The sequence below is a fragment of the Myxocyprinus asiaticus genome, chromosome 27, assembly GCF_019703515.2.
Source record: "Myxocyprinus asiaticus isolate MX2 ecotype Aquarium Trade chromosome 27, UBuf_Myxa_2, whole genome shotgun sequence".
NCBI lineage: Eukaryota > Metazoa > Chordata > Actinopteri > Cypriniformes > Catostomidae > Myxocyprinus > Myxocyprinus asiaticus.
In genome coordinates this window covers 8,334,097-9,487,529 of record NC_059370.1, presented here as the reverse complement: position 1 = coordinate 9,487,529, position 1,153,433 = coordinate 8,334,097, and the positions used below count along the sequence as shown (strand labels likewise).

Here is a 1,153,433-nt window from a genome sequence, read left to right as displayed (position 1 = left end):
ATTGATAAGCACATTCTCAGCTGCTATAGCTGCAACATAGACTAAGTATTGCTAGGGAAACCACGGCCCCGAGACGCTGCTGCAAAAATTCCAGCACTGTACTGATAGGGCAGTGAACTGGATTTTCACCTCGCGCTGTACACCAAGAAGCAAACATATGCCAGCTGAATGTATAAAGCCTCCTAGTTGCCCCATTGAGGGGCCATACCCATAACTTCCACAAGTCTGGCTGGGGGTGCCAAATGCTGCCCCATGCAGCAGACTGATCTTTAGAAACATGTAAAAGACACGCTGTTGGCCACTGATGCTCCAACGCGTTGATGCTAAGCGATGCCGGGGGCAAGAGGGAAAACCAGAGGGGATAGTGCGATGTCTCGCTCAAAGCGAACAGGTCTGCTTCCACTCTGCTGAGCCTTCTCCAAATTTGTGCCATAATCTGAGGATGTAATGTCCACTCTCCGGGCACCAAGCCCTGTCTGGACAGGAGATCCGCCCTCAAATTCAACTAGCCTGGAACATGTACGGCTTGTAGGGACAGCACATTGCCCCCTTGCCCACAGAAGAAATTGACGTGCCAGCCTCAGCATGGCATGAGAGCGCACTCCTCCCTGGCGATTGATGTAGGACACCACTATCCTGTTGTCCGACCGGATGAGTACATGGCTGTCCTGGATCTCTGGGAGGAAAAACTTTAATGCCAGCAGCACCGTGAACATCTCCAGACAGTTTTTTTTGCCAATATTGCCGCTTAGCCGTCCAAACCCCATAGACTGGACAACCCTCGTATACAGCGCCCCAACCCGTGGAGGAGGCATCTGTCGTTATCACCTTGCGGTGACACACCTGTCCAAATGGAACGCCCAACATCATGGCGGGTCCGTTTCCATGGTAACAGAGTTTGGTAGCACCCACGTGTCACTTTGAAGAGACAGAAGACATGCGTCAGTGGTTGACGGACCTTTGTGGAGTTCATCCAGCAGTAAAAAGGTCTTGCATGCAACATACCCAGGGGAATGACAGTGGAAGCTGTGATCATGAACTCCAAATGCCTGTGAAATGTTCTCGCAGGTGAAACATGTCTGTGGAGCGAGACGTGGTCGTGTGTCTGTCAGTGGGGAGAGAGGAAGCAGTAAGAGCCATCACCTGGTGATTATTGATACTAAACACCTGTGTCTCATTTCAGTGATGGCAGAGACGGGCCTGAAAAAGGCCGGCGGAACATGAGAGGCAGAGAGTACGAGCCACACACACACCCTGAAGCTCCACACTGTAAAGCTGTTATATGGACTGATTTAAGTTTGTGTTGACTATTATCATTGAAGCTGTGTGTGTAAAAACCAAGTAAAAACCCCTTGCTGGAAAGCAATTTGAGTTAAAATTCTGGAAATAAAATTGGACTTACTTGGCCTGCACCGCCGACTCCCGCGCCCTCCTTTCCCCCGATCTCTGACGAATGTTACAGTGTCCCACTCTGAACATCACTAGATAATGGCGTAATGACAGAAACACAAGCTGGAGACAGGCACGCCTGCATCGCCCGCAAGTCCAGCTCCACTCCAAGAAACTAGTTTGTTGCCCTGGCAACACTCTTGCCTAGGTTTACACACAGCCCTAGGCTGCTCGAGTTGGGCACTCCAAATTAGGAGAAAAGGGGATAAAAAAGAAAAAAAAGAAAAAAAGAAAAACAAAAGAGGAATTTACCTAGGATATGGATTTAACTAAATGAGGTAACTAAAAAGTGCAAGCATAAGTGGAGAGATGTGGTCCTCAAGTCAAGAGGTTTAACACTAGCACTCGGCGCGTTCAGTTGTTGTAATTGTGAATACAGCGGTTTACTATGTTTTGTTTAGGAATATATGTGAAGTTTTATTTAGGTTGATAAATGGATTGAATTTCATGACCTCAGACAAACAAAATTCCATCAAATTTAATTAAGTTTTATACAAATTTAATTAATAAAATGTAAACATATTGAGGTTTTATTCATTTAATTTTAAAATTACTCAATTAAATTTAATGAAATTTTGTTATGAAATTGAAATGCATAAATTTTAAATATAGGCAGTTTTTTTTGGAGTGTGCGTTCCAGAGGATCATTTGAATTCGCTTTTCATTTTGTATATTTTTTACATATTTTAAAGTGCTGACATGCCATTTCAGACACATGTATACAGGCAAGGGATAAAGTAGAGTCTTCTGGCTGCAGCCTCTGCTTCACAACAGTTACCAGGAAGTGAACATATAGCATGCGCTCTGCTTGAGGAGGTGTTTAGGTTAGTGTGGTTTGCAAGCCTCAATCCAGTTTTTTTTTCTATGGAATATTTTAGATCTCTCATTAGTAATTTGTTACTGTTAATTTTTTTTATTAACATTTGCCTCATGCTTATTTTTAAATAATTCATTATTAGAAAAGTGAGAAAATGGGCATACAAAAAAATTTTAACTGTCAAAGCTTTTTAATTTTAATAGATTTTATTATGTAGAATGTTTGGTGATGTTTCAGTTGAGCTTATGCATCTGCATATTTATCAAAGCTGTGACTCGTGCTGCTTTTGTGATGGAAATGAAGGTATTAGTGGGGGAAAAAAAACTTCATTTTCAGCAGCGTTACATCTTAGGGTAAGTTGAGCTGTGCCCCCTTCAAAATTTAAAATGCCCCCTCGGGTAAATTATCCTGGCTCCAGCTCTGGTGAAAACCAAATTCCAGATAGGAACAATGTAATTATTTCTGTAAAGCAGTTCATTGTTGATATGTGAAATTGGAATTTCAACTAAGAAGAAAAAAAAAAAAGAAAGGTAATTATATACAGTATATATCTGATATTTTGTGATAGTGGCTCCTGTGTTTACGCAAGAACTTACATTTTAAGTGCTAAAAACAATGCAGTTCTCTGCATTGAACATGCATAGAGCTATTTAGATTAAATGTCACTGGTAAAAAAAAAAAAAAGAAAAAAGAAATAAACAAATATATATATATATATATATATATATATATATATATATATATATATATATATATATAATGAAACATTTGTGATTTAATTGTTACTATAACACAATCTGTAATTGTACTTTCAATTAGGAGTTTATTGTCTTTATTTGGAGTCCCACAGAAACTCTCCACCTACCATTACCCCTAAATCTAACCTTAACATTAGTAACTACAAATGCAGTGGCGTAACTCGGATCTTACGGGTCCCTGTGCAAAGCACCTTTTGGGCCCCTCCTGTCAGCTCCCCTTTGTCCTAGGGCAGCTGCCCACCCTGTGGTTATGCCACAGATTGAATATGTCTCTCAAGAGGCTTTAGCTGCTGGGTGGTTACCGTCTAGACACAGCCAGAAATATGCTTTTTGCCCCCAGAATGGTGGTGTTATGGCACCTACCAGCAGGGGCTAACTGTGCCATGCTAACCAGCCTAACCTTGTCCCCTTTGTTTTTTGTTTTTTACACCACTCGTGCTTTTATTTCTCAGGCCGTACCCTCAGGAATGGAAAAAGTGGGGAAGAGAAGAGGTTGCACTCATGTGAGACAGAAGAAAGAAGTGAAAGTAATGCTTTCCTGTCCTTCATGATCCACTGCTCTTCCACGCCTCACTGGTAATCCTTCTCCTCAGACTCACATCTGATAGGCAGCGGGAGGAGAGAGATTCTCCTGGGAGATGGACTGCTCAAACCAAACATCACTCTCTAACATCAGTCTACCCTCGCCGTCTAATGGAGACACCCCACTATAGCTGCTCTGAGTAATGGATGAGAGGAGATGTTTAGAACATTCATAGTGCCGTCCTTCAATACTGATTTATCAGGCCGCAGATGAGTTTGCTAATGACTGTGCTGTTATCTTACAGCAGTCTTTGCACATGACATTGTCAGTTTTATATCAGGGTCAGTGGTTATGATGGTTTCAGAAAGGAGCATTTTCTAATTTTTCCATGTGCATGCACATGAACAACAAAATGCTGATAACTATAACAAATCTTCTTTATTATAAAAACTATTGTAAAAGTCAATATGCAACCACATTGGCATCCAATTTTACTCCTGTAGTGAAAATTATGGTGAGAAACATTTATTCATTGGCAATCAATTAGATGGAAAAAAGGTGGCTGGTATTTAAATAAATTTTCTTTGTCTTTGATTCTTAATTTTAGTTAATCATATACTGTATTTTATTTTAATCTCATTTGTAGAAAATGTATACATTTATATTTATTTTGAACATTTGGTATAGTTTTAGGGTTTTGCACTCATTTTCGCAGCATTACATTTAATTAAGGTGTGGTGCCGACTCTGGTCAAACCTAGATTATAAAACCATTGATGCTCTAAAATCTGATGAGCCTCATACAAAACTGTTGTAAAAAAAGATAAAACCAGCCTGGTCTTATAAACATTATGTAACCATGGAAGTATTTTTGCAAAAGAAATGACATGCCTTATTACGCGTTTGGCTGCAGTTTCCTAGTGAAATGTCCAGCGAGGGGCGCCAAAAGCGTGTGAAATGGTAACATTATTAGACAAGGTTTTTAAGGTGAATAATTGATGGAGGTTTTGATTAGTAAAACATACCTTGCTAACCTAACACAGGGCAGCTTTAACCTAAACCTAACCAATATTTATCTAAAATGAAATAAACCCTTTTCTCTTTTTTGCTTTTTGGAGCTTCAGAGTTCTGGCCACCATTCACTTGCAACCCATAGCAACCACATCATCTCATGTCACTTCTATGACACACTCATCTCATGTGTTAGCTTGTGTGTTTGGCTGAGTTTAAGCCTCGGTCTGCCAAGTTCTAAGTCCAACACTTAGAACACAAACAGGTGAGCTACCACGCAAACAAATCACATTGGAATAGGTCTGTAAATGTAAATGTAGGTGAGTCTGTATTACAAGATTTAAAAATGTATAATTTTTCATTTATAAAGTCATAATCAGCCATTGTAGTCATGAAATGCACAGTTGTTGTAGTGCCTCTAGTGTTAATTTAACCAGGAATCTAGTGAATCGATGAACGTGGCACGTAAAGTCAGTTTTCAAAAAAGTAGTTATAGTAACGTTCAATTCTATGAGACTAGGTTGGACACAATACACACACACTTGTGACAGCACATCAATTTAATTAAAATAATTATGATTACATGAATAATATCACTTGCCGCAATAACTGTTTATTGTGATTCACTATGATTTATAAATGCATTCATTTATTAAACATTGGTGTCTTTTATCATTTTTCTGTTGCCACTATTTTATTATAACTTCCTAACAGCATTCCTTAGACATGGAAAAATCACTGTAATGCGTGGCCTTAAATAAGGGCAACATTGAGTAAATATTTTGCTGGATTGGGTTCAATAGCTTTCACCTCACAAAAGAACAAATTCTGACTAAACTAATATACTGTCACGTTAACATGTTTTAATCAGCTATAACTTTGAGAAATGTCCTTGTTTAGTCAATTGTCCTGATGTATATAAGAAAGTGTTTGTTTGAGAATTTAAAGATTGTGGCTCATAGCTAAGTAACATATCCTAGATTCTCTTTTTACTTTTATGGATCCACATGATACTTTCAGGGAACTTTGCTAAATGTCACCTCACCAAGAGAGACACCAACTGCACTTTTACTGATTTGACTGTGTCATCTCCCGCCAGCAGGTTTGAGTGCTTCTCCATCAGGTGACATTTGAATTATGAAAATGAAGTAAATTGAACACCCCCCAAAGTCCGTGCCTATCATTAATTTTGGCTCTTTTAATTATTCTGTTGTGACTTCAATGAATACTTAACTTTCCAATAATCACGCCACCATCTCAAATGTTGTCTTACGTGCAATGATTCAATAAAGACTCTTTGGGGGGTCTGATGTATCTGCTTGCCTGTTTGCAGCACTTATTCTGCACAGTTCTATCTCTTGTCCCCTTAAACAGGGTGTGTACAAAACAGAAAGGTGCTGCTTTGATACTCCGCTCCCCTGTAAGACAGTGGCTTAAAAGACAGCATTTTTAAATGAAGGTGGGTGAATGTCATGACACCTGGCAAGAACATGTCCAGTTCACATTTGACCCCTAAATCATAAATAAGTAATAATATTTTTGCTTAAAGAAAATGTATTATGTTTTAAGGACTGTTACTATATATTTTGTATTTATTTGTGTGTTCATTTATTTGTATTGTGACATTAATTTCATGACATTTAGGTGCCTCCCCAAATTCTCACTGAAATATCTAAAAATCTCATTCTCATTATGGTAATGTGAAAAATGCTATTGTAAGTTCCCCTTTTGTCGCTCACTTAACGTTGTGTCGATGTAGGTCACTAGGGGTCACTCCTGGGAGCCCCAAACACCTCCAATCTTTGAGAAAAGGCCAATGAGAATTGGCGAGTGGAATTTGCGTGCCACTCCCCCGGACATACGGGTATAAAAGGAGCTGGCTCACAACCACTCATTCAGATTTTTTCTTCAGAGCCGAGCGGTCGTATGTCAGCAAGCTGAATTCCACTGCCGGTCCATTCACCTTAGGTAGAACCATATGCTGTTGGATATACGGCGCATTTCAGTGGCTTTCTCTCCTTCTGCATGCTTAGTGCAGACTACGCCCCTGGGCACTTCGACAGCGCTACTGAGAGTGTATATATTTCTGCTAAGAGTATATTTTCCTCTATCAGAGCAACACATTGCATCATCTATTTAAAGATGCCTTTTCGTCTTTGTATGATTCCTGGATGCGGTCGTTATCTCTCTGCCTCCGACGGCCACGGGTGCTGCCTCAAGTGTCAGGGCCACGCTCACACTGAGGCAGCATTCGTGGATGGTTCGTGTTCTCATTGCGAGAACATGACTATGGCAATGTTGCAGTCGTGGCTTTCCTTCCTCCGAGGGAAAGCCATTCCAATAGCCCCTCGTGCTGCGCCTACTACTTACGGGTACGAGGCCGGCCCAGTTGGTGCTGGAGGAAATTTGGGGATTTCAATGGGCGTGGTCTCACCAGGTAATTCCCTGCAGACCTCCCGTTCCCTAGCACGCTCGTCTGCCCCCGTCGAGTTCCGAGATGAGACCAGCTCGCCTCACGGCCAGCCTAACATCTCTCTTGGGGCTTGTGAGCAGGATGAGTCCTTGCTCGCTGCCTCGGAGAGTGCACTGGCCATGTCGGATGCTGAGGACTCAACTGGGCTGCCACCTTCGGGTCTGCCAACCCAGTCTGAGGCCGACGCAGGGCTGACCGCCATGCTTGCCCAGGCCGCTGCGAGTGTCGTGTTGGACTGGAACTCTCCACCCTCCCCTGAGCCCTCATGGCTAAATGACTGGTTCCTGGGCTTGGGGCACCACTCACAGCCACGTCTCATATTTTGTCAGGTACGAACAGGTAAGTTTGGTAATACGGAACAGCTGGCTGGGTGTATCGCTTGCGTATAGCGCCTTTTCCCTCCGTGAGGTGAAGACGTGCGCTTCTTCTCCCATGTGAGTTCACGAACCGTGAACCCTGGATGTCCTTCGTCCCAAGCCCTGTGGCTCACAAATTCGGTGGAGGAATTCGCAGCCGGAACCTGTACGTGTGCTAATATGCCCTGTACTGGTTACTCTGGTGACCCCTTGTGATGTATCTTCTGCAGTACGGTCTCCCTGTCGGCAGACCCGTGTCTCCCTTGGGCAGAGCCCTCTCTGCCCCGGTCGCTGTGTTTGTAGAGCTCCTCCCCTTCCAGGCAGGACCTACCACCGCGCCTCTTTCATGTGCGGCTGGTGAGCTCACGTGACGTATTGCCACATGTTACCTCCCCTTTGGGCAGGATGTGGTCTCCGCGGGGTCTTTTGCCCCTGAAAGAATAGGAAAGGAAAAGAACACCTTCCCTGGTGTGTGTAATAGCGTTAGATGGCCCCAGCCGAATCTAATACTCTGTGGAGAGAAAACATAGAGAGAAAAGGCCACGGCTGGCGCAGACTGCTCCCATGCTAGTTACGTCACTTCCCCCCCTCTGGGATGTGGGGAACTACATGACGTCTTGTGGGGCACTGGGGGAGGTTACATGCAGACTGATGCACCTGCTATTACGCACACAGCAGCTTGCTTGCACCTGCATCGGCAGTTCACGTAACGCGGTCCAGCTGTTGTGCCGTTTTTCTATAGGGACCCCTAGTGTTACTACATCGACACAACGTCAAGTGAGTGACAGAAGGGGAACGTCTCGGTTACAGTTGTAACCTCCGTTCCCTGATGGAGGGAACGAGATGTTGTGTCCCTCTTGCCACAAGGCTGTACTATCCGCTGAAATGGCCATGACCTTGTCTCGGCTCCTCAGCACAAAACCTGAATGAGTGGTTGCGAGCCAGCTCCTTTTATACATGTATGTCCGGGGGAGTGGCATGCAAATTCCACTTGCCAATTCTCATTCTCGTTTATACATCTTGGTAGTATTTTTTGGGAAATTTCCAATAATGCAGTATTGTTTATTGTATTACAGTTACAAATAGCTGTAGTACAGTAATGATGAGGATCACCACTAAGAAGAACTGACAAACAGAGAGAAAAAAAAGTTTGGTAAGATGTTAGAATGGATTACAGTACTGAACATTTGGGAGGAAATAATGTCACAATACAAAACAATAATATAAAATAATAATGGTCCTAAAATGGGCTTCATTATGCTTTATAATTTCTACTTATTTTCTTCTGGTTTTGGGGTGAAATGTGACCTGCACATTTTTCCATGAGATTCACCCAGGTACCTCAAGCCATTTTCAAACTAAACCCCAAGGCACCATTACATCATATTTGGGGATCTACAATATTTGAAGTGAGCTTTAGAGTTAATCAAGCAAATATTTAATGGCTACAATGCTAATTTATTGGTATAAATATAATCATAAGTTGAAAGAATTTAAATAATGAACATACAGTATATAAATGAACTGACTCCTTTTAACTGCTCCATCTGATGCCATTTTAATTTTTCCTTGCCAACATCTGAACAATTACACTGTTTACAATAGGCTACACATAGTCCAAGTGACACTCCTTTAAAAATCAACCAGATGGAGGTATCTCAGTTCATAAGATATTACATGAACATTTGCTTCAGTCTTGCCTGATGACTTCCGACTGTACCTCCTGATAGAATTTTTAATTTCCCAGACACACCCAGAGCCTAAATTCTCTTTAGGCCATTTTTTTTTCTTTCTTTGAGCTGTTCTGGTTAGGAGCTTTTTGTCAAACCAAGTTTCTCAGCAAGAGAAATTTTTAGCTTTTAGAGATGTTTCAAAGAAATGCTTTCCTTTTGAAGCACTTAGCAATGATCTGTGTGACACTCTGCTAAAATATCAACAGAGACAGAGCAACTGGAAAGAGGATAACTGAAAGCTCGCTTCAAAATGGAGGTCACAGAGCCTTGATCTTGGTGCCAAAGAATTAAGTTAGTTTTCTCACAGCGGAGGGGTGAGAGAGTGTGGGCTGGAATCAGGCTACCAGAAATAAACAAAGTTAGAAGAATCCTTTCAATCTTTCTCTCTGAGTGCCCTGTTTGCATCAGGATTCCATGTTGAATATCTACAGAGAATATTGATGCATTTGGATGATTATTCCAGCCAGGACTTTTGTATCTTTTCTCAGCATCAGACCTAGATGCTGTATGTATGTTATTGACTATTTTTAATGTATGCATCCCACATGAACTTTGAATGTAAATCATTATAACTAGGAGCAAATGTGAGGGAATCCATTTTGCTACCTACATAAAGTGCACTTGACCGAAGTAGAGAAATTGCCTTTCTAAATTTGGTTGGGTTAAAAATAACCCAATTGGCAACCCAGTGCTTTGGAAATATGGAACAGAACACACATTGGGTTAAACTAGCCCAGCAAGCTGGGATGTACATTTAACCCAACATGTCAGCTCATATTGACAATATGCTGGGTTATTTTTACCTCATAAATGGTTACTGTTTTCATTTATTATTACAGCAAAATCTGTATATAGGGATTTTGCTGGAAGATAATTTTTTTTTTATTGTTTTATATATAGCCTATATATATATATATATATATATATATATATATATATATATATATATATATATAAGATTTGATAAGAATTAAATAAACACAAGAACATTTTAGATGAACTTTTTTATTTTTATTTGAGGACAAAAATTAAAAAGTAAATTATTATGACATATTCATTAAGATCCATATTCATTAAGATCCATAAGGTATAGTTCACCCAAAAATAAAAATTATTTCATCATTTACTCACCCTTATGCCATCCCAGTTAAGAATGACTTTATTTTTTATTTTTTTCTGCAGAGCACAAATGAAGATTTCTCAGGATAGAATAGAAGAAAATCTCAGGTCTGTTGGTCCATACAATGCAAATTAATGAGTGCTAACATTTTGAAGCTCCAAAAAGCAACAAAAGGCAGCATAAAAGTAAAACATAGGATTCCAGTGGTTTAATCAGTATCTTCTCTAATATCTTCTGTAATATCAATATCTTCAATTACACTTCCTACTGCTTGACGCATGCGCACAGCTGCTAGAGGGCACTAGGAAGGGTAATTGAGCTTGAAATCATGATTGTACCTAGAGACTTCAATGGCAATGTGTACAGTGAAAAAGGAGTTACATTTTGGTTTGTTCTCACCCAAAACAAACTACACTGAACAAAATTATAAACGCAACACTTTTGTTTTTGCCCCCATTTTTCATGAGCTGAACTCAAAGATCTAAGACTTTTTCTATGTACACAAAAGCTCTATTTCTCTCAAATATTGTTCACAAATCTGTCTAAATCTGTGTTAGTGAGCACTTCTCCTTTGCCGAGATACTCCATCCACCTCACAGGTGTGGCATATCAAGATGCTGATTAGACAGCATGATTATTGCACAGGTGTGCCTTAGGCTGGCCACAATAAAAGGCCACTCTAAAATGTGCAGTTTTACTGTATTGGGGGGGTCCGAAAACCAGTCAGTATCTGGTGTGACCACCATTTGCCTCACGCAGTGCAACACATCTCCTTCGCATAGAGTTGATCAGGTTGTTGATTGTGGCCTGTGGAATGTTGGTCCACTCCTCTTCAATGGCTGTGCGAAGTTGCTGGATATTGGCAGGAACTGGAACACGCTGTCGTATAGGCCGATCCAGAGCATCCCAAACATGCTCAATGGGTGACATGTCCGGTGAGTATGCTGGCCATGCAAGAACTGGGATGTTTTCAGCTTCCAGGAATTGTGTACAGATCCTTGCAACATGGGGCCATGCATTATCATGCTGCAACATGAGGTGATGGTCGTGGATGAATGGCACAACAATGGGCCTCAGGATCTCGTCACGGTATCTCTGTGCATTCAAAATGCCATCAATAAAACGCACCTGTGTTCATTGTCCATAACATACGCCTGCCCATACCATAACCCCACCGCCACCATGGGCCACTCGATCCACAACGTTGACATCAGCAAACCGCTCACCCACACGACGCCATACACGCTGTCTGCCATCTGCCCTGTACAGTGAAAACCGGGATTCATCCGTGAAGAGAACACCTCTCCAAAGTGCCAGATGCCATCGAATGTGAGCATTTGCCCACTCAAGTCGGTTACGACAACGAACTGCAGTCAGGTCGAGACCCCGATGAGGATGACGAGCATGCAGATGAGCTTCCCTGAGACGGTTTCTGACAGTTTGTGCAGAAATTCTTTGGTTATGCAAACCGATTGTTGCAGCAGCTGTCCTGGTGGCTGGTCTCAGACAATCTTGGAGGTGAAGATGCTGGATGTGGAGGTCCTGGGCTGGTGTGGTTACATGTGGTCTGCGGTTATGAGGCCGGTTGGATGTACTGCCAAATTCTCTGAAACGCCTTTGGAGACGGCTTATGGTAGAGAAATGAACATTCAATTCACGGGCAACAGCTCTGGTGGACATTCCTGCAGTCAGCATGCCAATTGCACGCTTCCTCAAAACTTGCGACATCTGTGGCATTGTGCTGTGTGATAAAACTGCACATTTTAGAGTGGTCTTTTATTGTGGCCAGCCTAAGGCACACCTGTGCAATAATCCTGCTGTCTAATCAGCATCTTGATATGCCACACCTGTGAGGTGGATGGAGTATCTCGGCAAAGGAGAAGTGCTCACTAACACAGATTTAGACAGATTTGTGAACAATATTTGAGAGGAATAGGCCTTTTGTGTAGACAGAAAAAGTCTTAGATCTTTGAGTTCAGCTCATGAAAAATGGGGGCAAAAACAAAAGTGTTGCGTTTATAATTTTGTTCAGTGTAGATCACTTCAGAAGACATTGATTAAACCACTGGAGTCGTATGGATAACTTTTATTCCGCCCTTTTCTGCTTTTTGGAGCTTCAGAGTTCTGGCCACCATTCACTTGCATTGTATGGACCCACAGAGCTGAGATATTCTTCTTCTAAAAAAAAAAAAAAAATATATATATATATATATATATATATATATATATATATATATATATATTTGTGTTCAGCTGAAGAAAGAAAGTCACATGCATCTGGGATGAAATGAGGGTGAGTAAATGGTGAGAGAATTTTCATTTTTGGGTGAACTATCCCTTTAAGAAAAAACCTATTTTGTTTTAGGAGGTGGCAGAAGCAAAAGGAGCAACCTCAGTGCACTGGTACCTGTGGAAAGATAACTGGTATCAGTACGACTGTCTGTTCCAGTTCAATATGTAAGGAATAATTGACTCCGGCCCATTGAATTGTTTAAAAATAATGCACACCCTAGGTGGTAAAGACCGTTACACCTCTGGTGTGCAATATTTTTCAACAATTCAATGGGCTGGAGTCAATTATTCCGCTAATACCACGGTTACCACACCTTAAGATATCGTTCAGGGTTTTATCTCAAGACATTTTCTGGTTTTTGTCCCTAAAATGCTCTTATGATAGGAACTACTTTCTTCCACCACAGATTCATCATCTTACTTTAATACAGCTCAAGCCTTCATTGCTAATTCGAAAACATCACGTTAGAACTAGCAACGGAGGCTTGCGCTGCTTTACTCGAGGACGTACTGGAGTAACAAGTTAGTGTGCGTGTGTGTGTGTGTGTGTGTGTGTGTTAGTGCATTTGTGCGTGTGTGAGTTTGTATTTGAGGGATCGAAAGAGAAACTCAGAAAATGAGATCTCGCTTCTGGGATTACCTTTTTTCTCGTCAGAAATAACATTGCTTCAAAATCACCAAGATGCGTGTCGCCATATTCCCGTTGTAAACCTTAATAACTTTTTTTTCATCCCCACTGAGATGCAGGAGTGTGCTGACATGACGACTTTCATTTTTCACCAGTATATTTGGGCCCTAAGTGTGTGCGTTATGCATATAATGTCTGTGTGTCCACGAGTGTGTGTGAGAGAGGGGGAGCGAGAGGGTTTTTCCCACAGATATTTAAAGCTGCAATATGTAACAATTTTCATGTAATATTTGCCTTTTTTTTTTTTTTTTTTGCCAATGTGTGAACGGCTTGTAACACAACTTAAAAAATGAGCCTTCCCGGACTTCCTAGGTAGCCTATTAAAGCCTGTAGACTGATTTTCATGCGAAGGAAGTGGGTTGCTTTTGCTGGGAAAATCCAAAGGATGTGACGTTTATGCGCGCTCCCGAGAGCCTTGCCTCAGTAATAGCTTCTCTTCCACGTTAACAGACAGTCTGCAACACTAGGTAACATTATCTTAGAGATAGAATCCAGCAAACGTCCGGCTCCCAGCACAAAACCGACTCCTACACAAACTCTGTGTAAGCCAAAAAAAAAAAAAAAAAAACAGAAAAAAAACCAAAAACATTTATCTACTGAATCCAGTCTGGCTAAGCGGAAACATGATCGTGGTCGAGCGAAAACTAGAGTGAATGTCGGCAGGGCATTTTATTCCTGGTGGGAACTTCGTTCAGTTTTGGGGATCAAAACCGACCCTGAATTGCCGTTCTACTTATTGGACAGGTAAGCTTACATCACTGCAAAGCATGTGAAATATAGTCCCATAAGGATTGATCTGTGTCATTTTAGCTAACTTGATCTTGCCTGCTAACGCTGACGAACTGCAAGCTACCTTGCTTCGTAACTTTCAAATAATTTAAATGATCTTCTCTTTATACTAAAAGTCAGGTATACAGGATAAATTTAAGCAAATACGCTGGTTTTTATTCGTAGTACAACATATGACATACAAAACATACAATAGTGCATCATAACTGCAGTGCAACAGTAAACTGTCTGGTATAGTTCGGTAATATGTAGCTGTATGAGTGTATGAGTATGCTATATTAGCTGATAAGTAGTTTTAGTTTAGTCTCAAAGTTTGTAGTAAAATGATCATAACTGTTTAATTTTAATTATGCTACATCATCTGTCAGCATGATGCCGGTGAATCACGTTCAGTCTCTTTGAATGTTACATCATTGTTTTGGTCGATGCTCGCGTCCCTATGGAGCACGAGTGCAAGCACGAGCAACAGGTAGCTGGCTGCAGTTCACTTAACGGCCACAGGTGTCATTAAAGTTTTTCTCATTTGCTAAGACACGCTTAATGAAACTGGGATCCACTTGATCTTCATCATCACCTTAGCACAGCAGAAGTCTTCTCTTGCAAATGTCTTAACACTTTTTCATTTGTTTCACACATTTTTCACACCCTTTGTCAAAACAGTTACCACAGATCTCACTGAAAGACCCCAAACTCTATTGGATTAACTGTGTTGAACAAAAGGAAAACATCTATTCACAGCTGATAGAAAGTACTTGCATAATTATGAATCTCTAATGCACCTGTGTGAAACTCGTTTGCACAACTCTTCAATCAGCAATCAGTCCTCATCCATCTATAAAAGATGCCACCTCTGTGTTGCTATTTGCAAGCATGGATCAAAGAGGCCAAAGGCAAGGAAAGAGAGTAAGAGGCCATGGCAGAGGGGCCAGAGGCAGAGGAGTTTGCATGCGTAGTCGGAGCACTGTGGCATCTATTGTCAGGCTTTTTTGGAATGAGAACAGGTAAGTCACAATGTTACTGTATACCACTGTGTATTTCCGCTTTACTGTATTGCCCTGTTGGCAGAACAATCTGTGTCTACAGTAATGCAGTCAATGTTTCATCAATCCCATTTATGTGGCTGTCATAATGTCAATTTTGACATGCTTTTTGCTTTTACTTTATAGAATCCACACACTGGTGGCAGAGGAAAGATCTTTAGTGTTGAACAGGAGGCTGCCATTGTAGATATGGTCATGGCAAACAATGCGATCAGACTGCGTGAAATCCAGGCAGCAGTAATTGCCGATCAGGGAGCATTTCGAAATATCCACAGTGTGAGTTTGGCAACTATTGATAGAGTCCTTAAATTAAACCATGTCAAAATGAAGCAGCTGTACAGAGTTCCATTCCAAAGAAACTCTGATATCGTGAAGGAGGCAAGATTCCAGTATGTGCAGATACGGTTTTGTTATTGTAATGCCTTGTTATACCATACAGTTACATGCATCTGGAATAATTTGCTTTATGAATTTGCTTTTTTTTCTTAGAGAATAATGGAGCTTGAAGCTGAAGGGGCACATCACAAATAATTTGTGGATGAAGCCGGCTTCAACCTCTGTAAAGTGAGGAGACACGGAAGGAACATCATTGGGCAGAGGGCCACTGTTATAGTGCCAGGTCAGTGGGGCGCCAATATCACCATGTGTGCTGCCATCTCCAATGATGGTGTCCTTTGCCACATACCAACTATCGGCCTATACAATACAGAACGCCTCATCACATTTCTTGATGCACTGAATGAAAGACTGGTTCCACCCAAAGAGAGAGGGCTGTTGAGTCCTGGCATGACTCTGTATGTCATAATTTGGGACAATGTTGCCTTCCACCACTCTTGCCTTGTGAATGAATGGTTTGCAGCACAGCCCCGTATGATGATACAATTCTTCACTGCATACTCTCCTTTTCTGAACCCAATTGAGGTGTTCTTCTCTGCTTGGAGATGGAAGGTGTATGATCACCGGCAATATGAGCAGATGTCCCTCCTGGAGGCAATGAATGCTGGTTGCCTGGCAATAGGTGCAGAGGACTGCCAGGGATGGATACACCATGCAAGGAGGTACACTATATTGCCAAAAGTATTCGCTCACCCATCCAAATAATTGAATTCAGGTGTTCCAATCACTTCCATGGCCACAGGTGTATAAAATGAAGCACCTAGGCATGCAGACTGCTTCTACAAACATTTGTGAAAGAATGGGATGCTCTCATGAGCTCAGTGAATTCCAGCATGGTACTGTGATAGGATGCCACCTGTGCAACAAGTCCAGTCATGAAATATCCTCGCTACTAAATATTCCACAGTCAACTGTCAGTGGTGTTATAACAAAGTGGAAGCGATTGGGAATGACAGCAACTCAGCCACGAAGTGGTAGGCCACGTAAAATGACAGAGCGGGGTCAGCGGATGCTGAGGCGCATAGTGCGCAGAGGTCGCCAACTTTCTGCAGAGTCAGTCGCTACAGACCTCCAAAGTTCATGTGGCCTTCAGATTAGCTCAAGAACAGTGCGTAGAGAGCTTCATGGAATGGGTTTCCATGGCCGAGCAGCTGCATCCAAGCCATACATCACCAAGTGCAATGCAAAGCGTCGGATGCAGTGGTGTAAAGCACGCCGCCACTGGACTCTAGAGCAGTGGAGACGCATTCTCTGGGGTGACGAATCACGCTTCTCCATCTGGCAATCTGATGGACGAGTCTGGGTTAGGCGGTTGCCAGGAGAATGGTACTTGTCTGACTGCATTGTGCCAACTGTGAAGTTTGGTGGAGGGGGGATTATGGTGTGGGGTTGTTTTTCAGGAGCTGGGCTTGGCCCCTTAGTTCCAGTGAAAGGAACTCTGAATGCTTCAGCATACCAAGAGATTTTGGACAATTCCATGCTCCCAACTTTGTGGGAACAGTTTGGGGATGGCCCCTTCCTGTTCCAACATGACTGCGCACCAGTGCACAAAGCAAGGTCCATAAAGACATGGATGAGCGAGTTTGGTGTGGAAGAACTTGACTGGCCTGCACAGAGTCCTGACCTCAACCCGACAGAGCACCTTTGGGATGAATTAGAGCAAAGACTGCGAGCCAGGCCTTCTCGTCCAACATCAGTGTCTGACCTCACAAATGCGCTTCTGGAAGAATGGTCAAAAATTCCCATAAACACACTCCTAAACCTTGTGGAAAGCCTTCCCAGAAGAGTTGAAGCTGTTATAGCTGCAAAGGGTGGGCCGACGTCATATTAAAACCTATGGATTAAGAATGGGATGTCACTTAAGTTCATATGCGTCTAAAGGCAGATGAGCGAATACTTTTGGCAATATAGTGTATTTCCCTCGGTGCATTGCAAGGGAAAACATCCAATGCAATGTTGATGAGAAACTGATGGATTTACGGCGCATTTCAGCGGCTTTTCCACCTCTGCACCTGTGGAGTGCAGAGAATGCCCCTGGGTGCTTCGGCAGAAACAACTAAAAGAGTATATTCTAAAAAGAGTATATTTTCTTTCTAAAAGAGTGGCACACACGGAACGTCTTTTTAAAGATGCCTTTCCGTTTGTGTGTTATTCCTGGTTGCGGTTGTTATCTCTCCGCTTCTGATGGCCACAATCACTGTCTTACGTGTCTGGGCACTGCCCATGTGGAGACATCGTTCGTGGATGAGTCATGTCCTCATTGCTAGCACATGACCATGGCAACGCTGCGGTCACGGCTTGCTTTCGTAGGAAAGCAAGCCACCCCAGCAGCTCCCCGCACTGGTCCTTCTACCTACGGGTTTGAGGCCGCGTCAGTTAGCACTGAGGGCAATTTGGGGACATCAATAGAACCACCTCTGCCGGGTATCCCCCCACGGACCTCCCATTCCCCAGCACGCTCGCTTGGCCCGATCGGGCTCTCGCACGAGACTGCCGGCTCGTCTCAGCGTGAGTTCGAATTCTCGTTCGGAGCTTGGGAAGACAATAAGTTATCGAGCACAGCATCTGAGAGCGGGCTCATCCAGTCTGATGCAGAGGCTTCGGCTGGGCTTCCTCCCTCGCCCAGTCTCACGCCGATGCGGAAATGACGGACATGCTTTCCCGGGCGGCCGCGAGCGTCAGGCTAGAGTGTAACCCTCCACCCCCTGAACCCTCGACGACTGGTTCCTGGGCTCAGGACGCCGCCCACAGCCATGCCCTTCCCCCGTTCTTTTCTTCCCGGAAGTGCATGAGAAGCTGACAAGATCGTGGAAGGCACCTTTTACTGCCCAGTCCCGGTCTTTCAGCTCCCCCGCTCTCACTATGCTCGATGGTGGAGCGGCCAGGGGGTATTCGGTGATCCCCCAGGTGGATGGCACTTGCGGTGCTTGTGTCCGCAGAGCGCCGCCACCTGGAACGGGCGCCCGAATCTCCCGTCCAGGGCCTGTAGGTTTACATTGTCCCTGACGACTGTGGCCTGCGGTGCCGCTGGACAAGCCTCCTCCGCCCTGCATGCCATGGGCTCTCCTGCAAGTACACCAAGCCAAGGCGCTATAAGAACTGAACGAGGGTAGTTCTGACCCGGGATTGATGCAGGAACTGCGCTCGGCAACCGACCTCACTCTCCGGACGATGAAGGTCATGGTGCGGTCTCTCGGACAGGCGATGTCCACCCTGGTGGTCCAGGAGACCCACTTCTCTGGGGCTGGTCGACAGACCACTCCATCCCCCCGGTGGAGGGCCTGGAGGCTGTGGCACCCAAAAGCCTTACAAAAAAATGGTTCCCTCATCTCCTGGCTCACATATCTGGTTGCCATGCTCTGTAGAAACTCCTCCCCCTTCGGGTAGGACCTACCATGGGACCTCTCCACATGACATACTTCCGACAAGACTCGGTAAGACCATGTGATGTATTCCACTCAAAATACCCCCCCCCCCGCCTCTTTTTGGGCTGGGTGTGGTCTCCGCGGTGTCTTTCCCTTGGGAGGGACACCCCCTGATGCAGACACTTATGGCTCCCAGTCAGTTAACAAATTCCACTCTTTGGGGAGAAAAGAGAGGGAAAGAGGCCTCGGCTGGGCTAGCATGTCCCTACAGTTGGGCAGTCGACTTGTTCTTGATGGACTGTTCGACACTCATAAGAGTGTTGGGGGAGGTACGTGACAGCCTGGTGTGCTGGCTACGAGGCACACAGCGGTCTGCCTGTCACACACCACCAGTTCAAGTAACACAGTTCAGATAGTTGTGGCGTTTTGTGTAGGGACCCCTAGTGTCACTACATCGACACAACATCAAGTGAGTGACAGATAGGGAACGTCCTGGTTACTTTCGTAACCTCTGTTCCCTGATGGAGGGAACGAGACGTTGTGTCCCTTTTGCCACAACGCTGAACTACCCACTGAAATGGCCGGGACCTGGTCTCGGCTTCTCAGCATAAAACCTGAATAAGTGGTTGCATACTAGCTCCTTTTATACCCGTATGTCCGGGGGAGTGGCATTCAAATTCCAATAATTGTGGCACAAGGAAGTAACGTCCGACTTGAAACTGTGGCCATACAATCTCCATCTCGCTGGACGAGTTGAGATTACTCTGTGTTCAACCAAACACTCTAACGGATCCGAAGGAGACCGCCGAGCAATCTGCATCTTCATCCGTTTGCCTGCAGAAGTGAAGAGATTAAAGATTTCTCTTCCATCTTCAATCAAGTCGACATTTTTGAAGTTCTCCGCCAGCCCGCCGAGAATCAACAGCCATGCCCGCCAACAGAGCGAGGAAATGGCCTCCCATCATCACACGAGCCTCAAGGAACCGGGTCGGATTTAAAGGACGGATAAACACACATTCTACCTGTGTCCTTATGCGATTCAAGTAAGAGGTTTATGTCTGGGCAGACATAGAATAGTATAGTGTGTTATTCTTGTGTTTCAAGGTTTTTGCTTGTACAGTTTACGGACCGCCATGTCCACTCATTATTAATACTCAGGGTATTAATTATCACGAATTTGTTTTGCTGTATTGTGGTCCAACCAAATTGGACTGTTGTGCATTTTCGCCATCGCGGGTGAGACTGGCAAGCTGTTTTGATCCATTAAGAGTCAAAGAACGCGGGACTGTTTACGAGCCGTCCACCGCGTCTCTGAGTGATAAACTAACAGCTGCTTTCTCCCCCACGATAGCGAAATCGGCTTTAGGGCCGTCACTTAATTCTCTCTCTCTCTCTCTCGTACTAACCACACACACAAACACACGCACGCGACCCCTCACAAACATTCTGGCACACATTTTTGGCTCGTAGATAGCTTAATGCTAAAGCCCAGCTTTGTCCCTAAGCTATCGTACAAGCGGATGCACGCGGTAACTGGTAGACGCCATTGACTGGTTTCTCTCCGCCCCCATTCACGGTCATATTCCCTGGCCGGAAGTCTCGCGTGACATACTCTCCATGAGAGTCACGTCCGCCATTCTGTGCGCGTCCCTCCTTACACACACACACACACACACACACACTCTGTCACACACACACCTTATGTGTTATAGGATTATTTTAGTTTCCATATCTAATCATATCACTGTTTAGTTTGTAGTTGTAAGTCGGAAGTTTATTGACTGCATTGTATTAATTATTAATTGATATTACTGCATAAATAAACTTTGTTTATATTACAAAGAGAAGTGTTTTGGTTTGTTTTGCATACGCCTGTGTCATGCTGACGGGATGTCAGTGCTCGGATTCAAGCCTTCACTCATTGTTTTTTTTCCCCAAAAATCGATATTCTTCGGATGTCGATTTTCCTAAGAAAACAATCTAATATTGTGACTGTTTTACTATCTGGTTATTAGTCCCTGATTCCAGGGTGGTGCCCCGTCAATGTTAATCCTTATTAATATTCTGTTGATTTTTGATAATTGATAATTATCTTTGATGATTGTTGAATTTGAATGATCAATAAGCTAGTGTTAATTTTAATTAATGTTTCATCGATGTTAACAATTAACGATTATCTTTGATAATTGTTGATTTAAAGGATTAAAAAAGCTAACATTGATTCTCATCAATGTTCTATTGATTTTAATAATTAATAATTATCTTTGATAATTATTAATTATTGCTAATAACCAAACTTGCTCCTAAATGTAGCACACTACATTTACTGGAGCCCCATATGAGGTTTTAATGAGTTAGATTCAATTAATTAATTTAAATATTAATTAATAACTAAAGAAATAATTATTAATTATTTCTGATAGTAAGACTGATCTAAACAACCAGTAAAGCCCTACATAATGATTGGTGCCCCGTGTGAGGCTTTAATGAGTTAGATTCAATTAATTAATTTAAATATTAATTAATAACTAAAGAAATAATTATTAATTATTTCTGATAGTAAGACTGATCTAAACAACCAGTAAAGCCCTACACATAAAATGACTTGAAGCACACATCAACAGCCGCAAGTAGTGTGCTTTTTTCCAGAGCCTTCCCATTGATAATCACAAATGATTGGGCGATCTTCTGGATATTGCCCATGGCCAGGACAAAGGGGTAGGGTTTTGTGGATTCTGCCTATGATGAAATTCCACCATGTTTGTTCTTACCTATAACAGAAAGAAACAACATACAAGAAGTGTGAGTGCTTAACAACATGAAATGTAAATTATTACAATAACAGATCCTATAATCTGTGTTTCAGTCCTTAAATCTGATTAGCCAAGCCATTGCAGGAGTGATGATATTTAATGTAACAGTACTGAAATGCTTTCCTGTTTGTATCACTCCATTTGTCATGGTGGTGTTTCAACCCATGGTATGAGATCGGATGTGGGTGGTCAGCAGATCTTTTGGAATATTGGAGCATCTGAGTTCTCATGCTAGTGGAAGAGGAGCAGGGAACGAAATTATGTGCTTTTACCTGCAGCTAGGAGCGAGTTTTTGCAAATCACAAAATCTAGTATTTTTTGATGCTTCACGATCACTTGGTTACATCAAGAAAATCTGTGTGTTTCTCACTAGTAAGCACAGACCAGGACATGGAAAACCCAGAAAGAGTTGATTGATTAGAGGATGCCTTGAAACGGGAGAAGAAATCGGTCACTTGATTCCGCACATATAGGCTTTTAGTCTGTGTATGACTGTCACTGACAAAGTTTGATGCTTCGGCTTCTTTTGGAACTACTTTGATTGGTGCAGAAAAAAACAAAAATAAAATACAGAAAAGCAATTTTTTTTTACTAAAATATAAGTTACTAAATGTTATTTAGTTTCTTGTTGAACTGATGTATTAAAGCAATATTACACAAGCAAGCGTACTGTTCTTCTGTATTACCTGTGGCTGAATAATTCTGCATTATAGAATCATTATGAGCAGAGTGATGATCAATGAAGGCCTTTCTAGCTTCATCAATGGATAGACGGGAGACCTTTGGACCAATTCTGTAGACCATTGGTGGAAGGAGAAGAAGAAGAAGCAAAAGAGCTACATCACCTCTACTTTCTGCAGAAAAGAGGCATAAAAATATCAGGTACAGGACCAGCCACTACACACATACACTAACATTATTGTGATGACCTCAGCCACAACAAAAATAACAGCGCAACTATGATGCTAAATACTATTTTTAAGTTGCTTTTTATTTTAACATCTAAAACCTCACCTTGTGGAATGTCCTCCAGAGACTGATTCAACTTTTCTTTCAAATCCTTAAAATTTTGACAGCAAAGAAAGTGACCCATGACTCAAACAGCTTCAGCCCAGTTTCTCCATGAACCTGATCAAAGCCTTGTGAAATCTAATAATGGGAATGAGGTGTTATTAAAGTACATTTTAAATATGAAATAGACACTTTTAAATATTTCATTAAACCCCTACCATGCCAGCTGTGTTCAAGAGATGAGGGAACTCATGGACAACCTCTGCGATGCTCTTTGTCCCATTCTGTCGGATCCACTTAGCCTGTATAATGCTGTTTCCTTCATATTCTCTACCACTTGGTTAAAGGGTGCATGATTATTTTTTAGCCAGTTCACAAGACTTTGGGCTCTCTCCGTTGGTATAATTAGACCTGTTTTGGAGAGATGTAGTTTGACATTTAAGCAATATCACACAACCATTAGTGCTGTTGTCCTTAATATCAGCAGAACTGTTTCGACAATAGGCACAAGGCCACAGTTAGTTTAGCTAGTTATTTTAGCAAACATAGTTTCAAAAGAAGCAACACCATCAAGCACAATTCTGTCTGCAATGCTCTCTGCACTGCTTACTCAGATTCATTCACAAATGATACACAGCTAGTTTGAAATTATTGTTATCATAAATTGTGATTTCTATCTCAGATCATGCTAAAAAAAACAAAAAAAACCCCCACTATTTTTAAGACTGGTCCAGCTAATGTGCATGTAAATTCTCAAGTTAACTGACAAGTGACAAATATTTTCTGTATCTGTAAGGCAGGACTTCCTTTTCTTCACCCGCCATATTGGATGTTCCAATTTGTCACACTGATTTTAATAAAAGAGGACTATCTCTGACTAAACAGTCTCTGGTTTACATTTACATTGCAAAAATGTACAAATGGGTTTCCTCTGGTTTTCATTAAACTGTTTATAAACTCATCCTCGATAAAAAAAAAAAAAATAATAAAAAAAGCTATTTAAGGCATTTACATTACTACACACATTTTCTACTAACACCCTGTCTACATTGGGCATGGCTTGAGGCCGTCCACACTGGACACATTGAAACATTTTTGTGTCTTTGCAGGAGTGCCAGTGCATGTAGCGCAAAATGGAACGGGACATCAGTTTACTGTCGGCGCTGCACTACGAGGCGCTGCGGACAATTCCAGTGCAGAGAGCTTCAATGATTATAATGGTTATTGTTTGCTTTTGACAGGACACTCGTATCCGATGTAGACGGTGTTAAGCATATTCACAAGGTTTTGAATGTAAATACAATCAATGACTCACTCATAACATAAGTGGCTCATTTGTTTCCATCTAATAGCACAAAGATGTAATCAGAAGAAATAATCACTGAATAGATCAGTGAATTAAATCAAAATGAATAATGTATTCAAATCCCCATCACTATTTGGAAAGCAGCAATGACAAGTGGAATGATACAAATGAAGCTTTTAAATGCTGTTTTACTAAATAACAGCACTCTTGGAAAACAGCTTAGCTGATTTAAGGACCTAAACTAACTGTTATATAATCATTGTTATCAATTGTTCTGAAAAGGTTTGAATTTTTTCAAGCATTACCTGGGATTTTTATTGCAGGCTGATCTTCTTCTTGACTTTGGGGTCTTCTAAGGTTCCTCATTCTTTTTTGGATGTTCCTTAGACGTTCCTCAATGAAGTCTGCACTGTAAAAACTAGATGTATTTTTACAGAGAAAATACAGTTTAATTTAACATTCATTCCCCATTTTTCATTAAAAGTGTGAAATTCCCCTAAAATACATTTATTCACACTAAATTTACATGTTCCCTGTTACTTAACTGATAATATGTGTTAACTGATAAAAACAGGCATTCTCCTTTAAATGAAGGTAAACGTCATGTTTTTTTACATGTCAAAATTAAATTTCAACCTGAGATGTCTGTACAAATATGTCTGTAAAAAAAGATTTTTTTTAATTTTTACAGTGAAAATACAGTATAATTGAACATTAATTTAATATTTTTTTAATAAAAGTGTTAAATTCCCATAAAAATAAATGTATTCACAACAAATTGACATTTTTTTACTTATAAAGTTATGTTTTGTACTTTATTTGTCGCTACATTTGCAACACAAGATATTAAGTTTATGCTGTATTCATAATAATGAAGAAACTCAACAAATAATTGTCAAAATTAATCTTATTATTAATCAAATATTTTTATTTAATTTTTGCTGCTTGTTCAGTTTACTTCATTAAAATGAAAGCAAACTAAATTTCACTTAGTGAAAAAGACTGTAGAAATGTAGTATACACATTTACTTAAAACTGTAAAAAAAAAAAAAAAAAAAAGTGTAATTTAACAGAAAAAGAATGCAAAAATGCTACTGTAAATTTTGTTTTATTATTGGTTAACAGGTAGTAACTTTAACATATAGAGTAAAAAAAATATAACATATTTAATAAGACAGTAAAAATACCAAATAATTAATGGTAAAAATTTATGTTATGTCTAACAAGAGATTACAATCACGGTGCAAAACAATAATTGGTCATTCCCAGGCCATCAAATTTCATTGTATTTTATGGAAAAAGATATGTTGTTTCTTATTTTTTTTTATTTTTTTATATCAGTTATGTACAATGGTGTGTTCTATTCATACACTATATTGCCAAAAGTATTCGCTCACCCATCCAAATAATTGAATTCAGGTGTTCCAATCACTTCCATGGCCACAGGTGTATAAAATGAAGCACCTAGGCATGCAGACTGCTTCTACAAACATTTGTGAAAGAATGGGCCGCTCTCAGGAGCTCAATGAATTCCAGCGTGGTACTGTGATAGGATGCCACCTGTGCAACAAGTCCAGTCGTGAAATTTCCTCGCTACTAAATATTCCACAGTCAACTGTCAGTGGTATTATAACAAAGTGGAAGCGATTGGGAATGACAGCAACTCAGCCACGAAGTGGCAGTCCACGTAAAATGACAGAGCGGGGTCAGCGGATGCTGAGGTGCATAGTGCGCAGAGGTCGCCAACTTTCTGCAGAGTCAATCGCTACAGACCTCCAAAGTTCATGTGGCCTTCAGATTAGCTCAAGAACAGTGCGTAGAGAGCTTCATGGAATGGGTTTCCATGGCCGAGCAGCTGCATCCAAGCCATACATCACCAAGTGCAATGCAAAGCGTTGGATGCAGTGGTGTAAAGCATGCCGCCACTGGACTCTAGAGCAGTGGAGACGCGTTCTCTGGAGTGACGAATCATGCTTCTCCATCTGGCAATCTGATGGACGAGTCTGGGTTTGGCGGTTGCCAGGAGAACGGTACTTGTCTGACTGCATTGTGCCAACTGTGAAGTTTGGTGGAGGGGGGATTATGGTGTGGGGTTGTTTTTCAGGAGCTGGGCTTGGCCCCTTAGTTCCAGTGAAAGGAACTCTGAATGCTTCAGCATACCAAGAGATTTTGGACAATTCCTTGCTCCCAACTTTGTGGGAACAGTTTGGGGATGGCCCCTTCCTGTTCCAACATGACTGCGCACCAGTGCACAAAGCAAGGTCCTTAAAGACATGGATGAGCGAGTTTGGTGTGGAAGAACTTGACTGGCCTGCACAGAGTCCTGACCTCAACCCAATAGAGCACCTTTGGGATGAATTAGAGCGAAGACTGTGAGCCAGGCCTTCTCGTCCAACATCAGTGTCTGACCTCACAAATGCGCTTCTGGAAGAATGGTCAAAAATTCCCATAAACACACTCCTAAACCTTGTGGAAAGCCTTCTCAGAAGAGTTGAAGCTGTTATAGCTGCAAAGGGTGGGCCGACGTCATATTAAACCCTATGGATTAAGAATGGGATGTCACTTAAGTTCATATGCGTCTATAGGCAGATGAGCGAATACTTTTGGCAATATAGTGTATATTTTATGCAGTTCAGTTCATGTCAATTACAGAATTTTAGTGTCACATGTGTTACTGGGATGGTGTTTTGTGTTTGTGTGAGTAACACTGTGCACTGTCTATGCATACATATTAATGTAATTATTGTTCCTGGAAAGGTCACTCATGATGAACTTTTAAGTCATCATGTGGCCTTTAGTAGTTACAGTGTTTAACATGATAGACTAAAAATAAATAAATATATAAAAAGCAGATAAATTGAAAAACAGATATTTGTAGTTCCAGAAGGCTCATATTTGAAGTTTTTAACATTTAATAATATAAACGGTAGTGAACTGTAAATTTATGGTATTTTTCTGTGGATTTTTTTCCTAGCATGCTTTGCATGAGATTTGATGGGGAGAGAAAATGTTAAAATTAAGAGCAATTTTATGTGTTTTGGTGCAAGATGAATAAAGGGGGAGATTTGTAAGTATTTAATGTTCTGTTATGTTGAGATTTAGAAGAGTGTCTGTAATTTTGGAGTTTTGGGGGTTACCACTGTGGTGTAGAGTCGAGCTTAAGCTTAAAAGGTCCTGAAATGAAGAGCTTATAAATCAAGTCTAAATGAGTTTAAAATGCATGGTGGAGTAAACCTGCTTTAACTCTTAGGGTTAAAAACTGAAATAAGTTTGTTGGCAAGGCTCAATAATTACAGTGAAAATATGAAGTTGTTGTTTTTTAATCAATGGTCTAACAATGTTATTTCTATTTACGGATAAAACAGTTTTTTTTTTATTTATTTTTTTTAATTAATGGTCTGCAAATGTTTATTTTTCTAAATGAACAGTCAAAACAAATAATTTCATTTTATACTTGAAACATGTTCTTTCATATTACATTTTAAACATGTCATTTCAACTTAAGAGTGTTAACACACTATTTGAAATTACTAGTTAAACATGTTATTTTAGTTTATGGTTGAAAAACCTATTTTATTTTGCAGTCTAAATATTTTAATTCACTTCATGGTGTAAAACTGTTATTTCAGTTTATGGTAAACGTTTGGCAGCCGTTGCTGCCATGAATTTATCATTATTTTACACCGTTTTTTTGTTGTTGTTTTTTTTACAGTGTGTGGCTGGTCTGTGGTTTCGTTCTGGTGTGTAAAATGCCTTCTTAAAAAGTATAACAAAAAACATACAGTTTTACATACAGTGCTATTTTGACTAATTCCAAATATTAATCCAAATGAAAAATATGCAAATGGACAAAGAGACAAATGTTATTAGGTTCTTACATAGCCACTGCCTTTGGTGTCCTTGAGGTATGGAAAATCCTCAGTTAAAGCCAATGCCATTGCTTTCTTTGTGTCAGACATTGGCCTACACAATAAATAAAAAGAAGTCAATTAATCCAAGATTATCTCTGGGTGTAAAACTGTCACTTGCGTTTCACCAAACTTTTCAATTAGAAAGGACACCAAGATTCGCACCATTGCGCGTCTTTGTTAAATCGTAATTATTTGTAAATTTATTTGCCCCCTTCCATGTTTGAATGGCTGAAATAAATAAATAAACATTGAGGAGTGGCATTGACAAAGTACTGACTTGAATTCTATAAAGAGGAATGAAAGCGGTTCATGCTTGAAAATCTACTGGTCTGTCAGAGTTCTGCAAAGTGTGGGCTAAGATTCCATCACAGAGATGAACAAGGCTTATATCTAATTATAAGTGGTTTAGTTGCAGTATTATTGTGTACAAGTGTTGTTCAACCATTTTCACATGGGTTATTTGAGATTCTATTAATTATTCTCAATGAAAGACTGAGTTCAAATAATAAAAAATTAAAAAATACTGCATAGTCTTTTCTCAGGTTCTTTTTGTGCAATACTAAATTTTGCAAACATTTAGTTTTGTTAATAGGCATTAAAAGAGAATATCATGCATGGGGCAAATAATTTCTCATGCCACTGTATGTAGGCATACTAAATTTTATTAAAGAGTTTATTCACATGACTCTAGTCCTCAAAAACCACAAAATACACAATGTTCTTCTATTGTGTGTTGGACAAAGGGGCATGCTTGTGTATATAAACTTTTAAAAAATGATTTAAATGATTCTGAGGCAAAATAAAAACATAAACACTGTCTCAGAGGGTTTAAAACCCTCTGTATCGCAAGGAAACATACAAGTTGTCATCATTCACTTTAAATGAATTCAAATGTTTTGATTCAAAACACATTGCCCAGAAGTGAACCAGTGGTCCCAACTTCATGATTGATCTGGGATAGTGCAGCATGAAGTGATGCTTGGGGCGTAGGTGGAGATGTGAGTAGAGCTCCAAAAACAAACTATGATGCTCTTGGATTATGTGGGTAAGAAAAATTGTGGCTCCTGGTGTAATAGATAGAGAAAAGATAAACTCCATACAAAGTAAAAGCAGGAGCAGTAGATCCCAGTTACTGTTGCCAAGGGGAATAAGATCGCCAATCATTACAGGCAGCAATCTTAACAAGCACCACATTTGAGAAGTAGACTAGTGCACACCCCCCTCAGGGTTATGGAGCTCACTTTTGCTGATGGGGGTAGGTTGACTGTGCTTATCGCAAAAGCCGTAATCAAAGCTGGTGATCCTGTAGTTCAAGGTATCAAGGGAGAGATGTTTTTCCTCAATTAGAGAATTTAGAACTAGCTTAACCTCAAATGGCCCTACTCCTTCCAGGATATCATGCATGATGTCAGGTGTAAAATTATCAGTGACATGAAAGTGACATGCAATTTCCTCTCTCACACCTGTAGCTGAAGGATTACATTCACAGAGATCAGCTTTGTAATTTTCTGCATCACGAAGTAGTGACTGGTCCTCACTTGTTTGTGGACTACAGTTTTGGATCCTAAAGGATTGACTGTATCACAATCATCATTGTACAATACCAAGGGAATGGTAAACTCTTTGGAGAATCGTGCATATACACGGCAAAACTCCCCATACTAAAAGTTCTGTAGGACATCAGCTTTGTCCCTTTGCTGCCACTGGAGCGCTGCTTGTAGTACAACTGGACATTCAAGGATTTTTGTCAAAAAGGGCCTGAGGGGCACCCTTTGAAAAGTATTCTTCACTGCAACCTGTCATACTGTGCCTGTGTTTGAGGCCCTTTGCTGTATATACGACACAACATGAAACGCTTCTTCAACTGGCTCAGTGAAACTGCCTGACTGAGTAAAGTATGCCATCTGTTTTGAATGAGACTCAAGAAATGGTTCAGATGCAGTATTAAATTCCTCTCTGAGAATTTAGGGTAGTGTAACTATTATACAAAAGCTCTTGTGTGCTCCACAGAAGACAGTCAAAAGTGTTACATGAGGGTGAGTAGATGAATATAATCAATAACTGATATCTGTCATGTGTATTTTGTTGATTCATGTTTTTCATGTCTTTTATTTTGAAACGTTTAGTTCCTGTTTCATGTCATTTGTTCCTGGTCATGTGATGTACTGTTCTCCCATGTCCATGTATTTAAGCCCTCATGTTTTCCATTGTCCTCTGTTAGGTATTATATGTTTGGTAACGTTGTTCATGTCAAGTCAAGATTATGTCAAGTCAAGTTTATGTTAAGTCATGTTTATATTCAAGTTCATGTTTACGTTTATGTTTCACATTTATAGTTAGGCTTTTTTGGATTTCACATTTGTTAATAAATTGCACTTGGGTTCTTCATTTCATCATTATCGTCATTGCCAGCAGCAACATCGTTACAATATCTATAAAAGGTTTAGTTTATAATAGTGTATAATACACCTGAACTTGCCATTAAACCTGTCCACAAGACTGGGAAACTGCCACTCTATAAGTTGTCCCCTCACAAACTCATCCATGAGATGTTCTGACTTGAAAAGACATTTTGAATTACACTTCTTACCTAGAAACTTCATTAAATTTATGTAAAGAAACAACACTTTGCTAAAACAACCCAATGAAGTGATCCAGCAGATTTAACCCAATACCTGGAAAAATTAATCTACCAAACAGTGTTTAACATGTGCTAAAATAACCCAACTAAATGACCCAACAGACTCAACCCAGCGTGCTGGTTTAAAAAATAACCCAGCCATTTTTAGAGTGTGGGTGCGGTCTTAACTCCGTTTGCGGTCTCTGTAAATTGTTCGGGTCTGGAGCTTGTGAAGTGTAACATTAAGATAGGACATCATATACACTTTCCACTTTTTGAAATGTCTATGTTAATGTATCACACAATTCACAAGTAATTCTCATGTATTTATATATAGCCTAAACCTGAGCGCAATGTTAAATTCCTGACCTGAAGTGATGATTTCACGTCGGAGCCCGTATATCCATCTCTTAAAGTTGACCACATTTATATTCACATCAGCGATTAAGGTAATTAACTGGTTAAGACTTTATTCCAAAAATAAAGTCTTAACTGCTCAATATTAATCTATTAGGAATATTCCTCCTTATGTAAAATGAAGAAACTGAAATACTCCATCTTTCTTCTTTAAACTGTGCTAAATTTGAGAATGTTAAGTGTTCTTGAACTCTGGAAAAGTGCTATATAAAATGTAACATTATTATTATTATTATTATTATTATTATTATTATTATTATCGTAAAAGTTCCTGATAGGCTTAAGGGATTTTCACCTGTTTATAGGCTATACTGATTTTATTTTCATTTCTTTTAATGTTTGAATTTGTATTTATTATTCACTGCAAAATGTGTGTTTGACACATCACATTTTACTGGCCACCTCCTGCCTTCACAATAACGTTGTTAAACATGAACAGACAAACGAAAACGTCATGGTTACTTGTGTAACCTCCATTCCCTGATGGAGGGAACGAGACGTTGTGTCGATGTAGTGACACTAGGGGTCACTCTTGGGAGCCCGAGACACCTCTGGTCTTTGATAAAAGGCCAATGAAATTTGGCGAGTGGTATTTGCATGCCACTCCCCCGGACATACGGGTATAAAAGGAGCTGGCGTGCAACCACTCATTCAGGTTTTATACTGAGGAGCCGAGACAAGGTCCAGCCATTTCAGCGGGTAGTTCAGCGTTGTGGCAGGAGGGACACAACGTCTCGTTCCCTCAATCAGGGAACGGAGGTTACACAAGTAACCATGATGTTCCCTATCTGTCACTCACTCGACGTTGTGTCGATGTAGTGACACTAGGGGTCCCTATACAAAACGCCGCAAGTGGCTGAACTGTGATACGTGAACTGGTGGTGTGTGATGGGCAGACCACTGTGTGCCTCGTAGCCAGCGCACCAGGCTAAAACATAACCTCCCCCAACATAGTTATGCGTGTTGAACGGCCCTTTGGGGACAAGTCGACTACCCAAAAGATAGAGACAGGCTAGCCCAGTCGTGGCCTCTTTTCCCCTTCTTTTTTCCACTCCCTAAAAATAAGGGGGAATATCCGACTGGTCCGACCAGGTCTCGTCAGGGGGTGTCCCTCCCAAGGGGAGGACACCGCGGAGACCACACCTCACCCAGAGAGAGGGGGGATATTTAAGTGGAAAATACGTCACATGGTCTTACCGAAATATGTCAGAGGTATGTCATGTGGAGAAGTCTCATGGTAGGTCCTACCCAATGGGGCAGGAGTTACTACAAACATGGATACTGTGGCAGAAGGGCCTCTGCCCAAGGAAGACACAGTTTGCCAACAGGGAAACAAATTAGCGGAAGATATACATCGCATGGGGTTGCCTACAGGGAACCGCTACATGCGGAGCACCTACCCCAAAACAGGGCTTTTAGTTAGCATGTGTACTGGGCCGGCAGCGAGTCTCTCCAAAAACTCGACTGCCACAGGGCTCGGAGGAAGTCAACCAGGGATCATAGTTTGTGAACACTACTGGGAGTTAATGGCGCACATCTCCAGCTCAGAGGAGGAGAAAGGCGCTATGTGCAAGTGATACACCCGGCCAGCTATCCCGGGATTATCCGCTTGTATTGCGTGCCACTACCCGGGATGAAACTGGTTCCACCCGGAGGTTGTAGAACCTCGCAAAGGTGTTGGGTGTTGCCAGCCCGCTGCTCTGCAAATGTCTGTTAGAGAGGCACCCCTGGCCAGGGCCCAGGAGGCCGCTACACCCCTGGTAGAATGGGCTCGTAGCGCTACCGGGAGTGGCACGTCCTGGGCGTGATATGCCATAGCTATGGTGTCGATGAGCCAGTGGGTGATCCTCTGCTTGGAGACAGCGCTTCCTTTCTGCTGTGCACCAAAGCAGACAAAGAGCTGCTCAGAGATCCTAAAGCTCTGTGTGCGATCCAAATAGATGCGTAAAGTGCGCATCGGACACAGCAACGACAGGGCTGGGTCTGCCTCCTCCTGGGGATAGTTTTCAGTGAGGAAAATCAAATTCAGTAATTAATGATTACCTAACAGTGAACTACCTCAGTCATCAGTTCGCTATTACTTTCTATATTAGTTAATAGTAGTAACTAAAGTGTATGTAGTACTACTCATTAATCCTGCATTAATTCCTGTGTAGTTACCTATTAATGACGGACCATTATTATAAAGTGTTACCCATTAGCCTCAATGAACACAAAATTTATAAAATCACCCAGTATGGACTAGCTATAGTTTCTAAAAATAAAGAAAATTATTTATTTGGTCATTGCAATAACTTCAGTAAAAGGGTAGAATGGAATGGCTTGAGGAATGCTGTCAACACTAAATTTGTGTAAAATTTAGTGAGAAAATTGAATGAGATTATTTGTGCAAGATTACTTGTCTTCCCATCATGCTGTAGAAAGGATACAAATTATGCTACTTTTGGGGTGTCACAATTTAAGAAACGTTCTGTTTTTTTGTTTGTTTGTTTGTTTTTTTGGAAATCAAGTAACAGGGTTTTACGCTAAATCTGAGACACAACTAAGTGTCCCACCCATTAATATTTTGTGTCTTTTTCATCCTCCCACAGTTTTTCTGACCCAGGTCATTGCCTTTTAAACACATCACCAGATTTGAAATGAGCTTGACCTGTGCTAATTGTCACACTTTTTACTCCAGTAAATATTTCTCAGAGTAGGTGGTAGGTTTATTTTTTAAAGTCTTATATCTATAAATAAATCAAAGTCTTGGCAACAAAAAAAGCCATGCAAACTCTCTTAAATTACAATATAATTTTGTGACTAGCACAATGCATCATATAATAATCATTCAGTGATGACCTAGAAAAAAAGGAGAAATTCACATTTTACCTCTATTTTTCTCTGTATCTGTCTTTGTTGTCATTATTATCATGGTTGAGGACAAATGAACTTGGTTTCATTGTGACAGACACAATATCCGACTCACATTAAGATAAAAAACACAGGTATCTTTGAGACTGCGAGCGCCGCAAGCTCCGCTGGGCAGGTGTGTTGGAAGGCCAAAAAACACGACATATTCCACCTACAGGAATATACAACAAACTAGACATTAGGTGTCGCTCTGACCCTGGTTCGAATCTGCCTTTTGTCCCACTCTTTTCCCCTTCCAATTTCCTGTTTCCACTCTTAATATTTCCATTAATACTACTTAAAATAATAGATAAAAATGAATATTAATGTTTATTTCATCGCAGTGATTTGGTCACAGTGAATATTGGGGAGTGCAGAGAAAGGTTTGATCCGGAGGTGGGGACTGTCTATTGCACTCATTCCCACAGCTCGGCATCACTTGTGTGTAGATTGCATCACTGTATTATGTGGAGGTGCTGATTTCAGATTATGTGGATTCCCTAATTAAAACTTTGAATGGAATCAATGGCAATGTTTCTTAGTCTCTTCCTATGCCCACAGAAAAGCTGACTCATTCATTTGTTCCAGGACAGCAGGTGTTGGTGAAGTGTTTGAACCCCACTAAGGTCGGAGAGCCAAGGTACCTGGGACCCACAACTGTCATTGCTGTGACACGAAACGGGGTGCTGACTGACTTGCAGCTACAGTGGATCCACACTGAAAGCAGCCCCATGAGAGAGAATGCCACTGAGATCGAGAGAAATTGAGATCGAGAGTTCTGGAGAACCTGATTTTGAGAAAGCCATGGTGAAAACACAATAACGAGGAGCAACACCGTCATCTGAATCGATGAATGACGATAACAAGAGGAAGATAGATTCTATCCAAGGAGGAGTTTGTGTTATTATTGGAGTAACATGCTGTACATTTATACCTGATAATGATGCTGATGGCCATTTGATTGATGAAGGATTGCAGAATGTCAAGAATTGCTAATGATTTACGAAGTAGAGAAGTAATTGATGCTTGTAGCACTTCTCAGTGGAAGGAGGAGGCGAGAAGCAGATTTCCTGGTTCAGGTAGGCGCTTTTATTTTCCTCACTGCAGCACATACACACTCTCAGGGCTTTTCGTTGTTGGATAACACAGCCAAACAAAAACATCCACAAACTAGTTTACAAAATACATTCTCAACTTTGTAATACTAATAACTTTCGGCTTCACAGTCCATGCCCAGGCTCTCTCTCCCTTCTAACTGCTGTGTGGCTCTATTTATGCCGCTCTCCCCATGCTCACTGAAATTAGAGACAGGTGTTAGACATAATTTAACTCAGGTGTAAGTGCCCTTACCACAACCACCCCCCCCCCCCCCCCGCGGCCACAATGCTGAAAATGGTATTTTGGCCTGGCTGAATAGCTGGAAGAAGCTATTTCTGAATGCATTAACACCCATTGGTGTAATCCTTTTGATATTAGCCTTTATTGCTTGCTGCATTTTGCCACAGATTAAGTCTTTGATTAATAGAGCAATGAATACCCTTGTATCTACTCAGTATGCTCTTTTTCATGCTAGAACTGAATCTATGTACAACTAAGAATACCACTCTTTGATTATTTGTGTAACCAGAAATCAATTGTAATCAATTTGTTTTTTAAATCAATTTCATTGTTTTGATTGGTAATTAGATTAGTGGATGCAAATCTTTTACTCTCTTCTAGTCAGTTCGGGAGAGAGATGTTTGGTTTATTGTCCGAAGAATGTTACTATACAATACGGTTGATTGGTAAGAAAGTAGGTGACCCATGATTGGTCAATAGACAGCGCAGAAGGAGAAACTGGGTTGTAAAGTACCACTCTTGAATAGTTTAGATCACATACGGTATTCTTCATCATGCATTTACTGAACTAAACTGAGAGCTCGTGATTCTTTTAGAACCAAAGCGGGCACTGTGAGAAATATAGATTCGCTTTCAGTTTCAGGCCTACTTTTTCATTTTGGGCCTCCATTGTCACTAGTCTTTACTGACACGTAGTACTTGTTTTTCTGTTCCTTCTGCTCTCCTTATCTAAAGCTCAAGGATTTCTTAAGCTCGTCTTTTAATACAAACTGATATAAACTGGTATTCTGATAGCAGAGAGCGCCTCTTAGACTTGCACACAGATAGAGATGTCTGTTACTGACGCATGATGATTTTCCTTGATGCACTTTTCTGGTATAAATATGTTTGATTGTCAATAAACCTTTGAAGATGCTTTGATATCAATTTTGTGTCAGAGTCTCTTCCCTTGCAAGCATATTCCTGAGCGAGAGGACAATGGAGAGTGCTGTGGGCGAAAAGGTCGAACTACATAGAGTATAGGAGAAATAATCTAACAGTAATATTGTAGTAACCATTTTTTTTTTTTTTTTTTTTTTTTTAGCAAAAAACATAGTTTTAATGCAATTAACCATGGTATTACTACAGTAATATGGTGGTAATATAGTAACCATGGTTAATTTGGGGGTTACTGTAAATTTGCAACAAAATACCAGGGTAAACTATGGTTAATGTAGTAAAACCAAAATTATTTTTTTCCAAGGTACGGTTTAGGGGTAGGGGTTAATGCAGTGTACTGTATGTTAGTATTTAAATATGGGTGCAAATAGTATCTGACACTATTTGTACCAGGATGCAATTAGTATCTACAATTATTTGCACCAGGGTGCAATTAATATCTACCATTATTTGCACCAGGGATGGGGTGCAAATAATATCTGCCACTATTTGCACCAGGGTGCAAATAGCATCTGCCAAAAAAAACAACAAAAAAAAAAACAGTAACCCGTGAATTCTCATATTCTTAAGCCATATATATATATATATATATATATATATATATATATATATATATATATATAAAAGGGTCAAAAATTGCTACTAATAAGCGGATTTGGAAACTGTGCCTGTCAAATGCAGAATCACTGTGCAAGCACTGCATTAGCCAAACACGCAGTTGTCCACAGCTGTAATCAATCACATGATCAGCCGTGATAGTCAAGGACCGCTGTAGTCATAAGCGTTTGGCTGAGACAATTCAACACAAATAAAATCTTACATTACATCAGCATCAACTATAATATACTTACATTTAAATTTTATACATTAGGATACTAATGCTGGGGTGGTATTTTTCTGGGTGGCAGTTATCACCCCATGCCATCCCCAGTAGGTCTGCCCCTTTTCTAGAGAGCATTTTATTGCATTTTTTTTTATTTTATTTTTTTTTATTGCAAATGATGTGGTTGCTTCAGCTATAGTGGTTTTCATCTCACATATGCTTTTTTTGACACTATTTGAGGTTTTGGTTAAATGTTTCCATTAGGGAGGTAGGTTTTGTTCATTTAAAACTCCACTGAGCATTACCCTTAAAAACTTCATAAAACCCTTAAAAACATTTTACTTGCTTTAAGGGCCCCTCAGTGGACATTTCACATTGAAACTGCAGTGATACATGTAATGAACCACGTAGTTTAATTTTGCAAAAATGTTTTCACAGTCATGTTATTTTCATGAGATAAGGTTGCAATAACTTGTAAACCTACCCTGAATTCCAAGGTTGTTAATCAATGGTATTTGCTTCTGTAGAAGCCATCTGCCCGCTTCATTTCAAAAAATTGTATTTTTTTATTTTTCTCCCCTTTTTTCCCCAATTTGGCATACCCAATTCCCAATGCGCTCTAAGTCCTCGTGGTGGCATAGTGACTCACCTCAATCCGGGTGGCGGAGGACGAATCTCAGTTGCCTCTGCATCTGAGACAGTCAATCCGTGCATCTTATCACGTGGCTTGTTTAGCACGTTACCATGGAGACCTAGCGTGTGTGGAGGCTCACGCTATTCTCTGTGGCATCCACACACAACTCACCACGTGCTCCACTGAGAGCGAGAACCATATTATAGCGACCACGAGGAGGTTAACCCAACGTGACCCTACTACTCAGTCACTCAGCACGTCCTGGATTCAAACTTGCAACTCCAGGTGTGGTAGTCAGCATGTTTACTTGCTGAGCTACCCAGGTCCCCTCAACTTCATTTTTAGCCAATGCATTTAAATGCATTTAATAGCAATACACCAATCAGAGAATTACCAACAAAGCGTGCCAAAAGAGCTCTGAAGCAACCGTCCATGACACACTGTGAATAATGCAATCCAGTTTGTCTCCATATGTTATTGTTTTGATACTTGCAATCCATTTTTTTTTTTTTTTACATTCTTTTTAAATTGATTACATTATTCGCAATGCTTCATGGGACTGTAGTTCATTCCCACATGAAAGACTTTAAGCAACAGGACATTTTGTAAATTTGTCCTATTTTTTAAATACTTTGTTCTTCAAGTAAAAAATGTAATGTTGTGATTCACCTCGGACCTGGTTGGTTTGGTTCATGGCTTAGAACTATTTTTTGAAGTACTTCATGAAATCCCTATTGAGGAAATGAATAGGAAAAAACACTTATTGAACCCAGTCGGCTAAAAAAGTGCATGGGCACTGTTGCACTAGACTACAAGTGAAATGAAGAAAACTCCAGTTTTTATTCTTTTGAGTTTAAGTTGTGTGATGATGCGAGAAGTTGTCGTTATTTTTATTTTTTATTATTATTTTTTTTTGCTTTAAATTATTGAGAAACAACAAGTGCTCTTGTGTGTGTGCTCTTATGTCTTAACTAATATTATATAAGGCAAAGTGTATGCATTGCAAATTGCTTATTGATTTTCATCTCCTCATGCTAGGTCTGATGTTTTAGTTTATACAGAGAATTATATACATTTTTAATCCTTAAAATTTTATCAAACTGTTCTGGTTTGTTGCTTATGTAAGGCGGCATTTGCCAAGAACATCAATGAACTTGTGAACTTAACTTGTGAAGAAGACAGAGAGAGCAAAAGAGAGAGAGAGAGGCTCCTCCAAGCAAGAACAAAATGTTTTTACAGCATTTCACATTGCATTTTGGTTGGAACTGGGTAACACCGCAGTAGATATATATATACATACATAAAAATAATTCAGAAATAATAATAATAGTAGTAGTAATAATAGTAATAATAAATGTAACTGAAAGAAAAGGATTATGAAATGTGAAAATACCTACCTTAAGGACCCTCAAAACCTCCACCAAACAGCAACATTTGTGGCATATTTATTTAGGTTTTAATAACATAATATTTGCATTACATTTGAAAGAGACATTTAAAACAATGTAGTGGGTAAGTACAACATACAACTATTGTGTGCTGATAATGAGTCAGTTATTGAGTTTTACATGAATCATGTAGCCTTAACATTATTTAATTTCAGAACAGCAAATTACTTTTTAAGAATAGAAAAAGATACCACTGGATTTTTTTAAGCGTTTATATAGTGAGGTTCCTAAAACAGTGCAAGAGGACTGGTTAACAAAATTCAAAACAACATTACTGCAACATTTTGAAAAACATATTTATTATGTTAAAAACCTCAGACATCTGTTGTATTAAGTAGGATAAAACATTATCACAACCTTTTCACAACTATATAAATAGTTTTTACAATGAAGTTGTGCTAGCTGAGATGATTTGGGCTTAAGTAAACAGCAGAAGTATACTCACTTCCCTTAGTTGGCTCATAAAGTGATTCCCAGAGAGAGGGTTACCATGGGGCCATCTTGCTGCTTTCACATTAATGTTTGAGAAATGTTCTGCATCTCTCAGTCAGCCCCCCAGAGAGCCACTGATGCCATGTTCTGACTGTGATGGGCCACCACTGAGATTTCTAAAGGTAGAGCAACAGGAGAGCTGTCACGATTGCAGTGCAATCACATTCCGCATGCATCCCAAGAATGCAATATGAGGAAATGCTTTTAAAACAGTGCTTTTCCTTCTCAGTAACCTTCACATCTGCTGTAATCTCTGCACTTCCAAATACAAAGGTATGTTAAAAAAAACAGGGTGACCAGATTCCTGCTTGTGGAAAACGGCAGCACCCTCCCAGCAAAAATGTAATTGACGTATCCTTACCTTGGCGCAGATCAATGCAAAGTAGAGAGTGTGTCTGCATCTGTAACTGCTGTCACCCTGTACATTTCACTGGCAGCAATTTTTTTCAGTGTGTGCTTGTCTTTCAAGAGTTTATCGTAAAATGCAGAGCAATCCAGCCAAAATTAAGATGTATGAAAAGCATTGCCTTCATGACTGTTACACTGAGTCGAAATTTATCCAGTGTCCATGCTGGGTTCATTAATGAGAACACACGCTCCACAGATACAGATGTCCCAGGCAGGCACAAAACAAACTCCAAGACCTTGGCTAATACTCCGAAATTGAAGGTCTTGCTCCCCAGCTCACAAAAAACATTTGTCCATCTCTCAGACATAGCCATCTTGTTTATGTTCCACTCAGTGATGGGACGAGTGACAATGTTTTTCGCACAAGCCCACTCATCAAAGAGTGTGGTTTCGTCAATCAAACTGAGACTGGGGATTCTGGAGTAGAAGTGTTCAAGGCTGCTCTGAATATCTTTCCACTCTGGGATGTCTCTTAGTAGAGCCCCTCAAGTTTTTCTGTGTTCTCCAATGAGCGGCTAAAATTTTGGAGGTAATCCACTGATGCTGAATAAAAGTTTCTCACTGCACAAAAGAAATCATCCGCTCGCATGTCACCAGCTTCAGCCAGGGCATCCAACTGCTTTCCATTTCCAACTGCTTTGAGGGTATGAATGATTTCTCCAGCCTGGCCTGCAAGGCTTTTCTCAAGTCATGAATGTGCAAAGCTATGGCCGTGTACAACAGAATGATAAGCAAAATGTCCTTCACTTGCGTGCACCTTGTCAGATTCTGAACTTTGCTACACAAAAAAATCGCTAACATCCACATGCTTTTTTGTATGAACATGCTGTGCGATGTCGGTGCGGCCTCCATGGGTGATGGAAAAGCGAGCTCCACAAATCTTACGCCTCACTTTACTAGGCTTTGTCTGTGACTCCTTTTTTAGAAACTTAAACTCTTTTTGAAGATCCTCATTTTATGTACATGTACGCTTCCTTGACATTTTTCCAGCCGCAATTTCATCTGTGTTCTCTTTCAAACTGACTCTTCAATCAGTTCACTAACTGGACATCTATTGATAGGGGATTGTGATTGGCTAGTTTAATTCAATCATGTGCTTCAAATAACACAGTGTGATTTTATTGCTTTTACAAGCCGTATCCTTGGCCACCTTTGTTTAGAATACTCACGTGCCTGAAAAAGGCATAGACGGTAGAGAAATTTTAGGAGAGGAGAAATATGGGACAAAACACGATTTTTTCAGAATAAGTCGGGACACTAGAAAAAGTGCTTAAATACGGGACTGTCCCGGGAAAACCACCCTGTTAAAAAACAATCACCTTTTCCATCCTCAGAATCCAAGTTATATCATATTATAACTTTGGCATGTGAGGAAATTTTTTATGCCCCACTTATGGCCATTTGTTTACTGCTTGCAGTCCCTTTACTGACCATGTGATGCATATTGCACACAAAACTGGAAAGCGCTTCAAAATTTCAAGCTACAATCTGATTGCTCGGTGGCTTAGCTACATAATTTTCTTGAGTCTAGAAATCTTCCACAAGCAAAAAAAAGTGCACCGGCAAAATAAAAATTGTGTTTACAAGATACCGGACTGCTTCAAAAAGCACATTTGCATATTTACTGTATAACTAAATACTGGATTTGCTAGGTTAGAGAAATCAAAAATTCTAAGATGCTCTATAGTTCTCTATCGTATGGAGACTATCTCTCTTCTCAGAAACATATTGCATATGTCTGGGACTATGACACCATGAGTGGCATGTAACGTGGGCACTTTTGGTAAGACACTCTACTTGTTATCACATATACAGAAGATACATTTGCTGTGGACTATATAAGTCCAGATGCTGCTCATAACATCGTCTTTTGATTCCAGTGTCACAAAGTGTAGCCTTTCACATTATCATGTCTAAAATCAGAAATTGCCTATATTGTGTATGCATTAGTTGCAAGGCATCCATGCCTCTCCAGGATGGTTATGATGCCTGTGTGTCCTGTCTTGGTCATGATTATGCACTCAAGGCTAAAGAGGACCCTACTACTTGCATGAACTGTTTCATCTTGTCAGCGCTTATCAGGGAGGTTCACTAGCATTCCTTTGGTGAAAATGCAATAACAGTCCTCCACCTCTTCATCAACCCAATCATCATAAGCAGGATCTTGCTGCAACTGTTGCAGCACTGGCACAACAGGCTGAGGATCTGACTGCTAAGATAATGCTGGCGCATCACATATCACAAAGGGTCTGAGCATGAGACCCAGATGTTCTGGATATACGTTACCCATATGACTGTTCTGTATAAAGGAAGTACAGATACACAATTGACTTCTGAAGAACATCAGGCTGAAGGTGTTGTGGCTGCTGAGTTGTCAAGTTCAGACCCCAATCCACTTTGAGGGCTACTTGATAGGACTGTCAGTGGGCACAGGCCAAAAAACCACCCATGGTACCTCGTGGATGCAAAATATTTACCATAGTGCAAGATAATGACAGGACTGGCTGTGGTCATCTACCTGCTGTGGACCAGCCAATTCTTTCATTAATAGCACCTCCAAATTCCCTCTTAGGAAAATTTGACTGTCCAAGTAAGTGCCATCCTGGGGCTTATCAGAATCATTTGGTGCAGAGTCTTGCTCAGTCTAACATTCTGGAACAGACTGCAGAGCTGTGGTTAGTCTCTTCAACTCTGCTTAGGATTTTCAAACCCAAGGCTGTATGTTCTGGAGGTCTATGGTAGCGTTACAGACAGCACACCACCATTTATGGCTCACCTAGTCTAAGCTACATACAATGGACTGGGCATCTCTTCTTGAGTTTCCTGTGCCTACAGCCATGTTTGGCCCGGGTGTTCTTGAAATGCTGCAGCATGCATGGGAGGCTCGTCTTGGTGAACAAGAGATGAGAGGCTTTCCTCCTGGGACTACTAGGGGAACAGGATTTAGATGTGGCATATCTAGTTTCCAGCCTGTATTTCATTCTCGTTACTCTAGAGGTCAGAGGGATCTGGACAGGCCCTATGACCTTGGAAATCAGCCTGATAATGGCAGATATAGCAGAAGTTGTGGACTATCTGGGATGCATCATCAATATGACAAGCAGGTGAGACCGGATAGCATGCCTCAGTCACATTCCTGACTATTTGTCAGCTCTCAGCTTCCCTCAGCTCGCATGGCAGCTTGGAAAGCTGTTTCTGACGATCTATGGGTGGTCTCAACCATGTGTCTGGGGTTTCGCGTTCAGTTTTCAAGCAGACTTCCTCTTTCTAGAGAGATACTTAAAATTTCAGTGTCATGCCACACACAAAGGGAAGCATTGGAGCAAGACATTTTGATGCTCCTCTCAAAGGGAGCCATTCGAGGGCTGGGAGAGGGCAGGCAGTAAGCCAGGTTCTGTTCTCAACATTTTCTAATCCCTAAAAAGGACAGCATCTTTCGGCCCATCCTGAATCTCACAAATATCTTTGTCCTCAGAGGTTTAGAACATTAACTGTGCCAAGGGTGAAGCAAGCTATTTAGCAAAAGGACTGGTTCACACGTGTAGACCTAAAAGACACCTACTTTAAGATTCTGATCTGTGAAGGGCACCGACGATTCATTCGCTTTGCATTTGAGAGCAAAGTATTTTAATTCCAGGTTTCTTCCTTTTGGCCTTTCTCTCACCCCAAGAACTTTTACCTGATGCATGGATGTGGCACTTGCCCCTCTGTGTCTTTAAGGGTTGAGGATTCTCAACTATCTAGACAACTGGTTAATATGTGTGCAATCCAGAGAGCTGTGTCACCAAAGCATAACTCTGGTGAAAAAGCACATTCAATCACCAGGACTAGAGCTCAATAGGGAAAAAGTGTACTAATCCTATAGCTGACAGCCAAGTTTTTGGGGATGGTGCTGAACTCACGATCATTGAGGGTGACCCTAACCCCAGAGAGACATCACACTTTCAGAACTTGTCTCTCCAACGTTCGCCCCAGAAGGAGGGTTCCGTTTCAGACCTGCCTTCACCTAGTAGGCCTAAAAGCGTCTGTGGCCCAGATTGTACCTCTGGCTCTGCTCTTTATGAAGCCAGTTCAGAGGCACCTCTTGAGACAGAAACTTTGTCCACAAAGACACCTTACAGTGAAAGTGCCCATTTCAAGGAGGCTACGAAAAGCCCTCTTCTGGTGGGAGAATGTAGAGAACACACAGGTTGGGTCAATGTTCACATCAATGTGTTGGGAACTGAGAACCATATATCGGGCAATGCATCACTTTCTTCCATATTGAATGGGGTGTCATGTTCTGGATAAGACCGACAGCACAGTAGCAGCAACTTTTATGAACAGGCTGAGGGGCTTGAGATGTGCTCTGCTTCGCAAGGTGGCCCAAAACATGTTAACATGGGCACAGAAACATTTCTCATCACTGAAAGCCGTCCATCTCCAAGGGAAAGAAAATCTGGCAGCAGATAGCTGTCCAAAGGAGGTCCCAGACGAGGGGAGTGTAGTCTTCACCCAGAGGTGGTCCAGTTCATTTGGGATGGCACACATAGATCTTTTCGCCTTCAGGGAACTAACTCACTGTCCTCTGATTTACTCTCTGGAGAGAGAGCAGGCTCTAATAGGAAGCGATGCATTGTTGCACAAATTGCCAACAGGCCTTCTGTATGTGTTTCCTCCTTCCATGCTTCTCCCACCTGGAAAAATGGAACACATATGTGAGAATGCTGTTTGTAGACTACAGCTCAGCATTCAACACCATAGTGCCCTCCAAGCTTGATGAGAAACTCCGGGGCTCTAGGCTTAAACAGCTCGCTGTGCAGCTGGATCCTGGACTTCCTGTCCAGCAGACACCAGGTGGTTAGAATGGGCAGCAACATCTCCTCATCACTGACCCTAAACACTGAAGCCCTGCAGGGCTGTGTTCTCAGCCCACTCTTGTATTCCCTGTACACACATGACTGTGTGGCAACACATAGCTCCAGTGCCATCATTAAGTTTGCTGATGATACGACGATGGTAGTTCTGATCACTGACAATGATGAAACAGCCTACAGGGTGGAGGTGCACACTCTGACATGCTGGTGTCAGGAGCACAACCTCTCCCTCAACATCAGCAAGACCAAGGAGCTTGTGGTGGACTTCAGGAGAAGAGAAAGAGAACACTGCCCCATCACTATCAATGGAGCACCAGTGGAGAGTGCTTCAAGTTCCTGGGTGTCCACATCACTGAGGAACTCACATGGTCCGTCCACACTGAGGCCATTGTGAAGAAGGCTCATCAGCGCCTCTTCTTCCTGAGGCTGAGGAAGTTTGGAATGAACCACCACATCCTCACACGGTTCTACACCAGCACTGTAGAGAGCATCCTGACTGGCTGCATCACTGCCTGGTACGGCAACAGCACTGCCCTAAACCGCAAAGCCTTGCAAAGGGTGGTGAGAACTGCCAGACATCATCGGAGGTGAGCTTCCCTCCCTCCAGGACATATATACCAGGCGGTGTGTGTAAAAAGCTCGGAGGATCATCAGAGACTCCAGCCACCCGAGCCATGGGCTGGTCTCACTGCTACCATCAGGCAGGTGGTATCGCAGCATCAGGACCCGCACCAGCCGACTCCATGACAGCTTCTTCCCCCAAGCAATCAGACTTTTGAACTCTTGATCTCTCACAATCAAAATACATCAGCACTGCACTTTATTAATCTTAATCTTACACTGGACTGTCATAAATTATATTCTCTCTTAACAACACACTGGCAACTGACTATCAACCGACAGCCTGAATGTCAATACAGCACAATACAACCTACTGTATATTTTATATATACTATTTTTATTGTATACTGTGTATTCTATATTGTATGTATTGTATACTGTACATTGTATATTATTATTTGTATATTGTGTTGTGTGTAAATATGTGTATATTAGATATGTAAATTGTGTTGTGTAAATCTGATGTTTATTGTAAACTGGTATATGTCTCATCACTGTCATGACTGCTATATTGCTCGGGAATTGCACCCAAGACTTTCACCCACTGTTGCACTTGTGTATATGGTTGAGTGACTATAAAGGGATTTGATTTTGATTTATTACATAAAAGAGTGAGTGCGTTTCAAGCTCTGTCTCACCATAAGGATTGTTGCAGGTTCTTACCTGATGATGCTGGATTGATACTTTGTCCTAATCCATTTTTTCTTCCAAAAGTAATCTCTCAGCTTCATCTCAACCAAACGATCACATGCGAAACCTTTCCTCATCTTCTAAATGAGTCAGATGAAAGTCGACAGCTGTCACACTTGTGCCCTGTTAGAGCACTTAATATCTACTTAAAGCATTCAGACCAGCTCAGGCATACTGATCCACTCTTTGTAAGCTTTAAACAAGAGTTTATCGGTCATCCTTGTCTAAATCTCACCTATCTCACTGTATTGTGGACACAACTCAAAGGGCTTAAAATGAAGCAGGCATTCCTACCCCCTCTAATGTCCGTGCACATTTCAGAAGGAGTGTGGCCACTTCATGAGCACTGTTTAGAGGGGCACCTTTGGGAGAAGTCTGTGAGACTGCCACTTGGTCAGTCCCATCGACTTTCACATGATTTTATAGATTGAATGTTGCTGCAAGTGATTCCGTGTTGGGGTTACTCCACACAAATTGAAAAAAAAAATTGTTTCTTTATAAGGGGGCGGAAATAAATCCAGGCTCTTAAAGGTGATGATCTTTGCGGTCTTCTTAGCTTCTGGCGGGTTGACTCGAGGAACCCCTATGCCCCTCATACGCTAGTGGTCAGCGTCTTGCTGGATAAGATTGATCTGTGTTAAGGTTTTGTGCACTGGGTCTATAGAACAAATGGCAGGGTGTGGCCCTCTTTGTTCCTTTAGGGGCTGCATATTTGTATATAGTCTGTTGGTTTGCGTTCTTTAAGCACCAAGTTAAAAAGTAGGCTCTTCTTTTTAAAGGGAGCTGTTCAGCACACTCAGCTGACAATTATTCTCTTCACATCGTGTCTTACAGGTCATCCCATACATATGCAATGTGTATCTGAGTGGATACGATAGAGAACATTGGGTTACATTGGGTTCTATCCACCAGAGGGTCACTCCAAGAAGCATGTCATCAAAATTGAGGAAGTTATGTGCAGCATCTGGACGTATATAGCCCAGGACAGATGTGTCTGCTGCACATGTGATAATGAGCTAGAGTGTCTTACCAAAAGTGTCCACATCACATGCCACCCATGGTGTCATTGTCCTATACATATGCAATATGTATCTGAGTGAGACTGATCTCACATTGAAATTGAAAACAGTAGGTTGACTTTTCTTTACCTAAAATTGGTCTCTGCTTATCGAAATTCAAAACACTGCTCCAAGTGGTCAAAGCGATATGTGTTGTTAGGTGTATGGGCACATGTGAACATTTTTAATTTAATTACAATACTTAATTACTTTGTAATTAGATTACACCCAACGCTGATAACAGTATGATCAATTTTAGATTTACATGCCCCTAAATGGCACGTAAAAACAAAAGGAACTGTGGTTTGTTGCTTTACATATCAATCAGGTTGTCTCTTTCTGTTTAAGACGGCAGTTCTTGGCCAGAATAGACCAATTCAACATTCAACATGTCCAGTTAGTTGTCAAACACATTAGGTGTGTCTCATTATATCAGGATGTATACATGACGCATGGGGCCACCAAAATGCGACCTCTGGAGCACACAGCCTGCGAAACAAGACAGTGATTCAAAATAACAGCGGGAGGTATTTCATTCATAGTTACTTAACAAGGTTATGTTGACAGGATTACCATAAAATACCAACTTTAAAATTTGGACCATGTTATTAGGTGTCGGGATGCTACCTGGATGCCTAACAAAAATGTAAGGAATAGTTCACTCAAAAATGAAAATCCTCTCATCATTTATTCACCATTATCCCATCCCAGATTTGTATGGCTTTCTTTCTTCTGCTGAACACAAGCAAAATCTGTTTCAGCTCTGTTGGTCCTCACAATGTTAGTGAATGGGTACCAAAATTTTTAAACTCCAAAAGCAGCATAAAAGTAAACCATGCGACTCCAATGGCTAAATCCATGTCTTCTGAAGCAATATGATAGGTGTGGGTGAGAAATGGATCAATATTTACTCAGACTTTTTTTTACTATCAATCTCTACTCAGGTAGTGGCAGGGAGGAGAATTTATAGTTAAAAATGACATAAATATAGATCTGTTTCTCACCCACACCCATAATATTGTTTCTGAAGACATGGATTAAACTGCTGGAGTTGAATGGATTACTTTTATAGCTTAAATATTTTTCTAAAAGTCTTTGTTTGTCTTCAGCAGAAGAAAGAAAGTCATACACATCTGGGAAGGCATGAGGGTGAGTGGATGATCAGAAAATTTTAATTGTGGGTGAACTATCCATTTAAAGTGTTTAGATTTACCAAAAACAAAACACAATTGGACCCCTGGATTGCAGCAGTGAAGCGAGATGGCTGGATACATGCTAACGACTGTGGAAGTGTAGCACACATTTTACCTCTGGTAAGTGAATGGAATTTTTGTCAATTAACTGTAAATTGCTTAGGTAGAGTCTAGCTGACTAGTGTAGTCATAGGGCTCTATTTTTGTGAGTGTGCAAAGCGCAGCGCTATGCACAATGACCGTGCACAACGTCTTATCCAATTTTCGTGAGAGCGCAAATTCTAATCACAAATTTTCGTGCCAGCGCAAAGCGCTAGTGGGCATGGATGGGAGTGTTTGCACAATTGTGGGTGTATGTGCACAAACTGTGGGTGTATTGTATGTAAATGAAGTGCTGCAAAGTGCAATTTGCTATTTTCCTGAGAAATAGTTTGTTGCACTAAGACGTTTGAAAACCACATCTTAACTTAGCGCAAAGTTTAAACTCAGTTGCTGCATTTGCAGTTTGAAAAAAAAAAAAAAAGAGATTTGTGTTGAACTATCTATAGGTCATGGTTTATTTTTCAATTATTATTATTATATTTAAATTTACAATTGTATTTATGGTCTAACTTGTAAGTCTAAAGGTATTTTTCCAGCTGGTGGAAGATGTTGGAGAGAGTAAAATTTTTGGAATTGGTAGGCTATTATTTTTTGTCTACTTCGTTATTTTGATTATATTTTCATTTCTTTTGAAGTGTAATCCCAATTTAGAAATATTTAATTTTTTATTTTTATTATGTTTCAATCAATTTAATTGATCAAAATCGACCGGTAGAAGTGGTGCATGCCGATACAATCACTGTTAATTCTAGCCATGATTTGTGTTTCAGTAGATGAAAATGTTTAATAATACTTACATTCTCTCTATTTCAATGAAACCTACATCCAAATTCTGAAGAGTGTCACATTTTCAATGTGTATAAAAGGATAGTGTCACTGTCTTAGACATATGCCCGACAATCATCAAGGACACATTTTAATGCACAAAAGAACGTAATTTCATTACTAATTCATTGCATACAGCCCATTTACACTACCAGCTTCTTATGCATGTGCTGTCCTACTTGTGCCTAGGCTTAGCGCATGCTTGCATGAAAAATACCAAAATTTCATGGCCATGCCCACTGACTTTGCACTTATGACTTATGGCATAGTGCTGCACTTAACGCTAGTGCTCTTAAAACAGGGCCCAGTGTTTCTTTATGGACTCTAAAAGTGACCTTATATAGTAGATCACTCCCATTATAATGAATGAAGCTATGCATAGTCACATACTTGCAGTGTTAACAGCTTAATTGATTATAATGGGGTCAATCAAATGTTCCTGAACTTTTCGCAGAGGAAATAATTTTAAGCGTCTAAACTATGATATGTTTTCATTGCCTTTCTTACGTAGACGCACTCAGTGTCAACAAGACAATGTACATCTAGATAAGTCACTTCAGGTAAATGTTTGATGCCCTTTGAGAAAAGTTGTTGCCTTAAAGTCTTATATAAAGGATACAGTAATTAACCTCAGTGTTTATTTTCAATGTTTATATATAATCATATTTGTTCTGTTTTAGCTTGACATAAAAGTAAATGCTAGTCATTTTATTTTCACAGTTCTGGGTTATAAAAATGCAGCCACTGGAAATGCTTTAGGACCAGAATTGCAGAAGCATTGTAATTCCTTTGTTATTGTTTGCATCACTAAAAAAGGTCCATAAGCTGCAGTGTCGACTAGACTTTATGCTGACAGACAAATGCCATCAGTGAAGGTCAGTAGGTTGTTTTGAACATCTCCAAGGCTTTTAACATGGCAGGAAGAAATGACAGTGTGTCCTTCAATAGAGGTGAAGTGTTTGTTCGTAGTGGTTGTGGTTGTCAGGGGAGGGAAAGAAACTCAGCTGTGTCGACAGAGAGCTTGAGGTGACAGCCAGGCTGAATGTCAGTGACAGATGAGACGTGGGAAATTAGTAGAGTGTCGTTTGTAAGCAAATCATATCAGAAATGTACAAAACTGTGGGTTGACAAGAGCTAAGCTAGAATCAGTTTTAAAGGAACAGCACCTATAGATATGGAACTGTAGCAGTGTGAAGTTATTTTGTGTCATTTTTTTTGTGCAATTACGTAAAATGTATACTCGGGTCAAATATAATTTTTTTGGCTTTATTTTCATTTGACATTCAAGGAATTCCTGAAGTCTGAAACCTGAAGTTTTTGATCATGTGACATCTTTTCACAGTATGTTAACTATTTTTATATTAAAGTATATGCATCAGTTTTTATCCGGTCATTTTTGACCAAACATATGCGTTCTAGAGTGAAAAGTTACACGATTTAGGTTGAAAGATAGTTTGTAAAACTTCCCTTATTTGCTGTGTTCATTGCCCTCAAAGAGTCTTTTTCACACATAATCACACAGTACAGTATTTGTGTGTGCTCTGTATTATGTATATTGGAGTATTGCACGATTTGCTTATACCGTTGCTTGATTCATGCATCCTTCACAAAGACAAATCTGCCCGATTTCTTTGCCTTGCTGAAGCACCCCCAGATCATCACCAATCCTCCACCTGGTCATCTAAAGGTTAAACGGAGACCTGGAGAGGCCTTCAAGCCACAGAATAAGAGTGAGAATTCCTACCTGCTTGTTGATGGTAGAGTATGGAATGCTTCACGTCTTGCTGTGGTGCCTGAATTAAGTAGGAACATTATTCCTGCTGAAGCATAGCACGGTCTGTCAGAAACTGTGAACCGTCCAGACTCACTACCAAGACCTGTTAGGTTTAGACAACAGCCTAAATGGACCAAGGACTATGTTTTAGATAAATAAGCAAACATACACTGTTGGTGTCAGTAAGTGGCAATCTTGACAAACAGTCAGCAACACTGTTCAGTGGGTCAAGTCTGTATTGAACATCATAGTCAAACTCCATTAGGTGTGTAGACCATCTGGCAATGCATAGACCAGCTTGACTATTGCCTTTACTCGTGAGAAGTGTGGTAAGGGCTTGATGGCCAGTGCGTAGTAGGAATTTCCTTCCCCACAGCCATGTACACCATTTCTCTGCAGCCCAGACACAATGCTTCCTTTTCCACAAGTGAATATTTCTGTTCTATGTCAGACAGGGTATGTGAAGCAAAAGCAATGGTTCTCTATATTGCCTTGTCATCAAGCCGAGTTAGGACAGCACCAATGCCATAGTCTGAGGCATTACATGAGAGTATTGTGCTGTGATTGGGGTTGAAGAGGGAAGGTGCAGGGCTTTTCACTATTGCCTTTTTGACATGATAAAAACTCTCTTGTGCTGCAACAGTCCAGTGAAATTTACAGTCTTTTCAAAGTTAGGCTCTCATAGGTTCTACCAGCATGGCATAGGCGGGTTCGAACTTGCTGTACCAGGCACTGAGACCCAGAAATGACCATAGGGTAGCTGCATCAGTAGGAGGAGGCACGCTCGTAATTGCAGTAGTGTGAGCATCATCAGGATGCAGGCCAACAGCTGAGAGCCTGTAGCCCAGAAAGCTCAGTGTAGTCGACTTGAATTTGCATTTTTCCACATTTAGTTTCAGACCAGCTTCACTAATCCTGTGCAGAACAGCTTTGAGGTTTGCATTGTGACTGGCTTTGGGTGAGCCATGGCCAATCACATCATCCAAGTAACATTGTACACCTTCAAGGCCTTTGAGGATCATTGTCATCATATGTTGAAAGGCAGATGGGGCCGAACTCAGAAGACAGGGCACTCTACAGAACTGGTATAGATCCTCATGAGTAATGAAGGCAGTGAGTCCTCTGCTCTCCTCATGTAGCTGTACTTGGTAGTATGCGTTTTTAATATCAAGAGAAGAGAACATTACTGACCCATATAACTCTGATCGTATATCTTTGATGAAAGGTAGAGGATGGCTGTCTGGGACTACAGCCTTATTGGGCTTATTAAGTCAATGCACATGCGGATTGTGTTATTTTTACATTTTGTGACCACAATGGGAGAAACCCACTCAGATGAGTCAATATTTTCAATAATTCCACTCTCCTCTATTGTCCTGAGTTCATCTGACACCGCTGCCTGTACTGATAGAGGTAAGTGACAGAGTTTTTGTTGTAATGGCTTGACTCCTGGGCAGATCTTTACTTTATGAACAAAGTTTTTAGCACATCCAAATCCAGGAGTGGTTGGTACAGAAGCAGGGCCATCTGTAGACGTAGTTGGTGTGCTGGATGGCTGAAGCATTACACAGTATGTGAAAGGTTCAATCAAATAACCACCTTTAATTTCAATGTCCAGTGCTTTGCATAAGTCATGGCCAATGAGAGAGGTTACTGATTTCACTATGATAAACTCACCAACAACAGTCTTTTTATAGTATGTCACATTAAGTGTCAGGTAACCACACACAGGTATTTTGTCCTTTAAGTAGTTCAGGAGCTATACTTTTGGCGGGGACAGGGCACATGAACTGAAGTGTTCTTTGTAAATATGTTGTGGAAGGATTGATGCACCAGACCCTGTATCGACCATCATCTTAATGGTGCAGGTCAGTTTGGGAAATCTGGCTACAGTAAAAGTACCCTGTAAACGATCTTAGTTTGTGGGCAATGGAGGAGCCAGGAGACAATGAAGCAGGTTCAAGGTCAGTCCTTTTAATAATCAGTTTCAACGCACTTGATGGTAACCATCAAAACCAGTGTACATATAAATAACTGAAAAAATCTCTCAGGGGTTGGACTCGCTGGTCACTCCTCTCTCTGACGCTCAGGCGTGTCTTTTCAGGTCTCCCTCCGCCATCACTATAATGAGAGACAGGTGTTAGAGATAATTACGACCCAGGTGACGAGCCTTACCACTCTCCCTCTCCCGCAGACCGACACATGACCACTCAGGCTGGGGCAACATCCAGCCTGCCTACTCCCCCCCATTTCTGGAGAGAAAGTCAAAAGCGAATGGGTGGTCGTTCAGAGACCAGAAAAGCTGCCGACTCTGCTCTGGGGTCCGACTGACCCATTGCTGGATGGCCTTCTTTAGGTGGCTGTAATCTAGGAGGCTGGCGGCGGGAAGTTGCTGTGCCACTAGCTGCGCCTCCCTGGAGAGTAAGGGCAACAAGCGTGCCACCCACTGATCGGGAGGCCATCTCCAAACCTCTGCAGTCTTCTCAAATATGTCGAGGAAGGCCTCCAGATCATCATTTGGCCCCATCTTTATGAGGGCCACCGGTGGAGTAGGCTCCAGGGAGGTCACAGCGCCAGACCCATCCCTGGCGTTCAGGCTCCGGAGCACCTGCTGGTCCTCCGCTTGTGCCTGGAGCAGGAGTTGGAAGCATTGTTCCAGTTCCAGGCGTACCTCCATGAGGGCTTGGTGTTGTATTTTCTGGATACTGGTGAGGGTCTTGAAGACTTCACCCAGCAGTGAGGACTCTATAACTGCATTCTCCTCCAATGCTGGGTTTTCGGCACCACTGTAAACGATCTTAGTTCATGGGCAATGGAGGAGCCAGGAGACAATGAAGCAGGTTCAAGGTCAGTCCTTTTAATAATCAGTTTCAACGCACTTGACGGTAACCGTCAAAACCAGTGTACATATAAATAACTGAAAAACTCTCTCAGGGGTTGGACTCACTGGTCACTCTCTCCTCTCTCTGACGCTCTGGTGTGCCTTTTCAGGTCTCCCTCTGCCATCACTATAATGAGAGACAGGTGTTAGAGATAATTTCAACCCAGGTGACGAACCTTACTGCTCTCCCTCTCCCGCAGACCGACACATGACCACGCCCCCCATGCCACATACCCATAGGGGCTCCATCATCTGTGTTACAATCAGTCACACTGAGGACTGTCACTTCTGGTAAGCATACTTCATTAACTGACTTTGCTGCTAATTTGCATTTACAGTCTTTAGCTGGGCAGGACTGGTCATTTGCAAGATGGTTAGCAGAGCCACAATGGTAACACATCTGTTGTTCCATCCCTCGTTTATCTTCCTTCAGCTTATTCTTTTGTTTATGCTTGTGTATCTGCAGATTCCAATGCTTTTGAATCTCTGCCACTTGTTTTGTTTCCCTTTCTGCTATGACTTTAGCATCTGCCACTGCAGCTTCAATTTGCCTTGCAATAATTAACGTCTCTTCAAGGGTTAAATCTGGATCTAGTAGTAATCTTTCATGAATTAGTGGCATGTAAGTTTTTTTCACAATCTGGTCGCAGATCATTTCATGCTCAATATTACTAAAAGCGCATGTTTTGACCAGTTCACGAAGCGCTGCTACGTAATGGTCGGTAGACTCACCCACGGCTTGAGCACGTTGTCTGAAGTGGTACCTTTCTGAGACCCCATTCAGTTTGGGGGAGAAGAACTGTTTCAGCAGCAAGAAGCAAAATATTGTAGATTTGTTGCCCTTCTGTTCCCAAGCAGTGTATTAGAAGAGCTCTCTTCCTGTCGGCGGAAAAAGATCCCCTTTTGACTCCACTAGGAATTTCTGGTGGACTTATTTCTTGCCAGCTGCCCATTATGAAACCTTCACTTTTTTCCCCAATTTACTTTGAGGCTTCCTCATAAATCATTAAACTTTATTTTAATGCTACAATTTCTTTGTCATCTTTAATAAAAACAGTAACATCATCTGTATAATTGGAAACATTAATGAGTCTACTTCCAACATCTTTGACCAGAAATACTTTCATCCTATTCCTTAGCTGATAAAGTCGAGGTTCAATTGCTAAGGAATATAGTTGTCCTGATTAAGGACATCCTTGCCTAATGCCTCTTCATACTGGAACCAACTGACTAAGCCCATCCCCAACATTTAACATGGCTGATGCCCCAGTATATAAAAGATTTATCCATGATCTAAATGTTTTGCCAATACCAAATGCCTTAAGAGTACTAAACAGGTAAACATGAGATGCTGTCAAAAGATTTCTCTTGATCAATAAAATGTATACCTAAATCTTGATTATCTATTTTTTGCTAATTCAGTTACATCTCTTATTAGTAAAAGATTATCTATTATTGTTCTATCTAATACACAGTAAGTTTGACTGTCATATACTAAATGCCCCAAGTAATTCATAAGTCTATTTAAAAAACATATAGCAAGAATTGTATAGTCTGTGCACAATAAAGCGACTGGTCTTCAATTGTTTAAGCGTCCACGGTCACCTTTCTTTGGCAATAAAGATAGAACAGATCTTTTGCAGCTGGTTGGTAAAGCTTTCTTTTTAAAGGAGGTGTTGAAAACCTCCATCAAATTTTCTTCCAATTAGCTCCAAAGTTGTTTATAAAATTCTGCATAAAGTCCATCAATACCAGGAGCCCAGCCAACAGAATGTTGTTGTCCTGCTTTTGATAGTTCCTTAATTTGGATTTCAGAGTCTAGTTCATTTTGTTGTTTAGTACTCAATTTGGGCAGGTCCTTGAGTAACAACTCCTACTTGAAACATTGCATCTTTGTGCTACAAACAGTTCATTATAAAAATCGATAATTTCATTTTATGACATCAGATGTCACAGTCCCATTAGGATACTTTAGATACAAAAAAAAAAAAAAAAATGTCTTTCTAGATTAAAAAAGAAAGAAGAAGGAGCATCCATATCCCTCAGAGAAGAGAACTGAGCTATTAAAAAAAAGCTCCTTTTGCATGTTCTTGTAGGAGGGAGGCTAAAACTTTATTTTTTTCATCCTAACTTGCCAACATCTATTACATTTATTATTTTTGATTTTAATTTCAATTTGTTTGATGTCTTCCTCAAGCTCTCTAATAGTATTTTTTTTACCATTGTATTAGTATGAGTAGTATAATTTTGACAAAAAAAAAAAAAAAAAAATTATATGCGTTTTTTCATCACAAAGCAAATTTCTCACAAAAAAAAAAAAAAACTGCATCATGTAATAACTTCCATTAAAATGACAATAAAAACTATAGCGCTGTGGCTTTTTAACAATTATTTCAAACAAACATGAATGGTGGTCAGAAATTCCATTTGGATTAATAAAAGACCTTAAAACTCTATTACTCTTTTCCTTACTTATATAGACCTTATTCATGCTAGCGCCATCTTTTAATGGGAATGACAACGAGGCTGTGAGGGATAGACTTACCATCTTTTCAATGGCATGAATGGTATAAAGATGTATAAAGCTCCAAAAACACTTTAAACTGCAGTACAGCCCACTGAAGAGACTATATGTCTATCCCTCACAGCCTCATTGTCATTCCATTAAAAATCAAAGATGGCACTATCGTGAATAAGATCTATCCATCAAGTCTAACCTTGCTGTACTAATATGGGCATGGGCCTTAACCCAGGTATATTGTTTTACTGCAGGATGCTGGTCTCTCCATATGTCATTTAAAAAGGAATCTCCAATTACATTATTTAAAGCATTGACTGAAGGATAGTGAGGTTCTTCACAGCTAAACTATGTCCACTTTCTATCTCATAAGAAAATACAAAAGTCATATTTAGGCTTTTTGAAAACAAAACAGCAGCACCTCCTATTATGTTAGACCCATGACTAAAAAATATATACATTCCCTTCCCAGGACATTTTCCAAGCTATTTAATTTGCCACATCACTGTGTGTTTCTTGTGTTAAGGTTATGTCAATGTTCTTAATTTGAATATATTCAGTTAAAACTGCTCTCTTATTCCTATCCCTTCCTTTAATATTTATTGCTCCTAATTTACTAATTTACTTTACCTCCGCATTTACTTTATTTTTCTCTACTTCAACCCATTCACCCTCTTTTTCAACTGCTGCCACATTATCAGCTCTACTCGCATTTATGTTTTCAGCCTGTATTTTAAGAGGGCAAGCAAGTTTTTTTTGTCCCTAACATCTCTGCATTCAAAACATTTCAGACTTCTTATGCATAAATCATAAAGGATTCCCTTCATATTTTCTTTTTTTTTTTTTTTCTCCCAATTTGGAATGCCCAATTCCCAATGTGCTTTTAAGTCCTCGTGGTCGCGTAGTGATTCGCCTCAGTCCGGGTGGCAGAGGACGAATCTCAGTAGCCTCTGCATCTGAGATTGTCAACCCGCGCATCTTTTCACGTGGCTTGTTGAGCACGTTGCCACAGAGACATAGCGCGTGTGGAGGCTTCACGCCATCCACCGCAGCAACCACCCTCAACTCACCACGCGCCCCACTGAGAACAAACCACATTATAGCGACCATGAGGATGTTACCCCATGTGACTCTACCCTCCCTAGCAACCGGGCCAATTTGGTTGATTAGGAGACCTGGCTGGAGTCACTCAGCAGGATTCCCTTCATGTTGAACATGAAAAGAGATATCTAGAGATGGCGATTCTAAGTACATAAACACTTGACATCTGAATAGCAGCACGTGTTTTAGTGCTTCATTTTTACATCCATGCAGGATAATTTTTATTCCACTTGCTAGTTTTCCAAACTTAATTCGGTATGAATGGTGGGACATTAGATATTGTGACTCTAGCGAAACCAGTGGTGAAATAGTAGAAAACACTCCACTTACACAAATTCCACTCTCAACCAGCCGATATTCTCAAATCCAATTTGCTTGCCAATAGCCACGAGCACATCTTCTACACACTTGACTCCATGGAGGAGTGAGATAGAGGCACCACCCCATTCGGGTGAACCTCCATCTCAGTCTTCTGCCACTAAGTCCAACTAAAACGCTCAAACGCTCAAACAAACAAATAAACAAACAAACAAACTAACTAACTAACATACAAACAATCAAAACAAAAAGACATCACAATAAATGACTGAAATGACTGACAAATTTTAGCTTCAAAGAAAAAACATTGATTTATTAGAAAAAAGGAGTAAAAAGAGAAAGAAAACAGATCGCTTCTCTCACCTGTAACACTCACGCAACCCAAACTCCCGACATGAGAGAGAGAGAAAGAGAGAGAGATCTGAGTGTTGGCTTGCCTTTTTGTTTAGACACATTTAGGCATGTGTCTAAGCAAAACAGCTACAGCCTCATCTCTCAATGTCAATTCATGACTTTGATCATGCTGGAAGATTAAGAGAATAACCTCTCTCAGGAGCTCAGTTGTTTTGTACAGATGTCTCTGAGTGACACTCTTGTCTAATCAACGGAAGATTAATAGCTGCCGCTTGTAGAGTTATGCAGTTGTTACAATTTTAAAAAAAGAGAAGATAAAAATATGAATCTAATTCCCGACAGGATTAAATTAAATATGAGAGCGCAACACTTAATTATGATCAAGATAATTACAGATGTTGAATATTTAAAAGCCATGAGAACTTTGTCTTACAAACATATTGTACTCTGTCACTTTGGAAGACAATTCTGTGACTCAGAATTTGAGAGGTATGTACGAAGGAAACTTAAAAATCCCATATTATTATTATTATTAATAATTATAATAATAATATATACTGTATATGTCCATACATGTGATCTCTGAGGCCATCTATATGCTAGTGTTAATGTTGCACTGTAAAAAGTGTCTATACATGCAGCTGTTAACATAATGTGCTATTTCTACTTGATAAGACCCTTAATCATCTGTAGGAAATATGTCAATACAGTAAAGAAAACTGTACTTGACAAGCCATTTCATTGGGCCTTTAGTACACTTTGGCTTAAATTAAGACAGCTTAAATTAGTTTACATTATGCATTAAGTTGCCAGTTTGTTTTTATGTATTTACAATTTTGTTTTGCCTTGAGCTATATGTAAATGTTTAAATTAAATATATTCATATTGTGAGCCTTTTAGGTTGGCAACTCCATGAGAGAGAGAGAAAATGCTTACACCAATTTCTCAGTCAATCTGCACAATATTTACTGATGTTTCGAACAAAATGGAAATGATTTGAAATGAACATAGTAAAAAACATTATGTACATTTTTGGATCTCCAGAAAAGGCCCTAGCTCTGTGTTTGTAGAAATAACAAATCAATCAAAACTGTCTCTGACATGACACACATGGATTGGCCCCTAAAGCAAGGATTTGCGATTTAATCAGTGAGAGGCAGGTAGTGTGTAAGTGCAAAACGAGGAGAGGCCCACGAGGTTCATCTGAACTTTCAAAGAAATCCAATTAAATGAAGGAGATAAAGAGACAAACACCAGCAGGGTTTCCTTTGTCTGCCGCTCCTTTCATACAAAATGTTATTTGCTCACTGCATTACCAGGAGACGTAAGAAAATAAATAATTAAATAAATAAATAAATAAATAAATAAGCCCAGTTTGTTGCTATTGAGGCTAGATGTTTTTTTGTGTGTGTGTACAGGTTCAAAGTGAACACAAACTATGGGGCTCAGCAAAGCGAATGTATGCCAAGGTGCTTATCACATCTGTTTGTTTTCAATGAGTCACAATAAACCTTTTCTCTGCATGTGACATGAGACGTGCGCACTGGATCCTGAAATAACACGGGGAAGGAAATCCATAATCCACCCATGGTAATATGGTTCCATGCATCTAAAATTGCATTACATAAAAACAGAGTGAACAAAAGACTAATATTTTGTTTTAAAACCTACAGAGGCAGCAGTATTATAAACACACTCCTGAAGTAAAGCCTTTTTCAAAAGGTAGCCATCTTCCTTACGACCGGTTTAAACTTCTTTGTCGAACCTACTACGCTGAGGCCTACGTGGCAGTTTGCATTAATTGTTCTGTGTTGGTGTGTCTGTGTCGTTCTGTGAGTATACAGTCAATATGCTTGTATTGAGAGAAAATGCCTTCATTTCTGAAATAATTATACATTTAATAAATAAACCATTTATAGCAAATAAAGCAACGCAATGTAATTTGTAGATTCAAAATTATTTATTATTAAATTATTGTACAATTCAAAACTAGTTCAACAAAGCAGTGGGAACCAATGGGGTCATGAATTAGTTGGTTAGCAGATCCCTTTTAGCACTGCTAGATGCACCTACACCAAATGATGGCAAAAAGCAAAAAGCTCCATTGACAGCCATTCAAAAGTAGCTGTGTCTTCTGACTAAATAATTATAAACATTGTAATCAAAATTATTTCATTACATAATAGTACATATTTTTCTGGTGAAAGTTTTGGTAACACTTTATAATAAATATATGTTAATAAAGTAGTTATAAATCATTTGTAAATTATTAGTTTATAGTTCATCATTTATAAAGTGTTGTCTCTACATTGTTAATACATTAATAATCTAAATGCAAATAGTATGTTCTTCACTTATTGTCACTGTAATTAACAAATTATTGTTGCTTAATTAGTTCATATGTAAAGGGTTAGATAATTTATATTTTATTTTTTTATCCTTTCATAACATCTTAACCATACCTAACAGATGTATTTCAAACCAGTAGGAGTTGTTAATGGTTCATGAGAACATTTAGAAGTTATTGATTAATAGTTAATAAAGAAATGTAAAGAAATGTTTATGTATATAGTGAATCGATACACATTTATTCTTAATGTATTTGACTGTTCACTAAAAAACATTCTAGGAACACTTACTCTAAATTCAGTTAATTTTCTTTGGTTTATATTTAAAGATTTAAGACTGATTGCAGAACAACACGGCTGCTGCTCAAGCAAATATCAATTATTGTTATTTTTTTTATCTTCTGTGGCAGCTGCTGCGAGACGCATACGGATGCATCAGGGATTTAACTAGAAAATCATGTCCGAGATGACATGGCCCTAATATTATCAGTGGGCTTTTCCAGTGTTTTTGGATGTAGTATTTGCAGTCAAATCATGAGACATAACTTCTCAGCGAGTGCTAATTACTACTGTGTTAAAAAATAAAAGAAAAAAATACTACTGTGTTGACTCATTTGTATGTACTGTATTTTCCCAAATCAGTCAGCAGATAGAGAAAAAAAGATTCCGAAAGAAATCTCAGTATAGAATATTATTTCTTTAGATAGGGATACTTTTAAATAAAACAAATTAAATTGAATTGACAAATTGAAAATAAAGTAGAAATAAAAACTAAATAAAAATTCAAAACATAACCTTGGTTGTAATGATTAATGCAGCTTTCAATTTCTTTAGTCTATGTTTGAGTGGAGGGGAAAAAGCAACAAATAATTGAAATGTCAACAGAATGCAATAAGAATTGTGTTGAAGGACAGTTTTGTCTTCATACACCTAAAGCATATGCTTTCATTCTGAAACCAATTTGAAGTTTGTTCAGCAGGAAACTAATCATAAAATATATATATGAAATTCAACAGAGGTGTTTTTGTTACATTTATATTGAAAAACTCTTTTTCTTAGTTGTGAAGTTTAAAATAAGCTTAAAATATTGACGCTGAGTTTACGGTTACAATTTTAATTTAGATTCAAGAACAGATTCATTCGGACTCGGACTCAGCCTGTTATGGACTCGATCTTGAGTTCGACTCGGCCCCTTTTGGACTCAGACTCAACTCGGACTTGATTGTTTAAAGACTCAGACTTGACTCAGACTCGACTAAGGTAGACTAGAACCCAACACTACCTTTACATATGAACTACTTAAACAATAATAATTTGTTAATTACAGTGACAATAAATGAAGAATATACTATTTGTATATAGACTATTAATGTATTAACAATATAGAGAGAATAATTTATAAATGATGAATTAACTATAAACTAATGGTTTACAAATGATTTATAAGTACATTTTTAATGTATAATTTAATGTATACTTATATACTTATAAAGTGTTACCAAAGTTTTTTTAAATGGCTATTAAAAGCATGAAGTGGACTTATATTTTCCCCTATCTATTCCAATTGATGAGTGATTAGATCAGTGTAGATTCAACTTTATTGTCATTGTGCCAAGTTCAGGTACAGAGGCAAATAGCAATATACCGTATATATAAAGGGAGAGGTTACCAAGTCGTAGACACACAGTTTATAAGTTGTAAACCGATGTGACTTTTTCCACATTTTTGTATGTAACTTCATGACATGAACAGAATATAAAACAGCAGTTGCTCCAGATTGAAACTAACCCAAATACATGGGATATGATGCCATAGATCTTGATATAATCTTGGAGAAAATGTGAAGCTTCCTCAGATATCTTTTTAATCATACTGGGGGATGGTCTCTGGTTACGTAGCAGACCAATTACTGCTCTTGTGGTCTGCGTAGATGCAACACATCGTTCACACAGTGAATTCACAGAGAGTAGGTTCTTGAGAAAATTCTTGAGCTGTAATCAGTCTGTGCTTACCAAAATTTGAAGCACTGCCCTCAGTGGCCAAAACTGGAAGTGTTGTTGAGATGTCCACAGAGCAGTGCCAACAGCGAGTTGTAAAGCGAGTTGTTTTTATTTGTAAATAATGTAATGCAGTCAACAGGAATGCATATTTCATTAATTATACCCCCTAACCCAAACACCAACCCTAAACCTACCATCAGTAAAGTAAAAATGTATAACCCCATTTCTGAAAATTTGGGACATAAAGGAAAATGCTGATTAAAAACAAAAAGGAGTGATTTGTAAATTCTATTCAACCTGTGCTGTATTGAATGTATGGCTGCAACGAACAATTATTTTGATAACCAATTAACCGCTTGCTCAGTGAAGTTTAGCGAAGACTCGCTTGTGATAAAGACAGAAAATTTAGCGAAATGGAAATATGAATTCATAACATGTATACACTATAAAACATAGAAAATAGCAGTAAAATGTAAGTCATGCATTTGAGAGAAAGAACTCTCAAGCACATCAACAGCACAAGCACTCTGTTAACACACCTGATGCAGCAACCGCTCCACATTAAATTATATGCTTATTATGATCTTCTTTGAAGAGTTTATAAAGTTCTCTCATGTGCTGAACAACTTGGGACATGTTGAATCCGCTTCAACTTGTCTCCGTTAAAAAAGTTATCATGTAACATCTTTCACTACTGTAAAGTGACGTCATTAAGTTCTTCATGCGCGATGCACATCGAAACTAATCGATAATGAAATTTGTTGTCGATGATTTTCTTTATCTATAATTATTGATTTTATCAATTATATGTTGCATCTCTAATTGAAACCACTACAACAACACATTGATATTTTATCTTGTGAGTTTAATGTTTTTTCTTTTGGGGGGTGGTGAATATACACTCATTTCAAATCAGATGATTGCAACACACTTCAAAAAAGTTGGGACAGTCAAATGTTTTACACTGTGTAACATCACCATTTCTTCTAATGACACTTATTAAGTGATTGGACACTGAAGACACAAGTTTGTTTAGTTTAGCAAGTGGAATTTTCCCCCATTCATCCATTATGCAGGTCTTTAGCTGCTTAATTGTAAGGGGCCTTTGTTGCTGTATTGTGCACGTCACAATGCTCCACACATTCTCAACTGGAGACAGCTCAGGACTGCAGGCAGGCAATCGCTGCTTAAGCACCTATGAACTTGTAAATTTGTTAAAGACCCCTCCAGTGAAAATCAAGTTTTTTAACTTGTTTACATGTCAATATGGTGTTTTGTATATGCTAGAAGACATACCATGAGTGAAATCAGCAGTCAACGCCATGGCTGAGCATTTTCGCCTTGTAACTGCAGTGTACCAAAGACAATCTCAAAAACACGTATTCAGACAGCCAGGGTTTCATACGTCACAAACCTAAGGAACCAATCCCATCAACTAGCGGGGTGGGGCTTTCAATATCAATAGCATATGCTACGGCGAAGCAAGGGGTATCAGGAGAAGCAAGGTGTAGCTACATATCGGTATTTTATAGACATTTTCTGTTTTTGAATGCAAAGTTGCGAAAGGACAAATGGTGAGCCATCATGTAGTACCAAAGGATCTGAAAATCTGAGATAAATGGGTGCAGTTTATTTGGAAAAATTGTAATGTCCCAGCAAAACTTCCAGAGAAAACTCTCTGTAGAAGTAATTTTGTAGAGAACTGTTTTGAAAATTTTACCCAAAAACAAATGGGTTTTGCCATTAAACTTATACTGAAGCCCAACTCTGTTCCATCAATTTATCCTGGGGACACAGCAAACCCGAGCTGCAGGCGAGCGGTCCAGGGGTGAGTGGAGATGGAGGCGGGGACTAATCTGCATATTCATATATCCACACATACTAAATGAGGCAAAGGTGTAGAGTTATATCTAAGCCATTTTAGGGCATGAAGGATTATTTTCATGGAAAAAACTTTTAAATATGTAATTTTGATTAACCAAGGTGAGTTTTTAGGGGTTAAACCAGTGACTGGAGAGGGACTTTAACATATAAATGCACCTGTAAATTATTTTACCCAATATTTGTGAGGGCTTTATGTTTTATGTCTGTTAGAGTATTGTGCCATAAGCTTAGCAACATGCTAACATCAAACTCAATTTAAATCATTTGCAAATTGAATCTCCTGTGCAGAGCGCTGTTTGCATTTCGTGTGGATTTACTGCCTATCTAGAGCATTCCAAAATCAATTAAATATTAAGGTTTCATGAGGGTTAGGATGCTGCCATAGTAGGCAGGGTTTGGAACAGAGCGAGAGTGTTGGTAAATTCAGAACTGAAAATGACTATCTGTTGGATTTTATTTAAAATTTGTGTGACACTGAATGATGTGTATGTTGTATTAATATTGACTTTACATCTTAGTATTTTTGTTCTTATTGTTCTGAATATTTGTAGGGTAAATTTTAGCGAGTTTTGAGGTTAGCGAAACGCTATTGATCAAAAGCCATATAAGGTGTCTGCTGTATCAGTGGATGCTGAATGATTTATGATGCCTCACTGATGCCAGATGCTGTAACCATGAGCTACCAGTGTGGCTCCACTCGTCACCATTATTGGCCAAGAGCCATGGCAACAACCAGACTCCCATTACTGTGATACCATTACATTATGGGAAGGATTAGGTCTTAAGAGACCTACTTTAAAAAGGTTATGGACAGTGAAAAGTGTATATCCATACCCATAAGAAAGAAAAATCTCAGTTGAGATTTTGTTAACACAGTTGTTTCTCCTAAATAACAATGGATTGAAGGCAAATGGGCACATTTGCTGGAGTCTCTTGCTTCTGAGATTTTCCCCTGAGAAAGTAATCTCTCCCCAGGAATCTCATATGTTTCTCCTCTAGAGTTTCAGAAGAGATCTCAACAATGTCTCAATCTGTGCTCAAATTTGCCAGGATACCAAAGTCTGCATTCATAAATCAGAGAAATTCAAATTAACTCAAAAATGTATTGTCAAATTCTTCCAAGAGCTATGCAATCCACATTAATTGTATAGCTCTGTACCCTTAGTGTATGTCAACTGCTGTCTCATTTGTGTCTATTTTGTAATTTGTCTATTTTGAGTTTAAGCAGAAACATCTAAGATGAAGTTAATAATTAAATGAGAACTCCACTGAGTCCCCAAAGGTATGAAATAGAAACCTCTGAGCAATAAAATTGTCCTTTCAGTATATACCACCCAGAGTGGAATGTGTTTCCTGCTTTTATAGAATTGCATACTTGTAGTTATTATTGTTTGCCCATTCAATTTTTAATTTGTTTGGAAATTCTTCGTAAACATGTTCTAGATTATTAAAGATGATGTGCATTATTCATGGTTTTGCTGAACAAGGGGGCTCAAGTTATTTGTAATTTAACGAAAACCCTATGTTCTGAACGAAATTAGTTTCTTTTCATTTTTATTTATTTATTTTTAATTGGCACTCTATATTAAAACACCCTTCTGTGTGAATGAGTTAGAGTTAAATCACTTCCAGGATTAACAGTGTTCTTTTTATGTTTCTTGGGGTTTTGTGAAAGGGTGAATTTCACCGCAGCTCATGGTCAATAGTGTGTCACTAGAAAGGTTGTACCACATCGACCTCCCTGATAAAGATTCAGTCCCCAGTTCATAACGAGATAGCAAGATTATTCTTTGCCATTGTGAAGTCATCAACCCAGCCAATATTAAACTTCTAAAATGCTTTGGAATTTCCATTTCAAAGCCATTTATTCATTTACCTTGTTCTCCCCTCTTTCACCTTTGCATAAATATAGTCTAGACTCCAGATAGGGAGAGGCTTGAGCATCTTAACTTTAATATGAACCAATTAGGTATTCCACAATAAGTAATTGGTATTCTAATAGGGGCCTGGTGGACTCAGTGTGCGTGGGAGGCAGCGTTGGCCATAGAGAGTTGAACTTAAGTGGCCCAGATGTTTCATCAATCAGAAAGATAATAAGATATCAAAGGGCCCCTCTGGGATGGTGGCGATGCTCCACCAACTCTTGCACTCCTCTTCTCTCTTCTTGTATGCCCTGCTTTAATAACCATGAAAAGCTGATTTACTTAATGCCACTCTTCTCATGGGCCTTGGAACGAGAGTGGAATTCGGGTTCAGTGCGTTAGGCTCAGTTATCAAATTTCTATAGGTGCCTGACAGTTCAATTTTGCAGCCCAACAGAGCTTAATCCAAAGAAATGCACTGCGTGAAGTTGGAGAGAGGATTTGCTTGGAGAAAATGGGCTGTGATATTTAGCACCTCTGTATTCAATGGCAGTGGGGCTTGTGTAAGTATGTTCTCTGTGTAGATGGGGCTGCACTATCTGATGTCTAGATACTTTAAACCACATGCAGCACAGCTAAGCTCTTTCTATATCTTAATGTTATTTATGTGCTGCTAAAATGCCAGGAAACATTACATACACCAAGGCACTTTAAGTACAGAGATAGAGTATCTAAGGCGTGTTAATGTACAGTACACATGGACATGCCCTGTGAAAAGATCCTGTGTGTATTTCTGTAGAAAACCCACACACACAGTACAGCTATAAAGATATACAACTTTACATTCAAGAGGTCTGTTCCAAAACCTAGTAAGCTACCTTGTTAACTTGTTAAAAATTTGATGGTCAATGTACTGTAAGCATATTAGACAGATACCTTTGGCCAATTACTTTCACATCTTTCAATCAATGCATTGGTAAGATAACAACCAGTGATGGGTAAGTATTTACTCAAAAAGTAATCCACTGCAAATTAATAAATACTTATCTAAATATCATAATCCAATTACTTTACCAATTAATTGTAATAAGTAATCCCATTACTAATGAATTTACTTTTAAGTTAATATTTTTTTTTCTTCTCTCAATTAATTTATTGTTGCATGTAACTCACGTTTCTCCCATACAATGACTCATTATAGGGCCCGTCAGCTGTCATAGAAATGCAAATGCATTCTATTCTTTATGAATTCTAAATATTTTTTTACTTATTTATTATTAATTGTAAATTAATCATTATTATCTACATAACCTATTTTAGAAATACAGTATGTGTAACCCAAGTACTGTACTTAAAAGTAATTAACCATTTAAACATTCACTGTGATCAAATTACTGCAATGAAATCAACATTTATATTCATTTTTATCTATTATTATAAGTAGTATTAATGGAAATGTTAAGAGTGGAAACAGGAAATCAGATGAGAAAAAGAGTGGGACAAAAGGCGGGGTCGAACCACCATCGCTAAGAAAACAGTACACATTCACACTAGTGGTCTTCACGGGTCCACCCTAACCCGAGGACCCAAGACCCGATGGGTTCATATCCACGTTTTATACGGTCAACCGGGTCCGGGTCAGGTCCCATTCTATTGCTGCGGGTTCCGGGTCTGTTTAACCTTGTGTAGTACCCGAGTCGATCCAAGAAGACCCGGCTGTGATCAGACAGCACTGATGATGATGGTGCTGTGTGTGTATGCTGTAACTGGCAACATTGTAAAATTAGGATGAGAAAGTGCGGGCCGGGAAATAAAGTGAAAAACGGAGTGGAGCCACAACGAGCTGAGTAACTTCAGAGGCAGAGCAGAGTTAAGGCACACGATAGCAAATTAGCAATGCCAACATTAGCAGCCGTGGCAATGAATGAGCAATCGTTATTATAGTTCAAAGGGTATTATCAGTCGAAGTTATCTTATGTGAGATTTTAAAAAAACTGCAAAGCTGATTCTAAACAAGTCGTGTATGTCATCCGTCACCGTGACAGCAAGTGGACTTTTGAAGCTGAAATAATGAATGGATTAGCTATGCTGTTTCAGTCAGCAAGAGAGGAATCACAAAAAACCTGGATGTATTTTACCAACTTTCTTAACAAGGAGGATGGATTATATGTATCACGGCCAGGCAAAGGGAAGAAGCTGCACTATCTGATGTCTGGATTCTTTAAACCACATGCAGCACAGCTAATTATTAAGATAAGTATTTACAAATATTGGGTAAAATTGTCTAAATATATTTTTGGCAGATACTATTTGCACCCTGGTTCAAGTAATGGTATATGCTATTTACATCCCAGTGCAAATAGTGGCAGATATTATTTACACCCCAACCCTGGTGCAAATATTGTCAAATACTATTTGCACCCATATTTAAATACTAACATACAGTATATGGGCATCATTGCAGTGTGTTTATTGTGTATATTTAGAGACCCACAGACACACTACATTAACCTCTACCCCTAAACCTAACCTTAACATTACCTTAGAAAAACTACCTTGGTTTTACTATAGTAACAATGGTTTCACCAATTGCATTAAAACTATCATTTCTGCCTAAAAACATAGTTACTACAATATTAGAAATACAGTGATGCAATGTACACAAAAGCATCATGGTGATGTATTTTACCAACTTTCTTGGGTCCGGGTCCCAGCATTCAAACAATAGACAGGTCCGGTTCGGGTCGGGTAGTACATTTCCGGGTCTCTTTGGGTTCAGGCACGAAGTTTTGGACCCATGAAGACCTCTAATTCACACACCGTCTTTACACCCCACGCCACTGCAGCGACATTTATTTACTGGTTTGTTGTATATTTTTGTGGTTTCACCAGACTATTGTGGTGCAAATAACTGCCCTGTGTGGCAAATGCTATTTACACTGGGGTGCAAATGCTGTAGACATTCCGTATATTTTATTGTAATGGAAACATAAGCATGTTATATTATGAATTATAGGCATATTTATGATAGACATTTCTCTCAACTCATGGTATTTCCTTATCCATGAAGGATACATATGATGCTGCCTTAGAATTCAGCCAAAAGAAGATATCTCTACCTTTTTGAAACAACTTTTGCATATGGAGTGCATCTATGAAGCCTTAATGCTCCAGCACACTCAAGGAGTTCTTCTTCATTCTTTGTTCAGAGGTAAAAAGAAATTCGAAACAGCTGAGCAACGACATACTGTTTGCAACCATTCAGTCACCAGATACACTGTTGTGGGAGGCATTTAGAGGAGCATTTAAGTATGAGGACGCTCAAGACTACATGTAAGACATCGACTAATATGACATTAAATTGTGTTATCTATGACTTCATGCCTTCTATAAGTAGAATTCACACGAGATCAGTAAAAGAAGCTGTTTTAACTAAATGATTTAAAGTAATATATATGCAGTAGATAATGTGTAATTTGTAATATTTACCTTTTAGCATTCGTGCCGCTAATGCGTTAACATGACTATAATATTTGCCGATAGTCACTCTTGTTACACTCTTGTTATTGTATTTTATGATGACGCTGGTACTACTGCAAAGATGGGTGTATAAAAGAGTGTTAATGGGTAGAATGAAGCAGTATATCAAACAACAGAGTAAATGGGCACTTAAGAGTCTGAGTAGATTTGATTCCCTTTGTATACTAATTAAAAAAAAAAAAAAAAAGAACCTCATGAAATAGTAACGTGCTTATGGACCAGATATCAGAAGCTAGGATTTGGCTTTATAGACAGATAGATAAATAGATAGATAGAAAGAGAGATAGATGAGAGAGAGAGAGAGAGAGAGAGAGAGAGAGAGAGAGCAGAACAGAGGATGAATAACTCACAGAGTCATAAGTTCAGGTTTGAAGGTAAGTATATTTTAAATGAATTTCTTCTTTTCTTTTTAGGTCAGGTCAAGATCACAATACAATGTGAACACAATTAAACATTAAATGTGATTTAAATATTTAGACTCTTGAAAATGTATCTTTGAATTACATTTTTCAGAGAAAACAGGATGAAAACCACAAGTTATGTACGAACTTCTTGTGGATCTTGGTAAATGTAAAGTATTGTTTTCATTAAATCAGTTTCAATCTGAAAAGTAAATACCTGTAAACTCACGAAATATCAACATGTAACACAATATAACTTTAAAACAAAATGATTCAGAATGATTCAGTTGTGTCCACAGTTAATTAATTGTTCTCAATAAATCACTCAAGACTCAAAACTCTGGTCAGTTGTTTCACTCTCTAATAAGAATGGATAAACAAATCTGTTTCAATAGTATTTTTTTTTTTTTTTTTTAATGAATCAACTCAATAACTCAGTATCAAATGTTTGACTCAGTAGGATCAATAGATCAGTTTAAATAATCGACTCTTTTGAGTGAATCAGTTCAGTGAATCAGTTCTCGTGGAGTTCAATGTTAAAAGTAAAATGAATAAAATTTTCCTACCACTCTGTTGATGACACAAGTGATTCAGTTCACAGGCTACGGAATCGTTTGGTTGGCTCACCACGTCCAAACACCATTTGATACTCAAGAGGATATTCAGTGCAAGGACACGATCACATCCAACATCGTTGAAGCACAGAAGTTGTCACATCTAGTTGAACACACACGCAAGGAAACAAGATTTAAAAAAAAAAAAAACCCGGCCTTGCATGACACAAAGCCAAAAGATTCATTAAACATCTCTTCATGTAAGACCAACTTATTACCACATACAATATTATCAACTCATAATACAATAATATTCAGTTTTGCAGATCAAACACTTCAAATACTTTGCAACATATTGAACATGTATCTGAATTCTGTATCCTTTAACTTTTACTTCAAATAAAATCATGTGTTCTCACTCTGTCTACACTGTCTGTGTATTTATTCTTTTAGCTCAGTTTTGTTTTAAATAGATGCTGACATGACCTAACTCCAGAATATGTTTAATTAGCATTACGTGAGAAGCATGACCACACACCTGTTTGTGATCCATTATCTTATTAACACAATTGACATCAATCCATCTCAAATTCTTTATATTTTATCAATGATGCATTGTTAGATGAATTCACCATGGATCATTTTTAAGATCGCACACACACGCAGAGGTTCTTCTTGCGGTGCGTGGAGTCTGGCTTTCACTATGGTGAATTTCTCCATAATTCCTAGTTATTCTCGTATATTTTTAGCGTCGGCATCCTCGATTAGGGGTTTCACCATCTTGTATCACTTTTCAGCAGTATTGTTGATTTACAGCGCTGATGATTGCGCCAGATGCTTTCAACGGAGAAAAGTTTCACTCAACACATCAGTACAATTTGGAATCAATTTGATATCTAATATAGTGAACACTTACAGTGAAGCAGATGGAAAACTCAGTTTCTTCTGAAAAAACTCAGATTAAAACTCAGATTAATCCCTCACTCTAATTATGAACAGGTGCTAATTTGCAGCCTCTAAAGCGGGAGGTGAATTCGAGCAAGGCTTAATGACTGCTCTCCTCTGTGTCCAGTGGCAAAAAAGAGCATTTCACCTAGCATGATGTGAGCACATGGCTTAATCTAATTTCATGTACACTCGCGTTTCCTATTTAATGACATTAATTTCAAAAGTCACTGTAATTGGTTCTCAACATCAGTTTTGAAAACGGAAAATGAAAAATATATAAATTTTCATTAATATAATTCTAGTGTTATCATTCATTTTTCCTTTTTTTTTTTTCTTTCAGTTTAATTTAGTTTACTCCCTAGTAACCTTTGTTATACTCTCCCCTCCTAAAGATATGCATGTCCCGTTGCATTTTCTGGGTTGAGTAATCACTGCTACTGAGGGAAACTCACATGGCATTTCCAAGGAGGAATTTTTTAGTTCATGCAACAAAGACTGTATAACCAAGGTAAGTTAAGGGGATCACCTAATTCATGGTGAAGAAGTCGTTTTGGTGGTTTGTGTTGTCTCCGAGAATGTCTGAGACCCTTTTCTCCATAGTGTTGCTCATTTCCTACCATTTGATCATTCCAAGGGTTTGTTTCACTTTGTGGCAGGTTATCATTCCTTCCTTCTGCTTGATTGGAAGTAACAGGTGATTGTTCAATAAGCTCATTTGATTCTTGCATTTGTGCTGCTGACTCTAACTCATCTCTTTCAGACTCATCATCAAGCACATCCGTTTCTGTAGGATCCATTACTTTTTTTAATTTTCTCTTTCAGGCTTATCCAGTGGATTTTAATGTACATTTTCAATTTAAGGTAAGTCAGGTAAGATTTCTCTCACAGGTCCCACTGGAGCAGGCTGCAGATCATCCATAAGTTACAAGTTCCTTCCCATGTAAGCTATCTGTTGTTGGTTGACTCGAGGAATTTGGTGGTTCTGCATTAAAGAGAATTCTGATCTCAACTTCCAGTAATCTTTCAGGTCCATAATAATCAGCTGGGTCATCTTCTGAGTCTGAGTGTTCAGTCATGATTTCTGACACTTCATCATTTTCAACACTAGGGTGAGCTTGAGTTCTGGTTCTGCAAGGCACTTTTTTCTTTTTTGTTTCCTCAGGTACATCTACAGTTAGAAATCAGGTCACAGTGCAAGTTATGAAGAGGACCATCTTTTCCTTTGGGTCATACTTTGTACACTGGTAGATCCTCGACCTTTCAAGCTACCACATGACATCACACTCCCACTTGTCAGCAAGCTTGTGTTTTCCCCTTATTCGGACGTTCCTCACCAGAACAAGATCACCAATTTTGAGGGTGGAGGCAACAACATGTTTGTCGAATCTTCTCTTGTTTCGTTCAGTGACCTTCAGAGAATTCTCAGTGGTGACACTGTAGCTTTCCTCCAGTCAACTCTTTAGATCCTTTACATGCTGAGAATGGGACTTAGGTGGGGTACTGACAGGTAGACCAAAAGACAGGTCAACTTTTAGCTGAGGCTGTCTTCCAAACATCAGTTCGTACGGTGTAAATCCAGTCACATCATTCCATGTACAATGTGCGCGTGCACCAACGGTTTAATGAAGTCTTTCCATCAGGCTTTTCATTTGTTGTCTAGCGTACCTATCATCTGGAGAAGGGTCCTATTGAAATGCTCCACTGGGTTCCCTCTCGGATGGTATGGGGTAGTTCTAACCATTCGTATCCCAGCAATATGGCACAGCTCTTTAATGGTGTGTGACTCAAAGTCTAGGCCTTGATCGCTATAGTGTTTTTCCGGGAATCCGTAGTGCACATGGAAGTTTCACAGGCATCTAGCTACTGTCTGGGCTTTCTGATTTCGTGTGGGCACTTCAACAGCATATTTGGTAAAGTGATCTGTAATCACCAGTATGTCTTTGGTGTTACTTCAGTCAGATTCCAGTGACAAAAAGTCTGTGCAGACTAACTCCAGGGGTCAGCTTGTCTTGATATGTACTAGTGGTGCTGCTCTTTCTGGTGGTGTCTTCCTTCGGACACAATGTTCACAAGTCTTTATCTTTTCTTCTACTGTCTTGGACATCTTCGGCCAGTAGAATCTGGATCGGATTAGATCAAGTGTTCGCTCAAAGTGACCCATATATTCATGGAGGCTTGTTGGAACCATTTTGCGGAGATCAGCAGGAAATGCTAGTTCTTACATCAGGTTTCCTTGATCTTTTATTCTCCTAAACAGCACTCCATTCCTCAGTTCTAACTGATCCCATTCTCTGAACCACAGAGCTACAGCAGAGGATTCAAATCTTAAGGTAGAATGACCACTTTAATTTCTGTATCGGCTCTTTGTCATTCCCTCAAATCCTCTTCAGATAGATGGGGAATTACTAGGAGTCCTTTAACATCTTCATGTTGGAAACTTTTGGGTAGAGTGTCTGCATTGAGAGCCAAGGTTTCAACTAGAGTTACTGAGGGGTATTGAGGGTCAATGTCTCACCTGACTGACAGACTTGGTGTCTTTCACAAATGGCTTTCACTAAAGAATGGTTAGTTGTTCTGCTTCTGCCAAATGGTGAAAAGTGAATTGTCTGAGTCTCATTCTTTTTGAGATGCTAAATCATCCATGGGCCCATTGTATGGATGTCAAGAAAGTCCATCTGCATCTTGATTTCGGCTGACAGCTCAATATTGGAGCTTGAAGGTGAATGTTGATAGACTTGACAACCATCTGTAACTGGTGGCATCAAGCTTAGAGGATGTTAGAATGTACATCAAATGGTTGCTGTCAGTTACTACTGTGAACTCAGATCCGTACAAGTAATCACTGAACTTTGCGGTGACAGCCCACTTCAGTGCTAAAAATTCCAGCTTATGTGCAGGGTATCTGACTTTGCTTTTTGACAGTCCTCTGCTTGCAAAATGATGACTCTCAATTGTCCTTCTTGCTCTTGTTACAGTGCTGTACCATGTCCAGTGGTACTGGAGTCGATGTTCAACATGTATGGGAGTTTGGGGTTGGCAAATCCAAACACAGGAGTAGATGTGAGTTTATCAATGATAGTGTTAAACGCTTGTTGACATGACTGCATCCATCTCTCCCCAAATTGTTCTTTGGGATTTAAGTACTGTTTGTCTTTGTTAGTCTCTTTCTTACTGCCTTTTTGTAGTGGGGGGAACCCTGCAGTAAGGTTGTTGAGGGGCTTATTGATCTTAGCGTAATCTTGCACGAACCTTCTGTAGTATCCAGAGAACCTGAGAAAGGATCTGAGCTCCTTGAGGTTCTTGGGTCTTAGCCAGGTTTTGAGAGCTTTGATATTTGTTGGGTCTGTTTCAACTCCATTCTGGGATACTATATGGCCTAGATATCTGATGGACATCTGAAAAAACTTGCATATTTCAGGTGAAAGTTTCAGTCCATATTCTCTCAATCATTTGAGGACTTGCAAGAGTCGGGACTCATGTTCTTCAAGAGTCTTAGAAAAGACTATGAAATTATCAATGAAAACAAGCACTTCTTTTCTGCTGAGATCTCCCATGCACATCTCCATTAATTGTTGAAACGTGCTTGGTGCGTTTGTGATTCCTTGTGGAATCCTGTTGAATTCCCAGAATCCTAGGGGACACACAATTGTAGTTTTCTGTTTATCAACCTCTTCCATCTCAATTTGGTAATAGCCTGATTTAAGATCGAGAACTGTGAACCATTCTGAGTTGGTCAACACTGAGAAAGCTTCTTCCATATTTGGCAGGGCATATGCATCCTTTATAGTTTGGGAATTTAGCTTCCTGAAATCAAGGCACAAATGCACAGAATTGTTCTTCTTCCTCACCACAACTATGTGGGATTCAAAGGGATATTCTGATTCGCAGATGATACCAGCATCGAGAAGCTCTTGGAGATGTTTACTGACTGTGTCAACATCTTGAGGGTGAATCGGTCGGGCTCTGTGCTTGAAGGGTGTTTCATCACTGAGTTTGATGTGATGTTTCACTTTGTCAGTGTGGCCATAGTCAAGGTCATGCAAGGAGAAAACATCAGGCATAGAGTTCATCAAATCTGTTATTCGCTCTTTCCTTTTCAGTGGCAGAGGGGAATCTCCAAAGTCAACAGGGATCTTGGATATGACAGGTTTCACCTTTTCATTTACAGTGTCACGTCTGGAACAATCTTTTTCCATTACTTGCTGAACAGCATGCACTTCGGCTAGCACTGTTTTTGGAGGATTCACCAGGTCCATTTGAGTTCTGTTTCTAAGCACAACTGGTAAGTGAACAGGATGTTGTTTCACAGGTAAGGTGTACAGGCAACTGGCAACTAGCAGACCACCAGGTAAGGAAGACTTTGGTGGCAGCTCTATGGCTACCCAATTTTCAAGGCAAGGGCCTCTTATTTGGACAAGTCCATCAAGGACTACTGTGCATCCTGCTGGCACAATTTCAGGCATGTTTACCTTAATCTTCACTCATCCTAATGTATCGGTGCATGCGTGTTGTCTTCTCATTTTAAGGACTTTGATCTCTGCTTGATAGCCATGAAAGGAAGATTTTGGGCTGAAAATCTGTTTCCTTGAGTGCAGTTGACATATAGGACTAGTGAGTTGGTGTCAATAAGAATTTGGGGCACATTTGTCAGATCTGGAACCACTAGTGCAAAATAGGAACTTCTGCTTCAATTCCAAGGAACTCCTTGGGAAACTTCAAAGTCAGCTCAACATAACCCAGGTAGGGCACAGCTTTTGAGCAGTGCACTTTGCTCCCACTAGTCCTGCTGGTAAGCCACGGCAGGAGGTTCCATTATGAGCATGCTGGCTGAGTGCTTGTCATTGTTAGTTAGGGCATTTATTTCCTTTTCCAGTCTCCATCTGCCCTGTGACAGATAATGCCTTCAGTTTAAATGCTGTGTGGTTACATCATTCTGAAGATCTCACTGAGCTCTCCATCGCAAATCATGGTCATGGCCCGGTTGCAAAGAGAATTCTTGAATGTCTCCCCGGTCATACGAAACTCATAAAATACTATATCGAAACAACCCCAGGGGTGGTTGTATGCAGTTGTCCCTACTGATTACCCGAGCAAAAAAAAAAACAAAAAAAAAATGGTTCGAGAAGAATGAAAGGGCATGTTTGATATAGGGGTAATAGAAGAATCCCACAGTGTATCCAATGCCTCGTATTGACGAACTGCTTGATCGGTTGGGTGCAACTTGCTTTTATTCGACCCTGGATTTAAAGAAGGGTTATTGGCAGATCCCCTTAACACAAATGTCCTGTGAGAAAACGGCCTTCTCCACACCATTTGGCTTACACCAATTCATGACCTTTGCCTTTGGTTTGTTTGGGGCCCCGGCTACATTTCCTTATGGACCGAGTCCTCAGACTGCACTCTGTTTACGCTGTGTATGTCTGGATGACATCATTATATACAGTAATGATTGGCAGCAGCATATGCAGCATCTGAGGGCAGTTCTGAGGTTGCTGCAACAGGTGGGACTCACAGCAAATCCCAAGAAGTGTGCAATTGGACGGGTGGAAGTATGGTATCTGGGGTTCCACTTGAGTCACAGGCAGGTGCGCCCCCAAATTGATAACACCACAGTGGTTGCAGCCTGCCTGAGACCCAAGACCAAAAAGGAGGTGAGACAGTTCCTGGGGCTGGCTGGCTATTATAGGAGGTTTGTGCCTAATTATTCGGCCATCACCAGCCCGCTGACTGATCTCACTAAAAAGGGAGCCCCAGACCCAGTACAGTGGTCAGAGCCATGCCAACAGGCTTTTATGCAGGTGAAAGCTGCGCTTTGTAGTGGGCCATTGTTACATGCTCCTGATTTTTCTCTCCCTTTTGTTGTACAGACCAATGCGTTGGGTCTGGCCATTACCGTGGCTTCTGCCACCTCTGTGAAAAATCACTCTCAAAGTCTTGAGGTATCGATGCCAGAAGATGGACTTTATTATCAGAGATAAAAAGCAGAGTTGCTCTGCAGAGCAACTCCAGAATATGGGTTTGTACCCGCTTAAATACATATGATCTACCAAGGCGTGGCTAATACATTCCACACATTTCACCACCATCCATCACATTTCCAGTCTGTTGTTTTTCAAGAAGTGAACAGGAAATGTCCATGGAGGGGCTTCACCATATGTCTTCTCTAGTGTCAACACAGGAGACTAGTTTACCATATGTGAGCACATTCCATTCTTACACAGGCACACACAGCAAGATACATGCTTGACCACCAGAAACAATTGTATAATAATATGGGTATATTTTCATTGATTATCCTTGATTAATTTATATTTAACATATTCTACATTATCCCCCCTCTGGGACTTATTTTAGTCCCACCTTCACTGTCTTTATTCAGAGTGCAGTTTCATAATTCAGTCACCTCAGTTATGCTATCTAGTGAATAAGTTAAGTCACACAGCTTCACTACCAATGACCAGATTATGCAACCGCACTCTGGTGGAGATTTCAGAACCAAACTTCTCCATCCAAGTTTGATTAAGAATGGAGTAAAAGATTCTGTCTCCCTATACCTTCATTCAATAAATGAAACATATAAGCATGTTATAAGCATGAGCCTGCAATTGGTGCAGCCTTGTCTGTAGTTGTCACAGTTATGTAGACTATATAAAACATAAAACAAAATATTCATCATAATATTAAGAGTTCTTTGTGTAGTGTATATATCTTCAACCCAGATACTTTGCGCATCGTATAGGGTCACTTCCGGGGAGAGGTTAGGCTAGCACTTACATCCCGGGGCATGGCTCCTCACTCATCTCCTCATATATATTCATTGGAGGAATCAATTTTCTCCCAATTTGGTCTTTCTGTCTATCCAGGGAAGTTGTCATTGCATTGGACCATTCACATTGATCAATGTCATCTGCTTCACTGTTGCTCGGATCAAGAATGATTTTACCAATGGTAACACATAACAGGATATTATTCCTCCCACAAGGATTGTTATTCCAATCATTATACCAATTCTAGCCAATCATGCACCCCATTTCCTAAACAATTCTATTTAAATTGTTATAAACAAACAAGACAAGCAATGTTAATCTTTAGTCACCACCATGTTTTCTTTTTCCATTCTTCATTAATATTAAACTGTACATGAGTTCAATAAAAGCATAAGTAAAAGTAATAAATCATTTTTCAATCTTAATTCTTCATCATACAAACATTCCCAGGTTTGTTTAATACTTCTTTAATAAATTAGGCACTCCCTTTTTCTGCAACGGTTCTTAAAACTTTACTCTTCAACACAGGGTATGATCCCCTGATGGCACAGTGAAAGAATGCTTGGTATTTAACACTGTGATAAAAGGTTTTAGTAAAGAGGTTATTAAAATGCAGTTGGGTTGAGTGGAACCATGTCACCCCTTCTTGGGCAGGCTTCCAGGCCGGTGATGCCCTGCCTTAGGTTGCCTAATATAATATAATTCATTATATTAACTGCTTTCAAACTTTCCCATCTTAAACCATCTTCAAGAAAACCTCTTCCAGAACTTTCAATTCCTACTTACTTTTGTCCATTCAAACAACATACATCAAAAACTGTAGAACCTTTTGGTATTCCGAATCTAGGTATTACCTCTCTTGTTAGAAAATTGATTACTGTTCCTGACCCCTGATCTGCTGATGGCACTGCTTCCAGCCATCTACTAAATCTACATATTACCACAAGCATATAATGCTTTCCATGCACTCTCTTTATCATGTCCACATAATATATAACCAAATGCTTGAATGGTCCTTCTGGCACTGGTATATGTCCTATGGGTGTTATCATTTCTTTTCTGACATTGTTTTGAGCACAGACATTACATGTGGACAAAAACTCATCAACCTTCGCTTGCAAAAATGGAGACCAATATCCCTGTTGTTTTATTTTCCTTATCACTTCCCCCTTTGCGCAATGGTCAAAACCATGTGCATCTGTAATAAGAACATTGAGAAGCTTAGTTGATGCAACCATCTGTCCTTCATGAGAATGCCATATACCTTGTGAATCTTTCTTTGCACCCCTATTGTCCCACATAGTATGTTCATATTGTCCTGCATTATTTCCCTTAATGACAAAGTCATTGCCCTTTTTGTGGGCTTGACATTTAATGATAGCCAATCTTTTAGGTAACATCATTGCGGAAATCAACTGTTCAATCTGTTTAAAGTTTAAACAAAATAAAGTAGTAAAGAGGCACAATGGAAATTCAAACAAATCTCTTGTATTTTTAAATAATTGCTCAGTAAAATACACTACGTCCTTTTAATTTCTCATGACTCTTAATTTTTTTTTATATTCAAATATTTCAGCATCATTTAACAATAAGATTTTTCAGTTATTATTCTCTTATAATTCTAAGCATTTCCTGACAAATTATTCAGTTAAATAGTAGAGACAAATGTCACTGTGCAGAAACTGTATGCCTCTAGTGATACTTTCATAGATTAATCTCAAAATAGAAATAGTTGTACTAGAAAAAGTTACTCAATCAACTCTTTAAAGTGAGTGTACTCTCTGGAAAATTTTGGGAAGTAACCAATCCAATAGGTAACTAACTTTGCCATCAAGTTTGTAATATTTACTCTTTAAATTAATAACTCAGCGGTTAGATGCTGGATTTAAATTTAGACCCTCAGAACAATTTAGACATGGGTATTGAACCCATGGATGGCAGTCTGTAAAATCATACACCCAATTGGTGGTATAAGACTGAAATCAAATTATCCAGAGAAATTTGAATCCACATTTGAAATGTAAAATCAGTAATGATTACCAGCAGTCATGTGAGCAGGAGGACCAATTGTATAAAAGCCCACATCATTTTCAGTCTTCTTTTTCTCTGGATTTCCTTCTGCAGTATTAGCAGCTTCAATAAATCATCTGGGCCAGCCATCTGCAATGGTGAGAGACTGGTTCCAGACTAAGTTAATGAAACATCATACTCATAATGGTGACAACAGAAAGGGTCAAACATAGTTAGTATCAAAGACACACAGGATAGATGCATGAATATCAAGTTATTAACATTCATAGTTGAGGAAGTTACGATGTTCAATTTAATCTTAATGTTTTTCCATGGATTTCACCTGCTATCAATGACCAATTTTTCCTTAGCATTTTCAATAATTTTTACAATCAAATAGGTCCAAAATATTTCTTAAATCTTCAAATCAGAACTTCTAGCACAAATAACATTTTCCATTTTATGCACTTCCAAAAGAAGAAAACTTCTATTTTGTTAAATATCAGAGCATCTGAGCAAAACTGTTTACAACGTTTACTTAGTTCTGCCTCCTTATTGAAGGTTGGGACTTTATTTTACATTTTATCTGGCATGATTGGTCACTGAACAAACCCAAGAAAAAGCATTGCAATATTGGCAAGGCTGCCACACATAAAAAACAGGTATTAAGAGCTCAACTTCAGCGAATTGAAAAAGCAGAGGACATGAAATGATCCAAATCATTCTTAATTTTCTTTCCTTTAATTCTAGTCTCAAAGGCAGCTGTCGGTGTACCCATGATCAACCAATGCCTACACTGTGTATATAAAACAAGAAAATAAAATAAAAAATATCTAATCTTAAGTAAAAGAATCTGCTATCTATCTTTTCTAAATTTGGGGCACCCCTGTCTGAGTGGACAAGTTTTCCCATTCAAAGTCTGCAGACTATCGTTGGCGCCATCCTTACAGTGTACAGGGTCATAGGTCTCTGTTTATTCAGGGCACTAACAGCATCTCACACAATCTCTCCATCAGACAGTCCCTGACAAAATAATAAACTCTACATATCTTATTTTTGTTGGTTGATCAAGTTTACACAGATAAAGTTGCAACTCACACGTAAATTTGTTCTCCAGACATACTTAAACACATAGAAAATCAAAAACAAAACAAATAATCATGGGTTCTTACATTAAGATATCAAGACTTTATAGTGTTTAATTTAATATTGTTCAAAATTTTATTCTCTCATAAACTGGACCAGACAGAATATAAAACAGACACATGACTGTGAAGTTTTCACATTTAAGGTTTACTTTTCATACTCAAGTTACAAAATATAATTTTCTTATTAGTCAGTTCACTCTTCTTTGTAATTTCTGTTTCCCTGTGCCCACCTTCCTCCATCAAATGATGACTCCTCTTCACTTTCTCTCTCACTACTGTCTAATAGTCTACTTCTATTTCTCACCAATTTATCTGTGTCTCTAATTAATTCTTCTGTATCTCTAATTCTTCTATCTATTTCTGCTTCTATTACTTGCACTTCTGCTTCAATCTCCTCTTCTTCTCTTCTCACTTACCCTAATGGTTCTTCTTCACACACTGTTTTTTCTTCATACTGTGCTTTCATTTTTTCTAACGCTGTCCGTGCCTGTTCATAACGATCTAAAGGCAGATTTCTCAAATTGTTTCTATTCTGTACCTTCTTCGGTTTAACCCCTAGCCCTGTTTTTTTTTTTTTTTTTTTTCTAACTCCACATGTCCCTCCATCTGAATTTCTCCTAAAACCTCTACAGTTCCCTTGAGTATTGGGAACTGACCTTCTGGGGGTACATATGGAGGTGGTTTTCTCTGTCCTATATTTTTCAGTGAATTTTCTCCTTCCTTTTTGAACAGTGCTAGCACTTCTCTTTCTCTTTTCCCTTTTTGTTTCTCTCTTTTTCCTTTTTTTTACTCATCTTTAGTTTTATAATTTTTTATCAAAGTTCCATTTCCTTGCACAACGCTATACAAATGTCCATTCCTCTGGCCATTTTGTCATCATATCTTTGGTTCTCTTTTGCAATTTGTTTGAGAGCTTATCTATAATTTCTCTACACAATGGATATTTTAATCCTAATATTTCCACAGGAGTGGCTGCCATGATATTTCCTATAATACGACAAACCCTATCTTTAGGAACAATTTATCAATGTATCAATTGTTGAATTTTTGGACAATTTTTATTTGTTCAAATAATATGATCTTCCAAAAGAAATTAAATTATTTTTATTTATTTATAAACCAATTTCCCTTATCTTCTTCTATAACATGCACTTTAATTGTAATAATTATTATACCACATACATGTACAAGTTTCCTATATGTTGTCAATTTACTTTTAGGATCACTCTGCATCCAAATATTGCCAAATAACAATAACAGCTTCTTTGTCTTAGATAAGCTGAGTCTTTATTTCTTTCACTGTTATTTTTACTCGGCATACAAAGAATGAAAAATTATTTTATCACCATCCATTTAGATAAATCTTTAAATTTAGAGGATAAATGTATATCTTACTATTTTAATTTATTTCCTACTACAATAATCTGCAAAGCCAATATCTTGAAACAATTTTTCTAATTTCTTTCACCTTCACTTTTTTAATTCACAACATTCATACAAGTCCCTTTATTTTGTGGGGCTCAAATTCTCATACATACCTATTTTCATACATACCTGTCCCTTTTTTGGGCTCATACACTCATTCTTTGTCCTTTTATTATTTAAGGCTCATTCACTCATCCTTTGCCCCTTTATTATTCAGGGTTCATTCTCACATCCACTCCTCTCAAGTGCGACAATAACTGTGCCCCTCTGTTTAGTCACACTCACGTGATGGTCCAGGAGGCACCCACTGTCCACAAGATACAGAGTTTATTTTCTCATACAGCCACAGTCACGGATATACTCACACAGACACAGACACTTTCTATTCTACACTCCCTTGAGTGACATATAAGTTCTGCTCTTCACTGATACCCTTCCTCAACACAGTGAAAAGCAATACCCTGCGGGACTTTTGCCTACCCGGTCAAAACCTCTGTGATTCACTTCCTCAAAACAACAGAGCGTTACCCGCAGGAATTTTTGCCTAGGACTTCCTTATACTTTATCTGCTTTCATTTACTGCTATCCATCAAGGCCCTCTTAACAGTAAAAACAGATAATTGCATGCAGTTATTTCTTCTGGAATCAGAACCCTTTTATTCTTTTTTGCTCTTTAAATTTGGAGGAGCTTTTTGAGTGTCCTTACCACCATGGGCAAACTCTGGCAAGCAACACAAACTAATTATATAAGCAAAAATGCTAACCTTTTAGGTGGCCACCTGTTTTGTGTTACTCGTCCAGCCAGGCCGCTGTGGTCTTCCACTTTTCTGCTCCTTTCCAATCACATAAGGGTCACCAATTTGTCGTGGCTTCTGCCACCTCTGTGAAAAATCACTCTCAAAGTCTTGGGGTTTTGATGCCAGAAGATAGACTTTATTATCAGATATAAAAAAGCCGAGTTGCTCTGTAGAGCAACTCCATATTATGGGTTTGCACCCACTTAAATACATATGATCTACCAAGGTATGGCTAATACATTCCACACGTCACCACCATTTCCAGTCTGTTGTTTCTCAAGAAGTGAACAGGAAATATCCATGGAGGGGCTTCACCATATGTCTTCTCTAGTGTCAACACAGGAGACTAGTTTACCATATGTGAGCACATTCCATTCTTACACAGGCACAGACAGCAAGATACATGCTTGACCACCAGAAAAAATTGTAGAATAAAATGACTATATTTACATTGATTATACTTGATTCATTTATATTTAACTTTATAAAAAATATTCTACACCATCAAGTGGGTGGTCCTCACCCTTCAGTACTACCTCCTGGGATGGGCTTTCACCCTCTGTTCGGATCACGCCTTGCACCAGTGGCTCCATCGCATGAAGGATACCAACGCGTGGATCACCTGTTGGTATCTGGCTCTTCAGCCTTTTAAGTTCAAGGTGGTCCACAGACCTGGGGCGCAGATGGCTGTTGCTGACTTTCTCTCCAGAAATGGGGGGGGGATACTGCGCAGGCCAGATGGCTCCCTGGCCTGAGTCGGGCGATGGGGGTATGTGGTGGTGGGGGTGTGGTTGAGCGCCAGCTTATGAATGGAAAGCAAGATTAGGAGATGAGAATGGTAAGGATCATCACCTGGCAATGATTGTCTCTAACAGCTGTTTGTCATTGCATTGAGATGGGCTTTAAGAGCAAGCCAGATGCCAGTGAGAGAGGGAGAGCTGCCACGCACATACTGAAATTGCGCTGAAAAACGAGTTTGTGTTTGTAACAGTAAATTACCTTTTTGAGTTGGAGCTGTCTCCTGCTTCCTCCTTTCCATTAAAATAGAGACCTTTACAGTGTTTTTGCGTGCGTCTGTTCTGTTTTCCCATGTAAACGCATGATGAACAAATGTCTTTGACATTTGCACTGCGTCTCGCTTTTTGTTAAGCATCTCGTGCAGGACCGGCACATTTTAAACACCATGTCAAGCTAAAAAGAACCAACCTGCACTCGGTTTCATTCTTTTTGCTGCATCATCAGATTGTTTTTATTGCAGTTGTCACAAAGATTCAACATTCTAAACAAGTTCAGGCTGCATAGAGGGGACTGTTGAATTGTTTCATATTATTCCAGACTGCACTAAGTGAAGTTTCAGCAAATAAATGTTAAGGCAAAGCTTTTTTCCCCCTTCTGCTCTAGTGTACTAAAGGGATGCTGTGCCTTGTTAAAACTGTGTATGTTTACTGTTTCAGTACTGTTACGATGTTGCCTATATGCTTACATAAAATACAGCCTATTGCAACAGTACTTGCTAGGATAAGGAATTAGATAGTAAACGAGTTCAGGTTCGGGCTTAAAATCTGATGGTATCGTTCGGTAGGGTTGGGCCAAACATTCTCGGGTATGGGTCGGGTTCGGGTTTCATTTTAAGGCCCGTGCAGACCTCTAGTACTGCTCACGTTTTCTTCAAAAGTTTGATGCTCTAATTCGGGATCTGACCTCTGTAAATTATCAGTTGAGGGCTTCACTTCACTTATTTGTTTCAACTGCTGTTGGAGCACCTCTTGCAAGGATTTGCCACATGCATTTGCAATAGCTTGCAGTTCCTCTAGGTATCCCTTGGTAGCGCAACCACTAGCTGAGGGAGTGTACATGCTGCCTCAGTTGCGCACGTGGAAGACGTCTGGGTCAATGGGGCAACATGGGCCCAAGGGTACGCATTGCATAATTGTAAGAGAACTCCACTATTGTGATAGTTTCCGATGAAACTCAGAATTTGGATCATCAATTAGCAAATTGCAGTTAATGGAGCCATACTTCAGCAAACAGGCTTCTTAGTCTTGATCCAGTTCAGATAACGTTATTCCACTAACAATCACTGCATTTTGAACATGGACCTTCTCTCTTTTCACAATATCCATGTCTACGTGTTTGACTGTTTTGTCTTATTTTCTTAATGAGTATTCACTCCTGTTATTTCCAAACTCTCTCTCTCCTGGCTGACAACTTGCCAAGTTTTCTGTAACACGTGTTTATGGACCAGATATCAGAAGCTAGGATTCGGCTTCAGAGGGAGAGAGAGAGTGCAGAACAGGGGGTGAATAACTCACACAGAGTCCTCAGTTCAGGTTTGAAGGCAAGTATACGTATTTTAAATGAATTTCTTCTTATATTTTCTTTTCTCTTTTTAATTTTTTTGGTCAGGTCAAGATCACAATACAACGTGAATACAATTAAACATTAAATATGATTTAAATCTTTAGATTCTTTAAAATGTATCTTCAAATTACACTTTTTTTCAGAGAAAACAGCATGAACATTTCTTAAAAAGGTTAGCATGAACTTCTTGTGGATCTCAACAAATGTAAAAGTATTGTCTTCATTAAATCGGTTTCAACGTGAAATGTAAATACCCGTAAACTCACGAAACATCAACATGTAACACAATGTAGTATTAAAACAAAATTAAATTAAATATATATATATATATATATATATATATATATATATATATATATATATATATATATATAAATTTACTTTTTTTGTTAAATGAATCAACTCAATAATTCCATATAAAATATTTGACTCAGTAGGCTCAATAGATTAGTTCAATAGGTCAGTTCAAATAATCAATTCTTTTGAGTGAATCAGTTCAGTGAATAAGTTCTCATCAAGTTCAATGTTCAAAGTAAAATGAATAAAATTTCCCTACCACTCTGTTGATGACACAAGTGATTCAGTTCACAGGCTACGGAATCATTTGGTTGGTTCACCGTGTCCAAACACCATTTGATACTCAAGAGGATATTCAGTGCAAGGACAAGATCACATCCAAAAGCATTGAAGCACAGAAGTTTCACATCCAGTTGAACACACACGCAAGGGAATCAGAAAGAAAGAAAATAAAAAAAATGCCCTTGCATAACACAAAGCCAAAAGATTTGTTAATCATCTTTTCATGTAAGACCATTTATTACCACATACAGTTTTATCAACTCACAATACAACAATATTAAGTTTTGCAGATCAAACACTTCAAATACTTTGCAACATATTGAACATGTATCTGAATTCTCTATCCTTTAACTTTTACTTCAAATAAAATCATGTGTTCTCACTCACTGTCTCTGTGTATTTATTCTTTTAGCTCAAATTTGTTTAAAATAGATGCTGACATGACCTAACTCTGGCACGTTTAATTAGCATTACGTGAGAAGCATGGCCACATATGTGTTGGCGATCCATTATCTTAACATAATCGACATCAATCCATCTCAAATTCTTCATATTTTTATCAATGATATATTGTTAGTTTCTCACTCACCAAGGATCATTTTTAAGATAGCACACACATGCAGAGGTTCTTCTTGCGGTGTGTGGAGTCTGGCTTTCACAATGGTGAATTTCTCCGTAATTCCAAATTATCCTCGTATATTTTTAGCATCGGGAATCCTCGATTAGGGGTTTCACCATCTCGTATCACTTTTCAGCAGTATCGTTGATTTACAGTGCTAATGATTGCGCCAGACGCTTTCTACGGAGAAAAGTTTCACTCAACACTTCAGTACAATTTGGAATCAATTTGATATCTAATATAGTGAACACTTACAGTGAAGCAGAAAACTCAGTTTCTCCAGATTAATCCTTCACTCTAATTATGAACAGGTGCTCATTCGTGGCCTCTATAGTGGGAGGTGAATTCGAGCAAGGCTTAATGACTGCTCTCCTCTGTGTCCAGTGGCGAAAATTTCACATAGCACGATTCATCTACACTCTCATTTCCTATTTGATGACATTCATTTCAAAAGTCACTGTCATTGGTTCTTAACATCAGTTTTGATAATGGAAATTGAAAAAATATATTCATTTTCATAAATATAATTCTAGTGTTATCATTAAAATTTCCCTTTTTTTCTTTCAGTTTAATTTAGTTTACTCCCTAGTAACCTGGGTTACAACATGGTATTGGAAAATGTGTCTACATGAACGATCGTACAGATGGGAGGTGGGCATGCTAACGAGGAGGCTAAAGGCTGCAGTCGCTAGTGTGCCTCTTGAGGCCAGGGGAGTGAGGTTTACACATACCGCACAGCTATCACGAACCAGCTGGCTCCCGTTACACTCACCCCCCTAAACCTCACTCCCAGCCGGGTCATGGCACCACTGTAACCGGTCCTGTTTGACCTGTTCAGAGTGGGATTCGAACTGGTGTCAGCCTCCCATTAGAGTGCCCGCCTCCCATGCTGGCTGACGCCGGTTCGAATCCCACTAGGAGCGGGTCGAGCAGGACCGGTTACATCGGCCTCAAAGTATGTGGAGCTCCAGCTCACACCTACTGATTATGTTGACCAATGGCTGTAAGAAGTTTAGCAGACCATAAGAAGTTTTCCTGAAAGAACTATTACAAACCACTGAAACAAACTCAAAAACAACTTCATTTTGGATAGATTTTGTTCTAAATGACATCACACCCGTTCTTCGATTTTGTAAGAATTACAGTATACAGGGACTTTAGAATACTGTCCAGGTAGCTCACAAATTATAAATTAAGCCAAATTGTCCTATACACAGTCAAGGTATAATAATGTCCTTTCATCTGTTGCCATAACCCTCTCAGCACCAACCTGTTTTTAAATAGTATAATGTCTCCCCTTTGATTCTCTATCCCAGAGCTGCTGCCATTTCTTTAACACAGCCACCATTAGTAATCATTTATCTTCTGACTTACTCAAGGATACTTTAACATCTATTTGTGGATGTCTCGGACCCAGTTTAGCCTGATTCAGATGGTCCACCTCCTCATTTCTCTCCACTCTTACATGAGCCAGCACCATAAAAAGAATACCACTATTCCTAAGTGCCATACTCCACACAGACTCTGTAGCACTTCATACTTGTCTTGTCTTCATGTTGATTGGCATGCTTGTTAGTGCTGATAATGAGTCTGTACATATTACAGTTCTCAATGTTGTATTTCTACGCATTCAAGAGCATGAAGACTGACAATTCTGTAGTGAATACTGATAAATGATCAGCTGTCCTTTTTGCGATTTTAACTTTAAACTGTACAATATAAACTGCGGCCACTGTAAATCCAGTGGCCTGTTCCACAAAACTAGTTGAACAAACTCAGAGTTTCAGAGTAAGTATTAGGTTGACAAAACCAGATAGAGGCAAACTGGTTTATATGATTGGGTTTACTGATCTCAAGACGCTCGCTATAAATGTTCTCTTTAAACTCAGAGTTTGATCATGTTAACCCTGAAGCATATGCACATGAATACAAGATACAAGATACCTTTATTGCCACTGTACAAGTACAGCAAGATGTCATTTGGAGCAAGCCTTGCCTAATTAAGAATAAAACTATAAAGAATAAAAACACTTAAACTTTGAGACACAAATTATAAGATAAGATAAATATACAAAATGCAAAAATATAAAATAAGATACATTTATATACACAAAATAAAATAATAAAGTGTCCGGTATTGAGTGCAAGAGCAGCCAGTAGTGCATCATTGCAGTACAAATATTGCACATAACAGATTATGGCACTTGAGGGGGAGGGAATGAATAAATTATTGCACTTGAGGGGTGGGGGGTGGGGGTGAAATAAATAAGAGGAACAGTCACAGTGGTTGAGATATAATTATTGCATGCCAATAGAAATAGATTGCACATAGGTCAGCATGTGTAAGTGTGTAATATGTATAGAGTAGCTGTGGTCCAGTACAGTTACAGTAGTGGTGTTGTTATAAAGTGGAAAGTGAGCGCTGTGTGTTCAGCAGTGTGACAGCTCTAGGGTAAAAGCTGTTCTTCAGCCTGGTCATGCAGGTATACGGGGCTCTGTAATGCTTGCCAGACAGCAAAGGGGTGAAAATGCTGTGGCCAGGGTCTCTACAGATGTTCGTGGCTTTGCAGCTGCAGCAGGTTCTAAAGATTTCTTCCAGTGTTGGAAGCTGTGAGCCAGTGATCTTCTGGGCTGTTTTGATGATGCGCTGGAGCGCCTTCCTGTTCTCAGAGGTGCAGCCAGTGTACCATGCTGTAATGCAGTATGTAATGATGGACTCTATGGTGTACTTGTAGAAGTTGACCAGCTGCTGTTGTGGGAGTTGTGCTTTCTTCAGTCTCATCAGGAAGTGAAGCCTCTGAAGACCTTTCTTGGCCATCGCTGTCATATTGATGGACCATGACAGGTCTTGGCTGATATGGACTCCAAGGAATCTGAAGCTCTGAACTGCCTCCACACTCTCACAATTAATGCTGATGGGATGGTGACCGTTGTGCCTCAGTCTCCTGAAGTCCAAGATCAGTTCTTTTGTTTTCTTTAAGTTGAGTGCAAGGTTGTTGTCCCAGATCCAGCTTTCCAGGTTCTCAGCCTCTTCTCTGTAGGCTGACTAGTAAGTTGTTAGAGTTGTTGTTAGAGATCAGGCCTATTACGATTGTGTTGTCTGCAAACTTGATTATGATTTTGGAATCATGGATGGGTTTGCAGTCGTACATGAAGAGTGAGTATAGAAGGGGGCTCAGCACACAGCCCTGTGGTGCTCCAGTGTTCACTGTTATGGGGGAGGAGGAGTGCTTACCCATGCACACTGTTTGTGGTCTGCTGGTAAGAAAGTCCCGAATCCAATTGCACAGGTGTGTGTTGAGGCCAAGGTTGTTTAGTTTTATGGCCAGCTTTTTTGGGGGGATGGTGTTAAAAGCAGAACTATAATCAATGAACAGCATCCGGAGCATGACAGGGCAGTGTGAATGGCCACTGAATGAGTGACGTTTGCATTACAATTTCACTGCCAAAACCAAACCAGAAGAATCAAAAGCCAGATTTGGCCCACCCTTTGTTGCTATCTGCAGGTTTTGGAACAGAGCTTTTATTTCTGTCTAGCCCATAAACTATACAATTCAGTGTCAGCTCAACTGAAGGTAAATTTTTCTCATGCTATTTTCTGCTTAAATTGTCTCTTGATGGCTTATGCGCTGATTTTGAATCTTCCTGCATTTGGACTTCCGACTGAGAGCGTGTTGTCCCGCTTCTCAGTATCAGTAAAATGGATAAGGACACAGACTCTCTAATTGAGGTCAGGGGGTCTCTCCAGCGGTGCTTTCTAATCTCCATAGCCTTCAATCTCTCTTTATAACATGCTGAAATGGAGAAGTCCTCCAGGGGTAACCTTTGAAGTTAAATTGCCCATAATTCTACTGATATGTGTCAGTGCCTGTCAGTAGGAGGTGGGGCTTGTGTGTGTGTTTATGTATAATTTGTGAAAAGAATCTACAACTAATGCTATTAATCATATTGGGAACAGTTTTATTATGTTATTAACAATATTGTTGGAAAATTAAACAACACATCCGACACTATCTATATAACCTAATTCCGAAATATAGTAATAAGCAGCTTCCCAATGCTAGTGTGTGTGAGGGACATGGCCATCTTCTCACCTGGCCCTGAAAGCCACAGGAGTGCTGCCCAGAAGTGCTGCCATCATTAACTTCAACCATTACTCTTCTATTCCACAGCACACACTCTTTTCACCCTTTGCGTGTCAATTGAGCTGTCAATCATGGTGTCCCTTGGCCGTAAAATATCCATCATATTTCAGGAGATGACTCTCAATTCCAGGGCCAAAAACTCAATATGATGCCACACCGATGGAGATTTGATGAATCCAAGATATAACTTTCCCCTCAATCTTTCCTCCTCAGCCTCATTTACACATCTAATCTCAGGATCTATTGAATGCAACTAGAAATGTCCCGACTGAGTGACTGACATGCAGATTTATGGAATTTATTCTGCTTACTCATAAGCAGAATCTGGATCATGCTTGTTAGTCATTTATCACTTTTTAATCATGATTTGCATTAATTAGACTTTAGAGTGCTTTTTGTCAAGATAATTTATTGGTAATACTATACATAATTTTCTTAAATAATGTGATTTATGGTGACAGCTATACATTCATTAAAAAGTACACACTGCACAGGCATAGCAAGTTCACCTCTAGCTGAAGTGCTGATGTATGGTTGTGTCATTTTTTCTGTGTTAAAATACTTTCTGCTATCCCAGTTTAGTGTGCAGAGACAACTATAAGGTAGACTGACTTCATGATGAGCGTAAATACTCATTACGCATTTTAGTGCGTAAATGTGGCACTTTCAAAACATTGCTTTGTTTGAGTAATGACGTGAACTTCTGGATCAACTAGTGGCGTGACTACCACTTTGTCTGAAAAATCGGTACGGGGTGGAAGTGGGGGTAGCCATGTTTGCGAATCCTGTTTGGAAATTATTCAGTGTCATTATTACATGGTTTTCTGGAATTTTTGTTTCTAATTGGTCAATTGTTCCATCCAGTGGTCTGATATTTCAGAATAATGACTGCACTTCTGGGGATGAAGTGATATCAGACCAGTCATCTGGGTATTGCGAGTTATCTTTCCTAATTCTCGCATCAATCTGCGATCTCTACAAGTAAGCTAACTAAATAGCTTAAACTCAAACCAATGTTCCATGTCCATTTATTTATTTATTTGGCAAGTAGTCATGTAATAAATTGGATAATGAACAGTCAAACTGACATTTTTACAATATAAACACCAACAGAACTCCGTTGTGAATCAGAGGTGGAAATCAGCTGTTTCTGGAGACTCCATGGTCTCTTTCTTCTTGAATAATAAGATAATTTCAACATATAATTATTTTTCATGTCTATTTATTTATTTTGAAATTATTTGCATAATAAGTGGGAAAATGAGCAGTCAGTCAGTCATTTTCACAATATAAACACCAACAGAACTCCAATGCAAACTGGACGTGATATTCAGCTGTTTCTGGAGACTCTGCGGTCTCTTTCTTTTCACATTATAACATAATTTCAATGGAAATCAATATATCATGTCCATTTATTTATATTTTGGCAAGTAGTGGTGTAAGAAGTGGGATAATGAGCAGTCAGACTGACATTTTCACAATATAAACACCAACACAACTCTGATGCAAACCAGGGGTTGAACTGAGATGTAGACTCTGTAGTCTACTTCTTCTCACATAATAACATCATTTCAATGGAAATCAATCATGGACATATATTTATTTATTTATTTATTTGGCAAGTAGTTTTGTAAAGTGGGATAATTAGCAGTCAGGCAGTCATTTTCACAATATAAACATTTACAGAACTCAGCTGGAATTTACCTGTTAATGGAGATTGTGGTCTCTTTCTTCCCACATAATAAAGTTATTTCAACTTAAATCATTGTTTCATGTCAATATAATTATTTACTTGGTACTGTAAGTGGGATAATGTACAGTCAGCAACTCTGACTGTAGATTATCGAAAAATAACCCCATTTATTGAAGCTCCTATTGCAAGTTCGGGAGGAGCTTGTTCATATAATCCCATTAATCAATCACATTTAGGTGCTCTATAAACTGCAGCTCGCCTACCTCTCCTATGACGTCTTTCGAGCATCTGGCTACGCCTGTATGGGAAACCATGTTTGATTCTCTGCAGTGTCATCACTCCGGCCAAGAAGACGAAGTCACCTTCTCTCCTTCCTCTACTTCACTGATTCCGGATTCCATCCAAGCATCACCATCTTCATCCTCATTGTCAGAGGCTGCGCCGGTACGAAGAGGTCGTATAAGGCATCATTCCCCCTTTCCTCCCAGACCCTGTCCGAGAAGGGCGTATTCTCCTCCACCCAAGAGGCTCCAAGATCAACCGATTCAGCAATCTAGCCCTAGTCCCCAGTTTACAGTCACTCTAAACTCTACAACTAATTATATCCCTCCCATAGCCAAATGGATGGTAAACGGTCTGCGTCACACTTTAGCAGCCTCAGATATCCATTTTTTCTGCAGATCCTCTAAAGCACAGTTGTACAACTTGTATGTCACCACTAAACCAACCACCCAATGTTACTCATGAATCTCTTCAAAAACAAGCTAAAACTTCCATTTGCCAGTCAGCTTGGGCCTCCACAGCCATCAAAATGGTCACTACTTCCTCACAACAAACAACAACAGCTCACGCTCAACCTCCGCTCCAATCGGCTAATGCCCCACTGCCTCGCAATGCTCCTTCTCCACAGGTTGCCTTATCCTCTCAGTTTCACCCTCCCACTTTCCTCTACTCGCCTCCAAAATCCCCCCTCCTTTCCTCTTGACGCTCCTTCCATGGCATTCTACCAAAATATTGCCGTCTCCAATCCCCAAATACCTCCTCAAATGGCCCTTGCAAGCCCTCTTTCCTATCCCTTCCCTTGGGCTAACCAAACATGGCCTTCCACAGCAGCGCCTCTCCAATATTTTTCATGGCCTTCCACAATAGCGCCTCTCCAATATTTTTAATCCAAGTATCTGCACCCAAATTCTAGCAGGTGCGGACATAGATTTGGCCTCTCTCCTCTCACCTATCTCTTTGCATGATCCCCAGTGCTCTCTGAACTGTAGATCTATTTTGGTAGTGCTAAAAAAAACGAACACCAATTCTAAGAAAACGCTAACTTTAGCAGAGATTTGCTTAGCATTTTCTAGATTCATAGAAATTGTTTGTACTGTATATCCGACTAGACGCAGAGAACTAAATTACTACATGGCCATCACTGCCGAACTCTCATTCGGGAGAACGCTGTTCTATGTCTACCACAAACCATGTCTGCTAAATGCACAGCCAGAGTGTCCCAGTGGAACCAATGCCCATATGTCCTATGTCCTATGCTCTGGACATAGAACTGCATAACAAATTGTTCTTAGGATGCAAAAGCATGTCATGCGTCATCTGCAGATCATTGGAACATCAGACAAAAAATTACCCACTAACCCAAAATTCATCAAGTCCTAAATCTTCCTCTCCCGTTAAGTCTACTGTTTATGTTCCCCAGTTCAGAGGCAACAGCACTTGCGTACCTTCCATCCCAACGTTGAAAGACAAGTATGTAATGCTTTTAACATTTTTGGTTGCTCCAGACAACACTGTCGTCATTTACATATCTGGAATTTTTGTGGCGGTGCACACACCTGCTCCATTTGCCCCATTTGGAAATCCTCCAATAAAAACAATAAAATGATCCAAAAATACCTCTCTACTCACTTCAGTGTCTCTAACTTGCTAAGTATCCTAACAAAGATTTTAAAAACTCATACAAAAAAATCTCATACTTCACTCTGTCCGAGTGAAGTTTGCCCTGTCTCACACACGGTTTTCATCCTGGTTTGGATAGTTTTCCCGACACGAATATTACATGCAGTAATCTCCTCTCATCTATTTAAGACCCAGAAGCCGTCGATATGCTTATTGAGGAAGAAATCACCTTGGGCTTCATGATCGGTCCGTTTGAAGCACATCCCTTCGATCAGTTCTGAATCAGCCCCATCGGAGTAGCAACCAGAACATTTTCTGGGAAAAAACGCCTTATAATCGACCTGTCATCTCCGCACAATGGACATGATGGCGCTGGTGTGTGTGGCATGCCGTCTGTCTTCCTCTCGACCTGTGCTATTTTTAACGTTTCTTTTATCTTTACATTGTTATTCTTTGATTGTTTAAGATCTTCAGCAACTGATGGATATCGGCAACTCCATGCCCAAGCTATCCACGTCTGATCTGAGCAGTCATTGTTTTCACTCATCCCCCTCTCCTACAAACATTCCTGACTACCTGCGCTAGTGAGTCTTCGATGTTCCGGAGACGCGGCAAGCGGGGAGGTGTTGCTGTCCGAGTGAAGTTTGCCCTGTCTTTGGGCTGCTCTCCTCTCTTCAGGCTGCTCCTTTCATCGCTTGATCTGGACTGCCGTTGTTGTATCTCACGGCATTCGTTGGAACCTCCCTACCAGTGGATTCAACCTATTCTCTTGGACTCGTCTGTTGGGCCTCCATGATGTATTTCTCCCCGGATTCGTCATGGAGAGTTGAACCATCAATATCTGCGCCCGCTCTGCCGAGCTCCTCCGTCTTGTAAGGAACCTTTTTTGCTCAGTATGGCACTTTCCAATGCCTGCTTCCTGGTCAACAAGACCTTTATCCTAAATTATTTTATTTCTTCACATAACCTGGATCTCCTCTTCGTGACTGAGACCTGGATTAAAGTAGGTGATTTAAGCCATTTTTACGATCTACTACCCCCTGAATGATCATTTTTTAAATCCCCTAGATCTTCTGGTCGTGGAGGGGGTCTGGTGACAGTTTTTAAAAATATGTTACAGTGTCTTTATTACCCATCACTCTCTATAACAGCTTTGAAGCCCAGCTAATTCACCTGGACTCTATAAAGCCTGTGTTATTTTTTCTGATTTATCGACCCCCTCAACCGAACAAGAATTTCGTTAATGAATTTGCTGAGTTTGTAGGTGACATTTTGACCAAGTACGATTGTATTTTATTGTTGGGTGATTTTAATATTCATGTTTGTTGTGCATCCAACCCCTTGTCCAAGGAATTTTTAAATCTTATGGATTCTCTGAACTTTGATCAGTGGGTGAATGGCCCCACCCACTCATACACTGGACCTGGTTTTATCGCATGGACTATCTATTGACAATGTTGAAATATGTGATGCCACATTTTCTGACCATAAACCGGTGCTGTTTACTACCTCCCTCCATGGCTTACCCAGTAAAGTTACAGCCCAGGCACACTGGACATTTTTCTGAACATTCTTGTGATGAATTTGCAAAGGCGTACTTGGAGGCTTGCAAACCTCTTGCCTCGGATCTCTCCTCTCTTCAACTGGGCGCTGAGGAACAACTCAACCTATTTAACTTTACTTGTACCGATATTTTGGATTCTATTGCTCCACTAAATCTTATATACCCCAAACGCAAACCTCAGCCCTGGCTAAGTGATAGTATTTGATCACTTAGACAGCTATGTTGATGGGCTGAATGCAAATGGAATAAAGATATACAGGTGTCTTATTCAAAGAGCTGTTAAGTCTGCTAAGGAACATTATTTGTCTGAAGTCATTCAAAAAATAATTCACACTGACCCATAATTATTTTTTCCACTATTGACTCCATTGACACTATTAAATCCTCCCTCAAATATTTTCTCTGTGACATCTCCCTCACTCTGTGAAAGCTTTCTTAAGTTTTTCACAGATAAATGTAACTCTGTCTGGGCATAGATGCTACCTCCTGGGAATGTTGTACAGGATTCACTTTTTTCCTCTGTTCAATGGAGTGAATTTGTGCCAGTTTCTCTCCTTACCTGCAGAGAAATTACTTATTAAAAACCTACCTTTTCTCCATAGGCTATCATTCCTAAACTAATCTTTGATATTGTTGGTCCTGACATCCTGTGTATTATTAATAACTGCCTTTCTAATGGGACTGTCCCTAATTGTTTTAAATTTGCCCTTGCTGTCTCTTGACCCTGCTGTCCTTGCTAATTTTAGACCCATTTCAAACCTGCCATTTTTATCTAAAACTTTGGAAAAAGTGGTTCTTGTTCAATTACAAATTTTTTTTAATACAAATTCAGTTTTCTATATTTTTCAGTCAGGTTTTAAAACTTTGCATAGCTCTCTTAAAAGTCTATAATGATATTTTAATGACCTCTGACTCTGGTAGCACTATGGCTTTGGTTCTCCTAGACCTCAGCTCTGCGTTCGATTTTGTGGATCATAATATTTTTATTTCTTGTTTAGAGTGTTTCGATGGAATTAGGGGTACAGTTCTTTCAGTTGTTTCAGTCTTATCTGACAAATAGAAGGTTTTCTGTCGCTATTGGCAAACACTCATCCTCCATGGTGCACCTATATTGTGGCGTGCCCCAAGGTTACATTCTTGCACCTATCTTATTCTTGCTATATATGTTACCTATGGGCTCTATACTTAACAAATTCGTGTGTCATACCATTGCAGTACGATGACAATACTGCTCTCGAACAACTTGTAGCATGTTTACATGAATTAAAATTATGGTTTACTCTTAACTTTCTAAACTTAAATGAAGACAAAACTGAAATTATTTTGTTTGGACCAAATGAGAAAAATAATTGGAACAATCTTGATTTGGGTAATCTTGCTCACTACTTGTCTTCCTGCGTTAAGCACTTAGGTGTCTATTTCGATTGCAACTTTAAATTTGATAAGCAAATTAATGCTGTTGTCAGATCGAGCTACTTTCACTTGCGACGATTAGTGAAAACTAAACCCTTCCTTTGCAGGAAGAGCTTCGAGATTGCTATTCATGCTTTCATCTCCTCGCGCCTCAACTACTGCAATTCTTTATACTTTGATTTGCCCTTATTCTTCCATTTCTCATCTCCAAATGGTTCAAAATGCGGCTGCTTGACTTCTGACAGGCAGTTGTAAACGTGATCATATCACCCCAGTTCTGTGCTCTCTACATTGGTTGCCAGCCAGATATCATATTGATTTTAAAATTGTATTATTTTTGTACAAATCTCTTAATAATTTAGCTCCACAATATCTTGCAGACTTACTATGCACACATAATCCTTCCAGATCCCTCAGATCAGGTAATAGATCAAAATAAATGCTATATGTCCCTAGATCCAGGTTCCAGCGCAGAGGGGACTGAACGTTTGCTGTGGCAGGCCCTAAGCTTTGGAACACTTTGCCTGTGTCAATTAGAGCTGCTCCACATTGTCAGTTTTTAAATCTATGCTCAAAACTCATCACTTTTCCCTTGCTTTTAATGTTTTGTAATTGTTAGGATTTTTTTTTTTTTTTTCATTTTATTGTACAGCACTTTGGTCAACCAAGGCTGTTTTTAAATGTGCTTAATAAATAAACTTGACTTGACTTGACTTGATAATAGCTGTCACCCTAGCATCAACAGCCTAATTCCTATCGACAAATTTTCTCTGAGCTACCACAACATTGACCATGCAATCAAATTAATCAAACCGGTCGGCAAAGAAGCATGGCTGGCCAAAGTGGACATAACATCCGCTTTTAAAGTTATGCCAATTCATCCGAATTTCTGGCACCTCTTCGGATTTAGATGGAGAGGAAAATATTATTATTCGATTTATGTTCGGCTGCAAAAGCAGTCCAAAAATCTTTGACATGCTTTCCGAAGCTTTCTGCTGGATCTTGTCTAATAATTACGCGATCCCCTCCCTCGTTCATCTACTTGACGATTTCCTCTCCATCTCCCCATTTGATGCTCTCCCGGTGGTGCATCTCGCCACATTACCGAAAGTTTTTTCAGACTTAGGCATTCCCGTTTCTGACGGAAAAACTCTTGGTCCCGCGACAGAGATCGAATTTCTAGGTGTCAATTTCTATTCTGTCGAATTTCAAGCTTCCCTCCCCAAAGGAAGATTGACACAATCATTATGGTGATATCTAATTTGCTAGCATCCCTGCAATGCTCTAAAAGAGAGCTCCTCTCTTTGCTCGGCTACCTAAACTTCACAATGTGCATTATCCCCTAAAGTCAACCTTTTATTTCTCACCTCCTCTCTCTCACCTTCTCCGTCCTGGCTCTCAGTGATTCAGTTAGTTTCAATCCCCCATGCCGAGCAGACCTTTACTTCTGGATCACATTCTCAAACAGTGGAATGGGATTTCTCTCTTCTATAATGATTTCCTCTCTTAACCCAGCGAGATGCACCTGTTCACCGATGCAGCCTCATTCATCGGGTTCGGCAGATTCTATCAAGGCCATTGGTTTGCATCAACTTGGCCACCCCAGCTCTCAAATTTACCCCTATCCTCCGCCCCTTCCACTCTTTACGAAATATATCCAATCGCCATAGCAGCTCGTATCTGGGGGAAAGAATGGTCATCTAAAAACATCCTTTTCTTCTGCGATAACTCCGCAACCGTGCAATGCATCAATAAAGGGTGATCCAATTCCCCTGTCCTCATGCTGCTTCTAAGACGTCTGATTTGGACAGCCACTTGCAACCAATCTATCATTAAAGCTGAACATTTTCCAGGAAAAAAAAATCAATTAGCTGACGCTCTCTCCCATTTTGCCTTTCAGAAATTCAGAACACTGGTTCCAGAGGTGGACCCCTTCCCAATGCATGTGCCTCCCTTTTCAGATTTGATCTCCCAAATCATCCCCATAACTACCTGCATCTATCTCTTTTTTCATTTAATTTCTGTCTCATTTTAAGCATATCGTGCCCGGGTTGTTAAAAACGTACCTATGCAGTATACATTTTTTCCATAAATTAATTTACGGTCGCCCATGTTCAGAAATAATCAATCCTCAAATCTCCCTCCAAATCAAAGGCATTCAAAAAGCTAAGCCCACCCACCCAGACGCTAGACAGCCCTTTACACTCAAAATTCTAAGCAAATGCCTATCCACCCTGCGTGCAGGTTACCACTCTCCTAACACAGCCATAACCTTCGATGCTATGTCCATTCTAGCTTTTTTCGGGTTTTTGAGATGCTCCGAATCTACAGTCACGTCAAAATTTGATTCCAATATTAACCCTACTATCTCTGACCTAAACATTTTGGATAACGATGCCATTATTTTCTTCATTAAATTAAGTAAAACAGACCAGTCAAAACACGGTCACTTCGTCTGTATTTTCAACTTTCACACACCCTTCCAGCCATTTCAATCTCTCTCCTTCTATTTTTCATACAGGATAAACAGAGCCAGGTTCCCCCTCGATCCTCTCTTTATTGATGACTATAACCAAGCCGTAACCAGGCACTGGTTCCAAAAACACCTCAAATCCATTCTCGCCAGGTAAGGCGTCCCCGATAAACATTTCTCTATCCACTCATTCCACATTGGCATGGCTACTACTGCCGCTCAAAAAGGGCTTGAAGGACACCAAATTAAGTCTCTCGCAGGTGGTCTCTTTTCATTCTTACATTTGTCTCAATCCCCTGCGCATCAAATAAGCACATCAAGCACTCTTAATTTAAGCATTCACGGGTACCCGTGCGCTTATTCGCCATGGATGGGACCTTACCCCGACATCATTTTAATCAGGTGCCTGTTTTAATCATTTAATATTCCCAAGTTCCTATTTTCATCTTTCCCCTTGAAGTCCGTTCAAGGCGTGCTGTCCTCTAATTATTTTGGAGGGAAACTAAGAGCTCTTTTGATTCGAGATTCAACTCAATCACAGATAGCATGCCAAGTGAATTGTGAATTGAAGTTCCTAATGCAAGTTCGGGAGGAGCTTGTTCATATAATCCCATTAATCAATCACGTTCAAGTGCTATATAAACTGTAGCTCACCCACCCCTCCTGTGATGTCTTTCGAGCATCCCTCCTCCTCCCCATCTCCACCTTTAGCCAGTCCTAGTTCCACATACATGGGGGGAATCTAAGAGCTCTGTTTTGATTCGATTCAACTCAAACACGGACAGCATGCCAAATTAGTTTACCATTTTCACTCTAAGATTATATGATCAAGTGAACTCGTGAAACCCCTTTATAACCAATAGCCAAATAGCTATTTTAGGCATTGTTTTAGTCTACTCACAGTAATTTGTGAGGGTATCTCAGAAAAGTTTGCTATGCTGTCCCAGTAAGGTGTCTGGGTCTCATCAGAAGCCCTCCTCAACTCATGTAGGGCCAAATAGAGAACATTTAATTTGACAAAGGCTTTTCATGTCCGCAGGACTCAAATGAAGCCCGGCTGTCCAGCCATCAGAGTGCTGTTCAGAGACTAAGAAGGGAGCTGAGTATGAAAAGGCCAGCCTTGAGCATAAATGCTAATGGAATTGATTTTTTTTTCCTCCAACAGAATAACTGCAGCCTCATGTCGGTGTGGAACAGGAAATGGAGTTTGTGCTTTGGTACAAAATCACTGGCATGGTAGTAAATGAATACACAGGAATATGATACGCTATGCAATTAGAGCACTAGCCATGTGATTTCTTAATTTCCTCGTTGTATGGTTTATAGATCAGAGCAGCCACTGTGTGTCCAAAGCTATTTACTTTCATTAGAGCTCTTAGGCCATGGAAAATTTGCAGAAACAAAACAACAGAGCTAGTTCTTTTCCACTTAAGTGTCAGCATTTTGCATTCAGGCTTTATTATGGGGGTCAGTGTCGGGGAAAGCTACTTTGGAATTGTAGCTTGTCAAAGGAGGCTAGTTGTCACACTTCTTACTCAAGTGAATATTTCTCAGACTATGTTTAAGTCTTGGCTACCAAAAAGCTATGAACATTTATACTGTTATTGCCCAGGAAAAAAGATACAGTTCATTGAAGACATGTTGACCTTTTGTGATATATGCCCCAATAAATCTTGTCACACTTTGTGGGTCAGGTTTTCACAATAGAGCCTGCTATAAAACAATTATAAAACACAAAATAGTAAAAGATAAATGTACAGAAATATCAAACGAGTGTTTTGGCCAACAAAAATTAAATTGTCTGTATATTGTATACATTTGTAAAATTTCAAACATATGTGATACTGCCTGAATGTACGCTAGTGTGGTTTTATTCTGTTTATGTGTTTACCCAAGATTTATTACAATATATATATATATATATATATATATATACACACACACACACACACACACTACCGTTCAAAAGTTTGGGGTCACTTGCCTGAAATGTTTCTCATGATCTTAAAAACCTTTTGATCTGAAGGCGTATGCTTAAATGTTTGAAATTAGTTTTGTAGACAAAAATATAATTGTGCCAACATATTAATTTATTTAATTACAAAACTAAAATTAAAAAAATAGTTTTTGAAATGGATGACTTCGACCAAATAATTAAAGTGCACCTATTATGGTTTTTAAACGTGCCTAATTTTGTTTAAACACCCAAAAGGCGCCATTTCCGGTAAAAGTCAAAGAACTCTGCATGAACCAACGTCATAAAACTCTCACACAGAAGAGCATCTCCACCTGAGACAACACACCCTACTGAGTAAGGACCATAAAAACGCAAATCTCACTCACATTTGCTCCCTCTCTCACACCTCAGGTCACTTTAGAGTCACCAAAAACTAAGTTATGAGGTCTCAGTGCAACTGGTAAAACTGATCTCCCGCACAATTGCTGTGTGTAGTTTTCTCTACCAGGTATGCAATTCTTATTTCTTATGTTTTGATAAATGTTTGAATTTGACTTATTATTGTCTAATTGGAATTGATGAATGTCTATTATTTTACCTGGTAAATAAATTGTTACATTTGAGTTTATTCTGATTTACTCTGAAATTATTGTCTTTAGTAGATTACATTAAGTCCATGTTTCCGCAAATCTACGACCAGGTTAGTAGCGGACTAAAGCTCAGTTTTGAGTGGAGCATGGGACACACCGACTAAGACTTTAGAGCTCCGACTAACAAATTGGCATTAGTTCAAATGTACTTAGTGTGTACAGGCTCGATATGGAATTTCCATTTAGGACAACATGAAGTTGATCGACCAACCTAAATAGGGTGAAGTCTAAACCTCTGGTTATTGTAATATTTTTCTAGCTAAGTGTACATAGGAAACTATGGCATGATTATATAAAGCTATTTTTAACTTAGGTAATGTTGGTCTATCTTTGTAGATTTTAGGGGTCATGACCTCTGTGTACAAATAATGTTAATATAATTAAGTGTCTACTATCTAAGGGGACTAAACAAAATACTTTTAGATAAAAGAGCAAGCATGAGCAACCATCTAAATAGTATTTAGTCAATTACCTCTGTCTAATGACCAACACTGGCGTATCTGTGATCGTGAGATCCACGTACACGGCCAGCGCGAGACTCTCTAAGCAACATAGGAGTCTGAATGAATGAGTACAATATAAAATAAAGAGTTAAATACGATGATCAAATGTTAAACCAAATGTAATAATAATAATAAAGATTGGAACATTAATATATCCTTGGAAACTTTTATAATTGGAGTCAGATAAAATAAACGGGGATCATAAAACGAATAATATAGTTATATAATCGGAACGAAATAACTTAAACTTAATGTGCACGATAAGACAGAACACACAGAAGACCTTCAGCCATGCCATTGGATATTGTCCTTGCGCCTTTGGGTGGCCTCCCCCTTACAATATGTATATATATATATATATATATATATATATATATATATATACGCTATATTGCCAAAAGTATTCGCTCACCCATCCAAATAATTGAATTCAGGTGTTCCAATCACTTCCATGGCCACAGGTGTATAAAATGAAGCACCTAGGCATGCAGACTGCTTCTACAAACATTTGTGAAAGAATGGGCCGCTCTCAGGAGCTCAGTGAATTCCAGCGTGGTACTGTGATAGGATGCCACCTGTGCAACAAGTCCAGTCGTGAAATTTCCTCGCTACTAAATATTCCACAGTCAACTGTCAGTGGTATTATAACAAAGTAGAAGTGATTGGGAATGACATCAACTCAGCCACGAAGTAGTAGGCCACGTAAAATGACAGAGCGGGTCAGCGGATGCTTGACGCGCATAGTGCGCAGAGGTCACCAACTTTCTGCAGAGTCAATCGCTACAGACCTCCAAAGTTCATGTGGCCTTCAGATTAGCTCAAGAACAGTGCGTAGAGAGCTTCATGGAATGGGTTTCCATGGCCGAGCAGCTGCATCCAAGCCATACATCACCAAGTGCAATGCAAAGTGTCGGATGCAGTGGTGTAAAGCATGCCGCCACTGGACTCTAGAGCAGTGGAGACGCGTTCTCTGGAGTGACGAATCACGCTTCTCCATCTGGCAATCTGATGGACGAGTCTGGGTTTGGTGGTTGCCAGGAGAACGGTACTTGTCTGACTGCATTGTGCCAACTGTGAAGTTTGGTGGAGGGGGGATTATGGTGTGGGGTTGTTTTTCAGGAGCTGGGCTTGGCCCCTTAGTTCCAGTGAAAGGAACTCTGAATGCTTCAGCATACCAAGAGATTTTGGACAATTACATGCTCCCAACTTTGTGGGAACAGTTTGGGGATGGCCCCTTCCTGTTCCAACATGACTGCGCAACAGTGCACAAAGCAAGGTCCATAAAGACATGGATGAGCGAGTTTGGTGTGGAAGAACTTGACTGGACTGCACAGAGTCCTGACCTCAACCCGATAGAGCACCTTTGGGATGAATTAGAGCGAAGACTGCGAGCCAGGCCTTCTCGTCCAACATCAGTGTCTGACCTCACAAATGTGCTTCTGGAAGAATGGTCAAAAATTCCCATAAACACACTCCTAAACCTTATGGAAACCCTATGGATTAAGAACGGGATGTCACTTAAGTTCACATGTGTCTAAAGGCAGATGAGTGAATACTTTTGGCAATATAGTGTATATATATATATATATATATATATATACATAAACTCAGCAAAAAAAGAAATGTCCCTTTTTCAAGATAATTTTGTAAAAATGCAAATAACTTTACAGATCTTTATTTTAAAGGGTTTAAACAAAGTTTTCCATGCTTGTTCAATGAATCATAAACAATTAATGAACATGCACCTGTGGAACGGTCATTAAGACACTAATAGCTTACAGACGGTAGGCAATTAAGGTCACAGTTATAAAAACTTAGGACACTAAAGAGACCTTTTTACTGACTCTGAAAAACACCAAAAGAAAGATGCCCAGGGTCCCTGCTCATCTGCGCGAACGTGCTTTAGGCATGTTGCATGGAGGCATGAGGACTGCAGATGTGGCCAGGGCAATAAATTGCAATGTCCGTACTGTGAGATGCCTAAGACAGCACTACAGGGAGACAGGAAGGACAGCTAATTGTCCTCGCAGTGGCAGACCATGTGTAACAACACCTGCACAGGATCGGTACATCCGAATATCACACCTGACAGGTACAGGATGATAACAACAACTGCCCGAGTTACACCAGGAATGCACAATCCCTCGATCAGTGCTCAGACTGTCCGCAATAGGCTGAGAGAGGCTGGACTGAGGGCTTGTAGGCCTGTTGTAAGGTACAGTAGGTCCTTACCAGACATCACCGGCAACAACGTTGCCTATGGGAACAAACCCACCTTCGCTCGATCAGACAAGACTGGCAAAAAGTGCTCTTCAATGACGAGTCGCGGTTTTGTCTCACCAGGGGTGATGGTCGGACTCGCGTTTGTCGTTGAAGGAATAAGCGTTACACCGAGGCCTGTACTCTGGAGCAGGATCGATTTGGAGGTGAAGGGTCCGTCATGGTCTGGGGCACTGTGTCACAGCATCATTGGACTGAGCTTGTTGTCATTGCAGGCAATCTCAAAGCTGTGCGTTACAGGGAAGACATCCTCCTCCCTCATGTGGTACCCTTCCTTCAGGCTCATCCTGCCATGACCCTCCAGCATGACAATGCCACCAGCCATACTGCTCGTTCTGTGAGTGATTTCCTGCAAGACAGGAATGTCAGTGTTCTGCCATGGCCAGCGAAGAGCCCGGATCTCAATCCCATTGAGCATATCTGGGACCTGTTTGATCGGAGGGTGAGGGCTAGGGCCATTCCCCACAGAAATGTCCGGGAACTTGCAAGTGCCTTGGTGGAAGAGTGGGGTAACATCTCAAAGCAAGAACTGGCAAATCTGGTACAGTCCATGAGGAGGAGGTGCACTGCAGTACTTAATGCAGCTGGTGGCCACACCAGATACTGACTGTTAATTTGATGTGTATATATATATATATGACAAAATGGAAATGAAATACAAAAATTAAATATGGTTCAACGAAATATGGTAGAGGCTAATGTCAAAAGAAAATTCAACCAGGGCATTAGCCTACCCATGTGCTTCAGCATACATCACCTTAATACATGCTTATATCATTCACAGCATTTTATGCATTTAACACATGCTTAAATCTCTCAAAGCATTTTATGCATTTTTAACCAGGCTTTAAGGACATGTATAACAGTTTAAAACAATAACATTCCCATTACACATTTTTACACACATAACATGTATTACACTTATTCACTAAACTGGAAAACACCCTGGGCCACAGATCATCAAATAAGACATGACCAATAAATAATTTACACACCCAGTCCTCACATGTATGCAAAAACATGGTCAAACTCCACATAAGCAATCCACATGCATCCCCCAACATAATCCCCAACAAACACTCAACATTTGACCCCCGTGAACACTTAATGCAATTTAACAACACCCCATGTGAAATTTGACATCCACCCAAGAGCTCTCAATCATGAACAAAACTAGGAGCTACAATGCACGCTCAACATCTTCCACCAGCATACACGCACAACATGAGAGAGCACCAGAAAGCGGGTGTTGTAGACCTCTTAAAGGGGCCACGTCCAATCCATGACCAGAGCCAAATTACATGAAATCTCTCCACTTGGCCACATATATTTGGACTTAAGATGGCGCTGAGTATGGCTGCTACATTGTGAGCTCCGAAACAACATTGTAGTTTTTTTGTTTGTTTTGTTTACAATTCTTATGTTTTTTTGTCTTGGATGTTGTCTGCCTTATTGTCTATGACAGACAAACACTTTTGGACATAGGTTCTGCAATTACACACTGTAAACCTGACTTCAAATTCCTCAATGCTGACCCACTGTTTTCAAACACACCAGCGGAGCCCTTTGTCTGGGCTGCCCGGCCGCGAAAACGTAGAAGGAAAATGGGAAACAGAGCTGGCGTTCTCATCAGAGTAAGACGTTGTGCAAATCGACCCCCGCTACCCAGTATTCTACTGGCAAATGTTCAGTCTCTGGACAACAAGTTCTGTGAGCTGAACGCGCAGATCTCTTTCCAACAAGAGACGAGGGACTGCTACATTATTTGCCTTACAGAATCTTGGATGTCTGCGGAGATTCCAGACTCAGCCATCGAACCCACGGGGTTCTCCATGCACGGAGCGGACAGAGCGAAAGACCTTTCAGGTAAAAGCCGAGGTGGTGGTGTATGTTTTATGACCAACAAATCCTGGTGTGATCAGAGGAACGTACATTCTATCAAGTCTTTCTGCTCTCCTGATCTGGAATTTCTCATGCTTTTGTGTCGACCATTCTGGCTACCGAGGGAATTCACAGCTGTGTACATCCCCCCACAAGCCGACACAGACCGGGCACTCAAGGAACTGTACGGGATTATAAGCAAGCAGGAAACTGCGCACCCTGAGGCCGCGTTCATTGTGACCGGGGACTTTAACAAAGCCAATTTTAAATCAATTGCACCAAAATACCACCAACACATCAGTTTTAACACACGAGGGGACCGGTTTTTGGACCATTGCTACTCTCCTTTCCGGGATGGCTACAAATCCCTCCCCCACCCACCATTTGGCAGATCGGACCACTCTTCCATTCTGCTTCTGCCCGCTTACAGGCAGAAACTGAAACAGGAAGCACCCACCCTCAGAACAATCCAGTGTTGGTCAGACCAGTCAGATTCTATGCTACAAGACTGTTTTGATCACGAGGACTGGGAGATGTTCCGGTCCGCCTCTGATGACGACATCAAGGTGTACGCTGATAGCGTAACGTGTTTCATCAGAAAGTGCATAGAGGATGATGTTCCATCCAAAACAATACGGATCTACCCGAACCAGAAACCTTGGATTAATAGCGATGTTCGTGCGGCACTTAATGCGTGGACCTCCGCTTTTAATTCCGGGAACGCGGAGGAGCATAAACAAGCCAGTTATGCCTTCCAAAAAACTATCAGAGCAGCAAAACGCCAGTACAGAAACAAGATTTAAGGACAGTTTAACACCACCAACTCCAGAAGCATATGGCAGGGAATTAATATCATCACGGACTTTAAAGGGAATAAAAACTCCACCGTGAACACCGCTGCCTCTCTCCCGGATGAGCTAAATACTTTTTATGCACGGTTCGAGGGAAATAACACAGCCATTGCAGAGAGAGCTCTCGCGGCTGAACCTACAGAGGTTAGTTCACTCTCCATCTCTGTAGCGGATGTAACCCGATCTTTCCGACGAGTGAATATCCGTAAAGCCGCAGGTCCAGACGGCATCAGAGTGCGCGCGACCCAACTGGCTTGTGTTTTTACTGACATTTTCAACCTTTCCCTTTCTTTGTCTGTAGTCCCCACATGCTTTAAAATTGTGCCTGTACCAAAGCAATCCAAAATCACTTGCTTAAATGTTGCTCTGACCCCCATCATCAGCAAATGCTTTGAAAGACTAATCAGAGATTACATCTGCTCTGTGCTGCCTCCATCACTGGACCCGTTGCAGTTTGCATACCACAACAACCGCTCCACTGATGATGCCATTGCATCTACAATACACACTGCTCTCTCCCACCTGGAAAAAAGGAACACTTATGTGAGAATGCTTTTTGTATACTACAGCTCAGCATTCAACACCATAGTGCCCTCCAAGCTTGATGAGAAACTCTGGGCTCTGGGCTTAAACAGCTTGCTGTGCAGCTGGATCCTGGACTTCCTGTCAAGCAGACACCAGGTGGTTTGAATGGGAAGTAACATCTCCTCATCACTGACCCTCAACACTGGAGCCCCGCAGGGCTGTGTTCTTAGCCCACTCCTGTATTCCCTGTACACACATGACTGTGTGGCAACACATAGCTCCAACGCCATCATTAAGTTTGCTGATGTTACGACGGTGGTAGGTCTGATCACTGACAATGATGAAACAGCCTACAGAGAGGAGGTGCACACTCTGACACGCTGGTGTCAGGAGCACAACCGCTCCCTCAATGTCAGTAAGACAAAGGAGCTTGTGGTGGACTTCAGGAGAAGAGAAAGAGAACACTGCCCCATCACTATCAATGGAGCACCAGTGGAGAGTGCTTCAAGTTCCTGGGTGTCCACATCACTGAGGAACTCACATGGTCCGTTCACACTGAGGCCATTGTGAAGAAGGCTCATCAGCGCCTCTTCTTCCTGAGATGGCTGAGGAAGTTTGGAATGAACCGCCACATCCTCACACGGTTCTACACCAGCACTGTAGAGAGCATCCTGACTGGCTGCATCTCCGCCTGGTACAGCAATAGCACTGCCCACAACCGCATAGCCGCAAAGGGTGGTGCAAACTGCCAGACACATCATCAGAGGTGAGCTTCCCTCCCTCCAGGACATATACACCAGGCGGTGTGTGAAAAAAGCTCGGAGGATCATCAGAGACTCCAGCCACCCGAGCCATGGGCTGCTCTCACTGCTACCATCAGGCAGGCTGTATCACAGCATCAAGACCCGCACCAGGCGACTTCATGACAGCTTCTTCCCCCAAGCAATCAGACTTTTGAACTCTTGATCTCTCACAATCAATATACATCAGCACTGCACTTTATTAATCTTATTAATCTTATTATCTCACACTGCACTGCCATAAATTATATTCTCTTAACAACACATTGGCAACTGACTATCAACCGACAGCCTGAATGTCAATACAGTACAATACAACCTACTGTACATTTTATATATACTATATATACTATTTTTTTATTATATAATGTGTATTCTATATTGTGTGTATTATATAATGTACATTGTATGTTATTATTTGTATATTGTGTTGTGTGTAATTATGTGTATATTAGATTTTAAATTGTGTTGTGTAAATTTGAAGTTTATTGTAGACTGGTATATGTCTCATCACTGTCACCACTGCTTTGTTGCTCGGAACTGCACCCAAGAATTTCACACACTATTCCACTTGTGTATATGGTTGTGTGACAATAAAAGTGATTTGATTTTTGATTTGATTATATACCTATATAATGTATATATATTCTATTTGGCCATTATGGCAACTAGCCCTGGTCTCTGTTACCTACTCTGTTAACTCATAACTATGAAATTACTCAAATGAATCAATTAATTTTGAACTGGTTTATTTAAATGGAATTTCTTTGAAGATGTGTTTGTTAATTGCGCACTTGAACAAATACAATGTGACAAAATAGTGATGTAAACTTTCATCATGTTAAACCACTACTTGATGGAAGAAATTGCTTGTTACTGGAAAAGCTACACTGTTTTGAAATATTGCTGCATTACTGTAATTAGCAGCAGCACACATTTTTGTTTGTTACTCCCAAACCCTGCAACATGATCGCACAGGATGTTGCCATGTTGCTATGTAATGTTGCGGTACCCTAACACCAGCCCCATTCTACCAAGTTACTGATAAGTTCCATGTCCCATGCAACTTTTTAGCATCTGTTCAAATGAGTTTACCTTCTCCTGTGACGTGACTGATAGCGTGCTGCATCAGCAGCATGGGAGATTTGGGTTCTTGTCCCAAGCTGAAACCAGGAAGTAATTGTGTTTGCATAATTCGGAGGTTCCATTTTCCATCAAAGATTACATTTTTACTCCACTGAAAGTTAGGTTTAGGCTAGTTTGGGGGTGTAGAGTAAATAAAATATGCATTCTTCTTCGCTGTATTATAATTTACTGCAAAAAACAATTCACTTTACACTCTCTGGGCATTTACCCCGGCAACTGAAGCTTACACAAGCTCATACGTTCAACAACACTTTCCACTTCAGCCACTGGGGCAGTGCTTTGAATTTCGGTAAGTACAGACCGAGTTTAGCTCAAGAAATGTCAATTTACTGTTTCCGAATTCACAGTGAGATCACAAAGTTGAAGGATTGTGGTGAGCAGGTGTTTATATATTTTCTGCGTCGTGATTGTATTAATGAACATGCTCTCCAGAGCTGTCATTGCGAACTACATTATAAATCAGTTAACTTTAAAGAGTAGATATGATCTTCAATGTACAACATTCAATGTACAGGTTTAGCATGTTTTTGTATCATCCAGAAAACATTTATGACATTTTCAGACTACACACTTATTAGCCCATATGTGCATGGCCATATGTACATGACTAACACATTTTATTCAGAGAGGCCTATTATTTGCCTCCCATATGCAGCCCTTCAACATTATTTTTGTAACATGATTACAAGTTTAATCTTTTGGGATGAGGATCCAATCATCATTTGAAAGAGACAGAATATTATTTTCAGAGCCCTTCATATTTATTGAATTGATTTCAAATTTGTTGAAAAATGTGAAAATGTAGAACAGCCAGTAAACAATGTGATATAGGAAAACAGACCATAATTTTTTTTTGGATCCAAATAAAGGATTTAAATTACTCACATGTTCACCCACTAGTGAATAAGTTCTATGAATCTTATGAAAATATTTACGGAGCCCTGCACTTTAAGTTCTTAGAATCTTATTTGTAGCATGTACGATGATAAAAAGAGTTTTCTTCTTTTTTTTTTTTTTTTTTTTTGGACAAGTTAGCAGAAACACACAGCAATAAAAAAACAATCATATGAAATCACTTTATTATCCGTGTGTGGTGATTCCATTTGGCAGGAATGTTACAGTCCAAAATCTGTCTATAACGGGCATGCAGTAAGGCTAACAACAGGTTGAGCACTCAGAAAACACAGAGGACACACAGAAATATAATTTACAACCTCACCTACAGTGCACATCATTTGCATGCAGACAATTCATCACAAATAGAAAGGCTGGAGAGTGTGAGGATCTACAGAGACACAAAAAAAAATGCATAAAAAAATAAACATATTTTTCCTAAAGGACAACCACCAGGAGACAGGAACAGATTACAGATGGAAAAATACAGCAAGATAATTTATCTTTATAACAGAGGGAACCGCACAGGACAATGCAGTAGACATTTACATTCAAATAACAGCAATTAAATATTTCATAACGCTTCTGTGATAGGCAGTATCTTCATTAGCAGAGACAGAGATAGACATTGAGTGAATGCATGTTAAATGTCGATCAGGAATTGATTTAAAGATGTTCTAAAAGTGGTCACAAAATATTAGAATGTTACAATGATAATTCATTACAATGACGGTGTCATAATGTTTCCCATTACACTTACAGATGTAAAACATAAACATACAATTAAAAGAAAATGTAGGTGAAACAGTTTTTTAAAATTCGATCACATCCAATCGTGTGATATCTTTGTATAATCAATATCTTTTTAAGGGCATTCACAAAACCCAAAGCCAAATGCCTTCCAGATGTTTCAGAGTGCACAGATGGTAGACATATATCACATCACTTTAGACAATAACTTTAAAAGAACAAAAAATAAAAATAATACAAAAGAAAGAAAGAAAATAGAGAAAGCATTAAAATAATAACAGTTCACACAGTAATAACATTCTCACTAAAAAGAACACTCTTTGGTTTAATAAAACACAGGTGATGATAGGATGGGCCATATGGATTTTGGGCAGTATTTATTTATCAGTGCTACCGATGAAAATTTGTCACGTCAAGGGCAGTTGTATTCACATAGAATAATCATGTAACTGCAGAATTTGTGCTCAAAATGGTCTCTATCTATTGTAAAGAACACATTAAGTCTCAGTGGCAGAATTGTTCCTACCATAAGTGGATTTTTCAGTCTCATTTGCATGGATGACTGCATATGTTAAGCTAAAGATTTCACTTTATGCTATTTTTTTTTTTTTTTAGCCAAATCTCATCTATCCAAAAGTGGTAGGCTACAACTGAACTGACATTGTATTTTCTAATATATAAAGGCCTTGAACATTGAACACAGAAATAGTGCAGTGGCAGTAAAATCTGAAAACACTGTTCCATGTTGATTGATAGCTAATTTATGCTAATTAAGCATCTTAACATCTGGCTAGTTTGTTCAATTGTAGGTGAACGACATTTTTATCTGCAAGCTCATTTATATAAACATTTAATCTATTAAACTCCTTGTTGCTTGGTACGTGGCAGGACAAATAGCTAGGACATCACTTTGACAGTGTGCTCTAAAACGTCACACTTTTATAAACTAAACCGTTTTACTCTAAAAGTCACAGCTTATCAAATGATTTCTAGAGACACACACACACACACACATATATATATATATATATTCATACATTAAATGGAATGTCTGGAATATTTGGAAAGTTTAAAACAATAGAGCAGCAGCCTGATACAATTTCCTAATTGCATTAGAAACAATTTACAGTAATGTTCCCATTGTTTATGATTCATAAAGGGGTTCAATAATGACTCGTCATTTACAAATGCAGTATAAAGAATTGACATGCTGTTATAGCAAGTAAATTAAAAAGGGCAACTTTCATCCAATAAAAAGTGAGCATTTTAACTTACTTTTTAGAAATGCTTAATAAATATGCTTATTCAAACTTATATTAATCAAAAACATAAAATGCCCCAATTCATGATTTGTATCACAATGTAGCAAAAATAGACTATATTATGTTATTTTGCGACAGTCCGCTTTGTGTTTATATTAGTTACGTTATCAAAAGAATGATTTTACCCAGTGCTTTACTTAAAGTTCTCTACAAAAACACTTTTTTTTTCATTCACAGCATCATGTATTAAAGCCTGATGACTATTAAACCATACTGAACTATTATCATAGTTTTTTTTTTTTTTTTTTGCAACTCCTTTATAAACGTTTCTTAGGTGTCCACTTTACATTACATTTTCATAGGTTACTAATGTTAAAAAGTGTTAAGCATTTTTAACATATGAGGCAAAATGGCTCACTATTTGGCAAGTATTGCATGCAAATCACCTTATAACCTTCTTATAACTGTATATAAATGATTTATAATGCATTTGAAAATGAATTATTAGTCATTAATGAACCCCTTTATGATTCCTCAAAGGGAATATTAATGTAAAGTGTTACCATTGTATTTTTCTAAATCTTGAATATTGTTGTAGTTTGTAAATTTACACATACACAATGATCTTCAACTAACAGATTTTGCTGAACAAGTGCTGACTTGTGACCTGTGCAAACAGAGTTGAGATTTGTGGTTAATTTCACCTTGCTGGACATAATTGTGGACGGGACCACGGGTATACAAACACACTCTATTAAAACACTGCGTAGCTTAACATTTTTGTTTTTATAAAAGAGGGTGGATAATACAGTCTGAATAAACTTTTTCAAATCTGATTTTCTCATTATTGAGGAAATCAGAACAGATGTTTTCCTTCATACCTATGCAGTTACAACAACAAGAAATAACATCATACATAAAGTAGCAACAAGCAAGCATAAAAACACAGGTGGACCGGGCCAGTGGGGCCAGTGCCCAAGGATCTCACACTGCCAGGGGCCTCATAGGGCCATGATCTGGCCCTGGTGAGACCACTACGTAGCAAAGCCACATCATATCACAGCCTAAAAATAAGTGCCAGTCTCCATTTAGAGGCAGTGACCTGCTCCCACCATACAGTAAATACATTTCTCCTCAATGTTTTATTTTTATTTTTTTACTAAACTCTTCAGTAGTGTTTTGTTGGACTGATACTAGGAAGACAACACAGCATTTGCACATAAACATTCTCTAGCAAATAAGCTGAATACATAATCATGAAGATTGTCTGTTATTGCTGATCTGGGATCCGAGTCCCATATACAACCAACGGACACAGGACATCTTCATTCAGAAACAAATATTGCACCATTGTCACTGTCTGATCACTTAATGTGTGCTCACAACCATGTTGTGAGTGCGAACGTAAATGTAGATGCTAAATAACTAGATTTACTGTACAGCAGTGATGAAGAGGTTATATATTTATATATATATATATATATATATAGCCCTATTGATCCAATTGTAGGTTTATGTGATCAATGTCACCCTCTCACATTCTTAAATGGATAATTCACTCAAAAATGAAAACTCAAGTCAATCACTCACCCTTATGTTTTTCCAAACCATATGACTTTCTTTCTTTCTTTTGTGGATAGTAACTCCTTTTGTGTTCCACTGAAGAAAGAAATACAGATTTCTTTCAAAGACATGACAGAGTTTCTTTCGTTTTTGGTGAGCTATTTCTTTAAGTAGTCTACTTTTTAAATACAGTTAAGTCAATTCAAGTGAACATCTAGCTCTAATGTCTCACTCATTGCAACTAGCTAACGTTTATGATTCCATATTATTCAGTCACTCTAGTTTACTCAAGTGTGGTGCGGATGTACATTAAAATATAATGAGGGACATACTGTACAACTATACAAAACACTGGTGTCTGTCAGATGACAAAATCCAAAACCAGAGTTATTGCCTTAAATTTCAATGTATTCAACCTAAAATGGCTAAAGAAATTAGATACAGTGTTCCTATAAACAAAAGCATGCGTAGAGGAAATATAAAACAATATTGTGTGATGATAGTTTACGCTTTCTTCCATATTACAGTTTTCAGTCAGACTAATTGGGTACAGTCAAATGTTACAATTCACGATGGCTGGAAATGTTTACTTCAGTAGTTTAAAAAATAGATGGCAAATTAATCTGTATACAGTATATATCTATAGGTATACCGCATGGATACATCAATAATATATATAACAGAGCAACAATTAAACATATGATATGATCTGGAGAAATCCCTCCAAGATAAAATTATGGCTTTTACTCTTAGTCATTGTATTTTATATATATATATCTATCTATATATATATATATATATATATATATATATATATATATATATATATATATATATATATATAGATAGATAGATAGATAGATAGATAGATAGATATCTGTATTCATATACAGTTATTTTTTCATTTGCTATTTACAAACAAAATTAATGATGCATGGGAATATTTTTGCTCTAAGGTCTGGACTGATGGGGCTTTAATTTGCCTTTAAACAGAGAAACAATGCAAGCATTTATATGCAACATTTCTAGTGCACACATTTTTCTTCGTAATTTTAATAACAAATGTCACATATATTTCGACCCCTCAGTAAAAGACAGATATTATGGCACGCAGATCGAGTCCAGAGATCTTAGAACAAATATGACAGAGGGGAAAGGGAGAAAGGTGGTGGAATTCTTGACCTTAATGATTCTGACTTGTCGTGAAACACTGTTACTTTTTATTGAACATATCCTGAAGTGGGCCTGGGAGGAACTTCATGACTGTATCCATGATGCTCTCTTCTTCCTCTTCTTCATTGCCACAGCCAGCAGGGATTGCTTTCTTAGGACGGGTCAAACTGCCTTCGGACGCCTGCTCCATGGCTGCCTGTGCCTCTGCCTCTTTCTCTTCCTTCTTCTTTATGCCATACTGAAAAATAAAACAACACCATGTTAGGCCTTTTCATTAGAATGTGAATCTTTTGCATCAACATTAATATGGTGTCTACCCTAACTAAGCTCCACATTATCCTGATTAACATACTCATGTGTGAGCATTTGGGAATTCTGACTGTAGCCAATTCTGCATTCTCTCACAACCTGGATGTTCATTTAGAGACTGTTAAATTGGGATAGTGTTGATTATGTACCTAAAAATTTGGCGGACTGCCACCTGGCAGGCCAATATAATAATTTGGCCCTGTCAGTTAGCTCAGTGATTCAGAGAACCTTTATTTAGATCAGAGTCACTTTCTCAGTTACAAATAAATGTCCTATCATTTGAAATAATGTGCTGAATATTGGCAGGGAAATGTACTTCATTAGACAAGTGCTTTGATGACAAATGGACCATTTGCTCTTTGTTTCACCCCCTAAGAGTCTGAGGCTACAAAAATTATGGCTCGTTAATTCTTGGCCATTATACTGTTCTACACTTTATCAAAAAGACCACAAAGACATGATAAGTAATTATACTTAAATAATACTCTATGCAAGTTACTGTAAAAAAAATTTAAATAATGTTTTTATCTTTTGGACTCATCATAATTTTCAACATGCAGACTTTGAGTTTCGTTATTTTTGTCATTTATTACAAGTATATTTAGATTGGTTGGATTAAGTGTAATGAAATTAATAGTGCAAATTTTAGCTCAGATGTAAAAAAAAAAAAACCTAAAAGAAAAACATAAATAACATGCATTATTATAAAAAGTTTTTAATCACAGTCTTTGAGTTGTTTATTGTTAGATCATAAAGAAAACCCATGTGGAAGGTGTCATAATTATTTAATAATTAACTACAATTGATATAGCAAAGTACAGTATATAGTTAAATCAACGTTCTGAGCCACACTGAAGCAATTGAACAATCCTAAGCATATCTACTCTGCAGTACGGACACTTTAATCTTGTGTAAATTTAATGATAACAATTAAATGTAGGTTTTCAGTTTGAAGTGGTTTGAAGTTTTTTAGAGATACAAGATACCTTGTATTATACTCATCCTGTCTTATATTAGTGTTTTTACTCCACATTATATGGGTCATTGACATATAAAAATAAAAATAATTGTCCAAGGTAATACATTTTTTTATAAATCTAATTTATCAAGTTTATTGAAATGTAATATTTGTGTCCATTTTGGTTTCACACAAACATATTTTAAATGTTTTTTTTTGTTGTTGTTGTTATTGTTTGTTTTTTTAATACAAAAAAAAAAAATTAAAAAATAAAATAAAATTATTGAATGACTTTAAAACAATTGGTGTAGACTATTAAGTATTTTTTTTTTTTTTTTTTTTTTTTATGAATATCATGGATTTGTGAGTCACGAATATATACGTTTTTTAAGGTTACTCCATTTGACATGAACAAAATGTACCTTTTCATAAATGTCAAAAAATCTGATATTTTTAAATTTACCCACAGGTCTGAAGGGGTCTTCTCTGTTTTTTGTTTTTTTTTACAGGCCTGTTGGTTAAACTACCTGACTTTGGTTTGGTGGACGAAAGCTTTTTTAGATATTAATAAATTATATTTCAATGCTTTTATATATATATATATATATATATATATATATATATTCATAAAAGATTATTCCAAACAATTTTTTTTATTTTTTATTTTTATTTTGTAACTTTTTTGTTTTTTTCAAAAATGTAATGTGAAACTGCAGTCTGATATCTCCGCTTGGAGAAAGTGGGACCTGACTGACAGACTCGGAACAGATGATGGTTTCTGTTTCCTAGAGTTTTCTATATGAATCAGTCACATCTTGAGGAAAAAGGCTATAGGAATGGGATTGGGGGGGATTAATGTGAAGGGTTGGTGTTTAGGGCAAGGCGTAAACCCTCTTGAGACACTCAGATGCCCTGACACATAAATAATTATGATGCCTTGTCAATAAATGGATTAAATGATGGAACATTTTGGTGTCTGGCAAATAGCAAGGGCTGGGTTTCCTGATAACGTTGCAACTTAAGCTTTTACGATCATCTTAACGAACATCGCACGTTATTTTACGATGGAGTAACACCTGTTTCCCAAACCAGCACGTAGATCGCTCATTATAAAGTAGAACTTAAGTGCTTCGTTACGGGAGCTGTCCAGTCCAAAGGTGCTGATCACTTTGGTAAATATATCCAGAGTTTGTCTTCTCAACATGGAAATATTAAATAAACATGGAAGTTGTTTGTAATCTTGTCGAGGTGCCAAAATGTATTAACTATTACAGACTTTAATTATAGAAATAATTATGGCTTTAGTAAGATGGAGTTTCAGATGTATTGATTCTCAATCATAGAGATTAATGAAAGTGATGCAATAAATGCATGTAACGTGAATGTACACGATGTGAATCATAAAGGGCTCTCACGTAGCCTAAAATTTGTTGGCTGGAAACTGAACAAATGCACACAGAACAGGATTAAAATGACAGGCATCAGTATTGAACTACTCACAGACCTGTCTAAATATTAATAGATCATAGAGTTCAAGGCACCATGTACTTGTAGCCTTACTGCCATTATGTATTATACAATTTGAAACTGCCTTGTAAAAAGACTATAGGCGAGCCAATTTGAACAGCGATTGGAGGGAGGAAGAGGAGGAGGATGAAGAGAGAGAGAGAGAGAGAGAGAGAGAGAGAGAGAGAGAGAGAGAGAGGGAATCTCTCATTGCACACTCTTACTCTAATCTCCTCTAAACAAATTGTCATTATTTATTTGGCATATTTATTTAAGTTTTAAACTGCATGGTCACATTACATTACTCATGTCTTCTTAAATCATCTGTTTAATAAGAACATATCGTCTTTCTATTGCCATTACAATTATGCTTATCAAAGAAGGCTAATATAATGTTATACCGTTTTACGTGTCTTGTAATTTAGACCTATCACGTTGCATGCGCAGACTGCGGAGACTGCCTATTGATTTCAATGTGATTTTTTAAACATTATTTATCCTCTGAAATAGTTTACAATGGTTTTCCAATGATCAAAATATATTAATATAATTTATTAAATGTCCCATTGTCTTTGATAAACTGTGAAAGATGTCAGAAAGGTATGTTTAAGTTGCACTTAATGGACTTAAGAACAGTTCAAAGCTCTCGTTAATTTACATTTTTATGAACTACTTACATAACAATGCTTTTAGGAAACGCACCTTAGAGATTAAATACTACTTAAGTGCTACTAAAGTTCTACTTAGTGCTTCGGGAAACCCAGCCTTGGTCAGAAAAAAGCTAACGTAATCACCTTCTAGCCTTCTAACCAGTGGTTTCCAGCTTTTCTCCAACCATCTTCAATGAATGTCATTTACATTATTTACAGCATATACACATGGAATCTTATTAATAAAGCTTAGTCTGATAAACAATTAAACAGGCTACTTGAACAGAATTCACAGCAAACCCTAAAGTTCAGCGAGCGTGGATAAGACATTAAGACTTCCCTCAGTATTTTAGTCACATTTTTCACAGAATGTGCAGATGCCGCCTTAATCCTTGTGGTAAATTAGACCCTTGGGCTGAGGGCTTAATGGAAAAAAAGCTTTCTTTGGCCTCCCATCCTCTCAAGATGGCTTTGCATTAAATATATCTGTTTTACTCAAACTCCATAAGCTCGCAAGAGATCATCCTCATTTTGTGCAGCCAGGCAAACAATCTCTGGGACTCGGTGGCCCAAGGTGCATTATCACGACAAATTTGTAAGTACTAAATCCGTACAGGAGAATTATCATTTCTAGCAATGACTTTAGCACATCAGTGTATATCGGTGTGATCTCATTAGTATTCATAATATTCGAACAAGAACAGAACTACGTTAAATGCGGCAGTATCCTCCCAAAAGTTCTGGGAAGGGAAGTTCTGTTCTGGCCAGTTGCTCTTGAACTTTTTCATTTAAAAGGGGTAACATTTTAGATGATGTCATTGGTACTGACAGTCATTTTAAAAGTGTGTGTGGGGGGGACACAGCTGTCAGTAGGTGGCTCACACAGATCCAACCTTACAGTGCAGTATTTATGTATTACAATATATATTTATATACAAGTATGATATAAGTATTATATTAATATATACGTATTATATACTTGTAATATTTTAAAGATTAAAGTATTGCAAATTAAGTGCAAAATTTAGCAAAATTAGCTGCAAAAATAAAGGGCATCTTGTGGAGCTCTTGCTTCTGTTTCACACGTGACAATAAAAGACTGAGCACAAGCTGGTCCTGAATAAATTATTTAATCAATTACAATAATGGCAATTGTGCATATGCACAATTTTATTTTTTACTCTGTACTTGTGCACTGTGGGATTTAAATTTATCCAAGTGGCTTGAGTGTTTTGATAATGTTCACCAAAATTAATTCCGATCCATTTAATGATTTGTTCAGTGACCATTTCTGGTGATGCCACCTGGTGATGTCTTGTGTGAAGTGAGTTAGTCACTGAATCAATGATCAAAAGAAAATTTGAATCCTTTAAAATATGTATGTCTACAGACCTACAAATGAGGCTTTAGAAGAGGTTTTATGCATTACAAGAACAAAGCAAATCTATCAATTCCCTACAGTTTGTGAGCTGCTGAGCATGACTTTTATCAAACAACAACAATAATAGTCTTATATTATTATGAGTTTCAATAACGTCCATATGTTTTCATGTATAAAAAGGTGTGTCTGCATTTCTGTTGACTTCGGTAAAATGCAAAAGTGTTCTAAGAACACAGCAGATCTATGTTTTTTCTACAGTTTGCCGACTACACACCAACATAGAGGTAAAAAAACAGGAGCTGATATTAAAAATAGCTTTACATATTTAACACAGATCTAGTAATCTGCTTAATTTGGCAAAAAGAACCGATCAAACTATTACCTCACAAACATAATGTAAAAAGCATAACTTAATGAAGACTTAAAATACAATGTGTGCTTAAAAGAAGGATTGTTCTTTGTTTTGTTTTCTGCAGTGCATTTCACCTAATGCAGCCAATCAAGAACAATATGCCGATAAATAACCCTCATTTGTGTGTTCCTCATTGTAACGAATGAGGCTGGTATCCCTTCAGCCGACCACCAGAGGGAGCCCTCTCCCGAATACTGACACTATACCGTTTCTTCTATGGCGACTTCCTGTTTGTACTATATAAATAGCCATGCTTCTCCATTGTGACTTTGTGAAGTATTGCCAGTTTCACTGCCTTACCAAGCGTTATTCTCATTGCCTGTTTATTGCCTACCTGTTATGACCATTGTGCCTGCTTTACGGATTTACCAATATTGGATTACGGTTTTGCTCTGTTGGACTGATTACCTGTGTAACGACACCATTGCCTGCTACAATGATGGTCTCTGTCTTGTGTCTTGGATTTGTTTGCTGATTATAATAAACTTTCTGCATATGGGTTCTACCTTCGCCTCCATGTCGAGTCCCTTACAGAATACTTCGCCAACAATGAATCCAGCAGAAGTTTCTCAGCTCCAGGCTGCATTCGCTTCCCAGGGCAAACTTCTCAAAGGTTACCAGGAACAACTAAACTACCTAAGAGCTGCAAATGAGAACCTCACCCACCTTATCCATTCTCTTCCATCACCACAAGCCAAACCGGTAAGATTCGCTCTTCCTGATAAATTTGATGGCTCGCCAGGGAAATGTAAGGGGTTTTTACGTCAATATAAAATATTTCTCCAACCAACAAGAGTCATTCAGTCAGGAGTCCAAGAAATGTGCATTTATGATGACATTACTTACCGGAAAGGCGTTAGACTGGGCCTCAGCTGTGTGGGAAAGCGATAATCAGATTCAAACGTATTTCGATTACTTTGCTTCCCAGATCCATGAAGTGTTTGAATACCCAGAGGGGTTTAACAATGTCTCTGTTCAGCTGCTTCATGTACACCAGGGTTCACGTTCTGCAGCTGACTTTGCCATATACTTCAGGACATTAGCAGCCCAAAGTGGATGGAATGAGATTGCACTCAAGACTGTGTTCAGAGAGGGACTGAACTGCAATCTGCTGGCCGAACTTGCATGTAAGGGTGAGGATGCAACACTTACTGAATTCATTTCGTTGGCAGTAAGGATTGATAATTTACTGCGTAATTCACCACGCTCAAGGATTAGCTCCAAGTCACAACCATCAGTCCAAAGTCAAGTCCAGGCATGCCCTGAAGCTCCTGAACCGATGCAGATCACCTATACCAGAGTTTCTGATAAAGAACATGATTGTCGTCATTAGGAGCGACTGTGTTATTACTGTGATGAAAGGAATCATTGAAACTCCACATGCCCTCACAAAGACAAGAAATACCAAGACTCCAGGACTATTGTGAGTACCATGAATATTTCATCTCCCACACACAGTTTCACTCTTCCCATTGAGCTATCCTTTGGTGATACACTGAAATGTGTTTCTGCACTCGTCGACTCAGGGTCTGCCGTGAATTCACCAAGGTCTAGTACGGGAACTCCATATCCCTGCAGTACCTTGTATACCCACCATTAACATTACTGTTGTGAATAATGCACATATAGGCACAGGCATCACTCACCAAACAGTTCCAGTAACACTACGGATTGGATTGTTTCATACAGAGATCACATCTCTTTATATCATCAACTCACCCATGTATCCTCTCATCCTGGGTCATCCATGGCTGGCTATCCATGACCCCATCATCTCCTGGAACCAGGGTGATTTAAAACAATGGTCAGAATATTGTCAGTCTAATTGTATTCATGTCACAGTCACCATGCAGTGTTTGACTACCAGTGTCGAAAGTCCTGAGAATCAAGCTCAAATCCAGGTCCCCAGGGAATATTCTGAATTTGCTGAGGTATTCAGCAAGGTCAAGGCAACCCGATTACCCCCTCATCATCCTTGGGACTGCGCTGTTGAATTACTCCCCAACATGGCACTCCCTAGGAGCAAAGCCTATCCATTGTCAAGACCTGAAACCATGGCCATGGAGACTTACATCGAGGAGGCTTTAGCTTCAGGGTTCAATCGTCTTTCCACTTCACCAGCTGCAGCGGGCTTCTTCGTTGAGAAGAAAGATGGAGGTCTCTGTCCATGCATTGACTACCGAGGGTTGAACACAGTAACAAGCAAGTACAGGTACCCACTCCCTCTTGTTCCATCTGCCCTAGAACAACTACGTGAAGCATGCATCTACACAAACCTGGATTTGAGAAGTACATACAACCTGATTCGTATCAGAGAGGGAGATAAGTGGAAAAACGCATTTATCACCACTAGGGGGCACTATGAATACCAGGTGATGCCTTATGTCCTGGCCAACACACCAGCTGTGTTCCAGTCATTCATCAATGAGATCTTCAGAGACCTCCTCAACAGATGTGTCATTGCCTACATTGACGACATACTCATTTACTCCCAAGATAAAGCACAACACAAATCAAAGACATTAAATTGGTCCTCTCCCGCCTGCTGAAACACCAACTCTACGTGAAAGCAGAGAAATGTGAGTTCCATGTTACCCATACAATTTTCTTAGGGTATATTATTAGCTATAGAGGTGTTGAGATGGATGACTCCAAGATCAAGGCAGTCACGGAGTGGCCAAGACCCAACACTGTTAAGGAGCTACAACGTTTCCTGGGTTTTGCGAACTTCTATAGGAAGTTTATCCGCAACTACAGTCTTATCTCTGCCCCCTTAACGTCTTTGCTTAAAGGAAATCCATCCAAGCTACCATGGAGTGACTCTGCTCAAAAAGCCTTCGAGACCCTCAAGACAAGTTTCACGACCGCCCCCATTTTCAAGCACCCAGATCCTAGCCAACCGTTCATTGTGGAAGTGGATGCCTCAGACTGCGGCATAGAGGTGGTTCTCTCTCAACGCCACAGTAACCCTGGAAAACTTTACACTTGTGCTTTTCCCGTAAACTGAACTCCGCTGAAATAATCTATGATGTTGGAATCAAAGAACTACTCTCCATGAAGGCTGCGCTAGAAGAGTGACGCCACTGGCTTGAAGGTTCTGGCATCCATTCTAAGTAATCATCGACCATAAGAAACTCAAATACATCAAGGGAGAAAAATGTCTGAATCCACGACAAACCCGATGGTCACTCTTCTTCACAAGGTTCCAATTCACAGTCACCTACCGCACTGGCAGTAAGAACTGCAAAGCTGATGCTCTCTCACGTCATCATAATCCCCTTCACAACATACCTCAAAATGAATCTATACTCCCACCTTCTGTTATCATCGCACCCATAAGCTGGGACATCATGTAAGAGATCCAAAGAGCCCAACTAAAAGACCCTGCACCACCTGAATGCCCTCCAACCAAACAGTACGTACCACGCACGCTACGCCAAAGAACAATATAATGGATCCATACCTCCCTCAGCACTGGACACCCTGGCATCCAGAAAACGATAAGACTGTTATGTAACTCAATTTGGTGGCCTTCAATCATTAATGATGTCACTGCATACGTTAAAGCATGTCAAGTTTGTGCAAAGTCTAAAACCCCCAGAGAACTGCCAGCCAGCCTGCTATTGCCACTGCCTATCCCTCAGAGATGCTGGTCCCACCTGTCCATTGACTTCATCACCGATCTGCCAAACTCCAATGGGTATAACACCATCTTTGTTATCATTGATCGTTTATCTAAGTCACGCAGACTAATCCCCATGTAAGGTCTACCCACTGCCATGGAAACCGCTAACACTCTGTTCCACCAAGTTTTCAGGATCTATGGTCTGCCAGAAGACATAGTGTCTGACCGGGGACCACAGTTCACTTCCAGAGTCTGGCAGGCTTTCTGTAAACGGCTGGACGTCAGTGTCAGCCTCACGTCTGATCATCATCCTCAGGCAAATGGACAGGTGGAGAGACAAAACCAGAAAATCAGCAGATACCTCAGGTCTTACTGCAGTCGAGAACAACAGAGGTGGAGTGACTTCCTCCCATGGGCTGAATGCGCCCAGAACCCCCTCACACACTCATCTACTGGACTCACTCCTTTCCAATGTGTGCTGGGCTACCAACCTCCTATGTTCCCTTGGTGAACCCTCTACGGTGCCAGCGGTGGATGATTGGATCAGGTGGAGCGAGCAAGTGTGGAACAGTGCGCACGTCAGATTGCAGCAGGCCATCCAGGCCCAACAGATCCAAGCTGATCGACGGAGGCATCCCCACCCCGACTATCAACCTGGCCAGAGAGTCTGGCTATCTACACGAGACCTCAAGTTGCGGCTACCCTGCAGGAAACTCAGCCCCAGGTATGTTGGTCCATTCAGAATTGTAAGCCAAATCAATCTGGTAACTTACCGACTGGAGCTACCTGTTAACTACCGCATCTCTCCTTCCTTTCACATGTCATTGTTGAAACCTATCCACCTGACATCTGGCCCCAGAACCACGGATCCTGAGCCTCCATTGGAGATATACAGATCACCTGCTTACATGGTCAGAGAGATCATAGACTCATGTCGTCGAGGGGGCCAGATGCAGTACCTGGTGGACTGGGAAGGTTATGGACCAGAGGAGAGATCTGGGTAGCCGCAAAGGACATTCTGGACCCAACATTGATCCATAACCTCCACAGAGCGTACCCGAATCGTCCTGCACCACGACCAAGGGGACGACCCAGAAGAAGGGGGGGGGGGTTCTGTAATGAATGAGGCTGGTGTCCATTCAGCCAACCACCAGAGGGAGCCCTCTCCCGAATACTGACACTATTCCATTTCTTCTATGGTGACATCCTGTTTGTACTATATAAATAGCTATGCTTCTCTATTGGTACTTTGCAAAGTATTGCCAGTTTCACTGCCTTACCAAGTGTTATTCTCATTGCCTGTTTATTGTCTATCTGTTATGACCATTGTGCCTGCTTTACGGATTTACCGATATTGGAATACTGTTTTGCTCTGTTTGCCTGGTTGGACTGATTACCTGTGTAATGACAACATTGCCTGCTTCAATGATTACGTCTCTGTCTTGTGTCTTGGTTTTTTTTGCTGATTATAATAAACTTCCTGCATATGGATTCTACCTTCGCCTCCATGTCAAGTCCCTTACACTCATCTATAGATTATTAATTTAGATCAACATCAATGCCGATAAAAAAACATGGATAAATGAGCATTGTTAAAAGCAACTTTGTAGAAATGAATGGAGCCATGTTGATTAGACTGTCTGACTGATGGCCTATTACGTAAGGGATGTTTCGGCTCATGAAACTCACCTGTTGTCACGTCTAGATGTGTTTTTGTTCATGTTTTGTGTTAATGTCTTTTATTTTGAAAAAGTAGTTCCATGTCATGTTATTTCCTGTTTCCCTGCCATGTCATGTGATTTCCTGTTTCTATGTCAAGTCATGTGATTTATCCTGTTTCCCTCATGTTCATGTGTCTTGTTCCTATTGGTTCATAGTCTTGTTATTAGTTCTGTTATGTCATTGGTTCATGGTCATTGTCTTGTTATCTTGTTTATAGTTCTGTCTGTTCATTGGTTGATGTTTCCCATGTCCATGTACTTAAGCCTCATGTTTTCCATTGTGTCTTGTCAGGTATTGAATGTGAATGTATTGAATGTTGGTGTAACATCATTCCATGTCAAGTCTAGTCTAGTCTAGTCTAGTCCATATTTATGTTTTGTTCTCGTTCATGTTAATTAATAAACTGCACTTGGGTTCTACACTTCATCATCATCGTCTGCCTGTCATTGCTTGCCAGCTTGCCAGCTAACATTACAGAGACAATGTTACAGAATACCTGACCACCAAAATAAACCCAGCAGATCTACTAATACATCTATGTCAAGGAAAGTGTTCCATAGAAGAATATGTGGAGGACTTCTGCACTCTGGCCTACAGGGTTGGATTTAATGAGATCGCCCTCAAACACTTTTTTCATGTAGGCATGAATGAGCCAGTGCACTCCTGGATGCCTGGCAGCTGGAGTACCTTCAATCTGGCTCAATATATCAACCTTGCCCTGTGGATAAGTGGTTCAACTTTCACTGTGGGGGAAGTGGATAACGAGCCAGAGTCCCATGTCATGGCCACCGAGCCAGAGTCCCACGTCATGGCTGCCGAGCTTGCGCCACATTCTACCCCAGATCCTGAGCTTGCTCCAGGTCATGTCACGGCAACGCCTCAGCCTGCTCCATGCCATGTCATGACAATGCCTCAGCCTGCTCCATGCCATGTCAAGGCAACGCCTGAGCCTATCACAACAATGCCTCAGTCTGCTTCATGCCGTGTCACAGCCGAACCTCAGTCTGCTCCATGCCATGTCACAGCCAAGCCACAGACTGCTCCATGCCATGTCTCAGCCAAGCCCCAGACTGCTCCATGTCATATCTCAGCCAAGCCCCAGACTGCTCCATGCCATGTCTCAGCCAAGCCCCAGACTGCTCCATGCCATGTCACAAGCAAGCTATTGCTCCATGGTCTAGGCCCACCTCTGTTCCAAGGTCCAGGCCCGCCTCTGCTCCACGGTCCAGGTCCGCCTCTGCTCCACGGTCCAGGCCCGCCTCTGCTCCACGGTTCAGGCCCGCCTTCTGCTCAAAGAGCCAGCACCCACTCCTGCCACGGCCAACGAGCCAGCACTCACGCCTACCACAGCCAAGTTAGTGACCCTGTCTTACCATGTTACCATGTCATGCCATGTAGCCACGTCAAGTCGCCACGGCCTACTTGTTTCCCATGTCCATGTAATTAAGCCTCATGGTTTCCATTGTGTCTTGTCAGGTATTGAATGTGAATGTATTGAATGTTTGTGTAATGTCGTTCCATGTCAAGTCAAGTCAAGTCTAGTCTAGTTCATGTTTATGTTTTGTTCTCGTTCACGTTAATGAATAAACTGCACTTGGGTTCTACACTTCATCGTCTGCCTGTCATTGCTTGCCAGCTTGCCAGCTAATGTTACAGAGACAACGTTACACCTGTGATTGGCTGGATGGTTGCTTAATAAGCCCAAAGTAACAAAACGCAAAGAATACTGTATACAAATCCACCATATGGACTCAGTATGGGTTTAGCTTGGAAAAGTGTGGGGGACCGAATCACCTTTTTTTAAAGAGTGCTGGCTGCTACGCCCTTGGGTATTGATACAAATGTTTATGTACTATAACCACATTTTACTTACCAATACCGACAAACACTTGTGGCGGTACAATCCAGGTATTTGCTCCTGAGTTCATTTCCCCACCTAACCTTCAGGAGTTTCCCAATCGACTCCCATCCCAAATGAGGAAATATCTTTGTCCATTTATTATGCTGTACCCGTGTCAAGCGGCCCTCCCTCGATATCTTTAAATAGGCAGCCATGCTGATAAACGATAGCGATAACAGAAAAAAAAAAAAAATCATTAAGGCATATGATAATCTGCAAATATGAGCAACATCTTATTTTTAACTCTGATATACACTATGCATCTCAGCCATGGAGACCACTATTTAAATGAATAGTCTATTATTGAGGCTAACATCTTACTCTTGTCTTTCAACTCATTGAAATATCAAAATGACTCACTTTAATTAATATATCAAATAATTCAGTGAATTTTTGGGAGGGTTACTGTAGGAATTCTTGGGAAATTGTGCATGCATCTGATGTAATTATTCAGTTCAAACGGGGTAGACAGTCCAATTCTTTTGCATCTAACAGTAATTTTTCTACTGCCCCAAACTATTCTTTTTTTTCTAATCTTTCCCCGCTGTTAATGCATTAGAGCTGCTGAGTGCCGATGCGGGGACACGGTCAGAGACATAGTATTTTTGTTGAACATAGTACGGAACAGAGACAAGATAATGCATAAGAACAGCAGAGAATTGAGCTGAGAAAGAACACGAGGCAACAGTGAAACTATTTTAAGCGTTGAACATATTCAGCACGGTGAGGAACGGTTTCAGTAGCATTTCCACTTGAGCACAGTACAGCACGATTACAAACTGTTCTCTAACTGCGCTTAACCATGCTCAACAGTGCCGGTGGAATGGTTTTGATAAGTGGAGACTCACGATTGTCAATTTGCCAATGCTAAAGAAACTCATTTGTTTCTAGGTAGCTGGCAAATTTAGCTAAGGAGAGGTTTATAAAGTTTGATGAAAAATTTAATAAAAAAAGAAACAGTATATGTTTGGTGTATCTTCAAGATTTTATGATAATGGTTTAACTCATATGGTTTATAATTTGCCTACATACAGTATATTATTTGTATAATATATTATTCTATTACTTGTATAATATTATGTCAATAAATGTCCTTTTTATCTAGTGCGGGAACTTTTACCTTTCTGTGTGTAATTTATGTGATTTCCCGAAGTTTGAGTCCACTTGTGAAAATGTTTAATTTAGCATTTTTCAAATTTAATCATATATTTTTCATTAAAAATGATATTATCAGCATAATACCTTGAGTGAATTTGTTTTTGCAAAATCTGATGATTATGATATAATCATGATCCTGCATGTGAATTTTCACAGAGTATCTTGTGCTGGGTCGCCTCCATCTGCTGCTTCACCGCCGAGAACTGCTGGGCAAAGTCATCGACAGTGTCGCCGAATAGGCCAGCCTGGGGAATGGGGGCAGCAAGAAACCGTGTCTTGTCAGCCTCACCCATCTCGACCAGGTTGAGCCAAAGTTGGTGCTCCTGGACCACTAGTGTGGCCATCATCTGCCTGAGAGACCATGCTGTGACCGCTGAAGAAAGCAAGCTGTGACTGCAACATTGCCATGGTCATGTTCTCGCAATGAGAACATGAACCATCTGCAAACGCTGCCTACGTGTGGGTCGCGCCCAGACACGAAAGACAGCGATCATGACCATCCGAAGTTGAGAGATAATGACCGCAACCAGGAATAACACACAATCGGAAAGGCATCTTTAAAAAGACGTTCCGTGTGTGCCGTTCTTTTAGATAAATATATACTCTTTTAGAGGAAAAGCTCTTTCAGAAAATATACTCTCTTGTTTTCTGCCGAAGCACCCAGGGGTGTTCTCTGCAGTGCACCAGTGCAGAGGAGGGAGAAGCCGCTGAAATGCGCCGTCAGATCCAGCAGAGATGAATGAACAGCAGAATTCAGCTCAATGAGCATGACCGTTCGGCTCCGAAGAGAAAATCTGAATGAGTGGTTGCATACCAGCTCCTTTTATACCCGTATGTCCGGGGGGGTGGCATGCAAATACCACTCGCCAATTTTCATTTGCCTTTTATCAAAGACCAGAGGTGTCTCCGGCTCCCAAGAGTGACCCCTAGTGTCACTACATCGACACAACTTCGAGTGAGTGACAGATAGGGAAAGAGAAAGGAGATATTAATGTGATTAAAAGGATAGTTCACCCAAAAAATTAAAATTCTCTCATTATTTAATCACCCTCATGCCATCATGGATGTGTATGACTTTCTTTTGCAGAACATAAACAAAGATTTTTAAAAGAATATTTCAGCTCTGTAGGTCCATACAATGCAAGTGAATGGTGATCAAACCTTTGTAGCTCCACAAATCATATAAAGGAAACACAGAAATAACCCATAAGTGTTTAAATCAATATATTCAGAAACGGTATAACAGGTGTGGGTGAGAAACAGATCAAAATGTAAGTCCTTTTTTTACTCTAAATCTCAACTTTCACATTTACATCAGAAAGTCACATGTGATGACTGTTTAGTTTCACTTTAAAGTGGAAATTTAGATTAAAAAAAAGACTTAAATATTGTTCTGTTTCTCACCCACACCTATTATATCGCTTCAGAAGACATTTAAAGGAATATAAAGAGAGATTTGAAGAGATTTAAACACTGGAGTCTTATGGATTAGTTTCCTGTATGTGATATCCTGTATTTTGGAGCTAAAAAGGTCTGATCACCATTCACTTGCATTGTATGGATCTACAGAGCTGAGATATTTTCCTAAAAATCTTGTGTTCTGCTGAAGAAGGAAAGTCATACACATCTGGGACGGCATGAGGGTGAGTAAATGATGAGAGAATTTTCATTTTTTGGGTGAACTATCCCTTCAAGACAATATACATTTGTAATTAAAGAGGGGACTTTGATTAGCTGGATTTATGTTGCTATTTGTTTATCCAAAATATAGCTTCATTTGAACATCACATAGTTTGTAAAATGGGAATGGGGGAGGGGAGGTGTTGCTGTAAAGGGATTTGAACACCGATTGAAACTTCAGCAGATAAAATTTGATTGATTATGTTGTAATTTATTATACTCTAATGTATATCAGTGAAGGGGTAGGTAATAATTGTTGTTACAATTATTTATGAGAAGTTATAACATATCATAGGGCATATTAGGAGACACAATATGGGCTTCATAGGAAGTGTTTGTAGAAAGTGAAACCAAGTTATTAACAAATAATATTGTACATGCAGATACAAAATCAACAGTTCGTTTACATTCAAGTCTGAATATATGAATGTTTCATGATTACATAATGCAGAACTGAACATTATTTAATGTAATAATGTTTGTTAATGTAATTAACACAACATTTTCATTTTCATAATCCCTGGGTCTTCCCATGCCACCATTTATTTTCTTTTTTTCTTTTCTTTTTTCTTTTTTTTTTCCATAGTCACACAGCAAAGAAGCCATATGCCAGTATCAGCTCAATCTCTGTTTCTCCACATGGAAAGCTTGCCGAGCTGGACTGTTATTTTTCCAGTCCCTCTGGTTCACAGCATGCACCCTCAGGGCTCTGCCATCCCAATTTGCAACGTGCCACTCTACTGCAACTTTCCACCATCTTACATTCAGCCTCCCCAAAAAGTCAACAAAGAAAAACCCAAAACTACTTTTCACAGCCTGATCTGATGAAAGTGACATAACTGTGGCGACATTTTTGCAAAGTATTACGCGGTTCCATAGAAGTATTGAGGCAGTTCCGAGGTGAAATTTCCACTGTGTGACGCTAAAAGAGAGTTAAATGTTCTCCTAACAAATTAGGTTTTTGAGATTAATGCTCTATCGAGTTTTAAATCAACAAAACTGACCTCCCTACCCCAAATCTTATACCTAAACCTACTCGATAGTGTAATAAAACCAAACGTGATGTGAAAAAATGCAATTACTGAAGCGACCACTTCATTTTCTGGTGCCTCTATGACACTTTCGGATTACATGTCAACCCACATGCTCTTCAGGGCTTGTACCCCAGTCTTTGGCGTCTCAAGTGCAAAGCGCTATCAGTTGCGCTACCGCACAATTTGATCACACATGAAAAACCTTATAAATGTAGTTGGTTATGTAATGCAAACATTAAAATGTATCACCTTACAAATCATGAGCTATAGTAAAAGTGTTTTGATGTCATAAGATAGCACTGAGTGAGAAACATGGTGGAAAGCGAGTATTGAACTAATGATCTGCCGTTTTAATTGTGATTTGTGAAATTAGCTTGATTTGTGCACTATAAAACATTTTAGTGTGAGTTTACAGTAAATTCCTGGCTACTAAGTGCATGACTTTCACAGTATATTTTGCAGTAGTATTTCAACAATTTATTACAATTACAAGACAGCTGTATACTGTGACTTCGCATTGAACAGGTCCAGGAAATTACTCTAATGTAGCAGTGCTGTATTGTAGAATAGCAATTATCAAGTGTATATTTGTTAATCTGCAATATTTGTTAATTGTCACCATTGTTCACCATTGTTGAGTTTGTATGCTGAGTGTTGATATCTGTGTGTACTTGACTGCCAACTTTACTAAAAGTATATGTGCAACAGATCAATCGTATCACAGTATGACCTTGCAAGACTCACTACCTCATTGTTTAATTACAACTATTTTTTTTCTTACAAATGCACCATATAGTGTAGACTACACATCTTGATCTGACTTAGTAAATCTCAAAATTAAACAAATTTGCTGCCTGCAGCACAGTGCAAAAAATAATGTTCTTAAAAACACAATTGTGTCAGCTAGAAGAACATTTATTTACTTTAAATAAGTCAAAGTTTCCATTCAAAGGGAACACTAAATACCATAATGGTAACTTCAAACTAAATACAATTATCCCACAATGCAGTATGATATTGTCATTAATTTTTTTTAAGTAATGTGTTGTGTTATAACAGAAAATGGCATAGCCTGCATTGATTTTACAGTAGAATTATTAAAGCAGTATTTTATTGTAAGAAATTACTGTTACATCTTGTAAAATCCTGGCAATTTGTTACAGTGTGCTTCATCAAAAAATTGTTGCAATACATACAAGGAGACACATAAAAAATCATTTTGCAATAATGCTGGTATAGTAAACTGATTCTGAGAGACCTCTTTGACATTTCCTTTGGTGATGCTAGTGGCATATAAATGTAAAATTCCAGAGTCTTGTGGCATACCACTGGTGGTATACACATATCGAGAACCACTAGTCTTGAGTGGTCATTTTAACATTTTGATGCCTTATAATGGTGGATAAATATCTCAACCTGGTCACATGAGAAGTTGTTAGAATAGTATGAGATGACAAAATCATAAGAAATGGTACAAGTTGTCCTATATAAAATCATACGACTTGTTATTGTTGTTATGATTTTTCCTAAGTTTAACTTCTGACACAAAACTAAACCTAACCATAAAGTGTAACTCCTTACCCAAACCCTTAACTCTATAATGCCTTATGTATCAAATATGATACACAACGTTTGATGGCTCCTGTCTCACTCTCTGTTGAGCTGAAAAGCCAAAAAACGTACACTACCGGTCAAAAGTTTTGAAACACTTCTCATTCTTTATTATAATTTTTTTTCACATTTTAGAATAATAGTAAAGTCATTAAAACTATGGAATAACATAAATGGAACTATGGGAATTATGTTGTGACTAAACAAAATCCAAAATAAATAAAAACTGTGTTATATCTTAAAATATCATCTTCAAAGTAGTCACCCTTTGCCTAGAATTTTCAGAAATGTACTCTTGACATTTTCTCAACCAACTTCTTGAGGCATCACCCTGGGATGCTTTTTAAACAGTATTGAAAGAGTTTCCATCTATATGCTGGGCACTTATTGGCTGCTTTTCTTTATTATTTGGTCCAAGTCATCAATTTCAAAAACTTTTTTTATTTTATTTTTTTTATTAAATTTTAGTTTTATAATTAAATAAATTAATATGGTGGCACAATTATATTTTTGTCTACAAAACTAATTTCAAACATTTAAGCATTTTGATTTTGAATATCATGGGAAACATTTCGGTCAAGTTTTTCAAAACTTTTGACCAGTAGTGTATGTTATATAAGTTTCACATGTTTTTGCCACCATCTAATGGTTATTTGTGAAAAAGTGTCAATGTTTATATCGATCTATTTCAGTTAGGATAACTCTCGAAGTAGTATAACATATATTCCACATAGTATGGGCTTGGTCTTGGCGGACTAGATCTGCTCTACACATGCACTGCTGCTGCTGCTGACAGAGAACACAGAGGAAAAAAAAAGAAAGAAAGCATGTGCAATTTTTACGATTGCTTTTTTTATTTTGTCTAATGGTACTAAAACAGTTTAATGTCAAAAAATTAGAATTTTCTGGGGGGGGGGGGGGGGTTGCGTGGTATTGTAACATGGAAGAAAACATCAGGGTTTGGAAAAAGAAGAGAGAAGAGTGTTAGAGGTTATCAACATTCATTAGTCATTTGTACTGTATAAATAAATATGGAATGAGTAACCAAATGTTTTCACATAAGTTTTCTTTGTTAAAATAAAGTGTTGAATAGGAGGCTAGGTAAAATTTGATGCCTGTACTGTATCAATTTGGTTTCTATTGGAATAAAATTCATATCTTTTCATACAAGCCAAGTCATATGATATCATATGATTTCGCCATATTGTACAAATTATTACGAGTTGTCATGAGACTATGATGATTATCTCATGGTATGTTTACCTTGTCCCTGATGCCCTGTCGAATCGATTCCCTCTCCGCCTCCATTTTTGCGTACTTCGCCTTTCTCTCTTCCTCCTGTTGCCTGAGGGCTTCTTGTCTTTCTTCCTCCTTCCTCTCTGCATCAGGGTCCTTCTCCTCCTCGCCGCCCAGCATTTTCCCCATATCTTTGGTCGCCCCTTTGAGAGAAAGAAAGACATTTAAATTATGTTTTTGACTAAAGCTTTTATCCAAAACAACTCACAGTCCATTCAAGGTATACATTTGATCAATTTGTTTGTTCCCTGGGAATCAAAGCCATGACATTGTCATTGCTTGCATCGTGCTCTACCAGTTGAGCTTCAGGAAACCTCAGAGAGAAATGAGAACAGGAAGTCCATGAACAACATTTCACAAAGATTTGGAGGATAACCTCTAACACAAGGTGCATTGAAAACTAATAAATTAGTTCCCGGTGTTATCTTTTTTTTAATTTTCTTTTTTATAAATACCCTCAATGGTGACTGCTCTCTTTGTCAGTAGTACATGCAAGTAAGACAGGCACCCATAAGGACTATGGGTCAGAACATTACAATAAAAGGGCTCCATGAGGGCCATGAGGACAAAAGATTTTGACACAGCAGATAATAAGTTCTGATTGCATCCGCAGCCTCCATTCATCAATCATCCAGACACTTGTTAATGTTCCATAGTGTGAGTATCTGTGATGCTCTGTGTGTCCCTTCTGGTGGTCAAACCGTATTAATGCAATGTGATGTTACGTTGTGTCAGGCTTACTTTTGTAAATGAGGGTGTAATTAGCTTTTATCAAAAGACAAGTGCTCAAAATCACACAAAGCAATCTTGGAATTACCCTGAATGAACAGCCAGCGACTGTGATGTCCTTACAAGCTGAAGAGTACACCAGATGTGCGTAAATATGTCATGAAATCAAGGGAGTGTTATTACTATGCTAGAAGACAGGACTCTGTGAGCTTCCCTGAATACATAATCTATGGTATTTTATTAATGTTGAAATTTTGTATTGTCACACTTTCCAAATTTTTCTCATTTGAAAGTCACTTTGGATAAAAGCATCTTCTAAATGAGTAAATTTAAAGCAGAAAAAGGTAAAAGGTGGCCAAATGTTAAAAACAAACATAAATCATAGAAATCACTAGGTTAAAAAGTACATTCTTGAAAAAAAAGGTTCTTCCATTTTTTTTGCAACCTCTTAAAATAATAATAATAATAATAATAATAATAATAATAATCTTAACAACAATCATTTTTGCTGTATTGACCTGTTTCAGTCACTTGACTTTTTCATTGTAGTGCACATATTTGTGACCATCAGTGGGGGAAAGAAATGGCAGTGATTGAAAAAACACCTGTAAAACAACTTTAAGAAATACATCAATAATTGCATTTGATCCATGCCAAGTCTCAGGGAATATTTTTACAGGTCCGAAGTCAGCACAAATATTGCCAAATTTGACTTTCAGGGGCATCTATATATTTGTTTTACATGCTTCATCTTCATATACTGGTGAGTCTTATGTGTGACTGGCAAGTATATCTGCCTACTGTCGCTGACTTTTGCCGCATCCCACATTGTCCTATTTGCCGCAAACTGATTGTATTTGGGGTTTCGGTTTCAAACATTGTGGCACGGTTATACAGTGACGTCACATGAAATGGGTCAATAGGGTTCATGAGTTGAATATTTGTTTTTTTGGAGAGCCAAAAATACAGGTTCTTCAGCATATTGGTTTCTGCCCAGAGGAACATTTGATTGCTCAGATGTTGCGCTTTCATATCTCAGAAAATGTAATGGAGATCTCAGTTGTATCTCATTTAGGGATCAACTTTATCTCAGATGTTTACCCTAAAATTATTTTGGAGAAATAAAAATAGATACAAATGCAAACACAACCTTTCTGTGTTTCTTAGGCTGACTTAGCAGAACAGAAGTTATCCAAGTTCATGCAATATGTATTCATGTCACGTCAGTTTGTTCTGGGAGACAGAACGCCATGTAAATGCATGAGGGGTTCTGTTTTCAGTCCAGGAGTTTTGGTCTTCCCGGATCAGCAGTTGTGTGCAGCACAATGCCATTGCCCACCAGCCCATGAGGTCTGCATTCAACCTGTGTGACATGTGGTCTCACATTTCCCGCTCTCTAGAAATTGATTTTAATGAGGGCTGGGCCTCTCTGACAACAGAGACATGTGCAGACTTCAACCTTCAGATCTGACAATTCGCTCCTCTTTCATCAGTCTGAGCTGTTCGTTCACATCATATCTGCAAGAGGGTTGAGTGAACCAGGCTGCATTATCCTCTGGAAGAGGGTGGTGACGATATAGCAAACTGCTTTTCACCACACATTTACAGCAGACCGACACAACTTTATAGTTGATGCCTGGTTTATGTGCAGCAAAAACTGTTAATGAGTAGATCACAAGAAAGTGATAATTACTTAACACGACTTTGTAAAGGACAAACTGAGAACATTCTACTGTATTGTTCTAAAGTCAACATGAAATCAAAATGGACCCATGTCACTTTCTTAATGCATGTTTCTGGTCTTATTGTGTGCAGCTGATCAATGCGTGTTACTCCAAATAAAAAATTGTCTTTGTATTCTTTCATCAAAATGTTATAACACTGAAACGACTTTTCAGCTTATGTGGTCTAGGCTGCGTGCCCTAATGGTTCATATTAACCAATAGCCAAATAGCTATTTAAGCACTGTTTTAGGCTACTGTTGTACTGTAGGTAATGCAGACAAGTGAATCGAAATTCTCTGAGTTAGTTACAAGAGTGATTGATGTTGAGAGACAAATCGATTGTCTGGAATCTTCGGAGAGGGAATTAACCACTAATCCGCCCGCGACTAAAGTTGATTTGGTACATCTCCTTGAAAAGCTTGAAGATCTTGAGAATAGAAGCCGCAGGAATAACGTTCGAATTGTTGGAATTCCTGAGCATGAGGAGGGCAGAAATATGGTGAAATTCCTAGACGAGCTTTTCCCGAGTCTGCTCGACATAACAGGCCACAAGCTGGAAATCGAGCGAGCTCACAGAGACCCAGCTCACAGATTTGCTGAGGGAGATAGGCCCTGATCGATTCTGGCAAGATTTCTGAGATCATCTGATAAAGATCTTGTGTTGTGCCAGACGAGGAACAAAGGGAAGCTTTCTTGGAAGAACCATAATATTTTCTTGTTCCCGGACTTTGCGAGTTCAACAAGAGAGAAACGCGATCAGTTCAAGGACTATAAGAAACACTTACATCAGAGAAAGATCACTTTTGCTCTGATGTTTCCGGCCAAACTGAGAATAGAAAGAAGTACGGTCACAAAGTATTTACATGTCCCAATCAGGTAATGTCTTTTATTGAATCAATGGGTGAGTAAACCATTGGGTGTTTCTCATGTGAGTCGGTTGACTCGCTGTACTTACTCTGGCTTTTGAGGAAGCTGGGCATCATTTTGGTTTCTTTTTGCGTTGGCTCCACCGAGTGGCTGGATTTTGTTTTGTGAATAACACTTTTCCTTAAAGAAACTTTTGCATTGACGAAAGATTACTTTTGCATTGAAGTTCCAGGCCAGTTTGAGAGTGGACACTACGGATGACCGCAAAATATCTACATGTTCACACAAAGGATGTCTTTTATAAAGCTGACGGATTGTGTAAGTCATGGTATATACTTTTATGCAGCCTCCGAGTGAATTGACTCGACCATCTGGGGAACCGGGATGCCAGTTTTGTTTCTTTTTGTATTGGTTCCACCTAGCGGCTGGAGCTTGTTCTATTGAATAACACTCCTTTGGAACAGCTGTTGATTAATCTGTTCGTTCTTCGTGCTTATTCCTCCTGCTGGCTGGAGTTTGTTTTGTTGAGTATTTTTACGGGACATTGGAATGATTACGTCATCCGCTGAACTCATAACAGCCGGCTCACTGAACATTCGTGTGCCTGTCCGAGGAATCTGAATGGTTTTATATCAGCTGGAATTTGTTTTGTGGAAGATCACACCTTTGAAACAGTTCTGTGAATGAATCTACACATTCTTTGTGTTCATTCTTCCTATTGGCTGGGGTTTATTTTACAAAGTATTTTTTGTTATGTAATTTTGCCTCACAAATTTGTAGGTGGTCAGGCGAATAATACTCAGGGGGTGGAAGACGGCTGGGTCACCCTCGTTTTGGGAGTGGTGTGGGGAGATGAGCGAGGTTGCGGCATTTGAGGAGGCAATCTTCAGAAGGTTAGGAAAGTGGGATTTGTTTAATAGGAAGTGGGGTGGATATTTGGATTTTTTGGAGGGTTCTCGGGGAGGGGAAGTGGAGAGGGATTTTTGATTTTTAATTTTTAGTTTGATGTGTATGTGCATTCTTGCTTTTTGAAAGTATTTGTTTTTTGTTTGTTTCTAATTTTTTGCTATAATTGTAAGAGACCACTGTCATTTGTGTTTGTGTCAGGTGGGGGGGATGTTCGGGGGGAAGGGTTTAATTTATATATCTGATTCCGTATTTTATGTTGTAAAATATGTTTTTTTATGAATGGAATCAATAAAAATGTGATTGGCCACTGGTGTCTGAAGTAGCCACGGTGTTGCCCACCCTAGTATGGAACTCATTTGCATAGCATAAAGTACAGTGTTAAAACAGTGTTTATCAAACCTCTTTCAAATGATTAAAGGCATCGTATGGAACAGATAGAGACCAAACACGATAAGAAACGGTTAAGTCATCGTCCATGCATTCGTTTATCTGTTAATAGGTCTGTCCCGTGAACTGTTCTGTTAACAGTCAATAACCATTAACATAAACTGTGCTTTGCATGAATATGGAGTGGATGTGTTGCAGTTTATATTAATTTAAGGTCTCCAAACATAGGTATGAATAGATATCTGTGGCCCTCCACTGCTGCTGCATCCGGGAGGTCCTGAAGGAATTTATATGGCAGTTCTTGCCTAAACCTTAGGAATGAGTTTGGTGGTTAAAGTCTTGTTTTAAGAATGTGTAGAAAAAAAAGGATAGCCCACTTTTCACAATCTAATCATTTATCCTGTTTCACTTGGAAAAATGTCACACTGTGAAAGTCAAATGGGTTGTGAATTGCCACTGCATGTTGACTTCAAATTCTGCTGCATGATGAACAGTCGTAATATGAATTTACCGTATATCACAAACTGATCCAATTAACTGTTCAGAGTGACTCACTTCAACTAAATGAAACAATTATCCACACTTGTATTACACTGTGCAGCCAGCAATTCAGCTCTAGCATAATCAATAGGTCATAACTGTACAACTATGATGTGGTCTAGTTTGAACAGTTCACATCCACAAGAACAGCAGGCTTACAGCAACTCAGAAAACTGCCTCAAATTAAGTTCAGTGAAGACTGAATGAGTTTGTACAAAATGAGAACATTTAGAAAGCCCTGGATTTCAGGAAAGTTGACTAAGGGATTTCATTTTAGGGCAAGGTTAACCTATGAGAATTGCCTCACAGCAACTGAAACTACCCACTGGGGCATCCATGGAAAAGATTAGCTGACATAACTGAAAACTTGCTGAAACTGAACAATTCTGTAGAGAGCTGTCATCCTGAATTACCAGTTGTTTGAAGCAGAGAGTACATCCTTGTGCTGAACAGCTTTATCAAACTTCAGGTTTGAAAAGAAAATTGCTGGTGTATATTCAGAGAGAATATATTGGGCTTGGAGACAGTCAGACAGTGCTTCACTGCAACACATATTTTGCTTCGAACCTGCTCTTATGAATTGCTCAACATAGTGACTGTATTTGTATCAACTGAAATTGGGAACATAAAAATGTATGCATGAAATTCAAGGTTTGTGTGAACACAAAAATTACTTATTATACTCTCTTTGCCCATTACTGTATTAAATGGGCCTAAACACATTTGTATGGGTCTTTTGCCTCTGAAGTTACAGTAACATAAAAAGGCATTTGCAAACCATTTTCTGTAATATATTATATTTCCAAGTGCAAGATAATTAAAAAATAAATAATAATAATAATAAAATAAAACAGGACGGCATGTTATCCATCGCCAATAGGTTGGATGATAAAAAGTGATCTCTATACGACAGATAGTTGGAGGGGAGGGGTTGAAAAATAAAAGGATTCGGTATGTGAGTTGTAATGAAAAGTCATTTCAGAGGTGGTGCAAGTTATGACATTTTGATGAAAGATTACATAGACAAACTTTTTTTCTTTGGAATTAAGTGGACAGATGAATCTGTGTTGGAGAGTGGTTAAGTAAAAGTAGTGACACTACTAACTAAACCATGGTTAACTGCATTAAAATCATGGTTTCCGAAAAAATAAAAAAAAAATAAAAATAAAAACGACAATAACACCGTGGTTCATTTTCGCAAGGGTAAATGAAAAGGGTGACAAATCTGAACTAATTTATTTTTAATATATACTACTTACCTAGAAAACTTCTTATTTTATCTACGCAAATGGAAACAGCAGCAGTTAACTGAACATTTTACTTAAAAAAGAAGGTAAAGTCCTTTTCATCCTGCGCAGGGCGGTGAATCATTGAAACATTTATGTGAACTGGTTCATCTGAACTGTCCAAAAGATCCAATTCACTATGAATCGGAGTTTCCAACACTTAAACAAGTGAATCGATTACTTTAATCAGTCATTTACATGTATATCTATAAAAAAAAATCGATTTACTTAAACGATTCAGTGTTTCCAGTGCGTCATGGGAGAGAGGACAGTTTAGGTGAGTTTGTGTACTCAGCTCCATTACAATGTGACAGTTTCACTTCCTTCAAACATACATAAATGCATCAATTCTCCTTTCAATCCAATTAAATTTAGCTCATTTTTCAGCTTTCTCTCAAAGCGAAGTTTTTGAAGATCACAGGCGAAAGCCGCAGCTTCCCTCTCCCGTTTGAACTCCAGTGTTTCTCATTGTCTGTTTTTAATTAGAGTTGTTTTCACTCACATGGCACTGGCTCTTGTCTCCGTTCCTCTGCAGCACACTGCTGTTAATCTGTGCTCCTGAGGCTAATTAGCTCATCTGATAGTGACAAAGTCGTTGTGCCGCCGCGTGAGACAGCAGTGCTCTGAAAACTCTTAACGCCGTCTCTGTGCAGTGTAGCACTACCTACTGCTCAGCCACTCGTGCAGACCAGACCAGAGTCCCTCAAGTAAATCTCTTCATTACAAGCAGCTAACCACACTAAAGCTAACAGGGTTCGAGGGTCTTCTCTATGTGTCATTGTGCGCCTGTTGGCCGAGAGGCACAGAGCTCTCTGAAAAATGTCAAATTGATGCTTGAGTTTTTTTAAATGGCACAATGTGGACTTAAAATGCACTGTTTTACATAAAGAGAGCGTGTTTGGTGAAGTATGTGTCTGTTTTAGTGGAAAATGTTGGAGATGGCATACTTGACAGGTGGCATATCCTCATATCTTTGTGCAGTTGACAGTATGTGTGTATGTGTGTGTGTGTGGCTTTACTGTGAGAGGAAGTGTGGGTAGATGAGAACAACATGTGCTACTCTTTACCTGAGCGTGTTTAAATGTGTGCGAGTGATAATGTGTGTGTCTCATAGAAATGGAAAATTGTTATATACCCATGTGTGTATGCAGTGGAGAATTCTCATGGCCGGCAAAGCCTTCTCTGCTGGCCTAACATGCCAAATAAATAAATATTTTTCATCCTTTCATTCTCAGTCACCTTTTTGCCTATGTATTTTTAATCACTTTCCACTCTTAATTAATCTACAAACAAATAGAGAAAAACGAAAAGTTTATCCAGTCAGAATCTATTCCTTGATGCTTACAAGCAAAGTGTGACAACTGTTTCACAAATTGCATGCCTGAAGCAGTGCGTGAGGCTGAGCTCCACCCCCTCAGGCCTTCAGAATTTCCACAGAATCCCTCAACAGTGCAAATGAATGAGCAACTAAAGTCAGATTGTCAGATTCATCAGCCAATCAGATTGATTTATTTGTTCTTGGTGGGTGTGATCTTTAGGATATGTCCCGGTCGAGGCCTTCTAGCTGGCCTTGAGTGACGCAATCACGCTTTAAGTGATGTACGTAATTTGAAAGCGAAGAGCGCGAGATTGTCATCACTGCCGCTATCGCCATTGAGAAAGAGATCCTTATGGATTTAAAAACACAAGATGTTGTGCATGACCATGTGATTGCTTAATTTATTAAACAGGAAAGGAGGACTGATTTTCACTTCAAGTAAATTGGTAAGTGCTTTTTGCATTGTTATAGCAACATCAGGAGTTTTTAAGTGTAAATTAGGCTGCTTGAGCATTCAGTGTCGGATCAAGTTTTGAAAAGTAGTGCTGCGTTCCATTCAACTAGGAAAGTCGGATTTTACAATTTCCTACTAGGAAAAGTGCAATGGAATGCATCTTGAAGTCAGAATTACAACTTGTAGTCTCGTGCAGAAATTCTCAACTCTGATTTTGCAGAGATGCAGGGGCATGATGTCACACAAACATGTCGACACTTAGGGAGATATACAAAGTAAGTGATAAACATTCACTTTATTAAGTAATATCGATAAATGAGTTCGTTTCCACATTACATGATATTAAAGCTTGTTTAACAAATGCCTGCAGAAACAGGTGTATAAAACATTATAATCTCTTTTGATAATCGTAAACCTGAAGCACAAATGCTAGTGCTGCAGCATTGTTTATCAGTTGGGTTGCTAGGAGACATTTCTAATGAGAGTCAAACCCCTGCTAAGCTAACGGGAGCATTGCAGTTTTGTTTCCTTAAACATCATCTTCCGAATATCGGGGAATGGAATGCATTTATTGTTGGAGATATCAAGTAGGAATATCCCACATCCAACTTGAATGGAACGCAGCATTACCGTGTACCTTAATGAAACGAAATTTATTGCAAGCACCATTTAAATCGCAAATATTATTAGGAAGATTTTTGCAGGTATTATAGACCTCCTTAGTAGATTCATATGAAAAATTATGATTTTTGAATGTCTGTCCAGGAGACATTCATTTCACAAAACAGTCATGCTGCAGTTAAAATTAGGCTTGCTTGAGCATTAAGTGTCGTTTCAAGTTCTGGCTTTCGTGCGTGGACGTGTTTTTAAAATGTCAGTTGGTATTAGTTGTTAGCTGCAACATAATGTATGATAGGCATAGCGTCTTATTCATTGTGAAACTGTGTTTTCTTAATGGCATGAATCGCACTGAATGCCTAGACTTAAAATGCATGGCCCGTGGCATTATATACTGTACAACTGTAGAAATATGTCAAGCTCATATGATTAAATATTGCATTTTGCTACAGACAAAAGTTCAAATTTGGTGAACTCTGACCTGCAAATCTGTATGACGAGACGATGTGTGACCAATCAGAAGATCAAAACATCACACACTGACCTCTCAGCTCAATACAAAAATACATATTCCAAAACTGCGTGTTTTAATTGTTGCTAGACAGTGAGTAGACAGCATATTTTAACAACAAACCAATCAAACTATGCACTTCTTTTATGTTTTTTAGATCTTATTTACATATACATTTATTGATTTCACAATTAATTTGCATATGCAAATAAGCACATTTATGTAACTTCAAAAAAAGTAAAAACCTACACTTCTATAAGTTAAACCATGAAGAAAATATGAGAATGTGTCATGTATTGGGGACAGATTGCTGCCATTGTGTGAAAAAATACAAATAACATCACTTGTTCATCACCATTTTGTGACAATAATAGCCAGTAGATGGCTGCAGTGTTCTATGCAGCCACCTACTGTGTAGTAACTATAAATTTTATAACAAGTTATGCATTTAGATATATATTTAGACATTAAAACTGTTTTGAAGTGTCAGTTTTTGCAAAAATGTCACACTATGCTTGCAGTCAAATCTGACCTGGTGTTACAAAGAGAAGTACAAATGTTGTTGCTAATTATTTATTTCAAACATAAAACTGTAATAAAGTAAATTAAGAAAATGAACAGTAATAAACAGAAATGAAGTCCTATTGGTCCTAATGGACAGTGAAACATAAGTCTCTTGTTCTCTCTCCCTCTCTCTTTCTCTCTCTGTGTGTATGTGTGTGTGTTTGTGTGTATGTGTGGTATACGAGGAATTTTTTTTAGGTATCAAACTGGTAATTACAAGGGTATTATGCTATAAATGTGGTTTATGAGGACATTTCTAGTGTCCCGATAATTCAAATCTCTTATAAAACACACTAAACTATGTTTTTTTTTTTTTGAAAATGTAAAAATGCAGAAAGTTTTTTGTGAGGGTTGGGTTTATGGGTAGGGTTAGGGGATAGAATCTATAGTTCGTAAAGTATAAAAATCCTCATAAGAGAGTCTATGGAGAGTCCTCATAAGGATAGCTGCACCAACGTGTGTGTGTGTGTGTGTGTGTGTGTGTGTGTGTGTGTATACATGCAGCATGCGTGTGTACATGTGTGTGTGAAGGTGATCACTGAAGGACTGTGATGGGTGACCGAGTCCACCGTGGAGTGCTGGCACGTGCAGAGAGCTGCAACTCAAGGACTCTGTGTTCCTCTCTTGCTCCATCTGTCTTTATCTCACACCTGCTTAACACCCAGAGCCCAGCGCCACACCTTCCCCCTACAGAGGCATTAACCTCCACCACAAGCACAGATACCACATGCGACAACCACCAACAGCATCATCTCCACAGCAGCACACAGAATGCAGGGCTGAAAACCTTCACTACTGTCCATATGTAAGCCATAATCACGTGTGTCATGTGATGTCTTTAATCCGTCTCTATTAAATTATGATTAATAATTTCCTTCCACCTTGAAAAGATACAACTGTCTTTGTGAACCTCCAAAAAAATAAAAAAATTAAAATAGGACTTGACATCCTATCTCCATAACTCCAAAATAATGATGTCTAAATATTATTAATAGCTGAACTTTTCCTTGACAAACTCAAAAGTCAAAAAGTGGTGCTGTCTCTGTCTGGTCGGGATTTTTTTCCAAAACAGATCACTGTTTTCAGTGATCCATACAGCCATAGTCTTCATACTTTTCAGGGGAATTAACCCACGAAAGGCTTATTTAGTTGACTCTGCATATTAAACTGGGATTTAAAAATGTATTTTTAACATCGAAAAAATTATATATAATATAATTAAACAAATATATACAGTATAAAATATGATCACATTTTAATTGATAAAACAGTCGAATATGATATTTTCACCTTGAAACTTTGAGGCTTTTATTATTTGTTTCCTTTATTTTATTTTCTCTCTACTCATTTTGCTAATTGATCAAATTAAACTGTTATGTTGTTGTTAGTGCAATATGTTAGAAAAATATATCTTCCAAAAACGCAATTAAAAAGTGCATGAATTGCACTTTTTATATGCTAAATCTATATTTAAAAAGAATGTATTTTATTTTTAATATATATAATTATTATTATACAACAGTTAGTTCCGGTCCTCGAATCTGACTGGACGAGAGATGTTCCAAGAGTGCTGATGTCTCAGAACATCAGCACTCGGACGCTTTACTGTTTGTATCACTCCGCTTGTGTTCGTGGCACTCTAAACTAAAGTGTAAGAGCAGCGCAGATGTGTAAAAGAGCAGCCAAAGGTGGGGATTTTCATTCATACCTGTGACATTAAAGATTTTAGCCAGCAGGTGGCGACAAAAGACCATTTCAATGTGTTATGCGCCATTTCAGTTGATGCTCGTTGGTTGAGTCACCGCTGTCGGTCAGCGAACGGTTTCTTTGAAGTCATCGGCATTGTCTCTCACTCCTTGTTTGTTCGAATTACAGCTGGGAAATGGAATTAAACTAACAGCTTCAGCATTAAGGCTTATCACAGCTGAGAGACACAACAGATGTAATCACACATACTCAATGTGCTTACCCTCCAGAGTTTCTGCATTGGTAGGAGATTTAAACATTCAACATGGCAGAGGAGAAAACGAACTAACTACCTCAAAACACTCATGGAGGTCCTCCGTTTGGATGGCTATTCACAAAGAAAATAGGATGTATTTGACCAAAATTCCATTATCCTCAGCAATCTGACTTAAGGCTATCGCACACCAGTTGAGACCTAGGACCTAGGAAAGTATGCATCCTTCAGGTCTACCACCATGAACCAATCTTGATGCCGGACACACGGCAAAATGTGCTTTGGCGTCAGCATCTTGAACGGGAGTCGCGGCTAGGACATGGCGTAGGTATCAAACTCAAGGCATGTCGATGCGATTCAGGTGGCATACAGTACACAAAAAAGTTACCAAGGTTTTTCCCTTCTTCAAGAATGAACAACGCTAGAGTAAATAATCTATGTTCTTTTGATAATGATATGCAAGTTGCGCAGTCTCCAGAGTCATAGCTAGGCGCCACAGACAGATGCCAGGTGGTAGTGTGTGTACCTTCATTGAAAACAATTGTTTCAAATTTTAGAACGCGCCATGTCGTCCGCCGTGACGATGTACGACCCCCATAACACTGCAGCTGAGGAAGAGATTTAAACAACTTGGGAGTCTTGACAGATGCAGGTGCTCGTGCACTCTCTCTCTCTCTCTCTCTCTCCCATTACAAAATATCTAGAGTTCTGGCAAACTAGCCACAAATGTACCTCATAGCCACAACTAGCCACAAATGAGACAAATGTGCTCATAATTTTCACATGCAAAGAAGCCATGTGATTCGCCACAAATGTTTGCCAGAATGTCTGTAGCTCTTCACCGGTAGTGCTGAAACTGTAGCAAACCTTTGGCAACAATGGACAATTTGCCGCCAGTTTGCTGCAAAACTCATTTGCATGTGAAAATAATCAGTGGTGAATTTGCTGCAAGTTTTGTAAGGGTCTCTCTCTCTCTCTCTCTCTCTCTCTCTCTCTCTCTCTCAAATACACACACGTCCTTGTTTCTCCAATAACTTGTAAAAAACAGCCCAAGCCATTATTACTAGTTATTAAGTGATGTTTTTGAATTAGTAACAGAGGCCTGGCCGCATCTCTTGAACTAGCAACACAGATCCTGATCTGTGCTCTAAGAAGTAGTTCAACATGTGCGTTTATTTGACTATGTAGGTATCTTTTTCCTAGGGGACTGGGTTAAAGGAAATTAGGTGTATCTCCTAAATCTCCCAAGAATAGATAGGAGAAGGTGGCATGAGTTTTATCATGAAAGTCTTTTATCACCCATTTACTACCATTATCTTCCCAAATCAGCATGCGCAGAGCCAGAAAATAGGACTGATTTGGTAAGGCTGGGCTGATCCATCACCGGTCTGGGACATTTTGCAGGAAAGGCCACCATCTATCTGCTTCATGCATGAGTTAAACAGCCTATGGGTTCATTGTAGCTTATGTCTAATTCAAGATATATGGCAATCCCCTAAGAATCGCAAAGTCAACTATAGAAGTCATTCATAGGTTCATTTCCTGAAAGAACTGTAAACACATGGCTCTGTGGCACCATCAAATTATTGGTCTGTTTATTTGAGCTTCCCCACTACCCGACACAGCAACATTTGTTCAACCAAGACTTCAGTGCAGGACTATCTGTTTGACCTATGGCAGATGGAGAAAGTATTAAGGAAAGCTGTTTGAAAATGTCTCGGTTACTTTCATAACCTCCATTCCCTGATGGAGGGAACGAGACGTTGTGTCGATGTAGTGACACTAGGGGTCACTCTTGAGAGCCCCGAACACCTCAGATCTTTGAGAAAAGGCCAATGAGAATTGGCGAGTGGAATTTGCATGCCACTCCCCCGGAAATACGGGTATAAAAGGAGCTGGCTCGCAACCACTCATTCAGGTTGTGTGCTGAGGAGCCGAGACAGGGTCCCGGCCATTTCAGCGGGTAGTACAGCGTTGTGGCAGGGGGGACACAATGTCTCGTTCCTTCCATCAGGGAACGGAGGTTATGACAGTAACTGAGACGTTCCCCTTCTGTCACTCACTCGACGTTGTGTCGATGTAGTGACACTAGGGGTCCCTATACGAAATGCCACAACTAGCTGAACCGTGTTACTTGGACTGCTGGTGCAGGTGCAAGCAAGCTGCTGCGTGCGTAGTAGCAGGTGCACCGGTCTGCACGTAGCCTCCCCCAATGCCCTAAAAACGTTCTATAGTTCCCCACATCCCTAGGGGGTGAAGAGATGTATCTAGTATGGAAGCAGGCCGCACCTGCCATGGCCTTTTCTCTCTATGTTTTCTCTCCACAGAGTATTCAGTTATTCAGCTGAGGCCATTTTAACACTCAATATATGCGCCGGGGAAGGTGTTCTTTTCTTATCCTATTCTTTCAGGGGGAAAAGACCCCGCGGAAACCAGATCCTGCCTGGAGGGGAGGTAACATGTGGCAAGCACTTCATGTGGGCTCAGAGCTGCACATGGAAGAGGTGCGGAGGTAGGTCCTGCCTGAAAGGGGAGGAGTTCTACAAACACAGCGACTGGGACAGAGAGGGCTCTGTCGAAGGGAGACACAGGTCTGCTGACAGGGAGACCGTACTGCGGAAAATACATCACAGGGGGTTACCGGAGTAACCGGCACCTGTGGAGCACCTACCTCAGTAAGGGCATATTAGCACACGTACTGATTCCAGCTGTGAATTCCTCCGCTGAATTTGCAAGCCACAGGGCTAGGGAGGAAGGACATCCAGGGTTCACGGGTTCGTGAACACGCATGGGAAAAGAAGCGCACATCTTCGCCTCTTTGGAGGGGAAAGGCACTATACGCAAGCGATACACCCGGCCAGCTGTCCGTATTCCCGAACTTACCTGTTCATACCTGAAAGAACATGGTACAAAACCAGCTCAACCCGGAGATTGTAAAATCTCGCGAAGGTATTGGGTGTCACCCAGCCCGCTGCCCTGCAGATGTCTGCTATAGAGGTGCCATGGGCCAGTGCCCATGAGGATGCAAGACTCCTTGTGGAGTGTGCTCGTATTCCTGAAGGGGTGGGCACGGCCTGGGCCTGGTATGCCATAGCGATGGCATCCACGATCCAGTGGGCAAGCCTCTGTTTGGAGACAGCGTTCCCTTTCCACTGTCTGCCAAAGGGGCTGTCACGAGGAGCATGAGGTCTGAGAACCAAGTCTGGGTGGGCCAATACGGGGCCACGAGGGTGACCTGCTCCTCGTCCTCCCTGACCTTGCACAGGGTCTGTGCAAGTAGGCTCACTGGGGGGAACACATGCTTGCGCAGCCCCTGGGCCAGCTGTGTGCCAGCGCATCTGGGCCGAGGGGAGCCCCCATCGGAGAATACCAGAGCAGACAGTGGGAGGTTTCTCGGGAGGCAAATAGGTCTACTTGTGCTTTGCCGAACCGACTCCAAATCAGCTGGACCACCTGGAAGTGGAGTCTCCACTCTCCCCTGAGTGTCACCTGCCATGACAGTGCATCCGCTGTGGCGTTTAGGTTCCCCGGGATGTGAGTGGCCCGCAGCGACCTCAGTCGCCGCTGACTCCATAGGAGGAGACGGCGGGCGAGTTGTGATGTGAGCGTAAGCCGCCTTTGCGATTTATATACGCTACTGTCACTGTGTTGTCCGTCCGGACCAACACACGCTTGCCTCGGATCAACAGCAAAAGCTTCCGCAGGGCAAACAATACTGCCAGCGACTCGAGGCAGTTGATGTGGCAACATAGTCGCAGTCCTGTCCAGGAGCCAGCGGCTGTGTGCCCATTGCACACGGCGCCCCAGCCTCGCTTGGAGGTGTCTGTCGTAATGATGACGTGCCTGGACACTTGCTGTAGGGGAACTCCTGCCCGTAGAAATGCAAGGTCTGTCCAAGGGCTGAACAAGTGGCGGCAGATCGGCATGATGGCCACACGATATGTGGCGTGGCGCCATGCCCATCTCGGGACTCGAATCTGAAGCCAGTGCTGAAGCAGTCTCATATGCATCAACCCTAGTGGCTTGACTGGCGCCGAGGATGCCATATGCCCCAGGAGCCTCTGAAAGAGTTTCAGTGGAACCGCTGTTCTATGCATGAACTACTTCAGGCAGTTCAGCACCGACCGTGCAGCCCTTCAGAGATGCTCTGAACCGGGGAGAGCTTGCTCTTTTCCCAGTTGACCCGAAGCCCTAGCCGGCTGAGGTGCCTGAGCACGAGGTCCCTGTCCCTGAGCACATAGCAACTCTCAAGAGTGAGCTAGAATCAGCCAGTCGTCGAGGTAGTTGAGTATGCAGACACCCACTTCCCTTAACGGGGCAAGAGCTGCCTCTGCGAATTTCATGAAGACACGAGGGGACAGGGACAGGCCGAAGGGGAGTACCTTGTACTGATACGCCCGGCCATCGAAAGAAAACCATAGTGGAAGGGTCTGTGTTGAGGTAGAACCAAGACGTGAAAGTATGCATCCTTCAGGTCTACCACCACGAACCAATCTTGATGCCGGACACACGGCAAAATGTGCTTTGGCGTCAGCATCTTGAACGGGAGTCTGTGCAAGGCCCGGTTCAGAACTCGTAGGTCCAAGATTGACCGCAACCCATCGCCTTTCTTCGGTACGATGAAGTAAGGGCTGTAAAACCCTTTCTTCATCTCGGCTGGAGGGACAGGCTCTATCGTGCCCTTGCGGGTGGCGGCATTCTCGCCCCTCACCAAAGTGAAGCGGACGCCGTGAACCGGGGTGGGCGCCTGGTGGACTGAATCGCGTAGCCGAGTCGGATGGTCCTGGCCAACCACCGCGACGTGTTGGAAAGCGCTAGCCATGCGTCCAAGCTACGGGTGAGGGGCACTAAGGGGACGATCGCGTTTAACGTACCAGTGGGTGGGGCCTCGTGGAGGGAGGGAGCAGGGGATGCCACGTTGAGGAGCCTCGCTTCGTCTCAAACTCGTGGCTGCGCTGAGGGAACCCTCGAAGCACTTACCTTGCTCCATGTACCCGGCGTCGGGGGGGTCGTCGATGGGGAGGAGGGTCTTTTTGACCGTCCTCGTAGTCCATCACAACCACCTGGCCGTGGGTGTGAGTGTGGTGCGACCGGATGTGCGAAGGTGGGGGGCCCGTGTTCGCGGTGTCTAAGTCGCAGGTGCTCAATGCCCGGTTGCCATGATAACGGTGGTCGTAAACATTGGCTATGTGACCCAGGGAGTGAGGAAACTGCTCTTTTGAGAATGTGGCTTTCGCTGCCACAGGGAGACACCCTCGGCGAGCAGACGGGATACGGGATCTTGAGCCGCACCGGGGCAAGATGTGTTGTATAGCCTCCGTCTGCTTCCTCACCGCCAAGAACTGCTGGGCGAAGTCCTCGACGGTGTCGGCAAATAGGCCGATCTCGGAGATGGGGGCGTTGAGAAAGCGTCCCTCATCTCGACCAGATTCAGCCACAGGTGGTGTTCCTGGACCACGAGGGTGGACATCACCTGCCCAAGTGCTCGCGCCGTAACCTTCGTCACCCGGAGGGTGAGGTCGGTCGCCGAGCACAGCTCCTGAATCACATCGGGATCAGGACTACCCACGTGCAGTTCCTTTAGTGCCTTGGCCTGGTGTACTTGCAGGAGGGCCATGGCATGCAGGGCAGAGGTGGCCTGACCAGCAGCGGTGCACCGCAATTGCCTTATCCACCTAAGGGACCTCCGTATACCCGTGGGCCACCCCACCATCAAGGGTAGTGAGAGCGGACGAGCTGGGAGATCGGTTTCAGGCAGAAAAAGGTCCCCTCCACGACCACGTCAGCTTGTCGTGCACTTCCGGGAAGAAAGGGACGGGGGGGGGGGTGCGTGGCTGTGAGCGGATCTCCGAACCCAGGAACCAATCATCTAGACGCGAGGGCTTAGGGGAGGGACTCCAACCCGACACACGCAGCAGCCCTGGCAAGAATGGCAGTCATTTCACCATCAGCCTCAGACTGGGCGGGCTGACCTGAAGGTGGCAGCCCAGTCGAGTCCTCGGCGTCTGACATCGCCAGTACGCTCTCCGATAGAGCAATCAAACACTCATCCCGCTCCGGAGCTCCGAAAGGGACACTAAGCTGGCCCTGGGGCAAGCTGGTCTCCTCTCGGAACTTGCCGGGGGCAAACGAGCATGCTGGGGAATGGGAGGTCCACGGGGATTTATCCGGCAGGGGCCGCGCCCATTGAAGCCCCCAAATCGCCTCCAGCACCAGCTGGGCCGGCCTCGTACCCAGAGGTAAAAGGCGAGTTGAGGGGGGCGGCTAGAGTGGCTTTCCCCCGGAAGAAGGAAAGCCGCGACCGCAACGTTGCCATGGTCATATTCTCGCAATGAGAACATGAACCATCCACGAACGTTGCCTTAGTGTGATCGCTGCCCAGACACGTGAGGCAGCGCCCGTGGCCGTCAGAAGCGGAGAGAACCTCATCCAGGAATCACACAAAAACGGAAAGGCATCTTTATAAAGACACGTCTTTAAAAAGATGTTCAACGTCAATGTGAGTGCTCTAATAGAGAAAATATACTCTTTAGCAGGAATATACATTCTTTTAGCGCTGTCGAAGTGCCCAGGGGCGAAATCTGCATTCGTCGTGCAGAAGGAGAGAAAGCTGCTGGAAATGCGCCATATATCCAACAGCATACGCTTCTTAAGAGGTGAATGGAACAGCAGTAGTATTCAGCTCCCTGATAGTACAACCGCTCGGCTCCGAAGAAAAAATCTGAATGAGTGGTTGCGAGCCAGCTCTTTTTATACCCGTATGTCCAGGGGAGTGGCATGCAAATTCCACTCGCCAATTCTCATTGGCCTTTTCTCAAAGATCTGAGGTGTTCAGGGCTCTCAAGAGCGACCCCTACTGTCACAACATCGACACAACGTCGAGTGAGTGACAGAAGGGGAACAATGTTTATTAGTACAATTTACTGACTGTCTGATGCATATAGCAAAGAAAAACAGAAAGCACTTCTGAAAATAGCAAGTCAAAAGTGAAGCAACTTTTTGGAGTAGGGGTGCACAGGTTTTTCTTTGTCAAAATTGCGTTTAAAAGGTACCGGGTTGATGCTTGTGAGAAAGAACTAATCTCTGGATTAGAATTTCTCAGTGCTAAAAGTTCTCAAAGTTGAAGAAATACCCATATTCTGTTTAGTATTCTCTCTGTGAAATAATCATTACTTATTACTTTTGGATGGACAGAAAAGTTAAAAATCTGCCAATGTGAGACTAGGTATTTGTTATTTGAATCCAGTTCGAATTCAAACAATCGCAACTGAAATCGCTTGCAGAAAACACACTTTTTTCTAATCATATTTTTAAGCTCTCTCTCTCTCTCTTTTCACTTGTACTCCATCTCTCTAGTCGTGCATGTTGTAAGTACTGCAGTCCCGGGCAGCTCAGCATGCTGATGTTGGTTGGCTGCCAAAAATCGTGTTAGGGCAGCAGCCATCTCTCACAGTCTATTACATTCATCTTGCTGGGTACAGAGTTATGGCAGAAAGTCAAGACTGCACTGTGCAGCACTACCAGAAAAAGACAGAACCCGCTCCCCAAAATGGTTGTGGGGATGGATAGGAAGGTTTAATGTATCAAAATTCAAAGTGCTGCCGCTGTGGCCCACTGATTGCCCTTCAGTTTGCAGATGGTCATATCATGGGTAATGGCTCGGCAAAGGAAATGAGAGGGTAGGAAGTGGAAAGAGAATGCTTTTGGGGACTGACATCCATGGGATATTTAATCTCCAGTTGAAGGATTCAGGGACAGTACTTTGTCTCTATAATGAAAGTCTGATCAGCTGAGCTTATATTCTTTTAACTTTGAAGATCCTTTCGAGGGACTCTGTTGTGCTGAGTAAGAAAATCTAATGTAGTAACCTTGCATATCAATTAAAAATTAGCACAATGACACTGCTTCAGTGTCTAAGAGCACCAGGGAATGTTGCAAATCGGGCATTCTGTATCTTATTTTAGATTCGAAGTGTCAAAGATTTTTTTTTCTCGTAGTTCATATAAATGATGGAAGATTGAAGGCCAAGCCCCAAAAAATTAATTGCAAGAAAAGCTGTCATTCTAGAGTATCGATGCCTCTAAATTCAATATAAAAGTTGTATTCCCTTATCTCATGAGGAAGTTGTAAAAGTAGATCTTATAACTTGATGTTTAGGAACCTGAGTAATTCATCACCTAACAATATTCATGGGGGGGATTTACTAAGAATGAATTGGGGCCACTGATAGTGCCGTTAATTTGCATACGCTACCTGCTTTGTTTTAGCACTCAATGAACTTAGAAATGTTTACATTTTTAGAAAAATTTTAATTTGCATTGCACAATTCCAGATCTTGTGGATTGGTTCTGAGTGTAAGGTTATGGAGGATGCAACAGACTAGCACATTCTAGCACTCTTTACCAAGACTGTACACAATCGTTCCACCAATGCAAAAATTTGTTCATTTTAAATTCTCATAGCACAATGCTATTTCAGTTCATTTAAGTGCCTGTTTAAATTGATGGTAAGTGAATAAGACGCAGGCTTTTTGCGCTAAAAGATGTGCACAAAGTAGCATATCTCTAGTGAATTCGCTCCTAAGCCCTGCAAAGACTACAGAACAAGATAAGTGGTAAGAAAAATTAACATTCTCAGCATCATGAAATTCAATATTAAAGATTCTCTTCATATTGCCTTCTCTCATGAGGAAGTTGTAAAGAAAGTGTATACCTTGATGTTTAGGAAATAGAGTAATTCATCAACTCACAGCATTCACAGTCTTTGGAACTTCCAGACTCTTCAAATGGCAAGGAAAGATCAACATTTTATTTTTCAGAAAATGAAGAAAATTACGAGACAGCGCTCATATTGTTATTTACTAAAGCAAAAAGGGGGTCGATATGTTGCCTTGGATACACCAAATGCATGTGGAGATGTTTAATTATGGCATTTTCTTTCATGTTGCTGTCATTTGTGACCTTGAGCATTTTAATAAGTCTTTTTTTCTAAAGCGCAGGCAAGCTGTGCTCTTGTATTAGCATTTACAATGCAGTCAAACTGAATTCTGCTTTACAGGTTTAACTGAATAAAGGCTAAAGACATACATATTCTGCAAGCATTTAATTAAAACAAAACCATGCATAAGGCATGTCCAGAAAACAAACAAAAACAATGTATTATCGGTTATTTTCACAAAATAAACCCCTTAAGGGTGATACTAGACCTCCTCGCATCAGGGTTTATTTTGCGATAGCAACCGGCTGACTGTATATTTTCCCTTATGTAATACACTTCCCGCATCTAATTTCAAACCCCAGTGTTTTCTTTCTTCTGTGGTACACAACAGTGATTTTCTTATTAAAATCATGGTTATATTTAGGGTTTGGGTAAGGGGGTGGATTAGGGATTAAATTGTAACAATATTGTTCATTGGTTCAATTATTTCTTCTGTTGGAGTATGAGTCAACTCGCATAATTTCTTACAATTTCACTATTTTGTATTATTGTTACAACTTGTCACATGGAAGTGATTACATTTGTCATGTCACACCTGTTTAGGACTTAGTCTCTCTTTTCTGCATATACAGTCTGTAAATATCTTATTCTCTGGCTCCTGTACTACTCTTTGCACGAATTCTGGATATTGTGCTACAAAAACATTTCACAATCAGGTTGTAAAGGGTAACATAGTTAACTACATTAGTTAATATGAACAATGAATGATACTTTTTCAGCACTTCTTCCTTTATTATTATAGCCTGATCTCATGAGTATTACATGACTGTGGCAACATTTTTGCAAAACAAAATTACGTGCTTTATTTAATGTTTTTCTGCAGTTTCCCACTGAAAAGTCCATCAGGGGGCTGCAAAAGCAAATGAAATGGTGTTATAATCAGATGAGGTTTTTAAGGTGAATATCAGATGGAGGTTTTAATAAGCAAAACATACCTCCCTAACCTAAAACTTTAACATAAACCTAACCGACAGTGTCCTAAACGCAAATGAAGGGTAATCAAAACAGACATCCTTGCCCTTAACCGACACCTAAACCCAACCGATAGCATCCTAAAAGCATGTTTTCCGAAGCAACCACGTAATTTTATGTTACTTCTGTGACACTTTCATCTCACTTTTCAGCTTGCGTGTTTCGCTGTGCTCGAGCTTCAGTCTGCGTTACAAGCATTAAAATTAGCGTTTTATTTTATATTAGCGTTTTGATGTGTTATATTAAAAGTCTTTCGACATCATAGCAGTGTGTGAGTAATAAAAAGAAAAATAAATTAATACAATTTTAATTTCACCAGGAAACTGTGATGAAACTTAAAACGTGGCACTTTGTGGCAAAGTCAGTTTGCAAAAATGTAGTTATAGTAATGTTCATACCATGAGTCTAGGTTGTATTATCATGTTCATTTCAACATATACTAATACATTTTTTTTTTTTTTTTATTAAAAGTTCTTAACATTAGTTAATGCATAATGAACTAACAGGGAGTAACAATGAACAATTGTATTTTTTTAATTAAAATGGTAACACTTTACAATAAGGCTGTATTCGTTAACATTAGTTAACTAGTTAACATGAACTAACAATAAACAGTAGGCCTAATTTTTACAGCATTTATTAATCTTCTCAATTTTCTATAAATTATTTTCATGAAAGTATTTTGATAAGTTAATATTAACCAAGATGTGCAGTGTTAGTTCATGATACCTCATGCATTTAGTAAGGGATAATGTACAGTTAGCCGGTTGTTATCGCACAATAAACCCCACAGAGTGATCAGGATACTGACACGAAGTGGAGCGGTCTTGTATCACCCTGAATGGGTTTATTTTGCGATAACAACCTTCTGACTGTACATTATCCCACTTATTACATGGCCACAAACCAAATAAATAAATACATGTACATAACATATTGATTTGCATTGAAATTATGTAATTTGAGAAGAAAGAAATCGCTGAACAGCTGAAATCTGAGTTCTGTTGGTGTTTATTTTGTGAAAATGAATGCTTGACTCCTCAATATTCAGCCTATTACAAGACTACTTGCCAAATAAACAAATCAGTGGACATAAAACATTGATTTGCACTGAAATTGTGTAATTATGTGAGAAGCAAGACATCGCTGAACAGCTGAAATCAACCTCCGGTTTATGTCGGAGTTCTGTTGGTATTTATTTTGTTAAAATGATCGTCTGACTCCTCATTATTCAGCCTATTACAAGACTACTTGCCAAATAAATAAATACATGCACATGAAACATTGATTTGAGTAAAAATGATTTTATTAGCTTACTTGTAGCGATCGCACAGTGATCAGAGAAGCAGGAGAGATGGCTTGCAGAACCCCGATGAGCAGTTGTTACAGAGCAATATCTGACCGCTGGATGGTGCCATTGACCAATCAGAATCAAGTATTCCAGAGAGCCGTGTAATAACTAATGATAACAAATAGAACCTTATTGTAAAGTGTTACCTGCGGTTCTGCTAATATTGTTGGTTCATGTATGATAAATTGCTTGTGTTATTCCTTATTTGTAAATTGCTGTGGATGAAAGCATTTGCTAAATGGTTAAATCTAATGTAAATATAACTGTTAAATAACTTCTGTTGTTCTTGAGCCATAAATAGCATTGAACAGATGATATCTAAATCCCACAAGTGATAAATGAGTTGCCGGGTGAATTTTTCTGCAAGACAGAAAATGCATATGTGATTATGATTAAATGAATTATAATAATTTTCTAATTAGCAATAACTCTCTCAGCACCTTCTATGAGCATTTTCGAGGTTCCAAACTATATATATATATATATATATATACCACAGATCTGTTAAATGCTTGATTCTGATTGGTTGACGGACTTTCTAAGGTGTGCAATTATTTTCCAGTAGACGCACGGCTATGAAGTAGTTCCAGGTCTTCATGCATAACGGTTTCATATCACTTCGCCAAATGATTTCAGTTATTTCAAAGAGCAGTACAGGCTACCACAGCAAAATAACCAATTAAAACAAATAAATTAGTTAAAGTAAATCGGTTAAGAATGTCAAACAATGTCTAAAATATCCTACATTTATTTCAATTTCGGTTAAAAAGATCCCTCGCTCTCCCTCGTCTCACCCGCACATACACACGCTCACACACACACACACACACACACACACACACACACGTTGGTGCAACTATCCTTATGAGGACTCTTCATAGACATAATGATTTTTATACTGTACAAACTATAGATTCTATCCCCTAACCCTAACCCTACCCCTAAACCCAACCCTCACAAAAAACATTCTGCATTTATACATTTTCAATAAAACATCGTTTAGTATGTTTTTTAAGCGATTTGAATTATGGGGACACTAGAAATGTCCTCATAAACCACATTTATAGCATAATACCCTTGTAATTACCAGTTTGTAATTAAACCCCCCCCCACCCCCCCCCCAACACACACACACACACTATCCGAAATAAATTTTAATATGTGCAACTTCTAATGTTTCAATTTATACTGCCCTAATCAGCCTCACATAGCTATAGTGGAAAGCACCGTCGGCTCTCTTTCGCTCCCACACAAACTCTCTCGGAAGCAAAGTCAGCGCACCCGCGTGGATTGTAAAAAGTTGTTTAGCAATAGAAAAGCTGTACAAGAATGGTAACACTCACTGCTGCTGAGAAGTATACTTAAACTTACACCATGGCAATTTAAAGCGATGTTATTCCTGACAAGAACCACTTTAAACACAGGTAATTCCAAACGCGATCTCTCTCAGTTACTCTCTTTCTCTCGCTCACACATACACATACACACACACACACACACACACACACACTATCTTGTTACTCCAATGCCAAAAAGCAGCGTATCCTCCGTTGCTAGTTCTAAAGTGCCGTTTTCGAACTAGTAACGAAGGCTTGAGCTGTATCAAAGCTACACTTGATCAATACAAAAAGTTTCTATATTTTCTGAAATATCTGTGGGAAGCACTGTATATATACAGTATATACTGTATATAAGCCAGCCTACTCAGTGTAATTAAGGTGTCTAACTCACCTATCTACTCTATAATTTAAAAAACCCATATAAATGAACTATAATGAGATAAGGATCATTTCATTTGCATATCAGGTGCAGCTTTGCATGCCCCTAATTGTGGATTTGGCAGCCAATTAAAAATGCTTCTCTGGCAGGGTCACAGAGACAGTGTTTGTTATTAACACCTACTCTAACACATTTTTACATTAGCATTCACCTAAGCAGGGAACAGGTTCAGACTCTAACAAATTATTACATGCTGCTTGTTTGCATTGTGTGGTCTCTAAACTGTCCTTGTCTCATGCAGTTAGAACTTTTCTATGGGCCAGTTAATTGGTTTTAAGACTTTTATGTCTGAAGCATTTGTTGTTTTCTACTTTCTTTTAAAACTTCTTGTTTCCGCCACTGGTAAAGTGTTAATAAGCTGTCTTTTCAAAAAAGTGCAAAAAGTGTATTGTACCTGCACATCACACTTTCTCTTCTCTTTGCACTTCACCTGGCATAAACCTTTTGTCCTTAAGCGCATGTACACTGTAATACAGAACTGCTGATATATAGATTAGTTTTTAATTGGGATATTTTCAAAATAGAGGCAGAACCAGGTTGGCCAACAGGGTGGTGTTAAAATCCCAGTGACAGGCCTCAAACTGCATAGTAACATGTACTGTAGTACAGTTCTACTTAAATAAAACTACTGATGTGTTCCCTTTTCATTAAATTAAAATAATTTAAAACAGCAACCTAGTCTCATAGAATGAATGTTACTATAATTAAATTTTTGCAAACTGACTTTTGTGTGCAACTTTCTACATTTTGCTGCAGTTTCCTGGTGAAATGAACACTAGAGGTGCTACAACAACTGTGCATTTTATTTACTGTCACACAAATCACGAGTACAATTGCTGATTTTGATTTTATAAAAACGCATTTTTCGTTCTATTACTTACACACTGTTTTGTAATGATATCAAAACACTTCTACAACACATTATTTGTATTAGAGACCCACCTACATTAACACACTTTTCACTTGTGTTTGAAATGAACATGCTGCAAACGAATAATCAATTAAAACACTATTTTAATAGTTAAATAATCTTTCAAATGTTCTTTTCACTATGTTTATTCCTCAGAGAATAACTTCAGTGTGCAGCTAATTTTTCCTCATGGACCGTAACACTTTACCTGGGAATCACCTTGCTTTTTACCACTTCAGATCTCTGTATACATTAAAATAAACAGCATTACATGAAGATGACAGAGATAGTGAAGTGCAGTGTATTTTTCTCAATTTCAACCAAAGTAGTATAAAAGTGTCGACCGTCCACTGACAGAATCCAAGTTGGAAGTTCAGATACACAGCTGTCAAAGTCGGATGTGACAACACGGGCGCGTTAAAAATGTCTATTGTCACCAGTCAGTATTAGGTGAGAGTAACTGAGAGCTCATTGCTCTTCAGGCCTGGTAAATGTCAAAACAGGTTGAATAAGGTCAGCCTTTAGGTCCACTGACTTATACACATAAAAGGTCATAGAGAAAGTTCAGACTCAGTGATTTGCCATTAGGACAGAATCACTGAAGCCCTCAAGACACCAATACCAGGGTGCTGATATTGAAGCAATAAGTCTACCTTTCTCTTTCTGGAGAGGTTATTACAGGCACAACACATACACACACACCAAAAAAAAAAAAGACCACGTCACACATGCACTCATGCAACCTCTGAGAAATAGCATTTCCTCTCTTGTACAGTGGCAGTTTTGACTTGGCATGGTGAAGTATTAAAGGTCTACATTTTCCTTTTTTATTCCATGCAAACCAGGGCCATAACTACATATACTTTGAGGGGGACCTTACCGCGCTCATAAGTCTAACACCACTTGTCAATGTCACATGAGACTCGAGTTTAAGATGCTGAGCGGGAACCTCACAGATTATTTATATTCCAGCGCTGCACATTAGCAAGCAGTTCAGGTTAAGAGTGTTTGTGTCATGTATGATGTATCTAACGTGCAATATTTGACCACTGTTTTATGATTGAAATGTTGTGACGACAGACAATAATTTCCAAGGGTGCAAACTATTCACCATTTGGCGAAATTCGCCATTTTGAATTTAAAATATGTCATGTACAGTACGTGGTTTGTATGTCATTCATAATTGTGAATGTGAAAAAAATTAACGGAGCAGTTTTCAGCGAATCAAGCTTAAGACAAAGAGCAAATGTGTGTATATTGAAAAGGAATTGAATGAATGTGGTAATCTGGCAGGCTTTTGAAGTAGCTTTTTAGAAAATTCTTGCCATTGTCTAAGACAATTATCTATAAAAAATAATCATAATAAAAAAATAAAATAAAAAAATGAAAAAACACAAAGGAGAGTGTAATCACCCAGATCAGAACTAGAACATGGTAAGACCTGACTTGTGACTTCTATTGTGCTTTTAGGTTTTGGCAAGTACAGTGTCATATTCTCAATGCAAATATTATTAGGTAACAATTTAAAATCAGTTTTCTAAATAATTTCTTTATGTGTTTAATTAATTCTGAATTTTGTAAAGCATCTCCTAAGAGTTTTCTTTGAAAAGTGACCATTTTATTTTTTAGTATGTCCTTGTCAGGCCTGTGCTCAAAAATTAGCCACCAGGTTAAAGGAGTAATTCAACTAAAAATGGAAAATGTACTTTTACTCACTCATTTACTCACCCTTATGTTGTTCAAAATCCATATGCTGGGTTTTTTTCTTGGAACACAGAAATAGATATTTTAAGCAGCGCTATTCCATAGAATAACAGTTAATAGTGAGCAGGATCTGTCAAGTTTAAAAAAGGACAAATACTATAAAGCACTATTAAAGTTTCAGTATAAAAACATCTTAACAGTAGTCCATATGACAAGTGCACTATATTCCAAGCTTTACGTGGACATACAACAGCTATGTGTTGTATGGACTACTTTTATGATATTTTTATATATATATATTTTTTTCTCTTTGGACCTTGACAGCAATGGTCAGTATGAACTGTTTTTGTATGGAAAAGAGCAGCGTTAGGATTCTTGAAGAAAATATTGTGTTAAGATTCTACTGGGAGGAAAAAGCAATGAGGGAATGAGGGAACTTGATATAATTTTGTGTATTTTCTTTTTTGCTAGCCAGCTGACACAGTCATGTAATTTTAAAGATACATCAATGATGAAAATAAATTCTAATTATATTCATCTTTTCTTTGAGACAGCACAAAAAAGAAAGATGACTGAAACAGGCAAATTGCTAGCAATGCACACATAGTGTTTGTCTTTGAACTTTTAAATACATGTATCTTTTAAAACTAAAAATTATAAAATTGTGGGCCTTTATCGCATTTCAAGCCTTTATTCAGAAAATTATTGCATTCAGCGCCTTTACTATATTAATGGACCAAAGAGGATCATTATATTTGTGACCACATCACCCGTGACCCCCCACCCCAAAAATGGTTTGGTCCCCCCCAATGTTCAAGACATGGTTACGGCCTTAGTGCAAACATATCAGCCTGCTCACTGTGACTCCCAGAAGTCACCCATCGATCTTGCAGCCCGATTCCCAAGATAATTAACATCATTATTCAAATGTGGGCTCGCCTGCACCCCTCCCGCCCTCTGCCAGTGTGTGACAGTATTTGTTTGCCTTTAGTTAATCATGTGATCTATGAAATTTCATTTGAGGACAATCCCGTTCCAAGCATGTTGCTCGAAGGCACGGACTGGTCAGAGCAACACTCGAAAAGCTCTCGAGTGAGACACATTAGAATATTTTATTCAAATGGACAGTGTTGGTTAAGCAGCTCCGTATTTGCTTTGCTTCTTTCATCTTTATCTCCCCGCAGCCTTTAAAAAATAAATTTGACAAGACATCTTCAGGATGCATAGAGCCTATGAGCCAAGGTCAAGTACAAGCAGTGATGGGCAGTAGCTTCGCTACAAATAGTGAAGGTATTAGCTTAACTACATTTCTGAGTAGCGAGGTGGTAGCTTTGCTAATTTTTAAATCAAGTAGCTTTTCAGTAGCAAAGCTATATTTTTAACTAGGTAGTGGTGTAACATTGAGAAAAGTTACACCGCTATATCATGCCTTGTACCCGGTGTTTACAATCGTCAGTTTTGAATCAAAACTAAAGTTGTTTGATCACAAATGAATCGCTCATCTGAGTCGGTTCTTTAAAATGATTTGGTCACACGTGATAGGAAAGCGGTCTGAATTGGTTCGCGGTTCAATCTGAATGACTCAGAAAGCTTGCGTGTGTTGCTGAATCATTTGTGTGCGCTCTCACTTGCCAATAAGCTCACAGAGTATAATATGAAATGGAAAATAAAGATAACGCTGGTTGCAGTGGATCTACAATCAATAGAAACAAAACCTGCAAATGCATCCTATCGTTTGCCAGTGTTGAAGGTCTTTATAAAGTTCAACACATTTGCAACTTGTAAACGACTTCTGCAGATAAATACATTTTCCAACCAAGAGTATCAAAACACATATTAGCCTACACGAAAACACATAAAAAAGTACCATGGCATTACCATGTTTTTTGGACATGTACCATTACCTGGACGCACAATGTTAATACAATGGTAGGCTATATGAATATGGTAATCATATAGCGAAGTACCATGGTATTTTTTTTATTACCTTGAAGCACCATGTAAATACAATAGAATATGAATATGGTAATCATATATCAATTTACCATGGTAGTAACATGGTATTCTTTGAAGTAATTTGAAGCACCATGCAAATACAGAATGGTACATAACTATGGTAATTGTACAGTATATCAAAGTACTATAGTATTACAATCTGACACCATCAGAAATCACATTGTTATTGCCCAGATGTGCTCTCTCTCACACACGCACACACACACACAAGAAATTTGGCCTCTGATGATTTATCCTGTAATTTGTGTCTAGCTGCTGTATTTCTGTATTGTATAGATGAATAGTATACTGTATGTAGGCAGAGTTTTTTATGCAGTAATGTGCAAATGAAATTATGTTTAAATGGGTGTGGGTTTGTAGAGGTAGTATTCTAAATCTGAAAAATAAAATGTAAAAATAGTGATTTTTCATATTGAACACATGTGTTTGTAGAGGTAGTAGTATAAATATGAAAAAAAAAAAACATTCAAAATAGTGACTTTAAATGTTGAGCACATGGGTTTGTATAAGTAGCATGTCTAAATATGAATTTACATGATTTTATTTTTTAATTTAAAAAAAAAAAAAAAAAAAACATTTATGTGCACATACCGGTATTGTACCGGTACGTATTGGGTCAGTCAAGAGTGCCCCTTGATTGTTTCACTGTCAGTCATATCTAGCCCCCCCAAGTGGATTCATGTTATGAGATAATTGTCATGATTGCCATTGTTTTGGCATACTGTAACGTTGGCTGGCAACATGTAGATGAAGACGATGATGATGTGAAGAACCCAAGTGCAGTTTATTTACATAAGTGATAACCAAAAATGTGAATCCAAGACATAACAAACATAAACGACTGACTTGACTTGACTTGACTTGACTTGACTTTGTTACACAAAACAATGTTACATTAACAATACCTGACAAGAGACAATGGCAAACATGAGGGCTCAAATACACAGTCATGAGTAACAAGTAAACAAGACAACCAATCACAAGACTGAACTAAAGACAATGAACCAATAAAAACAAGACACATGAACATGGAGGGAAACATGAAATCACATGACCAGGGGACCACATGACAAGATCACATGACAGGAACAAGCATGGCATGGAACAAAACACATACAACCCTGACACATACTAAAGAAAAAAGAGGATCTTAATAATTAGTCATGGCATACATATATTGTTCAACTGTAAATTGCCTGGTGAAAATGGTCTAAAATGCCTAACCTTGACCAAGTTGTTTGTTTACATTTTGACTCAGAGTTAAGCAGTGTTTCAATGAGGGCATACATTTTGCAGTTGCTGTCTGCTGAGTTCATTAATCCAATGTTAATTTGACAGTTATACTCTTTGGTGTTTGTCCAATCAGCCATTCAGGCCCCTGAAACCACAGCGATGTGCAAACATCCCACAAGCACGTAAAAAAAAAATAAACTTGTTTGAATATATATTTAAATGTTCTCCATTATAATGGTGAGCAGAGCAGAGTGTGTACTTTTCAAAAGAGTTTGTCTAATGTCTGATCCATGATGATAAGTTGTTTTTAACAACATACTGTGATATACAATACTTGTGATATGTCCATCTATGATAAAGCATAACAGTTTCCAATGCTGATCCTAATGGAAATCACAGTAGCGTCCTACTGTTGCAATAGTTACCACATCAGGTCAATGCAACTTCTATTAGAAAGGACCTATTTGAAATCAGGTGAAAATACATACTCTGGCCAACGTGGTTACTGAACTTTTGTTTCCCAATGTAATGTGAAGAACTGAAATTATGTTGTAAATGTATTTTTTGAACAAATATTTTGTTTTGATTTCCTTTGGGAGGGTTTACACTTAAAGGCTGATTTATACTTCTGCGTCGAACCTACAGTGTAGGCTCTGTGTAGTTCTGCCGTTTACGGCGTAGCTTACATCGTAGCATGCCGTGCATCTCTCCAAAAATTTAATTACATGTTATGTCAATTCAGATCACAACAGCTGTGATTGGTCTGCATGTGTAACCGGTCCTGCTCGACCTGCTCTGAGCGGGCTTCGAGGGTCTTCTGCATGGGAGGTGGGCACGCTAACAAGGAGGCGTCTCTTGAGGTGAGGGGAGTGAGGTTTACACATTCCACACAGCTATCATGTACCAGATGGCTCCCATTACACACTGCCACTCAGGATGATAAAAATTATATCCGAGGTAGCGTCAAATTTTTTCCAGGATTATTTTGAGATCTATGCAGCGTATTGCATAGTATTTGGGCTCCTTTTAATCAGGAGCATCTGCTGTTGGATATATTACATTTGTTTTATGAAGTTACAAGCAAAAATGTGACAAAAGGCACATCTGTGTCATCACATCTGTCATCTTTCACAATTGCTTTTTTCACAACACATGCGGAGCACCTACCCCAGTACAGGGTTTAGTTAGCACATGTACTGAGCCAGCAGCGAGTTTCTCCGCAAACTCGTCTGCCACAGGGCTCGGAGGAAATCATCCAGGGAACACAGTTTGTGAACACTACTGGGAGTCAACAGCGCACGTCTTCAGCTCAGGGGAGGTGAAAGGCTCTATGCGCAAGCGATACACCCGGCCAGCTGTCCCAGACTTACCTGCTTGTGCCTGCCACTACACGGGATGAAACCGGTTCCACCCAGAGATTGTAGAACCTCGCAAATGTGTTGGGTGTCGCCCAGCCTGCTGCTGTGCAAATGTCTGTTAGAGAGGTGCCACTGGTCAAGGCCCAGGAGGCCGCTACACTCCTGGTAGAATGGGCTCGTAGTCCTGCTGGGGCGGCACGTCCTGGGCATGATATGCCATTGTTATGGTGTCAATGAGCCAGTGGGCGATCCTCTGCTTGGAGACAGTGCTTCCTTTCCGCTGTCCACCAAAGCAGACAAAGAGCTGCTCAGAGACCCTAAAGCTCTGCGTGCGATCCAAATAGATGCATAAAGCGTGCACCGGACACAGCAACGCCAGGGCTGGGTCTGCCTCCTCCTGGGGCAGCGTTTGCAGGTTCACCACCTGGTCCCTAAAAGGGGTCGTGGGAACCCTGGGCACATAGCCCAGTCGGGGTCTCAGGATCACGTGAGAATAGCCCGGACCGAACTCCAGGCACTTTCGCTGACAGAGAACGCTTGCAGGTCTCCTACCCTCTTGATGGGAGTGAGCGTAGTCAGGAGGGCAGTCTTCAAAGAGAGTGCCTTAAGCTCAGCTGACTGCAGGGGCTCAAAGGGGGCTCTCCGTAGACCCTGAAGAACTACAGAGAGGTCCCATGAGGGAACGAGGTGCGGTCTGAAGGGATTCAACCACCTGGTGCCTCTCAGGAACTTGATGATTAGGTCGTGCTTCCCTAAGGACTTACCGTCCGCTGTGTCGCGGTATCGCTGACAGAGAACGCTTGCAGGTCCCCGACCCTCTTGATGGAGGTGAGTGCAATCAGGAGGGCCATCTTCAAGGAGAGGGCTTTCAACTCGACTGACTCTAGCAGCTTAAAGTGGGCTCCGCAAAGGCCCAGGGGGACCACAGAGAGATCCCATGAGGGGAACAGGCGTGGCCTAGGAGAATTCAGCCTCCGGGCGCCTCTCAGGAACCTGATGATCAGGTTGTGCTTCCCTAAGGACTTACCGTCCACTATATCGTGGTGTGCCGCTATGGCGGCCACATACACCTTCAAGGTGGAGGGGAACAGCCGCCCTTCCAACCTCTCCTGCAGGAAGGAAAGCACCAATCCGACTGCACATCTCTGGGGGTCTTCGCATCGGGAAGAACACCACTTAGCAAACAGACACCACTTCAAGGCATACAGGTGCCTCGTAGAGGGGGCCCTAGCATGAGTGATCGTGTCTACCACCATGGGTGGTAGGCCACTTAAGTCTTCTGCGTCCCGTCCAGGGGCCAGACATGGAGATTCCAGAGGTCTAGTCGCGAGGAGCTTGAGGTCCGAGAACCATGTCTGGGTGGGCCAGTAGGGTGCTACTAGGATGACCTGCTCCTCATCCTCCCTGACCTTGCACAGAGTCTGTGCAAGTAGGCTCACTGGGTGAAACGCATAGTTGCGAAGTCCAGGGTGCCAGCTGTGTGACAGCGCATCCTCTGCTGTGTTGAGGTTGCCCGGGATGTGAGTGGCTCGCAGCGACTTGAGGTCGGGCGAGTTGTGACATACAACGGGAGCATAGACCACCTTGACGGTTGATATATGCTACCGTTGCCGTATTGTCTGTCCGAACTAACACATGCTTGCCCTGGATCAACGGCCAAAACCTCTGCAGAGCGTCACCCGTCTCATGGCTGGTGTCTGCTTCCTGCGGTGGGCTCCACGCCAGGGATGCCCTTGGTGACGAGCAGGTGGGGTGCAGGATCTTGAGCCGCGCCGGGGCAGGATGTGCCAGATAGCCTCCATCTGCTGCTTCACCGCCGAGAACTGCTGGGCAAAGTCCTTGACAGTGTCGCCGAACAGGCCAACCTGGGAAATGGGGGCACCAAGGAACCGTGCCTTGTTGGCCTCTCCCATCTCGACCAGGTCGAGCCAAAGATGGCGCTCCTGGACCACCAAGCTGGACATCGTCTGCCAGAGAGACCGCGCCATGACCTTCATCGCCCGGAGAGCGAGGTCGGTCGCCGAGCTCAGCTCCTGCATCAATCCTGGGGCAGAACAACCCTAGTGCAGTTCCTTAGTGCCTTGGCTTGGTGGACTTGCAGGAGAGCCATGGTATGCAGGGCAGAAGTGGCTTATCCAGCAGCACTGTAGGCTTTGGCTGTCAGGGACGATATAAACCTACAGGCCTTGGATGGGAGCCTTGGGCGCCTGCGCCATGTGGCGGCGCTCTGTGGGCATAGGTGCACTGCGAGTGCCTTATCCACCGGGGGAATCGCCGAATAGCCCCTGGCCGCCCCAACATCGAGGGTATTGAGGGCGGGGGAGCTGAAAGATCAAGACCGGGCAGTAAAAGGTGCCTCCCACAACCTTGTCAGCTCCTCATGCATGTGGAGGGTTCCACTCTAGCCCGACGCTCATGGCTGCATGGGAAAGCATGTCCGTCATTTCTGCGCCAGCTTGTGAATGGGCGACCGTACCCGAGGGGGGGAGCCCAGCTGAGGCTTCCGCATCCAACTGGACGAGCCCGCTATCCGATGCTGCGCTCGAGAGCTCATCACCTTCGTGGGCTCCAAACAAGAGGTCGAACTCGCCGTGAGATGAGCCGGCGGACTCATCTGGAAGCCCGATCGGGTCAGACGAGCGTGCTGGGGAATGGGAGGTCCGTAGGGGATACCTGGCGGAGGTGGTCCCATTGGGGTCCCCAAATCGCCCCCAGTGCTAGCCACGCTGGCCTCATACCCGTAGGTAGAAGGACCGAGGCGGGGAGCCGCTGGGGTTGCTTGCTTTCTTACGAAGGCAAGCCGCGACCACAACGTTGCCATGGTCATGTTCTCACAATGAGTACATGATCCATCCACGAACGCTGTCTCCGCGTGGGTCTCGCCCAGACACGAAAGACAGCGATCGTGACCATCAGAAGGCGAAAGTTAATGACCGCAACCAGGAATAACACACAAACGGAAAGGCATCTTTAAAAAGACGCGTTCCATGTGTGCCACTCTTTTAGATAAATATACTCTTTTATTTCTGCCGAAGCGTCCAGGGTTGTTCTCTGCAGTGCACCAGTGCAGAGGAGGGAGAAGCTGCTGAAATGCGCCGTCAGATCCAGCAGAGGTGAATGAACAGTCGTGGAATTCAGCTCAGTGAACATCGACCGTTCGGCTCCAAAAAGAAAATCTGAATGAGTGGTTGCATACCAGCTCCTTTTATACCCATATGTCCGGGGGATTGGTATGCAAATACCACTCGCCAATTTTTATTGGCCTTTTATCAAAGACAAGAGGTGTTTCAGGCTCCCAAGAGTGACCCCTAGTGTCACTACATCGACACAACGTCGAGTGAGTGACAGATAGGGAACCCCTTTTTCTGTTGGTCAATTGAGTAGTTGTCAAAAAAAAATCATCACATAGCATCAAAGTATGTCAAAACATTTCATTTGTATTATTTAAGTGGCTCAAGAGCAAGCATACAGTTTACAGAATACAGATAGGTAGGTATACATAGGTTCAATACAGAAGTATAAACCAGCCTTTAGGGGGGTGGACTGGGGGGAGGGATTCACCTTCAAAACTAACACATGTCACAAAGTTATGTTTAAAACAAATAAGTGCAACAAATTGAGATAGAACTATGAAATAACTCAATGAAATACATAATATGTGATGTAAGCAACTCTGTATGCAACTAATCACTAGTGTTATTTCAGTTGCCTGTGTATCAAACTAAAAAGCACATTGAACAAAATGTTGAAATATTCCAAGGACAGTTGATGACCTGATATTTCAGTTCCTTTGAAATAGCTTTCTCCTGAAGCGAGTTGAAAACTGAAGACTTTGTATCGTTTGCCAAGCCTCCAAGGCATTTCTGGTCTAAATATCAAGAAGTCCCCAAAGTGAGTGAGTGGACAAGGACATTAAAACAAAAGCAGTCAAGCAATATGTTCTAGGTTTTGATATGCTGACTCATGCACCATGGTGACCTTCCCCTTGAAATAGCAGGCATGCCCAGGAATATCAATAGCTGTATCTTGCAGAGCAAGGCTGTTTATTCCTCCAACCGTTTGCTGTTGCCTCATTTTTCACAGAGAATACTTTAGACAAGGACAGCAGCAATGGTAGAGGACTAAACAGAAAAGACACTGAAGGGAGAAACTATTGTAACAATGCTCCCTCTTTGTAGTCAGATTTTAACTTTGTTCTCAAGGCTGTCTGTTTTTAAAGAGTAGTGTTTCGGTTTTTTAACCAGCAAAAAAAAAAAAAAAAATCTTTTCCAGACTTCATTCCTCAGCAGTGTTGGGGAACCTTACTTTAAAACATGATATGTTGCAATTAGGAATGTCAAAAGTACTTGTACTGTGGTATCAAGTCTATACTAAAATATAGAATATGTCACGATACCAGTGTTTATGTAGTACAGAGCACCGACTTAATTTTATACCCACGTCTGTCTGACAAGAATTTGACATATTTGGGAAAAATGAAAGCACAATTAAGCTAATTAAAATTGTGATAGGTCCTAGTGTGACTATCAAACCGCAAAAAGATGTGCTGTGTGCTTTGCAGTAAATGCATGAAGCCACTTGTATGCTATATTCACAGCATTGAAAGGATCAGGCGTGCTTGTTGTAATAGATGACAGAACAGAGTGCTTATTCATTGTGAAACCTTTATGTCAAAATAAAAGCTCAATTCTACTTGCGACAGACATGTTAATACTGTATAGTAACATTTAATATGCTCTAAAATATATACTCACAATAATAATTATAATGATAATAATAATAATAATAATAATAATGTTTAAGCAATATTTCAAGCAAGAGTGCTGTTGTACTGAATAAAAGTTTTTATAAATGTTTTCATTTATACTATGATTATCTGTTGTGCAGCACGTTTGTGTTTTAGATTATGCAGCGAGGATCTTTACTGAACCACTTTATCTGATAAAAAAAAAAATGCAATGATATGTTGAAAAGCAATTGTTATATTTTCATTTTATTAAAGTTTATTGAATTTGTTTGATTAGACACCATTTTGATGCTGAAGTTAATAAACTTTAAAACATAAAATTCAGAAAATAAATATAATGGAAAACACAAGATTTGAGAAAATTAAATGTTGCAGAGGGGCCTACTTAAAAAAAAAAAAAAAAAAACTTTTTAAATAGTTTAACAAAAAGTGTTCAATCGCATATTGTCCCTTTTGCTGTGGTATTGAAAATGGTAACGAGAATCCTGAAATGTTTCTCATATTGGTACCAACTACTGAAATTTTGGTATTATGACAATCCTAGTTAATCAGTATAAAAACTGTTACTTTTTATGGAAAGCAGTCACTAGTTTTGCACTACTATTTCTCACTTGTATCTGAATGAAACTCTTATCAAGAGTGGAAGTGCTATACTTCTTCAAAATTTCTCTTCTTGTTTTCCATAGAAGAAAGTAAGTCATGCAGGGTTGAAATGACATGAGGATGAGTAAATAGTGACAAAATCGTCATTGTTGAGTGCGTTGTTCCTTTTACCACAAATACTCCCATTCCACCCGGCCTTGCAGACACATTAGGTGTTAGAAACCTTCCACACAGCATTTACATCACAACAAACCCTGAAAACTCAGCTTTTTCTAGAGTAATCTGAGTAATACTCAATGAGCCATACGGCAAGTGTGTTGACCCTCTGGCTGTTGCTCAAAGACTCCGTCACTCACAACACTGGAAAGATACAGTCTGTTTACACACTGCTATTGTCTGGCTCTATTACATTCATCATTACTGTAATGCATCTGACAGAACCTGCTCACTTGAAAGATTAACCTTTTTTTCCTTGCGGGGAGACTGGTGGATGGTGTGGGCTTTCTCCAAGGCTTTCAGTGCAAGCCACTAAAAGCAAGAGAGAATGGACAAGAAGGCCTCAGACGTTGATTTATCTGGTGCCAGAACCATTTTGATTGTTCACACACTTGTGGTAAAAGCCTGAGGCGGAACAGCACAATGACAAGCTGACTCAAAGCCATGTAAACAAAAGCCCACACCAGCCACAGCACCAGCAGGACAACTAGCAATAAAACTAGTGATTCGCATCTGTTATTTGTCAAAATAGAGTTTTAAAAAAAGTTCTGGAAACTCTACACTTAACCCTGGGTTAGCGTGTTTCTGGAAAACGGAAAATGTAATACTTCAAAAGTCTCACAGTACTATCTCCAGAAAATGACTTCGGTTCAGGCATGAAACTCTAAATGATGCAAGCTAAATACCTGTAGGTTCTTTGAACTTGTTATCTGTTAGCCAATCAGTTCGCTCACATTTGATTTGTCAAGCCAATTGGCTCACATGGTGTACGCGGATAGGTTGTTTGATTTGTACTCAGGTAGCCAATCAACGTACACTCTCTTTGCCTCAAATATAAATTTGTTTAGTTTGCAAGTAAGCTAGTTTCACTGCAACGTGCTGCGAGAGTTTTCTCTGAAATCCACCTCCACCCCTGCTCCACCGGTCTAGATTTACTACATGGGGATTGTATGTATGTGTAATTGTACAGCAGGATGTCATACATGCTTGATCCAGCATATCTTGTATTTTTATAATTGTGTAGCTGCAGCAGCATATCCACATGATGTAGAATATTATTAAAGGAACTAGTTCTGCCACATTAAAAATAGTTTTAGAGGATTTTAATGGTGCTTTTTTGGACCTCAACAGCCTCAGTACCCATTCATTTTCACTATATGGAAAAGAGAAGCATGGACATTTATCTCTTTTGTGTTCTACGGAAAACAGAACAGTTAGTTTCAGCATTTGAAATAAAACAGTTGATGCCAAAAAGTGATACCAGATTGTCTTCTGCATTTTCCTTGTATTTTTATTTTTTTATTTTTTTATGTTTTAGAAGACTTAAGACAACCAGTGCAGTTTGTGTGGCAACATTTCAAAAGATGGACAGGTTTCTGCAGTAGAACAAGTTGTGTGCTGTACCTCTATTAATCTTGTAAATATGCAAATAAGAATGTTAACCCAGGGCTTACAAATGTACAGTGTGAAATATTTTGTAGAAAGTCAAAACCTTACTATCTAGGACTAATTACTAACTCCAGGGTAAGGTAAGAACAGTGTTAAACATGGAACAAGATTACCCAAGATCATGTTAAAAGTAATAAATGCAAGAACTGTTCTGCTTAAAAATGGTAATGGACTAGCATTGTAGGAACTGTTAACGTATGGCTTTGATTTTGGGTTTAAACCCCGGTTCCAGGTTAAATCATCTATTTTTAAGGTCTTATCCTGATTGCATTTAAGCATCTCTCTTGCCTAATCGAAATAATTAGTAATTAACCGCTTTAAGCATGTACCACCATTGTCCTTGTCTCACCCCTGAAGTCTAGAGTATCACTTTGGTTTCTCCCTCATTAACAAAGAACAGCATGATACCAGCTCGACTTGGAACATGGCCCATTGTGACATCATGTCCCGTGTATGGTTTAGTGATTCCTATTAAAATATGAGAAAAGTCTTTGTTGCCACTTTGTTTTGTTTTCTGAAAGTATTTCAAGAAATGCCACCTTGTCTCGTGGACTGGTAGATTCTGACATGTTGATTCAACTTGGTGATTTATTCTTCATGTTCAAAACAAACCAAAACATCCTTTGAATAATTAATCTTGCCTGGCAGAGGTGTAATAGTGGCATAAATCACTTCTAATACTACGCAAACATGTTGACAGCTCACGCATGTATAAGACAAGCAATTACCTCCAAAAATGTGATAAAGTGAGAGGAAACAGGGAAAATAACATACTTGAAAACTCTCACAGTACAGTCTCCAGAAAATATTGTTACTTTTATTCTTCAAAGCAAATTTGTTTTTAGATGATGTGAAATATTACTAAAGGAGTAGTTCACACAAATAAAGATATAGTTCATCAAATTGTATGGTGTTGTTTTGTCTTTTCTGAAGTGTAGCAGCCTAATTTATTTTTGTTAAGTGTAAAGAGCAGCTCAATCATTGTGTAAAATATCTCATTTTGTGTTCCACAGATGGAAGAAAGTAATTTGGGCTTGAAACAACATGTGAATTCGGCAACAGGAGGTTGAAAGCTCTGCTACTGAAATCGATCTGTGCTTGCTGAAATTTAAACCATTGCCCCTAGTGGCCGAAGCTGAAAGTGTCGATGACCATTTTGACATTTTGGGTGAAATGTCCACTTATGACCTAACCTAAAACCTAAACTTAAATGTCAGTGGAGTAAAAATGCAATCTTAGAGCAAAAATACAACCTCCGAATCATGCTCACCATTGTTATGTGAACACGATTACTTCCTGGTTTCTACGGGACCAGAACCCGTGTCTCTAAAGCATACCCTCTAAAGTACTTTCAGGAACATCCAGTGGTCAACAAACCCCTACTTGAAAACTCTGGCTTTAAGACATAAAATTTAGCAAAAATAAAGTTTTCTGGTTATTTTCCTGCAGATCATTAAAGAAAAAGCAAACCCTCTGACCTGTTAATGTAAAAGAACAGAGGGACATCCAACCTTCCCATGGAATCGACAGTGATTATGGAGACGAGGCTCTCTATGTTGCCATTATGTTGCTATCTCTGTGCATTGCCACAAATGGGTTGCTAATCACATTCCATTCCATTTCTAGATTTGCTAGTCCACTGTCTGCTCTGACATACAATAACAGTGCATGACACTGAAGCTTCATCTCCACTGATGTATTCTTTCCTCTGTTACTTTCCATGGCGTCGCTTTGACGTAACTTATGTTCATTATTGAAGGGTACTGGAATATTGCTGTGCGATTCTCTTCACGTCTCTAACCTTTCCATGTGTATTCATGCATGACTCCAGAATTGTTCACTGATAGAATTGGTTGATTGCAATTGATTTTGCTCCTATTATTATTTTATGGGGGTCACGGTATCTGTCTCTCTCACTGTCTGTATCTTTCCACCTGTCCACCTGTCTGTTATACTCCAAATATAATAAAACACAAAACAAATACTATTAGATTTAATACAAATACTAACAATAAAGACATGTTTAGTTAATGTGCATTTTCAGTTAAAAATTCACTCCAATTGTTATACTGGTTATATAATTTTAAATGAAAAATAAAAATAAAAATAGAAGGATTTTTGCTAGACCACTAGTAGATGTTTGGACTATACTCTGTATCTTATCTTTGTTTCCCAGGAAAAGCTGGTTTGGCCCAGTGCGTTTGACCTGTAGTCAGGCGTATTTGTGCATGGGAGTGTGTGGATGAGACAGATATTACCAAGCTATTGTTTTCAAGGACAATGCTGCCCATTTATGTCTGCGTTCCACTAAGTCCCAGAAGTCCACCATGAGCTCAGCACTTCCACAAACACAGCCTGGCCTGACCTTTCCAAAACACAGACTGCAGGCCTGATGATGCAGAGTTGATCAGCTGACCCAGGACAGCACATGCCGGTGTGACTCAGTCTCTCAAGGTGATATTTTAACTGGATAAATAATGTTCTAAGACTACTATGGTTGATAGATTCTTTTTCTTTCTCTCACTTGCCCTTTGAACCATCCTTTCCTTTTGTCCTGGAAATAAGCCTGTCTGTTTGTCATACAGAATGATTTGACATTTTAAAGGGATCTCTGATCAATTGGGAAATGTGCCATCTTTGATGTAGCTTGTCAAAGAAAACAATCGTTTTCAACTGGAGCTTGCTGTGAATCTTCAAGCTCATGCATTGTCTTCCTTTTTTGGTTTCTTATTTTCAACTGTGTCCTCTTAAAGTGTGTGCTTTCTGCACCACTAGACCAAACAGAATTCAAAGGCCCTTTGAGGTTAGTCAGATCACTCAGTGGCCATTCTGGTTACTGGGTAGGTATTTTCAAATTAGGCACAGCTCATATCTACTTCAAAGTCCTAAATCTCTCAAATTACAGTATTTGTCAATATTACATTTCATAAAAACATATTTCAAATTACCAATAAAATCTGTCAATACTATCATAAATGTTGCTTTTGATCTCAAATCATTGTAAAAATGTAGTGAACATTACAGTTTCTCCCAATTATTTTTCTTCGAGTCGTCTATCTTCTCCTCCTACATCTGTCTCTGTTTCCAAATAGGTTTCCTAAACACTACCCTTATCTTCCATTGATGGGACGCCTGAAACTCACGCCATTGGTTGAGTCAGTGTTGCTGAGTCAGGCTGGGGTGCGTTTCCCATCCAACGACGTGACACTGCTTAACCACCATAGTATGATACATCATTGGAGAAATTAATTAGCTAGTCAAGACTGTTTCCCGAAACCCTAGTAACTATGTCACACATCCATCATTCAACGACATGTCATTAATGATGTTATGCAGGGGTTGGAGTAATAACTTCTGCCAAAATAAAAGCTGATTTACACGTACAACAGAAAGCCATTTAATGTGAGGAAGCTGTTGAAGACAAGAAAGCTGCATGCACTGTGTAAAGCTACAGAATCATTGCACTGCAATAGTGGAGTTTCCCTCTTTATCAGACTTCTTTGTTCCCCTGACACACATACGGACAAAAGCACTCTTCAAAAACATATAAATGCCCCTTATGCATTAACATAAACACATAAAAAGTAGTGTTCTCCAACAGAAACCGTGTGTGATAAAGCGTTCTCTTAGCCTTTAAACGGCTGCATTTGCATTAACATGACGTTTCAGAACGCCACTTTCTGCAAAACCCCGGAGTAAATCGTTTTCTTAAATGCATGTAAATGTGTTTAAAGTCTTGACAGAATGAAAGATATATTTGGAATAAAAGGTATAGAAGCCTTAGAAAAATGAAATGATGTCCACACAGCAAACTAACACGGAACTACAGTTGTGCTCAAAATTTGCATACTCTGGCAGAAATTTTGAAATTTTGGCATTGATTTTGAAAATATGACTAATCATGCAAAAAAAACTGCTTTTGTTTAAGGATAGTGATCATATGAAGCCATTTATCATCACATAGTTGTCTGGCTCCTTTTTAAATCATAATGATAACAGAAATCACCCAAATGGCCCTGATCAAAAGTTTACATACCCTTGAATGTTTGGCCTTGTTACAGACACACAAGGTGACACACACAGGTTTAAATGGCAATTAAAGGTTAATTTCCCACACCTGTGGTTTTTTAAATTGCAATTAGTGCCTGTGTATAAATGGTCAATGAGTTTATTAGCGCTCACGTGGATGCACTGAGCAGGCTAGATACTGAGCCATGGGGAGCAGAAAAGAACTGTCAAAAGACCTGCGTAACAAGGTAATGGAACTTTATAAAGATGGAAAAGGATATAAAAAGATATCCAAAGCCTTGAAAAGCCAGTCAGTACTGTTCAATCACTTATTAAGAAGTGGAAATTTCAGGGATCTCTTGATACCAAGCCAAGGTCAGGTAGACCAAGAAAGATTTCAGCCACAACTGCCAGAAGAATTGTTCGGGATACAAAGAAAAACCCACAGGTAACCTCAGGAGAAATACAGGCTGCTCTGTAAAAAGACGGTGTGGTTGTTTCAAGGAGCACAATACAATGATACTTGAACAAAATGAGCTGCATGGTCGAGTTGCCAGAAAGAAGCCTTTACTGCGCCAATGCCACAAAAAAGCCCAGTTACAATATGCCCGACAACACCTTGACACACCTCACAGCTTCTGGCACACTGTAATTTGGAGTGACGAGAACAAAATAGAGCTTTATGGTCATAACCATAAGCGCTATGTTTGGAGAGGAGTCAACAAGGCCTATAGTGAAAAGAATACCATCCCCACTGTGAAGCATAATGGTGGCTCACTGATGTTTTGGGGGTGTGTGAGCTCTAAAGGCACGGGAATCTTGTGAAAATTGATGGCAAGATGTTATCTGAAAATACTGGCAGACAATTTGCATTCTTCTGCATGAAAGCTGAGTATGGGACGCTCTTGGACTTTTCAGCACGACAATAACCCTAAGCACAAGGCCAAGTTGACCCTCCAGTGGTTACAGCAGAAAAAGGTGAAGGTTCTGGAGTGGCCATCACAGTCTTCTGACCTTAATATCATCGAGCCACTCTGGGGAGATCTCAAAAGTGCGGTTCATGCAAGATGACCAAAGACTTTGTATGACCTGGAGGCATTTTGCCAAGACGAATGGGCAGCTATACCACCTGCAAGAATTTGGGGCCTCATAGACAACTATTACAAAAGACTGCACGCTGTAATTGATGCTAAAGGGGGCAATACACGGTATTAAGAACTAAGGGTATGCAGACTTTTGAACAGTGGTCATTTCATTTTTTTCTATGTTGCCATGCTTTGTTTTATGATTGTGCCATATGATTGAGCACAACTGTATGTTTCTAATCACAGGTAAAGAGCTGTAGTTCAGACCACTCATCTGTGTGATGCTGTTTGCGAATGTTTGTTGGAATAACGGTTTTGGGAAACACCAAATCATTAAACTATGTTGGTAACGATGGAACTTGTGACCACAGGCTAATGATGCTTTTGGGAAACGCACCCCTGGTTTGGATGCTCAAACAAACCCTACAGAGTCCCAGTGTTTACATCTTTCAGGGGAATGAACTTTCACACTTATAATTGTCTCTGTATATTCAACTGAGATCACTTTTACTAGTGTGCTACACAATGTGCTTAGGTGTTCTCTGCATAAGTTAAACTTGCAGATAAAATAAGGCCAGTGCAATATCATCAAAACACCAGCTGCAACCACAACTAGGGATTCACGTGTTTTCCTGTCTTAGTTGCTAATTTGTCATTTGCTGATGTTTTTTTTTTTTTTTTTTTTGTCTCGTTTTTTTTATTTATTTATTTTATTTATTTATTATTATTTATTTATTTTCTCTCGTTACAGGTACAGCCCCGTGAAGCATCCCATGGTTAAAGGAATATTCCGGGTTTGATGCAAGTTAAAGGGTCATGAAACACTAAACTAAATTTTCTGAAATGTTAACAGACAAGCATGTGTTGCACATGAATGACAACAAAGTTAGTCTCCATTCATTTTAATTTTAGGAGGAAAGTTGTTCTTTTAGTCCCTGCTAGGTCTCCACGGTATTGAGTGCGTGCTCAACAAGCCACGTGATAAGATGCACAGATTGACTGTCTCAGACGTGGAGGCAACTGAGATTTGTCCTCCGCCACCCGGATTGAGGCGAGTCACTACACCACCACGAGGACTTAGAGCGCATTGGGAAATGGGCATGCCAAAATGAAAATCCAAGAAAATCCAAAAAAAGTCAAAATAAATGAGACTGCATGGCCTTATCCAATGAGAAGGCATGTCTCAATGATAGACAACCTGTGACATTCTCAGAAGACAAACACTTCAAACTCATATGGCGCTTCAGTAAGCGAGATGATCCCGAGCTACGAGTGTTCAAGACTGCACAGCTTTTCCGCGATGCTGACAGAGGCATAGACTTTCAGTCAATAGCAAAACCTTCTAAATGTTCACGCGACACGTTTATTAATGTGAGAGTTTTGAGTTATGCGGTGAGGTGGACTGGGTCTCGTTTGAGTCCCAATTTACACTGAAAGGATCAAACACATCCATCCTTAATGTGAGTGTGTTAACCGATCTAAGCACATATTTGTGAATCAATGTGTTGGAATAATGCTGCATTCATGTCATGTCAGAATTACTGTAATTACGAGATGGAAAATCTGAGGTTCTACTCGGAGCTATTCACATCCTGGGAAAAGGATGCCAGCAAATGAACTGGATCAGAGATAACAGATTCCACCCAACCTAAAAAGCCTCGCCATCCATCTAAAATCCACCATGACCAGAGGCGTAGTAAAACAAGGATAAATATTGGCGATGCCTTTGGAAGATGGAGACAGCTTAAAGCCCAGAAATCTTTTCAAATGGATGCTGAGTTGACTAATTTGCGTGTCCTCATTGCGTGTCATTTGCGTGACAACACTCAAAACACCAAAACGGATTTGTTGTTGATAACAGCAAAATATTTATCACTACATTAATTCAATAATTAGTTCCAGGCAAGAATGGCATAATAAGATGGCACATCAAACAGATATATGTGTTCACTACCTTTAACTGTTGTGGACACTGCCATATTCTTTTCACATGATGTCACGACTGTCAAGTCAGAGCTTTCAAAGAATTCAGAGATTACAACTTGTTATTCCAAGTTCTACGAAGACGTGAACTCTTTTTACAAATCAGAATCTCGTTATTACAGTAATTCCGACATGACGTGAATGCACTATTTGTCTCAAAAGATATAAAAAATTTAAATAGCAATCACATATTTTCAAAACAGAGTACAACGGCTTGGTATTCATTTGTGCATAAAGTTACAGTTATAAAATGACCAGTGTGTTTCTGTGTAATGTATTGTGAGCTTACAAAACAATGAATAACTTATTTGTGCATTGTGTTACGAGCAATTGTGAGAATCTTGTATGCTATTAAGTGCATTAGTGAACTAAAGCTGACTGGATCAGAAAGACAGTTGTTGTGTTCTCTCCCCCTTCTCCACTCCGCTGCTGACCACACTCACTGTTCTCCGGCATTTTTTGAAATTGTGGTGAGACCTTAACTGTGCTGAAACAGGGGGTTTCATGACCCTTTAAGATCAATCGACAGCATTTGTGGTATAATGTTGAATACCAAAAAAATAATTTTTACTCACCCATCCTTATCTTTAACAAAAAAAAAAAAAAAAAAAAAAAGAAAAAGTCGAGGTTACAGTGAGGCACTTACAGTACAATGGAAGTTTTAATAATTTTATAAAAGCACTTACATTAATTCTTCTGTTAAACTTGTGTATTACTTGAGATGTAAAGTTGTTTAAATAATTGATTTTACAGTTGTTTTAGGGTTTTGTCAGGGTTATGTGTGTTTATTCATGTTTTTCATGTCTTTTATTTTAAAAGTTAAGTTCCTGTTCCTGTTTCATGTCATGTGGTTCCCTGGTTATGTGATTTCATGTTTCCCTCCATGTTCATGTGTCTTGTTTTCATTGGTTTATTGTCTTGTTAACTCGTTATCAGTTCTAGTTTGTCATTGGTTTAGTTTAATAGTCTTGTTATCTTGTTTATATTTCTGTCTGTTTATTGGTTGTCTTGTTACCCATGTCTGTGTATTTAAGCCCTCATGTTTGCCATTGTCTCTTGTCAGGTATTGTTAATGTAACATTGTTTTGTGTAACAAAGTCAAGTCATGTCAAGTCAAGTCGTTTATGTTTTGTTATGTTTTGGATTCATGTTTTTGGTTATCACTTATGTAAATAAATGCACTTGGGTTCTTCACATTGTCATCGTCTGTTCCTGCCTGTCATTGCTGCCCACAACGTTACAGAAAACCTGACCAACCAAAATGAACCCAGCAATCCAACGTCTTCGTTTACGCCAGGGAAATTGTCCCCTGGAGGATTATGTCACAGAGTTTTGTGGACCTTAATGAGGAATTATCTTATGCCTGAAGGCACTGTTCCAGGGACTCTTATTGACTACATTGACTATGCTCTTATGCTGAGCAGTTCTTCATTCACTGTTGGAATTGCAGATGAGGAACTCAGCAATACCACAGCACTCACCACACCTCAGCCCAAAGACATAGCCGCCACATCAGAGTCCCACGTCATGGTCGACGAGCCAGCGTCCCACATCATATGGTCGACGAGCCAGCGTCCCACGTCATATGGCCGCCGAGCCAGCGTACCACGTCAAGGCTGCCGAGCCAGCGTCCCACATCATATGGCCGCCGAGCCAGCGTCCCACGTCATGGCCGCCGAGCCAGCGTTCCATGTCATGGCCGCCGAGCCAGCTTTCCACGTCATGGCCGCTGAGCCAGCGTTCCACGTCATGGCCGCCGAGCCAGAGTCCCACGTCATGACCGCCGAGCCAGAGTTCCTCATCATGGTTGCTGAGCTAGCGCCATCTTTTGCCCCGGATCCTGAGTCTACTCCATGCGAAGTCACAGCCACGCCTGAGACTGCTCCATGCCATGTCACAGCCAAGCTTCAGTCTGCTCCATGAAATGTCTCAGGCTCACCTCTGGTCAATGAGCCAACGGACAAGCCTGCCACGGTCAACGAGCCAACGCCCACGTCTGCCATGGCCAATGAGCCAGAGTTGCAAGCCTTGTCCATCCCAGAGCCAGCGTTGCAAGCCTCGTCCATTTCAGAGCCATCGCTCTCTGGGCTATTTGAGTTGGAATTGGTTCCTACCCTTGTGCCCACCCTGAGTTCTCCTGATCAGCCGGTTCCCCCCAGGCCACCGGCTCGATCATCGGCCTCTGAGAAATCCCAGACACGGAGAATTTATGAACTTCTGACTCCGCCTAGACCCTCCGAGCCCTGGATTCTGCCTTGGCCTGTCGATCCCTCGACATCACCTCGGCTCTGCGTTCCCTCAGCTCCACCACAGTCCTTCAGCCTGTCGGCTTTACTGGGGTCCCTCGTCCCTCCAGCTCCTCCTTAGTCTGTCGGTCACCTGGCTCTGCCTTGGCTCTCCGATCCTATGGCTACACCTCATCTCTCCGATCCTTCAGCTCCACCGAGGACCTCCTTCCCTACGGCTCCGCTTTGGTCCTCAGCCCCACTGGCTCCGCCTCAGTCTTCTGATCCCCCAGCTCCACCTTGCTCCTCTGAGCCTCCAGCACTGCCTTGGTCCTCCCTGCCTCCGGCTCCACCCTGGCCCTTTGAGTCTTCGGCTACTCTCTGGGTATCCAGTTCTCCATGGTTTCGCCCCTCGAGCCTCTCACGGCTCCGCCTTCCATGGCTCCGCCCCTCGAGCCTCTCGTGGCTTCACCCCCCATGGGCTTCGCCCTGGTCTCATGCTCCATGCCATGTTTTCACCAGACCATGCCCCACACCTTGTTTCATCATGTTTCCATGTCCTGCCACGTATTCACATCAAGTCGCCATACCCCCCCCAGCTCCCTCTTGAACTTTGTTATGTGTGTTTGTTTATATTTTTCATGTCTTTTATTTTAAAAGTTTAGTTCCTGTTCCTGTTTCATGTCATGTGGTTCCCTGGTCATGTGATTTCATGTTTCCCTCCATGTTCATGTGTCTTGTTTTCATTGGTTTATTGTCTTGTTAACTCGTTATCAGTTCTAGTTTGTCATTGGTTTAGTTTAATAGTTATCTTGTTTATAGTTCTGTCTATTTATTTGTTGTCTTGTTACCCATGTCTGTGTATTTAAGCCCTCATGTTTGCCATTGTCTCTTATTGTTAATGTAACATTGTTGTGTGTAACGAAGTCAAGTCATGTCAAGTCGTTTATGTTTTGATATGTTTTGGATTCACGTTTTTGGTTATAACTTATGTAAATAAATGCACTTGGGTTCTTCACATCGTCATCGTCTGTTCCTGCCTGTCATTGCTGCCAGCAATGTTACAAGTTTAAAGTGTTACGTCATCTTGGCAACGAAGTTCAAAAACTGAATGTAGCTACCTAGAAAAGGTTAGCAAGTGATTTATTGCATTAAAATCATGTTAACACACATATTGTTAACGTCTTGAGGCTATACTTTTGAAACAGTGAGTCTTTTACTGATCGGCCCCATTCACTTCCATTGTAATTGACTGGAACCCAGATTATGTAACATTATGCCACAAATGCTCTCTTTTGATCTTAACCTGAATTGAACTCGGAATATTCATTGAAGTGTCTTGCTCAAGGGCTCAATGGTGGTAGTTAATAGATCAAACTTTGTGGGTTTTGAATCTTTCAGATATGAGCCCAGATGTTAACCCTGTAGGCCAAACCTGATGTAAGTTATATATATATATATATATATTAAAACATTAAAACCTCATTGAATGACAGATTATTTATTGCAGTTGTAATTTTATTGAATAGGTGATTGTATAGCTGTTTATTTAGTTTGTACAATCTGCCTCTGAAATGTAAAACAATATATATAAAAGGGTTAAACAAAATATTTAATAATGTTTTATAAAAAAAATAAATGTTGCATGGGAAACAGTGGCTCTGTTCCAAAACCTATTGAACTACCTTGCTGTCTAACTGCTAACGTAGGCAGCTGTCTTCTAAGGCCATGTTAACGCTAGCACGTTTTTGTTTGAAAACGCATAAAATGTGAAATAAAATAAAAATGCATCACTCTCGAATAATGTATACAAGATAATTTTTAACGATAATTTTCGATATTGAATGAAATATTTATACTGCACTCTTCTCCTGAATTGTCTACCATCTTTTTTTTTTTTTGCATTCTGGGATTTCCATTTCCTCAAAGGACACATGCGATGCTGTCTTCTAATATCTTCTAATATCGTACAATCTTTTGAAACAGACTTTGCATCTGTAGTGCCTATATGATGCCTTAAATCAATGTTTACTGTATATAGACAACTCAGCAGGTTTTGGAACAGAGCCTATGATACAAGAATAAAAGAAGTGTTAGTGGGTCAGCAGAGGCCTCTCCAAACACCCACTACTCCCTTTCACTCTGACGCCTACCTTCACCACGTGGGTACCACTCCGAAGGCATACCAAAACACAAGATTAGTTCTGAGACCTTCAAATCAAGAGGAAAAAAAAAAAAAAGAAAAAAAAGAAAAGAAAAAGCTCTATAAAATTGTTCATACAAGGAGCTTTTTCCATCACAATCCATTTTAAACCTTGTGTAATTCTGGAGAGGAAGTAGCATAAGATTCATGTATTTTTTTACACTTCTAATATCATTAGCTAATTTTTAACACTAAGTTTGTGGGTGCATTTGAGCCATTACCTGCTTTGCGTAACAACTTCAAAGAATCGGTGCTAAAACAATGCATAAAATGCATGCAACTAAACTGTGCTATCAGTGGGATGATTTATTCTTATTGAATTCCTCCAAAACATTCTGCAGCCACGGTACTATTAGAAACACTACACTTTTCGGAAGGCACACACTCCCTTTTTATTTTCTGAAGGTACATAGCTCACAGTTATGATGAATGCTTTTTAAAAAAGTGCCACTGTAGGCCATAACTCTCCACCAGAGTCACATGGACCACAGTGACTGCATATGTTGCAAAATTTCATAAACACCATTTGTTAACAGCAAGGCCCTCTCTCTCTCTCTCTCTCTCTCTCTCTCTCTCTCTCTCTCTCTCTCTCTCTCTCTCTCTCACCAAGAATGGATTTTTAGATTAGATTTTTGTATGGTTGTATAAGTCCAGGTGAGGTTGTGTTGAAAGATTTTCATTTCTGTGTGTGTTTTACATTTCAAGGCCTTAGAGTATGAGCAAAATAAACAATGACAGCCCTGCTGAAAAGACCAGCATTGCTGTTCACCAGCACACGTTGTGTTTTGGATGCTGGTCACTTGCATGGAATGCTGCCATGTTGGTGTCCCCAGGCTTCTTCATTAGCTTAACCTTGAGCAGCATTTTTTTGTCTACCAGTCAGACCAGCACCGATCCAACACTAACCAGAATAAACCAGTCTGGACCAGCTTGGGACTTCATGCTGGTCTTTTCAGTAAGTGGATCAAGAACATTTCAAATCTAACAGAAAATAAATCATTGTTAACAATATGACTAAAATGCATCACAGCTTACTCAGAAATGTCTTTGGGAATACTATGACTCCATCATTTCAGGGACGAGATTTTCAAGTGGTTGGACTCCATCTGCCAGCAAAGTGGAGCCAAAAATAGCTACCGATGATCAAAATGTAGATACTCTCCTTTGTTTCATTCAGCCCTGCTCATTTTACTAATTTAAGGCACAGATGTATTACAAGAGGGGTACGGAATCACCCCAGGACAGATGGTGAATGACATAGTCTGCTGTCTGTATCAGTGAAAACTCTGGTAATGCTGGGATCCAGTTCCCCATCTATGACTCTACAAAAACCATATGAAGCCCTGCCTGTTCCCCATATGTCACTCACTCGACGTTTTGTCGATGTAGTGACACTAGGAGTCGCCCTTGGGAGCCCCGAACACCTCTGATCTTTGAAAAAAGGCCAATGGGAATTGGCAAGTGGAATTTGTATGCCACTACCCCGGACATACGGGTATAAATGGAGCTGGCTCACAACCACTCATTCAGATTTTCTCTTCAGAGCCGAGCGGATGTGTTCAGCGAGCTGAATTACTCTGCCGATCCATTCACCTCGAAAAGCTGTTGGATTTACAGCACATTACAGTGGCTTCTCCCCCTCTTGCACTATTGTAGTTCAGAGAATGCCCCTGGGTGCTTCAGCAGCTAAAAGAGTATATTCTTCCTACTGAAAGAGTATATTTTCCCTTCTAAAAGAGTGGCATTAATGGAGAGTGTCTTTTTAAAGATACCTCTCCGTTTGTGTGTATTTCCTGGTTGCGGTCGTTACCTCTCCGCTTCCGATGGCCACCATCGCGGTCTTACGTGCTCAGGCGCTGCCCACGCGGAGACAGCGTTCGTGGATAGGTCATGTTCTCACTGTGAGAGCGTGACCATTGCAATGTTGCGGTCGCGGTTTTTCCTTCATTAGAGGGAAAGACCACCCCAGCGGCTCCCCGCCTCGGTCCTTCTACCTACGTGTTTGAGGCCATGTCGGTTAGCACTGGGGGCGATTTGGGGACCCCGATGGGAGCCACTCCACCGGGTAACTCCCCACGGACCTCCCATTCCCCAGTACGCTTCTTTGCCCCGCTGGGATGAGACCGCTGGCTCATCTCAGGGCGAGTTTGCGATCTCGTTTCGGCGCTCACGAAGTGGATGAGCTCTCGATTGCAGCATCAGAGAGCGGGCTGTCCAGTCTGACGCTGAGGACTCGACTGGGCTCCCACCTTCGGGTGTGGCCGCCCAGTCACAGCCTGATGCGCAGCTGGCAGCCATGCTTGCCCGGGCGGCTGCGTGTGTCAGGCTGGAATGGAACCCTCCACCCCCCTGAACCCTCTCAGCCTGACGATTGGTTCCTGGGCCCGGAGCACTGTTCACGGCCATGCCCTGCCCCGGTCCCTTTCTTTCCGGAGGTGCATGAGGAGCTCACGAGGTCATGGCGGGCACCTTTCACTGCCCGGACCCGGTCTCTGAGCTCCTCCGCTCTCACTACCCTCGATGGTGGGGCTGCCAGGGGATACTCTGCGATTCCCCAGGTGGATAAGGTGGTTGCGGTGCACCTGTGCCGCCTGAGACCCCCGTCCAGTGCCTGTAGGGCTACGTCGTCTCTGGCGACTAAGGCCTGCGGTGCTACGGTGCACCAAGCCAAGGCGCTAAAAGAACTGCACGAGGGTAGTTCTGACCCGAGATTGATGCAGGAGCTGCACTCGGTGACCGACCTCGCTCTCTGGGCGACGAAGGTCATGGCACAGACTCTCGGGCAGGCAATGTCCACCCTGGTGGTCCAGGAGTGCCACCTATGGCTCAACTTGGTTGAGATGTGGGAAGCTGACAAGGTACGGTTCCTTGATGCCCCCGTCTCCCAGGTCAGCCTGTTTGGCGACACCATCGAGGACTTCGCCCAGCAGTTCTCGGCTGTGAACCCTACTTCATCGTACCCATAAAAGGTGGTGGGTTGCGGCCAATCTTGGACCTGCGAGTTTTGAACCGGGCCTTGCACAGACAGATGCTGACGCAAAAGCGCATTTTGGCAAGCATCCGGCATCAAGATTGGTTCACGGCAGTAGACCTGAAGGATGCGTACTTCCACATTTCGGTTCTACCTCGACACAGACTCTTCCTGCGGTTTGCTTTCGAGGGCCAGGTGTACCAGTACAAGGTCCTCCCCTTTGTTCTGTCCCTGTCACCTCGCGCCTTCACGAAGGCCACAGAGGCAGCCCTTGCCCTGTTAAGGGAAGTGGGCATTCGCATCCTCAACTATCTCGATGGCTGGATGATTCTAGCTCACTCGCGGGACTTGTTGTGCGCACATGGACCTGGTGCTCAGGCACCTCAGCCGGTTGGGGCATCGGGTCAACTGGGAAAAGAGCAAGCTCTCCCTGGTTCAGAGCATCTCTTTTCTCGGCATGGAGTTAGACTCAATCTCAATGATGGCGTGCTTCATGAGCGAGCGCGCGCAGTTGGTACTGACCTGTCTGAGAGCGTTCAGGCGGAAAACATCGGTCCCACTGAAATTTTTTCAGAGGCTCCTGGGGCATATGGCATCCTCAGCGGCGGTCACGCCGCTCAGTTTGATGCATAATAGATTGCTTCAGCACTGGCTTCAGACTTGAGTCCCGAGATGGGCATGGTGCCACGGTGCACACCACGTGCTCGTCACGCCGGTCTGCCGCCGTCTGTTCAGCCTTTGGACTGACCTGGCGTTTCTACGGGCAGGGGTTCCCCTAGAGTAGGTCTCCAGGCACGTCATGGTTACGATGGATGCCTCCAAGTGTGGAATCCTCCCACTGCCCGCTCTGGTATTTCCTGACCGAGGCTCCACTCGGCACAGATGCACTGGCACGCGGCTACGCAAGTATGCGTTCCCCCCAGTGAGCCTACTTGCACAGACGTTGTGCAAGTTCAGGGAGGACAAGGAGCAGGTCATCTTAGTAGCGCCCTACTGGCCTACCCAGACCTGGTTCTCAGACCTCATGGTCCTTGCGACAGCCCCCCCTGGCGAATGCCCCTGAGGAAGGACCTTCTTTCTCAGGGATGGGGCACCATTTGGCACCCGTGACCAGACCTCTGGAATCTCCACATCTGGCCCTTGGATGGGATGCGGAAGACCTAAGTGGCCTACCACTGGCGGTGGTAGACACGATCACTCAGGCCAAGGCTCCCTCTACAAGGCTCCTGTATGTCTTGAATTGACGTCTGTTCGCTAAATGTGGTATTCTTCCTGACGTGAAGACCCCCAGAGATGCGCAGTTGGATCAGTGATCGTCAGGTTCCTGAGAGGCGCTAGGAGGTTAAACTCCCCCCCCCCAGATCGCATCTCATCCCCTCGTGGGACCTCTCTGTGGTCCTTCAGGGCCTACGGGGAGCTCCATTTGAGCCCCTAGAGTCAGCTGAGCTAAAGGCATTCTCTTTGAAGACTGCCCTCCTGACGGCGCTCACCTCCATCAAGAGGATAGGGGACCTGCAGGCGTTCTCTGTCAGCAAAACATGCCTGGAGTTTGGTCCGGGTTGCTCTTATGTGATCCTGAGACCCCGACCAGGCTATGTGCCCAAGTTTCCCAAGACCCCGTTTAGGGATCAGGTGGTGAACCTGCAAGCGAAGCTACCCCGTGAGGAGGCAGACCCAGCCTTATCATTGCTGTGTCCGATGCGTGCCTTGCGCATCTATTGGGATCGCACGCAGAGCTATAGATGCTCTGAGCAGCTCTTTGTCTGCTTTGGCGGACAGCGGAAAGAGAGCGCTGTCTCCAAACAGAGGATCGCCCACTGGGTCATTGATGCCATCGCTATGGCATATCACGCCCAGGATGTGCCGCCCCCCTTGGGGCTACGAACCCACTCTACTAGGAGTGTGGCGGCCTCCTGGGCTCTGACCAGTGGCGCCTCTTTAGCAGACATCTGCAGAGCAGCAGGCTGGGCAACACCCAACACCTTTGCGAGATTCTATAATCTCCGGGTTGAGCCAGTTTCGCCCTGTGTGTTTTCAGGTATGAACAGGTAAGTTCCGGGACAGCTGGCTGGGTGTACCGCTTGCGCATAGCGCCTTTCCCCTCCTCCAGGTGAAGACGTGTGCTTTGACTCCCAGTCGTGTCCACAAAGTTGTGGACCCTGGATGACTTTCCTCCTTAGCTCTGTGGCAGGCAGGTTTGCGGAGAAACTCGCTGCTGGCCCAGTACGTGTTCTAACTAGGACCTATACTGGGGTAGGTGCTCCACATGCGCTGGTTCCCTGTAGGTAACCCCGTGTGATGTATCTTCCACAAAATGGTTTCCCTGTTGGTAAACTGCATCTTCCTTGGGCAGAGGTTCCTCTGCCCCTGGTCACCATGTCTGTAGAGCTCCTCCCCCTTAGGTTGGACCTACCACGGGACTTCTCCACATGACATACTTCCGACAAAATTCGGTAAGACCATGTGACATATTTCCACTCAAATCCCCCCCCCCCCCTCCGGGCAGGGTGTGGTCTCTGCGGTGTCTTCCCCTTGGGAGTGTCATCCCCCCGACGCGGACACTTATGGCCCCCAGTTGGTAAACAATTTCCACTCTTTTTGGTGAGAAAAAAAGAGGAGAAGAGGCCACGGCTGGGCTAGCCTGTCCCCATTTTTGGGGCAGTCAACTTATCCCCGAAGTACAGGGGACTGTTCGACTCTCGTAGGAGCATCAGGGGAGGTTACGTGACGGCCTGGTGCACTGGCTACGAGGCACACAGTGGTCTGCCAGTCTTGCAATGCCAGTCCACGTAACACACTTCAGTCGTTGTGGCGTTTTGTATAGGGACCCCTAGTGTCACTACATCAACACAATGTCGACACAATGATGGAGGGAATGAGACGTTGTGTCCCTCTTGCCACAACACTGAACTACCTGCTGAAATGGCTGGGAACTTGTCTTGGCTCCTCAGCACAAAACCGGAAAGAGTGGTTGCGAGCCAGCTCCTTTTATACCCGTATGTCCGGGGGAGTGGCATGAAAATTCCACTCGCCAATTCCCATTGGCCTTTTTTCAAAGATCAGAGGTGTTCGGGGCTCCAAAGGGTGACCCCTAGTGTCACTACATCGACACAACATCTCATTCCCTCCATCAGGGAATGGAGGTTACGAAAGTAACCATGACGTTTTCTTCCTGAAACCACTTAAGATAACACAGTTACTTCTCTAGGACATTGAGTAATAGCTGAAGGATATGGCCATAAGTATCTGGACACCTGGGCACCACACCCATATGTGCTTGTTGAATAATTTGTTTTGAAGCACTGTGCATATATTGATCAGGAGCTTTCTAAAAAGAACAGAAAGACACTATAAATGTAGTCCATATGACTTGTGCGCAATATTTCAAGTTTTCTGAAGTGTGAGGTTTGTGTAAGGAACAGGCCGAAATGTAAGCTGTTATTCCTTCCTGGACTTTTAGAATCAGTTTACTATACAGTACCTACTTTTTGGAAAATGAATTTTTTTGTGGCTCGTTGTACATTTTGTGGCAGCTTCCTGGTGAAATAAACATTAGAGGCGCTACAACAACAATGACCTTTATATCATTTCTCACAAATCATGAGTAAAACTGTAGATAATCTGTTAATAAACCATTACTTTTCTCCCTGTACCTCACACAATGCTATCTTATGACATCTAAACACTTTTACTGTAGCGCATGACTTGTAAGGCGATACCTTTTTAATGTTTACATGTTTACATTTACAAGCATGTTCCAGCACAATCAAATTGTGTGGTAGCTCAAATGACAGATCGTTGCATGTGCGATGCAAAGGACTGCAGTATGAGTCCTGAAGAGTGCACGTCGACAAGTCGACATGTGAGCCGAAAGTGTCATAGAAACACCACAAAATAACATTAAGCTATTTTTTTTATTAGCTTTTTCAAAGTTTAAAGTTGCTTTTTATGACACTATCGGTTAGATTCAGATGTAAGTTTAAGGGTTGGGAGGTACTTTTGTTGGTTTAAAACCCGATAGAGCATTAACCTTCAAAACCTCATCTGTTTGGGAGAAAAATGTACTTGCTTTTAGTGCCACACAGTCGACATTTCACCTTAGAACAGCCGCGATACATGTAATGAACCGTGGAATATAATTTTGCAAAAATGTCGCTACAATCGCTTGGCGCATGATGACATGTCAAGTCGGTGATGGAAAATGTCGGAGATGACAGACGCCATTGGTTCTTGTGTCACATGATCGCTTATATCAAATTACAGTATATTTGAGAGCCACAGCAGAGACATCATCAATAAGATTTGGAGAAATATGAGGGAGTAAATGTGATTACAGAGCTTTCATTTTTGGTGAGCAATGCCTTTAAGAACCAGACATCCAAAACATTTTTTGCAATGCTAATATGTTCATATTTTTAGTGGGGGAAGTTTGTACAACAAAAATGACATAAAAAATGGAACATATGTAAACATTTTTGAAAGGGATGTTGATTAGTGTATTATGATCTTTAGAGTACACTTTTTAAATCTATAGTACATTTGTGCTGCAGGAGCAGCACTCTCATGTATTGTGCTGTGAAATTATTGTTTCAGGCAGTTACTGGTATCAGAATTGGGCCCGATAATGTGCTCATGTACTTGTATTCGTGCTCGTAAAAATGCTCTGATACTAAAAACTGATACCATCTGGTGTATGAATGCCATCACTTAAACATTCTGCACACAAATTAAAACGACATTATGTCCTAGTGTGATTATGAAACTGCAAAGGCTGCGATTTAATGAGACAAATATAGTTTGCATGTGCTGTGCACTTCAAATGTGAGCGATTTTGAATGTGTGGAGCGGTGTTGTACAGACAAAAAGACAAAAAGACACAAAGTGCTCATACCTTTTAGAGCTCCTTGGCTCATACAAGGAAAAAACCATCATACGTATCACACGCCTTGTTTGTAGCAGATGACAGCGAGCAGAGCGTTAATTCACTTTGTAGCATGAGGCACATACAGACTGCATATTTATTTAATTAAACAGCGCCTTTTGCGGTTTAATAATCACTTTGAGTCACGTAGCGACCGGCTTTTACAGATTGAGAACCTACCACCATAACAACACTTCAAAATAAAAGCTCCGCCAAAGTAAAAGCTCAATTTAAAGGGAAAAAGTATGACAGAAATAGATCACTACTGTATATTTATGTAATATTCACTGTAATACTACTACTACTACTACTAATAATAATAATAATAATAATAATAAATCAATAGTAATTGTATTATATTTAAGCAATATCTCACATCTGTGATCCAGCACTTTATTTAAAAAAATAACTCCAATGTTGTGTTAAAAACAATACATTATCATTTTAAAAATGTATTGTTATATTTTCATTTAAGTTTTAATTAATTTATTTATTCAAACACCATTTCTATTATAAAAATTAAATAAACTGTTGATATGAAATTCAGAAAAAAAAAAAAAAAAGGTATTGGACTCGGTATCGGTGAGTACCAAAAAGTAAGTATCGGTACTCGTACTCGTACTCATTTAAAAAAAATTTTATCGGGACATCCCTACAGTAAATCATTAAAAAGGCTACACTCATCAGCATTTACATAATCATTATCATCATCATAAATTTCTGACTTCTTCTGTCCTCCTCTTCTTCATTATCAACCTCTTTCTCCTCATCCTCACCATCGACATGGCAACTTTATAGCATCTAATATTGCCCCATCTGGACTTAAACTGAAATTTGATTAATATTTAAAAAAATAAGCTGTAATGCTCCCTGCCTGACATACAATCATTATAGCATCGCCGAAGAAGAATATTTAAAATAAAAGGAGAAAAAAAAAAAAAAAAAATGATTTTGTACCTACTGATCTGACTTGACATCATCCAAATGGCCCCATTAAAATCTGTTTGACATTTCATTTCTTTGATTCATTGCAGGCAGTTCTCTCGGCTTGCTATTAAACTGTTACTTTCCTACTACAGCCTGGCTAATATTAATCCAGTGTCATGATATGAGTACCGGGTTAATCTCAGCCATAAAACAGACTAGCCCAGGGAATAATTATCATATGTAAAATAAGTGAGTCATTATCCCAGTGCACTTCAGTGAAGATGTGTGCCGACATGATAAAAACTTTAAAACTTCCTTGTTTTTACTTTTTTTAGCATTACAATTTAAGATGTCTGACCTAATTTATGAACATTCTTTTATATAAAAAAAAATAGGTCCAGACACAGTTAACTCCAGATGTCTCTTGTGAGTGAAAGAGATCTAAATAAAATCTCAAACTACTGAGTGAAAGTTAGCTCGTAACACCCTAAATGTTCTCATTGCAGTGCAAAATTATATAAAGGAACCTCAACGAGCAAAAAATAGTTTGTCGACGTCAGGAGTTAGATAACCTTGACATGCCATACTTTGGCGGTTGGGTCTCCAAAGCAATTCGGTATCCCTGTGAGAGAACTCCAATTCTTGCTGGCACAGGGCAGAGGTCTTTTGGCCAATACACTGCCTGCCCTTGACCGTGGTCCAAAATGGCGGTCACGGCCCAGCACGAAACTCTGGCAGCCTTTCTGTCCCTTGTTAATCCTATAGCTGGCCTGAAAAGGCGAGAGTTGTTCCCTATCCGTGAGTGTGGCCACAGACATTACTTTCTCTACCGTTATCTCTTTAAAACGATCAGTTATGACCCCACAGACTGGTGTGGAGGTCTATTAAGCAGTCTGGTGATTTTGTGATGAAGCAAACCATTTGTCATTCTGTGTGTATGTGTAGTACAGAGTGTACGTGTGAATGGTGGTGGAAGTTTGGTTCGGAATGACAGTAACACAAGGTTATGTCAAACTCTAATGGGATGTCTATTTCAGCCTCATTACCATAGAGATGGATTCAGTCCCTTTATCAGCATTACAGACACCTGTAAAACGAGTGAATTCACTTATTAAAGAACCCATATTATGCTCATTTACAGGTTCATAATTTTATTTTGGGGGTCTACTAGAATAGGTTTACATGCTTTAATGTTCAAAAAACACATTCTTTTTCTTATACTGTACATTGCTGCAGCACCTCTTTTCACCCTCTGTCTGAAACACTCTGTTGTAGCTCCTGTCTCTTTAAAGCCCCCCTTTCAGAAAAGCCAAGTCTGCTCTGATTGGTCAGCTGGCCCAGTCTGTTGTGATTGGTCAACCGCTTAGAGAGTGTGTCGGAAATGTAACGCCTCTTACCATAACCGAGTTTCAGCTCCAGGGGCTTCCTTAGCAGTGCATTCCTGAGGCGGATGTATTATGCAAATGTGTTACATAGTGACATAGCTATGTCACGGAAGTAATGGCTGGACTGCAAACAAGGCGTTTCAGACAATTCTGGAACAGTGTATTCTGTGGGAGAGAGTAACTCCCTTTTGCGTGGACTTTGTGGTTTGTAACTTTGCAGACCTTTTACATGCACAAACAGCTATATTACACACTAAAGGAAAGCTAAAATCCCAAAAAGCATAATAGGGCCTCTTTAAGGTGAATTCTCATGTTGAGTTTTGCTTCTGTAGTGAGCTGTGATATCTTTGAACATCTGTTAGCTTCAGCAATTATGGTGCGCCATGTTGGAATTGTCGTAATCACGTACAAACTGTTTGTAATTATATAAAAAAATGTCTCGTCTTTGTAGAACTCGTAATTACAAGTTGTAAATTCAGAATTGTACGAATGGTCTGACTTGACTGTTGGCAAGCGGCCTCAACAGTTGGCAACCAATGGCAGCAGCCTCAACAGTTAAAGGTAGTTTACACATATTTCTGCTTGATATGTCATTTTATCTTCATATAATGTTACCTGGATCGCTTTATTTGTTCTTAAACATTTTGCTAGAACATGTAGAGGTGAATTAATGGTGCTGTAAGTGATTTTAGCTGTTCTGGAACTTTCAAGAGACCGAGTCGTTGAACTGACCCTTCGCAAAGCCTGCCTTAAAAGCATTTCTGACCAATCCTATCTTAGCAAATGTTGCCATGCGCCATTTCTCTGACAAAAACTTGCTTTTTTCCAACAAGAGTTTATGGAGTAATGTGTGTTTGAGTCGTTTTAAGTGGAATTTTACAGAAATGATCCACAAAATGTAAAAAAAAACACTTTTTATGAGGTACCTAGAGAGGATACATGCAGTGGTTTTTTTTTCTTTCTTTTTATATATTATATATTTATATTTATATGTTTTATATTTATGTATTTTTATATATTTATATATATATTTTAATAAAGATCGGAAAGAGCATGCTATTGGATTAAACTGTTTCCTCTCAAACGAACATTTATAACATCAGTCAGGACATCGACATGAATATTTTCTCTAAGGTATATAAAAGCTAATAACTGAACATTAATTATTTATGTATTGATTCAGGTCTTGGTAAAGGTGATAGCAGAGGTGTAAAGTAACAAAGTACAAATACTTCGTTACTGTACTTAAGTAAAATATATATATATATATATATATATATATATATATATATATATATATATATATATATATATATATTTGTACTTTTCTTGAGTATACATATATATATTTCTTTAGACTTTTACTTCACTACATTTTGAAGAGAAAAATTTATACTTTTACTCCGATAAATTTCTCTAGACCCTTTCGTTACTTTTGTGACTGAACACCGCAAAAAATAACATTGCTGTAAATGTAAATTGCACACAGATCGGTGTTAGTGATGTCTGATTCCTGAAAGAATCATTTGAGTCAAATCTTTTAAATCTGATTAAATTGAACTGATCAAAACAACTCAAAGTGGTCTGAATGAATTTTTTTGCGAGTCACGAATCTGTATCACAATCACAAGGAAGCGTGCGCTGGACAACGTGTGTTCCGTCTGTATCCACTGGGGAACACAAGAAACTGCTCATGTAAGTTTAAATCTGTTTTAGGACTAATTAATTTGATACGTTTAGGCTTAAACATTATGAAAGCTGTGAAATAATGTGCTGTCAGTCTCCCGCCTTTCCAGGAGACCTGTTCATATTAAAGTCGATCAGATGCATTTACCTTTTACATTTAACCAAGGTGCAATGTAAAAGAATAATTATTCTATTTGCATTTTAGCACATTGATGCTACAGTATGTGTTTACTAGGGTGTTCTAGATGGTTGCTGGGGCATGCTATGCAGTTGTCAAGGTGATCTGCTGTGTGTTTTAGAGCATTGCTTCAATATGTGGTTGGCAAGTTGTTTTCTGTGTTTGTAGCACATTGCTAAGCAGTTGATAGCAGGGGCGGACTGGGAAGAGTAATCGGCCCTGGATTTGAAATAAAAACCGTTCGGCCCCATTTCCCCACCAGGAAAAGTCCTGGTTCTTCCTATGGCCAGTCTGCCCCTGGTTGCTAGGGTGTTCTGGGTGGTTGCTTATTGGCCCAGATGAAAAGAGCCCTCCCACAATTCTCTGTTCTGGTCACTAAAAATGGTTCAGGTCCCTCCTTCAATGTTCCAATTTTTATGGACATTTTATTCGTATCCACACGTTTAACACAAAGCCAATAAAAACACTATTTCAGTTATGTTGTGGTTTAAACTACAGTACCTTCAAGTCCTTCTGGGTAGTTCATAATTTCAAGGTCAGAAGTTGTAATTGTGATGTAATGAGCATTCAAGTGACAGAATGGGCCTGTTTCGCTTTTTTTTTTTTTTTTTTTCCACTTTCTGAAAAAGCAGGAAACTTTTTTAGCACCAATGCAACGACATGTTAGGTGTGCCTTATTTTATCATTGTGTGGCCATATACCAAACTGATTGGCAATGTTATTTTGTTGCACAAGCCTGTCACCTCATATAAACTAGCTAAATCAGTTTTATTTTCTGGTGAGCTTTATTCCTTATCAGTAGCACGAAATATATGAAATCTAAACTGTACAGTCACCAGTTTGCTTGATTTTTTCATGTTGTTCATGTTGTTTATTTTGTTATTTTGCAGCAGATGAGTGCATTTTCTTGCTGACTGATTGGTCAGAGCAGTTCTTGAGTTAACTGCTATTATAAACTACAGTACGGCACCGCCAATCAAATAAATTGCCATGAGATGAATTAACTGTTCTATAATTTATGCGATTTACTTGTACCTTTTATACTTAAGTAAATGTAATATCAGTTACTTTAATACATTTTTTAAGTTTACTTGAGTCAATTTTCCATGAATGTATCTTTACTTTTACTTACAGTAAGTATGACAACTGGATACTTTATACAACACTGGGTGATGGTAAATAAAGAGTTCACAGCATCAAAGTGAGTGTGTTACTGTTTTGAGACATTATGAGCAGTTCTGTTCACTTACACTAATGTTATCAGGTGTGTAATTGCTATCAAATTATTTTCTCTTTTCACGTGACTGTGAAGATCGTTTGCCTCGGTTCTGATTCACAGTCTCCATAGTTTTCAATCAAATTACTGTGTAATTTATCCATTTCTATTTAAAAAAAATATCAGATAAATATGCTTAACAATGTCACTCTTCATTCCAGTTCACGTAAAAATTTTGTCAATTCCGTTTGTTGGAATATTTTGTCAAAAACCGCACCGATCACGACAATCTGGGAAGTTCTGCAAAGCTAAAGCGAGCAATGATAGCCAAGGGGGGCAGAGCTTAACAAAGGTTCAATTTGACATAACTCTTTCCAAAACACCACCCACAGTAGACAGAATTGAGACCGTCACCGAGAGCAGCAGTGCGTCTTCTCACAGTTGTCAAACACAGTGGCAAAATTGCACCCTCAGCTGACAACTGTTGTGAGTCTGAATATGACATTATACCTGAATGTCCCACTTCAACTACTACACTATGACAAAGTGCAAAATGATTGACAGGTAGAAAGTACATCAAAGTCTTCTGATTGGCTGATCAAAGAATGTGTCTGTGACCCGAGGTCACAATTTTTTTTTTTTTTTTTTTTGTCTGTTTACACAGTCAAGTGCTGTCACAGAGACCGGTGAGATATAGTGATATCTTTCATACTATTCCATAAAAATAAAAAAATCGCTTATAGCACCTTTAATGAGATGATTAAATATTTTGCTGTCAACAACAACAAAGCCACACATGGATCTGTTTTGATGTTATGGTGTTGGCATAGAAATTAATTATTTCTCAGTTTACATGATGTAAACAGTTCAGAGTAGAATCTCGTAGTTACAGTAATTCTGACAGGACGTGGTATTAGGACACGTCCACAATAATCCATTTGAAGTTTAAAACCTATGTTTTCCAAAGAATGTGGTTATGGAGAGTGTTTTCGAAAATACAGCTCTGGTGTGGATGCGAGGCATAAACACAAAGAAATCTATGCATTTTCAAACGAAAATGGATTAGTGTGGATGTGGCCTTAGCCCCTGCTGGTTGATGCCGTAACTACACTATTATGCGGGCATAAAGTATGTTTCTCCATTGACGCCATCCAAAAGTAGTTGTGTAATTCATAACCATTGTTTGGAGGAGTGAATAGAAAAAATACTTGACAAAAGACTCTGTATCGGCATTTGTGGTTGAAACATAAAATTGCAAGTTGCTTGTGGAGGAACATTTATACATTTACGTCCGTTGTGCTTCGGCACCACTCTTCTGTGTGGGTGAATCTCATGGTTTGAGGTATACGTACATACAGTACTTTATGGCTGCCTGTGATCACCATATCAGAGCAGCTCTGACTATGTACACCATGAGTCACTGATAGTTAGGGGTGTAACGGTGTATCAGGGCACGATACATTGTGGTTCAAAAATGTGACGATACGCATCATGAAGATTGGACTTTTTATATTATTATTATTTTACAAGCGTCTGTATCCAATACACGCAATGTACTATGCCTACGTAAAGCAGGCATTCACAAGGAGCTCTAAAATGCTATTACTAGCTGAATCTGCGAGAACTGAAATTGAAACCGTGTAAGCGAATGTAATACAGGGAGCGGGAGAGAGAAGCGCCTTTTAAGCTGGGAGGGATCTGTCCATCTATGCACAAAATTGAGTGATCTGCTTTGACTGTGCGAGAGAAAATTAAAGTTTACAAAGGTTTAATATAGTACCATATTAATCTACTATAAATAATGCTGAATATGAATAATAATGCTATACTGTCATATGTCATGTCTGATTTGATTTCATCAGAACATTTCAGTAGGATTTGAAGTAGGGACATTATTTAACTGTAACTTCCATTAAATATGTATTTTTGAAAAGAATATTGAGATGTAATCAGAGACAATATTATTTTAGAAAAATACAGCTTTAATTTAAAATATTTTAAATGTATGTAATTAGTGACAGTGTGTTAGTAGCATATGTATACCTAACATTATTCCATCTTTTCAGCAAAGCTAATTATTAGATAATATTTCCATTTGGTGTCACCATTGCTCTGTTCTAGGCTGATTTTTAATCCCAGTACATCTCTGATGGATCATATTGCAATTTTAATAACAGTGCTAAATTTTTTATGTTTTGCATATGTCTTTAAAGTAATAAATAACAATAATAACACTTTCATTAAAAAATGTATCTTTCTTGATTCAGGCTTAGTTTAAAGTATTGTAAACTGAACCGAACCGTGAGCTCAGTATTCATTCAAGCAACTCGTGTAGTTGCCTTGGGTTAACTACAACTCGCTGGGCAAACTGAACATGCACACTGTCAGTAGGTGTAAGATATGTGAATTCCATATTGCCCTGCCTTCCCATCAATCAATATGTCAAAGCTTTTACCACAGGAATACATTCAATACCCACTTCTATACTGTATGCCTGAAAACTAGAAAACACTTTATATAATGCAGCCAGCACATGCACTTCATGGCCAAATGCATGTGGACACTCAATTATAATTGTCTGGATGGCAAATCCCTGCAGCCATTTCCAAAATCTAATGGAAATCCCACCTCACTTTGTTGTTTGAAAAAGAGCAGCTTGGTGATTCTTCAAAATATCTTTTCCACAGACAAAAGAAAGTCATACAGACAGAATTTTCATGTTCTGTTAAACTATTGTTCCTTTAACTAGCTTAACCAGCAAGATTGCCTTGGTCAGCAAAAGTTCAGCAAAACCTCCCTGGGTGTGAAATTTGTTCACTAATAAAGATCCTTTCATTTAAATTTTTTCTTTTCTCCAATTAAGTGAACATTTGTCACATTGAACTGGCAGTAAAGACCCGATAAAGCCACATGACAGCATGTTGGTACAATCGTCCCAGTCCAAATTCATGACTCATCCATTTATAACACACATGAATGGCTTCAGCTAGACCAAATATCTAACCTGCAGCCATTCTGGGGACAAAACCCATCTGCTGTTTCTGTGTGTGTGTACAGTATGTGAGCTTGTATCAGTGTATGAGCAAATTCATCGTTGCATGTGTCATGGCAATTAAACAAAATTGATTGTGAATTGATAGAGTATATGATGACAAGGTGCAAACATGGCATTATTTGCAGCATATTATACTGTCACTTTGAGCATATGCACGTATTCCGCACTTTGGATAAAAGCATCTGCTAAATTAATGAATGTACAATAAATGTATTGGTGCACTGGGGGTATGTGCAGTATATATATGTGTGTGTGTGTGTGTGTGTGTGTGTGTGTGTGTGTGTGTTTGTGTTTGTGTGTGTGTGTGTGTGTGTGTGTGTGTGTGTGTGTGTGTGTGTGTGTGTGTGTCATGGTGGCAGGTGTTTTCTCTCAGTGTGGAACTGAAAGGGCCATTGCACACATGAAGTCCCTGCAGCTTAGAGCCAGAAACCTGCAGCCTGAGAACCTGCCCATGTGTCCTACCATGGGGTCATCTGCTGACACGAAAGAAAGATGGAGAGAGATAGTGAAAGAGAGAAAGAAAGAGAGAGTGCTGTGTTCTGCCGTAAGGGTTTATGGTCAGGCTCAAATTGCTGCAATACTGTTTCTTACACTACCTACAGGAGGGAAAAAAGAACATATTGTATCCTGTCCTGGTGAGCCAGTTATACAAGTGTAAAAGGTGTGTGTGAGGTATAAAATGAAGGTGCGCATATGTGTGTGGGCACAAGTGTGTACTATCTCTCTCTATCACTCACTTTCTGTCTCATTCTCTGTTGCCCCATAAAACCATGGACAACTGGATAGTTTATTGGCACTTCTATGGCCCTATTTAAACTGTCAACCAATTCAGATTTTTTTTTTTTTTATTGATATTTGGAACAGATCAGACAAACATAAACAGCAAAAACAGCAGCTCTTTCATATACTGTATATCAATTCATTGTGACAAAAGTGTCTAAAAGAAAAAAGAAAAACACTTTGTCAGTAATGTTTTTCATATGTATTTATTTAATTCATAAAATTACATTTATTTATTTTTATATCATAATGTGCATCTGCATGCTAGTGGCCCACCAGGAAATCCCCGACCCTCCTGATGCCCAATCCGACCCTGGCTTTGTGTGAGGAAAAAAAAAAAATTATTTACTGATCTTTCCCTCCACCGAAGCTCTGAAATCTCTTTCGCATTCACATCAATGTCAGATTCGAAAATAGCATGTCAATGGCAAACGGCATTACTTCTCGCATGTGACCAACCGTGTCATGGCAGTTAGAATATGCAGAATGGAGAATGACATTTAAGAGCTGCATAGAAGGATAACATTTTAGGCGAAAATAAAAATTTCGGTCCCTCACACAAAGCTACCGTATGACTTAAGAAGAATTGGAAAATAGTGAACAGGTTGTATGGACTACTTTAATGGTGCTTTTTTTGGTGTTTTTTTTCCCCTCTCTTTTGGGGGGGGGGGTGGGGGGGGCTTAAAGACGTATTATCTGTAAACTATTGTTGTATGGAAAAGTTGAAGGTACCCATGAATATTCTCCAAAAATATTCTCCTTTTGTGTTTCAATGAAAAAATAAAACAGCATATGGATTTGGAACAACATAAGGGTGAGTTAATAATTTCAGAATTCTCATTATATTCCTTTAAGTGAATGCAAACAAATGGAACAAAAAACTGGATATGTGTCAAAATATTGTTTTGCAGTGTAAACAGCCTATTTGACTCTCTTGAATTTATTCAGGCTACTAGTCCTGAAAAGCAGAAGAAAAAAAAAAGATAGTATCATAGAAGCACCATAAAATGACATGGTTGCTTCAGCTATTGCATTTTTCATATCACATTTGCTTCTAATGACACTTTCGGTTAGATTTAGGTTTAATAATTAGGGTAGGGAAGAAGGTTTTGTTGATTTAAAACTTAATTAAGCTTAAAAACCTCATCTGTTTGGGAGAAAATTTAATTTGCCTTTATAATCACACTTGCTTTTACCATGGACATCTCACCTCAGAACTGCCGCTATACGTGTCAGAAACCACGTAATATAATTCTGCAAAAATGTCGCCATTATCACGTAATTTTGATGAGATTAGGCTGTTACTGGTATCCTCTGCCTCTCCCTCTCCCTCTCAAATGTGCTGCGTCATTCTCCGTCAAAACATCCAATACCATAGAGGCTCAAATTACAATTAAAAGTTGACGACTGTTAGATTAGTCCATGAGCCTGGATCTAAGAGATCCTAAAAGCCCCATAATCTAATTTAATGTTCTTCTGATTCCACTCGTAATGCTGGATCTATCATCTAACTCCCTTCCTAGGGCGGAGGGATCAGCACCTGGCCCCATCTCAGCCGGCATATTGATTTCAGCCCGAGTGCGTTGCAGTCATTGCATTTACGGTCCCTCTCGTTACATGGTAAAAATCATGTGGACTCGTGATCAGTAATTTCTAGGTCAGCACATAAATCAATAGGCATCAGCTCTTGGACTGTGCAAAGCTTTGCTTCATGAACACATGGGGTTTGATTTCCCCAATTAACATAATGTACACAAGTATATGGAAAGATAAACTTCATTATCAATGATGCATATTGTTACTGTTGTAATTTAAAAGGAAACATGAAATAAGTCAAAACATGTTTTCATGCGATGGATGAATTAATGTATTGCTTATTTATTTGTTCACTCATTATGGTGAATCAAATTAACCTCTGTGACTGCTATGACATGGAATTACTGCACAGATTTTTTTTTCATAGCCATCAAATAATTTACATTTCAGTGCATTTCAATTAAAAGTTTCAATTAAGAAATTCAATTTAGTTAATTTCAGTAGCATTGGGGCGTTGATTAGAGATATTTGATTAGATGAAGCATTTCCAGTGATGCATGTTAATGTGTGACCCTTGGTCAGAGCTTAGTGCCAGATCTCCGCAGGAAGTACGAGAGTGCTGACGCTGGTGTGAAGGTGTTCTGATTCAGGATTAGACTTGGCAGTGCGAACGCTTCATTGCAGTTGATAAAATGTATGACCTTTCATCACAGCGTCTCATATTGTACATATTAATGCTGAATCTCTGGACATCAGATTTGAATGTACCACAAAAGTGGCCATCCCAATTAATCATCAAAATAAAGGCATTATATATACAGTTGGGTCCAAATGTCTGAGACTACAGTGAAAATCTGTAATTATTATTGTTATTATTATTATTATTATTATTAATAATAATATAATAATAATTTTAAAAAGCTGAATTGTGTAGTTTCTGCACCACTGGTATTACCAAACAGAATTTCAAAAATAACATACAAATTTCAAACAGCTTTTTCAAACACTCCCCCCATCTGCCATTGATAAAACACACAGATAGTCCCGCCTCAAACTAAGGAAAGTTTCTGATTAAATTAACCTACAAATGACTTATGTATAGTTGTCTTTGCTATTAAGCTGGAATAGGAGAAATTGTTTTAACTTTGAAAAATTTACACTTCAGCTTTAACCTGGAAATAACAGAAATGTTTTAGAAAAAATAATAATAATAATAATAATAATAATAATAATAAATAAATAAATAAATATAATAATTAAAGAAAAATGATTAGGTAAATTGAAGAAATGTTTAAAATGCTGCACTATTTCTAGGTCAAATCTAATTCTAATGATTCTAATCAAATGTAAGTAAATGTTTTACTCAAATAGTTGATGAATGATGCAAATACAAATTACATTATCAGCATTCACCTCTATTTTCTCTAGTGCTCTCAGACTTTTGGACCCCACATACTATAGCTATTTGACACAAATACGAAAAGCAAATATTTGTAACAAAATTAAGGTGTTGTAACCTAGATTTGTCACTACCAACAAGATTTACGTATAACTCCAGGAATATAGGCATCAATCTAGAATGCAATTAGGTCTACAAATTAAATCTGTGTGTGATAATAAGTGACACTTATCACATTCGTTCTGTCTGTTTATGTAGCAGGATTACTATACTATTTCACGTGCAAACAATGTATCAAAGGGCCTGTCCTGTTTGATGTTTATTCACTGCTATAGGATGCTAAAAGTATCAGGGCTGCTTAATATAGTTTGAATCAGTGTGTATATGCAATAGTTGAACTGTATTGTGCATGCATACATATATGTGTGTTTATGAGCTAGTTCAATAGGCTTTGGCATCTTTGTGTGAGTGTGTGGCAGAAAAATGTGCCCCGTGTTATTACCACCGTTGGCCAACAGGGTTGGGGAGTAACGGAATACATGTAACGGGATTATGTATTTAAAATGCAAAATATAAGTAACTGTATTCCACTACAGTTACAGTTTAAATCATTGGTAATTAGAATACAGTTACATTCAAAAAGTATTTTGATAACTGAAGAGATTACTTTGCAATTTATTGTCATTTGTTTCATTTAATATTTAGTCCTTTCAGATGGAAAACATTCATACATATAAATGATGCGATCCAAAGTGCATTTGAACAGCGGTGAAACACTTTCTTATGATGTGTTACATTCATACGAGCAGACAGAGAAGTAAGTTTGAAGTAAGTTTGGAGAACAAGAAATAGAAATAAACCTTGTGTCAATTGTCAGCTTTACACTAAGCTAAAATGCTATTTCTAGCCATTTTACATGCACATGTTACCAGGCACGATCATATTTTTTTATCAAGAAGATTCACGTTAGATCATAATTTCTTTTTTTTTTTCTAGCAAGATCTTTGATATTAGGGCAAAAATCATATTCTTGATAATAATTTTTGTATTGTTTTCCTGTAAAATTAAAACAAAATTCAATTTATCTTGTTTTAGAAACAACACTGCATACGATATTTAGGTTTTTCAGAGAATGTATTTTTAACGTGTATTTTGTCTTACTGCACTGGCAGAGTTTTTATAGTCAAAACAAGTGAAAAAATCTACCAGTGCTGAAGAAGTAATCCAAAATATTTAGAATACATTACTGACCTTGAGTAATCTAATGAAATACGTTACAAATGACATTTTACAGCATGTATTCTGTAATCTGTAGTGGAATACATTTCAAAAGTAACCCTCCCAACCCTGTTGGCCAACACTGTGCAGGACCACTCACTTTCCACTCCACTGAGCTGGCTTTATCCAGAGAGATGCAAGGAGACAGAGAGAGAGGGGAAGTGGTCAGGAATAAGGAGGGAACAGGGGAAACCTCCTTAGATTTAAAGGAAAAGTGTCATTTGGGAATGACTCTGGGCTGATATGTACACTTTCTGCCTCTGTCATCGAAAGATGCCTCTTTGTAGAGGCATATATTGCAATAATGTGTGTGCCGGACTGTGGGTCAAGTTTTGGCTACATTTTGTGGACCAGAAAACGGTCCCCATGAGGAAACAGATTAGTAAACGAAATAAACGAAACTAAATAATGTCTAAACTAAATAAACTAAACTAATGTATAACTAAATAAACTAAAATAAATGCAAAAAGGTTTATGTGAAGGTTAGGTTTAGCAGTAGGGATTGGGGATTGACAATATAATTTCCTCAGTTTAAAAACAATCTAAATCAATGGAAAGTTTCTACTGTGATAAAAAACAAATGTTTGTGTGAGAATACTTAGCTATAGTTTGCCAACAAAACTGTTTAATGGACTACTAAATTTTTTTATTCTAAAAATGCACATATATATAAATATATACTGTATATATAAGGGGTTGGGTTAGAGTTAGTCTATAGTTATTATTAGCTTCATATTCAAATAACAGACATCTATAGTATATCTCCATTTAGATATCTAAATAAACATGTGTGTGCATGCAATCAGTGCTGAGTAAAATATTTATGCTGAAGAAAGACAGAGCAAATGTGTGTGAAATTCAGCATGAATGTGAGAAGAGTGAGTGTGTGTGTGAAGGGTAAGCTCCCGTGTTGCATTTTGGCTGCTGCTTCAGGGATGCTCGGGAGATTTCTCTCACATAACTCTGATTAGTCTTACATCCGTGAGCTTTAGTGCCGAGCCCTCTCGCCACCTGCTGACCTGCTGCCTCTAAATCTCTTAATGAGCCGGACACTCCCATTATTTCACTTCAGTCTTAGCTTTATTATCTAATGCTGGTCGGTATCATGCCGGGGGGGGGGGGGGGGATGCAGCAGTTGTGTACTGGGCCAATATAGTAATGTGTTTATGCATGCATCTCAATGATGCAATAAAGGCTTTAGGGCAAATACGTGCAACCTTTTCCATCTTGGTATACAAAGATACTGCAAGATAATGGCAAGAATCACAATGTTTACTGGAAAAGGAGCTTGCACACTGATTACAGTGCTAACAAGGCTGCACTGTATTTTTACACAGATATTCTGGTTAGGGTTTGTTCTTAACCCTAACCCTAAGAATTCAAATTCAAGTTCCATTTAAACTTTGTTTCATTACACATTCTACCTGTCATGATGACAATAGCAAAGCTGGTCTGATGCAGTATTTAAAAAAAAAAAAAAAAATTTTTTTTTACCCAGAACCAACCAAAAGCATAAAACTAAGCTTATCTGAAACTTTAACACCATTCTTAAACACGAAATGCAAATCTACTCATCTTTAAAAACATTATAGCCCAAAACAACCTATAGCATGGATCAGTTTATCTTAGAAACACTCCGTTATTCTCCGAAACAGGAAGGACAAAAATAGAGAGAAAAGTTTTGCGTAAACGTGAAGCCATGGACCACTCTCTTTTCTCAAGTGTTAAATCTCTTTCTACACAGCTCAGTGGATTTCATTCATTTTATTTATTGATGGAGCAAGTGGAATGGGGCAGGACCCCCATGGGCTGCTTTACCCAGCAGCTGGTTAATGAAACAGGTCGCCCGCCACCTTTTTATAGCACATCCCTGCTAATCAACCGCCACATCCCTGCTCTCATGACATCCCTTGGGACTGGACTGTCAATCTCACTTGTCTTGCAGGGGCTAAGTGCTTGGATGAGCGGAAGTCCGCACAGAGTGGGATGGATAAAATGCTCATTATGAATGCAAAGGAGATTAATGAACCGCAAGTTTTCTGTGAGATGAAATTCTCTAGTTTTACAACCTATTTATGGAATAAATATCATTATGATTTTGCAGTGTAGAGCATTCTCTATAGGTTTTTTTTCTGGAGAAAGAAATTATTTTATGCTGTGTCTGGATTGTGTCTTGTGAGAATAATTATGGAAGGGAAATAATATAATATATCAATAATATTATAAAAGTAACAGAACCAATGGAAAAATATCTGAATTGGTTAGCAGACGGAAAACTTTGACCACATTGTCTTTTCATGAAGGCAGCGCGCGCGTATACTGCGGCAAATTCTGAAATGCGTAAAGACGCACGACCTCTAAGACGCGAGAGATGACCTCTGCAAACACTAACGGAAATCTTTAATACTGAACAAATACTAGACCAACAGATCGAGTGTTTCCCGATGCCTTACAACACTATCCCGTTCTTAACTGCAGCCTACCAAGATCTGATATTCTTAGATAAACTAATATACTTTCACAAGAAGAAGGAAAAAAGCAAAACTTGGTTCATTCCCAAGATCGCAGTACACAAATAAAGAAGAGTGCACGAAACCAAAGCAAGATAAATGTGATATATAAGCAAATGTAATATAATGGAACGGATATACTGTATATATGTGCATGAGTTTCAATAAACCCAAACTGAGTATCGGTATCATGTTTTGAGAAACGGGACAATCCGAAACTTACCTCCCAACGCTTGCTTCATTACAAAATCCATGATGATGGCTTTTTATTCCTGCCTTCTTCAACCAAATATTACATTCAGGTTAAGCTTTTCAGGTAGTCCTTTGTCGCCAGATCTAAAATGTGAAACAGACAATTACTGAAATTCAAAACAAAACTGCCATATTAAAACTTCGCGTAATTAACGCTTGTTGAATATAAACTTTTAATCTATAACGACTGAATGGATTACACATAATAATATGCGATCAATATGTAGGCTACTGTAAATATCGACCAGCTCACAAGATGCCACATTTGAAGGACAGTAAAGGTCGCATACAGTTTATACAATGTGTGGCGTAATGCAGTACAATATGGGCAACAATAGTGGCTTACCAGCGCCTACACATAGCATGACCCCTCTACCAGTACAATAACATTTACTCAGATAAATAATACAGACTAATTTAGACTCTGGTACAAGGGTACACTGCGTAGCCTACATGTGAAGTAAATCTGCAGGGAGCGTTTGTTCCTCTCGTGGGGAATAGCCACATGACACTGCAACCCAAATATCTTACCGAAACATTTAAGGGCAAGATGTGCCTTGCGTGTTTGTATGTTTACCAATGTTGGAGTCGTATTTAAACCTAGATATAAAAAGGCTAGTATGAGACAACACATGACTTGATTTGTAATCTCGTAATCTGTGTGTAAACTTTCCCTCATCCATCCGAATTAAACAAATAGGTCCGCGAGTTCCTCGCGTGCTCGCTTTATACTAGAAATACAATCGGAACGTTTGCTGATCAAAGAATTCGACTCAGCGTTTAAAGTCCGGATTGGTTTTGTATGTTACAAATCTAAACGGGTATCTGATTATCCATATGTTAAGATAACGTTCCTTTGCATTTACTAAAAACGCGCCGAAAACAAAATCACTTCCTCGTTCACTGAAAGGCTCATTTCAGCACCACTGCTGGCGGACAGCTCCCGCTCCATCCCGACATAGAGCAAAACCTTAAACGCTCGCTTTCCGCACACTCACACATAAAGGTCATAATTACCTTTACGGCGATTTCAAATGTCTCCAGAAGCTGATTAACTCTCCAGAAATGAAAGTTGAGCGACAATGACACAGCTAGGCTTTAACAGCTCGTTCCTAACATCTCCGGTTTCTAGGCAAAAGAAGGACGTCCTTGTTTCTCTGGCAGTGGCAGAAAGGCAGTGTGAGTGTGTCTGTGAGGAGAACTGCAGCTGCACTCACTGAATCACATGGAGAGATCCCATCTGAAATGTCCCACGTTCCGCGCGATCAATTATTTAGGTTGCCGCGCGACTCTTTTCGCCACACGGTCGCTTTTGCACGAGCCTGATGAGGTTGCGTTAGGTTGCTTTGGTGTTTTGCTACGTTTTCCCGATATAAGCTTTTACAATCCCAACACTATTCCAGATGGGATGAGCTTATTTTTAAGCGTCTTGCCTTGGGGTGCACAGGCAAATGTAGTGCCGCATACAAATGGGACATGCATGGAAGGTTACATGTAGACTACAGGGTAATGCGTTCAGTGAGCCAGTCAGATTGAACAATTAAACCCCGGCTGCTCGCCTTCACCTCGATTCGTCCTTAGGGGTTTTAAATAGGCATGAGGCTGTTTGTTGCCACTATGCCCGCCTTTCCCCGTCTAAGCACGATTTCATGAAGTGTGGCCAATATGTTTACCCCGTAAGCCTGGTGATGGTGGTGAAATGGTACAGCTGGGCCTCGACTTTCAATTAGCATGCTGAGTACCAATTCAGTGGAGCGTGCTCATCTGAGAGAACCTCCTCAACCCAAATTCCGCTGGACAGATTCAAAAGTAATTAATTTGGAGTCTTTTTGAAGGGGAGCAATGTGGGACACCTTGTGTACATTTCTTGCCCCTTCAGGGAAGTATATTGTAGAACGCCAAACGGCTATTATGCGGGAAGAGGACGCTATAGAGTGCAACAGTAAAAATCCCATTCATTTTTTCCATAGGTGAATTAAATTTTAAGGATAACTTATAAACCTTCGAAGACAGCTATACTGTGAACTCCAAGGTTGTTAATCAACTGCATATGCTTCTGTTGAAGCCATTAGTTTGCATTATTTCAGCTATATATTTTTTAGGAATTGTGCTTAGAAGCGGAATTCCTGGTGAAGAACTACACTACCAATAATCCTAAAGAGAAATCCACCAATCAGAGAATCCAGGCCAATAAATCGCTTTGCAGCGACCGCCCACTTCCATAATGCACTGTGAATGACGCAGTCTCGCAACACGCTCAAACTACTTAAATATTTGCAAATATCTGAATATTTTGCAGTAAAATTACAGTGTATTTTTTCAATAAATAAATTAATTTGACTCAAAGCAATAGTTTTGTCTATTTCCATTGTTTTAATCTGATTATGTCATTCGCAATGCTTTATGGGATTGTAGTTAATTCCACAGAGTACAGAGTCTTGTACCTTTGTTTTTTTGCTCTGATTTTAAAATCCTTTTTCGCTTCAAGTACAAATGTATAATGTTGTGATTCACCTCGTAGCTGGTTGGTTTGTTTCATGGCTTAGAACTCGACCTTGGAATGACGTACTTGATAAAAACCCTATTGAAAAAAAATAATGGAAAAATACTTTCAGAACCAAGTTTGGCTGAAAAAGTGGGCAGGCACTGTTGCGCTCTATTCAAAGGGTCGTTCCAAACGAAAGTGAGCAACCTAATCCCTTAATGAAGGGCCCTTGGAAGTAATTTAGCAGTTTTTACTCACGTGATTCTGTGTGCCGCGTCTGCGCGATTCATTTTGAAAACTGAGGTCATTTATTTGCTGTGCTCCCTGGGGTTTAAACCATTTGAAACCCAATTAGAAATATTCCTTACATATTTAAATTTCCATATTTTTCTTTACCAAGCACCACACAAAGAAACAGTACACAAGTTGACTTAATTCAACACTTATATTGAATTAAAGACACGAAGAGGCTATATTTGACGCAATGGTTTCATTTGTTACATGAACAGTGTTAAAAATCATAAGCACAAATTTTGCTGTTATGTTAAGGTATCATTCCCATTCAAAATAAAGCGGCAGAGCTATAACTTTGTGTAAGGTGTTTCAAATGGACACACATGAGACAGTAATGCCCAGCTTCCTTCAAAGTGTTCACATTAAGGGCTCGGCCTTTCAAAGTGAGTATTGCATAGTGGTGCTCATTTTCAATTGGAATTCATTTTATGTAAAAATTACCATAATCTATCTAGGTCATGTGATAAGTTCTCATTTGTTGTCTGACGTGTTGAGGTGACAATCATGTTGAAAGTGCAAAAAAAAAAAAGCCCCTGGTAACCCTTATTCACCCTATTAGTAGAAGATTTCTCTTTAGCTATGTAAGCAAAGCTTTTCATTCATTTGATGTAAAACAAAGGCAGTGAGGTGAGTGAAATCAACTTCATCCAGTTATGACTAAAGAGGTTTAAAGTGAAGCATGGACTAGAACATCAGTAACGCTTCATTCTGTGCCTTGATGTGACAAGCAACGAAGGAAATATTTTTGTTTATCTAATCGTGTTTGTGCATGCAAACAAAATACAGTATCCCAAGTGTTAAGTAGGCAGACATGTTTTTTTAAATGTGCATGTCTTTGAGATTATCTGTTTTATCGGATGATGCTGAAAATTCCTTCAATTTTTAGCTTCAACTTGATTGGGAAAAAGTGGCATATTGCAGCAGATTTCACAATAAACATCCAGAGTGGGTCAAGTAGTGATATTTCCTCTCCATGACTTGTCTGTCCTCTCTACCCCTATACTGCAATATTTTATTAAGCTTTGTATTCCGATCGACCCATTTGTAGTGATGCCAGGAGTGAAAATTATTCGCATATGGAGGAGTGAAGACTGGTAATAACCTGGATTACAGGCCGCAGTGGGTGTCAGATTCCCTCTGAATTTCAAAGTTGACATTTTGAGACATTCGCCTCCCACCGAGCTGTTACAAACAGGAGTGAAGGAGCATTCAGCCTCAATCAACATTGTTGTCCACACAAGAGCCTCAAAATGCTAAACACTGCCTAAATACTTCACTTTCACCACAACAGCAAGCGTACAATAATGATTATGACTGTTGTGGTGATGACGATAATGATGAAGAAGCTAAGTATGTCAATGCCAGTGGTATTATTTTGAGAACGTGTGCTTTTGCTGTCTTTTTAATATATTAATGAATGCTTAAGCCCTGCATCCTTAAATCTGTTTTTAAATTAGAAATGTTTTCCCACATCTGCATGTTTATTATTTGTGTTGGCTCTGTCTCCCTCCTTTCAAGCTTAAAGCATTAAAATGCAAAATGGCTTAAGGGGTTGAATTGAGTAGCATTATCAGAACAGCCTATCACACTTCAGCAGTCTTTGATTTCTTGTCTCTATTTGTTGGGCTATTCCTACATAAAATTGGAGATGGCTTATTGAAAATTGTGGAATTAAGTTTACTATCCAAAATGTCCATCATTGTCATCAGACCAATGTTGACAGTTTTATTGAGACAAGTGGGCCAATAAAAGTAGCTTGATATTTGCTAAGTCTGTTTGAAACTGGGTGTCAGATTTGACAAAAACTTTTCAGCCAGCTGTCACTTCATAAACTGTCTGGGCCAAGATTTTGCCCATACATATTTTAAAATTGAATTGTTTTTGCACAAATTCAACCAGTAACACTTTACGTTAATGTTCCCTTTTTTAAGGGTTTATTTAGGGGTTCTATATTGACTAGTATTAGTAATTTACAAATGCATTATAAATCACCTATAAGCGATTATAATAATAACATGCATAAAAAGGGTAACTTTCATGCAATAACTGCCAAATAGTGAGCCACTTTACTTCACGTGTTATAAATGCTGAATAACACTTATTCAACATTAGTAACCTATGAAAATGTACCTTAATGTAAAGTGGACACATATAAAGAATTTATTAAGGAGTTGCCAACATTAGAAACCTATGTACATAAAGTTCTGTATGGTTAATGGTCATCAGGCTTTATTATATGATATGTGCTGTGAAATGAAGAGCTGAAAAGTGTTTTTGCAGAGGACTTTATAACTAGGACTAGGTCAGTTGGGACAGCACTTGGAGTAGCACCATTCTTTTGACACCAAAGTGACAAGGAAAGTGACAACACAAGTGAGTCAAGACATTACAGTAATGAAAATAAACATGACACAATCCCTCCTTTTAATCTCACTATAATGGTCTATTTTTGCTGCATTGTGACATAAATCATGAATTAGCACATTTTATATTTATTTATTTTTTTTATTTGTATTTATATATGTATGAAAAAAAAGTATTAAGCATTTATAACTATTACCATAACGTGAAGTAAAATGGCTCACTATTTGGCAGGTATTGCATGAATGTCACCCTTTTTATTCAAACTGTTATAACTGCATATTAGTGATTTATAATGCATTTGTAAATGACTTGTTTGTCATTAATGAACCCCTTTATAAACCCTTAACAAAGGCAACACTAATGTAAAGTGTTACAATTTAACCAGCAACAAAGATATCAACTCCTAATACACTGACAAATGATGAAAAATTAGCATGGGAAAACAACATGACTAGAATTTTTCTAAACCTCATGGCTGCATTGCTTTCATTTTGTAATCGCACCATAGACAATTAAGGCAACAGCCTGCACTTCACATGCGTATTAACCAAATCCTAGGCTGCAAAATTGGCTAAATTATGAACTGCAGAAAACAAGCCGCCCACACATGGTATTTTATAGCAGGTACTGCGTGTTCTTCAGCTTACAAAGAGAAAAAGAGAGATAGAGAGAGGCAGAAAAGACCAAAATGTTTGTAGAAGTTATTGATGTTCTGACTCATCGTTCCAAGGAAACAACACAGATCCTTGGTACTAATCTCTTATATAAATGCTTTAATTCTGAAGACATTTCCAAGAGCTTCTGAGCTTTTATCTGTGTTCTTAATATTAATGTGTGACTTCAGTGCAGTTTTGATGTACTGGATATGTTAATGCATTGTGTGAGGGAAATAATGTGCAAGTAAATATCATGAAATGTCAGAAGGCAGAAGTACTGTATATACAAAGCAATTTGCTTGCTTCCGAAATGACCTGAATTACCATGAGTAAGCACAGTATACTCCATCTGCGCTTGCATTTGTTGTTATTTCTTGGTAGTCAGTGTGCAGAATTGCGATAATGACCATTGTTAAGAGGATTCTTAGAGACTCGTGAATAGGATGAGCATAATTTTCCATTCCCCCTGGTCCCTTCTGTTTGCCCTGTGGGAGGACAGTTTCCGAGCTATACATTGTCCTCTGGAGTGAGAAATGGTTCAGAGAGGGTCAGTTTCCTGTTTCACTCTATAACCTTGCTCTACCCCCAGGCCATGAGTCTGTTACAGTGTTGATAAGACTGCTGTTTGACTTGTGAGACTTGTTTTCATTACAGCTGAAGTGTATAATGTCTGTGCCACTAGCATCATCAACTGGAAAAATCAAAAAACATTTAACAGGTTTCCCGAATGCTTCACTTATCTTCTATTGGTCAGACCATTGGTTAAGCCAATATTGCCATGTTGGGCTGGTCAGGAGCAATGTTTGATAGTGCTGTGGAGCCGCAATGTTGACATATTTAATGAAAGCAAATCTACAAATGGCTTACTTATGGTTGGTTCTGCATATATATATATATATATATATATATATATATATATATATATATATATATATATATATATATATACCTGGAATCAAAACATTCATCAAATCACATGATGTGGAAAAGTATCGTTAGGGTAAGAAATAATTACTGAATGGAAATCCCCGTTGGTCACTTCCCAATGGATTCAAGGCATTTATGAAAGTTGGAGTGTTTGAATAGTTTAATAAAAATAGCGTTCATTTTAAATGCTCTTGTGTTCAATTACACACCCTTCAGTAAAATTTGATGGATGTAGTAAACAAACCTGCTCATACCTTGAGGCTGAGATGACAATCCTTTATTTTACTGTGTTTATTCTGAACTATTGTATATATTGTATTCGTCTTCAGTTTTGCATTGTATCCACCTGCAATTTCAAGTGGAGTGTCTTTGTCTCTGGACAAAACACTGGTTGCTAATAAAGGAAAATCTCCATACTGTATTTATTTATTTTCACTTTATCTATGTGATATGCACGCATCAAATTGCTGTCAATATATCATGTTAAAGGTGCAATATGTAACATTTTTCATGTAATATTCACCTTTTTTTTCCAATGTGTGAATGGCTTGTAACGCAACTTAAAAAATGAGCCCTTCCCAGACTTCCTAGGTTGCCTATTAAAGCCTGTAGACTGATTTTCATGCGAAGGCAGCGGGTCGCATTTGCTGGTAAAATCCAAAGGATGTGACGTTTATGCACGCTCCAGAGCCTTGCCTCAGACAGTAGCTTCTCTTCTGCTATTCAACAGCGACAACAGTCTGCAACACTAGGTAACGTTATCTTAGAGATGGAATCCAGCAAATGTCTGGCTCCCAGCACAACACCGACTCCTACACAAACTCAGAGTAAGCCAAAAAAAATATTTATATATATTTATCTACTGAATCCTGTCTGGCTAAGCGGGAACGTGATCGTGGTCGAGCGAAAACTAGACTGAACATCGGCAGGGCATTTGATTCCTGGAGGGACCTTCGTTCGGTTTTGGGGATCAAAACTGACCCTGAATTGGCATTCTTCTTATTGGACAGGTAAGCTTGCATAACTGCAAAGCATGTGAAATATAGTGCCATAAGGATTGATCTGTGTAATTTTAGCTAACTTGATTTGCCTGCTAACGTTGACGAATTACAAGCTTCCTTGCTTTGTAACTTTAAATGATCTTCTCTTTATACTAAAAGTCAGGTTAATGTCAATGTTAATCTGTATTTACTCAGCAAGGTAAACTACAATAACACATGAAATGAATGCTAGACAATGTTCAAGATAATGCAAAAAGACCCATTCATTAGTGTAAATTAACTTACAGGTTATACAGAAAATATTTACATTCTATTAATATAAAACAATAGTGCTTTGAATGACAGTTGTGATGGAATCACATCGATACTGAATTGTGTCAACATATTTATAATGTACAGTCTATTTTATAAACAGCTACTGTCATCATCCACCAAATTTAGCTAACAGCTATTGATAAAGCTGGCTAGCTAGCTAACGCTGACATAGGCTATCGTATAAATGCAGTCAATGTATCATGCAAAGAAAAGTGATTACTTCAAACTACAGTCTCGCATAGTCAGACCTATATCCACACTTTGTTTTAGCCCTGTTCCAGCACTGGAGAGTCAAATATAATATACAGTCTCAAAGTTTGTAGTAAAACAATCATAACTGTGTAATTTATATTATGCTACCTCATCTGTTAGCATGATGCCGGTGAATCACGTTCAGCCTCTTTGTACGTTGTCATTGTTTTGGTCGATGCTCGAGTCCCTATGGAGTGTGTGCCCGTGATCACGAGCAACAGGTAGATGGCTGCAGTTCACGTAATGGCCACAGGTGTCATTAATAACAAGGGTTTCTGAATCTTACATACTGCTCCTTTAAAATAAAATGGCATTCGCAACTTGTTAGACTGATCTCACTTTGAATTTGGCAACAGCACATTGAAAGCTCAAATCCATCTGTGCTTACCGAAATTCCAATCACTGCCCCCCATGTCCAAAGTTGGTAGTGTTGTTGAATGTATGGGCACTTGTGAGCTCCAGTTTTCGGGTGAAATGTCCACAGAGTGGCACCAAAAGCGAGTTGTAAAGCAGTTGTATTTAGTTATAAATTAGGTAATACAATCAACAGGCATACATATTTTATCAACCATATGCCCTAACCTAAACCTAAACCCCAACCATAAACCTAACCATCAGTGGAGTAAAACATGAAATGCAACCTCTAAATCATGCACATCATTGATTGGGTGACTTTTACTTCCTTGTTTCAATGGGACTTGTGTTTTGGAGGCTGCTGATGCAACACACTTTTAGAAGCACCATGGGACTCATTTTAATTGATGCAAACATGTCTGATGGGAGATGACACTTGTCAGTAATTGAGGTCAATGTCAGGGTACATGAACATTCGGTAGCAACATGTTGAGTTCCTTTGTGATTGTGTTAACAATTATAGGTTGGGACTTTATTTTATCCATCAGAAATGTATTGAACCATGAAAAGTGGGCGTTACATACCAGAATGTAGCCAGACCTGAATGCAAGTTTGCTAAAACAATGTCTAAATAGCTATTTTGCTATTTATTAAGATTATTCAGTCACCCACGGTAATGTCAAAAGAAAATGTATTTTAGATACAAGCAAGTTCTTGAAAGATTACAAAGACAAAACTTTTTTCTTTGGAAAAACATGCTCTGATTAATCATGCACAGTAAGTCCAGGAATGTATTAAGAAAGTAAATGGGGCCATTTTAATTTCAAGTGGCATATATCTTTTCCTTCACCTTCTTTTGAAATGGTTAGATCCTTTCTGCTTGTAGTTTGTGAAACTTGCATTGACACATTCCCAATTTTTCTGTCTCACTAAAATAAAAATAAAAATTGCTTTCTTATTTTGCGATTTACAGGAATAGAGCACTATCCAAATGACATTGCTCAGTTATGCTGCTATATTTTGGGCCAAACAGCCTGTCTAAGTGTAGATACTATTATTTCTCGCTCTCTTCTTTTCATTGTGACTCATGAACCAGCCTTTCAGCCAATAGTCCTAATGATAGACCCAATGCAGCCTGATTACAGGCCCTCACAGAGAATCAGGCTACCTATTTACAACAGGACATCATGTTATGCTCTTATAATCAGAGGTGGCTTTCTCTCTCTCTCTCTGACTGACAGAGAATAAGCCAGAACTTGTCATAGTTCACATTCTTTCCTTATATCCCAGCTCACACACTGGGTCTGTGCCAAAACCTAGAGAGCTGCCTCGAGAGGCAATCATAGGTGCGCTCCCAATGTGAAGGCTGTTCCGAAAGGTAGGTATCTTAATTTTGCTGCCTCCTAAGATTGAGTTAAATGCACAAATCCATTAATATAATACCAGAAACTCCAATGCCCTTCATCCTCCCTTGTACTTTATTACTAGACAGGGGCAGATCTACCGGGGTGGCATGGGGTGGCAAATGCCACCCTAAGAAAAAGCATTACCACCCCATCTGCCACCCCAGCATAAGTATCCAAATGTATCAAATATAAATGTAAGTATATTATTGTTGATTTTGACATTGTCTTGGGGTTTATTCATGTCAAACTGCCTAAACTCTCACAAACGCACAAATTACTAGAGACCCATAGCGTGATTGATTACAGCAGCAACCAATCCATGATTGTTTACAGCAGCAGCCAATCACAGCATCAACCAGTCGCGTACCTACTATTGCAGCGTGTGTACAGTGTTTGGGTTCTCATTGGTTGATGAGCTTATTTCCTCAACAACAATGGCCACATGGACAAATACGTGGGAAAAAAAGAGGTAAAAGAGGAAGTTCTCTGTTGTTTCCAAGTATTCACTGAATGATTATTAAATACATCGCTGACAGTTATCGGTTGAGATGGGTGAGATGTATCCTCACCACTTTTTGAAATAGCTTTCATCAGGTATGTGTATAATCCAAATGAAACATCTCCAGTTCTTGAGTAGAAGTTTTTATTTCATCTGTGTGTGTTTGACTGGCAATCTGCCGCTGGAATGTGTTATTTTGAATGTTATGATAAGTGTTCGTTTCGGCTGTTATCAGTGTCATTTAGCGTCAGCAGTTTTGCCGCAGCTCGCGCTCTTTTCCGTGTCCCCCATTGTGATGGCCTTCTTGGCCGTATTGTTTGTGTGTATGTAGAGTGTTTGTGTGTGTGTTGTCTTTTTCTCTTTCTCTCCCTCTCTCTTAATCGCTCTCAGGTGTGTGGTATACAGGTGAGCTGATTGTTGATGGCGCACACCGGTGCACAGTGTGTTTCCTCCCTATATAAACTGAGTGTTTCATGGCTAAGTTGTGCTATGGGAGACGGGTGTTCATGTACTGTGTCATCTTGCTCAAGGGCCTTCAGGAGCATATTGATTTTTTTTTTCTGGGTTCCTGCTACTGGAGCAGAGAGTTTGTGTTTGTCGCTGTCTGAATTTCGGAGTTTGCTCCATTTTTTCCTAAATAGAACAGTCAATAAATGTGTCTGTGTTTCCGCTACTCTCGTCTCCCTGCATCTTTTATTGCATTTTATTTTTAAACACCCATCCACTGATGTACAGATGTAATCTTGTTTTATTAAAATAAAAAGTTATATTTGGGCGAATTAGAAACCAAAACCTCTAAAATCTAAAGGCAAAAAGTTACCACTAGATCAATCAGTCATGTTCTTAAAAAGTGCTTCAAAGTGCTTATCTACATATTCATCTACAGACTAACAAAATCCCAAGACTGATAGTGGCAGAAATGAAATTACCTTCATTAAGAATGACTGTTGATCAAAACAGGTAATTTAAAATAATCTTTTACTGTGTATAACATAATTAATTGAGTTTTGCAGCGCTGCCCCCACAGTACAATTTTCTGTACAGTTTATTTTTATTTAGACCTAACTTTGTGTTAATCTTCACTCTCAAATGGATTATTCCAGCTGTTACAAAGGTGATAGGCCTACAGGACTTTATTAGCAGAATAACTTGGGATATGCATTCATTTTCCATCCATGGGTACACTTAACAACGGTAGTGAAGTTTAGTCCAGATTGCCGGTTCTAAATGTCTAGCTAAGGAACATTTAGAATTTGTTGACGTGTTTAATAGACAGTGTCTTGGTGCTCTGGTGATATACATTTTGTTGCTTAATTTTTATGATGCAAAAATAAAATATATTTTTTTTAATGTTGGCAAATCTGTAGCAAAATGGTTACTATGTGGTTCCTATGGAAATGCAGTTGTACTGCAAATTCATGGACATTTGTAATTTGATATTGACTTCAGTTAATGAAATAGTACTTGTTGCAATGAAGCTTGGTACCTTGATCCATAAGAACTATGCATGGGCACTTGCTTTGCTGTTGCCACCCCTCATAGTCTGCATGACACCCCCTTGCCGCCCCTTACAAAAATTCTAGATCTGCAACTGCTACTAGAGGTTCTTTACTTTGGAATACATATTTCCACATTGCTAAACATCAGCCTCCCTCAATAACTTCAAACACAGATTGAGGATCACCCCGATGAGCCCAGTCACTCTGTAAATGCTTATACTCTCACACTCAAACTCTCTGTATTCCTGCTTAAGTTGTTTTTTCCTTTAAATCGTGTATGTCTATGTCTTTTTTATTTGACTTTTGGTCTAACATGGATTTATTTTTATTCTTTTTAATTTATTTATTTTTTTTGTAGCGAATTACATCAAATGACTAATTTAGATCTTTGCACGCATTCTCCCACCATTATATGTAGGGAAACAGTATGTGTGAGCTAGGAATTAAATTAAACTGTCCTTATTCTACATTATTATGTAAGGAAATTTATAATGGAATTAGTCGCGTTCGACAACCATTATAAATTAGATAAATGACAAATAACTAGATTATTTGTCTGAATAAAATTCTCCACCATTAAAATCGTAATACAATGTCTCGTTGTATCCACTCACAATTTCTATTGTAAGGAATTAGCTTTAATAAGGGAATTATGATTAATTCACTTATTGGAGTAATATTATTCTCATGGCTTACTGAAAATAATATTACACATATTTAGCTACAGCTTTGAAGCGAAATCTTTTAAAAACAGGGATGAGAATATTTATCAAAATATACCACCGTAAAATTATCTTTGAAATGGAAATATGAATAATTAATCACAACTCTTTATAATTAATTGTAAATATTTGGATCAGTTAATAGAATTAACTTGATGTAGCTGAATTAACATTACAATCAATTAATCTGTTCATCCAGCGAACAGTCAGTATTGATCATCTATCAACTCTCAGAAAGGATATTTTTCGTGGCCACAGAAAAATTACTTTTTCTTAGCATGTAGCTGTGATCAAATCGCTAAACTGACATTGATTTACAAGCAGACCAGAATCAACTCGCAAGAATGTACACAAAAGTTTTATTTAACGAAATCACGAACACATAACTAATCTAAACAAACACACACACAAATCACGCATACATGGGAAATGGAAAAGTGAAAATGAATGAAACCAGAACAGAACAGGGAAAAGAAGCTATGACAAGAGTCATTTAACCATCTGAAAGAACCATCAGTTTCTTACTTCAAAGCACCTTTGTTAACAAAGCTTATACTAAAACTCTGTTTATTTAGTTAATTGTATAATACTTGCAATGCCTTGGCTGTTGAAAGAGAACCCGGATGCAGTCTCAGGAGAAAGCCTTGATGGTTCCTTGAGTCGATGGTGTTGAAGTTGCAATCAATTTCTTCCGTGTTGAATGAAGAAATTATGATGAACTTGCGGTGTTAGTTTGACTCCGTTATGGTCGAGGAAGTTACAAATGGCTCGATGTGTTAAGGCCTGCCGGCCCGTGACCTCACAGTCAGACCGGGTGTTTCCGGTCCCACACGAGCAGCAACCATGAGCAGAAGGGAGAAAAGGAAAAGCGAGAGAGAGAAAAGGTCACTCCGACAGTGCCCTTTAACTCCTGAGGGAGGTCACTCCTCTCGAGTTTGGCTTGACCAATGAGAAAGGTGCAGTTTTCCAGCGGGAAAAGTTCCTTTGTTTGGAAGCGGACTTATTTGCATAATTGGAGTAAGCTGGCAGTTTGTGCCCCTTTATGCTCTGATTAATATAACAAGCATACAATGCATGCTAAAAGGGGGTGCTATACTCCAATGTTTAGGGCATCACACAAGGATTAATTTGATAGGAAGCATGATACCAATAATTTTACATTATCTAGTGGTTCTGTCATAAAGCATGCACAAAACAGTATACAGTACAAAAGACACTATACGAGACAGTAATAATCATAAACACAATGTCCTGAGGATATGCATGTTAATTTATAGAACAGTGTCTATATATTAATGAAGAAAAGTCTGTTTTATGGGCTTTATGTGTCTTTCCTATGGGGGAATGGAGTGAGTTACTTCTTCCCACATTCCTTTGCTTTGCATGTGGCTACCTTCCCCCACCTGAAATGTCTCTGAGGTCCACTAGTTGCTGGACTAGTGTCAGAAAAGGGGGAGAAAAAGCTCATGATTAGTGGGAGAGCCGACATCTCGGAGTCTGCTTGGGCCTACTTGGATCTTTGCTTGTTACAGTCTTGAGACGTCTGTTGGATTATTCATTAAATAATTAATTATTGTGTGTCTGATTGGTCCAGATGCTACATTTTTGTTGTTTATATGTATTGTTTGTTTATTTTACTTTTCTTTCTTATATATATTTCATATTGAGTTAAATGACCTTTAACTAGCAAAGACCTTGCAATTACCCAGAACTCCCTTGCAATGACAACACACCAAAACCACTCAGTACAACTTAGCAAACCACACAGCAATGCCCTGGCATTCACCAATATCCTAGCATCATGGCAGAGACTTCTGTGTCTCAAATATGTCATTTTGTGGTGCATCTATGACACTTTTGTCTCACATGTTGACTCACATGCTCTACAGGACTTGTTCCCCGGTCCTTTGCATCGCAAGTGCTACACTCTATCAGCTGAGCTACTGTGCAATTTGATCACACTTGAAGAAGCTTGTAAATGTAGTTGGTTATGTAACTCAAACATTAAAATGTATCGCCTTACAAGACATGCTCTACAGAATTTTTTTTTTTTTTTTTTTTACATCATAGATAGCATTGTGTGAGGAACAGAGTGAAAAGTAAGTGTTTATGAACTGAAAATCTGTCTTTTTTACTCGTGATTTGTGTGAAAGTGAATAAAATCATTGTTTTTGTAGCACCTCTTGTGTTAATTTCACCAGAAAACTGTCACAATGCATACAACAAGCTACGCAAAAACATTTTGTAAAAATGAAGGTATAGTGACATGTTTCTATGGAACCAGATTGTTTGCATTTTGTTTTCAGAAAATGTAATAATCTAGTTTAATCTTTGTTGTAGTGGAATACAACAGAGTTGAGCTTCACATGGCATTGCTGTGAAATGTCCTCAGATAGTAATTTTCTCTTCTGCTGTCTTTTGTTTTTGTCTCATTTTTGTTCTGTTTCTCTTGCTTCACCCATTTCTTACTAATTAAGTCTAGATAAAGACTGTGTTTGTGACCAAAACTGTCATTTGTTTTTATTAATACTGTCATAACCGAACACAGTCTGAAAATAGTAAGCCGTTCCAAAGGTAAAGCTGTCGCACTTGCAACAGTGTTGCTTTAACCCTTGTGCTATGTTTGTTTTGTGCTAATACTTTGTGTTCCCGGCCCACTAAGATTGTTTATAAATCTCTCTTATTGCATATATTATCACAAGATATTGCATTAGATGTTTTTAACCACTTCTTTTTTTAATTATTATGACAGATTTGTACTCTTTTTTTTTTTTTAACATATTTAAAAAATATCTATTTTTATTGATAAAAGGATTAATTGAACTGAGCTTATGGGGCCAGTGGGGGCACTCCCTGCGGTGGAAAAAAAAAAAATTATAACAATAATTACATAATAAATGAATGACCATTTGCTTGATCTAAACAAAATAGGTGTCATTTTAAAGCTTAGAATATACTTTACAACCAAACAATTCTTAAATAATGCTTTTTAATTTGCTGACAAATAAGAACATTTCATTTTCATCATTTGCCAATTTGTCATCACAACGATTATATTCAGAGTTGGTAAAACCATAAAAAGATGTGATAGCCATGTGTTATTTACAGCTGGAAAGGTCTCAATTAGTAGAATGCAAAGAGAAAATTTGTTTCATTCAGAGGCCAAATTGCAGTGAGTATTAGTGTATGAAAATCCCACAGACACACATAAATATAATAAACAGGAGTGTCTTTTTGTCACGGTTTCTGATATTACTTCCTGAAACATACATATAACATATACAATGACATGTCGTAACTACATGGAAAAATATGCACAAAAGGTTCAACATTGTGTGTGTGTGTGTTTGTGTGTGTGTGTGTGTGTGTATACGTTTATACTACATTGTGGGGACCAAATGTCCCTACAAGGATAGTGTGACGAGGAGGAGGGCATGGCCAGGCCATGATGGATCAGAATTTTACAGAGTGAAATAAAATAAAAACAAAAAACTTAAAGAAAATGGTCCAAATTTGTTTTGTGTTTTCAGATACCACAAACAAAGTCAAGGAATTTTTTTCCAATTGGATTAAGTAAAAACAATATTTGTAAGAAAGAAAAAGAAAAAAAAGTCATCTGGGTCAAAATGACCGTAACACAACATAAGGGTTTACTTACAGCTATCTTTATTGTTAGAACACAAGTCGATGTTCTGAAGAACACTGATTGGCTGCATAACACTATGCCCTTCCCAGAAGTAACATTTCCAGCGACAAAGAATTCACACTGAAAGCACTCAAACAACCCAACCACAGCCAATCAGAACAAATTGCTGTTTAATACACAGCTATGTGTGTCTTAACATTGAACTACAAAACCTTTGAAATTGATTGTTAGATAGTACTTGAGGTTTTTTTCAAATGACAATTGCTACAAACAGCTAAATAAAGACTAAATAATATGAGCATGTGGTAGCCTTTGCTTTACCTGTCACTGAAAACTGTTGGCATTGCAGCTTGTTGAAAGTAATTACATAATCAAAATAAGAATCATTGCTCTGGGGAATCACAGGTACCTTTAGCAACGCCATTTTCCATTAACGTCAGCAAATCTGTCCTGGTCCCTATTGTACAATCCAACCACCATAATGTATAATTCTGTTCCTCTGTAATAACAGGCTGAGGACATGAGTCATGCATTATCTCAATTGTAACAGCAAGAGGTTTTAACCAGAAACCTTTTTTTTCCCTTTTTTTTTAAAAAATTTTTTAAGGAAAATTAAGCTTTGTGCAGAGCTTTAGCTGAAAATGCTAACAGCATGGTCCACTTTCATTGGTCTGTGTGAAAAGCTAAACTACCCTGAATTCCTGAATCATGCTGAATTTTCATGGTGTTCCAGGCTAGTTTTTGCTGGTTAGTGCAGATTTAGTGCCGGTATAGCACAATGGACCAGTATAGCCTTGCTGTTCAGCAGCTAGCATGAGCTGTACAATATCCTACAGCTACTGTAGCATGAGCTGTATGATGTGTTTTGGATGCTGAATGCTTTCTCAACCACGCTCTTAACAAGCTGCACCAGCAAGATTTTCTTGGTCCAAGCTTCAACAAAAAGACTATGTTGGCCAAGTTTTGCTGATGATTAGCATTGCAGCAGAACACTGGTCAACCAATTACAGTAGTCAAACTTTCCAATATGTTACTGAAAACTGAGAACAGTAAGTCAAAAACTCAAAAATTACTTCCTACTTAGAAACGGTGACCATCATTTCTAAGTAGGAAGTAATACTTAATCAACATTCGTGTTGATTCTGGAACAGCATTGCTTTCAATCAATTACAAAAATGTTAGGTTTCAATTTTGGTTAAGGCTTAGGGTTTGGTTGGAACTTCAACATCATTCTTTAAAACATAATTTCCCTCAGGTTTAAGGGGTAGTTAATGGTTTAGGACTATATTTGTTTGACAGTTGTGTTGATCCAGGGCCAACAAAAGAGTCTAGGAACATCCTACTTGGGAAAAATCATGGTCCCCATCTGAGTACCTGTGTTTTTTTGTGCCCACCATAACTCTTCAAAAACCCTGATGGCACAAACTTAACAAATATAGGAGGCTGTGACATCTGTGACTAAGAAGGGCAATGTATTATTTCCATCACAGGGGTGTGAAATTAAATGTGGCAGTGTGAATTAGATTGGTGGCCAACTGACCCTCTCACAGTGGTATAACTTTAATTATCTTTCCCCAGTAGAAGTAAAATGTTAATGATGAGACTGATTTCTATATAGTGCAGTCTGAGCAAGACTTAAAATATCAAGGCCACCAGGGGGAAAAAAAATCCAAAGTCATTTGAGGACATAATGAATAGTTGCTACCGTTTTGGAGCAGGGATTGATGATGTAGACTGCGACCAAAAGCTAAGGCAGATGCCTTGCTGCCCCACTAGTCAGATGGAAGTACCTTTGTTAGGATGCTGGTTTCTGACAGCCTTCCAAAACACCATAACATCATGTCTAATTATCTAAAACAAATTCATTTAAGCTTTAGAGATAACCAAGCACATATTTAGTTACTACAATGCTTATTGGTAGAAATGAAGTCATAAGTTGAAAAAAAGAATAAATGGAAAAATTGGACATTTGTATGCAAATTCATTACCTTCAACCCCTCCTTCAGATGCCTTTTTAATTTTTTTTTTCAACCAACCACTGCACCTAAGCTGCATTCAAAAACAGGATGAAGGCATCTTAGTTGACAGGACACTAATATTGGATTCAGACGTGCCTTGATGCCTTCTTACCTCTGTATAAAGCCTGCAAAACTACATTTTTCAGCTTTCAGATGAAGCCGTAGACTCTTTCCATGTGAAATGATAGGCTGGATCTCCCCTATGTAATTACAAGGTACCATAAAAGTGCAGCTGCCATCATTATACTGAGAAAAGTGTGAGGGAAATTGAATGGTTCTGCTCATTTTCGGCATTGCTATAACTGTTCCTCACAAGATCAAATAGCACAACAAAAAATATTTGAGTCAGGCAACTCTGTAGTCAAAAGAGGAAGAAATCGAGGTTATAAATTGGCAGAATTCTCAGTGGAGACCAGAAATGTCATTCAAAATGTCATTTCATGTGCACATGGCATCATTTAAAGGTAGCAAGCCTGAACATGTTCTCTAATATGAAATAATGATCAGCAACATCAAGTCCCTATGAAAATAAAACAAGATTATGGTTCTGTTCCCAATACCTACTGAGCTGCCTTTGTAGACAATCTCTTGATGCAAAGGCTGTGACACAAGGTAGGAAACAAATTGTAATTATGCTGCCTACGAAGATACACTAGCTTCTTTTGACCAGCATGTACATGTATTTTTGGCTGAGAAGTCAATCTCATAAAATGCGATAAGAATCTTGTCCATTACAATTGAGGATAAAGATAGAGAAATGTAAATATAATTCATTCAATACCAAATAGTATTAAAAGCAAATAGTTTTAATCTAATTAAAATAGATTATTTTACTCAAAATGTGTGTGTGTGTGGACTTTGCTAAAGTATTGCATAGTTAGCTTAGCAACATGCTAACACCAAACCAGAGCCCCTCCTCCTGGGGGAGCCTTCAAGGTTAGCTTAAAAATGTGTAATGCCCAACAGGGAGACCAGAGGTATCCTGATCTGGTTGAATGGCATTCAAAGGAGGAGATGCTTTAGTTTGTTGCATAATAAACAGTGGGGCAAATTTACTAAACAGTGGTATTTCATCGCAGAAACCTGCATCTTATTCACTAACCATCCACAATCTAGTTTAAGCAGGCGCAATCAGTGCTGTTTTTAGAACAGAGCCTATGTGTTAGAATAAGCGTGAGAGTGAGAAAAGCCACAAGAAGGAAGGCTGATGGAGGGGTTACTGCTCGATAAAGCTTGTTAAAAGGCTCGGGATCATCACAAACCTCAGTGTGATTTTAGAAGAGGGACATGATGCTGTTCTGCTCTCTAATGAGGGGAGAGAAGAGCCTGCAGCCTATGAGCGAGCCAACGTCTGGCGCTATGTCTCTGCGACACACTGAGGCCTGTCAAGCTCTCTCTCTTTTTCTCTCTCTTTCTCTCTCTATTGCACATACTCATTGATACACACATACACACACACATTCACTGAGACAAAGAAGATAACCAGGAAACCTCTCACAGGACTGAAATTGGTCTGTGTCATAGACTCTCACAGTCTCAATAGGGCACCTCATATAGTTTCACACTGGGATTTGACACCAAAGACCTGTTTAATGAGCTCACCCCTCTTGCAGCCATTTCCCAGGACCCATCAGGGACACCAAATGGACATGTTGTACAAACAACAGCACCTAAATGTTGCTTTACAATGACACTATATAAAGCATTGTACAATTGGTTCATGTTTGACCTCAGGATACAGTGGAATGTTGTCATACTTCAATGGAATGCAGTCAGGAAAAATATTATTCATTTGCTGTGTGTATTACTGCAGGAGATTTTTAGTGGCATAACAGATTACTACAGCAGGTGGAAATGCTCTGAATGTTTTAGAATTATAAAAAATCACTTGTAAAATGCCTTAGCTGGAATAACAATATAAACTTTGGAGCATTCCATTACTTTACCCAAGGATACATTATAAAATTAAATGATTTTAAAAGTTCTGTCATCATTTACTCATTGCTTTATCTTATTTATGTATTTATGTATGTATTTATTTATTTATTTTTATTTATTTTTTGCAGGGACTCAAAGGGAGTTTCCAAAGTTTTTGTGTCTGAGTTGCAGCTCAAAAAATGTAAAAAGCATCATCAAAATGATCATAAAAGTGATCCTTTAGTCATGCACTATATTCCAAGACTTCCGATGATGTGTAATCTTTTTGTGTGAGGAACAGATCTAAATTTAAGTCTTCAATTAAGCAACAGTGTTTCCGTCCACCGTAACAATTAGATGAGTTACCAGCGCTCATTTTAACATTCAAAAAGTGCCGACTCAAGAATCGCTGTCAGTGAAGTCTAATGTGACTGGTTCTCATGTGTCTTGTGATCGACTGCAAACATTCAAATGTTTGGATGTATATTTTTAAAAGAAATGTGTCTGCTTCATGGAAAGGAAGATTTTCAGTGATTAAAACCTTCAGTTTTACTCTGTTCCTCACACGGAGCTATTGTGTGGGTTATTATATGACCTCTGAGGACTTTGAAGGCAACAAGAGTAATTTAGAGCACTTTTATAGTGGTATAGTGTGTTACAACTTTTATATTGTTGAAAATTGGTTAGGTCATGAGTTTTCAAACTGGGGCCTGGGAACCCCCAGAGGGTCACAAGGAGGTGCTATGAAGTCCATAAAAATTAAAGAAAAATCATTCTGAAACCATGAATCACAATCACAATTATTTTAGTCTATTGACATCCATAGTTTTAAATCATGAGAAATAAACACAGATCTGCATTTATTTTCACATATATATATATATACATGTCTTTGTAGTATCGTGCTTACAGTACTTCTTTTTTTTTTTTTTTCACATAGGGGGTCCCACTGGCTGTTCCCTCGCAAGGGGAACACCATATTTTCGGGTCCTTTGCATCAAAAAGTTTAAAAACCACCTTAGGTTTAGGCATAGGGGTGGGGTTAGGTGCTCAAAAGCTTCTACAGTATAAATAAAATTATTGCAACTACATTTACCTGTCTGTTAGATGTACAGTATTATATTGTTGGTAATTGGTTAAATTTAGAATAGGGTTAGATGAAGGGATCTAAAATATTGCTATGATTGTGTAATGTAACTAAAATAATGTATTTCTAAGTATAATAAAATATATTGCGGTTAAACACGCACTAATATTGAGGACTGCCGAGCCTGTTATGGAATCATCTGAACTGAGGAGAGATTGTTCTGTGTGTGATGTTTTAATAGTGGAGGAATATCATCACAAAAGAAAGACATCTGGTTTGGAATGACCTGAGAGTGATTAAATGACAGAATTAAAATTTTTGAATTAAGTTTGTGATGTGCTGTTTGTAAAGAGCGACCTGACATTAAAATTTTTAAATCTGCGTTCCACAGTGTCGCAAGTCAACTACATATTGATTCAATGTGCTTCCCAAGGTAAGCATGCCGCGTTGAGAGGCCATCCAAACTGAGAGGTCAAACATACAGTACATACTGAGCTCTTAAGCGTGATGTGAGAGGTGTGAGATGTTGAGTTCAAGTGAGATGTATAGTTATACATAAGTGAGGCATAATGGCAATTAAGAGCAATCAAGGGCAGACAATGTTACATGCATCATTTACTGTAGAGAAAAGCTCTTAGTGTGGAAAACCCATCTGTTCTTATCATATTTACTTTAATGGGATTGTATTGAGATTTTAAATCTACATCGCATCTGCTGTTGTACCAAATAACAAATCAAGTACCTTCTATATAATAACCCGTGACCAAAACCTTTTCTCCCTTCATAAAGTAAAGATATGGCATCTTATTTTCGAAGTGATCTAACCTGCTGTGTCTGTTGCTCTTCATATGGTAAGACAAAAAGCTTGTTTTTACCCAAGATCTCCCTTCAGCTCCATCTCCATTGAAAGTCATGCAGCCATGTACATGAGAACTCAATTAAATCTCCTGAGCTATGAAAGAACAACCTCTGAGCAATAATGTTTTCTTCTGGGATGCTTAGTAGTTAACCTGGCTTTCAGTATTTCACAGTTTCTCTGTTTCACTGAAATTGGTATTGTAAATTTTTTATTGATACTAAGTCTTTGCAGAACTTGTTTGTATTTTATGCTGCCTGCTGTGATGTTTTAGTGGTAGAAGTCGTCCTCTTGGGGACTTTAAAAGAAAAATAAATTACTGCAGTTTAGCAGTAAAATTTATAATGGATAGATTGGTGTTAGTGTATAGCATCCCACAGCATTCATTGCATTGTCTTTTATTATGAGTACAAATCTATAGCCTCAGTCAAAAAAATAAATAATACAAAGAAACTCTAATATGCTGTTCATGTCCTCCAAAATTATAATTGATCTTCTGGATATTGTACACATAATGCAAAACATCATCTGCCTTTGGCAGAGTCCGCACAAGTTTGGACTTCACACTCAACATTCTATACAGCATTACATCAAAAATGTGGACCCTGGGAAGGACCTCAAGAGCTGAGGAAGGCATGTGGGACAGGGCCAACAAGCCTGGTCTCATGAAATTTACGTGATCATTGCAACATTTTTGTAAAACTGAAATTACATGCTTCAGAATCAGAATGAGCTTTATTGCCAAGTATGCTTACACACACACACACAAGAAATTTGTCATGGTGACAGAAGCTTCCAGTGCAAGAGAAGGCAACATATATAGATACATACAAACATAGTGACATAAATAAGATATAACAGAAAAAAAAGTGCATTTTAGATGGAGGTTTTAATAAAACATGCCTCGCTAACCTAAAACGTACCTTAAACCTAACCAATAGTGTCCAAAAAGATAAATGAGAGTTTAACATGCAGCCAAGTGGAGAAATTTCATGTCATTTAACTTATAAATTGGACGTGGCCCCTTTAAGAACCAGAGTTTTGCAGCACCTGCTTTCCGGCACTCTCATGTTAGAAACGTGATAACTTGTATTCCATACAAGTGGATTACATACCCAAGGATGAGAACTTCAAGGCTCTTCCTCAGTGCGTTTGTCTGATTTGAACATGCAAAGTGACAAGACGACAAGCACACACACATCTGAAGCTTAACTAACACAAGTACTCCATTAAAACAACCGATAATTTTGCTTGAAATGTTGCATTTGTGCTTAGATTAAATCTCAACTGCATCTGGGAGAAACAGCGTGCAGGTTTTGTTCTCGCTTTGTCTTTTTTGCAGTTTATTATCAATCAGTAACACACTGATAGTGATTGATGCATGTCCTCGAAATCTTACACACTTTCCTCAAAATCCCAACACTGCATTGAAAGAATGAACAGACAAATGCCGCAACAACAGCTGTGTTTACTTGACAATGGAAGTAACGCCCATATTTTTTGCAAAGCATAACAAATGCCAAAATAACAAAAAAACACTTAAATATCTGTTGGGGAGTCAAAACTACATTACCTAACAAAGAAAAAGTGCAAATAAACTTTTCTATCTCTCTCTCTCACCAACCAAAAGACAAGAGAAAAGACAAAAGGTTGAACAAAAATGGCACCCACATCCCTACATCCCGTGCTGTCATAGCAACAATGTTACGTTCCATTTCCGTTTGTCCTATGAAGGCCGTCTTGTTTAAACAAGGCTTGTTTAAAGGAGGACGCTCAGTATACTGCAGCCTTCAAAGGACGCATCCTACCTAGCATGCAGCCTTCCAAACGAGACATAGCTAGAGAGAGAGACACACACACTCAACAAAACAGGAAAACCACAGCACAAAGTGGGCAATTGCAATAAGGCCAATGCCATACATCTGTAGATGTAATTGAACAAATAAGTTGCCAAAGAAAGAAACCAACAAATACGTCCTGGGACGTAACACCCCCACGCTTAAATTACAGACCTGGGTTTGTAAATAAATGGTCAATAAGGTCAGCACACAACTTCATCTCCAGTGTGCACCAGTGCATCTGCAACAGCATCTTCTGCAAATACATACAGGAGATTTGAGCATCCCTTTTGACCAGTCCATCCACCTTAGGACTAGAAGCAGTCGACATGACAGCAATGGGAACAATGGGCACAGATTTGGGGTCAGACAGTTTACACTCAATAGGAGTTAACTCGGAAACCAGGAATGAGTCAGAGAGATCTACATCATCTCTGAACTTTTGCGATTGTCCTCACATCACTTCACAGGCAGGGAATGCAGAGGAAAAACAAAACAAGAAAACCATAGCACAAAGCGGGCAAAATCTCCACTTGCACATAAGGCCAATGCCATACATCTGCAGATATAACTGAACAAATAAGTTGACAAAGAAAGAAAGAAACAAATACGTCCTGGGACGTAATATAATATAATATAATATAATATATATGAATTCTTATTTTTTGTGGGGACATTTTTTTAAAATAATATTAAAAATTTAATTAATAATAAAAAATAAAATAAAAACTGTGGTGTAACCAACATGCAGATAGCCATTTTGTTATCATGTGAAAAGAAAACCATAAAACAAAGAGGACCCCTTTAAACCCTCTTGGTCTTTTTTTAAAATTATTATTATTATTAATTTGTTTTTATTATTATTATTTAAATATGAGATATTTTGACATTATTATGAAAAGGCATGTGTTGTTCAGGTCAATGGAGTAACCATTAGAAAGCTTCTTTATATTCAAAACTCCAAAATAAAAATAAATAAAATGTGTTTGGAAAAAAAATAACAAACATATTTTAGATTAGATTTAAAAAAAAAAAGGATCATGTAATAATTGACTCACCCCCATGTAGTTCCAAACCCGTATGGCAGGCCCGGTTCTACAGGGTGCTTGAGGGTGCTAAAGCACCCTCAAACGAACGTTAGAGCACCCTCAATTGAATATGTAAGTAAGCCAAATAATACTGTATATTGACAAAGCAGATTTCTTTGAATATCGGGCAAACGGACACACAAAATTCCACACAAATTTGCATCAAATCTAATGAATGTGTAAACTGAGTGTGTCCTAATTTTCAGACACAGCATTATGCTTTCATGCCTCCAACATACAGCATTTGATTGGTTAAGACCACCGCTCGTGCATAGAGAAATCATAGAGGAATTATCTCACTCAATCTACCACCTGTTGCTTTCTGCTCCAGCATAAAGCAGCCCATAACTGCTGGTATAGGATCAGTTTCCAAAAGCCAAATCTAAACCTTAACTGTTTGCAAAACGCAAAAACTGACTCTAGATCAGTGGTTGCTGATAACATCTTCCGACATCGCTTACTGCAGAGAAAACATAGCTATAAATAGATATACAGTATATCACGTCTCCACTTTGTACAGAGCACCCCCACAATTTTCAGAAGCACTCTGAGCGATTTTTATCTGGAACGGGGCCAGCTGTATGGCTTTCTTTCTTAAGCGGAACACAAAAGGACATTTTTCAATGAATATTCTGGTCCATCTTGTGAATATTATGGAAGTGGATAGTGATTTACTTTCAAGCTGCAAAAATAACACAGAAGTATCATACAAGAAGTCAATGGTCCAGAATTGTAATTTTTGGGTTAACTATTCCTTTTTTTATTTTATTTATTATTATTTTTATTTTTTTATCTAGTTTTTATCATCCTTATTTGTGATTGACCCCTATGCAGAGAGCGCCTACAGTGGATCAACAATATGGCTTTGTTGTGCCGATTGATTTATACCTTCTGGTGGTGGTTTTGTGGTAGAAGGGTGATACAAGTATTTTCATCTGTGCCTTTAAAAAATCAAACCAAATCACAGTAACAACAATATTCAGAACAGATAGATGTAGTATAGTGTCCCAGAGGGGTCACTTTGTTCATTCTTATGAATACAGATTGAATAGCCAAAGGGCATAAGAAACAGAAATACAATATATGAATCATGTCAAGGGAAAATGAGACCTAAATGAGAAGGTGACATACTGGCCCAAAATAAAGAAAATCTCCTGAGCTCTTATTTCATACAAAATCTCTCTCAGTATTTTTCTTCAAGTAACTGTGGCATTTAGTAGCATATGGTGAGCACCCTACTCCGTCTATGGTCTGAAAGTTGCTTGGAGGCTGCATGTTGTGCCCTGGTTTTGGACATACTGTTTGCTGATTAGCAGAAATCTCTTTCGTTCTGCAATTAATCTCAACATGGATCCACAAAAGTTTTATGCAACTCTACATATATTATTAATTATATCTAAATATCTAAATAATTTACTAATTCTAAATATAGATATGAGGAGCATTACGCAAAATGTTGAATCCAGCACCCATCAAAAGCCATCTGTATATATACCTTGTGTATAACGTAGTAAATAATAAAAACAGGATCTCTATCTGTGTTGTGGTGTATATATTACTTCCTAAAGAAACTATACAATTTAATTTACAGATCAAGTGTCCTTTTGGAATCACCAACTGTTCTTCTTTGGTACTGCGCCTAAATAAAGTCTCATAGTAAAGTCATTGTTAGTGATATCTTGCTTAATTTTGAAACACAACTTGGTTAAACTTATGGTTTTGACTTTCAGTGGACTCACAGTGATCAGCATCAATGAGATCATTGATGCTGAGAAAATTTGTCTTCTGATGCAATCATTGATGACTTTGCCACAAAGAAGTCCAGGCGTGTGCAGTTTTGAAATCACAGATCCTTGATTTTTTCTGCCCAAACGTAGATGGCACTTACCTCACAATGTTGCGCTTTAATGTGCCGCAATGTACCTATAGTTTTTTGCACTTTGTGGCCAAATGGAGAGATATCATGTAATTTGGCTCTGGTCATGGATTGGACGTGGCCTCTTTGGGAGTTTTGTGATGCCTGCTGTGTTACATACGTGTGCTGGTTAGAACGTGAGCACAAACATTGTGCCAGAGAGCTCACGGTTTTGTTCATCGGTACATTGATAAATCTTTGGGTAAACATCAAATTTGGCACAAAATGCTTATAAATTGCATTGAATATGTGTTCAGAAGAGTTGTATTTTAAAATTGAGTGTTTGTTATGGATCAGTTTTGAAGGATTCGTATATATTGCATGTGTGGAGTTTGACCACATTTTCTGCACACATGCAAGAACTGGGTATGTAAATTTAGAATTAAGTATATTTTATTTAATGATTTATAGCCCAGAGTGTTTTCGAGTTTAGTGAATAAGTGTACTACGTGAAAACGTGTGTAATGAGAACATGTGCAATGAGAAGTCTATTGTTTAAACTGCAATACATGTCCTTAAAGCCTGGTCAAAAATAAGTAAAATACTGTGGGTGTTTAAGCAAGTTTAAGCATGTGTTAAATGCATAAAATACTTTGAGAGATTTAAGCATGTGTTAAATGCATAAAATACTTTGAGAGATTTAAGCATGTGTTAAATGCATAAAATGCTTTGAGAGATTTAAGCATGTGTTAAATGCATAAAATGCTTTGAGAGATTTAAGCATGTGTTAAATGCATAAAATGCTGTGATTGATATAAGCATGTATTAAAGGTGATATATGCTGAAGCATATGGGTAGGCTAATGCTCTGCTTGTGTTTTCTTTTGACATTAGCCTCTACCACATTCCAGTTACATATTTCATTACCATATTTCTGTTTTTGTATTTTCCTTATTTATTAATTTTTTAAATACAATACGGACCCATCGACTGCTGTCCTTTTTATAAAACAGCTGTCAAAATAAAACCAAAAAAGATATGTTTGATCATGTGTTGTTTCTTTACAGCCACTGGCAACACACTATTTAATCAAAATTACATTTCATTTAATCTAAAATCTCACTAACAGAGTCTGGATTAAAGGAATATTCTGGGTTCAATACAAGTTAAGTTCAATCGACAGCATTTGTGGCATAATATTGATTGCCACAAAAATGTGTTTTGACTTGCCCCTCCTTTTCTACAAAGCTGCAATACTTTTGGTTAAAAATGAACAAATGGCCATCATTGATTAAGTACATAAACAATCAGTGTTCAAAACAATGTCCTTACATTACCCAGATTCACTACAGTAAGCCTATAAAAATGATTTGAATTTTGAGCTGTCGGGTTGGATTTACAGCGAAATCGCTGGCTTATGTCGTTCTTTTTGTGTCATTACGACATGTCAATTCAAGTAATTTATTTATAAAGCACATTTAAAAACAACAGCTGTTGAGCCAGAGTGCTGTACAACATCAAGCATAAAAATTTAAAAAGATTATTTATTCAGCAATTATTTATACAACAAGGAGAGATAAATGTCACAACATTAACAAGATATAAATTCTAATCCAAGTCAAAGGCCAAAGAAAATAAATAAGTCTTTAGTTTAGATTTAAAAATGTCAATAGATGGGGAGGATCTATAATGCAGGGCAAGCTGTTCCAGAGCTTAGGGGCTGCAACTGAGAAAGCTCTATCTCTCTTGGACTTTAGACGAGAACGGGGAACAGATAACAGTAAAAGATCAGAAGACCTAAGTGACCTGGGAGGAGCATGAGTATTAATAAGGTCGCAGATATACAGTATAACGGTGCAAGACCATGCAGCCCCTTATAAAAACAAATAATAAAATTCAATTCTGAATTTTACAGGTAACCGATGCAATGAGGCAAGTACAGGAGTAATATGATCTCTTTTCTTATGACCAGTTAGAAGCCTAGCTCCTGCATTCTGATCTAACTGCAAACGAGAGAGGATAGACTGTGATGTTCCAAGATATAAAGATTTACAGTAATCCAAACGAGACGAAACAAGCGCATGAACAACTATTTCAAGATCCGTCTTTGAAAGAAAAGATTTTAAATTTGAGATTGATCTGTGGTGGAAAAAGCTGCCCTTACCAACAGCACAGACCTGCCTGTCAAAGGCCAAAGAGGAGTCCATGATGGCCCCAAGATTTTTTACCTTATCATGTGTGTTAGGTGCCAGGGGATCCAACAGATTACCAACACCAGAGACTGTGGCAGGAGAACCAAAAATAATTACCTCAGTTTTGTTTGCATTAAGCTTAAGAAAATTTGATTCTATCCAGGATTTAATTTCAGAAAAACAGTTTAAAAGATTATCTAGTGAGGAACTACAATTTTATTTAAATGGCAGGTAGAACTATGTATCGTCTGTAAAAGTGGTACAAAAGATTACATTTTTGAAAAATTGAACCCATTGGAAGCACGTATAAAGAAAACAAAAGAGGCCCCAAAATTGAACCTTGGGGCACAACATAAGTGATGGGTGCTGGAGGTGAAAAATTACTACTAATATTAACAGAAAATGTTTTCTCCTTAAGATAAGAAGCAAACCATTGACTTGTCAAATTTTTGTCATTTTTGTCGAAAGACTAAAACTATGAAAAAAAAGAAATAAAAATAAACATGTCCGTAAACACTGGAAAGAAGTACCAGCTGTCTCATTTTCCGACTGAGGACGATGTTCAGTTCAGTCAATCACAGTCACACAGTTCAGGATGGCATCGTGGCAGGCTGGCTGGATGTTTATCTGTTATTCATTTGGCAAAGTTGTTTACCTGCTATAATGCTTGGATACAGTATGTTGTCTGGTGGGTTGTAATGCTTTTATGTATCAAACATTACCCTTGTGTTTACCGACCGTGATGTATCCAAGTTGTGCTGTGAAGTTACTGTGCATGTTTACAAAACATACAATTTATGAAATTGTTTACTTCTTTTAATTGTTATATTGCATATTTAAGCATATTATTTTCATGATTAATAAACTATATTTTATCCCCATCGTTACTGCACATTTTATGTTTTTAGTTTACAGTGTTATTACAATTTCACTTGCTTTCATCTGAGGCTGAACCAGTGTTACATTTTTCAGTTTTTAGTTTTAGTCATAGTTTTAGTCTTTTGACAAAAATGTCCTTTAAAAGTAGTCAATATTATGATGTGTAACGGTAAGCAGAGATGAGAGACGATGGATCTAAATGCAGGCTTTTTAATGGAGATGATGAAGAAGGTGATACAAATTACGTGGAGTAATACAAAGAACTAAATGGTAATACATAAGGAAACAAGATCATAAGAACTGACAATAAGTACTGAAACTAGAGGTTATATATACAAACAGATGACTGATGAGGGAAAAGGGAACAGCTGAGGAAGATGAAGGGCAGGGGAGAGTCATCAAAAGGTGCATGCTGGGAAGTGTAGTCCATGAGCACAGGGGAAAACTAAACAGACACTGAAGTGAACTGAAGGTGAGGGGGAAAAACATGAGGCAGTTCGTGACAACATGTCATATTCATTCATTTTAGTGAGTTTTACTTTGAAAAATATGATAATTTTAGTCAACGAAAATAATATATTTTACTTGATGTGCAAAATGAAAAAAAAAAGTTTCAAACTGTAACAGACCAAATGTTAATCAATTATTAAAATATTTAGAAAAAAAAAGTATGAAATTGTTCTAATGTAAACATGCATCAAACATACAGTATGAATGCACATACTGTCCTTGTTGTGAAAAACTTGAGAATTCTCTGTGCTTTAGAGACTTATTAAATTTCAGTGAAATTATATTACATTGCGTGTAGTGCCTTTCTTTTGGTAAACGCATATTCACAACACAAGTTACGCGACACAAATTACGCATATTTTGACTAGCATGTCGCTTCACTGTGCAGATGTAAGTTGTTCCATAAATGTTGAGGATACACTGATGAATCTCATGTATAAATAGGATGCGTTTGAATGAGGTATTTACCCCGTTTTAAAGCGGTTCATTTTGCCCATGTTAGTGCGTTCAACTCAATCCCCTACATACTGTAAATAATAAAAAATAATAAAGTCTTCCATTGAACTCGTATCAGCCATTCACAGGTTTCACCTCTTAAATTGATAAGTGTAGTACAATACAGAAATAATAGTAGATAAAACATTTGAATAATCATATTAAAATATACTGGTAACTGATGACTGAGGAGAGTCCCCTGTTCTCTATGTAAAAGCACTTCAAGGTTAGTGTCAGAAAAGCATTATACGTGTAAAAATCTTTTATTCAAAATATGTAAATGAGAGTGTTGTTTATCTTCACCAAAGCAAGTATTATTTCTTTTTTAAATGTTTAATCATTTAACATAATAATATCAACATGAAAATAGCATGTTATGTCTCCGGATCTGAATATCTTCCAGTTATGATCACACACAGGCGATGTCCAGGCAAGCTCAAATCTAGAAGAGTAGTGTCGAAACACGACTGACGTAAAGTGTTCTTCCACAAATTGCTTGCAATTTTCAATTTCAACCACAGATGTCACTAGAGAGCACAAAGTTATGTAGTGCAGCTTTAAAAAAGCAAAAATCGAGGTAACAGTGAGGCACTTACAATGGAAGTCAATGGGGGCCAATTTTTTAACATAAAATACTAACTTTTCCAAAATTATAGCCACAAGGCATAAACAATATGCATGGTAAAATTATTTTAGTGCGAAATCACTTACTAAACTATTTCTGTGTAAAGTTATAGCTAATTTTACAACTTCGTTGCCATGACAATGTAATATCAACAAACCCTAAAATGACTGTAAAAATTACAGTTTAAACAACTTTACAGCTTAAATAATACATGAGTTTTAACAGAAGAATGAATGTAAGTGCTTTTATATAATTATAAGCTTTTCATTTCTGCCTTTAAACCCTCCAAAACTTGTAACATTGCTGACACTGGCAATGACAAAGATGATGATGATGGAGTGAAGAACCCAAGTGCAATTTTATTAACAAAAGTGAGATCCAATAAACCCTAACTACACACGTGAATAAAAACATGAACTTTACTTGACTTGACTTAAACTCGACATAAACTGGACTTGACATGACATGCACTATCCCACAAAGTTACAATAACACAATACCTGACAATGGACAATGGCAAACATGAGGGTTAAATACTTGGACATGGGAGAACACATGACAAAGATAACCAATGAACACTAAGAACTCTAAACATGATAAGAAGACAATAAACCAATGAAAACAAGACACATGAACATGGAGGGAAACATGAAATCACATGACCAGGGGATCACATGACATGAAACAGGAACTAGGTTTTCAAAATAAAAGACATGAAAAACATGAACCAACAGAATAAACATGACATATCCCCCCACTAGGGGTGGTTGGAGGGGGGGGGGTCCTTGAGACGTGGCCTGGCAAGACATGGTGTGGGATGTGGCCTGGCGAGACAGGGCGAGGAGCATGGGACCAGGGCAGAGCCAATGGAAAGTGGGGCCCTGAGAGGCTCAAGGGGCGGAGCCGTGGAAGGCGGGGCCGTGAGAGACTTGAGGGGTAACACCAGGGAACTTGGTGCCCGGAGAGTAGCCAATGGCTCAAAGGACATGGTGGAGCCAGAGGTTCGGAGGACTGAGGTAGCGCCGAAGGCTCGGAGGACCGAGGTGAAGCTGGGGGATCAGAGGACAGAGGTGGAGCTGTAGGGAAGGAGGTCCCCGGTGAAGCCGCAGACTCAGATTGACGAGGCGAAGCTGTGGGATAGGACAGCTCAGGCGGAGCCAGGTGACCAACTGACCAAGGTGGAGCTGGAGGGACGAGGGACCCCAGGGAAGCTGATTGGCCGAAGGACCACGGTGGAGCCGAAGGGACATAGAGCCAAGGTGAAACTAAGGAATCGGAGGACCAAGGCGGAGTCCAGGGCTTGGAGGTTCTAGGTGAAGTCGGAGGATTGGATGTTCCCCTTGTCTGATCATGAGGAAGCGTCCATAGGGTGGGTACAAGGGCGGGAACAATCTCCAGGTCCAATAACTCAGATGTGGCTATGACATGGCGTGGAGCAGGCTCAGGCATGGCTGTGACATGGCATGGAGCAGGCTCAGGCGTGGCTGTGACATGGCATGGAGCAGGCTCAGGCATGGCTGTGACATGGCATGGATCAGGCTCAGGCGTGGCTGTGACATGGCATGGAGCAGGCTCAGGTGTGGCTGTGATATGGCATGGAGCAGGCTCAGGCGTGGCTATGACATGGCATGGAGCAGGCTGAGGTGTTGGTGTGACATGGCATGGAGCAGGCTGAGACGTTGCTGTGACATGGCATGGAGCAGGCTGAGGCATTGCTGTGACATGGCATGGAGCAGGCTGAGGTATTGCTATGACATGGCATGGAGCAGGTTGAGGCATTGCTGTGACATGGCATGGAGCAGACTCAGAATCCTGGGCAAAAGATGGCGCTAGCCATGATGTGGAACTCTAGCTCGGCGGCCATGACATGGAGTTCTGGCTCGGTGGCCATGACGTGGGACTCTGGCTCGGTGGCCATGACGTGGGACTCTGGCTCGGCAGCCATGACGTGGGACTCTGGCTCAGCAGCCATGACGTGGGACTCCAGCTCGGCATCCGCCTCCCCCACAGTGAACATAGAACCAATAATCTGCAGGGCAAGGTCGATATACTGAGCCAGGCTGTGGGTAATCTGACCACCTGGCATCAGAGAAGAGATTGGCTCATTCAGTCCAAAATGGAAAATGTCTTTGAGGGTGACCTCATTAAAGTCCACCCGGCAGGCCAGAGCGCAGGCGTCCTCCACATAATCCTCCAGGGGACGATTCCCCTGATGTAGGCATAGGAGTTGAATTTCTGGGTTCATTTTAGTCAGTCAGGTATTCTGTAATGTTGCAGGTGCTGGCAATGACAAAGACGATGACAATGGAGTGAAGAACCCAAGTGCAATTTTTTTAACAAAAGTGAGATCCAATAAACCCTAACTACACACGTGAATAAAACATAAACATGAACTTGACTTGACTTAAACTTGACATGACTTGACTTAAACTTGACTTGACATGACATGACATGACATGACATGCACTATCCCACAAAGTTACAATAACACATTACCTGACAATGGACAATGGCAAACATGAGGGTTAAATATTGGACATGGGAGAACACATGACAAAGATAACCAATGAACACTAAGAACTCTAAACAAGATAAGAAGACAATAAACCAATGAAAACAAGACACATGAACATGGAAGGAAACATTAAATCACATGACCAGGGGACCACATGACATGAAACAGGAACTAGATTTTCAAAATAAAAGACATGAAAAACATGAACCAACTGAATAAACATGGCACTTCCATTGTAAGTGCCTCACTGCAACCTCAATATTTGCTTTTTTAAAAGAAAAGGGGGCAATTCAAAATAATTTTTTGTGGTAATCAACATTATTCCACAAATACTGTCGATTGAGCTTAATTTGTATTGAGCCCGTAATATTCCTTTAACGTTACAGAGACAGTCACCAATCTTTGCACATTTTTATCACACCAGTCTTATATTACAGTAACATGTAAAATGAATGTCATGAGGCTATATTTTATAGAATATTCCTTTATGCTATTAACCAAATGTTTAATGATATATGATATGATGTAAGTGCTGGTAAAAGCTAATGCACTGTACTAATGTGGTCTCTCTGTCTCATATAACATGTAGAAATGTTTGCACATAACGTGAACCAGCTCCCTGTGCATATAGCAGTGGTGATTGATTTAAGACTACATAGGAAGCCAGGCTTCCCTTAAAATTCCTCAGTGACATGTTTATGGAAACCCGGCTTCTCTATATGATGATTGGTCGAGCTCTCAAACGAGCTGAACCACGTAACAAATGGAAAATCATTGAAACTATGATGTAGTTAAATCACAATTGCTGTCATTCAATAGGAATGACAGAGAAATAGAGAAATAATTTGATAGGCTACTCTTACCAATGAGGAGAGACTCAGAGTTAAAGAGGACATTAAACAATTAAACCAACACACCGACCCCACCCTCCACACCCTTCCTCCTCCAGGCTGAGCGCACTGGCACATAGCATGAGGACGATGTAGTAAAAGTTACCTAAACATTTTATAAACTGTCAAGCAAATCTAATATCAAGATTCATGTGCTAATGTGTACATTAGAGGGGCTTCCTGCATGAAACTGGTTCTCCTATTCTTACTTTCCCTGAAACACTCAAATGTTTTATTTAACATGAGTAAAGTCTGCTTTTCTGCAAGGCATTTCATTTTCACATTTGGTTGCTGTAATGACTGTTGTCCAGTGGGTGAGTACTCATTTTCTGAGCACAATTTAGAGCTGCACTAAGGTTAGACAACACGTGCACTGTGAGAAACTTCTGCTGACTTTACAACCTGCAGTTCAACACTGAGTGATTGAGCCAAATATCACCCACATTTGTGGCAAGTATCTCACTTCAGTGAGTTTTTGGTTTCACAGTTTTTATATTATAGTGGTTAATGGAAAACCAAAAATTAACATTCTGTCATTATTTCCTATTTTTGGAGTTTCAAAAAGGATGCAAAGCCCCATAAAAGTATTGCATAAGTAGTCCATATGACTTATGAACCCTTATAGAAGACATCCCTGATGAAAATTAGCTATAGTTTTACTACAGTAATTATAGTTGAACTATGTGTGGCTGGGTACGTGGTAACTCCACCTCCCCTTCCTGATAATTAGTCAGTCGGGCAGCATTATCTGATCTTCCAATGGCTTATTAGCGTTGGGGAAAGAGTATATATAGATTGTGTTCTTCCACCAGGAATTGTGTCATTGGGTAACCACCCCTTTTCCAGTGTTACGTGTCACTATCAGCTACGTGACTAATGAATGCTTGTGAACGCTGACTAACACAAGCCTGCTTGTTTGTAGTGGAGTTTGGAGAGCCTTTGTTTTCCGGCCACTGGTGGGTTTGATCGTTGCCCATCCACAGGTAGGAAGATCATTTGATTCTGCATTAATGCGTTCACTTTTCCCTTCCCGGGGAAGGTTCACATATGACGTGGTATGTTTGCTTTCCATCTACAATGCGTATTTCCGACTTGCTCTGTGTTGATCTGTGTTCGATGCTTCCTCGCACTTCTGGTATGTAGCCCTTCTCGTACGATTGTTTGTTCTAGAATTAATATTTATTATAATTGTGAATTTGTTTGTTCTAGGCGAACTGAGTACGTTCTCTGTCAAAGAGGGTCCCGTTGCCAGGGTTACGGGGAACTCGCTGTCTTCAAGACGCTGCTGTTTTTTTTCACACTGCCTTGTTTTATTTTGTGCTGTTCTGTTTACTTGGTTCAATTTAGAACACTTCTCTGCAGCAAATGAAGCTGCCGCTTGCTACCTGAGGCCAGCATTTCTCTGTATGCTTAATGACTTCTGGCCTTTCAGTTATTGTGGCCTGTGTGTGAACTAAATGCCAGCTTTGTGAACCGCATTGGACTTGTGGGCAAGTCACAGTGTCCCATTTGGCTTCTCGGAGCTGAGTTGGCCCATGCGGTTTGAATTAGTTTTTTTCTTTCTTTCAAGTGTTTTTGATCTTTTTCATATTGTGTATAGATTAGCCTATTATTATTATTATTTTTCTCTTATTTCTTTGTCACATTTGTGTGTGGGGTCCATTTCTTTGGGCACCATCGTTAAATTGTGGGTATGTTTGTTTTGTATGCTTGTAATGCTCATTGAGCAATATTGCATTCTGTATGTTTGTTTTTGTTTTATAATAGTTTTCTTTATTAGGGCTTATTTTCTTTTTTAATTGTGTGGGGAACTTCTTTATTAATTTTTGTGTCTGCGTTTTGATTGGAGCTGAGGCCCAAAGAGCAGGGGGTTGGACTTCAAGTGGGGGTGTTTCATTTTCCATTTTTGTGCTGTGCTGTGAATCACCATTGATTTGGCGTGCGTGCACGTGTGAGGGGGGTATTTTGTTTTTGTCTTAATTTTTGGTTGCTGATAACGGGCTTATTCAGCCTACTCCCTGCTGGTAAGCCTCAGTCTCAGTTTTTGTTGTTTTTTTTGGGGGGGGGGGTTTCCTTGTCAACACATGATACTGAAGATGTTGTGACACCTGGACATTTTAATCGTAGTAATTTATTGTATCAGTGCTGCATCGCTTTTTACCATTTACCTATTGTGTGTTGTGCCCCTTGAATAGGGCAATAAATGCTTTAGGTTATGTGTATTTAATAAACAAACCATTCTTTTGTACACCTGCGTCTCTTGTCCTGTTAATGGAACCGAATGGTGTGGCCTTATTATTGGTCTTCACTTGAGAATTCCCAGGGTGGAAGTCCCTGGGAGGCATAGTCGTTAGTTTAAACTTGGAGTGTGAATTCCATGTGCCCTCCTTTGTCACAAATGGTAGTAGTAAAACCATAGTTACCACAAAATTTACCATGGTTTTACTACAGTGACTGTAGATCCCATTCAAGAACTTTAAAACCCTATAACATAATGACAATTTTGTTAGCTGGTGACGCTTGGCACTCCACTTATGCTGACATCATCATGGGGAAGCTTTGCTGCCGGTACTGCCCTTTTCAAAGTTGCATGTTTTGACTTGCAACTTTGACTTGTACTGCCTTTGCGGTGCTTGTTAAAAGCGCCATGCCACGAATTGGTACTGGTCATCAAGATCTCTCCCCAAGAAATTGGCAGGTCTGTAAGTGGCCTGTTATCAGTGGAATGAAAAATTGTCAGGAATTCACTTCTCGCTTTACCTGCCATTGTGAGCCAGGAACAAGAACTATTAGCCTTGTAAGGTGACCGCCTCACAACAACGGCATTCTGTCCTTGACCATACGGTGCGGGACACGCCAATTTTTCACTCAGAGGTACAATACCTCCTCGCCAAATATCTGAGGGTAAGTACCGGCGTGCAAGGCACAGCTTCTACAGTTGCTAATTTTCTGGTTGCCAAGTAGGACAGTGGCTGGGGCCCAGTTGCTTGTATTAGACATTAATAAGTCTACATTCAAGGTAGTTACTCAGAGACAGATTTTATCTCATATCTGTCCACTGGACTGGTTTGTGTCATTTGAATACGCATATGTGTAGATACCCCTTGCTGAAGGCTATTCTTGATATTTCTGTCAGGGTTTTGGGGAGGGGTAAGGACCCAAACGCAGAAAAAAAATACTTTATTAATAAAAATAAACAAAATCCCATGAGGGGGAAAACATAAACAACCCTGAAAGGGACAAAAGTAATCCAGGGAATCGGGCAGAGGGAAAACGGGGAACAGGACCAACCAGACCGCACTGAAACCAGGAAGGTGACAGGATGACTGGAACGCAGAAGAACATACACAGGTACTGACTAGAGAACAATACAAGATGGACTGGCACTGGACAGCAAACACAAGGAGACTAAAATAGGTAGAGAAATCAAGAGGGTTAATCCAGGGCAGGTGTAACTAATGAAATAATAACGAGCAAACAAGGAGGCGGGGTGTGACGCAAGACCGAGAAGCACGCGGCACTCTAGAAACAATTACAAAGCCGCGTGCTCTCACAAGCAGGCAAAACATCTGATTGGCATGAGTGCACATCACCAAGACAATGAGGCGATATATACTCATGCCAATCGACAAACAAGACGAGAGCAGACGGTCAAGTTCAGTCACTTCGGTAAGGTGTCGGGTATGTGTGTGGCCAAACTCCAGCACAAACAAGAAGACAGCTTGCGACCCGGGCATACGGCACAAAGAGAGCGCAACACACATCCGCAGACGCGAGAGACAGACAAGGAGTATGAATGTCCGGGTCCCAACGCAGACCGGAACCGAACTAGACAGGAAGTCAGTACCCAGACACTATACTCCAGACATGAAACACAACAGACAGAAGAGTGTGCGGCCGGAAATAAAACAGCCTGTGCACTCACACAAGACAGACAGGAGAGCATGCAGCCGGGAATAGAGCAGGGACCACATGCTCAAACGAAGACAGACATGGGCGGATAATGCCACAATGCGTGACAATTTCTCCTAAAAGCCAATGCATTCTAGTTCAAGGTCCTACCCTGCATGTTGGCCTTGGACTTTCGCCCTTTGCACATGTCTGAAATGTGTCAATGCATCGTTCCGCTAAGGTCGAGCAACGTCTGTATTACCTAGATGATTGGTTGCTGAAAACTCTATCAAAGGTACAAATGTGCAAGCACAGAGACCTGTTGCTAGAGCATTGGGGCCACTTAGGAATGCAAACCGACTCTGTAACAATATCGGAACCAGAACTACGAACACATTCTTTCCATTCTCCTACACTTAAAAAGGGTCAAGCTGTGGAGAACCCTGCCATTGCATCAGTACCAGTGAGTACCCTCAATCAGTTCTGAGGAATTGAGAGGTATTTGGGGAATCCAATGTGCACCTGTTTGCCTCCCCAAAGAAAACGTTTTGTCACCTCCGGTAATCCTTATCAATGCAAGCTCCACTAGGATTGAATGCCTTAACACACAGATGGCCAGCGAAACACAAATGTGCTTCCCCACTATCCAGTTACTACATCAAGTATTGTGCAAGAAACAGGAGAACAAAGAAACAGTGAGAATAGTTTGAGGCACGAGCTGGCATTCTCAGCCAAAACTAGGGAGACTGCATGTCTGGCCTCTGAAATTGGCTCGTCTGACAAAATAGGGTTTTCGCAACTGGTGCTTGGCACTATACTACAGGCCAAGGCCCTTTCAACTAAGTGGCTGTATGCCTTAAAAATGGTGACTTTTTTCTGTATGGTGTTCCTCATGAGCTGAGGATCTTACGCATTGCCCTGTGCTGTTGATACTCTCCTTCCGGCAAGAGCGTTTGGATGCGGGACTCACTCCATCCACGCTCAAGGTTTATGTCCAAACCATATCGATCACTCATGACCTCTGAGGGCTTATCTACAGTTAACACCCTATGGTCAGCAGATGTCTGCGTGGTGCAAGATGGCTAAGACCATTTTTCACCCCGCTACCATCATGGTCTGGGACTTAAGACTGCCTTTTGTTAAACACACTTATAGGTTCCCCATTTGTGCCACTAGAGGCGGTAAGCATATGCATACTCACTTTGAAGACTGATGTGATTTAGCATCAGTCAAATGTGTTGGGGACCTTCGGACACTTTCAGATAGCAACTCTGTGCTAGAGGCCTGTCAAAGGCCATTTTTGCATTTTTTCTCTTCTGCTCCCTTTGAGTCGGATGAGGCTAAGAGACTACACATTCTCTGCCATGAGAGGGCACTACGCATGAACATTGACCGAACGAGTCAATTCAGAGTACATGAAAAACTCATTGTTTGCTTTGGAGGCCACTCAAAGGGTTTGTCAGTCTCTAAGAAAAGGATCTCTCACTGGGTTGTGAATGCTATTGCACTTGCTAGATATTCAAAAGGCATACAATGTCCCACAGGCATAAAAGCTCATTGTACCGGTAGTATGGCCTCCTCCAGGGCATGGGCAAAGGGCGTGTCACTAGGAGACAAATGTCTGGCTGCAGGTTGGACTTCCTCTAACACATTTCTCAGGTTTTATAACCTGCATGTATCTTCCCTCTCTTCCCAGATCTTTACAGAGGAAGGAGGTTGATCACTGACCAAATGGTTAGCATTGGTGTTAGATCAAAAACTGCAATCTCTCTATTCCTATTGCTGTGAATGAGAGCATGTGTGCAATGTTTCACTACGCTGTTGGCTAGTGTCATTGTACAAAAGCCCTTGGCTAGACGATCCCTCTGTTCCCCTCCTTCTCGCTAACCAGGAAGATGTGTTAAGACATTGCTTCACTACCCAGAATGGCTAGTGTATCTGTCTTGGCATTGAGACATTGTTTTATTGTTCCCCACTTCCTATACTTCAGTATGAAGGGGTGGTTACAGCAATGCATTTTTACTACCCTGTTGGCCTGTGGGTATTGCACATTAGTACTACTGCATTCTGGTGCATGGCTCTCATAGCATCAGCTTCTTACGCACCGTTAAAGTTACCTGCTTGAGATATTAACATGATGGTATTGGATTTTAAAGTCAACGCCCCCTGGGAGGTGCTCTTATAGCATCAACTTCTGTTGCAGCGTCTCGTTCGCTCCTTTCAGGGAACTAAGATACAATAGTAACCAAGATGTTCCCTTTCAAGAAGGTAACTTTGATGGTGCGTAAGAAGCTGATGCTGTGGGATCCATAAACCAGAACACCAGAGAACTAATGTGATATTATACAAATGTGATACTAACGCATAAACAGTATTATACTAATGTGATATATCAACTATGCAGTGTTGTAGTACTCAAGTCCAGGACACTAATGACTCAGACTTGGACTCGAGCACTGAGTGCATTCTGACTTGGAGGAGAGGACTCGTTACAACCGTTAACTTTTGCATTCTGACCTTTTATGGCTTGAGATCACATGCATGTCATACCATGTACCAGTATTTCCTTTGCTTTCACTCAAAACTGGACGCGCACCCTAAAATCTCCCTGCTCTTTTTCAGAGAGTGCGTGTCCCACTCAATACGTCATGTGTACTCGCAAATCTATTATATCGCAAAATAACGCTGCCTCTGTTTATTCATACAAATATTCTGCCTCTGTAGACGTGGTATAGTGAGGGAGAATACTGGAGTTTGAGAATCAACTTGCCATTTGGTCGGTGGTGCATAATACATGGTTAAAGCCATACTGTAAGAATGATAGTTTGAGTTTGGGTGGTTTAAGAGGACATTCTTTTAGGTTACAAACTGGCAATTACAAGGGTATTATGCTATAAATGTGGTTTATGAGGACATTTCTAGCGTCCCAATTCAAATCGCTTAAAAAACATACTAAACAATGTTTTTTTGAAAATGTAAAATTGCAGGAAGTTTTTTTGTGAGGGTTAGGTTTAGGGTTAGGGTTAGGAGATAGAATCTATAGTTTGTACAGTATAAAAATCATTATTTCTATGGAGAGTCCTCAAAAGGATAGCTACACCAATATGTGTGTGTGTGTGTGTGTGTCAATAAACTTAACAGAATTGTGATTTTTTGCTTATTTTATGACATAGACAAGGACTCGTAACTCGAACTTGTATGCAGTTATTGGCAACTTGACTTGGACTTGACTCTGACACAATATCGGTGACTTGGACTCGGACTTGAGCAGTGAGGACACAAACTCGACTCGTACTCAAGATCTAGTGACTTGACTACAATACTGCAACTATGATATATAAAAACATGGTTACTACAGTTTTGCTATAGTAACACAATGGTAAATTTGTGGTATAAGTATGTTGTTGTTTTTTTAAATGTCAGATAAACATATTCTGCCCCAAACTCACTTTATTTCTTGAGCCAATGTTGCTTTGTTATATATAAAAAATAAAAAAAAAGAGCAATGTTTTAATAGCACCATAGGGCCACAGTGTTTACACTTTTGGTGAGAATCAACCTATGAATGGCTTACTTAGAGACTGTTGTCTCTGCATATTAAGCTGGGATATAAGTAGGCTATTTTAGCATTGAAATATTACACAGATCACCTTTAAAGGGGTTATGACATGGATATCTTCACAATAACATACTGTAATTTCAGAATTCAAAATGTCCTCCTCACTGCAAAAAGAGCATTTGTTGAAACCAAGATGCCAAAACATTGTGATGTCACACTGCAGTAGACATTTGCATCTGACCACCTCCACAACAACACATCAAAGCCTAATTTACCTTATTACTTCTGTAGCCCAACTCAGTAGCAGTGAGCAGTGAGATGGCAAGGAGAGAGCAGGTCAGTCAAGACAACAGTGGGCGTTTACTGTCAAGTCTTAAAGGAGAAGCAGCATCAAAACTGAGAGTTTCTGACAGAGGATCAGAATGAGGGTGGAAATTGATCATGTTTTACAAATAAAATTTTTTGTTACTATTATAAATGAAGGTCAAGGAACATAAAATAATAAAATAAGGCATGTCATGACCCCTTTAACACATACATTATATTGGAATAATTGCACAATCTCTAAATGACATTTATAATATCACAAATTAATGTCGCTTAGAGTATGTGGTAATTGTTTCTTCACTTGACTTGGCTGGTGCTATTATTAATGGGTTACATAACAAGGTGAAACCTTTTGTTCCTTTAACTACTGTACATGTGACGAAAAATATGTGCACTGCCATTGTGCATAACATCATCTATTCCACATAACCATGAAACCCACAATTACCCAAACGTGGCAGCTCCATTCCAGTCATTTATAGAGTCTCTCAGCCATGTGTAAATTAACAAAAGCTCAAAGACAGAGCTTGTCATTTTGTCGTGTCATGTAGAGATACTGAAAATGCTTTAAGCAAAAGTTGTGGAGAGCTCTGTTCTTCTTCAGATGTGTCTTTTAAATTATTTTGGGGGTTTTTTATCACTTGTAAAGTGCAGTATAAAGTGTAAACCTTTCATTGCAGATAGCCCAATTTAAAATTAATAAAACATATAAAGTTATATTTAAAGAAAACATATAAAAATCTGTAATATTTTTGTTCTTTTGTTCTTTTCTAGTATAGTCACAAATTATTTCATGATTCAAGATCAAATTTATTGTATTGTACTAACAAAATAAAGTCTTGAAGTGTGTAATTTTTTCGATGTTAAAATATTTTCTCAGATATCCCACTTTTTAAGGTTAATGCTCTATCGAGTTTTATCTCCCTATCCTAAACCTAAAGACTAAAACTAAATGATAGTGGCATAAAAAGTAAATGTGGCATGACAAATGCAGTTGCTGAAGCAACCATATAATTTCACATCGACTTGCATGCTCTTCAGGACTCATACCCTGGTGTTTTGCATCACAAGTGCAATGCTCTATCTGTTGAGCTACCACATGATTTGACTGCATTTGAACAAGCTTCTAAATATAGTTGGTTTTGTAATGCGAACATTAAAAGGACAGTTCAACCAAAAATGAAAATTCTCTTATCATTTACTCACCCTCATGCCATCCCAGATGTGTGTGACTTTCTTCAGCTGAACATATTTTTAGAAGAATATTTCAGCTCTGTTGGTCCATACAATGCAAGTGAATGGTGAGCAAAACTTTGAAGCTCAAAAAAGCACATAAAGGCAGCATAAAAGTAATCCTTACGACTTCAGTGGTTTAATCCATGTCTGATCGGTTTGGCGTGAGAACAGAATAACTCCTTTTTCACTATAAATCTTGACATCAGCAGTCTCCTTGGTGAACATGATTTCAAGCTCGATTACACTTCCTTGCGGCATCTAGCGCTCTGCACATGCGTCAAGCACTAGGAAGTGTAATCGAGCTTGAAATTATGATCGTGCCTAGAGACTGAAATGGATTAAAACACTGGAGTCATATGGATTACTTTTATGCTGCCTTTGCGTGCTTTTTGGAGCTTCAAAGTTTTGGTCACCTTTCATTTGCATTGTATGGACCTACAAAGCTCAGATATTTTTCTAAAAATCTTTGTTTGCATTCAGAAAAATACACAAAGTCTTAAGCATCTGGGATGCCATGAGGGTAAATAAATGATATGAGAATTTTCATTTTGGGTAAACTATTTCTTTAAAGTCATGCATTATAGTAAGTGTTGTAAAGTAGATGTCATAAGATAGCATTGTGTGAGTAACAGGGCAAAAAGTAAGTGTTTATGAACTGATAATCTGTAATTTGACTGGTAATTTGTGTGAAAGGGGATAAAAATAATTTTTGTTTTAGTGCCTATATAGCGTTTATTTCACCAGGAAACTGCAGCGAAACATTCAACATTCTCTTCAGAAATCTAGTTCTTTTTTTTACAACATAGTTTGGTGTTACACACTTCACCATTGGCAGATGATCTCTAAATTATCCCAAATTATCCCAAGCAGCTACTAGTGCAGCCTGTATAATCTCCTGATACCTTTAGTTATTTAAACAAAAGTTCACCAGAAGGTGAAATAAAATGCTACAGTATTACTTATTTCATTTTACAGGTCCTGCTCATCTGCTTTAAGATGCAGTGATGATTACATCATGGATTCATATCTTTCCTCTACTCCCCTCTGTAAGTGCTCAGATGCTTTGATGCTGTACAGTTTGTATCAATGTCAGTATTCTGAGGCCGGTCTGACCAAACCTTTCAGGCTGTATTGCTGGTGGTAGAGAAGGGGATCTCATGGGAAGACCTCTGCTTTGTTTGAGAAACATTCAATCCATCAACATTCACCTCCTACTCTCCTCACACACACACACACATGTTGGTGCGGCTATCCTTATGAGGACTCTCCATAGACATAATGATTTTTATACTGTACCAGCTATAGATTCTATCCCCTATCCCTACCCCTAAACCTAATCCTCACAAAAAACTTTCTGCATTTTTACATTTTCAATAAAACATCGTTTAGTATGTTTTTTTTAAGCGATTTGAATTATGGGGACAATAGAAATGTCCTCATAAACCACATTTAGAGCATAATACCCTTGTAATTTCCAATTTATAACCTAAAAAAATGTCCTCGTAAACCAACAAACCTGCCCACATACACACACACACACAGCACTGATGACATGAACCTTTTCTGGTGTGGAACTTTGGTATATGCAGAGAGTTTCGACTACTCTCTCTCTCTCCTTCTCTCTTTTACATTCTTTGCCTCTATAATAGCCTACAGTACATACATTCACAGGTGCACAAATGCACACAAACTCTTGACTACCAAAACATGACTACCAATTATTAGAAAACAACCACCTCAAACAGGCTATTTATAGTGTTAAACCCCAATATATATATAACTACAAAGATTTTACTTTTCATTTGTAGTCAAAGGACTTCAGTTCTATTCTTGCAACGCCAGACTTTTGACTATTGGCTAGGCCGGTCAATCAATTAAAACTTTTATTGTAATTAATTACTTGACATGCCCAGTAGTTAATGGAATTAATTGCATATTAATATTTGCAGAGAAAGGCCCCCAAGTAAAGATAACTTAAAATAAATAATACATTATTATTCAAATAATTATATAATATATAAAAATTCAGATATTCAGATGAAATTGAATTACATTATTGTGGTAGGATTATTATCATCACACCAGTAAGCTTTTGCAGTACTAGTGACACGTTGAAAGAGAAAAATGTCTGTTAACACTAGTTTATTCCATGTGTTTATTACTTTATTGAAGGGATAGTTCACCCACAAATGAAAATTCTATCATCATTTATAGATGTGTATGACTTTCTTTTTTCTGCAAAACACAAAGATTTTTAGAAGAATGTTTCAGCTCTGTAGGGCCATACAGTGCAAGTGAATGGTGACCAGAGCTTTAAAGTTTCAAAAGGGACATAAAGGCAGTATAAAAGAAATCCATACTAATCTAGGGGTTGAATCCATGCTTCTGAAGCAATATGATAGGTGTGGGTGAAAAACAGGTCAGTTTTTAAATCCCTTTTTAGTGAAAATCTACACTTGCACTTTCACTCCACGTTTAGACACCTACTGGTTGGGGCTGGTCATAGGTGGGATTTATAGTAAAAAAGGACTTAAATATTTATCTATTTCTCACCCGCATATCGCTTCAGAAGATATTGTATTCATTTAACCACTGGAGTCGTATGGGTTACTTGCCTGTATGTGCTTTTTGGAGCTTCGGAGTTATAGTCACTATTCACTTGCATTGTGAGGACCAAAAGAGCTGAGAAATCCTTCTAAAAATCTTTGTTTTTGTTCAGCAGAAGAAAGTCACACTCATCTGGGATGGCATGAGGGTGAGTAAATAATGAGAGAATTTTATGATTTTTTTATATATATATATATATATATATATATATATATATATATATAAGACATAGCAGGCAATAGTTTATAATAGGCTGACATGGGTCCTTGGCTGTTTTTCTGTTCCGGTCCATCCCTGAGGGGCAGGGCAGGTTTTCCTATTTGGTCAAATCATGGGGGTGTGTTCTGGAAACCTGTTTGGAAACATTATTGTTGCTTCAGTTCCGTTTGGTGCTGCTAGTGGCACAGAAATTACACACATCACCTTTAAACACACACTGCCAATACAAAACATAAACTAAATGGGAATTAAGAAATTCTCAAACTCTAGTTTAGTTTTAATGCTAGATGTTTCTATTATTAATTTATATGACAAAGTTGTTCTTGAATTCTTCTATCCAGAGTATCTGAAGCTCTATAGCTCTGCCCAGTGCTCTGTTTCACATGCTCTCACCATGGGCATATAAAAATATTATACTGGAGACTGTAAACATAATTTACTGTGCAGTGCTGTCGTGGCGCCTCCATTGTTTGCCAGTGGATTCAGTCTGTCTGCAGTTATCCTGTGATTTCAGTACAGACATTACATGGTGGATCTGTAGTGAAGTGGCAGCCAGGGGCCTCTTCATATTTCCATCAGCCAAGATGTGAACTGCTCATCACACTGACCTGCACTTCCACTGAAAATTATTGATCATTGACCCATGTCTCTCTCTCCCTTGTCCTCTGTCTCACTCGCTCTTTTCCCTCTCTGGATAATTCATAGTGCCCAGTGAGCGCTTTGTAAAATGAATTGGGGGGTGGGGGTGATGTAGAGTGCATAGCGGCTCCTCTAGTGTGCATAACCCATGATGCATCAGTCCTGCAGAGGTCCTTGGAGAAACTGTGCATGTTTATTGGGAAACAGATGGGACTCCTACGCACTTTAATAAAGAAAAAGCATCAGCACTACTAACATTGAAAACACTGCAGAGGTTAACGCACACACTGCTGGAGGTACTGAAGCAATCTGGAATTTTAGCACCAATTAGATCACCTCATTTTCATTTCATAAGTTTACAAATTTTCAATTCAAAGATGCTTATCAGGTCTTTAAAGCCTATGGTGGTCATCTTCTAATTCATTCCAAATAAGTCCTGCTAAATTCTTTAAACATTTTGTAATATGTTATCGACAAAATAAGCCCACCATTACAAAAAGTACTGTGGTGGTATCGGATAGTAATAATATGGTACTGTTTGATTAATACATTCTTATGCCACGGCATGGTTGAATTCTTGAGTCTGACTGTCTAACAGACATTGCTACATGTTAATTAATAGCTAGGTTTCCATCCACGCATTTTATGTGAATAATAGGACAATGCACAAAAAAATCTGGATGGAAATATCAAGATACAAATACAATCTAAAAAATGTGTGTTAAAAAACATATACGCTTGCTTGAGGTGTATGCATTTTTTATCCAATGAGAACATATGCACATAAGCTATGATGTAAACACATTTACTGAATATATACCTATAGAATCTCTATAGATGAATATAGATGTGCATCAAAAAAGCCATGTGACTACCATCATGGTACTGTAGTACTATAGTTTTTCCATGGCATATTTTTATAGTTATACCATGGTAATTTTTGGCAACATGAAGGGCACTTTAAAGCCTAGTACAGTTTGATTGGTGATCTTATGCGATGTAATTTACTCCTTTCATGCTCAGTGAAAGAGTAGGATTGGATTGCACAGGACACGTCTTCAAAGATGGCTGCAGATCAACTCAGATGCTGGTAATTCTGATGTATGTAAATGCATTGCTAAGAAAAACATCAATAATCTCTGTTGAAATGACTCCAGGGAAAAGCCGTCAATAAATAGATGAGAATGTTATCCATCTTCTAAATGTATTTTGAACGTTAAAGCGATAAATAGTGCAGCACTGTTTCCAGGCTGAGGAAATCTACTCCGTGCTTCACTGAACCCCAGAGAAAGTGAACATTTCCCATTGAGGGGGTGTATTGTATTCTCCAGAACAGAGTCTAATAAAGCAAAAGAACATAAACCAAGCCTCCAATGAATACATGATCAATGCATTTGCATGCACACACACATACACACACTCAAAAACTGCTGCCAAAGTTTGTGACAAAGCAAAAAGGAGGTCACACTTGCTGCAACCCATTGCCACATCAATAAACTCGAGCTTCAATTCTTCTGTAGAGTTTGTTTCTTTGTGTGTGTTTGTGTGAACCACCTTTGTGATTAAAGTGGGCTCTTGCGGTTCACGTGTTGGTGGCATCACTCCCTATGGTAGTTCTTTGGAGAGGTGAGTGCCGCTGTCTGGATTTTGTGACGTTTGTTTTGTCTCCGATTCTCCAGGTTCAAGGAAGAAATAGCTGCAAAGCTTATTTTTATAAATAGAACCTGCTCAAGGGGACTTTAATGTTTTTCGATATTTTTGGTGACAGAATTGATGTTTGAACACCTGAGATGTTCAGCTGTCATGTTAGAAACAAGAGCCAACAGGAATAACTTTGTTGTGAGGTCAGTCTCAAGTAGATTCTGACAAATTTCAAATATGCGGATGAATAATGACTTTTAATATTATTCTGTCAGTCTCTGTTTATGAGAAAAGATTTAAATCATAGAGGGATATTGGAAAAATGAAGCTTTGATCTTTTCAATGCAGACTAAGAATGAATTGCTCTCAATGATTGAGTTGTTCTAGATGCTTCTCTTGCTTTTTGTTGTTTTGTCTCTGTTGTTTAAGCACCCAACTGATGCGCAATTTGCATGACACAGTTCCACATCTTAGGTCGGTTCTGATTGCTAGGTTGTGAAGAATGCAACAGACTACCACAATCTGGCATACTGAGACTGTAGAGCATCACACCACCAGAGGCACCTGAATTGGCCCTTTAAGATGCTGAAAGTGTGCTTGTTAAACCTCATGTTAGGATATATGCCTGGTTACAATGCTCTTCCCATAATTTGGTAATCTTTTGAATAATTAGTGCTGCCATGATAGAAAATGTACAAAAATGTCTCTTTTAAACAAAATGAAACCCAGCTATTTGAGAAATAATAGCGCTAAAAAATAGCACTGACTTTTGTGAAGAAGCCTAATTTACATAGAAAGGAGGCATGTTTACACTGAAAAGAACCATTTAAAGGGATAGTTCACCCAAAAATGAAAATTCTCTTATCATTTACTCACCCTCATGCCATCATAGATGTGTTTGACTTTCTTTCTTCTGCTGAACAAAAATAAAGATTTTTAGAAGAATATCTCAGCTCTGTAGGTCCAAACAATATAAGTGAATGGGGATCAGACCTTTGTAGATCCAAAAATCACATAAAGGAAACAAAAAAGTTATCCATAAGTATCTAGTGGTTAAATCCATATCTTCAGAAGTAATTTAACAGGTGCGGGTGAGAAACAGAACAATATTTAAATCCTTTTTTTTTTTTTTTACTCTTAAAATCCACTTTAACTTTCAGATGTGAATGAGAAACTAAACATGTGACTTTCAGATGTAAAAATGAAAGTGAAAATTTAGAGTTAAAACAGAACTTATGTTTTGGTATGTTTTTCACCCACATCTATATTGCTTCTAAAGATATGGATTTAAACACTGGAGTCATATGGATTACTGTAATGTTTCCTTTATGTGATTTTTGGAGCTACAAAGGTCTGATCACCATTCACTTGCATTGTATGGACCAACAGAGCTGAGATTTTTTTTTTTTTTTTTTCAAATGTGTTCTGCTGAAGTAAGAAAGTCATACACATCTGGGATGCATGATAGTGGGTAAATGATGAGAGAATATTAATTTTTGGGTGAACTATCCCTTTAATTTATATACACACATGGGCAGGTTTACAATTTCTGAGACCCCAAGCAACCGATCAACCTGGGGCCCCATTTAGAAAATTTTGCTTAAAGAAATAACATAAAATTGATTTTAAATCATAATTTTAATTTCATCCTATCAGCCCTTGTATCCAAGCAGAGCATGTGAGCGGAGCGGAGCCGTGATAATTTCACCTGAGCTGAGAGTGCCTTTTTGAAGATAATGCTCCACTGGCTCAGGCCGCTCAGTGCCGCTCGCTCACTCAGAATGCGCTTCGTGATATGCTGGTTTGGGAATCTGTGAAATAAGCTATAGGCCTGATGTTATGAAGCTCTAACATTGTTTTAGTGAAGTTGCAAACCTTATAACCTAAATAAATGCAAAGTATAAATCAAAGCTAAGAACGAGGAAATCGAAAGGGAGTGTGGAGAGACCGTGAGAATTAGCAAATATTCCTTTTGGAGTCGGATGTGTCACATTGCCAGAGAGCACGAGGAAGTGCTATAATGTAGTTCAGCAAAAGGTGAGCTAATAGGCTACACTACTATTCGATAATAAATTAATAGATAAGTAAGGTATCTTGTTGTTTTGCCATCATGTCAGTGCAGCTGCCAGCTAGATACAGGCCCGGTTCTGCAGGGTTGCGAACGTTACAGCACCCTCAATTGAATATGTAAGATTAATAATACTGTGTATTGGCAAACCATTTTTCCTTGAATCCCGGTGAACACACAAAAAATCCCTGCATCAAAACCAATAAACATGTCCTAATTTGCAGGCGGAGCTTTCTGCTTTCATACCTCAAATTGTACAATTGAGCATTTGATTGGAAAAGATTTCCGCTTGCATAGAGAATTTCATAGCGGAATTATCTCACTTAATCGACCGCCTGTTGCTTTCGATTTCTGCTTCGGGATAAAGTGGCACATAACTGCTGGTCAGTTTCCCAAAGCCAAATCCACACCTTAACGAGAAGTGAAATGTAAAAAATGACTCAAGATTAGTGTTTGCGGATAACATCTTCAACATCGCTTGCTGCATTCATGCGCAGAGAAAAAAAAAGAAAAAAAACTATAAATTATTGTACATTGGGAAAAAAAAATGTCCTTAAACGAAGGCAGTGTAATTTGTGAATTAAATAATTTTTATTTGTTTTAGGATCATTAAACATGACTTCATCTAATATACAGGTGCATCTCAATAAATTAGAATGTCGTGGAAAAGTTCATTTATTTCAGTAATTCAACTCAAATTGTGAAACTCGTGTATTAAATAAATTCAATGCACACAGACTGAAGTAGTTTAAGTCTTTGGTTCTTTTAATTGTGATGATTTTGGCTCACATTTAACAAAAACCCACCAATTCACTATCTAAAAAAATTAGAATATGGTGACATGCCAATCAGCTAATCAACTCAAAACACCTGCAAAGGTTTCCTGAGCCTTCCAAATGGTCTCTCAGTTTGGTTCACTAGGCTTCACAATCATGGGGAAGACTGCTGATCTGACAGTTGTCCAGAAGACAATCATTGACACCCTTCACAAGGAGGGTAAGCCACAAACATTCATTGCCAAAGAAGCTGGCTGTTCACAGAGTGCTGTATCCAAGCATGTTAACAGAAAGTTGAGTGGAAGGAAAAAGTGTGGAAGAAAAAGATGCACAACCAACCGAGAGAACCGCAGCCTTATGAGGATTGTCAAGCAAAATCGATTCAAGAATTTGGGTGAACTTCACAAGGAATGGACTGAGGCTGGGGTCAAGGCATCAAGAGCCACCACACACAGACATGTCAAGGAATTTGGCTACAGTTGTCGTATTCCTCTTGTTAAGCCACTCCTGAACCACAGACAACGTCAGAGGCGTCTTACCTGGGCTAAGGAGAAGAAGAACTGGACTGTTGCCCAGTGGTCCAAAGTCCTCTTTTCAGATGAGAGCAAGTTTTGTATTTCATTTGGAAACCAAGGTCCTAGAGTCTGGAGGAAGGGTGGAGAAGCTCATAGCCCAAGTTGCTTGAAGTCCAGTGTTAAGTTTCCACAGTCTGTGATGATTTGGGGTGCAATGTCATCTGCTGGTGTTGGTCCATTGTGTTTTTTGAAAATCAAAGTCACTGCACCCGTTTACCAAGAAATTTTGGAGCACTTCATGCTTCCTTCTGCTGACCAGCTTTTTAAAGATGCTGATTTCATTTTCCAGCAGGATTTGGCACCTGCCCACACTGCCAAAAGCACCAAAAGTTGGTTAAATGACCATGGTGTTGGTGTGCTTGACTGGCCAGCAAACTCACCAGACCTGAACCCCATAGAGAATCTATGGGGTATTGTCAAGAGGAAAATGAGAAACAAGAGACCAAAAAATACAGATGAGCTGAAGGCCACTGTCAAAGAAACCTGGGCTTCCATACCACCTCAGCAGTGCCACAAACTGATCACCTCCATGCCACACCAAATTGAGGCAGTAATTAAAGCAAAAAGGAGCCCCTGCCAAGTATTGAGTACATATACAGTAAATGAACATACTTTCCAGAAGGCCAACAATTCACTAAAAATGTTTTTTTTATTGGTCTTATGATGTATTCTAATTTTTTGAGATAGTGAATTGGTGGGTTTTTGTTAAATGTGAGCCAAAATCATCACAATTAAAAGAACCAAAGACTTAAACTACTTCAGTCTGTGTGCATTGAATTTATTTAATACACGAGTTTCACAATTTGAGTTGAATTACTGAAATAAATGAACTTTTCCACGACATTCTAATTTATTGAGATGCACCTGTATATATATATTGGACAAAATCTCACTTTATGCAGTACAAATATTTTTGATTTGTTAAATCCATGGTTAAACCTTGCTGTACATATAAAGGGTGCATGTACAACACATGATCGTTTGACGCATATAAAGTCCAAATTCACTTTATGCTGCTTTAAAAATATCAAGGAAAAACAAAGGGGGCACATGGTATCTACTAATATAATAATTATTATATAAATTACCACAGTCCTTTAGATTGCATATGATTCGTACATATAAAATTGTATGTAATGTTAATAAAGCAACAATACTGAAAAAGAGAAAAACATTCACTGCTCTTTTCTGGATAACTTAATACACCCTTTAAAACTGAACTGAATGATTGCTTTAATTTACAGACCCAAAGTCTGATAGCATTAAATCAGAAACATATTAATGTATCAAATCTACAGTATAATCATTCCATGGAGACAACTGAAGAACAATTATGAATTTCACTTTTACCTGCAATATTTTTCCTGGTACCAGTCCATCTTTTCATTATTGCCATAAACGACTCGAACAAACTTTAAAGTTGAAAAGATTGTGGTTTTCTGGGTCGGTTGTGTCTCTCAGGTCCAGTTTAAACTGAAAAGCGCAAATTTGTCGAGTTTCCATGCCAACGCATATATGTTTTATCACTTGTAGAGGTGTGTTTGATGACCTGTTTAATGTAAATAAAGGTCATTTAGAACAGAATTTTTTTTAAGGCATTATTTGAAGATGTTCAGTGACATGTGCTAACAGAGAAATATTTGACTGATTACAAATGATAACGAAGGTCTGGTTGACCCAATTATCTAACAGCAGTTGTAAACCAGTCCAAAATAAACAGCGAGATTTTATATACAAAAACACAACAATACAATCACATAATTTCAGATGTGTTCATTACTAATCATTTGATAATTTAATAAATGTCAGCCTATACAGTATATTTCACTCAGAGGGCCACCTCAGCCCATGTGGGCAAAGGGACAGTTGCTTGGGCCACTGTAGCTAACCCCTGTGAACGTGTTTGGAACCAAGTATACTACAGATACATTTAATGTCGGAGCAGGATTTGAGCGAACGCTTTTTTAACGGTGAGCGTGAGTGGTACTTGAGCGGAGTGTCACACCGCTTAGCTTCGCTCACATGCTCTGTATCCAAGTACATTCAAAATGTTTACTGAAACATAAAAATCTAGTTAAAGTTAATTAATGCATGTTTTCCAGTTTTCCACAATACAGTGAAAAAAAAAAAAAAAACAATATTTACCTACATATATTTTTACAAAACACTTTTTTTATGAACAGGGTGTGTAAAACCTACTACACTCACTAACATTTCAGTTTTTATTTATTATTATTATTATTATAAGCCAACAATAATTTATTGTTGTCCAGTTTGTCATTATAATTTGATACAGTATTATTATTATTACTTTGAGGATTTGTTGTATACAACAGTAATATATTTCTGTTTAAATTTACTTTCACCAGGAGCTTATATTCTGACGCAGCAATGTATTGTTCACCATGTTGCAAAAGGCTGTATTTTATGTTAGCATCATTGGCAACATTCCTTACAGTATTGTAACAGTAGACATACAAGTCACAGCGGCCCCTCAGAACACTAGAGCAGAAGGGGAATAAAACATTGCTGAAAGTGCTGAAATTTAGCTTGGTACAGAACAATCTGGAATAATGTTAAACATTGTAACAGTCACCTCTTTGCAACCTGAACTTGTTCAGAACGTTAAATCTTTGAGACACATGCACTAAAATCAATCTAGATGCAGCGCAACGAATGACACAGAACGTTGAGTGAAACAGCGTTTTTGAGACCTGAAGTTCTTTTTAACTTTTGACACTGAGTCTAAAAATGTGCCGGTCCTGTGAGACACTTAAGAAACAGCGAGACGCAGTGCAGCAGGCATGGACGTTCATCCAGCATGTGTTTACATAGGAAAACAATGGAAAAACAGAGCAGACGCCAGCAAAAAACACGTTCGGTATGAACGATCCCTAACTCGTTCATTCACACACAGTCTGAGCGTGTGGGCAAAACAAGTTCGGAAGGCCTGTATATTTTTTTCATAAATTACAAACCAAACTAAAAGTCCTACTTGAAAAACTGACCCAATCCGGTGGACCTCTAATGTGAACAGCTCTGAGAGCCCTGACAACAGAACAACATGTGACATGCCACACTTCAAGCGGTTTTTGCTGAGCTTTGCTACTGGGGCGGGGGGCCCCGATGAAGTCCCCACGAAATTGCATGGTTTGCGTGGTGGTTAAAACCGCTACTGAATACACATTTCTTAGTGCTATACTGGTGCAGATAGTGCATGGTTGAACTGCAGGTCGTAATTGTATAAGACACTAGGGCTCTCAAAAGGGCTGATAAAATAATTCTGAATTTTTCACTTCAATATTACCAAAATTCTAATTTAATCAAATTATATTCACTTTTCGATATTAAACTCCTTTCAATTGACATTGAATTTTAAGCATTTTAAAGCATACTGCTTAGGGGCCTTTTAGACCACCGGTGTTCTTGCACTAAAAAAGCTAGACGTAGCACAACACAAATAACAGTTAATCTTACTTTTACATTACCCAGCATAAAAAAACACTGCGTTTCTATGAGATACATTGACAAAACAGCTAGACATAGCACAACATTCAAAGACATCCCTCTAGAGCATCGCATGTTTCCATGGAAAAACTATGGAACACAAAACTGGTTCTGTGTGAATGGCACCTTGTGCTGCGAGATGCTGAAAAGAGAGACCCAAAGACCTTCAATAAGTCATTGTCACATATCTAATATTCAAACGAAACGTTTTTTAAATATTTTAAATATTCAGATTTTTATTTAACAGCCTTATAAGACAGGTTTATGAGATGAAATACGATGCTCAAAAATGCACCTACCATTTCAAGAATTTGCCCCTGTATCTTTAACTACAATATGAGCAACCCATTTCCTAGAGTCTCATTTTCTATCTCACATTTGATATTAAAAATGCAAAGTCTCATAATGGTACTTCATCCATGTGTGAGCTGGCATCTCTTGTGAGCCAAATCACAGCTGAAAGAAAAGCGGTTTGAATCACATATTGATTTCTGCCCTGCTCATTTAATGAAGATGGTGAGAGCATTGACAAAGCTGCTAATGATCCGACAGATATTCCAGAGCTGCTGCCACTCGCCTGCTTTTGTATGGCTCCATGGGAAGACACACAGCCTGCACTGCAGCCATGAGAGCCAAAAACATTGAAAAGATCTGTTTCCTACTCTATCCAGCAAGACTGCCCATTATATGCAGCCTGTAATTAGCCACTGATTGATGGAGAGAGAGGTGCCATTTCCTTTCTAAATAAATGTAATACTGTCACTGCAAATCATGCGAGCTTGCCCAGGCAGGACATCATTCAGAGAACTGTGGTTTGCTATGTTTAGTTTTGGTGTTTATTAACACATTGTGCTTCATTCTTTACAAATGCATTGAATGTACTTTTGAATTCTTTTATGGTGGGGTGGAGCTGGTGGGAGGCCAGGAGGCCAGGGTGGATCTGGCAGGAGGCCAGGAGACCAAGGCGGATCCCTCGGGAGGCCAGGAGATCAAAGCGGATCCGGTGGGAGGCCAGGAGAGGCTGGCAAGGTCCAGGCAACAGGAGATGTTGGCAGGGTCCAGACAACAGGGGACTCAGGGCAGCTGGGGACTCAGAGGTCAGGGCAGCAGGCGAAGCAGGGTACAGGGCACCAGGCGACTCAGAGGTCAGGGCACCAAGCGACTCGGAGGTCAGGGCACCAAGCGACTCAGAGGTCAGGGCACCAAGCGACTCAGAGGTCAGGGCACCAAGCGACTCAGAGGTCAGGGCACCATGCGACTCAGTGGTCAGTGCAGTTAGGGACTCAGAAGGCTCAGAGGCCAGGGCAGCTGTCAGGGCAGCTGGGGACTTATAGGGCTCATAGGTCAGGGCAGCTGGGGACTCATATGGCTCAGTGGTCAGGGCAGCTGTCAGGGCAGCTGGGGACTCATAGGGCTCAGTAGTCAGAGAAGCTGTGAACTCATATGGCTCATGGTCCATGGCAGGCGTGGATGCTGGCTCGTGGTCCGTGGCAGGCGTGGATGCCAAGAGCATGATAAGAGTAACTGGTGATGTAGAGGGCATGGTCAACTGGACCACTGAGACGGGGACCACAGAGGTTGAGACCACCGGGACCACCAGAGCTGGGAACACCGAGGCTGAGACCACCAGAGCAGGAACCACCGAAGTTGAGACCACCGGGACCACTGAGGTAGGGAACGCCAAAGTTGAGACCACTGGGACCACCGAGGCAGGGACCACCGAGGAGATCCACCAAATCCAATCGTCCCAATCCACCAAATTGGAAAGTCTGCCAAAGTCGGCCACATACTCCTCTATAGGATGAGTTCCTCGACACAAGTAGAGGAGTCATACTGCTGGATCTGTAATGGATCAGATATTTCTGTAATGTCTGAGAAGCAAAACGAAAAGTAAGGATCCAAATGCAGTAATTTTAATGAAGCACAAAGCAAAAACACAAATTAAATCAAATACTGAACAACTAGAAAACAAACACTACAGCCTATGAAGGACAATAACCGACAAAGACAGAGAGCACAGGAGGGCAATATGTACACAGGGACTAACAAGGTTAACAAGAAACACCTGGGGAACAACCAGATAGGAACAAGGAACAGAAACAATACCAGGAACTAAAACATGATTTCAAAATAGGAGTCCATACAAAACTAAAGTCCAGAACATATGTTACAATATTACACTGATCATACACTGAAATCATATCCGCCACAATTTATACCAGGATACAAGTAGCGTGTGCCACTATTCTCACTAAGTGTTAATATCATCTACCTTACCTTAATTCATCATTTAAATCTTCCTTATTCATTTGCACAGTCTTGGAATTTCATTCAATTTAATTATTACAGTAATTTGTGCATGTGATTGGTGTGGTTAGTTTAAAAATTATATTCTTTCAATTTTGCACTTCTGAAGCAGTTATACCTATGCTAATAAAGTACATTTCATAGTTTTGCATTTTTAAGCTTTATGCTTTTGAATAAATTAACTTGATTATTTGCACAGTTTCAGCTTGCTTATTTTTTGATGTTGGGTGTTTTTAGTTAGCTGTATATTGTAAGTAGGTTGGGGAGATCCATTTTGAAAATCTGTTCAGAGCCCCAAAAAAATTCAAGGATGGCCCAGCTCATTCCATCTGTGTCCAAAGATGAGATTTATGCAATCCCTTTCTCACTGAATAATGCCCATTTTAATATCCTTTCTGTACTTTACAGTCAGATGTTTATAAAAAATAAATAAATAAAAATAATAATTTTAATTACGCACAGATGAAGAGAGAGAGAGTCCTCTCTTGTTAATATAGATATTCTTGACAGATACTCTTTACAGAACTGTACCGTTTTTTAGCATTTGTTCAACAAATCAATGTAAATACTTGTTAATAGTATAAATTACTCATTAACAGTGTTGTATAAAGTATCCAATTGTCATACTTAAGTAAATGTAAAGATACCTTCATAGAAAATATACTCAAGTAAAACTTAAAGTAGCTCATGAGAAAAATACTTAAGTAAAAGTATTAAAGTAACTGATATTACATTTACTTAAGTATAAAAAGTACAAGTAAATCGCATAAATTATGGAACAGTTAATTAATCTCATGGCAATTTATTTGATTGGCGGTGATGTACTGGAGTTTATAATAGGAGTTAACTCAAGAACTGCTGTAGCGAATTAGCTTAAAAGGGAATTATTTTAATTAATTATAACTGGTTATAATCAACAATAAATATTTAGATTGGATCTTAGAATCAACTGTAGCAGAATCGATATTACAATTACTTGATTTGTCCGTCCAATATAAATATGTAGCAAATTAGCTTAAAAAGGGAATTATTTATAATTAATTATAACTGGTTATAATTAACAATAAATATTTAGATTGGATCTTAGAATCAACTGTAGCAGAATCGATATTACAATTACTTGATTTGTCCGTCCACTATAAATATGTAGCAAATTAGCTTAAAAAGGGAATTATTTATAATTAATTATAACTGGCTATAATCAATAACAAATATTTAGATTAGATCTTAGAATTAACTGTAGCAGAATCGACATTACAATTACCTGATCTGTCCGTCCACCGAGCAGACAATATAATTATTTATCAATTCTAGGACGATTAATTTCCTGGCCAAGGAACAATAGTCTTCCTACTTATACAGTGCTAGCAGTAGTTTAGCATGTAGCAAGGAGCAACATTCAGTGACTTTGCATTGTGAGCGGAACACAGAGACAATCAACTGTGAATATAAGGGATTTAATAAATGAAACTATAACTAACATACAAATAAACTAAGCAAAACATACATATATAGAATGAAGGAATAGTAAGAAAAGGAGAGACAGAGAATGGCAGTATTTCACGTCAGTTAACCACAACCTAAATGAGAATCATCAGAGGCACAATTCACCTTAAAAGGGGTTCAAACTTAAACGCGCATCTAATCAGTTGTAAATGGTTACTTGCATTGGTTTGTTGCTGAATAAGAGTCTTGATGCGGTAGACGAGGTTCTTGATGATTTCTTTAGGAGTGAGTTGAAGAAGTCCACAGGAAATCCACAAAGTTACTTGAAGGTAAACACTGCCAGAAGGTTAAACTCAAGAGAAGAGTTTTTGGAGTGGGTTGGTCTCAAGAAGAAGAGTTTTGAGCCATGATTAGTCTGCGCTCTGGAGTTTTGATAGTTCATTGCCGCACCCATTTTGTGGGTGGAGTGGCCAATCAGAGGCATGCATTTTGAGCGGGAGAAACATCCTTTGTCTCCGTTTATGGCCCATTCGCATTTTATTGCTGATCTGGACCGCTAGTGCAGCTTTTAATTCAAAACATAGTAAGAATTGTTCGATGCATTTCACGATCACATGGTGTACATTATTGTGTGAGAAATAAAGGGAAGATCATTTTGATACCAAGAAGGTAACCTCCAGACGATATTAAAGCAGAGATAGACTCATACACTTGAATATAGGCATTTAACGTCTAACTAATACAAGTAAAGGGTTTTAACTAAGTTAATATGATAGGGGAATATACATATAACGCATGCATATAGCAGATACATTTATAACTGCTTACTATGGCCTAAAATAGAGAAATTGTCTTTAGGTGTGTGTGTGACGTGTATTGGAATTACTGGAGATAGACAACTGCTCTGGTGCCTGGCACGGGGGCTCACCTCCCTTTCTGTGGAATGTGTTTGAAGCTTGATGGAAACCCTTCAGGGGAGACCTGTTTTAGCCTCCTTTTGATAGTGATAAAGACCATCTGCAATTTAGCACCCATATAAATGTAAACGCGGAGGCCAGGTCAGTAATTTACAAGCAAATGTCAAAAGGCTAAAAGGTTTTTTTTTTTAAACAAAGTGTAATTAACCATCACTGATCTTACACAGACGTTACACTGCTCTAACCAATCAGTCAGTGAGTAAATGCACTAATCTGGTGTAAAATAACCAAGTAAACAACATGCAAAAATCAAGCAAATTGGTGACTGTACAGTTTAGATTTAATGTATTTCGTGCTATTGATAAAGAATAAAGCTTGCCAGAAAATAAACTCATTTAGCTAGTTTGTATGAGGTGACAGGCTTGTGCAACAAAATAACATTGCCAGTCAGTTCGGTATATGGCCACACAACAATGATAAAATAAGACACACCTAACATCTCGTCGCACTGGTGCTAAAAACGCTTCGTGCTTTTTCAGAAACTGAAAAAAAAGGAAGTGAAACAGGCCCATTCTGTCACTTGAATGCTCATTACATCACAATTACAACTTCTGACCTTGAAAGTATGAACTTCCCAGAAGGACTTGAAGGTACTGTAGTTTAAACCACAACATAACTGAAATAGTGTTTTTATTGGCTTTGTGTTAAACATATGTGGAAAGGACATTTTTAGTGACCAGAACAGAGATTGTGAGTGGGCTCTTTTCATTTGGGCCAATAAGCAACCACTCAGCAACCACCCAGAACACCCAAGAAACTGCATATGCAATGTGCTACAAACACAGAAAACAACTTGCCAACAGCATAGTAACAACCTGTGTGTGTGTGGCAACAACCAAGAAAACCCTATTATGCAACCACATAATGAAGCAATGCTCTAAAACACACTTTTAAATGTAAAAGGTAAATGCATTTCATCGACTTCATATGAACAGGTCTTCTGGAAAGGCAGGAGACTGACAGCACATTATTTTACAGCTTTCATAATGTTTAAGCCTAAATGTATCAAATTAATTAGTCCAAAAACAGAGGCTTTGGGTGGTTTGGGTGGTACGAGGAAATTTTTTTAGGTTACAAACTGGTAAATACAAGGGTATTATGCTATAAATGTGGTTTATGAGGACACCCCTAGTGTCCCTGTAATTCAAACGGCTTAAAAAACATACTAAACTATGTTTTTTTATTATTTTTTTTATTTAAAAATGCTAAAAGGTTTCCATGAGGGTTAGGTTTAGGGGTAGGGGTAGGGTTAGGGAATATAATATATAGTTTGTACAGTAAAAAAATAATTATGTCTATGGAGAGTCCTTGTAATGATAGGAGTACCAACCTGAATCCCTGTGTGTGTGTGTGGGGGGGGGGGGGGGGGTACGAGGATATTTTTTTTTAGGTTACAGACTGGTAATTACAAGGGAATTATGCTATAAATGTGGTTTATGAGGACATTTCTAGTGTCCCCATAATTTTATTGAAAATGTAAAAATGCAGAAAGTTTTTTGTGAGGATTAGGTTTAGAGGTAGGGTTAGGGTTAGGGGATAGAATCTATAGTTCGTACAGTATAAAAATCATTATGTCTATGGAGAGTCCTCATAATGATAGCTGCACCAACGTGTGTGTGTGTGTGTGTGTGTGTGTGTGTGTGAGTGTGCTTTCTTTCTTTAAAATAACCATGGTTTGATATGTTGATATCAACTGCAAAGCCATTCATACATTCTAGTGGGGCTTAAGTTTCCAAATACTTTTTTGGGTAACTGTATATTTGTAGTATCTTATAGTATCACTCATGATTTCAGCCCTTATTAATTGTATCCGAGAATGTGCTGCTATGCAATTAAGTTCTTGAGTTGGGTAATGCATGCAGGGCTACTAGACAATCTCTACAGTGTCAAGTGATTTTCTTTCATGTCATCTCCATTACAGGAATAGTTTTGATGCATAATTGAATTTTGTGAATTGGCTGAAGGCAGCTGGTAGGGGCCCTGGCCCTGGCCCCTTTGGTTAACAGTGTTTACTTTTCTCTAGGCACAGAATGAAAAATGAAGCTGTTCAAATTGAAAGGTGATTTTTCTGTTCTCAGTCACGCAGAGGGGGTTGCAGGCCATCCTCTGAGGACGTGTCATTACTGATGACAGGATTATCAAAGGACATTTTCTTTTTTATACTTTCAAAAGCTCAAGAGCTCAAGAAGTCATTCAGATGCCAAAATTTTGACAGGTTTATAACCAGAGGCACAAACAATTTACAGGGGAATTAGTTGGAGACACATCCTAGTGGATAGTGTATGTGCACCAAAAATATCACAGAAAATAATTTGGACATGTCCCTCATTTTGTAGAAATAAACAAAAATCATGCTTACAGTAATGCATTACCTTTGGATTACTTTTATGCTACCATTATGTCCTTTATGGAGCTTGAAAGTTTTGATCCCCATTGAATGAAGAAAAAACAAAAACTCAAAACATTTTCAAAGTAACTTGGTTTATGTCTCTCCTAAAACGTGCATCCATTTAATAATTTGTTATTATTTACTGTGCAACACGAGCAGAGGTGGTTTGAGTGATCGGATTTATATCTGTCTCGTATCTGTCCTGGTCTTTTCATGATCGGAAAGCAATACGATCAGCAAAAATGCATGAAGTGTCCAAGTGTAAATACCCCCAGAAAGTCATACAAGTTTGGAGCAACATGAGGGTGAGTAAATAATGAGAGAATTATAATTTTTGGGTGAACTATTCCTTTATCGTGGAACAGTAGCTACTACTCTCTAAAGCAAGCCTTGGCTCTACAGCAGTCTGTAATGCAGCTATAATTTAGCACAGGCAGTCGAGCCAAGGAGTGCCTTGAAATGCATGTAATTTCTTCAGATATATGCATGGATTACAATAACGCAAACATATTATGAATTCATGTCTGTGCAAGCAAAACAAGTCACTGCTCTCACATGATTACAGGAGCTCAGCTGTAATTCTGGCAACAGAGTCTTTTGCTGTGTACTGTATATAGAGTATATGGGTGTGTTTGTGTATGTGCCAGCAAGCCTGGATTCAGCTGTTAATATTTCTCCTCTACTGCATGAGATCAGTAGTGTCTATATTGTCAGTGTTTTCTGGACATTCCAGTAGAGAAACTGCTGATAAGTATACTGTCATCCATCTATGTGAACAGCATCAGCCAGGGCGAGTTAGAGAAGATACATTTTGGATGTTTAAATGCATTTTTGCATTAGAGATGCATTCTGCATATCTGCTGACTAATTCACAGGCACACAGTCCTATTCGCAGACTGTAGACATGGAAGTCTAGGTTGCTCTTTGGTAAAAGGGGAGAAGGCAGTCGGGTACATTTGCGGTGTTGTCACCTCACTGTTCAGCTGAGTGAGGAAATATAGGGTTGCAGTGAACAATGTCAGGTTGACAACCTACAATTAGGTGTGGTTATTTGTTACTCTTGTAAGCAGCACAAAGGTGGCAGCTTTCAGAAGATGAGAAGTTTATGGGTCTGGTAAAAATAGCGGTGTGACGAGGAGGAGGGCGTGGCCGGGCCATGATGGAGCATGGCCAGAGCTGAATCAGCTGATCAGCGGGAGAGCGAGATAAGGGTCAGCCAGAAATGCCGGTTCGAGAGAGAGATGCAAGTGGCCACGCTGCATGTGTGTGTGTTTGTATTATGTTGGTTTTAAGTTGAGTTTGACATTAAAATTTATGTTAAATGTTCAGCCGGTTCCCGGAAGTGCCCTGGATCTCCGCAATTCCAGCAGGCCAGCCTAGGCATTACGCCCGCACCTGTGTTGGTGGGTGCATCCACCTGAGGGGGAGAGCAACAAGACACTGAGGCCACCGGTGGCGGGACAAACCCCTGCGAATGGAGAGCTGGCTTCGGCAGCAGGTTTCCTCGCCTCTGGGGTACTGGGATGGGCTGCAGTAAAGGGACAGAGTGGGGGAGGGGAACATGGGGGAGGGGAGAGAGAGAGAGTGGGAGGGCTCTTCCGCCCTCTGATACGCCAGCATATGGTCCTCCGCCAGTTGGACGGCCTCCTCCAGCGATGCTGGGCGGTGGCACTGGACCCACTCTGCCATTCCTTTCGGTAGACGATGGATGAGCAGCTCCCTTGGCGTCACGGTCCTCAGCCAGCAGCCACTTCCGACAGGCGTCCCGGAGCTGTTGAGTGAAGGCAAACGGGTGGCCACGCCCATCCATCTTCATCGACCGGAAGAGTTGTCGGTATAGCTCAAGGCTGCGACCGACCCGCTGCAGGATGGTCTTCCTCAGATCGTCATACACCAGGAGACTTGATGTTGTTGCGCCACGAGTTGAACTTCCCCGGACAACAGTGGGATGAGTCTTGCTGCCCACTGAGCATGCGGCCAGCCCCAGATTTCGGCCGTCCTCTTGAACAGATCCAGGAAGGCCTAGGGATTATCTTCTGCCCCCATCTTCATGAGGGGCATGGGGGCTGCTGGGTCCAGGGTCACAGCCGGGGCTTTCTCCTGGTGTAGTAGGCTCCTGATCACATGCTGGTCCTCTGCTTGAGCTTGGAGCACCTCCTGGAATTGGCGATCCTGGTCCTGGCATACCTCAAGCAGGGCCTGTTGTTGCGTATGGTGCATACTGGCAAGGGATTTGATGGCTTCCGCCAACTTTCAGAACTCCATGCCGGCATATTTCCTCCAATTCTCCCAGGTTTCAGCACCAGTGTAAACGTTCAATGAAGTGAGGGAAAGGAGGACACAGGACACTTGGGCTTCAACTCAAAGGTATAACTTTAATAAACAAACTCAAAGGGGCTTTTCAGCATAACACTCTTTAGCTTAAACTCAACACAGTCTCTTTCAGATTAGTAGCTCTCTCCCTCGTCTCTGGCGAGGTTCCTTTTTATCACTCTCCCCAGTACTTACTGCAATCATAAACAGGTGTTAGACATTTTAGTGCTCAGTTATGTGCACCTTTACTGCTTTCTCTCTCTCTCCAGACGAACGCTCGACCACACCCCCGCCACCACGGGTGGCTTGATGTAGGAGAGTTCTTAGTGTGTGTGTGTGACTCTGGAAGTGCCTTTCAGACAGCAATAAATGTGTGTTTGTACGTGTGTGGGGCACAAAAGACATACAAAAAAACCAAAAGTACCAAACATTTCAGGGTAAATTCAACCTATTTGGTAACAATAAGGTTCTATTTGTTAACATTAATTAGTAACAGACATGAACGAAAACGTGAACAATTAACAATAATTTTTACAGCACTTATTAATCTTTTTTTATGTTAATTGGTATATATACTATTGTTCATTGTTTGTCCATGTTTGATTGCAATGCATTAACTAGTGTTAATGTATAACTTTTAATGTTTAAGTATATGTAGAAATGTACATTAACCAAGGTTAAAAATGCTGCAAAAGTTGTTCATTGTTAGTTCATGTTAATTATGACATTAACTAATGTTCATTTAGGAAATAGATTAAATATTTGTATTGATGGTATTGACAGTGGAGTAGGTTTGGTCTTAGCGGACAAGATCTGCTTTACGCATGCTGCTGCCGCTGTTGCTGCTTGACATGAGTCAATATGCTGCTGCTGTTGGCGCAGAAAGATGATGCTGCTAAAACAGAAGAGACATGCTGCTGCTACTGTACAAACAACAAGATAAAGCCCTCTGTGGCAGGGTGATAAAGCAACAGACACAGTGGATGTGGCATCAGGCCTCGGAGAGGCATTTATAGAAATAAATCATAAACATAAAATGTTTAAAATGGGGAACAAAGTGTCCATGGGGAAATAGTGTCCAGAAAAAAAGGGGGATCTGGTACCCTCGCAGTGAATCTGGGCTCTGTGAAGGCAAGGTGATGATAAAAGGGTAAGGTCAAGGTATAATGGGCAGGATCCGGCGGCCACGACACACTCCTCTTCTGGATCCGGATGCGAGGGGCAGCGGCTTCTTTTAAGCAGCTCAGCTTCCCTCGGGCCGTGGTATGTGAGGGGAAGGGTGTCCCGGCATCTTGGTATGTCGGCCGCAGCGTGTACTCCAATCCCCGGTGTCGCATCTAATTCGTGGCAGGAGTGTGGGTCCGTGAAACACCTAACTCATGTCAGACCCTGCCCGCACTGTTCCTGGATCTGCGAGGATGCCAGTGTGTGCACACAAGGAGATAGAAGCCGGCTCCTGATGGCAGTGGTGATGCGGCTCCACTCACATCAGGTGCGCCTCATCATCTACTGTCCAAACTTGTCTTAAAATCCACCTCTTTCCTTCCAATTCCCATTGAGAGCCTGGCTGAAGGACGGCCCTAAGAGGCATGGCGACGATGACGAGAGGGAGGGACAGGTCATTCCACCACATTCCCCCTGTAAAGCAGATCTAGGCAGGTGCTGCTGAGGAGGTGGAGTGAGAACTAGAGGGAAAATGCTTCTGATTGGATGCGGAGAGTGAGGTATGCCTGTTCGACTTATCAGCCTGCACCATGTAGATTTTCCTAACTGACCTTAATTGTCATTTTAGTTAGGGCAACTCTTGGAAAAAGATTAAAGAGTTTTATTCATGGGAATGACAGCGGAGTAGGTTTGGTCATGGTGGACAAGATCTGCTTTACACATGTTGATGCTGCTGCTGCTGCTTGACATGAGTCAGTATGCTGCTGCAGTTGTTGGCATGGAAACATGATGGAACTTCTGCTGAGACAGAAGAGACATGCTGCTGCTACTGTACAAACATCAAGATAAAGGCCCCCAACAGTGATAGTTAAAGATAGACAATATAAGCAAACGAAAAGAAGCAATGCCCCCCTCCCCCAACCCAAGCAGATCTGACCACCAGACATGTGAGCTGCAGTGAGGTGGATTTCTGTCACGTGTAGCTGGCCAAGTATCCCTAAATGTGTTGATTATATGTTCCTGATGGGTTTATCTAGTGGCCTGAATAACAAATTGTTTGTGTGATTGAAACTAAATGACTAAGCTAACTATGTGTGCAACATGAAGATACTATATTAGCATATAGTGAACTAGGAGCCCTATCGAAAGCAAGGGTTTAGATGATGGACTAGCATGGCGCAACCAACAGCAAGCCCCAGCATCCACCAGAGTAATTGTAAAAAATTGTAAGAGTCAAGACTGGTGAGCTTTTAAACATTCAGACTCTCTTAGCAACTGGGCATGATGTAACGTAAGCTGCTGAAGACCAGCGACCCATTCCTTTTAAGTAGTTGCTGCTGCCATTGTGAAAGAGTTGCTGGTGTATGCTTCTGGATTGAGTCTGTTGAGTATACATATTTGCTTTAGCTTGGATGGCAACAACAAACTCGTCATAGGTTTCCCGTCGGCCGAAAGGAAGAGAAGATCCAAGGGCATGGCAGAATTCTGGGGTCACAGGTATCAGGACATGGCAGAGAGAAGACAAAAACCTGTGTTAGTAAGGGCTAAGATATAGCCTGTGTTAGTAAGGCTATTGATATACCTTGTTGTTGTTGTTTTTTAAATGCTTAGGAAGACCATAAATTGGTGTTAATGATTTAGACTCAGGTCAAGATTACAGATTTCGGGCAGCCATTTTTCCATTTTCTCCATTAAAAAAAAAAAAAAAAAAAATTGGTTATCTACAACATCAGGATCCTTAAGTACTGACAGCTTGTATCCCTATACACTCCTAAGGCAACATGAAATTCTGCTAATGTGGGACTTTAGAGAGTGTTGTGTCACACTCTTTAAGTGACATGACATATGACAGAAGCATGCTTCAATCCACCATGCGCCTGTCTATGAAACCAGAACAGCAGTGTACTTTTTAATTGAATTGATGTTGTTATCTGCTAATATCAGGCTGTGGAGGCTTGGATCTATTGCTGCTGCAGGAGGGATGAATGGTGTACCGCTGACAAAGCCAGGATAGCTAAAGCCTGAGTAAAACGCTAAGTGACATCATTTGTGACATTGCGGGGGTCCGTTGGGGAAGCCGAAGCAGCAACGTAGCAAGCCGAAGAAGCTGCTTGTAGGGATTTTCGACCTCTACAATCCTGCTATACAGCTGGTATATGGAATCTTTCATTGCCATCATTGATGCAATGATTGAAGATGTGGCAGGGTTTCGCTCTTTTTAGCTAGAGGAATAGATGGTACCGAATCGGCGTTAAGGTGATTGTGCCTTGTCTTGGCTTTGGTATGGGCATGCATTGGCTGAGGGTGAGCCAGAGCTGGAGTTCTTGAAAGGACAGAAAGAATTTGAACAACTCTTTGTGGGACAAATCGGTTGGCAGAGATGTTTCCCGGTGAACTAATTTTCCAGGATTCTGGAAATTGGCCAGTCCGTGATGGAAATGTGCTTTTGGGCCAGACAAGCACTCTGGTGTGTTTTAGCCGATAGATTTAAATTTCGTGTGAATACTTTACGAGACTGAACAGAACGCTGCACGTAACTGCCAGTTGTAGCCGGTTGCCAGTGTATTGCGTAGTGAGTACCAGTTTTATACATTTTGACTAGAGGGAAAATGCTTCTGATCGGGTGCGAAGAGAGAGAAGTGCCTGTTTGACCTATCAGCCCACATCATGTAGTGTTTCCTAACTGAATTTAATTGTCATTTAACATATAGAACCTTATTGTAAAGTGTTACCCACTGTTGTTGAATTTAAAACCACAGTCAACTGAAAAGTATAATAACGTTGATAAAATAACGAAATTAGGCCCATCAAAATATGAATATACAATGTTATAATGCATATGCAATTTACATTGCATAATTTAACATTTCACATTAAACAACAGACATAAACTAACAGATATCACAAAGGGCTATATGGACAGAATTTATGAATTATGAAAATCCTTAAATTATCCTTAAGCACCAATTAAAAAGAACATACATTTAATTAAAACCCTGTCCCAGAATCCTAAAAAAATTAATCAAAGTACTTTCAACCTTTAATTTCATATTACCCTAATGATATTTTCTAGCTTTAATATTTGGGAAGATTTGGAGGTAAACATTCTCATACACCGTCAACTTTAGTTAATTACTTTTCGCTCTGTTGTGTATCCTGCTGTGAGAGGCTGTGTTTATGTAACCACACAGCAGTGCGGATGCGGCTAAATGCTTTTGGGTGTCCCTCAGCAGATCCAACTAGTGGTTTCTTATCAGACACTGCCAAATGCAATTACATCCCAGAAACACTAAGGGAATCCACAATAAAGAACAACTTATGAGCGGTAAAGTTAAATCAAATCAAATACTGTCTTCAAAACCGCTGTAATATGACTGCTGTAGAGAGAGAATAAATGGTGAAGGGTGTTTTTTACAACTTAACCACCAAAAATTTAACAATAGGGAACAGAAAATCCAGATGAAATGAATTGACTTGGGTTTCTTATCAGGGTTATTGGTGATACTGTATAAAGGAAGATAGTAGAAGATTACTTGCCAACGTTGTGAGATTCTACCTTTATTTGTGCATGCGAGGTGTAGCATGAATACTCAACATGATTAGACAGGAAATCGACTTCCGAAAGTTAATGTACCCTGAAATCAACCCCATTCAGTTGAATGATTGACACACACCATCCACCATCAGACATTTTTGCATCAATTCAAGTATGACATTTCCCTCTAGTGCTACTCCAAGACAAGGTGTTTGGTCCCATGTAAACCAGGAAGTAATCTTGTTCACATAGTGAGCGCAATTCAGAGTTAGCATTTTCCTTCTAATATTATATTTTTGCTCAACTGAGTAAGAGGGTAGAGTTAATGAAATATGCATTCCTATTGAATGTATTATATAATTTACAACTAAAAATACAACTTGATTTTGGCGCCACCCTGTGGAAATTTCACCTTAACAACACTTTCAGCTTTGGCCACTGGGGCCAGTGATTTGAATTTCGGTAAGAACAGACCGATTTCAGCAGCAGAACTTTTGACCTGTTGTCGCCAAATTCATAGTGTGATCTGTCTGGTAGACTGAATTTTTGCATTTTCTGAAGAAAATGTTGGTCGTGTTGCTAGCATTTCTAAGATTTTAGTTGTGGGTGGTTGCTACGTTGTTCTGAGTCAAGTCATTTTTATTTGTATAGAGCTTGGGAAACTACGCCCCTACGCATTGCATTCTGGGTAGTTGCCGCCATGTTTTAGGACACGCTCGTCAGTTATCAGATATTAGTACACAGCGATAATAAACAGGAAAAAAACAAAAACAATAATGGACCGAACGAAGACCAATCGCACTCCATTTGAAATATGGTTTCCACGCTGGTCGTGAGTGCGATTATGGCAGTTAATTACACAACAAGCATTCATCATTGTTACGTATTTTTATCTGTATAATACAAACTATACCGTCTATTTCCAGTAAAACACAGTATCCGCCACAGCTTCCGTGTCCTGAAGTCCCAACATGCATTGCGTTGCTGACGTCATGTTCCCAGAAGCTATAGCGCCTTTCACAACACACATCGTTTCAAAGCAGCTTTACAGGAAATCATGCATTAATAGAAAATAAAACTGTAATATCTATAATTTCTTAGAGTCATCATTGTGTAGTTTGATAAAATACGATTGTGAATTGTGTTTAAAAATAAGTAATTAAATAATAATTGTATTTAGAAACCCAGTGAGTAAGCCGAAAGCACTGTGGCAAGGAACACAAAACTCCATAAGATGTTGGTTAATGGAGAAAAATAATCTTTGGAGAAACCAGGCTCACTGTGGGGCCAGTTCCCCTCTGGCTAACATCATGAATATAATGCCAATATTACTTAATTATGTATAGTGCAAGTCATGGTTTAAAATTATTAAACTAAGTAAGTGTTAAGGGTCAGTGTTTAAACAAAGATTCTGTAAGAACTTTAATATTAATGACTAATGTCTTTGAAATCCATCCTGGATTAATTGCAGAAGTTCACATAGATGCATCATGATACTGAGGTGATGCAGGCAGAGATCAGTGCATCGTAGTTCAACCGGCCGGTAATTTCGGTGAAGTCTATCCTAAGTCCAAGGTTCAGGCAATGGCATATGGTGTATCCCATGTCTTATGGTTGGAGTTGACATCAGTTCATCCTCTGAAGTCCATCATTACAGACTGAAGTGATGTTTGGCTGGCACCGGCTGCATTTAGTCATCTTCACTCAGAGACACGTAGCAGTGGAGTCCAACACAAAGCAGGAATGGAGCCGGATCCAGCCAGTTTTGGTGACCTCAGGATAGGAGTCCCGAGGTTGAGACAGGGATACAAATAGAATAATATTAGCATAGATGCCATTCAATTTATTGCAGAGTTATAGATCATGATCAATGTTTCTGGTTCCTGGTTCTGGCAGACCTAACTAAAGCAGCCTAATTGTGAGTTGAAGGATAAATTAGGTGTATGCCTGGTTAAATAGATGAGTCTTTAGTCTAGACTTAAACTGAGTGAGTATGTCATAGTTTAGGAGCCAAATATGAAAAGGATCTACCTCCTTTTGTGGATTTTGATATTCTAGGAACTATTAACAGGCCAGAATTTTGCGATCATAATGAACGTGATGGAATATAGCATGGTAGAATGTCACTTAAGTACTGCGGAGATAGACCTTTCAAAGCTTTGTACGTAGTTAACAGAATTTTAAAATTAATACAAAATTTAACAGGTAGCCAGTAACAACGATAAAATGGGGCTAATATGATCATATTTCTTGGTTCTAGTCAGCACTCTGGCTGCTGCATTTTGAACCAATTGAAGTTTATTTATTGATCTTGCTGGACATGCTCCCAGTAACACATTTCAATAATCTAGTCTTGAGGTCATGAACACATTAATTAGTTTTTTGGCATCAGCAACAGAGAGCATGTGTCGTAATTTAGCAATATTTCTTAGGTGGAAGAATGCTGTTCTTCAAACACTGGTAATTTGATTTTCAAAGGACAGATTGGTATCAAATATAACACCTAAGTTCTTCGCTGTTGAAGACGATGTAACAGTACATCCATCGAGAGTCAAATTATATTTTAGCGGCATGTTTTAAAGATTTTTGGTCCAATAATTAGTACCTCTGTTTTGTCGGAATTGAGTAGAAGGACATTTCTGGCCATCCAATCTTTGATTTCATTGATACACTCTGCTAATTTGGAGAATTGTGAAATTTTGTCAGGTTTTGAAGAAATATAAAGTTGGGTATCGTTGGCTTAACAGTGGAAACTTATTCCACGATTACTGATAATATCTCCCAGTGGAAGCATAAACAAGGAGAGAAGCAGAGGCCCTAAAACTGATCCCTGTGGCACTCCATACTTTTGTTTGGTTTGACAATTCCTTATTTACATAGACAATGTGGTAGCGGTCTGCTAAATAGGACCTAAACCATGCTCGTGTAAGTCCACAAATGCCAACATAATTCTCTAGCCTATTCAAGAGAATGTCATGATCTATCGTGTCGAAGGCAGCACTAAGATCTAAAAGCACTAGTGAAATGCAGCCACGATCAGATGATAAGAGCAAGTCATTTGTAACTCTGATAAGTGCAGTCTCTGTACTGTGATGAGGCTTAAATCCTGACTGAAATTGTTCATATATATACTATTTCTCTGTAGAAATGAACATAGTTGGGAGGACACTACTTTATCTAGTATTTCCAACATAAATGGGAGATTTGAAATCGGTCTATAATTAGCCAGTTCTCCAGGATCAAGCTGTGGCTTCTTAATAAGCAGTTTGATAATTGCCATTTTAAAGTTTCTTGGGACATGTCCTAAGGATAGCGAGGAGTTAATAATGTTAAGAAGAGGTTCTGAGATTACAGGAAATACCTCTTTTAAGAGCTTAGTTGGTATTGGATCTAACATACATGTTGTGGCTTTTGATATTTCGATAAGTTTTGTTAGCTCTTCATGACCTATGACAGCGAAGGATTGAAGTTGCATGTGAGGAAAATTATGAGACACTGTTTTCTGAGGTACTGTGACAGATGATTGCATTATTCCAATTTTATTTCTGATTATTTCAAGAAAAGAAATTCATGAAGTCATTATTATTGTGCTGCGACGGAATATTTGGTTCAGTTATTCCTAACTGTGACAAGGAGGAGGGCGGGGCCGGGCCGTGACTACGCACGCCTGGTCCCCAATCGGGCTAATCAGCCGAGGAGAGGGATAAGTGCAGTGGAATGCTGCAGTTCGTTCGAGAGAGAGAGCCACATGCAGCTGCAGTGTTTTCATTTTCATTAAACCATTATTTTGAAGGTTCAGCCAGTTCCTGCCACCTCCTTTCCCATTATAACCTTGTTACATTGGTGCCAAAAACCGGGAAGGAGGAGGATGTTACTGTCGATGGGTCCTTGCCACTATGTGTAATTTACTGTGTAAAAGTCAAATATTTTTGACGTTATTATCATATCAGAATAATCACATTAATTTTTACACACCAAGTTAAGATTGTAATGATTTTCTGGCTATTAAAAGTCAGCTGGTGGGAATCAGTGATCATATGTTAGCCTTTATTCAACCCCACAGGACATCTCACAGTAGAGGAATCACCTGTGGAGACATGTCAAAATACATCTGCTCACTAATTACCAATGGTCATTTCACTTATTACTGGTAACAGTTATTCCACTAAAGAAGAATACAATATACACAGTGGTGGCAAAGAAAAAAGAGTTTATATATATATATATATATATATATATATATGCATGTATTATAAAGTATATTTTTATTTTGAACAGTTGGGTAAATCTTCATGTTCTGATCATGTACAAAATGCCTTCATATACGTAATGGATAAAATATGAAACATACATTTATGAGACCGTAAACATAATACATTAATGGTTTGTTTTTATTTATCATATTCTAATAAGTATGCAAAGGGGAGAATTTTAAATAATTACACTGGTTTTAAGCAGATGTTTTCATTTTTTAACTTCTACCATGAAAATTGGCAATTTATTGATTCTCTGATCAAAACTGTCTAGGGAATATTGTGTAACTGGTAATCAGTTTATAGGTTTTTCATGTGTCCATAATTTAATTTCTGTCCTGTTAGTGTTTTGAAATATCCCTTGTGTAGAATTAGTTGGTTTGTCTCACTCTAAAACTTTCTGTTTTGTTTTATTTATTTTTTAATCAATTTTTTAATCAAGACATGAATTAAAAAGGTTAAAAATCTAAAAAGTTAACTTCAAGTTGACACCCTCATTTGAGATAACTATAAATCCCTCATAGAACAATGACTAACAACAGGTCTTTCCATCTTGCTTGGCATTTTGTGTGCTTAATAACATTTTAATTGATTTATTTATTGCCCTTGTGTTTGTAACTGGTACACCCTTTTATTGAAATACAACCTTTAATTACAACATAGGCTTATTCCATTTTAAAAGATACAAAGTTGAAAAGGTTCTGTATAACATAAATGACCCAATTAACAATTAAGATTAGACAGAACAATCAAACTTATATCATCACATATCAGGAATAATAGATTTATGTATTAATGCTCAAGTATTCCAGATATTTTAATAAAACAGAATATTTATCACCCATCAAAGCTCTATTCTACTGCTCCTGAGATACTAGCCGCCTGGGAATCACTCATCTACAGTTTCTTCCACCTCTTTCATCTCCATCTGTCTATAAACAAGAGTCTCTCCACCTGAAGAAATCATCGCCTTCTGTTTCCTGTGCCTCTTTAAAGTACATGATTCAGTGGACTTTCCAAAAACATACAAGCAATTACCCCAGAGCTCGGTGCCACGTTAGCTATCATGTCTTTATAAAATTTGGGGTTAAAACGTCCCCAACCAACAGTTATTTTTGCACCATCTACAGCAGTGATAAAATATGACAGGAACAGCATCATGAAATTGGCTTATGCTTTGGAGAGGAACACACAAAAGTAATCCAAATACTTATGATGGGCATACTGTAAGTGTTTAAAAATGAATTTCATAAAGCATTGAAAAAAGCTTTCTAAGCAAGATTTGGACACTCAAGTCACATTTAAAAAACTATGAATGTCATGCATCTGCAAACAAATAATGCTAAACCTTTTTAAGAACTAACTTTACAATTACATTCAACCAATTGGTCTCAAGGTGTTTTTAGTACGTAGATGTATGATGTCAGATTCCCTCTCGTGTAGCTAGACATCTGACTATCAGCACAATGTCTGGTTCAGTGATATGATAGGTGTGATTGAGAAACAGATCAATATTTAAGTCCTTTTCCACTATAGATTATCCTCCCTCCCCAGTAGGTGGCGATATGCATGAAGAATGCAAATCACTAAAAACACAAGAAGAAGAATGTGAAAGTGAATGTGGAGATTGATAGTAAAAAAAGAACTTAAATATTGATCTGTTTCTCACTCACACCTATCATATCACTTCTGAAGACATGAATTTAACCACTGGAGTCTTATGGATTACTTTTATGCTGCCTTTATGTGCTTTTTGAAACTTAAAACTTCTGTTCACCATTCACTTGCATTGTATGGAACTACAGAGCTGAGATATTCTTCTGAAAATCTATGTTTGTATTCTACAGAAGACAGAAAGTCATACACATCTGGGATGGCATGAGGGTGAGTAAATGATGAGAGAGTTTTCATTTATGGGTGAGCCATTCTTTTAAAGAACCATTTCTACCTGATCTAACCATTAAAATTAGTTTTGTCAGTGTAACATAATGTATTCAGTTTGATTCAGTGGTGTTAAATCATATTTTTTTACTTGAATAAAACCAGTTTATTTATTTATTTTTTATTTTATTTTATTTATTATTTATTTTTATCTACAATGATTTTCCCATTATGTTGTTAATTCTCTAAGTAATGTTAACCACAGACCTTATGTTACTCAAAAATGGAAAGCTGTAATCCTAAAAACATAATCCATTAGAAATTCCCAAGGGAGCCCATGGCGAATTAGCCCTGGGTTGTCCTACAAATCGGTGCCATGACTGAACAGCTCCATATCAATATTCTGTTTTCTTTTGTCTCCCAGCTATGATATAAAGGAATAAGATATCAGTACATTCTCTTTAAACTGCTTTATCTTTCTCTTTGCTTCTCAGCTATATTATTTTTAGAAAGCATGTGGGCTGTAATTCAGTATTTTTCTGTGTTTCAGTCCTTTTGTGGCCCACTTTTACTCTCTTGTGACACTGTGTACAGAAGAGCTGCTCACTCCAGAGCTTTCTCATCCTCTCCACTTTAAAGACACAGTCCACCAGAACTGAATCATTGCAACTGTCACCTGAGGAATTAGCCCCTGGACTGGGGAATGTTGTATATTGTTTTAAAAGCATCTGCCTGCTTTTAAGTTGTGGTTGTCAATGATTTACTTCAGGTCCCTGATTTATATTGGAAATCAAGTGGTGACCCAACATTGTGGTCAGCACAATTTTCTTTTGTGCATTTAGTATTGTTTTTCCTTGCTGTATGTGACCCTATCAGAACAGACCTACCAGCTGAGGTAGATAAATGATATTAGAAGAGAATAAACAAGTTTTTATTGTATAAAGATATTTGTTATTTCACTCTAATACCCTGTCATTTGTCATAGCAGCGACTCTAACTTTAAATCACTTGTCCTTTTTATTTTCGCCATCAGCGGGCTTCTGTTTTTCTCATAGTCACATTTTTTAAAAGAGTCTGGCACAGTCAGAAAATGTCATGCTCTAGTGTGTCATTGTGGGCAGAAGTTGCTGTGTAGTCTTGATGCTGATCTGGGATCAGTTTTAGCATGTCACTAACAGTGATGACAGTTTGGGCTAGTGTGGCTGAAGCTGGTCCAAGATCACTGAAATGTCCACTGGACAGGGACTGATATATTTGCTAAAGGGCAGATCTCCTGGGATATCTGCCATCTCTCATCGTGCTGACATCCTGATGCTGGGTGAAAAACCACAGGAGAGGAAGAAAAATATCATGGTTCTGCAAAGATATATTTTTTGTGTGTTTTTGATTCAATATAGATGTTGTTTCGCAATTCTATATTGTAAAATGTTTATCCTGCTTCTATAAATAATACTTTTGTTCCCTCTCTGTCAGTCACTCGACGTTGTGACGATGAAGTGACACTAGGGGTCACTCTTGGGAGCCCCAAACCCCTCTGCTTTTTTGAAAAAAGGCCAATGAGAATTGGCGAGTGGAATTTGCATGCCACTCCCCCGGACATACGGGTATAAAAGGAGCTGGTATGCAACCACTCATTGAGATTTTCTCTTCGGAGCCGAGCTGTTCTATTCATTGAAGCTGAATTCATCCGCAAAGTTCATTCACCTCATCTGCTGGATTCTACGGCACATTTCAGCAGCTTCTCCCCCTCTGCACCCTTGGAGTGCAGAGAACGCCCCTGGGTGCTTCGGCAGAAACAACTAAAAGAGTATACTCTAAAAAGAGTATATTTTCTTTCTAAAAGAGCGGCACACACGGAACGTCTTTTTAAAGATGACTTTCCGTTTGTGTGTTATTCCTGGTTGCGGTCATTATGTCTCTGCTTCTGATGGCCACGATCGATGTCTTACGTGTCTGGGCGCTGCCCACGTGGAGACATCGTTCATGGATGGGTCTTGTCCTCATTGCGAGAACATGACCATGGCAACGTTCCGGTCATGGCTTGCATTTGTAAGAAGCAAGCCACCCCAGCGGCTCCCCGCCTCGGTCCCTCTACCTACGGGTATGAGGCCATGCCGGTTAGCACTGGGGGCGATTTGTGGACCTCAATGGGATCACCTCCGCCAGGTATCCCCCCACGGACCTCCCATTCCCCAGCTTGCCCCGGTCGGGCACTCGGACGTGATCGCCGGCTCATCTCAGGGCGAGTTCGACCTCTCGTTTGGAGCCCGGGAAGAAGACGAGTTATTGAGCACAGCATCAGAGAGCGGACTCGTCCAGTCGGACGCAGAGGCTTCGACTGGTCTTCCTCCTTCGGGAATGTCGCCCAGTCCCAGGCCGATGCGGAAATGATGGACATGCTTTTCCGGGCGGCTGCAAGTGTCAGGCTAGAGTGGAACCCTCCACTCTCCCCTGAACCCTCGTGGCTCGACAATTGGTTCCTGGGCTCGGGGCGCCACCCACGGCCATGCCCTGCCCCCATTCCTTTCTTCCCGGAAGTGCATGAGGAGCTGACAAGATCGTGGGAGGCACCTTTTACTGCCCGGTCCCAGTCTTTCAGCTCCCCTGCTCTCGCTACCAACAATGACGGAGCGGCCAGGGGGTATTTGGTGATCCCCCAGGTGGATAAGGTGCTCGCGGTGCACCAGTGTCTGCAGAGCGCCGCCACCTGGCACGGGCACCCGAAACTCCCATCCAGGGCCTGTATGTTTACGTCGTCCCTGACGGCTAAGGCCTATGGTGCCGCTGGACAAGCCGCCTCCGCCCTGCACGCCATGGCTCTCCTGCAAGTACACCAAGCCAAGGCGCTAAAAGAGCTGCACGAGGGTAGTTCTGACCCAGGATTGATGCAGGAACTGCGCTCGGCGAACGACCTCGCTCTCCGGGCGATGAAGGTCACGGCGCAGTCTCTCGGGCAGGCAATGTCCACCCTGGTGGTCCAGGAATGCCACCTTTGGCTCAACTTGGTTGAGATGCAAGCGGCTGACGAGGCACGGTTCCATGACGCCCCCATATCCCAGGTTGGCCTATTCGGCGACACCGTCGAGGACTTTGCCCAGCAGTTCTCGGTGGTGAAGCAGCAGATGGAAGCCATACAACACATCCTGCCACGGAGTGGCTCAAGACCCCGCTCCCTGTCTGCTCATCGCCCCGCCCTCATGGCCCGGCCCCTGCATGGAGCACAGCGCAGGAAGCAGACACCACCCGTCACACGGCCAGCTGCCAAGAACCCGAGGAAGGCTTCGAAGCGCCCCTGAGATGGGTGACCCAGGGGCAAGGAGACCTGCTTCTCTGGAGCTGGTGAGCAGACCACTCCATCCCCCGGTGGAGGGCCGGGAGGAGAATCTTTTGTTTCATTTTCATTTAATTTTTCCGCATGTCCAAGAGGCTGCAGTACCCAAAAATTCAACAAAAGAGCAGTTTTCTTGTTCCCTGGGTCACATGTCCGGTGCGCACGGCCATCGTCATCTTTGCAGGTATGGCACTCCAGCGGTGGTTGCCCCGCCCCTGTGCGCCCAGCTGTAGCACAAACACACCCACATGGGATTGGGTCTGGTGGACTACGGGAAAAAGACTCCTCCTCCCCCCCCTCCTCAGCCAATCTTATGGTGGGCGGCAGGAGCCAGGTAAGTACTTCGATGTCCCTGGACTCAGCACGGCCACGGGGCTCGAATCCCCTCGACGTGGCCCCACCCGCCGGTACGTCCGACATGATCATTCCCTTGGTCCCCCTCGCCCGGAGTTTGGGCGCTTGGCTCGCGCTTTCCAACCCGTCGCAATGGTTGACCCGGACCGTCTGACTAGGCTACGCGATTCAGTTTGCCAGGCGCCCGCCCAGGTTCAGTGGCATCCGCTTCCGAAGGGTGAGAACGCCGCTACCTTGCGTGCGGAGATCGCTACCCTTCTGCGCAAGGGTGCGATAGAACAGAGCCTGTCCCTCCAGCCGAGATGAAGAAAGGGTTCTACAGCCCTTACTTCATCGTACCGAAGAAAGGCGGTGGGTTTGCGACCAATCCTGGACCTGCGAATACTGAACCGGGCTTTGCACAGACTCCCGTTCAAGATGCTGGCGCAAAAACGCATTGTAGCGAGCGTCCGGCATCAAGATTGGTTTTGCGGCGGTAGACCTGAAGGACGCGCACTTCCACATCTTGTTCTTACCTTGACACAGACCCTTCCTGCGGTTTGCCTTCGAAGGCCAGGCGTACCAGTACAAGGTCCTCCCCTTCGGCCTGTTCTTGTCCCCTCGCATCTTCACGAAGGTCGCAGAGGCAGCTCTTGCCCCGCTAAGGGAAGTGGGCATCCACATCCTCAACTATCTCGACGACTGGCTAATCCTAGCTCACTCTCGAGAGTTGCTGTGCGCACACAGGGACCTCATGCTCCGGCATCTCAGCCGACTGGGGCTTCAGGTCAACTGGGAAAAGAGCAAACTCTCCCCGGTTCAGATCTCTTTTCTCATTTTGGAGTTGGACTCAGTCTCGATGACAGCGTGCCTTACGAACGAGCGCACATAGTCAATGCTGAACTGTCTGAAGACATTTGGACAGAGAACAGCAGTTCCACTGAAACTTTTTCAGAGGCTCCTGGGGCACATGGCATCCTCAGCAGCGGCCATACCGCTCGGGTTGATGCATATGAGACCGCTTCAGCACTGGTTTCAGACTCGAGTCCCGAGATGGGCATGGCGCCGTGGGACACATTGCGTGGCCATCATGCCGATCTGTCACCACTTCTTCAGCCCTTGGACCGACCTTTCATTTCTACGGGTAGGGGTTCCCCTAGAGCAGGTCTCCAGGCATGTCGTGGTTAAAACAGACACCTCTAAGATGGGCTGGGGCGCCTTATGCAACGGGCACACAGCCGCCGGCTCCTGGACTGGCCCGCGGCTGCATTGACACATCAACTGCCTAGAGTTGTCCGGACAGACAACACAGCGACGGTAGCATACATCAACCGCCAAGGCGGTCTACACTACCATTGCATGTCACAACTCGCCTGCCGTCTCCTCCTCTGGAGTCAGCAGCGCCTCAAGTCGCTACGAGCCACTCACATCCCAGGTGACCTCAACACTGCAGCGAACGTACTGTATGTCAGGTTACCCTCAGTGGAGAGTGGAGACTTAACCCTCAGGTGGTTCAGCTGATTTGGAGTCAATTCGGTCGAGCACAGGTAGACCTGTTTGCTTCCCGGGAATCCTCCCACTGCCCGCTCTGGTATGCCCTGACCGAGGCACCCCTCGGTATAGATGTGCTGGCACACAGCTGGCCCCCTGGACTACGCAAATACGCGTTTCCCCCAGTGAGCCTACTTGCACAGACCCTGTGCAAGGTCAGGGAGGACGAGGAGCAGATCATCCTAGTAGCACCCTACTGGCCCACCCAGATGTGGTTCCCGGATCTCACGCTCCTCGCGACAGCCCTCCCCCCCTGGCAAATTCCCCTGAGGAACAACCTTCTTTCTCAGGGACGGGGCACCATCTGGCACCCGCAACCAGACCTCTAGAATCTCCACGTCTGGCCCCTGGACGGGACGTGGAAAACCTAAGTGGCCTACCACCCGTGGTGGTAGACACGATCAATCAGGCTAGGGCTCCCACTACGAGGCGCCTGTATGCCTTGAATTGGCATCTGTTTGCTAAGTGGTGTTCTTCCCGACGTGAAGCCCCTCAGATATGCGCAGTCGGATCAGTGCTTTCCTTCCTGCAGGAGAGGCTGGAGGGGCGGCTGTCCCCCTTCCACCTTGAAGGTGTACGTTGCCGCCATAGCAGCACACCACGACGCAGTCGAAGGTAAGTCCTTAGGGAAGCACAACCTGATCATCAAGTTCCTAAGAGGTGCCAGGAGGCTGAATCCCTCCAGACCATGCCTCGTTCCCTCATCGGACCTATCTCTGTAGTTCTTCAGGGTCTACAGAGAGCACCCTTTGAGCCTTTGCAGTCAGCCGAGCTTAAGGCACTCTTCTTGAAAACTGCCCTCCTAACTGCGCTCACTTCCATCAAGAGGGTAGGTGACCTGCAAGCGTTCTCTGTCAGCGAAATGTGCCTGGAGTTCGGTCCGGGTTACTCTCACGTGATCCTGAGACCCCGACCGGGCTATGTGCCCAAGGTTCCCTTGACCCCTTTTAGGGATCAGGTGGTGAACCTGCAAGCGCTGCCCCAGGAGGAGGCAGACCAAGCCTTGGCGTTACTGTGTCCGGTGCAAGCTTTACGCATCTATTTGGATCGCACGCAGAGCCTTAGAAGCTCTGAGCAGCTCTTTGTTTGTTTTGATTGACAGCAGAAAGGAAACGCTCTCTCCAAACAGAGGATCACCAACTTGGTCACTGACGCCATCGCAATGGCATATCAGGCTCAGGACGTGCCACCCCCTGCGGGGTTACAAGCCCAGTCCACCAGGAGTGTGGCGGCCTCCTGGGCCCTGGCCAGTGGCGCCTCTTTGGCAGACATCTGCAGAGCAGCATGGCTGGGCAACACCCAACACCTTTGCGAGGTTCTACAATCTTGGGTTGAGCCGGTCTCATCCCATGTATTGGCAGGCATGAGCAGGTAAGTTCCAGGACAAACTGGCCGGGTGTACCGCTTGCGCATAGCACCTTTCCTTTCCCTTGAGGTGAAGACGTGCGCTCTTGACTCCCAGTCATGTTCACAGACTGTGATCCCTGGATGACTTTCCTCCTTAGCCCTCTGGCAGTTGAGTTTGTGGAGAAACTCGCTGACCGGCCCAGTATGTGCGCTAATGAGCCCCTGTACTGAGGTAGGTGCTCCACATGTGCTGGTTCCCCGAAGGCGACCCCATGTGATATCTTCCGCAAAATTGTTTCCCTGACAGCAAATTGCGTCTTCCTTGGGCAGAGGCCCCTCTGCCCCCGGTTGCCATGCTCTGTAGAAACTCCACCCCCTTCGGGTAGGACCTACCATGGGACATCTCCACATGACATACTTCCGACAAGACTCAGTAAGACTATGTGATGTATTCCATTTTGGGCGGGGTGTGGTCTCCGCGGTGTCTTCCCTTTGGGAGGGACACCCCCCCACTCAGACACTTATGGCTTCCAGTCAGTTAACAAATTCCACTCTTTTTGGTGAGAAAAGAGAGGGAAAAGAGGTCTCGGCTGGGCTAGCCTGTCCCTATAGTTGGGCAGCCGACTTGTTCCTAATAGACCGTTTGACACTCATAACTATGTTGGGGGAGGTTATGTGTCGACCTGGTGTGCTGGCTATGAGGCACACAGTAGTCTGCCCACCACACACCGCCAGTTCACGTAACACAATTCAGCCAATTGTGGCGTTTCGTATAGGGACCCCTAGTGTCACTACATCAGCACAACGTCAAGTGTGTGACAGATAGGGAACGTCATGGTTACTTGTGTAACCTCCGTTCCCTGATGGAGGGAACGAGACGTTGTGTCCCTCCTGCCACAACGCTGAACTACCCGCTGAAATGGCCAGACCTTATATCGGCTCCTCAGCATAAAACCTGAATGAGTGGTTGCATACCAGCTCCTTTTATACCCGTATGGCATGCAAATACCACTCGCCAATTTTCATTGGCCTTTTATCAAAGACCAGAAGTGTTTCGGGCTCCCAAGAGTGACCCCTAGTGTCACTACATCAACACAACGTCTCGTTCCCTCCATCAGGGAACGGAGGTTACACAAGTAACCATGACGTTATCAATGAACGTTGACAATATAAACAAAACAAAAAAATGGACAAAATAATAATAGACAATATAATCAAACAAAATAGAAATGTAAATGTCCAACAGCAAACAATTGTAGCAATCTACAGTTAGAAAAAAAAATAAAAAATTTGAACCCCAAAAATAAAAAAACAACAAAAAACCAATTTTGCCCTAAAGGAAGTTAGTCCAAAAAACACTTAACAGTCTTGAAAAATAGAAAAAATCTCACCACATGCTATTTAAATGAAGGGGAATCTAGTAATTCTGTTGCAGCACCCACTGTTTTCAAAATTTTACATGCAATGCAAACTGTTTATATAAACAAAATCAATACATTTTACACTTTCATTATAGGAAACAAATAACTGCACAGCTCAAAATACAAGCGTATTTATTGACCAACATTTCAATAAATAAACATGTATTTTGATTTTAATGTGTGTTTTATATATATATATATATATATATATATATATATACTGTAGAGAGAGAGAGAGAGAGAGAGAAATTATTCCTTCATATATTTATGCAATAACTTGCACCTCTGAATTTAAGGTGTGCATTTACTCAGTTGTCTTTCAAAGGAACACTTTCAGTAAGCCGTTTAATCTAACTTGTAAGTTTTAAGGGCTATAAAACTATGCTCTTACTAAATAGTTTCCGCTATACATTTTATGATTTCTTTCTTGAAATTGGATTAGCCCAAAATATCTTTCCTCATGACTGACGCACACGTTACGCTGGCGCAGGAGATGATCTGTAGCTAGAAGTTTGATGGTGTGCAAAAGCGAATTTCTTATTTTTTTTATTTTTTTTTTACCCAAATCAAAATTTCCCAAGCAGAACAGACATTCAGACCCTAATGAAAGAATTCATCTGCTCTACTCCGGAGCACAAGTCCAAATTCACTGTACTGTAAGGAAGGCATAAAATGTTTATATTTATTTATTTATGTTAATTTCCTATCACTGGCTTACTTATTTAACATTATAATTTTTAAATAGCACAATTTGTGTTAACCTGACTTTCCGTGTTAAGGTGAACCAAAATGCTTAAAGTGCTTGCTAGCTGGTGAATATGGCACACTACAATCAGCTTGCATACGCTATGACGCAAGCTGATAGGTAATTTGACATTTAATCTGTTAGCCAATCAACTTGCTTACTCTCTCTTTATCTCTCTTTATTCAGGTAAGATGGTTTTACTGCAGCGCACTACAAGAGTTTTCTATCTGAAACCCTCCTCCTCCCCAGCATCACAGGTCTAAAGCTGCTTCACAGGGATTGTATGTATGTCTAATTGTGCAGCAACACAACCCGTTCTCACTTCCAATGTGTCAAATACTTCCACTTGTGCAAAAGCCAAGCGTAGCAACCTACAGATGTCGAGAGCATCCTCTAGCGTCGGTTTCCGATGCACGCAGCAGGTAAGCCCAGGGAAGTCTCAAAGTCACAATATGTATTGTTATACTTATAAATACATTAGTGTGGTTACTCTATACAATCATATTGATCATTTTAGATCCCCTAACCCAACCCCATTCCTAAACCTAACCAATTATCAATGATATAAAACTTGAAAAAGATGTCAATTTAGTAACAATAATTTGATAAACATTACGCTATTTTATAGATATTTTTAAGCACGCAACCCCACCATTATGTCTAAACCTAACCAATTCGCAACAATATTAAAGATGTAACAAGCATTTAAAGTACAGTCACAATGATTTATTTAAAATAAAATTGATACAAAAGCACTATAATAATATTCCAAACCATATGATAGCATTGTGTGAGGAATAGTGAAACTGTAGGTTTTAATCGCTGAAAATCTTTCCTCTCCATAAAGGCTGTCATCCTGATCCTACCGGTCACATCTCATTGAAAAGATACATCTGAACTTGAGCTTGTTGTAATCGGTCATGAGACACACGGGAGCCAATAGCCTTTTCAGAATGAAACAGGTCACTTCAGCAGAGCAGAATGTGTACAGAAAACAACAGATAACATTACAACATTAACCACTGCAGACTTATAAATGTTGCTGATTAAACATTACCATTGTGAATAAATGTTGTTGATTTCAAATTGTATGAAAATCACACCCCAACATATCATATCAGAATCACAAAATTAAACCTCAACATCTAATTTCACATCTTTGGCATTTTTACGTTTCTTGTTGAAAACAATGCGCTTGCCAGACGCATCGGAAACTGGTGCTAAATGCTGCTTTTGCCGTCCACCTGTTGATGAGAGGAGCTTTTGTACAAGCTGCAATATTTGATGCCTTGGGAGTGAGAAAGTGTTGAACAACAGCATGTCCTACATGCTTGATGCAACATGTCTTATGTTAAAAGGCTCAGTTACATTTACCTTAGCATGGCAAAATTCTGCGAAGAAGTAAAATTTTGCATTGAGTATGAAATTTGTGCGAAAGTCACCACCTCAGTGCTATGGTATTGTAGGTAATGGCTAGGGTGCTGCTATGCGGTTGCTAGGACATTCGGGGGGATTGCAAGAGTGTTGTTAGGTGATTGCTAGGGTGTTTTTGTTGGTTGCTAGGTGGTTTCTTATTTGCCCAAGTGAAAACAGTCCACCCTCAAGTCTCTTTGATATTTTCGTCCCCAGATATGACTCAGGTGCCTCCTTCAATTTAAGTATATAGGATTTTTTCACCAATCATGTGCAAGGTGAAAATTCAAAGACTGGTTGCTTAGAAAATTATTAGCACACCTCTCCGTAACACTCCACACAATTTGAGGTATCTGTCATGTCTGTAGCACGAACGTAGCAGGGCCAGTTACATGCCTCAATTTAATACTTAAACCCCTAAGCCTACGTACTGTATTAGTAATAGTAAATGTGATGCTTGCCTTAACAATCACCACTAATACACACATATATGCAATACCCAGCTGCAAATACAGTGTTTTTTTATTTGACAAGTTTGATCTTTATTTCACAGTGGTGCAGTCATCTCTAAAGCCCCAGTGTAAAGAAAAGCAGAAGATTACATATTCAACTTCTAGACGTTTCTCATTTGATTATTCATTGTCGTAGAATAATATGGGATGAAAATGAATCAATTTATGTTGTGTAAGTGTTTGAGGGTGATGCCAGGAAGCCTTTCAGACTGGTATGTTGTTTGGATTAATTTATGCATTGAAAGATGTGTATGTATGCATTTGCTCATAACTGAGCAAATGCACACGTTTTCTCGCAAAGGAATACACCCATCTCCGCACATCATCTTTAACTAGGGGTGACACATAATCCACAAATGGGTGGATGCACAAACCGTGCCTGAAAATGGGATTTAAATTATGCAAAGTCTTCTCTAGGTGCTGGGTCGTTCGATATGCTGACATTTACTTGCTGACGTTATACAGCCAAAATGAAAAATCTAAAAAAAATAAATTAAAAAAAAATGGAGCAAGAACGTGAAGGAAATATAAAACGGTGTCAAGCAGCAGAACTTCCCAATGCTGGATTCGGCCCTCAAACCATTTATTCATGGTGGGTTATAAACACTTGTGCTCAGCCAAAATCTCTCCACCCACTACACCATATTTGCTATTGCTGCATGCATGGGTAAGTATTCATGAGTCTCTATTTCAGCATATGCAGGGGATCAGCCCTGCTCATATTTATGCCTTATTCTCTACTGGACAGTACACAGTGGTGGAAAGGATTTTTCTTTGTGACTGCTAGCTGCCTGGTTTCTGCTCAGTAGAGATGTGCATATTTTCCCAAAGTGTGCCACTCTTGTGGTCATGCTTCCATCAAAACGGTATCTCATTAGTATTCATAGGAATTTGTAAGATATACAAAGACATTTGTATGTTTCACAATTATCATGCCAAATTGAGTAAATGCATTAAATAAATGTATTAAAATTTGATGTAATTTATCTGTGCTTTTATAAATAAATGTGTGTGTGCGTGCGCGCGCGCGTGTGCTAGCGTGTGCGCGCGCGCTGAAGGCTGATCCTGACATATCGATTTGTCTTGCGTGTTGAGTGTGTGTGTCTTGCAGGCTAGATAAATATGTGTGTGTGTGTGTGTTTTCCATGCTGAGTGAGTATTTATCCCAGCAGAGAGCACAGATTGACCGAGGAATCTCCGGCAAACAGGACGCTCCTCTGAACTCTTTCTCACTCCATCTGTTTTTCTCCACTGACTTCCAGTTACTGTCTACATAAAAGATTTTGTATTTCACTCAAAGCACAGCTCATCTAAATGCCCTTGTAAATCTCTCTTTCTCTCTGTGTTATGCTTTTTTTCCAACCGGTCATTCTCCTTCCATATTATTGTGCCTTTTTCAGATGAAAGCAAAGTAATTAGCATATTAATTTTATTCTAATTGAACAAGCCCATTTAATTTGTTCTACAATGGGCTCTCTAATCAGTCAGTTCTTTTCTCTTTTTCATTTAGAAACAGATGGGCATTGTGCAAAAACAGTGAGCTATGCACAGCCTTAATGGTGAATTATTCACTCAATCAGAAGTAGAACGGGAAATTGAGAAGTGCAAGTCCACAACTTTGCACTTAGAAAGCAAAACTAAGTGAAGACTAAGGAAATAACCCCATCTAGAAATGCCAAAAGGTTTCTCTCCATATTTACGCAGAGAAATTAACCCTCCATTACTTTACATGAACCCAATGACTCTGGACAATGTCACACAATGAAAACTGACCCTCCATAACTTGACACTGGATATTATATGACAGAGTCTGTTCTCACAGGAAACCTCTTAATGATGCCCCAGCCATTAGTATCACTTCATATGTAAGAAGAACATTTTCACCCAAAAATGAAAATTCTCTCATCATTTACTCACCCTCATGTTATCTCAGATGTGTATGACTTTCTTTCATCTGCTGAACACAAACAAAGATTTTTAGAAGAATATCTCAGCTCTGTAGGTCCAAACAATGCAAGTGAATGGTGATCAGACCTTTGTAGCTCCAAAAATCACATAAAGGAAACAGAGACATAATCCACAAGACTCCAGTGGTTAATCCATGTCTTCAGAAGTGATATAATAGGTGTGGGTGAGAAACAGATCAAAATGTATGTCCTTTTTTTTACTCTAAATCTCCACTTTCACTTTTACATCTGAAAGACACATGTGGTGCCTGTTTAGTTTCACTTTCACATCTGAAAGTGACAGTTAAAATGGAGATTTAGAGTAAAAAAGGACTTACATTTTGATCTGTTTCTTACCCACACCTATTATATCGCTTCTGAATTGGCCAACATGACCACACTGGAAATCAACATATTGCTTATGTAAGTTCATGTACCCTGAAATCAACCCCATTCAGCCAAATTACTGACAAGTGCAATACCCCATCAGACATTTTTGCAACAATTCAAGTTTGACCATGTTTCCTTTTAACACTACTGATAGCATGTTTCACAAGCAACCTCTGAGACAGAGGTTCTGGTCCCATTGGAACCAGGAAGTAATTGTTTTCACATAAACAATGGTGAGTGTGACTCAGGGTGCTGATTGATGCCGTAACTATACCATTATGCTGAAAAAATGTGTTTTTTCCATTGATGGCTATTCAAAAGTAGCCATGTTTTCTGAATAATTAAAATTTTGCAAGCAGCAAATATGCAGGGTTGGAGAGTAACGGAATACATGTAACAGGATTACGTATTAAAAATACAAAATATAAGTAACTGTATTCCACTACAGTTACAATTTAAATCATTGGTAATTAGAATACAGTTACATTCAAAAAGTATTTTGATTACTGAAGAGATTATTTTATTGTCATTTGTTTCATTTAATATTTAGTCCTTTCAGATGGAAAACATTTATACATATAAATGATGCGATCCAAAGTGCATTTGAACAGCGGTGAAACACTTTCTTATGATGTGTTACATTCATACGAGCAGACAGAGAAGTAAGTTTGAAGTAAGTTTGGAGCAGAAGAAATAGAAATAAACCTTGTGTAAATTGTCAGCTTTACGCTAAGCTAAAATGCCATTTCTAGCCATTTTACATGCATATGTTGCCAGGCACGATCATATTTTTTTATCAAGAAAATTTACGTTGGATCATAATTTCTTTTTTTCTAGTAAGACCTTTGATATTAGGGCAAAAATCATAACCTTGATAATATTTTTTGTATTGTTTTCCTGTAAAAATATCTAAAAATCCTTAAAACAAGATCAATTCCATTAATCTTGTTTTAGAAACAACACTGCATAAGATATTTAGGTTTTCAGAGAATGTATTTTTAACGTGTATTTTGTCTTACTGTACTGGCAGAGTTTTTATAGTCAAAACAAGTGAAAAAATCTACCAGTGCTGAAGAAGTAATCCAAAGTATTTAGAATACGTTACTGACCTTGAGTAATCTAATGGAATACGTTACAAATTACATTTTACAGCATGTATTCTGTAATCTGTAGTAGAATACATTTCAAAAGTAACCCTCCCAATCCTGCAAATATGTGATGGCAGCCAAGCAACTGCTTTTGAGATGAATGGGAATGGTAACAGATCTATCTCCTGGTAATATGGATTTCCTTGGGGTTCCCCAAACAAATAACAGCATTATTCACAGAGAATTTCTTTAATATGTAAGTACAAGTGACATAGTACCTTCAAAATTCAGTTCAATTAGATTTAATTTGTTTTTATAGTGCTTTTCACAATGTATAAATGCAGATTTACAGAAATGGGATGATGGACCTCTAACAAGTCCACAAGAACATAAGAACGCACACTGAGAAACAGCTATTTTATTCTTACATACATTACAGACTGTCAGAATGAATGACTGAATTAAAGAAGTGGGAGGAGTCGCCACAAAAAGGAAAGGGATGTCAGGAGATGTTACAGTATCAGTCACCATTCTCTTTCACTGTATGGAGAGAGAGAAAAAATATGCAATGAAGATAATGAAAGTCTGCTAACATCTCTTTTTTGTTCTATGGAAGAAAGTCATATGGGGTTTGGAATAACATAAGGGTGATTAAATGATGATAGAATTTTTATTTTTGGGTGAACTAACCCTGTTACGCTTTAAATGACAACATTTCACTCAATTAGAAGGCCCTAAGGAGCTTTTCTTTAGCCTTGAAAAAGCTGATCTTGATGCACATGCCATACTCTAGTCTATAATGAGCACTTTCATCATTGCATGTGTATTAAATAAATTTTTTCTCATATGCTCTCCACAACAATGCTTTCATATGGGTGTTTAGCCCTCACAACTGATATTCAAATGATGGTGTATTCACTGCATGCATCAAGCAACATGTGGGACTGCAGAACCCAGTACATGATACTAGCACTCTTCTGACAGCAGGGCAGAAAGCAAAGGCATCATATGGAAGTGACAGACTGATCTGCAGACGAGTGGAGGGAGGCAGGAGGTGAGGACGAGATGAAAGTGATGGACACTGTGGTGAAGAGACTCTTCACAGCATTTGCTTTCAGCATGCCAGCTCTGATCAAAGCCCGCTGCAGAGCACAAACTATTCAACAAACACATGAGAACAAGAGAGAGAAAGAGACAGAGGGAGTGAGAGAGAGAGAGAGAGAGAGAGAGAGAGAGAGAGAGAGAGAGAGAAAGAGGGGCTTAAAAGCGGTTCCCAAATCCTCCAAGCAGGGCAGTTTTGTTGTGACGGTGCCATTGTCCCTTTCTCAAACCTGACAAAAACACACTGACACACACACACACACACACACACACACACTTACATACAGAGCTTTGTATTTTACCTCCTCGTCCTCCCGGGTCTGGATGAATACTGCTGGATCCACAGTTATTTGGGGCGGAGGGCATTATGGTCACAGCAGCACTGCTGTTGGCTGTTAACATCCTGTATTACCACATCCAGATATTTATGTCAAAGGTCTGCAGTGTGTTGTAATCATTGTTGGGTTAAGAAGTGTCGCTAGACATTTTTTTTTTTTTAATTGTCTGACATGGGAGATAACCCTAAACCACGCCAAGAAACATTTTCCCAAGAACAATGTTTCAGAAATAATGTGTGCCGTATTTTCTGTCAGCAGTCTGCAGAATCAGAATGAAATGCACAATCTGCAGATAAATAACTCTTTTGATATTTTCTTGTTTTTTTTTTTTTGTTTTTTTACAATTGGTCAAAAGAGTTAGTAAAATGGTCTGAATAAATTTGTGATTCAGTCTGAATCTTTCGGACAGCTTACACAATGACGTGTTTTTTCACTCAGTAAAATGGTAACAGTATCCAAAATTTTAGAAAGTAACTTAAAACTATAATAATGTGATTACTTTTCCCATTAAGTAATGAGTAGTGTAATGTGATTAAAATTTTTATAGAAATAATTTGTAGTAGATTACTTTGTTCAGTAACTTACCAAACACTGTTTAAAACACATTAACACACGTTTGCATATGCAGTTAAATGAGCGTCAGCGGATTTTACCATAGTTTAGTTAAAGTCTTCATCTGTCTGTCCAAGTAAACATGACACTATGTGTAATCAAATATTTAAAGGAAGGACGTCAGCTGAGGAGGTGACGTAGATGATTTACGGGTGGCTTTCACGGGGGGTGCAGCATTTCGGTAAGCACCGATGGATTGTAGTTAAACAAAAGTCAACCTACTGTTTCCGATTTCAATGTGAGAACATGCTGGAGAAAGCCAAGCTACAGTTGCATTATTTAGCTCTGTTAGTTTGGCTGTGCAAAGATCTGGCTTGTTTCAGCCATACTAAAGTGTTGACATTATATTTTAAAAAGAAAGTTAAAGTTAAAATGCATGACTGGAAGAGAACAAAAAGGGCACTGAATGAAGTGGAATATTTTGCTTGTAGTGTAACTAATTACTTTTTCAAAAGGGTAGTATGATTGTAGCTTAAATAATTAAAATACTTTAAATTATAAGTACTGTATCTTTTAGCAGTTTCCCCTACAGAACACAAACAAAGATTTTTAGAAGAATATCTCAGCTCTGCTGGTCCATACAATGCAAGTGAATGGTGACCAGAACTCTGAAGGTTCAAATATCACATAAATGTATCATAAAAGTAATCCAAATGACTCCAGTGGTTTAATCAATGTCTCCTGAAGTGATCCAAGTGGTTTTGGGTGAGAACAAACCAAAATATAACTCTTTTTTCACTGTACATCTTGCCACTGCAGTCTCTAGGCACGATCATGATTTGTAGCTCCTAGTGCTTGATGCATGCGCAGAGCACTAGATGGCGCTACAGGAAGTGTAATCAAGCTTGAAATCACAGTCACCAAGGAGACTGCTGTCAAGATTTATAGTGAAAAGGAATTACATTTTGGTCTTTTGTCACCCAAAAATTATTGGAATGCTTCAGAAGACATTGATTAAAGCACTGGAGTTGTATGGATTACTTTTATGCAGACTTTATGTGCTTTTTGGAGATTCAAAGTTCTGGCCACCATTCACTTGCATTGTGAGGACTAACAGAGCTGAAATATTCTTCAAAGAATCTTTGTTTGGGTTCTGCAGATGAAAGAAAGTCATGCACATCTGGGATGGCATGAGGGTGAGCAAATGATGACAGAATTTGCATTTTTGGGTGAAATATCCCTTTAAAATGGTCCCAAATTAGTTATGTGGCTTGGATAAAATGGCACAGATTGGACTGAAGTGTGTGATTAAGCTTTCTACCAACCAGAATTCTGCCCTGGAGTATCAGAACTCGATGTATCCAAGAAGATCCATCATTAATGCATGTTAAATTATTCAAATCTACCCTCTAATAGAATTTCACACATTCTACAACATTCTTCAAGAAATGTGTCCAACTGCGCCTGTAATTTCCTGCCAGGTTTGAATCTCAATATTTCTGACTGATGAAGGTCTTATTTTTAGAAATCAGGGCAGGATCATTGGTCTGTGGTAACACTGACGTGCTGTATTATGAAGTTCTTTCTGAATTCTGTCTTTCGAAAGGCAAGCAACATCAAATATTCTTTGTTCTGCCCTATGTTCTGTTAAAATAAACAGCATTAAAGCTTCAGTAACCTTTAACAACAATAACATTATTGATATTAATATTTTCAAGCAGATATCTTAAAAATGACATTGATCACAATTAATTTACTGCTTATTTTAAAACGCTCAAAATTCTAGTTTCATTATTTGTTCATGTTTTAGAACATTCAAAACATGTTAGAATTATATCATATTATTCCATTGTGTATTCAACATTTTTGCTATTTAATGGTTTATTTAATTTTGTTTTGTATTCTCCGTGTTACAGAATGTCATATCTAATGTCAAATATCCCCCTAACAAGGAAATTTCATACTGGTAACCTAGATTCCACACCACACAGCCATTACACCCAGGAAGCAAAATTACATTTGAAAGATGTCCGTGACCTCTGCTGACCCTTTGCCATTCATTTAGACCCTTGTTGTGTCTGCCGGAAACTGTTACTTTATGCAGTGAACCCCCTGTTTATACAAGAGCTGTCAATCAAAAGGGTACATGCAAAATTGGAACTGATGGAATGCGAGAGCCGCTATAAGCCTGCGGAATTACCAATAGCATTCCATTTGTCATATGTGTTCTAGAGATTATACATAAACACAGCAGCATGATCATATACATTCAAATGGTTTGCAAATATACTACCCCTTGGGGCTGTTTAGATCAATGGAATATATACATTTTATTAATAATTTTTCTTGAAAAAATTGCCAGTGGATAAGAAAAATTAACTTAATTCAAAGTACATTCTCTGAACAGTTGCATTACATAATCAACTACATTTAGAAGCCTGTTCAAATGTGATTAAATTGCGCAGTAGCTCAGCTGATAGAGCACTGTACTTGCGATGCAAAGGACCGAAGAGCAGGAAAGCAGACACGTAAGCCGAAAGTGTCATATAAGCAATACAAAATGATATGGTTGTTTCAGCAATTGCATTTTTCATCTCACATTGTCTTTATGACATGGCTAGGTTAGGTTTGGGTTTAAGGTTTAGGGTAGGGAGGTAGGTTTTGTTGATTTAACCCTTATGTTGTGTTCCCGGTCAAAAATGACCAGCCATTGGAAATGAATGGATTAGACTACAAAATAAAGAAACATTCAGTGTTCAGGAGCTTCCCAATCCTTTAGATGTGCACATATTTGGATGTGTGTTTGCACATACAAAGCCCTCAGATATGTGCACACACACGCATACACACAATGTGTGTTGAGCGCCCTTTTGTGCATCATCTTTCCATGTACACTATTTGAGGAATATTTCAAGATCTACTTATCATATTGTGCTGTGTTTGGTCTCATTTGAATTGGGATAGTCTGCTGTAAGTTACAATATATCATTGTCTATGTTCTTTTTTATTATATTTATGTGTGTCAGTGGGAATTTTATACACTAATACTCACTGCAGTTTGGCCTCTGAGTGAAACAAATTTGCTCATTGCATTCTACTAATTGAGACCTTTTCAACAATATATAACACATGGCTATCTCATCTTTACGGTTTTACCAACTCTGGATATAATTTTTGTGATAACAAATTTGCAAATGATGAGAACGAAACAGTTCGAATTTGTCAGCAAATAAAAAAGCATTCTTTAAGAATTGGTAGGATCAGCTATATGCATTGTAAATTCCAGATTCTTAGCTTTAAAATGACACCTATTTTGTTCAGATCAAGCAAGTGGTTATTCATTTATTACATAATTATTTATTTAAATGTTTATTTTTCTGCAGGGAGTGCCCCTCACTGGCCTGGTATAAGCTCAGTTCAATTAATCCTTCTATAAAAAAAAAAAAAAAGACTTCCTGTTTCACATGGGTATAAATAACACACGGGCCAAATTCCCTTAATCATCAACCACAGTGGGTTAGACTAAAGAATATAGGTCTGATGTGCGACAAAAGGTTGTTGAGCTTCACAAAATGGGAAGTGGCTATAAGAAAATAGCCAAAGCGTTGAAAATACCCATTTCCACAATCAGGGCAATAATTAAGAAGTTCCAATCAACTGAAGATGTTAAGAATCTGCCTGGAAGAGGACGTGTGTCTATATTGTCTCCACGCACAGTGATGTGGATGGTTTAAGTGGCCAAAGAATCTCCAAGGATCACAGCTGGAGAACTGCAGAAATTAGTTGGGTCTTGGGGTCAGAAAGTCTAAAAAAAAAAAAAAAAAAAAAAAATCACCTACATCACCACAAGTTGTTTGGGAGGGTTTCAGAAAAAAAGTCTCTGCTCTCATCCAACAACAAACTCAAGCATCTTTAGTTTTCCAGACACTACTGGAACTTCAAATGTGACCGGGTTCTATGGTCACATGAAACAAAAAAAAGAGCTTTTTGGCAGCAAACACCAGAGATGGGTTTGGCGTACACAGAGATGAAGAAGTACCCAATGCCCACGGTTAAATGTGGTGCTGCATCTTGAATGTTGTGGGGCTGTTTTTCTGCCAGAGGTCCTGGACATCTTGTTCGGATACATGGCATTATGGACTCTTATCAAATACCAACAGATAAAAAATCAAAACCTGACTGCCTCTGCCAGAAAGCTTACAATGGTCCCTGATTGGATCTTCCAGCAGGACAATGATCCAAAACAAACATCAAAATCAACACAAAAATGGTTCACTGACCACAAACTGAACTGAAGAGGAGAGTCCACCAACACAGACCTCTGAATTTGAAGGATCTGTAGAGATTATGTATGGACGAATGGTCTCAGATCCCATGCCAGGTGTTCTCCAACCTTATTAGGCATTATAGGAGAAGACTCAGAGCTGTTATCTTGGCAAAGGGAGGTTGCAAAAAGTATTGAATAAAAGGGTGCCAATAATTATGGCCAATGCATTTTGGAGAAAAATATTTATTTAATAATAAGATATTTCCCCTGTTTCAATTGTTTTACTTCAAATAAAGGTTAGATTTTTGTGAATTTTTTTAATGAAAGATTAAAAGGCTAAACAATGCAGATTTGTTTTCACAACCTTCTTTGTGTATATTTATCAAGGGTGCCAATATTTTTGGCCACTACTGTGTGTGTATATATATATGTGTGTGTGTGTGTGTGTGTGTGTGTGTGTGTGTGTGTGTGTGTGTGTGTGTGTGTGTGTGTGTGTGTGTGTGTGTGTGTGTGTGTGTGTGTGTGTGTGTGTTCAAAAAAGAGAAGAAACCTTTAATAATTATTAAGAAAGAAGTTGATAAAAAGGTGCATAATATGATAGATTTATAAACAATCTTAGTGGGCCAGGAACACAAAATGTGTTCAAACACAACACAAGGATTAAACCTTAAAATTAACCTTAAAAACCTTTTTGCACCACCCAGTGGACATTTCACCACGTAACTGCCGCGATGCGTGTAAGGAACCATGTAATATTTTACAAAAATGTTGCCACAGTCACATCATTTTCATGAGATCGGGCTGTTTAAGAAACTCTAGTCCAGTGTCATTAGTGGATGCTGTTTCATGCTCAAGTAGTTTGAAAAGGAGTTCATAAAGCATGAAAGAGCTCTCAGAAGCTCTGCTAAAGCACAGCATTGCTGAACACAAACAGAATTAAGCCCAGATTTACATGCCTGCTGTGAAATTTAGCAAAATTCAAACACTAAACCAACATTTCTAAATATTCTAATTCCAAATACTGTGACTTTTTGCTAACAATCCCTGTCATTGGAAATAAACAGCAACCTATTTTTCTATAGCATTAGTCACTTCTTTCACAACATGAAAGAATCAACACAATGCAAGAAAAAAAAATGAAAGTGGACGGTGAATGAGGCTATCAGTCCATAACATTCTGCCTAACATCTCCTTTTCCACAGAAGAAACAAACTCATACAGATTTGGAAAGTCATGATGGTGAGTTTGTTGTTTGAGTGAACTATCTCTTTAAAACAAGTTAAGAGCTAAGATATAAATTATTTCTAATTTTCTTCAAATGTGTTCTGCCGAAGAAAGAAAGTCATACACACCTGGGATATCTGGATATTAAATGGTGCCTCAACTGTGGGACGGATGTTATTAAAAATATTAGAAATCATTTTCACACATTAAATAATGAAATGGTTTGTTTATTTCACTCTTTGTTAATTGCTTATATAATTAATTATCATAGTTTTAAACATACTATAATTTGGTATTTTTATAATGGATTTTCATAGTTGAATATTGAAAGTCTGTGTCTGGGGCAAGTCTAATCAGTCAAATCTGTGGCATTTGAAAAGTACCAAAAATAAATTATGAAGGTCTGATTAAAAATGTTTCCAAGTCCATTTTCATGAGACCTTCAAATAACAAAAAGAAAAAGTTGACGTTTTTTTTAATAAATATCAACCCCTGGGACATATAATTGCCCAGAGTTGAAGAACTGGTTAATCAGTATTCTTAGTCTCTCGTCATTAAAAGATTTCTTTCCAAATGTGCAGTGATGCTAGAGAAAAAGAGCAAATGTGATGTATTACTGTGCTCAAATAGATGTGTCTCATTTGGTTGCACTGGAGAGAAATTGGTTCCTCTTCACCTTTCGTCATTTATTTCATTTTATTTCATTGCATTGATTCGTTTGAGTAAAGAAAACTCAAAACTAATCAGCTGCAGTGTCTTTAGCATCATCACTCATGAAACATGCTCTCCTGAAACAGATAAACCAAGAGTCAAAGCAAAGATCTTTGGTCTGGTCTCATAAAGAGAGATGCCTTCAAATTGTTACTGATTGTTTCCTGTGAGGCAATGGGAACATTAATGTTTAGACCACTAAATGTACTGTATGGTGTGCTGTCATCACTTAGAAATACATTTTTCTGTTCATGGGTGTTTCTTCAAGTACATACACTTTTATAGTAGGCCTGATTTTCCAGGGCCTCATTCAAGTGAAGCGTGACAGTGCAATGAGGCCTTTAAGGATGGAACCTGCGATTATTTTACAGAAAATGTCCTGGTTACTTTTGTAACCTCCGTTCCCTGATGGAGGAACGAGACGTTCCTCCAAGAGGGGTCACTCTTGGGAGCCCCAAACACATCTGCTTTTTTGAAAAAAGGCCAATGAGAATTGGCGAGTGGAATTTGCATGCCACTCCCCCGGACATACGGGTATAAAAGGAGCTTTTATGCAACCACTCATTCAGGTTTTGTGCTGAGGAGCCGAGACCAGGTCCCGGCCATTTGAGCAGGTAGTTCAGCGTTGTGGCAAGAGGGACACAACGTCTCGTTCCCTCCATCAAGGAATGGAGGTTACAAAAGTAACCAGGACATTCCCTATCTGTCACTAGGGGTCCCTATAAAAAACGCCACAACTATCTGAACTGTGTTACGTGAACTGGTGGTGTGTGATGGGCAGACTGCTGTGTGCCTCGTAGCCAGCACACCAGGCCTTCACGTAACCTCCCCCAACGCTCTTATGAGCGTTGAACGGTCCATCAGGAACAAGTCGACTGCCCAACTATAGGGACAGGCTAGCCCAGCCGAGGCCTCTTTCCCTCTCTTTTCTCCCCAAAAAGAGTGGAATTTGTTAACTGACTGGGAGCAATAAGTCTCTGCATCGGGGGTTGTCCCTCCCAAGGAGAAGACACCGCGGAGACCACACCCCGCTCAAAAATGGGGGGGGTATTTTGAGTGGAATATGTCACATGGTCTTACCGAGTCTTGTCGGAAGTATGTCATGTGGAGAGGTCCCATGGTAGGTCCTGCCCAAAGGGGGATGAGTTTCAACAGAGCATGGCAACCGGGGGCAGTGGGGCCTGTGCCCAAGAGAGATGCAGTTTGCTGACAGGGAAACGATTTTGCGGAAAATATCACATGGGGTCGCCTTCGGGGAACCAGCACATGTGGAGCACCTACCTCAGTACAGGGGCTCATTAGCGCATGTACTGGGCCAGTCAGCGAGTTTCTCCGCAAACTCAACTGCCAGAGGGCTAAGGAGGAAAGTCATCCAGGGATCACAGTCTGTGAACATGACTGGGAGTCAAGAGCGCACGTCTTCACCTCAAGGGAGGGGAAAGGCGCTATGCGCAAGTGGTACACCCAGCCAGCTGTCCCGGAACTTACCTGCTTGTGCCTGCCAATACACGGGATGAGACCAGCTCAACCCGGAGATTGTAGAACCTCGCAAAGGTGTTGGGTGTTGCCCAGCCCACTGCTCTGCAGATGTCTGCCAAAGAGGCGCCACTGGCCAGGGCCCAGGAGGCCGCCACACTCCTAGTAGAGTAGGCTCGTAACCCTGCAGGGGGTGGCACGTCCTGAGCCTGATATGCCATCGCGATGGCATCAATGACCCAGTGGGCGATCCTCTGTTTGGAGACAGCGCTTCCTTTCTGCTGTCCACCAAAGCAGACAAAGAGCTGCTCGGAGCTTCTAAGGCTCTGCGTGCAATCCAAATAGATGCGTAAAGCTCGCACCGGACACAGCAACGCCAAGGCTGGGTCTGCCTCCTCTTGGGGCAGTGCTTGCAGGTTCACCACCTGATCCCTAAAAGGGGTCAAGGGAACCTTGGGCACATAGCCCGGTGGGGTCTCAGGATCATGTGAGAGTAACCCGGACCGAACTTCAGGCATGATTCACTGACAGAGAACACCTGCAGGTCCCCTACCCTTTTGATGGAAGTGAGCGCAGTCAGGAGGGCAGTCTTTAAAGAGAGTGCCTTAAGATCAGCTGACTCCAAGGGCTCAAAGGGAGCTCCATGTAGACCCCGAAGGACTACAGAGAGGTCTCACGAGGGGACGAGGTGTGGTCTGGAGGGATTCAACCTCCTAGCACCTCTCAGGAACTTGATGATCAAGTCGTGCTTCCCCAAGTACTTACCATCTACTGCATCGTGATGAGCCGAAATAGCGGCTACATACACCTTCAAGGTGGAGGGGAACAGCCGCCCCTCCAGCCTCTCCTGCAGGAAAGAAATCACCGATCCGACTGTGCATCTCTGGGGGTCTTCGCATCGGGAAGAACACCACTTAGCGAACAGATGCCACTTCAAGGCATACAGGTGCCTTGTAGAGGGAGCCCTAGCCTGAGTGATCGTGTCTGAGTGATCGCGGGTGGTAGGCCACTTTGGTCTTCCGCGTCCCATCCAGGGGCCAGACGTGGAGATTCCAGAGGTCTGGTCACGGGTACCAGATGGTGCCCCGTCCCTGAGAAAGAAGGTCTTTCCTCAGGGAAATTCGTCGGGGAGGGGGCTGTCGCGAGGAGCGTGATATCCGAGAACCACGTCTGGGTGGGCCAGTAGGTTGGTACTAGTACGACCTGCTCCTCGTCCTCCCTGACCTTGCACAGGGTCTGTGCAAGTAGGCTTACTGGGGGAAATGCATATTTGCGTAGTCCAGGGGGCCAGCTGTGTGCCAGTGCATTTATACCAAGGGGTGCCTCGGTCAGGACATACCAAAGCGGGCAGTGGGAGGATTCTCGGGAAGCAAACAGGTCTACCTGTGCTCGACTGAATCAAAATCAGCTGGAACACCTGAGGGTAACCTGACATGACAGCATGTCCGCTGTGGTGTTGAGGTCGCCCAGGATGTGAGTGGCTCATAGCGACTTGAGGTGCTGCTGACTCCAGAGTAGGAGACAGCAGGCAAGTTGTGACATGCAACGGGAGTGTAGACTGCCTTGACGGTTGATGTACACTACCGTCGCTGTGTTGTCCATCTGGACCAACACATGCTTGCCCAGGATCAACATCCGGAACCTCCGCAGGGCGAGCAGTACTGCCAGAAACTCTAGGCAGTTGATGTGCCAACGTAGCTGTGGGCCAGTCCAGGAGCCGGCGACTGTGTGCCCATTGCATCCGGCATCCCAGCCCGTCTTGGAGGCATCTGTTGTAACCACGACGCACCTGGAAACCTGCTCTAGGGGAACCCCTGCCCGTAGAAATGCAAGGTCGGTCCAAGGGCTGAAGAGGCGGTGACAGATCGGTGTGATGGTCACACGATGTGTCCCGCAGTGCCATACCCATCTCGGGACTCAAGTCTGAAGCCAGTGCTGAAGCGGTCTAATATGCATCAACCCAAGCAGTATGGCTGCCGCTGAGGATGCCATATGCCCTAGGAGCCTCTGACAAAGTTTCAGTGGAACCTCTGTCCTCTGTCTGAATGCCTTCAGACAGTTCAGCACCGACTGTGCACTCTCGTTCGTGAGGCGCGCTGTCATCGAGACTGAGTCCAATTCCAAACCGAGCAAAGAGACGCTTTGAACCAGGGAGAGCTTGCTCTTTTCCCAGTTGACCCAAAGCCCCAGTCGGCTGAGGTGCCAGAGCACGAGGTCCCTGTGTGTGCACAGCAACTCTCGAGAGTGAGCTAGGATTGGCCAGTCGTCAAGATAGTTGAGGATGCGGATGACCTCTTCCCTTAGCAGGGCAAGGGCTGCCTCTGCAACCTTCATGAAGACGCGAGGGGACAAGGACAGGCCGAAGGGGAGGACCTTGTACTGGTACGCCTGGCCTTCGAAGGCAAACCGCAGGAAGGGTCTGTGTCAAGGTAAGACCAAGACATGGCAGTACGCGTCCCTCAGGTCTACCGCTGCGAACCAATCTTGATGCCGGACGCTCGTTAGAGTGCATTTTTGCGTCAGCATCTTGGACGGGAGTCTGTGCAAAGCCCGGTTTAGTACTCGCAGGTCCAGAATTGGTCGCAACCCACCTCCTTTCTTCGGTACAATGAAGTAAGTGCTGTAGAACCCTTTCTTCATCTCGGCTGGAGGGACAGGCTCTATCGCGCCCTTGCGCAGAAGGGTAGCGATTTCTGCACTCAAGGTAGCGGATGCCGCTGAACCTGGGCAGGTGCTTGGTGAACTGAATTGCATAGCCAAGTAGGACGGTCCAGGTCAGCCATCGCGACGGGTTGGAAAGCACGAGCCATGCGCCCAAACTCTGAGCGAGGGGGACCAAGGGAATTATCACGTCGGATGTACCGGCGGGTGGGGCCTCGCGGTGGTGCTGAGCTCAAGGTACCATGTCGAGGGGACTCGAGCCCCGTGGCCGTGCTGAGTCCAGGGACATCGAAGCACTTACCTGGCTCCTGCTGCCCACCATAAGATTGGCCGAGGAGGGGGGAGGAGGAATCTCGTCCCCGTAGTCCACTGGAACCAATCCCATGTGGGTGTGTTTGTGCCACAGCTGGGCGCACAGGGGCGAGGGATCTGCCGCTGGAGCGCCATACCTGCCAAAATGGGATGGTGGACGGTGGTCATGACAACAGCTGTGCACACCGGATATGTGACCCAGGAGACAATGGAACCAGTCAGGCTTTTGGGTGCCGCAGCCTCCTGGGCATGCGGCGACAAAAGATTCTCCTCCCGGACCTCCACCGAGGGATGGAGTGGTCTGTCGACCAGCCCCAGAGAAGTGGGTCTCCTCGCCCCTGGGTCGCCCATCTCGGGGGCGCTTCGAAGCCTTCCTAGGGTTCTTAGTGGCTGGCCCGAGAAGGGTGGCATCTGCTTCTTGTGGAGGGCTCCACGCCCCCACCCCCAAGAAAGGAATGGGGGCGGGGCGTGGCCATGGGTGGCGCCCCGAGCCCAGGAACCAATCGTCGAGTCACGAGGGTTCATGGGAGCATGGAGGGTTCCACTCTAGCCCGACGCTCGCGGCCGCCTAGGAAAGCATGTCCGGCATTTCCACGTCTGCGTGAGACTGGGAGACCATTCCCGAAGGAGGAAGCCTAGCCGAAGCCTCTGCGTCAAACTGGACGAGCCCGCTCTCTCATGCTGTGCTCGATAACTCATCGTCTTCCCGAGCTCCGAACGAGAAGTCGAACTCGTGCTGAGATGAGAAGTCAAAATTGCGCTGAGACGAGCCGGCGGTCTCGTGCGAGAGCAGGATCGGGGCAAGCGAGCATGCTGGGGAATGGGAGGTCCGTGGGGGGATACCCAGCGGAGGTGGTCCCATTGATGTCCCCAAATCGCCCCCAGTGCTAACCGACGCGGCCTCAAACCCGTAGGTAGATGGACCGGTGCGGGGAGCCGTTGGGGTGGCTTGCTTTCTTACAAAAGCAAGCCGCGACCGCAACATTGCCTTGGTCATGTTCTCGCAATGAGGACATAACTCATCCACGAACGATGTCTCTGCGTGGGCAGTGCCTAGTCACGTAAGACAGCGTCATGGCCGTCAGAAGCGGAGAGATAATGACCGCAACCAGGAATAACACACAAACAGAAAGTCATCTTTAAAAAGACGTTCCGTGTGTGTGCCGCTCTTTTGTGAATGAAAATATACTCTTTTAGAGTATACTCTCTTATTTTCGCTCTGCCGAAGCACCCAGGGGCATTCTCTGCACTCCACGTGTGCAGAGGGGGAGAAGCAGCTGAAATGCGCCGTAAATCCAGCAGTTTTGAGGTGCATCTTTGGAGGGAATTGAATTCAGTGCATTGAATACAACCGCTCGGCTCCGAAGAGAAAATCTGAATGAGTGGTTGCATACCAGATCCTTTTATACCTGTATGTCCGGGGGAGTGGCATGCAAATTCCACTTCCCAATTCTCCTTGGCCTTTTTTCAAAAAAGCAGAGGTGCTTGGGGCTCCCAAGAGTGACCCCTAGTGTCACTACATCGACACAACGTCGAGTGAGTGACAGATAGGGAACTAGTTCCATTTCAAATACGCCCAAAAATAGTCTAAAGTAATTAGCATCTAACCTCAAAGATCTCTTGGAAGAACACTTCAAAGAACAACGCATAAATTAAATACACATCAAGATCAAACCATAAAGGAGACAGGAGTCTATAGGTAAAAACCTGCTGCATTGCTGTCTTTTCTTTGGAAGCGGAAGCAGTCGTCTCTGAATTTAATGCTCTCTGTGTGTGAGAGATCATTTGAGAGAGATTGGGTGCCCTTTTAATATCAGCAGCAATGTTTCCCGAAATTCCCTCCTGTCACTTTAATTCTGTTTGTCATCCTTCTGTGGGCCTGTGGGAAATGGGCTGACTCTTGTGAGCAAAGCGAAGAACAATATAGGTGATAGACCTGAAAGAGAATAAAGTACTCATAACATTTCAGGTAATGCCGTGTTCGTTTTTGGCAAGAGAAACAAAAACACCTTGAAAGGACTCAAAAGAAATATGGATACAAGACAGATTTAGGATTATAATTTTAGTGTAGCTTAGGGTTATATTAAAGATCCCATGAAATGGCCCCAGCAAACACAGAATGTTCCTCTAACATTAGCGTATGGTTCCCATTTGTTTTGTTTTTTGTTTTGTTTTCGTTTTTTTAACCAATTCCTAACGTTGAATGTTCTCTTTAGAAATGTTCTCTATATTTTATAACCATGAACTAACGTTCCCAGAATGTTGCAGGGAGGTTTTTTGTGTGACAACCTAAACATAACTTACACAAAACATTTTAATGGTTATTTTTAGGTTTTATTTTTATAACCATAAACTAACTTTTCCAGAACTATGCAGGGAGGTTTTTGTAGGACAGCCTAAAAAGAATGTATACAGAATGTTCTCTAATGGTTCTTATTAAGTTTTATTTAACTAATAAACTAATAAATTCCCAATTAATAATCCCAGAACGTTGCAGGGAGGTTCATGAGTGACAACCTAAAAAGAATTTAGACAGAACGGTCTCTGGTTATTTTAGGTTTTATTTTTCATTCATATTTTCTACTATTTTTCATTTGATTATTTCACTGCAAAGAGGTTAATAGACAACAAGGAGGTAAATGAATGTTTATTCATCAGTCATTAAAACATCTGTCAATAGACAGACAATTGAAGTCATTGGTTAATTGGAATAATTTACTTCAATATATGAATATTAATGTCCTGAGGTACAGTGTTTTAGGAAACACTGTAGTACCAGTATTGATTTACAGCAGGTCACAGAAAGGATATTAATCTTCCAAACAGTGTTGTGACTGATTTTAAAGATTAAACTCTCAAGAAAATAATTTGAAGATTTACACATTTACATTTCAAAATTCAAGAATTCAATAAAATCAAGATTTATGCATTTCATTTCAAAAACAAAATTTCATCAAATTGAATTTAATAATCTTTATATTATTAACAAAATAACATATAAAAACCAAATTATTTTAAGTGTTATTCATTTAATTTTGTTAAACATTACACAAATCAATTTGATGAAATTTTGCTATGAAATTGAAATGCATAAATCTTAAAAAAATATTTTTCAGTGTATAATAATTTTAGTTCATTATAATAAATAATTAATCTATCGATGGCTTGTCTGTTTATTAAGGTTGCAGCACGGCTGCAAAAAGTTTCTGTGAATTAAGAGGTTAAGGGAGCATAATTATTTAATCTGATATCTAAATCCAATTTGAGTGTTATTCATGTTTATTCATTCTTTGTTTGTTTGTACAGTCATTTCTCTAACCAAGATAGATGGACTCACTCCAGAAAATCTTTTACGAGTTTTTCTGTTAGACATGGCCAATAAATCCTTTGAATGTTGAATTAATGCATACTGGAGATAGATTTTGCCCTCATCCAACCCCTCTCTGTGAAAGTGACGCAGCATATCCTCTTCTGTTCAATATTAATAAACTCTCTCATTTAGACATCACAGAATATATGATGGTCATGAATTTTTAGTAAATGTTATGAACGTTACATTTAGCACTTTTCTGACACTACACTCAAAGTGCTTTAGACAGGAAACAGGGGACTCTCCTCAACCACCAGCAGTGTGCAGCATCCACCTGGATGATATGACGGCATCCATCGTGCACCAGTACGCTCACCACACACCAGCTACTGGTAAAGAGGAGATAGTAAAGTGATACAGCCAATTGAAGGATGGGGATTATTAGGAGGCCATGATTGATAAGGGGAATTTGGCCCGGTGGGTTACACCCCTACTCTTTACAAGAAGTGTCCTAGGATTTTTAATGACCACAGAGAGTCAGGACCATGGTTTAACATTTTTACAGCATAGTGTCCCCGTCACTATACTGAGGCATTAGGACCCCTACAGACAGCACAGTTAGCACCCCCTAACCTCACTAACACCTCTCCCAGCAGCAACCTTAGTTTTACCCAGGAGGTCTCCCATCCAGGTACTGACCAGGCTCAGCACCGTTAGCTTCAGTGAGTAACCAGGCGAGAGCAACAGGGTGATATGGTTGCCTTGTCTCACACAAAGGTTTGGGTCTTCACTGAAGCCATTACTATGACTAATTCAACAACTAAAACCTCAGTTATATGTCATTTGTCCCAAAATAGGCAACAAATGCTAATATTTTTCTGTCTTTTGCTATTGGGGCTTACACAACTGCTCAATTTTACTAGTTGACTAGTCAACATGAAAAGTAGTTGACTAGTCAATAAGTCAATGTTTACCCAATGTAAATGACTCAGTGGTCTTTTTTGTTTCTGACAAGTCCAACACTGCATTGACGGAGAATGTGTCAGTGTAGACTGCGGTGATGCAGGAACTGAGATGCATGCAGGTGAGAGCCGAAAGTATATCTCCATTATCAGATTCATGCTATTGACATTGTCATGACAACATAATCATACAGGAAATCGACAAATTTGCTTCTGAAATTTCATGTGCCGTGACATCGACCCCATACAGCTGAATTACTGGCAAACGCCATCCCCTATCTATGGTGGCCCAGGGGTGCTAAGCACAATAAAATTAGCAAAGCTGAAAACACAATGGAAATAAACCACAGAACAACAAATATAAAGCTGATATAACTTTTTCTGTGGTAAAATATTTTCTCCTATCCAACATTAATATGCAGAGTCAACTATAAGTAAGCCATTCATAGGTTAATTTTCTCGAAATATGTAAGCACTGTGTCTCTGTGGCACTATGAAGACCCTCAGGTGCAGAAATTACATACTTAAACTGAAGCTGTTAACACAACAAAATTAAGCCACAACATAAATTTAATCCACAACACAATGAAATTAAGTCACAGCACAATGAAATTAGGCAACAACATAACAGAAAAGCCACAACACAATAATATTATGCCAAAACACAATGAAATTAAGCCACAGCACAATGAAATTAGGCACCAAAATAACAGAAAAGCCACAACACAATTAAACTAAGCCACAGCACAATGAAATTAAGCAACAACATAACAGAAAAGCCACAAAACAGTGAAATTAAATTTTTCATTTATGATTATTTTGTTGTGTTGCGGCTTAATTTCATTATGGTTTAATTTCGTTGTTTTTTCAGCTTTTATTTTCTTTGCTTATTTTGTTGTGTTGTGCACCCCTGGGCCACCATACCCATCAGACATTTTTGCATCATGGAACCTCTAAGACATGGGTTTCGGTCTCTTGGGAACCAGGAAGTAATTGTGTTGACATAAACAATAGGGAGTGTGATTTAAAGGTTGCATTTTCGCTCTAAATTTACATTTTTACTCCACTGATGGTTAGGTTTAGTGTTAGGATTTGGGTTAGGGGGTAGAGTTAGTAAAATTACATCATTTACAACTAAAAACACTTCTCGCTTTTGGCACCACTCTGGACATTTCACCAAGAAACTAGAGCTCACACTTGCCAATATGTTCAACAGCACTTCCAGCTTTGGCCACTGGGGGCAGTGATTTGAATTTTGGTAAGCACAGACCGATTTTAGCAGCATACTTTTGAAATACTGTTACTGATTTCACAAGGTGATCAGTCTGGTCATGAAGGTGCAAAAACATGTTCCACTCAATTATAGATTCTGGCAGCCTCTGCGTGACACTTGATTTGTTTATTGGGTGGTTTACAAGAATTTTGTCTTGTAACTCAAACCACATCTATAACACATTTTGTGAATGCAAAGTGCTTCGGGATCACTTTATTTTTAATTTTTGTGTAATTCCAAAAATATTTGAATTATGACACTCAGCTAAATTGTGATGCACTTTGTGGAGAAAGGAATTTTCCTTCTGCTGTTGTTATGGAACAACAGCAACTAAAATAATGAGTTTAAACAGACCCAACATAGTGGTAGAACTAATCAACTAATCCAGGGGTTTTCGAACTAGACCTATTTTATGCCAAGGATTTGATACAAATACAAATTATTCTTGAAAGTACCAAAATAAAAAAGGTGTATTCTATTTACACCCCAGTGCAAATAGTGGCAGATTTTATTTGCACCCCAACCCCGGTGCAAATAGTGTCAGATACTATTTGCACCCATATTTAAATACTAACATACTGTATTGGCATCACTGCAGTATGTTTATTGTGTTTATTTAGAGTCCCACAGACATACTACATTAACCCCTACCCCTAAACCTAACCACAACCTTACTTTAGAGAAAATAACCTTGGTTTTACTCCAGTAACCATATGTTTCGCGCGGGAACGAGTGCGATCGATAGACCCCGCCTCCGGATCAAACCCTTTTCTGCACTCCTCAACATTCACCGTGACCAAATCACTATGATGAAATCAACATTTATATAAATTTGTATCTATTATTTTAAGTAATATTAAAGGAAATAGTGGAAACAGGTGAGGGGCCTGGGAAGCTCAGCGAGTACTGATGCTGACTACCACCCCTGGAGTCGCGAGTTCGAATCCAGGGTGTGCTGAGTGACTCCAGCCAGGTCTCCTAAGCAACCAAATTGGCCCGGTTGCTAGGGAGGGTAGAGTCACATGGGGTAACCTCCTTGTGGTCACGATTATGTGGTTCTCGCTCTCAATGGGGCGCGTGGTAAGTGGAAACAGGAAATCGGATGGAAAAAAGAGTGGGACAAAAGGTGGATTTGAACCGCAGTCGCTATGACAACAGTATACATTCACACACTGTCTTTACATTCAACACCACTGCAGTGACATCTGTCGTATATTTCTGCGGTTCTACCAGCCTACTGGGGTGCAAATAGCTCTGCTGTGTGGCAGATGCTATTTACACTGTAATTAATTATGATTTCCATTCAGTCTAACAATAATAATATAAAATTATTACTCAGTAAAACAATTTTTTACACTTTTTTTTTCTCTGAAATATTCCGCAGATCTCAGTTTGAGAACCCCTGGAACTGTCGATTAGTCAACTAGTCGATCAGCTGACTACTCAGTGCAACCTTTATTTTCTATGCTGCACAGCAATATACCAAAGATTTAGAGAAACTTGTTTGACACCTTTACCACAAAGTAAAGTTGTGATGCTTAGTATGGAGCATTAGCCTCACATCCAAAGCTGTTGTTTAGGTTTCATTCACCGTGAACAAATCACTTTGACTGGAGGACTCTGTTATTTTCCCTGTCAGGTGGAATCTATTCTAAGGAGAATGTAGAAGCAGATGTCATCTGCAAAGGTTCAAAAGAGGAGCAACAAATTATCTCCACACTGTGATTTCCTGAACATACCAATTAAAGCATTGCTGGGTTTACTTAAGCCAGTGTTTAGCACTGCAAGAGCAAACTTAAAATACTAAATTAATGAACATGAAGGCCCATGATTTGTCTTTAGACAAAATGCCTTAAAAACAAGTAAAGGACAAAATAAGCAGGTAGCATCAGAAGCAGGAAGCATGAAGAGAGAGGAGACTATATTCATATATCATGGTTTTGGTATGTATAATTAAAAAATAATAATAAAATAAATGATAGCTTTGTTATTTAAACCTCTTTCATTTAATTTCATTATAATGTTTCCCCTTTAAAGTAATAATACAATGACATTTTATCATGGAGTTTTTTTTTTTCTTTCAGCTTCACCTTTTATCGACATTTCAGTTACTTGGAAATAGATGCATAACATACATATTAGTTTTATTTATATGTCAAAAGGTGATGCTTTAGTGCAAGTTAACTCAAAATTCAATGCAGAGGGTGAAGTGGAAAAGAATATTAGTTTCAATGGACTGGATCAATGGTTCTGGACTGAGCTGGTGTGGAACAATCCTGTAAGTCAGAACTGTTGTGTCTGGAACATGGAAACATAATCTGTGATGTCGTGAGTGCATGTTAGTGCGAAAGCCACAGAAAGCCATGGACTAATCGATATGGCTACTCAATGCACTGTAACACAATGACAGCATGCCAGTATTTTGCTAATGTGCAAGAACAAAACGGATAGTTCACATAAAAATGAAAATTCATCATTTACTCATCATCATGTTGTTCCAAACCTGTATTACTTTTTTCTTCTGTGTACACCTCTGCATTATTCTACGTCATTTTGTAGTGTAAGTAGTGTGAGTTGTATGTTAACACTGACAATGCAACAAACTTGGGCATAGTTACCTGGCTGTGTTGCTTGTCTGACAATACAACTGTACATAATGGAGAATGTAGCAACTAGCGAAACTACAGTGAAGACAGCACCTTATAAATCTATGTTGAATGCTTTACAATCACCCCAAGCTGTGTGAATATTAACGTTATTTGAGACACAAGTGTTGAACTGAGGATGTTTAACGCGCTAAAGCTAGTGGCAACAGATCGCATGCCAGTGTTCCAAACGGCATAAATGATGCCTTTGGAGGGCACTTCAAAAGGAGAACAATCATTGCAGTCAAGTGGTAAGGTCATTTGAAAGGTCATTTCCAATAGAAATGATTTCAAAAGTGAGTTCCGAATGACAGTTTTCGAAGGGAATAGGGCATAGGAGTGGATGGAAGGCACCCTGTGTTCCATCAGGGATGATACTGCATTTTGAAAATGCATACATTAGATGGCATAGTGTATATTGTAAGTTCATGGTGTAAAATGCGCCATTTGGGACTCAATCACCACTCATTTGCATTGCATGGAAAAAAGTTGCAATGAAAGTGAATGGTGACTGGGTCAAAACATTCTGCCTAACATCTCCTTTTGTGTTCCACGGAAGAAAGAACGCCATACAGGATTGGAACAACAAGAGTATGAGTATAAATTATGACAGTATCTTCATTTCTGGGTGAACCATCCATACCAAATTTTGAGGAATGGTTTGTTACCTTTCAATAATTGGAATCAAAAGCAGAGTCTTTTGGGAAATGCACAGATTAAATTAATTATTTAATTTTAAGGATGAATGTGGCATCGAAAGATATTGCTGCTCAGCTGGTGAGGAAATTAAATCTCAACATTTTGGAGGAAGAGAAGTTCGTAATGTACTTTTGTAGAGAGCCATATATGGCCATAAAAAGGGAAATTTTCATTCCTTTTTTATTTTAATGCAGAATATGTTATGTAACATCCAGACGGTGTGTAATTACCATAATTACTCAAAGAACTGCCCCAAGCCTAAGGAGAGATTTAAATTGCATTTAAATTTAAACACAGCAGGTCATTTACTTTTCTCAGCAGGACATCAGACATTAAATGTGTTAATGCAGATACAGTTAACTACTGTATGGTCAATGATTATTATCAGAGTATGAATCATTCCATGTGGAGTCCAGGATATTATGATATATGCTGTTGTTTGACCTTTCCAAGCTGCCCTCACCAGAGGTGGGTAGAGTAGCCAAAAACTGTACTCAAGTAAAAGTACAATTACTTAAAAAAAAAAAATGTTACTCAAGTAAAAGTAAAAGTGCTAAAATAAATAATTACCTGAGTAAGAGTAAGAAAGTATCCAATTAAAAGAGTACTCAAGTAGTGAGTAACTCATTACTTTAACAAATGACATAATGGACATTAACTCCCTACACTCCATTACATAATACACATTTAACATGTACTGTATTACAGAGTTATTATTTTTATTATTATTATTAATGGAAATTCGGTCATCATTTATCATCATGTTGTTCCAAACCCATATTACTTTTTTCTTCCATGCAACACAATGAGATTTTAGACAGAATGTTAGCCTGAGTAACCATTTACTTTAAGTGAATGTGTTTTTATATATATATAATCACATAATCTGAACTTTATATTTCACAATTGCGAGTTTTAATCATGCAAGTGTGACTATATCTGACAATTGCAAGTTTATATTACACAGTTGCAGCTACAGTATGTCTCACAAATGCAAGTTTATATTATGCAGTTGATAGATTATTTCACAAAATTGTGACTTAATATCTCACAATTGGGAGTTATGAAGTCACAATTCCAAGAAATAAATCACAACTGTGAAATTTAAAGTCAGAATAACCACTTGTATTTTTTTTTTTTTTTTAATTCCTTGGCTGGATCCGGCTTCCATACTATTTAATTGTGATGAAAGAATACTAAATTTGCAATTATGAGAAATTAGGTGTGAATAAATGTCGTAATTAGTATGTTTTAGTGAACTATGCCTTTTTATATTAATAGTAGCCTCTGGTCTTTGATCATTCTGAAAGTTAAACACCTGCAACTCTCTGCAGTGTTGTGATGTTTCAGCCCTTCCTCTCCAGATTGGCTGCTGTTCTTTGTTTAGTGCTCCATTAGGAGGTGGCATCCGTTCCTATTGAGGATGGATTTAGTCATTATCCCCTTTCTGCCGGTGCAGTGTGAAAGACTCGGGGAAATCAATAGGCTCTTTGGTAAAGAAAATGCAATGCCTCTGATGTATAATAAAACCAGAAGACATCAGCTAATTTATGGGTCTTTAATACAGGTTTCTTACTAGTATCCTTAAGTAGCACATTACAAATCCTAAAACATTATAGGACGTACATTACAGCTCACTGAGTATAGCAGGTGGCATGTTGTTACACTATGTGTTAACTTTATTACATAGTTAACCCTACCGTGAATGAATACCACTGTCGTTGTTCAACTGTCTACCTAAGGGCTATAGGAAAATATGATATGTGAATTTTAGTTTGGAGGATAGAATTTATAAACATTATTCTAAGAGGATTTTGAAGAAAGCGTTTGAACCTAACATAATTTAAAAAAAAACATTTGTGTAATTGTACATTTGACTCAAAACCATATAGTATGTGACAACATGCCCCAATCTCCCCTACATTTCTTCCTATTAGTTCTCAGGTTCAGACTTGTTTCAAGTGCTTGATGTGGATATTGAATGTCCCATAATTCTGTTAGAATGTAATAAGCTGTGTCCAGTGCCTCAGGTCCGTGATAAACAGGGTCTTTAAAGAGAACTAACTCAATATCCATGACAGAGGTGTAAGGGCTACAGATATAATTAGTGGACAGATTAAATTACCTATAATCAAATGCTGTTGGTCATTATAGCCGCTAAACTCACTTACAGCACTGTATGGGGGTTAAAAGCTAAAACTAAATTACAAAAGCACCATTACCTTAAAATGATGTTTTCAAGCATTAAACCAGAACAGCATGGTGCAGTAAATTGTAATTGCAGAATTCAGATAACACAGCGATGAGAACAAAATTATCAAACATTCACAAGCACTTACAAAAAAATAAAAAATAATATTGGGTAATATCCAGATATAAGCAAAGCATTTACATGTGAGATGAAAAAGGATGACAAAATACGGCTTGTACTTTACAATCAGCACATTTATTCTCTCTCTCTCTCTCTCTCTCTCTCTCTCTCTCTCTGTCTCTCTTTCAGACAGAAAGACAGCCGTTTTATCACTTGCATACGAACAGATTCCCATTCTAAAATAAGCTGTTTAAAAATAAGCTGCCTTGATGTTTCAGTCCTTTAAAGAAAACTAGATTTTCAGATTTTCCTTAACCAAATGTGAATGTTTAATATTCCGGTGATGACATTTAAATGCACTAAATAATGAAGAATGAGGACATCAGGTAGACTAGTTGTCACTCTTTTTACTCCACTGCATAGTTGTCACAACAAACCATCAGTTTGGCTAACAGAAATGTCATTAATGAATTGTATAAAATGACAACGCATGAACTTGTTTAACAAATGCAACAGTATCAATGTGACAACTTGCCTCGGAGACACTTTATATTAATGTTCCCTTTGTAAAGGGTTTATAAAGGGGTTCATTGATGACTAATAAGTCATTTATAAATGCATTGTAAAACATTAATATGCAGTTGAACATGCACAACATGAATAAAAGGGCCAACTTTTATGCAATACTTGCCAAACAGTGAGCCATTTTAACTTACATGTTATAAATGCTTAATTAATACAATTATATTTTCATTAATCAAAACAGAAAATGGCCTATTCATGATTTATGTCACAATGCGTAAAAAAAAAAGTACTATTACTGTGAGATAAAAAGGAGGGATTAAGGCATTTTGCTACAATCCACTTTGTGTTTATATTAATTCCTGTAATATCTTGACCCACGTTGTCACTTTTCTTGTCACGTTGATGTCAAAAGAATGGCGCTATTCTGAGTGCTGTCCCAACTTAACTAGTCCTAGTTACCTAAAGTCCTCTGCAGAAACACTTTTCAGGTCTTCATTCACATTCACACCATCATATCATATAATAAAGCCTGATGACCATTAAAGCATACTGAACTTTATGTACAGTTTTCTAATGCTGGCAACTCCTTAACAAATGCTTCAAGTGTGTCCACTTTACATTAAGGAACATTTTCATAGGGTACTAATGTTGAATATTTGTTATTAAGCATTTATAACAAGTGAGATAAAATGGCTCACTATTGTATGAAATGTACTCTTTTTATGTATGTTGTCATATGTTATAACCGCATATCAATGGTTTATAATGTATTTGTAAATGAATTATAAGTCATTGATGAACCCCTTTATAAACCCTTAACAAGGGTTATATACCGAAGTTTAATACTGAGCAATCAGAGTTTAAATCAGTATGAGCAATAGTAGGCCTAATACTGATTCAAGACTTTATCAAGCTCCTCTATTAAACATGAACAGTTTTATGGAGGCAATAAGCCATACCAGTTTTTTTTTTTTTTTTTTTTTTTCTAAGAAGTATAAACAAATTCAGATTTAACGCACCCGGTTCCTTAATGAATCATGGATATAATGCATTTGCCAATAGGCCTTCAATAATGTAAGAGCCTGCATTCAACAATTCATTGCCACCCCACTCTCTTCTCAGCCTGTGAGTGGTGGGGCTGTTCCCAGCAATCTACACGCTGATAAGTCAGAGAAAATACATTAGTGTGCAGTATGTGTGCAAAACCTCTAATGTTGTAATACTCGCTAGCATAATAAAAAAATTGCCTTATGTGGCACTCAATCTTTATGACACAACACCTATTGACTAGTTCGTAATGGACACAAAACAGGTACTGAGGTATTGTTGCTATTTGAAAAATGTCACAGTCATGTTACTTTCAGTGCCTGTATTTAATGGCAAGCATAGAAATGGTAATATGTGAGAAAGGCCCAACTGTGGTAGGCCCAATTTTTTGACATTAATAGCATAGGATATATAAGTGCTATTTTGTGGTGGGCAATTAGATTAACAGCAGTTAGGTGTTTTTACACACAGTCAAGTGCTCTTCGGTGTGCCCTCCTAACACAACAGCATGAGAGACTGATGCAGCAATAAACGCTTTACCCTTGAGAGACCTTCACTCGTAGGGCGCGCTGGAATAAAAACGCGTCTTTTGGCGCCCCCTTCAGTGACACCCGGAACTGCAGGTAATTACATGAGCGCGTCAATCAGAATTGTACGTTGTGATTCAGGCCAATTGTGATAAGAATTATAACGGCACACCGTCCCGAGGCAGAGGCTGGAATAAAACATGCAGTCACAGCAGGATTTCTCACGTGCTTATGATCATTACTGCCCGTGTTGAGATAGAGGACTCTTACTCCAGACTAATTTAGACTATGCTTGGCTAAAAAAAATTAAACAGCATGGATTGGACTGATGAGTTACGGCCACATTGACCTTTATTTTAACACATAAAAAGGACAAATTGAGATGTGTATGTCAAATATTGGTGTAATGACATTAAGTGTTCAAAATAAATACAAATGAGAATATAGGCGAGTTGTCACACTTTCTATTCCACTATAGTTGTCACAACAAGACAACTGTTCGGCTAACAGAAATGGTCATTAAGCCTTAAATGCAAGGGTGTTTCACCAAACATTTTTACGAACCTCGTGTCTTCAGTGACCTGGGAAGTATCTATCACAAATGGATCTACAAAATGCCCAGATGATTAAACATTTTGAAAATCAGAAAAGAATAGAATTGAATATGTTCTGATATATTTTGATGTTTATGATGCAACAAATCAGGACAAATATAGAACAGCATTCATTACTTCCACACTGACATTTCATTAGGCACAACTGGCTAATAAAGGATCCAGTAATGACACCTCATTGTTTAATTTCAATTTTTGCACATATCTTGTTTGTTCTGTTTTAGCTAGACTTAAAAGTACATGCCAGCAAAGTCTTTCTAATAGTCTCTGCCACTAGTCATTTTATTTTGACAGTTCTGGATTATAAAATGCAGCTACCAGAAATGCTTTAGGGCCAGACATGCGCAGCAGAGTTCTAACTCTTTGTTATCATTTACGTCCTTGAAATGGTCTATTAGTGGTGTACAACCCTTTTGACATCTTCCCAGTGTGACAGTTAGCCGCAGTCTATCCTACCTCAAATTAAGGCAGATGTGTAACAAACTGAACTGCACATTGAATGTAGGATTGCTCTTGAAGAACTAGAGAATTAAAAGCGCTTTTAATCACCAATTTATTAATTGCAAACACTGAGACAACTATAGCAGACGATTCTATTAAAAGTTGTATAGGAAATCATTTTGCATGACACATTGAATTTAGATCACTCTTCACTCTTCATAAACAGTTTTACAAGATAAAGTAATATTTATGTAGCAACAATATCTTGATGCTACGGGCCTGTAGCTGTTGTTAAGAATTAAATTGCATCTTTTTTTCACAATTTGCCTGTAACAGATAAAGGATGGGCAAGGTGGAGGCAGGAACCAGCTGAACAGTAAACAAAATTTTAATGTCAAACTTAACAAACATAAACAAACACCGACACACATGCAACATGGCCTCGTGCGTCTCTCTCTCTCTCTCTCTCTCTCTCTCTCTCTCGAACTGGCGCCTCTGGCTCCCCTTTATCTTGCTCTCCCACTCTCCTTGTACCCTCACGGCCCGGCTTTGCCATCTTCCTCGTCACACTCCTCCCCTGCCAGATTCAGGCCGGGGCGTCACCGGTCTGACAAACCCCCCCCCCCCCATCTCAGGAGGGGAGATGCTGCCCTTCCGGCTGTTCTGTCAGCCGGTGGTCCACCCCGCCTCCTGTAAACCTGGGGGAGAGACGAGGCGAGGCATGGGGAGTCACAGAGAGAGAGAGGAGAGAGAGAGCGAACTTGCTCGCAGGCTCCCGGACGCGCTATTGCCCGGTCCTCAACCGCTCCTCCGCCCTCTGGCGGATGCCAGCTCACTCCTCCCCCAGCGGACGGAAGCGAGTCCTCCTGCCCCTGGTGGATGGAACCGCTCCTCCCCTTCTCGGTGGACGGCAGTGGTTACTCCAGTTCCCGGCGGCCAGCAGCGGCCAGGACTCCGCGGCAACGCATCCCTCCTCCCTCAAGAAGGAGGCGGGAACCAGCTGAACAGTAAACATAAAGTTTTAATGTCAAACTTAAAACAAACATGAACAAACACAGACACACGTGCAACATGGCCGTGTGCGTCTCTCTCTCTCTCTCTCTCTCTCTCTCTCTCTCTCTCTCTCTCTCTCTTTCTCTCTCTCTCTCTCTCTCGAATTGGTGCCTCCGGCTCCCCTTTATCCTGCTCTCCCGCTGCTCAGCTGATTCAGCACCGGCCATGCATCATCACAGCCCGGCCACACCCTCCTCGTCACATTGCCTTAAATAATAACAAAACCCAACATAGAAATAAGTCTGAAGATAAATATTTTTAAGCAATAATAATAGGCTATTATCAAATAAAAATAGAAAACAGGGTGTAATGAAAATAGGATAAGAAAAAAATACAAAGGAATAAATCACATTAATACACTGTAAAATTCAAAGTTTTGTTTGCTGTTTTTATCTGAAGATTCTCTGATTCTGTTAATTTACTGCTTGATTTCACATAATAGCATCATAAACTTTTATTTGTCATTAGAAAATGTTCCATTTTTGAAGATCAGTTTTATTATAGATTATGATAAGCTAATTCAATTAAATCATCATATTTAAAATAATATGTGGAACTAATGGACTATTTAATTCTAATTCATGTTCTTCATAGTAGTGTGACGTGTCCAGTGTCAGTCAGTAGTTGTGAGTGCTATAACAGACCGCTGCGTGTCGCTGTTGTTTTGTTTTTCAAGTTACATTCAGAGTAGCCGAAGAAGACACGCGTGTTGTTCCTGTCGTGGTGTCTCTCCAGTTTCTCGCTGTACCGCAGTTTTAGCATATTTCAGCAATGTCTATTGAAATAGAATCAGCAGAGTAAGTAAATAGCATTTTTTTAATGTATATATTAAGTCATCATATGCACGAATAAGAATGTGATTTGAACTTACACATTAGTTTGTGCAGGCTGTGTTTATGCTGTTTTAGGCCTTCAAGGGGCTCTCTGGCTAACTGTGTTAGCATTGAGGGGGTTATTTACGTTTTGCACACAGTTTAGACGTTAAATACAGTTTTTCTTGTCCTAATCATATCTAGGTCATTTGTTATTCTTTACGTAAATGAGTTTGCTGTTTGTCTTAATATATAAACACAGTAGATCAAGATCTCTCCATCGGTTTTGTATAATTACAAATAAACTCAACATCGGAAAAGATTACAGGTTCTTAACCCTTGTGCGTCAATAATTAAAAATAAAAAGTTACTCGGAGGTCCTTAGAAGACAAAAATGTCCGCGTCAAATTGTTATTGTCCACTTTCAAGGAGTTAATCGTTTTAACCAACATCAGTCCTGATCATAACTACCAAATAGTCATTCATTTTCAGGATTTAACCATTTAAATGCCAGGTTGTTTATATAATGCCACTGTTGTTTTTTATGAAGAAAAAAAAAAAAGAATTTCCATATACTAAATGCTAAGGAGAATTTTTTTCTTTTGTTGGGGGGGTTATTACAGTCTGGTATATGTCAGTGATTAGCAACTAAATTGGTTTTGATGCTTTTTTTTTTGTTGTTTTGTTTTTTGTGCAGTGTCAGATAAAAAAACTAAACAAAACACTGAGGACCTTAGAGGACAAAAATGTCTGCATCAAAAAACTGCCATAAAAACATTATATATTAATATTATTTTCCACTTTCACTGACTTAGATTTTTTTAACCAAGATCACCCCTGATTATAACTACCAATTTTCAGCATTTTAACCCTTTAAATGGCAGTTTGTTTATATAATGCCACTGTTGTTTTTTACACACACACACACACACACACACATTTCTCAATACACACATACAAAACACACTCTGACATCCATACCAACACACCCATACAATTTTATCTGCATCATTTATTAAATTGGCCTGCAGTGCTTTATAATACAGCAAACAGAAAATAGGAAAAAAGCATGTATATGCTCCATAGGCTAAACATGAGAAAAATGGTGCCATCTGGTGGAAAATATAAAAAATAAAGATATTTTGAAGCCAGGGTATGAAAGCATAATATCATAAAATTCATGAGTTTATGCTTCAATGGCACTGGGATCAAATATTGCAGTTTTAAAGGGTTTCAATGGGGACATTTTTGTCCTTAAGGTCCTGAGTGTAACTATTTTGTGTACACAGTGTATTATAGATGTATTTTAGGAACTGAGGTTGAAATATCAAAATTCCCCCAAAAATACACACCTTTAGCTAAATTTATGCCATTGGCATTAACAGCCAAAATGATCAAAAAGACAAAATTGTCCCGAAGGTCGTACAAGGGTTGATATGATTTATATGAATTGCGAAGATCACATCTCTGCAAGCTAAGAAGACTGTGACAGGGGCACAGATGCCTAGACTTTGCTGCTTTATATAAATTTTGGAGTATTATAATTATATTTAGTGTTATAATTAGACCATCACATATGAGTGCAAGCATTGCTTTTGACTTTGCAGACAAAAACTTTAATTTAATTCAACTCCTATGTTTTTAAAAATATTTTCTTTCGCCACGGTGTCATAAATACTAACTGAGAACCTTACACTTTTTTAATGAATTGTCTTTGTTCTGTTTCTCCAGCGTGATCCGTCTGATCATGCAGTACCTGAAGGAAAACAGCTTGCATCGGGCTTTAGCAACACTCCAGGAGGAGACGACAGTGTCACTCAACACAGTGGACAGTATTGAGAGTTTTGTGGCTGATATCAACAGCGGTCACTGGGACACTGTACTGCAGGCTATACAATCCCTCAAACTCCCAGACAAGACCCTCATTGACCTTTATGAACAGGTGAGAGGCAGAAACAATCAGGATGTGATGGGTTTTGGTCCAAGTTTCACTTTTATGAGTCAGTTGTAATGATTAAGCTCATTGCACACTGGTAATTTTTCTGTACTGATCTACAAATAATGGGATAGGTGATAAGTGTTGTTGTGGTGTTATTGCAGGTTGTTCTTGAGCTGATCGAGCTGAGAGAGTTGGGAGCAGCCAGATCGTTGTTGAGACAGACGGACCCCATGATCATGCTGAAACAAACTCAACCTGAGCGATACATCCACCTGGAGAATCTCCTGGCTCGCTCGTATTTTGATCCCAGAGAGGTAAGGGCTCTGAAATGAATTCACAAAAACTAGCAGTTTAGTTTTTAAACATACTGCCTTTAAAAGCCAAGAAGTGTATGTAATAAAGTAGCCATTCAAGGATTCACAAATTACTTAAGGCTGTGTTTGGTAAAACATACTGCCATACTACTGTTACAATTGCTGCCATGTACAGTACTGTGCAAAAGTTTTAGGCACTTGTGAAAAATGTTGCATAGTGAGGATGTCTTCAAAAATAATGATATAAATAGTTTTCATTGATCACTTAATGTCATACGAAGTCCAGTAAACATAAAAAAGCTAAATCAATATTCTGTGTGACCACCTTTGCCTTTCAAACAGCACCAATACTCCTAGGTACACTTTGACACAGTTTTTCTTGGTTGTTGGCAGATAGGATGTTCCAAGCTTCTTGGAGAATTCACCACAGTTCTTCTATCTGTTTAGGCTGTCTCAATTGCTTCTGTCTCTTTATGTAATCTCAGACTGACACGATGTTCAGTGGGGGGGCTCTGTGGGGGCCATGACATCTGTTGCAGGGCTCCCTGTTCTTCTATTCTAATCTTTTCTATTTGCAAAAGTAATGTTTGGGAGTCTAACATTTATATTTCCTATTGACACACTAACGCTGAAGATATAAATAACCATCTTAAGACAAATGCTTTTGTGAAACATCTTATGTGCCTAAAACTTTTGCACAATACTGTATATAGTATGTATACTGTGCTCAACATGGGCATTTTCTGTAATGTTTGTGTATATATATATATATATATATGTGTGTATATATATATGTGTGTATATATATATGTATATATATATATATATATATATATGTGTGTATATATATATGTATATATATATATATATATATATGTATATATATATGTGTGTATATATATATATATATATATATATATATATATATATATATATACACATATATGCATATTAGAGCTCGACCGATAATTAATTTTGCTGATACTGATAACTAAGGTTGTACAGAAGGCTGATAACCGATTATTCGGCCGATAGTTTTAAAAATGATTTAAAGACTGTTCAAAAATGTTTTATTCTTTCCTTTCTATGATGGAGACATACACAGAGGCTACAAAATGAACAAAATTCCAGATGCAATTTATTGTGCAACCAAAATCCCAATAATAACCAGAAAAAAAATATGATTTTTATAAGATAAGAATGATGGAGTTTTAAACAAGCCTGGAATACACTTACTTATTTCAGGACTCTTATTTTGCAACTATCGGCACCAATTAATATGTAAAACAGACTGATAAATCAGTTTACTCTAATGCATATTATCAGCTATGTACTTTTTAATAGTGTAAAAGAAAAAAGAAAAAGATAATATTAATAATTACATTTTTTACTGGTTCAAATGTCCATTCCTAAAATCGACAACTGAATTACAACTAGTGAAAATAAAAAAAATTAATATCGGTAAATTTAAATGCACAATCTAGAACTAATGATAGCCACAGAATGTAGAAGGGTTGGCACTCCTTAGAACATGTAAGATTTAATTCTCGTTCTCACATTTATGAGATAAAACCATCGTTACAGACGTGAAAGCGCCACTTACATATACATGATGAGGTAAAACCATCCAAAACACTTTGATTTTCGATTAAGACTGAAATCCCAATAGTCTTGCGCGATTACTGAAAGCTTAAAAATAGACCGCATTCAGCGCTTCAGTCAGCGCTTCAGTGTTGTGTAAGCAAGCAGCGCCCTCTAACGGTGTGTATGGCATTGTCCATTATACCACAATAGAACTTAAAAGGGCATTTTGTTCCTTGGGTAACTTTTATTTTTCCGTGATGCGGTTGACATTTCCGTGGAATTGACCCTTCGCTGAGCCCCGCCTTGAAAGCGCTTCTGACCAATCCTGTCTTAGCAACTGTTGCCCTGCCACCATTACTCTTACACGCGTTTGTTATTTTCCAATGACAGCCTATGGGAGTAATGTGTGTTTGAGTACTTTTAAGCAGGATTTTATCAAAATAATCCAAAAAAGTTACCCAGAAAGAGGATAAACGCAGACTTTTTTTTAAAAAAATGTGTGTGTGTGTGTGTGTATATATATATATATATATATATATATATATATATATATATATATATATACAGGTGCATCTCAATAAATTAGAATGTCGTGGAAAAGTTCATTTATTTCAGTAATTCAACTCAAATTGTGAAACTTGTGTATTAAATAAATTCAATGCACACAGACTGAAGTAGTTTAAGTCTTTGGTTCTTTTAATTGTGATGATTTTGGCTCACATTTAACAAAAACCCACCAATTCACTATCTCAAAAAATTAGAATACATCATAAGACCAATAAAAAAAACATTTTTAGTGAATTGTTGGCCTTCTGGAAAGTATGTTCATTTACTGTATATGTACTCAATACTTGGTAGGGGCTCCTGTTGCTTTAATTACTGCCTCAATTCAGCGTGGCATGGAGGTGATCAGTTTGTGGCACTGCTGAGGTGGTATGGAAGCCCAGGTTTCTTTGACAGTGCCTTCAGCTCATCTGCATTTTTTGGTCTCTTGTTTCTCATTTTCCTCTTGACAATACCCCACAGATTCTCTATGGGGTTCAGGTCTGGTGAGTTTGCTGGCCAGTCAAGCACACCAACACCATGATCATTTAACCAACTTTTGGTGCTTTTGGCAGTGTGGGCAGGTGCCAAATCCTGCTGGAAAATGAAATCAGCATCTTTAAAAAGCTGGTCAGCAGAAGGAAGCATGAAGTGCTCCAAAATTTCTTGGTAAACGGGTGCAGTGACTTTGGTTTTCAAAAAACACAATGGACCAACACCAGCAGATGACATTGCACCCCAAATCATCACAGACTGTGGAAACTTAACACTGGACTTCAAGCAACTTGGGCTATGAGCTTCTCCACCCTTCCTCCAGACTCTAGGACCTTGGTTTCCAAATTAAATACAAAACTTGCTCTCATCTGAAAAGAGGACTTTGGACCACTGGGCAACAGTCCAGTTCTTCTTCTCCTTAGCCCAGGTAAGACGCCTCTGACGTTGTCTGTGGTTCAGGAGTGGCTTAACAAGAGGAATACAACAACTGTAGCCAAATTCCTTGACATGTCTGTGTGTGGTGGCTCTTGATGCCTTGACCCCAGCTTCAGTCCATTCCTTGTGAAGTTCACCCAAATTCTTGAATCGATTTTGCTTGACAATCCTCATAAGGCTGCGGTTCTCTCGGTTGGTTGTGCATCTTTTTCTTCCACACTTTTTCCTTCCACTCAACTTTCTGTTAACATGCTTGGATACAGCACTCTGTGAACAGCCAGCTTCTTTGGCAATGAATGTTTGTGGCTTACCCTCCTTGTGAAGGGTGTCAATGATTGTCTTCTGGACAACTGTCAGATCAGCAGTCTTCCCCATGATTGTGTAGCCTAGTGAACCAAACTGAGAGACCATTTTGAAGGCTCAGGAAACCTTTGCAGGTGTTTTGAGTTGATTAGCTGATTGGCATGTCACCATATTCTAATTTTTTGAGATGGTGAATTGGTGGGTTTTTGTTAAATGTGAGCCAAAATCATCACAATTAAAAGAACCAAAGACTTAAACTACTTCAGTCTGTGTGCATTGAATTTATTATATATATATATATATATATATATATATATATATATATATAAATCTGGAGAAGAGCATGTTATGGATTAAACTGTGTCAGCCCTCATTTCCAAATGAACATATAACATCTGCAACAACACCTACATTTGCTCCAAGGTAAATTAAAGCTAAAAACTGAATGTTAATTTGTTTGTGTATTGATTCAAGTCATAGTAAAAGTGATTGTATATAAACAGTTCACAGCATCAAAATGAGTGTGTTATGAGACGTTATAAACAACTCTGTACACTTACGCTAATGTTATTAGATGTGTAATCATTATTAAATGAAGATTTTCTCTTTTCAAGTGACTGTATAGTTTTTTGCCTTGATTCAGAGTCTGCACAGTTTTTAATCAAATTACTATGTAATTTAACAATTTATTTTACTAAAAACTTAACATAAATATGTATTACAGTGTCACTCTTCATACCAGCCCATGTAAAAATATTATCCATTCAGTTTGAGAATATTTTGCCAAAAGAAGATAAAAAATGCATCGTCCACGCCAATCTCCCATTCCAATGGGAGTCAGAGCGAGCAACCTTAACCAAGGGGGCGGAGCTTAGCGAAGGGTCAATTGCCCAGCATAATATGAATTTGTGATGTTCTATTATATACAGTACAAACATGTAAAATGTGAGTTCTGTTGTTTTGAACTGCAAAAATAGAAGAGCAAAAATGTTTTAGAATTGCAAATTCAAATCAAATCCCTTTATCGTCACTCAACCATATACACAAGTGCAACAGTGGGTGAAAGTCTTGGGTGCAGTTCCAAGCAACATAGCAGTATGACAATTACAATAGACATCTGATTTACACGACACTGTTTACACATCTGTTACACAACACAATATACACCTAATAATGTACAGTATACACAAAATAAGAAGACTGTATACAATAAAAATACATTGTATTTTCTGAATTTTCCTATTGCTGCATCCCTATTATTGAGATCTGTAATTCATATCCTGCACATGATTAAATGTTGAAAGGGCTTGCGATACAATGTAATGTGCTTGCCTTGACCTTTCATTTCCAGTGTGACAGATAAGCCCTTCCTTGACTCATTATTGTGTCTGATTGTCAAATGTGAAGGCTTGTTTACACAATTTTAATACAAAATGCAAAATAACTGTTTATATTTCCAAGATGATAACTGGATGCGCTCGAATGAATGTAATTCGATGAGGTCAAGTGACACCAGTGTAACATACTACTGATAGACCATATTATGCAATGTTTCTGTTTTGCATCTTCCCATGCAGTCCTCCCTTAATATTCAGCACATTTGTTTTCCTGCTGTACTTTGACTTTTTGTTTTTGTTAACAGGCCTACCCTGATGGCAGCAGTAAGGAAAAGCGTAGAGCAGCTATTGCTCAGGCTCTTGCTGGTGAGGTCAGCGTAGTGCCACCCTCACGTCTCATGGCCCTGCTCGGACAGGTGAGCAAAACTTTTCCTTATGGTAATGGAGGTTTTGATAACCTTGTACAATCACACTTAATTGTTAGAGTCTCTTCATTTTCCTGTCTGAAAGTTTGATATATTTGATGGTCTGTTTCGGTCTCTCTCTAAAGTCTCTGAAGTGGCAGCAGCATCAGGGTCTTCTGCCTCCTGGTATGACCATTGATTTGTTCAGAGGTAAGGCAGCAGTGAAGGATGTAGAGGAAGAGCGATTCCCCACACAGCTGAACAGACACATCAAGGTACAAGAAAGAGAAGCATCACTCCTCTATAGCAAAATTAGATGTGCCAAAGAATTGTTAATATCATATGCGTGTTTGTGTTTGCAGTTTGGTCAGAAGTCTCATGTTGAGTGCTCGCGCTTCTCTCCTGATGGTCAGTATATGGTCACTGGATCTGTTGATGGATTTATTGAAGTTTGGAACTTCACTACTGGAAAAATCAGAAAGGTCATTACCTCTACAGCATAGCTACATCACTAAGATGTATTTATGTGTTTGCAGTGTAACCGTACACTTCAACCTGCGTGTGTGTTGGTAGAGTATATTAATGCACTGATGTGTGTTGTGCAGGATCTGAAGTATCAGGCGCAGGATAACTTCATGATGATGGATGACGCCGTGCTGTGCATGTCTTTCAGTCGAGACACTGAGATGTTGGCCACAGGAGCTCAGGACGGCAAAATTAAGGTCTCATACATGCAACCAAACAAATATCTGAAACTGAAGTGCTTAAGGGCTGTGATATTGATGATATTTCCTGGCTTGTGTGCTTCAGGTGTGGAAGATCCAGAGCGGTCAGTGTCTGCGGCGGTTTGAGCGCGCTCACAGTAAAGGCGTCACCTGTCTTAGCTTCAGTAAAGACAGCACTCAGATTCTCTCTGCCTCATTCGACCAGACCATCAGGTGAGCACCACTCATCGCTGTTCTCAGCTCCCACAAAAACAGTGAAATGAACTACATGACATTTGTTTTTCATCAGGATTCATGGGCTGAAATCAGGCAAGTGTTTGAAGGAGTTCAGAGGTCATTCTTCATTTGTGAACGAAGCCACTCTTACTCCTGACGGCCATCACGTCATTAGCGCCTCTTCCGACGGAACTGTGAAGGTACGAATGTTAATGCAGTATTAAATAAATGGGGATGAATTTTTAATACTCTAGGCAATAAATCACTAAAGATTTTAACTTTTACCAACTTTTAATGTTGATTAAACCACGTAATAGTTTTTCAGAAGTCATTTCAAGTCTAGTTTCAGTCTCATAAATACCTAACATGTATTTTCTCTCCCAGATCTGGAACGTGAAGACCACAGAATGCACCAGCACGTTCAAGTCTCTGGGTACCTCTGCTGGCACAGACATCACCGTCAACAATGTGATCTTGCTCCCCAAAAACCCTGAGCATTTTGTCGTGTGTAATCGATCTAACACTGTCGTCATCATGAACATGCAGGGCCAGGTGAGGAAAATCTTACACTGATCTGTAAACAGTTTTGAACATTTGGTTCTTCTAGATTGAATATAGAAAAATTTTAATTCCACTAGAACACAAAAAGGAAATGAAGAACAAATTGAGTCAGTAATAGCATTTTTCATTGTTAGTTCATGTGAACTATTGCATTAATATTGCTGCAACAACTAATCGATAAAATCAGTAATGAAAATAATCAACTAATTTCATTATCAATAAGTCGGATGTGTGCGACATGCACGGAGAAGCTCCAAGTGAAAATGCGTTTGCATGATAAAACTCATTTGAAAAATGCCAGAGATGAGTTGAAGCGCATGGAAGCACTTTGCTAAACACTTCAAAGATGATCACAAACATTTCGTTTAATGTGGGCCGGTTGCTGCGTCAGGTGCGTTGACTTGCTTGTGTTGTTTGCTGCACTTGAAAGTTGTTTACATTTTACTGATATTTTGTATATTTTTTTTTAAAATGAATAAACATTATGAATTCAAAGTCATGCGCATGTTTCCATTTTGCAGAACTGTTTGTCTTTACTACACGCGAGTCTCCGTAAAACCTCAGAGACATCATTGAGCAAGCAGCGCGCACGCATCCGCGACCATTTCATTCATTTTGTTTGAACTATGCAGTTTGATAACATTTGTTGTTGAACGTCAAGTTTATGTTTAAATATAATTTATCGAAATCCTGCATATACAGTGCATCCGGAAAGTATTCACAGCGCTTCACTTTTTCCACATTTTGTTATGTTACAGCCTTATTCCAAAATGGATTAAATTCATTATTTTCCTCAAAATTCTACAAACAATACCCCATAATGATAACGTGAAAGAAGTTTGTTTGAAATCTTTGCAAATTGATTAAAAAAAGAAAAACGAATAAAAAAAATCACATGTACATAAGTATTCACAGCCTTTGCTCAATACTTTGTTGAAGCACCTTTGGCAGCAATTACAGCCTCAAGTCTTTTTAAGTATGATGCTACAAGCTTGGCACACCTATTTTTGGGTAGTTTCTCCCATTCTTCTTTGCAGGACCTTTCAAGCTCCAGCAGGTTGGATGGGGAGCGTCGGTGCACAGCCATTTTCAGATCTCTCCAGAGATGTTCAATCGGGTTCAAGTCTGGGCTTTGGCTGGGCCACTTAAGAACATTCACAGAGTTGTCCCGGAGCCACTCCTTTGTTATCTTGGCTGTGTGCTTAGGGTCGTTGTCCTGTTAGAAGATGATCCTTCACCCCAGTCTGAGGTCCAGAGCGCTCTGGAGCAGGTTTTCATCAAGGATGTCTCTGTACATTGCTGCATTCATCTTTCCCTCGATCCTGACTAGTCTCCCAGTTCCTGCTGCTGAAAGACATCCCCACAGCATGATGCTGCTACCACCATGCTTCACTGTAGGGATGGTATTGGCCAGGTGATGAGCGGTGCCAGGTTTGCTCCAGACATGATGCTTGCCATTCAGGCCAAAGACCAGAGAATTTTGTTTCTCATGGTCTGAGAGTCCTTCAGGTGCTTTTTGGCAAACTCCAGGCGGGCTGTCATGTGCCTTCTACTGAGGAGTGGCTTCCGTCTGGCCACTCTACCATACAGGCCTGATTGGTGGAGTGCTGCAGAGATGGTTGTTCTTCTGGAAGGTTCTCCTCTCTCCACAGAGAAACGCTGGAGCTCTATCAGAGTGACCTTCGGCTTCTTGGTCACCTCCCTGACTAAGGCCCTTCTCCCCCGATCGCTCAGTTTGGCCAGGTGGCCAGCTCTAGGAAGAGTCCTGGTGGTTCCAAACTTTTTCCATTTACGGATGATGGGGGCCACTGTGCTCATTGGGACCTTCAATGCTGCAGAAATTTTTCTGTACCCTTCCCCAGATCTGTGCCTCGATACAATCCTGTCTCAGAGGTCTACAGACAATTCCTTGGACTTCATGGCTTGGTTTGTTCTCTGACATGCACTGTTAACTGTGGGACCTTATATAGACAGGTGTGTGCCTTTCCAAATCATGTCCAATCAACTGAATTTACCACAGGTGGACTCCAATCAAGTTGTAGAAACATCTCAAGGATGATCAGTGGAAACAGGATGCACCTGAGCTCAATTTTGAGTGTCATGGCAAAGGCTGTGAATACTTATGTACATGTGATTGTTTTTTTTCTTTTCTTTTTTTTTTTTTATAAATTTGCAAAGATTTCAAACAAACTTCTTTCACATTGTCATTATGGGGTATTGTTTGCAGAATTTTGAGGAAAATAATGAATTTAATCCATTTTGAAATAAGGCTGTAACAACAAAATGTGGAAAAAGTGAAGTGCTGTGAATACTTTCCGGATGCACTGTAATGCAAGAAAATGTCGTTTATAAGAACAGTAGAACATTTGGCTGTTTTATCCGATTAAGAAGAAATAATCTATCGATTAATCGAACATTAAACGAAATGTTAGTTGCAGCACTTCAAGCTTATTGTGAAGTTGCAGAAGTGTGCTTGTGTACTAGGGGTCGACCGACAGTGGATTTTTCGATACCGTTAACTTAGGTGGTGGAAAAGACTGATAACAGATTATTCGGCCAATAGTTTTTAAAATGTATTTATATAAGGTTAAAAAAAAAAAACTCTTAGTCTTTTGTTACTGTGACGGGAAGACACAGAAGCTACAAGAGTCCAAAATGAATAAAATCCCAGATGCTGTTAATTGATCAACCAAAATCCCAAGAATATAACATGGAGAGATGTAGTATAACGTGGGACATTTAACTATAAACAAGCCCAAAACGCAAGGGACTCTTATTTTATAGCCTGTATATATTCACCAGATGAGGTTAGATGAGGAATAAGGTTTATTATTATTCCAAAGATATGATGTTGGAGACACAATGTATATGCTGACATGGGAAATTTCATAGTTGCATTTTTCTTTGAATGCCCTTGCTTCAATTTAGAACACTTGAATCAGAATAACACAATATGCATCAAAGTGAGAATAAAAATATGGATGAATATTGTCGATGAAAAATTTAAATTCCCACGTGATTGCTTTTATTTCACCTCTAGAGGCCGCTGTTGTACTGTAGAACCAAACCGTTCTAACTGTAGAATCATCCAGTGCTGGCGGCAGTGAAACATGAAGAAATGGAGGAAAAAAAACCTATATCAGCATTCAGCATAGATATATGCAGATTACCGATAGATCCAAAAAGCAACTATTGGCACCGATTAATCAATAAAACTGATATATCAGTCTACCTCTAATGTGTACATTATCGATCTCTGAGAATTTGTTTTCCTGTTGCAGATTGTAAGGAGTTTCAGCTCTGGTAAGAGAGAGGGAGGTGATTTTGTGTGCTGTACTCTGTCTCCGCGTGGAGAGTGGATCTACTGCGTCGGAGAAGATTTTGTGCTGTACTGTTTCAGCACAGTCACGGGCAAACTAGAGAGAACCCTAACTGTAAGACCTCTCTTCCTCTGTCTTCATTAATTTGTGTGTTCAATTTGTGTTCCTTTCTGAATCAACAGCTTTGGACATATCATGTCATGCTGACATACCAAAACAGGGTTCCAACGGTCATGGAAAAACTGAAAATTTGTTTCCAGGACTGTAAAATTGTGATGTTATGTATGACACTGAAGCTTCAAAGCTTTTGTGGACTATGCAGCGCAATTTCCAATGAAGCCCCGTACTGGGCATGTATTCTTTTCAGAGAATCACGTGATAGGTGAAAAACTAAGCCTCACTTTCTGTCCAGTGACATGCGTACTTTATTTTGGGGGATTTCATTACTTTTCATGATATTTAAATCACTGTAACCACTTCTGCAAGTTTTTGATGATCTGTTTGTCCTCTCACAGGTTCATGAGAAGGATGTAATCGGTATTGCCCACCACCCACACCAGAATTTGATCGCCACATACAGTGAGGATGGACTCCTCAAACTCTGGAAGCCATAAACAATAGTCTTGTGACTTCTACATGGGGCCCCTGATTGGTTGGGGCTGGCAGGAGAGTAGTTGAAGTTGCCTACTTTTTAGCCCTTTTTTATACATACCCGTAAGTGCAGTGGATAATTTTTCAAATGGGCATTTTCTTTATGAAGCATCTATAACTTATGGCTACAAGTTTTGTTCTTTAGGTCCAGCATTAGAAAATCAGAATCATTGTTCATTCCTTCCCATTAAATGTGTCTAACCTTTACAATTAAAACATTTGACCACAAGTTGTGTCTTTGTTGCATGTTAAAAATCTAGATATGAGGAACAGTGGTTAGGAAATGGAAACAAATATTTAATTGACACTTCTCAGTTTATGCTATGTGGCTTTTTTATGAATTAATAATGTTCCTCATGCTGGAGAAGTGCTTTCCTTATGTCAAACTTCATTTAGTTTTGATGAGAAGGATCTTATTGACAAGATTTAAACTTAATGGATTTATTGTTAATGATTAAAAAAAATTAAAAAAAAATGTGGCCCTACATGTCTGTAATAGTGATATCAACAGGGACAAATTATTGTAACCACTATCAATATTTAATTAGGCTAAATAAAGCGCAAAAGACCACAGACATGTTGTAATCTTTAATTTTCCGTAATATTCCATAAAACACAATATGGTCAAATTAATTAGTGACAATATATAGACTATTTAAGAATGGTTAGTTTCCATTTGACGGAGCTCCTCGTCTTTGGTGCAGTAAAGATCTATGTGTCTGAAGAGAGAATAGAAAAGACAGATGTAGATTTAAAACAAAGATCACATGACTAGCATGCGTTTAAAGTTTGAGTGACTCACCTTGCTGAGACATGACCAGTCTCTGCTGCTGAAATGATGCCATAATGCTATTGGCTGTTGAGTTTGGACCTGTGAGCTGGAGAGCGAATAACCACAATTGACTTAAAGGGATAGTTCACAAAAAAAAAAAAAAAAAAAAATGTTCCACTTGCCCTAATGTTGCTCCAAACCAGTATGACTTGCTTTCTTCCATGGAACACAAAAGGTGAATTTTTTTAAAAGTCTTATTAATGATCAACTTGTTAATTTGCCATATATTACAAGTGAATAGTGTCTTCATTCTTTTGAGAAAAATTTAAAAAAAACTTTTTTTTAATTGATATGACTAGTGCACTATTTTACAAGTCTTCTGAAGCCTTCCGATTACCTTGTGTGATGAACAGAATAAAATTATTGTTATTCACTCATTTAAAGGTGCTATATGTAAGATTGACAACAAGTGTTTGAAATGGGTACTGCAGTCCAAATTCAAAATATTGGAGAGTTGTCTGCCCCGCCCCAGACTCGAAGCTCATGCAGGTTTCCGGAATGAGGACACGCAACAGGAGCGAGCGAAACTGAAAATGTCTCCAATATATATCCTTGTTTTACAACGCCTCTGGTCATGGTGGTTTTTTAGACGGATGGCGAGGCTTTTTAGGTCAGGTGGAATCTGTTATCTCTGATCCAGTTCGTTTGCTGGCTTCCATGGCTGCAGCACGCAGTGTTGTTTGCCTGCAAACTTGTTCAAATCTGGCAACCCTGGCGGTGTCGAAATACTATTGGTGAGTGGCAGTGGGCGGGATCACACAGGCCAAAACATAAACGGAAATTCCGGCCCGGAATGCAAATTTCAAAGTAGAATATATTTATATATATTTGTAGAATATATATTTCAACTTAGCATGTTTCCTAATTCTCTAGTGACATATTATGGTCATTTTATGATTTAGTACAGTAAAAAATATTACATATAGCACCTTTAAAATAATTTAGAAGCAAAGAGGTTAGCCAATCAGTAGGTTATTTACATAAATATGTCTTAAAGGTACAGTAGCAAAAACAGCCTGTTTAATGGGTGCAATCTGATTACAAAATAATTACTGTAATACGCTACTTTTTGAATTAAAAAGTAATCATTACACATTATATTTTACATTCAAGTAATCAGATTACAGTTACTGACTCATTTAATGTAATTATTTTTCATAATAGTACTAAGGTTACACATTTTAATATGACATGAATTCTGTTCATATAAATGTCTATTTGCACTTCTGTGATATTTGAATGGCATGTGCCCCCTAACAAATCATTGTAAGAGAGAAATGTGTGGTGCTAAGTGGGTGACTTGTGTGCAACAATGAACGAGGAGGAGATATAGACTTTATTTTGAATTTGTGGAGTGGAAAAATGTTTTAGAAAGTAGTTTACAAGTAAAGTAATTAGCAATATAGTAATCTGATTACAACTTTACAATTTACAATGTAATCAAGTAATTTGAAGTGGATTATTTTTTTTCTTACCTAACACTGAAAGGATGGAAAATGGTTATGTAAATGAAAATCACAACTGTTTTCGGTGCATGAACCCTTGACTAACATTATCAGTGGACTTCAGGGAAAAAATAAAATGCTACAGTATTATAAGATATGTAATACTGGAAAAAAAAAAAAAAATGCTTACTATGTACAGTGCTGTGAAAAATTATTTGCCCCATCCTGATTTCTTCTGTTTTTGTGTTTATCTCACACATAAAACAAAGGCAATTAGAGTAAACACAAAATACAGTTTTTAAATTATAACGTTATTTTTGGAAGCAAAGAAGTTATCCAATACCAACTGGGCCTGCATGAAAAAGTATTTGCCCCATTAGTTACTAAATCCCCAAATCTATAAAACTGCATTCATGATGGGGTTCAGCTAAGGGGTATTCCAGAAAGCAGGTTAAGCGACTTACCCGGGTGAGTTTACTCCGAGTAAGTGAATAACCTCAACTTTCGTTTCCAAAAACGTAACTTTCAGGGTTAGTAGCCATAGCAACTTACTCTCTGAACATAAGCTGCTCCAGAGTATGTTATGTTCCAGAGACATTTATTTCAGGTAAATGTCAGTAAGTTTCAGAGGCTGTCCGCGCATGCGTGCCCTTTTGATAGCAACACAGTGGCCCTGGAAACTCAGATTATGCACATGATTATGCTTTTAAAGCATTATTATGGTAAAATGCAATCTTTACCTCACAAATCTTCTTCTCACCAGCATTTCCAGTCTCACACACTTAAGGCATTCAAAAGTGAACAAATTGTGTACATTGTGCTTTATCTTTTAATAACAAGTTTTTAATACTGTAATATTTTGAAAGTCCTCCACACGCTTCACTGTATAGAAAGGGCTTTATACATTTATATTTAGACTTTCTAATAAATAATTTTATTTCATGATATGAATTTAATGAGCATATCTATAAATATCAAGGAATAAAATTATAGCACCCACATTCTTTTTTACTGATCCTTCAGTCAATGAATATTTATGTTATTTATAACATTACATTCCATAGTATCAATATGCAGGAAATGTCTGCCGATTCAAAGCTTAAGCAATTAATCACTCCTTCTTCTTCACTAACTAGATAATATGTGATAATTTCACAGACCACAGATATAGTATAGAGGTTAGAGATTTAATTAATTATCACTTTAATTCATGTACTGGACATATAAATGCACACATTTCCAGACTTGTTCATTGTACTCTATTATCTGAAAATATAAACGAGACATGCTGTCATTTAGAGTAACCTACAGTGCCCTACGTTTTGGGTTGCCTTCCACAAGCTTCTCACAATACGTTGCTGGAATTTTGGCCCATTCCTCCAGACAGAACTGGTGTAACGGAGTCAGGTTTGTAGGCCTCCTTGCTCGCACACGTTTTTTCAGTTCTGCCCACAAATTTTCTATCGGATTGAGGTCAGGGCTTTGTGATGGCCACTCCAATACCTTGACTTTGTTGTCCTTAAGCCATTTTGCCACAACTTTGGAGGTTTGCTTGTGGTCACTGTCCATTTGGAAGACCCATTTGCGACCGAGCTTTAACTTCCTGGCTGATGTCTTGAGATGTTGCTTCAATATATCCACATAATGTTCCTTCCTCATGATGCCATCTATTTTGTGAAGTACACCAGTCCCTCCCGCAGCAAAGCACCCCCACAACATGACGCTGCCACCCCCATGCTTCATGGTTGGGATGGTGTTCTTCGGCTCGCAAGCCTCACCCTTTTTCCTCCAAACATAACGATGGTCATTATGGCCAAAAAGTTAAATTTTTGTTTCATCAGACTAGAGAACATTTCTCCAGAAAGTAAGATCTTTGTCCCCATGTGCACTTGTAAACTGTAGTCTGGCTTTTTTATGGCAGTTTTGGAGCAGTGGCTTCTTCCTTGCTGAGCAGCCTTTCAGGTGATGTTGATATAGGACTCGTTTTACTGTGGATATAGATACTTTTCTACCTGTTTCCTCCAACATCTTCACAAGGTCCTTTGCTGTTGTTCTGGGATTGATTTGCACTTATCGCACCAAACTACGTTCTTTTCTAGGAGACAGAACGTGTCTCCTTCCTGAGCGGTATGATGGCTCTGTGGTCCCATGGTGTTTATACTTGCGGACTATTGTTTGTACAGATGAACGTGGTACCTTCAGTCATTTGGAAATTGCTCCCAAGGATGAACCAGACTTGTGGTGGTCCAAAAAATTTTTTCTGAAGTATTGGCTGATTTCTTTTCATTTTCCCATGATGTCAAGCAAAGAGGCACTGAGTTTGAAGGTAGGCCTTAAAATACATCCACAGGTACACCTCCAATTAGCCAGTTAGAATCTATTTGGCTAATTGTCTAAAGGCTTGACATAGTTTTCTGGAATTTTCCAAGCTTAGTTAACTAAGTGCATGTAAACGTCTGTCCCACTGGAACTGTGATATAGTCAATTAAAATTGAAAATCTGTCTGTAAAAAATTGTTGGAAAAATTACTCATGTCATGCAAAGTAGATGTCCTAAACACCTTGCCAAAACCATAGTTTGCTAATATGAAATCTGTGGAGTGATTAAAAAAATGAACCTAAGTTCATCAACAGCCAAACCTATTGGTTCGATGTTGGATTCCAACAGAATGGCCCCTGAAGGTTTCTGTGTTGTTCTGTCTTTTCTGAGCGCTGAACCAAAAGCACTTATTAATTTGCACTTTATCAGTTGACTCCGTTATTAATTTGATCTGATTCCAATTTTATACTAATCTGACTCCAATTTAAATTGGACCTCTAATTTAGATTTAAGCTCTAATTGATTTCTGATCATTCTTTTAGTGTAATCTTTTTAAGTTACTGATTACTCTGAATCGTCCTAACATTCATTATCCTTTCATTCGGGTCCCAATTGTTGCTCAGAGTCATATGCCAGCCGTAAATTGCATAGATCTCACGAACACAAAATCACCAGTCCTGTTCATAGTTAGCGGTTGCAGGGTTTACTAATATCATTTAGTTCGGCTGCTTGCTCATAACCTTTTGATAGTTTTATACAACATACTAAGACGGTGATAAGCAGTGACTGGTAGTCTTACGTGGTTTTCTCCTATTCATAAACTCCTGTAATGATAAATATCCTGGACATAAGTTTGCGGTAACAAAAGGCGTCCCTCAAATCTACCGGTGATAAATAATTTTGGAGGAATACAGAATAAATCAAAAAGTAACAATTTATTTGCCAGGTAGGATTTAAAACGTAAGTTACAAAATCAATCAAAGCCAACTTCACACATGATCAGAATAAACAAACATTCCTAAAAATAAAAGACAAGTAAAAGAAACATACCTGGCAATGGACAACTACACACAGCAATTGTGTGGGATATCTGACTACAGACTCCCCGAGCTCCTCTGCCATCTCTCCTTAAGTAACAAACAGAAAACATTGTGTACCAAATGGTCTTATCCTTTTAACAATGAGAACTTGGGGGTGAATGGGTTCTTGGCTTCCTGGGGTTTAACCTTATTAACATACAGCAGATCATTTAAATTGTAGGTCAAGGAGGGGGATAGACCTCCAGAATTTGCAGTATTTGGCAAAGACCTTACAACTTTGTCACCATTAGTTTTACCAACATGGGAATGAGACCATTATACCAATTGTACAGAGACCTCTTAAATTATATCAAACACATACAGTTGCATTCTTTATTTTCATGGTATCTGTTATATTTTTATATATTTGTGTCTTTGTATTGGTCTGAGCTGTTGAAGGGGAGAAGGGGGAGAAAGAGAAGAAGGGGCAGCAAGGTAATTTGCAATTTATCACACTGTGGTGATATTCAGGTGAAGATTTCAGCTTTGTAAAACAATGCAAAGGCAATTTATCACACGTGGTGATATTCAGGTGTAGATTTCAGCTTTTGTGAGAGAGTTCTATGACGTTGGTTCTCGCAGAGTTCTTTGACTTTTACCGGAAATGGTGCCTTTTGGGCGTAGACATCCTGGTGCCAGCTTTACAAACATTACATTCAATCTATGAAAAATTATGACAACTGTGGGAGATCCTACAATTGAAAAAGGGTCTATTAATACAATGACACCATCAGCAATTGTGGAAAATTAAAGGTGGTATGATTCTAAGTTTTTAGAAATCCTAATGTTAAACTGGGTACATCAAATGGTATTAACAATAAAGGAAATACATTCAGTTCACATGACATACAGTAAAATAAAATTTGCATGCACAGAACATGGTAAATACCAGTCAAATTAATCTTAAAATAAAACATGTAGTAAACCCATAGCATATTATCATAATATTAATAGAATATGAATGTTAATACTTGTAATGAAGTTCAGTGCAAACAAATAACATAACAGTTGACCTATTAAACATTAATGTAGGTGAGAGAAGTCTAAAATTAGTACTGAATTAGTGCAGTTTTATTCATTTAAAAATTCACGCAATGATTCAGTATACTTTCTGTCAAGCAAACTCTCAGTCCTAAACGGTGCAGATTTGATTCATAGCATGGAACTTTTAACTTTAAAGGCACTTTAACTTTGAAATACACCGGGGACTCTTATTTTGTAATGTTTGCGCTTTTCTGCGTCCAGCTGCGCATTCAAACAAATAAGAGATATAAAATGTGCACTCCTACAATAATCTACCTTTTACAATATCAGGGCTCCAGACTAAAAAAATTACTTGGGAGCCACTGGCTACTAAACTGAAACATTAAGGAGCCAAATGGCTGTTTTTAGTAGCCAAATCAAATGTTTTCTCAATTTAGATTGCTGTTCAGAAACAAGATAGAAAGCCAAAGAAAAGGAAGTCAGCTGATAACCCATTAATCGGAGGTTTAATAAACAGCATATATAGTTGAGAAGATAAGTTTACATTCCCTTTTGTCTCATAAATGTTCACACCCCTTTCATAATTTATAAAAATATAAAAGATAAAATATTTTATTTAGTACTGTTCTTCAGAATGTACATTACATATATTTACATATAGTTTGCATATAGTGGTGTGTTGTCTTCTTGAGCATCAATGAATGTTAGCACCTTGTGTAATAGTTATGTACAAGTGTCAAAAGCTTGATTATATATATATATATATAAATTTTAATGGTTTTAAAATACTGCCTTAGTCTTTCTTTACTTTGACTAGATGGCCCCAGACACAGAGACTACAAGAGTGCAAGTTGAATGAAATCCCAGATGCAGTTTATTGTGCTACTCCAATCCCAATCAATAATTACCAGAAGAAAAAAATTGGTACTCAATGCAACACTTTTGATTATAAAGAAGCCCGAAATACACATGGGACTCTTATTTTGAAATGTCTGCACTCTCAGTTCTGAACTCACTGATGGCTGATTCGCTGAGAAAGTGAATCTGATTCAAACTGCTAACCTGAGCTCCTGAGTTCAAACCTTCAGTTTTTTTTCAGGTGAATCATAAAAAAGATCTGGTTCAAAAGAGTAATTTGTTCACGACTCTCTCGCATGGGTTTGTTGTTGCGTGCTATGCAGCAAGCTCGTCAGAAACAAAACGGGTGAAAAGTGGCTCGATACACACTGGTGCTCGCTCTAAAGATGTATTCAATAACTCACAAGCTATCTGACGAAACCGCATATGAACGCACACAACCCGACTGTCGCCAACAGCGACTAGATTTTAAATTATTGTCGCAATCAATTATTTTTGGTCGCATTTGCGACCATTTTAATCACAGTCTGGAGCCCTGTATAAACAATTAAAAGTAAACATTGTCATATTTCATCAACACTATATCATCATCATCAACAGTTGATCATTAGTGATAGCAAAATTAAAGTTTTGGAGTGGTCTAGTCAAAGTCCTGACTTGAACCCGATTGAGATGCTGTGGCAGGACCTTAAACGGGTAGTTCATGCTTGAAACTAAAGCAGTTCTGCAAAGAAGAGTGGGCCAAAAGTCCACCACAGTGTTGTGAAAGTCTGATCACCAGTTTTTGGATGCGTTTGGTTGCAGTTGTTGCTGCTGGTGGCACAACCAGCTATTAAGTTTAAGGGGGCAGTTAGTTTTTCACATGAGTGATATACATGTTGTATAACTTTTTTGCTTCAATAAAACATATATATATTTGAAAACTGCTGTGACGAGGAGGAGGGCGTGGCCTGGCTGCGAGGGTGCACTGCCGGCACTGAGTCACCTAATCAGCGGGAGAGAGAGATAAAGGGCTGCCGGAGATGCCAGTTCGAGATAGAGAGAGACACACACGGCCGCTGTGTGTGTGTGTGCGTCTGTGTGTTTTATGTTGTTTTAAGTTGAGTTTATGTCATAAAAGTTTATGTTGACTGTTCTGCCGGTTCCCGCCTCCTCCTTGCCCATCCCTTACCCATTACATTGGTGCCGAATCCCGGGAAGGAGGAGGGATGCGCTGTCGTGGAGTCCTCGCCGCTGCCATCCGCCAGGGGACGGAGGAGTTGCTGCCGACCGCCAGGAGTCAGAGGAACCGCTGCCATCTGCTAGGAAGGGGAGGAGCTGTTCTGTCCGCCAGGGGTTGGAAGACTCACTGCCATCTGCACGGGGAGGAGCAGCTGTCGTCCGCCAGAGGGCGGAGGAGTGGCTGAGGGCCAGGCGACGGCATGTCTGCAGACCGGCGAGCAAGTTTTTCTCTCTCTCTCCTCTCTCTCTGTGTTCCTCCTGCTCGGCCTTTCCCTCTCCCTCCCCTCATCTCTACCCAGGTTCCCAGGGGGCAGGGTGAACCATCAGCTGGCGGAACGGCCGGAAGGGCAGCGTCTCCCCTCCAGAGATGGGAGTAGGCCAGTCTGGATGGTGCCCTGGCCTGAATCTGGCAGGGGAGGAGTGTGACGAGGAGGAGGCGTGGCCGGGCCGTGAGGGTCCGAGAGAGACACGCGGCCGCTGTGTGTATGTGTGTGCGTCTATGTGTTTTATGTTGTTAAGTTGAGTTTATGTCATTAAAGTTTACGTTGACTGTTCTGCCGGTTCCCGCCTCCTTACCCATTACAACTGTATTTTGTGTTTACTCTAAAACAATTTAGTATGAAAAATAGAAGAGATACTTTTCACAGCACTGTAAAACTTGGGACAACAAGAAATGAGTTGAAAATGTTATTTTCTCAGCTGAATGAGAGCCAGTCATGACTCTCTGCATGTGTGTGTGTGTGTGTGTTTATGTGACTTACTGGAGTTTGGCCCTGCTGCAGGTTGTCACTCCAGATCTCTAGGATGGCTGTCTCCATGAGCTGTAGGAGATCACTGTAGTCTCTCTGCAGGCTACTGGCCTGACCATCAAACTGGAAGAGCACCAGAGCCTTCAGCAGACTGTGAACCTCCTCTGCAGTGTCATAGGACAACAATAATCACCATGTATCACACTTTGTAGCTATAAGATACAGCTTAATAACCATAACTGATTTATCAATAACACAGAATACATGCTGTAAAATGTAATTTGTAATGTATTTCATTAGATTACTCAAGGTCAGTAACGTATTCTAAATATTTTGGATTACTTCTTCAGCACTGGTAGATTTTTTCACTTGTTTTGACTATAAAAACTCTGCCAGTACAGTAAGACAAAATACACATGTTAAAAATACATTCTCTGTAAAAACTAAATATCTTACGAAGTGTTGTTTCTAAAACAAGATAAATCAAATTGATTTATTGATTTAAAGGATTTTTAGATATTTTTACAAGAAAACAATACAAAAATTATTATCATGAATATGATTTTTGCCCTAATAACAAAGGTCTTACTAGAAAAAAGAAATAATGATCCAACGTGAATTTTCTTGATAAATATGATCGTGCTGGTAACATGTGCATGTAAAATGGATAGAAATAGCATTTTAGCTTAGCGTAAAGCTGACAATTTACACAAGGTTTATTTCTATTTCTTGTGCTCCAAACTTACTTCAAACTTACTTCTCTGTCTGCTCGTATGAATGTAACACATCGTAAGAAAGTGTTTCACCGCTGTTCAAATGCACTTTGGATCACATCATTTATATGTATAAATGTTTTCCATCTGATAGGACGAAATATTAAATGAAACAAATGACAATAAAATGCAAAGTAATCTCTTCAGTAATCAAAATACTTTTTGAATGTAACTGTATTCTGATTACCAATTATTTAAATTGTCACTGTAGTGGAATACAGTTACTTATATTTTGTATTTTAAATACGTAATCCCATTACATGTATTCCGTTACTCCCCAACCCTGAACACTGCTGTCAACCTTTAAAGAGTCGAAACTATAAAATCAGATAGCGAGATGGAATTTGGTGGGAGACGCACAATATATAGGTGACAACCAGTGTTGGATAAAATACTATTACAAAGTTACAGTAATTTAATTAATTTTTAGTAAAAAAAAAAAAAAAGTAGTGTGCATTACATTTTAAATTCTTGTAATCGGATACATTAATGGGTTACAAATTAACAGAATTTTTATAATTTATGTAGAGTTAATTTATTATGTTCATATGTACATCTGTTTGCGTTTCTGTGACAGCTGAACAGTAACTAATAAGTAATTAGTGTGTGTGACTTATGTGCAACAACAAATAAGGAAATATAAAATGTTATATTGAATTCTTTGAGCAGAAAGTGTTTTAGAAAATAACTTAAAAGTAATTAGTAATGTGATTACTTTCCATAATAAGTAATCAGTAATCTTATTACAATTTCACAGGAGTAATTAGTAGTGGATTAGAGTAATTTGAATAACCCAACACTAGTGACCAAGATATTGGTATAGGCCAATATTAGTATTTTTTTTAAATGATTGCCAACAGTACGATTAAAATGATACTGGAAGCAAATAAACACAGTTTTCTTTTTTACCATTTCAAACAGTTTACACTATTTTCTAGGTTCCAAAAGTACTAAACAACAATTATTGATCCTTTAATATTGATCCTTTATTGACTGTACATAAATGTTTTTATTTTTAATTTCACTGTTACTGTACAATTCTATTTATGAACTTTAGTGTGAATGCTGTTAAAAAAACGTGACAAAAAATGTGGATTTATAATACTGACCACCATATTGGTTACCAACTATGACATAAAAATGTTATCGACTTTGTCATTAGAGGTCAACCGATAGTGAATTTTGCTGATACCGATATCTAAGGTGGTGAAAATGGCCGATAACCGATTAATCGGCCGATAGTTTTTAAAATCGATTCTTACAATGTGACATTTTATTTTTATTCTTTTCTTGCTAAGACAGGCACAGACATAGAGGCTACAAGAGTCCAAATTGAATTAAATAATGTGGGATTATGCACAAGCCTAAAATATACTTACTTATTTCTTGACTTTTATTTTGAAATGATGGAGACTTGATTCTGTTGCAATGCTCTATAATTCAGTATAGACCTAATTAAGATTTTTATTGCCTATATTCATCTGATGAAGGGTTTTGTATATATACACTGGCAGCCAAAAGTTTGGAATAATGTACAAATTCCTATGGAAAGAAATTGGTACTTTTATTCACCAAAGTGGCATTCAACTGATCACAATGTATAGTCAGGACATTAATAACGTGAAAAATTACTATTACAATTTGGAGAAAAAAAAAAAGTTCAGAACTACTTCAAAGATTTCTCATCAAAAAATCCTCCACATGCAGCAATGACAGCTTTACAGATCCTTGACATTCTAGCTGTCAGTTTGTCCAGATACTCAGGTGACATTTCACCCCACACTTCCTGTAGCACTTGTCATAGATGTGACTGTCTTGTCGGGCACTTCTCACACACCTTACAGTCCAGCTGATCCCACAAAAGCTCAGTGGGGTTAAGATCCATAACACTCTTTTCCAATTATCTGTTGTCCAATGTCTGTGTTTCTTTGCCCACTCTAACCTTTTCTTTTTGTTTTTCTGTTTCAAAAGTGGCTTTTTCTTTGCAATTCTTCCCATAAGGCCTGCACCCGAGTCTTCTCTTTACTGTGGTACATGAAACTGGTGTTGAGCGGGTAGAATTCAATGAAGCTGTCAGCTGAGGACATGTGAGGCGTCTATTTCTCAAACTAGAGACTCTGATGTACTTATCTTGTTTAGTTGTATATCTGGCCTTCAACTCTCATTCTGTCCTTGTTAGAGCCAGTTGACCTTTGCCTTTGAAGACTTTAGTGAACACCTTTGTATGAATATCCATTTTTTTTGGCAATTTCAAGCATTGTATAGCCTTCATTCCTCAAAACAATGATTGACTAACAAGTTTCTAAAGAAAGCTGTTTCTTTTTTGCCATTTTTGACCTAATATTGACCTGAACACATGCCAGTCTATTGCATACTGTGGCTCAACTCAAAAACAAACACAAAGACAATGTTAAGCTTCATTTAACAAACCAAATAGCTTTTAGCAGTGTTTGATATAATGGCAAGTGATTTTCTAGTACCAAAAAAAAAGAACTATCGGCATTGATTTTGCCGATAACCGATAGTTCCAAAGAGCAACTATTGTCACCTTTTAACACTATTGTGTTTTAAAAACACGTCCACGCATGAAATCCAGAACTTGAAACAACACTTAATGCTCAAGCAAGACTAATTTTAACTGCAGTATGACTGTTTTGTGAAATGAATGTCTCCCGAACAGACATTCAAAAAATATAATTTTTCATATGAATCTACCAAGGAGGTCAATAATACCTGCAAAAATCTAACAATATTTGCGATTTAAATGTTACTTGCAATAAATTTCGTTTCGTCAGGGTACACGGTTCTGTTGCGTTCCATTCAAGTTGGATGAGGGATATTCCTACTTGATATCTCCAACCATAAATGCATTCCATTGCCCGATATTTGGAAATGCAACGCTCCCGTTAGCTTAGCAGGGGTTTGACTCTCATTAGAGATGTCTCCTAGCAACCCAACTGATAAACAATGCTGCAGCGCTAGCATTTGTGCTTCAGGTGTACGATTGAGTGACGCAATCACGCTTTAAATGATGCATGTAATTCAAGAGCGAAAGCGTAAGATCAAGCTCAATCAAGATCAATTGCTGTTGAGAAAGAGATCCTTATGGATTTAAAAACGGGATGTTCTATATGACTGTGTGATTGCTTAATTTATTAAACACTGATTTTCACTTCAAGTAAATTGGTAAGTGCTTTTTGCATTGTTATAGCAACATCAGGAGTTTTCTAAGTGTAAATTAGGCTGCTGGAGCATTCAGTGTCAGATCAAGTTTTGAAAAGTAGTGCTGTGTTCCATTCAACTCGGAAAGTCGGATTTTACAACTTCCTACTTGGAAAAGTGCAATGGAATGCATCTTGAAGTCAGAATTACAACTTGTAGGCTCGTGCAGAAATTCTCAACTCCGATTTCACCGAGACACAGGGGCATGATGTCACACAAACATGTCGACACTTAGGGAGATATACAAAGTAAGAGATAAACATTCACTTTATTAAGTAATATCGATAAATGAGTTTGTTTCCACATTACATGATATTAAAGCATGTTTAACAAATGCCTGCAAAAACAGGTGTATAAAACATTATAATCTCTTTAGATAATTGTACACCTGAAGCACAAATGCTAGCGCTGCAGCATTGTTTATCAGTTGGGTTGCTAGGAGACATCTCTAATGAGAGTCAAACCCCTGCTAAGCTAACGGGAGCGTTGCAGTTTCAAATATTGGGGAATGGAATGCATTTAAGGAGATATCAATAGGAATATCCCACATCCAACTTGAATGGAACGCAGCATTACCGTGTACCCTGATGTAACGAAATTTATTGCAAGCAACATTTAAATCACAAATATTATTAGATAGATTTTTCCAGGTATTATAGACCTCCTTGGTAGATTCATATGAAAAATTATGATTTTTGAATGTCTGTTCGGGAGACGTTCATTTCACAAAACAGTCATGCTGCAGTTAAAATTAGGCTTGCTTGACCATTAAGTGTCATTTCAAGTTCTGGCTTTTGTGCGTGGATGTGTTTTTAAAATATCAGTTGGTATTACTAGTTAGCTGCAACATAATATATGATGCCCAAAGGCATAGGGTGTCTTATTAATTGTGAAACTGTGTTTTCTTAATGGCATGAATCACACTGAAGGCCTAGACTTAAAATGCATGGCCCACCACTGCCCACCAAGAACAAATAAATTAATCTGATTGGCTGATGAATCTGACAATCTGACTTTAGTCGCTCATCCATTTGCACTGTTGAAGGATTCTGAAGAAATTCTGAAGGGCTGAGGGGGTGGAGCTCAGACTCACATGCTGAGTTCTGGCATGCGATTTGTGAAACAGCTGTCACACTTTGCTTGTAAGCATCAAGGAATAAATTCTGACTGGATAAACTTTTAATTTTTCTCTATTTGTTTGTAGATTAATTAAGAGTGGAAAGCGATTAAAAATACATAGGCAAAAAGGTGACTGAGAATGAAAGGATGAAAAATATTTATATATTTGGCATGTTAGGCCAGCAGAGAAGGCTTTGCTGGCACTGAGAATTCACCACTGATGTGTACTTAGTTTTGTTAAGTTTGAATATTGCACTCACAAGATACTGGCCAATTAGTCATAATGGGCCACACCCAAAGCATATGAGCTTAAATCATCTGAAAGAGTTAATGAATCAAAATTCTTTTAATAACTTTATGTCAGGAGGGTGTGTAAATGATGTATACCAAATTTTGTGCGAAACAGACAAACGGGCAAGGACAAGTCTGAAAAGTAGGTTTTTCTAAAAAAATCAAAAGCAGTAGATACATTTTCTTGCGGAAATCGAAATCCAAATGACGTATTGATTTGGGGGTTCTGGAGGATTCAGGGGAAACGGAATTTTTTTTATTTTAGCCTATCCAGGTCCAAAGTCATTAGCAAAAATGCAAATTAGCTTATTATAGTGCCACCTTGTGGCTGATTCTCACAAAATTTGTGAAATTGTATACAGCCTAATTATGGCAACCTGTAAGTGGACGGCAAATCTCATAACGATCCGCCATTTACAATGCAAGTTATTAGAAAATGTATTGGCAGCTGGCAGCCATTTTTGTTGATTTGTCGAATTGATTGTTTTAAGGATACGTTATCACTTGAACCAAAGAAGATGCATATTTAATTTGCACTTTGTCAATAAAAAAGCTACAGAGTCATAACCGTGCTTTAGTTTAGTTTTTGCATCCAAAAAATATCCTGTTGTCCATGTATACCAGTTTTTGTAATGTTTGGCCTTTGCGTTATTGGTCAATTTAATCAAACTGCATACCACTGAAAAAATGAATTTGCTTATATCTTCTAAAATGTTTGACATATTGAAATTGTTTTGATAATCATTTTTTTCAGCAGGTCCTGTAGATGATGAATACCAAATTCTGTTCAAATTGGACAAATGGGCTAGCAGGACTTTGAAAAAGCAGTTTTTTCAGAAAATACAAAATTGCTTTTCAAGCCTTTTTCAAGGTATAATGATATACCTTGAAACGGGATGATTGCTGAAACGTTGGTAAGAAAAAGTAAAGAGCCTATATTTTGAGTTGTTCAGTTATACTTTATCAGTACAACTAGATTTACACATGCTTTAGTGTTTTAGTGTATTATAGGTACTTGTAAATTTTTGATTGGACTTTTCAAAATGTGGATTAATGTATGCCCACAAACACTCTTTACCTGCCAGGTCTCGAGCAAGCAGTGCAAGCTGTTGTGCCTCCAGCTTGTACAGCTGGCGAAGGCTTGGAAGGCACAAGCGGTCTCTCCACATCTCCATAGCAACAGTCCCGCCTGCTCTGCCTGCTGCTGCTCAACGATGCTCCGCATAGGCCACACTCAGTGGTCAGGGGACAGTATTATATCATGACAAGTTTCAGAGACAGATGAGTAAGGCTCATACCATCCCAGATGATTAAGGTTTTCCTCTGCAGAACACAAATAAAGATTTTTAGAAGAATATTTCCATACAATGCAAGTGACCAGAACTTTGAAGGTCCAAAAAGCACATAAATGAAGTGTAAAAATAATCCATATGACACTGTCCATATGACAGTGTTTTAATCCATGTCTCCAGAGGTGATATGATAGCTGTGGGTGAAAAACAGATCAATATTTAAGTCCTTGTTCACTGCAAATCTACACTTTCCCTTTCACTTCCACCTTCTGGACATGAAATACTTCAAATTCAGCCACTTATTGGTCAGGGATGGTCAAAGGTGTAGATTTATAGTAAAAAAGGACTTAAATATTGATCTGTTTCTCACCCACACCTATCATATTACTTCAGAAGATATGGATTAAACCACTGGAGTCTTAGGGATTACTTTTATGCTGCCTTTATGAAATATAGAGCTGAAATATTCTTCTAAAAATCTACAGTAGCAAAAACAGTCTATTCTTTGGAAAAAAACAGTCATGTCAAACAAAATTACAATGTTTTAAGTGCAAGACACCTTGACTAACTTTATAAGTGGACTTCAGGGTAAAATCTTATCCATGATACAAAACTGTAGAATATGGCCCCTTTAAAAAACATACCTTGTACTGTTGACTGTCTGAAGGGAACAGCTCAAGAGCATCACTGTACAGTCTCTGATCCTTCACCAAGCTTAACAACTCTGTGAAGTGTTCTTCACCTGGAATACATGAGTCAGAACAAGATAATTAAACAGTGAGACAAATGGTTTGAAGGGAGAGACAGAGTATTTTCTGATGGACTCACTTGAGGGATGTCTTACAAGGCTCTTACCACACTTGCTGAGGTGATGTAAGGTTTTCCTGTATCTCTTCAGGAGTCTGTCGATGGTGTAGCGCTGACAGTTTGGCTCCACGGTTTTCAACATGTTCAGAAAGGGCAAGTACTATTTAGGGTCCTACATGTTTGTGAAGACAACTGTGATGTTGGCTTACAATTATAAGTGATATGAACCAAAAGCAATGTTGGAGAAGCAACTTAGCTACAAGCTGCAAATAATTTGGTTACACTTTACAAAAAGGTTTTATATGTTAACATTAGTTAATGCATTAGTTATCATGAACTAACAATGAATAATATAAACAGCACAGATATATTAACAGCATTTATTAATCTAGGTTGCTGTTAATTTATGAAAATACAATTGTTCGATTTTAGTTAATAATTCATTATGTTAAAGGAATATTCCAAGTTAGGCTCAATCAACAGCATTTGTGCTATAATGTTGATAAACACACAAAAAAATGTTGACTCGTCCCTCCTTTTCTTTCAAAAAAGAAGAAATCGAGGTTCCAGTGAGGCAGTTACAATGGAAGTAAAATTTTTATGGGGTTTAAAGCAGGAATGTGAAGACTTTAATTTAATAAAACCACTCATGATAATTCTTCTGTTAAAACTTGTTTATTATTTGAGCTGTTAAGTTTTTAAATCGAAAAATGATTTACAGCATTACGTCGTCATGGCATCAAAGTAAAATTGTCTATAACTTTACACAGATAAGTTAGTAAGTGATTTTATCACATTAAAATCATGTTATCATGCATACTGTTTATGTCTTGTGGCTATACTTCTGAAACAGTGAGTATTTTAACGTTTACTGATTGGCCCCCATTCACTTCCATTGTAAGTGCCTCACTGTAACCCAGATTTTTGCTTTTTTTGTTTTAAAAGGAAGGACAAGTCGAAAGTAATTTTTGAGGTAATCAACATTATGCCACAAATGCTGTTGATAGAGCTCAACTTGTATTGAACCCAGAATATTCCTTTAAATAAGTAACATCACTACTTTTGGTTAGTTACTCCCCAACACTGAAACAGAGACACATCAGCGTTCTAATCTTTCAACTGACCTTCTGAGATTTCTCGGCCACCATGAGTACGAGATCAAAATCATAAGTGCCGAGGGAGTGCTCCTACAGCTCGTTGACATTGACGAGGAACAAAAGACACGTCAGGGCCTCCTCTGCACTCACGCCGTTGGTGGCACTGGGAGGGTTCACTAAACACAACATCACAACATCCCACAGATGTTACAAACACATACTGTAATGCATTTAATGGATTCTGGCAACTGTAGCTCACCTCGTAATTCATGGACTTTCTGTAGAGTGATTTCCATTTCTGGTGTAGTTTTCTCACATGCGTCGTCAGAATACATAAACAATATCTGTGTATAGATCATCATCTGAGTGAAGGAAGAACAGGGCTTGGTGTACATAAATTGTGAAATGTAATCGGATCTCATTTGTCATCTAAGAGGGAAGTGGGAGAAAACAGAACTATACTACACTTCCTGCATTTTATTTACCATGAAATGTGTGTAACATTTATGACAGAGAACTAACTTCTGTGCATCGAGTGTCTCCACTGAGGATCTCAAAGCATCACAGATGATGTCCACCTTCTTTCCTGATTTACTTGGAGCCGAAGTGGAGACCAAGCTTGAAGGACACGGGTACATTGTTTTGGTGGTGTTTTCCTCTCTAAGAATGACGAAATATAAAAATGTATTGACAGTTATAAAATGAATAGTTCCCTCCTGGATGCTGATTGGTCAACACAACTGTGCGAAATGACACAATAAAGTAACCGCTATGTAAAATACTTGAGTTCGGTGAGGAATATGCTGATGTGGTTGATGGAATCGATCTGTTTCAGGAACACTTCAACGTTTTCGAGAAACACCTGTGAAAGGGATTATGGGAGAGAGGGTGGGCAGCAGTTCTGTTGTATTTATGTAGGAAATGCAGGGGATGTAGTGTAGAACAGTGTTTTTTGAGAGCACTGTAAGAAAGGAAATGACATAAGAGTGAGGTCACTCACAGTGGTGTTGTGGTCATAGATGAGGTTTAGGTTGATCCTCAGCTTCCTCATGCACTCGAAAGCATCTTTAAATTTGAGACTGAAACAAACACCACAGCAAAATGACAATTCAACTCAGTTTCATTAAATCTTTACATAATATTCATATTAAATGAAGAGTTTTTCCTGTTAAAACTTTTCTTTTGTTTTCAAGTCATGCATACACAGTATTATTTTAAACGTTTGATTGTTAAAGAGATAGTTCACCCAAAAATTCTCTCATCATTTTCTCACCCTCATGCCATCCCAGATGTGTATGACTTTCTTTCTTCTGCAGAACACAAACAAAGATTTTTAGAAGAATATTTCAGCTCTGTAGGTCCATACAATGCAAGTGAATGGTGACCAGAACTTTGAAGCTAAAAAAGCACATAAATGAAGCATAAAAGTAATCCAGAAGCAATCCAATTGATTTAGGATGAAAACAGACTAAAATGTAACTCCTTTTTCACTATAAATTTTAGCTTGACACATGCACAGAGTGCTAGATGGTGCTAGGCAGTGAAATTGGTCTTGAAAATATGATTGCTAAGGAGACTGCTGATGTCAAGACTTATAGTGAAAAAATTAGGGCTGTGATATATATATATATATATATTTTTAACTAACTAATTGCATTGTTCTGCTGGAAATAAACAATCCTCAGAATTGGGGAACATTGTCAGAGCAGAAGGAAGCAAGTTTTCTTCCAGGATAACCTTGTTCGTGGCTTGATTAATGCGTCCTTCACAAAGACGAATCTGCCTCATTCCAGCCCAGCTGAAGCACCCCCAGATCATCACCGATCCTCCACCTGGTCGTGGAATGGTTAGACGGAGACCTGGAGAGGCCTACAAGCCACAGTGTCTCACACCCACTGTGAAATTTGGTGGAGGATCAAGGTTATCCTGGAAGAAAACTTGCTTCCTTCTGCTCTGACAGTGTTCCCCAACTCTGAGGATTGGTTTTACCAGCAGGAAATGCTCCATGCCACACAGTCAGGTCAATCAAGGTGTGGATGGAGGACTACTGGATCAAAACCTGAACCCCATTGAAAACCTCTGGAATGTGATCAAGGGGAAGATGGATGGCAACAACCCATCAAACAAAGCCGAGCTGTTTGAATTTTTGTGCCAGGATTGGCATAAAGTCACCCAACAGCAATGTGAAAGACTGGTGAAAATCAGGGTTATTCCACCAAATATTGATTTCTGACCTCTTCCTAAGATAAAACATTAGTATTGTGTTGTTTAAAATGAATATGAGCTTGTTTTCTTTGCATTATTTTAGGTTTTCAGTTTGATTGAGAAGGGCCAATGGGGGGAATTTGGCAAAGACACCAGGGTTATACCCCTACTCTTTACGAGAAGTGCCCTTGGATTTTTAATGACCACAGAGAGTCAGGACCTCGGTTTAACATCTCATCCGAAGGATGGTGCCTTGTTAAAGTATAGTGTCCCCATCACTAAACTGGGGCATTAGGACCCACACAGACTGCAGGGTAAGCATGGCCCCTCATTAACACCTCTTCCTGCAGCAACCTTAGTTTTACCCCAAGAGGTCTCCCATCCAGGTACTGGCCAGGCTAACCCTGCTATGCTTCAGTGGGCAACCGGTCTTGAGCCACAGGGTGATATGGCTGCTATAAAATATATATATATATATATATATATATATATCCCCCATTCAGTAAATAACTATTTCCAAATATGACAGTAATTAACAGAATAACAACATAGAAAACAAACTTTGACTTTCATTACATTTTCTTTCTTTATTATGGCACATAATCAAGACAGTGGATGTCAATAACACGTAGGTCGAACATGCAAATGTTTTTCTTCTTTGAACAGAAAGCGATCAGTAATACTTACATTGTTGTTTGCTTTTATCTCAGTTTAAATTAGGACATGGTTAATTTGCTGCATGCACATTCACAACACACTCACGTTGTTGACAGTACATCAGCCTGAACTCTGACATTAAGAGAACAACAAGCTGCACTGTGTCTCACATGAACAGGTACGGCCTCTACCGTCCGGGAGGAAAATTACATGTTTTATTAATCGCGACAAGGTATTCAGCGTGTATTTATTGTTGTATATAAAGATATACGATTAAAGCAGCCTTGAATATGAACAAATTAAATATTCAACACGTTCCTGAAAATTCTTAAGATATGTTTTGCTGTGTGTACAGTATGTACTTGTTAGTTTGTATTATTCTTGATGTCATGAAAGGGGAAGGCAATGCAATTCTCTGGCACACCTCCCTGAAGACGTACCGCAGCCTTACCCGTGATTGCATATTTATTTATTTTCCTGGTTTTCTTAATGTTTGGAAGCACTGTGAGAAATATGAGTCACTGATCAAGGAAGTGTTTCGGTCTCAGATGTTGTTTAGATCTGCAGTTGTCCTGGAGGCGCGCCCTGAACACATGGAGTGAAGAATATTTGAGCAGTTTTTAAAGACATAAGGTATGCGATTAAAATCAGTACATGTTTGTATAAACAATTTGTTTTCTTTGTCACTACTGACAGTGCGAACAATGCGTGAGTCTTGCTACTGCTTTAACAAGAATGACTGACAATACAAAGAAGGCTTTACTTATTATATGACAAGTTGGGTGCATTTTTATTAATAGCTGTCATTAACAACATATTATGATGTAATACTTAACAGATCATTACTGTTATGTAGCTGCTATTCACATTAAAATATATGTGATATTTCAATTTCATGAGTTTCTTTTTTTCTTTTCTTTGTGTGTGTGTGTGTGTGTGTGTGTGTGTGAATTTCTTTATGTAAACTTATATGAGGTTTAAGGGATAGTTCACCCAAAAAGGAACCATTATCTCATGAATCATTTACTCACCCTCAGGCAATCCCAGATGTTTCTTTCTTCAGCCACACACAAATTAAGATTTTTAGAAGAATATCTCAGCACTGTAGGTTCATACAATGCAAGTGGATGGTTACCAAAACTTTGAAGCTCAAAAAAGCACATAAAGGCAGCATAAAGGTAATCCATAAGACTCCAGGTTAAGTTCATATCCTCAGAAGCGAAGTGTATATAATGCAATTTGATGTAGACTGCATCACTCAATGTGTTACTGCTTTTTATTTATGTAACCTAGAAAGGCGAAGAGAGTGACTAATCACAATTTTTTCTGTAAACAAAAGACTTAGACGAAAATGTATGAATAAATTAACATTTGCATTTTGAACATTTTTTAATGTACAACATGCAAAGCTTTTATCCATCTATTTCTATTCCAACAAGGAATACAACAGCATAAGCAGCAATTCATTCTAAGGAGAAATGATGCATGTGAGGTGCCACAATGATATAACAAACGTTTCAAAATTGCTTATAAAAGTGCTGGATATAACAGAGATGAAAGTAAGACATAGTGAGAATAGTTTTTTAAAGAGTGAATTATCAGATTCAAGAGTCAATTTAATGTTGAAGTGATCTGATGAAGAATGAATGTCAAACCATGACACATTTAAAAAATGTTTTATCAGGTAACCTAAAAAATGTGCTTCGTGTGGTAAGATATAAATAAACTGGTTTAATTTAAAAAATTTTTTTTGCCTTAATTAACCTGACTTAATTAGGCCAACAAAATGCAGTTTTTTTAGAGTTAGATTAAGTAGAAATAAAGTCTTATCCCCCTGAGACCCCTGTGTGAATGCTGTGTGCATTTTCCATTTCCTTTTTTATTTGTAACTAGTAGTACCTAATAAACAAGCAAAATAAATAAATAAATTCTAGAGCAAATAGTTTTCCTAAAAATTGATGTCCACATATGTGGACAGCGGGACTAAGTTGTGAAATTGTAAATAATATCAAGCTATAGAAAGTCAAATAGTTTATTATGTGTCCAGGAGTTTTGGTTATTCACGTTTTTTGGGAAATTATAGACATTACAGCTGATTTTCTGTAAAGCTGAGTTAATTATTCTGATTCAAAGTGATGGCCAGCATCATCAAATCACTGCCAATCATGTTAAAATAAAATTTTGCATTATAAAATTCTGAATCTATGTACTGATTATCATTGTCCTGTGTCTGCCAAACATGTTGAGTGATTCAAACATCATCTGCAGCCTGAAACTGAAACGGATTTTATGAGTGAATGCACTTGCAGAGAGAGCTATAGGATGCTCCCTTGCTCCCTATTTAGTGAGTGACTTAACTTTCAGTGTGCTGTCTGTTTTCCCTTTGTCTCAGAACAGTTCGAAATGCACTTTATTTTCATCCTAACTCCATATAAAGCCTCTGAAAGCAACATTTTTCAGCTTTTGCATAAATACATTTATTCTCAATGTGAAAATGCACAGTAAATATATAGGAATGCATTTACTAATGTTAATGAATAGAACTGTATTGTACAGTGATAACAAAATAAAACAATAACACAATTTATATTAAAATGAAGCAAAATGACCCACAGATGGTTAAGATAAGGGCTGGAAATACATGGAGCCAATGGGAATGTGTCTCTTTCAGTAAGCTTCCTTAAAATATGAATGTAGTTATTAATTTTAGATGTATTTCTATTTTAATAGTTTCTGGACATCCGAAAGTTTGAAAGTGCCCCAGAATTATGCACAAAAAATAAAAATAAAAAATTAAAATGACCCCTGACTCCCTAACTTCGGTCCCCCCAGTGAATCTTGTCCATTTCCACTACTGCTGAAGGTACTGTACCAATTTTTACAGTGTCTTACATGTTCTGTGCACACTGAATCCAGTCATAACTTCTCCAAAATGATGATAAGAGTATATTTTCTTTTGTTTAGAAAACCAAATGGAGAACGAGGGAAGCCACGACACTCGTTCATCTCCTCCTTTACCTCCACCAGACATACACATATCTCCTGCAGATGTGTGTGTGTGCTCTGAGGAGACCCAAGAGAAGACTTCGGTCCAGTCAGATGGGGTTCAAATTAAGGTGGACACTGCTCAGCTAGATGGCACCACCAACACCCCCAAATTTTCCCCTGCTCCCTCCAACACTAAACTGTGTGGCTACCTCAGCAAGCAGGGAGGACCTCTCAAAGCCTGGAAGTCCCGCTGGTTCACTTACGAGGAGAAGAGCTGTCAGCTGTTTTACTACCGCATGGCACAGGATATCAATCCACTGGGTAAGGTAGATCTGTCTCGGGCCACGTTCAGTTACCCACTGCAGGGAGAGGAGGGGACCTTCCATATTATAACACCAGAGCGCACTGTCATTCTCAAGGTAATGCTATTACATGATTTCAGAAAACTAGATGGCAGAGATTGCCTGCAGCAGGAATGGAGAGTGTGTGTTGGTTCAAAATGAATGAGAACTACACTGTAAGAAATGGTAACTTGAAAATATTACCCTAAGGAACTATTTTTACCTGACTTAAAGGGATAGTTCACCCAAAAATAAAACATTCTCTCATCATTTACTCACCCTCATGCCATCTCAGATGTGTATGATTTTCTTTCTTCTGCTGAACACAATGAAGGTTTTCAGAAGAATATCTCAGCTCTATAGGTCCATACAATTAAAGTGAACATGGTCCAAAACTTTGAAGCTCAAAAATGCACATAAAGGCAGCATAAAAGTAATCCTTACAACTCCAGTGGTTAAATCCATGTCTTCAGAAGCAATATGATTGGTGTTGGTGAGTAACAGATCAATATTTAAGTCTTTTTTACTATAAATTCTCCTCCCAGTAGGTGGCGATATGCACGAAGAATGAGAATCACTAAAAACAAAATAAGAACAATGTGGAAGTGAAAGTGGAGATTGATATGGAGCTACAGAGCTGAGAGTTTTGTTTGTGTAACCTGCTTTTTTCAGGTTTATTAAAACATCTTAAATAATATTTTCGACTTGAATCAATCCAGTTGATAGATGTTACCTCATGAAGCACATTTTTAGGTTAACATTTTATTTTTTCAATGTGCAATGTAAAAAAAAAAAAAGGTAAAAAATGTAGTGGTTTTATTTCAGTCAAAATGTTATATAATCTGACTAAATCTACCTGACAAATTAGGTTACAATAACAAAAGTCTTGTTTATGGGTTGAATCAAATAGAAATAGATGAGGTAACAATTGCAGTTTATGACTTTTGTGAGTGTACAGAAAATCTGATGTGGTATGTGCACCAGTTTGCATGGGAATGACACTTCTGGATATTATACACCATACAAATTTGCATTATTACTTTAATTTAAATTGAGAAACAACACATGAAAAAGAGACATCAGGATTAAACAATGTGCTCTGGGTTGCGATGTCATCAACCTACACTTCCTCTTAATAACCTCTGACCCCATGTTCCCTCCTTAATGTGTAATATAATGTTCACTCTTTTCCCACACTAAGAGTTTAAACAAATGCTAAATGTGTAAGCACAGCCAATGTGACTTCCAAATGATCTATCATCTTTTGAATATGAACTATTAAGATAACAGCCTGGGAATTTCCAGAAAACAGCTATGGTACTTCAAAAAACGAAACAGAAAGCAACAGAAGAAAGTCTTTGCTTTATGATTTATGACATTAATGACCCTAAAGATCAGTTGTATTTCAAAAACAAGCTTCAAAGTTAAAAAAGGGAGACATGCAAGAGACAGATTCAGAAAGCCTTAAAAGCCAAATTCCACATCCTTTTCTGTCTTTTTCTCTTTCCCGATCCCGTGCCTCCAAAATCTTGTGGTTATCAGTAAGATCAGACAGCCGATCTGTGGTCAGGACTGTCAGGCATTTTTATATGGGCACATTTATCACATGACTGCACTTCATGTTACTTGAGCCCAATACTTGAGATTCAACAGTGCTAAAATTAGGTCAAGTGTGAAAAGGCAGTTGGTTTGTCAGGTTTTAATAAAGTATTGTGAAAATGCCCATAACGAAAAGACTAGATCCTGCACTTTTATGGATTTTTACTGGTTTACAGAGTTTGGTTACGTCACTTACATCACCTTGAAGTATGAATGATGATGCATTACTGTAATAACAGTCGAGACAACAAATGTGTCATGTGTTGCACTAAAATGCTTTAAAACATAATTTTGTTTGCAGGCCGCTAACCGTGATGCCCAGATGTACTGGCTGCAGCAGCTGCAGTTGAAACGGGTGTTATACAGGGAGCAGCATGCTGGACATCAATCCCTGCCAAGAGCAGAAAACCAAACACTAGACAGCACACCATCAGCAAACAACAGCACTGGTAAGACTGCAAGAGTTTGAGATCTTCAGCTCAGTCTAAGGCAAGATGTTAAGGAAGGAAACATGAAACGTCCTGGTTACTTTCATAACCTCCGTTCCCTGATGGAGGAAACGAGACGTTGTGTCGATGTAGTGACACTAGGGGTCACTCTTGGGAGCCCCAAACACCTCTGATTTTGAAAAAGGCCAATGGGAATTGGTGAGTGGAATTTGCATGCCACTCCCCCCGGACATACGGGTATAAAAGGAGCTGGCTCGCAACCACTCATTCAGGTTTTGTGCTGAGGAGCCGAGACAAGGTGCCAGCCATTTCAGCGGGTTGTTCAGTATTGTGGCAAGAGGGACACAACGTCTCGTTCCCTCCATCAGGGAACGGAGGTTACGAAAGTAACCAGGACGTTCCCTATCTGTCACTCACTCGACGTTGTGTCGATGTAGTGACACTAGGGGTCCCTGTACGAAACGCCACAATAAGCTGAACTGTGTTACGTGGACTGGCGGTGCGAGACGGGCAGACCGCTGTGTGCCTCGTAGCCAGCGCACCAGGCTGTCACATAACCTCCCCCAACGCTCTTATGAGCATCGAACGGTCCTTTGGGAACTAGTCGATTTGCCCAACAAATAGGGACAGGCTAGCCCAGCCATGGCCTCTTTTCCTCTTTTTTCTCCCCAAAAAGAGTGGAATTTTGTTTACCGGCTGGGGGCCATAAGTGTCTACGTCGGGGGGGTGTCACTCCCAAGGGGAAGACACCGCGGAGACCACACCCCACCCGGAGGCGGTACACCCGACCAGCTGTCCCAGAACTTACCTGCTTTTACTTGACAATACACGGGACGAGACCGGCTCAACCCAGAGATTATAAAACCTTGCAAAGGTGTTGGGTGTTGCCCAGCCTGCTGCTCTGCAGATGTCTGCCAAAGAGGCACCATTGGTCAGGGCCCAGGAGGCTGCCACACTTCTAGTAGAGTGGGCTTATAGCCCCACAGGGGGCGGCACGTCCTGAGTGTGATATGCCATCACGATGGCGTCAATGACCCAGTGGGCGATCCTCTGTTTGGAGACAGCGCTCCCTTTCCGCTGTCCTCCAAAGCAGACAAAGAGCTGCTCGGAACTTCTAAAGCTCTGTGTGCGATCCAAATAGATGCGTAAAGCACGCACCGGACACAGCAACGCCAAGGCTTGGTCTGCCTCCTCCCAGGGCAGCGCTTGCAGGTTCACCACCTGATCCATAAATGGGGTCATGGGAACCTTGGGCACATAGCCCGGTCGGGGTCTCAGGATCACGTGAGAGTAGCCCGGACCGAACTCCAGGCACGTTTCGCTGACAGAGAACGCCTGCAGGTCCCCTGCCCTCTTGATGGAAGTGAGCGCAGTCAGGAGGGCAGTCTTCAAAGAGAGTGCCTTAAGCTCAACTGTCTCTAGGGGCTCGAAGGGAGCTCCCCGTAGACCCCGAAGGACTAAAGAGAGGCATGGTCTGGAGGGATGTAACGGGAGCGTAGGCCGCCTTGGCGGTTGATGTATGCTATCATTGCCATGTTGTCCGTCCAGAACAACATATGCTTGCCCTGGATCAATGGCCAGAGCCTCCGCAGGGCGAGCAGTACTGCCAACAACTCGAGGCAGTTGATGTGCCAACGCAGCCGTGGGCCAGTCCAAGAGCTGGCGACGATGAAGTAGGGGCTGTAAAACCCCTTCTTCATCTCGGCCGGAGGGACAGGCTCTATCGCACCCTTCCGTAGAAGGGTAGCGATCATTGCACGCAAGGTAGCGGCGTTCTCGCCCTTGACCAAAGTGAAGCGGACGCCGCTGAACCTGGGCAGGTGCCTGGCGAACTGAATCGAGTAGCCGAGTCGGACGGTCCGGGTCAGCCATCGTGACAGGTTGGAGAGCGCAAGCCATGTGTCCAAACTCCGGGTGAGGGGGACCAAGGGGACAATCACGTCAGATGTACCGGCGGGTGGGGCCCCGCAGCAGGGCGGAGCCTGAGGTGCCACGTCGAGGGGGCTCGAGCCCCGTGGCCGTGCTGAGTCCAGGGACATCAAAGCACTTACCTGGCACCTGATACCCACCATAAGATTGGCCGGGGAGGGGGGAGGAGGAATATCGTCCCCGCAGTCCATCGGAACCAACCCGGTGTGGGCGTGTTCATGCCGCAGCTGGGCGCGCAGGGGCGAGGGGCCCGCCGCTGGAGTGCCGAACCTGCCGAAATGGGACTGTGGATGGCGGTCGTGACGACGACCGTGCGCACCAGATATGTGACCCAGGGAACAAGAAAACTGCTCTTTTGTTGAACTTTTGGGTACCGCAGCCTCTTGGGCATGTGGCAAAATAAAATGAAACAAAAGATTCTCCTCCCGCCCCTCCACCGGGGGATGGAGTGGTCTGTCAACCACCTCCAGATTAGCGGGTCTCCTCGTCCCTGGGTCGCCCGTCTCAGGGGCGCTTCGAAGCCTTCCTCGGGTTCTTGGCGGCCGGCCGTGAGACGGGCGGCATCTGCTTCCTGCGGTGGGCTCCATGCCGGGGCTGGGCCGCGGGGGCGGTCTGCGGCTGGGCCGGTGTTGTTGCTGCAGGAGGACGGCCTTGATGACGAGCAGATGGGGTGCGGGGTCTTGAGCCACGCCGGGGCAGGATGTGTTGAATTGCCTCTGTCTGCTGCTTCACCGCCGAGAACTGCTGGGCAAAGTCCTCGACAGTGTCTCCGAACAGGCCAACCTGGGAGATGGGGACGTCAAGGAACTGCGCCTTGTCAGCCTCTCTCATCTCGACCAGGTTGAGCCAAAGGTGGCACTCCTGGACCACCAGGGTGGACATTGCCTTCCCGAGAGACTGTGCCGTGATCTTCGTCGCCCGGAGAGCGAGGTCGGTTGCCGAGCGCAGTTCCTGCATCAATCCCGGGTCAGAACTACCCTCGTGCAGCTCTTTTAGCGCCTTGGCTTGGTGTACCTGCAGGAGAGACATGGCGTGCAGGGCGGAGGCAGCTTGTCCAGCAGCACCGTAGGCCTTAGTTGTTAGAGACGACGTAAACCTACAGGCCCTGGATGGGAGCTTCGGGCACCCACGCCAGGTGGCGGCGCTCTGCGGGCACAAGTGCACTGCGAGTGACTTATCCATCTGGGGGATCACCGAATACCCCCTGGCCGACCCACCATCGAGGGTAGTGAGATCTCGTCAGCTCCTCATGCACCTCCGGGAAGAGAGGGACCGGGGCGGGGCACGGGTGTGAGTGGCACTCTGGGCCCAGGAACCAATCATTGAGCTGCGAGGGTTCAGGGGAGAGTGGAGGGTTCCACTCTAGCCCAACGCTTGTGGGCGCCAGGGAAAGCATGTCCGTCAGCTCCACATTGGCCTGAGACTGGGTGACCATACCCGAAGGAGGAAGCCCAGCCAAAGCCTCTGCATTAGACTGGACGAACCCGCTCTCCTATGCTGCGATCGAGAGCTCATCGTCTTCCCGGGCTCTGAATAAGAGGTCGAACTCGCCCTGGGATGAGCCGGCGGTCTATCCTAGAGCCCGATCGGGGCAAGCGAGCATGCTGAGGAATGGGAGGTCCGTGGGGGGTTACCCATCGGACATGACCCATCCACGAACGATGTCTCCGCGTGGGCAGCGCCCAGACACGTAAGACAGCGATTGTGGCCATCAGAAGTGGAGAGATAACGACCGCAACCAGGAATAATACACAACCGGAAAGGCATCTTTAAAAAGACGTTTCGTGAGTGCCACTCTTTTAGTTAGAAAATATACTCTTTTTAGAATATACTCTTTTGTTCTGCCGAAGCACCCAGGGGCGTTCTCTGCACTCCACGGGTGCAGAGGGGGAGAAGCCGCTGAAATGTGCCTTAAGATCCAGCAGTTTGAGGTGAAAGTAGCGAGATTGGATTCAGTGCACTGAATGCAACCGCTCGGCTCCGAAGAGAAAATCTGAATGAGTGGTTGTGAGCCAGCTCCTTTTATACCCGTATGTCCGGGGGGAGTGGAATGCAAATTCCACTCGCCAATTCCCATTGGCCTTTTTTTCAAAATCAGAGGCGTTTGGGGCTCCCAAGAGTGAACCCTAGTGTCACTACATTGACACAACGTCGAGTGAGTGACAGATAGGGAACCTAACATGAAAACTTGCCAATTACCATCATCATGGAAGGTATAATGTTTATGAAATTTTTTATTATTATTTCTTTATTTTACTTAAGCTGTTTAGCTATGTGATACTAGTTAACACAAAGTAAAAGATCAACATATCAAGTCACTGCTAAAGGACTGTTTCAAAATGCTTGGAATCTGTCAGTGACTGAAAACGTTCAATGGAACGAAAACCAAAAAAAAAACTTTTTTTTTTTGCTCCCGTTCAATTGTTCCAGAGTGAAAATTTTGTTTTTAAATGTTGGGATTTTTTTTTACTATTATTACATTTCTTTCCAAAAATGTTTTTCATGAAACCAAAGTCTAAATGGTTTATCATAGTAAATTTTCAGAATTACACCTCTTACTGTTGCCCGAAAAAATTAGGCTTCTCTCTTTTTAGTTGAATGTGATAAGCATATGCTTTGATTCTTAGCCCTGCGTGCTGTCATTTAAAAAAAATCTATTAACTATTCTTTAGTTTGGTTCTTACCATTTGTAAAAAAAATGTAAAAAAAAAAATGCAGCAGAATGCCGGAAATGGAACAAAAAAATACTGTATCTGAAAATTGAGTTTTCAAACAAAAACAGATTAATGTGGATGTGGCCTAAAATAAGAAAAAATGGCTTCAGAGTTTTGCAAATCCATCTTTCACAGGACAGATCATTGTCTAAATGGCCCCGATTTGCCCTTTGCAGGGCTGGAGTTCTTGTTATTGCCAGAGGAGTTATTAACCTTTAGATTATAAATTCTTTATAATAAATTCCTTATTTTAAGGTGATAATCTGGGTGTATTATTCTTTAAACCCGAAACAATCAGGAAATTGCACGCCTATATCTGCTGTTAAAACAAATATCTCAAAATAGAGGCCATTGTTACTTCATGATTTCCACCTATGGCAAAACTATAGGCATGGAGCATTTGGAAAGGGCAGAGAGAATGTTGGGAAATGCCCAAGAGTACAGGGAGGAACAGAGGGATTTATGAGAAATGTTTAGTCAGCCATGATTAGTCAGTATCTGTAGTCACAGAAGTGAGGTTGCAAAACCTCAGTCTGATATGTTATTACAGATAGCTCACCAGGACTCACTCTTACTTAATAGTCTCCAACTACTTGTGTGTGTAAATTCCTAGAGGATCTACACTCATTCTTTTATTTGTTTCAGCAGGAGGGTGTGTAGCCAGGAAATTTCAAGACTGATAATCATCTACAAACCAGAAATGAATGTTTAGCAATTACAGAAAATCCAAATTGGGATGGATGTGATATACGTTGTACGTCAAGGAGAAGCTGCTGTAATAAATATTTGTCTAATTTGTGGCCCATATTAGACATGCAGCACTTACTGTAACAAACAATCTGGGGTTTGAAGTGAACATTGACTGAATATTGTGCTCAGTCACAAAGTTGAGTTCAGTTTCCATGTGCACCCGAGAGGTGGTATTAAATGCCTCTGTAATAATCCATTATCCACTACAGCTCAGCTGATGTGAGAGAAACCCTTTTTTGTTGTTTTGTGCCCCATTCTGACAAAGAAACTTTACAGTAGCTATCATTAAAGCCATTATCAAACGTTATCTAGTGCTTAACAGATCAGCAGTTCATATTCATAATAAAAATATAAAATATGACTAGGTTTTATGGCTAGGGCTCTCATTCGACTATATATATATATATATATATATATATATATATATATATATATATATATATATTTATATGAGAGTTGTGTGATAATAAACAGTAATACCTGTTAATAATGACTGGTAAAGAAGGATATACAAGAATGAACAGGCTCTATTATATATATATAATATATATATATATATTTGTCAAATTACATATGCTGATTAATTAATTGAATTAAATGCAGTTAATTGCATATCAATATTTGCTAAAAAAAACAAAAAAAAAGGTCCCCACAATAAATAGGAATCAATATATAATAATCAAAATAATTATAAATATATAATACATACCAGGGTTACCGCAGGTCCTTAAAAAGTCTTAAAAAGTCTTAAATGTACTTTTTAAAATTTAAGGCCATAAAAAGTCTTAAATATCTTTAAAAAATTACAAGAAGTCTTAAATTTCGTTTGCTGAGGTCTTAAATTTTGGTGCGTGAATAGAGAAGACGCTTAAAACAGCAGAATCTGCGTGAGTCAAAATCATCTCTCTCTCTCTCTCTTTCTCTTGTGCATCCATCATTTAGCAGCTGACGCTTGAGTTTAGTGTGAGCGTGCACAGGGAACTGCATTTTTACTGAACTTACGATGTTACACATGTATAAACCTTCATAAACCCGTTAATCAGAAATGCAAATGCTGTTATTTTGCGTCTCTGTAAAGCGAGCGATGTGCTAACGCTCCTGCCTGTAATCGACAAAGCTGTCAGCGTTGCAATTTGCAAGCACGCAAGGTTAGAGCGGTCTTTTGACACCTTTCAAATCGTGGCGCTTCCTTATTTTACATCACCTTTGACAAGAATTGTAAAGCTAACAGAACTACTCAGCGGCAGAGTTACACCTGTTATATCTCTCATCTCCACCTCTCTTGAGCTCCATCTGACATATACTGGTATTTTCTCTGCCATCTGAATCAATTTAAAAAAAAAAATTATAATATACAAAACAATAATAATATAATTATATAAATTATAATATTAATAATATACATAATATGAAAATATATTATCTATATTTAATATTTAGTATATAATCTGTTTTCAATATACATCATTGCTAATGATGCAGCACAGTTCTCTTTCATAATTTAAACTGTTAACATTTTCAATACATATTGTCAACTTTAAATGGCCATTTTTAAGGTGACTGACGAGATATTTCACACAAAAATGAAAACTGTCATCACTTTCATGCTGTTGCAAACCTGTATGACTTTCTTATTTCAGTGGATATCAGGAGATATTAGGAAGTTTCAGTCACCATTCACTTACATTGAATGAAAAACAAGATGCAGTGACAGTGAATGAGACTAAACGTTTTGCTTAACATCTCCTTTTTTGTTCCACGGCAGAGAAAAATTCATACAGACTCAAGGGTGAGCAGTGATGACAGATTTTTAAATGAACTGCCCTTTAATTTACCTGTTGAAGTATTTGGTAAAGGTACCTGCCAAGAAAAAATATATAAATGTTCTTCAGCACATGCTAGACCTTATTTACAGCAGTGCCATGTTTCATTTTTGACGAGAATGACAACGAGACTGTGAGGGATAGACGTACAGTCTCTTCAATGGGCTATACTGCAGTTTAAAGTGTTTTTGGATCGTTCTGCAGACAAAACATTGGAAAAAATATCTTTTCAAGGGCACTCAGTAGACAGAAAACTCCAGACAACATGAGTTGTGGAAAATCAGATGGGATATTGGAGCTTTTTACAGATTTATACCGTGCATGCCATTGAAGAGATGGTAAGTCTATCCCTCACAGCCTCGTTTCCATTCCCATTAAAAATCAAACATGGCGCTACTGTGAATAAGGTCTATAGACCAATCCTCTTGTTTACAAAAATGTCAGCGCATGCGCAGTAAGTGGTGGCAGAAAGCCCGCTGATTGTTGTGTTAGATTTGACAGATTAGATGATTAAACGAAAGTATGACATCACCAAACTATCATAAATACAAACACATTCTTAGCGATACAATTACTATAATGAAATGAGTTAATAACAAACATGTAATCATGTTCGCTATAAATTTTTGCTGCAAAGTTGTGAGTTTAAATGATCTCCTCAGTCCAGTCAGCTCTGTTGATGATTTTGAAGCCAAAGCAGTCAACGAGAGCCGTAGGAATAATTTTTCAACAACGTAATCCAATAAAAGTTTACTTTTTACGCATGGTATTTGCCACCGCTTCCGTGTTTGACATAAGCGGTGACATTGCCAAAGCACTGGTATATTGCGTCACGTCTTGCTGGAAAGCAAGTGACAAAAGTGAAGGGTCACAATATAGTCTACATACTTTAGGCTACGTGCATTCTTAATGAATTAATTTAGAATTGTAATGTTATATTAACTTATTTTAAAAAAAGAAAACACATAAATGCACAATAAAATATAAAAAAAAAAACATGTCCAGAGACATCCAAGTAGTCTCAGTGGTTTTGTATTTACCAGCTAATTCATTATTTAATTTGTATTATTATTATTATTATTATTATTATTATTATTGCGAAAGTGGTCTTAAATTCTTCTTTTATTTGGCCTTAAAAAGTCTTAAAATTCATTCCTTCCAACCTGCAGAAACCCTGACATAAAATAATATTGAATTATATGATAATATCATAATTATTCAAAGTCATAACATTGTTGTGGCAGATGAGTAAAGTATTGATTACACAAAACAAACAGTGGCTTGAGAAGTCAATATATAATTTTTGAGTTATTTCCATATCATTGAACATAAGCCTATCACTGGCCTTCAGTTCACAGCGATCCATTTTACAATTGAATTAGTCTATTTGTCCATGCTAGACAGAAGAGATGTTCTCACAGGATGCGTTCTTGCCGTTCTGTTTGTACACTCCTGTCAGACAGACTCGTTCTCGTGTCTCGCTGTGGTTGTGTCATGTTTCACAGATTTCCAATGACTCTCTAGCCATAAATGTAGTTTGAAATAAAAATAAAAGTGTCTCGAGACCCTTGCCCCTGCTCCAACCAGCTGTCTTTTATCAGCTGCCAGATTGTTGTCTGTATAGCTGCGCATTGCCTGTATAGCTGGCGCTTACTGCCACCTGCTAAAGAAACTTGCCAAAAAATTCCTTGTTACAGTGGCTTGATTAATTGAGTAAATTTTTTATATGCATTATTTTTTATATAATTAATCATGTGCTAAATCAATAGCCTTTATGACATTTCTAACTATTTGAATTGACGTTATTATACAGAGTTACCAAAAAAGGTATACACTGAGTACCTAAACAATGTTGTCAAACCTCTGTTTTTTTGGGCACTTTATTAGACTAATTAAGTTGTCCTGAAATTTAAATTGTCCTTATTCGCCCCTGATCACTGCTGGTAATTTGGTAGTAGATTTCACACAATGCGATGATGCTAATTATATTCCATGTCCTCTGCATGCAAGTAATTGGCTTGACTCATTAATATTGAAAATTGTTCTCTGTCTCTTCTAAGATGTATAAATGCATCTTTTCCAGGAAACCAAGTAGGGTTGGGCTCATGTAAACCAAGAGTGCTAAAAGCACTTTCATGCCTTTTAAACAGAAGACATCCACTTCCAACCGCAAATATTGGTATTCAGGTGTTTGGACACAGCTGCTGGATCACACAGTCAAATACAGCAAATGAGAAAGTCAATTTTTGAGCAGCTGAGGAGTAACTTCTTAAATACTGCACCATGTGACAAACCTAAAATCACCTAAAATTAGGCTATATTTAGAGACAGAATATCTACTCTGGTGGTTTGTGTTTAGCATACATGGCTTGTAGGCAGCACCTTATTATCTGAAATTTCAGGCATTGCTGGGACATGATAGCACCTTTTTTTTAAAAAACACAGAATTATAGAACATTGTCTGGTGCTATCATTAACAGAAAACAGGGTGGAACAGAACAGAATGTGATGTAATAATGTCTGAATGGAATTTCAGATTGCAGATGTCTGTCGAAGTCCCACATTACAGCATACTATATAAGAAAATAATAATTTTCTGTGGTAGACACATTCCACAGAATGGGCACGTTCGCTGTCCTTCATGCCTGGGCAGTGCCCATGCTGAAGCAGCATTCGTGGATGCTGCCATGTCTACAGCCTACCACAGCACCCCCGCTGTACTTCCGCATGGAGGCACAGACATTGAGCGTGGATAATTGAGGAAGCTCTGTGGGCTTTCTGCTCTCAATCTACAGCGTTTACAGCCGTGGAATATGCCCACGGAAATCTCAGTCCCTCTGTTGAGATGGACAGTTAGATTTTGTTTGGCATATCCCCAGACAATATGTGGTGTCTATCATGGTGTGGAAGGCGGGGCATGGTACAGTTCAGCAGAACTGTTACACATTCTCTCCAAGGAACGGAGAAGATGTGCCCCGACGTAAGGTTCCATTCTCACCGAGAATGTATGCCGAACTCTCCAAAACGTGGCGTGCGCCCTGCTCAGTTTGCATGCACGTTTCAGGAGTGAACGTCTCTACTGCGCCCTGGCGTTTGGTGCTATTCTCACCGAGAATGTATGACGAACTCTCCAAAATGTGGCATGCACCCTACTTGGTTCGCAAGCACGTTTAAGGAGTGAATGCCTCTACCATGCCCTGGCGTATAGTGCCATTTTCACCGAGAATTTGTGCCGAATTCTCCAAAATGTGGCTTGCACCCTACTCAGCTCGCACGCATGCTTCAGGAGTGAATGTCTCTACAGCGCCCCGGCGTTTGGTGCCATTCTCACCGAGAATGTATGACGAACTCTCCAAAACGTGACGTGCGCCCTACTCATCTCGCACACACGTTTCAGGAGTGAACGCCTCTACCGCGCCCAGCAAATGCTGCCATTCTCACTAAGAATGTATGCCGAACTTTCCAAAACGTGGCTTGCGCCCTACTCGGCTCATACGCAGGGTTTAAGAGTGAACGCCTCTACTGTGCTGAACCACACGGAAACAAGATAAGGCTTCCTGACACTGTGGTGTCATAACGAAGCTTGTTCGGAGATGTAAATACATTTTCTCCGAAAAACTCTAAGCTGCAAAGAAGCACTGGCAGTCTATGAAACATTTTCTGCCTATTCGTATTGCAGTCGCTGAACAGCCGTTTTACTCACATTTTTCGTCAGGGCCACACCCTGCCAAAACATATGCTCCTCTTGCTTCAGGCCCGTCAAGTGGCACCGAGCTGGTAGTGAGACTACAGTGCCCATAACCAAGAGGCAAAGCGTCGCGGCCAGGCTCACGCCACAGTCGGAAAAAACCCCGGGCCAGCCGAAGCGCTCATGACTATGTCAGATAGGCAAAAAAGGGAACTAGAGCCCTAAACTATTGTTTGCCCAGCCCAGGAGGTTCGGTTCACACCTGTTCTCCCCACAACCATTGCCAGGAGAGATTTAATGTGCAAACATAAAAATAAAATGTATGCATATCGAAACTTTTGCCCAGAGATGCAGTTACATACTCGAAAAAAGAGCGCTTTTTTCCTCCACACTCTGCCCCAATCCCACACACTCTCGTCCAGAACTCTTCATGCAAATGCTTTTAGCACGTTACAAGGCATTTCAAGGTGGGAACCGTGATGTACGATTACACAGTTCAATGCACAAGGTGGCTGCCTCGCTTTTACAGTGTTGCATGCTCCTCGATTGAATGCAGGACTCGCTTATACTATGATCAGAGATGAAGAACCTCTTTGTGGCCTTTTGCAGCTGTTACTTTCTTATTCCAAAGAAAGATGGCAGACGTTGGCCGAACGCTGGCTTTAGTCGACTGTATTGGGCCCTAATCAGGTTTCCATTCAAAAAGACTAGGCAGAGATACATTTTCTCATGCTAAATTTAATGCAGTCAGGAGCTCAGAGTGGCAAGCACAAAAAATGTTTTGCTCACACATCTGTAGCAACTGAGGTTGAGAGACAACTTGGGGAAGAGTTCTCACGCACAATGTGTGCGCATCTGCAGACGCACGCATTTAATTTATTCTCCATCACTTGAAAAGCTTCAAGTTGGGGAGAATGATTCCTACATTTCAGAGAGCACTCGGGTTGATGGCCACCTCAGCTGCTGCCACACCGCTGGGCTCACTTCACATGGCACCCCTTCAGTGTAGGTCAGTGCGAGAGTGCTATAGAATGCATAATGTCACAAAATGACATCAGCGTCTTCTAACGACATGCCGCTGTTCAGCTGCGCTCTCTACCAGAAAGCACTCGTTCGAATGACCAAACACAGTATGATCACCACAAACATGCCCAGTAGGGCTAAAATGACAAATCAAATGCCTAAAATAACTGGCAGTATTTCTGGCTCCGAAATCATTCCGACCAGAACTCCAGTATGAAGAAGTGTGATTCAAGCAAATGACACGTAAGTTACGACATATAAAAAATACACCAGAAAGGAGGTCGGTGGCATCCAATGTTGAATCTGACGCACCATCTTCCCTTGCGGTATCACAACACCTTAAATCGGTCCAAGCAGTTCATACTTTTCCCCCAATAAATTCCCTGAGCTGATCCGCTCTCGCATCAAGGCATTCTCCCATGAGTCATGCTCTGCCAGGTTCGGATGCCTTAATTCACGAATGACAATACGCGAGTGTGCGTTTCCCTCCTATTATCTGATACAACAAATGCCACAAACATGGTCTTGTCATAAAACTTCACTGGAAGCGAGACGCGCTGGCTTTCTCTCTCTCTCTCTCTCTCTCTCTCTCTCTCTCTGTGTGGGACCTGTCCCTGGTGCTGAAAGAACCATTTGGCCTCAATACCCCATGGGAACTGTCAATGATGCTGGAAGCATTATTGATAATTCCATATGAATAATGCATATATGCATCTTTTCCAGGAAACTGAGTAGGGCTGGGCTTATGGAAACCAAGAGTGCTAATAGCACTTTCATGCCTTTTAAACAGAAGACATCCACTTCCAACCGCAAATACTGGTATTCAGGTGTTTGGACACAGCTGCTGGATCACAGAGTCAAATACAGGAAATGAGAAAGTCAGTTTTTTAATAGCTGAGGAGTAACTTCTGTATAAAATCTTAAATACTGCACCATGTGACAAACCTAAAATCACATAAAATTAGGCTATATTTAGAGACAGAATATCTCCTACTTTAAGTTTTACTCTGTGGTGGTTTGTGTTTAGCATACATGACTTGTAGGCAGCACCTTCCCACCTAACAGGGAACATTCCAACAACTTTGGCTAACATAATTTAAAGGTTTGGAACAAAATGTTGTAAATAAAACATTAATGGAACATCCTTATAACATTATTAACCTTAAAAAATTTTCTACTAACATTACCATAACTGGACATTTTCATGTTCCCACAACCACAATGTAACGTTTGGAAAATGTTTTAAGAACAATGTAACAGGTAAACGATGGGCAAGGAGGAGGCAGGAACCGGCTGATCAATCAACATAAACTTTTAATGCATAAATGAACTTAAACACACACAGCACGGCCGCATGTGTCTCTCTTTCTCCTGAACTGGGGTCTCCGGCTCCCCTTTATCTCTCTCTCCCGCTGATTAATTGGCTCAGCGCCGGTCATGCACCCTCACAGCCCAGCCACGCCCTCCTCCTTGTCACACCCGACCCCCCCCCCCCATCTCTGGAGGGGAGACGCTGCCCTTCTGGCTGTTCCACCAGCTGATGGTCCACCCCACCTCCTGGGAACCTGGGGAGAGACAAGGGGAGGGAGAGGGGAGAGGGAAAGGGCGAGCAGGAGAGACACAATGAGGGAGAGGAGAGAGAGAGAGAAAAACTTGCTCGCCAGTCCCCCTCCTTCCCGGGTTTGGCACCAATGTAACACGTAAGGTGTGCAAGGAGGAGGCGGGAACCGGCAGAAGAGTCAACGTAAACTTTAATAACAAACTCAACTTAAAACAACATAAAACATAAGGACACACACACAAAACGGCTGCGTGCATCCCTCTCACGAACTGGGGTCTCCGGCTCCCCTTTATCTCTCTCTCCCACTGATTAATTGACTCAGCGCCGGCAGTGCACCCTAACGGCCCGGCCACGCCCTCCTCCTCGTCACAAACATAAATTTGCTAGTTGGGTTTGTCATTATCGGGAATTTCAGGCATGCTGGGACATGATAGCACCTCACCCTGTTTTAAAAACACAGAAGTATAGAACATTGTCTGGTGCCGTAATTAACAGAAAACAGGGTGGAACAAAACAGAATGTGATGGAATAATGTCTGAACAGAATTTCATAGAAATGAGTGGGACAAACATGATTTTTCCAGTTATTTTTTCCCACTTAATTTTTACATGCCATTATCTACGGAGTCTCTTAGAGGATAGGGGATATTTTTTTTTCTAAAATAGTTTTCCTTCCACCCCCCCAAAATTTTTTTGCATTCCCTAATAATAGTTCCCTTTTAAGTCGCTCACTCAACATTACGTCAATGAGTCGACAGTAGGGGTCGCTCCCGAGTGCCCCGATCTCTCTGAATGGTTTTCCATCAGGCCAATTTCATTGGCAGACGTCTTTTGAAGTCCCGCCTTCCATGCACAGCGAGCATATATAAGGCGGATTGGAAGACAGCCTCCTCTGAGCTTCTCCTTCAGAATTGAGAAATGAATCTCTCTCTGTGAATCATGCCTTCTACCTTTGTTGAGAGTGTGCACAGACTTCAGCGGACAGAGTCTTCTCTCCTGCTTAGCAGAAAGATCTTCTGTTCCCTGCGTGCCCGATGAGAAGTGCATGCTTACATTTATTATTGTATTTTGTGTGTTTTTCAACATGCAAAAAACAAACTAAAAGAGTAGCACTGTGATATACAGTATACATCCTTTTAAGGACGGTATATTGCGAGTGTAATTTTCTGTGGTAGACACATTCCACGGGATGGGCACGTTTGCTGTCTTTCATGCCTGGGCAGCGCCCACGCTGAAGCAGCATTCGTGGATGCCGCCGCATCTACAGCCTACCACAGCACCCCTGCTGTGCTTCCGCATGGAGGCTCAGACATTGAGCGTGGAGAATTGATGAAGCTTTACGGGCTTCCTGCTCTCAATCTACAGCATTTACAGCTGTGGAATATGCCCACGGAAGTCTCAGTCCCTCTGTTGAGATGGACGGTTCGATTTTGTTTGGCATAACCCTAGACAATATGTGGTGTCTATCACGGCGTGGAAGGCGGGGCATGGGACAGTTCAGCAGAACTGTTACACATTCTCTCCAAGGAATAGAGAAGATGTGCCCTGGAGTAAGGATCCATTCTCATTGAGAATTTATGCCGCACTCTCCAAAATGTGGCGTGCACTCTACTCGGCTCACACGCACATTTAAGGAGTGAACGCCTCTACCGCGCCCTGGCGTACAGTGCCATTTTCACTGAGAATGTGTGCCGAACTCTCCAAAACGTGGCTTGCACCCTACTCGGCTTGAATGCGCATTTCAGGAGTGAACGCCTCTACTGTGCCCCAGCGTATGGTGCCAGTTTTAACTGAGAATGTATGCCGATCTCTCCAAAATGTGGCATGCTCCCTACTCAGCTCGCATGCAAGTTTCTGGAGTGAATGCCTCTACCACGCTGAAGCACACAGAAACAGAGATGCAGTTACATACTCAAAAAAAGAGCGCTTTTTTCCTCCACACTCTGCCCCAATCAGAGGTTGAGAGTCAACTCGGGGAAGAGTTCTCTCACACAATGTGTGCACATCTGCAGACGCATGCAGTTAATTTAATCTCCATTACTTGAAAAGCTTCAGGTTGGGGAGAATGATTCCTACATTTCAGAGAGCACTCAGCTGCTGCCACACTGCTGGGCTCACTGCACATGACACCCTTTCAATATAGGTCGGTGCGAGAGTACTATAGAATGCATAATGTCACAAAATGACATCAGCGTCTTCTAACGACATGCCGCTGTTCAGCTGTGCTGTCTACTTGAAAGAAAGCACTCGTTCGAATGACCAAACACAGTATGATCACCATGAACAAGCCCAGTAGGGCTAAAATGGCAAATAAAATGCCTAAAATAATTGGCAGTATTTCTGGCCCCGAAATCATTCCGACCAGAACTCCAGTATAAAAAGTGTGATTCAAACGAATGACACGTAAGTTGTGACATATATAAAATACACCAGAAAGGAGGTCAGTGGCGTCCAGTGTTGAATCTGACGCACCATCTTCCCTTGTGGTATCAAAACACCTTAAATCGGTCCAGGCACTTCAAATTTTCCCCCCGATTTATTCCTGGAGCTGATCTGCTCTCGCATCATTCTCCCATGAGTCAGGCTCTGCCGGATTCGGACACCTTAATTCACGAATGACAAAATGCCAGTATGCATTATCTGATACAAGTGCCACAAACATGGTCTTGTCATAAAACTTCACCGGAAGAGAGACGCGCTGGCTTTCTCTCCCTATCTGTGTGGGATCTGTCCCTGGTGCTGAAAGAACCATTTGGCCTCAATCACCATCATCATCGGGCAGGCTTGTTAGGCACGACAATACTCTTCCACAACTTTCTATCCTCTGCCAATCTGGTGACCTCTTGCATTAGATGTTCTTTTTCCAATTCCAGGCCTAAGTGTTTAAGATCTTTATACACTTTTTCTCGATATGAAAAGCGCTGTCTACCACGTGGGTTCGATGTTACTTCCGACTTGTAGAGGGCATAGATGTTTGCCGGTTCACACTCGTTCATTTGTAGACAGTGTCCGATAAACTGCAGCTGTCTCGATCTAATAGTTGAGCTGATTGGAATTTGGCCAGTTTTCTTGTAAAGTTCTTGATTAGTCATATGAGCTTCAGCTTGATTGATGCCCAGCATGATCCGATAACACTTTCTGGCGAAGATGTCGAGTTTATGCTCCAGTGCCTCAGTGAGCACATAAGACTCGCATCCATAAAGCAGCACAGATATGCAAGCTGCATTGAAAAGCCGTATCTTAAACTTCACTTTCGGTCTGGGTGATCTCAGGATGGTTTTGAGTTTGTGAAGGCAACCCAGGCGAGGGAGATTCGATTCTCGACATCTTTCTCGGTTGATACTATATAAGACCCCAGATATTTGAAGTCATTGACAATCGCTATTTTGTATCCATCGATGATGAGTTGTGTTTGAGTTCGGGATTTGTTGTTAAGTTGAATTTGGACTGACTTTTCTACATTTATCTCAAGCCCCACCGCGGCAGCGTTTTGCTTGTTGGTAGAAAGTTGTTATTGTGCCCGAGTTTTATCGTTTTCAAAAAGTGCAGTGTCGTCTGCGAATGAAAGATTGTTCAGCTTCCGTTCAGGCGTTTCTTCTATTTTCTTTGCACAAGATCGTTGCGGTTGTTGACTTATTGGTAGAGATGTTTCTTTGTGTGTAAGGTATCCAAAATCGCCTGCGGATTGTTTGGAGACATAATCTATGACTATTATAAAGAGAAATGGTGCTAGAATGTCTCCTTGTAGGACTCCTGTTGGGATGATGAAAGGTTCTGACAGCTCACCTCCAACATACACTTGACTTGTCGATTGATCGTACATGACTCTGATTGCACCGACAATTTCTGCTGGTATTCAATAATGACACAAGATGGCAAACATCAATTCTCGGTTGATCGAGTCGAAGGCTTTCTTGAAGTCAATAAATGTGATGTACATTGGGATGTCTTGTGCGTTTGCTCCCTCCATGATTCTGCGAAGAATGTGGATTTGTTGAGCACAACTGCGACCTGTTCTGAAGCCTGCTTGGTTGTTTCAGAGCAGTTTGTCGATTGGGTCTCTTATGCGGTTGAGTAACACACGACTGAAGACTTTGGCTGCTATTGACATCAAGCTGATTCCTCGATAGTTGGTCATAAGTTGTGAGATTCCTTTCTTTGGAATTGGTTTAATCAGACTAGATGTCCATTGTTTTGGTGACATAAGCTGTCTGTAGACCAACTGACAGATGATGTATAGTTGGTTACCACAAAGTCACCTCCGTCTTTTAGCACCTCGGCTGTCATTGCATAGTCTGGGCCTGGTGCTTTATTTCGGTTGAGGGTCTCAATTGCATTGTCGACTTCCTCTCGAGTTATATTGCCTAATGGTATGTCCGAGGTGTTGGTTGTTGGTAATGAGCAATTTTCAAGGTTAACTTTCAGGCTCTTGTTGTTTAGTAGAGCCGAGAAGTATTTTGACCATTCGCTTAGGAGTTCGGACTTGGAGCTGGGAATACTGCCATCGAGCATTCGAACCATGTCGGCAGAAGCGGCTTTTGGTTTTTCAGTGATGTTATTTACTAACTTCCAGTCTTTGCAGTACTTGTAGTGTTTGTGCGCTAGTTCTAGTGCATCGAGCTTGCCGTTGATATAGGCATCGTTGTCTGCTTCGAAAGCTCGTGCGACTTGTGCCTGTGCATTTTGCCATGCCTCTTTGTCTGCCATTTTTTGAGTTAGCTTAAATTTCGCTTTCAGATCTCCTTCTTTGGTGATGAGCTGGAGTGTGGTGTTGCTGACCCAGCTCGGTTGTTTAGATTTCGGCCGTTTTCCGAGAACTTTTTCATTTGCACTTACGAGTGCAGCATTCAGAGCGTTTGCTCTCTCTTGAATTTCGTCTTGTGGTTCTTGGATTGCCGCTTCATCAAAGAGGGATTCAAATCGGTTTTTCACTTCCATGTTGAATTCTTGTTTGAATTTTGGGATTTTCAATTTCTCGTATATGAAAGTATATCTAGCATTAGGTGGTGTCTTGCTAGATTTCAGCGCAAGCTTGAATTTGGCACTCACAATCTTGTGGTCTGATCCGATGCTGCAGGTGTTATATGTACGACAGTTCTTTACAGAAGTCCACCACTTTGTGTTGAACAAAGTGTGGTCGAGTTGGTAATATTCGCCTTTTGGGCTTCTGTAGGTGCGCAGCCTTGTCGGTCAGTTCGGGAACCAAGAGTTGGCTGGTCGAAGACTCGCCATTTCACACATGCGAATCATTCGTGACCCCTTGTCGTTGGTTTTCGTATGATAGCAGTGACTGCCTACAACTCTTGGGTTTGTTGTATGACTGTCGTTACCAATTCGTGCATTAAAGTCTCCAGCAAGAATGGTGATCATGTGTGGTGGAATCGACTCGGTTAGCTCAGTAAGGTCATTGTAAAACTCGTCTTTGTCACGTTCTTCGGCTGTCTTTGTTGGGGCGTACACTGAGACTATGCATACTTTTGGATTGCCCTTGATATGTGTGATTATTATGCGCAACGATTTGACCGTGATTGAGGTGGTTAACTGAGCAATCTTGCTGTTGTACAGAATGACTACTCCATGGCAAATGGATGACGAGTCTGAGTGTGCCAGAGTCCAGTTGCTGCATTGTTTGTGTTGACTATAGCCCACCGTATCGGATGTTTTTTGCCGGTGCTCTTGGAGTGCTATGATTTCGATGTCATATTTCTCGCAGTCGGCTATAATGTGATTGATTTTGTGCGTGATGGGTTCACCTATTTTGGTGCTGATGATATCATTCAGCGTTCTCACGTTGTAGGTGGCCACGGAGAAGTGCTTGTTTTTTGGTTTTCCAATCTTCGCATATTTTTCAGTGGCTGGCAGATTGGTTGAACAGCCACTGCGGAACTTGATAACCTGGGCGACGGCCGAGCCAGTATGTTTAGAATTTGGTTTTGTTTTCATATTGTTTATACTACGTAGATTTTCCTTATTCCAGGTAAGACCATGATGGGATACGAGCCCTCATGCACGGACTAGCAGTGGGTTCACCTTTCCGAGGTCTCCTTGTACTTGCCTAGCCCTACCCTCAAAAAGCCTTTCTAGGGTTAAACCCTGAACTTGCCTTAATGAGGTTTAGGTATTACCGCTGCATCCCAGTAGTACTCACAATAGTTTCTCTAGCTATCGGTCCCCATAACCATATTGATCAGAGATCTTCTGGTAGGTTATCCAACTAGACCCTATCGGATCAGTTTAACATCATGATCAGGACGTTATTGAGCATGGCCTCAATACCCCATGGGAAATGTCCATGATACTGGAAGCACTATTGATAATTCCATCTGAATGGAAAAAGTAGCTTGAACGCGCTCTTGTAAAGACTGCCCTGATACTTATTCTGGCTTCAGGTAATGTGGGAGATTTATAAGCTTTATCAATGACCACAAAGTTACTTCAAAGCCATTTTTTTCACTGAAGCATCTGCCTCATGGCACAAATTTATGTATACTCCCCCCGTCAGACTAGTTACAATATGAATGTCTATGAAGGCGTCTCTCTTAAACCACATAGAAGATTGCTCCGATCTATAAACGCTCTGTGAAAATAACCTTTTTGTATACTAACCTATAGGGCTAGTTACACTAAGAAGTCACTCAGGAAGGTCAACTGATTCCTTACCTGCATGAAAGAGTGTTTCCTCATGGTAAAAACCTGTTATTAGCAGTTGATTCAACTTCAAGTTGGCTGTGGGGTTGGACTCTATCCACTTGGTGAGTCTTTTCAGACTAGTGTGAATGAATGAATGAATGAATGATGAATTTAAGTTGAAGTCAGAAGTTTACATTCACTTAGTTTGAAGTCATTATAACTAATTTTTTAACGACTCCACAGATTTAATATTAGCAAACTACACTTTTGGCAAGTCATTTAGGACATCTACTTTGAGCATGACATGAGTAATTTTTCCAACAATTGTTTACAGTCAGATTGTTTTAACTTTTAATTGACTACATCACAATTCTAGTGGGTCAGAAGTTTACATACATTAAGTTAACTGTGCCTTTAAGCAGCTTGGAAAATTCCAGAAAATGATGTCAAGCCTTTTGACAATTAGCTTCTGATAGGAGGTGTACTGAATTGGAGGTGTACCTGTGGATGTATTTTAAGGCCTTCCTTCAAACTCAGTGCCTTTTTGCTTGACATCATGGGAAAATCAAATGAAATCAGCCAAGACCTCAGAAAAAAAATGTGTGGACCTCCAAAAGTCTGGTTCATCCTTGGGAGCAATTTCCAAACGCCTGAAGGTACCACGTTCATCTGTACAAACTATAGTAGCAAGTATAAACACCATGGGACCACGCAGCCATCATGCCACTCAAGAAGGAGACGCATTATGTCTCCTAGAGATGAACATAGTTTTTGTGCGAAAAGTGCAAATCAGTCCCAGAACAACAGCAAAGGACCATGTGAACATGCTTGAGGAAACAGGTAAACAAATATCTATATCCACAGTAAAAACAAGTCCTATATCGACATAAACTGAATGACTGCTCAACAAGGAAGAAGTAAACGCTCCAAAACTGCCATAAAAAAGCCAGACTGCAGTTTGCAAGTGCACATGGGGACAAAGATCTTTTTGGAGAAATGTCCTCTGGTCTGATGCAATAAAATGTATCTTTTTGGCCATAATGACCATTGTCATGTTTGGAGGAAAAAGGGTGAGGCTTGCAAGCCGAAGAACACCATCTCAGCCGTGAAGCATGGGGGTGGCAGCATCATGTTGTGGGGGTGCTTTGCTGCAGGAGGGACTGGTGCACTTAAAAAAATAGATGGCATCATGAGGAAGAAAAATTATGTGGATATATTGAAGCATCAAGACATCAGCCATGAAGTTAAAGCTCGGTCGCAAATGGGTCTTTCAAATGGACAATGACCCCAACATACCTCAAAAGTTGTGGCAAAATGGCTTAAGGACAACAAAGTCAAGGTATTGGTGTAGCCATCACAAAGCTCTGACCTCAATCTGATTTGTGGGCAGAACTGAAAAAGCATGTGCGAGCAAGGAGGCCTACAATCCTGACTCAGTTACGCCAGTTCTGTCTGGAGGGATGGGCCAAAATTCTATCGACATGTTGTGAGAAGCTTGTGGAAGGCTACCCAAAACGTTTGACCCAAGTTAAACAATTTAAAGGCAATGCTACCAAATACTAACAAATTGTATGTAAACTTCTGACCCACTGGGAATGTGATGAAAGAAATAAAAGCTGAAATAAATCATTCTCTCTACAATTATTCTGAAATTTCACATTCTTAAAATAAAGTAATGATCCTAACTGACCTAAGACAGGGAATGTTTTCTACGATTAAATGTCAGGAATTGTGAAAAACTGAGTTTAAATATATTTGGCTAAGGTGTACAGGTATGTAAACTTCTGACTTCAACTGTATATAGTGCTTTTCTGATACTACACTCAAAGCACTTTAAAAAGGGGACTCTCCTCAACCACCACCAGTGTGCAGCATCCACCTGGATGATGCGACGGCAACTGTAGTGCGCCAGTACACTTACTACACACCAGCTATTGGTGGAGAGGAGAGAGTAGACTGAAACAGCCAATTAATGGATCAGGGTTATTAGGAGGCCATGATGGCCATCATGGATAAGGGCCAATGGGGGAATTTGGCCAGGACACCAGGGTTACACCCCTAATCTTTACGAGAAGTGCCCTGGGATTTTTAATGACCACTGAGAGTCAAGACCTTGGTTTAAAGTCTCATCCAAAAGATGGTGCCTTTTTACCATATAGTGTCCCCGTCATATATACTGGGGTGTTAGGACCCACACAGACCGCAGGATGAGCACCCCCTGCTGGCCTCAATAACACCTCTTCCAGCAGCAACCTTAGTTTTCCCCAGGAGGTCTCCCATCCAGGTACTGACCAGGCTCAACCCTGCTTAGCTTTAGTGGGTAACCAGGCGAGAGCTGATACATTTAGTGTGTATCATCACAGAATGAAAACCCAGCATATTGCTTGGTAAAAGTGATGCTTCACTTCCTGCAAGAGCGCTTGGATTTGAATTTCTCCCCATCAATGCTAAAAGTACACGTTGCAGCTATTGCAGCATACCACGCACCCTATCGGCGGTATTTCAATAAGCAAGCACGAGCTTGTCCTTTTTACGTGGTGAGAGACATCTCAGACCTTCTCACCCCATTGAAGTCCCAGTGTGGGATCTGTCCTTGGTGCTGAAAACAATATACGGCTCTCCATTCGGGCCACTGGAAACAGTAGAATTGAGCATCTCTCGTTAAAGGTATTACTACTGGCCCTCGCTTCAGTGAAGCACATGGGAAATTTCCAAGCTCTATCAGTAAAAATTCATGTTTGGAATTTGTTCCAGGCTTTTCAAAAGTTTTATCCACCCCCTTCAGAGAGCATGTGATAACCTTACAGGCTTTCTCTCCCCTTCAGTCGGAGGGAGAAAGTTTATTGCACACACTCTGCTCAGTGTGAGCATTGTGCATTTACATTGAGCATACACACCAGCTTAGGCTGTCGAGTCAGCTCTTTGTATGCTTTGGAGGCCAGTCCAAAGGCACAGTCTCACTGAGTCATAGATGCTATTTAATTAGCATACGCAAATGCCTCGTGACACAGATTTTGTATACTCCCCTTTCGGGCAGGTTACAACATAAATGTTTGCTAAGGCTTTGCTCTTAAACCCTATAGAAAGCTGTTTCCCACCAGGTGAACACCTCTCTTTGGGTTGTTTAGCACAATAGCAGTTTTAATACCGCTCTAGTGGCATCAATCTTTTTATATACTACCCATACGGCTAGTTACACTAAGATGTCACTTCTGAAGGTTTTTTTCCCTTCTTTGCCTGCACAGAAGTGTTCCTGCTTGGCAAACACCAATTGTTGTGCAACAACAATTTTTTGGTGTAAAGTTTTTTTGCACAACTTTAGGGTAGTTGGGAGATGTTTTGACTCTCTCCACAAAGTGTAAGAGATAAAGTCTATCGCAAGTCATGCAGCACTCTTGTGTCTACAGGACAGTTGGTCCCTAGAAATATGTTTTAACTGCCTCCCAGAAAGGTAAGTCAGTTATCACATTGTTTTTATCCTATGGTAAGAATTAACAATCCTCCTAGAGGTCAGTCAAAGTGTTTCCCCAAGATAGATCCTTTGTCTATCACCTTAACAGCTTCCCGACACAGCAAAGCAGTTACTGTGATTATTTATCTAGTGATTATTCCTAGATGCCGCACAGGAATGCTTCTCTTCCTGTCTCTCTTATTTAAAAGTGCTCTCCACGGGCGAGCCGTTTCTTATCACCTTAACTGCTTCCCGACATGGCATAGCAAGTTATTGGGATAATTTAATCTAGTGATTTTTTTCCTAGATTTCATATAGCAAGATTGAACTCTTCCTTCAGATGTCCCCTTTTATAACCATAATCAAAGGAATGTGAAATTAGTCCTCCCTCCAAACAGTTTATCACCTCACCTGATGTGATTTCTGTGGAGAAAATTGGCTACCCTCGGACTATTGCATTGTCACTGAGATGTCACTCACTGTCCTGGACTCTTCCCCACTCATCTGTGGAAGCGGGATTTCTGCGATCTTTCTACCACATTTTTATTCAAAATGTCAGTATTGTGGCATTGTGGTAGATGGACCCCTACTGCGACTCATCGACATAACGTTGAGTGAGCGACTTGAAAGTTACTATTGTAACTCCTGATGGAAAACCATTCAGAGAGATTGGGGCTCTCGAGAGCGACCCCTGCCGTCGACTCATCAATGTTATGTCTTGTTCACTGCTTTCAGGGAACCAGGGTTACAATAGTAACCTCGCAATAGCTTTATGAAAATGAACCATGGTTTTACTACAGTAGCCATAGTTCACCTATAGTATTTGTAGTAAAACATTAGTTCCCATAAAATTAACCATGGTTTTACTTCAATAATTATAGTTCAACTATGGTATTTGTAGTAAAACCATAACCACAAATTTTACTATGGTTTTACAACAGTAACCATATTTTATTCATGGGGGGGGGGGGGGGTATTCATTTTACTGTAGTAAAATATGGTAACTGTTGTAAAACCAAATTAGATTTTGTGGTTACTCCCCAGAGTAAAACCCCAGAGACCTGATATACATTATTGTGAAGCTGAAAAGCCAATACTTTGTTGTAAAGCTGAAAAGCCAAAGACTGTGAAACTGAAAAGCCATTAAAGGTTAACTTACCTGGACTGCCACCCTGCTTCCTGCTTCCTTCCTTATTATTAGAACTTCTACAGTGAGTAAATATCATGACCCCAAAGTGACTTTGTGCCTTGTATTGATGGAGCCACCACATTTATTGCCTGCAGAGAACGGGAGGGGTATACACCTGAATGAGCAAAGTGAAGTATGAGGGTGCCTTAAATTGTAAGCAGGCAACCACAGGTAGCCAGTGGAGTGAGATCAAAAGGGGTGTGATGTGGGCCCTTTTTTGGTTGATTGAAGGCCATGATGCATTTTGGACCATCTGCAGGGGCTTAATTGCTTAATCGCTGAGACAGGCGAGAGCTGAAATGAGAACCGTCCTTATTCTACTGGACTTATCTGCAGCCTTTGACACAGTCAACCATCAGAACCTCCTGTCCACCATTTCAACTCTGGGCATCACCGGAACTGTGCTTGGCTGGTTCAGTCCTACTTCTCAGGTAGGTCTGTCATGGTAGCCTGGAGAGGTGAGGTGTTCAAGTCACATCAGCTACTTACTGGGGTACCTCAGGGCTCAGTGCTTGGACCACTTCTCTTCTCTATATGCACAACATCACTGGGAACCATCATTCAAGCACATGGCTTCTCTTGCCACTGCTATGCCGATGACACACAGCTCTACTTGTCTTTCCAGCCCGATGACCCCACGGTGACGGCTCAAATCTCAGCCTGTTTGGCAGAAATCTCGGCCTGGATGAAGGATCACCACCTGCAACTCAACCTTGCGAAACTGAGCTCCTTGTCTTTCTCGCCATCCCTGCTTTTGAGCACAACGTCACCGTTCAGCTGGGTTCATCTACAATGACATCTTCTAAAACGGACAGAAATCTATGGGTAACCAATGGCAACCAACTGAATTTTACTGACCACATCTCAAAGATAGCACGATCATGCAGATTTACATTCTACAACATCAGGAAAATGAGACCCTTCCTCTCTGAACATGCACACAACTCCTTGTTCAGTGGCTGGATTACTGTAAGTCTCTCATTGCCGGCATTCCTGCATGTGCAGTTAGGCCTCTGCAAATGATCCAGAATACAGCAGCATGTCTGGTCTTCAGCAAACCAAAGAGAGTGCATGCTACACCACTCCTTGTCTCTCTACACTGGCTGCCAGTTGCTGCACGTATCAAGTTTAAGTCTCTGATGCTGGCATACAGAACAGTCACTGGATCTACTTCAGCTTTCCTAAAATCATTCCTGCAGAGCTATGTTCCCACCAGAAGCCTGCAGCTGGCTAATGAGCCACGTCTTGACACAAAGAGTCACCAATAATTTTCCCAGACTTTCAGCTTCACTGTACCTCAGTGGTGGAATGACCTTCCGAACAATGTCCGTGAAGCAGACTCCCTCTCTGTTTTAAAAAAATGGATAAAAACACATCTTTTTCCATGAGCACTTAACCATACACTCTTAAATATATATATATATATATATATATAATTTTTGTTGAATTCTAATCTGTTTTGGATATTATTGTTCTGATGCAATTGAAACTTTGTAATGCAGCACATTTTGTATTACAGTCTCCTTTAGATGAATCGCTTATGTTGTATTATTCCTCTTTTGTAAGTCACTTTGGATAAAAGCATTTGCCAAAATTGCATTAGCTGGGAGACCTGCCAATAGAGCATTGCAGAAGTCCAGTCTTGAGATGATAAGAGCTTAGACCAGGAGCTGTGCAGCATATTCAGACAGAAAGGGTATGATTCTCCTGATGTTGATGATGATCATCAAATACTACTCCCAGGTTCCTGGCTGTCCTGGTAGGCATCAGTATTATTGAACCAAGTTTCAATGTGATGTTGTGGTCTATAGATGGGTTGGCCAGAATCACATGGACTTCTGTCTTGTCAAAGTTGAGATGAAGGTGGTGGTGTTTCATCCAGGCAGAGATCTCTGAAAGGCAAGCAGAGATACAAGCTAAAATGTTGGAGTCGTCAGGCTGGAACGACAGGAGTTCCATATCACCTGTGTAGCAGTGATAAGAGAAGCCATGTATCTTTATGATCTGACCCAGTGATGTGTAAAGAGTTGACGAGGGGACCAAGCACTGAACCCTGAGGCACACTAGTGGTTTGTTGATGTGACTTGGACACTTCTCCTCTCCAGAAGACATTGAAGGATCTGCCTGTGTGGTACGACTCAAACAAGCTAAGTTGGTGCAGTTCCTGTTATGCCCAGCATGAGGATGAATGATTTTGAGTTAAATCTTGCCAGCCGCAGGGTTTCAGCAAGAGACAGGTTGGCAGTCTCGGTGGAATGTTCTCTTTTTAAGCCAAATTGATGTTTATTAAGTAGGTTTTTCCCTGAAGGAAAAGCAGAAAGTTGGACACTCCCGTTAAAGAGTTTTTGATAAAATAAATTGTATTAAATTTAATCGTTGCATTAGCATTAAATCAGCCATTGGCTGCTCCACTTTCTGTAATGTGTATTATGTTCAATGTGATATATTATGTATGTACTGTATGATCGATGCAGTTATGTATATTAAGCTAACATTTTAAAAATTATTTCTCCTTTACTTCGCCTTTGGATGTAATTAACACTAGAAGTTTGTTGAATGTGCTTATTTGTGTTTTTTTCAGCTGATTTCTTGCCCATGGTGAAGACTCCCTCTGGCCTGGTGGGTGAGGAAGCTGCAAGTCTACCTGCACCAGGAGTAAACAACCCTCTCAACATGTCAATCAAACACCCGCTGATTGAGTTGCAGTAAGTGCCTGTGTTTATTGTTTTTTTTTTTTCATGTCTTTTTTGGATGTTGGTTGCATGAGATATTTCTTGGGTAAAATAAAGTATAGCACACAATGGCAATTTATTCCCAAAAATAGTTGTGTTTTAATTCTCAGTATTTCTCTAGAGTTATGATTTTAAGGAAGTTAGATCCCTTATTGAGGCAAAAGCACACACAATTTCCCTAGAATTGTTTTCTTGCTTACGTAAGTGACCAAGCTGCAGTTCTCTGGTTGACTCATGTCTTAAGGGGAGTCCCCAAACTATGCGAGATCAGAAATGTATGTAATCCACCTATGTAATAAAGTATACAATATGTGTTGAATTTGAATATACAGTTGAAGTCAGAAGTTTACATACACCTTAGCCGAATACATTTAAAATCAGTTTTTCACAATTCCTGACATTTAATCGTAGAAAATATTCCCTGTCTTATGTCAGTTAGGATCACTATTTTAAGAATGTGAAATGTCAGAATAATAGTAGAGAATGATTTATTTCAGCTTTTATTTCTTTAATCACATTCCCAGTGGGTCAGAAGTTTACATACACTTTGTTAGTGTTTGGTAGCATTGCATTTAAATTGTTTAACTTGGGTCAAGCATTTTGGATAGCCTTCCACAAGCTTCTCACAATAACCAATACCTTGACTTTGTTGTGCTTAAGCCATTTTGCCACAACTTTGGAGGTATACTTGGGGTCATTGTCCATTTGGAAGACCCATTTGCGACCGAGCTTTAACTTGATGGCTGATGTCTTGAGACGTTGCTTCAATATATCCACATAATTTTCCTTCCTCATGATGCCATCTATTTTGTGAAGTGCACCAGTCCCTCCTGCAGCGAAGCACTCCCACAACATGATGCTACCACCCCCATGCTTCACGGTTGGGATGATGTTCTTAAGCTTACAAGCCTCACCCTTTTTCCTCCAAACATAACGATGGTAATTATTGCCAAACAGTTACATTTTTGTTTCATTAGACCAGAGGACATTTCTCCAAAAACTAAGATCTTTGTCCCTATGTGCACTTGCAAACTGTAGTCTGGCTTCTTCCTTGCTAAGCAGCCTTTCAGGTGATGTTGATATAGGACTCGTCTTACTGTGGATGTAGATACTTGTCTACCTGTTTCCTCCAGCATCTTCACAAGGTCCATTGCTGTTGTTCTGGGATTGATTTGCACTTTTTGCACCAAACTACGTTCGTCTCTAGGAAACAGAATGTGTCTCCTTCCTGAGCGGTATGATGGCTGCATGGTCAAATGGTGTTTATACTTACATACTATTGTTTGTACAGATGAACGTGGTACCTTCAGGCATTTGGAAGTTGCTCCCAAGGATGAACCAGACTTGTGGATGTCCACAATTTGTTTTCTGAGGTCTTGGCTGAATTCTTTTGATTTTCCAATGATATCAAGCAACGAGGTACTCCACCCGGTCCCCCAGAGACTATTCCTCCAGCGGCTCCGCCCGCTCCCCTAGAAACTCCTCCTTCAGCAGCTCCGCCCGCTCCCCCAGAGACCATTCCTCCAGCGGTTGCGTCCACCTTACCAGAGACTCATCTTATAGTGGCTCCACCGCCTGACCCAGTCCCTGTCTTGTGGCCACCTCTCAGGCCTCCTGACCCTGTTTCGGCCCTGCGGCCACCTCCCAGGCCTCCTGACCCTGTCTCAGCCCTGCAGCCGCCTCCCAGGCCTCCTGACCCTGTCTCGGCCCTGCGGCCGCCTCCCAGGCCTCCTGACCCTGTCTCGGCCCTGTGGTCGCCTACCAGGACTCCTAACCCAGTCCCCATCTCCTTGGTCTCCTGGCCGTCCGCCTGATCTGCTCTGGTCTCCTTGGTCTCCTGGCCATCCGCCTGATCTGCTCTGGTCTCCTTGGTTTCCTGGCCGTCTGCCTGATCTGCTCTGGTCTTCTTGGACTCCTGGCCTTTCGCCTGATCTGCTCTGGTCTCCTTGGTCTCCTGGCTGTCCGCCTGATCTGCTTTGGTCTCCTTGGTCTCCTGGCCACCTGCCTGATCTGCTCTGGTCTCCTTGGTCTCCTGGCCATCCACCTGATCTGCTCTGGTCTCCTTGGTCCTCACTCCCACCGGCTCTGCCATGGTCTTCCGAGCCCCCAGCTCCACCTCAGCCCTCACAACCTCTGGCTCCAGCTTGGTCCTCCTAGCCTGCAGCGTCGCCCTAGCTCTCCATCCCTCCGGCTCCGCCTTGGTCTCAAGCCTCCCTGTCTTTGCCTTGTTCCTCTGCTCCCATTGCCCATTGTGCCCCCTTGAACTGCCTGTACCCCCCTTTCCCTCACACCCCATGGACAATTAGTTTTTTTGTAGAGCGTCTGGAATCCGCTCTTTAAGGGGGGGCTCTATCACGTATTCCCTGTGTTTGCATTGACTTATGTTGAAATTCTTGTTTAGTTTCCCTGTTCCTGTTTCCTGTTAGTTTTGTAGTCCATTGAAGATTCTTTTCATGATTGGTTTTACCCTGATTGGTTCCCCAGGTGTTCCTCTTTCCCTTGTTTTCCCTTGTGTATTTAAGCCCTGGTTTTCCCCTGGTTCTTTGTCAGTCTTCACATGTATTACGCTGTGCTCATTACTTTGTTCCCTGTGTTTTGTTTCGTTATGTTGTGAGTTACCTGGATTACCTTTGTTTTATTAAAAAGCTGCATTTAGATCCTCATTCCTCGCCTGCTCTATTACAGTAAAACGGGTGGTGGTTATATAATTTTTTTTTTTTACCACTTCGTTATTTTAATTATATTTTTGTTTAGTTTGAAATGTAATTTGAATTTAGAAATATTTTTGGTTTACGTTTTTTGTTTCAATAAATAAATTTTTAAAGCAAAATCGACTGGTAGATGTGGTGTGTGCAAAAAAAGTAAAACAAGATCTTTCGATCCACAGCCTAACCTGGAAGGGCAATACAATCACTGTTAATTCTAGCCATGATTTCTGTGTCAGTAGATCAGTTTGATTAGCAAAACTTACTACTCTATAATTTAATGGAGCGTACATCCAAATCATGAGAATCACATTATCCATGTGAATGAAAGGATTGTGACACTGTCATAGAAATATGCCTGATATTCAATAAGGGCGCAGTTAATGCACAAAAGAATGTAAGTCCATATTTCTATTCTTCTAATTCATTGCATATAGTCCATTTACACTATACCAACTTCTTCTGAATGTGCTGTCTTTGTTTATATCGCAGGTGCTTGACAGGGAATTGACTATATAATAATACGCATACGGTGCAATAACCGGAAAAGAACCTACAAATTAAATTGCACTCAACCCAGCCTATTAGCACTTTGCGCGTGAAATTTCACCAATCCACTTGTGCCTAGATTTAGCGCATGTTTGCACGAAAATACCAAAACTTCATGGCCATGCCCAAAGTGTAAATGTAATGTGCACACCTAATTGGAAAGCAAGCCAATTAGTAAAGACTCATGTAGGAGCTAAGTGTAAATACCTACATAGGAAACACATCTGTCTTAATGAGGATTTAGGAAGGAGACATTTGTGTCAATGCTATTTCTGAATAAAACAACATGAAAACCCATAATGTGCAAAGTCAAAATTCATACTGATTACAACTGATTACATAATTTAAAACGAACAGGGATATATTCTGAAAGAACGGAGCCTATGTTAATAAAAATAGTATTATAATAGTATAGTTATTATTGTAATTTATTTCTTGAGAGATGTATCTGTGTTTGTATTACAGGAATACAATGTATAGTCTGCTTCGCCGACAGTCACGGGAATTTCGTCAGAGTGTTTTCCATGTGGATGCTGATCATGACCCAAGTGACACCCAAAAAGCACTTTCATCTAAGACATCAAGTAGGCATCACCACTTTCTCACCAAAAAATTATTGTAACACTGTGGTGTTGCAACCATTATAATTATTAAACCATTTAGATTTTTTTGGAATTAATTATTATATTTAAGTTATATTTAGAGTTTATTTTGCTTGGCAAAGTGCAAAGAAAAAAGTGTAATGTTTTAAATGGATAGTTCACCCAAAAATGAAAATTTTCTCATCATTTACATCCCTTATGCTATCCCAGATGTTTATGACTTTTTTCTTCCGTGGAAAACAAACAGATATTTTAATGGATTTATGATGCGTTTATATCCATACAAAATTGTAAGGCTCCAAAAAGGACACAAATGCTTCATAAAAGGTAATCTATACGACTCGAAGGGTCTGATCCATGTCTTCTGAAGCAATTCACAGTTTTTGGGTGAGAATTTTACCAAAATTGAACTCCTTATTCATTATAAATCTTAACATCAGCAGTCTCTTTGGCATGTTCATGAAGCTTGAAAGTTTTCATTTTTTGGGTGAATTATTACTTTAAATTCATGTGTCACATAATTAATATTTATGAGCCAAGCTGATAAGTTTGATAATGTGTTCCCCCACTTTTCAGATCATTCTTACACCACTGCTGTAAAACAATTACACAAAAATGTGTGTAATTTTTTATCTGTTTCTCCTTTCCCAGCTTAATTTGTAGAGTATAGCCAATATGTAAAAGTTATAACTATTTTTAACATAGGTAGATTCCCCAAAAGTGTAAACACTGCCTGACACAGCAACATTGGCTCAACCAATTGCATGAGTTTGGGGCGGGACTGTCTGTTTGAAAACAGTAATTATTTTTGCAATTCTGTTTAGTGCCACTAGTGGTGCAGAAATTACTCGCTTCACCAATTTCACCATCTCATGACCACTCGTCCTCCACAGCTTTGCCTGTCCCCACACCTGGCTCCTCTCAAACACCAGAATCCTCTAACGGCAGGTGTGAGAGCCTGCACGAAATCCACCATGATCACCGTCTCTACAGCATGCCACAAAACAGGAAGTGTTGCACAGAAAAATCCAAACCTCTGGAACTTAAGGATGCTAATGCTCTTGAACACACATCTCGCCTTCATCAGGAGAAACTCTCACTGGCTGATGAGGTCAAAGCACAGAAGGTAAAGTGCGCACAGTAACACTGGATATCAACTGTAGCTTCATCTCCTGCTGGATTATTGAAAAACTAAAACTTTGTTTCATTATAATGTATAATTTGTTGTACCTGCTAAAACAAGCATCACTATTACTATTGCTCATTCTTAAAGTTAGAGGTTTGTTCCAACCATCAAGGGACCAGAACCAGGGTTACCGCGGGTCCTTAAAAAGTCTTAAAAAGTCTTACATTTACTTTTTAAAATGTAATGCCATAAAAAGTCTTAAATATCTTTAAAAAATTACAAGAAGTCTTAAATTTCGTTTGCTGAGGTCTTAAATTTTGGGGCGTGAATAGAAAAGATGCTTAAAACAGCAGAATCTGCGTGAGTCAAAATCATCTCTCTCTCTCTCTCTCTCTCTCTCTCTCTCTCTCGTGCATCCATCATTTAGCAGCTGACGCTTGAGTTTAGTGTGAGCGTGCACAGGGAAGCGCATTTTTACTGAACTTACGATGTTACACATGTATAAACCTTCATAAACCCGTTAATCAGAAATGCAAATGCCGTTATTTTGTGTCTCTGTAAGCGAGCGATGCGTTAACACTCCTGCCTGTAATCGACAAAGCTGTCAGCGTTGCAATTTGCAAGCACGCAAGGTTAGAGCGGTCTTTTGACACCTTTCAAATCGTGGCGCTTCCTTATTTTACATCACCTTTGACAAGAATTGTAAAGCTAACAGAACTACTCAGCGGCAGAGTTACACCTGTTATATCTCTCATCTCCACCTCTCTTGAGCTCCATCTGACATATACTGGTATTTTCTCTGCCATCTGAATCAATTTAAAAAAAAAATTATAATATACAAAACAATAATAATATAATTATATAAATTATAATATTAATAATATACATAATATGAAAATATATTATCTATATTTAATATTTAGTATATAATCTGTTTTCAATATACATCATTGCTAATGATGCAGCACAGTTCTCTTTCATAATTTAAACTGTTAACATTTTCAATACATATTGTCAACTTTAAATGGCCATTTTTAAGGTGACTGACGAGATATTTCACACAAAAATGAAAACTGTCATCACTTAATTTCATGCTGTTGCAAACCTGTATGACTTTCTTATTTCAGTGGATATCAGGAGATATTAGGAAGTTTCAGTCACCATTCACTTACATTGAATGAAAAACAAGATGCAGTGACAGTGAATGAGACTAAACGTTTTGCTTAACATCTCCTTTTTTGTTCCACGGCAGAGAAAAATTCATACAGACTCAAGGGTGAGCAGTGATGACAGATTTTTAAATGAACTGCCCTTTAATTTACCTGTTGAAGTATTTGGTAAAGGTACCTGCCAAGAAAAAATATATAAATGTTCTTCAGCACATGCTAGACCTTATTTACAGCAGTGCCATGTTTCATTTTTGACAAGAATGACAACGAGACTGTGAGGGATAGACGTACAGTCTCTTCAATGGTTGTGTTGTGGAAAATCAGATGGGATATTGGAGCTTTTTACAGATTTATACCGTGCATGCCATTGAAGAGATGGTAAGTCTATCCCTCACAGCTTCATTTCCATTCCCATTAAAAATCAAACATGGCACTACTGTGAATAAGGTCTATAGACCAATCCTCTTGTTTACAAAAATGTCAGCGCATGCGCAGTAAGTGGTGGCAGAAAGCCCACTGATTGTTGTGTTAGATTTGACAGATTAGAGGATTAAACGAAAGTATGACATCACCAAACCATCATAAATACAAACATATTCTTAGCGATACAATTACTATAATGAAATGAGTTAATAACAAACATGTAATCATGTTCGCTATAAATTTTTGCTGCAAAGTTGTGAGTTTAAATGATCTCCTCAGTCCAGTCAGCTCTGTTGATGATTTTGAAGCCAAAGCAGTCAACGAGAGCCGTAGGAATAATTTTTCAACAACGTAATCCGATAAAAGTTTACTTTTTGCGCATGGTTTTTGCCACCACTTCCGTGTTTGACATAAGCGGTGACATTGCCAAAGCACTGGTATATTGCGTCACGTCTTGCTGGAAAGCAAGTGACAAAAGTGAAGGGTCACAATATAGGCTACATACTTTAGGCTACGTGCATTCTTAATGAATTAATTTAGAATTGTAATGTTATATTAACTTATTTAAAAAAAAAAGAAAACACATAAATGCACAATAAAATATAAAAAAAAAACATGTCCAGAGACATCCAAGTAGTCTCAAATAGGTTTTGTATTTACCAGCTAATTCATTATTTAATTTGTATTATTATTATTATTATTATTGCGAAAGTGGTCTTAAATTTTTCTTTTATTTGGCCTTAAAAAGTCTTAAAATGTCTTAAATTTCATTACTTCAAACCTGCAGAAACCCTGAGAACATCATAGAGACAGGGTTCTATTGACTTGCATAATATTAATGGGTGGCTATTTGCACCCCAATGGACTGTGATAAAAAACTATGGAAAACAGAGTTTAAATCAAAATCGTCCTGTTTACTTGCGTAACCTCCGTTCCCTGATGGAGGGAACGAGACGTTGTGTTGATGTAGTGACACTAGGGGTCACTCCTGGGAGCCCGAGACACCTCTGGTCTTTGATAAAAGGCCAATGAAAATTGGCGAGTGGTATTTGCATGCCACTCCCCTGGACATACGGGTATAAAAGGAGCTGGTATGCAACCATTCATTCAGGTTTTATGCTGAGGAGCCGAGAAAAGGTCCAGCCATTTCAGCAGGTAGTTCAGCGTTGTGGCAAGAGGGACACAAAGTCTTGTTCCCTCCATCAGGGAACGGAGGTTACGCAAGTAACCAGGACGTTCCCTATCTGTCGCTCACTCGACGTTGTGTCGATGTAGTGACACTAGGGGTCCCTATACAAAACGCCGCAACTGGCTGAACTGTGTTACATGAACTGTCGGTGTGTGACAAGTGTGTGCCTCGTAGCCAGCACACCAGGCTGACACGTAACCTCCCCCAACATAGTTATGAGTGTCGAATGGCCCTTTGGGGACAAGTTGACTACCCAAAAGATAGAGACAGTCGTGGCCTCTTTTCCGACTGGGCTGCCAGGTCTAGTCGGGGGGTGTCCCTAACAAGGGGAGGACACCGTGGAGACCACACCTTGCCCAAAGAGAGGGGGGGATATTTAAGTGGAAAATACGTCACATGGTCTTGCCGACCATGTGGAGAAGTCTCATGGTAGATCCTACCCAACAGGGGAGGAGTTACTACAAACATGGAGACTGTGGCAGAGGGGGCTCTGCCAAAGGAAGACGCAGTTTGCCAACAGGGAAACGAATTAGTGGAAGATATACATCGCATGGGGTTACCTAACAGGGAACCGCCACATGCGGAGCACCTACCCCAGAACAGGGCTCTTAATTAGCACATGTACTGGGTCGGCAGCGAGTATCTCCAAAAACTCGACTGCCACCAGGCTCGGAGGAAGTCAACCAGGGAACATAGTTTGTGAACACTACTGGGAATTAATGGTGCACGTCTTCAGCTCAGAGGAGGTGAAAGGCCCTATGTTCAAGCGATACACCCGGCCGGCAATCCCGGGCTTATCCACTTGTATTGCATGCCACTACCTGGGATGAAACCGGTTCCACCCGGAGGTTGTAGAACCTTGCAAAGGTGTTGGGTGTTGCCCAGTCCGCTGCTCTGCAAATGTCTGTTAGAGAGACACCGCTGGCCAGGGCCCAGGAGGCCGCTACACCCCTGGTAGAATGGGCTCATAGCCCTACCGGGGCCGGCACGTCCTGGGCATGATATGCCATAGCTATGGCGTCAATGAGCTTCCTTTCCGCTGTGCACCAAAGCAGACAAAGAGCTGCTCAGAGATACTAAAGCTCTGTGTGCAATCCAAATAGATGCGTAAAGTGCGCACCGGACACAGCAACGACAGTCGCGAGGAGCTTGAGGTCCGAGAACCACGTCTGGGTGGGCCAGTAGGGTGCTACCAGGACGACCTGCTCCTCGTCCTCCCTGACCTTGCACAGAGTCTGTGCAAGTAGGCTCACTGGGGGAAACGCATATTTGCGTAGGCCACGAGGCCAGCTGTGTGCCAGCGCGTCTATGCCGAGAGGTGCCTAGGTCAGGGCGTACCAGAGCAGGCAGTCTGAGGATTTTTGGGAGGCGAACAGGTCTGCCTGTGCCTGTCCAAATCGACTCCAAATCAGCTGGACCACCTGAGGGTGGAGTCTCCACCCTCCCCTGAGGGTAACCTGTTGTGACAGCGCATCCGCTGCAGTGTTGAGGTCGCCCAAGATATGAGTGGTTCGCAGCGACTTGAAATGCTGCTGACTCCAGAGGTGGAGACAGCGGGCGAGTTGTGACATACAACGAGAGTGCAGACCGCCTTGGCGGTTGACATATGCTACCGTTGCAGTGTTGTCTGTCTGAACTAACACGTGCTTGCCCTGGATCAATGGCCAGAACCTCCACAGGGCGAGCAGAATTGCCAACAACTCGAGGCAGTTGATGTGCCAACGCAGCCGTGGGCCCGTCCATAAGCCGGCAGCTGCGTGCCCGTTGCAAACAGCGCCCCAGCCCATTTTGGAGGCGTCTGTCGTGACCACAACGCATCTGGAGACCTGCTATAGGGGAACACCTGCCGGTAGAAACGAGAGGTTGGTCCAAGGGCTGAAGAGACGGTGACCGGCGTGATGGCCACGCGATGTGTCCTGCGGCTATATCTAGTGATATACACTACATATTTATATTATTATATTTTAAACTACTACACTGAACACATTTTATAGTTTTATAAAACTCGACAAAATGCAAATAATATATGTTAGTATTATTTTATTAAACTTAATTCAATAATATATGCTTATATAATTATACAGTATGTTATATTCTATCATATTTTATAAAAGTAAATGTTATTATTAGGGCTGTCAATGAATTAAAAAAATTAATTACATGCTATGCTGATTATTAATTGTAATTAATTGAAAATATCAATATTTGCAGAGAAAGGCCCCCAAATAAAATCAAAATGTAATGATTAAATAATTTTAAATAATTATATTTTAATAATTTAAAAATATTGTATAATAAATATAATAATTCTGATCAAATAAATGACATTATTGTAGCAGATGAGTAATGCATTGATTAGACAATACAAAATGCAGCTTTAGAAGGCAATATATTATTTCCAGATCATTGAACACAAGCTGATTATTGTCCTAAAGTCCACAGAAACCCGTTTTGCTATTAAATTGAAAATCTGTTTGAAGTAGACTTATTATAAAGGCTTTTCTAAGGACACATCAATGTATACATTCATCAGATGGTCGCTTTTGAAGCGTCTCACTTTGGTTGCGTCATAAACACAATGTTGTTAGGACACTGTCAATTTAAACATAGTTTGAAACTTAAAAAGCCAGATCTCAAAACCCCTGCATTCGGAGTTGTACTCCATCCATCTGTGTTTGAATGCAAGAATGCGTCCTCATCTTGAGCTGTCTGCTGTCGGTGAGTGTAGTTGTTGCCTATACAGATGGAGTTGCACTTACTGCCTCCTGCTTACTGTGAATCGCAAAAACATGAAGGTGGTACTTTAAGCTTGAATTGCTCTGATGGCAGGAAAATTTCTTGTTACAGTCCTGGGGGAAGATTACTTGTGTTAATTTTTTAACACCTTTTTTTATATAATTATTCTCACTGAATTAACATGTTAAATCGGCAGCCCTAGTTATTATATTATGTGTGTAAAGAGCATCTCAGTGTGTCTAATCTGTCTAATATTAAAGTGTTTCTATATGTTGCTAGGAGTTGGTGTTGCTGTTACATAAGGTGCTGGAAGCTGCCCAGCTGGAGAAGCACACCTGTGCTCAGTTTCTAGCAGCTGAGGGTGAGCAGGAGTGGCTGGAGCTCCTCAGACACGGCGAGCGGCACGTGGCCGAGCTACAAGACCGCGTGGACTCCCTGCAGCTGGAGAACGAGACTCTACAGAGGGACCTGAGTCAGCGGGATGCCCATGTTGCTGAGCTCCAGGACAGAGTGCAGCTCCTGATGCAGAAGAACCAGGCCAAGCAGGAAGTCATACTGAAGATATCTGAGAAGCTGGAAGCCTGTGGCGCCAACCAGCAATGCACTGATGGTGTGAAGTCAGAGACATTTAAACAGTTGACTTTGGAGAATGAGAATTTGAAAGTGAGAAATTATTTGTAGTAGCCTTTTCTCCAATGTAATTTAAGGAATAGTTCACACAAAATGAAATTATAATCAAAAATTCCAAACCTGTATGACTTTCTTTTTTCCATGGATCACATAAGGAGAACTTTAGCAGAATGTTCACATTGCTCTTTTCCATTCAATGAAAGTGAATGGTGACCAGCTCAAAAAAACATTTAAGGATCATAACAGTAGTCCATGTGACTCATGCGCTTTATTCCAAGTCTTCTAAAGATATATGATAGCTTTGTGTGAGAAACAGACTAAAATTTAAATCGTTATTCACTGATAATTTTCTTCTTTACAATAGCTGTACGTTCACATATATTCAAATATTTTGCATCAAGACATGTCACAGAATGTTTGACATCAATGATGCCAAAAGCTGTAGGTTCTCATGTGTCTTGATCTCATGTGTTTGCATGAATGAGATTTGAGACCTTAAATTTAAATTTCAGTCTGTTCCTCACACAAAGCTACTGTTTTGCTTAAGCACACTTGGAGTATAGCACATGAGTCATAATGACTTCTGATAGGGTGCTTTTTGACATTTTTGGATCTTGACAGCCCTTGATCACCATTCACTTTCGTTGCATGAATAAAAAGCAACATGAACATTCTGCTGAACATCCTGTTTTGTGGTTTGTGAAAGAAAGAAACTCATGCATTTGGAACTACATTAGGGGAGTAAATTATGACAGAATTTTCATTTTGGTCTATGCCTTGAAATTCTAAGTTGCATGTCAGTCTGAAAAAATGTAAAAACTCTTCTCTTCCAGGCATTCTTACGGCTCTCTTACTCTATATGCAATCATGATCCCATTATTTGCTGTTTGTTTCAGGATGATTTGAAGGCATATAAACTTCAGAACAAGTTCCTGAACTCAGAGATCTACCAGCTGACAACACTCTGGAGGAAAAGCTCAGAGCAGGAGAAAAGTCTGATACTAAAGGTGAAATGATTCTCTCACTTCTTTTACAACAAGAAATGGAATCATCTCTGCTGTGTCTGGAGAAGTTGCCATAATCACAGAGACTGAACAAGTGTTTCCTGTGTCAAAACATTACATCATTCAATGCATCTCATATCTTGAATCAAAGTTTAACAATAGTGAATAGTTCAAGGCATCAATTTTAGGTAAATGTAGTCAGAATTTCCTCAGGTCTGAGTAAAAATTGCCCTGGGAGTCACTAAGACATGTTGGAAGATAATCTTCTATCTCTTCACTGTGTGTAACAGTGTGCTGTCCTGGAGGCAAATAAATGTCAGATGGAGAGCAGGTATCTGGGAATCCTCCAGAAGCTCCTGGAGAGTGAGAAACTGAATCCGGAGCAGAGAGAGGCAATTAAGTCAGTGATTAAGGATGTGGCTCAGACAGATCTGAACACTGCCATCAAACCAGACCCCATCAGGTAAACACTGTTTCCTCTATGCCTGAAATCTTAGTATTATGTTGGAAAATGGCTAGCCAAAGTTTACAGCAGACATCTTGGACAAAAAGACAAATGTACAAGAATGTGTACTTTAAGGGATAGTTCAACCAAAAATGAAAATCTCTCATCATTTACTCACCCTCACGCCATCCCAGATGTGTATGAATTTTTTTCTTCTGCTGAACGCAAACAAAGATATTTAGAGGAATATTTCAGCTCTGTTGGTCCATACAATGCAAGTGAATGGTGACCAGAAATTTGTCGCTCCAAAAGGCACATAAAGGAAGCATAAAAGTAATCCATATGACTCCAGTGTTTAAATCCATGTCTTCTGAGGCGATCCAATCAGTTTTGGATGAGAACAGGCTAAATTGTAACTCCTTTTTACTAGCGGTCTCATTGTTGATCATGATTTCAAGCTTGATTACACATCTAGCGCTCTGCGTATACGTTGGATCGCTTCAGATGTAGAGGTCTGCATGGGCCTTAAAATTATACCCAAACCCGACCCATACCAGAGACTGTGTTGTCCCACACTACCCGGCCCAAATGATACCGTCACATTTTAAGCCCGAACCCGACCCCGAAATTGCTTACTGTCTAATTTCTTCTCCTAGCAAGTACTGTTGCAATAGGCTGTATTTTATGTAAGCATATAGCATATTCGTAACAGTACTGAAACAGTAAACATACACAGTTTTAACAAGGCACAGCAGCCCCTTAGTACACTAGAGCAGAAGGGGAAATAAAGCATTGCCTTACCATTTATGAGCTGAAACTTCACTTGGTGCAGAACAATATGGAATAAAATGAAACAATGCAACAGTCCCCTCTTGGTGCAGAACAATCTGGAATAATATGAAACAATGCAATAGTCCGCTCTATGCAGCCTGTACTTGTTCAGATTGTTGAGTCTCGTCGGGCCTGGGTCGGGTTGCAGACCTCTATTCAGAAGACATGGATTAAACAACTGGAATCGTATGGATAACTTTTATGCTGCCTTTATGTTCTTTTTGGAGCTTCAGAGTTTTGGTCTCCATTCACTTGCATTGTAAGGACCTAGCAGAAATATTCTTTTAAAAGTCTTTGTGTTCAGCAGAAGAAAATAAGTCACACACATCTGGGATGGCTGAGGGTGAGTAAATGATGAGAGAATTTTCATTTTTGGGAGAACTAACTGCAATCCCATAAATTACGTATTCGATTAAATCTTTTTTGGAAAAATATAAAACTATTAATATAAAGTGTATATATATATATATATATATATGTATATATACACACATACTGGTGGCCAAAAGTTTGGAATAATGTACAGATTTTGCTCTTATGGAAAGTAATTGGTTCTTTTATTCACCATAGTGGCATTCAACTGAACACAATGTATAGTCAGGACATTAATAACATGAAAAATTACTTTTACAATTTGAAAAAAAATTAAACTGCTTCTGATTTCTCATCAAAAAATCCTCCATGTGCAGCAATGACAGCTTTACAGATCCGTGGCATTCTAGCTGTCAGTTTGTCCAGATACTCAGGTGACATTTCACCCCACGCTGCCTGTAGCACTTGTCATAGATGTGACTGTCTTGTCGGGCACTTCTCACACACCTTACAGTCTAGCTGATCCCACAAAAGCTCAATGGGGTTAAGATCCATAACACTCTTTTCCAATTATCTGTTGTCCAATGTCTGTATTTCTTTGCCCACTCTAACCTTTTCTTTTTGTTTTTCTGTTTCAAAAGTGGCTTTTTCTTTGCAATTCTTCCCATAAGGCCTGCACCCCTGAGTCTTCTCTTTACTGTTGTACATGAAACTGGTGTTGAGTGGGTAGAATTCAATGAAGCTGTCAGCTGAGGACATGTGAGGCATCTATTTCTCAAACTAGAGACTCTGATGAACTTATCCTCTTGTTTAGTTGGATCTGGGCATTCCACATCTCTTTCTGTCCTTGTTAGAGCCAGCTGTATGAAATCTTCAGTTTTTTGGCAATTTCCAGCATTGTATAGCCTTCATTCCTCAAAACAATGATTGACTGACGAGTTTCTAGAGAAAGCTGCTCCTTTTTTGCCATTTTTGTCCTACTATTGACCTTAAGACATGTCAGTCTATTGCATACTGTGGCAAATCAAAAACAAACACAAAGACAATGTTAAGCTTCATTTAATGAACCAAATAGCTTTCAACTGTGTTTGATATAATGGCAAGTGATTTTTAGTACCAAATGATCAATTTAGCATGATTACTCAAGGATAAGGTGTTGGAGTGATGGCTGCTGGAAATGGGGCCTGTCTAGATTTGATAAAAAATGACTTTTTTCAAATAGTGATGGTGCTGTTTTTACATCAGTAATGTCCTAACTATACTTTGTGATCAGTTGAATGCCACTTTGGTGAATTAAAGTACCAATTTCCTTCCGAAACAGCAAAATCTGTACATTATTCCAAACGTTTGGCCGCCAGTATATATATATATATATATATATTTATTAAGTGATTGAACAGCACTGACTGGCATTTTCAAGGCTTTGGATATCTTTTTATATCCTTTTCCATCTTTATAAAGTTCCATTACCTTGTTATGCAGGTCTTTTGACAGTTCTTTTCTGCTCCCCATGGCTCAGTATCTAGCCTGCTCAGTGCATCCACGTGAGAGCTAACAAACTCATTGACTATTTATACACAGACACTAACTGCAATTTAAAAAACCAAAGGTGTGGGAATTTAACCTTTAATTACCATTTAAACCTGTGTGTGTCACCTTGTGTGTCTGTAACAAGGCCAAACATTCAAGGGTATGTAAACTTTTGATCAGGGCCATTTGGGTGATTTCTGTTATCATTATGATTTAAAAAGGAGCCAAACAGCTATGTGATAATAAATGGCTTCATATGATCACAGTCCATAAATAAAAGACAGTTTTTTTGCATGATCAGTTATATTTTCAAAATCAATGCCAAAATTTCACAATTTCTACAAGGGTATGCAAACTTTTGAGCACAACTGTATATAAAATGGTGAGTTTTCTTTTATTTAAAAAACTGTCTGTACTTTGTGTTGGTTGGATTATAAGTATCTGTTAAAAAACAAATAACACTAACAGTTCACAATCTTCCACAGTGATTATGATGAGTATGGCTTTAAAATTGCCATAGACTACAAAGCTGAGGACCTGAAGCTCCTTGCTAAGATCCAGGCCCTGGAGGTCCGATCTCAAAACCTGCTGAACCAGGAGGAATGTGACGGGCCCTTGTTGGCTCGCTGCACTCAGCTCCTGTTTGGACGTCCTGAAGGGAAGCTTTCCTTATCACCAGAACTGAAGAGTGTCCTCCGGACCGGCTTACCACGCGAGTACCGCGCCAAGGTGTGGCGTTTTTTGATACACACTAGAACCAGACTGTTTAGAGAGGGTTGTCCTGACCACTATCGGGAACTGTGTGAGAAGAGCAGAACCTCACCTCACCTGGTGCCCAGACAGATTAAGCTGGACCTGGATCGCACGCTGTCCACCAATCAACACTTCTCTCCTTCAAGCCCTTTGATTCCACAGCTGGAGAGAGTGCTGCAGGCCTTCTCATGGCAAAATCCCACTGTGGGATACGTCCAAGGACTCAACAGGTATTTAGAATCCCAATACTGAACACAAACATCATCTTCCACAGTGTTATCAGTGCAACTTCTACAGTTGGTAATTGGTGCAGAGCCACACTAGAAGTGAGAAAGAGGGAACTGTTCTTGTTTGCAAGTGAAGCTGAAGTGTGCAACTTCTGCACTACTAGCATCACCAAACAGAATTAAAAAAATATTGACTGTTTTCAAGATTCCAGAAAACTCTCCTCTCTTCCATTGGTTGCAAAACCAGATAGTCCCACGCCAAACTCACACCATTGCTTAAGCCAATGTTGCTGTGTAGCTCAAACAAACACAGCCATGTTTTGATAGTACCACAGTTACACTTTTAGGTGGAATCAACCTAGAAATAGCTTATTTATAGTTGTCTCTGCATATTTAGCTGCGGCACAAAAAAGTATATTAACAAAAAATAAAAATAAAAATTACACATCAGCTTTAAAGGTAAAGTGTGTCTAAATTACTGTTGCACTTTGAAAACACATTTCTGTTTCTATTTCTAATTTCTTTTTCTCCATGAATTGTTCACCCAAATGCTTCTTTTGAGGGGTCCAACGTATCATCTTCTCAGTCAATGGTGTGAGTTTTTGGGACCTGTAATAAGTTCTTTATTGTGTAATTGACGATGAGTGTAGAATAAAATGTATTAGAAAAAACTGCCTAATGTTCAGCAACAAAAACTGCCCAATTTTGTCAGATTTTTTTTAAGTTATAAAAGTTATATTTCAGATGTTGTAAAAATGTATCAATATATATATATATATATATATATATATATATATATATATATATATATATATATATATATACATACACACATTTATACATAAAAATTGTTTTAAATCTGTATCTAAATCTTAAATGCAGATGCAGATACTAAATCTAAATGTAAATCTTTAATATAATGTATATAGAATATACCTTATTTTTTTAGGATTTTTTGTTACAGATATATTTGGGGTGTATTTACACATGCAGAATATTAATTTAAAAAAACATTAATTATAAATCTAAACATATCGTTAAATATAAATATAAATCCATCAAATGTCATTCTTAAATGTAATATTTACAAAATGAAACAAAACAAATTAAAGATACTTGTTTTAGGATATATTAATTAATTATTTCTGCAATCTCCGTCGGACTGGGTGGGTGTGTGAGCGTATGTGACCTTAATTAATTTTTTGCTATAATGATTTTTTTATGTCATCTATACAGGCAGATAAGTCTGATATTTAAGCCAAGCAGGCTCACAGAATTAAAAACATATTTATGTGTAACAAGTTAAGGATAAATTACGATCACGAGTAAAGGTGCAGTACAGTATCGCCTATCTTTTCTAAGTGTATAAGAACAACAATTAACCTATTTTGCTTATATAGACAAGCGCAATTATGAATAATGAGGCATAAATCTAAACTAAACTTTCTTAAACCTTGTGAGTAAAAATAAAAAAAGTTACTCAGAGGTCCTTCGAGGACAAAAATGTCCATGTAAAAAAACTGCCATAATAATATTATATATTAATATTATTTTCCACTTTCAAGGAGTAAAGTTTTTTAACCAACATCAGTCCTGATCATAGCTACCAAATATTCATTCATTTTCAGGATTTTAACCCTTTAAATTCCAGTTTGTTTTTCACACACACACACACACACACACACACACGCATTTCTCAATACACACATAAAAAAACACACTCTGACATCCATACCAACACACCCATACAATTTTAGCTGTATCATTTATTCAGTTGGCCTGCAGTGCTCTATAATACAGCAAACAGAAAATAGGAAAAAAGCATGTATATGCTCCATAAGCTAAACATGAGGAAAATGGCACCATCTGGTGGAAAATATAAAAAATTCAAATTTTGAAGCCAGGGCTCCGGAATGAAAGCATAATTTCATAGAATTCATGATTTTATGCTTTAATGGCACTGGGATCAAATATTGCACTTTTAATGGGGACATTTTTGTCCTTAAGGTCCTGAGTGTAACTATTTTGTGTACACAGTGTATTATAGATGTATTATAGGAACTGAGGTTGAAATATCAAAATTCCACCAATAATAATTAACAGCCAAAATGATTGAAAAAACAAAAATGAAAAAGACAAAAATGTCCCGAAGGTCGCACAAGGGTTAATTTAAAGTGCACATTTGTTTCCTCAGTAGAGCCCCGTGTCTGTTGCGAGAGTGCGTGTGTAATGTGAGATGGCATCTGTATCACATTGAGTATTATTATAGTCATTATAATTGATAAATTCCATAATCAATGAATCAAAGTTTCAGCATAATACAGATGCATTTTTACACCCCTAGATGCTATTAAGCATACAAAGGTCATTTTATTTTTGTGTAAAAGCTTTCATTTTGGATGACTTTTGCCATACCACTGCTCCATCGGAGAGGCATCTCTGCACATGCCTGCAACAAACATGAAGTTTAATTTGAAAGTTCCTTAGCACCTAAAGCAATGATACAGTGCCTTACTTTTCAGAACCATTAGGTTAGTACTACATTCCTGACTGTTATAGCCCCAACAAAAGACAGAGGGGCACAATTTTTTATACCATGGTATATACAACCATTTACACACATGTAAACATGATAGCGCCTCCAACTTTTGTCAGATTTTGCACAGACCTCTTGGAGTCGAATAGGCCTACCACGTTTAGTTTCTATCTGCCATTTTTAACCCTGTCTAATAGCTGCTGAAAGTCATTTTGGCCATGTTTTTTAAAGCTATGCAGCTGTCCTCATAGACCTTCATGGCACCTCGGACAAAGACTCTGCATGCAAAATTCAATCGGACCAACTGTTCCGTAGTTAGAGCTATTTTTTAACTTTGTCGTTGGTATAGCGCCACCAAGTGGCCGAGGTGCACATTTTTTTTTTCATGTGTCCTCAGATTGACCTCCTACATAAGTGTGTAAAATGTTTTGAAAACCTCTCATTCTGTTCAAGAGTTATAACCGTTTAAGTTAAAGTGGCCACGCCCACTACATACATTTTACGTTCAATAGAATGGTTATTTAGGTACATCTGGCAGAATTGGACAGTTTTGTTAATAATTGAGGCAAAACATTTATTCTAGACTGCCAAAGTTGACTAGTTTTTCTGAACAATGGAAAGACACTTAAAAAAATTAATAAAAAAACAGATAGAGACTTTACAAAGTACAGAGAGTATGTAGTAAAACAAGAACAAACAGCAGCATAGTTGGAATTCTTTACAGGTTGTCAAGAGTTCCTTCTCGAAAAGGAAGCCTGGCTTTTGTCATCAACTGTGCTACTTACAATTTAGTGTTAACAAAGCTGATGATGTAAACCAGACTTGTGTTTTAGTTACTAGCTAAAGTTACTGGCTAGATAGTCTATAGAAGGGGTGGTTGGAGTGTTTGGGCAGATTATTTTGAAACTTTCACTTTTTGAAAGTGTTTTTGGTGCCACTAATGAGCTCGAAATTACACACTTCACCTTTACCATTTTTAAATGAGGTAAATCTACATTTAAAGTAATGTCTGCCTTATTCACCAAATTGATGACTACTTAAAAAAAACTATTTATGCATTATCATGGAATATGCTGATATCTAGTGGTCATTTATTGATCAGCCACTTTCCAAACTTGTTATTTTGAACAGCAAATAACAGTCCTAAAAGTGTATACCCCCATAACCTAAATCACTGGTAAATAACACCATCTATGCTATTGCACAGACTGGCAGCCATTGCTTTGCTGGTGCTGCAGAAAGAAGAAGACGCCTTCTGGTGTCTGGTAGTGATTGTGGAGTACATCATGCCTCAAGATTACTACACTAAAGACCTGGTGGGCTGTCAGGTAACAACTCTTTCTTGGGGAATCTGCTGTAGTGGTCAACTGAAATGGGTTTTTTAATGGCAGATGCTGATTTCTGAAAGGCAGAGTGGCCAATGACTGTTATCATGCCAATATACAGGTGCTGGTCATATAATTAGAATATCATCAAAAAGTTGATTTATTTCACTAATTCCATTCAAAAAGTGAAACTTGTATATTATATTCATTCATTACACACAGACTGATATATTTCAAATGTTTATTTCTTTTAATTTTGATGATTATAACTGACAACTAAGGAAAATCCCAAATTCAGTATCTCAGAAAATTAGAATATTGTGAAAAGGTTCAATATTGAAGACACCTGGTGCCACACTCTAATCAGCTAATTAACTCAAAACACCTGCAAAGGCCTTTAAATGGTCTCTCAGTCTAGTTCTGTACGCTACACAATCATGGGGAAGACTGCTGACTTGACAGTTGTCAAAAAGACGACCATTGACACGTTGCACAAGGAGGGCAAGACACAAAAGGTCATTGCAAAAGAGGCTGGCTGTTCACAGAGCTCTGTGTCCAAGCACATTAATAGAGAGGCGAAGGGAAGGAAAAGATGTGGTAGAAAAAAGTGTACAAGCAATAGGGATAACCGCACCCTGGAGAGGATTGTGAAACAAAACCCATTCAAAAATGTGGGGGAGAACCACTACGCACAGACGTATGCAAGACATGGGTTTCAGCTGTCGCATTCCTTGTGTCAAGCCACTCTTGAACAACAGACAGCGTCTGAAGCGTCTCGCCTGGGCTAAAGACAAAAAGGACTGGACTGCTGCTGAGTGGTCCAAAGTTATGTTCTCTGATGAAAGTAAATTTTGCATTTCCTTTGGAAATCAGGGTCCCAGAGTCTGGAGGAAGAGAGGAGAGGCACACAATCCACGTTGCTTGAGGTCCAGTGTAAAGTTTCCACAATCAGTGATGGTTTGGGGTGCCATGTCATCTGCTGGTGTTGGTCCACTGTGTTTTCTGAGGTCCATGGTCAACGCAGCCGTATACCAGGAAGTTTTAGAGCACTTCATGCTTCCTGCTGCTGACCAACTTTATGGAGATGCAGATTTCATTTTCCAACAGGACTTGGCACCTGCACACAGTGCCAAAGCAACCAGTATCTGGTTTAAGGACCATGGTGTCCCTGTTCTTAATTGGCCAGCAAACTCACCTGACCTTAACCCCATAGAAAATCTATGGGGTATTGTGAAGAGGAAGATGCTATATGCCAGACCCAACAATGCAGAAGAGCTGAAGGCCACTATCAGAGCAACCTGGGCTCTCATAACACCTGAGCAGTGCCACAGACTGATCGACTCCATGCCACGCCGCATTGCTGCAGAAATTCAGGCAAAAGGAGCTCCAACTAAGTATTGAGTACTGTACATGTTCATACTTTTCAGTTGGCCAAGATTTCTAAAAATCCTTTCTTTGTATTGGTCTCAAGTAATATTCTAATTTTCTGAGATACTGAATTTGGGATTTTCCTTAGTTGTCAGTTATAATCATCAAAATTAAAAGAAATAAACATTTGAAATATATCAGTCTGTGAGTAATGAATGAATATAATATACAAGTTTCACTTTTTGAATGGAATTAGTGAAATAAATCAACTTTTTGATGATATTCTAATTATATGACCAGCACCTGTATAAATACTAGAGCTGTAAAAGTTAACGCATCAACACATGTGATTAATTTACGTTTTTAAGTTATTACGTGTTCATTTTTTAAAATCCCACCATATTAATTTATTTCATTACAAAACTAAAATTTTATTTAAAAAAAAAAAAAAGTTTTTGAAATGGATGACTTGGACCGAATAATAAAGAAAAGCAAGAAATAAGTGCCCAGCATAGATGGGAACTCCTTCAATACTGTTTAAAAAGCATCCCAGGGTGATACCTCAACAAGTTGTTTGAGAAAATGCCAAGAGTACATTTCTGCAAAATCTAGGCAAAGTGTGACCACTTTGAAGATGCTAAAATATAACACAGTTTTGATTTATTTTGGATTTTGTTTAGTCACAACATAATTCCCATAATTCCATTTCTGTTATTCCATAGTTTTGATGACTTTACTATTATTCTATAATGTGAAGAAAAAAAATTATAATAAAGAATGTGTGTTTCAAAACTTTTGACCAGTAGTGTATGTATGTATATATATATATATATATATATATATATATGTACACACTGGCGGCCAAGAGTTTGGAATAATGTACAGATTTTGCTCTTATGGAAAGAAATTGGTATTTTTATTCACCAAAGTGGCATTCAACTGATCACAATGTATAGTCAGGACATTAATGACGTGAAAATTTACTATTACAATTTGAAAAAAATTTTCAGAACTTCAAAGAGTTCTCATCAAAAAATCCTCCATGTGCAGCAATGACAGCTTTACAGATCCTTGACATTCTAGATGTTAGTTTGTCCAGATACTCGGGTGACATTTCACCCCACGCTTCCTGTAGCACTTGCCATAGATGTGGCTGTCTTGTCGGGCACTTCTCACACACCTTACAGTCTACCTGATCCCACAAAAGCTCAATGGGATTAATGAAACTGGTGTTGAGCGGGTAGAATTCAATGAAGCTGTCAGCTGAGGACATGTGAGGTGTCAATTTCTCAAACTAGTGACTCTGATGTACTTATCCTCTTGTTTAATTGTATTTGGGCATTCCACATCTCTTTCTGTCCTTGTTAGAGCCAGTTGTCCTTTGTCTTTGAAAACTGTAGTGTACACCTTTGTATGAAATCTTCAGTTTTTTGGCAATTTCAAGCATTGTATAGCCTTCATTCCTCAAAACAATGATTGACTGACGAGTTTCTAGAGAAAGCTGTTTCTTTTTTTGCCATTTTTGACCTAATATTGACCTTAAGACATGTAAGTCTATTGCATACTGTAGCAACTCAAAAACAAACACAAGACAATGTTAAGCTTCATTTAACGAACCATCAAATCAAATCAAATCACTTTTATTGTCACACAACCATATACACAAGTGCAATAGTGTGTGAAATTCTTGGGTGCAGTTCTGAGCAACATAGCAGTCATGACAGTGATGAGACATATACCAATTTACAATAAACATCAGATTTACACAACACAATTTACATATCTAATATACACATAATTACACACAAAACAATATACAAATAATAACATACAATGTACAGTATACAATACACACAATATAGAATACACAGTATACTATAATATATATAGTATATATAAAATATACATTAGGTTGTATTGTGCTGTATTGACATTTAGGCTGTCGGTTGATAGTCAGTTGTTAAGAGTGAAAATAATTTGTGACAGTCCAGTGTGATATAATAAGATTAATAAAGTGCAGTGCTGATGTATTATGATCGTGGAGATCAAGAGTTCAAAAGTCTGATTGCTTGGGGGAAGAAGCTGTCATGGAGTCGGCTGGTGCGGGTCCTGATGCTGCGATACCGCCTGCCTGATGGTAGCAGTGAGAGCAGCCCATGGCTCGGGTGGCTGGAGTCTCTGATGATCCTCCGAGCTTTTTCACACCCCGCCTGGTATACATGTCCTGGAGGGAGGGAAGCTCACCTCTGATGATGTGTCTGGCAGTTCGCACCACCCTTTGCAGGGCTTTGCAGTTGTGGGCAGTGCTATTGCCGTACCAGGTAGTGATGCAGCCAGTCAGGATGCTCTCTACAGTGCTGGTGTAGAACCGTGTGAGGATGTGGTGGTTCATTCCAAACTTCCTCAGCCGTCTCAGGAAGAAGAGGTGCTGGTGAGCCTTCTTCACAACGGCCTCAGTGTGGACAGACCATGTGAGTTCCTCAGTGATGTGGACACCCAGGAACTTGAAGCTGCTGACTCTCTCCACTGGTGCTCCATTGATGGTGATGGGGCTGTGTTCACTTTCTTTTCTCCTGAAGTCCACCACAAGCTCCTTTGTCTTACTGACGTTGAGGGAGAGGTTGTGCTCCTGACACCAGCATGTCAGAGTGTGCACCTCCTCTCTGTAGGCTGTTTCATCATTGTCAGTGATCAGACTAATGATGGCATTGGAGCTATGTGTTGCCACACAGTCATGTGTGTACAGGGAATACAGGAGTGGGCTGAGAACACAGCCCTGCGGGGCTCCAGTGTTGAGGGTCATTGATGAGGAAATGTTGCTGCCCATTCTAACCACCTGGCATCTGCTTGACAGGAAGTTCAGGAACCAGCTGCACAGCGAGCTGTTTAAGCCAAGAATGTAAGCCCAGAACCAAATAACTTTCAACTGTTTTGATATAATGGCAAGTGATTTTCTAGTACCAGATTAACAATTTAGCATGATTACTCAATGATAAGGTGGAGTGATGGCTGCTGGAAATGGTTGAACAGTTGAATACCACTTTGGTGAATTAAAGTACCAATTTCCTTCCGAAACAACAAAATCTGTTCATTATTCCAAACTTACATTTTGCTGTTTTGGAAGGAAATTGGTACTTTAATTCACCAAAGTGGCATTCAACTGATCACAAAGTATAGTTAGGACATTACTGATGTAAAAAACAGCACCATCACTATTTGAAAAAGTCATTTTTGATCAAATCTAGACAGGCCCCATTTCCAGCAGCCATCACTCCAACACCTTATCCTTGAGTAATCATGCAAAATTGCTAAATCTCTTGCCACTATATCAAACACTGCTGAAAGCTATTTGGTTTGTTAAATGAAGCTTAACATTGTTTTTGTGTTTGTTTTTGAGTTGCCACAGTATGCAAAAGACTGACATGTTTTAAGGTCAATATTAGGCCAAAAATGGCAAAAAAGAAACCGCTTCAGTCAATCATTGTTTTGAGGAATGAAGGCTATACAATGCTTGAAATTGCCAAAAAACTGTAGATTTTATACAAAGGTGTACACTACAGTTTTCAAAGACAAAGGACAACTGGCTCTAACAAGGACAGAAAGAGATGTGGAAGGCCAGATCCAACTAAACAAGAGGATAAGTTCATCAGAGTCTCTAGTTTGAGAAATAGATGCCTCACATGTCCTCAGCTGACAGCTTCATTGAATTCTACCCACTCAACACCAGTTTCATGTACAACAGTAAAGAGAAGACTCAGGGGTGCAGGCCTTATGGGAAGAATTGCAAAGAAAAAGCCACTTTTGAAACAGAAAAACAAAAAGAAAAGGTTAGCGTGGGCAAAGAAATACAGACATTGGACAACAGATAATTGGAAAAGAGTGTTATGGATCTTAACCCCATTGAGCTTTTGTGGGATCAGCTAGACTGTAAGGTGTGTGAGAAGTGCCCGACAAGACAGTCACATCTATGGCAAGTGCTACAGGAACTGTGGGGTGAAATGTCACCTGAGTATCTGGACAAACTGACAGCTAGAATGCCACGGATCTGCAAAGCTGTCATTGCTGCACGTGGAGGATTTTTTGATGAGAAGTCTTTGAAGAAGTTTAAGAAGTTCTGAATTTTTTTTTTCAAATTGTAATGTAATTGTCCTAACAATACATTGTGATCAGTTGAATGCCACTTTGGTGAATAAAAGTACAAATATCTTTCCATAAGAGCAAAACCTGTACTTTATTCCAAACTTTTGGCCACCAGTGTGTATGTGTGTATATATATATATGTGTGTGTGTGTGTGTGTGTGTGTGCGTGTGTGTGTATATATATATATATATATATTGGGGCTGTTAATCGATTACAATTTCTAATAAAATTAATTAAATGACATTGCCGATTATTAATCAAATAAATCTCATACGTTATTATTTGCTGAGAAAGGCCCCCAAATAGAGATAATTAATATAAAAATGCATATTTCAAATATTTATGTATATAGGGCTGTAGTAAATATATAATATGTCCTGAAATTCAGTTTGAAATAAATTGCATTGTTGTGGCAGACGAATAAAGCATTGATTAGACAATACAAAACGTGGCTTAAGAAATCAATATATTGTTTGTTTTAATCTCATATCATTGAACAAGCCTAAAGTTGACAGCAATCTGTTTTGTATTGAGTTCGCCAGTGTGTCCAGTTCTATATCTATCTATCCATCCATCCATCTATATACATATATACAGTATATATAAATATAGCCAATATACGCCTATTCTTTTTCTCATCTTCCTTTCTTTGCAGGCAGATCAGCATGTGTTAAAGGACCTCATGTGGGAAAAGCTGCCTCGACTAATGGCCCATCTGGAAGCACAAAGAGTAGACGTGTCACTCATTACTGTTGAATGGTTCCTGGTGTTATTTGTGGAGAATTTGCCCAGCCGCATATTGTTTAAAGTGTGGGACGCCTTCCTCTATGAGGGCATCAAGGTACAGTTCATCTATGACAAGCTATTCTTGGAAATACGTTTAATTCCCTAGTAGTGGTGTAAAGTAAAAGAGGTTTCAGATTTCAAAAAAATTAATGTTAAAAAAATGGTTTTGTGACATTAAGAGGGAAGAATCAGATATTATGATAAACCTACATTTCCCAACATTGTATAAAACAGAATAGAAACCTTAAGGCCAAATACAATGATGTACCATTCACTCATCTTTTTCACAGGTGATATTCCGGTATGCACTGGCTCTGTTCAAATACAGAGAGGAGGACATCTTAAAGATCCATGATAGTGTCGAGATATACCAGTACCTCCGTTTCTTCCCAAATACCATTGCAGATGGAAGGTGAGATGAAGGATAGAAAACAGAACAGAGAAGAAATGATTGAGAGAGAAAGAAACTGAAACCAATATTAGTCTGAGAGTGTAATAGGAGTGAAACAGTGCTATAGTCAAGCAACTTCTAAATGTAAACTTCTAAATGTATTTTTAAAGCATTAAAGGCACTTATTATGCATATTGTAACTTATTGCATCTTTTCAGAAACAACTGTAACTACAGTTGTTATAATTCTTACATATTCATGGATTCGCCTTTAAAGAGTGTGATGAGTGCATGAGTATAAACGAGTATGTATAAAAAGTATACCACTCTTATTATTAGTATAATAAGAGTATAATACTTGTTTTATATTTCTATAGAGTATAAGACTTGAAGTATTATAAAAAATTACAAATGTGATTATTTATTTAGTTTAACAACTGATTACTCTGTGCATTACAGTATAAGGTATTATGAATGCATTATATTTATACAGGCTTCATAGAAAGTGTACACAGATTTGCTCTTTATTTCTGCTTTCATTTCTCATTTTCTGTCTTCCACTCTTCAGTCTATGTTAAAGGAAGCTGTTGCTGGTATTGAAATTGAACCACTTTCTGCAATAGACATCGGCATATATAATTAACTTGAGCCATGAAACAAAGAATCTTGCATGTGTGTATGAGAATGCAGCTCTCACACACGGGAATTGAATATGGGTCAGATGACTGTATGATACGGCAGTTTTTTTAATTTTAAATGCCTTTGACATCATAAGCATGCACCTGCATCCTTTTTCCAGTGCATAGCATTGTTTCAAAACACAAAGAACAAAAGCTTGTTTAGGGAGTCTTTCGATTTTGATGGAAATACATATATCATCAGAGCAATTAAAGAGCAGATTTTTTACCCCGTTTTTCTGCATGAAGTTCACATCCATCACCGAAAAAAAAAAAAAAAAAATTTTAAATGTTATTTTGTAAATATATATATATATTTTCATTGGGCTATTATTTTTTTTTATAACAGTTTCACATTTCCCCCAAATTTTCATTAGGGTAATGCGTCCGGATGCTTTACCTTTTTTATCTCCAATGATGAATTACATTAGATCGTCATTACATAATACAAAAACTCACTGTAATACTTTTTTTTTAATCAACAGAAAAGCACTACAACAAACTACCATGATGTATACTGTAAATAAATTACAATTTCAATAATATAATATTTGTTTCGCTTTACAGTAATGAGAATGAGATTTCTGCATTACTGTAATGAAAATTTGGAGAAATGTGCCAAGATAATGTCACAATGCACAGTTTTAATGGTCTTAAAAACAGGCTTTGTCCCCCAAATTCTCATTATTGTAATGTGTCTGGTAATTTTACCTTTTTTGTAATTCTTGTTCTTAATGGTGAGTGACATTAGATTGACATTACTGTATTAAAATAATTCACTGTATTATATTAAAAAAAAACTGTAATACAATTTATAATAATAAAATCAAATCATGAACTTGTAAATTAGCATAATATGGGCTCTTTAAATTGGCATAAAGGCTATAGAAATATAAAACTGTATTTTATTTTGCATTATAGCAGTAAGAATGTAATTTTTGCATTACAGTAATGAGAATGAGTTTTCGGTCTTTCTTGTATTACGGTATTACAATCAGTTAATGTCATAATACAAAAACAAAATGTACATGTCTTAAAAATAGGCTTCATTTTCTTTGCATTAAAGTAATGAAAAGGAGTTGGGTGTTTTTTTCCTTTTATGCATTGCGGCAATGAAAATTGGAGAAAACGTGCTTTATTGTCTCTAAATTAGTCACAATGCACAATGCATTTTTAATTGTCTTAAAAAATAGACTTAATTCAAGAATAAGACTCTTGCATTACGGTAATGAAAATTATGGGAAAACATAAGTAATCTTAATGTTACTGTTACATTTACATTAATGTTACAATGCAGTTATTCATTTTCTTTTACAAGAACAAGATTTTTGCTTTAGGGTAATGAGAATTATTATTATTTATTTTTTTTACATTACGGTAATAAAAATTTAGGAAACTGTGCTTGTCATCAAATTAATGTCACAATGAATATCATTATTAATTGTGTTAAAATAGGCTTCATTCTCTTTTACAAGAAATACATTTTTGCATTACGGTAATGAAAATTAGGAGAAATGTGCTTAATTTGTTACTAAAGTACTGTCAGAATACAAATGGCCTTTAAAATAAGCTTAAATTTCTTTGAGCAATATATTATTATTATTATTTTATTTGTTTATTCTGGAGTAAAATATGAACCAGATATGTACTTAACAGATTTCATGAGATTCATCCTTTTGTTTACTCACCACTCCCTATCCTGTCTTCCTTTTTCCACAGGAAGCTTACGAGCATTGCCTTCAGTGACATGAACCCACTGCCCATGAAGCTGCTGCGGAACCGTTGCTCTGTGCATCTGGAGCACCTCCATGCAGAGATGAAAGAGCTGGAGAACTTACAGAAAGCATACAAAGCTGAACATGTCCAGTGCAAAAATAAAGAGCTGGATACACTGGCTAGTGAAGATGACGAAGACGTATAAAACGGCAAACATAAGCTCTTTATGCAGCTAAAGCCTTGAATGCTGAATGAGAAACACTAATTAAAGAGATAGTTCACCCAAAAATGAAAATTCTGTTACACTCACACTCCTGTTGTTCCAAACCCATATGACTTTCTTTCTAGATGACACAATTTTCATTTTTGGGTGAACCATTTCTTAAAAACAATGCACAAATGAATTGACAGGAAGGATCAATTTTAAAACTTTATCAGTAGGGGGCAGAAAAAAGCTGCACTGTTCAGTATTGGGCATTTTGAGGCCCTACCAATTTGCACGCACCTCTCAGCATATAGTTTGAAGATGTTGTACTGCACTGCTACTGTATATAAGACACGTCAAGTCTGGGAATCAAGCATGCTTATTATTATTTAAAGAAAATCACATTCATTTGATAAAAATAAACAATGAGTACCTTTTTTATATTTTGAGCAAAGCCTGTTTGAAAAGCTGACACACCTGAAGAAACTGTCATTACCCCCCCCCCCCCCCCCCCCCACACACACACACACACATTTTATTACTTGACAAACAGGATACATATGAAATCATATATATAAAAATCAAACAAATCAACCAAAACTTAGTTCAGTGTTACAAACAACTTTACTGCAGGTATAAGAGCTAATAGCTAATATCACACCAGAGGAGTAAACTGATGTATTGCCTATCAATGACTCTATCTGATGACAGAAACAGCCCATTCCCCTGTGTGACGAGAAGCACTGTTCCCCAAAATGAACAGGAGAAATAGACTCACAATCTCATCTGGTAAAAAGAAAAACAGTGGCTTGTCACATAATAAAGCTATTATTCTATCCGTGTTAAGTCACATATATTCTAATACCAAACAGTTCACGTTCCTACAAAATGGCTCAATGTTTTAGAGAGTTAGAAAAGTCCCAGGTCAGGAGCATGCAAGTCATCGATGTATGTGTGTGCACAGTGGTTTATGAGTTTTGCTAGTTTGGCTCTGTCTCTTTCTAATACGCCTATAGCTTTATGTCACAGGTGTTACTGAAACACTTTTAGTGATTTATAAAGGAATGGGAGAAAAAAGGCTGTGACAAAACCAGCCAACCAGTTTTCAACCAGGTAGTACAATAAAGTTTGTGCACTATTTAAATTTGGCAATAAAAAGTGTAGTTGTGAGCCAAAGCAAATATCTGAGGACAACAAGATCCTGTCCCAGCTATTACAACACTGGTGTCTACAGTAATGTAATTTTCTCAAGCAGTAGTTGCCCTTTTGTTCTGACCCTAAATTGTTAATTGTTTTGAGTCGCAAAACACTGATCTTAGTTCAGCATGAAAGGGTGAATCTCAGGAAACCTATCAAGAACATGTCTGGGTCCCATTTCATCCCAAAATCAAAAGAAATACAGAAATTAGAATTTAATTTTGCATTAAAATATTAAGCATATTTTAGGACCAAGGATATTTTGCATTGTGCATTATTATTTACAATACATGGCAATTAAGCCCATATCCGTAATGAAAAAAACCCCCCAAAAAACCAAAAAAAAACATATTCATTACTGTAATGTGAAAAAAAGACTAATTAAACTAATTGTACCGATTCTAATTGTATACCACATGATAATATTTACTGTACTACATTTAAATCATTTCTGTTATATATATATATATATATATATATATATATATATATATATATATATATATATATATATAATAATAATAAAAAACCTCAAAAGTAAAATGTCCCAATGAATAAAATTTGTATGTACATTTCTAAAACAAAATTAGATGAATAAAACTTAATTTAAGGTTTAATTAAAAATATATATTTTTTAAAGACTAATTTAAATTTGATGGAAATTGTTATAAAATTGACATATTAATCTTACAAAATATGCTTAAAATATTTTAAGTGCAGTAATGAGGATTTGGGGGAGAAATGTACTTAACTGTCAGAAAAATTATTTCAGAACGCATAATAATAATATTTATAAAATAAACATAATTGTGTTTTAGAAAAATATGATTTCCGCTCACTTTTGATGTTGTGGTCAAATGTGAGATTCATCCTAAAAGGCCATTTCCAAGCATATTTAAACAAACTACTAGTTCAGTCATCACCAAGTTTGTTACCTGATAAAACTATTGGTTGTATAGCCAGAAACAGAAACATCTCAAGTATTTAAAAGAAATTTTTGTTGACAGAGAAGATCTTCAAACATTCATGAAACATCTCTATATTGAATGCGCTATAAGACAATTTTACCTATAAATGTTTTTTTTTTTGTTTGTTTTTTTTTTTTTACAGATATCTTTAACTCTCTTTAAATGTTTGCCATCTTAGTGCAATATTTAACATGCTTTGAGCATAAGTTTTGTGAGGCAGATTATAATTTTCAAGATTAAAATTTTTTTTTTTATTAATTCATGCTCTTAATATCTCAGTACATCTCAAGTACGATTGTGTTCAATTCTGATTCCTCCAAAAAGGTCGTTGTGGTCTTATTCGAACACAATTCACAACATTTCCCTCCAATACAAGACACAAAAACATTAAATAATGAAAACTGTCAAGATAGCCCATATAAAGATTAATAAAGAAAAAAAAAGTTCTCAGTCAAGATTTATCAATATGTAGCAAGACATTTTCAAAACATCCATACAAAAGCTGCATTACATACATTTTTGCTAAGTCTGACATTTGTTAGAAAACAGACAAATGAATGGATGCAGATTCCTAAATTTATTTATATATATATATATATAGACACACACACACACACACATACATTCAGTATAAATATATATATATATATATATATATATATAGTCCAAAGTGGTATCTACCATGTTGTAGCTTTCAATGGGTAAGTTAAATTACTATGAAGGGAGCTGTTACCATTCCATTCACGTGCTATACTGCAGGGGCTTTCAAACTGGGGACCTCCTGGGGTCTGCAAAAAAATTTAACTGGCATATAATTTCAAATATTATGAAAAAAAAATTCTTTATAATTCACTATTCTCTGTAAAGCTCCTTTAAGACAAAATATATTGTTTGTTTTTCAGATACTTTTACAAATTTATTATACAGTGATTTTCACAATTTATTTAAATATATATATATTTTTTTAGGAATCTGCATCCATTCATTTATGTCTTTTTTCTAACAAATGTCAGACTTAGCAAAAATGTATGTAATGCAGTTTTTGTATGGATGTTTTGAATATGTCTTGCTACATATTGATAAATCTTGACTGAGGATTTCTTTTCTTTATTCTTTTAGTGTTTATAAATTGGATCTTTTCAAAATGTTTAGCAGATGTTAATTAGACTGCAATGCTTCCAAGATTAAACGCTCCACAAGGTTTGATAGCAAAAGTTTTCATGTCCCAGACAGCACACACACAGTTGAAGTCAGAAGTTTACATTCACCTTAGCCAAATACATTTAAACTCAGTTTTTCACAATTCTTGACACATAATCATAGAAAATATTCCCTGTCTTAGGTCAGTTAGGATCACTACTTTAAGAATGTGAAATGTCAGAATAAAAGTAGAGAGAATGATTTATTTCAGCTTTTATTTCTTTCATCACATTCCCAGTGGGTCAGAAGTTTACATACACTTTGTTAGTATTTGGTAGCATTGACTTTAAATTGTTTAACTTGGGTCAAACATTTTGGGTAGCCTTCCACAAGCTTCTCACAATAAGTTGCTGGAATTTTGGCCCATTCCTCCAGACAGAACTGGTGTAACTGAGTCAGGTTTGTAGGCCTCCTTGCACACACATGCTTTTTCAGTTCTGTCCACAAATTTTCTATTGGATTGAGGTCAGGGTTTTGTGATGACCACTCCAATACCTTGACTTTGTTGTCCTTTAACCATTTTGCCACAACTTTGGAGGTATGCTTGCTGTCACTGTCCATTTGGAAGACACATTGTGACCGAGCTTTAACTTCCTGGCTGATGTCTTAAGATGTTGCTTCAATATAGCCACATAATTTTCCTTCCTCATGATGCCATCTATTTTGTGAAGTGCACCAGTACCTCCTGCAAAAAAGCACCCCCACAACTTGATGCTGCCACCCCCATGCTTCACAGTTGGGATGGTGTTCTTGGCTCGCAAGCCTCACACTTTTTCCTCCAAATATAATGATGGTCATTATGGCCAATTAAATATTTGTTTTATTATACCAGAGGACATTTCTCCAAAAAGTAAGATCTTTGTCCCCATGTGCACTTGCAAACTGTAGTCTGGCTTTTTTATGGTGGTTCTGGAGCAGTGGCTTCTTCCTTGCCGAGCAGCCTTTCAGGTTGTGTCGATATAGGACTTGTTTTACTGTGGATATAGATACTTGTCTACCTGTTTCCTCCAGCATCTTCACAAGGTCCTTTGCTGTTGTTCTGGGATTGATTTGCACTTTTCGTACCAAATTACGTTCATCTCTAGGAGACAGAATGCGTCTCCTTCCTGAGCGTTATGATGGCTGCATGGTCCCATGGTGTTTATACTTGCATACTATTGTTTGTACAGATGAACGTGGTATCTTCAGGCATTTGGAAATTGCTCCCTAGGACGAACCAGACTTTTTTCCTGAGGTCTTGGCTGATTTCTTTTGAATTTCCCATGATGTCAAGCAAAGAGGCACTGAGTTTGAAGGTAGGCCTTAAAATACATCCACAGGTACACCTCCAATTGATTCCAATTAGCCTATCAAAAACGAATTGGCTAATTGCCTAAAGGCTTGACATCATTTTCTGGAATTTTCCAAGCTGCTTAAAGGCACAGTTAACTTAGTGTATGTAAACTTCTGACCCACTGGAATTGTGATATAGTCAATTAAAAGTGAAAAGTCTGTCTGTAAACAATTGTTGGAAAAATTACTCGTGTTATGTATAAAGCAGATGTCCTAAACGACTTGCCAAAACTATAGTTTGCTATTAAGAAATATGTGGAGAGGTTAAAAAAATTAGTTTTAATGACTTCAACCTAAGTGTATGTAAACTTCAACTGTACACCTCCGAGATGTCTGTTTAATAGCGAAAGCATGACAATCTAATTAACATCTGCTAAACGTCTTCAAAAGATCAGATTTACAAATATTCAAAATCATAAACGTCTAAAAGACATCTGCTGAATGTCTTGGTGAAATCTGAGAGGAAACGTCTTAGATGTAGTGCAGATAAGCAAACAATCTAAAAAAAATCTGGTTGATGTGTGCGTGCTATCTGGGGTGCTTTTAGTCTTAATTTTAAACATCTATCATTTTATCATTTGAAACCTAACAAATGTCTTTTTGTCAATGATTTTCTTACAAAGTGTATTTGTGTCATATTTATTGTCGAATAAATGCCAATGGTTTGATATTTTGGTGTATAATGCAAAGACATTTTTAAACGTATATTGCCATTCATACCCATTCATACAGTAACCGTGGATTGTAGTTTTTAAGCATGGTAAAATTATTTTGTAAAATAACACGGCTGAGCATAAAAAGTAAGAAATAAAAAGCATAGATGCTTCAGTATTTAGGATAAAAGAAAAAAAAGTGCTGCAACGCAGTATGATGTGTTTTTTTTTTTTTTCATTTACACAAAGAAAACCTATTAAAAAAAGGTTTGTTATGAAAACTTTACATAATAAAAACAGTGATTCTAGACATTATTAATACTGTTTCACTAGATGGCAACTGTTTTTTTTTTTTAGTCTTATAAAAAGGACATCACTACGAAAAATGCATCAGGCTTTTAAAATATGCAGCGCTCCAATATAAAGTGCTTCATTACATTGTTATCTCATTTTGTTTTTTACAGTTTCTTATTAAAATATTGTATTCCCTGGAGTGAAACCATAGTAAACATGTTACACATTGGTAAAAATAAACATTTTGGAATGTCTTTAAAAAGTCCCATGGGCTGATTTAGGTCAAGCAGAGCTTGTCCCGGGAGCCTACAAGAAAGAAACAAGTTATTAAAGACTCATAACTCCCAGAAAAATAAAGAATTAATCACAGAACATTAGGAGGAAATCCACTTCATTAATCTTCAAGCAGCAGAATGAAATGCCCCCCCAAAAAAAGGGTTACAAGTAAAAACTGGCAGCACAAAACTTGAAGCAAGTGTGAGAAGCCATGCATGTTGAGAGAGGATGTGATGATGTATGGAAAGCCCGTCTTGAAAGCAGATTCTCATATCTGTAATATGCCAACACCATTTACAGTGAAACATTTACATGGGTAGTTGACACACATCGTCCATTTCAACATCAAGATTTTAGGTTAAAATTTATAAGGGAAAGTGTATATTTTAGATGCTGTGATCATTTCATTTCCATTTCTCACCAATTTAAATCTATCAACATGTTGTAATCACCTTTTAGCTTTTTTGCAGTTCACATAAATAGTCCTGCGACATGCCGAAAAGTACAAATATTCCATCTGGTCTCTCAGTTTTAAGAAATATTCCAGTTGTTTAATACAAGTTAAGTGCAAATCGAGCATTTGTGGAATAATAGTGATTACCACAAAAAAAAAAACAAAAAAAAATAGTTACAGTAAGAAATTTACAATGGAAGTGAATGGGGCCAGTCCATAAATGTTCAAATACAGCATTTCAAAAGTATAGCCACAAAACGTGAACATTTTGAATGAGTGAATTATGATTTTAGTGTGATAAAATCACTTGCTAACTTTGTCAGTGTAAAGTTATATCCAATATTACAACTTCATTGCTATGACGACACAACACCATAAACCGTGTGATTTTATCACACGAAAATCATGTTAACAAGAATAATGTTTACATCTTGTGGCTACACTTTTGAAACGGTTTTTATTTTAATGTTTATGGACTGGCTTCACTTCTATTTTAAGTGCTTTACTGTAACCGTGATTTTTAAATAAACGAGGGACGAGTTGAAGATATTTTCGGTGGTAATCAATATTATGCTACAAATGCTGTCGATTGAACTTAAAGGGATAGTTTACCCAAAAATGAAAATTCTCTCATCATTTGCTCACCCTCATGCCATCCCAGATGTGTATGACTTTCTTTCTTCTGCAGAACACAAATGAAGATTTTTAGAAGAATATTTCAGATCTGTAGGTCCATAAAATGTAAGTGAATGGTGACCAGAACTCAGAAGCTCAAAAAATCACATAAAAGTAATCCATACAACTCCAGTGGTTAAATCCTTTAGAAGCAATTTTATAGGTGTGGGTGAGAAACAATCAATATTTAAGTCCTTTTTTACTATAAATCTACACTTTCACTTCCACATTCTGGTGTGAAAGTGACATTTCCTTTCTCATTCATCCACCTACTGGTCAGGGCTGAAAAAAGAAAGTCATACAAATCTGGGATGGCACGAGAGTGAGTAAAACAAGAGAAATTCTCATTTTTGTTTTGAAAAGTTGTATTGAACCCTGACTATTCCTTTAATATGAGGTCGTAATACAGCATGGATACAAGAATTAGCTAAATGTTGCTTAAGTGGATAGTTCACCCAAAAATGAAAACTCCGTCATCATTTACTCATCCACATGTCATTCCAAACTGTATGACTTACTTTCTTCTATGTAACACAAAAGTAGAGTTTTAAAGAACTAGTACTGGTGGACCTTTTCCATGCAAGCTTTCAAGCTTTAAAAAAGGATGCAAAAGCAGCATAAAAAGTGGTCCATGCAATCAAGTCCTCTTAAAAACTTTGCTTGAGAAACAGGCCAAAATTTAAGTCGTTAATCACACTGTCAATTTGATGAGAGAATTCTTATATTTGGGTGTACTGTTAATTTAAGACAGTTTTAGATGAGGTATAGCATGTCACACTACAGGAAACTGCAGACACTGCTTGACATTTCATGTCAACTACCCATATACAGTTGGTTCCAATTATATCCTATCAGACAAACTAACCTGTTCTGACTGAAAGATAATCACAGTATCCCAGAGCTGCACAATAATATTAATTCTGGTGTTTAATGTGCATGCTTTCCAGCGGTGAGTCCAGTAAGTTTTTGTAATGGTTCAACAATCCAAAGAGTGTCTATTTTCAGTGTCGACTTCAACGTTAACTTTCACAGCTGAAAGCTGGCCATTAGAAAACTGAGAATCCATCCCACCTGTTAAAATACAGGTGAAAATATGACCCCAATGTTACAGTGAAAGATTGTTTTATCATTACCTTTTCCTTTCTCTGATCCTGTTGTTTATCCAGACTGGTAGACAATTATTTCCTCCAAAGAGCAAAATGGTGATTTTAAGGCCACAGATATAAAAAAAATACAGTTAACAGCTGCCGAATTAGTTCAAGACAGTAAAAAAGAGGCATGAATGGACAAATAATAATAATGAAAAAATAATCCACAAATAAAAAAATAGATGCTCATGCTCTGTTAGTGCAAAGAAAGAAAGGATGGATGGAAGAATGGATATAGGGAGGCGATGAGGAAGCATTAGTCAGCATGCAGCAGCGACGGGCATGTTCTGGAGCAGAGTGCCCAGGAAGAAGAGGGTGGAGGTGGGCAGGCAGACCGACAGGAAGATGATCATGTCTTGGGTGAGGCACAGCACCAGCGTGTGCTCTGACAGGGCCCAGTCCACCAGCACACACAGCAGCAGATAATACAGGTGAAACTCCTGTAACATCTGCCACTCTGTCCCTGCCACGCCCACATCTCCACTCACCATGGCCTTAACCTCCGTCAACTCTACCTCTTCCTTGGGACGGGCACGCTTGCTGCGCCCCCGCTCCTCTATCGCCATTGACCTCCGGCTGTTCTCCACAAACTCCTGCAGGAAAGATGGGAGGTGTGAGCATTATAACTACAGCTGTCGACTTAATCGCAAGGGTTCACAAATGGTTATTCGGTTTTTGTCGGGAGTCGGGAACAAAGAATGTTTATTGTAATGGATGTCACACATGTGAGATGCGGCGCAACGGTCAAACACGGGTTTAGATACAAAAACAATTGGGAAAACAGCAAAGACGCACGCAAAACACAGCCCCAACCACGCCCTATACTTGAAAAACTGACCCGAACCTGGTCGGGTTGCAGACCTCTACTGCATATGTAATAACCGAATAGTAATTTTAGAATTCGAAAACAGGCGCATTGAACAGTTAACCAAAAAACGACTAACCGCGTTCATCCAACACTCTACGGACTCGTTGGAGGAAGAATGGCCATTGGCTAGTAAATTTTAGTTTTTAATCGCCAGACTTTTGATGACAACTAAGCGTAATGCAACTGAAAAAGATATTAAGCAAACCGAGACTATATATGTATATAGTATTCATATACATGACTTCACACAGTATAGTACAGTACATGAGACTGTTCATTTTATTTTCAGATTTCGATTTTGATCATTTTAATCATATTATAGCTTGTGCATAAATGTAAAAATTGTACATTCTATCAATTTATTTGATGTCATGAAATAGCATTTTCAATAATGAAAGCTGTTGTCACGGTTTAACATTTTTAACAAAATATTCACAAGGTTGGAACCAAATAATAAAAATAAATTTTCAGACATACCAACTTTTAAACAATTGTATTATAAAAATATTATCTATGTGCTACTGTATCAAAACTATTATGCAAAAAAAAGAAAAAAATTACCAAACCCTTGCATAGAGGCGGCACAAACCTATTTGTAAATTTTTACAGTGTTTTCTGAGGTTAAAATATGTAATTATGTATGATCGTGCCTTTAAATATTTAGGTATTTACACATTTATTACACTTACTACATTACAACATTTTGTTACAGGTTTGTTTATATGCACTTGTATGGTTTACCTTGGGCCGCCCCATTCATGAAAATTTCGTAAATGTACAAAAAAAAAAAAAAAAATTGGGAGATATTTACACGTAAAATGGAGCTACCTGTAAACTTTACGCCAGAGTCACAACCGCTTCGTATTTCCCAGATTTGTTAGTAAAATGTGCGTATGTTGGTGAATTCCAAACATTCATACATAGATCGCGCGTGCACATTCATTCACAATTATCATAATCCATGGCCATGAAAACGCCATAAAAGGAAGGCTTCAGACTCGCTAGTACATGAGAATAGGAAGCTTGTAACATCTATGCGAACAGTAAAAAAAGTTTTTTTTTTATTTATTTATTTTTTTTAAATGGAGTGCATTCACATCAGCAAAATTGATTTAGCAAACACTCGCATGTTCGTTCTAAAAAGAAAGTGAGGAACTTGTACAGTCATCGCATGCTCTTGCTGTCATCAGAGGCTCTTTTGTGAATTAAACAGTCCAAGAGGTCAATAAAAATGGTTTGAAATGAAGCTTTAATGTAGAAAATGCTCAGTCCACGCCAACAGGAGGATTGTCCACCAGCATTAATCTTCTCTGGTTCAGTTGAGTTCATCGCCAGCATCATTGGAGAAACTTCCGAGTAAATCAAGACTGTAACAATGATTTACTTCTGCAACAGGAACAATCTTCAAAGAAATTGTTAGAATGCCTGAAAAAGGTCTTTGACCAAAATGCTGTAAGACATTAGAGATTTGCAAGCTATACAACATTGTGTAGGCTTTTTCTTTTTTCCCATTGCACTGTGTGTGCACCTGCCCGTGATGTGCTTATTTATGAGTTTAACAGAGTTACCATTGGCCATACCTTATCAACTGAACACGATTTACCAATGCCTATACTAAATTATGAAACCTAAAATATAGAGCTCATATCAAATAAAAAAAAAAGTCCAACCACGTTAAAGGGCATTATTTTATTTATTTATTTATTTTTTTTCCCCAAGAAAATCAAATGCAAACTGCATCTTCCCATGAACCTTTCACTCCATGTCAAGAACTTCTGCTGGAAAAACTATAAGCAGAGTTGAAAAAAAAAAAAAAAAAAAAACTTTACCGTTTTATCAGAGAAGACATGGACAATTTTGCAACAGGAAGATGTCAGTTTACAGCTCTCCCCGTTTATTTGTATGGTATCCGCAAACCGTGACTTACTGTCGTAACATGCTAGTTGACTGCTACACTATCTCCTATAAAATGTATTTACTAGCCAGTGGCTAATAAGACATATTTTAGTCGCAAAACGCAAAATGTATTCACATATGTGAGTGATTTACTCGCAATGTAGAGGGCTGACATCCACGGTTTTTAAAGTTTCAAACTACATTTAACTTGACACAGTGTCTTAAAAAAAAGTGTTTATGGCTAGAGATGCTGAAAACTTGTTGAAAACGTGTTAAATGTGATGGAATTAACCACAGCAAGCTTCTCCAAAAGTGTCCGTGTGATGCAAGTGTACAGAGGGAACGCAATAACATGTCCTGTGAGAACATCTATCAATTGATGAACTCAACTGTACAATGAATCACCGTGGACTGTGGGCCAGTGATACTGTAAGTTTACGTTCAACTATACCAAAATAAACCAAACAATATATTGACTTCTAAAGCCACTTTTCTAATCAGTGCTTTACTTGTCTACCACAGTAATGTAATGCCTTCACAATTATCTGAATTATTATATTCATTATTTATTATATTTATAATAATTATGCATCATAATTAATATATTAATAATACTTTTTTTTTTACTTTAATCATTCATATATTAAATTCTATTTATTTGGGAGATTTTTTAAAATTTTTTTTTACAAATATTGATCTGAGATTTTTTGTGATTAATTCGATTAATCGGCATTTCATGTAATTAATTCGATGACATTTTTTAAACGATCGACATCCCTAGTTATAACAGATCAGGCTTAAACGGACCACGATCACACACATTTCTTGTAGGGCAAACACAAACTGTAGGACACGTCCTGTTATGGAGCACAAAAGAAAGGAAATAGAACACAGGAGTCTTTAAAATGTGTAACTTTTTTAACTTCCACGCAGTCTTAAATGCAATTTCTTAAAAAATAAAGCAAAATTAAAATAAATAAATAAATACTTGTATATCAATATAAACTAGTTTACCTCACTAATTAACTACCGTTTGTAGTCAACCCTCTTCCAATTTCACTACCAAAACTATACACGCACAGAAAAGATTTGAAAATCTCTGTATTTCTATGTGTTTTTATGTGTTTTAAAAGGGGCAACAATTTCTAACAAGCATTGAATTTCCTCTGTAAACCTCTGTTTAACGTTTTCCACTTACTGTACCTTGGAAATGACTGTACGACTGTCAAACAAATTATACGTCAGTAGCGGCTCACTTTCGCAAAATACAGAAGGTCACGCAGTTTTCATAACAATTGCAAACCATACTATATTACTATAAATACACTGGATGCCAGAGTCCCACTAGGGTTCGTTGGTGCACATCTGAGTTTACACAAAAGCTCACACCAACCAAACTAACAGGACATTAAACTGACTCAGGCCTGCACCAAATGCTTTAGTACAAAAACATGCAGAAATGGTACCAGTAATTGCAGACTGAACAGATACTTTTAACATCCATCTAAACCATTTGTCAGAAGCGTTATGCTACAGCCTCTACTGCCAATGACTAAGCAGTTCTGAGGGGCTGTGATTAAGTGCAGCATCCCGGCTCTTTAGTCTTCTCTCTTGATTTCACAAAGCTTTTGGCTGCACCACTTGGCTGACTATTGAACAAAGAGAACGCACCTTTCATAAGGGTGCAAGAGAAAGCTTGCATTTACAGTTTTTTTCCAGCCTAAACAAGCTGGACAGCTTTTTCAAACCAAAAGTTGGAAGTTGTCCACAGAGAATATCTGGGACACCATCTGAGTCTTCAAATGTTAACAGAATCCAAGTCAGCAGACAGCCGACATTCAAAGGGAACGAAAGAAGCACAAAAACGTGATTCAGATGGCAAGTGCACTCCAAACAGTGAAACTATTTATGGTTTCTCATCTAACACAAGTGACAGAGAAAGAGATTGAACACAGTGGGCAAGTTCGAAGCATTTGTTTTAGATCAATGTTTTTTTTGTTTTGTTTTTTTTTTTTACCTACAGTATATTCACAATTTTATACTTAATCAGTAGTAAGTTGTACAACGCCAATACACCAGTGTGTTCAGCAAGAAACAAAATGTGTTCACAGATAAAGTAACTTTATTATTTAATCTATTGTTTGCTTAATTACTAATAATTACTAACATTTAACAGCTATCTGCAAGTGTGAAATGCAAGCGTGGCATTTTAAGAGCCCAAAACAAAGATTTGTTGACATTTAGATTGCTAATAATAATGGTGCATGATGTGCCAATTAATTAATCAAATTATTTGCATATCAATATTTACTAAAAAAGGACCGCAAATAAAGATAATTGAGTTTATAATAATTATAAATATAATATAGAATGTTATAATTCAAATAGATTACATCATTTACATATATTGTGGCAGGAGACAATAGCATTTAGACAATACAAAAGTGGCTTTAAAAGTAAAAATATTGTTTGTTTTATTTCCATATAATTGAAAACAACCCTATTTTTGGCCTTATTCCGTATGCGCTATTTCTAATTGTTGGTTTCTGTACTCAGCTATTATGTCGTCTCATTCGTTTTTTTTAGCGTTTCTAGTCATAAACGCTGTTTTTAGGACGCTATATCAAGAAAAACTTCGTTTGAAATCTGGAAAACCGCATCACGATATCACTGTATCCTGTTGCGTTCGGTCCAGTGGTCTTTGAGCGCAAATATGAGTCATCTGTGAACGGCTGTGCTGCCTGCTCACTGGTTTTACAAGGCGTGTTGCCTGTACAGCTGGAGTTGCACTGACTGCCCCCTACTACCACAAAGTCGCCAAACTATCAAGTTGGTACATCAAAATTGAATTGACCCTTTGCTAAGCACCGCCCCATTTTTGTCACCATTGCTCGCTCTGACAAGCTTTGCAGGGGAGCTGACACAGTTTAATCCATAGCATGCTCTTCTTGATGTTTATTTAAACATTATTTTTAAAAAGAAAGAAAAGACACCGTGTATCTTGTCTCTAGGTGCCTCGTGTCACTATTACAAATGACCCAGCAACAAAGTTTCTTACATTTTGTGGATCATTTATTTTAAAATCCACTTAAAATGGCCTGGGTAGCTCAGTGAGTATTGACGCTGACTACCACCCCTGGAGTCACAAGTTCAAATCCAGGGTGTGCTGAGTGACTCCAGCCAGGTCTCCTAAGCAAGCAAATTAGCCCGGTTGCTAGGGAGGGTAGAGTCACATGGGGTAACCTCCTTGTGGTCGCGATTAGTGGTTCTCGCTCTCAATGGGGCGCGTGATAATTTGTGCGTGGATCGTAAAGAGTGGCATCAGCCTCCACATGCTGTGAGTCTCCGCGGTGTCATGCACAACAAGCCATGTGATAAGATGCGTGGATTGACGGTCTCAGAAGCGGAGGCAACTGAGACTTGTCCTTCGCCACCAGGATTGAGGTGAGTAACTGCACCACCACAAGGACCTAGTAAGTAGTGGGAATTGAGCATTCCAAAATTGGGAGAAAAGGGGATAAACATAATTAAATTTAAAAAAATCTGTTTAAAACTGCTCAAAAAAACATCACTCCCATAGACTCTCGTTGGAAAAAGCACAAATGCTTGTCAGAGAAATGGCGCACGGCAACAGGTGCTAAGACAGGATTGGTCAGAAATGTTTAAGGCGGAGCTTAGCGAAGGGTCGGTAGAAACATTCTTTATTACGGAACTTATGTAAAAGGTCTGTGGCATGACTAATTGCGTACATTTTTAATGTGTTATTTTTCCTATTATTAATCACACTAAATGAATACAAATTTACATACAATACTGTGCAAAAGTTTTAGGCACTTAAGATGTTTCACAAAAACATTTGTCTTAAGATGGTTATTTATATCTTCAGCTTTAGTGTGTCAATAGGAAATATACATTTTATACTCCCAAACATTACTTTTGCAAATAGAAAAGAAGAATAGAAGAACAGGGAGCCCTGCAACAGATGTCATGGCCCCCACAAATCCCCCCACTGAACATCATGTCAGTTTGAGATTACATAAAGAGACAGAAGCAATTGAGATAGCCGAAATAGATAGAAGAACTGTGGTGAATTCTCCAAGAAGCTTGGAACATCCTATCTGCCAACAACCAAGAAAAACTGTGTCCAGGTGTTCCTAGGAGAACTGGTGTTGTTTTAAAGGCAAAGATGGTCACGCCGAATATAGATTTAGCTTTTTTATGTTTACTGGACTTTGTATGACATTAAGTGATCAATGAAAACTATTTATGTCATTATTTTTGAAGACATCCTCACTATGCAACATTTTTCACAAGTGCCTAAAACTTTTGCACAGTACTGTACATTATATATTGTTATTAATAAATTAGTATATATTAATTAGGGCTTTTAATCGATTAAAATTTTTAACATTATTTATATTATTTTTTACAAGGCAATTAATTGAATAAATCACATCATATTTGCTGCTGAGAAAGGCCCCCAAATAAAGATAAATGCATAATAATTCAAATATTTATAAATATAATATGGAGGGCCTATAACAAATATATAATACGGATTTAAATTTAGTTTGAAATAAATTGCATTATTGTGACAGATGAACAAAGACAATACATAAAGTGGCTTAAGAACTCAATATATTGTTTGTTTTATTCTCATATCATTAAACAAGCCTAAAGTTGACAGCAATCTGTTTTGCATTGAGTTTGTCAATGTGTCCAGTTCCTGAGTTCTGTCTGTGCTATTTTTAATTGTCGCTCTCGGTACATGTGCATCAGACGGACACGTTTGGAGCGTTACACTGGTATTCAGCATCATAAACACTGCATTTTAAGGATGCTATGTCAAGTTAAATGTAGTGGAAACTTTGCTTCCTCCAAAGTCATTGGTTCTCATTCTGTGGTGGCGCTGCTTGTGATGTTTGTTGAGGCGCACTGCCACCTATTGACATGGCTCGTAAAAACAGATGTACTCCAAGCTTAAATTGCTCGTATGGTAGGAAAATCTGTACTTTTATTACGAAATGAACATAAGCATAAGGGGGCATTATTAATTGCGGAAAAAAATTCACGCATTGTTTTTTATATAATTAATGGCACTAAATTAATGCGTTTTACATACATATACATACATATATATATATATAAAAACATATGCATATTCTGTTTTCATTGTTGTAATGATTATTTGGGTATTATTGTGCGAAAAAGCAGAAATAACCCAATATTAATAAAATATCGGTTCTGAATATTGGTTATCAGACACTTAAACATAAAAATAACCTGCGATGTATATAAAGCAATATCGACCATTTTCTTCAGCATATTGACTCACCATCAGGGTCTTGTCCATGTAGAACTCTCTCCCACGTGTGCCGTTGTTGTATTTGGTGTCGATGGCAAAGCAGAGGAAGAGCACGTCCACCACGATCTCGAAGATGGACAGGAAGCAGTGTGCCACCAGGAACGCAAACAAACACACGATGATGAGTGGCAGCACCCACTCTGTGTATTCTTTCTGATAATTCAGAGCCAACACCCCTACAAAAGCTGTACTTGTCACAATCAGGATCTGCATGGGCAGAATACATACTGTAAATATTCAGTTCTCAGGTGTTGCTCCTAGTAACAAGCATCCAGAAACTTTGACCAGCTACATAACAGGTTAGGCTGTTCATAATGTGTCAAATACATAATGTTATTAAATGACCTGATCAATATTTAAGCAGCATTACACATCATAATACCCTTACATGCCCTAGCTTTGCTAGGGATGGGAATTGTAAGGAATTGAACAATTTTAGATCTGATTCCGATTCCTCTTATTGATTCTGGTACCTTTACGGTTCCATTAACGATTCTTTTAGAATTTCAGAAATGCAGTTCTTATTGGATTTACTGTTCTCAGCAGCCTGTTACCAAATGATTTCCTGTTTTAACAAAACAGATGCTTGCAAATTATGTGTTTATAAATCTCATCATTTACTCCCCCTCATCTGCAGAACACAAATGAAGATTTTTAAGAGAAATATTTCAGCTCTGTTGGTCCATACAATGCAAGTGAATGGGTGCCAAAATTCTGAAGGTCCAAAATCCACATAAAGGAGACCATCTGTCAGGAGACCAAAAGTAATCCATATGACTCCAGTGGTTAAATCCATGTGTTCAGACACGATATGATAGGTTTCGTTGAGGAACAGATCAATATTTTAGTCATTTATTTATTATTATTATTTATTCTCCTCCCCGCCCAGTAGGGGGCGATATGCACAAAGAATGTGAATCACTAAAAACAGAAGGAGATTGAGAAAGTGAAGGAAAAAGGACTTATATATTGATCTGTTTCCTACCCACACCTATTATATCATTTCAGAATATATGGATTTAACCACCAGAATTGTCTGCAATACTTTTATGTTGTCCTTATGTGGATTTTCGAACTTCAACATTTTGGTAACCACTCATTCAATTGTATGGACCTACAGAGCTGAAATATTCTTCTAAAAACCTTTGTGTTCTGCTGACAAAGAAAGTCACACACATCTGGGATGGCATGAGGGTGAGTAAATGATGAGAGAATTTTCATTTTTGGGCGAACTATCCCTTTAAGATATTTTATTCATGAATTTTTACAAAATAACACTAATTACAACAAAACTCATAATGTGTATCTTTAACTACACATTGTCATATCAACAACCATCCAGTAATTACTCTGACTTAAGTTTCACAAGCCTTAAGTACACATACGATAATTTCTGGTCTATTTCGAGTCAGACCAGAAGAATTGAATGACTTGCGGTAGATCCAAAAGAACTGTCTCACAAGAGTCATTCCTTTGGGAATCAGACTTCACTGGTCATGCTGTATATTTTACATTGTGGATTCAAAAGAACTGACTCATGAGAGTCATTCATTTGGGAATCGCACTACACTGGATGCGCTGTATGTTTCACGCAGTAGATTCAAATGAATCGGCGATAAGAGTAATTCATTCGGGAATCAGACAACATTGGTCACGCTGTGTTTTCCGTACTCAAGGTTCAAAAGGAGCGGCTCATAAAAGTAATTCATTCTGGAATCAGACTACCCTGGTCACACTGTGTTTCACACTCAAGATAAAAAAAAATATAAATAAACGCCTCATAAGACTCATTCATTAGGGACTCGCACAACACTGGTCGTGCTGTGTTTTGCACTCAAGCTTCAAAAGAAGCGACTCGCAAGAGTCATTCATACGGGAAATGGACTACACTGATTGTGTTGTACAGTTAAAGTCAGAAGCTTACATACACTTAGGCTGAAGTCATTCAAACTAATTTTTTAACCATTTCACAGATTTCATATAAGCAAACTATAGTTTTGGCAAGTTGTTTAGGACATCTTCTTTTTGCATGACACTAGTAATTTTTTCAACGATTGTTTACAGACAGATTGTTTCACTTTTAATTGACTATATCACAATTCCAGTGGGTCAGACATTTACATACACTAAGTTACCTGTGCCTTTAAGCAGCTTGGAAAATTCCAGAAAATAATGTCAAGCCTTTAGACAATTAGCCAATTAGATTCTGATAGGAGGTGTACTGAATTGGAGGTGTACCTGTGGATGTATTTTAAGACCTACCTTCCAACTTAGTGCCTCTTTACTTGACATCATGGGAAAATCAAAAGAAATCAGCCAACACCTCAAAAAAATAAAAATAATTGTAGACCTCCACAAGTCTGGTTCATCCTTGGGAGCAATTTCCAAATGCCTGAAGGTACCACGTTCATCTGTACAAACAATAGTATGCAAGTATAAACACCATGGGACCAAGCAGCTATCATACTGCTCAGGAAGGAGACGCATTCTGTCTCCTAGAGATGAACGTAATTTGGTGCGAAAAGTGCAAATCAATCCCAGAACAACAGCAAAGGACCTTGTGAGGATGCTGGAGGAAACAGGTAGACAAGTATCTATATCCACAGTAAAACAAGTCCTATATCAACACAACCTGAAAAGCTGCTCAGCAAGGAAGAAGCCACTGCTCCAAAACCACCATAAAAAAAAGCCAGGCTACAGTTTGCAAGTGCACATGGGGGCAAAGTTCTTACTCTTTGGAGAAATGTCCTCTGGTCTGATGAAACAAAAAATTGAACTGTTCAGCCATGATGACCATCATTATATTTGGAGGAAAAAGGGTGAGGCTTGCAAGCTGAAGAACACCATCCCAACCATGAAGCATGGGGGTGGCAGCATTATGTTGTGGGGGTGCTTCGCTGCAGGAGGGACTGGTGCACTTCACAAAATAGATGGCATCATGAGGAAGGAAAATTATGTGGATATATTGAAGCAACATCTCAAGACATCAGCCAGGAAGTTAAAGCTTGGTCGCAAATGTGTCTTCCAAATGGACAGTGACCCCAAGCATACCTCCAAAGTTGTGGCAAAATGGCTTAAGGACAACAAAGTCAAGGTATTGGAGTGGCCATCACAAAGCCCTGACTTTAACCCGACAGAAAATCTGTGGGCAGAACTGAAAATGCGTGTGTGAGCAAGGAGGCCTACAAACCTGACTCAGTTACTCCAGTTCTGTCTGGAGGAATGAGCCAAAATTCCAGCAACTTATTGTGAGAAGCTTGAGGAAGGCTACCCAAAATATTTGACCCAAGTTAAACAATTTAAAGGCAATGCTACCAAATACTAACAAAGTGTATGTAAACATCTGACCCACTGGGAATGTAATGAAAGAAATAAAAGCTGAGATAAATCATTTTCTCTACTATTATTCTGACATTTCACATTCTAAAAAAGCAGTGATCCTAACTGACCTAAGACAGGGAATATTTTCTACGATTAAATGCCAGGAATTGTGAAAAACTGAGATTAAATGTATTTAGCTAAGGTGTATGTAAACTTCTGACTTCAACTGTATGTCTCACGCTCTAGACTCAAAAGAACCGACTAATGAGAGTCAATAATTCACACAGAACCCATTTAATCTCCCCTTCACCTTGCCCAGGAACAGTACAAAATCTCCCACGGTGTTGATGGTTGCCACCCTCAGAGCGTTTTCCACCAGGATCATGAAGGCATCACGGGCCGATGTGCAGAAACTGGTGCTGTTGATGGCCGTTGCCGCATACGCATTCTGCAAACAGAAAGATCTGAAACAGTGGTTGTTTATGTCACCGCATTAACACGTGCATTTATCTTATGCGTCACCTAACAGTGTGCACTAAAAGAACAAACTGAATGCGCAACCATCCTCAAATTGCACAGTGTGTGAGTGAAATCCATTAACTGACTCACCTGATTCAAATAATTGAGGCACTTCTCCAGACACCACAGACAGCAGATACAGGTCTTCAGCATGCAGCGTGCACAAACATTTTCCTGTGGGGTGTGTACATGGGCCGATCAGAATCAAAACATGAGCAAACATTACCCATAGTGCATTGCTCTTGCACTTCACTTCAGAGCAGAGAGCATTTGTCAAGCTCACCTTAAGTGCTCCAAATCTGCCCATACAAAGCTGCTGCTGGTATCTATTAGAGTTCATTATATGCCCAAAGTCCCCACCCATATATCAAGTAAATAATATGTCACCTAAGTGGAACCCAGGAGGACAATAACAAATTTGCAGTGTTACGTTCAAAAGATACCTACCCAAAACACAACAAAATACCATAATGCGTGATAATTCAGAAGGATCAACATCTTGTTTTAAAGGGATAGTCCTTTAAATAAGTTAAAGGACTTAAACATTTATCTGTTTCTCACCCACACCTATCATATCACTTCTGAAGACAGATTAAACCACTGGAGTCGTATGGTTTACTTTTATGTTGACTTTATGCGCTTTTTGGAGCTTCAAATTTCTGGTCACCATTCACTTGCATTGTGAGGACCTACAGAGCTGAGATATTCTTCTGTAAATCTTCATTTATGTTCTGCAGAAGAAAGTCATACACATCTGGGATGGCATGATGGTGAGTAAATGATGAGAGAAATTAATTTTTGGGTGAACTATATCTTAAAGTTTTTCTTTGTTATAGTCAACTAGTATTTTTAGTTTACAGACAACATGAAACCAACATCAGTCACTATTTACTTTTATAAATGCACAGTGCATGATTGTCGTCAAGTTCATCTTTGCATAAAAACGTTTATCTAGACTCAGAATATTAGCCTACCAGTTCTCTATTATACAGGTTGGTACGCATTTGTACCACAGTTCATCTGATTCTGAACTGAAGTCTTGCAACGCATCTGAAGTATCTGGTTTTGCATCATCAAATAGACAGGCGGAGTCACAACCTCCACTAATGCACCTGTATGGCTCTGTAGATGGATATGGCTCAATTGACAGAGCAGGTGCATTTTTACTCGCAAACCGGTTCGAGCTATTAATCGTGCAGCGGTTCGAGAACCAGTGAAGCTGGTGAGCCAGTGAATTCCATGTGCTTACTATGGTCTTGTTACAAATAACAAAAACAAAAAAATGGTAAATTTTCATAAGGGCAAATGCAAAATACATGAAAAAAAAATTAAGATGAAAAAGAAATGCGTAAATCCTAAAAAAAAAAAAAAAAAAAAGGCTCAAATATTTTTTGTGTAAGTAAATTTAACTGGTTTTGTTTGCCTTCCAAGAGATTTGAATCATAAGAACCTGATGAAAGGAGTCCCAGCTCAGTCACACTGTCAGAATAATTTAGCCACATAGATTAGGTGTTTACTTTTTACTTTTTATAGATAACCTATAATTAAGTAAATAACAAAAAAAAAATTATTTTGTTTTTTTTGTTATAACACGAAGTCTCAGTTTTCTAATTATGACACATAATTTGGTATGGGTGTGGAAGGGGGCGGCATGAGGTCATGTAATGAAGTAGGGTGGCGTTCATCTAAAAAAGGTTGAGAACCACTAGTTTAAATGCTAAACAGAGTATTCAGAATATTCCTGCTCATGGGACACGAAGAAACTGAAACATACTCGCCCTTTTTTCTCCCCTTTAAACTGTGCTAAATTTGAGAATGTTAAGTACCCTTGATATATACATTTAACATTATTATTATTATTTAACTAAATATTGGTTTCCATTTGGATAGACTTTCACCTGTTGGTAGGCTATATTAATTTCTTTTAATTCCTTTTAATGTTTGTATTTGTATTTAATATTCGCTGCAAAATCTGTGCTTGACATTTAACATTAGCTTGACACCTCGTGCCTCCAGAATAACATTGTTATACATGCACAGACAAATATGAAAATTCTGTTCAGCAGATATTAATGTCAGAAATACGAGGAGAAACTATAGTTAACAACATATTCCACAGTAAAACCTATAACGCTGTGTTAATCAAATATGATACAAAACGTTTGACGGCTCCTGTTTCACTCTCTGTTCAAAAGCCAAACAACCTATTGTATGCAAGTTTCACGTTTATGGCACCATCTAGTGGTTATTTGTGAAAAAATTGGTTTCAATGTTTATTTCAAACTATTTAAAATGGCGACAGACTTCCGCAAAAAGTGACTCTTATGTTGGGATAAATAACAGCTTATTTTAATAAAGTAAAAGTGACAGTAATGATTATATTGCTACTGATATTTTAAAATGAGTATTAGCGGAACAGAAGCAACTTGTACTTGGTTAAAATTTTGTATATTATGTTATTGAAACAGCATTTTGAAATTACATGTATCAAATATGATACAACAGACTTTTGAGGTATGTCTCTCAATCACCATTCCATTCCATTCATGCCCACTATTAAAAAAAATAAAATCAGATCTTTGAAAATTCTGACATATACTATTTATAAGATATATTTAAAGTGTTGACTAATGTTTCTGTGTATTTTAATATATTCAGCCTATTCTGTAATTTTAAATATCTCATTTTTTTTTACATTACAAGCTATAATGATGTCATCTTACCATAAGTTCCTGAGACCCAGCGAAAAAAAGCTTTACAATTTCCCTTTTTTAAATGTCAATATAGTGTTTGGTGCATAAAATACATATGATAAAAACTGTTTATTGAAAAAATTATATTTATTCATAATGTATTTGATGTGCTGAATTGAACTGTAATACATTTCAATCCATATTTATAGACCAAGGAGAGGAAGTTGTCATGGCCAAACTCTCAAATATTTGGTATCTCTGAAAAGCCCAGGGAGTCCTCTGATAATACCCCAAGAATTATCACTGTAGCCTTTATGGGCTAAGATAAGCTTAAATAACAATTGTCCTACACAAAAATGAATTGCTGGGCCTCAGGAGCATAATGACCATTAAAGCCTAATCTATCAACTATGATACTTTTTTTTTAAGATTTATTTTTTATAGTTTGTCTAATGGTACTAAAAACAGTTCAATATCAAAAATTTTGAATTTTCTAACAATTCTTTCATATGTCAGGCTTTACAGGGTTAATGTAGCTTACATATTCTGCTTCATCCAGTAAGAAAAAAAATTAATAAAATAATTATTTCAGAAAATAATTATAACATAATTATTATTATTATTATTAGGCTATTATTAAGAATAGGTATATACAAGGCATATTTTATTCATATAAACTATATTAGAGTAACATTTCAAAATAGGCATTTCATTTAGTTGACGCTCTTCCGGTTTAAGCCCGTACACATCCAGTTCTATCCAAATACAGATACAGATACAGATAATGTCTTCACTGCACACCCCTAATAATGACTTTCAGAAAAAAATGCTGTTTAAAAAAAGTTTTAATGATACTTTGCTTTTTAGAAATCGACAGTGCTAAAAGCATACAAATTTATATTTTAGTATTTTTACTTTAGTTACTATAGAATACAGTGTGAAACCTTCATAGTATTAGTTATACACTGATATAATAGTGCCAAGCACAACATAAGCACTTTTATGTCCTAGTTAAAAAGTGTCTAGTCATAAACAAAAACGTTCCTGTCATAAGTTATTTTTATTTTTTTAAGGGGGCAAGCATTTGGAATGTAGGTGGAACAACCCAAGAAGTATAAACAGAGCTGTGTTTCTACCTTTCCTTTGAGTTGGTTGTGGATGTACATGAGAATGAGGCGTGGGATCTTGACCAGGGTGATGATGAAGGAGCCCTTGGCCACAGTACCCAGGTGATAGCGCACCAGCCGCAGCACTGATGACAGGATGGGCATCACTGGGAGTTTGGTTTTGTCCCTGGAGAATTATGAGATAAGTTACTCTAAAACACCTATCAACTTCACCTTTCAAGGTTATAACTGTAATCTATTCAATGAACACAAGATTAAAGAAAAATAAAATGATAGGTTCTAACTTCCTGCATGATCCAAGTCTTGAAGGAATAATTCACCCAAAAAAATGAAAATTCTCTCATCATTTACTCACCCTCATGTATGAATTTCTTTCTTCAGCAGAACACAAATGAACATTTTTAGAAGAATATCTCAGATCTGAATGTCCATACAATACAAGTAAATGGTGGCCAGAACTTTGAAGCTCCAAAAAGAACATAAAGGCAGCATAGAAGTAATCCATACAGATCCAATAAAGATCTTATGAAGTGATCTAATTGGTTTTGGGTGAAAGCAGACCAAAATGTAACTCCTTTTTCACTGTACATCTTGCCATTGCAGCCTCTAGGCATGATCATAATTTCATGCTTGATTACACTTCCTAGTGCTTGATGCGTGCACTAGATAGTGCAATAGGAAGTGTAATCGAGCTTGATAATGTTAAGCATTTTAATGAAAAAGGAGAAATATTTTGGTCTGTTCTCATCCAAAATCAATTAGATCACGTCACAAGACATAGATTTAAACACTGGAGTCGAATGGGTTACTTTTATGCTGCTTTTATTTGCTTTTTGGAGCTTCAAAGTTTTGGTCACCATTCACTTGCGTTGTATGGACCAAAAGAGCTGAAATATTCTTCTAAAAATAAGTCATCTGAGATGGCATGAGGGTGAGTAAATGATGAGAGAAATTTCTATTTTTGGATGAACTATCCCTTCAAAAATAAATGCAAACAAATATAACATTATAAAATATTAAGGTCTTATTTTTTAGGTGTTTAAAGCTGAATTGTGTAATTACTGCAACACTGGCGGCATCAAATGGCAGTGTAAAAGTTGACATCTTGAGATACTCAAACTAAAAAAAGAAACATTTAAAATGCCACAGAGCCAAACTGCTTCCACTTTTCTGGTAAATCAGCCTACAAATGCTTTACTTAAACACACTTATACACTTGAGCCACACTTAAAAAAAAAAGTATGAATGAGCATTACACAACAAAATATCAAACTAAGCAATATTTATTTAAAGAAATAGAGCACAAACACTTTTCAAACAAAACATTTAACAAAAAAGTTAGTAAGGTTTCAAGTTATACAACAGATATATTGCTTGAAATTAATCAAAATACATTGTTAAAAAATAATATAACGGATCTAAAAATATATATTGTTAAAATTAAGGCAAAGCTTTTGGACACTTTTTGGTAGTCAAAAATGTCGAAAATGACAAAAAAAATTAAGTTAGTTCTGAGTAAAGCTCTAGCGTCAGTAACACATTTTAAGAGTGACACAGATTTCCGAAAGTGCCGAATACTTTGTGGGGCCGCTGGCGTTGTCTCTGCACATTAAACTACCATAGGAGATAATATTTTAACTTTTTTTTATTATTATTATTATACACAGCATTAAAGGAATAGTTCACCCAAAAATGAAAATTCTCTCATCATTTACTCACCCTCATGCCATCCCAGATGTGCATGACTTTCTTTCTTCTGCAGAACACAAATTATGATTTTTAGAAGAATATTTCAGATCTGTAGGTCATACAATACAAGTGAATGGGTGCCAAAATTTTGACACTGCAAAAATTACATAGAGGCAGAATAAAAGCAATCCATAAGACTCCAGTGGTTAAATTCATATCTTCAGAAGAGATATAATAGGTGTGGGTAAGAAATAGATCAATATTTAAGTTAATTTTTGCTTGAAACTCTTCTTCCTGCCCAGTAGGGGGCGTATACATGAAAAACATGAATCACCAAAAACACAAGAAGAATGTGAATGTGAAAGTAAAAGTGCACCCTGATTGAGCAGGGAGGAGAATTTATAGTAAAAATGAAATTAAATATTGATCTGTTTCTCAACCACACCTATCAAATCTCTTCTGGAGACATGGATTAAACCACTGGAGACATATGGATTGATTTTATGCTGACTTTATGCTGAATGAAAATTTTGCACCCATTCACTTGCATTGTATACAGAGCTGAAATATTCTTCTAAAAATCTTCATTTGAGTTCTGCTGAAGAAAGAAAGTCATACACATCTAGGATGGCATGAGGGTGAGTAAATGATGAGAGAATTTTCATTTTTGGATGAACTATTCCTTTAACATGAGAAAATTGTAGCATTGAGAGCTTTTTGTCACTAAAAATAACAACAGAAGGGAGCAATCCAGACCTTGTGAAATAGTAGGTTACCACAGCGCCGGCTACAGTCATCTGCTGACAGGCCAGGATGAACTCACTGATCCAGATCAGACCCACTGCGTGGTACCAGGTCATGTACTGCAATGCGCCTGAGAGTCTGAACTCAACCAAACCTGTGTCCTCATTCTTCTCCGGGTTCCCTGCGTACCAAAACGCGCAAGTCTGAGATACAGTATGTGCCTTGTATAAGATATAAGAGCCTTCAACAATGGCAATACACATTTTAAAATGAGAACGATATTCCTGTGCAAAAGAATTTCTGCTTTGGTAAGAAACTTATTTTTTTAACATTGTCTGTACAAACGACTTGAACAACTTGGGCTTACTGCAAGTCCAGTACACATCGTGCCATTAAAAACAGTAATTCCTAGGGGGCCTGGGTAGCTCAGTGAGTACTGACGCTGACTACCACCCCTGGAGTCGCGAGTTCGAATTCAGGGTGTGCTGAGTGACTCTAGCCAGGTCTCCTAAGCAACCAAATTGGCCCGGTTGCTAGGGAGGGTAGAGTCATATGGGGTAAGTTGTGCGTGTCTCGCAGAGAGTAGCATGAGCCTCCTGTGCTGCGAGTCTCTGCGGTGTCATGCACAACGAGCCACGTGATAAGATGTGCGATTGACGGTCTCAGAAGCGGAGGCAACTGAGACTTGTCCTCCGCCACCCGTACTGAGGTGAGTAACCGCGCCACCACGAGGACCTAGTAAGCAGTGGGAATTGGGCATTCCAAATTGGGAGAAAAGGGGATAAAATAAAAATAAAAATATTTTTTTTTATAAAAACAATTTTTATGAATTCCTAAAATAATGTAATATCATTGACATTTCATTTTGTATCTTTTAATTAGACATTGAGGAGTTTCATAAAGGAATAGATCACCTAAAAGTGAAAATTCTGTCCCCATTTACTCACCCTGACGTCCCTAACATTCTACCTGACATCTCCTTTTGTTTCCACGGAGGAAAGAAAGTCAAATGGGTTTGGGATGACATGAAGATGACAGAATTTTTATTTTGCGTGAACTGTTCCTTTAACGTCCATACCCATCTCACCAGAGGTGCCAAGGAAGAGTAGGACCAGGATCCAGTAGACCCAGAATAAAGAAAGAGCAAGGAAGGTACAGAAGGGCTGCAGCGCCAGCAGCGGTAGATGAATAAACACTTTTCCTGCCACGTGGAACAGGGCAATGGTCAGGGCCATTCTCTTCCTCATGAACAACATCAGAAGCAACAAAATTCCCTGCCCATGTAGAAAGAGTGAAATTAGCAATATCGCATAGTGAAGAAATACCAGCTGAGATCTCTCTAAAAGATGCACAGAGTGAGAAGAGGGCTTACCGTAAACACAGTTGCTGAAACGGCGTAGATAAGCAGGCTTTGAGCATGGCCTTTCGTGGTCTTAATGTCACCACTGGCTTCTTCTGCTTCCTTCAAATCCTTAGATACAGTTTCATTCATTTTCATTTTGTAGTCGATATATAACCACCACAGAATGCTGGTGCATCCTGAGAAACAGTAAACAACCCAAAATCACATTTCAGCACTGTAAATACAGGTGCTTAAGTCTGGTGGTAGATTATACTGCATTGTCAATAAGTGCTTTCACATATACAGCATCTGTCGTAAACGTAACAGCATTTGTCTTATGGAGTTGTAACACTGCTGGAAACAATATTCTTCGTAACAATAGCAGTTCAAACATGTACAAGGATGCTGTGACAAGTAGTCTGCTCACAAAGAGTTTGAACCACTCACAAAGTTCTGATTTTGTGGTTTTGTGTGAATGGTAGCGACATATTTAAAAATAAAAAAGTAGGGAAAATATAGAAATACAGATAAATATACTGTAGATATAACGTATTAATCGAGTGTGATTAATTATATAAAAATATAAGCATTAAAAAACGAAATTAATCATGTGCCCAGACCGTAACAAAGAATATTCCTGCCATGGGCGCAATTCAAGCTTGAAGTACCACCTGTATTCAGCAGGTGGCAGTAAGCAAAACTCCAGCTGAACAGACAACACACAGCTGTACAGACAACAAATCACACTCAGGCTTGCTTGGCACTAACAACAGCACAAGATGAGAATGTGTTCTTGCGTTCAAATTCTGAATGCAGAGTTCTCAAGACATGTTTTACTAAGTTATTCGTAGCTGAAACTTGTCACAGCAACCTAAAAACGCTGTATATGATGTGACGCATGGTTTCACTGATGCGTCCTGAGAAAAGCCATTATAATAAATGTATTTCAGACAGATTGACAAATTCAATTGCAAAATACATAACTGTGGACTGCAGGCCAATGATAGGCTTATGTTCAATAATATGGAAATATTATATAAAATATAAAAATATTGGCACCCTTGGTAAATATGAGACAAGATGGCTGTGAAAAATATATCCTTATTGTTTATCCTTTTGGTCTTTCATTCAAAATATTCACAAAAATCTACCCTCAATTTCAACCTTTCCCTCTCCTTGTCTGTTGTCCCCACATGCTTTAAAACGTCCACCATTGTGCCTCTACCAAAGCAATCCAAAATCACTTGCTTAAATGACTGGCATCCTGTTGCTCTGACCCCCATCATCAGCAAATGCTTTGAGAGACTAATCAGAGATTACATCTGCTCTGTGCTGCCTCCCTTACTGGACCCATTGCAGTTTGCTTACCGCAACAATCGCTCCACTGATGGTGCAATTGCATCTGCAATACACACTGCTCTCTCCCACCTGGAAAAAAGGAACACTTACGTGAGAATGCTGTTTGTAGACTACAGCTCAGCATTCAACACCATAGTGCCCTCCAAGCTAGATGAGAAACTCCGGGCTCTGGGCTTAAACAGCTCAATGTGCAGCTGGATCCTGGACTTCCTTTCAAGCAGACGCCAGGTGGTTAGAATGGGCAGCAACATCTCCTCATCACTGACCCTCAACACTGGAGCCCCACAGGGCTGTGTTCTTAGCCCACTCCTGTATTCCCTGTACACACATGATTGTGTGGCAACACATAGCTCCAATGCCATCATTAAGTTTGCTGATGATACGATGGTGGTAGGTCTGATCACTGACAATGATGAACAGCCTACAGAGAGGAGGTGCACACTCTGACACGCTGGTATCAGGAGCACAACCTCTCCCTCAACGTCAGTAAGACAAAGGAGCTTGTGGTGGACTTCAGGAGAAGAGAAATGAACACAGTCCCATCACCATCAATAGAGCACCAGTGGAGAGAGTCAGCAGCTTCAAGTTCCTCAGTGTCCACATCACTGAGGAACTCACATGGTCCGTCCACACTGAGGCCATTGTGAAGAAGGCTCATCAGCGCCTCTTCTTCCTGAGATGGCTGAGGAAGTTTGGAATGAACCGCCACATCCTCACACGGTTCTACACCAGCACTGTAGAGAGCATCCTGACTGGCAGCATCACTGCCAGGTACGGCAATAGCACCGCCCACAACCGCAAAGCCCTGCAAAGGGTGGTGCGAACTTCCAGACACATCATCGGAGGTGAGCTTCTAAGGAGGTAAATCTGATGTTTATTGTAAATTGGTATATGTCTCATCACTGTCATGACTGCTATGTTGCTCGGAACTGCACCAAGAATTTCACCCACTATTGCACTTGTGTATATGGTTGTGTGACAATAAAAGTGATTTGATTTGATTTTGAAATAGATATTAAACAATTCCAAACACAACACAAACAAATATTTTTGTCAAATATATGTGTGGCACAATTATTGGCACCCTTTTATTCAATACTTTGTGCAACCTCCCTTTGCCAAGATAACAGCTCTGAGGCTTCTCCTATAATGCCTAATGAGGTTGGAGAACACCTGGCAAGGGATCTGAGACCATTCCTCCATACAGAATCTCACCAGATCCTACAAATTCAGAGGTCCACGCTGGTGGACTCTCCTCTTCAGTTCAACACACAGGTTTTCTATGGGGTTCAGGCCATGGCAGAACCTTGATTTTGTGGTCAAAGAACTATTTTTGTGTTGATTTTGATGTTTGTTTTGGATCATTGTCCTGCTGGAAGATCCAACCAGGGCTCATTTTAAGCTTTCAGGCAGAGGCAGTCGGGTTTTGATTTTTTATCAGTTGGTATTTGACAGAGTCCATGATACCATGTATCCGAACAAGATGTCCAGGACCTCTGGCAGAAAAACAGCCAAACAACATTAAAGATCCACCACCATATTTAACCGTGGGCATGAGGTACTTTTCCAAATGGCTACCTCTCTGTGTGCGCCAAACTCATCGCTGGTGTTTACTGCCAAAAAGATCTGTTTTTGTTTCATCTGACCATAGAACCCGGTCCCATTTGAAGTTCCAGTAGTGTCTTGAAAACAGAAGACGCTTGAGTTTGATGTTGGATGAGAGCAGAGGCTTTTTTTTATTTCTTGAAACCCTCCCAAACAACTTGTGGTGATGTAGATTATGTCTGATAATTTTTTTTTTTTTTAGACTTTCTGACCCCAAGACCCAACTAATTCCTGCAATTCTCCAGCTGTGATCCTTGGAGAATTTTTGGCCACTCGAACCATCCTCCTCACCGTGCGTGGATACAATATAGCCACACTTTCAGGCCGATTCATAACATCTCCAGTTGACTGGCACTTCTTAATTATTGCCCTGATGGTGGAAATGGGTATTTTCTTATAGCCACTTCCCATTATGTGAAGCTCAACAATCTTTTGCTGCACATCATAGCTTTATTCTTTGGTCTTACCCATTGTGATGGATGATTAAGAGAATTTGGCCTGTGTGTTACTTCATATTTATAACCATGTGAAACAGGAAGTCATGACTGAACAATTTCATGTTCCTAGTCTCCCAGGTGTACTAAACAATTTCAAATATGAATGGGAATATACTTCAGATATATTTTACTCATAAGAATTTTTAGGGGTGCCAATAATTGTCAAACGTGCTTTGGAGAAAAATATTTATTTATGAGACTTTTCCCCCCTTCCAATTAGTTTACTTCAATTAAAGGTTAGATTTTGTGAATATTTTGAATGAAAGCTCAAAAGGATAAACAATAAAGACAAATTTTTCACAGCCTTCTTTGCTCATATTTACCAAGGGTGCCAATATTTTTGGCCACAACTGTATTGCCTTCTAAAGCCACTTTTTGTATTGGCTTCTCAATGCTTTACTCGTTTGCCACAATAATGTAATGCTTTTTTATTATCTTTGAATCATTATATGCATAATATATATAATATTATTATTTTAATATACAGTAACTACTTAAAATTATTTAACCATTATAAATTGAATTATTGTTATTTGAGGGCCTTTCTTAGCAAATGTTTATATGTGCGATTAATTGCAATTAATTAATCACCAAATCATGTAAATAATTTGAATAAAAATTTAAATCGACTAACAGTTCTTATAGAAATCCCTTGCATGAATAACTAACAGATGTGTACTGGAAAAGTTAAACAAATAGTTCACCCAAAAATGCTGTTCTCATTTACTCACCTTCATGTTGTTCCAAACCCATAAGTTTCTTCTGTGGAACATTGGGCCCTAAGAAATTTGTTTTATTTTCCTAAATTCCATTTTTTCCCAAATTACGCATTTTCCATCTGAATTTTTCTAGATTCCATGTTTTATGTTTTGATACAAGTTTATTATCAATAGGGTGTCTAATAAAATGAATAAAAAAACTTCAAATGAAAATATAATAATTACTTTTCAGTATAAATTAAAACATTAAAGGAATGTTCCGGGTTCAATACAAGTTCAATCGATAGCATTTGTGGCATAATGCTGATTACCACAAAAAGTACTTCAGACTCATCCCTCCTTTTATTTAAAAAGCAAAAATCGAGGTGACAATGACGCACTTACAATGGAAGTGAATGGGGCCAATCTGTAAATGTTATAATACTCTGTTTCAAAGGAATAACCACAAAACATTAACAATATTCATGTAAACATTATATTAGCATGATAAAATTGCTTACTAACTTTTTCTGTGAAAAATTATATCCAATTTTACAACTTCATTGCCATGACGATGTAATGTCAACAAACCCTAAAACGAGTGTAAAAATTACGATTTAAACAACTTTACAGCTGAAATAATACATGAGTTTTAACACAAGAATGAATGTAAGTGTTTTATAAAATTATAAGCTTCACATTTCTGCCTTTAAACCCTCTCAAAATTGGCCCCATTCACATCTACTGTAACCTCGATTTTTGCTTTTTTTTTTTTAAAGGAGGGACAAGTCAAAATAAATTTTTGTGGTAATCAACATTATATCACAAATGCTGTTGATTGAGCTTAACTTGTATCGAACCTGGAATATTCCTTTAGTGAAAAAATCTGTGATTATCTATGGCACAAGGCTGTGACGACTAAATCACAGCACACTTTTATTCAGTAGACTCTTGCTTGTGTGATACTGCTTAAATATAATATTAATGATAGTAATAATAATAATAATAATCATTATTATTATATAATTAATCTTTAATTAAGTTTCACTCTTAATTCTATTAGTATGACTAGATTCCGCAATTCCACTTGCATTTTCCGAATTGCGGAAATCACAGGGCCCTAGGAACACAAAAGAAGTCATAAGGCAGAACATTAACATCAGTCTTTCCATACAATAAAAGTAAATTAGGTTAAAGTGAAGGTTAATGTTCTGTCTTAAATCTCCTTTTGTGTTCCATAGAGGAAAGAAAGTCATACGGGCTTGTAACAATATGAGGGTGATTCATTTTATTTATATATATATATATATATATATATTGTTTATAAATACACATCTCTTTAATCCAGCAATTTTACAGCAATGAGCAATTTATTGGGATTTGTGTGTGAAAGTGGCTAATGACAATAACTTTGACCCTGTTTCCACCTGGTATTAGGATGCGTCTTGGGTGATCCGATCACATGTGGTCAGGTGAGACACATCACTGTTTACACCTGGTCATTTAAATGGGTCTCCTGTGACCACCTGTGATCAGATTTGAAGGGAAGGGACTCTGTTTCATGATGACATACAGTACTGTGCAAATGTTTGAGGCACTTGTGAAAAATGTTGCATAGTGAGGATGTCTTCAAGAATAATGAAATAAATAGTTTTCATTGATCACTTAATGTCATACAAAGTCCAGTAAACATAAAAAAACTAAATCAATATTCGGTGTGACCACCTTTGCCTTTAAAACAGCATCAATTCTTCTAGGTACAACTGGACACAGTTTTTCTTGGTTGTTGGCAGATAGGATGTTCCAAGCTTCTTGGAGAATTCACCACAGTTCTTCTATCTATTTAGGCTGTCTCAATTGCTTCTGTCTCTTTATGTAATCTCAGACTGACACGATGTTCAGTGGGGGGCTCTGTGGGGGCCATGACATCTGTTGCAGGGCTCCCTGTTCTTCTATTCTAATCTTTTCTATTTGCAAACGTAATGTTTGGGAGTCTAACATTTATATTTCCTATTGACACACTAAAGCTGAAGATATAAATAACCATCTTAAGACAAATGCTTTTGTGAAACATCTTATTTGACTTAAGACTTTTGCACAGTACTGTACATCAATCATTATGTCAGTGTTCCAACATGATAATAAACTGCAACAAATTCAGAAATGGCGCACCATTTCTCCCAGAGGCAGCTGAAATTTAATCTAAGCACAAAAGTAACAATTGTCTGTTATTTTAGTGGATTAGTTGTGTTAACCTGAGCTGCAGATGTTTGTGTTTCTCATAAGTATCCCTGCATGTTGATATCAGACACACTGAAGAAGATCTGTGAAGTTCTCATGCTTGTGAATATATATACGCTTTTTAAAATTTTCCGATTTGACATTTTTTTCCTTTTAAACCACTCGTAACGGGCAAAGTTTAAACTCTTGTTTTAGCGCAGCGGTTGATTGACAGGTGAGAGGAGGTGCTTCGCTGCTGCCGGGACACATACAGGATGGATTAGCGTTTACACCTTGTGGAGGAGAGGGCATGATCTGGAAAGAGAGTAAGCGGTAAGGGTTCTCACCTGAGATGAATTGCTGGTAATTGCTTGTTTCTGTGTTCACAGTGAGAGACGGGGGAAATAAAAGGGCCAGTCCTCAGAATGTGAGAGAGAGTGAGAGAGAGAGAGAGAGAGAGAGAGAGAGAGCCCAGCAGACAAGCCGTTTGTGTGTGTTGGCCGATGCCATTGTGAAAATGTAAGTTTATGAAGCTATATCGTTACGCACTGAAACAAACACATTATTTTGTCAATAAAAGTGACATTCCAGAGTTGGAATCGCCGTCTCCCGCTTCCTCATTCCTTTGAACTGGTTACACACCTCAAATGTGATACGGTCAAATGCGTTTTTGACCACATACGTATGTGTTTTTGTGGTCCCATCACAAAATGTTTTAGACTGCGTTTAGACCTGTATTTATCGCTGACCACATGATCTGATCATCAAAAATGCATTTTAATACCAGGTGTAAATGGGGTCTTTGAGGACAAGCTTAGAATACCTTTTCAACCAATCAGATTTGCCTTATCAAATGCTGATTTAAGAGTAGTACATGAAATGTGCAAACACAAAAAGAAATGCTGTCATTCACAGGGGAGAAGAGGAGAAAAGTAGTGCAGAGAAAGCCAACTTGCCCAGAGAACCCAGAACCAAAAGTGCAGTGAGGATCCAAACCAGGACAGCAGAGATGTAACGGATTACCACCATGAGGATCATGGACAGAACTGCAGTATGCACGAAACAGGTTGAGCAGTTAGAAGAATACACCTCAGACAGAGTGAGAACTTGGAAAAAATGTGTGTTTAAAGATGCACTCGGTAATTGTTTGAAGTATGTCTAAGTAACTTACATTGGCTTACAGTGACACCTAGTGGCCTGGATGCAGCATCATTCAAACACAGTAGTTTTCAATTACAGATGCCATTGTAGAAATTCACTATTCACAGTAAGTAAGCCATGATTAATTTAATCCACGAGTGAAAGTGTCCAATAACAAGACAGTTACTGAGATTAAGCGAGTAGTATTCAGCTGGTCGTGTGATTCAAAAATGGCCGCCCCCATGAGGCGCCCCTCCCCCATATAGAATAAAAGAGCTTTTATAAGGTTACTGATATGACTGAACACTTCATCTCACATGAGTCGTCATGATTTCATTCATATGTTTCAATATTACTACTATTCATTTCTTTTTAAATGTAAAAAAAATACTGAGTGCACCTTCAAAGAGAACATGAAATCAAACATGACCCTATTTACTTTTTGTATCCTAATCTTAATGTTATTGAGCACAATTCAGCATTCATCACAGTATGTTATTCTAAACACAAGATGTTTTTATAATCTTTCATCCACTTTTGAAATGACTTTTCTTATAAGCTGACATCATAAAGGCTGTGTGGGCGGGGAACATGATATATTAAAGGGATAGTTCACCCAAAAATGAAAATTCTCTCATCATTTACTCACCCTCATGCCATCTCAGATGTGTTTGACTTTCTTTCTTCAGCTGAACACAAACGAAGGTTTTTAGAAGAATATTTCAGCTTTGTAGGTCCATACAGTGCAAGTGAATGGTGGCCAGAACTTTGTAGCTCCATAAAGCATATAAAGGAAGCATAAAAGTAATCCATACAACTCCAGTGGTTTAATCCATGTTTTCTGAAGCGATATGATAGGTGTCGGGGAGAAACAGGTCAATATTTATGCCTTTTTTACTATGAATGTCCACTTCTTTTGTTTTTTGGCAATTCACATTCTGTGTATATAGCCACCTATATGTCAGAGTTGGTAAAATGTGGAGATTTATTGTAATATAGGACTTTGAATATGAATATTGATCTGTTTCTCCCCCACACCTACCATATCGCTTCAGAAGATGTGGATTAAACCATTAGAGTCGTATGGATTACTTTTATGCTGACTTTGTGCTTTCTGAAGCTTCAAATTTCTGGTCACCCTTCACTTGCATTTTATGAACCTACTGAACTAAAATACTCTTCTGAAAAATCTTTTTTTTGTTCTGCAGAAGAAAGAAAGTCATACACATCTGAAACGCATGAGGGTGAGTAAATGATTAAAGAATTTTTTAATTTTTGTGTGAACTATTTCTTTAATCAATAATATCAACATCAATATTGTCATCATCCAATCAAACCCAAATGGATCCAATCAAGTCCCGCCCTACATTATTTCCCTCTGAATATTCTGTTTTGCTTTAAATTAACATCACAAGTTACAGGTGTTGCAAATTCCATTTCATGATGCCTTCAAGGGATGATGCTATACTAGACTTCATCCGTCAATGGCTCAAAATCCCACAATAATTACAACAACAGGCCTTACATCTAGATATCTGTTTGTTAATGCTTAATCATGCAGAACTTAATTAGTCGTGATTTGATATAAATATCAAGGGACCACAATTATCCATTTCATTGAGGAATAATTTCACAGATAAACACTCATTATCAGAAAATTAAATAATTTCAGCTTCGATGGCAGCCGCAGAGAGTAGACAGTTACCTAGAGCCAGCAGACAAAGTCCGACAATGATCTCTTTGCTGGCCGCCACCCCGGCGATCAGTCTGTTTAACATGCTGTTATCACTGACAAACGTAACAACTGCTTCAGCAAACTTAGCATAGCAGGAGATATCCACCGGCGTGCAGCGGTTAAATACTGGAAGAGCTTTGCTGCAGAGATAGAAAAGGCCAGAGGGATAGAGGACAGATCAAGGAGGAAAAAGAAGCTGTGATGTATAGGAGAAGTTTGTTTGTCAAGGATTTGTTTAATACCTCTCTGGTACTGGAAGTTTGGGACACTTGTCGAAACGCTCTAGAAGTTGTGGGTACTTATGACCAGGTAACTCGTATGAACAAAGCTCAGACCCTAAAAAAGAAAAAGGAAAACAATAGCATTACATACAGTATCACACCTATACCTGCTGGAAAAAGGGTGGTCAAGCTGAGCAGTTCAAGCTCTGCTTTTAAACATGATTAACCAGCTCTATAAGGTCACCCGACCAGCTTAACAACGGTGGTCTACCAGTCCTTACCAGATCTGCCTTGATGGTCTTTTAGGTCAAGCTAGGCCCCACCAGCTGCTTGTATGGCTGAACAATATACTGAATATTTACGATACATTCAAAGTGTTAAGATGGAGAAGTGTGTCTGAATTGAATTTCAGTAGAGTTCAAGGCTGATAGAAATCAATAGATTTCAGTGAATCAGTTCAAAACACTGATTCAACCATTCATTTACATCATCAAAAAATACTCATAGTAGCTCAAGTGTGGCATGTTACATGCTTGAAAATGTTTTACTAAATATTTCTGCTTATTTATATTTATTTTGGTGCATAAAATTAAAATTAAATAAGTTCATTCTTCCTTGTGTCCATTTAGTCAAAAACATGCCTCGATTATTTTGGCCTTTTTTTTTTTTTTTTTACTGTATTTTACTTTTTACTGGGGGTGGGAATTGTAAAGAATTTAAACATTCGGGTTCTGATTCTGACTCTGTAACAATTATGGTTCGAATAGCGATTCATATTTTTGAATAACTAATATCTGGAAATAAGTAATTCTTATTGCATTTACTTCTCTCAGCAGACTGAGGTCCAATAAGGAGATCGTCTGAGATTTCAACAGAACATATATTGATACAGTACTGTGCAAAAGTTTTAAAAACATTTGACTTAGGATGGTTATTTATATCTTCAGCTTTAGTGTGTCAATAGGAAATATACATTTTAGACTCACAAACATTTCTTTTGCAAATAGAATAGCAGCGAGCCCTGCAACAGATGGCATGGTCCCCACAGAGCCCCCCATTGAATATTGAGTCAGTCTGAGATTACATAAAGAGACAGAAGCAATTGAGACAGCCAAAATAGATAGAAGAACTGTGGCGAATTCTCCAAGAAGCTTGGAACATCCTATCTGCCAACAACCAAGAAAAACTGTGTCCAGGTGTAAGTAGGATAATTGGTGCTGTTTTAAAGGCAAAGATGGTCACACCGAATATTGATTTAGCTTTTTTATGTTTACTGGACTTTGTATGACATTAAGTGATCAATGAAAACTATTTATGTCATTACTTTTGAAGACATCCTCACTATGCAACATTTTTCACAAGTGCCTAAAACTTTTGCACAGTACTATACACACACACACACACACACACACACACACACACACACACACACACACACACACACACACACACACACACACACTGGTGGCCAAAAGTTTGGAATAATGAACAGATTTTGCTGTTTTGGAAGGAAATTGGTACTTTAGTTCACCAAAGTGGCATTCAACTGATCACAAAGTATAGTCAGGACATTACTGATGTAAAAAACAGCACCATCACTATTTGAAAAAAGTCATTTTTGATCAAATCTAGACAGGCCCCATTTCCAGCAGCCATCACTCCAACACCTTATCCTTGAGTAATCATGCAAAATTGCTAAATCTCTTGCCACTATATCAAACACTGCTGAAAGCTATTTGCTTCATTAAATGGAAGCGTAACATTGTCTTTGTGTTTGTTTTTGAGTTGCCACAGTATGCAATAGACTGGCATGTCTTAAGGTCAATATTAGGTCAAAAATGGCAAAAAAGAAAAAAAGAAACAGCTTTCTCTAGAAACTCGTCAGTCAATCATTGTTTTGAGGAATGAAGGCTATACAATGCTTGAAATTGCCAAAAAACTGAAGATTTCATACAAAGGTGTACACTACAGTCTTCAAAAACAAAGGACAACTGGCTCTAACAAGGACAGAAAGAGATGTGGAAGGCCAGATGTACAATTAAACATGATAAGTACATCAGAGTCTCTAGTTTGAGAAATAAATGCCTCACATGTCCTCAGCTGACAGCTTCATTGAATTCTACCCACTCAACACCAGTTTCATGTACAACAGTAAAGAGAAGACTCAGAGGTGCAGGCCTTATGGGAAGAATTGCAAAGAAAAAGCCACTTTTGAAACAGAAAAACAAAAAGAAAAGGTTAGAGTGGGCAAAGAAACAGACATTGGACAACAGATATTGGAAAAGAGTGTTATGGATCTTAACCCCATTGAGCTTTTGTGGGATCAGCTAGACTGTAAGGCGCGTGAGAAGTGCCCGACAAGTCACATCTATGGCAAGTGCTACAGGAAGCGTGGGGTGAAATGTCACCTGAGTATCTGGACAAACTGACAGCTAGAATGTCAAGGATCTGCAAAGCTGTCATTGCTGCACATGCAGGATTTTCTGAAGAGAACGCTTTGAAGTAGTTTAAGAAGTTCTGAAAAATTGTTTTTTTCAAATTGTAATATTAATTTTTCACGTTATTAATGTCCTGACTATACATTGTGATCAGTTGAATGCCACTTTGGTGAATAAAAGTACCAATTTCTTTCCATAAGAGCAAAATCTGAACATTATTCCAAACTTTTGGCCACCAGTGTGTGTGTGTGTGTGCGTGTGTGTGTGTGTATATATATATGTGTGTGTGTGTGTGTGTGTATATATATATATATATATATATATATATATATATATATATATATATATATATACACACACACACACACACACACACACACACACACACACACACACACACACTCTACCGGTCAAAAGTTTTGAAACACTTACTCATTCTTTACTATAATTTTTTTTCTTCACATTATAGAATAATAGTAAAGTCATTAAAACTATGGAATAACATAAATGGAACTATGGGAATTATGATGTGACTAAACAAAATCCAAAATAAATCAAAACTGTGTTATATTTTAGCATCTTCAAAGTAGTCACCCTTTGCCTAGAATTTGCAGACATGTACTCTTGACATTTTCTCAACCAACTTGTTGAGGTATCACCCTGGGATGCTTTTTAAACAGTATTGAAGGAGTTCCCATCTATGTTGGGCACTTATTGGCTGCTTTTCTTTATTATTTGGTCCAAGTCATCAATTAAAAAAATAAAAAATAAAAATAATGTATTATTACATTTTAGTTTTATAATTAAATAAATTAATATGGTGGCACAATTATATTTTTGTCTACAAAACTAATTTCAAACATTTAAGCATACGCCTTCAGATCAAACATTTTTTAAGATCATGAGAAACATTTCAGTCAAGTGTGTGTATGTATATATATATATATATATATATATATATATATATATATATATATATATACACACACACACACACACACACACACCGATCAGCCACAACATTAAAACCACCTGCCTAATATTGTGTAGGTCCCCCTCGTGCTGCCAAAACAGCGCCAACTCTTCTTCTCACCACAATTGCACAGAGCGGTTATCTGAGTTACCGTAGACTTTGTCAGTTCGAACCAGTCTGGCCATTCTCTGTTGACTTCTCTCATCAACAAGGCATTTCCGTCCGCAGAACTGCCGCTCACTGGATGTTTTCTGTTTTTAGCACCATTCTGAGTAAATTCTAGAGACTGTTGTGTGTGAAAATCCCAAGAGATCAGCAGTTACAGAAATACTCAAACCAGCCCGTCTGGCACCAACAATCATCCATGTGATTATCTAATCAGCCAATCTTGTGGCAGCAGTGCATAAAATCATTCAGATACGGGTCAGGAGCTTCAGTTAATGTTCACATCAACCATCAGAATGGGGGAAAAATGTGATCTCATTTGGACCGTGGCATGATTGTTGGTGCCAGACGGGCTGGTTTGAATATTTCTGTAACTGCTGATCTCCTGGGATTTTCACACACAACAGTCTCTAGAATTTACTCAGAACGGTGCCAAAAACAAAAAACATCCAGTGAGCGGCAGTTCTGCAGATGGAAATGCCTTGTTGATGAGAGAGGTCAACAGAGAATGGTCAGACTGGTTCGAACTGACAAAGTCTACAGTAACTCTGATTACCGCTCTGTACAATTGTGGTGAGAAGAATAGCATCTCAGAATGCTATTCTGAGATGGGGGTTGGCGCTGTTTTGGCGGCACGAGGGGGACCTACACAACATTAGGCAGGTGGTTTTAATGTTGTGGCTGACCGGTGTATATATATGTATGTATATATATATATATATATATATATATATATATATATATATATATATATATATATACACACATAAATACAGGTGCATCTCAATAAATTAGAATGTTGTGGAAAAGTTCATTTATTTCAGTAATTCAACTCAAATTGTGAAACTTGTGTATTAAATAAATTCAATGCACACAGACTGAAGTAGTTTAAGTCTTTGGTTCTTTTAATTGTGATGATTTTGGCTCACATTTAACAAAAACCCACCAATTCACTATCTCAAAAAATTAGAATATGGTGACATGCCAATCAGCTAATCAACTCTAAACACCTGCAAAGGTTTCCTGAGCCTTCAAAATGGTCTCTCAGTTTGGTTCACTAGGCTACACAATCATGGGGAAGACTGCTGATCTGACAGTTGTCCAGAAGACAATCATTGACACCCTTCACAAGGAGGGTAAGCCACAAACATTCATTGCCAAAGAAGCTGGCTGTTCACAGAGTGCTGTATCCAAGCATGTTAACAGAAAGTTGAGTGGAAGGAAAAAGTGTGGAAGAAAAAGATGCACAACCAACCGAGAGAACCGCAGCCTTATGAGGATTGTGAAGCAAAATCGATTCAAGAATTTGGGTGAACTTCACAAGGAATGGACTGAGGCTGGGGTCAATGCATCAAGAGCCACCACACACAGACGTGTCAAGGAATTTGGCTACAGTTGTCTTATTCCTCTTGTTAAGCCACTCCTGAACCACAGACAACGTCAGAGGCGTCTTACCTGGGCTAAGGAGAAGAAGAACTGGACTGTTGCCCAGTGGTCCAAAGTCCTCTTTTCAGATGAGAGCAAGTTTTGTATTTCATTTGGAAACCAAGGTCCTAGAGTCTGGAGGAAGGGTGGAGAAGCTCATAGCCCAAGTTGCTTGAAGTCCAGTGTTAAGTTTCCACAGTCTGTGATGATTTGGGGTGCAATGTCATCTGCTGGTGTTGGTCCATTGTGTTTTTTGAAAACCAAAGTCACTGCACCCGTTTACCAAGAAATTTTGGAGCACTTCATGCTTCCTTCTGCTGACCAGCTTTTTAAAGATGCTGATTTCATTTTCCAGCAGGATTTGGCACCTGCCCACACTGCCAAAAGCACCAAAAGTTGGTTAAATGACCATGGTGTTGGTGTGCTTGACTGGCCAGCAAACTCACCAGACCTGAACCCCATAGAGAATCTATGGGGTATTGTCAAGAGGAAAATGAGAAACGAGAGACCAAAAAATGCAGATGAGCTGAAGGCCACTGTCAAAGAAACCTGGGCTTCCATACCACCTCAGCAGTGCCACAAACTGATCACCTCCATGCCATGCCGAATTGAGGCAGTAATTAAAGCAAAAGGAGCCCCTACCAAGTATTGAGTACATATACAGTAAATGAACATACTTTCCAGAAGGCCAACAATTCACTAAAAATGTTTTTTTTATTGGTCTTATGATGTATTCTAATTTTTTGAGATCGTGAATTGGTGGGTTTTTGTTAAATGTGAGCCAAAATCATCACAATTAAAAGAACCAAAGACTTAAACTACTTCAGTCTGTGTGCACTGAATTTATTTAATACACGAGTTTCACAATTTGAGTTGAATTACTGAAATAAATGAACTTTTCCACGACATTCTAATTTATTGAGATGCACCTGTATATGGTAAAAACAAGGGCAAGTAGGCTACAATGTAGCATAAAAGTCTATAAATTATGAAGAAAGTCATGTTTAATATAGTAATATATTTCCTGATGATGTTTGATATTAGGAAACAAACTGGTCTGGTTTGGCTTCAGATATTCTTAGAATCACAATGATTCCTAAATAATTAAGAGTCTGATAAAAGAAAAAAATATCAGTTAAAGAGTAGGAAACAACCATTTGTACTTCAGAAGAACAGTCCCAAATCAGTAAAGTGGTTTACTCATGAATATTATAACTAGCCGTACAGAAATAAGGTGTTAAGTTAGTTTGATTTCCCACAACACCTTGAAGTACAAAAAACTGTTGAATTCAGAAGTTTCAAGACGCTCAGATGATCAAAAATAAATAATATTTATTACAAACATGAAATGCTACAACATATCTTAAATATTATTTGGAATTATAAAAACAAAAAAAATGCATTGTGATGAACGTGTATGTCAGCGCCATCGAAGACCATTTTTGACCCAGGAAAAGCCCTGTATGTGTTGGTTCTTTTTAGTGAATCAAAAACACTTCAGTCAGAGCAGTTATTACATTAATCTTGCCGGCCTGGAAGTTATGATTTTCATCATATCCAACTCGAAATGATCCAAGAACTGTTGCTGTGTTATGTAATGTTGTACTTCAGGCTTTTGCGATTTCGATCAGGCTGTGCAGTTACTGACAAGTTTTTCATGTCAACAAAACACATGAGTAGTTCTGCAACAACTAATAGATAAAAATCAATAATTATCGATAATGAAAATTGACAACAAATTTCATTATTGATTAGTTCGACGTGTGGCGAGCAAGGAGAAATCAGTGATGTCACTTTACAGTAGTGAAAGATGTGTTTGCATGATGAAACGCATTTGAAAAATGATGGAGACAAGTTGAAGCTTTTTATACACGACCCAAGTTGTCCAGCACACGAGAGCACTTCATAAACACTTCAAAGAACATAATAAGCATATAATTTAATGTGGAGCGTTTGCTGCATCTGGTGTGTTGACAGAGTGCTTGTACTGTTTGATGTGCTTGAGAGTTGTTTCTCTCCAGCGTGTCACTTACATTTTACTGATATTTTCTGTGTTTTATAGTGTATACATGTTTAATATAGTGTATACATCTTGCAAAGCTGTTTGTCTTTACCACAAGCGAGTCTCCATTAAACTTCACTGAGCAACCAAACACACGCATCCACGTCAATCAAACCAATCGCAATCGAGCGCAATCATTTTGATTAAACTGTGGTTTGCTGCCAAGTATTCTTTGTTTAAAGTTTTGTGATGGTATCGAACTGTAAAATCAGTACCTTAAATCAAACCAAATTCTTATGCCCTTTATAATATCTTTTTTTTTTTTTTTTTTTTTTTACATTTTAATAACATATATGAAAAAAGTTATTTTTATCCTATTAATCGATTAATCTAAGGAATAATCGAAGATTAATCGATTATAAAAATAATTGTTAGTTGCAGCCCTACACATGAGTTTTGTTGTATTCAGTGGAATTAAGAAAAAACAAATAATGACTGAAATATCCTAGCACTTTTTTTGTTTGTTTAGAATTTGTATTTATTAAATAGTTACAGTAGGACCAATTATCTGATTGCACGTATGCCTCTAAAAATGTTTGAAATGTCATTACAAATTGTAAACATGCCTTTTGGAAGAATTGCATTAAATTTAACTCTTATTTTTATATATACATACATAACATGCATTTACATCATTGAAAGTTGGTGTACAGATGTAACAGTGTTGAAGCTGTCCTAAGTTGGAAGCACTCTTCATCAACTGTAAGACTTTCTACTCGCCATGGGAGTTTTCCTAGTTTATTCTCATGAGTGTGTACATCCTGCCACAAGCGTGCGTGAACACAGTGTTGCAACATCTGGCTGATCAAATCAGACATGGAGCAACAACACCCGGACTTACTTACTTATTATTCTGGGAGATTTTAATAAAGCTAACCTCATCTGTGAACTGTCAAAATACAAACAACACATCACATGCCCCACCAGAGACAGAAATATTCTGGACCACTGCTACACCACTATAAAGGATGCATATCTCTCTGTCCCACGTGCAATTTTAGGACTCTCTAATCACTGTCTGGTTCATCTTCTCCTGACCTACAAGCAGAAACTAAAATCAGCTAAGCCTGTAATAAGGACTGCAAAGAGATGGACTAATGAAGCAGAGCTGGAACTACAAGCCTGTTTTGACTGCACTGACTGGAGTGTTTTTGAAGCTGCAGCCACAAATCTGCACAAGATCACAGATGCTGTGACATCATATATCAGTTTCTGTGAGGACATTTTTATCATTCAATAATGATAAACCATGGTTTACAGGAAAACTCAGACAGCTTTGTCATGCCAAAGAGGATGCTTACAGAAGTGGGATTAAAATATTGTACAACCAGGCCAGGAACACACTGACTAAGGAAATCAAATTAACTAAAAGAAGCTACTCTAAAATACTGAAAAACCAGTTTTCGGGCAACGATCCTGCATCTGTGTGGAAAGGTCTGAAAACCATCACCAAGTACAAGACACCTCCCCATCGCTCTGTAAAGAGTTAACTAATGGCTGATGAACTGAATGTGTTTTACTGCAGGTTTGAAAAGCCCAGTCTCACACCACTTCCCTGCTCTTATCTTCACTTCACACACACACCAACACTTCCTGTAACCACCCCCCCCCCTTTGCCCACCTCAATCTGTCGATGGATCACTAGCTTTCTGACAGATAGGCAGCAGCTAGTGAGACAGGGGAAACTCACATCTGGGACCCTCACTATTAGCACTGGTGCGTTCTCTCTCCACGGCTCTTCTCCGTGTACATGAATGACTCCACTGCAAAGGACTCCACTGTCAAGCTCCTAAAGTTTGCAGACAACACCACGGTCATCTGCCTCATCCATGACGATGACGAGTCTGCATACAGATGGGAGGTTGAACAGCTGGCTGTCTGGTGCGGTCACAACAACCTTGAGCTGAACATGCTCAAAAGAGTGGAGATGAGAGTGGACTTCAGGAGAAATCCCACACACTCCCCCCACCCCACCATCCTGAACAGCACTGTGGCAGCAGTGGAGTCATTCAGGTTCCTGGACTCTACTATCTCTCAGGACCTGAAATGGGACACCCACATAAACTCCACTGTGAAGAAGGCTCAGCAGAGGTTGTACTTCCTTCTCCAGCTGAGGAAGTTCAACCTGCCACAGGAGCTGCTGACACAGTTCTTCTCGGCCGTCACTGAGTCTGTCCTGTGTACATCTATAACTGTCTGGTTTGGTTCAGCCACCAAATCAGACAGAAGGAAACTACAATGGACAGTAAGGGCTGCTGAGAGGATTATTGGTGCCCCCCTGCCCACCCTCCAAGACCTGTACATCTCCAGAGTGAGGAAATGTGCAGGTAGAATCACTCTGGACCCCACACACCCTGCCCACTCCATTTTTGAGCTGTTGCCCTCTGACTGGCGCTACAGAGCACTAAGTGCCAGAACATCCAGGCACAAGAACAGTTTTTACCCCCAGTCCATTTACCACATGAACAATTAAACTGCCTTCAGGACTCCCCCATAGTGCAATAATGTAAATACATATCTCATGTACATTTGTAAATTCACTCATATTTAATTCAATAACTGTACATACCCCTACCTTGCACATATATTACCACTTGCACATGTACATAAGACTTTCTATGTTATGTGTCCTATTTCTTTTTTGTATGTCTATTTATACTCTTACCTTGTTTTATATTCTGTGTCCCACTGTAATGTTCTGTGTGCACTTGTTTCTCCTACCACCAAAACAAATTCCTTGTGTGTGTGAGCACACTTGCAATAAAGCTCATTCTGATTCTGATTAAGGGGCAATATAATAATAAATAATAATTTTTAGGAGCTTTTTTTTATTTATTTTTTTTTTACCTTTAGAAGGTTTTTTTTTTTTTAATGTATTAAAAACACAGCATGCAGAGTGCAAATATGAATAATCTGACTGTTACCAATGAAATCAAATTAACTTTAAATAGAAAAGTAGCAGGCTCTAAACCCATAACTAGATACTGTAAGTCTAAAATAGAATATAATGAAATGTATCAAATGTTAGATACCTGAAAAAAAGAGGAATTTACTACAGGACATTTTTGCCTTAACACTTTTAATATCTGTCTTTTTTTGTTAATTTTAATGGCATTTTTGTCCCAAACCTTGCATAATTTCTCAGTTTGCTATCGACTTGCTGTTTTGTATAGACCGACCGATATGAGATTTTTGAGACCGTTTCAGATACCGATTTTAGAGAGGAAAAATTCACCGATTACCGATATGGTGACCGATATAGCTAACTTTTTCTATGTGGATTGTGCACCGATTTTGCACCGATATGATTATGCAAAGGTACTCAGAAGGCTGCTTTCTTAAATATTTTTTATCAAAGAACATTTTATATTATTATTATACATTGTCAACAAATTCTAGAAATGAACACTGAGAAAATAAAGAATAAATAAGAATACAATAAATAGCTTAAAAAACACCAGTACTGTATGTTTAGTATCAGTCAAATACTGACCATTAAAATAAAGACTAAATAAAAATACAATAAATAGCTAAATAAACATCAGTACTGTTAAGTATCAGTCAGTTGCTGACCATTTAAGTAAAGAATAAATAAAAATACAATAAATAGCTAAATAAACATCAGTATTACTGTTTAATATCAGTCAAATGTTGACCATTAAAATAAAGAATAAATAAAAATACAATAAATAGCTAAATAAACATCAGGGGCCGGTTGCACCAGCTATACGTACATTACAACTTAGCCTAGTTGTGGCGTAACTGGGCACTAAGTCACAATTTACACTCTACTAAATATTTGAGCGTTGCACCATTACATTTAGGTACAACGTAACCCTACGTATAAACTAAATATACAGCAGCCTCCGACCAGGAGCAACTGATGGACATCAATGCAGACTCATTTAATGACATCATTTAATGACATCAATGAGCTCATGTTTTGTGTGACAGGCATCAGTCCTTTCGACATATATGATGGTGTTGGCATTTACACTCATTTACATTTATGAGAGAGAAAAACAAAATCGTACTTTTAAGCGGCTCTTCAGGATGAAACCGAACTAACGGTGCCGTTTTTAGGGTGTGTCGCCCGGTGTCAATTTCAACACATTCAAAATATATATATAAAGGATATTAAAATGAATAAATGTCTATTTCTCCAGCCTGTTATATTTGTATGTATCACCCCTCATTTATTTTAGATACAGTTCCTATATATTATTATTTACACAGGGCAAATATACTATTTATTCAATCTACTTTTATTACATATCCTATTTTAATGTCTGGAAAACCAGACTTTTAAATATTATATTTTATAAATGCAGCGACTCAAATTGTTCAGTTTAAGGGGGTACCAAACAGTGAATCCTGAACAAAACAGTTTGGTGAATACATGTTTACTCATTAGCTTCCACTCAGCTGACAACAATGAAAGTAGCTACGTGATTAGCTCGTTAGCTATAAGCTCGTTGTCATGGAGAGTAAAAGACGGACATTATTTACTTTCCAGCATTGTGTCTCACCAACTAGGCAACAGCGAAGTGTGAAATCAACACTCAGCAGACACAATCCACCACCGCAGCGTTGTCTGCTGAGCTGCAAAAAGATGCTCTGATGTTTACCTTTCAATCTGCTACATTACTGACTGCAGTGACAAACTATAGCTGGATAACAGCAAACAGATGTGATAAACATGAGTGACATGGTTGTCAGGGACAGGGTTAACGTTATATTAGTTATATAAAATGATGGGGTAATTTTTTATTAACTTTCCAGTATGTATTTCACAAACTAATTAGCAATTTAAGGAGAACAGATCGCTCAAATCCACACTGTTTAACTCCGCCCTGTCTGCAGAACCACTGTCAGCTCAGAGTCAGCTCTGTAAACAGTGGAGTCGGAGCGCGCTCTGCTGGACATACTATGCTATGACACCAATTCTAAAGCATTGTTTTCTGCATTATATGTTCTGAAAAAAAGTTTGCATATCAGCACATATCTATAAAATATACGCCGATACCGATATATCGTGAAAGGCTAATATTGGCTGACCGATATATTGGTCGGGCACTACTGTTTTGTTTTTTGTTTGTTTTTTAACAAGATTCACTAGCCATTTAATATGAATGTGAACTCCACAGCGATAATGAACTGTCCTTATAAACAGGTGCACAGAAAACCCCAGTGAAACTCCAGGGACACAGTCATGTCATTTATACTGTCCACTGGTGTCAGATGGGACGTGTCAAACCCTACTGACAGCAAAACTGGACTGTAAAACCTTTGTTTTGTTAGCTCAACCCTGAACAGATCTTACTAGCTGTGCCTGACAGAAACATATGTATATATCTATGTGCGTGTGTGTGTGTGTGTGTTCTTAAAGGAGTGGCCCTCAGTAAAAAACACAGGATACAAGACATGGGGTTATGATGACCACATACTGTATATGACTAAAGCCTTTGTCTAATGAGCTGAGGTACAGTCAGTGATGTCCTGCCATTATATCTGTGATGATATTGTACATGCCCACAATAGATGATTGGCCGACTGACTCACCATTCATCATGGCAAACCTCTTGAGGTCGTAGTAAGTCGACAGTTTCTCTGTGGGACATTGTGACACGCACAGCGCCATGGACTTAATCTTCCTCTGGATGATGTCTATGTTGCATGGATCCAGGAAAAAGACATATCTGTAAATAAAACAACCACAAATTCAGTCAATTTTGCCTTTGTTTCAAGGCACTAAGAGTATTTGGGTAATTCTATAAAGTACATCCCTTTTCCACTTAATAATGTGATTTTTAAACATTCTATTAGACAAAAAAAAAAAAAAGTAAATTGCATTGTGACATCTAAAGACAAATCATAAATACTGATATATTAAATATTTGCTAGTATATAACTTCACCTTCAGGGAGGTAAAAGGTTGGATGGTAACAGAGTAGACAGCTTTACAGTTTAATTTGACATTACAAGCCTTGTGCTCAAGGCTGTGAAACTATAAGTTGCTTTTTAGAAAGATAATTTAATGCTGATATTTCTACAAATGCACATTTTCATTTATCAATTGTCTTCTTTACAAAATCATGGTAACAGGGTTGACATTTATGCAAGGATACTATTTGTTGACTTCAGTTCGGCTTTTAACACCATCAACCCTGCTCTCCTATGGACTAAATTAACCCAGCTCTCTGCCTCTATCTGTCAGTGGATCACAAGCTTCTAACAGACAGGCAGCAGCTAGTGAGAATGGGGAAATTCACCTCCAGCACATGTATGATCAGCACTGGTGCCCCCCAGGGATGTGTGCACTCCCCACTACTTTTCTCCCTCTACACAAATGACTGCACCGCCAAGCACCCCTCTGTCAAGCTCCTGAGGTTTGCAGACGACACTACATTCATCTGCCTCATCTAAGATGACGATGAGTCAGCATACAGAAGGGAGTTTGAACAGCTGGCTGTCTGGTGCAGTCAAAACAACCTGGAACTGAACATGCTTAAAACTGTGGAGAATATAGTGGACTTTAGGAGGAACACCCCAACACTGACCCCGCTCACCATTCTAAACAGCACTGTGGCAGCAGTGGAGTCATTAAGGTTCCTGGGCACTACCATCTCACAGGACCTGAAGTGGGAGACCCACACTGACTCCATTGTGAAAAAGGCCCAGCAGAGGTTGTACTTCCTTTGCCAGCTGAGGAAGTTCAACCTGCCTCAGGCGCTGCTGATACAGTTCTACTCAGCAGTCATTGAGTCTGTCCTCTGCACTTCAATAACTGTCTGGTTTGGTTCAGCTACTAAGTCAGACATCAGAAGACTTCAAAGGATAGTTCGGAATGCTGAGAGGATTATTGGCGCTCCCATACCCACCCTGCTAGAACTATACACATCCAGAGTGACAAAAAGGGCTGGTAAAATCACTCATGACCCCATTCACCCAGCACACTTCCTCTTCGAACTGTTGCCCTCTGGCCGGCTCTACAGAGCACTGAGAACCAGAACAGCCAGGCACAGGAACAGTTTTTCCCTCAGGCTATCCTTCTCATGAACAGATAAAACTGACCCCAAATACTTTCCTTTGGTTGATACAACCATGTGCAATATTCAATCCATCCATTCCTACTTCCTCCTTCATTTATATTCTTTAACATATCCTACCTCTTCTTCAGTACATTACATCAACTGCACATAACTGTATATCTGTATATAAAATATTTGTATATATAAAAATGATATTGAGCTATTGTATATTTCTCTTTTTTTGATCTGTTATATCTTATTTTTTTGTATTATTATTTTTTATGTCACTATATGTATATATGTTTAAATGTATATGTTTGTATGTATATACGTTGCATTCTCTTGCACTGGAAGCTTCTGTCACCATGACAAATTCCTTGTGTGTACAAGCACACTTGGCAATAAAACTCACTCTGATTCTGACATTTTGAGATAACCCCCTACTGACAAACATAACACAAAAGATTTTTAATAAAGATTTAAGATAAAAGAGAGACTTTTATCTTCTTGCAAGGATGGCATCATTATGACAAAGGGTTATCTATTTATATATATATTTATAAAATAGTTTGATACTTTAAAAAGGGAAAAATCAGATGGTTAAATGGTTGACATGACATACACCGATCAACCACAACATTAAAACCACCTGCCTAATATTGTGTAGGTCCCCCCTCTTGCAGCCAATAAAGATTTCTCTGCTAAATTGTCTCTGATGCAACTTCAAGGTAAAAGCGCTTCACGTGTGCTATAAGTAAATGTCTTATTCACTATGCACTGTATGTACAATTGGTTTGATTCTGTATTTTTTGAGTAAATGCGATCGCTAACATGGACATGCCATCCATGGTAGCTTGACTTTTTATTTAGATTCTTTTTAACAAAGTTAAAATTTTGTGTGAAATTGTTTATTATATATATATATATATATATATATATATATATATATATATATATATATGCAATTTTATTTTTATGTTATTTACTATATTAAATTGTGTGCTATATCGGCATTGTATCGGCCATTAAAAAACCTATTTCGGTAACCACTATTCAGCAGTGCTGTGATTCGGCCGCAGGTAATCACAGCAGTGCCGATTTAGGGCCATATAGCACAATTGCTAGTATGATATTGCTTATATACAGTTCAATGAACAACTGAGTATGGTCACAAAAAAATGCATTTGTGCATGGAACTACTTTCTAACGCGACAGATCAGAATCTGCTGTTGCTAGTTCAAACCAAATGATGCGTCCAAGCCTCTCAAAAACGTCACTTTAAAACTAGTATCACGGCTTGGGCTGTTTATAACAAGTTATTGGAGAAACAAGGATGGATGTGTGTGTGTGTGTGAGAGAGAGAGAGAGAGAGATAGAGAGAGAGAGAGAGAGAGAGAGAGAGAGAGAGATGGAGCATGTGCGATCACCTGTTGCCACTCCCAAGCAGAGATGTTGTAGTGTGTTAGTCAGCTTTCTAAAGATAATGTCATTTTGGTAAAATGCATATTATTTTCTCTGTGGAAAAACAGCCATCCGAGCAAGGGTATTCCACCCTATTTTGCGATAGCCGGTGCGCAAGAGTCATTCACTACTATAGAAACCACAATGTTCTCCGCCATTTTAACAGCATGTCCTCTCCAATGTGGAAACTACGGTAAGAGGTAAGCACCTTGAGTTTGTGTAATTAATCAGTCTGCTGTGTCTCTCAGCTTTGGTGAGCCTTAATGCTGAAGTTGTTAGTTTAAAGCTGTTTTTCCCAGCTTTAGTAGTGTAGTAGTAATCTGAGAAATCATGGGAGTGCCAATGAATGAAAATACTGACTGGAAATGCACGTCACCTCAGCGGACTCATTTACACACAAAAATGGTCTTTTGCCACCACCTGCTGGCTAAAATCTATGATGTCACAAAAATAAATGTAAAGAGACCCATCTAGCTATTAACACATCTGCACTGCTCTTACACTTTAGTTTAGAACTGCTCGAACACAAGCAGAGTGATACACATCGTGAAGCGTTTGTGTGCTTATGTTCTGAGACATCAACACTCTTGGAACATCTCTTGTCCGATCAGGTACTAACTGTTGTATATTTATTAATAACAAGTCTTTTTACTAATACATTATACTAAAACCTAAAAATACAGAGAGATTAAAGACTACTGATGAGGATATTAGAAAGTTTGTGGAACTTCCTAAATTGACGACTGAGCAAAAAAATTCTCTTGATTCTGAGATAACCTTGGAGAAGCTGGGAGAGGTAATTAAGGCCTTGCCTACAGGCAAGGCTCCAGGGCCAGATGGCTTTGCCGCTGAATTTTTTACATCTTATGCTACAGAACTGGCTCGACTTTTGTTAGAAGTTTAAACAGAATCATTAAAGAATGGAAAGCTTTCACAAACCATGACACAAGCCCAGATCACTCTGATTCTTAAAAAAGACAAAGATCCAAGTGAATGTAAGAGTTATTATCCATTTTCCCTGATCCAGCTAGACGTTAAAATATTGTCATAAAATTTGGCTAACCGATTAAGTTATGGCATCTCTTATACATGTGGATCAGGTGAGGTTTATTCGGGGCTGCAGCTCTTCTGATAACATCAGGCGTTTCATCAATATCATGTGTTCAGTGGCGAATGATCAGACTCTGGTCTCTGCCATCTCACTTGATGCCGAAAAGGCGTTTGATATGGTAGAATGGGATTATCTTTTTGGAAATTGGAAATATATGGGTTCGGGAATACTTTTATTGGATGGATTAAGTTATTTTATAGACACCCGGTAGCGGCGATTCAAACAAATGGATTAATTTCAGATTATTTTACTATGGATAGGGGCACCCCGCAGGGCTGCCCTCTTTCTCCATTATTGTTCTGTCTTGCCTTGGAACAATTAGCAACCATGATAAGAAAGGAGGAATATTTTCCAGGGGTGATGGCGGGAGGTATGGCGCATAAGCTTTTGCTTTACGCAGATGATATTTTATTATTTGTCTCCGACCCCACTAGATCTATGCCTTGCCTCCACAGAATTATTAATTCCTTTTCTAAGATCTCAGGATACAGAGTTAATTGGTCTAAATCCGAAGCTCTGGCTCTGACAGCATACTGCCCAGTAACGGCTTTCCAGCCGGGCGCCTTCCAGTGGCCCAAACAGGGCATTAAGTATTTGGGCATTTTATTCCCATCAAATTTGTCTGATTTAGTTAAGCGTTAATTTTGATACCTTAATACAAAGGTTTTCGAGTGATGTAGGCAGGTGGGCTTCATTACATTTATCTATGGTTGGGAAGGTTAATGTTTTTAAAATGAATTGTATTCCAAAAGTCAACTGCCTGCTACAGTCTCTCCCTATAGATGTCCCCCTCTCTTACTTTAAGCAATTTGATAATATAGCAAAGTCCTTCATTTGGAATGGTAAGCGTCCTAGATTACATTTTAATAAGTTACATAGACCGACTGACAAAGGTGGGCTAGGTCTACCCAAGATTTTGTTTTATTATTATGCATTCGGTCTCAGACATTTGGCTCACTGGTTTCCACCTGAGAGAGCCCCTCCCTGGTTTTGTCTTGAACAGGAAGTTCTTGCCATTGCAAAGCCTTTCTATCAAACTAACCAAAGAAGTTAAGTTACACCCCGTTATCTCGCATTTGCACTCAGTATGGACAAAAGTGTCCAGAGTGTTTAATTCAGACATCTATTTTAATGTTGCCTCAAGCATATGGCTGAACCCAAAATTATGGATTAATAAGTCCCCTTTCTGCTCGTCAGAGTGGATTGTGAAGGGTGTTACTACATTCAGTGACCTATATGAGAGTGGAGTGTTGAGATCGTTCGAAAATTTGGTTCAACATTTTGGGATTCCCACATCTCAGTTCTATAGGTATTTACAGCTGCACCACCTGCTCTGTATTGTTTTTGGGAGTAGCATACACCCCCCTAAAGCGGCAGATACTCTGGGAGAGGTGATTACTGCTTTTGGAAAAGGTCATGAGGGATCAGTGTATTACTCCCTGTTAATTCAGAGTCTGGGGGATGGAGCTCTAACTTCTATAAAGAGATTATGGGAGAAAGATTTAAACTTGGTACTGGAGGAGGGAGTGTGGGCTAGGATTCTAACAAATGTCAAGTCTGTATCTAGAGATGCAATGGTTCACCTTATGCAATTCAAGATTTTACATAGATTCTATTGGACCCCTTCTAGATTGTATTGGCTTGGTCTTAAAGACACACCCACCTGCTGGCGATGTCAATCGGAGGATGGAGACACAACCCATTTTTTTGGGGGGTGAGTTAAGATACAAGGGTTTTGGTTGAGGGTTCAGAATATGGTATGTGACTTAGCGTTCTTGGAGGGTTCTCGGGTGGAATAGTGGAGAGAGAGGGGTAGCTGTCAATGTGTGTGATTTTTATATATATGTTTTATTTTTTTCTTTATTAGTTTTTTGGTTTTTGTTTTCTTTTGTATGTTCATGTATGACCACAGGGGTGTTTGTTGAGGTTTGGAGTGGGGTTGGGGATGGGGATGGGGAGAAGGGGTGGTGGTAGTGGGAGTTAAAAGTTGATTGTGTATTTATGTTTTGTAAAATAAAGTAAAATATAAACGTTTATTATAAAAATAAAAAAATTATGTTCTGTTCAAAGTAATCATATCACTACAGAAAACTTGGAATACATTGCACCTTTTATTTAAAAACAAAAAAAGATATTATATATAATAAAATAAAGTAAAAAAAAACTTACTGGAGTTTTGATGCTGTGTTTAGAAAAATGGATGACATCAGCGATTTATTGTTAACTTTCTAATTGCACACAATATGAAAAAAATTTGATGATATATCATATATATATATATATACACACACACACACACACACACACACACACAACTGGTCAAAACTCATCAAACACTCATTCTAATTTATTTTATTTTTATTTTTTTCACATTTTCGAATAATAGTACAGCCATCAAAACTATGGAATAACAAATGGAACTATGGGAATTATGTTGTGACTAAACAAAATCCAAAATAAATCAAAACTGTGTTATATTTTAGCATCTTCAAAGTAGTCACCCTTTTCCTAGAATTTGCAGACATGTACTCTTGACATTTTCTCAACCAACTTCTTGAGGAATCACCCTGGAATGCTTTTTAAACAGTATTGAAGGAGTTCTCATCTATGTTGGGCACTTATTGGCTGCTTTTCTTTATTATTTGGTCCAAGTCGTCAATTTCAAAACCTTTTTTTTTTTTTAATTCAATTTTAGTTTTAGAATTAAATAAATTAATATGGTGGCACAATTATATTTTTGTCTACAAAACTAATTTCAAACATTTAAGCATACGCCTTCAGATCAAAAGATTTTGAAGATCATGAGAAACATTTCGGTCAAATGTTTCAAAACTTTTGACCGGGAGGGAGGGAGGGAGGGAGGGAGAGAGAGAGAGAGAGAGAGAGAGAGAGAGAGAGAGGGAGTGAGTGTGTGTGTGTGTGTGTGTGTGTGTGTATATTCAAATAAAATCATTTTTATCGTCACACAACCATATACACAAGTGCTATAGTGTGTGAAATTCTTGGGTGCAGTTCTGAGCAACATAGCAGTCATGACAGTGATGAGACATATACCAATTTACAATAAACTTCAGATATACACAACACAATTTACATATCTAATATACAAATAATTACACACAACACAATATACAAATAATAACATACAATGTACAGTATAGAATACACACAATATAGAATACACATTATACAATAAAAAAAATAGTATATATAGTATATATAAAATGTACAGCAGGTTGTATTGTACTGTATTGACATTCAGGCTGTCGGTTGATTGTCAGTTGCCAGTGTGTTGTTAAGAGAGAATATAATTTATGACAGTCCAGTGTGAGATAAGATTAATAAAGTGCAGTGCTGATGTATTTTGATCGTGAGAGATCAAGAGTTCAAAAGTCTGATTGCTTGGGGGAAGAAGCTGTCATGAAGTTGGTTGGTGCGGGTCCTGATGCTGCGATACCGCCTGCCTGATGGTAGCAGTGAGAGCAGCCCATGGCTCGGGTGGCTGGAGTCTCTTATGATCCTCCGAGCTTTTTTCACACACCACCTGGTATACAGTGCATCTGGAAAGTATTCACAGCGCTTCACTTTTTCCACATTTTGTTATGTTACAGCCTTATTCCAAAATGGATTAAATTCATTATTTTCCTCAATTCTACAAACAATACCCCATAATGACAATGTGAAAGAAGTTTGTTTGAAATCTTTGCAAATTTATTACAAAAAAAAAAAAAAAAAAAAAATCACATGTACTCACAGCCTTTGCTCAATACTTTGTTGAAGCACCTTTGGCACTAGTTACAGCCTCAAGTCTTTTTGAGTATGATGCTACAAGCTTGGCACACCTATTTTTGGGCAGTTTCTCCCATTCTTCTTTGCAGGACCTCTCAAGCTCCATCAGGTTGGATGGGGAGCGTTGGTGCACAGCCATTTTCAGATCTCTCCAGAGATGTTCAATCGGGTTCAAGTCTGGGCTTTGGCTGGGCCACTCAAGGACATTCACAGAGTTGTCCCGGAGCCACTCCTTTGTTATCTTGGCTGTGTGCTTAGGGTCGTTTTCCTGTTGGAAGATGAACCTTCGCCCCAGTCTGAGGTCCAGAATGCTCTGGAGCAGGTTTTCATCAAGGATGTCTCTGTACATTGCTGCATTAATCTTTCCCTCGATCCTGACTAGTCTCCCAGTTCCTGCCGCTGAAAAACAACCCCACAGCATGATGCTGCCACCACCATGCTTCACTGTAGGGATGGTATTGGCCAGGTGATGAGCGGTGCCTGGTTTCCTCCAGACATGACACTTGCCATTCAGGCCAAAGAGTTCAATCTTTGTTTCTCATGGTCTGAGAGTCCTTCAGGTGCCTTTTGGCAAACTCCAGGCAGGCTGTCATGAGTGGCTTCCGTCTGGCCACTCTACCATACAGGCCTGATTGGTGGAGTGCTGCAGAGATGGTTGTTCTTCTGGAAGGTTCTCCTCTCTCCACAGAGAAATGCTGGAGCTCTGTCAGAGTGACCATCGGGTTCTTGGTCACCTCCCTGACAAGGCCCTTCTCCCCCGTTCACTCAGTTTGGCCAGGCGGCCAGCTCTAGGAAGAGTCCTGATGGTTCCAAACTTCTTCCATTTACAGATGATGGAGGCCACTGTGCTCATTGGGACCTTCAATGCTGCAGACATTTTTCTGTACCCTTCCCCAGATCTGTGCCTCGATACAATCCTGTCTCAGAGGTCTACAGACAATTCCTTGGACTTCATGGCTTGGTTTGTGCTCTGACATGCACTGTTAACTGTGGGACCTTATATAGACAGGTGTGTGCCTTTCCCAATCATGTCCAATCAACTGAATTTACCACAGGTGGACTCCAATCAAGTTGTAGAAACATCTCAAGGATGATCAGTGGAAACAGGATGCACCTGAGCTCAATTTTGAGTGTCATGGCAAAGGCTGTGAATACTTATGTACATGTGATTTTTTTACGTTTTTTATTTTTAATAAATTTGCAAAGATTTCAAACAAACTTCTTTCACGTTGTCATTATGGGGTATTGTTTGTAGAATTTTGAGGAAAATAATTAATTTAATCCATTTTGGAATAAGGCTGTAACATAAAATGTGGAAGTGAAGCGCTGTGAATACTTTCTGGATGCACTGTATATGTCCTGGAGGGAAGGAAGCTCACCTCCGATGATGTGTCTGGCAGTTCACACCACAATTTGCAGGGCTTTGCGGTTGTGGGCGGTGCCATTGCCATACCAGGCGGAGATGCAGCCAGTCAGGATGCTCTCTACAGTGCTGGTGTAGAACCGTGTGAGGATGTGGCGGTTCATTCCAAACTTCCTCAGCCGTCTCAGGAAGAAGAGGCGCTGATGAGCCTTCTTCACAATGGCCTCAGTGTGGACGGACCATGTGAGTTCCTCAGTGATGTGGACACCGAGGAACTTGAAACTGCTGACTCTCTCCACTGGTGCTCCATTGATGGTGATGGGGCTGTGTTCTCTTTCTCTTCTCCTGAAGTCCATCACAAGCTCCTTTGTCTTGCTGACGTTGAGGGAGAAGTTGCGCTCCTGATACCAGCGTGTCAGAGTGTGCACCTCCTCTCTGTAGGCTATTTCATCATTGTCAATGATCAGACCTACCACCGTCATATCATCAGCAAACTTAATGATGGCACTGGAGCTATGTGTTGCCACACAATCATGTGTGTACAGGGAATACAGGAGTGGGCTGAGAACACAGCGCTGTGGGGCTCCAGTGTTGAGGGTCAGTGATGAGGAAATGTTACTGCCCATTCTAACCACCTGGCGTCTGCTTGACAGGAAGTCCTGGATCCAGCTGCACAGCGAGCTGTTTAAGCCCAGAGCCCGGAGTTTCACATCAAGCTTGGAGGGCACTATGGTGTTGAATGCTGAGCTGTAGTCTACAAACAGCATTTTCACATAAGTGTTCCTTTTTTCCAGGTGGGAGAGAGCAGTTTGTAGTGTAGATGTAGCAATGGCATCATCAGTGGAGCGACTGTTGCGGTAAGCAAACTGCAATGGGTCCAGTGAGGGAGGCAGCACAGAGTAGATGTAATCTCTGATTAGTCTCTCAAAGCATTTGCTGATGATGGGGGTCAGCGCAACCGGACACCAGTCATTTAAGCAAGTAATTTTGGTTCGCTTTGGTACAGGCACAATGGTGGATGTTTTGACGTTTATTAAAATACTAATATATAATTTAGGGTATGTTACTTTGAGAAAAAATGAAAATAAATTAAAGACATTTAATTTAAATATCTGAAGTGAAAATGAGTGGCTACACATTTTGTGGATGTCAGAATACTAAATATGTAAAAAATAAATAAAAATAAAATAAAATAAAACCGAACACTGCTGTTAAACAACTTGATTGCACTGAAATGATGTTTACTCACTAACAAATAACTGAATTATATTTTTTATGGATGATCAATGAAAATTGCTTTTCTAAAGGCAGTTCTCCCAATCAAAAATGTGCAGTCACCACACAGTGCTCCATGCCAGAAAAATACTATAATGATCACCAAGAAGTAATTTGAGCACAAAAAAAAAGGATGTTAATGTTTAATTCAAAGTTATCCCTACATTATTAACCAGTTTATTGCCATCTTATATGCACCATGTGCTTGCCGAGTGAAGAAAATGAATGGGCTGGTTACCCAGAGGTAAAACAGAGGTGCAATAGAGGTGCAATAGAGGTGCAATAGAGGTGCAATAGTCATTTAAGCATATGTATATTAGGGACACATATGGCACCCGTTTTGTAGACCGACCCATTTCACATTAAATCTTTTGAAGAATGAAATGCAATTTCATGGAGTCTAATCTGATGCTCCCGTTGAAATTAAAACACGGCATTGTATGATAAATATCGACTTTGAACAGAAGATATTTTTTGTCACAAGACCGTTCAGCCCAGCGTTTTGGCAGAGAGCTTGTTTACAAGTCAATCCTCCGCTGTGGCCATGGCTTTACTTCAGCATATCATGCGGTGTGAAGTGGGCACTGCGCCCACGTAGTGACGAGGGAGCCATTGTCTTGTGTGCTCAGCACAAAAACAGACTGTCAGTAGCAGGGGACGCACACGCTTGAGGAAAGAGCCCTTCAGCCTTAGCACACAGCCTGTCAAAACAGCATGGCCATTGAAGACGTTTACTTCAAAAAAAATAAAAAGAACCTTTTTAGCACTTATAGACATTTCTGTTTTGGGAAAAAGTACTAAAAATATTGATGACTCGCACTCTGGGGTCTCTCCAATTTGTTTTCAAATACAATGCACTCATCAGCATTGGCAAACAAAACTGCTAAAAAATTACTGTTTACAAAACAGGTTTCATGAACACTCCCCCGAACTGCCACTGGGTGGGGAGACAGATAGTCATGCTCCAAACTCAAGCCATTGGTTGAGTCAATGTTGGGCTAGTCACCCTCTTGAAATAAAGAGGCACAAGTCTGGCCTGTAATATACCAGACTAAGTTTACAGTACTAACAACAGGAACAATGAAAATGAACCCTGAACCAATATAACACAATGCTTACTGAAACAAATTGTATGCTATGTAATAAACACAACCCCAATTCTGAAAAATTTACATTTACATTTATTCATTTGGCAGATGCTTTTATCCAAAGCGACTTACAAAAGAGGAAAACATAAGTGAATCATCTAAAGGAGACAGTGGTATGAAAAGTGCCATATTACAAAGTTTCACTAGCATCAGAATAGTATTCAAAACAGACTAAAGTGCAACAAGAATTATTTTTAATTTTATTTTAGTGACTGGTTAAGTGCTCATGGAAAAGATGTGTTTTAGCTGTTTTTTGAAGACAGAAAGTGAGTCAGCTTCACGGATGGAGCTGGAAAGGTCATTCCACCAACATGGTACAATGAAGCCGAAAGTCCTGGAAAGTGTTTTGGTGCCTCTTTGTGTTGGTACAACAAGGCGATGTTCCTTAGCTGACCGCAGGCATCTAGTGGGCGCGTAGCTCTGCAGAAATTATTTTAGGTATGCTGGAGCAGACCCAGTGACTGTTCTGTATGCCAGCATCAGCCTTGAACTTGATACGTGCATCAACCGGCAGCCAGTGAAGAGAGACAAGGAGTGGTGTAACATGTGCTCTCTTTGGTTGATTAAAGACCAGACATGCTGCTGCATTCTGGATCATTAGCAGGGGTCTAACTGCACATGCAGGGAGGCCTGCAATGAGAGCATTACAGTAGTCCAGTCTTGTTATGACAAGTGACTGAACAAGAAGCTGTGTGGCATGTTCAGAGAGGAAGGGTCTTATCTTCCTGATATTGTAGAGTGTAAATCTACATGACCTTGCGGTCTTTGAGATGTGGTCTGTGAAATTTAATTTGTTATCGATGGTTACCCATAGATTTCTGACCGTTTTGGAAGGCATTACTGTAGTTGAACCAAGCTGCACAGTGATGTTGTGTTCAACAGCAGGGTTGGCTGGAAAGACAGTACAGAAAATGCTAATAAAAAACACAAAGGAATTATTAATAAATTCTATTCACCCTGTTCTATATTAAAAGCACTACAACAACACATTATTTTATGTTTTACCTTTTGAATTTAATAGTTTATTTTTATATAAAAAAAATTAAAAAAAAGTCATAAGTATGTAATGGATGTCATGACATGGGCTCGGGAATACTTTGATAAACCTTAGTCAGTCAACATCATTCGCTGCTGTATCCACAGATACAAGTTAAGGCTTTACTATGCAAAGCAGAAGGCATACATCAACACTGTCCAGAAGCACTGCCAACTTCTCTGGGCTTGGTCTCATCTTAGTTCTCATCAAGAACAGTGGAATCGAGTTCTGTGGTCCAACGAGTCCACATTTCAAATAGTTTTTGGAAAGAACAGCCATTGTGTTCTCCGGGCCAAAGAGTAAAAGGAGTATCCAAGCTGTTATCAGCATCAGGTCCAAAAACCAGTGTCTGTCATGGTATGGGGGTGTGTTGTGCCAGTGGCATGGGTAACTTGCACATCTGTGAGGGCACCATTAACGCAGAAAGATATGTACAAATTTTGGAGCAACATATGCTGCCATCCAGATGCCGTCTTTTTCAGGAATGCCCTAGCATTTTCCAGCAGGACAACTTCATACCACATACTGCCCGGATTGCAAAAGCATAGCTGCATAAGCAGAGAGTTCGGGTGTTAGACTGGCTTGCCAGCAGTCCTGACCTGTCTCCAACTGAGAATGTGTGGTGCATTATGAAGTGCACAATATGGCAATGAAGGCCCCGTACAATTGCCTAGTTTTAGACCTGCATAATGGATGAATAAACTTGTGTCTTCAGTGCCCAAACATTTAATAAGTGTTATTAGAAGAAATGGAGAAGTTACACATTGGTAAAGACTCGACTGTCTCAAATGTTTTGGAGCATGTTGCAATCATCTGATTTGAAATGAGTGTATATTTAAAAAAATATATATGTATATACTAAATTAAATTCACAGGTAAAACATCAAATAATGTATTACTTAATAATTGTAGTGCTTCCAATATAGCACAGGGAGAATAAAATTGACAAATGACTCCTTTTTGTTTTTATTAGCATTTTCCATACCTTATTAGAACTGGGGATGTACACTGAATGCACATGAGGGGCAAAGATGCACCATAACCCTATTAAACAGAGCTCAGGATAAAGTGAGGGATCGTGGGCAGTGGGACTTGGCTGCCTGCTGGATGACGGTATTAACAGCTGTGAGAGTAAAACTAAGCTAAATGCAGATGAACTTTGCTCGGCTAACAACATTAGCTTGCTAACTCTGTATGTTTCCTGACACACAGTTACACACTCAGCATGTACTTTTGCCACTACAACAGTTCAGTTTAAAAAAAAAAAAAACTTTTCAGCAAATGGTCAATGAAAGGAGGTGCTTAACCTTAAAAAAATTGTTCACCGGAGGTCAAACTCGAGAATTCATGGCAAATTTGCAGCAAACTTGCCGCAAATTCACCACTGGTCATTTTCATGAGCTTTGTGGCAAACTTGCAGCAAATTGTCCATTGTTGCCAAAGGTTTGCCTGAGGTTCACCACTACCGGCGAAGAGCTGCAAACTTCTGGCAAACATTTGCGGCGAATCACAAGCTCATTTGCATGTGAAAATAACGATGCACAATGGACAAAGAGGTGCCCAAAAGAAGAACTTTCCATGGTTCAAGATCATGGACAGTGTGCTGGGACATCGTCCCGCTGTTAGGGGAGAGACCACTCGGGACACCATAGCAGTTGAAGTCGGTGAATTGTCAATGGTAACTTATCTTGCTAGCTAGCTAACATTTCCATACAATATAAACTTGATATTCTAGATAACTAGATAACATGCGTGTTTGTTTTGGCTTGTGAAAAGGGTGGGGTGTGTGACGTTTGCACCAGGACGGCATATTAAAGGTGGGTTTTAGGGCAACGCTGCGGGGCTTTTGGCCCGATGGTGGGAATGCAGAGCGATTTTGGTCTCGTGGCTCAAGGTCCGAGGCTATTGACCCCGGCTGACCAGTTTATGGCCTTGGCTCGCACAGGCCCGACAGTGGAAAAGCAGTTAACAGGTGTGTCACTTGCCATGACAAAGAGGGAGACCACACGTGGGTTAAATGTTCTAATAAAAGTAATTTATTAAAGGTAAATGTTAACATGGAATAAATTATAACAAAAACAACAGAAACCAAATAAATTGTTCTCACCCAAAACCAATTGGATCGCTTCAGAAGACATGGATTAAACCACTGAAGTCATGTGGATTACTTCTGCTCCCTAATGCAATATCTGGACCTTCAGAGAACTGGTCACCATTCACTTGCATTGTATGGACCTACAGAGCTGAAATATTCTTCTAAAAATCTTCATTTCTGTTCTGCAGAAGAAAGTAAGTCATAAGCATCAGGGATGGCATGAGGGTGAGTAAATGATGAGAGAATTTTCATTTTTGGGTGAACTATCCCTTTAAGGTCAGTCAACATGAATACACCCATGTGCAGCGTTATTAGCGAGCTTGCGCAACTTACCTGCATCTGTAAGATCATTCACGTAGAGACATTTTCAAGAACATGTTATTCGATTTTTTTGTTTAATTAGTCTACAAAAGGAATTAAATCTGCTCAAAGACTCTTAAGCACCCATTCACTCATGTGCCATCTGCAGCCAAAAGCCTTTCACACATCTGCCTAAGTAAGATATGCCAATCATCATTCTTTTGTCTGTATTCTGCCCATTAACACTTTAATACACCAATCTTTGCAGTAGGTCATCATAAATTACAATAACAGTGTAATCGGCACATATTATGGCTGCATATAGTGTGTTAGCGCATTAGCGCCAATGCTAAAGGAAAACATTACAAATTACACATTATCTACTGAATATATATTACTTTAAATCATCATTGAGTAGTTAAAACAGCTTCTTTTACAATGAGGCAATTAAACAAGGCAATTTGCAGTGAGTGTGCCAGGGATTTAAAGCCGGCTTTTCACTGCATCCGACAAACGACAGACAATAGACCAGGAGTCATTAATTTCCAATGGAGAGTCGTACAGGGGCTGCATAGGGTCCTGATTATATGCGGATGTGACAATTTTGGATCCGATTTGAGCTTCGGCTGCATTGAAATATTTCAACTCCTGCGACTAGACCATATACGACTGCACGACCGAAAGTGATGTAGTCATGCAAAACTATCAGCGCGAAGTGAGAAATATCAATGAATTTTGACCTAAAGTTTATTCTAAATGCAAGCTACTTCTGTGTTTTGGACAATTATGACAGTTGAAGTCAGAAATGATTATTTACATTGCAAATATATCACAAAAAGCTTTTGTTATTAAAGTAAATGTTTGATTAAGAATGTCATTTATTTCTGCACAAGCTAAACCTACATATTTAAAATCACATCTGCATTTCTGCTTCCTATTTCCTGAATTATGGTTGTTATTGCTGTTAATGATCACAATAACAGCTTTAAAAATACTATTAATAATAAATACTGAGTGAATATTATTCATGAATTTCACTGAATTCATCCATCTGCTCAACAAACTCACACACAGTAATGTCATTCTGAGGTAAACATTTGTTAGCTTCTCTCTCAATTAATATCCATTGCAAGCAAAATGAATGTTCATCACTATGGCCACTAGGGGGAGAGATACGACAGTCATATGTGAATGTCAGAGACATTTCGTTCCATTTTTTGTAATGGAATCAGTAATAGGCAGTGGCAGGGTTTTAACACAAAATGTGTAACACAGCTAAACAATATGTTTGTGGCTAAGTATGTTAATTAATATGAATGCACCAATACAAAATTTAGGTGCCGATCCTAATATCGTTTTTAATGAGTCTTTTTTTTTTTTTTTTTCAATATAAATATCGAAAACTCCTTTAAAACAACATACATTTACTTGGGAGCTATACTTCAGAAGAAAAGTACCAGACCACTCCACCTCCACTCTGAAAGCCCAGTGAACGTTCCAGATAAGTCCCGCCTGACCCTCAGGCTTGAACTAATCTAGTCAATCTCCACTGTTCCACTATTGGGCCAGTGCGAGCCAGGGCCATAAACTAGTCAGCCGGGTTCAATAGCCACGGACTATGAGCCGCGATACCAAAAATCGCTCTGCCAAAAGCCCCGCAGTGTGGCCCTAAAACCCACCTTTAATACGCCGCCCTGGTGCAAATGTCACACACCCTGCCCATTTCACAAGCCAAAACAAACACGCATGTTATCTAGTTATCTAGAATATTAAGACTGTATGGAAATGTTAGCTAGCTAGCAAGATAATTTAACGTTGAGCACTCACCGACTTTCACTGCTATGGTGTCCCGAGTTGTCTCTCCACTAACAGCAGGACAATGCCCCAGCACACCATCCATGATCTCGAACCATGGAAAGTTCTTCCTTTAGGCACCGCTTTGTCCATTGTCCATGTTAACGGATTTGTAATGTGTCCACAATTTTTTTTGCTGAGATGCAGGTGCGTGACATCACACAAATATGTCGGCACCCAGAGATGTACAAAGTTTGTGATAAACATTCACTTTTATTAAATGATATCGATCAATGAGTCAAAGTTCCTACATTACAAGATATTAAAGCTTGTTTAACAATTGTTTGCAGACTACCACCCCTGGGGTTCGCTAGCTCGAATCCCAGGGTGTGCTGAGTGACTCCAGCCAGGTCTCCAAAGCAACCAAATTGGCCCGGTTGCTAGGGAGGATAGAGTCACATGGGGTAACCTCCTCGTGGTCGCTATAATGTGGTTAGTTCTCGGTGGGGCGTGTGGTGAGTTGAGCGTGGATGCCGCAGTGGATGGCGTGAAGCCTCCACACGCGCTATGTCTCCGTGGCAACGCGCTCAACAAGCCACGTGATAAGATGCGTGGATTGACAGACTCAGACGCGGAGGCAACTGGGATTTGTCCTCCACCACCCAGATTGAGGCGAATCACTACGTGACCATGGGGACTTAGAGTGCATTGGGAATTGGGCATTCCAAATTGGGTGAAAAAAAATAAAAAAATAAAAAATAATAATAATAATTGTTTGCAGAGACTGGTGTACAAAACAAAGTAAATTAAACTCTCTTTTGATGATCGTACACCTGTAGCACAAATGCTAGCAAAGCATCTTTGTTTATCAGTTGGGTTGCTAGGAAACAGTCAAACCCCTGTTAAGCTAACAGGAACATTGCAGTTTTGGTTGTTTAAATGTCATTTTCCAAGCATCTGGCAATGGAAGTCCTTTATGGTCGAATTTTGGAGAATTAAAGTAGGAATATCCCATATCTGACTTGAATGAAACGCAGCACGAGTTTCTCGCTAAAATCCGCCTTTGACATTGACCGTGCCTCAATCCCCAGTTGGCCTTCTTTGGCCCAAGGGTAATTGGCAGGCCAAAGGCCATTAGCCCCGCCATTACAAAAATCGAGAGATCACTGCAAATTTGTCGCAAACTTGCAGCAAATTCACCACTGATCGTTTTCACATGCATTTGAGATTTGCGGCAAACTTGCACCGGAAGTGACAGTGGGGATGCAACTGGCCTTGGCAGGCACTAGCACGCCTTAATTTGGCCCGACAGTGGAAACGCGGCAAGTAAAGGCTAACGTCTGCTAACATCTGCAGAGTAAAGGCTAACATCAAATCATCCTAATTATTTTAACAAAATAATTGCTGTTTAATAAGGTTGCTTATTACACTTCTTAATATATTAATTGCCCTGCAGAAAGGTAAAAGTCCACAGCCAGCCCTCCATGCCAACCGCTAGATAATGTAGATTAAAATCAATGTAGAACATCAATCACAATCCATTTTACTTCTGACATATTGCTAAAAATTTGATTCAGGTTTGGGGGGGGGGAGGGGTTGAAAAGTAAGAAAGAATACATGATGTCAGCTGAAAAGGAAAGTCTTTCAGAGGCAGAGGATGTTATTTCATTTCTATAAAAGATTACAAAAACGAACATTTCAGTATATGGAATAACATGCACTGATGAATTGTGCACAGTAAGGAACGTGCAGAAAGTATTTATGGCCAATTTTGATTTCATGTTAACTTTAATAGTGTGAACAAACTAATAACAGTAAAGGGATGATTTTGAACACTTCAGGTACAAGAACAAGAAAAGCATTAACAGAAATTGTTACAACTTCCAAAATGTATTCACTTTCAAGTTGCAGCCCTAATTTTAACAAACACTCTCATTATGAAAGCACTTTCATTAGGAAATGAGTCCGCAGGTGCGTAGTTCAGGCTGCACTTAGCAGTGTGTGTGTGTGTGTGTGTGTGTGTGTGTGTGTGTGTGTGCGTGCGCTCAAGGGTGATTGCATGTCTCCAGTGGCTCTGTATTTTGAGTTAAAGCTGAACTAAAAGAGGAGAACCAAATAATCCTGCTTTCTGGCAGGAAAAGCTCACTGTGGGTGATATTTAACACATCCGTCTCTCAAGCTTTTATAACATGAGTGAATTAAGTAATTTCTCAGAGCAATATGGTTGTAATCAAATAAAATAAACACCTACAGTAAATCACACAAAAGCAAGAGCATCCACATGAAACCACCACTAAAGCCCACGCCACACTAACCCATTTTTCCAGTGATTTTCAGGTGTGAGCTTCAATAACATAATTGACGGACAGGTAGATGGAGACAAAGCATGCATTAGCGTCTCTCAGCGGGAGGTCACTTATCACTTGACCGTTGGGACTCCATGCTGAGTTAACGGCTTCAAAAATTGAAAGAAAAAAAACACAGCCTTGCTTGAAAAAAAAAAACAATTGTCGCTGAGGTGGGGTCTTGTATTCTCATCAAGTGAACAATGAGCGTCTTTTCCTGAAGAACGAAGACATCAATCTGATCTGAATGTTTTTATCCCACTCATCTGCATATCATCACAAACACTGATTGAAATCCAAAGTGATTCTGTCACCAAGCGTTTTCCTGCCTTCTTTTCCTACACTAAAATGACATCAGTATGCAGACACACAACACTCTTCTTACTCACAAGCCGCATATGGATATAAACATACTACGGCAAGCCTTGAGGGGATAAATACACAATCTGGGGGCCTGGGTAGCTCAGCGAGTATTGACGCTGACTTACCAACCCTGGAGTCATGAGTTCGAATCCAGGTTGTGCTAAGTGACACCAGCCAGGTATCCTAAGCAACCAAATTGGCCCGGTTGCTAGGGAGGGAAGAGTCACATGGGGTAACCTCTTTGTGGTCGCGATTAGTGGTTCTCACTCTCAATGGGGCGCGTCGTAATTTGTGCGTGGATCGCAGAGAGTAGCATGAGCCTCGACATGTGGAGTCTCCGTGGTGTCATGCACAACGAGCCACGTGATAAGATGCGTGGATTGATGGTCTCAGAAGCGGAGGAAACTGAGACTTGTCCTCCACCACCCAGATCGAGGTGAGTAACCGCGCCACCATGAGGACCTACTAAGTAGTGGGAATTGGGCATTCCAAATTGGGAGAAAAGGGGATAAAAAAAAAAAGAGAAAGAAATACATAAATCACACACTTTCACAAGGTAAAGGTTCTCCATGAATCGCTTAATAAGGGTGTTTTCACACCTGGCTCGTTTCGGAACCTGGTGCGTTTTCTCCCTTGGTTCAGTTTGTATAGGCATACTGTATTTGAACACGGCAATCACACTCAGACCTGCACTGTAATTCATTCATTCACCTTTTGGCAGCTATATTAGAAATCTTAACGATCGCTTCTCTCTTGTGGATAGTGGCAGAACGACGCCGGGTACGACACCGTTGCAACTTTGTGACAGAAAAAAATGTGGCTTCACTCTTTTTGTGTGTATGTGTATGTGCAAGTGTGTGTGTGCCAGTGACCGTGCGTGCAGGACAGAGCTCTGTGACTGTGAGAGCAGCTAATTTTCAATGCAGAAATAATGCAAAAGCAACTAATGACAGATAAAAATAACCATGATGGAAATGTTAAGTTTTAGTCCGTTTTAAAATATAACCTTGTGAAAGAGAACTGAACCATTCAGAAAATGCTACTTTGTAACTATTTTAGCCCTTTTTTCGGAAGAAATCATGCAAGCTAGAGGTCTGAAAACACCCTAAATCACATTACAATTGTTTATGCTCACTCGGTACGAATGCTGTTATTTTGGCGAGCTCCACGTGACAGGGAATCAGAGAGAGAGTTGCGGTGAATTGGTATGTGTCACCCCTCCACCATTTTGCATTGACAAGTGTGTTATACAGTACCTCCGACTGAAGAAAGCGAGATCTCAGCGAAGCAGCCTGCATGTGTGGCACCCTCGGCCAAACTCGAGTTGTTTGGACTTGAGTCTACTAGTGTGGTGCCGCCTTAATGTGAATCAGCAATTCTCCTTATCTTCACAAGTAATGATTCTGCATTCACTATGAATAAGGCTGTTTTCACACTTGTTTCGAATGTCTGGTCCAAACCAGAGTTTGATCCCATCCTCCTCCCCCTGAAGGTCTCTTTTCACATTACATTATTTGGGCCCGAACCGTGGTACGCATCAATGCAAGTACCACCGTAAGAACTAGAAGCAGCCGTTTACCACTGTTGCTAGGTAAAGACTAATTTGTCCCTTTGGGTTATTCCATATCAAATCAACCAAATTTCAGAAACTTCCCCTGCTGAAACTTTGGATTTTTTTTTAACTTTTTCTAAAGAAAGATAAACATAAATGATGAAAGCCAAAATATTAAATGACATGGATCAATTATGGAGTAATTATGGCCGTAATTATGGAGTAATTATCTATTGACTTCAGCAGCACACCTTGTTGCATTATGGTGCAAGTCCAAAAATGGGGAACAAACCATTTTTTGTGTTTGGGTGTCAAACTCAAAGCATTAAAGATATCTTAATATCCATTTATATTCTGATTCAGAACAAACTTTCCTTTTGGTATAATCTTTAAGGCCCTATATGGTTAAATCCAAGAGATATTGGGCTCTGAGGCTATCAAATGTGGCTCCATACGTAAATTGATAAACGTTACCCATTTTCAGTGGTCGAAAACCAAATGTGGGTCACATAGTATGAAGCTAGTTTTTCTTGACCAATTAAAACAAAAGTCTGAACCACAAATAACTTTGAAACTAGAAATGTACCTTTATTCACATAAAAATACTAAATCTCGATTTTCTAGGGCCCAAAAAAAAAAAACTAGTCAATTATTAATAATAAGCGATTTCAATTTCAGAAATGTACATCAGCAACATTAAAATAATTTCAATTGGGATCCCCAATTGATGATATATTGCTAAATTATAATAATTACAAAAACTGATCATAAAATATATAAAAACGGTATTGAAATAAAAACTACACGGAAACTAACAATTAATTGCTGGAAATAACTAAAAATTAACTGGAATTTTTTCATTCTTTTATACTATTTGAAAATAATATAACTATCACAATAATCAAACCATCAGAACTGATATCAAATGGATTCAGTTCCACACCAAAAACTCAACTGTGTGTTTGTTTGTTTGTTTTTAACGCCATGCCAGCTTCTATGGCTATTTCCATGGCGAGAAATGTGTAAGGAATTCTATAAAATGTTTTTAAAATCAATTTTTCCTAAAAACTCTAAAATTGCGTTTGGTTTGACTTTGTTAAAAATTTCTTCCAGAGTGCTGACTGAATAAAAAAGGTTTCTCACGGGGTTAAGACCAGTACAGTCTAATAAAGCATGTTTCAGGGATAATGGATTCTGGCAGAAGGTACATGTTGGTGAATCTTCTCCCAATATTAAAAACTTGTGTGTCATCCTGGAGTGACCTATTCGACAGCGGGTGTAGACAATCTGGTCCCAGCGATTTGAAAACAGAGAGGAACTTCTTTTGCCAACAATAGGGTTGATTTCATGGAGTAGGTTCATGGTGCATTGATCCCACTCAGTTTGCCATTTGTTTTTAATATATGAATTTATTACGGGTTTTAAGTCAGTGGGAGGTATTGGACACTTTCTTTCCTCATTTCCTGGGATTCCACAGTGTCCAGGTACCCGGCAGAAGCAGATATTGAAATTTTGGGCCTCCAAATCCAGCAGCTTGCATAGAATCTTTTCAAGCATTGGGTGATCATTTTTTAAAGATGACATTGCCTGAAGACATGATTTTGAATCTGAAATTATCAGAAAGTTTCTCTGTTGCATAGTCTTTATGAAGTCCAGTGCTAAGACGATAGCGTTTGCCTCTGCTGTAAAAATTGAGCTGTGATTGGGGATGGATATTCCTTTTTTTTTATGGTTGATCACAAATGCAGATGATACATGATCCTCAGATTTTGATCCATCTGTATATATAGAGATATGTGATGGAAATATTTCTCTAATGAAAAGGAGTTGTTGTTGAAAGTAATTTGGGTGGGTTTCAGATTTTTTTGTTTCTTGTTAAGTCTAAGATTATTTTTGGTTTTTTAAAGTTCCAGGGGGGAATTGTACTTAAGTGTGTTTGATCCAGTATGCTCAGATCTACTTTGAGATTTAGTAAATGTGGTTTGATCCGTAGTCCAAAAGGACGGATATGTCTTGGTTTTTGTTCGTATAGGCTTGACAAAGGGGTTGAGAAAACAGGATGGTAAGCTGGGTTTTCTTTGTTGGTCTTCAGCTTTGTTGTAAACTGTAGGGCTAGTTTGAGGTGTCTGTTCTCCGGAGAAAGTTAATTTGCTTCTACATACAAACTTTGAATTGGCGATGTCCTAAAGGCCTCTAAAGCCAGACATATGCCTTGATGATGTACTGTGTCCAAGACTCGGATATATGATTTCCTGGCTGATCCATTCACTATACTTCCATAATCCAGGCGTGATCGAATTAGTGCTCTGTAGGGATTTAAAAGAACTGAACTTTCTGCACCCCATTGTGTTTTAGCTAAAACCTTTCAAATGTTCAAGGCTTTAAGACATTTATCTTTTAAAATCTTTATGTGAGGGACAAAAGTCAGTTTACTGTCAAGAGTTACTCCAAGGAATTTGGTTTCCTTAACAACTCGGATGTGTTCGCTCAACTGTGTGAAAGCACCCTAAAGATACACTTTAAATATCACTAAATATCGAGGCAAACCGTATGCCCTCCGCCAGTACAGGCATCTCTCTGACAGCTCCTGAAAGACATTTTCAAGCTATTATTAAGTTCACTTCTGCTCTGACAAGCTGTTGAATGCTGCACCAAATGAATAGTCCTGCGTCATAATGATGAGTCAGATCTCAGGACCATCTCTAAAAAGCTCCATATTTAATTCAGTTCAACCACAATGGAGAGCGACAAAAAGTAATTTGACAGCCATGAAAATGAAATGGCCTGAAATACCTATCTTTCCTGCAGGCTAGGACACATTATGGGCCACACACTGTGACAGTGCACATCCTCGGGCCATCTCTAAATTATTCAAGGCTCGGTGTGTGTAGCTCAGCCTTCTCGAAGAGAAACGGCGGCCGTTTGACATTTGCATTGATGTGATAATCGAAGGGCAAGAGCTGGAGCACTCATTTCACTGCTGACCATTAAAGAAAAAGGTTTCAGCACACAGGCCGGGCACAAAAAAAAGGGGGAGACACAGGCGAAAGGCGACTCACTTTCTGTCGGTGTGATCGAGACCGCTCAGCCGGACACCTTCGATGGCCTTGTTGCGCTGACCGCATGTGTTACCGTAGCTGTCATATCCAAAGACCAGCCGCGCCGCCCCTCCAGTCACGATGGTAAACCCACAGATTCCGCACTGAAAGAAGAGTGAATCAGCATGAATTATGGAGGGAGTCTGCTAAAGAAAAGAACTACAGGCAAAGTAAAAGTACAAATCTTCAGAAAAGGTTTCATAATAAGCAGGATACATCAAAACCTACAGTAGTTTTACAAGGCTTTACTGTTAAATCAAGAGTCACCTGTGGATTTAATTACTTGACAAACTTCAGCATTCTTGTAGAGACATGAATATTGATAGACGTACTTTTTGACCAGTTAATTTCAATGACTTTTCCAGTTGTGTGCAATAACTGGACAAGGAGTTTTAAAAATGATTTTAAAAAAAAGACCAATACGAAAAGGCAAAATGCAGCAGCAGAAATAATTTAAGAATAAAGCATAACTAGAAAAATGTATATATGCTAAATTAAAATATCTGAAATATAAAGATTTTATAAATTTTCATGACTTTTCCAGGCCTGGAAAATACACTTCTATAATTCACTGATATTACCTTAGGAAAAGAGGTATTTCCAATAAAAGTGTGTTAAAAAAAAAAAAAAAAAAGCATTCAAAATGACAACACAAAATACATTTAATGACCATTCATCACTCATTTATTCATTTGCAATATCTACAAATCAATTCCTTTTATTTGCATCAAGCATTTTAACAGAACAAGGTGACAATAACCTTATTTACCAGAATGGTGATTCCTCAATGCAAAAATAATATCTATATACAGTTGAAGTCAGAAGTTTACATACACTTAGGCTGAAGTCATTAAAACTCATTTTTTCATTCCCCGCTCAAGGCTGGTTTCAGTTTCACGTGAAGTGAAAAACTCATTTCAGATCATGGGAAAATCAAAAGAAATCAGACAAGCCCTCAGAAAAAAACATTTGTGGATCTCCACAAGACTGGTTCATCCTTGGGAGCAATTTCCAAACACCTGAATGTACCATGTTCATCTGTACAAACAATAGTACGCAAGTATAAACACCATGGGACCACACAGGCATCATACCACTCAGGAAGGGGACGCATTCTGTCTCCTAGAGATGAACTTATTTCAGTGCAAAAAGTACAAATCAATCCCAGAACAACAGCAAAGGACCTTGTGAAGATGTTGGAGGAAACAGGTACACAAGTATATATATCCACAGTAAAACGAGTCCTATATAGACATAACCTGAAAGGCTGCTTGAAGGAAGCCACTGCTCCAAAACTGCCATTTTTTGTTACATCAGACCAGAGGACATTTCTCCAAAAAGTAAGATCTTTGTCCCATGTGCACTTGCAAAATACAGTCTGGCTTTTTTATGGTGGTTTTGGAGCAGTGACTACTTCCTTGCTGAGCAGCCTTTCAGGTTATGTCGATATAGGACTAGTTTTACTGTGGATATAGATACTTATCTCCTTCCTCAGCATCTTCACAAGGTTCTTTGCTGTTGTTCTGGGATTGATATGCACTTTTTGCACCAAACTACATTCATCTCTAGGAGACAAAATGTGTCTCCTTCCTGAGCAGTATGATGGCTGTGTGGTCCCATGGTGTTTATACTAGCATACTATTGTTTGTACAGATGAACATGGTACATTCAGGTGTTTGGAAATTGTTCCCAACGATGAACAAGACTTATGGAGGTCCACATTTTTTTTCTGAGGTCTTGGCTGAATTCTTTTGATTTTCCCATGATGTTAAGCAAAGAGGTACTGAGTTTGAAGGTAGGCCTTAAAATATATCTACAGGTACACCTCCAATTCAGTACACCTCCTATCAGAAGAAAAATGGTTAATTGTCTAAAGTCTTGACATCATTTTCTGGAATTATCCAAGCTGCTTAAAGGCACAGTTAACTAAGTGAATGTAAACTTCTGACCCACTGGAATTGTGATATAGTCGATTAAAAGTGAAACAATCTGTCTGTAAACAATTGTTGGAAAAATTACTCGTGCCATGCACAAAGTAGATGTCCTAAACGACTTACCAAAACTATAGTTTGCGAATATTAAATCTGTGGATTGGTTAAAAAATGAGTTTGAATGACTAAGTGTATGTAAACTTCTGACTTCAACTGTATATATATGATTGGTAGTTGGGCATTATCTTGAAATCAGTGCTGAATTAATTAGTAAGGCAGCATGTTATATTTTAGAGTCCATGTTAAAGGGGAGACCAGGGCTAGTTTGTCACAAAAGGTCAATGAGTGTTCAATGAACTGCAGCTTTTTTACTGGGAAATATCTGTAAAAATGTTCAAAAACTGTTTGTAGCCCATTGATAAATGTATATGGCTATGCAGAAATTGACTTTCAAAAATAAACATTCTATTTTAAATAACAAATGCAGCAAAAATGTGACAACTAGCCCCAGTCTCCCCTACATATTACATGTTAATACACAGTTGCAATAACACTAAGAATGTGCGATTACAAACAGTTCCACAACATATTTAAGTGCATGTAATATATCAGAATTAAACAGCGCTTGCATAAGTAAAACACAGTAACACTGACATTATAATGTACAGTGTGACCAGGCGTACATTCAGAACATGCATTTAGGAATGAAGTATTGGCTATAAATTATGAATAATGGCAATTGTTGACTTACCATTCCTAAACAGAACAATGTGAATAACAGAAGCCATGGCAGATCTGTGCAGCTTCTGTCCTCCAGCGGTTTCCATTCTCGTTTTGTCCTCTGAAATAGAAAAATCATCATTTGAATCAAATAGTCAGGTTTTACATGACAGATAATCATTATGTGAATGTTATAAGCCTCACAAATGAAACTGATATCAAAACAAGAGCAAGTAGTCCTTTATTAAAAAATAAATTTCACATCAAAAAAGCAACAACCCCAGTAAATATGCAATTATCAATTGAATCTCTTGATGGATACAGTTAACCTATGCCCGTGTGTTTGACATCTAAAGTGAGACATCTTATTTTGACAGTGTGTTGTTAAAAGACAACACACTCCGAGCTCATGTTGACTAGCACATTGCACAGCGGAAATATGATGTGCGCGAGTGAACGCGCTACAAAAATCAGAGATCTGGTTTTGCATTTTTATGCAAAGACAAAAGCATCATATAATCGGCCGGGTCAAATGCATGCATCATTTTGAGCGAGCGCATAGAACATAATAATAGGATTACATGTACAGCAAGTGACAGTGCAGCTCTTCACTGGCCCATCAAAGGCAATCAGCCGTCCAACAATGTATCACAGCGAGCGCAAACAATGTAATAAATATGCCAAACAATGTATCGACGCATTCGCGCGAAATTCGATACAATGTATCAACATCCTCGCTTACCTCTGTGCTTCCACAGCATCCCATTGCCGGAGGGAGGTTAAGATCGAGAAAAAAACTAAAAAAAAAAAAAAAAAAAAAACTAAAAAAAAAAAACTAAACGCTACACCGCAGGAAAACAATAACCCCAACTTGCAGGGAGTTGACGGTGTATTTTTGACCCCGCATTAATCGAGTGTCACACACCGAGACAACGCATCGATCACATGAAGCTAATCGAAGGGCTTTCCCCGGATACACTGCATAATAATATTTGTTCGGTCCTCTCGCTCCAGGTAAAAGGGATTATTACTTTAGGATTTATCGCCCAGCACTTCCTGGTGGTTTGAGCAGGTGTAGCCGGAACAGAACCGCAGCCGTCCACTCACTGAGCGGGCTGGATGGGGAGGATCCAACGGGGAATGTTGGGACACTGGAGGAACCCGGGAAGTTTAAAGTCTTGTGCTGCTGACCACTAACATTCGTCTTTTTAATCCTTAAAGTTAAAATGTTATAAACCACCCTGTCCAAGACAATATTTGAAGCCCCAGAAATAAGTAGTGTCAATACATTAAAATGCTTACACAATGAACGTTATTAGTCCTACTTCTATAAAATCATAATAATTAATTGATTAATACAATTATTTATTGCAGTTTCCCTCATGTTAAACCTGAGAGAGTCTAGAATAGGGTTCTCAAAAAATTCTCAAAATTCTTTTTTCCTTTCCTCATGTTTTAGGAAGCTATCGATTGTAAATAATAATAACAATAATTTAAAAAACATGCTTTTTCGGCATATTTTGCTTTGATGTGGAACTTTGTGTGACATTAAATCTGCAAATCCCCACCTGGAATATTCCATTAATTGCTGTAAGCCTAAACAAACGTCACAATTCTGCTACGCTGGGAAAGAAATAGCAATAGTAGAATAGAATTTTTGTCAGATTTATTAATAAATTAATCATACTGTAGCTGACTGTAATTTTACAACTGCGACTTCTGTTTTTGGGTGATGCTGCATTTACACCGCTATAGGTGTCAGCACAGTGTAAACAAATATTACCAAGTGCACCTGTATTATGGGATAATCTCCATTAAACAGTGTTAGCTTTCAGAATATTTATTTTATCATGTTGATTGATTGATTGATTGATTGTGTCTAATACCTAGTGGTTTTACAGTAGTAAAAATAACTGCATTAGCTGACTTGAATTGCTTACTTGCTTAATTGCTTAGTTGAGTAAGTAATTCATAATCTCACCATTTTCTAGAAATAAACTTCTTGGTTGATACAATAGAAAAGCAATTTGAATTAGGCCCCAACATAACCGCATATAGGCTTCAATGGGGTCAAAATGTGTGAGACCACAGGTGAAAATACTAGGGCACAATGCGGCTAAAGCAAGGGCGTTAAAAAAACTTTGACGCACTCTTTAAAAAGGTCATTTTTGTCCCCCGCACTCTTCCAAGATAAACCCATACTGAGTCCAAATGGTGGATTTGTATACAGTGTTATTTGCATTTTGTTACTTTGGTCTTATTGAAAAACCATCCAGCCAATCACAGGTGAGTTTCATGAGCCGAAACATCCCTTACGTAATAGTCCATCAGTCAGACAGTCTAATCATTGCGGCTCCATTCATTTCTACAAAGATGCTTTTAACAATGTTCTTTTATCCATGTTTTTTATCGGCATTGATGTTGATCTAAATTAATAATCTAGAGGTGAGGAACACACAAATGAGGGTTATTTATCGGCATATCGTTCTTGATTGGCAGCATTACGTGAAATGCACTGTAGAAACAATCCTTCTTTTAAGCACACATTGTAAGTGGAGTTTATATCAGCGTTAAGATATGCTTTTTACATTATGTTTGTGAGGTAATAGTTTGATCAGTTCTTTTTGCCAATTTAAACAGATTACTAGATCTGTGTTAAATATGTAAAGCTATTTTTAATATCAGCTCCTGATTTTTACCTCTATGTTGGTGTGCACTCGACAAACTGTAAGAAAAAACATAGATCTGCTGTGTTCTTAGAACACTTTTGCATTTTACTGAAGTCAATAGATATGTAGACATGCTTTTTATACATGAAAACGTACAGACATTATTGAAACTCATAATAATATAAGACTATTATTGTTGTTGTTTGATAAAAGTCATGCTCAGCAGCTCACAAACTGTAGGGAATTGATAGCTTTGCTTTGTTCTTGTAATGCATAAAACCTCTTCTAAAGCCTCATTTGTAGGTCTGTAGACATACACATTTTAAAGGATTCAAATTTTATTTTGATCATTGATTTAGTGACTAACTCATTTCACACAAGACATCACCAGGTGGCTTCACCAGAAATGGTCACTGAACGAATCATTATATGGATCGGAACGAATCTTGGTGAATGTTGTTAAAACATTCAAGCCTGACTCCAGCCAGGTCTCCTAAACTGGCCCGGTTGCTAGGGGAGGTTAGAGTCACATGGGGTAACCTCCTCGTGATCGCTATAATGTGGTTCGCTCTTGGTGGGGTGCGTGGCGAGTTGTGCGTGGATGCCGCTGTGGATGGCGTGAAGCCAATTCGCGCTCAACAAGCCACGTGATAAGATGCGCGGTTTGACGGTCTCAGACGTGGAGGCAACTGAGATTCGTCCTCCACCACCCGGATTGAGGCGAGTCACTACGCCACCACGAGGACTTAGAGTGCATTGGGAATTGGACATTCCAAATTGGGGAGAAAAAAATAAAAAAAATAAAAAAATAAAAAACACTCAAGCCACTTAAATTTAAATCCCACAGTGCACAAGCACAGAGTAAAAAATAAAATTGTGCACATGCACAATTGTCATTACTGTAAATGATTAAATAATTTATTCAGGACCAGCTTGTGCTCAGTCTTTTATTGTCACGTGTGAAACAGAAGCAAGAACTCCACAAGATGCCCTTTATTTTTGCAGCTAATTTTACTAAATTTTGCACTTAATTTGCAATACTTGAATCTTTATAATACTACAATTATTAAAAGTAAATAAAATGTATGTATTCATATAATATTTATATCATAATTATATATTAATATATACTGTAATATCTCACACGTGAACTGCCCAAATACAAACAGCACATTACATGCCCCACCAGAGACAAGAACATACTGGATCATTGCTACACAACAATAAAGGATGCATATCACTCTGTCCCTAGAGTAGCTTTGGGACTCTCTGATCACTGTCTGGTTCATCTTCTTCCAACCTACAGGCAGAAATTAAAATCAACCAAGCCAGTAGTAAGGACTGTAAAGAGATGGACCGATGAAGCAGAGCGGGAACTACAAGCCTGCTTTGACTGCACTGATTGGAGTGTTTTTGAGGCTGCCGCCACAGACCTGGACGAGCTCACAGATACTGTTACATCATATATCAGTTTCTGTGAGGATATGTGCATTCCTACTAGGACTTATTTAAAGTTCAACAACGACAAACCATGGTTTACAGCAGAGCTCAGGCAGATTCATCAGGCCAAAGAGGATGCTTACAGGGGTGGGGATAAAGTCTTGTACAATCAGGCCAGGAACACACTGAACAAGGAAATCAGAGTGGCTAAAAGAAGATACTCTGAGAAGCTGAAAAACAAGTTTTCAGCTGACGACCCTGCATCAGTGTAGAGTGGCATGAAACAACTCACAAATTACAGGACTCCTACCCCCAACCCTGTGGTGGACCAACAACTGGCTGACAACCTGAATGTGTTCTACTGCAGTTTTGAAAACCCCAATCTCACACCCCACACCCACTCTGACCTTCACTTCACACAGACACTAACACCTCCTGCAACCCCCCTCCTCCCCCCTCCTGCTACTCAACCTGCACTTAAGATCTGTGAAGATGATGTGAGCCGAGTCTTTCGGAAACAAAAGACGAGGAAAGCTTCAGGCTCACCAGCGTGTCTTCGATCCTGTGCTAACCAGCTGGCCCCCATCTTCACACAGATCTTCAATAGATCACTGGAGCAGTGTGAAGCCCCATGCTGCTTCAAATGCTCAATCATTATTCCTGTCCCAAAGAAACCAAAAATCACAGGACTTAATGACTACAGACCTGTCGCCCTGATGTCTGTGGTCATTAAATCATTTGAGAGACTGGTGTTGGCCCACCTGAAGAACATCACTGGACCCTTTCTAGATCCTTTCAATTTGCTTATCGAGCAAACAGGTCTGTGGATGATGCAGTCAACATGGGTTTGCATCATATCCTGCAACATCTGGACAGACCAGGGACATATGCAAGGATCCTTTTTGTGGACTTCAGTTCGGCTTTCAACACCATCATCCCAGCTATACTCCAGAATAAATTACACCAACTCTCTGTTCCCATGTCTATCTGTCAGTGGATTACCAGCTTTCTGACAGACAGGCAGCAGCTTGTGAGACAGGGGAAACTCACTTCCAGCACCTGTACAATCAGCACTGGTGCCCCCCAGGGATGTGTGCTCTCCCCACTACTCTTCTCCCTCTACACCAAACAACTGCATCGCCAAGGACCGCTCTGTCAAGCTCCTGAAGTTTGCAGATGACATCACTGTCATCGGCCTCATCCGAGATGACGATGAGTCTGCATACAGAAGGGAGGTTAAACAGCTGGCTGTCTGGTGCAGTCAAAACAACCTTGAGCTGAACATGCTCAAAACAATGGAGATGATTTTGGACTTTAGTAGGAACACCCCAACACTTTCCCCCCTCACCATTCTAAACAGCACTGTGGCAGCAGTGGAGTCATTCAGGTTCCTTGGCACTTCCATCTTACAGGACCTGAAGTGGGAGACCCACATTGACTCCACTGTGAAAAAGGCCCAGCAGTACTTCCTTCTCCAGCTGAGGAAGTTCAACCTGCCACAGGCGCTGCTGATACAGTTCTACTCAGCAGTCATTGAGTCTGTCCTCTGCACTTCAATAACGGTCTGGTTTGGTTCAGCTAAGAAATCAGACATCAGAAGACTACAAAGGACAATTTGGACTGCTGAGAGGATTATTGGTTGCCCCCTGCCCCCCCTTCAAGAACTATACACTTCCAGAGTGAGGAAAAAGGCTGGAAAAATCACTCTGGACCCACTCACCCTGCCCATTACCTTTTTGAACTGTTGCCTTCTGGCCGACACTTCAGAGCTCTGAGCACCAGAACCGTCAGGCACAGGAACAGTTTTTTCCCTCAGGCTATCCATCTCATGAACAGTTAAATTGCCCCATTGAGCAATAACTATGTGCAATACACAGTTTAGTCTTTTTTTTATATTTATCCAACACATCCAACCTCTTCTGCCATTTCATTCCTCTGAAAAAAAACAAAAAAAATTGCACTGTACATAACAGATTTGTATTTGCACTGTACATAACAGACAACAGAGTTGTATTAGATTGCATTACGTATGTGCATGTGTATGTGTATGTGTGTGTATGTATGTGTGTGTCTGTCTGTGTATGTACGTATGTGTATAACTATTTTTTATTTTGTATTATTATCTATGTCTTGCCGCTGTTTTTGTATTGTTTTTGTATTGTTGTACACTGGAAGCTCCTGTCACCAAGACAAATTCCTTGTATGTGTAAGCATACTTGGCAATAAAGCTGATTCTGATTCTGATTCTGAATATATTCAGTGTTGGGGAGTAACGGAATACATGTAACGGGATTATGTATTTAAAATACAAAATATAAGTAACTGTATTCCACTACAGTTACAATTTAAATCATTGGTAATTAGAATACAGTTACATTCAAAAAGTATTTTGATTACTGAAGAGATTACTTTGCATTTTATTGTCATTTGCTTCATTTAATATTTAGTCCTTTCAGATGGAAAACATTTATACATATAAATGATGTGATCCAAAGTGCATTTGAACATCGGTGAAACACTTTCTTACAAGCAGACAGAGAAGTAAGTTTGAAGTAGGTTTGGAGCAGAAGAAATAGAAATAAACCTTGTGTAAATTGTCAGCTTTACTTTTGATATTAGGGCAAAAATCATATTCTTGATAATTTTTTTATTGTTTTCCTGTAAAAATATCTAAAAATCATTAAAACAAGATTAATTTGATTTATCTTGTTTTAGAAACAACACTGCATAAGATATTTAGGTTTTTCAGAGAATGTATTTTTAACATGTGTATTTTGTCTTACTGTACTGGCAGAGTTTTTATAGTCAAAACAAGTGAAAAAATCTACCAGTGCTGAAGAAGTAATCCAAAGTATTTAGAACACGTTACTGACCTTGAGTAATCTAATGAAATACGTTACAAATTACATTTTACAGCATGTATTCCGTAATCTGTAGTGGAATACGGTTGGGTCTGTGCGAGCAACCTACTGACAGCTGTGTCCACCCCACTTTTAAAATGACTGCTACGCCCCAGGGCTAAAGGCACCCCTTGAGGAAAATGTGGTTTATTCTAGTAGCAGAAAGATTGAAAAAATACATTTATTTGTATTGAACATCGATGGAGCAACATAATTTGAGTGAAAAGAAATAATAACACAAGGATTTTTTTTTTTATTATTACAATTTTAAAAATGTAAAGGTGGTGACGACCCCTATGGTGTTGTATTGATATAGAGTAGATAAAGGGGTTATATGGCAATATTTGTGCAAATACTTTTGAGGTAGTAAGATGCTTTTTTGAGTAACAACAATGCTTTTTCAAAACAACCACTTCAGAAAAGGGTGAATAACTTCCTGTTAAATTCCTTTTAATCACATTTGGCATTTCATTACATCTCAAGTATATAAATAGGGGTAGTAAAAGATCACTATTTAGACCACTCTGAGCACAAGAGCACAAACGTCAGTCCATCATGAGCGCAAGATGTCACTTTTTCACACTGCAAACGAGATTAAGAACTCCTGAAAACAGCTCAAACTATATCCTCCTTATCTATATCTATAGTCGAAAGCAAGCTGTCCGAGATCTCTCTTGAAAAAAATGAACAACTACTTCACCAGGAAAGTCTTTATGTTCTTGCTATAGGCTTAAAACTTTTAATCTTTCTTAGCCTGCTTTGGCTGAGCTAAACTCATATACTCAGTATGTGATAATATCATTTTCGCACCTTCATCCAGGTGGACCTCGGCCGATAGAAGCTTGATGTTGACCGTCTCGCCTCGCTCATCTTCCGCGGTGTGCAGCATGCCAGCGCCCTGTGAAGGGGCGAGCAACAGCTCAATGATGTCAGCCTGCAGCACAGAACATATGCATTGTTCTATTGTTCTCTGTAGTACCAGGGTGAGAGAGTGAGCATACTGAGTTATTGTGTGTGTTTGCGTGTGTCACAGAGAGATAGAGGAAAAAGGAAAGAAAGAGAGAAAGATGGAGAGGGGGGGGGATTCCACCTAGATTACAGTAAACAACATAAGCGATTTTATTGTGAAAATTGACTGCGCTTTGGTGCATTTGGCCACTAGAGAGAGCTCACACACAACAGATGCTGTAAACAGACCTTTCAGTTCATTGATTTCTATAATACTAGCAAACATAATAAGTACATCATTTTACGTCTCAATCAATATCAATATATTAAGAATTATGAAGCCTACACTATCTGGGAATTTCTTTTTCAATCAAACGTGCAAATAAACAAATATGTATGATTTTGATACATTTAAACAAAGAAAGGTTATTCAAATTAATAAAGCAATATGTTGTTTATTCTGCACTTTTTCTTGGGCATTAATAAAATGTAAGCAAATTTGTGGCATTTGCGTTTGTTATTGACAAACAATGTTGATCAAAGTGTGTGTGGGGGGGGGGATGGGGGTTGTGAAGAGAAATCTTTTAAAAATCTAGTTTTTGTCAAATTCGTAGAAATGTAATCTTTGTGTCCATGTTGGTTTCATACATTTTTGATAAACATTTGTTGCAGTTTATTCATGATTTAAAAATGTTTGTGTAACCATCAAATAAAAGGCATTAAAATACTTTCCTTGCACCATGAATATATGTCAATGTACACTTAATAACTCATTAAAAAATATAATAATTAATTTTTCAGTAAAATTGCATATGTATACAGTACTGTGCAAAAGTCTTAGGCACATAAGATACTTCACAAAAGCATTTGTCTTAAGATGGTTATTTATATCTTCTATCTTCTTAATTTTAGACAAACATTCCTTTTGCAAATAGAAAAGATTAGAATAGAAGAACAGCGAGCCCTGCAACAGATGTCATGGCCTCCACTGAGCCCCCCACTGAACATCGTGTCAGTCTGAGATTACATAAAGAGACAGAAGCAATTGAGACAGCCTAAATAGATAGAAGAACTGTGGTGAATTCTCCAAGATGCTTGGAAGAAGAAAAAAAAAAAAACAAGAAAAACTGTGTCCAGGTGTTCCTAGGAGAATTGGTGCTGTTTTAAAGGCAAAGGTGGTCACACCGAATATTGATTTAGTTTTTTTGTGTTTACTGGACTCTGGACATTAAGTGATCAATGAAAACTATTTATTTCATTATTTTTGAAGACATCCTCACTATGCAACATTTTTCACAAGTGACTCAAACTTTTGCACAGTACTGTATATATATATATATATATATATATATATATATATATATATATATATATATATATATATATATATATATATATATATTAGAAAAAGTAAAATGTGAGAAAAGGAGGGTCCGTGTACTTTTGCGTCCATTCCTTTTTCTTTTTAAACCCAAAAACAAAAATTGCGTTTTCTTCTTTATTGGTTTTAACACTGATGAATAGAATTAGCAGATACAAACTGGTTTTATGTTGACCATTTCATTTTCTATTTAAAAATAAATAAAGACAAAGGTGGAAACGGCTCGATTTGTATTTTTTGTTCATTGTTTTATAAATTAGTTTACGGCTTGAATATTTGATACTCACATGTGGGCGGCACTGAAACGCCCCTTTCATCTGATTGGTCAACCCGCCCCGTCTTCTGTACTGCCTTAATCCTACCTGCCAGAATTTGAGTTGGGATCGCTCTGCATTTGTCTAGAACCACCACTCACTGTAAAATATGCATGTCATATGTAGTAAACTTGCTGGGAACATAATTGGTGTTGTTGTGAAGTGCCTCTAATGGACGACGCGTGAGAGATCGCAAGCCACATTTGGTCTATTATTATATTTAATAATATTTTATGATTTTGTAGTACCTGTGTATTCGTGTCCCATTGATAAATGTAATTAAAAAGAGTTCTGTTGCTTTGGATAAAAGCGAATGATAAATTAATGTTTAGGCATCATGAACATGGATTGGAGTGAACATAAACTTCTAATCGCTAAGACTATTCGGACTGTAAATCCGTCGGGACGTGGGACACTGCATGTAAAATCAGGATTGTCCCTGTTATTGGGACGTCTGGCCACCCTATCTCCATAAGTGCAAGATTGATGATAAATTGTGCTGCCGACATAGCCGCCTCAGCCTGGATGAACATTTAGTAAATGTATTATTTAAATGTCAAAAATAAAATATTGTGGGCAGATCATATTAACTCCTGGGGCTTTTATTCAAAGTGACGCAACTCTTTTGTATTACATTTATAAATGGGACACAAATACACAGGTACTACAAAATCATACAATGTTATTAAGTATAAAAATAATATATAATAGACCAACTCCCAGTCAGCATATACAAGTGATGTGGCTTGCGATCTCTCACGCGTCGTCCATTAGAGGCACTTCACAACAACACCAATTATTTGCCCAGCAACAAGTTTGCTTTATATGACATGCATATTTTACAGTGAGTGGTGGTTCCGGACAATATTTAATGAAAATTTGGACAAATGCAGAGAGATCCCAATTCTGGCTGGTAGGATTAAGGCAGTACAGAAGACGAGGCGGGTTGACCAATCAGATGAAAGGGGCGTTTCAGTGCCGCCCACATGCGAGTATCAAATATTCACCTTTGTCTTTATTTATTTTTAAATAGAAAATGAAATGGTCAGCAGAAAATCAGTTTGTATCTGCTAATTCTATTCATCAGTGTTAAAACTATTAAAGAAGAAACCGCAATTTTCATTTTTCATTTTTGGGTTAAAAAAAGAAAAAAGAATGGACACAAAAGTACACGGACTAAGGAGAGGACCCATTCGTAAAGTAGCCTAAAGTAAAAAAGGAATAATGAAAGTTTCAACCCGTTTTTCTATATTTTTGTATTTGGATTGGTCATTGACCCATAAAGAGAAATTTTAAATATTACATTTTAATTTGTGGTCTCAGACCCTGCATATTATTAAAGTAATAATTATATTTAAATTACATTAGTAAGGTTCAGATGCCTTTTCTCTTTGAATACATTATTCATAGATTGCACAGTTCTCCAGCTTAATCCAGAAGAAAAATACTGCATTCTTTATTCTGTTATTCTGTATCTTTGGCAATGTCAGCATGTAAGTTTTTATTATCTCTCCCTTGGTACTTGGCACTATAAACACAAGGGTCATCACTATGGTTCACAACCCAACTTTATCCCTCACATTTCAGTGGAACATTCAATATGCTCTCCTACTTTATGTGTTTATGTGCGATCTTCAGCTATTTTATTCATTGAACGTCTCAACTGAATATCCAAAAGGTGCTCTGACAGTACCTTCCTCATTGACAAATGTTCAAACTTTTTTAGAACAGTGAAAAGAGATTTCAAAGTCTTCACAAGATCTGTAGGAGGCTGTTTTGCTTTGCTCTTATAAACAAGGCATGCCTATAACTCCTTAAACCCTGTGACCAGAACTTTCCATTGATAAAATAGCATCTGTTACACACTTACTTAGTCAGCAAGTTTAGTTTGTTTATTAGTTCATCCTCAGTTAACTTTTATTGTTTGTATTCTGATATTTGTTGTGCATATTAATCTTCTAACTCCCAGAATCTGCCGTCAATATTTTGTTCCAGAAAGCATCTGTTCTACTCCTTTTTTAGGACGTGAAACATTAAGAGGATACACTGAAGGTGGCAGGTATTTTCCCCGCAGGCTACGCTGAGCTAAGAGCTGAGGAATGACCCCCTTCTCTGGGAAATGAAACTGTACGCCAGCCTCTCTATAGCAGCATACAAGAAGCTTATGTAACTACTTATCTAACATATTATTTGTCTTTATGCAATTTGTATAAACTTCTGTGAATGAAAACAGTATTTCCCAACCTTTTTTGTCCTATGTACCCTCACAGCCTCATCAGTAATGCTCAAGAATCTCTTCATCAATACCAAACTACAAAAAATTTTCACAACTCATATTATACACTGAAAATTAATAAGCTGATTTTACTTAACTGATTGAGTAAACTCATTCCCTCAGTTGAATTGAGTAATGGCATCTCCAAAGTTTCACTTCACTAAGTTCACTTAACTTTGGTGTTCATCTCGAGTGAACTTAACTATTTAAGTTAAGGTAACTAGATGCAAGTAGACTTAACTCAGATTTGTTATTTACTGTAAATGTTGTAAATGTTTCAACTTGATAATTTTAGTTGAATTGACTCAACTTTAGGTCATACAATAACACAGCTCAAACAATGAAGATTATAACTGACTCTAGAGCACTCAACTTATTTTTCAACAGAAATCCATTCAGTATATGCCTGTTCTTCAGTTACACATGCCCAAGAAGAAACAGGGTTCAACTTGACCAAAAGGAACACAGCTCACTCTAATGGTGTCATCACATAAAACAACTATTTGCAACAAAACAACATAAATAATACTACATATGAGATAAACCTCTATAAATTCTTATTAACAGCTAAATTATTTAAATGCCCCCATATTTCCCTTTGACCAAAGAAACATAATTAAATAATTCAAGCACAAGGCATTGTGGGTATTCCTCAGAGCCTCAATTTTGTACTCAATTGTTTGTGTTATTAACACATAAAATCTAAAGTCTATGATTTTTTTAGGAAAGTAAGTTCAAGGAGCTTAGATATTTGAGTTATGAGCCCAAGATTTGAAAATTTTTAAGTAAAGTTTAATTAAGACAACTTAATTTTTCCAGTAATGACTACACCAGGGTATACAGTTTACTGGATATCATTTAAATTAGCACTAACATTAATATTAATGGGCCACTTAAAAACACAATCTGCTACGATCCACACAAATTTCTAAAACTTGCAAACATTACACATTTTATTTTGTATTCTTTCCTTAAAAAGTAACTAAAAATCATGAAAACAGTCATTTTAATCTATTGAATCTGTTTAAACCTATCTGTTTAGTATCTGTTAAATAGTTAATGGTAACAAAGCAAATTTAATAAATGAAGTACCCCTTGAAATCTGCTAAAGCACCACTAAAATTACTGAATTAAATTCACAAAATCATATATTATGTATTTTTTATAAAGGAGAACCATTTTTATATTTGCCATCATATCATGTTGCTATTAATAGTGTGACATTTAGAGAATATATTACAAATAACAAAGGTGCAAGGACAGAAATCCTTTTTCAAGAACTGTCCTCTGGCTAAGCTTCTAAAAATCTCAAACTAACGATTTAAAATTAAAACAAACTTTAAGTTGATTTTAAACTGATACATTTTCACTATTCAATTTGCTAAGGTGTGGACACTGAACAATAAACTATATGGAAAATGCTGTATTGTCTTATGTATCCACTGATTGCTAAAAAAAAATGTATACAATAACATTGCCAGCTCTTTCTAGTCATTTTTATTGGTAACGAGTTTTTGAATGTTGTTTTCCATTATTTCATCACTATCTCCACTACCCTCTTAAAATGTCAGAAATATTTCATGACATGCGGGAAAGAGCTGGCAGCGATCGGCTATGCATTGCAACAGCTGGACTGGGGCAGCCACATGCACTGAAGATGAGTTGACCTTTCCTCCAGATAATGAGATAACAGACAGTTTACTTTAGGTCATCATCATCTTGAATCCACTGGATCTAATTTTTCACACCTTCCAGTTCTGCCCTACAAAGCCAAAGTACAGTAACAATGCCAATTCTGAAACTGAGAAAATTGGCTTTGAAGCTTTTTGACTGTCCACCCATATAACTCCATTTTGTCTAAATCTGAGCATAGTTGTGCCAAACCCATCTGTCACAGGACAGATCATAGTCTAAGAGACCCGATTATAACTCAGTTTTGATTACATAGTAGTTATCACATCTTGTAAGTACTATAAATAGGTACACTTAAACATTCCATACTTGTTAACTTCTGTATAATTAAATTTAATGTGTTTGCTTCTGCAATTATGAGGAAATAATGTCTTGTTTCATATCCCTGTCAGTTTTTCTTAAATATGGATCAAATTATATTTTTGGAATTCAAAACATTTGAAATTAGAAACCACTCGAGCATCTTTGGAAATGAGATGACTCAGCGTTTGTGTTCCTCAAAATGCCGAAATAACTGACCTGGCTTGGGACCAGGACTGGGATTGTCCAGAATTTCATTATAGCTTTCACAGCGTCTACATTGCATCTACATTGCAACACTACTGACAGACACCAACACTTGATAACAATACAGAGAAAGTAAATCTTGTCATATGCCATGGCACATAATCACTTATTTTAAAGTATATCTGAGAAGCTGAGTTTGCACATATGGTTTATGGAAAATGAGGGCCCTGATTTGTATGAAAAGACTTCACTAAATAAATTGTTTAACTTGATATCATAAAATAACACGAATGAAGCACCATATTTGGATGAAATGAAGTTAACAATAACAATAAGTGTCATTTAACATCTTTTCTGGTCTAGATCATTAAGAAAACCCACAGAAAAATAATTCATAGCTACCTGGTCAGCCTGAGAGAACTTTCGGAAACACAATGATTCAGAAGGCACTCAGAATGATTTGCATCTGGACATTGAGTCAGACAAGTGCAAGATGACCTTTGCTTCTGTTCCCATTACTGGTCCAACTCTTAATACTCCATGTGTGCATTCATACACCATTTCCCATCAGCACAGATTATTGAAGAATAGCTAAAGCAAAACTGTAACAACCTAATTTATCCTCCTTTTGCCTTTTTATGAAATTCCACCAGCTGTCCTAGTTGACTTTTTAATATGTTTTTGTATACTCTGTGAAGATGTCTCAATTCTGGTGTTTTGGGTTATTTTTTAAATGTATTTTTATTTTTTATCCTTTTCTTTACATTGCCAGGGACGGTCTTTTGGAAACACATTCCAACAATACTATCCAAAGAAATAGATCCAGCTGAAGTGTAAAAGATAATGGGAATGTGCCAAGTGTTCTGATTTGATAGATTTGATGGATTGCTTGTTTTTAAAGGGATAGTTTACAAAAATTAAAATTCTCTCATCATTTACTCACCTCTCATGATATCCCAGATGTGTATGACTTTCTTTCTTCTTTTGAAGACAAATGAAGATTTTTAGAAGAATATTTAAATGCAAGTGAATGGTGACCAAAACTTTGAAGCTCTAAGAAGCATATAAAGGCAGCAGAAAAGTAAGCCATACAAAGCCAGTGGTTTAATCCATGTCCTCAGAAGCTATATGATAGGTGTGGGTGAGAAACAGATCAACATTTAAATCACTTTCTACTATAATGTCTACATTCAGTTTCACATTCTTCTTCTTTTGTTTTTGACAATTTGCATTATTTGTGCAAATCACCACTTACTGGGCAGGGAGGAGAATTTATAGTTAAAAAAAAGGATTTAGATATTGATCTGTTTCTAAACCACATCTATCATATCGCTTCTGAAGACATGGATTAAACCACTGGAGTCACATGGATTACATTTATGCTGCTTTTATGTGTTTTTTGGAGCTTCACAGATCTGGTCACCATTCACTTGCATTGTAAGGACCAGCAGAGCTGAAATATTCTTCCAAAAACCTTCATTTCTGTTCAGAAGAATAAAGAAAGCTATACACATCTGGGATGGCATGCGGGTGAGCAAATGATTAGAGAATTAAATTTTTTGTTTGAACTGTCCCTTTAAGACTCCCCAGGGTGAATGTGAGTATAATATGTACCTTGTCATCATCTGCCTGCTCTGAATTATAAATAATAGCGCTTTTAAAACAAACAATATAGGCTGCGAATCCTGGTTTTGTGAGCATTGAAAGTCAAACAAAATGTATATTGTTTTTATTTATATGTTGTTGTTGTTGTTGTTGATTTTTTTTGTTTTTTTTTAACACATGCTTTATCAGACAGTTGTTTTCATGGCATTCAGTTGTCCGCATATGTTTGTTGTTAAGTGTTTTTTTGGGGCTCTCACGTGTTCACACCGTAAAACACATCCTCGTGACCGATAGTAACCCCGGCGCTCGCGCAGAGCGGATGCGCTATAAAACCGCTCCAGACCCTTTAGATGCTCCTTCAGCGACTGTGAGAGCGACCAGTGCGTCACAGACTGTTTTAAAGGGATTAAAACGTTTGTTTGGGTAAGGTACATGTATGCTTCGTTTCTTTAAAAACTTTTTTATTTTCTAACAAGTAGCGAACAAACGCCAAAATTCATAAATGGACAAATAAATTGACACATTTCAATTTGTTTATTTAATTCATGCTTAAAAAAGTAATTATATTTAACAATAAAATTGTGCATTAATAAATCATGTATATAAGTCATGTTTAAAATGTAATTAAATGTAACATTAAAACAGTATATTAAAATCATATTTATATGCACATTTTATATTGCATTTAAAAAAAGCATTTGGCCATTTATAGAGTCAAGTGAACACACTGAATGACAATATCTCAGTAACAAGTAGCCTCAAGCTGTTCAATGGGATCTGAGCTAAACTTAATGGGAAACCATTTAATAACACAAAAGGAATCATTATTAGGCTTATATATAAAAATACATAGCAGTTTGTTTGTCAAAGGTACAGACATTTCTAAGAAGCTTGTGGAGAAGGCTGTTCTCAATCAGCACTTCCACTAGTTTCAGGCTATATCATTACGTTTCATTGTACTGCATTTGACATAAAATGTTTGCACTTCCATATCAACTTCAATTACATTTTTCTCCACAAAGATTGGCTACCCAGAGGACACTTTTCATTGCTCAATGGTTTCTCTTTCAAAGCTCAGGAGACTTAATAGAGTTCTTAGCTTTGTTTCATTTAATTATCATCTTTGTATTAGATGTTTCTCCTAAGTTCTCTTAGTAGTTCATATTGAGATCGTTACTTTCAACTGCAGACTTTGTTATTTTGGCAAATCTGAGCAAAGTTTGAGACATGTGTGAGATTACTGGGGTCTTTTTCTCGGAATAAACATCTTAGAAGCAGGAGACGTGAGCAAGAGTATCCATTAGATCTCTGTGTAATCTGCTGTTTAGGAGAAAGAATTGAGATATGGAAGAGATCTCTTTTGTGATTTGTCTGCAAGAGACTCAAGCCTGATCATTTCTGTTCCTGGCCAGCTGATTAAATCACCGCATAATCTTTAGGATATAAACACTGAGAACAGAGCGTTGGATGTGTGGACCCTTTTTGCATTTGAATAGTGTCGTTAGCATAGGGCAAGGGGTCACACTGTCTTCCAGCAAATCTGTGCATTTTACTGTAAAAGAATCTCTTTGATCAAACAGAGCCATTAGAGCGAATCTACAAACCCCAGAGACCCTAGTGGCCTGAGAAATTCCTTGCTTGGTGATTCACTGATACTACAAGGTCCGCTACTTCCAGGAATTCTGGGAAAGCACAGGTTAGCCTTTCCTGAAGTGGGGCAGGAGACGTGAGTGAGAGCACGGCAGAGAGTCAGATAGGAGGCTGCACATTGTCCTGGACTTTTGAGCTGCTCTGTTGGTCACTGCTGAATGCCATTTACAATCTGCGTGTCCTCGGTGTGTCATTGCAGTTGAGAGCTGAGAGTGAAGAGGGACCCGAGTGAAGATGTCTGTCTCCACTCAGCTGGGTCTGCTGCTGTGGAAGAACTTCACCTACAGAAGGAGACAAACAGTAAGGACATCATATGTCTTTCTGGTTTTCTGTGTATTTTAGAGCCTTTAGAGATAGTAAATTATGGCACTTTTATTCTCAGAAATTAGAACAATCGCTTCTGATTCAGTAATTATTATTATACAGACATTTGCATAACATGTTGCACATTATGTTTTACTAATACAGTTTACTAAAGTAGTAGTTTTTGTAACATACACTGAAAAAAAGATTTGTAACCTTAAAATATGTTTCAGAGGGTAGCATCTAAATTAACTGGTTGTATTCAAGTCAAAAAAATATTATTTAACATCACTTGATCAAACTGAATACATGAGGTTACACATACAAAACACATTTTTAGGGTTAGATCAAATAGAAATAGCTCCTTAGGGCAAGTTGCAGGTTGCAACTTTTTACAGTGTAGTTGAGATTAATTAGAATGTATGTGGCAGATCTTTATTGGCTTTATTTATTCTATGTTAATATTATGTCACTGCTGATTAAATCATTTTAAATAATTTTTGGTTCTGAAAATACAGTCTTATAATTTTGAGCTGTTTACATTTGAAAGTAACCAGCCAGTTATGTCATTATAACATCATTTCATTGCCGTAGGTAAGCATAATGCTTCTCTATCATGGTTCTCAGAGATCTGTAAAGTAATCACATTTATTGCTCTCCAAACAGCAAGAGTGATGTCTATCTCTATATCTGCCGTCTCTAAATCTAAAGATTGCATGTAGCAAAATAGTGCACTTCAGTCTTAGAAAATCTGTATCTTGCTGTAAAAAAACTGTAACTCTTAAATGCTACCTCAGGTCTTTTGTGAATGGGACCTCATTTCACCCCCTGTACCTCATCCGTTTTTTTTTAGTTATGTCCACACCTCTTTAGTATTCCTCAATCTTTCTCTTCTGAATAGTGTAAAAGAAAAAAAAAATATATATATTTTTCATTACCAAAAGTGTATAGGGTAAATCTCATAAGACCTGAGATATGTAATATTGGCACTTCCATAAATCATATTTGAATGATTATTTCACATCTACAGTATATAAGTTTACTATCACAGGATATACAGTATATTTCTTTGTTTATTACAATAAAAATGAATGCTATATGCATACAAATGACTACTATATCACGATGATTTTCTGTGTGACTATGGTGAATTATCCATATTCCATGCACAATACATACTTACTGTATTATTCATGCTATTTGTTACTCAAGGTGGCGCTGTTGTTTCAGTGATTGACTTGATTTACATTTGAATTTGCTATATGACGAAGAAGCAACGTGGAAGTAAACTATAGCAAGTGTAACACGTGAACAGTTTGATATGGATATTGTCATTTGGGTGTACTACTGAAATGATGTACGTTCTGCATCTATTTAGACTCAATAAGTGCCTGAAAATAAAACATGTGTAGCTTATGTGTAGTTTATGTGTTATGTGTAGCTCAATATGTGTTTTACAGCCAGTGGCGTCTCATGAAATTTCAGTTTGGAAGTAACGAATCCTGTTGTATATTTGTTGCATCATCTCTTTGAAATGAAAAATAAAACATCAATATATCAGAATATATTCTATTCTGTTGGTTTCTAATTGTCTTGAAAATGCTTTGAAAATGTAACACTATCTGGGCATTTTGTAGATCCATTTGTGATAAAAAAAAAAAAAAATACAGTACATGTCGGGTTGCTAAAGACCCATGGTATGTTATAGTGTTTGCCGTTTAAGAGTTAAGGCGCTATTTCTAACTGACTGGCCCTTCAAATATATTTTATTTGTAGTAATCCCATGTAGTCAAATATTGCATATTTTGACTTGTACTTTGCACCTGATGTCACCACATAAAGCACATTTCCTAGGTTAATTGAACGAACATTTTACTGTGTGAAAAGACTCTGCATGATAGACTTTTCTATAGATTTTATGATTTGAAACACAGTAAATCACTGTACATTTATTGTTTTATTGGTAAAAATAAATAAGCATCACTCTCAAACATGCTAACTGACTGGAGACATAGTGGTCAAAACCCTTCCATTATCCATTAGCTCTACTTAGACATGCCTAGGTGACCAGTTGCTCCCAGTGGATACTCCCTCTCTGCACTCATCCTATATCTGGAGGGTCTGATCGATCCTCTGTCATGTAGTAATAATGTTGTTAATAAAAATTCGCCCTTGATGTCAGTGCACACCAGAAGCCCTTTTAGACATGAAGGCACATTAGAGACTGAAAGCTTTTTCTTGAAAGATCTGTTAGTGAGAGAGTACACCATTGTTTGCACTTGAAAGAGAAGGCTTGACTGTTTTTGACTTCCTGTGTTTGCCTCGTGCAGCTCCAGCTGTTGACGGAGATCGTGTGGCCTCTATTTATTTTCTTCATTTTGATCGCTGTGAGGTTGAATTACCCACCATATGAACAACACGAATGTAAGTACATATTCCTCATTTTTCTGTGCATTTTAATGTACACATTAATTTTTTTTTATTATTATTACAGCAACTTTGTTGCCATCCACATCAATATTTTCTGTCATTTCTACTCAATTTTATGTGTTTTCAGAGTTTTAACTTGATTTCTTCATCAATACATAATTCAAAGTGGTTAGAAAGTGCAATAAACATATTATTGCAGGTTGTATATTTTTACACCCCTTTGATTTGACATAAAAATGAAGGCTATTTAACTTAAGTTTTAAATTAAGTAGGTTTACATTTTTTACAGTGAACAAACACAATGAAAAACTATTTTAGAAGTGATACTGGTGTTGTGCCAATACAATGCAGGAATTTATCTGGAGAAGGCAACTATTGCCTTTTTTTTTTAACCTTGAATTCCTGACTTGGCATTGGAAAACGAAATGGCTCCCACATGTTGTATGCAAATTGAGATCTAGTCAAGAATATCAACGGGTAGAGCAGTGCTATTACCCTTGGTTCTGTGGGACTACATAGCACAAATCCATTCGGCATGGAAGGACGAAAATGCACGTTTGATTTCTACGATTTGTGCTATCATTGAACTCTACTTATGGTGTGTCATTATCAGATGTGTCAAGCTTGCAGGGTGTTTATGAGTCCTCATTGATAACTGTAGTAATCAGTGTTCTGTTGGTCAAAGATGATGAGCAGAAAGATAGGGAAATGCTATAGGGGCATGCTGGGATTTAAAATGTGCCCAATAGACAAAGAGTCCATCATTGCTACAGTTTAGGGCACATTTAAACTGGATGTGGAATTTAATAAAACTTGACAGTTATCGTATAAAATGTTGGAATGAAATATATACTTGGAAACAAACACAAAAATACTGATAACCTATATGTAAATAATATGTGTATCAAGTCAGCTGTACTTATATACATACAGTATATGTATATAGAACAGTGACACTGATGACCGTATTTATTATTTTGTTGTTCCGCCTTATTATTTATTACTTTGATAGTGCCGGATTGCCTTTCTAATCTCATTGGCAAAGTTTAATATTAAGGCATCGTCATGCCCTGTGTTGTACCATTCATGGCAGTGGCACACAAGTTTTCCATCATTTCTTAACAATGATTATATTACATTTACAGAAGATATTTCGCAGATGCTTTTATCTAAATGAGGAAAAACACAAGGAACATACACTACATTACATTGTTGGCTGTGGTGTATATTGCTGCTATGTAAACTTAATGGATACGAGTTTGGTGAGGTTGTGGACTTTCTGTTCTTCTTTGTGGAACGGTGAGCCCTAATCATGAGATCACGCTGACGTCCAAATAGTCACATTTGTTTGCGTGCTACCGCTCTGGTTTTGACAGGAAACAGGAAGGACTCTCTGTATAATTTCACTTCTCCATAAAGTTGGGATTTGTGAGCTGATGGACGAATTGCTTTGCTATGAATCATGTTGTATGTGAGTGTGGGAATGTTGCAACCTCTCTCCTTCATGCGATTAGATGGACACAAAGCGCTTTGCACAATGTTCAGGTGTTCAGAAATAATCAATTTTAAGATTCCTAAACTGACAATATTTACTAAGTCATTCAAGTTATGAACACAAATTAGGAAAAATAATATCAGAATAATGGGTGAATCTAACAAAAAAAACATGTCATATTTCATCCCAAAATCAAAAGGAAAAATAAATGTTTTATAAAGAAAATTAAGCTAATTTTTAGGACCATTAAGATTTTGTTTGCATTATGACATTAGTTTCATTACATTTTTTACGTTACAAACGTAAAAAATTTGTTTTATTAAAATCAGCAGTACAAAAAATACTATCGATGTATAAATACTTGAGAACTGAAATAATATATACATATTTAAATAATTATTTAAATGATAAATAATTAATAATTATTAATAATAAATATTTATAATTATAAATAAAAATAAAATGTTTAAATAAATAATACATTTAATTATTTTTATTTTTATTTTTTTACATGACAGTTATGAAAATTGGACAGGAAAATGTGCTTAATCATGAAAATAATGTCACGAGATACACAAAATCCTAATGATCCTAAAATGTAGGCTTTATTTTCTTCAAGAAAAATATACCTTATTCCTTTCTTTTGATTTTGGAGTGAAATATGACCTGGAGACAGGTGAGAGAAAAATATATTCTGAATAGGGCTGAAACGATTGGTCAACGTTATCGACAACGTCGACAATAAAAAAAAGTCGATAAAAATGTTTGTTGTCAAATAGTCGTTTGATCTAATTTAACGTAAAATGAGATCAGATATGAAACTAATGATGACGCGCGAGAGCAGCACTGCAGTTCGTGCCTGATTGAGGGGAGAAAACACAGCTCACAGTCCAGATGCACTCCAAACTTTCCAGACAGCTTCAGGTAATATAGATCACAAAGTATGAGAAAATTATACAAAAATACCAAAAAAACCAAATACACAAGCACTCCCGTTGTGAAATACAGTGAAGCCAGAGTTGCCGTTCCGCTTAAGCAAAACTTGCAATGTGAGAGCGTCTTTAAAGGAAACACCCCGGCGTTATATCTTTAATGCATCCTGTATTAAAGTTCAAATAATAAGAAAATAACTCCGAAACTGGCATTTCTGTGTGCTGTCAGTGCCTCTTCTATGAGTCGCATGAAGTGACCCGATCTAAGGGGGAGAGATTGAAACTGCACACTGTACACTTTGGCGCGGGCATGCTCGTCCCATGCTCACACTTGCTCCAGTTAGATTATAACGTGATGGCTCGCCATGAAGTGAATCATAATGCATATGTGTTGCGGTGTGTATCTTATCGTGAAGAAAATCAGTGATATGCAGCTCTATTAAGAAGAGAGAGTTTGTTTTTTGAGAGTTAAAGATGGATCAACATGAACAAAAAGGTGAGAGGGTAGTCTTCGCCCATTATATACACTACAACAAAATACTTTTTTGATTTGTTTTTGTTTTGGCTTGTTTTCCAATATGAATATCAAAAATCCTTAAAGCAAGATACATTTACCTGAAGCACCATATAAGATTAGACTTGCTTTCCGAGAATATATCTGGAATATAAGTATATTTTGACTTTACTGCACTGGCAGATGTATAACCAAGTGAAAAAATACACTTATATACAATATACACTTCAAGATACATTCTCTGAAATTAAGTCTAAATATATTATATGTTGTTTATCAGGTAAATGTATCTTGTTTTAAGAATTTTTAGATATCTTTTAAATGGAAAACAAGACAAAACACTTAATTACAATAGTATTTTTTGCAGTCATTTTTTTTTTTACTGAATTAAACTTAATAAAAAGTAATTTTGTTCCTTTAATTCAATGAATGTAAGTTAGAGGTGAAAAGATGATTTTGTCCTCTTTATTATTAGTAAGCATGTTTATTACAACCTTTTAAGTCAAGGTACAAGCTGAATAGTCGGTTAAGAGCTAATGATTAATCATTGCAATAATCGCAGAATAGTCGAATAATCGTTCTAATAAATGTTAGATTAGTTGATTGTCAAAATAATTGTTAGTTGCAGACCTAATTCTGAAAATATTCTAAACAAATCCCCATATGAATTGATTACTTCATGTTTTAAGAGTTATCTTATCTGTGCTGTGCTCAGCATTGGAGCAGCTGGCAGTCTTAAGGTTGACTGATAGCAGACCTACATATTTGACTCGTTATTGAAATAGCAGTGATCCTGGAGGACATAGGTCAGACATACTGCTTAGGTAATCACTCGATAAGGTCCCCTGGTGGAGTATGCTTTCTCCAGGGATGAAGAGTCACATGTTTGCAGATGTTTCTTGAGACCCATGGGCAAGATAAAGTAATCTAAGGGTGCATGTTCATTATCTGGGCTGCACATGGGTATGGGTTGCTGAGTAACCTGTAGAAATAATGAAAATCTCATCTGGCACATCATGTCCAGGGCTAAGTTATTGGATGTTAATCTGATAGCGTATCTGCAATAGAACCCACTGTTATCTGGATCGGTCTGAAGTACATCATGAAGTAAGTACACTTTTAAAGTCAAAGAAGAACATAGAGTATGTTATCTGGTGGGAAAAAATGTGGGTCTATGAATAGACGTGTAACTAATCAGACTGTGAAGACAAGTGAACCTCTATTTAATGTCTTCTGGGTTGTATTTTCTTTTACCTTGTGTAGTATTGGTCAAGGTTTTCAAGGAAGTGGGAATGTCACGCAACCTGTCCATGTTGACATCTGAATAATTTGTCAGGCTTCTACTAAGTGACAGAAGAATTTGCGTCAAAATACCTTGATCTTGTTCTCCTCCCTTTTAAAAATGTATAATCCTATTTATTTTTCTATTCAAACTATGCACCATTATATGATTAGTTGCATTTAAGCATTGTTTTTCCTTGCTGTCCGTCACTCTATCAGAACAGACTTGCAAACCAATTTTTTGGTCTCAACCCAGCTGTTAAGAACCACTGGAATACATTTTCTTTTGCTATCCTGGGCTTTAATTTGGAAACTCTCTATTAACCCCTCTTGAATACGGTAGTTAATTTTGTCTTGTTTTTTGTTTTTTTGTCTCTTTATTTGTTACAGGTCACTTTCCCAACAAAGCCATGCCCTCAGCGGGCACCCTGCCCTGGATCCAGGGCATTGTATGTAATGCCAACAATCCGTGCTTCCGACACCCCACCCATGGGGAATCTCCGGGAGTTGTCGGGAACTTCAACGATTCCATGTAAGTTGATGCCTACAGCTGAAGATTTTGAAAGTCAGCCCTGATATGGTCAATTATTTGTGATATATTGCTATAAGTGCAATTTGGGAATTAAACTGCAAGTAGTAATTTGGACTCTTTTTCAGAATCTCACGCCTATTTTCTGATGCCAAGAAGATCTTACTGTACAGTCAAAATGACAAGAGTTTAGATGGATTCAAGGAACTCATCAGTGCTGTAAAAGTCATGCAAAACAACACCGCTGGTGAGTACAGTAGACTGGCCCAGCATGAAAAACTAATGACATTTTCTTAAAAGAGTAATTCAACTAAAATGACAGTTCTATTATGTAGTTCCAAACCTGTGTGAAAACCTGTTTTTCCATGGAACATAAAAGGAGATGAGAATGCCTGAGCCACTCTTTCCCATACAGTAAAGGCATATAGTGACCACTGACTACTGTCAAGCTCCAAAAGTGCACCATTAGAGACAAAAATGACCAAAAAAGTAGTCCATATGACTAAAGGTCCCAGCATACTTCATATGAAATCGAAGAACGAATGGGTGTGACGTCATTTAGAACAAAATCAGGCCAAAACAAAGGTGTTTTTTAGTTTGTTTCGTTGGTTCGTAACAGCTTACCAGTGGAAACTTTCAAGAAAACTTCTTACTGGCTGCTAAACACCTTCTTACTGCCATTAGTCCATGTCACTGGTAGGTGCTACCTGAAACTCAACCTACTTTGGGGCAGACAGCTAATTCTCTTTACGTGGTTCAGTCAGTCAAGACCAGTCAACATGAACACACCGGCGTGCAGAGTTATTAGAAAGCTAGTGCAAATTGTCTACATCTGTATGATGGTTATTATCAGTTTCATCATAAATTACAATAACACAGTGTAATCGCCTCATATTATGGCCGTGTGTAAGTGCATGAGCGCCATGAATGCTAAAGGTAAACATTTCAAATTACACATTATCTACTGCATTTATATTACTTTAAATCATCAAGTGGTTAAAACAGCTTCTTTTACTGATCTCTTGTGAATTCTACTCATAAAATGAGGCATGAGGTCATTGATAACACATTTTAATGTCACATTAGTTGATGTTTTACATGTAGTCTTGAGAATCCTCAAATTTAAATGCTCCTCTAAACGCCTCCCACAGCAGTGTGCCAGGTGTCTTAATGTTCGCATTTTGGGCTTTTATGCTCTATATTCCAAGTCATTTGAAGCCAATAATCAACTTAATTAAGCAATAATCTTTCCCTTCACCTTAATTCTCAAATCTTATTTGTGCCTCTGCATATTCAAACTTGACATGTCATAATCGGTTATGGTACCAATGAGAACCAATTACATTCAGCATCATTGACGTTAAACCTGGCTTGATGCATTTCGGTACAGTAAGTGTGAATATGCACAATGGCGAATGAGATTTGAGCTCTAAAGCTGAGGGGAAGATTTTGGTTTTAATTTTGGTTTATTCCTCATACAAATACCCTTTGGCTTCAAAAGACTTGGAATATAGTGCACACATCTTATGGACTACATTTATTGTGCTTTTTTGTCCAGTTTGAATCTTGACAGCACCTGGTCACTGTATACTTTCATTGGGAAAGAGCAGCGTAAACATTCTCAAAACATCTGCTTTTGTGTTCCTTGAAAGAAAGAAAGTCATATATGTTTGAAATGACATGGGTGTGACTAAATGGCAGAATTTTCATGTTTGGTGAACTATTTCTTTAATGTCATGTCTCTTGCCAGAAATGTCCTCAACAATTATACCACTCTCGTCCTGTAGCAAACATTACCTTCCTGTCAGCGTTTTAATGCAAATGTGTTGTTTGATACATGTGACTCAATCAAATTCTCAGTAAATCCTTGTAAATATGTAAGTTAAAGCCCATCTGTCTTTGAGGATTTGTTGGGATAGTGAAATTTTCCACCGGGACAGGAGGTGGGTGGCTCAAATGATCAAACCTTTCATACAAGCTGTGACAAGTCAGTGTCAGGGCTTGTGTGGGTGCAAATAAGACAAACACACACATCCCAGAATGCAGTCTTCTGGCATTACCTGCCCTGCTCTCTTAGCGTATGCTGGGTAAGCAGTACAAAACAGCTGTTCCCGTTTCCAGACATTTCTTCTCATGCTAAGTGAGGTTTAATCACATTACACTGTCTAATGGAGGAGATGTTGCACAGCATACCTGGACGAACCATTTCAAACATGTATTGAACAGAAGACTGAAGTACACTTCTTACTGGTCAAAGATGACATTTTTGGCTCAGTGATGATGAGTGAAATGGGTAGATAACATTTCATTGTTATTTTTGGAGGCAGAGAGTGGGGAAAAAGAAGAGGTGTAACAGACAGACAGAGAAAAGTAGATACGTATCTAAACTTGAGCTAAAATTATCAGGTAACCGTAATACACTCCCAAAAGGCAATGCAACACACTACAATCCCATACTGCTCCTTACCTGATCAATCTCCACCCATTGCAACATATTATCTCAACTTGCCTATCGGTGTGCTCAGTAAACAGATTAAAAACAAATTGACATCTTGCCTGAACAACTCTAGTGGAGCAATGGATTTATTTGAAAACATTAAGTTTTTCTTAATCTAGATTTAATTTGAATTATATTTTTGCCCTTTTTTGTCTTAGTGTAACATTTTATTTTGTAGAGCGTTGACAGGAAATGGGGGAAAGAAGGGGACTGTGTTTTGTTTGTGATACCAGTCAGAAGTGGAACTTGCGTCTCGAAATGCATCCGAAATGTTTGAGGATGATGCTTTATAATTGTTCAGTTTAGGTGTTTTGTCAAACATGAGAGCACAAAAGGGGAAAATCTTGAGTAAAAAGAGCCCAGTCAGCCCACCTGTTCAAATTAAAGCTCCAAAAGTGTCTATCCTGCATGACAATAGGAATGCTTTGAACTCACCTTCCAGTCATTGTGAGGCTTATCGTGGCTTCCACATGGTGTGATCTCATTCATTTTTGTCTTTATTCTTTTCTTTTGATTGCAACTGATGGCAACAAACATGAATGAGTTCATTGTGTTTTTGTTCATAGTTATCATTTGAACCCGTTCACTCTGATATCATTCGCTGTGATGGATGTGATTCTGGATTCTGGAACTTCAAATATCTGCCTATAGTAGACTTATAAAGGGTTTCAATTACATTCAAAACATTTAGACCAAAATATGAGTACAACATTTTTATCCTCAACAAGCCAAAAGACACATAAAAGACACATAAACCCTAACAAGTCTGTCTTGGCTTTCAGTTTTTTGGTCTTGACTTCAATGAATTGTTATTCTTTTTTTTCTTTTTTTTTTCTTTTCTCCCCTTTTCTCCCCAATTTGGAATGCCCAATGCGCTCTAAGTCCTCGTGGTGGTGTAGTGAATCGCCTCAATCCGGGTGGTGGAGGACGAAGCTCAGTTGCCTCCATGTCTGAGACCGTCAATCCGCGCATCTTATCACGTGGCTTGTTGAGCGCATTACCGCGGAGACATAGTGCGTGTGGAGGCCCACACTATTCTCCACGGCATCCACGCACAACTCACCACGCGCCCCACCAAGAGCGAGAACCACACATTATAGGGACCACGAAGAGGTTTCCCCATGCGACTCCACCCTCCCTAGCAACCGAGCCAATTTGGTTGCTTACGAGATCTGGCTGGAGTCACTCAGCACACCCTGGATTCGAACTCGCAACTCCAGGGGTGGTAGTCAGCGTCAATACTCGCTGAGCTACTCAGGCCCCCATGAATAGTTATTCTTGAACATAGCCTGTGACTTGTATTCCATAGAATTCCTGTAGCTCAATTGGTAGAGCATAGAACACATATATGTACTGATAAATGTTTAACTTAAATGCTCTTTTAAAGATGACGTGCCACTACGTCATGCGCACAGTGCACGTGACCTTAATTTTGTCATCCACATGGTCTGTGTATAGCATATGCGCACTACGAGTGCTTTGTCATACTCTTAGCACAGACGCAAAGATGCAAACTCTTTGAGTAACTAGAAAAGCTAGGCTGCAAAAAGCTTGGACATTCAGAGTGTATTTTTACAACACGTGTGTTGTGCACAAGACATACAGGTATGCAGAAAACTGAAGTATACTTTGTCCTTAAAGTGTTTGTACTGGCTTGTGGTCAAAAGACTAGAGGTAGACCAATATATCAGTTTTGCTTATTGCAGCTATTGGTTATCGGCAAAAATCTTTGCCGAGAGTTTAATGTTTTTTTCATCATTTCGTAATTTCAAAATAAGAGTCCCCGGTGTGTTTCAGGCTTGTTTATACTTAAAAGTCCCGCATTATGCCCCAAAATCTTAATTTTTTTCAATAAACAATAAACCACATCTGGAATTTTATTCATTTTGGACTCTTTTTCTGTGCCCGCCAAATGTTTTACATTCTATAAATCGATTTTAAAATCTATCGGCCAATTAATCGGTTATCGGTCTTTCCCACCACCTTAGTTATCGGTATTGGTCAAATCCACTATTGGTTGGCCTCACAAAAGACTACAGTTTGAAATGCTAGAGCTCTCAACCGTCTGAGAGGCATAACGGCTCGCAAAAAAAGTAAACTCCTTTTGGATAAAAACGCAAAATGTATAAATGTATTCTTAGCTACCTATCCTAATAGTTGCCACTAAGGCGATTTGTGCACTTCCTGCCAAGAACATAAACGTGAATTAAAAGGCATAGGTTGTAATGTCTTTCATCCACATATGTGAATGAAAATTGGATAAAGGATCTGTGGGATGGGCATTTGAAACCCTTGCATTATGAAACACTTCTGCATAAATCATTGTGTGGTGTATCCCATCTGTCCACTTATTAAAAGAACTCTAAACATTTATCATGTGACTTCATCACGGCTCATTTACAGTCTGTAAACCTTCTCATTTTGACCTTGCATATACCTGCCTTCTCTAGGAGACCTTTCAATTGCATTTGGCCATGACCTAATAGAAGTTCCTTGCACATGTCCTCTCAGACCCCATTTGACTCCTCCTACCCCCTTTACCCCGTTCCCTTCTTCAAAAGAACAAATAGTGGGGGCAGGGTTGAATAGTTCAGGAATCTGCCACCTCTTGGGGGGGTTTCGCGAGCAAAGATGAGTGTGGACACACTTCCAGCCTTTGTTTCTCTGAACCGCACAGAAGGAAGACATGGAGACTGTTGGGCTGCTCTAGGTGAGGGTTATTGCAGGTTGTTGTTAGGCAGGTGTGAATGGCCACACTTTAAACAAGTTACACATCCAGATGTATGAATTTTTAGGTGTCTGCATATACTGTGATTAAGTATGGAGGAGGGGGTGTCAAGCAACATGGGACACGTGTTCATCTTCCCCAAATACACAGTTTTGTTTCAACTCTTTTGTAGCCTGGAAGTAAATTCCATCAAATACTGTATATTTACATGGACTGTTTACTCTCCTTTTTAATTAGTGGTACCTGCTAAGGCAAGCATCACTATCACTATTGCATTTTTCTCTAAATGTGTTACAGAAAGTTTGAGCTACAGACCTCAAAGTTACTATTGTTACCACAAATCATAAAGTCCCCCCCCCCAAAAATCCTATCTGCTTACATTGAAGTGGACTCTTGAGCCATATATGCTATACCTAAGCCATAAAAATCTGTGTAAAGTTTAACACTCTTAATGGCTCTACACCTCACTTAACACCACTAAAATTCAACAAGTGAGTGCATGTACACGCAAACCAAAGTTTGATGTTTCGGGACGAATGCAACTTGAAAGCAAATTGATGGAAAACGATGGGTGCTTTCCCAAAATTAATCCTAAAATGTGGGGGTGGTTCTTGTGAAATTGAATGTCCAATTGCTCAAAACAGATAAGTATAGCCATTGTATGGAGGTTTTGAAAGGTATTCCTTAACACGCACACACTAAAGTGGTATACTTGTCCTCAGGTTTCAAGCTGAAGGACTTCCTCCATGAAAACGAGACCCTGTCCAGATTTCTCCAGCAAAACGCCTCATTTTCCAAGCATTCTGTAAACAATATTCTGGAAGCTGATGTGAATCTAGAAAAGGTGAGCAAGGAACAGCTACCTTATCTTCTCAGAGCTACACTGTTGACATTTTTGGTCCAGTTTAGAAAAGTATGCCATGATTGTGAAGGAACAGTTCACTCAAAAATTTTAATTCTGTCATTATTCACTTAGCCTCATAGTCCAAACCCAACTTTCTTTCTCCTGTGAAATGCAAAATAAGATCTTTGAGCATCTGTTTTCTATACAATGAAAGCATAATTTGATTAGCATATACTGTACGTGAATGAGATTTAAGGTGTCAGAAAGATTTTCAATGAGTAACCGCTTACATTTGTTAATTCCTCACACAAAGCTATCATTTGGATTCATATGGACTAATTTGCTTTAATCATCCTTTTTGGAGCATTACAGCCTAAGATCACATAATTCTTACATTGTATACATGAATCAAAAGCACGAACATTCTTCAAAATGTTCCCTAGAAGAAAATCAGAATCGCTTTATGGGTTTGGATGACATGAGGGTGAATAAATGATGATAGAATTTTCATTTTTGGGTAACTATTCTTTAAAGTTGTTGACCATTGAAGCTCTGCAATGACCAATTTTTTTCTACGATCTAAGGCAATGACCCAAGCCTCACACTTTCTAATTACAGTGCATACAGTAGGACATTTTTAAAATGTTTGTCTAGGTCAGATCTGATAGTTTACCTCTTAGCCAAATCGGCACATTTAAATCAAACAGTTAAAGAGAGAAAACCTCAAGTTTTTGCTTGTAAATCAACAGCTGTTAGCCATATGACATATCCTTGAGGCATACACTTCTATTTACAGAATTTACAGACATCAGAAATGACCAAAGTCCAGTTTTACCCTAATGGACCCTCAAAATATTTATTCATGACACCTTCAGGACATTGTCCTTCTCCTGATAAGAAACTCAGGGGTCCCTCTCAATACCCTTCTACTTATCTGGCCCTGACTACTTATCACCGGTCCTCCTCATGTTTTTAGGTGCTGATCAAAGGTTTTGGAGTCCATCTGAGAGACATGTGTAGCTCCACCACACTTGAGGACTTTGTGACCATCTCAGACAAGCGGGTGGCTAGATTCACTCAGGACATCATATGCAACTCTTCTAAAACCTGGCTGGACCAGGCTGAGACACACTTCAAATCCAACCTGGATTTCTTCAAACCTATTAGGGTAAGAACGTGGTACAATAAATCCAAACTACTGCTCTGATATATGGATTCATGCCCATTCAAAAAAGTACCATAGCATTACCAATTACCAAAGATATACCATGGTATTTCCATTACAGTACCATTAATGGAACAGTGGTGGTGGCTCAGCAGTTAAGGCTCTGGGTTACTGATCAGAAGGTTGGGGGTTCAAGCCCCAGCACTGCCAAGATGCCACTGCTGGGCCCTTGAGCAAGGCCATTGACCCTATCTGCTCCAGGGGCGCTGTATCATGGCTGACCCTGCACTCTGACCCCAGCTTAGCTGGGATATGTGAAAAAAAAGAGTTTCACTGCAAATGTGTGATAAATAAATATAATTATTATAATTGGGTGAATTAGGGTAATCTGGGACATTTGTTTTTTGCACTTTCTGTTCTATTTGTATTTGTTTTATGGCCCAGAGGGCAATTGATCTTATGTTTTTTTACTTGAAATCCCAACTATTAAGTACCATAAAACAAATGGTTCCTTCAAGATAACCTTCTGTACTGACCAAGCTAGAGAACTGGATGTGTCCAGACGGTGTGGCTTTGTTGTCAGAAAAGGGAGTAAATGAAACTGTTGCCTGATAAAGTCCACCCCATTGGGTGTTAGAGGGTGATGGAGGTCATCATCTTATCTCACAAAGCAGCTCAATGCCGTCCACCCCTCATCCACTGCTGTTTTTGAGTTCTGAAAAACACCACCAGGTGACTAATCATTGGCGTGCGTTGTGGTAAAACACAAACACAAATCAACAACCAGCTTAAATATAGTGGAGAAAGAAAGGGAGAGGGAACAGGTGAGGAACAGTGTTTTTGCCTGTCGCCGTACACACCTACCTTAAGATATAGCCTGAGGCACAGCTACAACACGTAACAACAGCTTCCATTGTTATGTTCTACTTTTTCTCACATTTTAAAGAAATGCAAACATAGATCACGTTGGTCAACGAGAGCTTATTGTGAATCAACATTGGGATTCCCAGAAAGTATAGTAGAGTGGTATTGTGGATAAATTAGTTATCTTAGGTTGTTGTAACGTGTGATGGCACCTAGAATGCATGGAATGAACATGGTGTTGCATAACATTTATGGTTATGTTTCATCATTTTCAGCCATGCAAATTAGAAGCCGGGACAATGAGTCAGCACTATTGGCAACTACAGATGTTATTTCACAGACATGTAAATCAAGTAACACACAGTACTGTAAATTACCCTAGTTCAGTGCAACCCAAAATGTATTCATGAGCAGTTACTCGATTAGAAATTTAAGGGATAGTTCATCCAAAAATTAAAATTCTCTCATTATTTACTCACCCTCATGCCATCCCAGATGTGTGTGGCTTTCTTTCTTCTGCAGAACACAAATTAAGATTTTTAGAAGAATATCTCAGATCTGTTTGTCCATACAATGCAATCTGTGAAGCTCCAAAAACCATATAAAGGCATCATAAAAGAAATCCATATGACTCCAGTGGTTTAATTCATATCTTCTAAAGTGACCTAATCGGTTTTGGGTGAGAACAGACCAAAATATAACTCTTTTTTGGGACATCTTACCATTGCATTCTCTAGGCACGATCATGATTTCGAGCTCGATTACACTTCCTTGTGCTTGACGCATGTGTAGAGCGCTAGATGGCACTATAGGGTGTGTAATCGAGCTTGAAATCAGGATTAGCAAGGAACTGAAAAAGGAGATACATTTTGGTCTGTTTTCACACAGAACCACTTAGATCGCTTTAGAAGATGTTGATTAAACCACTGGAGTTGTATGGATTACTTTTATGATGCTTTTATGTGCTTTTGGAACGTCAACGTTTTGGTCATCATTCACTTGCATTGTATGGATCTACAGAGCTGAAATATTCTGCTAAAAGAAAGAAAGTCATACACATCTGGGAGGGCATGAGGGCGAGTAAATGATGAGACAATTTTCATTTTTGGGTGAACTATCCCTTTAATGTTTTAGAACAAATCCCTTGCTCCAATCATAGATGTTTAGAGACAACTACATCTATCACAACATTGCTCTTTTTGTTAAAGTAGCCGACACAGCAACATTGGCTCATCCAATGGTGTAAGTTTGGGACCGGACTACCTGTTTGTCCAAACGATGGAAGATGGGTGATGTTTCGGAAACCTGTCTGGGAATAATCATTATTTTTGTGAAATTGTTTGGTTCCACTAGTGGCGCAGACATTACATTTCTAACCAAACGGAATTGCAAAAATAATAACTGTTTTCAAACAGATTTACTGAACACTCTCCCGATCTGTCATTGGTTGGCAAACAGCTAGTCCCGCCCCAAACGGATGCCATTGGTTGGGCCAAAGTTGCTGTGTCATACAGGATGCTCAAACAAACAGAGCAATGTTTTGATAGTGCCACAGTGTTTGCACTTTTTAGAGAAATCAACCTATGAATGGCTTACAGCTGTCTCTACATAAACTGGGATTGGAAAAAATATTTTAACATTGGAAAAAATGTTGAACAGTGCCTTTCAGAAGACCCTTAATTTGTGATCTTCAACCTTTTTCTTCAGGTTTATGTATATTTTCGTAATATGTTTCTCCAAATGGAAGTTTTAGGTAAACAGACAGCTATTTAATGTAATTATAATGTAACTAGTGCACACTAGGATTGTTACAGTAAAAGCTCATACAAAAAAATATTGCTAGAAATTAGTTCTTTCTCTATTTTTTTAACAGTCAGATGTAAGGACTAATGCCACTGATGTCCGACAAGTTGCCAAAGCTATGGACAACCTTCTGGAGAGCCTTGGATCACTGGCTGCAGAGGTAAATTGTGTACTATTTACTACTTTTATCACACACACAAAAAAAAAGATAAAACAATGCAGAAAAGTACTGTGTACTGTAAAATGCTACATGTGAGCATTGTCAATTATAATTTGAATAAACAGAACATAAACGGCTTTAAAAGAATACTTCACCCAAAAATTTATATTCTGTAATTTACTCACCCTCTTGTTGTTCCAATCCTGTTACTTTTCTGTAAAAAATAAATAAGATGTTTGAAGAATATTTACACAGCTTTTTTTTAATACAATGACAGTGCACGGTGACCACATCTGTCACAGTAGAGGAGAAGATTTTAGAGGATTAACAACTTAAATTTTAGTCAGTTCCTCAAACAAAGATATCATATATCGTATCGCTTTAAAAGAATAACTATATAAGTATAAAACTCATTTTATGGTGCTTTTAGTGTTTTGTTTTTTTGTTGTCCTTTTTGGAGCTTGACAGATGCGGTCACTGTGAACTGTCCATGCATGGAAAAAAGTATTTTTTTCCTTTTGTGTTCCACTGAAAAAATAACAAATGATCCCACGTGAGAGAAAATGACATTTAACGGCAAAGGTAACTGCTGGGCCTGTGACGTAGCAGCAAAGGTGTCCCATTGGGTCTATATGTGTCGTTGGGTTTGGTAGTGCCCCAGCTGTAGTGTTACACAGTGGGGGGAAGAGAAAGTTGTTTTAACTCCCAGCTGGAGAGATATACAACCAGGCACAGCTGAACAAGCATGCAAAGAGAGAGAGAGAGAGAGAGAGAGAGAGAGAGAGAGAGAGAGAGAACGAGAGAAAGCGAGAGTCACACAAACCACTCAGCAGTCCGGATCTAAACACAGCAATAAAGACATCTGGTTTACACAGTTAGATGATCGTCCATGACCTGTTTGTCCACACAAAAGTTTTCTGCTCAAACAAAAAAACAATTTTCTGCTCAACTTTGGCTATGAGTTATACTGAATAAAACATTAACCTCAAGCCCTTGCTCTGGTTTTCTGGCTGAATGTCAGAGTTTAAGATGAAAGGTGAATTCCAGTAACCTTTCACTGTGTACCAGTGTACCACATACCAATGCGACAAGCTGAATGTGGACTTTTGGCTAAGCTCTTCTTTGAGATTACACTGGAAAAAAATCATTTTATTAATCTATTGTATTTTAATATAGTATAATTAACTATATAATTTACCAGTGAAATGTCTAAACAGTTTTGACACAAGATAAATTGTCTTAAATTGAAGATAAATTGAAAAATTGTGCAAGATAATAAGACAGAGAGTATACAGTAGTTTAGGTTTCGGTAAAGTTTAGGTTTCTTACATCATTGGAAAAGTGTTTTGTTTCAAAAAACCTCATTAAATTGTGATAGATTTATGTGGAGCCCCTTAAAGGGCAGGGAAGTAATTTATTTTCTGAAATAATTTTACATTCCCTCACAATAAGTTTTGCATCTCTGAAAAGTTTTACATAAATAAATAAATATATATATTTTTAAACCATGGTTAATGCAGCTATACTATAGTAAAAACAGGGTTAATTTTGGGGCTTTTTGTTGTTGTTGTAGGAACCATGGTTTTAAAATGTACTGGTACATAATAAAACAATGTTTGTGTGTGTGTGTGTGTGTGTGTGTGTGTGTGTGTGTGTGTGTTTATTTATTTTTGGCTAAATGATTCTAATTTTTATTACCATAGTTTTCGTTTTTTCTGTATTATTATGGTGGTTTTACTACAAACATCATGGTTAAAATATGGTAACTATTGTAAAATCATGGTTACTTTTTGTAATAAAGCTATTGAAGGGACCCAAAGTAATTTCGAGGGGATGCAAAACTTGTCTCAAGGGAACGGCAAATTTATTGTGAGTGAACAACAAACTTTTTGTGAGACACATATCCGTTTCAGAAAATAAATCTCCTCCCTGTCCTCTAAGGGTCTCCGTAGATTTATGCTTAAAAAAAGAAACACTATTTGCCATGGGTTCAGAAAAATAAACTTAAAGGAATTCATCAATAAGTCTGTCATCTATTTTTCACCCTTTTTTGTTCCAAAATTGTATGACTTTCTTTGCTTCGTGGAACACAAAAGGAGATGCTAGGTGGTATGTTCAGTCTCAGTCACCATTCACTGCCATTGTATCTTTTGTTTTGTTGCGTATACAATGAACATTGAATGGTGACTGAGGCTGTCATTCTGCCTATTCTGCTGATCTCCTTTTGTGTTCCACAGATGAAACTCAGTCATATGGGTGTAGGACTACATAAGGGTGAGTAAATGATGACAGAATTTTCATCTTTGGGTGAACTATGCCATTAAGGACATTATTCCCTCTCGATCTCTCTACACTTCTCTGAGAGTAAATGAGTTTTGCAGTGTGACAGCTGTCTGTCTCACCCCTTCCTCCATTGTTTGTGCACTTTTAAACATATTTAGCAGCATGTGACTTGCTTACTTGCTGAGTCAAATCCGTGAGGCTCACACGGTTTCATCCAGGACTGTTAACAGGCCTGCAGAGTTCTTTGCCCTGCCAGAAACAATTCCCTACAAAGTGTTTGCAATTCTCTTGTCCCCCGGGATTCAAGTGGACTCAAGAGAATGGAAATGCACCTGAAGGAAAGAAAGATCACAAACTATATCTCTGTAATGTCACAACTTTTTCTTCGAGACAGCAATGAGAATAAATGGATGGCAAACGGAGTATTCTCAAATGTGTGTCATGTGCGGTTGAGCATAAAACAAAGGGGATATACGGACCAGCACTTCTTCTGTTGTGTCATTCTCTACCTCCCAGATTTGGAATGAATTGGTTATGACTAACTTTTATTTTATATTTATCAAAACCCTTTGTGTGCATGAAAGAGCAGAACCAGCTTTTCAAGGGAGTGTTTATTTGGCTAAAGCAAGTTGTGTTCAGTTTGACAGGCCCTTGGGGCATTTGGATTCAGGATTGTTGTGTGTAGACCATCCAAACATGAGTTAGACAATGACAGCAAAATCCGCAAGGATTAGGCATAGGAGTGAATAATGCAACACTAATATTATCTCTTGTCCTCTTGTCAATGTCTTTCAGTCTATCATAGAGAGACATGTGTAGGATATGCAAATGTCTTGATGATGTGCTTTTTAAAAAACATACACACACTTAATGTAGAGAGACAACTCTTAAACCTCTTAAAGCTGAAGTGTGTAATTTCTGCACCTCTAGCTCTATTTCAATTAGTTGTACAAACATATAGTCCCACCGTAAACTCACGCCAATGGTTGAGTCAATGTTGCTGCATCTGGCTGAATGGCTGCTCAAACAAATGTTTAGATAGGAATGTTTAGATAGCGAAAAGGTTTACTTATAGGTGATTCTGCATATTAAACTGGGATACGAGAAAAAAAAAAAGAATATTGCAAAAATTACACATTAAGTAAATTTGTTATGCCAATGCATATCATTCATCCATACTTGAATCTTAGTAAAGTTGTAAGCTCTGTTATTCTTTCAGCTGGCCAGTATGAGGAGCTGGAGTGACCTGCGAAAAGAGATCCTGTTCCTGACACTAAACGCCACTGGCTCACCCAGTCTGATGTACCAGGCTGTGTCCCGTATCATGTGTGGACACCCGGAAGGTGGTGGCCTCAAAATTAAATCCCTCAACTGGTATGAAGACAGCAACTTTCAGGCACTGTTTGGCAGCCATAATAGCAGTGATGAAGAACCAGTTTCAATCTATGACAACACCTCCAGTAAGCCAAACCTACATCCTTGACCAAACCTACATTGATTCAAATGAACATACTATCATACTGCATACTATTTGTACACAATACAGTACAGCGTATGCAACAAATGTCAGGATGCTAAACTGTTGTCACGTGACCTACAACCTGCTGAATTCCTGGATGGCCTCCAATTGTTAAATGCTTTAAAAGGTTTATTAGCAGTGCTTGCCAAGATGAGAATTTCACTATTTATTTTCTAAGCGATCAAACTTACATTTCACCTGGTGGACGGAAAAAAATCACTTAGACTAAAGGCCGAAACATACTTTACGCAAGTACATGAATACATGCGCTTAGCAACGTAAGCTTGATGTTGTGTGCTGTTGCGTTACAAAATATATATAAAACAATGCGAATACATGCTGCATTCTCAACGTTGCATCAACGTGCACTTTAGTGGATATGAATGTGAACTGTCCACTTCTGCGGTGAGCTTTCTATTTCAAGCCAACTACTGTCATAGTGGAGCAACAGTTTGAATAGAACATTACTAAACAAGTAAGGTAAAGTCCATATATTTACAGCAAAGTGAATAATAACACAGTTTAATGGCACATACTTTTGAAGGTACAGTAACTCTATAGCCCCCTTGAGTACTGAGGTATGTTACCGCCATAGTAGCGCAAGAACGCAAAGCACTCTAATCTGGGTACGCGTACTTGTGTAATATATGGAGCCATATTTAAGGACCAGAATATAATTGAGACTTTGGGGTGAGCAACCGCCCATAGCACCCTGGCAACCATCTGGCAATGCTCTAGCAACAATCAAGAACACACTAGCAACTGCATAACAATGCACTGAAAACCACCCAGAACACTTTAACAACTACAAAGTAACACCCTGGCAATAACCCACAACACCGTCGCATTGTAATGCCGACTTGTTGCCACTCATGTTTTGTTTGGAAAATGTAAAAATCCAGTAATGTACTGTACATTAGAAATGATATCACTGTTTGGTGCTTACAAACCTCCCTATATTCTTCTTGTGTTTCAATACTAGCTCCATATTGTAACAGCTTGATGAAGAACATGGAGACCAGTCCCATCTCTCGTATGATATGGAGAGCTTTAAAACCCCTTCTGATGGGGAAGATCCTCTACACTCCACATACACCTGCAACACAGAAGATCATCCATGAGGTGACCACATCTATCAGAGCATCAATATCAGCATGACTGTATGATGCATGCAATGAATATATGAAGCATTCGCTCTATTAAACCTAAAAACATGCAAGTATTGTTGTTTTGACATTGACCCAACTCTTAACCTCCTCCTCATCTTTTTCTTTCCCAGGTCAACAAGACATTTCAAGAGCTTGGTATCCTTAGGGATTTAGGTGGAATGTGGGAAGAAACCAGAACAAAAATTTGGAACTTCATGGAGAACAGTGATGAAATGGATCTACTGCGGGTATGTAATGCTTTATATTCACTACTGTCCCCATGTGGCTAGGATTTGCAGTGTATCTCTGAATATATAATGTATCCGAGTCATCATAACACAAGTTAAATTGAACCGTCTCTTTGTTCTTCCAATCACAGACGCTTCTTCGAAACCATGCCACTGCTAATTTCTTTAGCACCCAGTTGGCTGGGACTCAGTGGCATGTGGAGGATGTTATCAGCTTCCTGTCTAAGCACTCTGAAGACACACGTCCCCATGGAACGGCATTTACATGGCGGGATGTGTTCAACGAGGCAGATCAAGCCATTATGAGCATATCACGTTTCATGGAGGTCAGAAAAGCTCCCATTCATCCTAATTCTCCCTTTCTTTTGTCCTCCTACACACTTTCTTTCTATATCATAATCCACCCATATCCCAATCAGTCTTCAGTTGCATATACTCATGTCACAACTAGCTGGATTTCACGTTTCTCTGAAGAGCAGCACTTGTGTAAGAAGTTTTGATCTCCCTTTCCATGGATTTTGTGCTTTTTGTGCTTTTTATACATCACCAGTCATTACCATATTGTTCCAAACTTACGACTTATTTTCACAAGGGATGTATTTACAGATGGTAAATGAGTGTGATGTGACAAAATGTGTGAAAAGAAGAATAGGAAGTGAAAATTAGCTTTTATTTAGGTGAAAGGAAAGGTTCTCAAGCCTCTGTGTATTTAAAATAGCTTTAAACTGGAGAAAACAAACCATAGGCAGACACTTTAATGGGTCAAAAGTCAATTTACAGAACCTTTTTTTTGAAGAAACTTTGAGTGCTGTTTGTCCATGCAAAACTCGCTACCACAAAGTTAGGGTCTTGTGGGTGGTTTTGAAAGTGTTCAGAGTGTTTTTAGAGCTTTATTATGCAGTTACTAGTGTAACCGGTCCTGCCCGACCACTTCGAGTGGGATTCAAATGGCGTCAGCCGGCATGGGAGGTGGACTTGCTAACGAGGAGGCTAAAGGCTACAGCCTCCAGCGTCAGTTGCTAGTGCACCTCTTGAGGCCAGGGGAGTGAGATTTACACATACCGCACAGCTATCATGTACCAGCTGGCTCCCGTTACACTAGGGTGCTGATATGTGGTTGCTTGGGTGTTCTGGGTGGTTGAAAAAAGTCATTAATTTCATTATTGTATCAACGCTCTTAATTATTTGGTTTACAATGGCTGAAGTGAATTGAAAAGACAGTCAGTCAATAAATAATCTAAGTTGTGCACAGACTTAACACAAGAAATTGAAAGATGTCTTTTTCTCTCTTATAGTGTGTGAACCTGGATAAACTGGAACCTGTGTGGACAGAGGAGAAACTAGTGAATGAGTCCATGAGTCTGTTGGATAACAGAAAGTTCTGGGCTGGAATTGTGTTCCTGGACATACAGTCCAACAGTTCAGAACTTCCACCACACGTCAATTACAAGATCCGCATGGACATTGATAACGTGGAACGCACCAACAAGATCAAAGATGGGCAAGTCAATGATTACATTTTTTCCATGTAATATTCAATTTTTAAGAGACTGCCGGTAGAAAGTGTGTAATAGCAATGAAGTCAGATACTTATAGTGTTTTTGATTGTGGCAGGTATTGGGACCCCGGTCCCAGGGCAGACCCTTTTGAGGATCTGCGATACATTTGGGGAGGATTTTCTTACCTTCAGGATGTTATTGAACACAGTATTATCAGGGCAATTACTGGGACCAAAGAGAAGACTGGTGTCTACATTCAACAGATGCCTTACCCATGTTATGTTGATGACATGTAAGTATTCCATGCATCACACATAACCCAGACATATTTCAGAGGTGCTCCGGAATTACACAAAAAATTAATTTCCATGCTGATCTATACTGGTTAGTGCATGTAAATGTTGGTTTGTGTCTGTCTGATTCTGGTGAAGCTTGTAAACTAACATTACCATGTTGTTTACCTCTAAACCTAGCTTGTGAAGCTGATCAATCTGCATGGTCTTTCTTGAGAAGTAGGATGACCAAGGCAGTTTAGCTGGTTAAAAAGCCTGGTGTGGCCACCACCAGCAGCTAATACACAACATGCTGGTCTTCTCAGCAGCGTTTTTGAAAGAGCAAACAACCTTTGTAGATTTTTGAACCCACTTTTTTGAACCCCATTTTGCCATAGTTTCCTTCGTATTATGAGTCGTTCCATGCCGCTCTTCATGACTCTGGCCTGGATGTACTCAGTAGCCATCATCATCAAAAGTGTTGTCTATGAGAAGGAGGCTCGTCTCAAGGAGACCATGAGGATCATGGGCTTGGACAATGGGATCCTGTGGTTCAGCTGGTTCATCAGCAGCCTCATTCCTCTACTGATCAGTGCAGGCCTACTGGTTCTTCTACTCAAGGTACAAAATGGACCTCATCATCTCTGTTGGAGAAAGTGCTAGTCACACCAGAAAAACTATGAACATTTTACTCTCTGGCCATTATTATCCCATCATTATTTTTGTGATATATATCCAAATGTATTCAAGCAACAAAAGTGGAATTTATGAACTACTTAAAGGTAAAATTTCTGTGCCACTAGCATCATCAAACAGAATAGCACAAATATAGGTTGTTTTCACGTGATTATGGATTGATCTTAACGGCATACCTGCACAGATCTGATGCTGCAAACATGACACTTCCAGGAGTGCTATCACAAATATCTCGTATCATGCACATCGACCAGTGCACAGAGAACAAATTAATGGCCACTGTTTGTGATTAATTTAATCGCGGTAGCCATCCGTTTATTTATTAAAGTTGCTTTTACACACCATTCAAAATAATAGATGGCAGTCCTGGAATTAGCCCACAAAACAAAACAAAAAACATAATTTCTGTGCATAAAGATGTTTTAAATTAAAAATAAATACACAATACTAGGAGAAAAGCATTAGTGCTTTTTGGAACACTAACATATAACCCAATTCTATAAAATTATTGTTTAGCTTACTTTTAAAAAATGCCAGCAAAATTCCTTGTATTAAATTAAATAAATTACCAAATGAATAAAGCATTAAATTAAGATAATTAATTACCAAATGAAAAAAATAATATTGTTAGGCCTATATAATTGCCTTTTCTTTACACAAACTTAAATTAGCCTTACCCTGTTCTGTAGACAAAAAAAGTCGACTGAATGACATACACAGAATGTTCTACACTTATTTCAACACTATAAACTATCAGAACTATTTGTCCAGTGCTGAGTTAACTTTCAGAAGACAAGCTTTTGAACATTTTAAAACTTTTAAATATTTTAAATCTAACCGTCTTTACCTCGGATCGCATATGCTGAGCTTCTTCAGAAAATGTAAATTGCATTATGACTCTAAAATTAGTTTTAGATGACAATCAAGTTCAGTTGGTTGTTAAAAGTTGCTGAAAAATATGCGGGACATAATGCAGTTGAGATGGCGATGCTTTAGATTAGATGATTGTTCAAAATAGCCTATTGAATATCAGGAATGTATCATATATAAACCCTGATATTACACCGCATACATTTTTCTTTAATAGCTGTGCACACAGCATATACACATCGATGGATGGTCCTTATAATAAGACTGAAAGTTTCCCCCACTACTTGGTGCAGGTTGCCAGGTCCATGACGATTCGCTTTCGGGTCGGAACCGGTGGCTATAGGCGCAACATCAGGACCAATATTACAGTCCTATCAGAAGGGCAACTGCTCCCTTTTGATTGCAATTCCTCCTCATCTGATTGCATTTATTTGTGAAATTAAAATGACAGTAAGCTGGCTAATTTCAATGAATTGTCTCAATACTCTCCCCATTTTACAAAGACTTCAGGGAAAAAAAAATTAGGGACATCTGGGAGGCGAAAGGTACACAATTAGCGATAAACGCATTTTTGTATGGAAACGGCTTAAGGGCAGATTTCTTTTGCGATAAACCAAAACTTATGCGACAAAGTGTTTTTTTTATGCATTTTCACTTTGTCGATAACATAATAGTGTGAAAAGTGGATGGAAACTAGGTAAATATTGTTGTGTTGGGCTGGTCAAGATGCTCAAACAAACAAAGCAACGCTTCGATAGTGCCACAGAGCCACAGTGTTTACACTTTTTGTGGAAATTAACAGAGAAATTAACTAATAATTTACTTACATTTTTTTTTCATATTCACATTAAGTTGCGATTGGAGAAATTATTTTAACATTAAATATAGGGGGTTACATTGTAAGTCTTTTCAGCTTAACTCATGAATATGAATTAGGTGGAACCTCATCATTTAATTTGTAACAATGGCAATAAACCTGACATTAATTTACATTGCAGCTGCAGTTTGTTCGCACACTGGCCTAAACCCCTACAATATAATGTATAATTTCTAAAAATTGCTGTAAGTGAGCCTAGTTATAATGTTTGCTATATCCCTTAAAAACGTGTTCGATGTGAATGGCCCCTAACAGTAATGTTCATATTACTCAGTCCAGAGATAATAACAATGCTTTCTTTAATTTTTATGATTCCTCTGTACAGATGGGTAATCTCCTGCCCTATAGTGACCCTGGGGTAGTCTTCCTCTTCCTCGGCTCATTCGCAGTGGTAACCATCATGCAATGCTTCCTGATCAGTACAGCGTTTGCACGTGCCAATCTGGCAGCCGCCTGCGGAGGTATCATCTACTTCACTCTCTACCTGCCCTATGTGCTGTGCGTGGCCTGGCAAGACTATGTGGGCTTCTCCGCCAAAGTCATCGCTGTGAGTTTACAACCACGAGTGCAATCTATCAAAGCTTCATAATTACAAAGTGCAAATATGCATCTGTGCAGTGTCATCATTTGTTTCTGTTCTGAGCCAAGTGGATTAGATTATTTTATATTATATAAGCAAACTTATTTATGCCACTCCCTTTCTCTTAAAAGACTTACAGGTGCTATGTCTTAACTGTAAAATTAAACTTAGATATGAGCTATATAGGCTTTGGTACCTGTCTGACACTGCTTAAGCCCAGGTTTCAAGGAATTTCTAATAGGGTGTCCTCCTTTCAATAGGGTTTAGATTAAAGATCTGGGCCATTGATACAAGAGTTATAATGATACTAATAATCTAAGATTTAATCTCAATCGGGGGCAGCCAGTACTGGAGAGTTACTGCACTGCAAAAAATCTGTAACTCTTTACAATAAGGTTGTATTCATTGACATTAGTTAAAGCATTATGTATCATGACCTAACAATGAACCATGATTTTTACACAGCGTTGTATAATCTTGGTTACTTTTAATTGATCAAAATACTATAATTCATTGTTCATGTTAGTGACTTTTAATGTGAAAAATGTATTAGTATATGTAGAAATGAACATTAACAAAGATTAATAAATCCTATAAAATATTGTTCACTGTTAATGTAGTCAACTAATGGGGCCTGGGTAGCTCAGCGAGTATTGACGCTGACTACCACACCTGGAGTCGCGAGTTCGAATTCAGTGTGCTGAGTGACTCCAGCCAGGTCTCCTAAGCAACCAAATTGGCCCGGTTGTTAGGGAGGGTAGAGTCACATGGAGTAACTCCTTGTGGTCGCTATAATGTGTGGTTCTCGTTCTCGGTGGGGCACATGGTGAGTTGTACGTGGATGCTACGGAGAATACCGTGAAGCCTCCACACGCACTACGTCTCCGTGGTAACGCACTCAACAAGCCAGGTCATAAGATTACACACGTGGATTGACAGTCTCAGCAGAGGCAACTGAGATTCGTCCTCCGCCACCCGGATTGAGGCGAGTCACTACGCCACCACGAGGACTTAGAGCGCATTGGGAATTGGGCATTCCAAATTGGGGAGAAAAATAAATAATAAAAAAAATAAAATAAAAATGTAGTCAACTAATGTTAACAAATACAACCTCATTGTAAAGTGGCGCCAAAAATAATTTTCTGAAATCAATATTTTTTACTTGTTTCCCAGTACAAATATCAAAACATCCTGAAACCTAGAAGAATTCACCTAAGAACAATTGCACAAAATATTAAGACCTGTTGAGAATATATCATGAATTAAGTTTATTTTTCTTACCCCATTGGGAAATATATATATATTTTACTTGTTTTAAGCATAAACCTCAATACATTTTTGTTAGCTTTATGTTTAAAACATGAAACAACAGTTTGTGAGTAAGAAAAGTAAATGTAATTCAAGATAAATTATCTTTCTCTTAAATGTTTTTTATATACTGTATATATTTAGATAGATATCAAGATATTCAAGATATAAAAGGGTTAATATCTTGTGCCGTTTTGTTTCTCAAAGTAAATCTAAATAATAGATCATTTTAGTAATAAAAAATTATTTTATTGTATTGTATTTATTTTTTTGACATTGTGAGATTAATTGACCAAGGCACCTACCCCATGTGTTTCAGGGCATTTTTATCCTGCATGGTTACCTGGTTATTTGCCAAAGTGACTTACAGTACAGTAATTGCATGAACGGTCCTGTTGGAGCAATTTGCGATTAAGCGCCTAGTTAAAAGGCACAGCAGTGATAGAGAATCTATGTACAGTTTATAGGTCATGCTCACCTAAGTTCAAACCTGTTATCCTTTTAAGAAGCTAACCCAGTTTAACAACCCTTTACTCTACTGTAAGTCACTTTAGATAACTTATTTTTACAAAATGAAAATTATTTGTATGAAATAGGTCATATCATAGCAAACAGGATTTCCCTATCTGTCACTCACTTGACGTTGTGTCGATGTAGTGACACTCGGTCACTCTTGGGAGCCCCAAACACCTCTGATCTTTTTTTTTAAAAGGCCAATGAGAATTGGCAAATGGAATTTGCATGCCACTACCCCGGACATACGGGTATAAAAGGAGCTGGTATGCAACCACTCATTCAGATTTTCGCTTCGGAGCCGAGCGGTTCTATTCATTGAACTGAATTCATCCGCTGAGTTCATTCACCTCTCTCTGCTGGATCTTACGGCGCATTTCAGCGGCTTCTCCCCCTCTGCATCTGTGGTTTGCAGAGAACGCCCCTGGGCGGTTCGGCAGAACATTTAAAAGAGTATATTCTAATAGAGTATATTTTCTTTCTGAAAGAGTGGCACAGACGGAACATCTTTTTAAAGACGCGTCTTTTTAAAGATGCCTTTCCGTTTGTGTGTTATTCCTGGTTGCGGTCGTTATCTCTCCTCTTACGACAGCCACGATCACTGTCTTACGTGTCTGGGCGCTGCCCACGCGGAGACATCATTCGTGGATGGATTCGTAAGAAAGCAAGCCACCCCAGCGGCTCCCCGCCTCGGTCCTTCTACCTACGGGTATGAGGCCATGCCGGTTAGCACTGGGGGCGATTTGGGGACCTCAATGGGACCACCTCCGCCGGGTATCCCCCCATGGACCTCACATTCCCCAGCACACTCGCTTGCCCCGGTCGCACGCTTGGACGAGATTGCCAGATCGTCTCAGGGCGAGTTCGACCCCTCGTTCAGAGCCCGGGAAGAGGATGAGTTATCGAGCGCAGCATCGGAGAGCGGGCTCGTCCAGTCAGACGCAGAGGCTTCGACAGGGCTTCCTCCTTCGGGAATGGTCGCCCAGTCCCAGGCTGACACGGAAATGACGGACACGCTTTCCCGGGTGGCCACGAGTGTCGGGCTAGAGTGGAACCCTCCACTCTCCCTGGAACCCTCGCGGCTCGATGATTGGTTCCCCGTTCCTTTCTTGCTGGAAGTGCATGAGGAGCTGACAACATCGTGGGAGGCACCTTTTACTGCCCAGTCCCAATCCTTCAACTCGCTACACTCGATGGCGGAGTGACCAGGGGGTACTCGGTGATCCCCCAAGTGGATAAGGCGTGGTGCACTTATGTCCGCAGAGTGCTGCCACCTGGCGCAGGTGCCCAAAACTCCCGTCCAGGGCCTGTAGGTTTACGTCGTCCCTGATGGCTAAGGCCTACAGTGCCGCTGGACAAGCCGCCTCCACCCTGCACGCCATGGCTCTCCTGCAAGTATACCAAGCCAAGTGCTAAAAGAACTGCACGAGTCAGCAAAGGAGCAGTTTCCTTGTTCCCTGGGTAACATGTCCGGTGTGCACGGCCATCGTCACGACCACCGTCCACCATCTCATCTTTGCAGGTATGGCGCTCCAGCGGTGGTCCCCCCACCCCTATGTGCCCAGCTGTGGCACAAACATGCATACGCGAGATTGGGTCTGTTGGACTACGGGGACGAGACTCCTCCCCCCTTCAGCCAATCATCCCCTCGACGTGGCACCTCGAGCTCCACCCCGCCGCGAGGCCCCACCTGCCGGTACATCTGACGTGATCATTCCCTTGGTCCCCCTCGCTCAGAGTTTGGGCACGTGGCTCGTGCTTTCCAACCCATCGTGATGGCTGGTCCGGACCGTCCGACTCGGCTACGCGATTCAGTTCGCCAGGTGCCCGCCCAGGTTCAGCAGCATCCGGTTCACCTCGGTGAAGGGCGAGAACACCGCTACCTTGCGTGTGGAGATCGCTACCCTTCTGTGTAAGGGCGCGATAGAGCCTGTCCCTCCAGCCAAGATGAAGAAAGGGTTCTACAGCCCTTACTTCATCGTACCAAAGAAAGGCGGTGGGTTGCGACCAATCCTGTACCTGGGAGTACTGAACCAGGCTTTGCACAGACTCCCGTTCAAGATGCTGATGCAAAAGCGCATTCTAGGAAGCATCTGGAATCAAGATTGGTTCGCGGCGGTAGACCTGAAGGACACATACTTCCACGTCTTGGTCTTACCTTGACACAGACCCTTCCTGTGGTTTGCCTTCGAAGGCCAAGCATCCCAGTACAAGGTCCTCCCCTTCAGCCTGTCCCTGTCCCCTCGCATCTTCATGAAGGTCGCAGAGGCAGCCCTTGCCCCGCTAAGGGAAGTGGGCATCCGCATCCTCATCTATCTCAACATCTGGCTGATCCTAGCTCACTCTCGAGAGTTACTGTGCACACACAGGGATTGATGCAGGCTGGGGCTTCGGGTCAACTGGGAAATGAGCATACTCTCCCCGGTTCAGAGCATCTCTTTTCTCGGTTTGGAGTTGGACTCAGTCTCGATGACAGTGCGCCTCACGAACGAGCACGCACAGTTGGTGCTGAACTGTCTGAAGGCGTTCAGACGGAGAACAGCGGTTCCACTGAAACACTTTTAGAGGCTCCTGGGGCATATGGCATCCTCAGTGGTGGCCACACCGCTCAAGTTGATGCAAATGAGACCGCTTCAGCACTGGCTTCGGACTCGAGTCCCGAGATGGGCATGGTGCCGCAGGACACATTGCGTGACCATCACGCCGGTCTGTCGCCGCCTCTTCAGCCCTTGGACCGACCTGGCATTTCTACGGGCAGGGGTTCCCCTAGAGCTGGTCTCCAGACATGTCGTGGGTACAACAGATGCCTCCAAGACGGGCTGGGGCGCTGTATGCAATGGGCACACAGCCGCCGGCTCCTGGACTGGCCCGTGGCTGCATTGGCACATTAACTGCCTAGAGTTGTTGGCAGCCCTGCGGAGGTTTTGGCCGTTGATCCAGGGCAAGCATATGTTGGTCCGGATGGACAACACAGCAACGGTAGCATTGCATGTCACAACTCGCCCGCCATCTCCTCCTCTGGAGTCAGCAACGCCTCAAGTCGCTACGAGCCACTCACATCCCAGGCAACCTCAACACTGCAGCGGACGCGCTGTCACGACAGGTTACCCTCAGGGGAGAGTGGAGACTCCACCCTCAGGTGGTCCAGCTGATTTGGAGTCGATTCGGTTGAGCACAGGTAGACCTGTTTGCTTCCCGGGAATCCTCTCACTGCACACTTTGGTATGCCCTGACCGAGGCACCTCTCGGTATAGACGCGTTGGCACACAGCTTGCCCCCTGGACTACGCAAGTATGCATTTCCCCCAGTGAGCCTACTTGCACAGACCCTGTGCAAGTTCAGGGAGGACGGGGAGCAAGTCATCCTAGTAGCACCCTACTGGCCCACCCAGACATTCTCGGATCTCACGCTCCTCGCGACAGCCCCCCCTGGTGAATTCCCCTGAGGAAGGACCTTCTTTCTCAGGGACGGGGCACCATCTGGCACCCGTGACCAGACCTCTGGAATCTCCATGTCTGGCCCTTGGATGGGACGTGGAGGACTTAAGTGGCCTACCGCCCGTGGTGGTAGACACGATCACTCAGGCTAGGGCTCCCTCTACGAGGCGCCTGTATGCCTTGAAGTGGCACCTGTTCACTAAGTGGTGTTCTTCCCGATGCGAAGACCCCCAGAGATGCGCAGTCGGATCAGTGCTTTCCTTCCTGCAGGAGAGGTTGGAGGGGCGGCTGTCCCCCTCCACCTTGAAGGTGTATGTAGCCGCTATTTCGGCTCATCACGATGCAGTAGATAGTAAGTACTTGGGGAAGCACGACTTGATCATCAGGTTCCTGAGAGGCGCTAGGAGGTTGAACCCCTCTAGACCGCTCCTCATCCCCCCGTGGGACCTCACTGTAGTCCTTCAGGGTCTACAGGGAGCTCCCTTTGAGCCCTTGGAGTCAGCTGAGCTTAAGGCACTCTCTTTCAAGACTGCCCTCCTGACTGCGCTCACTTCCATCAAGAGGGTAGGGGACCTGCAGGCATTCTCTGTCAGTGAATCCTGCCTGGAGTTCGGTCCGGGTTACTCTCACGTGATCCTGAGACCCCGACCGGGCTATGTGCCCAAGGTTCCCATAGCTTGCGCATAGCGCCTTTCCCCTCGCTTGAGGTGAAGATGTGCCCTCTTGACTCCCAGTAGTGTTTACAGACTGTGATCCCTGGATGACTTTCCTCCTTCGCCCTGTGACAGTTGAGTTTGTGGAAAAACTCGCTGCCAGCACAGTAAGTGTGCTAATGAGGCCCTGTACTGAGGTAGGTGCTCCGCATGTGTTGGTTCCCCCGAAGGCAACCCCATGTGATATTTTCCGCAAAATCGTTTTCCTGTTGGTAAACTGCATCATCCTTGGGCAGGGGCCCTTCTGCCCCCGGTCGCCATGCTTTGTAGAAACTCCTCCACCTTTGGGTAGGACCTACCATGGGACCTCTCCACGTACATGATTTTACCACACTAAAATTATGTTAACATATATAATGTTTATACCTTGTAGCTATATTTTTGAAACAGTGTGTATTTGAATGTTATTGGACCGGCCCCATTCACTTCCATTGTAAGTGCCTCCCTGTAATTTTTTTAATTTATATATATATATATATATATATACAGAGGAACGAGTGGAAATTATTCTTTGAGGTAGTCAACATTATGCCACAAATGCTGTTGATTGACTTTTACTGGTATTGAACCCTTTAGCATGAGCACATTAAACTACATTAAGACCTTGGCTTAACCAACATTATTAATGGACTTCATGGAAAAAATAACATCCTACAAAAGAGTAGAACATGCAATTTTAGTCTCACTCTGACTGTATTGTCTCCACAGAGTTTACTGTCTCCTGTGGCATTTGGGTTTGGCTGTGAGTATTTTGCCCTGTTTGAGGAGCAGGGTGTGGGCATTCAGTGGAATAATCTCTTCTCCAGCCCTGTGGAAGAGGACAACTACAACCTCACCACCTGCCTCATCCTCATGTACTTTGATGCCTGCCTGTATGGCATCATGACCTGGTATATAGAGGCTGTGTTTCCAGGGCAGTATGGTATTCCCAGGCCCTGGTACTTCCCACTCACTAAATCTTATTGGTTTGGAGAGAGCAACACAAAGAATGCCACAATACATGGAAAGAAGGGCAATGCAGGAGGTAAGAAGACCTCATTTACTGTAGTATTTTCAGAAAATCTTTGGATCATGTGCAGGGGCGGACTGGCCATCGGGAGAACCGGGACTTTTCCCGATGGGCCGGCCACGAAACGGGGCCGAATGGGCCACGATAAGCTGAAATGGGCCACCGCGTTATGCAGAACTGGCCACAAAACAGCGCCCGCGATACGCCAAAGGGGGCAGCGATATGCAGAAAAGGACAGCCACACCCCCCCCCCCCCCCCAGTTTCTAAGTAAAATCCCCAATTTCTCTTCCCAGTCCGCCCCGATCATGTGCATATCATACATGTAAACACATTTATTTAACTTCATTTAAATTAGTAACAGCCGAAATTAAATATGATTTTTGTTCTTTTTTGAAGACATCTGCATTGAGGAGGAACCTACTCACCTTGAGCTGGGAGTTTACATTGAGAATCTGGTGAAGGTTTATCATCATGGCAAAAAGCTGGCGGTCGATGGATTGACACTGGGCTTCTATGAGGGACAGATCACCTCTTTCCTAGGTCACAATGGTGCTGGAAAAACTACCACCATGTACGTTCTCATTTTTATTGTTATTTTTAATTACTGTATTACAATATTAAGCTGAATGTTTATTTTACAGTCCTTCCCCTTTAATTCCTGTCCTCTAATCTACATTCAATGTTTTCAGGTCTATTCTCACTGGCCTTTTCCCTCCAACCTCTGGCACTGCTTATATCATGGGCAGAGACATCCGCTCAGAGCTGAGCTCCATCAGACAGAGTCTGGGAATGTGTCCACAGCACAACGTTCTCTTCAGCATGTAATTGCCTTCATTAAAACCACATGTTCTAAAGCAACATAAAACTTTACATGGCAACAGGGACGTGCACAGGGGGGTGGGGTGGCCATAATGGCCCGAGCCACTGCTCCTTTACCCACAATGCCCACTAAGTTGCCCCTTTTGGTGAAATATATGATTTTACTTTTATTCATTTATCATACCCTTTAAACGCGATTTTCACATTAGAAATGTATTATATGCGATAGTTTTGTGGTGTTTTACTCTATGTAAAATTTTGCTGTTCATTTCGTTTTACTGTTTTACGTCAATCAGGTTTGGAAGGCTATGATTTTTAATCGGGTTTCCTTACAAACAGTCACATTACGCATACGCTCTATTTACGCATATGCCATTTAACAAGTTAAAATAATACCACAACATATTATCATTTTGGGTAATAATTATCTTTATTTCCTTTAAACATGCGATGAAACATTTACATCAGGGGTGTCAATAACGCGGCTCATGCAGATCGAGTCCAAGCTGGTCTAAATTTGAGGTTAGATGTATTAAAAAACAGCGGTAAAGCAGTAAATTGATGCTACCAGACTTTGAAATTAGGTCATTTAATTTAGCCATAGGTTTTTTTCTAAGCCTTTTACTAAATGCTCCTTTTGTTTTATCAAAATATTGATTATTAAAGAAGCAGAAAGTGACTTTGGACTTTACTTTGTGCACTCTACATGGGCACACCAGGGTTAACAAAAAAAACAAAAGAAATTCTACATAAGGTCAGATTTTATCCAATCGAAGCCTTCACCTAAATTAATCTGACACCCCTGATTTATTCACTTGAACACCTATAACAGAATATATGGATCTGTACTGTAGTTAAAGTGATAGTCACACCGATGTGTTCTACCATTACGTATGATATCAAAGGTAAGTCACATGTGAGAAAGGTCAATGGTCATTTCCTATTACTATGATTTGCTGTCTAGGACTCTTGGTTATTGATTGTTGTCTTGTTTGTAAATGGGGGTGGGGGGTGCCCCTTTTCATGGGTTTGAGCCACTGCCCCTCAAAATGTCTGTGCACAGCCCTGAATGGCAACACAAGCCATTTATTGATTTGATTCGCAACCTATTTTACTTCCATAATGTACTGTAATTCAGCACATTGTTGATTAATAATTAATTAATTAATATAATTGTAAAAGCGAAACAGGACATTCAATGAGAAATATCTAGGGCCTACAAGCATCGGTCGATCATAATAATGAAACGACCTTTTATTATCTTCTATTTCTTTTGAATAATGTGCACCGAATAATTGTGCATTAAAAGAATATTCCAGGATCAATACAAGTTAAGCTCAACTGACAGCATTTGTGGCATAATTTTGATAACCACAAAAATTAATTTTGACTCATCCCTCCTTTTATTTAAAAGAGGCAAAAATGTAGGTTACAGTGAGGCACTTACAATAGAAATGAATGGGGGCCAAATGGTAAACATCAAAATACTCACTGTTTCAAAAGTATAGCCACAAGACGTAAACAATATGCATGTTAACATGATTTAAGTGTGATAAAATTGCTTACTAACCTTTTCTGTGTAAAATTATATCCAATTTTTTAAGTTCATTCCTATGACAATATAACACTGTAAAATTTAAAACCCTAAAACTGTAAAAATGATGATTTAAACAACTTTACCTCTCAAATAATACACAAGTTTTAACATAAGAATTGATGTGCTTATATAAAATTATCAGCTTCACATTTCTGTTCAAATCCTTCAAAAATTGGCTTGATTCACTTCCATTGTAAGTGCCACACTGCAACCTTGATTTCTTCTTTTGTTTTTAAAGAAAAGGAGGGACGAGTCAAAATTATTGTTTGTGGTTATCAACATTATGCCACAAATGCTGTAAATTGAGCTTAACGTGTATTAAATATGGAATTTTTCTTTAAAGCTGAAATACAGTATTTCAGCTTTAAGACAGTAAATATGGCACATTTTGATTTCCCATTGATTTTAAGGTTGTATTATTATGGCGTGACAGTTAACATTTTACTTGGCTTGTGGTGTTTCAGGTTGACAGTGGAGGAGCACATCTGGTTCTACGCCCGTCTGAAGGGCCTGTCTGAAGAGAAGGTGAAGGCAGAGATGGAGCAGATCCTGGCTGACACTGGCCTTCCACACAAACGCCAATCCAGGACAAGCCAGTTGTCAGGTGTGTAGTCTTTTGACCTTCAGTGCGATTAAGATTTTTAAAAGTGTTTAAATAATTTGTTTGTTGTATGATTTGGTGAATGGTGTTTCACAGGTGGTATGCAGAGGAAGCTCTCCGTGGCACTTGCGTTTGTTGGAGGGTCAAAAGTCGTCATTTTGGATGAGCCAACTGCTGGTGTAGACCCTTACGCTCGTCGGGGCATCTGGGACCTTCTTCTGAAGTATCGTGCAGGTAATTACCTCATTAGTGTTTGAACATAAGTCCAAATGTATTAATATTTGAAATTTATACATAAAATACGACAAGAATCTAGTAACCAATTATGGAGGTCTCCGTTCTTCTTTTAGGTCGGACAATCATTCTTTCCACCCATCATATGGATGAAGCTGATATCCTCGGCGATCGCATTGCCATTATTTCCCATGGAAAGCTTTGCTGCGTCGGCTCCTCTCTTTTCCTGAAGACTCAACTGGGAACAGGATACTATCTTACCTTGGTGAAGAAAAACACAGAACCTTCTCTTAGTTCTTGCAGGAACTCGAGCAGCACTGTGTCCTATATTAAGAAAGTAAGTACACTTTCTTGTCAAGTTTCACCACCTATATGAACTATACTCGCAAAAGGAATTGTTCTTTTTTTTTTCAACACTATGGAAGCATTTAGAGATTACAGGCTGTCAAAATCCAAAAAAAAGTACCATAAAAGTAACCCACACGTTATATACAAGTCTCCTGGAGCCACACGATAGCTTTGAGTAAGGAACAAACCGAATCTTTAAGCGAATCTTTGTTCACTGAAAATCTTCCACCTCCACCATAGCTCTAATATCTCATTTTCATGTCTGCATGTTCAAATTTGCCATGTCACTATTGGTCACATGAAATGCAAGAACCAATGGTGTTCAGCATCATTGACGTCAAACTTGGTGTGACACGTCTTCGTGCGACATACTGTATTTGAATATATGCAAACTGTAATAAGATTTGAGAGATTTTCAGTGAATAACGACTTGAATTTTGGTCATACAGGTTTGGAACGACATGAAAGTAAATTCTTTTATGTATAATTTTTTTTAAAGACTTGTTGCTAAGCAAAGCATTAAACCAAAGCATTGTTTCATTGGTTTTGTAGGATGATGATGCATCAGAGAGCAGTTCAGATGCAGGTTTGGGCAGTGACCAAGAGAGTGAAGCCACCACAGCGATAGGTAAGACACCACCTGACCTCAAACCTTAAAATAATCTGTCATTTTCATACAATGCGTTCAAGCGAACTGATCCATAACGTTTTCACTGCATTGTGTATTTGCAGGAACTTGTTGGCCTGAATCTCCTGTTGTCCCCGTCGACGTGTCCCTCATCTCCAGTCTAATCCTGAAACATGTTCCTGCTGCCCGCATGGTGGAAGACCTCGGTCATGAGATCACATATGTGCTGCCGTATGAATCTGCTAAAGATGGTGCTTTTGTTGAACTCTTCCATGACCTTAATGACCGGCTCACTGACCTGGGCATTTCAAGCTATGGTGTTTCAGATACCAGCCTTGAAGAGGTGCAGTATACAGCCACTTTCTTACCTGCCATCAAAAAGCCACTACTAGGCTTTTAAATAAATACTTCTGAATAAGAAATCTGTTTAACACTCTTTTTTGCTTTTATAGATTTTCCTTAAAGTGGCAGAGGACAGTGGAGTTGACACAGAGATCCTCTCAGGTAAATTTGTATTTGTGTATTGATGAATAACCTTCCATCAAAATATGATTTTAGGTTAAAATTTATATTCAAAGGAAATTAAGAAATACATTTATATTTAAAATGCTGTGACTGGTCCATTTAATTTTATATGGTACTGCAGTGTGCCAAACGCATTTTTAAATGTATTCATATAGTCTCTTAATATGGTCATACAGTACAAACTGCATGAATTTACAAAATCCTTAATCCTTAAAATAGTTTTAGATGGAGTATAACCAGTGAATAAGAACAAATTCAAAATACTTTCTACTGTTTATTTCCTCTTCGCTCATTGTCACAAGCAAGTTGTACACTCAACACCGCACGTTCCTCCCTTACAATGACAATGCTGCTGTCACAGAAATGGAAGCACACATACATATGAACATAAATCATGCTTTAAATGTATTGTACATACATATTATTTTGGAAATATGTGTAACCCAAGTAATGCACTTGAAGCTGAAGTGTGTAACTTTTTCTGTGTTAAAATACTTTCTCCTACACCAGATTAATATGCAGAGACAACTCTAAGTCATTTGTAGATTAATTTTATCGAAAACTGCAACTGTTTTCTGTGGTGCAATAAAATTCCTGTTTGTTTGAGTAGCCCATTCAGCCCGACACAACAACATTGACTCAACCAATGATGCAAGTTGGGGGCAGGACTGTCTGTGTGTTCGATCAATTGCAGATGGGGGTAGTGTTCAAAAGGCTGTTTGAAAACAAATTTTTACTTTTGCAACTCCGTTCGGTGGCGCAGAAATTACACACTTCAGTTTTAAAAGTAATTAACCTAATTGAAAGTCAGTAATTGTAATCTGATTACAAGAATTGTAATAAGAATGTAATGTGTTACACTACCTTTTTAACTAAAAGTAATTAGATTACAGTAATTAATTACTTTTCAATCAGATTACAACCAACATTGAGGATAACATGTCCCACTGCAGGACCCATCAACTCCCCATTTATTTTATCTTACTAGTACTGAATTAACATTAGAAACGCATCTATTAAAGATCTCGTTTTATATTAATGTTTTTGTTAGATGGGACTCTGCCCGTGCGCAGACACAGACGACATGCATTTGGTGCCGACCACCAGAGCTGCCTCAAACCCCTGACCGAAGACGATGACTTTGACTCCAACGACTCTGATGCTGATCCAGGTAAACCTTCTACCTGAAATTTCTACACTTTACATGCTGCTTTTCTCTGAACACAGTAATTGTTGTAAATGTTCTACTGATATGCTTGATCACAGAATCCAAAGAGACAGACTATTTGAGTGTTACTGATGGTAAAGGATCATACCAGGTGAAAGGATGGAGTTTGAAGAGGCAACAGTTTGTGGCTTTATTGTGGAAAAGATTTCTATATGCTCGCCGGTCAAGGAAAGGCTTCTTTGCACAGGTAAATACATCGCACAGCATTACAAGAAATACATTCAAATTCAGTCAGTGCAGTTCCATTTTGATAAACTCATTGATTCTTTTCGTAGATCGTACTTCCCGCTGTGTTTGTGTGTATCGCTCTGGTATTCAGTCTAATTGTTCCACCCTTTGGAAAATATCCCAGTCTGGCTCTCAATCCATGGATGTATGAAGAACAGTTCACGTTCATCAGGTATATAGAAACACTGTTACGCTACATGAAGTTCAAATAAGTGCATGTTTGCAGACTAATTCAGTGTCACTCTTCATTACAGTGATGATGCTCCACATGATACAAGTACACAAAAATTACTCAATGCTTTATTAGATGACCCTGGCTTTGGAACACGATGCATGGAAGGAGAACCGATTCCGTGAGTAACTCAAATAAAATACTCAATACTTTTTGAAATTTACATGAGTCCTATGATCAAGGAAAACTTGGAAATATCAGGAAATAATAAAATTGATGATTCCAGGCCTGGAAACATCATGGAAATTAGTAAAATATAAATAAGTCATGAAAAAGTTACACATTTTTATAGTGAATATACATTTTTCAAGTTATGTTCTGCTCTAAAATAGTTTTGTGAGTGCTTGTGTAGAGTAAACTGTAAGAACATCAGTCTGTCTTATTTGAGATGTGCACACTATTAAGTATAATAATTTAAATCAAATAATTCAAAAGATTTGTGCATGTCATTGAAATGGAAACCAGTCTAGCAATATATTATTATTTTCTAAAGAAATGCTCATCCAGCAATTATGAATGACTGAATAGGTCATGGAAAATAAATGGTGAAAATGTGTGGGAACCCTGATTTTAGTGAAATTCTGCTGATAGTTTTCAATTCTGGAAAATGAATCTTGTTTTCTGCGTTGGTTTCTAGTGATGCTCCCTGTACAATGGCTGATGAGGACTGGTCTGCACCAGAGGTTCCAGAGAGTGTAAGTGACATTTTCAGGATGGCAAACTGGACCATGGACAACCCATCACCTGCTTGTGAATGCAGCTGTGATGGTAAGAAGAAGATGCTCCCAGAATGCCCTGCTGGCGCCGGTGGACTGCCACCTCCCCAGATGAAGATAAGCGAAACCGAAACCCTCCAAAATCTGACAGGACGAAACATCTCAGACTATCTAGTGAAGACCTACGCCCAGATCATTGGCAAAAGGTAACTTGATAGTGGCCCACATGAACCAAACGTTCAGCAGTGAGTTTTGTTTTTTAATTCAACACATTAATGAATGAAATGTTTTTTTTTTTTCCTATATATATATATATATATCTATAGCTTGAAAAACAAGATCTGGGTGAATGAATTCAGGTATGGTGGATTTTCATTGGGTGCCAGAAGCACTCAGGTACTTCCTCCTGCTGAGGAGTTTGATGATGCCATCTCTCGAGTCAGGGAGATCTTCCAGCTGGGGAAGGTAAGCCAAAACATTGACTCTTTCAATGATTCATACAGCTCTCCGGAAGAATGTGCATAATGTATTACTTCTCATATACCTTCAGAACTCAGGCTCAGCAGCGGACCGTTTTCTGAACAGTCTGTCCACTTTCATCAATGGGCTGGACACTAAGAATAATGTCAAGGTGAGTGACCAGCTAGACGACTGCTGTATTTGAACACTTTTTAAAGTCAACATGAAATCAAAATTGACCCTACAGTATTTACTTTCTTAATACATGTTCCTGTTCTTATTGTGAACAATTCATCAGTGCATGTTAGGAATGCCATAAAATATTGATGTTTCGATTATTGATCGGAACATTAGTTTCTCGATCATTATTTTAGTGATATATTAACATTAGCCTACATTTAAATTAGAAGCCCAATTTCTGTGCTTTCCAATTCACTGTGAGTTGGCCTTCCGTTTAATGTAGTCTGGCATAATAGCGCTGGGAGACAAGGGGGTGATATAACATATCATTTGGAGTGGCCTCAGAGTCTTAGCTGAGCATACCTTCATAGAAAATAATTGTTTTATTTTATAACGCACCATGTCGTCCGCTAGACACGTCTAGGTCTTCGACCCCCTTTAATTTACCTTGCCGCTCTTACTGTACCAAAGTTGTGTTGAGAAATATCAATGAGGAAACAAAAACCATTGTGCAACGATTAGCCCTATTTATATCTGAAAAAATACAGATATATATATTGATAATTGAAAAAGGCATCGATCCCAAGCCTAGTGCATGTTATTCCAAAAGGAAACGAATGTTTATCTTCGTAATGTTTCATCAAAATATAATAACTTGCTTCGCCTCTAAAACAACTTTCATTTGACATCACCAAGCCCTCTTATTTTTCAACCTCCTGCCACTTTCCACGCTCCAATCAATACCTGATCAAATCAAGTCCTGCCTTACATTATTTATTCGTTGAATATTCTGTTTCACTCAGAAATACAGTACATCAAATAAAGGAAGTAAAATGGGCTGTGAACACTGTTTCATGTTGACTTTAAATTGATTTACAGTATATCTCTTGTATTTGGAATTCTAACAGTGAGTCTAAGCAGTGGCGTAGCCAAGGATGTGCTAAGTGGGCCTGGGCCCACCCAAATTAGACCCAGGCCCACCCAGAATATTAGAGATTATTATTTGACTTCAAATATATTTATAAAATAGTAAAACAAAAATAAAACAAAACATAAATCCTGATTTCTGAAAGAAAGAACTGTATGTTGGGAAAATTTGGTAAACTTGGACCATTCATTTTTATTGAGGCCCACCCAAAAGTAATTTCCTGGCTATGCCCTTGAGTCGAAGTGATCCTCATTGTTTTATGTCATTATTTTCAGGTATGGTTCAATAACAAGGGCTGGCACAGTATTGGAGCCTTCCTCAATGTCATGAATAATGGTATCTTGCGTGCCAACTTACCACCTGGCAAAGACCCCCGCACATTTGGCATGACTGCCTTCAACCATCCGCTCAATCTGACCAAGGAGCAGCTTTCTCAAGTGGCACTGTAAGAATTGACACAACTATAAATAAATAATGCTAATGTATTTTCTGCTTGCTGAAACTTAAATTCTACGTCATGTCTTTTCAGGATGACTACCTCAGTGGACGTGTTGGTTTCCATCTGCGTCATCTTCGCCATGTCCTTCGTCCCTGCTAGCTTTGTTGTCTTCCTCATTCAGGAGCGTGTGAATAAGGCTAAGCATATGCAGTTTATCAGTGGAGTTCAGCCATTCCTCTACTGGCTGGCCAACTTTCTCTGGGACATGGTGAGTGTCTGCTCCTCTTTCATATCAGACAATGCACCTCTCCCCAGAGTTCACCTACTCAGCTACTAACCCAAAGTCCCCGTCTAATTCATACTTGTGTTTGTTTACAGTGCAATTATGTTGTTCCTGCAACACTGGTCATCCTGATCTTTGTGTGCTTCCAACAAAAAGCTTACGTCTCTTCCACCAACCTACCTGTTCTTGCCCTATTGCTGCTTCTCTATGGGTAAGTAAGAGAGATCAAGGCATTCATATGCAGCTATATCGACAATCATGTAGTGTTTTCCCGTGCAAAACCCGCTGCCAAAATGTTAGTCTTCCCATGGTTAAAAGAGCTCACCCCCATGTCTCCATGACACTTTAATCCATAACTGATTTCTTGATGATAAATTCTTATCCTTGTCTCTTCTCAGATGGTCCATTACTCCCCTCATGTACCCAGCTTCATTCTTATTCAAAATCCCCAGCACTGCTTATGTGGTTCTCACTAGCGTCAACATCCTCATTGGGATCAATGGCAGTGTGTCCACTTTTGTAATGGAACTGTTTGGAAATAATGTAAGAAATTAATTTATTGGTCTGTTTCTAATGCATTCCCACTGTTTTATTTGGTAATTGTGATATCAGTTCTCATTTGTGCACATCTCTTGTCTTCAGGAGATTGGTGGCATCAACGACATCCTGAAGAACGTGTTGCTGATCTTCCCCCACTTCTGTCTGGGTCGAGGTCTCATCGATATGGTCAAGAATCAGGCCATGGCTGATGCCTTGGAGAGATTTGGTAAGATTAACTTACTTACACACTAAATCCTAGTTTCCAGATACTTGGATACAAATTAAGTTCTGTTGAGAATTGTAGCAATGAAGTTCAAAGTCTGACCTGAGATCCTTGACCTAAGCACTATGTATTAGTTGTAGCTACTGCAAGGTCTTGTCATGGTAATTGTTATAAACTGTATGTAGGATATTGAACTTCGTTGTCTTTTATCAGGCGAAAACCGTTTTCGTTCTCCACTCGAGTGGGACATGGTGGGCAAGAATCTTTTCGCCATGGCAGTGGAAGGAGTGGTCTTCTTCATCATCACAGTCCTTATCCAGTACCGATTCTTCTTCAAACCCAAGTAAGCATCATCGATATATACACTGTCGAAACCCATTATTCTCTGAAACAAACCAATTTCGTTCATATAAACTGCAAAGGAATTCATATGATTTGCAGATATCAGTTGCTCTTGAAGATCTAGAAGAGCTAAAATAAGTGGTTGAATGATTCTTGCAGGTCATTAAGTGCTAAGTTGAGTCCGATTGGAGAAGAAGATGAGGATGTTGCCAGAGAGAGGCAAAGGATCATGAGTGGAGCTGGCCAAGGAGACATTCTGGAACTCCGTCAACTCACAAAGGTGAAAAGAAATCTTCACCCAAGTATATCGGGTCACCTGAATGAGTTTAAGCTAGAAAAGATACAATAAATTATTAAATTATGTACAAATGCATGATGTCATCAGAGCCGTGGTCTAGCTGTGGTGCTCATATGGGAGATGTGGGTTTGAACCTGAACTGCATCCTGTCCTGATCCCATTCCTCCCCTCTTCTCCATATCATTCCCTGTCATCTCCTGATACAAAGCCCAAAATATTTTATTCTTTTGTCTAACAGGTGTACAAGAGGAAACAGAAGCCTGCTGTTGATCGTCTGTGTGTGGGCATTCCTCCAGGAGAGGTAAGTCATGACAGCTGCCTCGTGATCAGACTCATCTGAATGAATCACTCTTCTTGTCGACCACAAACTGATGGCTGTTTCATTCTTATTTCAGTGTTTTGGTCTGCTCGGTGTTAATGGAGCTGGAAAGACAAGTACCTTTAAAATGCTAACCGGAGACTCTGTGGTCACCAATGGAGAAGCATTCTTAGCAGGGAAGAGGTATGTTTCATATATTTGTCCATTTGTGGTTGACACATTTCTGGTTGTATCTATTTGGTGACCCTACTATTTTTGATGTCTAGTATACTCAGGGAGATAGATGAAGTACATCAGAACATGGGCTACTGCCCTCAGTTTGATGCCATCAACGACCTGCTAACAGGACGGGAACACCTGGAGTTCTACGCCATCCTGCGCGGTGTACCTGAGAAGGAAGTTTGTGAGGTGAGCAGAACATAGAAAGAATGCCACATCCACACTAATCCATTTTCGTTTGAAAAAACAAAACGCTTTCAGTTTCCTAACGCCATAGTTTTTCAAAGTATGTGGCAATGGAAATCGTTTTCGAAATGCTCCATTTTTGTAAGTAGCATGAGTAGTATGTTAACACTGAAAATGCAGCAAAAAGAAGTGTACTTTAAGTGCCCGGATGACGCACTATTTCAGCCGTCAAAACGAAGTGTGGAATGTTAATGCACTCAGCACCAGAGTATGTGAGTGGAGTGGAGCCCTCCGCGTGTTAATGTAGGAATAAGAGACGAGACACGAGCATGTAGTTAACTCAAGCTTTACCGCAAGCTTACCTCAATAAAAGGGAGCGTGAACACAGAAAGCGAAAGTAACCTTCGAGGTCGAATATTACCAAGTGCCACAAGGTAATTTTTTATCACATACTTTCTGGTTATATCAGAAATTCCATCTTTCCTTCATGCCAGTAGTGTTTAACACTGTTTAACATGTGGTGAATTATTGCATTAGGGCCATTAACAGGTGATATGTTCGTGATGGAGCATTAGTGGAGCTCTCTTGGAGCGAGAGAAAACAATGACACTCATGATTTTTTAAAAACCCGCTCATTGCTCCATGCAAAATCATGTCACTCCACTCCGCTCACATACTCTGCTCAGCGCACGTAGCTTGCTGTACATAGTGGAAGGGGTGGAGTTACCTGGCTGTGCTGCTGGTCTGACAAAATAATCTGACAGTAAATAATGAAGAATATAGCAGCTAGCAAAACTTTAGTGGATACAGCGTCTTACAAATATGAGTTGAATGCTTTACCATCACACCACACTGTGTGAATATATAAGTTGCTTAAGATACAAGTGTTAAACTGAGGAAGGGTGACCAGGCATCCCGGTTTACCCGGGACAGTCCTGGTTTTATGAGGTGTGTCCCAGTGTTCTGACGATTCTCTGAAAAATATAATTATGTCCCAGTTTCAGCTGTTAGGTTCACTGATTGTTTTCTTTTAAATTAAATATCCTCGACATCCTTCTAGGGGTAGTGCCTGGTATTGTTTGCAGGAAAGGGAAGCTATTTTGCTGCGCTGCATGTTGATTTGACGATACTTTCACTCTAGTCTACAGCAAGCAGCTTTCAGTATATCTGGTTACCATGACAACGATGCCACATGCTTGGCACTCACTGCTGCTCTATTAAAAATGCGGCAAATTAAAATGCGTGTTCAAAAAGCTGAAAGAAGCCGATTCATTTCTTTGTGTGAATTTTTAATTAAAGTGTTTTGCTGTAACTGTAAATGTTCACATTCCCATGGCCACAGAGTTAAATCAGAGATTGCAGGTCATATTCAGAGAGCTAAGACAGACACACTGCATTTCTTAACATAGTACAAGCACTTAAATGTTGAAATGTGGGAATTGCATTTTAAATTTTAGGTTCCAATGTTGCAGATATTGTGTTAAAATGTGTAGCTGACAAGAAAATTCAAGCACTGACAAGTAATATTACAGATGCAAGAGGACATCAAATAGAAAGAATAGGCTACATGGAGTTTGTACATAAAAAAAAAAAAAAAAAAAAAGGTAAAACGTTAAATCATGAAAAATAAATACATTTACAAAACAATAAATAATAAAATATACATTTTCAAAAACTATATGATGATACTGCATTCAGCTGCACATTTTGTGTTAAAACATGTTAAACTTTCTGCAATATATATATATATAGGCAGCCCAAAGTTTGGAATAATGAACAGATTTTTCTGTTTCGGAAGGAAATTGGTACTTTAATTCACCTAATGGCATTCAACTGATCACAAAGTATAGTCAGGACATTACTGATGTAAAAAAAGCGCCATCACTATTTGAAAAAAGTCATTTTTGATCAAATCTAGACAGGCCCCATTTCCAGCAGCCATCACTCCAACACCTTATCCTTGAGTAATCATGCTAAATTGATCATTTGGTACTAGAAAATCACTTGCCATTATATCAAACAAGTTCATTAAATGAAGCTTAACATTGTCTTTGTGTTTATTTTTGAGTTGCCACAGTATGCAATAGAATGTCAAGTCTTAAGGTCAATATTAGGTCAAAAATGGCAAAAAAAGAAAAAAAAACAGCTTTCTCTAGAAACTTGTCAGTCAATCATTGTTTTGAGGAATGAAGGCTATACAATGCTTGAAACTGCCAAAACAACTGAAGATTTCATACAAAGGTGTATACTACAGTCTTCAAAGACAAAGGACAACTGGCTCTTACAAGGACAGAAAGAGATGTGGAAGGCCAGATGTACAACTAAACAAGAGGATAAGTACATCAGAGTCTCTAGTTTGAGAAATAGATGCCTCACATATTCTCAGCTGACAGCTTCATTGAATTCTACCCGCTCAACACCAGTTTCATGTACAACAGTAAAGAGAAGACTCAGAGGTGCAGGCTTTATGGGAAGAATTGCAAAGAAAAAGCCACTTTTGAAACAGAAAAACAAAAAGAAAAGGTTAGAGTGGGCAAAGAAATACAGACATTGGACAACAGATAATTGGAAAAGAGTGTTATGGATCTTAACTCCATTGAGCTTTTGTGGGATCAGCTAGACTGTAAGGTGTGTGAGAAGTGCCCGACAAGACAGCCACATCTATGGCAAGTGCTACAGGCAGCGTGGGGTGAAATGTCACCTGAGTATCTGGACAAACTGACAGCTAGAATGCCAAGGATCTGTAAAGCTGTCATTGCTGCACATGGAGGATTTTTGGATGAGAACTCTTTGAAGTAGTTTAAGAATTTTTTTTTTAACTGTAATAGTAATTATTCATGTTATTAATGTCCTGACTATACATTGTGATCAGTTTAATGCCACTTTGGTGAATAAAAATACCAATTTCTTTCCATAAGAGCAAAATCTATACATTATTCCAAACTTTTGGCCGCCAGTGTATATATATTGCAGAAAGGTTGGCTAACTGAGGTTGGCTAACACACTAAAGCTAGCGGCAACACATCACGTGTGCTTGAAACGTCACTTCTGTCAGCTGTTAAAAGGTGAATGCTTCCGTGTAGTAAAAATTTTTTTTAAGTGTTCCATTTGGGACGATACTACAAAATTCATACACTTCATGGCTGAGTGCATAGTATATTTTGTAAGTGTATAGTGTGTCATTTGGGACACAGCTAATGCGCTTTCAAACGGAAATGTATTAGTGTGGATGTGGCCTAAAACAATTGTTTGAATAGGCATTCTCTTATTTATTATCTTTGAAATAATTTCATGAAATATGGCCTTTGGGGTGAAAAATCAGCCCACCCCCCCTTCTAATTACCATAATGCAAAACAATGTATCCTCATTACTGAAATATGGCATTTAATAATATATTAACAACAACACACAATATTGGTATTATTTAAATTATAAAATAATTCATACATCATAGTAGTACTGCCTTTTATAGTTTATGCTGCCTTAAAGCAATCATTGTAAGTTGTATTACATTAAAGCCCAAAGTATTTTTCGGTCAGATGCGACCACTCAACATGCGTGATGCAGAGAGCTCGAGCACTGAACGCACGCAGCCCGATTTTTCTAACCGCAGGTCTTTGAATGCGCAGAATGCGAATGTGCCTGGAATTATTTGCACTAATTAGTGGGTCCACATGGTGGCAACACTCACATTTGAGCCGTTGCTGTTACGAAGAAACACTAGAAGATGTAATCGCCACTAAACATCAGAATTGTCTGTTATTTTAGTGGAGTAACTGTTTTAACTGATCTTAACAAATGTTACACATGTTCACATCAGGGACTATGAAGTTCTAGCTCAGCGGTTGATTGACAGGTAGAAGTTTCACACTAGAACTAATTGGTTTCACCAGACTCAAACAAGGGGAGTCAAAAAAATCTGTCATAAAAGCCTATCTACTCTCATATACAGTTGAAGTCAGAAGTTTACATACACTTTGGTTGAATTCATTAAAAATAATTTTTTAACCACTCCACAGATTTCATTTTGGCAAGTCATTTAGGACATCTACTTTGTGCAAGACACGAGTAATTTTTCCAACATTTGTTTACAGACAGACTGTTTCACTTTTAAATGACTATATCACAGTTCCAGTGGGTCAGAAGTTTACATTCACTAAGTTAACTGTGCCTTTAAGCAGCTTGGAAAATTCCAGAAAATGATGTCAAGCCTGTAGACAATTAGCCAATTAGCTTCTGATAGGAGGTGTACTGAATTGGAGGTGTACCTATGGATGTATCTTAAGGCCTACCTTCAAACTCAGTGCCGTTTTGCTTGACATCATGGGAAAATCAAAAGAAATTGTGAAAAATTATGGACCTCCACAAGTCTGGTTCATCCTTGGAAGCAATATCCAAATGCCTGAATGTACCACTTTCATCCGTACAAACAATAGTATGCAAGTATAAACACCATGGGACCATGCAGCCCTCATACCGCTCAGGAAGGAGACGCATTCTGTCTCCTAGAGATGACTGTAGTTTGGTGCGAAAAGTGCAAATCAATTCAAGAACAACAGCAAAGGACCTTGTGAAGATGCTGGAGGAAACAGGTAGACAAGTATCTATAGCCACAGTAAAACGAGTCCTTTATTGACATAACCTGAAAGGCTGCTCAGCAAGGAAGAAGCCACTGCTCCAAAAACCACCATAAAAAAGCCAGACTACAGTTTGCAAGTGCACATGGGGACAAAGATCTTATTTTTTGGCGAAATGTTCGCTGGTCTGATGAAACAAAAATTGAACTGTTCAGCCATAATGACCATCGTTATGTTTGGAGGAAAAAGAGTGAGGCTTGCAAGCATCATGTTGTGGGGGTGCTTTGCTGCAGGAGGGACTGGTGCACTTCACAAAATAGATGGCATCATGAGGAATGAAAATTATGTGGATGTATTGAAGCAACATCTCAAGACATCAGCCAGGAAGTTAAAGCTCGGTCGCAAATGGGTCTTCCAAATAGACAATGACCACAAGCATACCTCCAAAGTTGTGGCAAAATGGCTTAAGGACAACAAAGTCAAGGTATTGGAGTGGTCATCACAAAACCCTGACCTCAATCCGATAGAAAATTTGTGGGCAGAACTGAAAAAGCGTTTGCAAGCAAGGAGGCCTACAAACCTGACTCAGTTACTCCAGTTCTGTCTGGAGGAATGGGCCAAAATTCCAGCAACTTAGTATGAGAAGCTTCTGGAAGGCTACCCACAACGTTTGACCCGAGTTAAACCATGTAAAGGCAATGCTACCAGGGTTGGGGAGTAACGGAATACATGTAACGGGATTACGTATTTAAAATACAAAATATAAGTAACTGTATTCCACTACAGTTACAATTTAAATCATTGGTATTTAGAATACAGTTACATTCAAAAAGTATTTTGATTACTGAAGAGATTACTTTGCATTTTATTGTCATTTGTTTCATTTAATATTTAGTCCTTTCAGATGGAAAACATTCATACATATAAATGATGCGATCCAAAGTGCATTTGAACAGCGGTGAAACACTTTCTTATGATGTGTTACATTCATACGAGCAGACAGAGAAGTAAGTTTGAAGTAAGTTTGGAGCAGAAGAAATAGAAATAAACCTTGTGTAAATTGTCAGCTTTACGCTAAGCTAAAATGCTATTTCTATCCATTTTACATGCACGTTACCAGCACGATCACATTTTTTATCAAAAAAATTTACGTTGGATCATAATTTCTTTTTTTCTAGTAAGACCTTTGATATTAGGGCAAAAATCATATTCTTGATAATAATTTTTGTTTTGTTTTCTTGTAAAAATATCTAAAAATCCTTTAAATCAATAAATCAATTTGATTTATCTTGTTTTAGAAACAACACTGCATAAGATATTTAGGTTTTTCAGAGAATGTATTTTTAACATGTGTATTTTGTCTTACTGTACTGGCAGAGTTTTTATAGTCAAAACAAGTGAAAAAAATCTACCAGTGCTGAAGAAGTAATCCAAAGTATTTAGAACACGTTACTGACCTTGAATAATCTAACGGAATATGTTACAAATGACATTTTACAGCATGTATTCTGTAATCTGTAGTAGAATACATTTCAAAAGTAACCCTCCCAACCCTGAGTGCCACCAAATACTAACAAAGTGTATGTAAACTTCTGACCCACTGGGAATGTGATGAAAGAAATAAAAGCTGAAATAAATCATTCTCTCTACTATTATTCTGACATTTCATATTCTTAAAATAAAGTAGTGATCCTAACTGACCTAAAACAGGGAATATTTTCTACGATTAAATGTCAGGAATTGTAAAAAACTGAGTTTAAATGTATTTGGCTAAGGTGTGTGTAAACTACTGACTTCAACTATATGTGCCATTATAATGGATGATATGTCCCTCAATGCCCTAGTACTTATCAAATGAAAACAAGTATGACTGATAAAAATAGATTATGACCGAATTTTTACAGAGAGTGACGAATAAAGACTTTTTTCTAGCGTAACCTCTGAACATGATGCCACACAAACATTCTTAATGATTTAATCTCAACACAAAACACCACTAAGACATGCACATCCACGTAAAAAAACTCAAGTGACCATGAAAGTAAACCACAAACAGGCAAATTGTCAAAGGGTGTGCATATTATCTCACTAACTTGAATGAACAGCATAACAAAAACTAATCAAAATGACAACAGACTTCCAATATTTATTAGTCATTGTAATCTAATACAAACCAATGCACCAACAACACAACACCTCAATGCAATGGCATACAATTCATTGAAATGATGAATGGTGCATTTAAACTAACCCAACCAGCAGCACATTAGAAAAAAAATGTGCTTTTAAAACTTACCAATTAAATTCACAACGCAGCTCTACTCTACACCCGGTAACTTCCTATTCTCATGCCAACAGCTTGACATAAATATGATCAAAGCTTTTGATTGGCTAAGGGGAAAAGGCAAACTAGCCCCTCGGGCCATCGTTGAACACTCATTGCACATGCGCATGATGTTCTCCAGATCTCCATTGATTAACATTGAGGATGAAGGGCTAGCCCTTCATAGCAAATGAGAATGATTAAATGGCTTTTATGCAACATACCTTAATAATAATAGAATTTCTCAAAATAATATATACTTTTTTCTTGTATAATAAAGTTGCGGAAAATATTTATTTTCTTAAAATAAATGTATGATGATGCCATGCAATTTGCACAACAGCGCCACCTCTGGCGGGGCTTAGCTCCGCTTGCCCCTAATGTAGAGACGCGGCTGGTCTGGTGTCTCATAGCTTTCGTAGCGCACATGCGCCAAACAACTGTGTATGCACACACAGTTATATGGAGTTTAGTTTGACAGGCTTGTGTTCGACTGTACGCAGACAATGAACGTTCACGTCAATTTGGAAGTATACCTAGGGCTTAATAGTGAAAATCACAAAGTAAAGCATTGCAGATGCATTATGGTAGTAATATTCGGGTATTGAGAATTAATGTTCTTTATATCAAGCAAATAATATCACAGTGCAAAAAAAATCATAATGGTCCTAAACTAGGCTTTTTTTTTCCTTTTTTTTTAATGTAAAAATATAATTGCTTCTTATTCACTTTAATGTTGGGGTGAAATATGACCTGATTCACTCTGTGTGGAACCATTTTTATGTTTTGATTTTTTTTTTACTGTTAAAGTGTAATTGGTTTTCCTGGCATCTTGCATCTTGAACAGGTGGCAGAGTGGGGAATCCGTAAACTGGGCCTTGTGAAGTATGTGGACAAAAAAGCAGGAAGCTACAGTGGCGGCAACATGCGCAAACTCTCCACTGCCATTTCTCTCATAGGAGCCCCACCAGTGGTCTTCCTGGTATGTGTACTTCCCCAAAATCAAACACACACACACACACACACACACACACACACTGTCTTACACAACTGGTTCAAAGTCTTGTGCCTCCCTGGGTGAATGTCTGCAAACTAATCAACAAAAACAACATGAGTCTGGATCATATAACCACTGTTTGATTATTCTCCCGGCTGGGTTTCCTGATCTAGTTGTATAAGGAGATCATTATTATAACTCCCCCAGAGCTGAATTACACTGAACTCCTTCCCCTTCGCCTTTGTATGAGGCCTCATAGTGGGTTGATTACACAAAGGACACATAAGAATACTTAATCCCCCGTGCTGAACATAACGAGTCAGTGAGTGTGTTGTGGTTCATTTGAGTGTGCGACACACGTATGAGGGAGAGACATGGCTTTCTTCCCGCTTGTGTTGCTGTTCAGTGTGTGTTTCCTGCTGAACCTGTGGGCGAATCTGAGTCTGGCTGTGCTGTTGGTTGCAGGACGAGCCCACTACTGGCATGGACCCCAAGGCACGGCGGGCATTGTGGAACTGCATTCACAGCGTCATCAAGGAGGGGCGCTCTGTCGTGCTTACCTCACACAGGTAAAACTCAACAGATATTTCCTTTATCTAAGGATAATAGAGCTTATTCACAGCAGCGCCATCTTTGATTTTTGGTGGGAACGACAAAGAGGTTGTGAGGGATTGAAGTACAGTCTCTTCAATGGGCTGTACTGAAGTTTAAAGTGTTTTTGGATCATTACACAGACAGAATATTGAAAAGAAATATCTTTCCAAGAAAATTCAGTATACAAAAAGAACTCCAGACAACATGAGATGTTGAAAATCAGATGGGATCTGGGAGCGTTATGCAGCTTTATGCCATGCGTGCCATTGAAGAGACAGTAAGTCTATCCCTCACAGCCTTGTTTTCATTCACTTTAAAAATCAAAGATGGTGCTACTGTGAGTAAGGTCTATACCAGGGTTTATGTGCTTAACTTCCTCCTCCTCCTCTGACACAACTTTTCTTTTCAACTCCTCCTCTCCAACCACCTTAAAGAGTCAGTTTTTGTAATCCAGTCAATTCTCAATATATTAAATTAAGTCCCATTCTACAGTACATCTTCTTTGTTGAATGTCCAGATTTACTCAAATATGAAAGTAAAATGGGTTGCAAAAACTATTTCATGTTGGCATTAAACTCTGCACTAAAAACTTGGCATTCTGACTGAAATCTCTTGTACATCTAAGCCTTTATTTACGTAATACTTAAGAGACATGTCAAAAGTACTATTTCTATGTCATTCATTAAAGCTGTGAAATTAAAATGTGTTCTTTATCCATTTAGCTGAGTCCTATATTCCAAACAAGTGTTATTCCTCAAGTCCACAAAGGTTTAATGGCATCTGTCACTAGGGGGCAGTACGGTGGCCCAGGAGTGTACAGCGCAACAAAATTAGCAAAGCAAATAAAAGATTAAAAAAACAACGGAAATACACCACAGCACATGAAATTAAGCCACAACACAACGGAAAAACCAAAACACAAAAAAATTAAACCACAACACAACAAAATTAAAGGAGTAATTCACCCAAAAGTAAAATTCTCTTCATTTACTCACCCTCATGCCATCTCAGATGTGTATGACTTTCTTTCTTCTGCAGAAGACAAATGAAGATTTTTAGATCTCTGTAGGTCCATACAATGCAAGTGAATGGTGATCAGACTTTTGTAGCTCCAAAAATCACATAAAGGAAGCATAAAAGTAATCCATATGATTCCAGTGGTTAAATCCATATCTTCAGAAGTTATATAATAGGTGTGGGTGAGAAACAGAATAATATTTAAGTCCTGTTTTACTCTAAATCTCCACTTTTACAATCACTTTCAGATGTGAAAGTGAAACTAAACAGGTACCACATGTGACTTTCAGTTGTAAAAGTGAAAGTGGAGATTTAGAGTAAAACAAGACTTACATATTACTCTGTTTCTCACCCACACCTATTATATCGCTTCTGAAGATATGGATTTAACCTCTGGAGTCATATGGATTACATTTATGCTTCCTTTATGTGATTTTTGGAGCTATAAAAAGGTCTGGTCACCATTAACATGCATTGTATGGACCTACAGAGCTGAGATATTTTTCTAAAAATCTTCGTTTGTGTTCTGCAGAAGAAAGAAAATCATACACATCTGGGACAGGGGACTGCAACCGAACCCAGACCCGAGAACCTGATGGGACTTCAAGTAGGACTTCGGGTTCGGGTCGGGTTTGTAATTAATGAAAAAAAAACAAAAAAAAAACAGGCCTACCGAACTTGTTTCACACACCTGCTCTCACTCACAGACACGCGCAAATGGACGAGTTAGGGGCCGTTCACACCGAACGTATTTTTGCGTGCGTATGTTCTGTTTTACCATTGTTGTCCTATATAAACACATGCTGGACAAATGCGTTATGTTGTGGCTTGTTCGTCATGTTGTGGGATTGAGGCTTAATGTCGTTGTGTATTCAGCTTGAATTGCTTTGCTAATTTTGTGTTGTGCACCCCTGGGCTGATGCAGGGCAGCATTTCAGTTATTTTTTACCATACTAACCTCTTTTCTGTTCCCCTTCAGTATGGAGGAATGTGAAGCATTGTGCACTAGAATGGCCATCATGGTGAATGGCAGGTTCCGCTGTCTGGGGAGCGTCCAGCACCTGAAAAACAGGTGAGATCACAAATAATAATTAATAAATAAATAATAAATGTCAACTAATAAAGCCAAATAACACTGCAGTGTGTAATTTGTACAAAATACCCCCTCAGTCTTCCATTGTTAGCCCATTGTAAGATAGAAAGGTTCTGCAGATATTTTTATTTCTGTTGCAGTAAAGTGAATCATGGCTTTCTATAAACATGCAGTTTTTTTTTTGAGATTTGTAGAAGAGTTTTAAGAGTATATTTGAGGATGAATATCTGTGACGCTAGAATTTAGCTCTTTCCTCATCTCACTGCTTCCTCTTCCTTCAGGTTTGGTGATGGATACACCATCATTCTGAGGGTAGCGGGGCCAGACCCGGACCTACAGCCTGTGATGAAGTTCATTGAGAGCGAGCTGCCGGGCAGCACTCTGAAAGAGAAACACAGAAACACGCTGCAATACCAGCTTCCCTCCTCTCTCACGTCCCTCGCTCATATCTTCAGCATACTTGCCAAGAACAAAGAGTTTCTCAGGATAGAGGACTACTCCGTGTCCCAGACCACTCTGGACCAGGTGAGGGGGCATTTTCATCTGTGTAAATATCACAGGCACAACTCATCAGGTTTAACATGAGTGTAGTGTAGTGACCCCTACTGGGGACAAGAGAGAAAAAAAGGTGCACTCAGTTTTTTTGTTTTGCTAATTGCTGTCTAACTAGCTACACTGCACTTTTTAAAACCTCAAGCTTTTAAAACTTTGTTTAAACTTTCAGGCCAGGCCTTAGCAAGTCAACATCGAATTTTGACAAACTTTATCTATCTAGTCTATATATGTTGCAGTTGCTGGGTGCACATTTAAGAGTGCCGCCATGTTGACATCATATTACCAGCCAAATATTACACACTTTATCTAAACCACCTCCTGTGAATAGATGCTTTTCCTCCCTAAAAAAAAAAAATTAATTATGGCTGACTGCAAACAGCTCTTTTTTTTTATTTTTTTTTTTAACAATAATATCTGTTGTTGTATGGCACTGCATCTATACCGCTAGTTTTCAGTGAACATAAGTAACGTAAAATAATATATCATAATAACATCTTTAAGCACCTTTAAGAGTACCTTTATTTCTTTGAAATAACTTGCACTGATGAATCATGCATAATAAGACCAAGGACATTTATGAAGAAAGTAAAAAGGATTGATTTTATTTTCATGTTACCCTAAGTAAAAGGCAGGCCTATATTGGTAATACATTTCTCATATTGCATATATTATCCCAAGATATTGCATAAGATCTTCTTGTCAACTTATTTTTGTAATAATAACAGGTTTTGTACTTCTTATTTAAACACACACACACACACATATATAATATTTTGTTTTTCTTTTTTTTTTTTTTATAGAAGGATTCATTGAACTGGGCTATAATAAATTAATAACCACTTGCTTGATCTGATCAAAATAGGTGTCATTTTAAAGCAAAGAATCTGGACCTTACAATGCATATAGCTGATCCTACCAATTCTTAAAGAATGCTTTTTTATTTGCTGACAAATTCGAACTGTTTCGTTCTCATCATTTGCAAATTTGTTACAACAAAAATTATATCCAGAGTTGGTAAAACCGTAAAGATGAGATGTGTTATATATCGTTGGAAAGGTCTCAGTTAGTAGAATACGAGCAAATCTGTTTCACTCAGAGACCAAACTGCAGTGAGTATTAGTGTATAAAATTCCCACTGACACACATAAATATAATAAACAAGAACATAGACAATGACATATTGTAACTTACAGCAAACTATCCTGATTCAAATGAGCCCAAACACAACACAATATAAGTAGATCTTGAAATATTCCTCAAACAGTGTACATGGAAAGACGATGCACAAAAGGGCGCTCAACACACATTGTGTGTGTGCACATACCTGAGGACTTTGTATGTGCAAACACACATCCGCATATGTGCTCATCTAAAGGATTGGGATGCTCCTGAACACTTACTATTTCTTTATTTTGTTGTCTAATCCATTTCCAATGGCCGGCCATTTTTGACTGGGAACGCAAGTGTAACAAAGTGAAATAAAACCAATAAAATGTAAAGAAAATGTCACACTTTGTGAACATTTACCATATGTGAACAAAGTCAAGGAATTTCATTCCAATTGAATTAAGTAAAAAAAAAAAAAAAGAAAAAAGACCAGAACACAAAGTAAGGGTTAAATGCTACGAACTACTATATTGACAGAGATGTGTTTAACGTGCCCTTTTGACTGAATTCTGTTCTTCTTCATCAACAGGTATTTGTTAACTTTGCCAAGGACCAAAGTGACGAACATTCAGACAGCTCCATACGTCGTAAAGAGACAGTGGTGAACATGGCGTTACTCAGCCCTCTGTCTATCAAAGACAACATGGAGAAGCCAATAGAAAGCTTTGTTTGAGCTGAGGTCTCTCTTTACACTAAAAGCTAACTGGAGCCAATGGATTCCATATATTTCACAATGTTTTTGTGGCCTTTGTGCTGCAGTTCTGCCGTTCTGGCCTCTGCCCGAAGATAAATACCTTCATTACTCAGCTGAGAGACAGATAATGCAGCCTAAATACTCAATGCAAGTCAATGCAAATAAATTAAAAAGACTTCTCTCTCGTTTCTAGCGTGGCTCAATCCAAGTCATGTTGGTTACAATGTGTGAGAGTGTTAAACTTGAATATCTGCCATAATTTCTAGTGTATTATGCACAGTTGTTTGGAGGTGTCATTGATTTCATCACGTGACAATTTGGGCTGATGGGTGAATGCCAATGATCAATATTTCAGGGTCAGTGTCTTTGTATTGTATGTTCTTAATACTAGAAGACTGGAAACTACATGCTGAAGAATCATAATTGTTTGTGTTGCCAAGGGCTAAACTGCAAAACAAATTGTTCTATGTTCAATTGATTTTGTAATGTGTCTATTTATAAGTGAACAATTGTTTAGATGTTTTTATAAGTCCAATGGGGCATTATTTTATAGGCTGTTCTATCAACGGGTGCCTCACATTTACTTTGTACATGCCAATCAGAGTGGAGAAAACAATCTTCGTGTATGGACAGTGTAGAACTAAACAAAATGGGTTTTTTTCTAAGAAAAAAAAAAAGAATATTTTGTCACACTATGTAATAAATACCTTGATTGAAACAGCAATCCTTGCGGACACTCCAAGAGTCGGAAGAACAATTTTTTTGTTTTTGGAAGGAAGCGAATTAAAACAAAACCATAATGTGGCTTCTATCCTTCAATGGAACTCTGGTACAAGTGGCCATTCAGTGCAGTAAAGGTGATCTGTCCATACATTTGGTCTGGATTGTAAAATCAGTATTTTGGATCTCATTGGGAAAGGCAACAGTGAAGTCTGCCTTTTGTCCAAGCACTTTACTTGCTGTGTTAACTGGAACTTAATTTAATGACAAATTGTGTTAATCTCTTTGCACTGGATTTTCCTCAGACAATGTATTCACCGTTTTTATCTAGTCATAAGTTTTGGTTTGGTCTTTCAACTGAAATGATAGAACAAAAAAAAACCCTATAAAAGTGATATTTCTCATTTGATACCAGTTTTCATTTCAAATCTACAGCTGTGGAATGTCTGTTACTTGCCTTGTACACTTACTGTATTTACACAATAAAACATGACAATTCTACAATCCTAATATTGGTCTGACCTGTTATTGAGGTGTGAATTATTTGCAGTGACAACCTGCTTTTCTGTTCTATACAAAAAAGCACCATATATTGCATCAAAAAAATGCATGCATTTATATCGTTGCTAAATGTACCTGAAATTCAGGTTGATTTTATTGGCATGTAAGACTTTTTTGTAGAAAAGGGATGACAAGACATGTTGCACATAACATCGATGGAATAGTTTCTGGAATGTCTGGAAGTCCCTTAAAGGAAAAGAAGACTTGATTTGACAATTTATTAATTCACCTTCAGGCGAGCGAATTAACCTCAACACTTATAAGTGAATAAAATCTACGAAATATCATGAATAAAGTGACTAAGTGATACTTAAAAGGACTCCAAGTTCACATGAAGCAAAGTGTCACTGCTTAACTGACTATCAACTGAATATTTTGTTCAGTTACTGACACATTCATCTCCCAAATGCAGCTGTAATTTCTTTTAATCTGTTTATCTGTTCAGACAAAGTTCAGTGGTTGATCTCTTTTACTGCATACATGAAAATTCACTCCATTTCTGTTTTGGACTGTCCACTAGGAAGCTATTTGATGGGTGAGAAAGCACAGGGGAACATGAGTTTATTCTTCTGTGACACCAGGTACGCAGCACTCTCCCTTACTGCAGAAAAAAACACATAAATGAGTGAAATAATATATATATATATATATATATATATATATATATATATATATATATATATGTGTGTGTGTGTGTGTGTGTGTGTGTGTGTGTAAAAAGTGAAGGTACTTTTCATGCAGTGTTTAAATCATTATTTGTACACATAGGACCTCATTCATAAAAAATGAGCAGAACAAATGTGTGTAAATTGTTTGTAAAAAAAAACACACACAAAAAAACAAGGATGGTTTCACAAACCATTTCCAAAAAAAAATCGAAATTTGTGTTTATGTTCAAATCAGTAACAAAGAACAGAAGATGAATACACTGAGATAAAATTATGTTTCATCAAATGACCATAGTCAAGTCAAGACTCCTAAGGCAAGGCAAAATTGCCCAGAATGCTCTAATAATGACAGTATGATACCATCTGGTGTAATAAGCCCCATTTAATGTACCTGCTGCTACCACTCTGGCGTCTCCATGAGATTTATGCCGAGTCGCTGCTCGCTGGTCTGCACTCTCATGCCACCATAAAACATGCACTGTGCATTAAACACATTAAATGTCAGAATAATGTTTAGAAAAAGTTTGTAATATTTACATGCTATTTGTTAGTATTTTCGATACACTAGACTTTCTTATTTGATATTATTTATATACTGTATTTAAATTATTGTATAGGTTGCAACTGTAAAATTAATCAGAGACACATATCTGCTGCTTGTCTAAACTCACCTTGATTGAGCTGTCCAAATTCCGAGTGAAAAACCCCCACTGAGTGAGTGTACCCTGATCCCGTGTGGGTCCCCACTGCAGCCTGAAATGCCGCGCCCCAAACCGCTGGGCCGCCCGGCTTCATCTGGAAGGTGGCCAGCTCATACACTCCTATAGATAATTAAACTTTCATTTAGTAATGCACCGAAATGAACATTTTTGGTCATAACCGAAATCAAAATATCTGGACACACTGGGAAAAAAACAACTGTTGTTTTAAATTAGACTTGGTTTGGAATGATTGAACAAATTATAAATGTTATTACAAGGGATGCACCGAAAGTTTCTATAACTACACATTTCATTGCATATAAAGAGTAGATAGGAAAGAATTACATAAAAAATGTGTAGACTATTAAGAAGACATTTAATTGTTAACTGCTGCACTTTATATAAGCTTCACTCTATATAATTATTATATAATAATATTATTATTAATATTGTTATACTATACAATAATAAAATTTCCCTCTGTCTTTAGACCAAAAGGTTTTTAAAGGAATAGTTCACCCAAAAATGAATCATTTACTCATCCTCATGCAATCCCAGATGTGTATGACTTACTTTCTTCTGCACAACACAAAGATTTTCACAAGAATATTTCAGCTCTGTTGGTCAATACAATGCAAGTGAATGGTGCCCAAAACTTTGAAGCTCCAAAAAGCACATAAAGGCAGCACAGAAGTAATCCATACGATTCTAGTTGTTTAATCCATGTCTTCAGAAGCGACATGATAGGTGTAGGTAAGAAACAGATCAATATTGAAGTCCTTTTTTACTATAAATCTCCACTTTCACTTCTACATTCTTCTTTTGTTTTTTGGCGAATCACATTCTTCGTGCATATCGCCACTTACTGTTTGGGGTTGGTCAAAGGTGGAGATTTATCCAAAAAAAAAGAAGTACTTAAATATTTATTTGTTTCTCCCCACACCTTTATTATCACTTCAGACGATATGGATTTAACCACTGGAGTCGTATGGATTACTTCTAGGATTTAGTCAGCCTTCACTTGCAATGTATGGACCAACAGAGCTGAAATATTCTTCTAAAAATCTTTGTTTGCATTCTGCAGAATAAAGAAAGTATTTTCATTTTTGGGTGAACTATCACTTTAAGATCATAAGAAACTTTAATTACTGAAGTGTGTCCAAACTTTTGACTGGTAGTGTTTATGATGATGAACTGCACGTAGTTCCCACCTCCCTCTTTGGGTGGCTTCTGAATTGTGCTCCAGGGTACGAGGTATGTGACTTCATTATCCTGAGACCTCAGCATTGGCATTGCTTTAGAGATGTACTGCTCAATCCAGCTGGGGTCCTGAGCCAGAGATGCCCGCACAGATGCCCGCTGAGCGTAACTGTCTAAACAACATCACAGCAATGACAGAAATGGAGGGGTTGCTTTTATGGGGTTCACAGTACTTTGTCTTTAGAAATGTTAAACAAAATTAATACATAATATCTTATCAATCAATACTATCCCACAAATGCTGTCAATTGAGATTCACTTGTATTGAACCTGGAACTTTCCTTTAACAAATTATTGCAGCTTTAATGTTGTATACAAGTCCACACTGTTGTCACCGTTGCAATGTACTAAACAACTGGTGTGTTCATTCTTGTAACTGTGAATTTATTTCTCACAATTGCTACTTTATTTCTAATATTTGTGATGCAATTTCTCAATGTTACATGTTGCAATTAAATTACTGCATTATTTATATTATTTACATTATTATTACTTTATCTGCCACTGAAAGTAAAGTTTTTCAGGTATACTTTTGCATTCACAAAAGTAAAACGAGGAGATTTGTGAAATGTAAAGTCTTTGTTGCAAGATATCATAGGACCCCCCCCCCCTTTTTCAATTGGCTCCAAAAACATGTAAAGCTCCAAAAACCACATAAATCTGTATAAAAATAATCCATATGACTCCAGTGGTTTAATCAATCTCTTCAGAAGTGATTCAATAGGTTTTGGATGAGAACAGACCAAATGTAACTCCTTTTTCACTATATATATTGACATCAGCAGTATCCTTGTTGATCGTGATTTCAAGCTCGATTAAACTTCCTGTAGTGCCATCTAGAGCTCATGGGTCAAGCACAAGAAAGTGTAATCGAGCTTGAAATCATGATTATGCCTAGAGACTGCAATGGCAACATGTACAGTGAAAAAGGAGTTATTTTTTGGTCTGTTTTCACCTTAAACCAATGAGATCGCTTCATAAGATTGGAGCTGTATGGATTAATTTTATGCTACCTTTATGTACTTTATGGTGCTTCAAACATCTGGTCACCATTCACTTTCACACTGTATGGAACAACAGAGCTGAGATATTACTCTACAAATCTTCATTTGTGTTCAGCAGAAGAAAGAAAGTCAGACACATCTGGGATGGCATGAGGGTGAGCTAATGATGAGAGAATTTTCATTTTTGGGTGAACTATCCCTTTAAGTGTTTGATTGCATTAGAACCCTATAAAGCATAGATTTGACACTGAATAATTCAATAGCCACGCTGAAGTTCTTACCATACTTCCAGATGTGGAAAACCTGATTGAGACCGCCATATTCCACAGTCCAGTAGCCAATGAGCTCAGAGTGGGCTGTCCGCAGGTGGATCTTCTCATTGGTCAGTTTGAGGAAGGCAGTGTTGAGATGGGGCTGGACTGAATAGGTGCGGAACTCGTAGAAGGTCCCGTGCTGCTGCTGCGGTCCAGTGGAGATTGATGCACTGGGCTGCTCAGGAAATAGAAAACAAGCTGTTAGTGGCACAAGGCGGTCATTTCTGGAACAGAACTACTACTATTCTGTCTTGACTCTTGACACTAAATTTGCACTTGATAGAATCTAAATGATTAACTGAGATGTAAATCATCCTCTCTTTTTTTTTTTTTTTTTATCTAGATAATGTTATTGGGGATGTTACTGGAGTGGAACATCATAATATATGATGTAAATGATCCACAATCATTAGAATCCTCAGATGTTCAGATATGGCAGGTTTCACAAGGGAAATAAGTTTAAAAAAGCCAGAGCCTCTATAATGAACTGGAAAGCATATTAAAAACCTTTAAACTGCTGTCGAATGATAAACTACAAATGTTCACATTCTGCAAAGATGAGACAGGCTATCCCAACTGAAGTACAAAGATCAAACTCTATACTTCTCAAATCTATATCAGTTAGGTCCCAAATCCTATGTGCAACATGCCTATATCCATCGTGTTTTTTTTAGAACAAGGCAACTCCATGCTTAATTGGGTACCATAAACCCTATGCAAGGGCATATTCATAACATAGGAACTAGAATAGATCATCATTATTAGGATTATTTTTAGGAATATTCTGTAAGCCTGCAACACAATTGAATAGTTTCTATTTTGATTACTAAACTCAGCAGATCTTTTGCAATGCTCACGTGCTTTTGTAATTCCTGACATTGCCAAGTACAAACAAACAAAAACAGAGTTACATGAACGTGTTTGACAATGGGGGGCGTTCACTGCCACCCCCAAACACAACACACCCCTGGCGTTTGTCTGAAAATATTTCCTTTATCAGTGGAATTACTTTTACATTTGGTGTAGTGCAGAAAACTGACGCAAATTAAATAATGTCAGTAATGTCATAGTAACGACGACTGAAGTGTTAAAGTATATCAACTCACCGGAGATCGGGTTTTCAAAGAGAGAAAGTGCTCTGTGTGAAATAACGCGTTCCGCAAGGCGCTTCGTAACCGAATTATTTTGTTCATCTTGAGTGTCATAATGCAACTACTGCAGTGTGATTGACAAGCCAAGTCAGACGTGCAACTCTGAACGAAGTCCACTGAGTACGGAAACCGAGAAGTATTGTCGTCCAATGTACCGCATGCTTGCATATGAACTTGCATTTGAAGCTTCGGCTTGAACTCATTTGCAAAATATCAGACAGATGCAGTTGGATTAAAGCATTCAACAAACACACATTAAGCGTATATTATTTAATGGTATTGTATAGATAAAAACTGGATCGGTAAATTGTGTCAAGACTAACTGTAATGTTGGCTTGAGCAAGCCTAGTACTGAAGTTTTAAGCAGTTTTAAAAGCTTGATGTTTGAAGGTTTTACATGCCCAGCAGCATGACAGACAGACAGACAGACAGACAGACAGATAGATAGATAGATAGATAGATAGATAGATAGACAGTTTTTAACTGTTTTGCAAGTTCATGGGAACTTGCAAAACAGTTGAAAATGGTTGTGCTACTTAATGAAGTATGAACATCACAATACAGTGTCTTTTTTGGTATTGAATACTGAGTAATGAGTACACTTTCATTTCTTGCAAGTCACTTTATCCTTGTAAGTCAGTTTTTTATTGTAAAAATGGCCAAATAAAATGAAACAAATCTCTCTAAAAATTAATCACTCTGAGAGATTTCCATACATTACTGTCTTGAAAGAAGAAATCAAACTGGATGGGACTAGGTTAGAGAGGGAAGTGGATGGCCAGATGCACAAGTCAAGTCTATCAGAATCTAAAGTTTGAGAAACGGATTCCTTACTGGTCCTAAATTGGCAGCTTCGGTGACCAGTACATGCCAAACACCAGTTTCATCTGCACTGAGATGTTGGCATTTAAGGCAGACTTTTATGGAAGGCCAAATTATCTTTTATTGTTCCCAGTGTTACCTGTCTTAATTGCATTTTTACCAGAAAGAATTCCATTAAGAAAGCTCTCTAAATTAACTTTTACTAGTAAGAACTTAAATTGCAGAGCTCTGTGAATTTTTTTTTCAATAGATGAAATTACTCTGACATAATTTTAATAATCCTTTAAGCATTATATAATATAGGGGCCTGGGTAGCTCAGTGGTAAAATACACTGGCTACCACCCCTGGAGTTCGCTAGTTCACTAGTTTGAATCCAGGGCGTGCTGAGTGACTCCAGCCAGGTCTCCTAAGCAGCCAAATTGGCCCGGTTGCTAGGGAGGGCAGAGTCACATGGGGTAACCTCCTCGTGGTCACTATAATGTGGTTTGTTCTCGGTGGGGCGCATGGTGAATTGAGCATGGTTGCCGCGGTGGATGGCGTGAAGCCTCCACACGCGCTATGTCTCCGTGGCAACATGCTCAACAAGCACATTGGGAATTGGGCATTCCAAATTGGGAGGAAAAAGGGGAAGAATCCCCTCCCCCCCCCCAAAAAAAAGCATTATATAATATAATAATGTTTGTTGATAAAAGTTATAATAAAGGAATATCTATGGTTTACAGTGAAGAAATGGTATAGGTTCTTTCTGAGTTATCGGGGGAAAAAACAGTTTTAACTTAATTCACTATGCCTGTATGATTATGTTGGACATGTTACAGGTTGATGAATACACACCATCACATACTTAAAGGGATAGTTCATCCAAAAATGACAATTCTCATTATTTACTCACCCTCATGATATCCCAGGTGTGAATGACTTTCTTTCTTCAGCAGAACACATTTAATGAATATTAGAAAAATATCTTGGCTCAGTTGGTCCTTAAAATGCAAGTGAATGGAGATTTCTCTTTTGAAGCTCCATAAATCACAGACAGTCAGCATAAATGTCATCCATACGACATCAGCTGTTAAATTAACGTCTTCTAAAGCGATGCAATTGCTTTTGGTGTGAAAAAAGATCAATATTTATGTACTTTTTTTTTATCTCTAATTCATCGCTTCCGGTAAGCTTCAGGAGAGGGTGGAATCCAAGTGGTCTCTCGTGTGATGTATTACCGTTGCCATGATAAGTACATAAACTCACGTTCTCCTTTTGGTTGAGACATCCAGGATAGCACACAAACACACCATTTCTGAGTAAAAAAACAGATAAAAACAGATCTAAACCAAAACCAACCAGGCTACTGTACAGTGATCCTCCTACTCACTTGTAAACAGCGCTGCTCTTCCGGGTGTGATGCATGTGCATCAGTTCTCGCATTTCAAATCCCAATGTGATTACATCACACGTGTGTAACGCTTCAGACCGGAAGCATGATTTAGAGTATTTTTTTATACCAAAAGCAATCGTGTTGCTTTAGAAGACAAACAGCTGGTGTTGTATGGATGAAGTTTATGCTGACTATCTGTGATTTTTGGAGCTTCAAAAATCAGATCACCATCCACTTGCATTTTAAGGACCTACTGAGCTAAGATATTTTTCTATTTTTCTTCAAATGTGTTCTGGTGAAGAAAGAAAGTCATAAACACCTGGGATATCATGAGGGTGAGCAAATAAATGAGAGAATTTACATTTTTGGGTGAACTATTCCTTTAACCCACTTCTAAAGCCTGAAATATGTGGCATATTAAAATGAAAACTACCACCAAACATACAATATACATCTTTACTGCTTAAATTATTAAACCACATACAGTCAATAATAATTTTAGACTTAAATATAATCAAATTCCATGTTTAATTTTAATTTAAGCCAATTAAGATTGAACAGTTGTTACTTACTCTATTCAAAACAAATGCAAAGACATAATATCTTTAATTAAGTCAAATCCTGAGTTTATCCTGATCCACTGATCCTGTTGGAAATTTGAAGAAGCCCAAATCTCCAATAATATTTCGGAAACACGCTGTTTCAACCCCACAAACAACACTTTTAGGGCATTTTTTTAGTTCAATTTGGGCGAAGTGCCATAGTCTGCAGTTTATTTCTCCGCTGCAAAAAGAACCCAAAGTGTCATAGTGAAGTGTTTGTTTGTAAACAGTAACTTCATTCCAATTACAGAGCTCTACAATTGAATCTTTACTTGCCAAATGTTTCCATTGACTCCCATTCATTTTTAATTACAGAGGTCTACAATTTAATACTTACTACTAAGTATTCTTATAAGAGAGCTCTACAATTGAATTTTTATTAGTAAAAACCCCAATTAGAGAACTCTCAAATGTAAGTTTTACTAGTAAAAAATTCCAATTGGAGAGCTCTTTAATTGAACTGTAACTAGTAAAATATTGCATTAAAGATATTAGAAGTGCTCTGTAATTGAACTACAGAAATGTACAATTACTTTCTTACTAGTAAAAATGCAAATCGAGAGCTCTGTAATTGGAATTGTAACTTGTAAAAACACAATTATAGAGCCCTTTAATTTGAATTCTAACTAGTAGAAAATATATTCTAGAGCTCTCTAATTGAAATATTACTTGCACAAATGTAGAATTTAGTAGCGAGTAACGCTGGAAGCATTAAAAGCTAAATCGGCTTGCCATAGCTGTTGTTAGAAAAGCTTGGTTGGAAGATTCGTGAGTTGTGCCCTAAAAGTCAATAACATCTTTGGTAAAAGCTACAGAAAGCATGGGATTAAACTTTACATGAATATCTATAATAAACTGACTGCTAGAATGTTTAAGGTGCATGTGTGAGGTGAACAAAGTTTGAAGGGTGCAGCATTTATTTAAATAGAAATAGACCATTTTCAACATTATAAATGTCTTTACTGTGATTAAATCAATTTAAAGCATCCTCAGTAAATGAAATTCTCATTTTCTTTCACAAATATAAAAATGTCATAGTGTTTCCAAACTTTTGAACGGTCAACACGTCACACTTCAGGAAACTGGTGTCATTGATTGAAATGTCACATCAACTACCCTGATACAGGTAAGCTGTTTGTCTTTTTTGTGAATTATTAAATAAAATGTCCCAGTTTTTTTGTTCCTGCTTAATAATTTACTAACTTATTATCATTACCATTATTATTACTCTATTGTTATCTGCATACAAGGCTGAGTGGAATTCCATTCATTTGCTTTGGGGCCAATAAACAGTGACACACCCCCAAGCCAGAGCTGTTTTTGGGGAAATTATACAGGCCAGTGCATTTTGGATTGTGCTCAGCAATTTTTGGACAGACTGGAATGTTTATCCCTTAATAAAGAGAGAGACAATAGAGAGGCTCTGTTCACACTGTTGTTGACAGGGGACGGTGGGTGGGTAGGTGGGGCGAATGGCCGTCAAAATATCAGCACCTCTCCTCCACCTCTTCAAAAATTACAGCACTCACAAACAAGCTGGTCAGTTGAGGGAAAGAGTTTCTCAGATTTTTAAAACATTGTGAAGGAAAGGGCTTTTTTTGGCAGTTGCTTCCTGAATCTGCAAATCCAGATTTGTGTTTTGTCAGACCTTTGAGCATCATGAATGGAACAGCAGTGGTACTGATGAGCGTTTTCCTCATCCTCTTTGCTGGTAAGTCAAGGGGCTCCCTTCACTGTAAGTCCTCAATTGTACAATCCAGAAAGGTAATATTGGAATAGGATTCCACTAACAGAAGCTATCTCCTCTTCTTCCAGGTGCAGAGGACAAATCAAGACTCTACCGAAGGGTAAGACAACACCAGACCCTACATTAATTGAACCCTAAACACCCAGCAGAAGATGAACTGTGATTTGCAGTTATTCATTGTGGATTGTGTGTGTCTGTCTATCTGATAGCCTTCATGTGGAGGTTTGAGTGTCAATCAAGCATGTCCTCTTAATTACTCTCCTGTGTGCGGAAACGATGGCATCTCATACGTCAATGAATGTGCCCTGTGTGTGCAGAGAATGTGAGTGCATTTATTTGCTTCAGTATCTAGTAATGTCTTATGTCTAGATATTATTACATTTCCATGGACAATCTATGGATTATCGATTAATTGATTTTCTAACCATACCGGTAACAAAACAATGCATTGAATTCCTATAAAGACTATATCACTTCACTAACAATGAAACAAATTCATTTATTTTGCCTTTAGTTTCTCATACTGCTAAGGACTGTTAGTAAGCAAGTGCTGTAAAAATGTTGTGTATGCTGGGATGTTGAATCACTAAAAGGATGTTTGTTTTTTAGGCACACTAATGCTGACATCTTGATTGTGAAAGAAGGACGCTGCTGAGGTGGAGAAATCCCCTATGGCATCATCACGTTTGCTTTTCTTTTCTATGTTCGTTTAAGAGTGTTATTTGCTATGCACATCTAGACCTATTTTGCACTTAGGATGTTATCAGTATACCTACAGTATATAGATGTGTGCATGTTTTAAGTACTAAATTGAATAACGATATGTGTCAGTTTTATAACATTTGAGGGGCCTCATCATTTACAGTTATTACATTTACTGTCTGTTCTCTTCAATTTATTTAGTATCCAATCAGTTTGTATTGCATTGATACTGCAGTGTTTGCTGGAGTATAAGTTATTAATATTTTTTTCTTTAGAAACTAGAAAAAGTGAGGTTTTTGAAATGCAGCTAATTTTTCTAAATATGGTAACATTGTATTTTGCAAAAAGATAGTTTATACTTAGATTTTGCTAATAAAATGAACCTACTGAGCTTCATTTATGTCTCTCATGTTTCTAAAGTGTGTTAATTTTTTACAAGTTAAAGGTGCACACTGTAATTGCTTTCCACATTAAAAAAGTTTCACTCCTAAAAAAATTAATTGTAATTTTGAAACATGCATAAAATCATGAGCACTCAAGTCATATCAGTACCCTTATAAAAGCTATTTTACTCTACATGGGGCAGGGGCGCCCTCATGGGGGCTGCCATTTTAGAATCACATGACCAGCCGAATACTACTGGCTTATTCTCAGTAACCCTCTTGTTATTGGACACTTTCACTCTTGGATTAAATTAATCATGACTGACTGTGAATGGTAAACACCACTAGGTGTCACTGTAAATTCAAGATGACACAAAAAAAAGTTACTGAGCGCACCTTTAACGAACCCTTTTCACAGACTGTGATGACGCATTTCCACCTTATTTAGTAGTGTAAATATCAAATGTAACCTTTTTTTATAAATGTCATTTCAAAATGATTTAGTGTAAATTTATAATATTATACTTTGTATTATATCACCCTGGAATTAGTTATAAAAAAACGAGTTACCACAGATACGGTTTCTAACACAGCTGCTGATAGTGACAGTAAAATTTGCCATCTTCTCTCTTCTGATGGTCGTAATAATTTTTTTTCTTAATTTGGAAAGTTGTGGAACCGTAATAGTGCCGTTTTTCAAAAATTATATTTGCCGTGGTCTCCCTATAGTAATATAATGCTAGAAGTTCGAGCTAGAAGCTTCATTCAGTTGTTTTTGCAAGTTGAGCATGTTGTACAGTACATTTTATCTGTTATCTTTTAATTTCCTTGTGAAATTACCAGCAAAACAAAGCTCCCCCAGAGGCTATTTCCCCAGCGGCTCCACCCGCTCCCCCAGAGACTATTCCTCCTGCGGCTCCACCTGCTCCCCCAGAGACTCCTCCTACAGCGGCTCCGCCGCCTGACCCTGTCCCAGTTCTGTGGCCAACTCTCGGGCCTCCTGACCCTGTCTCGGCCCTGTGGCCACCTCACAGGATTCCTGACCCAGTCCCCACCTTGAGGTCTCCTTGGTCTCCTGGCCGTATGGCTGATCTGCTCTGGTCTCCCTGGTCTTCTGGCCGCCCGCCTGATCTGCTCTGGTCTACTTGGTCCTTCGAGCCTGCAGCGTCGCCCTGGCACTCCATCCCTCTGGCTCCGCCATAATTTCAAGCCTCCCTGACTTTGCCTTGTTCCTCTGCTCCCCTTGCCCTTTGTGCCCCCCCAGAACTACCTGTTTTTCCCCCCACACCCTATGGACAATTTGTTTTTGTTTTGTTTTTTGGAGCGTCTGGAATCCGCTCCTTAAAAGGGGGGCTTTGTCACATATTCCCTGTTGTTTGTTTTGACTTATGTTGAAATTCTGGTTTAGTTTCCTGTTAGTTTTGTAGTTTCTTTTCGTGATTGGTTTTCCCCTGATTGTTTCCCCAGGTGTTCCTCGTTCCCCGTTTTCCCTTTTGTATTTAAGCCCTTGTTTTCCCCTGGTTTTTTGTCAGTCCTCATCTGTATTATGCCGTACTTTGTTCCCTGTGTTTTGTTTCATTATGTTCTGAGTTACCTGATTTACTTTTGTTTTATTAAAAAAAGGCTGCGTTTAGATCCTCATTCCTCTCCTGTCTCGTCACAGGCAGACATTTGTATAACATTCAGAAACAAGTAGGAATTGGGAGGATGGATTATAATAACAGGCAAGGAGATACAATAATTACTCACCTTCAAATAGATCATTCTGGATTAAATCACTCACTTTACATTATAGGAAACATGATACGGGACAGTGTTATCACTGTGGTCAAGCAGAGACAGTTGAGCATGTACTGTTAAAGTGTATTGAATATGGGAAAGAAAGAGTAGAGTTTATTAAAAGATTAAGAGAAATGGGTGAAACCACATTTAGTCTGCATAAAAATGGAGGGGAAGTAAAAACATACAGTGCTATTTTAAAATATCTTAAAGCAACAGGGTTGCACAAGAGAATTTAAGGACTTGCATGGTTTAATGCAGGGCTCTTCAGCTACTTTTTTGTGGGGGCTATATTATCCAGATGAAATCTTGGTGGGGGCTAATATTTTTTCCGGATTTATCTTAGCTAACACATTCATCGCAAGTAACATGTTACTTACAAAAAACCTTAATACAGTGCATTTATTTATATTAAATAGTCACAGGGTATACTGTATGTTGAATTATAATTCTTTAAGGTCTTGTCATAAACTACATAAGATCTGGCTGAAGAACAAACATGACTTATACTCTTAACTAACAAATAATTTTTGATCAACTTTTCTTTGAAAAAAAAAAAAAAAACTAATAATCATTTTAACATTGTAGGGCTATTGTTTACAAATTATGAAAACTGAGGAGAAACCTTTAATTCTGCAAAAGCCCTCTCATAATATCAACCCACAAATGAAAACAATGGTAGAATGCATTTAAATGACATTTTGTTTTTGAAAAAAAAAAAAAAGAGGATAAAATGTCTATTCTTCCATTTTCTCTATAATATATCTTTATCTTATTCAGTGAGGAAAAAATTAGTCCTGCAAATATTGTGAATTTGCACACAACAGCCAGTGCAAGAGGAAGATATTTGTTAGGGTAATCATTGGCAAAAGAAGAAAAAATGCTGATGCTGTTCGTGATTGAGAGGGCTGACTGACAGCTGTATAGAACCAAACATAATCAGGATATTTTCAGGTTCAGTTTCACATCATCACTTTTTTACGAGCCCTACAGAGCCTGAACAGATGAGACACGATCGTTTGACACTTCTAGAATAGTGAATAAAAGCTAATTTTTCAGCGCATTTTCTTTGAACGTTCAGTTTTCAATATTGATTGCTTTTGTTGCCTAATGTGCATATGTTATTCTACATGGGGCAGGCGTGCCCTCATGGGGCTGCCATTTCAGAATCAAATGACCAGCTGAATACTCCTCACTTAATCTCAGTAACCGTCCTGTTATTAGACACTTTCATTCAGTGAATAAACTAATCATGGCTGATTGTGAATTGTGAATTTCTACAATGGCATCGGTACCTGAAAATATTAATACTGAATGATGCTGCATCCACACCAGTAGGTGTCACTGTAAGTCCAAGATGACGCAAACAAAAAGTTACTGAGTGCACCTTTAACCGACCCTTTTCACAGACTGTGATGATGCGTTTCCGCCATATTTAGCAGTGTAAATAGCAAATGTAAAAATTTGTATATATGCAAAATGATTTAGTGTAAATTTATAACATTGTACTTTGTATTCAGGGTTGGGGAGTAACGGAATACATGTAACGGGATTACGTATTTAAAATACAAAACATAAGTAACTGTATTCCACTACAGTTACAATTTAAATCATTGGTAATTAGAATACAGTTACATTCAAAAAGTATTTTCTTTTTACAGCTGTTTTCTTATGTTGTACCCAGTGGTGCGTGATGTTGATTTGCTATTGCACTTATGATGATATTCTCTGTTTTCTTTTTCTTTTTTCTCTTTATTGTATGTTACTATTATTGTGAGCTCACCGGGAAAAATTCCAGACAACTATGTTGTTTGGCAATAAAGTATTTATTGATTGATTGATTTTGATTACTGAAGAGATTACTTTGCATTTTATTGTCATTTGTTTCATTTAATATTTAGTCCTTTCAGATGGAAAACATTCATACATATAAATGATGCGATTCAAAGTGCATTTGAACAGCGGTGAAACACTTTCTTATGATGTGTTACATTCATACGAGCAGACAGAGAAGTACGTTTGAAGTAAGTTTGGAGCACAAGAAATAGAAATAAACCTTGTGTCAATTGTCAGCTTTACGCTAAGCTAAAATGCTATTTCTAGCCATTTTACATGCACATGTTAGCATGTTACAAGCACATCATATTTTTTTATCAAGAAAATTCACGTTGGATCATAATTTCTTTTTTTTCTAGTAAGATCTTTGATATTAGGGCAAAAATCATATTCTTGGTCATAATTTTTTTTGTTGTTTTCCTGTAAAAATATCTAAAAATCCTTAAACAAGATCAATTTGATTTATCTTGTTTTAGAAACAACACTGCATAAGATATTTAGGTTTTTCAGAGAATGTATTTTTAACGTGTATTTTGTCTTACTGTACTGGCAGAGTTTTTATAGTCAAAACAAGTGAAAAAATCTACCAGTGCTGAAGAAGTAATCCAAAGTATTTAGAATACATTACTGACCTTGAGTAATCTAATGGAATACGTTACAAATTACATTTTACAGCATGTATTCTGTAATCTGTAGTGGAATACATTTCAAAAGTAACCCTCCCAACCCTGTTTGTATTACATTAACGTGGAATTAGTTACCACAGATATGGTTTCTAATACTAATAATAACAGATTTGACCACACTCCACACAACTAAGCAATTTTATAAATACATTTGATTTAAACGCTATCAAATGCTCACCTAAACGGTGTGATCCATGTTTAGCAAGTAACTAAACTATCCCCAGAAAAGCTTAAATGCGCGCTCTGACCCGCACAACTGATGACGGCTGAATACTGTTGCATGCGCCATTGAACGTTGTTAAACGAGCGCTGAGTTTTGCACAGAGAGCGCTGGTATTTCAGATGGCGAGACAATTTGATCCCAAATAGTTGGAGGGCTAGATAAATATGACTGGTGGGCCGGATTTGGCCCGCCCGCCAGTTGGAAACAATCATTTATTTTATGTTTTGTTTTTCTTCTCGTTGATGCTCCAAACTCCAGTCCAGTTTGTGGCGGTAATGCACCAAACAGTTAGTTTGCAAACCGCCAATAAACAACACAAGAAAAAGGACTGTCCGGCGGAACTCAATTTTCTGACCTCTGTTTTTGAGGTACTGTTTTAAGTGACGGACCAATACAATGAAACGTTCATTCACATGTGGGTTTGACACATAAACTTTCTTTTAGCGATATAACACTAAATATTTAATTCTATAAAGCGTTTTTAAGATATAGCGCTAATAACTCTCTGAATGTCTTCATGAAACTTGTATATTAAAATTTAAATCGCAACGATGCGCTCTCTGGATGCCAGTTAGACAGTTGTCCCTCACTAATATTTAGAAATAGTAAATACTTTAAATGTATTTCAAGGTTAAAGTAAGCAAACACCTCGTTTGTACCCTATAATCCCTATGCTGAGACTGTTAGCGGTGAAAGTTGGAGGTCTCACAGGGCACAAGACAATACGTTATATATTCAGCACATCATCTGGCATGGCCAAAAGTAAGTTTGAATACGTGAGAAACTTTGAGCTTGACGACACGTGTTTGAGAAACTGCTACATTGTGGTTCGACTGGATGGACGCAACTTCCATAAGTAAGTCCTTCTCTCATTTATAAAGCTCGTAATAGGCACAGTTGCTGTGCAGTGTAATAATACAGACATTTACAGTATATCTCTTGACAAAATTCCTAAATGAATGCTAATGGAATTTCTATCATAATTTAGAACCAACTCTAAATGGAGTGAATTTATTATTATTATTATTATTCAGTTTGTCCAATCAAAGTTAATTCTTAGAGGACTGTTTCTTTATCCCAATAGGATTGGTTCCAAATTATGAATTTAGGATTTTTTTTACAAGGGTTGAACTTTGTGTAAGGAAGACCGTAGAACATGACTACAGTGGTTTCCAACATGATCCTCTTTGCAGGTTTTCAGATCAGCATCAGTTCATTAAACCCAATGACAACAGAGCTCTGGGTCTGATGAGCCGCAGTGCCCGTTCAGTCATGGAGGAACTAGATGACATCACTATAGCCTATGGACAGAGTGATGAGTTCAGCTTTGTGTTCAAGAGGTCAACCAACTGGTTCAAAAGAAGGGCCAGGTATACTAGTTAAATGCTCACATGAATATACAAGTTATTTCAAAACCGTGCCACTCATTCTTATATTAAACAATCATAACTGGACGGTTGTCGAGTGGCTGTTAGGTTTAAATGTGAATTTTCTCTTTCTCCCTACAGTAAACTGATGACCCATGTGACTTCCCAGTTTTCCTCTTGCTTTGTTTTTTACTGGAAGGAGTATTTTGGGGAGCAGCCGCTGCTGTACCCACCCAGCTTTGATGGCAGGGTGGTGCTGTATCCTAGCAACCGTAACCTTAGAGACTATGTTAGCTGGAGACAGGCAGATTGTAAGTAAATGTGTTTTGGGTCAGTCCATCTCCCAGGAATTTCACACACCATTGCACTTGGTGTATATGGCTGTGTGACAATAAAGTGATTTGATTTGATTGATTTGAAGTGGTCCAATAATTGTAAAGTTGGTTGCTTGACCATTTTTAATTTTCCCAAAAAAATTAATAATAAAATTGTGATTTATTTTACTTGGTTTAACCATGACGGCCATCTTTGTTTCATGGCACATGACAAATTTTGATTATATAGCTGTTTACGTAAACCTCAGTATCTCGACTCAGGATTGTGCTAGCTTCTTGGAACAAAAGCTGATCTCTAGAGCTCATTACAAGGTACATGGACATATATAAACATTTTGAACATTCTTGTTCCTTAGACTTAGAACTTAAGTTCTTATGTAATTCTCAAGATTGCTCAAAGGTCCACTTTTAGGGTCAATTTATAATGGGAAGTGTTGGAGTCTCAGTCTTAATTTTTTTAGGGGGTACCTAGGTAAGTATAGTGTGCATGCAGAACATTTCAGGTTTGAGACTTCTCTCATTTTTTTGTGGGGGTGAGAGAGTGCAATTTTTTAACATTCCCCTCATTTTCAGGTTGAATATCTCTGGTGGGGGACCAGCTAGGAACCTAAAATTGTCACAGATGTAAGTCCTCGATAGTAGCATTCTGCTGTAAAAATTGAGTTTGAGATTCCACTAGTTACAGAGCTAGGGCTAGTAGAAATCTGGGGAACTAGAGATCAGTTTTTAGAGATCAGATTTAGAGATCTCTGATTCTAGAGATCAGTTTTTGTTCCAAGGAGCTAGGACCATCCTGAGCCGAGATATTGAGGTTTCCGTAAACAGCTGTATAACCAAAATTTGTCATGTGCCATGACACAAATTTGGCCATCGTGGTTAAACCAAGTAAAATAAAAATAAAAGACTGGTGGTTTTGCTATACCAATACATAGAGGTAATCACAAAAAAAAAAAAAAGAAAATTAAAAATGGTCAGGCAACCTGTATTGGACCACTTGAGATGGACTGACCCTTTTGTGATTTTTTTTTTTTTTAGCACTAAAATGTATGCGTGTAACATGTCTATGTGTACATAACTGTATAATAGGGTTAATTAAGGGAATTTGGGTTTGTTTTGTGCTTTCGACCGTTTACTGACATGGTCACACCTACATTTTTGTTACCCCAGGCATATTTGACTTGGATGATTTATAAAAATATACACTCACCGAGCACTTTACTAGGAACACTAAGGTTCTAATAAAGTGCCCAACATGGTCTTCTGCTGTTGTAGCTCATCTGCCTCAAGGTTTGACATGCATTCTGAGATGCTATTCTGCTCACTACAATTGTACAGAGCGGTTATCTGAGTTACAGTAGCCTTTCTGTCAGCTCGAACCAGTCTGGCCATTCTCCGTTGACCTCTCATCAACAAACCGTTTCCATTTCACAGCTGTATAGAACCAAATATTATCAGGATATTTTCAGGTTCAGTTTCACATCATCACTTTTTTACGAGCCCTACAGACCCTGAACAAATGAGACACGATCGTTTGACACTTCTAGAATAGTGAATAAAAGCAAACTTTTCAGCGCATTTTCTTTGAATGTTCAGTTTTCAATATTGATTGCTTTTGTTGCTTAATGTGCATATGTGCTGACAACATTTCTGTCATAACTGCGGTGATCATTTTTTTACATTTGTAGATTTGACCGCACTCCACACAGCTAAGCAATTTTATATAAATACATTTGATTGAAATGCTATCAAATGCTCACCTAAACGGTGTGATCCATGTTTAGCAAAGCAGTGTAACTAAACTATCGCCAGAAAAGCTTAAACGCGCGCTCTGATCCGCACAACTGATGACGGCTGAATACTGTTGCATGCGCCATTGAACGTTGTTAAACGAGCGCTGAGTTTTGCACAGTGAGTGCTCTGGTATTTCAGATGGCGAGACAATTTGATCCAAAATCAGTTGGAGGGCCAGACAAAGATGACCGGCGGGCCAGATTTTGCCCACCTGCCAGTTTGAAAAAATCTTTTTTTTTTTTTTTTTTTTTTTTTTTTAAACATCTGTTCATTTCTCAAAATGCATGAATTTCCCAGATTTCTACTTGCACCATCTCTGTAACTAGTGGAATCTCAAACTCAAAATTTTACAGCAGAATGCTACTATAAAAATTTCAGGTTTCTGTCTGGTCCTCCACCAGGGATATTCAACCTGAAAGTGAGGGGAATTTTAAAAAATTGCACTTTCTTGCCCCCATAAAAAAAAGTCAGCAGAACTGCCGCTCACTAGATGTTTTTTGTTTTTGGCACCATTCTGAGTAAATTCTAGAGATTGTTGTGTGTGAAAATCCCAGGAGATCAGCAGTTACAGAAATACTCAAACCAGCCTGTCTGGCACCAACAATCATGCCACAGTACAAATCACTGAGATCACATTTTTTCCCCATTCTGACATTAAAAGATTTTATGCATTGCACTGCTGCCACACGATTGGCTGATTAGATAATAACATGAATAAGCAGGTGTACAGGTGTACCTTTTAAAGTGCTCGGTGAGTGTATATAAAATATAAATGTAAAAATCACTTTATGAAGGATTTGGGATTGTTACGGTTGTAGAATTTCAAAATCATCTTGACATTTATTATCATTTTTTAGGTCACATTAACAATTTGTACAACACTACATTTTGGACGTTGGTGCAGAAAGGTGGACTGACCACTACTCAAGCTGAGGACAGACTCAATGTACGATCATTACAAGAATTTCCTTAAGCTCTGTTAACAAATTGGTTAATGGGTATTTCTGTGTTTTTGTTGTTGTTATTATTATTATTATTATAAGCTAGTTATCATATACACTGGCAGCCAAAAGTTTGCTGCTTCGGAAGGAAATTGGTCAGTCAATAATTTTTTTGAGGAATGAAGGCTATACAATGCTTGAAATTGCCAAAAAACTGAAGATTTCATACAAAGTTGTACACTACAGTCTTCAAAGACAAAGGACAACTGACTCTAACAAGGACAGAAAGAGATGTGGAAGGCCGGATGTACAACTAAACAAGAGGATAAGTACATCAGAGTCTCTAGTTTGAGAAATAGATGCCTCACATGTCCTCAGCTGACAGCTTCATTGAATTCTACCCACTCAACACCAGTTTCATGTACAACAGTAAAGAGAAGACGAGTTTCACTTTTGAAACAGAAAAACAAAAAGAAAAGGTTAGCGTGGGCAAAGAAACACAGACATTGGACAACAGATAATTGGAAAAGAGTGTTATGGATCTTAACCCCATTGAGCTTTTGTGGGATCAGCTAGACTGTAAGGTGCGTGAGAAGTGCCCGACAAGACAGTCACATCTATGGCAAGTGCTACAGGAAGTGTGGAGTGAAATGTCACCTGAGTATCTGGACAAACTGACAGCTAGAATGCCAAGGATCTGTAAAGCTGTCATTGCTGCACGTGGAGGATTTTTTGATGAGAACTCTTTGAAGTAGTTTAAGAAGTTCTGATTTTTTTTTTCAAATTGTAATAGTAATTTTTCACATTATTAATGTCCTGACTATATATTGTGTTCAGCTGAATGCCACTTTGGTGAATAAAAGTACCAATTTCTTTCCATAAGAGCAAAATCTGTACATTATTCCAAACTTTTGGCCGCTAGTGTAAGTTTGGAAAATGATTTTCACAGAAATTCCCAGTTCATCAAAGTAGCAAGTTTGAACTAAACAAACCTAATTTCAGTACAGTTTAAGTTTACTTACATTGTTTATAGAGTTGTAATATAATATGCACAAGGTACCTTTAAAATTATATCATATTTGTACTTTTCCAGGGAACACAAGCTGCAGATAAGAACGACATCTTGTTTTCAGAGTTCAATATCAATTACAATAATGAACCTCTAATGCACAAAAAAGGCACCACTTTAATATGGGAAAAGGTCTGTAGTAGTTGCTAAATGTTTTTAAAAACTAGCCATTATGAAATTTTATGAAATTTCCAAACCATGCTCTTCCTCATAATTTTTTTTTTTTTTTTTTTTTTCTTTCAGGTGAATGAAACCACAACTAGACAGATCAAGCGACCCAATGAGGAAGAGACAGAAGTCATTGTGACACGGACCAGGAAGACAGTTACCACTCATTCCTGCGATATCATTGGAGATCAGTTCTGGGAAGAACATCCAGATATTCTGGAAAGCGACCAGTGTTAAATGCCTGGTTATAAGGACTGGACCATGCCAAAAATGCATATACTTTTCATGTTGATATTTAATAAAATAAAAAAACATATTGCATTTTAAATCGGTCTGTCTATCTACAGTACTGTGCAAAAGTTTTAGTCACTTGTGAAAAATGTTGCATAGCGAGGATGTCTTCAAAAATAATGACATAAATAGTTTTCATTGATCACTTAATGTCATACAAAGTCCAGTAAACATAAAAAAGCTAAAGCAATATTCGGTGTGACCACCTTTGCCTTTAAATCAGCACCAGTTCTCCTAGGAACACCTGGACACAGTTTTTCTTGGTTGTTGGCAGATAGGATGTTCCAAGCTTGGAGAATTCACCACAGTTCTTCTATTTAGGCTATCTCAATTACTTTTGTCTCTTTATGTAATCTCAGACTGACACAATGTTCAGTGGGGGCAATGTCATCTGTTGCAGGGCTCCTTGTTCTTCTATTCTATTTGCAAAAGTAATGTTTGGGAGTCTAACATTTATATTTCCTATTGATACACTAAAGCTGAAGATATACAGTGCATCTGGAAAGTATTCACAGCACTTCACCTTTTCCATATTTTGTTGTGTTACAGCCTTATTCCAAAATTGATAAGATTCATTATTTTCCTCAATATTCTACAAACAATACCCCATAATGACAACGTGAAAGAAGTTTGTTTGAAATCTTTGCAAATTTATTAAAAATAAAAAAATTAAAAAAAGTTATGTACAAAAGTATTCACAGCCTTTGCTCAATACTTTGTTGAAGCACCTTTGGCAGCAATTACAGCCTCAAGTCTTTGAGTATGATGCTACAAGCTTGGCACACCTATTTTTGGGCAGTTTCTCCCATTCTTCTTTACAGGACCTCTCAAGTTCCATCAGGTTGGATGGGGAGCGTTGGTGCACAGCCATTTTCAGATCTCTCCAGAGATGTTCAATTGGGTTCAAGTCTGGGCTTTGGCTGGGCCACTCAAGGACATTCACAGAGTTGTCCCGGAGCCATTCCTTTGTTATCTTGGCTGTGTGCTTAGGTTCATCTTCCAACAGGACAACGACCCTTCGCCCCAGTCTGAGGTCCAGAGCGCTCTGGAGCAGGTTTTCATCAAGGATGTCTCTGTACATTGCTGCATTCATCTTTCCCTCGATCCTGACTAGTCCCCCAGTTCCTGCCACTGAAAAACATCCCCACAGCATGATGCTGCCACCACCATGCTTCACTGTAGGGATGGTATTGGCCAGGTGATGAGCGGTGCCTGGTTTCCTCCAGACATGACGCTTGCCATTCAGGCCAAAGAGTTCAGTCTTTGTTTCTCATGGTCTGAGAGTCCTTCAGGTGCCTTTTGGCAAACTCCAGGCGGGCTGTCATGTGCCTTTTACTGAGGAGTGGCTTCCGTCTGGCCACTCTACCATACAGGCCTGATTGGTGGAGTGCTGCAGAGATGGTTGTTCTTCTGGAAGGTTCTCCTCTCTCCACAGAGAAGTGCTGGAGCTCTGTCAGAGTGACCATCGGGTTCTTGGTCACCTCCCTGACTAAGGCCCTTCTCCCCATATCGCTCAGTTTGGCCAGGCGGCCAGCTCTAGGAAGAGTCCTGGTGGTTCCAAACTTCTTCCATTTACGGATGATGGAGGCCACTGTGCTCATTGGGACCTTCAGTGCTGCAGACATTTTTCTGCACCCTTCCCCAGATCTGTGCCTCGATACAATCCTGTCTTGGAGGTCTACAGACAATTCCTTGGACTTTATGGCTTGGTTTGTGCTCTGACATGCACTGTTAACTGTGGGACCTTATATAGACAGGTGTGTGCCTTTCCAAATCATGTCCAATCAACTGAATTTACCACAGGTGGACTCCAATCAAGTTGTAGAAACATCTCAAGGATGATCAGTGGAAACAGGATGCACCTGAGCTCAATTTTGAGTGTCATGGCAAAGGCTGTGAATACTTATGTACATGTGATTTATTTACGTTTTTTATTTTTAATAAATTTGCAAAGATTTCAAACAAACTTCCTTCACGTTGTCATCATGGGGTATTGTTTGTAGAATATTGAGGAAAATAATGAATCTGATCAATTTTGGAATAAGGCTGTAACATAACAAAATATGGAAAAAGTGAAGCGCTGTGAATACTTTGCAGATGCACTGTAAATAACAATCTTAAGACAAATGCTTTTGTGAAACATCTTATGTGCCTAAAACTTTTGCACAGTACTGTATCTATCTATCTGTCTATCTATCTATCATCTGTCTGTTTTTCTATCATATTTGTCTGTCTGTTTTTCTATCCATCTCTATCATACCAGTCTGTTTTTCTGTCTGTCTGTCTCTCTGTCTGTTTTCTATCTGTCTGTCCTAAATAAATAAAAACATGTCCCAAAATTTTCCCTGCCATTAGTTTGAAAAAATAGCCACATTTTTTACTTTGAATTTAATCTGACATGGATTTATTTATTTATTTTTTAATTTTTAAATATATTAAAAGCTGCGAGTACAACTCAGGCAGCTGTTATGGCTCAATTAGACAGTTAAAGGGCCCCCTTGTGGCCTGAGAGGGAAGGGAGAATGTAACTGCAAGGAGAGGTTTGTCGCTAGATGTGACAGGCATGCGCACACTCAAAGGGTTTTTTGTCATCATGAAGCATACCTACAAGTCAAGAGCAGAAAAAAGAAGAGGAAAAACGCAGCTAACTGGCTAGATGGCTACATTCTCCCTGTTTGTTTTTTGTCATGCATTAAATTGCAACAGTTAGTTAGCTAACATATTTTGTGAGAAAATGCAAGAGGCAGGGGTTGCATTGAAATGTCAATGAATACCTCTGAACATATTTAATAGATTTATCTCAAATAAACAGATTTATCCTTTAGTACATGAACTTTAATTTTTTTCACCTCAGTAGTCACTGTAAAATAGTTGTTACCTTAAGGATCAATTTATACTTGATCTAACCCTTAAACATTATTTTTGTTGGTGTAACCTATGTAGTTAGGTTGATTCAGTCATATTATGTAAGACTTTTGACCGGTAGCATGTTTAACCAGCACACAATTTTGTGGAAACCGTAAACTCACCCGTTTTTTTTTTTTTTTTTTTTTACTTGAATCAAACCAGTTAGTTTAGATGTTACTATATAAAACACATTGTTAGGTCACCTGAAAACAGTGTGTTTTTACAGTGTGTTTTTACAGTGTGTTTTGTCACAGTACTCAAGCTGTCTTGATGCTATTTTTAGATCTGTTTTGGGGGGTTATGCATGAAGAATGTGAAAAACAGACAGACAGACAGATAGATAGATAGATAGACAGATAGATCGATAGATAGATAGAAAACAGATAGATAGAAAACAGACAGATAGATAGATAGAAAACAGACAGATAGATAGCTAGAAAACAGACAGACAGACAGATAGATTGACAGATAGAAAATAGACAGATCGATTGATAGATAGAAAACAGACAGATAGATAGAAAACAGACAGACAGACAGGTAGATAGATAGAAAACAGATAGGCAGATAGATATATAAAAACACAGACAGAGAGATAGATAGATAGATAGATAGATAGAAAACAGACAGACAGACAGATAGATAGATAGAAAACAGACAGACAGACATATAGATAGATAGAAAACAGACAGACAGACAGACAGATAGATAAATAGAAAACAGACAGACAGACAGATAGATAAATAGAAAACAGACAGACAGACAGATAGATAGATAGATAGATAGAAAACAGACAGACAGACAGACAGATAGATAGAAAACAGACAGATAGATAGATAGATAGATAGAAAACAGACAGACAGACAGATAGATAGATAGATAGATAGATAGAAAACAGACAGACAGATAGATAGAAAACAGACAGACAGACAGATAGATAGATAGATAGATAGAAAACAGACAGACAGATAGATAGAAAACAGACAGATAGATAGATAGAAGACAGACAGATAGATAGATAGAAAACAGACAGACAGACAGACAGACAGATAGATAGATAGAAAACAGACAGACAGACAGACAGACAGATAGATAGATAGATAGAAAACAGACAGACAGACAGACAGATAGATAGATAGATAGATAGATAGATAGATAGAAAACAGACAGACAGACAGATCTCTGTGATGGTGAGGGCAGACTGAAGGAGAGGTGCTTCTCTCATGGTAATACAGGTCTGTAAAGATGCACTCCACTCACTGCCTCTGTCGGACTCAACAGCGACAACACCCACACACACCAACACCCCCCCACACACACACAAACACACACACACACTCCGGCGCTACTGTTCATAATGAATGCTGTTTACAATCGATAAGAATTATTAATTTTGCACGGCTCGATTTTTTCGTACAAATTAATTTCTAATTTATGATGCTTCGGGACGCGCATTTGAACCGCTGCACGCTCACAGGCGATGAGCAATTTCGTTTGTTTTTATTATGCTGTTGTTTACAATTCGCCATACTATGCTCTGCAGATGTCGAGGAAATACATGCGGGTGAGTGTCATTGCACTGAATAAAGTAAAAATGGAACGTTATTGTGTTGTCTGAATTCTGTGCAGAGGACTCCAAGAAGATGCTGCACGCTTGAACTCTGTGGAAGCTGTCAGATTGATTATTTGTTTGTCACGTGAATGATTCATTTATTCTACTACTAGATGGACGTTGGCATGGCGACTCATCTCGCATCCTTGACAACCTAGAGCACTATATCACTTATCCACACTGGCTCAGCCCTGCCCGACACAAAAGATCCCATGTGGGCACTGAGGTAATGCCTACTGCAAGGGTTAGAGGTTTGAGAATTAAAATCCTTTGCTTGTAGCATGCATTTAGCTTTAGTTACATTATAGCATCCCAGACTTCACATTTGGGGACTTTATTTGATATCAAGGTACATACAAAACCACAAGTCAGACCACTTTTGAGACTGCTTTTTGACCAAGGGAAAATGCTTCTATTTTACTTTTTTAAGTAATATTTTTGTGACAGATTATATATAATATGCATAACAACTTGAAAATTTGATTTGTAGAAAACCTGATGTTTCATGTTATCCTAGCATGATTTAAGAATATTGTAATGGAAGTTAACATGTCTACAAATAGAGCGGAATTTTAAACATTTTCTATTATTTTATTTTTTATTTTATTTGTTTTACATTTTCAAAATCCTAAAAATGTATTTCCAGGTTTAAATAAAAAATGGTCAAGACCTCTCTTTATACTAAAAAATGTTAACCAAAAATTGTGCTTAATGTGTGAACATCTAAATTAACTGGTTTGATTCAAGTCAAACATATTATTTAACGTCACTTCGTCAACATGACTACATTAGGTTACACCAACAAAACACATTTAAAGAGTTAGATCAAGTAGAAATAGCTCCTTAAGGTAACAAATGCAGGTTACCACTTTTTTTGCATCTAATGTATTTTTTAAACCCATTTATTTATATAATGTGCATAATATTTAGATCATTTATAATTTTTTTTCTTTTTTTTTTTTACAGTTGCAATGTATTGGATCAGCTGTGAACAATTTTGCATAATGGAATGTATTGGGTAATTCCAGATAACCTGATTGCTTTACCTTCTCAGCATCCGTCTGAGGCAGAGGTCAAGATAACCGCAGGAGGAGAAGACCTGATCCTACAACTTCAGAAAAATCAGTGAGTTTATTCATGTAGTCTATAAATAACCATGTCCATTCAGTCTCATCCACCGCTGTCCAACTCTACTCCACTACAGCCACATATCACTTACCAACTGAGGTGTCATGATATACTACTGTAGATATGACATGATACACCTGCAATGAAATACCATTCATTTCATTGCACCAAAAATACACATCTAAGTGTTTCATTGTGGCACAAGCAGATGTGCATGTGTTGATGGAGAGTGTTTGCATTGCACGAACATTAAACCATATGGGAATGACATCCGATACGACTGCCCCAGGATACAGGAAGCTGAGCGTGTGGTTTAGTTTCTCCCCTGTGGAGCGCATGGCAATAGGGTGTAAGTTAGTTAGTGCTCATGATAACAGGTTGAAAGAGCAGAGTAGAACTGGCAGGCTGACTATTTTTTAGGTGTATTGTCAGCATTAAAAGGCTTTTGACTGGACTTCATTGTGTTGGTATGAGAGAAATGATCTCTTGCATTGCTGTTCTGTGGAAGGGATTCTGTGTCGGTTGCCTCAAGTCAAGCTAAACCCAGAAGAAAATGTTATTGCCCAAAGGTTGATCTTTCATAGCTCAGGAGTTCTCATTTATGATTTTTCAACTTAGTCTTAGATTCTCCTAATTCTCAGGAGAATTCAAACTAGACACAATGGGTCATTTTTGAGTCATTTGAGTCAAATTGTTGACATATGGTGATAAAATGAACATATATAGATAGCATAGCTCAGATAATTTGGTCTTGGGAAAATTTAGATGAGAAATCCGTTCATATTGAAAATGCTGACTCTTTATTGCAGTCTTTGGTATCTTGGCAAATCTCATAGACAATGTTGAGAACTCTTCTGAAACTCTGGAGAAGACACATGTGAAATTACTGGGGCCTTTTTTCTCAGAGAAAAAAAAATATTAGAAGTAGGACATTTTAGTCAAAGTCTCCATTTGAGAGAACCTCTTTATAGATAGTTCTCATTTAGGATTTTTCTTTCCTAAAGTGCTGGTCAAAGTAGTAGTACATTAGTGAAGGTCAGATCTGGAAATCAGAGCAGATGGAAAAGACAGGCTTTTAACTGAAGATCCATCTAAAACACGACTCCGCTGTGTCTGACAGAGATAACCCCAGGGGACAGCACCCTGCTGTGGACATGTGCGACAGCCTTCTGTAGTCTGTTTAAAGTTACAATTTATGGAATGATAAAACAGCATTGTTTCATAAACACAATATTGTGTCAGTTTGTTTTAGGAAGGATATGGTTTATAATTTGCAAGAATTTAGAGGTTTTTATTACACATAAGATTAAGCAATATCTTAATACAGAGGGACACAATGGTATTGGGCTCCAATCTGATGGAATGCCATACTGGTTATTTCATGCTCTTTAATGCTAATGATGAATGACCAACAACATAGTGCTCAATCATTGAAAAGTAGCATCAGTAGACATGAAATCCATACAAAGACATACAGTATTAATCAGTTCTATTGTGTTTAACATAATATTCAGTGAAACCCCAAAAAGTATTCGGACACTTAAGTGGCACTTAAAAATGTATGAATGTCAGTGCATTACAAAATATCAAACCAAGTAGCATTTATTTGAAAGAAAGATTGCACAAACACACTTTTCAAACAGAACGTTGTACTTTAAGGACTTTGTTAGGATTTACATGATAAAACGATAGATATCATTTTTAAAAACGTGAAATAAATTTACATTCTGGTTGTCAAAATTTAGTCAAGCATGTTCATAGTTAATGTTCTGAACTTCTTCTGTGGTTGTTTTGCTAGGACACCTGTGTGAACTTGAGGGGAACTGACCTAATACATCCACTAAACATCACAATGAGAGTTAGGGAGTTAGTTCTGAGAAAAGCTTTTGCATCATTTGTTTAATCTTCTGCAATGATTTATGCATTTTACTAAATTAATTCATTTTAAGTGTGGTTTTCATGCCAAATACTTTTTGATCTACTGTGTATAATTAACTGGGAATTCAGCATTTTCAATGGTTTCAAACGGTTTGAACACTAATTGAAAAATAGTTTTTAAATACAAAATAATTCTCTTGTGGTGTCTTAGCAACACTATTTTTGTATGCTGGGCTGTGAGCACTAGTATGATTTTATTTTTTTCATGTGGATTGTTTATTGATTAAAGCTTTTGCATTATTAATGCAGGGTTGTCAGTTACTGCACCTAACTCATGCTTGCATTCATGCCTGAAAAACATCTCACATCAAAGGCTTGAGTTAACCTAATTGAAGTTTAGTCATTAATTAGAAACATTCTTTGCTGTCTTTGGTGTGTTTATGAGTCATCCCATCTTCTGAATGCCAGTGTCCCTTTCTTCTCTACATAGTGTCTAATTCATTAATATTTTGTGCTTTGAAAGTGACCAGACATGTCTCTCTTTACCCTTTTAACCTTCCTCTATTCCCCCTTGGTCTCACAGTGGGGAAAAGAGTCCATACTAATTAGATTTCTTGGCAGATGATTGTGAATGTGCCAAAAATTTCAGCTGCTGTCATGCTGAATTGCCACTGCACTCCTACTTATAATCATTTATTTTGTAATTCATTTACATTCTGAACTGAGAAGCCTTAACAGTTTAGGAAGTCTTTTTTTATGTGTTGATATACTGTACATATGCCCTGCCCACATATCTGCGTTATACAAATGTCACCTGTAAAATATTGGAACCGTGTACTGGCAGTTTTCTCTAATTATGCTACAAAACTACCTACCATGATTTACTGGGCTGTCAAGCTTGGTTAACATGATTAATACAATTGGAAAACATAACTTTTTAGTTTAGCTTACTATAAGAATATTTTTTATTATATTTTTTATTGATTTATTTATATTTAATTATATGTATTATACACTTATATATTGTATTGTACCATTCCTTGGTTTGCTTCAAAATAACTTGGAGTGCCATGTTAATAACATGGTATGTGAGGTAATTAATCAGTACTATTGCATATATCAAAATGCAATGGTATTATTATTATTATCTGATACCATTGTTGACACAATTAGACATACAATCTCTGTGAAGAAGATCTAGACAGGTGGTGCTGGGGAGGAGGAGCGTTTTAGAAAGAAAACTCTCGCAACGCAGTGCAGTGAAACTGGCTTAAGCCAAACTATTTTTCCAGTGATTTTCAGTTGTAAGCTTCATTAACATAATCACAGACCAGGCGGAGGGAGACAAAGCGTGCATTAGTGTCTTTCAGTGGGAGGTCGCTAATCGCTTAACCGTTGGGACTCCCTGCTGAATTAATGGCTTCAAAAACTGACAAAAAAAAACAACAAAAAAAAACACACACATCCAGCTTGCTTGAAAAATAAAAACGTTCTGTCGCTGAGGCGGTGTCATGTGATCTCGTCAAGTGACCAAAGAGCTTCTTCTTTTACTGAAGAACTGACAAGACGTCAGTCTGATCTAAATGTTTTCATCGCACTCAGCTGCATCACAAATACAAACGCTTGGTGATTCTGTTTGTCTAATTCTGAGACAAATAATATCCCTATAAAAACCATGAACATACCTGAAGGATCTGCAGACATATAGCCTTTTGGGGAATATATTAGATTGCACTTTTAAAATGTGAGTTTACCTGCAAACAACTAAGGCAATTTAAATGCTAGACAAAGAGAGAGTATGCAAGTTGATTTGGTAACAGTTTACATGTCAAAGGACCTATCAGCTGAACCATGTAGAGTTTCTTGACAGGTCTTAGAATCATTTATGTGGTTCCTTTGCTTATTAAGGATGTAAGTAGCTGCCTAGCTACATACATACTCTTCTAGTAAGGTAGATATTCAGGGAAGAGTTGGCTGACATTGATGTTAATTACAGTGAAAAAGATTTTCTGAAACACAGATATGAAGCCATCTCTGTGCTTTCTGCCTTTATGTTTAAGTGTACTTCTCCTTTCTTTCATTTAAAAGTCAGCGCTCGTGTACAGTATATCAAAAAGCTGCTGTGAATCTCAAGGCATCTGTAGTCAATGGCCATCATCCAGGATAGATCCATCTCAGTCTGAAGGAGAAAGTGCATTTGTGTGTGTTTGTGTGTGTGCACTTATGTGTGTTGGCAAAGACTCCCAGCTTTTATCCTAATGAATGTTTGCACTCATGGAGGAGGTGATTGGGTTTAGATGCAGGCAGGGCATTGCTGACTCAGGTCTTGTGAGGGTGTCGAGATACGGGAAGCAGGACGGGAAGGTCAAGGGGAGCTTTGGATAGCCGTCTGGGGAGATATTAATTAGTGCGTTTCTTGGCTAGGAGGGAACCCCACAACCCAACACACTCCAATAGCTCCTTTTGACTGCTTGTTCTCTTTTGCACCAGTATGTAATAGGATAATTCATTACAGACCATGTGTGCTGACCTGCCGGTGAAGTTTTTTTTTTTTTTTTTTTTACTCTATCCATCCTTTATTTCTGTCTGCTCTCTTTGTCTCCAAAGGGCCAACAGATCTCAGAGGAAACATTAGTTTCTGTACTGACGCCTCATACTCCCTAATGGTTTCAGTAAGATTGTTGGCTTGTCCTCACTGCCATTATAATGATACATTAGCAGAACATTGCTGGTCTGTAGTAGTGTTGTATTCAAAGGGGTCAGGAGTTTTGTGTGCTATGAAAACAACTTTCAGAAATTGAAAGTCCAATAAGTCCCCAGTCCAAAAAGAACATTTACTGAAACTAAGCTGCAAAAACGACTCATTCTGAAGTTCTGCAACTTTGTGATGTCACACGGATGAATGCATCAACACATGACCTTCCACGTTTAAACGCTAAAGGCACGTATTGGGAGTTTAGAAAAAGGGTGAAAGGAGAATAGATACTATTATTCCTAACACCAGATGAAATGTAACCATAATATGTATCCATGCATGGATACAATGGCACATATAAAGTTTCATGTCAATTCACCAAAACATTGCCAAGATACTGCCTAAGTTTTAGTAGCCTTGCCATCCAATTAGCTCAGAATGCATAGGTATATCAAAAAGCTTTCGATAAATTTTGGTCAGCATAGTCTGAAGATGATATGAGACAAATTTGGTAAAGATTCAGTGAACGTTGTAGGAGGAGATCGAAAAAGTTGTTTTTCAAGGATTATAAAAAACCAGTCAATACAATGTGTTTGTATTGTGACAATAGGAAACATTTTTTTTTTTTTATAAATATCTAAAAGTTTCGGTTTTTACCAGTAGGTGGCGCTGCCCCCAAACATCTCATGTACCTTCAGGACATGGTGTCAATGAAACATACCAAGTTTTGTAATGATTTACCAATGCCTTTGTAAAATACAACAATTTATGATGAAATTCAAAATGGCCAATGTACAATAAGGCTGACCTAGGAACATTGGGTATCATTTGACTCTGTATGTCCCAAGGAATCTGAAGAGACTACAGTAAATCAAATTTTATTTTTTTTCATATTTCTTGAAATATCAAATATTGCTCAGGTACCTTCAGGGCATGATAGCTATGACATATACCAAGTTTCATTTCAATATACCAAAGCTCTGCCAAGATATAGTTTCACGACCATTTTGGCATGCTCGCCGCTGTTGGTTCATTGATGATTTATACAAGAACAGTTTGTCTATTTTGGTCTTTTTCAGAAAATTCGAGTAGGTCTTATGGTTCAAAAGTTATTAGCATAAACGTAAGTGCAAATTTGAGCTGTTGGTGGCGCTAGAGGGATTGACGTAAAGACTCCAAATTTATCACAGGTAATGTTCAGAATCTCATCTTTCGGTGTGCCAAATTTTCCAACTTTTTACCATTTTTACCATGGTTCTGTGGCCTGCCATAGACCACCCATACATAAGAAGCAGATTAATAATAAGAAAACTAACAAACGCTATAGGGGCTTATGCACCTTCGGTGCTTGGCCCCTAAAAATGTACGATGTAACCCCTTTAATGTGTGCTTTCTCCTTACTGTTGCTGTTGTTTAGTTTACTGTATGCAATAAATAATTGGTTTGTTTGACTTTCAAATGACCCCTTTCGAAGGCTGGCTGACTGTCAGATAAGGCAGACCACTCGGACACGGTCTTAAGCACTATACAGACACTCTTGCACTCAGGCAATAAAAGCCCCTCCATCACGTATCCAGCTGAGGCAATGCCCCCAATTACATCATTGTCCCTCCAGCCCATCTCCTCTCTACATTTTGTCCTCACCAACCATTCACCAAACTGTATCTTTGTGGCATGCTCATTTCATCTTTCTCTCTTGCACCCTCTGTCCTCCTTCACCCTCTTTCCTCATCTGTATTTCTAAATTCTCTCACTCTATTTCTCTTATCCTCCCTTTGCCCTTCTTCTAGAGTGATGTCATTTGATATGAGGAGAAAATGTGGCCCACTGACCCTCGAGGTGTTGCTCTTCTGTACTGATATAAGCTCTTTGTTTCAGCTGCTGCCAGACGGCCATGTCTCAAACACACAACTCTTCATCACTGCATCTGTCTGGCCTCGTGCCAACCTCTTAGTTCTCCCCAGACACAAAATCATTCCCATCCATTTTGCATCTTTGTAATATATTATGTTGTCTTTCCTTATATAGAGTAGATAAAAGAAAGAAAGAAGGAAAGAGATACTCTCATACACTCACTGTGAAGTATTTCTTCGTTCTTCACTCAGAGCTAGAAAGAAGGTCGAAACAGCTGAGCAACGGTATACTCTTTGCGAACATTCGGACACTGACCACATCACTGGGACTAGAGTTTTAAAAGAGCATTTAAAAATGAGATGCACACTGTACTTTCTACACAACACATGTAATAAATTAACTTATATTACATTAAAATGTGTTATCAATGACTACATGCCTCATCCAATGAATAGAATCCAAAAGTGATCAGTAAAAGAAGCTGTTGTAACCACTCTATGATGATATATTGTAATATATGTGCAGTAGATAATGTGTAATTTGTCATGTTTCAAATCATGGTGCTAATGCTAACATGCTATACGTGTTCATAATATGCACTGGTGTTTACTATGTGTTATTGTATTTTATGATTAATTTTGTGAAAAGTATCCACATGAGATCAGTAAAAGAAGCTGTTTTAACCACTTGATGATTAACAATAATATATATGCAGTAGATAATGTGTTATTTATCATTTTTACATTCTGCATACAGATATATGTGGTCATGCACTGGTTACTAGGGATGTGCCCGAAGTCGAATACCCTAATCGGAAAGGCACGAATAATGACTTCAAAACGAATAACGGATTCATCTGAATAATATAAAAAAAGATTCATTTGACTGATAATCCAAGAAACACAAGCAAAAAGCGACATTGAAAAATGGACATATTCTAAATTACAACAAATTTATGAATCAGTGCAGCCAATATTTCTAAAGTGTAAACCTTATGAATGAAAATGTGCACGGTGTGATTTCAGATCAGATGGCCTGATCGACTCTGTTAATTGTTCGCATCTGGAGCATATCAAGTGTAACATTAACTAAGATACAACATCATGTACATTTTCCACTTCTTGAAATGTTTGTTAATGTATCACACGATTCACATGTGATTCCCATGTATTTATTTACAGTGGCAGGCCGTGCATTTAAAGTCTAGGCCTTCAGTGTGATTCATGCCACGAACACAGTTTCACAATACGTTATATCGCTACTAACTAGTAATACCAATTGACATTTTAAAAACACATCCACGCACAAAAGCCAGAACTTGAAATGACATTTAATGCTCAAGCAAGCCTAATTTTAACTGCAGTATGACTGTTTTGTGAAATGAACGTCCCTCGAACAGACATTCAAAAATCATAATTTTTCATATGAATCTACTAAGGAGGTCTATAATACCTGGAAAAATATATCTAATAATATTTGCGATTTAAATGTTGCTTGCAATAAATTTTGTTTTGTCAGGGTACACGGTTATGATGCATTCTATTCAAGTTGGATGAGGGATATTCCTACTTCATATCTCCAACTATAAATGCATTCCATTCCCCGATATTCGGAAGATGATGTTTAAGGAAACAAAACTGCAATGCCCCTGTTAGCTTAGCAGGGGTTTGACTCTCATTAGAGATGTCTCCTAGCAACCCAACTGATAAACAATGCTGCAGCGCTAGCATTTGTGCTTCAGGTTTACGATTATCAAAAGAGATTATAATGTTTTATACACCTGTTTCTGCAGGCATTTGTTAAACAAGCTTTAATATCATGTAATGTGGAAATGAACTCATTTAGTGATATTACTTAATAAAGTGAATGTTTATCACTTACTTTGTATATCTCCCTAAGTGTCCACATGTTTGTGTGACATTATGCCCCTTCATCTCGGTGAAATCGGAGTTGAGAATTTCTGCACGAGGTTGTAATTCTGACTTGAAGATGCATTCCATTGCACTTTTCCTAGTAGGAAGTTGTAAAATCCGACTTTCCGAGTTGAATGGAACACAGCACTACTTTTCAAAACTTGATCTGACACTGAATGCTCAAGCAGCATAATTTACACTTAGAAACTCCTGATGTTGCTATAACAATGCAAAAAGCACTTACCAATTTATTTGAAGTGAAAATCAGTCCTCCCTTCCTGTTTAATAAATTAAGCAATCACACGATCATGCAGAACATCTCAGGTTTGCAAATCCATAAGGATCTCTTTCTCAGTGGTGATGTGACAGCCGACTCGTCAGCAAGATCTCACGCTCTTCGCTTTCAAATTACGTACATCACTTAAAGCGTGATTGCGTCATTCAAGGCCAGCTAGAAGGCCTCGACCGGGACATATCCTAAAGATCACACCCACCAAGAACAAATAAATCAATCTGATTGGCTGATGAATCTGACAATCTGACTTTAGTTGCTCATTCATTTGCACTGTTGAGGGATTCTGTGGAAATTCTGAAGGCCTGAGGAGGTGGAGCTCAACCTCACGCACTGCTTCAGGCATGCAATTTGTGAAACAGTTGTCACGCTTCGCTTGTAAGCATCAAGGAATAAATTCTGACTGGATAAATTTTTCATTTTTCTCTATTTGTTTGTAGATTAATTAAGAGTGGAAAGCGATTATACATAGGCAAAAAGGTGATTGAAAATGAAAGGATGAAAAATATTTATTTATTTGGCATGTTAGGTCAGCAGAGAAGGCTTTGCTGGCCCTGAGAATTTGCCACTGTTTATTTATAGCCTAAACCTGATAATTTTGTCATATGAACAAATACAAATACAGATAATGGCTACGCTGCACACCCCTACTGGTTACCCTTTGTTATTGTATTTTATGAATTTTCTTTTAGGTTGTTTGTTCATCTGCAGTACATCTATAAGACGTTTCTTCTCGGTTGTCAATCAGACATTCAGCAGATGTCTTTGAGACGTTTTTGATTTATAATGTTTGAAAATCTGATCTTTGATGTTTAGAAGATGTTTATGTGATGCTTTCCAGATGAAAAGATCAAAACAACATCTTGGAGACGTACGTGTGCTATCTGGGTGGTGGCTTTATATTTAATAATATAGGTATTTTACTCAATATTTCACTTAAATGCCATATCCACATGGTAGGGATGGGTAAAAATATTGATTTTCAGATACATCTCAATATCGATTTTGAAATCCTAAGATCGATTCAAGTATAGCACGTGCTTATGCCACTAAATTTTGCATCATCTGGCCGCCGAAGCTGGCGTCTGGCGATTGATATGATTTAAACGCAGGTGTTTAAAAAAGGGTGAAGGGAGAATAGATACTATTATTGAATACTGAATAGTGACCGATAGGGATCACTTGATATCGTGGCATCTTCCCGCGATGATTGCAAGGCTTACCTTGATAGACTCATTTGAATTCTGAAAAGTTCTAGTTTAAAGCATGTAACAGTTAAAAGGACGGGCAAACAAAGGGTCAGATTAAACAACATTTAATTATATAACTCAACTTGAATCAACTCAACATATAACTTAACTTAAAACAACATAAAACATGCATGAACACAGACACACACAACGCAGCCACATGCGTCTCTCTCTCTTGAACTGGTGTGTTCGGCTCCCCTTTATTTCACTCTCCCGCTGATCAGCTGATTCAGCGCCGGCCGTGCACCCTCACAGCCCGGCCACGCCCTCCTCCTCGTCACAAAGTGCTATCATGGAACTCAAACCTCTCAAACAGCTGGCCAGCCTTACTCATGGGTACAGTCAGAATATAATAAATAGTCCTATAGAAATAAAACTTTTGACCGGTAGTGTATATATATATGCAATTTATCATATATTATATTATGGTCATGGTATAAACGGTATAGCAAACTCAGTTGATACATTTTTAATGTCACATGGCATATACTTGGTCATACTACTCAGATCTATTTGGTGGTAATTGTGGTTTATTGAGACAAACTGGCTGTTTGTTTGGCACAAATTTTCTGCAAACATTTTGCTACAAAGCTCAGGTAAAATATAATTGTATCTGAAAATATAAGCCTGTGTCAGGGTTTGTCAGAACACTAAATTTTTGTATTATCTTATTCTGGTATGATTATGAAGTTGATGACTGTAGTAACTGATATAAAATTTAATTTACCTGATTTGTCACATGGACAGTCAATTGATATACAGTTTTGAATTGTGTAAAGCATTGTATTATAATGCCCTATCCAGGGGCTTCCTGTGCAGTAAGTCAGTTTCATTTGGAATACAGTGAAAGCCTCTTCAGACTCCAGAACTGCATGAATCTATTTTTACCATCGTGTGTTTTATAGGTGTCTTTCCATAGGTGTTTGTGATTTTGTAGCTAAAACAACTGCCAACAGACTGCACTTAGAAGTTCCATTAATTACTCAGCAGGATCAGGACCTTCTTTCTGTTGTAAAATACCCCCTATCTCTTTCTCTTTCTCACCCATTTTTCCAGAGCCTAAGGGAATATTTGCAACCAGTGTGTGGTTATTGTTAATCTGTTATTCTTCTGTGGGCCAGTGGCTGCTTGTGTCTAGTCTCAATATAGCATCATATTTTGGGTTAATTGGCAGCAGTGTGGCAGACAGTTTAAGTGCGTCCTTGTTATAGTTCCCTCCAAATGCACAGCAGGGGGTGAGATCAACAGGTGTGCCTTGATTGAGAAGTGCTACTGTAGGGTATCAGATGCACTCAAACCCCCCTGGCCTACTGCCCCCATATCTGTCCTGAGAGCATTTCCACTCTCGCGGATGATATCTGGGTGCAGAATGACCTTGCTGGTGTTGCTGTTCTGATATGCCAAATGCTGACATGCCACAAAGCACTGCAAAGAATAACTTTTCTTAAAGGTGCAGTATGTAAGATTCAGAAACTCTTGTTATTAATGACACCTGTGGCCATTAAGTGAACTGCAGCCTGTTGCTCGTGATCGCGCTTGTGCACACACTGTATAGGGACATGAGCGAGCATGACTCCATAGGGAAGCGAGACCGAACGTGATTCACCGGCATCATGATGACAGATGAGGTAGCATAATTAAAATTACACAGTTATGATTGTTTTACTACAAACTTTGAGACTGTATATTATATTTGACTCTCCAGTGCTGGAACAGGGCTAAAACAAAGTGTGGATATAGGTCTGACTATGCGAGACTGTAGTTTGAAGTAATCACTTTTCTTTGCATGATACATTGACTGCATTTATACGATAGCCTATGTCAGCGTTAGCTAGCTAGCCAGCTTTATCAATAGCTGTTAGCTAAATTTGGTGGATGATGACAGTAGCTGCTTATAAAATAGACTGTACATTATAAATATGTTGACACAATTCAGTGTTGATGTGATTCCATCACAACTGTCCAATTGATATATTGATGTGCTATTGTTTTATAATAATAGAATGTAAATATTTTCTGTATAACCTGTAAGTTAATTTACATTAATGAATGGAGCTTTTTGCATTATCTTGAACATTGTCTAGCATTCATTTCATGTGTTATTGTAGTTTACCTTGTTGAATAATTACAGATTAACATTGACATTAATCTGACTTTTAGTATAAAGAGAAGATCGTTGAAATTATTTGAAAGTTACGAAGCAAAGTAGCTTGTAATTCGTCAGTGTTAGCAGGCAAGATCAAGTTAGCTAAAATTACACAGATCAATCCATATGGCACTATATTTCACATGCTTTGCAGATATGTAAGCTTACCTGTCCAATAAGAAGAATGCCAATTCAGGGTCAGTTTTGATCCCCAAAACCGAATGAAGGTCCCTCCAGGAATCAAATGCCCTGCCGATGTTCACTCTAGTTTTCACTCGACCACGATCACGTTCCCGCTTAGCCAGACGAGATTCAGTAAATGTTTTTTTTTTTTTTGCTTACTCAGAGTTTCTGTAGGAGTTGGTGTTGTGCTGGGAGCCGGACATTTACTAGATTCCATCTCTGAGATAACGTTACCTAGTGTTACAGACTGTCTGTTGACGCTGTTGAATAGCGGAAGAGAAGCACTGAGGCTCTCGGGAGCGCGCGTAAACGTCACATCCTTTGGATTTTCCCAGCAAAAGTGACCCGCTCCCTTCACATGAAAATCAGTCTACAGGATTTAATAGGCTACCTAGGAAGTCCGGGAAGGCTCTTTTTTTAAGTTGCGTTACAAGCCGTTCACACATTGGCAAAAAAAGGCGAATATTACATGAAAATGTTACATATTGCACCTTTAATCAGTATTTTTGTCTTGTTTCCTAGAATATTTAAACATACTTAACAGAAGACATATTTACTTAAGCAAATTTGCATATGATATTAAGGGGAAGTTCACCCCAATACAAACTCTCTTCCATGGAACACAAAAGGAGATGTTAGGCAGTATGTTTTAGAGAGTGATACTGCTAATAGGGGCAGTGGTGGCTCAGTGGTTAATGCTATGGGTTACTGACCATAAGGTCAGGGGTTCAAACTCTAGCACCACAAAGATGCCACTGTTGGGCCCTTGAGCCTCTGACCCCAGCTTAGCTGGGATATGTGAAAACAAATAAATTTCACTGTATGTATGTATAATGTGTGACCAAAATAAAGGCTTCTATTCTAATAGCATCAATCAATATTCACTATCAAAGCATCTTTTTTTCTATTCAATGAAATTTTTATTTTAGGGTGAACTATCCCTTTCAGACTTGTTTTCTGAGAGTATGACTTAAATTAAGTTCTCTGTTTTTCTTAACCATTTGGCAAATCGTTTTTTCTTATTTTACGCAAAAAAAATGTAATTCACAAAATAAATAAATAAAGAAAAATATTTTAAAAATTTAAAACGTCCCATGGATTCTATGCCTCAAGAATTCTTGGCAGTTAGAAAAGGGGACAATGTGCTTTTTTTTTTTCTAAATCAATGTCACTCTCTCAGCGTGTTTATATACCGGTATGTAACTAGACTTCATCTTAAAGTACACATTTGATTACAGTGTGATAAATATTTGTGCATGTTAATAGAGCACAGCACTGTTAAAAACAGTATCTGATTCTAGTTTTAGAATTGCAGTGATATTTGTTGGCTTTTCTAAGTTTAAATCAAATACAAGAAACTCATTAGATCAGTATATTCAAGCACCCACCTCCCCACAGGTCTCAGAACTGCTCCTGGACATTTCTCCATGGTAATCCACACCTTCTGTCCTGATATGATCTCTGGGAGTGATCTGGAGCTATGTCACCTGTTGTAATGTGCTGCTTGCTTATGCCTCTCTTTCTTATTCCTCTGGTGAAAAGCTAACAAATCTGGCCAATTGGGGAGCAGTTTGGCAGTAGACTGGGGAACTGACATATGTAGGTTTTGCCCCATGAGAAGCTGGGTGGGGGAGAATCCATGTTCCAATAAAGTGGCTTGGTAGACTAGCAGAGCTTTTGTTTTGTCTGATTCTCTTCTCCACATGTTTTTAATGGTCCACAGCCTGAATCAATACCTCATCTGAAGTTGACTTGAATTCTGCTGCTTCTATGTATCTGCTGAAATAGTCAACAATTAAGAGATAGTTTTTCTTGGACCACCCAAAAAGATCCATGCCCACCTGCTGCCATGGGTGGTCTGGGACGGTGGTGGGCAACATTGGTTCTCTGCATTGCATTCTGTGCTTCTGACAGACACCACAGTTATCCACCATTTCCCGAACATACTGAGATGCCGGGCCACCAGACTGACTCTTGGGCTCTACTTCTGCATTTGGAGATCCCTTGATGCCCTTCATGGATTCTCTGAAGTATTTCCATTCTCTGTGATGACGGTATCACTAGCCTATCTCCTTTCATGAGAAGATCTCCAAAACAGTACAGATCTGCCTGGACCTGCCAGTATGGCTGGAGCTGTGTTTCACACTGTTTCTCAGACCACTGTGTGCAACAATACTTTATCATTTTTTTGAAGATGTCATCTTGTTGTTGTGCGCTTTTTATCTCCTCCAGCCATTTTTCTGTTGCTGGGAGAAAAGCAACCACACAGTCCACAAACACCTGGACTTCTTTCTCCAGTTGTAGACTGTCTGAAGAGGGCGGCCCTCTCTGTGGGGCTCTGGACAGTGTATCTGCAGTAATGAGACTCTTCCCTGGGACATGGACAATGTCAAACGAGAACCGCAGCAGCCAGAAGCGGAATCTCAAGACCCGTGGTGGTAAGTCATCTAAGCCTCTGGTACTCAGTAGCGGGACCAAGGACTTATGGTCAATCTGTAGAGTAAAGTGAAGGCCCATTAGGTAGGATGTGAGCCATTCACAGGACTGCCCCTATGCCATATGCTGATGCATCTGCTGAAACCTTTGTTGCAGCTGTGTTGGAGTACTGTGCAAGTGCCTGAGCTGAACTCAGTTCTTCTTTCAGTTTCTGAAAAGCTGTTTTTTGAGGTTCATCCAATGTCCACTCATTCTTTTCTTTTAAGAGTTCTTTCAGTGGGACTGTGACTGTGGTCATCTGTTGTAAGAACTTTTTCGCCATACCCAAAACACGGCGAACATCATCCACACATGCTGGCTCAGGCATTTGAAGAATTGCCTTTACTTTATTGGGGTCTGGTTCAATACCTTTTGATGAGATCTTGTGCCCGACAAATATGATGTGCTCTTTTGCGAACTCACATTTCTCATTCAAAGCCAGGCCCTCTTTTTGCATTTTTTGGAGCACTCTCTGCAGCCTCTGATCATTCTCCAGTCTGTCTCTACCAAACACCAGAATGTAATCGGCATGACACAGGACTAAAACCCTCAAACATCTGGGACATTCTCCACTGGAAATGTTCTGGTGCTGACATAATTCCAAAGGGAAGCCTATTGAAGAGGTATCTCCAGAACGGGGTGATAAACGTGGAGAGGGGCCGAGACTCTGGTGTGAGAGGTATCTGCCAGAATCCACACCTGGCATCCTGCTTTGTGAATACTTCTGCATCAGACATCAAGGACAGTGTTTGGTCCACAGCTGGTAAAATGTGACGCTCTCTTTTCACAACTGCATTCAGTGGTATGAGGTCAACACATGTGAATTTTGTCTTTTGGTGATTTGGGGATAACCACCATACCTGAACACCATTCTGTGGGCTGTGTCACTTTCGAAATTACTCCCATCTCCTCCATGCGGTCCAACTCTTCCCTCAATTTGTCTCTTAGGGGTAAGGGCACCTGCCAATGTGTTGACAGAGCCATAAGTATGGCCACTGGTTTGAGTTCAATGTGGTAAGTCTCCTTTAGTTTGCCCAGCCCCCTAAAAACATCTGGATATGCTGCTTTGAAATTTGTTTCTCTGACATCTGCCACCCTGTAAAGTAGTTGTAGGGCTGGCAGGCCTGCTTAGAAGTGGCTGTGCCAGAACTGTGAAAATGAAAATGGTCTGTGAAGTGCAGCACCTTTTTGCAGCTATTTTCTCTTCAAAGCAGCCTTGCACTTGAAGTTGCTGTTTGCTTGGACCGACGAGTTTCTTTGTCTCTTTCATCAGCTCACCATCCCTTTGAAGGTTGTACAGCCACTCTGGTATGGACGTAACACCCGCCCCAGTGTCCAGTTTAAAGCTGACCTTCTCTCCATTTAGGTCAACTTTCTCCAGTCATGGCTTCGATCTCTCTGATTCCACAGCTCCTAAAAAAGCTAAATATTTAGTTTCTACATCTAACTCAGCTTGAGTGGCTGTGTGCACTACTTCTGTGTTATGACATACGGCAGCATAATGTCCTTTTCTGTGACATTTCTGACAGTACATCTCTTGCAGGTCTACAGGTGTTTTCGTCCTCTGCCACACCTGCCACACTCTTTCTCTGCACGAGTGTCTGATTTTGGTATCTTGTGTCCTGTTTGTTTCTGTCCTTTCTTACTAGTAACTTATATGTTTGCACGTGTGTCCCCTGCAGCATTGTCATGTAGTATTGTTTGCTGTTTCATTACTGTTTCACTTTGTCTCACTTTGTGTATAGCTTTGGCTAGTGTCAGCTCAGAGTCCATTTGTAGCTGTTCAGACAACTTTTGTCTCTTATTCCCACCACTATTCTGTCTCTGATAAGTTCTTCTTTTAGCACCCCAAAGTTGCAATGTTCTGCCAATTCGTGAACAGCAGTAATGAACGATTCAGCTCTCTCACCTTCCTGTTCCTGTTTCAAATATCACGTTATGTTTTCCAATGTAATGCTGCTCAAATGCATCTTTCACTTTCTTATAGTTCTTTTTTTCAGCAGCAGTCAATGGCAGAACAGCCAAAATATCATCTGCTGCATCACCCATAGAATACAGGAGCAAATTCACCTGATATTCCTCATCTTTCTCTCCAATTCCAGAAGCGATTCGGAATCGTTCGAACCTCCAAATCTATCTCGGCCATTCTGCCGGATTTGAGAAGTTAAATGGGTCTGGATTTGCAATCTGAACCACCGTTGTTGCCATCTGGTTTTTTCTTAGTGTTTTACTCTCAGGAGCAAACGTGCAATGTCGTCTCCCTCTCCACTGTCTTTAGCTGCAGCGCGCTCTGTTGCATCTCTGCTCGCCCCACTCTGTATGTCGAAACTTTCGCCGTATGTCTGCCGCACGACTCCAAACTTTCAAAACAAAACGGAGACTATGAAAACTTAAAACTCGCCACTTCTGACACCATGTAATATTAAGTATGTTTCAAGGAACAGGAGACAAGTAGATTGGTTCATAACAAACTCTTTACTTTTCCGTTCTTCTTATTCTTTTGAGTTTCTTGGTGGTTGGCAAACCAGCTTTTGGTGCATTACCGCAGGGTTGGGGAGTAACGGAATACATGTAACGGGATTACGTATTTAAAATACAAAATATAAGTAACTGTATTCCACTACAGTTACAATTTAAATCATTGGTAATTAGAATACAGTTACATTCAAAAAGTATTTTGATTACTGAAGAGATTATTTTATTGTCATTTGTTTCATTTAATATTTAGTCCTTTCAGATGGAAAACATTTATACATATAAATGATGTGATCCAAAGTGCATTTGAACAGAGGTGAAACACTTTCTTATGATGTGTTACATTCATACGAGCAGACAGAGAAGTAAGTTTGAAGTAAGTTTGGAGCAGAAGAAATAGAAATAAACATTGTGTAAATTGTCAGCTTTACGCTAAGCTAAAATGCTATTTCTAGCCATTTTACATGCACATGTTACCAGGCACGATCATATTTTTTATCAAGAAAATTCACGTTAGATCATAATTTCTTTTTTTCTAGTAAGACCTTTGTTATTAGGGCAAAAATCATATTCTTGTTTTTGTATTTTGTATTGTTTTCCTCTAAAAATATCTAAAAATCCTTAAAACAAGATTAATTTGATTAATCTTGTTTTAGAAACAACAATGCATAAGATGTTTAGGTTTTTCAGAGAATGTATTTTTAACGTGTATTTTGTCTTACTGTACTGGCAGAGTTTTTATAGTCAAAACAAGTGAAAAAATCTACCAGTGCTGAAGAAGTAATCCAAAGTATTTAGAACACGTTACTGACCTTGAGTAATCTAATGGAATATGTTACAAATGACATTTTACAGCATGTATTCTGTAATCTGTAGTGGAATACATTTCAAAAGTAACCCTCCCAACACTGGGTCACACACTAAACTGGAGTGTAGGGCAGCGACAGGGAAAGACAAGTAATTTAGGGCATAACTATACTCTTGAATCAACTCCTGTTGTTTTTAGAAACCTCAAAACAGCATCTCTTTTTGGTATTCTCCCATGTTTTTTAGCCAGAAGATTTTCTAGAGACATTGTATTGATTCCCTTTTCCTGTAACTTTGATTGCAATAATTGTCTTTCATTGTTGTATGTGTAGAAGGATGTGTTCAACTGTTTCTAATTAATTACAATTACTGCATAGCCCTGTAGGATACTTATTAATTTTTTGTGAGTTTTCATTGGGCCCAGTATGACCTATATGATTTCTAGTTATTATTGTCTCTTCCCTTTTTCTCAATAAATCTATCATTCCTCCTCCTGTACCTACATTTTTCTGTATCTTGCATAGATGCCTCCCCTTCACCTTTCTCTTCCAAAGCTTCTGCCAGATACTATTTGCAGTTTTACGAATACAAGTCTTGGCTTCTGATTTACTCATGCAAATGGTAAGCTCTACATTATTGCATTTCAATGAGTTCTTTGCTAATTTGTCCACCCCCTTGTTGCCTTCCACTCCTACATGTCCTGGAAACCAAATAAAGCTGATAAAAATTCATTAAATTGGTAATGAAGTCTGTACAAAACTTGCAAGATGTCATATAAGATGTCTTGTCTATTGTTAGAATGCCCAGATTGCAAGCTTTTCAGGGCTGCCAAAGAATCTGTACAAATGACTCCTCTCTCAACATTTATTTCCTCCACCCACTGGAGAGCAAGAAGAATTGCAGTTAGTTCCACCGTGAATACAGATAAATTGTGTGAAGTTCTCTTTCTGATGAGTACCTAATATTTAGGTACAAACACGGCTGCTCCTGTTTGTTCTGAATCTGGATCCTTTGATCCATCTGTGTAGATGTCTACCATGTGGCTATACTTCTGTTTTAGGTACTGATGAACAACATACTCTTCTGATAATAGAAGTTTACAATAGAGTAATTGAATGTCTATGAAAGGCATTGGAAACATTCATGGTGGAACTGTGGGCAATGGAACAGTTAGACTATAGTTCCTATTGTCCAGACCCATTGACTGGGCTAGCCTAGACCCTATCCGTCCCAAACTTCGTCAGTTGCCTCGAGTATGCTCCCATCACTCAGTGAACACAGACTTAGTAGGGTGTAAATCATTGTGTCCTTTTAACGATACCCAATACACCATGGACAATTGTTGACATCTCAATTTTAGCGGCAGTTCACCCATCTCCACTTGCAAAGCTGCTACTGGGGATGTTTTGAAAGCTCCACAACATATTCTGCGCACTTGTGTCTGCACTACCTAAATTTTCTTAAGAAGTGACTCACATGCTGAACCATAAGCCATGCAAACATAATCTATTGCATATCTAATAAGGGCACAGTAAAAGAGCTAGCACCCCACTCAGATCCTGCCAGACATCTCATGACATTCAGGGCTTTCTTACATTTAGTCAGCAATTTCCCTATATGAATACCAAATGTCAACTTTTCATTCAGCCACACTCCCAATAACTTAATCACAGACACCTGCTCAAGTGGATGTTCATAAAATGTTAGGTTTACTGGAATATGTTTCTTTTTTGAAAAACATATTACTTGGGTCTTTGCAGTTGATAGCCAGAATCCCCATCACATAGCCCACTCCTCCACTTGGTTTATTGCTGTCTGGACTTTAATAGCAGTATTTCTCCCTTTCTTCCGTAATGCTCCATCATCTGCGTACATTGATCGTCCTATATTTGGTTTGACCTGATTAAATATATAATTAATCTTGACATTAAATAAGAGAGGATTTCAAACACTTACTTGTGATGTTCCATTATCAATTTGATATACAGTATATTAGAGTAAGATGTTCCCACCCTAATTTGAACTGTTGATTAAATAAAAAGTCTGGTACCCAATTATAAGCTCTACCTCCAATACCCAACTAATTAATTTAAATTATTAGACCCTCTTTCCACAGCATATGCATATGCTTTCTCAATATCGAAAAACACAGCTATGACAGCTTATTTACACAACTGAGCCTTTCTTATATCAGACTCTAGGAAAAGCACTGAATCCATTGTGGTGCGACCACAACGAAAACCACTTTGGTGTGGAGAGAAAAGACCACACCAAGTGTATCAAAATAATCCATTAATCTATTTATTATCATTCTTTCTATGAGTTTACACAGATTAAAAAGTTAAAGCTATTGGTCTATAACTAGTTGCTTCAGAATGATCATTACCAGACTTCTTTATTGGAATGATTGTTGAGTGTTTCCATGATGTGGGTAGTGTGCCTGTTATCCATACCTTGTTAAGTAATTCTAATATAACTGTAATTGCCTCATCAAACAAATGTTCGATCATATTGTAGCATATCTCATCTTCCCCAGGCGACATCTTCTTTGCCCGAGCAATAGCTCTTTAAGCTCAAATATAGAAAAAGTAACGCGCTTTCACTTGTGTTGAATTTCTCCAATACACTAGGATTTCCTCTTCTGATAGATTCTCTACGTTTCCTAGCTTCTTCTGTTAGGTTGCTATTGCTATGCACCTTAACAAAAACTTTAGCCAACATTTCTACTGTTTTTTTGTTTGGAATTGCCACCTCCTCTCCATTATTTAGAAAAGGCATATTGTTATTCTTTCTAATTCCTCCCATCACCCTTATCATACCCCATATATCTGAAATCTTAATTTCCCACCCAATATTTTTGCAAAATTCTCTCCAGTATGCCATGCGAGGATTGGACATGTGAACGGCGAGCTCTGCGCACTTTGCTAGTTTTAACACTTTTATTGAGATAAACCGGTGAGATTCTATACACTCTGTTCCATAACTGTTCTAAGAGGACAATATGTCAAAGAATTCAAAATCCTCGGGTTCTGGAGACATTAAAAGACACTTACGTGCTCAAGCTGACACCCCTGAGCAGGCCATGAGCCTGGGAGTCAATTTAGTTGGAGAAGTGCAGGAAATGCGGCGAACATGTCGACAATGCTGACGAATGTCGTTGTTGACTTGGAGAATCTTGCTGTGACACGTCAATCGATGGTTACAAGAGTGGGGGATGTCGAGAAACGGATCGATTATCTGGAGTCATCGGAGAGGGAATTATCTGCTAATCCACTAGCAACCAAGGTGGATTTGGAGCGTGTCTGGGAGAAGTTGGAGGACATGTATAACCGTAGCCAGCGGAATAACGTCCGTATCGTTGGAATCCCTGAGGGAGCAGAGGGACAGGATAGGGTGAAATTCCTGGATGGGCTCTTTCCGAATCTGCTCAACATAGCAGGCCATAAGATGGAAATCAAGCGAGCTCACAGGCTTCCTGCTCGTCAATCCGCAGAAGGAGACAGACCCCAATCAATTCTGGCCAAATTTCTGAGATTATCCGATAAAGATCTTGTGTTACGTGAGGCGAGGAGTAAAGGAAGGCTTTCTTGGAAGAACCACAGCATTTTCTTGTTCCGTGATCCATTCAATGAATGCAAGAAACCTTTACACCAACGGAAGGTCACTTTTGCACTGATATTCCCAGCCAAATTGAGAATAGATGCTAAGAGTGGCCGTAAAACATTCACATGCGCACAGCAAGCATTTTTATTGAGTTCATTTTGACCCTTTAATAAAACGTTTTTCAAGCGATGTGGGCAGGTGGGCTTCTTTACATTTATCTATGATTGGGAAGGTTAATATTATTAAAATGAAATGTATTCCAAAATTCAACTACCTGCAACAATCTCTCCCTATAGATGTCCCCCTCTCTTATTTCAAGCAATTTGATAGCATAGTGAAGTCCTTCATTTGGAACGGTAAACGTCCCAGATTATATTTCAGTAAAGTGCATAGGCCGATTGACAAAGGTGGGCTAGGCCTACCCAAGATTTTGTTTTATTATTATGCATTCGGTCTCAGACATTTGGTTCATTGGCCACTTCCACCTGAGAGAGCCCCTCCCTGGTTTTGTATACTGAACAGGAAGTTCTTGCCCCTACTTCGCCATTGCAAAGCCTTTCTATTAAACTAACCGGAGAAGTTAAGTTACACCCCAATATCTTGCATTTGCACGCGGTATGGACAAAAGTGTCCAGAGTGTTTAATTTGGACATTTATTTAAATGTTGCTTCGAGCATATGGCTGAACCCAAAGTTATGTATTAATAAGTTTCCTTTCTGCTGGACAGAGTGGATTGGGAGGGAGGTTAATACACTCGGTGTCCTATATGAGAGTGTTGAGATCCTTTGAAAATATGGTTCAATATTTTGGGATTCCCAGGTCTCAATTCTTCAGGTATTTACAGCTGTGCTATCTGCTCTGTACTATTTTTGGGAGTAGCATACACCCCCTAGAGTGGCAGATACTCTGGGAGTGGTGATTACTGCTTTTGGAAAAGGTCATGAGGCATCAATGTATTACTCCCTGCTAATTCAGAGTCTGGGGGACGGAGCTTCAACTTCTCTCAGGAGATTATGGGAGAAAGATTTAAACTTGGTATTGGAGGAGGGAGTCTGGGCTAGGATTCTAAAAAACATCATATGCGCCTTATGCAATTTAAGAATTTACATCGATTCTATTGGACCCCCTCTAGGTTGTATAGGCTTGGTCTTAAAGACACACCCACCTGCTGACGATGCCAATCAGAAGACGGTGACACAACCCATGTTTTTTGGTGGTGTGATAAGATCCAAGAATTTTGATTGAGGGTTCAGAGTTTTATGTGTGACGTATTGGGCAATCAGATTTCATTTTGCCACAGACTCTGTATTGTAGGTGATGGGGCAGTCATTAATATAGGGGATAAATGCATAAAAAATTGGGTCCTAGCCAGTGTTATGATTGGCAGACAGATTATTCTTAGAGGATGGAAGTCGGCTGGAGCGCCCTCATTTCAAGAGTGGTGCACAGAGATGGGGAGGGTAGTGGCTTCGAAGAAATGTCATGTAGAAGGCTAGGCAACTTAGATTTATTTAATAAAAATGGGGCAGTTATTTGGCTGTTTTGGAGGGCTCTCAGGGAGGGGCAGTGGAAAGAGAAGTGTAGTTTTAAATGTGTGTGATTATTTTATATATATATATATATATATATATATATATATATATATATATATATATATATATTTATTATTATTATTATTATTATTCTTTTGTGTGTGTGTGTGTGTGTGTGTGTGTTTGTGTGTATACTCAAGTGTGACTACAGGGATACATGTTGAGGGTCAGGGTGGGATTGGGGATAATGGGTGTTAAATGTTGATTCTGTGAATATACTGTATGTTTTGCTTTTCTGTGTCAAAAGTGTTAATCAGAAAATTAATAAAACGTTTTTTGGACTAGTCTTACTAGTTAGTCATGTAAAATGTTGGTCTTAACTTTTTCAGTCATTTGCATAAAAACTTAGAACAGTCTAATTTAATAGCAAAATGTAAGACAGCACACCCCTATGCTAACTTTTGTTTACATTCCATGTTGACATGGAAAATAACTCAGCTGAGCTAGTGGGGGCTTGAGTTGAGGGCTAAATGGTGCTTGAGTTGAGACTTTGTAGAAGATTTGACATCTACGATGGTAACAACATTTCTTGTGTTTTTTATTATTTGGGTTAAAATCACAAAATTTGTTCATTAGAATCAGTTTGAAACATAGTATTTTTCTAACAAGCAAATATTTTCAGCCAAGTAAAACTGTGTTGAGCCAGAGATTATTTAGCACAGATAAGCCACATCTATTAAAATGAATGGGAGAAATTGGAACACTCAACCAAAAAGCTCTGAGCGCCCAACGGTCAACGGATGTAGAAAGGAAGTCTCACTATACAGTTAAAAGGGCCAATCACCTTTTAGATTCAGACATCATCTGTCAATCAACTTTAGAACGTGCATGCGCATTAGCTATACAAGCCGGAAAAATTTGTTTTTTTAGCATAATATGAGGTAAAGAACCACAGTTAATGATTCCAGTATTGTCAGATTTTACTGCTGATTTGAAATATGTTCTTTGATCGTAATCTTGACCAACTGTTTTATAGATTTTGGTCTTTGTCCATTCAAGTAGACAGGAGCTGCGCTGGCATGACTGGAAATAGCCTCCCGAGAGCATTCCAAAGATGGCCGACAGTGGACTGACTTGCTAGAAAGACTTTGGTTGAGGGTCCACTGTCGGCCATTTTTTTAAGCTATTCAGTGTCTTTCTTTTCCCACATTGCAATGCGAATTAGACTGTCTTACTAAAGACAAATGTGAGCTTGTTTTATGCAACAGGCTTTCTATGGCATCTTTAGCTTGTCAGACTAATTGTTAGACGAAGTCTTAAGTTAATGCCTATGTTTAAGCAACTGGCCCCTGGAAATGAATGAGATGCCTTAACCTTCCTAAATGCACTGTTCGTATTTCTAATAGCTTCTCCAAACTCATCATTCCACCATGGAACTGCTTTCTATTTACTACCTTTTGTTACCTTCCCAATAACCTCCACTGCTGTATTATGTATTATACTGCTTATACTTGAGTTAAATTCCTCTACTTCGCCATCTAATCCAGATCATTTAATTAATCTATTACTGCACATTTTATTAAATTCATCCCAATCTGCATTTCTCAACTTCCACCTAGGTATATACTCTTCTTTAATCAGCTGGACATCTAAACCAGTTGTGTAGTAAATGGGTTAATGGTCGCAACCTAAGGTGGACTGATTCATAACACTCCATGTACTCTTTCTTGCCAAATCCTCAGATGATAAAGTAAGGTCAAGTACAGATTCTTGTCCTTGTGCTACATCCAGTCTAGTACCGCTGCCATCAAGACATACCAATCCTAGTTCATCCATCACTTCCTCAATTAAAATTACAGTTACAATTGCCTTCCTCAATTACTATTAAAATCAGTGAATGCACTCCCCTATAGGGTATAATGGGCATTAAAATCACCACAAGTATATTACCATTAGGATTTCCAACATATTCAAGTGTTTCTTTAACTGAGTTTATTATATGGGTTATACAAATTGATTACTGTAATACTCCTGCTACCAGGCCATATTTCCACTGATACCACCTCTAATTCATTATTATTTATTTCCTTAAAATTCAAGCCTTTTTTAATGAAGGAATCTACTCCTCCTCCATTTCCAGATTTCCTATCCTTGCGTATAGCCACATATCCATACCAAACAAAATCAAGGTGTGGCTTGAGCCATGTCTCCTGTATACATATAATATCTACATATATATTTCTGCTGCAGATCCTCAATAATTGTTTTTAAACTCCTGGCCATTCGCAATAAGACTTTGTGCATTCCACTGGAATACAACCAGTCCTTTCATATACTTTCCCTATATGTTCCTTGTGTTCTAGCTAGTCCGCCTTTGAGTGCTTCATTAATTGATTCTACAGTAACATCCTCCACTTTCAGGTATTTTTCTGCTGCTCTAATGATAATCTTAATCCTCTCTGTTCTGCTGATGGTTTGGGCTGAACAATTAACCACTTCTGCCATGAAGGTCAAAAATTCACTTTTACTCATCACAATGGAATCTTTGGTAAATCTACATTGGTTTACTTCTTTCTCTGGATGTTTAACTGTTGATGTTATGTCAAAGCCTGACATTGGAGCCTTAACTCTTTTGTGGGCCTCCGCATATTATATTCCTTCTGCCATTTTAATATTCTGTACTTTTACTGTTCTTTTTCTAGCAGCACATCCTGCGTAACCCCCTCTCCGCATGCTCCGTACTGATGTTCCTCTCCACATCTTCCACATCGTTGTTTGCCTGTGCAAAATTTGCTACATGCCCATACCTTTGACACTTATAACACCTTAGTGGTGGTGGTACATATTCTCTTACCATATAACTCATAAATCCCACCATCACTCTAGATGGTAGGATTTCCACTTGGAAGTGCAATAGTACCAATAAACTGTCCCTTTTAACTTCATCTTTAACATACTGTAGTCGCTTAGCCTGAATCACCTTAGCCCCTGAAATTTTATTCTTTATCTCCTCTTTCTACATTTCTGTTGATACTCCGTATATAACACCTTTCACCCGTTTCCTTTCCTCCGATCTGACACATTTCACTGATTTTCCTGCCAGCGATTTAATCCGTAACGCCATGTCACACTGTTTACTATCTATACAAAAAACTAGCAGACTTCCATCACGTCATAGTTTTGCATGATCAATACCCTTCAAAGCGTCAATAAGATTCAAAGGATTGCAGGAGCCTAGCTATTCAAATTTAATGATTACCTTATGTTCCTACCTCCTTTTTAGTACTTGTGGATTAGCTCTTTCCCCATCGCTATCTGTGCTGCAACTATGTCCATGGGATTTCTTTCTATTTCCTTTCCTATTAACTATCTTCCATCCTATATCATTAAAAATTACCTCTCCATAATCTTCCATATCACCTGAACCAACGTCACTTCCTGCCATCACCGCTCCAGTCACAGCTCAGTGTTGCCATCCGTCGTACTGTCCTTACTTTTTTGTTCCTCCGGAAACCCCCCTTATACATGCTTCGTGGGTAATGTAGTCCCCGACTCTACACAAGGTTTCTTTATTTTGAAAACGGGTGATTCCCCAGAGTGTTGCCCTTTTGAATGATCCATGGTCAGTGTCGCTCATTTGTTGTGGCTACAAGCTGTCAGCTTCAAACTACCACCACACCTATCACCGCACATATACACGCGCAGTAGTAGCTAGCTGGACCTTTTATTTATTTACAAACGTGACGTAAACACACATGGATGACTGATGGAAGTATGCCATTTCCCGCCAAATCCGTCCCGACAGCTCTAAAATATAAATCATTGTTATAGGCTTACCATAGTGGTTTAGAAGATGGATTGTTTGTGTACTTGCTCATTAATTACATTTTGGAAATTTATTTTGGAAAAAACAAAAAAATCTTACATAGTGTAGCTTTAAGGGAGACATGAAGTCGAGAGAGAGAGGTTCTAACAATGGTTTTATTGGGCGTCATTTCCAATCAAGCTGTAATTTTGCCAAATTAGGCAAAAAGTGTGAAAATGAAATTTATTGTGTGTATTTCTGATACATACTGTAAAATGTTAGCTATTAAATCATACTTAGCAAGACAACAGAGTCTTCCATTTTATTTAAAAATGTAAAAAATTTCATTTCCATCAGCATCATTTCCAGCACAGAAATCTATTAAACACAATACAGAATTTGAGATTTATGCTGGAAATGACGCTGTGGTGGGAATTTTCATGACTTTCAGAAAGAAATGACGAAAATGACATAAAACTCCTGTAATGCATGTACATACATTGTTGGACATTGCTAGTGGAAAAATAAATAGTAAAAGGTTAAAAAAAAAAAAAAAAAAAAAAACTATTGAGACTAATGAGACTTTCCTTTTAGAAGTCCACAGTGCTAAAGTGTCCAAAGCTGAAGAAACACCCTTTGATGATGTATATATATGGATGGGCTGCATGGTTGGGACAACTAGGTGAGATGACTGTATTTTGTGTGAATTTAATTTGTATGTAATTATGAAATCTCTATTAATATAATGCTCAAATTACTACAACTGATTACTTGCATATCAATTGATTGTCTTTATAGTAGTGTGCTTTTAAGAGCACTGAAAATGTTAAAATACTATTTGTTACAATAATGCTTCTAAAAGTACTTCTGCACTATTATGACCTTAAAGGACCCATTGTGCTAGCATTTCTCCTAAAATTAGCTCTTATAGGCCCTGCATGTACAGTATCTGATATATGAACCGGTACAGTTGTCTCTGATGGAGATTCTTGTGCTAGTGTCCATGACACTTCTGGCAGAGATCTACGGTCCTGCAGGGCGAGTGCAGGCTTGTGCAGCCTGGTGGGTGTTCTTGTGTGAGGGTGATGGGAGTCACAGCTCAGTAGGTCTGGACTGTGTCCAGAGCAAGTGTTGTTGGGCCTGCTAATATAAACATAGAGGGACAGACGCATGGGAGTTCTCTATGTGTGTGTGTGTGTGTGTGTGTGTGTGAGGGAGAGAGAGATGTTCAGAATGAGACCACAGTGATGACTGAGTCAAAGATTTCATGCCTGGCATCTTGATGTAAAATTAACGTGTCAGATTTCCATTTATGGATTTGTAGTGGTTGGGGACTCTTTCAGTTGCCTTTTGGTTACTGTTAAAATTATACAGTATCATGTCTTTAAAAATATATATACATATACAGCTCTGGAAAAAATTAATAGACCACTGCAAAATGATCAGTTTCTCTGGATTTACTATTTATACGTATATGTTTGAGTAAAATGAACATTTTTGTTTTATTCTATAAACTTCTGACAACATTTCTCCCAAATCCCAAATAAAAATATTGTCATTTAGAGAATTTATTTGCAGAAAATGACAAAAAAGATGACGTGTTTTCAGACCTCGAATAATGCAAAGAAAACAAGTTCATATTCATTTTTAAACAACACAATACTAATGTTTTAACTTAGGAAGAGTTCAGAAATGAATATTTGGTGGAATAACCCTGATTTTCAATCACAGCTTTCATGCGTCTTGGCATGCTCTCTACCAGTCTTTCACATCTGCCCGATTCCAGCCTTGCTGAAGCACCCCCAGATCATCACCGATCCTCCACCTGGTCATCTAATGGTTAGACGTAGACCTGGAGAGGCCTTCAAGCCTGGTGGAGGATCAGTGATGATCTGGGGGTGCTTCAGCAAGGCTGGAATTGGGCAGATTGGTCTTTGTGAAGGATGCATGAATTAAGCCACGAACAAGGTTATCCTGGAAGAAAACTTGCTTTCTTCTGCTCTGACAATTTTCCGCAACTCTGAGGATTGGTTTTTCCAGCAGGACAATGCTCCATGCCACACAGCCAGGTCAATCAAGGTGTGGATGGAGGACTACCGGATCAAGACCCTGTCATGGCCAGCCCAATCTCCAGACCTGAACCCCATTGAAAACTCTGGAATATGATCAAGAGGAAGATGGATGGCCACAAGCCATCAAACAAAGCCGAGCTGCTTGAATTTTTGCACCAGGAGTGGCATAAAGTCACCCAACAGCAATATGAAAGACTGGTAGAGAGCATGCCAAGATGCATGAAAGCTGTGATTGAAAATCAGGGTTATTCCACCAAATATTCATTTCTGAACTCTTCCTAAGTTAAAACATTAGTATTGTGTTGTTTAAAAATGAATATGAACTTGTTTTCTTTGCATTATTCAAGGTCTGAAAACACGTCATCTTTTTTGTTATTTTGACCAGTTGTCATTTTCTGCAAAGAAATGCTCTAAATGATGATAATTTTATTTGGAATTTGGGAGAAATGTTGTCAGTAGTTTATAGAATATACATTTTACTCAAACACAATACTCAAATCTAGAGAAACTTAATTTTTTTCAGAGCTTTATATACAACACGGTCACTTACAAACCAAAAAAAACACAGAAACAGTTCACCCAAAAATGTATCATTTACAATTCAAACCATTAGACATGCTTATAATGATGATGTTTGGACATGAGACATTCGGAAAATAATGACCTGATGTGTATAATGGTGCCATATTTGATTTGAGATCTGCAGTGAAGGGAGAGATTTTTAAGAAATGACAACATTAATTTTGGCCTTTTCCTCAAACAATCGTATTACTTCAGAAGACTAGAAATATGGAGCACAAGCTGGATTGTCAACGTTTCTGATACTTTTATAGTTTGTTTTTAGTCATTTTGGAACTTTACAGCTTGATTCTCCATTCATTTTAATTATATGTATAAGAGCAGCCAGAATATGCTTCAAAGAAGAAAGAATATGTGTTTCACAGAAGAAAGAACATTTTCATTTTTGTTGTTTACCGTTTCTTTAAAAATAGTCAAAACAAACATAAAAAATTTAAAAAGTCAACAAATAGTTTATAGTGGAAAACAATTTAACAAGAAACTCTTTCTATTCCCATGGGAACCAGAAGGAAATTGTGTTTACGTGATCACTGATGAACGTGATTCGGATGTTGCATTTTCACTCTTAAAATTACATTTTTACTTCACTTGTGGTTAGGTTTAGGGTTGGGGTTTGTGTAAAATGTAAAATTAAAAACACAACTCACTTTTGGCGCCACTCTGTGGACATGTCACATCAACATTTCCAGCTTCGGCCACTGGGGGCAGTGGTTCGTATTTCAGTGAGCACAGACCAATTTCAGCAGCAAAACTTTCTTCCTCCTGTCTCTGAATTCACCATGAGATCAGTCTGATACAAAAATCTTTGAGAAAGAACAACAAAAGTCAATGATCTTTATTGCTAACAAAGCAATATTTGTGATATATTTCATATTATATGGAAGAGAAAAGATGTGAAAAACTTCGCTAGTCTTTGCTTGAGGAAATTGCATATTTAGCAGTGGTTAAATAGTCAGTAACCTTGTGTCATCCTTTGTGGAGAAAGAGGAACAGTTACAAGCACAATGAATAAATACACAGTGCACTCTTCTTGTACTGAAAGCACATTTGCTAAACATCGTTCTGATTCTCAAAGCATTCAAACACTTTGAATTAATGTTTTATGAGCTCAGGGCCATTAAAGGAAATTGACCTCTTCACACTCTTAGCCATTTTCTGCTTAGATATCTTCTGAAATATAAGATAACCAGAGAGGCCTGTTGATTTCTGGTCTCAAAACAACCTACTCCTAATATGGATTAAAACTTGATTCATGTGTGGCTCCAGTGAAATAATGGAAACATGTTGGGTGTGTTTATGTAATTCCTTTATGAATGTGATGGAAGTTGTCCAGCTGTGCTATTATTCTTATAAGATGTGGCTGAATTTTTAAGTGTTGTTTTGTGTTCTTTTCCAAGGGAACTATTCTCCCCTGAATATCAAGAGATATGGTACGATCCAACTGGCATTCGCCAGTTTTCCAGACCTTCCAATAGGGTGAGTGGGGGAGCCATTCCAGAACTGTTCACTGAAAGTCTTTCATGATAACAAGTGCAAAGTTAATGTTGTAATAATAATCTTTTGATAAGTTGTCACAGTAAACTAATAGGCCCACTGCAACACAACAACAGATTCATTTGTTTTGCTTTGCTTTGATCAGTGTATAAAATGAGTTAGTATGTGTGATTATAATGTTTTGAGAATAACTCTTGATTAGTTAAAGAAGTTCAACAAAGATATGCATTTTGCAATATCGCTACCTGGATATTTGTTTAATGTTGCTATTCAGGATGAGTTTAAAAAAAATCTATGTAATACTGATATTCTGCTGTCTTGGTTGCAGGATCACTGTTATTATCATGGGACAATCAAAGGTATTCAGGGGTCCAGTGTGGTCCTCAGCACCTGTGCCGGACTCAGGTACCTGCAGATCTGCATCTGTAGCCTGTGAAAGTTTTTATCTGGCAGTTATAACGAAACTGCAGTGTTCAAGTTTGATATGTGAAATGTGTTTACAATGTGCTACAAACCAATAAAATTGTAAACAACCTACAGTTACGCTGATGAACAATACCACATGGCCATCAATGGAGAAAGCTGCTTTTTGATAAAGAAATGGTAAAGTTACCGCATTTATCAGCAGGCGCTAACTGGGCCATGCTAACCAGCTGAACCTTGACCCCTTAGACAAAGTCATCTTTAGGTCCAGTTTCTTAAACTGTAACTCTTAGAAACTCCAGCTTTATTGACATGATCATTATTTGCATCATGTGAAAATGTCCATGTTGCGTGTCATTGGGCAGTTCTTGCCACAGCACTGAGTTCATTGTAACATCATGGATGGGCCTCTGAGTGGGCTGAATGCAGATATGAGTCCTGTTTAGAGATAAGTCTTCTGCAGAGACTCAGTTTCCTGTCTAAGGTCATGTAAGGCAACAAACAGGAGAAGAAGTGACTGATATCACAGTATTCTTATGTCTGCCAAAAAGAGCAATGAATATATTGAAGCCAGCTCAGCTTGACTGAGTGGGGATTTGATTAGAGAGGGGGGAATTTAAGAAATCTAGCCAAAATGTGAGCATTTTACAAAGTTTATGCACATACACACATATCTTTCCAGATGCTTTTCACAGCTGCAGTGTACAATTGCACTAAAAGTAAAAAAAGAAACATTCTCCTAAAGCTGAGAACATTCTCCTAAAGCTGTGTGTAATTTCTGCACCTCTAGCAACACCAAAATTGCAAAATAATGATTGTTTTTGATTAGATTTCCAGAACACTCTCGCCTTTTACTATCAGACAAACAGTTACTCCCGCCCTAAACTCACACCATTGGTGAGGCCAACGTTGTTGTGTTGGGCTGGTTGGGTTGTTCTAACAAACAGAGGCTGTGTCCGAAAACTGGAAAATGCTAATTTCGGAGGCTGTATAGACCTTATTCACGCTAGAGCCATCTTTGATTATTAATGGGAATGACAATGAGGCTGTGAGTGATAGACTTACAGTTTCTTCAATGGCACAAACGGTATAAAGCTGTATAAAGCTCCTAGATCACATCTGATTTTGTCTGTAGTTCTTTGTATACTAAATGTTCTTGGACACAGTGATATTATAGTTAACGAAAACTAAAATAAAAACTAAGACCATTTTCGTTAACTTAAATAAAAATAAAAACTGAAATTATTTGAAAAAACTAAAACTAAACTAAAATATTTTTTCTTAACTCCAAAACGTACTAAAATAAAAATAAAAATGATCTCGAATTCATTTCAAGTTTAGTTTAGTTTTAGTTTTAGTTTTGGGCAAAGTAGGACACTTTTGGAAATTGTACATTTCTTGGCACTTTATTATGATCCAAACACACATAACCTGACATTATACCTATGAAGAAAGCTTATGATGTCTTCTACCTTAGACAAAAATGTAGAAATTCTTAATACTGAGAAGTAGAACTTTTGAAGAACTTCTTTTGAACAAATTCCATAGGAAAAATTATTCTCTAGAAAATATTTGCAAAGTATTTAGATTTATTTTTTTAATATTTTGTAACACTTTTACATCATAAATCATTATGTAACATTACAAACATTACACCTCAAATTTCTGTTATTTTCTTTACCATTGCTTTTCCCACCGGTGGTCATGAAATGAGCTCTGCCACCCAATGTATAAATCATCAATTTAAAACCTCTAAAAAAAAAAAACTGAGATTTTGCCCAAAAATTTCAATTCTCTTATTTTTACTCACCTTCATGCCATCCCAGATACAGGTGCATCTCAATAAATTAGAATGTCGTGGAAAAGTTCATTTATTTCAGTAATTCAACTCAAATTGTGAAACTCGTGTATTAAATAAATTCAATGCACACAGACTGAAGTAGTTTAAGTCTTTGGTTCTTTTAATTGTGATGATTTTGGCTCACATTTAACAAAAACCCACCAATTCACTATCTCAAAAAATTAGAATATGGTGACATGCCAATCAGCTAATCAACTCAAAACACCTGCAAAGGTTTCCTGAGCCTTCAAAATGGTCTCTCAGTTTGGTTCACTAGGCTACACAATCATGGGGAAGACTGCTGATCTGACAGTTGTCCAGAAGACAATCATTGACACCCTTCACAAGGAGGGTAAGCCACAAACATTCATTGCCAAAGAAGCTGGCTGTTCACAGAGTGCTGTATCCAAGCATGTTAACAGAAAGTTGAGTGGAAGGGAAAAAGTGTGGAAGAAAAAGATGCACAACCAACCGAGAGAACCGCAGCCTTATGAGGATTGTCAAGCAAAATCGATTCAAGAATTTGGGTGAACTTCACAAGGAATGGACTGAGGCTGGGGTCAAGGCATCAAGAGCCACCACACACAGACGTGTCAAGGAATTTGACTACAGTTGTCGTATTCCTCTTGTTAAGCCACTCCTGAACCACAGACAACGTCAGAGGTGTCTTACCTGGGCTAAGGAGAAGAAAAACTGGACTGTTGCCCAGTGTTCCAAAGTTTTGTATTTCATTTGGAAACCAAGGTCCTAGAGTCTGGAGGAAGGGTGGAGAAGCTCATAGCCCAAGTTGCTTGAAGTCCAGTGTTAAGTTTCCACAGTCTGTGATGATTTGGGGTGCAATGTCATCTGCTGGTGTTGGTCCATTGTGTTTTTTGAAAACCAAAGTCACTGCACCCGTTTACCAAGAAATTTTGGAGCACTTCATGCTTCCTTCTGCTGACCAGCTTTTTAAAGATGCTGATTTCATTTTCCAGCAGGATTTGGCACCTGCCCACACTGCCAAAAGCACCAAAAGTTGGTTAAATGACCATGGTGTTGGTGTGCTTGACTGGCCAGCAAACTCACCAGACCTGAACCCCATAGAGAATCTATGGGGTATTGTCAAGAGGAAAATGAGAAACAAGAGACCAAAAAATTCAGATGAGCTGAAGGCCACTGTCAAAGAAACCTGGGCTTCCATACCACCTCAGCAGTGCCACAAACTGATCACCTCCATGCCACGCTGAATTGAGGCAGTAATTAAAGCAAAAGGAGCCCCTACCAAGTATTGAGTACATATACAGTAAATGAACATACTTTCCAGAAGGCCAACAATTCGCTAAAAATGTTTTTTTTATTGGTCTTATGATGTATTCTAATTTGTTGAGATAGTGAATTGGTGGGTTTTTGTTAAATGTGAGCAAAATCATCACAATTAAAAGAACCAGAGACTTAAACTACTTCAGTCTGTGTGCATTGAATTTATTTAATACACGAGTTTCACAATTTGAGTTGAATTACTGAAATAAATGAGCTTTTCCACGACATTCTAATTTATTGAGATGCACCTGTATGTTTGACTTTCTTTCTTTCTGCTGAACACAAACAAAGATATTATAAGAATATTTCAGCTCTGTAGGTCCATACAACATGAGTCAACAGGGTCCAAAGCTTTGAAGCTCTTAAAAGCACATAAAGACAACATAAAAGTTATCCTTAAGTAGTTTAATTCATGTCTTCTGAAGAAATCTAATCAGTTTTAGGTGAGAACAGACCAAAATGTAACTCCTTTTTCACTATAAATCTTTAAATTGCAGTCTACATGAAAGATCGCCAGTGAGACTGCTGATGTCAAGATTTACAGTAAAAAAGGGTGCTGCCTTTATGTGCTTTTTGGAGCTTCAAGGTTTTGTACCATGATGAATGGAACTACAGAGCTGAGATATTCATCTAAAAATCTTCATTTGTGTTCTGCAGAAGAAAGAAAGTCATACATATCTGGGATGGCATGAGGGTGAATAAATTACAAGAGATTTTTATTTTTGGGTGAACTATCCCTTTAATTGTTTACTTCCCAAAGAATAGTAAAGAAATTATTTAAAATCATCTAAGGAAATTCATATGGATACAACGGGGATCAAGTTTAAATGTCCTTTGTCACTTTACCCATATTCACCCTGTATTATAACATTGGCAACATTTACAATCCAAATTAAACACAATAATACAGATAGATAGAGGTAACAACAAGACTGCCATGAGAAATGTAATGATGTTAGACATTTTTAAATGATACCAGTAAATGCTTCTGCTTTGGCAGCCATGAAAAATAGTAAAACTAAAATAAAAACTAACTAAACTGAAACTGAGAAAACAAAATCTAAACTAAAACTAACAGACAAACTGTGAAAACTAACGAAAATGAAAACTAATTTGAATGATAGATTGATATAAAATAGAAATAAAAACTAAACAAAAAATCCAAAACTATAATAACACTGCTCGGACATATATTATAACAATGTTTTGTCTGCAGAATGATCCAAAAACACTTTAAACTGCAGTAAATCCCATTGAAGAGACTGTACGTTTATCCCTCACAGCCTCGTTGTCATTCCCATCAAAAATCAAAGATGGCGCTAGTGTGTAAAAGGTCCATAAAGAGGTAGGATGAAAATAAGGTGCTTTTCAAACTGTTCTGAGACCAGTTTTCTTAAAGGGATAGTTCACCCAAAAATGAAAATTCTCTTATCATTTACTCACCCTCATGCCATCCCAGATGTGTTTGACTTTCTTTCTTCTGCTGAACACAAACAAAGATTTTTAGAAGAATATGTCAGCTCTGTAGGTCCATACAGTGCAAGTAAATAGTGATCAGATCTTTGTAGCTCCAAAAACCACATAAAGGAAATATTAAAGTAATCCATAAGACTCCAGTGTTTAAATTCATATCTTCAGAAGCGATAAAGTAGGTGTGGGTGAGAAACAGAACAGATGTGAAAGTGAAACTAAACAGGCACCACATGTGACTTTCAGATGTAAAAGTGAAAGTGGAGGTTTAGGGTTAATAAAGGACTTAAATTTTGATCTGTTTCTCACCCACACCTATTGTATTGCTTCTGAAGACATGGATTAAACCACTGGAGACTTATGGATTACTTCTATGTTTCCTTCATGTGATTTTTGGAGCTACAAAGGTCTGATCTCCATTCACTTGCATTGTATGGATCTACAGAGCTGAAATGTTTTTTGAAAAATCTTCATTTGTGTTCTGCAGAAGAAAGAAAGTCATACACATCTGGGATGGCATGAGGGTGAGTAAATGATGAGAGAATTTCCATTTTTGGGTGAGCTATTTCTTTAAGTTCCATTCACTCAAAAATGCTGTCGGTTAAGCCATCAACCCCAGCTAACAATGATGTTGGTCCACCGGCGTTTTTTGGGTGGCACGTCGCCAGCGGTTTGCCATTGTTGGTCCTCTGTCAGCACGCCAACGGCAGGCCATAATGCATATACATGCTCTACAGACACCCACAATTGAATTAAACTGCACCTTAAAATTTGTTTATAAAATTCCCATTGTGTACATTTCTCATCTCGGACATTGAAAAGGAGCATTTTAGTGAAGACAAAAATGAGAGGAAATGCATGATTATTTTTACAATTATTTTTACTAGTAAAAAACTAAGAAATGGCTGCTGCAGAATAAAATCAAAATAGTGAGAATAGTTTTAATTTATGACTCACAAGCAAAGTTTTGGTAAAAAAATAAATTAATTAATAGACAGTATCTCTACTTAGGCAAGACATTTTCAAATGAAATAAGGGATACTGAGTCAGCTGCCTCCGTTTTCAGATGCAGCCAGAGTCTTCCACTTTATAAGGGGAATCAACCTACATTTGGCTTGTTTAGAGTTGTCTCTGCATATAAAGTTGGGAGTGGAGAAAGCATTTTTACATTACACACTTCAGCTTTAAAATGTATATTTAATTTTGGCTTATTTTTGTTCCTTGCATATTATGTGGGAATGTTTTGTATTTTTGCAGTGCATGCATTTTCGTTGATAGTTGGGCATAAGTGCACTTCTGTGAAGTGTTGTGTGTACCTATTTGTAAGTTTGTGTGTTTAGGGAATACTGGATATCCATGAAGCAAGGAAATGTGCTTTTGCTTAAATAACCCAATTCAATTCAGTTTTATTCCCCTCTTTCTTCACCCTCCCATCCGGGATAAAGATCATTTTGTGCAGTGATGTTCCTTGCATGTTTTCCATCCTGCCTGTCCATTTGAATGCCCATGATCCTGTTTTTCCCTATGAAAGCGGTCATATCTTGAGGAATAACATTTTTCAGATAAAATAGCTTGATGTACAGTGAAAATGTACTGTAACTTTTAAAACTCAAAACTTCCTCCCTAGTCCAAAAAGAACATTTATTGAAAGTATGATGCAAAACGGCTCATTCTGAACCTTTGCAATTTTGTGATGAATGCACCAGCACGTGACCACCCACACAGGTTAATGACACCTGTTGGGTATTTGGCCCGAAATTTGACCGACCCAGTCACAGTGTGTAAAAAAGTAGGAAATGCCATCAAAACTTGTGCTGTTCCTGGATCTGTGTAGCACCTTCCACTCTGCATACACTTTTAAAATATCCCAACATTAGAAACGAGTGGCTAAAATATATTTTTAACAAGATCCTGACTCTCGACAGCAAACCCGCAGCTTGTTTGCGAGCACTGGAGCACATCACAGATCGCTGTTGCTCATGCCAAATGGAAAGGGAGTGTTTCTTAAAGGCTTAGTATATTTATATTCTTCTCCAGCGACTTTGAGAACTTGGCAGTGCGATACTGAAGATATTGTTGACTTTTGTTTGACAAATTGCATGTTATATTCATTATTTGTAAGTCGCTTTGGATAAAAGCATCTGCTAAATGACTAAACGTAAAAATTTACATTTCTAAGAGTCAGAGACTGGGTGGAAAATGGTCAAGGTTACAAATCATCCTCAGGGAAATAATGCCCCAAATAATAAGGGGAAAAAATAACCCCTTTAACACTAAATTTCAATCTTGAAACATTCTTGTGATTGTCATATTTTCTTTTCAATTTTCCAGGGGTATGATAACTGTCAACAACAGCTTGAGCTACATGATCGAACCGCTAGCTAACCAAATACACTCTCAGGGACATGTTATGTACAACGCTCAGAGCCTAAAACTGCCAGTGGGCACCTGCGGACATCTCCATGGAGACGATAATAACACAGAAAGCCTTCAAGAGTTGATTGATGTGATGGCACAGCCTCAACGGACCAACAGGGTGAGATCAAGCATGTAAAACATTGGATTGCTGTACAACAACCCCTGACCTGAATCCAAAAGAGACATCCTGTTGGATCAGAGTATTTTTATTGTGAAGGGGCTAACTGTCCAACATTTAGTTGCTGGGCAGTTAAAAAAAGTCCCAATATGCAGTGACCCCATAAAGTATTTGAACACTTAAGCCACACTTAAAAATGTATGCATGTCATTGCATTAGATACAAAAAAAAAAAAAACCTTTACTAAATTTTCACTTTTCTGGCAGTTTGCATTTACATTAATCAAGCTGTATCATGGTGGTTTTTAGTGGATGTATGAAGTCAGTTCAGTTCACACAGGTGTCAATCATTTTGGTCACACTGTTTAATAAAACTTGTTTTTTACATAAATGAGAAAAGCTGAGTAAAGTGATACTAAACCAAGGACACGTTCTTTGTGATAGCTTAAATGAATAGACTGTCTGTCCCTAACCGAAGACACAGGATGTCCACCAGTCTCAATTAGTCGTGTCTCACGACATATGAATCATAAAGTCAGATTTAGAGGCAGTGACTCAGCACTGCTTTATTACTACTCTCTGCAGGAAAGAAGGGACATCAGCAGCAGCATGAAATACGTGGAGCTGATGCTGGTGGCCGATCATGCAGAGGTAAAATAACTTAAAGGTGCTCCCAGTCATTTTTTTGTATGTTGTGTTGACATCTAGTGGTGTAGATTCAACATTAGGCAAATGCTAAAGTTTGGTTACAGATGCCATTGTAGAAATGCATCCAGTTACAGGGGATTACTGAGAAAAAGCGAGTAATATTCAACTGGTCAGGCGATCTCAACATGGCGGTGCTCATTATTGTGCACCCAGCACCACGTAGATTACAGCAACTTTTGGGGTGCTTTTTTGGATAAAAGCGTCTGCCAATGAAAATATCGTGGGAATCAATCTTAGCTGCAGTAAATGACAGCTGTAGAGCTATCTTCAGTTTGACTGCGCATACTGTCTGTTTGATGATTCTTTCCATGGTACCTCTGCAGATAATGGCTTGTTTCCTATCATGACCCAGAAGAACTCATCTCTAATAGAGTCTTCTTATTTGAGACAAAAATAATTTCAACACATCTAAGGTAAAAGACCAACAATGACAGACTTCCTGTCTTTTTTGCAGTTTGTGAAACACGGTCGGGACCTTGAAAGAACCAAAACAAAGCTGCTTGAAGCAGCCAACTTTGTGGATAAGGTGAGATAGCTGTAACGTTAGACACATTACCTTTGTAATTTTTCCATATCTACGTAGATCCTTAAGTGAACTCTAATATTCTCTATTGTATGATCTGATGTACCTAGTATTACAAAACACTGAACATCCGTGTTGCCCTGATCTGGTTGGAGATCTGGAATAATCACGATAAGATCAGTGTGACCGACAACCCCTACAGCACCCTGGGTGCGTTTCTGGCCTGGAGGAGGAAACAGCTGCCACAGCTGCCTAATGACAACGCTCAGCTTGTAACGTCAGTCTCACTGTAGCTCCACCTTCCTCATTAACATCTAATTAAAAATGAATGTCCATTGAGAAAGTCATCGTTCAGCTATAAGAGTCATGCAGATAGATCATCATCAACTGTTTTTAAATAAATGAATAATTAAATAAATTAATTAAATTCTTACTAATATAATTAGTTAATAAAATTGTGTTCAAATGGATTTCTGTGATTCTGTAGACATATTGATATGTATTCTATACAATTATTCTATTCTATTATCCTATTCTGTTTATGCAATGAAGGAAAAAGCTCGCAATGTCCATAGAAAAAAATCCTAAAACTCATTTATTATCAGGCCAAAAGGTGCCCTGAGTGATTTTTTTTTCTATAGACATTGTGTGCAAGCTTTTTCCATCCTTGCTGAATAATAAGCAACTACACTCTTAATTTTAAAAGGAATCTAAAATAACTTTTTGTCGCTGGGTTACATTGTTCTATTATTTCAGTATACTTTTTGTGTTATAAAAAAGAAATCATTTTAATGAAATACTTTTTAAATTACTTGAAAGTGGATTAATAATAAAAAATAAAAAAAGTGAAACTGCTTTTCAGGAGCAATGTTAAAGGAATGTTTCACCTAAAAACAAACAAATTCTTACATCATTTACCCTCAAGTCATTCCAAGACTTTTATCAAAACAAGGGTGAAGGATGAGAGAATGGTGATTGTGAATATCAAACTCCAAAAGCACATAAAAGCCTCGTAAAAGTTGTACGCAGGTCACTTTTACGCTATATTTAAAGTTGTATTTCAGACTTCCGTGCCTCCCATTCAATACCTCCTGTGCCGTACGCTTTGTGAACCATTGTCTTAGAGAATAAAATATTACTAGTCAGTATGGTTTGATTTAATTTTGACATTTTTTATTGTATTTAAGTCAAATCTGTGTTGTGTTTGCAGGGGCGTGCCATTTCAGGGCACCATCATCGGTCTGGCACCCCTTAAAGCCATGTGTTCTGAATACCAGTCAGGTGGAGTAAATTCGGTAAAACTACCTACCGCATTATTCCATTGTGTTTTTATTGGCCTGTGTATCTGTTTATTAGATTCATTTTCTCTATTTTGCCTTTTTTTCTCCCTCTTTTTCTGTAGGACCACTCTGAGAGTGCTGTTGGTGTTGCTGCTACTATTGCTCATGAGATGGGGCATAACTTCGGTATGAGTCATGACAGTCGAGACTGCTGTCTTGCTCAACCTGAGGATGGCGGCTGCATCATGGCTGCTGCCACAGGGTAAGAACCATAGAGAGGATGCTTGAATGTTACCTAACAAGAGTAGTTAGAACTTGGAAGTAATCCTTTGTAATACAAGGATTGAAAGCCCTAATCCTAAAAGTCAACCTGAAATCAAAATTGACACAATTTACTTTATAAATACACATTCCTGGTCTTATTGTGCACAATTCGTAAGTGTATATTATTCCAATAAATAAATAAATAAATAAAATGTTTGACTTCATAATCTGTCATCGAAATATATAACTTGCTTCCTTTTAGGAAGGACAATTTTATTTCACTGGGTGGAAGCAATATTGTTAGTCGTTGTTTTAGGCTACTGTTGTAGGTAATGCAGCCTTTCTCAAATCTTGTCAATAGTTAACAGTAATTTAAGTAAGGGATAATGTACAGTCAGCCAGTTGTTATCACAAAATAAACCCCGTTAGGGTGATCAGGACCCTGACATGAAACAGATTGGTCTTGTATCACCCTGAAGGGGTATATTTTGCGATAACAACCGGCTGACTGTACATTATCCCACTTATTACACGGCTTCTAGCCAAATAAATAAATACATGGACATAAAATATTGATTTTCAAAAAATTAAAAATAAAATTATGTAATTATGTGAAAAGAAATAAATCACTGAAAAGCTGAAATCCACCTCTGGTTTGAGTTCTGTTGGTATTTATTTTGTAATTAATGACCATCTGACTGCTCAATATACAGCTTATTAAAAGACTAGTTGCCAAATAAATAAATAATTGCACATGAAACATTGATTTGAGTTTAAATTATTTTATTAGCTTACTATTAGAGATTGCACAGTGATCTGAGAAGCAGGAACGATGACTCGCAAATACCGGGATGGCCGGTCTGATATAACATTGGGAAACGTCAGGATGCTTTCGAGGGTGCATTTTGCCCTTTTTCCTTCGTGTTCCGGTCAAAAAGCCTCCTCAAAAGTGGGTGCCGTAATCTTATCCAAACTTTTCACAATTCAATTTTTAGCTGGAAATATTGAATTACTTTTGTGGATGCTGTTTCATGTTGATTTTAAATATACACATAGTACACAGAAATGCAAAAGGTATTTTAATTTAGAGACATTGAAGAATTACTAAACTGGAATTTATTTTTTACCATACCTACTTTGTGTATCTTGAGGTCTGTAACTTGATTTTATTCAGATTGATAGTATATTGGTCGTGGCAGACAAGATCTGCTACGCTGCTGCTGCTGCAGAGCAAGCACGGAGACTTGCAACTGCTAGAACATGCACACACAGACAAACTGAGCTACGCATGTGGACATGCTGCACACAGATCTAGACAAGTGGTTCTGGGGTGGAGGAGGTTTTCAGAGAAAACTCACAGTGCGCGCAGTGAAACCAGCTTATTTGCAAACTGAGCAAATTTAAATGTTAGGCAAAGAGATGTCAAAAGACCTATCAGCTTACACCATGCGTGCCAGTTGGCTTGATATATCACATGTGAGCTGATTGGCTAACAAATAACAAATTCAAAGAACCTACATTATAAGCTTGTGCCATGTAGAGTTTAATGCTGAACTTAGACATTAGTGCTTTATTTTGTTGTTGAAGGCACTGAATGGGCAGTGCTGGCAGCGAGGACTTTTATGTCGAGAAAGAATGAGCCTATGTACAGCTAAACTGTACAGCTCTAAAAATACACATTCATTAGCATTCATCTGCTTTATTCCTCTTTTCCACAGGGATCCATTCCCTCGTGTCTTTAACCCCTGCAATCAGAAGGAGCTGAAGCGCTACCTGAGCTCGGGCGGGGGGAAGTGTTTGTTCAGCCCTCCCAACACCAGGGTCATGTATGGAGGCCAGCGCTGCGGAAACGGATACCTGGAAGAAGGAGAAGAGTGTGACTGTGGAGAAGCGGAGGTCTAGAGAGACTTTTATTACTTCCTCTCTCTCTTTCTCCCATGCTTTTATTCAGATTGATCTTTCATGCTTACATTTTCCCTGTTTCTGTTTCCATACAAAGGAGTGTTCAAGTCCCTGCTGTAATGCCATCAACTGCACTCTGAAGATCGGAGCAGAGTGTTCACATGGAGTCTGCTGCCATGAGTGCAAGGTGATTCCCTGCCAAACTTCTCCACCAAACTGCTTCACTCTTTCAAGTAATGCTGTGCCGGCACAATCTGAAGTTCAAGTTTTTTTCAAAGTGGCCATATTCTACAGTTTTGGCCACTTGTTAACTAAAAGTTACTTTCATCAAAAACAGTTGTAATTTAGTTTTACTGTACCATTTCCACCCTCTCTCTAAACCCTTAAAATTAAAGCAATATTCCAGGTTCAATACAAGTTAAGCTCAATTGACTGCATTTGTGGTGTAATGTTGATTACAGCCAAAAAAATTTCACCTTTACTTTAAATAAAGCAAAAATCTGGGTTACAGTAAGGCACTTCCAATGGAAGTGAATGGGGGCCAATCCGTAAACGTTAAAATACACACTGTTTCAAAAGTATAACCACAAGTCGTAAACAATATACACTACAGTATATGTTAACATGATTTTAGTGTGATAAAATCACTTACTAACCTTTTCTATGTAACTTCGTTGCCATGATAACATAACGCTGTAAACCCTAAAACGACCATAAAAACTATGATTTAAACAACTTCACAGCTCAAATAATACACAACTTTTAACAGAGGAATTAATGTAAGTGATTTTATAAAATTATAAGCTTCACATTTCTGCCTTTAAAACCTCCAAAAATTGGCCCCCATTCAATTCCATTGTAAGTGCCTCACTGTTACCTCGATTTTTTGCTTAAAAAAAAACAAAAAAAAAACGGAATGTCGGTGGAATGTCCACTTTTGAAGCCTGACTGATTGTCATCCAGCAGCTTGTTTTGTGAGAGATAGGCAGAGATCTGATTGAAAACTACCCTTTCAAGTGTTTTCGCTATGAAAGGGAGGAGAGAGACTGGTCTGTAATTTTGTACTTGTGTGGGGTTAAGCACAGGTTTTTTTAAGAAGTGGAGTTACTCGAGCCTGCTTAAATGCGGCGGGAAAGGTGCTGTAAGTATAGATAATTATGTGTGTGAGTGCAGGTAGGATGGATGAAGAAATGGCTTGTAGAAGGAGGGAAGGGACAGGGTCAAGGGGGCAGGCGGTGGGGTGGTTGGAGAGGAGGAGTTTAGAGACCATGGTCGGTCGGAGGAGAGAACAGAGAGATAGAAGAGTTGCATACAGGAGATCGGTGTTTGAGAGGGTGTGGTGCTGAGAAAGTACTGCTGATGGTTGCAAACTTATCAGTAGAATAAGTGGCGAAGACATCAGCTGTCAGCGAGGTGTAAGGTGGTGGAGGACAGAGAAGTGTGTTAAATGTCCTAAATAGGCTGCGAGTGTCTGTGGTGTTGTTAATCTTATCCTGATAATAAAAAAAAACTTCTATATTTAAACGGCTTCTGTTATGATTGGCAAACCTCCACAAACTGGTGTGGTTCACACTGTTGTTCATCAACAGGTTTCTGTATACTAAATAGATGATGGGTGATCACATGTTAATATACTCATCATGGTTGTGACACCATAACCTTATTTTCTGAATGACCTGTTTCTGCTGTTTTGTTTCAATAAATAGTGGCTGCATTGGTGATCAAACCTTGCATGCTAAAAGTTAGAGTGACCACACAGTAGATCAAAAAGTGCAGTTAACATTCATTGCATTTATGTTATTTGAGCAATAAGAAATGTTTTAAACGTTGTTAACATTTCTGTAGTGCCCATGTAAAATATGGATTGTACTGTCAAATATTCGAGTTTGATCTCTTTAAAGTATTAATATAAATTTAAATATTCTCTCAATCTGCTTATCCCTGACAAGCTGAAGAGTCCGGGAGTGATGTGTCGTCCACCATCAGGCTCGTGCGACCTGCCTGAATACTGTGATGGCAAATCAGAGTCGTGTCCTGCAAACCTTTACCTGATGGATGGCTGCAGCTGTGCAGGAGGCAAAGCCTACTGTTACACGGGAATGTGCCTGACACTGGAGCAGCAGTGCCTCTCTCTCTGGGGCAAAGGTATGGTCTCATAAATGAAACAGAAGTGTAATGAGAGTTATTGCTCAAAGTCTCACTTTTTCCCAAAAATTTTTCTTTAAAAAATGTTTTGTCTGTGGATTGTCACTTGTAATAACAAATTTCAATATTAAGTCATATGAGTCCCTGTAACATCACATTTAGCCATTTTTTTTCTCCCATGTTGAATTCTATGGAAAAGCATGTACAGTATGTCTACTTTATGTTAGTAAATCCACAAATATAAAAGATTTCATTTAAAGTGACACCCTAAAACCATGCACCCAATATTGAGTGTCCAAAGGTTTTTATCTTATTTATTTAGGACCATTAGCCATATGATAGACAGGGATAGTGAGAAAATAGACAGGAACTCATAGAGAGAAGAGAGGAAATGGGATTGGGAAATGTACTTAGATTGCTGTGCATATGCACCTGCAAGGCCACATCTCCAATCAGAGGGTATTTTGAAAAGATTGCTTTACAAACCAAAGAAATGTTCAATTTGGACTTTTGAACTTGCTAAGGTGAAGTTCCACAGATTAAGTACATTGTGTTTTAGTACCAACATTGGGCTATATTTTCATGAGTGTGTAAAGTGCAGTGCTATGTCAACAATCATACGCAGCGTCTTGTCCAATTTTCGTGAGCGCGCTAATTCTAAGCGCAATTTTTGTGCCAGTGCAAAGCGCAAGTGGGCGTGGGTGGGAGTGTTTGCGCTATCTGTGGGTGTGTGCGTAGGGTGGCCGGACGTCCTGTTTTTCCTGGGACAGTCCCGTATTTAAGCACTTTTTCTAGTGTCCCGACTTATTCTGAAAAAATCGTGTTTTGTCCCGTTTTTCCCCTCTCCTAAAATTTCTCTATCGCCTATGCCGCTTTCTCACGTGAGTATTCTAATCAGAGGTAGCCAAGGATACGGCTTGTAAAACCAGTAAAATCACACCGTGTTATTTGAAGTACATGATTGGATTAAACTATCCAATCAAATCCCCTATCAATAGACGTCCAGTTAGTGAACTGATTGAAGAGTCAGTTTGAAAGAGCACACAGATGAAATTGCGGCTGGAAATATATCAAGGAAGCATGCATGTACATTTAATGAGGATCTTCAAAAAGAGTTTACATTTCTAAAAAAGGAGTCACAGACAGAGCCTAGTAAAGTGAGGTGTGAGATTTGTGGAGCTCGCTTTTCCATCGCCCATGGATGCCGCACCGACATCGCGCAGCATGTTCATACAAAAAAGCACGTGGATGCTAGTGTGCCACACCAAGTTTTAGCGATTTTTTTTGTGAAGAAAAGTTCTGAATCTGACAAGGTGCCCGCAAGTGAAGGACTTTTTGCTTATCACTCTGTTGTGCATGGCCATAGTTTTCTGACTGCACTGCGAAATTGATCAAGAAACTGTATGATCCGAAATTTTCTTCTGCCTGCACCAAATCTGAAGCTGTCGTATGCAACGTACTCGCTTTTGTGCAGCTGGACTCTCAGAAATTATGTAACACACATTTCCTCTCTCTTGGTCCAGCTCTTGAAAGAATACTACACATTTTCAATGGTCTGCGTGCATACTTTCTTTCTCAAGAATAATTCTGAACGTTTCTAAGAGACATTTCAGCGATCCTTGCACAAAATTTTGGATTGGCTTTGCACTCAAGCAAACTTTTAACCATGTACTGGAGATAGAAGAGCAAGACCACATATCAGCCACAGAAGTGGCTTTGCACATTCATGACCTGAGAAAACTCTTGCAGGCCAGGCTGGAGGAATCATTCATACCCTCTGACATTAAAAAGCAGTTGGATGCCCTGGTTGAAGCTGGTGACATGCGAGCCAGGTCATTGGGGTGCCTCTTTCAACTTGGGGCAGTTGGTGGGACATTGTGGTGCCGAATTTTGCCACGGCAAGCACCACTCACATTTTCTTCAGGAAATGTACTTATCTAGTTAGTATTATCATTATGTTTATAGTTACAATCACATTTATGATTTAATTTGTATTGGTATTTTTCCATCTGTTGTCTTAGAGTGATTTTTAAGTCACTGCAAATGGTGGCGGTGAAAGAAGTTGGAGTGAGTAAAATATTTGGTAAATAATTTTTGACCACTTTGTTATTTTGATTACATTTTCATTTTGTTTGAAGTGTAATTTGAATTTAGAAAAAATGTTGGTTAAATTTTTTTGTGTTTCAATAAATGAATTTAATTTTTTTAAATCAAAATCGACCGGTAGAAGTGAAGTGCGTGCCGATACAATCACTGTTAATACTAGCCATGATTTGTGTGTCAGTAGATGACAATTATTAATAATGCTTACATACTCTATAATGTAACAAGCTTACATCCAAATCCCGACGAGAATCACATTTTGCTTATAAAAGGAGTGTGTTACTGTCATCAAAATATTTCTATTCTTGTAATTTGTTGCATACAGTCCATTTACACTACCAACTTCTTATGAATGTGGTGTGTTTGTTTATATCGCTGGTGCTTGCGGGACTGAACAATATAACAGGACACAGACATGCAATAACTGGAGAAGAACCTCAGAATTAAATTGCACTTGACCCAGCTCATTAGCGCATTGAGCGCAAAATATCGCCAAACCCACTTACGCCTAGACTTAAAACATGCTTGCACGAAAAAAGCAAAACTTCATGGCCATGCCCCCTGACTTTGCATTTATGGCTTAAAGTACTCTTAAAATAGGGCCCATTATCTTAATTATTTATATTACCATTTAATTGTCTTAAATTATGTGATCATGAGGAATATAGACAAGTGGAGACCTCAAAATTGATTATTGTTTCATTGTTTTGTTTTTTTTTTGCGTGCTATCACATTTTCTTAAGGAAATTCACCCAGCGGTATACTGTTCACACAGAGGAGATACTGTGCCTGGCTGTTATATTGGTATCTGAAAGTGATACCATCGGCAACCAGTGAATGCCCTTGTGCCCATCAAAGATATAATAAAGCGCATAAGGAATTAAAAAACAGAGACATGTTTAAGACTTGATTGGTGCCTCATATGTGTTTATTCTATTCTGTAATCAGATGCCCGCACTGCTCCTGATCTTTGCTTTACTAAAGTAAATGAAGCAGGCGATTCCTTTGGAAACTGTGGCAAAGACCTGATGGGGAAATACAGAAGCTGCACAGACAGGTGTGATCCATTTACTAAAATCATTCATTAAGGGGCGAGATTACTAAACTGTTCACTAAAAACCTACATCTTATTCACAAATCACATATGCAGTCTAACTTTACCAGACACTATTTGCACTGACTGCTATAGCGCTGCACCATGCATTTTTAAATTAAGTCCTTGCAATTATTTTTTGGGAAAACATGCCTCCTCTCTATGCAAATGAGGCTCATTATAGGATGTCCCAGATTCACAAACCTCAGCGCTATTTGCATGATTCAATAATTGTTGTGCAATTTCTGTGTACAGAAAGCAGGTGGTAAGCAGAATTTTATTTGAAAGGGATGTTTGTGTATTGTATATTTTCTGGTAATCAATGTTGTAGACATAATGTGGCCATAATTTTGTCATCATGCTGTGGAGTGACCCTTGATGCTGTTTTCGGTTAAGGAATGCTAAATGTGGCAAGATTCAGTGCCTGAGTGCCGCCAGCAAGCCTTTAGAATCCAACGCTGTCTCCATTGACACCAACATCAGGGATGGTCAACAGAAGATCCTGTGCAGAGGGACACATGTGTATTCATCCGGGTACAGTGAGGAGAGCCAGGGAGACACTCTAGACCCCGGCCTGGTTCTGACCGGGACCAAATGTGGCGAGAACGCGGTAAGTAATGAACACATACTGTACATAGATTTTGATTCCTTTTAAAGACCCTATGAAATCAAAATGTGGGTTTTTTGGCTTTTAGTCTATGTCTGTTAGCTTCGGGGCCATAATTTTTAGTAGCTATACACATTTAAAATGTGCAGTCTTTCTCTTCCAGGAAAATGCCCATGACTTATCTAGTTGGTAAGGGCATATAGACATTATTGTCCAATAAAATGCTCTATAGAATAAGAATGTCCCCCTCTCCCCCTATAAGTCCTGCCTTTGACTAGTAATTACTAGTAGCAAATCATAGTTCACAGATGTGATGTGAACTAAAGGCTATTAGCTATAAAAGGAAAGATGACAAGCCATTTGATATGTCCTTTCCCAACTTCCTGCTTCAGTAGGAAATATACAACAATACAGGATTTTTTTTACAGTTTTGAGGGTATTTTAAGTTGATTCTGGATTTGAAGCCTTGAGAAAATGTTCCAGTTGGTCCAGTTTTTATGCAATTCTCCTTTCACTCTCTTATTTCCTTCACTGTCTGTCTGAACAGATCTGTTTTGAAGGGGAATGTCACAATGCATCTTTCCTGCAGGCAGATGACTGCAATTCTAAATGTCATGGCCATGGGGTAGGTGGGAAACTATGTTGCATTTCTCTCCATAGAGCTGGCTCAGCTTTAAACATACATGGCCATAGCAGATCTGCTGTCCCGATGCATTTCCTGTTTACATAATTTTCTCTTATTTCATGACACATATACTGTCAATAAAACAAATTAAAATCCTATTCTCACAATTAATCAAATGGGTTAATAATACTTATGAATGCATCTAATTCTACCCAATGTGGGTAGGGTCTTGACTGTTTCAGTTCGGCTAATTAAAGCAATGATTTGAACAGGATATGATTTCAGTCCTTTACAAATGTGTGGGTTAATTTGGGTGGGTGAAACTGTGAATTTTATTTTTAAATGTACTAAATTTACAGCAGACATAGCATAATCAGTTACACTGAATGCTTAATATTGCATTGGATGTTGCTGGCAGACAGTGTCAAACTAGAAAGACTTAAAGGGATAGGTCACCTCATCATTTATTCACCCTCATGCCATCCCAGATGTTTATGACTTTCTTTCTTTTGTTGAACACAAACGAAGATTTTTAGAAAAATATTTCAGCTCTGTAGGTCCATACACTGCAAGTGAAATGTGACCAAAACTTGGAAGGTCCAAAAAGCACATAAAGGAAACATAAAAGTAATCCATATGACTCCAACGGCTAAGTTGATGTTTTCTGAAGCGATATTATACAGTAGCTGTGGGTGAGATACAGATCAATATTTAAATCCTTTTTTTAATATAAATTCTTCTCCCTGCCCAGTAGGTGGCGATATGCACGAAGAATGTGAATTGCCAAAAACAAAAGAAGAAGAATGTGAAAGTGAAAGTGGAGATTTATAATAAAAAAGGACTTACATGTTGATCTGTTTCTCATCCGCACCTATCATACTGCTTCTGAAGATATGGATTTAACCACTGGAGTCTTATGAATTACTTTTATGCTGCCTTTATGTCCTTTTGGACCTTCAAAGTTCTGGTCACCATTCATTTGCATTGTATGAACCTGCACTGCTGAAATATTCTTCTAAAATTCTTCATTTGTCTTCAGCAGAAGAGAGAAAGTCATACACATCTGGGATGGCATGAGGGTGAGTAAATGATGAGATAATTTTTGAGTGAACTATCCCTTTAAAGGTGGTGGATAGAGAGATGGAACAGGGACTAGTTACATATTGAATAAAATGTTTTTCAAAATGAGTTTTACACTTTAAGCCTGGCCTATAATAACATGCGTATAGTACATATTTTATGACGCTTGCATTGCGAAGCCATTAAAATAATAATTATTGATGTGCAGAGTCATATACATATACTAAAATTTAGTTTTACTTAAAGGTTTAGTTCACCCAAATATGAAAATTGTCATAATTTACGCACCCGCATTCTACCCGTTTGTCCAAACCCAAAGTCGCCACTCACTTTAATTGTATAAAAAAAAAGATGCAATGATTGTGAATAGTGACTGAGACTAATGTTCTGCCTAACATTTCTTTTTGTGTTGCATGGCAAAAAGAAAGTCACAAAGGTTTGGAACAACATGAGGGTGAGTCAGAAATGACAAGATAATCATTTTTGTGTGAACAACCCCTTTTAAACATGGGAGTGAACTTCTTAACTTTAGCTTTGGTTGAAGTTAACTTAATTTAGTATCTCTGTGGAATGCATATATTAATTATTTAAAAAAAAAAAAAATGTTTTTTGAATCAAACAATAATTAACATAGTACCCGCCTGCAGGATTGCCACGGACCCCTGGCTTAAAGGAACAGCTCACCCAAAAGTGAAAGTTCTGTCATCATTTTCTCACCCTCATGTCGTTTTAAACCTGTATGACTTTTTATCTTCTGAGGACAACAAAAGGAGATTTAACAGAATATTCAGATCGCTCTTTCCACATAATAAAAGTAGATAGTAACTGGGATGGTCAAGCTCCTAAAAGGACCATAAAAGTAGTCCATATGATGCACATATGGACTGGTGCACTATATTGCAAGTCTTTAGAAGACATAGGATAGCTCTGTGAGGAACACATCAAAATCACTGAAACTGTTTTTGCACAAAAAGGAACAACTTTATCAATGGAACTAAAGTTTGTGTTTTTGTCATCTGTTTCCCTGCAGCTTTGCAATAACAACCACAACTGCCATTGTAACTCAGGCTGGGCACCACCGTTTTGTGACAAGACAGGTCCAGGAGGCAGTGTGGACAGCGGGCCTGTGATTGCACACAGTTAGTCAGCTCACACACAAATACCACAATATGTAATTAGCACATAATCTGTGATAAGTACTGCTTTACATTTGCCCTTATGCTGATGTTTGTTCTTATTGTTTGCAGGCGGCCTTTATCTTGTCCTGGTTCTCCTCATACTGTTTTTCCTCTTGGGATTGGCTGTTCTGGCTGTCTGCTGTTGCTTCTGCAAACATAAGCCCCGCCCCCTTAAAGGCTCTGCCCTTCCTGCTACCCAAATATGCATCAAGTAAAGTGCTTTCAGTGCGAATACATTCAGTGGTTCTCAAATGGTTTTGCTTCAGGACCCAGATTTTATATTGGATATCGGGTGGTAATCCATCACAGCATTAAATTGTTTATTGTATAAGATTAAAACATTTAAAATCAAGCACTGAATTAATATTACCATGAATATCATGAATATTACCATGAATTCGAGCCTGTTTATTTGACCATCCGAACTATGCATGATTATATTCTGTAGTTACAATTTGTTTGATCTGTTCTCATTGATCTGTTACCAAGACGCTTGCATTTCTGTGACGTCATCAGTCAAAAAGGGCATATTTTCCTGTTTTATTATATGATGAACTACACAAACTTTCTATTTTAAACTATATTAAGCATTGTCATCCAAATCACTGCTGAAGCAAACATTTGGGAGCGTGTGGTCATGTGATACATGTTACTTTTCTCATCGCTGGCAGCGATGGATCGGATTAACCAATCACAGCTGTTTGTGATTATAGGATAGGATATATAATTTAAATATTTTATAGAGATTGTAGGGGTGGATGTCTATGTATATCTTAGGTACCAGTCTTTGGAATGAATAGTTTCAAACAAGCATACTTTTTCAAAAACAAAATGTCACAGTAAGACAAAAACGTTGAAATTTAAATGTGCCTCAGTGAAGGATTCTGCTTTTCAGCCCTGTAAACGCCACCTAGTCTCTTAAACTCTGGTGCATTTTTTGGCTGCCGGCTCCAAATTTAAAAGCTCACCTTACACACAAAAATGGTCTCATTTTACAGAAAACCCCTCCAAATAAAAAATACAAAAAAGATTTCAATAATTCATAAATATACGGTATATGTTTACAATCTTATAATAAACATATATTTTTTTCTTCTGTTTTTTTTCTTCTAAATTTATAAGCATGTAATTCTGGTTCTGTTCATTTTATCTCCCTGCAAAAAGTCTTATTTCATTCCACTAAGTGGCGCTCTAAATCAGTTGAGCACTCACACCATAGACATCCAGTATATTTTGGATCACATGCATGTTCCCCACTGTTTTGTTTTATATCTTGGCCTCTGAATGGCTTAGAAGCCCAGGTGTCATTGGAAAATGGTTATCCTCAGCTTTGAGTAATAACTTTTCATCATCAATAGCTGATAACATATTTTGCCGATGATTTGTTTATCATGCTTTTTCTGATGGACTGCTAATTTTGTTCGAGACATCTGAGATGTAACACTGGATTATTTAACCAAGCAAGCTCACAGATGAGTAAAAAATGGCTCTTTTGAAGAAAACAACCTAAGGTAAGAGCTGATGTAGAGCCTGTGGCTACTTGGGGCTTACAGTAGCAGTAATCAGAGCAGACATGAGACATTTGTCTTTCAGAGATTATATTTCACTTCATGATTCTTTTAAAATATCATTCAAACTGTGGTATTAGAACAGCAAAATAAACTGTATGGTCATATTCCTAAAAACAAGTCCTTTGATATATGACTTGTCTATTTAAGAGCTATGTGAAACACTTTTATGTTCAAATCCAAATTTCTACATCATCACCTTCAGGTGGCACTCATTTGTGATGCGGAGGCTTTTTTTTAATTTCAGCTAACATACAGTAAATGCAATATGTATTAAGCTATCTCAGTGCCAATTTGTGTTCTTCTTTGGGGTTCTGATGTTAAAAATGTGTCATATCTTTTCTTGTCAGTGTTCCAGACTCCCATCAGTGTAAAAGTCACAGCACAGGTCACGCCAACTCAGTGTTCCAGCCAAAGAAGCCTCACGCTGATGAACAGGTGTGAAGTTGTTTTGTTGTCAGCATGTGCTCCCAGTATGTCCATCCACAAGCACCATTTTATGCAGTGTTGTCATTTTGAAAATTACCCACATTTTACACTCTCAAGAATGCACATTTATTTTCTCTATAGCAAAGCATACTTAAGCAATATAAATATCAGCACTGCTGTGTTCGGCCTTTGAAGACTGCAGGTAATCACAGCCGTGCTGATATTTAGCAGCCCGAATGCGAGTGTGATATTGCTTTTATACACAAGTTCTATAAGCAAGACATTATTTTGTCTATTTTTGCTCTGCTAATGAAAGTAGTTACAAAGGAAGCCAAAGCAAGATCAGCTTGACTTTAACTTTTAGATAATTAAAATAACAGATTTATTTTAATTAGAATGTTGTTGTTGTCACCACAGCAGGCCAGTCCTCGGGCGAGTCCTACAGGTCCACCGCGATCCAGACATTCTATCGTCCGACCCACTGTAAAGCCACCTCCAATCCCAGCCTACGCTGTGCAAAATCAGAGTTTACAGCATTCAGAGACTTCCAAGACATCTCCATCCATCCCCTCTAAAACAAGTCCACTTCCCCCCAACAGACCCCCTCCACCCTGCCCTATGACCAAACCCTCCCAGACTGCAGAAGTGAGTGTTTTCCTCTTGTGGTTAATGTTGTTGTTTTTTGTCCTGACTCCTGAGCAAATGCATAAAGAAATTGGCAGAACTGATCCTAGATCAGTCATACAGTGCAGTTTGCATCAGAACAGATGCAGTCATCGTCCACCAGTATTTTTCATATAATTTGAGCACTCTGTTAGCATAATTAACAGCTTACTGATTATGACTACACATTAATTGCTGTGTCTCATCTAGACGGTGCCTAAGAATGTCTTGCAAGTGTCACCAGCCATGTTGCAGAAAAGGAAATCTAATCTGATGCCCACTACTGGACACTTTCAGAATGTCAGGTAATCAAACAGAGAAGGGAGAGGTCATAGACTGTGTGTGTGGAATTGCATACTACCACACTACTATTACTATTTCAGCAGTATATATTATGTATAGTGTGCAAAGTATGCAGATTATGCAGATGACCTACCACATTTGCCAAAATATTCAATGCACAAAAGAGCACACTGCAATGTACAGTAGCATACTTATGTTTGAAACTACTATACAGTTTTTAGTAAGTAAAAGATAATTTCGACTCATCCCTCCTTTTATAACAAGCAAGATTTTAGGTTACAGTGAGGCACTTGCATTGGAAGTAATTGGGGCCAATTTTGGAGGGTTTAAAGGCAGAAATGTGAATATTATAATTTTATAAAAACATTAATTCTTTCATTTTAATTCTTTAACATTAAAGGAATAGTTCACCCAAAAATGAACATTTGCTGATAATTTACTCACCCTCAGGCCATCCAAGATGTATCTGAGTTTCTTTCTTCATCAAGATTTTTAGGATTTCATTTCAGGTCTCCTCCTTTAAACAATGCAAGTGAATGTCCTCCATTTTTTGACGGTCCAAAATGCATATTTAGGGTGCATCAAAATAATCCACACGACTCCAGTCGACAAATAAAGTTCTTCTGAACCCAAACGATTGATTATTTTTAGAAACAAAACAATACTTATATACTTTTTAACTACAAATGTTCGCTTCTGTACATCTCTGTAACGTGCGTTCATGAGAGGGATGACGTACAATGCATCCGGAAAGTATTCACAGCGCTTCCCTTTTTCCACATTTTGTTATGTTACAGCCTTATTCCAAAATGGATTAAATTCATTTTCAGCTCCATCAGGTTGGATAGGGAGCGTTGGTGCACAGCCATTTTCAGATCTCTCCAGAGATGTTCAATCGGGTTCAAGTCTGGGCTTTGGCTGGGCCACTCAAGGACATTCACAGAGTTGTCCCGGAGCCACTCCTTTGTTATCTTAGCTGTGTGCTTAGGGTCGTTGTCCTGTTGGAAGATGAACCTTCGCCCCAGTCTGAGGTCCAGAGCGCTCTGGAGCAGGTTTTCATCAAGGATGTCTCTGTACATTGCTGCATTCATCTTTCCCTCGATCCTGACTAGTCTCCCAGTTCCTGCCGCTGAAAAACATCCCCACAGCATGATGCTGCCACCACCATGCTTCACTGTAGGGATGGTATTGGCCAGGTGATGAGCGGTGCCTGGTTTCCTCCAGACATGACGCTTGCCATTCAGGCCAAAGAGGTCAATCTTTGTTTCTCGTGGTCTGAGAGTCCTTCAGGTGCCTTTTGGCAAACTCCAGGCAGGCTGTCATGTGCCTTTTACTGAGGAGTGGCTTCCATCTGGCCACTCTATCATACAGGCCTGATTGGTGGAGTGCTGCAAAGATGGTTGTTCTTCTGGAAGGTTCTCCTCTCTCCACAGAGAAATGCTGGAGCTCTGTCAGAGTGACCATCGGGTTCTTGGTCACCTCCCTGACTAAGGCCCTTCTCCCCTGATCGCTCAGTTTGGCCAGGCGGCCAGCTCTAGGAAGAGTCCTGATGGTTCCAAACTTCTTCCATTTACAGATGATGGAGGCCACTGTGCTCATTGGGACCTTCAATTCTTCAGAAATGTTTCTGTACCCTTCCCCAGATCTGTGCCTCGATACAATCCTGTCTCGGAGGTCTACAGACAATTCCTTGGACTTTATGGCTTGGTTTGTGCTCTGACATGCACTGTTAACTGTGGGACCTTATATAGACAGGTGTGTGCCTTTCCAAATCATGTCCAATCAACTGAATTTACCACAGGTGGACTCCAATCAAGTTGTAGAAACATCTCAAGGATGATCAGTGGAAACAGGATGCGCCTGTCATGGCAAAGGCTGTGAATACTTATGTACATGTGATTTTTTTTCGTTTTTTTATTTTTAATAAATTTGCAGAGATTTCAAATAAACTTCTTTCACATTGTCATTATGGGGTATTGTTTGTAGAATTTTGAGGAAAATAATGAATTTAATCCATTTTGGAATAAGGCTGTAACATAACAAAATGTGGAAAAAGGGAAGCGCTGTGAATACTTTCCGGATGCATTGTACGTCATCCCTCTCATGAACGCACGTTACAGAGATGTATGGAAGTGAACATTTGTAGTTAAAAAGTATATAAGTATTGTTTTGTTTCTAAAAATAATCAATCGTTTGGGTTCAGAAGAACTTTATTTGTCGACTGGAGTCGTGTGGATTATTTTGATGCACCCTAAATATGCATTTTGGACCGTCAAAAAATGGAGGACATTCACTTGCATTATTTAAAGGAGAAGGCCTGAAATGAAATCCTAAAAATCTTAAATTATGTTTTGATGAAGAAAGAAACTCAGATACATCTTGGATGGCCTGAGGGTGAGTAAATTATCAGCAAATTTTTTATTTTTGGGTGAACTATTCCTTTAATTCTACTTTGAAAACTTGTGTGTTATTGAGTTGTAAAGCTTAAATAATTGTTACACAGTCATTTTATGGTTTGTGGTTTTACGTCATCATGGCAATGAAGTTGTAAAATTGCATATAACTTTACATAAGCAATTTTTCCACACTAAAATCATATTGTTTACGTCTTGTGGCTATACTTTTGAAACAGTGAGTATTTTATCGTTTATGAATTGGCCCCATTTACTTCCATTGTAAATGTCACACTGTAACCAAGACTTTGTTTTTTTAAAGCAAAGGAGGGACGGGTCAAAATTAATTTTTGCGATAATCAACTTAGTGCCACAAATGCTGTTGATTGAGCTTAAATTGTATTGAACCTGGAATATTCCTTTAAACTAATACTCAATTCGGAATAGGATAGGCAACTAGCACACTGAATACTGCAGAGTATGTACTGTACACTCTACTATATACTATACTATACACTACTATTTTTAAGTATGTGAAACAGCATGCAAAATCAAAAATAAACAGTTATAATAAACAAATAAACAAACAGTATTTTACTATACTGTTGTCACTTGACATTGTTTGTACCGTATAATTCAGCAAGTGGCAACCAGTTATAATCTTAAGAAATTAATATGGTTATCTTCCATTAGTGTCCAAGTTTGAGTAAACAATGTCTTTCTGCAGTACAGCCAAATAATGAGAAAAAATGTGGTTCCATCATACAGAAACTTTGTGTACTGCACACCATTTATACAGCATACTACAGAAATAGTGAAAGTATTATGGTTGAATGCTATTCTGAATATTGCCACACACTACAATGAAAGGAAAATCAATACTCAAATGAGTTATTCATAGGCACATTTCTTCAAATAATTACTTGGAAAGTAAGTAGTAATAATAATTAGTTGTTGTTGTATTAAATGATTAATTGGCATTTTGATGTCCACAATTGTGTCATATAGGTTCCAAAGGGAAGTTTATGGAAAGAGCTGATTCTCAGTTTACAAGAATGATCTGCAGCTCTGCACCTTGAAAATGTCCTTAAGAATGACCAAATCAAACTGTCTCACGCAAAGTGATGCCCGCCTTATTGACTTGAAAACAGAATTATGGATACCATGTAACTTCATTTGTTTTCAGGAGGTACAGTTCCACTATTCCTGTGCCAAATATGTTTCATTTGTTATCTCACATCTATGTATTGTATTAAAGAAACCTCAGAGGAAAGATACATAAAACAATTTTTTTTTTTAAAAAACAAGTATGGCATTCTAATCCGATAAGAGCATGAGTCATCTGAAAGATTATCTTGCACCAAGAAAATAAATTGCATGCAGTAGTATCATATTGTAAGTATATTATATAAACAGAGTAAACTGGAAAATGGGAGTCATTTAGAAAAATCTGATATTTAAGACCTGTTTCATTGTCAGAGATTTATCTAGTTAGAAACTAGTTGTCAGGAAATTTAGTTTAGTGCTATGGTACATCTGTGCTCAGGAAACCGGTCTAAAAAGAATCAAGGAGATTGTTTGCATAGCAATAATAGTTTAGAAACTCAGATAAACTGTACAGCACTGGGTTCTTTTTATGTTTAATTATGTGTAGTTGTAAATGATGTTTTAGTTTATACAGTAACAGGTAAAAACAACTTGTCTTAAAGGGTGTTTGCAAAGATGCTGGACATTAAGGAATGGAGGAAAGAGTTCATTTATGGTGCTTTGTTTTTGAATTCTTAAATGAGAGAAATAACTGTTCTCATACCATTTATTAGATAACACTTGATTAAATGTTCTTTTTAATAAGGACATTAACCCAGGGAATGTATTTCAGGTTTAAATCTGTACACATGTAAATGTTTATCTTAAGTTTAGTTCATAGCCTTTTGGGAAGAAATTGAAATGTCTACTTTTGTTTTCTCTAGACGAATAATAATAATCTCTTCTCATGCTTTACGTTTGGGGAACAATATGACCAATGTACTGGATTTCTGACTTTTCATGATGTAGTTAAACTTATTTATTCATAATCTTAAGATTTGAGATGTAATGACACCTTAAATAAATTGATTCATTTTACATGAATGTTATTATGGATCATTGAGACAGTGCTGTATAGTGGATGTACTGTAAAGTTTGCTTGATATTACAGACTACATAGAAAGCAAAAAAAAAAAAAAAAAAGAAACGTCACTGCAGGGTTTTTGTATATATTTGTTGCTTAATTTCAATCTCTGGTATGAATAAAAATGTTGTCCTACGCAAAATGAGCTGTAATGCAGTGCCTTCCATGTCACATCAGAAATATATTTCCATCAGTTAATCTTATTGTTGTGCATTATTATTATTATTGGTGAGTTTTTGCACTGTAAATTGCTCCTGCCACACAGCTCGGCTATTTGCACTCCAATATCCTGGTGGAACGCAAAAATTAAAGACAAAATTCACTATCAAGTGTTGCTTCAATGGTGTAGTGTGTAAAGATGAAGATGTGCTTTTTTAGTGCGGACAGACCCGGGGTCAATTCTGCCTTTTTCCCATCGTGTTTCCTGTCTCCACTCTTAATATTTCCTTTAATACTACTTATAATAATAAATACAAAATAACAAAGTTTGGATTTACAGATTTATAAAACATTCTAAATAATAAATGTCTCAAAGACATCTGCTGAAATTTATTTATTTATTTATTTTTTATTTTTTTTTACATCCACGAGGAAACAGAAATATTGTTTAATTGTTTATTTTTGTGGTTACTATGACTTTACTACAAACTACCATGGTAATACTATGATTACTGTAGTAAAACCTTGGTTAATTTTTGTAAGGAAAGGTTAGGGTTAGGGGTTAATATAGTGTGTCTGTGGGACTCTAAATAAACACAATAAACACTGCAGAGATGCCCCTGTACTGTAGCATCTATCAGGCCTCTGCCAATTATTATTGTTAAATGACAATTTGGAGTGTAAATTGAATTATGGTATGTTTAACAAGTTCAGTGTCTTACCTAAGATGGTTAAGTATGAAGAAATTTAATAAATTATTTAGTCAATTATATCACTCCAAGTTGCACAGAAAGTTGGAATGGTTTTTCCACTTTCTATATTTTTTGTTTTACAGCCTATATGTTTATGCCTTGATTATAGGTGCACTGTAGGCATAATTTTTCTTGTTTGTCATCTTAGACTTACACTCACACCTAGAGGCATGAATACAGCATCACTCAAATGGAAAGGTTTTCAGTTACAGATGCCATTGTAGAAATTCAATGATCACAATCAGTCATGATTAATTGCATTCATGAGTGAAAGTGTCCAATAACAAGACGGTTACTGAAATTAAGCGAGTAGTGTTCGGCTGGTCATGTGACTCTAACATGGCAGCCCCCATGTGCGGACCCTCTCCATGTAGAATAAAACAGCATTGATATGGTTACTGATATGACTAGAGTCTTCATCTGTGAGTGCCCATGATTTTATACACGCTTCAAAATTACAATTAATTTAAAATATATAATGTGAAATAAATAAATACCGAGTGCACCTTTAAAGAAATAGTTCACCCAAAAATGAAAATTCTCTCATTATTTACTCACACTCATGCCATGCCAGATGTGTATGATTTTCTTTATTCTGCAAAACACAAATGAAGATTTTTAGAAGAATATTTCAGCTCTGTTGGTCCTCACAATGCAAGTATATGGTGACTAAAATGCAGAAGGTCCAAAAATCACATAAAGGCAGCATAAAAGTAATCCATACAACTCCAGTGGTTTAATCCATGTCTTCAGAGGTGATATGAAAGGTGTGGGTGAGAAACAGATCAATATTTAATTCCTTTTTTAATATCAATCTCCACCTTTGACCAGCCCTGACCAGTTGATGGCTGAATGTGAAAGTGAAATTGTAGATTTTCAGTTAAAAAGGACTTAAACATTAATCTGATTTTCACCCACACCTGCCATATCGCTTCAGAAGACATGGATTTAACCACTGGAGTCATCTGGATTATTTTAATGTTTCCTTTGTGCTTTTTGGAGCTTCTGCGTTTTAGTCACCATTTACTTGCATTGTATGGACCTACAGAGCTGAAATATTCTTCTAAAAATCTTAATTTGTGTTCTGCATAAGAAAGAAGTTCATGCACATCTGGGATGGCATGAGGGCGAGTAAATGATGAGAAAACTATCCCTTTAATACAATTGCTGTAAAATGTATTAGTGTTCGTATTACTGATCGAGGTGTCTCACAAATTAGTCTAAATTTTGCATCTCGAGTTACTATATTTGTCTGTTACCCTCTCACTATGCCGATCTAATTATAAACAAAGAGGCACTCAAGATAAATTCAAAAGATTGTTGTGTTTTGAGTTTACAGTCAGTCCTGCCGCAGTGGACTTTTATTTTGAAACATGCAACTTCCTGTCCGTCATTTTGGCTGAACGCGTTGTTCTTGTTCTCCTTTGACATCTCTCCGCTGGCGTGAAAAATCCAGTTTAACGACGAATTTTCGGTGTTTTCCCTCTACACTGGAATACCACTAACGAATATTTAATTTAAAAACATGGAGCAAATGGAAGATCCCGCTGGATCGGACAACAAACGAGCTATAGCGCGGAAAAGGTGAGTTTTGTGTTGTAAACAAGGGCTGGTTTACTAGTGTTGAGCCACGAGGACTTGGATTTAACACAGTGTATGATTTAAAAGCTTAAAGGTCTAAATTAACGTCACTAAATTGTATTATTGTGTCACTATCAGCTGTTTGAAATGACGCATGAACTGGCCTTGGCTGTGAGAGGCGTTAGATAACGTAAATCCACTGCAGTTGTGTTTTGATCTAAGTAGGACGGGTACTTAATGATTATCGGCTATATTTTCTTTTGAAGTTCTTAGTTATATAACATTTGAGGTCTCTAGTTCTACTATCAACTGTTATGGGTATGTTAATGTTAAGATTATCCTGGAGTTTGCTTGATGCTTGTGGTGGAAGTTTAGGTTCACAGTTTGATCTTTTTTTGAAGACCCTCATGACTTGTTTGATTTTGTAGTTATGAGCTCTGGATAAACTGTTTTGTTGTTATTTATGGCCGTGTGTCTAAAGACTATGTTATATATTTAATTGGGAGAGTATTGCACTTTTTATGACGCAGCTGGTTATTTATTACTGTTGTTTGTTTTCTTATTGTAGTAGTTGAAGATGCCGAGCGAGGACTTCAGAGAGGACTTTGTCACTCCCCTCATATCTTAACATCAGTCACAGGTGAAAGTATAGACTCACAGCAACATTTCGTGGGCATGTTGATATATAGACTGTTTTTATGTTTTCTGGTGTAGTTTGGGTTACATGTGTAAACTGTCGATTTATACAGTTGAAGTCAGAAGTTTACATACACTTAGGTTGAAGTCATTAAATCTCATTTTTTAACCACTCCACAGATTTCATGTTAGCAAACTATAGTTTTGCCAAGTCGTTTAGGACATCTGCTTTGTGCATGACACGAGTAATTTTTCCAACAATTGTTTACAGAGAGATTGTTTCACTTTTAATTGACTATATCACAATTCCAGTGGGTCAGAAGTTTACATAAGTTAACTGTGTCTTTAAGCAGCTTGGAAAATTCCAGAAAAAATGTCAAGCCTTTAGACAATTAGCCTCTGATAGGCTAATTGGAGTCAATTGGAGGTGTACCTATTGATGTATTTTAAGGCCTACCTTCAAACTCCGTGCCTCTTTGCTTGACATCATGGGAAAATCAAAAGAAATCAGCCAAGATCTCAGAAAAAAAAATTGTGGACCTCCACAAGTCTGGTTTATCCTTGGGTGCAATTTCCAAACACTTGAAGGTACCACGTTCATCTGTACAAGCAATAGTATGCAAGTATAAACACCATGGGACCACTCAGCCATCATACCGCTCAGGAAGGAGACACATTCAGTCTCCTAGAGAGGAGCATATTTTGGTGCGAAAAAGTGCAATTCAATCCCAGAACAACAGCAAAGGACCTTGTGAAGATGCTGGAAGAAACAGGTAGACAAGTATCTATATCCACAGCAAAACGAGTCCTTTATTGACATAACCGGAAAGGCTCCTCAGCAAGGAAGAAGCCACTGCTCCAAAACCGCCATAAAAAAGCCAGACTACAGTTTGCAAGTGCACATGGGGACAAAGATCTTACTTTTTGGAGAAATGTCCTCGGGTCTAATGAAACAAAAATTGAACTGTTTGGCCATAATGACCAACGTTATGTTTGGAGGAAAAAGGGTGAGGCTTGCAAGCCGAAGAACACCATCCCAACTGTGAAGCATGGGGGTGGCAGCATCATGTTGTGGGGTGCTTTGCTGCAGGAGGGACTGGTGCACTTCACAAAATAGATGGCATCATGAGGAAGGAAACTTATATGGATATATTGAAGCAAAATCTCAAGACATCATCCAGGAAGTTAAAGCTCGGTCGCAAATGGGTCTTCCAAACGGACAATGACCCCAAGCATACCTCCAAAGTTGTGGCAAAATGGCTTAAGGACAACAAAGTCAAGGTATTGGAGTGGCCAACACAAAGCCCTGACCTCAGTCCGACAGAAGACTTGTGGGCAGAACTGAAAAAGCATGTGCGAGCAAGGAGGCCTACAAACCTGACTCAGTTACTCCAGTTCTGTCTGGAGGAATGGGCCAAAATTCCAGCAACTTATTGTGAGAAGCTTATGGAAGGATACCCAAAACATTTGACCCAAGTTAAACAATTTAAAATCAATGCTACCAAATACTAACAAAGTGTATGTAAACTTCTGACCCACTGGGAATGTGATGAAAGAAAGAAAAGCTGAAATAAATCTTTCTCTCTACTATTATTCTGACATTTCTCATTCTTAAAATAAATTAGTAACTGACCTAATACAGGGAATGTTTTCAACGGTTTAATGTCAGGAATTGAGAAATAATGAGTTTAAATGTATTTGGCTATGCTGTATGTAAACTTCTGACTTCAACTGCATGTATGGACTTTGAACAGTGAAAATGAGTCACAATTAAGAATATGAAGAATTGAGGAAGAAATGTACTGATAATTTTCATCCCTCTTTTTAAACAGGAGTTGGTTCAGCCAGGGTCCTGACCTCTGATACTCCCAGTCTAAGATCAGCAGTGTCATCACAAGTGTTTCAATGGGTGGTAATGAAGGAGGTGGACAGGGAGGTGAACGGTGGAATCTCTTCAGGGTGCGCCCCATCGTGCAGAAATCCCCCACTGACCCGGGATCAGAGACTAACACACCTGGCAAGAACCTGTTGTACATTTTGAAGCTCTAAGTCAAACTGTTGATCTACTGATGGAAATGTTCATTGACCAAGGGTTTGTTAGAGATGCATCGTGACGATAATCAAACGGTTCTAATTAAAATGTACTGTTGACAATTAATGACCAGCGATTCTGGACAGTGTTGATGTAGGGCTTCTGCTTTGCATCGTAAAGCCTTAACTTGCATCTGTGGATGCAGCAGCAAATGCTGTTAATTTTGCAATATATTAACAATGCACCAACACTGTTTTATTTATGTATTTAAAAAGAAAGGAGCTCAGGATTTCAGGACTGTGTTTTCATGTTGTTTAAAAGTACACTCAGTACATTTTTGCTCGTGTCATCTTGGACAAAAGTTTTCAGTTACAGATGCCATTATAGAAATTCACTATTTACAGTCAGCCATGATTCATTTAATCCAAGAGTAAAGTGTCCAAAAACAAGACGGTTACTGAGATTAAGCCAGTAGAATTTAGCTGGTCATGTGATTCTAAAATGGCTGCCCCATGAGGGCGCCCCTGCCCCATGTAGAATAAAACAGCTTTTATAAGGTTACTGATATGACTAGAGTCCTCATCTCATGTGAGCGCTCATGATTTTATACATGTTTCAAAATTACAGTTAATTTCATTAGGAGTAAAACTTTTTTAATTGGGAAAAAATTACTGAGTGCACCTATAATCTTGCATATTAGATATATCAATCTTTAATTATGTTTAAAGTGTAGAGCAGTTTAGATATGTTTCAAAATATTCAGTTATTTGGTTAAAGTTTGGTTTGTTACAGTCTGATACATGTTTTTGTCATTTTGTACATTGTCGTCAACTGAAAAGTTATTTTTGTCGATTAAAATTATATGCCATTTAGTCAGAGTAAAATGGAAGAAAATTAACAAAAGTGTCATGATGAAATATTGTCTAGTTTAAAAGTACATTTTCATCAAAAGACAAAAATTATGACAAATGAAAAAAAAAAACTGCAAATTATCACTGCTGTTATATATAGTGAGCAGCTATATGAAAAAATTCTAGTTGACTTTTGAATTGATTTTTACCATCAAATTGTTCAGTCTGTATAGCTGATGAAATTCCTGTGGCATTATGGGATGTTGAAAGGAAATGAAATTTTAGACAAGTCTCATATTTATCTTAATGTGCTCTTATATTGAACTTGTGACACTGGAAAATTAGTGCTGTAGTCAGTTGTTGAGTGCTGCTGCACTGAACTATTTTGAAGTATTTCTCTGATTTTCCAGAATGCTTTGATCAAATTATGAGGATGCATTTTTTTAGAAAGTAAATAGGGTCAAGTTTAATGTTCTTCTTGTTTCTTTTTGCTGTTTCCATGACTACAGGGGGATTCACGCTGCAGTCGTACTTTGGAGTTCAGAAGTCTAAAACCATGGATGCCGTGAAGGCTCAAGTTAACGTCATGGTTGAAGATCCCGCCAACTTCCAATCCACCAAGATGGAGATGAGTGGCGAAGAGGGCAAGAAAACATCCTGTCACAGACTGAGACATCGAGATATGAACATTCTCACTCCCTCTGGCTTCTGATCCCACAATTCTTGAGCTCTCTTAAGCTTCCTCGACTTTTGCATTCCACAGACACGCATTACTGCACAAATTGACGCATACATTTCATTTGCCATTTAAACTTATATGGTCTCTTACAAAACACACACTTTTTCTTTCTTCCCTACCTTAAAATTAGGTGAGAGACGTACAATCTCTTACATTAGTGCCAAACACCCTAGATAGTTATTTTATTTACTTTTTTTTTTTTGTGCATTTTTCCCCAAGTATGAGATTTACCACATATTTGAAAAGGTGTTTTTTTTTTTTTTTTTAGATTTTCACCATTGCTGTGTCAGTGCTTTTGATTGCTGTAGTTCAAATTCACAGATGTAAAAAGTGACGACAAAATGATCGAAATATGCATATTACCAGTAAGCTTCTGGATTTTGTTTTTGTTTTGTATAGGTGTGAAATGCAGCATTAATGAGTGCATCCTCTGCTATGAATTTTGTGGAATATTTTAAAAAGCTTACTGAACAAAAGTATGTTTCAACAGTATTTATCATTAGACTGATAGACTCCAACAAAGACAACAGCACATTTTAAGTACATCAATCAAACATTAAAACATTGTGTAGTATATAACACTGTTCTTGTTTGCAAAGCTGTTCAATGCCACAACAGAACATGCAACCTAACATAGTCAGGTATCCATCTGAGTTGAAACTTGTGTAAGTGCTGTTTTTGTAACTTGACTGTTTACTTTTTTCAGTGTTCTAATTTATTTGTCCTGTTAATTCAAGATAACATGAGATTGATGTGGTATTGTATGTCCTGTGTGCAGTCCCTCCCTGTGTGCAATAAGCTACAGCATTGTTTGTATTGGCATGCTGAAAGCACCTCATTCGTATTGCCGGGTGTGACCCTTCAGCACGAAAGTCTTTTCTATAGGTTTTGTTTTTTTGTTTTTTCATTGTTGGACACAAAAGCGAAATTTTATAAAAGGTTCTCTGTACATGCTGAAACGTGATTCCTTTTTTATACTTTTGTAGTTGAAAATGCTTTCCCTTTAAGATAATCCACTTCCTGTTAAACTTGACCTGTTGTAGTTTCTTTTTTCTTTTTTTAGTGCTGGACTCTCAACTTTTAATTTATCTATTCAGTCATTCATTGGCTTTTGCATTTCAGGCCAAACTTTTAAACACAACTCGTGTTTTATTGCAACCATGTATTATTACTCGGTTCATATTTTTACGTTTGGATTATTTGATTTCTAATAAAAGCACAATGAACGACTTTGGTTGTTCTGTTTTGTTTATGAAAGAAAGACGCCACACTTTTGCAGTTCCAATATTTCCTGTAATGTCATGAAAAGACTATTTCTGAGCTAATGATAAATCACCTATTTGTTTACCTAAGCATTTGAAATAACCTACATTATCTTGCAAAAATGGATGAATGCCAGTGCCAAACAACAATAGCTTATATTTGACTAGCTGTAATGCTTTATTTAGCTTTAAAATAATTGGGTAGTTTGTGCTCTGGATGCTGACTGGTCAATAAAACCTGCCAATTGTACTAAAATATGCAATTTATTATGACACAAAATGTCTGTTCACCAAGCTACTATATTACTGCGCAGTGCCCATAGAGACCAACAATTAACCTTTCATATACATATACATGTCAGGGACTGCATCTTCTATATTCTAATATACAACAGTTAGTTCTGATCCTTGAATCTGATTGGACGAGAGATGTTCCAAGAGTGCTTATGTCTCAGAACATCAGCACTCGGACATGTTCTGTGTTTTTTTTTTTTTAAATGTACTTGTTCATTGAACTGTTGTATATAAGCAATATCACACTCACAATCGTGCTATATGGCCCTAAATCAGCACTGCTGTGATTACCTGTGGTCGAATCACAGCAGTGCTGAGGTAGGGCCATATCACACAATTATTCTACACAATTTATTACAAAAAATAACACGAGTCATTTATTTTTTGCTTAAATGTTTTTAAGAATGGCTAAGGTAGCCACAATTGATTATTATGTCTGGGTTTGCTTGGCTGCTGATCTGTGCGCAATTCAGTGTGACAAAAAGCAATGCAGTGTTCAGTTACATAAGACATAACTCAGAAAAAGTAGATCATTCCTAGACAATCGACACAATTGTGAAAATAGCTGAACTACTGTCACACTACTGTACAACGTAGGCTAATTAACACTTCCCAACACTGATACGGGTTCACAGCTCAACCCGGCTCATTGGGATGCCCCAGATTTAGCCCCAGGTTAAGTGCCTGGCTAAAGGTATGATGGTGAACTTGTGTTCTCCAGTTCAGGCTCTTCCGAGGAAAGACAAGTTTGGTTAACTTGTAACAAACTTTCATTTCTATTTTATAACACATATTTTAGGAAGCATATGAATGAATGAATGTAATAGCTGTCAGGCAGTAGCTAAGGATGCTATTATTTATCCCATATCAACTATTAAATACAAAGACTGATTCAGCAGCAAAATCGTTTAATATCTTCATATTACAACATTCTTTGCGTTTTAAAACACTGTAAATAAAATGAAAAACAAAAGTTACACAGTAAAATGTTTTGGTAATTTCACGCCATTCTGTTTTGTTTCTAAAATGTTTCAATTATGTTATTGGTCAATCAAGATGCTTTTTACAGTTATTTAAATCAAAGCTTCTCAAAACACATAGTCTGTCAAATAATGCTCATAAAAATCCAAACCTAGTATCTGCGTAGTAATATAAGTATTTAAGAACTTTACACAAATTCATCACTGGTTAATTGTAATGTCATGAAAATAATTGGTTATGGTTAAATTATCATTTTATATATATATATATATATATAAATGCTTATGTACAGGGTTCCCACACATTTTCACCAATGACTTATAAACAAAATTGCTCCTTTAACACTTTCTATGCTTTCATGCTATAAAAGATAAGAGAGCAATACCTTCTTAAATGTAAAAACAGCTTCAAAAACTTCAAAACTGTTCACAAAAACGTCTTCAGTTATCACCATCTTCAAAAGGCAATCAGTACATACCATAAATTACTATGAACAAATCATATGGAATATGTATAAGGGATTGTAACGGCAGGTAGTCACAGTTAACATATATCTCATTCAAAGTTTCACAACAAATATGCACTAACAAAATATAGCAAAATGTAGATGCAGTAGTATTAAAGAAATGAAAAATAAACAGATACAATATAACACACTTCTCTTGCTCACTATTATGCCGCACTGTTTTAAAATGGACGTAGAATCTCCTTTTACTGTCAATGATTATATTCCATTGCAATAACATAGAAATGCTTGCACTCCAAAAGTTGGTCTTTGGGCGTCAGTTCCTGATGCTTTCGATGTATTTTTATGTTAATCGGCCAAAAAAAAAAAAAAAAAAAAAAAAACTAAATAAACCAAACATTTAACAGTAACAGAGAAATAAATCATAGTAAATTACTGTTCAATAGTATTTCCAAAATAATGATCTGTCCTGTATCATTCCATGTCAGAGCTTCCCATGTTGCTGTTGCTGAGCAACTGCATCCATGAAGCCAATCCCTGATCTCACAACCTCTCCAAGAGCTCGTCTCAGTAAAGTTCATCCATGAAAAGAATACTGACCAAACTGAGGGCTGTTCGCACCCTCATACGACCTACACACTGAGGACAGTCAATATTAACTGATATTATTGAGATGCTGTCTTTTGAGGGACCATTAAGTCATTTAAACTCCTTGTGTTCTTGGAGACCATCAAGACTGGGAGAGATGCTTCCTCTTGAGTTTCTGAAGCATCCCTTGTTCCTTTAAAAACAAACAGGGATGTGATGCAAAACTCCCACCAATGTAATGCAGCATTTGAGTGGGTCAGTCCAGCATGCCCATGCAACAGTCCGTGAGCACTTTACAGGCAGCTTAGCTTATAGTGAAGAATACTGTCATCTTTTCCTCCTTGAATTGTTTGATAAAAAAATATTTTTATTTGGATTGTTTAACCCAAGTGGATACAAAAAAAGGCAGCATCCACTATTTGGTCCAAAGATTCATCAGAAAAAAAAAAAAAAAAGGTTTATGAAAAAATAACACTGATGAGTCTTCATCAAAGTCTCCCGGCTTTATAAAATGTAAAAATATTAAAAAAGAGAAAGCTGTTTGAAATTGCCACATATATCACATCAATATGTACAGACGTCATGCCTCAGGTTACACATCACTGCAAAAAAACAACAACTGATGTTAGAGAAAACCAAAGCCAAACAATCTAACATCTTAATAACTGAGCGTGTTTACATGCACAATCTTACATCTTATTATGCTTAATAAGCCGACATTGTTTAAAGGAGTCATGACATGTCTTTTTTATTATTTTAATATGTTATTTGACATGCACTTATAATAGTGACATAATAGTGACATTTTTTTCACACACACACAAAACAATTATATTATATATAATATAAATATATATGATAAAAATATATCATATATTTGTAAACACATGATCATTTTCCACCCTCATTCTGATCCTCTGTCAGAAACACTCTGTTTTGGTGCTGCTTCTCCTTTAAGACTTGACAGCCACTGTTCTGATTGGCTCTCTGCTCGACTGATCTGCTCTCTCATTGCCAACTCACTGATTGCTGCTATTGGGTGGGGCTACAGAAGTACCGATATAAATTAGGCTTTTATGTGTTTTGGTGGAGGTGGTCAGATGCAAATGTCTACCGCAGTGTGACATCACAATGTGGAGGAAGTAGAAAACAAGTCGTTTTGGCAGCTTGGTTTCAACAAATGCTCTTTTTGCAGTGAGGAGGAAGTTTTGAGTTCTGAAACTTACAGTATGTTTTTATAGTAAAATGAACTATTATAGTATGTTAAAAGATCAAGGAAAATTGTATTCCTTATGTCATGACCCCTTTAAGGTCATGTAGAGGCCGATTTTCTTTCATCAGGGTAAGGTCATAAACGGTTGAAGTCAATCGGCACACATAGATTTTTGCCCATTAACCTGATTTCACTCTGCATGTAAACACCTTCACCGGCATTCTTACCAGCTAATCTAATGTGTGCAAGTGTCATGTGCATGCCTGCATACATTTTGAAGTCACAACCAGAGTATAATCAATCATTTCAAATCTCATGTAAATGCCTTAAACTTATTTATTGATTAGTCTTTTTTTTTTTTTTTAATATACAAGATGATTTTTGGTAGTTATCAATGTATTGTGCATGTAAACGCATTTAATGAGACTTTAAATCAGCTTCAAATTAACTTCAAAAGTACACTTACAGTGATGCAGATTTGTAGTCAGTTATTTTCAGATGGACAGTTATTAATGTTAAAGCCGTGCACATGAACTGTACAGACACTGTTATTGAAGTATCACAAATAAATATAATAGTTAACTGACCTTGTGCCAGCAGCCTGGTATTGGAAGCCCATCTGGACCCTTTTGAACAAAAAAATAAATTAAAAAGATGTAAGAGCCAGGAATCCATTTTCAATGTACTGCAAGTTATTATGTAATTTATTATAAACCTCATGTAAATAAAATTTCATGCAACATTATATAAATAGTAACTTACAATTCACAAATTATTTTACAAGCATAAACAGCACACAAAATACTAAACAATCTTTGTGTCTAAGCCAGTTGTGCATGCATTGTTAACAAAACTGGTCTCATAGAATCACATTACTATACCTGCATTTTTGCTAAATGATTTTACTTGACTCTATGTACGTATCTCGGCAGTTTCCTGGTGAAATGAACACTGGAGGTGCTACAACAGCAATGACTTTTATTCCCGTTTATGGAAATAACGAGTAAAACAGCAGATTATCAGTTAATAAATACGTACTTATCGCCCTGTTCCTCACACAATGCTATCTTATGACATCTAAACACTTTTCCTATAGCGCATGACTTGTAAGACAAAAAAAATAAATAAATGACATTTACAAGGTTGTTGAAGTGTAATTAAATTGCATGGTAGCTCAACTGATTGCACTTGTGATGCAAAGGACCGGGAGTACGAGTCCTGAAGAGCACACCTGTCGACATGTGAGCTGAAAGTGTCATAGAAGCACCACAAAATGACGTGGTTTCTTCAGCAATTGCGTTTTTAATCTCACATTTGCTTTTATGACACTATCGGTTAGGTTTAAAGTTTAGGGTAGTGATGTCGGTTTTGTTGATTTAAAACTCAATAGAGCATTAACCTTAAAAACCTCATCTGTTTGGGGGAACATTTAAATCGCTTAAGCACCCCACAGTGGACATTTCACCTCAGAACTGCTGCGATACGTGTAATGAACAATGTAATATCATTTTACAATAATATTGCCACAGTCAAGTAATTTTCATGGCATCAGGCTGATTTTTAATCAACTAAATTCCTACTAACAATAAGTATACATAAACCTAAAACACAAACACAGCAAAGGATCACAACACCAGATAAAACTAGATTTTTACAATTTCTAAAGAAAATGTGCTGGTGCTTGTTCATGCAGAACTTGCCACAATGATGCTAGGGTGTTCTGGTTCAAAAAGATCAATGTCTAATAGTCTATAGGATTTTTCCACTTGTTTTATCATCTGCCAAAAATCACAAGTCTTATCACTTAGAAAAGTAAAAGCACAGCTCTCCTCAACAAGCCACATGTTTTAAAGTGTCATCCGTGTACACATCATCTGAAAACCCCTAACCCTAATTATGAGCAATAGTAACAGTAATGCTTATCAAGAACCATTAACAGAATATTGAAAAGATCTTCATAACTTAAAATGAATCATGTATCTAAATTATCTTTACAATCTTTGATAAATAACCTCAGAGGCATTTTGTTAACATGCTGCTGTATCTACAGTACTGTGCAAAAGTTTTAGGCACTTGTGAAAAATGTTGCATAGTGAGGATGTCTTCAAAAATAATGACATAAATAGTTTTCATTGATCACTTAATGTCATACAAAGTCCAGTAAACATAAAAAAGCTAAATCAATATTCTGTGTGACCACCTTTGCCTTTAAAACAGCATCAATTCTCCTAGGTACAACTGGACACAGTTTTTCTTGGTTGTTGGCAGATAGGATGTTCCAAGCTTCTTGGAGAATTCACCACAGTTCTTCTATCTGTTTAGGCTGTCTCAATTGCTTCTGTCTCTTTATGTAATCTCAGACTGACATGATGTTCAGTGGGGGGGCTCTGTGGGGGCCATGACATCTGTTGCAGGGCTCCCTGTTCTTCTATTCTAATCTTTTCTATTTGCAAAAGTAATGTTTGGGAGTCTAACATTTATATTTCCTATTGACACACTAAAGCTGAAGATATAAATAACCATCTTAAGACAAATGCTTTTGTGAAGCATTTTATGTGCCTAAGACTTTTGCACAGTACTGTATGTAAGTGACAGACAAAGAACAGTTAATAAAGCAGTAGAAAAGGAAAGACAGGAAGGCTGAGAAAACTGCAGGCATCAGTGCAATAAACAGTGCAGATAGAGAGAGAAAGCAGGCACATATACTGTACCAGCGGGCAGGGGGCCTCAGGTGCCAAATGCCCCATTCCCACTGCCTCTCTTTTACATCCATCAGAGCCCTGCCAGCAAGATATACAATATATACACTCATAATGACTAAAAACAAACAACAGACACATACATACTGGAGGGACCAATTAAAGTGAAACTGAAAAAGAATAGCAGCCTATAGAAACAAACAGAAGACAAAGTGAGAAAATGTGGAAAAGGGAAAAGTTGTCTGTGAAATGTCTGTGTTCCCAGATGGGTCAGCTTTGTTGTTCGTGACGAAATTATCCGGGATGTTTTTTCACCTGGTTTTCAGCAGTATGACTCTGAAACACATCAACAAATATAAACCGCTCAAAAGTAGTTTGCACGCACCACGGGACAGGGCTGGTCCAGACCGGGGGGTCCCTGTTCTCCTTTCTTTCCCTTGAGTCCTCTCTTTCCAACAGGGCCGCGATCTCCCTGTGAAAAGGATGAACCGTGCTAATTCAAATATTTCATGTTACACTAGTTCAGACATATAGTGTTGTTATACTGTTTAGGTGCCTATTACTGCTTTATTGCACATTTATGCAGATGTAATAAAATGCTAATAATTACTTCCTGAAAATTACTTATTGCTATAACATTTTTTATATCATAAATGCTTGTAACAATAATATGGCCTTCATTTAAATCCAAACTTTTATGAATACATGACCATTCAAATGAATGAAACAAGATTTATTTATTTATTTAATTTTAACCAATTTAAACTGTATAAATATGCTAATTATGCTAACTGTATAAATATGCTAACTTTGAAGCTCCAAAAATTGCATAAAGGCAGCATAAAATTAATCCATACGACTCCAGAGGTTTAATCCACGTCTGCAGAAGCGATATTGAAGTCCTTTTTTATTATAAATCTTCACCTTTGACCAGCCCCAACAACCAGTAGGTGGCAGTATGCACAAAGAATGCAAATCACCAAAAAAAACAAAAGAAGAATGCGGAAGTGAATGTGAAAGTGAAAGTGGAGATTTGTTTTAAAAAAGGACTTAAATATTGATCTGTTTCTCACACACACCTATCATGTTGCTTCTGCAGACGTGGATTAAACCACTTAAATCTTATGGATTACTTTTATGCTGCCATTATGTGATTTTTGGAGCTTCAAAGTTCTGGGCACCATTCACTTGCATTGCGAGGCCTACAGAGCTGAAATATTCTTCTAAAAATCTTTGTTTGTGTTCAGCAGAAGAAAGAAAGTCATATACATCTGGGATGGCATGAGGGTGAGTAAATGATGAGAGAATTGTAATAATCACAAATGCCCGCAGGACCTTCCTTTAAACAATCTCCACAATAAAAGTGTGAATGGAAGATACATTTTTGATTTCCAGAGGGAAAATTAGGTGAATATGATATGTTACCTTCTCTCCTCTCTCCCCACGATCACCCCTGTCACCTTTAATCCCAGGAAAACCCTACAATATAGGAACACAAGGACTAAAATATACCACTCAAATGTAAAACTCAGTTCATTTATTCACTAGAGTTCATTAACCATTGAAATAAGCAGGACTAAGCTTCTTTTCCAATGAGACATAAAGGAGGGATCACAAATGTCACTGATTTGTACTCACATCTAATCCAGGTTCCCCTTGTTTTCCCTATGTAGAAAAACACATTATCATTGTAGCTACACATTGTACATTTTATCTGCAGCCTCTCTGAGTTAGTACCAATGTCATATAACATTCTGACATTATGATAAGGTTTAGAATTTGATGGTTTTTACTCTTATGATTAGTTCTTTACCTTTTCACCCTTTGTGCCAGGAAGACCAACCAATCCTGTTGCCCCTGGGGGTCCTTGCAGACCCTGTAGGCCCTATAAAACAGATACAAGTATTTATATATTATCAGTGTAGGTTTATGGATGCTGTTATGTTTTATGTTTGGATATGATTATGAATATGGCTCTCTTTTTTTGCTTTTTGTTTTGGATTTTCTCCCCTTTTCTCCCCAATTTTGGCATGCCCAATTCCCAATGCGCTCTAAGTCCTCATGGTGGCGTAGTGACTCGCCTCAATCCAGGTGGCGGAGGATTGCCTCCACGTTTGAGACCGTCAATCCGCGCATCTTATCACGTGGCTTGTTGAGTGCGTTACCGCGGAGACATAGCGCGTGTGGAGGCTTCATGCTATTCTCCGCGGCATCCACGCACAACTCACCATGCGCCCCACCGAGAGCGAGAACCACATTATAGCGACCACGAGGAGGTTACCCCATGTGACTCTACCCACCCTAGCAACCGGGCCAATTGGTTGCTTAGGAAGCCTGACTGGAGTCAATCAGCATGCCCTGGGAATATGGCTCTTAGTTTTAATCATGGACTAATGCATTATGGGATTATGTGTTCTCACTTGAATTCCTGGAGCACCGGTTTCTCCCTTTTCTCCTTTAACATTTTCCCCTGGATCACCCTACAGATACATCATTCAACATAGCATTAGATACAGTACATGCAGAAAGATTTCACTGGATATCTCTACATTTATTATTAAATAAAAGTTAAAACTTAATGGTAACACTTTACATTAATGTCATATTAACATTAACAGTAGATTGATCTAACAATGAAGAATATTTTTACAGCATTATTAATCTTGGTTAATGTACATTTCTACATAATGTACACTAATTAGGGCTGTAAATTGTTTTAAATTTGTAATCAAATTAATTACATGAGATCGAATTAATCACATTTATCAATATTATAGAGAAAGGCCCCAAATAAAGATAATTAAATGTATAATATTCAAAATTATTATTAATCCATTACATATAATAACTCGGATAATTCAAAGACATTGCATTATTGCAAAGACAAAAGCCTTACTGGCTTTTTAAGTGCCTTAAAAAGTCAATATATTGTTTGCTTTGTTCTCATAACATTGACCATAAGCTTCTCACTGACCTACAGTCCACAGCAATTCAATGTACAAGAGAAAAAAACAAAAAAACACTTACTTTTGGACCCGGAATGCCACGATGACCCTAAAACACAAATAATGAATGTCACAATCTTTGAATGACATTATGACTGAAATTTATGATCTTGCTTATGATGCAGTTAAGAATCAAGCAAAAGACACCATATTCAGACTGAAAATATTGGTCAGATAAATGTGCTACAGTGACAAAATGACAAAAGGCATGATGTATGATGTTCCAAATATTCTTCATTAAGCATCAATTAAGTGCATATAGTAAATTATTATCCAACAAATTATTTAGTAAACTATAACCACATTCTTTTTGAATGTACAGTCCGTTGAAAATGTATTACTTACCATCCCAGATGTGTATGACTTTTTCTTCCGCAGAACACAAACGAAGATTTTTTGAAGAATATCTCAGTTCTGTGGGTCCATACAATGCAAATGGACGGTGATCAGCACTTTAAAGCTCCAAAAAGAATATAGAATCGTAGTAAAAGTAATCCACACGTCTCCAGTGGTTAAATGAATGTCTTATAAAGCGCTATGATCACTTTTGTAAGAAACAGATCAATATTTAAGTCATTTTCACTATAATTGTTTACTTCCAGTCGCTTTCCAATGCACGTTCATGAGAGGAATCAGTTGACGCAGCCTCTTGTGTGACGTAAGCGAGCTGGCATGTTCAAATGAAAGAAAAACTAATGAAGCTTGTGAATAGCGTTCTGTTGTAAACCAGTCGAGCTACACTTCTGGTTGTATCGCGTTGGTTCTTGCGTGAACATGCCAATATGCTTCACGCAAGAGGCTGCGTCAACTGATTTACCTCATGGACGTGCATTGGAGGGGGATCGGAAGTAAGCAATTATAGTGAAAAGGACTTAAATATTGATCTGTTTCTCACCCAAAGTGATTGTATCACTTTAGAAGACATTCATATAACCGCTGGAGTCGAATGGATTACTTTTACTACAATTGTCTGTGCTTTTTGGAGCTTTAATGTGCTGATCACCATCCACTTGCATTGTATGGACCTTCAGAACGGAGATATTCTTCTAAAAATCTTTGTTTGTGTTCTGAAGAAGAAAGAAAGTCAAAACATCTGGGATAACATGAGGGTGAGGAAATGATGAGAGAATTTTCATTTTTGGATAAACTATCCCTTTAAAGTTAATTGTCATCAGTCATGTGAACTGAAAGTTATTTTCACAATATTATCATGTAAGTCTCAAATGTGTCTCACCATGTATCCGGGAGATCCAGGTGGACCTGGAGGTCCTGGTGGTCCTGGCTGTGAAATCATCTGAACCTATGGACATTTTCAGAACCACAGCTAAAGATTATTGTACACTTCAGATGAGAGTATGAATGAATGAGTGAATTAATTTGGATCCAATTAGACTGACCAGATTGTCCTCTAGTATAGAGTCTCCTTTTTCTCCTTTCTGCCCATCTATTCCCTAAAACACAAACAACATTTTAATTTAGATTAACAATGCTTTATTTATTTATTTATTTATTTATCTATTTATTTATTTACTTATTTAACTTACAGTGGGACCAGAGAGGCCCATTTCCCCTTTCTCACCCTTCTCTCCAGGTTCACCAGGCTCTCCAGAGTCTCCTTTATCACCCTGATCAGAAAAAAAAATAAAAATAAAAATATAATAATAATAATAATAATAATAATAATAATAATAATAATAATAAATATATATATATATATATATATACACATTTGTGCTCAAAATTTGCATACCCTGGCAGAAATTGTGAAATTTTGGCATTGATTTTGAAAATATGTCTTTTATTTAAGGATAGGGATCAAACATCATGATGGCGCCGCGGATGGCTGCCTCAGTGAGGAGCTCCTCAGTTCTTTTGTTGTTTTTGTTTGTTTGTCCTGTGTTTAGTAATCTTTTTCCAGTCAGTTTTAACAGAGACAAACTGCTGAACATTCGACAGCATGTACCAGACAATCTTTTCCCGGTTTTTGAATATTCAGACGTTTTGCTAGACATTTTAGTTGGAGGCGCGGCTTTGTTGTTCAATAGACGCAGGCGAGGGAGACGAGCCGGTGCGCTGGTCAAACTCCGTCGGCGCGGATTTCGAACAGCGCTGCCGAGTATTCATTTAGCGAATCTCCGATCTCTTCCTAACAAAATGGACAAACTACATCTCCTCGCCTGCACAAACAAGGACTTTTCAACCTCTGCTGCCTTGTGCTTCACAGAAACCTGGCTGAGTGAAGCCATTCCGGACAGCGCGTTACATTTGCTGTGCTTCCAGCTGTTCAGAGCGGATCGCATCACGTTAATGGTTAATGGAGTTAATGGAGAAAACGAGAGGCGGTGGAACATGTATTTATATCAATGAAAGTTGGTGTACAGATGTAACAACATTAAAGAGGATGTGCTGTCCTAATTTGGAAGCGCTCTTTATTAACTGTAAGCCTTTCTACTCGCCATGGGAGTTTTCCTTGTTTATTCTGGTGAGTGGGTATATCGCACCAAACGTGTGTTTGAATGCGGCGCTGCAACAGCTGGCTGATCAAATCACAGACACGGAACAATACCCGGACTCAGTTATTATTACACTTATTTTAACAAAGCAAATCTCACACATGAACTGCCCAAATACAAACAGCACATCACATGCCCCACCAGAGACGGGAACATACTGGATCATTGTTACACAGTAATAAAGGATGCATATCGCTCTGTCCTTAGAGCAGCTTTGGGACTCTCTGATCACTGTCTGGTTCATCTTCTTCCAAACTACAGGCAGAAATTTAAATCAACCAAGCCAGTAGTAAGGACTGTAAAGAGATGGACCAATAAAGCAGAGCGGGAACTACAAGCCTGTTTCAATTGCATGGATTGGAGTGTTTTTGAGGCTGCAGCCACAGACCTGGACGGGCTCACAGATACTGTTACATCATATATCAGTTTCTGTGAGGATATGTGCATTCCTACTAGGGCTTATTTAAAGTTCAACAACGACAAACCGTGGTTTACAGCAGAGCTCAGGCAGCTTCGTCAGGCCAAAGAAGATGCTTACAGGAGTGGGGATAAAGAATTGTACAATCAGGCCAGGAACACACTGAACTGGGAAATCAGAGTGGCTAAAAGGAGATACTCTGAGAAGCTGAAAAACAAGTTTTCAGCTAACGACCCTGCATCAGTGTGGAGTGGCATGAAACAACTCACAAATTACAGGACTCCTACTCCCAACCCTGTAGGGAACCAATAACTGGCTGACGACCTGAATGTGTTCTACTGCAGATTTGAAAGGCCCAATCTCACACCCCACACTCACTCTTCACTTACACAAACACCAACAACTCCTGCAACCCCCCTCCTCCCCCCTCCTGCTACTCGACCTGCACTTAAGATCTGTGAAGATGATGTGAGCTGCGTCTTTCGGAAACAAAAGATGAGGAAGGCATCAGGCCCAGATGGCGTCTCACCAGCGTGTCTTCGATCCTGTGCTAACCACCTGGCCCCCATCTTCACACAGATCTTCAATAGATCACTGGAGCAGTGTGAAGTCCCATGCTGCTTCAAACGCTCAATCATTATTCCTGTCCCAAAGAAACCAAAAATCACAGGACTTAATGACTACAGACCTGTCGCCCTGACATCTGTGGTCATGAAATCATTTGAGAGACTGGTGTTGGCCCACCTAAAGAACATCACTGGACCCTTTCTAGATCCCCTTCAATTTGCTTAACGAGCAAACAGGTCTGTGGATGATGCAGTCAACATAGGATTGCATCATATCCTGCAATCTGGACAGACCAGGGACATATGCAAAGATCCTTTTTGTGGACTTCAGTTCAGCTTTCAACACCATCATCCCAGCTATACTCCAGAATAAATTACACCAACTCTCTGTTCCCATGTCTATCTGTCAGTGGATTACCAGCTTTCTGACGGAAAGGCAGCAGCTTGTGAGACAGGGGAAACTCACTTCCAGCACCTGTACAATCAGCACTGGTGCCCCCCAGGGATGTGTGCTTTCCCCACTACTCTTCTCCCTCTACACCAATGACTGCATCGCCAAGGACCACTCTGTCAAGCTCCTGAAGTTTGCAGATGACACCACTGTCATCGGCCTCATTCGAGATGATGATGAGTCTGCATACAGAAGGGAGGTTGAACAGCTGGCTGTCTGGTGCAGTCAAAACAACCTTGAGCTGAACACGCTCAAAATGGTGGAGATCATTGTGGACTTTAGGAGAAACACCCCAACACTGACCCCCCTTACCATTCTAAACAGCACTGTGGCAGCAGTGGAGTCATTCAGGTTCCTGGGCACTACCATCTTACAGGACCTGAAGTGGGAGACCCACACTGACTCCATTGTGAAAAAGGCCCAGCAGAGGTTGTACTTCCTTCGCCAGCTGAAGAAATTCAACCTGCCACAAGCGCTGCTGATACAGTTTTACTCAGCAGTCACTGAGTCTGTCCTCTGCACTTCAATAACTGTCTGGTTTGGTTCAGCTATGAAATCAGACATCAGAAGACTACAAAGGACAGTTCGGACTGCTGAGAGGATTATTGGTTGCCCCCTGCCCAAGAACTATACACTTCCAGAGTGAGGAAAAAGGCAGGAAAAAAATCACTCTGGACGCCACTCACCCTGCCCACTACCTTTTTGAACTGTTGCCTTCTGGCCGATGCTTCAGAGCTCTGAGCACCAGAACCGTCAGGCACAGGAACAGTTTTTTCCCTCAGGCTATCCATCTCATGAACAGTTAAATTGCCCCACTGAGCAATAACTATGTGCAATACACAGTTTAGTCTTTTTTATATTTATCCAACACATCCAACCTCTTCTGCCATTTCATTCCTCTGAAAAAAGAAAAAAAGAAAACATTTGCACTGTACATAACAGATTGTATTAGATTTGCACTACCCATGTGTATGTGTGTATGTATGTATGTGTGTGTCAGTACGTATGTGTATAATTAGTTTTATTTTTTATTTTTTATTATTATCTATGTCTTGCTGCTGTTTTTGTATTGTTTTTGTATTGTTGTACACTGGAAGCTCCTGTCACCAAGACAAATTCCTTGTATGTGTAAGCATACTTGGCAATAAACTGATTCTGATTCTGATATGAAGCCGTTTATTATCACATAGTTGTTTGGCTCCTTTTTAAATCATAAGAAATCATGGCCCTGATCAAAAGTTTACATACCCTTGAATGTTTGGCCTTGTTACAGACACACAAGGTGACACACACAGGTTTAAATGGCAATTAAAGGTTAATTTCCCACACCTGTGGCTTTTTAAATTGCAATTAGTGTCTGTGTATAAATAGTCAATGAGTTTGTTAGCTCTCACGTGGATGCACTGAGCAGGCTAGATACTGAGCCATGGGGAGCAGAAAAGAACTGTCAAAAGACCTGCGTAACAAGGTAATGGAACTTTATAAAGATGGAAATGGATATAAAAAGATATCCAAAGCCTTGAAAATGCCAGTCAGTACTGTTCAATCACTTAAGAAGTGGAAAATTCAGGGATCTCTTGATACCAAGCCAATGTCAGGTAGACCAAGAAAGATTTCAGCCACAACTGCCAGAAGAATTGTTTGGGATACAAAGAAAAACCCACAGGTAACCTCAGGAGAAATACAGGCTGCTCTGGAAAAAGACAATGTGGTTGTTTCAAGGAGCACAATACGACGATACTTGAACGAAAATGAGCTGCATTGTCGAGTTGCCAGAAAGAAGCCTTTACTGCGTCAATGTCACAAAAAAACCCGGTTACAATATGCCCAACAACACCTAGACTCACAGCTTCTGGCACACTGTAATTTGGAGTGACGAGACCAAAATAGAGCTTTATGGTCACAACCATAAGCACTATGTTTGGAGAGGGGTCAACAAGGCCTATAGTGAAAAGAATACCATCCCCACTGTGAAGCATGGTGGTGGCTCACTGATGTTTTGGGGGTGTGTGAGCTCTAAAGGCACAGGGAATCTTGTGAAAATTGATGGCAAGATGAATGCATCATGTTATCAGAAAATACTGGCAGATAATTTGCATTTTTCTGCATGAAAGCTGCGCATGGGACACTCTTGGACTTTCCAGCATGACCCTAAGCACAAGGCCAAGTTGACCCTCCAGTGGTTACAGCAGAAAAAGGTGAAGGTTCTGGAGTGGCCATCACAGTCTTCTGACCTTAATATCATCGAGCCACTCTGGGGAGATCTCAAACGTGCGGCTCATGCAAGACGACCAAAGACTTTGCATGACCTGGAGGCATTTTGCCAAGACGAATGGGCAGCTATACCACCTGCAAGAATTTGGGGCCTCATAGACAACTATTACAAAAGACTGCACGCTGTAATTGATGCTAAAGGGGGAAATACATAGTATTAAGAACTAAGGGTATGCAGACTTTTGAAAAGGGATCATTTCATTTTTTTCTTTGTTGCCATGTTTTGTTTTATGATTGTGCCATTCTGTTATAACCTACAGTTGAATATGAATCCCATAAGAAATAAAAGAAAAGAAATGTGTTTTGCCTGCTCACTCATGTTTTATTTAAAAATGGTACATATATAACCAATTCTCCAAGGGTATGCAAACCCTATGTGGTTGCTAGGTTGTTCTCTGTGGTTGCTAGATGGTTACTGACTGGCCCAGGTGAAAAGAGCCCACCCTCAAGTCTATATTATTCGGGTCTTTAGATATGAGCCAATCAGGTCCCTCCTTTAATGCAAGTCTATTTGTTTAGCCTGTTTAATTATCCAGCAGGCAGAGCTTTTTTTTCGTGGAAAAGTATGCAAAATACACTATATTGCCAAAAGTATTCGCTCACCCATCCAAATCATTGAATTCAGGTGTTCCAATCACTTCCATGGCCACAGGTGTATAAAATGAAGCACCTAGGCATGCAGACTGCTTCTACAAACATTTGTGAAAGAATGGGCCGCTCTCAGGAGGTCAGTGAATTCCAGCGTGCTACTGTGATAGGATGCCACCTGTGCAACAAGTCCAGTCGTGAAATTTCCTCACTACTAAATATTCCACAGTCAACTGTCAGTGGTATTATAACAAAGTGGAAGTGACTGGGAATGACAGCAACTCAGCCACGAAGTGGTAGGCCACGTAAAATGACAGAGCGGGGTCAGCGGATGCTGAGGCGCATAGTGCGCAGAGGTCGCCAACGTTCTGCAGAGTCAATCGCTACAGACCTCCAAAGTTCATGTGGCCTTCAGATTAGCTCAAGAACAGTGCGTAGAGAGCTTCATGGAATGGGTTTCCATGGCCGAGCAGCTGCATCCAAGCCATACATCACCAAGTGCAATGCAAAGTGTCGGATGCAGTGGTGTAAAGCACGCCGCCACTGGACTCTAGAGCAGTGGAGACGCGTTTTCTGGAGTGACGAATCACGCTTCTCCATCTGGCAATCTGATGGATGAGTCTGGGTTTGGTGGTTGCCAGGAGAACGGTACTTGTCTGACTGCATTGTGCCAGCTGTGAAGTTTGGTGGAGGGGGGATTATGGTGTGGGGTTGTTTTTCAGGATCTGGGCTTGGCCCCTTAGTTCCAGTGAAAGGAACTCTGAATGCTTCAGCATACCAAGAGATTTTGGACAATTCCATGCTCCCAACTTTGTGGGAACAGTTTGTGGATGGCCGCTTCCTGTTCCAACATGACTGCGCACCAGTGCACAAAGCAAGGCACATAAAGACATGGATGAGCGAGTTTGGTGTGGAAGAACTTGACTGGCCTGCACAGAGTCCTGACCTCAACCCGATAGAGCACCTTTGGGATGAATTAGAGCGAAGACTGCGAGCCAGGCCTTCTCGTCCAACATCAGTGTCTGACCTCACAAATGCGCTTCTGGAAGAATGGTCAAAAATTCCCATAAACACACTCCTAAACCTTGTGGAAAGCCTTCCCAGAAGAGTTGAAGCTGTTATAGCTGCAAAGGGTGGGCCGACGTCATATTAAACACTACGGATTAAGAATGGGATGTCACTTAAGTTCATATGCGTCTAAAGGCAGATGAGCGAATACTTTTGGCAATATAGTGTATGTTCCTACTCCCTTAAAGATATTAATGAAATAAGTGTCTTGATAAAATCTCAGTGGTCTCTGTGACAGCTGTAAACTTTGTAAACAGCAAACAAAAACATTGGCACTTTTCACCTGTCAGTCATTTTTCTCATTTGAAATGGATCATTGAGGCTATGATTCATAATGTTTGTCACTTGAGGGCTCTATTGTGCCACTGTTGAATTTGACAGCCACAGGAACAAACAATGCTGCTCTTTTGCTCAGTTTTGGTCTCAAAATGATCTTTGGAGGGTGGAGTTTTGGAATGAGGGGGTGTGGCTAATTCAACGGCTCAGTCATGTGAAAGCTTCAGAACACTAAAATCGCTTACAGCACCTTTAAAGAAATAATAGCACACTTCTCCTCAATAAGTTAAGGTATGTCGGTGCAGAAAAATTGACAAGCCAAAGTTTAATACTTGGGGGTTAGGGGTCTTGCATGAACGAATCTGTGTTTTTGAGCAAATCTTGAGTGAATGAATCATTCTCGCTCACTTCCATTGTTTTGATTGTGAATGACTGTGTTTTTAACTAGTTTGTATCAATGATTCGAAAACTCACTCAACACACACAAAATACACTCTTTTGTTGCCACCTATTGGCGTAAATATATAATGCGACAAAGATGAATTAAAATCTACACATCTAGCTTTCTGCACTGCTCTCATTACTGTGGTTTGGAAAGAACACAAGCAATAAGCAAGTGATACAAACAGTAACGATCCCCAGTGCTGTTGTACTGTATGTAAGCACTCTTGGAACGCCTCTCGTCCAATATGATTCTTGGACTGGAACTAACTGTTGTATAACAACTGATAATCATAAATATGTTAAACTAGTTATTACCTTTTCACCATCAACCCCAGCAGGCCCAGGCAAGCCAAGTTCACCCTGTTTGGATGAAAAAAAATTAAAAGTACTCAAAACAAAATGCAGATTTTATCTTTTTCATGATCCTGCTAAATAACTCATTCGTCCCTGACATCACTAGTTTTAGCACATTTGTTTTATGTTGTTTTTATGCAATGGCTAGGAAAATAACTTACCAACTTAACAATTATTCATAATGAGTAATACATTGGATAAAATATTGAACGTGTGTGTAAAATTCACCTTTGGCCCTTCTTTTCCTAGTGGTCCCGGGGGTCCAGGAGGGCCAGGTGGTCCCTGTATAACAAACAGCAAACAGAACAAAAATAATTAAAATTGATATAAAATGTCCTTTTGCAAAACCAACTTTTGCATGCAACAAAAAACCTCTACTAGACCTCTTTTTATGACTGCTATAAACATGAAAATGTTCTTCCCATATAATTCTTATTACACACAGTAATAACTGTGGGGTTTGAAAACCTTTTGACAATGAAAGCAACATACTGAATGATGATAAACAATGTTAATGGCACTCTAAAAAAAGGAAACGCTGTCATGCTTTAGTTATGGTTGATATTTTTCTAATCCTTAATAACATACAGTATTTCACTGTATCCGTACAATGCAGTCAAGGTCTGCAGTTTGATAAAAATTTCAGAGCAATTATACTGTTGATAGTGATGACCACAAAGTAGCCTTTTGTGGACTTGGGAAAATGTTTCATCCTATTCCCAATTTCTCATATGACAAAACACAGGTTTACAAAAAGTGCCATTGTCCAGAACACTTAAACAGCCATTATAATGAAACCACAAGAACCATTCATTAAACAACCCAGATTTATATTCTCAGATCAAGAACATGCACAATGACACGTCCTACTAACTGCATTCAAATTTAGAACTGTATCCTGGCATGTTACATTACAATTTGGAATAGTAAAATAAATAAACCAAATTTGTCAGCCATGCTCATTTCACTCTCCCTGTAATATTGAATGCATGCCAGAAGAATTGAAATGAATAATAAAACAGCATTATTTGCATTGAGAAGTGTTACTGAAGAATCTGAAGAAAAATTCTTTGAATACTAACATTTAGATTAAACTGCAAAATTTTGAATTATGAAACACAATATGATGAGCAGTTACAATTTAGTATTTTAAATTCACACACAATCACACAGTGATGATGTTAATTTGTAATCAGGTAAATGAAAACAGAAATGGCATCCCATGCTACAATACGGTTACCGAGACACTGATGGTTTTGATGGCCTGCCAGAGAAAATCAACCAATGTCAGACCTCTGATTTCAGTAGTTGACCGATGTTTCATAAACTGTTTAGAAGTTCTAGTTCTAGAAATTACCACCTCTATAACCATAGCTCACCTGAAAAGCATCTAAGAGTTTGCCATTAAAGTCGATGATGTCACCCGATGCTGATGTGCCTTTCTCACCAGGATGCCCCTACCAAAATGAAAATCATGAGCACACAAGTATTGCACAATTGATCTACACAAATGTGTGAATATTCTCAAATGTTTCTCTGTCTTTTGAGTCAATCAACTTGCATACTCTCTCACTGTGTCTAGCATTAATATGGCCTCAGTTGTTTGCAGGCAAACCAGTGTCACTGCACCGCACTGTGAGTGTATTCTCTCTGAAACCCTCCTCCTCCCCGGCACCACTTATCTATATCTGTTTCAAGGGGATTGTATGCATGTCTAAAAGTGCAGTGGCAGCATTGTACATAAATGTACAGAGTGATGTATCGTTTCTCACTATTTCTCCCTGGGGTCCTTGTTCTCCAACATCTCCCTTATCTCCCTGAAAAACACAGAGCACAAAACAAACCAATACAACCGAGCACACTGGCAAACAACTACATTTCAACATCCTACAGTAGGGATCGGCAACCTTTTTGACACGGAATGCCATTTTTTATTTTGCAGGTCAGTGGCTGTGCCAACCCCACATCCCCCATAACCATAATATTTTACAAAAATGATCATTGCTGTGCTTCGTGCTTTTTCTGTATTGAAAAACTTGCGATGAATAATGAGAGAATCATTCATTCCCACAGTCTCAGTATCAGCGGTGATTTTTTCCTGCTGTGCTGAACTTTCCCCCTTAATTATCACCACCTCCCACCTCTGCTGATGTCTGTCAGCCCATAAGAAAAGTTTACTCATGTGCTTGAAGCCAAAAAACGTGGAGGGAGAGATGATAACAGCACAGATCAAGGTAATCAAATAGCAACAACAACAAAAAAATAATGTGTCCCCATCCTAATATACATCCTCTGACATACCATCAGTAAAATCATGACCCTATATCAACGAGCCATGGGATGTCATTAACCACTATACAGACGGGATTTGTTTTATGTGGGGATGATTATGATTACCAGAGCTTCTCATTGATTTTAATCCCGTCCAAAACGAGCATATCAGTATTTTTTCTGGTCTTTTTTCTGACTTTTTCAGGAACGTGCGTGACAATAAAGATTACAGTGTTTTTATCTTCTATAAAATGCCCCATAAATAACCCAGGTAAAGGTGACCCACCGCAAATTGACATGCTGGTAAAAAGCCAGTGAATCTGTGCTGTCTGTGACCAATGACTTTAGATACAGAGAACTTCAGAAACAATAAAGTGCTCAAAGACACCAGAAAATGAAAAGACATGCTTCACATCCTCAAGTAAACGCTGAAGAAAAACATGCATCAACCCATATACGCAATAGCCAGCATTAACTATTTAAAGAGAAAGAAAGGATCATGTTTTCAGGAAAAGTGTAGACCCGCATTTTGGGATATATTTTCCAGAAGTAGGCTACAAATAAAATTACATAACAATTCAAGAGTGTAATAGAGCATTGCAATCTGTTGTAATTTGTCAAATATTCCAATACATTTCTTCTAATAATCCCATTATTCACAAGTTTAATATTTTCTCCATAATTAATCAGCATAGCTAAATACATTTCCTCATAGATCAATAACGTGAAATGGCAGTGTAAAAGCAGTATACACACCTATAGAAATCGCTTAATCCCATGCGAATGGGCGATAACAGACGTCTACTGTAAAATGTCATGAAAACTAATCTAAACTAATAATATTAGCCATAGTTAAATATAATATTTATAATATTATACATCTTTAATTAATTGATTTCTTTATTTAATTTTGTAATTGACAGTTTATTAGGGTTTTTATTTTTATTTTCTTGTTTTTTTTCCCCCGATTTTTTGTCATGGTCATCGGTCACATGTAGTACATGCAAAAATGCACCTCCCTCTACAGCACCCCCAACATAAATCATCTTCCCACGGCCCTGCACAAGCTGATCAACTATTAACCGTTTCGGTGAATCGCACCTGCAAAATCCTAAAACTTTATTTCCAGGTTTAATTTATATTTTGAATAGACTCATATTTTTGAACCCCAAGATGTGGGTTTATGTTTTCTGTTTTAATCATTTAATGTAACTTTAAGTTTTACTATGGTTTAAGGAGGATGTACCTGTATGTTGGGTTGGAAATCTCAAGGATTAATAGTGGTGTTTTCATTATTACATCACATGTTGTTCTGAAAGCAAAAAGAAACAAATGAAACACGGAATGTAGGCTGTCATCCGCGCAGCCTGACCAAAGCAAAGCGGGCGCGTTTACTTGTGCGATTAACCGAAGGTGAAGCGCTGCCATCTCAAAGCCTGGTTTATATTCACCACGTCCGCAAGTACACAGGGTTGCGCGCAACAAAAATGATGTCATCATGGCATTGGTGGAAGAGCGTGTTGACTTCGCCTGGCACCATTACGCGTGGCGGTGTGCATCACATTTTTGTAATTGAGCGAACAGTGCGTGTGGCGCTGCATTCAAAAAATGAACGACTTGTGTGAGGCAACATTGGCTATATTGTTAATCATGTTCAGATACAATACAAACATACAAAAACAAACCAACAATAACAAAAACATAAAAAAATGAACGACTTGTGTGAGGCAACATTGGCTATATTGTTAATCATGTTCAGATACAATACAAACATACAAAAACAAACCAACAATAACAAAAACACAATAAAAGTAGGTTAATACCTGTGTGCAAATCGTTAGTAAAACAATTAGTGTGTAAACTGTAGCATTTATTTAAATGGGACGATTTACATAAGCATGCATTTACACACAAATTTGTTTTGCTCATGTTTCATGAATTAGACAAATTTACTGCTCAGTCACTACATTGCATGTTAATATTTCTATTAGAGTTTATATGAATTTAAGCATGTCAATGTACATTTTATAAGCATAAAATATAGAAGAGGTGCCTTCAACACACTGAATGTCGCAGACACTGTTGCATTGCTCTTTAGATTTAAATTGTTTTGAATAGTTTGTGTGAAAAATGTTTAATACTGTAGCATATCTATATGCATGTACAAATTTATAGGAGTAAGGTCAATAAATATTCTATTAGCATTTTTAAGTCATGATACAAGTATTTGTCTGGTGCTTTAATATTGAATAAAAACAAAATCATATTTAAGTTTGATGCTTTTATTACAAAGATTCTTGTAAAGGTTTTAAGTAGTTGTGCCTGACTGGCAAACTACTTTCTGCTGATTCAGATGACATTTTCTCTGGGCTGACCCCTGTTGTTTCACAGAATAATACAATGGCAGGCACAGCAAGTATATACGCCTCTAGAATTTAAGGAGGTGCGCACGCAGTCTGCGGTCCGGCATGTTGCGTTGCCAGGCGAATGTATAAACAAAGCTTGATGCGTGAATGGCTTGCATGCGCTGCATGAGTCTGTTGGGTATACTGCAGTCTTGTCACATTTTAACTTTTTGTTTAGCCTTCCATTCAGCTAATGAAAACCCGCTGTGTGATCATGAGGAAGGGTTACATCAAGATATAGACTGGAATGCAGGTGCGGAATTTATATAAATAAAATAGTCTATTCTCTCGCCGTTGCTGGCATGCCATTGATTACCCCTCCACGTGCCAGTGCTGGCATGCGTGCCATAGGTTGCCAACCCCTGTCCTACAGTAACAGCTTGAAGTTGCAGCTCAAGTCCTGTCTTTGTATTAATGATTATATCTATGAAACAAAGAGCTCATTTTCAATCAGCGCTCACCTTCAAGCCTGGCAGACCATCAGTTCCTCGGTCACCTTGGGGACCTGGCTCTCCCTGCACAACACAGAGAGAGTTTTTAACATAATATAGAACAGATTTGAGAGTGACTGCAGGAGAAGAATGATGCTTTGAATGATCTGATTTTCCATATGAAGCTGATTATTCTATGAAATCATACTCATTATGCTGATAATGATTAAGTAATGGTCAGAGGCAATGGTGCAATACAGCACATGATCAAATTAAAAAAACATGTTTGAAAAAGAGGAGAGGATTGAAAACAAGGGTACATAGAGTTTTTAATAAAAATGATTAACTACTACTAAAGAGTATAAAATAGAAGATGGATTTTTACATTTCTGAAGAAAATGTGAGAGGTGCTTCTCCATGCAAAACTCATTGCCAGGGCATTGCTATACATCTGCTAAGGTGTTCATAATGCTTTTTAGCACATTGCTATGAAGTTGGTAGGGTGTTCTTGGTGGTTGCTAGGGTGTTCTGGCTGGTTGCTAGGTGGTTACTTACTGGTCCAAGACAAAAGAGCCCAAGTCTCTATGATATTTTGGTCCCTAGATATGGCTTGGGATGCTTAAATGTTTTTATCACATTTTTATCATCCACTAGGTGAAAGTAGTAAGTCTGATTGCTTAGTAAAGTATTAGCACAACTCTCCACAACAGGCCACATGGTTTGGGGTATCATGCAGGTCAGGTTACGCACTGAACATGATGCTTAGGGTTAACCCTTCATATGAGGACTAGTAGCCTTAGAGAAAGCTTAACCTTGTGCGATCCCCATCCACAAGCGGGGATGTTGTATTTTGGCTTTGCTATATGCAATACATAATTTAAATTCATTTAAACCGACTGATCTCAGTTCAGAAGACTGGGCCGTCAGTAAAGGGTTAAACTTTTGACGTACAGAGTCATGTGGCAAAAAAAAAAAGGCATCAATCACAGCTGAGTTTGTCTTTGGGAGAAACGCCAACAAAACTACATCTAGTAAGAAACCTCATTAAGTTTTTACATTGAAACCTGTTTGTGTCTCTAGTTTCATCTGATACGCCATTTTTAACATTTGAGCAATTTATCGCGGATCGCCACTCTGCTAAGAACAATGTGCAGTACACCAATGTGAACTTTAGCGCTTTTGCTCCTATATTTACTGTGCATTATTACATTGAGAATCAATGGGTTCATCCAAAATCTAAAAAATGTTACTTTCAGAGGCTTTATACAGAGTTAGGATGAAAATAAGGTGCATTTCAAACTGTTCTGAGACCAGTGCAGACAGACAGCACACTGGAGGTTAAGTAATTCACTAAGTAGGGAGCAAGGGAGCATCCTATAGCTTTCCTATGCTGCAAAGTGCATTCACTCCTAACATCTGAACAAAAGTTCAGTTTCAGGCTGCAGATGATGTTTGGATCACTCAACATGTTTGGCAGACACAGGACAATGATAATCAGTACATAGATTCAGAATTTATAATGTATAATTTTATTTTAACATGGTTGGCAGTGATTGGATGATGCTGGCCATTACTTTGTGATTGGATGATGCAAATTTCTCATTGATAAAATGCTTCAGCACTGGCTTGTTTGACAAAGAGAGAACACTGAGATTTTCTTGCCAAAGTAAAAAAAAAAAATATTGTAACATAAAAGTCAAATAATTTTTATTTCTATAGTTTTTTCATTTGTGCTTTTCCCAATACACATTGTTTCTGAAACAGCTTTACAGAAGATCAGCTGTAATGTTTGTAACGTCTCTAAAAACATGAATAACCAACACTCCTGGAAACATAATAAAATTTTTTTTTTTAAATCTGATTTTCTATAGCTTGGTATTATGTAATATTTCACAACTTGGTCCAACTGAAGTGGTATGAGGACATACATTTTTATGAAAACTATTTGCTCATTTATTTATTTTTTTGCATGTTTATTAGGTGTTACTAGTTACAAATCAATAAAGGAAATGAAAAATGCACACAGCAGTCACGCGCAGGTTTCAAGAGGTTAATATCATAAACAGTAAAGTAGTGTCCTAAGATGTTGGTTGAGATAAATATGTCACAATTGGAGAAAGAATGAACCTCTGACCTTTGATCCTGGAGGTCCCTGTGGTCCTGGGTAACCTTGTTCACCAACGTCACCCTGTATAACGAAGAGGTCGCAAAGATTTAGTGTCACACATGTACAGTGCATCCGGAAAGTATTCACAGCGCTTCACTTTTTCCACATTTTGTTATGTTACAGCCTTATTCCAAAATGGATTAAATTCATTATTTTCCTCAAAATTCTACAAACAATACCCCATAATGACAATGTGAAAGAAGTTTATTTGAAATCTTTGCAAATTTATAAAAAACAAAAAACAAAAAAGAAAACACATGTACATAAGTATCAATCGGGTTCAAGTCTGGGCTTTGGCTGGGCCACTCAAGGACATTCACAGAGTTGTCCTGGAGCCACTCCTTTGTTATCTTGGCTGTGTGCTTAGGGTCGTTGTCCTGTTGGAAGATGAACCTTCGCCGCAGTCTGAGGTCCAGAGCACTCTGGAGCAGGTTTTCATCAAGGATGTCTCTGTACATTGCTGCATTAATCTTTCCCTCGATCCTGACTAGTCTCCCAGTTCCTGCCGCTGAAAAACATCCCCACAGCATGATGCTGCCACCACCATGCTTCACTGTAAGGATGGTATTGGCCAGGTGATGAACGGTGCCTGGTTTCCTCCAGACATGATGCTTGCCATTCAGGCCAAAGAGTTCAATCTTTGTTTCTCATGGTCTGAGAGTCCTTCAGGTGCCTTTTGGCAAACTCCAGGCAGGCTATCATGTGCCTTTTACTGAGGAGTGGCTTCCGTCTGGCCACTCTACCATACAGGCCTGATTGGTGGAGTGCTGCAGAGATGATTGTTCTTCTGGAAGGTTCTCCTCTCTCCACAGAGAAATGCTGGAGCTCTGTCAGAGTGACCATCGGGTTCTTGGTCACCTCCCTGACTAAGGCCCTTCTCCCCCGATCGTTCAGTTTGGCCAGGCGGCCAGCTCTAGGAAGAGTCCTGGTGGTTCCAAACTTCTTCCATTTACGGATGATGGAGGCCACTGTGCTCATTGGGACCTTCAATGCTGCAGAAATTGTTCTGTACCCTTCCCCAGATCTGTGCCTCGATACAATCCTGTCTCAGAGGTCTACAGACAATTTCTTGGACTTCATGGCTTGGTTTGTGCTCTGACATGCACTGTTAACTGTGGCACCTTATATAGACAGGTGTGTGCCTTTCCAAATCATGTCCAATCAACTGAATTTACCACAGGTGGATTCCAATCAAGTTGTAGAAACATCTCAAGGATGATCAGTGGAAACAGGATGCACCTGAGCTCAATTTTGAGTGTCATGGCAAAGGCTGTGAATACTTATGTACATGTGATTTATTTACGTTTTTTATTTTTAATAAATTTGCAAAGATTTCAAACAAACTTCTTTCACGTTGTCATTATGGGGTATTGTTTGTAGAATTTTGAGGAAAATAATGAATTTAATCCATTTTGGAATAAGGCTGTAACATAACAAAATGTGGAAAAAGTGAAGCGCTGTGAATTCTTTCCGGATGCACTGTACACAAACATACACATGCATGCACCTGTTTCTGTTAAGACTGAGACAAATAAAAACAAGAAAACATTTTAATTTACATGATTTACGGTCAATGCAGCACCATACCCCGATTACACACAACAATCGAATGCATACAGTACTTTACATCGAACACCCCTCCACATCTTTAAACAGATTTACAAAAACAAAAGACTTTTTACACATCAAAAGTTATTCCAGTGTAAAAGACACAAACTGATTCAAATCATCATACAGTATGTCAGTGCAACCAGACCTCAGAATCAGTCGTTTATGGTTACAGTTCTCACAAACACAAAGAGCGAAGCCATACATGTACTGTTCCTATTTATGCAAAGAGGAAAGAATTTTGTCCTTTTAAAAACATTGCGAGAGAAAGACAAAAAACATCTTATCTCACCGGCTTTCCTGGTAAGCCTTGTTGTCCCTGTGGAGAAAGAAAACATGCTTGATTGACAATAAAATACAACAATATATTTTCTATGCAATGAAGAAATGATCACTTGCCTCCATTCCATCTTGACCAGCGACACCCTAGAGAGACAGAGAAAGAGAGAGAGAGAGAGAGATTTTCAATGTGAATTTACTGTTCTGGTCAAAATGTTGCCTTATTTCTTCATAAGGACCTTTTATTTATTTTTTTTTAATTGTTTTTTACATATATTCTATCAAAATAAAAGATCCTAAGTAGGGCTTTTATTTAAATTCAATTTAAATTCTCAAAATAATCCAGCAAAAATCCACATTTGAATGGATAAGGTTTGTAAAGGCTACTTTTACTTAATCGTCTAATGTGAGACTCAATGGCGTAGATTTGGTCTGAACATTGAGGGGGACCAAATGGGGGCGGGGGGTGTAACACATTACACAATGCATAATAACAGTTCAAATTAATGCACAGACAAATAAAGCCACAGTGTGAGTTTTTGGCAGTTGATTCTGAGAAAAAAAATTGTGGTTAACCCGTTTTACAATTATTTGCACATTTTCTTATTATGCAACAGCACTGATGCAAAAAATGCATATCATATAACAACTGTCTAAATGTCTAAGTGGATGTATTTCTGGGGGATATGTGGACACTAAGGGAAGCCATATAATAAGAAAACCGATAAACACCCACACAAAGGAGGTAATAAGAGACACTCCAATCTAGAGCACAACAATGTTTATGCACATCCCGAGCAGAGTGATGTCCTTAAGTGTAAACGGAGTGCTTCAAAATTGCATAAATGTAAGATTATTGTGGGTGCACAACATGTAGTTCACGGCATTAAACAGTTTTTTTTTCTTCTGCATCAGTTTATCAAAGCAATCCGATGTTCTGTCAGACACCTCAACATAAAGAATCAGCAACAGGGGTCTGGGTATCTCAGCGAGTATTGACACTGACTACCACCCCTGGAGTCGCGAGTGTGAATTCAGGGTGTGCTGAGCGACTCCAGCCAGGTCTCCTAAGCAAACAAATTGGTCCGGTTGCTAGGGAGGGTAGAGTCACATGGAGTAACCTCCTCGTGGTCGCGATTAGTGGTTCTCGCTCTCAATGGGGCGCGTGGTAAGTTGTGCGTGGATCGTGGAGAGTAGCATGAGTCTCCACATGCTGTGAGTCTCTGCGGTGTCATGCACAGCGAGCCACGTGATAAGATGTGCAGACTGACTGTCTCAAAAGTGGAGGCAACTGAGACTTGTCCTCCACCACCCGGATTGAGGTGAGTAACCGCACCACCACAAAGACCTACTAAGTAGTGGGAATTGGGCATTCCAAACTGGGAGAAAAGGGGATAAAAAAAAAAAAAAGAACAAAAAAAAGAATCTGCAACAGACTCTAAATACTGTCCACAACACTTTACAAATAAACCTGTGTACTATGAATAATAAAGGGAACATTGCTTACAGCAGGCAATTTAAAGTCCGATCATGACTAAAATTCACATTTATCTTTCTATGACTTCTGTCTGCTTGTTTTACATCTGTTGTCTTCAGTCAGTCATATAAATGCTGCCAAACAGCCGATTTAAGTCGCTTTTTTGATGGATATGAGTCTGGTAGATCGAATTCCTCTGTTATATTTTGGAATTTCAGAGTATGTGGAGTGGAGTGGAGCGGCATGATTTTGCCTGGAGCGAGGAGCAGGTTTTTTAAAAATTGTAGCGTCATTAATGCTCCGCTAATGCTCCATCAGGAGCACAACACCTGTTAATGGCCCTTAATGCAATAATTCACCACATGTTAAGCAGTGTTAAACACTGGCATGAAGAAAAGATGGAATTTCTGATATAACCAGGAAGAATGTGATAAAAAAAGATAAAAAATACAAATTTAAAATCTTGTGGCACTTGATAATGTTTGACCTCCAGTGCGAAGGTTACTTTCGCTTTCCGTGTTGAGGTAATGCTCATGTCTCCTCTCTTTATTCCTACATTAACTGGCGTATATTGAAAATTAATGACGGGATGACAAAGGAGAACACGAGTGGAGAGGTGATTGTCACGATCAAAGGTTTGCTGTGAAATCCTAAAAGACGTGTCCAGAAAACAAGATGATAATCCATTCACATGTTGAGAGAAAATCTAAAGGTCAGTAATACATACATTATATATATATATATATATATATATATATATATATATATACATACATACATACAGTTGCAATCAAAATTATTCAACCCCCCTGACCAGCAATACATTCTGGTGATGTGAATTAAAACACATCAACTAAAACCTCAGTAAACAGTCAAAGTAAGTTTTTAATACACATTTGAGTGATTTTGAGAACAAGGAGTTCAGTTTACCCAAATATTAAAATAAAAAATAACTAATTCTCTCCACAAATGTCATGTCAAAAATATTCAACCCCCAAAGTCAATCATTTGTGAAGCATCCTTTATCCTTAATAACAGCAAATAAATGTTTCAGGTAAGTGTTCTCAGGCTTCGGACACCTCTCTATTATAATTTGTACACATTTCTCATGAGCAAAAGCTTCCAGTTCATTGACATTCTTTGGTTTCTGTGCTGCCACTGCTTCCTTGAAATCCCAACAAAGGTTTGCAATGGGATTTTAATGATGGACTGAAAGGGCCATTTAAGGACATTCCAAGACCAATCCCTGAACCAGATTTTGGACAACTTGGATGTATCCTTGGTGTTACTGTCTTGCTGGAAAGTCCAGTGATCACGAGCTTCAATTTACACACTGAAGGCATCACATTTTTCATGCCAAAATGGCCTGATACCTGAAAGAATCCATGGTGTCAGTCACATAGTCAGGATAGCCGTTTCCTGCAGCCGCAAAACACCCCCATAACAGGACTGACCCACCTCCATGCTTGACTGTGGGGATGGTGTCATTCTTGTCATCACCTTGTCATCTTACTCCAGACATACTGCTGACCCATGGGTCTAAAACTCATTTTCAGTTTAGTGTCATACGTCTATAAAACCTTCTTCCAGGACTCCACAGGTCTTTCCTACTTCTTTCCTATTACTTCTTGAATTACTTTTTGAATATAAGTCAACATTTCCCTTGGTGAAGTTTTGCTTTCTTCCACACCCCAAGAAGGTTGCTGTTGTACCATATTTAAAAAATGTATGAATGGTGCTGCCAACTTTGTCTACTGGAAATTGAAGTGCCTTGGAAATGTACTTTTAGCCATGACCTTTCTTGTGTAATGAAATAATCTCCTCTATTAGCTTTTGAGACAGCTTATTTTTAATTGCATTTTTTGCATAGAAATACATTTTTGCTTACAACGCTAAACTTACATTTTAAAACTTAAATAAGTGCCATTGCAGATTGATGACTTGATTTAGTTTTAAAACAATTACTTGTGTAGCCTTACATATTTAAGAAACAGCTACATGCAATAGGGATTGAATAATTATGACATGGCTGTATTTAAAACAATAATCCTGCTATTTACAAACATTAGGTTATATATTCACACTATGACTTTGAATGTGTCACTCAACTGATATAGATGTAAAATTAAAAAATTCTGGGTCATCAGAAAAGCTTACCTTTGTAAATCCTTACTGTCTTGGGGGGGTTGAATTTCGATTGCAACTGTATATATATATATATATATATATATATATATATATATATATATATATATATATATATATATATATATATATATATATACACACACACACACACACACACACACACACACTACCGGTCAAAAGTTTTGAAACACTTGCTCATTCTTTATTATAATTTTTTTTCACATTTAAATGGAACTATGGGAATTATGTTGTGACTAAACAAAATCCAAAATAAATCAAAACTGTGTTATATTTTAGCATCTTCATAGTAGTCACCCTTTGCCTAGAATTTGCAGAAATGTACTCTTGACATTTTCTCAACCAACTTCTTGAGGTATCACCCTGGGATGCTTTTTAAACAGTATTGAAGGAGTTCTCATCTATGTTGGGCACTTATTGGCTGCTTTTCTTAATTATTTGGTCCAAGTCATCAATTTCAAAAACTTTTTTTTTTTAATTCAATTTTAGTTTTATAATGAAATAAATTAATATGGTGGCACAATTATATTTTTGTCTACAAAACTAATTTCAAACATTTAAGCATACGCCTTCAGATCAAAAGATTTTTAAGATCATGAGAAATATTTCAGTCAAGTGTTTCAAAAAAGGTAGTGTATATACAAACCTAAAACCTATATAAACCTATATATATATATATATATATATAGACCTAAAACACTAACTGAACTAATCAGTATGTTAATATTGCGTAGTTTGACTTTAATTGATTGCCATCTCAATTTATTTTAGTGCCATAGGCAAATTTATGCATTATACATTTGCAGATGAAGAAGCTCCGCAAATGCGAACAGAAAGAGGTACATTTAAAATCTTTAAAAAATTCAAAAGCTAGTATTTCTAAAAGTGAACTCTGCATTAGACATAAAGTTTTAATAGTCTTATCCAGTTTTGATTAAAAAAAGTGCAGAACATTCTGAGAATGTAATTTTTTCATTCACAGAATTATAGGGCAAGGTCAATTAAAAGAAGTGTAATAATAGAAAATAATAGGCAATAATACTTAGGCTTTATAATGTTTTTTTGTTTGTTTGTTTGTTTGTTTGTTTTTTTGTTTGATAATTTATTAATTTGATTCAATTTAATGTTTTGTTTTCATTCTGGTCTTTTTTTTTTTTTTTTTGGTAATTTATATTTTTAATTTACATTATTTTTTTGTTCGTCTAGTAATTTATTTAATTGATCAAAACCAGAGAATGCTGCCGACATGTTTCAAAAATAAGCTATAAATATAATTTAATTTAGTCTTGGGCTACTGTTAGTGTTCCAATAACGCACTGTGTATTTATTTTTCACATAATACATCTTCTGCATGGAAGGTTGTGATATTTAAAAGCATACTGAAATAACTTTACAGTGGAGTGGTAGTTAGGCTCTAATTTTGCCATGGAGCGAACACGGAGCGGGGTTTCTCTAATCCAGGAGTGCAGAGCGAGCGAGGAGCGGGAAATGGACAAACCGGAGTGGAGCTAGAGCGGAGTGATTAAAGAATGCTTTGAGCACAGAAGGGAAATTGTTGCCGCTCCACTCCACACACACACTCTGATTGCAGCACCATGAGGCATCAATTTCAATGTCCTCCCTTCATGCTGTGCTTCTTAACAAAGTGGGTTTTGCAAGCGAAAAACACGTCAATAGAGGTAATGCCCATACATCCAACAACAATTCCAGCTTCGGCCACTTGGGACAGCGATTCAAATTTTGCAAAGCACAAACCGATGTCAGCAGAAGAACTGACCTACCTCCTGTCGCTGAATTAACAGTGTGATCAGTCTGTAACTGTCTTTATGAAAAGATTAATTTAGAGGGATAAACTTTATTTGAAGGAACCTAAGACAAGAAACATTGTGAATTCAGGGGCTTGAGAGAACTGTTCCTGAATTTGAACTTAAGCCATATTTCTTACGGGGCATTCAGGAATGACCGAGTTCGTCAAGAAAACACTGTGGCCATGTCTTACCAAAACCAGATGAGCCTCAAGTCTTAAAATCTATATTTGGTTAGCTTTAGGTGAGCCGCAGTGCACTGGCATGTGCTGTGGTTTTCAAACACCCGGCTGGGGACTTGATGAACTGCATTTGTCCTCATCCCTTTAACCTCTCTCTCTCAATCACCTCTGTCTGAACAAAACTCACACCTCAGATGACAGAGGCTAGAGCGAAGCACTACTAATGCCTTTAACCTTGAAGGTACAACCTGTAACTGTTGCAAACCACATATTGCTGTATAACAACAACTTCAGATGATATGAATATAGCATATGATGCTGATATTTCCATCCATGGGTGCTGACTTATGTCAAATATTGGGGGGTTAAAAAAAGCAAAAAAATAAAAATAAAAATGCACAATCAATAAAATATTACTATGTGGCCTTATTTAACAGCTTCCACCACTGACAGTACAGTACATCCTGAGATCAGAGTTTGCAATTCAGTAAATGGCCAACAGATGAGACAGCGGTTATCACTTTTTAAAACCCTGTCGTACATAGAGAGCAACATTGTATCATACAGTGAAATGATTAAATGAGCAACAGTTAGGTCAATCGGCATTTAAGTGGATATCTGATATCAATGTAACTCAAGCATTTTTCATTAAAACTTGGGCCTATCTTAAAAGTTGGCAAATGTACTCCTATGTTCACTGTGGTCTATGAACTCATTGATGACACTCTTTACGTCAACTTGATCTGTTCTCTCCTTGTGTGTGTGCAGAATGGCAAGATGGTTTAGGGTTGTGGTGGTCCTCAAAATGGTCTTTAGTCTTCACAAACCACTAAATGATCGTTCTGCCGAGCATGTTGTGCAACATGTAAAAACCACTTAATAAATTTCAGTGGCTTGCTAAAAGTTCTCTTAACTCAGATTCGTGTTTGAAAGCTCCCTGATGTCATGCATTGAGCGGATGGTGATATTGCGCACTTTGCATATGTCACCAAGCATATGAATTTACAAATCCAACCGAGCCATGCCAACACCCTTACCAGAGATCATAGTGTCTGCTGATTCAAGGGCAGTGGTCCTTCCATTTATTTTAGCCACCACCATGCTCTCTGTGTTTTCGACATGTTTAAATATTTCGTATGTGAATCTTTGACTTACACAAGTGGCGCAGTTGTCAAGTACCTCTAAACACAGGTTCTGAAAGTAATCCTTTGCCTCAGAGAATTTTGTAGCCTCAGTGGGCCCATCATGAAATCTACGTGGGGGTATAAGTCACTGTGTCCTGGGCAGTGTGGGGTCACCTACAGTGAGGAAATCATGTGCACCCTGCACTACTCTTTCAAAGAACAAGTGAAAGCACACTGCGCTTAGAAATCAATTGGCTTGACAGAACATCAGTGTTCTTTTTCACATCAGAGAGAGACAGCTTCAGGCTCTGGAAGACTGCATTAATTTCTTCCATTGGTCCCACTACATCCACTAGCAGGTGTAACGTGAAATAAAAGGAAAACTTCTCCATTTGTTTACAAAAAATGCTACTTTTAGTACCGATGTTCTCGTTTGTTTTTCTGCAAAATCTCTCAAATAATGCATCAAACTGTCATAGTTTTGAGGCACAGAGTTAACACTGCAAACTCGCATTGTTCAATGAGTGGGGAACAGCAGGCACAGGCTTTGTCCACCTGTGTGGAAGGAGTTAAACCATGCAAGTCTTTTTGATGACTCCCTAATCATGTTTATCAGATCCTTTACTAAATTAATATCTCTGCATGGCTTTTATTTTGCATGTCTTGAAAAGATTGCATGTCTTTTGTGTGTCTTGAAAAGCAAGGTTCATTTTGTGGGCATTGCAATGCATAAACTTGACATCTTCCTGAATATCTCTCACGTGGGCTTGTAACCCAGAGGTGCACCCAGACATGTTTGCGGCCCCGTCATAACACTGGCCTCTACTATCAGACCATGCCAAGCCCAGTCTGGATAAAGCATCATTTAAGACAGCAAACAAAGTGGCAGCAGAGGTGCACTCAACTTCATAAAATCCCACCAAATCCTGAACACTCCTTAGATCTTGGTCAACGTACCTAAGACAGATGCTCATCTGCTCACTTTAAGCAATGTCTGCAGTCTCATCCACTATTATAGTGAACAGCCTTGCCTGACGGATGTCCGCAATAATTTGATGTAGAACATCAAAAGCAAGCATTTTGATTATTTCATTATGAACATCATGCGATAGGTATTTGAACTTGTCTTTCCTTTTAAGCCACCTGGTGAGAGACTCGTTGTCCAAAGAGCATAGTTTTATCAGTTGTGTGAAGTTAGAATCAATGTCGCCATGTCTGCGGATTGCTTGACCCTGCCTGGCGAGCAACTACAACAAAGTGACTATTGCAAGAAATGCATCCCTAGCTTGGGACGTGTCCTTCACTTTCTGATCAGAAAGATTCTGAATTACATTAACCCCTCGCATGACACTTACATATTTAGATGTTGCCTCCCTGTGGCACTATGATTTTTCATGGGCTCTAAACTTTTCAGGTCCTTTTTCCAATTCTAAAATCCATCAGATATGAACATGCTTTCTCTCTTTGTCGAAAATGTTAACAGTTTATACTCAGCACAGGTCTGGCATATTTTACATAGTGCTTTTCCCATTAGCTGGTCGAATGTTAGCCAAAGTCTTTCCATCCACTTAACCTTGAAGCGTCGAGTTGAACCGGTGTCATGCTCCATCCGCCCTCTTTTAGCAGTGATTTGAGTACTGCTGTCATCCTCATCCGTGTCACTGGTTTGGGCATTGTCATCGCAGCAAACTTTACTGCCGCCAGTGTCTGGCTCATGATTTGGCAATGCCCCCCTACTTTTATTTGGGGGGGGGGGGTCCAATGCCCCCCTATAGATGGTGCCTATGTTTCAACCTGTACATCTTCAAACATCAAATGCTTATCTTCTAGGTTACAGCAGAGATGGGGACTCGAGTTAGAGCACTCGAGTCACATTTTAATATACAGTACTGTGCAAAAGTCTTAGGCACATAAGATGTTTCACAAAAGCATTTGTCTTCAGATGGTTATTTATATCTTCAGCTTGAGTGTGTCAATAGGAAATATAAATGTTAGACTCCCAAACATTACTTTTGCAAATAGAAAAGATTAGAATAGAAGAACAGGGAGCCCTGCAACAGATGTCATGGCCCCCACAGAGCCCCCCACTGAACATCGTGTCAGTCTGAGATTACATATATAGACAGAAGCAATTGAGACAGCCTAAATAGATAGAAGAACTGTGGCGAATTCTCCAAAAAGCTTGGAACATCCTATCTGCCAACAACCAAGAAAAACTGTGTCCATGTGTACCTAAGAGAATTGGTGCTGTTTTAAAGGCAAAGGTGGTCACACCGAATATTGATTTAGCTTTTTTATGTTTACTGGACTTTGTATGACATTAAGTGGTAAATGAAAACTATTTATTTCATTATTTTTGAAGACATCCTCACTATGCAACATTTTTCACAAGTGACTAAAACTTTTGCACAGTACTGTACTTCAGACTCAACTCCAGACTCGACCTAAAATGACTTCAGACATGACTCGACTCGACAAATCGAGAATATTTAAAAATCGAGTCTTTTAACCTTAATTATTAATATCTTAAAGGAAGAATTTGTGTTTTATTTGTATGGTTTTATTACATCTGCATCACATCTCCCCGTGTGTCATGATCGATCGGACCCTTATCATAGAATTCGATTATGTAGTTCCGTGTAAACCCCGAAACATGTGCCATATGTGCTTACAATTGGTTGTGCCCTCAGAAGCTGAAACTTCAGGAAGAACACATTCTCAAAGCTTAGTCACATTAACTAACACACAAAGCTAGCTAATACGGTACTGTCGCAAACATTGGGTAGTGTAGCAACAAGGCTCGATATGATCGCCAATCAGAGGTTTGCATCTAATTAAACCTAGTGCTTTGTTTTATCAATATTTTCATATATGCTCGTAATATTTCAGGTGCTCTCTCTCTCTCGTTCTGTATTCTGCATGTTTAAGTGTATTAAATAACAAATGACACTCCTTGTAGACAGGGGTGCATTAACGCATGGGCTTACACGGGCTAAAGCCCAAGGGCCCACAACTCCCATGAAGCCAAGTTTGTGGTGTCCGCCACCCCATTTTCCCCTATCCATGTTTGTGGGAGGAGCGCATCTAAACTCTTTCAGCACCAGTTGTTGACAACTGGAAGGGGGTATTTGTGAAACAGCGAACCCATGGGCCCAGAGGTACCTTAAAGTGCCCCTGCTTGTAGACATGAAATAAGGGCAGTCAAAAGATTTTAATTATTAATTGAATTGATTACATGATATGCTGATTAATTAATCAAATGAATCACTATTAATTGTATATAACAATATTTGCTAATAAAGGCCCCCAAATAAAGACAATTCAATATATAATATTATAAATTATTATTTTATATTTATTTATAAATTAATATAATAATATCAGATCATTCAAAGACATCAGATTATTGTGGCAGATGAGAAAAGCGTTGATAAAACAATACAAAAAGTGGCTTTAAAAGTCAATATATTGTTTGTTTTATTTCTATATCACTGAACATAAGCCTATCACTGGCTTACAGTCCACAGTGATTCAATTTATAATTGATTTAATCAGTCTGCGGTACTGTAGATGTTCTCACAGGACACGTTCTTGTGTCTCACTGTGGTTGCATCACGTTTCACTGGTTTCCAGCATCTCTAGCCATAATAGCTGTGTTTTAGGACATTGTGTCAAGTTAAAAGTAGTTTAAAATAAAATTAAAATAAACATGTCTCAAGACCCCTGCACTCTGTTCTGTCCAGCTGTCTTTGATCAGATGTCGGTTTGTTGCCTGTACAACTGGAGTTGCGCTTACTGCCCCTGCTGACAAAGACTCGCAAAAAGGTGGCACTTCAAGCTTGAACTGCTCTGTCTGTAGAAAGATTACTTATTAACATGGTATGACTAATTGTATTGTCTTTTTTTACCAGTTATTTTTATATTATGAATTGTACTGAATTAACTTGCTAAATCGAAAGTCTTACAACAATTTTTTATTTGTCAGTCCATGAGTCCACAGAAGTAAACATGGTCAATTCTGATTTCATGCTGACTTTAAATTAGGAGACACACAACAGATAAAGCATGTAAAGTGACCAAAAACTGTCTTACTGGATCTCCCGGTGGGCCACGGGGACCATCTTTTCCAGTGTTCCCTGGGGGCCCTCTTGGACCGGGTGCTCCAGGAGGGCCTGGAGGTCCTGGTGGGCCAGCCTGACCTTGATCACCCTGATAAAAACATACAGACGTGTGAGGTAGAGGTAATGACTCAATCAAAGGAAAGCAGTGACACAAACATAAGTATTTTCTACCAAATCATGTGTGACAGGATCATGCCATCAGTTACTTTTACTATTTGGGTGCAGTTTGTTATGCTTGTATATTGGCACAATTTTTTCACAATTTTATTCACTACATGCCATTTTCAGATCCTTCACACATGGATTAGCATATTCCACAGTAAAGAGTTAAAAATGATGAAGAGTAAGGTTTAGTAAGTGTTAGGGGAGCGTCTGCAGAGAGCACATGCCTTGCACACATGCTACCTTCAGAATACGCCTCTGAAAACTGGGCTGATCAGCCGAGATGTAGCCATGATCATATCGGGGAAAGACCATCTGTACACGTAAGTCGCCCGCAGAAAGAGACAGGAATCCAAGAATAACAATTGGAGGAAAAGAAGACAAAGGGGACACAGTAAGTATAACTGAAAGCCTCAGATTGTGTTAGAGAAAGAGAGAAGAAACAGGGAAGAGAACTGAGCAACATCTCAGCGGTGAAAGTGGACGACGGCTTTCTGGAGCACAGAGCTGCTTGGAAATCAAGGCTTGGCAGCAGAGAAGGGACACACCTTAACGAGAATCTGATTACTTTGCAGACCTGCGTGAGTGCCAGAGCCCTGCGAGAGGAACAGGTTGAACAGACGAGCAGAGATACACAGAGTAGTCATTGAAAAGAGCATTTAAAGAGCATTCCTCTGCTATTGGACTGTGCAATAATACTAGTTCACTATCAAAACATATGAAACAACTTGCAGTATTTTGCTGTGGATAAATACAGAAGGACTAGAGGCAGATTCAGCTTCGGTCCAAGTTACACCCTTCTAATGATTCATTAGCCCATTATCCAATATTTAGCTATTTGAAAATGATCAGCATTGGCCAATAACTGTGCCAACTTGGCTGATTAACAGAAATGGTTCGGCACTGATTTTGGGTGATGGGGCCTGACTCACAGTCTGTGTTCTAATTCATCCCAAAAGTGTCCAGTGGGGCTGAGATTTGGACTTTGTTCAGAACAGTCAAGGTCTTCCACACGAAACTCAGTAAACCATTTCTTAATGGACACTGCTGCATGCACTTTGTGCACAAAACATTATCATTATCAAACCTTTCCACCACAACTGTAGCCACGAAGAAGTAAGCAATTATTTAAAATGTCATTGCATGTAAGTATAGTGAGAGATTTGTCTTCACTGGAATAAAGGGGCCAAGCCAAAACTTGTTAATTAGAAGGGTGTGTCCGCAACATTTTGGCAATGTCATGTAATGCATGATTTTAAGTTAAGTCATGAAACTCTACATGGTGGAAGCTCACTGGTCCTTTGAATATGTAATCCACTAGCCAATCAGCTCACATGGCTGCTTTATGTATGTCTATTTATGTTCTCGCAATACATTACATGCTTGAATTTACTAAATTACAGGATTTAGAAATTACATTTACAATGGAACCAAACACTGTTTAATGATATACAGCAATACTGAATATTGACAATATTTACACATACAGTACAGATCATTTCCAAAGCAGAATTCTTTCAAAGTGGCATCAAATCAAATACATATACCATATGTTATGTAAATACTCACTTATATACTCACCTGTATTTTATACATAACACATAACTTAATCTGATTTATCAAGATTAAGAGGTTGTGGTAGTGGAATGGTTCTCATTGGCTTTGAGCAGAATTGTTTATTTAAACTCCATGCCATGTAATGCAAATTAAAAGCGATACTTACAATTTTGACTTGCTCTAAAAGCAGGCCAAAAAAGACAAAGTGTCTGGCTGTATAAATATAACTGAGATCCAAATAAAAAATGACCAAATAGTCCAAAATTTTAAGTTTTGCCACTTTAAAATAGCACTGGACAAAAACAATGTTTTATTTTGAAAATCACACGGGTATTTATGTTTGCTTGTGTCTGTAAACCACACGTTTAGAATGATGAATTGTACTGACAGCAGTAATGGAAACCGCCATTTGAAAAGCAAAGAGAAATGTGTCGTTCCTGTTACAAGAGATATTATCAAGTGGTACCATCCAGGTGAGGACAGACTCTCTCTCTCTCTCTCTCTCTCTCTCTCTCTCTCTCTCTCTGAATAGACTCGAGGATGAAGACAGAAAGAAAAAAAGTGCAAAAATGGTTCTCTCTCTAATAAAAGTACAGCAGTTTCAGCTATTCACCTACAAGTAAAGGAACAGAAAATTCTGTCATTATTTATTCACCCTCACCCTTGTCTCATATGTGTATGACTTTCTTACTTCCGTGGAACACAAAACACAATTTTTTATTCTACTCTTTTCCAAATAATGAAAGTAAAAGGGGACTGGCTCTGTCAAGCTCCAAAAATGACAAAAAAGCACCATAAAAGTAGCCATTATCGACAAGAGGTGATAACAAATGACATTGACAGACCATTTTTGAAGTTCATAGGCCTATAACTTTTGTAGTACAATATTCTCAGTAAATAATTACTTAAAATGTAGCCTGCTCATTGTACAGAGCTATTGCAAGAATACTTGAAATATAGTGCACAAGTCGTATGGACTACTTTAATTACTTTTTTGTCATTTTGGAGCTAGACAGCCCCAGTCCCTGTTTACTTTCATTATATGGAAGAGTAGCCAAGATATTCTTCTATGGGTTTGGAATAACATGAGGCTGAGTAAATACATTTTTATCCACACATTCGGCAGACCTTTTCATCCAAAGCAACAATGCATTCAATTTATACATTGTATCAGCCTGTCATGTCACATATTCGCTTAAAATTAGTAAATTGTGATAAGAATTTAAAGTACTCAATAACTGCATAACCTCAAATAATCACAGTTAGATTAAATGATTGCTATCAGGTGATGTAAAATTTGCAACAAGTCTATTATCAGTGTTTTTAGTTAACAGTTTTACTGTAGGTCTACTATTTTAACCAAAGTTTACTTGCATTGTCAGATGCAGAAGATTTAATATACAGTATATTAAAAAAATTAAGCGTCCTCCATTGAACTTTAATTAACCATATCGTGGGTTTCACCTCTTAAATGTATGGTAATTTTGTGTATTTATAAAAAAATTTTCCTTGCTAACTGCATATACAGTTATTATGCTTTAAAATATTTACAAGTAGTTGAACTTATACCGTCATTGACACAAATTACACAAGTATACAATTATTTTTTTGTGAACTTTCATTGCAAAACAGCAAAAAACACTGAAATGGCATCAAAAATTTTGAGAAATGTAGAAGAAAATGTAGTTATTTTGGGATGCAATTATCCAGAAAATTCCTGGTAGGACTGATTATATCAGTCTGAGTGTTCCATGGGAATCAAACGCAAGAATTTGGCATTGCTGATGCCATGCTATAACAGTTGAGCTAAACTATAACATGGCTGTAACATAGCTAAAAATGTAATGTTAGCTTCAATAGGCTGACAAGTAACGGGCTAAGAGTTGCAAAAAGGAAAGTAAAAAAGTAAAGAGAGAAAAAGAGAAAGGAAAAGAGACACCATGTTCATGTTAGCATGAGGGTTCAGTTAGCAGGGATATGGTGACCTGAGGGATGGCTGAGGTTTCCCACACTGCTTGCCTTCCTCAGCACCACACACACACACACACACACACACACACACACACACACACACACACACACACACACACACACACACACACACACACACACACAGAGCTAGCTATCTAAATGGGGGCTTCCCACTGACTTCTATTGTTCTTAAATAACGCTAATTATATTTATGACAGACTAACCCCAACCCTAAAATACAACTTTTGACATTTTTAGAAGAGAATAAAGACATCATTTAGTCTATGTACTGTTTTTCCTTTTGAGGGCATCGCCAGAGGGACGTTTGTTCAGATTTAGCAAACTTCTGGGGACATTTTCAGAAATTTTGTGCCCAAAAGTATAGCACATGCTCGCATGCTTAGGTCAGCTCGCACACGAGGTCTCTCACACACCATTTCTCTATGTGTAAAACTCTCCTCATCCCCTCATTGCTGTTGTTTTTTTATTTATTATGTGAGTAATCTGACTGTTTGATAGTGTTCGTATTTGTTTGTGAGAAAGAGCAAGAGAAATCACTAATGACGCATAATAACTTAACGTCCATTCAGACACATGTGACATCCTGTTCTGATTATAATGGGATATATGGATTCAGAGTGACACAAATATGAAGGCACTCACCCTTGGCCCAGTGTCTCCCTGGTCACCCTTAAACAGACACAAACAAGAAATAAAATTAGCACCACATTTTTGGTTTACAGTTAAACATAATGTTCTGCGTGATGGTTTTAGATATGACTGAAACATTTCTGACCCACTAACAAGATCAATTAGCCTATTTAAACACAGTTTCCTGTCAGCATTCACTGATTTATCCCATTCACAACAAGAGGGCAGATAAATGAAAGCAGGGCAGTTACTAATTACTGTTCCACTCTAATTACTGAAAACGAGCAACATTAAAATGGGAGAAAAGTGATCCTAAGGCTACACGTTTTTGTTTTGTTGTGTTTTTTTCACTGGAATCAGGCAAAGGGGTATTCCAAGTCTGCCTTCATTTACCACGGGATTCTTGTTGCTCTAATTTGATGGTTGACGTGCTCTAAAACATGTTTGAACACAACAGCCAATGCAAATGAAATATGTGAGCTGTTTTTAAAAACCTGAAAACATCTGCTTACTGTGAATCTTCTGTTCTGTGTGTGTGTAAAATATTGACAAAAATAAGTACCTTATCTCCTTTTGGTCCCGGCAGGCCCTGGAAATAAATGAGTTGGGTGCGTTGATTAGACAAGATTGTCAAAAAATTTAAAATTGACATGACAAAGGTCTAAGGAAAACACAAAGATCAGAGTGTAGTGCAAAAACATGTCCAAGAACCAAATGAACCATTTATAATTCATTCACTGAGACCAATCACTTGAGTCTCTGGTGTCTTGATATCTTCTAACGTTCACATGTACCTCATCTTAGAGATTTTCTAACGTCATCTTTTTTTAGCTAAAAATAGAGGCAGTACCTTATTCCATCTGCACTAGATATAGATGTAATCTTTGATCTTACAATAACTTGCAAATTACATGATCAAAGGTCTGTGAATATGATGGAAATACAGCTGACTGAACATGTTTACATGGACACCAGAAAGCCACTCATTGCGTGAAAGCTGCTTAAGGCTTGGAATCGGTGTTTGGATTTACATGAGCTGTGCATACATGCGGCTTGGTCAGTAAGCAGCTTTCTCCACAGCAACGTAATTTCCTCACAATGCTTGTGTAAATAACCAACATTGGATCCGAGGAAGACTTTGCTATTTTATTCTCTGTTGTTTCGTTTTATTTCGAAACATTTCAGAGTTGCTGCTGTGTTTGTTTCTATCACGACCTGCAGGGGATTTGCACTGCAATAGTGGATTTTCCCTCTCATGTAAAACTCAGTGGTTCCCCCAATGTACAAGCACATTTGCAAACGTGAGGGACAGTCGATATTTTACACTGATGTGTATAAATGGGTATAGTTTATAGTGTATGTTCTTTTCCCCACTGTACTCCCAGAAATGTTGAATTCTTTCCGCTATGCTGACTTGTTGTTGGACTCCATCCTATGGCGATTGTTATCCGGTCTGTTAACGCACATGCTCACTATTCAAAACCTGTATGAACGCTGGTTATGTTTTTACATGGCCACGCCACAATAAGTCAAGTTCTCTGGGAGAAACCTGGGTGTGTGAAACCGCTTTCTCTTAATCCCTTAAACAGCGTAAGGAAATCAGCGTTCTTGTTTACATGACGTTTCAGAATGCCACTTTCTGCAAACACCCTGGAATAAACCATTCTCTTAAGTGCATGTAAACGTAGTCATTTAAAAAATGGTTTGGGTGAAATTGCACGAGTTGAATTGAAAGGGGAGAGTCAGAATCTATGGCTATGTTCACACCGCAAGCCAAAATGCCCCAAAATGCCCAATTCCTGATTTTTTGCTCAAATCAAAAAAAAAAAAAATTTCCACAGGTTGTTCACGTGATATTTAAATGTGGCCAATAACAGACACATTTTTGCAAAATGATATTACGTGGTTCATCACAGGTTCCTTCCTTATTGCGGCAGTTCTGAGGTGAAATATCCACTGTGTGGTGCAATAAACGTGATCAAAATGTTCTCCCAATCAAATGAAGTTTTTAAGGTTAATTCTCTATCAAGTTTTAAATAAACAAATTACCTCCCTGACCTAAACCTTAAACCTAAACCTAGCCGATTGTGTCAGAAAAACATATATGAGATGAAAACCGCAATTTTACTTGTGATTTGTGTGAAAGGGAATATACTGTAAGTTTTGGTTGTGTTGTGCCTCTAGTGTTCATTTCACCAGAAAACTGCAGTGATGCATACTGTAAGACAAGCCACAGTCAAGCCAAAATCATTTGGCAAAAATGCACGTCAGTTATATGCTTTTTATAATGCCCAAATCAGGCCACACCTGAAGAAGATCTATGACTGAATTCTTTCGACTTATTTTTCTTTCATGTGAGTTAAAACAACTCAACAACTGTCTTTCACTGGAAGCAACAGATAAATGATTTTTGGAGGTGGACTTTCAAAAGTCCTCGATGATTAAGTGGTTTAGGTGACACTGGACAAATGAGCTTCCTTAGGCAGTGATATCTGGAAGAAAACAAGCTAAGAATGATGAATTCTCTTTTAGGTGTGTAATCCATTATTTCCATCTCATTTGTGGATGGACGTACATGGTGAATGGCACTTTGTGATGTGTGTGATCATATATCTACGGTGATAAATGGCATGACAACTGAAGATAGGAGTTTAATCCCCATGATGCCATGCTAGAATAAAACCATTATTCCTCATTTTCACAGTATGAACTAACGGCTTCCAGTTGTAAGAGCTTCACCTTCTGTAAACCTAAGAAGCAGGTAAACATCAGTCTCTTATCTGACAAAAAAAATAAACATTAACTGAAAAGAAGAGATTTGAAACTGTATTTACCTGGCTTCCTTTAGGTCCAGGAGGACCCTGTAAATAAACATCAACAAACCAGCAGTCAACAAGATATTTAAAGGAAAGTTCCAGGTTCAATACAAGTTAAGCTCAATCGACAGCATTTGTGGCATAATGTTGATTACCACAAAAATTAATTTTGACTCGTCCCTCCTTTGCAATAATAATAAAAAAAGCAAAAATCAAGGTGTAACAGTTAAAGGGCCGGCAAGGAGGAGGTGGGAACTGGCTGAAAAGTAAACATAAACTTTAATGATATAAATGAACTTAAAACAACATAAAACATAAGGACACAGACACACATTCAACGCGGCTGCGTGCGTCTCTCTCTCTTGAACCGGCGTCTCCAGCTGCCCCTTATCTCGCTCTCCCGCTGATCAGCTGATTCAGTGCCGGCTGTGCTCCATCACGGTCCCGCCACGCCCTCCTCCTCATCACACAAGGTTACAGTGAGGCACTTACAATGGAAGTGAAGGGGGCCAATTTTTGGAGGGTTAAAACACAGAAATGTGAAGCTTATAATTTTATAAAAGCACTTGCATTAATTATTCTGTTAAAACTTGTGTATTATTTGAGCTGTAAAGTTGTTTAAATCATAATTTTTACAGTCATTTTAGGGTTTTAGGGTTTGTTGACATTACATCGTCATGGTAATGAAGTTGTAAAATTGGCTTTAACTTTATACAGAAAAGGTTAGTGATTTTATCACACTAAAATCATGTTTACACGCATATTGTTTATGTCAAGAATTGATAAACTTTTGAAAATGTAAGTATTTTAATGTTCAAAATTGGCCCCATTCACTTCCATTGTAAGTGCCTCACTGGAGCCTTGATTTTAGCTTTTTTGTGGTAATCAACATTATGCCTCAAACGCTGTCGGTTGAGTTTAACTTGTATTGAACCCGGAACATTCCTTTAAATATTCTACAAATATATAATACTATGAAATACATAAAAATACTCTAACATACACAATAATGTAGAGTAAATATTATAGAAAGTATAAAAAACTAATTAAATTAGTATTAAATGTCCACTTACAACCAATATGCACATTGTGTCCATATTGCTGATTATGACATGCACTGACAAGCATTTGCTTTCAAAATATCAGTTATTTGACATTAAAAAGACTCTGATCAATGTAAAGCTTTCAACCTCTATGTCTACATGCACTCATTATATCACTACACATCTTTAACTTGTCACTTTAAAGCTGTGGAGTACTCACAGGTCTTCCATCCAGACCGAGTGGACCCTGCACAGTGGAAAAAGAGAAAAACAGCCAATTAAACCGCTGGAGTCCAGCAGACAGCCTGTCATAATAAAGGTAAGTGTAGACAGACTATGAAAGGAAGTATGAGGCATAAATCAAGAAATGAGGAAGCTCAGGGGAGAAATTGTAGAAATTGTTAAATTGAAATGATGATGTCAGGCCATGATATCATTCCTCCATTTCAAAGATGGAGAATGGAGGCAGACAAACTTGTACAGTTTCTTTTAATTTAGAACATAAATCTGTTATGAGCACAGTGGTTCAGATCAAGTTGAATGTATTTATATGCCACTGAGTTGAAATTTGTCATAAAAAGTGACTTAAAGTATCAGACAGCAAAGTTTAAAAGAAGAATAAAAAAATCCAAATGCAAGTACTCTAGAAAAACTTTCCCAAAAGAACATAGAGTTAAGATCATACTCCAAACTCGAGGCCTAAAGAGAGAGAGAATTCCTGCTGCATTTCTATTACTGGCCAGTTAAGAGGGAGACTATCATGATTTACTGACTCATAAAATGACATTCACAACCCATTTTACTTCTGTGATGAGATGTACAGTATTTCAGTTGATTGTAACCCACTTTTGAGGATGCTTTTTGACCGGAACGTGGAGGCTGAAGGTCAAGTTCACCCTTGAGAAGCATTAAATTACTGTATTAACTGAGATTAAGACTTTAGAAAGGCTGCATTACCTACAACATTAGCATAAAACAATGCCTAAATTAGTACTGGTTAATGTTAAACAAAGGCCCTTGCAGCCAAAAGGAAAGCTGTTTCAAAGGAGAGCATGTTCAATGAAAATTTTGAACAAAATGCACCAATGAACCAATCACAATAAGACCTGAGATGTCTACTATAGTGAGACAGTAATGTTTAAACAACTGATCATGATTAGGGCTGTTCCACGGTGGTCGAATAATCGACTAGTCATCCAACAACTGACTAGTCGATTAGTGGGGTCGACTACTATCATTAATATTTTAAGTGCTGGTGGTTTTAATGGGTGATGCAATTCTCAAATTAATTGAGAGATGCAACTTCTTAGAGAGCGTTTTTGCGTGATTATAGCTTTCTGTGCTTAAAAGTGAATAATAGTCAGCACAGTAAAGTAGTAGTTGTCTCTTTAATGCTTTAAGTTTAATCCATGTATGCACTGCTGCTGTTTCAGCCATCAAAGCACCGCATCAACAATACATTACAAGACAATCACTGTCAGATGTTAAGTCCTCTGCTGTGAGTAAAGTTTGTGTATATATTAGGTGCTTTGGAGAGATTAAAATCTTTTGGTGATTCTGTCTGACACTGCTTTACCCTGTAAAGTCTGACATATGAAAGAATTTTCAGAAAGGTTTTATAATAAACTGTTTTTAATATCATTAGACAACTTTAAAAAGAAATTCCACTTTTTTATGTATCATAGTTGATAGATTAGGCTTTAATGGTCATTATGCTCCTGAGGCCCAGCAATTCATTTTTGTGTAGGACAATTGTTATTTAAGCTTATCTTAGCCCATAAAGGCTACAGTGATAATTCTTGGGGTATTATCAGAGGACTCCCTGGGCTTTTCAGAGATACCAAATATTTGAGAGTTTGGCCATGACAACTTCCTCTCCTTGGTCTATAAATATGGATTGAAATGTATTACAGTTCAATTCAGCACATCAAATACATTATGAATAAATGTATTTTTTTATATATAATTTTTCAATAAACAGTTTTTATCATATGTATTTTATGCACCAAACACTATATTGACATTTAAAAAAGGGAAATTGTAAAGCTTTTTTCGCTGGGTCTCAGGAACTTATGGTAAGATGACATCATTATAGCTTGTAATGTAAAATAATGAGATCTTTATAATGACAGAATAGGCTGAATATATTAAAATACACAGAAATATTAGTCAACACTTTAAATATATCTTATAAATATATATTGATATTTTTTATATACTGTGATTTTTGCATGAATGGAATGGAATGGTGATTGAGAGACCTCAAAAGTCTGTTGTATTTCAAAATGCTGTTTCAATAACATAATATACAAAATTTTAACCAAGTACAAGTTGCTTCTGTTCCGCTAATACTCATTTTAAAATATCAGTAGCAATATAATCATTACTGTCACTTTTACTTTATTAAAATAAGCTGTCATTTATCCCAACATAAGAGTCACTTTTCGCACAAGTCCGCTGCCATTTTAAATAGATCAGTATAAATACTGAAACCCCTTTTTTCACAAATAACCACTATATGGTACCATAAACATGTGAAACTTACATACCATTGGTTGTTTGGCTTTTGAACGGAGGCTGAAAGAGGAGCCGTCAAATATTGTGTATCATATTTGATACATACAGCATTATAGGTTTAAATAGTTACAGTAAAAAAGGTTTAAACTGCTTGATGTAGTGAACTAGATGTGTACCTGCAGCATTACCTTTCAGTTCTGCACTTTCAATGTGCAGCGAGGATCACCCTGAAGCACGCCGGTTATATTGAAGAGCGTCATTCTGCGTTCAGGATGCGCAGAAGCGGTTTTGTGCCATACTGTATTGTAGCCTTTCTTATTTCTTACTCCTATTACTTTGATAGTTTTGTGCAATAAGATTTAATAGTTATTTAGCCTATATGTAGTGGAATATCCCCGCTTAGCATCCGTATATCCCTATGAAATGTGTTTGGTCTGGGTAATGTGAACATAACGGAGCCGAATTATACATTATTATCCTTACACCAATTAGTCTAGTAGTTGTTCAAACAACCGACTGACTAGTCAATTATGAATATTGGTAGTTTTGCACATCCCTAATCTTGATTCTGTTACATTCTGCCCTATATGCAAAGATCAAGACAACTTACATGTGAAAGACTTGCCCCATAAATCCTATCATCTGGCCTTTCTTCCTTATGAGGGAGCATATGCATAGAGATACTATAGCACTACATCATGACAACTTTAGTAAGTAATTTCTAGGGACTCCATGAGGACTGGCTTTTGACAACATTAGATCAAGTCATTGTCATAAGAGGTCCCATCAGTCATTCCATAAATGGCCTTTAAGGATCATTTGGTTCAGAAAGCTATATTAAAGTGTCATGACACCCCTAGTCTTGCTCTAAAAGTAGCAGTGTCACTGAAAAACCACATAAATCTGTATAGAGTGTGTGAGGCCACCATAATGGTAATGACCTTTGACCTTTGAAACATATATCTGTATAATCCCAGGTTCCTAATTGGTCAGTCTCACATCAAAGATGAATCTTATGAGTTTATTCAAAATTTTTTCCTTCTTTGTTAGAGTTGAAATGTAATATAATGTGATATAGCAGAATGCAGCAAAAGCTCTATTTTAAAGTCTGAACATAAAAATAGAGACAGATTGCTTGCAGGACAATGTTGTCATGCTCCGGGGCTTCTGTTTTAAATAAATAACACATTTTAAATAATAGTAGTACATTAAAAATGTTAAAAATAATAAAAGTAATCCAAACCACCTGTGCACTATATTCCAAATCTTCTGATGCCACATGTGACTGAAATTTAAGACAAGAAAGTGTTGCTTGTTAGCTGTGGTCACCTCTCACCTTCATAGTATGAAAAAGAGCAGCTTGGACATTCTGCTTTAAATAACTCCTTTTGTATTCCATGGAAGATACAGTAGAAACTCAATGAGATTTCGAAGGACATGAGAGTGAGTACCCAATGAAATTAAAATAAATGAAAAAATAAAAATGCTTCAATAAAGTGTCTATACCCAAATGTAATGGAACATCCTGGTCTAAAATAACTAACACTTAACTTCTGCCTTTGAATAAACAGACAAAATATGAAAAATCCCATTGTGGACGATAAACAATATCTGGTCTTAAGTGTTCCCAGAGGCATGTTAAGGACAGAGCGAGGGATCTGTAAGATTGTTTGGAGGATGTGCCAGAAGCTCTAATCAGTACATCTGGAAGCGCTTATGTGGTAACTCCTCATGGTGAGTTGACACTGTGAACACACAGGTCAGTGCCAGCGGACTTCCTGGAAGAGAAATGGATGAATCGGCCAGGACGCTTGCTCTGATTTATGATCACTGGTTCTCGGGGTCTCAGACCCTTAAAGTTCATCATGTGATCAAGAGCCCTATTGGTCACCATTGATGGGTCTTGTAATTTGTTGACCCTCAAGACCAAAGGCTCCTTGATTTATAATTGAATAATCCATCATTATTATGGAGGAATTAAAGGTTTTCTTCCTCAAATATGCAGGCTACCAGTAGCTACACGGCCAAAAAAGACTGCGGCAGCCATCAGGTCACCATCCACTGAAGCTATCGGTTTTGTGCTGATATTTCTGAAAATATTGGTTTGTGTTATTATTAGCAGTACTGAAGATGTCAGCCTTGTTCTGATATTACTGAAGATATCGGTCTTGTGCTGATATTACTGAAGATATCGAACTTGTGCCGATATTACTGAAAATACAGTATCAGTCTTGTGATAATAGTACAGATAATGAAGGTCTTATGCTGACATTACTGAAGATATCGGTCTTGATATTCTGAAGATATCGGTCTTGATATTCTGAAGATATCGGTCTTGATATTACCGAAGATACGTTTCTAGATATTACTAAGATATCGATCTTGTGCTGATATTACTGAAGATATCGACCTTGTGCTGATAGTACAGATAATGAAGGTCTTGTGCTGACATTACTGAAGATATCGGTCTTGACATTACTGAAGATACAGTATCAGTCTTGTTCTGATTTTACTGAAGATATCGGTCTTGTGCCAATATTACTGAAAATATCTGTCTTGTTCTGACATTACTGAAGATATCCGTCTTCAGCTGATATTCATGAAAATATCTGTTTTGTGCTGATAGTACAGATAATGAAGGTCTTGTGCTGACATTACTGAAGATATCGGTCTTGATATTCCTGAAGATATCCGCTTGATATTACCAAAGATATCAGTCTAGATATTACTGAAGTTATCGATCTAGTGCTGATATTACTGAATATATCAACCTTGTGCTGATATTCCTGAAAATATCAGTCTTCTGCTGATAGTAACTCTGCCGTTGCTGGTCCCAAGCCGGATGTGAAAGGAGGATGGTTGGGCATCGGGCTAGCAACCTGTCCCAGTAAACAAATCCAGCCTGCTATGGAAACGACAAGTGAAAATACATTGAGTGCAACTGAACGCAGGAATTCAGATTTGTGTAATATGGCGGCAGTGGAGGAAACTCATCGTGGTGTCCAAAGCCTGATGACGGATACGACATTCACTGCAAGATAGATTACCCAGATTGAAATCTGGAATGTTCGTATGCTTCACCAAAGCGGCCGCCTGAAGCAGCTACTCAAGGAATTTGATCGATATCGACTGGACTTGCTGGGCGTCAGTGAAGTCTGATCGAAGGGAAATGGGGAGATGACCAGTGATGGAAAGAAGATTCTGTACTCCAGTAATGAGGGGGCACATCCGTGGGGTCGGGTTGGTCCTCAGAGAAGAAGCAGTATGTACTAATTGGATGGAAGCCAATCAATGATCGAATCATCACAGCCCATTTTGTATCTGCCCACGTTCGAACAGATTTACGGCCCAACTGAAGAAGCGGGCGAAGCCGAAAAGGATGAATTCTATGACGTGCTACAAGCCGTGATGGATGAGACGCCAAAACATGACCTCAAGCTCGTCATTGGGGCCATGAATGCCTAGTTCTGCCATGAACGGTATTGTGATATTACTGAAGATATCGACCTTGTGCCGATATTACTGAAAATATCAGTCTTGTGCTGATGGTACAGATAATGAAGGTCTTGTGCTGACATTACTGAAGATATCGGTCTTGATAATACTGAAGATATCAGCCTTGTGCTGATATTACTGAAGATATCAGTCTTAATATTACTGAAGATATCGGTCTAGATATTACTGAAGATATTGGTCTTGTGCTGATATTACTGAAGATATCGGTCTTGATATTACGGAAGATAGCGGTCTTGTGCTGATATTACTGAAGATATCGGTCTTGATATTACTGAAGATAACGGTCTTGATATTACTGAAGATATCAGTCTAGATATTACTAAAGATATCGGTCTTTTGCCAATATTTCGGAAAATATTGGTCTTGTGCTGATAGTACGGTTAATATAGGTCTTGTGATGACATTACTGAAGATATAGGTCTTGATATTACTGAAGATATTGGTCTTATGCCGATAATGCAGAAAATATTGGTTCTATGCTGATAGAACAGAAAATATAGATCTAGGCCGAATAATGATTTTGTCAACTTTTAGGAGCTCACTTGCATGTAGACTGCTTTAGAGCTAATAGATACAGACTAAAAGCTACAAAACTCCAATTTTGTTTGAATTTTAATTCTGAGTAAAATGATCTAACAACTTATACTTTGAATTTCCAAGCTTTCTATTATCTGTTTCACACCTGCATGTCCATATGGATGCCACACATGAACTAACACAATTTATGACCCCCTGAAGACAGAAGGTAACTGTGGAAAAAATAAAATGTATCGTAACTCCTAAACCTGCTTTTCTTTTTCATGCTTCTTCTGCAATAAAACTCATAAATACTAAACATTTAATTTTGTTGTATATGCCACCAACATTCCAAGGAGGGAACATTAGGAACAAAAATTCCAAAGTAGCACAGATTTACCACATATATTTAACCACAAAGTGCAAAGGAGTGAAAAAGAGGATTCAGATTACCAGTAAACCCGTGAGAAAATGAAATAATGACTTTTTTGTCTGTTGCTCTTTGCCAGCATTAACGTTTTTTCAAGTCTGCAATGAATTGCAAATTCATTGCAGGGTAATCGAAAACGCTTTGAATTTATGCCTACAAAAGCATTCCTGCTAAAATTGGACTTTGTGGAGGGTTCATGCCGCAGTGCTGGAAATCTGGGGGGATTGTATAAATGGGCCCTTCGGGTCAAATCAAGTCTTAAATGTTCAGTCCCATTCTATTTCTAAAAGAATCTTTCACAGTTTGTGGCTGCCTTTTCCTACTTAAGAGATTATTTTTGAGTTGGACAGTGGAGAACTGAAATTTCCTTTCATCCAGTTGTAAGCCTTTAAAATCTTTGGTAACAGAACAAATAATCTACCCTCTTAAAACATAATATTTTTTAAAATCTAGCTTTATGAATGAGGTCCATACTCTCAAAGATGACCCAAATTTATCCAAATTAAAGATATTAAACCTCCATTAATGAGATTTTTAGTACATTAAAGGTGATGTGTTTTTTTTTTTTTTTGTGTGTGTTTTTTCTTTTCATTAAAATACTTGTTAAAATACATATTATTTTACGTATTATTTTTTGCAATTACTTTTGGGAGCGCTAGTGTTGCAGAAATGACATCCTTCACCTTTAAAGAATAATTCACTCCTTCATTTACTTAGTCTTTCATACATCTGGGAAAAAAGATTATTATAAAAGAAACTGAAGAGGATAATGGACAGGAACACATACAATGTGACCCCCTTTAGTTCAGTTTCATCTTTCTGCATGAAAAAACCCCCCAAAACCACAATCTCATCCCCGTGTGGCTCCGAGGGGAGAGAAGACCACTCATCTGGATCCAATGTCCATGAAGTCTCCATCTCTCTCTGTTCTCCTTTCTTATGTCAGGTTCTGTCTTTGGAAGCAAGAAGTATGATGTACCTATTTTTTTTATTTTACAGTGTTGATTGCCTGTGGAAAAAATAGGTTGTTAGGTTGTTCTAGCTGATTGTGAACAGGCCCAAGTCAAAAGAACCAAATAAAAAGTTTCTATAATATTCTGGTTTCATTGAAGCTTTTAAGGGTTTAAAGGGTCAATAATAACTTCATGTTGACTTTACTATCAGCACAAGACTGATGTCTTTAGTGGATGGTGCCTTAATGGCTCGGGTCGCTCCTTCAATGTAAGACAAAGAGATTTTTTTTTCTTCAGCAGCCATATCAACCTTTAGCTCAAAACTGGTTGCCCACTGAAGCTAAGCAGGGTTGAGCCTGGTCAGTACCTGTATGGGAGACCTGGGGAAAACTAAGGTTGCTGCTGGAAGAGGTATCAGGGAGGCCAGCAGGGGGTGCTCACCCTGTGGTCTGTGTGGGTCCTAATGCCCCAGTATAGTGACGGAGACACTATACTGTAAAAAGGCACTGTCCTTTGGAGGAGATGTTAAACTGAGGTCCTGACTCTCTGTGGTCATTAAAAATCCTAAAGCACTTCTCTTAAAGAGTGTTCACTGTGTAAAGCGCTTTGAGTGTAGTGTCAGAAAAGCACTACATAAATGTAACATTCATTCTTTGTTTTATCATCTGAAAACTGTAAGTCTGATTGCTTATAAATGTAATAGCACACCTCTCCTCAACAAGCCACATGATTGGTGCAGGATGCATTACGAAATCCTTAACCCTAAGTATGGGCGATAGTAATAGTGATGCTTGACCTTAGCAAACACTAATAATAAGCAATTCTTTCAATCAGATATATATATATAAAAAAAGAATCTTTCTCCTTCTTTTCATCAGGAACTTTAACACGTTTACACATCTCAGCTCCTTCCAGAGAGTGAAAACCTGTCATGCAAAGTCAAAAGGAAGATTTATGGCAATGACGGTCATGTGAGAGTCATTTTTGACCATGTCTGCATGTAATACAGTCTGTTTACCCTTACAAAAAATCTAAACTAGCCACAAACTTGGTGCAAATTTGCAGCAAATATGCTGCTTGTTATTTTCACATGCAAATGAGCTTTTGATTCGCCACAAATGTTTGGCAGAAGTTTGCAGCTCTTGCCGGTAGTGGTGAACCTCCGGCAAACTTTTGGCAATAAAAGCTCATTTGCATATGAACATGAACAGTAGCGAATTTGCGGTAAGTATGCAACAAATTTGCCATGAACTCTTGATTTTCATAAGGGTACCATACTGCTAATCAAACCACAGCCTCAAATGAGCACAGACAGCATGTGGGCACCACCTGAGTGTATGAGAACAATGGCGAGGTAACCACACACACACACACACACACACACACACACACACACACACACACACAAGACATAATGTCTGCTCAAATGTGCATGTAACATGCAGCCCGGCACACGGACTGAGAAAATTTACATGGATGTACACGGATTCCATCACACATTTATGCTGTCTGGCTTCTGTTATTCTTTATATCTTAGCAGATCTGTGTCCGGGGTTAGCGTAACAGTGTAAATCATATTTACTTTACCTCATCTGTTTAATTTCAAAATTAATCCGTCTTGTACAAACATATTGAGGACTTGTCCATCAACCCGATTTAAGAAAAAAATCAATTTGGGAGGAAAACAGAGCTTGTTTGAAAGAAACCTATTGCTGGAGAGCACAATGAAATCACTGGCGTATGTTGCACAGTTTCTGCCCAAAAGCATTTTGAGATTGTGTTGTAAACTGTAAAGGATGTGGATTTGGGCCGAGTTCACACACGCACCTGTCGCTCAGTTCCAGATCAACAGAGGCTTGGCAGATGCCAATGGACGTGTTCCAGTTTAGGAAATCTGATCCACTCCCACTATTTGTATTCTGTCATTCAAAATCAATGAGATTTATTACTAACAAACTTGTCAGTGTAGCCTTAGGTGGCCTTTTGAATGTGTGTCTAAGTTCTACAGAGAAAACTACAGTGGTCCCAAAAATTATTTGGGCACTTAAATCACACTTTAAAATATAGGAATGTTATTGCATTAGATAACAAAAGTGGCATCTGCAAACAAATAATGGCAGAACTTGAATTTACACTTTTCAAGCCATTTTTTATCCAATGTAATGGAATCTCCATTTTAAATGTCCAAAAACGTTTTGGAGCCACTGCATATAAGGTGCCTTGCTTCAAAAACAAACACACACATCCACACACACCTGTCTATAATTAGCAGCAGAGTTTTCCATAGACTGGTATCTACAAAGTGATCTCACAGTACATACGCCATGCAATATCAGTACAAACATCACTGTGATTCACTGCAATGATAGCAGAGATAATGGGCAGAGAGACGGAAGTGGTAATGTAATAAATATTATCTCCAGTATAATTGGCTGCTAAAGACACACAGTAAGACTTACTCACAACTCTCAGACAAATATACTCTCTGTTATCCTCACGTATACTTCACGCCCCGAGGTGAGCAAGCTTGTTATCCAAACATCTCATGATAATCAGAGCCAAACCAACCAGAACCAAGAGTTCCTCAATTAGGCACCAGACAAAACAAGGTATAAAGTCTCATTCGCTTTGTGACTAAAAGTAAAATAACCACAATCTGACCCCAGGTTCAACTTGACATGTTCAAAAACAGCACACTACTTATCTCGTTTACAATCTGATGTTCTACTGAAAGCCACTAGAGGCCACCAGACCACCGCCATACCACACAGTAAAAATGCTACAGTAAAATTGGTTAACGGGTAGTTACCTTAAAATATACTGTAAAATTGTTTTATATATTTAAAAAGACAATACATGTAGTTTTACGGTAATTTTTTTTTAAATATATTTTTTCAATGTAAAAAGTATGATTTTCTGTATAATTAACAGTAAAAATGATGTATATTATGTATAACAAGAGAGTACAGGTAAATTATTGTTAAAATTACGGTAAAAAAAAAAACAATAATCGGGAGTTCGCAGAATTCCCTGCATGACCCATTACATTTCATTATATTTTATGGGAATAGTTATGTTTCTTCTTATTTTTAATATCAGTTATGTACATTGGGGTGTTCTGTGTTATATTTGATGTAGTTTAGTTAATGTTTATTGTATTATTTTAATTTCACATGTGTTACCCTGATGGTGTTTGTGTTTGTGTGAGTGACACTACATGTTTATTGGTCATTGCTCCAGGAAGGGCCTCTATTGATGAACTTCATGTCATCATGTGCCCTTCTGTAGTTACTACCGTGATTAACAATACATTATAAAGTGAAAAGCAGATTTGTACAGTTTCAGAAGGTTAATATTTCAAGTTTATTATTTAATAATATAAACAACGGTAATGCACCATAAAATATACAGGCATCAAAATTACATCCCGTAAAGCCTGAAATGTGGTTACCGTATTTTTTACAGTGAATTTCTGGCAACCACAGCTGCCAGTTTTTTACCGTAAATTTAACAGGATTTTTTTTTTTTTACAGTGCAGGTGAAGGCAACTACACAGCAAAAAAATTATTTCTAAATCAGTATTTATGACTTGTTTTTCAGTGAAAAAAATCTAAACATCCTTAAAACTAGATACATTTTCTTGAGAAGCAAATTTTGAAAGATTTTTCAGAGAATATATCTAGAATTCAGTTTGCTATTTTTATTTTTGTATTTTTTTTACTACTTGGCAAATAGTTCTGTCTAGTTTTAAGCACAACTCTAAAATAATTTAGGCTATATTAGCTGTATAGTACTATATTTCTACGTACTGAACACTGTGCAGTATGCAGTATGCATTTTTTAATGGTACGTGAAACAGTAGTCATCATTCAAAAATGAATTCTTCAAACAGTATTATGTTAGTATTATGTTGCATGTGAGTGGTGTCCAGTTATTGATTTGGAAATTAAAATGTTTATTTTTAATTTCTAATTAAATTTTGTGTAAAAAATGTCTTTTCATTTTTGTGCATTTTGGAAAATGTACTGTATATATTGTATGCATACAAAATTTTGCATACATTCTATAAAATAGTAATATGTTATTATGTATGTGGTATTTTATTCTGAATATAGACTTAGTTAATTTTATTCTTAAAACAAGAAATAAATGTAAGGAAAATAAACTTATTCAAGATACAATATTTTCTATGAAAACAAGTCCTTTTGTCTTACAGATTGTTGCTTCTTAAAATATATCTTGTAAGAATGTTTAGATATTTTACTGAAAAAAAAACTGAATTAAAAAATTTATTTTATTTTTTATTGTATTTATTTTTTGCAGTGTAAAACAACATATTGGTTAATCACAAATCTCAGTTTGCTGGCCAAGTACTGATTTAAATTGCATACATATAGTATAAACAGAGATAAAAGAAAATATGCTGTATGGAAGGGCTGTAATTGTTTGACTAGTGTTTGTTTCACACACACAATAAGATATACAATTATGGATTGCAGTTTACCAAGCAAACAATATTGTTCCATTCATTGCTTAACTTAACACAAACAAACTACGGAACTAATCAGCATCCAGTTATTAGACAACAATACTCAGATGTGCGCTGGCACGTGGCAAAACAGGATGGTGCAACATGAGTTGCCACATGTACCACAGTTTACATGTGATGATTTGTCTATGGCCAATTCATTTTCAACACCTGATTTCTCTTCCAGTACTTTCCATTCCAGGGTAATCCAGAAAGCAGGAATTTTTAAATCCAAGCCTGTAAGAGCTCTTGCCTAGTTTCCTGGACCCAGGTTTTGGCCAAGGGCTGGATCTATGGCGTTTTCAACAGAGAAAAACCATTAACAACATAATTAAGCCCAGAAGTGGTTTCATTCTTCCAGGAAACTCAGCATCATTATTGTCCATGTACCAGTAATGGAGATAATTCTTCATCAGGGAATGTTACCTTGTTGATTTATGCTGTGACAATTACTGTGACTTATAGCATTCTAAACTATTGCATTACAAGATGAGGATGGTGAAAAACTGAAGGTTGCCGTAACAGACTTTTAAAATATAAAAGTTCATTAAACAGTTGTGCCACTTTGACTATACTTCAGTGCAAAAAACTGCATCTTATTCACTAACCAGTTGCAATCAAGTTTAACTAGGCTCTAGTTGCGCCAAAATAGTGCTGCACTATATTTAAATGAATTCACTGTCATTCTTTTCAGCGCAGACACACCTCTTTTCATTGTGTCTTTTTCACAATAGTCTGCTGCGTTATTTGCCTGCCTGATGAACATCACAATACCAACAATGGAAAGTGGGCGATGAATGGAATTTTATTAAAAACAGATGTTTGTGTACATTTTCTGTTGATTAAGGCTGTAGTAACTTATCAAATGATGATCAAAGGATGGAGAAGAGCATTATAACCAACATATATGCAGAGGCGGCATGCAGTCGAGTGCACTTTTGGTATTTTTAATAGCCTGTCTGGATTGCAGCGATGGAGTAATGCTGTTGTTAACTCAAAAGTCACTGTGCTGCACAAACAAATTCAAAACTCTGACATTCATTGTAGGGAGAAAGAAAGAAAAGTTAAAGAGAAAAGAAAATAGTTTAGCAGATGAAAAATGTTAGTGAATCAAAATTGATAGCATCAAAGTGTATTGGATGTGGTAGAAATAAATAAAAGAAGTAGGAAAAAAAAAACAGCTCCTTAAGATTGAGATTAGAGCCCAAGATAGAAATGAGATAATGTATTTAAAGAACATTTACCGGATAACCGTCTCTTCCATGTTTGCCCTGTACAAATAAAAATTAGGTACAACAAATGAATAAATATAAACCTAGATTAACGAAAAATATATCACAGTTTTCATAATCTTAAAACATTAATTCAATAAAAAGATTATCAAATAAAAAGAAGTTGAGCCAAAAGAAATAAAGTAACAGTAAACTGTTCTGATTAACCAATCTGAACGCGGAACACACATCTGTGTGCCTTCCAATCTGATAACTCCAACAGAGATACAGTTTTAACATTAATTTAAATCTGTCAATCTTTCAGATTAAACCTTTTCTAGATTAAATCATTTACTTTCCAGGGGAAATCTTAATTGTTAGTGTTTACTACTAGTACAGCACCACTGCTCTGAAGAAACTTTGTAAATCTGCACAAAACCAACTAATACTGTTAAACAAAATTCAAGCTGTCACACAATTTGACATCTGTAAGCATAGACCACATAAAATGAAATCTTCATGACAACAGTTTATGATAAATAACAAGGTGCTGATGGCTTGATTTTAACCTTAATCTAAAGCAGAGGAACTCTCAGCAGTCATTTGCAACATTGTGTTTGGTCCAAAAACTTTAATCTTTCAGAGGTACTAGAGTATAGATTCTAGAAATTAAATCTATCAGAGGATATGATTTGAACCCTCTAGAACTTAAATTTATCAGTGTGAAGAATCTAGAAATTTAATGTATCAGAAAGTTCTTTGAACATTCTAGAACTTTAAACTTTTGAGGATCTGGTTTGAACGATCAAGAACTTTATTCTCTCTGAGGATCTGGCTTTACCACTCTAGAACTTTAATCTATCAGAGGATTTTTCTTGAACACTCTAGAACGTAATCAGAAGCACTGGTGTGAAGATTCCAGAACTTGAATCTATCAGATGATTTTTCTTGAACATTTTAGAACTTTTTTAGAAGGACTGGTGTGAAGATTATGGAACTTTAATCTATCAGAGGATCTGGCTTGAACACAATAAATTCAATCTACAGTGTCAGAGGATCTGATCTGAACATTCTAGAACTTTAATCTATCAGTGTACAGATTCTAGAACTTTAACGTATCAGAGGATCACATTTGAACTTTCTAGAACTTTAATCTATCAGATGATCTGGTTTAAACACTCTAGAAATGTTATCTATCAGAAGATATGATCTGGACACTCTTGAACTTTATTCTACCAGTGTGAATATTCTACACCTGTAATGTGTCAGATGATCTGGTTTGAACACTTTAGAACTATCAGAGGCACTGTTGTGAATATTCTAGAACATTAATATATCTTTGGATCTGTCTAGAACACTCTAGAAATTGTATTTATCATTGGATCTGGCTTGAAGACTCTAGAAATTTTATCTATCAGAGGATCTGATTTGAACATTCTAGAAATTTAATTTATCAATGTGAAAATTCTAGAACTTTATGTATCAGATGATCTAGTTTGAACACTCTTGAACTGTCAGAAGCTATCATTGGATCTTGCCCGAACACTCTAGAACATTAATATATCAGAGAATCTGTTTTGAACACTCTAGAACATTAATCTATCAGTGTGAAGATCCTAGGTTTTTAATGTATCAGAGGAATCGTTTAAACATTCTAGCACTTTAATTTATCAGACGATCTGGTCAGAAGCACTGGTGCGAAGATTCTAGACATTCAAACTATCATTGGATCTGGATTGAACACTCTAGAACATTAATCTACTGTATCAGATGATCTGGCTTGAACACTCTAGAGCTTTATTAAAAGCACTGGTGTGAAGATTCTAGAACTTTAATCTACATTGTATCGTTGTATCTGGCTTGAACATTCAACAACTTTAATCTATCAGAGGATCTTCTTTCAACGCTCTAAAACTTTATGACCTTGTACACATTAAAAAGTTCTAGGAGTGACAAACGCATTAAAATGTGGGAACGAATCCCCAACATTTTTATTCCATGTGTGTACGGAATGCAGGAGTTACACCCGCAATTGTGATGATTGACAAGTGATAACCATAGCAATGCATCAAGTAACATAAATGCCACCAGTTTAACCCATTTTTTGTTCGCTATTTTTGAGCAAAGAGATTATCCACCAGAGACATATTATCACCTGACAAAGTTTAGTTAGCCGCTGTCGTGTTTTGGTTTTGCGCGCCAAGCGGCTGCTTTTAACAGCACACTCTCTCTGGACTGTAATGTTTGGGTTACCCCGAGACCGCAGGGCTGATGAGAGAAACTACAGTCGAGAGAGAGACTGGAATATATGAATGACAGGAGACACATAACTCTGTTTGTGTGATTTACAAAAAGAGAAGACAGACTCATCTCGCACGTGCCATTGGTCCTGCCATTAACAACTAGTTGCTAAGTTCAGTTCCATACACACTATGGAAATTTATGAAAATGCGGTTGTCACTTCCTGAATTATTCAGAAGTAAATGCGGTTTTAGACTGCAGTTTTCATTCCCATTAATTACCAAACTATGTGTACAAAACAAGATTAAGCATTCAAAGGTGAACTTACAAATGTATTTAGCGGTAGTGTATACGTGGCCTAAGAAAAGCACTGGTGTGAAGATTCTAGAACTTTAATTTTTCAGGAGCACTAAAGAGAATGCAGTTTCTTAGTTTCTGTGGCTTACCTTCAAAATTCTGTAATGCTTACAACAATACAGAGATCACACCTGTTACATCATGACATGATTTTGATGTATGAGGACAGTGTACTTACTGGGGGTCCTGCAAAATAAAGAAAACAAAACCAAAGCGAAATGTTAAATACGTTAGCAGACAAAAATATATATAAAGAGAAGTAAAGAGAAAACCTCTAGACAGTGTTATTATAACCTTCAGGGGAGACAGAGAGGTTTAAGAGACGCGTTTAAGTTTTATGAGATTGAAAGTTGTTCGGACTGCCACAAAGACCCACGGCCCTTAAAGGTTTAACGGCAACATTCAGTATGGACAAGTTCTGACCATTGTGCACAAAACAGCTGAACTTTACCATCTGGGAAGCATTTAAGATAGAGGAAAACAAAGAAAGTGAATGTGTGTGGTTTCAAGGGGTAACAGAGCACATGGTATGAGAGAAAAGGATAATGGGGCAACATCAAAATTGTTTAGTACAACGATTTATTCTTCAATTGATGAGGTTCCTAATTAAATGAGCTTTTTTAATGAATGAATTATCCAGAACGATCTTGGATGTGACCTGTGTAATCTTTGCACTGATTAGTCCGCTAAATGTCTTCCAGCTTTCAACCATATTCTCTCTCTCACACTGGAGAACCAAACAGACGCTTGTGTAACAGATAACCTCCTCCATCCATATCCCCACGTTCGATTCTTCTCTACCCATTTTACGACCAAACTACAACAAGCAGGCATGGCTAAACAGAACCACATCTAGCAGACTGAGTGACAAAACGACCCACTATCTCAATGTAAATAAAGTGTTCTGCCAGCATTTGAAGTTCCTCTCCCAGGGCAGTGGAGCTGGAACAGTTCTGAAAAACAGATGTAAAGAATTGTCGTTCTGTCCAAATGCCAGTTCAATGGGAATGTACTCATCTCAGATTTAATCAGATCTGATCAGGAGGTGAATATAGTTTCTGCTGTACAAACTGTACACATCCACAGTGCCAAGATAAAGTTACAGTGTATTTGGGGTGCTGGATGTTTTCGGGCAAGAAATACAGTAAGCCGGCCACATCTTCAATAAACCTCACAAACAGCAACAACGACTTCATCTGCAAATGATGCGACAATGAATCACTCTCTTAACCCAAAACTTTCTGAATCTGTGCCCCTGAGAGCCATATGTCTGTCTAACTTTCAGCTCACAAATCTATCAGCATCTTTATTTACTTGGCTGACTCATTATCATCCAGAGTTTAATACCTCTGAATCATCATTACTAATAGAGTCTACAGTAACTCAACACCACATACATTGAGGACTTCCTCCTCATCAAATATAATGATTCTTAATTCTGCACACTGGTAAAAATGTTTATAAATATTTACATGCCTTTAAAGGAGCTATGCCTAAAAATGTGTACGAGTCAGTAAAAAACACCCTAATCCTACAAGATTTATACTGATTAGCCATTAAGAATAGGAAACAGAAGGATGGAGAAATCAGACTCACCAGGGTCACCTCTTCTTCCACGTTTCCCAGGTGGACCTGAAGCAAGAAGAGGAAATATCTTGTAATAAACAACATCTTAAATAACATCTTAATATCTTATTTAAAAAACAGTGGAGAGGTTTTGGGATTCATGGAGTCTGACTCTAAGTCTTTGACTTATCTTTTGATTTGATTTTGAGTGAAATATGAGCTGGACATTTTCACTACAGTAGGCTACTAACAGTGGGGGGAGGGACAGTTGTCAACTGGTTTTCTGTTGAAAATTGTGCTACACTGTCATAAAAATGTCACAATTCAAAAAAGTGTATTTTAAGTAATATACTGTATACTGTATATACACTCACTGATGACAAATTTGTCATCTCCACATTCATGCTGCGAATCTCCCATTCTACCACATCCCAGAGATGTTCTATTGGATAGAGATCTGGTGATTGGGAAGGCCACTGAAGAACAGTGAACTCATTGTCATGTTCATGAAACCAGTTTGAGATTACTTTTGCTTTGAGACATGGTGCATTATCATGCTGGAATTGGCCATTAAAAGATGGGTAAATTGTGGCCATGAAGGGATGCACATGGTCAGCAACAATACTCAAATAACCTGTGACATTCAAGCGATGATTGATTGGTATTAACAGGCCCATAGTGTGCCAAGAAAACATTCCCCACACCATTACTCCACCGCCACCAGCCTGGACTGTTGACACAAGGCAGTTTGGGTCCATGGATTCATGCTGTTGGCACCAAATTCTGACCCTACCATCTGTGTGCCTCAGCAGAAATTGAGATTCATCAGACCAGGCTACATTTTCCAGTCTTCAACTGTCCAGTTTTGGTGAGCCTGTGCCCACTGCATCCTCAGCTTTCTGTTCTTGGCTGACAGAAGTGGAACCCAACGTGGTCTTCTGCTGTTGTAGCCCATCCGCCTCAAGGTTCGACATGTTGTGCTTTCTGAGATGTTTTTCTGCTCACTACAAGTATCTGAGTTACCATTGCTTTTCTGTCAGCTCGAACCAGTCTGGCCATTCTCCGCTGACCTTTCTCATCAACAAGGCATTTCCGTCAGCAGAACTGCCACTCACTCACTGGATGTTTTATGTTTTTGGCACTATTCTGAGTAAACTCTAGAGAATGTTGTGCGTGAAAATACCAGGAGATCAGCATGTACCGAAATACTCAAAGCCCGTCTGGCGCCAACAATCATGCCATGGTTAAAATCACTGAGATAAAAAATTTTCCCCATTCTGATGGTTGATGTGAACATTAACTGAAGCTCCTGACCCGCATCTGCCTGATTTTATGCATTGCACTGCTGCCACACGATTGGCTGATTAGCATGAATAAGTAGGTGTAAAGGTGTTCCTAATAAAGTGCTCAGTGAGTGTATATATATGGCCACGTTCACACAGCAGCAGAATACAGTTGTCAGTCCTGTATCTGAGTGCTTAATACAGTTGTGTTCACACATAGGTCGATTATTTACAAGAGTGACAATCGCATTCAATAACTGAACTGACACCCGCAAATTTTCATGTCTCACAACCGCATTTTCGGCAAACCTGTGCTGTGTGAACGGAACCGTAAGACATTGTGAGTTTCATTAACTCACGGAGATGGAAAAATTAGCTGCGTGTCATCCAAAGATCCAACCGCTGTCTTCCATCAGAGCAGCTCACAGGTGCGAGCCACGCGATACAAAAGCTGAGCTCTGCACTCGGTTAAAAGCATTCAAAGATGCTGTCAGTTAATTATGATCTGATGAACGAACACGCGCCTCTATTGGATTCATTTATTTAATAACGTGGTGTCAGTTTTGATAGGACATGCCGGTGTTATGGACGCCGACATCTTTTATATTTACTTAAGTCAATGCACTATGGTTACAGCTGTTAGAATACGGGCTTGACTTCGAAGCTGCTACTGTAAACTGTTGTATGAACATGACATTTCAAGACTCACACCTGTAAGTAAATACGGTTGTCAATCCCAAACACTGACTGTGTGAACGTAGCCTATGTGACCGACCATTGCTCTCATGTGCACATTCAGGAGAGTCCATGAGAGCAGCAGTTACACTGCCCCTGCTCGCGATATGAGCCGTTCAAGTGAGAACTCGCTTTGTTTTTGGTACATACGGACCTCCACAACAGAACACACAACACTGCTGCACACAAACCAGAGAACCGAATTTACAAAACTTGTCTGAAGAGCTTGAAGTCGAAAAGGAGATGCATTTCTATGCCCAGCCTTATTTGTATGAACCGGAGCACTTGGAAATCAAACTGAGAGAGACTAAAGATCTGCACATACACAGTCAGACAGAGAGTACAGTTGAAAGCAGTGTTTTAAGGGTTTTGGATATTTTGCTTAACGAAGGAGAACTGGAAGAATAGGAGAGAAAAGCGGAGAGAGCTGATATGTTTGTCAGCTCTTCTCCATTCTCAACTGGTGTAGACCTCCGACTGAAAAGAGCAAGACCCCAGAAGAAAGGTCAGTAGGTGTGACACCCTCTGCCAAATCAAGTTTTGTTTTCTGGCCAGTGAGATGCTGGCTTCAATATACCATTATGAGAAAAATTTTGGAACAGTGCCGGTTCAGTTGACAGGGCTGCACAGCGCGATACTGCAAACAGAAACCAAGCGATCATGTCACATCTGGTTAGGACAAGGTGTGACTGTAGCTGCCTCAACCTCTTTTGTCTATGTCAGTTTGATTTCCGAGTGCTCCGGTGCAAACGAATAAGGCTAGGCATAAAATGCATCACCTCTTTGTCTTCAAACTCTTTAGACATGTTTTGTAAGTTCTGTTCTTTGGTTTGTGTGCATCTGTGATGTGTTCTCTGTTTTTGTTATCTCTGGTGGTCCGGTTGTACCAAAACAAAGCGGTTTCTCACTTCAATGGCATATCTCATGAGCGGGGGCTGCGCAAACTGTTACTCTTGTGCACTTTCATGAACGTACACAGGAAAGCATCTGTCAGTCAAGATTTTCACGAAATAACAAATTAGATTTTGGTTTGTTTCTTACCAAACATTATATATCTTCAGAACAAGGCATGAGTCACATACAATCATTTATTAGACTTCTGAATTATACTTTTGCATCCTTTTGAAACTTGAAGAGGTAGTCATCATTAACCACTGAGCATTTTTTTAGTCATACTGGTTTAGAACATGACAAGGGTGAGCTATTAATGACTGAATTTTCATTTTTGGGTGTAACTTGACTCAGTATAAAGGTATAAAACGCCATGGAAGCACTTTATGTGTGATAAAGGAACCAGGCACAAATCCATCGTCACAGATGAACACAGATGCAGAGTGCATATCTGTGCATGACACATCTGGGTACCTCGCATCACTTCCTGCTCATGTGTGTGTATGTCAGAACAAAACAAACGAGGGCATACCTCCCAGGTTTCTGAGATCGGTATCCAAACCCCATCTCCCCTCCTCTCTGTTTCTCTGGTTAACCGATTAACTCCCCTCCTATGTCTCCTGGGCGCTAAATCACTTCCATCAACCTCTCTCCCTCCCTCTGCCTTCATCTTCTGGTACTGTGAAATAGAATCCATGCCTGAGCGAGGAAGGAGAGGGGAATGCTGGGATGCTAACAAGCTCTGGTCACATACACAGTGTCTAGTTGGCATTATTATTGTTTTAGGTTAAATCAACCCCTGCTGGTTTAGCCGCCTATTAGAGGGAACTCAGACTGGCAGGACAAGGATCTCAGTGTTTTGTTTCTCCTGTGTGGATCACTGTGCTAAATCTAAAGTACTACATTTGGTATTATATATATATATATATATATATATATATATATATATATATATATATATATATATATTTACTGCATATACGGGCTGTCGATTTAATGTGTTAATTCAATAATGTGTTAAAAAAATAAATAACGCAATTAATCATGTCCCCTGACAGTAATAAGGAATAATCCTACCATCAGAGCAATTCAAGCTTTAAGTACCACCTGTTTTCTCCAGGGTGCAGAAAGTGAAACTCCAGCTGTTTAGGCAATGCGCAGCTGTACAGAGAACAAACCACGCTAACCGACAACAGACAACACAAGATGCGAACATGTTCTTGCATTCAAACACAGCTTGATGTAGCGCAAATCCAAACACAGGGATCTCAAGAATCTAGTTTCAAACTACGTTTAACTTGACACAGTGACCTAAACAAAGACATAACCAAAGTAAGACACTCCAAAACGTCCATCTTACATATGTCTTCATTGATGCGTCCTTAGACAAGCACTTATAATAAATCTCAGACTGATTGATGAATTCAATTGCAAAATGGATTGCTGTGGACTGTAGGCCATGATTGGCTTATGTTCATTAATAAGGAATAAACATTACAGTATATATATATATATATATATATATATATATATATATATATATATATATATATATAAATAACATTTCATTGGGTTATAACTTTCCCCACTGTGTTGATGTTTCATGGTTTGTACAGTACAATGATATAGATCATAGTCAACATAGCGAAAATAGTGATTCGCAGCTTCATCTTTGAGCTCTTCTGGCTTACTGCACTAAACAGTTTCACATTACCAAAGACTAAACCACAACAGCTATAAATACAAGTGTAACTATGATCTTTACCAGCAGAACACATAAACACTATGAACTAACTTAGAGATGGCTCAATGCTGGAAGGGTCCTCTGATGTATTAATCTGTTTTTTATCTATCAACGTCTGATGAGCTGTCTTTTGTTAAATTATAGTAACAGTAACAATTGCAAGATTAAAAACCTGATGCCAGATTGATTGAATCTGGATGTAATTACGGTTGACAGGATCTTAAAGGTCTCACTGCGGTAAAGATAGTTTGTGGTTTGGAATTCAGACTTCAATTGGCTATAAACCCGCTATGCACTGTCATAGACATGTAAATAATGTTGCTTGTTATTCTTCATGATTTGTGAATTCAGATGACATCATCCTCTGCTCTGTAATCGGTCGTTTAAATTTTATGACTCTTAATTTTTTAATACAAATAGCTCCAAAAGTTGAACGCCTAGAAGACTGAAACCACTCTCACCTTAACCAGTCTGATTTGTGAATTTGTTCACAGCAGTTTGTTTTCCTGTCAACCCTTTTTAAGTCCATGAGTCGGGATGGTGACAAATAAGCGCTCTTCACTTTTCACTTTTCACTCTCACATTTCCAGCTAACATGCAGTCTGGGTTCATGCAAATTGACTTGTTTTAGATAGAGCCTGATTTGTGAAACCTTTCACAATCACATTTGGTCACGCCTTGTGTAATAATAACAACATAGGCTGTGTCAATGGATAAAGCCATCAGAGAAATCAGCTTATAATTCTAAAAACTGACAACCTAGACGGGTCATATTAGGCTCAAATAGACCTACATGATTTGTGAATTTTTGTGTCTTAACCCTTTTTTGAGTTCTGGAGTAAACAGTTTACCTGAAAAATCTGTGTTATAGGCTTTGAGAGGGCACAGTCTGCAAACACATAATTATGATAGAAAAACACTAGTTTCATACAAAACTGGATTTGTGAAAACTTTCACAGATTGATTTTACTCAGTTTGATGGCTTCTTGCACAAATGCATTGTGAAATACAAATTTTCTAAGCCATAAACCAACAAACGTCTTACAATTCTACAAAATGAGCACCTAGACGGGTCACACTAGGCTTAAATAGACCATCCTGATTTGTAAATTTTTTTCACAGAAAATGTGAAATGTTTATAACACAGATTTTTCAGGTAAACAGTTGACCCAACAACTCAAAAAAAGAAAAGAAAAGAAAAAAAAAGGCTTAAATGACAAAAAGTATCTGTGAAAGTTTTCACAAATTCACACAATCAAATGTGAACAAATGTGATAGTGAAATGTTTCACAAATCAGGCTCTATCTAAAACAAGTCAATTTGCATGAACCCAGACTGCGTGTTTGTTGGAAATGTGAAAGTGAAGAGTGAAAAGTGAAGAGCGCTTATTTGTCACCATCCCGACTCATGGACTTAAAAAGGGTTGACAGGAAAACAAACTGCTGTGAACAAATTCACAAATCAGACTGGTTAAGGTGAGAGTGTTGGAGTTATTTGGATTAGAAAATGAAGAGTCGTAAAATTTAAAAGACCAGTTGCGGAGTGGAGGATGATGTCATCCGAATTCACAAATCATGCAATATTATTTACATGTCTACGACAGCGCATAGCAGATTTATAGCCAATCGAAGTCGAAGACTCCTATGTTCTCCCTTATAGCTGTCCCGTTAAGTTAACATTCAGAAATCAGATAATTGAAGTTTATCATTATTCTCAGCTTTGACGATTTAACCGCTTGCCGAATTTTGACCGAGAACATCTGTTTCTTATAGTCACGCAAAAGCTTGATTTAGCTACTGTGACATTTTGTCTCAAACAAATGTTTCAAAGAAAATAAAAACGTCATTGTTTCTGCCAGCGAGGGAGAGCGGGGTGTCTTTTTCTCAGGCGCAACAACTGTTCGCAATAAATGTCAACAATTACATTACAAAATACTGTCCTCTCAGTTACTGAACCGCAACCTTGTTTTCTTCTCCAATATCCTTTCTCATATAATGAAAGTCTATGGATGGAAAGGAAATCAAATTAATACCAGAAGGTGTGTGGTTTGTGTGCGGCTATTACCGTGACAACCCTTTGTCCCCACACTCTAGAGGCAATTGTCAACATAATCACTCTACTCTGAAGTTTGCACATTATCCCATCTTTCAATTATCCGATACTGATAATTCAATAAAATCATACATACAGCTTCCACCAGTACCGGCACACCTACGGAAAACCAAGCATGAAATTCGAACCAGAGAGTAAAATTTTATATAAGCTCATGAGACTTAAAGATCTCAGATATGTTTCATTTAATATCACCTTTTGTTCTCGGAAGAATTGAAGAAAATATTGCAAAAAGGAAATATTGAGAAATATTTGAGTTCATTTTCAAATCTCTTACATTTGATTGCATATATTGTACTTTTGATATTTCGGCAAATCTGAGTACAGTTTGAGACATTATTGAGATCTTTTTCTGAAACTCTGGAGGAGACATACGGAGATAAATTTTACTGGGGTCTTTCTCAGAATAAAAATCTGAGAAGTAGGAGACATATTGCCAAAAGCCTCCATTTAATCTCACTGCTGTAGGAGAAACAATTGAGATATCAAGAGATTTTGCTTTAGTATGGGACAGCTTCAAACTCACCAACTTCAAATATGTATTCAGTTTCATTTTCTTCATTGTCCTATTTCTTGTAGTAGTTTACAAGAAATATGACAATGAAGAAAATGAGGGCAAAACCTCCTGGATAAGTGGGGGGGGGGCTTGTAACAAACCAGGAACCCAGAGTGTCAAATCAAATACTGCTGTGGTCATGAGAGATCACGAACAGCCAAATAACAGAGCGCAAATCAACCGTTTCAACCGCTTCAAATAAGGAGAAGTGAGATGTGTTATCTGGACATTCCAATGTGTGCGAGTATGTCTGTGTGTGTATGTCTTTAATGGTTTGGGTGCCGTGGGATAAATAGCAAGCATACAACGAGAGCAATATCATTCTAGATTATTTGTTTAAAATTGTAAATTAAAGTAAGTATATTTTAGCTACCCCCAAAGTGTGTACATTGTAATAAACATATAAATACATACAAATAAGAAATAAGAATAAATAAATAATTAAATACGAAACAAAATTTTGCATTTAGAAAATTATGTAAAAACATTTTATATTAATTTTAAAAAATAAATATTATATTTATTTTATATACCATTAATATTTTTTGCATAGTGAAATTATTTCATTATTTTAAAGTGTAAACTGGACATTTTATTTATTTATTTATTTTTGGTAATTCCCATTATAATTAATGGTGATTCTCTCTACTTTAATAAAGTATTTTGTTTTTAAATCAGCATTCTTTAAAGGCTGTATAACAAATACAACTATAACATATAAATACCTTATTATTTAAAAATAACTGAAATAATTATATATTTTTATTGCATTGCAGAAATGAGAATTAGAATTTTAACATTACAGTAAAAAGAATTTGGTGATTAAAAATGTATCTAAAGAATTAAATAAAATGAATTAATTTGAATCAAAATAAAGTGTACTGTAAATCAGAATAAAATGAGTTTATTTGTTCAGAATCTTTTTTTAAATGCTTTAGGAACAACATTGAAGAACGCATGATAGTAATTCATTCAATTTAAGTTTATAGGGATTCCTAGTAGTATAAATACATCAACTAATTATAGAAATATTCATTTAATTCAAGGAGAAATTTATTTTTAAGAAAAAAAATTGGACCATATTTCATTGTGGTTCAGAGTTGCCATATGGCAACATTTCCAAAGAAAATTATAATCTCTTTTTGTTTTTTCTAATAGAGCTATTTTATATCAAAATATCAAATGGTAAAAAATTATTCCACCATTATAGTATAATGTGTACTATATATGGTTAACTGATGTGAAATATTTATAATCTAAAAATACATATATTTTTTTTCCTCTTATTTTTGGAGTGAAATATGACCCGGATGTTCTTGAAAGATTTCGTGTTGAAATTTTCTTAATTCAATGTCAAACTGGAATACTGTATAACTTACTTAGCATACAAAGACATAACAGATGTATTAATCAACAACTTATAGGACTATATCCCTTATCCCCCTATTTCATACAAAGTACATCAGAGTACATCAAAGAGTCTTTCCTATATATAAACACCCATGACCATGACCATACTTCCATGCACTGAACGTGCTTGCCATCTTGTCATGCTTTGCATGTGCTGTTAAATGAAAGCGCTGTTGTTACATGAATGCTGCAGTGTTCATGCGTAAATCTGTCAGCTGTATGATCTCCATCTTGATACTTCCTGTCTCTGCATTTGGACAGAGTCAAGCTGCATGGTACTAACTGCAAAAATAACTTGAACATTGCTGACTGCATTTCAGGCTAGAACATGATGTGCAATTGTGCAACTTGAGTTTTTTTTTTTTTTTTCTATCAGTGGATCAGTTGTGTGTTTTGTATCATTTGTGCTTTGTTGACCTGACAACAAATGAAATTGTCCGCTATGCATTGAGTCACAGTCTGATGTGACTAACCACTCACTGTTTGGTCATGATTTTGACAGAATGTTTTTTTTTTTCTTTATTAACCCTAAAATGCATATGTGAATTTATTCCCTTAAAATGCAGTTGTGGATCAAAAATGGCAACATTTAATCTTTATAAAACTACTTGTTTTTTCAAGGAAAATTAATGATAATGACACTTTTCTAATCATTTAAAAAATTTTAGATATATTGTTGACATATATTTTATTCAATTTTGAAGAGTTTCAGACACATTAAAGTAGTGAAGGTTTTTTCCTTCTCACAATTGTAATACAAGTGCATTAAAATCATAGTAATCACATACTGTATCAGTGATATACTGTACAACTGTACTGTATGCATTCTCTTAAGTGAGGCATTCCTGGAGTGTCAGATGAAAGGACCACTTCATATAAAAATTAAAGTAAAAAAGGCTCATACACTATGCATTTTAGGGTTAAAAGGGATAGTTCATCCAAAATGAAAATTATGTAATTATTTACTCACTCCCACATCGTTCCAAACCAGTGGAACCCAAAAGGTGAATTTCTTTCATAAACTTTCTTAATAAAAAACAGTGGCCCAGGATATTCTAAAAAATCAAATTTTTTTGTATTCCATGTAAGAATACAACCCCACAGGGCTGTGTTCTCAGCCCACTCTTGTATTCCTTGTACACACATGACTGTGTGGCAACACATAGCTCCAATGCCATCATTAAGTTTGCTGATGATACGATGGTGGTAGGTCTGATCACTGACAATGATGAAACAGCCTACAGAGAGGAGGTGCACACTCTGACACACTGGTGTCAGGAGCACAACCTCTCCCTCAACATCAGTAAGACAAAGGAGCTTGTGGTGGATTTCAGGAGAAGAGAAAGAGAACACAGCCCCATCACCATCAATGGAGCACCAGTGGAGAGAGTCAGCAGCTTCAAGTTCCTGGGTGTCCACATCACTGAGGAACTCACATGGTCCGTCCACACTGAAGTCGTTGTGAAGAAGGCTCATCAGCGCCTCTTCTTCCTGAGACGGCTGAGGAAGTTTGGAATGAACCGCCACATCCTCACATGCTTCTGCACCTGCACCTGACTGGCTGCATCTCCGCCTGGTACGGCAATAGCACCGCCCACAACCGCAAAGCCCTGCAAAGGGTGGTGCGAACTGCCAGACACATCATCAGAGGTGAGCCTCCCTCCCTCCAGGACATATATACCAAGCGGTGTGAAAAAAGCTCGGAGGATCATCAGAGACTCCAGCCACCCGAGCCATGGGCTGTTCTCACTGCTACCATCAGGCAGGCGGTTATGCAGCATCAGGACCCGCACCAGCCGACTCCATGACAGCTTCTTCCCCCAAGCAATCAGACTTTTGAACTCTTGATCTCCCACGATCAAAATACATCAGCACAGCACTTTAATACTCTTACTCTTATATCTCACACCGGACTATCATAAATTATATTATTATTATATTATATTCTCTCTTAACAACTGACTATCAACCGACAGCCTGAATGTCAATACAGTACAATACAACCTACTGTATATTTTATATATACTATATATAAAAAAATTTTATTGTATAATGTGTATTCTATATTGTGTGTATTGTATACTGTACATTGTATGTTATTATTTGTATATTGTGTTGTGTGTAATTATGTGTATATTAGACTTTAAATTGTGTTGTTTAAATCTGATGTTTATTGTAAATTGGTATATGTCTCATCACTGTCATGACTGCTATGTTGCTCAGAACTGCACCCAAGAATTTCACACACTATTGCACTTGTGTATATGGTTGTGTGACAATAAAAGTGATTTGATTTGATTTGATTTGAGAAAGAATGTCATATCAGTTTGGAATGATAATTTTTATTTTCATGAATTATTCTTTTAAATTACATTTTTATTTTAATTGAAAATGCTTGATAGCACATTTAAAATAAATAAATAAAAAAAAATGCTTTAAACATAACACTGCAAAAATAATGTCTATTTTCAAATGTTATTCCCCAAAACTCCTCTGTTCAGGGGCGGACTAGCCATTGGGAGAACCGGGACCTTTCCCGGTTGGCCGGCCATGAAACGGGGCCGAATGGGCAGCGATAAGCTAAAACGGGCCACCACGTTATGCCGAGCAGGCTGAAGAGGGCCACAAAACAGTGCCGCGATATGCAGAAAAGGACAGCCACCCCAACAACTTTGGGCCAGATTCCATGTAAAATCCTGGGCTGATTTCTCTTCCCAGTCCGCCCCTGCCTCTGTCTGTCAGTCATTGGTCAGACAAAACAAATAGTCCTGCTTCAAACTCACACCATTGGTTGAGTCAGTGTAGCTATGTTAAGCTGGTTGCAACCAGGTCTCATGAAAAGTAATTAATTTGTACAAGATTGTGAAATCAGTTTGGAACTAGATGAGTATCGTATAAATAAATATGGAACGAGAAACCAAATTATTTCCTTTCTTAAAATAATGTTTTGGAAAGGAGGCAAGTTCAAAGTTGATGCCTGTGTTGTATCGATTTGAAATTCTGCTTGTTAATTGTTTGCACTCTGTGGGAATAAAAAACGTACAGTCAATTCTTACAATATCTTATGATTTTGCCATCTCATACTAATTAAGAGTTGTCATACAACTATGTTGGGATGCTCAAACAAACAGAGCCACATTTCTTTTACAGTCTTTTAAACATTTCAGCAGATTTTCATTGCATTTGCAGCATCTGCACACATTTATTTTACATTCACAGCTTAACAAACACTGATTTCACAACCTCTTAATACACCCTGTCCAACACTTTTGTACAAAGATAAAAATAACAATTTAAGCTGTGCAGAAAAACATATGGAATCCACCATTAGGATGTATATCTGTCTGTGGGCACATGCGTGAGTGTCTGGGTTTGCACATGTTAAGTGTGTGTGTTTAATGGGAGTGGCCCTTTTGTGATGGAGAGTTAACTCGCTTCACCTCCAGATAAACAAATTCAGCCCCCCCCCATCATCACCAGTCTCCTGCCTGTGAAACATTTCCATGTGTTTGTTGATGCTGGAAGTGTTGTTGTTTATGAGGGAGGCCGGCTTCTATGTGGGACCCCAGACACTCGTTGGGAGGCTCTTCCATTAGTGCAAGTGATTATGATAGTCAACGGTGAATGCATAAGGCTGAGAGGATGTTCAGACTCACGCTCCATTGGACCCAGAACGACCAAGCACCCCCGGGTTCTGTACTGCCACCTCTATTTCATGGATCAGTTTACACTTCAAATCTGCTCTTACCGGCAAAACACTTATCCAGGAAGTTTTGTGTAGGTCAAAATATAAGGTTCACATCATGTATCTGATCATTTGTAAGGGAGTCTTGCTGGAAAATCCAGCTTAAGTGGGTAGTTGTGTTCTGGAACATGGTAGCTTGTTTCTAGATGGTCTAAACTGGACAAGCTGGTTCAAGCTGGCCATTGGCTGGTTGACCAGTAACCATGGTACAAAAATCAGCTCGACCAGTAGGTAGTTCACCCAAAAATGAAAATACTAACCTAGTCTCATAGAGTGAACGTTACTATAACAAAATTTTTGCTAACTGAGTTTTACATGTCGTGTTCTACGTTTTGTCACAGTTTCCTGGTGATATTGACACTAGATGTGCTACAACAACCCTTGCAAAAATTGGGAGTTCATTGCAAATTTGCCTCAAACTTGCCGCAGATTCGCCACTGAGCATTTTCTCATTCAAATGAGCTTGCAGCAAAATTGCGACAAATTGTCCATTGTTGCCAAAGGTTTGCTGCAGGTTCACCACTAGAGGTGAAGAGCTGCAAACTTCTGGCAAAATTACGGCAAGTTTGCGGATAGTTTGCCAGAACTCTAGATTTTTTGTAGGGGAACTGTATGTTTTATTTCGCACAAATTAAGAGTATAAGGACTGATTATGACTTTATAAACACTTTTTTTCCACACTATTACTTACAGCTAAGTTATTAAATCAAACACTTTTACTCTAACGCATAATTTGAAAAACATACATTTTAACACTTGTATTACAGACCCACCAACATTTACACACTTATTCCAACATGATTAGCTTGAGCGGTAGCTCACCTGAGAAAGTGTCGGATTTTGAATTCGGCAGACCGAAGCTCGAGCCCAGCCAAGCATGCAAGCTGACACGTGAGAAGATAGTGTCATAGAATTGACACAAAATAACGTACTTGCTTCAGAAAATGCGCTTTTCATGTCGCATTTGCTTTAGGACACTATTGGTAAGGTTTAGGTGAAAGTTTTAGGTTAGGAAGGTATGCTTTATCTGATATTCACCTTAAAAATCTCATCTGATTACAACACCATTTCACTCGCTTTTGGCGCCCCCAGCTGGACATTTCACTGGAAACTGCAGCTAAACTTGGAATGAAGCACGTAATTTCGTTTTGCAAAAATGTTGCCAAGGTAACATAATTTTCATGAGATCAGGTTGGAAAATTCTGTCACCATCACCCTCATGTTGTTCTTAACTTATATGACTTTCTTCTATGAAACACAAAATAAGATATTAGGTTAGCCTCAGTCACCTAATTGCATCTTTCTTCCATACAATGAGAGTGAATGTTACTGAGGCTGTCATTCTACCTAACTTCTTTCATGTTCCAAAATTGCAACCTGATGTCAGATTTTGCCTGTACATTTTTTCAAAAGTCACTTTGAGTTCCATAATGATGCCTGTATCTTATCTGAAAATAAACAAAGACCACCATGTTGTTTCTTCTTATCAGTTAAAAGCGATCTTTGTCTTTATTCCTCACTGGAACAGGCTGAAAATTCTGATGTTCCTGATACAGTGTAAACATAAACAAAACATTACAGTGATATAAGCAAACCATCCACCACCTTCTTACTTCAGAGGCGTTAAAACCCCTTAAATCCAATTAAAGTAAGAAAACAAGGGTCCAGAGTCCAAAATTAACACAGTGTCATTTGTGAGTAAAAATGGATGAGTAATTAAAATGTAGGCTACTCGCTAATTGGCTGGCGACTTAATTAGGAACTGCACCATAATATATGGCATGAAAAGAATGGGAAGAACGATAATCAGACCCTCACTGAGCCTTCGCCCTTTGTCAAAAAGTATTACAGAAGCACCTCAAAATGACATGGTTTCTTCAGTAATTGCATTTTTCACCTCACGTTTGGTTTTATGACACTATCTGTTAAGTTTAGGTTTAAGGTTTAGGGTAGGGAGGTCATTTTTTTATTTTATTGTAATACTCGATTGAGACTTAACCTTATAAACCTCATCTGTTTGGGAGAACACTTAACTTGTTTTTAGCGCCACAAAGTGGACATTTCACCTCAGAAATGCTCTGATATGAGTAATATAATTTTGCAAAAATGTCGCCACAGTCACGTAACTTTCATGAGATCAGGCTTGTATATTCACCCCTCAGATTTCTGAAGAGAACATTCTATATGAAACATCTTCAATACAATAGGTTTTAGCAATTTTCATCTCTTTAAATTCACCCAGTAGGCTGGAAGTCGATATTTATTTTGTAAACAAGGTGACTACACTTTCCATTCACCTGAATGTCAGCACTCCACTAACAAGTGAGAGGAATTTGCGGCGTCTTGTCTTAAACATGTGTCCCTGTGAGGAGTTAACTGCAAACAGGTATGTGGTCATGTGGTCTTGATTCCCAAATTACACACTCATTCTTTGGTGCTCCATTGAATGAAGTCTAGGCAAAACTCTATCCTGAATGAGTATGCATCTTTCAGCTGGTTAGAGAAGGTCTCAAAAGTGCCCTCAAACCAGAAGAATAATTTTCAAACTATGCAAAAACACCTATACAGGAACAGTGTGTTTCTTGATTACTCATTTCTTTTAAATATTGTTGACAAACTCACACAGTCTGAGATAAAAAAAAAAAAAAAACTTTTGTAACTGGAGCACTGGATGTTTTAAATAGAGCATTACGGCTGGCTGTTATCATTAAATCAAATACTGATGACTGTAAACTACAGGCTCGGGTTTTGGGGACCGGAAATATTTTCAGCAGGTTTTATTTTTGACGAGAAAATCACTGTAACACGAGCCAAGATTTTATTATTCTTATTTGAGGAAAAATTCTGTTTAACCATGCCTGCTAACCACAACATTAGTCTGTGGGATCATAACCTCAAAGTATCTTTTTAAGATTGCTGTCCCTTCAGCTGTTCATTGACAAAACATGTTGAACTCTGCATAACATGGTTTCTGTTTAACTGCAAGAGTCCTATAGGGGGCAATGTTCTGTCTCAAGTTGGGATTTTATTTTATGTAAACATACCGGGGCTAGTTGTCACATGGAGAAGTTGTCACTGGTGGTTTTGTATGTTCGTTTCGAATATCTAGTTCAAAACTGTCTTAAATGAAAATCATTTTTGTGAATTCTCTAAACTACAATTCCAGTGTTGCAATATTTTTGTAATAGCTCAACAAGTGAACACAATAAAACCACACTAGGATAAATTCAGACAAGGGTCAACTATGTAACGAAGGTAGATTTTAAATGAAAGGTTAAACTGTGTTCACAGGACAAGGGGATTTTTCATAAATGTCAGGTCAGGGCAGGACGTGAAACTTTACTGGTGCACAAGTTGTCACATGTTCTTTTTATTTCATTTTCATTACAATACCGTCCATCTATCCATCCATACATTTTCTATAGCCACTTGTCCTATGCAACACCAGCTGTCTCAGGCCGAAGGCAGGCAAACACCAAAAATGGGTATATATTTTTTAAAGATTAAATTACATTTTATTAGTCATTTTGTACTTCATAATTGATTCAAAAATAATTTATTTACTTTTGAAATTCCAGAGAAAAGCCAGTAAATAGCCTATAATAGTCTTTTTAATGGCAGGTAACTACTGTGACTTTTTTGCTTGGGTAATAACAGTGGAAATGTTCAATAGAAAATTATTCAGAAATAATTTATTTACTTTTGAAATTTCACCAAAAAGCCATTAAAGGTGCTGTAAGTGAATCTAGCGCTCTGACGTTTTTACGTGACTGAGCCGTTGAATTAGCCACGCCCCCTCATTCCAAAACCCTGCCCTCCAAAGATAATTTTGAGACCAAAATCGAGCAAAAGAGCAGCATTGTTTGTTCCTGTGGCTGTCAAATTCACATACAGCACCAAAATTGCCAATAATAGGGTTTTTAATGGCAGGTACCCACAGTGACAACTTACCCCATATAGTGTCACAACATGCCCCAATAGATGAGTGTATCTTTTTTTTTCCTGGGTAATAACAGTGGAAAAGTGTATTTATTTATTTTATTTGTTTAGCCAAGGCTTTAAGTTATAAGTCTTTAAGCCTCTGGAGAAATTGACTTGCAGAAAATAAACCTGAGAAATATTCACTATGGTAAACAAATTGTGACAACTAACCCCAGTTTCTCCTTATGTCTAAGTACATATGCAGAGTTATGGGAGGCAGAAGCCCAGATTGACAGTGCTTCCTGTTCAGGGTGACCTTGGGAACATATTTACATTCATGTTATGATACTTGCGAAATGCTGCCAGATCACGCGGCGCTAAGCATGTCAGACATTCAGTTGTGCTGCCAAATAAGTTCAGACAGAGAGGACTGGCTTTCATTTACACCTCTAAACACCTAACCTATTGATTTCAGAGCATAGTCTGCCAGCAGCGTCAGTGAACACCTCGTTCCTTACTCGAAAACTGAGAAAGTGTGCAGGGAGTGAGAAAGAGAGACAGAGAGAGAATTGATAGCACAAGCTGATATGCTGATTGTTAAAGCAGTGTTACAATGAACATTTGATCTATTATTCATCTCTGACCATACCTGATGGAATATACATTTTAAAAAAAAGAAAAACTTAACTTTGAATAATTCACCCCAGTCAAAAAATAAGTTGAATGCACAAGGTTTAAGTGAACAAGCTTCACTTATTCATGAACGTGCGATGGAAGTCAAGATTGTCACTGTTTAATGACTTACATTTCAGGTTGTTATTCTCTAAACTCTATCTTGTGCCTTCAGAAGACTTTGATAATTATGCACAAGTCACATGACCTACTTTTCTGATAACTTTGTGTCCTTTTTGAAGTAATTTTTCCTGCCACTGTGTTGAACAGAGGAACTGCACCATTAGCGGCCCAAAACGGAATTGCAAAAATAATGACTATTTTCAGACAGGTTTTCTGAACACTGCCCACATCCAATAGATACTCTTAAAACTAAACAGACACTATACTGTTTTCCATACAAGGAAAGTAGATGGTGATTCATACTGCCAAGCTCCAAAAAGGACAAAAAAGCACCATTAAAGCATCATATTTGCAGTGGTGGAAAGAGTACTGATTTTTTTTACTCAAGTAAAAGTACTGCTACTGAAGGAATAATTCACTTGAGTACAAGTAGAAGTACTAAGAAATATTATGACTCAAGTGAGAGTAAATAAGTAGTTTGCCAAAAAACTACTCAAGTAATTATGTTACATGTTACTTCATGAAAATTATATTATATAATTATATTATATAACATATACGCTTCCATTTTTAGAACACAAAGACATTTTTGTTCTTGAAAGAAACTTATGCTTCCTTTCACCAAGGATGCATTAAATTAATCAAAAATACTGCCAAAATCATTAATTGCCAATATTATTACAGTTTGAAATAATTGTTTTAAGTGGTATTTATTCCATTTTTTCTTACCCGTGATGGCAAACATATACTATTTCACCTATTCCTTACAAAAGCATTCTAAAGTAATAACTTGGTACTCAAGAAAATATTCTTATTATTAAAACAATTGAAAATGGTTGCGCTACCATGCGGAAATCACAATACAGTGGGTTTTTTCCCCATTTGCTGAGGTAATGAGTTCTTACAAGTTGCTTTACACTTGCAAGAATTTGGCTTTAAAAAATAGGCAAACAGAAACACATTTCTCCTGAAACTCTATTTTCTCCAAAAGTCTGTTGTTTTAGAGAGGTGAAGGCTATTCCATGCATTACTGTTTTGAAAAAGGAAGTGGATGGCCAGATGCACAACAAAAAGACATGTAAATCACAGACTCTAGTTTGAGAAACAGACTCCTCACAGGTCCTAAACTAGCAGCTTCTAAATGCCAAAAACCTGCAATGCTGCAAGAGGATTCTTGGACAAACAGAAATTTGTAAAAAAAAATGTATTTAAATAGAAATAGCCATTTGTCTCTAAATCGTCTCTAAACCACATAATGTGCATTGTGACAAACACATTCCTATTTCAGGTTTATTCTCTTTCACGTATGTCCAAGTATTTTGGCTAAGTTAACATACTGTACAAAACTAATATAATGCAATATCATAGAGGAGGAAATTTATCCTCTGTGATATTGCAGCAATTATCCAGATATAGAATGAGATTATTAAGCAAACTGTTATCAACTCCTACATGCCAACTGAATAAAATAAGGCAAAAATAAACATTTCACACAGTGTTTAGTGAGAGATATGATTGATTCAAACACTAAAAGTGGTTGTTCTGTGTACGCATTATTGTATTACAGTTGTAATAATAAAGTCTTAATTAACATTATGGTTATTTAACATATTGAGATATTATTATTAAGTAAATTGTAGCATTTGGTTACGTTATGTTTTGTGATTTCTCATACCTTCTTTATATAACATCCATCCCTTGCACACTTTTGGCCGGGAAGTACAGTACAGCACCGTGAGTGAGAGTGTTCCGTGCTAGGGCAGTTTATTTTGAACAAGAGGGTCAAAGGGTTACGGAATTTAACGTGGGAGTACAATATCGAACTGATGTGGATTGATAGAGGCAGAGAACCCGTCTGTGCACGCGATGGTGCAAGGAACCAGACGGTGAAAAAAAAGTTATGTTCAGTGAAAAGTCAAAAGAAGATCGCAATGTATGTAATTGTAACTATATCAGATATTATTAATAAAACACGGGAACTCGAAGCGTGGGCATTTTTTGCCCCCATGTTTTGAATTTCGGGGATATTTTTGATAATTTCTGTGGCATTTTTGCTCCGAGTCCCCGTTAATTTCCGACACTATCGGCATTGTATCTTTCTAAGGTATTTAAAACGTTTGCTTTAGACACTGTAGCAATAAACAAGATACCCCCAAATATATGTCAAACTAAATTGTGTTAATGTTTGACAGAGTTAAAACATTGCCTACCTTAAAAACAAGTGAAATTTGATCAGTGGTTAAACGTGTTCAGACAGTTCCCTCGTACCTGAATGAACGGCTCCTTTCCAGAATAAAATGAAATATGCAGAAAATCACAGTATTACAGTTCTTGACAGGGCAGAAAGTCTTGGAGAAGCTAGAGAAGAGAGGACACTGGCAGCAGTTTATGAGAGCTGCTGTGTTCATGATGTTGAGCCCTGCAGGCTTCCGTCGTGTTGCGCAAAGCGCGTTTTAGTTTATAATCAGATTTAGTGCTTATAACTTTCTTCTTCCCAAAAATTCAGAAATATTATGTATTTTTCTGTACTTTGTAATTGTGGTTACAAACAATCGTAGCGAAGTTGAATACTTAATTTTTAATCAACTCAAGTAAAAGTACTCTTATTTATTTATACTTAAAAAATAACATGGTGTTGGAACAACAAGAGAGTTTGTAAGGTCAAGTCCATATAGTAAAAATTCACACTTCCAGCCTAACTGAAATGTTTAGTAGGCCCAAGCCTTTTTTAGGTAAAACCAATGAATAACAACCTTAGAAAGCATGAAATGACTGATAAACTGTCATTTTCTTTTCTGTGTTGACACATTTCCTATTGAAGCAGGAAGTTAGGGTGGAACATATCAAAGAGTTCATCCCTTTTTTTAAAATAGCCAGTAGACTTCAGTTTATGTCACAGCTGTTGGGCCTTATGTGCTCAGATAGGAGACAAAGGCAGGCCTACACACAGTCATAAAGCCTGACTGGGGCCTGTAGGAACACTCAAAGCCTGATAGACACGAAAACGGCGCCAAAATCAAACAAAAGGAATCCAAACAGACTACAGATCCCATCAAGACTTGCTCACTTTACACCTAGGTGTGAAATTCTGAAGGATCTAACTCTCAACTCCTATTGGATGAAATGCACGACAGAATGCGTCCCTCAACCATGATGTCATCGAGAGTATAAAACCCCGGAGATTCCTTCTAAGCTTTGCTTCCAGCTACAGTATTCGCCGCATCTAGTTGCAGCCCTGCTGCTCCCAGGTGTAGCCTCGCTGCCCAAGGAAGTAACATACGTACCTGAACTTTGGCCATACAATCTCCATCTCGCTGGACTAGCCAAGAATGCTAAAGGATCCGAAGGAGACCGCCGAGCAATCCGCATCTCACCTTTTTGTCTGCAGAAGTGAAGAAGATTTCTCTTCCTTCTTCAGTCGATTTCGCTGATATTTCCACCAACCCGCTGAGAATCAGCCGCCATACCACCTGCCGACAGAGTGAGGAAACGGCCTCCCGTCATCACCCGAGCTTCGAGGAACCGAGTCGGAGTCATAGGACGGATGAACACACATTCTACCCGCATCCTCACACAACTCAAGTAAGAGGTTTACGTCTGGGCAGAGATAGATTATTATAGTGTGTTATTCTTGTGTATCAAGGTTATGGCTTGTACAGTTTACAGACTGCAGATTCCGCTCTTTGCTGCTAATAATCCTCAAGGTATTACTGTAACTTACTGTTACCACGAATGAGATTTGCTGTGTTGTCATCCAAACACGTTGGGCTGTTTGTGAATTTCCGCCATCGTGGATGAGACCAGCACACTGCATTTATCCATTAAAGAACCAACGACCCCGGCGGATGGATTACGAGCCATTCACCGTGTCTCTGAGTGATAAAACTAACGGTTGCCGTCTCTCCCACGATCAATAAACTGGCTTCGGTGCCGTCACCCTGTTCACTCTCTCTCATACAAACCGCACATACACACGACCCCTCACAAACATACCCGCACACATATTTGGCGAACATATAACTTGGCGATAGAGCCCAGCTTTGTCCCTAAGTTATCATACCAGCGGAGACACGTGTTAAACAGGCAGACGCCATTAACCAGTCTCTCCGCCCACATTCGTTGCCACATTCTCTGGCCGGAGACCTTGCGTGATGCACTCTCCACGAGAGCCACGCCCACCATTTTGTGCACTCCTTCTCTCCATACACACACACACACACACACACACACACACACACACACACATACACCCATTCACACACACACCTCTACCCTCCTCTCATGTATTATAGGCTTATCTGTTACCATATCTATTCATGTTACTGTTTAGTTTGTAGTTGGAAGTCGAAAGTTTAAATGACTGCATTGTATTGATTATTAATTGATCAATAAACTTTGTTATACTTTAAAGAAAAGTGTTTTGGTATTGTTCTACATGCAACTGTGCCAAGGGCTGGCAGGGGGATGTCAGTCCTATATTGAGACTGCTATACTGTCTAGTTATTAGTCCCAGATTCCAGGGTGGTGCCCCGGCAATATTAATTCTTATTAATATTCTATTGATTTTGATAATTGATAGTTATCTTTGATGATTGTTGATTTGAAGGATTAATAAGCTAATGTTGATTCTAATCAATGTTCTATTGATTTGAATAATTAATAATTATCTTTGATAATTATTAATTATTGCTAATAACCAAACCTGCTCCTGAACAAAGCCCCAACATAGCCATGAACATGATTTGTTACCTGCTATTGCTAGTCAGCCGTTGCATTTAAAGGGAGGGACATTGTTATTCTAGAAAGCATATGAATGGATAAAATGAGTGAGTGCATACATTTTTTGGTCAGTTTTTCCAGAAGAGAAAGACTGTAAATTTGATATGCATATACAGTATCTGCTCAAAGTTAATTTAGTCAGCTTTTAGGAGTGCATTAGAATATAGATGGCTTCAAAGCTCTCACAGACATGGACTAAAAGCCACAAAACTCAATTTTTTATGGGCTTTTTACAAATTTTTCTATGTGATATTTACACATTGGATGTGTTTTTAACAGCAAAGAGGACAAGTCAAAATCCGTAATTTTGTTTGGAGCGCTACATCAAGCATTGAGACAGAAAGAGATCTTGTTCATAATTAATGTAAGCTGTTGTTTGTTCATTTGCTTTGAGAGAACTCATCTGAGTTTAGACAATAGAGTTCATAGTATTCTTAATGGGGACTGGATGAAGACGAATCCTTCATTGATGTTTAACTTTCCACTCACTCGAAACATTTTTGGTGGCTTTTGAGATCACAGCAAGCATTTGAGGTTCGTGGAATAAACACTGCAATGAGAAAAAGTTTTTTTTTAAAGCACTGCTGTTGTCTTCAAGGAACTGAGGAGCAAACTAAGACATCTGAAGTCAAAACATTATACATCTTTATGTCATAATTACATTGCGCATGGATTCCAGTTGCAGATGAGAGAAGGCAAGATCTCAGCCAAGTCTTTTGTTCCACAGCAAACATCACAACATGGCCACAAGTATTAGAGATGTGCAAAACTGCCTATTTACTTAAGTCGGTGAGTTGCCTGAGCACACTGTCAGCAGGCTAATTAACTGAAAATATCAAAACTAAAATTTATAGGAGAGACTGGGTCTAGTTATTACACTTTTTACTCCAGTGAATATTTCTCAGAGTAGGTTAATATTTGAAAGTCAATTTCTGTACAACCACATATAGGGTTGCCACTTCTGAAGTTGTAAAATATGGGACACTCTCTCTAGAGTTGTTGATATGCCAGTGGGGGCAACATGATCACGGTACACTAGAATCGGCAACATAATGCCGACTTATGGACCGCCGTCATCTCCTATCAGATATGTTTGCATTGGCTTTAGTGTGATTACTTTCCCCTGCAGCACCCGGAAGCGTGTCACGTCTGGAAGCACATCGCGTCAGCAGCGGGGGAGACCAGGGTTCAGATTCCGTGGCGAGACCAGGGAGTAATCGTGATCGCATAATCAGTGACAAGCGCGATTCGGACGTTGCATTTTCACCTCTAACATAAAATTTTTACATTTTACTGCTGGCAGATGTTTTCAGATGGTCCCTTAATACACCACAGTTTTAGTACATTTTAGCACAATGTGTGGACTTTTCAGACGCTCCCTTACCCACCATAGGCAAAATTTCCAACAAAAATCAAGGTTAAATTAACAAAAGATTTCGTCAAGACGACATCGGACCAGCTTAAATACACGACAAATCGTGTCCAGTATAGATTTGAGACTGGATACATCATTTCATCTTTAAATACGAGACAATCGCATATTTCATGGGACGGGTGGCAACCCTAGCCACATACCTTAAAGTCTTGGCTATGAAAAAAGCTAAACATTGCCACTGTTAATGCCCAGGAAAAACGATACAATTCATTGAATAAAGAAGCTCTTTATCGACACATTCTTACAAGGATCACATCCATTCGTGAATGAAGTTTGACTAATGAAATTAGGCTCATCCTGTGCTTCTTAGACCATGATAAGATGGGAACTGCTCTACAAGGTACACGCTACAAAGCTTAACAAATGTAGACAAACAGTTGGGTCCACAAGTCTGAGACCACATGAAAAATCTGGGATTAATAATAAGAAATTGTTTTTTACTATTTCTACTAGGTGTAAAGAGCACCTGCCACACAGTGCAGCTACTTGCACTCAAATAGTCTGGTGGAAACACAGAAATTAAAGATAAACTTCACCCTCAAGTGTTGCTGCAATGGCGTAATGTGTAAAGACGGTGTGAATGTGCTTAATTTTTTGTGTGCGGAAGGACTCGAGTTTGATTCACCCTTCTGTCCTACTTTTCCCCATCCTGTTTCCTTTCTCCACTCTTAACATTTCCTTTAATACTACTCATAAAAATAAATAAAAATTAATATAAAGTTTGAATCTGTCTGCTAGTCTGAGATCACTAGTGAAAATGCTTATATTTTTATATAGCGGACAAGGTTTCGACACAGATTAGACGGAAGCATAATGCTTACAGTATATAATTAACTTTAAAGATGATGTTTTTGAACGAGCATATTCTCTAAATGGAGATGGCATGCATCAAAAAACTGAACTGGAGCCTGGCTGCAGGCAACATGAATGAAGTGACCAACAAACTGACATTATTTATTTTATTATTTTTAATCGGAAGCGACAGAACGCCATTCCAGACCTTCACGCCCCAATTTAATTTAATATTTCATAATAAACCCAGAGCAGTCATCTGGCTGTTTTAAATATTCATATAGATGTATAATTAGCCATTTGGTCCTCATTTTTCACTTAAAGGTGCTATATGTAAGCTTTTTAGGTCAGGTGGAATCTGTTATCTCTGATCCAGTTCTTTTGCTTACTTCCATGACTGCAGCACGCAGTGTTGTATGCCTGAAAACTTGTTCAGATCTGGCAACCCGGCGGTGTCGGAATACTATTGGTGAGTGGGCAGTGGGCGGGATCACACAGGCCAAAACATAAACAGAAATTCTGGCCTGGAATGGAAACTTCATAGTAGAATATACTGGCTGTAGCATTGTTATCAGAGAAGCCAGTATTTCAACTTATTATGGTCATTTTATGATCTAGTACAGTCAAAATATTACTTTTCTATTTTAGTTCTCCTGATTTGAAAAAGAGACATTACAAATCAAAAACTTTCAATATGAACTCAAATATTTCTCATCAACTACTCCCAAGACCAAATTATCAAAGTTAGCTTTCCAAATTTATTTTATAGCTCTATACTCTTACTCAATAATTCTCAATAATTCAATAAATCTCAATAATTGTCTAATTTGTTTAAACAATATCACATGAGCAAGAGTGCTGTTACCGCATTTATTTTAAGACAAGAATTTACTTTAAGAATAACTTTAACAAGAAGTTAATTTCAGTGGGGCCTGGGTAGCTCAGCGAGTATTGACGCTGACTACCACCCTTGGAGTCGTGAGTTTGAATCCAGGGTGTGCTGATTGAGTTAGCCAGGTCTCCTAAACAACCAAATTGGCCCAGTTGCTAGGGAGGGTAGGGTCACATGGGGTAACCTCCTCCTGGTCACTATAATGTGTGGTTCTCGCTCTTGGTGGGGCGCGTGGTGAGTTGTGCGTGGATGCCGCAGAGAATAGTGTGGGCCTCCACATGTGCTACGTCTCCGTGGTAACACGCTCAACAAGCCACGTGATAAGATGCGCAGATTGGCGGTCTCAGACGTGGAGGCAACTGAGATTCGTCCTCCGCCACCCAGATAGAGGCGAGCCACTATGCCACCATGAGGACTTAGAGTGCACTGGGAATTGGGCATTCCAAATTGGGGAGAAAAGGGGAGAAAAGAATATGGACAGGTCTTTTGTTTACTTTTCTCCACCAATGAAAATTGTTCCAAAAGAAGCCAAAGTAGGAGCTGCCAGCTAGCAAACATGGATCAAGCAGAGTGATATGAACAGTAGTTTCCTAAACATTAAAAGAGCAACCTCTGAGCAACAACATATTCCTCTAAGAAATTACCTTCATTTTAGTGACATTTAAATGCTTTCCTAATCATTACCTTGTGCATGTTGTTTATGACAGCAGTTATAAAAAAATCTATTGGATAATGGGAAAAAGACAAAAACACTATCAAAAAGCCATTACAATTCAATCATGCAATATTACCTAGTGTGATTCAGATAAATACAAACACAAACCATTCTAGTTAGATCAGTAACAGCTCTGTTTTTGATACTGGGTAATTGTAAAACAATTCTGCACATATGGCTGTAGTGTGGGTGGATGGGTCATTAAACCAAATGGCCTCCAGGTTTGCTCTCCATTAGTTGTAGTGTGAGAGATCCCATCATAATGACAGCACAATGCTACATGTGTGTTAAAGTTAAAACTGACCCACAAGTGTACACACACTCAAGCCAACCACGTTCTTTATAGGTGATTTATTATTAGCTAATGGCAGAAATTATATTTTGTAAATAATACACATCATCATGTGGAAAAAGGCCACACAAGGAGGTTAAAGTTCATGCTGCAAGTCCACTGGAGATGTGTTTAAAAATAACTCAATTTGTGTAGTGTGATGTAACAGACTATAATCAAATCCAAGTGAAACAACTTTTCCATAAGCAATTGGTAAGGCGATCATGTGCTGATGATAGAAACATTTATTAACATATATGAATAAAATCAACACTATCTAGTTTGTGATACTGAAAGATGAGAAGGTGTGATTTAACCCCTGGATAAATCTGTGAACTGTAAATACAGTTTGTATTTAGTGCATAGTTAAATGGGAACAGGATTAAGTTTAAATTAAGTTAAAAACAGAACTATCGGTTTGTGTCAAACACATATGCTAGTGTTATTTTAAAGAAACAGTTATAGGGAAGAAGGAAGACATAACAATGGCCATATATCTAAGTTGCATTAACTACATGAATACAGGTTGTACATTTAAGGCCCCTGCATACTTCATATGAGAAAGAACTAACATGTGTGATGTCCTTAAGATCCGTCCAAAAAGAAAATGTTTTTGAGTTCGTTTCAGTGGTTCGTAACAGCGTGCTGGGGTGCTACTTTCAGGAAAACTTCTTACAGCTGCTTAACACCTTCTTAATGTCATTGGTCGTGTGATCTATAGTTCAACCTACTTTGAGGCAGACAGCTAATTCCCGTTCAGTCACTAAAGATCAGTCAACATGAACTCATTGGCGTGCAGAGTTAATAGCAAGCTGGTGCAAACTTACAGTGCATCCGGAAAGTATTCACAGCGCTTCACTTTTTCCACATTTTGTTATGTTATAGCCTTATTGCAAAATGGATTAAATTCATTATTTTCCTAAAAATTCTACAAACAATACCCCATAATGACAACGTGAATGAAGTTTGTTTGAAATCTTTGCAAATTTATTAAAATAAAAAACGAAAAAGTCACATGTACATAAGTATTCACAGCCTTTGCCATGACACTCAAAATTGAGCTCAGGTGCATCCTATTTCCACTGGTCATCCTTGAGATGTTTCTACAACTTGATTGGAGTCCACCTGTGGTAAATTCAGTTGATTGGACATGATTTGGAAAGGGACACACCTGTCTATATAAGGTCCTACAGTTAACAGTGCATGTCAGAGCACAAACCAAGCCATAAAGTCCAAGGAATTGTCTGTAGACCTCCGAGACAGGATTGTATCGAGGCACAGATCTGGGGAAGGGTACAGAAAAATTTCTGCAGCATTGAAGGTCCCAATGAGCACAGTGGCCTCCATCATCCGTAAATGGAAGAAGTTTGGAACCACCAGGACTCTTCCTAGAGCTGGCCGCCCGGCCAAAATGAGCGATCGGGGGAGAAGGGCCTTAGTCAGGGAGGTGACCAAGAACTCGATGGTCACTCTGACAGAGCTCCAGCATTTCTCTGTGGAGAGAGGAGAACCTTCCAGAAGAACAACCATCTCTGCAGCACTCCACCAATCAGGCCTGTATGGTAGAGTGGCCAGACGGAAGGCACTCCTCAGTAAAAGGTACATGACAGCCCACCTGGAGTTTGCCAAAAGGCTCCTGAAGGACTCCCAGACCATGAGAAACAAAGATTGACCTCTTTGGCCTGAATGGCAAGCGTCATGTCTGGAGGAAACCAGGCACCGCTCATCACCTGGCCAATACCATCCCTACAGTGAAGCATGGTGGTGGCAGCATCATGCTGTGGGGTTGTTTTTCAGCGGCAGGAACTGGGAGACTAGTCAGGATCGAGGGAAAGATTAATGCAGCAATGTACAGAGACATCCTTGATGAAAACCTGCTCCAGAGCATTCTGGACCTCAGACTGGGGCGAAGGTTCATCTTCCAACAGGAAAACGACCCTAAGCACACAGCCAAGATAACAAAGGAGTGGCTCCGTGACAACTCTGTGAATGTCCTTGAGGGGCCCAGCCAAAGCCCAGACTTGAACCCGATTGAACATCTCTGGAGAGATCTGAAAATGGCTGTGCACCAACGCTCCCCATCCAACCTGATGGAGCTTGAGAGGTCCTGCAAAGAAGAATGGGAGAAACTGCCCAAAAATAGGTGTGCCAAGCTTGTAGCATCATACTCAAAAAGATTTGAGGCTATAATTGGTGCCAAAGGTGCTTCAACAAAGTATTGAGCAAAGGCTGTGGATACTTATGTATGTGATTTTGTTTCGTTTTTTATTTTTAATCAATTTGCAAAGATTTCAAACAAACTTCTTTCACGTTGTCATTATGGGGTATTGTTTGTAGAATTTTGAGGAAAATAATGAATTTAATCCATTTTGGAATAAGGCTGTAACATAACAAAATTTGGAAAAAGTGAAGCGCTGTGAATACTTTCCGGATGCACTGTACCTACATCTGTACAATGCTCACGTATACACATTTTCCAAGAACATATCATGCAACTTTTTTTGTTTAATTAGTCTACAACAGGAATCAAATTTACTCAAATACTCTTAAGTGCCCATTCACTCTGTTGTTTGGTATGCTGCTTTACTCATTTGCCATCTGCAGCGAAAGCCATTTACACATCTGCCCAAACTAAGATTTGACAATCATCATTCTTTTGTCTGAATTCTACCCATTAACACTTTTTATACACCCCTATTTGCAGTAGTATCAGTGTCATCATAAATTACAATAACAGAGTGCAATCAGCGCATATTATGACCACGTATAGCATGTTAGTGCATTAGCGCCATGAATGCACAAAGTAAACGGTACAAATTACACATTATCTACTGCATCTAATTACTTTAAATCATCACTGAGTAGTTAAAACAGCTACTTTTACTGATCTTGTATGAATTCTACTTGTAGAATGAGGCATGAAGTCATTGATAACACATTTTAATGTCATATTAGTTGATGTTTTACATGTAGTCTTGAGCGTCCTCGTATATAAATGCTCCTCTAAATGCCTCCCACAGTGGCGTGACCGGTGTCTGAATGTTTGCAAACAGTATGTTGTTGCTTAGCTGTATCAAACTTATTTTTGGCTTTGAACGAAGAACAAAAAAGCACTTGGCCGTGGGTGTGCTGGGGCCTTTAGACATGTATTATACATTTATGTCACTATTGTGGTAGATTATTTCACACAGCTCACGCAACAGGTGATTAACATGTACAATTTTCACATTGACAGAAAATATACAGAAGAAATAACATGATTTCTGGGCTACATTGAGTATTTCCTTTGATAATTGGATAATCATAAATGATATAATGGTCAGGAAATGGGTCACTGAGAACTATTCTAAATTTAATCATTGTGAAGTTCCTGAGGAGGGGGATCACATTTGCATCCAAATGGTAATATACTGTATCTACACAGACAGGAACCCCAACTCCATTGCAAACAGCTTAATCATTTGGAGTCAGTCAGATAAAATAAATTACATAATAAAGTTCCAAACGTAAATTCGGGAGGAGCTTGTTCATCTAAGCCTGCCAATCAAATCCCAAGGATATGTAAGCATCTGTTTTCCTCACACTGGTGTCAATTCTTCCGGCATCCCTCCACCTCCTCATCTCTACCTTTATATTTCATAATGCCTATAACAATTATTATTTAAAAACTGTCTTTCTGTCAGCTTTAGTCAGATGGTGGGGACCTCAGAATTCAAGCCCACTCCTGTGCTCGAGCTCTTTCCTTACAGAATGGCAAATCCGTTTACCTTAATGCACTACAGGTCTATCTGAACCAGTGAACTGGTGAAATAGTTGATAATTACACAATAGAAAGTGTTTGTGTACCTGTCACTACATGTGGAACTTGCATAGAGCCCGACAGACTGTACTCTATGTCTGGTCCTAACAGCCTCATATTCATCCAAGTAAAATTCCGTATGGCTTCTAGCCTGACTTTGGTCTATTGAGTGGATTTCCAAGCCAGTGGACAAGTAGGGTAAAACTTAAGAGAGTAGTAAAGTGACATATTTTGCTATGGCCTTTTTACTGTAGCCTTACCTGACATGTTATCATATATTGCATACCAGTTTTGGGTACAGTACACATAACTGTAAATTCTGAAATCATTGGCCCTGAGGAGAGAGAGGGGAATGCATAAGACGAGAATGCAGGGGACAAGTTATTTCATTATTGGAGATCTCAGGCAGAGCACGGCAGAAAGGCTGATCAGCAAGGACACAGAGCAGATGCTGATGATAGCACATTTAATTATGTGTACCGTAAAATATGCCAGTCAAAAGTAGAAAACAGACCTGGCACGGAAAATACACCGTGCGGGTATGCAGCTGCTTCTCATGCATGTTTACAGAGCACTTTCATCTCCTCAAAAGAACTGGGACGGCCGTACCGTGATCTGTGATCTGCAACTTCAAGCACTATAAAGGATTTATAAAAAAACAGGAAGCATTGACAAACATTTTGTAAAACACAGTCAGATAGAAAGACTTGGGTTATCTGTTATCTCTGGGGGTTTTGTTACTTGCTATTGTTGTTCAGGGGCAGGTGATATTAGGGGAAGGGATATTCTCATTTTTAAAGAGCATTTGATTGGACAAATATTTTGATACGCTCATGAGTGCAAGATGAGTTATTTATATTTTGTGAAGAGAAAGACTGTAAACTTAAAATGTGTATATCTGCTAAACGTTCAGTTTTCATGGCCAGGACGTAGCCAGGAAATTACTTTTGGGTGGGCCTCAATAAAAATGGATGGGCCAAGTTTTCGCCCAAATTTGTTTTTGTCAGATTTTCCTTAACAACAGAGAAGTGTGTATTCAAATAGTTCTTTCACACTTTCAGAAATTAGAATTACAATTGTTAATTTTATTTTAAAAATATATATATATATTTATTACTTTAATTAGTTTAGTTCTATAAATGCTCTGTGTCTAATTTAGATTTTGTCAATGAACATCTGTGCATGTTTGCATACATGTATGTTTGGATAAATGTGTTGAAACAGCCAGAAGGAGGAGGGCTACCACAGCTGAGTTCTGGTTCCTCCCAAGGTTCCTTCCCCATCTTACCGAAACATCTTTGGGAGTTTTTCCTTGCCATTTTCACCTTTGGCTTGCTTACTGGGGACTCTTTGTAAACATGGCCTTTACCACCACAGACATTGAGGGGGACTTGTCCTCCCAAAATTCAGATTAGTGGTTCATTAATATGGGTTTTTCAGTGACAAATTCTTAAACTTTATCCTTTGGTCCTCCTCCTACACTGCAAAAAAATAATTTCTACAAATTTTTCTAAATCAAATGTTTTAGTATTTCAGAAAAATCTAGAAAAATTAAATTAGGATTATGCTTAAAACAAGACAAATGCTAATGGGGTTAGAAAAATATACTTAAAAGTAATTTTTGCTAAAATATATATATATATATATATATATATATATATATATATATATATATATAAAATGTTACTAATATAAATAATAACTTTAATAATTATTATTATTACAGAAAATACTTTTCATAATAATAATTTAAGGTATTTTTTTTCACCACATTGGCAAATACTTTTTTCTTATTTTAAGCATAAACCACAAGATTTTGCTAGATTTCTTTTAAAACAAGATTTAATATCATATGTCATTTTTCTATCTTGTTCAAGGATATTTAGGATACAAAAATACTGATTATGATAAAGTTTTTTTTTTTTTTTTTTTTTTTACAGTGTGTCTTATTCTAAATACCTGTAATTGTTTACATCCTTATTTGTAAAGCTACTTTGGAGCAATTTGTATTGTGAAAAGCTCTATACAAATACATTTGTATTGAATTGACTTATTTATCCCGAAACAGATGACAGCAATACTAAAGGCTAAAGGATAAATAAATAAATAACTCTGTAACACTGAAAGCTTTGATTAGGTTGAACAAATATATTCTGCATGCATCCTGCATGTGACCTGAAATCCTCCAACTTACCAGCTTCAGAACTCATGTAAGTTTACTATTTGTGGTTGAGCTTTACTGGGGGCATCTCACTGTTTACAGAGTGATTAAAACTGCAGCTGACCAGAGCTCAGAAGAGAGACATCTGGCACATAAGGTTTAATTGATGTTCAAGGAGGGTTCCCACCAGAAAGGAGTAAGAGAGCCACAGAAATGAAAGAAAGTGCAGGGGATTTGCCTTCAACCTCTTAAACATTACAGAGTTCAGTTTACAGTAGCTGATCATCAAGAGAAAGAGGTGATGGATGGAAAGGGCTACTAGTGTATACATAACAGAAGACACTATTTATCATGAGGAATATAATGTATGAGGTATCTAAATATATACAAATCTGCATTTGGACATGCTGGATGATGGATGATTGTTACTTTAAAGGCAAGGTTCACCCAACAATGCTAATTGTGTCACTAATCCTCAAGTCTTTTGAATTTTGTCACTGCATTGATATTGAAGTTATTGCATTATGTTAAGTTTACTACATAACTGCATGACACATTCCCCTTTCCTCTTTACAAAGATCTCAAGCATAAACTGGGTGCAAAAGACCAACATGTTGATGTGAAATCTGAATGTACTTTAGTATCAAACATTATTTTAAACTATGGATGCACAATATACACTGTAAAAAATGTTTTGTGAGGTTATGTTACCTAAAATAATGTGCTTCATGTAGAAACATCTTATTTTTAAACATTTATTTAACAAATATTTATTTAATTAAACATTTTCATTTAATCTGACTACATTTATCTGAAAAAATAAGATGCTCCAACAAAAGTAATCTCTATGGGTTAAATCAAGAAGAAATACATTCAGTGACCATTTTATTAGGAACACCTTTACACCTGCTTATTCATGCGAGTATCTAATCAGCCAATCATTTGTCAGCAGTGCAATACATAAAATCATGCAGATACGGGTCAGGAGCTCCAGTTAATGTTCATATCAATCATCAGAATGGGGAAAAAAATGTGATCTCAGTGATTTTAACCATGGCATGATTGCTGATCTCCAGGGATTTTCACGCACAACAGTCTCTAGAGTACTAAGAATGGTGCCAAAAACAAAAAAATTCCATTGAGTGAGCGCCAGTTCTGCGGATGGAATCACCTTGTTAATGAGATAGGTCAACGGAGAATGGCCAGACTGGTTCGAGCTGACAGAAAGGCTACGGTAACTCAGATAACCGCTCTGTACAATTGTAGCGAGCAGAATAGCATCTCAGAATGCACAACACGTCGAAGCTTGAGGTGGATGGGCTACAACAGCAGAAGACCATGTCGGGTTCCACTTCTGTCAGCCAAGAACAGAAAGCTGAGCTGAAGTAATGTAAAAATAATAATAATTATTATACAATGTATAAACTTTGTATAAGTCTTTGATTTGATTAAATAAATATGAACATACAAAAATATAAGTTGTGTATGCTTATTAACAGTGTAAGATTAAAAGTATTTAATATCCTATACAGAAATCTGAAATCTATGGCAATGAGCATATGAACTACAGTATAGTTCATTAATTTGGGCATGTAGGCTACATAGCCTATTCAAATTAGATTATAATAACGATAAACTATGATTATATGTTATATGGAAAATATGTTACATATATGAAAACAGTCATGTTTTATGAGTCATATTTTGTTGCATATGTTTAAGAGAGTGACTTTTTTATTTTATTTTTATTTTATATAGGCCTACTTTTTTATATTATATGTTGTGATAAATCAGATTTCAGATTTGTATGGGTTTAATCTGAAAGCTATGCAAATGTCAAATAGAACCAAAACCTGAATTTATATTGGACAAAAAAAAAAAAAGAAAGAAAATGAAACAAACCCAGAGATGGCACTCTGACTCCTCATTTCAAAAGTCCACCGCACGTCACTGAATGACAATATTGGCATTTGCCAATATTAGGGTTAATTTAATTAAAATGTTAATATTTTAAGATAATATCAGGGATTATTTTTCCAATCCAAACATTGAATTATTTTTCTCTGCCAAGTTTAAAACACACTAATGTTGACATATTATGTTTTGATGCCTGATTTCAAATTCTTGTAAAAATCGAGATTGGCATGTCAAATTCAAGATTGACATTTGAGTGAATGGTGCTTTTTAAAAACACAAACAGGCAAAACATATAGAACATATTTGATTTACAATATCAGTACCAGTAAACTGCTAAAACTATCAGTACACAGACTTATAAATCTTTTAATAACTGGACACACTTTCTTAAATGTTCATACATTATGTTTTAATGCCTGATTTACTTTAAAGTATGACAAATTCTAGATAGAAACTTTAGTGTGAATGTTGCGTCATTAAACAGGCCAGACATATCGGACATATTGGATTCATAATATCAGCCATTGTATAGGTAGTCAGCCATAACTGACCTAAATCAGTCCATAGACCTAAAAATCATAGTGTAACCTGACACACTTTATGCAATGTCCTTTCAAAAGCATATCTGTAAACAAACTTAGACGGAACATGGTGAATAAAGGCACACTTATTAGTTCTGAGTACAGCATAAATGTGGACTAATAGCAAAGAATCCAGTTCCAAATGCACCAAGATCTGGAGCCCACTGCATGTCCTTCAAGGCTCTTACCCCCATCTCCTCAGGGGAGCAGCTGTGCCTCTATCCCTTATCTGTTTCCTCACTCTGGGACTTAAAGGCCCTTCTTACCCCCTGTATCTGACAATTGCTAAGTTGAAAGTGAAGGTCTTACTGCATTCGATTAAATTATTTGCTTGCTATAGCACAGACTGAGTTCACCCACTGCCAGCTCCTGACAACAATCTATGCTCTGTCGAGCGGCCCCTGTGTCACACGCAAACAGGGCTGAATGGTCGGCCAGGATGTTCTGTTGATTAGTGACATGCAAATAGATCCAGATTGAGTATTTTATTCACAGCAGATGTAAACAGGCTTTGTAGAATGTTAATAAACAACTTGATTTTCAAGTGGAGCTTGCCTGTGCAAAAGCTGTCACCATGATGCCAGAGTGTTGAGGATGGTTGCCAGGGCATTACTATGTGGCTGCTAGGCTGTTCTGGGTGGTTGCTAGGGAATGTTTTACTGGCCCAAGTCAAAACAGCCCACCTCCAAGTCTCGATATTCTGGTCTGCAGATATATCTCAGGTCCCTAAGTCTGATTGATTAGAAAACTCTCCTCAACAATCAGTATCATTCATGTCTGTAGGACCAATGGTGCAAGATGCCTTCCTCACCAAAATTCAATACTTAAACCCAATGTATACTTCAGTCAGACGCGAACCTTAGGCATCTAAGTACAGGACGAATGGCGCAAATTTTGTCATCGGCGGAGTGCTCAAGCTCTGAACACGTACTGCATGATTTTTCTAACCGTGCATTCTCTGAACACGCAGAATGAACATGCGCCTGGTATTATTTGCACTAATTAATGTGTCCACAAGGTGGCAACACTCACAATTGAGCCGTTGCTATCACGAAGAAGCGCTAGAAGTAATTGCCATTAAGCAACAAGAGACAAAGGTAAAAACTAAAACAGTGGATGTGCACAAAAAGAACACGTGTGTGAGGAGGTCACAAGATACCAGCATAACTCCAGTCTAAAGGACTATAAAGACATCTTTATGGGTCTAAACTCTTGAAAAGAAATATTCCAGTATCTCATAGCAATCGTAGCGCAAATGCACCAATCGCCTGTGTATACGTGCACAGTCAAATTAAGTATTCTCTAAAAGGTGATTGTTCGACTGTACGTAGAAGATGCATAGGTGATGCATTCGCATCAACATGTATACAGTGTACTTTGGGCTTTAGGGTTAGGTTTTTTTTTTTTTAAGGCAGATGCTATTTGCACCCATATTTAACATACAGTTTGGGCAACACTGCAGTGTTTATTGTGTTTAGTTTGAGTCCCACAGACACACTGCATTAACCTCTACCCCTAAACCTAACCTTAACCTTGGTTTTACTACAGTAACCATGGTTTCACGCAGGAATGAGTGCGATCGACAGACCCCGCCTCCGGATCAAACCCCTCTCTGCACTCGATGATATTCACCGTGACCAAATCACTGTGATGAAATCAACATTTATATTAATTTGTATCTACTGTTTTAAGTAGTATTAAAGGAAATATTGAGTGGAAACAGGAAATCGGATGGGAAAAAGATGCAGATTTGAACTGTAGTCATTAGGACAACATTCACACTCTGTCTTTATACCCCATGCCACTGCAGCAACATCTATTGGTTAGTCTGTCATATATTAATGTGGTTCCACCAGACATTTGGGGTGCAAATAGCTGCACTGTGTTCACTTCAAACATGTTTTTGTGTAACTCCGTACTGTTTTTAACAAGCATCTTTGACTATTGTGCCACGTCTCACTTCTTTTTTAGTGCCACACATTGGAGTTCTGCTTTAACTGCATTTGTTTATTGAACTGCGTCTATAGTTTAGTCCTGCATGGCCCCTAAAGTATGCATTTGATTATTCCATAGAACAATTTTTCCCCATAAAGGGCTTACCTTAAGTACAATTGCAAGTTACAATTCACAATATGCACTAAAAAATATATGTACATGAGACCTAATATGCAATATAATGGATCTGCCTCATTTAACAAGAATCTACTTGCATTGAGTGTTCAAATTGTTTCAATTAGTCATGCTAATCTATCCTCACAGTAATAATCTGGCCAAAACCATGGACTGCTAAGGCATACTAGGAGATTTGTGGTACCACGTGAACTTGTGGTACCAGCTAAAAATCATTCCTGAACCACAAACCAAACCAAATAAAAATATTGTTTACATACTGAAAGACCCATTTTAGGTAGATTATTGTTGATTTTTTTTTGATTATCTTTACAGCTTAATAAAAATATAGAGAACAAATGCCAAGACCTCAATACCAGTCCTGCTGGAAAATCCAAATAAAACTTAAGACGGTAGCTGGTTAAACAGTAGATGGTTTATAGCTGGCCAAAACTGGTCATTAGATGGTCCATGTTGGTTTAGGTAGATGACCAGCTGTACTACTAGTCAATCGGGCAGAGGGTAACTTGGTAGACCACCTTGGTCAACCTGGTCTGAGCTGGTAGTCCACTTTGGCTAAGCTGGTGGGAAACTGGTTGACTAGTTTGACTACCTTAAAATCAGCAATGACCTGATTTTTCCAGCAGGTCGTGTGTTATATAAGGCTGATATAAGCACTGATCCATTGGAATCCAAAGCTATAGTTCTTCAGGGCAAGATCTGGTGAGTTTGTCCAGACATCATCTAGTCTGCAGATCCCAAGAAAGGTAGAGCCTCAGGAGAGAAGACAGGAGAACTTCTGCACTGGTGTACAGTTTCAGATAACTTGTCACAGGTCAGTACAATAGCCTGAGCTAATTATGACCTGCAGATATTATCTGAAAGGAAACCAAAATCAGAAAACAACCCAATCTGTGAATAATTATGGCAGAGTCATCCAGTGCTAACAATAACAGTGATAAAATGTTTTAAGACCTGAAGGGAAGTTGGATATATATGATGTTCTGATGACACTAATGGGACTTTCAGATGGCTCTGTTAGAAAAGTCAACACAGATGGCCTGCATTGCAAACCTAATTTTTTTTGTCACGTCAAGAAATAACATAGAAAAAAGTTACTAATTCAACAAATCGTGTACATACAGAACAGCAGTGCTTAGTATGTGTATGCCTTTTTGTAACAGTGGCGATTCCAACTCAGGAATGTCACTTTTTATTAACAGAAAATACACACGTTTGCTTAAAGCGCAATGGTGACGCTTCAATTTAAACACTCAAATGTTGAAACACGGCAGCGGCCAACACACAAACCGCTTCTCAGCTGGGCCATCTTTTATCTCCCCCAACTCTTACTGTGAAAACGGAAACAGTATTTAGTCACAGTTCATCTCAGGTGGATGTCCTTACGCTTTCTCTCTCCCCAAATGGGCGCTTGACCATGCCCTCCACATACACCCACTAACTGACTCAGGCCAGTGGAATCATCAGGACTGCCCACTCCCCCCACCCCATTCTGGAGAGGAAGTTCATGACATCCATCTGTGCCCCCGGTCTGTGGACCACCTAAAACTTATATGGCTGGAGTGCCAGATACCAACAGGTAATCCGGTGTTGGCCCGTTGGCATCCTTCATGCGGTGGAGCCATTGGAGCAGGGCGTGGTCCGAACAGAGAGTGAATGCTCGTCCCAACAAATAGTAGCGGAGAGTGTGGACTACCCACTTAATGTCCAAACACTCCTTCTCTATGGTGCTGTACTTTGTCTCTCTCACAGAGAGTTTTCGACTAATGTACAGCACCGGGCGCTCCTCCCCCTCCACCACTTAGGACAGAACAGCACCCAGCCCTCTGTCCAATGCGTTCGTCTGTCAAACAAAATGGAGAGAGAAATCAGGGGAATGCAGAAGCGGCCCGCCACAAAGTGCAGCTTTTACCTGCGTGAAAGCTTGTTGGCATGACTCCGTCCACTGGACCAGGTCTGGGGCTCCCTTTATAGTGAGATCAGTCAGCAGACTGGTGACATGGGAAAAATTAGGCACAAACCTTTGATAGTAGCCGGCCAGCCCCAGAAACTGTCTCACCTCCTTTTTGGTATTGGGTCTTGGGCAGGTCGCGATCGCTGCTGTTTTATCAATTTGGGGTCACACCTGCCTGTGACCCAAGTGGAACCCCAGATATCGTACCTCCACCCGCCCAATTGCGCACTTCTTTGGGTTTGCTGTGAGCCCCGCCCTTTGCAACAATCTCAGAACCGCCCCCAGATGCTGCATATGCCGTTTCCAATCATTACTGTAAATAATGATATCATCTAAATAAGCATATGCTCCGTGCGGTCTGAGGACTTGGTCCATAAGATGCTGAAATGTAGCTGGGACCCCAAATAAACCAAACGGAAGGGTCACAAATTGGTGTAATCCAACTGGTGTGGAGAGGGTCGTTTTCTCACAGGACATCAGCATTAAGGGGATCTGCCAATATCTCTTTGTCAAATCCAGTGTTGAATAAAAGCAAGCTGAGCCCAACTGATCGAGCAGTTCGTCAATATGAGGCATTGGATAAGCATCAAATTTCGACACCGCATTGACCTTTCTATAATCCGTACAGAACCGGACTGAGCCATCGCTCTTAGGCACCAGAACCACCGGGCTGGCCCAATCGCTGTGTGATACTTCTATTATGGCCATATCATGCATGGCCTTTAATTCTTCCCGTACTACTTGTTTCTTGTGTTTGGGTAAGTGGTAGGGACATACCTCTACCCCTGGGGTTGTCTCAGTGTGGTGTTTTATGAGATTAGTGTGGCCAAGGAGAGGCGAGAACACATCAGAGAAATTATTTTGCAACCTGGCAACCTCTGTACGTTGTGATGGCGAGAGGTGGTCTCCGCAAGGGACCAGAGTGAAGCAATTGGCTTTTAGACTCATCTCCGGACGGAGCTTCTCCCTCTCCGGAACTACCATCGCCAAGAATACGGGGACCGCCTCTCTTTTTAGTAGGTTGAACTGTTAAATTTGATGAGCCCCGCCTCTATCCATACACACTACCTCATAATCGACTTCCCCAACTCGCCGTGTGACCTCAAAGGGCCCTTTCCACTTTGCGAGTAATTTAGAGCTCGATGTGGGTATTAATACAATTACTTTATTTCCCTGTGCAAACTCCCATAGCCAAGCTCCCTTGTTATACAGCCGGGACTGATGTTCTTGAGCCTGTAGCAAATTCTCCTGTGATAGACGCCCCAGTGTGTGGAGTTTTGATCTCAGGTCAAGAACGTATTGAATTTCATTTTTGCTCTGTGAAGGTCCCTCATCCCAATTTTCCTTCGTGACGTCTAAGACACCACGGGGCTTATGCCCATATAACAATTCAAACAGGGAAAACCCAGTAGAGGCTTGCGGGACCTCTTGTACTGCAAATAACAGAGGTTTGAGCCACTTATCCCAATTTCGAGCATCTTTGTGCACAAACTTACGAATCATATTTTTTAAAGTCTTCTTATATCGTTCGACCAAGTCATCTGTTTGTGGATGGTACATGCTTGTCCGAATAGATTTAATACCCAATAATTCATACAGCTCGCATAGTGTACATGACATGAAAGTAGTGCCCTAGTCAGTGAGGATTTCATTCGGAATCCCCACTCGGGAGATTATTCTGAAGAGTGCCTCCACAACACAATGTGCTGAGGTGTTGCGAAGAGGCACTGCTTCCGGGTATCGCGTTGCGTAGTCCACCAGAACCAACACAAAGCGATGCCTGTGTGCTGAATGTTCTAATGGTCCGACGAGATCCATGCCAACTCTGTCAAAGGGAACCTTGATCAATGGAAGAGAGCGCAATGGTGCTTTTGGTGTGGCCAGCGGATTCACCAGCTGACATTCATGGCATGTCGCACACCACCGGCTAACATCCTCGCGAATGCCCGACCAATAGAAACAGGACATGAGACAGCTTAGTGTTTTCCCCTGTCCCAAGTGACCTGCCATCAGACTATGATGAGCCGCCTGGAACAACATTTCCTGACGGCTCCTTGGTACTAACAAAATCTTCTTTTGTCTGAGCATCCAGCGTCACTCAATGCAACTGATCATTTATAATTGAGAAATATGGATATATGAGTGCAATGCGCGGCTGAAGGCATTGACCATCAATTACTTTAACTATTACTTCATCTTGCGTCTGCTCCAGAGGGAAATCCCCAGCAGGAATTCCCCTAATGGCTGGGGAAACCGAGGCTTCCCCCTCCCTTACGTCATCCTGACGCGGAGCTGATGTAGATGGCTCCGGCTCCGCCTCCCCCGTCAGTGCATTGCACACCCCAGACCATACTACTGTATTACAGGACCTATCCACACACAACCCTTTTGACAATTTGGGAAAAGCCGGCCAATTAGTAACTAAAATTAGTGGATGGGTAAGGTGGGAACTAACCACAGCCTCATTGTTATGATTTTGACCCCGAAATAGAATAGTGACGATCACTGCAGGATAATCGCAAATATCCCCGTGCACACACTTCACCTTCACCTGATTATTTGTATCCAATGCCCCATTTTGAAACAAGCATTGATGAATGGAGGTTTGGTTACAACCTGAATCCACCAAGGCTTGGTATGTGCCACCCCAGTACTCACGGGGTATTTGGAACATCCCGGCCCGATCGGGGGTGGCCTGTGGAGTGTCAGGGACCTGGATCAACGTCCCCACCTCCATCACCGGGCACTGTTGGAGAGGTCTTGGGGGATTGTTCCACCATTTCCAGGGGAGGTGTAAGGACCACAGAGAAAGAGAGAGCGGGGTGTGCTGGCCCCCGGGTATGCCACTAAATGGTCCTCCGCCAACTGCACTGCTTCATCCAGCGACGCCGGTCAGTGGCACCCAGGACCCGCTCTGCAGTTCCTTTCGGTAGTTTGGAGACGAATTGTTCCAGTACCACGAGATCGATGACACTCCCGACGTCGCTGGGTTCCTCGGCCAGCACCCACCGCCTGCAAGCGTCGCGGAGCTGTTGAGCGAAGGCAAACGGTTGGCCGACTTCGCTCCACATCAGGGATCGGAACCCCTAGCAATGCTCTTCGGGACTGTGGCCGAACAGCTGCAGGATGGCTTTCTTCAGCTCAGGGTACCTCAGGAGGTTGTCGACCGGGAGTTGTTGTGCTGTGAGTTGGGCCTCCCCGGTCATCAGCGGTAAAAGGTGGACTGCCCATTGTGCCCACAGCCATTCCAGAACTTGGGCTGTGCACTCGAAGAACTCCAGAAAGGCCTCCGGGTCATCTTGCGCCCCCATTTTCGCCAGCATCACATGGGGGTTCGCTGCTGCCGGGGTCGTGGTTACGCCCGTCGGTCCACTTCTTGGCCTCTAAGCGGAGGGAAAAGTGCAAGTAATGGATGGACGGATGGATGGATTTGATAGATGGACAGATGGATGGATTTGAAAGCAGACAGATGGACAGATGAACGGATGGGTGGATGGATGGATGGATGGATTTGATGGATGTATTTGTTAGATGGATGGATTGATGGATGGATTTGATTCACGGATGGACAGACAGAAAGACGGACAGACAGAGGGATGGATAGATTGATGGATGGATTGATTTAACCCTAGGTTGCTCTAGGAGGATGGTAATAAATTTAAGATTCTTTGGGTAAAAGCATATATTCAATGCCTACTGCCTACTTACTGTACAATGACCACTATATTATTAATCTGTGTTTATTAGCTTATCAGTGTGTAATAAACAACATAACATCACCTAGTTTATATTTTTTCTCAACTGTTCTTGTATGTTCCTAGAAGAAATACATCCAATTGTGATGCAGGCCAGGCCATAGTATGTATCTATTGCATGTGACCAGATAAACCAAACTTTCAAAAAGTTTCCTTGTGTTTGGATAGATGCTAGATGCACCTCATGTTTTGTAGCACAAGCCTGGGCTCTTCCACATAGTCCAAGCCCATATACGCTGGGAGGCTCAAGCGCTTTATTTAGACAAAGTTTTAAACATGCTACATGTTACTTGTGACCACATATTTCTGCATGCTCCTTTGAAGGATCAGCCCACCTGTGTAAATGCAAAAAAATGTGGCTCTGATTACAAACAAAACAAAACTATCAAAAGGCACGGCAGTCCTCCCATTTAAAACAACTTGTCTCAGGTTCGATCTGTAACACTTCAGTGCTGTCCAACATTTGGTTGACTGTGTAAGTGTCAACGTAAGCATTCGCTAAGCTGTCCCAATTTAAAATGCCACTGTAAAACTCCCCAGCTGGTTACATCTGACATTGCTTAGCATTTTAGTACCCTAAAGAGTTTCAGTCACTTTGGCTTTTGGGAGATGTGACTGGCAGAATTCTTAAGTGTAATAAACGTTGATGGCTGTCAGCCAAGGGGGTTAAGGGTTTTGCTGGTTAGCATGAACAGTCAGCCCCTGCGAGTAAACGCTGTAACTACACCATTATGAAAGCCAAAAAGCATGTTTCTTTTGATAGTCATTCAAAATGAGAGCATCAAAAAAGTTTCATTAAACTATGGTACATGTTTCACCAATTTTTGGAGTGCTCTTAAAAACATGACATAGACTGATGGCCTATGTTTATCCCTTTTGCTAGAGAAAGGCTTGGGACTATGCAGGTTCTCGTAGTGCCATCAGCCAATCAGTGTTGTTAAGTTACCTTCCTGCTTTCCGTCTTCCTGTTTTCCATACACTGGTGGCCAAAAGTTTGGAATAATGTACAGATTTAGCTGTTTCGGAAAGAAATTGGTACTTTAATTCACCAAAGTGGCATTCAACTGATCACAAAGTATAGTCAGGACATTACTGATGTAAAAAACAGCACCATCACTATTTGACAAAAGTCATTTTTTGATCAAATCTAGACAGGTCGCATTTCCAGCAGCCATCACTCCAACACCTTATCCTTGAGTAATCATGCTAAATTGCTAATTTGGTACTAGAAAATCACTTGCCATTATATCAAACACAGTTGAAAGCTATTTGGTTCATTAAATGATGCTTAACATTGTCTTTATGCTTGTTTTTGAGTTGCCACAGTATGCAGTAGACTGGCATGTCTTAAGGTCAATATTAGGTCAAAAATGGCAAAAAAGAAACAGCTTTCTCTAGAAACTCATCAGTCAATCATTGTTTTGAGGAATGAAGATTTCATACAGAGGTGCTCACTACAGTCTTCAAAGACAAAGGACAGCTGGCTCTAACAAGGACAGAAAGAGATGTGGAAGGCCAGATGTACAACTAAACAAGAGGATAAGTACATCAGAGTCTCTAGTTTGAGAAATAGATGCCTCATATTTCCTCAGCTGACAGCTTCATTGAATTGTACCCACTCAACACCAGTTTCATGTACAACAGTAAAGAGAAGACTCAGAGGTGCAGGCCTTATGGGAAGAATTGCAAAGAAAAAGCCACTTTTGAAACAGAAAAACAAAAAGAAAAGGTTAGAGTGGGCAAAGAAATACAGACATTGGACAACAGATAATTGGAAAAGAGTGTTATGGATCTTAACCCCATTGAGCATTTGTGGGATCAGCTAGACTGTAAGGTGCGTGAGAAGTGCCCGACAAGACAGTCACATCTATGACAAGTGCTACAGGAAGTGTGGGGTGAAATGTCACCTGAGTATCTGGACAAACTGACAGCTAGAATGTCAAGGATCTGCAAAGCTGTCATTGCTGCACGTGGAGGATGTTTTGATGAGAACTATTTGAAGTAGTTTAATTCTTTTGGAGCATTTTTTATTTTTTTTTAATTGTAATAGTAATTTTTCACATTATTAATGTCCTGACTATACATTGTGATCAGTTGAATGCCAATTTGGTGAATAAAATTACCAAGTACTCGCTTGACAACTCGTATTTGCCGCCCCTTTGTGGACATTTCAATTGGAGTTCACACGTGCCCATACGTCCAACAGTTACAGCTTTGGCCACTGGGGGCAGTGTTTCGAATTTCAGTAAGCACAGACCAATTTTAGCTAATGAAATGCAGCCTACAGTTTCAGATTTCACTGTGAGATAAGTCAAGTTAGTAGTATGAACAGCAAAAAAGATAGTCTTCTCTGCTGCAAAAACATCTTGAACCAGACTAGGATGATTTGCAGGTCTTAGCTGGTTTAAGCTAGTCTAGCTGGTCTGCCAGCCTGCGCAATCTGGTCTTCAGCTGGTCTTGCAAGCTGATCTCCAAACTTTGGAGCCAAACATCTAATTTCTTTGTTTTGTGACGTCAATATTCTGATAATAGAACAAAGTTAGCGTGAATGAAGTTCTAGATCTATAAAAACATCCATTTGTCAAAATGTTTCCACATGCCTACCTAAGATTTCAGGGAAATGCTGCTTTTCTTAGCAAAGCCTAAAGAGTGTTAGCGAGTGACAGAGAGCCTGGTGAAAGGGTGACTATCTGCCGTGAATGAGGGTGTGGGAAGGGGTTGGGGGGTGTAAGGTGAGGGTTAAAGGTCACTAAGTGTCTGGACCAGGTCAAGTGAAGGGGGCAGATATAAACTGAAAGCACATCCTGTGCATTACTGCAAAAGCAGACATACTGGAACCTAGGGCTTGGCGATATACCTAAATATCTCAATATATATGGATTTGGTCTCAAATGGCTTAGAGTGTGACTTTTTTCAACAAGAGGAACCATTATCTGGACAAAACATGTTTAAAATGTCATAATCATAATATTAATAAATAGGCCTATATATTAATTAAGACTAGTTTTCATACTATTATTTACTAAACGAACACAAGGAAGAATGACATTTAATCATTTTCATTTATATGCACCACTATAATAATACATAGTAAATATAGCTGCAAGCAGCAATGCGGATTCATCCTCAAAACTGCAAATTATTTAAAAATTGACATGACATGGTAGAGACATGTACTTCACACATGTACACAACATTTCAAAGCAATTGTAGCAATGGCTGATTTTGTAGCATTACCATTGGACAAGAGTACACTCGCATAATAGTAAAATATTTATAGTGGAAATGGTGAAATAAGCAGAGACCAGTTTAGCTTGGGTCATATTTGGCTCTAATTCCATCATCTTTTCACATATCAAGGTGAAAATTGGCAGAGTAGTACAGAGTCATATCACCTTGAAGCCTGTTATGTTTGAAAAACCATCCGTCAAAATGGCGTTCGATTTATGGACATAGAGGTATTGAGACAATGTGGACATTTACATAAATATTCACCTTTCAGCCAATTTGAATTATATTCCTTTTTGCTAAATATCAAATTGAAACACAGGTATCCTACACATACATACCAAGTTTCAAGTCAATTAGAGCTATGGTTCAGGAAGAGTATATTTTTGTAGGTTTTCCCAAATTTTCACTGTACAGGAAAATCCAGCATGGCGGACTTTATGGGTTCTAAAGGCTTTTTTGTTCCTCATGAGAAATTTGGCATATATACCAGGTTTCAGAAATTTTGGACTTATGGGGTGGAAATAGCATCACTTTGAAAATGGAAAATTGGGGCGTGGCCTGTAGCGCCACCAATAGGCTCACGTGCGCCATTTTCGGTGTGGTAGTTACTCGTGGCCTGTAGTATCAATGTACTAAGAATACTAACAAAAACAATAAGTTTCCTCCTACCGGAGGAATCCTAATAAACAGCAATATTTACCTATATATATATTTCTACTAAAACATTTTAATATATGAAAAATGTCGCATAGAAACTTCCGTTAACATTTTTGAGTGATGACACAAACTTGACACTGACCGTTCTGATTAGTAGAAATTAATCAAATTTATCAACTCTATCGCTATTTTGCTACAAATTTCTAAATCAGAGCATTATTAAAACATGTCTAAACACTAACATACTTGCGAGTCAAGACACAAATAAGGATTCCAAAACTAGTCTATAACTTTTTATGTCCTTGAGAGAGACCCAGCGTGACATAATTGCTGAATTTTTTTTTATAGCAATAAAACAATACCTTTTTTTCATTTGAAAAAACACTGAATTTTATCACAACAACAGTTTTGGTGGAAAAAAAAATAGCATTCCCTATCTGTCACTCACTCGACGTTGGTGTCGATGTAGTGACACTAGGGGTCACTCTTGGGAGCCCGAGACACCTCTGGTCTTTGATAAAAGGCCAATGAAATTTGGCGAGTGGTATTTGCATGCCACTCCCCCGAACATACGGGTATAAAAGGAGCTGGTATGCAACCACTCATTCAGATTTTCTCTTCGGAGCCGAACAGTCATGCTCATTGAGCTGAATACTACTTTTCATTCACCTCTGCTGGATCTGACAGCACATTTCAGCGGCTTCTCCCTCCTCTGCACTGGTGCACTGCAGAGAACGCCCCTGGGCGCTTCGGCAGAAAAACTAGAGAGTATATTTTCTGAAAGAGCATTTTTTCCCCTCTAAAAGAGTATATATTTCTCTAAAAGAGCGCACACACGGAACGTCTTTTTAAAGACGCGTCTTTTTGAAGATGCATTTCCGATTGTGTGTTATTCCTGGTTGTGCTCGTTATCTCTCGCCTTCTAACGGTCACGATCACTGTCTTTCGTGTCTGGGCACTGCTCACGCGGAGACAGCGTTCGTGGATGGTCACATTCTCATTGCGAGAATGTGTCCATGGCAACGTTGCGGTCGCGGCTCGCCTTCGTAAGGAAGCGAGCCACCCCAGAGGCTCCAGCCTCGGTCCTTTTACCCACGGGTTTGAGGCCAGCGCGGCTAGCACTGGGGGCGATTTGGGGACCCCAATGGGACCGCCTCCGCCGGGTATCCCCCCGCGGAACTCCCATTCCCCAGCACGCTCGTCTGCCCCGATCGGGCTTCCGGGTGAGTCCGCCGGCTCGTCTCACGGCGAGTTCGACCTCTTATTCGGAGCCCGCGAAGGTGATGAGCTCTCGAGCGCAGCATCGGAGAGCGGGCTCGTCCAATCGGAAGCCTCGGCTGGGCTCCTCCCTTCGGGGTCGATCGCCCAGTCACAGGCTGACACGGAGATGACGACATGCTTTCCCGGACAGCCGCGAGCGTCGGTTAGAGTGGATTTCACCGCTCTTCCCTGAACCCTCGCGGCTCTGTGATTGGTTCCTGGGCTCGCGGCGCCGCTCAAAGCCACGCCCCGCCCCGTTCCTTTCTTCCCGGAAGTGCATGAAGAGCTGACAAGATCGCGGGAGGCACCTTTTACTGCCCGGTCCCGATCTTTTCAGCTTCCCCGCTCTCACTACCCTCGATGGTGGGGCGGCCAAGGGTTATTCGGCAATCCCCCGGTGGATAAAGGCGCTCGCGGTGCACCTATGCCCGCAGAGCGCCGCCACCTGGCGTGGGTGCCCAAAGCCCCTGTCCAAGGCCTGTAGGTTTACGTCGTCTCTGACGGTCAAAGCCTACGGCGCTGCTGGGCAGCCGCCTCCGCCCTGCACGCCATGGCTCTCCTGCAAGTCTGCCAAGGCGCTAAAGGAACTGCACGAGGGTAGTTCCGCCCCGGGATTGATGCAGGAACTGCGCTCGATGACCGACCTCGCTCTCCGAGCGACGGAGGTCACGGCGCGGTCTCCCGGGCGGACGATGGCCACACTAGTGGTCCAGGAGCGCCACCTTTGGCTCAACCTGGTCGAGATGGGTGAGGCCGACAGGACACGATTCCTTGCTGCCCCCATTTTCCAGGCGGGCCTATTCGGCGACACTGTCGAGGACTTTGCCCAGCAGTTCTCGATGGTAGAGCAGTAGATGGATGCTAGCCGGCTTGTCCTGCCCCGGCGTGGCTCAAGATCCCCCCATCTACTCATCGCCGAGGGCGTCCCCCTGCGGTGACTGCACCGGCTCCGCCGCAGCCCGCCCCTCCGGCCCGGCCCCGGCGTGGAGCCCACCGCAGGAAGCCGACGCCACCCGTCTCACAGCCGGCACCGAAGAACCCACGGAGGTCTTCGAAGTGCCCCTGAGACGGGCGACCCAGGGACAACGAAACCCGCTGCTCTGGAGCTGGTAAGCAGATCTTCTTTTTGTTACCTTTTGCATTTAATTGCGCTGCATGCCCAAGTGGCTGCAGTACTCAAGAGCTCCGCAAGAGTGGTTTCCTTGTTCCCTGGGTCACATATTCGGTGTGTACGGCTGGCATCACGACCACCGTCCACCACTCCATTTGGCAGGTTGGCGCTCCAGCGGCGGTCTCCCGCCCTGAGCGCCCAGCTGTGGCACAAATCTGCCCCCGATGTGACAGTCTCCACGGGTCATGAGGACAGGCCTCTTCCTCCCCCGTCCCAGGCTGTTCCGGGGGTGGTCACAAGGAGCCAGGTAAGTGCTTCGATGTCCTCGGACTCAGCACGGCCACGATGTGGTGTGGCACCTCAAGCTCCGCCCCGCCGCGAGGCCCCACCCGCCGGTACATCCGATGACGTTGTCCCTTTGGTCCCCCTTGCGCGGAACTCGGGTGCATGGCTTGCGCTTTCCAGTCCGTCGCGAGGGCTGGTCCGGACCGTCCGACTCGGCTGCACGATTCACTTCGCTGGGCATCCGCCCAGGTCCAGCGGTGTCCACTTCACCTTGGTGAAAGATGGAAACGCTGCTACCTTGCGCGGAGATCGCTACCCTCCTACGGAAGGACGCGATAGAACCTGTCCCTCCAGCCGAGATGAAGAGGGGGTTTTACAGCCCCTACTTCATTGTACCGAAAAAAGGCGGTGGGTTGCGGCCAATCTTGGACCTGCGAGTACTGAACCGGGCCTTACACAGACTCCCGTTCAAGATGCTGACGCAAAGACGCATTCTAGCGAGCGTCCGGCATCAAGATTGGTTCGCGGCGGTAGACCCGAAGGATGCGTACTTTCACGTCTCGATCCTTCCTCGACACAGACCCTTCCTGCGGTTTGCGTTCGAGGGTCAGGCGTATCGGTACAAGTCCTCCCTTTCGGCCTGTCCCTGTCTCCTCGCGTCTTTACGAAGATCGCAGAGGCTGCCCTTGCCCCGTTAAGGGAGGTGGGCATTCGCATTCTCAACTATCTCGACGACTGGCTAATCCTAGCTCACTCTCGAGACGGGTTATGCGCACACAGGGACCTGGTGCTCTCACACCTCAGCCGACTAGGGCTTCGGGTCAGCTGGGAAAAGAGCAAGCTCCTCCCGGTTCAGAGCATCTCTTTTCTCGGTTTGGAGTTGGACTCGGTCTCCTTGACGGCGCACCTTATGAACGAGCGCGCCCAGTCGGTGCTGGCCTGTTTGAAGGCGTTCAAACAGAAAACAGCGGTTCCACTGAAACATTTTCAGAGGCTCCTGGGGCATATGGCGTCCTCGGCGGTGGCCACCCCGCTCGGGTTGATGCATATGAGGCCGCTTCAGCACTGGCTCCAGACTCGAGTCCCGAGACGGGCATGGCGCCACGGGACACACCGCGTGGCCATTACGTCGGTCTGTCACCGTCTTTTCAGCCCTTGGACCGACCTCTCGTTTCCACGAGCAGGTGTTCCGCTAGAACTGGTCTCCAGGTGCGTCGTGGTCACGACAGACGCCTCCAAAATAGGCTGGGGCGCTGTTGGCAACGGGCACGCAGCTGCCGGCCTCTAGACGGGTCCGCAGCTGCGTTGGCACATCAACTGCCTCGAGTTACTGGCAATTCTGCTCGCCCTGCGGAGGTTCCGGCCGTTGATCCAGGGCAAGCACGTGCTAGTTCGGACAGACAGCACGGCAGCGGTAGCATATGTCAACCGCCAAGGTGGTCTGCGCTCCCGCTGTATGTCATAACTCGCCCGCCGTCTCCTCCAACGGAGTTAGCAGCACCAAGTCGCTGCAAGCCACTCACATCCCGGGCAACCTCAACACTTCGGCGGACGCGCCGTAACAACAGGTTACCCTCAAGGGAGAGTGGAGACTCCACCTTCAGGTGGTCCAGCTGATTTGGAGTCGATTCAGTCAGGCACAGGTGCACCTGTTCGCCTCCCAAGAATCCTCCCACTGCCCGCTCTGGTACGCCCTCACCGAGGCCTTCCTCGGCATAGACGCGCTGGCACAGCTGGTCCCCTGGCATTCGCAAATATGCGTTTTCCCCAGTGAGCCTGCTCGCACAGACCCTGTGCAAGGTCAGGGAGGACGAGGAGAAGGTCGTCCTGGTAAGCACCCTACTGGCCCGCCCAGACGTGGTGCTCGGACCTCACGCTCCTCGTGACAGCTCCCCCGGGCAAATTCCCCTGAGAAAGGCCCTTCTTTCTCAGGGAAGGGGCACCATCCGGCACCCACGCCCAGACCTCTGGAATCTCCATGTCTGGCCCCTGGACGGGACGCGGAAGACCTAAGCTGTCTCCCACCTGCGGTGGTAGACACATTCACTCAGGCTAGGGCTCCCTCTACGAGGCGCCTGTATGCCTTTAAGTGGTGTCTGTTCACTAAGTGGTGTTCTTCCCATCAGGAAGACCCCCAGAGGTGCGCAGTCAGATCAGTGCTTTCCTTCCTGCAAGAGAGGTTGGAAGGGAGGCTGTCCCCTTCCACCTTGAAGGTGTACGTTGCTGCCATAGCAGCACACCATGACGCAGTCGACGGTGAGTCCTTAGGGAAGCATGATCTGATCATCAGGTTCCTAAGAGGCGCCAGGAGGCTGAATCCCTCCAGGCCACGCCTTGTTCCCTCATCGGACCTCTGTAGTTTTTCAGGGTCTACAGAGAGTCCCCTTTGAGTTTTGCAGTCAGCCGGGCTTAAGGCACTCTCCTTGAAGACTGCCCTCCTGACTGCGCTCACTTCCATCAAGAGGGTAGGTGACCTGCAAGCGTTCTCTGTCAGCGAAACGTGCCTGGAGTTCGGTCCGGGCTATTCTCACGTGATCCTGAGACCCCCGACCGGGCTATGTGCCCAAGGTTCCCACCACTCCTTTTAGAGACCAGGTGGTGAACCTGCAAGCGCTGCCCCAGGAGGAGGCAGACCCAGCCCTGGCATTGCTGTGTCCGGTGCGCGCTTTGCACATCTATTTGGATCGCACGCAGAGCTTTAGACTCTCTGAGCAGCTCTTTGTCTGCTTCGGTGCACAGCGGAAAGGAAGCGCTGTCTCCAAGCAGAGGATCGCCCACTGGCTCATTGATGCCATAACTATGGCATGTCTCGCCCAAAACATGCCGCCCCCGGTAGGGCTACGAGCCCATTCTACTCGTGGTGTAGCGGCTTCTTGGGCCCTGGCCAGAGGTGCCTCTCTAACAGACATTGCAGAGCAGCGGGCTGGGCAACACCCAACACCTTTGCAAGGTTCTACAACCTCCGGGTGGAACCGGTTTTGTCCCAGGTAGTGGCACGCAACACAAGCGGATAAGCCCGGGATAGCCGGCCGGGTGTATCGCTTGCACATAGCGCCTTCCACCTCCTTTTGAGCTGAAGACGTGCGCTGTTAATTCCCAGTAGTGTTCACAAAGGTTGTTCCCTGGTTGACTTCCTCCGAGCCCTGTGGCAGTCGAGTTTTCAGAGAGACTCGCTGCCGGCCCAGTACACGCGCTAACTAAGAGCCCGGTTCTGGGGTAGGTGCTCCGCATGTGGCGGTTCCCTGTAAGGCTAACCCCATGCGATCTATATCTTCCGCTAGTTCGTTTCCCTACTGGCAAACTGCGTCTTCCTTGGGCAGAGCCCCTCAGTCTCCATGTTGTAGTAACTCCTCCCCCATTGGGTAGGCTCTACCTTGAAGGCTCTCCACATGGTTGGAAAGACCATGTGATGTATTCTTCCACTTAAATATCCCCCCCTCTCTTGGGGCGAGGTGTGGTCTCCGCGGTGTCCTCCCCTTGGGAGGGACACCCCCGACTAGACCTGGCGGCCCAGTCGGATAATCCCCCTTCTTTTTTAGGGAGTGGAAAAAGAGAAGGGGAAAGAGGCCATGACTGGGTTAAGCCTGTCTCTATCTCCGGGTAGTCGACTTGTCCCCAAAAAGGGCCGTTCGACACTCATAACTGTGTTGGGGGAGGTTACGTGTCGACCTGGTGTGCTGGCTATGAGGCACACAGCAAGTCTGCCCACCACACACTGCCAGTTCACGTAACACAGTTCAGCCTTGTGGCGTTTTGTATAGGGACCCCTAGTGTCACTACATCGACACCAACGTCAAGTGAGTGACAGATAGGGAACGTCATGGTTACTGGTGTAACCTCCGTTCCCTGATGGAGGGAACGAGACGTTGGTCCCTCCTGCCACAACGCTGAACTACCCGCTGAAATGGCCGGACCTTATATCGGCTCCTCAGCGTAAAACCTGAATGAGTGGTTGCATACCAGCTCCTTTTATACCCGTATGTTCGGGGGAGTGGCATGCAAATACCACTCGCCAATTTTCATTGGCCTTTTATCAAAGACCAGAGGTGTCTCGGGCTCCCAAGAGTGACCCCTAGTGTCACTACATCGACACCAACGTCTCGTTCCCTCCATCAGGGAACGGAGGTTACACCAGTAACCATGACGTTTTGAATGTCAAAGATTCCTGAAATCATAAAATTCATCCCATAACAAAATATGCTTAAAAATCAAGACTTTTATAATACATGGCTTCCTAAAAACATGAAAAAAATAGAATTAATCTCTATGATTGGGTCTCTGAGGGTTAATGGCAAAAAGAAAATGCATTAAAATCAATATTTACAGTGTTGTTTAATTTTATTCCAGCAAAATCAATGTGAAAATATCATGAATATTCAATATAATGTCCAGCCCTATGGGAAACACACTTTTTTATTTTCAGGGAGAAAATGTACAAAGCTGCTTACACAACATCAATAGCGCACTCTAAACTTTAGTTACATAAAATGTGAATGGAGGTTAAGGTACTCCAAAAAGAAGCAAATGGGCACAGGTCATGTGAAGTGGCTGATCTGCTCACTGTGGTTTGTTTAGCAGAAATAATGTTCTCTAGTACACTCAGGAATAGCTGTCACAGGTGAGTCAAAGGTGGGTCAAAGGTGGGCCAGGGAGTGAGTGTCTGTATTTATGCATGTGCACTTGTGCGTGTTTTGGAAACAGAAAGGGAAGCAGATAAAACATGCAAAAACGAGAGCAATTTTCTCATGCTATGGGCTACAACTTTGTGTTGTTTTGACCATCAGACGTAAGTGTAAGGGCTAGTTAGGGTATATGGAATACTTTGGTGGTATTTTATTTGCCTCTTTTGGAGCTTTACAGTGTCAAAATATCTTCTGAACTATTCCTTAAAACTGGTCTTCTTGACAAATGCATGGAAGTTTATGTTTTGCAAAACAATGACTCAAACTGAGATGGCTTGAGTGAGAGATAGTGAAAGAGAAACATCAAAGACGCCTGCTTTCCATCTGAGACACAAACACACACAAACACATACTAGTCTGTTACTGAAAAATGTCTCAAGCACATACGTTTTTCATGGAGATCAGAGAGATAAATAACACAATAAACAAGTTGATTACCCACCAAACTGAAAAAGATCAAGAATAAACACGAAACAGTGAGGGAAATATTTATAGTACCTCTCTATAAGACTTCACTAGATCACAGCTGTCCAGCGAAACCCCTCTACCTGCTGTGACATCTGTCTGTTTGATTTAGTGTGAGAAACCGCCTGTGTGGTCAGATGCACAGACTACAGAGCACAATGATCGCCCACTGGTGGCCATGACTACAGATGTACTTTTTTCAGTCATTATAATTTTTTCTGTATCTACAATTTGAAGCCAAGATATTTGAGAATCAGAAAAAAAGACAAAAGGCAAAGACTGTGTACTTAACATCTTTTATGAGGCAATAAACTACTCACTCTATGAAGCATTGCTTTTTCAAATGATGCAAAATAATCCAATCAGTGCAATATAAAATTACTCACTATTATTTATTGAGAACACTAAAGTCCATTTATTTGACATTTATTGCTATATATTTAAAAATAAATATACAAGTAGTTTGAGAGTGTAGGGTACAGATCCCCTTACAGAAGTGTTGTATTCTCTCACGAAAAGTTTTGCATTTGTTCACAATTATTTTGGGTTCCTTTGTCAAGTCAAGTCATTTTTATTTGTATAGCGCTTTTCACAACACACACTGTTTCAAAGCAGCTTTACGGAAAATCATGCTTTAACAGAAAATGAAACTGTAATATCTATAATCTTAGAGTCATCAATGTGCATATTGTGTCTAAAAATAAATATATACTGTATATTTTTTTTAATTATTTTTTTTATCCCATTTTCTCCCCAATTTGGCATGCCCAATTCCCACTACTTACTAGATCCTCATGGTGGCGCAGTTACTCACCTCAATGCGGGTGGCGGAGGACAAGTCTCAGTTGCCTCCACTTCTGAGACAGTCAATCCGCGCATCTTATAACATGGCTCGCTGTGCATGACACCGCGGAGACTCACAGCATGTGGAGGCTCATGCTATTCTCCGCGATCCACGCACAACTTACCATGCACCCCACTGAGAGCGAGAACCACTAATCGTGACCACGAGGAGGTTACCCCACATGACTCTAACCTCCTTAGCAACCGGGCCAATTTGGTTGCTTAGGAGATCTGGCTGGAGTCACTCAGCACACCCTGGATTTGAACTTGCGACTCCAGGGGTGGTAGTCAGCGAGTATTGACTCCTAGAAATAAATAATTAAATAATTAATTAAATAATTAATAGCTATTATTTAGAACCCCAGTGAACAAGCCGAAGGCGATTGTGGCAAGGAACACATGCTAACAGCATGAATAAATGCCAATATTAGTTTTTTGTTTGTAGTGAAAATCATGGTTTAAAATGAGTAAACGAAGTAAGTGTTAAGGGCCAACGTTTAAACAACTAGATTTTGTACAAACTGTAAGATTAATGACTAATGTCTTTGAAGTCCATCCTGGATTAACTACAGAAGTTCACATATATGCATTGTCCTTTGTTAATTGGCTGATAAGGGTTTTGTTGGCAATTAATTTATAATTTATGTATTCCTTTCAAGAGTGAAGTCCATCAATAGACTAATGTGATTCAGGCAGAGATCAGTAAGGTGTATTGCAGTTCAACTGGCAGGTCATTTCGGTGAGGTCCATTCTAAGTCCCAGGTTTAGGCAATGGCACATGAAGTATCCTATGTTTTATGGTTGGAGTTGGCATCAGTTTATCCTTTGAAGTCCATCGTAGTAGACTGAAGTGATATCTGGCTGGCACAGGCTGCAGTTAGTCGTCATCACTCAGCACCAGTTGGAGTCGGACATCAAGCAGGAATTTGTAAATTGCCCCTTGTAAATTGCTTTTTCCATCCCTTATGAACATTAAACATGGTTTAACTGACCACAGGAACCAGAATATTTACCATGCTTTTACTACAGTAACCATATTTACACCATGATATTCATAGTAAAACCATAGCAAAACTATTGTAATAAAAATCATAATCATTCTGCCTAAAAAACAACAACAGTTTTACTATAGCAATACGATGGTTAATTTGCAGCATAAGTGTGGTTTTCAAAATCATGGTTTTCACCAAACAACATGCCCTCATGAAAGTTTACCATGGTTTCAGTACAGTAAAGCTGCAGTAATCGTAACTGTTTTTTTTTTTTTTTCATTTCCATATGTTTGATTTCCCTGTATTATTATTATGGGTTTACCACAATAATCATGTAAAAAATATGGTTATATGTAAAAAGCACAGTTGTGAGGGAATACAAAATGCATTGTCAGAAAATGAATTCCCTCCCTGTTCTCTAAGGAGATTCGTAGTATGAGACCGACTACGTCATTCGCAATGCTTTATGGGTGATGAGATCACTGCTGAGCTCTTTTGTTGCAATTCCCATTTCTATGGAAACAGCGACTTCTCTGATTAGTGTAACTCTCTTCAGGATTGTGGGTAGTGCAGTTAATCACTAGAATTTGTCAATTGAGGATTTACTGTACCATCTCTGTACAACCTCAGAACTCAAGTTAGGTCTGTCTTTAAAAAAAACACCCAGTTGAACCCAACTGTTGCACTCTATTACACAATAAAATAACATCCAAGACCTTCCTGCTTCGTCAAAAATATTAACATCCCCTAATTTTATTTATCAGACCTCTACAAGACACTATGGTTTGTTTACACAAGTCAGACAAGCAAAACGAACTATAAGGACCAATCCAAGAGGACAGCGCTAAAGAGAAAAATCGTAAAGAACAAAATGTTTTATAAGAGTGTAAAATTTGACTCGGAACAACTGAAATTCCCCATGCATGACAGATGATTTATTTTATATTATTTTTATAAAATCTCTATGTGTATAATGTTGACAGCATTTGTTTCAAGGCTATTGTATTCTTAAATGTGGAATGTAACCCCCTGTGGGGAAAACCGCCAAGAATAATCAGAGAGATCATTTGAAATGTAAATTCTTTGTTGTGATGCCAAAATTCATGAGAGATTCAAAAGACAAAAAGATTCAAAAAACTGCTTATTGGGCACGGGTTAAAGCTTTGTAATCATGTCGTTATGTACCATTATAACAAACAGAGACTGCAGGAGAGAAAATTACAATTATTTAATGCTTTTCTTGACTCTCTCTTGTTAGATGTGTCTCATGCCTTGTCTAGTGAGGCATTAACAAGTTTTTCCACTCTCTAATTCTTGTTTTCACACCAAAATGGCAAAAAAAAAAAAAACTTATTGCTTATAGTAGTAGCTAACCACTTCTTAACAAGCCTAGTGATTTGAGGTATTATTCAGGTCTGTAGTCAAACACTGCAGGACGAGTTATGCACTGAAGATCAATACTTCGGGTAAGTGGTTCGTTTAAATCCCTAACCCTTAATTATGAGCAATATTAATATTTAGCTTGCCTAAAAATACAGAAATCTACAATTACAAATTGGCCAGCTTGTATCACATACTGAACAAACCAAATGAAGCCATCATGGCAGCATGGGACATTGCTAAAGTGGACACAAATGTATGTAAGAGTAAGTGAATCAAAGACCAGGACAAAGCAAACAGCTCCCTGCTCAGAGGAGTTGGATGTATCAAATTCACTGGCTCACATCATTTAACAGGGAAACTCATGACGGGTCATTATGGTTCCGCTGTAGCAGAACGGCTGTGCAAATAACAGGGGAAGTTGTGATCTCTCAGTGGGTCAGAGCCTTCAAAACACTCTCCCTGCTCCCCCAATTGAAGATAGTGTTTGCCAGAGGGGTCTGGTAACCCCTGCTGCCCATTTGGAACCTGAGAGGCAGCACATGGCCCAGATTCAATTAACCTGCCAATGAGTTCAGTCAAATTACTGAAGGAAAACACATTCAATAACAAGACTTATGATGGTCGGAGCAATGGCCTAGTGAAATGGTTCTCAACTGGTTTTATTTCAGGACCCAGATTTATATTTGGCAAGACACAATACCAAACTTGTTTCAAGCACAAAAGCAAAACAAAAATTAACATTGAAATTCACTAAACATAACCATGAACTGCATTGGCTCAACAATAGTCACAATTATTAACACAGTGAGATCAGCACAAACCATGTTTATCCCTGTTGCAAATGAATTCATAATTAATGCAAACTGGGTTGTATTTTTTTCTTGCCATGTGCAGTTTTGTTCATGGTTTTAGAGGGAACATTATCAAATGGGAAATTGACATGCTGCTTCCGAATGTTAATGTACCCCGCAATCAACCCCATTCTGCCAAATTACTGACAAGTGCCATCCCCCATCAATATAAACAATGGTGATCCAGGCCCGGTTCCAGATCAATAATGGCTGAGGGTGCTTCTTAAAATAGTGGGGGTGCTCTGCATTCACTCTGCATACAAAACTTTGCAAGCTTTGGAAAATCTAATAAAAAGTTTTAGACTAGTTCTTCCAAGGTGCTCGTTGTGGCAATCTGGTAACTTTTAAACCAAACTTTTTTACCTGAGGAACTTATAAAAACCTGCACACCTGTTTCACAAGAGTTGCCTAAAGCACGTCAGCCAGTCCGAATGGATTTTCTTGCCGTTTTTGCTGCAATATGTATCATACTTGCAGTGAAAGGTCTGTGGATATTCAATGGGCAATGACCAAATTTAAATCTCCTTGAAACTTCCTTGTCTTAATTGTAATGTTCACTGTTTTACAAGAATAGCAACTACAACATATGGGAGATCAAAATAAATGATCAATCACCTTTTAATTAAACCCAGATCCATAACACATTTTGATAAAATAATTACATATTTTATTACTATTAATATACATGTTAAGATAAATTATAGCAATTTCTAAAACTCCACCACACCAACAAATATGTATTTTCTAAAGTTCTGCTTTTTAAATAAATAAATAAAAAATAAAAAACACTAATACATTGATTTTTAATTAATGATTTTATTAACATATTCATTGTTATGTTTTATAAATAGACCACTGAAAAACCAATATCTGTCGACCACTTTGAATAGACTATTAGAGGAGTTCATCCCACTGTAGTGTTTCACTGAATCTCAAACATGTTGAAAACATGTTTTTCAGCTCACCGCTCTCAAAACTCATTCTCTATAAGACAAATACCTATATATTCAAAGACTTTTAGGGCAAAAAATAATGATTTCTAGCATTTTATTTGATTGCCTCTCAGTTTCTGACACTATCTTTTTTTGTGTGCAGTACATAAAATTGGGGTTCGCAGATGTTGAGCGTGGCCACGCAGAGGGAACCACACCGTCTTTTTCCAGAGCAGCCTGTATTTCTCCTGAGGTTACCTGTGGGTTTTTCTTTGTATCCCGAGCAATTCTTCTGACAGTTGTGGCTGAAATCTTTCTTGGTCTACCTGACCTTGGCTTGGTATCAAGAAATCCCAGAATTTTCCACTTCTTAAGTGATTGAATAGTACTGACTGGCATTTTCAAGGCTTTGGATATCTTTTTATATCCTTTTTCATCTTTATAAAGTTTCATTCCTTGTTACGCAGGTCTTTTGACAGTTCTTTTCTGCTCCCCATGGCTCAGTATCTAGCCTGCTCAGTGCATCCACATGAGAGCTAACAAACTCATTGACTATTTATACACAGACACTAACTGCAATTTAAAAAGCCACAGGTGTGGGAAATTAACCTTTAATTGCCATTTAAACCTGTGTGTGTCACCTTGTGTGTCTGTAACAAGGCCAAACATTCAAGGGTATGTAAACTTTTGATCAGGGCCATTTGGGTGATTTCTGTTATCATTATGATTTAAAAAGGAGCCAAACAACTATGAGATAATAAATGGCTTCATATGATCACTACCCTTAAATAAAAGACAATTTTTTCAGTCATCAGTCATATTTTCAAAATCAATGCCAAAATTTCACAATTTCTGCCAGGGTATGCAAACTTTTGAGCACAACTGTATATATATATATTAGTCATAACCCTCAGCCCTGCTTGCAAGGACTGTTTCATTCTGGACATGCAAATTCAGTTTCACAGCTGAGATTGTGTCGTTACAAACTGAAATAAAAAAATGTCAACACTTCAAATTAATTTCTTGAATCCTTAAAAAGCCAGGAGAAAGCCTCTTAATGTACCGTATGAGGAAAAATACACAGTCTGTACTCTAAAACACTTAACTGTCAGACTATACTAATGTTACGCATGGAAAGAAATCGCTGACAGGAATGGCCTACGATAAATAGGGAGGGAAACAAAGAAAGAGAAGGGAAGACAAATGAAGAGACATGTTGTAATACTTTGGGAGAAACGGAGAAAGATTTGGCAGAGAGAGACTCAAAGGTGTTGGAAAGATTCATTCATCCTGTTTTCCTGTGCTTGATTTAGAGCCAACATATAAACCTTCAGCAACAACCGAAAACATCCAAAGCCCTCAAATTCAGTAAACTTTTATTAATCAGCACAAATCCTTGAATTCATCATTTTATTGCTCTGGATTGTAATGTTTTTGTGCAGGCCATCTGTAAAATGTACACAGAGTTGTAAAAAACAATGAAAATGGTGAGAGAGGGGAATAGTAAATGGTGACATCATTACCCACAGTACATCTGGAGGCAACACTGTGGCCTTGTTCTAACCGACATATAATCTGGACAAGGAGTGAGTGATGAGTGGAGGTTTTCATAACACCGTTTTACTCATCCTGTCCTGTTTTTCCTTTCCCTCTGCCCTCATTCTCCTTCTGTTTCTCAGGCTCACTGACTGAGTCAAGACTCTGATCCAAGCGTTCAGCAATGAACAAATAAATAAGCTGTTTTACAGCTTTAAACTAAAGAAAGAAACCTAAGTTTGGTAAACTAAAAAAAATGTAATTAAACTGATTGACTGAGGTGCTGGGAAAAGAATCACTTTAAAACATGGCATGATAATGGAAATGTTGAACCAATGCGGCTATTTAATCCCAGTTACACGTAATACAGGTTAAAAACAACACCTTCTATATCTCACGAAACCTGCCAAGAACCCCTCCCCAAAATCAAATGAAAAATATATGAATTATTTATAAAGATATATAAAACATATTAAATAAATGTAAATATTAATTATACAAGAACAGTTATCTGCATCCATTATGAATATAATTTAAAAGAAAAAAAAATAAGATACTTAAAAATAATAAATACAAATAAAGAAATCATATTTGGTTGAAGAAAATTAAGCCTATTTTTAGGACCATTAAGGATTTCTGCATTGACATTGTTTTAATGACATTTAAGCACATTTCCATCTGATTTCACCAGATTACCATAATGAAAAAACACATTTTATAATTAAATATTATATAATTATGAAATATTTCTAAATATGAAATATTTTCTAATTATTGAATTATTATTGAATAATTAAATATTATTTAAATTATAAAGTATTTATAAATCATGCACTTTTTGTGATCATTTTTTTCATTCTTATTTATTTACGCAGAATTAAAAAAAAAACATTATTAACAGTAATGAGATTTATAAAATTAATAAACAGTAATGCGAATCTAATGAAAATTTCCATTGGGAACAAAAAACTTGACACATTACAATATTGAGAATTTTGGGGGCTAAATGTACTTAATTGTCATGAAAATAATGCATGTCATAATGCAAAAAAAAAAAAAAAATGTAATGGTCCTTAAAAACTGATATATTTTCATTATTCAAAATATAATTTATTTATTCAAAATTATATTTATTTATTTATGTATCTATTATGTTAGGGTGAAATGTGACCTGCTCCATGTTTTTGTGAGACTCACAAAATCATTCCAATATGACTAATGTTATGAGTAGTATCATCATCACAACATGTAATGCATTCCTGTATTTTTTTCTTCAAACCTTTTGATATTCAGTTAAGAGGGGCCCCATAAATGGGCTCTCCCCATGTGTGTACAGGAGTGAGGAAATGAAGTTCAAAAGTATCAAAGTCATTTGTTTCTTAACTATTTTAAATACCAGCAACAGACCATAATAAGACATAATGGGCAACATGATATTCTCTAAATAAAGGGCATACATCACTGTCTCGTGCTTTTAATCAGCTGTTTCTAGTTTCCGGAAGTTACATAGCCACAGATACTGTGGCTAAAGAACAGAGTGGGTGCTCATTTTGATTCAGAGTGTTTACTGAATCAAACTCACAGTGCCGCCACCGTTACACATATCGTAGATGACAACATGGCAGCTACAGGAAATATGATGCATTGATGTTGTGTGGTGCAGCTTTAAAAAAAAAGAAAAAAAAGAAAGCTAATTGGATTAGGAGTGTTCTTGGATGGTTCATCTACATGTGTGATTTTTTGCACATGTGACCAGCATAAGTAATTTGTCTAGCATTGAATGGAACATTTTATGAAATTACCATCAAATACACTTAATTAGGGTCTTTAAACTTGAACACACAATATGTGTTGGCTCAATACTGAATTCTCTTGCTTCTCATATCAAACTGACTCGTGCTTCCCTGCCCGGTGAGTGCTTAAACAGCCTTGCATTAACAATCTTTGAGAAACAAAACAACTAGAGAGAAAATATTCAATACTTCACTGGTAAAATATGCATTCCAAAAATGCTTGAATGCATTCAGCAACCTGACAAGATCCTTTGGTTGAAACAATGGGCTGGAGAAATAATTTATGATCTAGGGCCCTGCTTTTGTGCATGTCTGAGACAAACCATTAAAAAACATTTGATGTACTGTAACTAAACATTCTCTAAGGCTGTGAAAGTCTAAGATAAAAGGCTGTAAATGGTCTTTTATGTGCTGCATTTGGACGCCTGATTGATGCTTTGAGAGGTGTTCGGGACTCTGCAGTTCATCCAGAACTCTAGTTTTATTCTACGATTAAAGTAGTTTTGAAAATATGAGGAATGCTTTCAGTTTATGGGCAGTTTATAACCAGCCGCCTTCTCACTGATAAGATTGCCAAACAAGTTTATCTGATTCAGAGGTGCAGCATTTGGGGAACCGGCCGGTTGATTCTCGATAATACTGTCTTAATAACTGTCCTCAGAAACACTGCTTTGTTAAACCAATTTGAATTTGGGGGAATATTGTTGATCTAATCTGTTTTTATGAAGATTCATAGAATTTCACACTTCTTATCTGTGACTGAAAAAGCCCCCTAAGCCGAATACAATGTAATTTTATTTATTTATTTATTTACATTTTTCTTAGAGGGCAAACAGCCCTAAAGTATATGAACTACTAATATCTATCATATACCATCTATAATAAATATCAGCAGAAAAAAAGCTAATAAAAGAGAGCAATTGCAGGATGTAAGAACAAGAACAGGTGGCATAGTTTTATACAAAGCAGTGCTTCGATTAGTAAATGCTTAATGCTTGAATCATGTCTTCATTAAACTCTGTGCCTATACACCAGTCATGTACACACACATTTTAGACACATATGGACTGCTTTTCTTTCTAACGCAAGCCAGCATTCCACCCACCCCCCACCCACCCCAAAAACGCAAACAAATTAAGACCTAATTTATAGCTGAACAGAGAGCCCTTAAAGTATGTTTCACAAATCATTATAATTGAATCCACCATTTTACAACCAGACCAAAATTGACCTAGAAAACAACAACAAAAACAAAATGTGCCTTTAAATCACCCACAACAATATGACATGTACTCAGAATTCAATTTTAAGCGATTTTATAACGTTGCAATTTTGTAACTTTTAATGGTGCATACAGTCGTGGCCTGAAATGAAATCCTAAAAGTCTTAAATTCTGTTTTGATGAAGAAAGAAACTCAGATACATCTTGGATGGCCTGAGGGTGAGTAAATTATCAGCAAATGTTCATTTTTGGGTGAACTATTCCTTTAATCATCAATCACAGTGATTTAGACTAAAAATATAGTTCTGATGTGTGACAAAAGGTTGTTGAGCTTCACAAAATGGGAAGTGGCTATAAGAAAATACCCATTTCCACCATCAGGGCAATAATTAAGAAAGCACCGATCCGACTGCGCACCTCCGGGGGGTCTTCGCGTTGGGAAGAACACCACTTAGCGAACAGACGCCACTTCAAGGCATACAGGCACCTCATAGAGGGCGCCCTAGCCTGAGTGATCGTGTCTACCACGGGTGGTAGGCCACTTAGGTCTTCAGCGTCCCGTTCATGGGCCAGACGTGGAGATTCCAGAGGTCTGGTTGCGGGTGCCAGATGGTGCCCCGTCCCTGAGGAAGAAGGTCCTTCCTCAGGGGAATTCACCAGGGGGGCTGTGTGCCAGCGCATCTATACCGAGAGATGCCTCGGTCAGGGCGTACCAAAGCAGGCAGTGGGAGGATTCCCGAGAAGCAAACAGGTCTACCTGTGCTCGACCGAATCGACTCCAAATCAGCTGGACCACCTGAGGGTGGTGTCTCCACTCTCCCCTGAGGATAATCTGACGTGACAGCGCATCCGCTGTGGTGTTGAGGTCGCCTGGGATGTGAGTGGCTTATAGCTACTTGAGGCACTGCTGACTCCAGAAGAGCAGACAGCGGGCGAGTTGTGACATGCAACGGGAGCGTAGACCGCCTTGACGGTTGATGTACGCTACCGTCGCTGTGTTGTCCATCCGGACCAACACGTGCTTGCCCTGGATCAACGGCCGGAACCTCCGCAGGGCGAGCAGTACTGCCAACAACTCTTGGCAGTTGATGTGCCAACACAGCCGCGGGCCAGTCCAGGAGCCGGCGGCTGTGTGCCCATTGCATACAGTGCCCCAGCCCGTCTTGGAGGCATCTGTTGTAACCACGACGTGTCTGGAGACCTGTATTACTAATACAGGTATGACAGTTGGTGTACACCACTGGTTTAAACCATTTTCAAAGATTTTGCTCCATAAGTTATGCTTTAGCTCACGTTCATCCCCTCAGAGAAACTGCAATGGAAGGAATGCATAGTATTAATGCCTTGCAAACTAAACCACATGAAACACAGAGGTACTGCACTTGAGCCAATTACTAAAGATGTATTTCTAGAACAGGTACGATGGTTGGTGTAAATGACTGATGTAAAAAAAAATTTACCAATTATACTACATAGGTCAGGCTTTAGCTTCACAATTATCCCCTTATAGAAACTACGAATAAGGGAATGTGTAGCATTCACACCTTGAAAACCAAACCACATAAAGTGAAGCGGCACAACAGTCAAGCCAACAACAAATGAAAACGCATAACTACAACAGGTACGACGGTTAGTGAAACTGATTGGTATAAAAGATTTGACAATCTTATTACAAGTCATGCATTACCTTCAAATTATCCCCTCAGATAAACTACGAAATGCATACCATTCACACCTTGAAAACCAGAACGAAGGAGTGCGAAGCATTCGCGCCTTGAAAACCAAACCACATGAAATATCAAATAGCGGTACAACAGTTATTCAATGATTTGCAGCTATTTCACTCCATAGGTTGTGCTTTAGATTCATGTCTTTTTCAGTCAAAGAAACCACAGAATAAAGGAATGCGTGGCATTCAAGTCTTGCAAACCAAACCAAATGTATGTAGCGGTGTTGCGCAATAATCAAGCCAATAACTTAAGATAAGGTACATAACGAGAACAGGTACGATGATTGGTGCAAATGACCAGTGTAAACAATTTTTAACATTCAAAACACCCCAGTATTTTTGAGGGTGTCACAGCTTCCACTGTTCCAATAAATTGGGATCTACAGCTTATTGTTTGCTTTGGAGAAGTACACATCCTTTACTTCCTTACTCCAAAACTGTCTCAATAAAATGGCCAAATTGGTGTCTCTATGGTTTAGGACATACTGTAGGTCATAATTAAACTGCACGGAGGCTTGCGTTAGCAACAACAAGGTCTGGACAATCCTTAAGTCTCCTCGTACAGTCATAAAATTTGTTTGGAGACTAGGATGAATAACGGCCGCGCTCAGGCAGGGAGGAGTTTATTATTGAACTGTACGCAACAGCTTTTGATCTCATGCTATGAAGTTCCCCGTGGAGAATTCCCAGCTTCCCTCAACTGACACAGTGATGCCCCATAAAATACGCTAAACTGACAAGCTCTCATCTCCACATTTGTTCAGCTGTCTTTTACTACCTTTATTTGGTTTCATTTGTAATGCTAAGTTCTTTTGCTGTGCCTGTTTTGCTTGATTTCCAGATTTCTGTTGTTTGACTGACAGCTTGTTGTAAAAGAACCCAAGACCATGTACATTGATGCTGGCTTGACTTGGCAGCAGGCCACTTTTGAAACATTCTTAGCAGGTTAAAGGTGACTTCCCAGTTTCCTTAAATGGGCCATCATTGGCTGCCAGTTTGTTGTTCACTTGGTGGCTGGCCAAACAGACTGCTCGCTGTTTTCTCAGTAAAGAGATTCAGTTGTGCTTCAAGACAAGTTCTTCTCTGTTCTCTTACTGTAAGGCCAGTGGGGTTAAGACCACACAGAATGATTATTTGTGAAGAGATCTTATCACACCCTCTGATTCTTTGATCTCCGAGAAGTTGACCGCTCAGTACGACTACAACCCCATGGCAGTTTGTTGGTCCTATACCTTGTTTTCCAAGTGAGAGAACTTAATGTAGCTTTTGCCAGATACTCTACTTTTAGCCAAGAGTCACAAGCTATACTAAAACCCGTATTTTGGCCTGAGTGTCACCGGTGGGCCGTCACTGATGGGATTGTGAGGACAGAGTAAGAGGTTGTGGTCCCTGCTGAACTCCCACAGAGTTTACCATAACTCAGCTCCTGCAGGAATGAGGGGATCGGAGAGGCAAAACAGCTGGTACACCATGAGTGAGATTTTCTAAGGGTCAGGGAAAAGCGCATTTAAGTGGCAACTATTCCTGTTGTGCATACTTAGGGTTAGTAATTTGAACAAACCCCAAATTATTAAACTTCTGTGTGTAACTCATCCTGCACTGTTTGTGCTACATACATGAAAGATACTTTAATTCATGCAGCATGCTGAGAAGAGGTTTGCTATTGCTTTTCAAAGTGGGTTGACCTAAGTTTTTGCCTATGGGACAATGAAACGGAAGAAAAAATGTCATAGACTTACAGTACATTAAAGGAATGACCTAAGACATATGTAGTAACCTGAATATCATAGAGACTTCCTAACAAGCTTGTTTCATGTCTGTGATTCAATTAGCTAGTTGTGTGTATTTGCTGAACTTAAATCCGGTCATCTAGACGTAGAACATAAGCAAAATATCGAAGTTTATCATCGATATAATTTTTTTTTTTCAATAAATATCGATATTGTTTTATCGCCCAGCCAAACTAGAAACCCCCTAAAACAACTCTCTGGCAACAACATAACAACATGCAACGTAACACTGTCAAGCACCACTTTCATTGTCTTTAAAAGATTTAACCCTTCTGTTTTGTGACAATATTCCTAACATCTTTTCTGTTCGGGTCAAAAAAGACCCTGTAGAGTACAGTAGAAATCCGGCACTAGTGATGTCAAAAATACCGGTACTTTGGTACCAAGTCAATACTAACACTGTCACAATACCATTGTTTCTGCAGTACTGATAGTTCAGAGCATGACTCAATTCGGTACCCACACGCTGTCTGACTGACAAACGACAGCTTTCAAATAAAGCTCATTCTGATTCTGAAATGCTCACACACTTATTTGAGCATGTGCTCTGTTGTGCTCAGTTACTCCTTTTACACTGAAATGGACAATTCATCAAATTAAAATCATGATACGGCATGTCCTAGAGTGATTATTAAACTGCGAAAGGCTGCAATCTAAGGCTGTATGAGCTGGGTGCTTTTTAAAGTGAATGTGTAAATCTGACTGCTCATACACTAGAAACTCCACAGACATTGATAATCATTTGCGTTGTATGAGATGACAGAGCAGAGCACTCATCCACAGTGACGCATGCGGCACATGTAGTCTATATCTTATAGTATAATTAAATCACAGCATTTGCACTTTAATGACCACACTGGGCATGTAGCAAACTGTTTGTACTGAAAAGTGAAGCTTCTGTCAAAACACATCAAACTAAAAACTTGATTTAAAATAAAAGCTGGACACCTGAAATTGAAGAAACTACGAAAGAAATATATTACAACTGTACAGTAAAATGTAATAATTACTCTAGTAACATTAGTAATAATAAATAATGATTAATAAATAATAATACCAATAAAAAATAAGCAATATATCACAAGCAAGAGTGCTGTTGTACCGAATACATTTTTTTTTTTTTAAATGTAATGGTACACTGAAATTAATTGTTCCATTTCACTTAAATGTTAAATTAATTTGATTAGACACCATTAAAAATGAACAATTATCATAAAAATGTAATGCAAGTTTTTAATAATTTATTTACAAATTGTCGTGGAAATTTTAAAGGCATTTTTTTACGAAGACACAAGATTTTTTTAAACACTTAAATGGGCCAAAAATGACCAGAACACAAAAGAAGGGGTTAAAAATTGAATTTCGTGTCAAGACTGTAAAGATAGAAACATACAGTGTCCTCAGTGAATACTAATGCATGCTTGTTCATTTTCAACACTATCCCATTAGTCGTCATTATGGTCTCAGTAGAAACCCACACACACATTAATATAAACACATGCTCAACCCAATTTCACCACATGTTGAAGACCATTTACTCCATCAGAAAGACACATTTGCAACAGTGTATTAAGCGCTATGCATTTTGCGCCAATTTGTCACGAGCAGACAACATGAAGCAGCTCCTTTTGCAACAAGTCATTTATTTCCTCTAAGAATGAGGAGGAGGGCATTTTTAGACAAGGTGAATAACTGCAGTCACACCAACTCTCACTGAAGTGTCAGTGAGATGAAAAAGGGAAGGATTTTATCCAGGCTTGTTGCAATACACAAATCACTTCCATGTGAAGAGGAGAAATACAGCATGAGGACACCAGAGCTCTCTTTTCTCTATCAAATTAATTCCCAACATGCTCAATTCCTGGGTAATGTCTAACAGGTCTCTTTTAATTGTTTTCCGAATTTTATAGTGTAAACAAAACCTTGGTGGGCACAAAAGAGACTCAAGCTTTACCCAACAGCACGCAAATGAGTCTGAGAGAAAGTGGGCATGGTTAAACTCAAGTAACAATGATTATTTTCACTTCAGTTTTTAGATTACCAAAATCAAAACTGTATGTTTACATTTTCAAGAAATGTGAATGTTTTTTACACTGACAAGAAAACTAGGATGTTGTGGGTTTGAAGTTGATAGAGTGCTCTAGGTGGTTGCTCGGGCGTGCTCTCGGTGATTGCCAGGTGGTTGCTTAATGGCCCAAGTCAAAAGATTCCACCTAAATGTCTCTATGATATTCTGGTCCATAGCTTGGGTCCCTAGTTTAATGCAAGTCTATGGGATTTCTTGACCCATTTAATAGCCCACCAGGTGAGAATTATAAGTTGCTGAGGAAACCGAACTCCTTAACAAAACAAATGATTTGAAATATCATTCATGTCTGCAGAAAAAGTGGTGTGGAATGACTTGTGCACTGAAGTTTAGGTTAGAAGGCTTCTTAATCCTAAGGGTTTGTTCAAATCCCTAACCTTTTAAAGGCAGAAATCCAAAGCTTCTAATTTTATAAAAAAGCACTTTAATTAATTCTTATTATTACTCTTATAATTCTTACATTATTTCTTCTGTTAAAACTTGTGTATTATTTCGGCTGTAAAGTTGTTTAAATCGTTGTTTTTACGGGATTACAGGATTTATGGTGTTACGTCATCATGGCAACGAAGTTGTTAAATTGGCTATAACTTTACACTGAAAAGGTTAGTAAGTGATTTTATCACTAAAATCATGTTAACACACATATTTTTTATGTCTTTTGAAACTTTTGAAACAGTGTATATTTTAACATTTACAGACTGGCCCCCATTCACTTCATTTTAATTTTAAGTGCCTTACTGTAACCCAGATTTTTGCTTTTTTAAAAGAAAAGGAGGCATGAGTTGAAATCAGTTTTGTTGTAATCAACATTATGCCACAAATGCTGTCGATTGAGCTTAACTTGTATAGAACCCAGAATATTCCTTTAATCAATAAGGGACAAGAGGCTGTGCTATATTGTGAATATAGGCTGTTAGAAGATATAGTTCCTGACAGTAAACACAACACAACAACATTTCTATGCAACAAGAATAACAGTCAGCTATAGGTGCTGTGCAGTGATACAAATAGTAGCTAGATGAAGAGGTCATAGCTGTGCTTTAGCATAAATAAAACACATATATTGACCATCCAGCATCCAGGACTGGAACTATCTTTTTTATAAAGGCCTTTAAATTAATGCTTAATAAAGAGAATGTTTATCACTGAAAATTGTGATATTCTGAAGGATGGACACAGAGTAACCTTGCTCAATGTTTGAAGAACAAAAGTTGAGGGGCCCATTGTGACCCGTGACTGAATGTCAGGCCGTAAATTTTATTAATTCCCAGTGACAGACAGCTGATGACAGAGAAAGAGAGTGACAGACACAAATAAGACAGCATTGACATACCTGATGGAGAAAAGCAGGTGGATCGACCCAGCAAAGCCACAGCCAGCACCATGATGAGAGAGAGAGAGAGAGAGAGAGAGAGAGAGAGGGAAAGAGAGAAAGAATAAAAGACATTACTTTTGGCTAATCGACATCTCTTCATTTCACAAAATCAATGTACTTTATCAACAATATATGCAATGGAAGTTGCTTGCTAGTTTGCTTTTACAGAACCACTTTCATACATTTTGCACACTTCAGCTTTTTCCCCTCAGCTCTGACTGTACACTACTGCCATAAATAAAACTATATCAGTTTTGCTATTTTGAGCACTTGCTATTTTGCCAGTACCCCACTCTACATTTGCCATTTTGCACATGTTCAAATTCTGAACTACATTCTGTACTTATATGTAATGTCTTTTGCACTACAATGAACACTTGTACACCATCGTTTGCTAAAGAGATACTTTAGCATTGTCTCATATTTTGTTTTTAATACTATATATTACTATTTGCACTTCCAATCATTTATATGCAGTTATAACAACATGAACAAAAAGGGTGACTTACTTGCCAAATACTAAATATCTTAACAAACATGTTATAAATGCTTAATATATACACTTATTCATACTTAAAGTAATACAAAATTGCTGTCACAATGCAGCAAAAATAGACTATTGTGAGATTAAAAAGAGGGATTATTTAATTTTGCTAGTCTGCTTTGTGTTTATATTAATTATTGTAATGTCTTGACTCACTTGTCACGTTGATGTCAAAAGAATGGTGCTACTCTGAGTGTTGTCCCAACTCACCTAGTCCTAGTTACCTAAAGTCCTCTGCAGAAACACTTTTCATGCTCATTCACAGCATATATCATATAATAAAGCCTGATGACCATTAAACCATACTGAACTTTATGTACATAGGTTTCTCATGTTGGCAACTCCTTAATAAATGCTGTCCACATTACATTAAGGTACATATTTATAGGTTATTAATGGTGGATTTGTGTTATTAAGCATTTATAACATGAGGAGAGGATTTATAATACTTTTTGGCCAGAATTGCATGAAGGTCACCCTTTTTATTCAAGTTGTTATAACCTCATATCAGTTATTTATAATGCATTTGTTATTGATTTATTAGTCAATAATGAACCCTTATATAAACCCTTAAAGGAATATTCTGGGTGCAATACAAGTTAAGACAGAAATGTGAAGCTTATAATTTTATAAAAACACTTAATTAATCCTTCTCAAATATACAAACTCAAGCAATATTTGAGCTGTAAAGTTGTTTAAATCATCATTTTTACAGTCATTTTAGGGTTTTATGGTTTGTTGACATTACATCGTCATGGCAACAAAGCTATAAAATTGGCTTTAACTTTACACAGAAAAGGTTAGTAAGCGATTTTATCATACTAAAATCTTGTTAACATATTGTTTATGTCTTGTGGCTAAACTTTTACGATTCTTTTTTTTTCTTTTCTCCCCAATTTGGAATGCCCAATTCCCAATGCGCTCTAAGTCCTCATGGTGGCATAGTGACTCACCTCAATCCGGGTGGGGGAGGACGAATCTCAGTTGCCTCTGCGTCTGAGACTGGCAATTCGCACTTCTTATCACGTGGCTTGCTGAGTGCGTTACCACGGAGAACTAGCATGTGTGGAGGCTTCACGCTATTCTCCGCGGCATCCACGCACAACTTACCACGCGCCACTCCGAGAGTGAGAACCACATTATAGCGACCACGAGGAGGTTACCCCATGTGACTCTATCCACCCTAGCAACCGGGCCAATTGGTTGCTTAGGAGACCTGACTGGAATCACTCAGCACGCCCTGGATTATGCACTGAGAACTAACAGGTAAGAGATAGTGTACAGTGTGTGTGTGTGTGTTTGAGAAAGAGAGAGAGAGAAAGAGAGATCAAATATGATTGTGTATGCAATAATGCCAAGTGTGTGCCCTTTGACTGAACCTCCCCTTCTCTCTCCATCTCTTCTCTGCGGGATCCAGTTTCATGACATGCACACACACACGGCCATCAATCACACACACTCGCCACTGTCTTCCAGCAGCTGCCCAGCCCTGAACCATCGCCCAGATTGTAACACAATAGGGGAGTGTGTCAGGTTAGTATCTCAATGTGTGTGAGCACATGTATTGAAACACTACTGCCAAATACAAAGCCCTCAACTGGACAAGTCAACTTTCCTGTTATCCACGTTGAATTCCTGCTGCAAAGTGGCTGCAGTCACATGACCCCATATGCAAATTAGGAAGCATCAATAATTTCGATACTGATGTTGTATCCAGAGGATCTATCCTGATCTATCATGACTAAAAAAATATAAATCCTGCCTGTTAAACTTGTGATTTTCATGTTTATTAAACATAAGAAGTAATGTCTTTTATAAGCTTCCAAGTGAAGAAACTGAACTTTTGTTAGTAGCTCCTCCACTCATTTTATAATAAATATGCACAGAAATGCTGGAAGACACACGGAGACTTCACCTCACTCACAGCGTTCATTCAAACAGAGAGAGCAGAGCTTGAAAAGGTGATGAGCATGAAACAGAGAAACATCATCTGGAGTTATTCACCCTAAATAACAATGAAGCTGAATGTGACATTTTATTATTGGGTTTGTGTGATTTAAAAAAAAAAGTAATTTGGTAACACTTTACGATAATGTTGCATTCATAAACATTAGTTAACCACAGTAGTTAATAGAAACTAACAATGAACAACAGGGGTGGTTAAAATATTAATTTTCAGATCTTCATTTGACGATCTCGATGTCGATTCTTAAATCTCAAGATCAATCTTTTACTCTACAATGCGAGGAAATCACGTGCATTTGCAACCAAATTTCATGCTATGTGACTAAACTGTATATATTTGCAAACTGGCTGGTAAATGTTTATAATAATATTAATCAATAATATTATAATATTGTAGTATAGTGGTGGATTATTCAGCAGCGAGATCCTTTAACTGTGTGTTGAGAGTAAAAATTGTTGTGTGTAATGCATGTCCAAAGACAAGATCCACGCAGCCTATCTGTCATTGAATAATGTTTTTTTTTTTAAAACCCTTTCTGTTCTCTACAGTCAGTTGTTGATCAAAAACAACAAAAAATTATTCTAATAATTCACAAAAGCCATTCGAGTCTCTCTCGTTAACATGTACTATTCTACAGACACCCTTTACAGAAATGCCGGTATTGTTAAAGAGACAGTACCGTATTTAGCACATGTTCAACAAATTAATGTAAATATGTGTACATGGTACAAATTATGCAATTAACCAATAAACATGTAACAAAAATAATATATGAAATACAATATATTATTGATTGAATACATGGATTTGTTCATTATTAAAAAGCTAAAACGTGACCAAAATGATGAAAAACTAATTAATTCTAATTAGTAAAACTAATATTTTCCTAATGAACCTAGTTAGAAGGACCCCTGTATAATTAACAGCATTATCTGGGGGAGAATTTCTTTCATATGTAAGCAAAAGGGACATTATAACTGAAATATACACAAATGAATCGATTTCTAATTGAAATCGAATCGAGAGCTTGTGAATCGGAAATCAAATCGAATCAGGATATATGTATCAATACCAGCCCTAATGAACAGTACTTTTACAGCACTTATTAATCTTGGTTCATGTTAATTTCAACATACTATGTACTAACACATTTTTAAGATTAAAAGTTGTATATGTTATCATTAGTTAAAAAGCAGTATGAACTAACATGAACTAACAGTGAACAATTGTATTTGTATACATTTTTATGACCCGAGATTAATAAATGTTGTAAAACAAAAATTGTATTTACAGTTATTACATTTAGTCCATGATACATAGTGCATTGCCTAATGTAAATAGAACCTTATTGTAAAATGTGTTACAGGTTATTCAAATTAAAAGTTGTTGAAATAATGATTATATTCTGTAACTGTTGTTAATAACAATGATAAACAAAAACAGAAGTCTGATAATTTACACTTAAGGCCTATTAAAAATGGAGGCTTTCCAATACAATGTTAAAGGGTTTAAGGAATATTCAGGGTTTAAGTGAAGCTCAATCAACAGCATTTGTGGCATAATGTTGATTACCACAAAAAATTATGCCAAAAAACTCACCACTCATTTATTTAAAAGAAAGTGGTTACCGTGAGGCACTTACAATGGAAGTGAATGGGATAATAGGGAAAAATGCTTGTTAAGTATGTTAACATGATTTTATTGTGATAGAATCGCTTACTAACATTTTCTGCGTAAAGTTATATCCAAAATTACAATTTTGCTGTCATTCGTTGACAACAAAACCCTGATATTGGTATATCAGGGTGATATTGGCTTTGATAGTACTTTGTATCAGATCGAAAAAGAAAATAATTGGTATCGCACATCCCTAATAAAAAACAACCTCAACACATAAGGTTATGGGTTGAAATCCCAGGAAACACACCTACTGATAAAATGTATACCTTAAATGCATTGTTAGTCACTTTGGATAGAAGTATATTTCAAATGCATAAATGAGCATGCAAATGATCAACCATTCATCAACAATTGTTGCATTTTATTTGTATTGTTGATAACATTAAATCAAGATTACATATTCATTATATTTCATGAAAAGGTCATCCATTTCTCCTCCTCTGTGACAATCTGTCATTTCTACTGATGTCAACATGGCCACATGAGTTGGGAAAAATAATATTAATCAATAATATCACAGTTTAACATGCTTTGAACCAATCAAAATCTGATGTATAAAAGCAAGTCTTCTTTCTAGACTAATGACAAAGGTGATGCGCTTTTGGACACATCTCAGTATCTCACATTTCATAGCTTCATTCAAAAGTTCTCAATAATCTGCCTAATAATTCAATACATTAATATGCACACTCTATTTCATTAAATGTACTTTTACGGTTTTTATGATTTTGCTTCATTCATTCATTCATTCATACATGTTCACAATGTCTCTGATCTCAACAGATTATCCTATTTCATAAATATAATTAACAAATTAAAAACTAAATAAACAAATCAGTTTACTCCTAACATCCTGGTCACCCTGGAAGAGATCATTTTACACTCCAGAAAATGAGTCTTGTTGTGCCATTGTTGTGCCTATGAACAGTAACACAGGTGAGTGTGTCAGGTATTGAAAGTGTGTGTGTGTGTGTGTGTGTGTGTGTGTGTGACATTGTGTATCTTTCTTTCATTTGACTTCTCTTTCTTCTTTTCCAGAGGTTCTTGTTGAGTGTTGTGGGTTCTGTGATTAAATTTTATCAAGCAAACTTCTTACATCTATGGAGAATCTGAACCTCCCATCCAAATCAAACAGCATTTTTGTTTATTCAGGATCTAACTCCCAACCAATCTTTCTTTCGTATCCTGTTCGGGCTACCCTCAAATTCCCCTGACACCTCCTCTCTGACATCTCCTGCTTTCTGCAAATCTTCAAACCCTTCTTTCCACCCAACATCTCACCGCTAGACTGCGTTCTTCTGCACTCTTGTTGTCCAACACCGACTTTTATGTGTTTATCTTTGAAAGCTTTGAGACCCAGTTGGACATCTCTAACTGATGTGAGGTCCAAAAGACCACCTCTGACTCCAGAGGATCTCTGGCACGTGCTCTTGCACAGCACATCACAGGCCGTAACACGCAAATGTGAAACTCATGTGAATGTGGTCATGTAAGCCATTTGTGCATAGCACTCATACCTTAGCAACTGCATAGCAACACCTTGGCAATCAGCTACACCCTAACATCGTGGAGGCACTACATTTTCTTTAGAAAATGTAAAAAAATTAACAGACATATTTATCCAAACAAGGATTAAGAACTAAATGTTTTTCATTTGGTTTGTTCTGAACAGAAACTGTATTTTTTCATTACGGCTCTGGCGTTCGATTGTTTAATTTCCAAATGGTAACCGTTTAGAACAAAATAAAACGCAGTTAATAATGTTCTTTTAAAAATTACAGTACTCTGTCCTAAGGGGTAATATTTCAAAAACAATGTTGCCTGATCTTGCAAAGAAGAAATAGACAAAAAGCTTAGAAATAAGCTAGAAATAAGAAATAAGAAATAATTTATTGTGTACTTATATGTAATAATCATATACTGTATAGTTGTCAAAAAGTTCTTCAGCACGTCACGGATGACTATACACTCATAACGTGCAAATAGGCAAAGAAACATGTAATGCAGTGGTTTCCTTCAGAAATCACTGTTAATAATGTTATTAACTGATCCGGAAGACTTGAAAGGGACTTTTGTCCCATTTCTGGTTACATTCTGCAATAACATTCATTTGTTTTCGGTTTTCGTTCCATGAACTGTTTCTAGTCCCTAATCCGAAGCAACTTTCAAATAAGAATAATACATAGAGAAGCCATTAATCCAAGCTCCGATCAGTTGGCCAAAGATTTGTATCGACCAATATACATGTCTTATGACTCGATCGGTGGTCTCAAAATTTGGCCGCTCACAATAAGTCACAAAAGATGTCTGGCTCCTTTAAGACTTTAGCATCACTGTCACATGAGCATGTGTGCATGGGGAACACTTGCCAACTGCTGTAAGACAACAACCTTACGGCCGTGGAAAATATGAAAAGCTTGTGTATATTGCTTTTCACGTGGCAAAGGACAAGTGGCGCATCCTGTGAAACATACTTAATTTTTGTCCATGGAGACAGCCTCTCAAGTGTTCACCGGGCATAGGAATCATAATAATAATGCGGGTAAGATGACGACGTAATTCAAACATCTAAATAATTAAATAACTCTGGAGAAAACGGCATTAACAGCAGTACCTGTTCAGTCTGCAAACACATAGTTTTTCTCCATTTTTCTCTTCCCTCAAATAAAAGTGTGTGTTCCCCTCATTAAAACTCGAGCGGGAACAAGTGAAAGAGTAATTAATATTACCAACATACCAACATCAACAAAATAAAAAGGAAGGGAACGTAATTAGAAATCAAATCTGATATACAATATTTAGATACTATAATATGATACAATAAATATGCTGAAATAAATAAAATATAAATAAAGAAATTATTAATAATAATAGTTACAATAAATAAATAAGCAAAAACATTAGGTTTAATTACACCTATGTGGAGTTCGACTTCAGCTTTACACTAATCCTTGTTCCTTATAGGGCTATTTATCCTAATATAGAGAATATTTCATGCAAGTCATCTTATTTTTATGGCCAATAAAAGAAAAATTCATTTTAAAAATGCATATGTTTGTGTTTGTTAATTAATTATCAATTAACCAACCTACAGTATTTTTGTCAGCAAAAACTAGGAATAGCTGTGGTATTACCAACAGAGAACTTCAGTTAACAGTGACAGTTAGCAGAAAGCTTATTACAGCCAGAAATGACAGAGCTTCGGATAAAAGGTTGAATGATCAGGATCGGTATCGGCCTATCAGTGGATAAGAAAATCTGTATTCGTATCGGCTGTAAAAATCTGTATCGGATCATCCCTGATCCAAGATAACAATCTGTTTTTTGGGGGAATGTGAATTATAAAAATTGAATGCTGGGGAAATTTTCAGCCTGAAATGGACAACATGATCACACGGGAGGTCGGCATGTTGTTTCCGATACTTCCGGTACCTTAGGATCGGCCACATTACACTGATTCGCTGACAAGTGGCATCTGCTATCAGACATTTTTGTATAGTCTCCAGCATGTTTACAGTATCTTCTCTTGTGGCATGACTGGAAGCATGTTGCGTTAGCAGCATCGAAGGCCCGGGTTCAAATTCCGAGTTGAAACCTTGAAGCAATCTCGTTCCCATAATCAGTTACGAGTGTGATTCGGAGGTTGAATTTTTCCCTCTAACATTACATTTTTACTCCACTGATGGTTAGGTTTAGGTTTGTGGTTTGGGTTGCGGGTTCAGTTTAGAAAATATGCATTCCTCTTCACTGTATTACAGCCTGTACAGCTGAAAACAACTCGCTTTTGGCGCCCCTCTGTGGACATTTCACCCGGAAATCAGCTCACACCCATATGCCCAACAACACTTACCACTCTGGCCACTAGGGGAATTGTTTCACATTTCAGTCAGCACAGACTGTTTTTAGCTAAAGAAAAGTCAACCTACTGTTTCCCATTTCACTGTGAAATCAGTCTCAAATGGAACAACACTCGATCTTAGGTCACGTCCACACCAATATGTTTTCATTTGAAAACGCATATAATTTTGCATTGTAATATAATATAATATGTATAATATGATATAATATGCCTTTAATACACACTAGAACATTTTCCTCCACCACAAATGTAGCGATTCGAAAATACCAATCCAATACTTTGGAAGACGATGTTAGGAAACTGAAAACATTTTCCAAATGAAAACACATTAGTGTGGATGTGGCCTTAGGGTTTCCTCAAGACTTATTTTAAAAATTGACATTTTTACATGCTGCTTTGCATTAAATAGTTGATTGCATAACTTAATGTTTTTATTTGTTGTGCTCTATCTGCTCTTGACTTGGACCTTGTCTCACGTCATGTATGCATCATTTTGTAATGACCGTTGTAGAAATGACCGTTGTACCAGGCTGTTGTTGTGTCTAATTTCAAACAATATTTCAATATGTGCATTTTTTTATTTATTTGGTCAGTAACAATGAAATAAACAGGAATCTATTAAGTCAGCCTGTCATTGTCACAAAATAAAAATGTTTCTCATTCGAATGTAATACTAAATACAAATATTAAATATAAACATAATAAATATATCATCAGGGTGTTAACTACATAATATCCATGAAAACTCCCAAGCCGAAACAGGAAAAGAAACAAGCTTCTAAACATCTTGTCTTTATCAAAAGCTAATTAGCAATGTCCAAGCATGCTAGTCTCAACATATGGACTGCATATTCTTTTGAATTAGCATTAAAATTAATCAACTTTGAAACATATTCCTATTTGGATATGCATAAACTTTTTTCATTATTTTGCTCCTAAGAAATAAAAACACCCTCTAAATGGTCTAAAACAGTCTGAAAAAGTGGATAAGAACATTTGCCACAAAATCTGAAAGTTTTAAATCTGAAGTATGTATTTATTTATTTTTTCAATGTTAAAATACTTTCTTCTATCCCAGCTTAATATGCAGAAACAAAGTAAGCCATATGTAGATTGATTTCCCCAAAAAGTGTCAAAATTGTTGCTCTCTGGCTTTTTGTTAAAACATCCTAAACATCGCAACATAACAACATTGGTTTGACAAATGCCGTGATTTTGCGGCGTGACTATCTGTTTTTTGACCAGTGGTATTTTTCCACTTTCATTATGTGATGACAGGGGTGCAGAAATTACACACTTCACCTTTAACTATACCTTTTTTACTTTATTTGCTTGTGTCAATTTCTACAAACTTTCCACTGTAATACACACAAGTGCAGAAAAAAAGAGAGACCAAAGATGGATAGACTGCAAGGAAGAGTTTTGTCCTTATTTCTCCTTTCATTTCTTCCTTCATCCCTCAACCTTTCATCAACTCTAGTTTCCATGTTCATTTCTTCAGTTTCAGAATGTTCTATAGTGTGAAGTGAATTTCAGCCGTGCATCATTATTTCTCACATAACTCCTTTTGTGTCTGCTCAGAAATCAAATTACCTGCACAACGCAGGCACAGCAGCGCTGCGTGTATCTGGTATCATTCTATTATGGCTGTGTTCGTTACCACACATGGATCATCAAGACTTCAATGAAGAACACTTTGAATGCGCCCCCATCTTAAGCTGTAACTAATTCAAACCAGAAGCTATTATAACAACACACACGCGGGCACACACCCTTTACGTACCCATTCACCCTTTGTAACACATACTGTATGCATACACAAAACCAACTGCAAACCACTAAACTGAGCTGAGGAGCTATGCGACTGCTTACACATACAGTACAGTGCTGTTAAAAAGTTTGAGTCCATGTTAAAATTAAGGGATTCAAATCTAATTTAAACCTGGATCATAAAGAGAAAGTTTTAGGATTTTGAAAAATTCAAAGCAAAGAAAAATTATGCTGTAAAATAAATAAGAAATATTTAAGATTCTGCACTATTTCTAGGTCACAAAAAGAAATAAAATCTAAGCGTCTTTGTGACTTTGCCATATTAACTCCTTTGAATGAAATGTCAGATTTCCTTGCTTCCACTGAAGAGCAGAGAACATTTTACTACACAATTCTTATTATTGTAACTGTTTTACTTTTACTACTCCCATTTCTTTCAATGATGATTCTAGTTACCATAATAGTATTTTTTATATATATTAAAATATTTCATGAGAATCACCCAGATGCTCTGTGGAACATTTTCAAATCATGCTGGATAATTTGGAGGTTTTGCACAAACTTGTGGAGTTCATACCAGCTCAAGTGCATGCTAACAATTAAACAAAAGGGGGGAGGGGGCATATGACATAAAAGTCTTTAAATTCATATATATTTATATTTCAATTCAGCTTTTCACTCAAACTATTATGTTGATCATATAATGTGTAATTGAATAAAATGAGAAGATTTTCACAAATGGCACTGTATACACAAATGTGCACACACACTAGAACAACAACAACGTTTCAGTGCACTAGGCCAATAACCCTAAATAAGCCAGGCCCTGGAGATTTTATCACTCGGAGCTCCTCTCCCCAGTGGGCTAAAACAACATTGCACAATATGTGTCCTATTTCGCAGGGCTCTTTTGTGCTCTGGTGTAGACTGAACACAATGGGGGGTTCAGAGTCGTAATATGGAGCAGACCGCGAGAACACGGGCAGTGCTGGACGAACAGCGAGCGCCACTACGGTGGTCCGACTAACTGCGATTGAGGTAGAGTTTGGAGTTGACTATGCAAACACGAACTGACAGGCCTTTGGGCAGACCTATGTAATGCTGACGAGAACACATGGTCTGTGTATGCGCATGTCATGCAACTAAAAAATGAAGCTAAAGTAAATACATGACTTTTTTGAGGTTAATTGTCCTCTTTGGGGAAAAAACAAAAAGGGAAAGGAGCAAGACAAAATGACACTAAACAAGACTACAGTAGAATAATATAATTTTGACAAGAACATAAAGATTCTGTCTATTTCATTTCTCAAAGGTGAAGTGTGTAATTCCTTACATGTTAAAATTCTCATATCCCAGCTCAATATGCAAAGTAAACAATAAATAAGCAATTTGTAAATTGATTTCCCCGAAAAGTGTAAACACTGTGGCTCTGTGATGCAATCAAAACATTTCTCTGTTTGTGAGAGCATCCTGATCATGGCTTGACAAAGCCAATGTTATTCTATAGACTTGGTGAAGGGTTTTTCCAAAATCCCTAAAACAAGACCGAAATAATCAATTGTAACTAATAGAGCTTTCTGGCTACAGTACATCCATCCAGTTCGGCACAGACTTTCAGACTGTTCTAATTCAGGTTGCTATGTCTTTTCTAACTAATCAGACTTTTTCCATAACAGGCAATCAAATATCTCCAAAATCCCATAGTCTTACACTGACGGAATGTTCAAATGAAATGCTCTATCTAGCAACACTCTGACAGATTGCTTTAACACCAGCAAAGCCTAGCAACCAGCCAGAACAACTTAGCAACCAGCTAGAACACCACAGCAACTAGATACGACACCCAAGCAATGCCTAGCAACCAGCCAGATCACCCTGGCTGACAGTAAGACCTTAAAAGGGTTAGTTCACCCAAAAATGAAAAATAAGTCATTGTTTACTTACCCCTATGTTGTTATAACCCCATATGACTTTCTTTCTTTTTCTTAACACAAAGGGAGAACTTTGTATAAAAAAAATATTGTGCTGAGTGATGTCATACAATGGCAGTTTATGGTGACCACCTCTTCGAGCTTCAAAAGCATGCAAAAGTACAATTCAAAAATCGAATAAATTATTTGATGAGACTCATGATTGTTATGAAATCATACGATGAGCTTCGGTGAGAAATAAACCGAAATCTAATGTATTATTTAGTGAAACTGTTGACCGACCATTGCTCTCCTCTGTGCATTCATGAGACTGCATGAGACCAACAGTTCAACACAGCCCTGCTGGCGAAATGGGGCGTTCAAGCAACAATTCCTTTTGTTAATCTAAAAACAGGTCCACCACAGCAATAGAAACAACAGAACACAACATAGCTGCACACAAACCAGAGAACAGAACATACTAAATATGTCTGATGAGTTTGTAGTCAGAGAATAGATGCATTTCTATGCCCAGCCTTATTTATTTGAAACGCAGTCCTCAATCACACTGAGAAAGATAGACAGAGGAGGCTGAAGGTAGCCACAGTCACACAGTGTCCTAACCGGACGGCAAACGACACATGATTAAAGGTATATTTTTTGTGTTAATCAGAGTTTTTGTCCTAACCAGCCGTGACGAGCGACAGTACATTCTTTCGCTCGCTTGATTTCTATTTTCAACAATGTCCTGGGAATCCCCATCCGCTATGAACTGGCACCAGTCCAAAAACTTTCTCATAACAGTATATTGAAGCCTGCATCTCACTAGCCTACTTGATAAAAACAACTTGATTTTGGCCAGAAATGTTTTCGCTGAGGTATCGATCTCTTCAGTCAGAGGTCTGTCACAAATACTCACGTTTCAGAATGGAGAAGAGGTGACAGACATTCCTGCCTCTATCTCTCTGTTTGATTGAGTACTCTGTTGTAAACAAATGAGGTTGGGCATAGAAATGCATTTATTCTCCGAATACAAACTCATCAGACAGGTTTAATAAGTTCGTTTCTCTGGTTTGTGTGAAGCTGTGTTGTGTTCTGGTGTTTCTATCGCTATGGTGGACCTGTTTTTAGATAAACAAAACGAGTTGTCTCTTGAACTCCCCATGTCGTGAGGGGGCTGCTTGAACTTGCTCTTGTGCAGAATGCGCAGAGGAGAGCAATGGTCGGTCAACAGTTTCACTAACTAATACATTAGATTTTGGTTTGTTTCTCAACAAACCTTATTGCTTTCATAACAATCATGAGTCTCATGGAATAATTTATTAGACTTCTGAATTATACTTTTCCATGCTTTTGATGCTTGAAGAGGTGGTCACCATAAACTGCCATTTAGGGGTGGGCGGTATGACCAAAATATTATATCACGATATGAATAATTTTACATCACAATAACGGTATATATCACGATATAGTTAATAAAAAAATTAAAAAAAATCAATACAAATTGGTTTATATATTTAATAACCATATTGTAATGCCTATTTTTGAGTCTAGTCATTCAATCTCTTTATTTGAAACTTGACAAACAGAATAAAAAAAACTCAATTTGGTTTTAAATCAACCTTTATATATATATATATATATATATATATATATATATATATATATATATATATATATATATATATATATATATATATATATATATATATATATATATACAGGTGCATCTCAATAAATTAGAATGTCATGGAAAAGTTCATTTATTTCAGTAATTCAACTCAAATTGTGAAACTTGTGTATTAAATAAATTCAATGCACATAGACTGAAGTAGTTTAAGTCTTTGGTTCTTTTAATTGTGATGATTTTGGCTCACATTTAACAAAAACCCACCAATTCACTATTTCAAAAAATTAGAATATGGTGACATTGCAATCAGCTAATCAACTCAAAACACCTGCAAAGGTTTCCTGAGCCTTCAAAATGGTCTCTCAGTTTGGTTCACTAGGCTACACAATCATGGGGAAGACTGCTGATCTGACAGTTGTCCAGAAGACAATCATTGACACCCTTCACAAGGAGGGTAAGCCACAAACATTCATTGCCAAGAAGCTGGCTGTTCACAGAGTGCTGTATCCAAGCATGTTAACAGAAAGTTGAGTGGAAGGAAAAAGTGTGGAAGAAAAAGATGCACAACCGAGAGAACCGCAGCCTTATGAGGATTGTCAAGCAAAATCGATTCAAGAATTTGGGTGAACTTCACAAGGAATGGACTGAGGCTGGGGTCAAGCCATCAAGAGCCACCACACACAGACGTGTCAAGGAATTTGGCTACAGTTGTCTTATTCCTCTTGTTAAGCCACTCCCGAACCACAGACAACGTCAGAGGCGTCTTACCTGGGCTAAGGAGAAGAAGAACTGGACTGTTGCCCAGTGGTCCAAAGTCCTCTTTTCAGATGAGAGCAAGTTTTGTATTTCATTTGGAAACCAAGGTCCTAGAGTCTGGAGGAAGGGTGGAGAAGCTCATAGCCCAAGTTGCTTGAAGTCCAGTGTTAAGTTTCCACAGTCTGTGATGATTTGGGGTGCAATGTCATCTGCTGGTGTTGGTCCATTATGTTTTTTGAAAACCAAAGTCACTGCACCCATTTACCAAGACATTTTGGAGCACTTCATGCTTCCTTCTGCTGACCAGCTTTTTAAAGATACTGATTTCATTTTCCAGCAGGATTTGGCACCTGCCCACACTGCCAAAAGCACCAAAAGTTGGTTAAATGACCATGGTGTTGGTGTGCTTGACTGGCCAGCAAACTCACCAGACCTGAACCCTATAGAGAATCTATGGGGTATTGTCAAGAGGAAAATGAGAAACAAGAGACCAAAAAATGCAGATGAGCTGAGGCCACTGTCAAAGAAACTTGGGCTTCCATACCACCTCAGCAGTGCCACAAACTGATCACCTCCATGCCACGCTGAATTGAGGCAGTAATTAAAGAAAAAGGAGCCCCTACCAAGTATTGAGTACATATACAGTAAATGAACATACTTTCCAGAAGGCCAACAATTCACTAAAAATGTTTTTTCTTTATTGGTCTTATGATGTATTCTAATTTTTTGAGATAGTGAATTGGTGGGTTTTTGTTAAATGTGAGCCAAAATCATCACAATTAAAAGAACCAAAGACTTAAACTACTTCAGTCTGTGTGCATTGAATTTATTTAATACACGAGTTTCACAATTTGAGTTGAATTACTGAAATAAATGAACTTTTCCACGACATTCTAATTTATTGAGATGCACCTGTATATATATATATATATATATATAGTAGAGATGGCTTTAGGCAAATAGCCCAAACAAGATCTAAGTACGACCTTACAAAGCATTTATTTGTGCTAGCTAGTTTTTTTTTTTTTCTGGAAAAAAACATGATCGTCATCGGTAAGCCTCTTTTTATATAAAAGTTTTTTTGGCAGTTTCTGTGAAACTTGCTAAATAAACATTAACTAGCAATACTATGTACATTTTTAACTAAATATCAATAACATTTTTGCCAGTTTTGTCACTTGTGAAAAATCCGCCTGAAGTAATGTGAGGCAGAGAGCAGACGCTGTTCAGACCTGCCTGGAAACTGGCCTGCAAGTTATCGAACTTGTTGATTTTTCCATGTAATAAAAAAATGGTAGATATCTTTCTATAATTTAGCAGATAGCCTTACCAATCCATCACACAGACATGATTTTAGATTGTGTGTAGCTTCCTGTTCACAAGGAAAGTGTGAGAGGGCTGTCTGCAGTTGGACATTCTGGTTTGTCTGCAAGCCTTTGGTGACTATTCAGTGTACGGATTTGTGAAGAACACATGGCTGGCTACCAATTGTGTACTTTTTCTGTTGTAGAGATGGAAAGACTATGGCTCCCTGCTTTTGAGGGCATGAGCACACAGGAGGAAGATCTGCTGGACCAGGAACTACTGCAGGAAGACCCGGACCACAAGGAGATGGAGGATGAGATGGAACCTGATCCCCAGCCAAGACCATCAACTGGGTATATATGAATGTGTATGTATTGTTTGTTTCCATTTCTCATATGACTGATACTCACAGTAACATTAACACTGTTACTCTTATTATTTTGGGTATGGCTAGCCATTCTCGCACAGGTCCCAAGTCAGCTAGAAAGCGCAAACGCTTCCCTGACTCTGTTTTTTATCCCTCGTACTCTGACATTGATTCACAGGCACCAAAACCTCTCCCATATAAGCCTAGCCATCCATTCGGTATTGACTTAGGTAGCATGCGTCAGGCACTAAATGGGAACTAATGCCTGTGGGACATGCAGGGTGAATTGTAAACTGTTTCCTGCAGAATTTAAAGACATCAAAAGATGGGAACGCAAGACAGCTCCTGGGGATATGAGGTGGTGTAGGATTGAGGGGAATATACTTGTAATTCAGTGGAAGGATACACGTGCAGTTACATGCCTCTCCAATTTCCACAATGCGAATGGCTCAACCGAAATTACTAGGTTTGTAAAAAATGATGGTGGCTGGACAAAAGAAGTAGCCCTCCAGCCCACTGTCATCAGTGATTATAACTAAAACATGAGCGTTGTTGATAGGTCAGACTAAATCCTGTAGTCCCTCCTTCATCATCACTCCACAAAGCCCATGTCCCTAAATTTGAAGAGTCCTCTAAGAGATGTTGGCTATGCTATTGGAAAAGTAGGACTGAAAATAAAACTAAAGTAGCTTGTTGCACGCCGGAATGTAAGGGCAAAAGACTTTGCTTGGTTCGCGATAGGAACTGTTTTCAGTCTTGGCACTCAGCTGAGTGTGACCAGTTTCGCGAAGAGACCTAGGTTGGGCTGTGTTTACTGGTGTTGTCTTCCCCCTCCCCTCTTTTCTCCCTCTCTTCTCTCCACAGGTATTGCAGTTGTTGAGTATTTATGAATTTATATATATTCTGTTCCTGCACTCTTTATTAAAAATGTATTTACTGTAGATAGTTCGAAAGTTTGATTTTGCATGTTTTGCTGTGTAATTCATGTATAATTCTAATGTTCAAATTAAATAAAGTGTGTGTTTTATATACATAAAATGTATATTTCAGTGTTTGTGTCCTTCAATTTCAGATGCAATCTCAATTTATTATTACAGGTGCTCAAATGGAGTATTTGAGGAGTGGTCATGTGAAATGTATCTTAACATTCTAAATGTTTGTTTTATTCCGTTTTCTCACTAATCACTAGAATGGTCATAACTTTTAAACAATAGATTATATTTCTAATCTGTCTGCTATTCTACATTGCCCACAAAATTATGTATATTTCATATACTCTAAGTTTCCCTCTAGCTTGAAATTAAAATGGTTGAAAATGCAGTTGTCTGATGAAGTATGGTGGCCGGAGAAGATTTTTGTAAAAATTGCTGTGTGAAATCTTATTGATAAAGGATGATTAGCCTTAAATAATCATTCATATATTTATATCATTTGAAAGCCCTAGTTCTTCTCTTCAATATGGTATATACAGTTTAGGTGTGTGATGTTATATGAATATGAATGTAATATGAAAATGGATATGAATATCATATTCTGGCACAGAATGGAATTTTCAGAATTTTGGGCTCAGGCTTTAAAGGGTTAAACGATGCCAATGCTAATAACAAGGCCGTTTTAAGAGTCCGAAATTTATCAGATACTAATGCTAAAGGCTCAAACGGAGCAGCCGAGAGCAACTCTGACACCACAGATAAATCCAATAAAGGGACGCAGGTGGGAAGGAAAGATCTAAGCCTGCGTGTTCCGTGCATAAAACGAGAGACAAGAGGATGTCTCCCAATAGAAACTCCATTCACCAGCGCATGTTCAGCTGCTATAGCGGCTACATACACTTTCTGCATTGCTGGGGTAAACCCGGCCCCAAAATGCTCTTGCAAAAAAATCCAGCACTGAACCAACTTGGCAGTGGACTGGATCCTCAGTCCGTGCTGCGCATGAAGAGGCAAAAATATGCCATTTACACTTATATACCCTTCTTGTTGATGGAGCTCTAGCATTTGAGATGGTATCAACCATCGTGCGGGATAAACCAACATTCAAAAGAGGGCCCCGTTGAGGAGCCAAACCCATAATTTCTATAACTCGGGCCGGGGGTGCCAAATGCTGCCCCACGCCTGAGACAACATGTCTATTCTGACTGGAATCTCCCAAGACATTCCTTCCAGGAGAGAGACCAGAGTCAAAAACCATTTGAGATGGCCAGTACGGCACCACTAACAGAAGCCGAACACGATCCCCTCGAAACCTCTGCAGATCCGAGTGCTGCAGGTTGATCAGTGAAAACGTGTAAAGACCTGCTGCTGGCCACTGATACGCCAGCGCATCGATGCCCAGCGGTGCCGGGGGCGAGAGAGAAAACCAGAGGGGACAGTGTGACGTCTCACTTGATGCAAACATGTACACTTCCGCTCTGCCGAACCTCATCCAGATTTGTTCTACAATCTGTGGGTGTAATATCCATTCTCCAGGCATCAGAACATGTCTAGACAGGCGACCTACCCCCAAATTCAACTGGCCCGGAAAATATACTACTCATAGAGTCAGCACATTGTTCCATGCCAACAGAAGAATACGATGTGCCAGCCTGAGCATGGCATGAGAGCGCACCTCTCCCTGACGGTTGATGTAAGCCACCACCGTCCTGTTGTCCGACCGGATGACGACGTGACCACCACGAATTTCCGGAAGGAAAAACCTCAAAGCCAACAGCACTGCTAGCATCTCCAGACAGTTTATGTGCCAATTCAGCCACTGACCCGTCCATACTCCTTGAGCAGGCTGGTTCTTGTACACCGTGCCCCAACCCACAGAGGAGGCATCTGTCGTTATCACTTTGCAGCGACACACCTGTCCCAACCGAACACCCATCCACAGAAAGCAGTTCCATTTCCATAGTAACAAACCTTGGTAGCACCCATGCATCACTCTGATGGATGAAACACATGCGTCAATGGTTGAAGTCCCTTTACAGAGCTCACCCAACATTGAAAAGGTCTCACATGTAACATGCCCAGGGGAATGACAGCGGATGTCACGATCATAAGCCCCAAAAGCCTGTGAAACTTTCCCACAGGGAGAACGTGTCCCACTTTGTACATCGCTAGACACTTGCATAATAACAAAACGTGAGCCAGAGACAGGCGCGCCTGCGTTGTCCACGAGTCTAGTTCCACCTTTAGAAACAGAGTCTGTTGCCTAGGCAACAAGATGTTCTTGTCTAGATTAACTTGCATCCCTAGACTGCTTAAGTGACTGAGAACGACATCTTGATGTTGGGAAGCCAAACACTCTGAGTGAGCTAACACCAACCAATCTTCAAGATAATTCATGCCATGATGCCACAAAAGTGTTAGTGCTGCATCCATGCATTTTGTGAGCGTACGAGGTGCCTTGCAACCAGCGACACAGTGCACGGAAGCACTCGTGCCTCCATCATTGTGGCTGATTGAATGGGGTTTAACAATGTTTGCCTTAATTTATGAGCAACAGTAATAGTGAACATTGCATTAAACAAGGAGAGAGAAACAGAAATTAAAGTGAGTGATATAGGCATTCAAACAATCCCCTATAGTCCTCCTCCTGACATGGTACTGCTGGTTTCTGTGCAACACGCATTGTTTGTATTAGAGTTGATGTCTACACATGTGTGCTGATATCTTGTGCCTGACTTTCTGGCAGCTCTTGTGGTTGCCATGTGCCTTATGTTCGGAAGCAGCTTGGCAGACACTTGTCTTACAGGTTTTCCAAAACATATGACACATCTGGCAACCCCAAACAGGGACTCCCTCATCAACCCCCATGGACTTTTACAGTGCTGATTGAAAAAAGATCTTTCATTTCATTTTATGCACCTCCGAATATGATCAATGAAGGGAAAACATGCCAAGGAACTGTCTTTGATCTGGGCTGAGAGACCCTGAGAAGTATGACAAGGCAAGATTGTTCTTCAAAGAGCTACGCCATGAGGCAATGAGTGTGAATCACCTGGCGACAGTCCATATTAATTGCCAGACATAAATATTAAAGGCTGTAAATTGTAATCCATAAATTGCATATGGTTTCAAAATGTTTCATGGAATGCCATTATGATACAAACCTTTAAAAACACCACGTTGATTTACACTGTTCTCACTGGTCTCAACACAACACATTTCCAGTGTCAAGTAATTTTTCTGTCCCAAACAAAGCGATAAAGCCACGCGAATCTACAGCAAATCAGAACATATTAGATGTTTATACTGCGTTCCATTAAACTAAAAAACAAAACATGTTCAGCAAATGTTTGCGGAGACAGGTGTGTAAAAAGATGAATGATACTCAATGTTTATCGTACACCTGCAGACCAAATACTAGCATTGTACAGCATTGTTTGCCCTCCATAATTTGGTTGCTAGGAGACTTCTTTGTTGACAAGTGAACACCCACAAAGCCAACGATATCGTTGTTCTCCGTTTCTTTTTACGTCAACTTCCAAGTGACATCAATGGAACAACTTCAAGTCAGTGATATTCTACATCCAACTTAAAAAGGGACCAAAATATTAATATAAAGCTTTATGGAGTTAGATTTTGGACCAATGAGATTTAATTGTGGGCAGGGCTACCCATGTTCAATGCAACAGAAATAGACACCAAGCGACCAGTAAAATGTCTTGATGTGTGTTGTGGCTTGTTAGGTGAAAAACTCAGATCAATGGTGTGTTCAAATCATATCAGAATGAGCGTATTTATGAGTTGAGAGTGCATGAACGGCATCACAATGTCGTAATTACCAGAGGAAAATTCAGAATTTCTAAAATCTAAAAAGCTTCTTGTCTTTGTCCGTAAGTGAAAAAGAGATTAAAAAATATAAAAGTGCAAAATGGGTACATGTTTTCTGAATCACTTAAATGCACATTAAATTGTTTTTAAGAATTTCGTCCTTGTATCTATGAACTTCACAGGAGGACTTGAACTCAGCATAACATCGGATGTGTCCATAGAGACAACGTGAGGCAAGACAGCGCAGCGGCTTGATGCTGTCTACACTGAAAGCATCGAAATGATGTGCAGACAGCACGGATCATCAGTGGGTCCTTTTTAAGCTTTAACGTGAGTCACTGTCAACTGCTATTGTATTGCTATTTGTACTGAAAAATTCTCCTTTTGTGTTCTGCATAAGTAAGAAAGTCATATGAGTTTGGAATGACATGAGAGTAAGTGATAAAAAATCATTTTCATTTTTGGGTTTCTAATTGCTTCTCACTATGTTGTGTCAGAGCTTGATTAGGACACGGTGAAAGGATGATGAAGTTAGCAACATTTACAGGCATAAGTTAAGCGAAAGTGTTGCATCCAGGCTTTGTCAATGCAATTCTGTACCAAACTACAACCATCTGACTGTCTCTGCTGACTCTGCTCACCACAAACTGATCTAGTTAAGCCCAGGGAACACAGGCAGGATAGTTTTGACAGCGCTAAACAAACTGACCCAGATAGCGGAAGGTTACTAATTCACCCTGGTTTTAATCCTCCAGTCGAAAGCATAACAGGACCTGGTCTGTCTTCCACTGGTGTTTTACTTATTTCAAAGGAATTGTTCTAAAATGGTGGGTTAAGTCATGGCCTCATAATATTTGGAATATACAGTAGCGTATGTTGTATGAACTAATGTTATGGTACTTTTTTGTTCTTTTGGGGCATGACAGTCCCTGCTAACTGTATGCTTGGAAATTATTCAAAATATTATGAAAAAAGTTGGTTGGATGCAGCCCCGGACTGAAATTTACCACGTCCGTGTACAGTTCCTGTTCCAGCTGTAACCAATCAGAAGGCAAGGTGCCCCCCAATATGCCAATGGAACCATTCAGAAAATTCTAAATGAAATGTTTTGAAGTTGAAAAAGTTGGCACAATATGATCAGCCTGACAAGACTGGGAGACCAGCGAATACCAGGCTGATTTAAGATGGTTCATTCACTAAGGAACTCCCTTAGGGCAAACGTAGACAAACCTATTGTTAGTGTGAAGGTAAATGGAAGCACCGTATCTGCTTCACAATTTTTTTTTCCTGTGACACACACATATACAAGAACAGACCAAAGCCTGAAATGAATCCAGACGCCCATAATGGCTTAAGGTAAACTGGGGAAAGTAGCGTGTGTTCCCTCCTAAATTCTCTCGAACCTACAAACAAACAAGAAAAGAAGGAATAGAATGATGCAAACAATGACCTCAACGATTGCATCAAAAGCCTGGTCTCAATTTCCCTGTATTTCACGACATATCCAGAGTGCAGTTCAAATAAATAAATAGCACAGCTTGGGAAGAATGGTCTGTTTTTTTGGTTGGGGAGTCAGGGGTGGTGGGTGCATGATTGGTGGCCATCATTGTACTCGATTCAGTTTTCGACATGAGGAACAATACAGCTACAGTACAATAAAAAGAAACATAATACACTCACACTCATACACTCATGTTTAGCACAGAGATTTCACTGTGATGCACAGTGATGTTGCTTTTCTAAGTGATCAACCTTTAAGATTTATGTTCCTTTTACGAAGATTGTACTGGAAAATATCTGTATTCTACAAAAGGACCGTCACTGCATTTAGTAAATAATTATTTCTGGCACTCCTGTCTGTTGCAGAGTGGATATTCACCCAGTCAGTTTTAGAGTGAACAAACCATTGCAAAACAGAACCGAATATTTACATTAACAGCATCTTGGAATGATACGTTCAAAACACAAGATAAATACACGAATAAACACAAGAACGCAAAGCTTGGGTATTAAATAAACATTGATATGTTCCTCGCTGTAAACTAGTGAGCGCTTTCAAGCAAAAAAGAACAAGTTAAAGGTCAAGATACAAAAAAACATCTTTTCCCATTACAAACAAATAGAGGACGTGCTAGTACATTATCCAAGTAAGCAATCACATTTTCCGTGAATGAGGGCCTGGTGGAAAAAGAAAAAAGCTACTTTGAAACCAGGTTGTTCAGGTTCTGTCCTTTTGCAAAGTACTGCAAGCTGGTAGCTGCTTTTAGTACATGATAGTTGGTTTAGCAGGTCCAAACAGGCCATTATCTGGTTTGTTAGCTATTTTACCATGTTCTAAATTTTGAACACCTTAAGTGGATTTGACCACCTGGTAGCTGATTTACCAGCTTGGACCAGCTAATGACCAGATAAAACCAGCTAGAAACCCAACTAACATGTTCCAAAACAGAGATAACAGTTGCATTTTCCAGTAGAAAAATGTTAAAATTCAGGGTGCAAAAGTAAGACCTTTTTAAAAATAGAATTTTGAATGGTTGCTGCTTCCATAACAAAGCTCTAATCTGCCACTAGAAAATGTGACTGGTTCCAGAGAAGTAGCCTGAGAAGAAAGTGAGAGATCTCTTGAGTTTAAGAGGTTTGTCTCAAGTGCACCTGGCTCTAACCGATTTTGGACCAGGTGCAACACAAACATCGATGCACAAACAGGAAACTACAAATGCGCTCCAAATTTATCCTTCTAAGTTCAGTTTACTGTTGAGAAAAACCCTGCTAAATCAAATAGCGTTTATGAACACGATTGAGCTAACTGAGCTAAAGATGCACAATTTCTGATTTCATTGTTGTCAGATTTAACTGCTGATTTAAATATGTTACTCAATTGTAATCTTGACCAACCATTTTGGAGATTTCTGTCTTTATCCATTCAAGTAGATAGGAGCTGTACTTGAATGTCACTTCTATCCATAGAAAATAACTGCCCAGGGTGTTCCAAAGATGGCTGCCGAGTGGGTCTTTGGTATTTCAGGAAATCAAAATGTAAAGACCATATACCATTAACACTTGTCATTACCTCAAAGAAGAAGCAAAAAACAATCCTAACCATGATATGATTTTCTATTCATTTTCAAAGGGACTGGTCAATAAAAAAAATATTTAATTATTATGTATTAAATAAAAAAAATAAAAAAATGTAATTTCCAATTTTGGTGGAAATGATAGAAGCAATAAGTGTGCTGACAACTGTTTGAATCACTCAAGTTTATATGCATGCTTATTCACAGGGGTGCATTAAGGTACCTCTGGGCACATGGGCTCACCATTATTTCACGGTGACCCCCTGCCAGTCGTTGAGCGGGGGGTGGGGGGGGGGGTCTGTTGTTCTATGAACAGGCACTACATGGACGCTTTCACAGCTGTGCACCATTTCCATGTTTACAACAGGATCTCCCACTGAAAGTGTTTAGATGCGCTCTTCCTGCGAACGTGGATGGGGGAGAATGGGGTGGCGGACACCACGAGACGGGCCCCCCTGGGAATTGTGGGTCTCTTGGCTTCAGCCCACATAAGCCCGTGCATTAATGTGCCCCTGCTTATTCAATAAATCAAGCTGAGACAAGTATCATCTATTGCTCCCACTTAGGGTTAGGGATTATCAGTTTTGTCTGACGAACAATATAACAGGCAAAAAAAATCCTATGAAGGAAGATAAGACATATCGGAGGACTGCATATGTGTTACTTCAAAGATCAGTTAAAGGAATGTTCCAGGTTCAATACAAGTTGAGCTCAATCAACAGCATTTGTGGCATAATGTTGATTACCACAAACATTTATTTTGACTCGTCCCATCTTTTCATAAAAAAAAAAAAGCAAAAATCGAGGTTACAGTGAGGCACTTACAATAGAAGTGAATGTGGCCAATTCTGCCACATTTTTAAAAGCAGAAATCTGCAGCTTAGAATTTCATAAAAGCACTTTTATGAATTATCATATTAATTCTTCTGTTAAAACTCATGTATATTTTGAGCTGTAAAGTTGTTAAAATTGTCATATTTTACAGTCATTTTAGGGTTTTATGGTTTTACCATTACATCGTCATGGCAACAAAGTTGTAAAATTGTCTAACTTTACAAAGAAAATGTTAGTAAGCGATTTTATAACACTAAAATCATGTTTACATGCATATTGTTTATCTCTTGTGACTTTTGAAAAAGTGAGTATTTTAATGTAAAAAAAAAAATTGGCTTGCATTCACTTCCATTGTAAGTGCCTCACTGGAACAAAGATTTTTGCTTTATTCAAATAAAAAGAGGGTCGAGTCAAAATAAATTTTTGTGGTAATCAATAAGCCACAAATGCTGCCGATGGAGCTTAACTTGTATTGAATCTGGAATATTCCTTTTGCCACTTTTGGTATTTCTTCCATATTTCTTGGATGCTGTTCCAGTTTTTCCTGGAAAAATTCTGCTTTTTGTCCAGTTGCCTGACAATGCTTATTATTTGTGCTGCAAGATTTATTTATCTTTCCTCAAATGTGCATTGTCAAGGAACAAGACAACAGAACAAGCTGTCAGTTCAAAATGTTTGTCTTAAGTTCGAAAAAGACCAGAGATGTGAATGCACTGAGAAATTTCAAAATGCTGCTTTTTAAACATCACCCTTTCTTCCAAACCAGAGATGTGCCACAAGTAGAATCATGGGAGAAACAATCAATCTTGTGGCTGTCAGAATAAAACATTTCAAGGAAAAGCATCAATTACCTTTTTTGATTAGAGCTAAAAAAGCGAAATTTTTGAAATAATTATTGTCAGATTTATTAACATGGTATTGAAATGTAATCTTGACAAACAATTTTAGAGATTTCAGTGTTTCCGAGTGGACTGACTTTCCTTAATGGGACTTTGTTCCAAACTCAGGCCACTATATTCCATTGTCTGTGTTCACGCACAACACCTCCCATACTGACGGCCCACTGCATGACCAGTGGTCTAAATCAAAACCAAACGTCTTCCTTGACCTCCACAACCCACAGCCTTTAACAACATTAAATGAACCTTCATCATACAATGACATCCTGCTGAGCCATTCACGTTTATTCACTCTCCCTGCAAATACCAAATTGTCATGAGTCACAGTCACAGCGCCCTTTGACCATGTGTCTGCCCCTGTAATCCTTGCCTAGTTCATCCCTGCTGCTCAGTGAAGGGGAAAGAGAAGGAAAATGTCTGATGTCACAAGATGAAGTGCTGTGATGTGTAAGAGGAAGAGGAAATGAGCATTCACTCCACAATAAGCAGGATTTCAGACCAGTCACATAGCTGGCAAGACTCCATTGCGCTTCTATGAGGTTAGAACTGAATATACACAGCTTAGCCACTGACTTGGTTTGTCTAAACCTCTCATGTCTAAGGATCCCTGGGATTGACCCCCTGGTGTATCACTGAGTCACTCAGTTGATGTGAAGCCAGACGGGATAGCGCACTAAAATGGGATTCCAATATACATCTCTGTTTTTAGATAATCTAGGCCAGGGTTTCCAATAAACATCACTGTCCAGTGGCTCTCAAATGCTGGGTCACAACACCAAAAAAAGTTACAGGTCTGTTCTGATAGAGTCATGGACAGCAGGGAAAAAACAATGCTAAATGCAAATATTAAAATGCAACTAACCATTTAATCATGCATCGTTAGGACAGCAAAATAAATAGGCGTATCAATGTTTAAAATGGAAACCAAAATTCTTCCCTTATCTTTTTTTATGTGTTGAAATCAAAGGCTATGCGTCTAATCAATGTTTATGGTATTTTGCTGTAAATTAATCTGTCACTTGGTAGAAGCTAGCCAAATTAGGCAGATGCCAACATGGACAGGTTGTGTGACATGCTCTCATCCACAAAAACCATAAACAAAACAATGCCAGGTAAAAGAAAATACAACTGGATTCCATAACAAATCAACAACATTTCAGAAACTTCCCTGGCAGAAATGTTTGATTTTGTTAATACTTTTTTTTAGGAAAGATCAACAGAAATGATGGTAAAAGCCAAAATATTAAATGCATGGATCAATATTTTCATATATGAGGTGTGTTATTTTGCAGAAGGGGGTCAAAATGACTATTTTCGCCTATGAATTTGGAGCAAAACTACAGTTCCAAAGAATAACCTTAGAAAGGTGGCATTGTCATTATTTTATTTTTACACAGAGAAAGATAGGTCTATTACTAAAATCAGTTGACTTCAGCACCTTTTGTTGCATTTTACAGCAGTGGTGTGAGTTCAAAAATTAGACAAAACACTTTTTTTGTGTTGTTTTTCTAAAGTTGAAGTGCCTATAACTCCAAGAAGTATTAACGATATCTTAATATCCTTTTAGATTCTGGTTCAGAACCAGATTTTCTTTTGGTATCTTAACTAGTATGGCCCTATATGCTTAAATACCAGAGATTTGGAGCTCTCAATGTGGCTCCAATCCAGAATTTTTACCCATTTTCAATAGTCGAAAACCAAATGTGAATTACGTTGAATGAGGCTAGTTTTTATTGTCCAACCAAACAAAGGTCTGAACTGCAAATAATGTTAAAACTAGAAATGTACCTTTATTTATTACCCTAAAAATCATCAAAATCTCGATTTTCGAGACTTAAAAAATACACTATTGTTAAGCATAAGCGACCATTCTGGCTCTTTAATTAGCGCAATACCTATATCCAGTTTTAGAATTTCAGAAATGAACATCTGCAAAGCTCTGGAATGCTTCATTAGGGATCAAAACAATCCAGAAGCAAACCCAGTCCAGAACCACCAGTGGGGATCTTTCGACACTGAGGTATAATATTACTAAACTATGATAATTGCTGATTAGGATAATAATACCTATCGGTTAGGAGATTTGGCTGCAATTGGGCTCAACCCTAATGCTGAGAGTCATGGTTGATATGCTCTTATGTTTATCCAGCATTCCCTTGCTATACAGTGGAGTTCACCGGGGACAAAGAGAGGTTAAACACAACCTTGTATGCTGCTGCCTTCATACAGATGAGTTTCATTAAACATGGCACTGAATATACTGAATTTAGCAGAAAAATTAGATATGTTCCCATGGGATGCAAATTTCCCGCTCCATTGAAAACAATAACATTCTTGCTAAGGTCCAGAGTGATTTTAAGAAAACTGCACATAAATTTACATGCTATATCTGGTCTACATATGCGAAACATAATATACATAAATTCCAAGGCATCTTAAGTGCCTTATGGCATTGATGTCCTCATTAAGGAACTGAAAAACATGTCCAAATGCATATCGTGATTACATATCTATTTATTAAAACCAAAAAAAGGAATGGATCTGAACAAACCCCAAACCATAAGTTTTAAACTTTGGCATGTAACATTTATTTTTATTAGATTTTTTTCTTCCAGAACCAAATTTTGCACTCTACCCAGAACACCCTAGCATCATGGAGATGACTTTTTGCATGGTCAAGCTCTAAAATCTACTTTGATCATATAACCATGCAACATCAGCAGCCACAAGCTATTTTCACACTTGGTCTTTTATATGAACGTACATTGCTTTTAAGTGACTGTGATTTCATACATTCTGTGACCCATGTTACATGGCCTACAGTTATTTGGAGGAAATCTAAACCATTGTCTTGAACCTGAAAGATCATGTTCTTCACTCGTAGAAGACGGCAACGGGCGAGAGAGGTTCGTTATTACTCCTCCTCATCCTCAGTCAAACCTGTTTCTGCTTCAACATCAAAAACATGCCAAAGAGAGGCCAGTTTAGGAAGAATTCACTAATTCAATGCACGCACACATGCGTCCTCCAACACAAATACACACCACCAGCGTATAGCTTCACCTTTGCTTGCAGATACAGTACATGGTCATTGAGAACAATTCCCACTCTTCCCTGACTAGAGCAAAAAAAAAAAAAAGCGAGCTGAAAGATGCCTCTGTGAAAATGAAACCAGCTGCTGACATTTGCCCACTTCAAAAGATGCTATAGATGTATGATGAAGCAACTGGCATTAACAATGCAACACAAATAAACATAAAAAGAAGATAAAAGCTATATGGTCATGATAATACTGTAAAATTATGGAGGAAGACATTTTGAAGTCATTCATTTTGATGTTGTCATGGGTATTAGGGCATCGGATATGTAGCAGACATGGCATTTCTGAATTCTTTTGCTGGAACAAGAAAGTTCTCAGGAACACAAATATGTTTGAAGTCTGTAATTTCTGTAAAATTTTGAAAACACCTACAAAGGTGAAGTTTGTCAAGACAAACTTTGATGCTGGCTTGACAAAGTCTTGTCTGAAAGTTTTAAAAAGTTTTTTTTAAAAAGGTAGACTGATTGACAGTTGGTGAATTAATGAGCATTCCACTGGCCCATTTGAACATTCCGTCAATGTAAATCTATGGGATTTTTGCGATTTTTGATGGTCCACTGTGCAAAAACTGTAATTCTGATCAGTTAGGAATGATATAGCAACACGTCAGAACAGTCTGAAGGTCTGTGCCAAGTTTGGTGCATGTAGCTTGAAAGCTCTAGGAGGAGTTAAAACTAATAGTTTTGCTCTTGGTTTAGAGATTTTGGAAACAAGTTTGTAGAATAACAATATATTGGCTTTGTCAAGCCAATATAATAAGCGTTTACATGCACGTTCTTAAACTGATTTTGTTTAATAAGCCGACAACATGTAAGGTCATGTAAACACCTTAAACTAAGTTCCTTTATCGGGATAAGGTCATAAAAGGTTAAACAAACTGATCCGCACACGTAGATTTTTGCACATTACTCTGATTTGCCCTGCATGTTACACCTTTAACAGCAATCTTAATAGATTATCGAATATGCACAAGTGTTGTGCTCATGACTATTGACATTTTATACATGTCAAAACCAGAGAAAAATGTTGGTGTGCATGTTAAATTTTTATTTTTTACGTTTTCGCCTGTCCCTGGTTGAGCCATTGTTGTTGTGTCGGGCTGATCAGGACAGGCAGTTTATAGTTGTTAAATATGTTCAATCCAATTGACAAATCCAACATGCTGTTATTCTACAGACTTGGTTTAGGGTGTTTTTCAAAATCCATAGACCAAGACCAATATTTCCAATTGCTAACTTTCAAGCTACATCCAACAAACTTAGTACAGACTTTCAAATTCTTCTGACTTAGTGTGCTGTCTTTTCTAACAAATCAGACTTATGGTTTTCACACAGCAGATGGTCAAAAATCAGTAAAAAAATCCCATAGACTTACATTGGTGCAACATTTAAATGAGCACACGGAATGCTTGTTAATTCAAACTCTGAACTTTTGTCAAAAAAGTTCAGATGTAAACAAAACAACAAAAGGCCTTGATCTATCTATCTATCTGTCTGTCTGTCTGTCTGTCTATCTATCTATCTTTCAGAAAAGGCTTTGTCAAGCCAACATCAAAGTTCATCTTGACAAACTTTGCCTCTCTAGTTATTTTTTCAATTGCGTTTGGTGACACTAGTGGCACAAATATTACATACTTTATTTATATCATATAAAAAATGTAATACATCATTAAGCAGCTTTATTTGGAAACTTTTAAAACAAGAAAAGGGGGAAAATGTATCTATTTTCAATGAAAAGTTGTGAATTGTTTAGAAGCTGTGTAAATATACAGTAAACTTGGCTGGAGAAAGAAGTGTTCCTAGTGAACATTATTAACATCTCAAGAGCTGTCAAGACATTGTTGTTATTTGCGCTTGTGGGAAATTCCTGTTTGCGGGGGATTGGTCCCCATCCAGGTATAATGTATGAGTGGTTTTCAGTATTGGTCTCTCTCCTTGGAACAGATTTCTATAAACTTTCACAGGTGCATAATAAAAGAGAAGGCCTTGAACCCAGTGAAGTTTATGTACAGTAAGTGGTTTTACCCACAAAAACAAGAAGGATTGCTTACAATGGAGGAAATAAATGAGAATTTTGGGTCATATGTGTAAAACAGAACTATTTCTTTAACACAATACTAATTTGCCACACAGCAAGGAATAGTTCATGCAAAAATTATAATTCTGTAATTTTTTTTCCTCAAACTCCTGTCATTTCGAACCCATATGGTTTTCTTTTGTCTTTTGAAAGCAAACAACAGCTTTGAATGAGGAACTGACAGAAATATTAAGTCCTATACTGAAAAGAGTTTCCTGGGTGCTCTTTTCAGCTTAAGACTTAATATTTCTGTCAGTTCCTCATTCAAAGCTGTTGTTTGCTTTCAGGAGACTTGGACTATGGCACATGAGTCATACGGACAGTTTTATAGTACTTTTACATGTCTGGAGTTAGACATCCCCAATCACTATCTTTGTATAGAAAAGACAGCCTGATCTCATGAAAATTGCGTTACCCTAGCAACATTTTTGCAAAATGAAATAACGTGCTTCATTACACATTTTGCTGCAGTTTCCCAGTGAAATGTCCAGCAGGGGGCGCCAAAAGCAAGTGATTTGGTGTCGTAATCAGACAAGGTTTTAAAGGTGAATGTTAGATGGAGGTTTTAATGAGTAAAAGGTACCTTCCTAACCTAAAACTTGAACCTAAACCTAAATCTAACCAATAGTGTCCTAAAAGCAAATGTGACATGAAAAGCTTCTGAAGAATTTCAGGAAAATTTTCTGAAGCAACCATGAAATTTTGTGTCGCTTCTATGACACTTTCGTCTCAAATGTCAGCTTGCGTGCATGGCTGGGCTCGAATCATGTTCTTCTGAGGTCTAAAGTCCAACACGCTACTGCACATGCTAATCAAGCTGGAATAGGTGTGTAAATGTAGGTGGGTCTGTAATACAATCATTAAAATGTATAGTTTGTCAAATAATACATACAGTAAAAGTGTTTCAATATCATAACATAGCAGTGTGTGAGTAATAGTGTGAAAAATAAGTGTTTATAAAGTCATAATGATCCATTTTACTCGTGATTTGTGTGAAAGTGAATACAACGCACAGTTGTTGTAGCGTGTCTAGTGTCAATTTTCCCAGGAACTGCTGCAAATATGTATTATAGTTATGTTCATTCTATAAGACTAAGCTGAGAAAAGAGCACCTGGGAAAATATCAAATCTCATGCAGAAAGTCATACAGGATTGAAATGACATGGAGGGGGGTAAATTATAACAGACTTTCTTTTTTGGATGAACTATTCCTTTAAAATGTCACAACAGTCTGTCGAATGACTTTGAGTGTGAACTATTCATCCATTGTTGTCAAAAACAGATATTTCCAGTCATAATGTAAAATCTGCTCACATTCAATACAAAAAATTTGTTTTTTGCGTTTTCACTGCAAATCCAATCCCCACAACCACAAAAAAACTGATAATCAGTGCCAGCTAGGCCTGTCACAATAATTACTTTTGTTGGACGATATATTGTCGCAGAAATAATTGCGATGAATGATATTATTGTCATTTTAAGACCATTTTATGCCACTGATATAATGATAATATAATAGCATAATAATGCAAGTACACCCTTTCAAAGAGCAATTAATTTTTAATTCTTAAGAATATTCAGATATTGTAATCGGAATGTCAAAAAAAAATTAAAGCTGGGAAGGCCCCACTCCATCTCCAACTGCAGTTTTTGTTCCCAGCTCGGAAAACTGGATGGGATGGTTATGTTTTAGATGAGCTTTTAGGTTAGTTGTAGGGCTGGGCGATATGGCTTCAGAAATACTATCTCAATATTTTTCAACAAATTTTCGATATTTCTCCAGTTTGATTTTATTTTGATTAATTATACAGCCCTGAAAAATCTTGAAATTAGTCTACTGATGCACTCTATGAAACTTAATGGCCAAATAAAAGGCTAATTAAAATCATCATGATATTTTTGAATTTTACATTGTCAGCAAAATCATCACGATGAGACTGTGGGTATTTGATGTATCGCCCAGCCCTAGTTAGTTGTATTGCCACTTTTCATTGCCACTGTTTTTAAAAGAAGTTGACATACCGGCTCGTTCACGTTAATGGGCTCTCCTTTCTCATTCAGCTTAAAGCCAAAATGTTCCCACACCGGAACTCTGGAATGCGGCTTTGAAACCAAGTCCATTTGGACTTATTCTTCCAAACTTTCTGGCTGGAATTATGCAGTCGTCAGGAAAAACGCCTATTAAAACACCTATTAGCCTCGAGTAACACGTAATCTTCAACTGTCGCTGTCTGCTCTGTGTGTGTGTGTGTGTGTGGAGGAGCTGCCTGAGCCCCACCTCCGACACAGAGCAGAGAGGATAGAAACATCGCAACCGGCTAAAATGTTGGTGACATTCATTCTTATGTAAACAAACACACATGTAAACACAATGGGAAATATCGAGGTCAGCAAAAATTATCGAGGTCATGTCTATATATCGTACAATAAGTTAATAACATAATTAAAGTGACAGGCCTAGTGCCAGCTACATCTCGATTCCAGCTGAAATCATTAGGGTCTGAGAATGGAGACAGATTGAATGTTACCGTTAATAACTCCAGCTCTCTCGTCCCTCATGGATGGAACCCTTGATTTAAATGCAAGAAAAGAAAACACAGAAGCCCTTTTCACTCCGAAAGTGGAAGGAAAAATTCCCTCACAATAGGTTTTCACTTTTTGGAGCACCAAAGAAGAGGTCATTTTTCATTTCAGACTGGATATAGAATTATATCTCTCGGGGCTCCCAGGTCGAGAGTTGGGCCACGCAGAGCATGTGGATTTTCCTTACTGATAAAAATGCAATTAACCAAGTTCTGAATATGAAGCGGACACATACGGTTCTAATAATAAGTTGACACTCAAACCCTTTTGCTCATTAACAGTTCACAAATATGGACCAAATGGGGCTGCATGGGTGTCTCGCCTGTTTGACGTTGAGAAGCCGAGGCTAGCAACTTCCCGTCATCTTATCGCACTTTGCCATCTCACAGGTCCCCATAAAACATCGTGTTTGAGATGTTATCCACGTCACCCTACCCCTCCAGAAGGCCAGAACTCCCCTGAAAAGTGTGAGCTCGTGCAAGATGACCCCTGGTGTAATAATGTGTTCATTTTAACCTGTGGTCTCTCCACGCACTGAATAGAGCCCCTCTCAGAGGAAAAACTGTGGAATATATTTGAAGAGGTAATTGTAACTGCCTCTGAAGCTCTTCGGGGGGGGGGGGGTGTCATTGATTTAAAATGCTGCCAGTGAATCACCTGGATTGGCCAATGAATAGAGTACAAACTCCTAGTGCATACAAGATCTATAGGAAAGTCACATATGGGCCTAAATAATGTATTTATTCACTGTGGATCATGGAATAGCTGATATCAGCTGATACCACCAATATGTATTCCGATCTACGTGACAGTAAATTCTCACGAAAACTGGCAGGGGCATGTCCAATGTCATACTGTATTTCATGCCGATATTAAAAAAATAAATAAAATTAAAAAGAAAATATATATATATATATATATATATATATATATATATATATATATATATATATATATATATAACTTGCATAGAGAAATTACACCTGTTTTCATGAGGATTAACATGTTTTTATTGTGATGTTATTTTCAACACATTCCCACCTCAATTCTCATTACTGTATAGTGCAAAAAAACTCTCGTTCTCATTCCCACAATGCAAAAAATAGTATTACAACATCATGGTAGTATTTGTTGTATTGCCTTTCATTTAATCTTATTTCAATTAAGAAATCATTTTCCATTGTGATATTATGTTCAAGACAATTCACCACATTCCCACCCCAATTCTCATTACCGTAATGCAAAAAAAAAATAAAAAAAGAAAGAAAGAAATAAAACAAATGAAGAAAAAAAATAATCTTATTTAAATTGTAAAGGGTTTACACATGGTAGTATTTGTTGTATTGCCTTTAATTTAACTGTATTTAAATTAAGAAATAATTATATTACTATAATGACATTCTAATAAGAATCACCACTGAGAATAATTTTTCATTTATTTATTTGTCAGGGACAATACACATTATTCAAACATCTCACTGGTGTAAATATGTCAGATTTAGCCAATGGCTAATTTTCATCTGCTGTCCCAATAATGTCCCAATAATGGGAATTACAAATAAAATTAACTCAAAATAGAATTTCCAGACATTTTGATATAATGAGAATTTTAAGGGGAAATGTGCTTAAAATTAACTTTACAATTTTAACAAGATCTTTTACGGTAGTGAGCATGAGATTTTTTTATGATTTATTTAATTTAATTTAATTTAATTTAATTTACAGTAATGAGAACTGGGGTGGGAATGTGCTGAAATGTCATGAAAATAATGTTACCATGCAAACAATCTTAATGGTCCTAAAATAGGCTTTGTTTTCTTTAGATATAAAATATAATTTCAGATTTGTTCTTGTAATTTTGAGGGTGAAATACGACCCATGAGATTCACCAATTAGCTTTTTCTGGACACAGAAGCCGTAAACTGTGGTTTCATCTATTTTAACATTCATTCTGAAGATAAAGATGGAACTTATTTAAGCAGAACAGTTCCTAAATGCTGTTTTCTAAACAAAGGCGAAATCATTGTATGCCATGTTTGCTGTAAACTTTGGCTTGCTCCAACAAATAACTATGTAAATCTGTTTTCAGTAATGCCAATTATCTCTCAAAAGAGAGCACAGGAAATGCTTATCTGCATAGCCAGGAAGGAAAGCAGCTACAATGATCACTCTCACATATACAATGAACAATCATAATGCTTCAATTAAATGAAAAGGTGACTTTCAAATTAAACAAAAAATTATTATTACAAATTATTGCTGCGAGGTGAAAAAGTGTTAATATTTTGGTAACATCTTTACCAGCTTTTACTGCTTCACCTAACTAAAGTTCACCAGTTTTGTGAGGTCTGCAGGACCTACCGTCCCTTTAAACAGGATCATGGATAAACAATACCTGGAGTAACTCTGCTGACCCCATAGACACTCCAAACCCCCTGCTGTCCCAGACATATACTGCCACAAATGCACCAAGTGACAATAATTATTCACATCTGTCCCCCATACATCAAACACACATTAATTAAACACATTTTGAGTTTGAGCAAGCGATATGACAACATATTACACACAACAACATGAGACATTGTGTTTATCAGCTATTAAATTGGATAATTAAACCAAATCTTTTAGTTCATCTGACCTTTGACTTTTAGTTTTAGATTCATTTCATAATAAGTAAGTGCCTTTGAACCCTGAGAACAGTCCAAAATCTACTTGCAGCTGCAGTGTGCTCATCTCTTTAAAGAATGAAGCTGCCGTGTCACTCAGCGAGAGTTCCCAGACAAGTTTGGGTAGAAAAAAACCTATGCAGCACTATATGGTGTAAGATCTTACATAACATAGCATTGTGTCACACAGACTAAACTATATACATTCTCATAACTTATCTATAACTCTACTGTACGTCTATGAGATTAAATGAGTTAAACAATTAAACCCAGCGCTCATAATATAACCTTTACTGATGTCATAAGGGTTATTATTGGTTATAGATGCATTAATGAAGCTATACTACTTTTCTTCAATAGCATGACAGCACCTCAGCTGTTTTCAAAATGCTACAGCTTTTCCAGCAACTAGCTTTTTTTACAACGTGTAAAGATTGTGTGACAAAACGTTTTTATGTCACTTTACAGATGTGCAAACGAATGTAATAATCAAATGCATTTTAGTAAATTAATTGGTTCAGACTGGTTTCAATGAAGTCCCTGCAGGCCTGCACTGCATTTTACACTCTTTTCTTCATCAAAATATTTCGTAAAATACTGCTGTTCATCACTGTATTTTTAGTCATTCATATAAATTAGGGTGTTTTCTAGCTTTAATAGCTTTAATTATTTAGAGTAAATCTAGTGTAATGGTGTCACCCTAACTGAGATCATTATTGTTTGTGTTCATAATAAATACTGCTATTTTAAGAATAAATTTATATTATCTGTTAAATATTTTAAAAAGATATTGCCCCTTTAAAGAAATAGTTCACCCAAAAATTAAAATGTTCTCATCATTTACTCACCCTCATGCAATCCCAGAGTTGTATGACTTTCTTTCTTCTACTGAAGCTCTGTAGGTCCTCACAATAGAAGTGAATGGATGGCAGAACTTTGAAGCTCCAAAAAGCACATAAAGTCAGCATAAAAGTAATCCATATGACTCCAGTGGTTAAATCCATGTCTTCAGAAGTGATATGATAGGTGTGGGTGAGAAACAGATCAATATTTCAGTCCTTTTTTACTATAAATTCTCATCCCTGCCCAGTAGGTGGTGATATGCATGAAGAATGCAAATTGTCAAATACAAAAGAAGAATATGAAAGTGAAAGTGGAGATTTAGAGTAAAAAATGACTTAAATATTGATCTGTTTCTCATACACACTTATATCACTTCAGAAGACATGTAGTTATATGGGTTACTTTTATGCTGCCTTTATATGATTTTTGGAGCTTCAAAATTCTGGCCACCATTCACTTGCATTGTCTGGACCAACAGAGCTGAAATATTCTTCTAAAAATCTTTGTGTTCTGCAGAAGAAAGAAAGTCATACAAATCTGGGATGCATGAGGGTGAGTAAATGATGAGAGAATTTAAATTTTGGGGTGAAAGCCTTTAAATAGCTATAATGTAGTTAGCTATTTGTTTTAGAAACTTGTAGTATAACTTCCTACAGCTCAACTATAGAGCATGGCACTGGCAACAGCAAGGCTGTAAGTTTGATTTCCAAAAATGCATGTACTGTAAGTCACTTTAGATAAAAGTGTCTGTCAAATGTATAAATGTAAATCTAGATAAATACTATTAATAATGAGATTATAGACTGCACTTTAGGAAGCCATATTTCTTGTGAATATCAGCTGCGTGCATTACAGTTTCAAGCATTGCTTGTTTTTTCAGCATGGTAGGGAAAAGGAATTAAAGAACTTGTGAATTAACTAATCGATAAATAATGGCATTTAACGATCATTCTGAATTAATTCACAAGGGCCGGTCAGCCTAGACATGCTCCTCTGATAACATGCATCCCGCCATCCCAGAGGGAAACATCTGGAACAGTGCAGCGGGAGAGGCCCTCCCACCCTCACTAAAACATTTCAGTACCACACTAATAAGAACCAGTTGCATAATTTAGCCAAGCACTGACGAATGAGCCCCGTTTCAGTAATGCACACTGCTTTCAGGAGAGCTGGGGCTCGCTTTGACACTGGCCATGAGAGATAGCCTTTTTGTCAGGTCACAGACAGGCTTCACTAGTATTTGGTCTGTTTAATTGGATAACATTTTTTTTTAGGTGTATTAGGTGCATTTTGTCTAGCTAAGTTGTTGTTTGTGAATACTTAACTACTCTTGTCATGAAACGGCTACTGTGAGTTGAGACATATTTGACATGAAATATCATACTTCATACATCTCAGATTCCAGACCTGCCAGGACAAAAAGCTTTATAGTTTACTTCTATAGGACAAACAGGAATTAATTGCTCACAGGCACATATTATGACAGTTTTTACAAATAGACAAATTTAAATAACCTAAAATAGAAAAAAAAAGAAGTGAAAAATTGGATTTTATCATGAAACCAAGTCGTTTCTGTTATCTCGCTAAGCCTGTTCTAAAGAGACTGACAGCCATTCACAGTATTGTTAAAAAAAGACAGTTATGCACTTTAACACCCACAGACCATTTGAATTACTGATGTGCCTTCTTTAACAATGTCTCGTCTAAGATGGTCAAATCTACTGTAGACATTTGCAACAAATTTTATAGGAGACAACTGAAACATTGTTACATATTTTCCATCATAACTCACATATTTTGATACATATGTATATGGGTCAACTGTGCCAGTACCATTAAAATATTTGCAATGAAAAAGATTACAATTGCCCCAATTTTATGGCAGACTGAAGTGAAATTTTTTCCTGTTTTATCATCCTAAACTTAGCAGAAGCAAAAATAATGGACATCCTATAGAACACTTTTATTCCTCAAAGTCAGTTTGTTGTTGAAAATTTTTACAAAGTCACAATCACACTTCTTTTTTTCAGGTAGAGACAGAACTTCATGACTGTGTTACAATTGTCCCCTAATTTATTAGACCACATTAATCCTCATCTATACCCAATGAATAACCCTTATTAGATGACAGATAATAGCCATTTTAAATCAGGCATGTCAATCGCTCTATGGATATTTATGGAGTATTCTGTATTTCTATCTAATACACACACATATATTGTACAATAGCATTTTAGTGCCTCATTAAAATAAAATATAAAAGTCAATTTTTGAGAATAAATTTGTAACATCACAAAAATAAAGTCGTAATGTTAAAACAAAAATCCCATAATAGGCCTTTTACTGGAATAAAGTTGCAACATTACGAGAATAAAGTCTTGTAAGAATGTTTGTAGAATATTATCATAATAGACCTTATATAGAATCAACTAGACCTTAACTAGAAGTCATAAAGTTTTGAGAATAAAGACAAAACATTATGAGATAAAAGAAATAATATTTTGAGAATAATGTAAAAATTATGAGAATAAAGTCGTAACATTACTTTTCTCAATACATTTCTACTTTAATCTCATAATGCTACAAATTTAATCTGGTAATGAACTTTAATCGTATAAAGCTATGACTATTTTTGTCATTTTTACTTTATTCTCATAATATCTTTAATCTCGTAATACAATTTTAATCTTATAATGCTACAGCTTTATTTTTGTAATTTTTAGTAATCTTGTAATGTTATGACTTTATTCTCATCATGTCTTTATTCTCGTAATATAACTTAATACATTTTCTAATGCTACCCGTTTTTTTCTGATCTCGTGAAATTTACGTGAACATGACAACATTTTTGCAATCCAAAATTAACGTGCTCTGTAACACGTTTGGCTGCAGTTTTCAAGTGAAATGTCCAGCTGGGGGTGCCAAAAGCGAGTAAAATGGTGCCGTATTCAGATGAGGTTTTAAGGTGAATTTAAGATGAATGTTTATAAAACAAAGCTCCCTAACCTAAAACTTTTGCCTGAACCTAACCAATAGTGTTTTAAAATATAAATGAGACATTTAAAAAAGACATCCTTTCCAAATCAATGCCAAAACCTAACCAATAGTGTTTTAAAATGCAGAAGCAAAATGAAAAAGCAGATTTACTGAAGCAACCATATAATTTCCTGCCTCTTCTATGACTCCATTGTGTCACGTGTCAGCTTGAGTTCATGGCTGAATTTATCGCCCTATCAGGTGAGCTACTGCGCAAGCTATTTATAGTGGAGTAAGTGTGTAAATGTAGGTGGGTCTGTAATACAAGCATTAAAATGTATTGTTTTTCAAAAGATGTGTTAGAGTAAAAGTGTATCGATATCATAAAATAGCAGGGTCTGAGTAACAGAGAGAAAAGTAAGTATTTGTAAAGTCATTATCAGCCATTAAAGTCATGATTTGAGTGAAAGTGAATAAAACAAACAGTTGTTGTAGCACCTCGTGTTCATTTCACCTGGAAACTGCAGGGAATTGTACATGGAGACACATATAACAAGTTTTGCAAAAATGTATATATTGTAGAGTCACGTTTTCACTATGAGATCAGGTTGATTTTTTTCCTGTAATTTTTACTTTATTCTCAAAATATTACTACTTTAATCTCATAATGTTACGACTTTATTCTCAAAACTTCATGAGTTTATTCTTGTAAAAGGCCTATTATGAGATAATTCTCTCTAAAACATTACAACTCGAAATCTAAAATGCATCATTTATACACATACACAGTCACACCCACATACCAAGCTCTTGATCCTGTGGCCTGTGCTCTCTCTCTAGTCCAGCTGTGAGGTCAGATGTTAGTGAGGTTGATTATGAATAGTAAGCATCTGTCTACACCATCTGATAAACCTGCTCCCTCCACCTCAAAAACAGCACATAAAAATGTAGAAAAATGCAGAAGGCAAAGGATGGAGCACAGGGGTGTCATCACCTTAAGACCCCTAACCCCCCCTAAAGACTCTGCTCTCTGAAGCTGGGCCGAGCCAGAACAGATACTCACTCTGTCTGGGGAAAAAGCTTCCCTTTCCGGGTCCTCTTTACACTGACCTGAGAACAGCTTGGAAACGGGGTGGCACAGTGTGCGGGGCAAAGGCTAAATATGCCTGACCATGTCAATCAGACACACGTCCAGTGCATGTGCCATGTTGATGAAATGACCTGTCAATCATGTTCGAGGTGCTCTCTTGTGTGTGTGGATGGGCACAGGTGTGTGGAGTGAGAGAAGAAATGACATCAAACACCCAGAAAACACTCGCACATGTCAACATAGCACCACAGAAAAGGTGCACAAATTCCAGAATAAGCACATGTAGTGCTCTCATAGAACAGACAGGGGACAGGTATCACTATTTTAGAGAATAATGAAGCCTGACAATACTATATCAACAGCGGTCTTAAGACATAGCAATGTTTCAGGTGGGAAGTGTGATTTCTTAGGACATTGTAGGGACAGTTTATGTGTGGTATTGCAAAAAAAAAAAAAAAAAAATGCTTACAGCAGCTTTGTAGTGTCTAACGTATCTACAGTATATAAAGTGTTTATGTGTAACATCTGTGCTTCATTTGGTCACTAATTTCCTTACAGGTTCACACTTAGACACTTAGCCTCTTCTTGGTTTCTTATTTGAGGGAAGAAAAAAAAAAAAAAACACTCACACAAACTCAAACATCACCAGCAAACACAAACAAATGTCTGACAGAAATAGAGTAGGACAGTAAGATGTTGGCTTGACTTCAGATATTCATTTCATTGAAGGACTAGTATATCAATGCTTGTAGAAGAAATGATTGGCCGATATATCGGCCAGGCTGTATACTCAGCCAATGTTTGTCTATTTTGAGAATATCGGCATTGGTTGATAACCATACCTGTTTGGCCTTTTAACAGAAGTTTTCGTTTCCTTACACAGAATTTGTGTTCTAAAATGAATATCCAGTTATTTAGAACAATATCCGCCGATACCGATACAGACAGTTTGGAGGTTCTGCTTTTTTAAGCACTTTGTTTCAAATCACTGATAATTAATTACACAACTTTACAAAGAAATGTAAATAATAACTTAATTCTCTATGTCTCTCCATGTCTTACATATTTCAGTGTAACTGGTCCCAGTTATAAACAAAAAGCACATTATTAGTTCACATTAACATTCTTAACTCACATTAACTGAATACTGAAAGGCCTCCTGTCAGACTCACATTAAATTGGTAAGATTAAAATTAAGTTCTTAACTCACTTTAACTGAATTATAATGATAAAGCTTGCCCCTTTTTAGCTGAAGCAGTCTCTGCTGTAGCTTTAACAAACTCATAATATTCCCTGTTGTGTCAAGCTTTAATTATTCTAATTATTATTATTATAATTATTAATTAATTATAAATTATAAAGGTGCACTCTGTAATTGTTTCCTCATTTTAAAAGTTCCCTGTCACTCACTCGACGTTGTGTCGATGTGTCGATGCCCAGCAGTTCTCAATGGTGGAGCAGTAGACGGATGCTAGCCGGCATATCCTGCCCCAGCGCGGCTCAAGATTCTGCAACCGATCTACTCATCACCAAGAGCGTCCCCCTGCGGTGACTGCACCGGCTCCGCCGCAGCCCGCCCCTTTGGCCCGGCCCCAGCGTGGAGCCCACCGCAGGAAGCAGACGGCACCCGTCTCGCGGCCTCCCAGAACCCGTGAAAGGCTTCAAAGCGCCCTTGAGACGGGCGACCCAGGGACAACGAAACCCACTGCTCTGGAGCTGGTAAGCAGATCTCTCCATCTTTTTGTTACCTTTTGCATTTAATTGCGCTGCATGCCCAAATGGCTGCAGTACTCAAAAGCTCAGCAAGAGCGGTTTCCTTGTTCCCTGGGTCACATATCCGGTGGGCACGGCCGTCATCACGACTACTGTCCACCACTCTATTTGGCAGGTTTGGCGCTCCAGCGGCAGTCTCCCGCCCCTGAGCGCCCAGCTGTGGCACAAATCCGCCCCCAATGTGACAGTCTCCACGGGTCACGAGGACAGACCTCTTCCTCCCCCGTCCCAGGCTGTTCTGGGGTGGTCACAAGGAGCCAGGTAAGTGCTTCGATGTCCTTAGACTCAGCACGGCCACGAAGTGGTGTGGCACCTCGAGCTCCGCCCTGCCGCGAGGCCCCACCTGCCGGTACGTCCGATGACGTTGTCCCTTTGGTCCCCCTTGTGCGGAACTTGGACGCATGGCTTGCGCTTTCCAATCCGTTGCGAGGGCTGGTCCGGACCGTCCGACTCGGCTACGCGATTCACTTCGCTGGGCATCCGCCCAGGTTCAGTGGTGTCCACTTCACCTTGGTGAAGGACGAAAACGCTGTTACCTTGCGCGGAGATCGCTACCCTCCTACGGAAGGGCGCGATAGAACCTGTCCCTCCAGCCGAGATGAAGAAGGGGTTTTTCAGCCCCTACTTCATCGTACCGAAAAAAGGTGGTGGGTTGCGGCCAATCTTGGACTTGTGAGTACTGAACTAGGCTTTACACAGACTCCCGTTCAAGATGCTGATGCAAAAACGCATTTTGGTGAGTGTCCGGCATCAAGATTGGTTCGCGGCGGTAGACCTGAAGGATGCATACTTCCACGTCTCGATCCTTCCTCGACACAGACCCTTCCTGCGGTTTGCGTCCTAGAGTCAGGCATATCAGTACAAAGTCCTCCCTTTTGGCCTGTCCCTGTCTCCTCGCATCTTTACGAAGGTCGCAGAGGCTGCCCTTGCCCTGTTAAGGGAGGTGGGCATTCGCATTCTCAACTATCTCGACAACTGGCTAATCCTAGCTCATTCTCGAGACATGTTGTGCGCACACAAGGACCTGGTGCTCTCACACCTTAGCCGACTAGGGCTTTGGGTCAACTGGGAAAAGAGCAAGCTCCTCCCAGTTCAGAGCTTCTCTTTTCTCGGTTTGGAGTTGGACTCGGTCTCCTTGACGGCGCGCCTTACGAACGAGCGCGCCCAGTCAGTGCTGGCCTGTTTGAAGGCGTTCAAACAGAAAATAGCGGTTCCACCGAAACTTTTTCAGAGGCTACTGGGGCATATGGCATCCTCGGCGGTGGCCAACCCGCTCGGGTTGATGCATATGAGGTCGCTTCAGCACTGGCTCCAGACTCGAGTCCCGAGATGGGCATGGCGCCACGGGACACATCGTGTGGTCATCACGCCGGTCTGTCACCGTCTTTTCAGCCCTTGGACCGACCTCTCGTTTCTACGAGCAGGCGTTCCTCTAGAACTGGTCGCCAGGCGCATCGTGGTCACGACAGATGCCTCCAAAACAGGCTGGGGTGCTGTTTGCAACGGGCAAAAACCTCTAGACGGGTCCGCGACTGCATTGGCATATCAACTGCCTGGAGTTGTTGGCAATTCTGCTCACCCTGCGGAGGTTTCGGCCGTTGATCCAGGGCAAGCACGTGTTAGTTCAGACAGACAGCACGACAATGGTAGCATATGTCAAACGCCAAGGAGGTCTGCGCTCTCGTTGTATGTCACAACTCGCCCGCCGTCTCCTCCTCTGGAGTCAGCAGCACTTTAAGTCGGGCAACCTCAACACTACAGCGGACGCGCTGTCACGACAGGTTACCCTCAGGGGAGAGTGGAGACTCCACCCTCAGGTGGTCCAGCTGACTTGGAGTCGATTCGACAGGCACAGGTGCACCTGTTTGCCTCCCAAGAATCCTCCCCACTGCCTGCTCTGGTACGCCCTGACCGAGAACCACTAGGCATAAACGCGCTGGCACACGGCTGGCCCCCTGGCATGCGCAAATATGCGTTTTCCCCCAGTGAGCCTACTGGCACAGACCCTGTGCAAGGTCAGGGAGGACGAGGAGCAGGTCGTCCTGGTAGCACCCTACTGGCCCGCCCAGGCGTGGTTCTCGGAGCTCACGCTCCTCGCGACAGCCCCCCCTCCCCCCCCGGTGAATTCCCCTGAGGAAGGATCTTCTTTCTCAAGGACGGGGCACCATCTGGCACCCGAGCCCAGACCTCTGGAATCTCCATGTCTGGCCCCTGGACGGGACGCGGAAGACCTGCGGTGGTAGATACGATCACTCAGGCTAGGGCCCACTCTACAAGGCGCCTGTATGCCTTTAAGTGGCGTCTGTTCGCTAAGTGGTGTTCTTCCCGTCGGGAAGACCCCCAGAGATGCGCAGTCGGATCAGTGCTTTCCTTCCTGCAGGAGAGGTTGGAAGGAGGCTGTCCCCTTCCACCTTGAAGGTGTACGTTGCCGCCATAGCAGCACACCACGACGCAGTCGACGGTAAGTCCTTAAGAACCTGATCATCAGGTTCCTAAGAGGTGCCAGGAGGCTGAATCCCTCCAGACCACACCTCGTTCCCTCATCGGACCTCTCGGTAGTTCTTCAGGGTCTACAGAGAGCCCCCTTTGAGCCTTTGCGTCAGCTGAGCTTAAGGCACTCTTCTTGAAGACTGCCCTCCTGACTGAGCTCACTTCCATCAAGAGGGTAGGTGACCTGCAAGCGTTCTCTGTCAGCGAAACATGCCTGGAGTTCGGTCTGGGTTACTCTCACGTGATCCTGAGACCCGACCGGGCTATGGTCCCCTTTAGGGACCAGATGGTGAACCTGCAAACGCTGCCCCAGGAGGAGGCAGACCCAGCCCTGTTGTCGCTGTGTCCAGTGCGTGCTTTACGCATCTATTTGGATCATGCAGAGCTTTAGGATCTCTGAGCAGCTCTTTGTCTGCTTTGGACAAAATTCGTTTCCCTGTTGGCAAACTGCGTCTTCCTTGGGCAGAGCCCCTCTGCCCCAGTCTCCATGTTTGTAGTAACTCCTCCCCCATTGGGCAGGATCTACCTTGCAGACTCTCCACATGGTTGGAAAGACCATGTGACGTATTTTTCCACTTAAATATCCCCCCCTAACTTTGGGCGAGGTGTGGTCTCCGCTGTGTCTTCCCCTTGGGAGGGACACCCCCTGACTAGACCTGGCGGCCAAGTCGGATAATCCCCCTTCTTTTTTAGGGAGTGGAAAAAAGAAGGGGAAAAGAGGCCACGACTGGGTTAAGCCTGTCTCTATCTTTTGGGTAATCGACTTGTCCCCAAAAAGGGCCGTTCGACACTCATAACTATGTTGGGGGAGGTTACGTGTCGACCTGGTGTGCTGGCTATGAGGCACACAGTAGTCTGCCCACCACACACCGCCAGTTCACGTAACACAGTTCAGCCAATTGTGGTGTTTCGTATAGGGACCCCAGTGTCACTACATCGACACAATGTCGAGTGAGTGATAGATAGGGAATGTCATGGTTACTTGTGTAACCTCCATTCCCCGATGGAGGGAACGAGACGTTGTGTCCCTCCTGCCACAACGCTGAACTACCCGCTGAAATGGCCGGATCTTATATCGGCTCCTCAGCATAAAACCTGAATGAGTGGTTGCATACCAGCTCCTTTTATACCCGTATGTTCGGGGGAGTGGCATGCAAATACCACTCGCCAATTTTCATTGGTCTTTTATCAAAGACCAGAGGTGTCTCGGGCTCCCAAGAGTGACCCCTAGTGTCACTACATCAACACAACGTCTCGTTCCCTCCATCAGGGAATGGAGGTTACACAAGTAGCCATGATGTTTTACTTCTAAAGAAATATATTGTAATTTTGAAATATATGTATAAAATTATGAGCACTCACATGACCTGAAGACTCCAGTCAAATCAGTAACCTTATAAAAGCTGTTTTACATGGAGAGGGTCCCCTCATGGGGGCTTCCATTTTAAAATCACATGACCAGCTGAATACTACTCAATCTCAGTAACAAGCCTGTTATTGGACACTTTCAGTGTAAGTCCAAAAAGACATTTTCTAAAAATATCTGAGTGCACCTTTAAGGTGACTAATCAAATGAGTTATTTTAAAAGTTTTAACGGTAGTTCCACCTCATGAAATTCTAGCAGTGCAAAGCTTACAAACTGCAACTCCGCTGTCAATGTCACCCAATTCAAAGTGATTCCACACAAAATTCATTTTCTTTCACATGCAGCGCGAGTTGTAGGGTAAACATCCAACATGTTTTTCCACCCCATTTTGACAGGAAATAATCGGCCCTGATTATCGGCTGTTTTTAAACAATTGGACGATATCTGATACCACAGATAATTAGCTTTTATATATAGATGTTTGGCCAATACATCTGTGCATCTCTGTTTACATTTTCTGTTCTGTTTGTCTCTCTCTTTTTTTTTTTTTTTTTTGAATACATTTTGTGTAAAATTAGGGTTCATTAATTTCAACTGTTTTTGTACATCTCATTTCTTATCATTACATTTTATTATGACTGATCTGAGCTCTAAATATCAAGTTTGGTAATTGAAAAACCCATAAAAGTTTACCTCTATGTATCTGTATGGCAGTAAAACAGTCTAAACACAAACACACTGACATGACTCTCAGCAAAAATAAATTTCAAAAGGAGAGTTGTCATTCATGTCAACAGTTGCCATTTCCAAAAACTATAACGGATCGTTTTTAGGCAAGTATAAATTATTCTCTAAGAAATTTTAGCATCAAAACTATTAACACAATGTCTGATGCTTAATTTCCACCATTCTCAAAAAAAATAAAAAAAAATAAAACGTTTTGACCTAGCCTCTGAATAAAAAAATACAAAAAAATAACAAGACAACATCTACGAAATTACCAGAATAAGTCTTATTACTATTGTTGCCATGAGACTGCCGAATATAATGAATATTATACATCAAAAGTCAGTGTATTACTGAATGGCTTGCATTAAACAGACCTACAGTAAAGGCTCAAGCACTGCTCAGACTGCTGGAACTAATGGGTCATCCATCAACCAGATTATCATCTACAGACCTCTTGCCACACGCACAGGCCATGCACCAATGATACCACCACAATCCACCAGTTAATGAACCATGATCCACTCAGTCTGAGACACTGAATTAAAAACATGCATTTATTTCACTCAAATTGTACTTTAAAAAGGAAATTATATCATCTACGCATGATGCATGCAATTCAAATAATCAGAAAAGGTCGCATGCCAGCAAATAACAGCATGTTTACTGGAGTTAAACATATATGTAAACATGTTGAGAAACATCGCAGGAAGTGTAAACCTCCTAGAAACATAAGGGCTACAACTGACGTCCAAGTCATGCCTCATAGAAAGGGCTTAATGTGAAGCAGTCAAACATTTGGATGAATTCATTGTAGTTGATTTTGTAAGCATGTAAACATGTTTGCATCAGACTTTTCATTGAACAGACATATGGCATAGAGTAGGGTCCACATTGTAGCTTATTCTAAGAAAGAAATGCCAACTTAGACAGAAAGGGCCATTTGACTGACATGTAAGGCAAGGCGACCAACCCCAGTTAAGCACATTTAGGGGCAGGAAAATCCAAAATCAATGGTTCCACAATAACAGACTGGCGTGCAACAAAGTGGTGGTCGCTTATTATGTGACAGTCTCTGAACGTTGCACAGAGAACATTGAAGAAATTAGTAGAAAATACATGTGTAAACTTTCGAACTGCTCCAAACAGAACCAGCAAATAAATATTGTTTACAGACGTTCAAATATCATTAAAATATCAATGGCATGAACATCACAAACTTTCTCAAACCAGCAACTATTTCCAGACTGATCTCATTGTGAATTCAGCAACAGTAGGTCGAAAGTTTCAATGCTGAAATCTGTGCTTACCAAAATTCAAATTACTGCCTCCAGTGGCTGAAGCTGGAAGTGTTGTATGAGCACATGTGAGCTCCAGTTTCCAGATGAAATGTCCACAGAGTGGCGCTAAAAGCAAGTTGTATTTTAAGTTGTGAATTATGTAATACAGTCAAAAGGAATGCATATTTCAATAACTCTACCCCCTAACCCCAAGCCTAAACCTAACTGTCAGTTATGGATTTTAGAGCAAAAAATGCAACCTTCGAATCACGCTCATAATTGACTATTTAAATACGATTACTTCCTGGTTTCCAAGGGACCAGATCCCGTGTCTCAGAGGTTGCTCACACAATGTGCTAGAGGGAAATGTGTTCATACTTGAATTGATGCAAAAATGTCTGATGGGGGATGTCGCTTGTCAGTAATTTGGCTGAATGGGGTTGATTCCAGGGTACATGAACTTTCGGAAGCAGCATGTCGAGTTCTGAGCACAGTGAGGAACAGTTCCATTAGCATTTTCTCTTGAGCATGATTCTGCACAGCGTGATTACAAACTGTTCTCAGCACGGTTAGCTAACCGTGTTCAACCATGCTGGTGGAATGGCTTTAGTATGTGGCGATGTGGCCAACACCAAGGTACATTAGCTCAATTGTTTCTAGATAGCTGGCTAAGTTTGCTAATATTTAGGTGTATTACACTAGCTAGCTTATTAAAACTCATATAATATATCCCTATATTACTCATATAATATTTTGTCAATACATGTGCTTTTAAGCTAGTCTAGGAACTTTTACCTTTCCGTGTGTTCGTGTCCGGTGGTATGCACAACCCCTCAGCATTTGATAGTAAACCTCTCGCCTTATTCTCTTTGCTTTCCTTTTTGCGACATGGGACATATCATTCCTGTGCTTTATCAGATTAAAAACAAGGGAAAAAAGCAGTCCTAAAAACTGGAATATGTGATCATTCTTCATAGTGCACTTGCTCCAATGTAAACCTCTCAGGCCGTCGCCATTTGTTCTGTACGTAATCCTGTTTTAGCAACACCACAATGGAAAAAGAAACCATAACCATGCTATTACGAAATTGGCAAGGAACAGCACAGTTTTGCAACAAGACCCATTGGCCTGATGATGGTAGAAAAGAGGCTAGACAGTCTGTGAACGGTTGTGCAGTGTATTACTGCATTTCATTCAACTCGGAAAGTCTGGATTTCCAACTGCCAATATGAAATAAAAGTGTGATTTTAGATTTGACATACATGAGCCGTATTTTGAATCATAGTTGTTCCTCTGAGCCCCCCAGCAGAGCCCTGAAGAACCACATCATTAACTGCCTGCTTTAATGAGCGGACAACTTCCTCCTTCTGGGGCAGAGATCCTGTCTATTGAGGGCAGAGGATCTCTGCAGGGGTATTGCACAGTGTGTACGTGTGTATGAGTGTGTTAGTGTGTGTGTTGGATGCTAGAGGCTGTACAGCGCAGGGTTTTATGAGCTGGTACCTCCTGTCTGGTACACATTTACAGAAGGAATTATTTCCTGAGGCCCACACTGCCAATCAAACAATACTAAAAACATATATACACATACACACTGTAGGTCACTCCTGTTACACATTCCTGTAAACTATATAATAATGTGTTGCGATTTATGGAAGTATTTCTATGGAAGTGTTCTTTAACCACAACATTTCTATAATATCACCACACTTTTTTTTTTCTCCAACAGGATTGAGGTTTTAGAGTGAGACACACTTACCAATACAAAGAAATTACAGATTTCATTAAATCCATTTCTAATACCTACTGATGTTTGTGTTGATGTTTTCTCATCAAAAATTATGAAACTTCCTGTATCCTGGTCAAAGGAAAAACCTCTAAATTAATTACCAATTTAAATAAATATGACAAAGTATATGAAGGGACATGAAAAATACCAACATACAGTATATTCCAACCCTACAACCTATATAACCAATTACAGTAACTCATACTACACATACTATAAGATAAGTCTAGGCAAGAAGAACATATTTAATAGTTTTGGTAGTGTTCAATGAAAATCTGACCTGCATCTACAGTATATAACACCAGAAAACCCCATGCAGGGGAAAGCAGTGATCAGTGTTTCTCAGTGTGTAATTCATTGGAGATTTCAAACATGCCACTGCATCACCATGAGCTGGCATGACACTATACAGCTGCTGATATGTGAGAAAGTCAAAGTTGTTTGGCCTCTGGAAAAACCTGTCCCCTGATCCTCATTAACCTCTCCAGCCACAACTGTGGCCCTTCTGGCAGTATCAAAACACAGCCATTGATTATGGCAAATTTGCCATGTAGGAAGTCTGTAAACTTGAGTGTGCGGGGTCAAGGTGATGAAGAGTGGAAGGGATGACAAAAACACTGGACAGAGTGACACTTTGTTGGTAATTCAATTCGTTCTCTGTGTTATAGAGGTAAATAATGCACAGTTAATCCCAGTCTGCCAAAGGACATCATAGAGGACATGCCAGGCCAAACAACATGGCTTACTTATGTCATATAAATATAGGATGAACAACCTGAGTGAATCATTCTGGCAAATATTTTCATTTTTGCATTTTTTTCTTGGTGGAAACTAGGGATGTCAAAAGTACCGGTACTTCTGTACCAAGTCAACGATACTAAAATAAAAATAAAAAAGATGTAATGATACCAGTGTTTCTGCAGTGCCAGTTGTCCTCTTACACTGTAACTGACAATTAATCAAATAAAAATTGTGATATGCCCTAGTGTGATTATTAAACCACAAAAGAAATTTACTTAAATAAATAAATTAAATAAATAATTAAATAAATATACAGTCAGCATGCGCCGCGCTTCAAAGTAAATATGTGGAACCGCTCATATGCTAAAATCACCACATTTTATAAGCATTGTGTGATTTAATAGATGACAGACGAGAGCGCACATTCACTGTGAAGCGCGCAGCACCTGCAGACTATATATTTGTATAATTAAATCACAGCATTTTGAATTTTATTAATCACACTGGGCCATAAAACCAACTACTTATCCGGAGGTGTGAAGCTACCGTCAAAAACACAGAAAAGGTAAAAGTTGAAAAAAATTCGAAATAAAAGCTCAGTGCGTGAAATTGAAGAAATCGCAACAGAAATATATTACTACTGGATAGTAAAATGTAATATTTACTGTAATAATAATAATAATAATAATTAATAATAAGTAATATCTCACAAGCAAGAGTGCTGTTGTAATGAATAAAAGCTTTTTATCAATGTTTTCATTTATAATGTGGTGTTCTGTTTTACAGCACTTTATTTGGCAAAATAAGACCAGTTTTGTGTTTTAGATTATGCTGTGAGGATCTTTACTAAAGTGCTTAATGTGATGCAATGACATGTAACTGTAAAGTACTTGTTCTATTTTCATTTGATTAAAATAATGAATTAATCGTTTGATTAGACACAATTTTGATAATGGAATGTAATTAAACTTTAAAACATGGAAAGCAAAACACAAAATTTGGGGAGAAAAATCAAATGCATTGCATAGGATCCTACTTAAAAAATAAATAAAAAATTAAGCAATGTTTACTTAATTGAGAAACACTTCAAGGAAACATGCAATTGTTTTAATTTTTCATTTACATTTATACATAACTTATAGGCTAAAGGAGTGTGTTCAGTAGCATATTACCCATTTCTTGTGGTATCGAAATTGGTATAGAGAATCGAAATTTTACAGGTATTGGAAAATATACATTTTGGTATCGTGACAAAAACCATATATTTAAACCCCATTGTATACATAAAATTAGATATGTTATTAGATATTGCACATCAAATGACTTTGGTTCACTCATTTTGTTATTATGAATCATATTTTTTAAATACAGGGGCAATTCTAGGATTTCAATCTTATGAGCTCAGTCCCCAATGACACTTTATGTGCACATTTGACTGTTTACATCATTTAAGCTAGCCTGCTAATATTCATTTAAAATATTGTCATTTTCTATAATAAACACTTATAAAGTTATAAAACCGAAACCGCTTAAAGAACTATAGACATAGACTAGGGCTGCAACTAACGATTATTTTGATAATCAATTAATCTAATGATTATTAGAACGATTATTCGACTATTCGGCGATTATTGCAACAATTAATTATTAGCTCTTAACCGATTATTCAGCTTGTGCCCCGATTTTCTTACTAACAATAAAGAGGACCAAATCATCTTTTTAAAATACCTCTAAATGACATTCACTGAATTAAAGGGAAAAATACTTTACATTAAGTTTAATTCAGTAAAGAAATTCACTGCAAAAAAACCCTATTGTTATCAAGTTTTTTTGTCTTGTTTTTCATTTAAAATCGTCTAAAAATCTTTAAAAAAAGATACATTTACTTGAAATGCAACATATAAGATATTTAGATTTGCTTTCAGAGAATGTATCTTAAATATAAGTGTATTTTGTTTATAAGTGTATTTTTTCACTTGGTTATACTTCTGGAAGTGCAATAAAGACAAAATATACTTATATTCAAAATCTATTCTCTAAAAGCAAGTCTGAATATCTTATATGCTGCTTCTCAGGTGAATGCATTTTTTTTTAAGGATTTTTAGATATTTTAAAATGTTTGTATTTTTTATATTATATTCAACATTCTCTGCAATATAGCTGCTAAAGAAAATGTACATTGTTTTAATGTAGTTTTAGATATTTATATTGGAAAACAAGCCAAAACAAAAACGTATTTTGTTTCAGTGTACAAAGGGGTGAAGACTACCTCTCTCACCTTTCTGTTCACTTCAATCCATCTTTAACTCACAAAAAACTCTCTTTTATTAATAAAGATGCATATTGCCAATTTTCTTCACGATAAGAAATGCACAGTGACACATATATTATGATTCAATAAGTCGCGAGTCATCACGTTATACAGTGCATCCGGAAAGTATTCACATCGCTTCACGTTTTCCACATTTTGTTATGTTACAGCTTTATTCCAAAATGGATTAAATTCATTATTTTCCTCAAAATTCTACAAACAATACCCTATAATGACAATGTGAAAGAAGTTTGTTTGAAATCTTTGCAAATTTATTAAAAATAAAAAATGAAAAAAATCACATGTACATGAGTATTCACAGCCTTTGCTCAATACTTTGTTGAAGCACCTTTGGCACCAATTACAGCCTCAAGTCTTTTTGAGTATGATGCTACAAACTTGGCACACCTATTTTTGGGCAGTTTCTCCCATTCTTCTTTGCAGGACCTCTCAAGCTCCATCAGGTTGGATGGGGAGCGTTGGTGCACAGCCATTTTCAGATCTCTCCAGAGATGTTCAATCGGGTTCAAGTCTGGGCTCTGGCTGGGCCACTCAAGGACATTCACAGAGTTGTCCCAGAGCCACTTCTTTGTTATCTTGGCTGTGTGCTTAGGGTCGTTTTCCTGTTGGAAGATGAACCTTCGCCCCAGTCTGAGGTCCAGAACGCTCTGGAGCAGGTTTTCATCAAGGATGTCTCTGTACATTGTTGCATTCATCTTTCCCTCGATCCTGACTAGTCTCCCAGTTCCTGCCGCTGAAAAACAACCCCACAGCATGATGCTGCCACCACCATGCTTCACTGTAGGGATGGTATTGGCCAGGTGATGAGCGGTGCCTGGTTTCCTCCAGACATGACGCTTGCCATTCAGGCCAAAGAGTTCAATCTTTGTTTCTCATGGTCTGAGAGTCCTTCAGGTGCCTTTTGGCAAACTCCAGGCGGCTGTCATGTGCCTTTTACTGAGGAGTGGCTTCTGTCTGGCCACTCTACCATACAGGCCTGATTTGTGGAGTGCTGCAGAGATGGTTATTCTTCTGGAAGGTTCTCCTCTCTCCACAGAGAAATGCTGGAGCTCTGTCAGAGTGACCATCGGGTTCTTGGTCACCTTCCTGACTAAGGCCCTTCTCCCCCGATCGCTCAGTTTGGCCGGGCGGCCAGCTCTAGGAAGAGTCCTGGTGGTTCCAAACCTCTTCCATTTACGGATGATGGAGGCCACTGTGCTCATTGGGACCTTCGATGCTGCAGAAATTTTTCTGTACCCTTCCCCAGATCTGTGCCTCGATACAATCCTGTCTCGGAGGTCTATAGACAATTCCTTGGACTTCATGGCTTGGTTTGTGCTCTGACATGCACTGTTAACTGTGGGACCTTATATAGACAGGTGTGTGCCTTTCCCAATCATGTCCAATCAACTGAATTTACCACAGGTGGATTCCAATCAAGTTGTAGAAACATCTCAAGGATGATCATTGGAAACAGGATGCACCTGAGCTCAATTTTGAGTGTCATGCCAAAGGCTGTGAATACTTATGTACATGTGATTTTTTTTCGTTTTTTATTTTTAATAAATTTGCAAAGATTTCAAATAAACTTCTTTCACGTTGTCATTATGGGGTATTGTTTGTTGAATTTTCAGGAAAATATTGAATTTAATCCATTTTGGAATAAGGCTGTAACATAACAAAATGTGGAAAAAGTGAAGCGCTGTGAATACTTTCTGGATGCACTGTAATCTAGCTGCATTCATCGAGAGATAGCATCCCCGCAATAGAGCATGCATCAGCCAGGTGAAGTTCCAATCTCTCCCCCTTAGATTGGATCACTTCATGCGACTCACAGAAGCACCACTGACCGCACAGAAAAATGCCAGTTTTTGGAGTTTGTAGTTATTTGCATAACCTGCTTCCGTATTATTCAAACTTTATTAAAGCTATAACACATTAAATGTAACTGCATTAAAGATGTAATGGCCGGGGTGTTTCATTAAAGGTGCTTGACACGCAAGTTTTGCTTCAGTGGAGCGGCAGCTCCAGCTCCACTTATTCCACAACGAGAGTGCTTCTGTATTTACTTATTTGGTATTTTTGTATAATTCCCTCATACTTTGCGATCTACATCACCTGAAGATGTTTGGAAAGTTTGGAGTGCATCTGGACTGTGAGCTGTATTTTCTTACACTCCTCAGTCAGGCGTGAGCTGCAGTGCTGCTCTCGCATGCCATCATTAGAGTTTAATGTGATCTCATGTTACGTTAAATGAGATCAAATGACTAATCGACAACGAAAATTTTTGTCAACTATTTTTTATTGTTGACATTGTCGATAACCATATATTGTAGTGACTGTCTATTTATTGCCAACATGTTTCATCTGTCCTAATCATTAAATTTTTTGTTCTCCATTTAAAGACAAAAATTATAGAACATGTTTCATTGCGGTCAATTTGCGTGCTGATTGCAAAGTCACAGACTTTTACAGGGGCTGAGATAAAATTTAGGGGGGCTGAAGCCCTCCTTAATAGGGTCTAGTGGACATTAAACCAACATGGAATTGTCAAATTGGTCAGCCCTAACGTCATGGTTACTTGTGTAACCTCCATTCCCTGATGGAGGGAACGAGACGTTGTGTCGATGTAGTGACACTAGGGGTCACTCTTGGGAGCCCGAGACACCTCTGGTCTTTGATAAATGGCCAATGAAAATTGGCGAGTGGTATTTGCATGCCACTCCCCCGGACATACGGGTATAAAAGGAGCTGGTATGCAACCACTCGTTCAGGTTTTATGCTGAGGAGCCGATATAAGGTCCGGCCATTTCAGCGGGTAGATCAGAGTTATGGCAGGAGGGACACAATGTCTCGTTCCCTCTATCAGGGAACGGAGGTTACACAAGTAACCATGACGTTCCCTATCTGTCATTCACTCGACGTTGTGTCGATGTAGTGACACTAGGGGTCCCTATATGAAACGCCACAACTGGCTGAACTGTATTACGTGAACTGGCGGTGTGTGGTGGGCAGACTACTGTGTGCCTCATAGACAGCACACCAGGTCGACACGTAACCTCCCCCAACGTAGTTATAAGTGTCGAACGGCCCTTTGGGGACAAGTTGATTACCCAAAAGATAGAGACAGGTTAACCCAGTCATGGCCTTTTTTCCCTTTCTCTATTTCCACTCCCTAAAAAAGAAGGGGGATTATCTGACTGGGCCGCCAGGTCTAGTCGGGGGGTGTCCCTCCCAAGGGGAAGACACCACGAAGACCACACCTCGCCCAAAGAGAGGGGGGGATATTTAAATGGAAGAATACGTCGCATGGTCTTTCCAACCATGTGGAGAGTCTTCAAGGTAGATCCTACCCAACAGGGGAGGAGTTACTACAAACATGGAGACTGGGACAGAGGAGCTCTGCCCAAGGAAGACACAGTTTGCCAACAGGATACGAATTAGCGGAATATATACATCGCATGGGGTTAGGCTTACAGGGAACCGCCACATGCGGAGCACCTCCCCCAGAACAGGACTCTTAGTTAGCACGTGTACTGGGCCGGCAGTGAGTCTCTCCGAAAACTCGACTACCACAGGGCTCAGAGGAAGTCAACCATGGAACAATACTTGTGAACATTGCTGGGAATTAATGGCGCACATCTTCAGCTCAAAAGGAGGTGGAAGGCACTATGTGCAAGCAATACACCCGGCCAGCTATCCTGGGCTTATCCGCTTGTATTGCGTGCCACTACCTGGGACAAAACCGGTTCCACACGGAGGTTGTAGAACCTTGCAAAGGTGTTGGGTGTTGCCCAGCCTGCTGCTCTGCAAATGTCTGTTAGAGAGGCACCTCTGGCCAGGGCCCAGGAAGCCGCTACACCCCTGGTAGAATGGGCTCATGGCCCTACCGGGGGCGGCGTGTCCTGTGCGTGATATGCCATAGTTATGGCGTCAATGAGCCAGTGGGCAATCCTCTGTTTGGAGACAGCGCTTCCTTTCCGCTGTGCACCAAAGCAGAAAAAGAGCTGCTCAGAGATCCTAAAGCTCTGCGTGCGATCCAAATAGATACGTAAAGCGCGCACTGGACACAGCAACAACAGGGCTGGGTCTGCCTCCTCCTGGGGCAGCACTTGCAGGTTCACCACCTGGTCCCTAAAAGGGGTGGTGGGAACCTTGGGCACATAGCCCGGTTGGGGTCTCAGGATCACGTGAGAGTAACCTGGACCGAACTCCAGGCACGTTTCGCTGACAGAGAACACTTGCAGGTCTCCTACCCTCTTGATGGAAGTGAGCGCAATCAGGAGGGCAGTCTTCAAGGAGAGTGCCTTAAGCTCAGCTGACTGCAAAGGCTCAAAGGGGGCTCTCTGTAGACCCTGAAGAACTACAGAGAGGTCCCATGAGGGAACAAGGCGCGGTCTGAAGGGATTCAGCCTCCTGGCACCTCTTAGGAACCTGATGATCAGGTCGTGCTTCCCTAAGGACTTACTGCCGACTGTGTCGTGGTGTGCTGCTATGGCGGCAACGTACACCTTCAAGGTGGAAGGGGACAGCCTCCCTTCCAACCTCTCCTGCAGGAAGGAAAGCACTGATCTGACTGCGCATCTCTAGGGGTCTTCCCATCGGGAAGAACACCACTTAGCGAACAGACACCACTTAAAGGCATAAAGGCGCCTCGTAGAGGTGGCCCTAGCCTGAGTGATTGTGTCTACCCCCGTCCAGGGGCCAGACATGGAGATTCCAGAGGTCTGGTCGCGGGTGCCAAATGGTGCCCCATCCCTGAGAAAGAAGGTCCTTCCTCAGGGGAATTCGCTGGGGGGGGGCTGTCGCGAGGAGCGTGAGGTCCGAGAACCACATCTGGGTGGGCCAGTAGGGTGCTACCAGAATGACCTGCTCCTCGTCCTCCCTGACCTTGCACAGGGTCTGTGCCAGTAGGCTCACTGGGGGAAACGCATATTTGTGCAGGCCAGGGGGCCAGCTGTGTGCCAGCGAGTCTATGCCGAGGGGAGCCTCGGTGAGGGCATACCAGAGTGGCAGTGGGAGGATTATTGGGAGGCGAACAGGTCCACCTGTGCCCGTCCAAATCAACTCCAAATCAGCTGGACCGCCTGAGGGTGGAGTCTCCACTCTCCCCTGAGGGTAACCTGCTGTGACAACGTGTCCGCTGTAGTGTTGAGGTTGCCTGGGATGTGAGTGGCTCGCAGCAACTTGAAGTCCTGCTGATCGAGAACTGCTGGGCAAAGTCCTCGACGGTGTCGCCGAATAGGCCAGCCTGGGAAATGGGGGCAGCAAGAAACCATGCCTTGTCGGCCTCACCCATCTCAACCAGGCTGAGCCAAAGGTGGCGCTCCTGGACCACTAATGTGGCCATCGTCCACCCGAGAGACCGTGCTGTGACCTTCGTCGCTCGGAGAGTGAGGTTGGTCGCCGAGCGCAGTTCCTGCATCAAATCTGGGGCGGAACTACCCTCGTGCAGTTCATTCAATGCCTTGGCTTGGTGGACCTGCAGGAGAGCCATGGCGTGCAGGGCAGAGGCGGCTTGTCCAGCAGCGCTGTAGGCTTTAGCCATCAGGGACGACGTGAGCCTACAGGGCTTGGATGGGAGCTTAGGGCGTCTGCGCCAGGTGGTGGCGCTCTGCGGGCATAGGTGCACCGCGAGCACCTTATCCACCGGGGAAATCGCCGTATAGCCCCTGGCCGCCCCGCCATCGAGGGTAGTGAGAGCGGGGGAACTGCGGAATCGGGGCCGGGCAGTAAAAGGTGCCTCCCACGATTTCGTCAGCTCCTTGTGCATTTCCAGGAAGAAAGGCACTGGAGCGGGGCGTGGCTGCTTTGAGCGGCCACCCGGGAAAGCATGTCCGTCATTTCTGCATCAGCCTGTGACTGGGCAATCGTCCCCGAGGGGGGGAGCCCAGCTGAGGCTTCTGCATCCGACTGGACAAGCCCGCTCTCCGATGCTGCGCTCAAGAGCTCATCATCTTCGCGGGCTCCAAACAAGAAGCCAGACTTGCTGTGAGACAAGCCGGCGAACTCATCCGGAAGCCTGACTAGGGCAGACGAGCGTGCTGGGGAATGAGAGGTCCGCGGGGGGAAACCCGACGGAAGCGAACCCATTGGGGTCCCCAAATCGCCCCCAGTGCTAGCTGCGCGGGAGCCGCTGGGTGGCTTGCTTTCATACGAAAGCAAGCCGTGACCGCAACGTTGCCATGGTCATGTTCTCGCAATGAGAACATGAACCATCCACAAACGCTGCCTCCGTGTGGGTCACGCCCAGACATGAAAGACAGCGATCATGACCATCCGAAGTTACAGGAAGGAATAACACACAATCGGAAAGGCATCTTTAAAAAGACGCATCTTAAAAAGACGTTCCGTGTGTGCCGCTCTTTTAGAGAAATATCCTCTTTTAGAGGAAAAGGCTCTATCAGAAAATATACTCTCTTTGTTTTCTGCCGAAGCACCCAGGGGCGTTCTCTGCAGTGCACCAGTGCAGAGGAGGGAGAAGCTGCTGAAATGTGCTGTCAGATCCAGCAGAGGTGAATGAACAGTAGAATTCAGCTCAGTGAGCATGACCGTTCGGCTCCGAAGAGAAAATCTGAATGAGTGGTTGCATACCAGCTCCTTTTATATCCATTATGTCCGGGGGAGTGGCATGCAAATACCACTCGCCAATTTTCATTGGCCTTTTATCAAAGTCCAGAGGTGTCTCGGGCTCCCAAGAGTGACCCCTAGTGTCATTACATCGACACAACGTCGAGTGAGTGACAGATAGGGAACCCTAAGGTTAATTTTACTGTTGTTTTACAAATTATTGATGGAGTTGCAAAATTTCTGACCTTTTTTTCCCCAGAAAAATATATTTGGTGGGCCTCTGTATAAAACAGATAGTTCTGGCTCTAAAATCTGATTGAATAAGTCACATTCAATGCCTTTTTTAAACAAATGTGAGCGAATAGTGAAGCCCAGTGCCTGACAACGCCCCTTGATAACCACTGTAACACACTACATCAAGTGGCTTATTGCTTTATTAGAATCGCCCAACAACTCACGCTGGCCATGTGGTGTATAGTGTGATTTCCTTGACCTGTCTGACATGTCTATATAACTGTATAATGTCATGAGTAAAACATTTGATCAGCTGTTAAAGAGACTCTGTTGGTGGTATGAGAGTTCGTCGACCTCTGTAAGGGACCGCTGTGTAAAACGGTTTTGGCAAGAAGCCAAAGTGTGTCCTCAATGAGTTTAGGACAGCTGTCCCCTCCCTACACCTAAATGGACATGATGACCTTGGACTTGGAGTGTGTGTGTGATTTGCTTGTTCACATGATAGAAAGAGAATGTCTTTGTGATATCATCAAGGTTTTTAGGTGTAAACACAGCATTTATCAAAACAATATGAAAGTTATAGATCAAAAAGAGTGAGAGTGTGTGTGACTCCAAAAGAGAGAGTAAGAGGTTAAGTGAGAAATGGCATGAGAACAACATGTATCATAATTCCCAGCTTCTACATGCCACAGCAACTTCAGTGCTACTAACTTTTCACGTCTGAAGGTATGAAGATGACTTCAGTGACCATCGCTTGTCCAGAATATTATGCAAGCATCAAACAGATGGCATCAAGCCAAAGTCATTCATCTCACAAAGATGGGCTAGTTTCAGAGATCCCCAATATTTAACAGCTAATAACAAACAACCTGAAAGAACTCCCAATCAAGTTGTCATGCATTTTATAACAATGGCATATTGCCACTTTGTATCACGTCAGGTCACATCACACCTTTGCTATGCTCCCTATGTCTTCTAGGATCAAGTAAAAAAACTTGCCCTGGCAGACAACAGACAAATACCATCCTACAATCAGTCCATGCTGATGCCAGGATATCCTGTATATCTTTCATGCCATTACAGAGTCAAGACTTTGACATCCATTCGATCTCTGCAGAAGTTATTACTCCACCCCCTGCGGAACATAATTAACAACATTGCTAAACCAACATGGTTCAAAGGACGAATGTGCTGATTTTGGACTTTGTTACCGCAGTTTCCGGAAACAGTCGTGACTAGCTAGTAAGTTTCTCCAATGATCCATCTTACTATAGTTGTTAAGCAGTGAGTTATGTTATTATACGGGAAACGCACCCCAGGATAAGAGTGTCTGCATTATCCACTAAATGTTAAATAAAAGAAAATGACACAAATATACATGATTATTCAATAAGGGGAATTTTCTGTCCTCTAGGAGGTTTTTAAAAAATAAATGTGATCATAATAGTTTCCACTTTTAATTGTGTCTCTTACCACTTTTCCTCATTTTTGGACTGTTGGAAAGTTACATTTACCAGAATTTCTCTATTTTGGGCTTATCCCCTATCTGACAATTTAACTTTTAACAATACATTTATACAAGGGAAATTCTATCTTGCGCTTTTTCCTAAGAACTATGACCTGAGCGTAGGTTTGTGACTTTTAAAAAATGGTAAGTATTTGATTTTTAATTTATTTATTTATATAAATCAATTTCTTTTCTTTTATTAACAATATAAAAGTTTTTTTAAAGTTTCAACACATACCAAATATATTGTATATTAAAATTAAATTACAATAAAAATGTTCCAATCTGTTAGTAATTATTTACATTTTAGATACAAAATAATTCTTAAATATTATTATTTACATATTTAAATATACTATTTATTATATTTACTGATTTCTTTACATATCCTATTATAATGGAAAAGTAAATTATTACAGCTGACAGTTACGTGAGACAAAAAAGGTTTGAACGTCTGCCGTAATAAGATAAAACTGAAATGCACATATACTCAGCACTTCTGTTTACAAATTTGAAGGCTGCTTATTGGATCAATAAATGTAAACGTCACATTATGCGACGATACATTGCTTTGCGGAGAGCTTATGACCTGTAGCTAAGTCTTGCCTTAAGAACTGATGGTACCAAATTAAGCACTGACTCAGTTACAAACTCCAGTAGTTACTAAGCCCTTAGTGTGAACTTTACGCCCCAACTTAAGTGAAACCTTACACAATGGTGCAGCCTTACCTAGATCCTTAATCCTTGACAAGTGAATTTTTTTTTTACCATAGATGACACATTATGGATTTATGTATGTGCCACAATTCTGCATGCGCAAAATTATATTTTGAGAGTGCAAGATGATATTTTGTGCGCTCAAAAATGTTCTGCATGCACAAGATGATATTTTAAGCTCACACAATGTTCTTCTGCACACACTTGAACTCAGTTTTGTAAAGCAATGCATCTTATTTTGAAGATGAATTAATTTTGAGCAAACAAAAATCTGCGCTCGAATAAAGTTCGAGCGTGTGCTGACATTTCTGTTACTCCATTGTTTTTTACATGCAAGATTTTATATGCTCTCTCTCTCCTCGTACATGCTCTGTGTGTGCTCAGAACTTTAGACGGCTCACTTGCTTTTCCATCTGTATTCCGACAAGTCCCGCCTCCAACATCAGGATGGACTGTTTGGCTATTGGCTGCGATTGGACAGCTGAGGTAGCTACAGCAACCATGAACACCCTTGTGAAAATGGGGCCGGCCGACGATCCAGAAGCCTACCACAATCTTTTTGAGAAGACAGCCGAGGTGTGGAAATGGCCGCCTGACCAGTGGGTGGCCCGACTTTTACCGTTACTCTCTGGGGAAGCGCAATTTGCGGCCCAGCAGCTCCCCACAGCCAAACTCCTCATCTACACTGACTTGAAGAGAGCCATTCTGCAGTGGGTTGGCCAGACCCCCGAACAGAGCCGACAGCACTTCCGCGCCCTGAAGCTGGGCAAACACGGCCGCCTGTTCGCCTTCGCGCAGCAGCTCCGGGACGCCTGCCAGAAATGGTTGCTGGCGGGGGAACCCCGCAGCACCCAGGACATTATGGACAAGGTGGTATCGGAGCAGTTCATTGCCCAGCTGCCCCGTGGGATGGCCGAGTGGGTCCAGTGCCACCGTCCGGCTTCGCTGGAGGAAGTGATCCAGCTGACGGAGGACTACATGATGGCGTTTCCGGGAAGCAGTGATCCGGACTCTCTCTTTCTGTCTTCTCTCTCTCTGATCCACTGATCCGCTCCATCTGCTGATTTTGGGGATGAATTGGCCTGATTTTAAGAATTTTTAAGGGAAATTTGTGAAGATGGGTCCTGTGAATAATGTTTCGGTGTGTGACGTGCGATGCTATGGCTGGAGAGGCGGTGCCAGGGCCGTCTACGTCTGCTCTGCATCAAGATGACGCAAGGGAGGAGGTCCCCGCCCTCAGGGAATTCCCTGAAGGGGATATCCCTCTAGAGCAGCCACGTAACGAGTCCCTCAAACACACATTTGACCAAGTGAGAATAATCGATGGTCAAAAGCTCCAGCCTAACGTTGCGCTCACATACCCATATTTTTCAATTATTAATGATCGGTTGTATCGAGTGACACTCAAACAAAAGAGAATACAACCCAGTTATTAGTACCGAAGAGCCGTCGGGAAGCTCTCTTCCAGGCAGCTCATCATAATCCAATGGCTGGCCATTTAGGACTGGAAAGAACACTTAACCGAATAATGGCCCAGTTTTTTTGGCTGGGAATTCACGGGGACGTTCGCAGGTGGTGTGTGGTGTGCCATCAATGTCAGTTGGTGAATCCACCAGCCACCACAAAAGCGCCATTGCGCCCTCTACCATTAATCGAGGTCCTCTTCGAAAGAATTGGTATGGACCTCATCGGGCCATTAGAACGGACAGCACGAGGGCATCGCTTTGCTTTAGTACTGGTGGACTATGCAACGCGATATCCGGAAGCAGTGCCCCTGTGCAACATCTCAGCACATAGTGTTGCGGAAGCACTGTTCAGAATAATCTCCAGAGTGGGTATTCCGAAAATAAATCCTCACTGATCAAGACACTACATTTATGTCACGAACACTACATGAACTGTATGAATTATTAAGTATTAAATTGATTCGCACCAGTGTTTACCACCCACAAACAGATGGGTTGGTGGAACAGTATAATAAAACCCTGAAAAATATGATTCATAAGTTTGTACACGAGGACGCTAGAAATTGGGATAAATGGCTCGAACCCCTGTTGTTTGCAGTGCGAGTGGTCCCACAAGCCTCCACAGGGTTTTCCCCATTTAAGCTGCTGTATGGGCGTCGGCCGCATGGCGTGTTCGACGCCATACGGGAAGCTTGGGAGGAGGGACCTTCAAGCAGTAAAAATTAAATTCAGTACGTCTTAATCTTAGAGCAAAACTCCACATTTTAGGTCAATTAACACAGGGGAATTTGCTCCAAGCTAAGGAACGTCAAAGCCAGCTGGATCACAGGGGCACTCGACTATGGGAATTCACACTGGGAGATAAAGTGCTTGTATTACTGCCCACATCAAGCTCTAAATGTCTCTCTGTCAAGCTCCTGAAGTTTGCAGATGACACCACTGTCATCGGCCTCATCCGAGATGACGATGAGTCTGCATACAGAAGGGAGGTTAAACAGCTGGCTGTCTGGTGCAGTCAAAACAACCTTGAGCTGAACACGCTCAAAACAGTGGAGATGATTGTGGACTTTAGGAGGAACACCCCAACACTGACCCACCTCACCATTCTAAACAGCACTGTGGCAGCAGTGGAGTCATTCAGGTTTCTGGGCACTACCATCTCACAGGATCTGAAATGGGAGATCCACATTGACTCCATTGTGAAAAAGGCCCAGCAGAGGTTGTACTTCCTTTGCCAGCTGAGGAAATTCAACCTGCCACAGGTGCTGCTGATACAGTTCTACTCAGCAGTCATTGAGTCTGTCCTCTGCACTTCAATAACTGTCTGGTTTGGTTCAGCTACGAAATCAGACATCAGAAGACTACAAAGGACAGTTCGGACTGCTGAGAGGATTATTGGCAGATCCCCTTAACTCCAATATCCCGAGAAAAAACTGCTTTTTCCACACCGTTTGGCTTACACCAAGATGTGACTCTTCTGTTCGGTTTGTTCAGGGTCCCTACCACGTTCCAGTGTCTCATGGACAAAATTCTCAGACCACATATGGCATATGCCACCACCTATTTGTATGATATCATTATTTATAGTAATGATTGGCGGCGGCACAAGCAACATCTGAGAGCTGTCCTGAGATCGCTGCAATGGGCGGGGCTCCTGGCCAAGTGCGCAATTGGGCAGGTGGAAGTTCGGTATCTGTGGTTCCACTTGGGCCACGGGCAGGTGCGTCCCCAAATTAACAAAACCGCAGCAATTGCGGCCTGCCCAGCGCCCAAGACCAAAAAGGAGGTGAGACAGTTTCTGGGGCTGGCTGGCTACTACCAAAGGTTTGTGCCTAATTTTTCTGACTTCACCAGTCTGCTGACGGAGCTCACTAGAAAGGGGGCCCCCGATCCGGTCCAGTGGACTGTGTCATGCCAACAGGCTTTTCTAAAAGTGAAATCTGCACTTTGTGGGGGACCGCTCTTAAATGCTCCAAACTTCTCTCCCCCCTTTATTTTGCAGATGGATGCATCTGACAGAGGGCTGGGGCAGTGCTCTTGCAGGGGGTGGAGGGAGAGGAGCGACCAGTACTGTACATTTGCCGTAAATTCTAGCTGAGGGAAACTAAGTACAGCACCATTGAAAAGGAGTGTTTGGCGATCAAGTGGGTGGTCCTCACCCTCCGCTACTACCTGCTGGGGTGAGCCTTCACCCTCTGCTCAGATCACGCCCCACTCCAGTGGCTCCACCGCATGAAGGACACCAATGCATAGATAACCCGCTGGTACCTGGCACTTCAGCCGTTCAAATTTGAGGTGATCCACAGACCGGGGGTGCAGATGGCTGTGGCTGATTTTCTCTCCAGGAATGGGGGGGGCGGGGATTTGGCAGGATGGATGTTGCCCCAACAGAGTCAACCTCACTGAGTGACATTTATCAACAAAGAAAGAGAAACAACCAAATGTAACCATCTCGTGTGTGACTGTGTGTTCATGTGTGATGGAAGCATGCAACAGGAATTGTGCACATATCTTCCCCTCTCATGCTTACCTTGATACCACTCCACCCTATAAAATGCAATGCTCTTGAAAGATTGTTTTCCTGGATGTTACAAGTGCTATCTGGTCACACGCAAGGAGATAGGATGCAGTGTTCTGTGTGGTATGAGCACTGGTATGTAATGAGCTTATCAGTGTCAAAACTACATGACTGGTGTATTTACAAGGCCTACTGAGTGTTAGCCATCCTATACAATCCTATAAAGCCTTCTCTCACTATATCAATACAGCAGAAAATACTCAGTAATATTTGGGTCCTTTGAGAAGAATGAACTGTACAAAATGCAGAAATAATCCAACCGTGATTATAGTGTTGGACAAAAACCTCAAAACCAATCAAAGCAATATGAATGAAGTTTAACAATCATTTATGACATCTGGCCTTGTGGCAAGTCTCTAAATGTGTCCTACATAATGTACAAGAACAATTTGTTTGAAAGGTTTACTAAACTGTTATATGGAAAAGTGCTATTCTAAAATAATCACCAACAAACTGTCAATGCTTCATTTATTAATGTTTGAGCTCTGAGTAATTTAACGATTGGTCTGTTGTAATCTGAGAGATCTTAAGACAGAGTGGGTGTCAACAGCTTTGTGGTTTTTGGAGGAACAGCTTTAAGCCCCAACCAAAGCTCTTGAATTTGCTATATAACTCAGTGGACGACTACATAATTGTAATACGCAAGTCAGACATAAAAGAAATAAATACCAGTCTGCATGGTGACATTTACTGCTAAAGATAAACAGTAATCCAACTACACCAGATATGTTTTTAGTTTGTTTTTCTGTTTTATAACAAGTGATTATTAGTTCATGGCGCGTTCCATTGTGACATTACATGAGAGTCACAGAAACAAAATTTGGCCCTGCCAAATGCTGATAATATATATATTTTATTGGCACTTGCCGATTTTGACTTGATGTCAAAATGTAACTCGTCACATATTTTATCGTCACTCGGCAGAGCCGAAAATTAGTTTTTGCCATTTTCATGTGATGTCACAATGGAAAGTGTCACATATTTTATCGCCACTTGGCAGGGCCTAAAATTTGTTTTTTTTTGCAACTTTCATGTGATGTCACAATGGAGCGTGCCATGTATTTGTTCTCCACACGGCAGGGCTGAAAATTTGTTTCCGTGTTTTTCACATCATGTTACAATGGAACGCGTCAAATGTTTTATTGGCACTCAGCAGGGCCAAAAATGATTTCTGCAACTTTCACGTGATGTCACAATGGAATGCGGCATATATTTTATCGCCACTCGGCAGGGCCAAAATTTTTTCTGCGACTTTCATGTCATGTCACAATGGAACGCACTATATATTTTTTCCTAATTCGACAAGGCCGAAAATTTCTTTCCACGATTTTTACGAGATGTCACAATAGAACATGCCATATATTGAATCACCACTCGGGATGCACCGATACCACTTTTTCTCTTCCAATCCCATTCCAATACCTGAAACCTCAGTATCAGGCAATACCAATCTCGATCCGATACTAGTGTTGTTGATGTTTTGTTGTTTTTTTCATAAGCAGTTTAGAATATCTTTACCTCATTGTATGGAACTAATTGGGGGTATTCTTTACTATGTAAAGAAACACATTATTTCAATATAAATGTATAGCCTATTAAGAAAAACTTTACTGTGAACTAGTCTACTGGATAATGCAGCAGCTAAATTTAATGAAGTTCCAGTAAAAGTCTTCATTGGAAAAGATGCCAATTTTCTTTGCACAATTTTTTCAACTTGTATCTGGACATTAAAGGATTCAGATTTTTATTTTTTTTTTCACTTTATTTATAAGATATCAGTCCCCTTTTCATTCACAGTTATTTTTTGGAACCCATTCAACTTAAATATTGTTTTAATTTGTAAACAGATAATAATGATAATAATAATACATTATTATTATTATTGTTATTATTACTGACTTTTAGAATTTTATAATACAAGAGTAATATATTTTAGTCATGCACCTTTAACTTTAAAATCCTCTGGCTTTTATTTTGATTGTCAGAACACTCCGGGAAGTCCTGTAAGTGTCTGAATGTGGACTAGTTCACAGTAGTTTAATATGCTTCTTATTCAAAATCTGGTGAAATGCTTTTCCGCTGCCATTATAAATACATTTTATAAGCAAAATGAACTATTGAGCATCTACATCTGAGAAGTTGTTCATGTGGAGCGCTCACATATTGCACATCACCAGCCTGCGTGTGCTCTGTATGTGTCAACAGAGCCACGTCATTCACTAACGCGCTGCACATGCATACTAGATATTTACTTATTAAACACAGTCTTTTGCAATTCGCAAAGCTATCGCATGTCTTCAGGTGAATTTAATTAAAATGCACGAATCATATGGACTACTTAAATGGTGATTTTATGGTTCTTTTATGTCATATTTGGAGCTAGACAGTAAAGAAAATGACTAACAAACAGTATCGGATTTGGATCGGTCTTGTCGGACTGATACCCGATCCATCTTAAAACGTCAGTATCGGAGTCGATACTGATCCAGGTATCGGATCGGTGCATCCTTAATCGGCACTCAGCAGAGCCAAAAACTTGTTTCTGAGACTTTCACCTAACGTCTCAACAGAGCCCGCCATATATTTTATCGGCACTCAGCAGGATGGAAATTTGTTTCCGTGATTCTAAAGTGATGTTACAATGGAACACATATATATTCTAAGATTTGTACTCTGATATTCAATTATTAATGTTTAAAAATGGGGTTTCACTCACATTCACCGAAAATATAGTATTCTTTCATTTATTGTGACCGATCATGATGCATCGTGTTTGAATGTTTTGAATTGAATGAAAGCACAAATGAGATTTGAGAGCTTCAATGCAGAGGAAGGTTTACAGTGAATAACAACTTAAATTCTTGTCTGTGCCTTACACAAAGCTATGGCTTCAGAAGACTTTGTATATACGTATATGATCCCAAATTATGATGTGGATTTTATGTATACAGTACCACCAAGGAGAAAAAGGGGGAAGTGCAGTCATTTCAGAACGTTTCACAAATCACATGGGTATGAAAGTTCTCCAAATCTCTCACTACAAATGTTTGATGTTGAAGCAGTAATCCAGTGATTGCTTTAAATATTTGCACCACACTAGAGCTGTCATCAACCGAAGACAGATCTGGAAACAGCACTAAATACTAGACTGAGGGTCACAAAAAATGTTCACCACCAGGTGCCACAATGTAAACTCCTGGAGTCATTGGAGAAGTAGTTAAAGCAGTGATACACACTAGAAGGAAGATGTTCATAACATCACAGCACATGTTAATTCCTGACATCTCCTCATCTACTGCGACCACCAGCATAGACCGCCCCATCACTTCCTGTTGCGTCAGATTTTGTCGCAGGCCGCCACCTTTGGATCTTTAATCTCCCTCTGGGACTGACGGCTCTTGGGTTTCAGACTTCTATAATCCATTTTGTGATAGTTCCATCTCTCCCTCACTCCAACTCCCGAGGTGATGATCCCCACTCACTCCCTGTACCAGTCAGTGTGAGGCAGGTTTAATACTCTGATGTCCAGCTGAAACCCAGACCTTTGTCAGCGGATGCTCTCTGAACGAACGCTAGCTCAAGCTGCAGAGTGGAATCAAGACTCAAGTAGAGGCATTCAAAACACTAAAGTTAGAAATGCGATTCTTGTTGGCAGTGGTTGTTATAAGCCATCTATTAATCCTGACATACAATTTAAAATAGTACAAAAAAAGAAGGAGCAACAAAGGCCAAACATCGACCTTGGCATGCTGACAATGACGTAGATGCAGGGCAGCTGGACTGGATGGCATTGCATGTCAATCAAGACTAAACTGAATTATGAAGACTGTATAACACAGTTATTTTCCGATTTTGACTTTTTTAATTAGGGTTGTTTACTAAAACAAGCATCACTACTACAAGTTCTCATTGTTAGGGATTTGAACAAACTAACCCAACATATTAAATTTCAGCATGTAGCTTGACGGCACAGTGGTGTGGAGCGGGATGTGGTCATGTGTCTGTCACTGGGGAGAGAGGAAGCGGTAAGGGCCATCACCTGGTGATTAAAGATATGTAACACCTGTGTCTCGTTACAGTGATGACGGAGATGGGCTTGAAAAGGCCGCCAAGAACGCCAGTGAGGGAGAGTCCCAGTCACACAGACCTGCCAGATCGTGAAGCTAAACACTGCAAAGCTGTTAACCTTAATTATTTATGAGTTTGTGTTGTCTCTTATGACTAAGGCAAAAGTAGATACCTTGTTGTGAAGCTGAAGATTAATGCACTGCTGTGAAGCTGAAAAGCCAAAGACTGTCTGTTGGACTGGTAAACCATTAAAGCTTGATTTACCTGGACTGCCACCCCACTTCCCGCTTCCTTATTGTTGATTCTTCTTCAAGTTATCAGCAGTCCAGTTCTATATTATAAATCAGTGCTCAGAACACAATAGCAACAGCATAGCAACACTCTAGAAAACCCTTGGAACATAATAACAACTGCATAGCAGCATGATAAAAACCATTCAGAACAAAATATTAACCGCACAGCAACCCCTTACAAAAATGGAGAGTTCACGGAAAATTTTACATAGTCTTGCCGCAAATTTTCCACTGATAATTTTCACATGCAAATGAGCTTTATGGCAAATTGTCCATTGTTGTCAAAGGTTTGCTGCAGGTTCACCACTACTGGTGCAGAGCTGCGAACTTCTGGTGAATCACAGGCTAATTTGCTTGTGAAAGTACTGAGTGGCAAATTTGCGGCAAATTTATGGCAAGTTTGTGGCTAGTTTGCCAGACCTCTAGATTTTTGTACACAAAAGGAACTGAATAGTAACATGCTTAAAAACCACCCCGAATATAATAGCAACCGCATAGCAAACACTCTAAAAACACTCGGAACACAATAGCAAACGCATGGTAATGCTCTAAAAACATTCGGAACACAATAGTAACAGCACAGCAAGTCCCTAAAGACAATCGAAACAAAATAGTAACAGCATTGCAATGCTCTAAAAAACACTCTGAACATAATAGCATCTGCATAGCAATGTTCTAAAACACTATGAACACAATAGCAACAGGACAGCAACGCTCTAAAAACACTCAGAACACAATAGCAACCGCATGGTAACACTCTGAAAACACTCAAAACACAAGAGTAACAGCATAGCAACGCTCTAAAGAACACTCGGAGCACAATAGTAACAGAATAGCAACACTCTAAAAAACACACTGAACACAATAGCAACAGCATAGCAATGCTCTAAAAACACTCAGAACACAATAGCAACCACATGATAATGCTCTAAAAACACTCAGAGCACAATAGTACCAGCATAGCAACTCCCTAAAAACACTCGGAACAAAATAGTAACAGCATAGCAATGCTCTAAAAAACACTCTGAACACAATACTAACAGCATAGCAACACTCTAAAAAACACTCTGAACACAATAGCAACAGCATAGCAATGCTCTAAAAACACTCGAAACACAATAGCAACCGCATGGTAACACTCTAAAAACACTCGGAACAAAATAGTAACAGCATAGCAATGCTCTAAAAACACCCTGAACACAATAGCAACCATACAGCAATGCTCTAAAAACACTCTGAACACAACAGTTACAGCATAGCAACTCTCTGAAAACACTCAGAACACAATAGCAACAGCATAGCAATGCTTTAAAAAAAAACTCAGAACACAATATTAACAGGATAGCAACGCTCTAAAAAAACACTTGGAACAAAATAGCAGCCGCAGAGCAATGCTCTAAAAACACTCTGAACACAATAACAACTGCATAACACCGCTCTAAAACACCCGGAACACAACAGTAACAGTATAGCAATGCTCCAAAAAACACTCTGTACAAAACAGTAACAGCATAGCAATGCTCTAAAAAACACTTGGAACACAATAGCAACAGCAAAGCAATGCTCTAAAAACACTCGGAACATAAGAGAAACCGCATGGTAATGCTCTAAAAACACTCGGAACTCAACAGTAACAGCATAGCAACACTCTAAAAAACACTCTGAACACAATAGCAACAGCATAGCAATGCTCTACAAACACTCGAAACACAATAGCAACCACATGGTAACACTCTAAAAACACTCGGAGCACAATAGTAACAGCATAGCAACTCCCTAAAAACACTCGGAACAAAATAGTAACAGCATAGCAATGCTCTAAAAACACCCTGAACACAATAGCAACCATACAGCAATGCTCTAAAAACACTCAGAACATAATAGTAACAGCATAGCAACGCTCTAAAAACCACTTTGAACAAAATAGCAGCCGCATAACAATGCTCTAAAAACACTCAGAACACAACAGTAACCATAGCAACGCTCTTAAAAAACACTCAGACAACAATAGCAACAGCATAGCAACCCTCTAAAACACTTGGAACACAATACAAACCGCATAGCCATGCTCTAAAAACACTCGGAACCCAACTGCAGCTGCAAAGCAACATCCTGGCAACCACCCCCAACACCCATGCACTGAGATAACGATTTTTGTACATGCAAGCGTCACTAACATTTTCTTTAGGAAATAGAAAATAGTTGCTATTGTCATTGTTAATCAAAACAAAAATCGGCCAATCCAAAAGTCCCAAACCCAATCTCACAAAGGATGTTACACTGTCGTAGCAGATTTTTTCTTAGGCAATCCTATGAATTGTTCAGATAGCACAACCATGTATTCAGGATATATTAGCATGAAATGTCTCAGACACATGGCAGCCACTTGAATCCCCTTGTGAAAATATGCCACTTTAATGAAAGACAGGGATGCTGAAGCTGAAAGCAAGCCTAAAAGCCTGTTGCATTTAAACTTGCAGTGACTGTTTCTTTAAGAACTTCTCCTGGCAAATCAAATCAATTATTATCACTGAGTGATATAAGAATCATTCTGATTCCATCAGATGTTTGTTTTGTGGAAATATTGCATTGTTTCATTAATTTAATGCAGGCTGCATGTTTTCCTCATGAGGATGTTCATTGTCTCTGCTGTATTCTATTAAGTATCTGCTTCATATTTATACCGCGGCTTACACATGATAATTAAATTCAAAGCCATTGATCACGACCTGTCTGTTATGCCTGTCTGTTTTCATGTTTTGCATACTTCCTGTCATTTTTTTATGTTTTGTGTACTTTTTCAATTTAATGAAGACTGCATGTTCTGATAATGTCAGCATCTAATCTCAGAAAATAGACTGTTGGCTGCTCTTGTCACTGGGATCTATTAAGACTCTGCTTCATATTTATATCACATGGTAATTGTTTGTAAAGCCACTGATCTGGATCTGTCTATCTACTTTGTACATTTTTGTGTCCTTTTTTACTTTTATAATTATTCACGTTTTATTAGAATTGCAAACACAAGCTACCTTGAATGAATAGTAATACATTGTTTTGAAATCTCAAAGACATGACAGCAAGATAAATAGACAGAGATTACTCAAAGATATGCCAAACTGATAAGAGCCTTTTAGGTTGTTGAAATCCTGATTGCAGTTTTTGTCTATCCTGACACTAAACGCAAACTGTCTATTAGCATGTTCTTGAAGCGAGCCACTCAGCACAAAAAGACTAGAAGCAAACAACACATTTTGTTGCTTTGTACAGGTCTGGCTTGAACGAGCTATCACACATTGCTGTCTCACGTACAGCAGTACTGGGGCGGGTACAAATGGTGGGCTGCTGATGGACAGTTAGCAGTAGTTGAACCCTTAGAGGAGAGGCGGGGTAATGAGGTCATCTAATACAGCCCGGACGCTGATGGAGGTCTGGTCCTTAAGGAGCGGGGAGGGGGCCAGTGGGATACCGGGTAGGGGAAGGGGAGGAGTGGTGCATTGGTCTAACTGTCCGGCGAGACCTGCAGGAGGCCCTGAGGGTTAGTGTTCAACACAGACATGTGAGACGTATTATAAACACCAACATCATGATGCAAGACATTCTGCTAAGGAATAGTTCAACCAAAAATGAAAAATTCTTTCATCATTTACGTTCCAAACCCCAAAAAAGAAGTCCATATGACTCATGCAGTATATTTCAAGTCTTCTTATAATAGCTTTGTGGCACAGACAGACTAAAATGTAAGTTCTTATTCACCGAAAGTCTTCCCCTCTGCCAAAGCTCTCAAATCATATTCATGTTCGAGTACATTCAAGTGTGGCTTGTCAAGACGTGTTTGAAGGTTTGAAGTCAGTGATGGCAATTGGCAAATGTTACTGGTTGTTTTCACTAATGTACTGAGTTTGAATATGGAAGTGTGGACTAACAGATTTCAACGTGTTTTCTTTTTGTTATATGAAGGTCTCACTGAATTGGAAACATTTTACCAGGCCTTCATCATTTATATTTGGTATTTTTCAAATGATTTTATGTACTGATTTACTGTTTTAGCCTTGCTTTCAGTATTCAGATTTTTTATATATAAATTATTACATGTTTAAAACTATGGTAATCTTAAGAATTAGTGAAATAAATTTACATCATTTCAACATTTTTCGTGACAAAATAATTAATTTAATTTATTTAATTAATTAATTAATTACGATTGTCCCACAGTTGTGGTGTCATTTCCACCACACCAAACAATTTCACCCCAATGAAGTTTGTACCTTGAGTACTTGTTAACCAAGTGGACAAAAGTGCGAGTGAAGAGCATGCTTGAGATTAAATATGATGTTTAAAGAAAACGAAGAAAATTCAAGCTAAATATCACTTGTGAGCAGAATATTTCTATTGGGTGTCATTTCCAATCAAGCTGTAATTTTTGACAATTTATGCAAAGAGTGTGAAAATATTATTTAATTGTGTGTATTTGGGATACATATAATGTTAGCAATGAAATGAGCTTTAGCAGAACAAAGGAGTCGACCATTTATTTCAAAAACCTTAAAAATGTCCTTTTCATCAGCATTATTTCCAATACAGAATTTGAGGTCAGGGTAATTATAGTTTTGAAAATTTCACCAGGTTTTATTTTTATTTCATTTTGTGTTTGGGTTTTCAATTTTAGTTTCAGTTTAGTTTTTATTTCGTTAGTGGCAAGTACATTTTTTAACATTAAAAAATATGTTCATATCTGGTGCGTGTAAACATCAATGCATTATGAAATAAAATGAACTAGAATGAACAATTGTAGATTTATAAATGACCATTAACCAAGATTAATACATGCTATTAAAAATGGTAACACTTTACAATAAGTTTCCATTTGTTAAAATTATTTAAAAAACATTTGTTTACATGAACTAAAAATGAACTATACTTTTACAGCATTTGGCATTGGCCAATGTTAATTTCAACATATAGCTACCAATACATTTTTAAAATGAAAAGTTGTATACGTTAACATTATATAATGCAGTATAAACTAACATGAACAAACAATAATCAATTGTAGTTTTATAAATTAAACATTACCTAAGATGAATAAATGCTGTAAAAAATATATTGTTTATTGTTAGTTCATCATACCTAATGCATTAATGCTAACAAATGGAACCTTGTTGTAAAATGTTCCAACAAATATTGTATTTTGTTTGTTCATGATGCATTTACTAATGTTAACAAGTACAACCTTACTCTAAAGTGTTAGCCTGCAATGAGAATTCTCATGACTTTCAGAATAAAATTACAAAAATGACATAAATCTTGTGTGATGCATACACTGATGGACATTGTTAATTGACAATTTAAAAAATGAATGAGAGTGTGAAAAATATTTTAACGAGACTTTACTTTCTAGAATTCCACAGAGCTAAAAGAGCCCGAAGCTGAGGACCCACCCTATATTTGTGAGCTACAAGTAATACAGGTTTGGAACGACACGCGGGTAAGTAAATCATGACAGAATATTGTTTTTGGTTAAATCATCTCTTTAATCTTTAGAAGAATGCTAATCCACTCCTGATGTGTCCGATCTAAATATCATAAGCAAACATGCACGTTTTAAAATTAGCAATAATCATCCCCATAATGTAAAAGCTATAGTGTGTGCACTTTTTTAAATTCATATATTTTGAATTCCTTCTATGGACTATAAATATCTTGGACTGAGTGTCCAATAAACAGTCAGAATAAATCTTACATGGACAACAGCTGACAATCTGTCAGCGTAGCAGAGTTACTAAATATACAGGACAATTATTCTACCACACAGGACGAGATTGTTTTCTGTTTTCCTCCATCTGTTGATTGAGTATTATACATTATAGCTCATCTGATTCATGGATTATTGTAACTCACCTTTCATGAGGTCAGAACACCTTACATCAGAAAAAACACACACTCAAATAAGGACTAAAACAAATTACATTTGATTACTTCAGCCCTACTAAACAGCAGGGGTCACAATGTTAAATGTTATTTTTTATTTTAATTTTTTTTCTCCCTTTTCTCCCCAATTTGGAATTCCCAAGGCGCTCTAGGTCCTCGTGGTGGCGTAGTGGCTCACCTCAATCCGGGTGGCAGAGGACAAATCTCAGTTGCCTCCACATCTGAGACATCAATCCACGCATCTTATCACGTGGCTTGTTGAGTGCGTTACCGCAGAGACATAGCGCGTGTGGAGGCTTCACGCTATTCTCCGCGGCATCCACGCACAACTCACCACGCGCCCCACCGAGAGCGAGAATCACATTATAGCGACCACGAGGAGGTTACCCCATGTGACTTTACCCACCCTAACAACCGGGCCAACTGGTTGCTTAGGAAGCCTGACTGGAGTCACTCAGCACGCCCTGGATTCGAACTTGTGACTCCTGGTGTGGTAGTCAGCGTCTTTACTTGCTGAGCTACCCAGGCCCCCAAATGTTATTATTAATGCATTTTCTAAAGGGGTTCGCCACAGAGTTTACTGCCCAACACATGCACACTTGAGATCTAAACCGTACAGTCTAGGGACTATGGGACCACAAACAATCACAGATATCAGCTGACTGCATATCGAATATTCGTGGTTAAGCGCTATTTTCAGCTATGGACAACATCTGGAAAAATCTAGGCACATATGAATAGTTGAGACCTGCTTTTTATATATATATATATATATATACACACACACACACACACACACACACACACACACATATATACATATACATATATAGATTTTGCTCTTATGGAAAGAAATTGTTATATTATTCACCAAAGTGGCATTCAACTGATCACAATGTATAGTCAGGACATTAATAACGTGAAAAATTACTATTACAGTTTGAAAAAAAAAAAAAAAAAATCAGAACTTCTTAAACTACTTCAAATAGTTCTCATCAAAAGTCCTCCATGTGCAGCAATGACAGCTTTACAGATCCTTGACATTCTAGCTGTCAGTTTGTCCAGATACTCAGGTGACATTTCACCCCACGCTGCCTGTAGCACTTGCCATAGATGTGGCTGTCTTGTCAGGCACTTCTCACACACCTTACAGTCTAGCTGATCCCACAAAAGCTCAATGGGGTTAAGATCCATAACACTCATAACACATTTCTTTGCTATTCTTCCCACAAGTCCTGCACCCCTGAGTCTTCTCTTTACTGTTGTACATGAAACTGGTGTTGAGCGGGTAGAATTCAATGAAGCTGTCAGCTGAGGACATGTGAGGCATCTATTTCTCAAACTAGAGACTCTGATGTACTTATCCTCTTGTTTAGTTGTACATCTGGCCTTCCACATCTCTTTCTGTCCTTGTTAGAGCAAGTTGTCCTTTTGTCTTTGAAGACTGTAGTGTACACCTTTGTATGAAATCTTCAGTTTTTTGGCAATTTCAAGCATTGTATAGCCTTCATTCCTCAAAACAGTGCTTGACTGACGAGTTTCTAGAGAAAAATGCCTAGATTTGCCCCCTAAACTAGCCCCACCCACCTCACCGAAGATTGCATCCTTGTGCTGGCCCTGTTGCAAACACCATTAGATGCTGACTTTAATGTTTGTACATATCTGATTACATAATAAACAGGTAAGCATTCATTTCTTTCTTTTTTATTTAATTTTGGAAAATTGTTTGCATTACCAACATCAAATTAATACCTCAGCTGTCATCCTTAACGTGTCATTGAGGAAACTTTAAGACAATCAAATGAGAAACAGGAGGTTCTAATCATAATAATTGTTCTTTGAAGCCAGTCATCACTATTAAAATACATACAAGTGGAGTTTTGGCTGAATATCAGCCAGTTCAATTTTAGCAATGCTGTTTTGATTATACGTTCCCCTTCCACACTTTATTCATTTAGCGTTTCTTTCTCATTAGCTCGCCCTCATTATAGATCTGTCTGTATTTAGTCTAAAATCTTACAGCATTTACAAATACTGATAAACACTGATTAGTATCACAAATTGTCAAACACTAAACATATTCTGTGGTTAAACAGCTTTTTAGTATTTTTTTTTTTAATATAAGCTTTTTAAGTTTATTCAAAACATGTGCTGGATCTGTTTGGGCTACTGAACTTTATTTACGTGTGTCTGTTGTGTTGAATAAAAGGAATATTACTGACAACACCCCTTAAAAATGAAAGTCCTTACTGTAAACATCAAGTAAATTCAAACTAACCCGGTTGAGGTTATAAAAGAGACTAAACTATAGTTCCCACAGAGAAAACAAAACATGTTGAATCCAAAGAGGACACAAACCATTAACCTTGTTTTAGAGACTGAGTGACAGTAATACACAAACACACACACAGAAAATACACACATATGCACACCTAAACAAGACGAAGTGAGATGCATATTTTATACATTGAACAGGTGGGATGCTGCACTGAGCATATTTTAATACCTGCTGTCTCATACAATTGTCTACACCACAGGAAAGAAACTTTGCAGAGTACAATGGTTACAATGTACATCTGGATTTGTGAAGTGAATCACCACAGCAAATATTTCAGAGGTGAACTTTCATCCAGCTCAAAAGTGATCAAATGGTTTTCATCTGTTTAAATAAAGAATAATCTTCCATTATTCAGTTCAGCATCGCATAAGAACCACTGCACAGAGGTTTAAAGATAACATTTCTGTTTTAGAAATGATCAACCTGTCATTAATAAACTTTCAGTAAACATGCTCTTAATTACCATTTCACAATCTATCATGTTTTTTTTTCTTTTTTCGAAACACAACAATAGAGCAAAATATACCATCAACAACTTGAAAACAGACAGCAAACCAGATAGACACTTCATATACATCTATATTGTCTAAGTACTGTATCATTTAACTAACAGGAAAAAAAACTAATTAGAAGCAAGTCAGTTTGCCTAATTGCACTGTAGCACAAAATAAGCCTGCATCATAATCTTAATTAGCCTATTCAAGTTCTGCACTGAAAACAATGTTGTTTCACAATATTTATTGTGAATATAGTATAATAACTGACAAACACAGTGGTCCCACATTTTTACAAACAGAGCAACATAAACAGCAGTGTTACAATGAGTCAGCATACAGAAGGGAGGTTGAACATCTGGCTGTCTGGTGCAGTCAAAACAACCTTGAGCTGAACACGCTCAAAATGGTGGAGATCATTGTGGACTTTAGGAGAAACACCCCAACACTGACCCCCCTTACCATTCTAAACAGCACTGTGGCAGCAGTGGAGTCATTCAGGTTCCTGGGCACTACCATCTTACAGGACCTGAAGTGGGAGACCCACACTGACTCCATTGTGAAAAAGGCCCAGCAGAGGTTGTACTTCCTTCGCCAGCTGAGGAAATTCAACCTTCCACAGGCGCTGCTGATACAGTTTTACTCAGCAGTCACTGAGTCTGTCCTCTGCACTTCAATAACTGTCTGGTTTGGTTCAGCTACGAAATCAGACATCAGAAGACTATAGAGGACAGTTCGGACTGCTGAGAGGATTATTGGTTGCAACGCATAATTTAAATGAATTAAAACCAGCTGAATACTGTTCGCAAGACTCTACACTGTCATTTAAGGGTTAAACTTCTGCCGCACCGAGTCATGTGACACAACAGCATGATGTTGATTTCCAGGAAGTTATTTGATTGAAACCTGTTTTGTTGTAAAGAGTATAATCTCTACTTTTGTTTGATATGCCGCTTTAAAAAATTAATAAATTTTTCGCGCGTCAGCTTATGTGATGTCCACATATGTTGACATTAGGGCCACGTTCCATCAAAAGTTGAAAAAACTTTTAATATTAGTTATTTTGAATATTTTTCAATATTAACACATCTGTGGGTCAATTCGCTTCATTTTAATATAAATTTCGTTATTTTATTTTATCACTGTACAATACAGTTCTATTCATTAACATTAGTAAATGCATTCCTATATATTTACTGTGCATTTTCACATTGAGAACAAATGTATTTATGCAAAAGCTGAAAAATGTTGCTTTCAGAGGCTTTATATGGAGTTTCTACACATTTCAAACTGTTCTGAGACCAGTGCAGACAGACAGCACACTGGACATTAAGTCATTCACTAAATAGGGAGCAAGGGAGCATCCTATAGCTCTCTATGCAGCTAAGTGCATTCACTCCTAAAATCTGACCAAAAGTTCAGTTTCAGGCTGCAGATGATGTTTGGATCACTCAACATGTTTGGCAGACACAGGACAATGATAATCAGTACATAGATTCAGAATTTATAATGCAAAATTTTATTTTAACATGATTGGCAGTGATTGGATGATGCTGGCCATGACTTTGAATCAGAATAATTAATTCAGCTTTACAGAAAATCAGCTGTAATGTCTATAACATCTCAAAAACGAATAATCAACACTCCTAGACACATAATAATTTGATTAAAAAAATCTGACTTTCTATAGCTTGGTACTTAAAATTTCACAACTTAACATATGTGGGCATCAATTTTTAGGTGCTACTAGTTATAAATCAAAAAGGGAAATGGAAAATGCCACGCTCGAATCTCATGAGGTTAATGTAAATATATGGCAGTGTTGGAGAAGTTACTTTAAAACTATAGCTTCCCAAGCAACAAGCAACTCATAATTTAAAGTATGTAAATTACAGTCAAGAAAGTCTTTTTAAAAAAGTAGTTAGTTAGCAGAATTCAATAATGTCACCTGATAGCAATATATTTAATTAGGGTGACATTCCCTAAAGATATTAACAGTGGTTTTTCTGCAGTGACCATAGTTTAACCATAACCACTTAGTAACCACAAAATAAAAATTAGCCTGTAGTTAACCACATGATTGGTTACTATAGTCATGGTTACTACAATATATCACTATAGTTAAACCATGGTTTCTATATGGATACTACAGTATTACTGTATTAAAATTGTGGTTAAAAATGGTTAATATATGTAGTTACTACAATATTAAAGCAGATGAAGTAACTGTGCTACGCTTTGGCACTTCTGGGGTTTTTTTGCAGCGAAGAACCCGGAAGAAACTGACTATGGCGCTTCGCTCAAATTGAGCTGAAAAATGCCCTAAATGTGTTATTTGTGGGGTTGAAACAGTACGTTTACAAAAGATTATTGGAGATTTGGGCTTCTTTAAATTTCCATCAGGATCGGTGGATCAGGATAAACACAGGATTTTTTCCACATTTTGTTATGTTACAGCCTTATTCCAAAATGGATTAAATTCATTATTTTCCTCAAAATTCTACAAACAATACCCCATAATGACAACGTGAAAGAAGTTTATTTGAAATCTTTGCAAATTTATTAAAAATAAAAAACGAAAACAAATCACATGTACATAAGTATTCACAGCCTTTGGCATGACACTCAAAATTGGGTCGTTTTCCTGTTGGAAGATGAACCTTCGCCCCAGTCTGAGGTCCAGAGCGCTCTGGAGCAGGTTTTCATCAAGGATGTCTCTGTACATTGCTGCATTCATCTTTCCCTCGATCCTGACTAGTCTCCCAGTTCCTGCCGCTGAAAAACATCCCCACAGCATGATGCTGCCACCACCATGCTTCACTGTAGGGATGGTATTGGCCAGGTGATGAGCGGTGCCTGGTTTCCTCCAGACATGACGCTTGCCATTCAGGCCAAAGAGTTCAGTCTTTGTTTCTCATGGTCTGAGAGTCCTTCAGGTGCCTTTTGGCAAACTCCAGGCAGCTGTCATGTGCCTTTTACTGAGGAGTGGCTTCCGTCTGGCCACTCTACCATACAGGCCTGATTGGTGGAGTGCTGCAGAGATGGTTGTTCTTCTGGAAGGTTCTCCTCTCTCCACAGAGAAACGCTGGAGCTCTGTCAGAGTGACCATCGAGTTCTTGGTCACCTCCCTGACTAAGGCCCTTCTCCCCCGATCGCTCAGTTTGGCCAGGCGGCCAGCTCTAGGAAGAGTCCTGGTGGTTCCAAACTTCTTCCATTTACGGATGATGGAGGCCACTGTGCTCATTGGGACCTTCAATGCTGCAGAAATTGTTCTGTACCCTTCCCCAGATCTGTGCCTCGATACAATCCTGTCTCGGAGGTCTACAGACAATTCCTTGGACTTTATGGCTTGGTTTGTGCTCTGACATGCACTGTTAACTGTGGCACCTTATATAGACAGGTGTGTCCCTTTCCAAATCATGTCCAATCAACTGAATTTACCACAGGTGGACTCCAATCAAGTTGTAGAAACATCTCAAGGATGATCAGTGGAAACAGGATGCACCTGAGCTCAATTTTGAGTGTCATGGCAAAGGCTGTGAATACTTATGTACATGTGATTTTTTCGTTTTTTATTTTTAATAAATTTGCAAAGATTTCAAACAAACTTCTTTCACGTTGTCATTATGGGGTATTGTTTGTAGAATTTTTAGGAAAATAATGAATTTAATCCATTTTGGAATAAGGATGTAACATAACAAAATGTGGAAAAAGTGAAGCACTGTGAATACTTTCCGGATGCACTGTAATTAATGATATCTCACGAATCACCATCATTGTTATCGCTTCTGCTCTACTGAGACCCACTTCCCCTGCAGCTGCTGTTGGTGGACTTGAACTTATCACGAAGGAATCACACAAACTGCGATCGCAAACCGCTGTTTTTAAAGTGCAATCGCTATGACAGATATGAGGTCAAATCTGATTTAACGAGATCGTATATGAACAAAATCCATGGAAGATAACGGGAAGAATGGGACCCCATCTCCACCATTGCAGCACATATGCTACTGTTTGTGAAAGCAAATGTGAATAAAAATAACAAACATTATTACATTATTTAATGCTTAAAAGATTATTAAAACAGCAGCGCTGCTCATTTGCACCACTGAAATCTGCTGCTCAAAAGAACCCGGATGTGCAATTGCCTGTGGTATGACATCATCTATAGTAAAACCATGGTTCCACCAAAAAAAAAAAAAAACCTCACAGTCATGGTAATACAGTATTAGTAAAACCATGGTTAAATTTCATGTTTAATTAAGGGTAAACAAATAGGGTGGCAACATTAAATTAAACATAAATGTATTTTAATGGGTTTGTTCAATTGAACAATATTAATAGTAACACTTGCCTTAGCAAATACCAAGTGCAAGTTAAGCACCAATCTTATCTGTGACATAGTTCAAATTATGGCAACATTCAAATAGGACATCTGAAAGACACAATGGCATGTTGTGAACTCACATCTGACATTTTGCCTCTATTTCTTTCTTTTTGTTGGCTGTTCAAGTCTACGAAGAAAATCAGTCACATACAGGCTTAAACACACATATTTACACATTGAGAAGAAAGACACGCATTAACTTTTTACAGATGCTGATAGATTTTCACCCAGGCAGAGGTCCAGGGCAGCCCATGCTACCAGAACCTGGTGAAAGTTATAAAAGTGCTTATTAATGCCAAGTGGGATTTCAAAGGTTATGACAGAACGCTTCACTTGACTGCGGTTATGGAATGACAGAATAGATCGATATGTAATTTTAAAAGCCTTGAAAGTGGTGAGGGAAAAATCAGCACAAGAGCTCTGTTAGTCTGTATCAAGGGAGCACAAATGGCTTAAATGATTTCAGGAATGTCATGTAAACCGTGTCTAAATCAATCTTCTCTGTGTTTATCTTTGGATAATTCAAAAGATCTATTAAGATCATTTATCTGAAGGCTTCTCAATGCATTTTAAATGTGGTATTACTTAATTTAAATAAGATCCATTTAATGATACCGTTACATTAGATGGTTTGAGTGTAACAGACACATGACCGCCAGTAATGTTTCACAAACTCAGTCTGGTTTTTGGTCCACTGCAAACATTTGCAAACATGATTCGATTCCGATTCACAAGCTCTCGATTAGATTCCGATTCGATTCTGATTCATATGAGTATATTTCAGTTATAATGGCCACTTTGCTTATAAATGAGAGAAATTCTCTCCCAGATAATGTTGTTAATTACACTGGAAACCTTCTTACTAGATACATTATGAAAATATAAATTTTACTAATTATATTTTATTCGTTTTTCATAATTTTGGTTACATTCTGCCAAATTCCTAACAAGTGCCATCCCCCATCAGATATTTTTACATCAGTTCAAATGTGTTCATCTTTCCCTCTGACACTAATGACACTCCAGAACACAGGTACTGCTCCGTAAAAACCAAGAAGTCGTTGTGTTCACATAAACAATGGTGAGTTTGATTCAGAGGTTGCACGTTCACTCTAAAGTTACATTTTTACTCCACTGTTAGGATAAGGGTTTAGGTTTGGGTTAGGGGGTACAATTAATAAAATATGCATTCCTGTTGATTGTATTAGATCATTTACAACTAAAAAGAGTAAAGTAAAAGTAGTCGTTTATTTATGAGATTTGTGTTAAACTATCTATAGGTCATGGTTTATTTTTCAATTATTATTAGAATTATTATTATGTTTATATTTACAATTGTATTTATGATCTAATTTGTGCTGGTATTTTTCCACCTGTTGTCATAGAGTTATTTATAAGTAATTGCAGAAGGTGCCAGTGAAAGAAATCGGAGAGGGTAAAATGTTTGAATTTGGTATATTATTATTTTTTTACAATTTCATTATTTTGATTATATCTTCATTTCGTTTGAACTGCAATTTGAATTTAGAAATATTTTTGGTTTCATTTTTTAGCGTTTCAATAAATTTATTTAATTGTTTAAAATTAAAATTGAGCAATAGAAGTGAAGAGCATGCCGATACAATCACTGTTAATACTATAGCCATGATTTATGTGTCAGTAGATGAAAATGATAAATAATACTTCATTTAAAGCTGCACTACGTAACTTTGTGCTCTCTAGCGACATCTGTGGTTGAAATTTAAAATTGCAAGCAATATGCGGAAAAACACGTTACGTCAGTCATGTTTCGACACTACTCTTCTAGCAGATGGATCTGATTTGAGCTTACCTGGACATCGCCTGTGTGTGAACTGTGTGATGACTGGAAGATATTCAGAGCCGGAGACACAGCGTGCTATTTTCATGTTGATATTATTATGTTAAATGATTAAACATTTAAAAATGAAATATTACTTGCTTTGATGAAGATAAACAACACTCTTATTTACATATTTTGAAAAACTGTACACTTTTCTGACACCACACTCAAAGCGCTTTTACATAGAGAACTTTATAGGCTTAACAAAATGAATCGGGATAAGGTAAGGACATTGTTTTGAACACTGATTGTTTATGTACTTAATCAATAATGGCAATTTGTTAATTTTTAACCAAAAAATCTTACATATTTTTACATACATACTTTAACATCCAAATCCTGACAAGCATAACATTTTCTAAGTATATAAAAGGAGCGTGTCCATATTTCTATTATTGTAATTCATTGCATACAGTCCATTTACACTACCAACTTCTGAATGTGCTGTCTTTTTTATATCACTGGTGCTTGAGGGAATAGGCTATACAATAGGATGCAGACAGTGCAATAACCGGAGAAGAACCTCCTAATTAAATTGCACTTGACCCAGCCCATTAGCACCAGCCCAATTTCACCAAACCCACTTGTGCCTTGCGAAAGCTTAAAATAGGGACCTAAATGCCTAAAACAGTGCCTATTGGTTGACATTCACCAAACAACCAGTGGCCTACACTAAAAAAGGGGTAACCTGCAATTGTTACCTCAAGGATCTATTTCTACTTGATCTAACCTATAAAAACACAAATTTTCTGTAAATTAAGTCTAAATTAAATAACATTCTTGGCTTGAATAAAACCAGTTAATTTGAAAGTTAAATTTTTTAATTAAATTAATTAAAAAGTTAAATAAGGTCCATTTTGACTTAAACGCTGAAAAAAAAAAAACATGGAAGCAGCTGCTGTGCACTTTAGAATAAACATACGGCATATGTTGTATACAGATGCTGGTCTGATGATCTCCAAGGCTGGTTTTAGGTGGGAAAGTGGCTTGAAGGAGAAAGCATTGTGTGAAGGTGGTAAGCCTCTCAAAGCAACTGATGCACACAAGCGTAAAGTGTTAACCGTTTTTCAAGCTCTCCCTCATTAAATTTAATGGCAACTTTCCATGTCACCTGTAACTCTCAATAATGAAACTTTACACAATATAATCACTTCCACACCTCACCAGTGCTTCTCGTTCCCAGCAACACCTTGGTACACTGGAATTTTGTGACCTACAGTAAGAGCGCTGTGTCAGACTTCACACGGGGGGCAGGGGGGGTGGGGGGATTCTGGAACGCTGGCCAACACGACTCAAAAACAAACATCTCACTTCAATCGCTGCTCCAATAATCCATTTCAGACCAATGCAGAGATTTACTAATCTAACATGGATTTCCCCACCTTGAGGAAAAGGCCCTGTTGGTCTTAACTGGCCACCAAAATGGTCAGGCTGGTCTGGATTAATGGGGTTTGGGGTTTTGGGCACTTGTCAAGCTATGAGACCAGCTAAAACAGCTTAAACCACACAGGACCAGCAAACCAACATAGACTGATTTATGCTTTTTTTTTTTTCATCAGGAGAAACTTAATTTGAGCATGGATCTGAATGGTCTATACAAGTGAGTCTGTAATTACCACCTACGATTAAGTAATTTTGTCATTTGGGTGATTCTTCAACTACGGGCACTTTTTCTGTTTTTTTGGGGGTTTTTTTAAACAGATTTAAACTTACATTTACATGGTTAATTACATGGTTAAAACTAAATCTAAAGAGTGCAAAAAACAAAAACAATTATAATATTTATAATGTGAAAATATAATGTGAAAATGATTTCTGTCAAACATAATATTTGAAGAAAACAAAGAAAATTCAAGGTAAATATCACTTGTGAGCAGAATATTTTATTGGCCGTCATTTCCAATTAAGATGCAATTTTGCCAGATTAAGTACAAAAATATTATTTAATTGTGTGTATTTATGATACATAAAATGTTTGCAATGAAATTAGCTTCACCAAGACAAAAATTTCATAAATCTCCTGTGATGCATGTACATACACTGAAGGACATTGTAATTAAACAAATGTAAAAAAAAAAAAAAATCCATCCATAGGAGATAACATTTCAACGGAGGGTCTTTGTAGGGTAAATACATTTGATGCATTATCAGCCTTGAACTGAAGAGACAGTAAAGATCATCGGGCACAGAGAGGGTGAGCAGAGCCTTCTATTTTAGTTAACACTGCAAGCTATGAGAGACTGTTTGAGATGCCACACGGAACATCTCCTCTGTACCAAAGACAAACTATATGCAGCTCCTTCAAATACAGCCTACAAGGCAAGAATAGTGAAATATAATTGAGATTATCTGAATTGATTATTTATAGCTGGTAGATGAGAAGAAAATAATATACAGTTTGCACTAACCTGCTCAATCCAAATTAACTAAAGAAATACAGTTACAGACAACTTAACATTCCACCAAATTTCTAAATCAATGATGTGTCAATCAACTTTCTATAAAAAGTTTGAAAAACTTTTGTGAGGTAATTTCTAATCTCAATGAAAAGAACATTAACTCTAGTTACTTCATAACTGTTGCTTGTCTTATTGTTTATGATTCATCAATGTATGTTTGTATTCATAATGTCTCATCAGAGTGTAATACCTTTCCCAGCTTTGAAACAACTCTACTTTTCTGTTGAAATGTTAAGGAGGACAAATTATATTAACCAATAATAGCATAGCTCTGCTTTTCATGATCCAATCAAATCCCAATGAACAAAATCAAGTCCTGCCCAACATATTAGTTAAATGAAAATGTGTCATATTAAGGAAGTTAAATGAATTTCAAACAGTGTTTCATGATGTCTTAAAACCATAAATCCAAGCACACCACAAGCCCACAGTGATCCGATAGCTGAAAGAGTTTTATAACTGTCAGGGTCAGTATGGTTGAGGTATACTGACTCTATACGAGACCTCCGCTGTATACCAACAGGGCTGAGGGCCGCTCTCCTGCCCGGCCGTGGGCTGTTTATTTTTCAGAGGGAAGAATGCACAGAGTGTGGTTTTACAAAGCTAACTTTAATAAGATCCCTGATGAGAGACAAGTGGAAGTAAAAGTTGAGGAAGGCCAGAGAGAGGAGGCCCGCTATGCCACCCATGCAGACCTAAAGACTGTGGTCAAAATCATTTGCTCCTCTTTTTTTTTCTTTTTTTTTATAACAAATTTGTATTGATTCATGCAGCAAATCACACAGACATAATAGAAAATACAACCTCAAACCACATGAAATCAAAACTCTTTTTTTTTTTTTCTCCCCGAGCAATAATCCCTCCACCCCACCCGACACAAACAAGCACTCTAGTGATCGGAAGTCAACTGACAAAGACACACAAATAGACAATAAAACAAGAAATATTTAGACATAGAAATAAAAAATAAATAAATAAAATAAAAATAAAAACTCTAATCCCTCTCCACTTCCCCTCCCCGAGAACCCTCCAAAAAGGCCAGATAACCACCCCACTTCCTAATGAAAATATCCATGTTATCCAGCCTTCTGTACACCATCTCCTCAAACGCCGCCACCCTACCCAGCTCAACGCACCACTCACAAAACGAGGGCAGATCAGACAACTTCCATCCTTTGAGAATTAACCGCCTGCCAATTATCACGCCTGTCAGGACCCAACTCTCCACGTATTTATCACCCACATGCAGGACCACTCCATCCCCCAAAACACGCAATCTGGGGCAAAACGAAAACCGTGTGTTGACCACTTCACTTACGAACCTCTGTACTTTCAACCAAAACTCTTGTATCCTAACACATCCCCAAAAAACATGGGATGTGTCCCCGTCTTCCGATTGGCATCTCCAGCAGGTGGGTGTGTCTTCAAGACCAAGCCTATACATTCTAGAGGGGGTCCAATAAAATCGATGCAAAATCTTAAGTTGCATAAGGTGCACCCTTGCATCTCTAGAAGCAGACTTGATGTTTTTTAAAATCCCAGCCCACACCCCATCCTCAAACACCAAATTAAAATCTTTCTCCCATTATCTCTTAATAGAAGTTAAAGCTCCATCCCCCAGACTCTGAATTAGCAAAGTGTAATACACTGATGCCTCATGTCCTTTACCAAAAGCAGCAAGCACCTCTCCCAAAGTATCTGCCACTCGCTACTCCCAAAAATAGCACAGAGCAGGTGACGCAACTGTAAATACCTAAAAAACTGAGATCTGGGAATCCCAAAATGTTGAGTCAAATTATCAAAGGATCTCAACACTCCACTCTCATATAGATCACCGAGTGCAGCAACCCCCCTGACAATCCACTCTGACCAGCAGAAGGGGGACTTATCAATACATAATTTTGGGTTCAACCATTTGCTCGAAGCAGCATTCAAATAAATGTCCGAATTAAACACTCTGGACACTTTTGTCCATACCGAGTTCAAATGCGAGATGACTGGGTGTAACTTAACTTCACCGGTTAATTTGATAGACAGGCCCTGCAATGGCGAAATAGGGGCAAGAACTTCTTGTTCAATACAAAACCAAGGAGGGGCCCTTTCAGGTGGAAGCGACCAATGAGCCAAATGTCTGAGACCGAAAGCATAATAATAAAACAAAATCTTGGGTAGGCCAAGCCCACCTTTGTCAATCGGCCTATGTAATTTGTTGAAGTGCAATCTGGGACGCTTACCATTCCAAGTGAAGCACTTCGCTATACTTTCAAATTGCTTAAAATAAGAGAGGGGGACATCTATAGGGAGTGACTAGCATGTAGTTGAATTTTGGAATACAATTCATTTTAATTACACTGACCTTCCCAGTCATCGATAAATGTAATGAAGCCCACCTGTCCACATCGAAAATCTTTTTATTACAGGGTCAAAATTAACTCTAACTAAGTCAGACAAATTTTGTGGAAATAAAATACCTAAATATTTAATGCCCTGATCATTTGCTCCTCTTAACCTGCCTTGACCTTCTGACTGAAGTGCAACCCACAAACGTTCAGCGGCACTGTGACTGCCACATCCAAGTGCAAGCTGTAATGTCCATTGTAGAGTATGGATCCTGAAACAAAACCAGTTGAGACCCACTGCTTTATGTAGCGGTTCTGCACAGATTGTATGTGTGTACATACATAATCGCATGCCGTTGGACAAGTGTGAGTATGTGTGCAGGCAAAAGGGGTTACGCCTAATTCCTCGTTGCATGTCCCATCTCTTTTACATGGCCATGGGCAGCGGATCTAATTGCACCACTTCCTAGTGAGATATTACACATATGCACATGCTAGCAGACCCAGATATTTTAAGCCAAACCTTTTGGAGGGATGAAAGTAAATACAGTGCTGAGTTCATTAGATCCTGCTGCCACACCCAAAACACTCTCTGATTTCTGACCGCTTCTGAAAACCCAGTGAGATTATTAGATTAGGTGCCTTTCCTACACCTTTTGTAAGATAATACCACTTATCATCATTTACAAGTCAGAGATCAATTTTTCACTTACAAATTGCTTAATCTCCAACAGATGTGCATGAACATGAATATATATGAAACTTGTTGTTTCAAATGAGATGAGCCCATAGATATTTAACACCTTCAGCTGTGCCACTGAAGCACCTATTAGAACAGACTGATCTTACAGTGAAATCGGAAACAGTAGATTGACTTTGCTTTGGTGGAAATCAGTCTGTACCTACCAAAAAAACACTGCTGTGAAACACTGCTCCCAGTGGCCAAAGTGGTAAGTGTTGCTGGGAGTATGGGCAAGTGTGAGCTCCATTTTCTGGGTGAAATGTCCACAGAGGGGTGCCAAAGGAGAGTTGCTTTCAGCTGTACAGGCAGTAATACAGTGAAGCATATTTTATTTACTGTGTCCCCCAACCCAAACCCCAATCCTAAACCTAACCATCAGTGCAGTAAAAATGTAATGTTAGAGGGGAAAATGCAACCTCCACATCTGATTATATCTGATTATGCAAACACAATTACTTCCTGGTTTCAATACAGGAATTTGAACCCAGGTCTCCCACGCTGCTGACGCAACAAGCTTCTGATCATGCCACAGTGGAAGGTAAATACGCTGGAGCCGATGCAAAAATGTCTGATAGGAGATGCCGTTTGTCAATTAGTTGGCATAATGTGGCCGATACAAGAGTACTGGAAATATCAGAGACAACACAGGGCTCCAGACTGCGACTAAAATGGTCGCAAATGCGACCAAAAATAATTGATTGCGACAATAATTTTAAATCTAGTCGCTGCTGGTGACAACACACTACTATATGCATACTATACTTTATGTAAATATCTGTAATGTAGATTCTGAAGAGCAGTACTAAATAAAAAATAAAATAAAAATTGATTTCTTATATTTGTATAAATTATGAAAGAGGTGTGAACATTTATGAGGCAAAAGGGAATGCAAACTTATCTTCTCAACTATATATCCTGTTTATTAAACCTCTGATTAATGGGTTATCAGCTGACTTCCTTTTCTTTGACTTTCTATCATGTTTCTGAACAGCACTCTAAATCGAGCAATACAAGCCAGTTAGCTCTTTAATGTTTCAGTTCAGGAGCCAATGGCTTCTAAGTAATTTTTTTAGTCTGGAGCCCTGCAACATGCTGACTTCCTAGATGATCATGGTGACTAGAACTGGGTAAAAGCTAGTCTTGTGTGGGCACACTATCGGCATAATGTCTGGTCCATTTTGCATCCAATTTTTGGCCAAGAACTGCCTAACTAGACAGGAAGAGATTGTTTGGCCAACATATAAAGCGATCAACCACAGTTCATTTTGTTTTATGTGGCATTTTGGGGCAGGTTTATCCTGTATAGTTGATATTACAACAGACAGTGTGGAAAAACTGGGTTTAATCTGTAATGGACCAAGATAATCCTAGTCCATTGACCCAAGGTGTGTTAAAACTAGTAAATTATTCTGCATTTCTTCAAATCCAGCAGTACTAATGAGCAGCAAACAAAACAAAGAGATCCTTGGTTTAAGTCAATCACTACACAATACAAACCACACCTAGCTCTGATGTTTCCTGAACAGACCTGGGCACATTGTACGGTGATGACTTTCCAAACAGACTGAAGGAGAACACGCAAGCCTGAACGCTTTTGTGACAGCGTGTTTTCAAACAGGAACTCCATGAAGCTGGGTCTTGGAGAAAATGGGTGATAACAGATGGGGTATCATTTAGCGTGCAAGGAAAACCAGCTCAGTCGACAGGTAATTAGGGTGACCTCACTCTGCCATGGAAATGAATAGAGGAAAGAGCAATGAAAGAAGCCATGTGTTTTTGAAGGAAGGAAGACAAATGAAGACATGATAATAAGACAAGGACCTCTTGCAATGCTCAGTGCATTTCTAAAGGTTTCGGTCAACTGTGTAGAGCAGGAATTCTCTGCTGGTTAACCTGCGGTAACCAGAAATTGTTCTTGATTAAGTCAATCTGTTGAAGGATTATGTGCACTGACAAAATTTACACTCTTCTCATTGCATAATTTACATAAACACACCACATCTGAGTACTGTAAAAAAGATATATATTGTTGAAATAATAAATCACAATCATGTTCAGCATGTTAAGTGCTATCTTGTTTCTAAAATAAAACTTTTCAGGGGTGCTCTGCTAAAGGCAGGAAGCGGTAACTGTTGTTGGGCATAAGTGCACGTGTGAGCTACACTTTCTGGGAGTAATGTCCACAGAGGAGCGCCAAAAGTTGTTTTCAACTGTTCAGGCTATAATACAGTGAAGAGGTATTTTATAAATTAAACCCCCCAACACAAACATAAACCTAAATCTTAATATCAATTTAGCAAAATGTCTGATAGTAGATGGTGCTTGAAAGTGAGTAAATTATATTGTGGCATAATGTGGTTAATCCAACTAGGACTTTAGGAAACAACTAGTCGACTTCACGTGTGATCATGTTGGTTCAAATCCTTTCATCATAGATTCCCAGTCCCAGTATTCATGTCATTTCTCTTTCTTTTCTATCAATAAAATGGTCATTTCTCTTCTTCTTTTTTTTTTTTTTTTTTGCTATCAATAAAATGTTATAATCTCTTTTTTTTTTTTTTATAAACACTCAAAAAAATGTTTTTTTATATTTATCCATTTCAAATATATAACCAATTTCCAAAAAATTTATTTGAGTAATCTTTACCAAAAGAAAATTAATAAAACTTACAAATATTCAAGTTGTATTAATTAAGTATTTTTTTAAAGAAATAAAAAATAGGGGCCTGGGTAGCTCAGCGAGTATTGACGCTAACTACCACCCCTGGAGTTGCGAGTTCGAATCCAGGGCATGCTGAGTGACTCCAGCCAGGTCTCCTAAGCAACCAAATTGGCCCGGTTGCTAGGAAGGGTAGAGTCACATGGGGTAACCTCCTCGTGGTCGCTCTAATGTGGTTCTCGCTCTCGGCGGGGTGCATGGTGAGTTGTGCATGGATGCGTGGGCCTCCACGCGTGCTATGTCTCCGCAGTAACGCGTTCAACAAGCTACGTGATAAAATGTGTGGATTGACGGTCTCAGACGTAGAGGCAACCATCCTCTGCCACCCAGATCGAGGCGAGTCACTACGCCACCACGAGGACTTAGAGCACATTGGGAATTGGGCATTCCAAATTGGGGAGAAAAGGGGAGAAAATCAAAAAAAGAAATAAAAAGAAATAAAAATAGAAATAAACAAAAAAATTATAAATACATTTTATTATTATTATTATTATATTTGTATTTTATTTATTTTTTGCAAAAGATTACTCAATTCAGTTTGATGGAAATTTGTCATACAATTGAAATTCATCAATCTTAAAAATAGACTGAATTTTTTTTTTTTTTTTTTTTTTTTTTTATTGTATGGGTTGAAAAAACACATTTTGGTTTCCGAAATTAACCCCATTCAGTTCTAAATGCATGTTCCTGGTCTTATTGAGCATGAATTATTTGTGCACATTATTCCAAATAAAATATTTGTCTACACAATCCTTCATCAAAATGTAATAACTCCCTGTTAATTCAGAGTCTGGGGGACAGAGCTTTAACTTCTATCAAGAGATTATGGGAGAAAGATTTAAACTTGGTATTGGAGGAGGGAATGTGGGCTAGGATTCTAAAAAATGTCAAGTCTACATACATCTAGAGATGCAAGGGTGCGCCTTATGCAATTTAAGATTTTACATCGATTCAATTGGACCCCATCTAGATTGTATAGACTTGGTCTTAAAGACACACCCACCTGCTGGCGATGCCAATCAGAAGATGGAGATACAACCCATGTTTTTTTTTTTTGGGGGGGGGGGGTGTTAAGATCCAAGAATTTTGGTTTAAGGTTTAGAGTTGTATGTGTGACATTTTGGGCACACAAATTTTACTTTGTCCCAGACTGTATTTTGGGTGATGGGGCGGTCTTAAATTTGGGGGATAATCACATAAAAAATTGTGTTCTGACCAGTCTCATGATTGGCAGGCAAATTGTTTTAAGGGGATGGAAGTCAGATGGAGCGCCCTCATTTTCAGAGTGGTGTGTGGAGATGGGGAGGGTGGCAACTTTCAAGGAGGTGGCAAGTAAAAGGCTGGGGTTTTGGGAATTGTTTGTAAGAAATGGGGCAATTATTAAAAAAAAAAAAAATTTAATAACTTGCTCCGCCTCTGAAATGACTTTCTTTTAATGTCACAAATGAACTTTTTTCGCAGACTGTGTTGATGCATTTTTGCATTAATAGCAGTGTAAATCTAGCAAACTTTTGTTACTGTAAATTTATGACATTCTTTGTGATAAGTTAGCATTAATTTAAAAAAAAAAATTAAAAAAACTGGGCAACACTACTGCGATGGGGTATCTAATATTGCTGCTGAGGGAGTGACATTAAATTAAGGTCATCCTTAGGGTGGTGCAACCGGTGCAAACGGTGCCCAGCGGTGATCACTATCGAGGGAGACACTATCGAGCAAATAATATTTGCTGTGATCTAACATATAACCCAATAAAAATTTACCCCGCACCAGTTTACTTCTGCATTCAAATCCTGCAAATATGAAAAGGGTCCATCTTTTCACTTTTCACAATCTAATTATTCACAGTGGATTAAATCAAATCCTACCTTACATTCTTTTCACATTGAATATCTTGTTTATAAAATGCCAGATTGCAGAACCAAAATGCATATCATGTTGACTTTAAAACACATCCTCTCATCAGTGCAAGAAGCTCCTGTAGAGGGCAGGACACTAACCTGCCCAGTGGCGGGACCTTTGAGCCCGTGTCTGTAGTAGAGACAGAAATACCTCTCTCTCTGATCCTGCCTGCCAGGACAACTCAACATGCTTCAGGTTTCAGGTGGCAGCCATTGCTTCTAAAATGAAAGGGTCTCACCTTACAGTTCGGTGCCTCTCTTGGGCCTTCTGCGGCATTACCCACACAAACAAACAGAAATACACACTCACACAGACTCATACTTAGGGCCCCTTCACACACACACTCAGAACCTATAAACATATGCTGATGAACTCCCTCTTGTCCTGCAACATTGCTCTCTCCCCTCGGATGTAACCCGCATACGTTTATACGAAAGCAGGATTTTATAAGTGCTATGTAAAGAGCGATTGTGTGAGTGAGCGAGACGGACAGAGACAATAAGACAGACAGCTGTTTCTGATGGTTTCTGGAGCTACAAGAAATGAAGTTAGCACTCAATGTATATTTCCCAGACTTGTTCTGTGACAGAGGGCATTGTATGGCACACAAACGAGCCCAAAAACCTCACCACAACCATCAACGCATCAATATGCAACAGCTTTGTATTTTCTCTTTCCCTCTGTATTTAAAATCGCAATTGCAAATCTACATACTGTGCAGTTCAAAAGTCCACATTGAATATCTGGGATTCAACATTTAATTTAAAGGTGGATTTGGAAATGGATTAGGATTTAGGATTTTTGAAATGTAAAATAAAGAAAAGTTATGACCTAAAGTAAAATAAATAAGAAATCTTGGTAGCACTTTATAATAAGTTTACATTTGATGACATTATTAAATTAATTAGTTTCATGAACTAACAATGAACAAAACATTTTTAAAGTATTTATGAATCTTTGTTAATGTTAGTTTATAAAAATATTTTTTTTATTGTTAGTTCATGTTAGTTCATAGTGCTTTAACTAATGTAAACAAATACAACTTTTAATTTAAAAAAAAATAGTTAAATGTTCAAATTAACATTAACCAAGATTAATAAATGCTGTAAAAGTATTGTTCATTATTAGTTCATGTTAACTAATATTGTTAAATATTTTTACACATGTAACCTTATTTTAAATGTCACTGAAATCCTGTTAACAATTAAACATTAATGTTCCCTTTATTAAGGGATAATGCAGGGGTGCAATAATGACTAATAATTAATTTACAAAAGCATTATAAATCATGTATATGTGGTTATAACAACAAGCATTAAAAGGTGGATTTATTAAAGCAATACCTGCCAAATAGTGAGCCATTTCAGCACACATGTTATAAATGCTTAATAACATTTATTCAAAATTAGTAACCTTTAAAAATGTACCTAATGTAAAGTAGACACATATAAAGCATTTATTAAAGGAGTTGCCAACGTTAGAAACCTATGCACTTAAAGTTCAGTATGGTTTAACAGTCATCAGGCTTTATTATATGAGATATGCTGTGAATGAACATGAAGAGCTGAAAAGTGTTTCTGCAGAGGACTTTAGGTACTGTAACTAGGACTAGTTAAGTTGGGACAGCACTTAGATTAGCACCATTCTTTTGACATCTACGTGACAAAGAAAGTGAGTCAAGACATAACAGAAATGAATATTACACTTACACATATTAAACATAACATTTTATGTTTATATGGAATATACAATTAATATTAATATGAATAAGTGTATTAATTAAGCATTTATAACATGTAAGTTAAAATGCTCACTCTTTGGCAAGTATTGAATGGAAGTTGTCCTTTTTATGCATGTTGGTATAACTGCATATAAATGGTTAATAGAGCATTTGTAAATTAGTTAATGAACAATAATGAACCTATTTATAAACCCTTAACAAAGGGAACATAATGTAAAGTGTAACCAAAATATTTAAGATTCTGCACTATTTCTGGATAACTAATCAAATTGGCAAATTTGTGACCATTTTAACTACTTGAATGCATGCTATCATCAAGAAAAAGGAGGACGAATAATAAGACTCAATTTCTCAAATTCATGTTCCTTTTTCAATTATTCAACTTTTTACTGTTATGCTGATGATATAACTTGTAATGAAAAACTATTACATTAGAAATACAAAAATAGAAGCATTTTCACAAGTGAGCTCAGACTTTTAAACCCCATTAGCTGAAATTCTCCCAGATAAAGTGCTCTGATCTATAATACTGTGTAACAAATTATTTTTTTTATTTTGGTTCCTGGGTAGTAAGTGTTATTTTCTAATTGCTTATGCCTCAAAAGTATAGAAAATGGCTATTATTCCCCACAAACTTTGCTTTTGTGACCAGGACAGTGATATTTTGAAATGTACCTATTTTCCAGAAAATTCCAGATAGATTCAGTGCTGAGTAAACTTGGAGTAACTTCTAGAACTTTTTCCAGTAATATAAATAGTAGTATAAATACAGGGGCCTTACGCCTACCAGTTCAGTTTAGTTCCAGCTGCCTAAGTGGATACATATCTGCATTTTTCTGAGATGGCATCAAGAGGCTGCAAGCATCCGGCAGATGCATTTTGCTATGTCTGCGGCCAATTTATCAAGACAAGAGTGCAAAAGTACTCCGTGGAAGCATCTGCTAAGATGTGTGAGGCCTACAAGGCATATTTCGGCATGCCTGTCGGGGATCAAAACAAACACTGGGCACCTCATTTCACCTGCGAGCACTGCAAAAAAAATCTGGAAGTTAAGATGGACAATTGTGGCTCGGAATTTTATGTTATAAAATGTTTTAATTTTTTAAATTGTAAAAGTTTTTAATTTTAAAATGTTTTACAATTTTCAATGTTATTGAAAAAATATATCATATACAAAAAATGTTGCGAGAATCTCTTATATAATAATAAATGTATTTTTGTAGGATGGTACAGAGGGGAAAAGAGAGCCATGAAGTTCACTATCCCAAGAATTTGGCAGGAACCCACTGACCACTCAAGCAACTGCTACTTCTGCATGGTGGACCCTTCCAAACGTCAGACTGGCAAGAATGCACCTGCTATCACGTATCCTGACCTTCCTTCATCCATCGCCCCGGTGCCACACTGCCATAAGCTCCCCATACCCACTCCTCCGGAGAGAGAGCAGCAAGTTAGAGAGCGAGGAAGACATTGTAGATCCAGATGACAATTTCAGAGGTGGAGCTGAGGAGAGAAACCCATACTACCCCAACCAAAAAGACCTCAACGACTTGATTAGAGATCTTGGTCTCACCAAGTCCAGTGCCGAGCTTTTGACATCTAGGCTCAAGCAGTGGAACTTGTTGGATGAAAGTGTGCAAGTTGTAGATCAGAGGAAGCGTCACCAACCTTTTTCCAGCTTCTTCACCAGTCAAGATGGGCTCTGCTTCTGCCACAATGTAACCAGTCTGTTCGAGGCAATCGGAATCGCCTGTAACCAGAATGAGTGCTGCCTCTTCATTGACAGCTCATCCAGGAGCCTCAAAGCCATGCTGCTCCATAATGGTAACAAGTACCCGTCTCTTCCCCTGGCTCACTCAGTGCACCTCAAAGAGGATTACAACAGCATCAAGACCTTGCTGGACGCCTTGAAGTATGATGAGTACAGCTGGGAGGTCATAGGAGACTTCAAAATGGTGGCATTCCTGATGGGTCTCCAAGGCAGTTTTACCAAGTTTCCCTGCTATCTTTGCCTTTGTTTTTGTATTACTTTAGTATAAATACATATTAATTTGGATTCATATGTTGTTGTTTTCTGACTTTGTAAACGAAAAGACACAAATTTGCCCATTTTCTCATTGGAAATAGGTACATTTCAAAATATCACTGTCCTGGTTACAAAAGTTTGTGGAGAATAATAGCCACTTTCTATACTTTTGAGGCATAAGCAATTAGGAAATAACACTTACTACCCAGGAACAAAAATTGTGTTACATAGTGATGGCTATTTGTATATGACTTTAAAGGGATAGTTCACCCAAAAAAAGAAAATTCAGTCTCACAAGCATGCAGAGGAGAGTGACAGTCGGTCAACAGTTTCACTAAATAATACATTCGATTTTGGATTGTTTCTCACTAAAGCTCATCATATGCTTTCATAACAATCATGAGTCTCATAGAATAATTTATTAGACTTCTGAATTATGCTTTTGCATCCTTTTGAAGCTTGAAGAGGTGGTCAACATAAACTGCCATTGTGTGACAAAATTTTTTCACAATTTCTCCCTTTGTGTTAGGAAAAAGAAAGTCAAATGGGTTGTTATAACAACACAGGGGTGAGTAAACAATGACTGAATTTTTATTTTGGGGTGAACTATCCCTTTAAGGAAAACTGTTAGTGGTAAGCTGAATGTTCATTCCAAGTTTCCAAGTTTGACATGTACAGACTCCATATTACTAAGATATTGTACAGTCCGCTGGTCATGAAAAGCAGAGGGGTCTTGTTTCATCCTGAATGATAATGACTGACTGTTTTACCCCACTTATTAAATGGCTACTTACCATATAAATAAATAAAAAGATGCAACACATAAATCTGAGTTGAAATTATAGTATTATATGAGACATGAAACTAGCACAGCTAAGAAATAACTTGTCTGGTGAAACAGCTTATACAATTATACAGTTTAGCGGTCATTACATACAAATATTTCACCACAGAATACTGTGTTCGACCAATCAGAATCATTCCAGAGAGCTGTGTAATAAACTTATGTAGCAGTGCTCTAAAGCTCAGATGCATAATGACAGTTACAATTCTGATTCCTAACAGAGCGCTCAAAAATTACAAAAATATGCACAAATGTTTCAGCACTCTGATCTGTCCAGCTATAACTGATCTTATCCTCATCCACTTCACAGCATTGAAATCACAGTTCAGAAACAAAATAGTGCCAAATCTATCTCACTTTTTAAGATGTTGCATCCCATGGGCAACTCTTTACAAGTGGTGTTACAGTGTTTTGGATGCACACCAGCTCAGTACGGGACTGTCAGAGCAGACTCACGGGTCCATTTAGATAGACGTACCTGGAGGACAGCTGCAGTCTTGTGTCACATCTCTCGCCACACGCAGCTTCGGCATCTCTTCATTCAGCCTCTGTTACCAAAAACAGGGATACATGTTTTTTACTACAGAGGAACACAACAGATTTCAGTCAAGGTCACACAAGATATAAATAACAATATAAACATTATTTAAATATATATATATATATATATATATATATATATATATATATATATATATATATATATATATATATATACAGTATATATAGTATATAGATATTTTATAAATTACAAATAATAATACATCTATATACACATACATCATATATGACAATATCACAACAGATATAAACATTGTCCATAACTTTATAAAATGTGTTTTGGTTATTTTAGTTTAGAATAGTTTAATTTTTTTGTGTATATTTCTTGACACTCCATATGGTTCATATAATATTTTGTCAAATATTCCATTTGCATATTGAGTCAACCAAGGAACCCAAATGCTGGGTCAATGTCAGCTGTAACCAAGAAAATAATCCAGCAAGGTTAAAAAACCCAGTGAATAAGTAGAAAAAATAACCCAGCATTTTTTTTTTAGAGTGTAATATTTCTGACTGAGAAAGCAAGCAGGGTGCATTTACTTGTATTTTTTTATTTTATTTTTTTTATTCCAGTCACAGATTAAATATACATGACAGAAAATACGGAATCAAATTATATGAATTTAAAACCATTCCCTCCGAACATTACCCCACCCCCACGACACAAACACGCACCTCAGTGGTCTGATAATAAATTAATATTGACACATAAAATAAACAATAAATCAACAGAAATTATTTAGAAACAAAAACAAAAAAAAAACAATAAGAATGCAAACACACATTTGACATCTCCCTCCATTGTCTCCCCCTGAGAGCCCTCCAAAAAATCCAAATAACTGCCCCTTTTTTTATTAAATAAACCCATGTTGCCCAGCCTTCTATTTATCATCCCCTCAAATGCCAGCACCCTGCCCAACTCCTTGCACCACTCCCGAAACGAGGGCACTCCAGCTGACTTCCATCCCCTAAGGATAACCTGTCTTCTGATCATGACACCAGCCAGGACCCAATTCTTTATGAACCCATCCCCTAAATTAATAACCGTCCCATCGCCTAGAACACAAAGTCTGGGGCAAAATGAAATTTGAATACCCAGTACATCGCACATAAAATTCTGAACCCTCAACCAAAATTCTTGGATCTTAACACACCACCAAAAAACATGGGTTGTGTCACCGTCTTCTGATTGGCATCGCCAGCAGGTCGGTGCGTCTTTGAGACCAAGTCTATACAATCTAGAGGGGGTCCAATAGAATCGATGTAAAATCTTAAATTGCATCAGACGCACCCTTGCATCTCTAGATACAGACTTGACGTTTTTTAGAATCCTAGCCCACATTCCCTCCTCCAATACCAAGTTTAAGTCTTTCTCCCATAATCTCTTGAGAGTGGTTGAGACTCCATCCCCCAGACTCTGAATTAGCAGGGAGTAATACACTAATGCCTCATGACCTTTTCCAAAGGCAGTAATCACCACTTCCAGAGTATCTGCCGCTCTAGAGGGGTGTATGCTAACCCCAAAAATTGTACAGAGCAGGTGGCGCAGCTGTAAATACCTATAGAACTGAGATCTGGGAATCCTAAAATGTTGAACCATATTTTCAAAAGATCTCAACACTCCACTCTCATATAGGTCACTGAGCATATTAACCTCCCTCCCAATCCACTCTAACCAGCAGAAAGGAAACTTATTAATACATAATTTTGGGTTCATCCATATGCTCGAGGCAATATTTAAATAAATGTCAGAATTAAACACTCTGGACACTTTTGTCCATACCGCGTGCAAATGCAAGATAACGGGGTGTAACTTAACTTCACCGGTTAGTTTGATAGAAAGGCTTTGCAATGGCGAAATAGGGGCAAGAACTTCCTGTTCAATAACAAACAAGGGAGGGGCTCTCTCAGGTGGAAGTGACCAATGAGCCAAATGTCTCAGACTGAATGCATAATAATAAAACAAAATCTTGGGTAGGCCTAGCCCACCTTTGTCAACTGGCCTATGTAACTTATTAAAATGTAATCTAGGATGCTTACCATTCCAAATGAAGGACTTTGCTATGCTATCAAATTGCTTGAAATAAGAGAGGGGGACATGCCTACATCACTCGAAAACCTTTTTATTAAGGGGTCAAAATTAACTTTAAATAAATCACACAAATTTGCTGGGAATAAAATGCCCAAATACTTAATGCCCTGTTTGGGCCACTGGAAGGCACCTGGCTGAAAAGCCGTTACTGGGCAGTATGCTGTCAGAGCCAAAGCTTTGGATATAGACCAATTAACTCTGTAACCTGAGAATTTAGAAAAGGAATTAATAATTCTGTGGAGGCAAGGCACAGATCTAGTGGGGTCGGAGACGAATAATAAAATATCATCTGCGTAAAGCAAAAGCTTATGCGCCATAACTCCCACCACCACACCTGGAAAATCATCTTCCTTTCTTATTGTGGCTGGTAATGGTTCCAGGGCAAGACAGAACAATAATGGGGAAAGAGGGCAACCCTGCTGGGTGCCCCTATCTAGAATAAAATAATCTGAAATTAATCCATTTGTTTGTACTGCCGCTACCGGGTGTCTATAAAGTAACTTAATCCATCCAATAAAAGTATTTCCGAACCTGTATATTTCTAAAATCTTTAAAAGATAATCCCATTCTACCATATCAAATGCCTTTTCGGCGTCAAGTGAGATGGCAGCGACCAGAGTCTTATCATTCGCCACTGACCACATGATATTGATGAAAAGCCTAATGTTATCAGAAGAGCTACGGCCCCGAATAAATCCCACCTGATCTATATGTATAAGTGATGTCATAACTTTACTTAATCGGTCAGCCAACATTTTTTACAATATTTTTACGTCTAGCTGGATCAGGGAAATTGGATGGTAACTCTTACAATCGCTTGGATCTTTGTCATTATTAAGAATCAGACTGATCCAGGCTTGTGTCATGGTTGGTGGAAGCTTTCCATTCTTTAATGATTCCGTATAAACTTCTAACAAAATTGGAGCCAGTTCTGTAGCATAAAATCTAAAAAAAATCAGCAGCAAAGCCGTCTGGCCCCGGAGCCTTGCCTGTAGTTAAGGCCTTAATTACCTCGCCAAGCTCCAAGGTTATCTCAGAATCAAGAGAATTTTTTTGCTCAGTTGTCAGTTTAGGGAGTTCTAATGGTTCCACAAAGTTTCTAATATCTTCATCGGTATACGAAGACGTGGAACTATTGAGATCAAAATAGAATACTTTAAAAGCATTATTAATATCAATGGCCAAGGTAAATATTTCACCACCAGTAGATTTCACTGAGGGATGGTAGAAAAAGACTCTCTCTGCTTAATATATCTAGCCAAAAGCTTCCCTGCCTTGTCCCCCGACTCAAAGTATAACTGTCTTGCCCTGAATAGCCAAAACTCCACCTTCCGTGACAAAATAGTATTATATCTGTATTTCAATCGGGTCAATTCTCTGAGGCCATCAGACGACATTCGGCACTTCAGCTCTGCCTCGGCATCTTTAATATTCCCTTACAGTTTCACGAGTTCTCGTGCTTTGGACTTTTTGGTGAATGAGGCATACTGTATGAGCCGACCCCTAAGAACCGCCTTAAGTGCCTCCCAAGCCATGCCCACAGAGGATATTGAGGACCAGTTGGTCTCCATATAAACATTGATTTCAGCCTTTAACATCTGTTGGAAATTTACTTGAGTTTTTAATTAATATGCTGTAATGAGAATAATAATAATTTGACATTATATGTAAAATTATATATTTATTTAATAGTCAAGTAACATAAAAATAACAAATGTTAGTTTTTCAATCAGCTTTTTCACATATGCACACCTGTTGCAACAAATATGCTGATTAATAAGCAAATCACAATATCCATGGCCGACAGAATGATAGATAGACAGACAAACAGAATGATATACTGATAGACAGACAGAATGATAGACAGACAGATAGACAGATAGACAGAATTATATACTGATAGACAGACAGAATGACAGACAGATAGACAGTCAGACAGACAGACTGACTGACTATGATAGATAGACGGACGGACGGACCGACCGACCGACAGATAGAAAACAAACAGACAGACAGACAGACTGACTGACTGACTGATAGACTGATAGATAGACAGACAGACAAACAGATAGACAGAGAGAATTATATACTGATAGACAGACGGACGGACGGACAGACAGACAGATAGATAAATAGAAGACAGACGGACGGACGGACGGACAGACAGACAGACAGACAAATAGACAGATAGACAGATAGATAGATAGATAGACAGACAGACAGACAAATGGACAAATAGATAGATAGATAGATAGATAGATAGATAGATAGATAGATAGATAGATAGATAGATAGATAGATAGATAGATAGATAGAAAGAAAATAAAGATCCTTGCCTCTTTCAGGAGTGTTTTAATTGAATCCTGCAGATCCTGTGAAACAGAGACGTCTGCAGCGGCACGCGATGATTCTTGACAGATGTCAGTCATCTTGATCTCCAGCGCGTGCAGTTTGCTCTCCATCTGATGCGTTTTAAAAGTCATCAGAAAACACACCGCTATTGAACTCAGCGATAAGACGAAACACACCATGGTTGGGAAAGACACTAAATAACGCATATAGAGAGTTTGCGGAGCATTCTGTTTGCCTTCTGTATTTATTTTCTCAGATGAATCCATGATTAAAAATATCTCTGATTAGTTTAGGTCACTTATTGATCAGCTCTTGATCGATGAGATGTGGCTGTCAGACTGAGCAGCGCAGTGCAGCACACGGGGCTTTGAACACTAAGGTTGTGTCTCAAAAACTAGTGAGCTGCCTACTTAGACAGCCGCGTCATGAAAGCGTGCAGCGTTTTTGGCCGTCAGCACGTTGAGTCCAGTTAGCTGCGCGGCAAATGTGCAAAAATGCAGCGCGCGCCCTAGAAGCCCACAAATGATGCGCACGCCTATGACGCCGAAGTATGCTGTCTAGTTAGGGAGCTCACTGTGTTTCGAAACACAGTCCGTGACATTCTGTTTGGTGCGTGTGTCTATCAAGCGTGAAACAAGAGGCTGGAAGAATCAGAGAGCGTCTTGAGGCAGCTGTGAACAATCTTTCTCTGTATCTCCGCACAGAGCGTGTTTGGAAAAGACTTGTAGATTTACTTAGGGTCGTTTTTAAGGACAGTCATCACTTAACGTGAGAGAAACAGGAATTGCGGGCTTGTCCCACGTGCTCGAGCTCTTGTAATAACTAAAAAAAAAAATCATAACCATAAGGGAAATTGGACAGTATGCAAACTTGGGGTGATACGTTAAGGTAACAGATAAACTTATCTGAATTCAGATTACTTATATTCATATGCTTCCTGTAAATTAATTACGTTTCAGTAAAAAATAAAATTATATTGTAATCAGATTACAGTTACTGACGTTCAATTAAGTTGATTACTTTTCAGTACTTAGGTTACACGTATGCACATATTTCTTCAGGAGTACTAGGCTATTATATAAAATACATTTAATACATGAATTATGCTCATATGTACGTCTGTTTGAGCTTCTGTGACAGCTGATGGGACAGTGAGGAACAAAGAGGAAATAAGGACATGATTTTGAATTGCTTGAGCAGAAAAACTTCTGTGAACACTTTTCTGTGGAAATTAAAGCAATGATTACAATTTCAGAGAAGTAATTTGTAGTGGATTATTATTTTAAGTAATTTAACCAACAACAACAACAACAAAAAAAGGCTTTGATACCATTTATAATATAATTTAATAATAAATATCTTTAGTATAATTCACTCTTTGGACCAAATTATTTCCACACACAATTTAATTTTTTTAAAGAATTACACATTTCAATTTCATAAAATTCCATCCAATTAAAATGAGTAATCTTTATTAATATATATATATATATATATATATATATATATATATATATATATATAAAACTTTGTTAAACATTACACAATTCAATTTCATGGAATGTTAAGAAATTAAAATGAGTAAATCTTAAAAACAAAGTTTGAGTGTATGACTTTATCATGACTTTTGCAGTCTTTGGCGACTACTGGTTAAGAATTTAAAAACTTTAGACATTTTAGAAATCGTATACATATTTGCACTCACAATGAACAATTTGTAGTCAGTGGAATATTTTAATTTTTACTTTATTCACTATTAAAATTACCAACAAATTTCTTAGTAAGATTTTAAATATTTACATGATTTGTCCAGGGCTGGAAATAACAATTTAAACATTTCCTGATACATTCAGGTTTTCCATGAATGTGAAAAACTACATATGCCAAACTTAGTTTTCAGCAACAGACTGAATAAAATCCAATAGTATTTCTTTTAAACACCCCTTTAATTTGTCTAACAACCTTGGTCTGATTACTAAATCACAGGCCCCAGCCCACTATTTTCGCCTGAGTACACTCTAATCTAAGAACAATCTCTGTTTGTTGATGTAGAGCTGTGATCTTCCGCCCCCTATTGACTGCATGAGAACATTACATCTCAATAAGACAAATGACTCTTGACCAGGACCTGATTTTATTTAAAATCATGAAAATTCAAAACATCACAAATATCACTACTAACAAATCTGTCTTAATTATACAAGTATCCTACACATATGAGAGCATATTCAACAACATAAAACAAAACAGTTTAGTAACCTAAAGCCCAGTCTCTTCAGTTATACATCTTAATCTCAGTCATGTGATGCATGTACATGATAAATAACAAAATCACTGGACAACTCAAGAGCAATAAGTCACGTTCCCTCAACCAAAAAGCAAGTACAATAAATATAAACAATGCGAAGAGAGCAGTGTATCATCTATGCAGAGGACTGATACAGTCACTGTCAATGCCTCTCCCAGAGAGGAACTAGAACGAGCAGCGAGATCAACACTACTTGCTCTTCCTTATGCAGTCGAAGAATGGATGTTTGAGAGCTTCATCCAGGGTGATCCGCTTGGTGACATCATACTCCAGCATCCTCTCTATAAGATCAAACAGCTGCTCGTGCTCAGAGCAACTGGAGACCAAGTATTGCTTTAGGAAAGAATTCAAAGAAAGAGGTCAGAAATTATTCAAAGGTGTGAAAAACCTATTGTTTAGCCTTGCAAAGAGGTTTTAGTGTCTTAAAGCAAATACAAAACCCGAAATGACACAAAGCTAACATAAGTTGTTCATGACAAACTCACTCTCAGTGGCTTGCATTGCTTCCTGACATATCGTCCTGAGGAGCTGTGCACGTCCCAGTCCAATTTATCACGATGAACATATCTGGTTTTCCTGCACAATGATAAAAACAGAGTTGACTGTCAAAATTGTCAAAGAAAAGCAGCAAATGTCCTTAAGTTTAAACAGTAACAAAAATCTGGTAACCTCTGGAAACAGGTGAAATCACTTAAATGTCTTGTCAGTAACAAAATCAGAAAAGTGCTTTAACACTTCACATAACATAAATATGAAGCACTGAAATGTAACCTTGTTTTCTGCAGCATGTGGGTAGGTATGGGGCCCAGCACTCGCTCCATCATAGCCAGATGCTCTTTACTATCATGCGTCTAAAATTTCAAACCACAAAAAAACTAAATCAGTGAGGAATGAGCAATATTTGATTAATAGATCAACTCATTTGCTAATTATTAAGTCTCAGACTGATGTTCCGGGTTTACTACAGGCTCAATATACTGCATTTGTCGCTTAATGTTGATTACCACAACAACAACAAAAATCCCTGTATTGAGTATAACTTTGTTAGTATTTTATCAAATGAAAACCATCCAAACATGTACAGTATAATTTTTACATCATTTGAAACCCCATTGGCCCCATTCACTTCCATTGCCTGTAACACATTTTTATTAAACGAAAATTCTTTTTTTGTGTGAATCAACACTGTCACAAATGCTGTTACTTGAGCTTAACTTGTATTGAACCTGGAATACTCCTTTAAAATCAGAAAAACCGCAAAACAATGACCTGAAATAGAGTTGATCCCAGATAATACTCGATAAGAATGCATCCCACACTCCACACATCACAGGAATGACTCCAGCCCAGATCTGTTCAAAACAAAACAGACATTTTAATTAAAGCTCACCATCCAAACAATAACAGCTAGTGTGTAATCTACAAACACCACCATCCATAGCTCCTTACCCAGAATAACCTCTGGGGCCCGGTAATGTCGTGTTGACACCACAGACGTATGGTGCTCGTGCTCAAAGGTTGCATTGCCAAAATCAACTACTTTCACATCGGGATTTTTCAGAGTTCTCTCATCTCTCTTCTGCAATTCAAAACCACATAAACATTTAGACAGGGCTGATGCCATATTTAATATTTCACGAATGAAAACAAAGACACTTCTAAATGAAGTCAATGTCTCTCCTTACCATTTTTGAATTGTACTTGATGTCATACTCTGAATTGACAAAGAGGATGTTCTCTGGTTTCAGGTCAGTGTGTGTCAGCTTATTCTTATGAAGAACTAAATCAAAAAAGCAGCAATCAGGAGCAAAATTTGTTTAGTCCGAAACATATACAGGAACAAAAACCAATCAAACAGATCCATGACTCACATCTCACTGCTCTGATGATCTGGTAGGCCATGTATCTGATATGGTTGATAGAGAAGGGCTGAAAGTTATTTTCCTTCAGAAAATCATATGTGCTCAAGCCCAGCAGCTCAAAGGCGATGCACACATGCCCGTGGTGATCAAACCAGTCAAGCATCTGCACACAGGCACTGGAAAAAGGAGACAGCAAATATGAAATATACCACAGCTAATGTGTAGTCTGGACTTCCGTGCACCCAAGCGACTGTAAATCTGAAGCTAGGTGTGATCTTCAATGCGACTTAACCATTTGATCCAACATGGAGCTGTAAATTACTGGCAATCTCTTTTTTATCTGCTTTCTCAGGCACTTACTATCGTCTGTCACAGTCCAGTGAGTTCATCTGTTCCAGCACCTCAACCTCAGACAGTGCTGCCTCTCGATAGCGCTCAATGTTTTTAATGATCTTCAGAGCTATTCGAGTTCCTCCACTGCAATAACAACAGACAGTAATATAATTAACAGACCAGAAAAACTTCAATGAATCCCCCCAAGTGCCTTCTCTTATTACTTAACATTTTATCAAATTATCAAAACTCTCACATTCTGTTTGGGGTCTTGAGAGAACCCAAGGCATTTATTATATCTTAACATTACCAATACCAGGATTCTTTATCAAGGCAATAAAATTGTAATTTTGGATCAAATTTACATAGATAATTACACTTATCTATTGGGGGGTTCTAATGTAAAAGCCTGTTATTTGCATGGGATGTCTGCGCTGGTTTAGCACTCTATTCACTAAAGGAATTATGCAGATCTGGCAACTGCACAAACGTGACCACAAAATCTGCACTGTAATCCAGACACCAATATCTTTAACATGGCGAAAACTACACAGCACAACAGAATATATGCCAGGTTGTAATGCTCTTCTTGACCATTTGATCATTACTTTAACTGCTGCTGACATGATCGTTAGGAAATGTACACAAACATCACTTAAATTAAAAAATTTATTTTACCGCCTGTTTTTTTAGACTGTAAAAGGGCAATGAATATTGCGCCAGGCAATTTTTGAGAAGAAAGCACAATTTAAAATGAGCCTGTAATTCATATAGAAAGGAGGCATGTTTGAGTAAAATGGAATGACAATGCCTTAAAGGAACCTCCGGGTTCAATACAAGTTAAGCTCAATCGACTGCATTTGTGGCGTGAGTCTGATTACTGCAAAATAATTTCGACTCGTCCCTCCTTTTCTTTAAAAAAGCAAAAATCAAGGTTAAAGTGAGGCACTTACAATGGAAGTGAATGGGGTAAAGTTTTGGACTGTTTTAAAGGCAGAGATGTGAAGCTTATAATTTTATAAAAGCACTTAGTTCTTCTGTTAAAACTTGTTTTATTTGAGCCCTAAAGTTCCTTAAATCGTCATTTTTACAGTCATTTAAGGGTTTGAGTAATATGCCCGTGCAGTTTAAAACATAAATAATTACACAAAAATAAATAATTAAAATAAGGTTAACGAAGGACATAGTAAGTGTGCGCAATGAGCGATTCCCCTTCTCTGTCTTCATCGTCCTCTTCTTCCTTCCTCCAATGGCTGGTTCAAATCAGCTCGCCTAGTCTTTTACTTGGCAGTAACAAATGTATGTTGCGTAATGGCAGTAAAGTCTGGTTTATACTCAATGCAGCGCTTGTTCGTGAGCTTGATAGTGATGGGAGGTCCTATTCTTTTCCGAGAACCAGTCCTTTCGGACGGTTAAAAAAAACCATTCACCAGTTCTTTTAATTCATCCTGCAATGGCATCACTGTATATAAGGCTAATACCCCGGCGTCGTAGAATTCATGCTCAAACACATTCAATAAATCCATATGTAAGTGCATATTGCTGATTATACATTTTAATTAAGTTATACATTTACATTAAGTAGGGTTGGGAATCGTAAGGAATTGTAAGATTCTGGTTCCTTAACGGTTCCAGTAATGATTCAAGTAATTATTTTAGTATTTCTTTTTAAAGAATTATTTAGAAATGAGAAATGCAATTCTTATTGCATTTACTACACTCTGTTGTCTGTTACCAAATAATGAGATCATTTCAGATTTGTACAGAGCAGATATAACAAATCAGAAATACATTTAATACAATTCTTGTAAAAGGTGTGTTTGCAGACTTTGTATAGACCTAAATACAATCCAACAATAGATCCTTACTCTATTTAAAATGAAGAAATCTAAACCAACACAAAATGTGATGGCATATTTCATTAATTAATTTATTATTTTATCAAATTCCACTTATTACAACAAAACTTGTGCATCTTTAATTATACATTGTCATATGAACAACCAGTCAGTAACTGCACTGCTTGATTTTATAGACACAGCAGGTCATCATTAAATAAACAGTAACAGGTCCAGAGACAGTTCAGACTGTGTTATGTTGTACTTCAGGCTTGTGAGACTTCAACATTTCTTATTTCATTTATAATTTAGAGTTGGACATTCATAACTTGCACATCAGTATAAGATTACTTGTATACGGAAGTCTGGGTAGCTCAGAGAGTAAAGACACTGACTACCACACCTGAAGTCGCAAGTTTGAATCCAGGGCATGCCGAGTGACTCCAGTCAGGCTTCCCAAGCAACCAACTGGCCCGGTTGCTAGGGTGGGTAGAGTCATGTTGGGTTAACCTCCTCGTGGTCGCTATAATGTGGTTCTCGCTCTTGGTGGGGCGTGTGGGGATTTGTGTGTGGATACCGTGGAGAATAGTGCGAGCCTCCACACGCGCCAAGTCTCCACAGTAACGCGCTCAACAAGCCACATCATAAGATGTGCGGATTGACTGTCTCAGACGCGGAGGCAACTGAGATTCGTCCTCTGCCACCTGGATTGAGGCGAGTCACTACGCCACCACGAGGACTGAGAGCGCATTGGGAATTGGGCATGCCAAATTGGGGGAGAAAAGGAGAGAAAAATTCCACCCCAAAAAAAAAAAAAAAAGATTACTTGTATACTGGAAGCACTGTATGTTTCACGCTGTATATTCAAATGAACCGGCTTCTTTGAATAATTATTTCGGGAATCGAACTGTACCAGAAGCGCATATGTTTCGCGCTTTAAAAGGAGCTGGCTCGAGACTCGTTTGATTGGGAATTAAATACACTGGTAGAACTGTGTTTTTACGCTGTAGAGTCAGCTGGAAACGCTGTCAGAGTATTTGAGGATAGTGCTCCAGCCACATCGGTGGAAAACTGCACATTGGAGAACCGTTAACGGAACCGAAAGTCACAAAGATCATACGATTCTGGTATTTTTTTTTAAAGAATAGAACCGGTTTTGAACAAGAACTGGTTCTCGGTTTCCAACCCTAATATTAAGGGTGTTTACTATCAGTGCTTCATTCAGTGATCTTACAATATATCCTACATTAAAGTTTTGCATCTAAAGCACCCAATACTGACACTGATATACAAATGCAGATGTTCTACGTTTCTTAAGCATATAAAGTGATTAAACTAATCTTAATCAACTCACCCTTTTTTACAGAAACAATGATCCAGCTCATAATAGCATCAAATATAATCTGCACGCTCAATAATCAATAGTAAAATTCATTTACATCTCTCGACTGAAACGTTTTGCCCCCTCATTCAAGTCCTCGGTTCACACATGCTCATTAGCAGCTCACTGCTCAGCAGTTCCCATTATTATGTCCGAAAGAGGCGCTTCTCAGTTCAGTGTACTGGTGACTCAAAATGCTTTGATCGTCTCAATGTACAGTTAACTCGAGAGCTGCTGTCCTGGGATCAGTATACTGTTGACTCGCAAACTGCTGCAAGTGACTCAATGTACTCTTGACTCGAGAACTACTGTCCCGGGATCAATGTACTGTTGACACGAGAACCGTAGACTGGATCATCTTCACACGTTGATAAAACGGTAATGCAATAAAGTCATAAACATATCTCCAGTATGTTTTATTTGTTATACTTTCTGCTGTTCAGCAAAATACACCAGTAATACACATTTCGTCCCTTAATCACATGCATGCCTAGTAAAGAGGCAATTCTCAGTTTAGTGTACTGTTGAGTGTTCAGTCCGATTTGTGAACTAGTTGGAGTGGTTCATTGCAAAGAAGAGTTAGGAAAAGCAGATATCACCAGTTCTAGGATCATATTACTCCCGGTTATAGGCTCATTTCGAGTCGGAGTGTCAGGCACATCCGAGAGACACATTAAGATAAAGTAACTTGTGGATCAGTGTTTACTCCAGACGTTTTTAAACGATTCAGTCCGATTTGGTGAACCGGTTCAATTCGTTCACTAAAAATAACTGGTTCAAAAGAGTGATTCGTTCACGAACTGGATATCACAAGAGCTTGCGCATGGCAAAAATCACGTCATCGCGGCATTGGCGTCACAAGCCCTCATTTCACGCTGCGGTGCACACTGAAATTTTTGTGACTCAGATGAAGTGCGCACGGCACCGCATTAAAAAATTTAACTAATTTCAACGTAAATGCATTACAATGTAAATTTTATAGGCATAAAGGAACAGTGCATTTAATCCCTTGAATGTTGCAGAGACAGACTGTAGCATTGCTCTTTATATTTAAATTATTTTGTAAAGTTTGTGTGGAAAACTTCATAAAAGTATAAATTCAAGAAAGATTTTCAAGTGTTTTAAGGCATAAATACAATAATTTGTCAGGAGCCTTTTCTTGTGTTCTGAGTAAATCCTACTAGACTGAAGTCTGAAACGTTTATTATAAAAAAAAAACCCCACAGGTTAATGAAAATTTAGTCCAATTGGTGTTATTCATGTATATACAAGCAGAATACACTTTTTTTTTATCGTTATTAAAAACCATTCTAGCATAAATTGCCTCGTTTAGCTTAATGGGAAAATGTACACAAGTGTATTTACACAAATGTTTAAAAAATAAGGTCAATGAGTTGTCTTAGTCTCTGCACCGCATGTTTTAGTTGAGGGTGCAAGCATTTTAATGCAGATTTTATAAGCAGATTGAAGTTTGATAGTAGCGGTGCCTTCTACACTTTGATACTTTGACTTAATTGTGATGATTTTGGCTCACATTTAACAAAAACCCACCAATTCACTATCTCAAAAAATTTGAATACATCATAAGACCAATAAAAAAAACATTTTTAGTGAATTGTTGGCCTTCTGGAAAGTATGTTCATTTACTGTATATGTACTCAATACTTGGTAGGGGCTCCTTTTGCTTTAATTACTGCCTCAATTCGGCGTGGTATGGAGGTGATCAGTTTGTGGCACTGCTGAGGTGGTATGGAAGGCCAGGTTTCTTTGACAGTGGCCTTCAGCTCATCTGCATTTTTTGGTCTCTTGTTTCTCATTTTCCTCTTGACAATACCCCATAGATTCTCTATGGGGTTCAGGTCTGGTGAGTTTGCTGGCCAATCAAGCACACCAACACCATGGTCATTTAACCAACTTTTGGTGCTTTTGGCAGTGTGGGCAGGTGCCAAATCCTGCTGAAAAATGAAATCAGCATCTTTAAAAAGCTGGTCAGCAGAAGGAAGCATGAAGTGCTCCAAAATTTCTTGGTAAACGGGTGCAGTGACTTTGCTTTTCAAAAAACACAATGGACCAACACCAGCAGATGACATTGCACCCCAAATCATCACAGACTGTGGAAACTTAACACTGGACTTCAAGCAACTTGGGCTATGAGCTTCTCCACCCTTCCTCCAGACTCTAGGTCCTTGGTTTCCAAATGAAATACAAAACTTGCTCTCATCTGAAAAGAGGACTTTGGACCACTGGGCAACAGTCCAGTTCTTCTTCTCCTTAGCCCAGGTAAGACACCTCTGACGTTGTCTGTGGTTCAGGAGTGGCTTAACAAGAGGAATACAACAACTGTAGCCAAATTCTTTGACATGTCTGTGTGTGGTGGCTCTTGATGCCTTGACCCCAGCCTCAGTCCATTCCTTGTGAAGTTCACCCAAATTCTTGAATCGATTTTGCTTGACAATCCTCATAAGGCTGCGGTTCTCTCGGTTGGTTGTGCATCTTTTTCTTCCACACTTTTTCCTTCCACTCAACTTTCTGTTAACATGCTTGGATACAGCACTCTGTGAACAGCCAGCTTCTTTGGCAATGAATGTTTGTGGCTTACCCTCCTTGTGAAGGGTGTCAATGATTGTCTTCTGGACAACTGTCAGATCAGCAGTCTTCCCCATGATTGTGTAGCCTAGTGAACCAAACTGAGAGACCATTTTGAAGGCTCAGGAAACCTTTGCAGGTGTTTTGAGTTGATTAGCTGATTGGCATGTCACCATATTCTAATTTTTTGAGATAGTGAATTGGTGGGTTTTTGTTAAATGTGAGCCAAAATCATCACAATTAAAAGAACCAAAGACTTAAACTACTTCAGTCTGTGTGCACTGAATTTATTTAATACACGAGTTTCACAATTTGAGTTGAATTACTGAAATAAATGAACTTTTCCACGACATTCTAATTTATTGAGATGCACCTGTATAAGCATTTTTAAGGTGTTTATTTACCTTTGTAAAAATCTTGACAAAAATCTTTGTAATTAAAGCATCAAACTTCAGTCTGGTTTTGTTTTTATTGAACATCCAATAGACACCAGACAAACACAAGTTTGTATTGTACAAGTATTTGTCCGGTGCCTATTGGATATTCAATAAAAACAAAACCAGACTGAAGTTTGATGCTTTAATTACAAAGATTTTTGTCAAGATTTTTACAAAGGTAAATAAATACTAAACGCTTAATCACAAAAAATGTACACAGAGATCAATGAAAATAATTATCCACCATCCAATTCAAGCAAATGCACACTTTTGCCATTGTTGTTGTTTTTCTGGCGAAACACTTCTCACTGCTCTTCCTGCTGATACAGAATACATTTTCTCCCGACCGCCCCTGTCGTTTTACAGAATAGTACAACAGCTGGTGCGTCAAGTATAAACACCTCTTGAATTTGGGGAGGTGCGCGCGCAGTCTGTGGAGCGTCGCGTTGCTTTGCCGGGCGAAAGTATACACAAAGCTTAAGGCTACAAGTACGCAGTGCATTGAACACTAACCATCTATTAATATTTAGATAGGTCCGAGTAGATCAATACTAATGCCTGTCATTTGAATCATGTTCTGTGTGCATTTGTTCAGTTTCCAGTCAAAGGAACAAAACTTTAGGTTACGTGAGAGCCCCTTATGATTCACATCACGTACATTCACGTTACATGCATTTATTGTGTCACTTTCATGAATCTCTATGAAGTTAAGCATCAATACATCTGAAACCCCATCTGACAAAAGCAATCATTATTTCTTTAAAACTGCACTACGTAAGATTGTTTTGGTTAAAAATTAACAAATTGCCATTATTGATTGAGTACATGATATACAAATGATAGCCTTCCATTGAACTTGTATCAGCCATATCACAAGTTTCACCTCTTAAATTGAAACGTGCAGTACAATACAAACATTATTAGTAGATAAAACACTTGAATAATCATATTAAAATATACTGGTAACTGGTGGTGGTTGAGGAGAGTCCCCTGTTCTCTATGTAAAAGCACTTGTGTAGTGTCAGAAAAGCACTATAAGTGTAAAATGAATTAATTCAAAACATGTAAACAAGAGTGTTTATCTTCTTCAAAGCAAGTTATATTTCAGTTATAAATGTTTAGTTGTATAACATAATAATCAACATAAAATTAGCACATTATGACTCCAACTCTGAATTTCTCCTACCTCAAACCATGAGATTCATCCACGCAGAAGAGCAGTGCCGAAACACGGCTGCCATAAAGCGTTCTTCCGCAAACTGCTTGCAATTTTAAGTTTCAACTACAGATGTTACTAGAGAGCACAAAGTTACGTAGTGCAGCTTTAATTAAATTCAGTAATAGCTCATACATTTCAGCGCCTTGACAAAGTTACAAACAACTGTCATGTTTGTTAGTATTTCCACATTATTTTTATGTTGAGAAGACAAACTCCTGGACATACTGGCCAAAGTGATCAGCACCTTTGGACTGGACAGCTCCCTTTTTCCCATTTATAACAAGCGATCTACAACCCCAATTCTGAAAAAGTTGGGACAGTATGAAAAATGCTAATAAAAACAAAGAGAAGTGATCTGTAAATTATATTCACTGTTTGCTATATTAAATGCATTACAACTACACATTATATGATGTTTTTCCTTGGGAATTTCATTGTTTTTTGAAAATGTACAGTATTTTCAAATCAGATGATTGCAACACGCTCCAAAAATGTTGAGACAGGCAATTTAAGACTAATAACAATTTGACAAGTTGAAATAACAAGGTGATGTGAAACTGAAGATGTTAAACAGGTGACGCAATCGTGTCATAGTATATAGGGAGCCTCCAAAAACAGCCAAGCCCTTCAAGAGCAAGGATCATCCGAGACAGATGCTTCAGCAAATAATCCAGCACTTTGAGAACAATGTTCCCCAAAGACAAATTGGAAGGATTTTGGGCATTTCACCCTCTACACTGCACCATCTAGTTAAAAGATTGAAGGAATCTGGTCAAATCTCTGTGCGTAAAGGGCAAGACGAAAACCACTTCTGAATGCGCGTGATCTCTGATCCCTCAGACGTCACTGTCTTAAAAAACATCATTCATCTGTAATGGATATCATGAACATGGGCTTGGGATTACTTTAGTAAACCTTTGTTAGTCAACTTCACTCACTGCTGCATCCACAGATGCAAGTAAATACTTTACTATGCAAAGCAGAAGCTCTACATCAACACTGTCCAGAAGCGCTGCCGACTTCTCTGGTCTCGGTCTCATCTTAGATGGAAAGTAGAACAGTGAAACTGTTTTTTGGTCTGAAGACTCCACATTCAAAAAGTTTTTGAAAAACAAAGCCATCGTGTTATCCGGGCCAAAGAGGAAAAGGACCATCCAAGCTGTTATCAGTGTCAGGTCCAAAAGCCAGTGTCTGTATGGGCCAGGGGTGTGTCAGTGCCAATGGCATGGGTAACTCGCATATCTGTGAGGTCACCATTAATGCAGACATATATGTCCAAAATTTGGAGCAACATGTACTGCCATCCAGCACTGTCTTTTCCAGGGACATCCCGGAATTTTCCAGCAGGATAACTTCAAACCACATACTGCCCAGGTTTCAAGTGCATGGCTGTGTAAGCAGAGAGTGTGGGAGCTAGATTGGCCTGCCTGCAGTCCTGACAATCTCCAGTTGAGAATGTGTGGTGCATTATGAAGCACACCATATGGCAATGAATACCCCGTACAATTGTGCAGCTGAAGACCTGCATAATGGATGAATGGGGGAACATTCCACTTTCTAAACATAACAAATCTGTGTCTTCAGCGCCTAAATGCTTAAGTGTTATTAGAAGAAATGGTGAACACAGTGGTAAACACTCGGCTGTCCCAACTTTTTTGGAGCATGTTGCAATCATCTGATTTGAAATTACTGTACATTTTCAAAAAAAAATTCAATTCACAAGAAAAAACATCATATAAATGTGTAGTTGTAGTGCTTTCAATATAGCAAACAGTGAATATAATTTACAAATCATTCCTTTTTGTTTTTATTAGCATTTTTCATACTGTCCCAATTTGGAATGCCCAATTCCCAATGTGCTTTTAAGTCCTCGTGGTCGCATAGTGATTCGCCTCAGTCCGGGTGGTGGAGGACGAATCCCAGTTGCCTCCGCGTCTGAGATCGTGGACCTGCGCATCTTATCACATGGCTTGTTGAGCGTGTTGCCACGGAGACATAGTGCGATCACGAGGAGGTTACCCCATGTGACTCTACCCTCCCTAGCAACCGGGCCAATTTGGTTGCTTAGGAGACCTGGCTAGAGTCACTCAGCATGCCCTAGGATTCGAACTATTGAATTCCAGGGGTGGTAGCCAGCGTTTTTACCATTGAGCTACTCAGGCCGCCACTGTTCCAACTTTTACGGAATTGGGGTTTGGGAAACGGGCATTACTCCAGTGTAATTTAAAGTTGCAACTTTATCGGGAAACCAAGCTCTTATCAGTAGGAAGTATCAGGTTTATACTTCATGACTTTTCCTAATTTTTTAAGAAACCATTAGAAATAAAACTTCAACTTGACAACATGTTTCAAAAGTTCTCCACGAAAAATTTGACACTACTGGGTCTCAGAGACTCCAGGTGTAGACTAAAAGATGAAAAATGTCATTCATTTTCACATGCATTCATAAGATTTTCTAACTTGTTCACACTGTAGTGGTACACTCCAGTCAGTTGCTTATTAGGACTTGTTTTGTAGTATTTTTTCATGCGGATTTCCAGGTGTCAAATTGACCCCAAACAGAAACAATGTTACCATGTCATATACTCACCTTTCTGAAAAGAACATGGCACTTTTGATACAATAAATGGTCAAAACGTAATTAACAGCTGTCTACTGGGTTTTGACTATGTCAGAGGAACATATTTTAAAAAGAGTTTAATTTCAAAATTACTAATATTATTTTTACGCATACATCATTCCAGGTCTCTTAGACTTTTGAAATATTAATTTCAAAACTCTAAGAATAAGAAATAAATTTGGTGTTTTTTAAAAAAAATAAGATTAGACATTAAGACTTACTTTGAATGATCAATGCACTCCACCACTTTGCCAAAGGCTCCTTCTCCAAGCGTGCACACAATCTCATCTATGGGTTTAAAGAGAACCAGTTAGAAACATGCAATGGACTGGATCACATCAAACCCTAACAAACCCAATTTTGCTGCGTTTTGGAAGACTCAAAATAAAAAAGCAATTGAGAAATGATACACAAAAGAAAACAATACTAGGCTGGTGATACAAAAATCAGAATAAGTATTAAGTGTTCTGTCACAACTGCACCCAAAATTAGCCTAAAACTATGTGTGACATGTAAAATTTGACCCCAGAACAAAACAATTAAGCAGTGAAAGAAACCAAAAGACACAGAAAGAGATACAGAAAAGTGTATATTCTATACATCTTGCTCTCAGCATGTCTCCCTTGTGATAGATCAGGTGCCCCTCCTCATCATCCTCAACACTCCTGGATCTTTTCCTGCGATGGCTCCTCTGGGGTTTCGGACCACCGCCATCATCATCATCATCACCACCACCATTAACCCATGAGAATCGGGGGGGACCAGAACACGCCATTCATTCATTCAGCGATTGTAGAACGAGTAGGGGGGAAGCGATTCAGCCCATTCAGATACCCGCAGCAGCCAGGCCCGGCCACAGGGAACAGCCAATGCAAATTCAGCCCACGAGATACACACAGGGCCCACCATATTGTGTGTGTTTCAGAAGAAAAAAAATTGGCAACATAATTTCAGATGAGATACTTTCTCAAACCATTAAATAGACAGTTACAACAATTTATAATTTAACATTTAACATTTAGATTGCTATTTTTCCCCCTCCATGATTGAGGTGTCTTAAACAGTTTATCTGCTGTGGATTTCCTGTTCCATCAGACTAATTTTAGATTTTATAGCGTTTTTTTAATTTATTTTTTTAACCCAAACATTCTGATATCATTTGCTCGCCATCATGCTGTTCAAAAGCCATATGACTTTTTCTGTGGAACCCTTCCGTAGAATGTCCAAACTGCTCTTTTCCATTTCCACAATTCACTTTCACTGTATGGAAAACAGCAGCTCAAGAAATTCTGCTAGTTAACTCTTTTTGCATTCCACATAAGAAAGAGTAATAAAGGTTTGGAATGACATGAGGGTGAGTAAATGATTTCAGAATTTTCATTTTTGGGTGAACTATCCCTTTAATATCAAAGCAATTACTTCATCCAACATTCTTGCTGCCGTTCGTTCAGACAATAATGGGCATGAGGAACTCCAACAGTCCACAAGGAGAAACAGAGAAATAAACCAGAGATATGATTGTTCCAATGGCAAAGGGAGACGGACAGCGCTCATACCGAGTTTGAGTGACGATGTGAGCGATGGTGCCGGTGTCGGTGCCGGCTGCTCCGCCTGCTGTTCCCGGAGGACTTGCTGTAATGGTGCCAGTCTCTGTCTCTCTCCCGGTCCTGGTCTCTCTTCTTGTCATTACAGGAAGTACGGCTGTCGTCCTCGTATTCTCTGAACTTCAGTTCTTTAATTTCCAGTCTTTCATTTGAGCTCCTTGTCTCAAGGTATTGCCTATGGAAAGAATGCAAAGACAAATCCACAGTGACCTGAGCCATTTAAACTACAAAATGTATGTTAAAACAGCACTTCTCAAACAGTACAAATCAATAAGTGCACAAGGTGAGCGTTAATTATCCTCCTGAGACAAGCACGTGACTACTGGGTGCATTTTCCATTTCCCTTTTTGATTTGTAACTAGTAGCACCTAATAAACATAGCAAAAATTCTAGAGCAAATAGTTTTCCTAAAAATGTATGTCCTCATATGTGGACAGCGGGACAACATTGAGAAATTTTAAATAATACCAAGCTATAGATAGTTGTTCTTTTTATTTATCACATTTTGTATTATGTTTCCAGCAACAAACTAGTACGTTTAATATTTTTAGCTGTGTTGATTTTAAAGTGATGAATTAAAGATGCCACTTTTTGTAATGTTTAAGTGTGCTGACAGCGTGCGGTGCATTTGCGTGTAGTTACTATCAGCGAGTAAACTTAAAAAGTTGCGTCTTAAATCGTCCTCATTATTTAAAGCATTGCTTCTGTACAAATTCACCACATTCAACAATAAATGTGAATTTTAGTCATGATCGGACTTTAAATTGCCTGCTGTAAGCAATGTTCCTGTTATTATTCATAGTCCACAGGTTTATTTGTAAAGTGTTGTGGACAGTATTTAGAGTCCGTTTCAGATTCTTTTTTTATTTTTTATCCCCTTTTCTCCCAGTTTGGAATGCCCAATTCCCTCTACTTAGTAGGTCTTTGTGGTGGTGCGGTTACTCACATCAATCCGGGTGGTGGAGGACAAGTCTCAGTTGCCTCCGCTTTTGAGACAGTCAGTGTGCGCATCTTATCACGTGGCTCGCTGTGCATGACACCGCAGAGACTCACAGCATGTGGAGGCTCATGCTACTCTCCGCGATCCACGCACAACTTACCACGCGCCCCATTGAGAGCCAGAACCACTTAATCGTGACCACAAGGAGGTTACCCCATGTGACTCTACCCTACCTAGCAACCGGGCCAATTTGGTTGCTTAGGAGACCTGGCTGGAGTCGCTCAGCACACCCTGAATTCACACTCGCGACTCCAGGGGTGGTAGTCAGTGTCAATACTCGCTGAGATACCCAGACCCCTGTTGCTGATTCTTTATGTTGAGGTGTCTGACAGAACATCGGATTGCTTTGATAAACTGATGCAGAAAAAAAAAAACTGTTTAATGCCGTGAACTACATGTTGCGCACCCACAATAATCTTACATTTATGCAATTTTGAAGCACTCCGTTTACACTTAAGGACATCACTCTGCTCGGGATGCGCATAAAAATTGTTGTGCTCTAGATTGGAGTGTCTCTTATTACCTCCTTTGTGTGGGTGTTTATCGGTTTTCTTATTATATGGCTTCCCTTAGTGTCCACATATCCCCCAGAAATACATCCACTTAGACATTTAGACAGTTGTTATATGATATGCATTTTTCGCATCAGTGCTGTTGCATAATAAGAAAATGTGCAAATAATTGTAAAACCGGTTAACCGCAGTTTTTTTCTCAGAATCTAATTGTCAAAAACTCACACCGTGGCATCCCTACATTGAATATACTTTTTTTATATCTCTGTGCATTAATTTGAACTGTTATTATGCATTGTGTAATGTGTTACACCCCCCACCCCATTTGGTCCCCCTCAATGTTCAGACCAAATCTACGCCATTGAGTCTCACATTAGACGATTAAGTAAAAGTAGCCTTTACAAACCTTATCCATTCAAATGTGGATTTTTGCTGGATTATTTTGAGAATTTAAATTGAATTTAAATAAAAGCCCTACTTAGGATCTTTTATTTTGATAGAATATATGTAAAAAATAAAAAAATAAAATAAAAGGTCCTTATGAAGAAATAAGGCAACATTTTGACCAGAACAGTAAATTCACATTGAAAATCTCTCTCTCTCTCTCTCTCTCTTTCTCTGTCTCTCTAGGGTGTCGCTGGTCAAGATGGAATGGAGGCGAGTGATCATTTCTTCATTGCATAGAAAATATATTGTTGTATTTTATTGTCAATCAAGCATGTTTTCTTTCTCCACAGGGACAACAAGGCTTACCGGGAAAGCCGGTGAGATAAGATGTTTTTTGTCTTTCTCTCGCAATGTTTTTAAAAGGACAAAATTCTTTCCTCTTTGCATAAATAGGAACAGTACATGTATGGCTTCGCTCTTTGTGTTTGTGAGAATTGTAACCATAAACGACTGATTCTGAGGTCTGGTTGTACTGACATACTGTATGATGATTTGAATCAGTTTGTGTCTTTTACACTGGAATAACTTTTGATGTGTAATAAGTCTTTTGTTTTTGTAAATCTGTTTAAAGATGTGGAGGGGTGTTCGATGTAAAGTGCTGTATGCATTCGATTGTTGTGTGTAATCGGGGTATGGTGCTGCATTGACCGTAAATCATGTAAATTAAAATGTTTTCTTGTTTTTATTTGTCTCAGTCTTAACAGAAACAGGTGCATGCATGTGTATGTTTGTGTACATGTGTGACACTAAATCTTTGCAACCTCTTCGTTATACAGGGTGACGTTGGTGAACAAGGTTACCCAGGACCACAGGGACCTCCAGGGTCAAAGGTCAGAGGTTCATTCTTTCTCCAATTGTGACATATTTATCTCAACCAACATCTTAGGACACTACTTTACTGTTTATGATATTAACCTCTTGAAACCTGCGCGTGACTGCTGTGTGCATTTTTCATTTCCTTTTTTGATTTGTAACTAGTAACACCTAATAAACATGCAAAAAAAATAAATAAATAAATGAGCAAATAGTTTTCATAAAAATGTATGTCCTCATACCACTTCAGTTGGACCAAGTTGTGAAATATTACATAATACCAAGCTATAGAAAATCAGATTTTTTTTTAAAAATTTTTTATTATGTTTCCAGGAGTGTTGGTTATTCATGTTTTTGAGACGTTACAAACATTACAGCTGATCTTCTGTAAAGCTGTTTTGGAACAATGTGTATTGGGAAAAGCACAAATGTAAAACTATAGAAATAAAAATTATTTGACTTATGTTACAATATTTTGTTTTTACTTTGGCAAGAAAATCTCAGTGTTCTCTCTTTGTCAAACAAGCCAGTGCTGAAGCATTTTATCAATGAGAAATTTGCATCATCCAATCACAAAGTAATGGCCAGCATCATCCAATCACTGCCAACCATGTTAAAATAAAATTATACATTATAAATTCTGAATCTATGTACTGATTATCATTGTCCTGTGTCTGCCAAACATGTTGAGTGATCCAAACATCATCTGCAGCCTGAAACTGAACTTTTGTTCAGATGTTAGGAGTGAATGCACTTTGCAGCATAGGAAAGCTATAGGATGCTCCCTTGCTCCCTACTTAGTGAATTACTTAACCTCCAGTGTGCTGTCTGTCTGCACTGGTCTCAGAACAGTTTGAAATGCACCTTATTTTCATCCTAACATCCGTATAAAGCCTCTGAAAGTAACATTTTTTAGATTTTGGATGAACCCATTGATTCTCAATGTAATAATGCACAGTAAATATAGGATTACTAAGGAGCTAAAGTACACATTAGTGTACATTATGTTTAACAGTGTGGCGTTTCACAATAAATCTCTCAAATTTTCAAAATGCCATATCAGATGAAACTAGAGCCTCTAGTCTTTTGACTCAAACAGGTTTTAATGTAAAAACTTAATGAGGTTTCTTACCAGATGTAGTTTTGTTGGCGTTTCTCTCAAAGACAAACTCAGCTGTGATCGACACCTTGTGTTGTCACATGACTCTGTATGTCAAAGGTTTTAACCCTTTACTGATGGCCCAGAGTCTTCTGAACTGAGATCAGTTGTTTTAAATTCATTTAAACTATGCATTGCATATAGCAAAGCCAAAACAAAACGTCCACAAATTGTACACTGGGTCACACGAGGTTAAAGTCAATATTAAATTTTAGAGCCATTTTACTATGATGACGCATTTCAGAGTGAAACAGAATACTCAGCAAGAAACAAAACTATGGGTGGGAGTCTATTTTATTTTGTGAGTCATCAACAATTAAGGGTCAAATTAATAAAGATGATAATTTTTTTTTTTTATCTAGTTTAAAACACACGTTTCAAGTTCATAGAAATGTCATGTTTGCATCCATGTTGATTTCACAATTTGGAAAAACATTTATAGCATTTTCTACAACAAAAAAAAAGTATTTATTGACTATAAAAATATCATGTGGTGTAACCATCAAGTAAAAAGTATTCAAATACATTCCTTGCACCTTGAATACATGAGTGTACGCACCTTAGTTAATTTCAAAAAAGTTTTCAAATATATTTAAGGTACTTTTCAAATTTTTTCTATTAATTCTTTTTTTACAAATATCATGAATTTTTCAGTCAAGAATGTAAAGAGGTTTTCTCAGGGCTACACCAAATGACCTGAACAAAATGTGCATTTTCATAAAAATGTCAAAATATTGATTTAAAATGATCAAATAATAATTTTTTTTTGAATACTTCAATAACAGTCTTGAATGAGGGTCTAAAGGGGTCCTCCCTGTTTTATGTTTTTTTTGTCACATGACAACAACCTGCATGTTGGTTACACCACCTGACTTTAATGGAGAACAAAAGTTTTTCCAAATATCATATTTTAAAACAAACTTTTTCACTGCTTATTTTTTAAGAAATAATAATAAAATGTTACTCTGCAGTTCTCATGGCAACATTTCTTTTTCAAGAATTTCAGATTTCGATTAGACTTTGATTCTCTGGATGGCAACATCACATGACAATTTTTAATTTAAGCCTGAAACAAACAAACAAAAAAATCAAAATGCAAAAATGTGAACTCTGTAACTGAAAACATGTTCACCATAGAAGAGGGACAATCATTAGACAATTCTTTACTTCTTCAGAATAACTAAAGATTGTTCTTTAGACGTTTAGAATTAGATGTTCACAATAAAACATGTATTAAGAAAGTAAACAGGGCCCATGTTGACAATCATTCGGAATCATATTAAATAAACAACTACTATGCGGAACAAGGATACTGACATCCATGTCAAAATAAATCCTCTTATTTATTTAGGCCACGCAAAATCACACTGTGGTCATGTAACTGAGTGTCTTCCAACTTCCAAGAATCTTCCTGGAAAACGTCAAACTTGAAAGACTAGTATTAGGTAACAAGCTCTGAAGATGTCCACGTGAGGTTCAAACAGCCCCTTGGCAATGATTCTTTACTAGACAATTCTGGGAAAACATGTCTCATGTCTCTAGTCCAAAAACATGCTGATGTTCATTAACGCAGTACTTCTGATGTGAGGTCAGTTAGTGATACTCACCCTTCGCTGTTCTTGTGATGATGGTGGTGTTTTCTGTATTTATTCTCTCTTTCGCTGCTGTGTGAATCTCGTCTGTGTCTCCTTCTGTTCTCTAAACTCTCCTCATCTCTCGGATCTGGAGATCGCATTCTCTTCGACTGCCTCATCTGACAAAATACACAAAAACAGTTCAATTACACCGCATTTCCCAAGTAACTACAACGGTTAAAGAGCCTAAACCACAAATGTAATGATTCGTTAACAACTTTCATTTCTTTTTCTGGCGTGTCTACAAAATCTGAGAAAGATGAAGTGAAAAAGACTTATTTGCATAAAGGTTCCAGATCATTCTAATATCGATAAATGACAGTCAAAATCTCTACGTTTAAAGAATGCGATACATGTATTGAGTTTTATTTCTTAATTTAGCTCTGTGAAATTGGACTCAATGTTGTCGGTCGTTCGCAAGTGCGTTTGCAGTTCTACGTGGTAAAAAAATAAATATATTTAACAAATCATCACTCCGTGAAGGTATAGCGATAAACGAATAATTTAAATATTACCTTAACTGGCATGGGAAAGGCTCAAAGTAATCGCAGTAATATATCGAAGATGCTTTTCGAGAAAGTGAAAATATTTCGTCTGTCTTTGCCGTCGTTGGTGTGGTTCACAATGGCTTCCGTCCGTCGAGCGAGATCGATCCAGAAATGCTGACGCAATCAGAGCCAGAGCGCGCCACGCGCGTGCACGTGACAAATCTGTACAGGATCCATTTACTTCGCTGTAAACAAGGAAAGCACAATTCTTTTGTCCACACACAACTGGATACAACAAAAGAATATTTATTCTACCAAACATTACATTGGTTTACCGTAAATAAATAAATTATACTTTGATTAAATGTTTTATTTATAAATGCAGATTTTGAAATATATCCCAGCTGCATATCTTTGAAAAAGGGATGTCTCAATATACTGATGCCTTAAAATAATGAATATTCCTTATGTCAAGAAATATATTTACGCCTATAACTTGTGGTACATTTATCCATTTATTTTGTGAAATTAGGTTTAACAATGGGAGACACTTTTTTATATAAATAATTATTTGATGACATTTGTTTTATTTATGAAAGCAGATTAAAAAAATAATAATAATCCCATCCCAGCTTCATAATAGTTTTTTTAAGAGGCTGTCCCAAATATACTGATGCCGGAAATATATTTACCCGTATGACACGTTTTATCTATTTATTTGTGTGTGTGAGCGCGTGCTGTGCGTGCGCGAGCGCGTGTGTGCGTATGTGTGCGTGTGTGTGCGCTTTTTTTTTTTTTTTTTTTTTTTTTGCTTAATTGAAACATATAACAATAATTAACATCATAACTTAACCAACAAAAGGAAGAAAAAAAAGAAAAGACAGAAGAGAAAAAGGAAAAGAGGGCAGATAAATTAAGAGTTTACAATTCCAATACAGAGAATAAATTAAATCCTAAACAAATGTTCTGATTGCTTTTTTGTTAACCGAAAGTGATATAGTATTCAAATAATGTTTAAATTATTTTAAGAATACCAGATAGATAGGCTTACAATTCGAAAATGTGCATTTGTGAATATACGATCTGCATAGTGCGTGTGTGTGTGTGTGTGTGTGTGTGTGTGTGTGTGTGTACATGTTTATACTACACTGTGGGGACCAAATGACCCCACAAGGATAGTAAAACCTGAGATCACCTACATTGTGAGGCCAGCCAGTGGTCCCCACGAGGGAAATGGCTTATTAAACATACTAAACGATGTTTTTTTGAAAATGCAAAAAGGTTTCTGTGAGGGTTAGGTTTAGGGGATAGAAAGTATCGTTAGATCTGTATAAAATTCATGGAAGTCTATGGAGAGTCACCACAATGATATAAAAACAAGTTTGTGTGTGTGTGTGTGTGTGTGTGTGTGTGTGTGTGTGTGTGTGTGTGCACAAATAAATCAATAATAAAAAAATAAAACAAAACAATTTGTCATATCATAATGATGTCCTGTGTCCAGAAACCCACATCGGAACAATTTCATCTGGACATCGATTTGTAACAATTATTTAAAAAAACTGTTAATACTATCCATTTGATTTTTTTATGTCCTTGTTCATCTCCTTTTTAGCGTGAGGTGTGTCAGTTTCTGTGAATGAAAATATTATTATTATTATTTTATATTATTGATATGCTTTTGTTACTAGGAAAATGTTATAGTCATATATCATATTCAATTGAGCATTAAAACAGCATTTGTTTTTTATTTAAAGTCTATAAAATTTCCACACACACACACACACACACACACACAAAAGCCAGGAAGACTATTTCAACGATTTCGATGTATCTTTCTTATGTCTTTTTTTATTTGTATTTGCTTTTACTTTGTATTTACACTCTGATTGTATGTGTCTTGTAATGTTGTGAAAAAACATACAGCATAACATTATTTAAGCGACTTTTAAACACTTTTCATGTTTTTCAGTTAATACTTAAGTTTCCAAGTTATTAACTTACTTTATTACCATTTCTTAAAATATGACAATCTAAACAAGTATGTGACAGGAAAAAAGGTTGCGATGATTTGACCTTTAAAGTGTTTTCTTATGTGTACAGTAGGTGGCGGTAAGCTGTTCGCATTATGAATCACACACCAAAACTCGACATGAAGAAGACAAACGGCCCTTAATAATTTTGCTTCCGGTGTGGCGCTTCCTTTTCCTCTTGCCACAGTGTGGGAGATATAGGAGGTCTCGGCCCTCCGACAAAATCCAACTCCATCCACCTTTATAGGTGAATCTATTCTGCGCCAAAATGTCCGAGCAGATGACAGTAAGGGGTACCCTGAAGGGTCACAGTGGATGGGTCACTCAAATCGCCACCACACCCCAGTTCCCCGACATGATCCTATCCGCGTCCCGGGGTAAGTGCCCAGAGAGCCGCGCCGGAGCCCAGCGAGTACCCGCCTACATGAGTCCTTCAGTTTATACAGCACAATAGAGATACAGCCTAGCTTTGGACTAAACTCATATATTTGCACTAGAGGTCATGTAGAGACTAGTGTAGGTAACATAGAGTGCTTTATATTAATAATTGAGGCTCACAGGACAGCAGTAGTGTAAGTTAGTAGCCAGTGTTTCCAATATAGTGTGCAAGGAAACCATCCTGTATATGGGGCATCTTATGCAGATACTGTTGTAAATGGTCAGTGATGTAATCTGTGTTGTCCACCTTGCAGACAAGAGCGTCATAATGTGGAAGCTGACCCGTGATGAGACCAACTATGGCATCCCACAGCGTGCCCTGAAGGGTCACTCTCACTTTGTGAGTGACGTTGTCATCTCATCCGATGGGCAATTCGCCTTATCAGGCTCCTGGGACGGCACCCTGCGACTGTGGGATCTGACAACGTGAGTGTTTTGGGGAGGCTTGTGTGGTTCAGTGTCATCTGTCGCTCAAAATGTGGTCAGCTGTTACCCAAGTTAAAGGGATAATTCACCCAAAAATGAAAATTCTCATCATTTACTCACCGTCATGCCATCCCAGATGTGTATGACTGATTTTCTTCAGCAGAACACAAAGATTGTTAGAAGAATATTTCAGCTCTACAGGTTCATGCAATCCAAGTGAGTGGTGACCAGATTTTGAAGCCCCAAAAAGCACATAAATGCATCATAAAAGTAACCCATACGACTCCAGTGGTTTAATCCATGTCTTCAGAAGTGATATGAGGTGGAGGAAAGCTGTACAGAAGCTTCATTAGTTTTGCTATAGATTTGTGTCAGTTTTTTCTTTCCATATTTTTTCATGCGCGTCAGTTCTCACGTGAACATGCGAACAAGCTAGCGTGATAAGAGAAGCCACGTGAACTCGACCCTCTCGTTGACGGTCATAGGATGTCTGGCCAGAAGCAAAGACTAATAGTTCAAGGTTCTCATACCTACACCTATCATATTTCTTTAGAAGACATGGATTAAACCACTGGAGTTGTATGGATTACTTTTATGATGCATTTATGTGCTTTTTGGAACTTCAAAGTTCTGTACACAATTCATTTGCATTGTATGGACCTACAGAACTGAAATATTCTTCTAAAAATCTTAATTTGTGTTCAGCTGAAGAAATTCATACACGTGGGATATCATGAGGGTGAGTAAATGATGAGAATTTTCATTTTTGGGTGAACTATCCCTTTATCCATTTGTTTAAGTGGTGATGAAACTCAAATGCTATCTGTGTCATTGTGATGATAAAGAGGCTGTTTCTGAACTTAAAATGACTTTTGACCTTTATTTGAAACTGACTTTGGTCTTGTGAGTATTGGGCCAGAACAGTTGTGATTTAAAGGAATATTCGGTTCAATGCAAGTTAAGCTCAAAAAACAGCATTTGTGGCATAATGTTGATTACCACAAAAAAAGTAACTTTGACATCCCTTATTTAAAGGAAAAAAATTGGCAAAAAATGTGGTTACAGTATGCACTTACAATGGAAGTGAATGGGGCCAGTGCATAAACACTAAAAAGTATAGCCACAAGACGTAAATCTTATTTGTATGAAGTTATATTCATTGTTACAACTTGTTGCCATGATATACAGCTCTGGGAAAAAATTAGAGACCACTGCAAGATTATGGATTTATTATTTATAGGTATGTGTTTGAGTAAAATGAAAACTTTTATTCTATAAAGTACTGACAACATTTCTCCCAAATTCCAAATAAAAATATTGTCATTTAGAGCATTTCTTTGCAGAAAATGACAACTGGTCAAAATAACAAAAAAGATGACGTGTTTTCAGACCTTGAATAATGCAAAGAAAACAAGTTCATATTCATTTTTAAACAACACAATACTAATGTTTTAACTTAGGAAGAGTTCAGAAATGAATATTTGGTGGAATAACCCTGATTTTCAATCACAGCTTTCATGCATCTTGGCATGCTCTCTACCAGTCTTTCATATTGCTGTTGGGTGACTTTATGCCACTCCTGGTGCAAAAATTCAAGCAGCTCAGCTTTGTTTGATGGCTTGTGACCATTCATCTTCCTCTTGATCATATTCCAGAGTTTTCAATGGGGTTCAGGTCTGGAGATTGGGGTGGCCATAACAGGGTCTTGATCTGGTGGTCCTCCATCCACACATTGATTGACCTGGCTGTGTGGCATGGAGCATTGTCCTGCTGGAAAACCAATCCTCAGAGTTGGGGAACATTGTCAGAGCAGAAGGAAGCAAGTTTTCTTCCAGGATAACCTTGTTTGTGGCTTAATTCATGCATCCTTCACAAAGACCAATCTGCCCGATTCCAGCCTTGCTGAAGCACCCCCAGATCATCACCGATCCTCCACCAGATTTCACAGTGGTTGCGAGACACTGGCTTGAAGGCCTCTCCAGGTCTCCGTATAACCATTAGACGACCAGATGGAGGATCGGTGATGAAAACACATCATCTTTTTTGTCATTTTCTGCAAATAAATTCTCTAAATGACAATATTTTTATTTGGAATTTGGGAGAAATGTTGTCAGAACTTTATAGAATAAAACAACAATATTCATTTTACTCAAACACATACCTATAATAAATCCAGAGAAACTGATCATTTTGCAGTGGTCTCAATTTTTTCCAGAGCTGTGAATTTGAATTGGTTGTCAGATCCACTCGTCTTCATTTTTGTGCATATTCTTTTCTTATTATAGTGGCACAACGACCCGCCGCTTTGTTGGACACACCAAGGATGTTCTGAGTGTGGCTTTCTCTGCAGACAACCGTCAGATTGTGTCTGGATCCAGAGACAAGACCATCAAGCTGTGGAACACTCTGGGAGTCTGCAAGTACACCATCCAGGTACACCTCCAAAATCATATCATCATGGAACAGGAAGAGTGTCATGAAGTCATAAATGCTTATGCTCATGAGTGGACACTTTGAGGAAATAGAGCAGTTAAAAGGAATATTCCAGGTTCAATACAAGTTAAGCTCAGTCGACAGCATTTGTGGCATAATGTCGATTACCACAAAAATTACTGTTTTACAATTACAATTACTGTTACAGGAAGGCACTTACAAAGGAAGTGAATGAGGCCAGTCCGTAAATGTTAAAATACTCATTGTTTGAAAAGTATAGTCAAGTCATAAACGTGTTAACATGATTTTAGTGTGATAAAATCAATTATTAACCTTTTCTGTGTAAAGTTATAGCCAATACTGAAACTACAGGGTTGTAATATTGGATATAACTTAATGCATAAAGTTTAGTAAGTGATTGTATCACTAAAATCATGTTAACGTGCACCGTTTACATCTTGTGGCTATACTTTTGAAACGGTGAGTCTTTTAATATTTATGGACTGGCCCCATTCACTTCCATTGTAAGTGCCTCACTGTAACTCAGCTTTTATTATTTATTTTTATTGTACATTCCTTGAATATAAACCAGGACACTTGCCTATAATGTTTAGTGTTTGAGTAGCTGTTCTGAATCCCTTTTATTTTGATGTTTGTCCCTCTCCACAGGATGACAGCCACACCGAGTGGGTGTCCTGCGTTCGTTTCTCCCCCAACAGCAGCAACCCCATCATTGTGTCTTGTGGCTGGGACAAAATGGTCAAGGTGAGACCCCTACTTTTCACAGAGCCCCTGTTGCTCCGTTTGTATTTGGTATGTTGTAGTAACTTTACCCGGTGATTATAGAAATCCACGTTGTTCTTGTCTGAGCTCTCGAGCTCTGAAGACAAGTCCTGCAATTATGATGGGTAGAGGGGTTGAGACTATTAACGTGCAAGTGAACAGTTTAGTCGGGACGACTTGCATGATTCAGTTGGTTGTTTGATAATGCAGAGTCCTAAGATCTTGTATTTGATTTGTGTATATGTTTGTGATAGGTATGGAATCTTGCTAACTGCAAGCTGAAGACCAACCACATTGGCCACACTGGATTCCTAAACACAGTGACCGTGTCTCCTGATGGTTCTTTGTGCGCTTCTGGTGGGAAGGTAACTTGTCATTCTGTAGTTGGGTATCACTGCAGGTAACAGCTTAGCGGCAGCATTATGTAGAGCGAAGAACCATGAAAGGGCCTGTGTTAAAGATGATGAAACTTTAATGCCATCTGCATCACTCTGATGATAGAGGCTGTTTTTGAACACAATAAAATATCAAAAGGAATATTCTGCATTTAATATGTTCAGTCAACAGCATTTGTGGCATAATGTTGATTACAGCAAAAATTGACTTGCCCTTTTTTTTTTTTTTTTTTTTTTTTTTTAATTAAAAATTGTGGTTACAGTGAGACACTTACAATGGAAGTGAACGGGGCCAATTAATAAACATTAAAATACTCACCGTTTCAAAAGTATAACCACAAGACATAAACAATGTGTGTAAAATCACTTACTAATCTTTTCTATGTGAAGTTGTAGCCAATACTGTGAATATAGGCTTTCGTTGTTATGACAACAACGTTTTAATGTTATATAATGTTTTCATATTTTGGCTTTGCTATTGAAACTGTGTTTTAGCATTTATGGACTGGCCCCATTTACTTCCATTGTAAGTGTCCCACTGTAACTGTGGCTTTTTTTTCTTCTTTTTATTATGGCCGAGTCAGTTGTTTTGTGGAACTCAACATTGTCACAAATGCTATTTATTTTTCTTAAAGGGATAGTTCACCCAAAAATGAAAATTCTCTCATTTACTCACCCTCATGCCATCCCAGATGTGACTTTCTTCTACAGAACACAAATGAAGATGTATAGAAGAATATCTCAGCTCTGTTGGTCCATACAATACAAGTGAATGGTGACCAGACTTTTGTAGCTCCAAGAATCACACACGCAGCATAAAAGTAATCCATATTACTCCAGAGGTGTAATAAATGTCTTCTGAAGTTATCTGATTTGGATGAGAACAAACCAAAAAATTATTTTTTCACAGTACATCTTACCATTGCCGTCTCTAGGCACGATCATGATTTCAAGCTCGATTACACATCTTAGTGCTTAACGCATGCGCAGAGTGCTAGATGGCACTGTAGGAAGTGTAATCGACCTTAAAATCATGATCACCGAGAAGACTGTTGTCAAGATTTATATTGAGGGAAAAAGGGGTTATATTTTGGTCTCTTCTCACCCACGCCCATCATATCCCTTCAGAAGACATGGATTAAACATCTCAAGTCATATGAATTACTTTTATGCTGCCTTTATATGCTTTTTGGATCTTCACAGTTATGGTCACCATTCACTTTTATTGTATGAACCTACAGAGCTGAGATGTTCCTCTAAAAATCTTTGTTCAGCAGAAGAAAGTCACATCTGGGATGGAATGAGGGTGAGTAAATGATGAGAGAATTTTCATTTTTAGGTGAACTATCCCTTTAATTCTTTAAGAGAAATCCCATTTTTGAGATTTTGTATGTTCTGACAGCTGTGCTGTTTCAGGATGGGCAGGCCATGCTGTGGGATCTGAATGAGGGCAAGCACCTCTACACCCTGGATGGCGGTGACACCATCAACGCCCTTTGCTTCAGCCCTAACCGTTACTGGCTGTGTGCTGCCACTGGACCCAGCATCAAGATTTGGGTAAGTTCACATACACCACATAACGATATAAGATGATAAGACTGAACTTTCACAAGCTAAATAGTTTTTGTATGAGTATCACACATCTAACATCAAAGAACAAGAATCTGCAGGTTCCAGTGTAAAGGAAGAGCCTTATCTTGTATGTTTAGACACCGTAATGTCAGTGTGCAGGATTCAGTGATGAAACTCTAATGTCTTCTGTAACTCTGATGATACAAGAGGCTGTTTCTGAGAACTCCCAGCTTGACCCATCAAGCACTTGTGTACTACTGTAGCAGAGCTGACTGTACTCTCTTGACAGGATCTGGAGGGCAAGATCATTGTTGATGAGTTGAAACAGGACATCATCACCACCAACAGCAAGGCTGAACCGCCTCAGTGCACTTCTCTGGCCTGGTCTGCTGATGGACAGGTAGGTTTCAAAGCAATTAATTTTTCTGCCAGGAATGAGTACCTGCTATTCTTTGCATTGCTTGTTTGACCAGCGTGCCCCCGTTGATTATGTCCAATCACTTTTTAACATCTGAAACCTATGCTGACAGTCCTGCAATTATGAGGGGGACCGTACGATGCTTTTAAATCAAGGAATTCTGAAGCATTGTCTGTTTTAGGAGTAATTCCTGTTTATGTTGTCTTTCTTCACAGACTCTGTTTGCTGGCTACACTGATAATCTGATCAGAGTGTGGCAGGTGACCATTGGAACCAGATAGATGCCTTTTTCTAATGTCTGAATAAAATGTTTTAAAAAGAACTAGAATTGACTTATTCATTTCACTCAGTTTCTCAAGTTGTAACTTTTGGTTGTCTCATGATGAGAGTGTAAGGGATCTCTTCTGAAACCATAATCTATGCAAATCCTGAAGGCGTGCAACTGCTCTTACAGCCACTAGATGGCGCCATAGGCTTCATTGGTTTGCATGGTAACCTAGCAACCAGGCCACCAGAAACCGGACTCAAACGCTTTAGTTGAGCACAATTATTAATTGCGTCTGTTCTCTGGTAGGTAGACCTCTGAAAATATTTGCGTCTTCAGAATAATTAGAGAAGTGCCTTATGTATGCTCGCATTTAATCAGCGAGAGTGACTGCACTAATGCCTGCTGATTAAACGTTATGGACGAGGATAATCGTGAAAAGATGATGTCTGCGCCTCGTATCTTCGTGGAGAGAACTTTGGCTTTAATCAAACCTGATGCCGTCCATAAAGCTGATGAGATCGAGGACAGTATTCTTCAAAGTGGATTTTCAATCCTGCAGGTAAAAATACTTCTGCATTTAAGAAGGTAACGGGTGTTTGTTGGCTAGATAAACGATATTCTCTGTATTTAATGGTGGTTTGCTACTGGAGAGACTCTTGACTGGTTAGTTAACAACTGAACTGCTATGGACTTATTCTTTTATTTAATATTAAGATGTTAGATATTTAAATCGTCTAAGGGAATGTGTTTTTTATAGGTGATGTAACTGGTCATTAGGCTATTAAATTACAAATAATAAATGTATAGGAATATTTTGGGTTAAATACGAGTTAAAGGGATAGTTCACCCAAAAATGAAAATTCTCTCATCATTTACTCATCCTCATGCCATCCCAGATGTGTTTGCCTTTCTTTCTTCTGCTGAACACAAATTAAGATTTTTAGAACAATATTTCAGCTCTGTCAGTCCATACAATACAAGTGAATGGTGACCAGAACTTTGAAGCTCTACAAATAACATAAATCAGCATAAAAGTAATCCATATGTCTCCAGTGGTTAAATCTATATCTCCGGAAGTGATGTGATAGGTGTGGGTGAAAAACAATGGATCACTTTCACGTTGTTCTTTTTGTGTTTTTGGTGATTCACATCCTTCATGCATATTTCCACATACTGGGTAGGGAGAATTTATGTTAAAAACATGACTAAAATATTGATCTGTTTCTCACTCACACCTATCATATCATTTCTGAAAATATAGATTAAAACACTGTCGTGTGGATTACTTTTATGCTTCCTTTGTGATTTTTGGAGTGTAGAAATGTTGGCACCCATTCACTTGCATTGTATGGACATACAGAGACGAATATTCCCCTAAAAATCTTTGTGTTCTGCAGAAGAAAGAAATTCATACACATCTGGGATGGCATGAGGGTGAGTAAATGATGAGAGAATTTTCATTTTTGGGTGAAATATAAGGTCAATAGAGAGCATTTCTGGCATAATGTTGATTACCGTAGTTTATTTCGATTTGTACCTACTTTTTATTTTAATTTAAAAAAGAAAGAAAAAAGTTGAAATCTGGGTTACAGTGAGACGGGAAACATTAAAATATTCACTGTTTCAAAAGTAAAGCTGCAACATTTAAACAATGTGTGTTAACATGGTTTTAGTGTGAAAAAAATCACTAACCTTTTCTGTGTAAAGTTATATCCAATTTTACAACTTTGTTGCCATGACGAAGTAAACACTGTAATCACGGTACATGACTAACTTTACATCTCAAATAATACATGAGTTTTAACAGAAGGATTAATTAAGTGCTTTTATAAAATTATTAGCTTCACATTTCTGCCTATATATATATATATAAAAGAAAAGGAGGGACTAATGAATTTCTTTCATGGTAATTAACATTATGCCACAAATTGAGGCCCAAATATTCCTTTAATTTCTAAAAGTATAAATGTCCCATCTAGTCCCTCAAATAATATGATCATAAAACTGCAGGTATAATAATCATGTAACATTTTCAGATATAAGAAAAACAAATAATTCTAGATAAAGAACAGCATGCCATACTGCTGTCTGTTCAGTTAGTCCTCCTTGGAAATTTCATGTGAGCCATCCATTTACACCACAAACATTTGTCACCATATAATCTGAGAGACAGACAATAATTTTGTCATGAAATTGAAATGCATTAATCATAAAAGTAGGCTAAAAATATATGTTGAGTAAATAAGGTTATGCCTCAGTAATGTTTTTTTTTTTTTTTTTTTTTTACATATTTAAGCTCCAACCAAATACTCATGTTTGTGCACACTTAAGTGCACAGCAGTCGAACAAAAAGATGGCAAGTATGTCATATACTGTATTTGAATTCTCCTTATGTGTTTATCATTGTCATTTTTCTCATGTGACAGAAGCGAAGGCTTCAGCTGAGTCCCGAGCAGTGCAGTGACTTTTACATTGAGCATTATGGGAAGCTGTTTTTCCCCCATCTGACTGCCTTCATGAGCTCTGGACCGGTTGTTGCTCTAGCACTGGCCAGACAGCAGGCTGTTGCCACCTGGAAAGCTATAATGGGACCAGTCAACAGCATAAAGGCCAGAGAGACACATCCTGACTGGTAATGAAAGACATTTAATTTGGATGAATCCTCTCTGTCTCTCTAGGCAGGTGGTTTGATGAATGAAACGGCAAACTTGTGCAGCTACATTTTCAAGTACTGTAGCAACAACTAATATCCTTTGCATTTCCAAGTCGACTATGCTTTTCAGGTCAAAGGTTTTAAAATCAAGTTTACATTCAATCCGTAATCTGTCATGTTCTACGCATTGTGCTATTCTAGTACTCGATATAAATTGTTTTTGAGTTTCTTTCCTCTTCTGGAAAATACTTTTGACTGAATATTAACTGTCTGACTGTCGGTTATTATCAGTCTGAGAGCGAGATTTGGCACGTGTGATCTTCGGAATGCTGTGCACGGCAGTGAATCCTTCTCTGCAGCTGAGAGGGAGATCAGATTCTTTTTTCCCAACTGTGAGTGAAGCAAACCCTCTACATCACCCTCATTATGTTATTAAAAGAACGATTGTCTTCCATGGATAGGATTTGAATGCATACTAAAAATTTATTAAAATTGTTATTTTTTTTCTCCCAATTTGTCAACTAATTTTCAGCTGTGATTGAACCCATTCCGTTGGGAGATGCCGCCAAAGATTACCTGAGCCAGTACGTCAGCCCAACACTTCTCACTGGACTGACAGAGCTGTGCAAGAGGAAACCAGCTGATCCTTTTGTAAGTGTAATTCTTACTCCGCTTTGCTGAACAATATTACAATTTACTGGAGATCTTAAAACAGTTATGCCAATTTCCTTTCTTCTTTGACATCCTTGTTTTAAAGCAATATTTCACACAAAAAATGATAATTCACTTATCATTTACTCACCCACCCTTATGCCGACTCAAACTCGCATGACTTTATTTTTTCTGCGGAACACAAATGAATATGAGTTTTTTCATCGAGATGACTCATGAGGTTTAAAACAATGTAAGTCAGTGGGGTCCAAAATTTTCAAGCTCTGTAAAGCACATAAAGGCAACATAAAGGTAATCCATACAACTCGAGTGGTTCCATGTCTTCTGAAGCGATACAATCAGTTTCGATTTGAAGATCGATTACAATTCCTCAAGCTAGACGCGTGTGCAGAGCGGTGTACACAGGCTCTGCGCATGCATCAAGCACGAGGAAGTGTAATCGAGCTTTCAATCATAATCGTGCCTAGAAGACTGCAGATGTCAAGATTTATAGTAAAAAGGAGTTATATTTTGGTCTGTTTCTCACACAAAACCGATTGTATTGCTTCAGAAGACATGGAACCACTCAAGTTGTATGGATTACCTTTATGCTGCCTTTATGTGCTTTACAGAGCTTGAACGTTTTAGACCCCATTGACTTACGTTGTATGGACAAACACACAACAAAATCTTAGTTTTTGTTCTGCAGAAGAAAGCATAAGGGTTAGTATATGATTTTATGATTTTTGGGTGAGCTGTTCCTTTTATTAAATACTATTTATTAATTTACTTTGCACTGTATTCGTTTTTCTTTTTTTTACAGACATGGCTTGCTGATTGGCTGTTACAAAATAACCCTAATAAACCCAAAATATCTGATGGAACTGTAGTAGAAGCAGCAGCATGATTTACAAAAAAAGACAGTAATTTTTCAAGCAAATAGTTACTGTCTGAGTCTATTTATGTCATATTCTTCATATGATCTGAATGGCTTTAGGAAATAAAAGTGTTTTTATAAACTAGTTTTTTTTCCATTATTTATTTCATTGTGCAATCTAAATGTTAATAAAGGGAAAGTTTGCCCAAAAATGAAAATGCTCTCATCATTTACTCACCCTCATGCCATCCCAGGTGTGTGACTTTCTTTCTTCTGCTGAACACAAATGAAGATTTTCAGAAGAACATTACAACTCTGTAGGTCCATACAATGCAAGTGAATGGTGGCCAGAACTTGGAAGCTCCAAGAAGCACATAAAACCAGCATAAAAATAATCCATACGACTTCAGTGGTTTAATCCATGTCTTCAGAAGCGATTTGATAAATGTGGGTGAGAAACAGATCAATATTGAAGTCCTTTTGTAACTATCAATCTCCACCTTTGACCAGCCTCAAACAATAGGTGGTGACATGCATGGATAATGCGAATTGCCAAAAAATAAAAGAATGTGGAAATGAAAGTGAAAGTGGAGATTTATAGTTAAAAAGGTCTTCAGTATTGATCTGTTTCTCACCCACATTATCATATCACTTCTGAAGACATGGATTTTAATACTGGAGTCATCTGGATTACTTTTATGCTGCATTTATGTGCTTTTTGGAGCTTCAAAGTTCTGGTCATCATTCACTTGCATTGTATGGACCTACAGAGCTGAGATATTCTTATAAAAATTTTCATTTGTGTTCTGCAGAAGAAATAAAGTAATACATATCTGGGATGGCATGAGGGTGAGTAAATAATGAGATAATTTTCATTTAGTGTAAACTATTCCTTTAATTACAACACAATTTTACAGTCTTTTTTAGTTAATATAAATATAAGAACATATTGCAAATTCACAGTATCCTTTAAAATAGTATCATGAAAGGAGCATTGAGGCATTTTTAACATCTCCATATTGCATCGGAATAGTTTGTTAGATTATTATATTAGATTCTATATTGTTCTGATGGCAATACATTAATATTCTACCTGCATCCAGTGTTGAAGGTGAAGAACTGAATGGATTGAGCACCGTTTGTTTTTATCTCAACAATATGAATGTAACACTTCAAATGAAACAACGGCCTATTGTAATTGTTTAGCATCATATTACAAACTTGCTAAAGCATGCGGAATAAAACCCCATCTACGAATGGCTTTTGCATCGTTTTTTGTGTCCGCTGTGAAATCACATACTTCAACATTTCATTTAAAAAGAAAACAAGTTGTTTAGAAACCAAACAAGAACAAAGAGTTCTTCCCCCCACTCAACACAGAGGTTCAGATGAAGCGCGTTTGGGGGAGGATTTCTGTGACGCGTGAAGGGCACATCTGATTGGCCGTTTGAATGATAGGCATTTCAAGACATCCAATAAAATGCCCCCATACTCAAAGTTCTTTATGTTCCGACCAGTAATATAACAGCAACCACTGGTCGGCGCAATAAGGAAGGGCCCAAACCGGGAAAGCAATCCACGGACACTTTTCAAGACAGATTGCTGCTTTTAAGGTAAGTATTTACAAGCAAAGCATTATTTACTAACCCGAACGCGTATATTTCATTTAGGTAACCCTTATATGTACTAATAAGCGAGTTGTAGGAGAGTAAAACTGTAAATGTATAAATAAAAATTGCGTAATTGAAAAGAAGCGGCATGGGCTGCTACGAGCGACGCACGAGCTTTGTGCAGCGCAGCGCGCTACAATGTATCAATTCTCTTTGCAGCCGTTGTTCGAATTTGCCATTTTAACGTCTGCGGAATGCGTTCTGTTATTTTTGTAACCCTTCGCGTTCCATCCGTGTTGCGTATGAAAATGCAAGCGCCGCTTTTCAAAATGGTGGAGCAAATGCACGGCCCATTGCGTTACGTAAGACCCTTCTTTTCGTAACCATTTCGATCTCTCTTCAGTTTTAGGTTTTCACATTAAACTACCATCATGTCAGACGCCGAGCAGCAGTATATGGAGACCTCGGAAAACGGCCACGAGGGCGAGGAGGATCTGAACGGAGCCGGACAGTACGAGGCGGTGGAGGCCGGAGCGCACGAAGAAGCCGGCGCCGACGGAACGGCCGGGAATGACGAAGACCCTCAAAATGGTGCATCGGACGGCGGGCAAATCGATGCGAGCAGAGGGGAAGAAGATGCGGGGTATGTTACAGTAATAGTTGTGTTAAATGCACGGTCACAAAATCCTTTGTTCCTTTCCGTCTTTGTTGGCGCCATGTGTCGCTTGAGGGGGGATGGGCGCTTTGGGGAATTGAGCATAAAGTGGGGTCTGAAAATGTAAGGTATTTAATGTTAAGCGTCTAAATATAATTTTATCGAAAGGTTATGAGTGTCAGATGTATTTTTGAAGTACACCTGCACTGTTAGTTTATTTGTAGAGAGTAGTATTAGTAGCAGCAGCCTGTTTGAGGGAAAGAAAAGGGGGAAATTGAAACCGTGCTAGCACGCCCTCTTCTGGTCATACCCTGTTCACACGGTGTTCTGCTTGATTCCTCAGGAAAATGTTTGTCGGGGGGCTCAGCTGGGACACTAGTAAAAAGGATCTTAAAGATTACTTCTCTAAATTCGGAGAGGTGACAGACTGCACCATCAAAATGGACCCCAACACCGGAAGATCAAGAGGGTTCGGGTTTATTCTGTTCAAAGATTCAGCTAGTGTAGACAAGGTAAGCTTGGGAAATCCTAAACTGCGAAATCTTTGGCAATGGCATACTGAATAACCGGTATTTCTTTTGCAGGTTTTAGCACAAAACGAACACAGACTGGACGGACGTCAGATTGACCCTAAGAAAGCGATGGCAATGAAAAAAGAACCACAGAAGAAGATCTTTGTTGGTGGTCTGAACCCTGAAACTACAGAAGAGAGGATTCGCGAGTATTTTGGTGCCTTTGGCGAGGTATAAGATTGTTTTTAGATTTTCAAACCTTAAGGTTTCATATTAAAGGGATAGTTCACCCAAAAATGAAAATTCTTATTATTTACTCACTGTCATGCCATCCCAGATGTGTGACTTTCTTTCTTCTGATGAACATAAACGTAGATTTTTTTTTTTTTTTTTTTTTAACAATATCTCCGCTCTGTAGGTCCATACAATGCAAGTGAATGATGATCAGACCTTTTGTAGCTCTAAAAATCACATACAGCAAACATAAAATAATTCATAAGACTCCAGTGGTTAAATCCATGTCTTCAGAAGTGATGTAATAGGTGTGGGTGAGAAATGGATCAAAATGTATGTCATTTTTTTACTCTAAATATATCCACTTTCACTTTGTACATCTGAAAATTATATGTGGTGCCTGTTTAGTTTCCCTTTCACATCTGAAAGTGAATGTAAAAGTGGAGATTTAGGGTAAAAAAAGGACTTAAATTCTGTTTCTCATCCACACGTATCATATAGTTTCTGTAGACCTGGATTAAACCACTGGAGTCATATGGATTACTTTTGTTTCCTTTTGTGATTTTTAGAGTTACAAAGGTCTGGTCACCATTCACTTGCATTGTATGGACCTACAGAGCAGAAATATTCTTCTAAAAATCTTTGTGTTTTGCAGAAGAAATACAGTCATACACATCTGTGATGGCATGAGGGTGAGTAAATGATGGGAGAATTTTCATTTTTGGGTGAAATATCCCTTTAAGCATTTGTCACCTTATGGACATGCCTTGGTAATATGCGTTCACTTGTTTATGACTAAATGGATTAAAGATCAAAATATTATTACAATACTCATGTTACCTTGTTGGAAAGTTGCACATGTATGTTTATTATTATTATTTTGGACATTTCTGCTCTTATTTCTTCAGGTCTCTCTTGCTTATTTACTCAAATATACACGTCATTTATTTTTTTGTGTACACATTTGTAACTTACTTTATTTTATTGCAGATCGAGACTATTGAGCTTCCAATGGATCCGAAGACGAATAAGAGGAGAGGGTTTGTCTTCATTACGTTTAAGGAAGAAGAAGCTGTCAAGAAAATTCTGGAGAAGAAATATCACAACGTCAGTGGAACCAAGGACTTAAATGGAAAAGAAGGCCTTGTGAGTGTTCCCATGAATTCCACCTTGAATTTACTGATGTGTACTAAATCTACATGATTGTATGCATTCAGTATCGGACACAGCACTACCTGTTTGTAATTTGAACACTGTCAACATTTAAGTTTTGTACATTTTGTAGTCAGTGTCCATATTTTTATTTAAGATGTTGTTTTGTGCAAAGATTTTGCATGGTATGACTTATGACTCGTCGCTCAATCTTGACTTTTTCTTTCAGTGTGAGATTAAGGTTGCGCAACCTAAGGAAGTGTACCAGCAGCAGCAGTATGGAGGCCGCTTTGGAGGTCGAGGAAGGGGGCGTGGAGGTTAGTACTACTGAACAGACACTTCTCCCTCCACTCAAAGTTTTAAATACAGAAGTCCGTGCTGAGTGACTCCAGCCAGGTCTCCTAAGCAACCAAATTGGCCCGGTTGCTAGGGAGGGTAGAGTCACATGGGGTAACCTCCTCTTGGTCGCTGTAATGTGGTTCGCTCTCGGCGAGTCGTGTGGTGAGTTGTGCGTGGATGCTGCGGAGAATAGCGTGAAGCCTCCACACACTACGTCTCCGCAGTAACGCGCTCAACAAGCCACGTGATAAGATGTGCGGATTAACGATCTCAGACGTGGAGGCAACTGAGATTCGTCCTCCACCACCCGGATTGAGGCGGGTCACTACGCCACCATGAGGACTTAGAGCGCATTGGGAATTGGGCATGCCAAATTGGGGAGGGAAAAAAAATACAGAAGTCTTTCTAAAGTTTAACTAGATTAACTAGATAGGGGTGAGTAAAAATATTGTTTTTCCAGTGCCTCGTGATCCTTATTTGAATGATATTGATTCTTAGGGGCCGTTTACAGGACGTTTTCAACTAAAAACGGAAAAGTTTTTATGCATTTTGGCTGTTAGTTTACACGACAACGGCGTTTTGGGGCCTGAAAACGCAAACTTTTGAAAACGGGTTTCAAAGTGCAAGTTTTTGAAAATGATGCCATTATCGTCTCCGTGTAAACATACAAAAACACGAATTTGTGAAAACGATGACGTCATGCGCACGCATTACGTGTTCAGTCTGTAGGCTGTCTCGTTAACATGCGCTCATTTAAAGGCATTGTTTAAAGAAGTGCAGTTTTTTGTTAGAGACAGTACCGCTTTTAGCACGTGTTCAACAAATCCATGTAAATGCTTGTAAATAATTTGTACTATGCAATTTAACAATAAATATGTAACAAATAATATATGAAATATAATATCTTATTGATTGAATACATTTATTTGTTCATTTTTAAAAAGCCAAAATGTGACAAATGATGAAAAAGTAATAAAATATAATTAGTAACATTAATATTTTCCTAATGAACCTAGTTAAAAGGTCTCCGCATAATTAACAGCATTAGCTGGGAGATGTTATCTTTATGTAAGCAAAAGGGACATTATAACTGAAGTAAACCCATATGAATCCATATTGAATCGAATCGAGAGCTTGTGAATTGGAATCTAATTGAATCAGGAAATCTGTATCAATACCCAGCTCTGTCAAATATTAATTGTGAGACCTTTTGTATCAGCTTTAAAATGAAACCACATGAATACCATTTCCCTTGTTTATCTGTGTGTAAATTAAGTGCAAAAGCTTTGGGGAGTTTTTCATGTTAACCTGTTTCAAATGCTGTATGATGGGAAAAGCTCACCTAGCACTTATTAAAGAAAAGAAAAAAATTGGGGTTCAATATAAGTTAAGCTCAATGGCATTTGTGGCACTTTGGTGATGAGTTGAAATACATTTGTGGTAGTGTTCTTTAAAAGAAGGGTTACAGTGAGATACTTTTTAATGGTAGTGAATGGGGGCCAGTCTGTAAATGTTTACATCTTGTGTCTATACCTTTTGAAACGATGTGTGTAAACATGATTTTAGTGTGAATCACTTACTAACCTTTTCTGTCTAAAGTTATAGCCAATTTTACAACTCTGTTGCCATGACAACATCTTAAAACCTAAAATGGCCGTAAAAAAGATTTGATTGACTAAAGCTAAAATAATGAGTCTTAACAGAATAATTAATGGAAGTGCTTTTATAAAATTAAGCTTCAAATTTCTGCCTTTAAGCCCCCCAAAAATTGGCCCCATTCACTTCTATTGTAAGTGCCTCACTGTAACCTTGATTTCCCTTTTTTTTTTTTTTTTAAGGAAAGAAGGAACTAGTTGAAATTAATTTTTGTGGTAATCAACATTATGCCACAAATGCTGTCGATTGAGCTTAACTTGAATTGAACTCTGAATATTCCTTAAGCACATTGGCTGATCTCAGATCTTACAAGGCTTAATTTACATCCATTTGCATTAGTTGTATAAGTCACTTGCATATATCAGTTAACATTTAATATGGCACATTGCCTGTTTATTTGAAATAATGGGTAATATTTTGTTTTCTAGGCCAAGGTCAGAACTGGAATCAGGGCTACAATAACTATTGGAACCAAGGCTATGGTAACCAAGGTTACGGTAACCAAGGTTATGGCTACGGCGGGCAGCAAGGTTACGGTGGATACGGAGGCTACGGCAACTACGATTACTCAGCAGGCTACTATGGCTACGGCGGTGGATATGACTACAGTAAGCGTTGATTGTCCGTGGGTCCCCCCCTCCCCTCCCCTCCCCTCCATTGGGTTCTTGTGAATACAAGGGTCTCAAGTTCCTTTCTCTGCTTTTTTTTTTCTCACCCCCCTAGACCAGGGCAGTACAAGCTATGGAAAAACTCCGAGACGTGGGGGTCACCAGAGTAGCTACAAGCCATACTGATCATGTGTAGTGCAGGTATGCATTGATTTCTCTAACCATTCATGGTAAGGTTAAATTGGTTGTGTCACTCTAACATGTTCTTGAAACGCAATTCATCTCCATTTATCAAGCAACTATAAGGCAGATAGAAATTGGGGGGGACTGAAAATCCGATCTTTTGGTGTGATGTTATGCCATCAAACACTGATCCAGTAGGGCTGTAGTGTTAGATCAGGATAGGCCCCATCTCCATTTCATTTTGCATAATTCTAGGACGTGTAGATTCACACTAAATCACGATGCTGTCTCTTTTTTAAAGGTCGTAAAACTTCAGAGGAACCAGTGATCTGGTCACAGTGAACATTTGGGGTCTTTTACTTTTGGAAGTTGGCAGAGTCTGGACTTCTGCTTCATTTTGTACAGAAAACATAAGGAACGGGGGGAGCAAATGTCACTTCACTTTTGTTTTATTATATATATGTTTTTTTTGTCCTTTTACATTTCCAGAGATGGAAGTGTTTTTTGTTTGTTTTTTTTTACTGTACTTTTTGGTACCTTTTTGAATCTAATGTGTTGTATGGTTGTAATTTTACATCTTGGCTGTCTTTAAAACATCTAGACTCAGAGCTCTAAAATGCTTTCAAAATAAACCGTTTTGGTAAATTTTTCTTTGGTGTTCAAGATTATATATTTTCCGTTTGTCACCTGTGCTCTGTGTTGCAAAGTTGCATGGCTTTGAGGTGAAATGAAAAGGGATTTCTTAAAGATTGTAAGCTTGTCCATTGAACTCTGTAGGTGGCAAGTTCTTAGGTGACTATTTTCTCTCTACTGCTTTTAAGGAGATTCCTCCCATCTTGTTAGATATTTAAAAGTGGCTATAATAGTGGTAAACTATACCTCTAAACATACAGGTAACTGTAACAGGATTCTTTCTCAAAACACTGGCAACACGTTTCTCCAGTGTTGTGGACAAATTTCAAGAAATAAACTTGGTTTTTAAGATGTCTATTGTATGTCTAATATTTGTAATGTAGTTGTCTTTCTGAACCAACACCTGCAACATTGCTGTATTTCAAAACTAATGGAAAACCTGGAAATATCTGGAAATTTGTCAGCTGAAAAAATCTTTGAAGTATTTTTGCTTGCATTCTGCTCTAAAATTGTCAATGACGCAATCTTTGTAAGTCTTAAATCTTAACCAGTAATTAATAACTGGAAAATTATTCAACTCATTCAGGTGCGCTAACCCTGAGATTAGCGTTTAAAGAAATAAGACTTTAGTAACTGATAGAAATGTACACAGTGTCATTTGTAAAACTAGGTCACTGAAGGTTGAGAGAGTTCAGTCGCTCTATGAGGGGGGATTTACACACACACAGTGGTTGCTGGCCAGATCCCAAAGGTCACTGCATAGACTGCTACTGCCAGGGTGTACCCAAACCTCATAGTGATAATTTGTTCTGGAACACCGCCTGGATAAGGCATATTCTTGTTCCAAATTTAACCTAGGAGATGCTGCAGCCTGTGCATCTTTTACATTTCACTTCTGCTTTTGTTGAAATTCTAGTTAAAGCAGCAGCTGTGATTGTGTTCTCTGTATCATAATGCTGCTTATTTTCAGAGGATTCAAAATCGGAAGTAAAAAAATATATCAAGCTATATTCAAGAATGGACTCTCATTACTTATCTGTGCCTTTTTCAATTTACTAAAGTCTCAAATGAATGTGGCACTTCTGAGACTAATACAGTGCTTGTATGGTAAACCTTTTGCTCAGTTCATCAAATGTTCTGGTTAGGATTTAATGATTGTATTAAAGGGGTCATTTTCCATCCTCTTTCTGACCCTTAGAACTAAACGGGCCTTTTTTTTTTTTCTTGCCGCTGTGGTCTTCGGTGGACTGAAAAAAAAAGATACATGTTCTGCTTCATTGACAGCCGCTCTGATGTAAATTTTCATTTATGAAGAATCAAAGTAAAAACTTGTCATTATTTTGCTGCCTTGCAAGCACTGGTATTATGAGGAAATGAATATCTAGTGCAAAAGTGTAGAAGACCTTTATCCAGTTGAGGGCGGTATAGTTCACATGTTTTTGTAGGTTATGCAAGATTTCTTGACGCTTTAAAACCAAGATGAGTACGTAATTTCAATGCATTTTGCCAAACTGTAAATAAATCAAATCAAGTATGTCTTTTTTTTTTAATTTATTTCATTCAATATAATAAAACCTGAGGAAATCCAGGCAAATTAAACACCAGGAAAAACCCTGAGGGCACATGTAGGTGTACATATACAGCTCTGGAAAAAATTAAGAGACCACTGCAAAATTATCAGTTTCTCTGAATGAACATTTTTGTTTTATTCTATAAAGTACTGACAACATTTCTCCCAAATTCCAAATAAAAATATTGTCATTTAGAGCATTTATTTGCAGAAAATGACAAAAAAGATGACGTGTTTTCAGACCTCGAATAATGCAAAGAAAACAAGTTCATATTCATTTTTAAACAACACAATACTAATGATTTAACTTAGGAAGAGTTCTCCACCAGTCTTTCACATCTGCCCGATTCCAGCCTTGCTGAGGCACCCCCAGATCCTCCATGCCAGGTCAATCAAGGTGTGGATGGAGGAACACCGCATCAAGACCCTGTCATGGCTTGCCCAATCTCCAGACCTGAACCCCATTGAAAACTCTGGAATATGATCAAGAGGAAGATGGATGGCCACAAGCCATCAAACAAAGCTGAGCTGCTTGAATTTTTGCACCAGGAGTGGCATAAAGTCACCCAACAGCAATATGAAAGACTGGTAGAGAGCATGCCAAGATGCATGAAAGCTATGATTGAAAATCAGGGTTATTCCACCAAATATTGATTTCTGAACTCTTCCTAAGTTAAAACATTAGTATTGTGTTGTTTAAAAATGAATATGAACTTGTTTTCTTTGCATTTTTCAAGGTCATTTTCTGCAAATAAATTCTCTAAATGACAATATTTCTATTTGGGAGAAATGTTGTCAGTACTTTATAGAATAAAACAAAAATGTTCATTTTACTCAAACACATACCTATAAATAATAAATCCAGAGAAACTGATCATTTTGCAGTGTTCTCTTAATTTTTCCCAGAGCTGTATGTTCTGATGTGCTATTTCAGGTCAAACACCAAAGTATGCAACAGACATTAAACAAACACATTTGTTGATAAATACTGTATATTTATCTATATATAATGTCCAGAAATAAGAGATTTTGCCATGGATTTGCTCCGACTCATATGTAATGCTACATTTGCTTCAAAAAAAAAAAAAAAAAAAAGTAGAAATTTCTGCATGTACAATAAAAAACTGACAAACTTTTTTTTGTTTTTTTTGTAAACTTTTAACAAATACTTTAACAAAAAAATAAGACACCCTTTGGGTGTTTGGCTCCTTAAAAAGCCTTGAGAATCTGATGAATATGTGATGTCCGCTGATTGTGGGCTAAGCAGCAACATCCCAGCAGATAACACAGACAATTCTCCACAGGAGGTAAATGAAAGATTCAAATGTCCATTTCAAACTGATTATCATCAGCTAAAAAAAGAAGAATAGAGATTGGTTAGTGTGTTTATAGAAAATATTTGAACAGAGAAAGAGAACTTTATAAACTTTTTGTGCTTTAAAGGTGAAGTGTGCATTTTTTTAATTGTATTTATTATTATGTTAAAACTGGGGTTGGGAACTGAAAGCTTCTTCTTTTTTCTTAATGATTTTCATGACTTTCAGTTCCATTGACGCTACTCAAACAAGCATTCTTCCACCAATGCAGATGCAATGTGGTAAATACTCTGACAGTGTTTCCTGCAACCACTCTTGGACTAATCACTTTTATGAGTTGCTTCTTTTGAATCTACAATGCAAAACATACAGTTGTGCTCAAAAGTTTGCATACCCTGACAGAAATTGTGAAATTTTGGCATTGATTTCGAAAATATGACTGATCATGCAACGTATATAATCTTTTATTTAAGGATAGTGATCATATGAAGCCATTTATTATCTCATAGTTGTTTGGCTCCTTTTTAAATCATAATGATAACAGAAATCACCCAAATGGCCCTGATCAAAAGTTTACATACCCTTGAATGTTTGGCCTTGTTACAGACACACAAGGTGACACACACAGGTTTAAATGGCAATTAAAGGTTAATTTCCCACACCTGTGGCTTTTTAAATTGCAATTAGTGTCTGTGTATAAATAGTCAATGAGTTTATTAGCGCTCACGTGGATGCACTGAGCAGGCTAGATACTGAGCCATGGGGAGCAGAAAAGAACTGTCAAAAGACCTGCGTAACAAGGTAATGGAACTTTATAAAGATGGAAAACGATATAAAAAGATATCCAAAGCCTTGAAAAGCCAGTCAGTACTGTTCAATCACTTAAGAAGTGGAAAATTCGGGGATCTCTTGATACCAAGCCAAGGTCAGGTAGACCAAGAAAGATTTCTGCCACAACTGCCAGAGGAATTGTTCGGGATACAAAGAAAAACCCACAGGTAACCTCAGGAGAAATACAGGCTGCTCTGGAAAAAGATGGTGTGGTTGTTCAAGGAGCACAATACGACGATACTTGAACAAAAATGAGCTGCATGGTCGAGTTGCCAGAAAGAAGCCTTTACTGCACCAATGTCACAAAAAAGCCCGGTTACAATATGCCCGACAACACCTTGACATGCCTCACAGCTTCTGGCACACTGTAATTTGGAGTGACGAGACCAAAATAGAGCTTTATGGTCACAACCATAAGCACTATTTTTGGAGAGGGGTCAACAAGGCCTATAGTGAAAAGAATACCATCCCCACTGTGAAGCATGGTGGTGGCTCACTGATGTTTTGGGGGTGTGTGAGCTCTAAAGGCACGGGGAATCTTGTGAAAATTGATGGCAAGATGAATGCAGCATGTTATCAGAAAATACTGGCAGACAATTTGCATTCTTCTGTATGAAAGCTGCACATGGGACGCTCTTGGACTTTCCAGCACGACAATGACCCTAAGCACAAGGCCAAGTTGACCCTCCAGTGGTTACAGCAGAAAAAGGTGAAGGTTCTGGAGTGGCCATCACAGTCTCCTGACCTTAATATCATTGAGCCAATCTGGGGAGATCTCAAACATGCAGTTCATGCAAGACGACCAAAGACTTTGCATGACCTGGAGGCATTTTGCCAAGACGAATGGGCAGCTATACCACCTGCAAGAATTTGGGGCCTCATAGACAACTATTACAAAAGACTGCATGCTGTCAATTATGCTAAAAGGGGCAATACACAGTATTAAGAACTAAGGGTATGCAGACTTTTGAACAGAGGTCATTTCATTTTCTTTGTTGCCATGTTTTGTTTTATGATTGTGCGATTCTGTTATAACCTACAGTTGAATATGAATCCCATAAGAAATAAAAGAAATGTGTTTTGCCTGCTCACTCATGTTTTCTTTAAAAATGGTACATATATAACCAATTCTCCAAGGGTATGCAAACTTTTGAGCACAACTGTACAAAACTCCCTACTGACTTATATCAGCCGGTTCTATTTGATGAACTTAATTCAGAGTAATTACTAGATGGTTGCTGATATATTTTGTTGAAATTATGTTATAAAAATGAATATAAAATTTCTTAATTAAAAAGTGTGCAAACACACCATTTACTAGAATCTATTGTAAAATGATCTCCTCAATGATAACAGACTGCTGTAGGCAGTAAATCCAAATATTTCTTTCTCAAAAGTACTAAAATGATCGTTACTGAACCGGAATCTTTAAAGGCATAGTTCACCCAAAAATGAAAATTCTCTTGTCATTTACTCACCCTCAGGCCACCCCAGATATGTATGACTTTCTTTATTCTGCTGAACACAAATTAAGATTTTTTGAAGAATATTTCAGATCTGTAGGTCCATACAATACAAGTGAATGGTGGTCAGAACTTTGAAGCTCCAAAAAGCACATAAAGGCAGCATAAAAGTAACCCATGCGACTTCAGTGGTTTAATCCATGTCTTCAGAAGTAATATGATAGGTGAGAAACAGATCAATATTTAAGTCCTTTTTTACTATCAATTCTCCTCCCTGCCCAGTAGGTGGTGATATGGACTAAGAATGTGAATTGCCAAAAACAAAAGAAGAATGTGAAAGTGGAGATTTATTTTTGGGTGAACCATCCCTTTAAGACGAATCGGAACAGGAATTGTTAAATTCCTGTCCCTAAACTTTACTATCCCATATTATTATACAGAGACAACAAATACTTAAATACTTTAGAAGTAAACCATTCCTAGTTTAACTGCCCTGAAAAATTTAAAGACAGCGGCTCTGTGGCACTTTTTTTGTGGGGGTAGTTTTCCAGAAAATTCATTAGGTTGGCTTAGGTAAGCCAACCTACTGATATACTATTTAAACTTACTATTATCATTAGGTTGGCTTGAAAGAGCCAACCTACTGATCTACTATTTAAGCTTATTATTATTATTATTATTATTATTATCTTTATTACCAAATTTTCCAAACATGACTGATTTAAAATTGACTCCCATTCAAGGTGTGAAAACTTTTCCCTGCAATAACTCCTTCAGAGGATTCAATCTACATCCTATCACTCCACCACTCATACTTTTTATCTATCTATCACTCCATCACTCCACTCTTTTTATTCTTTCTTTCAATCCATCACTTTAACACCCTAGTAACTGCATACAACCTAGCAAACATTTAGTGCACCCTAGCAACCAAAACCCATAGACTGCCATTCAAAATGGCTTAGATGGATATCTCCTGATCAGAATGTCATAGAGTCTTCAGGTGTGACCCATTACACAGTCCAGCAAGCAGCCTTTTTAGTATCACCCTGGAAACTGCCTAGCAACCAGACGGGGTTACCCTAGCAACCAACTAACAAATCACATATCTCTGCACTAGAACATCGTAGAGACTTCCGGTTATGTTCATTTGACTCATTGTAGCAAGGAACCTTTTGAGTATCACCTTGGTAACTGCCTAGCAACCAGATGGGGTTATCCTAGCAACTAAGTAACAAAACATATCGCTCCGCCAGAACATCGCAGAGACTTCCGCTATCATTCATTTGTCTCAGGGTAGCAAGGAGCCTTTTGAGTATCACCTTGGTAACTGCCTACCAACCATGTAACAAATCATATATCTCTGCACCAGAACATCATAGAGAATACCTACCTATCTATCTATATATATATCTATAAACTTTCAGACTAGACTTTTTCAAGCCAACCAAATGTTTTTCTACAAACTTTTCAATCTAGTTATTTTTGCTTTTCTGTTTGGCGCTCAGAAAGTATACACTTCACCTTTAAGAAGCATTCCTAACAGTTTTTTAAAGTTTATTCTAAGATTAAAACAAAGGCTGTTGAAACAGTTTTCCACATAATTATAGAACTGAAATGGCCATTTGGGTTAAAGAGAAACTTCAGGTCATTTGTCCTGGAAATGTTATCACAAAACAAGTTTTCCTTTCGTCATCTTCTTTTTTTGAGCAAACATTTTACCTGCCAGATCCTTCTCCTCTTCCAACTCCTCTTTGAGTTCCTGCAGTTTGGACATGGGATGGTGTGAAGGAATGGTCACCCCTGGAATCTGGGGCAGACAGCAGGGTGGGGTCCGGGCGATAGGAGAGTTTCTACAGTCGAGGAGGAACTTTCTGTCATAAATGATCCGGGTTCCTGGAGGAGGGACAGGACATGTATCACAGCAGCCAATCACATGTTTACAAAAACATATTTACAGTATAGGCTGCAGGCTACCAAAGGTGAAAAATAGATGGTAGAACGTTTAATGAAAGAAATCTGCACTAAGCCGTACACTCTTGCAGCCAAAAGTTTTAGCACACAAAAACAGACAATAAAATTATGCTTTGCGATCCAAAACGAGCAACAACTCTAATCTCGTTCAAACAAGATAAGGAACTTTATATGCCATTTAACAAGCCTATCCTATCAGTGTAAATGAAGCCTCAAACATCTTTGAGAAAAGCTTGACATGTTGCATGAGAAAGAAGTACTCATGCTCCCAACAATGAAAAATGGGCTAAAGTGACTTGCAGGACTCAGCACACCTATTTTAGTTCTAGGAAATTTGAGTACTTCTGCATGTGAGTACATGCAAAGCCATTTTGAGGGCACCACAATGTAGCAAATGAGTTCTACTCTCATGTTAAAAAAAGTTGTAAATAAACTTGTGGTTAGCTATTTAAGTTTAAAGTAAAAAAATAAAAAAAAAAGGTCTAAAGTTTAACCTATGTGAAAAGTAGTGCTTTCCATGTATCTACAGAAGCCATACTGTACCCAACAGCCCTACCAGTGACTAAAAAACATGTTATGCAACCTTTCATATTTAATGCAATATGTTCTGGACAAAAGGGGGGTGGGAATGAAGGGGGAGGGGTAGGGTGTGGACCGAACTGTGATAGGGGTTGGACGAACAGTGGTCACAAGTGTGAGCTGCTATGGTTAGTGGAATGCAGGAAGGCATGCTTTGTTTTCCTCTATTCCATGTCTTGCAATGGAAGAAAGTGGAGATTTTCAAAATGCAGGGCATTTTAATCTAGTCAGTGTGGGCAATTTGTTTAGGTTGCAGCATCAGTTTTCACTCTGAATCTCATGAAATCATGTCCAGGTCACATTTCACTCCCAAAATAAATAAATAGAGAGAGAGAGGGAGAGAGAGAGAGAGAGAGAGAGAGAGAGAGAAAATGTATTTGCATGAAGAAAATTATGCTTAATGTTACATTATTTTTCATGATAATTAAGCAAGTTTTCCTCCCAAATTCTCATTACTGTAATGCGTCTGGATGTTTTATGCTTGTTTTTTGTTTTCTATTCTCAATGTTGAATGGTAAAACAATGCTGTAATAAAATATATATATATATATATATATATATATATATATATATATATATATATATATATATATATATATATATATATATATATATTATTTAAATAAACATAAAGAAAATACAATATGTTGGATAAGTTACTAAAAAATAGTAGTCAACTACAAATGACTAATTATCTCTCTAAAATTATCATTTAAATGTATAATTACTTTATTTAATTTTTTTACACATTTTCTAACACTGATTTGATTACTTTCTAACACTTTTCAGAGAAAAGCTTTTGTTTTTCCGCTCAACAACTTCAAAATAATTTCTATGTTTCCTCCTTGTTCATTGCCACACACCCTTCAGCTGCAATAGGAACGCAAACAGAAGTACATATGAACAACATGTATTCATATTTTAAATAAGTTTACACAAATAATATTATTTTAGAAATATGTGTAACTCAAGTAATGTACTTAAAATTAATTACCTTAACTGAAAGTAAGTAACTGTAATCCTATTGCAAGAATTTAAAATGTAATGTGTAACAACTTTTTGGCTCAAAAAGTAATTAGATTACAGTAACTAATTACTTTGTAATCAGATAACACCCAACCCGGGATACTATGATTTATTAATACTTTACAATTCAAATAAAATATCATTATCTTATCGCATACTAGGAATGGGCAGATCGATCCTAACGTATCAATACTTCCGATACTGATGTTGCATCAAAAATATCGAACCTCACACAAAAATTTTGATAAATATTATTATTTGTTTACCATGAATATGAACAATAATCATAAGCTTCAAAGTGAAATACAAAGGATTAGGCTATATTAGCAAATACTTGTGCAGGATGGGAACTATTTCTTCTTCCGCTCATCGTAACATGCATGCTGAAAGACACAAGCAGACAAGCGCTTGTGCCGTCAAAAGGCTCATTCAAACAAGACGGATCAGTGACTTGTAGAGGTAATGATAGAAAATCAGAGAAACAGTTCTGGAGTAAATTCACATTAAATAACAACATATGTACAGGTGACATTTCATATAATGAGTTTGTGTGTAATTGTTGTTAATAAGTAATTATAAAATAGTTAACCATGGTTTTACTGCAGTAATATTGTAGTAATAACCATGGTTAATTGTGTGGTAACTATGGTTTAACTAAATCCCATGGTTAAACTATAGCTACTGTAGTGAAACCATGGTTAATTTTTGTAAAGGTAAATAAAACTCTAGGCTCACAAATGTAAAAAAAAAAAAAAAAAGACTTGAATTATGACTAAAAATAATATTTTAAATTACCAATTTTATCCAAAGAAATCGCAAAAATAAATATATATATATATATATATATATTTATTTATTTATTAGAAGTATCGGTATTGGTATCGACGATATTGGACTTGAAATTATTGATCAAAAGAATATCAGATCAAAAAGAAAATAAGTGGTATTGCCCAACCCTATCGCATACAAATAAGACTATTTTTTTATTTATTATTATTAATGTTTGCATTACAACAAAAAGAATTTGGGGGTGGAAATGTGCTTAATTGTCATGAAAATAATGTCACAATGCAAAATAGTCTGTAAGATTCCTAATAATAGGCTTCTTTTTTTTTAAGCATAATATAATTTCTTATTTATTTATTTTTTCTTACATTTTGGGGTTCACTGTGACCTGAACATTTTTGGAACGGTTTTCAAAACATGTTCTTGACCGAGATTCACATATATAAAATGAGTGCACATGCCTCTCCAGTATTTTTCTGTGATCTGCTATTTTATTTCTACACTGAGGGAACCACCCATGTTCCAGTGGCCTCAAGGAACCCAACTCATGTCTAGCACAGAGAGTTCTGTTATTCCCGAAACCCACAACAGCTGTGGAGGATGAGGAGGAGGGCTATTTCTAAGCATTGCCTCCTCCTATGCATGCCGAGACTGTTACAGCCACATGCGTAAGATAAGCAGGGACAAAGCAGACTGAGAAACATGTGGAGTGAAGGGTCCAGCACTTAAAATAATGGGGCCATGCGTTTGTTTATCACAACATTTGGATTCCCAGTTTCATTCTGTACTCGTTTGGGGACATACAAGTTGTAAATCAGATAACCAGACATTGTTACATAACATGAGGCACGGCAGTTTAACTATCTTGCTGCAAGACAGTCTGCCATAAATGATTAACAAACCGTTGTTCAGCAGAAGAATGTCGCGCGCGTTGCGCGTGCTGCGGTGCATAGTGGTGCGCTTACAAGACTGCCACGTATTTTCCTCGTTAAACTCAATGCTTTCACGTTTACAAGTGCTATACTCGACAATATTAGTCGTTGACTACTGAATTTATATACAGTAGACAGACATTACCGAAAACACGCCATGTTTGCCAACTTTTCCCTGCGCACGTGCGTCACGGAGTACCAGCGATACAATGTGCCCGTGTAGCCGCCTCTCAGATTATTACAATTGAATAAAAATTCAATATAAATACAGGTTTTATATTTAATAAAAATACTAGCCCACCTTTTTGACCTAATGCAGGTTTATCAACGTTGGTTCACAGAACGAAAATTCGAATGTTCTCTTCTGGTAAACCAGGAATGTTTTTACGGAAAGAAAACGTTCCCTGTATGTTTGGAAAATGTTGCCCTAACATTCGACTAACCTCTATATTTCGAGATCATTTCTGCAACCCTGCTGTACGTCAATATTAAATCTACACTCAATGTCTTATATTTTACTTAAAATTAAAACCGTCCTCCTGTCTCAATGCAATTTTACATACCTAACTTAAAATAAAAATAATAATTTACCTGCTAATAAACATAAAATAAATACGAAAAAAGTCAGATAAAATAAATATAGAAGTTTATTCCCTTTCAAACACAATCGTACCTCCTGGTGTGGTGGAGAAGAGTGTTCCTCCAGGTGTCTGACTGTAGCAGTCTGGGAGTTGAGACCAGTCTTTGAGGTGCAGGACACGCGTGGGAATGGGGCAGCTCTTGCTCTGCTGCGTGTTGGCAGACATCGTGGGTCAAATGTGCACAAAAGTCTTTGCCACTAAATACACTGATATCTGCAATTACTCTGCAGGGCTGCCTCGGTCCAATACCAGTTTAAACGATTGGCTGTATAGACTCTAATCCACTTCAACCGTGGTTTAACTATACGCAAAAGAATGCGAAGATATTTTTGGAGTGTTACGAGCCGCACTGGTGTGGTGAGACCTGACGATGAAAGGCTATCTATACCCAGGGCAGTGGAGGAAAGAGACTCGGGTGAGAGGGTATTTAACAACAGATCAGACTACGTAACTCGCATCATGTGATGAACGAGACTTCAACAACAACTAAACAGGCCAGTGTAACATGCAGGGTTGCCAGATCTTGTAGTGAATGGATTTAATTTTTACAAATCTCACGCAAATATTAAAGACTACTTTTTAAAGGTGCACTCAGTAATTGTTTCTTCATTAAAACGTTTTACTCCTTAAGAAATAATTGTAATTTTGAAACATATGAATAAAATCATAACTACTCATGTGAGATGAACACGCTTGTTCAGAGTCAGATTGCCCATAGGGAAAACCGGGACTTTTCCGAAACGGGGCGAACGGGCGGCGATCCGAAACGGGCCACCGCGTTATGCCGAATGGGCCGCGACTGGCTGAAGAGGGCCGAAGGGGGCCGCGATATGCAGAAAAGGACAGCGACTTATTGGACTGTGATTAAGTAGGCCTACATTTAAACTTGCAGGAAAAAGTTTGCAAACTTGATAAAGAACCGTGACTGATTCCTTAGCTAGTTTTAGCAAATGCGAAAATTTGCTTCAAACTATAACAACAGGAAAAACTAGGGAAAAAGTAAAAGCTGTATCTGGGAAAGATCGATCCAATGGCAATGCTGCACAATGTGGGACAGAAATTATGATGGTACATTCATATGCATGAAGCAGCCTGGCTCCCAGATCCTGACTCGGAGCCTTGCACTCTAGACCTTTAAAGAAGCAAGTCAGAACCCACGCTCACAGAAGTACAAAACAACATTGTACAGATCTTGGTGGAGAAAATGAAACCCTCAACAGTGAGATCAAGCAAAACCGTGAGTGCATAAACTCATTAAATGAAGCTACGGGATTTCTCTTTAAAGAGATGCACAGAGTAAAGAATGATATTGCCAATATTAAAACAGTGAATGAGGAGTACCACAAAAGATTCTCAGAACTTGAAGAGAAAATGAATGAGGCTAGATACCAATGGAGGTGGAATCTATGGCTTTATGGTCTAATTTTGCATCATGTCTTTTTAAATTGTTTAGCTATTAGAGGGACGAATTCACCAATTTCTTCAAAAAGGGCAGGAGAATCTAAAATTGAAGAAGAGGATAGGGGTGGTCATGTGGCGCCATGTAAGGGTCAGATGTGTGAACGGCAAGCTCTGCGCACTTTGCTAGTTTTAATACTTTTTAGGTCATAAACCGGTGAGATATGATACACTCTGACTCTTAACTGTTCTAGGAAGACAATATGTTGAAGAATTCAAAATTCTCAGGCTCTGGAGACATCAAAAGACACTGACAAGGCCGCAGACCAGGGACTCAATTTGGACAGTGCGGTGAAAGAGATTCAACGTCAACTGTTGAACATGTCGGCAATGCTGGCGAAGGTCATTGCTGACTTGGAGGATCTTGCTGTAATATGGCGATCGATCACTGCCATGGAGATGAAATTCACTAAGATGGTTATAAGAGTGTTGGATGTTGAGAAGCGGATCGAATATCTGGAGTCATCGGAGAGGGAATTAGCTGCTAATCCGCTAGTGACCAAGATGGACATGGAGTGTGTTTGGAAAAAGTTGGAAGACCTTGAGAATCGTAACCAGCAAAACAATGTCCGAATTGTTGGAATTCCTGAAGATGAAGAAGGCCGAGATATGGTGAAATTCCTAGACGGGTTCTTCCCGAGTCTGCTCGACATAACAGGCCATAAGCTGGAAATCGTGCGAGCTCACAGGGTCCCGGCTTAGAGATCCGCTGAGGGAGACAGGCCCCGATCAATTCTGGCCAAATTTCTGAAATCATCCGATAAAGATCTCGTGTTACGTGAGGCGAGGAGTAAAGGAAGGCTTTCTTGGAACACAACATTTTCTTGTTCCCAGACTTAGCGAATTCTACAAGAGAGAAACGTGATCGATTCAAGGAATGCAAGAAACTCTTAAATCAATGGAAGGTCGCTTTGGCACTGATGTTCCCGGCCAAATTGAGAATAGATACTAAGGATGGCCACAAAATATTTACATGCCCACAGCAAGCGATATCCTTCATAAAGTCAATGGAATGAGTAAATTATTTTGTGATACTGTCTAAGCAGCTGAGTGGGCCTGACTCACTGAACATTCACTTGACTGTCTGAGGAAACTGGGCACCTTTTTTTGTCTCTTTTTGTGCTGGTCCCACCTAGCGGCTGAAGTTTGTTTTGTGGGGGAACACACCTTTGGAACAGTTATGTGGATGAATCTACACGTCTTTGTGTTTATCCCGCCTATTGGCTGGAGTTTGTTTTATAGATTATTTTCTGTTGTGTAATTCTGTCTCACAAAATTTGTATAGAAGCACCGGACTTGAGCAATCTGATGGCAAAGTTGTTGCAGGGGCTCTTCTAGGCGTACATGGACTGTTTGAGTTTAGAGGGATGAACGCTGGTTGGCGCTGTTATGCACGGGGTTAATGTGCACGTTTTCCTTTTTTTATGTTTGTTTGGTTTGGGGGGAAGTTCGGGGTTTGATTGTTACACTAAGGTGGCCTTTATAATTTTATTTTTGACACACAATCTATTTTTTCTAATATCTCAAAATGTCATATGTTAATATGAATGGATTGTCTCTCTCCACGTGGAATTTGAATGGGTTGGGGCACCCCATAAAAAGAAAGAAGGTTATTTCTTAAACGTAAGAAATATGATATTGTGTTTCTTCAAGAAACGCATCGTTTCCCGCAGGAAGCTGAAACATTTGGGAAGATATGGGGGGGATGTGTTTTCTTTAGTGCTGGCTCAAGTAAGAGCAGGGGAGTCATTACATTGATAAATAAACATCTACAATTCAAGTTAATGATAAATTAGGAAGAGTCATTATTGTTTTAGCAGAAATTCAGGGGCAAAGGTTGACTTTGGCTAATATTTACGCACCTAACACTGATGATCAGGGCTTCTTTATAAATCTTGAAGGGATGTTGCAAACCGTTGACTTTAATCTTTTGATGGACTTAGTCCTTGATCATAGTCAAGCAATAGTGTGTAAACCCCCTGGAGCAACATTGACGCTTCACAGGATGCGTAAAAATCTTGGTCTTACAGATATTTGTAGACTTTCGGACCCATCTGGTAGGGACTATACATTTTTTTCATCAGTCCATAAGATTTAATCTAAAAATCTAAGTCCCTCATTTCATCTGTTGTTGATTGCTCAGTTGGAAACAACTAAGTCTCAGATCATGCCCTGGTGAGTTTAGAGGTGTTGCCACATACAGAGAAAAATCAATCATATAGTTGGCGCTTTAATGTATCCCTTTTGCAAAATCCTGAATTCCAACAAATGTTAAAGGCTGAAATCAGTGTTTATATGGAAACCAACTGGTCTTCAGTATCCTCTGTGGGCATGGCATGGGAGGCACTTAAGGAAGTTCTTAGGGGTCGCATCATACAGTATGCCTTATTCATCAAAAAATCCAAAGTACAAGAACTCGTGGAACTTTAAGGGAATATTAAAGATGCCGAGGCAGAGATGAAGCGCCGAATGTCGTCTGATGACCTCAGAGAATTGACCCGATTGAAATACAGATATAATACTATTTTGTTGCGGAAGGTGGAGTTTTGGCTATTCAGGGCAAGACAGTCATAATTTGAGTCAGGGGACAAGGTAGATAAGCTTTTGGCTAGATATATAAAGCAGAGAGAGTCTTTTTCTACCATTCCCTCAGTGAAATCTGCTGGTGGTGAAATATTTACCTCGGCCATTGATATTAATAATGCTTTTAAAGAATTCTATCTTGATCTCTATAGTTCCACGTCTTCGTCTACTGATGAAGATATTAGAAACTTTGTGGAACAATTAGAACTTCCTAAACTGACGACTGAGCAAAAAAATTCTCTTGATTCTGAGATAACCTTGGAGGAGCTTGGCGAGGTAATTAAGGCCTTGCCTAATTATCTCGCATTTGCATGCGGTATGGACAAAAGTGTCCAGAGTGTTTAATTCGGACATTTATTTAAATGTTGCCTCGAGCATAGGGTTAAACCCAAAATGATGTATTAGTAAGTCCCCTTTCTGCTGGTCAGAGTGGATTGTGAGGGGGGTTACTACACTCGGTGACCTATATGAGAGTGGAGTGTTGAGATCTATTGAAAATATGGTATTTACTCTGGAAGTGGTGATTACTGCTTTGGAAAAGGCCATGAGGCATCAGTGTATTACTCTCTATTTATTCAGAGTCTGGGGGACGGAACTTCAACTTCTCTCAAGAGATTATGGGAGAAAGATTTAAACTTGGTATTGGAGGAGGGAGTGTGGGCTAGGATTCTAAAAAACATCAAGTCTACATCTAGAGATGCAAGGGTGCGGCGAGAACCGGATGAAGCATCAAAGTAATATTTAATTAAACAAAAACACACAAACATATACACATACAGGGCAGCTGCCTGTAGCTCTCTCTCTCTTTAGTGCAAAGAAGATCATTTTTGTTGCTATTTAGGCATAGTGTCTATCTATCGCTGATTGGAATCGAAAAGTTTGAAAACCCCTGATTAGATTTAGAGCGCTGTAGTTTCCCACCCCGAACTGCAGGTGGCAGCAAACACCTCTTAAGTTTCCGCCTCAAATCAGTGAAGAGCGCCGTTAATGAAGTAGGTTGAGACGAGTTCATCTTGGCGTACTTCATTGACATACTATTAACAATTCTGCCAACAATTAAATTAGTAATACCGTGAAACATTTTGTTAAGGGCCTGATACTTCACGTGACTTTGCTTCGGTTGATCTAACGAAGCGTCTTTGGGGGTTTTTATCAGAAGGTATGTGAGTCGGCTAGCTGGCTAAGCTAGCAGCATCACAACTGTTTCATTTTCTGAGTTACGCAAAACAGTTTCTTCCCATTTCTTATGTAGACACACTTACTTTGCATATTTAACCTTTGCACATTGAAGCCCATAGGGGTTGACAGTTTTTTTTGTCTTTCGTTTTGATTCATGACTAGGAAGAGATTAGCTAATCGTAGATTGTAATGGCTTTAAACGTGTCGTTTTATCACACATTTCAGTATAAAGCGTACTGAGCTCATGTCTAGACGTTAAAACTATGTGAGTAGTGTTGGTAGGACATTTACTGCATGCATGCTCGATTTCAGATATAATCAACAGCAGATGAGGGACTGTAATTCATATCACTTAAGAAAGAATACGGTATTAAAATGCAGCCTAAGTACAATATAGTGTATTACTCAAAGTTTGATCAACGCATTCTATTTTTCCCCTCTAAACAGTATCATCTCCAGTATGGCAGATGGAGAGGGGTTTGTGGTCCGAGTCAGAGGACTGCCCTGGTCCTGCTCTGTAGATGAAGTTCAGAGGTTTTTCTCAGGTATAAGACCACCTGCAGTGCTTTAAGCTCCGTATTTCTCATGCAAGTCTCATTTCTCATTTTTTTATTAATTCCCTCTCAATTTAATTACAGAGTGCAAAATTGCAAACAATGGGACAAGCATACATTTTACATACACGAGGGAAGGGCGACCGAGTGGAGAGGCGTTTGTTGAGTTTGAATCAGAGGAGGATCTTAAAATTGCTGTGAAGAAAGATCGTGAAACCATGGGTCACCGCTACGTGGAAGGTAGACAGCGGGGTTTGCTTAAGTTACAGCAGGTAATTCGAAATTCAGTAATAATTCACAAACACTAATAAATGGATTTGTGGTTGTAGTATTCAAATCCAATAGTGTTGAGATGGACTGGGTTCTGAAGCACACTGGACCGAACTGCCCAGACACAGGAGGAGATGGTCTGGTTAGGCTTCGTGGTCTGCCCTTTGGATGCAGCAAGGAGGAGATTGTCCAGTTTTTTGCAGGTATATGTCTTGGGTAGTTTGAATTCCCCTTCTTCAAATAATATACTAACATCTAAGGTTTGTATTAGATATTCCCATAGTTACGCTTATATAGAATTTTTCCAAATGAGCTTGATCACAAGTGAATTAGAATTAGGTGAAATTATTTTGAAGCTTTGTTATTGGACCAACTTGGAGGACCAAGATGGGGGTCACTTTTTTTTGTCCTGTTTTGTCCCAATAAATATGTTAAAAATGTAGATTTAATCTCTTTAATTATACTGACTCAGCCCTTTTGGCATTTCTTAAAATACTTTAGAAAGAAACACAATATAATGCGCTTATTGGGGCTCACTAAGCAAACAGAAACGGGTTGAAATTAATGACCAATAAGCATTTGATATAAATGGTTAGTTCAACCAAAAGTGAAAATGCTCCCATCATGCCATCCCAGATGTGAATGACTTTCTTTCTTCTGCTGAACACAAATTAAGATTTTTAGAAGACTGTTTCAGCTCTGTAAGTCCGTATAACACAAGTGAATGGTGGCCAAAACTTTGAAGCTTTAAAAAGCACATAAAAGCAGCATAAAAGTAATTCATACTAGGGGTGCACCTGTATCGGTATCGACTTCGATACTGACATGTATAGACAGATTGGGTATTGGTCCGACGAGCCCGATCCAAAGCCGATGCTGTCTGTTACTCATGTACCTTACTGTCAATCTCCAAAACTGACATGAAAGTACCATAAAAGCACCATTAAAGTAGTCCTTATGACTTTGGAATTTTATTTAGTCACTTGAAGACATGTAAAAGCTTTATGAATCGCAAAAGACTGTGTTTAATAAGTAAATATACACAGGTATATATCACTGTCATGACTGCTATGTTGCTCGGAACTGCACCCAAGACTTTCACCCACTGTTGCAATTGTGTATATGTTTGAGTGACAATAAAAGGATTTGATTTTTTGAGGTAGTATGCATGCGCAGCACGTTAGTGAATGGTGCTGCTCTGTTGACACACAAACATAACATGCAGGCGGCTGGTAAGGAGGTCACGGCTATTTTCAGCCCTCAGAGCTCGTGGTTATTTTCATATGTGAGTGCTACTCACGAACAGCATCACAGATGTAGATGCTCAATAGTTTGGTTCACTTATAATATGCATTTAGAATGGCACCGGAGGATCATTTGACCAGAATTTGAATAAGAAGCGAATTCAACTACTGTGAAGTAGCCCACAATAGACACATGCTGGACTTCCTGGAGTGCTAGGATCGTCAAAATAAAAGCGAAAAAGTTTTAAAGTTAAAGGTGCACAACTGAAATATAGTACTTTATATTTTAAAATTCTAAAAGTTAATAATAATAGCAAAAATTATCATTTATTATTTGTTAACAAATTATAACAATATTAAAGTTGAATGAGTTCCAAAAAATAACTATCTGAATGAAAAGTGGACTGATATCTTACAACTAAAGTGAAAAAAAAAAAAAGGTCTGAATCCAATGTCCAGATGGCATTCAATGTCTGAATGTCCAGATACAAGTTGAAAAAATAGTGCGAAGAAAACTGGCTTCTTTTCTACTGAATACTTAGACTGGAATTACTGTTAATTTTGCTGCTACACTATCCAGAAGACTTGTTAACAATAAAGTTTTTCTTAAAAGGCTATACATTTATATTGAAATAATGTGTAGTTAGAGGTTTGTGTTTCTTACATATTAAAGAGTACCCCCAATTATTTCCATACAACGAGGTAAAGATATTCTAATCTGATTATGCAAAAAAACGACACTGGTATCGGGATTGGTATCGCCCAATACTGAGGTTTCAGATATCGGAATCGGATCGAAGAGAAAAAGTGGTAACGGTGCATCCCTAATTCATACGACTCCAGTGGTTTAATCCATGTCTTCAGAAGTGATGTCATAGATGTGGGTAAGGAACAGATCAATATTTAAGTCCTTTTTTACTATAAATCTTGACATCAGCAGTCTCCTTGGTGATCATGATTTCAAGCTCGATTAAACTTCCTATAGTGCCATCTAGCGCTCTGCGCATGCATCAATCACTAGGAAGTGTAATCGAGCTTGAAATTGTGATCGTGCCTAGAGACTGCAATGGCAACATGTACAGTGAAAAAGAAGATACATTTTGGTCTGTTCTAACCCTAAATCGATTGGATCGCTTCAGAAGACATTGATTTAACTACTGAAGTCAAATGGATTACTTTTATGCTGCCTTTATGTGCTTTTTAAAACTTCAAAGTTCTGGCCACCATTCACTTGCACTGTATGGACCTACAGAGCTGAAATATTGTTCTAAAAATCTTCATTTGTGTTCAGCAGAAAAAGAAAGTCATACACATCTGGGATGGCATGAGGGTGAGTGAACGATGAGAGAATTTTCATTTTTGGGTGAACCATCCCTTTAAGTGACCCTTTTACTTTCTCTAACAAAAAAATATCTGTTGTGTCAGAAAAGGTTCAAGTATATTACGGCCCCGTTTGGTATGCTTACATAGTATGATTTTTCATTTGCCATAAAGAGACACCCATAGAGAAATATAAATACTTGTTAATGGGCTTGTGACTTAATTTGTCCCCCACTGGGGTTATCTGTCCTTGGGTTGAAGGGTTGGAAATCGTGCCAAATGGGATAACATTGCCGGTGGACTTCCAGGGGAGGAGTACGGGGGAGGCCTTCGTGCAGTTTGCTTCACAGGATATAGCCGAAAAGGCTCTAAAGAAACACAAGGAAAGAATAGGGCACAGGTGGGGATGGCTGGTTGGTTGCCTGGATACGTTGCTTTTCTTATGGTGTTCACCTCACAAAATCATCCACTGCAGAAATGGCAAGACATGACTGCATAGCAGTCAATAGTGATACTGACCACAGATAATTTGATGGCATATTTAAAAAAAGAAAAAACATTGAGGAAGACGAAGACTTGAAGACTCACAGTTCAAAGATTATGTGTAGACACCATTAGTGCTGAGTGAACCATAGATGTAGAGAGGAAAATGCAACAAAGCTTGGTCTATTAGGTTTGGGAACCAAGAATGGGTTCTTAAGAACTGGTTCCATTTGGTAAAATTAACAGAACTGAAGGATTTTCATGATGTTTGGTGATAAATTGGTGTAGTTACTGACTGGTTCACAGACAATGTGTAGTTAAAGCTACGCATTAAGGGTAAGATATACTTAGTTTTTCAATGTGCCTGTACGTCTCGTGCCACTTAGCCTTTCAAAGTATGCTTTTTTTGACCACATGCCCCCACGGATGTGTTTGACGTATGCGCACTACAACAACTTTATGATACTCTTTTAGTACAGTCAATGCAAGGCACGTGCAGAGTTGACAATGGTTCAATTTTATTTTATTTTTTGTATTTTACGTAATGTATAGTTAGGACCATTTATTCATTTGCAGTTATACCGCCTTTTAAACTCTGAAAATTCATTCATCGTTTGGCAACAGACTGCTGCAGGCAGAAAATGCAATAACAGTTGCATTCTTTTTTGCTAATATTCCTTCCTCAAATGCTATAAAAGAATCGTTAATGGAACAGGTAATGAATCTGAATCATTAAATTCCTTACGATTCTTATCCCTACTGGTCTAGATCAGTGTTTCCCATCCAGGGTTAAGCAGTACCCAGTTTGTACTTATGCAGTTTCCAGTAGATAATTGGCAAGATTTAGATATTTTATAACCATATAATACAGAAATATACAACTTGTGCAGATGTTCAGTTCACCAATGATTTTTTGTAATTTACAGAATTTTTAAAACATTGATAGATAATTCCAAATGCTGTCCATTTGAAAAAAACAAACATACAAGTGAGCCATTTAAACTTGGAACACAAGTTTGTGTTTTTTTTACGTTACTTCTCTCTTTTTCATTCTCTCTGCGTACAATTTGCGCTCTCAGCCAAGTGACTGTGAGAAAAAGGCGCTTTAAAAGTAGTAGTTTCCCCCAAAAATAAAAATTCTCTCATTATTCACTTACCTTGATGCCATCACAGATGTGTATGGCTGTCTTTCTTCAGCAGAACACAAATTTTTCGAGGAAGATAGAGTTCTGTAGATCCTTATAATGCAAGTAAACGGGTGCCAGCACTTTGACGGTCCCAAAGTCACATTTAGGCAGCATAAAAGTAATCCACACGACTCCAGTCGATCAGTGAATGTCTTCTGAAGCGAATTGATAGTTTTATGTAAAAAATAAATCGATAATTAAAACGTTAAGCGTGTCGGCGAGTTCACGTAAAAATTCTGAAGTGGCGCTTATTTACAACAGAAGAACGAACGTCACGTGAGAGTTCGGCCATTTCAAGCAGCATCAGAGCCCTGGACGGAAGCGTAGATTTAAAGTTAAAACGTTTTAATTATCGACTTGTTTCAAGCACAGTTTGATACAATGCAATGTTTACTTTTGGCCACGGCACTCAAGCAAGTTGCAAATATTTGGCCCTTCATAGGAAAAAGTTTGGGCACCTCTGCTCTAAATGATATCAGTAAAAAGGAACACATTTCTGGTTCATTGTCAATGAATGGGGACATGAGCCTCATTAATAGATTAAATTACAGTGATGTCACAAAGAAAGGCAGTCCTCTACAGCTTTCTGTGGAGCATATGAGTAGCCCTGCGGTTTTAATAAGCATTGAACAATCTTGTATAATGTATTATAAAGGGATATCTATGGCTAATGGTGAAGAAATATGTATGTTCTTTTTTAACTATTGACAAAACCGGTTTTAAATTGCATAGGAACAATATTTTGTTGGACATGTAACAGGTTGATGTTTCTCATTTATATGCTTCTTTTTGTGATTTAAATTTTTTTATTGATTCATACAGTAAATAAAGAAAAGCAAAACATATATACATAGAATCAACATTTAACCCCCACCCTGACCCTCAGCAAACATTCCTGTGGTCACACACGAGTATATACGCAAAAAAAAATATATATATATATATATATCACACACATTTATACCTATACCTTTCTCTCCACTGCCCCTCCCTGAGAGCCCTCCAAACACTCCAGATAGTTGCCCCATTTCCCAACAAACAAATCCAAGTTACCCAGTCTTCTAAATGACACTTCCTCAAAAGCCGCCACCCTCCCCATCTCCGTGCACCACTCCTGAAATGGGGGCGCTCCAGCCGACCTCCATCCACTTCAAACAATTTGTTTGGCGATCATTACACTGGTCAGAACCCAATTTTTTGTGTGTTTTATATTTACTTCTTTATATGTTTAACACTTCAAAAGACTGAGAAATTTGGCATATTAATGAAAACTACCATCAGACATGGAATATGTGTCTTTACTGCTTAAATTACTGGTCAAGTGAATAAAATGTGACTTATTTAGTATTCAAACTTATAATGGCCAATTTTGATTGAACAGATTACACATCTGTTTTCAAAATAAATGCAAAGGCATATTTTACAAGTATTACATTATATTTATTCACATATCCTTTCACAAACAGCCTGTATGCGTTAGGGCGGTAGCAATTGCACTTCGGAAACTAAAAACGGCTGTCTCGATCCCTTCAAGAAAAGTTAAAATCTACCAACCACTGCTGCGTACCAGCTGGGTCTTATTAGAGCAGACGCGTTCACAATAATGGTGATCCATGAAATATCATGATTTATGTCAAATCCTGAGTTTGTCCTTATAATTTTCAGGCATTTTCAGCTCAATTTGAACGAAGTGCTCTTTGAAAGCAGTTCTTTTCTGGGGTTTTAAAAGAGCATAGAAGGACCGCAGCCGAGTGTTTGTTTGTAAACTTCATTTATAGGGCTTTGGGGTACATAAGACAAAAAGGTTGGGAAACACTGGTCTAGATAACTGAATGTGAGCAGATACAGATTTCACTTGATGAATTTTCACTGATTAACATTATCAATGAGAACCAAATGTTTTGGGGTTATCATCACAGGCAAGGCCTTGATTTAATCAGAATACGCCAAAACCGCCACATTAGCACTAGCTTGGAGACTCTCAAAGATGACTAAGGACTTCTTAATTATACTGCTAACCATTCTCTAGCAAAAATGAATCTCTTGTCAGATGGCCACTCAGCACTAAGTGTAATGTAATAGGAATCTGTCAGTGTTTCTACCAAAGTAAAGACTTGAGATCACGAGGACCCAGTAAAACAGGTAATACTGAGTGCTTTACTCTCTGCTAGCACTGTGGTAGTCCAGTAAGACCAGACCACATTAAAACTATGCCAACTGCATTTGGGTGACCATAAGTAAAGTTCTTCATAATAAAGGGTTGAATGAAACTCAATATGTAAGGGTTCTTTTATTCTCTGTCTCTCTGTCTCTTTTTTGGAAACAAAAATGAAGTCAATGAATGGAAACACTGACAGTAAATTAGTGCCCAGAGTTATTCTGTCTACACCAGTTGAGACAGTCCTTATTTATGCTGCACGCAGGAATGCTTTCGTCTCTTGCTGATAGATCCTGGTGCCATCACTCTGCATTTATGTTCTTAGGTACATAGAGATCTTCAAGAGCAGCCGCGCGGAGGTGCGCACACACTATGAACCGCAGCGTAAGGTCATGGGGATGCAGAGACCAGGCCCCTACGACAGGCCGGGAGGAGGCCGGGGGTACAACAGCATGGGCAGAGGAGTCTCCTTTGAGAGAGTGAGGCGTGGAGGATATGGTGGAGGTAAGTAGTGGTGTGCTGAGGTCTAATAGTTAAAAGAACTGCTGTAGGTTCAAACCACAGAAGGGGCAATTCATGCACAAGGCACCCCTTCAGAAGGATCACCCCATTAGTAAAACTATAGTAAAATATACTAAAAGTTGTTTTGGATAAAGCATTTGCTTAATGAAGTAATAAGCTATGCCCTTTCTGTTGTTCAAACGAATCATTAACAAGCAACACTAAGACTATTGAACACACTTAAGGTTTGATAAATCCCTAGTCCTAAGTATTCAACTTTGGCATTTAACCTGTCCTGCTTCATTTGAAGGGCACCTCAAATCATGTGGCTGATTGATTACTTTTCTAGTGGTTAGACTTGAGATTTTTTTGCATGGTGGACAATAAATTGAGTGAAATAAAAATGTGTGTGCTTGTTAAGTGAAGTAAATATTGAAAGGTTTATCAGGCAGAATAATTGTTAGGGGCCAAGCACCAAAGGTGCTGAGGCACCTATTGCTACTGTTAGTTTTATTATTCTGCTTCCGCTCTTGAAGTCAATGGGAGCCCATAGAACCGTATGTAGGAAAATGCTGAAATTTGGCACACTGAAAGGGACGGGTATGACTAAAGCCCAGACAAAATTTGGGGTCTTTAAATCAGACCCTCTAGCACCACCAATAGACCAGAATTTCACTTACGTTTTGCTTATAACTTTATGACTAGGACTCATGCAGAGTCCCAATGGGTCGCATCGTTTTTAAGCTACGGCCACTAGATTTTCAGACTTTTTAAATTTTCCGAAAAACAGACTTTTTCAAATTCCTCCTATAAGGTCTGTCTGATTTGCTCTAAATTTTGCATGTGTCATCTAGAGACACTCATGACAAAAAGTTGTGAGATTCATGATGATAGACCAAACCGTTCTCATATATCCAATCAATGAATTTTGTTGGTGCGGCACACCAAAATGGATGTGAGTCTCTATCTTTGCAACACTAGCATATTGACACAAAACTTGGCAAATGCCATCACAAGCATGACCTTAGGGTACCCACACAGTTTCGGCACAGCACCACCTAGTGGTCAAGAAATATGAAAAATGGCTATTTTTGCTTATAACTTATGAATAGTTTGGCCTAAACTCATATAACTGGTCACTTTAGATACCTTGGGGCATACCAAGTTGAATGAGACCAGAGACTATTTAGCAGAGAAGGGCCACTTCTGTTAAAATGACTGGGAGAAATTGGAACGCCCAACCATGGATCTATAGCGCCCAGTGGTCAACGGCTGTAGAAAGGAAGTCCTGCCTTACAGGTAAAAGAGCCAATCGCCTTTTAGATTCAGACATCGCCTGTCAATCAACTCGAGAACGCGCATACGCATTAGCTATACAAGCTGGGAAAATTTAGTTTTTTAGCGTGATATGAGGTAAATAAGCAAAATGTATGATATCAGTTTTGTAAGATTTTATGCTGATTTAAAATATGCTCTTTGATCGTAATCTTGACCAACCGTTTTTGAGATTTCGGTGTTTCCCCATTCAAGTAGATAGGAGCTGCACTGGCATGACTGGGAATAGCCACCCGGGATCGTTCCAAAGATGGCCGACAGTGGACTGTGATTTGCTAGAAAGACTTTGATACCCAATTTGCCATGGTCGGCCATACTTCCTGTCTGCCATTTTGAATTAATTGAAAACCTACTGTTTCAAAGTCCTTCTAGGCACATCCTATTTGCAAGAAATATGCTGTGTATCAACTAGGAACACTCATGACAAAAAATTTTGAAAAGTTTTTTGACAGACCAAATCATTGTCATGTAACGCATAAACAAATTAGATGGCAAGATGTCAATAAGGAATCTGAGGCTGTATCTCATGAATGCTTAGGCGTATTGACATAAAACTTCATATGTGGTATTGTGACAAAGCCCTGACAATACCATACCAATTGGTGACAGCAACACCTATTGGTCAAAAGTTATAAGGTGTAAATTCCTTTTCTACATATGTAGGCCATTCCCATTTCTCTTATTTTAATAAAAGTGGCCTGTCTCTGCTAAATGGTCTCTGGCTTGGCCCCGTAATTGCTGCTTGCAGCTATATCTTTAACTTGTTTTGCTCTTATTTGCCTTCAAGATGGGCGCTATGCAGATGGTGGCAGCTCCTTTCAGAGCACAACGGGTCACTGTGTGCACATGAGAGGCCTTCCATACAGAGCCACTGAGACTGACATATACAATGTGAGTCCTTATACATTCAAAATATTTTATTGATTCATTCATTTGTCTTTTAAGGCAAAACATGTGTTTGATTAACCCTTATGCACTGTTCATCATTATATAGTCAATTAAAAGTGAAACAATCTGTCTGTAAACAATTGTTGGAAAAATTCTTGCACAAAGTAGATGTCCTAAACGACTTGCCAAAACTATAGTTTGCTAATATGAAATCTGTGGAGTGGTTAAAAAAATGAGTTTTAATGACTTCAACCTAAGTGTATGATCTTAAATTTTGGAAAACTGAATTTAAGACTTTTTAAGGATCCGTGGGAACCCTGATATAGACAAAACATCACTATTCATTTCAATGAAAATCAATAAAGACCAGCAACAAACTAATTCGTAAAAATTATCAACAAACAACACGCATGCGTACGTGCACTGTGGGTGCATATTGCTTCCAAAAATTACCTGAAATAAGAAGAAAAACAAGTAATAACCTAATTTATCCCTGGTTGTAGCAAGATGAATGTGTATGTGTGTTCAGCAATGTAGATGGGTTATGGTCTCACCAATTCATTGTGTGTGTGTTTGTGTGTGTTCTGCATTGTGGCTGATTTCGATTATTATTTTTTTCTAATTTAAAAAAAAAAAAAAAATGTTTTATAGTCTGACCAGTTCAGTTGTGTGTTTTGTACTCTTGATGTTTGGTAGTCTCACCCCTTCATGTCTGTGTGTGTTTTCTGCATTGTGGCTGTTTTTTAGATTTCATGTAATAAATCATGAAAAAAGTGTTTCCCATTCATTTCCTATGGCAATCACTTTTGACCGGGAACAGTACAAGTGTAACTTTTTTTTTTTCTACTTCCACTTAGACTGATCGAGTTAACTCCAAATTCTTTGTGTGTGTTCAGATATCAAATGGATGAAAAGTCACCAAGTCTCATACCCTTCAGATGAAGGAAACCAGTTTTATTGAAGTAATAAAATTGATTTAGTTAAAAAATGACCGAACGGTGCATGAGGGTTAAGGATTCTGATTGATTTATCATCACAGCTTGTTTAAATAGTGTGCTCTTCAGTTTCCTTGTTTGGCCCCATCTGTTGACTGTCTGTCTCCATGTTCTCTTTAGTTCTTCTCTCCACTGAACCCGGTGCGTGTTCACCTGGAGATCGGCCCTGATGGGAGAGTAACAGGTGAGGCGGATGTTGAGTTTGCCACGCATGAAGACGCTGTGGCTGCCATGTCGAAGGACAAAGCCAATATGCGTAAGTGTTAAGGTTGGGAAGCGGCTTGATTTTTTTTTATTTTTTTAATACTGGAACAAAATCATGGTTAAAGGCTCTTGAATGTTTGCATTTAGTGATTCTTATGAGCTGATTCTTTTCAATAAATCAAACTCTTGAGGCTGTTAAAAAATGCCCTCTCAGTGACTTTGACAGCAATTCCTAATAGTAATGCTACATAACTGTGATAATGTTTTTTTTTTTAACTTGTCTTTAAACATTAGATGAGAGTGCTGCTTACATTTAGGAGCAGTTTACACTTAAGTTGCAATAGATGAGTATTATGGAGTCTGATTACCACATGTAATTCTTATGCAGAGCACCGTTACGTGGAGCTGTTCCTAAACTCAACAGCAGGGGGCGGAAGTGGAGGATATGGTGGTCAAATGATAGGCGGTATGGGTAAAGCCGCCTCTTGAGATGAATATCTCTTAAAGTGAATACACTAAATCAACTATCTCATATTTCATGAATGCATTGTTATTGCTTTTTAGGCAACCAGTCGTCTTATGGACATAGCAGCCAACAGATGGGCTCTGGCTATAGCAGTGGTTATGGTAACCAGAGTGGCATGGGGGGCTACAGTGACTACAGTGAGTGTCAGCTCTTCCGTAGCTCTGCTAGCCGGTGCCATGCCAAATCCTATCGTCCTTGGACCCCTAGGGGTAGCAGTTTGTAATGCCCGATTAAAAAGCCTTTCGTGTTTTCCTGTTGTAGCTGATCAGGTAAATACAATCATAATTAAACAGTACTTCAATGGCAATAATATTATTTTTAATAAAGTTTTTCTGGATATTACATTGATGATAGCAGTATCTTTCTGTTGTGATACCTAAACTGTAATAATAAATGTGTACCCTTTGACAAGTCAACATTATTATGCAATTCAGAGGTTTAATACAAACATTGTCATGATTGTTTGTAGTAACTTATGCTGGCTAATCGTTTAGCTTGCTAACTGATGTTTAATTTTACCAATTGTACCTTCAGTTATATAATGTAACATCATGTAATTTGAATACAAGATGTATAATTTAAAAAACATTTGTGTTTTATGCTGGTTAAAACTACATACAAGCAAGATTTTGGGATTTCTAATTGGGCACTTAATAGAATACCCAAAGGAAGTTGTTCCAGCTAGTATAATCATTTAGGGGTCCAAGTGGGGTAGAATTTGACGCATCACTGAAGACCCTTTCGCATGACTCGCGTCAGTGTTCCCCAACCAATGCATTGATTTCTATGAAGTGAAGAGCCTCTTACAGGACAAGGAGGGAATTTTAAAATTAACCATGCTTTTACTACAGTAACTATAGTTAAACTAGTTGTACAAAGGTATTGCGAGGGAACCCAAAATAATTGCAAGGGAATGCAAAACTGTTGCGAGGGAACGCAAAACATTTAGAGCAGGAATGCAAAACTTTTCTGAGGGAGCGCAAAACTTATTACAAAGGGAATGCGAGACTTATTTCAAGGAAACGTAAACTATTGCGAGGGAACGCAAAACTATTTCAGAAAATAAATTCATTCCCTGTTCTCTAAGGGGCTCCATAGTAGTGCAACGTTCAAAGTTGAAACAATTTTACATTAAACCCTGTTTGCCATTGACCTTTTGACCCCGTTTCCACCAGGTATTAAGATTTTGGTATCCAAGTTTTTGGAGATCAGATCACATGTGGTCAGCATTAAATACAGGTCTGAACGGGGTCTAAAACGTTTTGTGATCGGGTCACAAAAACACATATGAATGTGGTCAAAAACGCATTTGACCGCATCACATTGATGTGTAAACGCTAATCCAACCTATATGCATCCCAGCATCAGCAAAGCACCACCTGTCGCTTGTCAATCAACCAATGCACTGAGTTTAAACTTTGCTGGTTGCGAGCAGAAAATTAAAAAAAGCGGATTTATACACAAGTATGAGTCTTGATGTGTGTCTGATATCAACTAACATCTGCAGCTCAGGTTAATACAACAAATCTACTAAAATAACAGACAATTCTGCTCGAAATGTTGCTTTTGTGCTTAGATTAAATTTCAGCTGCATCTGAGAGAAATAGCGCGCCATTTTTTTCACACTTTGTCTTTTCAGAATTTGTTGCGGTTTATTATCATGCAAAAACACACTGACATAATGATTGATGTATGTCATCATGAAACAGAGTCCCTCCCCTCCAAATCTGATCACAGGTGGTCACAGGAGACCCATTTAAATGACCAGGTGTAAACAGTGATGTGTCTCACCTGACCACATATGATCGGATCACCCAAGACGCATCTTAATACCAGGTGGAAACAGCGTGTTTGATGTACAGCCAGAAATTGCCAAACATGATGTATCATTATGTAGGTAGTGCCGGCACAAAAATCAAAATCTAAATAACACTGAGTTCTGAGCATCCCGAGAACACACGTACAAGTCATTTCTTTTTTGCAATGTATCAAAGCAATCGCCAGAACATTTTGTGTTCTGAGCTCAAGTACCTAACCTCTTTTATTTGTATTCACTATTTTCACCTCTCCGCTTTCTTGCTATCTAGCAACCTTGTAAAATCGCCTTACGCCAACACTTTTGATGTGCTGGTCAAAGCGGCGCGTGACACTTGTCGAGGTGCGTTGAAGCCTTGTGTGTGAAAGGGACTTGAGAGTTGTAGTTGTGATTTTATTCAGCTCATTTGTGGTGCACTGAGAACTCCCTGGTCCTAAAATCCATATTTCTCCCTCCTGTCAGGTAATCACGGCGGAATAGGCAGCAGTTACTATGGCGGAGGCAGCCGTGGATCGATGGGGATGAATGGTCTCAACAGCGGCATGGGGGGAGGCTGGGGCATATAGCCTCAGTATTAAGGGCTGTTGGTTTATAACCTACGACAAACCTTAAGTTGAACAGTGACCTCTTTCGTTCTTTTTATTCTTTGTTCCTTTCTACTACAATGTTGGTTGTGTTAGGAGCTGTTCTTTGTATTGTTCACAAGCAAACTTCTTTTGCCCTATTAACATGATTGTGGGGAAACTACCCTTCTTTTTGTAAAAAGATTAAGTATTTTACGTTAAAGAGAAACACTTGCTGAAATATGATACAGCCCATTTACCAAAATGGTGAGGTGCCTGTAAATCTCTTTTTATATTTAAGAGGTGATCTTTTTTTCCCCCTCATAGCAGGCCACTATGTGCCAGTTTATCAAACACTGAATGGATAGTTCACCCAAAAATGAAAATGTCGTCATTTACGCACTCTCTTGTTGTTCCAAACCCGTATGACAGACTTTGTCATGGAACGCACAAGATGTTAGGCAGAATGTTAGCAACTCCGAATACAAAGAAAGTGAATGGTGACAGACTGAACATTCTCCCTAATGTCTTTTGTGTCCCTTGGAAGAAGTCACGTTTGGGTCAATGACAGAATTTGCATTTTTGGGTGAACTACACTTTAAAGTACATATTGACGTCTATGTACATGGAGGTTTCACTGACTCTGTGACTGTAGCTCATCATATCTCAGTTTTCTCACCAGCAAAGATGTCTTTACATGTACTAAATGCTTAATTCAGACCAATATTTTGAAGAGTGTTATGTTTAGGAAAGACTTTTTGTATTATTCTAAAGCATGGCTTCAAGGGGGGTTTAATTTACATGCATGTTACTGTTGTTTTGCAGCATTTGCTTTTTTCCACGTGATGTACCAAACCTGTGATTTCAGTGTAATGCACAAAGTGGACATTTGTCTGATTCCTCATTTCTTCATACATGGATTAATACTTCTGAGGCAGTGTTTATTAAACAGTACACAATTCTATAAAATCTCCAGAATTTTCAAACTTCATTACAGCTTTGATCGGAACAGGCGATGACACATTTTCATACAATCTAAAATATACTTTATATTCATAGAAGTTTAAAAAGCAACGTGTACAAAAATTATTTGCTGGACTAGTATGAGCATGAGCCTTTAGTTGGAGAAACTGTCAATACTATAACTTTTCCAGAAAAATGTCAGATGAACCTACTGACTTTCGATAGGAATCGGTCCCCCTTTTAGACACATCTGACATGCATGAGCTCTTGCACTGTTATAGTACAAGCATGAATATTCAAAATGACGCAAGATTAGAATTCAGTTATGTCTCCTTGAATTAGCATTGAGAATGCTCAAATAAGAACTTATAAACTATCATGTTGTGATTGATTCAGGTGTACATCTGAAAGGCTTAATGTGTTCGTTTTCTCCCTTAGTACAAATGCAATAATTTATCTTAATGTTACAGTTGCTGTTACCTGAACTAACTGAAACTTTGCATATGATTTTGCAACAAAGGTTTCAATCGGAAGCCAGTGGTGCTCAAAGAAATTTGCACAAGTGTTACTGTTGGTCTTAAAATAGCAACAACAGAGGAGATCTTTAGAGTTGGCCTGTAGTTCTATCCACACATGATGTTATTGTAAGTGTTGTCAGGAGCCAGTGGTACTCCTGTGGATGAGGAGGGAATGGCAGACATCACATACACGGACAGGTCTGGGAAATGAAGGTAGAGCCAGCTCATTACTGGAGCAGCTGTTGCAGTAGATGTCTCCACAGTTTCTGCAATGGTGCTTCAATGAGAATGACAAGAGTGGAGTTACACACTATAGGCAGAAACTGCAACTGAACATGGAGCGTTACTTATAGGGGTAGAAAACTGCATCGCGGTGCATCGATTATGAAATTTTAGAAACGATTATCATTGTATATTAATATACAATGATTTTGTATCGTATGCATCCAGATGGATGCTGCCGAGTTCGGCTTTGTGTCATTATTCAAAACTGTTTGCATCTATTTGACCAACGTAAGTTGTTGTTGCCTTCTATCCCGATTATGATATATGTTAATATATTGTTTATATTGCTTTTGTATCTCCATAACAGTTTAACCTCTAACAGAACTTGGCTTAAATGTGACTGTGGGCAGACATTGGCTGTGAAGGAAAACACTCACCCATTGATTCATTCTCTTTATAGTGAATGCTACAGAATAGGGAGTGATTGCAGACTGTTCTGAACGGAACTAACCAGTTGATTATAGTCACCTGTGATTGGTCAGTGACACGCAGCAGCTGTAAAAAGATAAAACATGTTTATCTTTCGCAGTGTGTGTCGCAAACAGTCCTGTATAAAAAAGCGATTGCATTCTCATGAACGGGCTTGTCAAGCGGAGACGTCTCTGTTTAGCTGCCTGGTGCCTCTTTCCCTATCCCAAAATGAAAAGTTAACTCACGGTTACCCCATCCCATGTATAACTGCCTTTACATGCTACTAATAGACAGTTTTTCATTCTTTGACCCTGCTCGATTAAAACCTGGATCGTATCTGCCTGCACATGACATTTCATCTGTAATTACTGGCAGTGTTGGGTGTAATGCATTACTAAGTAATGAATTACTGTAAATTACTTTTTCAAATAAGGGATTACTCTTAATTTTTCAGTAATTTAATTACAGTTACTTGTGATGTAATTGCGTTAAATACTGTATAGACTAAAGAACAATTCTATATAAAACAATAGTGAATTTGAAATAAATGTTTTACATCTAATGTTAAAATATATGTTTTGTAATTTAACGCTGCCCTCTTAAATTCTTTGGCCAGTTCATGAATAATTTATTTGATTTTATATGATTTATTTGAAAGAATTAAAAGAACAGTTTCATGTCTATCCTTGTATTTTTCATCTGGTTGAGGGTGATAAGGGTTTTAGAAAGTAAATAGTAATAAGTAATGCAATTACTTTGAAGACAGTATTTAGTACAGTAATCTAATTACACTGAAGATGTAATTAGTAGTTAGTAATTAGTTACCCAAAACTGATTACTGACTATTTCACGATGCATTGTGATGCATCATAATCGTTAGGTAGAGAATTGTAATCGAATCGTCGTCAGAGCGAACTGTCACACCCCTAGTTACTTACTTTCCTCCGAGATATTGAGAACTCTTTTTGGCACTGTTTGCACTTTGTGGCTTCATCGTCTTTTAACCAGGCATGACCCTGAAAAACAGAAAAGAACAAATCAATTACCATTACCTTGATTTTAGTACTGTATTACTGAGAAACGTTTGGACAGAATTGGCAAGCTAGGTAAATGCTAGAAATTAACTATGCATCTTAATACATTTTTAATGTAATCTATATTGTAAGACAAGGTTTTGACACTCTTGTTAAGAAGTAAAAGAGCACAACCTGCTATTCACTATTTTTGCTGTAACCTTTATTACATTCATGTATACTGGCATTACTGTGTTAACTACTGGCAAGACTTTTGAAAGGCTGCATTACCTGCAGCAGTAGCCTAAAGCAATGCCTGAATAACTATAACAATTGGCTATTAGTACAAAATGAATGACCTGTGGTTCAGTTATTCACTAAAAAGATGCGGCTGATGAAGAGTCATTCATTTGGTAGGAAGCGCCATATCACTCTGCCAGCTCTTGCCTAGTTGCCCACTGAAGCTAAGCGGTGTTAAGTCTGGTCAGTACAGGAATGGGAGACCTCCTGGGGTAAAACTAAGGTTGCTGCTGGAAGAGGTGTTAGTGAGGCCAGCAGGGGGTGCTCATCCTGCGGTCTGTGTGGGTCCTAATGCCCCAATATAGTGATGGGGATGCAAAACTGTAAAAGCTCTGTATTTTGGATGAGATGTCCTGACTCTCTGTGGTCATTAAAAATCCCAGGGCACTTCTCATAAAGAATTGGGGTTTAACCCCGGAGTCCTTGCCAAATTTGCATCATCTACTATCCATCCATCAACTATCATCATGGCTTCCTAATAATCCCATATATGTATAAATTGGCTCCATCACTGAACTCTCCTCTCCACCAACAGTGTTCTGGCGCACTAAGGCTGTAGTCACATCATCCTGTTGGATGCTGTACACTGTTGGTGGTTGAGGAGAGTCCCCCAATACTATGTAAAGTGCTTTAACTACCTAGAAAAGCGCTATATAAATGTCTAAATGAACGTTATGAATGTTACATTTATATAGCGCTTTTCTGACACTGCACTCAAAGTGCATTACACAGGAAACAGGGAACTCTCCTGAACCACCACCAGTGTGCAGCATCCACCTGGATGATGTGACAGTAGCCATAGTGCGCCAGTACGCTCACCACACACCAGCTGTTGGTGGAGAGGAGATAGTAGAGTGATCGAGCCAGTTCATGTATGGGGATTATTAGGAGGCCATGATTGATAAAGTCCAATGGAGGAATTTGATGACCACAGAGACTCAGGACCTCAGTTTAACGTCTCATCCGGACGGTGCCTTTTTACAGTATAGTGTCCCCGTCACTATACTGGGGCGTTAGGACCCACACAGACCACAGGGTGAGCACCCCCTGCTGGCCTCATTAACACCTCTTCCACAGGGTTCCCACTCTTTTCAAGGCACAATTTTCCAGGACATTTTATTTGTCCAAGGGGTGTAATGTAAGCAAAAACACACAAGAGGTTATGATGTATATTATGCTAACTGAATGGTAATTTTTTCTGAATTCATTACACACATTAATTTTAAAGCGCACAGCACATGCATGCAGATTATAGTTATTTAATAAAATCGCAGCCTTTTGCTGTTTAAAAATCACACTGACATTGCACTTTTAATTCGATTATTTGTTCATTCAAACATTCTTTTTTGTCTCAAATATGTAAAATTCAGAGACATTCCGCACTTTATACATGTGAACTGTAGATAATGCCATGTTAATGACTGGATTGATTCCACATCGCGGAAATCATAGGGCCCTACATGTGGTATAATCTCGGATTGTTCATTTATTATTTTTATCATCCCATTTTCTCCCAATTTGGAATGCCCAATTCCCACTACTTAGTAGGTCCTCGTGGCGGTGCGGTTACTCGCCTCAATCTGGGTGGCCTTCGCTTCTGAGACAATCAGTCCGCGCATCTTATCACGTGGCTTGTTGTGCATGACACCGCGGAGACTCACAGCATGTGGAGGCTCATGCTAGTCTCCGTGATCCACGCACAACTTACTACGTGCCCCATTGAGAGCAAGAACCACTAATCGTGACCACAAGGAGTTTACCCAATGTGACTCTACCCTCCCTAGCAACCGGGCCAATTTGGTTGCTTAGGAGACCTGGCTGGAGTCACTCAGCACACCTTGGATTCAAACTCGTGACTCCAGGGATGGTAGTCAGCGTCAATATTCGCTAAGCTACCCAGGCCCCATTGTTCATTTATTATACCAAATTAATTAACATACAAAGGTGAAAAGGCTGCATCACCACGCTGCCACCTCAGGTTGTGAACACATTTTTAAAAAAAATCAGCAGTCTGACTGTCGACCGTTGTTTAAGGTTCACAACAGCAATGTCAGAATTAAAAAATCATGTTTTTCACTTCATCAATACTTAAACTATTTAATCGAAGCAAAGCAAAGATGACAGCAGATGAGCAGAGAATGTACGGTACAGGGCTTCGTTCATGACAGTCAACTGTTGACTTTGTTTCACAATGCGCATCCACCGGCAACGACAAAATTATACTAATTTGTGTATTTGACACCTATCCCGAGTTCCGATCGTTACCATGTTTTTTGTACATGTAACAAAAACCATGTTAGCCACACAGTCAAACAGGTTTATTATAAATATTTTCCAGGACAGATAAATTATTTTCCAGGACATTTAGGTATTTCTCTCATTTTCCATGACTTTTCCATGACTGGAAAACTGCATTGCAAAATTCCAGGTTTTCCAGGACACGTGGGAACCCTGTTCCAGCAGCAACATTAGTTTTCCTAAGGAGATCTCCTATCCAGGTACTGAACAGGCTCAACCCTGCTTAGCTTCAGTGGGTCTTGAGCTACAGGGTGATACGGCTGCTCGCAAATGTAAGAAATTATAATAATAATAATAATAATAAAGAGTCATTCTTTCAGGAATCAGACTACATTCATCATGCTGCGTTTAACAGTGTAGAATCACCGGCTCATAGGTGTCATTTTTTCGGGAATCGGGCTACACTGGTTATGTTTTATGTTTCATGCTGTAGATTCAAATGAACCAGCTCATATGCGTCATTCTTTCGGGGTTCGGACTGGTCATGCTGTGTTTTGCAGTTTAAATACAAAAGAACCTGTTCATAAGAGTTATTCTTTCAGGAATCGGACTCCAGTTAGTTGTTTTGTGCTGTATATGTTAAAGAACCAGTTCATGAGAGTAATTTGTTCGGGAATCGAACTACACTGGTCGCGCTGGGAGTTTTGTGCTGTGGATAAAAAAATGCTCATAAGAGTCATTTGTTCAGGAATCAGACTACACTGATTACGTTGTATGTTTTACGCAGTAGATTCAAAAGAACCGGCTTATAAGAGTCATTTGTTCAGAATCGGACTATACTAGTTGCACTGTGAGTTTTGTGCTGTGGATTCAAAAAAACCGACTCATAAGAGTCATTTGTTCAGGAATCAGACCACATTGATCATGTATGTTTTGAGCATTAGATTTAAAAGAACTGGCTTATGAGAGTAATTTGTTCGGGAATCAGACTACACTGATCACGTTGTATGTTTTGCGCAGTAGATTCAAAAGAACCGGTTTATGAGAGCCATTTGTTCAAGAATCGGACTACACTGGTCACGCTGTTTTTTGCAGTGTAGATTCAAAAGAAGTGACTCATAAGAGTAATTTGTTTGGGAATCAGACTACATGGATCACATTGTATGTTTTGCGCAGCAGATTCAAAACAACCGGTTCATGAGAGTAATTTGTCCAGAAATCAACTACACTGATCACGTTGTATGTTTTATGCAGTACATTCAAAAGAACCAGCTCATAAGAGTCATTAGTTTGAGAATCGGACTACATTAATCACATTGTATGTTTTGCAGCGCCGAACCGGCTCATGAGTCGGACAATATTACTACATTTCTACATTGTATGGCTAGTATTTTTTCTGGATTGCACATTTCAATTCAGAGAAAGTGGTCTCCCAAAAACCAATGTCCATTTTTATTACGTCTGTAACTCAAGTTCATTCATTGATCTAAACAAACTTGTCTAGACTGAACATTTCTAATGTCTGGACTGTATCTCCAGGGTTTTATGGTTGTACATACAAATAGTTAGATAGACCGACAAAGAGTGATTTATATATGAAGTAAAATTTCTCGTTTTCATTGCAAATATTAAGTCAGAAATGCTGGAAATGTCCCTTAACAATAGTGATTTTTAACCTGTCAACAACTGTGCAACAGTTCAAACCAGTTTTATATCCACTCATTTTACTTCTCTTGATTAATTACAACATACCAGTCTTACTTGAATGAAGTCCTGACGACAAAAATCAGTAGCTTCTCAAAGTATGTGTATGACACAGAACCAGCGGTGGCGTCATCTGAGGGAAGGCTGAATGACACTCGTGTAAAAAGTGCTTATCGAGAATGTCTTGTGATGTAGATTAGATATTAACCCCCACTGAAATATAAACACCCTCCTCCCTTTTATTTTTTTAAACGGATTTACACAATTCACATGAATTCCAGATTCTGAAGTAATACTTTCAGGAATCGGACTATACTTGTCACCCTGTTACGCACTGTTGATTCAGTAGCGGTGCTGCAGTCAGTGCCGCTGAATGGTAGCGCAGGAAATTAAAATAAAATGGAAAGGTCTTTCACTTTGCTGTACAAATGATCACATTAAAGGTGAATTTATATGAAGCACTTACCTTCAATGCTTTGTTGACCTCTTTGAAGTCCTCCATCTTGAGTTTGGACCTGAAAGCATTAGAGGCTTGGTGTGTGAAATCATGATTTATTCTAGAACTACAGAAAGAAGGTACGATGGACAAAAGAGTTTTCTTACTGGCTGAGATGAAGACCCATCTCCTGTAGAGCCTTTTCCTGTTCCTCACACAGCTGCTGGAGCTGTTTCTTCTCATGTCGCAGTTCAAGCAATTCCTGCAGAAGAAAAGTTCCCACCTTTAGGAAACACTGTGGCATGCTAAATGCTTCAACGCTTGAAATTAGTTTTGGAGACAAATATAAACTATGCCTATGCATGAATTTATTTACAAGAAATTGCATATTTTAAAATGATTGGAGCATGCAAGGCAGCATGTCTGACCGTCTGCAAGCCTCGCAGCTGTTGCAGTTGTGTGCGCAGCTCAGCACTGTTGTCCTGCTCTCTCTGCAGCTCTCTCTGCAGGTTCTGCCGCTGTTCTTTCTCCGTGCTGAGTTCTGACTCCAGGCCTGCCCTGCCAAAAGAGAGAACAGCAACAACATTAACACACAAGCCCAATGAACAGCACGGATCAAGGATCTTGCGGAGTGAAATTATAACTGCAAAGTGAAAAGTTAGCATGTTTACGGAAGCCTGGTTCATAATACCTGAGCGTGTCCAGGTCAGCCAGACGCTTCTGCAGAGCGTTCACTTTCCCTTTCATTTCCGATCGCAGCTCATTTTGGCTTTCATCTGTGTTCTTGCGCAAATTCTCTGAATTCTGAAGCCTGGAAATAAAACACTCCTGTTTAAAAAATTTATATATTAAAAAAATGTATTTAAAGGAACAGTTCACTCAAAAATGAAAAGTCTGTCTGTATTTACTCACCCTCATGTTGTTCCAAACCAATATGTTGATATTTTCCATGAACACAAATTTTCAAATATTCATTACAGCTAATGCATTTTTTTCATACAATGACAATTCAGTGACCACAGCTGTAAAGCGCCACAAAGTAAAACTGTTTTGTGCCATCCAATAGCTTTGTGTGAGGAACAGAATGAAATTTAAGTTGTTTTTCCTCTTGCGTTCCCCTGAATTATTTTTCGGGATGATATTGAAAAATTAATCCGTGTTGGGTAAATTACTCAAAAAAAAGTTAATCGCTACAAATTACTAAATTACTACTCTAAAATTGTAATCACATTACCAATTACTTTTAAGTTACTTTCTAAAACACTTCATAGAACAGCTTTCGTTTTTCCGCTCAATGAATTCAAAATAATGTCTATATTTCTTCCTTGTTTATTGACTAGTTACTGTATGGGGACCACGATCACCCCCTTCAGCTGTTACAAAAACACAAACAGATGTACATATTGACGTAATTCAAATACAACACAAGTCAAATGGACCACATTAATGGTTAGTTTATGGTGTTGTCTGGTCTGTTTGGAGCTTTACACGGATCAGTATGAACTGTTGTTAAAAAGAAATGTGCGATTCTTACTAGGGTTGTCACAATTATCAAATCTGGCTGATGACTATTTGTCAAACAAATAACTGACGATTTATTGTCATATTTCTTAAGGTGCATGTGTGCTTCACACCTTAAGAATAACTTGTACAAAATAGGGATATGTGATTTCCTTTTAAGGCTTTAAAATCTTAAAATAATGCTTTAAATCTCAAAATATTTCTGAATACTTTATGGTTCCATTTTTGGTCAATTTTATATTTACACTGTTGTTTTTAGAACACAAAAAAAATATATATATATAATTTTTTTATATTTGGTAAAAAAATTATATTATTATAATATATTTTTTAATATTATGCAATAGTAAAATATTTCAGTCCTGATTTCTTCACTTTCACATACTCTTTGATTAAACTCACAAGCCCTTATTTCTCATGAAGCAAAACTTTTGAGATTTCGTTTCATCACTTTATCACTCCACAGAAAGAGGAAGCGCATCTCTTTTTCTGTCACAGCATGACATTAACACTGCGTGTATAAACCCACTATGACCAGGAATATTTGCCATTACATGATTGTTTAAAGTGAAGTCAGAGCGCTTTGTGTTCACTATCAAAGTTTATATTTGTTTGTTTATATTTTTGCGGGAGTTTGGAGGGAACCTCTGCTGACAGTGCGAGCATCAGAGCGTTTGAGATGCATTTCACGCACTCTTCCGCACAGGAGCTGCTCCGGTTGACGTCTGCAGTGCGGCTCAGTGACACTCGGAGCTCAACTGAATGACACAAACGCGCCATTCGTGGCATTTATACAGTATATTCTCTTAACATACTCTTAATGGGCATTAAAAAATGTGACTGGAATTTAAAGTGCACAATTATCGTGGTTATTTGATCAAATAACCGTAATCAGATGATTATTTAATAATCGCAACAGGCCTAATTCATACAATGATAAAAATACCAACCGTGTACAGGTTTGGAACAACATGAGAGTGAGTAAATAATAACAATTTTATTGTTTGAGTGACCTGATCCTTTAAAAATTCCTGGCATCCTGATCTCTCACCTCTGCTCTAGTTCTTTCATGGCTGCCTCCATCTGAATCATCTTCTTTTCAACCTGTAGCGTCTCCTCCACTTTCCTCTGGGCCACTCGGTCAGACTCCTTATAGGTTTAGACAAAAAGACACATGTTACAATTGGTTCCAAGTACACATATTCCAAATAACATACTGTAAAAACAACCTCATGTAATACCTGCGCTTTGTTGAACATCTGCAGGTTGAGATTCTTGACCTGGTCCAGTTGTTGTCGTAGTGCGCCCAGCGTGTCCTGTTTCACGTAACTGTCCTTTTCCAGGAGTTTCATGGCCACCTCCATTTCTTGCTTCAGACCTATCTGCAGCTCCAACTCCTTTTGCAGCTCCTGATTGGCCAAAAGGCACTTAGATTCTGTGATTTGTTCTATACAAAATCGACACAAAATAAAAAAAGTATTCATCCCGAGTGAAGCAGATGGCTCATTTTTACCTGCCGGATTCGTTTCTCCTCCTTGTACTGCTTCCAAACTACACTGTACATTTCATCCAAACCCTGACGTGTCTGCCGGTATGTTTCCAGTTCCACATGGCTGTCTTGAAGAGTCACCTAAAAGATAGATAGGGTTTAAAATGAACAGAAGGATGTTTCTTCAACTTCGGGCACTTTTTACTCTGTGGACTTCTTGAAAATAAAGTATGATTTTTTTTTTTTTTCATTTGTCTACAAAACAATGCCCATCAGTGTCTGTAAATGCACCACAGGAGAAAATATTTTTATTTATTTATTTTGAAATTCTTGAAAATTCCCACCAGTGTCATTTCCAGCACATGCCAACTTCTATACTGTGTTTAATAGAATTCTGTAGTGAGAATGATGCTGATGGAAATAACATTTTCATCATTTTGAAAACAAAATGGACTACTACTTTTATAGCTAACATTTAATAGATACCAAATACACACAATAAAATCATATTTTCACACTTTTTACAAAATTTGGCAAAATTACAGCTTGACTGAAAATGACGTCCAATAAAAATATTCTGCTCACATGATTTTTCTTTAGTTTCTTCAAACATCTCGTCTCATATTTCATCTAAAGCATGCTCTTCACTCACACTTCTATTTACTTGTTTAACAAGTACACTAACTTTTGAAAAAAACTTTATTAGGGGCAAAAATGTTTGTGTGGTGGAAATGACGCTACTGTTTGACAGTCGTAATTTTGAAAAACATTTCACACAATAAATATTGAAATGGTTTGTTTAGATTGCTGTAGTTTTAAACATTATATTTTGTACTTTTATAATGTATTGTCAGTTTAATATTTAAAGTATGGGTCAATTAATTAGTCCATATTTGGCCATTGTAGGATTATTGCATTGGCCGATAACTATGCATGATTGGACGATTAACAGAAGTGGTGATTCCGCTTGGAAGTGTCAGGTCCAAAATCAACAGACAGCCTTGGTAAAATGATCGTGTCGCTTTAGAAGACATTAATTTAAAAGCTGGTGTCAAATGGATGAAGTTTATGCTGACTCTCTGTGATTTTTAGAGCTTCAAAAGAGAAATCTCCATTCACTTGCTTTTTAAGGACGTACTGAGCTAAGATATTTTTCTATTTTTCTTCAAATGTGTTCTGGTGAAGAAAGAAAGTCATACACACCTGGGATATCATGAGGGTGAGTAAATAATGAGAATTTTCATTTTTGGGTGAACTATCCCTTTAAGGTTTTATATGTAGTATTGAGCGTCCTCATATTTAAATACTCCTCTAAATGCCTCCCACAGCAGCGCATCTGGTGTCTGAATGTTCTCAAACAGTATGTCATTGCTCAGCTGTTTCTAACTTCTTTTTGGTTCTGAGCGAAGAGTGTGCCGGGGTCTTTATTGCAACCGCAATTTTTGCATTTTAAATAAAGGAGTTTGAATGAGTCTAAATAATTTTTTGTCGTAATCAACATAATGCTGCAAATTCTGTTAATTGAGCTTAACTTATATTGAACCAGTAATATTGCTTTACTATATCACCAAATACAATCTAGGGATCTAACTAGCCAACTTTCAGTCATAAGCTTAATTTTACACAATATTTACTCAAAATTCACAAAAATACTACAGAAATAACTCTGGAATGATCACTTTTGTTAATCGGCCAATCAGGCACAATTATCAGCGGATACAGATAATCTCAAAATGGCCAGTTGTGAGCCGATAATGGCCTGGCCGATGTATTGGTCTATCACTAATTTAACATTAAAAATAAACCTATTGATTAAAGTGTGCAACTAACAACTATTTAGCTTGAAAGAGCACAGTAAAAGAAAGAATCAGCATGCACAACAGCATTAGTGTGTGTTTTGCGAAGTCTCACCTCCTCTTTCCTCTGACTAGTTTGGAGAATATTAGCATTTTCCTGCTTAAGTTGTTTCTGCTCTTCATGCAAAGCATCGATTCTGTCTGAAGCTGCTGTCAGCTAAACAAAAGACATCAAATAAATCATGTTTTATATTTTCCCATCTTGATGTTGTATACATAGCATTTACGAATTACATCTAACAGATTACACAGTATTTGTTTTATAGAATTAAATACACCAATATAGTCTAAAAAACAAAACTAATTCAACAGGTATTCTTAGTCTAGAGTTTGAAGATCTTGACCTCCTCAGTGAGTTTGCAGTTGGTCTTCTCCAGCGAGTCCATCTTGGTCTGAAGATCCTTCACCATGCAGCTTAGATGTCGGTTCAGTTCTTCTACATAGTGCTTCTGGTCAAGGATGGCTGTCATTTTTGAATCACTGTTAGTAGTAAAGAGGAGTAAAGGACAGTTTATCTGTTTGTCTAACCAATGCAAGACAGGTGAAATGTTAATGACACCGTTTTGATGACAGATTATTTTTGTAATTTCATTTAGTCACACAGCAGTGGCGCAGAAATTACACACTTTTATCTTTAATCAAAATCATTAAACATAGGGGAGCCTGGGTAGCTCAGTGGTAAAATACGCTGGCTACCACCCCTGGAGTTCACTAGTTCGAATCCCAGGGCGTGCTGAGTGACTCCAGCCAGGTCTCCTAAGCAACCAAATTGGCCCGGTTGCTAGGGAGGGTAGAGTCACATGGGGTAACCTCCTCGTGGTCGCTATAATGTGGTTTGTTCTCGGTGGGGCGCATGGTGAATTGAGCGTGGTTGCCGCGGTGGATGGCATGAAGCCTCCACACGCGCTATGTCTCCGTGGCAACGCGCTCAACAAGCCACGTGATAAGATGCGCGGGTTGACTGTCTCAGACGCGGAGGCAACTGGGATTCATCCTCCGCCACCCTGACTGAGGCGAATCACTACGCCACCACGAGGACTTAGAGCGCATTGGGAATTGGGCATTCCAAATTGGGAGAAAAAGGGGAAAAATCCAAAAAAAATAAATAAATAAATTAAAAAAAATATATCATTAAACATATTTGCTTTGGGTTTTAATAGAATACCTCTCTTCTCATATCGGTTATTAGCAGTTTAATTACCAATTTTGCTAAATTATCGCACATGACAAACAATAGTTCTTCAGTGGTCAACAGGACTGATCATTGTTCACTCACTCTTGTGTGGTCTCAGTTGTCTGTGGATCCTTCAAGTATAATGAGAAGTCAATAACACACACCTGTTTAAACAAGAGGACAAGGCATTTACAAAGCCTGTCAAAATGGATATCTGATCTAGCATGATTTTGATGACTATGTTTCACCTGACAATCCAGATCCTCTCCTTTCACACACAGATTGGCATCGAGCGCATTCAGGCCAACCAGCATGCCTACGATAACAACCCCCTCCTCCTCCAATATAAGAGATCCGGGCTCATAAAACTCCCTGAGACAGAAAAAGAGGAATTTACTCTGGAAAATGTGGAATTTAACAGCACTTCAAAACTACAAATGCTCGGATCTGTATTATATTGCATAAATTCTGTTTTTGAACTCGTCCTAGGCTGTTTGTCGAATTTGCATGAAATTTGGCATACATCATCTAGAGACCCTCATCGTAAAATAGTTGTTTTCTGATTTTTTATTTGTCAATTAGTTAAGCAGATACAAGCCGACAATTGTTTTGCCCGTGGCCCATAATAACTGATTTATTGTATCTTGTGAGTGCAATGTCCAAATTTCATGGAAATTGATACACATTGTCACCAGGACAGTCCAAGGACGCATGCCAAATTCAATATTTTTATGATAGTAGAGGGCGTTATAATTAAATAAAATCAAATTAGGGTTGGGTTTTGATTTAGTGCTCTGACTAATTGACCCATATCTTGACAGTGCAATGTCCAAACTTCACAAAACTGACACATAGGCATTATGACAATCTAACAAAACACACCAAATGTATTACATTTACATTGCTAGGGAACACTATAACTTAAGACAATCCTACAAACTGTTCCAACAAATCTATTCAAATGTATCCAAAGCATTCAAAGGATCTGCTCTTTTAAACTGGGCAACATTGGCCAAATTTAACCATTTTTCCAATCCTGCTTGGACCTCAATATTTGCCACTTGCGGCTATATTTAAATTAAGTAATTGTCAATCTAAACAGTGTAAACACACCTCCTTTCCAAGTAAATTAGTCTTATTATTATTATTATTATTAATAATAATAAGAGGTCCACGCACCAATGTTGCAGGAACCCTATAGTATTTCTATAGTGTCTTGGCAGCAAAAGTCTTAGAGACACCAAATTTGTCAGGATGGTCCCAAATCCCTCCATTACTCAGGTCCACACAAACCCTCATTTGTAGGGATGTCCCGATACTGATATTGGTATTGTGTCCTATACCGCGATCATGTACTGGTACTCATAAAAATGCTCCGAAACCAAAAACCGATACCATCTGACATACAAATGTCATTACCTAAACATTCAGCCCACAAATTAAAATCACGTTATGTCCGAGTGAGATTATTTAATCGCAAAAGCTGCAATTAAATATAATTTGCATGCAATTTAAATGTGAGCGCTTGTGAATGTATGGACCCAGTGTTGTACTGATGCTGGCGGCTCAAACCTTTTATAGCTCCTCCTTGGCTCATACAGGGAAAACACCGTCATGAGCATCACATGCTCTGTTTGTAGTAGATGACAGTAAACAGAGTGCAAATTCACGTTGTAGTGCGAGGCAATACAGAGTACATACTTATTTAATTAAATAGCAGCCTTTTGCGGTTTAATAATCACTTTGAGTCACGTAGTGACCGACTTTTCCAGAGTGGGAATCTGCCGACATAACGTCAGAGCTCCTTGGTCACAAAAAAACAAAAAACAAAACACAGAAACACTTCAAAATAAAAGCTCTGTCAAAATAAAAGGTAAATTTATAGGATAAAAGTATGGCAGAAATATATCACTACTGTAAAGTTATGTTATATTCTGTAATACTACTACTACTAATAAATAAGTAGTAATTGTATTATACTTAAGCAATATCTCACATCTGTGATGCTCTGTTATGCAGCACTTTATTTGACAAAAATAACTCCAATGTTGTATTTTGGATTGTGCTGTGAGGTTCTGTATAAGCACATCATATGATAAATATAATGCAATATAATGTTGAAAATTAAATGTTATATTTTCATTTGATTAAAGTTAATGAATTCATTTATTTAAACACCATTTTGATGATAAAACTGATTAACTGTTGATATGGAGTTTAGAAAAAAAAAAAAAAAAAAAACGGGTATCGGCGAGTACCAAAAATGTGTCGGTACGCGTTCTCAAAAAAAAAAAAAAAAGAAAAAAAAAATGGTATTGGGACATCCTTTGACCCTAGATGATGCTAAAATAAGCATGTTTATGTTTTCTCTAGTATCTTCGCAACAGTATGGGCTCGTCAAATCATAGCTCTAGGTTGATAAGTGAATTTGGGCCACAGCCCAAACATTCATGGGCTTATATTGCATCTTATAAACGCTTGATAACTTTTTGTTGTGAGGGTGTCTAGAGGACACTTGCACAGTTTCATGCGAATCAAATCAATGGTCTAGAAAAAGTTTGTAAAAATGTGTTTTTCGAAAAACTTGGAAACTATGTGTATTTTAAATCTGAGATAAATATTTTTTGTTTTTTTGCAAATCTTTGTAGCTCTGCAAATGTAATACTATACCTTCAATGTAACTACAGTACTTTGCAATGAAATTACTTTGTTCCTGACAGATCTGTTCTTTCAAATTTGGCAATTTTGGTAATTTTTCTCACTTTTACAAACTGCGTGGACTCGGACAATTTCCTGGCTAATTGCCGTTTACGGCTATATTTATTATTAATCTACAGTTTGCACCTGAATCCCAAACCTCCATGGAGTTATTACAGCCTACGGAAAGCAGGTAATGTTTGTGTACTCTCTCTGTCGATCATGGCAGACGTAATTCATCAAATAATGATCAAACAACTGTGAAGAGCGTTATAACTTTGCATATATCTAGATATGCGGTGTAGTCGAGCACATTTTCTGCATTTGTTACAGAGATGAATAAGGTGTTAGGATCACAGTGCCCGGTAAAGTATACCAGATAACGGTGGTTTGCTGCATCCTATGCCATATAGCACTCAAAACCAGTCGCAAGATCGGAATTGGCCCATGCAAATACGTTTACATGTTACCTGGCACAATTTTGCATTATTTTAGTGAATCAGGTGCTAACACAAACAGCACATGCAAATAAACAATGCTACCAGGCTGTGGACTTTATTCTAAGTAACCCTCCCCCCGCCCCAGACTGTTTTGTATAATATGACCACTCTTACCCAAGAAGGTCTTGCCTGCTTATGAGGACTTTCATGTAATCTGCAATTTTTTTCTGCATAAGAGCCAAATGCAGCCACGCTCTTGCTCGCCCGAGACCTGTCCTAAAAATAAACATAAAACCTCATGAATGTAAAGAACAAATGCATGTTCTCTCTAACCCTGTAGTGAGCATGTTATCCAAGAGACACTTCTGAGATGGGCACCTACTTGAGTCCTGGCATATCACGCACTTTGGTGGCAATGTCAGCTGACTCAGGGCACAGCTTCTCTATCAACTCCAAGGGAGCCCAGATAGATTTATTCTGACCAATGAAAGATTTCTTCGCTGCCAAAAAGGAGAGCCAGAAACAAGTAGGATAAAGAACAATTAGGAATTTCAGGTGAACACATCCTATTTCACTTCAAAATTAAAAGAATAAGAAATTATGTTATGCTTCTGACAATGCGTACTATGTTTCTGACTTATGCTTAAATGTCACCTACATGTTGTTCTGCCAAATTCTCACAAGTCACATTTGTTGCTACTAAGGTTGTAGTCTGGGATGGGTAGGTTTAGGGTTAGGGTAAGGTTAAAAGTATAACAAAAGATGTAATTAAATGCAGGTTCTATAAATGTCAGTACAATTAAAAAAAAACATACAGTATGTACTTAATACGTCCATTGTATCAAATGCTTAAGTGCTTTGTAGTTAAAGACACCTAATATTAAATAGGTCTGAAGATCTTCCAATTCTACATTCAGTTCTACATTAATGTTGCATCTCACCTTTTAGACCGTGTTTAAGGCAGTGCTCCAGAACCACAAAGAACTGCTGCAGAGGAAGATACTCAGAATCAAGCATCCGGCCGAGACTGAGAGACGACTGGATCAGAACGTTGATGCTGAGCCTCATCATGCTGAGGAGATTTGACCTCTCCAATGCTGCAGGATCCTTCATCCCTGAATAGATCCAAGACGCCATCACAACACAACTACAATAACACTTGTGCAAACACTTCCTGCGGCATCAGAAACATTAATCAGGCCACTTTGGATTGAATCACACTCTGCTTAGTCAGTGTAACTGCGTGCATATATAAAACAGTAACTCAACAATTAAAGTAACAGTTACAGGACAACAAAAGAACCATAAATGGAACTTGGGAGGAAGTGGAAGTTCCTGCAGGTGAAAATAGATTTATACAGGAAGCAGGTGCACATTCTTCATATCCTTTTTGCTGTAATGGTCTACAATACACAAAGGTTGTTTTAACTGACAAATTTCCATCATTTAACACATTTAATGATAATTCAAAATAATTTACTGAGTCGCGACGTGATGCGTCTAAGGTGCGGCAGTGAGCAGATAGTTTCAGCGTCGCCACGGCTTGCAGCTCTCTGCCCCGGCTGAACACCGCCATGTACTCGCGTTTGATGTTGTGCCACTTACCTGTGAAGGCTACAGGTAGTAGCCACTATTAGTGGTAGTAGCTCGGTCAAATGCATGACACAGGTTGTCATGTGCTGTCAACATGGCGGCGCCCATGAGGGGGCGACCCGCTCCATATAAAATTAAGCAATTTTTATTAGGTTTCCAATATGACTGGAGTCTTCATCAATTGTGAGTGTACATCATTTTCAACAAATAAAATAAAATAAAAAAACGCTACGCATGTCATTTTGTGTAAAGAAATTTTAATCAACAAAAAATTACTTAGTGCACCTTTCAAACAATAACATGATATTACAATGGTAGAAGTCCATCAAACAAGGCATTACCATCCAGCTTCATGTAAAAAAAACAAAAAAAAACATGTTAATACAAAGGTACTTTTTGTTAAAGGAATATTCCTGATTCAATACAAGTTAAAACAGAGACTATTTATTTATGAGAGACAGGCCACTTCTATTTAAATGAAAGGGAGAAATTGGAACGCCCAACCAAGGAGCTCAAGTGCCCAATGGTAAACGGATCTAGAAAGGAAGTCCCGCCTTACAGGTAAAAGAGCCAATCACCTTTTAGATACAGACATCACCTGTCAATCAACTTGAGAATGAGCATGCGCTATACAAGCCGGGAAAATTTTGTTTTTTAGCGTGATATGAGGTAAAAAAGCAAAATTTATGATATCAGTTTTGTCAGATTTTACTGCTGATTTAAAATATACCCTTTGATTGTAATCTTGACAAACCGTTTTTGAGATTTCGGTTTTCCCCCATTCAAGTAGACAGGAGCTGCACTGGCATGACTGGAAATAGCCACCCGGGAGACTTTGGTTAAGCTCAATCGACAGCATTTGTGGCTTAATGTTTATTACCACAAAAATGGTTAAAAAGAAGCACTTACAATGGAAGTGAATGGGGCCAATTTTTGGAGGGTTTAAAAGGCAGAAATATAAAACTTATAATTTTATAAAAGCACTTTCATTAATTCTTCTGTTAAAACTGGTAGGCCTATATTTTTTTTAATAATTGTTTATACAGCCCTTTAAGGGTTTACATTGTAATGTCGTCATGGCAACGAAGTTGTAAAATTGTCTATAACTTTACAAAGAAAAGGTTAGTAAGTGATTTTATCACACTAAAATCATGATATCATGCATATAGTTTATGTCTTGTGGCTAAACTTTTGAAACAGTATTTTCACGTTACGGATGGACCCCATTGACTTCCATTGTAGGTGCCTCACTGTAACCCAGATTTTTGCTTTTTTTTTTTTTTAAAGAAAAGGAGGGACGAATTGAAATAAATTTTGTGGTAATCAATATTATGCCACAAATGCTGTTGATTGAGCTTAATTTGAATTGAACTCGGAATATTCCTTTAACTGTATATGCCACTGAAGTTTTCAAAAGTTTAGCCAGTGAAACTGCTAGCATTCATTTTCCTTATGTCAGACCGTTGAACAGGTGTCATACCTGCGGGTTTAATGGTGTCAGAGCTGTCACAGCAGTGTTGTTTTGTGTCAGACGCCTTTAATCCAGCGCTGTAGTTATTCACACTGCTCAGAGTCTCCGTCGCTTTACGAGCAAACGACAGAATCGACGCCGACCAAGAGCTGTCTGCCGGCTTGTCTTTCCGAGCCTCGTCGCTATCGTTTGCCACAACATCTCGCACAGGTTCCGTTGCCTCCGGTTCTTCTGCTTTATCAGGAGCGTCTTCACATCCAACTTTCGTGTTTGGGTCCTCGTCTGCCATGTTTACTTCATAGCACGTGACTGGAGACCAGAGTAATCGCTTATGATCCCTAAGGATAGACAAATCGAATGACAGAAACACGTGCAGTGAGATTTTTGTTTTTAGCTACAACAATGTTTCTGTGTACAACAAGCAACACAAATCGCTCACAAGCGACTACTTTAATTCCTCTAAACTTTAAACTTGAGAACAGTAGCGCAGGCAGAAACTTTTGGGTAGGCGGACCAATAGAAAATATCCATTGCATGACATGCAAACCTTTTATTTATTTATTTTTACATATTTACATGCAGGCCACTAGGTGTCAGTGTAAGCAACCTGGTCTAACTATCGACACTTACTTTTTTCTATATTTTAAAGACCAGGCAATTAGTACACACTAAGGCGAATTCCAATCGAAAGTGATCATCCCTATGCCCTACTCACTACAAAGGACAAAGCTCTTAATGTGGGCTCTCTAAAGAGAGCATGGCATTAAAGTTTGAATGCACCCTTCACTAAATATCTTGTGATAAAATAAGCTTTCTTACTTTCGTTTGGAAGGACTCTTCGAGTGGCGTCCCCTTCCCAAAGTGCCCTTCAAGGGCGCCAAAATGCTGTTAGGCAAAACGTCCTAAAACACATTTTCTTCCTGGAGGACAAGACAAAGGAGAGAATGTAGAACTGCATCTTAATCAACATTTCTTTTAATGTTTGTGAAATGTTAGTAAAAAAAAAAAAAAAAAAAAAAAAAAAACACACGTATCCTTTAAACGCTTGATTTGTAATAACTGTCTGTCTCTTATCTCACCCAGAAATACATATGTTATGACATGCGCAGACGTAAATGCATGTTGTTCAGTTATGGAGTGTATTCTGAATAAAGTGTTTACATGAGCTAAAATTCTGATTAACACAGGCATATGCCAGCTAGAGGTGGGAATCAGAATTCTGGGAACCAGATAACAGACCTTTTTCACACTCCAGGTTTTGGAACACGGAAGTAAATGTTTGCAGGGTAAACTTTGACAGCGATGATTGGGAGACCATAGCAAATATTATTTTCACTTACCCATTTGCTCCAAGACATTAGTCAAAAACTCAAATCGTGCTAATTTGGCATAATAAACTGTAAATGTGTTTCAAGCCTTCACTATTTTTTGACAGTAAATAAAATATAAAATACACAATTTGCAGCTGCCTAGCTGACACAGAAATACCAAGATAATCATTAAAACAGGGTTTGATAGCAAGCCACTATTTATGTGTGTTCCTAAATGGTTTTGATTAGTTAAAATGGTTCAATATTATGATCCATATGGTTCCTGCACATCTAATCAGCACACTGGGGTTAACACTCTTTACAGGGGTTTAAAGTATCCACTAGATGTCAGTATCCAATGTGTTCACCTTATTTAAACAGTTAAACACTGCTTATATTTTAGGGCCCAAGCATTGAAAGTGCGGAGACCCTGTTGTTCTTCTAAGGATTATTATTGCGGATTGTTGTTTTGATACTATGTTCAATGTGTTGTATATATAAACCAGAAAAAGATAGCTCTGAGTGTGTCGCAAAGTAGTTTTAGGATATTCAGACAACCTGACTTTGAGGGTTTCAAGGAAATTAGTTTGTACTAAAAAATCTCCTGATGTCCTGATGATTAATGCCTACTGTGCTGGATTACTGTAGTCCACTAGGTGTGATACTGAATGCGTGCAGTCTGTTTTAAGGATTATCAAGACTGATTAATTTTTAACTTGTAAAACATAATTTAATATCTTTTTGTGAAGCTTTTCATTGACTCAATCACTCAAGAGGCATAGAGGAAATTTTGTTAGGTACAATTTTAGTCGATGTTGCTGTATTTGGCTAATCAGCTTCATAATGGAAACAACTAGATAAACAAAGCACAGCTGCTTTGGACTGAAACTATACCAAACAGAATTTCCTCTGCTGGCATCCATCTGTGAAAGTTAATTAGAATTCCAAAAAAGTCTATTTTTAGATTTACACATTCAAATTGTATGACAAAATATTAATCTTTAACAAAATGTAGGCCTACATATTATGAATAAAGCATAATTTGAAGTATCAAATTAAATTAAATACTTCACATTTATGCTTCGTTTACAATAATGTAGATTAATTCAAGATTATTCAGTTCAGTTTGTCAATTTGTTATACAATTGAAACTGACTGAAATATTTTGTATAATGTAGGTTTAAACCAGTGAATTACATTTATAATCTGAGTGATTGTGTTTTTGGAATCTGCATTTCCAGACCCCACAAACTGTAAGTCTACTGAACCAGTTGCAAATCTCAAAGGAAATTATAATTAATAAATGTCACCCACATTATGTTATATCTTCTTTTCTAGGTTTATCATCTCAAACCAGTGATCACGACAGGTATTGTTATAAAAAAAAAAAAAAAAAAGCAAAAAGAAACACCATACAGATATCTGATAACCATTTCAAGGACTATTCATTGGTTTAAGGAAGTGACATCTTTGTTCCTTGAACATTTCCTGCTAGTTGTCATACTCATTCAAAACAACAGCGGAAGGTGCTTCATTCATAGTGACTTTAACATGTTTAACATCACTAATGTTAAAAAGATTGTAATAGAGTGTCATTATTAAAATGTGGGCCATGTTGTTCAGTGGCTGGATGCTCTCTAGATGCCTGGAATGGAAATTAAAGTGTTTAAATTTTCAGACAAGTAACGACAAATGGACGTGTGAACCACTTAACTGAAGCGAGACGGCTGGAAATGTGCAGTACTAACAAATGTAGCACCCATCATATCTCTGGTAGGTGAACAAAATTTATGCCAACTAACTGTAAGTTTGAGAGGTAGAGCTCTAAACGTGACTACAGACCGCTCCCGTTATAATGAATGAAGCTGCACAAGTCATTTACTGTTATATTTAGTCATTCAGCAGATGTTTTTATCCAAAACGACATACAAATTAGGAATACACACGCAAAAAAAAAAAAAAAAACGCAGACAGCTTCATTGAAAGGCTTCATTGATTATAATAGGAGCGATCCAATATTCCTGATCTTTCTGCTGTGGAAATAATTGTGAGCATCTAAACTACGATACAATTTTAACTCCTCTTTCACGTAGTTGCTCAGTATCAACACCACGTCTGGATAAGTCACTTCAGGCAAACATTTAATGTTCTTAGAGAAAATATGTTAAAACCAGAGCCTTATTAAAGGATCTTTTAATGATACCAGGAATTCTCCCTGGCCAGTAGCGTTCCTTTGGGATTGTTTACATCCTTGAAATTGTCTATATGGCAATATATGCAAGACACACTAATAAAATAGGGCCTATGTGTTCATATATGGTTTTCACTGATATAAAAAACATCATACTTGTATGTAAAGTAAATGCAACATAGGCCTATATTTCAAAATAGTAGGCTACAATAAACCGTTTTCGTATATGTAACATACTTTTTTCTAAATACTAGTGGGATTTAAATACATACAGATATTGGCCTATGCTTAAATAAATGAACTATAATTTTAACGGCATATATTTCTACATATATGGCCATTTATAAGATTCCTGTATGGGAAGAAGAGCTGTTAACCCCTACATGGGTTAATAAAACTATATGAAAATCTCTAGTGACACGCAAGCTGTGGGCGTGGCCTCTCGCCTATTTAAATAACTGTCACTTGAACGAGGCTGAGTTCTCAACCTTCACTCGACAGAGACACGCATTCAGAGACTTGAAGATACAAAGTTACAACTCTATGGTGGACTTAAAAGGAATTTTAAGGGCGAGAAGGATTTTATTTTTACAGCTGAATCCATTATCGTCATCTCCAGACGGGAAAATATGAAATTGTCAACAGTTTTGCGACTTTTCTTGTATGCCCTCGGTGAGTATAATTGGCAGACGATGACACGGTGCTAGAATGTCACAACCATGTGGACTTTATATAAGTGCTAAATGTATAGGCTTTGTATGTGCTTATATATTCCTTATGGAAATTCATAACTTTGCTTTTATAATAAGTTTCAAATACGCTTTCCCTTCATTCTCAAACAGTCTAATCTCCAATGTTGCCATTGATTCTATTCACGGGCGACAACAATGTCATTGAGCCGCTGTTTTAAGAATATTCTGGGATATATTTATTTTTGACCCATGCGTTCACTCGTTATCTCAGTGTCTGTGCATGCAAGATGTTTGTAAATGAAGCCTCTCAGCACCCTCTACGGGTAGTAGGTATTGCTCACAACCTATTGTTCCTTTTAAAACATACTTATTTGTATGCCATCCAAAACTTCTTTCACACTACACCTTTCAGGAAACCAGGACTCCAAAATACAATAACAATAAAGTTTTACAAGCAGCCCTATAGTGCTGAGACAACCAGTGCACATAGCAGTTACATTGTAGTAACAAATCCAATGCATGACCGTAATCTCAACTTGATTATTTATGTTTTGACCTTTTCAGTGGCTGTGTCATCGGTGAGTTGTGCATCTGTAACGAGGTTTGAGAGCCAGAGCCCTGCACATACAACTGTGATAGATCTCCTAGATGTACTGAATGAACGGAGGTCTTCTGTGGACAACAAGGAGGTGGAATATCATGATGAAGAGGAATATTACTACGATGATGAAGAGGATGACGAGTTTTCTGGGGATTATGGTTTGCCTATAGGTAATTAAGGACTTCTTTTCAAAACACAGAATCAGAATGATTGCGGTTCGCATTAGTGGTATACTTACTATGCTATTGTGTCCGTATCAGTGTGAATAAATGGCCATTTTCTCTCTCGACAGCTGCGTTTTCAAGCAAACCCAAGGATCCAAGTGCCGTTTTGAATGCAGAAACACTTGAAGGCTCAAAGAGGAAGGGCCAAGGAAGGAAGAAAGGAAAAGGAAAGGGAAAAGGCAAGAAGAGGAATCCGTGTCTAAAAAAATACAAGGACTTTTGTATCCACGGAACCTGCCAGTATCTGCAGGGCTTAAAGGGGCCTTCATGCGTGTAAGCACTTGTCTTAGTCATCTGTCCTGCTGTGATTTTATGTCTATTTCCATTTTATTTCAATAGTTCAGTTTTAAAATTCTCTAAGAGAATCAAAGGCATGAATCAAGCGTTCACATTACTCATTCTGACCGTATGACTTGCCGTTTTTCACCAGATGTGATCAGGGCTACTCAGGAGAGCGATGTCACTTCTTCTCATTGGAAGTAAAGACGAACGAGGGAGCGTACAACCGAACAACGGCGCTGGCTGTGGTGGCTGTGGTTCTCTCTTCACTATGTCTCACTATCATCGGACTTCTACTGGCTCTCAGGTTTGATTTCCATCACCTTCTTCACTTTTTAAAAGCTGATAAAAGTCATAACACTTATCAAACTGTTTTGAGTCAAAGGAGTGTTCATTTTCGATAACTTTTCTGTCACCCAGGTTTCACAAGCGAGGTGCATATAATGTGGAAAATGAGGAGAAGATTAAACTGGGAGCTGCGCCACACCACTAAGAGACTGGAGAGAACGGTACGCGGATAACGTCACATTTTACATTAATGGTGTCCATTCCGATTTGACTCAGTCGCTTGATATTTGGATTCCTGTTGTTTTTAATTTCAGGCAACTGTGTGGGAATTCTACCTCAAAATAAAGCACCGAAGTTGAATGTTTCTGTGGAACAGCGAGCGCAGCGTGCTGGATAAGAGGATAGAGTGACAGTGTTTGTTGTTTGCAGGAATCACGGCACCTCTGTGAAAGGCCTGACTCACGAATGACTCGCTAAAAAGTTCACAAGAGAGCCCAGTCAGCTCAAAACTTGCTACGAACTGGAACTCTGACAGACGGGCTTGGTCTGGAACAGACGCTAAGCTGTTCAGACATTTTAGTTGTATACAGAATGAGAAGGAACTCCTCTGGGTTGGGAATGTAGTTTGGGTATTGGGGCGAGGTATTTTCTTGTATAGAAGAAATCTCGCCCGAAATAAGTATTCTTATAAGCATTTTTGTTCAAGGAATATTCCAGTTTTAATACAAGTTTAGCTCAATCGACAGCATTTGTGGCATAATATTGATTACTTGTTATATTGTGGACTCGTCTGTCCTTTTCTTTAAAAAAGAAGCAAAACTCAGTGCCTCACTTACAATGGAAGTGAGTGGGGCCAATTTTTGATAGGCTTAATGACAGAAATGTGAAGCTTACAGTATAATTACATTAATTCTTCTGTTAAAACTTGTGTATTATTTGAGCTCTAAAGTTAAATCAACGTTTTTTTAACGTTAACCAATTGGCCCCATTCACTTCATTTGTAAGTGCCTCACTGTAACCCAGATTTGTGCTTTTTTTTTTAAAGAAAATGAGGGACGAGTTGAAATTATTTTTTGTGGTAATCAGCATTATGCCACAAATGCTGTTGATTAAGCTTAACTCATATTGAACCCGGAATATTCCTTCATTGTCTGTGTATTTAATCGTTGTTAGCTATGCTTTAATTTATTTATTTATGTAAATATTGATATTTATTTGGATTTAGACCAACCTTGTCCAGCCCTAATGCACTGGCAAAGTATTTGACAGTCTCTGTTGTTTTGTCAATGTAATATTTTATTTATTAAAAAGCAATTGTAATAGGTTCATGTGAGTACTGAAAATGGTAGACTGAAAATCAAAATAATATTTAAATAATTTGCAATTTTGATATTTTTGGTGCATTTAATGAAGAGAATATTTTAGAATATTTTTATTATCATTTTAATCTCCAGGACAGTGTTAGAATGTATTTCAGCGAACTTTTAAAATAAGTTTTTTTTTTTTTTTTTTTTTTAAGAGAAAATAAATTCATTGTTTGGCCAGTATAATGCTAACACCGTTAAACAACAGTGTGCAAAATATGAAATGTGAATTACATGTCCTAATCACAAAGCTGTCTTTGAGCAGTTCATCATTTCTGTTTGTTTGTTTTTTAAATTCAGCATCCTACTTTAGAAGAGATAGACATTATTTCTTTCTCACTGTCTCATTAAATGTGTGCAGTATTTTGAAATGCTCAAACAGGAAAATTAAGGCAAATAAATAAAACTTTATAATATAAAAATACTTTTGTACTGCATTTTCAATGCAGATGCTCAGTATATTCCCAAGGAGGAAGATACAAAGAGTAATTTTACTCATGAGAGCAGTTAAGACCGGTTTCCCATTTTGAGGATATTTTTGAAAACTGGAATAACAACATGTATACTGTATTGTCTTAGTTTTGACACAAGAAAAAAAATTGTCTAGTCTGCCTCCTTTCAATTTCCAAAGATTTTTCTTTCATGTGAAGTGCACCTGTATCCTGAACATGTGGTCAGTGGTCATTTACATGTACAATACATTCACAATAAACACTCTTTCACTACCAGACGACATGTGACTCCTCACCTTGCATTACTAGCATTACTCGCTTACAACATCATTGAAATTGTGCTTCCTTGAACCAAAGTTGCAATACTTCTGTGTTGGCCACACCTAAACTATCCAAACTTCCATTTTATACACCAACAACAGAACCCCACTTCCCTTCAATAAAAAAGAGATTCGTGACAGACTTCAAAAGACTTCAAAAGGAAGCCACACCACAGAGCTCATTTCCTTTTAAATGTTTGAAGTGGTCTTGGATTTTTTGTTGATTGTATAACTTTTGACTCTTAACTGTTAAATACTAATGTCAAAACTTCTGTGGCAAACCACCTTTGGAAAATTCATAAATTAGTCTGTGGGGTTGCATTCAAACATGTATGAAGGCCAGGCTTAAGGAAGCTAAACTTGACCCGTGTCTAATTTAATGAATGACTCAGATTGTTTGTTTGTAAAGCTACTTGAGGGTGACATCATGCGTACAGGGGCATCAAATGATCCGGTCTTAGGGTAATCGGTTGTATGGCGAGACGTTCAATCTTTATCACAGAACTGTATTAGCCATGATACTAACTGACAGCATGAAGGAGAGCACATTTATTGTTTTATACATGTGTAAGCTGATCGCCCAGCTTTCTGTCACTGGATATCGTATGGTCAGCTGACCGAACTGGCAGGGGATTTGAGTAGCTCATCACACCTTGGGTGGCCAACAGCCCGCTTTTAGCGATGACATCATTCTCCAGTCCATGTGCTTTACGAGCTACTCAATCTAACTCCACCACATCTGGTTGGAATACTGTACTGGGTGAACTGGAGTCTGGACATATGGGTTTGGGTCACACCCTGGCAGTATGTCGAGCTTACAATTCATAATCCTGGGCTGTGCACAGGCCGATTTTCCAAGATAATTACTTAGGCAAGGGAGGTCATGATGACATACACTCATGTAGCGGCTCTGCCTTTAAGACATCTCTATTGCTCTACTCTCAGGTTGAGCAAGATGACTCAGTTGAGCAACATTTATTGTTTGCCAGTAAAAACCTGCCTCTCTCAAAACCTATTTCTTGTGCAAGGTGTTTCCTGCTTGTTCAAATTGCAACAATGGATCATTTCCATTGTACAATGGAAGTGCGCACTCTGACAGTTGGAAATCTCATTAGGCCATCAGCTTGCGTTTAAGGCCGGCAAATGGTTTATAACAGTTCCCTAAGAATAAATTGCACCAGCAGCACTGTTTATATGCACATCTACGTTGTTTTGGTGCCTGCTTCACTGAAGAAATGATGCAAATTAGGTTACGGCGTAAAAATGCGCCTACAAATTTGTTCTGAATGCAATTTGCTAGGTGCAGTTCCTGATCTTGTGTGTTGGTTCTAGAGTTCTAGAGTTCTGAGATTGTGCAGCATCACTCCACCACTGTGATCCAGGCTCGAAGCGACACGTTATTAGATGCTGTGTAAGGTGAAAAGAACGTCAACATTTTAAAATGCGCATCTCAAACCTGTGCTAAATATGTTGCGCTCTGTCTGACGTCCTGTTTGAGCAGCCAATACTGCAGCACTGGGCTCAGATACATGCCATTACCGCAGTGAGCCAAAGTCTGAGCCACAAATGCCGCTTCTCAACCGAATTCTGCCGAATACCACTACCACCTGGGAATATAACTATCATACATGCAGCTGTAATTAATGAAAAACACTGGTACCTCCACTACTTTTAAGCTTGAGAAGCTTGGTAGTAGGTGGCACCGTTATACCGTGCAACACTAGCTGTATTAACCTTGAACTGACTATTGAAGCGTTTCTTTTCTCGTTTTACTTTTGAACTGGCTAAAAATCTTAATACAAGTTAAGCTCAATCTACAGCATTTGTGGCATAATACTGATTACCACAAAAAATAATTTTAACTTGCCCCTCCTTTTCTTTAAAAGAAAAGCACAAATCTGGGTTACGAGGCACTTACGATGGATGTGAATGGGGCCAATTTTTGAACATTAAAATATTCACTGTTTCAATAGTTTAGCCACAAGACATAAACAATATGCATGTAAACATGATTTTAGTGAGACAAAATCACTTACTAACCTTTTCTGTGTAAAGTTATAGCTAATTTTACAGCTTTATTGCCATGATGATGTAATGTCAACAAACCCTAAAACAACTGTAAAAATGACGATTTAAACAACTTTACAGCTCAAATAATACAATTTTAACAGAAGAATGAAAGTGCTTTTATAAAATTATAAGCTTCACATTTCTGCCTTTAAACCCTCTAAAACTTGGCCCCATTCACTTCCATTGTAATTGCCTCACTGTAACCTTGATTTTTGCTTTTCTTTTTTTTTTTTAAAGAAACGGAGGGCCGAATCTAAATTAATTTTGTGGTAATCACCATTATGCCACAAATGCTGTCAATTGAGCTTAACTTGTACCGAACCCCGAATATTCCTTTAAGTTTAAAATGGAATGCGTTCTAGCCGTTTGGCTTATATGTATTCGTTGCGCCGTCTTGTGGCCATAGTGTACTTCAGAGATAACATCGATTTAAAATTCTTTAAAAATAGTCTTTAAAATTCGGATATCATTCGAATTTTGGTAATATTTAATTGAGTTTTGTGAATTTAAATATTTTTTTAATTTACAGAGAAAGGAGTTGTGTTTGTGCTGAAAAGAATGACAATAACAATTTAAATACGCTGCAGCCTTTCATTTAGCTCCTGGTTAAACTGAATTGCAGGTGGGTAGTGAACAAGACACTTCATTTTTTTGCACTGAAATACTTGCAAATGCAGTGAATTTGCCTCTATTATACTGGATATCTTTAAAAGTGTGAAACCAAGGGTGTCACGCCATTGTGGTGAATTGGTGGGTGTTTTTGGTGTTTGTTTGTGCTCGGTTACCTGCGTGTGCATGCTGAGTAGGGTGTGAGTAAGGTGTATACTGTATCACTGGCACTGCAGAACACCAGCTGCCGTAGACTCGGACACACTGTCATGCTGTTGGTGAAATACAAGCTCTGATGGATGAGGTGTTGACAGAGTCATTGTGATTCAACTCTAAAGATGACTATTGGAACACAGTGAAGTGCTCTTTAACTATTTACAGAGTATCTAGGAGACTGGGCTTGACTGAATGTTAACAGAAATTTGGCCCCAAAAATATTTGAAAATTAACTATTTTTTATAAGTGGGGCTTGCCCATGTAAAAATATGCTGCCACGGTGTTAATGTTTTGTGAGTTGCAGTACAGTTGCTGAGTGTTTATTTTTAGCTAAGACATTGTTGGGTTGATTGCTTGGGTGTTCTGGGTGGTTTCTAGGTGGTTGCTTGCTGGCACAAATTAAAAGAACACATTTTATTATATAACGGACATTGAAAAACAAATAGTTCCGGTCATGGATGCTGATTGTTTAGTACAGCATGCTAAAATGCTGCTATGCTTAAATACAAAATATTGTTCGTGCACGAATGAAACATGAATGGAATCTTTAATCATGCATCTTATCGTGGACATTCGTGCTACTGCTTTTCCATGCATTTAGACTTAGATGACAAAATTGGGCAAAATATCCCATACACTTGAATTGGACATGGGACCATAGTCATATCTAGGCACTAGAATATCATAGAGGTTAGGAACAAACCCCTTACCCAAGTATGGCCAATAGATATAGTGAAGCTTAGCAAACACCTATAATTATGCTTCAAATGTATAAGCAGCCATTCATTTATCCATAGCACATGACATTATCGGAGGAAACGGATAGGCTTTGCATTATGAGTAGGAATGGAATTGAATGATAACAGTGGTCACACTTTTACAATATTGTCTAAGAGGACAACTCTGCATAAACATAACCTCTTTCATATACCCTGTGTCTGTCCCTGGAGAGCCAGAAGTCCACTCCATCTCTCCCGATGGCCCGGATGAGCTGCCAATAGATTCTTTTGCCATGACCACATAGCACTGGACAGACACTTGTGTATCTTTATCACGTTATTAAATTCTCACCCATCTATTTAGATCCCAGGAGGGTCTGAACAGGATTAAATGTCAAATGTGAGAAGGGATATGATAACGCTGGGAGGAGTGGAGCACAGAGGAGACAACAAGCAATCTCTTTTTTGCTCTAGATCCTGCGCAAACAAATTCAATTGCTTTTTCAGTGGATGCTATCAATAAACGTTAAGGAATCTACTGGTGTTCCAGGGCTGTGGCTTGTGTTGTGCATTGCCTTTTTCACCACATTGCAGAATTCAGCCAGAAGGGAGGAATGTCTTGACTCATATATATAAACAATAGCTTCGACCCCCCCACATAGCCGCCTATTTCTGGTAAATGCATCTGGGGAGGATTTGGCCAAAACGTGCATGCCTTTGGGGCAAAAAAGTTCTATCTAACATTAGATTTTTCTACTGCCATGTAAATCTTGATTTTAAATGCATCACTTAAACAGATAAGTGTGGATGTGTCAACAATCAGCATATTCCAAATAAACTTAGACATGCACATTCTTTTCTGCTATTTTCTTCTAGATGCACTGAAGATGCCCACTCTGGCCACATTCCACTGCATTTTTAGTCAGGTTGCAATTATGGCAAATCAGGTTTATTCCTTTACATGACACATACATAACAAATATGATTAATTCTGATTAATATAGGAAACTTTTTGTGCATGTAATGTCAATGACAACATTTACATGCACATGAGAATTTGGTTAATATTGTCATATTCACACATATATGTTTGAGTTTTGTAAGCACATAAACCTGGTTGCCATAACCGGAATAATATTCCAGTTTTTAGAAATCTGAATAAGACAGCCGGCATATGCTTGTATTAATCGGAATTCTGTGTCAGTGAGCGCTTTTACTTGCATGATCTTACACTGATTATGCTTAATAAACCGACAATGTGTAAGGTCATATAAATGCCTTAAACAGTTTTAATTTTTCGGGGTAAAGTCATAAACGGTTTAAGCAAATCGCGAATGTAAATTTTAGCACATTTTTGCTCCCGATTTCACACTGCATGTGAACAACTTTACCTTTGATATATTCTTCAAGATGTACTGAATATGCTGCTCTAGCTATTTATTACAGTGCATGTTTAGACAATTTGACACGCATAACAGAATATGAACAAATTCTGGTTAATATAGGAATATATTACTGTGCAAGTAAACACAGGTAATTATAGTGTGTATGTGCACATGAAAATTTTGATTAGTCTTGCCATATTGTGATCATGTATTTGTCATGTAAACACATAAACATGATTTCCATAACCTGATTAAGACAATAATCCAGTTTTTAGCAATCCGAATATGACACCTGGCATATGCTTGTATTAATCGGAATTCTGTGTCACTTAGAAGATATACTGTTCATTTAAATCTGTGCATATACAAACTGTAGTAATTATGAGTGCTAGGAGACAGGGGCAAAGTGAAGTCAAGCTATCAAAGAGAAACACTTTGAAGTAAGAAAAGAGATTATTTTTTACAAACATTAAAAGAAATGGACATAAATCAATATACATATGACAGCACCATTGCAGTTTCATGACCAACATTCTGAAATTCCTTGCACTCTTGTTAGCTGCTGTCAAAGACATGAATGAGAATTAATGAACTGATAATTTAATGAGCAGAACAATTTCAAATGAATGAAAATAAATGGCAAGAGCAAGTATCTCCATTTCCATAAAAAAATAAAATAAAATAAAAAAAACAAAAACAAAAAACATGCAAGTTTTGAGTTAATATGCTGATTAAATGTATACAGGAATGTTCCATTAAAGCAATCTTTTTAGTATACAGGCTTAATCAGAATATAGACCTTAATCGGAAACTAATATGCATGTAATTGTGGTCTGTGTTCTGTCAGGTATCAGCTGTGGGTGAATGACAGGAGACTTCTAAAGCAGAGTAAATCAATTAACCGCTATGTCTGGCTATGTTGACAAGTTCTACATGATACTGTCACCACCAGAACACTATAAACAGATTGCCTTTGTCTTGGTACCCCCCCCCCCCCTCCCCCCATTCTCTCAGTACCTTAAATGAGGTGCTACAAAGGCCAAATGTAAGGGTCCTGCTCTCTAATTTGTGCGCTTGTCTGTTTGGTTTCTGAACAGCGAGCCACAAAGAGGTGGGAGCTGTAGTCAGGGCCTGTGGAATGTAAGGAGGGGATTTTTCATATGGTGAGCTCACTGTTCTACTGTAAAACCTCTCATTTACAACAAAGAGACTTGGAGAGGAAGCAAGAATCATCAACATCCTTTATAAAGCAGGAGTATGCAGCAATTCCTTCTACAGAATTAGAATAATTTGCAGCCCTTTTTTTATTTGTATCTAACCCTTTTGCAAAGATGAGCATAGCTGGCGTATGTTGTGTTTTGAATGCTGGTGTTCCCACTGGACTAGCTCAACTAGCAAGACTTTCTTGGCCAACCAGCTTCAAAGAATATATATTGTTCAAATATATTGTTTGACCAGCTTCACCAGATAAGTATTGCTGGTTAAAAAGATGTCTCTCTTGGTTTGTCAAACATCAACCTCTCTAAGCTATTCATGCCGGTTTAAGCGAAAAATGTCAGCACAGAAATCAAAGTGTTATCTCTGTCAGTGTCACTATTGAGAACAACAGTATCTGCCCACTCTTTCAGTTTTTCCATATAGATTCCATAAAAGTCTTCCAAAAATTGTTGAAGCCATGAACCAAACCAACCAGCTATAAGAAGAATCCCAACATTACAAACTTTTGAAGGGAAATAGTATTTGAAAATCCGACAAAAAAAGGGAATGAACTACAATCCCATGAAGCATTGTGAATTAAGGATCTGAATTAAACAGTGGAAAAATACAGTATACAACTACTGATTTAAAGTTGTTGATCATCAGTATAGAAACCATATATTTTAAATTTATTGCAAAATATTCATATACAAATGTATAAATAGTTTGAGAGTGTAGCGAGACCGACTCGATTGCATCATTCACAGTGCGTCATGTGAGTGGGTGTTTGCTGCAGAAATGTTTTGGCGCAGTTTGTTTGCTGTAGTTCTCTGAATGGAGGATCTTACTCTTCAGGTTTGACAAGTAGTATAGTTCTTCAGAAGGAGTTCCAAAATTAAACAGGTTTTTTAAAAATTAAGATAAACTAACGCAGACTGGTGGCTTCAACAGCAGCATATCCTATTGATTTACAACATTTGAGCTCACGGTAGGTCTTGCTTTGCAACATGATCACATGGGAAGTTTCCAAGAGTTCCAGTACCCTAGGATCGGACACATTATGCCAACTCACTGACAAGTGGCATCTGCCATCAGACATTTTTTATCAGCTCAAGTGTATCTTCACTTGTGGCGGAAGTGTGTTGCATCATCAGTGTGGAACATCTGGGTTTGGATCCCGATTTGATACCAGGAAGTAATCACGTTCGCATAATCAGTGATGAGCGCGATTCGGAACTTGCATTTTTCTCTAAAACATTACAGTTATAGGGGGTAAAGTTTATAAATTACGCATTCCTCTTCATTGTATTACAGCCTGTACAGCTGAAAACAACTCGCTTCACAACTCACTTTTGGTGCCCCTCTGTGGACATTTCACCTGGAAAATGGAGCTCATGCATGCCCATACACCCAAAAACACTTACTGCTCTTGTCACTGGCAGCAGTGTTTTGAATTTCGTTAAGCGAAGACCGATTTTAGCTAAAGAATAGTCAACCTACTGTTTCCAATTTCACTGTGAGATCATTCTAGTCTTTACTGGTTTATAAGTTATTGTAAAGAAAATCACTTCCGCTATGGAAAAAACTAATATTAAGAAACATTCAGTAATTGTTGCTGGTGTTAACCATTGTTAGCCTCTTTTCTTAATAAACTTATATGGTAGGAGGCCTGGGTAGCTCAGCGCGTATTGATGCTGACTACCACCCCTGGAGTCACGAGTTCGAATCCAGGGCGTGCCTCCAGTCAGGTCTCCTAAGCAACCAAATTGGCCCAGTTGCTAGGGAGGGTAGAGTCACATGGGGTAACCTCCTCGTGGTCGCTATAATGTGGTTCACTCTCAGTGGGGCATGTGGTGAGCTGTGCATGGATGCCGCGGAGAATAGCGCGAAGCCTCCACACGCGCTATGTCTCCACGGTAACGTGCTCAACAAGCCACGTGATAAGATGCGTGGATTGATGGTCTCAGATGCGGAAGCAACTGAGATTCATCCTCTCATCCTCTGCCACCCGGATTGAGTCACTACGCCACCACAAGGACTTAGAGCGCATTGGGAATTGGGCATTCCAAATTGGGGAGAAAAAGAGGAGAACATTTTTTTAAATAAAATAAACTTCTATGGTAAGTGAAATGCCTCCTCTAGTTCCAGAACCCTCAACTTTCAACCTTTGCAATAAGCGGATGCCATAATTTAACCACAAAACCAGATCCAGGAGTCATCGACTCTGGTTTCACAGCACAGGGCTTTGGCTTTTCTTCCAGGCATGAACAAGGGCTGCCTCAGAACAGTTAAAAGCCATCGTTCTGTTTGCTCTGCACTTCTTAAAATGATTCAAAAGCTGACTGGATAGAAACATGAAACAGTTTTATTGCTAATGCTCACTTAGACTAGTTAGATTGTTAAAAATGATGCCGGTGCAGGCTGCTTACTCAGCCGTGTCCCCTGGGGAATGTGTAATGGTGAGTCACAGCACCCAGCCTTTGTGTTTCCTTGTGAAATCTATTCCACTCTGAGCCCCCCCATTGTGTTTGCTGGGGCTGACAGGCAGATGAGTGGGCCCTGGGGACAATGAGGGTGTGAAGCCCAAGATAATGTAGTTTTATACAGGTCTGGCCCTTCATCAATGAACTTACATCAAATGCTCACCACATCATGTGCAATGTTATGTTGATGCCTTTGAACATTGTATGAGTCAACAGATGGTATGGCTCAGTGGTCTTGAAAGTGTAGAAGCTGAATCGCAACCATGAACAGTTTAGCTGCAATTTAAATTGCAAATACTAAATAAACATTCAACAAAGTGGTTAGAGTGGTAACATTGACTTTATTACAATATAAATATTGAGGCTCTCTCTGTTCTAAATATGGATCTAGAGTTATGATCTCAACATCATAAAAGCTCTGTGAATGTGCCATGGTTTATAATCAGATATTGGACCCAAGTGTGTTATCCAACAGTCTGACCCACAAAAAAATCTCCTTGTGTCTGTGGGTCTAATTCATGTTCTACGCACATCTGAAGCCTTTTTGAGGGTGATCCTGTGTGAAGACACAACACTTTGAAGTCAACACAAAACAATGCTCTCAACAAATGTTTCTTCTGTCATATGACAAAATGTAAACAGGATTTTCAATTTGAAAAAAAAAAAAAAAAAAAAGGAAGGCGGGACTTAATTTTATCCACCAGGAATTGGTGGCATAGTGAAAAGTGGGCTGAAAAATAAGAAGGCTTGTTGACGTAAAACGAAAATGTTGTTTCAGAAGCAAGTTTCGCAAACAATTATGAAAACAAACATTTGTTTCTTTGGAATAACGCACACTGATGAAGACATGTATTGAGAAAGTAAATAGGGTCAATTTTGATTTCATGTTGACTTGATGATAAGCCATTGAAAGTTTTAGACCACCTGCAAAAGCAGAGATTGAAAAATAAACTAAATATGAAATGAAACAAATCTTCATCCACTAATAACTGAAAAACAAAACCAAGCATAAGGAACAAGAATACAAAGACAGATTTTATTGGTCGTCATTATAGCTGGTGATTAAAGACTGTGCAGGTGGACTGGTGGTATAATTCAGACATCTGTTGAGGTTAATGGTGAGTCTATACTGTATAGTATGCTGGCCTCCCTCACTCTGCCTCATAAAGAAAGCCAATGGAGATTAAAGGAATGAGCGTGTTCTCTGGGTACAGTAACATTACGGGTCATTCCCTTGCATTCCTTGTGTAGGCTGGGCTGATATTATGGGATGGTGACAGAAACTAAGAAGAGGCTTTTGTTTTACTCTCCTTCCCATGCCAGCTGGCCTCTGTTACAAGAATACAAGGTGGATCTGTGCATATGCCCTTCCTTGGGTTTGTGTACAGTTATTACACGGCTCTCTGGAATACATGATTCTGATTGGTCAATCGAGGTATTCTGCCATCAAATATTTGTGTATAATGACTGTTAAAACTGTGTATTTGACTGTTGTCCCTGACAACCAATCTCATACACTGTGTATCTTACATTTTGTTTCCATTCTCTTTACCTTATGTCAAGGTAAAAGGGTCATAACAGAGTTCTAAAAACATCCTCCCCAGTCCAAAATAAGAATTGATTGAAACTAAGCTGCTAAAAAGGGCCTGAGACAATCTCACAGTGAAATCTGTGCTTGCATAAATGTGGCCAAAGCGGTAAGTGAAAATGGAGTGTAAAGCTCTAAATGTCCACAGAGGGGTGCCAAAAGCCAGTTGTTTTCAGACGTACAGGCTGAAATACAGTGAAATATACAATATGAATATAATGCATATTTTATAAACTGTATCCCCAAACCCAAACCCTGAACCTAACCATCAGTGGAGTAAAACTGTAATGTTAGAGGGAAAAATGCAACCTCTGAATCACGCTCATCACTGATTGTTCGAACGCAATTACTTCCAGGTTACAACACTTGATGCGAACCCAGGTCTCCCACGCTGCTGACGCAACACACTTCTGGTCACGCCACAGACGAAGGTAAACACAGAGGAGCCAATGCAAAAATGGAGAGGAGATGGCGCTTGTCAGTGAGTCGGCATAATGTGGCTGATCCTAGGATATCGGAACTCTCGGAAACAACGTGCCAACTTTCCGTGTGATTATGTTGTGTGATGTCAGAAATACAAAAACATTAACATATGACCGCCCACCTTTACACGTCAATGAAGTCTATTCAGTGTTCAAAAACTAGATAATTAATCCTGAACACCAGAAGAATTAATGAATGTAAAATGTGGGAAAGTTCACCACATCTTGTGCTGTTCCTGGTTGTGTGTAGCACCTGCTGCTCTGCATATCATTCCAACATTAAAGTGGCTGAAGATTATTTTTAACAAGATCCCTGATGGTTTCAGTCTGATCTTAACAGTTTTGTGAATCTTTTATGAATCATGCAATGCAGGCTTTGCAAAGATGCAGCTTTATTATCTTCAATGTCTGCAACTATGGGGCAATTATAAACTAAAGTGGATTAATTAAAAAGGTTAAGAGAGGGGCCTGGGTAGCTCTGTGTTCCCTATCTGTCACTCACTCGAAGTTGTGTCGATGTAGTGACACTAGGGGTCACTCTTGGGAGCCCCAAACACCTCTGCCTTTTGAAAAAAGGCCAATGGGAATTGGCGAGTGGAATTTGCATGCCACTCCCCCAGACATTCGGGTATAAAAGGAGCTGGTATGCAACCACTCATTCAGATTTTCTCTTCGGAGCCGAGCGATTGCATTCAGTGCACTGAATTCAATTCTCCCTACTGATCACCTCAAACTGCTGGATTTTACGGCGCATTTCAGCAGCTTCCGCCCCTGGGCGCTTCGGCAGAACAACAAAAAGAGTATATTCTAAAAAGAGTATATTTTCGATTCTAAAAGACCGGCACACACGGAATGTCTTTTTAAAGATGCCTTTCAGTCTGTGTGTTATTCCTGGTTGAGATTTTTATCTCTCCACTTCTGATGGCCACGATCGCTGTCTTACGTGTCTGGGCGCTGCCCACGTGGAGACTTCGTTCGCAGATGGGTCTTGTCCTCATTGTGAGAACATGACCATGGCAACGTTGCGGTCGCAGCATGCCTTCGTAAGAAAGCAAGCCACCCCAGCGGCTCCCCGCCTCGGTCCTTCTACCTACGGGTATGAGGCCATGTTGGTTAGCACTGGGGGCGATTTGGGGACTCCAATGGGACCACCTCCGCCGGGTAACCCCCCACGGACCTCCAGTTCCTCAGCACACTCGCTTGCCCCAGTCGGGTTCTCGGATGAGACCGCCGGCTCGTCTCAGGGCAAGTTCAACCTCTTATTCAGGGCCCGTGAAGACGATGAGCTATCGAGCGCAGCATCGGAGAGCGGGCTCTGTCCACTTCCCCCTTCGGGTGTGGTCGCCCAGTCTCAGGTCAATGCAGAGATGACGGACATGCTTTCCCGGGCAGCCGCGAGCGTCAGGCTAGAGTGGAACCCTCCACTCTCCCCTGAACCCTCGCTGCTCGATGACTGGCTCCTGGGCCCAGAGCGCTGCTCACGGCCGCACTCCGCCCCGGTTCCTTTCTTCCCGGAAGTGCATGAGGAGCTGACAAGATCGTGGGGGGCACCTTATACTACCCAGTGCCAATCTTTCAGCCTTTCGAATTCTCACTATCCTCGATGGTGGGGCGGCCAAGGTGTATTCAGTGATCCCCCAGGTGGATAAGGTGCTCGCGGTGCACTTGTGCCCGCAGAGTGCCACCACCTGGCGCGGGCACCCGAAGCTCCCATCCATGATCTGTAGGTTTATGTCGTCTCTGATGGCTAAGGCCTATGGTGCCGCTGGACAAGCTGCCTCCGCCCTGCACGCCGTGGCTCTCCTGCAGGTACACCAAGCCAAGGCGCTAAAAGAGCTGCACGAGTTCTGACCTGGGATTGATGCAGGAACTGCGCTTGGTGACCGACCTCGCTCTCCAGGCGACGAAGGTCACGGCGCGGTCTCTCGGGTAGGTGAGGTCCACCCTGGTGGTCCAGGAATGCCACCTTTGGCTCAACCTGGTCGACATGAGAGAGGCTGATGCTTCTATGGAGTTGGTAGACAGACCACTCCATCCCCCGGTGGAGGGCCGGGAGAAGAATCTTTTGTTTCATTTTTAGCTCCATGCCCAAGAGGCAGCAGTACCCAAAACTTCAACAAAAGAGTGGTTTCCTTGTTCTCTTGGTCACATGTCAGGTGTGTCATCACAACCGCCGTCCACCGTCCCATTTTGGCAGGTTTGGCGCTCCAGTGGCAGACCCCCCGCCCCTGCGTGCCCAGCTGTGGCACAAACATGCCCACACCAGGTTGGTTCCAACGGACTGCAGGGACGATGTTCCTCCTCCCCCCTCCTCGACCAATCTTATGGTGGGCGTCAGGAGCCAGGTAAGTGATTTGATGTCTCTGGACTCAGCACGGCCACGGGGTTCGAGCCCCCTCGACGTGGTGCCTCAGGCTCTGCCCCGCCACGAGTACCTACCTGCCAGTACATCCGACGTGATTATCCCCTTGGTCCCCCTCGCCTGGAGTTTGGACGCATGGCTCGCGCTTTCCAACCCGTCGCGATGGCTGACCCAGACCGTCTGACTCGGCTACGTGATTCAGTTCGCCAAGTGCCCGCCCAGGTTCAGCGGCGTCTGCTTCACCTTGGTGAAGGGCGAGAATGCTGCTACCTTGCATGTGGAGATCGCTACCCTTCTACGGAAGGGTGCGATAGAGCCTGTCCCTCCGGCTGAGATGAAGAAGGGGTTTTACAGCCACTTCTTCATTGTACCGAAGAAAGGCGGTGGGTTGCGGCCAATCTTGGACCTGTGAGTACTGAACTGGGCCTTGCACAGACTCCCATTCAAGATGCTGACGCCAAAACGCATTTTAGCGAGCATCCAGCATCAAGATTGTTTCGTGGTGGTAGACCTGAAGGATGCGTACTTCCATGTCTTGGTCTTACCTCGACACAGGCCCTTCCAGCGGTTTGCTTTCGTGGGCCAGGCGTACCAGTACAAGGTCCTCCCCTTCGCCCTGTCCTTGTCCCCTCGTATCTTCAGGAAGGTTGCAGAGGCAGCCCTTGCCCCGCTAAGGAAAGTGGGCATCCGCATCCTCAATTATCTCGATGACTGGATAATCCTAGCTCACTCTCGGGATGTATTGTGTGCGCACAGGGACCTGGTGCTCACGCACTGGGGCTTCGGGTCAATTGGGAAAAGATCAAGCTCCTCCCGGTTCAGAGCATCTCTTTTCTCGGTTTGGAGCTGGACTCAGTCTCTTTGACGGCGTGCCTTACGAACGAGCGCGCCCAGTCGGTGCTGGCCTGTTTTAAGGCGTTCAAACAGAAAACAGCGGTTCCACTGAAACTTTTTCAGAGGCTCCTGGGGCATATGGCATCCTCAGCGGTGGCCACACTTCTCGGGTTGATGCATATGAGACCGCTTCAGCACTAGCTTCAGACTCGAGTCCCGAGATAGGCATGGCACCACGGGACACATCACGTGGTCATCACGCCGACCTGTTGCCACCTCTTCAGCCCTTGGACCAACCTTGCATTTCTACGGGCAGGGGTTCCCCTAGAGCAGGTCTCCAGGCATGTCGTGGTTACAACAGATGCCTCCAAGATGGGCTGGGGCACCGTATGCAATGGGCACACAGCCGCTGGCTCCTGGACTGGCCCATGGCTGCACTGGCACATCAACTGCCTAGAGTTGTTGGCAGTACTGCTCGCCCCGCGGAGGTTCTGGCCATTGATCTAGGGCAAGCACATGTTGGTCTGGACGAACAACATGGCAACGGTAGCGTACGTCAACTGTCAAGGTGGTCTACGCTCCCATTGCATGTCACAACTCACCCGCCGTCTCCTCCTCTGGAGTCACCAGCTCCTCAAGTCGCTATGAGCCACTCACATCCCGGGCGACCTCAACACCGCAGCGGACGCGCTGTCATGACAGGTTACACTCAGGGGAGAGTGGAGACTCCACCCCCAGGTGGTCCAGTTGATTTGGAGTAGATTCGGTCAAGCACAGGTAAACCTGTTTACTTCCTGGGAATCCTCCCACTGCCCGCTTTGGTATGCCCTGACCGAGGCACCACTCGGTATAGATGCACTGGCACACAGCTGGCCCCCGGGATTACGCAAATACGCGTTTCCCCCAGTGAGCCACCTTGCACTGTGCAAGGTCAGGGAGGATGAGGAGCAGGTCATCCTAGTAGTACCCTACTGGCCCACCCAGATGTGGTTCTCAGACCTCACGCTCCTTGCGACAGCCCCTCCGGCGAATTCCCCTGAGGAAGGACCTTCTTTCTGTTGGGCCTCATGTATTCAGATAGAAGACAAAGGCAGGCCTAACACAGTCGTAAAAACCTAACTCAAGCCCCCACATTCCAAGTCGTAAATTATACTGATAAAAATCGCCCCAAAATCAAACAAAGGGAGTCCAAAACAGACTACAAATCCCATGAAGCCTTGCTCACTAAAGGATCGAACTTTCAACTCCTATTGGATGAGGCGCACAACAGAAAGTCCCTCAAACATGACATCATCAGGAGTTGAAATACCTCTGAAATGCTTTCGGGATTTGCTTCCAGCAACTTTGTTCACCGAGTATAGACGTAGTTTATCACTGCTCTCAGGTGCAACCTCGTGGCACAAGGAAGTAACGTCTGACTTGAAACTGTGGCCATACAATCTCCATCTCGCTGGACGAGTTGAGATTACTCTGTGTTCAACCGAACACTCTAATGGATCCGAAGGAGACCGCCGAGCAATTCGCATCTTCATCCGTTTGCCTACAGAAGTGAAGAGATTAAAGATTTCTCTTCCATCTTCAATCAAGTCAACATTTCTTAGTTCTCCGCCAGCCCGCAAAGAATCAACAGCCATACCGCCTGCCGACAGAGCGAGGAAACGGCCTCCCGTCATCACCCGAGCCTCAAGGAACCGGGTCAGAGTTAAAGGATGGAGGAAAACACATTCTACCTGTGTCCTCATGTGATTCAAGTAAGAGGTTTACGTCTGGGCAGAGATAGAATGTTATAGTGTGTTATTCTTGTGTTTCAAGGGTTTTTTTTGTACAGTTTACGGACCGCCATGTCCGCTCATTATTAATACTCAGGGTATTAATTATCACGAATTTGTTTTGCTGTATTGTGGTCCAACCAAATTGGACTGTTGTGCAATTTCACCATCGCGGGTGAGACAGCAACTGAGTTCATCCATTAAAGAGTCAAATAACGCGGGACTGTTTACGAGCCGTCCACCACGTCTCTGAGCGATGAACTAACGGCTGCTTTCTCTCCCACGATTTCAAAATCGGCTTTAGGGCCGTCACTTCTCTCTCTCTCGTACTAACCACACACACACACACACATACACGCACGCAACCCCTCACAAACATTCTGACACACATTTTTGGCTCGTAGATAGCTTAAATGCTAAAGCCCAGCTTTGTCCCTAAGCTATCGTACAAGCGGATACATGCGGTAACTGGTAGACGTCATTGACTGGTTTCTCTCTGCCCCCATTCGCGGTCATATTCCCTGGCCGGAAGTCTCGCGTGACATACTCTCCACGAGAGTCACGTCCGCCATTTTGTGCGTGTCTCTCCTTACACACACACACACTGTCACACACACACACCTTATGTGTTATAGGATTATTTTGATTTCCATATCTAATCATATCACTGTTTAGTTTGTAGTTGGAAGTTGGAAGTTTATTGATATGCATTGTATTAATTATTAATTGATATTACTGCATAAATAAACTTTGTTTATATTACAAAGAGAAGTGTTTTGGTTTGTTTTGCATACGCCTGTGTCATGCTGATGGGATGTCAGTGCTCGGATTCAAACCTTCATTCATTGTTTTTTTCCCGAAAATCGATATTCTTCGGATGTCGATTTTCCTAAGAAAACAATCTAATATTGAGACTGTTTTACTATTTGGTTATTAGTCCCTGATTCCAGGGTGGTGCCCCGTCAATTTTAATCCTTATTAATATTCTATTGATTTTTGATAATTGATAATTATCTTTGATGATTGTTGAATCTGAATGATCAATAAGCTAGTGTTAATTTTAATTAATGTTTCATCGATGTTAACAATTAACGATTATCTTTGATAATTGTTGATTTAAAGGATTAAAAAAAAGCTAACATTGATTCTCATCAATGTTCTATTGATTTTAATAATTAATAATTATCTTTGATAATTATTAATTATTGCTAATAACCAAACTTGCTCCTAAACGTAGCACACTACATTTACTGGAGCCCCATATGAGGTTTTAATGAGTTAGATTCAATTGATTAATTTAAATATTAATTAATAACTACAGAAATAATTATTAATTATTTCTGATAGTATCACTGATCTAAACAACCAGTAAAGCCCTACATTTCTCAGGGACGGGGCACCATTTGGCACCTGCGACCAGACCTCTGGAATCTCCACGTCTGGCCCTTGGATGGGATGTGGAAGACCTAAGTGGCCTACCTCCCGCAGTGGTAGAATTGATCACTCAGGCTAGGGCTCCCTCTATGAGGTGCCTGTATGCCTCGAAGTGGCGTCTGTTGATGCGAAGACCCCCAGAGCTACGCAGTTGGATCTGTGCTTTCCTTCCTGCAGGAGAGGCTGGAGAGGCGGCTGTCCCCCTCCACCTTGAAGGTGTGTGTAGCCGCCATTTGGGCACATCATGATGCAGTGGATGGTCAGAATTTGGGGAAGCACGACTTGATCATCAGGGTCCTGAGAGGTGCTAGGAGGTTGAATCCCTGCAGACCGCACCTCATCCCCTCGTGGGACCTCTCTGAAGTCCTTCAGGGTCTACGGGGAGCTCCCTTTGAGCCCCTGGAGTCAGTTGAGCATAAGGCACTCTCTTTGAAGACTGCCTTCCTGACTGCGCTCACTTCCATCAAGAGGGTTGGGGACCTGCAGGTGTCCTCTGTCAGCGAATCATGCCTGGAGTTCAGTCCAGATAATCCTGAGACCCCAACCGGGCTATGTGCCCAAGGTTCCCATGACCCCTTTTAGGCATCAGATGGTGAACCTGCTAGTGCTGCCCCAGGAGGAGGCAGACCCAGCCTTGGCGTTGCTGTGTCCGGTGCATGCTTTATACATCTATTTGGATCGCATGCAGAGCTTTAGAAGCTCTGAGCAGCTCTTTGTCTGCTTTGGTGGACAGCGGAAAGGAAGCGCTGTCTCCAAACAGAGGATTGCCCACTGGGTCATTGACACCATCGTGATGGCATATCACGCTCAGGATGTGCCGCCCCCCGTGGGGCTATGAGCCCACACTACTAGGAGTGTAGTGGCCTCCTGGGCCTTGACCAGTGGCGCCTCTTTGGCAGGCATCTGCAGAGCAGCGGGCTGGGCAACACCCAACACCTTTGCGAGGTTCAATAATCTCCGGGTTGAGACGGTTTCATCCCGTGTGTTGTCAGATATGAGCAGGTAAGTTCCGGGACAGCTGGCCGGGTGTACCATTTGCGCATAGCGCCTTTCCCCTCCCATGAGGTGAAGACATGCACTTTTGACTCACAGTCATGTTCACAAGCTGTGATCCCTGGATGTCTTTCCTCCTTAGCCCTGTGGCAGACGAGTTTGCGGGGAAACTCGCTGCCGGCCCAGTATGTGTGCTAATTAGGCCCTGTACTGAGATAGGTGCTCCACATGTGCTGATTCCCCCGTAGGTGACCCCATGTGATATCTTCCGCTAAATCGTTTCCCTGCCGGTAAACTGCGTCTTCCTTGGGCAGAGGCCCCTCTGCCCCTGGTCACCATGTTTGTAGAAACTCCTCCCCCCCGGGTAGGACCTACCATGGGAATTCTCCACATAACATATTTCCGACAAGACTCAGTAAGACCATGTGATGTATTTCCACTCAAAATACCCCCCCCCCCCCCCCCCGCGGTGTCTTCCCCTTGGGAGTGACACCCCCCAGATATAGACATTTATGGCCCTCAGTCGGTTAACAATTTCCACTTTATCTGGGGAGAAAAAAGAGGAAAAGAGGCCACGGCTGGGCTAGACTGTCCCTATTTTTTGGGCAGTCGACTTGTTCCCGAAGGACCATTCGACGCTAATAAGAGTGTTGGGGGAGGTTACGTGATGGCCTGGTGCGCTGGCTACGAGGCACACAGTGGTCTGTCCGTCTCGCACCGCCAATCCACGTAACACAGTTCAGCTAGTTGTGGTGTTATGTATAGGGACCCCTAGTGTCACTACATCGACACGACGTCAAGTGAGTGACAAATAGGGAATGTCCTGGTTACTTTCGTAACCTCCGTTCCCTGATAGAGGGAATGAGATGTTGTGTCCCTCTTGCCACAACACTGAACTACCCGCTGAAATGGCCGGGACCTTGTCTCGGAGTGGTTGCATACCAGCTCCTTTTATACCCTTATGCCCGGGGGAGTGGCATGCAAATTCCACTCGCCAATTCCCATTGGCCTTTTTTCAAAAAGCAGAAGTGTTTGGGGCTCCCAAGAGTGACCACTAGTGTCGCTACATCGACACAATATCTCGTTCTCTCCATCAGGGAACAGAGGTTACGAAAGTAACCAGGACGTTTATTGACGCTGACTACCACCCCTGGAGTCGTGAGTTCGAATCCAGGGTGTGCTGAGTGACTCCAGCCAGGTCTATGCAGCCAAATTGGCCCAGTTGCTAGGGAGGGAAGAGTCACATGGATTAACCTCCTCATGGTCACTATAATGTGGTTCTCGCTCTCGGTGGGGCGCATGGTGAGTTGTGTGTGGATGCCGCAGAGAAAAGCGTTAAGCCCCCACACGCACTACGTCTCCGTGGTAACGCGCTCAACAAGCCACGTGATAAGATGCGTGGATTGATGTCTCAGACATGGAGGCAAATGAGATTTGTCCTCCGCCACCCGGATTGAGGCGAGTCACTACGCCACCACGAGGACTTAGAGCGCATTGGGAATTGGGCATTCCAAATTGGGGAGAAAAGGGGAAAAAAAAAATGTCAAGAGTGAGGGTGGAAAGTAGTCATATAAAACTAGATGATGACTGTTTTTGGCACAAAAGCTTTACCTGATGAAGAAAACCTTGTAAAAGCTGAAGCTTGATGTTTGTTGAACTTTAACCTCTCCTTCACCATTGAACAAATACTGTCAACAAGCTACACTGACAAAGCGCGGCCTTAATATAAAATAGCCCCCCTAATGTTTTTTTAGAAATGAGAGCAATTGTTTCCCTTTTACACTTACCCGGCAGCTTGTGCTATCTTTCTTCTCCTTGTGAGATCTATTATTGCATGTTTTCTTTAGAGGCAGGGTTTTGCCACTTCTGGATTCTACAAATAACCCTAGGAAAGAAAAAAAAAAGAATTGATGAAATGTGTAACAACATTCAAGGACAGCTCAGATAAAATGTGCTATTCTTGGCATTCACTGATTTAACCCTTTATGGATCATAACATTGATGTAAGTAATCAATAAATGCATAAGAGAGGGAATATAATGCTGCATTCCATCACTCTCTACCTCTGATAATCATTATTTCTGTCTATGAGATCCTTGTTTTCTCTGGGATAAAATTAAATAAATCCATCTTAACTGGTTTTATTTAAGTAAAAATATTATTTAACATACCTGATTCAACCTGACTACATTAGGTTACACCAACAAAACTGACTTTGAGGGATAAGATCATTTAGAAATTGCTCTTTAAGGTAACAATTGCAGGTTATCATTTTTTACAGAGTATTTCTATTTTATTCAACTTTCATTATATTCAGTACATACCAATGTATTGTACATTCCATAATATATTTCATTGTACATAACATCACACTGAATACAGTATGTCATAGGATATCCTATTTCTATAACAAAAACTAAATTGCCCCTCAGGGATTAATAAAGTCATAGTGTATTTTATTTTTTTAGGTCATTGCATAACTGAAAAGGATTAATAAAGCTGGGATATAAGCAACCCCTAAAACTGGTGTTCAGTGAACTTTCTTGAGTATTTGGCCTATGAGGAGAGCAGACAGAATATTATCTCTCTGCCTTAGTTTGATGTGCCCAAAGTGACAAAAACCACTGTTAACCAGAGCTGTCGCCGATCGGTATGGAAAGCTGCTGTCTGTGTTTACAGAAGCATCCCTCCATGACACGTTAGCAGCAAACTTTCCCTACAGGCCATACCAGAAGAGCGCACAGGAATGCCACCTACAAGCTAAGACAACAGTGTGTAATCTGTTGCCATGGGCTACATTCCCTATCAGATCTTTATCAGAAGTGATCTTCTGGTGAGTGAGCTATTATTTCACAGAGTTATGCTGTGAGTCTCAATGTGGGCATAACGTCAACTGAGAGTTTTTGCGACAGTTGTTTTGTCACCTGCAAAAAAAGAAGGCCAGGAACTCTGTGAACACCCATCCAAACATGCCTCTTTGAAGACACTAGAAGTTTGGCATGACGGAGTGAATTGTTCATTACTGCACCAATACAAAACACTGTGTTATCACCAGGTGTAAAATATTTACAACACCAAAAGAATCAAGATCACACTCGAGGTTTGTTAATGTGTCAGAAAATCAGTGTACAAAGGTGAATGCTTCAGGAGGCTGTAATGAGGGAGGATTTCTTTTAGGTAGTCTGGGATAGTTTGTGTGCTTGGTGGTAATCTCATGAAACCTGTCAAAAACAGGTCATATTTTACCTACAAAATAATAATAAAAAGAAAAAAAGTTATATATTTCTTAAAGAAAATGAAGCCTAGTTTAAGCCCATTTAGATGTGTTGCAATGTGACATTATTTTTATGATAATTAAGCAACCCCCATTCTCATTACAGTTATGCAAAATAATTAAATAAATAAATAAAAATGTAATTTCATTATTTAATTATTAAATGTAATTAAATGAAATTAACTATTAAATTACTTCATTTAATTATTGAATTAATTATTAAATTATTACAATTAATTCATTTACTCAAATAAATTAAAGGACCATTTTCCTGATATTTACTCACATCCCCACATTCTCATTATTTTAATGCAAAAAAAAAAAAAAAAAAAAATACATGACATTTAATTATTTTATTATTAAATGTAATTAAATTAAATGAATTGTTAATTTACTTAATTTAATTATTACATTAATTATTAAACTATACCAGTTATTTATTTATACATGTAATACAATTTTATAATACAATTTTAATGATAATTAAGAACCCCCTTTTGTTACTGTAATGCAAATAAATAAATAAATAAATGTTATTTAATTATTTAATTATTAAATGTAATTCAAATTAACTTAATTACATTATTTTATTTAATTGAATTCTGAAATTATTTACATTATCATACAGTGTTTCAAACTGCTTTCCTGAGCAAACAGTCCCTATCGGTCATTGGTCGAAAAAGTATAGTCCCGCTCTCAATTCATGCCAGTGGTTTAAACAATGTTGTTATTTTGGGTTGGACAGGATTCTCAAACAAACAGCTGTTTACTATTTTTCGTAAAATCAACCTAAAAAATGGCTTCCTGTTAGTTGTCTCTGCATATTAGATTTGGTATAGGATAAAATATTTTAACATAGAAAAAAATTACACACTTCAGATTTAAGTAATTATACAGCATAGTAGTGTTTGTTGTACTGTTTTTCATGTATACTAATTTTTATTTTTTATTTTTTATAAAATAATAAAACATTGTATTAGAGTAATTTTTACTGGAATCTAATGAAAATCACCACTGAGAATAATAAATAAAACGTCTGGACATACAGCATTACAGTACTGAGAATTTAGGGGGAAATGTCACGGTCTGTCAGGTTGAGGTTCTACCTGTTGGGACCGTGGCAGTATCGGCCTGCCTTAGAGTTCTGTGTCACCCCTTTTGTGTGAGCAGCTCCAGTGATATCATGGTCCTGTCAGCCGGTCAGGTTGGGTTTTGTCTGACGAGGACAATGACATCATCGTCCCCTGTCTATCTTGTATTTTGTGTTCATGCTGTATGTGGGCGCAAGGTTCCGGCAGTGGGTTATCGCTGTGTGCGATCTGCCACCGTGTGCCCTCCGGTGATGTTACGGTCCTAGCACCATGCCAAGTTGTGTGTTTCGCCGTATGAGGACTGTGGCATCTTTGTTCCCTGTCTGTCTCTGTCAAAGCGTGTTTATGTTTTGCCCTTATGTGGTTCAGGCCCCGCTGGCATGCTGAATCAGAGTTTCCATGGGAACCTTGATTGTTTCCGTGGGAACGCTGATCATTACAACCTTCAGCTGCGAGCAACACATGCCTCTTGTTTGTTCTTCTTATTTAAACCCCCTCGTGTATCATGTCCGATATAGGATCATTGTGGTGTTTGCTACTGTCTATGTGAAGGTATTGTCTGCTGCCAATTATTAACTGTGCTCTTTGTGTAGTTGGAGCGGGCTCATGTGTTGGTTGGTGGCCTGTCTATAGAGGTAAGGTTTCCCTCTAGATCGCCTTTGCCTGTTTTCATTTGCCCAGTATTCCTGTGGAGAAGGATTCCTAGGTTCTCTGCTCGCATCTTGGGGGAGAAAATTCCTGGGCTTGACTTTGTGTTGTTTGAAGAAAGACCTTTTTTGTTTGATCAAAAAATCCAGTTGAACAATTTCCTCTGCTTTTGGATCTCGCACCGTGACAGAAAATGTTTAATTGTCATGAAAATAAAATTCTTAATGGTCCTAAAACAAAATATTATTTCTTATTTTTTTCTTTTGATTTTGGGGTAAAATATGAAAATATGTTTTTGTGAAATTCACCCACATCATTGAACTCCTGTAACAGCTGTCTGGGAAGCCTGTCATCATCAGGTTTCAGTCATAAAAAGAGGCTTCTTTCTAGTTTATCACATTGATGCCTAATAACTAATACTGAAACAGATGTTTAGTTTTGTTTTGTCGTGTTGTTTCTGTTGCTCTTAGTATCACAGAACAGATGGACTTTGCCCTCTTGCTCCAGACTTTCCATTTGCCATAGGCAAACTGAAATTTATTATAATGCACTATAAACCTGTAAGACTTGCATATTGCATAAATCAAAAAGTTTGGCACAGCTCAAAGACAAAACCTCGCTGTGGCTTACCATACACTTCAGTCATCAAGAGCAGCTGTCCATAATGAAGTAAGCCAGGGTAGTGTACTATATCATTGCTTCACACATTTTCCTGACCTTGAGACAATACTGCCTGAGAAATTCCATAACACAGTGGCAGGAATTACAGGGAGATCCTTCCAACAAATGCTGCATTTCATACTTTCTTAAAAGTGCTCATTGAGAGCCAACACACACAATACAACATGTCCCTTGACAGTCTATTTTTTCCATTGCTGACAGCTTTGTTTTGCCACAGACAAGAACACGAAATGTGTGTTAATGTCAGATATAACTGCAGACGAAGATCTGAGGTTACACAGCATATGACATTACGTTTTTATTCTTTATTTAGCAGACACTTTTTTATCCATAGTGCAATCTGTTGTTAAAGGACTAGTTCACCCAAAAAAAAAAAAATTCTGTCATTATTTACCCATGATAAAAATATGTGACTGTGGTTAAATGTTATTATGATATTAGGAGGTTCATGAACATATTACAGCATTTCCGAGGTGAAATATCCACTGTGTGGGGCTAAAAGTGAGTTAATTGTTCTCCCAAACAGATGAGGTTAAGGTTAATGCTAAATGAGTTTTGAATAAATAAAGCTGGCCTATCTACCCTAAACCTTAAACCTAAACCTAATTGATAGTGTCATAAAAGCAAATGTTAGATGAAAAACTTAATTGCTAAAGCAGCCTCATCATTCTGTGGTGCTTATGACACTTTTGGCTCTCATATCTCACGCACTTGTACTTTGCAATGCATTCACAAGTGCAACACTCTATCAGTTGAGCATCCTCGAAATGTGATTGCACTTGATCAAGCTACAGTAAATAGTAAATTAAATTGGTTATGTAATGCAAATGTTAAAATGCACCACCTTACAAGCCCTCCGCTATAGTAAAAGTGATTAGATGTCATAAGATAGCATTCTGGGAGGAACAGGGCAAAAAGTAAGTGTTTATGAACTGTTAATATGCTGTTTTACTCAAGATTTGTGTGAAAGTGAATAAAAGTTATTGCTGTTGTAGCCTGTAGCACCTCTAGTGTTCATTTTGTCGTGATACGTACAATGAAACACCTTAAAATCATTTTGCAAAAATGTAGGTAAAGTAAAGTGACTCTTTGAGACCAGGTTGCCATAAAAGTATCATAGCAGTAGTCCATATGATGATATTCCAAGTCTTCTAAAGCCATACGATAGCTGTATGTGAGGAACAGACAGAAATTGAAGACATTAAACATTAGCTGAAAATCTTACCCTCAATGACGCCAAAATGTCATTGAAGTTCTTGCATGCGTTACAACTGAATGTGGCATGCAGTTTGAAGAAGAATGACATTTAAGATGATAAACACGTATTTTGAGGTTTGAACCTCCATCCTTTGGGTTACAAGCCCAGATCTTTAACCACTAAGCTAACCACAATTTTTTTTTTTTGCACAATATCTGAAAGAGCTTACTTTTGTTTTGTAATCCCACCTGTTAGCTTTAGTTTTCCCTTCATGTTGTTAAGGAGATCTGTATGAAGGAGCTCCATGTTCATCATGATGTTTTGGGTGGAGGGAAGGATCTGCCTAGGCATGCTGGGTGCTCCCTCGGCTTCGCAACGCTCTCACAACTCTGGAATGCTGTCCAAAATTTCCCCAAAGCCCAAAATGAGGCTGGTTCTTTTTACAGCTATTATTCTCCTAAACATCCACAAACAGGTTGTTTGTTGGTTTCTCTCAATACATAGTTCCTGTAATGATGCCGCAATGCTGTTGTGGAATATATTGCACATTCTTTCGTGCCCAAGACAGCACATCGCACATGAATCCACCAGGTTTTAGATAAATGCTCTGTAATCATATTGTGATTTGACAGTACTCTGACAGGCAAGGTTGTTTATCCAGAAACAATTAGAAGTAGTACCCATAGAGCATGCTGTTCTTGTGTCTGAAATGTAAAAGAATAAAAATAAAATAAAGCAAAGAAACACGTATACACTTTGATTGGGAGATTAGGGCTTGTCAGACATAACTAAAGGTCTCAAATCCTTTTTATTTTCCTCAAAGGGAGGTTTAGAAACCGTAATATTATCATGATGTTTGCAGTTTTATTGTTACACAGCTTTTCATTTTGTGTAGTGCAGTGACAACGGACTCTCATAGAATGAACGTTACTATAACTACATTTTCGCAAACTGACTTTTACGTGCAGCGTTCTACGTTTCGTCGCAGTTTCCAGATGAAATTAACACTAGAGGTGCTACAAAAACTGTGCGTTTTATTCACTTCACACAAATCACAAATAAAACGGGTGATTATGACTTTATAAACACTTATTTTTTCCACTATTACTCACACACTGTTATGATATCGAAACACAATACATTTATGAAAAACAATAAATTTTAATGCTTGTATTACAGACTCACCAACATTTATTCATCGATATTTTTTTCAATGTGATTAACTTGCATGGTAACTCACCTGATAAAGTATTGGATTTTGGACTCAGAAGACCAAAGCTCGAGCCAAGCCAACCACGCAAGCTGACACGTGAGACAAGAGTGTCATTGAAGCGACACTAAATTACGTGGTTGCTTCAGAAAATGCACTTTTCATGTGGGATTTGCTTTAAGTACACTATTGGTTAGGCTTATGTTGAAGTTTTAGGTTAGGGAGGTACGTTTTACTCATTCAAACCTCCATCTAACATGTACCTTAAAAATCTTGTCCGATTACAACACCATTTCACTCTTTTTTGGCGCCCCCTGCTGGACATTTCACTTGAAAACTGCAGCGAAATGTGTAATGCAGCACGTAATTTCGTTTTGCAAAAATGTTACCACAGTCACGTAATGTTCATGAGATCAGGCTATGCAGTGAAGTGCAACATTCTTTTGCAAAACTCCTAACCCTAAATATTGAACTTTGGCAAATAACTAAGAACTCAAATCTTTTCTCAATGATAGGACTTATAATTTTAACTAAATTTGTAGAAATGTTATCTTTGTGTCCATGCTGGTTTCATAGATTTCTGAAAAAAACATATACAGCATTTTCTTTGAAAAAAATATTTATTGACTGTAAAAAGTATTAAAATGATTTCCTTGCAACTTGAATTCAAGAGTGTACACAACTAAATCATTAATCATTATATATCACGATATTTTGAGTCAAGAAGTTTTCTCAGAGTTATTCAATATTGCATGAACAAAACATGCCTTTTCATAAATATCAAAATATTTGATATATATATATATATATATATATATATATATATATATATATATATATATATATATTTATTTTTTATTTTTTTACTTCACACTTAAGCGGTCCTCTCTGTTTTATGATTTTATTTTTGTCACGTGACAACAAAATGGCTAACTGCATGTTGGTTACACCACATGATATTTTATATTAAAATAATAATATTTTAAAACAAAATTGTTTCACTGCTTACTTTTTTAAGAAATAAAAATAGTATTATAAAGAAATGTTGGCTGCAGTTCTTTTTTCAAGAATTTCAGCTTTTAATGAGATGGTCACACTATATGAAATTGTTTTACTTAAGTATCAAAATGACTTTGACCTCAGTAATTAAAATTGTTATTTTTTTTTTCCCTTTTCACCCAATTTTGGAATGCCCAATTCCCAATGTGCTTTTGAGTCCTTGTGGTTGCGTAGTGATTTGCCTCAGTTCGGGTGGCAGAGGACGATGTCTGAGACCGCCAACCTGTGCATCTTATCATGTGGCTTGTTGAGCGCGTTGCCATGGAGACATAGCGCATGTGGAGGCTTCACGCCATCCACCGCGGCAGCCACGCTCAACTCACCACGTGCCCCACTGAGAATGAACCACATTATAGCAACCACAAGGAGGATAACCCATGTAACTCTCTCCTCCCTAGCATCTGGGCCAATATGGTTGCTTAGGAGACCTAGCTGGAGTCACTCAGCACACCCTGGGATTCGAACTAGCGAACTCCAGGGGTGATAGCCAGCGTCTTTACCACTGAGCTACCCAGGCCCCCTAAAATTGTTATTTTTAAATAACTTAACAGATCTAAATAAAACAAATTAGCATCGCATCATTGACCCAAAGCAGGAAATAAAAATCTCATAATTTAAAGTACATTAAAGGAATGGACCTGTGCCATACTAGGGACATAAATATCATAGAAACTTGAGGTTGGGATCTTCTGACTTGGGCCATTAAGTGACCACCTTGCAACCATTTAGCATCCACCTAGACCACCCTGTCATTGTGTTGGCAATGCACCCACACATCAACACCCTGGCAACCACCCCGAACACCCTAACATTGTGTTGGCGATGCACCCACACATCAACATTCTGGCAACCACCCAGAACACCCTAGCATTGTGTTGGCGAGTTTTGCATAGGCAAGCAGACATTTTCTATAGAAAATGTAAAAATCTGCTTTTTTAAATATAGTTAATTGTATAAACATAGATCAGTAAAATGAACATCTGATTTGATAAAGTCTTTCAAGTAAGACTTTAGCCTGCTTTAGCATTGAAATTCAAGCTGGTCTAAGCTGGTCTTTAATTTAAGGTATTAAAGTCTTTGCAGTTATTGGTGATAATTAACCGGATCATGTCAGAAGTACTTAATCTTGTGTACCCTGTAGAACCAACTCAGCAAAACACTAGCATCTAAACCATTGGTTGCTTCCAATGCTGTATTTAGGAGCAGACGCCTGGCCGAGTGACAGAGGGTTTCATACTCTCATCATTGTAATGACTCCCAAGAGTTTACTTTGGCCCGGGGAAGAAAATTCATGTGTGACATACTCCATCAATCACATCCCTTCATTCTAGACCTGAAAGCCATGCAACCATTCCTTCATACCTCTACTTACAATGTGCCATGATATAAATAAATCTTTATTTTTTTTAAATCAGTGTTGCTACCGAAATGCAAAGGACGGAGTGTTTCTTCTTCAGACATGTGCCTGTTCGTTGAGATCATCTTGCTGTTTTATCACGCATTTTAAAGGTGAAGTGTGCAATGTCCACGCCACAAGCGTCAGTCACCAAAAGGATTTATTTTATTTTATTATTGTTTTACTGTTTTCAAATGGGTTTTCCGGACACTCCATCCATCTTCTATTTGTTGGATTAACAGATAGAGCCACAGTCTTTACACTTTTCAGGGAAATCAATCTGCAAATGGTTTACTTATAGTGGTCTCTGCATATTAAGCTGGGACAAGAGAAAATCTTTTAACAGAGAGGGGAAATGGGGGAAAAAAATATACTGTTGTGTCAGATAATATACAGTAAGTGACTAAGGAAAATTCGTTCACTCTGTCTGCCGATGTGCCTCTATGACCTGATTGTACTAAAGTCTGCTGGCAGTCAGGGTGTCTCTGGGGCGTGAAGGGTGATGACATCTAATTTTAGCAGCTGTCAGAGGGGTTAAAGCGACCCCCTCACCCCCAAGTCCTCAGTGTTTGTGCAGGAGGGGTATTTGTTGTCACTGCTTGTGGTTGGGGAAGGAGTGACATTTGTATCATTGGCACTCCTGTTGAGATTGTGAGAGGGATTTATTGAGCATTTTTTGAGCATTCAAAGACTGACAAAGTTCTCCAAGTCACAGGCTTTTTCTTCAATGGTTTTAACACTTTTTTCAGGAGTTGTTTTCAAAGGTGCAAAAGTGACCTTGCAAAAGTCATTTTTTCAATGTTAAAATACTTTTTGCTATCTCAGTTTAATGTGTAGTGACAACTAAAGACATGTTTCCATCCAAGGTACCAATTTAATTTATGCACAAAATTGGAAAATCACCAAAACAATTTGCGAATACAGCAGCGTTACCATCCTATGCTTAAGAGAACAAAATTTGTTGCAGATATCCCAAAATTTGCATAAAAATACATGTAAAACCCAGCTTTTAAGCAAGCCATTCGTAGGCTGAAGCTCTCCAGCATGTCAGCGTGAGGTCGGACTATTAGTTTGTCCAATTAATATTAGACTGGGATGGGTTGCAACTGAATAGCAACACCCTGGAAACCATCCACAACACTCTAGCAATGTGTTGGTGAGTTTTGCATGTGCAAACAAAACTCGCATTTCTTTAGAAAATGTAAAAATGTAGTAATTTCTGCAATTATGTTTCCCGCTCCTAGTGGTTTAGAGACGTGAGTCTGCCTGATTTTACAGTAGATTGATAGCCAGTATTTTAGCATTAAAAAGAGCTTCTAAAAATAGTCTCTGGAAAAGCAGACTGATCACACTGTGAATTCAGCTACAGTAGGTTGAAAGTTTTGCTGCTGAAATCAGTCTGTGCTCACCGAAATTCAAACCACTGCCTCCAGTGGTCAAAGCTGGACATGCCGTTGAACATATGGACACATGTGAGCTCCAGTCTCCGGGTGAAATTTCTACAGAGTAGCACTAAAAGCAGGTTGTATTTTTAGTAGTAAATGATGTACTACAGAAATGCATATTTTATTTATTTTGTCTCCTAATCCAAACCCCAACCCTAAACCTAACCGTCAGTGGAGTCCTTTTTTTTTTTTTTGTAGAGCGAAAATGCAACTTCCGAATCATGCTCACACTGTTTATATTAAACATGATCACTTCCTGGTTTCATGGGACCAGAGACCGTGTCTTAGGATGCTTACCCAATGCGCTGAATCAGTAGCGCTAGAGCGAAATGTGATCATGCTTATATTGATGCAAAAATGTCTGATGGGGGATGCTTCTTGTCAGTGATTCAGCTGAACAGGTTTGATTTCGGGTTACAAAAACTTTTGGAAGTAACATGTCAAATTCCTGTGTGATCATGTTGGGAAAAGAGCTCAGAAAGTAGCTACTTTTGTTTAGTTCGAATGTCACCACCCAATTAACACAGTATACACACATGCTGGCTAGAATAAATCAGCCACCAGTCATTAGCTCTCTCTTTTACACATACACACACATAAACATATAAATCCAGACAGACAGACACACACAAACACACGAGACTTAACAGTAAACATTCCTCCAAACACCCACAAACAATCGAAGACTTAAAATAATCAGACATGTAAACCTCAGTCTAATTAGTGGAATAATGTCTGGTTGGCAAAACACAAAAACACAAAACGCTCACAGTGTATAACCCAAACTGTACAATCTGGTATGAGGCCTGTGTGGGTTCATAACTACTGTAAGGCCCCTCTATACAGGCCCCTCTTTGGTCACGACCTGGGCTCAGTTCTGCTTGAGTGATGGACACTCCCCCCCTATGATAAATATAACCCGGTCCCTCCTTATTATCATGGCTGGAATAGCATTAGCCAGCCGTCATGCATCCGATATACAAGCCACATAAACACACACAGATGCTGTGAGCTGCCAACGGCACAAGTCTAAACTCAAACCTGCTGGAAACAAAAACTATGTGGTCGCGTGTTTTGCGTAAGAGGACAGTGAGTGAGAACTAAATATGATGCTGGAAGGGTTATTGCTAGCAGACTGTTTTACCCACATTGTGCTGATTGAAGCACTGACTCACAGTTTTGGTTGCCCACTCTTGTGAATTCTCTGAAGGAAGAAGGAAGGGTTTTTATCAGGTGGGTGGAAGGTTGTTTGCAACAGTGACCACAGGAAATTGTTGTAGCAGTCAACGGTGGGTAAACAATGGCCACATAGGAAAGAAAAACTACAAATGAGATCACTATATCTCAATTTGATATTTCCCCTCCAATGTGGAGGCTTTTTCGTAAATCTCCTGGTTCTAAGATTTTTCTCTCCAGAAAAAGACCTTAGCAATCTCACGTGTCCTTCAAACTATCTCAAACTGTGATCAGATTTTAATATTAACACACATATTTCTCATCAGGTTCTCCCAAGATCAAATTGTCTATTTTTAAGGTAACACTTTACAATATGGTTCCATTTGTTAACATTAGTTAATGCAAAAGGTGTCAAGAGCTATCAATGAACAATATTTTTTAACAGCATTTATTAATCTTGGTTCATTTTGATTTACTGCAACAACAACAACAACAACATTTTGAATTTTTTTTTATTAGATTTCTCTGAAAACAATATAGTTTTTTTTTTTCTTGTTTTAAAGAATTTTTAGATATTTTTACTGGAAAATAAGAAAAAATGTAAAAAAATAAATAATAATAATTGCATAAATTATACAGTTGTTTAACACTGTGCTTAGATTTCATCACAAATTACATCATACTGACTAATGCTCATTACTTTCACTGTATTTACTCTGTCCAAAGCCGTGTAACATTTGTTTCTGATAAAGTAATGAGTACACATTTCTTAGCAGAAAATAGAAAGTGTTTTAAGGTGATAATGAAGTGATTTGTAATGCCAAACACAGGGAGTAATAATGAGAGGTTGAAAGCAAAAAGAGCAAAGGGCAAATCAACCTTGAATTACTAGCGACGTATACCTTAGCGCAATGTTTTGTCCCACTGTAAATGCTGTCATGTCACAGGAATCTCAATGTTGTGTTACCGTGAGAGCATCACCTTTCTTTGCTTTCTTACCATTAAAAGTTGAAATACCATTAAAATGTTATTTAGTGATAATTTGTCAAACTGTTGAATGCATCCTCCTAAAATAAGACCATTAAAATAATATGTCAAATCATGTGGTGATGTCACCACCTGGTCCTTCAACACATGCCTTTGACTTTAAATTTCTCACATGCCTTTGCGTTGTTTTACGGTGTCATTTTTTTCTGTGTCAATCTTAACGCCTTCATTTCTTAGTGCCGTGCTGATCACATGCCATGCATCTACTCTGACATCAAAGTGAGGGAGTGGGCATCAACAAAAAGCAGTTTATTGTTGCAGGAGGTGGTAAGTGATACCAAACAGAAATGTGTCCGTCATTCTTTCCACAGCTATCGCTTCCCCTACAGATAAGGGTTTGTAGTAACCAACCGTTGGCGTCTTTAATAATAACTAGTGGTGAAACATGTCAGCATAGGACAACATATCCAGATGTACAGTGATTATGGAGGACACATACAGTACCACTGATTAGTGTTATAGTACCCATATGATCGCGATCACTGGTAAGTTACTCAAAACAATTTATCCACTACAGAATAATAATTACTTTTCTAAATTTTTAATCAGATTACTCATTACTTCATGGAAATAGTAAGCACAGTACTAATTACTTTACTTTAAAGTTACTTTCTAAAACCTCTACTGACACCTTTGTGTAAATGTTTTTGTTTTTCAGCACAATTAATTCAAAACAAAGTCGCATGTAGCTAAACCCTCGTGTTTCTCCTTTAAAATGTCCTTCATATGTCACCAAAATGCTAACTAATGTTAAATGTAAATAATATTATTTTTTTAAAATATGTGTAACCCAAGCAATGTATAGTAATTGTAACAAATTGAAAGTCTGATAACAGGAACTTAAAATGTACTCTGTTACATTACTTTTTTGACTTAAAAGTAATTTGATTACATTTACAAATTACATTGAAAACATAATACCGGCGTGTTAACACTGGTCGTGATCAGAAACTAACATATTTACTAGATCAGAACGAACACAATCAGCCTCATCTAAAAAAAATTATATGACAGGGTGTGCTGAGTGACTCCAGCCAGGTCTCCTAAGCAACCAAAATTGGCCCGGTTGCTAGGGAGGGTAGAGTCACATGGAATAACCTCCTCATGGTCGCTATAATGTGGTTCTCGCTCTCAGTGGGGCACGTGGTGAGTTGTGCGTGGATACCGCGGTGGATGGCGTGAAGCCTCCACACGCACTATGTCTCCACGGTAACGCGCTCTACAAGCCACGTGATAAGATGCGTGGGTTGACGGTCTCAGACGCGGTGGCAACTGAGATTCGTCCCCTGCCACCCGGATTGAGGCAAGTCACTATGCCACCACGTGGACTTAGAGCGCATTGGGAATAGGGCATTCCAAACTGGGGAGAAAAAGGGGAGAAAAAAAAATATATGACTGTGGCAACAGTTTTGCAAAATGATATTACATGGTTCATTACATGTTTTGCGCCAGTTCCGAGGTAAATTGTCCACTGTGTGGCGCTAAAGGCGAGTGAAATGTTCTCCCAAACAGATGAGATTTTTAAAGTTAATGCTCTAATGAGTTTTAAATGAGTAAAACCTACCTCCCAACCCTAAACCTTAAACCTAAGCATAAAAAAGGCAGATGCTATTTGCACCCTGATGCAAATAATGATATATGCTATTTACACCCCAGTGCAAATAGTGGCAGATATTATTTGCACCCCAACCCTGGTGCAAATAATGGTAGATACTAATTTCACCCTGGTGCACATAGTGTCAGATACTATTTGCACCCATATTTAAATACTAACATACAGTATAGGCATGCAGTGTGTTTATTGTGTTTATTTAGAGTCCTACAGACACACTACATTAACCCCTACCCCTTAACTTAATTGTAACAGTTAAAGGATGGGCAAGGAAGAGGCGGGAACCAGCTGAACAGTCAACGTAACTTTTAATATCAAACTCAACATAAAACAAACATAAACAAACACACACACATGCAGTGCGGCCACGTGCGTCTCTCTCTCTCTCGAACTGGCGTCTCCGGCTCCCCTTCATCTTGCTCTCCCACTGATCATCTGATTCAGCGCCGGCCATGCACCCTCACGGCCCGGCCACGTCCTCCTCCTCGTCACACTCCTCCCCCAACTGATTCAGGCAGGGGCACCACCAGAATTACTTACTCCCCCCCAATCTCTGGAGGGGAGACGCTGCCCTTCCGGCTGTTCTGTCAGCTGGTAGTCCACCCCGCCTCCTGGAAACCTGGGGCAGAGGCGAGGGGAGGTGTGGGGAGAGGGAAAGGGCAAGCAGGAGACACAGAGAGAGAGAGAGAGAGAGAGAGAGAGAGAGAGAGAGAGAGGAGAGAGAAAAACTTGCTTGCCGGTCCCTGGACACGCTGTCGCCTGGTCGTCAACCGCTCCTCTGCCCTCTGGAAGACAACAGCTCACTCCTCCCCCGGCAGATGGTAGCGAGCCCTCCGACCCCTGGTGGACAGAACCGCTCCTCCCCTTCTCGGCGGACGGCAGTGGTTCCTCCAGCCCTCGGCAGCCGGCAGCGACCCCTCAATCCCAAGGCAGATGGCTACGGCTGCTCCTCTGGCACACGCCAGCAGTGAGGACTCCGTGACAGCGCATTCCCTCCTCCCTTCTGGGTTTCGGCACCACTGTAACAGTTAAAGGATGGGCAAGGAGGAGGCAGGAACCGGCTGAACAGTCAACGTAACTTTTAATATCAAACTCAACATAAAACAAACATAAACATATACACACACATGCAGCACAGCCGCGTGCGTCTCTCTCTCTCTCTAGAACTGGTGTCTCCGGCTCCCCTTTATCTCGCTCTCCCACTGATCCTCTGATTCAGCGCTGGCCGTGCACCCTTACGGCCCAACCACGCACTCCTCCTCGTCACACTAACCTTACCCTTACCTTAGAAAAAATAACATTGGTTTTACTACAGTAATCATGGTTACATGCGGGAACGAGTGTGGTCGACAGACCCCGCCTCTGGATCAAACCCTTCTCTGCACTCCTCTACATTCACCGTAACCAAATCACTGCGATGAAATCAACATTTTAATCTATTATTTTAAGTAGTATTAAAGGAAATAGGATGGGGAAAAGAGTGGAAAAGACGCACCGTCTTTACACCCCATGCCACTGCAGTGACATCTATTGGTTACTTTGTCGTATATTTCTGCGGTTCTACCAGACTATTGGGGTGCAAATAGCTCCGCTGTGTGGCAGATGCTATTTACACCAGGGTGCAAATAGACATTCCTAAAAAAAAGCAAATGTGACATGAACAACGCTGAATGAAATATCCTGAAGCAACCACATAATTTTGTGGTGTTTCTAGGACACTTTGGGCTCATGTGTCGATGTGTTCAATTTAGCTAATGTGCAATTGATGGCGCTCAAACAAGCTTGAAAATGTAGTTGGTTGTGTAATGCAAATGTTAAAATGTATCGCCTTAGTAATTGAGTGTTTGGATGTAAGTGTTTATGAACTGATAATCTGCTATTTTACTCGTGATTTGTGTGAAAATGAATAAGAGTTATTGTTGTTTTAGCGCCTCTTGTGTTTATTTCACCAGATAACTGTCACAATACATACAATGAGCCAAGTAAAAATCCTTTAGCAAAAATGTTGGTATGAAAACGTGATTCTGTGAGACCAGCAAGACCAGCAAAATACTGTGTGCCAGTGTGATAAATATTTGAGTGCAGGTGCATCAGTGCAAGTGACATCATCACAAACTTATTTATAAATCAATTAGTTTGCTAATGCATGTAATCTAATCTACAAATCACGTTTCACAATGCGTTTGAATGCTCTTCGTTGCTTTCTATCGAAATCAACAGAGAAAGTGCTCAAAAGTTTGTTAAGGAGGTGTCCACACAGGACATTAGTCTGTGTCTGTGGCATCTCGCAGTTTTTTTAACATCTTGCACCAGGCCCATAAATGTTGCGTTTCTAAGACAGAGTGCCAAGTGAGGGAGCGTTCACACAGGGCCGTTCACCCCCAAGTTGTGAACTTAAGGGCACAAGTCCTCCAAAACAAAAATGTTACATCTAGAAATCTAGACATCCTCATTTGTCTTCGTAAAACATGCATCTGATGATGTGACACAAGGCACACTAGGGAAAGGGTGACATCATAGGTGAAGTCAGCATTTTGGATACACTGATCCAAAAGTAAAAGCCATAGACATACTTTTTCTACCCATTAGTCACCGTGATGTGACACAGGCTGCTATTTTTTGTGTACAGTCTCCTTTCAAGAAGATCAAGGATTTGGAATAGCTGAAACAGGAGACAGTCGGAGACCATTATGTCTTTATCCAGACAAGGACTGTCTGTATGTCTGACCTCTTTTTATATAATACAATAAAAATCCAATAATATGAGATCCGGAGTGCACCCGTCAGCCATGCAGTACAGGGATGGGGATTCCCCCATCTGAACGATGTCCATGGAAACAGGGTTTCACTTTTCACAAATGGACATTAAAAACGTGGAATGATTAAGCGTCCTGCTCTCTTAGCCAGCAATAAAGCCTCTTACATTTTATGTGAATCGTCCTCAGGAAAATATTTGCCCATCTACATTGCGTTGCCATGACACGTACAGTAGCTCAATGTTTCCTCACCTTTGTCCCGTCATTGTTGATAGCTCAGTGGGGTAATTCTCTCGCCACACAGAGGCTTTCTGGGGGCAATGTCTCACTCTCACTACAAATTCCTTCCATTCTTCGAGGTTTCAGGCCTCACTGAGAGTCCAGAGTCCTACAGAAGACACGCTGAAAGAAGTGCTTGAGTGCTTACATCATCAAGTAACATTCAAAATATGTTCCTTATGTTCTCCACGAAAGGGAAAGTGAATCTGTCTAGTGTAAACCAGTCATAACTTTACGTTATGAGGTTGTTAAATGTTTCCTTATTTTGATTTATATATATACAGTTAAAGTCAGAAGGTTACATACACTTAGGTTGAAGTCATTAAAACGATTTCATATTAGCAAACTATAGTTTTGGCAAGTCGTTAAGGACATCTATTTTGTGCATGACACAAGTAATGTTTCCAACAATTGTTTACAGACAGATTGTTTCACTTTTAACTGACTATATCACAATTTCAGTGGGTCAGAAGTTTACATATACTAAGTTAACTGTGCCTTTAAGCAGCTTGGAAAATTCCTGGAAATGATGTCAAGCCTGTAGACAACTGGCCAATTAGCTTCTGATAGGAGGTGTACTGAATTGGAGGTGTACCTGTGAATGTATTTTAAGGCCTACCTTCAAATTCAGTGCCTCTTTGCTTGGCATCATGGGAAAATAAAAAAAAATCAGCCAAAACAAATTTGTGGACCTCCACAAGTCTGGTTCATCTTTGGGAGCAATTTCCAAACACCTGAAGGAACCACATTCATCTGTACAAACAAAGTACGCAAGTATAACCACCATGGGACCACGCAGCCATCATACTGCTCAGGAAGGAAACATATTCTGTCTCCTAGAGATGAACGTAGTTTGGTGCGAAAAGTGCAAATCAATCCCAGAACAACAGCAAAGGACCTTGTGAAGATGCTGGAGGAAACAGGTAGAAAAGTATCTATATCCACAGTAAAACGAGTCCTATATCGACATAACCTGAAAGGCTACTCAGCAAGGAAGAAGCCACTGCTCCAAAACCGCCATAAAAAAGCCAGACTACAGTTTGTAAGTGCACATGGGGACAAAGATCTTACTTTTTGGAGAAATATCCTCTGGTCTAATGAAACAAAAATTGAACTGTTTGGCCGTAATGACCATCGTTATATCTGAAGGAAAAAGGGTGAGGCTTGCAAGCCGAAGAACACCATCCCAACTGTGAAGCATGGGGGTGGCAACATCATGTTGTGGGGGTGCTTTGCTGCAGGAGGGACTGGTGCACTTCACAAAATAGATGGCATCATGAGGAAGGAAAATTATGTGTATATATTGAAGCAACATCTCAAGACATCATCCAGGAAGTTAAAGCTCTGTCGCAAATGGGTCTTCCAAATGGACAATGACAGCAAGCATACCTCCAAAGTTGTGGCAAAATGGCTTAAGGACAACAAAGTCAAGGTATTGGAGTGGCCATCACAAAGCTCTGACCTCAATCCGATAGAAAATCTGTGGGCAGAACTGAAAAAGCATGTGCGAGCAAGGAGGCCTACAAACCTGACTCAGTTACACCAGTTCTGTCTGGAGGAATGAGCCAAAATTCCAGCAACTTATTGTGAGAAGCTTGTGGAAGGCAACCCAAAACGTTTGACCCAAGTTAAACAATTTAAAGGCAATGCTACCAAATACTAACAAAGTGTATGTAAACTTCTGACCCACTGGGTATGCGATGAAAGAAATAAAAGCTGAAATAAATAATTCTCTCTACTTTTATTCTGACATTTCACATTCTTAAAATAGAGTAGTCATCCTAACTGACCTAATACAGGGAATGTTTTCTACGATTAAATGTCAGGAATTGTGAAAAACTGAGTTTAAATGTATTAAGCTAAGGTTTATGTAAACTTCTAACTTCAACTGTGTGTGTGTATATATATATATATGTAAAGGGATAGCTCACCCCAAAATAAACTTCTGTTATTATTTACTCACCTTCATGTCATTCCAAACCAATATACTGTTATTTTAAAGTACAATTTTTGTATAGAACATTTATGTGTGTTGGTGTTGTGTCATTTTGCGAGTACACAGCCAAAGTCAAAAGTTGTGGTTATGTATTTGGAGAGGTGCACGACAGGCTACGCCATAGCTTCATATAGCCTACGGTGTAGGTTCGATGCAGAAGTGCAAATCTGCCTTTAGACCACATCCACACTAATAAGTTAAAGTTTGAAAACGCATTTATTACGCTACATTTACGCCTCTCACAGGGGCGGACAGGCCATCGGGAGCACCAGCGTTTTCCCGGTGGGCCACTGCGTAATTTGGGACGTTAACTCAAGTATCGGCCTGTCCTGCAGGTGATATAGCCGGCCGCCCTGGGCTCCAACATGCCCGCGCAGACCATATTACAATGTGAATATTCAAAACACTCTATAAAGTCAAGCTAATAGAACTACTATTAATTTGAATACTGAGATTACTTTTATTTTGAAATTGCTTTCACATCGTAGAACATGGTCCTTTTTGGAACTTTACAGCGGTGGTCACTGTGAACTGTTGTTGTATGGCAAGAGCTGGATTCTTAAAAAATGTCTCCTTTTTGTGTTCTCATAAATAAAATGTAAAAAAGTATACAGGTTTGGAAGGTCATGTGAATTTTCATTTTTGGGTGAACTATCCCTTTAACAGTTGCCTCAGGTGTCCCTTGATGACACCATATTCACACTGATTTTAATAATTAGGTCGACGTCTGGAAACCGGAATCAGTCAAAATATGAAAAATATGTGGATACCAGACCTGATGCAATAAAACAGCTCTTCTGTGAAATATAATCAGGTGAAGGTTGGGCACTTCTCTGAAGTGTAAGTTTGTGTGTGTGACAGCACCACCTGCTGGTACCTTATCAAACATTGCATCTATGCTCCGCCTTCTGTTGGAGCTTTGCCTGCAGACGGAAGCATTGTTTGTCACATTTGTTGCTATGTGACATGATGACTCACCCGGAAGGTCTGCGGAAATACGTTTCCTAATCCAACCTGCGTACCTGGTCCATCATACTCGCAGGTATACAGTTTTGGCAGGTTGATTCATGCCTGCGCTCCTTGCTGATGTCATCCCCGGAATGTGACCATATATGGTCTTTCCCTCAAACGACAACGTGACACGTGATAAAGTTACTGCTTCTACTCAGTTTACCTGTATATGAGTAATGAGCTTTTATGTAGCAAGACCTCTTTCTCCAAGGCACTGTTTCCTTATGATTATTTGGTCCTAAATGTGTCTCTAAAATAATTTCAATGACAATCCGTCCAGTAACCTGGGGTTGGGTGCTATGCTTAAGGGCACAATTGTGATAAGGGTTAAAGGTTACGGGTTAATCCCTAACCTTACCTGGAATTTGGACCATCATTTGCATTACCGGCCCAGCGATGTATGCTGCCTTCAAGTCATGTTGGAATGATTGAATTTACAAGATGAGAACACATGAATGCCACCACAATGTGTTACACTGCAAAAATCATTTTCTGACTCAGTATTTTAATCTTGTTTTACAGTAAAAATATCTAAACATCCTTAAAACAAGATTTGCTTAAGAAGTCAAATAAAAACAAGGAAAAAATGGCCAATGGGCTAAGAAAAATAAACTTTTTTTCTTCAAATTTTGATTGTTCTTTGAAATGTATTGTTCTTATTCCATTGGTAAATAGCTTTTCCTCCTTGCTTTAAGCATACACCTCACTAAATCTAATTGGATTTCACTGAAAACTTAATGTTGTATGACATTTTGCTTCTCAAGTAAATGTATGTAGTTGTAAATGTTTTATTTTTTGCAGTGTACCAAAATTACCAAACTTTGGATTTTCTTTAAATCCAAACTTTCTGAGTTAGGGGCGTTTCAAATCAAGAATCATTGCGGAAGCTTTTGTATTGATCATAATCATTTGTAATTATAAATGCTGACAGTCTAGTTTATATGCATTTTGTGTTCTGTTGATGATCAATAGCGATAAAGCTTGGCAGAAAAAAATATACTCATTTAGACGGTTTATGAGCTAACAGATTTGTGTGCCAAAACTACATTTCCCATCATTCCCTATGGCAGGCACAAGAATGATAAAACACACAGATAAAGCACCAACTATACACCATTTAATTTTCTTCATCTTCATTTTGTTGCAGTAGTGCTAAAAAGCTTCATGTATTTGTTGCAGTTGTCCTCATGTTAATTGTACTCAGACCAATATCAAATGAATCATAATGATGATTTCTGAAAGTAGAAAATTCCCTGGAGGACTTGAAGGCAGCACTAGCCACTCAGCTACCACCAGCCCATTTTAAATGTATTTGTACATTTTTGTTAGCAAGGTGAAAAAATAGCATTCCTGCTTCAAATTGATCAACTATGCTACATTGACATGTGAATTGTTTGAATATTGAAGATGTTGCATCTATCTAGTTCCCCAGTTGACTCCACCATGGAATAGCATGCAAGAATAGATGTTTATGGTTAAGGTTAGTATGCCCCAAGAGAAAATCTCGTTTTTATGTCCACTCTACTCCCCTTGACTGAATAAATTCATGGGAAGAATTGAATGTCTAGAATGCCTTTGTTTTCAGCCAGACACCCTACAAACAGGGTTAGCCCCTCACGCCCCCACAAAGCTGTCTGCCCACACACAGACTGTTACACTCAATTTCTTCCATCTGCCTTTCTTACAATATCAGACGAGTCAGGAAATCAAATGCAGTCATCTATGGGTGCGGCTGCAGTTTGGGAGTAGTGAGAAGACTGTGTGCCTGAGTAAGTAATTCCCCCCCCCCCAAAAAAACAAACAAAAAAAAACAAACGTGAAAGCTAAGACCATAGTGGTCCATGATGTCACTTCAACAGCAATGCTAAACACCCATATGCATGTACATACTTCACTCCAGCAGGCTGTTCAGCTGACAAATTATCTTAGAATTCATGACACTCAAATTCATTTTAAAATAACTCCTTATAAAATAAAGTTTATCTAATAAAAAGGGTTTGTCTGCTTGAAAACAGTTTGTCAGTTGTACTTGACTGTATGTGGCAGCTCCGTGATTTGATTATTTTTAATATTGGCCATATTGTCTGTTTTGAGCAAGGATGGATTATGTTCCTGTGAGGCCCGGGGAACCAGCCTTATTGAAGGGCCCCTCTTATTGCACTTGTGAGATTGAAAATAAAACAAACAAAAAAACATATATAAGAAATTACATTGCAGATATGAAAATTAAGTTGCATTTAAAGTCATATACGAGAAATTAAGTTGACATTTCGAGAATTAAAATTTCATGTGTGTAATATGTTACAAAAGAGACGATAGTGTACAACGTCATGATGTCAACAACAAGGTGTTCAGAAGACATTGTTAATGCCAAAAAGGGTACAGAATAGATTACTTAGAATTATTTTTTACATTGTACCAATTTATCTATGTGATTTTACATCTGCAGAGGCTCGTTTCTGGGGCCCTCCATGGTATCCATGGTAGTCAGAGACCCCAAGGCACTAGCTCAATTGGCCCGGACCATAAACCGTCCATGGTTTAGAGATGCATTTGGTTATCAGGCCAGTATTGTTTTCTTTTGTTCTCTCACAAGAAATCCTTGAGAACAAGCTGTAGATGGATGGACAAATTGAACTTGTCCACTAGATGTCAGCCTTTGACTTAAATGATGGTCCACCAGTGGTCCTAAACTCAAGGTGCTGTAGCTGGCAAATGTGTTCTCCCAAAATGGGAGAGTGTCATGTGATTTGTCAACATGAAATAGTTGAATTTGAAAAGTTGGTCACATTTCTATTTCCTCCTGGCTAAGGTGTGATAATATAATTCTTGCAGTAATTATAGTATTTATGTACTGTATATGGATTTTAGCTTTACAATTACCCAAAAGTCTTTTGTAGCATGCATAGCTTACATGACATTATAAGATAACATTAGAAATTAAAAAAAATACCAGACATGTGGATTTTGTACACAATTATTTTTTAATTTGGTACATCCGTGTGTAAAAAAAAAAAAAATAGTAAATGGCAATCTTGTGATGACAGAAAACAATTTTGAAGCAGTTTTGATACTGATGAACCCTGGTGGATCTTGCTTTCACATTCCTTTCTAGCCAAATGTACAGCGTTCTTTTTCTTGCACATTCCAGGGTACATGAAAGGCCTTGCACAAAGAAATTAATTTATGCCATTTAATGCATTTTAGAATTAATGTCTGAACAGAGAAGTGAAAATTCTAAATACTGTACATTGTTACAGCTGTAACAAAATAAATCCCCAGAAATACATAACTTGTAACTATTAAGGGTATTCAAGGAGGTTATTATTAATTGAACAATGCAAGCTTTAATAAAAACAGGACTACTATTGAATAAGCTTGGCCTATTGATACTTAAAAGGAAAGTGAATGATTCACATAATTGCCAACCATATGTAAAATGTTAGAGATTTTTTGAAATTTTGTATTTAACATGTTTAACATCTTTTTACAGTTAGTTTGAAATAAAAGCAGCAAAAACAACAATAATTCTGCAACCTTAGGAGCTATTCAGACTGAACGTGTTCTTGCACTAAAAAAAGCTAAATGTAGATGTCTTAAAGCAGGTAAAGGGTCTTAAAATGACTTTTAATAACCTTAAAAATGCTGCGCTCCTGCACGAGATGCTGCAAAGAAAAAAAATAAGACAAAAAAACAACAACAGCAAGATGTGGCACAATGATCAAAGATATCCGTCTAGCATATGTTTACAAAAGAGAGAAAACATTTTAAAACAGTGCAGATGAATGCAAAAATGCATTCGGTGAGAACAGCCCTATAGTCTTCCAACTGAGAAACCACAACTTTTGACTATAAGTGTCTAGAACAGATTTACAATGTAAACAGGCCACATCCTTCTACTGTCATTTCATGCTCTTCTTCCTTCAGGAGGTATGCTTGAAGGTGGCTTGAAATCTGAAGGGGTAGAATTTGGACTTGTATTCATCCCAGTGGGAATGTAATACATGCTCTCTAAATAGCTTTGATCCAGCGATGAGTGGCCTTTTGGTTCATTTTTTGGAATCTGGCTATCAGGGCTTCCGTATCTTAAGGAAGTCTGGTGAAGTGTTGTGGGGACAGCAGGCAGCTCTGGATGTCGTACTTGCTGGGCACTGCTGGGCATTGCTGGGTAAGATGGTATTGCATAAGGAAGATACTGTGGTGCATACAACTCTGGATTGTGCAGAGAGGAGAATGGTGGTGCAGCTGGTGGGTACAGCCCAGAGTGGGACATTGCCTGCTGTGGTATTAGAACTTCCACATACTGGCCCAATTCTGGATCAAACAGCATTTTTCTGAGTGGCTGCATTGGTACCTCGATATAAAAGTATTTACCAGTCTCAGGATCAAGAAGTACACGACGAGGTCCTTGGCCACAGCTGAGTCCACTTGGATTCTCTGGATACAATACACTGTCTCCACCTGGACCTTCATTCCCATAATCATGACCAAAGGATGGTGGCAAATCTTGGGGATTAAACAACTGAGGTCTGGGATCCAGAGTAGACATAGTAGACATGTTGGCTGAATGAGGGTACTCGTGATATGGTGCAGGACCTGCTACTTGTGGAGAATGATGATTAGCTGGACGTCTGTCCCTGTGCTGCCCAGAAGTTGGTGATTGGTCATCACCATAGGGTTGTGTATTTGCAACAGGACAGGCTCTTGGGTGGTGCAAAGGCTGAATTAAAGCTGGAACATGGGATATTGTGGTATTTGGTGAGACTCTTGGGTAATTTTGGGCCTGGCCATCTGGCCTGCATTGATGAGGATGAACCTGAGCTTGTGGAGGAGCTACTGGACAGGTGAAGACTTGGCCTGGAGACTGAGAGGCTGGTGGAATCTGTTCTTGTGAGCTGTGGTCGGGATGACCTCGATGTAAGTGGGAACATGATGTGCAGGAACATAGAGATTGCTTAGTGGTTGGATGATACCTGTATGGCTCTTGTGGGTGCAAATCTGACAACCATAGTGGGCTGAAACTCTCTTGCTCATCATAGCTGGGGGGGTCATCAGTAGCATAGAAATGATGGTCGTCTGTGTGAAATCTGTTATTAGGTGATACTCTTGACACAGGTTGTGTGTGGCTATGGGCCTTTGAACATGTGGGCCTCACGGATGGATTGGACGCAAAATAACTAACTAGTATTGACTGGTCTTGATTAATTGATGTAGTCAGTTGCTGGTGAGTGCTTCTGGTTGAAGATTGCTGCTGATCCACACTGGCCAATGTCATTGTAGTGGATTTCTGCACAGAACTTGGAGCTGTTGTCAATGGAATGGGTGATGGTTTGCAGCTTGAAACAGCCGATAGAGCCAATCTTTTTGTATTGCTTGATGAGGCCTGTTGATCCTTGACTATCAGTGTTGCTGGCATCTCATTTTTCTTTGATTCACCAGTTAATTTGGTTTGCTGTTTAATAAGAGACACCGTATGGATATCTTGTTTGGGTGGATCACTTAACATTGACCTAATTTCTGCAAAGGACTGTTTATAGCTGGGTTTTGGAGGCACAAATGTCTTTAGCCTATCACTGGATATTGACCTCACTTGTATGGGTAACTCAATCTCTTTTGATGCAGTTGTTGTCACAGCATTATTTTTTGAATTATTTGAAAAAGACCTCACCTCTGGCTTAACTAATGTTGTTAGGTTAGTTGGCATTTGTGTCATAGTTTTGGTGGCAGTTATTTTCTTCTTTTCTTCCTCTGTTTGTTGTAATGAAGATTGTTCTGTCAGCATTCCTTTGGGACTGTCACTTTGTTCTTTTGGCTTAAAGTGAGGGCCATCATGACAATGGGATGTCCTCAAGGAACTGTTGCCAAGAGGTGTTAGATTGCAAGACAATGCTGTATTTTGTGTGTTTTCTTGTGCTTCACTTGAGATATCTTCTGATAAACAGACCTGTAAAGGTACCTCAAGCCTGTTCACATGTTTAGCTATAGCACTCTCACTAATAGTAAGAACATCACAAACTCCAATGTCAGCCTGCATTCCTTTCTCTTTAAGTAGCATAGATACAGAGTGGCTGCTGCTGCTTGCAGCTTTTATTTGAGTGGGGTCAGTGATTTTAGAGTCAAAGGTATTCTGAAATGTTTTGGATGTGCCATCCGGCAGAACCACCAATGCAGACACTTCCTTCTCCTTACTGGGGGGTCTTGGGGGCATCCCTTGCTTAGTACTCTGATCAGAGTAAATGGAAGATCTCTCATATTCATTTAATCCATCTAAGGTTGCACACTGGAAATCTGTCGCTTTATGTTCAGAAGGCAGTATCTTTGGCAAAGAGGCTTTGGATGTTATTTCAGTGATATCAGTATCTCTGCTTGTCTCTGCGCCCTCCCTCGGTTGTGATATTTTTGATATGTCAACAGCCTGTGTTTCATCTTGCCACTGGATTGCTTTACTGCCTGATGTTTGCTTGTCCTTCCAACTAATAGCTTTGCATTCAATGTGCAGGGCTGGAGGAGTTTGTGGTGGTTTCTCTCTTTTCTCTTGAATTGGTGTGTCTTCTGCGGTAGCGGTTGTATGCGATGCTTTGAAAGACAGGTTGTATGTGTTTTTAACCAATTTCCTTACATCCCTAACTCTATGTATGACAGATTTTGTTCTGCTGTTGTTATTATCTTCTTCAGTTTCTATAACTACCATAGATTTGGTGCTTATATCGTCTGCAGATTTTTCAACGGACTGGGATTCACACATTTCTCTGGACAGTTCTATGTCAGGGGATAAAGAAACTTTCAGAGAAGACTTCTTTTTCTCTTTTATAGTGGAAGGTTTCAGAGTTATTTCTGGGGATTTTGACATAAATACATTCCTACCACCCCGTTGTCTTTGGGTTTCTGGTGCCATTTGGCACTCTGTGTCTCTGCTTATTGTTCTGCTCTGCATGCTTACTGCTTGAGTGGCAACAGCAACACTTGTGGTCCTGGCACTGGCATTTGCTGAGTCACTATTGTACCGCTTTCCTAGGTTGCCACCTCCTCCCTTCTTTGCATCATTCTTGCGGACTTTGTCTTCAAATGGAATAGCCTTTTTAGGCCTGATTTCATCCCACAATAAGTTTTCCATTAGCCCAGCTTCCCCAGTGTTAATGAATGCAGGTCTCAATATTGGTTTTGGAGGAACTTTTGGGGTACACTTCTTCAGCTGCTGATGTGTATTTCTCTCCTCTCTGTCAGAAAAATCTTCAGATAAAAGAGTACATTCAGAATGTTGGCTAGAACTTAAGCTATGCTTTTCCATGTTACTTGGTAGACCATCAAAGAAGCTGGGACTGATATAAGGATGTTTGTTTTTATCTTCAGATGGACTTGGGTCTTCACTACATGATGTTTCCTTTTGTGCATCCTGCATTTTCTTTGACACCACGCTCTTGATAATGGAGGAGGCAATTTGGGTCTTAGAAGAGGCATCATCTAAAGACGCAGACTTCTGCAATATCCTTTTCCTAACATTTTTAGATGAATTTGGGTCCTCTCTGGACATGACCTCCTGCACAGAAGCTGGTGTGCTGTGTTGACGAACAAGGATGTCTTTTGAGCGTGAATCCAAAACATTTTTAGCGTTCCCTTTGGTTTTTGATTCATCTGTGTTCCGCCTTAACAACTGTATCTGCCTTTTGGGTACTGTCCTCTTTCCCCTGCTGGACTCTTCCTTGCTCTCTAATGCAACATCCACACACTCAAAACTCTCCATCTCAAAGCATTTCTTCGGGTCTGCGCCATCACAGGGTAAAAATGAGGAACTGTGGAACAAGTCATCATTTTCATGGAACACTGAGCTACTTAAGTCTGCGTAGGTCATCCATGCAACAGCACCAGGGCTATCCATGGTTGATGGCTGCGAAACATTTGTAGATGACCTGTGGCTTGAATTGTTCACATCCAAATAATCCACCTGAGGGCTTGATAGGCTTCTGAAGGCCAGATCTGTAAGCCATTTTACCTCATTGTCTGCCTCATCAAACTCACTTCCCATGCTGGAGGTCTCAACAGTATTCTCTGTGGTAAGAAAGCCTGCACTGCTGTATATATCCTGGAGAGCTGATTGGACCCTCCTGGCACCACCCTTGTCCTCTTGTTGTGAGCCCTGTGCTCTGAACTGATTCTGTTGCTGCAGAGTTGTTGGGTGTGACTCAAAATAACAGCAAGCTGGAATTCCCAACTTTGGGTCTCGACTTGAGGGAGCTGGGCTGTGGCCTGCAGGCCCTTTACTATTTCTGGAACTGAATGACAGCTCAACCTGTTCCCCTCTGTAACTACTCTCACACATAGTCTCCTCCCCTTCTCCCAATACATGTTGATCTCCCTCCCTATTTTCACTTTCTTTCTCCCTGCGTGGCTTCCTGTCATATTCTCCACCACTGTCTCTACGGATAGCCCTCGGGCTTTCCCTCAATGCTATAGGCACTTGGCTAAGCCTCTTGTCACTACTGGGAGAATCATTCTTTAAAATCTCTGTCCCACTGTTACTGTCATAAACCTCCAAGCATTGTTTCTCCACCACAGATGCCACTGGCATTGACACAGATGAGGCACATGGACTTCGGGAGGTTGGTGCTCCACACGTGTTTGAATCAGCTGTGCCGTCATCAACAATTTCCTTAATTTTTTCCATTTGTACTATTGGTGATCCAGGATTTAAGGGTTTAGATGGTAAATCCTGCAAGATCTGCATTTGCCTGAGCACTTGTGGTCCAATGTCTCTACATTCCTCTAGGACTGATTCACTCCTTTTGAACGTCTCTGAGCAAGGAGGGTCATCAAAATGACTGCTGTTTATTGGGTTAAGGGAAGGAGGATTCATTTCATCACAGATAATTGATAAAAGTTGATTTTCTGTCTGTTCAAAAGGGATGGAAGTCTCCAGGTTTAGTTGAAGATCAGGGGATAATGTTGTATCTCTGGTATGGTTTAAAGCAGATAATGAAGGCCTTGATCTGCTCCCTGGTGTTGACAAAAAATCCCTTGAGGTAGGCAAGATGGAGGCATCATTTCTAAAATGAGCCTCAGGTGACTTTGCCAAAACATCAATTGGTGAAACAACACTATATGTGATGCCTCCAATCACTGGGGATTTTGTATTTTGTGACAGAACACTGCATGTAATTGTCTTGATTTCAGGTGAGCAGGTGACTGATCGCAGATCTAGTGAAGGTGCTGGAGATGTTGGTTCAGGTGTAAGGTAGTTTAGTCTGCTGTTTGGAGTGGAGGTAATGCTCCTTAACTCAGGTGTGGAATCCCTACTGTATGTTGGTGTTGCTGCATAATCAAACCTTGTCACGACAGGGGACGATGGTAAGTCATCTGGCTCTATTGAATAAAACTTTCTCACATTTGTTGGTGATGTGCTAACAGTATAACTCAAAGGTGAGTGAATTATTACTGGTGCTGGTGAATGAGCTGGAACTGAATGATCAAGAGAGGAGCAGATTTCACTGTAATCAATACCTGTGACAACAGGGGGGGATGGTGAGGCTTCAGGTTCAGTTGAATAAATTTCTCTCTTATTTATAGGAGATGGGCTAATGGAATAACCCCTAGGTGAGTGAATTATTACTGATTGTGGTGAATGAGCTAGAACCGAGTGCTCAGGAGTGGAGCAGATACCACTTTTATCAGTCCCTGTGATGACAAGGGAGGATGGTGAAGCTTCAGATTTAGTTGAATTAATATTTCTCTCATTTGTTGGTGATGGACTAATTGTATAACCCACAGGTGAGTGAATTATTGCTGGTTCTGGCGAGCAAGCTAGAACTTTACAGTGTTTAGGAGATGAGCGGATATCACGGTTTTCAAATCTTGCGATGATGGGGAAGGATGGTGAAGCTTCAGGTTCAGCTGAATTAACATTTCTTTCCTGTGTAGGTGATGGACTAATTGTATAACACATTGGTGAGTGAATCATTACTGGTTCTGGTGAGCGATCTAAAACCAAATGATCAGGTGATGAGCAGATATCACTGTTATCAATCCCTGTGACAACAGTGGAGGATGATGAGGCTTCAGGTTCAGTTGAATAAACCTTTCTCTCATTTATAGGCAACGGGCTAATGGTATAACCCATAGGTGAGTGAATTATTACTGGTTCTGGTGAGTGAGCTGGTGCTGAGTTATCAGGAAATAAAATCTCATTGATCTCAGGCGATGCTTTGACATCTGCAGAGGCAGATATCTGATTGGATGAAAACACCAGCTCTTTTGTTTCTCTGGAAGGGGCTGACACAGTTAGGGAATCTATTTCCCCATTATCATTTGTAGGAGGAGTAGATACATTTGAAGATGCAATGTAGGTATCCTCCAAGCCTGGAAACTCTGAGGTATTCCCCATTTGATTTGAACACAAATGCAGCAGCTCAGGTGAAGATTTACCTGTGGACACAGGTGTGAAGCTAATTTCATTGCTTACAGGTGAAGTGACATTTACTTTGAGCTCAGGACTGATACTGGGCACAGGTATGAAATTAATATCTCTGTTTTCAGGTGAAGTAGACATTTCCTGAATTGGGCTAAAGATACGGACTGTCTGAGAAGCGTTTGACCATTGTGATGGGGTGACACTATTAATTGTCTCTTTTGCAAGGTGGAAGCTTTCCTCGTGTGAACTATGACAGTTCATACTTTCTTTGTTCTCAGAAGAGACCACATTATTTAGCTCAGGTGAAGATTCTTCCAAACTTATTTGTGGAGAGGATGCACATTTAGTAGACTCATATATGGGTAGGCAGCCTTGTCTTTCTAAAGATATGTTTGTACTTGTATGTTGACATGTTGCAAAAATTCCTTCTTGGTCAAGGAAAGCAGGCTCTCTGTCCTCTAAAGAGGAGGATGTTATACTAGTTTTACCTGAGGGATCAGAAGGCTCCTTTGCTGGATTTATCAAACTAGTATCTGGTGTTAAATTAATATCCTGTGGTTCGGACGCATTTGTATTTTCTATTTTATTCACTGGGGTAGAGCTCACTGACACTTGAGGTTCTGCCCAGTTATCTGTATGTGAAAAGTCATCATTCACTTTGGTTGCAGGTGGTGTGCACTCGAGAGGGTTAAGCCCATTTTTGGAATCTGACAAGATTGTTAATTCAATTGGTAGTGAACTTGATTCCCAGGTCTCAGAAGTGGAAAAATCCTTTAAATTTGGAGAAGGTGTGCCACCTAAGTCAGATTCATTGGCAGTGTGATAAGACCCTGAAGGGTCATTTGCATTTTCTGTTGGAAAACGCTGATCCACTGCCCTCCTGAGAAATGTGGCAGACACAGGGCTACTTGAAAGTGACGGAGACTCACCGTCATCTCCAAAAATGTCACAAAGGCAGGTTGTTTCAGATATGGCACTACGATGGCTGGGGATAGCAGTGATGTCAAAGATCTCTACATGATTCGGGCCATCCCGATTTTGCAGGTTGAATGTGTGTGGAGCACTGCTAAGAAACGAGTAGCTATCTCCTTCTAGAACCCAGCGTTCCATTTCTTCACTCCAGATACCGGAGACATTGGGTTGTGTCTTTTAAGCTGTTTATTACTGCCTCTGTCCTTTAGAACTGCAGTGTACACCACTGGTTATTCAGCAGTTTAATATTTTTAGACCTGAAACATCATGAAACATATCAGTTCCAAAATGAATATTGTTATTCTTTCTTTACATTGTGTGTCATAATGAATTTGTCAGTCATTGAGTTGCAGGCTCTACAAATGTCACGGAATGTGAATGTTTCTAGACAGAATGTTTTATTCTTAACTGTATATTTTCAAGGAATATAAAATGTGCTCAGCATGCTCCTTCAGCTTTAGGCAAAGTTAGTTTTTGTTGTAACTCAGTCTATTCTATTGCATTTGTAGTTACTATAAACAAATCAACCCCTAGTAGTTAGGCTACTGTTTGCTCACACAAAACTGTTCCTAATATAAAATCCAAATAGAAAATAACAACTACTATAAAAGACATAAATCATGCAGACTTATTGAAGAAAAAAATATTCAATAACTTTGCTGGTGTACAGTGAAACAAGTTAAAATACACATGCAGAATTCAAGCCATATTGAGTGCCATGACTATTCAGAGGAAATAAAATGCTGCTAGTAGCCAAGTAGATACTTGCCTTTTCCTTGTGTTTTTCATGTTGCCAGTTTGAATGGAATAGCATGCCAGCCCCTCCAGAGAACTTTCAGTACTGTATCATGAGCTTAAATGAGGCTCCAACAGGGGGTCCTGGTTTCAGAGTGCCAAACTGACCCTTCATTAAAATGGGCCACTCAGCACAGATATGTCCAGCCCCTAGTCCTTTCCAATTTCATGGAGCCTGGCTATTTCAGACATTAATTGACACCACTTTGGGTAAAAAGTAAAGAAAGACAAGCATGCGAAAAAAAAAAAAAATTGACTTGTTGAACCTGACCTGAAGCTTTAATCCTGCTTGGACATAGGTGCCCGTCTCTACCAAGCTTAATAGGTTGTAACAGCTAGCAGCAGGTGCTGTGTTAGCATAGACAGAGTCTGTGAATGGAATCTGACACGCTAGGCCAAGACAGTCATAGGGGCTCACTAATTTTAGTCGCCTACTATCAGGGGAACTTTGCTTTGAGTGGCTGCCTAGAGATGCAGAAAGGACACAACTCTGCAGCTTTACAAAGTGTACATCTTTTCTGTATATTTATACAGCCTCTAGTATCAGATTATTGGGTAGCACTTTGACAAGTCTTCAATGTTACATTGAATTTGAGGCTAAATATATCTCCTTTCCTACTTTCCATATCTCCTATCTATATCACTTTTTATTTATAGAGTATAGCAGTGGATTTCATGCGGTTACAAACTAGTCCATCATCTTATAGGGAAAACATGTTTAGCACCTCTGCAATGTGGGGATTTAGTGTTCACACACAAATCCAAAAGCACAGTATCTTGTTTGACAATACTTCCAGGAATAGGTCTTTGATCAGTGTGTGGACTGTGCAAACAGAATTCTGAACAGCTATACATTACAGCTAAGAGCCCTACACCACATGAACATTCAGATTCTTCAGAAAATTATGACAATAAAATTAAATAATTCATTTCACAATATCAACCAGGTATAATATGTTTAAAAGTGCATTGGCATCAGAGGCTTTTAATATATATATTTTGTCAGCTGGAATTTTTAAAGCATTTATGGGAAAAATAGTCAACTGAAGGTCAACACAAGTTACAGAAAACTACAGTAGCTAAATAAGATAACACAAAAGTCAATTTTTAAAATACCTAAGTTATTATATTATTTTATCGTTCATATTTTTTTTTTATTTTATTTTTTTTTAGGTTAGTTTTTGGATGTATTTTAATGTCCTTTCAGTTTTCACTCTATGATGGCTGGTTTTATTTTAGTTTTTCCAGTGCTTTTTTTGTTGTTTTTTTTAGTTTAGTTTTGAAGTTTTTTTTTTGTTTGTTTTTTGCCACTAAATATCTCAGGATGCCTAGTGTTATCACTATCTAATGGCACTTCAATTTAATGAGTTTCATGTGTAAAGTGGCTAATACAGCCTTTGTTGCATAAATGTAAAAAAAACAAAAAAGAAAAAAAATAGAAGGAAATTTTTCAAGGATTTAATGGAAATTGGATTGTAAAAGTTTCAAATAATATAATATACGGTGCATCAAATACTAAAATTAATTTGTGGTCAGTTTTCATTTTATTTTAGTTAGTTTTAGAATCATGAAACTTATTTTAGTTTCAGTTTTTACAACCATGTTTCAATATTGTATGTTTATTTGAGTTAAAAAAAAATATTTAATTCAGTTTTCATTCACAATAAAAAGAATAATAAGACCTTAACTTGTTATTTGTCCCCATCTAGTACCCTGTACATAAATGCTTGCCGGAAATCCCCCACCAGAAACATGAGACATAGACATCTTTATCTTCAAGTCTCAAGTGTATTTAGATACTCTATTTTTTGACAAATATGCAGAAACTGCCCCACAAATAAAACAGGCTTCGGATGTCACCACACAATTGCACACAAAACACCAGGGAACCTTTCAAATAAGTTACTGATTCCATAATCTTCCCTTAAAGATATGTCTTTCAGGAAATTCAAAAGCTACAATTTTGTATATGTTTATTATAACAAGAGACAGACCTTCTAATACCATTCACATTTAATAAACAGTGTTTTTGTAAGCAAATTACTTCTGATATAGCAATTCCACAATTCCCATGTTAATTGTCATCTTTGCTCTTAGCATAATGTTAAGGTCAGTTCTACTGATTGGCAGTCCATTAGGCATGTCTTCCCATGAGAAGATCTTTTACAGACTTTCAGTTTATTCAATTCAGTAAATGCTGAAATGAAAGAGCTTCTCTCCAAGTGAGTTTTAACTACATTTTTTTGCTGATGTGTTGCATGTGTGAATACTGTAAAAATACCAGAAAATGTAATCCTTAATTTAATGGGATTCACATGTAAAAAGTGGCTAATGCGGCCTTTGTTTCGTAAAAGTACGAATGTTTTGGATATTCTTTGAGCATTTAAATTAAAAAAGAAAATTAACAGACCTCACACTATAATGTTACAAAATGTTTGAGAAGAGAAGAACCACTCCCAGTAGATGCCGATGACTTTCATCATGTCTTCAAGTTAAGTAGATCAACATGTTTTAGTGGTATAGTCAGAAAGAAATCCTCTCCAAAAGCTAATGTAGCTCAATTTCACAAGCTGAAAGAGAAAATGCTGTTGTTTAATGACCTATAATTATCTATTTATCACAAGTAAGTACAAGCCAAAACCTAACGCATGTAAATTGCAGGCTTATTGCAAAATTACTGAAAGTCAATGAAAGTTTTACATAATTACATGGAAAGGAAATTATTCTTTATGAGCTGACTTAAGGAGTTTAGTAGACTTTACGAGCTGGCTGCATAAGTGACTCACGTGAGGGCTTCAGTCTTTGTGCCCGACAGAAATAGCATGGTGCTAAAATCCCAGCAGCATCTCCAGGGGTCAATAGCACCCCATTTTCTGACCAGAAGAACTGAATCCCATCTGATCATCCAATACAGGACAGAGTGATCAATTTTCACTGCCAAAATCTATTTTAGAGATTAAAAAATATAAATATTTCTAAATACCTGACATAGCTTTTGGGACATTGATGTACACAGCCAGGTCACAGTTTTGTCTCATACCTGAAAACAGAAAGAAGGGCATTAATGAACATGAATAACTAGAATTGTGTCTGTAAGGCACATTTTGTTTTTTTTGTCAGCTTCTGTACACAGAATTCCCAGTCTGAACTGTATTTAACGTTCTTTGTTTGCTGTGCTTCTTGCGCAAATAAAAAAAACGAATAACAAATTAAATGATTATTGCAAAGTACAAAACTCTGAAAACGTTGTTTAATAATTCTTTGCCAGCAGAAAACACCTTACATTTCAGTCCTTATATAACATGAGTAACAGATCACCTACGCACCACTGATAACTCCACCCTCTCCAGGTAGCCCAGGTGCCAGGTGTATGTGAGTTCTGCTCATTCGGCTGAGGCCCTGGCTGCATATAGAGGGCCAGTTTTTCATGTATGAACCATGAACAGCTACTCTCGGACAATTCGGATCATCAAGTGATACTGCTCTCAACTCCAGATCTGCGACCTAGCAGAGATACATTCTAATACCTTCTTTTTAAAACAAATAATTTTACAAAATATGTGGTTATATGAGTACAACCAAATATTTTAAAACAGAAAGGTTCAATGGGTATAACAGGATGCCATGCAATCAAGTTTATTTTAAGGTGAAAATTTATCGATTCATTTATTTTTTGACCTGTTTCCAAAATCAAGGTTGTAGAATTTGCCCAATGAATGTGATGAATGTATGAATGTGACTTCTGTACCAAACTGACCTGCATCGAGTGACCCTGATTGGCTCGTATTTGTAGACGCCCATCATTAGGGTGGTTGCAAAGCTTGAATCGCTGCTTATCATTGGTGGCCACCACTCTTTCCACATCCTCCAATGAAAACATGCGGAACTGCAGATGAGCAAGCAGTTCATCCACAAATACAAAGCCATCTGCAGACAAAAACATAAGGTTGCTTCACAAATCAGAGACAACAGGGATGATAAAATATTCAACCAAATTACGTGCCAAAGAGATTATGACAAATCCATGTCAAGGAAGTGTTAAGTGAATAATCTGCAGTCTACAGTCCAAAAGTAACTGTAATTGTCCTCAACTTACAAGACCTACAGCCCGCTTAAAAGATCTATGTGACAATTATGTAAGCAGATAGGGTGTGGTGAATCATAAATTTTATATACAGTACTGTGCAAAAGTTTTAGGCACTTGTGGAAAACGTTGCATAGTGAGGATGTCTCCAAAAATAATGACATAAATAGTTTTCATTTATCAATTAACGTCATACAAAGTCCAGTAAACATAAAAAAAAAGCTAAATCAATATTTGGTGTGACAAAAAACACCAAGCACCATTTCTCCTAGGTACATCTGGACACAGTTTTTGTTGGCTGTTGGCAGATAGGATGTTCCAAATAGTGGTCGACCAATATGTTGCAGAGGCTGATAAATCTGCTTATGTTGTGACTTTTTTAATTATCGGCATCAGCCGATAAATCTTCCCGTTTGGCCAATTTATCTTGAGGGGGCCGAAAATCACCTGCTTGCATGTGAAGCAACTGAGACATGTAAAGGACCAGTCACGGTTCGTTTTGTTGTTACGTGTTATCGTGTTACTACAATAATAGACCGGTGTGCAATACAGTCTCATTTAAACGGTCCGCATACCAGAGCCGCAACAGAGGCGTTTTAGCTCAATGTTAAAATGCTTGCCTGTTCCATTCTCCCTCTCTCTCCTTCAAATATCAATAAAACTTGTATTATATACCATGTGCAAATATGCAGGTATCTCATTTAAACAGATGTCATTCACGAACCTCATGAAAATCCAGCGCTGTCTTTCTGTCGAGTGCTCATCTAATATCCTCCTCTGAAGCGTGTATACTATCAGCCAGAATCAGTAACTTCAGGATCAGGATCAAAAGTTCCTCTGATTCACAAATCATGATGACAATCCAAGCAGGCGATCCAGGCTGTTTAAACTGTCAGGAGATTGAGGCTTGCGGTGGAAACACACGAGCGTGTTTGTGCAACTTCAAGGCTGCGTCCGAAACCAGGAAAATGCTGCCGCCGGAAGCTGTATACGGAGGTACGATGAAAATAAGGTGCTTTTCAAGCTGTTCAGAAACCAGTTTCCAGAATTCCATTCATTCAAAACAGATGTCAGTTAAGCCATTAACTGATTAGGCAGCAAGTCAGCTGCCTGTGTTTTCGGATGCAGCCCAAGGTAAAAGCGCTTCACGTATGCTATAAGTAAATGTCTTATTCACTATGCACTGTATGTACAATTGGTATATTTTTTTGAGTAAATGCGATTGCTAACATGGACATGCCATCCATGGTTGCTGGACTACTGTGTGTACTGTTATTTCCTTCTTCCTAATATATTAACAATTTCTCCATGTGCAAATAAATTACTAAAAAGTGATGTGATTATAATTTTTTTTAGCAATTTTATGTTTGTTATTTACTATATTAAAATTATGTGATACATCATCATTGTATCGGCCTATCGACCACCCTGTTCTCTGGGTATCAGCATCAGCATCGGCCATTAAAAAACCCCTATCAGTCGACCACTAGTTCCAAGCTCCTTGGAGAACTTGCCACAGTTCTTCAATCTATTTAGGCTGTCTCAACTGCTTGTCTCTTCATGTAATCCCAGACTGACTCAATGATGTTGAGGTCCAGGCTCTGTGGGGGCCATACCATCTGTTTTAAGCTGGTTCCACACTTGCAGACTCAGAACAACTTGATTTGGGTGGGGGTGTCACACTTAGTGACTGTTTTCGCTGATCTTGCCCTCCTAGTCAGTGAGCCTGTCACACATACCGATTAAAAATGGAGGGAAGGTGTCACACTTAACGACTACCTTTGACTTTTCTCAGTGCTTCACTGTCACAACCCATTTTCACAGACAATCAACCTGAAGTTTTTGAATACACAGGTATTTTTCAATATTACTCCAAGAATCTGCGGCATCTGCTATGATTGGTTGTTTGTTAAAGACATGTCCTATTGAGAATGCATAGCAAAAATAAATTGCATCCTTTTATTTCACAAGTTTATTGTCACATTTTGCAAAGAGCTGGGCAACAAACGTGTGTCATTTGGTAGAAAGTGAACTATTTAAAAGAATACTATTCAAAAGTGTGAGGTTTCCATGGTTACATGCGCTGTCTTTTCTCAGTTTAGAAACAGGTTAAAGCACCATGAACCAAAATAAAGTATAAGGTATGCATATTTATACATAAAGTTATATAAATGTAGACTACAATATATTTATATAATCTAAAGCTGTACACAAATATAAAGCTTATATTTACGTGATATAAAATAATGTAAGCCCCAAGTATTAAATGTAAAAGGTTTTACACATTTATAATCACGTTGTGCAAAGATCTCTGCAGTAGAAATATTTTTATTTTAATAGTCTTTCATGATGATATTAAATACGTCAAACAAGCAATAAAAGAGCAATAAAAGCTTCTCATCCAAATTCAGGTTCGGTCGGCTTTCGTAAGGTTATATTTTAAAATGGACCAAAACTGGAAAATTTAAGTTGTGGTTATTTTTTTTCCATTATTAGTTGCTTTTACATTATTTCTGCATTGAAAAATACCTGTTCTCTCAGTCATGGAGCTCTCTCTCTCTCTCTTCCTGTGTCTTTTCTGTCACAATACAAAAGAAGTGATCATGAAGATGGAGTAACTTTTCCTTTAGGAAGTGCGTGATTGTTTATTTTTCCAATAAAGGCTTGTTGTAGAACGCATGTCAACATGCAGCTTTCAGTGAGTAAAGTAATGCAGCCAATAAAAACAGACTGTTGTGGCACATTTTAGTGCAAGAAAAAAGCTTGGTGACAGAATCTGAGTGTGATGAAAATATTCACATCAGCATGAAGTCTTCTTTAGTAAAAGAAGAAGCTCATTGGTCACTTAACGAGAACACAAGACCCCGCCTCAATGACAGAATTATTTTTTCAAACAAAACGGATGTGTTTTTTCTGTCTTTAAAGCCATTAACTCAGCAGGGAGTCCTGACAGTCAAGTGATTTACACCTCCCGCTGAGAGATACTATTGCGTGCTCTGTCTCCCACTGCCTGGCCGGTGATTATGTTAATGAAGCTAATACCAGAAAATCACTGGAAAAATCGGCTAGTGAGACGCCGCCTTTAGGGATCCTTATTCTTCTTCTATTAAAATCTATTTGCAAAGGGAATGTTGAAATATAAAATTTATATTTCCAACAATTACACTTACAGAAGAATATATAAAATAACCATTTTAAGACAAATGTTTTTGTTTAATGCACCTAAGACTTTTGCACAGTACTGTATATACACTCACTGAACACTTTATTAGGAACAATTGTACACCTACTTATTAATGTGATTATCTAATCAACCAATCATGTGGTAGCAATGCAATGCATAAAATCATGCAGATATGTGTCAGGAGCTTCAGTTAATGTTCACATCAACCATCAGAATGGGGAAAAATATGATCTCAGTGATATCGACCATGGCATGATTGTTGGTGCCAGATGGGCTGGTTTGAGTATTTTTGTAACTGCTGATCTCCTGCGATTTTCACACACAACAGTCTCTATAGTTTTCTAACATATTCAAACAGGGTGGTACATTTCACATTCTTTTTTTTATTTTCTCCCCAATTTAGAATGCCCAATTCCCAATGCGCTGTAAGTCCTCATGGTGGCATAGTGGCTCGCCTCAATCCTTGTTGAGCGCGTTATTCTAAATGTTAGAATAATAGTAGAGAGAATTATTTATTTCAGCTTTTATTTGTTTCATCACATTCCCAGTGGGTCAGAAGTTTACAAACACTTTGTTTGTATTTGGTAGCATTGCCTTTAAATTGTTTAGTACTTGGGTCAAATATTTTGGGTTGCCTTCCACAAGCTTCTCACAATAAGTTGCTGGAATTTTGGCCCATTCCTCCAGACAGAACTGGTGTAACTGAGTCAGGTTTGTAGGCCTCCTTGCTCGCACACGCTTTTTCAGTTCTGCCCACAAATTTTCTATCAGATTGAGGTCAGGGCTTTGTAATGGCCACTCCAATACCTTGACTTTGTTGTCCTTAAGCTATTTTGCCACAACTCTGAAGGTATGCTTGGGGTCATTGTCCATTTGGAAGACCCTTTTGCCACCGAGCTTTAACTTCCTGGCTGATGTCTTGAGATATTGCTTCAATATATCCACATAATTTTCCTTCCTCATGATGCCATCTATTTTGTGAAGTGCACCAGTCCCTCCTGCAGCAAAGCACCCCAAAACATGATGCTGCCACCCCGGATGGGATGATGCTGCCACCCCGGTTGGGATGGTGTTCTTCGGCTTGCAAGCCTCACCCTTTTTCCTCCAAACATAAAGATGGTCATTATGGCCAAACAGTTAAATTTTTGTTTCATCAGTCCAGAGGACATTTCTCCAAAAAGTAAGATCTTTGTCCCCATGTGCACTTGCAAAACATAGTCTGGCTTTTTTTTTTTGAGTTTTGGAGCAGTGGCTTCTTCCTTGCTGAGCAGCCTTTCAGGTTATGTTGATATAGGACTCATTTTACTGTGGATATAGATACTTGTTTACCTGTTTCCTCCAGCATCTTCACAAGGTCCTTTGCTGTTGTTCTGGCATTGATTTGCACTTTTCGCACCAAACTACATTCATTTCTAGGAGACTGAATGTGTCACCTTCCTGAGTGGTATGATAGCTGTGTGGTCCCATGGTATTTATACTTGCATACTATTTTTTGTACCGATGAACATGGTACCTTCAGGCGTGATTTTCCCATGATGTCAAGCAAAGAGGCACTGAGTTTGAAGGTAGGCCTTAAATACATCCACAGGTACACCTAACAATTGACTCCAATTAGCCTATCAGAAGCTAATTGTCTAAAGGCTTGATATCATTTTATGGAATTTTCCAAGCTGCTTAAAGGCACAGTTAACTTAGTGTATGTAAACATCTGACCCACTGGAATTGTGATATAGTCAGTTAAAAGTGAAACAATCTGTCTGTAAACAATTGTTGGAAAAATTACTCATGTCATGCACAAAATAGATGTCCTAAACAACTTGCCAAAACTACAGTTTGCTAATATGAAATCTGTGGAGTTAAAAAAAAAAAATGATTTTTTTTAATGACTTCAGCCTAAGTGTATGTAAACTTCTGACTTCAACTGTATACTGTATATATCACCTCTCACCTGAGTTCATATTTAGACCCATCTTACTGGCACCGTGGCGTAACACATAAGACAAAGATTTGGAGAGGCGCCCATCTCTGGTCTGGAAGACACACAACATAAAACAACATAGCCTACTCATAACAAAGTGTAAAGGCCCTTTAAAATCATAAAATGTTTGACATGGAAGTTGACATGTCATTCAGTCTGATAGATGCTATACTACATGTAAAACTATTTTAAACAGTCTTTTGCTCAATCTCTTATAAATATTATGCATGCAGAAGCTTATAACCTCATGTTATTTAAGAGACTACATGGAAAACTTGTACTTTTATCACACTGCAGGTCCATCCCAGCAAACACAGAACATTCCCCTAACGTTAGCGTATGGTTCCTGTTTGGTTATTTTTTTTGGGAACCAATTCCTAACGTTCTCTTAAGGTTCTTTATTTTATAACCATAAACTAATGTTCCCAGAACCTTTGTGGGATAACCTAAAAACAGGGGTGTAAAAAGTACTCAGAAATTATACTTAAGTGAAAATATGGATTCTGACTAAAAAATTTTCTCAATTAAAAGTCCAAGTATCTAGCCAAATACATATTTGAGTGAAAGTAAAAAAGTATTTACATTAAATTGTACTTAAAAAGTAACTTTTTTTCCTAGCTAGAATGAAATCAAGAGATGAGGATGTTGTTAAATTCGATTGGTTTGAAATTAGGCTTTTTTCTGTCTCTGACGACTGTCACATCTCTCCCCCAGCGGCATTTGCAAACTGGTCAAAGAATCATGTTACAATAACTACATTTTGCTAAATGATTTTTATGTGGCCTGTTGTACGTAACACGGCAATCTCCTGGTGAACACAACAGGTGCTAAAACAACAATGACTTTTATCCCCTTTCACTCAAATCACAAGTACAATGACATATTATCAGTTCATAAACACTTTTCACTCTGTTCCTCACAAAATGTTATCTTATGACATATAAACACTTTTACTATAGCGCATGACTCATTTTAACATTTGCATTACATAACCAACTACATTTACAAGCTTGTTCGTGTGTGATCATATTGCGTGTTAGCTCAATGAGTGTTGCATATGCGATCCAGAGTATCACGTGAGCCTAATGTGTCATAGAAGCACCACAAAATGACATGTATGCTTCAGAAATTGTGTTTTTTATCTCACATTTGCTTTTTCTGACACAATCGGTTATGTTTAGGTTAAAGGTTTAGGGTAGGGAGGTCACTTTTGTTCATTTAAATCTTGATATAACATTAACCTTAATAAGCGCATACGTCCAGTCTGTAGAAGTAGCAGGCGTTTAGGACAAAAAACGTCAGTGTTTCTCACTTCATGCTCATAGTTTTGTATAAATAAATCACATTCAGTCGGGCGGTCACATATGGTCTAGTCGCACAAATATTTAAACGTATCCGAAGCTGAAATCAGATCCGAAATTCAGCCTCTGCAGATGGTCAGAACTCCACACAGCCGCTGTGGGACACTCTGTCATTTGTCAATCTGTCATTTGTCGGATGCAGTAAAGAGAAAATGATCTGCAAAAATGTAATGAGTACTTTTCAAGTTTAAATAAAATTGTAAGGAGTAAAAAGTACTATTTTGCTTTGTAAATGTAATTAAGTACAAGTATTTCATTTAAATAGCATTCAAGTAAAGTACAAATCCCAAAAAATAATACTTAAGTATAATATAAATATTTTTACTCTATTACTTTACACCCCTGTCTAAAAATGTATACAGAATATTCTCTAATGGTTATTTTTAGGTTTTATCTTTAGGGAACGTTAGGGAACGTTCTCCAAATCTAAAGGGAACGTTCTATTTCCGTAATAAAAAAAAACTTTCCTGGCTAACCAACAGGGAACGTTAGGATGTCCGTTCTGGGAACCGAAAATTAAGTTAACATTCCCTGAACGTTCTGGGAAACAAAAATTGTTAGCTGGGATTTAAAATGCAAAAAAGTGTTAAAAGTTTAAAAGCTTAAAATAAATGTTACATGACTTCACCTTATAGGCTACATTAATACAAATTTTAACTTAAAAAACAAAACATGCAAAAGATTTACACGATCATTACATGTATGAGAAGCCATGTTATGATTTAGGCTTCATCTGTAACTAATGGTATTTTGGCCGAAATACGGTACGGTTACCGTTATAACTTTTGTAGGAGGACCATGTGTATTATGTGTTTTTATAAATAACGAGTTAATATCTGTTATTTGGTATATTACGCACCTCGCCGTCTCGGTTTCCTCGTCTTCCTCTTCCTCTTCCTCGACGTTGACAGTCCATTTGTGATAAAGGCTACTGCGTTTACTTTTATCATCCACCAACAAAACAATATGTGCTACTTTACATTTGTTTCTACGAGTAATTCTTTGCCTATAAATAGCAAACAAGCAGTTAATTTGTGTTACTTATCAATAATGCACGTTTAAACTGCTGTACACATTTCCGTGTCCTCTACAGGCTATACACTGACGCAGCCACTTAAGATCAAATTCATCCCGCGGCCAGCAGGGGGCAGTACAGGCTATTTGTGATACTTTCCGAGAGAACTTACGCCGTCTAGCGATGGTTATGATTTGTTTTGTTTACAAGCATTATTATTATGTTGGGGTGCATTTCTAAATGGGATACGAATTATTGATGAATTATTAATAGAACATGTTCTTAATGATTTAAAATAACAACAAAACACAAATCAACGATCTTATTTGTTGGGAACACTTCGTCGTCTGCCATTACCTTACAAAGAAATTAAAGTTTCCTTTACAAAGATTTCTCATAGGTATCTCGCAAAACCGCTGTTTTGTGTTATTACAAATATTATCTAGGAATAGTTCACCCAAAAATGAAAATTCTCTTATCGTTTACTCACTGATTTTAATTTCTCCCAAAGCACTAAATAACTTTTTGTGTGGTGTCTATAGGTTGATTTTAAGGCAACTTGATTCATTTAATAAATAATGTTTATTATTAATATTATATATATATATATATATATATATATATATATATATATATATATATATATATATATATATATATTTCTTGTTTTTTGCAAATATATCTTTCTTTCAATAACTGTCCAATAAGTGTAAGGATAGTATTTGGGGTAAAAATTCCTCCTGTTGCTGGGGCTAAAGGTCCCTATTAAACAATTTTGTTAAAGGTGCAATATGTAACAGTTTTCATGTAATATTAGCCTCTTTTTTTTTTTTTTTTTTTTTTTTTTTTTGCCAGTATGTGAACAGCTTGTAACACAACTTAAAAATGAGCCCTTGCCAGACTTCCTAGGTAGCCTATTAAAGCCTGTAGACTGATTTTCATGCAAAGGGAGCGGGTCGCTTTTGCCGGGAAAATCCAAAGGATGTGACGTATCAGACAGTAATCGCTTCTCTTCCGCTATTCAACAGCGTCAACAGCCTGCAACACTAGGTAACGTTATCTTAGAGATGGAATCCAGCAAACGTCCGGCTCCCAGCACAACACCGACTCCTACACAAACTCAGAGTAAGCCAAAAAAATTTATATTTATATTTATCTACTGAATCCCATCTGGCTAAGCGGGAACGTGATCGTGGTCGAGTGAAAACTAGAGTGAACAACGGTAGGGCATTTGATTCCTGGAGGGACCTTCGTTCGGTTTTGGGGATCAAAACCGACCCTGAATTGGCATTCTTCTTATTAGACAGGTAAGCTTACATATCTGCAAAGCATGTGAAATATAGTGCCATAAGGATTGATCTGTGTAATTTTAGCTAACTTGATCTTGCCTGCTAACGCTGACGAATTACAAGCTACTTTGCTTCGTAACTTTCAAATAATTTCAGCGATCTTCTCTTTATACTAAAAGTCAGGTATACAGGATAAATGTAAGCAAATACACGAATTTCTTGATTGTAGTACAACATATGACATACAACAGTGCAACAATAAACTGTCTGGTATAGCTCGGTAGTATGTAGCTGTATGTGTGTATCAGTATGCTATGTTAGCTGATAAGTAGCTTTAGTCTCAAAGTTTGTAGTAAAACAATCATAACTGTGTAATTTTAATTATGTAACCTCATCTGTTAGCATGATGCCGGTGAATCACGTTCAGTCTCTTTGTACGTTACGTCATTGTTTTGGTCGATGCTTGTGTCTCTATGGAGTGTGTGCGCGTGATCACAAGCAACAGGTAGCTGACTGCAGTTCACTTAACGGCCACAGGTGTCATTAATAACAAGGGTTTCTGAATCTTACATACTGCTCCTTTAAGTGGGGGAATAGATTTGTAATAGAAAAATGTTCAAAGTGGGCTCACATTGACTCATCCAATCATAATAGAGATGAGTTTGTTTATAGAATACTTGAGATGTAATAAAATGCCAAATGTGTTTGAAATTAACAGGAAATGTTTGACTTTTTCTGAAGTAGTGATTTTGAGTAAATGCCATCTTAATTTGTTACTCAAAAAAGCATCTTGGTGCCTCAAAATTATTTGCATTAGCCGACAAATTGTGCCCTATAACTGTTGCCCTTATAGCTACACAATATCACTTTAAACCCCCTGGGGGCCTTTTACCCCAAGCGAGGGAGACTTTTCACTGCCCTTTTTTTTCTTTTTTTTCTGATTTTTAATCAAAACAACCTTCCATTATTATTTATTTTCCATGCACAAATTATGTTGCACCATCAATTTTCAATAAAAATAAATCATTTTTTAAAAAAATTTTTTAACCTTGATACATTTTGTGACTTGAAAAAAAGCAAAATCATGATCGCCAAGGAGACTGCTGATGTCAAGATTTATAGTGGAAAAGGAGTTACATTTTGATCTGTTCTCACCCAAAATCGATTGGATTGCTTTAGAAGACATGGATTTAACCACTGGAGTTGTATGGATTACTTTTATGCTGCCTTTATGTGCTTTTTGGAGCTTCAAAGTTTTGGGCACTTGCATTGTGAGGACCAACAGAGCTGAAATATTCTTCTAAAAATCTTCATTTGTGTTCTGCAAAAGAAAGAAAGTCAAACATCTGGGATGGCATGAGGGTGAGTAAATGAGGAGAGAATTTTATTTTGGGGTGAACTGTCCCTTTAAAGATATAAGATTAAAACAACGTCCCGCCTCCACACAGCGGGACATCAGTTAAGCTTTGTGCGGTCATTATTGCGTATTTCGCAGACTGACGCTTCTCTCTCTGGATCAGCAACAGGACACTGCGGGCTTACGACCTCAAAACAAAGACCCGATCTAACGTCGGCGCTTTCTGCTCAGACAGCTCGACAAGATGAACACCTACTTTAGCCGCTGTCACCCTGTCATCGCCGGCTGTGTGCTGGTCGGTTTGGTTCTGGCTTTGGAAGATGGCCCGGATCGCCCGGTTATGGGAGCTCCGGGATCCCCGGTCCGTCTGTCGGAATCAGACCCTGCGGTGCTCAAAGCAGTGAAATTTGCTGAAGAGCGGTACAATATGGGGTCCAACTCGATGCACGTACGCCGTGTCAGCAAGATCCTTTCGGCCAGCAAACAGGTAGAATTATAAATATAATCTGTTAAAATGTATAATGCAATGTATATCATATTTTTAACAGGTCCAAAACCATCGGCATAATCATTAATATTTATGTTTTATTTGATTTTATTGTTATCATTTTCGTGATCCCTGTATTGTTCATGGGTTTATTATAAGGAGTTATTTTTACCGCAGTTCATGTAATTAGATGTAAACAAGGGCCGAGCGTGCGTAGGCGCCCCACATACATAACAGGGCTGAGCGGATTCATTCAGTACAACACTGCGCGCTGAATGCGCAGTTTTAACTCCTGTTTCTAGGACAGTTTATGTAAAGAGCATTGAAAAACCGTAGATGTACAAATAACATAAGAATAAATACTTGTAGTTTGTGACATAAATGTGCAACACATTTGTTATAGATTGTTTTTGATTTAGATTTTTAATATTACACAGTCATTAGTTCCCTATTGATAAAATAGTGATCTTTATTTTCTGTTTCTGTGTATTCTACAGCTGGTGAAAGGTGTAAAGTACAGTATTATGGTGGAGATTGGAAGCACACAGTGTAAGAAATCTGTAGAGCTGAGTGTTGTGAACACCTGTGAGTTTTTCCCCGAGCCTCACAAACAGAAGGTGGGCTGCACTAAAATACTAAACAAGCAATAATTCACAATAAACATTACTCTGTGTTTTATAATGGCAAAACCGCTGTGAGCAAAAACATCAAATGTTGAAATCCTTAAACACAAACCAGTTCAAGGCTGAACTACAGTAAATGTGTTAATTTGACTCATTTAAAACAAGAATTACACAGATGTGTGCCGGAAGTCATGTGACCATAATTATGTGAATAAAATTGCCTAAGATCATCACCAAAATGTAGGATCTTAACTTTAAGGAATATTCTGGGTTCAGTACAAGTTAAGCTCAATGTTGATTGCCACAAAAATGAGTGTTGACTCGTCCCTCCTTCGAGGTTACAGTGAGGCAGTTACAATGGAAGTGAATGGGGCCAGTTTTTGAAGGGTTTAAAAGCAGCAATGTGAAGCTTACAATTTTATGAAAGCACTTAAATTAATTCTTCTGTTAAAACTTGTGTACTATTTGAGCTGTAAAGTTGTTTAAATCTTAATTTGTAAAGTTCTTTTAGGGTTTACAGTGTTACGTAATCATGGCGATGAAGTTGTACAATTTGATATAACTTTTCTGTTAGCAGAAAAGTTTAGTAAGCGATTTTATCACACTAAAATCATGTTAGCATGAATATTGTTTACATCTTGTGGCTATACTTTTGCAACAGTATTTTAACGTTTACTGATTGGCCCCCATTCGCTTCCATTGTAAGTGCCTCACTGTAACCCAGATTTCTGCTTCTTCCCCCACCCCCCCTTTTTTTTTTTAAAGAAAAGGAGGGACAAGTGGAAATTAATTTTTGTGGTAATCAACATTATAACAAATACAGTTGATTAAGCTTAACTTGTATTGAACCGGAATATTCATTTAAAGGACCATCTCTATTAGGATGTGTTAGTGTTGAGTAATGCATGCTTGTATTTTCATTTAAATGCAAATGCTAATAGAACTGCAAACCACCATTAATATTTTCCCCCACAGACAGAGGTGTGTTTGTTTGAGGTTTGGGACATTCCCTGGGAAAGTAAATCCACCCTCCTTAAACAGAAGTGTCAGCCTGCAGGTCAGTAACAGGGCAAAACTGTGCACATATATTGACTGATACATTAGAACACAGGTTGATGTAGTCCAAATCATATTCATATTATGTTCCTGTTATTTCCTAATGACATGGGTTGAATTCCCAGGGAACACATATACTGATAAAAATTATACCTTGAGTATGAAATGTAGAAGTTTCTTTCGATAAATGTAAACATCAGTAACAGTAAGAGACATGTACAATTAGTTCATATCAGAATTTATTTTGTTGGACAGGATGTAGTGTGATTTCGATCAACCATGTGTAGTTAACCTGATACTGTTTATGCCTTAGTTTCCAAGGATCTCAAAAAGGTTGTGGCTGTACCCCTTACCCATGATAAATCTTTGAAGGTATGGATTATGTGCAATGTTTTAAATATGTTGGAAAAGAGAAGTAAATATTTTAAAGCATTTTCTAACCCACAACATAATTTTTCACTATTTTTCAGGAATCTGTAGAGCTTTTGACCCAGTTCAAAAACTTTATGATCTCATATAACAGAACCTATAGCTCCCAAGAGGGTAAGACATGTAATATACAGTACATGGATTTGATCATTTGTATGAAAATAACTGGTCACACCTATACATCATTGTTCATGTTGCAGTGTAATTACTTAAGTACGGAGTAATACTTACAAGCAACATGTGTTTATAATGTAGTTCTGTTGTGGAACAGCCTAGAATAACTCATTGTTATTGCTTTTCCAATTCATTATATTAATGTGTAATAAGTTACCATTATGTATATTGTTACTAAACAGGGTTTCTACTCTTAAAATTCAGTTAATTCACATTTGTTATGTGCATACACAATGACAAAACCCCACTTTAACCACTGACACATTAAACTCCACAGAGGCTGAAAAGCGTCTGCACATTTTCCAGGAGAATATGAAAACTGCGCAAACGCTGCAGTCTCTGGAACAGGGGTCAGCTGAGTATGGGGTCACCAAGTTCAGTGACCTCACAGGTATGTGTATGGATTTGTGGACAAAATGATTATTTATGACATAAGGCATAATGTACTGTCAAATAGACCCAGACAGGGTGATTAGGTCATGTATCATTAATTTGAGATAATTAAATAAATAAACATGAAGTATTAATTTTAAATTATTTTATTATGAGAAGAAACCGTGGAGTGATACGAGAGACTGAAAAACTCACACAGCTATGTACTAACCCACTGCAAGTTTGAAAACTGGAGGCCAATCAATCTTATATGTACTGATTATAAGATTATATCAAAGCAGCTAATCACCATCTTCTGTGTGTGTTTAGAGGATGAGTTCAGAATGATGTACCTGAACCCAATGCTGAGTCAATGGAGCTTGCAGAAGAACATGAAGCTGGCGACTCCTGCCAGCAAGGCTGCTCCTGATAGCTGGGACTGGAGGGACCATGGTGCGGTCAGCTCTGTGAAGAATCAGGTGTGAGAGCTCAAATGAACTCTGAATAATTTGGGATGATTTATTTATGAATGAGTAGGTGTAATCAAGAATAGAGTGATATAGCAAAAAAACAAAAAAAAAACCCCACAAAAATTAGATCTGAATATTTTTCAGCCTTTTGATGATATTTATATCTTGATATTTATGCATTTGCTTTAAATACATTATATTTCCACCAAACATCCATTGTTGCCAAGTAAACTGAATGATTATTTTAATAAATGTTTAAAAAAAAATTTCACTTAATGAACACATGGAAGAATTATATTTAATCATTTTAATTTATGCACCAATATACAGTAACAATGCATAGTTTTAAACATCCAACACTCTGTCTTACCGTTCTCATATTCGCAAGTCGTGAGACACGGAATGATTACAAAAATACTCTAATGACTCGGTTATTAGGAAACTTAAAAGGGTAGTTCACCCAAAAATGAAAATTATCATCGTTTACTCACCCTTCATCCATCCCAGATATATATTTCTTTTTTCTGCTGAACACAGATGAAGATTTTTAGAAGAATATCTCAGCACTGTAGGTCCATACAATGCAAGTGAATGGGTACCCCAATTTTGAAGCTCCAAAAAGCACATAAAGACAGCAGAAAAGTAATCCATGTCTTCAGAAGTGATATGATAGGTGTGGTTGAGAAATAGATCAATATTTAAGTCCTTTTTTACTATAAATTTACACTTTCATATTCTCCTTTTGTTTTTGGCAATTCTCATTCGTGCATATCACCACCTACTGGGCAGGGAGAAGAACTGATAGTAAAAAAGGACTCAAATATTGATCTGTTTTTCACCTACACTTATATCGCTTTTGAAGACGGATTTAATCACTGAAGTCATATGGATTACTTTTGTGCTGCCTTTATGTGCTTTTTGGAGCTTCAAAGATTTGTTCACCATTCATTTGCATTGTATGGACCTACAGAGCTGAAATATTCTTCTAAAAATCATAATTTGTGTTCTGCAGAAGAAAGAAAGTCAGACACATCTGGGATGGCATGAGGGTGAGTAAATGATGAGAGAATTTTCATTTTTGGGTGAACTATCCCTGCAGATTAACCTGTTTTTTTATGATCCGTTTAACAGTTTAACTGACTATCTGTTGCAGGGCATGTGTGGCTCTTGCTGGGCATTCTCTGTGACTGGAAACATCGAGGGACAGTGGTTCAAGAAGACTGGACAGCTGCTGTCTCTCTCAGAGCAGGGTCAATATAAACTAGATTTTTATATTTTCTGAAGAAAATGTAAGTGGTGCTTCCTCGTGCAAAACTCACCTCCACAATGCTAGGGTGTTGTGAGTAGTTGCCAGGATGATCTAAGGGGTTGTTTTCAAGTCAAAAAAGCCCACACCAAGTCTATGTGATATTCTGGTCCCTACATTTGGCTCAAGTCCCACCTTCAATGTAAGTCTATGGGATTTTTAAGCCCACTTTATTGTCTGCCATTCAAAAATAAGTAAGTCAGATTGCTTAGAAAAGCAATAGCACATCTGTCCTCAACAAGCCGCGTGATTTGAGGTATTATACATGTCTATATCTCAGTAGTATGGGACAAGTTTAATGCTTAAGCTTAATACTTATGGGTAGGAGTTTGTTCAAATTGTCCAAAAAGAATGAGCAATACTACTAGTGGTATTAGATTTTACAGACACCACTAATAACATGAACATAAAACATTAAATATTGCTATAAATGTTTATTCTCTATGCTAAATCCACGATATGGCTGTTTATACAGAAATTATTTTTGTTTGCTCACCTCTTTACAAAACAGAGTTAGTGGACTGTGACAAGCTGGACCAAGCATGTGGAGGTGGACTGCCGTCTAATGCTTATGAAGCCATCGAGAAGCTTGGTAAGACACAAAAGAGTGGAGCTCATTCTCTAGAAGGGCATTTCAACCAAAATATGATGAGTTTAACATGAGGAATTTGTAAGTGTAAATATCAGCAGCCGGTTACAAAGAAGCCCTTAAGTGAAGAAAACCCTTAATGACAATACACTTACGATTACAACTAGGGCTGTTGATTTAACATGGTAATACAGTGCTACTAATTATATATGAAACTCAACTCAGGGGTATTGAGATGTTTTTTCTAAGTTTTAAACTACATTTAAATTGACAGTGTCCTAAAAACACAAAAATCGAGGCACAACCAATTATATTAATAATTATTTAAATATAAATATTTATAATTTTTTAATTATTTATTTTATTTGAGGGCCTTAGCAAATATTGATATTTGTGATTAATTTGATTATTTGTCATAGCATGTCATTAATTTGATTAAAAATTGTAATTTCGATTGACAGCTCTAATATAAATATAGCTTCAAGCAGCGATGATGGGCCCAAGCACCATGGGTTCATTTCCACCCGGTGGCTTTCAGAAAACAATGCAAGGTGGACACATGCATTTGGCATTTGACATTATTCGAAACTATTTTGAAGGAATTCATGTAAATGTAGGAGGGCTATTTCAAAGTCTGTTAAAAGTGCCATACTTCCTGCTGCTAGTTGGTGGCGTTATGACCGTGACCCATAATAACCACATACATGTGATCAGCCCCCATTACCAAACATACAGCTGAATTTTCATCAAAATCACACAATGCACACAGAAGATATAAGGCATTTCCTGTTTCCCATTTTTCGCCATAAATTTATTGCTTCACCATGGCGACACTGATCCAAATATCAAAAATTCGGTCGTAATTTAGCATCTACAATGTCTTTGCATGATGTTGCACAAACTTGGTGCCAGTCACATGAATCCCCTAGGACAGTGGTTCCCAACCCTGATTCAACTCATCAGCTTGTTAGTGGAGACTCCAAGACCTGAATTGGGTGTGTCAGAAAAGGGAGATATACAAAATGTGCAGTGTTGGGGGGCTCCAGGAACAGGGTTGGGAACCACTGCCCTAGGAGGAGTATTTAAAAGTTCAGAGCTTGTGACTTTCAGAAAATCAAAAATGGCCGACTTCCTGTTGGGCGGAGCTAATGACTATAACTATGAAAGTTGTCCGGCTTGGTGAGAACTATATATAGGTGCATCTCAATAAATTAGAATGTCGTGGAAAAGTTCATTTATTTCAGTAATTCAACTCAAATTGTGAAACTCGTGTATTAAATAAATTCAATGCACACAGACTGAAGTAGTTTAAGTCTTTGGTTCTTTTAATTGTGATGATTTTGGCTCACATTTAACAAAAACCCACCAATTCACTATCTCAACAAATTAGAATACATCATAAGACCAATAAAAAAAACATTTTTAGTGAATTGTTGGCCTTCTGGAAAGTATGTTCATTTACTGTATATGTATTCAATACTTGGTAGGGGCTCCTTTTGCTTTAATTACTGCCTCAATTCGGCGTGGCATGGAGGTGATCAGTTTGTGGCACTGCCGAGTTGGTATGGAAGCCCAGGTTTCTTTGACAGTGGCCTTCAGCTCATCTGCATTTTTTGGTCTCTTGTTTCTCATTTTCCTCTTGACAATACCCCATAGATTCTCTATGGGGTTCAGGTCTGGTGAGTTTGCTGGTCAGTCAAGCACACCAACACCATGGTCATTTAACCAACTTTTGGTGCTTTTGGCAGTGTGGGCAGGTGCCAAATCCTGCTGGAAAATGAAATCAGCATCTTTAAAAAGCTGGTCAGCAGAAGGAAGCCTGAAGTGCTCCAAAATTTCTTGGTAAACGGGTGCAGTGACTTTGGTTTTCAAAAAACACAATGGACCAACACCAGCAGATGACATTGCACCCCAAATCATCACAGACTGTGGAAACTTAACATTGGACTTCAAGCAACTTGGGCTATGAGCTTCTCCACCCTTCCTCCAGACTCTAGGACCTTGGTTTCCAAATGAAATACAAAACTTGCTCTCATCTGAAAAGAGGACTTTGGAACACTGGGCAACAGTCCAGTTCTTCTTCTCCTTAGCCCAGGTAAGACGCCTCTGACGTTGTCTCTGGTTCAGGAGTGGCTTGACAAGAGGAATACGACAACTGTAGCCAAATTCCTTGACATGTCTGTGTGTGGTGGCTTTTGATGCCTTGACCCCAGCCTCAGTCCATTCCTTGTGAAGTTCACCCAAATTCTTGAATCGATTTTGCTTGACAATCATAAGGCTGCGGTTCTCTCGGTTGGTTGTGCATCTTTTTCTTCCACACTTTTTCCTTCCACTCAACTTTCTGTTTACATGCTTGGATACAGCACTCTGTGAACAGCCAGCTTCTTTGGCAATGAATGTTTGTGGCTTACCCTCCTTGTGAAGGGTGTCAATGATTGTCTTCTGGACAACTGTCAGATCAGCAGTCTTCCCCATGATTGTGTAGCCTAGTGAACCAAACTGAGAGACCATTTTGAAGGCTCAGGAAACCTTTGCAGGTGTTTTGAGTTGATTAGCTGATTGGCATGTCACCATATTCTAATTTTTTGAGATAGTGAATTGGTGGGTTTTTGTTAAATGTGAGCCAAAATCATCACAATTAAAAGAACCAAAGACTTAAACTACTTCAGTCTGTGTGCATTGAATTTATTTAATACACGAGTTTCACAATTTGAGTTGAATTACTGAAATAAATGAACTTTTCCACGACATTCTAATTTATTGAGATGCACCTGTATGTACCAAGTTTGGTGGCTGTAGGTGAAAATGGGCGTGCTACAGAGGCCGTCTTGCATGCCCATTTTAAAGGGGGCGCTACAGAGCCCCCCCCCACGTCCAAATTCAAGCATGCCAAGTACTTCAAAAACGTGAATATCCTTAATAAGGAATAATGACATTTAATGCATTGCCATGGCAACACTATTTAAGATATCAAGAATCCCTTCAGAATTTTAAATCTGCACTGTCTTGACATGAGCAATTCAGGTAAACATTAGAGGGATATTTCAAAGTCTGTTAAAAGTGCCACACTTCCTTCTGCCAGTTGGTGACACTATAACCGTGACCCACAATAGCCACATCAATGTGATCAGCCCGCAAGGCTAAACATGAGGCTCAATTTTGATGTAAATCACACGATGCACGCAGAAGATAACTTCCTGTTTCCCTTTTTTTTTTTTTTTAACGTTACTTTATCGCGTCGCCATGGTAACACCGTTCGATTTATAAAAAATCAGTTCGCAATTTAGCATCGTCAATGTCTTGGCATGATGTCGCCCACATTTGGTAGCTGTAACATGAATCTCTTAGAGGGACAATAGGGCCTCCGCACTTTCAGTGCTTGGGCCCTAATTAATGGTTTTCTTAACTTAAGGGGTTTCTTGCAACTGGGCCAAATTCTTTTTAATCATTTTCTATAACCCATAAAGGCGGCCTTGAGACTGAAACAGACTACAGCTATATAGGACACAAGCAGAGCTGTGATTTCTCTACCGGGAAGGTGGCCGCTTACATCAACAGCTCTGTTGACCTGCCCAATGATGAGAACGGTGAGTGAGAGCAATTAAAATATGAGAACAGAATTGTGCCATTAAACATAATTAATATTAAATTTAAAGCACCTTCAGATAACATTGATGATGGCAATAAGTGTGGTACCTGAACTACTAGAGAAAATATGTATGCCTGAAAATTATGATTTTGATGAGTGGACCTTATCCAAAGACTTTCATCTATAATTAATAACTCCAGCTCTTTCAGCATTTTAGAGGGAAATATTTTATAACAAGTCTGCCTGCTAATCTAAAATGACTTAATTCTTTCTTTGACTTGTAACCAGAGATTGCTGCTTGGCTGGCTGAGAATGGTCCAGTGTCTGCTGCCCTCAATGCTTTTGCCATGCAGGTAACACAACCACACAAGAGGGCTGCTTTTTTATTGGAGAAATATAATGTTAGCACCCTGGAAATGCTAGTTTCATAAATATAGGACCCTTCTGTGATTTTTGTTGAGCTTGCACTCCAGCTAATGCTCCTTTGGATTGATTTTAGGCAGACTGTCTCAAATCTACAATATATGTAGGGCTGTCATGATTATAACATTTGGCTGATGATTAATTGTCATACAAATATTTTTATTTTTTTTTTCTCCCTAATTTGAAATGCCCAATTCCCAATGTGCTTTTAAGTCCTCGTGGTCGCATAGTGATTCGCCTCAATCCGGGTGGCAACCACATTATAGCGACCACAAGGAGGTTACCATGTGACTCTACCCTCCCTAGCAACCGGGCCAATTTGGTTGCTTAGGAAGCCCGCCCTGGGATTTGAACTAGCGAACTCCAGGGGTGGTAGCTAGCGTATTTTACCACTGAGCTACCCAGGCCCCTGGTGTTGTCGGGCATATTGTAACTGGGCTTTTTTGTGGCACTGGTGCAGTAAAGGCTTCTTTCTGGCAACTCGACCATGCAGCTCATTTTTGTTCAAGTATCGTCGTATTGTGCTCCTTGAAACAACCACACCATCTTTTTCCAGAGCAGCCTGTATTTCTCCTGAGGTTACCTGTGGGTTTTTCTTTGTATCCCGAACAATTCTTCTGGCAGTTGTGGCTGAAATCTTTCTTGGTCTACCTGCCCTTGGCTTGGTATCAAGAGATCCCCGAATTTTCCACTTCTTAATAAGTGATTGAACAGTACTGACTGGCTTTTCAAGTCTTTGGATATATCCTTTTCCATCTTTATAAAGTTCCATTACCTTGTTATGCAGGTCTTTTGACAGTTCTTTTCTGCTCCCCATTGCTCAGTATCTAGCCTGCTCAGTGCATCCACGTGAGAGCTAACAAACTCATTGACTATTTATACACAGACACTAATTGCAATTTAAAAAGCCACAGGGGTGGGAAATTAACCTTTAATTGCCATTTCAACCTGTGTGTGTCACCTTGTGTGTCTAACAAGGCCAAACATTCAAGGGTATGTAAACTTTTGATCAGGGCCATTTGGGTGATTTCTGTTATCATTATGATTTAAAAAGGAGCCAAACAACTATGTGATAATAAATGGCTTTATATGATCACTATCCTTAAACAAAAGACAGTTTTTTTTGCATGATCAGTCATATTTTCAAAATCAATGCCAAAATTTCACAATTTCTGCCAGGGTATGCAAACTTTTGAGCACAACTGTATATGCACACACTGGTGGCCAAAAGTTTGGAATAATGTACAGATTTTGCTCTTATGGAAAGAAATTGGTACTTTTATTCACCAAAGTGGCATTCAACTGATCACAATGTATAGTCAGGACATTAATAACGTGAAAAATTACAATTACAATATGAAAAAAATGATTAAACTACTTCAAAGAGTTCTCATTAAAAAAATCCTCCACCTGCAGCAATGACAGCTTTACAGATCCTTGGCATTCTAGCTGTCAGTTTGTCCAGATACTCAGGTGACATTTCACCCCACAGTTCCTGTAGCACTTGTCATAGATATGACTGTCTTGTCGGGCACTTCTCACGCACCTTACAGTCTAGCTGATCCCACAAAAGCTCAATGGGGTTAAGATCCATAACACTCTTTTCCAATTATCTGTTGTCCAATGTCTGTGTTTCTTTGCCCACTCTATCCTTTTCTTTTTGTTTTTCTGTTTCGAAAGTGAAACTCGTCTTCTCTTTACTGTTGTACATGAAACTGGTGTTGAGCGGGTAGAATTCAATGAAGCTGTCATCTGAGGACATGTGAGGCATCTATTTCTCAAACTAGAGACTCTGATGTACATATCCTCTTGTTTAGTTGTACATCTGGCCTTCCACAACTCTTTCTGTCCTTGTAAGAGCCAGTTGTCCTTTGTCTTTGAAGACTGTAGTGTACACCTTTGTATGAAATCTTCAGTTTTTTGGCAATTTCAAGCATTGTATAGCCTTCATTCCTCAAAACAATGATTGACTGATGAGTTTCTAGAGAAAGCTGTTTCTTTTTTGCCACTTTTGACCTAATATTGACCTTAAGACATGCCAGTCTATTGCATACTGTGGCAACTCAAAAACAAGCATAAAGACAATGTTAAGCATCATTTAATGAACCAAATAGCTTTCAACTGTGTTTGATATAATGGAAAGTGATTTTCTAGTACCAAATTAGCAATTTAGCATGATTACTCGAGGATAAGGTGTTGGAGTGATGTCACAATGAGTGACATTTGTGAATTAAAGATTAAAGTACCAATTTCCTTCTGAAACAGCAAAATCAGTACATTATTAAAAATTTTGGCTGCCAGTGTGAGTGTGTGTGTGTGTATAGATATATATAAATAATGTATATAAGCTCTTCATCTGGAGAATATATAGGCTTTAAAAAGCTTAATTTGGTAAATACTTGCAAATAGAGCATTATAACTGACCTCATTACAAAATAAGAGTTTCCGGTGTTTTTTTGGGCTTGTTTATATTTAAAACTACTGTGTTTTGCACCAAAAAATTTTTTCTGGTTATTAATGGAATTTTGATTGCACAATATCCTGCTTTTGGAATTTTATTCATTTTGGAGCCTCCGTGCCATGACTAAGAATTTTTTTTTTTTTTTAAACTATCAGTTAGTGGCCTTTTCCACCACCGCAGTTATTGGCAAAATCCACTAATCCCTAGAAGAAATTTTGTGTTTACTTGAAGTTTTTTGTTTTCATTATTTCTTTAGTTCTACAGAAAGGGAGTGTCCCACCCTCTAAAGATCTTCTGCAACCCCTGGATGATTGATCATGCTGTGCTGCTTGTGGGATACGGGGAACGTGAGTTTGAATGATTTTATGTTTGTCCTGATGCAGAGAACCTCAGGCCTTTAACAGCTGCTGCTTTAGTCATTTCATATAGACAATGCAAATAGCATTGTTTAAGGATACCTTGTGTATATACTTGTGGATATCTTAATTACCATCTTTAAACATATACCTGCCAAACTTTAGCTTAATAACATATCAATTTACACAGTACTAGTAAAACTGGTGTAACCTGACCAAGCCACACTTTTCTCTGACAAAATCCTATCCATTTTGTCATGGTTTCATGAGTTTCATCAGACCTTTGTTAATCAACAGAGCCCTGTGGTGCTCTGAGATCTGTCACAACATTTTCATGGAGTATATTTTTGTACTTCTTTGTGCAGGTAACGGCACTCCATTCTGGGCCATTAAGAACAGCTGGGGAGAAGACTATGGGGAGCAGGTAAAGAACAAGTGGAAATACAATAATTGTAACTTGTATATCAGTTACTTGTTTGTTGAAGCCCACACAAGCCATTCATAATAAATAAATACAATTAAAAAAAAAATGCATGACCTCTGTGGGCTTCCATACTTGAACATTGTTCAAGTTTTCCATTTTTAAAAAAGGTTTTCAATCTAGTAATTTGCATGGAAGTCATTTGCAATTAGTGTACTACAATTCAAAGTTGATTTGTCATGCTCAATTGGGATGCAGTGAAATGCAATTCTTGTGAATAATTGCGATTGTGGTTGCGTGTTCAAGATATTTTGGCTATGCTTTCAGCTACCAAAAATACCAAAATCAAACTCTCAACTCCATTTAAACATTTTAAATGTTCCATTTCGTAGATTTCCCCCAAATGAGAAAATGTGAAAAAATGTCTTGTCATAACTTTAGTGAATGAATATATTCAGGTTTGCATAGTCAGTGTAATGTTGTATCTTTGCTAATAATTTTTCTTGTCCATCTCTCATAGGGTTACTATTACCTGTACAGAGGATCCAGACTTTGTGGAATCAACAAGATGTGCTCATCTGCAATTGTGAATTAGACACACACCCATATATACACACCTTGGGAACAAAAACATCTCAAAACAGCCCAGTAATGTGAACATGTGATTCTATACAAAAGGTAACTTTGGTTCAGTTAGCATGTGATCAAACACAATAGTACTGATGTAAAACACATTTTACATATATTTCATCCATATAAGCTCATAGTTGTCAATAGCTCAGATACGTGAAGTATTCTTCTTGAGGTCAGGACACTTTAGTTATCCGTCCTCGCTCTGTTACATCAATGCAAACATCCTGTAAACATCCATTCTTTTCAGTATAGCTGAATACATCAGATAGCCGAAAAGCGAAGAGGAACAAGATAACAGCACACTCATTTTACCATATTACTACTACTACAAACAACACATTGTAGTTATTGTGATTTTAGATAAGTTAATTTGGTTAAAGTCTTAGTTCACGAAATAAAAAAATAAAAAAAATTCTGTCCTTTACTCACCCTCATGTTGTTTCAAACCCATTTGACTTTCTTTTATGGAACAATGACGACTTCAGTCACTATTCACTTTAATTGCATGGACAAAAGATGCAATGAGAGTGAGTGGTGACAGAGCCTAAACATACTGATATCTTTTGTGTTCCACTGGATAAAGTCATACAGGTAAATGATGACAGAATTTTCATTTTTTGGGTGAACTATCCCTTTAATTACCTTCTGTTTTACTCTAATTACTTTTGTTATTCAGTATTTTAATATTACATTTTTATTTAATTCCAAAAGACTGCATTTAGGTTGAGTCATGTTTACTTTTAACCCTTCTGAAAAGATTTGCAATTATTGATTTTAAACGTTCTATTTTAATTTGCTGTCGACTGAGTTCATTTAACTGAGAATTATTGAGCTGCTGGTCTTGGAAACCAGATTTTGCACACTATGTCTCATTTTCACAGTATACTGTGATCATTCCGTTACTGTGTTATCGCTACTCCTCAATTGTGAATGTCACATTTTGCTGAATGGAAAAAAGCTGATGATACTCCTTCCAAATGCATAATGGAATATGCCTGCAAATGCAAAACTGGAAAAGATAGATCATTCAGTTGCAATGCTGTATTGTTCAAATCAGTTGTATTTCTCCAATGCAATTTCTAAAAGCTTTGTAATTGTCATTCTAACAAATCTGCTAAATAAACTCCAAATTGTCTCTAATGTCATGCTTTTGCTTTCACTACAGCAGTCATAGTTTGAAGTTGAGCAATTAATATTTTGCATTTGAGCTACTTTACGCTGCACAAAATGCCCAGGGTGAAACAAACAACAACAGGAAATGAAGCAAGAAGTGTTTGGTGTTCAGTGAGCAATGGTAAACCGTTGAGGTTTCTGATTTCTTTTGACACCCTAAGGTGCAGTTATCCTTGCACAATACTAGAAGTGGAACTCATTCATGGAAAATATATTACCTGTTTAGAACAGGGGTTGTCAAACTTCTCCAACCCGGGGTCCTCCCACCCTGACTCTCAGCACACACAGTGACTTGGTATCATTAATAACATTATCAAACAAACTTTAAAAAAGTTGTTGACCTAGTTTCTCAATTAACAACCCTGAGGATACTTTTTTCATGTTGGATTTAACGAACCGCTTTATTATCTGACAAAGAAAGATTTGCATATGTTTAATGATGGTTTTATTCTCTAAATAGTAACCAAATCATTCAAACATTAATTATTAACATTAACAAATTAACCACATTTAGGCCACGTCCACACTACTACATTTTTTGCAAACACATTGATTTCATTACATTTACACCTCATCCACACTAGGACGGGCAGGAGCGCTGTCTTTTTAGCTTGGACTGAGCTCATGCTGAAGCAACACTCGTAGGGTCTGATTGTGTTCATTGTGAATACATGAAGCTCAGGACTCTGCGCTCGTGGCTTGCTTTCATTGAGAAGGTGGAAGACTCTCCCTCTCCCTCCCGCTTCAGTCTTTGTGTCTCCTGAGGGACCACTTAGAGGAGGATTTGTTGCTGGCTCAAGCCTTGCACACCTCCAGTGCACCATATATGGCATCTTCTCCCGTAGGGTTCGCCCAGGATGACCTGCATGTTGAGATCAATGTGCACGGTTCAACCACATTTGGCGGTGCGGTCAAAGAGGATGATTCTATATCACTGGAGGGCTCAGATGCTGAGGCATGGTCTTGCTCAGTGGACGAGCAGGGTGCATATATTTCTTCTCAAGCGGTGGAAAACAGAACAATGTCTGCTTCTGAAGCTGAGTTGAACAAAGTTCTCGGGTGAGCAGTTGAGAGGCTTTAGCTTGAATGGCCCATCCTTGTTGCACCAGAGCGCTCGCAACTGGATGAACGGTTTTAACTGAGCTGGTGTAAATCAAATATTACACCACCCAGGGCCGTTCTTTCCAGAGCTGCACGACCAGCTGGTCAAAATGTGGCGCTCACGTACTCTGCGAGAACCTACATCGCAGGTGCAGCGGCCTTTACATCTTTGGACCTCACCTAGCTTATTGGATATTTCCATCTTCCCCCATTAGAATAGACAGAAGCGGCACACTAATGCCCCTCCTCTTTCACACTGGTATGGGTATCTAAGCTAGTGCATCCATCCAACCCTTTTAGGTTTACATTTGCGATGCTGGGTAAGGCCAGTGGGTTAGGCAGGCAGTGTTGCAGGCCTATCATGCAGCTCTGCTGAAGGACTTTGATGTGTGCGGTCCAGACCTCAAGGCCCTTCAAAAGCTGCTTTGTGCCACGGATTTGATGTTCTGGGCTTCAAAGACCACCGACCAGGCTCTTGGCAATCTATGGGTAGCCTGGTGTCCACTGAATGCCACATCTGGCTTAACTTGTCAGATCTCAGTGATGGGGAAAAGCCGTCCTGCTTAATGCCCCGGTGTGTCAGCAGAGCCTTATATGCGATTGATGCTTTCTCCGAGAGGTACCAATTGGCTAAAAAGCAATCGCCGGCTTACAGACACATCCTGCCAAGGCATGGTAGTTCTGTAACCCAGATGGTATGCTCAGGCTCTACTTCGGGACAGCGTCCAGCCAAACAGAGTGTTACCATCCCAAACCTTTCCACTGAATGCTGCTGGTGAGTAAACAAGCCCAGCGGCCTGCACCCAAACAAAAGGTGGCACTTTCTCAAATTCAGCCCAGTGCTAAAGTTCCTTCTGGGTGGCCCAAGAGTTCCTGATGGTTTGACACCAACGGAGCGGGGTCATTCATACACGGACCAGTCTGCTCCGGATCCAAAGAAGGCCCGGACTACTATTTAGTGTGTCTGCAGTATTCATCTCGCTCTCCCCATCGGTTCCATGCCAGCATTGAGAGCTCATGTCTGTTTTTTTGGCTCCGAAAAGCGGAAATGCTTCTACAGCTGCTTTCCTGATCACCAAAAAGGGTGGTGGCTTATCGCCCATACTGGACATGAGGCCCTTGAATTGGACACTAAGGTGACTCAGAGACAGATCTCATCTCATGTCCGCCTACTGGACTGGTTTGTATCAATCGACCTGAAAGATGCACATTTTCATGTGCAGATTGCCCCTCGTCACAGGCCATTCTTTTTTTTCCTTCCCTTTTCTCCCCAATTTGGAATGCCCAATTCCCAATGCGCTCCAATTCCTCGTGGTGGCGTAGTCCGGGTAGCGGAGGACGAATCTCAGTTGCCTCCGAGTCTGAGACCATCAATCTGCGCATCTTATCACGTGGCTTGTTGAGCGCATTACCGCGGAGACATAGCTATTCCCCGCAGCATCCACGCACAACTCACCATGCACCCCACCGAGAGCGAGAACCACATTATGGCGACCACGAGGAGGTTACCCCATGTGATTCTACCCTCCCTAGAAATCGGGCCATTTTGGTTGCTTGGGAGACCTGTCTGGAGTCACTCAGCACGCCCTGGGTCACAGGCCATTCTTTTTTTTTTTTTATTTGGAATGCCCAATTCCCAATGCGCTCTTAAGTCCTCGTGATGGCACAGTGACTCGCCTCAATCTGGGTGGCGGAGGATGAATCTCAGTTGTCTCCGCATCCGAGACCGTCAATCCGCGCATCTTATCACGTGGCTTGTTGAGCGCATTACAGTGGAGACATAGCGCGTGTGGAGGCTTCACGCTATCCTCCGCGGCATCCACACACAACTCAACACGGCCCCTAAAAGAGCAAGTACCACATTATAGCGACCATGAGGAGGTTACCCCATGTGACTCTACCCTCCCTAGCAACCGGGCCAATTTGGTTGCTTAGGGGACCTGGCTGGAGTCACTCAGCACGCCCTGGATTCGAACTCGCATCTCCAGGAGTGGTAGTCTGCGTCTTTACTCGCTGAGCTACCCAGGCCCCCCCCCCACAGGCCATTCTTGAGATTTACCCTTTGGGTTGCCCCTGGCTCCTTGCACATTCACAATGTGTTGATGCTATTCTGGCTCAGCTGAAGCTGAGCGGCCACCTATATTAATTTTCAGCGAATGCTGGGTTTAATGATCAAGTTCCCGGCTGTCTGAACAGCAGAGCGGATTTACTCTTGCATCAGGGTATCAGGACCAGGGGTTGCATTAACTGTAAATTCTCTGCCATTTACCGATATTTATTTATTTTTTTTAAACATTGACGGATAATTCCAAACGTCATTTTGACAGATGAAAAAGAAACAAGAAAACCATTTTAACCTAGTGCATCAGTTTGACTTCACTCTTTCTCTCTCACTCTCCCACTGTGTGTGTGTGTGCCCCATTTATAGACATGCAATCCTATGAGAAGTGTACAGGCATTTACGCCAGATAATATGCGTCTCTTTTGACCAGTTGAGTTCAGATTTCAAGGAGAGGGACTCTAATTTCATGACTGCATTCGTTATTTATTACATCAGTGTGTTACTGCATGATAATAAAGCGCTAAAAATTGTATGAACAAATGAAAGCGCGAAAAAAAGTGGTATCGTTTCTGCCAGTTATACTTGCTTTTATCTAAGCACAGACATTACATTTAGAGCAGAATCCTTAGTTATTTTAGTGTAGTATCCAATTCAAGTTCTGTGAACTTGTGTATGTGAGCACTTTAAAAAAAAAAAAAATCAGACCGGATAGTTATTTCCTTCTAACCCACATGTAACTGGCAAAGTTTAAAAATCTTGTTTTAGTGTAGCATTTTATTGACAGGAAGAACTAACCTAGAACTCCTTGGTTTCACCTCACTCATTAGGGGAGTCAAAAATCTATTATACCACTGTATACCATTATGATCTATGCTACGCCCCCTGAATGTAGCCCTAGTACTATATGAAATGAAAACAAGTATGATGGATAAAAATACATCTTGATGGAAATTCAACTGGTTCCCAGAGCTGGTAGAGCTGTTAGATCTCACCCATGAGAGATTCCTTTGAGGACAGAGCTACAGAGACTGTCTGGCCTTTGAATAGGGCTTGTCTGACACAATAAGTTTGTTGCAACCCGTGTCAAACACCACACTAAAGGCCAGGGCCCCCTTAATGAGGCAAATGTATGCATTAAAATGTTGACACTTTGCTAATTGGTGCTCCTCCCGAGTTGAGGACCCAAAGCATTACCCTGTGCAGACAATACTCTCATTTATACAAGAGCATTTGGATGCAGGACTCACTCCATCCACGCTCAGAGTATACTGTATGTCGCTGCCATAGCAGCTACTCATGACCTCATAGAGAGCTTGTCTGTAGGCAAACTCTGGTCAGCAGATTATGGCGAGGTGCAAGACTTCGGAGACCTTCTCACTCCTCTACTGTCTCTGGCCACTAGAGGCGGTAAGCTTGCACATACTCTCAGTGTAGACTGTGCTGTTACTCGCTTTGGCATCAGTCAAACGTGTGACCTTCAGGCCCTTTCATTCAATAGCTCCTGTGGAGAGTTCAGGCCAGGCCTGTCAAAGCCCAGGCAAGGTTATGTGCCCAAAGTGCTGGCAACCCCCTTTAGGGCTGAGGTTGTTACCCTACAAGCATTCTCCCCTCCTCCCTTTGAGTCGTGCATGGCCCTGTGAGAGCATTACACATGTACATTGACCAAACATGTCAATATAGGGTATCAGAACAACTGTTTGTTTGCTTAGGAGGCCTCACAAAGGGTTTGGCCGTCTCCAAGCAAATAATGTCCCACTGGGTCGTGGATGCTATTGTGCTTGCATACTGTATGACTCACAAGGCATACAATGTGCCATGGGCATAAAAGCCCATTCTACCAAGAGTATGGCCTCCTCTTGGGCATGGGCAAAGGGCATGTCTCTAGAAGACATTTGTCTGGCTGCAGGTTGGGCTTCGCCTAACACTTTTGGCAGGTGTTATAACCTGCATGTATCTTCCCTCGCTTCCCAGATTTTTACAAAGGAAGAAGGTTGATCAATGACCATTTGGTTAGTATTGGTGTTACACTGTTACATTTTATTGTTCTCACCTCCCTTCCAATATCTTAATATGAAGGTGTGGCTACAGCACTGTTTTTGACTTCCCATAGTGTTAGCTTCTGACGCAGCGTTGAAGTTACCTTCTGGAAAGGAGATGTCTCGGTTACTTTGCATAAACTTGGTTTCCTGAAAGGAGGAAAATCCTGACAATATGAACCTGGGTTTCAGCTTATATGCTCAAGATGACGTCAGCACAGATGGAGTGCTAAGCTTCACCAGTCAATTAAATTGACGTGATGGCATGGGGTTTCAGTGTCCCGCTCCCCGATGGGATCTCCCATAGCGTCAGTTTCTGACGCAGCATCTCGTTCCCTCTTTTCAGGGAACCAAGGTTACTCGAAGTAACCGAGACGTTTTCTAACATCATAATTTTCCAAAGTATGTATCAAAATGTTTTCGGTGAATGAAGCCGTTGTATTATGGATGAGAGCCGTAATCATATCAAAATGACTGTGTTTTCAAACAAAAATATATTTGTGTGGACGTGACCTTAGAAATACTAAAAAAATTTAATATTTATAAGCATAGGCTTTTAATTTTATAAGAAATTTCTATATATCAGTTTATGGACCCCCAGTAATACCTTTGAGGACCCAGTTTGACACTGCTAGGTTTAGTATTTAAAATACAATATTACTAATTTACGATAAACCTAGGACTTTATAACAAAAAAATTATGGCTCTGTAGGATAAGGGACATTTTACATTGTGTGCAGTTGTTGTGTTGAAGAGTGTGATTTGTACTGGCACACTGTACAAAGCAAAACATCCTAATTTGTCAATTAACTTAAAGCTTGAACAGTAGAGTTTAACTTGGGTAGAAATAATTTCATATCATCTACATTTCTTAGTTGGGATACTTTATGTCCGAGCTCCATTTTGTCATGAGATTTTGTGCGCTCTCTAGTGGTTACATGTGGTACTGTACCTTAATGTGAACAATTACTCTTCAAGCTTAGCACTGCACAGTAAAAGACATGGCTTTGATTGACCTCTACAGATGTGACACAGTTAAATTAAACTTTTCATTTTATTTTATTGTCTTAAAAACTTACACAATCCCCAAGTGAGGGATTTAGTACACTAAAACATTTAATAGCACAACTACACAATTGGGGAATCTTTTAAATATTATAGACTTTACCAGAAATCCCCCTTGTAGGTTTTTATACTCAGCTTGACAGATAGCCATCTCTAACAAAATGACGTTATGTCACAATAAGGAACAATGTTATTGAGAATCATAGGAAATCCATCATGTTTAGGGAAGACATTTTATGGACTATCAGTATTTCATTTGAAATATGTTCATTATAAACAGAGCATCCATTTGGAATTTTTTTCTTTCCTTTTTACAGTCACCAGAGAACAGGCATTAGTGCAAAATGGTATAACAAGGTAGTTCTGGCTGCAGTTTATCCATTTATTTGAAAGCATGACACTTTATAATCCTCCTGTATCCATTCTAGAACTCATGAGGAAACTTCTACTCAGTGATGGAATATAACAGATGGTTTCTAAATGGAGCATTGAGAGGCATTTCACAAAAAGCTCTTTTTTTCCCAGACTGATGATGATTTAAAAACTTATTTAAAAACTTAAAATCACTGATTCTTGAGGACTGGTACAAAACTCACACAGCTGTGATAGATTCATTTGAATGAATCTATTACATATTCAGATGTAAACTATATTATTAATGTATTCAACTATATTTTTTAATGTTTTAACACGTTTTGTCCCACATCTCAAGAATCAATGAAATATTGTTTTAAAGCTTACCATGAATTTGTGCACTAAATGACCTGGAAAAAAATATAATTGCAATAATAATAAATAATTTAATATGTCTGGACAGAGATATGAAAGTCTAAATTTGACATTCTATATATGGGTCCTATATAATTCCAAACTCTACACAAGTCTCCTCTCTATATTACAATGAGAAATGTCTCTATTAGAATGAGAATGATGGTAGGTTACTAATGCTTTGACCAAGTTCAGATGATCTAGATGTGTCTGAAAGCACTAGCAGTACATTCACAGTTTGCAAACTGATAGTGGTGTCTAATACAGCAGAGATTTGGGATGGAAATCACTCGTCTCCTATGACTGTACAAATTGTGGAGGTAGCAATGTGTGTATTCTGTCTCACCTTGTTCTGTATTTGAGAGCACCTGGTTAAAAGAGAATATATATATAACAAAATTATTAAATTAAGACTGTCCATTCCATGAGAAAGCACCAGTAGAATCTAAATTATCTTTTACAAAACAATTAATTCCATGGTGGTATGTCTTGTTAAATTTCATTTAAATCCATGGCCATCATTTGAATTATCAATACACTCAAAAGTGTAAAGATGTGATTTTGGGCATTCCATTCAAGATGACGGCCCTGATTAAACTGATCCCTGGACAGTGGACGATACACAAGAATGTGATTAAATGATTCCAGAGGAAATAGAAGATTATAATGTTGTACGGATTTCAGGGATGATGCCACAAATAGTAATTATTGTGGCCTTCAAATTATGGCCAGCAATGGTTACAAGCCGGCAAATCAGTAGATTTTGGAGGGACCTGAGAGTGCAGACTGAAACATGAGACAAAGCGATGTATGAATAGGCAAAGGCAACGCAGCGCAGCCAGTTTGGATTAGAAGACAGACAAGACCCGTAGTGGATACATTAAGCTATAAAGGACACCTACAAATACGTTTGATCAAGGGTTTTATCCCAAATATGATCGCCAAACCCCTAAATGTTGTCCTAAAGAAGTGACTTGTCTGCAGCAGTATTTGTTCCAAATATAAAAAAAAGATGCCCCAATGAATTATGACAAACTATGTTTTAAACTTTTCTGTATGGGAAAATACAGCTGGGACAGTCTTCTCACGCGCTCAGAAGGTCCTGGCCTGTAAGATTGTAATAGTCCTGATGAAGTACAGTTTAACAGGTGGCGCCCACTCCTGCCCCGGCTGTGCCACTACACGCTGGTGATGGAGGCCTGTTTCTCTGTGCGGTTGGCAGGCGGCTCACGAATGGTACGGAAGCTGGGGGGCTGGTAGGGTGGTGGGGGTCTTTTGGTGCCAATATGTCCTGGACTCAAAGCCATATTCTGGCGCCTGCTATTTTCCACATTACTCGAGGTGTTTGATGCGAGGCTTTCACGTGTGCTAAAGCAGTACAGAAGGAAGGAGGAAAGAAAGAGAATGAAAGTGTTATGAAGAAACCAGAAAGAGAAATTGATCAGTAACAGGGTTAATAGAGGGAACAATGGGATTATCTAGGTTAACAATATGGATAACTTATTAGTACCAAGAGAAAAGTAAATAAAGAACAACAGCAATGCAAAGACAGAACAGTACAGGAATGGAATAAAAAGAGAAGAGGATAACATTTAAGACCACGACAACATAAGTGATATAAACATGAAAGACCAGAACATTTAGAAAATTTTAGGGTAATGATTAAGTTTTTCTTTTTTTACATTGACTCTAAAAGCATGTGGCAATAGATTTTAGCCCCTGCAAACATGCTCTCATTAATGTTCCGAGTTCAATACAAGTTAAGCTCAATCTACAGCATTTGTGGCATAATGCTGATTTCCACAAAAACTTTCTTAAAAAAAAAAGAAAAAGAAAAAAAGAAGCGAAAATCAAGGTTACAGTGAGGCACTTAGAATGGAAGTGAATTTGGCCACTTTTTGGAAGGTTTAAAGGCAGAAATATGAAGCTTATAATTTTATAAAAGCACTTTCATTAATTCTTCTGTTAAAACTCATGTATTATTTGAGCAGTAAAGTTGTTTAAATAGTCATTTTAGGGTTTGTTGAAAAAACAAGTTGTAAAATTGGCTATAACTTTATACAGAAAAGGTTAGTTAGTGATTTTATTACACTAAAATCATGTTTACACGCATATCCTTTGTCTTGTGGCTATACTTTTGAAAATGTAAGTATTTTAATGTTCAAAAATTGGCCCCATTCACGTCCATCGTAAGTGACACTTTTGGACACAAGTCACACTTAAAAATGTACAAATTTAATTGCATTGGATAACAAAACATCAAACCAAGTGGCATCTGCAAACAAATGATAGTAGAGCTTTTCTTAGAACTAACTACTACTATTTGTGATTGTGATTTTTTTTCATTTTTTATTTTTAATAAATTTGCAAAGATTTCAAACAAACTTTTTTCACATTGTCATTATGGGGAATTGTTTGTAGAATTTTGAGGAAAATAATGCATTTAATCCATTTTGGAATAAGGCTGTAACATAACAAAATGTGGAAAAAGTGAAGCGCTGTGAATACTTTCCGGATGCACTGTATTTTAATATGGGTGCAAATAGTATCTGACACTATTTGCACTGGGGTGGAAATAGCACAATCCTAGTATAACCACAGGTTTAGTTCATTACATTAACAATGGGCATATTCCACTATAACATATGACAACCAGAAAAGTGTCCAAATAAATATTTAGCATAAAATTTTGCGCTATATTTTTTTATGCCACTTGTTTGATATTTTGTTATTTAATGCAAAGACATTCATTTTGTAGTGTGGCTTAATCCCCCTTCATGTGCATTCGGAATGGTCATAAATACGAGTTTCCCACTAGAAGTTGTAAATAAATGCCGTCTCAGTCATAATTACAACTGAGAAACTTTCAGATAATTTTGATGCCAGAGCTTCCATTATCATCACTTTGGTATTTCGGTATATACATTTACATATATCTTTAACGTACATTTTTACACAGATATAATTGCATGTACTGTATTTGACCAAAATTCCACTGTCATGAGGAAGTTAACTAGCATGAGGTGTAACTAGCATTAAGGTGTAAAAATAAGAGTTTCTCAAGAAATATGCAAGAATGAACTTGCTGTCGTCCATGTTTCCAACAACAAAGCATTTGAATGTTACGTACTCGTAATTACAACTTCAGGGAAGTAGGATAATCCCGATAGCACATGAAGGCAGCATAGGTGTCCAAATACATTTGAGGCCACTGTCTCTGAGTTGAGCTTACACTGGTTGTGTAAAAAAAAAAAAATTATATATATATATATATATATATCTGGTACATTTTAAATGTAACTGCTCAAATTCGTAAGTGGAAATCTAAATTTGAGTGTACACTTGTAGGAGTAAATAAATCAGTGGACAACAGAGCAATCTTTTTATGCCAATGTCAAAGAAAAATTTCCATTCTAAGGCAAATTGAATGGATAATATAGTGTAAACCAATTAACTAATCTATTCAGCTTTACCTCAGCACAACAAATCATACCTTAACCGTCGGTTTTGGAGTCATGATCAAATTGGAACTCTTCTGAAAATATCACTAAAAACAGGCTTCAACCAGGCTTTAATTTTTTATTGTGCTTCGTATATACTATGAACTCTGCAGATGTGGATGTAAGTTAGCAAATCCAAAATTATAAACAATATATTAGAAATATGTGTTGGACTATTACAGGGATGTGGGGCATTACATTTGTTTGACAAATTGCTGTTTAATTGCTGTTTCTGTACAGTTTTAGCTTAAATGTAATTTTTATTAATCATATTTTGACAATGGCGTGTCACCAAAGTGGAAATGGGAAGAATGAAAACACAGGAAGGAACTGCACAAAACAAATACACACACACAGAAGGATAAATACTGCAACTGAACCACAGTATGAATAACCACATACTTTAATTGGGGGGGGGGGGGGGGGGGTGCAAACAAATATCCACCAAAAAAAACACGGGGGCCCATTTTGTTCCTTAAATGTTTGAAATATCTCATCAGTTCATCAGGCCTTTGGCACTGAGTGGGGTCATTGTTACTAGAGTGAAGTGTTCCTGACCCGCTCTGCTTCGTAGGTTAGCCCGAGTAACAGTACAGTGCTTGTTTTTCTTCATCCAATCACGTTTTTTTCTAAACACACATTCAGGGAAATATCCACTTCATGAATTTTCAACTGTTTAAGAGGTCAGACTCTTAAAACACATACTGTATTTTCTCAAGTGGACAAATATCACTGTGGGTGATATTTGGAGTCTTTTTTATTGTTGGACTTTTGCCTGAAAAAAAAAAAAAAGTTTTTTTGAACACAACCAAATGTTTTCTGAGTCAATATTATTGCACTGTGACGTTTAAGCATAAGGACATCTACTTATTTTTGCAGTATGAGAGGTTTCAAGACATTAGGAAGACATAAGGTCAAATGTCATGGTGCAGGTTGAAAGGGAGGACAAGGACAACTGTAGTATGTAAAATTGCAAAGTTGCACCATGTACTCAAGTTTCTTCACATAAGGCCTCACACATATCAACACATATAATGACTGAAGTGTGCTTATCCACTTTATATTGCAACAGTTTTGAGAACATAGTTAATTAACCTAAATGAGTTCTGTTGAGTACATGATGCAACAATGCAACACTTGCAGGAATACAAACATTGTTCATTTGGACAAAAATGACAAAACATTCTATAAACCAGTATAACATTCTAATTCAAACATAATTTCAGTTTAAAAACAAAACTGTGTGAACCATTTTAAAGATTGCAGTTATAAAATTGGTAGTGGTTGACCTACATTAAGGTGTAATTGGTACCTCTCACATGTTAAGGCCCCTCCCATTTAAGTAAAAACATGATTCATAGTACAGTAGCATTAGGACCGAGGCATACTCTATACAAGTATGTGAACGCAAGTGCTTCTAACTATGCCAGCTCCATTTCACACGTTGTGTTTCATGAATTGTGGAACACAATTCATACCACAACACAAGTACACGTTACATTTTAAGCGTTTCTAATGGGGGCCAAGCTGAACAAACATGCTGAGCAAGTTAGTTTAACTGTCGACATGCTGATTTATAGCTAGCTACCCTAATATAACATAACTTAATGTCACAGATATTAGAAGGTAACTGTACTGCCCCCTTGAGTACTGATGTTTCTTACCACCACAGTTAAGTATATTATGTTAAGTATGTACTGTACAATGGGACTGCATGATTTTAATGCATTGGCCAAGCATTTGCCTACTTGTATAGGGTATGTTTCTGGCCTTAATTTCATTTACAGAAGTTGCTACCACTGTTTACAAAAAGAAAATAGTTCTGCATGAACTGGAATTAAGCTAAGGCTCTACAGAATCCTGTCGTGTCTATAAAAGCAAAAACCCCTAAATGTTCCTGTGAGATAACACAGAGTTAAAAACAAGTACAATAATGTATGTCTATTCATAGAATAGCATTGCCCTCATTTTAGACACACCCTATTGCCAACAAAACAAATTAAACAAACCCTTAAAGTGGCCCGAGTGCCTTACCGTGGGGAATTAAATCCACTGTCCACAGTCACACTGCTGGAGTCCATACTGTCCAAACGTGTTGAATGGACCGATTTTTGGCTGTTGTTGCTCTCACCCTCCTTGGGGCTTAGGAAGGTGAGGTTCTTCTCAAACTTCCGCTGCAAATCCCGCTCCTTCTCTCGTTCCAGCAGCCATTGCATTGTCCCTCCCTCTTCATGAACTTTCCCATCTACCCTGTTCTTATGACTAGTCTCCTCTGAGTCATCGTCTGACACATTGTAGTAGTCGAAGGTGGTTTCTGCACACGAAGCCTGCTCCTGAGCCGAGGACGGTGGCACAGTAAGCGGTAAAGGTTTATCGAAATGCTCCTGATTCTCTAGTACCTCTGCTGACTTTGTGTGAGGGGACCTTCCTATTGTACCTAGCCTTGAGAAGCTGCTCTCAATGTATTCTTGAGGTTTTAACAAAGTCTCTTGGCTGTAAACCTCTGGCATTGTGTCCAAGTCACCTGAGTCAGGATTGTGTTGGTGCGACAATCGTCCATTAGGGAGAGGCTCGGGAGTCTGGCTCGTTACCGCTATGGGGATACTACTTTGTCCCTTTGTGGTTTCCTCTTTATATTCCATAGAGTGAGGTGGGGTAAGATGAGGAGTCTGTCGGTCTGAGGAGATTCCCTTCCAAACACTATCCGTAAAATCATAGCTGGGCTTTAGAAGAGGAGATGGGGCGGAGAGAGCGGCTTCATTTGCCGCAGTGCACTGGAAATAGTCATCCACAGCCGCTTTGGGAGAGCAAGACTTCAGATCGTTGTAAGCAGGAAGACTGTCCCTGCTTTTACTCTTCTCCAGCGTCCTGTAAAGCACAGCATCCTCTGAAGATCCTCTTCCAACATCAGGCACACAAACGTCAGAGTGTAATCTAGCAGCAGAGAGCATGATTCGGGAATAGTGGGTCGCCTGCGCAGATGCCCTCAAAGTACCATCATCGGTGTAGTACCGACTTCTGTCATCTGGACTGCACTCAAAGTCCTCTGGGCAACCTAAGTATGGACCACCAAGCGGCCCCTTAGAGTTGTCCATGGAGCGTGACCTTTCTTTGGCCTTATCCGACCTCTCGTTTCGTGACTTTCTCTCTTGAGTATGACTATGACTTCGGTGGACTTTGGAATGCGACTGTGCCCTTGAGGGTTCTGGGAATGGCATCTCTGTCCTCCGCTTTGCCAGTTCTCCAGAAACATCCCACTCAGGAGCAGTGGTAAAATGTGACTCCACAATATTGGGGTTGCTGTGTACCATATACTTACCCCTATTCCGCTCCATGGACATCATGGTTTCACGTGGAGAACGTACCAATGAGGAGCTGTAGAATTTGTAATCCCTATCATAGGATATGTCCAGATTGGATCCCTCAGACGGGTCCCCCCTGGAAGCTCGTGTTTTGCTGTGAGAACGTGAGGCCTTGCCCTGCTGGGTCTTTCGATGGCTGCGGCTTCTCTTACTGCGTGCGCTCTGCTGAGCCGAGGAGTTTGCTTTGTTCCTCTGCGCCTTCTCCTCCTCCAAACGCTTCATCACGGCTGTGTGGCGAGCCAGGTTCTCCACTGTTAGATCTGGGTTGATCCGTCGAATGATCTCCATCTCCACCTCTCTAGGAACAGTGGTGGGCATCTCTTCGTCCCGCAATGGCCACTCCTCAGGTGGAAACTGTGCGGAAAACGTGGCAACGTGTTTCGTCTTGTCCTTCTTGAAGCTCAGTCTGAAGAGCTTCAGCCCAAACTTTTTGGATTGCTTCTCTCCATTGCTGCTGCTTCCGTCTTTGTTTTTACTGTTTGTCTCTGTTTTAAATGGAAAACTAAGCGTATTTTTACTCTTCTCTGATGGCTGCTGTGGGGGTGGTGACACAGGAGAAGACTCTTTATGTTCTTTAGACCTTTTTTGTAAGGTTGAGGTATGTGTACTAGGTATTTCCTCCCGATAGCTGTTGTTATAGGAGTCACTATGGTTCTTGTGGTGAGTTCTCTCCCGGACGCAACCGGAGGTGGAAGGGGTCATGGTACCAGAGTGAGGAGAGGTACACGGCTGCTGCTGCTGCATGCGGTCTGGTATCCTCTCGTCCAGGTGGTACCACTTGCTGTTAGTCCTAATTAGGGAGGGTGTGATGAAGTACGTCTGTTGGGTGACGATGAAATAACCCTCTGGGGTGGGGTAGATCTTCCGTTCTCGGACCAGCATGTTGAGCGTGTGCCGCAGAATCTCCATACTCGGAGTAGGGACGCCTACCAGACAGACACAGAGACAGAAGATGATCAGGTCTATGCAGCAAAACCAACCAGCTGATTTCATTAACACTAAAAATACTCACATAACACTAATACAACAATGTTACTATGATTAGAACCAAACAAGTGGTTCTGTTATAGTAATAACACATGAAATATACACTATATGTAATAAGATCTTTTCAATAACCATTCATCGCAATTACATTTTGTCTTGTGCAATACTGTGTAAATGGATGTGTTTAATGTAGCATATAGACAGTGGTTGCTGCTTTGCCTGTCTGGTTGACTTGTTTCAGAGCTTTGCTCCTCCACTGGCATTACTCCCCATTACATCATGAAGTCCTTTAAAGCAGCCTGGTGTGACGCAATCCCCCCCCACTGCAGCAAAAAATGCAGCAGGCAACACCCCGTTCAAACATCCACATTTTAGAGAGAGATTCAACAATATATAGATCTCTGTCTGTGCAATAAAACTCTCCAGTCTGAATACACTCAGAGATATTTGTGAGAAAAGCTGAAGTGATGAAGTGATGTCAGTTTAATAGGAAACAGTCCATGGGATTTTTTCCACTTCTGTACTTTTTGCTAAAAGTTAAGAAACATCCACATGAGTCAAAATACAGAGTTAAGAAATGAGCTGTTAAATAATTATATCCATTCTGCTTCATCATTTGCAGTAGTCCAGTGGATGTCTCTACTATATGTAGGCACAGAGGTGGAAAAGTGTTGCCTTTACTTACATCATGGTTGCTTGTTTAGTATCCCTGTCAATGAGGTGCAATCCTAATTCATCCTTACAGACACTCTCTCCCTATCTCTCTCTCTCTCTCACACACACACACACACACACACACACTTAATCGACTGTCTTATCCAATTGAGAACAACAACCTTTCACTTTTCACAGAAATTCACTTCTGTTGCAAAGTCCTAGAGCATTTCTCAGTGGCTCTGTGAACACTCAGAAAATAAGCTGAGTAAAGATCCACCTTTGCAAACTTTGAAGATCCTTTTATGGTGTTTGCCGATGCATTGTATGCAAATGACTACTGTGCACATGTGCATCCCGTAATCTTTTAAAAGGCACTCCATGTCATGTACGGACATACAAAAGGGGCTCTTTTTTAAATATAGTGGGGTTAAAAAAAAACTTTTGTAAATCCAAGTTCCAATTTTAAATTCTGATGCCATTGCACAACGCACAGCAGATTTACATCAACATAATACACCAAGTTGCTTTATTGCTGGGCAACCATAAACAGTCTACAGTTCAGCTAATGAATTATAATACTGTCCGGAAAAAATTACCTATGCAGATTATTACATTTAAGCATTGTTTGAACAGTGGCATCTACAGTATTATCATTTTATAGTAAATGCACTTTAATGCAAGGCCTCTTGTGGTTTATTGGTTTATTATAAACCACATAGTTCCAACTTGACTTCATTGAATGGCCTCAGATGTGGCTTACAATTAGAAATCAATTAAAAATGACTGAACATTGGTGCCTTTTATCATAATTCCGTTTCAACTGTAAAAACAAACACAAAAACAATAAGCGACAATAGGCTCATGGTAGAGTGATTGTACCATGGTTAAGAGGAACACCCCTTTCAGGTGGTAAAATCACTGTAACGCACAGCCTCTCATGGCTTACTGCTTTAGTGACCTGGCCAAGCAGACATTTAAAAAATAAATAAAAAAAAAAGGTATATCAAGACACATCCAACCAAACTAAGTGTCCACTCTTTTAAACCAAGCAGTGGAATACATTCAGATGTTTTTGTACAGTATAATTTATGTTGGCACTAAAAGGATAGTTCTCCCAAAAAAGGAAAATGATATCCTAGTTGTATATGACTTTCTTTCTTCACCAGAACACATTTGAAGAAAAAAAAAAAAAAAAAAAAAAAAAAAAATCGCAGTAGGTCTTTAAAATGCAAGTGAATGGAGATTTCTCTTTTGATGCTCCAAAAATCACAGACAATCAGCATAAACTTCATACATACGACTCCAGCGGTTAAATTAATGTCTTCTAAAGTGATAGGATCACTATTGATGTGAAAAATATAAATATTTAAGTACATTTTAACTATAATCCAACGTGAGGGTAAGCTTCACGAGAGGGTGGAGATCACGCGGTCTCTCGTGTTACGTATTCATGTTGGCATGTTACAGACGTAATCTCAAGTTCTCCTCTTGGTTCAGACATCCTGGATAAGCACACAAACGCACCATTGTGAGTAAAGAAACCGATAAAAACAGACCTAAACCAAAACCACTGAAGCTTCTGTACAACGCTCCTCCTCACTTGTAAACAGCGCTGCTCTTCTGGCTGTGACTCACATGTTAGTTCTCAGTTGTTTCAAATCTCAATGTGATTACGTCACACGTGCGTACCACTGCCGCCCAGAAACATGATTTAGAGTAAAATAAAGAACTAAAATATCTTTTTTGCCAAAAAAGCGATCGTGTCACTTTAGAAGACATTAATTTAACAGCTGGTGTCGTATGGATGACATTTATGTTGACTCTGATTTTTGGAGCTTCAAAAGAGAAATCTCCATTCACTTGCATTTTAAGGACCAACTGAGCCAAGATATTTTTCTATTTTTCTTCAAATGTATTCTGGTGAAGAAAGAAAGTAATTCATACCTGGGATATCATGAGGGTGAGTAAATAATGAGAATTTTCATTTTTGGGTAAACTATCCCTTTAAATGGTGTTTACCAGCAGACTCAGCCACATTCAGTGTAATGCTAAAACCTCCCTTAACTAACCACTGATCATTCATCTTCTACAAAACACATTGAACCACTGCTGCAAAAAAGTAAACATTACCCTGTTCTGCCTTCAACCCTGTTTTCCCTTTTTAGACTACCTACCAATATATATATATATATATATATATATATATATATATATATATATATATATATATATACACACACACACACACACACACACACACAGTTGTGCTCAAAAGTTTGCATACCCTTGGAGAATTGGTAATATATGTACCATTTAAAAAAAAACATGAGTTAGCAGGCAAAACACATTTCTTTTATTTCTTATGGGATTCATATTCAGCTGTAGGTTATAACAGAATGGCACAATCATAAAACAAAACATGGCAACAAAGAAAAAAAATGAAATGACCCCTGTTCAAAAGTCTGCATACCCTTAGTTCTTAATACTGTGTATTGCCCCCTTTAGCATCAATGACAGTGTGCAGTCTTTTGTAATAGTTGTCTATGAGGCCCCAAATTCTTGCAGGTGGTATAGCTGCCCATTCGTCTTGGCAAAATGCCTCCAGGTCATGCAAAGTCTTTGGTTGTCTTGCATGAACCGCATGTTTGAGATCTCCCCAGAGTGGCTCGATGATATTAAGGTCAGGAGACTGTAGTGGCCACTCCAGAACTTTCACCTTTTTCTGCTGTAACCACTGGAGGGTCAACTTGGCCTTGTGCTTAGGGTCATTGTTGTGCTGGAAAGTCCGATAGCATCCCATGCGCAGCTTTCGTGCAGAAGAATGCAAATTGTCTGCCAGTATTTTCTGATAACATGCTGCATTCATCTTGCAATCAATTTTCACAAGATTCCCCGTGCCTTTAGAGCTCACACACCCCCAAAACATCAGTGAGCCGCCACCATGCTTCACAGTGGGGATGGTATTCTTTTCACTATAGGCCTTGTTGACCCCTCTCCAAACATAGCGCTTATGATTGTGACCGTAAAGCTCTATGTTGGTCTCGTCACTCCAAATTACAGTGTGCCAGAAGCTGTGAGGCATGTCAAGGTGTTGTCGGGCATATTGTAACCGGGCTTTTTTGTGGCATTGGCGCAGTAAAGGCTTCTTTCTGAAAACTCGACCATGCAGCTCATTTTGTTCAAGTATCATCGTATTGTGCTCCTTGAAACAACCACACCGTCTTTTTCCAGAGCAGCCTGTATTTCTCCTGAGGTTACCTGTTGACTTTTCTTTGTATCCCGAACAATTCTTCTGGCAGTTGTGGCAGAAATCTTTCTTGGTCTACCTGACCTTGGCTTGGTATAAAGAGATCCCTGAATTTTCCACTTCTTAAGTGATTGAACAGTACTGACTGGCATTTTCAAGGCTTTGGATATCTTTTTATATCCTTTTCCATCTTTATAAAGTTCCATTACCTTGTTACGCAAGTCTTTTGACAGTTCTTTTCTGCTCCCCATGGCTCAGTATCTAGCCTGCTCAGTGCATCCACATGAGCTAACAAACTCATGACTATTTATACACAGACACTAATTGCAATTTAAAAAGCCACAGATGTGGGAAATTAACCTTTAATTGCCATTTCAACCTGTGTGTGTCACCTTGTGTGTCTGTAACAAGGCCAAACAACTTTTGATCAGGGCCATTTGGGTGATTTCTGTTATCATTATGATTTAAAAAGGAGCCAAACAACTATGTGATAATAAATGGCTTCATATGATCACTATCCTTACATAAAAGACTATATACATTGCATGATCAGTCATATTTTCAAAATCAGTGTCTGTGTTGTGTGTTTCTAGTTACAAACAGGCTTTTACCTCTGAAAATTAGCAACCAATCAGTAATCATTAGATTACTGAGTGATTCAGCAAAAAATAAATAGAGAATCTGAATATGCATAAAACCTGTTGTCCATATTTCTGAATTTGACATTTCATATATATTGAGAATTCAGATAAGTGAAAAACGGGTTCCATGCAAAATCCTGATAATAACAGCTTTCTCCATGCATGTAAATAAGAAACATGATGCCCAACATCATTTTGCAAGCACTGTATATCAGTCAGAAATCAAACGGAATGAGATGATGCTTGTTGATTTAGAAAGAACACAAGCAAAACATCCTCTGCAATTAAGTCCTGAAGATAAAGGACTGAAATCTACAGAGAGCACTGGTAGTCCTTAAAACACATTTCAATGCCATGGATATAACAGCATCAGATAAATGACAATCAAATAAACATCAGTAGGGTTGCACCTAAGCCAAAAGAGAAATTGTTCAGTGGGCACTCTGTGGTATGTGCAGCGAGGTGCAACTGCTGCATAACAGAGTATCAAATGTGGTCTGTGGAATAACATATTACAATTCAATGATGCTTGTAGGACTAGGCGGTATGACGCTATATATATCGTGCAGTGGCTTACCAATTTATGCTGAAATAAATATGTTTGCACAGTTATCGTTAAGTGGCGCACCGGTCAGGAAATTGGAGCCCAATACCGATCCCCAATATTTTAACAATGTGATCTGTCGATACCGATCCAGTTACCAATTTTTCTTTTTAAAGTGCCCTTTACCACACTTTTGCAAGTTCTATGCTGTAGTTATATGTTATGTTCACACTGTAAAATTACATTCAATTTACGTTAATTTTGAAATGGTATAAAGATCATTATGACATACTGATACCCAGAAAACACCACGAGAGCATCACATACAGCAGAGATACGTTAAAAAATAAGAGAGATTAATCCATTACAAGCTCAAAACTCGATTGACACCAAAAAATCTATTGATCTATTGATTCACACACTCTGATTGTCGCAACTTATGTTACATCATGTATACTCAGATTTGTGTTTGCATGTTTATTATTTGTTTAATTCATTTTTACATCCGTTTGCAACATCTATATTCTATATATAACTGTACACCGAGTCAGAATTACTACCATAATGACTCTTGCAAATGGGCAGCATACAATTCATACACATGTAATTCCTACACATTTTTAAAGCAAAACCGGTATATTTATCTGAATTACAGCAGCCATACAAATTCAGCAAAAAAAGAAATGTCCCTTTTTCAGGACACTGTATTTTAAAGATAATTTAGTAAAAATCCAAATAACTATATAGATCTTTATTTTAAAGGGTTTAAACAATGTTTTCCATGCTTGTTTAATGAACCATAAACAATTAATGAACATGCACCTGTGGAACGGTCATTAAGACACTAACAGCTTACAGACGGTAGGCAATTAGGGTCACAGTTATAAAAACTTCGGACACTCAAGAGACCTTTCTACTGACTCTGAAAAACACCAAAAGAAAGATGCCCAGGGTCCCTGCTCATCTGCGTGAACGTGCTTTAGGCATGCTGCATGGAGGTATGAGGACTGCAGATGTGGCCAGGGCAATAAACTGCAATGTCCATACTGTGAGATGCCTAAGACAGCACTACAGGGAGACAGGAAGGACAGCTGATTGTACTCGCAGTGGCAGACCACGTGTAACAACACCTGCACAGGATCGGTACATCCGAATATCACACCTGCGGGACAGGTACACCAGGAACGCACAATTCCTCCATCAGTGCTCAGACTGTCCACAATAGGCTGAGAGAGGCTGGACTGAGGGCTTGTAGGCCTGTTGTACGGCAGGTCGTTACCGGACATCACCGGCAACAATGTCGCCTATGGGCACAAACCCACCTTCGCTGGACCAGACAGGACTGGCAAAAAGTGCTCTTCACTGATGAGTTGCGGTTTTGTCTCACCAGGGGTGATGGTTGGACTCGCGTTTATCGTCGAAGGAATGAGCATTACACTGAGGCCTGTACCCTGGAGCAGGATCGATTTGGAGGTGGAGGGTCCGTCATGGTCTGGGTCGGTGTGTCACAGCATCATCGGACTGAGCTTGTCATTGCAGGCAATCTCAATGCTGTGCGTTACAGGGAAGACATCCTCCTCCCTCATGTGGTACCCTTCCTGCAGGCTCATCCTGACATGACCCTCCAACATGACAATGCCACCAGCCATACTGCTTGTTCTGTGCATGATTTCCTGCAAGACATGAACGTCATTGTTCTGCCATGGCCAGCGAAGAGCCCGGATCTCAATCCCATTGAGTACGTCTGGGACCAGTTGAAATGTCCGGGAACTTGCAAGTGCCTTGGTGGAAGAGTGGGGTAACATCTCACAGAAAGAACTGGCAAATCTGGTGCAGTCCATGAGGAGGAGGTGCACTGCAGTACTTAATGCAGCTGGTGGCCACACCAAATACTGACTGTTACTTTTGATTATGACCCCCCCTTTGTTCTGGGACACATTATTCCATTTCTGTTAGTCACATGTCTGTGAAACTTCAGTTCAGTTTATTTCTTAATTGTTGAATCTTTTTATGTTCATCCAAAAATTTACACATGTTAAGTTTGCTGAAAATAAAAGCAGCTGAAAGTGAGAGGACATTTCTTTTTATGCTGAGTTTGTGCAATTTCATGCATGATGCAATTTAAAAAAGATCGTCCGATGACAGATTTAAGATGAAGACTGGCCAATTGATCGGTGCACCTCTTCTACCTTTGGGCAGGGTTTTAGGTTATTTTCATGTATAAATGACAAAGGGCATTGGAGCAATGCAAAATGCACAGTGGGGCATGTCCCAAACAAGTCGAGAACAAGAGGAAGAACTTATTTTTATCTCCTTTTTCTCCCAATTTGGAATGCCCAGTTCCCACTACTTAGTATGTCCTCATGGTGGCACGGTTACTCACCTCAATCCGGGTAGTGGAGGACAAATCTCAGTTGCCTCCGCTTCTGAGACCGTCAATCCATGCATCTCATCACGTGGCTCGTTGTGCATGACACCGCAGAAACTCTGTATGTGGAGGCTCATGCTACTCTCTGCGATCCACGTACAACTTGCCACATGCCCTGTTGAGAGCGAGAGCCACTAATCGCAACCACGAGGAGGTTACCCCATGTGACTCTACCCTCCCTAGCAACCGGGCCCATATGGTTGCTTAGGAGACCTGGCGGGAGTCACTCAGAACGCCCTGGATTCGAACGCGCAACTCCAGGGGTGGTAGTTAGCGTCAATATTCGCTGAGCTACCCAGGCCCCTCTGGAAGAACTTGTTATTAGAGGTGTTTGTGAGACACAACATAAAACCAAGCAACGATGCAATTTGATGCAAAAACATATAATACCATTGATGTGCATTCACAGGTGTGAGTATGGGTATGTTACAATACCTTCGAATGAGTCTCACCCAATCAAATTTTATAGTCTGAACTATCAGTTTTACAATGTTAGTTTTACTCTATATATTTACATGCACTATAAAAATTTGATTCAGTTGGACTAAATTAGTAATTGTCTTTTTAAGTATCACATAAAAACTTTAAAACTGATTTTTTTTTTTCAAAGTTGGACATATAGGCCGTAATAATGCGAATGTAGGTCTGCTTCGTCTAGCAAGTATACACAATAGGTCACGAAGCACGGCACGTGTTACTGGCACTTCCTCTGCTGATATTTTGCTCTTCCTTTAAATATATGACTATGCATTGTGTTATGCATTCTTGGAAAGACGGATGAAGACTGTAGCTGGACTACACAAAAATTGCTGTAGCTTGATTTTACTGTAACAGTTAATGCACTACCTGTTTTGAGGTTGTTTTTTTTTTTTTAACTCAAGTGTTTTACATAAGGTGAAGCTATTTTTGAACTGATGCCAGACTTAGCATTTTTTGTTATATTTCATGAATAACCTTATCTGTGGTTTTCGTCCACCAAAGAGGTAGTGCGTCACAATGATTTTACCATGGGTAAGGAGAGTTCCTGAGGTCACTGTGGTAAAATCAGTGTATGTAGCCCTCTCATGGCTTATTACTTTTATAAAATGAAAAGTAAACATCTATAATCAACTAAATTCAATTTTTTGGATGCCGAACAATGCATTCAGGAAATTTGGCATCGGTTTGAATGGTTTTGTTATAAAAGAAAAATAACACTTCGTACTTTATGATACAAATGTTTATTTTTATCACTCTTGGTGTGAACAGGCCTGAAGAATGTCTAAAGCTTCACTATATACGTGTGTGCTAATATCTGTAACAATTCGGTATGACCATATCCTCAGAGAAAATTTTAAAGCACACATTTTCCCCCATAATCTAACCACTAATTTCAGCAAAGCACCATTATCCTGTGCTTTGTTTCTACAGAAACAGCTTATAACAACTGACGTGAAACTTTCCATATCACTGCCATGACCACATTTTGCTTTGCAGCTCTCTAAATATGAGGCTCTGCCCAGAGGTTCCAGGATATGGCTATTATCATGTGCAAATGACTGAGCAAACAGTTATAATTGGTGTTACTGTCAAAAACTAAAGTAAATGAAAGCACTAAACCGTTACAAAATAGACCCAGCATGTGAAAACAACACGTGCTGTTTGTATGCTTGCAGCAGTTCTTTAAAAACATGGAAATAGCATGTAAAGAACAGTTACACAGTTGGGTAAAGATATAAAGATGTCGGAGCTGTTGCCTATCTTTTAAATATGCATGTGCTTATACATATTGAGCTGTGGTGTTAATGCAGGTACCCAAATTCGAATATGGGTTGTGACATTTCCCGATCCCATTGCCCTCTCTACTCCCAATCATTTCCTGTCCTATATCCATAATTGTATCAATAAATAGTAGCAAAAATATCCCCCCCGTAAAAATTGATATTTACAGTCCTGATTGGTTATACAATATACAGTGCTGATATACTGATTTCTTCTGCTTTTGTGTATATCTCATACTAAATTGTTTCATAAATTCAAACACAATCTTGCATAAAACAAAGGCAATCTGAGAAAACACAAAATACAGTTTTTAAATGATAATGTTATTTATTGAAGCAAAAAAGTTATCCAATATCAACTGGGCCTGTGTGAAAAATATCTGCCCCCTCAGTTACTAAATCCCCAAATCTATGAAACTGCATTCATGATGGGGTTCAGCTGGACTAGACACACCCAGGCCTGATTATTGCCAGCCCTGTTCAATCAAATCAACACCTAAATAGAACTTTTTCAGCAGCATGAATTTGGCTAAAAGGTCTCACCCAGTAGCACACTGTGCCAAAGGTTGAAAGAAATTCCAGAAATAATGAGGAAAATGTGATTGAAATACATCAGTCTGGGAAGGGTTACAAAGCTATTTCAAAGGCTCTGGGACTCCAAAGAACAACAGTGAGAGCCATTATCTCCAAATGGAGAAAACTTGGCACAATAGTGAACCTTCCCAGAAGTGGCTGACCTTCCAAAATTCCTCCAAGAGCACAGCGACAACTCATTCAGGAAGTCACAAAAAAGCCAAGGACAATATCCAAAGAACTGCAGGCCTCTCTCACATCAATAAATATCACTGTTCATGACTATCAGAAAGACACTGGCCAAAAATGGCATCCATGGAAGAGTGGCAAGGCGAAAACCACAACTAACCCAGAAGAACTTGTCTGAATTTTGCATAAACACACCTTGATGATCCTCAAACCTTTTGGGAGAATGTTCTGTGGACTGATGAATCAAAAGTGGAACTGTTTGGAAGATAGGGGTCCCATTACATCTGGCGTAAATCAAACACAGAAATCCACAAAAAGAACATCATACCTACGGCCAAGCATGGTGGTGGTAGTGTGATGGTGTGGGGGTGCTTTGCTGCTTCAGGGCCGGGGCGACTTGCAATAGTTGAGGGAAACATGAATTCTGCACTCTACCAGAAAATCCTAAGGGAGAACGTCTGGTCATCAGTCCGTGAGTTGAAGCTCAAGCGCAACTGGATTATGCAGCAAGACAATGATCCAAAGAATAGGACTAAGTCCACCTCTGAATGCCTCAAAAGAAGCTAAATTAAAGTTTTGGAGTGGCCTAGTTAAAATCCTGACATGAACCCGATTGAGATGCTGTGGCAGGACCTTAAACGGGCAGTTCATGCTCGAAAACCCTCCAATGTGGCTGAACTAAAGCAGTTCTGCAAAGAGTGGGCCAAAATTCCACCACAGCGTTGTGAAAGACTGATCTCCAGTTATCAGAAGCACTTGGTTGCAGCTGTTGGTGCAACCAGCTATTAAGTTTAAGGGGGCAGTTAGTTTTTCACATGGGTGATATAGGTTTTGGATAACTTTTTTGCTTCAATAAAAAAATATAGATTTAAAAACTGTATTTTGTGTTTATACAGGTTTAAAAAAAAAAATCAGGAAGGGGGCAAATACTTTTTCAAATCACTGTATCAATAGCTATTCTAGATTATTAGATTTATTGTATGCCTTCAGAAGACTTGGAATACAACGCATGTGTCGCATGGACTACTTTAATGATACTTTTGTGTGCTTTTCAAGCTTTAAAGGAATATTACGGGTTCAATACAAGTTAAGCTCAATCAGCAGCATTTGTGGCATAATATTGATTACCACAAAGATTTAGTTTGACTTGCCCAACCTTTCCTTAAAAAACAAAAATTGAAGTTACAGTGAGGCATTTACAATGGAAGTGAATGTGGCCAGTCTGTAAATGTTAAAATACTGTTTCAAAAATATAGACAACACATAAACAGTATGAGTGTTAACATGATTTTAGTGTGATAAAATCACTTACTAACTTATCTGTGTCAAGTTAGGCTAAATTAAATTATACAATTTCCCTGCCATGATGACGTAACAGCTTAAACCCTGTGATCCCGAAAAAATGACAACTTAAACTACTTTATAGCTCAAATAATACACAAGTTTTAACTGAATAATGTAAGAGCTTTTATAAAATTGTAAGCTTCACATTTCTGCCTTTAAACCTTTCAAAAATTGGCCCTAGATTTCTGCATTTTCTTTCGTATTTTCCTTTTTTTTAAAAAAGGGTGGGACAAGTTGAAATTATTTTTGTGGTAATCAACATTATGCAACAAATGCTGTCCATTGAGCTTAACTTGTATTGAACTCTGAATAATCCTTTAAAGTGAAGCACTATCCACTACCATTATATTAAAAATGTAGACCAGTATATTATATAAAATATCTCCTTTTGTATCATTTTCATTTTTGGGTGAACTATTCCTTTAAATAATTCAACTTAGCTGAATTAGTAAATTGATGTTTAAATGAAAATTTGTGTCATTGGTATTTCTTTTATGTAGTAACCATTTTCTAAAATTAATAACACCATTTAACCAGGACTATATTCTAAGGCTGTGTACTGATACAGATTTCCCGATTCAATTCGATTCAATATGGATTCATATGGGTTTACTTCAGTTATAATGTCCCTTTTGCTTACATAAAGATATCATCTCCCAGCTAATGCTGTTAATTATGCGGAGACCTTTTAACTAGGTTCATTAGGAAAATATTAATGTTACTAATTATATTTTATTACTTTTTCATCATTTGTCACATTTTGGCTTTTTAAAAATGAACAAATAAATGTATTCAATCAATAAATAAGATATTATATTTCATATATTATTTGTTACATATTTATTGTTAAATTGCATAATTTGTACTATTTACAAGCATTCATATTGATTTGTTGAACACGTGCTAAAACCGGTACTGTCTCTTTAACAAAAAATGTCACTTCTGTAATCAAAGCCTTTAAATGAGCGCATGTTAACTAGAGAGGACTCGAATGGCTTTACCACAGTGCTTGAAGTGGGGCGGTACGCAGTGGTACGAGGTACCTGCACTTCTCTAATTTTGTCTACAGAGTACCGGCAGTTTTTTCTTGCATACCACCACTTCTCAGAGTCTCCCGGTACGATGTAATGTCTTTATTTAATGTAAGTCAGTGATTCGATGAGGCCAGCCAATCACTTTTATCTGACCTTCCAAATGATTTTGATAAAATCGCAGTGGTAAACATCTGAGCCCTCTCTGCGCAAAACTCAGTGGTGCGTTTAACAACACTCAACACGTGCAACAGCATCGGTGCTAGTTAAGCGATCCGTGGTCCAGTTCCGAAGGATCACACGTGTTTAAGCTTGTCTGGACATAGTTCAGTTACACACTTCTCCAAAACATGAACCAGCAAATTTTGGGTGAGCGCATTGTAGTAAGTCTTATTCAATCAAATGTATTTTTGTAAATTGTTTAACTGCTGGGTGCAGTCAAAACTACAGAATTTAAAATAAAAAAAAAAAAAAAGTCATTTTTTTTCAATTTCTTTTTTTTATTTTTACAAAAGATAAATCGATGATGAAAACCAAAGCTTCAAATAAAATACACAGGAACATTTGCATTTTATTCTCAATTATTTTCTGTAGTGCTCGTAAAACGTTATGTGTAGTGTCACTGAACTTGCCTATGCATAAATCTTGACAGTGTTTAGTTGTATACAGATGTGTGTCAGCGTTCACAATCCTGAACATTCTCAAATCAGTTTGTTCATCGTTTCTTATGATTATTTATTATCTGCACAAGTATCTGGCTCCTGTGTGCAAATTCTTGTGTTCAGGGGTCAGGACAAGAAAAGGCTAATTGTCCCCTCATTGAATGGGAGGATAATAAAGAAAAAGGAAAAAAACTGCTCTTTTTCAGTTTTAGGCTACATTATTTTGTGTAAAAAGGCAGTTCTACTCTTATGAGGGTTGATATTGTGAAAGATACAGACTTCAGCAGATCTAAATGATCTTCCTCAGTTTTCATAAACAAAATTAATCAAGTAAAATTAATCAAAACCTATCTATTTGAGGGTGTGATTCATTTATTATTCATGTTTGCTTTTCATTTAAAGCCAGACCTTAAAAATGTTAAATACCTTTTTTTTAAATGTAATTACATACTATTTTAATGGAAATAAATGCATATTATTAACAGTTTTGTTTTACATGTTAGTTACAATAAATGTGTTAGGTAAGATAAATACAGAAAAAAGTTTGGGCCCAGTTTAGCCCCTCCATACAGTATCACAGCATCAATTATTTATTTAGCCCCCTTATTGAGTGAAAGATCGATCTTGGGAATTAAGAAATGATATCGAGATCGACAAACAATATTTTTACCCAACCCTTAGTATATTCATGATATAGTGCAACCTCTTGTACCTTGTTGCTTATTTAAAACTAATAACTAGGTGTATTCAAAGCTTATGCCTAATAATGCTGTCGCAGTTGCATTTTAAAATGTGAATCACCTGCTGAAATATCGTTTACCATAAACTAATAAAGGATATTTAATGAAATGGGATTTGAAAGATGTTCAGTTAGTCTCACTGATGTTTCACTGATAGGGAATGTTACCTGGGAAGCATGTTGCTAAGTGTTCGATGAGCGTCTCTTGCGTGACAGTCTTCCGGGCAGAGTTCATGGCAGAGATTGCCAGGCACAGGATTTCTCCCAGCGGAATGAACTGGGATTGGCTGATAGGAGACATGCTGATGGGAGACACATCACCTGTAGGGGCACAAAGATCAGAGGTCAAAGGTGAACTCAGAGTGGCACAAAGGTTACAGTGGTGGAGAGTTTCCGGAGTGAGGAGCAGGCGTCATGACATTCTATAATGGACAAGGAAAACAAACAGATCAAAATTTATAGATCACATTTGCTGGCGTTAAATTTAGAGATTTACTCTGTGCCCTAAAGCTGGAACAGGACCCTTATGAAAAAGTACTGTGGTGGTACCATGGTGCAGTGATGATATCAGAAAGTAATACCATATAGCTACATTTATATATACCATATACTGTTCGATTAACATATCGTGTCCAATCCATGGTATTAATATGGCACTTAAAGGTATTTCAAAGAATATCATGGAACTTTCCAGAAATGTAAATGACTAAGTTCAGGCATGAAATTCTGAATGGCTCAAGCTGATAGCTTCTGTGAACTTGTTATCTGTTAGCCAGTCAGCTCACTCACGTGATGTCAAGCCAATCGGCTCGCATGGTGTAAGCTGATGGGTCCTTTGATATGTAATCTGTTAGCAAATCAACATGCGTACTCTTTCTGCCTAACATCAAAATTTACTCATTTTGCAATTAAGCCGGTTTCACTACAGCATAATTTTTTCTCTGAAACCCTCCCCCTCCCCAGCTGCACATGTCTAGATCTGCTACATGGGGATTGTTTGTATGTGTCATTGTGCAGCAGGATGTCATACACACTCGATGCAGTATGTCTTGTTTTTTTGATTGTGCAACAGCAGCAGCATGTCCACATGCTTGACTCAGTATGTCTGTGTAATTTCTAGCAGTATCAAGTCTTCGTACTTGCTCTGCAGCAGCAGCAGCGTAGCAGATCTAGTCCACCAAGACCAATATCCTATCAATATGTCATACCCACATTAACATGCCAAATCTTTTGAGAGTTGTCATGACTGAATTTACTGATCGGCACTTAACGAATCAGACATACAACATGATGTGGTCATGTGACAACAATGTAGCATACTACTGTATGAAACACTGCATGTTGCACTCTGTTTCACATACTATTTTTATTTTTTACTTTTTCAAAACAGTAGGTTGTATACCAGTGGTGGCCCATGCATTTGAAGTCTAGGCCTTCAGTTTGATTCATGCCATTAAGAAAACACTGTGGCGAGTGGGGGGGGGGGGGGGGTTGTTGTCGAGCGACGATGGTGTAGAGCGAGACCAGGATGGACACTTGGAGTGAATTCTCACCCTGCTGTTGTTGATTGCGGTGTTGGCGGGCGAGGGATTAAGCTGCAACCAGAGCTGCAGTCGAGATGATTCTTTCTAGGTGTCCCTCCTAGTCTCGCTCTGCACCGTCATCGCTCGGCCCTGCCCGCTCGCCACTGAGACCTTATGGACATCATACATTACGTCGCAGCCAACTAATAATACCAACTGACATTTTAAAAACTCGTCCATGAACAAAAGCCAAAACTTGAACACTGAATGTTCAAGGTAGCCTAATCTTAACTGCAGCTTGATTATTTTGTGAAATATATTATTAAATAAAGAGTTTAATAACTCTTTTTGAATGTCATCTCTCGAACAGACATTCAAAAATCATAATTTTTCATATGAATCTATAAGGAGGTCTATAACACCTGCTATGATCATTTTTGCAATTTAAATTTTGCTTGCAATAAATTTCACTGAATGCTCAAGACATCCTAATTTACACATTGAAAACTCTTGATGTTTATAACAATGCAAAAGCACTTACCAATTTAATTAAAGTCAAAAGCCCTAACAGCCCTCCTTTCCTGTTTAATAAATTAAGGGATCACACGGTCATGCAGAACATCTCGTGTTTTTAAATCCATAAGGATCTCTTTCTCAATGGCAATAACGGCAGTGAATGATGACAGCAGTCTGTCTTGATCTCGCCTCTCGCGCTCTTCGCTTTCGAATTGCATACATTTCTTAATGCGTGATTGCGTTACTCAAAGCCAGCTAGAAGGCCTCGACAGGGACATATCTAAAAGACTACACCCACCAAGAACAAATGAATCAATCTGATTGGCTGATGAATCTGACAAACTGACATTAGATGCCTATTCAGTTAAGGGATTCTGTAGAAATTCTGAAGGCCTAACAGGCATCACGCTTCGCTTATAAGCGTCGAGGAGTAAATTCTGATTGGATGAACTTTTAATTTTTCCCTATTCTTTTGTAGATGAATTAATTGTGGAAAGCAATTACAAATACATTGGCAAAAAGGTGAATGAAAATGACAGGATGAAAAAACATGTATTTATTAGGCATGTTAGGCCAGCAGAGAAGGCTTTGTTGGCCCTGAGAATTCGCTGTATACAGAATATACTGTGCGGTATTCAATAAGTAGTACACTAGTATTCCATCCTAATCTTACATCTTTAGTTTTTGGCTAAAGGTCTAAATCCAAACACATAGAAAAGTGCTGCAAAATAAATGACAGACTCCACCTTTCCCCTCCTGAAATCAGACCTCTGCCCTTGACACAACTCGATCATCTTTAACTACCGACAGAATACGACTGACCCACATTCTGTACAACTCCGAGTCTCAAAGATCTTACCCAAAAATAGCACTGAACATCTGGCTCAACTCTCCAGTAAAGACTCTGGAAGAAGCACCCAGAAATACCCACCAGCAGGCCCTGGCACCTGGGTAAGCAGCTCAGCATGGATCCCTGGCTCTTACGATCCAAATCAGGCTTATCATGGAGGCAAAGCGAGGACAGAAACACAGTTAACGCACCTTCCTGGCCGGTATATAACATCAGTAAGCTGATTAGGACAAAAAGCACATATGAGAATTGCACAGTTCCGTGTCAGTCAGTGTTTGGGATTGGCAGCCGTATTTGCTGACTCAATAACGTACGTCCTGTTCAATAACATCTTGAAGCAGACACTTCGATACAGTCTGTAGGACTGAATAACTCTGTTAAGACTGATAAAGATGAAACACTGACCAAGATCTCTTTGATATCACCACTAGATGCAGGTCATGAGGGGCTGTAGATCGTAGATAAACATGAGCAATATCACACACAGGATTGATACAGTATCCATGGGTGTTCCATATATAGTTTGGCTTGGTGCCATTAGCCCGTGGTGCAATTGTCCAGGAAGTTGTCAAACCAGCTAACATAACATAGGTGTACAAGTGACATGAGATCAACAGGACTCCAAACAATTGTAGTGAGCGATGTGGGTTGTAGGCAATCTCTTCACAGAAATATGCACAATAAAGAATATCCTGTTGCAAGGGGTCAAATGAGAAATGTGTGTGTGAAACAAAAGAGACTAAAAATATAGTGAATAAACTGTCTGTACTTCAGGATTTGTGAAACATAAATCTCACAATTATTCGTACATAATTATGAGCAAACTACTTACTACTAATGCCTGTGGACTACTTACAATTTGTTCACAGACTGTCTCATGCACATGGTACAGAAAAGTGGCAAGAACTGGCTGAAATCACCAGTTTCAATATGATTGGCTGGCTTTTCCCAACTTCTTGGAATCGGGGTGCACAAGTTTTTACCAGTCTGTCTGAAACAAACTGTTTTTTTTTTGTTTTTTTTGCAAGGCACAGGGTTGATACAATAAGCACTTTTGTGGAAAACGAATCACTGGATCTGTCGAAGTTTGCATTACAACTTTGAAAGATTTTCTGAGTTTTGTTTGAGGCCCTTAACAATAGCTAAACCTTAATATCCACAAGCAAAACTGTACTTTCAGTTTTGTTCGAGTTACATTTGTGAAATAAATGTATTTTATTTGTTTTGGGATGGGAAGAAATTCTGATTACATAGTCCACACACATTTCTACGCACACACATTTCATCTAAATGGCATGTAAAACAAAACAAATGATGACTGGTCACTTTTCATGTCAGTCAAACACTCTCTTCCTGTCTAAGTGGGCAGTTCATGGGTGGAAAAAGCTGCAAAGTGGAACAGACCATACGTCGATAGTCAATAGATACAGACTAACAGGCAAATTACCAGGTACTAAGTATATTACTTAACACAAATGTAAATTTTCTTTTGGATTAAAAGAAACTACTGTGTATTTAATCATGCACTTTAAACCTTAATCTGTCAACCCTTTTCGCAGTCTGTGATGACACGTTTCTGCCTTAATTTAGCAGCATAAATCTAGAAATTTTAATTACTGTAAATTTATGTGAAAAGGGTCCATGGAGTTTACGCTTTAGTTTTGTCAGGTAACCCAAAAATGCTTTATCTACATTTACTGGTTTAAGTTAAATATGATTTAAAATGAATAAATCAACTTGAATACAGTAGGTTACACCAAATACAGTGATTTAGGTAACTCCTTAAGGTAACAAATGCAGGTTACCACTTTTTACAGTGTACACTGACTGAAAAAACAAATGTTTAGGCCTATTCACCCCAAGCCTGTTTTTTCATGAGCGTGTTTGTTCCGAATGAGTTTTTGACTATGAACAATGGATTCCCATGGCACTACTCACGCTGGGTCTGACAAATCATCCACCATCAATCCAACATTTTTTTTTTCCGGAGAGCAGTCAGTTTTTATTTTCTTCAGACTGTGATGAAAACCGATGGGCCAATGAAATAAGAACATTTTGCAGCTGCACAATCCAGCACGTTGGTGGCACTAATCAACCAGCAAACATACAGTAGGTGCTGTGATCTTTTACTCAATGCAAATATCCAGTAAATAAATAGTATAGAAGCTGTAAACGCATTCTTTCTTTGTAGAATATTTATGTAATGTGCTGATACCTCATATTTTATAATATCCCTGGTGTGTCTTAAATGTACATTATTTAATATTTATATCACCTGCCTGTTATACAAATATATTTTTAATATCCTGGAATTAAAAACAGCAGTGAGGTTCAGCAATTCATTTTGACTAAGTTTGTAGTAAAATATCACATAAAAAGACTCTTTACATGCAATATTTTACTACAAGTGTAGACAAACCAATTGCAGAACCTCAATGCAGTTTTTATTGCAAGGATAATATAACACAAAGCATTCCTGTAAAAGTGCTCTTTTTACAAATATGATTTTTACAAAGCAAGGGTGCAAATAAATAAATAAATAAATAAATAAATAGTCAAAACTCCCCACAACATAATTCCTTAATTTTCTTCTCACTGCCTAAGTATACTTTGGCTTAAATGTCTTATTCAGATCAAACTAGGCCTTGTTCCAGAAGAATTGGTTTCATTACACAATAGCTGTAGTGGTGGAGGACAAGGGGGAGGTGCTGTGCTCTGCTTCCTGAGCAAGTCTGCAAGTCTTTGATCTCTCTGATGGTCCATGTGTGTTTGTGATGGTGTTGATAGCATTCAACAGTAGGATACCAGCAGCTCAACGCATTACAATGAGCCCTGAAACTCAAACATCTGCAACAAACTGTCATTGTGTGTTTGGACTGAAACCCAAGTCTCCATGTTCTGTTATATGATCAGAATTGAAAACGGATAACCTATTTAAATAATGCACTCAGTGTGAGATACTGATGTTCGGTCAGATAACCTAAAAACTGTACTTCATGTGGTAACATCCAAATTAACTGGTTTCATTGAAGACAAAAATGTTATTTAATCTGACTAAATTAACCTGACAAATTAGGTTGCACCAACGAAAATCATTTTATGGGTTAGATCCTTGTAGGTTACCAGTTTTTTTTTTTTTCACAGTGTAATTTTCATTTGGAAACAAATATCAGTTCATAGCCCTTACAAAATTTTATTTAATTATTTTTTGCAACAGAGGTGTGCTATTCATTTTCTAAGCGACTGGACTTTCTGAATTTTCACAATGAAATGTGAAAAAAAAAAAAATCCCACAGACATGAATTGAAAGAGAGACCTATGCCATATCTTATCCTGCAACCAGAATATCATCGATACTTGGAGGTCTGTCACAAGCAACACCCTAGAAACCACCTAAAACAACCTAACAACCAACGTCCGTAATTTATGCCAAAATTTTGCAGTTGTTTTTACTACAGTACAACTGTGATCTACTGTCATTAAAAAATAAATCACAACATTATGATGATTTACAGTAGTATCAATAATTGTAGTAAGGGAGATAATTGTGTGAGGGAAACCATTCTTAACACTTCTAAAAAAAAAAGTTCTATAGTATTGCAATGACACTGGCTATGAACTGTAATACCATTATTTTTCACACAAGGTACTGTGGTAATACCATGGTATTCTTATATGTACCATGGGTTCCCACCCTTCTTGACCAATGACTTTTCCATGACCTTTCCAGTCATTTGGGATTACTGGATACAGATTAAATTTTTTTTTGTTTTTTTTTATCATTTTGAATCAGACCAATTTGCTAATGAATCAATCAGAACGATTTGTGAACTGCTGTGGCCAGGCTTGGAATCTATGCTTTTTATACGCATTGATAATCAGAAAATGTTCCTGATGATCTTTTTTCCAGATATAAACAGGGCTAATCATTGCACAATAACTTTTGTCTCTTCAAACAAAGTATTTCTCAAAACAACTTTGTTAAAGTGTGAGCGGCAAGGTAACTTAAAGGGGGATGCACACCGGACGCATCAGCGAGTTTGCATGGCGTGTTCTAAAATTTAAAATGAATGTACGCACACCATTCTACAGTTTCTGTACATTCTTTTAGGAATGCATGCGAGTAGTATGAATAGATTTCGGACATCCGGGGATGTGGGCATTGACCCATGACCCGCATATAAGAACAACAACTGTGAAAATGATCTGCTCTGGTTTTGTTTAACAAGCACCATTTAAGCACAAGGAACAATTATCTTGGTATATATAGCACTTACAGTTGAGAATAGCCGTCCGACACGCGATTCACCGCCGTTCTTTTAAATCCAGCGTTTTGAACGTGACATCGCCTCAGCTCCCGAGGGATTATGGGATTAAGTGTCCAGTTGATCCGCACTTCAGATTCTCACCGGAAATATTAGGTCTTCCGGGTACTTCTCGTTTACTGCTTCATGAATACTGTGGATTTGGACATACTACACCATTGGCATACTGTTTTTGGTAATTAAAAGGTATTAAAGGTATTATGCCAGACTACATTAAATGGAAGGCCAACTGATGATAAATTGGAAAGCATTCAAATTAAAATGTTGGCTAATGTTAATACATCAATGTCTCAAAAATGTATAGAGAAAATAAAGTGCCAATCAATAATCGATGTATCTTTATTTTATGACATTTCTAGTTGTGGCATATTCATTGACTCAGAATAACGATTCACTTACAAACCAAAAATCACTTTGGCGTGCGAGAAATTTTTACTCAAAAAGAGCAAAATCTAGTGTGAGATTTTAGAGGCAGAGGGGGGAAAAATGTGTATTCTGACCACAAGCTTGTCCATGATTTTTAAGATGTAATCAATTTCCATGACTTCTCTAGGGCCTGGAAATCACAATTTCCAAAATTCAGTGACATTTCCATGTTTTCCATGACCATGGGAACCCTGCTTGGAGTACATAATATAATGCAAATACTATAGTATATGAATATGGTAATCAATCAGGACCATGGCATATATCAAAGTAGTATGGTATTACCATCTGATCCAACACCTGTATCATGACACCACCACAGTGGAGCCACAGAAATCATCAGAACTCTGAAAAGTCACTTTTGCTTTTCTTTGCTTTAAACAGCTTGAAACAGAAACATGGCATTAAACTTCCAGATGCATTATCAGAAACAAAATGGAAAACGTGTGATATGCTGTCAGCTCTAAACCCAGCAGTAAGGGTTGGAGAGCGTGGCAGACATTTTCAGACCATCCTGCTGAATTTGTCCACCCCCCTCCCCTTCTAAACAGTAGGCCCAGAGCAGGGGGTTCGTCTGATGGGGGGGGGGGACACAAGTGCAGGGGATTTGAGGTTGAAAACACAGCCAATTTATCTGATCCTCCTGCAACAGCTGCATCACACACTAAATGTGACGCATTCATGCACTGCTAAAAGAGAGGTTTAACGTAATACAATCACAAAATCAAGAATGACGTGACTTAGAGAAAGTGGTCGGCTAAATGAGAGATAAAAAGACAGCTGTGCTTGCAGACAGCAATCCTTGAATCTGCACACATTAATGTGTTTTACACCAGAGGTGTACGCCATTGAATGGAGCTGCCGGAGAAGTGATAATTGAGGAGGAGATACGCAAAAGACGTGCTCACGCTTGACGCTGCCGTAGTAAACAATCCCCCACAGCTTGGGCTCTTTGTCCAAACAGCACCCGATCAACCCCACCCCCTCTTTTGTGATTCATTCTGACAACACGACGGCACGCATTCTAATTACAGCGTGCAAAACGAACACAGACGGCCGCAATGAAACAGAGAATGAGATCCTGCTCTACCTTGGTTAATTCTGTGTGGCTCCAGCTCCTAAAATCCAAGCAAGTCTTTGGGATCTTTCTGAGAGGCTTCCAGAGACAAATGTGCATTCACTCCAGGGTCTTTACCCAGCATGCTCTGGTCCACACAAAAAGAGGGGAGGTGTGACCAATCACACTATAGGGCTGAGCTTGCACTGTTTTTTTTTTTTTTTTTCTTACAACACTTGCTCACTCCCAGGAATGCCCACTGACACGCAATCTAGTGGGAGGTCCTCTTGGAAAAAGTTATGGCAACGCATCTATGTTGTACCTAGAGCTGTATACTGTCTCTCTTTCTGTCACTCTCCCGGCTTCAGTGTCTCCTTGTTTTTCCCACCGTGCCATTCTGTTAATTAATATTTAAAGGGAATGAGGCTCAAAGCAGTTGTCGGGATGTGAAAGAACAGTGTAGCCCTATGACACACTTATTCACGAAAGACATGAACACATGTGGGAAGAACTGCATTGTGGGGTTAGGGCAATTCCTGCTTTATCCAATTAAAGAGCAGAGCCTTATGCTGGCTGTTGGCCAAAGAGACCAAAGCAGTTTGACATGAGGGTTACACCACTACAGGGTTATGGTGTTTTTTATTTTTATTCGGAGTTTCATTTTATTTCACTTTACACAGCTAACTTTTCTGTGTTATATGTATATGCATGTGTATGTGTGTGTATATATATATATATATATATATATATATATATATATATACACACACACACACAGTATAATGTATATATTGATTTTGTAGCGCTTCTGTATATAAAAACACATTACATATAATATGTATTTTATTACTTTTTTGATTTTCAGTTTAGTTTTAGCTTTAATTGTTCATAAATAAATTTTCTTTGATTTTATGGAAAATGTTTTATTTTGTTTCATTATTCATTTTCATCCCTTAGTATTAGAACTGTCAATTGATTAAAAATTGTAATCAAATTAACTACATGATGTGCCAATTAATTGCTCAAATCGCATATCAGTATTTACTAAGAAAGGCCCCCAATTAAAGAATTTAGTATATAATAATTTAAATGATTATAAATAATAAATACAATTATTCTGATCATTTAAATACATTACAACATATACATATATTGTGGTAGCAGACAAAGAATTTAAACAATACAAAAAGTGGCTTTAAAAAGGCAAAATATTTTTTAATTACGGTTTAAAAATTACAGCACCTCCAATCGTTTTATCTGCTTGGGGTGGCACCACGATACTTTATAAGAAAATCTAACAAGCGAACTGTGATTGGTTGTTTTACTTGTCAGTCAGACAGCCACTTCTTGTCTAGTCAGTGTTTTGTTTTTTGATAGAATACACAGATAGTCATTCAAAAAAATCATTCAATTTCAGCCTGATTTGAAAAGTGACAATTTTTTAATTTCCTGATATTTCCAGGTTTTCTCTAACCATGTGAACCCTGTTTAGTTAACTTTTTTTCACTTTGGTAATAGTTTTCATAAACAATAATATCCTTGCTACACCGTGTGTGGAGCCCCACAAATCATGTGCTACATGAAATCACGCATCACAAACAACATTTACACCCGAATCCAACATCTTTCCATTTTTGTGTAAATGTTAACTAAGATTGTGTATCGGCATGGTGGCGGTCAATGAACTGTAGTGAAGCTGTTATATGGTGAGGGGTGTGAGATCAGGGGTTTGAAAGATAGAAGGGGGAGGGGATTATAGGTGAAAGGGGGAAGGGTGATCTCTTAAAGGACACATGGGGGAATCACAACGGGCTCAGGGTTTATTCAGAAACACAGCATCTGCTGTCTCATGCTGTTGGCCCATCTAATGAATTCAGGTTCCCAGGCCTGATTGGGAAAAGGCCCCATACAAGAAAGTATAAGGAGCCATTAATCACATTGTGAGTTAATACATTATGATAAACCATGCACAGCCCAAAGCAATGATTACTATAATCTATTTACTTAAAATAGAAAATAAATAGGCACTTTTACAAATAGGCTATTATTAGATGAGATGAGATTAGATGGCAAAAGGATATGCAATCTTTAAATCATTTGTTAGAGTGATTGCTAAGGAAAGCAACACTATTAACTACTATTATTGTACTTAAGTTAATTTGAACAAACCACTTGTCCCAATATTAAACTTTGGTGCTTAACTCGTCCAGCACTGTTTGCGAAATGGACGTCAATGATACCTCAAAAAGTGTGGCTTGTTGAGGAGGTGTGCCATTTAATTTTCTTTTCCTATGGTGAAAATCATAGAAATTAGAGGGTGAGGTCTTTTGACTTGGGCTAGTAAGCAACAACCTGGTAAGCAACGAGAACACCCTAGGAACCACCTAGCAACCACCCAAAACACCCAAGTAGCAACTACCTTAAACCACCCAGAACACCTAGCAACCACATGGCAACCAATCAGAACCCCCTAACAACCACCCAGAACACCCTAGCAATCACCTGAAAACTAACCAGAACACCCTAGCAACCACCAAGAAACCACCAAAAACACTTTAGCAGCCACCTGGCAACCAACCAGACCACCACAGCAACCACCTAGAGAAAAAAAAAAAAAAAAAAAAAAAAAAAAAACGCCCTAGTAACCACCCAGAACACCCTTGTAACCACCTGGCAACCAACCAGAAAACCCTAGCAACCACCTAGAAACCACCCAGAACACACTAATAGCAACTCCCTTAAACTACCCAGAACACCTAGCAATCACATGGCAACAAACCAGAACCCCATAGCAACCACCCAGAACACCCCAGCAACCAACTAGAACACCCTAGCAACCACCTGGAAACTAACCAGAACACCCTAGCAACCACCAAGAAACCATCCAGAACACTCTAGCAGCCACCTGGCAACCAACCAGAACACCATAGCAACAACCTAGAAAAACAAAAAACAAAAAAAAAAACACCCAAAACACCCTAGCAACCACACAGAACACCCTAATAACCAACTGGCATTCAACCAGAACATCCTAGTAACAACCTAAAAACAACCCAAAACACCCTATCAGCCACCAGTAACCACCAAGAACACCATAGTAACCACATGACAACCAGCCAGAACATCCTTGAAACCACCTAGTAACCACCCGGAACACTCTAGCAACCACTTTGAACACCCTAGACACCCAAAACACCCTAGCAACCACCCAAACACCCTAGTAACCGAATGGCAACCAAACAGAACACAATAGCAACCACCTAGAACCACCCAAAACACCCTAACTACCACCTAGCAACCACCCAGAGCAACATAGTAACCACCTGGCCACCAACCAGAACACCCTAGCAACTCTAAAGCAACGACTAGCATTGACTTTTGCACAGGCAAACACCACTCATATTTTATTTGTATTAAAAGTTTAAAGAGCTTGAAAAGATATTAAAAAAACATCAATCAACTGTTACAGTGTTGTAGTCTGAGGTTATGATTTAACAGTAAGCTTGCTGCAAAACTTTATTTAGAGAAAAACAAAACAAAACATACAAACCCACAAACCATTAGCCTGGAATCACTGTAGAGGCCTGGTCTCACACAAACAAAACTTTAAATGAAAATATACTGTGATTTTGATAGAGCCCACCATTTTTCCCGAATTCCAAACTAAATACCCAAATTAGACAGCTTTCTCCTATAAATCTAACTAGAATAACAAATGTCTGTACACACCTCCCCCAATAACAAGTTACTAAAATAGAAAATTACATTAAAAAAAGAGTGCCGTATTAAAAAACAAACACACATACTGTATTCTAATGTAAATTCGCACACACATGAATAGCATAGCACAGTTGGCGCAGTGGTGTTTCATGTCAGGATATGTGACAGCAGAGACCAGATGCCACATTAACAAATCAACAGGTGAGCATGAGTTACTCCTCCAAAATCACACCACTAGCACATTGCAGGGTCCATCAGAAACTAGAGTCAGGAACCAGAGCTTTTTATTCATTAGACTTTAGAGTGGGACTAAATGCAGAGAAGGTTTTATTGAAAGAGTGGAGACAAACTTTAGGGGAGGATATTCTTTTATTACAGCAAGAAAATATAATTGAACAAGTTTGAATTAAAGGAATATTCAGCATCTGTGCCCTGTCTAATTTTAACTCATACCCCCAGTTTGTAATAAAAATGGAAAAGATATTAAAAGTAATATTTCCAGAGGATATAAAGTAGGGGTGGGCAGCTATTTTGGTAAAGGGGCCACATTGGGCTTTAAGTAGTGCATAGGGGGCCACATTGTATTCCTTTTGAGATACAATGTTCCACATTGATTTGGTTTTTGTATCTTTTAAGCCCAGAAATAATTGTGTACTCAATGTTCTGAAGTGTATATGTGACTAATGGGACTATTCTGCAATTGCCTAAAGTATTGTTTTGCTCTACAAAAGGTAGATACTTTTCTATCAGGCATTAAAAACATTACTGCAAGAGTTAGATTAACATACAGGTGCGAGGGGACTTCTAAATTGCACAAATAAAAAAAACATACATATTCATCTCTCACTTGCTTTTGCTCACGTGTCAATGATTACCCTTCCGCGTGTCAATGATGCCGAGATCTACTTTTATATTTTATTTCATCACTGAGAAGGTTTATCTGCAAACTTAGTAGCACCAAACATCACAAGCAGCCTCAAGAATGGACACAGAGTGGCCGTATAACACTTTTCCTTGAGCAGAATATTGCACTAGAGATCGCCAAGTTGTTCAAAGGGGAAAGCGAGAGCTAGAAAGAGCACACTCGTGTGCATGGTTGCCAGATTTCACAAAATAAGTATAACATTAGGTAGAATATTTCCAATTTGCGCAAGTATAAATCTCAAATTGGGGGTGTTGCGTCTCTTATCTGGCAACCCTGAGCATTTTAAAAGCTTGTGGAGGCATGTTAGGTCTCAATGCAAGATAACTTAAATATCCAATTAAAGAATTTACGCTTTTAGGATAAATGAGCCGCAGGCCACATTAAACCATGTGGAGGGCCGGATCCAGCCTGCAGGCCATAAGTTGCCCATGTCTGATCTAAAGGGATAGTTCCCCAAACAATACAATAAAAAGCTAGAGAAGTTCTGTTCACATTTCAAATGGTCTCTGTTTATTTTACTATCCACAAGTGTTAGGCGAACCCCTTCTCGTACGCTCTGTTACACTCACAAGCTATCCACAACCCTTATAATAGTGGAGCCTACAAGCTTAGCCTAAATATAATAACACTGTGGTCCCATAGACATTCTATGGGCGGTATACTGGTCAGGAGACAAGAGGCCATTCTTTTTAAATAGATGTCTATGGAGGAGATGCTTCAGTGTGCTGAATAAACTGCTTTTGTGAGTAAACAGCTCATCACTTAATGAACTGACCGCCTGTCCGCTAATCTTCAACATGTTTTACACTAAACAATCCTTTTGGAGTGAACTATGTGTGGAGTTTACTACGATAAATGTATATTTTATAAGAGAAGTCACGGACGATTTTGCGACAGGTAGGTGCTACTTTACGGCTCTCCCAACAAATTTATATTGTATCCACAAATGGTGACTTACTGTCGTAACATGCTAGTTGACCATTACCAGAGGTGTTGCGCTCTCTCCTATAATAGAATCGCAGAAAATGTTATCTCCATAAATATGAGTATCTCTGAGCTAACCGGTTAGTCTATTGGGTTAGCATACCGCTAGCTGCTTCTCCTCTTCATTTTCATCACATTTATCATCATTGTCGCCACCTAGTGATTTGGCAGTATGATTCCATTCAATAGAACTTTTAAGGTGTGGTATTTTTAATAATTTTACAAAGTTAAAATGTTTTAATCTTTGTGGTTAGGGTTAGATTTAGGGGTAGATATAGGTGTAGGATTGCTGCAGGACTCCAAATAAACACAGTGTACGAATGTGAAATCAAACTGTTGCAAGTCTTGAACATTTCACTGGATATCTGAAGTGGATGTAACATGAAATGGCCGTGTCTTGTAGTGGGCGTGTCTTGTAGTAGTCTTGCGTGACGCAGACAGATTAAAGTGGCCTGATCCTTTAGTTGCTGGTAGATGTTTTAACACTAGATGGTGATAAGTAGTAGTGTGCAAGTCCAAGGCAGTGGAGTTTAAAGAAATTCCTTCTGAAGTAGCACAGATGTGACAATTCTATGGCTACTTCAATCTTGCTTCTCATCGGCAGGATGGATCGAAACATCCAAAAGCTGACAGACTGCTTTTTTGCGGCTCCACTCAAATTCATATTTATGCCCCGTGGATCCACCTGACTTCAATCACGGCCAAACCGAAATGAATGAGAGCCGCAGTCGTCTCAGAGAAAACAGAAGCTCAGACTGTTCGGCACATCTTTTTTTTTAACAATGTTTCATGGCTTTGCTCAGAGGGAGAGACATCAAAGCAAACGACTGCTTTCTCGAAATATGACTGACCTCCATGCACCCTCTAAAGATCACTTCAATCCTAAGACCATGATGCAATTTGAGCTGAAAACATAGAAATCTACCCTTCATTTTACAAAAACACTGAAGGCTTCCAAATGATTCTATTGACAAGTAAAGGTTTTGATGTGAATGACAATGACTGTTTGCCAAGTCCCAGCAGTGCCCAGGGCTTTCCAGTTGTCTCTACATTGTCATTCAAATTGTACCCATTCGCAGACAGAGCACTATAGCAACATTAAACAAACTCAACTAAACAGGAACAACTGGTATGATATTAAAAAGTATAAATGTCAAAACACAGCAGATACATTTACATCTTGACAGTAAGTTTCCTTACAGGCTGAATTTTTCAAGCATCCAGTAAAAATGGGGGGAAATAAAAGTATAAAAAGTAGGGCTGTCAATCGATTAAAATTTATAATCAAATTAATTACATGATATGCTGATTCATTAATAGATTTGATTGCAATTTATTGCATATATAAATATTTAATGAGGAACACCTTCAAATAACATTTTAAAGATAAAATAATTATAAATAATTATATTTAAAGTTTACATATACCTTAGCCAAATACATTTATCCTTAAACCATTTTGCCATAAATTTGAAGGTATGCTTAGGGTCATTGACCCATTTGCGACCAAGCTTTAACTTCCTGGCTGATGTCTCGAGATGTTGCTTCAACTTTTCGACATTTCTCCAAAAAGTAAGATCTTTGTCCCCATGTGCACTTGCAAACTGTAGTCTGGCTTTTTTATGGTGGTTTTGGAGCAGTTGCTTCTTTCTTGCTGAGCAGCCTTTCAGGTTATGTCGATATAGGACTCGTTTTACTGTGGATATAGATACTTGTCTACCTGTTTCCTCCAGCATCTTCACAAGGTCCTTTGCTGTTGTTCTGGGATTGATTTGCACTTTTCGCACCAAACTATGTTCATCTCTAGGAGACCAAATGAATCTCCTTCCTGAGTGTTATGATGGCTGCGTGGTCCCATGGTGTTTATACTTGCATACAATTGTTTGTACAGATGAACATGGTACTTTCAGGCATTTGGAAATTGCTCAAGGATGAACCAGACTTGTTGTCCACTATTTTTTTTTTCTGAAGATTTTCCCATGATGTCAAGCAAAGAAGCACTGAGTTTGAAGGTAGGCCTTAAAATACATCCACAGGTACACTTCTAATTCAGTACACCTCCTATCAGAAGCTAACTATCTTATTGTCTAAAGGCTTGATGTAATTTTCTGGAATTTTCCAAGCAGCTTAAAGGCACAGTTAACTTGGTCTATGTAAACTTCTGACCCACTGGAATTGTGATATAGTCAATTAAAAGTGAAACAATCCGTCTGTAAACAATTGTTGGAAAAATTACTTGTGTCATGCACGAAGTACACTATATTGCCAAAAGTATTCGCTCATCTGCCTTTAGACGCATATGAACTTAAGTGACATCCCATTCTTAATCCATAGTGTTTAATATGATGTCGGCCCACCCTTTGCAGCTATAACAGCTTCAACTCTTCTGGGAAGGCTTTCCACAAGGTTTAGGAGTGTGTTTATAGGAATTTTTGACCATTCTTCCAGAAGCGCATTTGTGAGGTCAGACACTGATGTTGGACGAGAAGGCCTGGCTCGCAGTCTTCGCTCTAATTCATCCCAAAAGTGCTCTATCGGGTTGAGGTCAGGACTCTGTGCAGGCCAGTCAAGTTCTTCCACACCAAACTCGCTCATCCATGTCTTTATGGACCTTGCTTTGTGCACTGGTGTGCAGTCATGTTGGAACAGGAAGGGGCCATCCCCAAACTGTTCCCACAAAGTTGGGAGCATGGAATTGTCCAAAATCTCTTGGTATGCTGAAGCATTCAGAGTTCCTTTCACTGGAACTAAGGGGCCAAGCCCAGCTCCTGAAAAACAACCCCACACCATAATCCCCCCTCCACCAAACTTCACAGTTGGCACAATGCAGTCAGACAAGTACCGTTCTCCTGGCAACCGCCAAACCCAGACTCGTCCATCAGATTGCCAGATGGAGAAGCGTGATTCGTCACTCCAGAGAACGCGTCTCCACTGCTCTAGAGTCCAGTGGCGACATGCTTTACACCACTGCGTCCGACGTTTTGCATTGCACTTGGTGATGTATGGCTTGGATGCAGCTGCTTGGCCATGGAAACCCATTCCATGAAGCTCTCTACGCACTGTTCTTGAGCTAATCTGAAGGCCACATGAACTTTGGAGGTCTGTAGCGATTGACTCTGCAGAAAGTTGGCGACCTCTGCGCACTATGCGCCTCAGCATCCGCTGACCCCGCTCTGTCATTTTACGTGGCCTACCACTTCGTGGCTGAGTTGCTGTCATTATATTAAAATATAATATATTTAACAAGATAATACATGTAGTTTATTTTACAGTAAACTATTGTAAAACGTATTATTTTTTAAATAGTAAAAAGGATGACTTAACCATATAATTAATGGTAAAAATGTATATTATGTTTAACAAGAGAATATATTTTTACTTTTTAAGGTAAGGCAGCGAGGCAGAGAGGCAGCTGGAGAAGAGCAGTGAGCGAGGAAGAGCATAAATGAATCAGGTTCGGTGCTAAAGAAAAAAAACAAATTCGGGGGCCTATAGCTCCAAAAGACTAGTGCTATCTTTGCCTGAGTGCTTGCAAAGTATTATAATAGAAACGCCACACTCTCTCAGTGTAGAAACGGTGAGAGGGGGCTCTAAGTTAGCATCCTGTCTCGCTAGAGTGGGCTGAACCGGTGGTTGGGTGGACCAGAATGTGTATAAAATGGATGTATATTTTCCAAACTTTTAAACACATAAGATTTGCTTCTACCAAAAGACACTTTGATATGATGTATGGCTCTGAACAAAAGAGAAAATTTAAGAATAAATTGAAGAAATGATGTGGTATAAAGTCAAAATGAATCAAAAGTGTTCTAATTAGGGATGCACCGATATGAACATCTTTGGCCGATATTGATACCGATTTTAAAAAAAAATAAAATAATTATAGGCCAATTCAGATACCGATATTTTGCCATTTACCTTATTTTATCATCAGATCACTGTTTTGCTTAAGAATTATACTTTACAAATTAACAAAGAGGTACAAAAGCTTTTTAACTGTTCTAACAATAAATAATTTCTATTGATAATGGATTGGATCTGTTGAACACATGACAGGCCAACATTTTAAAGAGAGCCACAATAAAAGATATATAGAAGATAAACATATTTAAAAAGATACCAAAAAATTAACAATCAGATAACATGATGATTGATAAGAAAAAAGGTTATTTTGTACTTCTAAAACATCGTCCTTCATTGCACTGCTTTTTGCAGTTCAAAACAACAGAACTCACATTTTACATGTATGAATGGTATATGATAGAATAGGGGTTTTCAAAGTCTTGGCACAGTATGAAAGAAAGTCAGAGCTGTGTGGCTTTAAAATAGATTTGCAAGTGCATATGACACGTTTTGAGCAGGCACTGTCGCGCACAAACTCTCTGAACGAGAGCAGGGAGATTTCATAGAGCAGCGTATGTAGGCTATATTTGAGAGCACGCATCCAGTTTTGAGCGAGAGCCAAGGACGTCAGCGTGTTAGCGGAGATTTGGGCTCGCGCAACCAGTACATGGATGCTCTCTCGCATGATATGCATGCATTCATGACAGTATTATAATGCCATAGAGCTACGGTCTATTAAGCTGGACTGTGGTCTATTAAGACAATAATTTTTATTATATTATTTATGTATGTTTTGATTTCACTTGGTGAATTTATCATCAATCTCCGCACCTCCCCTGACATGCTCTGGCGCCTACCAGTTTGAAAACCATGGTGATAGAACAAAACAAATTCATACTATGCATATTATGGGCAATTCCACAGAAATGTTAAGCACATCATGGAAAAATATAAAGATTTAACCCAAGCAACAAATCCCCCATTTAAATTCTGTATTATATTGGTATAATAGATAACTGATAATGCCGTCCACACCACTAGAGGGTGCCGCTTGCTCACACAGTGCTGAATGCAGACTATATTTTAAAACATAGCCTTGTAAAGTTAAGTAATCACAGAAGGCAATGTATCATGTATCAAGCATGCAGCATTAATGGATATCATACTGATGTCTCAGAAGTCAAAGTCTTCTGGTTTCAAAGCATTTCAGATGGTTTCCCTCATCACGTAGCCTATAGCTACTGTAAGTGTCACTAATTATAATTATAATTAATTATAATTATAATTTTATAATTAATTTTCTTTATTTATCACACATTATACATTTGCACATATACGGTGAAATTCTTCTTTTTCACATATCCCAGCTAGGCTGGGGTCAGAGTGCAGGGTCAGCCATGATACGGCGCCCCTGGAGCAGATAGGGTTAAGGGCCTTGCTCAAGGGCCCAACAGTGGCATCTTGGCAGTGCTGGGGCTTGAACCCCCGACCTTCTGATCAGTAACCCAGAGCCTTAACCGCTGAGCTACCACTGCCCTGTTTTCGCATATCCCAGCCAAGCTGGGGTCAGAGCGCAGGGTCAGCCATGATACGGCGCCCCTGGAGCAGATGGGGTCAAGGGCCTTGCTCAAGGGCCCAACGGTGGCACTGTGGCGGTGTTGGGGCTTGAACCCCTGACCATCTAGTCATTAACCCAGAGCCTTAACCGCCAAGCCACCACTGCCCCTAAAAGACAGGCTGCATTGGCTGGGAATCGAACTTGGGCCTCCCGCCCATGCGTGGCGGCGAGAATTCTACAACTGATCCACCAATGCTTTCACATCTGTCACGTTCTCAATGTGAGAACAAGAAATATATATATTTTTTTAAATATTACAAGTTCTTATTAGTGCCAACTAGGGCTGAAACGATTAGTCGACCTTACCAACAATGATTTTTTTTTGTCTACAAAAATGTTCGTTGTCGAATAGTTGTTTGATTTCATTTGACGTAACATAAGATCACATTCAACTCTAATGATGGCGTGTGAGAGCAGCACTGCAGCTCACGCCTGACTGAGGAGAGTAAGAAAATACAGCTCACAGTCCAGATGCACTCCAAACTTTCCAAACATCTTCAGGTGATGTAGATCGCCAAGTATGAGGGAATTATACAAAAATACCAAATAAGTAAATACAGAAGCACTCTCGTTGTGGAATAATTGGAGCCGGAGCTCTTTAAAGGAAACACATCAGCGTTACATCTTAAATGCAGTTCAAATAATACGGAAGCAGATCATGTAAAAAACTACAAATTCTGAAACTGGCATTTCTCTGTGCAGTCAGCGCCTCTTCTATGAGTTGCGCAAATGTCCCGATCTAAGGGGGAGAGACTGAAACTGCACCCGGCTGATGCACACTCTGTCACAGTGATGCTCGTCCCTCGAGCGCGCACGCTTACTGCAGCTAGATTATAACGTGATGACTCGCGACTTATTGAATCATAATATATGCATTTCTTATCGTGAAGAAAATTGGCAATACACAGCTTTATTAATAAAAGAGTTTCTTTTTTTTTTTTTTTGTGAGTTAAAGATGGATTGAAGTGAACAGAAAGGTGAGAGAGTGTCTTCGCCCCATTATACACTGCAATAAAATACGTTTTTGATTTGTTTTGGCTTTGGCTTGTTTTCCAATATAAATATCTAAAACTACATTAAAACAATGTACATTTTCTTTAGCAGCTATACTGCAGAAGAAAAAATTGTTATCTGAGAATGTTGAATATAATATTAAAAATACAAACATTTTAAAATATCTAAAAATCCTTTAAAAAAGATGCATTCACCTGAGAAGCAGCATATAAGATATTTAGACTTGCTTTTAGAGAATAGATTTTGAATATAAGTATATTTTGTCTTTACTGCACTCGGAGAAGTATAACCAAGTGAAGAAATACACTTAGACTGGTGGCCAAAAGTTTGGAATAATGTACAGATTTTGCTCTTTCAGAAGGAAATTGGTACTTTAATTCACCAATGTGGCATTCAACTGATCACAAAGTATAGTCAGGACATTACTGATGTAAAAAACAGCACCATCACTATTTGAAAGAAGTCATTTTTGATCAAATCTAGACAGGACCCATTTCCAGCAGCCATCACTCCAACACCTTATCCTTGAGTAATCATGCTAAATTGATCATTTGGTACTAGAAAATCACTTGCCATTATATCAAACACAGTTGAAAGCTATTTGGATCATTAAATGAAGCTTAACATTGTCTTTGTTTTTGAGTTGCCACAGTATGCATTAGACTGACATGTCTTAAGGTCAATATTAGGTCAAAAATGGCAAAAAAGAAACAGCTTTCTCTAGAAACTCGTCAGTCAATCATTGTTTTGAGGAATGAAGGCTATACAATGCTTGAAATTGCCAAAAAACTGAAGATTTCATACAAAGGTGTACACAAAGGTGTGGCTCTAACAAGGACAGAAAGAGATGTGGAAGGCCAGATGTACAACCAAACAAGAGGATATGTACATCAGAGTCTCTAGTTTGAGAAATAGATGCCTCACATGTCCTCAGAAACAGAAAAACAAAAAGAAAAGGTTAGAGTGGGCAAAGAAACACAGACATTGGACAACAGATAATTGGAAAAGAGTGTTATGGATCTTAACCCCATTGAGCTTTTGTGGGATCAGTGGACTGTAAGGTGCGTGAGAAGTGCCCGACAAGACAGCCACATCTATGACAAGTGCTACAGGAAGTGTGGGGTGAAATGTCACCTGAGTATCTGGACAAACTGACAGCTAGAATGCCAAGGATCTGTAAAGCTGTCATTGCTGCAGGTGGAGGATTTTTTGATGAGAACACTTTGAAGTAGTTTAGAAGTTCTGACATTTTTTTTCAAATTGTAATAGTAATTTTGCACGTTATTAATGTCCTGACTATATATTGTGTTCAGTTGAATGCCACTTTGGTGAATAAAAGTACCAATTTCTTTCCATAAGAGCAAAATCTGTACATTATTCCAAACTTTTGGCAACCAGTGTATATACAAAATACACTTAAATTTAAGATACATTCTCTGAAAGCAAGTCTAAATATCTTTCATTTCAAGTAAATGTATCTTTAAGGATTTTTAGACAATTTTAAATGGAAACAAGACAAAAAAAACTTGATAACAATAGGATTTTTTGCAGTGAATTTCTTTAATGAATTAAACAAAAAAAAAAATTTTTTTTCCTTTAATTCAGTGAATGTCATTAAGAGGTATTTTTAAAAGATGATTTTGTCCTCTTTTTTGTTTGTAAGCATGTTTAATACAACCTTTTAAGTCAGGGAACAAGCTGAATAATCTGTTAAGAGCTAATGATTAATTGTTGCAATAATCGCAGAATAGTCGAATAATCGTTCTAATAATCGATAGATTAATCGATTATCAAAATAATTGTAGTGCCAACCCTTCTACATACTGTGGCTATTATTATTTTTGGAATGTGCATTTAAATTCACAGAATTTTTATAAAGTCTTAAGTTTATTAATTATATGGGGTCTTTAACATATTACATGCAGCAGCTTTAACCTGCTTCCATTAAAAGAAGCTCAACTCCTTAAACTACACATTGTAAATCACATTCAAGATTTACATGTCAGTATAAATGGACCCTGAAGTCTAATGTGTGTTAGATTGAAGCTCAGTGCAGACGATGAATGACAGCAGGATCAGATCCAGCATATTCACGCCTGACAGCACTAAGGATTTTACTCATGTCACTCTACACAGAGCTCTGGATTAGGAAACACACTAATCTGTGTTCTAGTGCTCTATATCTCTCATAATAATACTTGTCTTTTGGGATGTAGGTCTTTGATGTCTAAAGATGGCAAGAAAATTAACCAAAGGAAAGATGGAGCCTATACATTGCATTGCATATTTCATATTGTGCACATGCATGTCAGATATTTAGACACACTGACGAGTTGCATGTGTGATGTTATATCTAGGGCATTAAGCAACTGCATGCTCTGCAATCATAAATTCACAAATGCATGACACACATACACAGCTGATAAAGGTTTTCATCTATCATTTAACAAATGTTCTCCCATGTGTTAGAGGGATAAAAATACATACAGCGCTCAGGACATGCCACATAAAACAGATCAGAACAGCACCAGTTACATGCCACAATTATATCAGTGATTTCCGCTAGATGCAATTAAAAATCAATGCCTTGAGATTGAAAAATGAAAGAGAAACAATACTGCAATTCATCAAGGGAATGAATTAAGGGAATAAATTCAGACATTTTTACAAAAGAAATGTACAGTGTAGCATAGTGAGAATTTCTTTAAAAATAATAACATCAATGGTTGTCATTCTTCAATTAACGTCATATAAAGTCCAGTAAACATAAAAAAGCTAAATCAATATTCGGTGTGACCACCTTTGCCTTCAAAATTGCACCAATTCTCTTAGGTACACACGGACACAAGGTTTTTCTTGGTTGTTGGCAGATAGGATGTTCCAAGTTTGTTGAAAAATTTGCCAATCTCACAATCTCAATTGTTTCTGTCTCTTTATGTAATCTCAGACTGACACGATGTTCAGTGGGGGGATTTGTGGGGGCCATACTATCTGTTGCAGGGCTCCCTGTTCTTCTATTCTATTCTACTTGCAAAAGTAATGTTTGGGAGTCTAACATTTATATTTCCTATTGACACACTAAAGCTGAAGATATAAATAACCATCTTAAGACAAATGTGAAGCATTTTATGTGCCTAATACTTTTGCACAGTACTGTGTGTGTGTGTGTGTGTGTGTGTGTGTGTGTGTGTGTGTATATATATATATATATATATATATCCCATTATTATTATCAATGGTGATTTTGATTAAATTCTCATTTCTGTAATGGTCATTTTTACTGAAGTGTAATATATATATATATATATATATATATATATTAACAAACTACCATTATTTGCAAATACTTTACAATACTTTACATAATTTACAAATACTTTTTGTGAGTGAGATTTTTACAGTAATTGGCATGAAAATGTCACAAAAATCTTTATGGTCTTAAAATAAAGCCTCAGTTTCTCGTAGCAAAATATAACCAGCAGCTTAAATTAAAATAAAATAAAATATAAAATAAAATACATTCAATAATTATTTCTTTTAGGGAGAAACATGACCTGGACAGGTTCCATGAGATTCATCCATTTCTCTTTTTGTTGCAAGGTTCTTACTACTCGTTTGCTCATTAAAATAAGCCTCAAACTAAATACTGTATATGTGCCGAAAATAAATTTAAAAAGTGTGTTTTTGGTTAGAGAGAAATAGAAAGGGAGAGATAGAATAAAATAGAGAGAGAGCTTTGAATTGATCTGTAGGAAGAGATGATGCTGACTGTGTTTCTCCATAGGGGGCATTGTTGCACCAGGCAGTCAATTGACAGTAGTAGGTTAATGGGTTCATCCTGTATCCCAGCATGCACTGCTGCAGCCTTTATGCTGCACTGTTTGCGTGGGAGGCATCATGTTAGCAGGAGATGATGTGTGAATAAATGTATGTATGTGTGCATATATGTCAAGTGCCATCAAACATAATACTGAACAGTACAACTGTAAATACTGAAATCCATTCACAACTGCTTCACCCCAGTGCTCTAGAAATTGCAAAGACGCACATCGCTGTTAACGGCTGATAAAGCCAATAATGACAGAATCACCCATAATGATCACTGGGCTCAGGGGCACTAATGTATGTCATGTTGCATGCAGGTCTGAGTAACAGAGTGCATTTGGAGGATAATGTATTTCATAGAAAGAGTCTGACAGGGTCAGCACAATGATCGGAAAGAAAAGAAAGAGGCGTTCACACCGATGCTGGTGAGCAGCAACAAAGCAACATTAATTTTCAATGAGCATTGGCGATTTGAGGTGACAAAATTGATTGATTGTAAAATGTGATAAAATTCATGCTCAAATTCATGCAAATGTGCTGCAATGGCACGCAGCAACTACCAAAGGAAGTGCAGATCAAACAGTTTACGAAATCAGCATTTTGAGAGTTGCATACAGCAGTCAAGCAGAAACGCTTACAAGAAACCAACAGTAGTGACCAGAAATCATAATTTTTTTAAATACAAGTTGGCAATTTGAGTTGGCAAGTTAGCGACATGATTGACTAATGTTGGAAATGCACTTAAGTTGAACATAGTTTTACAGTGACTCTCAATGGGAGTGCAGATAGTGGAGGTCATGTGTTCCGATGCTTGATGCAGTTGGATACGGCAACTGAGTAGGAACGGCGACTAGAAATCAACAGTAGTGACCAGAATTTATTAATTTTCAATGCCAGTTGGCAATTTGACTCAGAGCAACAGTAGCGGGGTTTCCATCCATGTTTTTTGTGTGGATTTGGGATATCGCATACAAAATGCTGGCTGGAAATACCAAGACGTGAATAAAATCTCCAAAGTGCAAGAATTTTTTTTTTTTTACATGCTCGTTAGAGGTCGATACATTTTTACTTTAAAAAGTAGATATGCGCATATGATGGAAACACATTTATCAAATACATTCCTACAGAATACTGTAAATATAGGAATACAAATGTGCATCAAAAAATTGTGAAATGTTTTATTAGTGACTTGTTTTAGTATTTTCCTGTGACAATTTGCTTAGAGAATATCATCAATATTATCGCATAGCATTTCAAATGTTGCTCGTTATTCTTTTTTTTTTTTTTTTTTTTGATTTTTTCCCCAATTCCCAATGCGCTTTTAAGTCCTCGGTGGCGTAGTGATTCACCTCAATCCGGGTGGCAGAGGATGAATCCCAGTTGCCTCCACGTCTTAGACCATCAACCCGCGCATCTTATCACGTGGCTTGTTGAACGCGTTGCCACGGAGACATAGTGCGCTCAACTCACCACGCACCCCACCGAGAACGAACCACATTATAGCGACCACGAGGAGGTTACCCCATGTGACTCTACCCACCCTAGCAACCGGGCCAATTTGGTTGTTTAGGAGACCTGGCTGGAGTCACACAGCACACCCTAGGATTCAAACTAGCGAACTCCAGGGGTGGTAGCCAGCGTCATTTACCACTGAGCTACCCAGGCCCCCGCTGCTCGTTATTCTTAAATGCCACACACAAAGCCTGTAATCAAAATGATTGGCTGCTATTTAGGGATGCAGCAAAATTTTTTGGCCAAAAATGGCATAAAATGCTATTATCGCGTTTCGTCGGAAAGAGAAAAAAAGACTGAAAATCTTGGCTGAGAAGTTACTTTAAAGCTGCACTATGTATGATTTTTTTTGGCTACAATTAAAAAAGTTCATTATTGAATGAGTACATAAAAATTTCTTTTCAAAATGCTGTCCTTGTCTTACCCCGATTCACAAGCCCAGAGGGAGTAAATACACAGCCCACACACAAACAGAAACACACACTCACTGTTCAAAGTCACTTGGAATCAAATAATAAATCACATCATTTAAAATTTCTGCCCGGCATTAGCATAATCACGGAAGTGTTATTTGCATATAGCATGAGAATTGAAGATCGGATGTATATCCGTTTGGCAGCGACACATTGATGTGGCCAGGTGTAAATGGAATATGCTTTTTCAATCAGATGGCAATCTTATCAGTGAAAACACATGAAGTGACCAAGTGTAAATGGGCCCAAAGTAATATATCGGTTATATGTTTAACGAATAACATAATATTCAACATGAAAATGGCACATCATGACTCCGCTCTGTAGGTAAATATTTCCGTGTCCTCAAACCATGAGATTCATCCATGCAGAAGAGCAGTGCCGATTCACAACTCAAGTAAAATGTTCCTCCAAAAGTAACTTGCAGTTTTATGCTTCAACCTCTAAAGGGACAGAAGTTACATAGTGTAGCTTTAAAATCTGGTAACAGAAACTCTG

The 1,153,433-nt window shown here is 39.0% G+C and overlaps 23 protein-coding genes across 40 annotated transcripts in view; 13 read left to right on the top strand and 10 right to left on the bottom strand.

Moving 5' to 3' along the window:
- Positions 1-112,242: 112,242 nt before the first annotated feature.
- Positions 112,243-212,303, bottom strand: LOC127417624 (complexin-1). Of its 2 annotated transcripts, none has more exons than XM_051657671.1 (4): positions 211,880-212,303; positions 210,834-210,946; positions 136,030-136,205; positions 112,243-117,058 (listed from the first exon to the last, which is right to left on the bottom strand). In XM_051657671.1, the coding sequence occupies exons 2-4, from the start codon at positions 210,862-210,864 to the stop codon at positions 116,861-116,863; spliced, it is 405 nt and encodes a 134-aa protein (XP_051513631.1). In that variant the 5' UTR covers positions 210,865-210,946; positions 211,880-212,303; the 3' UTR covers positions 112,243-116,860. The 2 variants fall into 2 exon arrangements, with proteins under 2 accessions (XP_051513631.1, XP_051513633.1); XM_051657673.1 differs by lacking the exon at positions 211,880-212,303 and adding an exon at positions 211,209-211,323.
- A 117,854-nt stretch (positions 212,304-330,157) lies between these two features.
- LOC127417603 (WD40 repeat-containing protein SMU1) lies at positions 330,158-343,350 on the top strand. Its single transcript, XM_051657642.1, has 12 exons — positions 330,158-330,279; positions 332,026-332,236; positions 332,395-332,547; positions 337,550-337,660; positions 337,795-337,923; positions 338,011-338,130; positions 338,254-338,370; positions 338,459-338,586; positions 338,663-338,789; positions 338,974-339,141; positions 342,432-342,584; positions 342,986-343,350. Exons 1-12 carry the CDS (start codon positions 330,254-330,256, stop codon positions 343,082-343,084), a joined length of 1,542 nt encoding a protein of 513 aa, XP_051513602.1. The 5' UTR covers positions 330,158-330,253; the 3' UTR covers positions 343,085-343,350.
- A 656-nt stretch (positions 343,351-344,006) lies between these two features.
- LOC127417598 (choline transporter-like protein 1) lies at positions 344,007-517,567 on the bottom strand. 3 transcript variants are annotated; one of them, XM_051657633.1, is made up of 18 exons: positions 517,552-517,567; positions 510,843-510,966; positions 503,055-503,144; positions 500,334-500,476; positions 476,174-476,310; positions 463,570-463,663; positions 463,298-463,467; positions 461,409-461,498; positions 454,104-454,270; positions 453,819-454,005; positions 452,744-452,912; positions 450,308-450,464; positions 446,569-446,652; positions 446,270-446,407; positions 442,609-442,845; positions 434,227-435,102; positions 430,173-432,262; positions 344,007-346,901 (listed from the first exon to the last, which is right to left on the bottom strand). In XM_051657633.1, the coding sequence occupies exons 2-16, from the start codon at positions 510,900-510,902 to the stop codon at positions 434,770-434,772; spliced, it is 2,256 nt and encodes a 751-aa protein (XP_051513593.1). In that variant the 5' UTR covers positions 510,903-510,966; positions 517,552-517,567; the 3' UTR covers positions 344,007-346,901; positions 430,173-432,262; positions 434,227-434,769. The 3 variants fall into 3 exon arrangements, with proteins under 3 accessions (XP_051513593.1, XP_051513594.1, XP_051513595.1); XM_051657634.1 differs by lacking the exon at positions 517,552-517,567 and having other exon boundaries at positions 434,998-435,102; positions 453,810-454,005; positions 510,843-511,090; XM_051657635.1 differs by lacking the exon at positions 517,552-517,567 and having other exon boundaries at positions 435,025-435,102; positions 453,810-454,005; positions 510,843-511,090.
- LOC127417592 (TBC1 domain family member 2A-like) lies at positions 362,931-427,995 on the top strand. Of its 2 annotated transcripts, XM_051657622.1 has the most exons (18): positions 362,931-363,728; positions 364,125-364,249; positions 364,620-364,704; positions 365,109-365,249; positions 366,802-366,934; positions 367,036-367,478; positions 369,301-369,448; positions 396,787-396,910; positions 400,657-400,775; positions 401,687-401,919; positions 407,716-408,099; positions 408,963-409,073; positions 409,361-409,533; positions 412,674-413,171; positions 416,912-417,032; positions 423,194-423,379; positions 423,615-423,736; positions 426,111-427,995. In XM_051657622.1, exons 6-18 carry the CDS (start codon positions 367,044-367,046, stop codon positions 426,310-426,312), a joined length of 2,856 nt encoding a protein of 951 aa, XP_051513582.1. In that variant the 5' UTR covers positions 362,931-363,728; positions 364,125-364,249; positions 364,620-364,704; positions 365,109-365,249; positions 366,802-366,934; positions 367,036-367,043; the 3' UTR covers positions 426,313-427,995. The 2 variants fall into 2 exon arrangements, with proteins under 2 accessions (XP_051513582.1, XP_051513583.1); XM_051657623.1 differs by lacking the exons at positions 362,931-363,728; positions 364,125-364,249; positions 364,620-364,704; ... (5 more) ...; positions 400,657-400,775; positions 401,687-401,919 and having other exon boundaries at positions 407,930-408,046; positions 426,111-427,991.
- Positions 517,568-519,134: 1,567 nt separating the features above from the next.
- LOC127417585 (phospholipid-transporting ATPase ABCA1-like) lies at positions 519,135-580,742 on the top strand. Its single transcript, XM_051657609.1, has 47 exons — positions 519,135-519,182; positions 520,335-520,704; positions 523,038-523,131; positions 527,750-527,891; positions 528,017-528,135; positions 533,836-533,957; positions 534,934-535,125; positions 537,860-537,949; positions 541,452-541,692; positions 542,734-542,873; positions 543,031-543,147; positions 543,279-543,473; positions 544,443-544,648; positions 544,762-544,938; positions 545,317-545,539; positions 547,687-547,908; positions 554,621-554,936; positions 555,319-555,493; positions 555,612-555,743; positions 557,803-557,942; positions 558,036-558,173; positions 558,290-558,510; positions 559,074-559,149; positions 559,254-559,492; positions 559,602-559,653; positions 560,726-560,845; positions 560,941-561,089; positions 561,178-561,302; positions 561,385-561,483; positions 562,000-562,284; positions 562,405-562,543; positions 562,629-562,709; positions 563,921-564,090; positions 564,175-564,352; positions 564,463-564,578; positions 564,766-564,910; positions 565,010-565,133; positions 565,344-565,473; positions 565,632-565,752; positions 566,009-566,071; positions 566,166-566,272; positions 566,356-566,497; positions 574,243-574,377; positions 574,858-574,961; positions 576,983-577,075; positions 577,378-577,621; positions 579,348-580,742. Exons 2-47 carry the CDS (start codon positions 520,639-520,641, stop codon positions 579,489-579,491), a joined length of 6,849 nt encoding a protein of 2,282 aa, XP_051513569.1. The 5' UTR covers positions 519,135-519,182; positions 520,335-520,638; the 3' UTR covers positions 579,492-580,742.
- Positions 580,743-580,859: 117 nt separating this feature from the next.
- LOC127417616 (protein NipSnap homolog 3A-like) lies at positions 580,860-586,019 on the bottom strand. The gene is made up of 6 exons (XM_051657662.1): positions 585,847-586,019; positions 584,708-584,915; positions 583,374-583,535; positions 582,133-582,282; positions 581,853-581,939; positions 580,860-581,394 (listed from the first exon to the last, which is right to left on the bottom strand). The coding sequence occupies exons 1-6, from the start codon at positions 585,943-585,945 to the stop codon at positions 581,318-581,320; spliced, it is 783 nt and encodes a 260-aa protein (XP_051513622.1). The 5' UTR covers positions 585,946-586,019; the 3' UTR covers positions 580,860-581,317.
- A 4,148-nt stretch (positions 586,020-590,167) lies between these two features.
- On the top strand, positions 590,168-593,161 carry LOC127417627 (probable pancreatic secretory proteinase inhibitor). Its single transcript, XM_051657676.1, has 4 exons — positions 590,168-590,399; positions 590,504-590,535; positions 590,645-590,757; positions 591,045-593,161. The coding sequence occupies exons 1-4, from the start codon at positions 590,348-590,350 to the stop codon at positions 591,088-591,090; spliced, it is 243 nt and encodes an 80-aa protein (XP_051513636.1). The 5' UTR covers positions 590,168-590,347; the 3' UTR covers positions 591,091-593,161.
- A 3,258-nt stretch (positions 593,162-596,419) lies between these two features.
- Positions 596,420-602,043, top strand: LOC127417614 (probable tRNA(His) guanylyltransferase). Of its 2 annotated transcripts, XM_051657659.1 has the most exons (6): positions 596,420-596,900; positions 597,238-597,414; positions 597,553-597,722; positions 600,395-600,483; positions 601,572-601,679; positions 601,791-602,043. In XM_051657659.1, exons 1-6 carry the CDS (start codon positions 596,716-596,718, stop codon positions 601,950-601,952), a joined length of 891 nt encoding a protein of 296 aa, XP_051513619.1. In that variant the 5' UTR covers positions 596,420-596,715; the 3' UTR covers positions 601,953-602,043. The 2 variants fall into 2 exon arrangements, with proteins under 2 accessions (XP_051513619.1, XP_051513620.1); XM_051657660.1 differs by lacking the exon at positions 596,420-596,900 and having other exon boundaries at positions 597,348-597,422; positions 597,629-597,722.
- A 4,100-nt stretch (positions 602,044-606,143) lies between these two features.
- Positions 606,144-667,507, top strand: LOC127417593 (disintegrin and metalloproteinase domain-containing protein 19-like). 4 transcript variants are annotated; one of them, XM_051657625.1, is made up of 23 exons: positions 606,144-606,474; positions 606,636-606,748; positions 607,577-607,647; positions 638,607-638,685; positions 639,032-639,108; positions 646,067-646,271; positions 646,856-646,921; positions 647,433-647,504; positions 647,612-647,778; positions 648,712-648,796; positions 648,904-649,043; positions 650,764-650,941; positions 651,045-651,134; positions 652,897-653,092; positions 656,144-656,252; positions 656,685-656,898; positions 657,443-657,520; positions 659,631-659,739; positions 659,848-659,989; positions 661,697-661,784; positions 662,196-662,420; positions 662,649-662,743; positions 666,143-667,507. In XM_051657625.1, exons 1-23 carry the CDS (start codon positions 606,345-606,347, stop codon positions 666,171-666,173), a joined length of 2,760 nt encoding a protein of 919 aa, XP_051513585.1. In that variant the 5' UTR covers positions 606,144-606,344; the 3' UTR covers positions 666,174-667,507. The 4 variants fall into 4 exon arrangements, with proteins under 4 accessions (XP_051513585.1, XP_051513586.1, XP_051513584.1 ...); XM_051657624.1 differs by having other exon boundaries at positions 606,147-606,474; positions 662,193-662,420; XM_051657626.1 differs by lacking the exon at positions 657,443-657,520 and having other exon boundaries at positions 606,146-606,474; positions 662,193-662,420.
- A 2,233-nt stretch (positions 667,508-669,740) lies between these two features.
- Positions 669,741-675,298, top strand: LOC127417550 (putative monooxygenase p33MONOX). Its single transcript, XM_051657546.1, has 3 exons — positions 669,741-669,799; positions 672,301-672,449; positions 673,825-675,298. The coding sequence occupies exons 1-3, from the start codon at positions 669,741-669,743 to the stop codon at positions 674,025-674,027; spliced, it is 411 nt and encodes a 136-aa protein (XP_051513506.1). The 3' UTR covers positions 674,028-675,298.
- A 1,209-nt stretch (positions 675,299-676,507) lies between these two features.
- Positions 676,508-915,957, bottom strand: LOC127417628 (collagen alpha-1(XXIII) chain-like). Its single transcript, XM_051657677.1, has 32 exons — positions 915,615-915,957; positions 911,104-911,173; positions 739,616-739,651; positions 738,198-738,205; positions 735,455-735,481; positions 721,971-721,997; positions 720,726-720,752; positions 718,454-718,480; positions 717,904-717,930; positions 713,956-714,027; positions 713,522-713,638; positions 702,796-702,822; positions 702,689-702,715; positions 700,756-700,809; positions 698,652-698,705; positions 695,287-695,331; positions 694,894-694,971; positions 694,755-694,778; positions 693,743-693,796; positions 693,476-693,520; positions 686,107-686,187; positions 685,960-686,013; positions 685,797-685,862; positions 684,585-684,611; positions 683,978-684,037; positions 683,371-683,442; positions 683,196-683,222; positions 682,983-683,036; positions 681,943-682,029; positions 681,570-681,638; positions 679,446-679,484; positions 676,508-677,838 (listed from the first exon to the last, which is right to left on the bottom strand). Exons 1-32 carry the CDS (start codon positions 915,894-915,896, stop codon positions 677,788-677,790), a joined length of 1,815 nt encoding a protein of 604 aa, XP_051513637.1. The 5' UTR covers positions 915,897-915,957; the 3' UTR covers positions 676,508-677,787.
- A 1,788-nt stretch (positions 915,958-917,745) lies between these two features.
- Positions 917,746-938,063, bottom strand: clk4a (CDC-like kinase 4a). Of its 2 annotated transcripts, XM_051657646.1 has the most exons (13): positions 937,899-938,063; positions 937,357-937,502; positions 931,771-931,993; positions 930,815-930,905; positions 930,436-930,502; positions 920,161-920,277; positions 919,810-919,976; positions 919,624-919,718; positions 919,388-919,517; positions 919,208-919,290; positions 918,710-918,789; positions 918,424-918,514; positions 917,746-918,271 (listed from the first exon to the last, which is right to left on the bottom strand). In XM_051657646.1, exons 1-13 carry the CDS (start codon positions 937,908-937,910, stop codon positions 918,128-918,130), a joined length of 1,446 nt encoding a protein of 481 aa, XP_051513606.1. In that variant the 5' UTR covers positions 937,911-938,063; the 3' UTR covers positions 917,746-918,127. The 2 variants fall into 2 exon arrangements, with proteins under 2 accessions (XP_051513606.1, XP_051513607.1); XM_051657647.1 differs by lacking the exons at positions 930,815-930,905; positions 937,357-937,502; positions 937,899-938,063 and having other exon boundaries at positions 931,771-931,828.
- A 2,000-nt stretch (positions 938,064-940,063) lies between these two features.
- Positions 940,064-946,688, top strand: rack1 (receptor for activated C kinase 1). The gene is made up of 8 exons (XM_051657657.1): positions 940,064-940,278; positions 940,594-940,765; positions 943,051-943,198; positions 943,868-943,963; positions 944,236-944,346; positions 945,793-945,933; positions 946,238-946,348; positions 946,582-946,688. Exons 1-8 carry the CDS (start codon positions 940,170-940,172, stop codon positions 946,645-946,647), a joined length of 954 nt encoding a protein of 317 aa, XP_051513617.1. The 5' UTR covers positions 940,064-940,169; the 3' UTR covers positions 946,648-946,688.
- A 140-nt stretch (positions 946,689-946,828) lies between these two features.
- Positions 946,829-950,960, top strand: nme5 (NME/NM23 family member 5). Its single transcript, XM_051657667.1, has 5 exons — positions 946,829-947,193; positions 949,061-949,266; positions 949,579-949,679; positions 949,820-949,938; positions 950,762-950,960. Exons 1-5 carry the CDS (start codon positions 947,050-947,052, stop codon positions 950,843-950,845), a joined length of 654 nt encoding a protein of 217 aa, XP_051513627.1. The 5' UTR covers positions 946,829-947,049; the 3' UTR covers positions 950,846-950,960.
- Positions 950,961-952,313: 1,353 nt separating this feature from the next.
- On the top strand, positions 952,314-958,748 carry LOC127417612 (heterogeneous nuclear ribonucleoprotein A/B-like). Of its 2 annotated transcripts, XM_051657655.1 has the most exons (9): positions 952,314-952,428; positions 952,829-953,068; positions 953,424-953,592; positions 953,665-953,823; positions 954,817-954,972; positions 955,208-955,295; positions 957,402-957,581; positions 957,697-957,782; positions 958,066-958,748. In XM_051657655.1, the coding sequence occupies exons 2-8, from the start codon at positions 952,857-952,859 to the stop codon at positions 957,765-957,767; spliced, it is 1,035 nt and encodes a 344-aa protein (XP_051513615.1). In that variant the 5' UTR covers positions 952,314-952,428; positions 952,829-952,856; the 3' UTR covers positions 957,768-957,782; positions 958,066-958,748. The 2 variants fall into 2 exon arrangements, with proteins under 2 accessions (XP_051513615.1, XP_051513616.1); XM_051657656.1 differs by lacking the exon at positions 957,697-957,782.
- Positions 958,749-959,929: 1,181 nt separating this feature from the next.
- On the bottom strand, positions 959,930-969,961 carry eif4ebp3l (eukaryotic translation initiation factor 4E binding protein 3, like). The gene is made up of 3 exons (XM_051657674.1): positions 969,548-969,961; positions 965,300-965,473; positions 959,930-961,319 (listed from the first exon to the last, which is right to left on the bottom strand). The coding sequence occupies exons 1-3, from the start codon at positions 969,678-969,680 to the stop codon at positions 961,288-961,290; spliced, it is 339 nt and encodes a 112-aa protein (XP_051513634.1). The 5' UTR covers positions 969,681-969,961; the 3' UTR covers positions 959,930-961,287.
- Positions 969,962-974,343: 4,382 nt separating this feature from the next.
- hnrnph1 (heterogeneous nuclear ribonucleoprotein H1) lies at positions 974,344-989,770 on the top strand. 5 transcript variants are annotated; one of them, XR_007893336.1, is made up of 12 exons: positions 974,344-974,715; positions 975,183-975,280; positions 975,374-975,529; positions 975,619-975,762; positions 978,385-978,523; positions 982,277-982,455; positions 984,575-984,678; positions 985,791-985,926; positions 986,263-986,340; positions 986,439-986,537; positions 988,488-988,558; positions 988,679-989,770. XR_007893336.1 is itself a non-coding variant. In XM_051657999.1 (11 exons), the coding sequence occupies exons 2-11, from the start codon at positions 975,196-975,198 to the stop codon at positions 988,780-988,782; spliced, it is 1,224 nt and encodes a 407-aa protein (XP_051513959.1). In that variant the 5' UTR covers positions 974,344-974,715; positions 975,183-975,195; the 3' UTR covers positions 988,783-989,770. The 5 variants fall into 5 exon arrangements, 3 of the variants coding, with proteins under 3 accessions (XP_051513959.1, XP_051513962.1, XP_051513960.1); XR_007893335.1 differs by having other exon boundaries at positions 974,345-974,715; positions 986,439-986,669; XM_051657999.1 differs by lacking the exon at positions 988,488-988,558.
- LOC127417779 (RUN and FYVE domain-containing protein 1-like) lies at positions 988,960-1,042,155 on the bottom strand. Its single transcript, XM_051657998.1, has 20 exons — positions 1,041,891-1,042,155; positions 1,036,538-1,036,635; positions 1,009,708-1,009,808; positions 1,008,898-1,009,226; positions 1,006,766-1,006,939; positions 1,006,207-1,006,324; positions 1,005,999-1,006,100; positions 1,002,936-1,003,059; positions 1,002,790-1,002,851; positions 1,001,858-1,001,993; positions 1,001,569-1,001,670; positions 999,682-999,798; positions 999,410-999,577; positions 999,220-999,317; positions 997,339-997,458; positions 997,076-997,205; positions 996,815-996,909; positions 996,678-996,726; positions 991,895-991,972; positions 988,960-990,537 (listed from the first exon to the last, which is right to left on the bottom strand). The coding sequence occupies exons 4-20, from the start codon at positions 1,009,175-1,009,177 to the stop codon at positions 990,397-990,399; spliced, it is 2,094 nt and encodes a 697-aa protein (XP_051513958.1). The 5' UTR covers positions 1,009,178-1,009,226; positions 1,009,708-1,009,808; positions 1,036,538-1,036,635; positions 1,041,891-1,042,155; the 3' UTR covers positions 988,960-990,396.
- hbegfa (heparin-binding EGF-like growth factor a) lies at positions 1,012,855-1,016,570 on the top strand. The gene is made up of 6 exons (XM_051658003.1): positions 1,012,855-1,013,061; positions 1,013,646-1,013,852; positions 1,013,975-1,014,179; positions 1,014,337-1,014,492; positions 1,014,606-1,014,694; positions 1,014,788-1,016,570. Exons 1-5 carry the CDS (start codon positions 1,013,019-1,013,021, stop codon positions 1,014,676-1,014,678), a joined length of 684 nt encoding a protein of 227 aa, XP_051513963.1. The 5' UTR covers positions 1,012,855-1,013,018; the 3' UTR covers positions 1,014,679-1,014,694; positions 1,014,788-1,016,570.
- Positions 1,042,156-1,059,623: 17,468 nt separating the features above from the next.
- LOC127418025 (uncharacterized) lies at positions 1,059,624-1,070,031 on the bottom strand. Its single transcript, XM_051658340.1, has 2 exons — positions 1,068,773-1,070,031; positions 1,059,624-1,068,260 (listed from the first exon to the last, which is right to left on the bottom strand). Exon 2 carries the CDS (start codon positions 1,068,139-1,068,141, stop codon positions 1,060,537-1,060,539), a length of 7,605 nt encoding a protein of 2,534 aa, XP_051514300.1. The 5' UTR covers positions 1,068,142-1,068,260; positions 1,068,773-1,070,031; the 3' UTR covers positions 1,059,624-1,060,536.
- A 723-nt stretch (positions 1,070,032-1,070,754) lies between these two features.
- trpt1 (tRNA phosphotransferase 1) lies at positions 1,070,755-1,080,553 on the bottom strand. The gene is made up of 7 exons (XM_051658374.1): positions 1,080,265-1,080,553; positions 1,078,015-1,078,096; positions 1,072,556-1,072,725; positions 1,072,125-1,072,302; positions 1,071,782-1,071,838; positions 1,071,585-1,071,695; positions 1,070,755-1,071,368 (listed from the first exon to the last, which is right to left on the bottom strand). The coding sequence occupies exons 1-7, from the start codon at positions 1,080,319-1,080,321 to the stop codon at positions 1,071,346-1,071,348; spliced, it is 678 nt and encodes a 225-aa protein (XP_051514334.1). The 5' UTR covers positions 1,080,322-1,080,553; the 3' UTR covers positions 1,070,755-1,071,345.
- Positions 1,080,554-1,081,473: 920 nt separating this feature from the next.
- LOC127418034 (cathepsin F-like) lies at positions 1,081,474-1,097,595 on the top strand. Of its 2 annotated transcripts, XM_051658362.1 has the most exons (15): positions 1,081,474-1,081,727; positions 1,083,230-1,083,553; positions 1,084,051-1,084,170; positions 1,085,152-1,085,233; positions 1,085,546-1,085,604; positions 1,085,703-1,085,775; positions 1,086,113-1,086,226; positions 1,086,538-1,086,686; positions 1,087,831-1,087,927; positions 1,088,495-1,088,575; positions 1,092,040-1,092,159; positions 1,092,450-1,092,514; positions 1,095,302-1,095,392; positions 1,095,767-1,095,825; positions 1,096,343-1,097,595. In XM_051658362.1, the coding sequence occupies exons 2-15, from the start codon at positions 1,083,311-1,083,313 to the stop codon at positions 1,096,415-1,096,417; spliced, it is 1,428 nt and encodes a 475-aa protein (XP_051514322.1). In that variant the 5' UTR covers positions 1,081,474-1,081,727; positions 1,083,230-1,083,310; the 3' UTR covers positions 1,096,418-1,097,595. The 2 variants fall into 2 exon arrangements, with proteins under 2 accessions (XP_051514322.1, XP_051514321.1); XM_051658361.1 differs by lacking the exon at positions 1,081,474-1,081,727 and having other exon boundaries at positions 1,083,161-1,083,553.
- Positions 1,097,596-1,103,900: 6,305 nt separating this feature from the next.
- Positions 1,103,901-1,153,433, bottom strand: part of LOC127418028 (storkhead-box protein 2-like) — a 121,264-nt gene continuing 71,731 nt past the window's right edge. For 2 of the 3 annotated variants that reach the window (XM_051658342.1, XM_051658343.1), the window contains exons 2-4: positions 1,126,493-1,126,645; positions 1,110,195-1,112,448; positions 1,103,901-1,106,028 (exon numbers count right to left, since the gene is read on the bottom strand). In XM_051658342.1, coding sequence (XP_051514302.1) covers positions 1,105,839-1,106,028; positions 1,110,195-1,112,448; positions 1,126,493-1,126,645 — 2,597 coding nt within the window. In that variant the 3' untranslated portion in view covers positions 1,103,901-1,105,838. Of the gene's footprint in view, positions 1,106,029-1,110,194; positions 1,112,449-1,126,492; positions 1,126,646-1,135,054; positions 1,135,179-1,153,433 lie in introns of those variants that run through there. The other variant, XM_051658344.1, reaches the window with a different exon arrangement.

Excerpts from the sequence above, each read along its gene's own strand:
- trpt1 (XM_051658374.1), bottom strand. The coding sequence starts at position 1,080,321 with ATGGACTGTCAACGTCGAGGAAGAGGAAGAGGAAGACGAGGAAACCGA. Across the intron at positions 1,072,726-1,078,014 it reads GGGTCTAAATATGAACTCAG|ATGGCTTTGTATTTGTGGAT; the intron begins GTGAGAGGTGAT and ends TTTTGTCTGCAG. Across the intron at positions 1,071,839-1,072,124 it reads AGAGGGTGGAGTTATCAGTG|GTATGAGACAAAACTGTGAC; the intron begins GTGCGTAGGTGA and ends TTCTGTTTTCAG.
- LOC127417585 (XM_051657609.1), top strand. The coding sequence starts at position 520,639 with ATGTCTGTCTCCACTCAGCTGGGTCTGCTGCTGTGGAAGAACTTCACC. Across the intron at positions 544,649-544,761 it reads ACCAACAAGATCAAAGATGG|GTATTGGGACCCCGGTCCCA; the intron begins GCAAGTCAATGA and ends TGATTGTGGCAG. Across the intron at positions 557,943-558,035 it reads CAGGACAAGCCAGTTGTCAG|GTGGTATGCAGAGGAAGCTC; the intron begins GTGTGTAGTCTT and ends GGTGTTTCACAG.
- LOC127417603 (XM_051657642.1), top strand. The coding sequence starts at position 330,254 with ATGTCTATTGAAATAGAATCAGCAGA. Across the intron at positions 338,131-338,253 it reads CTACTGGAAAAATCAGAAAG|GATCTGAAGTATCAGGCGCA; the intron begins GTCATTACCTCT and ends TGTGTTGTGCAG. Across the intron at positions 342,585-342,985 it reads AACTAGAGAGAACCCTAACT|GTTCATGAGAAGGATGTAAT; the intron begins GTAAGACCTCTC and ends GTCCTCTCACAG.
- hbegfa (XM_051658003.1), top strand. The coding sequence starts at position 1,013,019 with ATGAAATTGTCAACAGTTTTGCGACTTTTCTTGTATGCCCTCG. Across the intron at positions 1,013,853-1,013,974 it reads GGATTATGGTTTGCCTATAG|CTGCGTTTTCAAGCAAACCC; the intron begins GTAATTAAGGAC and ends CTCTCTCGACAG. Across the intron at positions 1,014,180-1,014,336 it reads TTAAAGGGGCCTTCATGCGT|ATGTGATCAGGGCTACTCAG; the intron begins GTAAGCACTTGT and ends GTTTTTCACCAG.
- LOC127417612 (XM_051657655.1), top strand. The coding sequence starts at position 952,857 with ATGTCAGACGCCGAGCAGCAGTATATGGAGACCTCGGAAAACGGCCAC. Across the intron at positions 953,069-953,423 it reads AGAGGGGAAGAAGATGCGGG|GAAAATGTTTGTCGGGGGGC; the intron begins GTATGTTACAGT and ends TTGATTCCTCAG. Across the intron at positions 953,824-954,816 it reads ATTTTGGTGCCTTTGGCGAG|ATCGAGACTATTGAGCTTCC; the intron begins GTATAAGATTGT and ends ATTTTATTGCAG.
- LOC127417627 (XM_051657676.1), top strand. The coding sequence starts at position 590,348 with ATGAATGGAACAGCAGTGGTACTGATGAGCGTTTTCCTCATCCTCTTT. Across the intron at positions 590,400-590,503 it reads TTTCCTCATCCTCTTTGCTG|GTGCAGAGGACAAATCAAGA; the intron begins GTAAGTCAAGGG and ends CTCTTCTTCCAG. Across the intron at positions 590,758-591,044 it reads GCCCTGTGTGTGCAGAGAAT|GCACACTAATGCTGACATCT; the intron begins GTGAGTGCATTT and ends TTTGTTTTTTAG.
- LOC127417593 (XM_051657624.1), top strand. The coding sequence starts at position 606,345 with ATGATGCTTCGGGACGCGCATTTGAACCGCTGCACGCTCACAGGCGAT. Across the intron at positions 647,779-648,711 it reads GACAACGCTCAGCTTGTAAC|GGGCGTGCCATTTCAGGGCA; the intron begins GTCAGTCTCACT and ends TTGTGTTTGCAG. Across the intron at positions 659,740-659,847 it reads CGGGCCTGTGATTGCACACA|GCGGCCTTTATCTTGTCCTG; the intron begins GTTAGTCAGCTC and ends TATTGTTTGCAG.
- LOC127417624 (XM_051657671.1), bottom strand. The coding sequence starts at position 210,864 with ATGGATTTTGTAATGAAGCAAGCGTTGGGAG. Across the intron at positions 136,206-210,833 it reads AATGAAGCAAGCGTTGGGAG|GGGCGACCAAAGATATGGGG; the intron begins GTAAGTTTCGGA and ends TTTCTCTCAAAG. Across the intron at positions 117,059-136,029 it reads GACAGGGCATCAGGGACAAG|TATGGCATAAAGAAGAAGGA; the intron begins GTAAACATACCA and ends TTTATTTTTCAG.
- clk4a (XM_051657646.1), bottom strand. Across the intron at positions 918,515-918,709 it reads CACATGCTGCAGAAAACAAG|GAAAACCAGATATGTTCATC; the intron begins GTTACATTTCAG and ends ATCATTGTGCAG. Across the intron at positions 918,272-918,423 it reads AGCAATGCAAGCCACTGAGA|CAATACTTGGTCTCCAGTTG; the intron begins GTGAGTTTGTCA and ends TCTTTCCTAAAG.
- LOC127417614 (XM_051657659.1), top strand. The coding sequence starts at position 596,716 with ATGCTGAGACTGTTAGCGGTGAAAGTTGGAGGTCTCACAGGGCACAAG. Across the intron at positions 596,901-597,237 it reads GATGGACGCAACTTCCATAA|GTTTTCAGATCAGCATCAGT; the intron begins GTAAGTCCTTCT and ends TCCTCTTTGCAG. Across the intron at positions 600,484-601,571 it reads AAGCTGAGGACAGACTCAAT|GGAACACAAGCTGCAGATAA; the intron begins GTACGATCATTA and ends GTACTTTTCCAG.
- LOC127417598 (XM_051657633.1), bottom strand. The coding sequence starts at position 510,902 with ATGAGCGAGGCGAGACGGTCAACATCAAGCTTCTATCGGCCGAGGTCC. Across the intron at positions 452,913-453,818 it reads ACTCTTCCTTGGCACCTCTG|GGAACCCGGAGAAGAATGAG; the intron begins GTGAGATGGGTA and ends TTTGGTACGCAG. Across the intron at positions 446,408-446,568 it reads GCCTCAATTATTTGAATCAG|AATGCGTATGCGGCAACGGC; the intron begins GTGAGTCAGTTA and ends TTCTGTTTGCAG.
- LOC127417628 (XM_051657677.1), bottom strand. The coding sequence starts at position 915,896 with ATGGATTCATCTGAGAAAATAAATACAGAAGGCAAACAGAATGCTCCG. Across the intron at positions 911,174-915,614 it reads TTAAAACACTCCTGAAAGAG|AGGCTGAATGAAGAGATGCC; the intron begins GCAAGGATCTTT and ends TTTTGGTAACAG. Across the intron at positions 700,810-702,688 it reads AAGGCTTACCAGGAAAGCCG|GGTGACGTTGGTGAACAAGG; the intron begins GTGAGATAAGAT and ends TTCGTTATACAG.
- hnrnph1 (XM_051657999.1), top strand. The coding sequence starts at position 975,196 with ATGGCAGATGGAGAGGGGTTTGTGGTCCGAGTCAGAGGACTGCCCTGG. Across the intron at positions 984,679-985,790 it reads CTGAGACTGACATATACAAT|TTCTTCTCTCCACTGAACCC; the intron begins GTGAGTCCTTAT and ends TGTTCTCTTTAG. Across the intron at positions 986,341-986,438 it reads TGGTGGTCAAATGATAGGCG|GCAACCAGTCGTCTTATGGA; the intron begins GTATGGGTAAAG and ends ATTGCTTTTTAG.
- LOC127418025 (XM_051658340.1), bottom strand. The coding sequence starts at position 1,068,141 with ATGGAACGCTGGGTTCTAGAAGGAGATAGCTACTCGTTTCTTAGCAGT.
- LOC127417592 (XM_051657622.1), top strand. The coding sequence starts at position 367,044 with ATGGAGAACGAGGGAAGCCACGACACTCGTTCATCTCCTCCTTTACCT. Across the intron at positions 400,776-401,686 it reads ACTTTCATCTAAGACATCAA|CTTTGCCTGTCCCCACACCT; the intron begins GTAGGCATCACC and ends CGTCCTCCACAG. Across the intron at positions 408,100-408,962 it reads TGGAGAATGAGAATTTGAAA|GATGATTTGAAGGCATATAA; the intron begins GTGAGAAATTAT and ends TGTTTGTTTCAG.
- LOC127417616 (XM_051657662.1), bottom strand. The coding sequence starts at position 585,945 with ATGACACTCAAGATGAACAAAATAATTCGGTTACGAAGCGCCTTGCGG. Across the intron at positions 582,283-583,373 it reads GAAGCCACCCAAAGAGGGAG|GAGTGTATGAGCTGGCCACC; the intron begins GTGGGAACTACG and ends AATTATCTATAG. Across the intron at positions 581,395-581,852 it reads CGCCAGAGTGGTAGCAGCAG|TAAGGGAGAGTGCTGCGTAC; the intron begins GTACATTAAATG and ends TTTTTTCTGCAG.
- LOC127418034 (XM_051658362.1), top strand. The coding sequence starts at position 1,083,311 with ATGAACACCTACTTTAGCCGCTGTCACCCTGTCATCGCCGGCTGTGTG. Across the intron at positions 1,083,554-1,084,050 it reads TCCTTTCGGCCAGCAAACAG|CTGGTGAAAGGTGTAAAGTA; the intron begins GTAGAATTATAA and ends TGTATTCTACAG. Across the intron at positions 1,086,227-1,086,537 it reads CAAGTTCAGTGACCTCACAG|AGGATGAGTTCAGAATGATG; the intron begins GTATGTGTATGG and ends GTGTGTGTTTAG.
- nme5 (XM_051657667.1), top strand. The coding sequence starts at position 947,050 with ATGGACGAGGATAATCGTGAAAAGATGATGTCTGCGCCTCGTATCTTC. Across the intron at positions 949,267-949,578 it reads AGAGAGACACATCCTGACTG|TCTGAGAGCGAGATTTGGCA; the intron begins GTAATGAAAGAC and ends GGTTATTATCAG. Across the intron at positions 949,939-950,761 it reads GGAAACCAGCTGATCCTTTT|ACATGGCTTGCTGATTGGCT; the intron begins GTAAGTGTAATT and ends TTTTTTTTACAG.
- rack1 (XM_051657657.1), top strand. The coding sequence starts at position 940,170 with ATGTCCGAGCAGATGACAGTAAGGGGTACCCTGAAGGGTCACAGTGGA. Across the intron at positions 944,347-945,792 it reads TGTGCGCTTCTGGTGGGAAG|GATGGGCAGGCCATGCTGTG; the intron begins GTAACTTGTCAT and ends GTGCTGTTTCAG. Across the intron at positions 945,934-946,237 it reads GACCCAGCATCAAGATTTGG|GATCTGGAGGGCAAGATCAT; the intron begins GTAAGTTCACAT and ends CTCTCTTGACAG.
- LOC127417550 (XM_051657546.1), top strand. The coding sequence starts at position 669,741 with ATGGAGCAAATGGAAGATCCCGCTGGATCGGACAACAAACGAGCTATA. Across the intron at positions 669,800-672,300 it reads CGAGCTATAGCGCGGAAAAG|CCAGTCTAAGATCAGCAGTG; the intron begins GTGAGTTTTGTG and ends CCTCTGATACTC. Across the intron at positions 672,450-673,824 it reads ATCAGAGACTAACACACCTG|GGGGATTCACGCTGCAGTCG; the intron begins GCAAGAACCTGT and ends CCATGACTACAG.
- LOC127417779 (XM_051657998.1), bottom strand. The coding sequence starts at position 1,009,177 with ATGGCAGACGAGGACCCAAACACGAAAGTTGGATGTGAAGACGCTCCT. Across the intron at positions 1,003,060-1,005,998 it reads AGCAGGCAAGACCTTCTTGG|GGAGTTTTATGAGCCCGGAT; the intron begins GTAAGAGTGGTC and ends TTTCTGTCTCAG. Across the intron at positions 991,973-996,677 it reads AGGTCAACAAAGCATTGAAG|GGTCATGCCTGGTTAAAAGA; the intron begins GTAAGTGCTTCA and ends TCTGTTTTTCAG.
- eif4ebp3l (XM_051657674.1), bottom strand. The coding sequence starts at position 969,680 with ATGTCTGCCAACACGCAGCAGAGCAAGAGCTGCCCCATTCCCACGCGT. Across the intron at positions 965,474-969,547 it reads CTTCTCCACCACACCAGGAG|GAACCCGGATCATTTATGAC; the intron begins GTACGATTGTGT and ends TCCCTCCTCCAG. Across the intron at positions 961,320-965,299 it reads AGAGGAGAAGGATCTGGCAG|CTGATGATAATCAGTTTGAA; the intron begins GTAAAATGTTTG and ends TTCTTTTTTTAG.